This window comes from Ambystoma mexicanum, chromosome 1p, assembly GCF_040938575.1.
Source record: "Ambystoma mexicanum isolate Mex_15411 chromosome 1p, UKY_AmexF1_1, whole genome shotgun sequence".
In the NCBI taxonomy this organism is placed as follows: Eukaryota; Metazoa; Chordata; class Amphibia; order Caudata; family Ambystomatidae; genus Ambystoma; species Ambystoma mexicanum.
In genome coordinates, this window is record NC_090921.1 from 363,342,568 (window position 1) to 364,496,000 (window position 1,153,433).

The 1,153,433-nt window shown below is 46.4% G+C and overlaps 1 protein-coding gene and 1 long non-coding RNA gene across 4 annotated transcripts in view; both read right to left on the bottom strand.

Annotated features, from left to right (window-relative positions):
- Positions 1 to 33,179: 33,179 nt before the first annotated feature.
- Positions 33,180 to 558,394, bottom strand: ANO8 (anoctamin 8). Of its 2 annotated transcripts, XM_069648985.1 has the most exons (18): positions 558,216 to 558,394; positions 295,452 to 295,562; positions 194,117 to 194,249; positions 177,986 to 178,124; positions 169,984 to 170,080; positions 169,103 to 169,219; positions 164,331 to 164,458; positions 161,694 to 161,855; positions 134,137 to 134,289; positions 132,959 to 133,085; positions 121,072 to 121,127; positions 117,871 to 117,945; positions 114,024 to 114,167; positions 65,143 to 65,889; positions 61,231 to 61,422; positions 50,308 to 50,439; positions 44,819 to 44,929; positions 33,180 to 41,368 (listed from the first exon to the last, which is right to left on the bottom strand). In XM_069648985.1, exons 1-18 carry the CDS (start codon positions 558,271 to 558,273, stop codon positions 40,697 to 40,699), a joined length of 3,354 nt encoding a protein of 1,117 aa, XP_069505086.1. In that variant the 5' UTR covers positions 558,274 to 558,394; the 3' UTR covers positions 33,180 to 40,696. The 2 variants fall into 2 exon arrangements, with proteins under 2 accessions (XP_069505086.1, XP_069505094.1); XM_069648993.1 differs by lacking the exons at positions 114,024 to 114,167; positions 558,216 to 558,394 and adding an exon at positions 321,755 to 321,981.
- A 221,997-nt stretch (positions 558,395 to 780,391) lies between these two features.
- The window catches only part of LOC138570250 (uncharacterized), a 378,134-nt gene continuing 5,092 nt past the window's right edge, over positions 780,392 to 1,153,433 (bottom strand). Inside the window, exons 2-3 of one of the 2 annotated variants that reach the window (XR_011303432.1) lie at positions 1,070,092 to 1,070,181; positions 780,392 to 784,926 (exon numbers count right to left, since the gene is read on the bottom strand). This is a non-coding gene — a long non-coding RNA (uncharacterized lncRNA). Of the gene's footprint in view, positions 784,927 to 981,960; positions 982,704 to 1,070,091; positions 1,070,182 to 1,153,433 lie in introns of those variants that run through there. The other variant, XR_011303433.1, reaches the window with a different exon arrangement.

Sequence of the window (1,153,433 nt, forward strand, 5' to 3'; positions counted from 1 at the left end):
TTACAAATTTTATAGGAAATGTGTTAGTGCGGAAAATAATTCTGTGAAGTGTGCACGCTAAGTGGCAGGCATCCTGTTTTTATGCATGCAATGTGTGTACTTGGTTTAGGTTCCTAAAATACACTAATTGCTGCATTTGTCCACTATTTTTACGATTTATGTAGGAGATAGGTTAGTACGGAAAAAAATTCATAGCATTGTCAGAATGAAAGAAGAGAGTTCCTGTTTGGATACTACAATGGCTGATATGGGTAAATGAAAACGTTAAAAGCATATACCATTGAAGTGGCACTTGATGGTAGGTGATGAAATAAAAAACAATGTTTTTTAAGTATGTTATGGACGTTCAGTGGCAGATACCGTGCTAAGAGGCACTTATAACTGAGTTGTAAACATACTGTACAAAAAGTATTTATACCTCTACTTTGTGGTGATGGGTGCCCATGTCGATAATGTGGATGGAGAAATCTTGGATAGTTTTACTGACCTTTCTACTGGAGGTGCTTTCGATTCACAATGCACTTGCAGTCTGAATGTGTAACGGTACATATGAAGTGTTGTTCAGAACTGACAGTGTTAGATGCTGACGTCTTTGCTGTGATTGGTGGATGCGTGTGTGACAATTTAACAGTACCCTATGAGGTAGTGCTGGACAAAAAATAGTGGAAAGGGAAGGAGGACTGCTCCTGCTTTACTGGGGCACCGCCCTCACAGTGCTTGGGGAAGCGCACGTGCCACAGTCTGCGCTTCTCAGCATGCTGGCCAAAATGAATGGGACTGTGGGTATTACCCAATCAGGTACTGATGGTGTGGTTCACAGGAAGGTGCGGTAATACTGTTTTTCATTACTCTGTGTAGGTGAGGCGGGCTGACATAGAGCGACGCACTGTTTTGATTTTGGGTGATGCCTTTGTGGTAGTTCTGCACAGGTATGCCCAGGAAAGAGACTTTGATGGTGATTTCGGTTTGGAAGGAGTGGAGGCATTGTGGTGTGCTGTCGATGTCCGCAGTTTTGGTGTTGTGCTGCAGAGAAGTGGCATGTTCACATGCATTTGGGTTACGTGGCTTGTTCACATTTGTTAAGGAATATTTAATGATTAAACAATTCTTAGACCTTGGTGCAGCCGGGATCTCTGAGTGACTGGGTACAGGATGGGTCCAAAGAGACTGTTTTGGTGGATGGACACAAGTTTAGCTGGAAGTTTTGGCCTCTCAGATGTAATGATGTTGTGGGCGATTTTGGGGTTTGGGAATGGAGGATGGCCCTTATGAGAGGCGTTGCAGTTGAGATTAAGACAAGTCGGTGCCTGAAACATGACGGTTACTGAGTATACTGAGATGGGGTGTCGAAGGCAGATGTTTTTAACCCTTCTGGGCAAGGGCATTCTGGTATGGTCCCACTCTGGGGTGTTGTATGCAACTTTCCAGGATCCAAGCAGCTGCTGAGACATAGAAGCTGAATGAGCGGAGAGCCACAGGTTTGACAGGGACCCCTTCTTAGTCTACATCTAGAGGCAATCGTTGGAGAGCTGGGGGAGAAATCTGGGAATCACAGAGCAACCAGATAAGATGATCTTCAGTTTTTCCCTTTAAAAATGTACACTGTGTGTTCCTTTATTTTCTTGTAGCCTGGCTGTCAGGTACTTTGCTTTAACTGCATCACACATTCTCTCTGCTGGCCAGGTTGTCGGTAATCCACCTAAACCCTGCCAATCCTACCTGTCCGGCTAATGCTCAATCTCCATCACTACTATTGTGGGCAAACCTCTGGAAAAACTGGCCATCTCCCAGCTTACTCTTCACACTGAAACTGTTGGTCGTCTCCATGATCATCAGTCTGGCTTCAGAACAGCCAGTGGCACCGAAACTTCTCTCCTGAACACCCATGAAGATTTTCTCTCCAATCTCGACTCTTGCATCCCTTCTGTCCTCATCCTCAATTTCCTCTGCTTTTGACACAGTCAATCATACCATCCTGATCAATCGACTCCGTGAGAACCTGGGCATCACGGATCAGGCCCTGGAGTGGCTCACCTCTTTCCTCCTGGACTGACCCTCCCAGGTCCAACTTGGGTACTTTCTCTCCACAGCCTCCCTCTCTACATGTGGTTTTCCCCAGGGCTCCAACCTCTCACCCTGGCTCTTCAATCTCTACATGGCCCCTTTGGCCCACCTACTCTCTACCTGCTGCTACAACTTTCAGTGTTATGCTAATGCCACACAGTTTTCTTTCAGGCTCCCTACAGCCTCCTCGTCCCTCTCCCGCATTCCTGACTGTCCGCAATTCAGGAGTGGTGCACCTCTAATGATCTCTGCCTTAATGCCAGTAAGACGTAGACCCTTCTCATCAGGACACCTGCTACCACTTTCCCTCTCTCACTCTGGCCACCTTCCATGTGCCCTCCTCTTCCTTCACCTTCCTGTGAGGCAAAAAACCTTAGCGTCATCTTCGGCTCTACTCTCTCCTTATATCACTGACCTTTCCGAGAGGGACAGTTACCATATGTACCTCCTCAAAGGTACACTACCTTTTTTCACTTTCCCCAAGAATCTCATTGTCTCCAGAGCCCTGGTTCTCTCTATGTTGGACTACTGTAACATCCTCTTGCTCAATCTGCCTTCCTCTACTCTACACCCTCTGCAACTAATCCAGAACAGGACTGTAGGATGTATCCTGGTCCTCAAGCCCATTGACTGTATCTCTCTAGCCCTGGAATCTCTCCACTGGCTCCCGGTGGCTACAAGGATCAAGTTCAAGCCCCTCTGCATCGTCCACAAGGCTTTCTAGAGCTGGAGCCAACACTTCATCCAACACACTCTTCCTATCTTCCTAAATACCTTTCTTCTTGAGCCCTTCGCTCAGCTACCTCCACCTCTCTCAGGGTCAGACGTTCTCCAGGTAGAGAGTAGATGGCAGATCACTTTCCTCTGCAGGTGCCTCCCTCTGGAACGGCCTCCCAGTCCATCTCAAACTTCACTGGGACCACCTGAAGTTCTGGAAGCAGCTCAAGACGTTCCTTTTCCCCTCTGCTTTCTTTATCTCCCTCCCCTGCTGACTCATCTGCCCGCTGCGCTGACTGGTTGCTTGGATACCTCCAGAGTCTCACTGGGTACCAGGCTCCTCTACAATCAGTCTCCCCCGCACTGCCTCCGGGACTGTTACGCACTAGGGGCTGTAACTGTAACGTCTACAATCTCCTGCCTCCTTGCACTTTTCCCTTGGCAGACTATAATTGTAGGATGAATGCACCGAGGGGGGTGGACCTTTTGCCTGCCTTCACGGTGAATGGGATCTACGCTCCCCTTGCCACCATATAAATAGGGCTCCAGCTAGGGACTTGAGGATTCTGACTATGCAACCAGCAGAGCTTGCCTACATCCCCTCATACGCTCTACAGCCTCGGCTCAAATTCTCCACTACCTCAGTTATCCCCGAAATCAATGTTCACGACTCAACTCTAGTATCACTGGTTGACCCACACTATTTCTCAAAGTCTCCTCCTTCCTTCCATTTGTATGGCTTATACATTCTCCAGCCCCCTCCCCTCATGCAAAGAAGATCAACCTTGCCCTTCACACCGACTCACCATCACCTTTAGTTTTCACACATTCATCTCACGCTGGTCACGCCCCATGTGAGCTTTATTATGGGGTACCTCCTAGCAGAGATATTTAAAGATTAAGTCCGTCTGTTCTTGAATTCGCTTTGTAACTATGCCTTCCCTAATTGTTTTACACGTCCCTATCTGATGCGATACCAGCAATTTCAACCAGACATCCTTCTAGTAGTCACTCCCACTCAGCATGCCTGTACTGGAAGAACCCACATCTCATCATTGTACAATCCCACTCAGCACGCCTGTGTCGGGAGCACCCACACCTTCTAATTGTACGCTCCCACTCTGAATGCAGGCACCTTTTTGTTTTCCACCCTCCCTTACTCTTTATTCTATCCAGAGCCGTTTTCTTCCCAAGACTTGGCACCTGCTTTGATCTTAGGCTTCTTTTTTGGACTCTGGCTGGACATGTTTTTTGTCCTGCAACCCCTCACCTCTCCCTGTTTACACCACTCCCTTCCTCCTTATGGTGATCCAGTACTCTGCCCACTGAAGTCAGGCAAAGTCTGCAGCATCATTTTGGTTGGTGGTTTACACTGCCCATTACGGAACTTACCATTTGCTAGCACTGGCCTGGTTGCAAGGGTTTGTTAATTTGCTATTACACCTGCTGTACCGGTGTACAGCCTTTGATTTGCCTGCCCACTCCTCAAGTGATTGTGTCGGCGCCACACCCCTGTGCCTCAGCCAATCCACCTGTAATGATCTAGTGAACCCCCAACACTAGTCCGAGTGCAGGAGATATTCAACTGAACGCATACTCTGCCTGCATCTCCACACGTTATCTACATACATGGGAGCATTGTCTTATCAAAAAGCAAGGAATTGACTTGAGCACAGGACTCTCTCCATACTAAGTCTTGACGTACTTTTGACACAGCCACTATCTCTGTCTTCCTGCTCGAGACCAGCCAGCAGTGGATCAAGGTCGGTGGAAGTTCTCTATTATTCCCACTTTTCATATCCCTTGAATACCACCCCCCCCCCACAAGGAGTCCCTTTCTAAGTCCTGCAAAGCATAAACGTGTGACGGTAAAAGCACTACTCCCTAGTTACACCACCTTTTCTGCACCGTGCGATTTTGATTCATTTGACAGGTAGAGTGGAAGAGCAGAGTGGATTTAACACATCTGCCTGTTCTTCAAGGTCATCCTGCCAAATCTGCTTGGTTTACTGTCAGCATGCATTTTCTTGCTGGTGGAAAACCAATATATTCTTCTAGAATCCGAGCTGACTGACACCTGGAAAAAGCAGGCGATCTCCATAGCAATCAATTGTAAATCCCCTTCACAACCGTTAATAATCCATTGTAAATCCCCTTCAAAACTATTGATTGTTGGAGGTTTTCACATTTTTCCAAATAGGAAAGAGTAGACAAGTTTGCTTTTACCCTTTACTTTTATATTACTTTTTACCTTTCCACTCCTTTTCAGAAAAGGATTAAAATTGCACGGTTGTGACCTCCTCCACAAAAGTGCAAATGAACCTAGTACCAGCCGAGCAATAGCACGTTGGGGAAAATGAATCCCACATTTGACCAACAGCCTAATCTTGGCTCTGACCCCCTCTTCAGCAGGCTCAACACTACGAGATTGTGTTTGGTGTCCCCACAAGTTCTAGGCATTCTTGAGAACACATCAAGGCTATCACACATTCAGATCACGATGCATATTAATACTTTCAGAAAGCATTAACTATCTGCCTCCTGGAGCTGTGCTTTCTTCATTTTCCTTTTCATACGTGTTCACACCTTCCAATTGCACACATAAAATTGATCGTAATCAGGAACCCTGGTGACTTTTTGCCATTTTTTTCTCTCTGTGAGTGAAGTTATTTTTTCTGGGTCCCGTCTCTTTCCCTTTGTCTTGTATTACGACCCAACCCCTTACCTTCTCCACAGACCACGGTCTCATTTATATGTGTAAAGGGAAAGTTGGGCTCTAGATGTGAACACTCCTGTGCGGTGCTCTTAGTTTAGGTTTAAAGTTCTGAATATATCTATGCAACGTCACAGGTGGGTGGAGGAGAACCCATACCTCTAATGGGGAAATTGTCGTCAGTCCAGGGTACCTTGCAATTCTCGGCATTCAGTGAATCTTATGCATAAAAAGGATTCTCACGCTAGGTGTGGGGTTTATCAGTAAGGTTTTTTATTTTAAGTAGTGTAGACACATGGTCTAGTGGTGGTCAGCTGACACGTGTTTCGACCCTGAGGGGTCTTTATCAAGGCTGTTTAAAAACACATTCATGATGCCCAAACACAAATGATGCCCATACTTTACCTCCTGCCAAAGATCCACAAAAGCTTTGTAACAATACCAGAGGGTAGACCAATCATGAGTGGGATAGGAGGCACAACAGAAACACCATGACACTGTATCAACAGCATGATACAACCATTAGTCATTACAATACCCACATACCTTAAAGACTCAATGTATACTTTAAAAATGCTATCTGAGATCCAATGGAAACCAGAATATTTATTGGCCACACGTGACGTCAAAGCACTATAAACGTCCAAAGAGACAAACTGGCTATACAAAGCGTGGAACACCTGCTGAAAAACCAATCAGCTTCATTCTATGATCAGGTTGAAACGACCAAAGACTTTCTAAGTGTCTCCCTGTCTAACAATGTTTTTCTTTTTACAGGGAATACTACCGCCAAACTTGTGGTATTGCAATGGGTGCAAGTTAGGCACCAGCCCTGGCTAACTGTTTTGTGCATTCGCATGAAAGAAGACATGCAATGACTATGCCATCTCATAACAAACACATTGTAAAATGGTTTTGTTATATAAATGACATAATACTGATATGGAAAGGCACTCAAAGTCACCCAGAAGATTATGTAAGTTTTCTAAACTCCAACCAATTTGGAATAGAACTAACGAGCCACACCAGTTCCATAACAGTAGTCTTTTTGGACTTCACCATCACAATCATCAACAACAAAATGTCCACCAAGACTTACCGCAAACCAACTGACGTGAGCTCAATCCTTCACGCCAGTAGCTGCCATAGGAGTTCGGTAATTACCAACATCCCACAAGGAGAATATATAAGAGCAAAAAGAAACGGACACAAATGAAATATTTGGTAGAGAATGCCCACTACTTGATAACCGCTTCAAGACCAGAGGCTACAAGGCACAGAACATTACAGAAGCAAAAGGAAAAACTATCTATGCCTAAAGAAACACTACAAACACCCAAAGTCAGGACAATGGACAGAAAGAATGACACCATAAGATTTGTGACAAGATATAACGCAAACAGCTACACAATACAACAGATCCTGAAAAAATGTTGGGCAATCTTACTACTGGAGCCGGATATCAAATCAAACCTAAAATAATATCCCAACATTTCATTTAGCAGGACACCAGACCTGCACAATATTCTGAGCCCCTCATTCATGCCACAACAAAATGCAGTGGCTTCAAATTGGCTTAGAACAGGGACTCCCGTTGGATTTACTAAATGTGGCTCTTGCTCTACTGTTAAGGATTTCAATCAGGCAATACACCTGGGTCTCAGCCTAGCATACAGTGCATAAATGAAATACTTATTTATTGTGTCTATGGGTTCAATATTCTGAATGATATACCACTCATAGCACACCCCTCCTCAAAATACCCCAGATCACAATGGACCAGGGATCAGGCTGGTTGTTAAAGGTAATGTTTATTTATTTAAAATTCAAATCAAACAAGTTTTAATATATGGGGCAGCAATCACCAATGTGGTGACAATACAATAAGAAAGTAAATAAGGCAGTTGAATTCCCATTCTGGATGCGGTTATGGATGTAGCTACAGGTCTTAGGTTTAAGTCAGAGTTTAAGGCAGAGTTGAAATTAAGTCTCCAACTATGAAATTGAAGAAGTTATGCAAGTTTGAATGAGAGGTGTTTTTGAAAATAAAGAGGTGAAAATGAAAAGAGAAATCAGTTTTTACAATGACAATTATGCTCTAAACTGAAAAGTATGCAAAAATCCTTAAATTGATATACATTTCTATGGGAGCAACACTAAAAAGGTCCTAACAAACATAAGCTACAAGATGAACAACAGTACACACTTTGAATCAGTATGGAAGTTTGGAAATACTTTGAATGGGAAAACACATGTGTAAAACATTTGCGAAATTGCGAATTCCTGCCTAATTTTCACTATGCAATTTTAATAAAAACGGGTCAAAGACACTATTTCTGGATTCGGTTATGGATGTAGCTACAGGTCTTAGGTTTAAGTCAGAGTTGAAATTAAGTCTCTAGCTATGAAATTGAGGAAGTTATGCAAGTTAGAATGAGAGGTGTTTTTGAAAATAAAGGCGCGAACATGAAAACAGAAATCCGTTTTTACAATGACAATAATGCTCTAAACTAGAGTATTCAGGCTGGTTACCAGTTTGAAACACAGTAAGCTCCAGAGTGGTCCGCGGAAACCAACCCCAGCACCTCCGTGTCCGCCTTGGAGGACTCAGTCTCATTACCCGAGGGAGGATTAAGAGTTTGGGATTTTACAAGACAAAAGGATGATCAAGAAATTATTACTAGCACAAGGACTCAAAGGCAATGTTCAAGACTGGTGTGACAATATTATAAATTCTTAAGTTAAAGAGAGGATGGGTTATAGATTGGGACAGGACAAAGCAAATATACTATGGGTTACTAGGATTCCTATTGATACTTACAGTCCACTGTAATTTAAGATTGGACCGTCAGGGTTCTGGTCATCCGAATCGGGTCTACAGACAACAGGGCACCTCTGGCAGAATTGGATCAGCTTGGTAGTTCTGGTCAATTGGACTGGCACCTTGGACTGGACTGGATTGGATTGGCCCTTCTGGTTGCTGGACACTGTAGATCAGTGGGATGGCAAGTTTTAGCATGCAAGCCTTAATGGTAGCAAGCCAGACTGGATCAAAATTGCTTCCCTGAAGTTTGGGATGGTGCAGGATTTGGGCCTTGCTGAAAAGAGTTCAGCAAATGCTGAGGCCTTGGCTTTTCAAGAGAATTCTTAAATCAGTAGCAAGATGAAGAATTCAGGAACAAGATGAAGAAGTCAGGAACAGAGCGTCAAGTGGAAATCAGGATGGAGTCACCAATGTGTCCTGCGTGTTGTGAGGTTCCCTTATTTATCCTGCCAAGTGACATCACTCAGTTTGTGGTAGGGGCAGACTTGAAAACCACACCCACCAGGCTATGAGTGGTCAAAGGTACAGTTCCCTCCTTGCTCTTTGCCGATAGGATGACAGAAAGGTTGTCATATTTTATGATGTGACTTGGGAAACTCCCACAGTTATTTGGACTAAATGTTAACTTTCCCACAAATAAACATTTGTATACTTATGCCCTCTAATAAAATCAGACACATGCATTACATATTTTGTAGGTTATATTTACATCTAACTCCCAAGTCGGTAGGACTTGGCGTTGTTGTTCTATTGAATTTTAGCAATTTTAATCATAAAGATTTGGCCTAACAATTCCTAACTCTGTACATGTATGTGCAATCACCCCTAGTACATGGGTACACAATATTAGATTTGCAGCATTAATAGTCTCTGCGCAATTAGTGTTTTTGCATAACTTTTGTTCCTTATGCCGTAAGAAGTCCTACCAGGTTTTCAACTGGCTAGCAGGAGTTCAAATTTAACATTAACTTATTCTTGCCACCAAGTTAAATGTCATGAAGTTCTGTGGCAAAATAAGCAATTTAAATTCAAAATCCATTTCAGGTTTTTTTCCTTGCTTCACAAGTGTAAGCAACTGGTCAGTCCTTTGAAGTTCAATGAGAAGGCTACTCCCAGAGAATGGAACATCCTGCCCCTCCCCTGTAGGGATGGGTGTTCAAGCCTGCCATTGTCTTTGCTTGAACCACAGATGAAAGTCTGATGAGGTCCTTTGTTCTGAGTATGCGAAACCTCTCCACAGCAATTAAGCCTTCCTGCCAGCAGTGGAGTGCGACTCTGAAGTGTCAACCTTTCCCAGGCTGAGAACTGTCAAGCAGAATTGTAATTAACTCCAAACTGGGTTACTTTAAGTATTACCTACATCTTCCATTAAAAAATATAAATTGAACACAGTTTTTAGGTGGATTCTTACATTAGTAATCCTTTGACATTTCTTAAAGAATTAAGCCTTTCCAAAAAAACATACTTCTAAAACAGGCGATTTTTCACTTTCTTCAGGGAAAAACACATTAAACTGAGTCCTTTTAAATCCAATTTTCTTATGCAGTACATACACATTCAGCACCAGTTCTTCCCTTAAGTGCTGGGAATTGCTTGCAGTCTGGATACATGCCTCCCCCCCTTAACTGTGTGTGGCAGGATGTGCAACCTTTTCTTGGTTGTGACCCAAACACAGTTTTGCAGATTTTGGCGAGCACAGTCAGCGCATCCATTTTTGGCTGTTTCTTTCACCATTTGGAAAATGATTTTGCGGGGCACATTGGAATGGGTCAAAATATCCCACAGAAGCCCCCTCCCCCTGACTTCGGCTTGACTTCCAGTCGTGGGGAAGTCGGGCACGTGGGATTTTTCTTTTTTCTCATGAAGGGCACAGGTTTCTTCCGGTGTAAATTCTTCTTCCCTCAGCAAATGATGCAACACGTTCTCCTTGCTGGCTCTGGTTGGAATAGGAACGATACCCCATCTTCTCTCATGCTTTCTTTTTCGGTGTGTGGAGCGACACTCCGGATCACTTTGGTTTTTCCTCCCGGGTCCCCGAGGAGATCCTCCTTGGTTGTTAGGTATGATTCAAGCAACTATAAAACAGAACAGAACCCAGTTATGAAAATGTTCCCGCCACTGCCCTCCAATAGGGATGACAGCAGTGGGACATACATATGCATTCAGTGACAAATTACAATATTCCCCACATGCATTCAATGACAATTTAAAATGTTCCTACGTTTCCTCATTCTCTCCCTCTGGGTTTTCTGTAGGCTCTTCTATTTGCCGCAAAGTATGCCTGGGATGGCAACTCTTTAGCTGGTTGATGTGGACCCGCTTTTTCTTTCAGCAAGTCACATTTGGGGATGCAGATTCTGTAGGTGAGGCCTGCGATGGTGACCTTTCCTCTATTTCTGAACTTCCATTTCCTACCGTTGCCCTAGTGCTGACCGGAAGGCTTTCTTTAGGACTGCCAGGACCCTGAGATTTACTCTCCAGTTGGGAGCGGGTTTGGCAATGACTGGGGTCCAAATTAATCTCGAGCTGGTTGAGGGGGCGACTGCCCATGTAAAAGGCGGAAGGAGCACCTCGTACAACCCAACAAGTATGTACTATGCTTTTGTCATCCCTAGAAATTTTGATCATACATCTGCTAAGCAGAAGATGTTTGGAAAGGGGGATTCCAGGCCCCATACCAATTGATACACTGACTCCACAAAGGGTAAGCTCTGGTCTTTTGGGAGTTTCTTGAATAATACTTCACTGTTGAAGCTTTCTTTGCTATTCAAGTCAACTCGGGCGAGGACAGACTCATTCCCATCATTTAACTGAATCGGGAGAAAGAGCTGTTCGCCCTTCTTCAGAATGCCAGCTAAGCTTTGTGCTGGTTTGATATCACTTTTGGCTATGGAATTGGGATTTTCTGATTGCGAATTAGTAAAGAATTTCAGAGTATTTCCTTCCAGTGTGAAATGCCACTTCAGACTGGAAGGAAGGTTGATTTGCAGAAATGGAGACGAGTTCCCATCACCAGTTTATTGTCCCACAGCAATTATGGTAACGTCGGGTATGTCATTGTTTTGAAGGTAGAACTTAATTTGGTCTGTTCTTCTGACGGCCATCAAAAGTCTGCCACGGAATTGTGTAATGTATTAATGCATGGGTTTTATAAAGCACAACCCTATGTGGAAAGTAGCCCCTGTACATAGGCGATGCACCCAGGTGGCCATTATTAAACACAGGTCCCGCTTAAAGACCAGTAGAGAAGAGGAGGAGTCAATCACATGTCACATGTGTCCAACGGAGCCCTTTATCTCACTTTGAACAGTAAAATGAGAACCATTGAAATGGGGAAGATTAACATGTGCAGGCTTCCTACAAGGTAGTACTTAAGGGCATTCTCAAATGGTGCTGACTAGAATGGCTTCATTGTGCCCCTGACAAACTGGTCAAAATATAATAAAGATTTCTCCAAAATGTGTTTACGCAAAGCACAAAATGTAAGCACCACACCTCTCACATCAACCTCGTCTGAGGGGTGCCACCGCAACCCTCCTTGGGATCAGCTTCACCCTCCCGAAAAGCCAAAGATTTTTCATAATCTAGAAAGGGGTGGGCGGACTAGTAATCCCTCATTACCACCAGAATATGTGTGATATAATTTGGTTTTAACGGGATCACCACTACCAACATCTGAATTCGCTCATCTTGAAGGGACAGGTGGTTTAGCTGGCCCTGGAACACCAGACAAGTATCTGCAGCGTGTAAAATACGATGCCAGCTTGCAAAACTTAAAAGTAGACTATCTGCAACTTCTTCTGAGGTGAGCCGCGTCTGCGCATAATGAACGTGCCCAGGCCGGGGAACACACTGCACATGCCCTGCCTGCGCAGTGCACTGCTGTGCAGCCTCAGCTTTTGTTTTTCGAGAATGAAGGAGAAGCCAGGCAGCAACCTGTGCTCCAGTGACTCAGACAGCGTGTGTTATTGAGGGAGACAGAGTGAGACAGACACTGAGTCTGACTGCGACTCGACCTCAACCGGAGACCTCAGCTACCGTAAGGTAAGTCAAGTGGCGTGGCCCCCCTATCCTAGGTGCAGGGTGGCATCGGGAGGATTTATTAAAGGCAAGGTGCCGCAGCCAATGTCAGATATACAGTTTCTAAACACGTGCAGCGCGTTGCAAAACTTATGGTAATCCTGGCCTCTTAATGTTTCATGATGAAACTTTAAGAGGCCAGGATTCCCTTATCAATGCACCAAGCATGTTAAGAAACTGTATATCTGACATTGGCACACTTTCATGAATTGAAAAACCTGAGGCCCTGCCGCCCTCAGGTTATTCAATTAATTAAAGGCTGTCCCTGCCAAAGAGGAACATCAAATTGGAACAGCTCTTTGTTCGTTCCTTACTGTTTGGCAGCCAGGGCTCACATTTAAGCTCCAAGCATTGGCGAATACGGGCTTGCAAGGCCGCACAAACAAAATACAGAGGCCATTCACTGATACAGCGGAGGATCAAGGGTGCACAATGGGAGCTGGTATTTGTTAAGATGGATTTCTGAACTCTGACCGGGTGGGCAGAGGTTCAGGAGGCCAACCTAGTTTCTTGGAACAGGGTAACCTTCTGGATAAGCCACACCAATCAAGGTAGCTTGGCGGCAGTCACCCCTCCTGAGACCTCTCAGGAGGGGTGAGGGTGACTGAAAGACCTCAATGAGCACACAGAGTAAAGGGCACTTACAAATCACTCCCAGTAAGGTGTAGATATTTAAAAATACATATAAATGTATTTCAAGGCCTTTGAGTTTCAAACACACAATCAAATCACAGTAATACTATTTAGACCAACACAATACTATGAAAATACATATATACAAGACCAATGGGGTCTAAAGGGTTAAAGCACGAAATGCGTTCACAAACTAAAGGGGGAAGGAACCAGGCAGTGCAAATAGTCTTTAGCCCCTTCTACATCCAACACACTCCTAACAAGGAGGTAGTCCAATCCCTAAGAAGAGAGGAGCCTAATGCTTACAAGTACAGGCAATGCAAGCGCACGCGGTAGTTCCAATGGGCAAAACGGGGTCTCTTCAGGGGTCTCTAGCAGCTTGGAAGGTGGGTGAGGCGATGAAGAATAGGTTCCCACTATTCCAGGAGGGTCGCCACTTGAGGGCAGAGTCGTTTCCAAGAGTTGGGAATAGTTTGCAAGTTTGGACTAGCAGTTGAAAGGAGAGGTGCTCCCAGGGGCCACTCATGCGTAAAAATGGATGGGGGCACTAGGGGACACTGGTTAGGGTTGCAATTACTCACTGACCCCCAGTGCACTCCGAACCAAACTTCAGCAGTTGAGTCCACTTTGGTTGCAGGTTCAAATGCAGCAATTTGGTGGCTCTGCGGCCTTCAGAGACTAAGATACAGTGATGATTTCCAAACAGTACAGTGGCGATTTCTCCCCTCCTGGTGGATGGATCAGGCCAGTTTCACTGCAGCAGGCTTCAGGGGCAAGAGGGGCACAAATGCAGTGCACCTTCAAAGATCGTCACCACGGCTGGGCGACACGGTAACCGCGTATGCTCCGGTTCTGGCACACTCGTCTCACTTCAGACCTTGGAATGCCAAGTGAACGAAATTCGGTATGAGGGTGCCGTGAAAACAGAGCTAGCAGTATATCAAGTTTTGAGGGCCTCCTCAAAACGGCAGCGGAGACAGAGCAAAGTTCATGCATAAGTTGGTCAGCCCACTGGTTGGCCCAGAGACACTTCCAAGAAGGCTTACTACTTGCAGGTTTTGGTGGAGGTGCCGAGAATAGTTGGCCCCACTATTCCAATAGGCTGAAGTGTCTTCGCAGACCATCTAGCACGACCAGATGCATAGGGGTCCCACGGGACGACAGCAGGCTCAGGGTGCCAAACCTTCCAGCGGGTCACCAGCGGTTCCTCGACTTGGCTTCTTAGCTTCAGGATACTTGGATCCTATCCTTCGTTCAGTGAGAACTCCAGAGATTGACATGGTATGGCTGTTTGGGGGCTTCTCTTATCCAGAATCCCCTTCGCGCCAAAACGAAGAGGACCCAATGGGAGAAATGCCCACATTCAGGAATACCATACGTGGACCAATCGTGGACCACGGTGGTCCAAGGCATTCACAGCACTCCAGACTCTCTGGCACCCAGGATGTGTATTGGGGACAGACACCCCAGCCCACATCTTGGAGGCGCGCACACACAAGGCATTCAGAAGCCCGCAAAAGCTTGGCGTTTCATGGGAAAATGCATGCCCAAATAAGGACTGACACGGGTCGGCTCGTCCTGGGAAGGCGAAGGGGCAAGATGGCCAAAGGACAGGACAAAGAACCTCGTGGCATGGCCATTTTGGAGCCAGGCCACCTATTTGTGCCAAACACAGTTATCACGGTTTACCTGGCAGGAAAGGATTAAAATTATATGAAAAGATAAGCTGCCACCAGCCCTGTCTGTGACACATAGGCACATCTGTTAAAAAATCCTTTGAGAGTATCTAGGGCTTTTGGAAATAACTAAGAGACCCAAGTGCACTGTACTGGAAGGTACATTGTGCAATTGTTACATGTTGCAGAAAAGTTGCAACACGTCAGACTATGGTGTTAAACAGCAGCAAAAAGTTGGGGGTGTACACAACTTGAGGGAAAATTACACATGAATGGAAATCTTTCCTAACAGTATTGACATGTACATGCAGTTTCTGTACAAATGCCAAGCACAACACCATTCAATATATTATGCCTTTTTAAGGAGAAGGGCATGCTGATTATTTTTGCTGCTTACACTATTGCCCCCAAACTGTCAGGTTACTTTGAGATTGTTTCTAGTTTATTTCCTTAGAGTTGGATCACGCTGACTGTACCTAATGTTTCTCTGCAAAAAAACATTACAAATTATATGAATGCATCTATAACTGCTTCCCAAAATAAGACCCAGTCCCCCAGCTGGAGGCGACATCTATTGCTGTGACACTTTTGTCCCTCTTTGCACTCACTCAACATGCTTAGCATACATGGAGCAACAAGAAACTCTGTTAGAACATTTACGATTGAGGCATTTCGTTATAGTGTACACTGCCAACTGAGTCACTTCTAGGTGATCCCAAGTAAACCTATAGAGAAAATAATGCACAGTGGGGGGGGTCACTGGATTTTCTCTAAGATGTCCCTGTACCCCAGGCCTGGCTTGCAAAGTGCAGACACTGCCTGAGATACCAGCCTGACACTGTATACGAAATCCTCATGAAACCATATAAAGTAAAAGGAGAATGAGCCAATCTCAAGAAGGGCCGCTACGTGGGATGTGTGCTTTTTTTCCATAGTAGTGTCTAAGGTAGGGAAGGAAAACACTTGATGTATACTCTAATATCAGTAGGATTTAAGGCACACCCCTCCACCTCTTCCCACCAACTCACACCTGCTTGAGGTTTGGATGGTACCACACCTAAAGCTTGGTCTCTGACATGAGGGCTACCTGCATTTTGTTAGTTGAAACCCAGCAGCATCCGGGTCCACTTAACCTTTCATAAATTCAGTACCGTTCAAATGAGGGTAATAATACCTGCTATTACATTGCCTAGAAGCTGAAAGCATCTAGCATGAAGCGCTATGACCAAAGTGTTGTTATATTCCATAAAACAAACTATTACCAGCCCAGACCTGAACTCTGTCCCTGTGCAAAATAAAGAATTTGTTGGTGCCCATCCTGTGCATCTCTAAAAAGAAATCAAGTGTTAATCTTCTGTAGGTCCTGGCTAAGCATCACCCTGTTTTATTCAGCCTGGCTGTTTCTGTCAGCGTACTTGAGTGGTTGCAGTACGATCAGATTTTCGGGGTAGAGCCTCGGCAGTACGGGGATTTAGTGATTTCTGTGTCTGTCCCCCCTTCGAAATATCCCCGCTCCTGACTATTTCTTAAGAGTTAATGCTTGCAGGTATCACTAGGCCCTTTTAAGGTCATGTATCTGGCATGCCTGATCCAGCTTATTCTGAGAAGCTATATGGAGTGGTTGGTCATGCAAGGCGGGCAAGAGAAAACCTGTGAAATGTAAGCCAGAATATCGAGGGTGCTCGGAAGACTGAGGAGAAAGTGCTGAGTAAGAGAACAGATGAGAGTTTTGGGGAGTGCTGGCCATGGGGAATGGGAAGCGAGGGACTGGGGTGCAGTAGAGTGTGGGACTGCAAAGTGAAAAACGGTAGAAAGGGTGCAGAGGACAGAAAATGAGAGGAGCAAGGGAAGGGAGAGATGGGAACAAGAACAGAGTGCAGATGAAAGATGGTTTGCAGCACAGGGTGGCCAGTGTGTGCTGGGGAGAGAGGGGTCCAGGAAAGACCAGAACACAGGGAGAGTGGTTTAGGGCAGAAATGGCATAGGAGGTGCTTTGCGTTTTGCAAATGAGAGCGAAGTACAGACAGTGAGAAAGTGCAGGGGGCAGTGTGCCAGAGGAGTGACTTGTTGTGGGGTGCAGGGAAGGGACTTGGGAGAAAGGGGTGTACAGCAGACAAGAATGTGGAGTAGAGAAGGATACAGAGGGGAGATTTGTACAAGGAAGAATGGTGGCTTGCCTCATTTTCTCAGATAAAGGGTGCAGTCACAAACGCGTCTTCTTCTAACGCTTGATCCATGCTCACGAGGCCTGCACGAGGATGATTAGAAGTCGTTTGTTGAAATAATTGCAGATATATACACTACACCATACCTGTCTGCGTATTGATTGGGCCTGATAATACACACAGTGGCCCCCCCCTTTCCCAGGTGCAGGCCGGCATGGGGAGGATTTATTAGAGGGAACATGGGAACTCGGGCTCAGCGCTCTCGAACTGCCCCAGTGTCATCTGCACTCCTGTCTGGTTCCTCTCCAGGAAGAGACAGTCATAGCATGCTGTTCCTGCATCAACTCCCTTTTCGCTCAATCTTACCTGCAGCCAGGTCTGAAGTCAGGACTAACCTTAAATGAGGTATAGATTCACCTCTGACCTGTCCTGTAGTGGGAGCTGGTACCAGGGTGCATGGCATCTTGCCTTGCGACACAGCATCATGTTATTTGGGCTATTTTAGCAACCTTCATGGGTTTTTGGTGGATGGATGCCAGGCAGGCTGCAGACTCATTTTACGACATAACATATTCCTTTAAAGAAACACTAGAATGATCTATAAAGGGCACGTAAAGTGCCAGTTCTGGTTTAGATAAAGCCACTGACTTAGGGATGTTTACTACAAAGCCCTGTGTAGTTAATAACTTAATTGGAGCTGGGAACATATTACTGGTCTAATACAAATGTCTTATCCAGGGATGCCTTCAGCCACTCTATTAGCACTATGCATTTCCTTCACTGAAGTCCTGCTTAAAACCAGCAATGGCAAGCATTTGCTTGTGTATACATATTGGGAATTTGCCGGACACTTCTATTAAATGTCCAGGTACTTGCAGCATTTTGCAGCTGTCACCATCAGTGGGTACCTAATACCACTATGGCTGTGCTTGGCAAGTGCCTTTTCCATGCCTACATTAAAGCCCAAACGGTTGGCGTTGCCAACACTAGTTTTAAAATAGGGATGCAACTGCATTTTTGGTACCCACCACCAGCTGAATAATGAGTTGTAGACAAGTTTTAATAGAGGCCACCATAAGCCATCTGGCTGACCCAGAAAAATATAAAGCAGAGCCTCGAGATTCACAACAGCACTTGTTCCGCTATCCATGTAAATCCAGTGAATACCCTGGTGTCGAGGTATGATTGCAGCCCATACACTGCTGTAAAGGGGCACACTCATGTTCCATCATTGAGGGTTCAAAGTGGAATAGGATAGGGTGGGTTGGCCAAACTCCATAAAGCATCTGCACTTAAAGCGCAGGTGAGAGTATTATAAAAGATCTCTCTAAATGTCCATCACTGGGAGGATTTTATACTCTGAACTGCTTTTCTTTTTCTTAATTTTCTTCTGCTTTCTTTACTTCTTTTCTCTTCTTTTATATAGTGATGAAATATGCAATTTACTACGTACTGCTATTATAATGTTGTGAAAAGTTGAGTTCTTTGACTAAAACACAATAAATACATTTAAAAAAAGCAAAGACTCCAAAGAGTCCGCTATCCCCCCCATTATTTTATGGGTCTCCTACGCCCCTGCTATGGACATAGAACTGTTTTAAGATGGCCACCCTTTAGGTGGATCATCTTGAGTGATTCTGATCCTCCAGCCCCGCAAAGAAGGTGAAGTACTCAGGGGAGAATGTCCATTTCACATATTGGATGCAACTCTGACTATCTTTCAGATGAAAAGTATCCATCATCTGTTTGTATAATTCAAGGTGTTCCCAGACTGAATACTTGGCATTTTTGTGATAGGGAGTGATAACACTCCTAATGGCCTTGATCTGCTTCAGGGGATCTTTTTGTATAGCCTTCTTGATTTTGTTGGCCTTTTTGGTCTTAGTCACCTGCGTCCACTCATCTTCTGACACAGAGGCACTACTACTGGAGGTGGCCATCTGATCCTCTAGGCACTCCCTGATTCTGCGAGCTTGAGAAGGGCTTGCAGAATGTGGGGGCCCTAGTTTCCTGATGCCTGTGGCGCTCAGAAGTGTCTTCTGACTCTCCCATGCTCCCAGGATTGGCGGAGTGCCCCCCACCCCCCACTGCCCTACCTGGGAAGAGGTCTTTAGGATACTCTTTTTGGGCTTCATTCCATGGAGTTCCCCACCAAATTTAACAGACTGATCTTTTGGTAGGCAGTATGTTTGAAGATCCAATTCTCTGACTCTCCCCTAATCCGAGTCCTCCTGGTAAGAGATATTAGTCCTAACATTGGGGGATCTGTACAGAGACGCCCGTCCATCAATTTCTGGGAGGCGCTGATCTGTTAGTCCCATCTTACTAATTCTGTTGTTGAAGTTTACCATCCCCATGGCCCCTAGTACATATGAGTCAGTGGACATGAAGGTGACAGAGTTCATTGTATTGAAGGGGTTAGAGTCCCCGTGTACAGGGGTCCTGATGTGAGGATCAGGGGTTTCTCTGTCCCTCACTATCTCTTCTCTTTCAGCTCCTATTCCCTGGTGATATGCCAAAATCGAAATCTTTTGTTCCTATATCAGGGCCTTACTGGTCTCAATGATTTGATCTTGCATGGCTATCTGTTGGTGGAGCCTATCCTTCTTTTCACAGAGAGCCTCATTGTCTCTGTGCTTCCTGTCTGGTCTGACAATATTGGGCCAATTTCTGCTGCAGGAGACTCGCCTCTTGAGTTTTAGCATCATTGGTGTGGGTGTTCTTTTCCAGAGCATCCTCCACCCTTCTGGTGTGCTCTAGTAGCTTCTCATAGTCTGTTTTTACTTCCTTAGGCTCCTGGAGGGCCAGCTTTCTTTCTTCTAGCTTGGTTTTTAGTTGGCTGACTTCCTGGCTTAAAGCGTCCCTCTGTTCAGCCAGGTCATTCCTTTATTTTTTGAATGCACTGGATTTCTGGCACTCGTCATCAAATTCTGTATGAGATTCTAGATCTTTAATAATTAATTTATTGTTTTCCTCTTTTAATTTGTCTATCTGGTCTTGTATAACCACCTGTTCTGCGCAGACTCTATTAAAAGTGAATTGTTGTGCCAGCTTCTGTTGACTCTATTGTAAAGGGTCCACCCTTTCTTGACATTCCTCTTTTAGTGTCTGCAATTGGGTATCTTGTTCTGCCTTGTCTTGCTGTAGGAGAGCCAGATCTTCCTTTAATTTTATGACATACTGTCTGGATTCTGTCTCTAATTCTTGGCATCCGGAAGTGCCTCAGAAGTGCTTTGGCTGTTGGGCTGCCACGCTGCTGGCCTCCTGTTTTGAATTGGACATTTAGGTGTTTTCCTTCTATCTACCGTGCTGTGTCCACAAGAAGCGTACGTGGTGTTGCAACATGGACTGCTTAATCCCGCCCGTCGGCCCACCTACTGACACGCCCCTCCACAGCGTCGCTTCCACTATAGGTATCCCGCTGCGCGCGCATCGGGAAGTGCCTCAGAAGTGCTTTGGCTGTTGGGCAGTTCGGTTTGCGGGGCAGGAGCAGGAATCAGAGTCAGAGTCAGGTTATAGGCAATTGTATGCTAAAGATCAACCGACTGTTGGAATCTGTGTGGAACGTAGGGTACTTAAGAGTCATAACAATATTTTGTCATTCTGTTATTCTATTCTTTTTTCTTTTTCTTGGATTGTTATTTAATTGACCATAAACAACTATGAGGAAAAACAAAATGCCACTGCTCAGAAAAGAGCCGGGTGCTGATTTCTTTGCAGCAGTAAACACAAGACGAGCTAGTCTCGCCAGAGCCGTGGCTTTACCTCTCCTGGTACCCACAGATGATGAGGCGGCATTACTGCAGTGTGGACAAGATTGCTCTTCAACTAGTAAAACCATTGAGGATTCGATTGACCCTTCCCAATCACTATTTTTGGAGGAGGCGGCAATGGACCCCACGAATAATAAACGTGGGGTCCATTGCGGAGAGGCTCTCCTTGGAGGATTTGTGCAAACGTAATAAACCCATTTATGATCACATCTCTGATTCACCAAGCACTTTTTTCTTAACGGATTATGCCTTTGACTGCAAGAACGTTCCTTTTGAGTCTGACTCTTTACAACCAGCAGTGAGTACTGACATTTCAGCCATGCTGGGTATTTTTAACCGGCTGTTTCTGCTTGAATTACGGAAGCAGACTGGGGCTATTGCTGGTTTGGTGCCTGAAATGGGGAACTTACTAGTGCGAATAGGGGAAGTACTCAGCATCGAAGGTGGCATCTATTGATCCCCCGATAGATGAGCAGGATGGTAACTTAGGGAAAAAGATCAAGGCCCAAGTCAAGCCATCGGCACCTGATGAAATAATTATAATGCCCACTACACAAGAGGTCGAAGGGATTCCTTCAATAGGAAGTTCAGTGGAAGGGAATAAAGTCTCGTCTGAGAAAAACAATCAGGCTAGTTGTGGGGAAGGGATTCCGTACCAGGCGGAAACAGATGATTTTGAGATAAAAATATTCAAAAGACAAGGTAAAAAATTAGTCAAAAGAAAAAAGAAAAAGAAAGCAAATAATAAATCATCGAGAAAATGTTTGAGGGATAAAGATTTCAAAAACACCATCTCTGAGGCTGATGATGTGATATTGATACCTAAAGGAAAAACTGAAAGGCCAAGAAAGGGCATGAATGATCTAGATCTGCAACCATGCCTTAAAGCTACCTACGATCAAGCCTCACAGAGTGTACCTCAAGAAGGTGATTATGCACTCTATGAGGTAATGAAAAAGAAAAGGGACAATGTTTTTGAAATCTTCAAGGGTCCATCCCCCACTGTTAACATCTCTGAGAAATGCAGCTCCAATTATGTACCTGGGGCAAAGGGCTTGAATTATCCTGCGCTGTTCCCTGCCATGAATGAAAAAATGAATCGACACTCTACCAACACAAATGATTCACTTGCTTGAGTTAAGAAAGGAGGTAAACCTACCGTTAATACAGGTCTTGGCAGTTTTTAATGGAAAGACTCTTATGATAGTATATGCACCAATCTAACTAATGAATCTGATCCTGCGCCCACTCCGATTATTAAGGGAGATCTGGCTACCCTAAACTCAATTAAAGAAGTGAGAAAAGGGCTGGACAAGATCGACCAACATTACAAGGAAAATGATCTGCGTCAACTGATTCTTAAGATGTTATCAGAACATTCTATTCTTGTAGAGAATAGGCGCAACTTGGGCAACCCAGTGGTGCTTTCTACTACTGCGGTAAACATCTCAAACAATAAGATGGACCAAGAGAGGTTGACAGGAATAGGGAAGTCGCAAATCATGAAAACGTTAATGTACTTGAGGGTGGTAGGGTTCCGATGGATACGGATTTAAGAAAACCAGTCAACCCTGAATTAAATGGGCTGATTATGAGTTCTCTTTTCAATGACTGCGGAAGTATATCCCTAAATAGACCCTATATTCTATCCTTATTTGCATCCATTCCCGAGCTAAGGTTAATTATGTCAGCTGATATTTATTTAGTCTACTTTATACACAAATCTAGATACGACTATGTTTGCTTGGTCATACCATCCCCTCTGGTGAGGTCACTCATTTTGAAAGAAGTGGAACAGTTGCAAATTCATGGTTTTGATATCTTGGAACAGAATCTCACAACGCCGAAAATCCAGGTAAATATACCTAGAGCTCACGGATACGAGCGTGGACAAGATCCTAATAGAAAAAGACCTACCTGCAACTTAGAGTCCAATTCCGATAAACAGGATTGGAGATGACTGGCCCTGTCTCTGCATGAGTCTATCGACTCGTTGAGACAATTGGGCAAGCGTCTTTAGCGCTCAAAACAATTTAAAGTTACTAAGCTGGAATTCAAGAGGCTGTTTTAATTTAATGAATAATGAGAAGCTGATGTCTGTATTGGCCCAATTTGACTTTATTCTTATACAAGAATCTTGGTCTAGAGTGCAACTCTGTTGGGAAGGTTATGATAGGTCTACACTCTGTGCCCAAAGTGGGAAAAAGGGCCGTCCCAGGGGTGGGCTCATTATTGCAGCAAAAGGCTCTAGACACTTGTTAAAAACTGGGGAATGGTGCGTTTCAAACTGTTTTCTCATGGCGTCCTACATGGTGCGGTTGAATGAAGAGTGTTTTCCCTTACTCATTATTAACTTTTATTGGAACCCCTCTGAGCATTTGGATCAATGCTTGGAGACTGAATTGACCAGCTTGGGGATGAAATTGAAGTATGGGCTCAAGAAAATCCAGGGGGACAACTCGTTATTGCTGGAGATATGAATGCGGATTGTAATGGGGACCGATTGTCTGGTGATGTGATTTATTCGTCTATTGGTACCCAGGCTAGAATTGGGGGTAACTCCAAATTGAGAGGCAGATTATGGACACACTTTGCTGAAGTATGGGGACTAGAATTGTTACATAATGATCATTTTACCTGGAAAGCAAGGGGACATCAGTCAATAATTGATTATATTTTCCCTTCTGATGGTTTGTCGAGGCGACTGTTGAAATTTGGTATCAACGAGTCAACTAGTAGTGATCATTGTATGCTCTCTATTGAAATATTGGACAACTCTCAAAATCATTTAGTCAAAATTTATAATGAAGGTATAACATCCAATTTTAAGGGAAACAGAATAAAATGGACACAGAAAAAAAACTGTAAAATTCACAGCCACTGTGGTTAAAGGGTATGCCTCATTGTCCCATTACCAACGGGTTGATCATTATTCAGTCTTGAATTTTACTCATCACATAACAGCTGCTATCTCAAGGTTGGCTGAGAGCTCACCCATGACGATTGGGCCACTCAGAAAGAATAATCACCACACCGATTCTGAGGTACATGACCGCAAATGTCTTTTGAGGAAAGAACTAAGGAACTTGTATAAATCAGGGTTATCGTTAATCACCATCATGAATGCAGGAAAAAAAATTAAGCAAAGATACAAAAACTAGTTAATTAACCACAGAGGGCGTCGCTCACAACTAGACAGTGAAGCAATGTTGATCTCCCTCCAGGGTGCAAATTCTTCAAATTTTTGGAATATGATTAATGATATTGAAAGACCACAGAAGGAGTTAACATTGAATTCTATCACCGAGGACAGATGTTTAGGCCACTTCTCTAAGCTCTATTTAAACAACGAGAGTACAGTGAGTACAAAGAGAGACTTGGGACTAAATTGGTGTCTGGACCATTCAGTTGAAAATATTGTGGGTTTAATAAAAAAAAAAATCAAAATATTCGGGTGTCCCTGGCCCCAATAATCTATCAAACAAATTATTAAAACGAAATCCAGTGTTGTGGGCTAAAATACTGTTTTTGTTGTTTGATAATATTCTGTCTCTCAAATATATCCCTCTTTCCTGGAGAGTTTCGATTGTTATTCCAGTATTTAAAAAGGGATCACAAATGTGTCCTAATAGTTATAGGCCAATAGCCATTGCTGATCCCAAATCCAAATTGTTTACATCTTTAGTCCTTCTTGATATACAAAAATGGATTCTGAACAATCATATCTTGGACCCCAAACAAATTGGGTTAAAAAAAAAAATCATTGGTACGGATTGTGGTTGCCTAATGCTGAAATGTATAACTGCTAAATCAATGAAAATAGGAGCCAGGCCCCCTTTTATTGCATCTATGGACTTAAGTAAGGCCTTCGACCTTGTAGATAGAAACACCTAATGGCAATTACTGAGAGATCTTGGAATGCCTAAACACCTGCTAGAAATTATAATTGCACTCTATTCCGATACAAGGCAGAGGGTCCATCTTAACTCCGAAGGTCATTTGTCTAAAGAATTTATAATTCCTAATGGCCTTCGCCAGGACTGCATGCTGGCCCCTACTATTTTCAACTTATATATGAGTGGTGCGGAAAATGCATTGACCAATAAAGGTTTGGTTTCCCCGAGATTGAACAACGTTGCCTTTTCTTGGATGGCCTACACTGATTTCTTATTGATGGACAATACTAACATGGGCCTCCAACGATTAATAAAAGCTTTTGAAAAGTTTGTACTTAATCTTTCTCTCAAAATCAATCCAGCAAAAATTATTATTGTCCGTTTCGGCGACCCAATAAAAGGGAGAATGCTTTTACTTGGCTATGCGAAGGCAGACTGATTAAACCTCAATCTGCCTTCAAATATCTGGGTTATTACTTTTCTGGTGGGGGCTCGATTGTCCTAATAAAAAGTCAACTCAAACTAAAGGCGGATGTCGCTATAAGGCAAATGCGGTTAATCGAAAAGAAATTTGGGAAATTCTCCATGGTACCACTAAGGCAATTCTACATTATGAATGTAATACCGAGACTAGTGTATGGTATTGTTCTTTAACAAATCAAAGTATTATTTTAAGTACTTGGAGAGCAAAATTTGGAGGTCGGTGCTATTCTTTCTGCCAAAATGCATTCCGATCGAGTTAATTAAAAACGAATTTGATCTACAATCTCTCTCAACCTATGTAGTTTGGAGAAGAATGTATTTGTGGAGAAAATGCAAAATGTCTTGTGAAGGTGAACTTTATTCATATGCTGATGAGGAGTCAACTAACCCTTTCATAAATATCTTGTACCTAGAGACAATGCAATGTCTTAGCAATCTAGGTATGTCTGTCACATCAATGCTTAACAAACCAAGCAAAATCAAAGAAAGTTTGATAGGTTTTGATTGGAAGATTACCAAGAATCGAATTCTAGGGTCTAAAATCTATAAACAAGCTTGTTCCACATGCAAATGTTATCGGTTATGGAAGGATATCTATATAAATATCCCTGCAAGATGTTATGTAATGATTAGATGCGTTATAGATTTAATGTGCTTTTAACCAATCAAATTAAGTGCATTAGAAATTGCAGTTCGGAGGATTGGCAATGGTGCAGATTCTGTAAATCTGAGAGGGCTGTAGAATCACTGCAACACATTCTTCTTGTATGTCCTGCACTAAAGAAACAAAGGATTATGTACTTTGCGCAATTCGTACAGTGTACCAAAATTGTTAATAGAGAATTCATTTGGAACAGAATGTTGCATAATACTGATAATAATCTCTGTCTAAGCATACCAGTAATCTTTTGTTTGAGAAAATGTCTGTAATTTGTGCTAATTATGTTCTGATTCGTTTGACTATTTGTGTCACATTTAACTAGGGATTGAAGTTGGTGTGTTGCAAATCAATAAGATAGCTAAGGAACAGAATCTGAACCGTCAATGTGCCTTCCTTATAACAATGCATCCAATGTATAGGTTTTTAGTTCTTGAGTAACTCGTATGTTTAAGTTAAAGGAAGGTAGATTTTGTGAGATCTATGAGCAAGTGATCGATTTTAATGTCATTTGTGCTGTTTTTAGTAATATTCGAATCATTGATCCTGCTTTGTTTTTCTACTCCATTGTGGTGTTTTGCTAATGTCCGATTCATTGATTTTATGTTGAACTGGTTTTGTATATATTATTGGATTCTGAAATTTGTTTTTAGTACTTTCTTATTTTGTAAAGGTTTATAACAAACCAAAAAAATAAATAAATAAAATTCTTGGCTCTTCAGTAACCTTTGCTCTGCAGAGTCCATGTCAGTCTGGATCCTCTCTAGTGTTTCCACTTGATTCTTTGCCAGAACTAGGTTCTCAGCATGCTTTTACAGCATTACTCCTATGTGGAGGTATAGGTAGGCTGCTATTTTGGCAATTTTACCCTGCTCCTCTTTCACTTTTGGGGCCTTGTACAGTTCACCAAGAGCTTGGTGTCATGGGCCCTTGTCCAGCCATGTATCCAGGTCCATGGCGGTGACCTGTTCTTTGATTTCCTGTAGCCAGACCTGTTCATTCTGTTCTGGCCACTCACCCCTGGCAAACAGTTTGTGCATGAGGTGTTCCCTAGCCATATTGATTTCTAATGGGATGGCCATTTTGGAACTATCAAATTCTTTATGAATTATTTCAGGGTTGATTTGCTTTTACCTTTACAGACAGGCCCAATTTTGGAGTATTTATTTTGAGAGGTGCTTGTACAGTGTAGCACAGTACACCAACCAAACAAGGTGTATGTACCCTGCAGGTTAGTCTGCTGTGCAAGACTGTCACGGGTGGTAACGCCAACTCATAATTACGGTACAAGCCCCCAAATCTGTTAAGAATTTCAATCAGGCAATACACCCGGGTCTCAGCCTAGCATGCAATGCACAAATGAAATACTTATTTATTGTTCAATATTCTGAGTGACATACCACTCATATGACACCCCTCCTCAAAATACCCCAGGTCACAATGGACCAGGAATCAGGCTTGTTGGCAAAGGTAATATTTATTTATTTAAAATTAAAATCAAACACAAGTTTTAATATATGGGGCAGCAATCACCAATGTGGTGACAATACAATAAGAAAGTAAATAAGGCAGTTGCATTTACTTTTGAACAGCACAAAAGATAAAACACAGTGAAAAGATAGCGCTTAAGTTAGGATTTTCCCCTGCAAAGTTCTCAATTCACAAGTGAGCAATTCTACACAGATGTAAGTAAGCAGCATGTATTTAGGAATATAAAGCAGTGTATAGGGTTTGAATACAATCTTCCCTCCCCAAACAGGAGAGAAAATGTTTTTGGAACTTTTACACTTTTAAAATGACAGTTGAAAATGGCTGTGTGAAACAATGAAAAGTATGCAAAAATCCTTAAATTGATATACATTTCTATGGGAGCAACACTAAAAAGGTCCTAACAAACATAAGCTACAAGATGAACAACAGTACACACTTTGAATCAGTATGGAAGTTTGGAAATACTATGAATGGGAAAACACATGTGTAAAACATTTGCGAAATTGCGAATTCCTGCCTATTTTTCACTATGCAATTTTTAATAAAAACGGGTCAAAGACACTATTTCTGGATTCGGTTATGGATGTAGCTACAGGTCTTAGGTTTAAGTCAGAGTTGAAATTAAGTCTCTAGCTATGAAATTGAGGAAGTTATGCAAGTTAGAATGAGAGGTGTTTTTGAAAATAAAGGCGTGAACATGAAAACAGAAATCCGTTTTTACAATGACAATAATGCTCTAAACTAGAGTATTCAGGCTGGTTACCAGTTTGAAACACAGTAAGCTCCAGAGTGGTCTGCGGAAATCAACCCCAGCACCTCCGTGCCCGCCTTGGAGGACTCAGTCTGATTACCAGCGGAAGGATTAAGAGTTGGGGATTTCACAAGACTAAAGGATTTTCAAGAAATGAATACTAACACAAGGACTCAAAGGCAATGTTCAAGATTGTGTGACAATATTATAGATTCTTAAGTTAAAGAGAAGATGGGTTATATATTGGGATAGGACAAGGCAAATATACTATGGGTTACTAGGATTCCTATTGATACTTAGTCCACTGTAATTTAAGATTGGACCGTCAGGGTTCTGGTCATCCGGATCTGGTCTACAGACAGCAGGGCACGTCAGGTGGAATTGGATCAGCTGGGTGTTTCTGGTCAATTGGACTGGCACCTCAGACTGGACTGGATTGGCCCTTCTGGTTGCTGGAAACTGTAGATCAGTGGGATGGCGAGTTTCAGCAGGCAAGCCTTAATGGTAGCAAGCCAGACTGGATCAAAATTGCTTCCCTGAAGTTTGGGATGGTTCAGGATTTGGGCCTAGCTGAAAAGAGTTCAGCAAATGCTGAGGCCTTGGCTTTTGAAGAGATCTGGAATCAGTAGCAAGATGAAGAATTCAGGAACAAGATGAAGAAGTCAGGAACAGAGCGTCACGTGGAAATCAGGATGGATTCAGGAATCAGTGTGTCCTGTGTGTTGTGAGGTTCCCTTATTCATCCTGCCAAGTGACATCACTCAGTTTATGGTAGGGGCAGACTTGCAAACCACACCCAGCAGGCTATGTGTGGTCAAAGGCACAGTTCCCTCCTTGCTCTTTGCTGATAGGATGACAGAAATGTTGTCATATTTTATGATGTGACTTGGGAAACTCCCACAGTTATTTGGACTACATTCTTACTTTCCCACAAATACACATTTATATACATATGCCCTCTAATAAAATCGGACACATATTACATATTTTGTAGCTTATATTTACATCTAACTCCCAGGTTGGTAGGACCTGGCGTCGTTCTATTGAATTTTAGCAATTTTAATCATAAAGGTTTGGCCTAACAATTCCTGACTCGGTACATATATGTGCAATCACCTCTAGTACATGGGTACACACTGTTAGATTTGCAGCATTAATAGTCTCTGCACAATTAGTGTTTTTGCATAACTTTTCTTCCTTATGCCGTAAGAAATCCTACCAGGTTTTCAACTGGCTAGCATGAGTTCAAATTTATATGTATGTACTTTTCACTCATTTACTTATTCTTGCCACCAAGTTAAATGTCATGAAGTTCTGTGGCAAAATAAGCAATTTAAATTCAAAATCCATGTCAGTTTTTTTTTCTTGCTTCACAAGTGTAAGCAACTGGTCAGTCCTTTGAAGTTCAATGAGAAGGCTACTCCCAGAGAATGGAACATCCTGCCCCTCCCTGTAGGGATGAGTGTTCAAGCCGCCATTGTCTTTGCTTGAGCCACAGATGAAAGTCTCCTCTCCTTTGTTCTGAGTATGCGATACCTCCCCACAGCAATTAAGCCTTCCTGCCAGCAGTGGAGTGCGACTCTGAAGTGTCAACCTTTCCCAGGCTGAGCACTGTCAAGCAGAATTGTAATTAACTCCAAACAGGGTTACTTTACGTTTTACCTACATCTTTCATTAAAACATAAATTGAACACAGTTTTTAGGTGGATTCTTACATTAGTAATCCTTTGACATTTCTTAAAGAATGAAGCCTTTCCACAAAAACATACTTTTAAAACAGGCGATTTTGAACTTTCTTCATGGAAAAACACATTAAACTGAGTTCTTTTAAATCCAATTTTCTTATGCAGTACATTACACATTTAATTCAGCACCAGTTCTTCCCTTGAGTGCTGGGATTTGCTTGCAGTCTGGATACATGTATCCAGCCTTTGTTTAAAGTTTCTATCTGCACAGCTGAAATTGTTACATGTTGCAATTGTAGCTGCATTTTTCCTGTGAAACTGAAAACAAATGTTCCTGGACTGCCTTTTCCTTAGATACATATCTGAACTGATGTCAGTCAATGGGCCCGGTTCCTCTGGCCATAGTAGATGATCCTGACATTTCAGTACCTTTTTACTCTCAATGATTCAATGGAAAATACATGGATCTAGCACCAAAAACAGCACTTTCGAAGCTTGCAGAGCTACGTTTTAAAAGGCATTTTCGGTTTTCAGCACAAGTAAGAAATCCTGCTGGTTTGCTCCATGTTGAATGTAACAGAACCCACTAGCATGCTCTTGCAGTGAGAATTCTGTTTTCATCCCCCCGCCCCCTTGACTGTGTGTGGCAGGGTGTGCAACCTTTTCTTGGTTGTGACCCAAACGCAGTTATGCAGATTTTGGCGTGAACAGGAGTCTGCGCATCCATTTTGGGCTGTTCCTTTCACCATTTGGAAAGTGATGCAGTGAGGCACATTGGAATGGGTCAAAATATCCCACACTACTTGTGCATATGCAGAGAAAACAACAGCTACCAAATTCCAAAACTGTCAAGAATGCACGATAATGGAACACATACATTGCAGGTCCAAGTATGTAATATATACTATTGTGTGTATCTGTAAGAAAATCTACATTGGCAGCACGATCAGGGAACTTCGTGTAAGAATCAGAGAACACCTTAACATACATTCCCAAGATCCCAAACTACTGTTGGCGAACCATTGGCAGAAGTACCATCAAATGGACGACAAGAGGAAGATCCGTTTCATTGGATTATGCACGATCAAGTGTGGACCAACAGGCGAAAACAGAGAACGCAAGCTCCGCCAGGTAGAAGCAAAACTGATATGTCATTTCAGATGTGTTAAAAATTGACTTAATTCTGACCAAGATTTTAATGTATTCCTTTAGACTCTTGCTAGCGTGAGAACAAGTCTACATGATGACCGATCTGGCTGCTTCACACAAATTCTAACCATGTGGCAGACATCCTATATATAGTTATTCCCCATTTTGCTGACTCCCCCAGCCCAGGTTCCACATGCACCAAAGTTTCTAAGAAAACTTCACAATTGCCCATTCCAATTCCCTAATTCAAGCCCCTTTCTTGAGGGCAATGTTATCACAAACGTCCCTGAGCCCTACTCCCCTCCATTTCCCTTGCACCAATTGATGTGCGAACATAGCCCAGGTGAACATAGCACTCACAATTTAATCTAATCACCTTAACCTCTATGGCCACGTTCACATGAACAGAACTTGCCATATCCGTCATTTCCACCATATGATCATTATGCCTGAGATAACTTGTTACTAATTATGTGCAACACAGCCCGTAGTTTATCACCAGTATACTTTACACAACGACATAGAAGACTATCATAGACAGAACACAGTGTCTACACAACGGACCTGCGCATTCTAACAAATACCAAAGCTCTGCCTGCCAACAGAGTGCATGCACCAATTAGAAACGCGATGGCACAGACTCTGCGCACAAATAGACAACAAACCCAGGTTGGCAGCGCGATCACTCACTTCACTTTCCACATATCGCGTTCAAGAGCATCGGGTAAGCACCAACATTGGCTATCAATTTTTTGTATTGTGATACGCTATAAGTACTCTTAATGATTAACTGCAACAACCACATCGGTCTGTCACAATTCCGTGACCCATGCCTTGACAAATTGAAACTAAAGGAAACAATCCGGGCACTATTACTCAACTTGAATAGCCTGCACATACGGCGGACCATTACATGGTCATGCACATTAATCAATGTGCACGCCGGGTACAACACCACCTTACCCACCCCAACGTGGCCACCCAGGTCAAATCACCCGCCTATCGTCCGCCTCACAAAAACAATCACAACACCGGCGGGCCTGGGAACCTTCCACTTTAATTACAATATTCAATCTATCCCTTGACCATGAATCGGGCAACCTAGCCACACTTTAACTAAGAATCACTGCCACAAACACACGGCCACGCATTATGCAAACCTAGTTTTGCCAAGTGGTAACCCTGGTTTAGTCAATACGTTCAAGGACTGGGTTCCATCTTAATTACAGGCAAGATAATGTATCTCCAAACACAATCATGCACCTCCTGAGAAGTATTGCCAAATCCCAATACCTATCGACCACCAAGCACGGATCACAAATTTCAACCACGGCAACTAGGCACACTGAACACCCCAGGCAATGAGGCGCCGGCCACACTTCCCATCACTCCTGCACTGACACTCTAAACTCATGCATCAACAAGCGTTCATCCTAATCAACCACAATCAAATCAATATTTTCATTTCCCAGGGTTTGAAAACGACAGACCCAATCCTGGGACACACTTCCTTACCAATTCATATGAGGCATATCTTGGGGCAACTTCCCCTCCCTCTGTACAACTAATCCTGGTAAGAACTGTACATCAATACACAGCAACTTACCCCACCCTGAATCATGCATTCTTCTAATTCGCTCTTGTTCTTTCTCTTTTTTCTTCCACATTCTTCCTCTCCTTTTCTTTGTTCTACCAACCATGTTTTGGGTATCCCCCTGACTATATGTAACCCACTGCAAACTTAACAGGGTTAACATTGAACATATGTGAACCTGCACTTTATTATATCACTAATTGTCACTCACCTTGATGCAACACACGTCACTTTAAACAACAAATGTAATTGAATGTGTATTAAACAACAGCCTTGATAAGGACCCCTCGGGGTCAAAACTCGTGTCAGTGACCACCACTAGACCATGTGTCTACACTACTTAAAATAAAAAATCTTACTGATAAACACTGCACCTAGCGTGAGAATCTTTTTATGCATAAGATTCACTGAATACCGAGAATTGCAAGATGACCAGAACTGTTTACTCGTTTATATGTGGGGTGGGAATTCATCTACTTGTGGGCAAGCCTTTGGCGCTTCAAGACTGTGCATTATGAAAGAGTAATAGCATAACATATGAGCAAATCAGTCATTGAGATATATGTTTCTCCTGGTCCCAGGAACCTCTAGCCACAGATCTCAATTACCCATGCCCCCTCACGGTTAAAGATCACTTTGATAGTCTCGGGAGGATAGCTCAGGGGCAAGGTGTTCGCCTTGGAAGCAAGATGACACGCAGCAACACAGGTTCGATCCCCGGGTCCAAGCTTAGAAACCTCTGGGTATTAAGCGTGTTATAAATAACCTATAATTTCGTTTCGTAGTGGCTGTCAGCCACAAGTCTAGAAAATGAATAGGAGAACCAATTTCTTGAAATATACTTTTATTGCAGATTTTACAAAAATATGAGAAAATAAATTAACAAGAAATAAATTATTCCCCTCCCTCGCATTTTTTTGTTACTTTTTTCCTTAATTAAAAACAAACAAAACACAGCCCCAGACCGTTCTTTATACAGGAATTTGCACCTGAAATAAGACAGACATCACAGACCACAAGTATACAGTAGTGTGTGTAGAAGAATGATGAACATTGTCCCCAGGTGATGAAGGGTCCACCTACTGGTCGGATGAGGGACTGCGTTCCTCTTTTCATCACCTGCCCCGTTTACCAAAGCCACAGGTGTAGCCCCGCAGGAGGATAACGGTTGGAAACATTGATATGTGTTAAGACACAGCCTGCCATAGAAAGCTGCATGGTGGATGCATCGGCTGGGGTGAAAAAAACACAGAGGGGCCTTGTGGGGTTTTATCCTTACACCACGATCACCCCTTAAACTCGATTCCGAACACAGAATCTGATTCTGCATTTGAGGTTCAAGAGCAACCGTTGGTACATTGTAAATGTTGCAAGAAATCCAACTGATAAATAAGCGGGGGCACAGATTACGAGTAGGGGTGCATTTTTCACATTTTCATACATTTGCTTCTTGGGAGAACTCTTTAATTGAGGGATAAAGAAGACACTGGTTGAGAAAATAAATCTGTTAGTCACCTAGTGACATCCATTATCTGTAGGGTGTTAAAGGTATCCTTGCTTGAAGGGAAGATCTGATCCTATAAGAGACAAATGCTGCCATTTATGGGTTCAATAATGTATACATTCAAGCTTTTTTTTTTTACTTGCTGGAAAATTTAGAGATATTTAACACCATTTTAAAAATGAGGCTTCCATGCCATCCAGAGTCGACATTAACATTTATACTGGAGTGGGGGAGCTGTTTGGTACTTTGGGGTAACAACTTGATAAAGGGGGCCAGCATGACCAACCCAGCACGCAAACCTAATTTAGCGGTAAAGACACCCCAGTTCTGCTTTGTGGACAAATCATTTATGCATGCATTTCATCACTTGGAAGCTGCATACGAACTGCACCGCATATTACCTCCATGTGGTAATACGCCGGCCTAGACGGGTGTTACATGATACACCCATGCATGGGCAGAAAGCCTGGATAGCAAGATACCTTAATTTAGCAAGCTTGTTGCAGCCCATCCTTATCCTATTTGGAGGTTGATGAGTTGGGCACCGTTGATGATATGTACTGTAGCCAATCCTTGACCCGTTGGGAAAGGTTGGTGGCCATGTTAAATCTGTGGAATAAATATTTTCTAGTTATTGATATCAAATATTTTGTTTGATTTTTAAAGTCATTTTCCCCCAGTGGCGAGATCATGGAAGTATCTAGAGGTCAAAAGACGAGAGAGGGTTTTGAGGACCTATGGATGTATCCTTGTCTGTCTGTGCCGATGAGGGATGTCGTAAGCGTCTAAATGAAAAAGCATAATGATTTAAAGGATGCAACTTTTAGTTTGACCCTTTTGTGGTTGGGCAATTTCATTGGTTGGCATGGATCAATGTTCTGACCATAGGATGGAGAACAAACTCATTTTTGGGTTATTGTATTTGACTGAGATTTACCGTAAATGGAGGATGCGTGACAGTATTCCATTAGAAATGATAAGAGGGAGCAAACTAAGAGAAGGCGGGAGTGATAACAGACTTTGTGGACATGTAAGTGCTAAAACAAATGTACTCATCAGGTAGGCCTGAGCAGGAGACAAACGTGACTTCATTTAGTAAGTATTTGTTACCAGCTCGCCCAACAGAAGATTGATCCGCCCCCCATCCCCCAGCCCCATCCTCAGATGCTGCTCTTTGGGATGAAGAGAGCGACTCCTCTTCCCTATGTGCAGTAAATGCTGTGGACCTTATGAGGAGGAAAGGGGAACTTTCTTGCTTCTTTCTTTTAAGCAAATCTCCAGGACCACAGCCAGCGTTAAACGCTAGCAGTAAAGGGAACACCCACAAACATCTGGAGAAAGGCAGCTGTGGAATACATTGTACACTCCTTGTACTCATAAAAGAAAAGACATTTTAAAAGGTAATAAAGTAAACAAAAAAATTGACAATTAACCTGAATTAGGCCAAAGATGGGGTGATTAACTGCGAGACAAGGACCCCTATCATTTTGAAGAATTTAGTTCCCACTGCAGCAAAAGCTTTGATATGTGACACTTTATTCTCTGGGAAGGTCTGATAACTACTTAGCCGCAGTGCTGGCCTTTAATAAAAGCTGGTGCCACCACAGCATGGGAACGCATGTATTACTAATATATAGATCTTGCGGAGGATGTGGTCTTGCGTGACCTATTCAGCTAAGCTGTGAAGTGCAGCCTGTGGCCATGACGGAAAGAAAAATTCTGAATGGCCAAGTGCCACATAATAAAAGCAATCCATATGGAAAAGTGCCCAATAACAAACAAAGCATTCCAGGTGGTAGAAAGCCAGTACATGGAGCAGAGGTTCAGGATACTTTGTTATTTGACTTTCCACCTCAACACCTGCCCCTTAACCAGAGAATACTTCATTAATGACCACACTTAGTTCAATGGAACATTTAGTCAACGCATCCCTGATCCACCAAAGGAGCCAAAGTACAATGTTTTGCTGGATCTCATGGACCAGTTCTGAGGAATAGGATTCTTTCATTGAATGTTAGAAACAGGAGCAGACACATGATGACATCCACACAAACAGAGTAGACCCACACACAGTGGACAACATTCTTTGCAATCTTGCAATTGACTCCCCCCCAAAACCCCAAACTGGGGGCCGCCCCTGGCAGGGACGTAAACCATTTTGTGCTGGCATTTTGGTTAATCACACAGAGACAACATTTTCAGAAGGAGGCAGTTCAGGAACAATTATAAAATGCTTGCATATGTCCGGAAAGTGGATTACTCTCTTGGAGGTACAAAACCTATGGACTAAAAAGAGAAAAAAGGTGGACTACTCTTGGAGATATAAAACCTGCGGACTTAAAGTAAAAAAAGAAAACATTCGGTTGGCTTCATCTTATGATACCGTGCTCTCTGCCAAACCAGCTCACAAAGGACCTTTATTTTTAGTTGCCCATGCTGGAAAACCTAACATTGCGACGCCCCTTTTGTCAAGAGAGGACCTCAAGCCGTGCAACATTCCCATGGCAGTTCATACTTTAGTAGAAAATAAATTGCTTTTCAAAATAACGCAATGTAAACATATTAAGCGGAGTGCTTTAAAGTATGTTGATCCTTCCACAGTGTCTTTCCGAAGGAGGCTACCTCGCTTGCAGAACCCAGGACGTGCTCCACAGCAGCAAAAGGCTACATGGTCTAACCCAAATTGTTTAACCTAGCACCCATCACGGTCCCGTGCTCAAGCAGGACGTCTGGACTGCTCGACAGTCAAGCACTTTCCTTAGATTTATTTTACCTCTCAAGGTGCAGCATGTTTCCCAGCTAGATTAGTATTCTGTAAGGACAGACATTGATCTTCTTAAAATAAATTATTTTGCTGCTATGGCTGATCCTTGCCGTCATGTCTTACACGGCCGCCATCTTGAAAAAGATTCATGAGAGATACAGGAAACCTTCAAGAAGGACTCACTGGCCAGCTCTGAAATATTCCAGCCTCCTCCCATCAAACCCATTTGGAAGCCACAATCATGCAGACTATGGTTTCTGACCTTCCAAACCTATATGCACAAGGTATTAGGGACATTGTCTTATTGCCATCACCAAAACATTTGGTAGATTTTTCCAACTCATTCTTCCCAATCGCAAAAAGAGAGAAAATAAAAAGATACAGTGACGCAGAGTTCCAGTTCCGTACGCCAATCGTCGCCTCACCTCCTGGCAGGCGCTATCGGGACCTGCTCTCTGCCTTAAGCCGTCTGAAGAAGAATGGAATTTGAGTTGATTAGTGCAAAAACGTTTCATCCATGCATGGAGATATGTCATTCTGAACATGTCCGGATCTGTTCACCAAGCAGAAAGTTCATTGAGTGCTCAGGAGGAAATGGAGGCTCAATGCTAGGTCTAAAGGCAGCGGAGGCAGAGTGCAGCTATTAAAAGTCAAAGATCTGGCCTGGGTGTCAGAAGTGACTGGACCTTTCCCGAGTGATTTGCTCCTAAGGAGTGGGGCTTTTTCTTATAGTTACACAAATCTTTTGGGCACACAGAAGAAAAAGTGGGCTTAGTACCGATCTGATCTGGGTGTAAGGAGTGACTAAGTATAACACCTTTTGGAGGATAGTTCTTCTTTGAAACGCCCAAGAACAATGGCCACAATAAGCCCATAATGAGCAGGATTTCGCAATCTTCTAGGGAGCTCCAGGCAGATAGCATAAAGTCATACTATATACCTTGAAACACTTTTTGGGCCACAACTTTCCAAGAGCATGAAACAGGAACGACTTTAGGTGAAAACAAATCCTCACAGGGTGATTATTTGAATCGTGTCTCCAAAATACAGTGGCTTATAGAAGCGTTAGGTGCTATTACACGGAGAGAAGGTTCTTGGCAACGGCCATTCATGCAAGGAACCAGAGGCCGTGCCCATGCCTGCATGCGGGAATTTTACCCTTTAACGCCCAAATATCCTTCTGCTAGGCTCATGTGGCAGGTGGAACCTTGTAAGGTACCTGGGAGTTTATCCAAGTTCTGCCAAATGCACTTACTGTGTCCATCTCTTAGCTTGGGTCAGGATCTGCACTCAGCCCTCAATTCTCTGTTTACTCTAGGTTTTATATCGGGCAAGGACATGATCAATATTTATGGTGCAATGCCCAATTGTTTTATAGAAAATGAATAGCAGGGCAGAGCAAGACTCTTTTGCACTAAACACGAGCCATTAGATGCCAAGTAGAGATACAAGCAACTTTTTGGCAAACGTTTGTGGAACTGTATCTAGGTCAGGCAGGGCTCAGCGTGACACCTGTGCCCCGGAGAGCGAGTTGGTGACAGCTGGCACATCCAATGCGTAGCTGCAATTGGGGACGAGAAAAGGGATCACTTACTCTGTCCTGCCCTGTGTTAGAAGCACCATAAGACTAGGCAGCGTGGGTGAATGCACCTCGGGCCTCCCAACTTTTGCACCCCCACCGCTGGTCCGAGGACTGTGAAGGTGATCAGCTCTGTATTATGGACCATGGGCAGCTCAATCAGATGATATGCAACTGAACGGCCAAGGTAGAAAGCACATCTCAACATGGGGCACAGTGGAGCCAGCATACAGAGGAGGCGGAGCCATCTATGCTAACCATCCATCTGGTAAAGCGAGGGGGTGAGCAACAAGTGCACGTGCCATCTATGCTAACCATCCATCTGGTAAAGCGAGGGGGTGAGCAACAAGTGCACGTGCCATCTATGCTAACCATCCATCTGGTAAAGCGAGGGGGTGAGGGAGAAGTGCACGTGCCATCTATGCTAACTATCCAATGGTAAAGCTAGGGGGTGAGCAACAAGTGCACGTGCACGTGCCATCTATGCTAACTATCCAATGGTAAAGCTAGGGGGTGAGCAACAAGTGCACGTGCCATCTATGCTAACCCTCCATCTGATAAAGCGACGGGGTGAGCAACAAGTGCACGTGTCATCTATGCTAACCATCCATCTGGTACATTTGATAAAGCCAGGGGGTGAGGAACAAGTGCACATTTAATTTTTAGAATCGTTTTTTGTTTTAGGAAATGTCCCCTCTGCACTTGATTCTGATATTTGATCCGCTTGTGATGGGATTTCATTTTTGGGGTTGGGTGCGCTGTTGAATTCCTCATCCACATTCCATGGTAACCTGCCCTACAAACACCCATATCTAGGGTTGCAGTGGCCTACACTGGGACTTGTAGTACATAGGCGCCATTTTAAATCCATGGCGTCCCTCGTTCTTTTGCATGAAATGCACTACATGCCAAGAGCGCTGGGAACCTTGTGGGCCATCGTAGGTAGCATGCACAACTCCAGCAATGGAGTTCTACCTCGCCTTGTAGTGCAGTCTAAGATCCCACTACAACGACCACCAAAATAAACACCGATTTTTAAAGAAACTATATATGGGGGGGTGGGGTAAGTGATTAAAACGGATGAGGAGGGATTATAAACGAAGGGAAATAGAGGGTTGTGGGGGGACCCCCCCCAAATAAAAAAAGGTAGTTTATTCAGTAAAAATGTTTAGCTAAAACAGATTGCATTATTTTTTCGTTCAGTAAAATGACATGTAACCCACAAGACCTACCACACAATTCCTCTCAATGCTGATCTGCTCTACCCCTTATGTTTGTGCACTGGGTACCTCCGCATAGATCACCTGAAGCAAAACCTGCTGTACCACCGAAGATTGTGGACTGGGTAACTCCACATCGCTCACCACAATAATGATCTGCTGTGCTACTCCCTGGTGGTGTTCTGGGGCATCAATGCAGCAGGCCTTAGCCACATCTTAGTACTAATCTGTGGCCTATTCCATCAAATGTGTTGGGCTACAGATCCACACATCTCATTTGGTTGAGCTTCCCGTTGCTGGTGCATATATCACAATCACCGGAAACCTTGCATATGGTTTTGCCACTGCACTGCCAGTTGAACAATGTTGCCCTCCTCTGCCAGCTGTGGCAGGTGGCACTACCAGCTACGCTTGAACAATAGAACAAACTTTGATCCGCAGTAGTCCCTATACTTCGCTTACATCTGATAATGTGCCTTATTTCAGATGTTGTAGTGAGTGCAGCCTCCTAAACCAACACAGGTTCTCAATGTAGCCTGACTGGTGCCACCAATTCAGTTTCAATACTGCAGCAACCACACACCTGCTTGAGAGCCCACATCTTGATCAGCAGCGTCCACTGATACCCCTGTGTGAAGAATGCAATACTACACTGCAGAGCTACTGCAGTGTTGGAGCCTAAATATAGCTCTGCCAAAGCATCTTAAGCCTGACCTTCTGTTTCAGTACTGGCTACCACGCCTTAATCTGCCAATGCCCTCCCATGTTGAACAGCACCACTCGCTGGGTACCAAATACTACTACGCCACTCTTCCGCCCCACAAATCTGTCAATGCACTTCCGCTGTGGACTTCCCCATCTCCTGCTACCCCCACAGCTCTGTAGGAGTATTAGGAAACAATCTGATCCTCACCCATGACAGCCTTCAATGTTGCAATATTAGCCGCCCCAGCCACACCTCTCTATATCACTCTGCCTTGCATCAAACCCAGCAAGCCTCCATCGCTTCTCAAGTTTGCAATTTTGTGTGTGCCTCGTTTCTTGAGTTTATCGAGATTTGTGGGCCGAATACCAAAGCAACAAACGCCTTGATTTACACTCTCCAAACCAGGCCAGGTTATTCTGTTGGCTTGTCGCCATCTACGCATACAAGTAACAATTTTGGCTTATGTGATAAAAAGGCTTTGAAGGAGAAATTGTGTGACAATTTGAGGCCTTTCATTCTGCTTGAGGAACAGATGGAACTGGTTCCCCCTCCAAACCACCTTTCACGTTCCCTATAGTTTATGGCCTATGTTTTCAATGTCACATTTGATTTCTGTGTCCTCAGGGCAGCTGTCCTCGGAGACGCCATTGAGGTGCGATTTGCCGGGCACTCGATCGGCACTGTCTGTCGAAGTGTTAGGCCGTGGCTGGCTAGAGATGGCTCCAGCCCCATTGCTATTGGCTTCCGCTTTGCCCCCAAAATTGAAAAGTTTCCCTGGGTTGAATGGCTTGGTGGGCGATTGTACCTTCTCAGTCGCCGCTTCCTTTTTAGTCTCTGGTGATTTCAAAAACTTGAAGCTCAAGAACCCTGGTAGCTTGGTCTCACTACTGGTCGGGGACTGGGGTGACTTGGCAGATGTTACACCTCCACCTGTGGTGCCGCTCCCTGACAAAAACTTGCTCTGCAGCGGGATAATCTGCTTCAGCTTCATCACGTTGTTGCCGGCAAGCAGTGATGTCGGCCTCTTAGGCTTGTCCGAGCCGTGGGACCCACTGCTACCTTTGGATTTTAAGTGGCCCTTCTCATGGGCCGCACCTGGCCCCGGGGCATCAGCCTTGCCCTCGTCCCTGTTTGACTCGCGCTCTTTCCTGGCATGGTATTCCGCGTGCCGCTGACGCTCCTCCTCCTCTCGCTTCCGCCTCTGTTGCTGTTGGTAATGGTGCTGGGCCTGGCGCTCATGTTTCTGGGGATAGTCAAGATTAAGAAAAGTCAAGAATTAGAATTCTTAACGCAAAGACTGTTCAAGACAAAAAAGAGTTACAATCACTTGGCAGGTCAGGATTTCACTGTGAGGGGGGGCAGCCTCCCGTAATGCGGGAGGTGTCCACAAGTGTCGGTGCTATGGATTCAACATGCTAATTTCTTAAAGGTAGACACTATTCTCGAGAAAGTCCCAGGTGTCCACAAACAATCAAACAATTATACTACCATAGTGCTTTGTGGCTTCTCTTTAAATAAAACCTTAACAGGACAAATTCTAGGACTAACACCGGGTGAACATTTTCTATCATTTATTATCCCTTACGTCCTTTCATACTGAATATTCAAAATTCATGATAAATCACATTCACATAATAGAAACAAGTCAACATTTCGGAAAATATACTTCAACAGTTGGGATTAAAATAAATAAATAAATTGAAACAATTATATGAAAGTATCATTCTACTTATAGTCAATACTGTGAAATAACACTGAAAACTAACATGAAAATCTCCTATTTTTCACATGTCCACAAAGACAAAACGTGGAATTGAATAAACCCGTTGCCATTAAGTTTCCATTTAGAAACAAACTCTAAATGCAGGATGAAAAATGTAAATGTTTCATGGATGTTGATGTTGAACCCAGCAAATGTGTTAATTGTGCCTGGGATGGTTAACTGCCTATTAGTTTGGAAGGATATTATAAAGGGTGAATTGAATTGAATCAATATTTTATTTCTATCACGCTCATACAGAAGTGTTTCAGAGCGCAACAAGGCAAGGGAGGGGAACAAGGGAGAATAAAACAACGATTTTACTAGGCCCAGTGACATTGAGAACGTGCAAATGTATGAGAGAGGGGGAGGGGAAAAGTGCAAGGAAGGGGGGAGAAATGGAAAGTGCGGAGCAAAAGGAGAACAGAATAAATAATAATAAAAGCAACAAAAGTGGTAGTGCAGCCAGCAAGTGGCAAGTGCTGAGTTTAAGGTAGCAGACAGGGTAGGTCAGATAAGTGTAGGAAGGAAAAGAGGGGGGTGTATGGGTACAGATACAGATCCCAGTGCAAGGGGTGGCCCGGAGGCAGTGCGGGGGGGTGGCAAGGTGAGCAGGAACCTGGGCACGGAGGACAGAGGGTGGCCAGGTGCACAGTGCCAAGAGAGACCAGATCAGTAGGTGAGAAGGGGCAAAGGCAGAAGCGAAGAGGAAGGTCTTGAGGTGCTTCCGGAACCGGATATGGTTCTCCTCATGTTTTAGAATGGCAGGGAGGCTGTTCCAGAGGGAGGCCCCAGCCGAAGACAGATCTACCACCAGCCCATTTCTTTGAAAATGGACTGACCCTGGGGGAGTTAGAGGTAGAGGAGCTAAGAGCTCGAGAGGGGAGGTATTTGCGGAGGGATAGCGGAAGGTATTTTGGACCCAGGCCCCAGCAAGCCATGTGGACAATGCAGAGGGTTTTGAATATAATCCTTGCATCCACTGGGAGCCAATGGAGAGAACTTAGAGCTGGAGAGATACAATCCCAGGGCTTGAGGCCAAGGACAAGTCTTGCAGTCCTGTTCTGGATTAGTTGCAGAGGGCGGAGAGTAGAGGCAGGTAGATTTAGAAAGAGGCTGTAACAATAGTCCAACCTAGAGAGAACCAGAGCTTGGGAGACAGTGAGCTTCTGGGGGGAAGGAGAGGAAAGGCAGAGTACCTCTGAGGAGGTGCAGTAGGAGGTATAACTTTTTAGAGACATAGATCTGGGGGGAGAAGGAAAGTGTGGAATCAAAGATGACCCTGAGTTTCTTAGCCTCGCAGGTGGGGGTAGGAGGAGGCACAATTGGCACAAATATATGCTTTCTGGGCTCAACGACAAGGCTTCATTTTAGAAGGAGATAGTCTGCTTTCTGAAGATTTTGCGTAGCCTGGTCAGGGTAGTCCAGGCGGAAACACATACCTGCCAGATTAGATTACTTCAAAATCCTGCAAAACCCGATCATAGGCTTCTTCACTCGGTCAGTGGTGTTAATCTGACCATTGCAATCGCTTTCAGTCGCAGGGAATCGTGTGTGCTTCTCTCACTATTTAGCAGAGGCGCCAATAAAAAGACCTACGTTTGGAAATTGCAGTGCCCGGCTTCTCACAATGGATTGTTTGCTGTTTGAAGCAGGCCTGGGTCCCATCTTTGACTCTAGAAACCTCCAAGATAAATCGGTCTTACTGGCCAGCTTTGTTGCCCTAAATGGTTCATTTAAAAGGCACCGCAGTCCAAAGAGATTGATCAAAACTACAAGTGGGCACATGCATTAATTTATCAAACTGTCCAACATGTCCCCGTAAAATCATGCCACACTGGCATGTCAGGCTGGCAACAAATATAGCTCGTCCTCTCTCGACTATTAGAATATGTCGTTTATCACATAGCTACAGCAGTGTTTCCTGTTGGTAGTAAGGCAAATACCATGTATAACTGTTAGCCAATTTAATGGCAGAGATTGCCTGCGGGGTGGTGTGCCGCTTTGGGAAAGAGCGCCATTTGCATAAGCTACCCCTGGAAAGACTGCCATACCAAACAAGGAATGAATTCCAAAATGCTCAACTTTATCAGTGTCTCATATTAAGAGATTATGCAATAATTCCACTAGAGTGTCCGTTCGCAGGTCTGAAAGCCTGTGATTAGGGTTAGAAAGCCGGGGTACACCCGTGCTCAAACACATTGGAGAAGATCTTGGAAATGACGCCACAGTACAGGATTTCTGAATACGGTGGGACAATCACAAACTGTACTGGGACCGGAAGCTTTCTTACAGAAGGGATCTCTCATCTAAAAAGGAGGGATGAATCTTTCAGGTGTTTTCCCCATTTCCTCCAAAATTCCTCTCAGGGAGATTAGAGAACAGCCAGATTCTCCCCAAGAGACAGTGATCGAAGTGTATGAAAAGAAGTAGTGGAACTATGTTCCCTGCTAGCCTGATCCCACTCCCCACAAACCCCATTGCCCGCCCCCTCCCACGCGCAATCCATACGCCCTAACAGACACATATGATGTTTAAGGGAACGTTCAGTGCAGTGCAAGTTTCAACTTCTTCCTACAATTTTATTTCAAAACTAAACTATTTCAGAATGGTTTCTTTTTCAAATAAATATATAGGAACAGTAAAACGTATTCATGAAAAGTGGAGGTGGACCGCTCCCAACCGCTGGCAAGAGGTCACTTTCTGACCACCCCACGAGATATTCCCAGCCTAGATTGGCCGGCCTCTCAGTTACGGCCCCAGCAGACCCATTCTCTCATACATGACTGAATGTGCTGGGCTAACCGGGTCACAGGGTGGCTGCCCCATATAGAGGCGTTGGGAGTCCAGCTGCCGCGTGCTTCTCACAGAGTTCCCACAGTGGACACAAGCATAACCTTCGTGCACATAGACATGCCCCAGGCAGCAATTTACCTTGAATGCCTCTCTGCGTTTGTACTCCAGCTTTGCCATTTCCTCTGCCACCCAGGCGGGGATATCTGGGATCGCCACATGGATGATGTACTTCAAGAGCATGGCGAAGTGCTGTAGCGACAGGAAAACAGAACCGGTGACGTTTCCTCCCTGAGACATCGATCACAATGCAGTTTCAAAACATACAGCTAGAAGGCGTCACTAGCACTAAATAGCCTGTGAGTGACATCAACACACCCGCACCCCACATTTCACAGGCAAACCTTTGACTTTCAGGGATAAGTCCTTGTTTTCCAGACACTGTTTCCATGTGGTGCTGAACTCCTAAGCTGTAGTGTTTTGGGGCGCTTTGGCACATGTGTTTGGGCTGAAAAGAACAATAGGCGTGGCTAGCAGAACTAGTGTCCTTTGGACTTCACCTCCCTGAAAAGCTGATGGGACCCTAGCATCGCCAAGCTTTGTAATTGACCTAGCTTTAAAGTTAAACATATGTATCCCTCTGTGCAAATTATTCAGCAGCCACTCTGCCTCCTTGGTCCACAGGGAGTGTACCAAAACACTTCAGACACAAAGGGTGCTAGCCCAACAAGTACTTAAATGGGAAAACACATTAGAGTCATGTTTCCAAACTTGCTATAAATCCCTGTTCTCCCAATTTGGCTGAAGAAACCTTTCCCCAAGTGTTCAGTGAAAACCTAGATTTAGCAGCATTCCCCAGGACACAGTCTGTCCGCTCTCCCTCAGCTCCCTAGAAGACATGCAATTAGAACCTATGTGGCCGAGCAGTACCACTAGCCGAGCCGTAGCGTCCTACAGACTTCTCGCTAGGTTCCTTATTCAAGCCGGGCATGAATAAAAAGTGAGACTGGGCTCCTCAAACCTCCACTTCCCCAAACCGTCAAATAGAGTGTGGTTTTCAGAAGATCCACAATTAATTATTATAGATGAGAAAGGACATTTTATATAATCAACTGTAACGCTCACCTGATTCCCGTAGAGGCGCCGGTCTTGACTGGGCGTATACCGTATCTGCAAAGGTGATGTGTAACACACGGCTGGCTCTTTGGGCTGGACCTCTGTGCACTGTATGTCTGACTTGAAGGGTAAGATGTCTTAGGTAAGTGAACGCCGTGCTCTCCATCTGCCTCGGGGCAGGGTGCTGTAACCAGTTTCTTCACTGGATAAGGGGAGCAGGCCTCTTGACTTCAGAGGACTGCTGTCCGTCGTTTACTGCACGAACGGTAAGTTTCGAGTAATTCTAATGTCTTTAAAAGTCTTTAGTAATGATGTCTCTTGTTTTTGCAGGGTTCCGGCGATGGCGGATGACGGGCTGAAGTGAGTTGAAGATGGAGCCCGTGTGATGAATAGAAGCGCCTGGAAGCACGTAAGTAAGCGCTTGTTGCCTGCTTCACGATGCGCTCTAACTGTCTTTTTATTTTGCAGGTACAAGTTCGGAGCGGCTGCAGGGTGCCGGAATACCCACTGGGTTAGATGTGGAAAGGAGTAATGGCACGTGAGTATTAAAGTTCCCCAATGTCTTTAAACGCACCTTGTTTTGTCTTTCAGATGCGGGATGCAGCGCCGAAGGCCTCCGGAGCGTGCGAAGAGTTGGTAAGCTTTTGTCTTTCAGATGCCGGAATGCAGCGCGAGGCGTTGGTGACAGCCGATGGACCAGGTAAGTGAAGAGCTGTCACTGAAGACCGTAATGCTAACCTGTTCTTTCTTGTCTTTATAGGTGTTGCTGAAGACTGGATTCAGGATGGTAAGCCTTTTTCCTTAGGCCCAGGATCAGATGCAGAAGACACGATGAGCGTTCTGCTGCAGAGGATGCAGAATAACGCAAAGCAAGATTCATCCATCGGGTGTGGTTTAAATAGCCTCCTGTAGTGCTTAGGTGTCTCCTTCCACAGCCACGCCTAGGTAAGAAAAGAGTTCCTGCTTTCCAGAAGAGTTCCAGTGTTCTGAATCTAGGGAGTGGCTCCTGCCCCACCCAACAGGAAAAGTAGTTCCAAACAGAAGAGGATCAGAGGCTCAACTGGCAGGCAAGTAAGCAGCATGGTCTGCTGCAGGTAAGTCCACCCAAGCATTATGAGCCCGGCGCTTCCAGCGCTGGGACTGGGCATATTTATGAGCCTGGTGCCACTGGCGCCAGGACTGGGTCCAAAAGGTCCCAATTGGGACTGGTTGGCACTCGGAACCTGGGTTATGGATCTGCTTCCAAGGGAGTTGGGAAAACCCTGACCTTTTGGAAGCATTATCATGACATCAACTGACTTTCAAATGAAATTATTTGAGACTTGTTAGCACTGGGTTTTATTACTTGTCGTATGGAAAAGGCATCAACATTCTTTTCCAATTATTGCGTTCCACTCAACCCGAGCTCTGCCCTCTAGCGCTCTTGGATCCAAGACTTTTCACTGTTTCTTAAAGCTAGTAATTCTGGATGTTTCTCATGTAGTAACCAGAATATACATTTCCGGGTGACACATCTTGAGCTTCTGTGCCTGCTCCCAGTTCCCTATGTCACACAGACATGGCCCGCTAGGATTACTGTGCTTCCGTAGAGTTCTACTCAAAGCAAGACAACACGTCAATCGCTATCCTGCAAGGGGGATAGGTCCTCATGAAGCACTATCTGTAAACTCTTCTCGTGGCTCCAGCCCATAGCCATTTATAAATCCTACTCACCTGGTGCTGTCGTTGCATGCCAAGCGAGATATTAGTCATACTCCACACCCTTAGATGTGTCTGCTGACAGTCGCCCAGCAAAACTGAGAGTGAGGGCAGTTTTGGAGGTGTGAATTTCTGCAGTGCAAATCTGTTATAGATTCACCTGCTGTGTAAAAATCATAAAGAGTAACGCAATTAACACAAATGTGCCAACTGTGTGGCCATCAGTTTCGCCCTCCAGGTTTCTTCAAGGCAATTACATCAAATCAAATTGCTCATGCGGGGTGTGCAGCCTTAGAATATTTGCCCCTCCATCATTTCCAACTCATGGTCGATAGGAATTTGTTACTCTTTCACTGTCAAGTGACACAACCTTAAGTGTAGCAAGCAAACGAAGACCATTCCTTATTAGTTCCCGTTCATCTTCTGCAAAATCTGCATGTCGCTCACTTCTTAAAGTCTCAATAGATTGTGGAAAAATTCCTGATCTTATTAGCCGAGGTTCCCTGCCCCACATGAACCGACGTAAGCTGCACTGGTACAGGTTACGTCAGTGTGTGAGGAATGGAAGGCGAAACTGATGGCCATACAGTTGGCACATTTGTGTACATTGAGTCACTCTTTACTAGCACACCTGAACATTTATAAGTTACCAATGACAATACAAATAGTTGGATTTTAAATTGTTGAGTGGTGTCATGTACTACTTGAATATACTTAGGGAAATAGATGAAGTGTAGTTAATCTTAAGGCCTTTGGTTGTGAGCCTTCCCTTTAGCAGAGCAGCTCTCAACAACAATTGCTTTGATATATGTTTAGTGGCGCAGTCCAGTTTAATTGGGCAACCAGCCCGCCTTTTTGTTCACAGGTACACAACATTCATCATATACAGTTAGCTTAGAGCAAAGACCTTCAATAACTGTGGTGTTCGCTATAGAAACCCGTTACAAGACTTCTCCATTATGACTGAACACGAAGGCCACAAACTTTACTAATGTGAACAGAATATACAATCCGTCCTCTTCAGAGATGTCTGCTGCCACCTTCAGAGGAAGGTTCACCAGTAGTATTCAAAAATCAGAAAGTCTGCAATGCGATGACTTAGGTTTACACTCACAGCCTTATGGCTGCAGCTACAGAAGGGAGCCAGAGGCGACTCGCTCACGCCAATGTAAGACTGCAAGTGTACACATTACCTGGCCTTTGCAACACCGTTTGCAGTTACAATACACGCACATCCCATTTCACAACTTTTGGATGGAAATTATTTGTTGCCAACATTTAATTCAATCAATTCCTAAGTAAACTACATCCCAGTTGCTTGATCTAAACACAGGGCGCCTAAAACCATTCTCGCATGCTGAAGTGCCATCTCTGGGAGTTTAAAGTTACATGTTGTTGCATTTAATCCCGATCTTATATTTCTCGGAATTCGAGCGGATTTCCCACCCTCCCTCATACACCCTAGCTAGGATATCCTAAATTACACGCTTCCATGAATCTGTACCCTGTAATCTTCAGCATCTCTTCCGACTGTCTAATGTTTATGCTGGGCTTCCGGGCACACTCTGCCCTGAGCACATCATTCATCATGACACCAACTTACAGTTCTGCAAAGAAGCCAGCCAACCCATTTTCATAGCTAGTTCCTGCAAGCGCCCCTTATGATCCAGCCATGGGCATTCATTTGCCATACTTTTCTTACTCTAGGTTCGGTTTCACGCCTCAGTAGGCACTGCTCAGATCAAGAAACCAGCTCATTGACAGGGGACTGTGAGAAGCTTGGCCACTCGAGAGATGCAAAGCGAAGATCCTCCAGTGGTTGAGCGATGGTCTCTTAGAACCAGGAGGCAGCCTTGGTGGTTGCGTCTTGGTTTGGGGTAAGGCTGTGCGGGCATGGTGCGTGTGGGTACCCTTTGTGGTAAACCTAAGCACTCCCACTATTGTGAAACCTCCCTTCAAGTAATAAATGCCAGTGGTGGGAACACTGCTGTTGATGCTCGCCATCTGCACAGAATAAGCCTGTCCAGTCCATTTTAGTTGGCAAGCCACTGCTGCTACCAGCTGGAGGTATCGTGCAGATTTCTGAATCCTGTGTCCAACACTCGTAAGGCCTGAATCAGGCACAGCTCTCATTAATTAACCCCAATTTGGATTTAGCAGCCAGAAAATAATTTAAGGGCAACCCTTTTGAACTGGAAGCCTACACAAGGATCTTATAATCTAGATAATTGCCTGTGCCTGTCCTAGCAGGGCGCTGCATCATTTGAACTCAGGTGCCGTCTTCCTCCTGATAGGTATGTCCTTTCAGAGGCCTAGTGAAGTGCGCGTGTGCACGCACGCACGCTTTCTAGCATTACCACAGATCAATCGCTCTCAAACTCTTGCTTTAGCGCAGGACTTCCCAGGTAAATGGATCAATTAGGGGGGCAGAGGAGGAGGATCGGTCAGAAGATATTGTGGAGGGGATGAGTGAGCTACCTGCCTAGGGCCTTTTGGTGATTGTACCGCTCTGTGTGCCACAATGTCTAGATCATGGACATGGCAGGTTTTTTTACGACTACGTCCCGATTGTTCTTCCGGCCTCACATATTACTCCTCAATCAGCCTGCCCTCTTCCACTCTCACCAACCTTCTCAATCGCATCTTCCTTGCGCATTGAGATGGCCTTAGAGCAGTGTAAACAATATACAAGAACCTCACAATTCATAGCATTGACCCGGATTCAAATTCAGGTATCCTACTGCACAGTCCCCACCTCCCCATCCCTGGAATGGGAACATTGGCTTGTCTCTGAATCCCTTGCTCATTATGTGTACCTCCAATACCACGATGAGGATGACTGCGGTCTCTGGGCTGAGCCATGGAAACAGCCTCTGTAACTGGCCACACTGACCAATTAGGTAGCAGTTCACAATGATAGCGATTACCCCCATGGCCTCCATAACATTCTGAAAAACAAAGGTGGGGAAAAAGAGGTAGAGGTTACAAATCAAATATGAGGGACTCACCGTATACCTGACCAGATACCTCCTCACAATCTTCACGGTCTGCTCCACAGTTACATAATGCATCAGCCAACCAGAGTGGTGAAACAGCCACGTCATCTAGTTGGTGCCTCGTGGAAATGGCAGTAATGACAACCTATGTCATGCATTCTATTTCTGAGCTATGTGGAACATTATATGCCTGAATCACAAAGCACTTTAAAATGCCGATGTTTGGAAGGCCGCGTTGGCAAATGCAACTCCTGTGTAATAAATATGCTCCCATAACCAACCAGCAGACGCCAGAGCAGAGCACTGGCCCTCACACGTCTATTGCACACATACAGCAAACTAGTTCTGGGCTCCAATTGATCACTTTAGCAGCTCACACTTACGCTGCTGGAGAACATAAGGGGCTGGTTCTGATTACAGCAAGGCCCTGAAACATCAATTCAGGGGCTCTAAAGGAAGCACGCCACTCTCACCGACTCCAGAAATGGACACATTTATACAGGTATGCAAGTAAGATATTAAAGTGACAGTACTGTACTGACTAAATATAGAAACAGCATAAAACACATTTCAGAGGCTGCTGGATTGTTGAGTGGGCCCATAAAGCAAGTGTCTGCCTAATTATAATTGTGTTAGGGCAAAATTACATTGTTGGGGATTGTGCTGTCTTTAGGATCTCCTAAATCTTGACCCCTTTTTTTTTTTTTACTCAGAGGAATTTCTGTCCCCTATTTATTACATGGTCCATGAACTCTTCTAGGAGAGAAGTGCCCTTTAAGTAACCAGTTTTGCCCATGGGTGCTTCTAGCACCCTGTATTGGTTTTGGGGGAAAGCCGATGTAACCTCATTCGTATCCCAATGTATCATTTTGATAGCCGCTGTGGTGTCAGTGTTTATTTAATTCCTGCTCTCAACCATTTTGTTTCTTGGTCCTTTCTTTGTTGCAATGCAGGCCTAAACAGGGCCGTTGTCCACACATGGATTCAATTTAAGCCCTGTCCTGCATCCTCTATAGTTATAATTCTAACTGGTTATTTATAACACGCTTAATACCCAGAGGTTTCTAGAGGTTTCTAAATGCAGCCCCGGGATCGAACCTGTGCTGCTCTGGGTCGTCTTTCTTCCAGGACGAACACGTTGCCCCTGAGCTATCCTCCAGAGTTGTTTGGGCTGGTTTAAAATTGTCCCTGGCCTTAGACTTGCCAAAGAACTGCATGGGCTGTGATTATTGTGTGGTGGTTTTTGGGGCCAACCTATGTTTGTCACTTCTTTTTTGTGAATGTTGGGCGGGCTTTATAACCTGAGTGTATGGGGTGCACACAGCAGCCAAAGGTATCTAGGGGAGACTCTATTCCTACACTCGAGCATGTCCGATGTTTGGCAGTCCGGCAGGTTCATTTACTTGTAGGAGGATTTCCGGCATTTTTAAGTCATTCCTGCATTTCTAGGATTAGATGTGGCCATACTGGCCAGACCCTGTGTCTTGGACTAAGGTCCGGTTTGGATGTTTCAGCTGTTGGGTGTGTTTCCTGGGCTGTCCTTGTCCTTCCACTGGCCCCTTCTTGTTGGGTGGGCCAGGCTTGCCATGATAGGACCATTTTCTGGGCCACTTTAGTATCACTTTCTGTTTTTACTGTCTTTGTTCCCTGCCTTGATGTTGGATGCTGCTGTCGCCTGATGGCCATTTGTACCCCAATGCGCCACTTCACATGCTTGTCGGGCCCTTACTGGGTAGCCCCTACTGTAGACTTCCTCGCGTGAGTGTCTTCTAATGGTGACTGCCTTCCCTTATTCTTTGAGCTGCTGGAACCGCACCTTTACCATTCTTTTCACTTATGGTGGGTCCTGCTGCAGGAAGGGAAATTCGTCATTTTGGTCACTGGGGTTCACGTTGGTCCAGGGTTCATGTCCCTTTAGGACTCCATCCATTAGCTCTCTCCCTGTGTTGTTTTGCCTTAATCAAACTGTCCTTTTGGGAGCTATTAGCGTGAGGACCTCCCTCTGGGCCCTGGGTTGGTGGGTTATTATGGATACTTTCCCTCAAGAGTCCCCATGTTCCAGGTTTGAAGATCTCTGCAGGTGTACCTCCAAACGGATTTACATTGGGGCTGAATCCTGCTTGGCTGCATCTACCCCTGGGACTGCTGGGTCTCAAACCTGGTCCTCGATCTCTTAAAGAGGGCCAACATTAGGCCTTTTGTGTCCTGCGAGACCATGCAATGGGTCTCTGAGGAAAGGGTTGCTAGGGACACTTGCAGGTGTGCCGCTTCAGTAGGCAGAGTCCTAGGTGCCAGGAGTATGTTGTTTGCCTGTAAGGGAGTAGTTTCTTACCTGTAACTCCATTTCTCCACTGTTGCCATCTTTCATGGATTCACATGCTGTGAATATTTCCCGTAAGGCTGGGAAACCTCGGTAACTTTAACTTCGCGTTTTCCTATGGAAAGCTTCGACACTTTAGTGTCCCATCAACATCCTTTTTGGGTGCTTTAGGCCCAACAAATAGGACGTCTGGTATAAAGAGCCCCGCCCCCGCGGCTTCCCTTCAGGTTTTAAACTCCAAAGTAGAAGGAACACAAACCCAGGTTTGCCTGCAGGGGCGGCTGGCGGGCGCATGTGAATTCAAGAAAGATACCTACGCTGGAGAAATGGAGTTACAGAAACAACTTCCTTCTCCAGCATTGGATCTTTCATGGATTCACATGCTGTGAATAGATTATATAGCAGTACAACCAATGTGTGGAGGTGTGTCACAGGCAAACCAACAAACAGTATTTTATCACATACATGAGACAACAAACCCAGCGAGTGATATAGCAAATAGAAAGAACCCTGAAGCTGCGGGGCCTACCTTACTGAAACAGGCGTTGGAGGACCGCACGTTCCACCTGCACATCTTCTACATGTTGCTGCCCCAGACAGTAATGCCTGGTGAAGGTATGCAGCATGCCCAAGAGGCTGCCTGGCAAATGTCCACCAGCGGTATCCCAGACCACAACGCCGCTGACGCCGTGGACTGCGTAAAATGAGCCTTCGGAGTACCCTTCAAAGGCTTGCAAGCTTTTGTGTGACAAAACGAAATTGTAGAGGAAACCCAACGGGAAAGTCCTTGCTTGGAGATGACTGCCCCTTGTTGGAAGGGGCAAACGCCACAAACAGCTGCTTTGACTTCCTCAAGTCCTGTGTGCGATTCATATAAAACTTTATGGCCCTCTTAACGTCCAGAGAATGCAGGGCCTTTTCCGCTGGCGTGGATGCATTAGCAAAGAACGAGGGTAATGCAATAGAGGCCAGTTTGTGAAATGCCAATGGCACTTTCGGGATAAAGTGTGGGTTAGCAGCCAGGAAGCCGTCGACATGGGTTCAAAAGGAGGCTTCATCAAAGCCGAAAGGACTACATTAGGGCTCCACACCGGTGCAAACCTCTTCACGGGAGGAAATGTCCGAAACAACCCCTTCAGAAAATGTTTGACTAAGCGATCACTAAACAGAGGAGCAGTATGGCGCTTTCTCGTGAACCTAGAAATCGCAGCCAAGTGCGCCTTAATGGATGACAACGCCAGGCCCCCTTCTGCCAGGTGTAACAAGTACGGGAGAACCTGAGCGGGGAAACGTCCAAAGGCTCAATCTCAGGATGACCCTTACACCAGTCACAGAATCTCGTCCACTTATGACCATACGAGACATTCGTGGAAGGCGACCTCACTGCCTCCAAGATCCGTCGACACTCTCTGGATATCCCTAGATGACCGAACTCTGAGTAATCAGGAGCCACTCCGCCAGGCTGAGGGATGCTGGATCGTGATACCACACCCTGCTCTCGTCCTGAGACAGATCCGGATCCGCTCCCAACCAAACTGTTCCTCCACCGCCAGATGAAGGAGGTCTGAAAACCATGTCTACCTGAGCCAGAACGGGGCGACTAGAATCACCCGGCACTGGTATTTCCGAACCCACTGGATGGTCCTCCGAATAAGTGGGTATGGGGGAAACGCATACCCGAAGAGGCCCGTCCACGGGGACGAAAACGCATCCCCCAATGTCTTGGGATGAGCCCATCTGCTGGCAAACTACCGACACTGCTTGTTTTCCTCGTAACAAACAGAGCCAACGGAGGATGCCCCCATTGCTGGAAGATTCTTGCCACCTGCTGCTCCTTCAGCCTCCACTCGTGCAGCTGACCTGACTAGCGTCCCTGCTGAGCACGTCCGCTTTAACATTCAGAACTCCTGGCAGATGGAAAGCGACAATGCTGATCTCTTGAGCTAGAGACCAATGCCAAATGCCCTGCGCTTCCTTTGACAGGACTCTGGAATGTGTGCTCCTCTGTTTCCTTAACTAGAACATTGTGGTGGTATTGTCCGTTTACACCCTCACCACTGCACCGCCCTCAACTCGAGCACATTGATATGAAACATAGTCTCCACCCAAGACCATACGCCCCGTACCTGTGACTCTGAGGTGTGCCCCCCACCCTACCTGGGAAGCATCTGCCACAATTGTAAACTGGAACTCCGGTTCCAGCAAGGGCATGCCCCTCACAAGATTGGTCGTGCACGTCCACCACTGAAGGGTATCCACCAAGCCCTTGTTGACCACCAACTTGTCCGACCATAATCCTCGACTCTGCGACCACCTGTCTGCAAGGAACTCCTGCACTGGCCTCATGAACATGCGGCAATTGGGAAGAAGAGGGATAAACAACGCCATGGCCGCCAACAGCGACATGTAACCCTGGACCGAGAACCACTGCCCCCCCTCTCCACTCGCTTGCCTTGGACCACAACTTTTCCACCCATTCACTGGAAGGCTTTACCAGATTGTCCCGGGTAAGAAACTGCACCTGAGAAACACCAACTCTCTGGACGGCATCAAATATGAAGTTGATGGCGAATCCCAGCCGTTGCAACAGCCGCATAGTTGCCATGAGAGACTCTCGTGCCCTTTCCTGCAACGAACCCCTCACCAACCAATCGTTCAGGTAGGGGTACACATTATGACCCTCCCTCCGGAGGAAGGCCGCCTCCGGGGCCAGATACTTCGTAAACATCCTGGGGGAAGACTTCAGGCCAAACGGGGGGACCCAAAACTGATAGTGCTCCTCTCCGACCACAAAACGCAGAAACTTGCGGTGCTTCCACCTCATAGGGATGTGAAAATAGGCATCCTGCAGATCCAACGGTGGCACCAAACGGATGACATCTTGAAGGGTGAGCATCTTGAACTTCAGGCGTTGCAGATTCTTGTTCAATGCCCCAAGAACTAAAATAGGCCTCCACTTGCCGTTGGGCTTCTTCACGACTGGAAGTAGACCCCCTGGCCCCGTTCCGCAACTGGAACTGGTTCTATCGCTCCTTTTCCCAGCATGAGAACCACCTCCTGCTGCACGATAGGAAGATTGCGGCTGCAGCACATGCACTGGCAGAATAGGGACCGGAGGACGCCGGAACTTCAATGAGCGGCCAAGACGCACCGTGTCTAGCACCCAGCGATCTGATGTTATCTTTTGCCAGTCGTCACCATGGAATGCAACCCTGCCCCCTAGCAGATTGTCCATATGGCACTCATTGTTGAGCTTTTGATTGCCTTCCCTTAGTCGCCGAGTGAAAGATACCAATGATGGAGAACAGGAGTTACAGGTAAGCAACTTACTCCTTCTCCAGCATTGGATCTTTCATGGATTCACATGCGTTGAATAGAATACATAGCAGTTGTATAGGGAGCATGTATCTCTCCAACACTTTTCAATCTATATATTAGACCTCTCTGTAGCCTGCTGGAATAATATGGTGTCACGTTTTTCAACTATGCAGACCATACCCAGCAGATCCTGGAAATCATCAAGGATTACGACACTGGCCTTAGGAATCAGACTTCAATCTATGGGGGGATAGAGCAATGGATGAATGAAAACTGTCTCTGCCTCCAAGGAGCAAAAACTGAACTGTTATTGTTTGGCAGCCCAGGGGCAAGAGCAAAGCTAGGGAATGAATATGAACAATTTCTCATCAAAGACAGTCCCATAACTGTAGATGAAAAAGTGAAGACTCAGTGTTTTTTAATGCCTCCCTCAGCACTGAAACACAGACTAGTTACCTAGTAAAAAACTAATTATTACCTGCAACTTCTTGGGAATATACAACCCTTCGTTATAGAAGTCAACTGTGCCTCGATTGGGCGAGCCATATTCCTTCACGGCTCGACTACTGCAACTCCCTATATATAGGGGCCATGAAAAAATGCATTCACCGCTTGCAAGAACATAAATCATCAGGGAGGGAATCCCTGCACTGGTTGCCTATTTCAGCCTGTATCCACTTTAAAACAGCCACCCTAGTGCAAAAGTGCTTATATGGAAAAGCACCAATATATCTAAAGTCCCGTACATTCCTCTACAGCTCTCACCGTGCCCTGAGGTCAGCTATCACGGGAACAATCAGATCTCTTAAGTTTAAAATAGCGGTGGAACTTGGTAGGGACTGCCCCACGAGGGCAGCCCATGTGTGGAACTCACTCCCATACAAGCTCCGTTTTTTTCTTTGAAAAAAATGTAAAGACATTCTGTGCTCAATTGAAAACCCTGCTCGTCAAATAAATTAATTCTGGCCAAACTCAGAAAAAGTAGTTGTCTGTCCTTTTTATGTACGTCCTGTTTTTAATCTGGTGTCTTCCGTGAGTATATTTGTGTTCTGATGCCTCAGGGTTACAGGCGCGGTTCAGACAGACAAATCTAGTCATGCTAGGTCGGTGGTCCAAGGATAAAAGCCTACCTTACTGGAATAGGTGATGCAGGATGGCCCTTCCGACTCTGGACTCCACTGCATCCTGTTTCTCCAGGCAATAGTGCCTTACAAATGTGTGCAGCACTGCCCAGGTAGCAGCCCTGCATATGTCAGTTAGTGGAATTCCTGCCCACATGTCTGCCGATGCTCCAACTGCTCTGATGGAATGGGCGCGCACGGCGCCCTCAAAGGCTTTTTAGCTTCCAAATGACATTGCGGATGGGACTCATCTGGCTAGCCCCCCGTTTAGAGATGCGTTTGCCCTTGTTTGATGGACCAAAGGCTACTAGAAACTCCACCTTCCAGGAGACATATTTAATGTGCAGTGTAGCCATTGGTTGCAAAGGTGGTTTCATGAGGGCAGTCAAGACTGTATTAAACCCCCACTGCGATGGTACTTTTTGGGCCGGAGGGTATGTCCAAAACAAGTCCTCCATGAAATGTTTGAGAATGCTTTTGCTGAATAGAGGGGTATGGACTTTTCTTCTGCTATACCTAGAAAACGCCGCTAAATGCACTTGGATCGATGCTTGGGACAAACCTCCCTTTGCGAGGCTTAGGAGGAATGGTAGAAGGAGGTGCGGTTGTATCTGAAGTGGGTTCAGTTGCTGACGATCACACCGTTTTCAGAACCAGCTACATTTATGGCCATCGGATTTATTGGTTGACTTCACTCTTGCGATCTGAAGGATTTCCCTGCAGTCGTCTGGCATTTCTATTTGACCAAATTATGCAAAGTCGGGAGCCGTGGTGTGAGTTTTAGCAACACTGTGTCTTGGTGTCATATCTGCCTGCTGTTCTGCGACAGAAGGTTGGGAGCTGTCCCGAGGGAAATTGGGTGCTTCCCTGACAGGTGTAGGAGATCTATCTATCATGCCTGTTTGGGCCATGCTGTAGCAATGAGGTTAATTTAGCAGAGATATATCGAAATCATCTGGACAACCCTGCATATCACTGTTGACCCCCAGGGCATGCCCCTGTTGAATGATGTCTAGGACCCAGGCGTCTGTTGTTATAGTCTTCCATTGCTCGAGGTGATACTGGAGGTAGCCTCCCACCTGTACCCTTGTAGAGGCTGTTGAATGTCGCAAGTCAAGATTGTTGTCTCTGCTGTCACCCTCTGATCTAGAATCTGACAAAGACCTCAAGGGGTGAGGCTAGATACTTGACATCCCATTAGCTCCAGACAAATGCACCCAAAATGACAGGGACAGACTCTAAAACACAACTGTTTTTTCTTTATATTATAAAGTAATATGTGTGTAACTGAAGATTCCCAGCCTGATGTGGGGAATAGTCAAAGTATGTGAATCCAGTAAAAATCCAATGCTGGATGAGGGGACCCCTTCTCTAGAGACAGGCTCTCTCCTAAGCTTATCTATAATTCTCTGTCTCAGGTATGCCTGATCAAAGAGACTCCAGTAATCATCCCTGTGATTCCTCATTCTGTTTGCAGAGCTTGCTTTGAAGAGCACTGGTTCCCATACTACTGCCTGGGGATATGCCTGTTCCTCTGGGAAGGTAGGCCCCCAGCCAGACAGTAACACATACATGCTCTAACAGTTGCAAGAGTCACTGGAAATCAGTTGCTAAAATTACATTAAATTGGTTCTGGCAAGTACAATCTTCTCATAGGCCACTATATCAAACCAGATAAAGCCTTATATTTCCATGTTACCATATAATTGCCAGCAGGCCTTGGGGATGCACATCTATATGCAATTTGAGTCATGGGTTCCCATTGGTAAGTACAACGTATGGCTGTTGGAATCATTTTGATTCCAGCAGGCTGTTTCAGTAAACCTACACATTCCTCTGGGGCTGCCATGTTGCCAAACCACACTGCAATTATTGGGATGTCCAGCAAAGAGTACACATGGGGGCTATACCTTTTCCCACATGGACCATTTAGAAAATGACGCTTCATTATCAGAGCTCACTTTCTGAGATAGAAAATAAATGCTCAGGCTTGCACACCAATGCAGACGGCATTTCCTCACAGGGTGTTCCCTTTGGTTAACTATGTGGACAAACTGAACAGACCTGCCAGCCTCCTGAAGTTAAGTGTGTCTGTTCTGCCATTGCTACTACTCTTAGAGAAAGTTGGCTTCCCGTTTGGTTGGATTCTCTGTTTTGCCATCAGTTAGATGGTTGCGCATCCCTCACGAGAGGGCGGTGTCAGAATCTCTCCTTAACTGCTATGTAGAATGAGCTTAACACATCCACACTTCAGAAATCCTATAGGACCTTTTATTTAACAGTGCATGGTACTGTTGTCTTGCAGACAACGACTGAATTAAATAACACAGTCTCTTACTACCTAACATCATAATAATTCTGTTAACCATCTTTGGTAGGATGGAAGTCAACTTGCCAAGATTAAAACATGTGACCTGCAGGACACCTTCCTCCACTGTACCCCCTCCCACACACACACACACACACACACAACGTTGTCGTAGGCATGCCAAACCACAGATTCGCTGAATATAAAGTGTTTCCTCAAATTTCACAATACACCTTCCTTCTGCAAAAATACTGTTATAGATAAGTAACTTTCTTCATAAAGATTATTTTTTATAACAAAACCTTCATAACTACCAGCCACAGTTAATATTCATAATCATCTTTTGTATACAGTGCTTCATTTGAATTCTTCTCACTTCTAAGCACTGTAATTATCAATGTTACGCTGACCAACATTAATAATAGTCTGTTTTTCATATTATCATTAATCATTCATTTTTCATATTATGATTTCTCGTTTATCAGAAAGCCTAAGGGATCGAAATTAAGATTGGATGAGCAGGAGCTAAAACCAGCTCCAGCCCTGTGCACATGAACATACTCGCAGACGGTGTGAAGACCCACATAAAGGAGGAACAGGGTGAAAGGAGCCGGTTTGAGGTGACCACCATTTGCTGCTTATCTACTCACCAGCTTTAGGAATGTATACCTTTCTAGCTCTGATCACAATGGTACAAACAGCATTAGACCCCCAAAGTTAAAGTGTTTCAAACTATATACATTAGTTACAAGATATACCTTACTTCCTGATTTAAGCACAATTTTCCCTAACAGAAGTCATTAAAATGTCTTGCAACCATCAGCCCAGATGTATGACACTGTGGTTAGTATAACATACTGAATCACTATTAAATGCAACATACAAGTTGCTCCTACAGCTGAATACTGGGCTCTAAAGGCCCTGTGAAGGGCTGTATCAGACAAGGGCCTGTATTCTAGCTGTGGGTGGTTGCCAGATCCTCCTCATATCTCAGAATTGACACAATATATCACTCTCTTTGCAAAACTAAGGAGGTTTGTATATAGTTTTCTTACAGAGCAATATACAGCTCTTTATAACCCTTATGAAGGGTTCTGTACAATTCCATTTTTAAATTTGTGTAGGGGTTCTGAGTTAGGTCCTTCCAAGATGGCTTTTCTAGGGGAGGAGGGAAGTGGGCTGTGCGTGAGTGGTGTGTATGCGTATGAGAATTTAGGGTGGTCAGAGAAAACAGGGCTTGACATTAAGTCACAATTTAGTCAGACAGTAGAGCAAGCTCAGTGAGAAAGGAGCCTGGTAAGATGCACACCCTTTACTTTTTCAAGACAATTATAATAGGGATGTAACTAACCAGCAGCAGTAGCAATGGAAATAGGGCGAGACACTCTCCCAACCCAGGCCTACAGCTCCAGAAACCAAAGCCTGACCCATGGCTTCTTAGGTGATTACACAAGAGAGCCTCTGCTGGAGAGAGGGCTGTAGTCTTGTTTGGGCATGTTAGGGATAAATGCAGGATTCCGCCTCCTCATGCCTCAATGAAGGATTCCAAGGTCAAAATCACGCATTGATGTTTGCAAGCCTTTCAACATTCTTCTGCCAGAACACAAAACTCAATGTTACATTATCACTATTTAAGATTATTAAAACAGGATCCCATTTCCTTCCCAATGCCTTACCTGCCACTGCCCGATGCTCTCCACACGCTGGCCGAAGGGTCTCTGGAGGCCCGTGCACAGCTTGAAGGCATCGCTGCGGATCTCGATGACGTTGTTGGCGAGGGCACAGACGGCTGCCAGGGGGAACGCGGATGAAAAGAGAACCACGTAACCAAACTGAATAAACATCTCCTGGTAATCCTGAAACGTGTCCTGAGAGTCAAAGCAGACACGGGTACAATGCATGTGTAACAGGCAGGGATTTGTGAAGGCTTCAAGGCGCGCTTGGTTTCAACAGGCAGGGGAGCTGTGAAGGTTGCGGGCGCGCTCATCTACAGCCGGCAGGGATCTGTGATAAGACAACTGGCCACAAGTCCCATACAATTACAGCAAGCAGTGATCTCTTATAACTAGCAGGTGTGCTTGGTTGGGATATGCAAAGGATTAAAGACATGTTTGGTTATTTCATCAGCCATCTGTAGTTGGGTGCATTTGGCTACAGGAGACAGGGCAATGGTGGGCATCTCGTTACGCGGCGTGTCCCCGAGCCCCCGTGCAATTCTCAGATATAAAACAGGCATGTTCTTAAGTGTTTCATACAGCCTATGTTCGCTATAATGGAGAAGCAGCAAAGACATTTGCACAGCAGAAAAAGGATCTTCAGCTCCAGCGCATAAGGGGCACACCCTGAATTCGGTTTTGTCATACTTGGTTTTACAGGCTAGCATAAGCTGTTTGCCCAAATCCTCCGATAGAGGTTTCTACCTTGAAAGACTCACTCAGTTCTCACCACCACAGTAATGCTACCTGGAAATAGCGCCCATATTTTGTATATATACTCCCATCAAGTCCCTAAGGCTGCAGTCAGTCCTACTCAGATTTATGTTTCTACCAGAGTGTTCTGATACAAAGTCCACAAGCACCACCAGTACGCGCAATATGAACGTAATATATAACACACAAGCACACTGCCTGCACAAGTCATAGCAGCTTACTCCGACTGTAACAATCAGTCCAAGTATAAAGCACTCGGTGGGAGTCACAGTACCGTAATAAATGGTTTCGTATTAAGATTGAGTTTCATTGAGAGAGCAGTTTAGAGTCAAAGTACTAACATTACAATAACTGCTGCAGGTGGGGACTCACCTGGACAATCCAAGCAGTGCATCAATTTCTGTACTGGGAAGCATGTGTACTGTGTCAGAACTGAGGGGGGATTTAAGAGGTCTGGGCCTCAGTCTCTGGATTGTCATGGCCAGGGTCTTGTTATACATGAAACGTACGGAGATTTAACATAGCTATGTCAGATATCAATACTGTAATATTAGTTTGACGGGCAGTGGGAGATCAGTATGAGAGTCCAATTAATGCGATACTTTGGTCGTTTTTGAGGAGGGAGTTTTGCTGCCAGCTGTGTGGTATTTCAGCATTGTATCTGCACATTAACAGAAAGGCACAAACCCCAATGCACGTTTCAGTATCCGCTGTGATTCAGGGAAGGGATGGTTCTGTGGTCATTGTCCAATCATTGTCCAACACTGTCATCAGGTTCCACAGGGTGGCTAGAACATCAGGCATCACTGGTCCTTCTTCTGTGATCGCCATTACTCCAATTAGGCTGTTTCCTATTGGGCAGCTCGCCATCAGTCAGTGCGGTCTTCCTGGGTGACACTTTGCCCGTTATACCTTTGAAATGTACTAGACATTCCTCTGACTGGCACAGCCACCAAATCCCCGCCCCCACCCCAAAACAAAAGAGGTTTTACAGGTGGGAAGTTACCCCCAGGACCTTGGGGACAGGGTGCAAGGAATTTACTGCTGTCTGCCCCAATTTAGGATGTGTATATATGCGCAGGGAGCAACCCTCAACCACTTGTTTGGCCTCTTATTATATATTATCAGGAGGAATGATTGCAATTCTTTCAAAATTGGGTTCTTCCCGATCGCTGAAGTTGCAAGGTCTTTTTTCCCGTCCCTAGCCTACCTCGCTCACTGATCTCCCTCAGTGCTCAGATTACAAAGGTTTGCCTCTTACCGACCCCCCCCTCCCCCCAATGACTGCAGCGGCTTCGATTGCTATTGGCAAACAAAGATCAAAACTCGATTCCCCCATCTCCAACTTTCCTAAGAATGGTTACATTGACCAGTGCACCATCACTGCGAGACTGGAACACTGTCGCTGTTTATACACGTGCACTACCCACCGCTGAATTAAGATAATCCTGTGGCATGTACCAACTCTGCTCACTCAATCTGCAGTTTGCCCCCAAAAAGACAACATTTAGTTAGGACTCAGATTGCAGAGGCTTTACAGAACAGAAATATAACAGGGAGAAAAAACAAATCCTACTTAACATGCCGGTCTAGCCACAGGCAAATCTAAAGGTAATTAGCATGCTGGTGTGGCATTCATTTCAAGCTGCTGCCTCCAATCAATAAGCGGAAAGTGGGTATTATTTGCTGTGACGAGTCTGCGTTCCTATAGTATTTTTTGTGTGGCATTACCCACTACCCGCTATCTTGCCTTGTGCCCCCGCTCGCCTGCCTTCTTCCCAATCTGCCCAATAATCTTGCCCATCCCTCCTGTGGCTCTCCTGGCCTAGGTCCCTTCTTGGCTGATTTCTCACCTGCCATGCCTACACCTCGACCGCTCAATCCTCGCCTGCTCATCAGTCTGTCTCGGTGTCCACAAGGCTTTCTCTAGGTCCCTAATCTCTGGATGGTGGGCCACTACCAAATGCTGAACCGGCAGCATAGCCATATGAAGGAAAATATGGCGTGTCTCGGAGCAGGAATTTCACCGTTTACTAAACTGAACTACCCGTTTTTATGCTGGCCTACCATCAGTATGAGAAGCAAGCTCATGTAGCCAACTGCAGGCGAACCTACACTCCACTGCGGAACCCACCAAAGAATAGAATATAGAAACTCCACTTTTTAGACTGAAACTTCTAACTCTAACTCCCCACCCCCTTCTTCTCTCCCTTTGTAGCTAAGCTCAGGTTTGCATGCTCACTCTCCAACTTCTGTTCAATCCCTCCATTCACTTCCCGTTCAGGCATCTTAGCCCCTTTTTGGTGCTGCATACAAATTCTGAATTAACTGCTGAAGGTCACAGGAAGACCTATGGATACATCCACACTGATAGCCGGGGGCCTTAATAAGCAATGAGGTACACTCAGACAAGTGTGGGGTATCAGTACTGCAATGGCTGGGGTTCTACTCAATCAAGTAGGTGCACTTCTATAGCTGTTCCGCTTTCCAGTGCTGTAACAACCGAGGTCCTGCATGAGGGATGAGACACAGATGTGTAGGTTTTCCATGCTGTCATAACCGCAGTCATTGCAGTTAGTGCTGAGGTGCATTTGGAGGGATGGGTGTGGTTTCAGTACTGCAATAGAAGGGTTTCAAACCAGGAATGAGGTGCAATGCAAGTGCTGCATGGGGTTGTCAGTGGGACACATGTTACCAATGTATTAAGAACACTGGAGCTACACATCCCTACAAATCTACAAGCCTGAGTCTTAACATTCCTTTATAAATAAGGCAACTGAAAATAAGGCGGAAGTTCCTGCCTGCAATTCCTTCTCCTAGTTTGTGGTTGGGTTGTCACTGTTTTGGATACTGGCAGCACCTGGACAGTTTGTAAACAGGACACAAACACAGTTCCAGAACCTGCAAATTACTTTGCATAACTACCAACATATGAATTAACAGGCAACACAGTCATTGCAGTCAGCTGAAACCCTGCAAGCCCCACCCGCAGACCTGGAATTTCCATTTCCGTTGGCTTGTAACAGCCAGAGGCCTAGCATAACTCTTCCACTTCCCCAGTGTACCAGCCACTTCTTTGCATCATTTAATAGAGGGCCCTTACTCTGTGGTAGCTAGAGCGCAGGGACAGGTTGTGAGCACTTTCATCACCATGATTACCTCATAGGTCTTCATGCAGCTCTCCACTTCGGCTTGCGTCAGGTTGGTGGAGTAGTTCTCGTCCGGCGGGTCAATCCACGACATACGATTTTGTTTCTTCCGCTCCCTTCTTTCTTCGTCCTCACTGTCAGCCTTTCTCCTGCGCCTCCTCAGAGCCACTGCCAGCTCCTGGCTGCTTACTATGCCCTTCTGAGGGCTCCCTGAAGCACCACCATTTTCATCGTCGTCGTCGTCATCTTCACACAGCTCGAACACTGAAGCCGGGTCCATTCCCTTCTCTACCATAGTGGGGCTACCTTCCTCCAAGAAGCTGTCTTCCTCCAGAGAGCTGGCCGCCCCTTTCCTCTCGGCTCGCTCATTGAAACTCACCCTCTTCAACTTCAGCCCACAGTCTAGGAGGCTTCCTTCCTCCCCATCTTCCTCACCCCGCTGTTGCTCCTCCTCTTCTTCCTCTGGGACCCCACAGCCCCCATTCAGGCACTTCTCGCCCTTCCTGTCCTCCTCTAATGGGGCATCGTCCAGCTCCGGGTCTTCTGCTGGAGCCACCTGCTCTGGGTCATGTGGAGGTGCCTGTGTAGCTAGGGGCGTGGGGTACTTCTGTGTGAGGAGCTTGTAGATGTTTTTGGAGATCTGCCACATGGTCTGCGGGCTGAGGCTTCCGCGTTTGAACTTCTCGTATAGGTGTGGCTGGAACACTTCCTTCACGTTCTGCAGAAACTGCCTTATGATCAGCAGCGTGGCCAGCATCTAGGGAACAAGAGTCGAGAGCAGAGCGTTATTATCAATGGATGAAAGTTCAAACTACCACAGCCTTATGGAACAAGCATGGAGTTCACTGCCGCTCAAACACAATACTAGTGAAGCACAGAAAACACCCAAGCTGGAATTACACAACAAGCAATACCCAGTCAGCTATGGACACCCCAAGACAGTGCAAGCATGTTTACTTCCCTAGGCAAAGAGACACTGTCCCACTATGCGGTCATGGAAACCAGATCACAGTTTGGGCTCATTGACGGTATTTTGGGATTTCCTAGTGGTAGAACCCTAGGTGGGCCCCTAGCATTGTCAGCAACTGGGCCTGCCTGAAAGCCTCAGTGAGCTTAGAGGAATCCTCCCGGATTTCCATTAAAAAAAAATTAAAAAAAACATTACAATTATTACAGATCTTCTTGAAATGGATACAAACCTCATAGGTCAACATGACAAAAGTAGAGGAAACCCAATGCAGTCTAAAAGGATGCAGTGAGGCAATAATACGCCAACTGATTTAAGTCTTAATGAAGAACATTTTCAAAACTTGGGTCCAAATGCAGACACAATTTTGATAAATTGCGGGTGACCGGTCCCTGTGAAAGGCTGGTCTTGCTGTAGCAGGTAGTCACATTTCTACCTGTGAAATGCATTTGGCTCTGCTGCCGCCCTACTGGTCCCTCAGAGGAGTGCGGCTGTTTATCAAATAAGAAATACCCTGCTCTCCTTTTTGCCCACTTTACTGCAGACATCCCATGCACAGACAGAGGCCCAGGTGGGGGTCAGCAATATGCACATCAAGGAGATCAGAGTATCCAGCCACCTCTGCCCACCTGCCTCATGGAAGGAAACCCTTCAGATGCACCAGTAACACTGACACAAGAGAAAATACGCACCATGGACTGACAGTGTTCTCTGCTGTGGCATTTCTTTTTTAGATATTACATTAACACAAGGGTCTGCGACCTTTGATTTTCCTAATGTTTTGGACTACAAATCCCATCAGCCCAGTCAGCACTGTCAACATTGAGGGATCATCACATTTGTAGTCATCACCTGTATGAATAAGTTTCTAATAGCTACTTCCTACTGATCTCATCCCATCTGAGCAGGAGTTAATGGGGACTTGCACATTCACTTAAGTTTATTAGTATTAGCAAGCAATTGCGCAGTACTCGAAACACCTGTTGCTTTTACTCCCAGCACAATTATTGTGTTCACTGACCTCGTGAGCAGAGTATGACAGTGGGCATATTTATAATATGGCAGCATGCCCGAGAAGGTGAAAAGGAGCTGCTGCTGGTCTCCTGAAGTGCGGAGTATAACCTTGCATGGCCTCAGGCATGCTATTCGGTTATGCAGATTAGGGAGGGTAGAGGTAATTGGTAGTGTGGACCAGCGCCGATCCTAGGAGTTGCTGGGCCCTGGGTGGCAAAAGATGTGTGGGCCTCCCTAATTTGCATAAATAGTGACATCAATGATATCACAGAATGAGTCTTTAGTCTGCAAAGGGATCATGGGAAATGAAATTATATTGCCATGCGTAATGTAGTCAAATATTAACATTTATCTATGTGGCAATATCGGGAGTCACAATACAAAAGGTACAATTGTTGCTAGACATGTACGGACTCTCTCTTTGCATTTGAATCGTTTCTAAATAAATTGAATACAATACCTTCTAAAAAGATTGATTTCGAAAATTTTATTTTTTCATAGCATGTTTATTTATAAATGATTTATTTTTTTATTTTTTATTTTGTAAACATTATCAAAAAAATAGAATACAAAAATACACAACAATCACTCATTGACATTACATGAAAAAGCCTGAAATAAAAAATCAATAACCTGAAATCTAATTTGATAGTTTAATTGTCTAAAAACACTCCACTGTGATCTCATATAAACCCATCCATCTCAATCACTTCCATCCTCATAAAAAAAAACATTCATACCTGTGCAAAAGCGCAATAATGACCATTTGGTTAAAAAATTCAGATGGGCCTAACCTTTAGACCCTTGATGTTGGACGTTGTTCGTCGCCCTAAAAAATACATCTCTTGTTTAATGTGCTATTGGCGTATATTGCAGTCATTCTAATTTATTGAATGCCACATCTTTATATATAATGCAAGAAAAAAACCAACACATTTTTCTTCCTGAAGGGATTTTAAACTGTTGTCGCGTCGACTCGAGTTTTGGGCCGGGCTTGAGTGAAATCTCCTGTCAAGGCCCTCATCAGGACAAAAAAGACACTTTTAATATTAGATCACCTGCTCCAAAGATAGCTCCTGGTGTACTAATATTCAAAACGCACTCCTGGGGAACACAGCCTCCCTTCAAGCCAAAATAAATGACAAAAAAAACAGTTTACAATTCAACCAGCAACCTAACATTCACTCGACCAAAATTAACCCCAGCCTTGACTCATTGAAACCATTCAACTTCTCACCCCCATCAGTCACTGAAGTTGAAAATATTATCCACAGCCTTAAACCCTCTAACTGCCAGGGGGACCTATGCCCTGCGCCTATCATTAAGGAGGCCGCCCGTGATCTAGCTCCATTCATTATCACTCTTGTTAACTCAGCCTTTAGCACTGCGATTGTTCCCGACAATCTGAAGGACGCTTGGGTTATCCCGCTCTTAAAAAAACCAACACTGGATGCTAACATACCAACTAACTACAGGCCTATCACCACAGTGACTTTTCTACTAAAAATCCTTGATCGAGCTGCTTAGTTACAGATTCAAGAATACCTTGAATCTAACAAACTCCTGAGACTGAGGCAATCTGCGTTTCGACTGCGACACGGCACTGAAACTGCCCTCGTTGATCTTAAAACTCAGATTGAAGATCTAAAAGATAAGGGTAAACTCGCCCTGCTACTTTTACTTGAGCTCTCTGCGCCATTCAATCTTGTAAATCACCAAATACTGTGTCGACACCTCAAACTAGCTGCTCACTTCTCGGATAAAGCAACAGCCTGGATCAGTTCATTTCTCAACAACAGATCCATGCAGGTTTTCTCACCCCTGGCAGCAGCCACATCCTCTACAGTCACCTGCGGTGTACCACAAGGTTCGTGTGTCTCCCCTACTTTTTACAATGTGTTTACAAAGCCATTATTTGATATTCTTGACTATCTGGGTGTCATCTACACTAATTATGCTGACAACACCCAGATACTCATCCCTATCACAGGCGATCACACAACTGAGTCTCTTGCTGTTAACTCCGTCTACCAAGTCATCCAAGCCTGGATGGCACAGCATGGAATCTGTCTAAATGACGAAAAGACAGAGCTCCTCATCCTCGGCTCTCACCAAAGACTCAACAAACTAGACCCCTTGTTTAATTCCTTCACCATTGATGGTAACACTATCAAGGTCTCCAAGGATACAAAAACATTAGGTATCTACATTGACTCCACCTTATCCTTGACCAGACAAACCAATGTAGTCGCCTCTGCAGCTGCCTACACTTGCAAGCTGATCACAGCCAGTCGTCCATTTTTATCACCATCCAACTGCATTACATTAGCCAGGACACTGGCGCTGTCTAAAATCGATTATTTTAACGCTCTCTATCTTGGCACCAACCGTTGTAACCTAAACAAGTTACAAATTATCCAAAACAATGCCATTAGAGCTGCACTTAATATCCCCAGGAACCAACATATCACAGTCACTAGACGTAGTATACGTTGGCTCTCAGTGCCACAACAAATCTCCTTGAAAACACTTGCACTCACTCACAAATGCCTCTCTAACCAAGCACCCAGCTACCTGGCCAACAGATTCTCCAGCAACAACTCCAACAGACCCCATAGAACTGCTCAGACTAACTGCCTTGCCATACCACGCTTCAACCTTCAGAGATCTGGAGGGACCAGTTTCCCCAGTCATGGCCGCCAAACTCTGGTACTCGCTTCCCAACCTGCTAAGAGCGGAACCCGCCTTCCAGAGATTCAAAAACATGGCCAAAACCTGGCTTTCCGCCAAAGACTCGCCTCTGTCCACTCACTAGCCATCATTCATGTGACAGCCACCAGCCTCACCGTTGTGTAAATTTGCAACTATTCTATACTGTTTATTATTTGTACTCTGTGTATGTATGCAACTCTACTGTAATGATCGGTCTGCTTTTACCATGTTGTAACCTAAGTGATGCGCCCGGATGCCCTTGGGCGCTTTATAAATAAAATAAATACAAATACAAATCACATTGGGGTTTGTATTCATGGCTTTTTCCATTTAGTTCTTTTTTATTTTCTCTGTATATTCCTATTCGAGGGGATTGGGTCCTCCGACGTATTCCATATCTATGACATGTAATCACCACAGCTGTGCTGCTTCGGAAACTTTTTCGGCGTCTGCGTCCTGCGTCGATGCGCCGTCGTCGAGGACCTCCTCCGACGTCATCCGATGTGATAAGTAGGACGCACGACGCCCATACCCTCAGTTCCGCTTTTTCCGCGAACGTGTTGCTTCGTGTTTCTCGGTTCTAAGCCTCGACTCTTTGGAGTTCTGTTCTTTCTGGTTCTTCGAACCTGTTCGTTTGTGAATTTCCTTCGGCGATGTCTTCCACTTCGTCTTCAACCCCGCGTCCGGGCTTTAAGAAGTGCGGGGAGTGTGGGTCCAAGATGTCGGTGACTGACTCGCACGACGCCTGCCTCTGGTGCCTCGGGGAGGCCCACGACACGGATGACTGTATCGACTGCCAGTCGCTCACGTCCAAAGCCTTACGCGAACGTAAGAAGAAGTTGTCGGTAGGTCGGGTGTCCAAGCCCCGGAAGTCGAAGTCGGCGGGGCTTTCGACGGATGATTCGAGGGGTGACTCTCCGCGTCATCGTCGGAAGTCTCGTCGGTCTTCTTCTAGGAGTGGGTCTCGCCACTCCTCAGCCTCTTCGAGGCATTCTCAGAAGCGCCGTCACCGGTCGCCTTCCAGGTCCTCTTCCGAGGATTCTGCACAGCACGTCGGTTACCCCACCAGCCGTGCGACGCTGGAGGAATGGGCTTCCTTTGGGAAGAAAATGTTGGCGATTCTTGAGTCGCAGGGTACTCAGCCGTCCGCGCCCCCGAGTGGGGTCGGCCGTGTGAGGTCGAGAGACGCCACTCGCAAGAGTGGTCGGCACGAGTCACGGGAGCGGTCCCGTTCGGACAAGGAGGCTCGTTCTCGCCGTACCCGTTCCAGGTCCCGGTCCTCGACGCGATCGAGACCGTGTGCTCCTGTGAAGTCTTCGAGGTAGACATTGACGTCTGAGGCGTCGAGGGCGTCGACAGGCTTTCTCGAGCGTGTCCCTCGACGATCAGGTCGTCGAGGGACACGCTCGGGGCTCCGGCTTCGAGGGCTGTGTCGACGCCGCCGATACTGGAGGCGCTGCATCTGACGTCGACGCCGATTTCCTCGACGTCGATCCTCTCGGCGCCGTTGCCGGTTTTCTCGGCGTCGGCGCCGATTCGCTCGACGCCATCGACGCCTTTCGTGTCGGAGGTGCCCCGTGTCACGGGTGTACCCCCTAGGAAGGCTCTGGTTAAGGGCAAGCACTCTCGGGTGCCTTTTCGCCACCTGGAATATATTTCGGAGGCGGATGAGGATTCTGATGGCCTGGTTCCTAGTCAGATGCCAGATGAAATTGTCTCGGGCCATAGTCAGTTTGACGATTTGAGGCAGTCACTGCATGATGCCAGTGGACTGGACACCTCTCCGGAGGTGGAATTTTGTAGGCCTGAGCCTGGCTCCCATGCCGATTCCTCGTACCGGCGCCTTATGGCTAGGGTGTCTGAGTATCTGGGATGGTCTGCTCCCCCAGGGGAGTTTGTGCAGGATGATCTGATGGACATCCTTGATGTTGGTCCCCCAACTGACCCGGTACTGGCGTTCCATATGGCTTTACAGAGAAGGGTGGCAGCGGCTTGGACTGCTCCGGAGAGTCTCCCGGCGGTGGGCAGATCCTTGTCGCGTAAATACCGTCCAGCCAGTAGCGACCCCTGCTACTTGACCAGGCACCCCACTCCGGAAAGTTTGGTGGTGCAGGCGGCCACGGCCCCGGCGAAGCAGGCGTCGTACCCTACCATCCCTCCTGATAGGGACGACAAACGTTTTGATGGCTGGGCGAAGAAAGTGTTTTCTTCTGGTGGTATGGCGCTTCAGATGGCCAACTCCATTTGTGCCTTGTCACGTTTCACGCACACTCTGTGGAACTGTGTTGCGTTAGCGGCTGACCATATTCCCGAAGGGGATGCACGGGATGGTTTCCTTGCTATGGTCCAGGATGGTAAGGATGCCATGTGTGAGTCCGTTCAGTCGGGTCTGGACTTGGCTGAATGCGTCAGTAGGTCCATGGCGGCGAGCACCGTGATACGCAGGTTTGCGTGGTTGCGGAAGTCGGGGTTTGCTCCTGATGTGCAGTCCCGGCTCCTCAACATGCCCTTTGATGGTGAACACCTTTTTGGCAGCAAGGCTGACGAGAGCCTTGAGAGGTTGCAGACCTCAAAAGCTGCAGCGAAGTCGTTGGGCGCTGCAGTTCGCCAACCTCCGCCTTTTCGTCCTAGGGGACAGCAGTGGAGGGGTGGTTCCTTTCGCTATTACTCATCCTTCGGTAAAGCGAGAGGAGCTGGCAGTCAAAGAGGCCAACGCAGGGGTACCAGAGGTGGACGACAGGGTACCCGTGGTGCCAAGGCCGCTCGGGCAGTTGCCTCTTTGCCCTCAGGTAACGCCGCAGCCGCTCCCACTCAGTCGTGAGGCCATGTCCCATGGTTCGCCGGTTGGGGGAAGGCTGGCGCAGCATCTTGTAGAGTGGCAAGCCATTACTTCAGATGTGTGGGTTCTGGAGATCATAACCCACGGCTACTGTCTTCCTTTTCGGCACAGGCCTCGCGACAATCCACCGGGGAACCTCTCTTTGCAGAGTCCGGATCCGCTCCTTGCGCAGGAAATTCAAGCCCTGCTGGAGAAAGGCGCCATAGAACTGGTGCCTGTAGCGGAGAGGAACAAGGGATGGTATTCCCCTTATTTTTTGGTTTCGAAGAAAGACGGGGGATTGAGACCCGTCATGGACTTGCGCGGTTTGAACAAACTCCTCAGGAAGGACAAGTTCAAGATGGTTACTCTCTCTCAAGTCCTCCAGGCCCTTCAGCTTCAGGACTGGTTGGTGTCACTCGACCTCAAGGATGCTTACTTCCATGTGCCGATCCATCCCAAGCACAAGAAGTACCTGAGGTTCGCGGTTGGCGACTCGCACTTTCAGTTTCGGGTCCTGCCGTTCGGATTGACCTCCGCCCCGAGGGTTTTCACCAAGCTCATGGTGGTAGTGGCAGCGCATCTCAGGCAAGGGGGGATTCACGTCTACCCCTACCTGGACGATTGGTTGATCAGGGGGAGCTCTCCCGAGCAAGTCCTGGATCATCTATCGATCACCTGTCGCTCCCTTCACAGGCTGGGCTTCTCCCTCAATTTAAAGAAGTCCCATTTGACGCCAACACAGCGGCTCCAGTACATCGGAGCAGTGCTCGACACTTCCCTGGGGCAGTGTTTTCCTCCCCAGGTGAGGGCTCTTCACATTCAGCAGATGGTGCACAAGTTTCAGCATGCCCGGACGCTCCCAGCGTTCGAGTTCTTGAGGTTGCTCGGCCTCATGGCATCCTGCATTCTTCTGGTGCCAGAGGCTCGCCTGCGGATGAGATCTTTGCAGTGGGCACTCAAGACGCAATGGTTGCAGTCCTCCGGCAGGATGTCGGACTCGATTCAGGTGCCGTCCTCGGTCGCCCAGGACCTTCTGTGGTGGGCCGTCGAAGGCAACTTGATGAAGGGGGCTCCATTTTGGCTTCCCTGGCCGGAGGTGACGATCGTGACGGATGCATCCCTCACGGGATGGGGAGCTCATGCCAACGGGCTGACAGTCAGCGGTCGTTGGTCTCCGTCGGAGTCCAGACTCCATATCAATCTGTTGGAGCTGAGGGCCGTCAGGCTAGCCCTGAAGGCTTTTCTGCCGTCTGTGCGAGGGAAGAATGTCCTGATCCTGACGGACAACACAGTGGCCATGCACTACCTCAACAAAAAGGGGGGGGGCAGGGTCACTTCCTCTGTGCAGAGAGGCGATGCAGCTCGAGTTCTGGGCCATCCAGCAGGAAGTTTCGATCTCGGCAGTTCATCTGGCCGGAGCCGAAAACGTGACGGCGGACGCTCTGAGCAGGCAGAGCGCGATCTCTCACGAGTGGGTGTTGGCTCAGGAGATTCTCCTGGAGATCTTCGCCCTTTGGGGGACCCCTCAAGTGGATCTCTTCGCCTCCAGTGTCAACCGGAAGTGCAAAAGGTTTTGCTCGCGGGAATTTCCTCTGGAAGGAGCCTTAGGAGACGCGTTCGTGGTGGAGTGGTCATTCCCGCTGCTGTACGCGTTTCCTCCAGTCCCCGTCATCCCGCAAGTGCTGCGGAGGTTACGGAAGTTCGGTTCCCGGATGATCCTCATTGCCCCGGCGTGGGCTCGGAGGACGTGGTACCCGGACCTTCTCGACTTATCCATCTGCCCTCCACGTCGTCTTCCCTACCGAGACGATCTGCTCTCACGGGAGGGGGGTCAGGTTCTCCATCCAGAGGTCAGATCCCTCAACCTTCACGCTTGGCTTCTGAAAGGTTGAGGTATAAGGATTGGGACCTCCCTGAGGACGTGATGGAGGTGTTGCTTTCGGCCCGAAGGCCGGCAACAAAGTCTCTGTACCGTTGCCGTTGGCGTAAGTTCTGCGACTGGTGCAGAGTTCAGAATGTGGATCCTTTTGCATGTGACATCCCCATGGTTCTGTCCTTTTTACTTTCTTTGGCCCACAGGGGCTTGCAAGTGGGTACCGTTAAGGGTTACCTGGCGGCGCTGTCCATCTTTAAGCGCTCGTCTGAAGAGTGTTCTTACTTTAAAATCCCTTTGATTTCACAGTTCCTGAAAGGGCTCACTAATGTGTTCCCTCCGTCACCTTTCCTGGTGCCCGGTTGGGATTTAACCCTGGTTCTTAAGTTTCTTATGGGTGCTCCGTTTGAGCCTTTACATTCTTGCCCTTTGAGGCTGTTCACTCTGAAAACTGTGTTTTTAGTTGCGGTTACTTCCGCTCGCAGAGTGAGTGAGTTACAGGCACTTTCAGTTAAGCCTCCCTTCACTGTATTTCACAAGGACAGGGTTGTCCTTAGAGTTCGTCCCTCTTTCCTTCCGAAGGTAGTGACGGAATTTCATTTGGCCCAGAAGGTTGTTCTTCCGGCATTCTATCCTCCTCCGCATCCTGGTAAGGAAGAGGAGAGGCTCCATAGGCTTGATCCTAGGAGAGCTTTAAGCTTTTATGTTTCACGCATGTCCCGGGTCAGAGTGGATGATCAACTCTTTATTGGTTACGCTGGAAAGCGTTTGGGGCAAGCTGTGACGAAACAGACTTTGTCTCGCTGGATTATTTTGGCCATCTCGGAGTGCTATCGTTTGGCGGGTAAGGACCCACCGGCTGGCTTGCGGGCCCATTCTACCAGGGGTATGGCTGCGTCTACTGCCCTGCAGAGGGGTGTTCCTATTCGCAACATCTGTGATGCAGCCACCTGGGCTTCAGTACATACATTTGTGCGTCACTATTCCCTTGATTCCATCCGAGCACAGGATCTGGCCTTTGGCAAGGCGGTCCTTTGCTCTGCTATTTGATTGGCTATTCTACATTTTGATTCTAAATTCTTTCCCTCCTCCTTGCTTTGGTACTGCTTTGGGAGTCTGTCATAGATATGGAATACGTCGGAGGACCCAATCCCCTCGAAGAACAAGTTACTTTCTTACCTGGTAACGTTCTTTCGATGGGATGGTCCGACGACGTATTCCATATCGCTCCCGCCCGGCCTTCCCCGCTGCAGAATTTCTTTTGCGATTGCAGCTTACGTTCCGCAAGGCTTTGTGTCTGACTGGCAGTTGCCTTATGTCACACGTTCTGGGGGAAAAAACTACAACTGAGGCTATGGGCGTCGTGCGTCCTACTTATCACATCGGATGACGTCGGACGTCGGAGGAGGTCCTCGACGACGGCGCATCGACGTCATCGACGCAGGACGCAGACGCCGAAAAAGTTTCCGAAGCAGCACAGCTGTGGTGATTACATGTCATAGATATGGAATACGTCGTCGGACCATCCCATCGAAAGAACGTTACCAGGTAAGAAAGTAACTTGTTCAACTGTTTGATTGGGCAGTGTTCTGTACTGAAAGGACTATCTTCCAGGGGTGGTGTCACTTCTCTGTTTCTCTGTGATCCAGCTGGACGCCGAGGTGCTTGAAAATGGCCAAGTCGCTCTTTGTTATTGGTGCTTCCACATGGGGTTCACCTTGTGTACAGGCCACACACAGCTTAGGCCAAAGAGGACAAAGCTAAGCTACAATGTCTATTCCAAGGATTGCCGCTAGTGGGTCCATATTTTATGCCCCTTGGATGGCTCCTCCCAATACAGTCTATTTCTGCACGGTGCCTGTGTTTTCTCGATTTCTCCTGAGGCAGAGTGCCATAAACACTGCTGCACGATGTAGCCAGCTATTGGAACAGCTTCGGGAGTGAGGCATATTTTTGAAGTAGCAGACAGCTGAATTCCTTGTACAGACTTCTAATTTTGGCAGACAAGGCATAGTGTGATAAAAGGATTTGCCCAGGAGCACTCACTTTGGTGAAGCGGTAAAGCCCGGATTTGAGAACATTCTGCAATTCGGGAACTTGAACACATCTCTTCCCAGATGTAATTGATAGCAATACTGTTTGCAAAGGGTCTTTTGAAAATTTGGTTTAACAACACTATTTGTGGAAGGTATTGCAAAATATGGTGATTTTGTTTTGCTAACTGAACTTAACTGTTTTTGCTGAAGCTTCACAATAGTTTTTATTTTTATTGTGCGTATATTTGGGCATATTGTTCAATTTAGCAATATGCTTTTATTTCAGAAGCTGCAGATAAGGCTTATTTTCACTGTCAAAAATAATAGCAACTAATAACTACGTTATAAAGTGCCGCGGACTACAAAATGAGAAGGGAGTCTCATTAATGTACCCTCTGAGCCTTGATTGGAGGGGGTGAGCAGGCCAAAATGGTTCACCGGTTGTAGAATAGCAGGGGATCCTATAGCAGAATGTAGGGGCAACTGAGCAGGTTGTAATACTGTTGGTAAGATGTTATACATTTAGACCTTCCTGTAAATCATATGTTTTCTTTCCTATTCCTGCGGTAAACATGTGCTGTAAATTGAGGTGTTACGACATGGGATGGGTACTGCTCCTGCATTTCCCTCGGCGTGGGAACTTTTCCCTCCATCGCAAAAATCAAGAATATGTGCACAGTAAGTGAACATATCTTAAAGCAAAATATCAAATTCAGTTCATTTGGCCATTAAGAAAGTGCACCAGAAAAAAAGAGCATTCACCTTTCAAAAAAATGTTTCATTAAATATGCTGGCCAACAATAAAAAGGTGCTCACCTTTTTAACCCAGCAATATGTAGTGAAATATTCCCTAGAAAACATAATCCCAATACGAGCTTGTGCTTTGATGATCATTTTATGCTTCTTGTGGGTAAGTGTCTGCACTGGAAATATGACGACCTGGGTGAAATCCTGGTAGCCAAATATGCTTGCCAACCTCAAAAAACAACCAAGGGGTTTGCGTCTGCCCTCTGAAAAAAGTTACACGGTCCACTCACATGTATCCTTTAATTGTGCCCTGAAAAGCAGCACATGGCCACAATCAGGGGAAAATAACTGCACCAGTCTCCTGAATTGCAACCTCTCTTGCCACATCCTAGGCAAATATTCAGGACTCGATTACCCTTTCATCATTCACCCTCCTCAACCCCACATTTGGTTTTAAACAATACTCTACTTTATAAAGATGACTTGAAAAGTAAATCTACCATAGTGAGGTACCCACTCAAATATATAAATCATTACAGAAATAGGTTAAGCAAAACGTGCACAATTGTGGCAATATTCCCTCATCTTGACTGGTAGACTTCAAATACCAGAATGCAATTCAGCAAAATGCTAAAAAATGGCCTTTGGCTTTTGAAAATCTGTGGATAAGTTACAGATTTGTGTTTCAGTGTTTGACAAATGTAGGGGTCAGATACGATGTGATGAAAATATCACATTCTACCACAAATAAACATTTGGTGCACTAAATAGGAACATCTGAAAATAATGTAGCTAATTAAAAACAGTTTTGTTTGATATATTGCAATTGTCCTGGAGGAGCGTGTAGATTTAGGCAGCTAACTGGTTCTTTGTGTGTGCTTTCAGAAGGAAAAGGCCTATTTGCATTTCTTAACACAGAAACTTTACGAACCTCACCTCCAAAACAATGGGTCTCTTTAATGGGCATCATTTGAAAACCACAGCTACTTGAATGTGCTGCTTGAAGAAATAAAGTGGAAAGTAGTCTTTGAAGGGCCTGCATCTGATGGGCTGATGGGAATAAGTGTCTCTCTCTAGAGAACCACGGGAGGTTGGGAGGCGACACCATGGCCTTGCGTCAGCTTAGTGCAGGGACACTGGTGCCTTGCGGTGCCCCTCTGACAGCAGGCCCCTGGGCCTACGCACAGACCAGGGGCGCCGACTTTTGGTTTCCCCATGGGGAGTCACCAGCAAAGAAAAAAAAAGTTCCATTCTAAGAATAGGGACGTTCATGAAAATAGCGTTTCCCGGGGGTTTCCTGGCCCCGGAGCATCCGCCATCCACATACTCAGGGCACTGGCACAGACTGCCCGTGCCTCGGGCACGCTCTGGTGTAGACTGACGGACAGCAAATGCAGTGCTATTCAGAATCGCGATTGGGAAAGATCTGAGGTGTGTCACTCAGTTTGGATGGGTAGCTAAGTGTAGTGCTATTAAATGCTGTGGTTAGACAGGGCAGAAGATGTAGGATCCATCGTCCATGCATTCTAGGGCAATTAGACCAGTACAGCCTTTATTGACTATTCTGTAAACAACTCGATTTATGAACGTGCGCTTACTTTTCTGGCGTCTGGACGGGCTAATTGATGCAGGACGGTTATTGGGCAGCAGAGGTCGCCAACAGCATAAAAATGCCTGCATTTTGTACACTGAACAGAGAAGGGGGGCCCCGGGGGGAACGCGAAGCGTTTCCCCCCGGGGAGTTTTTTGGCGATGCACATGGCCAGCGAGTGGCCGTGGGGCAGAGCGCCTCCTGGGGGGGTATTTAAGGGCTCAGGGAAGGTTCGGGAGGCAGGCGACAGTTAGGACTTGATGATTGTCCTGTCGCCTGCTCCCGAGCCTTCCCTGTGTAGCGGGGCCTAGGACTGTGGAGGGGTAGAACAGGTGAGGTGGGCGATTTAGAGGATAGTGTTGTTAGAGTGGGGCGGTCAGATAGCTTGTTAAAAAAAAAAAAAAATAGAAACATAGATTATTTAGTTTAGATTAGCAGTTAATTTTTAAAATGTTGTGAAGGTTATTGGGGGTGCCGTAAATAAGACACCCCCCTACTTACCTTAGCTCCGGTGGGGAAGTTAGTGGGAGAGCATCCGTGCTCCGTTGCTCGCCAGCGGGGGGCGGAGTGTTGGTGAAGCATCGGGCTTCCACGAACTGGCATCCGCTCAGGAGCGGGTGATAGGGATCCTTGGCCCCGTGTTGTGCCTGCAGGGAGAGGGGATGGGGAGCGCGGTGTACGTCGCAGGACAGAGGGGGCAGAGCGCTCCTTCTTAAAGGGGCCTCGTCTATTTTTGTGGGCCCAAGGTGCGGTGGCGCTCTCTAGCCACCAGGGGGCAGTGTGACAGGGAAAGAAACAGTAATTCATTGTGGTGCGGTTGATTTTGGTGGGGTTTTTTCGTTAGCAGGGGGCACTGGGTTGCCTGGGCAGGGGGCTACAAGGGATAGGGTAGTATTTTGGGGGTATTTAGTGGGGGCAAAATAAAAAAAAATAAAAAAAAAAAAAGCTTAGTTCAAAGTAACAGTTTCTATTTGTAGATTCCCACGGGTAGTTTCGGCTCGGGGGCTTAGTTTTTGCTAGGTCATTTTTAAGGGGGTATATATATATATTTGTGGTGCACAAGCAAGTTATTAGTAGTGCATGATGGTGGGTCAGGGAGCTAACAAGAAAGGGTTGGTTGATGCAAGGGCGCTCAAGGAGGCTTTTGAGATAATTAGTAGGGCATCTAGGGCCCAATTGGAAGGGGCAGTTGGGGAGGTCACTGGAGGAGAGGGCACGGGGGAGGGGGAGATAAGTGGAGGGAGGCCGCAGCGGAGAGCAGCGGCAGATGGGGCTCTCGCGGCAGTGGTGGCTTGCACCCCTGCGGCAGGGAGAGGGGAGGTATGGGAATCCAGGGGAAGGAGGATGAGAAGGGAGTTAGACAGGAGAGCGGCTGAGGGAGAGATGATTTCAGGTGGGGAGCCTCGGAGAGAGGGAGTGGGTAATAGCCCTAGGGAAGAAGGGAGTACGCAGATGGAGAGGGCTCTTGGGGAGCCGAGCGAGGGTGTGCTGAGGGGGGTGGCAGGGCAAACGGGAAGAGGGGGAAATATTTGCAGAAGAGTGCAGGAGGGAGAAGGAGGGAGAGGTCCCCATCAATTGAGGAAAGTAGAGTGGGGCGCGGAACGGCCCCCAGGGGTTGGAGGGTGGAGGGCGCTGCGCAGCCCCCACTGGTCAGAGTGAGGTTGAGGGTGTTAGTACGGCCCCACCTCGATCGGCACAAGGAGAGCATAGAGGGTGCAGCACGGCCCCTAGCAATGAAGAATACAGGGTGGAGGACGGAACGCCTCGCCCAAGAGAAGAGGACCAGGCAGGGGTCCCCCCGGCCCCGCCGAGAAGACGTCAAAGGAGTGACGGGGCCTACGCCCCGGGCTCGCAAGAAGATCGCCTCAACTTGAGCAGGAGCTCACATCAGCAGTGTAGGAGCCCTCTAAGGAAGGAGATGAGGAGCATCGGGGTGGACGCTAGACCACAGACGGCGGGTGTGGAAAGAGGTGAGCAGGAACGGGAATGGTCCTCTGCATGGCAGAGAGGGGTCACGAGAAGGGTGTCGGGGAATGAAGGGTCGAGTTTGCATGGGGTAAGAAAAGAAGCTGGTGTGCAGGCCATTGGAGCCTTTGGGGTTGAAAAGAGCATGTGCTCAGTGGAGGTCCAAACGGACAAGGCGATTGAGCCATTGGTGCTTGAAGTGCAAGCTGGTAATAAAAAAGAGAATGAAGTGAAAGGGAAGGAGAAAAAATTGCCGTACATGGGGATAACAAAACCATTGGGGGCACACTTGATGGCAACGACAAAGGAAAAGATTCAGGCGGGGGAGTTTGTAGATGTGTTCAAATTACTGCATAGGGAAGTGAGAGCAAAAGAGGGGTCTAAGGAGGAAGAGAGGGAACTGGCGTCACGCCCAAGGGTCACGGTGACTATTGAGAATTGGACATCGGCGTTTATCATTTATGCCAGTGTGTACTGTGAAAAATTCCCGGAGCGTTGCGTGGCCCTGCTTAAATATATGGACGTGATTAGGAAGGCTTTCACGAGTTTTGGGGGTTTTGCATGGGTACGCTATGATGAGGAATTCAGAGCGAGATTGGCGGAGGACAGTCAGGTGGTCTGGGGGGAGATAGACATGGATCTTTGGCTGCAATGGATGGCTCCAACGAGGCCTGCCCCGACATTACACACGGCAAGTGGGCTGCCCGTGCCTTACCGGCCCTTTCTTGGTCGCCCCGCCCATGAGGGGGTGGGGGGAGGAGGCGGAGGACAGCCCTCGACAGCATGTTGGGCGTTCAATAAAGAAGGATGCACGAGGTGGTTGTGCAAATTTCAACACGAGTGCAGCAGGTGTGCGGGTCGGCATCCGGTTACAGATTGTTTTCAGGCAGGGGACAGTGGGTCAGGGTGATGAGCGGGGCAAGGAAATGGGGGGGAAGGACCGCATGCCAGGTAAATTGGGGTGTGCTGGTAGGTCGGGCTCAGTTTATCGTAAAGGAGGTGGGGGGCACAAGGTTTGATGAAAGGTTTGTTGGGAGCAAATTAAAGGGGACAGGAGAAAGGTGAGGAGGAAGATGCGGAGGTAGGGGAGGGCCCAGGGGGGAGGTGTCGGTGGAAATTGTTAAGGGAGAGGTAGCTGTCGTTGGGAGGGCAGGGACGACGGTGGTGAAGCCCTCACGCTTGCCGCACGACAAGGTGAGGAGGCTTCAGGCTGCATGGACGGAGGTGCGGGAGCGCCTCTGGTGCAGCAGGGGGAAGTGAGGAGATGGGTCTGCATGGACGGGGGTGCACTAGGGCCCCTGGTGCAGCTAAATTAGAAAAAAAAAAAAAGTGGAACAGAGAAGCGAGGTGCCGGAAGAGGAATTTATGTGTAATGGTCTGCATGGACGGGGGCGCAGGTTTGGCCCCTGGTGCAGCGGTGGAGAGGAGTAAAGGAAAAAGGGGGCCTGCATGGATGGGGGTGCACTAGGCCCCCTGGTGCAGGTGGGAAACAGGTGGTAATGGACGCAAGTAGCTTGAAGATGGTGATATGGAAGGAACTGCATGGACGGGGGCGCAGGTTTGGCCCCTGGTGCAGCGGTGGAGAGGGGTAAGGCAGAAAAGGGGCATGCATGGACGGGGGTGCATTAGGGCCCCTGGTGCAGGCGGGAAAAAGGTGGTAAGGGATGCAAGGAGCTTAAAGAGTTATATGGAAGGGACTGCATGGACAGGGGTGCAGGTTTGGCCCCTGGTGCAATGGCGAGAGGATTAATAATCTAAAGGGCCTGCATGGATGGGGGGGTGCACGTGGGCCCCCGGTGCAGGGGGGACAATGCAGGAATGTAAAGGAATAATACTGGGCACAACAATTGGAACAAATGGTTTATTGCTTGTAGGGGAGCTGTTTGCGACCTGTTTTACGTGGGTATTGTTGGGGGCTTTCAGGGCTTCTGAGTTGGTCGGGGGGAAAGGGGGGGGTAGGGTGACTGCAATGGGAAGATTTTCAAATTACAGAAGAAGGTTAGACATCAAGATTGAAAGGTCTAAGACGGTTAAGAAGGGAAGGGGCTCTTGGGTTCGGCTGGGTCGTGGGAGCAAGGTCTTATGCCCAGTTCCAGGTGCTAGGGGTATTGCGGAAGGAGTTGGTGGCAGTGGGAGAAAAGGAAGAGGATTTTGGGACTCATTACTTTAGGAGGGGCGCAGCATCTGTGGGTACCGGGCTGGGTTTTTTCAGAAGACAAGGTGAAAAGAGTGGGACGTTGAAGGTCTGGGAAATACAAGGGGTACGGCAGGGAGTTTGATAATGGGGATGTTGAAAAGGTGGTTAGGACTTTGGGGGCCAACTGTTGTTGAAATATTTTTGACTTGTCAGTGATTTTGTATTTTCTTTTTCAGATGCTGCGCGAAAGGAAGGGGAGTTGGCGCAAGTTTTGATTTGTTGGCCATTCAATTGTTAAGTGGGCCGGGAAGGAAGTGGAGTAAGGGGTTTGGAAGGTAACAGGGGTGCAGTTACAAGGAAGTGGTGGTGAGTCGGCACGGGTTGGGGGGCCGGCGGTGGGATCAGCTGCTTCCTATATTGGCAGGGACGAGGGAACGCTTGGGGTTTCAGAGGTGGTGATTATGCATGCAGGGGAGAATGACCTGGTGAGAGATTCGGGGTTGGCTCTGCTAAGGAAAATGAAGAGGGACTTAGGGGGTGTGCGGGAAATGTGGCCTCAAGCAGTGGTGGTATGGACTAAGTTGTTGCCGCAATTAGTGTGGAGGGGATTGAGAAGGGGGGGAGCAAGGGAAGGGCCAGGAAGGGGATAATCAGAGAAAGGGTACAATGTTGTGCCTCGGTGGCAGTGCAGGTCATGGACCATAAAGAAATAACATTTGAGGGTCTCCTTATCTTTAGAGAGGTTGGGGTACACTTGTCCGTGTATGGGAATAATCACTACCTGGCGGAATTTGGTGCTTGGCTGGGAGAATGGGTAAAAAGTTGGAGGTAGAAAAGTGGGGGGGGTTGGGGCAGAAAGAACTCCTCGGGGGAGGGTTTTTCTGGTGCCGGGGGCATGGCCCCTTTTGATGTGGGGGGAGGGAAGCACAATGGGGGAATGACACGGGAAAGGATGGGGTGGCGCTGTTTGCACAAGCAGGTCACCCCGGGGGAACAGGTATTGAGCCTGGAGGGGCATGGCCCCTGGGAGAAAGCTGGACGCCTGGAAAAGGGGCAAGGAGACGGTAGGATCCAAGGGATCATTAGGGAGGAATTGGGTTATTTAATTATTTAATTGTTGGGGGAAAATGAAAATGTTTAATTTATTTAAGTGGTGGTTCAAATATTCCTTTAGTTTGTTAGGCCGTGGAGCCAGTTAAGCGTTTGATTGTAAGCTTTGGCCTGTCACATTAAAGCGACCTTTTCCACTTTTAAACGAGTCTGGGTTTTTGTGCATTAAGCCAAAAGGGGGGCCCCGGGGGGAACGCGAAGCGTTTCCCCCCGGGGAGTTTTTTGGCGATGCACATGGCCAGCGAGTGGCCGTGGGGCAGAGCGCCTCCTGGGGGGGTATTTAAGGGCTCAGGGAAGGTTCGGGAGGCAGGCGACAGTTAGGACTTGATGATTGTCCCGCCCTCCCACCCCTTTCATTTTCGTTAGGGTAGTGTCTGGTTAGGTAATATGGGGGGGGCCATTGTTCATGGGATTATGCAGGGGGTTCTTTAGTTGACATGGCGGGTTCATGAGTTTTGGGGTCGGTTAGGAAGGTAGGGTTGGTGGTTTTGTGTGACAGGTCAGGGCATTGTGAAAGTGTGTGTAATATATGTTGCTGATGTGGCAGGTCAGGCTGGCTGCAGGTCATAGGAAGGGGGAGTTTGGTGTAGAGGGGAGTTTGAGGGGTGTTGAAGTGGGTCCGGGCGCCGGGGGCATGGCCCCTTTTGATGTGGGGGGAGGGAAGCACAATGGGGGAATGACACGGGAAAGGATGGGGTGGCGCTGTTTGCACAAGCAGGTCACCCCGGGGGAACAGGTATTGAGCCTGGAGGGGCATGGCCCCTGGGAGAAAGCTGGACGCCTGGAAAAGGGGCAAGGAGACGGTAGGATCCAAGGGATCATTAGGGAGGAATTGGGTTATTTAATTATTTAATTGTTGGGGGAAAATGAAAATGTTTAATTTATTTAAGTGGTGGTTCAAATATTCCTTTAGTTTGTTAGGCCGTGGAGCCAGTTAAGCGTTTGATTGTAAGCTTTGGCCTGTCACATTAAAGAGACCTTTTCCACTTTTAAACGAGTCTGGGTTTTTGTGCATTAAGCCAAAAAGCAATTCTCTTTCAAATGCACGAAGAGCTAGGATAATGTTAATAATGGCATACAGTTCCTAACGCTTAAAAAAAAAAAAAAGTTGCCGAGTCAGGCATTACCCGCTCACCAACTAGTTTCTATTCATGAGGCCCCTAGTTTTTCCTCCCTATCAACCGCACACGGATCCAATAACGCCTGTCATCACACACACGTATATTGGTCTATGCGTGTAAATACTGAGGAAGTACGTACATTTGCTCTTGTACTTATCCACTGTAGCCGTTTCTCACAGTCAACTGGTTTCGTGTATTAAGTGCCATTTCCGGCCTATGTGCCGTACTGCAGCCTCCCTCTGCAGGCTCTCTGTGCGGTGCTTCCTGACAAAACACTCTGGAGTTTATTTTATATAAATAGGTCATTTGAGGGCAGGCTTGGTACGTTTCTACTTCCGCTGGCAACATTTTGTCATTTGTACGGCGGAGTGCAAATGTGCAGAGCAAAAGACGGCATACGCTACCTTTTGCCCTGCACATGCGCACTCTGCTGTACAAATGAGTAAACGCTGCCTACCCTGCTCGCAGGGTAGGCAGCGTGTACATTCGAGTCCCTTAGGGTCCACCTGCTTTATACTGGCTCACAAAGCTGGCGCACCCCATGGGGATCCCCAGCATTGGCGCAGGCATGAAAATGCTAGTCGGCGCAAAGGCTGGATGATTTGTATGGCGGAGAGCAAGTGCGGCGGGAACACACAATTGCGTTCATACCCTCCTCTCTGCCATGCAAATCAATGAAAATGTGTCTTGACCTTAAGGGAAGGCATACATGCCCAAGGCTTTTACGCCTTTCATTAACGTTACGCCCCAGACCAACATTAGCCCATTTGTATTTTCTTTTCATTTATTTAAAATGAAAAGAAATTAGAAACGTGCTGTTGTACGGGGATCAGGCGATAAAATGTTATGCAGTAGTCTGGATAGGTAGTTTAGGAAGCGTAGTGCTATTCGCTTGTGAGCGTAAGCAGATTTGCAGGTGTCATGCTACTTGTAGTGTGGTTGGGAAGGCCACCAGGTGTAGTGCTCTTGAGGAGTGTGCTAGCAACAGCATGAGGTGCACTATTATTTTGATAGCTATTACAGGCAAGTCAGCAGGTGTAGAGCTATTCCCAGTGGGTTTATATGAGTCAGCAGGTGAAGTGATATTTGTAGTGGGTTTATCGATCAGCAGGTTTGTTGCTCTTCGTTAGATTGGTTGGGCAGACCAGTAGGATCAGTGTTGCGACGATTGATGCCAGTTGTAATGTCACTCAACAGTGTGGTTCAACAAGTCAGCAGGTGTAGTGCTTCTACTCTGTATTGTCAGCGTAAAAGCCAGCTCCATCATATACACATATATCACCATGCATGCTTGCTCCTAGAAGACTGGCTGCACCAAAATGCCAGCCTAGCAACATAACACTTATTATGCTTGATTTATCATTGATGCCCATTAAATAAAGTCATGCCCCAGTAGGACATTGCTAGACTGGCTAAACCAAAATGCCATTCTAGTCACACAATAACACTTCTTATTCTTGCTGTATCACAGATCATGTAATAAAGGAAGCATCATGACAGATGGCTAGTAAAAATATCATGCCATCGCAGGAAAAGGCTAGAATGGCTGCACCAAAATGGCAGCCGTGCCATGTAATAACACATATCATGCTTGCTTTATCATAAATGTCCAGTAAAAAATGCCATGCCAGAGGCAGAAGATGTAACCGACCGGCTGCAGCAATGAAGTCTAGTTTAGCCATGTAAAAACACTTATTATGCAAACTTGATAAGTTATGCTACGTGGCTAGACTGCACTTCTTTGCTGCAGCCGGTCTGGTTATGCTTTATGCCACTTGCAGGACTTTTTTTTACTGGGCATCATGGTTAAAGCAAACTTGATGATGTGTTGGATTTAACGTTGATGCCCAGTAGAAAATGCTCTGCCGCATCCCCAATCAGAGGCACATTCATCATGGTGAGCCAGTGAATTTGTTCATGCACATACACTCACTCACGCATGCACCCATACACATCGCTCTCTCATTCACGCATGAACCCAAACATACACTCATTCATCACACATACAGCCACGCACACATGCACATTTGTTTTATACCCGCAGCCCTAGTCCAGGATATGCTCTCCGGCTCTGCACAACATGAGCAGGAACGACGAAGCTGGTTCATGCACATGTTCGCACAGGTTCACGCTGGAGTATGACCCACAAGATCTGAATGTGCAGGAATGCGCAGGAGTGCCCCCTGGCACCTTCAGAGCTGCGGTACTCCTACCTGCATCCCCAAATGGTCATGTAGGCAGCTGAAGCAAAACGCCCCTAGACTTGCAGGGTCTATTGTACATGCGCGGTTGGGGTATGAACTGTTTGAGGGGAACAGCATATCCCTTTGACAGTTCAAGCCAGCCCAGGAGCTTCCCCCTCAGCTGCTTTTTGCAGCCGAGGGATCACTTGGGGTTTTCACTGGGCTGGCTTGGCAGCTCATCCAAAATGGGCCAGTCGACACTCTGTCACCCATTATAGATGAGCCTCCACTGGAGAACAGATCGTAAAAAAAAATTGGCCAATAAAGAGTCGTGTCCACTTTTAGCTGCAGCTCTCCTGCTGGTCTAAAACTCTCCAAGCAGCACAGCACAAAGAGATCACTGGGTGTAGCATTACTACATTCTGTACATACGCTGATGAAATGATGAAGGCTGTGTCATAAAAGATCAGCAGCAAGACCAGCAAACAAGCACCAAGAAGAAAGGACGCTGCCTGCGTCCAGAAAGCAGCATTTTGGGTGCTGGCGTGCAGAGAAAGACATGCGGCCGGTGAGCGGAATGAGAGAGGGTGAGTTTCCCGGCTCCCGCAGTAAAGGAAAAGAAAAGGGTAACCGCCAGAGACACGATGAGCCGGTGAGTGTCAGGGAGGACGCTAGGCCACAGGGGCACTCCTACAGCTATATATATTGAATACCAAATGAATGGAACCTTAGCAAGCTTAGCAAAACAGTGCTTGTTGAATACCGAATTAATGGAACTTTACAAATTAAATGAAATCAATGCTTATTGAACATCGAAATGAATGGAGCTTTAAAATTAAGGAAACCCAATTCTATTTGAATACTGAATCGAACAGAACTTTAAACTTCAGCGAAATCAAAACATATTGAATACTGAACTGAATAGAACATTGCAATTAAGCAGTATGAATGCTGGTCGAATACCAAATGGAATGCAACTGAAATTAAACATTTAAAGGTCAAATGGAATAAAAACCTTTATGGGTCAAACAAATAAGGTGAATAACTGAAATGCCCAGAGGAAAAGGAATTACAGAAAAAAAGCACAAGTGTGACAGCAAATCATAAGAATTTGGGTGTGAGAAAAACACCCTTGAACTGAACTTTTGTGAATGAATGAAGAGTGACAAGGCCAAAAACGGGAAAGGATGTAAGACAAGTGATGGCAGAGCCACGAGGCTGACAAGGAAAAGACAGAACATTGTAAATCTACACATCAAAGCCAAGGGGTCACGAGTTAGGGGTCCTGGTTGCACGACCTGTGATGGGTGTACCGTTTGGTCTGACAACTGCACCTAGACCAGTGAGCCCTAAATGCTCAAAATCCAAAGACATTGTGATGAAGAAACTAAAGCCTCGGGAATGGGAACCATGAGATTTAATGACCTACATTGGGCCTCATTACAGGTTTTCTGGTCTGGAAACAAGGGTGCCGGTAAGCTTGCCGGCACCCTTGTTTCCAGAACGGAAAAACTACGAGTTTGCCTGCCGGGGCTACTGTGCCCGGCAGCTCTGACCCTGCAGGAGGTGCAGCGGCCACAGTAGGCTTCCGAATCCCCACTCCCATAGAGTCCGATTGAACTCTATGGGAATGGGTACTAATATTTTACTGGCGCCTGACTTCCTGGGCCGCCCGCATGAGTTCTGCAGCAACCTGCCGGTAGCACTGGCAGGGTTACCGCCAGAGTCGAAATGAGGCCGATGTGTTGTCTTGAGAACGGAGCCTCAAGACCTCTCGTTTTCTGTGAACTGTGCTGCTTGGAAGTTGGGGAAGGGAACCAAGAGGATTAGTTTTGAACTATCACCTTGAACTGTAGAAAGGTAATCTTGAGACTTTTTTGTGGAACTTTCTTGTATTTGGGGGAAGAGGAGCTGAAAGAGAGCTGCAAGCTGGAAAAAGCTCAGAACTTTGAGTTGAACACTATTTCTTTTGCCATCCCTACACATTGGTTAGCTTTAGTTGTGAGGGCAAGTATAGGTTTTGGACACAGACAGACTTTTACTTCAAACTCTTTGACTCAGACCTTCCTAGTCCTAGTTGCATCAGGTATGGCAATACCACCATAGCGTAGGGCAAGTTGGGCCTTCTACCACCATGACATTTGATTTAATAAAGTATTTTATTTTGAATCTGTTGTCTGTGTCTTGCTTCATGATGCCTTCACAATACATGGACAGGCAATGATGGGTGCAAATTACGTTTTTATGTGCCGACTGATGAGTGCATACAGGTATACACACACAGGGAGTATATAGTATTTGTAATATGGTGGAATGATATCATTAAAGTGTGTATAGTATTTATGATTGTACTACAATTGAGGATAGTGCTCCTTCATGTCTCATCCACCTTTCATACGGTGAACCATTGTATCCTTCTTAAACGGTTACATGATACCTTTAGCAGTATGGACCGGGAACTGCTCTGGCTGAGCCTTTTTCCTCACTAACTGCCCTTCCTAGCTGCAACTGGGCACGCTTGTACTCCACCTCACTGTGTACTTGCAGAGTACCCTAGGGTTTTATCCCATCATTGTGGCTATTCACTCACTCTGGCTCACCTGATGTGTTTCTTCCTTTCTCATTTCCAGTGTTATGTTAATGACAGTTTTCCTTAAACTTGCCTGAACTAATTATTTCTCTTTGTTTTTATCCCCGATTGTCTGACCACTGTTGAGGCATTGTGTGCGGGTAACAATCTCTGTCTCAATAGTGTATATGGTATTTATTGTAGTACAATTGAGGATGGTGCTCCTTGAGGTCTCATCCAGCTTTCACATGGTGAACCATTGTATCCTTATTAAATGGTTACATGATACCTTTAGCATCATGGACCGGGCACTGGACTGGCTGATCTGTTTTTCTCACCAAGTGCCCTTCCCTGCTGCAACTGGGCTGTTTGCAGTGCACCACCTCAGTGTGTACCTGCAGAGTATCCCAGGGATTATCCTATCATTGGGGCAATTACATATCTATTTCCTCCCTCTGGCTCACCTGATGTCTTTCTTCTTTTCTCATTTCCAGCGTTATGTTAATGATACACAGCTTTCCTTAAACTTCCCCCGAACTAATTTGTTGTCCTCGTTTTTTTATCCCTGAATGTCTGACCGCCATTGAGGCATTGTGTGTGGCTAATATCTGCCTCAATGCCAGTAAGATGGAGATATTTCTTAATATGACACTTGTACCCTGTTTTTCTCCTACCCTGTGGCTGCTGTCTTTGGACCATCTACTCCTACCATTCTGTGAGGCCAAACACCTTGGGGTTATGTTTAAATCCTTTCTCTCTTTTACACCTTACAATTTGGAACTTGTAAAGAACGCCTATGGTTTGTTCTTGACCTTCTTACAGCCATTGTACTGTTCCTTACCTTCTCCCAGAAGCTCAATATCTGTAGAGCCCTGGTACTGTGTACGCTTGACTACTGCAACAGCCGCTTCCTTAACCTCCCCATTTGTTGTCTATACCACCTTCGGCTATTCTAGAATAGGGCTGCAAGATTTATCCTTGGCCTGAAACCCAGGCATGGTATCGCTGCAGCACGGAAATGTGTACATTGGGTCCTGCTAATTGCATGGACTATAATATGTCCAACTTTGTTTCCCTAAAAACTGCACTGCTACAGCTCTCCAATGCCAACTCCAATACTCTGCTTGTTAAATGCGTTTTGAAACAGAGAGCAGGAGGCATGTTTCTGTCTCTGGCCGGTGCCTCTCTTTAAAATAGCCTTCCTGCTCCTCTTAGACTTGAGTTGGAATTCCTTAAGTTCCAAAAACCTCTCAAAACTGTGCTTTTGTGTTCCTGTTTTACTTAATCCCTTCCTTGCTAACAGATACCACTGCCACTTTGGTCCCTCAAACCTCACAGGTTCCAGGTCCTATATCTAGTCGACAGCAGTACACCCCTGCACCCTTAAGCACTGCCCTTGCAGGTGAACTGCCTGGCAGCTCTGTACCACACCCTTGGCACTTGTTTGCCCCAGCAGTTAGTTAGTGGCCTCCCACTTTGGCTTGTCTTGGTACTTTCCTTCTTGGATTCTATGAGCACTTGGTAATCCCTACTCATCTTTCCATTCATGTACTTCTTTTAGTGCACAATGCATATGTGCATTTATAGCAGCAGTGTATCATTTTCCTGGATAAATGAGGGAAATGAATATGGAAAAGATTTGAATACATTTTTACGTGGCAGTTGGTGTGTGGAAGTTTAATATGCTGATAGGGTTATCTGTAGAGTTTTTTTTAAAACTAATTGATGGATGTGTTACTGTTTCAAAGCAAGCAATGAGGGAGTGGTACAAACAGCTGTCCTGTGCAATGGTGTGCCTGTGGAATCTGTTTTTTTTAAATAAAACATGGCCTAGAGAGGGGGCTGCAGAAACCGCGGATAGTCATTAAGAGCCACGTATTATGGTCCTTATTGTATGCTAGAGAAAACTACTTGGGACAGAAAATTGTTTCTTTGTTTTGTTCTTTTTCTCTAGTATACTATTGTTCATTTCCATTAGCTTAGAAGAAAATGCTAATGGGAATGTTGGAGAATCTTATTCAGTCTAACTACTTTACTGAAAAATATAAAGTAGATGGAGTCTAAAAGCTTATATTTTATTACTTCTATTTTTTAACCTGTGTAAGGTGGTTCCTAAAGGAACTTTCTTTTGTGTTTTATTTATGATTTTTTTTTTTTTTGGTCGAAGAGGCCAAGAAGTAAGGTGGGGTAGGGAAGAAAGTTGAGGGGCAGCAAACACAGCTATGGAGGGGTAGGTGAATGGGAAGATGTTGGGTGTGTATTAAATCTAAGGTAAGGGGCAGTGTTTTTCATTCTCCTTCATTGCAGCCTCGAAAGCACTTTGAAACTGCTCCTCCCTGGAGAGTGGTGTGTTGCAGTACATACAGAGTACAGTTGTCTTTGAAAGATATGGATCAACAGCCTCTTTTATAGCTTGCAAGGTAGCATCTTGTGCCCCACAGGAGTAGTCTGTGTGGTGACAGGATGAGGTACAGGAAGACAGCCTACTACTTTCTGAGAAAGGAACAGCCTTTCTCAGAGCATTGCAGTTGCTGGATTTGGTGTGACGGCGCATGGAGATAGTCCCATAGAAGTACTGCCCAGGTTGTCCTCGACTGTGTACAACATTGCGCTCAGTACATTTTACCTTGGCAGCTTTAGCCTTTGGTACACCCCTAACGGTGGTAAAGAACTGCCACACCCATGATTCTCTCTGGGTGCTAGAGGTAGTCATTTTCTCTACCTCATCTTCCTGGTCCTCTTGATTATTTTCTGAAGGATTGCTTTTCTGCCGTTGTCTATGTCCTCCAGCTGGTGGTAGTGGTGGTGGTGGCTTCCGGGAGGAGGGATGGCAATAGTTGATGGCATTTTTTTAAGATAAATAGCAGTTCTGCTAATATCCATCCAAGCATGTGATGTGTCCTACATTGCAAATGGACAATCAGTAAAAATAGGTGGAAGAGCTGTGCAGCCTTCATTATTCGCCCTTTTCACTTTTCCCACCCCCTGTGCCCCTCTTCTCTGAAAACAGGGAATTCACCACGCAGACCCCTCTCCCATGATTCCTGCACCCTCCCCCATCCCTATCCTACCCCTAACACATTTAAATATACCCTAACGCATACACAAATACACACACACACACACCCCTTTCATCCACGCCCCCTCACTAACATACATACACATACACTTACCTCTCTTCCCACTTCCGACTTCACCTGCCCATCTCGATCAGCCTGTCAGCCCCTGCGCGCACTTGTGTGCGGCAGGGGCGTGACAGTTAGATTTAGAAAGACCGCTCTGTGCATTCACAGAGTGGTCTTTCTAAATCGGTCTTTTTGTTTTTTTCGATTTATAAAAAAAGACCTTTTCACTCCATAGCAAAAATGTTGCTAGGAGTTGGAGAATGCCAAAGTTGTAAGTTAAAACTTTGTACATCTGTTGAAAATGTGGCTTATTGGGATTAAATAGTATATTAGCAAGTTGTAGTAAATTAGGCGGCACTGGTAAAAATCCATGAAATTCAGTGAAAAACCTTTGTTAAATGGACATTATGATACATTACTCACCATAATCGTGCTTCTCACCGTAATCGTATTTCTGATGCTTGTATCTGCTTAGAATCAAGGTCCTTCCCTTCGGCAGATTCGGCTAAGCATTGGCCGACATGTAGTGGAAGCTGCAGAGTATGACAGTTGTTGTTTTCGAAACTGAAAAAGGGACGCCGTCAGGGTGTTCCAGTAATACTATCCCTAGTGTGACATCTACTGTACCCATGGTCCTTCACACATCGAGGTCCCTCAGATTGTTTTGTTTCTGACATGAGGTTGCATGAAGTGTAGCGTGAGTACAGGTGTAGTAAAGCAGATTATGTATCAGATAAAGCCCAGAAAACACCTATGCACCTTCTTCTCCAAGGGGAGAAAGGGTGGGTGCATGTGAATCTAAGCAGATACAAGCCATCACAAATATGATTACGGTGAGTAATGTATGCCTTCTGAGGCTTGTGGAATCTGCTTAGATCACATGCGATGCATAGATTAGTGAGCAGTGTTTGGAGAAGGTGGTGGGTTGTGAGAAGGTACAGCGGCAAATAGATGTTTTAGCACCACTTGTCCCACCTGAGAATCTGGTTTTAGAGTGAGTGTCAATGGAGTAGTGCTGAGCGAATGTATGTACTGAGCTCCATGTAGTCCAGCGGGACGTTTGGGATAAAAGCCAAATTAGCTCCTGTACCTCTAGTGGGTATAGAGAGTAGCAGTGCTGTATGCATCAGACTATCCATCTGGAGATTGTGATTTTGGAAATGCGGTCTCCTTCTCTGCCTGGAGTTACAGAGACAAACAGTTGGTCTGTTTCCCTTAGCGGTCTTGTCTTGTCTACATAGTAGAGGACCGCCCTCCTTACATCTAATGTATGGAGTTTCTTCTCAGCTGAGCTTGCTGCGTTTTCAAAGAAAACGGTAGTTCGATGGTCTGATTGACATGGAACATTTTCACCTAAGTTCATTTCCAAGTTCCATTCCACGTCACGTTAGGGATAGTGCTACAAGCACGCCCATGTCGACGTCCCCTTTCGATCCTCGAAAGACAAGATGCAAAACTCCGCGATTACCACTAGATGTCGGACTATATGCACAGCATGTGAATCTAAGCAGATACCATAATAGCATTTCTGATTATTGTAAGTAATGCAGGTCTTCTGATGCTTAGTCACATGCTGTGCATAGACTAGTGAGCAGTACCCAGATTTGGAGGTGGGATGTGAGAAGGAACAGTAGTAAAGAGATGTCTCAGTATTGCTTTTCCCCACCCGAGAACCAGACCTACAGTGAGTATCTAGGCAGTAGTATTTTGTAAAGGTGTGTATAGAACTCCAGGTTGCTGCTTTGGAAATGGATTTGAGAGGAACATTTTCAATGAATGCTATGGAAGCCCCAGTGTTCAGAGTAGAGTGTGCTCTAGGCTTGAAGGGCAGATCTCTCTTGGCAAGAGTGTAGCAGAGTGTGATGCAATTTACAATCCTCTGAGATGGCTGATTTAGAGACAGGGTCCCCTTCTCTACCAGCTGCCACTGACATGAAAAACTGATTAGTCTTTCTTAGTGGTTTTGTCTTATCCAGATAATATATGACTGCCCTGCGCACATCAAGTGTGTGAAGGCTTCTTTCTGCCACGTTAGTGGGGTTTCGGAAGAAGGTGGGTATTGATTGGTTCACATGGAACTTTGAAATGAATTTAGGCACACACCTTGGGTGAGTGCGCAAAACAACCTTTTCTTTGTGAATTTTGACAAATGGGTCTTGAACTGAAAGGACCTGTAATTCACTGACTTCTTATTGAAGTGACTGCCACTAGGAAGGCCGTCTTGTAAGTGAGTGCTTTAAGGCTAGCCTTATGCATTGGTTCAAAGGGAGATCCCATTAGTCTAGTTAATACCACAATTAGGTCCCATCCGGGAGCTGGGTTTGAAATTGGGGGATGAAGTCCTTTAACCCTTTCCATAAATACCTTGATCACTGGGATCTTCCACCACAACACCTTCTTTTGGGACATAGTGTAAGCTGAAAGTGCAGCTAGGTGGTCTTTCCAGGAATCAAAAACCAGACCTGTGTCCAGTAGATGAGTCAGGTATAAGACAATATGTGTCGGACAGCACTCTATGGGACTGATGCTTTTAGAATGGCACCAGATGTCCATGCATCTCGGAGGGAGTTGGAGGTGTCAAAACGCTATGACTTCAGGAGCCAGGCCATTAAGTTGAGAGTTTGCGGGCATGGATGGAGTGTTTCCCCCTGTCTAGTGAGAGCATGTTGTATGGGCAAGGCAGCTTCATCGGAGGAGATATTGACATCAAATGGGAGAACCAGGGTTTTCAGGCCCACATAGGGGCCACCAGAATCATTGTGACTGGTCCTTGGTGCCTCTTGTGCACTATCTTGCTGAGTAGGGGAGCCAGGGGAAAAGCATAGACAAATTTCCCTTGACCGTGTTATCCAGAGACTGTTCCCTTTGGAGCGGTTCAGGGGTACCTAGAGGCGTAATCTGGGCAGTGTGCGTTCTCCTGAGTTGCAAACAGGTCGATCCCTGTGAAGACCCATACCGCAAAGACGTTGGAGACTATGTCTTCGTGTAATCGTACTCTGTGGGTAGAAGGGAGTCTCTGCTGAGCACATCTGCCAGAAGATTGAGCACCCCTGGAACCAGTTGAGACAGGAGGAACATCTTGTGTTTGAATGTTCTGGGACAGTTTGAATAGCCCTTGAGAGTGTGTGCCCCCCTGTTTGTTCAAGTAATACATGGCCGTGGTGCTGTCCGTTGGCGCCTGGCCTTTCCGTCTAGTCCGTCAAGGAGGCTCGGGGGGGTTGTGTGCTTTCCTTTACGTGATGTGTGTGTCTCCTTGTCACCGGAGTGTACCTTCCCCATAGCAGAACCGGTGGCCTGCCTGCCGGGGCCGAGGACGGACATCTCGGTACTTGGCTGTTCCGTAGATAGGTCAATGGCCTCCGGATCAGAGCCGTGGCTGTTGCTTACTTCCTCATCACTCGAGGCGCCTGCGCCGACAGGGGATCAACTCTCGACCTGCTGCATCGCGTAGGCTGCCCACTGTTTCGTCCGTCGACCTTTTAACGTCTTTGGATGTGCTGCTCGTTATGATCTCGAGGCAGACACTTATTACACCTCCGCTGTCTGTTTTTCCAGGGATATTTGCTTTTGCAAGAAGGGCAACATTTAAAAAGTATCCTGTCCATAGCGCAGGTTAAAAGCGACAGTGAAACCAACAGGGAAGAGAGAGGGGAAAAGGAAATGCATTCTACAAAAGAATCAGAACCCTGGGCCCCACTCTCCCTACTGTATAGGCCTGGCCGGAAGGCCAAAGCTCAGGGGTCGACAGCGTCGACCGGAGCACCACCTGCCAGAATCTGCAGTCTTCAGTGATCTTCAGCGTTGGTTCTGAATTAGTCGTCGGTGAAAGAATGACTTATATTAAATGACCCGACGTCGTGGACAAAGAAATCTATCTTAGCAATTTTTGAGCTCTGCATAGGCGACCAGCTAGCTTGGCGGAAAGAAAACAATCTGAGGGACCTCAACGCACGAGGGGTTTTGGGTACACTACATGTCACATTAGGGATAGTGTTACAAGCACGCCCATGTCGACGTCCCCTTTCGATCCTCGAAAGACAAGATGCAATACTCTGTGATTACCATTAGATGTCAGACTATATGCACAGTAGGTGAATCTAAGCAGATTCACAAGCATCAGAAATATATACGATACATTACTCAACGTAATCGTATTTCTGATGCTTGTATCGGCTTAGATTCACATGCTATGGATAGCCGGGATGATTTCTATGGCGTCCTTTAGAAGGAGTGCCTTCACCTCTTCCAACAGGATACATTTTTCTTCCTGTGAGGTCTGTCTTTGTCTTGCCGGGTGGTTGGATCAGCTCTATGCAATAACCCCCCGCCAAGGTGGAAGTACCCACGTGTCTGAAGTTATCCCCTTGCATGCATGGGCAAAGTGTGAAATACGGCCTCCTACTGGAGTGGCATGGCAGGGAACCTGTAGCGGGTGGTCGTTGCTTAGGGGAGTTGAGCCCCCTCTAGAGGAGGAGGAGCTGTCCTACTTCTAGACCTTCTTTGGCCTCTTTGAAAACCCTGCTGGGAGGCCTGCACCTATGACGAACCCCAGGACGAACCTTGGACACCTTGGTTGAAATTAGAGGAATGTTGAGAGTTCTGTCCTCTAGAACGGCGAGAGTTAGAGCCCCCTCTTTGCCCAAAGGGTTTGTTGGTGAGCTGCCCTAGGGATTTGAGGGTATAGTATTCCTCTTTTGCGCTTTTAAGTGCATCCTCCACTGCTTTGCCAAGCAAAGCATTCGGTTCAATGGGCATGTTCAATAGTGTAGCCAGGGTTTCTACTTTGAAGCCTGATTGGCCTAGCCATGCGTGGCATTTAATCACTGTGCCTTCTGCCACAATCCTTCCCACATTGTCCACTGCATCCAGGTTGTTTTTAAGGATGCAGTTGGCTACCCGTTTCCCCTCGGCCATGGTGAGTGAGAGTTCAGTTTTTAGGGGCTCAGGGACTGAATCTATCTGTTGTGCGATTTCATCCCACTTGTGGCAATTATAACTGGCTAATAGCATTGTGTTATTAGATATCCTTGTCTGGTAGGCTGCCGAGGAAGCTACCTTCCTGCCCAGGGTGTAGAGTTTCTTACTCTCCTTGTCAGGAGGGGCTTTGGCAGAGGGTAGAGGGGTTTCTGCCTTCTTTCTTATAGAGGTAACTACTAAATAGTCAGGCTTTAGCTGCCCACTAATGTATAAGGGGTCAGAAGGTGCTCATATGAACATCTTCTCGATGCGTGGGTTGACTGCCCGTGTCAAAATGATTATAAGCAGAGAGGGCTGAATGCGTTTGTACCGATTGTAACAGGGGGATGAATTGAGTTGCTGATTTTTTGTCCCCAAGGATGTTCTCCACAAAGTCTTCGTCGACTTGGGCTTCTTCAGTGTTTATTTTGAAGTGCTTTGCAGCCTTTAGGAGCAGGTCATTCTATTGCAACTGGTTGTCTACCGGGGAGTCAGCCACTGGTGGGTCGGTGTGGCCCGAGGACTGGACGACATATTGCTCCTCATCATAATATTGGTCCAAGTCCACCGAGTCCCCTTCGTCCTCTGGGGCTGTGTATGTGCCAGGATCTTGAGAGCCTTGCATGCTATGGTAATAAGTGCCTTGACCTAGGTCCTGATGTGACGAGGTGGTAGCCTGCGAGGGCAAGCTTTCTTGGCAGCAGGCTGCATGACTGCTGACCCGCTTTGTTGCGTTCGCTGAAGGTTTCGGGAGGACCTCTGGGTGGTCATCAAAGAAATTTATAAAACAGGACATTCTTCTCATGACTTTGTCAAATTGTTCTGTGGTCCATTGTGAGGAGTTTGGCAATACAGATGGAGCAGGAGTAGTAGGGGCAGGTCTAGGTGGGGCCTCTTGGACAGTGGTTTCCTTATGGTGCATAGCCCCTGAAAGGGTGCCCTCTGAGGTAGTGTGATCCCAGCTTTTATTAGCCTGAACTTTGTTTCCACTTGGGGCGTCAAATACTTTTTTTCTTTTCGATATTGTGACCTTTAATACGGTGCCAGGAACACATTTTTACTTAACTCGCTGAGTTTTGAGCTTTTTGAGCTATCCCGCGATGCTGTTGACAGGACTTTTGATGTCTGGTCGTAGACACCCAATGACTTACCTGATTTAGACACTGTCGGAAACGGGCTTTAACGTCTGTTTTCTTGGGCCTGCCGTGTGGTGATCCTGACCGCAATTTTTTAAATTTTTTTATTTATTTTTTATTTTATTTGTAATTTGTAGTTTGTAGTTTCTTACAAACTTTTATTACATATGCCTAAAAAAATCACATATCCTTATTCAGATCATCTTCATCAACAACATTCCAACAGCACCAAAACTGACATGAAAAAGCAAGCAAATCAAACCAAAGCAGCATCCACTCTATTCGCTAATCATATTCTCCGATGTAGATAGAACACTGTCCAACAAGTTTATAGCTGCACAAATTAGATGTACTGAGTTCCCACTTAGGATTCACACTCATATGTCATCTGGATTTCCAGTTATTGGTGCAAACTGGCCCATAAATAAGGATCTGGAGTCCTTGAGTGGTTGACATTCTGTTAATAAGTGCTTTACTGTTTCTGGGCAGAGCCCGCAGAGCCTACAGGAATCATTTGTAGTATTTTCCATGTGTCTCACAAACAACATATTCTGCGACTTATAGATGTTAGTTCGTAGTCGGAAAAAAGATCGCTATGGAGTCGATATGGAAATTGACAGAGATATTTAGGTAGATTGTCCAATTTGTTCATTGTCAGCCCCAAATCCATTGCAGTTGCCAACTCGTAATATTTGTCTAGATTTTGTGTCCATAGCCACTGCCTCAGTTTTTTTGTAGCAATTTGGGGCCATTTCAATAGTATCTCCATTGTAATATTTGCAGACCGCATATAGACTTTTATTCTTTGAGAGCATTCTTTCAAGAGGTTGTCCTGATTTGTTTTTCCATGGAGAACGAAGATTTTATATGCAGGTTCCACATTATTGAGTTTCATCTTTCTTAGCAAAGCCATGGATTTCCAAATTACTATGCTGTACAGAGGCTCCACTGCTAGTTCATGACGAATTATTGTCATTGATAGGTATTTTGGTAGTTGTAGCACACGTCGTCAAAAAATTCCTTCAAGTTTTGTCCAGATATTTATGTCAATATTCCAGCCTGCCTCTGCACCGAATGTAATTGCTGGGATAACTTTTTGAAGGTAGAATGAGCGGACTGGAACAAGCGTGAATTTCCCATATAACGTGTGGATTCTTGCTCCTTGCAGTGCAAGGGTTCGTGTTTGCTTGTCAAGCTCGTTCACCAAGCTCCTGACCTCAATGGCCCGGAGGACAGGGCATGATCGGACCTTCCCCTCAATGCCATGTATGACTTATCGGTCGACGACGTGGTTGACTTTTAACCGTGGGGGATGTGCTTGGTGTGATGTATTTGGTAGTGCTTGAGCCGCCGAGTGCCGTCCCCATAGCAAAACCGCCGGAATGCCTGTTGGGGTCCGGGGCTCACACGCAGGAATCCGATGCATCCCGATCGCCCTCGGCATCACTTATGACGTTGATGCTGCCATAGCTGGATGCTCCTTCAACGTCCATGGCGTGCTCAGCCTGCATGGCCTGGTGGGCCCAGCGTTTGGTCTTTCGGTCCTTTACAGTTTGCAAGACTTGCACCGTTCCTCTGCGTGGTCCCTGGGGATACAAAGGTTGCACACCTGGTGTGAATCTTTCCAGGAAAACTTCCTATTACAGACGGCAACATTTAAAGGGAGTGTTTTCCATGAGGCACGAGGATGGCATACTGGTGAAATAAATGGGTATAAAGGGGAATATACATCCTTTTAACGAGACTAGAATATGAACCTCCCTCACTCTCCCTACTATGCATGGCGGAGGCCTAATGGGGGGCTTGAAAGGCCATAGACTAAGGATTGTTGAGACGGGAGTCGCTGTCTTCGAAGAGTGAAACTTGTCTTTGAAGCGGTCTCTGAAGATCTTGCGGTAAATGGTTGCTGAAAGGACAGAAATAAATACTAGAATTAAACTTTACTTAGGAATGGTGTCAGCCAAGAATGGACACTGCGATATGCGCCTGACTATGATGGGGGAAAAAAACAATCTGAGGAACGTCGACGCATGAAGGACCATGGATACAGTAAAGTATAGTATTACTGGCACGCCCTTCGACGTTGCTTTGAGTTTCGAAAACAAAAATGTAATACTCTGCAGCTACCACTAGATGTCAGCTATGCATAGCATGTGATCTAAGCAGATTCCACAAGCCTCAGAAATACATATTTATTACACTGCCCGCTGTAGCGGGCGTGTAGTTATGGTAAAGTTGCTAAATCCGTAGAAAGACCTCTTTTTATGTAGCTTATAACTTCGCTCCCCCTGGACGAATCCTCACCAAACTTTGCAAAAAAAGTATATGGCCGGCTCTGAATTTATTTGCAAAGTTTGCTGAGCTTTCGTCAAGTGGGGGGCAAAGTTATAGCAGGGGGTCCCACATATTTCTTTTCATAAAGTGAATGGAGAAAAACTTTGCTCACGCCTACAGCCCAAACCTCTGGATGGATTTTCACCAAATTTGCGGCAGGAGCGGGAGCTTGGTCCCGAAAGCGTGCTTTTGTAAATTTAGTGGAAATACACCCAGTAGTTTATTTTAAAACGACCAAAAGACAGGGCCAACAAATTTAGCGATATATGGGTTCGGTTCGCAGACCCATTTCCCTGTTTGGTCTGCGGCCAGGGTTCCGATTGGCTTAGAAGGCAACGTGGTGTTCGTGGACATCGGACGCGCCCACTGATTGGATGGTGAAAAGCGTGAAGTGCGTAATATTTTTCAAAACGCCCGCCATCGTGGATTCGCGGACAGCGGCTGCGGTAAAAACATTAAAAAACACAACACTGCACTTGTCAAACCTATCAAATAATCTCTGGGGAGGTGAGGGGTGATGAGGATGGGATGGGATATGGCTGCAAGAAGCAAAAAAATTTGGTCAAGAGGGAGCAAAATTAGAGGGAGGGTCCAAAAATAATGTAAAGGATTATAAATAAGCTGCCATTTGACAAATCTACACTTGGTTGGCAAACTGATAATAGATCTAGATATAAATGTTTTTGTGAAGTTTGGTGGGATTTTGTCAAGAAGGGAAAAATTAGAGGGGGGGTCCTAAAATATTGTAAAGGCTTATAAATGTTGTGCCATTTGACGAATATACACAAAGGTTTGCAAAAAGCTTATAAATCTAGATATACATGTTTTTGTAAAGTTTGGTAGGATTTTGTCAAGAAGAGGCAAAATTAGAGGGGGGGCATCCCAAAATATTGTAAAGGCTTATAAATGTTGTGCTATTTGACAAATCTACACAAAGGTTTGCAAAAAAGATTATAGATCTACATATAAATGTTTTTGCAAATTTGGTGGGATTTTGTCAAGAGAGGGCAAAATTAGAGGGGGGATCTGGAAATATTGTAAAGACTGATAAATGTGGTGCAATTTGACGGATCTACACAAAAGTTTGCAAAAATATTTTAAATCTAGATATAAATGGTTTTGTAAAGTCTGAATGGATTTTGTTAAGTGGGGGCTAAGTTATATGATTATTGTATGTGCATACATTTGACACTTATGAAAAAATAAAACATGAGTGGATTTCCAGGAAACTTATGTAAGGAGCATTGGCAAGGACCTTAAAGCATGGTTTTGCAAATGTGCCCGTGTTTTATTTTTTGACAAGTGTCATAATGTAGGTACAAAAAATAGTGATATACCTTTGGTGACTGAGGTGTAGCCTGTGGCCAAGGGCACTGGCCACATTGTCTGGGTCATGGAATAAGATCATGATTCGGACAATCTGGCTACTGGCCATGACCACGAGGGACAACACTTGGGTTTAAAGTGGCCATGTCCACCTGGGACCGGCTTTGTGGTAGAGTTATTCAAAAGTGGGATAGCTTTGAAAGGAAAGAAAAATGTGCTTGTGGTAATATGGTCATAGGGTTCTCTCTTCACCTTCTGCAGTCTGCCATGGATACTGAAGAGGGACCCTGTATGGAACCCCGCCTTCCCTTTCCATGGTGGCCATCTTGGAAAAGGATTTTCCTTCCTACACCGGGATGCCACAGGCGTCCCGGTGTAGGAAGAAAAATCATTTTTTTAGCACCCCGGGTTCCCGCTTTGGGAACCTGGGGTGCTAATGGCCTTCATCCCCCATTGCAGTGGCTATAATGGGGGGATAATGGTGCGGCTTGGGCTGATAACTTGGGCTGCCGGGCTGGTATCCACTGTTCCAGTGCCTGGAACGGGGGATGAACGTCACAAAATGTCCATTAGCATAACTACAAAATGTTAATGCAAAAGTTGGAAAATCTTATTGAGTCTATGGTCCTCATTACGAGGTTGGAGGTAGTCATGGCGCTATTAGCGCCATGACTACCTCCAATACCGGTACCGTGTCCAGTCCCGTTCAATGGGGATTTACCGGTCTATTCCGACCTTTGCGGGACCGGTAAGTCCCCATTGAAAAAGCACCATTCACCATTCCCATTTCAGCCCCCATAGGGCTCAATGGGAAGGTGCTAATAACGGTACCGCAAATTGCGGTACCGTTATTAGCTCTGAAGTCCCTTAACGGGTCCCTTCCATAACGCCTGGTAAAACCAGGCGTTAAGGAAGGGACCCGCTAAGGGACCTCGTAGTAGGGCGGTAAGGGATTACTGGCACCAGTGCCCTTACCGGTGCCGGTAATCCCTTACCACCCACCTCATAATGAGGCCCTATGTACTTTACTGAGAAATGGAAAGTAGATTGAGTCTACGTTTTTTTTAGTTCTATTTTTTTACTGTGAAAGGTGGTTCCTAAAGGAACATTCCTTTTTGTTGTTTTTTGATTTATTTATTTTTTTGGCAGGAGAGCTTAGAACGAAAGGTGGGGAGGGAAAAGAGGGAAGAGGCACCAAGCACTAATATGGAGGGGGCTGGTGTACAGGGGAAAATGTTGCACATGTGTTACTTCTAAGGTAGGGGGCAGTGTTTCTCATCCTCCTTGATTACCGCTTCAAAAGCACTTTGAAATTGCTTCCCTCTGCAGAAGTATGTGTTGTAGTATATACAGAAGACTGTTGTCATAAAATAAATATGGATCAACGGCATCCTTTATTGCTTGCAAAGTAGCTGGTGGGATTTTGTGTCCCACAGAAGCAGGCTGTGTGGTTACAGTATTGGTTGAGAAGGATGAGGTGGAGGAAGATAGCCCCCTACTTGCTATGAAAGCAACAACCTTTCTGAGAGCATTGCAGTAATTGGATTTGGCGTGGCAGCACATGGAGGTGGTCCCGTAGGAGTACTGTCCAGGGAATCTGCAACTGAGTACTCAGTGCATTTCACTTTGGCAGCTTTAGCCTTTGGTACATTCCCAACAGTGGTAAAAAACTGCCACACCAATGATTCTCTCTGGGTGCTAGAGGTAGGTACTTCCTCTACCTCATCTTCTTGGTCCTCTTCATTGTCTTTGGAAATACTGCACTTCTTTTGTGGTGAAGGTCCTCCAGCTGGTGGTGGTGGTGGCTCTTGGGGAGGAGGGATGGCAATAGGTGATGCCATTTTTAAGATAAATAGCAGTTTTGCTAAAATTCTTCCAAGTAAGTATTGTGTACTACATTGTTAATGGATAATGAGTAAGAATAAGTGTAGGAGCTGTGCAAGGGAAATATTGTATTTGTATTTATTGATTTATTAAGCGCCTTATGCCAAAGCGCTGTACAAATGAACATAGGGAAGTTGAAAGTTCCTAGATCAGTAGAAAATGCAGTTCTGAACAGTCCGCGAAGCACGGATCTGACAGTGAAGTGCAGTGCAGAAGCATTCACGAACACGTCACCATGCGGCATGCCAGCATATGGTAACGTGGCACTGTCTGGAATGTCCACGATGAAGCCAGATGTTCGTGGACGTCTACAGATGCAAAATCAGTTGAAAAAGTTGCAAAAAGTGTAAGAAGTGTTAAAAATGATGCTGGGAGTTGGGAAATGGCAGAGTTTTAAGATGAAACTTTGTAAACTGCACACAAATGTTGCTGTATTGGGTAAGTATGATATCAGTAAGTTGTAGGAAAATAGCATGCACTGGTAAAAACCCATGAAATTCACTGAAAACACTTTGTTAAAGAGACCTTATGGTTAAGTTGCACTAATAAAAACCTATGAACAAAGATTTTTCAATGAATTTCATAGGTTTATATTAGTGCAACTTAACCATAACGTCTGTTTAACAAAGTTTTTTCATTGAATATATATATATATATATATATATATATATATATATATATATATATATATATATATATATATATATATATATATATATGATACATTACTCACCGTAATCGTATTTCTGATGCTTGTATCTGCTTAGATTCACATGCTGTGCATAGGCCGACATCTAGTGGAAGCTGCAGAGTATTACAGTTTGTTTTTCGAAACTCGAAAATGGGCGTCGACACAGGGCGTGCCAGTAATACTATCCCTAGTGTGACGTCCACTGTACCCAAGATCCCTCACGCGTCTAGGATCCTCAGATTGTATTTTTTCTGACATGAGGTAGCATGAGGAGTAGTGTGAGTACAGATAATCCAAGCAGATAGACAGAAAGGTAAGACTACAAGCAATCATGCGCCTTCTCTCGGAGAGGAGGAAGGGTGGGTCGCATGTGAATCTAAGCAGATACAAGCATCAGAAATACGATTACGGTGAGTAATGTATCCCTTCTGAGGCTTGTGGAATCTGCTTAGATCACATGCTGTGCATAGATTAGCGAGCAGTACCAGAAGAAGGAGGTGGGATGTGAGAAGGGTCATGAGCAAATAAGTGTCTTAGAACCGCTTGTCCCACTTGTGTATCTGCCTTGGAATGGGTGTCAATGCAGTAATGCTGAGTAAAAGTGTGAATAGAGCTCCAAGTAGCTGCTTTGCAAATGGTGTCAAGGGGTACATTTGCAATGAAAGCCAGAGTGGCCCCAATGCCTCTAGTAGAGTGGGCCCTTGGCGTAAAAGGCAGAGTTTTTTCAGAGAGTGAGTAACACAGCTGGATACAGTTAATAATCCACTTCGAGATGGCACCTTTAGAGACGCGATCCCCCTCTCTGCCTGTAGCTACGGAGACAAACAGTTGATCTGTTTTTCTTAGCGGTCTGGTTTTATTTACATAGTAGAGGACCGCCCTACGCACATCTAGGGTGTGTAGTTTCACCTCAGCCAAGCTTTGCGGGTTCTGGAAGAAAGCCGGAAGCTCGATGGACTGGTTTACATGGAATTTTGATATAAATTTAGGTGAGAACCTAGGGTGTGTGCGTAAAACCAGTTTGTCTTTATGGATAGTAAAGAAGGGATCCTGCACTGACAGAGCCTGAATTTCACTGACCCTTCTTATAGAAGTAATAGCTACTAAGAAGGCCGTTTTATACGTCAGGTGTTTGAGACTGCTCTTATGCATGGGTTCGAAAGGGGGGCCCATGAGCTTGGCTAGCACCACATTAAGGTCCCACCCTGGTGGTGGGTTTGAAATAGGAGGGTGAAGTCTCTTTACTCCTTCCATGAAGGCTTTAACTACTGGTACTTTCCACCACGAAACCTTGCTATGGGAAGTGGTGTAAGCCGAGAGGGCTGCCAGGTGTACCTTCAGTGAGTTAAAAACCAATCCTGCATCTAGCAGGTGGAGCATGTATGTAACAATAGTGGAAGGAGTGCAATCAACTGGGTTGATTTGTCTACTCTGGCACCAGATAACAAATCTCTTCCACTTGTCAAAGTAACAGTGCCTTGTGTTTGGTTTCCTAGATTCCTTTAGGATGTCCATACACCTCTGTGGCAAATTGAGGTGCCCAAACTCTATGACCTCAGGAGCCATGCTGCCAGGTTCATTGAGTTGGGTTGCTGGTGCACTGTTTGACCTTGGTGCTGGGACAGTAGGTTGTACCAGGCTGGAAGTTTGATGGGCTCGCACACCGCCATCCTGCGTAGGTGTGGGAACCACGGTTGTGTTGCCCACAAGGGAGCAACTAGGACGAGCGTCATCGATTCCCTGTTCATCTTGTTCACCACTTTCCTGATGAGAGGAGTTGGTGGAAAAGCGTACGCAAACATCCCTGACCAGTTCATCCACAGGGCGTTCCCCTGGGAGTCTGGTTGGGGGAACCTGGATGCAAATCCTGGACATTGTCTGTTTTCACTTGTGGCGAATAAGTCTATAGTGGGGAAACCCCACTGAGAGAAGATATCTTCTACGACCTCTTTGTGAAGAACCCATTCGTGTTCCTTTGGGAGGGAGTCTCTGCTCAGAGCATCCGCTAGGGAATTGAGCTCCCCTGGAACATGTTGTGATGACAGGAAGATGTTCCGTCTGAGTGCCCATATCCAGATTTTCTGGCAAGCTTGGACATATTTGGCGAGCGAGTCCCTCCTTGCTTGTTCAGGTAGAACATGGCTGTAGTGCTGTCCGTCCGGATTTGCACTGACAGGTTTAGTAGGTGGGGCTCGAACGCCTGAAGCGCTCTGAATACTGCCAGAAGCTCTAGCAGGTTGATGTGGTTCTTGGCCACTGAGTGAGACCAGAGACCCTGAGCTGTGTGGTGGAGATGGTGAGCTCCCCACCCCGTCAGACATGCATCTGTAGTGACTACTGCCTGTACTTCGGTATCGTAAAAGGGTTTCCCCTGTGCGAGATTCTCTCTTGTCCACCAATGAAGGCTTTGTACCAGTGTTGGCGAAACGACCACTAGATCGTCCCACTGACTACTTGCCTGAGACCACTGTTTCGCCAACCATTCCTGCATGGGATGCATGTGCAGGCGCGCGTGGGGGACCAGGTAAATACATGACGCCATCATGCTCAATAAACGCATTGCTTTGCGTACCGTTATTTGTTGACCGGACTGATAATGCAGAATTTGCAGTAGTATATTCCGAATTCTTTCTTCTGAAGGAAAGGTCAACCCCTCCTGGGTGTGCAGGATTGCTCCTAAGAATTGTTTTGAGGTGCTTGGCACCAGGCTTGACTTCTTCTCGTTGATTGAGAAGCCTAACTCGTGGAGGAGGTCGATAGTCCTTTGAATGTTTGTCCTGCAAATTCCTGGGGTTTCCCCCGTTATGAGCCAGTCGTCCAGATAAGGGTACACTGGGATTGCCTCCCTGCGTAGGTGTGCAGCCGCCACCGCCAGTACCTTGGTGAATACCCTTGGTGCTGAAGCTATCCCGAAGGGCAGTACCTTGAATTGGTAGTGGCGCCTGTCCACCTTGAAGCGCAAGTACTTTCTGTGCGCTGGGAACATGGAAATATGAAAATAAGCATCTTTCATATCCAAGGTTGCCATGTAATCCCCCTTTTTTAGGAGGGGGATTACCTCTTGTAGCATGGTCATACGAAATTTTTGGGACTTGACATACTTGTTGGCAGGCCATAAGTCCAATGCTGGTTGCATTGTCAAGTCTTTCTTTGGCACAAGGAAGTAAGTTGAATAAATACCCTTGTTTACCCGGTGCTCCGGGACGAGTTCTATCGCATCCTTTTGTAGAAGAATGGCGATCTCCTCGAGGAGAATCTTCTGATGTTCTAAGGAGTGTACTCTTTGTTGTGGAGGATGGTTCCGGGGACGCTGCAGTAGCTCTATACAATATCCTGTGGATACTGTTGACAGCACCCATCTGTCTGATGTGATCCCTTCCCAAGCCTGGGTGAAGTTTGAAATGCGTCCCCCTACTGGGGTTGCGTGAGAAGGGACCTTGAACTGAGCGTCACTGCTTTGGTGGAGGCGTGCCGCCTCCCTTGCTGGGGCTGCCTCTGCCTTTACCACAACCTCTCCTATTACCTCTGCCGTAACCCTGGGTAGACTGTTGGTTGTTGTTCCACTGTGTACCCTGCCCCTGGGAATAGTTAGATCCTCTCTGGGAATTTTGGCTGTGTGGGCGACGAAAATTACTATTCCCTCTCTGGTTAGGGGGTTTATTGGTTAACTGGCCAAGGGATTTGAGTGTCTCGTATTCGTCCTTGGCATTTTTCAGTGCGTCTTCGACCGCCTTACCAAACAACAGATCGGTTTCCACCGGTTTGTCCAACAATGATGCCTGGGTTTCTGCTTTAAAACCAGACTGCCGTAACCACGCATGTCTCTTGATAACAGTGCCCTCCGCTATCAATCTGCCTGCGTTGTCCGCGGCGTCGAAGGCTGCTTTCAAAATGCAACCAGACACGGCTCTACCCTCTGCGGAAATCCGAGCTAATTGGCCCTTTAACGGTTCAGGAGCAGAGGCTATGAGTGCCGCGTCTTCTTCCCACTGATGGCAGTTGTAGCTGGCCAACAGGGTGGTGGAGTTAGCAATCCTTGCTTGATAGGCGGACGTTGAGGCTACCTTCCTGCCGAAACCGTATAGTTTTTTGCTCTCCTTGTCGGGAGGAGCTTCTGACGAAGACAAGGGTGTCCCAGCCCTCTTACGAGTGTTGGTGACAACTAGGGAGTCTGGCTTCAGATGTCCTCTTATATAGAGAGGGTCAGACTGTGCTGCCCTGAAAAGTTTTTCAACCCTGGGATTGACTGCTCTGGTGAGGTTTGGGTTCACCAGGGACGGATCTATTCTCCGCTGAATGGATTTAAGGATAGGGATGGTCTGGGCAACAGGCCTCCTTCCTCCCACTAACTCTTCTGCGAAGTCCCTTTCCTCCTGTACACCATGGGTGTCAATGTGGAAATGTTCTGCTGCGCAAGCGAGAACCTCATTTAGGAGGGGTTGGTTATCGACCGGGGAGTCGGTAACCGGGGCTTCGTTCTCTACCAGGGAATCTACTCTGTATGTTTCCGGGTCATCCTCTTCTTCTTCCTGGTCCTCATCATCCCCATAGTAGCCCGTCCCGGTTTGCTCTTCTATCATACCAAATTCTTGGTCTTCACAAAAGGAAGCCTCTCCTTGATACCGTGAGTATGGTCTTGCATAAGGTTGTACCTCGAAGGGGTCTGACCTCATCGGAGTTTCAAACCGGGAATTTTTACTCGGGGGATAGGATCAGAAGAGCCTGAGGGTGTGGGCCCTTGTGGATCATACGAGAGGAAATGTTCTGAATTTTTATCATAAAAATCAGCCAAAGAAGACATTCTTGACATGACCCTATCTATGTCTTCGCTGGACCATTTTTTGGAACTGGGAATGACTCTCTCAGCAAGTCTATGGGATTTATCTTGAGTAGCTTTGCTGGTTGTGGACCTATCAGCAGACCTGGGCTTGTCTGTCTGTTTAGGGGGGGTGGAGTGTTTCACAGGTGTGGAAGAATGTACAGGTAGTTTCTTCTGCTGTTTTCCCCCCTCCCTGTGCGTAGAAAAATGTTTTCCCTGTCCCTTAGTGGATCCGGAGTTTTTCGACGCCTGGCGTTGAGGATCGGGAGAGGTGTCCCTGTCCTTCGAGCGTGGGGCCTCGCTGGCTTTAATTGCGGGCTCTGACTCCTGGAGCGCAGTCTGGGGGTGGAAGTCGTCTTCGTCTTCCGACGATCGAACTTCTGTTAGCCTAGGGAGCGAGGCACTCTTGGCAAGAGTGGATGATTGCCTGGAGTCATGCGGCGCTCTTGATCGAGAGCGCCCAGAGGACACCGAATCGGACCGTTCTGTCTGTGCCTCTTTCTGAGAACTCGACGTCGTCGAATCTCGGTTGGACTTAGTGTGTTTAGTGTGTGTAGTATGTGAAGCGCTTGTGTCGCCGGGGGTCTTCCCCATAGCCGCCCTGCCGGACGACCTTCCGAGGTCGGGGACCTGCGCTCGGCTGTCTTTCGACGCCGTAATGCCCTCGCCGTCCGAAAGTACGGCGTCGCTGCCATCGCTGAAGGCGCCCTCCGCTGCCATGGCCGCCTGCCTGTCGTGGTGGGCCCAACGCTTCGTCGAACGGTCCTTAAGTGTCTTAGGTTTAAACCTACTACACGCTCTGCAGTTCGCTTCGGGGTGGTCCCTCGGCAAGCAGAGATTGCACGTGGCGTGCCTGTCGACCCAAGGGTATTTGCGATTGCACTTGGGGCAGAATTGAAAAGGGGTACCCTCCATACGCACCTTGAGGCAGCGGGCTGTTAAGTGTAGGAAATGTATAAGGTGTACCTATATACCAAGAGTGTAGAATATGTACCACCCCCCACTCTCCCTACTTGCAGGGCCGAGGCCAGCGGCCTACCAGGCCCGGGCCGAGGCCAGCGGCCTTCCGAGGCCCAAATCCGTCGTGCAGCAGCCGACGGTCGATTTCTTCTCCAGCCGGCATCGAGTGTCGAAGTTCGACGTTGGGGTGGGGAAGGAAGTCAATAGATTATTATTTTAAATTTTAGCAAAAGTATGGCTAAGGCCAGGGGACTCCGCAAAATGCTTCCGACCAGTATGGCGGAAAAAAACAATGAGGATCCTAGACGCGTGAGGGATCTTGGGTACAGTGGACGTCACACTAGGGATAGTATTACTGGCACGCCCTGTGTCGACGCCCATTTTCGAGTTTTGAAAAACAAACTGTAATACTCCGCAGCTTCCACTAAATGTCGGCCTATGCACAGCATGTGATCTAAGCAGATTCCACAAGCCTCAGAAATATATATATATATACTAGCTGTTCCAGTGTAACATACGCCATTCTAGCAGATCTTAAAGGTCAATATCAGTCAATTGTTCATAAGGTCACTTCTATATCGGATTTAACACTGATCGCTTCCAGGAAGGGATTGTAGGTCTCTCTGACTTATTGATCATTGAAAAGGCTAAACATATAGGTCATTGTCTTCTTTTGAATTTGAAAGGCATAATTGTATCAGATGGAATGAGAGGTATGAGCGGTATAAGAACAGTATCTAAGTTCCATCGATCACACGGGCATCTATGATGTCTCTTTGCAGACGCGTAATTGCTAAATTTGTTCCACTGAGGAGTCCCCATGAAGGCAAAAGATTGAGTAGTAGCATAATTACAGCATCTACTGTCAATTTTAGCTTGTGAGGAGGTATTCATCCTACAGTGTTTCTCTCTTTAGGGACTGCAATGTTGAATCGGAAATTAACTGTTCATTGACACTGGAACCACTGCACTGCGTGAAGAGAAGTGGGGATGGAAAGAAGTAACTTGCAATGATTGCGAATTTCTGCGATAGTGGAAGGTGAAGGTGACCGCGTAGAACCGTGTTCATTCTGTTTGTTAATATGATGCTGTTGTTGAAGTGAAAGAGCACAAAGAGGTGCACTTTGCCATTTGGACAGCAGAGGGCAACCTAACACTGATGAATTGCATCAGCTTAATACAGAAACATCCCTAAGTGTTTTTTTTTTATAATGTATAATATTTAATTATTTTCTGATATTTTTTCATTCCAAGATTTGCAGCTTGGCTACTTTTGTACATTTTCGAAATACTCTTATGAGAAAGGGGAAGCGGCAAATAGCACCAAATGAGCGTCTTGGCTGCTGTGCACAAAATGAACTAGAAGTTAAAAAACATAAGAATAACTACAAATTTTGATATCTGATTAATATGTTTAGGACACAAGGGTTGCATGCTTGAATCACAAAGTGTATAATGAATACTAGGCTTGGTGCTTTTCATGTATCAACACATTCTCTCTAACATTAAAGTGTATGTAATGATGAACCACATATACTCATTCAGACAGCAGCAGGATCTAAATGTGAAAATAAAATAGCCTGAGACTTGCTCTGTTTGGAAATCTCTGCCAGACTTTCACACAAGAGGAGCGGCTGAGAGTGAAAGTCAGGTGTCAGGCTAAGGGTGTTTTGCATATAGGCCTGTTCAAATGCCTGGTCCCCAATGCACTGGCATCCTTGTAGAATTATCTCATTTTATATATAAGATTTTTGGCTGTGCAAAGAATAAATCTGCAAACTTCCCATAAACTGTTGGTGCATATGAATGACTAATAAGTGTGCATCTTTCATTCTTTGCACAAGTAAGGTTTAAAAGGATCAAAAATAAGTATAGCCTACGGGAAAGAGTGCAACAGTGTGCCAATACATTTCTCATTCTATTTTGTGTACATATTCCGGGTAGTTTGGAGGGGCCTACATTTTCTCTGTTCCATGGATATGAGGCAAGGATTCCCTAGACCCCTCAGCTCACACTCATGTCCCCGATTATTAGACGGCACAGGGCATTAAGTGGGCTGGAGCCCCAAAAGTCTCCAGAAACGCTTCCCACGACCTGTCACAGCCGTTAAGATAAAAAAGGGAAATTAGATGTCAGCAACTGCTAAGGCAGAGCAGGTGAATCCCTGTAAAGTGAGGCCGTCTAACTAAGTACACGACTCGTGGTTTGCAGACACTTTGCTGTTAGGGCGAACATTGTAACAAAAGAAATGAGTACCAAGCCCCAGTGTGCATTACGTACTCGAGACAGCTTCATTCTCGAATATCTATGACAGGCGTTTTTCTCAAATTTAAACATTTGGTGTCATTCTTATGTTCCCAAAATGCTCTTTGATTTTATACAAAGCAGCCAAGACTTTGGTGCTATTGCCCTCCACTTTCTCATGTGTGATGCATTAGTAGAATGAGGGTGGTTTAGTCACTGAATGAGCTGTGTGTATATTAAAGTGAGCGATCTATTTATAGACCACAATTAATTTTACAAACCGAGCCATGAAGATGAATTTACAATATGCAGACTGAAGGCAAACAAGACCACCTGAGGCCATGCCAAGTGACCCAAAATACATGTTTGCAGGGTTTCATGATGGATTGTTTTGGTCAGGCCACACCCAGCACTGTTCTGCTATTAGGCACTGTGAGGCCATGCTCTGCACGTAGGCCACGCCCCTTTGTTAGTGCCCCCTGCATCCTGATTTTGTATCCCACTTTATGCATGCAACATCAGCGTCAGTGCTTTAAGTCACACCATGCTCCCCACGCCCCACCCTCGTACTTTGGACCTGCTCAGTCTCCAGACAAAGCCCAGGAGACCCTTAAGGAAGATGACTGACAGGTGGAGTTGGAGGGTGATGAATGGCCAGAGGGCTTCTCTGATCTGACGGGTAAAGCTCTGGGTGAGAGAGAATATCACCAGCAGCTGCAGAGGGGATGGAAGAGACAGAGGATGAAAAGATGGAGGAACGGAAAAGGAAGAAAAGAGCAACAAAACAAAGACATCAAAACTCAAATCAGCCCTACATCAAACATAAAATGCAGCCGGGGTTCGCCAGAGGTGGGGCTGGTTATCAGGAGGGTGATCCGTGGTCGGCTGTCAAAGCTGTTTGGAGGGGCAGTGCTGGCAAGCATGCATGGATGGGGCTTGCCTTATGGATGAGCAGGGGAGCAGCTTGTTATAGAGGATGGGCATGGGTGGGGTCTTGTTGAGGGTAGGGGCAAGAGTGGCACTTTTTAGGGATTTGAGCAGTAGTGGAGCATGTTATGGGAAGAAGGCCGTAGCCAGTTATTTATGGAAAGGATGGACAGCGGTGGTGCTTGGTTTGCAAATAGACATTGCATTGGCTGGTTTTGAAAAGGATGAACTAAGGTCTTGCTGTCGGAGAAGATGGGCTCTGGCAGGGCTTGAAGTGTGTGGGACTAGGGCAACAAGCACATTCACTAATTCTGATCACTAATGTGATGCCACTGCGGGTGCTAATAAGGTAACAAAGGTTCTGTCTGACCTTGCAAGATGGCGTTTCTCTTCCTGGAGAGGAGCTAAAGGACTATGCATTGCTCCATCACCTCAATGCATGTGCCAGTCTCCACTACCCTGCCCGACCTGGCACCAGCCTCGCCGTCCAATCCTGTGTGGGCCCCAAAACCTGACTGCTGGCAGCATTGGCATCAACCTATCCCATGATCCAATACTATCCTTCCTGCCCTATTTCTCTTGCATCAGCAGCAAATGCCTACCCACCACCGATCCGGCATCCACTTCACTGCTCCGTCTGCATTCTCTCAGAATCTGGCATACCATCAGCCACTTTGATGATCAAGCATCTAGATTTGGTACCATCTGTGCCCTCACTTCACTACTAGCCTTTCCCCAACTCTGGTGCCAGCCTTCCCACACACTCACAATCCGGAACCAGTCTTCCCCTCTCCTCCATTATCTGCACCATCCTCTCCCTCCTGCCCGCACTTCTGGCACCATGCCTACGTGCTCACTCCAGTGCCTAACTCGCTTGCAATCAAACACCAGCCTCCATCATGTTCCACTGCAACCTTACTCCTCTGCTTCTCAATCCAGCATTCCATTCTTCACTAGGGCCAGTGGTCTCCTCCTGCAACATGGTAGCATGGTCTTCATGATTTTGTGCCATCAGAAACCCATCCCTTTTGTTTGGTACCAGCCTGTCCCTGACCCTCATTGTGATCTACCCGCATGTCTATCCCCCCTGTCCCCCAGCCCCGCAATCCAGTGTCAGGCTGATCACCAACCCCACAATTTACCACCAGCCCTAGGCGTCCTATCCTGCAATTCAACACCACCCTATCCTGCGCCAGTCTGCCCTCACTCTTAATCCATCACCTGCCCTCTGATTCTACCACTCCCCCACACCGTTCACCATTCTCCCTACCATATGATCCAGTCCCAGCCATCAGGCAGCTGCCAGCCCCCAGCCTGCCCAATACTGGACCAGCCCAAAACCCCTCTACTTGTATTGAGGCCATCCGTTACAAGATTTCTTCACCCTGTGATCCAGTCCCAGCCATCAGGCGGTATCACCTCTCCAGCCCCCACATTTCAACGCCAGGCTGCCGCACTATGGCTTCCCAGAAGCACACAGTTCATAACACCCTTGATTTCGGGGGGCAGTGATCAGTTGGATGAGGACGAGGGATCTGTGGCAATGAACGACTCGTAGTCTGGTATTTCCAATATCTGAATCCATGTTGCCTCCATAACCCCATGTGGGCTGGGATGACTTTCTCCACCAAGTGATGTGGCGTACGCTCCTACCGGCATCTGGGGCAAAGCTGTGTCCCGGTTTCTGATGTCCTACAGATGACGGCTGAAGAGTTGATGTTCTCAATGTCATACCGCCCTAATACAGGCAGGGCAAGGGCAGTGATTGTCGTTTCCAGGGGTTTGGTTTTCTACTACATGAAGGCTGTCTGCTCCACACATTGCACAACATATTTCAGGCAGAGTGGTCTGCTGGTTGTCAGAGCAGGAATAGCACCACCAATCGCTATGATGTGTGTTCCAAAGTTTCGAATAGAAATGCATCGAAAAATGCATTTTTTTTAAAAAAAAGATAATTTAATGGGGGAATCCCCCAACCCCTGTTTTTTTACACCTTAAAACCCATTATAGTAAAAAAAAAAAAAAAACGTTACCTACAAAAAAAATGCATTTCTTCGGTGCATTTTTTTCTCTCGAAACTTTGGCATTCAAAACTATGTATTCGAAGGAATGCCTGGATACCGGCCAACAAGGGGAGATGTCCCATGGTGTCAGTAACTCGGAGCTGGCTGAAGGTGGGTTCACAGGGTGTGGCCGAACAAGGTTGCCCCCACCCCCAACCCCCCCCCCACCCCCAGTACCCCGCCCGCCCTCCCCCCCCCCCCCCACGCACATAAAGGGCAGCACTGTGCTGATACTTAAGTTTGCATGACAGTTTGCTGGAGGCAAAGAGGCCTTTATTTTCTATTAGTTCAATTGGTGAGGAGCCAGCACCTAACAAAAAAAAGAAAAATCACCCGAGGCTGTCGCCGCCCTTAAACACAAAATTCAGGAACAGCAGGGGGCTGCGTTACTGTGTTTGTTCGTGTCATTTAGTAAACCAACGGGTTCACTAATTGACACGATCAAACACAGCAACTGAGCCCCCTGTTGTTCCATTATTGTGTGTTTAAGGGCAGCAGTCAGTGAGGGACAGGGAGAAAAGCTTTTCAGATGCGCCCCGGGGGCACACAGAAAAATCTCGACACAGGGCCCTGGCAGACTTGGAGCCGGCACTGCAGTAACCAGTGGGAGGTGGCCAATGAAACACGTGAGGATATGGTGGCGGGATAAGACGATGCAACTTACTGTGCATGTGCCGAGAGGTGAGAATGAGTAGGGGGAAAGACCGGTTATGGTGAAGTGGCGGGCCAGAGATGCCTAGCTGAGAGAAGGCGGAAGGGCAGACACAGGTGATGCTGAAGGAGGGCAGACACGCGGGAGAGAGATGCAGGTGGGCGGTAAAGATGGCAGATAAATTATGGGTGGAAGACAAAGTATTAACGTGAGCGATGAGGGCGAGTATGAGGGCTGGGGAAGGCAAAAAGAAGAGAGATTGGCAAAGGGCAGCAAATGCAAAGAGGAGAGATGTTGGTAGAGGGTAGAATAGGCAGAGACTCTTGATGGCTAGCATTGGGCAGAAAAGGCAAAGAGGAGAAATGCTGAGAGGGCAGAAAAGGCAAAGAGGAGAGATGCTGATAGGGCAGAAAAGGCAAAGAAGAGAGATGCTGGGGTAGGGGCAGAGAGGTGGAACAGGGCACATGTGGATGTTAAAGCACAAGGAAACTTAATATAGAATGGATGAGTGCAGAGATGGCAAGGAGCAGAGGAGGCATGCAGAGAGGGGGGAGAAAAGGCGTTGAGCAGAGAGCAAAGTGATACAGAGTTGGCTGACAAAGACCACAATAGAAGGGAGGGCTGGCTCTCAGAGGAAGAAGAAAGCACAGAAATGGTTAGCGTAGGGTACATGATAAGGAGAACGGAGAGCAGTCGAGGCAGAGGAGATGCATTACAAAATTTCAATGGCCTCCCGGGGAGAGATTCCCGCTCCCGCCTCATAGACACCGCTTACCTCCTTCAGCCTCTCCATGTCCCTCAGGTAGAATCCAATGTAGAAAAGACTCAGGTAAGAATTCACAAACTGGAACTGCAGACAGTAGAGATACAAAACACAGTGGCCTGTTAGCATGTGGAACTATACTCCCCTGGCATGCACCCACCCCCCAGGTGCAGAAACAGACCTGTGTTGGGCTTCCCTTCGAGGATACCATCATGCATGTGGAGTTTCTTGTAATCCCCCAGACGGCTCTGCCCTATTTATTTATTTATTTCTTGGTCATTTGTTAGGCGCTTATACAATTAGCAAAACTGTTTCAAAGCGCCCACAGGCTAACAGGATGGGGACGGGGAAGGTAGATAATTACAACAGAGATAAATAATTGAATGAATAGTACAAACAAATAATGAGAATCACAGGGAGGGGAGACAAACCTATTATGCTTTGGGAATGTTCAGTACGTGTGCAAGTGCGGAGGGCAGGGGGTAAGGGATAGGTGCTGTGGCGCTCTGGCTAAGAAGGGAAGAAGGTAAGTGCAACCTTCTGTGGGAAGGGTGAGCCTAAGTAAGTGCAGTAAATAGACAGCGGCTGGGATGAGAGATGTGGGGGGGGGGCAGGCCCCGAGGATACATAAGGGCCCTGCACATCAATCATGCTACTGTACGATTAGCAGAGAAGGGAGGAGGAAAAGGAAGAGGTAAGAAGAAAGGTCTTGAGGCTTTTTTCCGGACGTTAAGGAGTTCCTGCTGGTATGTCAGCCGGAGGAAGGCCCTAGTAGTAGGTATGGAGACAGAGTGGATGATTTCCTTAAGTGATGCACAGAGAGGTGAAGCCTCTCTTGGTACATAGTGTGTGGGCTCAAATGAAGGCAGTGGACTGAGAATGATGGAGCCTGAAGTATGTATGTTGATTTATAATAAAGAACTCAGAATTCTCCTCCCGTGAGACAGCTTCTTCACCTTCTCCATCGTTATGCATGAGGACTAATGAGTCATAAGGTAGCCCACGTTTCCTGATCTAGTCTCTGTATTCCTTACAGAGGAATCCAAATGTAGGCATATTGTAATCGTTTTTCTGTTTAATGGATCTAGGACTTGGGCAGGTTGATTAGATGCTTTAAATTGTATGCTCAGCAGGAGCTCAACTGCAGTAAACTGCTGACAACTTAGGCCGTATGAGGAGAACTCCAGAAAAGTGTCCTACAAAACTAAGGGTCTACTAAAGTGAAGGGTATACATCATCGCCACTAAAGAGTGCCATCATCCTGTTCACGATAGACAACGGTCTACCACCATCTCCACTACAGAGCAGGTACTACCATCCCATTCACTTTGGAGAAGGGTCTACTGCCATCTCCAATACAGAGCAGGCACTACCAACATATAGTGAAGAGTCTACTTCGATCTCCGCTATAGAGCAGGTACTACCAACCTATATTGAAGAGTCTACTGCCATCTCCATAAGTGAGAATGTTCTAATACCATCACCACTAACCTAACACCTTAAGTGCTGAGGACGAGTATGCGTAAAATCGTCCTGTAAGCATAGACATGCATAATAGCCTAGCAGTTAAGGGATGTTCCACCATCTCAAAGAGTTGGGGTGAATGACATGTCCACTAGAAACAAGGGTCTGCCACCAGCTCTACTTCAGAAAAGAGTCAACAACCCTGTCTACCATAGAGATGGGTTCAACGGTATCTCAACTCCTGGGAAATGTTTACTGGCATTGCCTGTTTGGAGAATAGTCTGTTGGCATCTCCACTAAAGAGAAGGGCCAACCTCCATCCTCATCATACAGGAGGTGTCTGCCGCCAACCAGTGGCATGGACAGGGTGAGGCATGAGGGGGAAGGCACAGCTCATTTCTCCAGTGGCCAACCTGCCATTGTGGGCACTCCCCGCCCAGCAGTGCTAACAATGGTTGTTGACAGTTGAGGAGTATGCATATTTACATATGATGCGCAAACAACGTGTTAAACATGTTTGTCGAACTGCAACGGTTATGTACATTAGGAATTCACATAAAAGGGTTGCCTGTGCCAAAAAGGCCTACAAACACATTACCACATAGGTGCTGAAATGTTGAACTCACTGCAACTCATGGAGCATGATCTCAAGTTGTCCCACACCAGGTGTGAAATAAGGTGCTTTTAGGCTCACATCATATTGCATTCTGGTATTTTTATAAAAAGGTGCAGGGATGTAAAATGATCTGTGAAACAAAAAAAAAATGCCGGGACTTGCAGAACATGATTGGAGAGCCATGTTTCAGCACAGGTTCTTGAAAAAGTGCATGAATCAAGAAGATGGGTGAGAAAAGCGGGCAGGGGTTTGCCTGCATTGCTAGCTTTATAATCCTCACACTCAGCAGTTATTTGTATGGAGATTACTGGGGTGCAGCAGCAGGGTAAACATTCACCCATGTATGTCTGTATAGGACTTACATAGTGCAAACATACCAGCCAAAGCAAAGGAGCACTGTCAAACATTGGGTGCAATACAGAGAAAGCACCTGGGAGAACAAGGGGCGTGGAAGCCAGTTAGGATGTTTCATCACATGGGACTAGGTACACATGTATAGACCCCAGGCCTCTTTGGCGAACCTGCATGCATATGTTAGAATTCTGGAATAGTCCTTTCTGTTTTTCATGCTTACACAGTCGATCCATTGAGTATCAAATGATTGGTTGGAGAATAGTAACATCTGTTGCTTACAATGCAAACACCTAAAAAAGCTTACATTTGAGCTCGGTCACAGGAGCGTGAAAAAAACGACTGCAATTCGATAAATATGTCTCCCTTAGTTTAATGCGACAAGCACCCTAGGCCCACCTTATGTGGTGCAGGTCCACCCTCTCATGCACATCTGGCTACTCTAATGCCGCCAACTCCACTACAGTAAGAGGTCAATTGGCCTCTCCACTGCACAGTAGGGCTTCTACTGCATCTCCACTATAAAGAAGGCTCCAGCGTGGGTCACATAATCGCCCAGGAGGGCTACAATATACTGTTCCATAACAGGGGTCTTGCTGCATGCTTTTGTATACAGAACACTCTGCTTTTAAAAGTGAAATACAATTACACTTGCTCAAAAGAATCTTTGTGTACCTCAAAATACTAAAATTTAGAGGGGTTACTACTGCAACTTCAAAATATTAACTGGACTCCTGACTGCCGGGACCTTGCAATACTTGTGGGTGCCCGGCTTTACTCACCAGGACCATCTTGATGATGAGATGTTTCTCGTAGGCACTCTGGAGCCTGTAGTTCTCTGAAAGAGAAGAGAGCAAAATGGATGCTTTGTCCTTCAGGAAGAAAGTGAACAGCCCTGATGAAGCCCAAAAAGGCAGAAACATGTCTGGGCTGCCCGTTTTCAAAAGCAAAGGGGGTGTGTTGTAGCGGTTCGGGCTGCTCCCAGTGGTGACAGGACTACAACTGATGTGCTTACAACTGGTACGCTCCCCAAGATGGAAGAAATGTCTGCTTAACATTTGTCACACGCTTATTAAACTGTTGGAATGTTTAAATAGTTACCAAGCAGTGTAAAGCATTTACTTTCTACAAGCAGTTCGTTTAGTCTATAAGGATTGCTAAGAACATTTTCAGAGACTTTTTGCTAATTTAAATTTATCATGCTCTATGAACGTCTATGTGGGGCTTATTAAATTCTTAAATAAGGCCCTTTGGAAGCAGTTTGCTTGCTTAGATGCCTTTCATTTTCACTGGCGCCTCTGTAATGGGGAAGAAAGGCCACCACACAATGTTTGGAAAGTTACTTGGAGCAAAAGAAAGCTTGCAGGCATCATTTTATTTTTTTAGAGTAAAGAACATTTATTTATTTAAATTTGTATAGCGCGCAAGCAGCCCGGGGGCATAGAGGCGCCCAAGCTGTGGCCGTGCTAACAGTATAAATAAAAGTATCAATTGAGAAAGTGGCACATTACAAAGGCAGAAAAACCTCTTGGTGACAGGTGCATACACAGGAGGCAGCTCCTTGAGAAGAATTACCCAACCGTGAAGTTTGCAAGTGAGAATGGTGGGCTCTGCAGTGGAGTTACACCTGCATATCGATGGTTTCAATACATTTTGGTCAAGATAACAAGTTTGGCAAAAATGGTAAAACACGCAGGAGAGGCAGAGTTCTGTGGTAGAGTGAAGTGGTGGAATAGTAATGTTATATTTCATGTCTGGATGGAGGCAGGGTGGGACAGAGCAGAAGCGCGCGACTACTTGCGGGAGGGTGGGCTTTAGCAGATCCGAGACACGAAAGCGAAGGGAGCAAGATGGATAGTAGTGGGTAATTGAGTTAGCTGGTTGCAAGGGAGGTGGGATTAGCCATCATGGGTAGACTTCAGGAGGGGCAGCAGAAATTTGAGTCTGGATCAGGGTTGTCTTGCGAGCCAATCTGCATAGAGGTGGTGAGCAGTGGTGGAGGTGCAGGGGAAAGTTGTAGAGATGCGGAGGACCATGCAAAACAATTTGATATTGCGGACCAGAGAGTAGGGATGGCTGCCCAGAAGCAGGACAGAATAATAGTCCAGCTGGCCAAGTCAATCATTAAAATGAATGACAGTCCAGATGACTAAGCCAAGTGTGGAGAGGGGTGACAGTCCAGATGACTAAGCCAAGTGTGGAGAGGAGTGACAGCCCAGATGACTAAGCAAAGTGTGGAGAGAGGTGACAGCCCAGACGACTAAGCAAAGTATGGAAAGGAGCGATAGTCCATATGACTAAGCCAAGTGTGGAGAGGGGTGACAGTCCAGACGACTAAGCAAAGTGTGGGGAGGAGTGACAGTCCAGACGACTAAGCAAAGTATGGAGAGGAGCGACAGCCCAGACGACTAAGCAAAGTATGGAGAGGAGTGACAGCCCAGACGACTAAGCAAAGTATGGAGAGGAGTGACAGCCCAGGCGACTAAGCAAAGTGTGGAGAGGAGTGACAGCCCAGGCGACTAAGCAAAGTGTGGGGAGGAGTGACAGTCCAGACGACTAAGCAAAGTATGGAGAGGAGCGACAGCCCAGACGACTAAGCAAAGTATGGAGAGGAGTGACAGCCCAGACGACTAAGCAAAGTATGGAGAGGAGTGACAGCCCAGATGACTAAGCCAAGTGTGGAGAGAAGTGACAGCCCAGACGACTAAGCAAAGTATGGAGAGGAGTGACAGTCCAGATGAATAAGCCAAGTATGGAAAGGAGCGATAGTCCATATGACTAAGCCAAGTGTGGAGAGGGGTGACAGTCCAGATGACTAAGCAAAGTGTGGAGAGGGGTGACAGTCCAGATGACTAAGCAAAGTGTGGAGAGGGGTGACAGTCCAGATGACTAAGCAAAGTATGGAGAGGAGTGACAGTCCAGATGAATAAGCCAAGTATGGAAAGGAGCGATAGTCCATATGACTAAGCAAAGTGTGGAGAGGAGTGACAGCCCAGATTACTAAGCCAAGTGTGGAGAGAAGTGACAGCCCAGACGACTAAGCAAAGTATGGAGAGGAGTGACAGTCCAGATGAATAAGCCAAGTATGGAAAGGAGCGATAGTCCATATGACTAAGCAAAGTGTGCAGAGGAGTGACAGCCCAGATTACTAAGCCAAGTGTGGAGAGAAGTGACAGCCCAGACGACTAAGCAAAGTATGGAGAGGAGTGACAGTCCAGATGAATAAGCCAAGTATGGAAAGGAGCGATAGTCCATATGACTAAGCCAAGTGTGGAGAGGGGTGACAGTCCAGATGGCTAAGCAAAGTGTAGAGAGGAGTGACAGTCTAGATGACTAAGCAAAGTGTGGAGAGGAGTGTTTTGGCAGTGACGGGTGTAAAGGGGAAGGATGTTCTTGATAAGTGGCTTGTGCCTGACATTGGTCACCGTCAATGTGATCAATTTGAGACGCAAGAGTTTGCTATGAAACCACTCTTAGGTTTCAGGCGATGGGGGATGGTGTGAGGACATTGGGGGGAAAGGGTATGGAGTAGGCAATTATTGGCAGGTAGGTACAGAACGCCAGTCTCTGCCTAGTGCACTGGAGTGCCATCCGATGTTGGATGCCAGAAAGGCATTTGGAGGTGCAGGCAGAGAGGTCAGGTAACTTCCATAGGGAGGTCAGGTGACTTTCAGAGGTGTTACACAAAGTGAAGAAAGATTGGTCAGCGAGATAGAAGGCTATCCAGGAAATCTGCATTCCCTCGATACTAAGGAAAGATGCCGGTTCTGAAGGAAGGAGGTGTGGCTGACCATACGGAAGGCTGCAGAGTGATCCAGTACAATGAGGTTAGAGGTTAAGGTTAGCGTGGTTGGGAGTGGTGATGAAGTTAGGAAGGTGGGCCATTGCCATGTCAGCAGTGGAATCCAGACTGCAGGGGGTCGGAGAGATTGCTCTGCTCAAGAGAGCTACTAATTCGATGAAATACTACTTCTTTGAGGACTTTGGAGTAGTGGGAGTGAAGGGAAACACGATGGCTACTGGCCAGGTTATTGGGGTCAGCAGGTTTTTGGGGATACGGGTACAACCGTGGCACATTCGTTTTAAATGCCTTTTTCTTTATTAAAGGTTTTTAATAATGACATTACATGAGCTATGTCCACCATGTGAAGGGCCACCCCACCTCAAAAACATCAACATTTTACCACAACATCATAACAATCGGAGGGTGCCTTCTCTCTCTAACTGTGCGGGGGGAGGTGAATCAACTTTAAGCTACAGGGAGCCCCACTGTCACTTCTTTAACGTCCACAAAAAGCTCACATATACATAAGAGAATGGTCCGCTTCCCCCTGCCAATACCCCATGCCCATACAACTGTCTCGGACTCACTAACCCACCCAGTGGAGTCAATGCACGAGGGCAACAAGAGCATACCTACTACACAGAGACATGTAGCTGCTATTCAGTAGAGCCACTTGCCGGAACACCTCGTATTATACCTTCTTCTGCAGATCGTTCTGGGTGGGGGAACTCAGAAGCTCGTCATCCTTCTCAGCGCCTCAAAACATGTATTCTTTCCCTTGCCACGTTACCCTGAGTTTCGCAGGGTGCAGAATGCCTACCTTTCCTCCACAGGCGAGACATCACCTCTTTAAGGCATTTATAAGTCTCCTTCTCTTTTCCGTGCCCGGTGCCAAGTCTGGGAATAGATGGAGCCTCTTCTCTTGGTATTCCAGGCTCCCCTTCTCTTCAGCAGCTTTAGACATCCTTTGTCTCTGGCATCAGACTGTTTAGCAATTAGTGCAGGTCCCAATGCAGGATCACTCTTTATCACGTTTGTGTTGCTTAATTCTATAGCACGTGTCTATGTATAATGGGTCTTCTTCAGTGTCCAAGCCCAACACCTCTGGAAGCCAGGAGGCGACAAAGGCTATCGGGTCATTGCCTTCTGCACCCAACAGGAGGCCACACGATTAATTTGCTTTGTGCGCACTGCATTTTCAAGTTCTTCCACTCTCCTTTCCATGGCCTTGTTCCCCTCCATCACTGCCTCCACTTCCTTACTCAGCTGCTTTATCACAGTTACTGTCTGATAATCTGCTTTTCTATCTCAGAGGTTTTCTGCTGCATGGTCGCCGTTCTGGTCCCCAGCAGGGCCCCCTTTTCAATCAGGCAATCAAATTTGCCTCCTAATCGCGTCACGGTCTTATCGATGCGCCAACTGTCACATGAAGCATTCTTGGGATGGGGACGAAGTGAGGGACGCATGCTCCAAAGAACACCGTTAGCCCATTGAGTCACGTGGTGTGAAAAATTCCCCATCAGCCATCTTCTCTTTTTTCTTATTTTCCCAGAAGGCATTGCAGGAGCACTTCACTGCCTCTATATGGTAACCTGCGCACGATTGAAGCCAAAGTAGAAAATTGACCTACAACGCCTATGTTGATCCACTGCTCGATCACCATAGTTATCTTGGCCGCATTTCAAAAGCAGGTCCAGAGTCGTAAAGGATGGGTAGTCCAGCAAGGGGGAGTTGGGGATCCTTTTCATACAACTCCGGATTTAGCACTTCCCAGAGTTGGCTCAAAATTACCTTTTATTCATATATTTATAACAGTTTCCCAAAAACACCCACAGTTTAGTGTGTTCCACTTTACAGGTAAAGCTACGCTGCTGTGTATATCGAAACTCTCCTTCCAGCAAGGTGCCAGAGCCTAACATGGCCTCTGTGCAGGGACAGTCGATATCCCTTTTCTGTTGTGATTATACCTTTGACTCGCGGCGTCTTTTCACGTATGCACCGAAGCATGGGTTTATGCTCACATCAAAGATGCCTGTCCTTAACCGTGCTAGGCCACGAGAGTGCCGCCTGCAGGACCACCTGATCTCACTGTGGCCCTCATTACGACCCTGGCGGAAAGGGGAAAACGATGGCGGAAATGCAATACCGCCATCGAATAGCGCTCGGTGCGACTATGACCCGTCACCGCAAAGTACGAAGCCATTAGCGACACCGTAGTGAACGCCAACGCTAACTGCACCAAGCACGCGCGCGCGCGCCATGCCAAACCGCAAACACCACCATGGCGCAAGGGTACGCCAATTCCGACCCTAGCGGACATGTACCTAACGCCATCAGGCATGGCGTAATGTACCATTCCGCCATGGCGAGAAGTACGGCATCGCGAATCAACCGTAAACGGCCCCACTGAGTGCCTGTACACCGCTCCCTGCCCACAAAGTACAACTCCCCGTAGGTGCAATGAAGTCACAATGCAACCATTGAAATGTACAAGTCACCCATGCATGGCAACGAACAAAAGAAACACAAGAGGGGCCAATGGGAGCTGCAGGGCACAGATGGCACGAATACAGAAGCCATCCCAATGGACATGACCACAGTCCCCCACCAAGAAACGCACGCAAACACAGGCACCTGTGACCAGCAATATTCCGAAAATCACATCATTCCACCAGTCCACCTGGCTGACCGGCATCTGTTACACAAAACCCAATCCCCCGCCCCTGAGCATGACAACATTCAAACAGTCATATTGGCAGCCCCCATCCCTGACCTCACTGGGCTTCGTAGGCAAACGCGCCCAGCACAGTACCACGCAACTAAACCCCGAAGCTGGAACCCAATGCAGATCACCTCACAATACATCGCCCCCCAAATAGGCATATGCCACATCACTTGCAAAGAAAAACGCTACACGGGCCAAATCAGAATAGAAATTTTAATGCACATCAAAGTCACCAAGCCCATACAGCCATCAGGCCATGAACTCCAAAACACTAATCACCATTGTGGGCTGCATCCGCAAGAAATGACCAGCCACTACCTGTGTGTCGCCCTGTTCCCCCATGGTACACAGAGCCACATTCACGTACGAAAAGGCAACATGGAAGCGCACAGAACCGCAGGGCCGACCCAATGGGGAGGCACTAGTCCAGCTGAAAGGCCGAAATGTTGCTCCGAGCCACCAGTACTGCGTAAGGGCATGTGGGCCATTGGCGATCGTCCCATAAGATCGTAATGCTGCTCCACTGATTAACACGAAGCAGCAGGTGTCGGGAGTAAAATCCATCTGCAGGAGTGGCATACAGATGGCAGTGGCAAAAGGGGAGGAGATACCTGTCAACCAAAAGAAAAGAACAAGAACAGAATGGCCATCAGAACTACATTCGAACAACTCACTTCAATGATCACACGAAATCCAAAGCCATATGCATGCTAGCCCACTCCAAAGGATCATCACCACCCCAAAACCACTTGCGATTCATAACCATCTATATCGAGGTGCAAACACCATCACAAACGAGTGTACCTGTGCATGCGTCTGTCAAAACAGAATCCATCAGATGGGAATGTTAACGTGCATGGACACAAGTGTCTGAGGGCGCGTCGAGACAGGGAGGGCTCAACAAGGCCAGATAGACGATGGTCCCACTATGGCAGCCCTGCATCACATAGCGTAGGGGAGGCGGATAGATCCCAAGAAGCCCTGTACATGGCAAACTCTGTATCAAATCACCTGCCCATGCATCCATTCATCATTCCCTCATCCCGGGATCAAAACGCCTGAATAATTACTCACATAACATTAGAAACATCCATTGAGTCTGTGCGTTATGCAGCCTGCTAAATCCACAGTGCCCCAGCCCGTAATTCCAGTGTTGTGAAGTAACATGTATTTGGGAACGGCCGGCCTCATCGCCCACGTAGCTATTGCGCATCCCAAACTATTCATATCAATCATTGCTCCCTCGCCATGGGCCCTGTCTCAAGGACATTGAACAATAGAACGTTACATTTGCAGTCAGACCTGTGGGCATCTCCTCGCCGCTAGCTGGAAACCGAAAGCGCCGCCCTTCGAATTCCTCATTTGCAACATCACGTCGAAAAGGCATCTGTGGCCGTTTGAAATCACTAATTATTCCATCGAGTGCGGCTGTGTGTGAAAATGGCAACTGCCTTCACCCACAAATGGGACGCCCCGCCCTTCGTTGCAACTCGGTACAGTGATGCATGAGGGCCCACCGTTACTCGAGTACTACGTTCCACTGACCCTTCACAAGTCTGTTCGCGACTGCACAGATAGTATGGGAAACAATGGGACCACAGCAGAATGAACATATCAACCAATCTTACACGGCCATCGGGTACAAATACATGATTGCAATAGCAAGATACCATTCCCCGAATTGCAGCGTTGTGCGCGGGACGTGCTCGGCCAAAGGGGAGAGCAGTTTGCACAGGTGGAATTAATCACCACAGGTGGAGGCCATACAGCCTGGAAACACATAAATTGCACAGCCAGTCTCCTCCCACAACCACACCGAAATGCTACCGGCAGGACTCGCGATGTTGGCCCTGGGGGACCTGATAGCACTGCAAGTGCTCCGACTCCAAGAAGAAGACGAACACCAACTACAACCAGCCGCACGGAGGAGACGCAGGAGGAGGAGGAGGCCAAGGCAGGGCCAGCAAGGCCCACCAGCACAGCCACTACCACCACGCAGGCAGCCCGCAATACCACGCCTCCGAGCACATCCGTTCAACCTCACTGATGAGCAGATCCACACCCTCTACCGTCTGGACCGGGACACCATAGCCGCCATTGTGGACATGACACAGGCTGACCTTGTCAGCATGATAGGTAGCCCAACCGCCATCCCACCCCTACTGAAGGTGGTGTCTGTACTACACTTCCTGGCCACAGGCACCTACCAGCACACAGTCGGACAGTTGCATGGCATTTCTCAGCCACTGTTCTCACGGACACTATTGCAAGTGCTCGATGCCCTCCTGCAGCACGCAGACGACTACATCTCCCTACCACGCTCGGAGCAGGAAATTACCAACACAAAAGTGGGATTCCATGCACTTGCCGGCATACCGGGTTGCATTGGTGCCATCGACTGCACCCATGTTGAATTGGTCGTCCCACATGCCATGGAGGCCCAGTACCGCAACCGAAAACAATTTCATTCCCTGAATGTACAAATGGTGTGCGACTCCAACAGGATCATTACACATTGTTGTGCCCGATTCCCTGGATCAACCCATGATTCTATGGTCTTGAGGAACTCTACAATACCACGCTACATGGAGCGACACGCAGGGAACAGATCCTGGCTACTCGGTGAGTCTCATTACATGCATGATGATGTGGGGTATGTGAATTGGCAATGACCTGGCAGGAAGGGGGGGGGGGGGGAGTGTGCGTACGTATCAATGGCATTCCACATCATACGTTTCTCGTCCACATACAGGTGATGCTGGATATCCACTGAAGAGATGGCTCCTCACACCAGTCCGGAACCCACGGGACCAGCATGAGGAGGACTACAACCATGCCCACTCACGTACCCGTGTAGTCATAGAACAGGCATTCGGCCTACTGAAGGGCCGTTTCCGCTGCCTCAGCAGGTCTGGCGGGGCACTCCTGTACCGCCATGAGAAGGTTGGAAAGATGGTCATGGCATGTGTCATGCTCCACAACATGTGCGTACGTAGAAATGTGCCCATGCCCCCTGACGCAGAACTGCAAGCACCTGATGATGGTCATGATGAGGGTGGGGATGTGGCAGCACCTCATGGAGTCTGCGAGGCACCGGAGGCCCGTGACATTCGTCAGCATCTCATTGATGTATGCTTCTAGCACTCACGCCTGGTGGCTGATACATGGACACGGGACTCGTGGCACTGCGTGTGTCTGGGACATGCACAATATGGACTCTACGCCTATGATGGCCTAGTACACAAAGATCAATGTCCACACATCTCATTGGTTTATCGTGCACTTTATGGCATATGTGATGTCATGTTGAACACCCTATCGACCCGCCACCCAAGTGAGCCCAACACACCCCCTCCACCCTCCTACCTCCCCCCCGAACACCAGTGTCCAAAGATGCTCATTGTCAGTGGGCTGTCGCTATTGCAAGCCCCCTCTGCGGGTATCAGGGGCACCCCTGCCTGTGGAGCGCAGGTTCCTTCCAGATCTACGTTGGGGGCTGCCCTGGACGGAACTTGCAACGGATGATGTGTCTGCCTGCTCACGTCCATGCATGTCCCTAAGGGTTTGCGAGAGCTCAGTGAGCACACGGCGCACTGCGGCAAGTTCGGCACATACGTCTTTGGACGTCGCATGCAGTTCCCCCCTCAGGCTCTCGGTGCTTCTCTCAATTTGTGCCCTTAGCGTCTCTGTACCTCTCTCCATTTCTGCCCTAAGTGTCTCAGTTGATGTTTCTATGTCTGCCTTAGTGCCCCCACATTCATCGGCACGGTCCTTGAGGAGTGTGGCCAGTTGCTGCTGTTGTTCGATCAACTGGTCGAGGGACTGTTGCCTCTGCTGGGCCATGGCCATTTGCGGGGGTGTCACAGAGGGGCTGTTGTCCTCATGTTGCCTTGCCACAGGGCTTGTGGGGGATGGCCAGTCGTCGTCTTGTGGGTGCCCCTGCGTGGTATCCTCATGTTGTACGGGATGGGACAGACAGGGGGATTGGGACAGGTCATGGATGGATCTGACTTCGGCATCCCCGTTTTCTGTGTCGGAGCATGCTGCCATCAATGGGGTGTCACCTATGGTGCTGCTGCCACCAGAGGCAGTGCCTTCTGTGGCATCCATTGGGGGGACCTGTGGTGGTGGTGTTGTGGGCATGCTGGCTGCTGGGGTGCCTGTTGATGTTCCCTCCTCTGTGCTGCCACCTGATTTGTGCTGCTGCCGTGTCTTGATGCGTGCAGCTGAGGTGGAGGGTCTCTGGCCGTTGGTCTTGGCCCTCTTTGCAGGTGTGCTGGTAGGGGTGTCCTGTAGCTCGTCGTTTGGATCGGACCCTGTGGTGGAGTAAAGGAGGGCGAGGGTTATTGATGGGTCTGTGGGAATTGGAATGGCATTGTATCACATGCTTTGGGGTGGTACCTGAGGGTGATTTGGGTCGGGGCCTTGGAGGTGCTTTGATTTGTGTGTGGAGTGAGGGTGCAGTTGTTTGGCAGCCTGCAGTTAGGGTGTGCCTGCTGCACGTGTAGTGCGTGTATTAGGGGTTTTTAATTATTTATGTATTTATTGTGGGTTTTAACGTGCGCTATCAGGCCGATGTGTGTGGACGTTCTCCTGGACATGTGTTTCTGTTGCACTATGTGGACGCATGGTACTTCACATGGATGGACTGTGTGGATTTTGCATTGTTTTATCTGGCCCACCTACCTGAATCTTCGGATGTCTGCACTCCTTTCTCCATCCCTCCGACTCCCTCTATGCTCTCCATTCCGATGGTGGAGGCACAGATTTCTTCCCAGGGGGTCAACTTGATGGGTGATTCAGGACCTCCCCCGGTGGCTGTGGCAATGTTGCGGTTGGCAGAGAGTATGCTGCGGACGCGTATCCGCAGGTCGTCCCATCGCTTGCGGCATTGCTGTGGGGTGCGGGGTGCGGTCCCCACCGCACTTACCCGCTGTGCCACCAGAGCCCATATGGCCTTCTTGTTTGCAAGTGCCGTCCTGGTCATTTGCGTGCAGAAGACGACGGCAGCATTCTCCTGGAGGGTCTCTGTTAGCACGGTGAGTTCCTCACGGGAGAAGTGGACCTGCCGCTTGCGGTCGCACGCTTTCTTCGCTACTTTTCCCATTTTTCTTGGTTTCGCTAGGGTAGTTGACGGGTTGGGGTGTGTTTCAGGGTAGTGATTTTAGTGGTTGTGTGGTTTTAGTGTTTTTATAGGTGTACGCCGGGATGTTTCCCGTTCCGGGCCCATGTTTTAACTTCCGTTTCCGTATATTTCCGGTCACCGTACTTTCCGGTAGGCGCACACTGCGGTGACCGCTGAGAGGGGTGGCGGTATTGCACCTAGGGCGCCGTACGGCGGCGGTGTGGGCCGTTTTGGGGTCATTTCCGCCATCGCGGACTTTGCACTTCCGCCGTGGCGTGGTGCTCGTGCCCGATGGGTCGGAATGGGCCGCACTTTGCTCCTTCGTGCAATGGCGGAAACGCTATTTACGCTGTGGCGCTCCGGTCAGTCGCTTTCCGCCAGGGTCGTAATGAGGGCCTGTGACACCAGGAGCCTCGTACATCTCATGGGTAAGTCGGGAGGGGAGCGCCGGCTCACTGCTCCTTCTCCCACATCTGCTGCACTCGCCTCTCCAGCGTTCACTCCTGCAGCAGGAAGCGCTGTGCTCGGCAGCATCTCACAGGTCAGCACTGCCCCTCACGAGGTTCGGTCGCTCCTCGCCCCCTCCTGGTACCACTGCCATGCTCCAGAGCCTTTCCCCAACTTATCAATTGGCACACAATGCTGACTGACCACCGGGGATCAGCTTGCCCACATCCTTGAACCTGGAGCTCACCAGGAACACTCCCTCACCACTGCCATCTTGGCCACGCTTTCCCCACCCCAACAGTGGCAAATTTGAAGCATGAAGGAAGGGTTCACATAGCAAGGGATCAGTAGACCAGCAAGCAGGCAAGCAGGGGCGTGTTGCGAGGATCTTGTATGGTTTGAGGGTAAAATGCCTCTCCTGCCCAGTCTCTGCTGCTCTCTATAAAGTGTCTCCTCCTAAACGCCCTTATCCTAACTGTGTGAGCACAAAAATTCTTCTCATTACCCAATGCCAAAACTATTGGATTTTTCAATTCTTGTTTTATTTGCAATTCTATTAGTCGAGAACCATGACCTGCAACATCCTACCCATGTCGTTGAGCCAGTACGCAATCTTCCGGTACACATCATCGCAGGTGGCAACGAATACAGCCAGGATGATCTTGGGGAGGAAGCGCACAATGCGTGGCAGCTCCTTGATGCTCAGGGCAAATTCCTGTTCAAATCCAACAGCAGGAGGGGAAACAAACACAATAGATTAGTGTGAATGCAAAGGAGAAAGGGACTGTGGTTTAATCTGTATGTTGCTGTGGCACTAGACGGCCATCAAGCAACAGGACTGACTATTGTAGGATATGGTTTGGAGAGTGCTTTTGTGGGAGTCACCATCTGACAAGTACACAAAGCTTTATCCAGCTCTGAATGCATTATTTAAGTCTGAATCCAAGTGCTCCCAATGTGTATCGTTAAGGGAGCAGAAGCACAACGCGATTAAGTCAATTGCCAATGACAATAGCATGTGAATGACATAGGATTAAAACTGGGTCTTTTGGTCAACAGGCCATGACAAACGAACTAGAACCCACCTCCCCTACCCTAGACGTCCTGGGGTTCGCTGCAGGCCCCTGTGGCCAAGTGGTGTGATCTAATGCGTACTAGATCACGCAAGTAGAAATGGCTATAGGTTATCCCTTATTGTTGGACATTATTGTACAGGGAAAGTGACCACTTAAACCTTACTGGACTAGGTAACACATTTAAAATTAACCACCCCTTCTAGATTATCAATGCCTATACAAAGACCATTTGCTTGGATATTTGGAGAGGAAGGCAGGGCATATAACACCATCTCCCACTCAATCTGAAAATCGATCCCTGAGAGCCACAAAGGCAAGCGCGTGAAGAAAATCAGCATCACTTCCTTCCTTTAGAGGTGATCAAAGTGACTGAGTACCATGTTACTTTACCTAAGTAACGTGTTAATCAGACTTAGGGTAGGGGGTCCTTGAGCTGGACTGGAGGGTGCTAAGGTCTTTGCTGGTTCTAGTTTAGGTACAAGGGGAAAGGGAGAAGCAGACATGGACTGTGAAAATAAACTGGCAGTTCTTGGAACTGAGTCTCTAATAAGATTCTAGAGGCCAACTTGCTGACAGTCAAAGTCCTATGAAGCTTGGAGCGGTCTCAAAGGGCCTTTATAAGACAGACCTTTCAGAATAGACAGGGCACCTGTAGGGAGACCCCACCCAGAGTTGATCACTTCCACTGACCTGAAGTTCAAAACAGCCCAGCATGACTAGGAAGACAAAGGTGAGGCAGAAGAGGCAGATGGGCAGGCTGACCAAGTACTGGAACAGGACGCGCTTCCAAGGCGGGTAGTAAAACTCCTCCGAATTGGTGACGGGGCTGGTCCTCTTGACGCCCTAGAATAAAACAAGCCAAGATGAAAGAAGGAATTCCTGCCTGCTCATCAGACCTGGACACTGACAAATGAAACAATCTGCAAGGAGAACGCCAACAAACATTAGTGATCCTAAGCTAGCGCATGCCAGGTGTTTGCATTCTTATATTTTTAGGTATGGTTTTCCTATTATAAATGCAGGACTGAGTACAGAAGTATTAAGGCAGGCAAGCTATTTTCTTTGGATAAGGAATAACTTGAGACCATTGCAAATGTGCATCTCAAAGCCGGCCCATTACTGCTTGCGACGTCGGACAGATATCTAGCAATCAGGAAATTATGAATTTTAATCTGCTGGATGTCAGGCAGGAACTATCATTTGACAAGAAACAGAAGTAATGCAGTATTTGGACTGATGCTATGGAACACTCTGTCAGGGGGCATTTTGAGTTGCATTCTTGGAAAGGCTTTTTAATACATTTAACTCACTACCAACCCATTCACCACAAGCATGGAACAATCCCACTAAAAGAGTAGTCAAAAATGCATTTGGTACTTGGGTTTAGATGAAAAGATCCACTCCCAAATGCTTAGTGCACTCATCCCAGGATAATCCGAGGGATTCCACGGTTGAAAGGTGCAGGCTTAACGAGTGGAACATTCTCTGCGCAGGGGAGTGAACTAGTGAATAGACATGTGTGACAAATCAACTTCTGGGGCACCAGTGGTCCAGGGATGAATATCGGTTTCTAAACCATCAATCAGTCCCACACCTCTAGTACTCCAGAAAGGATCGGAACAGATTGGAAACACAAGCACATTTTAAATCTCCTTGTCCAATTTTGGTAATATGGACGGAACGGCAAGCTTATCTCTGAAAGGCCGTGGATCGTTGGTTACTTGCAACACCGCAAAAATACAATTAATACCCAATGATAAAAGGGACTGTCCAGTCAAGGTTGTATAAGAAAAACTACTTTATTATCATTACAACAGACAGTTTTATCACACTACAAAATACAACCCACCCTATATAGGAATGAATAGGACAGACAGTTTCAAAGAAAGAAAAGGGATGCACTCTGGATACTGACAGGAGGGTAGTTGTTACAGTAATTAATCACAATAGTTCAAGGATACTTGGTTTCAACAAAGGGAGCAATGGGTTGTAAAATGTCACAGGGGCCTTCGGAGAAGGACCAGGGTGACAGAACCACAATGCAGCTTATGATGTAAGAGTTCATGTTGCTTGACAGGTTTCAGTCAGTTTTAGGGTGCTTTGCAGCTTCTGCAACAGAGTTTAAGATGGGAGACATATGCGGGTATCAGGCGGCAGGCAATTCTGCAAGCAAAGCTGGACGGACCGCTGCAGACTGGCTTACACAGCGTCTTGTCAGCAATTGTTGTCTCAGTGCTGTCGGCTGTTCTGAAGCACTGGTCGATGCGTCTCGGACAGCTTTAGCGACTGCAGCATAACCACAGCCAGTGGTGCAGGCGGTTGCATCTTGAGGTTCTCGATTGGCTTGATAATGTCTTTTAAGGCGGACGTCGGTAGATGCTTGTCGAAACACTCCTCCTAGCTTCTTCACTGGGCTTGGGTCATCCTGTATGGCGGACGGCCCCAAGCTGAGTAGTGTTGCAGGCAGCTGCCTAGTCTTTGGTTTGGTTCAGAGACTCTCTGGTACGTCCCACCTAGGCAGCTTGCTGCAAAGCCTAGCTGGGCACGCTGTGTGCTGGCTGGGTACCGGTTCTGGAGCTGCTGGTGGGTCCTCTGGATCCAGTATCTCCCCCTGTTACCTGGGAGATGTTTAGGGGAGGATCTTGCTTTCACCTTTTGGAGGTCCTGGGCTTCCTTCACTGATGGAAGATGGAAGGCAGACTGTACCTTCAGCCAGGGTCCAAGGATGAGTTGTTCTTTTTTACTTCTGGTGAAGTCATCCGCTGACCTGCCAAAAGAGGGGCTCAGCCCTCTTTTATAGCCAATTGGATCACAGGAATTGGTGTATGCTAACCCTACCGTAATGAAGGAATCATGGGTCCCACCAACAATCTCCTGTATGTGTGAGGTCATAACCAGAATGCTTTGCAACAGAAAAGGTAAAGGGTGAAAACCTGTAATACTAAGACCCACCCATCTTTCTGTCTGTTGTGGATCAAAGGGTCCCTCTGGTTAATGGAGCTCTCTGTAGTTCCTTAATAAAGCGGCAGATCTCCCTAGAAGCTCAGATGAGACCAGACTTTCTGGCTCCTTCAAACCATATACTCATACCTTCTAAATGGGGTACCCCTGTGGGGATGACTACTTTAAACATGCAGTCCCAGAGCTGACATTTCACTGTCAACCGTTACAGAGGGCAGGAGCTGGTTTCAGGTTGCAACAGTGCATATGAAAGGGTGTTGGGATTGCCTGTCTCCTTTGTTAGCCTCAACTCTGATTAGTATGCTAATGGTGCCAACAGCTACAGAGTTCAACAAAAGGACAGGGTGGATCCATGGAGCCTTTGTTAGTTAATTAGACTGGCCATGGCAGGTGGAAGGTTTGGCTCTCCCCCTTCTGGAGCTGCATCATGTACTCCAACTGACAGATCCCAACAAATATAATGGGGGGGCACGCACCTATGAGTATGTCATGTGGTGAGCATAGGAAAATGAAAATAGAAAGAATAATTTCTACTGCACTTGCATGAACCAATTACTTGTCACACAAGCAAACACATTGCTCCCAATGATCGGGCTACACATGAAAACCTTCCAATATGGCATATCAGTACGAACAAAGGTATCATCACTGCCACATTGATACTAACATGTATCGAAATCACCATAGGAAATAGGAATCTCATTAACCTGTGTGCCTAGCATACTTCCAATAACATTCGATCATGGCGATCTATGCTAGCAACACATCAGACTTGGAGAGAGTCCATCCCAAAGGAGCTTCAGTGGTTTTAGAGGGAACAAAGTGTTTTCGGCAAGTCAAGTGTTGGATTTTTACATTGTTTAACACTCCCTTACCTCGATTTATAAAACAAGGTAAGGGAGTGTCAAACAATGTAAAAAATTAGCTTACTTCAATGGAGACCCCTTTTAGAGTCCCCCTGGGATCTTCAAATCTTACACACTATTGAAATCTTCATTTCACAAGAGGGGAAAAGGTCTCCAGAGGGTTGTATCAAAAGAAAAACTTATCTTTATTCTCCAATTATTCCCTCAGTGAAAGTACAAGAAAAAAAAAAGAAAAGTAAAAGAACTCTCTGGTTCTGGGGCTGTGGCTCGCTGGTTTCTGGGGCTCTGCTTGTTCTTGCCCCACTTGAATGTTCAATTGACGACCCTGGTCTTTGAGCTGCAGGTTTCGTAGGATTACCAAACCCTTGTCAAAAATCATATGATGGTCAGTTCCCATATTTCCCGGATTTGAAAAAAGCATGAACTCCTCCAGGAGGGTGAGGGGGTGGTTGTACCGTTTTTGCTTTGTTTAATTCCTGCAGGTCTCAGATTTGGTTAAGGGAATTCCCTGTCTGCTGACAAAGTCCCTGCTCAGAGGGTACCCATCCCAACTCTATTCATGCCTATGTAAAGTTTCTTGATCTGGGGTGGGATTTCACCATCTCAGACCTCCTCCAATTAGTTCCAGACTCTGCCCTGGATTATCCAGGTCTCCTGGAACCTCTCTGATCTATCTTTCTGGTGGGGGAACCACCTCTTCAGGCTATAACTCCCCATCTAGTTCTTACCTTTATCACTGGTGTTAATGATTTGTAACTCCTTCCCAGTCATGGTCTGTTGATCTCTGGATGGTTCCTCTCCTCCAACCTCCCACACTCTCCATCTCTAGATGACATTGATTCTCCTCCAACATCCTCACAACTCTTTGTCTTGATGACAACCCCTCGTCTCCATGATGTAGAATTCTCTTTCCAACCTCTCACTTGCTACAACCTCAAATTTTGTCCACAGATGACACGCCCTCTTCCTCCAATGCCCTTAACACCCTCTCTTTCTCTGATGGTCCTCCTCCTCCACACCCAACCAGCTCTTCTCCTAATGATAGGCTTTCTTACTCCAACCTCATCCAGGCTGTGCCTCCAACTTTCAGTTCTCTTCTCCTGCTCGCCTCTCTATTGTCCTCTCTCTCTTGCCACTCTCTGCCAAACTCCTTACGTCAACTCCTACCCGAACTCCCACACTGCCAGACTGAACAGGCTTCTTTTGATAGTGGCTCCTAAGAACATTGAGGATTCCAATTTATAAAATGTTGTGTTCTCATGTGTCTCCACCACGTGATGGTGGTCAGATGGTTTGGAAGGAGGATGGCATGAAATGAAGTAAGTTCCTTCTACCATCTTGGGTTTAGTGAGGGCATTATGTGTGGTGTCTACTTCTCTTACTCTTGCCTGTGCCAATATGGATGCCTGATTCTATCAGCATATGCATTTGAAGTCAGGGAGGCCTCTGGTGGATAGGTGAAGCTGTCTGTTATCATTAGAATATCTTTGTTGCAGGGAAACTGCAAGCAGAACTGAGTCAGTTTACTCTACGCCTCGTGCAGTGCACCTGAACTACTTCTACGTTCAGGCTAAACTCTGTACCCACAGGAGTTCCTAATGTGGAATGATTCCCTCGGCCGCCCAATGTGGAATGTTTCCCATGCCGCAGCGCTGAGGAAGAAAATGTATTTCTCCGCTCGTCTGGTCCCTTGAAATGTTGCAGTATTATTCTTTTAAAGGGCGAGGCTTTGATTTCCTTGCTGCATGTGCGCATATGGCTAGGAGGCTTAACTTGCTCTTCTAGAGTGTCAGCCTCACGAGAAAGAGTGTCAGAAGTGGGGTTGGAAACCCTTTTTTCCTTGTGGTGGTCCTGGCATGAGTAGGGCCCGTGTGTACCCTCCAGTTGTCCTGTGTATCTGTAAGGGTCGAAGTGGGGGGCAGGGGGGTAAGAGTATTCCTATAATTACCCCTTTGGTGGTTCTGTAGGTATGTCGGAGTTGTAACAGTATGAACACTCTTGTGCCTGCCCCTTAGAGGTCTTGGGTGTCTGTCAGAGGGGCAAGGATGCAAGTACTGCAGTGACAGCCTTACACGTGGATTACATGCAGTAAACACACGAAGGAATGAAGTAACTAATTAATACAGATTGCATTGGGCTTACACTTGTACATAGAAATATTCGTTTTTTCTTTACATTACACACATATTTAATGTTGCTTTTTATGGTATTAAATATTCTTGAAAGAGTGAAACTTGTGTCAGCTACGTAATCATTAACTTAAAACACATTTGTCAAAATAAAAACATAAAAACATTTACTGAAATTCAGAAGCATTCTGTTTACTATTCGTTGTCTAATGCAATTAATAGCTTAAATGAAAAATTGCTATTGACTCAGGCAGCAATCAGAACGGCTATAAAAGCAGACCATTAAACAAGAAAAGAAGTTACTATGGAACCAGTTGGGCTTTCAGTTAGTGGGGTACTGAGCAGTTTATAAAACCCTGTTTTAAAATCTACATTTTTCTTCAATTACAAAGGGTAAAATAGTGAATATACCTTCCCAAATACTGTTGCCAACCTCCTATGTTGTTATCAATATCATAGGCCTATGTACAAAGCAGGCAAATTGAGGAATTTCTTGGCAGGACACAGGCTACTACCGAGCCTGGGATTTGCACGAAGACCCCAAACCTGATCTCAATGGAGATGTGGTCATACAGGGTGTGCTGAAGAAATGCAAGGGTGCTTTACCTTAATTAACACGCAATTAATTAAAAAGCGGATTAAGAATAAAAATGAAAACAAACTTACTTTAAGGAAAACTAAGGCGCACAGTAATGTACATCTGTGCACCATGGACTCATTGCAGGTACTCCATACTATGCATTCGGATTCTATGACTTTCTCAACCTAGCACTGCCTGCTGTAGCAATGGGGACAGCAGAAGCATTGTCTATCTGCACTGGTTTGGCACGACTATAAATGTGTTGTTCTACCCATATCAGCATCACCCTAAATACATGTGCTGAGAGTCTATTCCTTGTTCTATTTAGCACTCTATGTAAATTGATGTAATCGCTCTTTGACGTCTTGCGCTCTGAACGTCAGGGTTCACCCAGCAATATATTCATATAGCAGACCACTGGTAGCCCCAAGGAAGAGGCCCTAGAGTGATGCAATGGCTACTCCATGAGGTACCCTATAGGGACAAAGACTCAATGGAACGCAGTCCCCTTTGCCCGTACCAAGATCTACAGATGTCAAAGCTGCTCCACGATCAATCGAAGGCCAGAGAAAGGATCAATAGAAGGACCAAGATCCCTACAATGAAGGGAACCACACAAGCTCCATACAAAGAGAATTGTAGTCCTAGGAGCAACTTGCAAACCAAAGTATGCAGCATCAACTAAGGAATTGGTCCTTAAGGCAATCTTGTGATTGACCGGCTTCTTAATTATCTAGAGAAAGGGAAACCTAAAGACCAGGCGACACATCTCAGTTATGTTTGTGGGTGATCTTACAAGGGTCTTTTCCACGAATCCTGGCACCATATTATTTAAAGGGTACAGTTGGCCAAATCGGCTGCTAATGGAGAAAATATTTTTGGGAAAATGAGTAACAGGACCCAGCTCACAGATGGACTTGATCTTCTTTGCAGAGGCCAGAGAGAGACGTGGGAGTAAACCAATCCACTCTCCACATCCATGATCACACATCTCAAACAGGAGTTCTCATCCACTTATAGTATATGATAAGTCATTTATAACGCGCATGTACACAATTGTTTCTAGGCGTGACAAAACAACGAAAGGAGGACAAAACAACTATCTTACTAGGACTTGTGTCATTCAGATCGCGCAAGTGTGAGAGGGAGGAAGGGGGAGAAGTGCCTGGGGGGAGAAGGAGGGGAGAGTGCCAAGGAATTCATAAGTGCTGCCAGGGAGGTGGCTTATAAGTGCAGCGTGACAGGGAACTTTAGGGTTGCAGATACAGTCCCTAAGTGGTTGGGAGGCCTGGAGGTAGTGCAAGGGCAACTGGTTGTGAAGGAGCCTGGTCCCCTAAGTTCAGTTTGGTGGCCAGGGACATCAGCAAGGGAGAGGGAGAGAGTAAGCGGAAGCAAAAAGGAAGGTCTTGACTTGCTTCCTGAACCTTAGGTTGTCCTGCTCAAGTTTGAGAGAGGCAGGGAGACTGTTTCAAAGGCAGGCCCCAGCCGAGGACAAGGATCTATCCCCCACTCTGCCTGGAGAGGTGTCTGCCCCTCACAGAGTTGGAGGTAGATGAGCGGGGGCTTGAGAAGGAAGATGCTTTGGAAGAGAAAGTTGGATCTAGTGTGGTCCCTGGTCCCAGAAAGCATTGTGGATGATGCAGAGGTTCTTGAACTTGATCCTTGCAGCCACAGGGAACCAGTGGAGAGATTCAGGGCTGGAGAGATACGATCCCTGGGCTTGAAGCCAAGGACAAGTCTTGCAGTGCTGTTCTGGATTAGTTGTAGAGGGCGAAGAGTAGAGGCAGGCAGATTTAGTAAGGGGCTGCATCAGTAGTCCAGCCTAGAGAGAACCAGGGCTGTGTAGACAGTGAGCTTCTGGGGGAAAGTGAGAAAAGGAAGAATACCTCTGAGGAGGTGCAGCTGATAGTGTGACTTCTTAGAGATGTGAAGAGAGAAGGAGAGGGTGGAGTCGAAGATGACACCAAGGTCCTTAGCCTCACAGGATGGTGCAGACAGAGGGCCCAGGGTGGGCAGCCAGAGTGAGAGAGGGAAGGCGGGAGAAGTTGTCCTGATGAGGAGGATCTCAATCTTACTGGCATTAAGGCAGGGATCATTGTAAGCACACCATTTCTAAATTGCAGACAGACGGTCAGGTATGAGAGAAGGAGTAGAGGAGGCAGAGGTGAGCTTGAAGGAGAGCTCGGTGTCATCTGCATAACACTGAAAGTTAGAACAGAAGGTAGAGATGCGGTGGGCCAGAGGTGCCAGGTAGTGGTTAAAGAGCCAGGGAGAGAGGTTAGGCCCCTGGGGGACATCACATGTAGAGCGAGAGAGAGAGAGAGAGAGAGAAATACCCAAGTTGGACCTGGGAAGGTCGATCCGAGAGAAAGGAGGTCAACCAGGCGAGGGCCTGTCCAGAGATACCCAGGTTGTCACTGAGATGATCGATGATATTTTATTTATATCGTGCTCTTACACAAAGTGTTTCAGAGCGTGACAAGGCAAGGGAGGGGAATAGGGGAGAACAAAACAACGATCTTACTAGGCCCAGTGACACTGAGAACGTACAAGTGCATGGGAGGGAGGAGAAGTGGAAAGTGAGGAGCAAAGGAGAAACAGATAAATTATATCAAATAAATAAATAATAAAGGCAACAAACAGTGGTAGTGCAGCCAGCAAATGCTGGGTTTAAGGCAGCAGACCGGGTAGGTCTGATAAGTGCAGGAAGAAAAAAGGGGGGACTGTATGGGTACAGATAGAGACCCCAGTGCAAGGGGTGGCCCGGAGGCAGTGCGCTAGGGTGGCAGGGTGAGCAGGTTCCTGGGCCAAGCGGACAGAGGGTGGCCAGGTGCACGGTGCCAGAAAAGAACAGATTGAGCAGGATGGTGTGGTTGACTTTGTCGAAAGCAGAGGATAGATCAAGGAGAATGAGGACAGAAGGAAGGTTAGAGTCTAGATTAGAAAGCAAGTCTTCATGGGTGTTCAAAAGAGCAGTTTCCGTGCTTCTGGCAGCTCTGAAGTCAGAAAGGTGGTCATGGAGACAACCAACAGATTAAGTATGTCGATTAAGCTGGGGAATGGCGAGCTTTTCCAGGAGTTCGCCCAGGAAAGGGGTGATGGAGATCGGGCAATAGTTTATCGGAGATGAAGGATTGGCAGAGGGCTTCTTAAGGAGGGGGTGCACAAGGGAGTGCTTAAGGGGGTAGGGGAAGGTTTCAGTGGCACCTGCTTTGACGAAAGTTTCATAGGTAAGACTTGTCTAGAAACCTCGTCAGGAGGGAACAGGGAGGGGGGGCGCTGATGCGCTCGATGGAGCATGGCCGCCTAGTGAGGAGCTCTGTGCTGGGCGACGACATCCGTCCTAATTTATACCTCTGTACGATTAACTCCTGAAAAAAGAAGACTGGGGGCCTACTTCACCAGACCCCCCACGTCTGCCATCAGAGTGCTGGCCCGATACTCCTTCCAGATCTGGAGATATTTTGGCTTTCTGGCTGGCCGGGAGGCGGCATCTTCCAGATCTGCCCGTGACATGCAGCGGAGCCCCCCCCCCCCTCGCCAGGAGTCCCCTCAGGCATAGCGGCCTATTGTGGGGGAGGGGCGGAGGTCTGCGGCCTGCGCTTGGTGCCCGCTGGTGCCGCAGAGAGCGATTACTCGCCGCTGATCCTGAGGGGCCACTATCATTCTGCCCCCTGCTTTTCACCACTTTAAACTGAGACCCCCCCTGCTGCTGACACGGCGTCCCCATAAGCTGCACCCTGGGCGGGAGCCCACGCTGTTCAGACCCGATTGACAGTGACCCGCAGGCATCCTCTGTACATCTGTGGCGGGGCACGCACGCCCCACACCCCCATGGCCTACACACTGTGCATACCAAAAGACCTGGCCCCGTGCTGCCACACTGTGGCCCTGGCTCCCCCGGGCGCTAAGGACACCTCCTGCCACACACAGTGAGTCCCTATATTGATACGCGCCACGTCCATTGGTGACACCGGACCACCCCCTGCGCAGGTGCCGCCATGAGGGACAGCGGCCCCCCCGGCGGCTGTCACCTTCAGATTGCCAGCAGCTGGCTCCTCTCCCTCCCCCTGCTGAACACTGAGCCTTACCCTGAATAGATCCGGTGGGCATCGGAGTGGACACACTCCTAGACCTGGGGACCTCCACTCCTCTCCCACTATGTGGGAGAACACAAGTCATCCGACCATTGCAGGGCTGGACTGGCCTCATCGACGTAGTCAATTTTACTGCTACCTACGCTACATCTTGCTTCCCAAGTCCAGCTGTCAATCTGAGTCACATACAAGCTGCGAGAAACTCCGGTTATGTAGGTTGGACTCTGTACCCCCTCTCAGATCTACTCTGGTCCGGGCCTGGGCGGATGGACTGGGCCCCCTCCTGCAAAATTGAAGCCTTACCACCTGTCTCCTCATACTACTCCGGTTACCATATTACCATCTCTCCGCCACACCTTAATACACTGCATACTTAGCTGTTTCCACAAACAAACTGGATACAAAGTCATCAACCCAACGCCCAGGGACGGTACACACACCCAACTGTTTGTACCCTTCCATCTATAAGCAACAGCACTGTAATTGGCAGTTCCTGATACGCGCCTGCGTGGGCTAAACACTGCGGCATCCACTCCTACACCGGCACCCCTGGATTGGACCCCTTATCTGGGTTGGACGATCTAACCTTTCAGTATCCCTACGTAACTTACTGGAGGCTACTCTAACGCTTATGACTATCCCAAGTCCGGGCCCTATACTCAAGTCCAGCTTAACACTGTCACAATGGTCAGATCTAGTATCTGAGATCAGGTCAGCACTGTACTCAGAAAAGTTACTGGGATCTTCTTCCCCCTCCTCCTCCTCCTTCTCTTCCTCCTCCTCCTCCTCCTCCTCTTCCTCCTCACCTGTAACAGTTGTGGGGACTCGACTCCTCCTCTCTCCTTTCTTCTTGTTCTTGCATCTTCTCTCGAAGAGATAGGGCCTCCCTCGGTTAGAAGCCACTCTGCTGCCTATCAGATGACGGCACTCAAGAGGGACCCCTTTCTGTTGGAGTCCAAAAAGAGGAAAAAGCCAGTGGGCAGAAAATACCTCTTGGGAGCTTGTCAAGACGGAGACAGCAGGTAGGTGGATGAGGAGAGGATCCGATCCTCCGGTAGACAGCAGGACCCCGTAGGTGTCTTGAGTGGTGGAATATGCCTTGGGTAGTGCAGGCTTCTATAGGTAAGTAATGAGAGTCCAAGGAGGGCACTGGAAGGGCGTGACAAATCCAGGTCAACCCCTTTACCCTCAGATTGGAGTCACAAGAGTATCTTAAAAGACTCCGGGGTGGGGCGTGGCTTGGCGCCATGGCGAACAGTCGGGCCCGGTGAGAGCTCCCGGCCGCGACCGTGTGTTTGCCCGTAATGCCCCAGTAAAGTTCAGGCTTTCAAGAACAAAGTCGGCACCCTGCAGTGCCGGGAGGCGGCTGCAGCCCATCTCTCATTTTCGCCACCCTAAGCTGAAAGTGAACCGAGATTGAGGCAATCTCTGCCGGCGTGATGTGGAGAAGTTGGCGGCATCTAAAGATGGCTGTCGGTGGAATGGCGTAATCTGGCCTTCTTTCCAGCACCCGAGCCGAGTGGGATCTGTCGGCGACCGCTCCGGAGCTAATCGCAAGTGTCTCTTCCTGCATTGGCAAAAGACGGAGACTCTGGCACCCCCGCCCGGGGTTGCACCTAGGTTGGCGCAGGGTCCAACCACAAGAGCTGCGTGTTCCGTCTCCGGACAGGGCCCTGCGAGCGCCCCGATCTCGGAGCGGGAGGATCGAGGCTCCCGGCCAGAAGACCAGCATTTACAGCGGGGCATCCCCCCGACAAAGAGTGTGGTGGCGCGGAGCTCTCTCCCCAGCTTCACCTCCAGGGGTCCCCGAGGCCCGTAGCGCCGCAACATCAAGGCCGGGGGTGCATTATCTACCGCGACGCCCGCGACAGCTTCACCAGTGGGGCCCGGAATGGACAGCAGCGAGTCCCACCTCCAGACAAATCCCTGCGAGCCCCCTGCCTCAGCTAACTACCACTCGCCGCAGCAAAGCAGGTCTAGGCCACGGAACCTGGTCCCCCTTCCCGAACCTTCCAGCTTCCCTCCTACCGTGGCTGAGTCCCATCCAGAAACAGCATCTAACACGGCAATTCCTCCAGCGCATTCCGAGGGCCTCCTCTCACCGCTTGGGCGCGGGAGAATCAGCGCATCAAGTCCGGGGGTCCCCAACAGCGGCGGAGAGGCCTGACTAGGGAGAAGCGTGGACGGAATTCCGCTCCCCCCCCGGTCCTTTTGGCACACGATCGTCTGCAGCCGACGGAAGCCCGAGGGTGATCTGGAGCTCCCTGCGACCTAGCCGGAGCCGGGGGCGCGGGAGTGTACCCTGCACTCATGTGTCTTCAGTAGGGAGAGAGGGGCCCAACATCCCTGGCAGCGCAGGCTCCGAGGCCTACTCCTGGAGGAAGGTAGGGCAGCACCTGCCGCACAGTGTAAGAGCTTCCCGAACCAGAGCCCTCCCCCAGAGACTAGCTTAATCCCCAGTAGTAGCGTGCTGCCCGAGTGCGGGCCCCCAAACCCCAAGACTCTGGAAAAGTACAACGGCTACTACGCGGCTCGCCCTGGAGCAGAATCACTACCTAAACCTGCCCAGCAAGTAGGTGGGGATGGTGGGAAGACCCTGAGCACCCCAGTACAGCCCATCTTAGACGTGGGACAGCCGAACCCCCGCCTGAGTCACAAGAAGTAAATGGCCAGAAATCAGAAAGCATCCAAGCAAACAGACATAGCGACCCTACTATCTACCACTATGGGTGAAAAATCTAAGAAAGGGGAGCATAGCGATGAGGCGGACGCACCTCCAGCCACCCAGAACGACCCACCACCCCAAGGAGTGACAAAAGCGGACCTCCAAGAGCTCCTATCCGCAATAACTAAGGAGTACCACAAGGGCACAGAAGAACTGAAAGGCAAAATAGCGTCCCTGGACAAAAGAGTAGGGGAAGTCGAAACCAGAACTGAAGAAATTGAAACCAACTTGTTTGAGCAAAAGTTTGAAATCGGGGAAGGGGCGGACAGACTCGCCACACTAGAAGCCAGATGCGAAGCCCTCGAGAACAAACAAGAGGCCGAAAATAGGTCAAGGCGCAACAATATCCGCTTAAGGGGCATACCAGGTTCCGTCCCCGACCAAGAACTTAACTCCTATGTCAATGACCTATTTCGCTTTATCCTAACGCTCCCAGGTGGATCCCCTCTGGAACTAGATAGGATTCACAGTCAGGGCCAGACAAAATGCAAACTCTGCACCGGACGTCTTAGCGAGAGTCCACTTCTACAAAGTCAAGGAAGAAATAATGAACAAAGCCAGAAGCTCAGCCCGAATTAGCTTCCGAGACGCCGAAATAGCCCTATACCAAGACCTGGCTGTTAGGCAGAAACCTGTGCAGTTCCCTATGGGACCACAGCAAAAGATTTAGGATTACAGGTGTTTGGCAGTAAACCCACTTGGTAGCAGTCTGTACCACACAGATTCACTTGGTAGCTGTGGCTGAGCAGTCAGACTTCCCTCAAGAAGAGTTAGGCAGTATACAGAGTATTCACAATAGGTCAAGAGCACACAATAGAACAAGTAAACACTGACCAGGGCTTGGTGTAAAAGAGATATAATTATTTATTTTAAACCACATCTAAAAAAACACACAGGCACTTATAGTAAGCAATTCAAAAACACGGTCACTAAAAGATATACACTCCCTTAAAAGAATATTAGACAAGTCTTGAGTAAAGCCCCACTTATTTTCAGACAGCGGTGAGCGCTTAACGTAGATGGCACTCTAATAATTCTTTTTTTAAAAAGAGAGAAAAAAGCAGAGAACAACTTGAAACAGATCCCAACACTTTTACCAGAACAGAACAAGAGGGGAAGGCAAAGTAACACAGTGAATTCAGAGTCAGTAGGCCGGATCCGCTTTAAGAAGATCGGAACGAAATGTGTCCAAGATCACACAGTAACAGTGCACAAAAGTCTTGTAATGGTTCAAAAAGGAGTTGAATCAAAGAAAGGGACCAGTTAGAGGGTCAAGGCGGCCAGCTCAGTCCAGAAGGTTAAGGAGTTATTATTACCTTGTTGCAATCTTTAGAAAGGGAGGCCTGGTGGACACGGTACCTTAAAGTGGTGAGAATGCTCCAGCGGGGGCAGTTGTTCCTGGCAGCGGATGCAAGTCGGTGCTTCGTCCGGGGGAAGAGAGGAGTCCGTTGCACTGCCAGGGAAGAAACCAGCCGCGGAGTTTCTCAGGTACAAGGAGCGGTCCGGTGATTCGCGGTTCAGTGGTGAGTGGGTATCCGGCTGCCGGGGTGCTTTGCACGGGCAGTTCGACCACAAACCGGGCTGGGGTGTGAAGAAAGAAAGGTAAACTGGTTGTGCCCACCAGTCAGGGGAAGAAGCCTCTCCAGCCGGGAGATCTTCTCTGTCGTCGGGAAGTGGTGAGTCGGTTCTGCAGGGCTCCACCGGTGGTGTCGTCGTGGTAGGTCGGCTCAGCTTCTCCCTCGTCGGATTCTCAGGTCCTGTGGCGACTTCTGAAGTTACAGTCCCCAAAGCCCTGCTTTTATGCAGCATACCCCTATTCACTCAGCCTAGCTGTCAATCAAACATGCTAAGTGGTGAGCCGGCCAGCTCACCACTTGGGCCAATCACACAAGAGTGCGACTTGAGTTACCAAGGTAACAGTCCAGGGTGCCTAAACCCCCTCCCACATCCCCTGTGGTACCCAGACAGAGTGGCACCACTTTTGGAGTCTTCTCTGGAGAAGCCCGCAAAAAGTGGAACAAAGGGCTCGACTTGGGTTGGAGTCACAGAAGAGAACACAAACGCCATTTTAGAATCGAGTCTTGGCAAAAAATACCAACCGGAGAATTAATATTAATTAAATAAACCAGCGGTATGTTCGAGGCTATGAGAATTAAATAATTAAAGTTGGTAGCCTCGAACAATGGGAAAATCCCATAGGGACATATTCACGGTCGAATATAAAAAGTAGTTTCCACTGCCACGAGTCAAAACTCGATCAGGGGGGACGGAGACGTGCCCCCTCGACTAACAGACCCCGGGGCAATCAAATTGCCCCGACCAGTACGTCCACAATATGATGGTTTGTACTGGTTGCTGTTAATAATTTGGGACTAGTAAAGCCAATGGTGACTTTACATGCCCCGGGAGACAGTAGTCAGTCCCAGGGTATGGAGTATATGGTGGGGTGTCACTATGACACCCCTGTGTTACTGCACGGAGGGTGCTGTGTAACACACATAGGAAAAACACATGAGACCCTATGGAGTAAAGGACCCCATAGCCCATAAAACACATTACCAGTCAAGGGAATACCATAAATCTTGTCCAAGAGTGGGAGAAAAAGAGTCTCACTCTTGGCAGGAGGAAAAAACAAACTCCAGAAATCAAATCCAGCAAAGCTGCTGGGGGACTCACTAGGTTAGGAAATTCAGCCTAAAGAGAGAATTCTCCCTAACAGTGGCAGCGTCCAATCTCGCAAAAAGGAAAGCCCTTAAGCCCCTCGCTGAATGTCTATGTGAGAGGAAAACAACCTACCGCTGGGGCTTCCCTACAGCTTTTATCTTCAATTGGGAAGGCAGGCCTTGGACAATCCCCTCTCCTAGAGAAGCCGAACGATTCATGAACCCGGAAGAAGTGGAGAGGTCCACCGCCGAAACTGCGGAAGCCCTGGGGAGATCCCACGGAGACCCCACCAGAGCCTGGGCCAAGGTGGCGGGGCGCCGCAGGCCTCGGGGTCCATAAGGCCAAAAGGGACAACAACCGTTGAGCGGGAAGCCAAAGGACCGCAAGCTGATTTCATCATGTGGCCAGCACCGACCTCACGGAGGCGATTCAGAATTATTTCATTGAGAACATAAACCCAGACACCTCAACAGCAACAGTATGGGATGCCATGAAGCCGGTAATCCGAGGGGTGGCGATGGACTCCTTAGCCAGACTCAAGCGCCAGAATCTACTGAAGCAACGAAAGCTTGAGGACAGACTCGTAGAGCTAGAAAACAAACTCAAACAGTGTTTCGTGAAAACAACGCAACGAGAACTAAAAAGAGTAAAAAGAGCTGGAGATCCACTTGGCAGACCGAGCCACCAGAGCACTAACCTACACCAAACAGTACTACTACCTTAACAGCAACAAAGCGAACCGGCTCCTCGCACACAAGCTGAAAAAGCTTCAAACCAGGAACCACATCCAAGCCCTGATAGACAAAAATGGCGCACTACGCCACCGGGACCCTGACAAGCTGGAGATAATGGTGCAGCACCACAAGGAAATTATGGCAGGACCTCCGACGTCAACTCCGGCCATTACTCAATTCTTGGCCCCCATCCCAAAACCGCAGCCATCACCTTCACTCCTGTACTTGAAGGGCCCAATATCAGCAGAGGAGGTTAGCGAAATGATCCGTCACCTGAAAAACACAACTCCCGGGCCGGATAGGCTATCCTCAAAATTCTACAAGAAGTTTGCCCACTTGCTAGCTCCGCAGCTGGCAAACCTATTCAACTCCTTCCTCTCCACGGGCTCTACGACAGAGTCTATGAATGAATCAATCACAGTACTGATCCCAAAGCCGGGGAAAGACCGAATGCTATGTGCATCATACAGACCCGTAACGCTGCTAAACGACGATGCAAAAATATTCGCCAAAATCCTGGCAAACCGTCTGGCCCCACTCCTTCCAGAGATCATTCATCCAGATAAAGCGGGCTTCATCCCGGGCCGGGGAACCCAAGACAATATTCGCAGAACCATCAACATCATAGAGTCAGCAAACAGACTGGGCTTAAGGCTAGCAGTCCTCTCCTTAGACGCGCACAAGGCTTACGATATGCTCGACTGGGGCTATGTAAAGGAAACCCGACATTTCGGCTTTGGCCCAAACTTCATAAAATGGGTCCTAGCCATCTACCAAAAGCTGTCTACGAGTCTATGCCTCGATGCGGCCAAATCTGGCGGAGGAGTTCGGAAATTCCCTGGGCAAAAAGCAGCCTCAGCTACCTGGGAGTCCAGCTAGCCAACAAAACTGAGAGGCTGTTTAAAGCAAACTTTCCGGTACTCTTCAGAGCCCTGAAAACGGACATCAACCGCTGGAAAACACAAGACATCTCCTGGTTTGGCTGGATCACAGCAATAAAAATTAATCTGACCCCACAGCTGCTATCTTATGCACAAGCACTGCCTGTGGCGATCCGAGAAAAGGCCCTGCGGAAGCTCCAAAGAGAGATCCTGAACCTCGTTTGGGAAGGAAAGAAGTCTTGTATCCTGAAACGCATCATGCTCCGAAGCTCAGCCCTGGGAGGCTTAGGGGTCCCGGACGTGGAGAGATACTGTCTAGCAGCCCAATTGGCCCCAGCTTTTGCCAGGAAGCTCAGCGCTAACCACCCCAGGGGGTTACAACTGGAAGAAGATTGGAGTAAGACCCTGCTACAAGCTCTGCCTCATTCCAAAGAACCCAATGGGACCCAAGACTTGGGTCCCCTACCAGCAAAAAGGAACACGGTTGTTATTGGAAAAAGGCAGACCGCCGGTGGATCTGCAGAGGCTCAATGGGCCCCCTTACACCGACCTGGGGGAACCCGGACTTCTCCCGGAAGTCTCACCAAACCAGTTTATGGAGTGTAGGGCCGGCGGCTTGGAAACCATCACGAATTTCTTCGAGAACGGGCGCCCCCTAAACTTTGAGGAGTGCAAAGCAAAATTCAAGATCCCGGAAACTGAAAAGTTTCGCTACGCACAACTGAGGCACTGGCTGTCAAACCCACAACTCAGGAAACAGGGCAGCAGAGAATTAACGGCATTAGAACTCACCCTCACAGCAAATCCTCCGAAAGGAAAAATCTCTGCACTGTACAAAATATTGCACAGATCAGACCCTACTAAAAAAGAACCATAAATGCTGAAATGGGAAGACGACATCGGAAGACTGATTGAACCAGAGGAATGGCAACATATATGGTCCCGAGCACAGAAAAGCTCAACATGTCTAACAAATAAAGAAAGTGCATTTAAAGTCTGCTACAGATGGTACCGAACTCCAGCTATACTAAACAAGTGTAACCCATCGATTCCTGCTCAGTGCTGGAGAGGGTGCCCGGAACGAGGAACCTTGTTCTACCTCTTCTGGTCGTGCCCAAAAGCTGCCCTATTCTGGAAGAACATTCTAGAACAGATTAAAGCTATCACCGGGCTCAACATCCCCTGGGACCCAGGAATCGTGCTACTAGGGGCTACAGTAGACGTCCAATTTCCCATCACAGGCTTCCTGGCGGACCTATGCTCTCACCTCCTTACAGCCGCCAAAATCGCCATCGCCAGACTTTGGAAAGATCCGGAGGGCCCATCCACACACGTGTGGTGGGCCAAATGCTGGGAAATTGTGGCAGCTGAGAAAGTCACAGCCATCAGACTAGGCAACAAGCCCAAGTTCGAACGCACATGGGCCCCCTTCATGGATTATGCCCAGCAATTCCCGGGGTGGCAAGACAGCCCCCAACTCTGCGCTGGATGGAAACTCAGGACTGAAAAGAACAAGTCGAAAACCAGGCCTGAGGCCCAACAGGGCTCCTCTACACCCCCGGGCCACTAGCAGTCAACTAATCTAGCCCCCGAACTTGGCCGAGCCCACTTTGAAAATCCAGTCCGAAACACGCCGGAGAGCCACACTGACTACCTGAAACGACCCCATTGTTGAAGAAGTCCACTGTTTCAATTGCGCATAAAGCTCCATATTCCCCCTCCCCCACTCCTCCTCCTCAGTTGTTACTATCAATTTGGTTTTTGTAAGGTTAATGCATAACTTGCTATGACTCTATTACATCCAGTGCCGCTTTTCTCTGCTATTCTCTGAATGCTATAACTAGCCTACTAAGTATGTAACAATCAGAGAACCTGTATAATTCGTTATGCCGAAAATAATTTAAAAAAATGTTGGAAAAATAAATAAATAAATAAAATAAAAAAAACCGACTTGTAAGCGGTGAGAGAAAAGGACCCAGACCGGGAAACAGGATAGAATATGAGCGGACGGAAAGGCTCCCGGGGGAAGAAAGAAAGAGGGAGAGAGAGAGTGCAAAAACGGGAAGGGGGCTGGAGCGGGAAGGTCCGGAAAGCAGATCAAGCAAAAGGAACAGCAGAGCGAAGGAAGACGCGGAAAAGGATAAAGGACAAGAAAGCGAAACTACGAGGGAGAACAGAAGCGAGCGTCAGTCTCACGAAAGGAAACACAGTGAGTTGCAACGCTCGAAAGGAAAGGGAGGAGCTAAATGGATAGCGTAAACAGAAAGACTAGACCTACACACCAACCAGGAAGGGAGAGAGCAGGAAACCCTACCAGCGATACAGTTTCCCGACGGGCCATAGGCGCCAGGTGAAACGGCGCGTGACAAACACTCGGGAATGCACCTTGACCCTTGGGTTCACCACCTATTCGCCACAGACCACGTATTTGTTCTGGAGATGTAGCCCGGACTGGACACGCACCCCGTGGATACTCCTAGGGTGCCCCCATGCAGAACGCTCACTGTCTGAGGATTCACTCGGAATCATGACAAGGGGGGGCAAGAAACAGAGCTCTATCAATATGTTCATGAGAACCCCAGCCAAATCATCTGAACCCGATTTTGAACCCACTCCTGCCACGTCCACACCTCTGGACCCCGCAGAATCTCATAAAATGTTCGAATTCATGCGAGATGGGTTCACCACCTTGCACTCTAAGCTCGATGACATGAATGGGACAATATCATCGATTAGGGCTCACATGGAAAAAACGGATGGCCGGGTTACGGAAGTCGAGTCCAGGGTGGGTACTGCAGAGGACAACATAACCTTCCTCCGCACCGAGATCGGCACCTTGTCCAGACAGGTCTCAGAGGTTGCTAAAAAAAATGAGGATCTCGAGTGCCGCTCAAGACGTAGCAACCTCCACATTATCGGCATTCCCGAGGATAGAATAGAGGTTCCATGGAAGACTTTATTGAACACACCTTGCTTCAACTGCTGGACTCCAAGTTGTCCACACAATTTGCAATAGAGCGGGCTCCCAACGCCCTTACAGCAAAACCTAAATCTGGCGCACCCCCACACCCCATCATTGCAAGAGTGCTGAACTACCGCGACCGGGATACACTGAAAAGAGCGGCAAGAGCCAAGAGGGGAACTCCTACTGGGCTCAGCCAGGATCCATCTATACCCTGATTTCTCGATCTCAGTCCCACAGGAACGCAAAACCTTCATGGCAGCCAAGAGGACACTACGTGAATTGGGAGTCAAATACGATATGCTCTACACAGCTAAGCTCCAGATTGAACACTTGAAACTGGTGTTGTTCTTCACTATCCCAGAAGAGGCCTCTAAATGTATAGGCAAACACTTCCCCGGATGAGCATACCCTCTCCATTGGCAGTACTGACACTATAATTTGCATTGTATTATGGGCAGCTCGATCCATAGGAGCATTAAGTTCCAACACATCATGTCCCACATCGACCCATTGGGGTGCTACGTTCTGCTCTACGGCAGACTGCAGAACAAAGAGGTCGTTCTTCTCTGTGTATGGACCCAACACTGATGACCCCGCATTCTACACACACCTGGTTTCCCTACTTGCTCGTTTTCCTCTTGTCCCGATACTATGGGGTGGGGATCTCAACACGATCCTTGATGTTGAATGGGATCGATCAGGTTCTCGTCCCTGTCAACTTTGCAACGCAGCTAAAGTGATTTTGACCACCATGTAGCAACTAACACTATCGGTCGCATGGAGGCTCATACACCCAGACTCTCGTATGTACTCATTTTATTCCACGGTACATGATTCGCATTCCAGGATAGACAGGTGGCTCCCCCGGACATACTCGGACCATTCACCGATGATAATCTCCCTCGATTGGGACCCCACCCAGGGTAAAACCAGTTCATGGAGAATGAAACCGCAATCCCTATCGGACCTAGCATTCAACATAGATCTTCAATCAGCTATAGACGAGTACTTCACACTCAATACCGGGTCGGTCCGCACGCATGCTATCCTCTGGCAATCTTTTAAGGCCTACATCAGGGGCATTGCCATCTCCAAAGAAGAGGGGACCCTTGGGATGATCCGAAGGGACATATCTAAGAGTGAATCCGAACTCTCCTCCCTCGAGACCCAATAAGCTCAAACGCACTCCACTGAAGTCCTTTTTAATATTGGTACAGAATTAGGCACATTCCGTATACATGCTGAGAGAGAGTGGAAATTCATAGACACGCCTGGTCTCGCAAGGAGGTATGGAGAAGGTGAGCGGCCTGGCCGTGTCTTAGCCAGACTACTCTGCCAGGAGACTGGCTCCCCAATTTGCCCGGCTATAGAGAAGTCTGACGGATCCTTGGCCATCCTCCCACAGGACATCAATGCTGAATTCTCAGCCTTCTATGAATCCCTATATTACAATGTGGATGTCGCTCCTGCACCGGAGGTGGACGCCTTCTTAGATAGCCTTCCCCTATCCGTCCTCTCCAACAAAACACGTAGTGATCTTGATACACCAATCACAGCTGAAGAAATAGCTGAAGCTATCAACTCCCTGGCTTCGGGTAAGGCCCCTGGTTCTGGCGGCCTTCCAATACAATTTTATAAGCAATTTAAGTCGCGGTTGATCCCCCAACTTCTGACACTCTGGGAGGAGTCCTGCGAGGCGGGAATGTTACCACCATCCATCCACAAGGCCATTATAACAGTCCTACTCAAACCGGGCAAGCCCCCTACCCAATGCGGATCATATCGCCCCCTTTCCCTCAATAATTGTGACAAAGATCTACGCTAAGGTTCTGTCCCTACGTTTGACCCCTTACATATCCCACATTATTCATCCAGATCGCCGGGATTTATCCCCGGTAAATCCACAAGTCTTAACCTACGACGACTGTTTATCATTAGCAGAATCAACCCCAACACTCGGGCAGTAGCAGCTTCCCTTGACATGCAAAAAGCTTTCAACTTTGTCTCATGGGATTATCTCTGGTGGATACTTGCCAAATGTAACTTTGGACCCCGTTTTCTGTCATGGGTTAAATTATTATACTCGGATCCGATAGCTAGAGTCTGTATTGAGAACAGATGTTCACTCCCCTTCCGCATCACCAGAGGCCCCTTCTCCCCCTTGATCTTTGCGCTGAGATTGCTGGGTACACCGGACATAATCTCCTTATACGCTGATGACTCCTTACCATTTATTCGCTCGCCAATACACAATCTCGCCGCAATCCTTGAGAATGTGATCCACTTTGGCCGGATATCTGGACTCAAAGTAAACTGCTCCAAATCCATTCTTTTCCCTCTTACCGACGTCACTATCCCCTCTCCCGACCTCATGGGGTTTGCCTGGGCACAATCTGAGATAACCTACCTTGGGGCAGTCGTTGCCCGACAACCCGAATTAGTATTCAAGTCCAATTTACAGAACTACTTAACTGCACTAACTAAGACATGTTCTGGGTGGGTTAAGCTCACAATCTCTCTAGCCGGCAGGGTTGGTATCTTAATGATTGTGTTTCCTCAACTCCTTTACCACTTCATTAACCTCCCCATGATGCCTGGCAGAGAATTCTTCCAATCTCTGAATCGCACGATTAACATTTCTGTGGCACTCCGGCAAGGTCCGCCTTAAATCATACACAGTGGCTACCCCATTGGTTAGTTGTGGCTTCGGAGCGGCCACATGTTGAGAAATACTGGCTCGTCGCCCCGGCCAAATTTGAGTTGCACTGGATTAATACCACAAATCCTCCTCCACATGTCAGACTAGAACAGCGGGCAGTCGATGGGCGTGACGTTCGTTCCCTAGTTCTCTCCCCCCTCTCCCGAGTCTTGGCTGCAGTCCACTGGATCCGGTAGGCACTATGTTTCTGGCTTTATCTAAAATTTGGGTGTTGTCTAACATGCCTCGCCCCTTCCACGGCTCTCTTCCTCTTTGGAATTTCCTCTCGGGGGGCCCCCTCCATTTCACCCCCTATAGCGTACCTTTGGGCAGAGTCAGGGTTGGTATCCATCCGCAATGTTTTTGATCAAGACAACTTCCTGGAATGGGCAGACTTACCCGAGGCCGTGCGAAGGAGGTCACCCATATGGCTCCAATACTCAGGCCTCCGCAGCTTCCTTAAGAGGAGCTACCCGAGATTTCCCACCATTCCCCCTGATGATCCTATTCTCGCTGAACTCATGGACACCAGCACTTCTAGGGGGATGATCTCCACACTATATACTCTACTACATACAAGTCCATTCCACTGTTTGATAAACTTAAATGCTCTTGGGCAGAGGACCTAGAGACTGGCATCACTGATCAATGCTGGAAACGTATGTGTGCTCACACCCACGAAGTGTCCTTTAATTCGCGTTTCAAACTTATTCAATTCAAAATCTTTCACAGGTTTCACTACACTCCTCTCAGGCTGCACCTTGTATCATCAGATCATTCCCTCAAGTGCCCCAGGTCCACCTCTGGGGAAGCAACTTACATCCATATGCTTTGGTCATGCCCATCCCTTACCCGAATCTGGGGAGGAGGTCTGCTCCACAATGACTAACATCCTGGATCACGTTATCACCCCGCCCCCACTGAGTTGTCTATTTCATGACCTTGCCGGCCTTGGCTGAGACTCCAGGAGACTGGCGGGACTCTACATGCTTCTCACAACTCGAAGCATACTATTATGCTGGCTCAGGCACGTGTCCCCACACATTTACAGTGGCTTGCAGCCATAACCTGGGCCTCAGACACCAAGGAGGCCTGGCTGTCTCAGCTTCCCCCAACATCCCAGCCCAGATGTATCTGGTCCCCATTCCATTCTTACCTCTCCTCTATATCCAACAGTGATGTTGACGGGTCATCAGTGTCTGCTTCTCCCATCAGCAACCATACCTGAATTATGTACTAATTGTTGTTCATTCATTTGTTTACCGAGTAACCAGGGGCAATGTCTTCTATGCATGGACGTTGTTGCTCTACACCAACTGTTGGTACTGATACTGTGATTGTTGAGTGCAGCCTCTTGCTCGCCCTTCTCTGTAATGGCAAGTGCTTTAAATAAAGTTTTTTTTTTAAAAAAAGGAGTGAACAGGGAGAAGGAGGAGAAAGGAAGAGGAGATATGGCCAGAGAGGGGCCTGTAATGGTAGAGGGAGAGGAGGTAGAGGAAGAGGAGAGAGTGGACAGGATGTCCTGAGTTTTAGTGGTGAAACGAGATGGTAGAGCCGTGCAAAGGGCTTGGGAGGGAATAGGAGAGGTGGAACCTGCTGCAGGATTGGCCAGCTCCTTGCAGATTTTGAAAAGTCCGGCTGAGTTGTTAGAGGCCGCTGCGACGCAGGCTTGGATGTATGCTCGTCTTGGAAAGGACAGAGTCTGTATTACCTTTGGAGCAGGGGGCAGGCCAGTATGTCAGAGGATGAGCCCGATGCCCTCACTTCCGCTCTGCCACCATACACCTGCGCTTAAGGGTGGCGTGGTCGGAATCGTACCAAGAGTTGCACTTGGATGCAAGCTTCAAGCGGATCCTCATGACAGGGGCAAGGACATCCAGAGTGTTAGAGATTGAGAAATGAAGGTTGGAAAGCGCTTTTTCAGAGTGTGAGTCAGCCAAAGGTGTAGGTGGAGGAGAGAAAGTAGCGGCGAAAGCCTCCACTGACACACGCTTCATGGGCTGGATGACCGAGAAGGTGGGTGGCGGTGCTGGCTTAGCCTGAGGGGCAGAGAGCGATCGGTGAGAGGAGAGAAGAAAGTGGTCAGTTCAAGAGAGAGGAGTGGTGAGAGAGTGTGAGAGGGGGAGGTCTGATGAGAACAGAATATTCAGGGAGTGCCCTGCAGAGTGAGTCGGGACAGAGGGAAGGGGAGAGAGACAGAGAGACACAGAGACAGAGAGACGCTGAGGTTGCAAAAGAGCCCAGAGGAAGGGCTAGTAGCAACCAAGTGGATGTTGAAGTCTCCCAGGAGGGGAGGTTGAGAGGTAGAGGCAAGGAGGGAGGAGGAGAGGTCAGCCCACTCAGAGGAAGATGGTGACCTGACCAGGCGGCCTGTAGATGGTGGCCAGAGTGAGAGAGAGACTAGGAGAGATAGAGAGCCTGCAGACCAGGCATTTGAAGGAGGAGTAGGGCTGCATACAAATGACAGAAAATCTGAAAACAGGTGCCATCATGGCGTATCAGTTACTAGATGCCTATAGGATATCCCGCCACACTGCAATGCTCCCTCTGTTAGACACCATCTTCAGATTCCCTTTCATGGTCATCAGAATCAGCCCAGAAAAGTGTGGAGCGCTTAAACTAAGATGCCTCCATACAAGACAGATGCTAAACTAAGATGCATCCATACAAGACAGATGCTAAACTAAGATGCCTCCATACAAGAGGGATGCTTAAACTAAGATGCCTCCATACAAGAGGGATGCTAAACTAAGATGCCTCCATACAAGACGGATGCTAAACTAAGATGCCTCCATACAAGACGGATGCTTAAACTAAGATGCCTCCATACAAGACGGATGCTTAAACTAAGATGCCTCCATACAAGACAGATGCTAAACTAAGATGTCTCCCATACAAGACGGATGCTAAACTAAGATGCCTCCATACAAGAAGGATGCTAAACTAAGATGCCTCCATACAAGACTGATGCTAAACTAAGATGCCTCCATATAAGACAGAAGCTAAACTAAGATGCCTCCATACAAGACGGATGCTAAACTAAGATGCCTCCATATAAGACAGAAGCTAAACTAAGATGGCTCCATACAAGAAGGATGCTAAACTAAGATGCCTCCATAGCAGACGGATACAACCACATTGGTTCCTGATTTTTGACACAGGTCGGTTGTATAGTATAATGAAAGTAATCAGTGCTCTAGATAAGATTTTGAAGTGGGAGCATTTTACTCCCTGTTTTATAAAGTTGCGAGTAAAATGAATTTTAAGTCACATTCCAAATGTGAGTATTTTATAAGCAAGTAAGTCAAAATAGGTTTTAACTGTAAAACAAATATTTGTTTCTTTGCATCAAGTTATTCATACACAGTAAAAGATCAAGATACATATTTACCGCTTCAATTTTAGCAGAGGTTTCTTCCTGTAGCACTACATGTGCTACTGGTCCAATATATATCTATCGGCCTATGTGGATAAAAGCAGTAGGACAAGCTCCTATGTGTCCGTTTCCTATTTTGTGTTGCAAGTATTTTTACTCCCTATTTTTCTTTTTTGGGAGTATTTGCCTATTTCTCGGCAGTACAAGTTGCTGATACACCACTTATCTGTAGGGCTGAATGTAATGTTTTTGGATGATTGAAAAGTTCAATTGTGTAATTAAGGGTTTGAACTCATGGATAAAACCCAGGTTCTGTGTAGGGTGTAGCCTTTGGTTCCATTGAGTGGCAAACACAGACTTTGTCATCAGTGCCCCCACAGGATCATGAGGACACGGCATGCACAGATTGTCAGAGGTTCAAAGCCAAAACATTAAAACCTTGTTAAGAAAAGCATTGGTGGGTGGGGGGTGGGGGGAGATGGTGGTCGCGCGCCAGGTGCTCCAATGGTTCAGTGTCAGTTGACGACGCCGCTGAGGTCAAGAAGTTGGATGGTGAAGTTGAGGCACAGTCTGAATTGGCGTGCCAAGTGCTGAGAAGACCCTTCAGAAGGGTAGAGAGAACATTAGCACCAGTCAATCAGGTTGCTCCAAACCCGGGCTGAATCTACTGATGCAAGCTTGGGTTCAGAGCTGCCCGAGTGGTCGCTGCACCCGGCGCTGCCATTTTCCCCAACCATGCCCCTGCCTCCCACCCCAAATCCAGCCTCTCCACACACCCCACCCAAATCTCCTCAACTCTTAAGGGGTCCTCTAACCTTGCTCCACGGCTTCCTGTTGAATGGAGCCCCACTTTCCATGGCAACCCCGACTTTCCCCATCAGCGGGGGCATTTTTTACTTTTTTTCCTTTTGCTATTAGCACCTCTAGGCTTTGCCTGAGGGTGCTAATGGCAATATTCCCACATTCTGTTGGCTTCACCAGCCCCGTAAGGACCCTGGGGCCCGGAATTACTTAATTGTGTGCAATGAAAGTACATAAACTACGAAAACTCATACGCGGAAGTTCAGATCCCCTAAGCCTTTCACCTCCGCCAGAAATCCACTCAGTACATCCACCTAAAGAAAGGTCCTACAAACATGAGGGTTTCCGGTGACGAAAAGGCACACACCGCGGAGCAATGTGGCTTGACAGAAAAACAGGTCTTGGCTTCTTCAGGACCAAAACCGGGCATGCTTCGACACCTTCAGAACTTGAAATGTCAGCGTCAAGGGCTTCTGCGAATAAAGAACAAGCGAGCCAACATTTCGGCACTTATCGTTATTCTACTTCTCTACACGGCAACCAGCACCGCGTCCACTTCAGCTATCATTTGCATGCTCATCTAGAGAGCGTTGGAGTCAGAGAAATTCAGGAGAATTTGAAAATCTGTGTGATCTTCTGCAAGTTACAATTCGTTCACAACACATGATGATGAATAAACACACAACAAAACAGCACAAGTATTCGTAACAATGAAAGAAGTGATGTCAGTGGTAGGTTGTAGCCCCCCCACCAAATGACCCGTTACTAACCCGAAACTGCGGCCGAGGCTCCTCGATAGACTCAGGTGGCGTGTCCAGCGTACCCCACTTGTAGGCCAGCTCTGCACCTCTGCGTTTCCAGCCTTCCAGGAAGAGGGTGGCCCACACCACATTGAACAAGGCGAAGACCACACAGCTGATGTCACGGCTGGTCTGGTAAAACAACAGGCAAACGCACAGAGCTAGAGTTAGCTGCTATCTTGACAAACTGACTATTGCTTTAGCTTATTTGGAACACGTGATTCAAGGAGTTTACACACGTAATAGAAGGGGATTAAGCACATGATTTTATAGGGATTGAGAACATGATTCAAGGAGAACGCACACGAGCTCTGAATTCAGCATCTTAGGCGGGCGACTGACTAGTATCTTTGGGATATAATATGATACAAGAAGACCGTGCAATATTGATTAAACTGTATACGTTATGCATGCGTTTCTTTTCCCATTCATGTTGGTGGTACTCGTTTGTACAGTTTAAAATTTACTTATTTTTAATTTGTTCTCATTTAAAGATCTTGCCGTTTGTTTGCCTGTTTTGTACCGATTGTGGTGGTGTGGGGCGGTGTGTGTGCATGAGGGTTTTGAAGAATGGGCGGTGCACAGAGGATCTGTGTGATGTGTATTGAATACGGCTGAATTTAGTCATGGCAGCCATGGTGTCTGTGTGGGAGCTATGGTGTCGTTGGAGCGTCTGTAGGGTGCGTTTGTTGGGGGGTGTATATCACGGAGACAATGGATGTGATATGGGGGCTTGAGGGATATAGGTCAAAGTTTCGAATGAAAAGGATCGAATGACAAAATGGTCGAATCAAAACGACCGAAAACAAAAACAAAAGGGTCGATTTTTTAAAAAAGATTTTTGGACCCCCCCCCCCAATCCCTGTTTTTGTGGTAAAAACCACTTTTTTTCCTATACGGAAACCCAAAAAATATAGATATTTAAAAAAAAAAAAAAAAAAAAAAAAACGACCCTTTTGTTTTAGGTCCTATTGACTCGACCCTATGGCATTCGATCCTTTTGGATTCAAACCTTTGACCGGACACCGGGCTTGAGTAGGGGCTGTGGTGCGTGATGAGTCTGCGTGGGTGTGTGTGCGAGGATCAGTGGGTCCACGATGGTTTGGGTGTGAGGGTTTTTGGACATTCATGTGAGGGGATGCGTGTGCTGTGTGGGTTATGTGTGTCTTGATGGAGACCGAAAGATTTGCGGGAGGGGAAGCAAAGACCTGAGCTCTGTGAGATGGAGAATGACAGAAGGAGGCGAGTTATATAATGATCAGATGCATTTATTTTTAGAAGGACACACTGGATATCTGCATTAAGGCAAAGGAGGGGGGGCGGAACATTGCTGTCTGATGAAGAGGGCTGTCAAGGGGAGAGATGGAAAGGAAACGAAAATTAAGCCAATGCTATGCAAGCGCTGGCAGCAGATGAAAGAAACGAGCATTGGCATTGCCAACAGTTTGGGCTTTTGTGTAGGCATGGGGAAGGCACTTTCAGGCACTGCCATAGTGGTATTATCTAGCTAGCGATGGTAGCAGGCGCAAAGTAGTGCATTTACCTGGGCATCTAACAGCAGTGTCTAGCACATGCCTTATATGTGTACACAAGCCAAAACTCTTGGCTTTGCCAATGCTTGTTTTAAACAGGACTTAAGTGAAGGACATGCATTGTGCTTATAAATGAAGGGGCCGAAGCCAGACCTGGCTAAGACTTTTTTTTTTATTACACCAATTAAGTCAGAAGACTGATTTGATATAACACTGTCAGGCACTTCGAGCGCAAAAGTTGATGGTAGGCTTGATATTTCTAGCTCAAATAGATCCTAAGGGGAGGTGTTTTGGGCGCATAGGGGCAGGAACTTGGTGAGAATGGCCATAGGAATTAGCATGGCCATGGCTGTCAATGGGTGGGGGCAAATAACCAATCTAACCAATAACCAAAGCTTTGTGTCCATACTCATATGCCATTTCTCTATAGCTGTACTCTAATACTCTAATGCAATAGTTTCGGTTTATAGGATGCGCTTAAGTGCCACCCAATAACCCAAACTAAAAAGATCAACAGTACTATAAAGTGGTTTGTATTATTGGTACCGGTGATGCATGCAAGTCAATTATCGCTCAGAAACGCATAGGCCGCGTCCCCTTAAAGAGACTAAAACAAAATACTTTGTGAAGATTTCGCGCTCACAGAATCCTGGTCAGGTGTCCCACCTACAAATTTTCTGTAGGGATATCCAACACATGGCATCCAGTATAACCGAGTGCCCCAGACATACTTTTCAGAGGCACCAACCCTGGCCTCCACTAGATGTCCCGGCCCTAATGTCCTCACCGAGGTACTAGACCCAGTGCCCTCCATCGAGGAAAGAGCCCCACTGTCCTGCACCGAGGCACTAGCCTCAGTGGCCTGCACCGAGGCACTAGCCCCAGTGTCCTGCACGAGGCACTAGCCCCAGTACCCTTCAGAGAATGCTCCGTTCTGCACCCTCCAAAGACTGCTCTGCACAGACATCCTTCACAAATGGCCAAGCCATGGTGTCCTACTTAGATGTTTAAATTCAAGTGTTCCATAGTGATTTCCCGACCCTGCTGTCCAGGTGATATGCCTCCGTCACCTCACCTGATCAGACTCAGTGAAGAACCATAGCATGGAGCCGAAGACAGCTGGATAGACCATGGCAGACGTGTAGAATCCCAGCCACGCGAAGTACATGGCAATCTTCACTCCAAAGTAATCGCAGATGTCATCTGGGGAGAAGGAAAACGAAGGTAAATGAGCCCTAAAGTCCATTGATCATTTCTGTGAGAGGGGAATTGTAAAATCAAATACTTGTCACCCAAAAGTAGAATAAATGTGGGAGGGGAGCTTGTGCAATATTAAACTCTATTTGATTGAAATCAAACGTCCGTCATTTCTCGATCCTCACACATTTAATTTTCAATTACGATATTAGATTCATTCACTAATTGAATGCACATATCATAGGGATTGAAATTAAGATTTGATAAGCAGGAGATAAAAGCAGCTCCTGGATCGCCAGCATTAACCAGTGACCAGGAGCTACCACTAGGGAACCAGGAGCTAGTAGATAGCGTTCCACAAATTTAGCTTCCATATAAGATGGAAACATCACTTTGTACATTATTTATGCTTCAAATTATTTAGCCCTTATGCCTTGAATGTTGTATAATGTCTCTTTACGCTTATGTATAGATGTTAACCAACACAGAGTTAAACCCACATAGGTGTGTTGGTTTGGTATCAGTTGACCTGTGGAGCCAAAAGTGGCTCCTGGTAGATGTTGGTCTCAAGCTAACCAGGATCTTCTAGGCCGCAATAATGAGCTAAATAGCTCTCAGCTCCCCTCAATTTTGAACCCAGATTCAGTAAGTGAAAAAATCACGCCTGTACAAGCTAACAAAGGAATAGAATAGAAAAGGCAAAGTTTAAGAAAATACACTTCCAACCTTTATCTGGTGACTTCCCAACAGAGATGGGTCAACATCTCCCTAGACCTTTTCATACCATTATTACACTCCTGCTGCAATGGCTGTACGTTTATCGGATTGACATAACGTAATTCAGCCTGAGCCATTTCAGAAAAGTTACGAACTTTCTCCTGCTTTCGTTTTTCCAGATGAAAATCTCCTGCTACACAAGGGGGACACATGATGTCCAATGGTGATCAACGAAATCCAGCCGCAGTAGTGTCTACCATGCATTGCGTTGGTTCACTTTCATGCATAGCTTCTAACCCCTATACCAGAGGACACATCATCAAGTGGGTACTTGATCCCGCCAGCTCACACATGTTACATTATGATGAAAAGGCAGGTGCTATTGACTGCTACACCAGTAGGTAATACCATTGTAAGACAATACAATACTGAAAAGGTTTTTTTAAAAAAAAAATAGTAGAAAGAAAATAAATGCACGATCTAATTGCACCAAGAGTTCCAGAACAAGATTTGCTTCATTTTCCCCCTCTTTATTGTAGCAATAACGTGGCTATCGGCTATCAATTAAATATTTATTTTGTAAAATGCGGTTGGATATCCTTTGTATGAAGCTTAATCTCTCAATGGTGGCAACAGCTCCTTTATAATTCTCGTGACAAGCCCTTTCTTCCTCTTGTAATTAGCTAAATTAATTCGAAAAGGGCACATATTCTTTGAAAACCAATTACATTTTGGAACAAACTCTTCAATTTGAATACCCACTAGTATCTAGTTAAATCTTGTCTCAGAATATAATAGCCAGTCTGCAAGCACTGCTTTGTAAAAGTCTTGGTATTAAAAAGTACCATTCGGGTGCTTTAGACTTCAATGCGCTCTCACCAGATAAAGTGTTTCTTCATGGATTTCCGCCAGATTATTTTAACATATCGTGGATGAATATACAATTCTCTTTTATTCAATGATTTGTTCCTCCCACAAAGTCCTAGGGAGTCTCCACTTGATGGTATGAAAATAATTTCAACAGCTTAACATTTAACAGCTGGTTATTATTTTCATCATTTGTTTGCTAGAAAATCCCATTTATATTTGTGTTCTCTTTGCCTTTAACCACGCCCGCTAGAATATGAAATATTGCACCCCTTAAAGACACATAACATCATAATAAAATCATTCTCATTTCAAATCATGCAATCGTCTGTATTTTGCACCCACATCACCCTTTTTAATAATTTATTTTATTTACCCGTATTGAAATAAATGATCATGGCTCACACCACTTTATGTGGGACACATGAAACAAATTTTAATGAGTAACCAAAATTCATATCCCCTGAATTGCAGGAGGATAATGCCGAAAATACAGGTGATTCTCATTAGAGGTATCAAAATAGGTTTGAAAAATCAAAGTGTGATAAAACGTTCACATTGTATTTTGAAATCTGTTATTTCAGTTCTGTCATTTGTGGATTTGACATGAATGAATGCACCCATCACGGCTCTTTTAGCTACATATGCCATTTTTTTTTTTTTCACTGAGCTTTTAATTAAATCCCGTTTTATTGTGGAGGGAGGAGATTGCCAACGCCCGCACGGTGGCTGCATATGTGCAGGCCTTTCCTGTGGGCAACCCTGAAAAGAACAAAGAGAAGGATGGCGGAGCACTCAATCCACACGGTTTCCTGCTCCATAACATGGCCATTATGTTGCAGGAGCATTTCCCGCTCTCAGTCACTTTGTCACTAAAGAGCTATTGAGAGCAGAACACGCCCCAGAAATTCAGTGGCAAACAAAACAAGCATACATGTGGATAACGTGTTCTGTCATTCTCCAGCTGCTATATCCTGTTAGAGCAAAACATTCCCCCTTTTAACTTTCTTGAGTACGTTTCCCACTGCCACTGAAAATTTCATAATTATTGACACGTTTACCCCCATTTTGAAAAAAGGTATCTTATTTTTTACAGCATGACTATTTGTGTCCTTCTCCTGATAACCTTTGATTCCATAAACTGCTTTGTGATTAATACTCTTGCTTGTCTATAGCAGTTAATGACAGACTCCTCCCACTTGAAATTGCGTAAGTGTTATCACCCAACTCAATGGCACTGAACGTATCACCCTTTCAGGGAAGAACGGCCAAGGCAACCAGTGATCTGCAGGTTGCATAAGGATCACCGAAGATGTGCCAAACTTGCGGAGCAATCTCCAGCTTGGTGAAGTATGCAATCATTTGGATATTCATACTCTAGGTGGTGATCAATTTTCACCAATTCCTTCTGCAAGAAAACCATTCCATTCCATTGACACCAATCTTTAAAAGTCTGTGTGAGAGGGAAAGGCATGGGTGCTGTTGATCAATACAGATATTTAAGCCATAATTACTAGATCTTCCTAGTCTGAGCCACCAGATCAACACACTAGATGCCTCAGATCAGCACAATGGGTACCACGTCATTTAAAAGACTTATTTTTAAAGTCTTCCTTTTGGCCGTGCACTGTTTGAGTGAATTGACCAATTTCATATACATGTAAAGGTGTTTGTGGGGATGGGGTAGTAGTGGGTGGTGAAAGGAGGAGACAGGTTGGTGGCGATGGGGGGTAGAGGAGGGGGAGGGTGCGGGTGTAAAAGGGGAGTCACCCAACAAAGAAAAAAAAACAGGTTGAATTTTAGTCGACCAAAAGTGCACAACTAAAATGAAGTCTTTCAAAACACGTAGGACCTGAAAAACTCCACAGCAATTCACATCCCGAAAAAAAATGCAAACTGGACCCGATCCATGCCTGCCCAACCAAACCAACTACAATTCATGTCAAATTGAGCTGGCAGATTCCTCTTTGGTCTTCAGAAACACAACCACACTCCAAAGATACCTCCAGTGTCTCACAGTCTCTAAGAATTGAGCTAATAACCCTTTATGAGACCCACAAACTCTTTTGGAAGATGGGCCCAAATTATCCATTGAACTGCTAAGAAAACTTCCTACTCCCCACATCCTTCAGTTTAGGAGAGCCAGAAGATTACATGCCAACAAGGCCAAACTCGGCACGCATCCCCGTCACTGCAATGACCCTCCGATGAGCATCAAGAAGGAACCAAACCCTAAATTGGTCGGTGTCTAGCAAAGGAAAGCCCTCCTCAATACCTTACTGGCCGCTTTCTCCCAAGAACTGCCCCCAACAAGATGGCTTCAGTCCTCTCGAGCCCTTAAAACGTTTTCCCAGTAAGACAGTCTAAATGACGCGATATGGAAAATGTACCCATTTTATTTGTTCTTGTGCTCTGAAGCGATTGTATTTTAGCATAAAACAACTGTACAAAAAAAATAATTGTTTTATGTTCTTTTGGCATCAGGTATTTTCTTAAATTAGGTTTTTAACTAATAACTCAATAAAAAACGTATTGAAATGTTTTTTTAAAATATTTGGGGGTTCCCCCCAAATCCCCTTCCCCATTATTGAATCCCTATACCTAACCCCCCCACCCCTTCTATCCCCTTACCCACCCCCCTTTATTTTTTGATGAGTTTTTCGATTAATATTTTTCATTAAAAACTCATCAGAAAAAACCTGGCGGCAAAACAATTATATACCGAATAAATATCCTTCATGACTTCGACAAGGATATATTCAGGTGTGTGATACATTGACTCATTGGAATTTTTTACCATTTATGGATTTAGTCTTTGGTCCACTGTAATAGATTGCAATTTGTGAAAAAAGTTCTTCCTGAGAGAGTTATTATGAATCGGTCCTTGTGAGGATTGGTCTTCTGCATAGGTTTCCTCATCAGAAGCTGGGGCTGTGGGGATGTGGTATGCACCTCTCGCTATATGGGGCTGTGATGACCAGCAGAGAAGCCTATCCGCCCCTCTTGTTTTGGATTTTGAGAGCTAATGATTGCTCCCCTTTGCTTGTTTGCCACCAGCCCCTGTACCTAGTGGCTGCCGCTCGCAGATGGCTTGCACCCAGGACTTCATCAGTCTGCTCAGGATCCGCTGCTCGTGGATAGGAAAGACCTGCTGGATCACTCCTCGGGCGGCCAACTCAGGAACTAAAGAGAAGAGAAAAAGGAGCAAAGGGGGAGTGGAAAGAGTGAAGAAAGCAAGAGGAAGAAAAAAGAGGGAGCGAGAGAGAGACAGAAAGACAGAGAGAGAGAAAGAACAATGATCAATTGATAGTACAAAGGAAGGTTCAACGAAAAAGATTTTTTTAAAAAAGAAGAGGAAATTAAGAGGAGGAGAGAGGTGAGAGTAGAAGGGACAAGACAGGCAAAGAGAAGGGAACAGAAGTGTAGGTGAGAAGAGAGACATGAAGACAGTAGCAATGAGAACCGAATGGGAGCGGGTGGAAGAGAGAACACCAACAACAGGGAGAAAACAGGAGAGGTGAGAGAGAGTAGAAGAAACGAGAACAGAGAAGGGGATTTGGCGGGTAGATGAAAGGTCAGATGGGTACAGGAATTCGTGCGGGAGAGCGGAAGAGAGCAGGCATACAGGTAGAGGTAAGGAAAGAGGCATAGAGGGTGGAGAAAGCAGGTGATGGAGGAGGCACAATATCAAAACAGAAAAAGGATTGAGTGAAAGGAAAAAGGAGGCACAGATGAAAAAAAATGAAACTTTAGGCGGTGCAGAAATATAAAATGTATCTGTTCAATGACGTTCTGACAAGACACAGTTGACAGCGCAAACACAAAAAGATATTTTGACAGCGGAATGCTGTGCTCTGCTAATAAACAGGTATTACTGCCGATTCTTAGGATTAGTTTAGAATATGAAACAATAAGACGTTAGAGAATATTCTTTATACGTAACTCACTGATAGGCTGGCCCTCCAGAAAGTAGATATTGTGTAAAGATTCGCCCTGTTTTGCTCGCAGATTCTCCAACCAGTAACGGATGATCTCCTGCCGTTCCTGCAAAAAGGACAGTCATTCCCATTAGAAAGGTCAAGCCCCACCACTTAGTCCCACCTGGTTGTTGGATCTTTTATCAGTTTCCTGTTGATCCCAATGTCAGACCACTGTTTCACCTGCGAATGGAAGGGTGCTTTGGTCGGGGAAAGAGAAATGTTATGCAACAGCTCTCTATGGACGCAAAATGGAGAGGATGTTGTGGTAGAGATAGGTAGATAATGCATTGCTAGAACTCTGGCAGGTCCTCCGGTATTACCCAAATTGTTCGTTTACAATTGTTCGAATGAACAATTGACCGAATTTACAGGGTCACAATTGACCTTTTCACAATTGACCGAATATATATATATGACAAGCATTACTTACCGTAAAAGCATTTCTGATGTTTGTTAATCTGCTTAGAATCACATGCTGTGCATAGACTAGCGAGCAGTACCCGGAGTTGGCGGTGGGTTATGAGAAGGAACAGTAGAGCAAAGCTGTCTTAATACTGCTTGTCCCACCTGGGAGTCAGATCTAGAGTGTGCATCTAGACAGTAGTAGTTTTGTAAAGGTGTGCACAGAACTCCAGGTAGCCGCTTTGCAGATGGACTCAAGGGGAACATTTGCAATGAACGCTATGGAAGCCCCAGTGCCTCGAGTAGAATGTGCTCTTGGCTTGTAGGGTAGTTCTCTCTTAGCAAGAGAGAAACAGAGTGATGCATTGAACAATCCATCTAGATATAGTGGACTTTGAGACTACATCTCCTTCTCTTCCTGCTGCCACCGAGACAAAGAACTGATTAATCTTTCTCAGTGGCCTGGTTCTTTCCATGTAGAATATGACAGCTCTGCGTACATCTAGTGTATGCAGACTTTTTTCTCCCAATTTGGAAGGGTTTTGAAAGAACGTTGGTAGTTCTATTGACTGGTTTACATGGAATTTCGAGATGAATTTTGATTCAAACCTTGGGTGTGCATAGAACCACCTTATCCTTGTGAACTGTTACGAAGGGGTCTAGAACAGAAAGAGCCTGTAGTTCACTTACTCTCCTAATGGAGGTGATAGCTATTAGGAAAGCAGTCTTAAGAGTGAGTTCTTTAAGAGTTGCCTTGTGCATGGGTTCAAAAGGCGAGCCCATGAGTCTAGAAAGTACCACATTTAAGTCCCATCCGGGAGCTGGGTTAGCTATCGGAGGGTGTATTCTCTTTACCCCCTCCATGAAGGCCTTGATAACTGGTATCTTCCACCACGACACTAAGTTGGGAAGTGGTGTATGCAGAAAAAGCCGCCAGGTGGACTTTAATGGAATTGAACACTAGACTTGAATCCAGTAAATGGGTCAAGTACAGAACAATGTGTGTGGGAGAGCAGTCAACCGGGTTGATGCTCTTACCTCTACACCAGATGACAAATCTTTTCCACTTGCTAGAATAGCAGTGGCGAGTATTAGGTTTTCTGGCTTCCCTGAGGATGTCCATACATCTCTGCGGGAGTTGTAGATGTCCAAATTCTATGATCTCAGGAGCCAGGCTGCTAAATCCATGGTCTGAGGGCATGGATGCAGTGTCCTGCCCTTGTCCTGTGACAGCATGTTGTACGGGCAGGGAAGTTTCACTGGGGGAGATAGGGACATCTCCATCAAGTGAGCGAACCATGGCTGCCGGGCCCACATTGGGCCCACTAGTATCATGGTAACTTGCTCCTGGTGCATCTTGTGCACAACTTTGTTGAGAAGGGGAGTCGGGGGAAAGGCGTAAACAAATTTCCCTGACCATTGAATCGACAGACCGTTCCCCTTGGACTGGTTCTGGGGGTACCTGGAGGCGTAACTTTGGCATTGTGAGTTCTCCAGAGTTGCGAACAGGTCTATTTCCGGGAATCCCCATTGCGTGAAGACGTCTGAGACGATGTCTTCGTGCAATCGCCATTCGTACTCTTCGGGCAGGGGGCAGTCTCTGCTGAGTTCGTCTGCTAGCAGATTGAGTTCCCCTGGTACGTGTTGTGACAGTAGGAACATGTTGTGTTTGAGAGCCCACTTCCATATATTCTGGGACAGCTTGGACAGTCCTGGAGAGTGGGTGCCCCCCCTGCTTGTTGATGTAGTACATGGCTGTGGTGCTGTCTGTAAGGACCATCACTGTCTTCCCTTGTAGGTGTTCCTGGAAGGCTTTTAGTGCTTTGAACACTGCCAGTAGCTCCAGTAGGTTTATGTGCTTGGATGCTACGTTCGGAGTCCACACTCCGTGAGCAGTCTGATGGGATAGGTGAGCCCCCATCCTGTGAGGGATGCGTCCGTGGTTAGAGTGGCCTCCACCGCGGGTGTGGCCAAGGGTTTTCCTATTATCAGGTTTTCCTTTGTCCACCACTGTAGCGAGAGAACCAAGGCCTGCGAGACCACCACTAGATCGTCCCATTGTCCGCTGGCCTGACACCACTGGCTGTTGAGCCACTCTTGCATTGGGCGCAGGCGCGCGTGAGGTACCAAATAAATACACAACACCATCATTCCTAGCAAGCGCATCGCTTTGCACACCGTCACCTCTCGACCTGCCACATATTGGGGGATCTGAAACAGCATGTTTTGGACCCTCTCGTTGGAGGGGAAGACGAGGCCGTCCTTTGTTCGAATTAGAGCCCCTAGGAATTGTTTGACTTGGCTGGGGTCTAAGCTGGACTTCTTCTCGTTGATGGAGAAGCCCAGTTGGAACAAAAGGTCTACAGTCTTTTGGGTGTTTGAGAAGCATGTCTCGTAAGAATCCCCTGTTATGAGCCAGTCGTCGAGGTAAGGGTATACTGGGATGGATAACCTGCGCAGGTGGGCCGCTGCCACTGCCAGTACTTTCGTGAATACCCTTGGTGCAGATGCTATGCCGAAGGGTAGCACTCTGAACTGGTAGTGATTGCCTTCTATCATGAACCTGAGGTATTTTCTGTGCGCTGGCAACATTAAAATATGAAAGTATGCATCTTTCATGTCCAGTGTTGTCATGTAATCTCCCTGTGATAGCAGTGGGATCACTTCCTGTAAGGTCACCATACGAAACTTTTGGGGTTTGACAAACTTGTTCGCTGGGCGCAGATCTAATACAGGGCGCATGGTTAGATCCTTTTTGGGTACAAGGAAGTACACTGAATAAATACCTTCCATTACCTGAGATAGAGGCACGACTTCTATGGCTCCTTTTTCCAGCAGTTGGTCCACTTCTTGGATGGCGAGGTGTTCTGGTGTCATGCAGCGTCCCCTCGGGGGTCTGTATGTTGGAGAACTGTTGAACTCTATACAGTTGCTGCGGGCTACGGTGGAAAGTACCCAGCGGTCTGATGTTATTCCCTCCCATGCTGGAAGAAAGGATGTTAACCGGCCTCCGACCGGCGTTGCATGGGAGGGGACGCGAATCTTCACGTCACTTGGTGGTGTTGTTGGCTTGGGTGCCTCTGGGGGTGGAACCCCGGCCTCTTCCCTTGCCACGGCGTTGACCCCTCTGATTGTACTGGCCGCTATTACCCTGGTAGTTGCTGGCAGAATACGGTTGTTGGTTATGTTGCTGGCGTTGTCCACGAAAAAAGCGCTCATTACCAAATCCCCGCCTGTTAGGGGGTTTTGAAATTTGGTCTAAGGTCTTTATTGTATCAAATTCTTTCTTCGCGTTCTCCAGCGCGTCATCCACTGCTCTCCCAAAGAGGTTGGACTCCTCTATGGGTTTATTAATAAGGGACGTTTGTGTTTCCGCCTTAAATCCAGAATTGCGAAGCCAGACGTGACGCTTCAGTAAAATTCCTTGTACCAAAGTGCGGCCAGCCGTCTCTGCTGCATCGAGGGTATTCTTGACGATGCTTTGATTGACCAGAGAGCCCTCGTTAACTGTAGCCAGTAAACGAGTCCTTGGGGGTTCGGGAACTTCTTCGATGTCCTGTTTGAGCTTAGCCCATTGAGCATCGGCGTAGCTTGCCAATAGGGTATTATTATTGGCGATTCTGGTAGAGAATGCTGCAGAGGTGGTGATTCTCTTGGCTAGGGCATACAGCTTCTTCCCCTCTTTATCTGGGAGTGCCTCACTGGTAGATAGTGGGACTCCTGCCCTTTTCCTGGTGTTGGTCACGACCAGGGAGTCCGGGATTGAGTGACCCTTAATATATAATGGGTCTGATTGAGAGGGAGAGAACAGTTTCTCAATCCTCGGATTGACCCCTCTCACCAATGCAGGAGTGGAAAGAGAAGGTGTAATAGGTCTCTTAACTGAGACGAGGATGGGTATAATCTGGCTAGTGGGGGGTTTTTCTTTGATAATCCTCTCCACAAAATCGGTGTCTGGGGTGACCTCCCCAGTTTCGATTTCAAAATGTGCTGCTGCCTTCTTCAGCAGTGTAATGAAGGTGGGTTGATCATCGACAGGCGAAGGGTTCCTGACTGGTGTAGTTTCAGTAGACCTGATGACTATACTGCTACTGCCTGTATCAGTCGACCTAGCCGGTGACTGCCAGGGATTTGGGTCGCCCTCGCCTGTGTCTTCCTGGAATCCCTCCTCAGATAGGTTAGTTTCCTCGTGAAAACCTTCCTCTTCTTGCTGGTCTTCAACATAGGTGAACTCATCTTCCTCCTGGAAGAAGGTGTCTTCCTCAGTGGGATTGTAAGAGTATATGTCCTCCTGTATGGGGTTATAAAACTTCTGGTATTTAGCCCTTGGACTCTCCAGGGGTGCCTCCCTTGGTCTCTTGGGTGCCCTGTCTTCTGGGATGGACATGAACCCGTCTAGTTTGTCCATACAGGTCTGGAACCTTTCAAAGGTCCACTGAGGTCGGCCAGGACGGTCTGGGAAAGAAAAAGGAGTTTCTTCCTCCTGTAATTGTCTGGTTCTGTCCCATAATGTTGAAGAAAGTGAGCCTTCGCCTTCTGAGTAGCCTTCTTGCTGGCTAGGGCCTTCTGTCGGCGTCGGGAACTGGCCTGATCAGTTTTCCAGCGCTTTCGGCGTATCTTTGGCCTTGTGCACGGTTTTCGGCGTCTCACTTGCCGTACGTCTCTGGCCGTCCTTAGATGCTATGCGCGCGAGGCTTTCGGCAATCATTCTCTCTTCCGAGGGATCGGTCGCCGTCGCGCTTTGTAACGTCGAGCCTTTGCTCGTCGAGTCCTTGCTCGTCGAGTCCTTGCTCGTCGAGTCCTTGTTGGCAACGTGAGCGCTCTTGCGATGTGCGTCGCCGGAGGTTTTGGTGTTAGCGCCCTTATTTTTAGAATGCCCAGTCGCCTGTCGCGGAAGCAGTGGCGGGGAGGGCTCACGACCCTTACGGTCGGCGGAAGACGCCGGGGGGCCCAGCGTCTCCGTTGGCGCTATGGCTGCCTTCGTCTTCGACTAATGCATGCCGGGGGGTATGTGCTTTGGTGTTTTTCCGTGTGCGTCCTTGTCGCCGGGGTGTTCATCCCCATAAGCTGGGCGTGAGCCGGGCTTGTCGGGGCCGGGGACGGACGACGAGGAGCGTGAACGCTCCTTTGAGAGGTCTACAGCCTCCGTTACGGGGGCCGTGTAGTCACTGTCCTCGTCACACTCAGCGGCAGCGGGCGAGGAGTCAGGCCTAGACATGGCGTAGGCCGCCCACCTTTTGACCCTGCGGTCTTTTAGAGTTTTGGGCTTAGTAATTTACAGGCCGCACAGCCGTCCTCCTGGTGATCGAGGGGTAAGCAACGGTTGCACCGTTTGTGCTTATCTTTCCAGGTATATTTACCCTTGCAAAGCGGGCAAAACCTAAATGGCGTCCTCTCCATAGCTGAGGGTAATAAGTGTGACTACGACCTCGAAAGAGAGGGAGGGGAAAGAGAAAGGAATTCTTAAAGAGAAGAAAGAAAGACCACAAACCCCACTCTCCCTACTGTGTATGGCCGGCGAGGCCAGGCCACGTGTTCGGCAGCGCCGAAGGATCCCCTCCGCTCGTCCTTCCGTCGAAGATCTTGCTCGGCGGAGAAACAGCTCTGCGTCGAGGGAGGGATCTACGTTATTGATATTAATAACAAATGACCAAAGGTCGAAGAAACTATTTGGCAATGTCTCTCGAGGGGGTCCACATAAAGGCGACCAGTAGCTGGGCGGAAAAAAACAATCTGAGGGACCTCAACGCTTTGAGGGATTGTGGGTACAATGCACGTCACTATAGGGATAGTGTTACAGACACGCCTTGTCGACGTCCCCTTTTCGACTACGAAAAACAAAATGCAATACTCCGCAGTGACCACTGGATGTCGGACCTATGCACAGCATGTGATTCTAAGCAGATTAACAAACATCAGAAATTATATATATATATATATATATATATATATATATATATATATATGGGTTTTGGGGGGTTTGGCATTGGGTGGGGGGTTTCCCCCCACATATATGGTACAATTGACCTTCACAATTCGGTCAATTGTGAAAAGGTCAATTGTCATTCGAACAGTTGTAAAACGAACAATTCGTATACAACCGGAGGACCAAGTGCCGTACACAGAAACCAAGGTGAAAAAGATTGGAGTCTGAGATATTGCTTAAAAAGCAGAGGCCCACAGGAAGAGTAGACTGGCCACTATAGTTGGAATCTGCGACACGTCGACTCTTCTGCACTTTAGATTAGATTTGAGAGGATGATTGTAGTGAAAGAGGATTGCCTAGTAACCAAGGTCCTGCAAACTCACCTTCGGGGCCCAACTAGATGCACGCTCTACCAGAAAACCAACAAGGTTTCTTGAGGATGGAAGTGTCACACGGTATTAAGTAAAAAAAAAAAAACGTTTCAATGGATAGAAAAAAATAATCAATTTAGAAAGACTGACCAGACAGAGCGACCTTTCTAAATCAAACTGTCACGCCCCTGCCGCACACGAGTACGTGCAGGGTGTTACAGGCACAGCGAGACGCGGACAAGTCATCTTGGGAGTGTCAGGCGAGTGTCTGTGTGTGTGTGTGTATCTGTGTACATATGTGTGGGGAGTAAGTGTGTGTTGTGCAGGGAACAAGAGAACCAGCTGGGGCCGATCGGGGTGGGAAAGGGATTATCTTGCGGGGCGAGGGAGTATGTGATGTTTCGTCATTTTAAAGACAACACAAAATCGGCCGAAAATATTCAGTCTTTATTGTGTTCGGTCTTTAAAAGGCCGAAACATTACATAGAACCGTGTCACACCATTGCATGACTACAGGTGATGAGCACAAGCAGGTATGTCATTCCCTCAAGTCAGGAGGTCAATTTCTGTTAGAATATGCATGAACCAGGTTTTGCAATAATCAAGTCTTGCTCCTTTGAACGTCGCGTAGGAATGCTCAGGTATGTTCCTGCAGCCCTTGATACAAAGGGCTGGATTCTTTTTATCAATGGCTTTTGGGTTCCATCATGAGTGAGGAGCTAAGAATGACTGCGAGGACTTTAGAATGTTGAGAAAAAAATAGATAGTTCCTTGAATCGTTTGAGAGTTTAGGATGAGGTAGAAGTGACAAACTCAATTTGTTTCAACAAATCAACATTGAGACCCATCTACACACTTACACAATACCCAATTTGTGTAGCACTTACAGTAAATTGCTACGTTATCTTAAGTTTCATTTCATCATCTAGTTACCGATTAGCGACAATGTTTTTGGGAAATGTGGCTTTCTATCAGCACTCAAAATATAAAGAAAACAGGGACACTTGGAGAAAGCCAAAAAAGCGCCAAATACACGGGCCCAAAAAGGAGGCCATGGTGCCTAATAGGTGTGGCAACAAAAAAGTAATTAAATAAAGTTTGATTTGGAAAAGAAATGATAAAACTTTGACTAAAGTTAAAGGGGGCAATGGGCAGAGAAAGACAAGAATGCCATGGAAGGGGTACTCCACTTTAGTAACTATTTGTGCGCTGTGCGCGCACCCGCTTGTTAGTTTGAGGTCTGTGGACAGGTGTGCACAGCCACACTCACCTGAGAGGTGAAGAAATGAAGCTCGTTTTCAATGTTCTCATAGATGTAATCCTCTTCACAGGAGAAGCTGCGAGTCCCACCTCCAAACTCCACTTTAACTGGCTTCCGAAGCCCGATCTCCTCGGCTCCCCGCAGCAAACTGAAGAAAGAACGGGGAGAGAGTTAATACATGACGTTGAACTTGATCTAAAGTCAACATCAAAGCACTTGTTGAATGGAGATTAGCTGTGATTAAATGCAACATTTGTTCAGTAGTTCTTTAATGCTGAAAGCATGTCAGGATTTTCTGAAATTCAAATGGTCTCCGCTTTTGTGCAGCTTTGAGAGGGAAGGGAGTTTCCTGCAATGAGGAAAACTGTATACAGCAGGACTGGAAAGGATAGAATACTTGAGCATGCCACTCGGGCAGAGGACGAGAACAGCTGGAGCAACATGGGCGTGGCTAGGGGAAGTCATTGCAGGTTAGTGGTAGGCTTTTCAAAAGTTAAACTGGGCTACAATAACACTTCACTTTATAGACATTACTTGAAATATGCACATATATCACATAATACACCAACTCAACAATATATAAATTGTTATAGCAACTTGATGAGCAAAATTAGTATAATTGCAACTTTATTTGCCCCCTCCTAAATGGGATTTTACATTTAGCAGCGTAAATAGTAATTCGGTCTGAAAAAATATTTTTTACATCTGCCCTATCAAGTCTCTTGTATTATATTTCACTGCGTTTGTTTCATACAGTCACCTGCTTGTTGTCACTGCTCTCAACAGCACTAGCATTCCATTGTATGCGTCCCCATCTTTTCTTATCGCCCAACAATTGCACCACTTAAGCACCACTTAAGGGACATGTCGAAGATCATAATCCCAAACCCAATCCCCATTACCCAGACACAGCTGTACCTGAAACAATCTAACGTTAATGGTGCTTAAATGTAAAAACAGGCAAACACCACCTGAAGTAGAGCTCTTCTGAGCTCAGAGGTTTTGCATTCAAGTGCTAAAACAGCAGATTACTTTGAGTGCCGGATTATACGGCACCTCAGACATGGGCTTGTAGTTTCCAAAGAGAAAATGTTTTAAAGATTCTGAATCGGGTGAAATCCATCCAGCATTGGTTGAAGACAGGACCTGGGTTGGAACGTGGATGGGGCTTTAAGCCATCACCGCTCCTGCAGAAGCGCATATAAGAACTAAAAAATAGAAATGTTTTGGACCAAGTGCCAAGATGAAGAGGGGTTTGAAAATGTCTCCCTCTGGAAACGAGGAAATGCCAGTCAAGCTTTTAATATATGAATCTGTAGTATGTGGCTGGCATTGAGTGCACCAATGCAAGTCATAGAATGTGATGCGGTATCCTGGAACCTTACAGCAAATCAGGGTTCCAGGACTGACATATGTTCAGGATGGCAGATACAACTGGAGAAGATGTGTATGACTTAGCTCTGGCATCCCTTTCATGACTTGCCCTGAAACTTAATAAAGACAACTTCCTTTTGTACTTACCTACATCCAGCGTCATCTCTGCTTACCTGTACCTGCTACAAGAGGCGATGAGGATGTTCTTTGAAGTAACCCCAGAGAGGAAGAGATGGCCCAAGATGAGAAGCCTTACAGAGAAATCTGCCAGTGAGGTGAGGAGCCTTACAGAGAAATCTGCCGGTGAGGTGAGAAGCCTTACAGAGAAATCTGCCGGTGAGGTGAGAAGCCTTACAGAGAAATCTGCCGGTGAGGAGAGTGAAGTAATTGGGACAGCCATGGTCCAGGTAGAAGTCCTGCCAAGTGTTGGGTACGTTGGTCAGAGGAGTACCTGTGCAGGCAGCCAGAACAGAGTGCACTGTCTGGTGCACATTGAGAAGCAGCTGTCAAAAGCGCTGTTTATCCTGGGAAGGAGCGTTCCCTCTAAGTTACTGTGAAAAGAATGAGAAGTGCAGGAGTAATGCCAAATGCATCACAGTGAAGTTATATGGCTGAGTATTTAGTGCGTCCCCATGGCGTGTGATGAGTTTGGATGTTGCAGTGAATTTTGGGCATGGGCGTGCATTGCCGTACCCACAATGGGTTAATTTGGGGCTTCGGCGAACTTTTGACTTGATGCACAGCTGGATACCGTTATTACGGTTGGAAGGCCCGAGTTCTGTCCAGCACTGCAGTTGTGGATCAAATGATGACGTAATGGAATATCGAAGAGGTGTTGGCAAAGCAACAAACGCTTTGTTGCTGTGGGTTCTAATTCTTTCGTGGCGAGCAGCGCAACGTTTCCTCTTCTCCTATGCGGAGAGAAATACATTTGAGAAAAGGTCGTATGGATGTGGCCAGACGTATGCAGGAACACGGAAAGGGTGGACTCCTTCGTGTTTGAAGCCTAGCATGGTGTTCCTCGCTAGGGAAGCAAGTGTGGGATGTATTGACCCACTCCACTATGCTATGCGGCATCACCCTGCCAGTTATGGTGAAAGAAACAGCAACAATGGCGGCATAACCCTTGTGCGTGCCAAAAACTGCCAAAAACCTACAAAAAACCATGTGCTTCAGCACACAAAGAGGGATGCACAACCTACCACCCATGATGCAGGTGCGGGTAAATAAAGTACACCCTGCAGAAAAGGTGCCAGTGGGCTCCGTGACCAACAGAGTGCAGAGAGAGAAGCAGAACTTTGCATGTGAAACCCCAAAATGTGCTTACACATGACATTTGATTTGTTGCTAAATACCCCTAAATGCCGATACACAACACTTCTCCACATTCAAAATCTTGCCTGGTGCTAAAATTCATGTATCAAATGAAGCATTGTGAAACATACAAAGTCTGAAAACTGACAGCATCGATGTCAAAATCTGGGTGCAGTACCCGGGGCTACCTGAATGACAGCTGTCAGAGGAGTACTGAGGAAACTTTAAAATGACCTAAAACTAAAAAGTCTGCTCGATTAGCAAACATAAAAAGGATTGTTGCCAAAAAGGAATACAGATTTTAGTTGCGTTTTTCCACAGATTTTAAGGCCAAGAAAGAAATGCATTTATGGTTGATTTAACAAATATGCTTTTTGCTGGGTTTAAAAAGTTAATTAGCCTGGCTGAAGCTGCAAGAACTGGAAAAGCAGGTTTTTCTCCCAGAGGAGGGCCTTCTCTCAGCAGAAACTCACTGGGAGGTGCTAATTAAAAGCTTTGCTAAACTGGCCCACAGACCCCCTTTGTGATGTCATTTTAGAGGATAAATAGAGACAGCTGACAACACATAGGGACTCACAGATCCAGCCACTTTCCTGATTCCAACGAAGCACTCTGATCCAGCATCCTACATCCAGCTTTAATATTCTTCCATCTCCAGATGCCAAATCTCTTTCCAGCAATAGAGACTATTGATTTCCAGCAAGGCCCAAATCCTCAAATGTATTCTCTCCCCCAGTGAAGCGCTGTGTGGGGTGAGAAGGCCTTTTGAACCAGTATCCTGAAATTTTCTGGATTGCCACCACTAGGCTTGCCTGAGGAACTCGCCATCCAGCCGATTCAAATACCCCCAGACTGGGAGGGCAGATCCTGGGCAAATCCGGAGACCGGCATCACTGATCCAGTACCGTGCCTGATGTGCTGTCTTTCCTAGACCAGACCCAATCCATGACCAGAACTGATGGTTCAATTTAAAAACTAATCCTGTGAGCATTAATAGGAAGAACTGTGACCCTTAGTATATTTACTTTGTCCTATCCCTATTTCCAACCCATCCTATCTTTCATTAAGAACCAGTATTGTTAAAACCATCTTTGCGCTGACCCTTTTCCCATCTGAAGAAGTCGAGTTTCCTTAGCAGGCGGGTCACCCTGATCAAGTGACTGTAAGATCCCTGTGTGGTATTCGCTTTTTCATAGTCATCCTCTAGTGTAAGCAAACCCATTTGTCATTTTCAAAAGTGCATTTCTGTTTTCCATTCTCATGCCTATTCTCGCAAAAACGACCTTTACTAAACCCTCTATAACTCCCTCAGTTTTTGTTATAGAAACCTTCAACTCCTACTTGTACCCAGCATCCATAGCTATCCATAGAACCCAAAACCGCACTGCAAATCAGTGGGATTCTCCCGTTATCGCGAATATCGCGCACAGAAAAGTTTGAAGTGATTTTAAAAATCTGAAAGGTTTACACGTGTGAAAGAGCTTTAAACTACTTCCGACTTGGACTTTAAGATTTCAAATGTTTTCTTTGGACTAAGTCATTGCTTGTGATTGTGTGCAAATGTTCAAAGCGGCTCCCATAGGAATTTACAACCATTTAAGTATTTTTGACCATATTTGGTGTGGTTGCCCAGTCAATTTTAAAGACAATTGTAAAAGTCATTCTGACAGCTGAAAAGTCAATTCCGTTTTTCTCTTGTGATTTATGTGGGGAAGGTGGGACTGATATTCTGTTTGATGTGTGCTCTTCCTGAATACCTGCTCTCTCCTCCCATCTCTTTACATTGCCTATTGGGGGTTGAGGGGTGTTGCAGGTGGAACCTCTAACCATAGTGCTATCTGATCTGAACCAACACAAAAGTATTTTTTTCTGTGCTGCATTTGTTTAGCTCTTACTTATTCCTAGTGTATTAAAGATATTATTCAGTGTTCTGTCACCCCATTGGTGATTGTTTTGTACCTATTAAAATCTACTGTGATACAATTTTAAATACATAAATAAATAAATATTTACCTTTGCAAACTAGCCTGATTCCTGGTTCAGTGTGACAGGGGGGACGGGGGGGAGTTCCAGGAGAAGGATGTGATATGAGTGGTATATCGTTCAGAATATTGAATTTATAGACACAAATAAATGTTTCAGTTGTGCGCTACATGCTGGGCTTTGACTTGGGTGTGTGCCGGATTGAAATCACTTACGCAAGGAAGAAATGTGGTGATTTGTCTTCAAAGGATGTAAAAAAATAAAAATATGTTGATTCATCTCGCAGCTGCAGTGATTGTTAGTGCCGAAGATGGAGCATGACGTACTGTTTTTTTAAAATTCCTGGTGAATGAGTAAGTCATGTCAACTCGACAAGGAAAGTTTATTCATACAATGCCGAACCGTGCACAGCAACTACTCCTGCAACGTCGCAGCTGGCATATATCAGCATGTTATTGTTTCGATATGCCGCATTGGACAGCAAGATTATAAAGATTATATGGGAGCCTTATGTTTTGATTTAGCAGCATGGAACAATGTGGCACATAGTTTCTATGAAAAGTTATTTGATGTGACTAACGTTTTTTTTCTGATAGTAGGAGCTTGTGGAGGTATTTGATGGTGTTTCAGGTGGATTTGCTGCAGTGGTGCTAGCATATTGAAACGAATGTACGATAACACATTTTTTTTCCTCTCTGGGCAGGTGCAAATAAGGGGAAATGATATACCATATTGAATGTTCAGTGATGTTATGATTGCTACATTGGTAATATTTCTCTTTTGCAGTGTAAAGGTGCGTGGCACCTATGGACTTACAGGTAACTCATTGATGATTTTATGAAATGAAATTAAATGTATTCGTGATATTGTAAATTTAGGAATGATATTATGAAATGAGTTGCTAAATTTATGAAATTAAATATATTTGTGATATTGTGAATTGGGCGTAGTTGATATTGATAGCGTAGTGACACTATGTTCATTAATAAATGAAATTAAATGCGAGGTGTCATGAAATGATATGTCATGAAATGAAATGTATTTTTACTTGATACAGTTTAGAGGGTGTGTAGGTGAAGCCCTGATGAAATTGATGATATAATGGAGTGAATAGTTGATGCAATGGGTGCATTTAGTGTTGATGAATTGAAAGCAGACATTGGAAGGTTGGTTGGAAAGATGGAAGTATTGACTGTAAGTGTTTGTATATACACAGGTATCAATATTTCTTTTGGTTTCAATGGTTCATAGTACACAGGCACGATAAATTATATTTTTCAAGGAATGCTTTTTTTTGCACATTAGGATTGTGCATGCTATGCAGATTTATGGATGAAAATGTATATGTGCTCGTTTGGTGAAATGTGCGTCTCACTAATGCGAGTGTGTAGGGTGCATTCATATTAGTACAGACCAATTTATGTTGGTATATATTGGTGTGTTTTGGTTGGAAAAATAGTGTGCACATTGTTGTCACATGAAATGTGTTCAGTGAATTGCTAAATTGCTAACTGATTTTTTTGTATTTCTCAAATATGAGATTGTAAAATAAATCTGCGCAAGCATTGATATATTTTTTGTTTTTGAGGATTTGCAGGGTAGGAGTGCGTAGCACTGATGAACTCCTAAGAAACAACCTGCTGGTGGTTGTTTGATGAATTTAAGAATAGAAGTAGTGAAACCCGATTTAATCTATTAGGCCCTATGTGATGTATAGAGAGTGGGCTAATACATATATATTTATTATTGATGTCAAAGCAGGTACACAAAGTAATTTATTGAAAAGAAGTTCATTCATGTAATACAATATGACACTATATGTTCATGAGGAGAAGTGAGGAAAGACGATGTGTTATGAAATGATATTGTGGAATGGACACATTGTGGTAGCTATGGTTTGAAGGCCAGATGAAGTTGGAGATGCAATTAAAGCAATAGTCAATATTGAATGTTTTAGTGAAATGGCCGCATTTGTATCCCGAGGAAATGAGGAATGATTATTATGAGAAATATGGGCGCATATATTAGTTTGATGAATTGCAAGCCCAAAGAAATGAGAAGCCCAATGTGATGTGCTAAGTATGGGCGTGTGTATAAACGGTTATCCCTGAAGTAAGTGTGGATGGAAATGTAGAATTATATGAACCAGTGAATTAATTTTATGTCCCATGGAGGGACGACTATGAAGGTAGGCCTCTGATTTGTACGCATGTGTTTGGGGAGGTGAATGGAATCAAGTTTCTTTATAAGGTCTTTACACTTGGACAGTAGTCTGATCAACTTCCTGTCGTGGTGTTTTTTTCCACGTGCTGTTTCTGTGCAGTAACGGTTGTTTTCATGTGTTCTTTGTCATGTTTGTATCTTTCCTTTCTTTTCCTACTTTTGTATGTTCCTTGGGGGCAGTTGGAGTATCAGTTTGATGGTGCAAATGACAGGTTCTTTGTTGTGAAAATGACGGGTTCTTTGTTGTGAAAATGGTGATATTGTATGTGGACATGATTCGTGTTGATATGGTTATTTGAATGTCAGCTGTGTTCCTGAGTGGTTGCGTTTGTGCTGTGGGCGTGGCAGGCCCAAAGCCCTGTGTGGCCGGCAGGGTGGAAGTTTAATACGCATGGTTGGTTGTTGTGTGGTACTGATGTGGTTTGTGCTTGCAGGTGGCAGCTGTAAGACCCGGGAGTGGCAGTCCCTGGTAGGTGGTAGTTTAGTTGTTTTAGGGTGGATGTAGAATGTTAGATACGGGAATGTGGAGTACGCATTAGGGTTTTGAATGTGGTTGGTCGGTCTGGTTGTTTTGTGGTGTATGCTTGATATGATTGTTCTGAGAGCATGGTCAGTGAGTCTTGTTGTGTCTGTGTTTTGTAAGGAGAGAGGAGGTGTAGTATGTGGCTGCCAGTCAGTGCACCAATGCAGGTCATAGAATGTGATGAGGTAGCCTGGAACCTTACAGCACATAAAGGTTCCAGGACTGGCAGTTATTCAGGATGGGAGATACAACTGGAGACAATGTGTAGTACTTAGTTCCTGCCTCCCTTTCATGACTTGCCTTGAAACTTAATGAAGACAACTTCCTTTTGTACTTACCTGCATCCAGCGTCATCTCTGCCTACCTGTACCTGCTACAAGAACCCCAATACTACAGAATTCCAGTGATATGATATCCACCTTGCTAAGGTTGGTAAACTCATGGGCTAATGCATTCTCTGAAACGTAGGGTGGATCTGCAAACTCATCAGGGCCCAAAAGCAGGACATTTGTGGCATGTATTGAACACATAACGAATGCCTAGATGGCAGGTCTGGGGTACCCTGGACATATATGGCTTTGTCTTTCAATGTGTACGTACTTCTCTCTGAGTCCCTCTGTTCAGTCCTGGAGTTTCCCTGGTAAAACCTTAAAATGGCAGGTCATCTAAAAACACAACAGAGAACTCAGGGTAAACGACCGAGCATGGACTGAAGAAGCACATTAGTGCACATCTGAGCAGAACGATCGGGTGACCGACAGGAGTGGAAGGTGGGGATCCAAAAGATGTTGCTTATGGATAGATATGCAAGCCTCTCCGCTAGACATCCTGATCACCCCCACCCAAGATGCATGCAAAATGTTATATTTTGGTGATTTTTAATCCATATTACTGTCTCACTGTTTACAATTGAAAATTGTGTACCACTCCATAGCGATAGGAAATGGGAGAGATAGGGCGGTAAAACCCTCCCACAATTTGAAGCAGGTGGAAATAATATGTATTCCCCCCAGCCCCCAGAATCTGGAGCAAGTGAAAATAAAGGCCGTTTATTTTTCCAATTGGGAAGCATGGCCTTCTGTTAAGAAACCTGCCGTTTCCCTCCCCAAAGTGCTAGAAATGTAAACAGTCTGTGCTTTCCTTCCTTTGTATTGACCATTAAAGGTCACTGTTCTGTGGAGTAGGGGCCGTGGGGGCATAGCTGGATGCTGTTGCATCCTCTTCCACCTTCTTGTCAGAGGCTGGAGGGCAAATCCGAGAAATCAAAGGAGTTCTTCAGAGCATCTTTTCAAAGATAGTGAAAAGATCTTAATGTTAAGCCCACAAAGTCACTAAGACATATTTGCTTTGTATGATTCAGAGTTTAAAAGATTAATATTCAAATAAAATGGCTGTAATTTTGTAATGTATTAAATAAAAGCCATTTAACCTCTCACACCTATCACATCCACTGGTCTGTTTCAAAATCACAGGTGGGGGCATCTTTGGAGTGCCAAGTGATTTCAGATTGGACTGCCCCCATTTACTGTGAAATTGCTTTTGATTTAGCAAGGTGAGAATTGCTCTCCTGTTAAAAACATACTGGTTATTGTTTGTGATGGGTTGAAAAGCACAACCATGCTTTTGTACCAGCAGGATACAAAAACGTCACATTTTAAGAAAGAGGGTGCTCTATTAGCAGTTCATGCTGAGGGCCAGACCAGAAATCTGCAAAACAAAGGGGGGTCTGGGAGTCTCTCTACCAGCACGAACACAGCCCATTGACCTGTTCTTGGGTGGATAGCCCCTGGGAGAGTCTCAACCAAGTCTTTAGCTCACTGTCTCTTTCACAGAGGAGAAATGTCCCTGCATATCAGTTTTTGTCCTGCCTAGGGGCAGTCCAGCACCGAAATACTAGGCAACTCTCCTCTGAACAAGAGGGCCAACAGCAATCTCAGCCACAAGTTTCGGCCTAGTTGGGCCTGATCAGTGAGGTGGAGCTCTGCCTCCCTAAGAACAGTGAGCAAGAGGTCCACGTTTTGTTTTCCCTGGTAACTTAGGGTGAGACCCAAAGTTACTTAATATGCAAAACAAAGGGGGGTCTGGGAGTCTCTCTACCAGCACGACCACAGCCAATTGACCTGTTCTTGGGTGGATGGCCCCTGTTGCAAAACTGATATTTCACAGTTTGCCACAGAAAGAAGATGTGACAATTGTTACCGGAAGACACATTTTTCTACAAGAGAGGTGACTTTCCTAACCATTTTGGTTGGGAGGGCAACATTTCCTCTGCAAATCACAACCCTGGTACAGAATGAAAGAATAGATAAAAGACATTGAATGATAATAATGCAAGAACCTTCGAAACGGTGAGTGCCGGGACTTTTGATGATATTACCCGTTATAGGGTAACACGATATGGTACATGGTGTGAGTACTAGAGCATGTCATGACATTACCCAACAAATTGTGCTACTCTCTGGGTTCATGACGGAAATAGCTAGTAACCAGCATTAGTGCCTAGAGTAATGACAATGCCTATAAAATGCTTAAAGATGAGCCAAAACTGTTGGCGTCATCAATACTTGTTCTAGGTGGTGTCTAAAGTGTTACAGCAAGCAAGGCAAATGATTAATGAGATCTGATTACCTTTATTGTGCTCATTATAAAAGGTTGGGTTCTTATATCACACTTCCTGTCGGAGTCCAGCCTCTAAGCACAGGGCAAGGTTTTGAACCTGTGCTGCTCAATGTTGTCTTCCTTCCAAAACAGCACGCTGCACCTGCGCAATCTTACTAATCTTAGTATCTGCAACTCCTCTCCCTCTCTCAAATGTTCCTCCATCCAGAATCTCTTCTTTTCCCACCTCTCGCTATAATTTGTTAACACCTCTCCTCCCATCTACTCCCTTCTTTCTCTCTCCCTCACCCCCACCTTCTGATCTCTTCCATTCAACTCTTTCACCAACCAGTGAGAGGATCTGAAATGATTGTTAAATACCCCAAACAATTTTTTTCTCTCTGAACAAATAACAACCTTATCCAGCATCAACAAGTATTCTTCAGTCTCAGAACTGGCAGACATGTTTTGGAAGGATGCTTCCCACAGAAAGTGTGTTCTTTGTACAGGTGAAACCACTGCTGATCCTCTTAACTGTTCCAGCTTCGACCAGTGAGGCTGATGGATGCTTTAGTGCTTTGTAACGAGTGAAACCCTTGCTACATTCAGCAGTGTTTCATAAAAGACTGGCTCATGTTGCTGTGTGCAGTAGACCAATATAACATGGATCTGGAAGAAATATAAGCAATAGCAAAAGAATTGGTCAAGCATTCTGAATGCCACAAAAAACATAACAAATGTTCATGATCCTCACGGACTGTGAAATAATATGTGGCTATTATTCCAAAGAGAGATGGTGAAGGAGAAGGCAAACAGCAGTCAAGGAGATTGGGGTGATTGGTCTAGATGTAATTTCACGTTTATTCTATTTATTTATATATATATATATATATATATATATATATATATATATATATATAGTATATTTTATATAATTGTATTTCTGACTTATGTTTCAATATACCCTCGTAATTGAACCAGTGTGTATGCAAACAAAATCGATATTGTGAAACGCAACCTATTTTGTGGTTCAGGTTATTGTTTTATCAATAAGCAGATCAGCACACGCCACACTCTTCATGCTGCCTGTGAATGTTTGACAACGTCAATGGTGTATACATGTAAATGGTGCGCGGATCTGTCTGCCTTAATCTCCTCTCACTCACCATGTGTTATCGCCAGCATTCTGAGTGGGCTTCCATCAGTGGTATCCTGTTAGTGCTCTGAACGTCCCCCACAAGTGGCACTCTCATGCAACAGAAATCACACTGTGAGGTTTCCTTCCAACTATGCCACCTTAGTGCTTTAGTAAACCAGAAGTGTGGCTTTCTCCACCAATGTATTGTCAGTGATATAAGGCTCCAAAGGAGTTGTTGTGAGGCAATAGCTCCAAAGGTAAATTTTATTTGGATTGTTTAATTTCTGAATCTAAAATTGATTTGTTTAGACTACATTAAGCTTCTCCCTCCTGTGACAATGTTACAGCAGTGCAGATACATATGTCTGAACTTTATTTCTTCATTTGTAGGAATCCCATTCAAATATTGATGTTTATCTTTTTTGTGCAAAACAGAAAATCAATTATTGTGACTCTCTACAAAACATTCTTCAAGTCCAACATATCAGTTGAATAATATAATAGCAAATCCCTTCACTACAACTACATTGAGATCTTCAAAGCGATTAAGAGAAATGTTCCCCTTAAAATCTGATAGATTTCAAATGCTTGAACATTTGTTTTAGCAGTGCACACATACTTTATTTAAGTTTTGATAAAAATTACAATTGTCTTTACATTTTATTCCATAGGTAAGCAATCTACAACTGATTTGAAGTGCATCTGTGTTGTTAAAATTGTCATTTGGTGTTCTTTCTTACAATAAATCAAACCCATATCTTTATAGAGGCTTTAACACTTTAGCACTTAGCCCTATGGCAGTTTGGAATCCATCTGTAGCAAAGTCCCCAAGGTGTCCCCTGTGCCCCCCACATTTTGAGTGTCTTACACCCTTGCACCCCTGTACCACTCGCTGATTTTCTCTAGGCAGATCCTGGGCTCATTGCAAAAAAAGCCTCGATGAGGAAATCATTTTAAAAGTTTTAACCACTTTAATGGTCACTAGTTTTTGCCCCACCATTTATAGATTGGACAAGGCTTCCTGGGCCATGTGCAAACATCTGCACATAGCCTGCATAACGCTCCCGCTCTCCTCCGCACCCTATCACCAACATGAAAGACCACGGTGAGGAGCCTTGGTGCTAAGGCACTACCTGCCCTTGATCCTCTCAGTGGCTGCAAGGATTAAGTTCAAGACTCTTTGCATTGTCCACAAGGCTGTCTGGGGCCTGGGTCCTCAATACCTCTAACTCTCTCTTCGCAAATACCTTCCTACTCTAGCTCTTCGCTCCTCCTCCTCCAACTCCCTCAGGGTCAGTTGCATCTCCAAGTAACGAGTTGGCGGTAGATCTCTTTCTTCGGCTGGGGCCTCCCTCTGGTACAGCCTCCCTGCCTCTCTGAAATATGAGCAGAACCATCTCCGGTTACGGAAGCACCTCAAAACATTCCTCTTTGCTTCTGCCTTCTCTCTTCCTCTCCCCTGCTGATTTCCTGTCTGATACTGCACTGGTCACCTGGCTACCCTCTGATTTCGGCCCCAGGTCCCTGCCCGCCCAGTTCCACACCCGCACTGCCTCCCGGAAACCCTTGCACTTGGGTCTGCATCTGTAACCCTACAGTCCCCCTACCTGCACTTTTGGACACCTGCTGTCTGCACTTACCCTTGCACCTGCCACCTGCTGGCCGCACTTCTTGTTATTGTTTTGATTCCATGTACAGCACTGACCCCCTTTCCCCAGGAACTTTTCCCCTCCCCTGCACTAGCACAATTTCAATGTCACTTGGCCTAGTAAGATCGTTGTCTCTTTCCTCCCTTCCTTGCCTCGTCGCGCCTTGAAACACTTCTGTATAGGTGCGTTACAAAGGCCATATCATATCAATCCATTTCTGGGTTTTTAAGACAGCATTTTCTTCCCTATTTGGATGAGCCCTGATCGGTTTGTGGTATGGATTTGAGCATCTCCTCCGTTGTAGAACAGCATGGCTTATTTCCGTAGTATTGCATATCTGTCCTTAGGTAAAACTAGTATGGATTCTTTGTGCCTGAAAAGGGTTAATCCATTCAGTCGAAGCAACATAACAGGTAGGTCTACAGGACCATTAATCTGCCAAAGATCTTTCCTTGAAGAAAAAAATCAAGTGTCCTCAATTGTTGGACACCTACATCATTATGTTATTCATATACTTAATAGATCTTAGATAGTTATTCTCATTTAAACTGTGTATCACATATAACAATCAAACATAGTCTTCGCCACCCCATATAACAAATCTTCACATATTACAATTGCATGAGTAAGCAGTTTATTTTCAACAAACAGCAAATTTCTTACCAGCGTTCAGGGGTAGCTTTAAATCTGCCGCTCCATCAATGCTTCATAAGGTGTGGAATGAAAGGGAAAAACATTGCATTCCATCAATACTGAAGGCGAGTAGACACAAGTAAAATGGTCTTCGTCCCCATTTAAAGTCACATACTGATTCTAAGTAGTGCGCTGTCTAATTGCACTTACCATTGATCAGGAATAACTAGTCTAATGCCGCTCGATCTGTTTGGAGAGAACGCTATGAGCGGCAAGATGGCCGAACATTTGCACCAGATGAAGGGTGACCATCTCCCGAAACAGGTCAAGCTCATTTTATCATATTTGTAATCCTAATTTTTTAAAATAAACGGCTTACTCGTGCAATTGTTATATGTGAAGATTTGTTATATGTTATACACAGTTTAAAGGACAACAGAATAACTAGCCGTCCGCTGACCCTTTATGTCCAGCTATCGCCCTATCTCCATCACCCCTTTCTTGGCCAAAAACATGGAGAAGTTGGTCATCTCCCAACTGACCCGTCACACTGAATCAGCTGGCTGCCTCCACGACCACCAGTCTGGTTTCAGAGCATGCAAACTGCTCTCCTGAACACCTGAGAAGCCCTGCTCTCAAAACTGGATTCAAACTTGGGGTCATCTTTGACTCCACTCTTTCCTTCTCTCCGCAAATCACAGACCTTGCCAAGTTCAACTTCCAGCTCCACCTCCTCAGAGGCATTCTCCCTTTCCTCACCTTCCCCCAGAAGGTCAATGTCTCCAGAACACTGGTTCTCTCTAGGCTGGACTACTGCAATAGCCTCTTCCTCAATCTGCCCCTTTCCCCCCTTCGCCCTCTTCAACTAATCCAGAAAAGGGCTGCAAGACTTCTTGGCCTCAAGCCCAGGGACTGCATCTCTCCAGCCCTAAAATCTCTCGACTGGCTCCCGGTGACTGCAAGGATGAACTTCAAGACCGTTTGCATCATCCACAAGGCTGTCTGGAGCCTGGGACCTCTCTACATCTAGCACCCTTTCACTAAATACCTCACTACTAGAGTTCTTCGGTCCTCTTGTTCCATTCTCTGCATGTCTGACACTTCTCCAAGCATAGAGTGGGGGCAGGGGTAGATTTCTTTCTTCGGTAAGAGCCTCCTTCTGGAATGGCCTCCCTGCCCCTCTCAGACTTGAGCTGGATCTTCTTAAGTTCCAGAAACCTCTCAAAACATTCCTCTTCCCCTCTTCCTTCCTCTCCCCCTCCTGTGCTAAAGTCCCCCCCCAGCTGCTTTGACTAGTGCCTGGTCCCTTAAGAACCTTACTGGGGCCAGGCCCTCCTCGACCAGTCTCCCGCAGCATCCTAAACCAGCACTGGACTTCAGGCACCCTTCCCGGATTAGCCCGATTCTACTCCAACCCCTCCATCTCACTTCTTTTCCCAAATTTCCCTTGCACTTGCCCTCTGGGGCTCCCCTCAGCACATTCTCAGCCCCCGTCAGCACTTGCACGGTAAGAATGGCACAAGACCTAGTAAGACGTTACCATTTTTATCCCTGTTCCCCTCTCCTTCTTTGTCTTGTGGCACCAGGAAACACTTGTGTATAGACGCCATACAAATGTCCTATGAATAAATAAAATATTAAATATACGAATTGTTGACTGACCTTGCTGTCAGTATACGAGGTGTGCATGGGATGGGAATGTTCACAAACTGAGGACCCCCGATTTGTTCGTGATGGCATATTAACGACTCCTAGTGCCAGAGTCGTACTTCCCTCCCCTGCACCTGTTAAACATTACCAAGTATTTCCATGACCTTTATTACTCACTTTTTAATTTAGGTGTGCACTCCTTATATATACCTTGTGCAAAGATCTTTCCTTAGCCAGTGATCAGGAACACATCCCTCTTCTGAATCAGTGACATGAAACACATCCCTTGCATAGATTGGTGGTGTTCGGGACTCTCTCTCGCTTCTGGGTCTCTAATCTGAAACACACACCGCTCCTTGGTGGGTTATAACTTCTATGTAGCGTGAACATCTTTTAGGGCCTGGAATGTTTGCATATGCCTCCTTTGGGTCAGTCATTTGGAGTGTGCACTGCTTATAGAGGTTGGTAACTTGGAGCATGCATGCTTCTGGGTCACTTAATGGACGCGCCCCTCCCTTCTACATCAATATTTGAAGCGAGACTTTTCTATGTCCCGACATTTGGAGTAGATCCCTTTTTTAATCCAATCATCTGGTGCGGGCAGGGATCCTTGAGCAGCGAAACGGGAGTGAATACCTTTTTCTCAGAGATAAACCCTCTTCTGTGTCAGCAGGATTGACTGGAGATCAGGGAATCCTTCGTGTAGGTGTCAGTGATTAGGAGTGGACCTCCTTCTGTGTAAGGCATGTTAAGCAGATCTCCTCTGGATATGTGACCTGTACCTGATCTCTCTGCGCTACATAACCTGATTCAGTGCGTCATTAAACATGCTATTCGTCATTATGTTTATCTGTAATGAAGAAAGGCCAGAAGGATGGCTCAGGGGTAACATGCTTGCCTGGGAAACGAGATGATGCTGCGTAAAACAGATCCATCCCCCAGTCTGGAGCACAGAACCCGGAGAAGGGTGGAACTGCGTGCCAAGGAAGTCAATAATATGGACACAAGTACCAGGAATGTGGAGAACGACAGAGAAAACGGACACAAGGACATACTTCTCGTAGGTGGCAGTGACGAAGAATGCATAGACCTTGGTGTGCTTGTGGTGCCGGATCTGCATGATGAGTTCGGGGATCCCCAGGCGGACGTGGTTCAGCAGCCAGAGGAGCGTGTGATCATCCACTGTGTCTGTGAAAGCAAAGAGGCACTGAGGAGAGCGATTCATGCAGGCTGCGCACAACAGTGCGGAGGTTTAGATGGATAGCAAGCATTTAACAGCCTATGAAATTCAATGCTTTTTATCATCGATGCTGCCCAAGTGTAAAAGAAGCATGTGCATATGAACATAAAGAGAGCATGGGAATTTCTATTAAATACACAGTAATTGTGAACTCCAGTGGTCCCAGGAAGGAGAGAATGTTTGAGAAGCTCATTAGTTTATCCAGAGACACCAAGCCTCATACAGCAGTGTATGCCAACAATTAAATATGAACGAATGCATTCATTTATGGGTAGAAACACATGGGAAACTGATATGACACCATTTATGTTACTCCAGCTGACATCACATAGATCAAATAACGCAACACTGCAAACATGTGGCTGGTGAGTGTTGAATGCAGTGATCTCGCAACAGTATTTAGGCCTCATCTGTGGAACAATATTATGATAGCACACGTTCGATCCTCCGGTCCGCGCTCAGAAACCACCGGGTATTGTCTCGGAAGATAGCTCAGGGGCAACGCGCTCGCCTTGGAAGCAAGACGACACGGAGCAACACAGGTTCGAACCCCGTGTCCTCACTTAGAAACCTCTGGGTATTAAGCTTCTTATAAATAACCAATTATAATTCATATAAATTATAACATGGCAAGAGAAAGGCCATATATGAGTGCAGAAAAAGGGAAAACTATTACACCTTGTAGAATAGTTACATGCAATACATTTAGAGGTCCATAACCGAGCCAACATAGCTAATCGAGACATTCTAATTTTACAGTTATAATGAATACTGTTGCTGTAAATGGGAGGTGCAAGTGAGATCTGAAATGTGAATATTCAAGTGCTGGGGGAGCTCATAGCCAATTGGGGATTTGTGGGGGGACTGTTCCCAATAAAATGTTGACAATTTCACCGAGAAGCAACAAGAGTATTCATTTTAGGACACTTCTGACCAATGGGGTCATTTCAAGTGAAAAATAACCCCTAGCTGGAAGGGGATGTCCTGCAATTCAGCTCATCACCCCATGGAAGCAGGAAAAGGGAAACTGGGAAAGAGAAGGAACTTCCCAGAATACATCAGCCAAATTTCAGAGGAACTAGGGGAACTATAGCATCTAGCAGTGAAAGAAGATTCCAAGGCCCTGTCCTCCAATAGACAAGCATGTCTAGGGCTCCACAGAGTTGGAAGAGCAAGACAGGATATTAGCATAAGGGGGCGCAGACCTACACAGAGGAATCTCCCCCAAATCCAGGATGAATCCATCTCTCCTGTTTCCAACTACAATCATTTCAAAAGTAAGTGAACAATCATAGCCCGGGCAAGCCCACATACATAGGCAGCATTAATTGACCACAGAGGTCAAATGCCACTGGGGAAAGCATAAATAAATGTACTACCCAAGTGATTGTAGGCACTCAGAACAAAGAACACGTGCGCTCATCTGCTGGGATCTCACTAAATGAACATGGGAAGTCTTGACTGAAAAGCAGTTTCGTCCTGCGAAAAGCCATACATTTTTTTTTTCATAACATTTTATTGGGTTTTACAAACGAGCATTACAATAAGCATAACAGCAATCGCAGAGCAGCAATCAATAGGTGTGGTAAGCCATATATTAAATGCACGCAGCTCTGCCTTATCCCCACATAGAGGATACTAGGTGAACTACTTATGTTATGAACAATAAAAGAAATGCTCTATGGTTTCCCGAAGAGCTTCACCAGTGTTCGCTATAAACAGTGTCACTTCAGGTCGTTCAACTATTTTGCTCCCTGTTAATTCATGAGGCAGAAAGTAAATGAAGGTGTTTTGGACCGAAACACACACATGCAACCCAGAGGATCTTTGTCATATGTGATGTCAATCGTGGACTTTTGTAATGTACCCGATGTCAGTGATTTGCCTATGCTCAATTGCCATTGCATTCATATTGGTACAGCTGTAATAATTGGGAACAGAAGTTGAATGCTGCAAAACGTAGCTTCAAATTCAGTAAAGGCAGAGGCATCATTCATAGCTATCATTTGCATATAGGAGCGCCTGGGAGCCCTATCAGAATGCTCAGATTGCAGACAATAACTACTGGTATGGGCTGCATTCCACAAATTCAGACTTCTGAAGAAGGCAGCGAAAAAACAAATCATCTCAATGGATCCAAAAACCAGTAACATTCCATCAGCAACACACCCCTCACTTCTTTGGGAGAGCTACTGTTTGACTGCATCTCCAAAGTGACAGGCAACATTCAGTTGAGTACATCCCAGTGAAAGCTGAAACAGAGACATGCTCTAACTTTCATGAAAAGACACTTGCCGCTTTAACACTACACCTAATGCGCGCTCATCCTAAAACCATTTCAGCTCAACCAAAGTTACAATTAAAAGTCTTTTATTATGAACATGGCTTTGTTATTTGAATACAACAACGTGTAATGTATTAATACATTTTGCCCATTTCCTTTTCTCATTATTAAACAAAATGTGCTTACTTCCTCACCGCCACCCATAAACTTGCCTTGTTCCCAATAGGTGGTAATAGTCTTATAGACCTTGGGAGGAGTAATTACTGCAAGGGGTAGGTCATTATCCCGTCATAAGGACCCATTCCAAAAGCTAAATTGATAATGTATAAAGAGGCGTGGTGTTCAATGTAGATGTCAGCCATCGAGTTCCGCAGTACTAAGCAGCAAGATTTAAGTAGGCAGGTCGCATTAGAGTGCATTGTTTGTGATGTCAAATATTTTGTTTACAAAACAGCAAAACATATTAGCACAAGTATGTGCTGTGCTCTACATGATATATAGCCACTGTACGATTTTTAATTCAGAAACAAACACTTTATTACTAAACAGTGCTTGAAAATCACAACCAGTCAGATATCCAGCCAAGTTTTCTGAACAATCGACAACGCCAACACTTTTGTGAGGCGTATTGTACTTTGAAACTAAATACTAAAGGGTTGCCTCCATTGCACCAAAGGGAGCTGTGTGGCCTACCTACAAGAGATTGATCTTAATGTATATATTCTGTGAACTCCAAATGACCTAACGGTGCAGCTCTGACACCTAGCGGCCACTCCGAGGATGGCAGTGACTGGGGAGACTAAGACAGGACAAAATGGTGAGTGAGGTGCAGCAGTTCACCTAAAAGACAGCCACAGACGGGCATGTGCACAAGGCAGAGAAAAATGATAAAAACGTGCAACAGTGACCCCAAACGGCAATGTCCTTTAATAATGAGCGATGATCGGGCTCAGCGGACACGGACATGTGCTCCTAAACAGCCGTAACTGATTTGTACTGGAACACACAGTGATGTAAACCAAACATATACACATCCTAAACATTCCATATAGGATACTCGTGCGCTCAGTAGCGAAACGCGTGCGATATTCCACATTCGATATGCTAACTAGATTGAGCGGAAGTGTGCCAGTGGGCGGTGTCATGTGACATTTAAAGTTCCTGATTGAGGCCTGCGAATCTCGATTAAGCGCGAGAAAGCCCCCCTGTACTGGACCGATATTCCGGAAAGCAAGCGATATACCCTCCCCTCACCCGGAACTCTGCAAATGCCCAGAGACAAAGGGTCACTGTAGTGACGCGTGTTGGATGAAACTCCTTGGCTACAGCAGCAGGGGATTACCCTACATGAATGATGCCATTTGTTATACTGCCCAGCAAGCCTCCGATTTTGGGCAAAAGCTAAGTGGAAAGTGTTGCCAACTTGGCCAAAACAAAACTGTCAATGTGTTAACATTGAGGCCCTTATTCACAGAGAGTTTTCCAATAGGAGTTTGTCATTATAAAACGCTTCTGTGAATTAGACCCTAAATTGCTTTCCTTTTAAAAAAAAAAAAACTCAAAAATCAGAAGTATGAAGGCACAGCTCATTCTTCGACTGCTGGTCGACGCGTGTCAGAGTTACTCTTCAGGATGTTGAATCTAGTGCAAGGAAGGATTATTCACCAGAAGCTGCCAAACTGCAGTTCGTTTGCATCGGTGAGTGCAGCTACTGGCTCTGCACTATCCTTCCAGAGCTGGATATGAGCATCCTGGGGGAGGGGCAGCTTTGCAAGGCCAATCAGTGGAATCTGCATGTCCGTGCGCCCATTACACCACTTCCCCCTGGGCTCCAGCACCCCTCCCACCAGCACCCACCAACCACATTTCCTCCTCTGCCAACCGCATCAAAATTAAAGGGCGCGAATGCTATCAGCTTTTGGAAAGGAAAATAATAAATTGACTGTGGAAGCTGGGCCATGGGACAGGGCAGTATGTTCTATCTATCTATTTCAAGTTTGTATAGTGCAACTTTCACCAGAGGCGTCATGGCGCTGGAGATGCAAGAAACAGCAAGGCAGGAAGGAGTGAGGGATCAGTCAAAGAGATAGGTCTTGGGTTTTGCTTAAAAAGACTCAAATCTTACATAGTTAATGTGTGCATAAATGTTAATCTGTGTGTAAGTGTGTGTTTTGTGTCTTTCTTCTAAATGTTTGGAAATATTGACAATCCTTTTGAAAGTTAAATTGATGTTATTAGGATTGGTAATTATTGCCCTGATGAATATGTACTTGACTGATTTTATGTAAATATTTGGCAAATTGTTGATATTAATAGTTTTATTTGTTAGGATATATAGTTTTTACAGCTGTAATATATTGCATATACTTGTTTGAAAATGACAAAGATGGGCAAAAAAAAAGTATTGGTGAGAGGATGGAACCTTGGGGGACTCCGCAGAAGATCTGGAATTGGTTAGAACACAACTCATTCATCTGGACAGCCCGGTGTCTGCTTGAGAGGTAGGAGGTAATCCAATTAAGGACAGTGCCAGAGAATCCCATCCTGTCAACAAGGAGGGAGAGAAGGACGCAGTGGTTGACAGTGTCGAATGCAGTAGGAGGTCAAGGAGAACGAGGAGGCATGAGCCGCCCTTATCCATGATTTGGAGGGCATTGTCCACCCCCTGGATGGTGGCTGTCTCGTTACTACACTTGGGGCAGAGACCTGACTGATAGTCATTTAGGAGGTGGGGTTGTTCAATTCTGGCAAGTAGTTGTGAAGCAACTACTTTTTCCAAGATTTGGAAATAAATGGATGTTTGTAATGAGCCAGGAGTTGGCCAGGTCGTCTGTATCTAGGGTTGTTTTTTTTTCAAAAGAGGTTGCATGAGTCCAGTCAAGAAGGTGTCGGGGAATGACCCTTCTGTGAGGAAGGCATTGATGATGCTGATGAGCGCATTGAGCGCTGGGCCTGTCTGTTTTTTAAATGATGGAGGCCAGGATTATATCATCAGAGTAAGAAGCGGGTTTGAGGGAGGCAATCATTTTAAAGAGATACGAGGGTGTGAGAGGAGAGAATTCAGTCCAGAGGGGCAGTGCGCGTGCCGTGTTGCAGGGGATGGAAATTCTGTGAGAGGGTGATTCGATGGTCTCTCAAATTGTGTCTATTTTTTCCAATAACAAATGTGCTGATTCCATCACATTTTTCCTGAGTTGCTGGTGTCTCGGGGTTGGGTGACGGTTTGGTTCAATGTTTTACTACTTCAAAGAGGGCTTTGCTCCTGTTAGAGGCTGCCGCAATGGTGGTGGAGTAGTAAGCAGCTTTGGCCTTGGTAATCAGAATCCTGCAGTTTGCCCAGAGAGATTTGAGATTGGTGAGTTCTCCCGGGTTCATATTTTTGCGCCACTGTTTGTCTAGGGCTCTGACTGAGCATTTGTTGTAGGCTAACTCAGGGGTGTACCAAAGGGGAGATAGTTTAGCCTTAGTCCAGCTGGATTTTAGGGGGCATGAGTGTCTTTCATAGCAAAGTTGCTGAATAATTCGACGAGGCCTGAGGCATTCCCTGTGGTGGGGAAGTCTGCAAAGTTTGTTTCTAGCTCGTTGAGCGGGAAGGTTGTGAATGAGCGGCGTTGAGTGAGGGGGTGTTTCATCAGACTTTTGTGAGTCAAGGGGGTGACCAATAATGGGATGGCAGCTTGGTCAGACCAGAAGTGCAATAGGGTCTGCACAGGTGATGCAGGGGAATGATGTGAAGACTAAGTCTAGGGTGCTGCCTCTGTTGTGCGTGTGGGAGAGCCCAATTTACTTAAGGTCCAGGGATGCGGCCAGTGTGAAAAGCGTGCTTCGAGTGTAGTTGTCAGCCTGGGACTCAGACATTAAAATCACTGAGAAATGCATTATTTGAATGTGCTAATTTGGCAGAGGGGAGTACTGTGAGGTGGTTTGTAGATGAGGTGGAAGGTGATGTATTCCTTGTGCGACAGAGGGAAACCGACAGGCGAGTGATCCACCTGGTAGAGGGGATGATGGAGCATGGCCAATCGCCTGGTTGGTCGGCATTTTGGATGCAGTAGTCTTGGGGTAGCGGTAGCAGAATATCATGTTTCAGTGATGAACAGGGCATCAAGGTTATTGTACGAGATGAGGTTAGCGATCTCTAAAGCGAGAGGACTGCTGAGCGAGCATTTACCAACATGAGAGGGCATAAGCATGTGGTCTGTGAGTGTTGGATGGGGAAAGGGGATATTGATACGGTTCGATAGGGTAGCTTGCCAGGGCTGCCCAGGGCACTTGGCCATTCGAACCCTAGTGAGAGTGGGAAAGGGTTCTAAAGGAAGGAGACACATGGTGATGTTTTCTGGCGAGTAGCAGTAGTAGTGATCAGTTTGCAGATCAGGCCCTTGGCCCTATCAGGCCTGTACAAGCACAAACAGGTCAGGTCCTGGTCTTCGCCGTCCTCTGCTGAGGACGCTGGTGATGAGGATGCCTAAGGAGGACTGATTAAAGGTGGTGGGCGGAGCAACTGTGACCAGCAGCCTGCTCAATGCTGTCTGCCTGGAGCTGGCCTAGAGTCCTTAAGTAGAGGCTTGGAAGGTGTGAAAACTTGTGGTGGGTGGGGCAACTGAGTGGCAGAGCCTGGTCATGCGACAAGCAACCTACTCAATGCAGTCCACACAGGAGACATCAGTAAGCCCAAAAGGTGGGAATGTTGACACCCTAGCTAGAGAAAGGCTTGGAACCCATGCCCAGGAACCCAGCTTTAGTGCCATAGAGAGTAGAACCCTGCTCCCAGCTCTTCTCAATTCTGAGAGGAATAGAAACGCCCATCCAGCCACCTTATTCATGCATCAAGGACAAAAACTGGTGCACAGATATTCAAAATGCTCTTGCCAATAAAATTACTTCTCTGCAAACTAAAATCAGTAACAAAAAAAGATTCCCTTCTCTCCACCTCCAAATTGAGCAACACTAGTTCTATTCCACCTCATCCCACTCGGACGTCACCTCCTGTGCCCACCCCTCTCTTCAACTTCAGTAAAGTCTCTACCACAGAGGTTGAAAAAGTTATACTTGCACTTAAACCCTCATACTGCCATGGGTACCTATGCCGTGCACAACTGATAAAAGATGCAGCTTGAGAACTCTGACCTTTTATTACTAAAGTAATAAATGCATCCTTCACAGCCGGTACCATACCCAACAATCTGAAACAATCCTGGGTCCTCCCACTCCTCAAAAAACCGACTCTAGATCCTGCTATCCCTACCAACTAACGTCCTATCACTACAGTGCCGTTTCTTCTCAAAATCCTTGATAAAATAGCATACCAACAAATTCAACAATACCTTGAACTCAACCACCTCCTAGGAGTCCCACAGTCAGGCTTCAGACCTCAGCACGGGACTGAGGCTGCGCTTATCGATCTCAAGGCACAGATAGATGAGCTGAGAGATGAGGGCAAGACAGCACTTCTTTTACTTCTCGACCTCTCAGCTGCATTTGATCTGGTCAATCACAAAATCCTCTGCACACACTTACAGTCAGCAGCTCATTTCTCCCAGGAGGCAACTGAATGGATCCAGTCCTTCCTCAACAACTGCACTATGCGACTTCTTTCCCCTTCAGCAGCCGCTTGCCCCCATGCCTATTACCTGCGGTGTGCCACAAGGCTCTTGTGTCTCCCCCACACTGTACAACATTTTTACATAGCCCCTTTTCGATGATCTAGATGGTCTGGGTATCACCTACACGAACTATGCTGATGATACCCAGATCCTCATCCCGCTGACGGGGGATTATGACAAGGATTTGGCCTTTGTAAATCGAGTGTACCTAATCATCCAGGCATGAATGGCCTATCACGGTCTATGCCTGAATGATGACAAGACAGTACTCCTCATCCTAGGCATCGCACCTAACCTCAATAAATTAGGTCAAAATTACTCCTCTTTTGTTATTGACAATAATATCACCGTAGCTAAGGAGGTTAAAACCTTAGGATTCTACTTAGACTCAACGCTCACCTTCAAAAAACAAGTCAATGCCATGGCTTCTGCCACATCTTACACAGGCAAACTCATTAGGGCATCCAAACCGTTCCTTTCACCCAACAACTGCATCACTCTAGCCAGAGCATTGATCCTATCCAAGTTGGATTATTGCAACACACTTTACGTAGGCAGCAACAAATACATTACAAATAAAATTCAAACCTTTCAAAACAATGCCTTAAGAGCAGCCCTAAGCCTCCCGAGGAAAGCACATATCTCAGAGGCTAGAAGATCGTACAATTGGCTTTCTACAAAAGATAAAATCTTCCTTAAATCGGTCTCTCTGACTCAAATGCCTACACCAAGTGGCACCTCAATATTTCATAATGAGATTCACTAGACAGATTTCCTACCGCCCCTCCAGAAAGGCCAACTCAAACCTCCTCCTTGTCCCTAGATTCAAACGTCTGGAGGGAATAGTTTTCCTGTCAAAGCAGCACAATTCTGGAACTCCTTACCACCATCTCTTAGGGAAGACCTCCCCTACCTACAATTCAGATCGAATACCATCCGTTGGATAAAGGAACACGATATCTAATGCTTTGACACCTAATCTCTCCCACTGCCGCACCTACTGTAAATTGTGTATAAATTGTATATCCTCTCACCTGTATGCCTAGATATACCTACAACTTGCAAATTATGTATATTCACCTATAATTTATACTTTGATGTACTGGCCCTAATGTTTGATGCTTCCAACACTGTAAGCAAGTTGGACTCATTTCCTGCGTGCTCTGTAACTTAAGTTGTACACTCCTCTTGTTGCTTTGCGCCGTGCTACCCACGGGTTAGGTGCACATTACAAATAAATAAACAAACAAACAGAAAAGCCATACATCGGTCATCCTTAGGTGTGTGAGATCGGGTCAGAGTGAAGACGCCCAGGTTGGGTGGTGTAGTATTGCCCCGCTTGTCTGCCAGGTTGAGGGTATGCATTGTACAGGAGGTCATGGGTAGTGATCGATTACCATGCCATGGCCTTTAACCAGTTAGTTGTGCCGCCACCTGCATGGACTGCACAGTGGACGCCACAGGAAGAACCCAGACTCTTGTGCCTATATCTACGTTTATCCTGTTAGGGGGGGGTCACCAGAAGAAACACGTGAAATCAATGGTGTGCCTGATCCCTGGTCCTGCTGGACCAGCAGCCCAGACAAGTCAAGTGGCAGGAACGCCTGCAGGAATGGCCCCCCTCTGCAAGATCTATGAGTGGAAGCAACTGAGCTTTTGGACGCCTTGCCAGGACTCCTTGGCTACCTGCACGCTTGAAGGACTATTATGGATTGTGCATAAGGACGGTGGGGGTGGGGGGTTCTGGAGCTGAGCCATTGAGAAGTTCTCCCAGCAAGGAATGAAGGAACGAGGAGGTTCCAAAGGTGGCACTGGAGGAGAGTGAGCAGGAGGGTGGTCTTATAAAAGCCCATCCTCACCCACACGTGGGGGCCCCCACTTACGCCAATAAAGGACTTGATATTTCATGAACTTCACCCACTTTAACACTTACCTGCATTAACAGTGTACCCACTCCGGTTATTCAAAGTTCATGTTCAGTGATGGCTACATCAGTGTAGGCAACACCGACAGCAGTGGGTTCTCTGCCAACGCAGGGACGTTTTTTTCATTATTTAAAGCCTGTAGCTGCATTTCTCATAATCATGGGTGCTAACGGCGATATTAACCTCAGCAACGGCGGGCCAACTCTGCTGGTAAAGGCTAACTGCCCAGGGTAATATTGCCTCAGTAAACATTCAAGATCACTGCCAAACATTAAAGCTGCAGTTGATAAAGAGAAGAATGATATTATTACATAGGCAAACAGTGTTGCCAAAACCAAGTAGGTATGAACTTTATGTACAGAAAAAGCTTTTGGCTGCTGAATAGGTAGACATTTGTTGTGTACTCCGAAAGGTTTTACGCATTACAAGCGTGGCATGCGTTTGATGAAGAGCAGTGCACTGGATCTGTTCAGTGATGATGTACCGGGTTCGGGTTGTGAAAGTCAACAAATCTGCATGTTGGATCCTCTCCACAGGAAAGGGAGTCGTTGGAGAAGAAGCGCAAACACATTCATATTTGAACAGTTAACGTCGCGATTCCTTCATTTTGTGTGGAAAGCAGCATTGCAAGCAGGAGCTCTTGCTGCCCCCTGCTTCCTGGAGGAGGCGGGGCCTATCTCGCACACGTGACAGATCACGTGTCTACAGCCGAGCATTAATTGCCGGCACAACCACCCTCGCAGCGTAAGCCCTGGTGGCAGAAGGGCTGGTGCTGTTAGGCTGTTTGGCGGATTTGGTGCTAGAGCTAGTAACAGAAAGTTATTTCTGAGTACATACACAAATAAGTAAAAGAACTTACACTGATCGCCAGAAAGTGGAGACTGTGGGCCACTGGCCTTTGATCCACTTAGTACCGCTCCTACTGAATATTATCTTTCCGCTCCAATTCGCGTAAGCCTGATGATTTTAGCAATCAGCAGTTGAGTAGAGCGGAGTATTCCAGGTCCTACATTGCCTTGAAAACGGTCACGCCAACGGATTCACGTGACCATATTGTGGCAATACCAACAGGAAGAATTCCTGATAATCATCAAAATGCGACCCTTGCGGCGTAAAGGTCGCTGCTATTTGTGCGAGAGGTGCAGTTGTGGCCGGCAATAGTCGTGGTAAGTGCACAAGTTTATAGGAAATTCATTACTTATTTAAGATCGACAAACTTAAATGGAAATCACTAAACCACGCACTAGATTGCAGGGTAAACTAGAGGAATCCTTAAAGCCTATAAATAAAATGACAAACCACCAAGTACCCCATGGTAATTTATCGAATAGCTTGAAAACAACAAATTCCCATAATATGATCAATGGGAAAACGATGGATCAGGCGCACATGGACAATCTAAAGCATGGATCGCAATATATTGGTCGCAATAAAGTAGACATAAAGACCATACGATCGGACGCTGTTCCGAGGACTGTCGCTGATCACGATTTTCCAGCACGTGACGATACTAATTCACTTACTCATCAAAATATGTTGGGTCCCATCCAGAGAAATGATGATAGCCACCTAACGCCCCTTCAAGATCGTGCGAGAGCAGCCAAACAGCAATGGCAAGCAACATACTTGCCTATTGGCACAAAAAGTGATGAGCCCAAAAAACCGCTCCAAGTCCGAATTGCACGTCTTTCACTTGACATCACCGAAATTGATGCAATTATAGACTCACAAGAAAAAAGAAATGAAGTATTTGGGGGAATGTACACGCCAAAGCAAATCGGACAAATTGATACCTCGACCCAGATTGGCCCAACAGGATTTGTTGCTCCTATCAAAGAACCTTTGACTTCTGCAGCGAAAGAATTGCCTAAGTATAAAGCGGATGAAATGACTTCCTCTTCTACAAATATGAAAACTGGAAATATAAGTTATTCTCCGGAATACCAACATAGATTGCCAACGACGATGCTAGATTTACAGAATACATTGGTAGCGGTTCTATCTACAGCTATGATCCCGTTTCTAAAGATCGAAGAAGCTATGGTGGATTCAATCAAAGATCAAGCAACACTGTTGGTATTGACCAAGCAAACACAGTTTGAATCCCTCATAAGTACTATTCAAGAATGATTAAAATATGAAGCAGAATCATCAAGAACATGGCAAAATAGATTAGCGGAAGTGGCAAGGGCTGATAGAGTTGACAAACTGACTTTAATGGACACAGTTTCAACAATCACTAAAAAAATGGTTGATGACAAAGTAAAAAAACATGCCCAAGTGATGAAGCACCTTATCTGTGCATCTACACAAACTCAGACAGAGAAACTACCAAATGTGGAGATGAGGAAAACGGATCAAACGACACAATACGAAAATCAATTACGTTCAGTTGCATCACAGAACTCTCAAGTATTTGCAATGCAAGACAAAAATGAGCCACCCCCTTGTAACCCATTCGATATCTTTGATCTCTCGAAACGGGGACTAATAGGTCAAGATGTATCGATCAAATCGAAGAGCAAAAAGACTACTAAAAATCCACAAAATGGGTCATGTGCCTTTCTGAGAAAATTACAAACTACCCTGAAAACGAATAATGAAAGGACAAAGAAAAATACAAAACTGGTGGCTACTAATCAAACCACTATCCAACAACCTATCCCAAAAACAGGAAAAATGAACAAAATACAAAAGGCTCAGCCACAAGGCAATCAAACAGTGCCTGAACCGTTAGATGCACTCATAGATGTAATTAATCAAGAAACATGCATCAATTCTACAAACTCAACCAAACCGATAGACATATCGACGGAAGATGAGGTAAACGACTGCAACTCTATTTCTATAAACTCACAAGACGGAAGATGAGGTAAACGACTGCAACTCTATTTCTATAAACTCACAAGACGAGTACCTCATTGTAATAGATGAATGTCAAGATTCCTGAACAGATTTCTCAAATAGCGAAAGCACCGAAGACGAACAGCAAACTAATATCTCCCTGGCATACTCAATAGTTTCTAATGAAGAAATATGGCCATCAGAGGAATCAGAAAGCCCAACTGAAACCAGTAGAAACGTGGCGGCTCAATTAAGTCCTAAACTGGTCAGACCAATCTTCAAAAACCCGTCAAATGCCTCCTGTGCATACAGAATCGCTATATACCCGATGAGTTCAAGTACAGAAGAACCGGTTATATTAAACAGATATAACATTCTGCGATTATTTAAAGCCATTCCACAATTGACTAAAATTGAAACTGGACATATTGAGTTAGTTCTATTTCCAAACAAGCAATACCTGTAAGAAGCCCACATTGATTTTTACACTCACGACATCATGCAACGTGTCCTTTACACTAAACACCAATTGGCTATTTTGGGATTTCAAATAGAAGAAATCATGGTCTCACGATCGAGGGCGGAAAAAAAAATCAAGAACGCTAGAGCTATTCAGCAAAAATATATTTAAAAATCGAAGCACATAGAACAAAACTCAAGAATCCACAAATTATTTGATTGACTCAAATCCTAGGTCCCATAACCAAGATAAATTACAACGGGTGGTGTGTAAGCAATCTGAAACAACTAGAAACATCTCCAATTTTAATGTGAACCAGAGTGCAAAGACAACATACTTATAACAACGAAAAGATGTACCTGAAACCACCACAACCTTATGTTCTTGGAATACGAGAGGTCATAGACATCTGTTTGATAACGAGTCGTCTTTACTTGAACAGTCCGACATCATTTGTTTACAAGAAACCTGGCTGAAAGAGGAAGTACTATGTGATGGCTATAGAACGTTCATGAACCCAGCTATATCCTCACAACAGGGAAGACCGGCGTCAGGAATGTTGTTATTAACAAAAATCAACCCTTTGTGGCAAATAATAGAAAGTAAAAATATTCACCCTTGGGCACAATATCTTTCCATCAAGATGCCATCAATCCATAACACCATTGTACCTAACACTGTAGAATATACTTGCCTATCGATTTTCAATATATATTGGAACCCTACTGCTATGGCTGATAATAAATTCATCGATTCCATATGTGAAGAAATTGATCATTTGAACAGCAGTAACAGCGGGAATGAAATCATCATAGCAGGAGACTTCAATTTTCATCTCTTTGACAAAGAAGGAAACCAATTAGTTACCAACGAAATGACATCGAGAGCTAGAAAATGGATTAAGGAAACAAGGCTGCGTAACATTTTCTTGAGTGCTCAACCAATGAATGATAAAGGTATCCCGTTGTCGACATGGTCACAGGAGAACTCAAATTCAATAATTGATTACATCTTTATAACAGAAGGAATTCGGAAAATTACAAACTCGACTACGAATTCTCCACACCCAGACAGCAATCACCATCAAATTTTTATTTCCTGGTTATCAGAAGTATCAAGTGATCAATGTTTGATTCTACCTGAACTTGAAATAAATAATAGGTTGAACCGACTGCGAATTAAAGAACAACAAACTCAAGAAATAGCAGTCCAATTTGAAGAGGACCCGCTTAAGGATCATGTGAAACTAAATTACGGATGGATCCTAGAGAAATACCAACAAACAACATCAAGAAATCAAAAAAGATGCAAGCAATCGCATATTCATTATTTTAATTTAGAAATCCATCTAGAAAAAAAGAAACACTATAAACGTCTGCTACAAATAAAGAAAAACAGAAGAGACTATGAAGCCGAAATAAAAAAGGAAAAACAAAAATACTCCAACTTAATGAAATCTTATAAAATGGCAATAAAGCAACACGACGCAGAAGAACTTTTGAAAGCGTTAAATCAGAAAAACACACGGCACCTGTGGTCTTTGATGAATGATTCATCGAAAAAACAATCCATGATTCAAGAGGTTGAACCTCATACATGGGTTAAGCACTTCAAAAATCTATACAAAAAACCTAAACACCATCGAACAACGGACCCACAAGATGATACTGACGACTGGAGCTTGAAATGGGACTTAGAGGACATTACCAACACTATCAGGTGCCTGAATTCATCTCGAGCTCCTGGACCTGATGGGCTAGCCAACAGCAACCTTAAAGCAGATCCAGAACACTGGGCCAAATTCTTTTTCCATCTTTTCCATCTGATAGAAAAATCTAAAGAGATTCCACGCACGTGGTCTGTAGCTGTTTCAATACCAATCTACAAAGCAGGTGATCGGAAAAATCCGGCCAACTACAGACCAATTGCCCTGCTGGATCCGTTAGGAAAATTATTTGCCGGATATCTACAAAAAAAATTGAACTGTTGGGCCATACAGCACGGAAGACAAGCAAAAAGGCAAACTGGCTTTGTCACAAAAATAAGTACCAACGTCAATCTGTTGCTATTAAATATGCTAAAATACGAAGGGTTGACAAAAGCACATCAGGTCTATGCAATCTTCATAGATCTAAAAATGGCCTTTGATTCAGTCAATAGACAACTTCTATGGTCCAAATTGGCTGCGTGGGGCTGTCCATCTACTATTCTGAACCCAATACAACAGCTGTATTCGAATACGTCTATCCGAGTTCGACTTACAAACAACGGAAAGTCAACAGAATCAATTCTGACTTGGAATGGGCTCAAACAGGGATGCCCCTTGGCTGCTTGTCTTTATAATCTCTTCACCCACAATTTTGAAGAAAAAATTCACCATCCGATGGCGAATCCTCCTAAGATCAACAGTGAAAATGTTCAAACCCTAATCTATGCTGATGACATTATCATCTTGGACAAAACTGTGAAAGGTCTGCAGATAACATTGAACAAAACTCAAAATTTCATGAAGGAAAATGATTTACAAATCAACATCAACAAAACCAAGATAATGAAACTTATAACTGAAAAATCCAAGAAGCAATGGACTCCAAAATTCTATCTGGAAGACAAAGAGATTAAGCTAACCAAAACAATAAATACTTAGGTGCAATAATCAATCCATCGGCAAACGAAAAGGAATGGCAAGAAAACATTGAAGAAAAAGCAGCATCGTTAGCAAGGCAAGGCCGGTTTTTTCATCGCAAATATGGCACTTACTCTGCAAAAGCTACAACTCTACTATATAAACAAAAGGTCATACCAATCTTGACTTATGTGAGTGAATCCCTGATAAACCAACATCTATTGAAATGGTCCAAATATGAAGCTATTTTCTGGAGAAAAACCCTTGCCTTGCCAAAGTCATTTCCGATTGCCAGAATCAGATATGAACTTGCCTTGCAATCTATTCAGTCCATAGTGCTATGGAAAGAAATGGACCTCCACAGAAAAATCATTTCAGAGGAAAATATACCATCGTTGGAAATTCTTAAAGAAAAAAAAAAACAAGCATCCCAAGTTGCAGCTTTAATAAAGTGGACAAGTGAAATTAAGCAAAAAATGCAAGAAGAAGAAATCACAGAAGAAATGTTAAGAAATAGACCTTAATATGCAAAACAAAAAATTCAGAAGAATGATTGGATAAGAACGATCGAAGAACAAACAACTTATAAACGCCAATTAACTAGCTACATGGAAGCAAGAGCACTCAACCAGTTGCCTTCTTATCTCGTCCAATTCCCAAGTGTGAAAATGTGTGATTTATTCTTGCGCTTTCGGCTGAACATCTTACCCACACGCGAATACTTGGCTTAACAGACCGAGCCAAAAATATTTTTCCTGTCTGTCGATACTGTAAAGATCCAATGGGGAAAGAAACTTTATTCCATCTAATCATGGTGTGCCCGGAACTAAAAAATAAACGAGATCTATTTAGAGATTTTTTTTAAATCTCAGAGCAACAAATGACAGCAGAGGACAGATGGGCAACACTGCTCCAAGGAAACCATCAGTGGCTGATCATCACAGTGATCAACTTCTGGATCGAGATCGATAAAGAATTATAAAAGAAAAGCCAAATTGAATCACAGTTTTACAAACTTTTTTGTTATGAAGACTCAAAAAAAATGGAAAAATGAAAAGTTTGACAAATCAAACAAAACATTAAAAAAAAATTAAAAAAAAAAAATCAGTGATGATGTGTCTTTGGTTTCGTGTCACGTACCAGTATTTAGCTACTTCCTAGTGCTTCCAACTGTGCAGTTTGCCAAGAACAACACAACTTTCATAAGTAGGTAAACTGAAAGACAGCGTTTTGAACAAGATCACACAATTTGGTCATCTGGGGAAGATGAGAACTTACCCACTTGATCGCATTTGGGGGTGCGGTGGACAGTTATCCTGGATTTCCCCAACCCAAGGTGAGTACTGCTCAGTTTTTGCTAGCCCTTACTGAAAACATATAGCATGTTTCTAAGAGCTTCTCCAGTTGAGGCCAGTAAGGGAATACGAGTAATAAGGAGAGTTTTGCCTTGTTTCATACTCAGTGGCAAGCGAGTGGACTGTGGTATGCCCAAGATCTGATTACATGGGGAATTTATCTGAGTAAGTCTGGTGGACTCCTAAACGTTGCCCTCTAAGATTAGCTGAAGTACCTGCAGCAGCGACAGTATACTGCTAATGTGCACATATTGGAACCATTGACTTACAGGTGCATTCAGAGTATCACCTTGGATGCCTCAAATTACTACTTACTTACATATATTGGAACATGTGTGAACTGCGTCAACAAGTGATGGATGCAAGGCTTTGAATTATTCATAACCACTATGAATTCCTCTGGGAAGGCATCTCATTCCACTGTCCTTTCTACCATCTGTATCCTTACAGAAAGGGACCAGCCACATGCAGGTAATCTTAGCCCTGCGCTAAACGTTAGCAGCCCAAACGTACAGACTGTCTCCTCTCTGCAGTGGAACACAAAAATACCTAGTCTGAGTCCACCGAGCAAGCAACCCGGGGCAAGTTTCTGCAGGGGTAGGCAGAGCGTACACAGGGAATGAAGCTGCAACCGGCTGATTTGGCATAATAAGTTCAAAACATGCCTGAGGTAGCTTCAGGGACGCCATTTCACCCAAATGCCAGGGGTAGCGGAATGTGGCATCATACGACCCTAGACCTCTGATGAAAACACAGGAAATGATGTCATTTGATCCCACGCCAAAGTGATTTCATGGGACGTGATGGAACACGACCTTTCACCCCTTGACAAAACAGGAAGTGGTATCACATAGAAATGTTTCTAAGTACAGTACGAAAAATATTGCTACAATATCACTATAATGTGATATACATTTCATACAAGAATGGATCGCAATATGTATCGTTAAGATCAGTGTGTATAAGCCCATATTACCAAATGACTGAATGCCATCAGACGTCCATGGCCAAATGATAATGATGTGTTATACGCTTAAGTGCTTTATATAGAATACATACAATATCACCAAACCTTTGTTGGTACTTATTTATCGACCTCAGAAGGATGAAAGGCTGAGTTGAGGTATTTAAGAACAGACTACATCAGTGACTCAACCCCTGATGTGTGGCTGAAATAAACCTTTAATGAGTCTAGCAATTATTGTATAGAATTCCAGAAAGACAAATTATTTGGTATTCCTATTCTTTCTTATTTAGGGTCACTGCTGAAAGTGTTAGACTTGTGGAACCCCGGTTCTGTTTTGGTCATTTATTTTTTAAGAGGCCTGAACAAGAATCCAGCCACTCACGAAGCAAAGAGCCACATGGCGCTGGCCACAGTCCAGGAGCTTGCATTTTTTATTTTTTTTGGGGCAGCAAGGGAGACCTCAGGGGTCGCAGTTGCGATCCCTGGCGTCCCCTAAATGACGTCCCTGGGTAGCTTGTGTTCTCGTGGGCGGGGGTTATGGCTTCCTTTGAAGCAGGACAGACCTTACCTTGAGACCAGAAAGAGTAAAACACATCTTTAAGTTGCTCCTTGTTGAAATTACACTCAGGAGTACAGAGTTGCAGTGGCCAATCAGAAACATGTGATGCTCTCTTAGGCGGCTACTTGACAGTACATTCCATGTGAGGCTGTAGGTATGTATTGGATTTCATATAGCACAAACTTAGCTGTTAAGGAATGGGGCATTAGGGGTTTAGTAATAGGATACAATACAGTTGTAAAGATATGCAACAGCGTCGCTAGAGTGGGGCCACGGGCCCCTCCTCTGAAATCCTGAACCCCCATGCCTGGGCTACTCTCTCTGCAGTGCTGCCTGCCTGGCGTCCACCTGCACTGCACACACACAGGTCCACAATACACAGGGCCACAATGCTGCAGCCAGGACCAGCTACAGGTACAGCAAATGCAGTGAAGAACGCACCATAAAGGTGCACACAGGACAGCAGCACAGGGTCAGCAGTCAGGGTTCAGGATTTTTAATGGCATTTTTAATGGCATGCGTGCGCACACATGCACAGCTAGGTGAAAATCCAAGCCCTGCCTCTGTTTCCTGCCCTGCCTGAGGTAGTGAGGGGACAGTGATTAAAAAAACCCAATTGGAATTTCAACAATCGGGTTGGCCCAGCCAATTGTTGAATTTCAAAGTGGGGTCTTGGTGAGTAGCTTGCCCCGGATAAGAGTTTCCCAGCCGAGCCCCCAGCTTGGCTGAGGGAAGCAAGGGGTTCAGTGATCTAATCTGCTGCCCTCCTTTCCCCAGCCATCACTTGCGCGTTTGCAGGCACTTTGCTCAGCCGTTTTCTTTCTGCTGGACTGAAAAGGACACACTGCCCTCGAGACATCAGAGTGGCTCCATCTCTACAGAAGACACTGCTTTAAAGGATCATATTGTGTCGCTGGTTGACCACTGTTATAGCGTGCACACTGACACACACTGATCCTCATGCCTGCCCTGGATATTCAGTGCTCCTGCTACATTTGCACTCTAAAATGTATACAAAAAGACACAGCTGAGAAAGGAACGCACAGCCCCAATTGCGATCTGCACAGACCTTCCATAAAAACACCCACATCCAGATGCGAGATGCACAAAAAGGCATCGCGAACCGAAGGTTTTAATGGCACACTTGTGAAAGGCCCCCTACAGCCGATCGATCGATCGATCGATCGATAAAGAACATCCACACTGTATCATTTCAAAGTGCATGAAATGGCAGGTGTCCATTACCAGCCAACGACAACAGGCAACATCTGAACAAATTGCCCATGAAGGCCCAAAACCAGGAGTGAACTTCACTGGGGCTCTGTGTGCGCTCTTTTAGAAAAGAAATGTCCCTTTGCATTTCTTCACACGAAAACATTAAGAACATCTTGTCCAAAAGAATGGTCTCTTAAATGGGCCATCACTGGTAAATCGCTTGCAGTTTAAATGCTCTGCAAGAAGAACGAGAGTGATTATCAGTCAATAAGGGCTCCCTCCCATTGCGTCTGCTGCTGGGAGGAGGTATTTGTCATTAGAGAGTCAGGGGTAGGGCGGGTCTATGTATCGAGTTTCGGAGATATATCAATATATATTTTCAATACCGATATAGGATGAGACAATGGGCCTCATAACGAGTCCGGCGGTAGCCGTGCCCGAAAAACCAGCAGGCTGCCGCCAGACCCGAAATACCATTCCGCCTCTGTGATTGCCGGAATCACCGGGGCATTACAACCCCGGTGACCCGGTAATTCCGGAGGCAGAATTCCGTAAATCCCCATTCCCATGGAGTCCATGGGGATGGGCACAATGGAAACACTGGTTCCGTCTATGATGGAGCCGGTGTTTCCATTTCCGCCTGCAGGTGGGTGGTGTTACTTCCGCTAGGTCAGACCTGGCGGGAGTGACACCTCCCGCCTGTAGAACCCGGCATCAGCCGGTCCGGAAACAACAGTGGCGGCGGATTTACCGCCACCATTGTTCCCGGACCGGCAGGGTCTTAATGAGGCCCACTATCGTTAACATCAAGATATATACATATATACAACAGAATTGCTTGCTGTATAAATGCATGATTTTTACCTCCCGGGGCCACTTTGGACTACTTTGCCGGTGTCAATTTGTGAAAAGCATACACATTGCCCTTTTATAGCTGGCCCCCCTTCTTTTGTCTGTAAACCCCTCTGTGTCCCCCCCTAAATTTGATTCCTGGAGACGCCACTGAAGATATGAGAGCAGGGATAAAACCGGTTCCCAGCAGGCGACACTTATGAGCCAGGAAGTTTGGGAACGCAAGACCTTGGTGGGCTTGGAGTGGCAGGAGGTCAAAATGTCAAGTGTGCAATGGCTGGTCTGTGAAGGCCGAGGGCATGAGTGAATCATTTGCCAGATGCCGTGATGAACTGAGCACTGCCAGGGTTTTATTATTTAGAGACAAGAAGCTAGTGCCCCAGTGGTGCTTGCCCATTTATCATAGACAGGGCCGGCCTTAGCGGCAGCAGCACCCAAGCAAATCGGCACTCTCAGCCCCCCTCCACCCCCGCGTGCCCCTGGTCAACATGGGGAGGGACAGAGGGGGCAAGAGCACCACATTTTATTCAAAATCTCCACTCCGAGGCCTGGCAGGGAGTTAATCACTGGAATAGGACACTCATGCTAATGCATGAGCACCCTATTCCAATGAAAACCACCTTGCTCCCACATCGGAGCGGGGAGGTAATCATCTGAATAGGGTGCTGATAATAACAAAAGGGCTCCTGTCATGCCTTCTCCCACTACACCAGCTCGGAGGAGCCCTTGAAAGACTCCGCCGAGTTGGCGTGGCAGGGGGGCTAATGGCGCCCTGGGAGGCATAGCGCCCCGGGCAGTCGCCCGGCCTGTCCTGCCCTAAGGCAGGCCCCGATCATAGACCTGGCCCACCGCCGCCACCTTGGCATGAGCATGACCAATCCCATGAATAGTTCATGAATGGTATTGGTGGCAAAGCACGGATTGCGAAGTAGGATAAACTTGACGTTTCGACTCTGCCGTGCGTGCAAAGCAAAAACATCACATTCGTTCCAAGAATCGCCTACTCTTGTGTCAGGGATTTTCTGCAGGTCTGCTCCCTTTAAAGCATTTCTTCGAGTTTCCAACATCTGACCTTCCTAACTGCCTTGTTAAGTCCCTAGGTCTGCATCAGCGAATCCCTCCCTTGGCTTCATACGAGTTGCTTCGTATTAGGTCTGCACAAATCTTTCTCTATTCAGATTCAAAAAGGTGCCGGATGGACTCCAGTCAAATCCTGGTAGTAAATCTAACAGGAAACGATGGAATCACTGAAACCGCCTTATTCATTGAAAATCTTGGAGAAAATACAAGTTTTTGTTGCGTACAGAAACTGCCTGCCAGCCCTCATGTGATTTGTTGAGTGGCATCACAGGGTTACCCTTTCCCTTGGCCATCTTTCCTACCGGTAATCATGCTACATGCTGTAATACCATAGTTCTATGCAAAATTAGCAATCAAACATTCTGACCTTTTTAAATGATTGCAAACATTAAGGTGCATTGTGAATAAATGTGCTTCTCAAATATTAGAAAATCACATTTTGTAGAGGAAGGGCGAGAACACAACTCAAGCTGCTGGACCCTCACCTTCTGGTGTGGCACCAGAGGCAATCAACATTCAGAAGCCCCATAGATCGGAAAAGAATTCAACTTCAGGAGTTCAGGGTTCCACATGCAGCAATATCCTCAACATTCCTCAGCCATAGGGTTAGGGGAGGAAGGGATGGAGGGCTGTACAACCCAGACCCCTCTAGTCAATTGCAGTGTTTTCTCCGACTGCAATGTAAGAAGTGTGTGGCATCTTGGCGTCTTCAGCCGCATGATCTGGCCCAAGAGGCACTTTGGCCATTTGCGCATTGTGCACCTCATGCACCATTCTATGCATGGTGTCAGCATCCTTAATAGTTTCTAGGGGGATCCATCCAATCAAGCAGGCTACCAATGACACTCCTCCCACCTCTTCTGAACTACAGGTCCTAGGTGTAAGCATATGGTGATCAGCATTGACGCTGAACAGCAGGAATATTTATCGGTACTCAACATATCTTCCCCGGGGTTCCTTGCAGCGCGACGGGGCTGTTTTATAGATCTATATCTTGACTATACACGCACGCTTACTGCTTATGTTAATTCAGATCGTAAATGATCAGCATCAAAAATGATAAATGGAGTGATGATGCCACCAGTCCAAAACACGGCAGTCACGCAAGCCACACCACCTTCTCTGCTAGCAGTGGATGTCTCTCAGGAGCAGCTGACCGTCACTACCATGATTTATTCATTGATTACGGTCATTTACAAGGCACAAACCACTATAAACTGTCTCAGTGCAACGAACCAGAAACGCCATAGAAGACAAGCTACATTAATGGTTGCAGCCGGGATTAAGAGAAACACTCCTTTCCAAAATGTTCTAAGTGCATTAGTGCAAGTGGGAGCCGATTCCACAGTTGAGGTGTCCGGACCCGAACACCCTTTCGTGGTATACTTGAACCCTAGAACCCTAGAACCTAAAGATTTGTTTCTGATGATGGCAACGTTCCAGTTGTTTGATAGACTGAGGTTTTATTGGCCAAATAAGAGGGAACATGGCCTCTAAGTGGTTTAAACAATAGACGGGTCACTTTGTAGACCTGAGCCAGGTTTCCATCGTCTTAACGCCAAAGATCATGCATACCGCTGCATTCTGCACTATAAACTGCCTGTCGGACATTTAGAAGGGAGCCTATTATCTGAGCCCATTTTTCTTTGTGATGTAATTAATAATGCTTTTCAGTTTCTCCAATAAAAAAAATAAATATAAAAAATAATAATAATCACTGGCTTGAACTGGGGACTCCAGAGACCGGTTTCTATTCCACCAGCAGACTAGATTTTTACCTTTAATTGTCTTTGTGGAAACCAGCTGGGCAGGACAACTAATTACATTGGTCTTGGTCACTTTTAGTTGAGCCAGTGTTTCCATCCAGTAATTTACTGCTGTCAAACAGTCCCCAACTGGAGGTATTTGGTCGCTTGGACCCCCGGGTTAAACAGAGCTGGACGTCATCACCATATGAGTGCAAACGAGACAGAATAACTCAAACTGGCTGAGGTCGACACCTAGACGACTCTACAATTAATCGTCATCCGGCCAGAGGTACAACCTTCTGCAAACACAAGCTTGTCTGTCGTCTAGAAAAGATTGGAACCATCTTAAAACATCTGCAGAGACCCTGGCAACTTCAGAGAAATGGGATATGATATAAACATTCACCGTACGGAACACTGTATGGAAGGCTGCAGAGAGGTCTAATAAAACAAGAACTAGGGCTTCCCCTTTGTCTGGCCATGGTGTTATCCAGGACTTCCATATTAGTGCCGTCTTGGTGCTGTACCATGCTCTAAAACCAGACTGTATGCGACTGAGGAGATGGTAGGATTCTAGAGGAATTTGAAGTTCTTCGACCACTTCCATTTCCAGTACTTCCGCAATGGGTTAGAAAGTACCGAAAGGATGGTGATTTGGCAGTACAGAGTGTAGGTTTTGTAAGACCTCTCTTAAGACCTTTCGGTACCGTCACTTCAAATAAAGAGCAGTTTGGCACAAAGAGGCAGATTCGGTTGTATTGCAAACCAATAAGGGACTGGCGTGAGAGCACGATTCAGTGGGTTTAATCACCAATCGGTGCGCTAGTATGTTATCATGTGAGGTGAGCTAACATTGTGTATAGGAGCCCCTGACCCTTTATTAACAACTTTTGCAGTGATAGCCTCCTTGATGGTGTCAAATGATTCCTGAAAAAAGCCTGTCAACCACTGACATAGCTTTAAGGAAGGGTGATGGCTTGTTTAAGACCTAGACATCAGTAGATTAGCAACAGTAACCGGAAGTTAAGAAAATAGGACAATATTCTGTATTATCTTTCCAAATGTTCTTATAATACAACTTCAGTAAAATCCTGTATTCAAGTTTGACAGCTGAATTAGGAAGTTTCATAAACCTATGCACTGCTTTCTGGCATCCTCTTAATTTCCCTTAGATCCACGAGGAACAAGGGGGTATTGTGCCAGAGAATCTTCGTACGCTTTGGCGGTGCCTCCATCTCCAGGGCTCGAGGGTGATGGTTACGACTTTGCATGTTTTTTTTAATCCCCATTTCCCTGAGAATTGCCCACATTTGGTCAGCTTAGTCTCATTTACAGTTATTTCGATCTCTTTCCAAAGCATTAAATGTAGGTAGTATTTTGGCAGGTGCCAGCAAAGAGGTGGACTCCCATGGGATAAAATGGTCAGACCAGATCTGTGGAAGGGTTTTCTTTGACACCTTTACTCAGGATTTGATACAGCGCATGTCACTGCACATATATAGGGACATATACATGAGTAGATTCCAGAAGGCATAGTTGTAACTCATTGGACAAAGAGCTCTATATGGGTTTTGGCTTTTGTGTCCTCTTTCGGAACAGCCCAGATGTTAAAAAGACCCATCACAAAGTTATAGGACAATACCAATGAGCAACTGTCTCTCTCTCACGGTCTCTCAAAGCTAGGGGTAGCCTCCATCTGTGTTTAGTGTATGGTGAAACCAACTCCATTGTGAAACCTAGGCCTCTCTCCCACTATCCAGGACTCAAAGCTAGGGGTAGACTCCATCTGTGTTTAGTATATGGCTAAACCCACTGCATTGTGGAGCCTAGTCCTCTCTCCCGCTGTGCAGGACTCTCAAATCTAGGGGTAGCCCCCATTTCTGTTCAGCATATGGTGAATCTACTCGCAGCTTATGGTACGTATATCTCACACCACTAGCGTGGACACAGGCTGCAGGTATAGCCAAGCATTGAGGCACGATAGAATAGGGCTACGGGCAAGCACATCTGGCCAAGCACCACACATAGCTGTCCAGACAAACACCTGACGTACCTCAACACCTCTGCCACTAGCATACAGCGACTACCACCCGAAAGGAACCCAGTATAGCTGGCCTCACATAGACTCTCTCAACAATAGCAATCTGTCTCCAACTCCCAACAGCACCCACCCACGTGTCTGACCTCTCTTGGGCTGCTTAGTCGAGCCTTGCCAGCCACCCAAGTCCTAGAACTGCAACATACACACTTGCATCACCTAAGCTAAACTCCCTAGAATCTCCCACCACATTGACTACGGTCAACGAGGGCATTCCAACTGAGAAAAAAGCGCATTGAGGCCACACAAGTGGGGAATGAGCGCTATATAAATAACCAAATACAATACAACTAGACAGAAAATTGAAAAGCGGAGACATGAATGCAGGATTTCGTCATGGCGGTCTATGACATGGCAGTGTCTATGACATGGCAGTGTCTAGTACAAACACCAATACGAAGGGATTCAGCCCTTTTAAGTTGGGCTGATCTGGTCAAACCTTCATATCAAGGGATTTGTAGGCTGCCCCGCCACCCCAATTCTTGATTTTCGGTGAGCTCTGTTGATTTGAAGCACCATTAGTTTATTTTATTGCGCATTTGTTATCTGCTTGATACAACAGAATTGTGTTTCAAAGTCTGACAAGTTTCTCTAAGGCCTATGTCGATCTGGTTTTGAACAGGCATATGGCTGACCTTTACGGCATGTTTAATTGCTGAATGGCCATCAATAAAGCTGCATTGTACCAAAGGGCTCATTGGTTGCACCGAAAACTGATATTTTACAGAGTTGAAGACCTCATTTGTGTTGCAGGAGCATGATTTGCTTGGGCTCTTACTGCTTCAAAGAGTGTGCGAATAGTGCATGAGGCATGTGGTCATGTAAAGGTACACCACTGCTGGCTGAGACACTTACTGGAGACTGGATATGCACACTCGTGCTAATGAGCACACACAGCCAACTCACTGTCCTTGACTTCACGGTCCTCGACTGAACTTTCAAGGGCACGCTCTAGCCCAATTTGTGTTTCCCTGAAGATACTGCAGCAAGTAAAAGGCAGAGCAGGAGTAAAGTCGCAAGGGGTTATGGGTAATGTAGTTCAAGGCACCATGACCGCCGTTGTGGCATTCACTGCTCACCATAATTAAATACGCCAAAGAGATCACAATGGTGAAAGTTCACATGCTCCGCAGGTTTTCCAGGTGTTCGTAGTAGCCGCCTCCAATGGTTGTTCCCATCAATCATCTCTGGTGTCTTTGCTACTCCTCCTTGCACTCTATGCACTTTAATCCATGGTTTGTATTCTGGAACCTGGCCCCTACTAGGGGCCGGGGATGTATTTATGAGCGCTACCACTACTGTGGAAGAGGGACCAAAGAGGTCTGCCCATTATATCCAGTTTGTGGGTTGGATGTGGGGGATATGGATGAAGGGGAGGGCTCTCACTCTCCCAAATCAAGGCTTGATACTTCTGCAGGCATCCACAGCACCCCACATGGCACGTGCCCAGTCCTGATCCAGGTCTTATGAGACCTATACATTTAACAGGAAAGTACCTGCAACTTATCTAGTTTTGAATACTGCCAAATTAAATCAAGATTTTCAGCTTGCAAATAGCGACTAGCCATCCTTAAATATGGGCCTAGATGACCGGCGAAAACAATAGGCTGCATAAAAATTGTGTTTGGGAATGCAAAATTAGAAACTCCCTCAGCTATGAAAGAAGGATGCTCACTCATCGGTGAAAAGCAGAGTAAAACGTACATGGGAAAAGCCCCAGTTGGTGCAAGGTTTTGTATCAGAATAGCCATGGGGTGATTCCATGTCTGTCCATACGATGCACTTACCCTACACACAACGGCCACTCTAACTTGAAATGGTCAAACCTCTGGAATGACAGGAGATCCTCAACTCCACTTTGCTAGAAAAGGGACTGACCCTTCCCCCCAGAGTGGTTCTAACGCCACACTGGTTTGTAGAGGCAGGAATAGCCCTCTACTCAGGTCCTTGTGACGTTGAGGAGGTAGACAGGCCCAACGCTCAGCGTCCAGCTCAGTCCCCGTGAGCAGGCTTCTAGATCTTGAGTCGTACATGCACATTCCCTGGAAAAATAGTGTCGTATCGCGGTATCCTGTGAATGGTTGCCCTGTACGAGTGCCTCAGGAACATGGAGCCTGCAAACCTCCAATCCATACAGAGGCCTACCCTATGAACACCACAAAGTTTTTGGGACTAGGTGTCTCTTAGCAGCACCTCTAGAAGAGATTCTCTCAATTTGACTGTTGCCATAAGGGTGGTCTTGCGAGACTCTGGCACACTTGGATCCTTGTGGTGGAAAATCCCTCTCAGTGGTCAGTTTTCAGCAGGCAGAAATGTGCTACTGTACAGTGCTCTGAGTTCCGGCCCAGCGATCTTCTAACCCCATCCTTTGCATAGCAGCCATATTCCTGACTTAGGAGCTGCAACAGTCGATAGGTTCTACAGCTTATCAGCTGTTTGCATCCTGCAGGCTGGCAGCTTCACAGACAGCCCAGGTTCTGCCCATTCTTTCCTGAAGATGATTTTGGACCCTTCAACTAAATTGTCTCCCAATCATGGTGAAGTACATCAAAGGCCTCCAGGCGACATAATGAATGGCTTCTCCACTAACAGGCTCCCTGTGTAGCCTCTTAGTCTCTGGACTGCCAGTTCATCCAGTCATGACCCAATCCCCAGCCAGACTTCACTGAAACTGAAACACCAAAAGGATTCTTGACCTCCAGCTTGGCTAGAGAACAGTAGAGACGTACCATTGGTCGGAGAGTTCCAGGGAAAGCATTCGCCAATGGGTTTTGCTTGAACGGAATGAAGAAATTAGATATTGATGTGTTTGGTATTTTAAATCTTATTTTATAAGTATGTTATTTAGATATACCTATGTAAAAAACACAACAAAACACAAGAGAATGATCACAGCAATACTGCAGGATACATGCTATTAATCAATATGCACAAAGTGACAACACAAAGTAACTAACCTGTCCCTGAAGGCGCCTCAGGGTTGGAATATGTTCTGGAGTCATGGCATTAGTATGTGCATTTAAATACTGAGAACAGCGGTCAACATGCGGTTGAGAATTTGTAATTTGACTGTGTATCAGGAATTGTATATTTTGGAATATGTAATGTAAACTGGTCTTCTGCCAATAATGTTGGCCTCGCTGTGAATGGCTCTTTAAGAAAGGAAGGCAGGGTGTGTTAGTCAGATAGCAGGAAAAGCCGGTGGAAGCAGAGCCCTTTGGTGTTGGTGGAGGTAGGTTGAAGTACCCACTACCTGTGTGTTGATATGAAAATCTCTAAGTTGGTTGGTGCCATAGACATGTTGGCAACACTATGATCTGATATGACCAAGTCTATCTGAATCAAGGGCAGTAGGCGTTTCCACCTGAGCATGATCTTAGTATTGATTGTCTAGGTGGACCATGCATTTCGCCCAACATCTGCCTGAAGCAAATACCTACATATTGAAAGCCCAAATGTGTAGGGGGAAAGGAGAGACGTACGACCATTTGTTATATCATTTTTGACCCTGGGAATAATTCTGTTAAGTTTTTACCAATTAACCCAGAGATCTGAGGATTTATCACAGTCCTTAAAAGTTCTTTGATATACACAGGGCACACAGCTAATGTTCTACAAGAGAGTATATTATGCTATCTGCATATAATATTAGGTTTCTAAGTGTGATAGTCTTCAAAATAAGGTTATTGGCTAAGATTCGTCCATAAGTTTGAGTCTAATGCTGCTACTTCGGCCCGGGCCATTATAGCGGCACGCCTGGATTACTGTACTAGTTTAATGGGAGTTCACGTCAGAAGAACATTGCTAGACTGCAACTAATCCAGAATAATGCAGTGAGAAATGTAGCTTTCATGAAGCGATGTGATCTTATTGCAGAGGCCAGATGGCCTTGCATTGGATACCAGTGAGAGAACGGATTAAGTTTAGGCTCACTATTCTGCACAAATGTTTGTATGGAAAACATCTGAGTTATTTAAGGCAGCGGCTATCTAAGAAGCACCATGTGAGGATTTTCAGGTCCAGCCATCTTAACTCTTTATTGATGCTCCGTTGGAAATTTGAGCGAACAGGGCAAATTATCTTGTAACTTTCTGGTTGCTGACTTTCTGGCAGCTGATCTTTGGAATCATCTACCCTGTCAACATCTACCCTGTCATCTAGCCCTTGAGTCTCCTTTGGATGTTTTTAAGAAAGCCCTGAAGACTTTCTTTTTTACTTAAGTATGGAATTGTTTTTAGGATTTTCTTAATTTGGATGATGTTGCTCTGCTGCTATGTTTTTACCTTGTTTTTGTGTGCATATTTGGTCTTGTTTTATGTTTTTCTGTTACACCTACTGCATTTTATTTCTTATCCTGTTTGTCTGATTTTATGTGCAGCGTCTGTTTGCCACTGGGCCTAAGGCGCTTTAGAAATGTTAAACAAACAAATAAAACAATAAATGGACGCCATGTTTAGAGGTGGTGAGTTCCACAACAGCTCACAGAACTTGGTTCCTAGTGGATACCAGTGTTCTCCACCACTGGCAGTCCAGTGGAACCCCTGTAGATACCACGCCATAATGCAGCTTTTGAAGGACCTTACAATTTATTCTACAATCTTCTGTATCAAATGCTAGTGTAGCCGCACGGGCCATTACATGTGTGTATTATGTTGGACAAGCAGGCTGTAAATTCGTAAACCTAGAATGCCCAGTGTCAATGCATCATGAAGCAAGGCACAGACAACAGATTCAAAGTTCAAACAAAATACTTATTTACTTAAATGTCAGGATGGTGTAAGGCCTAAATTCCCTCTACCTAAAGAAACTAAGGATAGTCTGAGTCAGTAAGTTCAAATTAAAAGTCTGTGTCCAACACCTATACTTGCCCTCACAACTAAACCTAAACATTGTGTAGGGATGCCGACAAAAAACTAAGTAGTGTTCCAAAATAATGTTCTGAGCTTCTTCCAGCTCCCCTTTCCCAAGTTCCACAAAGTCTCGGGGTTCCCTTCTTCAAGAAGACAACACAGTTCAACAGGATTATCGGGGTTTCCTTGCCAAAGAAGACAATGCAGTTCTTAAAGGTTCTCGGGGATCCCTTCCTCTAGACGACAAAACAGTTCTGAAATGGCCTAAGGGTTCCCTTTCCCAAGGCAATGACATAGGTCTAGAAGTCTCAAGGTTCTCTTCCACAAGTTCAAAGCCATCTCCAAAACGGTCTTGGAGTTAAAAAGGGGGCCTTGCTGTTCCTCTCCCCAAGACAACTATATACTTCTGTAAAAGCCTCAGGATTCCCTTTTCCTAATGCGCCAACAAAGTTCACAAGGTCTTGGCTTTTCCTTCTCCATGACATCAGCTTGCCCAGCTCACCAACTCGCATTTAAATTTAGCCTCTTAATACTCAAAACCAGTTCCAGGTCAACTTTACTAATTATATATATATATTGTATTTGTGAAAGTGTGTTTGTATGTTCGGCGTTGGCTCATGCTGCATAACAGTTAGTGGGGTAAGATTTTGGCCCAAGGTCGGCACAGCAGTCTGGGATGTACTGGAGATCATGACCAACCCCACCCATTCGTCCTGCACATGGGTGGAGGGGGGTCCGGCCCTGTGCTATCAGTTTTGGTGATTTTGGGAGATTACAGATTTTGTGCTTTTTCAAAAATAGGAAGTTATGACACAGTAAAACATACACAAGGCTATAGGAGACCCCCACGTGCATGTCAGCTACAGACCCGTGCAACACTGGGTGGTACCGCTAGATCCTTAATAGTTAACTTTCTTATGCTTTCACTTCAGCAATCTCTTTTATGTATATCTGTAGGTTTCCTTGGCTTTAACAGACAGGGCATCCTCGGTCTAGGTGCTAGGTGCAGTTGTCAGACCACATGGTCCACACAATACAGGTCACGCAACCGATAACCCTAGGCTTTCTTGCCCACACAGGTTTCTCCGTCCCTGCCCCAGTGTTATGGTTCACCTTCACTTTGGCTTCTCCTTGCGAGTCTCTTGACTTTGCCACAATGTGTTCTTTTCATACAGTTCACTCCATAGAGCGCCCCGGTAGAAGTGTTCCCTTTTGTTCACTCACCGGTCCCTGGCGGCTCCTCTGGGCATCTTCATTCCTTGCTCTCTGCTCCACATTATGAGCTGCACTCGCACTTTGGAATCCTCTCTGTAGTTTTCAGGCAGCTCCGCTTACCACTCACGGACCCTGAAGGTAGCTTGTAGCACTGGGGTCTCTTCTGTGCCCCCGACCTGTGGGCACCCGACCAAGGAGGCCCTATCAACTGTCACCCTCCAGCGGCTCGCCCGGGACTGGGGTTCGCAGTCTTTCCTGGATATTTGCTGGCGTCCTGGCCTCCATGAAGGACCCTCCTCTGCAGCTTCCTTCTTGACAGGATTTCTCTCCTCTCAGGCCGACAAACCTTCCACCGGCTTCGCTCCTGCTGGTCTCCCTTCTCGGATTGTCAGCTCCACCTTTAATGCACCGGCAACCACTTAACAGGTTGCAGGTGCAAGTCCTATATCCCATTTGCCTGACCATAGTTACTGGTGTTCTCTGGACATGCCTGATCGTCACAAAAGCCTTCAGAACTCTTCTTCGTCCCAGTACCAGAGTGGTGAAATGATATGGTAAGTTTGTACTACTCCTAGTCGCCACTTCCTCGTCCCAGTACTATAGTGGTGTGATTTAAGGGAATGATAGAATGGGATTGGCAACAACCTATATAGACAGGGGGAGGGTAAGGTTGGGTATTACAAGAAAAACAGGGATACTATGCCTCGCTCCCAGACATTCTCCTATTCAACCTCCTCCTGGTATCACTATATTGATGGCCTTTTCTAGGGTCATCCTGGAAGAAAGAAAAGGGAAAAAGGTAACTATATCCCATTAAGGGTGGTGGGACTGAAGGTTCATCATGGAATGGAAATGGGGAATACTGTGTCTCACCCAGGGACATCCCCTGCCATTCCTCAAGTATCCTCTACCAAGATGATCCTACCTGGCATATCCAGCCCCAGTGTCGGGATCCAAAAGCGATGGCCCTTCCCTGGCCACTTGAGCAGAGGATATGGGGGAAAAAGTAGTGTGGATGCCCTAGGTCCCTCACATAAGGTATAAATCCAGAATGATTTGCAGAGATTACGACACTAAACAAAGTTTCAGTCTGCCTGTAAGGTCCTTTGCTAGAATCGTGACAACCCTGTTAACAAGGAAACTTCATCAGTTGGCAAAGCATTTCTAGGTGCTGGTTGTAAACTTAACACTGTACACATCTCAATATAATTTATGTGAACTATATGATGTCCCTGACGTGACGTTGCCCCACTGTTCATGGTAAAATTGCTGAAATTCTGCACAGGCTCACTCATGGAATTTCTAATGAATCGCATATTACAACTCTGAGATTCAGGACAGACCAAGCTGGCACTGTGTCCATACCTTGCTTGTGTGCCAATGGCCATACCATGGGCAGAAGGTTCCTTGATCAGGGACTGAGCTTTTCAAATGCCTCCCGGTGTTCTTCAGAAATGTGAGGGATGGGGTGTGGGCAAACACCTGAGGGAACTCGGCACTGAGCCGGCCAACTCTTGGATCATTCCCTCTATACAGGAAGGTACGATTTCGGAGTGTTCGATGTCAGTCCCCAATGGCCCATATTGCTCGTAGCTTGGACACTGATGCAATATTGAACCTAGATTGGCAATAATCTCATCCAAGCTCACTTCGTACACTGGCGTTTAGAAGGTCATGAAGTAGGACTTGATGTCCTTCTGTCATGTAATCTGGTAGTAGGGAGGTTAGTTGAGCAATAGGGATTAGTTAGGAACAACACTGCTATGGGTAGGTGAGAAGAGTAAATGAGGAAGGTAGTACGTATTATGAAACAAAATGCGGCTGTTGAGTCTTAATGGTGTGAGTAGGCAAGGTGTGTAGGTTAATGCTAGGCGAGTGATGGATAATGTAGAAAGTATAGACTGATGATACAGGAAGGGTGGGCCATCCCTAGGAAAGAAAGCATAAAGAACGACTATGAAGGAAACTATGGCAAGAAAGAAAAAGAAATAACGAAAGGATTGATGGAGTGAAGAACAATTAAATCAAGGAAATGTGGAATGAAGGAAAGCAAGAGCCGGACATGGAAAGGAGGAAGGAAATATTTTAAGGGGAAAAAGGAATGAAGGACAGCGAGAAAGAAGGAATGAACACAGTAAATACAAAGACTGAAAGAACGATGCAATATAGAAAAAGGAAGAAAGAAGGAATATCCCAAATAACAATCAAGTTAAAAAGGAAATACGGATTGAATTAAAGAAGACACGAAGAAAAAATAGATATATGGGATGAAGGTACCAAGGAAATGAAAAGGAATGGAATGACAAGGAAGCAACCCTGGAATATAGGTAATAGGGAAAGAAATTGAAATTGGAGAAAAGGAAAGGGAGGAAGAATGAGGGTCGAAGCAAATGAAAAAAGGCAGAAAGAATGAAACAAAACCAAATGAAAGAAGGAAGGGGAATAACAAATGAAGTAACGATAAGGATAGTTAAAAGAAAAAGGTGAGAAGAAAAAGAAAGAAAGATGCAAATGAAATAAGAAAGAAGGACTAAGAAGGCACAACATAAGTAAAGAGAAGGAAGGAACAAACGAAAGAAAAATAACAATGGGAAGATTGAAACAATCAAAATATTGCGAATTAGCATTGTATGTACTGCAGATTAGTTAATTTCAGAATTGTATTTTTGCATTTCGAAGGTGAAAAATGCATCTTGAAGTGAAATCCATTATTAATACTTTGTAACAACAGATGCTGGCTCCCAGAGTTGTAGAAAAAGACCTGCAGGGATCTGGCATGTCTATTTTTAAGGTTCTGTAACCAGGCACTGGTAAAGATGGAGGCTTCCAGTAGACAACCGGAGAGCTCATTTTTGGGGCTATTTAAGACATTTTACGATCGTGATTTTGTTCTCCGAGGTAACGTTGTTCTTTTCTAAACAGTCTGACTTTTTGCATAACTGCTGCTTCAGGGAGAGACATCATGAGGCACCTGCTTGTGGAAGAAACTGTCCAGGCCACTCCTCCAGCAGCCCTGCTTGCATACAAATCATGTTTCTTTTAACGCAATCTTTGTTTTCAACAATGAACCACTAATGGCAGGAGATGCATTACTGACTGCAGCAGAATAATACATGTTATGTTGCTGGAATTTATAATGCACACCGCTACCATTTGCATTATCTCCAGGCCCTCTGGCAGATCTGAAAGAGTGGGAGGCGGGGTTTGGTCAGTGTGGAGGGAGGGAAAATATATGGTAGCTTTGCTGTGGTGTTCACATTGATGTGTGTAGGACTATTTCTAGGTGGTCAGCCTAGCCTAGGTGGTCAGCCTCTGTTCCAGTTAAATGTTAATGATGATTGTTTCAAGTATAAATGTAAGGCACATTATGCATAACAACAAGATGCATTCCAGTGTCAAAATAGTAACTTCAAGCAGGTGACTATCATCATATTATTATTAAGTACTAGCAGTACCCAGTTGGCGTTTCCTGGGTCTGTAGCTGACATGCACATGGGGGTCTGCTATAGTCTTGTGTATGTTATATTGTGTCCCAACTTCCTATTTTTGAATAAATTGCAAAATCGGTAATCTCCCCAAGTCGCCTATACTGATAGCACAGGGCCAGACCCCACCCTGTGCATGGCAAATGGGTGGGGTTGGTCAGATTTCACTATTGCCAGTACACCCCAGACTGGTATGCCGACCTCGGGACAAAACTTCAGCCCGCCAACTGTAGTCGGGCTGGAGCCAACAATCGTAAAATCGTCAATCTCCCAAAATCGCCCATACTGATAATACAGGGCGGGGCGAATGGGTAGGGTTGGTCAGAAGATTTCACCATCGCCAGTACACCCCAGACACACCCACACACACCATATATATATTGAATATATATATATAATGTACATACATACACAAACACACATTTACAGGTAAAACTGAAACCCCCCAGAAATTTGCCAGTTATGATAAGGTACGCAATCATAACTCGCGCTACCACTGTGCACTGAAAGGACTAACACCCATGACCTCAAAGCTCAAAGATGACATCACAAATGTCATTGATGCCATCACATGTGCCTTTAGTTTTAATAACAAGCCTCCACAAGGGATTATCAATATAATCTTGCCACAAAACTATCTGAGGTCATTTGGAGAACTTTCTTGAGATACATAATTCAGCACAGAATCCATTGCTATAAACACCACTGCACTAATGACTTATTTCCAGTATAGCAACCACGTCATGCAGAAACGTAGGCATTGTCTGCAGCATGCACCATAGAGGTCCAATATTCAAACTTTTGCCATGCTACGTAGTATAATGATGAATGCTTTATTGTCAGAGTTTCGCCTACTGTGAAACATGTAATAAGTGCTAATACCCCCTCATGTACTACAGATTTGTACTACTACACACAAACCATAAGGAGACCACAATGCACACAAATATGCCCATATACCGCAAAAGTAAAGTAAGCAAAAAAGCAGCAGTATTACCAGAAAGTTTTCAGAACCTAACTGAATATCTTCATGCACAGAAATTATTGCTGTGTTTCAGGTCTGCTTCTTACCCCATGTACATGCATCACATGATGTGACTGAACCCTTAGGAAAAGAGTGTAAGGACATATGAGAAGGGTAAGGTCTACAAATGTAGTACCTTTTGAATGTTTACTTCCTGCCTGTCAGTGAAGAAAACCACCTGCCCTACATATGTCAGTGAACAAAAGAAAAGGGAGCCAGACATGTGATGGCATCAGTGATGTCAGCAATGACATTTGCGATGTCATCTTTGGGGCCATGGGTGTTACTCCTTGCAGTGCACAGTGATAGCGCGAGTTATGGCTGCGTAACTTACCATAACTGGCAAATTCCTGTTTTTTATTTTGTTTTACCTGTAACTAGAACGTCCCTGAAGCAACATTTTTCCATTGAATTTCATAAGTTTTTAGTAGTGCAACTTAAACAGAACGTCCCTTTAACAATGTTTTTTGTTGGTTAATTTCCTAGGTTTTTAGTAGGGCAGTGTATCCAGAAATTTCCAGTAGCATAGTTTTTTCAGTGAAGGGATATGTTTTTAATAGCCAAATGTAACCATAACATCCAGTTAGCAGTGTTTTTTGTTAGTGAATCTGATAGGTTTTTAGTATGGCACTGTAACCAGAACGTTGCTTTAGCATAGTGTTGTCTGTGAAGGTGAAAGGTTTGTGGTAGAGCAACTGAACCATACCGTGCTGTTACCAACATTTGTGCATGGAATCCTTGGCTGCCCTCATGACAAACCCGTTGAAAGGGCAAATTCCCCTTTGTATGTATCCATTTGTGCTACCCCTTCCCTTTGCCAACAGTGTCTGTGTATTTTAGAAATTAAAGGTGTACATGTTAAATGTTGGGGAGTGTGTGAGTTGTTTTTCTTTTAACAATGCATGGTGAGTCTGTGGTGCACAGTACTGTATCAGATGACTGCAGGGAAATATGGAGGTTTCCTAGGGAGACCGCACCTGGCTGGTGTATGTGCAATCACAATGCAAGTTTCCGTAGGACTCCAGTACTGGCCACATCTTCCAATGCACGTTTCAGTCATTGTGGGAGCGCACGTCTGTCTGTTGCACAGCTATTCACATGCGTAAGGCATCCTAACACCGCCCCCGTCGCCAGACCTATGGAATCATTCGGTAGGCTACGGCATTTCAAGCAGTCACTGTGACTGTGTGGGCTGCTGTGCAGACCCAACAATGTATGGCTGCAGCATGCCTGGCTCTATGAGGCCCACTGGAAAACAAGGAATAGCAACCTCCAATGTACGGTGGACGTGTTAAATGTTGCATTAATTTGATTGATGTGCTGTTTGCCTTTCCATGACCCGTAAAACAGACACACCGTCTCTGCATTGGGCACTGCGATGGAAAGTGTTAAGGTTTTGCCTGCGGGTTGAACAGTTGGAGTAAACATTTAATTGCAGGTGCAACAGTCTGCAGTGAGTCTGCAAAATGGCAAAGCTGGTGCGCCTTGGTCACTCGCATACAAATGCATGTAAAGAGAAGTAAACAAACAGCACATTCTTCCAAATGCAAAGAATATCAGTGGTGGTTAGAAAAGTAGTGTGGCCGCATGGGTCTCGCTGAATACTTCTCTTCCTGCTACACGTAATGAAGCTGCATTTCACCTTGTTTGTATTTGTATTTATTTTATTTATAGAGCGCACCAGGCCCGAAGGCAACCGGGCGCGTATTTTAGTTACAACGTGATAGGGCAGTCAAGACAGTACAATTACAATTACAATAACATTATAAACATATATACATAATGCAGATGCGGGTAAGGGAGGACAAGGCCTATGTACAAGAGATGGCTAGCGCATGGGCTATGGATGGCCGGTAGGTGAAGGGTCTTGGGCAGTAAGCCAGGTTTTAGCCATGTTTTTAAATCTGTGGAAGGACGGTTCAGATCTTAGCAAGTTAGGAAGCGAGTTCCAGAGTTTCGCCGCCATGACTGGGAAGCTGGCTCCACCAGATCTTTGGAGGTTGAAGCGAGGTACAGCGAGGCAGTTAGTCTGAGCAGTTCTATGAGGTCTGTTAGTGTTGTGGGGGGTGAATTTGTTGGCTAAGCAGAAAGTAGCTTGGTTGGAAAGGCATTTGTGAGTGAGAGCAAGTGTTTTCAGAGTAATCCGTTGAGGGACGGAGAGCCCATGCAATTTACGTCTGGTGTCCGAGGTGTGTTGGTTCCTAGGGATGTTGAGAGCGGCTCTGATAGCATTGTTTTGGTCGACTTGTAACTTGTTTAAGTTACAGCTGTTGGTGCCCAGATAAAGGGCATTACAATAGTCCATTTTTGAGAACACAAGAGTTCTAGCAAGTGTGACACAATTGGCTGGTGAAAGGAAAGGGCGGCTGGCTGTAATAAGCTTGCAAGTGTATGCTGCTGCGGAGGCAACTGCATTTGTTTGTTTGGCCAAGGATAAGGTAGAGTCAAGGTAAATCCCTAACGTTTTAGTGTCCTTAGATGCCTTGATAGTATTACCGTCAATGATGAAGGAGTTGAAGTCAGGGGCCAGTTTGGATAGTTTTTGAGGAGAGCCAAGGATGAGGAGATCTGTCTTCTCGTCATTTAGTCAAAGTCTGTGTTGCGCCATCCAGGCTTGGATGACCAAGTAGAAAGCATTTACAGAGAGAGAGTCGGTGGCGTAATCTCCTGAAAATGGGATGAGTATCTGGGTGTCGTCTGCATAATTGGTATATGTGACACCCAGATAGTCCAACATATCAAATAAAAGGTTTTGTGAACATGTTGTACAACGTGGGAGAAACACAAGAACCTTGTGGTACCCCACATGTGACGGGTGCCGGGGATGCTGCTGCTAGTGGAGAGAAGACACGAATCTCATGATCTGTTGTCGAGGAGTGAACTCATCCAAGCAGTGGCTTTATCAGAAAAGTGGGCAGCTAGTTTAAGGTGCCGACACAGAATTTGATCATTGACGAGATCAAAAGCCACAGAGAGATCGAGAAGAAGAAGTAGAGCAAGTTTACCCTTGTCTCTTAAATCTTCGATCTGTGTTTTGAGGTCGATAAGGGCAGTTTCAGTACCGTGCCAGGGCCAAAACCCAGATTGCCTTAGACTCAGGAGTTTGGTGAATTCCCGATAGTCTTGAATCTGTAGGTATGCAGCTTGGTCGAGGATTTTTAGTAAGAACGGCACTGTGGTGATGGGCCTGTAATTTGTGGGTATGTTGGCATCCAAGGTTCTTTTTTTAGGAGCGGAATAACCCAGGCATCCTTCAAGTTGTCAGGTACAATCCCCGTACTGAAGGAAGAATTGATGAGAGTAGTGATGAATGGAGCTAGCTCGTGGGATCGCTTCCTTGATGATGGACGCTGGGCAGAGGTCCCTTTGGCAGTTAGAAGGTTTGAGGCTATTGATAATATTTTCCACTTCAGTGATGGATACAGTTGGGAGAGAGTTAGGTTGCAAGTTTGATTGTAGATTAGCCTGTTTGTCGTTAATTTTGGCTTGGAGTGTGGCTATTTTACCAAGGAGAGCGTTTTGGATATTAGTGCACCAAGTGCTATCTTTGATGGATGTGTCGGTTGCAGTGACAGGGGTTTCCAATTCTTTCAAGATTCTAAAGAGTTCTTTAGTGTAAGATTTAGCTTGTTCAATACATATGTTATAAGTGTCTTTTTTCGCCTGAAGTCTAGCTTCCTTATAGTTTAGAGTAGCTAGCGTGATACTAGCTTTATTAACTTCTGTAGGGTTACTCTTCCAATGTGAGTCAGCAGTTCGTTTTTCTTTACGGTGTAAACCAGGAGTTGAGGTGAGCTCGTGGTTTAGGTTTTCTCAGTTTTGAAGGGGCAATGAGGTCAAGGGCTTTGAGCATGGTATGGTTGAAAGTGTCAACCAGGACAGTAGGGTAAGTGCATAGTAACGCCTGTTCGTTCAGGGTTGGAAGGATGAGAGGGAGGAGTTTGTCACGGGTTATGTCGCGCTTATTTCGTGTGGGGATGGCGGGCGCAATGTCTGGAGTGGAGCTGAAGGTTGTGGCAGGGATGTTGAATGAGATTAAATGGTGGTCGGTCCAGGCACAAGGTTGGTTGGCTACCACATTAATTCCGCACTTGAGATCAGCTATCCAATCGAGGATTCTACCTTTGGAATGTGTGGAGGTGTTGATGTGCTGGGTAAAACCTGCATTGATGAGCAGATTGTCAATCGTCAAGGCAGTTCTGTCGTTAGGGTCAGTAAATCCCAGGTTAAAGTCACCTAGTTCAATCATTTGGGAGTTAGTTTTAGTGTAGTCTCTCAGAATTTTGGAAAGGTCATCAGCGAAGGAGGATAGTGGCCCTGGTGGCCTGTAGAGTAGATGGAATGAGATGGTGTGGTTGGGGGTGAGGGCGAGTTTGGCTGTTAGGGCTTCCATGGATGAGAATCAATGAGCTGTGGAGAGGCGGAAATTGAGAGAGTTTTTGTGGATGATGGCAATGCCTCCCCCTTTGGATTGACTAGTACTAGTCATGTCTAATGATATTGTAGCCTGTTGGAATGGCTAGCGAGAGTAGAGGACCAGAAGCTGCGTGCAGCCAGGAGTCTGTGATGGCCAGGAAATCCAGGTTTTGGGAGAGGATGAGGTCCACCACCTCAGTGGCGTGGGCTGAGAGAGATCTGGCATTAATTAGTGCCCCTTTGATGGTGTCAATAACGGGATTAAAGGGTTGGGGTGTCGATGTGTGTGGAGAGGAAGCAGTACTGATGACAGGTAGTGTAAGTTTGTTTTGGCGGAGGGAGGTCAAATGGTGGTAGGAGGCGTGAGTGAGTCTAGTGCCAAGTCTGGCATTTCTCATAGCAAGTGAGCATGGTAGTATAGGAGTGGGTTTAGATGCAAAATGTTGGAGCCATAGGGCTGGGTTGTTAAGGTAAGGATTGGTGTTGTGGGTGGACATAGGTCCGGTTGTAGTGTTATGGTAACGTGAGTGAGGTAACGGAGTCATGATGTGTGTGCTTGTGGGCACTAGGTGGAAAATGAAGTAGAGTATAATGGCCAAGGCTATGGTGGATAACTTTTGGAGAGGAAACTTGAAGGAGTGATACTGTTGGGAGCTGAAACATGGTGCCGAAATTCACCGGGGTTTGCGGGCAATTGTAATCATAAAGTGCGGAGGGCAGTATTGTATGGCCGGAAGTGAGCCAAACATTCATTTAAGACAAGGTGGCTGAGTAGATCAATCAATGTGATGTCACCAATGCTTTGGGCAACACTACTACTAATAAATGCAAGTATCAAATGGCAGTTCAGCTATCAAATGGCAGTACACTAACAAGCTAAATGCAACTATCAAATGGTGGTACATTAGCAGGCTAAATGCAGCTATCAAATGGCAGATCAGCTAACAAATACTGATGTAGTAGCAGGTTAAATGCAACTAACAAATGGCAATTCAGCTAGCAAATAGTGTAATAATGGGCTAAGTGCAGCTATCAGGTGTCAATACACTGGTAAGATAAGTGCAGCTAACAAGAGATAAAATCGACTTTCATATAGCAATGTAATGGCAGGCTGAGTTCAGTGCACTAATAGGTGGCTAAATGTAGCTATCAAGTGGCAGTATAAAGCAAATGCAGATGTTGAGGCAGTACAGTAAGTATAACAGACAAAAGGTGATGCGGCAGGAGGCAAGTATAGATAACATGTGGTGACATACATAAGCTTGGTGACAATTATCAAATGGTGCTGCAGATGGTGAACAAGTGGTAGTACAGTTGCAGTCAGGAGGTACTCACATTTAAAGTTACCATTGTGCTGTAGAGTACAACGTTTGCAGGTCCTGGTAGGAGCCCCAATGGGGTCTGGTGTACTGCAAGGACAGAGTCCAAGGTTTAGACCTGGATGTTCAGGATGGGCTAGGGTCCTGGGTAGGCAAGGGCTGACTAGTAGGCAAGTAGGGGGCTAAACAAGGTGAATGGTGGCAGAGTTTAGTGCCCTGGTGCAGCCTGCAGCTCGGTCAGCTCATTCAGGATCTGAGCCTTTTCTGAGAGCCTTCTCTCGAAAGGCCGGCTCTCGCCTCCCGGCGATCCCGATTGGCTTCTTAGCAATGTGAAGAGCCAATCAGGGCAGACAGATTGCAGCCTCGGCAGGGTGAGGAGGTGGTGGCCCTGGCGTCAGCCATCTTGGAAGGGCTTGTAGCCTCGTGGCTACCAATGGTGGCAATGGCATCTGGTGGTTGCGGCGGGGCACAGTTCAGTTTCTTATGGAGAGTGCCTGAGTAGATCCTAGTACGATTCCCAGACGTGGTGCACAGACAATATTTATGCCGATTTCAGCAATTTTTAAATGCACTCACGAGGTGCTATGGCAACGTGGATCACGGAGCCCTGTCTTGCCTGCACATCTCGGCAGGATGAGGATGTGAAGGGTTGCTCCAGATGCGGAGGAGCAAAGGCCAGAGCTCCTGGTCTGATGGCGACATCCTGACATAAGCATTCTTTCATTTCAGAATGTATTCATGTCAGTGAACACTGGTCCTACGGCTAATGGCGTACCATGAAGTGTCTGTAACCATTGGGCAGGGTACTGCCCTTCCAACAGTGCACAAGGATAATTTCATGTACATCATTCTGCACAGCTGCTACGGCCATCAACAGGAACAGGCCTGTATGGCAGCAGATCCTTAAAACATCCTTGCACACTATAGGCTGCGCTGCAGACCATTACCTGGCAAAAAGCAATGTATTGTGCATGTACTGCGGCGCGCAACTCTACAAAGGTAAACTACTTGGAAGTGCTTGGGAAGGGTCGGTGCGTGAGCATGACAACGACCGACGGCTATTTAAGTGAGGGCCACCCAACATTTCCCTCTCTTTGTGCACTTCCCCTATGTTATCCCTGTAGGTGGTGCCCCTTCCCTACCCGATCTTGCCTTCCTTTCCTTCTGTGTGGTGTGTTACAAGATCAAAATAAATGGAAAGCAACTGGAAGAGGAAAAAAGTTCAATGGAAAAAGCTGCTTTCAGAGTTGGAAAGGCACAAATAGACGTCTTCACAATGTACCGCACTTTCTTCATTCCCGGACGAAATGAAAAGTAATGCAGACACATCCGTGCCTGCGTAATGCGATTAAAATGTATGCATTAGATCAGAAAAATACGCATGACCTAGGCAAATGCCTCCTTCATCGCAAACAGTATGGAAATTCCGGTAACATATTGTGCGTTTTTCCCTCCACAATAAAGAACAATAATGGTGACATGATTGTGCATCACCAAAGTCTCTCAAACCAAAAGCAGTCACTGCTTGCAGGTACTCCATACCAGTTCAAATCCACATAGTAGAATCCAAAATGAGCAACCAATGCACAGTGTGTTCCATTGACTTTCAATCAATGTATTCCGAACTCCCCCAAAAACCGTACACTGTGGCGCGTGAAGCACACAGCCATAACTGCATCTTCCATATTTGTATCAACAAATACACTCTGTATCACAGTTTGTGCATACACACCACACCCAGAAACCTTATTCAGGAATGCCGTAGCGTGCACTGGGTCATTGCTATGGCGGCCATCTGAAAAAGGGCTGGATGTAGCACGTGCAACCTTGTATCTATCACAATGTCTGTGGACTTATTGCGCTGTGTGCGTGTGAGTGGGGTAATAAATGTCAACCTGGGTAGGGGATTTCATTTGCAGTGGTGGCTTTCAAAAGAGCCGTTTTGTTTTTATGTTTTAAGCTGCTTCCATAGAAACCATTTTTTTCCCCGATTTGTATAACTGTTTGTTTGTTGTACTTCGCCTCACATTATTACAATAGCGTCTTCAGTGCAGCCTGTAGATTCGAAAACAAAATGTCATTGCCACTGGGCGACAAAGAAATGCCATTTCTATTGAGAAGGTGCACATATCGATAACCAATGTTGTCATTCGCACAGGAGTACATCCCAGCAGCACAAAAGAAGTTACACATGCTTCTGTTGATAAAATGTCTTCCGACCTCTGGCTGACGACAACAGTCATTGGAATAGTTATAAACTGGACTTGGTGGTATACATGAGAAAAGCTCCTAAGCAGTTGGAAAAATGCACTTCACTGCTTTCAGCATCTTTTTTGAGTTGACGGTACACATGTGAACAAGCCATGGATCCCAAAAGCAAGCCTTTATAGTGCATGACCACAACGTGTACAGTTGCGCAAGTGGCCACTCGTCGACCAACTGCAAGCAAGTCTCTGACACTACGCATATCTACACTGCACCACGAAGCGTCCACTTCCTCCAAATTCAAATTGCCATTAAAGCCTCTTTCCACGGCATACTGGAGCAGATCTAGCACAAAGCGATCACCCCCTATGAAAACTGTGCACCTCGCCGGTTACCAGACATTTGGTTGAAAAAAATTGGTCGACCAGACAAATGGTCGAACCAATTTGGTCGAAAACCAAATGGTCGAATTTTTATTTTTTTTTATTTTCACTCCTTTTTTTTTTTTTGGGGAGGGTCCCCCCCAACCCCCTTTTTTTTTCTAAAAAACCCTTTTTTTTAAAAAACGAAAACCCGAAAAATAAATATATAATTTTAAAAAAAAATTTGACCATTTGGTTTTCGACCAAATTGCGTCGACCAAATGTCATTCGACCAGTTTTAATTCGACCAAATGACTGGACACCCACCTCGCCATCTCTGCCAGCCTCACTAGACAGAGTAATAAAACAAAATATGGCCGCCCTTTCCTGCGACGCACACCCGGACCACCTAATTGGACAATTTCCACAGTCGCATTTCCATTGAGCAACATGGAGAGAAGCGAAGATTGTGGCACGTGCGCTGTCCATGCAACACTAGCTGTTCTGTACACAGTCCCCTGCGTACATACCACACGCAGAAATGTTGTTGCGCAATCCCTCATCCTCCAGAGTCCCTTTTCCATGGCCACCCTTCTGAAAATCCCCGGATGCGGCTTTCGTATTGCATGCGTGCATGAGGGAAGAAATGTCAACCAGGGTGAGGGATTTCGGCTGAAGGGGTGGCTCTGAAAAGAGCCGTTGTGGGTTTTATAATTTTTTTAATTTTACTTTTTTTTATCTGCTTCCACACAAAGAGCTTTTTTTTTGGTTTCATAGAGTAGTGTATTTTCTGTTTGTCCTCACATTTTTCCAGGAACCTTTTGAATGCATATTGGAGATAAGCAAACAAAACATCATTACCAATGGACGACAACTAAATGCCATTTGATAGAAAGACCTCTGCATTTGCAGAACTAATGATGTAATTGTTACATAAACACATGCCATGAGCGCACAGAAATTCAGATATGCTTCTGTTACTCCGACACCTTCCAGCCTCTGGCTGGTTAGAACAGACAATATAAGTGGTCCATACTCTTCTTGGTGGTATGGCAGAGAAAACCACCTGGCCAGTGGGAAAAGCCTCTTCACTGCATTCATCAGCTTCTTGAGTCGACGGAGCAAACGTAAAGAAGACACGTAACCCAAATGGAAGCCGCCATAATGCATAGCGACAATATGCACAGCAGCAGAACTGGCCAGGTCTCTAAAGTGCCTGCATATGAGGTCATCGACAGCGCACCACAATGCGTCCACTGCTTCCAAAACGAAATTGCCATGAAAGTGTCTTTCCTGGGCATACTTGTGCAGATCTATCACAAAGGCATCGCCCAAAGTGAACACAATGCGTTTCTCCATGTCCGCAACCGGCACTACGCACAGTAAAGAATACCAGTATTACCACCCCTTCCTGTGCCCCACCCCCTCAGTACCTGATTGGATAACCCGCACACTGCCATTTCCATTGGCCAGCATTGTGAAAGCGCAGATTGTGGCACGTGCGCTTCCCAAACTACCGTGAGGGCCGCGCCCCAGTAAAGCACGAACAGTCCTTTTCCCTTTCCACTATCCTCTTCCCACCACACCCTCATTAGGTATTATTTAGAGGTCACACACGCATCCACCAATGCCATCCAAGACGTCAGCATCTAACACTATCAGTTCTCCACAAGACATCATATGGACTTTCACAAATTCAGCCTGCAAGTGTGCTGTTATTGGAAAGCACGTCCAGTGGAAAGTTGCAGGATTTGTGCATGCACATTCATCCACAGGAGCACCAATCACCACAAAATAAATGTATGAAGATTTTTTTAGCAGTATATTTACAACTCTGTTATAAGTGCCTCTGCGCACGATATCTGCAACTAAGCGTCCATTATGTTTGTGAAAAGCAAAGTCGCTCCCCCCCATCTCCTTCTATGAAGTGGCACTTCCATGGTATCGGCTTGCAACATTCTCATTTAGCCTCATCATAGAGGGCCTCATTACATGGTAGGCAGTAAGGGTTTACCGGTACCGGTATTTTAACATTTTACCGGTACCAGTAAATCCTTACCGCCTTACAACAAGGTCCCTTTGCGGGTTGGGGAATTTAACGCCTGCTTTTTGCAGGCGTTAAAAACCAACCCGCAAAGGGACCCAGGGAGCTAATTACGGTACCGCAATTTGCGGTGCCGTAATTAGCACCTTCCCCATTCCCATTTTGCCCTATGGGGCAAAAATGGGAATGGGGAAGGGCAATGGTGGAAGGGGGAATTACCGCCCCGCTAATGGGGCGGTAATTCTCCTTTCCACTAAGGCGGTGCCGGTATTTTACCGGCATGAACCATGGCGCTAATAGCGCAATGGTTCTCCGCCCACCGTGTAATGAGGCCCACAGTGTATTAGCGAAACAGGAACTCTTCTCTCCTTTCCTACAATGATACGAATTGTGTTTGCCACTAACTCTTTTCCTACATAAATTGTAAAAATATGGCACCAAAGCCACCACTGAGTGTGGCTTACCAACCTAATAGCAGCTCCCAAAAGGTCAGTGTGTGCACGGTTGTGGGTCTTTGTACGCTGCACTATTGCCACAGACTTTTTAAATCTGCCAGCTTCTACTCTCCGCCCTCAGCAACTTATAAGAGGACTGCTTGATTTGTCATTGGTCTGAAGTCCAGGAATCTTATCTCAATTGGACTAAAATGTCTGCAATAGCTCCCAGTGGCTGAGAAGAATAAAATAAAAACCCTTCTGGCCATCCCTGGGACCTCAATACCTTCCACTCTCACTTCCTAAATGTCTCCTTGCTCGAGCTCTTCCCTCATCCGCCTCCTACTCCCTCAGGGTCAGTTGCTCTGCACGAAAGCAGTTGGGAGGTAGATGTCATTATTCTGCTGGGGCCTCATGCTCTCTGCCTCCCTGGAACTTGCGGAGAACCATCTTAGGGCCTGGAAGCACCTCAAAACCTTTCCACGTGCTTTTTTTCCCCCCCTCCTCTCCCCTGCTCACGTCCTGCCTAAAACTGCTTGTGCACTGGTTTCCTACCCACTCTCTAATCTGTGCCCCAGCCTACCTCCCTCTCGATAGTTTCACCCCTGCACTGGCTTTCTGCCAACCCCCACACTTGGGGACTGTTTTCTGTAACCCTAACAGTCCAACGACCACTTTATGTCAACACTTATCCTTGCACTTGCCAGAACCGGCCGTATTGGCACTTATTGCTATTTTTTGTTGTTCCCATGTACTCCACTGTGCCATTCCCCTTCCCATTCACTTGCCCACTCTCAGTGCATACATTTTTTTGTGTTTTCTCTCTTTTCGCTGACTACCCGTTTGCTTCTCCTCCTGACATTTCTATCGACTGAAGGTCAACGCTTCTCTTACATTTCTACAGGATTCTCTGCAATGCTTCCAGCAGAGTGGCAAACAAAACAGCATTGCCAATGGAGGTAAAAAAAATGCCAATTCCTTGGAACCACTGGAAATCTTGCTGGTTGTTAATGCTTTTATAGGCGGTGCAGAACATCCCAGCACTGCACACAAAGTCACACATGCTTCTGTTTATCCCACACCACCCGACCTCTGGCTGTGGACAAAGTACACCGGCATGGTCCCATGCTCCTCTTGGTGTTATCGATGAGAAAATCACCTTGGCAGTGGGAAACATCTGCTTCACGGCTGTCAACTTCTTTAGGTGAGTGAGCAAACGTGAGCATGACATGTACCCCAAATGTAGTGCTCCAAAATGCACGACCACCATATCAACAGTACCGACAGAGGCCACACATGTGCAAAACCCCACTCATAGACTGTGCCCCAAAAAGCCTCCACTCCTTCCAACTCAAAGTTAGCAGCACAGCCTCTTTCCACAGCATACATGTGCAGATCTTGCACAAGGGTATCACCCACGATTAGCACTCTGCATCTCGCCATCTCTGCCAACGTCCCTGCGTCGCGTTTTGGGTGAAAATGTTACCACCCCTTCCTCTGAACCACACCCTCCACACCTCATTGGATAATCCCCACAGTTCCATTTGCAAGGCCACCATGCTCAGAAGTGCAGAATGTACCATGTGCCTCTTCCCAGCTACAGCGAGGGCCGCACCCCACATAAAACAGACAGTGCTTCTTCCATTTCCACCATTACATTTGCAACACTTCATTAGGTAGAATGAAATAGGCACACAAACACGTAGCAATCACATGCAAGACCACTGCACTGAACACTATCATTTCGGTACAGCACTCCAGACGTACCGTTACACACTCACAGTACACATGTACTTCGTGATGCTGACGAGTTCTTCTCATGGCGCAATGTGGTAAGACACTTCTTCAAGCAAGTGTCCTGTACAGAGCAACCCATAGCAAATAGAAATATAAAGAAACTGGTCCCTAATGTACAACGTGTTCACTGAACTACACCATCTGCTAGTGAACGAATATAACCTCCCTTTGCTTTTTCCACCCAAGTGTAAAATGTTCTCAAGAACCACTCTTCAAAGGTCACCATCCTCGGAGAGATGCAGAGTTAACTGTATGGCGGCTTTTTGTGGTGCTGGGTGTGGCTAAGGCCTACTCTCTTTGGCCATGTACCCAAAAGTGTACGTCTTGCCCAGACCCCGCACAACATATTGGCTCCAGGAATGGGAACATTTGCTGTGTGCCGCAATCCACAAATGTACCATACGATAGGTGGTATAAAGGGCAACCCATACCAAAGCCAAATGCCGACATGTGGCTACCTACTGTGCAATACGTGCACCATATGGTACTGTATGCAAATCAGTTTACTCGTGCTCCTCTACCACATTTAAAATGTCCTGCCACACTAGTCTTTAAACGTCACCTCCCTCAGAGACATGCATACTTTAAACTGCATACCTGCATTATGGTTCCGTGGCTACGGTGCAGGCCTAGGCTCTATGGTGCCTGGCTTACGGCCTTTCGCCATGCACCCGCCAGTGTAGGTCTTGCCCACACCCAGCAGAACATAACAGAGTCATGCAGCTGGACAAGTGGCCAGGTACATACCGTGCAACCCTACCACTTCTAAGCATCTAGTACTTCACCACTACACCCAGTAGACACTACATGACGGGTCACTCCATGAGGTCCAGGCATGCAGTAGACACTATGATGTGCTACCAATCCCCCACCCATAGAACCAACATTGTATACATTGCTGTGCCATCAGTGACCACAGAAACAGGCCACCTCACCAGCTACGGTGCTGTAACGCAAACTGCCTGCAGTCCCCACACAAGGTAGTCGCCTTTGCAGGCATCCGCGAATTGGCGCAATACGCACAGATATTGCAGACACACGACCGTCTACGTCCACCTACTTACATATATCACATGAACCACTTCTCATTCCCCCACCCTCTCCTTCCCTTCTTCCCACCACCACATGGCGTAAAGTATGTTCGTCAGTCCCTTTCGGTGCTGCATTGTCCTCCGATACAACATGGAGGCGTTTCCCAAAACCTTTGACGCACAGCACGATTCCCTCCAGCCAAACCCCGGCCACGTCCAATGTTCGCTGACAGCACGGCGTACCACAGACCAATGAGACTGCGGTCTGCATAGCTAACAGGGAAATGGGGTCAGTGGAGTGGACCGAGATATTACTAATTTTTTGGGACGTACATTTCAGTTCTTTGCAACAAATCTACTGGTCCGATTTACACCAAATACACAAAAGCACGCTTTCTGACCCAAGCCCCTGCTCCCGTCGCAAATTTGGTGCAAATCCGTCCAGCCGTTCGGGCTGTAGCCGTGCGCAGTTTTTGCCCATTCAGTCTATGGGGAAAAAAAAATTATACGTGGGACTCCACTATAACTTTGCCCTCTCCCCCACCCCCTGCACAAAACCTTGCCCAACTTGGCGAACAAATTCAGAGCCAGACTTTTTTTGCAAAGTTTGGTGTACATTCCTCGAGGGGGAGCGAAGTTATAAGCTGCGGAAAAAGTGCTCTTCCTAGGAGTTTGGCAACTTAATTATAACTACAGGCGGGCAATTGTCAGCAATCTGCAAGCAACCAGGGGATGAATCAGATCACCCAAAATCGGGTAGGGTGGAGAGTGGAGGGTCTGTAGACCTGGGTGTTAAGGTGGAGCCATTCCTTGAAGATGAGGGTCTTGAGCTCCTTCATGAACTGCAGACGTGAGTCAGATGTTGGTGTGGAGCCAGGGACGTCATTTCACCAAAATACCTGGGGTAACGGAAGTGACACCACATGACCCAAGACCTCCGAAGACATCATAAGGAAATCATGTCATTTGACCCCACCCCAAAGTGACATCATGGGAAGCGATGGAACACTACCTTTCACCCCTAGACAAAAACAAAACAGGAAGTGTCATCACATAAAATTGTTCCCAAGTACACTGCGAACTATATGGTTACAATATCACTGTAATGTGATATACATGTTATGTAAGAATGGATCACCATATGTATCGTTAATATATAGGCCCATACCACCAAATTGCTGTGACTGCAAACAGATGTCCAAGGGAAAATGATATGATATGGCATTTATAACGTGCCTATAAACAAGTGTTTTAAGGCACGAATGATGTGTTATTAGATAGCACTTACCCTTAAGCGCTTTATATAGAACAAATATACATACAATATCACCCAACCTGTGTTGGTACTCATTTATCAACCTCAGAAGGATGAATGGCTGAGTTGGCCTTGCCGGGATTCGAACCTGTAGATCAAACGCACATCGCAACAAGCGGTCAAACCCGGTGTCCGGTCAAATGTTCGAATCAAAAGGTTCAAATGACCTTTTGAACGACAGTAAAAGGACCGAAAAAAAGGATCGAATTTTGTTTAAATTAATTTATTTATATATATTTTTTCGTTTAGCATGTATAAAAAACTTTTTTTTATAAAAGGAAAACAGGGGGCTGGGGGGGGAACCCCCCCCCCCATTTAAAAAAAAAATAATAAAAAAAAAATAAAAAGAAATCAATCCTTTTTTTCGGTCCTTTTACTGTAAAAAAAAAAAAGGCATTCGAGCCTTTTGTTTTCAAACATTTGACCTATAACCATCAAACCCGTGAGCTATTTTACCAGCTATAGCTAGCTTACCGCCTATAGTAAAATGAGCAATTACATGTCTAAATGTTCTCAAAGTCAGAAAGCAAACTACACTCTGTAGTGGATACCATTAAACTGGTAACTGAGATTTAACACCAGGCCAGTACATCTGCAGGTCTGGTGCAAAGTTGGCTACATGTCAAGCTTGCGTAGATCTACTTTTCAGGTTTCAGAGGTTGTCAAAATACATACCCTTGGGAGGGTATTAAACTGTATATTAAAGAAATTAGAGTAGTGCAGGGAAAGCTGCACACTCGCACGGCCGTACAATCCGTACTCTGGGCACTCATTAGTTTCTACCTGCAAACAAACATCCTGCACAGCATGTCATGGAGATAGGAAAGATATACACATTACAACAAGGCATTAATTGTGGCACAATGAAATCAAGGGTCACTTTATGTGCTATGGTCAAACATTTCGACACTGTACACAAGCTTTTAGGTGCATCTAAAAACACTTGTGTACAGGCGCGTTATAAATGACTTATAATATTTCATATCATATCGCATGGATTTTTTCAAGTGACCTAGGATACCGAGATGGAATGTCTGGTGATGATCGTAACCGAGACAAAGGTAGAAAAAAACAAGCTATAACTGCAACTTGCGAAAAGAAAAATACATAGGGATGATTCAGAGAAGCGTTTTATAATGACGCAATCCAATAGGAAAACGCTCTGTGAATCAGGCCCATAGTCCGAAAATGGATGCTTCTTCTACTCTTAATCATCTTTGGAGGTTTGTGTCTGCATTGTGAATTTGAGGTGTTTAGGAACAGACTAAATCAGTGACTCAACCCCTGGAATGTGCCTGAAATAAGCATTTCATGAGTCGAGCAATTATTGTATAGAATACCAGAAAGACACATTATTTGTTATTCCTATTCCTTCTTAATTAGGGTCACTGCTCAAAGAGTTACACTTGTAGAACCCCCTGGTTGTTTTAAGAAGCCTGTCCAAGAAACCAGCCACTATAGAAACAAAGAGACACACATGGCACTAGCCACAGCCCAGGAGCCACAATTGGTAAAAGAAATAAAAAAATGTTTATATATATATATTTTCTTTTAGGAGTAGCAAGGGAGACTGTTAAGACGGATTTCTGAACTCTGTCCTGGAGGGGCAGAGGTTCAGAAGGCCAGCCTAGTTTCTTGGAACAGGGTAACCTCTGGACAAGCCAGACCAATCAGGGTAGCGATCGCGGCGGTCAAGACTAGGTCTCAAGAGGGGTGAGGGTGACTGAACGCCCGCAATGAGCACACAAAGCAAGGACACTTACAAATTACTCCAAGCAGGTGTTATATTAAAAATATATACACATTTATTACAAGGCCTTTGTAACATTGACCGTAGCGAGAAATCACAATAAATCTCAAGTAAACAAACACATACCAAACCAATACAATATATATACAAATACAAACGAGTCTAACGAGTTAGACGCACGAAATGTGTAGACCACCTAGATGGGGAGGAAAACAGGCAGTGCGAATAATAATTAGACCCAGTCCGCCTTCAGAGGCACCTAGCTAAAAGGAAGTTCAAGCCCTACGAAGAGTGGAGCCTTGTGCTCAAAAGTACCTGCACACGCTGGTGCCAACGGGCAAAAAACGGGGGGTCTCTTCAAGGGAATCAGGCAGTTTAGTTCGGTGAACAAATGAAGATTAACAGAGCTCCGCGACTCAAGCGCAGCCTCCACTGTGGGCAGAAGCAGAGCGCGAGTACGGAAAGGCGTGCTGTTAGACACAGTGGGGGAAAGCTATGGGCTCCTGCAGGAGGGTGACCAGTTCCTAGCGATGCTACTCACCGGTCCCCGACGCAAGCAGACCCAGGCTTCTCCGTGTCAGTTTCAGTGCTGGCAGGTTCAGATATGAGCAGGGGACGTCTTGGCGTCGTGTAGATTCCGCAGCAGCAGAAGTTGAGTTGGTGACGTCCCAAACGCAGTGAACCCGCACAGTTTGTTACCACAGCAGGGCAACGGAGCGGCCATGTGTATTTCAGCCAAATGTACACTACTCACTTCAGACCTGGGAATGCCAAGTGTACGAATCGTGTGAGAGTGACAAGGACTCGTAATACAACACAACCTGACGGCGGTTACAGAGCAAGACTCCTGAGTAGGCTGGTCAGTCTGCTGGATGGCCCAGAGACACTTCTGAAGGCTTACGTGCAGGAGATGGTGAAGATGCCGAGAATAGTTGTTCCCACTATTCTAAGGGTCGAAGTACCAGTACAGGCCTTCTCGTTCGATCAGAGGTAGAAAGGGTTTTACCAAGCGACAGCAGTGCAGAGGAGCAGTCCTTCAGCGGGTCACCAGCGATTCCTCGGTTCAGCCTCGTGGTTGCAGAATACTTGGCTCCTGTAGTCCTTTGTTCGTGAGAACTCAGGAGATCGACCTGGTAGTGGTGTTTCCAGCCCCCTCTTATCCATGGTTCCCTTCGCGCCAAAACGGAGGGGACCCAATGGGAGATCTGCTCACAAAACACTCACACCATACGTGGACCTATCACGGACCACGGAGGTCCCAGGCATTCACACCACCCTAGACTCTCTGGCACCCAGGATGTGTATTGGGACCAGACATCCCAGCCCACATCCTGGAGGCACACACAAGGCCTGTAGAAGCCTGCGAAAGCATCTGTGTTTCGCGGGAAAGTACATGCCCAAATAAGGAAGGCCCCGGGTCGGCTCAACCTGGGGAAGGTGAAGGGGACAAGACGGTCAGCGGACAGGACAACGAGCCTCGTGGTCTGGCCATTTTGGGAGCCAGGCCACCATTTTGGGCTAAGCGCGAGAAACGCGCTTAAACGCCAAAAGGAGCTCAAAAACACAAAGAAACGATCGCTGCCACCAGTCCCATCCATGATTCACTTGCACCGTTCGTTAACAATCCCAAGAGAGTATCTAGGGCCTTTAGTAGACTAGAGACCCAAGAGAGCAGTAACTTAGCTTGCAGTGCCCTCTTGTGTCACGTTGCACGAAAGCTGCAACATGATAAAAGAACTACGGAAAACAGCGTTTCCCGGTACTGACTGTCTTAAGGGCATGTCAGTTTCCCCGTAAGAATGGAGCGAAAGCCCAGAGGAGTGCGGCAGAAGGCTGCACTTCTCTGGCAAAGTCTAGATCCTGGTGAAAACAACAGCAAAAAGTTGAGGGGTTGCCACATGGTAGGAAAATTACCCACAATTAAGAAATCTTTCCTAACAGAGGCCACAGTGGTAGCAAGGGAGATCTCAGGGGTCGCAAGTGCGACCTTCAAATGATATCCCTGTGTGGAGGAGGCTCCAGAGTCTTGGGATGTAGACCGAGAAGGCCTGTCTTCTGTCATTTTTTTCCCCTTCCTGCACCAGTGGAGGTCAAGTCTGCACATGACCTTACTTCTGGTTGATCGTAGGCCTCCAGAGATGCTGAGTTTCTCAGTGAGGTAGCCAGTGGACTGAATGGTGATAGGGGCTTTCAGCATGAGCCAGTGCATTTCGATGAGGGTCAGAGTGATGGGGTTGAATTTGCGGAGTCTTTTGACGAGTCTTACTGCAGCATACAACAAACATCTCAGGGGTGCTGGGGTAGTCACCGGAAGGACTTTCAGAAGGGCATAACCACCTACAGGTGGGGGAAAACCATGGCTTGGACAGCAGATCTGAATTTGGTTTCAGGCATTAAGGGCTTGATTTTCCACAGGAGAGAAAGGTGGTATTAAGCTGTTTTTGTCTTCCTTGCTATGCGCTGTTTGAAGAAGAGGTGTCTGTCGATGTCAAACCAAAAGGGACTAGGCACAGATGGCCATCTGGGGTCCAAAGCCCTTGAGGTGCATAGCAGAGAGCTATGTCTGGGTGTTGTGTTGTTGGTTAGCAGTAGGAATTCAGTCTTGGAGAGGTTGAGCTTAAGTTAGGCACTGGACATCCACTACTGATCAATGAGAGGCAGGCCTTGAGCCTGTGGATGTCTTAGATGGAGGATATCCACAGGAGGATATTGAAGTAGAGCTGTGTGTCATCTGATCAATATCAATGGATCCAATGTTGAATACTTTCAAAGTTGAGGGGCCGGCTGGAGGTACCGAGCTGGAAAGATAGCTCCTCAGTTAGAGTGACCATTGCTGTTGAAGGAGGGGTACCAAATAACTGGTTACCCATATTCCCCCCTAACGGTGATAGGAGATACAGCAGTGTATTGGGCTAGGGCCACTAATACCAGGCCCTGCAGACCAGGATCTTTCAGGCAATTGGTTATTTAGTAGTGCTAGATCGCTCTCATGCCCATGCTTACCTGGGAACCTTTTTAGCAGACTGTGTACTGTGATGATTCAAGAGAATTCATCCCTTCTCCCCAAGGGGGAGCCCCCTCATGTTAGGCTAGGGCAGTAAGTCATCTCTGCAATATCCTCCCCTAGGGATAGAAGCAGAGACTCCCCCTTTAGGTACAATGACTTCCATTCCTGCAAGGAGCTCCCTCAAAGTGTACAAACCATGGCTTGCGTGGTGTTTTTCAAAATGCCAGAAACTACAGAGTATCAGAACTGGGACAAAAAAGAATCCTAATGGATTTCATTATTTTATGCAAAAGGATCATGTCCCTTTAATTCAGAACGCCCCATTTACTGTGAAAAGTATGTTAAAGAGAGTGCTTTCAACCGAAGGAGGAGGTGAAGAGAACCAAGAAAGAGATGACCAAAAACGTAAACTGGGGTAGGCCAAACCTACGCAACACGCTGAGAACCAGGGAATGCGTGAGTTTCAAACTTGATGGAGATTGCAAAATGAGACGCCAGACTTGCAGCGAACCCGCAGCATGAAAACCCAACAATGGAGAAGCCCAGGAAGAGATGGTTGCGAGACCACGGAGGGAAGTACGTGGTGGAAAGCTGATCTGCATAAGGTCGCTGATTTCACCAGCAAGGAAAGCTCACGGTGGAGCATCCGACCACTGCAACACCATAACTAAATGGAAGGAGGAGAGCCAGTGCAAGAACTGGGAAAAGGCTTCCAAGCATGATCCCCTTCATGAAAAAAGGTAACAGAGGAGAATGGGAAGCCCGGGAGGTTTCAAGGGAATCATTATGCCACCCAATTAACTCATTACAGTAGAAGCTATGAAACGAAGTTAACTCTGAAACAAAGTAGAAACAAAGGTTATGAATCAAGAGAAAGGATTGTTGAAACGCTGAACATTGTGAGATAAAACCAATACATAAAAATACCATAGGAAAAGGCAAAAGACAAAGATATTAATAAAGAGAGGACGATATGAACCAGAGATCAGAAGAGCTAGACAATTGAGCCAGACACAACGTCAAATTGCTCAAGATAATTGGAAATGTTATTACCGAAGAAGGCAAGAATATCAAAATAAGATTGTATATCAAGAAGTCGCTGAGGCCCAGAGCCAGAAATGTAGACCTAGTAAGGAAACCCCAAGAGGGAGCTCCAGAGACTAGGGAAAACTCATAACACACTTAAGAGACTGATCAGAGAAGTCATTAGATAATATTTGTGGATTGGATATTAAAGACTGGTACTAGAAGTACCCTCAGGAGAAGTAATTCTCCTGGCCGAAGTAATTTTTTCTTAAGTGGTAGGGTCATTTAGGATAGTTTTTGGACAGCCGACTTATTTCTTTAGGGCACTCATGACCGACAAACTAGCACTTTAGTAGGGATCAACCATAGCAATAGGGAAAGTTAGGCCATAGTGTTACTTTAATAAAATATTGTATCCTATATCTGAGAGTCGTGTCCTTCTGGCCCGCCACAGTACATAGAATAAGGAAAGCCTACTGTGAGAAGGTTTCAACATCAGGCACGTTTTCTCCTTAATTCAATCTGCAGGGCTGGTGGGGGGTGAAATGTCCTGCCATCAAATGCCAGCAATCCTGATTATAGACCTGCCACAATTCATACACCTCTGGAGGCAGGTTTGACACTGGTTCGAGTGTGAGATTAGTTGAATTCATGAAAGAGGATAATATGTGGAAAATACCTCAAATTACTGCTCCCTCTGAGAAACAAGTCTATAAATATTCTTTGAAAACTGCAGATCTATTTTTTAGACTGGGACTGCGTGCCTGGTATGGACATCCAAAGTCGGATGTTGCTCCCACGGCAACCTTTTGCAGTGGTGGTAAAATCAGCCACATTGACTATATATTGGTGAACTGGGAGTTCTGGAACACTGAAGAGTGATGGGTAAAGTCACCCCCTCCTATAAAAAGGTACATGACACGGAAGAAGGCCAGAACGCCCATACTGTTTCGGACCAATTACTAATGCTCCAATGATCGACAAGTATGCTGACAGGTACCCACTCGGCCAGCCGTACATACCAGGAGCGGTGCAAATCTTCCCTAGAGTGGACTAAGAGCCTAGGCTGCAACTAAAGAGACCTCATTTGACAGTATTGACGAAAGCGCTGAAAAGCCAAAGCCACTGACTTCAATAGAGACGCCACGATTTAGCAGCGTTAGACATGAAGCAGACGTGCCATCTGCACATCGGGACACAAACACACACTCTAATACATGAAGAAGACGTATCGTAGTTATATATTTAGAGGACCGATACATATACATACTGTGATTGCTTTTATTATTTTGTCAATAGCTGAACTCAGCAAAGCAGAAGCCGCAAGAAGCAAGATATCCTGAGTAAAGCTTGCAGATGCTTACATGCAAATAACCTTATGGAACTGCAGGAGCACCTATGGGACCTGACGGAGCCAAGTGTGACTAACATATGGAGAATATAGAATAGCATGGACACTGTAGGAACTGCATAATGGACTAGGTGTCACGCATCCACACACTCACCCCTCAGTGTCCCTAGCGTTCCCCTTACCCGTCCTTGCACCTCCACCCTATCCCGTCCTCTTGCCCGGTTCCGGGACTCACTTGTGCTTTCCCAGAGTCCCCATGTGCCACCGCGCATGGTTCGACATGCTGCCTACTCGCGGAGACGCCCGTTCCACTGGCGTGTCCCTTGGCGATTGTGAGACCGGATTCTTCCGCGTCACATGACCAGCATCTCCTGCTCACGTGTTTCTAAGTTACGCTCACGTGATGCGGTTGCGACTCATGTGACCGGAAGGTAATAGGCAGCGCCGGTATTTAAACAGCCGCATCGCAACACTTCGGTGCTTCACAGCTGTTTATTTGGACACCTGTTCGGCGCTACACTTATTCCTTCGGATTACTTGGACACTGACCTCAGATTACACTACGGACTGCTATTGGATTACCCCAGGCTTCTGGCTTTTGCTTCATTGGATTCCTTGTTACAATTCACAGACTGCCTTCTGGACATTCTACTTACTTAACCCTTTGATACTACGTTCCGCTCAGCTTCCTTGTCTGGATTTTGGCATCAGGTGGGTACGGCACACGCAGCTCAGTGTCATCTACTGCCCTGCAAAAGGAAACAGCCTTGCTGGGTCCCGGAACCTCCTCTATAGGTGCAGCAGATACACCACGGCCACTTATTGGTAAGACTGTCCCACTTCCTTGTTGTCTGGTTTGGTTTTGCTGTCTTAGGCTTGTTACTTAACCGGTGCTTTCTTTACAGTGGTTCGGGGTTCCCAGACGTCCACGGTTTCCGGAAGATCATCTACCACCTGTGGCCTCAGAGGTTGTACAGAAAGTGATTTAGATTCTCTCTGTGCAGCACTTGTGGACAGAGGTCTCGTCTGACTACACGACAGTCAAGACACAACAGACTGTGAAGCCATCCTGTCGTGTAGTCAATGGAGGGAGCCGCAGATGACCCCTTGGCCACTATTGTCCAAGCCATAACCGTGTTACGTGCAGATATGGCCGTAGCAAACACTGCCAGTCACCAACGTTTAGACAACATCCAAAGCACTAGACACCCCCTGCCTCCAGATGCTGTGTTTGGGGATGCTTCACCAGTGTCACCAGCCCCACACCCTGTCCAGCCTCCTGTTCCACCCCCTCCGAATCCCATACCAGTGGTACTCCCCTCTCTTTTTCCATTGGCTGCACCCGAGAGGTTTCATGGGGATCCTAGTAAGTTTAGAACCTTCTTGAATCAATGCAAACTGCATTTCTTGTGTAGGCCCCAAGCCTTTCCAGACTCAACCACTAAAGCAGCATTCACCCTCTCACATCTAGCCGTTACAGCCGCAGCCTGGGCTAACCCGCTCCTGGAAAATGATAACCCAGCACTTTATGATTTTGATTTACTGGTCACGGAAATGTCCCTGGTGTTTGACACTCGTCACAAGGTTCAGTCCCAAGATCTGGAACTGGGACAAGTGAGAGGGTCCTTAATCGAGTATATAACAAAGTTCAATCAGCTTGCAGCCGAGACCTCTTGGCCTGAAAGTAAAAAGGATGTTGTGTTTTATAGAGGCCTAAACAACGCTATGACGGACGCTCTTGCTGTTGTTCCCTCCTTGCCAACCTCTTACTAGGACTTAGTTGACCTATCCCTACAGTTGGATGCCAGGCATTCTGAACGCAGGGCTGAGGCCGGTTTTGCTCATATGTCAAACCCATCTGTCACCCCTGCTGCCTCCAACACCAGTCATGAACCAATGCAGATTGGGGGCATAAGGAGCCCGATCACACCCATAGAAAGGGACCGCAGAAGGGTGGACAATGCATGCTATTATTGCGGCCTAACTGGTCATTTCGTGAAGGAGTGTCCCCGTCGGCCAAAGCTCAAGTCTTCAGGTTTTCGCAGTGCTCGACCCTAAAACCGGGGGCTGGGTTAAGCGCTTCTTGTTACAGCCCAAACCCTATTCCTGCCTTCGGTCGCATCAGGCCCATACATGTACAGGCTATTCTTCAACCCATGCCTGATGTCTCACACCCGGTTACTATTATCATCGACTCTGGGGCCACGGGTAATTATATTGACATTGCGCTTGCTCAAACCCTGAAACTACCCCTTCTAACTAAAACCAGGCCAGAACCAGTGCAGGCAGTCGATGGTACGTCTCTGATTTCTGGGCCCATCAAACAGCAGACAGTCCCAATGCTGCTGATCATACAGGCTATACACAAGGAAACCCTGAGCATTGATCTCATCTCGATGCCCCAGTTTGGCTTAATATTGGGGATACCTTGGCTCCAGGAGCACAATCCATTAATAGATTGGAAAGCAGGTTCCGTGCACTTCGAATCTGATCTCTGCCAACACTATTGTCTACTAGCAACCACTAGCAACAACACACCCGCTCAGGCTTTGGGGGCCATTGCTCACTTGACCATAGAGGATGCTACGATTCCCCCAACAGAACAACATATAGTAGGACTGATCTCCACACTTGTTCCCACCCAATACCAGGATTACACAGGGGTGTTTGATCGTGGTTCATCTGAAGTACTTCCCCCCCTCCCCCACACCGTCCTTACGACTGCCCAATAGACTTGGTTCCAGGTAGTGCTATTCCCAGAGGCCGGATTTATTCTCTCTCTCCTACAAAAGACATAGCCCTGAAGGATTACATCCAAAAGTCACTCCGCCTAGGCTATATACGTCCTTCCACTTCCCCAGCAGCTAGCCCCATCTTCCTCGTCCCCAAAAAGGAGGGCAATTTGCGGCCGTGCGTGGACTATCGCCGGCTTAATGCCATCACAAAAAAAGACTGCTACCCCATTCCTCTAATCACACCTCTGCTAGACCGCCTCACACACGCAACTGTCTTCACTAAACTGGATCTCTGTGGTGCTTACAATCTAGTCCGTGTGCGCCCTGGAGACGAATGGAAAACTGCCTTTTGCACCCGCTACGGGTTGTATGAATATACGGTCATGCCATTCGGCCTATACAATGCACCAGCCACGTTCCAGAGATTCATGAATTACATCTTTTCCGATATCCTGGACGTGTTTGTCGTGGTCTACCTAGACGACATTTTGATTTTTTCACAGAATATGAAGGAACACGTACAACATGTTCGGGAAGTGCTTTCTCATCTACAAAGACACTTCTTGCTTGCAAACCCGAGAAGTGCCAGTTCCATGCAGACTCTGTGGAGTTCCTCAGTTTTCATATCACGTCCGGGGGGGTTGGCCATGAATTCATCCAAGGTGCGGGCGGTGTTGGACTGGCCGGTCCCCAAAACCCTGAAGGCACTTCAGTTTTTTTTGGCTTTGCTAATTTCTATAGGCGTTTTATCCCTGGGTTCTCGTCTCTAGTGGCGCCACTTACTTCTTTGATGAGTCCTCTCACTCCCTTCCTGTGGACGGAGTCACACCAACGAGCCTTCGAGGCCCTTAAAACGGCATTCACTACCGCCCCTATCCTACAACACCTGGACCCAGAACTGCCGTTCATCGTGGAGGCTGATGCCTCTTCCTTTGCCTTGGGTGCGGTTTTGTCACAGACTTGCTCTGCCACCGGTCATCTTCACCCGTGGCCTTTCACTCCCGCAAATTCACTGATGCCGAGTCCCACTACACTGACCGAAAAAGAATTGCTGGCTGTCATGGATGCCTTGCGTGTTTGGCGGCACCATCTCTTGGGTGCTAAGCACCGGGTCACGGTTTATTCAGATCATCAGAACTTGCAGGATCTAGCATCCTTGAAATGTATCAACAGCAGGCAGGTCAGATGGCATTTATTCTTTGCGGTTTTTGATTTTGTTATCAAGCATCGCTCGGGTTCTACCCACGGCAAGGCCGATGCATTGTCGCGTTCCCCTGGGGGGGTGGCCTTGCCGGTGTTTCTGAATACTCTTCTGTATGTCGGCATGGTAGTTTGTTTGTGTACACCGACCTTGCCTTTACTTGAAGCTGTTCAGAGCTGGGTCACCCTACACCCAGACCAGTTGTCCGAATGGGATCTTGTGATTCATGATGGACTGCCCTTTGTCTCGGATCGCCTATTCTTGCCCACTGCAGATACCCGCAACATGGCCTTGGAGTGGGTCCCACGACGCCCCTGTTCATGGACATCCCGGACAGAAACGCACGTTGGTGTTGTTGAAACGATGGTGCTGGTGGCCGTCCATGAAGAGGGACGTGGAATGTTATGTCAACACCTGTGCAGTTTGCCCACAATGTAAACATCGTAGGGGTCGCCCTGTGGGTCTCCTGCTTCCTTTACCTGTCCCTCCCAGGCCCTGGCACACCTTGACCATGGATTTCATCACTGATTTGCACCGGGTCCAGGGCTTTGATACCTTGTGGGTGGTCATTGATTTCTTTTCTAAAATGGCTCGTTTCATTCCCTGCAAGGGAATTCCCTCCGCTCCTACACTGGCCAGGCTGTTCTTTGAGAAGGTTTTCTGTCTCTTCGGGCTTCCTTCGGTTCTCATCTCGGATAGGGATTCCCAATTTACATCACGCTTTTGGCGTGCTCTGACCAAACTACTTGGTATAGATGTCCGCTTCTCCTCAGCATATCATCCCGAGACGGACGGCCAGACTGAAAGGCTCAACCAGACTTTGGAGCAGTATCTACGCTGTCTGACCTTGCAGATGCAAACATCCTGGTTGAGAGTGCTGCATCTCGCGGAGTTTGCATACAACAACGCTGTGCATTCCTCCACGAGTTTCTCCCCCTTCTATGTACTGTATGGTCAGCACCCCCGTGTTTTACCCTTTGCGGACCTACCATCCTCTGTCAACCCGGCTGCCGCTGCTTGTGTTAGGGACCTGTCCTCCATCCATGCGCAGGTCTCGACCCACCTCGTCGAGGCACAGGCGTCCATGAAGGCACAGGTGGATAGGAAACGGGTGATGGCCCTGTTGTATTCCATGGGGTCCCGTGTCTGGTTGTCTACTCGTCACTTATGGCTGGTGGGTTGCCGCAAGCTTTTGCCTCGTTTTGTAGGACCCTATATAGTCACCCGAGTTATCAACCCTGTGACCTATCGTCTTGCACTCCCAGGGTCCTGGCGGCTTCACCCAGTTTTCCATGTCTCCCTGCTCAAGCCCTGTCCTGCTTCTACGCGGCTTCGTGCCCCTGTGGCTCCAGTGTCTCTGTCCTCCCCGGATGTGTTCGAAATCTATGCTATCCTGGGCTCCCGTGTCTGTAGGGGTTGTCTTCAGTACCTTGTGGACTGGTCAGGGTATGGCCCGGAGGAAAGGTCCTGGGTCCCTGCTGTTGATGTCCATGCCCCCCGCCTGGTGGCACGATTCCATAGGGACAATCCTTCGTGCCCACGGGGTCGTGGGCCTTTGGGTGGGGGATCTGTCACGCACGCCACACACTTACCCCTCAGTGTCCCTAGTGTTCCCCTTGCCCGTCCTCGCACCTCCACCCTATCCCGTCCTCTTGCCCGGTTCCGGGACTCACTTGTGCTTTCCCCGAGTCCCCATGTGCCACTGCGCATGGTTCGACATGCTGCCTACTTGCGGAGATGCCCATTCCATTGGCGTGTCCCATGGCGATTGTGAGACCGGTTTCTTCCGTGTCACATGACCAGCATCTCCCGCTCACGTGTTTCTAAGTTACGCTCACGTGATGCGGTTGCGACTCATATGACCGGAAGGTAATAGGCAGCGCTGGTATTTAAACAGCCGCATCGCAATACTTCGTTGCTTCACAGCTGTTTATTTGGACACCTGTTCGGCGCTACACTTATTCCTTCGGATTACTTGGACACTGACCTCGGATTACACTACGGACTGCTATCGGATTTCCCCTGGCTTCTGGCTTTTGCTTCATTGGATTCCTTGTTACGATTCACAGACTGCCTTCTGGACATTCTACTTACTTAACCCTTTGGTACTACGTTCCGCTCAGCTTCCTTGTCTGGATTTTGGCATCAGGTGGGTACGGCACACGCAGTTCAGTGTCATCTACTGCCCTGCAAAAGGAAACAGCCTTGCTGGGTCCCGGAACCTCCTCTATAGGTGCAGCAGATACACCACGGCCACTTATTGGTAAGACCGTTCCACTTCCTTGTTGTCTGGTTTGTTCTTGCTGTCTTAGGCTCGTTACTTAACCGGTGCTTTCTTTACAGTTGTTCGGGGTTCCCAGAGGTCCACGGTTCCGGAAGATCATCTCCCACCTGAGGCCTCAAAGGTTGTACAGAGAGTGATTTAGATTCTCTCTGTGTGGCACTTGAGGACAGAGGACTCTGACTACACGACAGTCAAGACACAACACTAGGAAAATTACAGCAGGCCACAAGCCTCTCAGCAACAGCTGAGCTGAGGTGAATTCAGGCTGAACAGAGAGCGAACGTGTGTGACAGGTCCCGCTGCCAAGGCCACCAGATACGAGTGACATTCCATTCCCTGAATGACAGTAACACCAGCTGCACTAAATGTGAATAATTCTTCATAATTCACAGCTGCAGAGCTCCAAATCATGGTCTCCGAGCACGTGACTCAGACAATGGACAGAAATTAGCGCTGGGAAAGGGAGTTTATACCACACCACTAGACAGAAGCTTGCAACAAAGATGTTACAACGTGAGGCAAGTGTTGCACGAGATGAACGAGCACTCTCATAGTTTAAGGTGGGGCACACAAGTTACAATACAGACATATAGTCATTCTTATTACCTTGAGAAGGTACACCAAGAGGTGAGAACCTTTGCGGATCCCAGGCCTGGGGAGATCAGCTCTCGCCAATTACAGTTCATGCTCCTAAGGATGGGTAGCAACAGGCAAGAACCAATGGTAAGTAGGGGTGTCACGGTATTAGTTTTATGGCGGTACGATAACCTTCTTGCCAAATGACGGTATATCATGGTTATCGCGGTATAGCAGGTGGAGTTAAGGAATCTTAACAAATATTTTCTAAAAGGTCATACATTGTCAGATATATCATCACAAACAAAACCAGGCACCCAGGGCCAGAATTGGGCTTTTCAACATACTTTCCACTGAAATGCCACCCCTTGCTGCCACCACACACAAACGCACGTGTGGAGCAGAGGAGGGGGGGGAGCCCTGCTGCGACTGGCAAAGCAAACTGAATAGCTTTTCTTAAGTGGTCATTTAGGCTTTTAGCTCCCCAACTGGCTAATGGGGAAGATGAACATGTTGCCATCTTGATAACCTACATGCCACAGATCAATGGAGGCTGATGTTAGTATACGCTTGTCCGCATACATACACACACACACAGACGTACTCTCTCTTTACGTTACAGCCTTTAGTTTACTTGCGGGCCAAAAGGTGTTTAGTTATCACGGACGTGTTACCCTTTGGTATGGCAGCAGGGAATACCCACAGAGATGAGTGTATTTGGCACTTGTCATATGTTTAGAAACCATTATTCATTATAAATATATAAAACCCAAAGCCGCCAACCCAAAGTAAACCCTTTTCCTTCTTGGCATGGTATTTATTCTTCCTATTGCTAACATATTGATTTTGTGTCAGGCACGTGTGGTTTATGGAATGGCATTAAAAACTGCTCCAACTGAAACTACTTGGCATATGGTACATCCAACAGTGCAAGACCAAGACCGTGCAGCACTTGCTTGCTGTAGCCTTTCCAAATCAGATTAAAAAGCACACTTAACGGTATAAACGGTATACCAGTATAAACAATGTGACAGTTATTATTGTTCAATTAAGTGGCTCACGGTATCTTTAACGGTATACCGTAATACCGTTACATCCTAATGGTAAGACCCTCACATTGCAACATTGTTAGAAATAGCAATTTGGGGATGAACCAGGCCAGCCACCTGACATGCGAGAGCCAGAAGATTAACATATATAGTGTCCACTACAGGTGGACTACTACTCAGTACCCAATTCAGTGACTAAATAGGTTTTCTGGAGAGGGGCCCAGGTTGTGACGTTACTATGACACAACTTAGGACAAAACTGGCCTGCAAGCCAGGAGATGTTCGGTGGTCCTCGGATTGCTTCTATCCTTGTACTGTTCCCTGTTGGTTTTGCTGTAATAAACCGTAGTTTGAACTTGCTGTCTGGCTGGGTCTACGTTCCTTTTGGTGGAAGGTGTTGGGCCGCCCAAGAGTCTGTGAACTCCTAGTGGCCCTCCAGTCTACCTGGGAGCTTGTCCCAACAAGTTGGTAGCAGTGGATGGTTGGCTGCGCCAGACCGGCACCAAGTCGACTCCTTCGCCGCCAAACCTGAGAGGTTGCGGGACCCTCGCATATTTCGAGAAAGATGGGAAAATGCATGCCCGTTTAAAAGTCATCAGGAGCCCCTTGGAAATCATCCTGCCTGAGATCAGCGAGTTGTCCAGGCAGACCAGGATGGTGAGGCGAGCGCTTTGACGGGGAGCCTGCAGCCGAGCAGCGCCAGCACAGCACGGAACATATTGATCCAGTCTGACAGCAACTGTGGGTGTGAGAGAGGGGACTGAGTATTGTGGAGTATTGTTTAGTATTGAGTATTGGTGAAGTATTGTTTTGTAGTGTTAGAATATTGTTTATTGTCTCTGTAGTGAGTAGGGACAGGAGCGGAGGTAGAAGTCCCTTTTTATGTTTAGGGCACATTCGGTCTTTTAGATAAAAGGTTCTGGTGAATAACCTAGACTACTGACTCAAGGGCTTGGATGACAAAAGTTATGGAAGTAAATTATTCCTTTAGGTAGGTTGGGTATTTTAGCTCAGGTCATAGATGATGGTATCCCCATGAGGGTTAGCAAGGGAGCTAGTCTAGATTGCAGAAGGTGAGTCAGCTGTTTAAGTCTCCTAGAGAGAGGCGTTTTACACGTTAGGCGACGCAACGGGTGCAGTTCGATCACAAGAGAATATTGGTATACTCTGCCTGGAGAGCAGGAAGACGGCTGTGGGGGTTATATGTGGGTTTGGGAGTAACAGGCTATTGCAGTGTGCACGTGATATTTGATTTACCTATATTGTATCGATAGCTTGGTGGCGTCACCCTTAGGTTTGCATATAGGACACCGAGAATTCGAGATGGTGAGGAGCTAGCATTGAGAACTTGGGATTGGCAGACGAGGTGAAGTGGTGGTGCGTGGATGGCGCAAATGCGCAGCATTGTGGTTGTGTGCCTGAGGAGGCAGCGACTGTGAAGGAGTGGCGGTGCACGGAGCATGACTGATAAATTGTGGAGCCCGAGGGGCTCATAGAGCCTGCAAAGTATTATCATTGGATTGTGACTTTTATCCCTGAACAGCCGATTATCAAAACCCTCGACTTGAGGTCAGGTAAGAGGAATTGAAATGTATCAAGCTAACAGTGGGGGGAATACTCCCCTTCAGCATTTGTGTACGACACTTCCCACTTATAAGGAATAAATATGTAAATATAACATAGAATGGTCCAAAAGTACTGAAGGTAAATTAACAAACCTACGGCCACCATGTGGAAGTTTCTCCAAGGATGTGCCGCAATCGCTATTGACACACCTACAGGCTGCTTACATGGGCAACAAACTGACCAAACGCATGGCCATATTTGAGTTGTGGTGCATGTTCCAGAAGGGAGAGGGGGGTGCTGCAAGGCGGCATTGGATGATAAGCCAGCAGGAGGTAAAGGACCAAGGAACCCATCCCTTCGCACCTCCACCTGCCCGTATCTGATGACACTGACAATGCCCAGGGAATTTTTCCAATGAGAGAACTAAGGGTAGTAGCGGGGTATTCAAACCCGACATATAAGCGACCACCGTAAACTAAAGAGAATAAGCACGAAGGCGCAGGGCTGCCAGCTAGTGATGCAGGGGCGAGCAGTGAAGCGCAGCAGAGCGCAAAGGAGTAGTTCGAGGGTATAAGCACAAATAAATGGATAGCAGCGCAGGTACTCTTAAAGCTTCAAGGGAAGACAAATGGGGAGACAAAGGCAATAGAAATCCTGAAGAGGGACAGCGACACGACAGACTGGGCACAACTGATGGAGGAGGATAGAAGGGAGCAGGACAGAGAAGTGAGATACGAGCGCAAGGACAGTGTTAAGAAGAGAGGAGAAACTGGAGAGGGAAGACAGGGAGCGAAGACGGGAAGAAGAGAAGGAAAATTTAGAAAGGGAGCAGGAAGAAAGAATAGAGCAGGATCTCAAGGAAAGGAAGAGAGCGGAAAGGGTGGTGAGGGAGAAAAGGGAGAGAGAAATGGAGAAGGCAGAGAGACAGAGAGATAGCAGAACAAGAAAAAAGCAAGTGAGCAGAGGAAGTCATAGTTGGCCAGATTGGCGAGAGAAAGAGCAAGCAGGGAGGAGGACGAGCGAGCAGTAAGGGTGGTGAAGACAAAGGCAGCAGTGTATAGGGAAAGGAATAAATGGGAGGAGGACAGACTAACAGAACCAGACAGCACAAACTCATGAGGTAGGAGCGCGACAGAGGGAAGAGGAGCAGGCCTAGGGGCCTAAGCAGGAGGTAGCAAATATGATTTAGTGGACATTGATCTTAGCATGAAACCTAACACAGACTTGAGATTGAGGAGACTATGTTTTGCTGATGATTTTTGTAGCAACATGGACACAGGATCAGACAAGGATGACAAACACAGCGGGAGGAAAGGGGGGGGGAACAGGGCCAGTCACAGTCCATGGGGGCAGACAAGTGGGCGTCATGGGAATTTAGGACCCACGGACAAGGAGAAGGAGGGGCCGATTCAGACGAGCAAACAGTAGATGAACAACCTTTGCACCACACACAACACATACGTTAATAGACTAAGGTATCTCCCAGGATGAAGGAGGGGGAGACAGTCCTGCCTGCTCAAGAAGACGAATGTCCACAGCTTATGACGATAACAGGAGAGTACCCTTATTGGAACCGGTAGAGGCACAGATATGGAGGATGAGAGGGGGCCTCGACAAATCAGTCTTTATTGAAGGACACCTTAGGCGGTGGGGGGATATTCACAGTTACCTTTATTAGAAAGAGGAGGGGTGAGACCTCAGTACATAACGTGGAAGCACTCAAAGAGAATGTGAAGTGTAGGTTACCATCATTGAGCGGGGAAATGGATTTATGAGATGAAAAGATGACAGATGGCCACAGACTAGCAGTGGGTGACATAAAGGGACTACTAGTATCGATATTAGGAGACGCAGCTGTTGATGTATGGAAAAGGGCGGGGTTCACAGGGGTGACGACACAGAACACAACGCATGATGGGGTTGTACTGGTGAGACACTCGGCCGGCCCATAGAGTCAGGGTTTGCTCCAGAGTAGTTTAAGACAAGATAGCTGCACCTTTGAGATGGATGGGGGTGCAGGTTTTCTACTCCAATACCAATCAATAAGGACAACTCGATGGTTTGGCAAAGGGAGTCTGTTTAATGACAAGTACAAAAAACAGGGAGTCAAGGAAATCGACAGTGATGCGATAGTCCGTCTCGCTTCAACTCCTCGAACTTCATTCAAACAAGAACATTTATACTCAAAACTCATCATTGACGTGTAACACTCAAAAGTTAACATGCCATTCTATTGGTTAGGAAAAGGTAACTTTAATATAGGTACTGTATCTGTATATGGCAACGGAGTGAGGGGATTGGATAAACTATCAGGTGGGCGTCTAAGCCCTTCCTTCTAACATCACTCTTGTAGATGTCACTAAGAGTATGACGTTCCATTGGTTCTACTATCTATAGGACCCTAGATTATTTGGTCCATTGCGATTGGGTTGGCTTCAACCCCATGCATAAATTTCCACTTTACTTAGCAGCACGCAGAATGGTCAGCCAGATGCAGGGTCCCCATGATTCACCCGGCCTTCCTTCAATCAATCATTACTTTAGTGGCTATGTGTCAATTAGTTGGCTGTGGTTGGCCTCAAACTGTATCTTCTTGTCAGGAAAGGTTATGATATCTCTGTCTGGGTGGCTGCCAAGCGTAGGTGTGAACCCGTGCCTCTTCTTGCTCGGATGGTCACATGTTACTCACACCGTGAATCTGCCTAGTTTCCCCCAATTTGTGCATTTAGTTCTTATTCAGCTTGCCACCTGCCTACGCCTCCTTATCTCGACCTTCCAAAGATAGGATATTCTGTTCTTAAGTTTCAATTCTGCGAAGCTACTGTTCGCTCCTTCTATTGGTCTGACCTTGACTCTTTCCTGGCGCAAGTTGCATCTGCTAAGTTTCAATTCAGCCACCTCTTCTCGTTTTAGCTGGAATACGAATCTTGTCCAGTTTGGCCTCTAGTAACCTGAGTTGATTCTGCTTTTGTGTAAAGTCGACTCACACTTATATAATGTGCTCCATTGAGGTACATATGTATGGGTGGTGCTTGCCGCGGTCTATCTTCTACTAAGCATAGCAAGCTGCACTCTTTTCTTAGCTTTCTTGCGGTTTCAAGCATATGTACAGGCGTTAGCTGGTTGAATGAATTCATCCTGCTTTACAGCTTAAGCTTCTTTGTATTTCAACATCTCCTCTCCTTCTAAGTTCACGATATCCTTATTCATGGCGTTTCGTCTCTGTGTGTCATTTTTTGGTTCTGCACATTAGTCTGGGACCTCGTGACATCACTATTCGTCTTCCATTAAGGCCTTTTGGGTTTCTTCCAGGACAGGGTTTAGGCTATCTTCATTTCGTCTTATTTGCTGGTAGGGTTTTCTCAATGGATACCTTACTGTCTATGGTTTTCTAGGTATCGTTATTTTAACAGGTGTTATTCTCCTAATAGGCACTGGGCAGAGCCTTACTGCGGCTCTCTGCTGGTTTGTTTGTCATACGTCACGTATTTTGGTGTAAACGTTCCTGGTACTTCAAAATGGGCGATGGGAGTGCAGGCTTTATTTGGGACCTCCTCTACAGGGTACCATTTGCAACCTGCAGGGTAGCAGTATGGAAAGCATTACGAACACAATACCCAGACATGTCAGACATTGGAGCGTTTACGTCACGGAAGATGAGGGAAGATGAAGAACCTGTGCAGTACATTCAGGAGATTCGAGAGCTTTGGCGCCTCGAAACTCGAGAGCCCTGGGATAAAACAATAGCAGTATTTTATCATATTTTAGTGCAGGGACTAACAGAGCCAGTACAGAAGAGTTTGAAGAAACTGGTGGGGATGGAAGCCAACGGATGGCCAGAAATATAGCTCCCAGTAGTGCATCATTGTAGATTATAACAGGAGAAGGTTAGGCAAAAATCGGAAGACAGATGAGGCCAAACTAGTGCAGCGGAAGCTATCGAAGTATGCAATGGAAGGGGTGGTTATAACCAGCCCCACCCCACAGACAAAGCAGCAGTATCAACAACCAAAGCTGTTCGCACCACCCATGGGAGGAGGGTACATGGAGCAGGACAGCCCACAACAGGGATTTCGAGGAAGGGGAGGTTTATAAAGGAAGCGTGGCTTAGGGACACAAATACAATGCAATCAAGGGGGGTTTCCAGGAGGGTTTTGGGATATGGACAGCAGATGCAGCAAAACCCAGGAGACTTTTCTGGGGGGTTTTCAGGACAAGGCAGGGATCCACCAGAATGCTGGACTTGCGGCCACCTAGGACATATTTCATGGGCATGTCGATTTAGAGGGACACAACAGACTTGGGGAGAGCAGGGCCAGCAGCAATATCAAGGAGGCCAAGAAGATTATTATGTACAGGATCAACAGCCACAAGAGCAGGTGAAAGGTACATATCAACAGATGCCACAAGCACAACCACCAGCATAACCACAAGCATAGATACAGGTACCACAGATGGCCACACCAATACTGCCGTATTTACAAGTACCACCGATTACGGGGCGTACCCAACAGCTAGCCCAGATGCAGGATGACAGCGCACCTGCACAGATGGATGCCATGGCAACAGTACCCGTCCAACGACTGGGAGGGGTTACAATGGTGGGGAACAACCCCTTTACAGGGAATGGGTTATCCATGTACCCCCAATATTACAGCCCACAGACAAACTTGATGTGTCCCATCCTGATCACACCCAACCCTGTGCAGGAACCTCGCATAGGGGTGGCAATAGGTGACAAAAACATTTTCCTTTCTTGTTCACACTAGTGCGACTAGGTCATGTATTAGCGAAGGAACATATAAGTTGTCAGGCGATGCCATTAACACTCAAGGATTCTCTGGGGCTCGAAAAGTGGTTCCTTTTGCTGATAATATCTCACTATCTATAGGAGATCACGACTTATCATTACCTTTGCTTTACTCTCGACAGAAACCTGTAAACATATTGGGACGAGACATCATGAGCAGACGAAACAGGACTATTTCATTCACAGACAAAGGCATAGTGTGCTCAACACTAGGCATACACATGTTAAATGTAAAACAGATTATTGAAGCATATTGTGGACGCACGGTACAGAGGGGATGCCAGTGGACCCAGAGATGTTTCAATATGGGACTGACATTGCCATTGCATCGATGCCGAGCATTGCAGGGAAGGTGTGGGGAGTTCCAAGCGAATACCTGTTCAGGCCAGAGACACCATTGGGTGAGCCAGAAGAAACGATAATGTCCATAGAGATAGAGGCGGTGTTGGCAAGGAAGGATTGGATTGCAGTACACAGAGTGGATGACACTGGGAGAGCATGGAGAGCAATAACTGCAGTTGCAGAAGGGTGCAGGCTGACCACAGTGACAAATGAACTATTTGGAGAAGATAGACAGGAATTGGAGATGCTGTTCGAAATGAGTAACACATTGGTTACAGATACATCACAGGGAGGTGCCACAGAGAATGGCTATGGTGCTGGAGGCGCCACCCTCATTTTGAGAGGAGAAAATGGCCAAGGCGCCGAGAAGTTTATGGACCACAAGTCCATATGATGTGGGCTGCATAAAGAACATAGGGGGAATGAAGATTAAACTGAAACCAGGAGCGATTTTGCCAAGGGTAAAGCAATCCCCCCTAATCAAGGAAGCAAATAAAGGCATTTATGAAACAATTACAGCCTTGATTGATAGAGGCATTCTGGTACCATCAGAATCTCCATGCAACACATCAGTACCCCGTGCCCAATGCCAAGAGGTGGTCATGGTGTTTTATTCAGGATTTAAGACCCGTTAACCATATTGTAGAAGCAGAGTATCCTGTAGCAGCAAACCCAGCAACAATTTTGTGCGGCATTCCAGCGGAAGGCATCTGTTTCACAGTCAATGATTTAAAGGAGGCATTATTTTCAGTGCCGCTACATCCACACTCAAGATTTAACCAGCTTTATTTACCGAAATCAGAAGTGGAAACACACTCTGTTACAACAAGGGCACTGCAAGTCACCATCTATCTTTAACAGAGTGATATAGATGGATCTTAGTAACATACAGACAGAAAGCACAGATTTACAGTATGTAGATGACGTTTTGATTTGCAGTGAGGCCGAATTTCAATGCAGAAGGGACTCAGTGCACATGCTGACAGTGTTAGCGGACAAAGGGTACAAGGTAGACACTGCCAAACTACAGTACTGTCAAAAGGAGGTGCTGTACATTGGACAGATGGTATCTAAGGACGGACGACACATTGCCCCAAAGAGAGCAGAGGCAATACGCGAAACACCCCAGCCCACGACAGTAAGCGAAATGCAAATGTTTTTGGGGTTGTGCAATTACTGCAGAGCATGGGTCTTTGACTACGGCACATACACCAGGCCACTACTGGGCACCCTGAAAGAGGGACAAAGGGGAAAAAAAACACTGACATGGAACACACAGTTGCCAAAGGCTTTTGAGGAACTGAAGGAGGCCATAATCACTGCCCCAGTGTAGAGGACCCCCCAACTATAAGAAGTGTTTCTTGATTTCACACAGTGACGGTGTAGTGATGAAGGTGGGACTGTCTCAGAAGACAAGCATGGGCCATAAGCCAATTGCTTACTACAGTGGACACCTTGACCCAGTGATGAGAGGATATTATCCGTGGGAACTATCAATGGCAGCGGCAGCTTTCGCAGTGGAAAAGTCATCAGCAGTGACAATGGGGTGCACCACGCCATTGTACGTGGAGCACGCCCTCTTTGCGATACTGCATAAGCCAAAGAGCACACTGACCACACAGAGAGCATCAGGGTATGAGGTTATACTATCCAATATAGGACTGAAGATAGTAAGGTGCAAAACTGTAAATCCAGCAATATTTTGGCAGATGTTCTCAAGTCAGGAGATGACTGCACAAAGAACAGAGATGTTCAGTGAGACACGCAAGGTGGAGGAGGACACACTTGAATGAGGAAACGTACTGTAAATTGACGGTTCGTTGACAATTGATCAAACTGATGGGATCAGACAGACTGGGACTGCAGTAGTAAGACTGAAGGAGGACGGGACAAGCGAGGTGGTGGTGGTGAGTGCGCGACAACCATCCCATTATTCAGCGCATGCAGCAGAACTACTGGCTCTTATATTAGAACTAGAAAACAGTATAGAGAAGTAGGTGACAATTTATTCTGACTCCGCCTATGTGACATCAACAGTACACTCCGGACTGGCGCGATGGTTCAGGAGAGCAGACGGGACCGCAGTGCAGCATGCACTATTATTAGGAAAATTAATCAAGGTGTTTGCGTATTCAAAACAGGTAGCACTAGCAAAGTGCCAGGCCGACACAAAAGGGGAAGACACTTTCAAGAGGAAATGAAGCAGCAGACTATGAGGCCAAGTTCGCTGCATATTTTGGGCAATTGTGGGAACTGAAGGAGAGACCAAAGGCTCAGGGAGGAGTGAGGAACATGGTGATGAGGGAGGGGTACACTGTCTTACCAGAGACACAGATTATGGAACTGCAGGGAGCTGCACCCCCAGAGGATAAGGAGCTGTGGGTAAGGAGAGGGTGCTCCATGTCTCCAACAGATGCCTTATGGCAACAAAACAATACAGGGAAAGTGGTCATGCCACTAGCATTAATGAAGACAGCATTAGCACAATTGCATTATCCAACACACACAGGGAAGGAGGTCATTGCTACACGCATTGCAGAAACATGGCTTTGCCAAAACGTGAATGAACATGTAGCTGATTTCATAAGTAACTGCTTGATCTGCCAGCAGTTACTTATGAAGTATGCAGGACATACTTTGAGAGTTGCGAGAGGAGCCATACCAAGACCTGTGGACCCATTTCTGCATCTCCACATTGACTACGTGGACATGGTAGAAGTATGCCAAGGTTATCGCTACATCATAGTGGTTGTCTGCCCATTCTCTAGGTGGATAGAGGCTGGGCCTTGTTCACATGCTGATGCCCTTAGAGCGGCCAAGTTTCTGGTCAGGGAACGTTTTCCGAGATGGGGCGTGTGCGAGTTCCTGTGGTCTGACAACAACCCTCACTTTGCCAATGAACTATTTCGGCACATCACAACCTTGCTAGGCATTAAGCACAAATTTGCCTGGGTGTACCACCCGCAAGCAAATGGAATGTGTGAATGCTTGAATGGACTCCTAAAGGAGTGCCTAGCCAAGACTCAGCAGAGCACCAAGAAAAACTGGCTGCATTGTTTACCTTTGGTCTTGTTTGAATTGCGCAATAAGCCAGGTTAACGACCACCGTTTAACGCCCCATGAGGTGGTGACAGGATGGGGCATGCATCTTCCCCTGGCTCCTCCCACAAGAGAATTGAAAGATTGTGAGAACAGTGTATATGTGGTGTGACAGGAAATGTATGAATACATTACTTGTCTGGTTTCTAATGCTGCTTTTATCTCTCGCCAGATACAGCGTATCCAGGGGGGCCCAGAAGACAGCAGAGACATACCATAAGACTATGAACTAAAGCATTCCGTGAAAGTGCGAGATATTGTTCTCCTGCAGAACTTTGTGAGGCTCTGGGATGCACCACGGTTCACCGGCCCTCACGTGGTTGAGGCCGTAGCAGACAGAGCTGTTAAGTTAGTAGGGAAATCTGTCTGGAATCCCCTTCAAGACATCAAGCCCTACAAAGCAGTGGCCTCACATGGCAACAGAGTCAGTAACCTACAGGGCCAACATTCAGGACCACAATGATCTACAAGTGCATGCAGACCTCACTGAGTTAGGGATACAAGGTCACCCCATGGTTAGACGATTCAAAGTAGCAGAAGTGGCCACTGGAACACTTGTGCAGATGGATGAATGAAACACTGTAATTTTTCCTTTCCGCACACGCAGGTTGATGCAGATGTTGTGGGGATTGTATAGGTTGTTGCCCTGATGTTATCTCCCATCCATCAACCCAAAGTTTTTTCTAATCAGTCTGTGCACTATATAAGAAGACCCAGAAGATTCAGCGAACAATCCCCTGCAGTATATTATCTTCTCTTTGTAAAATATTTGGCCCAAGAATATCCACAACTTGAACACAGTGAATTCCCGGCGTTGCCTTCATTGAGAGACCATTCCGTAAGAAACGTCTAGGAGGAGGTGTTCGCCTTCACCATTAGTCATTATTTGGTTCACGGGGCTTGTGGGTACTGACAAATACTAACATGGTAATGCCTTCTTTTGCAAATTTTGGGCGGGCAACTTTATCACCAAGCTGCAAGGATCAAGCAGCCTAAGTGGATATGAAAGAAACAAAGAACATTATTATCATTTCATGCCTATTAAATCCTAGCAGCTTGATGGGATTTGTATTCTGCCAATTATATGTTTTGTTAGCACTACTGCTGTAACCTTTACTAACTTTCCCGAGACCCAAGCAGGAGGGATGACCATGTCAGGTGGACGAGAAGACACTGATAAGGTAAGGAGAGGTAAGCACAGTGTTGACACAGACACGAGTATCTAACAGCATGTGTTATAAACATGTGACCAAAGTAGGCAAGGAAACCACCAGGGAGAGCTGTTATGTCTGCTCTTTAATCCCCTATGCCATGGTTGCCTCCAAAACGAACGTTCATAGCAACTGAAACACCAGCAGCCAGAGCACAGTGTCTGATGTATCTCGCAATGGTGCGAACGCGAGAAAAATTCCAAGGGAGGACAGCAAAATTGAGATGGATGTCCAAAGGGACTTTCCCATATGAAGACAATTACATAAAAACATTAGACATGATGAACAATTACTGGCAGCTACATGAAGGATTGCAGTATATAACTGGTAGACCTGAGAAAGGAGAGACAAAAACTATTACACTGAAGGAATTTCCATGTGCCTGGACAAGAGTGAAGGAGATAGGAGGAGAGTCTGGATGCTGGGAAAGGCCACAGATATTAGTGTATGGACGAGTGTTCACTAACAATGGATGGCAAGATGGAGTGGTGGGAAGCAAGGCACTGACACTAGCACAGTCATTAGTGAACAAGGTGCAGGAAGAAAATGACAAGTGCCTGAATGAATGGGATGTGAACGCAATGTTGCTGACATGGGTAGAGAATGAAGCTGGATGGAGTCCAGTAATTCCCCTGAAGAAGCAAGCACTGTGATATCAGAACAGTGGCGATGTTCAAGTTGGTGAGAACGTAGGATGCAAAACAATTGAACAACACTCTGCAAAAAGAGCAGGAACGGCAGTAGTAATGGATCACTCCTGGGCTTCATCAAAGTGGATCAAAGGCATATGAGAAACTGCCACCTAAGTGTGGAGGAGTATGCTCATTGGTGCATATCAACATGCCTTTGTTGGTTGTAACCAAGAAGGATGTAAAGCTCAATGACTTCCCAAAGATGAGTAACAACAAGAGAAGGAAGAGATCGGTCAAGGTGGCACCAACAGCCCAGAAAGAGAAGGCGGAGAAGAAGGGCGGATGGAGCAGAGTGAAAAGAGGGGGTAATTACTTCTCAGAGGCATCAGAAATGGCATTGGATAAGATTCCAGCAGAACACAGACTGTTTAGCAGAACACAAATGTTCTTTGCATCAATAATACCAGGGATTTAGACATACACAAATGCTAAGTGGTTACAGATCTCGCGTTGGGAGCTGTTGGTAACTATTAACTCTACAGTGAATGGGTTCAACGGTATAAAAGAAGAGCTCTGAGCAAGAAGGTTGGTGGCGCTCCAGAATAGGTATGTTCGGGATCTCCTCACGGCTATGGAAGGAGGAGTTTGCGCAAAGATAGAGAGTTCCTATTGCACATTTATACCAGCCAACGACAAAGATAATGGAACTCTATCAGATGCAGCAGCACAGTTGGCCCAGGCGCATGCAAAATTGGAAGATGAAGCACGAGGAACAGGGAAGGACAATAGCTGGCTAGCCTATATATGGTCATGGATGCCATCACGGCTGTCAGACGGAATTAAGGTGATAGAAGGAGCACTCGGGCTGGGAGCAACATCAGTGTGCGGGATCAAGATCTGCATGGCAATGTGCAAGAAAACAGCAGAAGACTATCAGAATGCAGATACTGATGGATGTGAACATAGGAGGAATAAAAGATGAGATTGTTGCAGAACAAGACAAGTTGAGATCGAAGATTGCACAGTGTGAACTACTTCCAGCAGGGAACATAAAGCTGGACAATTTGCATGATCCAAGGTTCTATGACGGGAAGTGGGCTTGGTGCTACTGCGAAGGAGTATGCTGTTACATGCACTGGTCATTTGACGACCACACAAACTATTATGGACACCTTGGAGGAATAACTAAGATACGGTAGCCCAGAGAAAAATGACTTTCATATAAGGATGTGGGGGGACTGAAGAGGGATGGGTGAAATTCACTCCCTCATCCCCCTCCTATAAAAGGTACATGACACGAAAGAAGGTAGGGAGATACCACGAACGCCCATAGTATTTCGTACCAATTCCTAGTGCTCCAATGATCGACAAGTATTTCAAGAGGTACCCACTCAGCCAGCCCTACAGACCAGGAGCGATGCAAATCTTCCTAAGAGTGGACGATGAGCCTCAGTTTACAACTAAATAGACCTCAATTGACCGTATTAACAATACTGAGAAGCCAAAGCCACTGACGTTGTTGGAGACACCACAACCTAGCAGAGTTAGACATGAAGCACATGTGCCATCCGCACATCGGGACACAAACGCACAATCTAATACATGAAGAACACAAGCGTACAGTTATATAGTGAGAGGACAGATACATATATATATATACTGTCATTGCTTTTTCAACGCAGTAATGGAGAAACCACAAGAAGCAAGAGATCCTGAGTAGAGCTTGCAGATGCTTACATGCAAATAACCTTATGAAACTGCAGGAGCACTATGGGACCTGACAGAGCCAAGTGTGGCTAACATAAGGAGAATATAGAATAACATGGACACTGTAGGAACCGCAAAATGGTCAAGGAAAATTACAGCAGGCCACCAGCTTCTCAGCAAGAACTGAGCTTAGGTGAATTCAGGCTGGATGAGAGCAACCATGTGAGACAGGACCCGCTGTCAAGGCCACCAGATACGAGTGACATTCCATTCCTTGATTGACTTTAACACCAGCTGCAATAAATAATTCTTCATAATTCAGAGCTGCAGAGCTCCAAATCATGGTCTCCAAACACGTGACCCGGTCGACTCAGACAATGGACAGAAACCAGCGCTGGGAAAGGGAGTTGATCCCACGCCGCCAGACAGAAGCTTGCAACAAAGAAGTTAGAATGTGAGACAAGTGTTGCACGAGATGAAGGCGCACTCTCATAGTCTAAGGTGGTGCACACAAGTTACAATACAGACACATAGTCGTTCTTATTACCTTGAGAAGGTACACTAAGAGGTGAGAACCTCTGCGGATCCCACGCCTGGGGAGGTCATCTCTAGCCTATCACAGTTCAGGGTCCTCGGGGTGGGTAGCAACGGGCAAGATCCAATGGTAAGGCCCTCACACTGCAACACTGTTAGAAATAGCAATTTGGGGATGAACCAGGCCTGCCACCTGACATGCGAAAGCCAGAAGATTAATATGTATAGTGTCCACTATAGGTGGACTACTACTCAGTACCCAACCTAGTGATTCGATAGGTTTTCTGGAGAGGGGCCCAGGTTGTGATGTCACTAGGATGTAACTTTAGGACAAACTGGCCTGAGAGCCAGGAGACTGAGTGGTCCACAGATTTCATCTATCCTTGTACTGATCCCTGTTGGTTTTGCTGTAATAAACCACTGTTTGAACTTGCTGTCTGGTTCGGTCTATGTTCCTTTTTGGGAAGGTGTTGTGCCTTCCAAGAGTCTGCAAACTTCTAGTGGCCCTCCAGTCTACCTGGGTGTTTGTCCCAACAACACATTGATATCTTTTGAAATGTTTGCCAGAAGTGAGAGTGAACGAAATGGGTTATGCTTGACACTTCGGTCAGTTTACTAAGCACCAGAAAAACAATAGTGACACAGATACTGCACCCCTCTTATAAAAGGCAAAGACTAAGATGGGAGGACCTAACTCGGGGAGCCAATCTCCCACTGGCATACCAACTAATACTCCCAGTGTTGGATGTAGTGATGGTCCCTTTGGGTGTGAGCGAGAGCATTGTTTTAAACATGGCCACTAAAAATGTTATCTCTTCTTGCAAATGCTTTCACTAAACCATCTAGTATGGTTAAAAGTTTGCAAATATGCAATGAGAGCTGGTTTGACCAGGAATGCAGGGCGGCTAAGCCCAAGCGCAAGAAAGCACTAAAAAATAAAGAGAAAGGATCAATAGAGGTAATTCGTATTTACAGGAACAAATACAAAGAGATCATAGCCATGAAGGAGAATGCTAATTCCAATGAGCTATGGGTCTCTTAAAAACGATTTAGTGGAGAAAAACCCCAGGTAATTTTGGAGGACTGTGGCAAAGGAAGTGGAGGGCCTCAATATCCTGTCTTATCCGCCATCCCTGAAAATGTTTGGTTTTACCATTTCGTAGGCTTGTATCGAAAATCTCGGATAGATTTCATAAGTAATAGTGGTCCCCCAAATAGTTATGTAGTTAGCGTGCTCGGGGTGCCACATCTCAAAGCTACCTTGGGCAAAGTGGTTATGGCAGAGATGAGCCAGCTCAAAGGTAAAGCCCATGGTCCTAAATTATGCCTGTAGATTTATATAAAAGTGAACCTGTAATTTGAATCCCAAACTTGTATAAAAGTTGTTTAATTTTATTCTCTGCACTGGCAAAAAGGACACCTCTTGGACTCTGGCGAAATTGTCCCCATTTTTAAAAGGGGTGCTCAAGGGGATCCTGGCAGTTACAGGCCGATTTCCATTAAGTTTATAAACAAAGGGGTGCCTGGTCATAAAATCCCTGGTCCTCCAGGCTAATAATAAAAATTTGCTGATTTGCGAATTCCATTAAGGCTAGCATTAACATTTTTGGGAAGGTACTCCAAATTAAACTGGAAAGTAGGGTTCAGGAGCAGGCCGCCCTGAGCCACTTGCAAGCAGGTTTTGTACAGTTGACCAGGCTCTTAAATTGAACTTGCAGGTGGATAAATGTGTCAATTAAAGGGTGGTGTCTTCGCCTCCTCTTTGTAGATTTGATAGCACCCCAAGATTAGCGTCATGGCAAGCTCTATCTGCCATGGGAATGCCCATCCCTTTGATGAAAGCAATTATGGAGCTTTAAATTGATTCATCTCCCAGAGTGAGATGTGGCCTTGGTGGTGAAGCTACTAAGGTTTTTGGTGTTGAAAATGGTACGACAAGGGTGTATACTTGCCCCTTTTCTTTTTTTTTTGGTGGATTGCTTTCAGAGTTCTCAATAATTCATCTAATGCCCCATCTCTAGGTGGTGAAAAAATTGAATTCTGCTCTTTGAAGATGATGGGTTTACAATTTGGGGGAAATGTATCACCAAATTGTTGTGACATACAGGGACATTATGCGAATATATTATTTATTTGGAATTGAGAATAAAATAATAGTAACAATACATGAATTGGAAGGATGTATACGAATTGTTCGAACTACAATTGTTCGAATCACAAATGACCTTTGCACAATTGACCGAATTGTGAAGGTCAATTGTTACATATCTGCGGGGGGAAACCCCCCGCAACACCCCATATATCAATTGTGCAAAGGTCAATTCGGACCCTTGACTTTCGATCAATTGGGTCATTCGAACAATTGTGTTCGAACAATTTGGGTAATACCAATTTGCAAAGCATACAATATAGAGCTACAGTTGTTGTGAAGATGTAGACAGGAGGCGAGCTTTACATAAGGCACAGAAGGAAGCGAGTTTAGGCACAGAACACAAGTGCAGATGAAGAGCATCCCAAGATGTAGGTGCCCGCAGTGAAAATTAGTGAAAGTGGGATGGAGAGCATGGAGGGCCGGGAAACATGGTAGAAAATGGGCACAAAAGCACAAAATGCTCTTAGGGAAGTCCACCAAAACAAGAGAAGAAAGATAGGAAGGCGCAAGGCCGTCCAGGCATTTAGAGACAAAACATAAGTAATGAAACAGAGGCAGAAAAACACAAGAACAAGGAGGACCCGAGCAACGATGACAAATGTCAGAGTTGAAAATGGAATGGGGAAGTGCAAGATCATAAGCAGGGAGACCCAAGGAAAGGGAGGATCTGTGGCCAAGGGGAAAAAACAAGTATATAAGAACTTTACTAGCAGGAAAAGGTGAAAAAATACCTGATTTTTTTTAATGCTGTAAAGCTGGTAGCGATAGCTGCGTGCAATAGAACAAATATCTTCCGAATTAGTGAGTGAAGAATCAAAGATGTTATCACGATTCCAGAGAGATGGGGAGAGTGGAACATTGAGGGAAAAGGAATAGGTGGATGAGGATGACAGCCATTAGGAAAAGGAGCCGGGGAAAAGAACTTGTGCTTTAGCAGAATGAAGCTGAAAGAAGTGAGAATACATCAATTGCTTAGTGGCAAAAAGACAATGGAGAGAGAGTCAAGTGAAACAGGTCTGAACAGGAAGGAGATGATCTGAGAATCGTCTGCATAGAAGTGACAGCAGAGACACAAGAAACAATAACAGAAGAATGAGGGAAAGTGTAGAGTGGGAGTAATGGACAAAGGACTGAACTTTGTGCATTGACAAAGCACAGGGGGTAATGAGCCAGAAGAATTGCTCATCCAAGAAACAGATAATGAATGATCAGAGAGAGGTGAGAAATAAACCAAGAAAGAGCAGAACTAGATAGACCTTGGCAAGAAACATAAGAGAGTGGTCCCCGTGTCAAAAGCTGCAGAAAACACCCATAGAATGAATAGGGCAGACCATTAAGTGTGACGAGAAGTAAGGAAATTAGCAACATGCAAGCGAGCAGTTTCCTCCTAATGGACAGAAAGAAAGTCAGATTGTAATGGCGGCAAGAGAGCGTTTCAATCAAAATAGGGAGATAGTTGAGAACCAAGTGCATGATGCAGATGTTTGGAAGGAAAGAGAAGGACAAATGGGTCTAGAGTTAGAGGCAAGAGATGAATTGCTTGAACAATTACAAGAATAGTGACATGCTTAAAAGAAGTTTGGAAAATACAAGTAGAAAGATTAATTAAAAGTAGATGTCAAGTAAGGGATTTAGTATGGAGATAGTCGAGAAACAAGGGTGGAAGAGAGGGGATCCACCAAGGCCACAGTGGGGTTAGCATGTTGAAGCTGAAGAGTAAGGGAAAGTTCTGAACGACGGGTAAAACTGGAGCAAGAAGGCATAGAGCAATGAACGTCAAACTGTTGGGCTTGCTCCCCTTGGAGAGCCGAAGAATGGAGAAGGGTGGCGCAAGGATCTTTAAAAAAGGGACTATAGTGACTGCTTTTAATAGAAAATATAAGCAGGTATAGCTTGTGTGGGAGGCTTAAACAGTATTTTTACTCAAGGAGGGGTATCAGTGTAAAAAGGTTTGCATACCACTGTCCTAGACGGAGGATGCAGAGAGAGAGGAGAAGGGGAAAAAAAAAGAGGAAAGATAGCTTCTTACCTTACTTCAAAAATTGACCAAGATAGAATCTGATAGAGGAGAATTATTCTGAGTTCAGTCAGGAGGACGGTGAGCCAAAAAATTCAGAAGAGAGACACAGACTGCAAGGATAGAGTGAAAAAAGTAACACAAGATTAATAGCACATTTTTTAGCATGGAAAGGTTCAAGATCCTAGACAGCATGGTGAGGTCAGATGGATGAGTGAGTTTTCTTGTAAAGCCGTTTCAGTTTACATAATGAGTCACTAGGTGAATGCAGAGAAGTGGTCATCCATGGTCGGGGAGGCTTACGAGAAGGAACAAAAGATTAACAGGTATTAAGGGCATCAAGAGAAGAAAATATTACCAGGAAACAAGAGAGCAGACGAAGAATACAGAAGAAGTAAAAAGCGAAGGACAAAATGCGTGTACATTAATAGAGAATGAATAAACATCAGAGCAGTGGAAATCACAGCATAAGAGGCAGTGGAAGGCGAGAAGGAAGGAGGAAGCCAACCACCCGAAGTAAGAGGAATGAGGGAAAGAAACAGGAATCGGCAAGTGAGTGTCAAAAATGAGAACATGAAATAAGAGGAGGAGGAGAGTTGGCGAGTTGAGGTATGTAAAAGGAAGGCATGACAGAAAGACAGTGGCAAGAAGCAATGGCTGCACTAAAATGGAGTCACTGAGGACAAGCAAAGAGGAGTTTGTGAGAAGAAGAAAGGTCAGCCAAGAATCAATATCATTACAAAAAGGATAGAGAATTAGAAAAGAGCAAAAGCGCTTGGAAAAAGCCTGCAGAGTGGAAGGCCAAGGTGAAGGGATTGACCGAGAACAGCTATGCCACTACTGGACAAATGAAGAGACTGAGAAAATAGGTTTGGAGAAATAGTAAGAGCAGCAGGATAACAAGTATCAAAAGGCAAAATCCAGATCTCAGTCAGACAAAGAAAATAAGTTAAGTCCTACAAAAAGGTTCCGTGTAGACAAGTGAACATGTGTTCCAAAGAGAAACCCTGATCAAGGGATAAAGACAGGAAGCGATAGCAGGATGTATATGTTTATCAAAGTTCCAGATCATGAGGCAGAGAGAAATGACTGAGAAGAAGAAAGAGCAGAAATATGGCATGTCACAGAGTAAAAAATTAGTGTACACAATTGCAAGTAACAGAAAACTGAGAAATGATAGGAAACATACTGGCAAATAACCACCATTACAACCAGATAAAAGGGAAATTGGTGCAGGCCCTGAAAACTCATTCAAAGCCAGGGCCAGAAAGGTGGTAGACAGGCATCTGGTAGACAGAGGCAAGGTAAAATGCCAGTGGTTTAGCAATAAATGAAAGAGGGACTCCAAGGGGAACCTGTGCCAGGACAGGTCAGGCATATTCAGAGTCAAGTGTACGGATAATGGTAAGCTACGAAGAGAGGTTTAAACAGTCCACTAGGTGGGTAGAAAAGGCCTGGCCTCAAACCCAGTACCCAAGATAGCAAATGGATCCCTACGATGGTCGGTTCATATGTCGATAAAGGGGTACAATAATGACAGATGATGAGCACCAGGGCCGAAGATAATCCAAGCCCAGGACGGAGTGAACCAGATGTTTTTCTGGACCAACAGTGCTGGGTAGGCAAGTAGGTAAGCAAGTCAAACAGAAAAAAAACATGTGTCCTCTTCCCTCTTGTGGAGCCCAGAATTAGACTCAGGAGTTTGAGGGGCAGGGCAAACAATGAATAGACAGACAACAGTCCAAGAGTGGTGAAAAGAGAATCCTCCCCCAAAATACCTCCACATAAGCAAATACTCCAGGCCAGGCCTTAAATAGGTACCAGATTCAAGACAAGCCAAGTACACAAATCCAGCACAAAGGCTAAGGGCTCGATGAGGAAAGAGACTTAATGTTCCTGGAGGAGTTACGAGGCAGTGGCAGGAGGCAAAGCCTGTAAGCTGGGAGACAGCGGGGGCAAGAAGCAGAGGTAGACCTTGGGCTATAATTCCCTGAGAAAAAATGTGAAAAGGCACTGGGGAATGGGAAAGGCAATATGCCAGGCAGGCAGCTGTTATACAGAGACGCTAAATTGGGATCTGTGCATGCCCTGCAAAACGTGAGGTGCCACCCGTACTGATCTCTCACCACTGCAGACCAATTACAGTAGGTCATCCGCAGTATCGAGGCCGGACTCGCACAATCCTGCTCCAGAAAATTGGTCGCGGAGCACACTCCACACCAAAGAGATTATTTCCACAATTTACTGTGTGTCACACTCCTACCCACCCCCCACAAGCCATACGCCCTGACAGGGAAGGGCGATTGTCTATTTGACTAAGGGGATTGTTCCGACTCAACTGAGATTCTAGAAATCAATTATCAGCAATGACAACTGACAGCAATCTTTTCCAGCAGCCAGTCCAGCGATGTAGTCCGGAATGAAGAAGCGGGTAAGCTGCACTGATGTCCTGCGAGCATTCATGCATAATGTGTGCGCCTCCAGTCGGTTCCGCCCTAGCCACGTCCGCCTTCCACTCCTGGTTGGAGAGAGAGTGTGGACCTTTGTAACCAACACGCTAGGAGTTGCAGGGAATTGGTGAGACCAACATCACTCGCATGATGGGAGCTGCAGGGAATGTTCTTTTCTGTGTATATTTTAGGACTACTCATCATTAACATGGTGTGAGCTGCCGTAATGTCCAGCAGTGCCTCTAGAGGAGGGATCTTTAGAATTGCTCCAAGCACGGAAACTGCTCTCCTGAACATCTGTGAAGACTTGATCTCCAACCTGGACTCTAATCTCCCCTCTGTCCTCGTCCTACTCAATCTCCCCTCTTCTTTTGATATGGTTAACCATACCCATCCTGCTCAACCGGCTCCATGATAATCAAGGTATCACTGATGAGGCTCTGGCATGGTTAACCTCTTACCTTTCTGATCGACCCTCCGAGGTCCAACTTGGGGCCTTCCCCTCCTCCATCTATCTCTCCACCTGCGGTGTTCCCAGGGGTTTAACCTCTCTCCCTGGCTGTTCAACAAATACCTGGCACCTCTTGCCCACTGCATTGCTGCTTTCTGCGCCAACTTCCAATGCAATGTGGATGACACCCAGCTCACCTTCAAGCTCCCCACTGCCGTTTCTTCTCCTTCTCTCATCCTGGATTGTCTCTCTGCAATCCAAGAGTGGTGTGCCGCCAATGACCTCTGTCTGAAAGCCAGCAAAACGGAGATCCTCCTCATTGGCACACCAACCCCCTGCTTTCCACTCACTCTCTGGCAAGCCTCCCTTGTCCCCCAACCCCCTCCCCCCTCTCCCACCTGCTGGGCCAAGAACCTCAGGGTTATCTTCGACTCCACTCTCCTCCTACCCTTACATCTCTGATGTCTCTAAGACATCTAACTAGCAACTGCAACTTCTCGGGGGTGTTCTACCTCTTCTCTTCTTCCCCAGAAGCTCACTGTCTCCAGAGCCCTGGTTCTATCTACGCTTGACTATTGTAATAGTCTCACCTTTTAAATCTGCCTGCCTCTACTCCCTGCCCAATGCAACTCATCCAGAACAAAACTGCAAGACTTGTCCTTGGCCTCAAGCCAAGGGATCATATATCTCCAGAATTGAAATCTCTCCATTGGCTCCCAGTGGCTGCAAGGATCGAATTAAAGACCCTTTGCATTGTTCACAAGGCCTTCTGGGTATGGGACAAAAATATATCCAGCCTTCTCTTCCCAAGTTATCTTCCCACTCGAGCCCTTCACTCATCCACCTCCAACTCCCTTAGGGTCAACTCATCCACCTCCAACTCCCTTAGGGTCAGGTGCTTTTCCAAAAAGTGTGCTGGAGGCAGATCACTTGCCTCTGCGGGCACTTCCCTCTGGAACAGCCTCCCTGCCTCTCAAACATGAGCAGAACCACTTTTTGTTCCAGAACCAGCTCAAGAATTTCCTCTTTGCTTCTGCCTTCTCTCTTCCTCTTCCCTGCTGATCACCTATCTTTCTCTGCACTGGTTTACCTGGCCGCCCTCTGAACCTCTGGCCCAGGTCCCTGTCCGCCCAGCTTCACACCTGCAGTCCCTATCGGCAACTATGCACTTGCGGCTATATCTGTAACCCTACTGCTCTCCTACCTGCACTATCCTTCACTTGGCGTACTGTACTTAATTTGCACTGCCACCAGTTGCTGCACTTCCTGTTTTGTATATATGTCCTAGGTTCCTGCAGTTCTCCCCCTCTTTCCCTTGGCACTTTCCTCCTTCCTCTCCCCTGCACTTGCGCAATATCAATGTCACTGGGCCTAGTAGGTTCGTTGTCTTGTCCCACTGTGTTCCCCCCCACCGCCTCGTCGCGCTTTGAAACACGTGTGTATGGGCGCGCTATAAATAAAATATATTATATCCAGTATCAGTTGCACAAATATGCCTTGTTTATGTGATCCTTTAGTCAGACCGATCTCCCTAACCTGGTGTTAGATGGGAGAATACCCCGGCCTGAGAGAACTTTCAAATTACCCTGATGTGAGCTGCAGGGATGTCTCAATCTAGGGTTTCTTTTGTAGATAAAAGTGACAAGTGATGCCCTACATGTTGGTGGGGAGGGAGATGTATCCACTGAAGAAGTGGTGGCTCTGCTTGTTTATGTGTATTTATTTTTTGTGGCAGCACCCTGGAACATCTTCAACAGTATAACAGGATAAGTGGGGTATCTAAAGTTGCGGGAGGGAGACCACCAAGTCACCCCAGGTACTCAAAGGCAGTGGTCTAACCACCAAATAGGATGAGAGTTTATTTAAGAGTCCCACCAGATAACCCAAAGTACCTTCTAGAGGAGGAGCCAAGTACCTCTACCGAAGTCCCACCCCCATGTTGTGAACCGGAAATTGCAACATGCGCAATACCAGTGAGGGTACCTATACCGCGAAAAGGTCTTGAAAACAGGTATCCATTGACAAAACCCTGTATGCTGTATCTGCGGAGAAATGATGGTCTTCTGAAGGAAGTTCCGGAAGAAGTGTGAAGATGAATGAAAGAGAAGACTGGTGACGTCACATGAAGCAAAAATGACACACCTAAAAGAGATGCCAATTAAGAAAGTAAAAGAATTGAGCAACATTTTGGGAGAAAAATGAAGATTGCATGTGCGGAGAAGCACTGAAGAAAATGCAAAGCAGTTTTATAATTGTACAGATGCAATAACACAAATAAACCAAGTAATCAGGCTGGCTATATGTACTGAATAGACTGCAAAGAGCCTGGTTATTTGCTTGAGGAGAACAATGAACTTGAGAAACAAGACCTGCTCCTGTTTGAGGTGTAATGAAAAACACCAGAAGTGCCAGGTTTTATTAATTTAATAGTATTAAATACAACAAAGGAGCTCAAAACGTGGTCTCCTGTCACATGGTCAAGTAAGAAATAGACTTTGGGGCGAGCTACACCGAGACCAAAAGATAAGGCCATGCTCCCACTCCCTTTTATTCCTAGAGACGAGGGGCTACTGCAAGGCCGAGTTCAAAGACTAATTGACTGGCAGACAGCAGGAGTGATGATGGATGTTGGGCTAATTGGGTGGTGAGGCATGACAAAGCCAACCCGCATGCACCTAGGGTACCAGCATACGTGCTGTTAGCGAATGGAATATTCCATAAGGATACAAGTGTACCAACCATTTGTAGAGGGTCAAGTAGCGAGGAGCCCTATACTTTGAGAAGCCAAAAGAACATTGTGTATTAGTATGACACAGAAGATGACTTGAACCAGGGGTTGGCATATTTGTCCACCCGACCTTAGAGACCCAATCCCAGTCCAGTCCCCCACAGAAAGTATACTTAGATGTTCTTCTTAAGCCTATCACAAACCCCCGTAGGTTTTCTTATTTTGGCACATAGCATGACGTCAGTGATGATGAATTTTTAGTATAAAGCTGTGTTTGTTATGTGAAATGTTTGAGATTGCTTGTGCGACGTCGCATGATGTCCGTTGTACTCCCTGTTTTAGACAATTGAAAATAAAACAGATGTGTTTTTGCCAAACTTCCTGAGTCCGTCTGATTATTGATGTATGAGTAAAATCTGCATCCCCATCCATCTCAGATACTGTTACCTCATCTTAGAGGACCTCCGGGTTCACTCCGGGCCCTTTTGGGTGGAGGCTGGGGTAAAATGGGAGTTTAGTGATTTCAGTGGTGGCTATTTTTGGAAAGGGAGTGTGCAATGGGGATCTAGTGTGAGCTTTCAAGCAGGCTTTCTTTCCTGAGGTGGGATAGAATTATGGAGTAGACGCAATTTTGCTTAGAGAGACTGCTTTCTCAAGCGGGGATAAGGCTTGGGAAAAGGGAGAAAAAAAATGGTAGCAAAGGGAAAGTGTCAGCATATTCCTGAAAGATCCCATAACAAGCGAGTTATTTACTTAAATCAGAAGGGAAACTAAAGAAAGGTGTGGCGGGCAGAGGAAAGGCACGGTTGCCCACTGCACAGGTTGCATACGGTAGATCATGTGGCAGAGAGGACGAATTTGCCGTCAAAGTGGCTGAGGAAATAGGGAACAACGCGACTGGGTGAAAGTACTCAAATGGGTTGGAGAGAATTTTAGAGGCGAAGGGCAGGTCGGGGTGGGCAACTTGGAATCAATCGGGCAATATTTGAATAATCAGAACTACTCATTTGATATTTCTGTCGGTATTAGCACAGCTAGGTGTCCCTGGTCAAGGAAACCTCTGCCAGTGGTACGGCCTTTGGCACTCGAGCAAGGCATGGACATTGCCAGCTAGGCCTGTCCTGAATCTCATAGGGTCATAATATGCGATTTATTAGACATTCCAAAGTGAACCTGTGTGGAATTTGGGTTTAACATGCACATTGGGGCAATTTCATGGTGGGGACACTGAGCATCGTATAGCTGAATCAAATGAATGGTGGATTGGCCTCTTGAGGGAGTGTTTGTTGCTGTTCCTGTATCAACTTAAGCAACTGTGCAGGTAGCCACTGTGGGCTGCAAAGAAAGACGTGTGGGGTACATGGCTGGGTCTATAATACAAGGCATCTATAGGATGTGGTGGGCAGCAGGTACAAGAGTAAAAGGATAGCACTGGACACCTACAGGCTGGGGGGAGGTTTACTGTGTAACCAGCTCTATATTGGTTGTTAAGGAAATAGGTGTACAGCATTCAGAGAGAGCGGGATGTTGGCAGTCTGATTTCTGACATTCTGCAAGAATAAGAATGCATTGTAACATAACAGGTGTATTTGTCCAGCGCACGTTCACCCCAGATTGGCGCTATTGACAGAAAACAGTTGTCTGCTGTTACCCAACTTAATGGCACTCATCTTATCGACCTGGAAGGATGAAGGGCGGAGGTGACCTGCCGGGATTCGAACCTGTGACCATGAGGTCAAGCACAGGTCACTGTAATGGATGCATTAGTGCACTAAACCACAGCCGAGCAAGCTCTGGCTACAATAAGCAGATCATTGTTATTCCAGGTGCACAGACAGCGCGTCATGCCAAACTAGCAACTTGCGGCCGAGACGATCATGATGTTTTCACAGCGGTTGCAGGCTAATGCAAGACTGGGGTTTACTAATGAGTTTCCCATAAAGAGAGGAGCAGCTTCGCTTCTTTGGTACTACGCGGGTTTTGAAGGGTGCGGTGGCCCTACTGAGTACTATGGAGGGGCAGTGTTTATGGTGCTGATGTGCCCTTTTATGTCATGTCACTTGTTGGGCAGTCATTTGCTAATGGCATAGACAGAGGCTTGCAAAGGGCACTGGATAAGACATGCATGCCAAGTGGGAGGTGGGGGGGGGGCTGTTGATTTATTTGTATGTCATGTCTCTGTGGGCTCAGGGGCAACGTGGTCGGCTTGGAAGCAAGACGACACGGAGCACCACAGGTTCGATCCCCGGGTCTGCGCTTAGAAACCTCTGTGTATTAAGCGCGTTTTAAATAACCTATCATACCATGTTAATAGCATGCAACGTGAAACGTCCAAACCGATAACTGTACCTCACTCCCTGTTTCACTGTATAGGAATTTTGGGCAAGGTCTATTTTTTCATCTATTTTTGATAAACCGAGTTGGTCATCCTATGTCACACCACAGCTAAAGTATGTGGCGTATTTTGGCTCATTTAAACAGCTGTTTAACTAGTGCAGTGTGGGGAGGCACATGTCTCTACTTTCAAGGAACATTTATGAGACGTCTGGGAGCTCATGTCCCCAGGTGTTTCACATATGAGGTTTACTGTAAGCCTTATTTTCATTGATTTGTATAGCAGAGAGGGGCATGGAAAGGAATATCCGTTTCAGCAACCCACGTGCTCTCTCCATCATACGAAAACCAGCATTTACGCCAGCATGGGACTTTCATCCTGGCGTGAATGCTGTGTATCCCTATGCAATTGTAGACGCAGCCTGCCATGCGTAAACGGCAGGCGACGTTTATTCAATTTGCACTGTGAAGTGGAAAAGGAATACAAAGGCCATTTAGCCAGCATTTTACACCTCGCCTTTTTACGTGTGCAGTACAACTGATGAAAAATGCCCAGAGGGTCCCATTGCCATCTAAACAAAAGTGTAACGGTCCCCTCTGGCGAATTTGCACCCAGGACTAACGTGAGATCCCTCTCCCTTGAGTGGCTTGTAAGGCACTGGTGAGCCTCTCATTGTTCTAGCACAGTGGTTAAGGCCCTGGAACGTGAACTTCCAGGTTCTACTGGGAATTCTAGATTTGTTTGGCTCAAGTACAGACTTGAACTATAATCGGAGACTAACAGAAATACACCCGTATGTCTGATCCGAATGCACCAGAAGAATGAAGTCATTCTCCTGGAGCCGTTTATGTTGGTGTCTTTTCTTTAGCTGGCCAGACACCAGTGGGCACCTGGTACTGGTTCATCCCCCACCAACAGTGCACAGGGCAGGGCTTGTAGCCGAGTGCCAGGCAGGCAATTGCATGTATTGCTACTACTGGTTTTACAATTTGGCAGTCTCCCTTCCCCCAATATTTCTCAGTGGGTCAGCCAAGAGGAGAATGGCATAGATATGATAGATCAGAGTCCAGGCGAAGAGCAGACAGGCATAACACAGTCTAGAAAGACCGTTTGGGGCATTCCCAGTGTTCCCAGTATGGTATAGTGTGATTTACGGTGGTTCAGGAATGTCAGAATTTAGGCGAGTTACTTATAACATGTTCCAGGATTGATATAGGTGGCCAGGCTCAGTGTGGAATCAATCTGCTACAATATTGATTCGATATAGGGTGTTTCGCTCAAGAAGTGTAGGTTCTGTTTAGGCGTCTGCACTTATTGGCTTTACAAAGATCCATGCAATTGATTGATATATATATATATATATATATACACACACACCAGTATGAATGAGATTAAGAAGTAATGTTAGTGAGGCCCGGACTGCAATTTTCTGTCTTTGCTGTTGCAATCCTTTTCCTAGTGTAATCCTACAGGGAGGCAGTAATAACATTGACAAGTGGTATTGTTTGGCAAGAGTAGCCGAGCTTGTATGGTTTTAGCATTGGATCAACCAGTTAGTGGTCCATGATACAAACTGTGCAGGAGTAGTTCACATTCAGTAGGTGTGCAAGGTGGGCCAGGTCATGTTTCGAATGAATGTCCAGGACAGTGTGGCATGCTGGAGTAAGGAGTCGGACAAAGAGGTGGCATGTTTACAACAATACATATTTAAATAACAATGAAAAAGGCTTCTTCCCCTAAAGAGTTTTCCCTACCTAATTAAAGACTAACTTGGGTGTTCGTCATCAGTGTGTTTGTCAAAGTCAAAATGTCAATCCTCTGTCAAAACTAACCTACTCTAGCTCTACCACTAAGAAAAGACACCAACATAAACGGCTCCAGGAGAATGACTTCATTCTTCTGGTGCATTCGGATCAGACATACGGGTGTATTTCTGTTAGTCTCCGATTATAGTTCAAGTCTGTACTTGTAGAGTACCAAGAGAATGACTCCCTTTTTCTGGTCCCACAGTTCAACAATTGCCATCTCCTCCTGGTTGACTTGGCCAACCTCCAAGCTACTGTTTAGTAACCTTTTGCCTTGGTTTCTGATTCAACAATGTAGATGAAAGAACCAAGGAAATGACTACCTTCTCCTGGTTCAGTTAGTTCCGCCGTTACTTAACTTTGGATAGTTTCCTGCAACTGTTTTTTTTTTAATCAACATTTGCACTTCTTTCCAGGCTTCTCTTAGGGCATGTTTACAAGTCAAAAACTCCTGTTTCCAACACATAGCTAGCACTTGTCTTTCTTTCCCTTATTCTTGTAGGCGAAAACAGGGGGAACTATTCCCAGTGTCCTTGATTTTCTTCCAAAGGCGATAGTTCTTGTGGCACTCTCTAGACTTAAGGTGTCTTTTGATGATAGAGTGCTGAGGGAGAGTACTCCCGATAGGTTCTTCTCTTTCAGTCTCTGACACAACTGAGGTGAGGAAGAGAACTAGTGATGTAATCTTCAAACGTGATACGTCTATCACAACTTTGGAGACAAAGGAGATTACTCCAGAGGCTTTCTTTCCTTTCAAGACTCCTGGTTCAATTACTGAGATTAGGGAGATTACTCATGATATCTTCTTCCCATTCTGTACTGAGACAAGAGAGATTACTGCCGATGCCTTCTTTACCTTGGGTACTTTTGAGGCAAATATGGAGACGAAGGAGATTTCTCCCGAGGCTTTCTTCCCATTCGATATTCTTCATACAGTTACTGAAACGAGGACGACGACTCCCAATGACTTCTTTATATTCAGTACTTTTGATACAGTGACTGAGACGAGGGAGAGGACGCCCATGTCTTCTTTAGCTTCAATTTCCTTCCCCCGCCCCCCAACTCACATTACATCTTCTTTGTTGGAGTCACGTCGCCGGTTTTTCCTGGGGTGCTGGATTGATGCACTCCCACAGGATGTTCACACTGCTTGTCCTTCCGCTCCCCGCTGCCGGGCTTTGGTTCCACAGGGTCCTCTGCCAAACGGTGTTCACGCAGTTAATGGACTGCTCAATCCACCTCTTCAAGGTCATGCTACTGTCGGTCAGTTTCCAGCTTCCAGTCAGGTCTGCTCTGTGTCAGACTGCAAAAGACACCTGCAATCTGCTGTCTGCACCCTCCCGACTGCAGGGTCGCTTCCCAGACATAGCTTCTTGCACCCAGGTTTGAACTTCTCAGGTCTGCCAGGCATCAAGCCCACTTTGCTTGCTATGCCGACTTCGTCTCTTATTGGGTCCATTCTCGATTTCTATTCCATTCAGCTGGTTCCTCCTCAGTGGAGCATCACAGTCCTTTGTTCATTTCTATTGGGTATTCTTCATGCCTCCTTGAGGCCACCTCTTCCCAGTACCTTCTGTATTTGTCAAAGGAGTAGGTTGTATAATTCCATCAAACATCTTCACAGAACTCCTGGAAGATTACTTGAGATAGCACTATTTCCATTTTAGTCTTTCAGATCTTGGTGGTATCAATATTTACAGGACGAAAGATAGGAGTATTGCAATAGCATACAGTAGTGCTTTCAGATTGTTTCTCAGCAGTCTTTATGGATTTAGTTGCAAGAGGGTTAGGGAGTTCTATCCCGGAACGTGAGTCCCTGTCCCCATGAGGGTAGCCTCTCCCTGTGAAGTCACGCTTTCTGCCACCCATGTGCGGGATGCTGCATAGTGGACTAACCTCCCTAACCTCACTGGGAAGGTCTCCCCACTGGGGAGAACATGATCCTATGAATCATCACAACACCTGGATATTCACAGCCATGAATTTCATGTCACACTTGTAGAAATGATCAGCTATAGGGGAACACATGTTTAGGTTAACTCCCAATATGCCTCATGCTTTTTTCTTTGATCTAATTAAACGATGGAAAATAAAGGGCACGTTTTGACACCTCAAGATGCAAAGGTGCAGGAAAAAGAATTAGAGAGGAATTAACTACATGGCAGGGGAAGAATATTGCTAAACAACCATGTCAGTGTGAAAAAACAATGTTTCAGTTTTTAACCTCCTTCATATGATGTGGCACAAGCAAATGGTTGACACCAAAAGAGTAACATACAGCTTTCTGGTAGGGCAAAGCTCCATTAAGTTTGTGTGGGGTTTTGTATGGCATTAGCACATCTTTTAGAATGTTCCTTTTGGCTCAGCCAATGAAGATCGAGAATTACCAAGCAAATTGCTGCCATTATTCCCCAATGTTCTCTCTCAAATCTCTTGTCTGGCTGACCCAACAGGAAGGTTCCTTGGTAATGTGCCTCCTCTCTCCCAGCAGCCACACCCCAGATCCCTCCTTGCACCCCATCCCTTTTTCTCAGCAGTGGTGCTCCAACTCAGCCCTCTTCCTCGCCACCATGCTTCGGCAGGCGCGATTGCCATTGTTGAGTGGCTCACGTCTTCTGGCGTTGGCTGCAACTCATGGTCTACTCCCCAGAACTCCACCTGCTTCAACCCGAACGCCATCACACTTCTGGATCTTCACAAATCCCCTCACCCCTTCATTGCTTGGTCCCTGCTCCTATGCTATACCCCACCTTACCAACTCCCCATTACGTAGGTTACCCTATTACTCTGTATAACTTTCAATGGCTTTGAAAAAAAGGTTTGCTCTCAATCAATAAACACCCCAAGAAATATACATATAGAAAATGCTTCTCCTTGGTTTCATTGGAGGCATGGAGAACCAAGAGGACAGGAAGCACTGACAAGGCAGAAACAGTTGATCAGACAGATGTAATCAAGCAGGAACACCTACCAGCATAACGCCCCTCTTGGCCTGGTTCAGCTACTGGTCCCAGACCTTATATACCAAGCACTGAGTTATAACATGGTTACAGACCCCCATGAGTAGAAGAAAGTCCATAGAACAGGGTATTTGACACATGTTAGTGCTCAGTAGAGGGGCGTCCACACTCCTTTGTAATCTTATATACCAAGTAGTCTTCAGTTTATTCAATCTTCACCGCCTAAGGCAGATTTTCTTCGTACTCGGTCAGCTAGGATCTCGGCCAAATGTGCTTGATACAGCTGTGTTTAGATTACGCCAATTCCCATTACTGGAGGATTCCATCTTACAATCTTCGGTATCTTCAGTTTATTCAGAATTCTGCTGCACACCTGATTTTCGTCTACGGTGGTCCATTCAAGTTTTCTGCTCATTGCCGAGCTTCAGTGGCTAGATGTCAAATGAGGATTACTTTTAGGACTTGGGGAAAACATCATGAAAACACAGCCAGAGTCCACCAAAACACAAGAGACATTTAGGCAGAGAGCATAAAGAAATGACAATTTTGGAAAAATAGGTACAGGTCACCAGAAGTAGTTACAGTGTAATCAGGCAGGAAGTGGAATACCCTGGTGCCCTCAGTCTAAATGTCTCTTGACTTTTGGTGGCCTCCGACTGCGTTTTAATAATGTTGCCCCCCCATCTAGATCTACATCTGCATGCACAAAGTAGGTGGGTAACTCCCACTGTATGGGTCCCAAAAGAAGAATGGCACCATTAACACAAAGTTAAGTGGTGGTCTCTAACTTCCTAGCGCTTGCTATGACTGTGGAAAAGTTGACCATCCCAACGGTCTCCCTATCTGTCATAATAAGAATACTTTATTTTTTAAATTATTAAGTGCATTTGGTAACTTTTAGTGACCTTTTACACTAACAATTCATACAAAATACCATACCACATTATACTCAAAATCAAAATACATACAATTAAAATTCTTTTTCCCAATAAAACTGATATCAAAAACCCCAGTTAAAATTAATCAAGCAGATACAGACCATAGGACAAATCTGCCTGGAATTACAATCGAAGACTTTAACTTTCCAAAGTCAATTTCCCGGCGGCCCGTTGCCATGTGTGGAAGACTGCCGAGGTAATCAACGATTCCACACAGAAAATGACTCAAGAATTGATGAGAAGTGTGGGAAATAAAAATGTTATACTTGCATGGAGCACAGTCGCTTAGCCCAGGGAATTCCCAGCCAAGCCCTTGTATGTTCCAATACAGGGAGAGTTTAGAGACGGGCCGCTCTGATGAATCTAATCAGCACCGGTAACCAGAGCTTTACCAGGTAGGACTTTGGAGTGCCCAGAATGGAAGCCTGATGCGAGTACATCCCAAATTTATGGAGACTTGCTAGATAGTCCAGGGCTACCCCTGCATCATGGAATTTGGACTTCTCTTCTGTTGTTTCTAAATTAAAGTCCAACCAAGTTGTTGGGACTCTGAAGACGCCGATCTCCTCAAGATGGGACCTCACTATCGTCTCTCAACACTTGGAGAATCAGCAGCGTATCATCACCTGTGCTGCCATAATAGACCTTAGCCCAAAACCTGCAAGCAGCACGCTTCCAGAGTGACAATAGAGACGGAACACCCAATTCTAGACTTATTGCCTCAACCGGTACCCTAGTTGGTAGAGCCAGCAGAGAGTGGAAAATGTTGGCTTTCAATCTGGGGTGCCAACCGACTGCCCTTGCCTGAAAAACCTCCAGGACAAACAAAATGCCCATTAGAACTGAAGATCTGTAGACAATGATTTTCGTTTTTTTCTTTTTTAAAGAATACTGCTGAAGCAAGCGCATAAAGCATGACATCTGATCCCTGGGAGAAGGGACAGATTCCCAGAGATTTCTTGAGTTTCCTTTAATGTGGGGGTAGGGTTAAGTTCCATAAAGGACATTGTGGTTCCTCCCAATACTCAGCAGAATTCACATCCCATTATAGTGTGCTGAGGGGCAATATACCACTGGAATTTGAGATAGTGTAGTTTGACTTTCATTGACAGTACCTGATTTTGGCTGAGGTTCTAGTAAATAGTCCTCTGCAGGCCACTAAGATGTCTAGGGGCCCCCGTGGGACATTCCCCATCAGTAACATTGCCATTTATGTAGCAAATAGGATGTCACTCTTAAGATCTTGTGTACTGCGAACCCGCTGCATTGTGCTTCCAGGGGTTCCCCTTCCTTTAATAGAGGTTTAAGCAATATACTCCGGGGTGATCTGCTGGTGGTTCCAACGCATCAGCTGGCCAGGAGTGGTGGTCAGGCTATCTCTGTTCTTGCTCAAACTATCTGGAATTGTTTCTCTTCCCCCTGAGAGTGAGGCCCTCTCTCAGTACTTTTTCATACTAAATTGAAAACCTGAATAGTTCAGGGTAACATGTACATCTGTTTTCCTCTGTATTCCTGCACAAGATTGCAAGGGCCAGGAGGGCCCTTTTTCAGTGGGTCCATAGCGGTGGCAGAACTGGAGACAGAGTAACCAAAGTCACGCCTATAAATTCCTTGAAGAGCAGGGTTTTTCAGTTCTTTTCTCAACAATAAGGCGGGCTGCGGCCCTTAAATGCTTTGAGGGGAGCCAGGTGTACAGAGGTAAGCCTGGCAAGGAGTCTTTTAAACCCATCAATGTGTGCCGCCATGGGAACCTGTGCTACGGTGAGGAAGTCCTGGGGAGCGAGGAAGGGCTTAGTCTTGCGGAGCAGCATGATCTGATACCTTATGTCTGGGAATTTTTGATGATCTGTTGCTGAAAGGAGACGTTGCAGTCCATGAGGAACCAGAGATTTTGTGGACCAAGGCTGAGTTAGCGGTACCAAAAAACCACTTGTGGTTTTCAGGCATGATATTCATGTAATTAACAGATGCACCCAGGGAAGGGCGCTCAGCCAATCAGGTGGCTGGACATGTCTGTGTGAACACAGAGTGTATCCACCGCATTCTCAGGTCACACAAGGCCCTTCTCCAGATAGCATCAGTTTGAATGTGGGAGTCTCTACCTGTTGCCTCCCCACATCCCCGCCCTCCCGCTACCCCAAAGACATCCCGATCCCTTCCCCGCTCCTTCCCTCCATCCCCACTTACCTGCTGGTCCGGAGCTTTGTGTTCCGGTCCCAGCACTCCTCCTGTCTGCAGCCATGGAAAAGGAAAAGGGACAACGTCCCCTTTTCCATGGCAGCTATCTTTTTTTAATGGAAGATTTGGCTCACGCAATACGTGCAGACCCCATCTCCTGTATAGAAACAAATCAAACTATTTGCACCATGTGGTGTGAATAGCTATCGTCCTCTCATCGGGATGCGTACCTGACCGGTAACGGCGCACAGCCCTCGCCGAGGCCCTCACTTTGCTCAGACCAGCCTAGGAACGGCCTGATACTGGCCATGTATGCCCCTCCCCCAACTTCGGGGCGATTGCTCTAAGACATATAATAGCAGTCATAGTATACATCCAAGGAAGGCTGATCCCTCAACTAAGGAGTGGCTACCTTCTAAACGGGTGCAGAAGAGACCTCAGTAGTAATTATACGTGTACAACTTTTATCCCAAAAACATAGCAAGTGAAGTTCAATTTAAAAAAAAATCAAAAAGGTGGGAAAAGGCTGGCTGAAAGCAAGTGGTGAAGGAACAAAAACAATACAACATGCAAGTGCCATTCTCTGCATTTCTCCTGTAATGTATCGTTATGAAACATACCTCTACTTTGTGAGAAGAAATATTTATGGTCATAAGGGTGAGAAGCTACGTTTATAGCACAGGGACAATATGTGGCCTGTATGTAGGTAGGTAGGACAGATGAAATTATCTGTTGTAGTCTTGAAAGTACTGTTAGGAGGTGCGAGGATGACTCAAAGTCAGGGAACAGGGGTGGAATCGTGCTGGTATAAGACAGAACTGAGCTCCTGCAAAAACGGTCTTACTGTTCAGTGTAGACACAAGGCACATTGCACACACTTTATTGTTAAGGTGACTATTGTCACAGAGGAAATGAGCACCATACCTAGTGTACCTTGCATGCTCAGAAGGAATGCACTTTTAAATTACAAGCACAGACACGTTTGATAAATTGGTGGTCATTCTTATGTTCCCAAAATGCACTTTGTTTTTATGCAAAGCAGCCAACATCCTGTATTCCAGCACTAGTCGAGATGGATGGGTCGCGCTTCTTCCTTGTCTTCCCTGCCGCCCTCCCCTTCCCGGCCGACCCCAGCCTTACCCGAGAAAGTCATCAGGACGTCGCAGTTCTCGGTGGGCACCGTCTTCATCCAGGACTTGTGGGACATGATGTAGCGGCCAGCCTGTAGCAGCCGCTTCCCGAAGAGTTTATCTGCAAGCAGGTGCAAAGACACGGGTTACAAAGGGCGTGGGGCGGAGGCAAAAGCTGGGAAAGAGGACTACAGAGGGAGAGGGGCAAGCAGCAGACAGTACGGTGGGCAGAATAAAGAGAGAGGGAAAGGTGGGCGGGAGAAAGCGGGAGGGAGAGGAAGGAGGGCAGGGGAAAGCGAAGGAGAGCTGGGCAGGAGAAATGCAGAGAGGGTGGGGGCAAGTGCGAGGTAGAGGAGGGCAGGAAAAAGAGCGAGTGAGGAGGGCAGGAGAAAGTGCGAGGGAGAGGAGGGCAGGAAAAAGTGCGAGGGAGAGGAAGGCAGGAGAAAGTGAGGGAGAGTGGACAGGAGAAAGTGCGATGGAGAGGAGGGCAGGCAAAAGCGGGAGGAAGGAGGGCAGGAGAAAGCGAAGGGGAGGTGGGCAGGAGAAAGTGCGAGAGGGAGAGGTGGGCAGGAGATAGCGAAGGAGAGGAGGGCAGGAGAAAGTGGGAGGGCGAGGAGGGCAGGAGAAAGTGGGAGAGAGGGAGAGGTGGGCAGGAGAAAGCGAAGGAGAGGAGGGCAGGAGAAAGTGGGAGGGCGAGGAGGGCAGGAGAAATTGGGAGAGAGGGAGAGGTGGGCAGGAGAAAGCGAAGGAGAGGAGGGCAGGAGAAAGTGGGAGGGCGAGGAGGGCAGGAGAAAGTGGGAGCGAGGGAGAGGTGGTCAGGAGAAAGCGAAGGAGAGGTGGGCAGGAGAAAGTGCGAGAGGGAGAGGTGGGCAGGAGATAGAGAAGGAGAGGAGGGCAGGAGAAAGTGGGAGGGCGAGGAGGGCAGGAGAAAGTGGGAGAGAGGGAGAGGTGGGCAGGAGAAAGCGAAGGATAGGTGGGCAGGAGAAAGGGTTTAGAGAAGAGGGCGGGAGAGCTGTCAAGGGGGCACAAGGGTGTGTGGAGGGTGAGAAGCTAAGGCAGGGGTCAGGGAAGGAGATGAGCTAAAGTGAGGAAGTAGTGGGGGCAAATGGAGGAAGAGAGGGTCGAGGGATCAACGAGGAAAGAAGAAAGCAGGGGGGAAAGGCAGAGGATTGCGGGGGACCAAATAAAGGTGAGATTGACAGAGGGACAATGGGGAAAAGGGGAGAGGAAGACTGGTGTGGAAAAGGGAGACGGAGAGGGGAAGACAGCGCGAGAGCTAGACTGGGGAGGTGGAGAGGGAGTTAAATGATCTTGGCGTTCCAAGGCAGCTGTGCTGGAAATAGCAAGCTGACACCGATACATGCGTATTAATCTCCCCAGCCGGCAGCCCGGCCATACCTGCCTCCCAGACACCCCCGCCCACAGGGCAGAGCCCAAGAAGGCTCCTTGGAGTCACTGCGAAGGCCAAGAAGCGAGAGCCCCCAAGGGGCAGAAAACAGTAGCAATTACACGTGCCCGTCACAAAACACTCAAGTCTCTGTAACTAGAAAGTCTGTTTACTCAGTCTTCAAAGACTGCATATCAAGTCACACTTCGACGTTAGAATAAAACAGTGGTATTCAAACATGTTCAAACTGAGCCCTCCCTGTGAGTAAAAATAGTGGTTCTGCTCTCCCCCCACCCCCCGCCACGGGTTGCCCCCCCTAAGGGGCCAAAAGGATGCGAGGGTGGGGAGGTGGAGGGCAAGGGGAGCTCTTAAATGTATGCAGATTTTCTACTGCGCATATTTTCTATTAAAAGCAGTCACCTTACGCCTTTTAAAAATGAAAGTCCTCTGACTCTCTTTTTAAGAGCCTGCCTCCCTTCTCCCCCTGGACATCCTTCAGGCCACCCCAGGGGGGCAGCCGCCCGGTTTCAAGACCACTGGCCTATAGCCTCATCTTTGAAATGTGAATTGCAACCTTTGCAGACTGTGTAATCGAACTTTCTAGTTACAGAGCTTGCAGGTGTTGACACGCGCGCGCGTAATGGCTGCTCCTTACTCTCGAGGGTGCGCGCGCACGCCACACTTTTCGCACCCGGGAGAATTCAGGGTGAGCCTGCAGAGCGAATACTGGGAAATAAATCCCAGGGAGGCGCTAGATGGGTTGAGGTGCCGGAATCCGACCCCTGTGGCCTGGAGCTCGGGGGAACAGGGAGAGCCTCTCTGCCACCCTACAGGGCCAGATTGTCATATTCAGGGGTCAAGTCCTAAAAATTAAAGTGGGAGGACTCATCAACAAACGCAATAAATGGGAGGTGACATTACCAGAAATTAGCATATCAAGGTGAAATATGCACATTTCATTAAATTGGCTTTACATAACCACCCAAATTGCACAGGACGAATGGCATTTGCCTTCCATAAAATCAACACACACAAAACCAAGAGAGGAGATTTTCTTCCAATATTGTTTTTGATAACGTTAAAAGGTGTGCATGTTTTAAACTCCAAGAACCAAATGCTTTCCTTAGGACTTGCATTACCGAAATAATACATTTCAACTTTAGTTGTTTCTTATTTTTCATAAGGTTATATAGTGCAGTGGTGAGGTGTCTGGACTGTAAACCTGACAACTGCATTTCGATCCCCGAGGTCGGCTTTATTCATAAATTCAAAGAGGACATTCAATGTTTCTCATTTTAGCGGGGGTGGACTGAGTCCACCCTCTGAAAAAAGTGGGTGGACTCCGCCCCCCCCCCGCATGTACCCTCGACTTGAGCCCTGGTCATATTGCCCCCCTCCCCTGTGCAAATACAGGAGTTTGGTATTTAACCCAGGGGAGTATCCAGCATTCCTGGAGTAGGGGGGCGAGCTACGAAAAGCCACTTTTCCCACATAAATTGAATGCCAAACTGACACAATCGTTCCTGCTCCCTACAAAATGGCTCGACTTTGTACCCTCTACCTGCAACATCCAAAATAGAGTGGGACATGGAGCTGAGTGCTCCTGCTGTGCCTCTGGCTCTGCCCCTTATAGTTTCAGCAGTGCAGTCAACACCCTAGAGTGGGACACAGACCGTGTTCCTGCTATGTCCCCCATTGTGTATTGGGGGTGCAGAGCAGGTGCATACAGCCACACTGCTGTCCATGTCCTGCTCCGGAACGCTACAGGCAGCAAGGCCATGCAGGAGCACACAGCAACACTGCTGCTCTGGACAGGAAGCCCAGAAACAAAGGCATGCCACAGTAAGAACGGGCTAGACTGTTTGCCCCCAAATGCCATTCTAGTCAAGTAATAACACATACCATAGATGCAAACCTCCTAATTTGCATATGGATTGCACCAACAGACGGGACTCCATAGAAAAGGACAATGCAAGGAGCATCATCAGTATTTGATACTTGGAGGCACCAATGGAAGTGACCTTAGAATAAGTTGCCATAATCAAGCCAAGTGGCAAATAACTTTGAGGTGCAAAATACCTAAATTGCACTAATATATATGGAGCAACTCTATAGCCATTAGGCTTTTTTTATAATAGCATTATATATTAACAAACTGTGAAGTGAATCACTTACAGTGCCTCAGATAAGACACAGCACGATTAAATAATTTGCCTAGGATCACACACTTTAGTTAATCGGTGAAACCGGGAGGTGGACAATTTAAGCAACTGAACACATCTTCACATGTTTAGTTAATATAGATATTTATGAAGGAATGCCTTGGATACAAACCACATTACGTAATAAACTAGCCTTTCATAATAAAATAACTTAACACTCTATTCACACACACTCACACACACACAGTCACAGACATTTGTTGAGCAATAAGAGTATGGCTTTAGTTGTAGTCTCCCCATCCTGCATGCAAAGTCCCAATAGCAAGGCATATATTAGTTTTCAAAAATTGATTAACAGAGTTTGCTAAATAAATCATTTTTGACAGACCTATTTGATTAGCAATTTTGTACTAATATTGTTAATGTTACCAGAAGTTATTTGTACCCAAGACATGATATGAGCAACAATTCAGCAGTTTTGGCTACTGCTGAAATAAGATTTTAGTGAGAGTAGTCAGGCCTTGCACATTCTTTAAACTTCAGCTAGACCTGCAGGTCGGGTAACTTAGTTTATATATCCAACCTAAGAGAAATGCACTCCAATCATAGCAATGGAGGACAACAACTTTAAAATGTGATTTCTGTAAAATGGTGCGTGTCACTTCAAACCCACGTTGGTTGGAACACTGCTGCCACCCAGAGGCCAGCCATGCACAGTAAAACCTTTGATATTTAATGCAAAGTAAATGTTAAATAAAAGTTTCAAACATCTCTTGCAAATGCTACTTGCCCTTCATAAAATCTACTCTGTGAGTCGTCGAAAAGACTTTGCGAGCCATTGATGAGTGTCTGTAAAATGTAGAAGGTTAGCTACATGAATGGACACAAATACAAAAGAAAAAAAGGCTGTGAAAACGGTTTGGCCAGCTGTCTCCTGCAGGTGGTAATATTTGATACAATCACAATCATAACGCAAAGCGAGCTCTGGAGGCCAACTACAGTGTTCGGTATTGCAGTAGTTGTACAGACTGGAAGGAACTATCGATCACTACGTTGTGTAAGCATCTAGTTCTCTTTGTGTATTCGTTATGTAAGAGGCTAAAAAGAGACTAAGCAGAGTGGATTGCATAGCAGTCAGAGAACGGAGTAAACTAGGTGGAATATCATAGTTTGTGGTCATCTCACTTTCGTGCCCCTGTAAGAGTGACGCTAACCCAGGGCATAGCATGGCCACTTTATAAAAAACAGAGTAAAGCTGAAACAAAGGGAGTAATAGATAAAACGTTGAAAGTGTGTTCGTCCTTCTCCCCCTAAATATTCTAGGCTGGGATAGTTTACCTTTCCAACTCCAGTCCTAGTACATTCAGGTATAGTTCTTGTTTGTGGAGCCCCGGAGGTTGAGCTGCAAGGAGTCATCCCAAGGGGAGTTATTAGTAAACACTAAGTTTTGATGCGGCAAATCCGCCACCTTTTCCACGCCCATGCCCTGGTCCTGTGTGGTGAAGGGGTGGGCTTGGTGGCAAGCAAGAGGACAGTAAAGTGTTGGGAGGTGACAGGCAAGGGGTGAAGGATTCCTGGGTGTGGGGTCAGGAGGGGGCAGAGTAGGGAGGATGGGCTAGGGGCATACTATGCCAGTGCACGAGAGGCAACATTGGCCAGAATGGAACAAGGGCAGTTCCTGTCAGATTCATCCCACGTACCTGGCTATCCGATTGGCTCTCTCCCCAGGGGCTAAAGGGGCTAAAAAATGTATACATTCTTAAACACATATGTTGAGGAAAACTACTATGACTGTGGCGCGGTATATTCCTCATAAATAAATAGACTACAAGTACCAAAATGCAAAGTAGTGCAACCTAACCATTCACCATTAAGTTTTGGAAATGGACTGAAGGCTTAAAGGCACAACAAAATAAACTGATATGCCCCCTGCCTGTAGTCATTTTTTGACAGACCTTCTGCTTCTAACTATACACAAGAAAATGAGAAGTTGCCAAAAAACTAAACCTATTGTGTGCATGTCACACAGACATGCAAATAAAATCAACCATTTAAGAAGGAGGCCATAAAAAAAGAGGATTATTTTGTGACGGATTCATTGCCTTGAAAGAGGGTACAGATTACTGTAGTCACGTGGAGGCGTGTGGGGAGAGGGGCCAACCGTTCTGATCACCCAAACATGAAAACTAGATTGGGGAGACTTGCTGCCATTCATTTTAAAAGGTATTTGCGATTCCCTAATGTCAGGTGCTGGTGGAGTTGGGACAGGGCGTCCTCATAAGCACACTACTTGAGGCCAGCGGTGCTGTGCAGGCAGCCCATGAAATGCCCAGAATGACCCCGCTACTGATGCTCCACACAAAATGAACTGGCTGGATGGATTTCATCGTATACAGAGAACGCATGCTCTTACCTGTAGGCCTCTTAGCGCTCTGGAAAAAGCACAAGAATATTCATTGTTAAAAAAAAAAAAAAAGAAAAAAAAACACAAGTATCAGGTGTACAAAAAAGACTAGCATTGGCAATGGGAAGGGCACTTGCCAGGGACAGCAGTAGTAGTATTAACTGCCCATTCATGGCAGCAGGTGCAATATTGTGCGAGTCCCTGGGCATCCAATAGCAGTGCCTGACAAATGCCTAATACTTGTACACAAGCCAAAACCGTTGGCTTTGCCAATGCTTGTTTGTAACAGGACTTCAGTGAAGGACACGCAAATCGAGTGGCAGAAGGCAGATCTGGTAAGACATTTTTATCGCACGAGTAGAGGGGTTTGCAAGACCAATTAAGTCATTAACTCTCAGAAGACTGCTTTGAAAAAACACTGGCAGGCACTTTGAGTGTAAAGTTTGATTAAAGCTAGCACAAAGAGTTCCCATGAGGAGGTGCTTTGGGTAGGGAGAGGCAGGAACTGGGTGAAAATAGCCATAGGGATTAGCATGGCCATTGAACGTCGATGGATGGGAAAATAATCAAACACCTACAAGCTGTGTGTCCCCCCTATTCATGCACCATTTCTCCCCATCTGTACTCTAATTCAATGGTTTTGGCTTATCAGTGGTGCAAGCGCCACTTAATAGATGAAACTAAAAAAGTACCAAGAAAACAACTAAAAAAGTACCAAGAAAACCAAAAAGGTATTAAGTAAGAAACATCCAACTGAACCAGCAACAGCCAAACAGAAGAGCGGTGTCTCTGCTAAAGTAATTTGTCAGAGGATTAACAGAAGTCCATAGAGGTGTCACTGTCAACATCTAACAGACAGCTGTAGCCCACTTGAGGACCAACCCACCAATCCTTCGAACCAACAGCAGGGACCCACCATCAGAGTGGGCCAAGCCTCCCCGGGAGCTACTGGATGACAATCTAACAAGACCTATGCCAATAACAGGATAAGGGAAGAGCTCTGGATGAAAGCTGGGACAGAGTGAAGTCTTCCAGGCAGGAAGCGACAGTGAATCAGTGGCATGTCCAGACTCTTCACTGGGGTGACCCAAGTGGGGGCATTGACTTATGCAGGGGTGACATGAAGTATGAGCACGAGCACACGCACACGCACGCACACACACCTGAATAGCATTAATATGCTATTTGACTCCACTACCAATACCCAGATCTACTTTCATTATTAAAATTATTGTCTTACATTCCTGTGTTTAAAGTTTAAAGATCATAGTGAAGGATAATGAGGTGGCACCTGGGGTGGCCAAACAGATTCCAGGGGTAGCACGTGCCCCCCTAGGCCACTCCCTGACATGACTTTGCAGTGAAGATGGCTCCACCACCGCAATCAGAGATGGCAACAGACAGAAGGCAAAGGGTTGTGTTGTGAAGGTGTAGCATGTCTGTACCCACAAGCCTTGCAAGTTTCCGTAGACGGACAGTTTCTCCCAAGAAGCCCCGCTCCAGCAGCCCTCAATCTAGGAGCGCTTCCACCCTCAACCACCAGACTTCCGCAGCAGCGAGAATAGCTCAGAGTCCCCCCACCATTGGGTCGGAAATCGACCTCACACTCTTGCAGCTGCAGGAAGATTGTGTCCGAGCCCCATACCGCCATGCCCCCCACCCCCACTCAGGCAAATGCTCACAGTTTGGCATCAGTTAATACTATTGTTCCCAGGATTCCATAATTAATGCATCACACATGCAGGCAAGGACTGGCATACAGGCCAATAGGGCAATGCCAGAAGTGCCAGCCATGATTCTAGTACTGGCCAGATGTTTGGCCAGAGTGGGCCAGTTTCACAAATGACTGACAGTTTTTCCCAATGTTACTAGGCAAATATATGCTTTATTTGCAACACATTTGACCAGAAATACCCACTTGGGTGTCACTCAAACAGTCCGCTCTGAAAAGTAACACATGTTATGTGATTGTTGGGCACTTTTTCAGTGACCCCGTTTTGGAAACAATTGTTAACACATTGGCACTTGTGCTATTAGTGGGTATCACAGCACGTGGTGTTTATTGAGGATTGGATCCTTTGTTTGTTCACTGCTATACTATGAGCCTCATTACAAGTGTGTTGGTCTGGAATTAAGGGTGCCGAAAGCAACGTACCAGCACCCACTCCAGACTGCCACACTACAAGTCTGCCTGCAGGGGCCATTGGGCCTGGCAGGTCTGACCTGCAGGGCGAAACGGTCCCAGTACACAGACTTGTCACGGAAGCACCGGCACCGTTACCAACGGTGCCGGTGCTTCCGTCCCTCCACTCCCATGGAGTCCTCGGGGACTACACGAGAATGGGGAGTAACTTGCCCAGTGCCTGACTTTCCGATCTGCCAGGACTTGTAATGTCCCAGTGGCATTGGGACGCCAGACGCCAGAAAAGTGCGACGAGTCCGGCACAAGTCTAACACGAGTCTACTACGAGTCCCGCAGCAAACTTCCATCAACACTGGCGGGTTACCGCCAAACTCGTAATGAGGCCCTTTGCGTTGAATGATAGGACATTCTGTATTTCAAGAAAAACCAAAGTTGAATAAGAGTAACATGGCATGTGTAATCCTGGGTTCATGGGAATCCACGTCTAAAGGTAAATGAACGCTTGCATTAAATAATTGGTGAAAAATGTCAAATATCAAACCATAAAATGAGAAAAGAAGCATACCAACAAAATAGACAAATTGGTTGTCAATATTTAGTTCCAAGAACTTCATTTACATTGATTGTAGTTGAAATAGACAGAAATTGATATTAATTGTGCAAAATGTTGGGCACACTTGTGAACAATTTCTTTTGAACCCATTGTACCCAACAGGAGGGGTTTCCTTTATGTATTGGCACTTTGTCAGTGGGGTCTGCTCCATTTGGGCACATGGGGTAACCTCCGCCAAACATCCTAGGCCAGAGTTTCCATCCAGACCTAAAAGGAAAGCCCACGAGCTGTCTGCAACTCAGCGATGCCGATACTCATTGTTATGGCTCACCACCACATATCAGTGGGAGATACAACCACTCCTGTCATGACTATGCCAAATCACTCTACATCAGCCTGCCAAAACATGCGGTATCCCACCTGCAGCATTGCCAGACCGGAAGCTGGAAAGGAGCCCAGAGACCTCAAGCCACTGCGCTATGGCTCCAAGTAGCTTCAAGGAATTCAGTGGGCGCTACAAATGAATCCAATGCACAGGCCCGGGACAGATGGCAGTTCCTCCCCACAGGTTCTCTGCTTACAACTCTGGACAGAAGCCGCAGCACACTTCTCGGTGGTGATCAACCACACTGGGCAGCAGCCGCAGACACTTTTATCCATCGCATGTGAAATGCTGTGGTGCAACGAATGAAGAGGAGTGGTTGTGGCACCACAACTTCCCCCACCAACAATTCTCCCATGCATCGGGGCAATCACCTGCCAACACAATATGAAATATCAGATGGTCCCAAAAGAGAATGAGGGGTAAGGGGTAGAGCTGTGTCGAATGGCATATTTAGTATTCGGCTGAATACCGAATAGTGTGTGAACTATTCGGATGAAGCCGAATAGTTGCTTTAATTAATAAACCATGTTCCAAAGCCGATTTAACCTTCATTGTCTGATTGCTACGAGAAGGTGTAGTGTGTTTTCTCTCTGCGTGGTCTGGGGAGATGGGAGGCCATGCAGGGATTTATGTTTAGTAGGGATTGGCAAGCAGAATTCCAGGTAAGGGATTTGTGTTGTTGAGGTGGGAGGTGGAATGCCACGTATGGTATTTGTGTAAGGGGTTTGCAGGCCCCAAGTAGGAAGTTTTTGGCGGTGTTGGGGAGGCAGGGTGCAAGTAATGGGGGCTTGCACTGTATGCTGGCAGAGGGTCAGCAATGGTGTCATTAGTTCCGATACTTGCATTCTTATTTTGCTGGTTCAGCCCACGTTTGCCACTTGGAGCCAAGCCAGACTCTGAGTCTCGGCCCCGACTTGGCCCCTCCCAGGAATTCTCGGGCACTCCCAACTCTACATCCTACAAATACCACCAACAGAGCATAGCTCTCTGTATGAGACAGAGTCCTCGCACCTATATTTACCCACTGTCACACACTGGCCCACTTTGGAACTGGAGAGATTACCCAACATAAATTACTCTGAGAGGTCTGTTATGCCAGGCAGACTAATATGTCCCCACCTAATCGAGCCCTGCTAGTCTCCACTACCTATTGTGAATTCTTAATGTTTCTCTATGGGCATGGCCCATATGAACAAATGCTGCTCCCTTTTCACTTATCCTCACCACTCCTTCTCACCAATACACCAACACATGCACCTTATCATTTCTGATAAAATATCAGATAATGTTAAACTCAGGTTTCAAGTCATTAAAAAAAGAAAAATGGGGACTATGACATATGCAATGGGAAGTGACATGACAGGAACTGATGTATCCTAAAGTGAAATATGCACATTGTCTTTTCCAACTGAAGAAAATGCACATTGCATATAAATATTCGCCAAAAGAAAAGATGTTCCGGTACTGTTGCTGGCTAAGTATAAAAGGTGAGCACCTTTCATGTCTACGAATATGTAACAAAACATGCCCTAAAGAGCATATTACAATATAAGGTATTTTACAGTTGTGTGATAACAATTTATCTTGTCTTGTGGCTAAGTGTCTGGTCTAATTCTATTCAGTTTTGCAAACTGAAGTCTATATTTGCCTTTCTGAGTTCTTCTTGTATTGTATTCAAATAAGAATTTTAAAGTATTCGGCAAGAGCCGAATAGCAAGAAACTCTTCGGCTGAAGCCGAATAGCTCTATTTCAGCCGGAATTCGGCCGAATACTTCCTCAAAGCCGGAGTTCGGTACACCCCTAGTAAGGGGACCCACCAGTAGGGCCATTGACTGACCTTTAGGGGCAGGGATGATCGACAGGGGCAAGTTTGTGGCACTAGGAATAGGCACAGTCACAAACGCTAGTACTGTTAACTAGTGGCAAGCAATAATTATGAGGAGCAAGTAGAAGTCCAGGCGCCTTTAACCTGAGGCTCTCCATTTTTTGTCCTGACACTCCACACCATTGATTATGCCAACTAGGGCTAATGGGCTTTGTACTCCAAAACATCCAGAGAGACCAAGGTTGCACACTGTTATACTAGTCATTAGCACCAGGCACCAATTATTAGGGGCAGGCACTCACCAAAGAGTGCAAAGTCCAAGTATTACACACAGGAAGAGGTAAAATAGAACATTGCTTTAAACACACTACCTTTGCATTGCCCCATTCACCGGTACTAAAGAGCCTGCTCTCTTGATATGAAGGGGCAAGATGTACAGCTCATCTCCACCACCTCAAAGCTCTTAGGCGGAGTGGTAAAGCCATATTTCCCTTAGTGGATATTGCGAGGGACTGTAATGACCCATCGTCTCTCACACTTCCTACTTAAGTTAATTATGTGTTTTGGTAATGATTATTAGGTGTGAGCAGGGGGACCCACGTGTGACTTCACAGGCTGGAAATATGGTTGACTTCAGGCTGATGGAAAAGGGATACATGGACGTGGGGCACTACTGCGCAATCTCACCAGGTGCCCTTCTATTACAGGGGCACAGGACACTAACGGGCACCAAAACGGCACCTAACCTGGCATAAACCCTTACACCAGTCCTACATCTTAAACCCAGAAACACCAGGGTGAGAGACGGGGGAAGCAGCTATCTCTATAGAAGGGTCTCCCATCTGTCGCTTCTGTGACAGGATGTGGTACATTCTCCAGCCTTCTTAAGGTTTCCCTTGATTAATAGAAAACATATTTGTCTTTTCAGAGTTATCTCGTATGATGCTTTATTGATGTTCAGGCGGAGAAAAAAAAAATAGACCAATCCAAGTACAACAACCCTATTTTGAGGACTTTCCACACCAACTATATGTATAAATTATGCCACTGCGCCAGCGCGTCACATTTTCTTTTGAGTTTCAGAAAATAACTAATAACTTTTGAAGCCTTCCATGAAAAATTCAGAGTAAACGTTGTTTGCATCCACCACTCCAAAGATAATTTCATAATGTTTAATGATATGATGATATTTTATTTGTATCGTGCTCATACACAAGTGTTTCAGAGCGCGACAAAGCAAGGGAGGGGAACAGAGGAGAACAAATCAACGATCTTACTAGGCCCAGTGACATTGAGAACGCGCAAGTGTATGGGAAAGAAGAGAAAGTACATGGAAGGGGGAGAGTAGAGAGTGCAGAGCAGCAGAGATCAGATACATAATAATAAATACAAATAAATAGATGAGAGGCAATAAACAGTGGTAGGGCAGCCCGCAAGTGACAAGTGCAGTGTTTACGGCAGCAAACTGGGTAAGTATGAATAAGTGCAGAAAAGGAAGAAAATTGGGGGGGGGGGACTGTATGGGTACACAGTCCCCATTTCAAGGGGTGGCCAGGTGGCAGTGCAATAGGGTGGCAGGGTGAGGAGGTACCTGGGCCCAGGGGACAGAGGGTGACCATGTGCACAGTGCCAAGAGAGAGTAGATCAGCTGGGGAGAGGGGCAGCGAAGGCAGAAGCAAAGAGGAAGGTCTTGAGGTGCTTCCGGAACTGGAGATGGGTCTCCTCATGAGATATATATATATATATATATTTTTTTTTTAATCACGTTTGTACAGCTTTTTCAGCCCAAGCATCTCAAAATGGACACTTCGATTTTTTACATGCACCTATGTCTTACCAGGATTTGCTGCACTGAAAATTGGCTGGACACTTCCAAAATATTCAAGTTTTAGGATTTGTCTATATAGCATGTTTGCGCAGAATGAATGTGTGTATACGTGTAGATGTATATTTTGTACATGTGCTCAACTTATACATGTAAAATCATCAAAGTCAGTACGGCCGTTGAAATCCGTAATTACATGTATGCAATGTACAGAAGATGAAAATTGCGTACATGTACGAAAACTAAAACTCCTATATGGCTTCTACAGGTATAATTTTCATACCTACAAGAGATGTAGAAGACATGGGCAAAATATATGTACATCTTCTATACAAACTGTACACATACATTTTCTACATGTATGCACATATGTATGAAACATCAAACGAAGTCACACCTTTAATGTGATTTTTCATGCGTATAGGAGGCGTATAGACATATGCATTTCATATGACTTTACACAAAACACTCACATGCTACTAAAAGTACATACATTCCCATGCAAGAGACTTACCCCACGCACTTCTATGCCCCACAATGACTTGACATATGCCTACAACCCATACAGTCATACACTACACACTCACACACAAATGACTCTTACACATCTGATATTCAATAAACTCCTATGCCATTCACCATATGACAGTCATGAACCATAAAACTGACATTCAAATGCCACACTCATACCAGACTCTCACATACCAAACATTCATGTGCGACTTGCACAGATCCACTCAAATACTATACACCACATACTGTACACACTCATGACATACGCTATACACTCGTATGCCCTATACAATTCAGTCATTTGTATGCCACACACACATGCACAATATATTCATACACTAATACACTCATATGCCATACACAAATACAAGTATGGGAATACCAAACTTTGGCTTTGAGTAAGTATTCGGCTAAATTCCGGCTGAAAAACAGCTATTCAGCTCAGGCCAAATTATGTCTTGCTATCCGGCACCAAGCTGAATACTTGTCCTCCTCATTTTATTGCTATGTAGCAAGTCAGAGGAAAATATGGAATGCAGATTGCAAAAGGGAATATAATTAACATTTGAAAAGAAACATTCCTGATTAGAAATAAGACTAAGGTGCCTTTGTTTGTTCATTGGTGAGGGGTATTGAGGATGAGTCAGAAAAAGCATGGTTTGTTCCAGGGGGAAATGCACATGGAGAAACTTTAATTAATAACAGGCGGTGGGGACGTGCTGGGCTAGGGCAGTCTGTTATGTCACGCAGTGTGTCTTGCCCCTGCCTAAGAGGCCTATGAGGAGCTCTCCAGTTTCCCTGTGAGCCTGTACACCAGATTGGTGTGATGGAACGGCATGCTATGTTAGTGAAATTGGTAGGGGGGTGTACGTTTGGAAATCAGAAAAAACTGCCAAACCAGCAGGCTCCCTCTTCTACATCAACCAGGTGCAGGACAATACAGTTACATCTCGCACAGCGCAAGATGTGGCCTACGTTTTCCAACCTGTTTTGGCCTCTTAGGAGAAGTTGCTTATTGGGAAATCTCTTAATTTAGGCCAGTCTGTCCTAACAGGAACCGTATGACAGAACGTTACTGTGTGGACACAGGGGTAGAGAGCACAATATCTACTAGTGGTGTGGGATGGTGGGTTGAATAGAGATAAAGGACAACAGTAGAGACTTGCATCCCCCGTGTGACAGGAAGGAAGGAAGTGCACATAAATTGAGTGCCTGCCCAACAGGCAAGTGTGTTCATAGAGTTTGCATGGTTTGGGCATATTCAACCACGTCAGGCTTTCCTACATATCCTTGCTCCAACCCTATTGGCCTCTCTGGGAGAGTCCTCTCCCATATTTAGTGTATGGAGGAAGAAGTCCCCTCTAAAAATAGAATACAATCACTGCACATGTACTGTCCACTTGTATTCTTCATGAATAGACGGAAACCATGTATACATTTCTATTTTAGCTGGAAGGAAAGTCTGAAATTCACTTACCACATAAGCTAGTTTTTAACTCACATGAGGTTGCAATGATTGTGATTTGCAATGGCAGTTCCAACTTGCAGTATCTGTTTTGTTCACTGCAACCTAGCAATGTTGCATTCGTAAAGCCTGCCACTTTGAGTAGCACTGGTTTTGTGTATGCAACATACCTCCATTATATATAGCCCCTGCTTTTTTGGAAATCTGATATTTTCCGGCTTTTTTTTATTAGAATAAAAAGAAATACATGAAACATAGGCACACATTACAAATAGTGCTTTCAGTTGTTTAGTAAAGTGTATTTCTTAAGTTTAGAACAGGATCCATTAAATAAAACTATTCAGTTTAATATTCGGCTTGGGCCAAATACTTGGTGGCACTAGTCGGTTAATAATAAAAAAGCTACTCTGTTCACCCCGAAATACAATACGCCCACGCTATACTCCCTACAAAAAACACTGAAATAAGACTGTAGAAATAAAAACATTAAGGTACAATCCCTCAATCTATACTACTACAATTCAATCTTAACACTCAATTTAAGTATTAGGCATGTTACAGTGTCTCCATAGTTCAGGTTAGTGTGAAGTTCATGTTACTAGTGTTATGGAGTGAGTCTTTACACTTAGAATGCCATGGTTGAACCTGCAGTGGTATAGAGTGTGTGCTTCTACATACTGACACACTAACTAGATAGGATTTTATATAGCACAACACTCACCCAAAGGTCTCAGGGCGCTCATGAGGACACACAACAAGAAACAAACACACCAATTCAGAGATGAGGTTGATTTGATTGATTTTGAATATTTACAACGTGCTTGTGATGGACTTAAACATATAGCAGTGCAGCTGAAATTAGGAATCAACCAAAGCAGAATATGAACTTAAAATAATTTCGAACAGCAGTAGTGGTAAATGTCATATGACTATCCTCTATTATTTGAACAGGAAAGTTTTTAGTGCTTTAGGGTATTGATGAAGTGTCTCCAAGGCCCTAATCTCGCTTGGAATACTGTTCCATAGTTTTGGGTCAAAAAAAGCAAATCTTCTATTACAGCTTGACACACAGACAGATTCAAGGCTCAAGGGTTATTTATTTTAGTTTTCAGCAGGTCTAGTGGCTGTCCCTCTCTCTCTCTCTCCATCCTAAGGTTGGGAAATCCCACCTTAACCCAGGTGCCCCTTGCCTCTGGACTTTTAATTATTGGTAAACCCTACTATGAAAAAACTATCTAGGATGATGGTCTATCTCTTTCTATACTTCCTGTCTAGGAGACACCTGGCTGGGTCTGGCCAGACGTGGGTCCCGAGCTTACTTGGCCTAGAGACCCAAGCTTGGGTTGCTTTTGGTCTTGTGCAGAAGTGATGTGACCAAGCAGTTTAGGCTGGACAGCTCCTTTTCAGGGTGGGGCCAAGCCTCATTTGGATATGGTCTTTCCCCTTCTGTATTGGTTTAGCAGATTAAAAACGATGGCCTGGAGGGTTGCCCAGAGCTGTACCCGTGGTTATGTTTGATTCAAAACCTTCCAGCCATCGCTTTTTTATTTTGTCTAAATAATTGTCCTATTACAGGCTCGTTGTGACATCACTAGTGATCTGTAAAAAGGAAATGACATCACCACTGCTCAAAGACAGTGATTACGGTTCATTTGTGATGTCACAGTGCTTGCTGCTCGCACCAGCACAGAGGAATTCCAGTTATTACTGCAGCACATAAGGCCATGAGAAGCTTTCTTTTGAAATTGCCTTTTGTGACACTTTTTAGCCATCAGTTGATAAAGAACCTTTTATGATAATATGCTTATTTACTGCACTACTGTGGGGGAAACAAGCGAGAGCAAGAATCTATCTGCATGCTGTTACTTAGTTTAAAGCACAACACGTTTTAGATGACTTTTATAAAACTGCTTAAACAAGTTTTGTGCAACACATTAGAATCTGAATAACAGCTTTTTTAATCTAAACAGATTTTTACATTGATTATATGCATCAGCAACTGGAAGAGTCCTTACATAGAATAAGACCCAAACTAGGTAATAATCGGGCCGTGTGTGGTCATGTATTATAAGCAATAAAACACTGCTACCGTACAGCATAAGGATATTGCTAGTCACCTTGGAGTTCTATGACTTGCCCTCTCTGTCTATTGGGATAGTCTCCATACAATGAAGGTGCAAGTAATGGAATAGATTTCAAAGATTTTACTTAAAAAAATTTAATTGCACATTTGGTCTGTTGTGCTGAAATTGTAATTTTTCTTTCTGAGCGGTGAACGGGGTTGTCACCCACAATGTTCCGGGAAGTTTTGGATTTCAACTCCCATCATAAAGAGTGTTTAAAGATGCCAATGCCTTAAAGGACTCTGGATTACAAGTCCCACTATGTGATGCTTTATATTCACTTTCTCAGTCTCTCTTATTACTCTGCATATTTATTTTGTTGCTCAGATCCCCTTCATTGGATTTGGAACTTTATATGTAAAGTTCCAGCATGCAGCACTCTGTGGCAACCCATTTCTCTCATGGCTCTAGCAACCTTGCACATCAAGTTCTAGCATGCAGCACTTTTCATTACTTTCCCAATCTCCAGGATTCAGTTCATCACTGATTGTCGGAGCCTCTGTTGGTTTTTCCGCTCACTGCCATTTGGCATCCACCTGATGCTCTCAATCTCTGGGTCTTTGCTTGCCTCCATCCTGGCTGTTCCTCTCACTGATGTTTCTCTGGTGTCAATGAGAAGGTCAGGGTGCAGTTCTGCAGGTCTACAGCATCCGACGTTCTTGCGGCCTCTCGTGTTCGGATCTCTGGGGCATCGCAGTCTCCTTCGGTGCATGGCGGCTCTGTGACTAGTCCCTCATACTACCAAAGAGTGCAGTGCCAGGCATCCAGTGCATCCCCTCTGTAGCAGTAGTTTGGTTTGTATAGCCACTGCCTACTCTCCACGATGCGCAGGATAGCATTCCCATGACCTCTCCACTCTTGCCATGCTTCGCCTTCGTGTCACTACAGTCCATTCACTCCTCTCTTATTGGCATTAGTCCTTCACGATGCATCCTGGAGTCAAGCAGGAGGAAGAAGTCTGCACTTGCAAATCTTCAAGCAATCCGAAATCTGCTGTGTGGCCTCAAGGACTGAACCAGAGAGGACCTGGATAAGCAACCTTTTCCCGAGCTATGAAGGAACATCGTGCAACTGCTGCTCTTCACCCGAAGTGTCCTGGAAGCCAGTCCTGTGTGTCTGCCGTCAGTTGAAGGGATCTTCGTGGGTTCAGAAGAGGAGAGCCTGAACATCTTGAAGTCAAGAAGTTCATCTGTGTCATAGATTTTCCATTGGTGTACTGTTTTTCAGCTATAATTCCGTCATAATTACTGTCAGCACCGATGGTTTGTGCGCGTGCCCGCCTACTGGTGATTCTGTGGAAATTCCACTAGGATGCTCGGTGGTAACCGTAATTCCACCTGCCACAATTACCACCATTCTTTTCGGCGAAACTCGTAATGAGGGCCAATGTGTGTACTACTCAGCACCTGGTGGTCGATATGAGCAGTTGCTCGACAGACCAAAAAATAAATTGAGAAATGCTTATGTACTAATTGCTGACATGATACCATTTAACAATGCATAATTTGCCTTGATGATCAGGAAGGGGGTCCCCCCCTGCCTAAACCCAACATTTTCCAGCTGCCTTACCCACTTTCAGTGGCAGCTGCAACTTACTTTTAATGGGACAGTTGGGAACAGTTGGTCAAGAAGAAGATCAATGGGTTAGCAGCAAAGATTAAGACGCCATCTGCATGAGACTAAGGCTAAGCTGAAACATAGCTGGATAAAATACAACTCTTTCAAGATGGTGGCTATAGTAGTGTACGAGGAAGGAGACGTGAATAGTGGTTTAGAGTCAAAGCTACATTCAGGAAGGGTAAAAAAGAAAGCATTGCCTGTCAAACGGAATTCTGGTCCCTCCCTATCCTTCTGCTAGCACCGTGGCCTTCATGGTTTCTCCACTTCAGACCTTTGTCCTTTTGACAATCTTTGATTGTGCCTTCTCCTGTCCCTGCTAGCAGAACCAGCGTGCATTCCTCCAAAAGACTCTTGCCTCTTCTATACCCAGCACCGGCTCAAGGTGTGCTCAGGAGATGGGGTCGCACAAGGCTTTCCCCCCAGCCCCCACGCAGCAAATAAAGGGCGCCTTCCCTCCAGTTTACATGACACTGAGCTGGAGGATCCAGCTCAGTGTCCTGTAAACATAAGTACTTAAGTATCGGTCTGGCGCGTGCCCTTAAACACACTTTACAAGAACAGCAAGAGGCTCAGTTCTGTTGTTCGGTTGATACTATCGAGAACAAGTATCGGCCGAACAACAGAACTGAGACCCTGTGCTGCCTCATATCTAAAGGAGGGGGGGGGGAGCAATGAAAAGTCTCACATAGGGTATGGGCAGACCTGGGGCCAGCATAGTCTGCTCTCCCTACAGACTTTGTTCACTCCTCCCCAGAGTTCAGTGCTCGGCTTCCAGAATGAAGATCTGCACAAGGGCTTATGAACCTGCTATCGCTCTTCACAGTCTCCACTCTTAATAGCCGTGACTTTGTTTTCCTGCAACTTTGACCTCGCTGGCAGGAGTTTTCTCAGTACCTTGCCCCGAGATACTTGCAATTTGTCTCTGCTCATAATATCGTAGGTAAACCCTGATTAAACAGCCAGTAGAGGAGATGGGGGGATGGGTCGCCAGCATAATACTAACCTATCCCCTTGTGCATCATTAGCAATCGGACCAGACAGTACTCAAAGGCTGCCCATCCAGTACCCTCTTCCCCTGGGTCTATTAAGGACCCCTTAGCATACCAGGGCAAAGCAAAGAGTTCATGGCTGCACGTTCCAACCCCCTTAAAACCACAGATAACCCCTTATAGGGGTTGCTTATTTATGCATGAATGCCAAGTCATCAAAAGTACTCAGGAACCTTTTTAAAATCATTTTCAGGATGTAGACACCCACAATAATGGCCTTCATTCTCAGTGTAACAATACATTTGGCTTGGCTTTGCCCAATAACGGCAGTACTGCAACTGTAAGAGCACAGCAATGATGGCTTTACCCAATCAGCTTCTTAAGGGCATTACTGCCAGCCACTGTAAAATCACCGTTTTTTGGCTTTGGCCAAAAATAGCAGTATTCCTACCAGTAAAAACACACTTATCTTGGCTCTCCCCAGAATTAAGAACAGCATAATACTGTATTTGTCCATAATGCAGTACTAATCCAGGGTAAACAAATGTCCAGGATGACTATACCAACATATTGCAGAAGTCCCACACTCTGCAATGTTTGTTTTCCCAAGATATACAACGAAAACATGTCAATGCTGGCTGTGCCAACATAGGCCAGTATGCACACCCGTGAAGAAGCTCGTACTGGCTTAAATCAATAATGCCAGGATATATATAAAGAAACCTATGTACCCAAGTACGTTGATGGACTGCACTTCTGGGAGCAGCAAAGCACTGGAATCCACTTGTCTGCAAGATAGAAACAACATGCTGTCCACAGCAAGTATTTCTTTATTATAGGTGCCGTGGAAGTAGAAACACAAGCAAATATGTATATTTATATTCTCTGTCTCTCTCTTTTCATGCATGGAGCCCTTTGGGCTAAGTACTTTACTTAACTGGACGTGTCCTACTCAGAGGCAGCGTCCACTCTTCCATCAGTCACGTCCGGCCCGGGAGAACTTGGTATGCGCTAATGCAGATGAAAGATGCACGTTTAGAACGTGAATCTAACTTAAAACAAGGGGGGAGGGAATACCCCTGCACCCCAACAGACTGCCACTGTCCACTTCCCAGATCTTGCTGTGGAAGGCTGCCTCTGGGAGTGCACTTGTCCTCGCCTCTTGCACCACTCAGTGCCTTGTGGAAAACAGCAGACTCAGCAACAGTTAGAGACATCTTAAACAGCCCAGCATCCTGCTTTGGTACGAGGAGCACCACATGTTCATCAGTAGGTTATGCTGCGCATGCAGTGGTGGGAGTAGTTCTTTTTGGTGAGCCGTTCCACAGGACTAGAAGTGGACTGTTGATCAGGAGACGCAATACACAGCTCAAACGCAACAAGGGCGAGCAATGGGAAAGTGGGTGCACTATGCCTTAGATTTCAGCATTCCCTCCATATAGCTCACCAGGACCTCCAAACTAACAATGTTCTGCCCCCTACCTTCAGTATCGCTTTTCTGCCCACCTACCTACAGCATCGCTTTTCTGCCCACACCCTGTCCCTTAATGACTGCGGGTATGTAGGTGCCCCCTGTCGCTATCATGGACGCCTGAAGGGCGCGCTATGATTCTGATGACAGTTAAAGGGAGGTGGCGTTGAAGGATTAAAGGAGCTCGTCGAGGTCTCCTCCGTGCGCCATACATTAGCAGTACTATCCACCGGTTCAATGAAATTTTATCGAAATTAATTCATCGAAGATTTTTTTTTTTAAACAATGGTTTTTGTCCTTTTTCACCTCTTTTATTCATTTTTAGCAATTGAACCTTTGGCAGTCTGCATCAAAAATGAACCAGGTTTACAAGGTGTAAATTGTTGGGGTATCATGCAAAAAGCGTAGCTGTATGCAGATGATCTCTTGTTAGTGTTGCAGAATTTGGATGCGTCCCTGCCCTGTCTGATGCGGATTTTGTCTGGTTATCACGATTGTTCAGGTTACAAGATATACTGCTTGAAGTCAGGAGTGATGCCCCTGTCCCACAGGTGTGATAGGACTCTGGTCACGGGGCTGGGATTTACTTGGTGTGACGTGCGCTTGCGCTATTTGGGAGTATGGCTAACGTCTCCTGTCTCCCTTATGGTTGATGAAAATATGGGCATGGTTATTCGGGATCGTAAAATGGACCTGGACAGTTGGTCGCTACTTAATCTGTCGCTGTGGGGTAAAGTTAATGCCCTAAAAATGAATTTGACTCCCAGGATTAACTTTGTGACTAGCATGCTTCCACTGAAAATTAAAAATTGTTATTGGAAAGAGCTGGACCGTCTTGTTCAGGAATTTTTATGGGACAGAAAACCACCGAGACCTGGTCTTTGGAAATTACAGCTTCCAGTCAACCTAGGTGGTTTGGGGGTTCCGAATTTTAAAGCCTATCATTTGGCCTTTTCGGCTCATTCTTTTGTTCCATTTTTGAATGGTGAATTGGACAATTGGATGGATCCGGAATCGAATGCCTATAGGCTGCTTGGTCCAGAAGCTCTGTTGACCACTAATACGAAGATCACTGGGGGCGGTATGTCGGTGATGACCTTTCTGCGCACCTCTTGGATTGAAGTGTTATCATTACTGTGCTTTGATGCTTTTAAATGCCAGAGAGCCTCTATCTGGCTGAATCCTAAGATTCGGGATAATTCCAGAACAGTTTTTTGGCCTGATTGGTTCCTGATGGGTATTAGACAAGTCTCTGATTTAGGGAAGGATGATCGGTGGTTGACTGCTGCTGAGCTGAGAGAAAGATGGAATTTTGGTGATTTATCAGATTCTGCTTATAGACGCCTGAGGAGGTCTGTGGGTGAGGTTGACTGGTCCTGCTCCTTGGATTTGAACATCTTTCTGGCCGATTCTAATGGGAAGGAGGGTTGCTGGCCAGTAGACTATATAAGTTAATTGTGTCACATTATTGAAATAATGACAAATTGCGGGAAGTCTGGAGTGAGAGGATTGGGTCGGAGATTTATATTGGTACCTGGCACACAATATGTGTGGTAATGTCTCCTTGTGCTCGCTGAACTTGAGTGAAAGGTCTCAACAAATTAAGATTCTAAATCGTGTATACTGGTGTCCGGAAACACTACATAAAAGAGGCATGACCGACAGTGACGAGTGTTGGGGTTCTATTCAGGATGTTGGGTCTTTGGAGCACATGCTATGGAGCTGTGTGCGGGTCTGAGATTTTTGGAACAAAGTCTGTGATGTGTGTGACAGGATTACGGGTGGGGGGGGGTCTGTCCTTGATTTTAGGATGGTGATCCTAGGTGATGATTCCGGGTTGGCTGATGTCAGCTCAGCCCTTAAAAAATGTTTTTTTAGAGCTTCCATTGTGGCCAAGCGGTTGATTCTTCGAGGATGGAAAGGTCGGATCCCTCCTTCTTTTGATGAATGGGTCCAGGAAATGCACTGCCTGTCAAGAACAGAAAAATTGATTTACAAATTGAAATGTAAATTGTCTTTGTATGAGAAGATCTGGAATGTGTTTAATGATTTCTTTTATTTTTTTTTTCATTCTTCTATTCTCTTCTGTAATTTCCTGATTGTTGCTATGTTATTACTTCTGTACATAATTGTAAATAGATAAATAATAAAAAGAAACGGCTGATACCCTTTATCCACCTCCCTGACTTTCATGACCCATTCCTAAGTATCCTGTACTGCCCCCCCGCCCTTTCATTTGTTTGGGGCATGCGGCCCATTCACTATGATGTCACTTCTTGCAACAGCAGCTGAATCAAAAAGGTACACCTGCCGTCTACGGGGTCTCCCGGTCTACCAGCTCATTGAGAAGGTAAGCCAGACATAGCATTGGAAAAGTTGTAACTTGCACCATTGGGGGCTACGACCCATCAAAAAGGATTTACTCAGGATTCACAGAAAATGTACAGCCCTAGGGCACGCATACGTTTGGTGTAACCTTACGCAGAAGGGCCTATGGTTACGCAGAGGTGATTGTATACAAGTCATGCAAAAGTAAGCCTTCATAGTTTGGGGCAATGCAAGGGTTGGTGAAGGCTCCTAGCAGAGGCGTCGCTGGGTGGGGCTCAGGAGGCTATAGCCCGGGGTCTTTTGGTTGTAGCCCCGGATAGAAGCTCAGGGGTTAAAACCAAAAAGGCTAGCTAACCCCCAGTCCCGACAGTCCCAAAATTAGCGTAGCCCCGGATCTTTTCCAGACCTAGTAACAGCCCTGGCTCCTAGTTTCAAGCATGAGTTCGGATAAGGATTAGATTGTGCCTCTCGGAGTCCCCGTTCCTTGTGAACGCCATGTCCAGTAGTAAATTAGGGACTTCGTCAGGGATGGTCAGCCAGCTGCAAAGGAGAAAAGAGGCCATTTTAAGTTCTGGTCTGCTGTCCAGAGATTTATGCACAACACAAATCCAAAGGGCAAAGGTCACAGTGTTCGTAGAGTCTTCGTGAGGGCATCTCAGCTCTGGAATACGCGCTCAGAAGAAACATTTCTGCAAAATGGAGCACTTAATTTCAACAAATTCATCACAACTGGAGCAAAGTCGTCTGCGTTTTTCTAAGATTGCAACCTTATCAAACCTACGACTTCCTTGTCCTAACGTCACTCCACCTCGATCGCTTTCCCCACACATGCCATATACAACATTTTCAAAACTGTGTACGTTTCTACACCTTCTCCAGTTCCATGATGCCATATACTCATGATGCCCTATAATGCATTTATTTTTTTGAAACTTCAGCTTAACGACTAAAAAGTCTAGCATTTGTTACAGCTTCACATTCATCATTTCCCTCTCATTTTAAAGAAAACATTTTGATATGTCCCAACATGATCTTGAAGAATTAGCGGCCCATTCTAGGGGTAAGCAGGTAAGACCTCAATCTTATCTTTCAATATCATGTCTATATATCATGCATTTCTATACTTGCAAAATGCCTACTTAACCACACTTTTATAGAACCGCGTGTGGGGAACAAAGAATTATGAGTATTCAAACCTATTTTAAGAGCGATGCCCACAGTTGGCACCTTCATGGCTGAGAAGCGCCACGGCCCCTACCCTGCACCAGTACCAATCCACGGACACCCATACACAGAGGCCCCTAACAATGCGGCGTGGCGACCACCCTCCAAAAGCACAAACACCATATTGTAATCACAGGCGTAAATTGTTAACACAGGTTTCACAGCGACCGGCCTGGGCACCTGCAACGCGAAACCCCAAAATGTAGAACAATGTTAGAAAAGAAACCAATGCAGCGCTTGCCTCCGCAAACGCACCCGAAAAGAAAACACCTGCGGCGCTGCCACCACCTAAGGCACCCAAAACATGCCTTTTTAATTTATACGAGAAACCTAAATTAACCCAGGCGGCGCGGCGACCGCCCGGTCACATTTATGCTTTGTTAGCCGGGGCTTGTTTAACTGCACGCGCACATCTATTTTCCTATGCACTGTGTGTGGGCCGATTGCACTACGGCACTTAGGCGGATGTGGGGGGCGGTCCTAGCCGGAGAGGAGAACTTTGATGCTGTAGTTGCGGCCGCGAGCGGTGCTGGTATGGCCGCACTCGAGCCAAAGCCGGTTGACGGGCACTGACTCCCCTTAGGGACAGCTGAGACTCAGTCATCTGAATTCAAGACTGACTGGCAGCTCTGAAAACCAGAAGCGGATGTCCGCTCTCAGCAAAATGGCAGGCGGGGAGTGGCACAGGTCCCCCCTTGGATTCTGTGCGGATTATTATGAGCTGATCATACCCTGGTCTCACTGATTTTAATATTGTGTGCCAGGTGGGTGGGCGCAGGGTGGGGGCCTCTCCACTAATAGGCTGTATCAGCCCCCGCATGGGGCGGTAGAGGGACCTCCCCCGGGATCACACTACACCCCACCTACTTCTCCCACCTGGAGGCGGAAGAAGACTTCCCCGGTCCGACACATCCGGTCTCGGGCCCGGGCAGCGCTCACAAAGCGGGGGCTGCAATCGCCCATCCTCTTTGCTGATGATCAGCCAGCTGCATAGGAGAAAAGAGGCCATTTTAAGTTCTGGTCAGCTGTCCAGGGCTTTATGCACAACACAAATCCAAAGGGCAAAGGTCACAGTGTTCGTAGAGTCTCAGTGAGGACATCCCAGCTCTGGAAGCACGCTCAGAAGAAATCCTTACCCTTGCAACACAGATGCACCTATGAAGGGCCCTTTAAACTTAGTCTGCTTTAATTGTGCTCGTTATTTGGTTGTCTCAGCCGCTTGCCTCTGGTAGGCCATTTAGTTCACTTAATATGTTTTACTTTAAGCGCAGAAGAGGTCTGTGTGGCATTTAACACTGAAAGTGTGACTTCCATTGAAGCACGCGGTGAATCCGGCCACCAGAGAGCTGTACAATGTCTTTTAGTGTTTCTACCAATCTCCAATCGATAGGAGATGTCAGAAGCTACAGCACATGCACTTCTGCTCTAAAATGTGCTCACCTCATCACCGCGATCTCTTTCTAGTGGCGCTATTTAGAAGCCCTCGGATATCCCTGCACTCAAATTGGACCCAAACGCAAGACACCCACGAGGCTGGAGACTTTCCAAGCGTGACTCATATTTTGATCATTTACCAACACACACCACAAACTTGAATTACCCCATGATGCTTTCAAATAACAGATGCATGAGTTACCCCTGGATGCTTTCAAATAACAGATGTGGCTATTACCCAACTCAATGGTACCCATTTCATCCATCTATCTATCTCTGGAGGATGAAAGGTTGAGCTTGTTCTATGGGCTGAAATTCTTGACCTGCGGATAGCATCTCCAAGTTTTAACCAGTGGCATGGATCTCGGCGCGCTCCGACTGGCACTGGAACCGGCGGTGACCTGCATGCTACACGCATTTCTCATCAGCAGACTGTCACCCAGCTTCGCGCACTCTCTTACCGGCGTTCCTTAGCCTTCTCCAGGGCCCAGACCTGGCACAGAGTGGAGAAGGGCATCCCCGGTCGGTCGCCTTCATTCCAAGGAACCGCACGCGCTTCTTCATAGGCCTTGCTGCAGTGAGACATCCTCGTTCCCTGTGCTGCAGAAAAGGTTGCCATATCACTTACCCAGCAGTCCTCACTATCAGGCTGGCTGCGACGGGCATAGCCGACCTGGTAGCTGCAGATTCCCCCTCCCCCCCACTCCCCGCCTCCGGAAACGCGTAACGAGACATCCACGTCTCTATGGCAACGCGTTTCAATCCAGCCAGTACATCATTGGTGTTCCCGAAACGCCGATGGTACAAGGATGCTGCAATTGTCACGGCTCTGAATAATGCAGAATAGATAGCAACAGGGAGCGAGTTTTACACGCTTTACAGGTGTCCCACAACTGCACCCAGCACTCCCATCTACCTTGGGTGGTACCGATCATATACCCAGGAGGATACTATGAGTCAGGGGGGATGGAGGACCACGTCAGGGGGGATGGAGGACCACGTCAGGGGGGATGGAGGACCATGTAAAAGCACGGGGGCGCTTTCCTTTAGCATCATTCAAACGTACTTTATGCGCATGCACTATTCTATAGGGTACCAAACCCACCATGAGCAGTAAAGTAGGCAATAGATAGATACCTTCCCATTATAGACATATTGTAGTGGTTAGATAGTTGTGTTTTTTTTTTTAACATTGTGTATTTTCGAGTGAATGTCCTCACCAAAAAAAAGAGTCCACATTCAAGCCCGTGTCTCTGCGGCATCTAACAACTCGGCCGAACTCTTTAAAATCTGAAAGGAGCTGGCCAACCCTGCTGCAGTCTCTATGCCTCCGGTTGCCTCCCAAGCTTTTTGCAATGCCCTTGCCTCTCACTTTATCTAAAAAACCCTGGCCATCCTCTCCACCTCTCCCCCTCCTCTCCCCTCTCCCCTCTCCGTCTGTGCTTGCTGACCCTCCTTCAGCCACACCCCCCACCCTCCTTCTCATCCTTTCCTCTTTTCTCCCCTGATGAGGTCGCTAAAACCAACAAGGACCACATTGACACCCTCGTTCCGGCCCTTGCTGATATCTGCAACCACTCATTTGCCTCGGGATCCTTCCCCTCCCCTCTGAAGCACTCCCTTGTGCATCCTCTTCTCAAGAAACCCACAGCTGATCCTTCTTGTCCGGCTAACTATTGCCCAATTTCCATTACTCCCTTTCTGGGCAAACTCCTGGAAAAGTTGGCCATCTCTCAGCTTAACCTTCATTCCAATTCTGTTGACTGTCTCCATGACCACCAGTCTGGCTTCAGAGCTGCCAGCAGCACGGAAACTGCTCTCCAGAACATCCGCGAAGATCTGCTCTCAAACCTTGACTCTAACATTCCATCTGTCCTCATCCTCCTCGATCTCTCTTCTGTCTTCTATACGGTCAACCATACCATCCTGCTCAACCGTATCCGTGATAACCTGAGTATCACTGATCAGGCTCTGGCCTGGCTGCCCTCTTTCCTCTCTGGTCGACCCTCCCAGGTCCAACTTGGGTCCTTCCTATCATCTATTTCCCCTCTCTATCTGTGGTGTTCCCCAGGGGGTCTAACCTGGCAACTCTCGCCCACTGCATTGCCATTTTCTGCTCAAATTTCCAGTGCTAAGCTGATGACACTCAACTCATTTTCAGGACGCCCTCGCCCACCTCCTCTCCCATCTCTGATTGCCTAAGTGCCATTCAAGATTGGTGTGCCGCCAATAATCTTTGTCTGAATTCCAGCAAGATGGAGATCCTCCTCATCGGCACACCTTCACCATCCTTTCCCCTCACTCTTTGGCCGGCCTCCCTTGGCCCACCTCCTACCCCCACCTTCGAGGCTAAGAACCTCAGGGTCATCTTTGACTCCACACTTTCCTCCTCCGCCCACATCTCTGATGTCTCTAAAAAGTCAAACTTCCTACTGCACCTCCTCAGAGGTACTCTGCCTTGCCTCTCCTTCCCCCAGAAGCTCATGGTCTCCCAAGCTCTGCTTCTCTCTAGGTTGGACTACGGTAACAGCCTTTTTCAAAATCTACCTGCTTCTACTCTCCACCCTCTGCAACTAATCCAGAACAGGACTGTGAGACATGTCCTTGGCCTCAAGCCCTAGAATCCAGCTCTGAAATATCTCCATTGGCTCCCAGTGGTTTCAAGGATTACATTCAAAACCCTCTGCATTGTCCACAAGGCTTTCTGGAGCCTGGGTCCCAAATACTTCAGCTATCCCTCCGCAAATACCTCCCCTCTCGAGCTATTCGCTCCTCTACCTCCAACTCCCTCAGGGTCAGTCATTTTTCAAAGAAATGAGCTGGGGGTAGATCTCTGTCTTCAGCTGGTGTCTCCCTCTGGAACAGCCTCTCTACCACTCTAAAACTTGAGGAGAACCATCTCTGGTTCCGGAAGCACCTGCTGATCTGTTCTCTCTTGGCACTGTGCACCCGACCACCCTCTGTCCTCTGGGCCCAGGTACCTGCTCACCCTGACACCCTCCTGCACTGCCTCTAGGCCAGCCCTTGCACTGGGGTCTCTATCTGTACCCATAAAGTGCCCTCCTTTTTTCTTCCTGCACTTATCAGACCTACCCTGTCTGCTGCCGTAAACCCAGCACTTGCCAATTGCTGGCTGCACTACCACTGTTTGTTGCCTTTATAATTTATTTATCATCATTTATCTGTTTCTCCTTTGCTCCGCACTCTCCACTTCTCCCCCCTTCCATGCACTTTTCCCCCTCCCCCTCTCCCATGCACTTGTGCGTTCTCAATGTCACTGGGCCTAGTAAGATCGTTGTTTTGTTCTCCCCTGTTCTGTGTTCCCTTGCCTTGTCGCGCTCTGAAACACCTGTGTACGAGTGCGATAGAAATAAAATATCAATATGAATCCATCCACTATGCTCTTCCACTGAGTGGAGGGTCCCCCGGGGACTGCTGCGGTCTACGATGACCTTTGCTTTTGGCCAGCAAGAGTTCACGCTGTCTCTGGCACAGCATAGCACAACCAACCTGGTGAGTGGGACGAAATACCCTGCCTGGCCTCTAGTGGATGTCACTTAAGGGGTCATGGGCCACAAGCGAACGTGTAGCTGAGCCCAGGGTCGGCCCGAGGGTGGGGGCGGGGGAGGAGGGGAGCTCCAGATGTAATCCAGATTAGGCTCAGTACTCTACAGGAGCCTCAGTCTCTCAGACCTGACCGCAAGGTTCTGCGGCTCAGTTCGTCTCATGTCCTGCCTGTTTTCTTTGCACCTCATTTTTACTGTATGTCATCATTTTAGTAGCATTAGTACATTCCTCCTTTTGAAGGTAAATAAAAGGTGGCTGGACCTAAATCCCCAGGTCTTCTTTCATTGTTTTTGGTGCCGCTCCCCACACCTCTGTTTGCGAAGGATGATGGACCAGGTCTACTAGGCACAAGCCAAGCAAGCTGCTTAGCCTATTTACAATAAAAACGACCCCAGGGCCGGAAGATATAGCCAGACAACTACACTCTATAACCAAGCTGGATGCCAAAAAATCTAGGGTGACCAGATTTAAAAAGTAAAAAACCGGGACGGGCAACTAACATCAAAGGAGGGCTAACTCTTGAACGTGGCTGTCAAGGCACTACATAAACTTCAGTAGCGTTGGAGGAGAAGGGCGTTTAAAGGTCACTGTTCAAATAAACACATATTATAATTCATTTATCACAAACTAACACTATCTTAAGTTGTAAAATGCATATTCTTTTCCTGTGCGAGCTGTGCCTGCCAGCTATGAAGACCTACTACCAAAAACCGGGACCACTGCAGTTTCCAGTGGAGACATATTGGCAAAGGGGGACAGAGCTCCAATTTCCGGGACAGTCCCGGCAAAACTGGGACGTCTGGTCACCCTAACTAATCGGAGCCTCGCCAGGGACAGGTTTCCTCTCGTCATATCGTTCCCTATACTTTCAGGGCGGGTACACGCGTTAAGCGCTCCCCTCTACTTTGGGGCAGTCATACATTTTATAAGACATTGTAAATTCAAATCCTGGCTACGTTTCATCCTTCCATGGGCTATACATTGAACACCATAAAATTGGGTAATTACATCTATTGTTACAGCCAGAGGTTGAGGTGGGCGGGAGCGGTGCTGCTATACTTTTTATTTTTAAGTTTCACCGTTCCTATACTTTTATTTTAAAAATAAACCATTCTAGAATGGTTTATTTTTAAAATAATAGTGTAGGAAGATGTTGAAGCTTGCATTTCAGTGCATTGCACTGCACATTCCCATAAATAGTAGGTGTGTTTGTTTGGGGGTTTGTATTGTGTGTGGGAGGGTGCACAGCATTGGGTTTGTGAGAGGGGGCAGACCAGCAGGGAACATAGTTCCACTAATTCTTTTCGTACACTTCCACCACTGGTTACAGCACGTAGAAGCATGAGGAATCTGGCATAGCACTATTAAAATATATATATATACACATATTGTTATCATCACTTCCAATTAGCGGAAATTGGCAATGTGTTACTCTCCTTTTCTCTACATACCTAAAGTGCATCATTATTAAAAGCGGCGATTCTACTTGGACTGGTGCAGGACTCCAGCTCGTCTCGGCCCAGCCCACTTCCCTTGTCGTCCTTTCTGTTCCGCCCATAAGGAAACCCTGATGGCAATCACAAATCACGGCGACTTCCCCTCGAAGAGGCAAGCCGCCAAGCTACGGTCTTTTCGGGAAACATGGAGGGTGCTCTTGGACTTTAACCAAAATTCGTGTCCAGTGGAAGTTGGTTCTTTGGCACGTGCTTCGTCCGGTTTGGAACCTCGACTTGCACGCAACACTCGTCTCCTGCTGAATGGGGGCAATGACACGCATGTGCAAGGATTCCAAGGGACTATCATTAATGGCATCATATCCTAGTCCTGGGCTTTCATTTCTCGTCAATTACATTCTGGGAGATCTAGGATTGGGTCAGGTTAATGAAATGAAATGATAAAGTAAAAGCAAAGCCCAGGACTGGAATCTGTGTCCCCAGGGACATGGGGTTCTCTGGCACGCTTAATCATATCCCCCACAATATCAGGGGAAAACAACCCCACCCACAGATGCCCAAGTCAGGGCAGTGTCTTCCCATCCCTTCAGAGTAATGTTGCTAAGCAGCACCCAGTCAGGATTCAAACCTATAAATGTTAGAAAAAGTGTCTCAACTTGTCCTCATTAAGGAGGGCCCAACAGGACAAGGTTGTACCTTTGCCACGAATACCCATACAGAAGCTTGCTGCAGGGAGGGTAGTGGGGCAGGAAGTCAAACGGTGATCCCGAGACAATGAAAGCTTAGTAAGGGAGACCCAAGAAGTCAATGTTTGTGCCGGGAAGGGCACCCACAACTAGATAGGGTTGATAGGTCAGAGCAGGGCCTGGAGAGTAGCTTTACTTGTACTACATATATTTTTTAAATATGTGCCCATCGTCAGTGGAGTATATTCACTTTTTAGGGGTGGTGCATGGTTCAAAGGATGCACAGCTATATGAGAGTCAAGGGACAATACATCTTTTTTTTTTTTTAAGTGCGCTACGCAAGAAGTCCCTATGAACTGTATCCTTGTGAGAGGGGGCAGGGGGCAAGGAGGCGGGTGAATAAAGGTTTCCATCCTGGATCCTATGATATGGCAATTGCTCCCGAGGGGACTATGTCCCATGGCTTCCCACAAATGAATCCATCATCAAATGCAGAGCAACTCCCAGAGAAGAAATCGCTGATTCTCGAGAAACTCATGAGCGGCCCTTCAATCAGCAAACAGAAATGGCTTGCACCCCATCCCCTTAATCACCCCAAGACTGGTAAAATAAGGCACCACTGCTGAAAGCGTTCTATGCAGTCATTCTTCTCTGACCCCCAGAAGTTCATTTCTCCTGAAAAGTGAGCCTTTGCTCAGGACTTGAAAAAATAGACTCTTGTAGTTATTATATCAGAGCTGCTTTGATTTTACGCCAGCCACACGTTCTCCAACTTGAGGGTCAGTGAGCGCTGCCATTGTGGATACCCCTTCTTCCTCCACTTTCTTTTTACGCATCTTGAAAGCCTTATGGATTGCCCATGGGACAGCATAGGTGACAGAGGCACCTCGCATTTGATAATGTCTACAGTGAAGGCTGCAAGGCCTTCAACCATGTGAGGCAGAAACCCCAGCATCCTGATATGAACCACTAATTTTGTGCAGCAAGCGCTCAAGATCTGCGCCTATTGTAGTGCGGTCAGAACAACTCCGAAACACAATGGTGAATTCTAGTAGGTGCTTCACCTTTGCACCTGCGTTTTCTATTTTCTTCCACCTTCCATCTACTGGTGCCAGGAGGGATTCAGATATGAACAGCACTTTGGCCAACTCTCCACGGTTAGATTCAGTAACGATTTAATTTTTAGACCATCCACCTTGGCATGCAGGGTATTCAGTAGTGCCATCTGCATCCTGTCTCCAGCAGGCAGTCCTGATTTCAAGTGATCTCTACCTCTGAACTCCTGCCCTGCTCTGCCAAAATGAATTTTGATGAGGTAGAGTGCTCAGATCTTTCCTCGGTGGCATTAAAACCCCTGGTGCATTGTGTATTGCCCCCCCAGACCAATGAGCAGAAGGAAGTAATGCCCACAATCCTCTTAAGGATGGTGATCTTACACACACCGGCAAGCAGACAGGAGTAGGCGCAACAATACCTCACAATATACTTGGCATGGTGACAGTCGAAAGCTCAGCATGCATACAGTCACATCTCTGTTACTTATCGGTACAAAGGTAATGGGTACTTCCAAGCTGCCTCCATCAACATCAAACGTTTCTGAATCTGCGCTCCTGCTATCCAACCCTGCCCTCCTTTCTTACAGACAGGATAGGTTTGTTCCGAGAACTGAATAAGAAATAACTGGGAAATACTGGGGATCAATCCCCAAAACAATTTAAGATAAACTGATCTTACTTTACATAGAAGAACATTTTTTCTAATTGTTTTTGCAGGGAATAATAGGGATGCATGTTTCTCAAATGGGATAAGTTACTGGTAAGCATGAATTTATGACTCGGGGGAGTGCAACTCTGTTAAGAGCAGAGTTCTACTGTGATGGCAATATCTAGAGGGGTTGCTGGTAAAACTTGCCAGTAGGCCGCAGGTTACTGGCAACCCTGTAACACCCTACCAGCGCCTGATATCTGGTGCCACCAGTATATCACAAGTGGCGGCGGTAACGGTTACTCCCCATTTCCCTCCATGGAAATTGGTTCACTGAAGCACTGGCACCATTGCTAACAGTGCCGGTGCCTTAATGAGAGACATGCCGGTAGGGGCCTTAAAACCTAATAGGTTGGGCCTGCCTGGGGATCCATAGCCCCTCGTGGCATTCTCGTAGTATGGCGGTCCAGAAAGGGTGCCAGTACTTTGTTATGTTAACAGATCTTGTTGAGCGCACGTAAACCCAAAGGCATCATGGCGCTGGTAGCATGAAGGAGGTTTCAGAGAGTATACGGTTTAAAAATATTATTGTTTTCAGTCACCGCCGAAAAGCAAGGTGGTCGGCAGTCCTCCGCGAAGCAAGGGGAAGATCGTTCCAGGCTTTGGCTGTCACAACAGAAAAGGCGCGCTACTGGCACCCTTATTTCTGGACAGCCATACTGGGAATGAGGGCCTGTGTATTTCTCCTCAGACTGTTGCTGCTTCTTTCCTAGGTTTCATGGCCTCTTCCTCGTGTTTTAGTTCTACACTTCCTGCTGCTACTCCCCTCCTCCCCCATCTCACACTTTGTTGCTTTACCTCTCATTAGTGTGTGCTTCCATGTTTCTTGTTGGGGGATCTTGCTCTGTATCGCTCTGCATATCCTGTCTCGGAATACTATTATTGAGGTTCTCACCTCTGCCTTGCTGTCTCCATGCAACTCCAGTGCCTATCGCTCGTATTAATTCCTCTGTTGTCTCTCGCATTGTATTACTCTGGCTCTCCCTCCTTTCCATTACGTTTCTGTTCTGTCTGCCCCAACTTCACCCCTTTGTTGTCCTATGTCTCCTAGGTTCATAACATCTCTTCTTTTTATTTGGAATTTGGCACACCAATAATAAATGAAACAAGCTGAAAATGCATTTTCCAACTATAAATATAGTTCAGTTGGAAAATTAGGGGGTGGTTCCTTTTAAATGTACACAAACTTTCTTTTGGAAGTTAAGCTGGAAATTGCAGATTTAGAGTTTCCGCATCAACAGATGCTGAATTTATTTCCATGCCAAATGCTTTACCTGCACTGAATGCCAAGTATGGCAGCACTGATGAAATGTGTGAGTTCAGAACCATCACACATTTACCCTCCAGAAAGCCAAGTCAGTTCTGCAACAAGTCAAACCTTTTATCTCCATCTTAAACACATATCACTGCATTCGGATGCATGAGCTCACCAAGCTATTGACAGATTTGGAACTCACAGCTGAAACATCGATCTGTGGAGCAGGTTCATCAACCCACTGAACTAAGTTTCCTGACAGGCTTAGTTGGGAAACTAATTTTGTCTGAAAAGCTTGTAGGGCTGGGGCAGCAATCTCATGTATGGTTTACTTGAAACAACTGTCGTCCCAAGCTCCATGCCTCTTTCAATGAACTATCCTACACATGAAGCAGAAGATTTATAGGAGGTACTAGAGATTTGACCTACCAAAGCAATGCAATTTTTCTCACTGTCCACCAGTGTGCATACCACCACTTCAGGAGAATGGAGGGGAGAGCTAGAAACTGTTTCTCTTCAGTGCTTTAACTACATCCTGAAACTGCAAACACGTGTTGGTACTGTGTCATTACAATGCCACAGTTGGAAAATGCAGGTACTGTTCCAAAGCATAGCAGTCATGCTAAGGAATCTGGTTATGATGCCACTAAATGTGCTTTAGCCCTGCAGTGAATAGTTCATTGTCCCATATGGCAGCCCCGCTGAGCAGCTAGGGCACTGTGCTTAAATATACAGCAGAGCTGTTAAGAAGTTCCAGTACAGTCAACCCTACTAAAATATATACAGCAATGTTAGGAATTATTGACCTGGTCAGATTTAAAAAATAATAGATAGTCCTGTGGGGCGAGGGGGGAGGAGGAGACTGGTCATGTCCTATTAAAATTATATAAAGGTCCATCAAAGAATTGCTGGTAGATTTTCACCCTCCCCATCGGTTTGAATGCTACCTGCTTAGTGCATTGGACGGCAGTAAATATAGCATTTAGACCACGTGTCCAGCCATTCCTTGCACGCTCCTCTGTGACTACTTGCAATATTTTAAAACTATACCAAACATATCTACTAATTTAACATCAAGCCTTTCATAATGAAAAATGACAAACAGCTGCTTGCTCAAAGGGTCTCTTAAAACTAAAACGCATCAAAAACCTCAAGTCATTAAATGCCACCAATGTGATTGTGAGATAAAGAGAAAACCTAGTATGAAATGCCTATGCAAATCTCTTGTAAACTTGAAAAAGTATACTTCAGCACATTAAAAAGCGGTGATGAATACAAAAATGCAGCCTTTGCTAGAACACACTTACACTGTACTACACCAATCTTCAAAATCAGGGTCAATAATAAAGGCAATTCTAACGGAACTTCCTACAGCTTCAAAGCAATTTGCAATGCACAGTAGTGATGCAAAATTCTTAAAGAACATTGTAACCCAGAAAATCAAAGCTTTTGAATAAAGTGAAAAACACACACTAATTTATTTCCATGTGTTACACTTTACAGACTCTGTATTCACTAGATGAAATAACCAACACAGGAAGGTGTCAAATAAACAGATCATGACTCAACTCAGTTGGATGTCAGCAGTGCGCTCCTTATGAAAAAAGAGAGGTGCCATATTTACAAGAATTAACTGCATAAAAAGGCCAGATACGCACATTATCTGTAGCCCGGGGGAATAAAGGGTAAGCGGTAGGGTATGGGGCTTGTGTCCAGTAATACCTGATTTTGCAACACATGGCTTGGTATAAATCACTAACTTAAGAAAATAACATTCATATCAAAATAGCTCAAGATACAAGCTATTCAAGCAAGGAAGACAATGACCTTCATACCCTCTTGCAGGATGAACTCCTAACCACACTACATTTCCAATAGCAGCATCCTCCATATCGGACAAAGCATGAATACTCATTCCGTGCCCGTTATAAAAGCGACCACGCCAGGTATGCTCATATATATAAGTTTAATGTGATTATCCAGGAGAGCTACATGAGACCCCTAACCCTTGCAACAGCACAACACCAACTCTAAATACAAGTCATAACATTCCCCTGGGTTTCCATGGACAGCAACATTGTGACATCATATTCATGTGTCCAATGGCAGGGCATCAGACATGCATAACAACTCCATTGTAACCACCAAACATAACACCCCCTTCACTTATTTACATTAAAGGAAAAAAAAAACATTTAATATAGCGAAATATACACAAGAACACTCAATATTTTAGTTCCTTATTTTAGCAACTATTGATACATTCCATATTTGACCACTTTCTATCCTAACACTTGGGAACTCCAACAGGTTCAGAATACAGAGAATCCCCTTTTTGGAAATCACAGCTTTCCTTATTCTGACCAAATCTCCTACTTCAACCACTGTTGTCTTCCTCCTGGGCGACTTCTCATTCATCTTTTTGACCCATTTTTCTTTTCGCCCTTCCATCCTCATCCTCACTTCCTCCACTACTTTATCCATTTCTCTCGCTCTACCCAGCCACACAGGAGACAACAATGTATTTCCCTTCGTCCTCTCATCAGTTCAAAAGGGCTGACACCTGTTTCAATATTGGGTGCCATCCGCAAAGCAAACAAACGTTCTTTAACAGCAACCTTTCGGTCACCACCACATGCACTCTCTCCCCTGATTCCCTCCATTATACAACGATTCACTCCATCATGCCATTTCCTTGTAGATAATATAGTGCAGTCTTCTTATATTTTATTCCACACTTGAACAAATACTCTTGAAACAATCCACTGGTAAATTGTGGACCATTGTCCGTAAGAACACTTTTAGGCAGTCCTTCCCTCTTAAAAATATCTTCCAGAAATCCCACAACAGCTTGGCACGTCACATCCCTCATCACCTTAAACTCTGTCCACCTCGAAAACATATCTATCAAGGCAATTACAAACCTTCCTCGTCCCTTACCCATATCTACAGGACCCAAAACATCAGTGGCAAGATCTTGCCAGACACCTTTTGGTGCTGTGACCTTTCTTACCGGATGCACAACAGCTGACATGGTCTTTCCAGATTTGGTACAGACCACACATTCACCCACCACCCTCTCAATCTCGCACTCAAGACACGGCCACCAATAATCGCCTTTTATAATTTCCTTGGTTTTGCAAACGCCAATGTGACCTTGATGTGCAGTCTTAATCAACCTCACCCTCACACTCGCGGGTACAACCAACTTATCCCTGCGATATAACAGCCCATCCTTCACCAACAATTCCAATCTCACCTTCCACAATGATCTTTCTTCACCTGACAACAATCTCTTCTCTGGCTATCCTTCCCTGACAAAACCCACAATGCGTTTCCACCTTTCATCCGACTGTAATGCTTCGGCCCATTCCTCCTTTTGTATAATTCCTACAGTGGTGACAAACACCATGTTGCCAACATCCACATAATCCTCATCCTCACCTTCATTGATATCATCAACTCTCAGTCTGGAAGCATAATCCACCTGCACATTATTTTTACCCGGTACTACCTCGATGTTGAATTTTAGACATTGTAACCTAGTTTTTGATCAGTTCTGAGCGTGAATTCCTGACCCCACACAAAGTTTTTGAGTTTTTCAATTCCCCAATGACAGGCTAGGGCTTCCTTATCTAGGACCGAATAATTCAATTCAGCACCCTTTAACATGCGAGAGGCATGCATCACCACCCCTTATACTTCATCTGCTCCCACCTGGGACATCACTATGCCAATGCCCGTTTCGCTGGCATCCACAGAAAGAATAGTTTTCTTCTTGGTATCAAACATAGCCAATGGTTTAGCCATGTCAATTCTCAGTTTTATCTCTTCAAATTCCCTCTGACAATTTCTGTCCCACTCAAACTCAACACCTTTCCTCAACAACGTCCTTAAGTTGGTCACTCCATCGGCATAATTTTCCACAAAACAATGATAAAATTCTATGTTACCTAGAAACGACCTCAATTAAGATTTATTCCTCGGAATTTGCATTCTTTTAATCCCGTCTACCAAGTCTCTTCTAGGTTTTAGGCACTCCTCAGATATTTCGTGCCCAAGTGCTCCACAGATCGGGTACAAAAGACACATTTTTCTCCACGTAGAATTATACCTCGATCTTTAAAAATCCTCAGAACCATCTCCACCTTTTTCTCCAATTCCTCTTTACTTTTCCCACATATAAGTACATCATCTTGGAAACACCAAACATCACTCACTCCCTTTAGTATCATATCCATTACTTTTTGGAAAACCGATGAGGCAGATATCAGCCCAAAAGGCATACAGCGATATTGATAAATGCCTTCATATGTGATAAAGGCATTTAATTTTTTTCGCGATTCACACACGAGGGTACTCCCATCCTTCAGCGTAATTTTGTGCATGATACTTTTAAGGCACCCCACACCTTTGTTAAAAACTTCAGGGTATCTTGCAATCAAACCATCCACATCCCTTCCCGTCCTGTCAGTCCTTACAACACTACCAATGTTCAAAACTTGTTGGGATCTAGTTTAATGCCTAATCCCCCTTTGTTCCTTCCACCCAAGTGGGGTCTCCCCCTTCTTCGTGACATACATTTTACCATACGTCGTCCTCCCTTTAAAACTGAAATGAGCGATACAACATCACAACAATTCTTTTTTGCCCCCATTGTAGTCGCCAGGATTCTTATCAGATGGCATCAAATCTCCCGTTCGGCCACGCACAACATTCAGGTATCTAGCACGTGGCATCAATGTAATTTTTGAGCACGAGTCCGCTAGCATTTTCACTTGTTGTCCATTCACTTTGACCGAAGCCGCAGGGTGCTCACACTTGTCAATTTCTGTACATTTTACCATATTAACCGTGACAATCTCATTCTCAGGCTCCTCACCTGCTCCCGATGACGCCACATCACCATCCTCAACAAACATGGTACCTTTTCCCCCACCTATGCAGTAGTTTTTACAGCAGTTTTGGAAGTGTCCCCACCTCTTGCATAAATTGCAATTAGCATGTCTCCCAGGACATATGGGGGAAGTTGATAGATGGCGTGCACTACCACACCTGAAACACAAGCGGTCATCCCTTTTTGGTCCTCTCTGCGCACTATCCTTCTGGATAAATTTACTACCCGCCTGACCTCCTACACCCTTGCTCTGGACAACATCATTACTTCTCGTATACTTGGGTCCCGATTTCTTTCTTTCCTTCACACAATCATTTTTCTTGTCACCAATCTTCAATACCTCAATTCCGCCACACATTGCAAGGTATGCTCTATTCTCTTAGCAATACCTATGACCTCCTCTAAACTAGGATCATCCTTCAACCACACTTCTTCACGAATTTTATCATTTGAGCATTGTAACAAACTTATCCCTTATATGTTCATCCAACCCCCCACCAAATTTGCAATTTAGAGATAGATGACTCAATGCTGTAATGCGTTCTTCCACAGTCTCTCCATCATGTTGGAACCTCTTTCCAAAATGGTATCATTCCAGTACTGTACTGATCTTTGATTCAAAATGTTTGTCAAGTTTCACCAGGGCTGCATCGAAGTTATCCCCTCCTCCTTCCACATCCAATTCTGCTGTATCTGGGAGCGTTTCATAAATTCTTTGCCCTTCGTAGCCCAAAAAATGCATCAACATGGACACTTTCCTCTCAGTAGACATTCCATTACCACAAGTTGCCTTTACATAATATAAGAATCCTCGCTTCCATGGGCACCACTTAATTCTAGGTGGGACTGGTGTGGGCATAAACATCTGAGGGCCTGGAACCCCTGATAGGGCCATATCCAATACGCTGCACTAAACAAACTTTGCAGTTAAATAAGGAGGGGGGGCTATCAAGTACAGTATGTTATGAGACAGCCCAGGATGCAGTACTATGGTTGTGTTCCTCCTCACCTGAGCAAACAGCAAACGTGGCTTGTAATCTTCACTGGCACAAAATATCACTCCTCAACAGCCAGGGAGACTATCATTAACAAGTTGTGCACAGATACCTCTGTTGCAGTCTTCCCCGATGGGCCCTGAGCGGAGAGTGCATGCAGGAATGTCCGATACTTCCTTCAATATGGGCGTAACACTAACACTGAACAGTGAGATGCGGTCAGTGACCGGGCGAGAAACTTCCGTGTTGCAGAGCGCAGTGATCGCAAAGCCAACGCTACGCTCCTGAAGCGTTGTCACCTGACCAGCCTCTTGTCAGCTGTGACAAACTCAGAAGCTGGGACCAGTTTCGCTCTCCTCCTGAAGAGCGAGCGAGGCACGGGAAGACCGCTCCTGACAGGGGAACAACCGCACTGCTGCCGTACGCAGTGCAAGCCCCAGTCCCGCTCCTGACAGCGGAACAGCTGCACCGCTTCTGTGCAGGGCAAGCACCTGTCCTCTATTGACAGACACTGCGTCATCCCGGGGGTAGCGATCCTCTAGCCCAACTGCCGATGGGACACCGCGGTAAGCAGCACACGGCACAGACAGCTGTCCACTGTTTAGACCGATGTCGGATTCGGTCGGGCAGTCTTCCACCTCCACAGCTACCAACTCGTTCCGACACACAGCGCAGGGTGCAGATGGCAGCCCTGCCTTTCTGATTGATGCTGCAGCTAGCCAGGCGGCCCTCCACTGCACTGTCATGAGGATCAAAGGAGCGTGGCGACCATCCGTAAAAGACAAAATTAAAATGATCGCTCCTTATGGGGCACCAGGGCCGGGGGTCTCAGGACTTGGTAAATGCTCCGTCTGGACCAGTGTCGGCACTCCTCACTTCTCCAATCCCATCCTTGTCGCCAATGTTATAAAAGCGAGCACGCGAGGTATGCTCATATATATATATATATATAAGTTTAATGTGAGTATCCAGGAGAGATACACGAGACCCCCCAACCCTTACAACAGCACACCACCAACTGCTAAATACAAGTCATAACATTCCCCTGGGTTTCCATGGACAGCAACATTGTGACATCATATTCATGTGTCCAATGGCGGGGCATCAGAAATGCATAACAACTCCACCACCAAACATCTTCACAGTAATGATAGCCCATATATAACAGTGCCCATCACTGTCACTGGCAATACCTGACAATTATGACATTATCATATGCGATAGAGACGCAAATCAATCCAAAGGCTGAGGGGTCGCATTTATCTTCAAAAAATCCCTTGAACTTAGAGCTGCCCCCAAGTCCTCTATCCTCTATTGTTACTGACAGCCAAATTGCCACCATCACCTAACCAAACGGTCACGGTACACCTCATCTATAGACCTCCAGGACCTATCTCCACATTCCTAGATGACATAGCATCTCTCCTAGCAGCTAACACTAAGCCGAAGTCTCAAAATATATTACTTGGAGACCTCAATCTAGGATACCTCAACCCTAACGACAACAAAACCACAGACCTAGCTAAGTCCTTAACGGACTTAGGCTTCACCCACCATATTCAAGAACCTACACACAACAAAGGGAGAACCCTGGACTGGCTTGCTGATCTAAACTGTATCATCGATCAGGTGACTGTATCGCCCTGTATTTGGTCTGACCACTTTAAGATTGCCTTTGCCATCCAAGCCAACACCGCCAGACCTAACCCCAATATTGCACTTGCTATACAAACCCACAACAAGAAGGACATAACTAAGGAAAAACGACTTCCTCTCATCCTCCATCTTCTCAATTACTGTGTTCTGACCCCGCGGTTCTAGTGGACACATACACCCACTCTATACAAAAAGCCCTGGATACCATCGCCCCACTACAATTATGTAAAACCTTAGCCGCAAGCACACCTCAATTCGTGGCTTACACCCCACTTGCGGGACCTACGCAAAGCAAAAAGAAACACTGAGTCTCACTGGAAAGGGCATCCAACTGAAGCTAACAAAAACACCTGATCACTGCTTCATCCAACTACAAAGAAGCAATTCTCTCAGCAAAAAAGGAGGTCTATAACACACATATATCGCTAGCTCAATCCAATACAAAAGGGCTATTCAAAACCTAAAAGAGCTTCAATCACCTATTGCCCCTACTAACAAATGCAACACCGATGCCACTTGGTACAATAATATCCAAAATTGGCTCCATGATGAAATCTCTACCTTGCCAATAAAAATCAACAACAAAAGTAACCTGTCACCTGACCTACCAACCTACTCTGACAACAACAAACTACCAGCACCTAATCATTCATTCAAACCCTTCTGCTTCTCTCCCTCGTCCATCCAAGAAGTGGAATCCATTATTAACAAGATTAAACCTTCCAACTGTCAAGGTGACTCTTGCCCTGCTCCCATTATCAAGTAGGCAGCCCATGACCTTGCTCCTTTCATCACCACCTTCATTAGTGCGTCCTTCAAATCCGGCACTGTACCCGACAATCTGAAAAACGCGTGGGTCAGCCCACTAATCAAAAAACCTAACCTTGATCCAAGCAACCCCAAAAACTACCGACCTATCACCACAGTACCATTTCTCCTGAAAATTCTTGACCATGCTGCCCATCTTCAAATTCAAGCCTACGTGGAAGACAACAAACTACTGGGCCTCCGTCAATCAGGCTTCCGACCTAGACATGGGACGGAAACCGCCCTTATTGATCTAAAAACACAAATTGAGGATCTCAAAGACAAGGGCAAACTGGCACTCCTTCTCCTGCTAGACCTGCCAGCAGCTTTTGATTTGGTCAACCACCAAATTCTATGCCATCACCTCAAAACTCGGCCCACTTTTCAGACGATGCCACCTCATGGATTAGATCCTTCTTGGCGAACAGAATGATGAGGGTCTTCTCCCCTTCTGCTACTGCTGAGCCCTCTTCAGTCAGATGCGGGGTCCCGCAAGGGTCCTGTGTTTCACTCCACATTATATAATGTATTTACAAAGCAGCTATTATATTTTGGATATCTCTGGGTGTCACCTACACAAATTACGCAGATGACACCCAGATACTGATACCCATCACAGGTGATCATGAGACCGACTCAAAGGCGCTTAATGATGTCTAGACAGTAATACAAGCCTGGAAGGCACATCATGGGCTTTGCCTGAATGATAAGACCAAGTTACTTATCCTAGGCTCACTGACTAGACTAAACTGGACGCCACATTCCAATCGTTCATCGACGGGAATACTATTAAAGTCTACAATAATACTAAAACCCTTGGCATCTATTTAGACTCCACATTATCACTTCAACGTCAAACACACACAGTGGTTTCGGCTGCAGCTTACACTTGTAAGCTGATAACAGCTTGCAGACCCTTTCTCACTACTAATAATTGTATCATCCTGGCAAGGACACTTATATTGTCAAAGATTGATTACTGTTATGCTCTCTACCTTGGGACTAGCCAAAGAAATATCAACAAACTCAGGTTACACAGTACAATGCCATCAGGGCTGCTCTCAATTTTTCCAGGAAATCACATATCTCGGACACCAGGCGGAGCCTTCGTTGGCTACCGGTTGCCCACAGAATCTCATTGAAAACACTAATGATCGCTCACAAGTGTCAAGCTAACCTCGCCCCTGATTACTTGGCCAACTGCTTTAGCACATACACTCCCCAACGATCTCGGAGATCCACTCTTACTCACTCATTGTCCATTCCTAGATTCAAGTTACAAACAGCTGGAGGGGCCAGCTTGCCGGTCCTCGCGGCCAAACTCTGGAACACCATTCCCAGCCTACTTAGAGAGGAGCCTTCCTTCCCGGTCTTCGAACGCAAAACAAAAAAAATGGCTCTCAGAGCAGGACATAGCAGCACCATACTCATATTGCCCCTCAGTATTTGCACCACTACCCACTGTACTACAGGAACATGCACTTTGTTTTAACAACTGTATCATTTATCCCCTGTAATTGGTAACCTGTAAGCTATTCTTTGTGCCAGCTAGTATCTAACATTTCTATTTTTGTAACAACTCACTGCCTATGTAACTTATCATCTTGTAAGAACTGTGTATATGTAACCTTCAACATTGTAAAAAAATGCACCCAGATGCCGCCGGGCCAGGCGCGCAATACAAATAAATAAACTAAACTAAACCAAACCAAACAACATCCATTAACACTGTGTTAGGGCAACAGACGCTTGTTCTTTGTTGTACACAATTAATTTAGTCAACCTCACCAGCAAGAGGAGAGGAAAAAAATCACCCTCATAGATAAGATTACCTAGGCAATGACATCACCCTCCACCAGCATCCATATCATGGATCCTGCCTGCATTTAATGTCATGGTAAACAAGAATGCACTTGACTTCCCGTTCCCATCTGTTTGCACATCCCATTCCAGTACATCTAATTGGCAGAGCAAAGAAGTGGTCTTCAATTGGAAATCTGCACCCTCTGTGGAAGGGTAAGGTGTGTGCATGGCTGGGTATATTATAGTTCCCAGTGTGCAGCTTCTCTCCTCCATTAGTAAACTATCATACTGCACGCGCCCAAGACTTGAAATGTCTTGAGTGTTGCAGTCCACTGCACAGTTGCAATTGCTTCCCCACCCCACAGCATGTCCTGTTCATCCCACAAACTACAGGACAATTGGAGTATGAAACGTAGCAGCCACTTGCCGTCCTGTAGGTCTTCACAATCTAGCACTCACTGCACCTTGTCCCTTCTAGACAAGGTAACTGCATCCCTATCAGTGAAGGGTGGAGCAAGCTTGATTATACCGATAACTCCCAGATGACCCGGGCTCAGGCTAAGAGGCCCATCCTCCCAACTAGAATAGCCAACCCCTTAGCGCTCCTAGCAGGGTTGAACTTTCAGACAAGCTGGTGAGGGCACTGCTCCCAGATGAGCCATATTTAAGAGTGCCCATATTTCCACCCAGCTTTCAGGCTTCTATACCTTGGTAGTTCATGCCCGTTCATGATCTAGAGAGTGAGCAGTAAGTATTAATTCTCCATGCTTAGGGGCACTGTTTCAACACCCGTCCAACTTCTGCACCACGGATGGACTCAGAGAACCACTTCAGTCTGAGCCAAAGACCTTCTCACATAATACTCCTAGTTATCAAGGATGTAGCATAGCCGCTTATCCACCAGGGGAAATCCTTCCGGAGGAAAACCCACCTCAGAGACAGCCGCGTGGAAAAGGTGAACATTGCGCTTTACACATACTGTACCTTAACTTAAGAAAACCCCAAGTTCTGTGGATGACAGGGAGCCTAGTCAATGTCTCTGTGTTTGGGGTTCCGTCGTCATTCCATCAGTGCACGACGTCCTGCATTCGCACTGAAATCACATTGTATTTGCCCATATTCCTCCAGGAGTTATTACATATTCCGTCCAAATGAAGTCCTTGCATCGCTTCCTCTAGCCGGTGCGCATCCGAGACCATTGCAGCAGTAGAGGTAGCATGTGGATCTCTGGTTCCCTGCAACCCAACCTCCTGAGCAGCTCTCGACATGGGAGGCCTGTATTGCCCACCTCCCTGGACCCTCTGGATTTGCAGCAGAGCTGGACAGCCAAGTGACGGGGGTGAAGCCAGGGGTCCAGAGATAACCTCCTTGCTGCCTCTCAGAACATAGGTGCAGCAGAGGAGCAGAGTATCAATGCTCCTTGACCCAAGCAGATAAACCAAGTGGCCGCTAAGCAGAGGGTGGCTGATGAGGCTGCACAGATGAGAAGGAAGGAATGTCCAACACATTTCCCATCAGTCTGGGAATAAGATGGCAATACCAGGAAAACCTTGTGAATACCTGAGAAGTTAAGAACAGTGCCGGGCAAATAGTTCGAGTACCATACCATGCGAAAGAAGCACCTGGAAAACATGGGGAGTAACCTGGCATAGATGGGAAAACCTGAAATGTGGTATGCCTTCATGGCTATGTGATGGAAATACCTAGAAAATAGTGCAAGTACCTGCAAATATCATTGCCATAGCGGTCGAATGGTGAAAGTACCTGCCCACTTGATGGCAAAGCCAGGCATATTTTGTCAGTCCCGGGCATTTGATGTAAATACCTGGCAAATCACGAGATCACTTGCCATATTATGGAAAACATGTGACATATGGTGCTTGTGAACCTTTATCCCCTATGGCCTAGAGTCCAAGGGTACACAACATATGGCCAGCGGGCCAGATGCAGCTTATCACATCATGATTTATGCCCCCCCCCATGCCAGAGGAGATCAAGAATAAAGTGCAGCTATTTCCTGGCAGGGTTGGATTGGCCCCTCGATTATGGATTGAAGAGAAGAAAAAAAATTGAAAAAAGAATATATATTTTTGAAATAAAAATACATACCTTTATTTGATGAATTATGCCGTTGCAGGTAACACATGTCACCTTGCTTTGATAATTTATTTTCATCCATGATGTGTGCATCATAAATTATGATACATGCATCATTCGCATGCTGCTGCAGCATGCAAAGGTGAGGGGCCCCTGGAGTTGCTGTGCTGTTGTATTAGTGATACATATATATTAGTGATAAACAACCAATTTTAGAGTATAATATGCATCCATTTCAGACTATGTATTTTGCCTTTCGCAAGTTGCAGTAATAGCATGTTTTTTTTCTGCCGTTGTCTGTTACGATCATCACAAGACATTCCATCTTGGTGTACTCGGTCACTTGCCAAAGTCCTTGTGCCTAAAAACTTCTGTACAGTGTACAAATATTTCACCATAGCACATCAAGTGGCCATTGACTTCATTGTGCCACAATGTTTGCTTTGTTGTAATGTGTCTATCTTTCCCATCTCACTGCCATGCTGTACAGGATGTTTGTTTTCATGTATGTGGTAACGAGTGCTCAGAGTATGCGATGTCCTGTTAGTGCGCTGATTTCCCTATTTTGCCAACCTCTGAACCCTGAAGGTGGATGCATGCAGGCTTGACATGCGGGCAACTTTACACCAGACCTGCAGATGAACTTAACTGGTCTGCTTTTAAATATCAGTTACCAGTTTAATGGTATCCACTACAGAATAATTGCTCATTTTACTATAGCCGATATGATAGCTCAGTGGGTTGAGCAATCACTGCTGCGATGTGTGTGTGATCTGCAGGTTCGCATCCCAGCAAGGCCATCTCAGACTTTCATCCTTCTTAGGTCGATAAATGAGTACCAACACAGGTTGGGTGATATTGTATGCATATTTGTTATATAAAAAAGTGCTATACAATAACGTTATCATTTGGCCTTGGACGTCTGCTTGCATTCACAATAATTTGACAATATGGATCTATACACACAGATATTAATGATACATATGTTGATCCATTCTTTTATGAAATGTATATCACGTTAGTGAAATCAACCATATTTTTCGCAGTGTACTTAGGAACAATGCTATTTGATGCCACTTCCTATTTTGTCAAGGGGTGAAAGGTCACGTTTCATCGCTTTCCAGGAGGTCCCTTTGCAGTGGGGTCAAATGACATCACTTACGGTGATGTCATCAGAGGTCAAGGTGGGAGGTGGGACACATTTTTTGGGTGTCCAGGCCTATTTCTTGTCCCAGTCTGACCCTGTTTCCTGGTCATTTCCTCTGTAAATGTTATAGAGCAAACAAAGTAACAGTAGTAAAAGGCTGGCAACATTGTTCTTGTTTATTTTCTTTACATCTAAAGAAATCACCAAACCAAGGGGGAACAAAAATGTGTCTTCAATGTAGGCCCTGCTTAAATTGTCTAAAATTCAAGACCCAATTTATTTTCCGTGGTAAAAACAGCAAATCTCAAGTGTCTGCCAACTTGACTTGCATAAATTGCCGATTTGTTAAGTGGCAGTAGCTTTTTTCAAACATTTTTAACATGTCTTAAGCTTAAAGAGACAGCATCTCAAACGCTACACAGATCAAATGTTTCTTTTCAGATGATTTTATTGTTTTTGGTATTGTAGATATGATACAGTACGACCGTTGCAATGGAACATGTTACTGGTTAAATTAAACTGCAATGCCTTTTTTTTTTTTTTTTTTTTAAAAAAGCTTTCCAAAATAAAACACAATTTCAGGTACGCAAATAGTACACCTTAAGCGTCATTTTGTCAGCATCCTTTTTTTGTGAAACATAGGCCTCAAGAACTTTCCTCTTTAATATTTTCATTATGTTCCTATGAACGATTACTGGAAACTCAAAAATGGGCATCGACACAGGGCGTGCCAGTAATACTAACCCTAGTGTGACGTCCACTGTACCCACGGCAATCGCCACACCATAATTAAGCTAAGCCGTTTTCCCATAGGAACCCCTTAAAATTCTATTGTTAATAACTTTTGATTCGAGTAACAGATTTCTGCGAAATTCCAAAAGTGATTAGGACTCGTGTGCCCCCCAGACTGAAAAGTTTCGTAAAGGACCATTACAAAATAAGAAAACATTTTTAATTTGTGGCCTATTTCCCATTCATTTTCCCATTGACAAACAAGGTCAATTTTTGCCAAAGCACACAGCCCAAACCGCTGGACGGATTTAGACCAGGTACGAAACAACTCAGACACGAAGCGTCAACTGGCAATCTTTGTGTGGACTGGGGATATTCCGTGCAGTATTTTTAAAAATATTTGACAGTGAAGGGGGGGTGCCCCTTCTCAAAAATAGATAGGTATATCTCAGATAAATTACCAAAACTGGGAGTTTTTAAAAATGAAACGGCCGTCATCTTTTTCTCTTGATGTGAGAGATGGCTGCGGGTATAGCCGAGGATATGGGAAAGTGAAATCTAGGGAATAAAGCGATTTGCAGGTCAAAAAAGATGTACATGCCATCAGGCTAGTGGTGGGGGTGGCCAGGGGGCACTAAGTGACATCTGGGAGTTGGAGGGGGTCTAGGAACCGAGTTTGCAACTCAAAGCTTTCTGTTGCCTCGAATAGCTGACATCTCAATGCAAACTTTGTCACAGAAACAGTGTGTGTTATGGGGGGCTGGGAGGGGGCAGGGGAGGTGCGGAGGCCATCTGAGGAGTGGGGGGAGCTGGCACAGATAAAAGGGGGACTTGGTGAGGGCAGCAACACATTTGTTTGGCACTTTCTCCAATATTCCTGGCTATTCTTCCAATATTCGAGGCTATAAAGGACTACATGCAGGTCTCCCATTCCTGCAGTAACCAGGACAGACCCCACTAAGCTTCAAAGTGAGGAAGGGGCCAGCCCCCTAAGGCCATGTTGCCTGATAAATTAGTCAAACTTACAAGACTACTTAGAGAAATAGGCCGGCCCTTTACCTGCTTTGAAGCTAAACAGGGCCAGTCCCGCTTTGAAGCGAAGCAGGGCCAGTCCAGGTTACTGCATGGATGGGCGACCAAATCCGCATCCACATTTTTATTGTTTTTAAAACGTGCTACTGTTAGTCCTTGAAGGTTTTGCACTCGGACCATTTTTTTGCCTTTTGCTGAATTGCATTCTGGTATATGTAGTCTCACAGTGAAGATGGGGAGGAATAATGCCACAATTGGACACTTTTTGCCTAACACAGTTTTATAAAGATTTATATGTTTGAGTGACACAATAGTACATGTACCTCAAGTTATCTTTATGAAGCAGAGTATTGTTGAAAGCTAGACATGGGGATGATGAGAGGGCAAGCAAGTTATAAGTATTTGTCCACGATTTGGTAAAAGAGTTTGCAATCTTAAGACACTGGCACAGTTGCCCCCCTCCAACCCCACCGATTGTGGCTGCTTTTTAGAGCACAAGTAAAAGACACATGTGGGTGGACAAAGGCGGGCGCAACCCCTTGTTTGTTTTAGGTTGGCAAGCTTGCTCAAGTATTTTGCTACTGGGATTTTACTCAGGTTCTCATGTTCCTAGTGTGGACGCCTACCCACAAGACCACAAGCATTTGTTTCGTATTGAGATTTTGTTTTCCAGGGAATATTTCACGACAGATTGCTGGGTTTAAAAAGGTGAGCACTTTTGATACTCCATCAGAACATGTATTGGAAAATGTCCTCTTGGGGTTATTTTTGTGGTGTTCATTACTTTTTTTTTTTTTTTTTTAAAGTCCAATGTCTTTCGTCTTGTGCACTTTTTCCTAAGGAGAAGGTTAATTGAACTACATTTGTATATTTCACTTTAAAATATATGTTCACTTACTATGCATATATTCATGGGTGCCAGCTTTTGATTTTCGATATGGGGCACAAATACCTGGGCATATGTTATTTTTGCAGCTGGTCATTTTTTCCCCCTTTTTCCGCGCTACTTAAATGCGGTTTGTTGCGTTTGCACCAAGAGACCAGACATAAAACAAGGGGCTTGTTTGCTTAACCAAAGTGTGTGATGCTTGGCAAACAATTTAATCTCACTGCACATTGACTAAAAACATTGTGAGTTCTCAAAGCCTGTAATCTTTTATACATAACACTACTGTCAAAATCAGTTTGGGATTGATGAACTTATTTGAGTGATGGGTTGCAAGTGTTTTAAAATATAGAGTGGTCATGGCTAGTGAACGGGTAGTTTTCTAAAATATACAGTGGGTATGGGCGTAGGCCGTGACCACTAGCCATGTACGGAAAAAAATCTATGGAATAAAATAACCTTTGCAATTTAAGGAAATAACTTTAGTTGAATGGACGTTAAGGTGAGAACTTAACGCAACAAAACCCCTGAAATTCCGCTAAAGCCACCTTAACATGGCTCACCGTGTTGCACAGCTTATGACCACAATGATGACAGAGCGAAGTTAAGGGGGCTTTAGCTGAATGTCAGAGGTTTTGTTGTGTTAAGTTCTCACCTTCACATCTGCACCTTTTCTCTCTTCATCTTGAAATTATTCTGGCGCAAAAAGCCTTCAGGACCCCCTTAGCCAGTCTGGCCCACCAAGAGGGCTTGCAAATTACATCCAGTCCTTCAGCAAAGCCTGTAACATGTTGTGCACCCCTGGCCTAGACGAACAATACCATGCACTCACATCACCCTGGGCTTTACTACGGATAATTCTTGCCCGTTCAACTGGTCAGACCAATATGACCAGTCACCTCCACTCATCCCATCCCATGATCATGCACCACTGATCTTTGCTATTCAGGCTTCTATATCATTATCCTATCAAAGACCGAGGTTATTCCCCAATTTGCCACGCCCATCCGTCTGCAGCTACATGTACTGTGAACCAATCACTGAAGCAAACATATTACCATGGGCACCATACTGGTTTCCTCTTCCTAATAGCGTAATGACACAGTAATAAAGAGCACAACAAAAATCCTGAACAATAATTACATGTAATAGGATGGAAGTATTGGGACGCGTAAAAACAGTATTTGGCATATGATAGTAATTAATCTGCCAGGGGGACTGCCTCTCTATTCTTGGCTACTCCTCTGCTCAACCCCTACTCTATCCACCCCCTTCACTATGCTCGTGCGTTCTAAAACCTGTTCACTACTAAAGTGAAAAGATTTGGCGCTCATGATGCTTTTTTTCTTTATAACCACGCCTTTGGTCTCGCTCGCCATCTTGTCTGATCTTACTTCCTGAAGGTGACATGGGGTTGGAGGTCAGAGAATACAGGAATAATTCTAAAAGGTTGTTGTGGAACAAAGGGCACTCTTATCCATTTGACCTGTGAGACAGTGTGCCCAGGGAGTGATGGGGGTGACACATTCTACCCTTGGAATCTGATTGGCCACCCCATTATCCTAAACTATGATCATTATGTGCGTGTGTGCTCGTACTTCATCCCACCCCTGCATAGGTCAGTGCCCCACCTAGGCCACCCCAGTCAAAGTCTGGACACGCCACTAATGTGAAAGCAAAGACATACACATTAATGTTGATCCAAGACTAGGGTTTAAGTGAAGTGCGCCGCGTCCACCAAGCCCTGGATCGTCCAAAGATCAAAAATCGTTTGAGACTGCTCCATGGCAAGTCCCTTAGAGAGGAGGTGGTCTGCCTGGGAGATACTATGGCGGGTCACAAAGAGGGGCGGCTATCTGCCGATCTTCTGTCAATCCTGGGAGTTACCCGATAAGTTTCACTACTCAAGCAGGGGAAAAATACCTTTCCAAATCCCACTATGAAAAAACGCCAGCAGCAGTGCAGATGCCTCTTATGCTGCCCGCCAACAACGTCAAAGCGAGTTTGCAAAGGACTGTGGGTATGCAGAGGTCCTGCTTAAGGATACCCGTGTGTACCCACAGTCCTTTGTAAAGTCACCGTTACATTCTCGGAGAATTATGCAGAAGACTTTAAACTCGTAAGCAGCGCCTGGACTGAAGTTGTGCCTATTACCCCGGATGTGTCCTGCTCCTAGTGTGTTGCCTGTGGCCTCCGGGCACCCTGGCACCCCCACGACCAAAGAAGCTAGAAGTCTAACAAGTTTACGGGAGGCAAGCATTGGTGTGCATGGAATTGACCTGCACCCATAGCCAATCTCATCTCCAACAAAAAATCATCACTGCAACCAACTGGATGACTATCCCGACCAGTACGGACCCCAGTACGACCTCGGCCACCCACAAGGGCCCAATACCCTGCCCCCAGTCTACAACAGAGTCCCACATCTTATTGGCCTCCAAACCGTTCCAATTATCCTCCTGTGCGGGTGGGGGAGGAGCTGTAGGCACCAACCTGAATGGAACTGTTCCTCCACTTGATAAGGGTTTAGGAAGCGACTTAACCAAAGTCAGGCTAGTCTGTTCCTCTCCTAGGAGAGGCATGGGCCATCGGAAACGGAGCACGGGCTTGCCCCCTTTTCATTCCGCATAATCAAAACAGCAACAAAAGGCCACTGGTGCCCAAGTTAACTTTGACTGGCAGAAAATTCTTCACAACAAAACGCAATGAAGCTCAATATGCTGCCCCAGCTCGAAAGAAAATGACTCAGTTGGCCTTCGGTCGTCCTCTGCTCAACGGAGGGGGAGAACTTTAAGACTCCAACCTATTAGTCGGCGCTGCCAATCAGCGTTGGAAGTTGAAAGGGCTCGGGAGTCCCCCAATCCACTACAAAAGTGAGTATCTTAAGTGAAGAAGCTGTTAAAGAAGGAGCCAAGTATAAAAGGTGGAATTTCCAGCACTGACTACTCTACCTATATCGACACTAGAGAGGTAAGGGGAGAGCTACTAAAAGGGGTCAAAGGAAAAGGGGAAAGTCTATCATATCCCCCTCTGGATATTAGGAGCCAAAATCCTCGCCCTCTACTCAGAGGTCGGCCTCTCTTCTCCCATTCACTCCTGCCCGAGATACCTTTTTTATCGAGCTTAGCCAGACGATGGGTGAGGTATCTAGGGGGGGGTGGGGGTGGATGCAACGTCATAGCATGATTCCACACAGGTTATCCTACCGGATGTTCCTGCCTCCAGGAGTAACAATAAGGATCACAATGCCTGCCAGAGTGGGGATCCCACAAATCTATCCCTGCTTCCAGAAGAAATTTGTGATCCCCAAATAATCTCCCCTAAAGAGGGACTAAGTAGGCACCTGGATAATGTAAGACTTCAGCGATGAGATCCCCAAGCTGAGGATTCCTCGCTCTCGTCTGACTCGGAACATAGTTCATCCAAAGGAGAGACTGAATACCTACCCCGGAGACCAGGGTAGTACGTCCTGGCTCCTCAAAAGGGTCTAACCACAGTAAAAAGGACACATAATCTCACAAGCTGTTCTTATGTCTACTATGACTATCTCATTATCTCAGTTTTTGAATCTTTATGAGAATATAAATGAGAACCTTAAAGATCAAAACTACATTGCCAACCTTTATGGATTCAAAACTAATCTACATTGAAGCTTTTAGGAATACCACAAAGGACAGCTGGCAGAGAAACTTTGGGGCCGAAACTCAAAGACGCAACAAATGATTGGCCTTGCTGAGTAACAGGAAAAAAACATTATTGTACCTCTGAAAAGACATTCTGAAAGCCACAATCAAGACGAAAGATGGACATTCAATCACTATGGATGTTAATCAAAGAAAGGAACATATATCCCTGTCCGAGTGTAAACAGAAAGATGACTGTAAAACTAAAGATAGATCGTTACTGGTTGATCTGACCACAGACAATCCACAAATGATCTTGGAAACTGAAAGAGAGGACATGGAAATGGATAACAGGGAAAGGATTTATTGGTTCAAATGAAGCACCCTTATTATACCCAGGGAGCTGAGCTCAGAGGGGCCTCGTCCAGCCTGACTCCAGCAAAGAAATTACCCGAGGCTGCACCAGTGGAAGGGCTGACCAAGCAGGATCCTGACCAAGCAGGATCCACAGCTCCCTGTAACAGAGGAGCCTGACACAATGACACAACCATTTTCAACCAAGGATAAACCACCAACCGCAGAGGAAAGGGAAATCTAATGGGTCAAGGAGCTTCCTGAGAAATCGGAGAATAGAAACAAGGGAACCCCTGAGGCCTAGACCTACATCAACATATCCAAGTCAGATCTACCCCGCAAAGGAACATCGATTTGACGGCGTACATTAGTTATCAATCCTGTATGGATGACAGATTGGAGTCGGACAGGCCATTGCCAACCAATGAGACGGAGCAAGACCTGATGGAACTATCCATCTATGATGCTGGAGAAAGAGACTCAGATAATAGCAGGGTCAATGGTATTGACAAAATCATTGACTCCAACCTACCAAACCTGCAATCTCACGGAAACCAATCTTCAAATCACTTACAGGATCCTGCTACGAGTCCACATTTCCTGTCTTTCGAAGAGAGGAGAGCAAGAGCAGTTAAAAAATATCAAAATGAACAAAAACATTACCATATGAAAACCCCAGAAAAGTAATTTTTAAATGGTACAAGATGGAAGACAATTGCAGAATTGTTCCTAGTACAAAATGTAATCGACAAGGACCTAAACACAACAACCAGTTTGCAAATATAAAGAATCAAGGCCATGCCAATATAAGAAAAGATGAAGCGGTTATGGATAATGTGCTTATCTTGGAGCGTATTCTAAGTATAGAAGATGGGCTCATTTTAAACCGAAATGACATTCTTAGACTGTTCCATCAAATACCTAATTTGGCATCAATCGCATCATGGGATATAACAGTTGTTGAATTCCACTCTGAAGAAGAAGTTGATTGTGTTAGCATACACATTCCGTCTGATATTGTGTGCAATATAATCCTGTAAGTAGCACATGAGATAAGATCCCTAGGTTTTGGAATATAAGATCTGGGTAAGGTGAGCAATATTACCTCAAGGGAGGAGGATCAAACAACGAGAAGAAAGAAGGAATAGCCCAATGAAAATGGGAATAGGTCATTTACAAGACAAACAACAATTTGCTGGTGTGGAGAGTGTTGAAAAGAAGGACAACCACTATAATTACAATCAGGATGTTAAACCTTTAAAAATTAGTTGTAATACATCCATTGGAGTTAGAAGCACCGCCTGTGAAACAAGAAGGGAAGGAATACACAACGTGAGTGAATACTCATGGGACTGGCTTGCAGGAAGTTTGGCCTCAAGGAATGAGAAGTAGCTCCCTGCTAATAAGCATGGGGAGGGATGCGAATACTACGATGGAACTCTACAGGCTTTAAACATCTTCTTAATAATACAAGCCTGCCTTAGAAGAGAACTGATATCTTCTGCTTACAAGAGACTTGGCTGCGGGATACACCAATGATTGATGGTTTCTCCGCATATCTCAATCCATCGGTGAAAGGAATTAAAGGTCAGCCAAAATCTGGTCTGATGACCATCATAAAAATGTACTTCATTGGAAGATGGTAGAAAACACAAACCGGAGCTCGTATATTCAACATTTCTTGTTAGCCCTAGGGGCCAGAGCAGCGGCTACCCATACATGGTTGCTATTAATAAACATCTATTGGAACCTGGCCGATGGAGGGACGCTCAACTTGGTTGATCAAGTAACTAAATTAATAGACCAAGGGAAAACTACATTCCCCTGACTAAAGAGTAATTACATGTGGCGACCTCAACATTGATCGCAATACGAGCCCAGTGACAATATTCCCCATCAAGACCTTTGTAAATCCAGCAAATGGAGGACTTTCTCCTGGATGAAGGCAATGGAAGAATAACAGATCCACATGTTAAACGGGAACACTCCTGGCGCTATCCCAGGTGCTGCAACATAAAGACGGGGAAATCAATCAGCCACTTTGGATTATTGCTTCATTTCCTTGAATATCCTGGATGAAATCACCTTGTTCGAAGTGGTGAAGACGTATCAGCATGATCACGACACCATTGAGATAAGCTGGAGCATTATCCTAAATGAAAATCCTGGGGCAACCACCGGAAGGATTGAAGTTGAACCTGGAAGAAACAGGCTACAGCTTAGAATACAGGATTTACCAACTCTGTGCAGTAGATTTGCCAGATCCATTAAAGCTCAGCCATGTGGGGTGGATTATACCCAGTTCCTCAGTAGTTTTATGGAGGAGAGATCAGCAACAAAGAAACCCTATTTCTGCAGGAAGCATAGCTACGATGCTCAAATAATGTTACAAAGGAAAGAGCTTAGGAAAGATCTAAAAGCTATCAGGGGCCTTCCACACTTAATGAAAGCAGAAACTATAAGGAAGCAAAAGCAGCGATATCGAAACTGCACGATATCCCATAAATCTACCATCAACCAGAAAGGATGGGGAACAAATGCTTTATGCAGCAATGGGCAAAAACTTGAAACGTCTGGGAAATAGTAAATAGACTGGGCTAATCACAGAAAGTAATGCAATGCAATCCTATCGCTGGGTTCGGCACTACGTACAACTTTTCAGTGCTCTGTCAGACCAGCAACGAATGTTGTGGATTGGTCACCATGGAACTTGCAGGTAGAAAGATGAAATACTGGCTTTCATAAAAAAAAGGCAAGTAGCTCGCGAGCACCAGGTCCAGATGGCCTGACAAACTACATGCTTAAGACAGACCCTGATCATTGGGCTGATTTCTGTTAATTGCTTTTTAAAGGCATACTGAAGGCTGCGAAAATCCCGCTTACCTGGAAATCTGATATTGTGGATCCAATCTTTAATGGGAGTGTTTGGACCCATTGAACTAGAACTATCGCCCAATTGCCTTGTTGGACATTTTGGGGAAATTGTTTGCTGCAATGCTGCTGAAAAGATTGAACAATTGGGCCCTAAAAACAGGACATTTTGACCAGAAACAGACTGGTTTTGTAAAAGGAGTCGGATGTAATGTCAACTTGCTCCTACTCAATATTCTAAAAATCCATACATTAAAAGCCAGACGGCCATTATGCCTAGCCTTTATAGATTTAAAACAGGCTTTTGATAGTGTGGATCGGTACCGCCTTTGGCAAAAAATGAGAACGTGGCGTAGCCCGGAAGACCTCTTGCTGCCCATCACAGCCTTACGTGAAGAGACTGGAATTCAAGTGTGTCTAAATGCAGGACTTTTATGCTCCAAGATCGCGACAAATAAAGGGCTGAAGCAGGGTTGCTCCTTTGGACCGACCCTCTTCGGCCTTTTTATCAGAGATATAAAAGAGGCCTTAAATACATCAACAATCTGCCCCTCCACCCCCAAGAATCAATGACGTACCTTTGGGTTGGATGATTTATGGCGAGGATTTAGTGCCTCTAGACTAAACACCCTTAGGCCTACAAAGAAGTTTGGAAAATCTACAGAAATACACCGACCAACGAGGCCTAGAGATTAACATTGGGGAAAGCAGAAATTATACTTTTGCAGAACCGCAGAGGCAAACAAAATAAAACTTTCTGTTGGAGCCCGAGGAAAGAGTCATTGAGAGTCGTAAAGGTCACAAATATGTAGGTTTTTTTTTTTATAAATGCAAATACGGATGACAGCCCATGGATTTTGGAACTTAGAAGGAAAACAGAGAATTTGAGGGCACAGCTCTAATGATGCATAGGAGGTATGGACAATTTTCATTACTCCTGATCATCCGATTTTATCAATAAAAAGTGATAGCAGTGCTGACCTACGGTGCTGAAAGAGCCCTTACCAGCTCTTGAGAAATTTGGCACTTTACTGGGAAAAAAAATCCTTGGTTTACCTAACTCGCTACTAATGGCAGCCATAAAATGGGAACTGGGCCTTCTGTCCATGCATGTGTGGGTTATGTGGAACTCGCTAACACTCTACAGGAAAATAATCCTGTAAGATCGCCCGGCACAATACGAAATTTTCATTGAAAAACCTGGGTTCTCCCAAGATGAGGTACTGAGAGTGTGGTCTGCTAATTGCAAACAAATATTGAATAATAGTGACTCTAGCGAACTGCAAATGAAGACACACTCTGGAAAGACGAAGCAATAATTGTGGTGTGCAGACTGGAACAAAACAAAATAATAGATGTCTGAAATTAGTCCCAAAACACCGGAATCTATTCCTTAGGTTTAGACTCAATATTATGCACAAAGTCCTCTTTGAAAGAAGTCAAAAGGAGATTGCCGACACATTTTGTAGATTCTGCAAAGAAAAAAGGGGAACTCTGCAACATCTACTATTGGAATGCACGATTTTAAGACCACAGAGATCAACATATTTGGGAGATTTGATGAAAACTCACCATTATTGGTCAGGGACGATTGGTGGGAACGATTTTTAAATAGATTTTTGCATTGACAACATGTTTAAAATATATTGTGCCTCGATACAGCTGTTGTGGGGGGATAGTTCTGTTATAAATTAAGGGCAGAGAATTGACATCGCTGGAAAAAGAAAGTGGAGCTTTGGATAGGAGAATGCTACATCTGGTCAGGAGGCTGCGATCCATCCCTACTTTTTGTTTAATCTGCTTGTTGGAATTCCCCAACCCCCTGCTTTTTCTCCTCTTTTTGATTTTTTTTGTTTGTTTTCTAAATATAATGGCATTTTCCTATTTTCTCCTTTTTACTTATGCTTTTTACTCTTTTCTCCCCTCATTTACCTCTGTTATTTGAGTAAAGTTCCAATAAAATGTAAAAGTTTGAAATAAACTGTATACAATAAAAAAAAGGAAGTTGTGACATTGCACATGATATGTGAACACCGCGACCAGAGCCTTTTTGCATTTCCTCTACAAGCAAGAAGCATTGTTTTTTTTACCAATCCTGGGGCTTGCACAACAGCATAGAGGCAGCTCTTGGTGCGCGGTAGGGTGGGGGGGGGGGGGGGAGTACTGAATGCCCGTCCCCCTAGCCCTCACCCTGGCTCTGCCACTGGGCTTGAAGTCCCAAATCTTTGTAATACATGTGTTTCCCCATAAACAAAGCATTGCACAATAGCTCCACGCGGCAATAATTGCCACGTATTTTCTGAGCATTTGTGTTAAATGAGGTGGATGCTCCGATTCACATGTACCATGGAAAATGTATACCCGCCCAACATTAAGTCACTCACCCCCTCAGTTATACACATACACAACCCAACCTTTCTTACTTGCCACAAGTCAATTATCACTAGCCAATATCTATTGGTGGGTGAACATTATGTGGTCCATTTATTGTCCTGGATAAATAGGGTACATAAACGGTAACAGTCCAGGTCAATAGCTGACGAGTTGAATGCACGCCTTGCACTTGGCTCCACCAGACAGCACTTTGCAAGTATGACCCCTGCAGTTTCGCTTCATCTGCCTCATAACCTTTGGGGATCGATAAATTAAGTACCATTACATTGGTTAATAAAGTATCCAGTCATTTTACTGCAAACAAAAAACAGTGGTTGATTTTCAGAGCAACAATAACGAAAAACAGTGCAGACATTAATTAAATAAATGAAGGGTCGTGGGGTAAGGGGCTAAAATGGGACGGGGTGGGTTGCATTAAAAGGTTAAAAAAAAACAGGGAGCTAGGGGTGAGGTCCAAATAAAAAAAAAAAAAATTAAAAAAAAAAGTTTGCTGTTTTTCATTTACCACTCTGTAACTGTGGTTGGTAAGATCACATATAACCGTTAATAACATTGCCTCTTAGCATTACAGCTTATTTAAGTGAAGGAAAGCAACATTATGCTCTACACAGGAACACAAATCATTAAAGATTGTATTGTTTGCTATTTGTCATCGGTAAAAGAAGGTTCTATTTAAGAAGATAACGAATTAGGACGGGATTCCCACGCAGACTGGTCAGGCTACGAACTTAGTTTGATAGATCACGCCCCTTTTAAAGGCTACCCAGTTGCGCATCTTTGGCCAACTCCCATCGACAGCACCTGCCTTTTTCATTCCATGTAAAGCAATGAACACAGGGACGCCAAGACCCAGAGAAACAAAGACCACAGGGAAACAAAGCACAGAGGGAAGCAATGAACACAGGGAAGCTAGCAATGAACACAGGGAAAGCCAGCAAAGAACACAGGGAAAGCCAGCAAAGAAGACGGGGAAAGCCAGCAAAGAAGACGGGGAAAGCCAGCAAAGAAGACGGGGAAAGCCAGCAAAGAACACAGGGAAAGCCAGCAAAGAACACAGAGAAAGCCAGCAAAGAACACAGAGAAAGCCAGCAAAGAACACGGAGAAAGCCAGCAAAGAACACGGAGAAAGCCAGCAAAGAACACGGAGAAAGCCAGCAAAGAACACGGAGAAGCCATGAAAAGAGGGAAGCAAGCAATAAACACGGGGAAGCAAGCAATAAACACGGGAAAGCAAGCAATAAATACGGGAAAGCAAGCAATAAACACGGGAAAGCAAGCAATAAACACGGGGAAAGCAAGCAATAAACACGGGGAAGCCAAGAACACAGGAAAACAAAGCACAATGGAAAGCAAAGAACACAGTAGGGATGTACCGAATGTTGGCTTCGGGTAAGTATTCGGACACATTTTGGCTGAATACCAGCTATTCGGCCGAATACTTCCTTGAATACTTACTTGAAGCAGAAGTACAGTCAATTTTCTAGGATTAGCTATTTCTCGCTCTGTTTGAGTGAGATGCCTAATCATAGAAAGCACGTATAGGCTGCAGCAGCCAAATAAGGCATTTCCATATTGGCTGCTGCAGCCTGCTCAAGCCCCGGGTCAAAATAAGCCCTCTTTCCACCTCCCACACCCATGTGGCTAGGGGGTGGCCAGGTCTTGCCCTGGCAGCCCCCAGCTCGTTAATGTAGGTGGGAGGGCGTAGGCATCAGGGAAAAATCCAATGACCCCCATATCTGTTGCTAGGTGGTCGCCAGATCTTGCCCCGGCAGCCTCTCAGATAATTTAAAAACAATAAATGCTGCTGCGAAGGCCCAGAGGGAAAGAATCAGTGCACTCCGCAATTATTGCAGGACTAAGCGGGGTGGGTCGCCACGCTTGCCCTGGGAGGGGGGAGGGGGTTGTCACCAGGTATTGTCCTTGCGAACCCCGTATTGTTTTGTCTTTTCAAACTATTTGGCTCCAGCCAAATACTTGGACCAACTATTCGGTATTCGGCCGAATAGTAAATTCACTATTCGGTACAGCCCGCAGGGAAGCAATGAACACAGTGAAGCAATGAACACAGGGAAGCAAAAGTAGTATTGGTACAGCAGGAGCTCCAGTACGGTTTGTGGTTCTACAGCAGGAAGTGTAATGGGTGGTAGTGGGGCCTGGTGTTTGGTATCTGTTAATATCTTTTTCTATATTTATCAGTTGGATTTGTTTAGACTGATTTAAAGGCCTTTTTGATTACGGAAAGGCTCAGCAACCGCACAGTATATACAGCTTTAAAAGAGCTGACTGGAATAGAAACCCTTCAACTGGAAGACGGCATAAGTCAGAGGAAGCAGTCTTTCGCCAAGGGTTAAGATTCTCAAAAGAGCGGTCAGATCCCCTACGGTTTAAGGTGTAGGACCAGATGGAATCAGTCGCATCTGACGTTGCTTAATCACCCCTTCTCCGCATGGCAGATCAGTTCCCAATGATCCCTTAAAATCAGCAATATTGCATGCAACATATCATCAATTAAAGATTGAATATAGCAAAGGCATTATAACAAAGAGGTTGGCCCATAATGAAGCCAATATGATGTAGTCCCTCACCCAACTAACCTGCATATTATGCCATCAACTAAACTATGCATACATTGACGTTTAGTTTAGTCTGCACACATTGTTTTGAATGAGGTTGAGTTCTGTCTGAATTGCCCCCGTTTCATATCCCACTCTGACCACACCACGGACTGGACCTCAATCCAATACGATCATTCAAATATAAAGCACCAAACCAGGGGTCTGCTGTGTACTTTTGTAATGCGTCTCTGGTCTAAATGCCATGTTGACCACCAATGAGTAAATAAACAGGACTACGTCGGGAAGGAGCAGACGTGTACAGCATGACCAAACCAGGGAACCTAGCTCATTGTAAACGACTCACATTGTGGGAAGGGTTTCATGCTTGTAATGGCCCACGCTTCTCATAGGCTCACTCAATTAAACAACAATCCCCAGCCTGGCTAGCACCTGCTTTGTTGACTGTGCTCACACTGTATCCCACTCTTGCCCCCAGACAGTGGCTGATGAAAAAAGGCAGACTTTTCACCCAGCAACTTTGGACTATGGGCTTTTGATTTTATGGGGCGAGTTTGAGAAAATCACTTGGCAGATAATGGAAATAAATCACAAGGAGACTAAGTGGTTTGTTCAAGATTATACGATTTTGGCATGTTATGGAAGCCAAAACGAGGTTTCAGATCTTCCACCTGGGTCGGACCATAATGGGGTTTGTGGTCCTTGGCATGGTGGGGGGGGCCTTGTCGCAAGCCTGGAAGAGGGAGGTATTTCTCAGTGGTCCATGGTTTGTGGGAAATGTATTGTTTTGGTGGACATTTTTTCAGGTCTGGGGGAAGAGTATAAGTGAGCAGATCTTCCGAGCATCATGCAGGTGATATTGTGGTGCAATGTGGGGGAGGGTAGGCTATGGGGGTTCCGGTGATGTAAATGTGGGGCTACATTTAGTATCCATGCCCTTGGATCTGGATTGTGGGTGGCGTGAAGTTCAATCCCCAGAATAACAGGAACCAAGGTAAATGACTTTCATCTTCTAGTGTCTCACTTCCCTCCTAGAAACAGGCGAAGCAGTAAGAACACCTCCATGCTAGGAGTCCCTGGCTTTATGTCCTTTGATATGGCTACCCTCCCTGCTGTGCTGAGAGTTACAAACCCAGCATGACATCCTCGAAGTGATGCTGCCCCTCTCCTAGCAGAGAGAAGTATTGTCAAAGGGCCAGCATCAAACTCGTGGAAATATACTGTCGCACTGCGGGATTGATGATATTTCAGTGTATCTAGAGTGAAAACCACCCAATGGAGCTTCAATAACGCAACATAATACTGCCCAATTCACTGGCACTCGCACCAATCTTAGGAGGTTGCAAGACTGCCCCTCCTATTGGGAATTGACCCTGTGATCAGTATGTTGCAGAAAAATCTCTGCAGCAGGTACTCAACCTACTGAGCCATTTCACTGGTTCAAAACGGTTGTATATGATTACATCGAAAAAGAAAATCGAATACGATTTCACAGAATTTTTATTTTTCTCTAATTCGAATTGGCTGAAAATATTTGTTGGGGGTTGGAGGCCAAAGACCCTGCGCAGCCCCCCACTGACCACCACCTACATTCATTATCACAATTACTAACCCCCACAGATATATTTGAGGCCAAATTCATTTAAAACAATCCGACAAAATCAAAGTCAACCAATTCTTCCGCTTTGTAATCTTCCTATCCCGTTCAGAACACAGGTTGACACCTGGGCATTAGAGTGCCCACAATCCATATACAATTGGGATTGTTGACCAATTAGGCAATTACAGGAAATCCTCAACATAAGTGTATAAGAAAAATGCACAAAGGCTTTCGTGGAGATCATGTGCATATTTGTGGTCATTCCGAAATCCCAGCTGGATTTTACACTTCAGTGGTCAAGTGCAACACATTTACTGAATGAAATATTATCAATCGCACTTTAAAAACAGAAAAGGGCCATTATTAATTTCCACCATTGCATACAACAGTCTTTTTCAAAGCGATAAAACCTACGCTGGCAAAGTGACACGTTTCTCACACACTTGGAGCGCACAATTCAAGGGATGAGTATAAATTGCAAGGTGCTTAGTGAGACAGGCTGCCCGCTCAGCAACTTGGAGTAATTAGCTCAGCGGGATTGCTGTTCAAACACATAATTTCCCCATCAATGGGAGCAGCTCCTGGTCCTCCTGCTCTGGTCCTATTAGCCGACAAGGGGCTGCCGTGAAGCGACAATAGCCAGATTATAAAAATAAAAGATTGATCGTTATCCATAAACCAGGACATGAAAGCCGGGTGCTATTGCCCTTCAGACCGGATGTAAGAAATATGTATATATCCTGTGATAAACGGTGCAAATCAAGTGCTTGCACAGTTTTGCCAAACTTATGCTGCATTTACACATTCAGAACAGCAGTATACTTCAATAAACTGTAATCTTGTAGTAGGTTCTAAATGCAATCTAGGGAATGGTTTGCTATTTTTACATTACTGAGACAGTTCACTTTTAGGGTAATCTGTATATTGCTCAACAACGTGGCCAAGCGTAATGCAGGGTTCGAAATGGGGGGGAGCTGGGTGCTTGTGGCCTGGAAGAGCCTGGTTAGCTTGACACCAACAGGTGCCAGGAGCAACGTTTGGCTCCCCAGGCCAACTGATGCCCGACAAACACACCTATGTCAATTTAACTTGGCCTGTTTGTGACAAGCGATAAATAAGCATTAGGATACATCTATACAACATTTAAAGCATAAGAGGTCATAAATCAAGGCCACAGTGATAGGTTTGCATCTTATGTGCAAGTTACATTTATGGAATGCTATGTACTAGGTCCTTGTACCTCCAGGTCACTGGTTACTGCTGGAAACTCAGGAGCTGCTTTTAGCTCCTGCTTATCAAATCTTAATTTTGATCCCGATATTGCATTACCAGGATACTGCGACCCTAGCAGGACGGATGGCAAAACCAGCAGCTGGGCCACAGAGAGCCAATGAAGGAGTCAGACCAGAAAGATGAAAGGAATGAAATTGCCAAAATGACTAATACTGTTTTATATGCGATCCACAGACCACTCTACTCTGATATGGCACATTATGAAGAGGTACTCAAGATAAAAGGAACAATTAGGCACTTCACAGGAAATTGACAATGATCTAGAGTAGTCAGAGATGTATTGTAGTGACCTTGTTCCTCAGCACCACCGGATGTTGAGAGCAGAGGTGGATTGGATGATCTGGAACTATTCGATTTAGGTCACCTGGGTTGGTGAGCATGTAGAAAGAAAAGCTTCTCATCTTCTTGATTTCTAGGTTAACAACTCTTTATTTATAGTTCACTCCTGGAGGAATGCCTTTTTTGTAAACTTTTTAAGTTCATGTGACTTTGCTCAATAAAGGCAGACATCGCAGCTTGGGGCCCCTTACAGTAAAGAGGCATCATGAGAACACATACCCACCAACTCTAGTTCTACTCATCACCACTCTTTCCCTACACTGGGATCACTCCCTTATCAGGTAAAACTCCCTCTCGCTTCTGGTGGCATTAGGATGAGTGGGCACTGTATTGCTCTTACGTGGCCGTCATTTTGGGGGTTCTTATCTATCACGATATATTGGAAGATCATGCCTAACATAGGGAGTACCCCCACCCCCAATTAAGAGAGCCCACAACACACCATTGGTTGGATTCAATACCCCCAATCTATGACTCATAATGCCACGTAGCTCCCTCCCCCTGTGCTAACATATAAACAAAGAACAGGCATGGGTATAGGCAGAATATATGTTTATGAATAATTTATGTTCAATGTAGCTTTAATGATTAGACACCCCACCTTCTCGATGGCACAAAACAAAACTTCCACATGACATGCACATTATTTTTCGTAATAAACAGGCAAATATTACTTGATCAAATTTAGATTGAACACAACGCACAGTCTTGAGTTTAAAACAAGTTACACATCACACAGTCATTGTTGGATAAATGGGGTTCCTCTTCATACTTGAAAATGCTTGCAGTGTTGGAAACAAAGATGTGTATAAATACATGTGGCAAATAGCACCCCATTCCCTTTTCACCCAAAAGCAATGCAAACTCGTTCTGCTATCAGGGTTCCTCACTCTCGGGAGAGAGTGTTTATTGGTTAATGGAAATTACTCTACCTGCACCATCCCTCTGTTTAAAACTAAGGTACAGGGGGTGGAGGCAGTTTACTTTGGGGAGGCGAAGGGCACCCTGTTTGAATACAATGGTTAGGGAGTGGCGACGATTGGAAATTTTGTTTTGTGGCAAAAGCACCTTTTTGTTTAAAGGTAGGGCTTTGGGAAATGGTATCAGTTGGGAATTTCGTTTTGTGACCAGCACCTTTCCATTTCTAAGACAAGGTTTGGGAAGGATGCCAGTTCGGAATTTTGTTTTAGGGGCAAGGACCTTTTTGTTTTAAGGCAAGGTTTGGGAATGGACGGGGAAAATAAAGGCCCTCAATTACTTTATGCGACTGTACCTTGAGTTCCGCTAGGAAAGAGGGCAGACGTTTCGAACTCTTCCAAGCTCCCCCATGTGCCACTTTAGTTGGGAATTGTTTAAATTAATATTCAGTCAAATATGCTAAGGTCTACACAATCTGCCCCCTCAACCAACCATGAAGGGAAGATATCAAAGCAGGCAGATCCCCCACACACTTGGTTTCAAATGGATCAATTCTACTTACATGGGACCTCTGTTTTGGGGCCCTTGGGGAATACAATAGGCCTCTCAGGGATTAGCTCAGGGTCTGGTCACTTTAGGTCAGAGATCGTCACCAGTTTACATCCTACATTTGGCTCTCTGTAGGAATCGGGGCCTAATCAGCTGGTGGCTTCCCCAGTTTCTCTCTCCCAGGCAAAGTTTAAGACCTCGCAATGCAGGCTTCCCCAAGTAAGGTTAGGTAGCTGTCTCCGGATTCACCCATTTGGATTATAGGCACGTCCTTTAAGATGTTAAACAACTCTCCCACAAAGATGGGTTTTGTCAGGTCAGGTCTTTCTATCTCTCTTTTCCTTGTCTGCCCCCCCATTGAACCCCTGCATAGAGCAAGTGCTTTTTAATGTTAAGGCTCCCCCACAAAATATTTCGATCAGGAGGTGTCAACTTAGCCTCAGATTCTCATTGCACCTCTGCAGTTCTCTACCCCTCACAAGGTTCCACCCTGGTCTGCCTATAGGCCCGTGGAGTTCCATGATTGAAGTGAAGAGGTACACACCTATCATTTCGATTATTTTAGCTGTCAGTTTTACCACTCAAAAAAGTCCCTACGTGGCAAAATGTTGTACTTTACCAATACATGCCACAATATATAGATATTAATATTCCCCTACTCATGACAAATCGATAGAGGTTACTTACATTTTGGCACGCTATATTATAGCACAGGCGTGCTATTGTTTTCTGCCCTTTATTCGAAAACTAACAGTTGGGAATATGAAACTACCCAATCAGATATTTCATTTACCAAGCCATTAGAGCTCCCCAACTTTTAGATCTCTGACATTTTCAGGGCAGCTAGACACACCTTTGAGGTTGTTACTAGGTTATAAACAATTGTATTCAGATACAACTGACATCAACACCATTGCCAACAACTTTCAAATGAGATCTATCACAAGCGTGTAAGTATTACGATCTCAAAGTTATTGAATAAAAGGACATTTTCAATGAAAGCCAACAATCATATATATATAATTAACAGTTTTGTTTTTGGTCTAATTTCCCTGAAAACACATGGTTCAGAGCCTCTACAGTCTCTGGCTTAATGTTGATGTAAGGCTAGGGTAAAAACATTAGCCCTTTGTTCTTTGAGAGCGGATGCGCTGAGAAGATTCTTATCCTGCAGCAGACGGCCCACCTCTGACATGAGGCCATGCTGGCATCTTCCATTTTGTCTTTGTAATCTTGGGTTTACCACAAATTTGATCTAATAGTTTGTATTTCTTTGAGCACTGCACCCACCCAGGCTGGTTGTAAATACATGGTACCCTTGAGCATAGGTCTCACAAAGATCTGGCTTCTAGATAAGGAGCCAAAAGGCCTGCAGTGGGTGAAGGCACTTGAAAATCCTGCCCAACTGGAAGCATTGGTTTGTCTTGGGGTCATAAGAGATTTACATTAATTGCATGTGTTTCCCTGTGCAGCACTTCATTTATTTTTAAAGGTTCCAAACTGAATGTGAAAGGCTGCTGTTCATTATGTTGGTTCACAATGGGCATTTTTATTTAAAATGATGTCTGTTTCTGTGTTGAAAAGAACAGTGTCATTTTCAGCAAGACACATTTTCAATCACCAGGCCCTTTTGCTATGTTAAGGTTTTAGGCCTGTCATTTTATTTTTAGTGTGCATTGCCATTAGAATAAGACCAAGGTATTTCACAGTAAGGCCTAACATAGCCGCTCCGTTGTCATGCTGGAGCTTGTCATTAAACCGCACATATCTGATTTTCATGTTACTGTCCTTTTAGACACAAAGAGCAATTGGAGGTAGTCCTCTCCCTTTTCTAGTCTTTCATTCAAATGAACCCTGTGTTGTTACTTACACTCTCCTGCTTCCTGCAGAAGTACCCATCAGTTATAATGGTCACCATCATTGCGAACACCCTAACATTAGGTGCGAATAGCCCTTACAAGGAACTACTATGATTCTATAAAACCTGTGGAGGAGACTCACAATTCTAGGGTCTCTTTGCAATGACAGTGTACTTCTATGGGGGACGTACTCACTGCTGGGATCCTGTGTCCCTTTCTCCAAACCCAACTCGGGTGTTCAAGTCAGAAGTTACCCCATAACATTGCATCACAAAAAGGGAGCACTTAAAAGTTATACTTCCATATACATCCTATAGAAAGGCAAACCAAAATGTAGTCTCTCTCTTTCTGTAGTGGCATGGTAGACTAAAGAATGGTGGTCTGGAGGTCAGAGATTAACATTAATTATAAATCTTCTAGCCATCACCTCTTTTTTTGCTACAGAAAGGAAAGACAGAAATATGCTTCCCTTTCCTTTCCTTTGGAGCATCTTCCACTCCCTGGAAAACAGTGATTTGTGCCACCGATTTACAACATAGGGAAAAAGAGAAACTTAAGAAACTACAGAAATAACTACTCTTTACAAGTAGTAGATTTGGATGTGCTAAATACGTTTTTGATCAGTTGCTGCAAGATTTCCAACTCAGCCCAAGATGGTGGACAAGTATAATGGAACATCGCAGCACTGTGCTCAAACATCGGTTTATCTGATCACAAAACAACAAGAAGAGAGTCTTAGGTGATTCAGTGTGGAGAGCACCGATTTATAGACATCAGCTTGCATGCGCTAACATTTGTTTTTGGTCATTGAGATACGCCCAACCCAACTCAAGATGACGGACAGTTATAATTAAACATCACTGTGTCCTGTTATGACATTGATTGCATGAGTATGCCACAATAGGAAGTCAGTCCTTTTTGGAGTGGACTGTGATTCACAGCCAGTCTTGAAACCCATCCAGACTTAAGCACATGTGTTGGATTTAGCTCCAGTTGATTTGAGTAAGCATGCGCTGGATGGTTCTGGGAATGCCTGAAGTTGGTATAGATTCCATGATGAGACCAGTATTACCATTTTTTGGTTTCGTTACAGATACCAAAAGAAAACAGGGTTTCTAGACAACAAAAGAGGGGCACGGGGGTACACTAAGCATTCCCCCCCCCCGGGTTATTTTGTGCGCTGCACAGGCCAGTGGGGGTAGAGCACAGCACAGAGCGGTTTAAAACAGGGTCTTCAAAGCGGTGGTGGTGTGCAGCCAGTCGGCTGGGTGGGGAGTGGTATGAGATAAAGGGGTCAGCAGGAGCAGGGGGTATATACCTCGGAGGGCGTCCAGGATTAGGGGGGCTGAGGGTGTTGGTTCAAAAGATTGGCCTATAGCAACAGGAATGGGCGGAGGTGCTAGCGTTGAAGGGGTCGGGCAGAGGTGGGCATGGGACGTGTCAGTGAGATTGGTAAGAAGGAGGCGGAACTAAGGGGGTACGGCGGTCCACAGAGTGCCAGGTGGGAAATGCCTGCAGAAGAGTGCAGGTGGGAGGAGAACACCCTCCCCAGTAGATAACGGAGACAGGGGAAGGTACAGGGCAACCTCCCTGCAGAGAACATCGGTACGCGGAGGGAATGGCAGGGCACCTGTGGTTGTAGAGGATGAGGAAGGAGAGGGTTTTAGAGCTGTCCCTCAGGCAAGAAAGAACAGGCAGCCTAGAGAGTGTGGTACAGCCACTAGCACGACAGAACACAGGGTGGAGGAGGGAATCCCTCGCCTGAGAAGAGGAGCAGGAAGGGGTTGGTGCGACCCCATCGAGAAGACGACAGAGGAGCATCGGGTTGGATGACCCATGCTGGCTTGAGGAGGATATGCTCAGCCCGAATGGGCGTTCGCAGCATAAATGGTATATGACTGGAGAAGATTAATTTGGGGAGGAGGATTGGTTGCTGTGGGAGGAGAGGGGCCAAGGAGATCGGGTTGGGAGAGAAAGGGTGCAGCATGGTTTAAGGTTCGAAGGGGAAGGCAGGGCTTGGAGTAACAAGGGTAGGGGAAGTCTGCAGGGAAGATCACTTGAAGATTCTGCTAATGTTTTTGTGCCTGCAGTAGAAGTCCTCTGAGAAACAAAATGAGGAGTAGCTTGTGGAGGCCAGGATGGCATGGCTAGGCGGCAACGGGGCAGTAAGAGGCGAGCATGGAAGGGAATGGTCCACTGCATGGGTCAGGTTGGGGGCTTGGTGGGGGGGGACACAGAAAAGGGGGGGCTCAGTGCACCTGGAGCAGGGGGAGAGAAACAGGGTGTAATGGCAGGGGCATGTCACCTCAGTGGGAGTGCAGACGGATAAGGCCACATGTATAGTGGGAGAGCTGTCACCTCAGTGGGAGTGCAGACGGATAAGGCCACATGTATAGTAGCACAAGGGGTGGTGGTGGTGGTGCCTACTGTTGGTACAAGTGAGAGTGCAGATAAGATTAAGATGCTACCGTATATGGGTATCACATAGCCGTTGGGCGCTCATTTGATGCTGGCTACAAAGGAGAAAATCTAGGCCAGGGAATTTGTAGACCTGTTCAAGCTCCTACATAGGGAATTGGGGGTCGAAGGAGGGGGAGAGGGAGCTAGTGTCAAGACCAAAGGTACCAGTTACTATTGAAAACTGGAAATCAGCATTTATAATATACACCAGTGTTTAATGTGAAAAGTTCCCTGGGAGGTCTGTGGCTTTGCAAAAATATATGGACGTGATTAGGAAAGCATTTACAAGTTTTGGGGGGGTTTGCTTGGGTGACTTATGATGAAGAGTTTAGGGCAAGGATGGGTGAGGACAACCAAGCGGTATTGGGAGAAATTAATATGGACTTATGGTTGCAGTGGATGGCGACAACAAGCCCTGCACCAACAACACTTAATACAGCGAGCGGTTTACATGTTCCTTACCAGCCCTTTCCTGGTCACCCGCCTTCGACGGGGAGGTGGGAGAAGGCAGAGGTCAGCCATCGGCAGCATGCCCAGCCTTTAATAAAAAGGGCTGCTCTAGATCGGTGTGCAAATTCAGACATGAGCGCAGCATATGTGCAGGACGGCATCTAGTTACATTTTTTTGACTGGAGACAGAGGGACGGGGAGTGGGGCGCCGCAAGGAGTTATGGGAAAAGGCCTACATTCCAGTTAAGGAGGATGTGTTGGAGGAATGGCTCGGTTTTTACCCCGCCAGGGAAGGGTCCAGGGTTTTGGGTGTAGGTTTTCACAAAGGTTTTAAGTTGGGATTCCGGGGCCCGAGGATGCAGCGGTGGGCGGAAAACTTGAAGTTGGCTCGTGAGAATTTTTTAGGTGGTCAGGGTGAAGCGAAGGAGGTGGTGGGGAGAGTGTCTGGGCCATATACGGTTCTGCCCGGGGATTTGGTGTTGCGTCCTTTGGGGGTTGTGCCAAAAAAAGCAGCTGGAGAATTCAAATTGATTCACCATTTATCATGGCCATAGGACAGGTCTGCGAATGATATCATTGCACCAGAGGATTACAGGGTGTCATATGCAAGTGTGGATCAGGCAGTGGGTTTGGTGAGGAAGGAAGGGTGTGGTGCTTTTAAGGCACATCGTGATATTAAATCGGCTATCCGTTTGCTGCCAGTGCATCCGGCGGATTTTTGGTTGCTGGGGATACAGTTTGAGTGTCAGATTTATGTGGACAAGGTGTTGCCAATGGGCTGCGCTGTTTCCTGTGCATTGTTTCAGCATTTGAACTCTTTTCTTCTTTTTATTTTTCTTTATTTTATTTTTTTGTTTTAGGTACAATTTTGTTCTTAGGGGGGGTTTGCATTATTTGGAAGAACTGGGGTGCCAGAAGATGCTGGAGGCTTTTCGGACATTGAAGCTTGACTTGGGAGTGCCATTGGCAGAGGATAGGACTAAGGGGCCTGAGGTGGTTCTGACTTTTCTAGGAATAGATTTGGGTTTGGTGGCAATGACCACACGCTTGCCGGATGAATATTGCATGTCGGGTGGTGGCTCTGGGCCGCATTTTTAGCAGGAACATGGCACATTCTCTGGCCGGGCGTGGTACCCACATCACATGGTGAGGTTTTCAGGAGCGGTTACAGAGGATTGTAGGGTGTGGCTGCAGGAGGTCCAAGTGGCGTGGAAAGTGCAGGTTTTCAATGGATGCGGCTGGATGATTTGGTGTACTGGAGAGGCATGTGGTGCGCTGAGAGGTGGCCTGAGCAATGGAAGAGAGGAGGGAGGAGCATAACATTTTGGGAGTTTTTCCCGTTGCTAGTGGCACTGTTGTGGGGCAGTGAGTTGCAGAATAATAAAGTGAATTTTAATGTGGACAATGAAGCGGGGGTGAACATTGTGAACAAGCAGGCTGCCAGGGACCAGAGGGTAGCCAGGCTAATGAGGGAATTTGTGCTGCGGTGTCTGAAGGGGAATGTGGTGTTTAGCGCAACCTACGTGCCAAGTAAGGATAACTGCATCGCTGATGAATTCTTGTTTTCAGTGGCAGAGATTCTGTGGGCTGGCACCGAAGCAGAGGTGAGAGGACACCGGATCCCGGAGGAGCTGTGGCGGCTAGGAGATTGCATTTAGTAGAGGGTTCCCTAGCCCCAGAATCTCAAGCTGCATACAGGAGAGCATGGTTGGAGTTTCTAAAAGTGGGAGCGTGCAGTTGGAAGGGTATGGAGGATGCAGGGGAAAAACGGAGGGAGGATGTGATCGGATTTTTATTGAACTGTGTGGACAAGGGTTGATCCAGGGCAACAATATCGGGGAAGCAGACGGGCATTGCTTTTTATGGTAAGTGGTTTTGGGGATTTCAGCCCAGTTGGGGGGGAGAAGATGGCAACTAGGACGTTGGAAGTATGGCCAAGGGAGAAAGGGAAGAGGAAGGACAGCAGGAGGCCAGTCTCAGCTGCCCTGTTGGGAAAATTTCCCAGGGTTCAAGGGCCTATGCTGCTCACCATGGGAGAGAGACATGTTTTCAATGGGTTTTGTTTGGTTGTTTTTTGGGGCTTTCAGCATGTCAGAGTTGGAAATGAAGGGAAGAAGAGAAGGAGGTCTGCTGTGGAAGGACATCCTTCTGTCAGATGATAGCGTGGTTATAAAAATGTGTAAATCAAAAACTGAACAGAAGGGTAAAGGTTGTTGGGTGCATCTGGATAGAGGTATTGAGGAGTTGTGTCCAATGAAGGCGGGAACAGTGTGGCAGGAGAGATGTAGAGGAAGAGACGGTTTGGTTTTTCAGCATGAAAACAGTTCGGGGTGACAGCTTCGCAAGTTTTGGGAGTAATGAGGAGGTCCCTGTTGATTCTAGTCTCTAGTTGAGAAAGCCGAGGATTTCTGGACTCTTTTAGGATGGGGGTGGCGTGCGAAGGTAGCAGGAAGGGTCTGTCTGAAGATAATGTAAAGAGCCTGGGACGCTGGAAATCAGCAAAGTGCAAGGGATATATCAGAGATCTGGGCAAAGGGGGTTGTTAGGTAACATGCGGGCACTCAATAGTGAAATTGGCAGGGAAAGATATAACAGAAAAGGGGTTTCGGTACGCAGTTGGGGTGTAGTGACAATGTGGTCTTGTTGAGGTGGGATCAAATGTTGCCTATGCTGGCGGGTATGAGGGAAGTTCATGGTGTGCCAGCAGCTCTGGTTTTACATGCAGGGGATAGCGATTTAGTCAAGGATACAGTGTGGCATTGTTAAAAAGGATGAAGAGTGCTTTAAATTGGTTGAGGGAGATATGGCCTAGGGTGGTGTTGGTTTGGACCAAGTTAATGCCAAGGAGGGTATGGAAGGAAGCTGTGAGGAAGTGCGCGGTGGAACGGAGGAGAAAAAAAGATTAATAGGGAAATGGTGAAGTTTTGCAGGTCCCGTGGGGTGCAGACGCGTGAGCATGAAGAGATCAAATAAGAAGCTTTTGATTTGTTTCGGGAAGATGAAGTGCACTTGTCACTTATGGGAAACCAGTACTATTTGTTTGGTGTTAGGTTGGCTGTGGAGGATATCATAAAAAGTTGGAGGTAGATGTGAGTGGGGGTATGGGGCAGAAAGAACACCTCATGATAGGGTTCTTTTGGTGCTGGGGACATGGCCCTTTGGGGGATGGTTGGGGGAAGCAAAAAAGGGATACTAGCGTGGTAAAGGAGGGGGTAGCACTATTTGCACAAACAGACTAGCCCGGGGTACAAAGAGGGGGCAGAGGTATTGAAGGACGGGCATGGCCTCGGGGAGAAGATAGGAGAAAGCAGGAATGAAGGTTGAGAGGAATTGAGGGAGGTGAGGCAGGAAGCAAGTGGCAGGAAGCAATGAATTTTAAATTGTTTAATTATTTACTTGTTTTTGGCAATTGTTAACTGGTCTGTTAGTGTATAAGGTCAGGGAGCAGGGTTAGAAGGTTTTTGTAAGTGGTGTCACATTGAAACAACTTTTTCCACGTTAAGCGAGTCTGGGATTTTTGTGCAGTAAGCCCAAAGTAACCAAACAGGTGAGCATTATATTCAACTCATAATAAATGACAAAATTGGTGGTTGTGCGAGTTACATCATCAAACCATTCATCCTTGTTGCAGCACACTCAAAGGGTAATGATTCATGAAGTGATCAACATGTGAAGAATTAGGACCCTTTATATCCAGGGCAGTACTAGGTCCTGGAATAAGGACGTCCATTTATTTATTTTCATTTGAGTAAGTTGACACTTTACTGATTTCAAAAGTGAAATATTTAATAAATGGAGGGCCTGATCATATGTTTCTCTTAGATTTCATATCTAGGCTGTACCTCCTATTTCTATTTTGCGAATTTGGGAGAGTAGTGTTAGAAAGGCTTTATCTAGCAGAATGCAGAGCTATATTAATTGCATATCATGCAGAATGCAAAAAAGCAAGTTTATGCAGCAACCGGTCGACACAAAAAAGGAAATGTGTCAAGTATTATAATGTTACACCAGACTTCAAGCACAAATGGTTTTATCTATTTATTTTTTAATCAGTATTTCCTGTGTGGAGAGCAATAAAGGTGGTCCCAAAGGAAACGAATAGTGCTATTTGTAATTTCTTTTGCTTCCCTATTTTCCCCCAAGTTTTGGTAAGGCAGCCCATTACTGTTTTCCAGCGAGTGGAAAATGCCCAGAGGAAGGGAAGTCTCCTGTAGCCAGTGACGGGGCAAGGCTGGAGAAAACTCACGCTGCTGTAGTACATAGCACAGACTGTCTGTGGCGATAACCTCACACTAATAGAGTCTGATTGCACAATGGTGTGCTTTTGAAGGAAACTCACACTGGTGGAGTCCAATAACACTAGCAGTGTACTTCTTGAGGAAGCGCAGCATGCTGGGGCCCTGGAGCACTGAAAGGGGGCTCCTGGCCGAAGCTCAAACTGCTGGAATCTCTTTAGACAGATATGGCAGCACTAGAGAACGGTCACACTGCGGCCCTTTGGCCCCAGTGGCAAGGGGTAGCACACAAAAGGTTTAATAACAATGGAAATCATCGTCTTCCTACAATAACCTGTGCAAGCTGTTCAGCAGTGGATTTGTACGAACCCACCCTGCTTGGTATAGATACATTGCTGCAAACAAGTCCTAAACCTTGACCAAGCAAGCAGATTAGATCACATTTTTAAGCTAGCCGCCATCGTGTGAGCATATATGGCCTTGTGATAGAGGACAAGGCAGGACGTACCAGGGTCTAATCTTGCATCCAACCACCTTCAATAAATCGCATTTCAATGAGGATTAATGACGTGCCCGTTAGCGGATTTGAGCTTAGAAGCACTGCTGCTAGTATGAAGCACTGTACATGCATTGGTTCCATGTGTTAAAATCGGGGCAAAAATGCCCGTTTACACAAAACAATTGTGGCAAAAAAGCAGTGGTTTTGCTGCCGCCGCAATCCATGCGGGGGACACCCTTGCAAGCCCTGCTCCCCTTAAATGTTATTATGGGTACACCTTTACCGGGTCCAACCATAGCATTTTTTCCACAAATGTTTTTACAGACGACTTTTTTGCCCCGATTTCATCACTGCACACCCATTCATAAGTGCTGTACCAATTACATACAAGTAACTTGGGAACAGGTACAGAATTTATCATGGTAGCACTGTGCATCAGCGTTTAGGCAGTACTAAATCCCTTCAGGACTCTAAACCAAGGACTTTAAAACGCACGATTGAGGGCCCAGGCCTGCACTGTCCCTCTTCAGATATTTTAGGAATGTTGAGGCAGGACATTTTGATAATGGAGTCCCATCTCAGACACAAATAAGATGCTAGCAATTCTTGATCAGTCCCTTTTTAAGGTACAAGGATTGAGCCAGATTGAGGCATGCATAGGTCCATACCATGGGGGAAGAGAAAGGGGCATTGCACCAGGTTAGAAGTAGCAGTCAAGCGAGATGTTGCATCCTAGCATAGCAGCTCCATTCAATTCTCGCTTTTTACATTCTTAAAAAATAAACATTAGGCAGGGAAAGCTGAAGGATCCTACAGCATGTCCGGAGCAGGGAGTTCTGGAGCATCGGTGGGATGTGTTGATCGGTCTGGGTCAAAGCATTCCAAACCTTTGGAACTTTGCTCAAGAACGTGGAGACCCCAGAATTCAAAAATCACTGTTGGCACAGTAGGTTACAGCTTCTCCGAATACCTCCGGTAGCCTGTAGTACTCCGGTGTATTCACCAGGCCTGCAGATATACTGGTCCATCATCCCGCAAACCTGTATAGGCCATAATGATTAATACGTTCTTTACGATCTGCTGGTCTGATAGCTCATTTTGCTCCCATCCTCTACGCAGAATACTAAGTGTGAAACACGTTGCAGCATTAGGGCGGCTGCAGTCTGCAATGGCCGCAATCCTTGTGCTAGCCACACTGGCAGCTTTGGACAGAACGTGTTTCCATAACCCAGATAGGTCAACCCAAAACCATAGACCAATGCTTCTAAGACAGCCAGCAACAAAAGGGAATGCACACATCTGATGAAAATACCCATCCATAACCACTGTGGCAAACTATGCATGCATGGCGAGGCCATGGCCAAACAGGACAACACGACTTTGTACTTGAGGAACAGGATAAGGTTGAACGCCATCTAACAACAGCAACTCGCCCACTGACAAACCAAGCCTCAGATGCCTTTCCGAGGCCACAATTATTTCCCTCTTCTTTGGGTTCAACTTCTGACAGTTTGCCGCCACCCAAAGAGCAACTTCAATTCAATAGCTTTTGAAATGTTCATGCATCTTGGGGTCATCAGTATACACATAACACCAAGTCATGCCTCCAGATAATAATATCGCCATGGGACTGAAATACACCTTGGCCAATAACGGGGATGAGGACCAAGCCGTGAACAAGCTCACAAGGATTGGGGCCAACGAGAGAGAGACAGAGACCCATCATCAACAGACCGGTCCAAGGAAAAGAGCCTCCATTTAAGAATGGCGCCATTAATCCCCTTTAGGTCTAGACAGGGGCCCACAACCTACCACTAATAATGGGTTGAAGGATACGGAAAGGTCCAACATGACCAGGGCTAAAGTACTGCCCATTTCAATAACACTCGGCACATCATAGCTGGAAATAACATTAGTAACAACGCTAGACTTTCTAAAGGTGCTGGGCTCACACCCATCAAAAGCCACTAAATGCCAATCTCTACCATCCAGGGTATTACCATACCCAGGGTCCACTGAAGAAAACCTGAAGGAGGTACAAGTCACTGGTAATTCAATTCCTAACACAGGTTAAGTTTGAGTCCTATGGTGGCTTTGACACAGAGGATTTTGGTTATGACAAGAACTGCCTCGCAATAGGTCAGGGGTCTGCAACCTGTGGCTCCCTAGATGTGTTGGACTACGACTCCCATGAACAGTTGGCTCTACTTACTAGGACTGATGGGAGTTGTAGTGCAAAACAACTGGCGAGCCAAAGGTTGCAGACCCCTGCAATAGGTATTAGGGCTTGACATTAAACAGGATCCATGCCAACCCAGGGCTAATTCTGATGGACACACAGACTGAAAATCACAGTACTGCGTATTGAAAGACGTCGGCCAAATAGTTGATTACTCGCACCCTGTACAGTGCTTCACTGCTCTCGAGCTAAATCCACACTTTAATGAACTGACTAGCAGAGGTCTGACCTCACACGTGGCCTGAATCATATCCTCAGTGGAACTAACCACAGCGTGCCTTAGTATGTGTAACATTGATGGTCACACATCTAGGCAAATAGGACGGTGTGCTACCTTTAATAGTTCAGCGTGATAGTTCCTTGCGGTGGTAACACTCATGGCGACAGGCTTTGCAGGCCATGAAGAATGTGCTCAAGAGCCCCTTTTGCCAGATCCATCAGACCATTTCTTTGACTGCTGGTTAGCTATTAACCCAGCAACGCCCAGTCTTTTGCAAATCCCGACATCAGCGTTCATGGGAAAACCCTGGTGCACTCCTGCTCATTTATGTGGCGTTTTGCCAAGATAAACATCTGGCCTTCTCTAGTCCGGTATCAAGGAACCGGTTTGTGGTTAAAGAAGGTAGATGTGCTTTTAATGAACCGATTGTGCTGAGGTGCCCCTAAGCTCAGTCTGGATCACCTTAAATATTCATTGCGTTAGACAGGGGCGGCTCATCCAGAATGGGCAACGGGGCATCAACCCACCCCTTTTGAACGAGCCGACAAGCCAACCAAGCTTTAACATCAAGCACCCCATCCGCTGCAGCAAGCAGCTGAGGGAGCGTTCCCTGTCTGGAATGAACTATCAAAAGAGAAACGTGATTTCCCACTGACGGTTCCTACCCCAGCATGCATGCCCAATGGGCCATTAACGGCAGGGGCGTCCCCTTTGCAAGCTGGGGCTGTAGCCATGATTGTGGGTAGGGGGTTACTCCAGTGGACGCTCTGGCTCCTGGGTGCATACAAAGGAAGCACTCGCTTCTTCCACTAGATGCTGTGCAGAAGCCATCGCGGGATCCTGTCCTATGGCCGAGCGGATACTGAACTAGGCCTGCAGGTGAGAAAACAAAATGTGTATGAACGTGTGCATGGCTGCGTGTGTATGAATGATTGTATATTTGGGTGGCGAGTGAATGTTGTCAGGGCGCACATGTGAATAAGGGAGTTTATGTGCGAAAGGTTGCGCGGGTGAAAGTTAAGAATGCTGTGGCTGTGTATGTGTGCACGAGTGAACGATTATAAAATGTGTGTCGTGAAAATGCACCCACTCCACCACACACGTCAAATCATAGGCCTCCTCACCAGCACAGTGAGTGGGCCACCAATTTGGAGCTGCGGGGGAAGGGATACCGTTTTTTTTACTGGGCATTATTGCTAAGGCAAACATAATTTCATAGTTGCTTTAACCCCCGTGCCTAGTATATGATGCCCTGCCATAGGCATGAAATGTAAGCAGACTGGCTACAGCAATGCAGCACCGTCTAGCCACGTAGCAACACGTGTGCAGGACGTTTTGATTGGGCGACATCCAACTCAGAGGAGCCTTCCACCCACCCCAAACAAGGCACGCAAAATATTCCTTTATTTTATGAATCTGAGACCTCCAATTTATTAACTTTGATTCCTCCTTTGATTCCTTCCTTATTTCCTCCCCTTTTGGGACAAGAAACACAAAGGGTTGCACAGAAGGTCTTTTAAACAAAATAAAAGGAATTTAATCGGATCAAAGATAAACACATTTTTTCTTCATAAAAAGCATATGATAAGAGATAATCAACATGCTACCCGCTTCAGTTTTCAATGCTACATGTAAATGGAAAGTTTTGTAACACAAACATCACCATAGGTATCTACGGATTTAATTTACTCTGAGCGTGCGTGCACCATGGAAAGAATGCACGAGAGATCAAGATTAATCTTTCATTTGTTAAAAAGCACATTAACTCAAAGTATCCCTGCCTACAAAATTCTGGCTACTTCCCCTTTATTCAAAATGGATATCATCCCTCACTCAACCGTCAGAATTTCTTTTTTTTTTTAATAACTTTCTTTGAGTTTGGCAAGCACAATCAGAAGTACATCGTTATAACATTAATCACAAGTACAGTCACTGCAATATTGACCATGTGGTTCAGGTGCAGTGTTTTATTCATTGTTATCTTGGTCACTAGCAAGGAATATATGAAACGCACTCCATATGTCTTTTGGTCATGATGAAATCAGCTGCATCATTTCATTAAATACATGTCCTCACAGTCACTGGTCTATGTTAATTCCCTCAACCAGCCTTTCACATTAGGAGGATGCCAGTCTTGACATTTCCGTAAAATACAGCGCTTAGCCATCATGCATCCAATGTTCAAACAGCAGCGTCCGCTCCACACCCCAAATAGCATATTCCTCGGCAACAGTATTAGCCGCTTTGCAATTATGGCAGACAATGTATCAGACATTTTCCCAAAATTGCCCCAGCTCCGGGCAGGTCCACAACATATGTACATACCCAGCATCTTCAGTACCACCTCTTGGACAGCAACCACCATGTTCAGTATACAATTTCCCCATCTTGCGCGGTTTATAGTGCAACATATACAAGATTCTATACTAGATTACTTTCAATCTCATAATCATGGGCACGCTCTTGTTGAACATTCACATGGACCTCCAATGTCCATCAGTCACATCCAGCTCCAGTTCCGCAGCCCACCTCCCTCGGGCCTCGTCTCCCATTGCTGGGTTCCCGTCAAAAATACCCTTGTATAGGGCAGTGAGCAACCTGTGGCAACCATAAGCGTTGGATATAAGTGTGACCAGCGCATTTTCAGGGGGTTCATTCGGATAACATTCCCACCTTTTTTGCACAGCGTTCTTCAGTCTATAAAACGGAAGTAGCTCCGTGGGCATACCCTTATGCTCAGCCCGTTGGCCCCCTAAAAACAAATCCCCTATCGCTTGATAGCCCATTTTGATCCAATTTAATCTCAGTGAAGGAACCTACGTAGGGGCGAAGGGCCGGAAAGTTCCACAGTGTCAGCCAGCAGGAATACGATCTGCTCGCTGCGGTTCTCTCAAAGATGTCTCTTCATGCGGAGAACGTTGTCTGTACAGGATCATAAGGGCAGTCATCTTTATAGAGTGTGTATAATATCAGGGATTTCATGTCTACATTCCCCGCTGCCACTCTCTCTAGCTTAGCATGTGGTGGGAGCCTGTCGGAACCCAACCAATAAGTGGCAAACTATGCCTGGGTAGCCAACCAGTATATTTCCATGTGCGGTTTGGTGATCCCCCCCTTTGTTATAGGGTCTTGCAATGTCCTCCCATTTCTTCCTGACTGCCCCAGAGTGCCACAAATATCTAGACCCTGTGTAAATCTCAAGTACTGTTTCCCCGGCCACAATGGCATGTTCACCAAAGTGTACAACAGTTAAGGCACCAAGACCAATTTAATCAGTGCTAATCGCCCAGCCAATGACATCGGCAATTTGGACCAAAGCTCTATTTTCATGTGCGCATATGTAGCACAAGATGAGCAGTTATCAGCCATCAGTATGCCTCGGTCACCTAGCTACTTGAGCCGGTCAGTCGACCATTGCAAGGGAAAGGACAAAGGACGAACCATATCATCAGTTAGGGGAAATTCCTCAGACTTTCCGAAATTCACTGTGAATCCCGAACATTGACAGATATGAGTGATATCCTCCATAATAGAGTCTACATTGTCCTGAGGATCTCTAACATACAATAGCAGGTCATCTGCGTACAGCGAGACAGTCTTGGTTTGGCCCACTATTCGAATCCCCGTTTCCTATGGACGGTGTCAAATCAAGTCTGCCATTGGCTCAATTGCCAAGGCAAAAAGTATAGGTGATAGCAGGTAGGCTTGGTGCGAGTCGCTACCAAGCACAAGCGGCCTAGATCGTGTCGCATTGACCCGTACGAGTATAGCAGTTGATATAGTGAATAAGGTGCTCACACAAATTACACTTGTGTAACACCTCAAACAGGAACACCATGACCCAATATCAAATGATTATTGTGCATCTAAAGCAACCGGCAACGCTTGAGCCATAGGCGAGATGCAGGACATAACATTAAATAATCGGCTGAGATTTAAAGATGTGGATCTACCTGGTACGAAGACGGCCTGGTCATTGTGTATCAGTGCAGGCATCAAGGGTAATAGTCTATTTGCAATTACTTTAGTGTAGGTTTCAGTGTCCACGTTTATAAGAGATAATGGCCTGTAGAGCCACACTCCTCCCTGGTCTTGCCAGACTTCAATAATACTATAATTGTGGCCTTTCGCAGCGTATCAGGAAGGTGTCCCACCCGTACAGATTGCTCCCACACTTTGAACAAATAGGGGGCTAGGCAAGCTCTATAGTCATTATAAAATTCTGCAGTCAACTCATCCGGGCCACCCACCCCCCCCCCATTTCAGAGAGCATACCAGGGGCGTTGCTAGGGAGGGCTAAGTGGGCTATAGCCCCTGATCGTTTGGTTGTAGCCCAGGATAGAATCTCAGAAGCTACAGTCAAAAGACTAGCTAGCCCCCAGTCCCAACAATACCGACATCAGCTTAGCCACGGGTCTTTTCCAGACCCAGCAACTCCCCTGGAGCATACTATAGGAGAGTGATCCAAGTACGTACGGGGAAGTACATCAGCTAGCACAGTCTGTCCTACCAGGCACTCTGAGATTAAAAGTAAATCTATCCTAGAGGACATGTTGTGCACAGATGAATAATAGGAAAATCCGAGGGAAGGCCGGGTACAAGGTGCGCTATACGTCGCACACATTAGGATCCTTCATTCAATGTGGAATACAGCGGGTCGCCTGCGACAGTGACGTGGGCGCTTTCCCGGTATGATCCAAGTCTAAATTCAACATAGTATTCATGTCTCCTCCACCGATAATTGCTGTGAATGGGTAGGTCATAAGGACCCCTGCTAATCCTGTACAGAACACGGGGGTCATCTAAATTGGGACCATAAGAGTTCACCAGCAGTACCTCCTTGCCCATCAGCTTGCAATGCACTATGACATAGTGACCATCTAGATCTATGTGCGAGTATAAGCACTCAAACTTTACCCCTTTATGAATCTGGGTCAATGCCCCGCCTGGACTGCGTTGCGTAATTAGTGTAAAATGTGTTGGTCTTCTAGCTCTTGGCAAAGGTATCATTGCCACTTCCTCGGGCATGGGTTTCTTGTAAAAACAAAACTTGGGCCCTATTGGGTTAACATAAGATGCTAGCTTCCGTGACTTGGAGTAATTCCTAAGCCCCCTCACATTCCAGCTTAGAAAATGAATGATCCCCCATAAAGGCCTAGAGTGGTTTGCTTACACATCGTATTTCAAATGAAAAAGAAATGTTAACAACAATGACCTGTACTCTGTGCTTGCCAAAACATATTTTAAACAGTTTCACCCCAACACTCCTCTTACCTCCACCTTCCCTCAACACCCCGCCAACTAAGGCCAATGCAAACCCTCCCACCACCCTTACCGTAACCCCAACCATAACGCCAGCATTCCAGAAAGCTTGCATAGGGGTACTGCTGCTTCTACTTCCGTCAGCCTCTGTTGCTATCCCGCCCATCTATATTAAGGATACATGAACTTTGAGCATGTTTGCCCGCTTCACATTGCTACACAAAATCATATCCCAGTCTGCGCATGCAACAGGGAGTGTGTCCAACGTGAAATAAAACCAACGTCAGGCCTCAATTGCAGACGTCACAACTGACAGAGCTGTTTCAGTTACAGCACCTAGGTCTATTCGCTATTGGAAGAGGCCACCGTTTCCGACTCCCCGTGAACGCCGTGTGGGGTATGAACAGGTATGTTGGCATCAATAAATTGTGCCTCCTGCGAAGTTATGGAACATTTCAGAAGTGTATGTGCTTCTAGAAAAACATATATAATTGATAGACTAGGTTCATGGTGTGTCCACAGTGAGATCCCCTTACTCTTTCTCTGTGCAAAGACGACTAGAGCTGAAGAATTATTGGGGAGTTAAATGGACATCTCACTGTGTGCATACCTAGAAAATAATGTAATTTAAGTAATTCCTGGGTATACTATAAAGTAGAATACTGTTGTTAATTATTGGGGAGTTAAATGGACATCTCACTGTGTGCATACCTAGAAAATAATGTAATTTAAGTAATTCCTCGGTATACTATAAAGTAGAATACTGTTGTTAAAGTTAAGTTGTTCCAGGCCAAAGGGAGAGGGGGATTCTTTGCTACCCATTCTCTCGCGGTTTACAGTTTCCCAATGAAAGTGAGAAAGGCACGCTTTTACCAGATATTAAATAGAAACATCACGGAAGGGAATCTAGCCTACATACATGTTGAACATACTTTCCTTTCTATAAGCCATCTACAAAAGACTGGACAAAAATAAATGTATGTTTTTGTTCTAGAGAAATGTATAAAATGTTTGTATTCGACTGAAAACGGTGTAGGGCTGTGCATCACCACTTAAAGATGGCACGTCCAATTTTCAATCAATGACCTTATTCTATGGCTCCAACAATAGTATTCAAAGGTGAAAATGCCTGGAACATTATTCAACTCAGTGAATACAACAACGCAGAGGACACAAATGCGGCAGCGTATACATTAATTTTCAGAAGGAGCTTGCGGATTTCCATTATGGAAAACGACAAGCCCATCCTAGCTTGAATTCCAGGGTAATTGCTGTCTGGATAACAAATTCATACAAACATTACAAACACAAATGAATAAGCGAAAATCAAAGCCCACATATGCTTACACTTAGATCTTTTTTTGTGTTTGAGATATTTAATAAGTTAAGGAAGAGATATTGACTATCACAGTAAATTTGCTATCCTGCCTCCCCAGTGCCTTAAACATTTCATTATGGCTAGCATATTATAAATTATAAATCAACAAAGAAATCCTTGAGGAACACAACTACAAACAAACTGGATTTAATATATTTCCCTGTGAATAGCATATCCCAAGGAGCGATTAAGATCTGCCTTTTTTTTTTATGAAGCACAGCGGCTTAAAGTTCTCTTTATGGAGGCAGGAGTTTCCTTCATGTGGATAAAATATACCTCAGTGATTTGGAATGCAGAGTATATAATCTGCAGGATCATCTTATACCATCTCCTTTCATCAGCAGCCTGTCATCTCCCTCAATCTGACTAGTTAAGCATGCTGTCACTTTTAGCACTGGCATTCCAGCTGTGAGCTCCGCCCACCAGCATGCCAATGACCCGGCCAAGGACTAATCCTGATGGACGCACAGACTGACGAACAGACTGCAACTTACAGTACTGCGCTATTGTTAAAAGGAGCCAGCCAAAGTGCTGGCTACCCACACCCGCTTCAAACAATAAAACTCGCAGAGGCACGAACTCACAAGTGCCCTTAATCCTACCCCAAACTCCACTTCTAATTCATTTTTACCAAAGTTCTAAATACTGTCATTTCTTTTTTTTTAATTTAAATTGTTCAAGCTATTGATAACATCAACCAACTTGTGTTGCCCTTTGTAGGAGTCACTTGGCCATAATGGTATTTTTATACCACCCCATCATGGAAGACTCAAATAGGATTTTCAGGGCCTAGGCAATGTTGCCACAGATTCATTAGAAGTTAACTGCTGTTCTGCTGCAATTGCCTCAAGGAGGAATTTTGAAGCTGCAATGGAGTTATCCATACTACCACTGCTGTATTTTCTTGGCCTATGTGTTTTGCAATAACACTGCCACACCATAATACATCATGGAAGTAGCCATGGCCTCAGACTATTGCCAAAGGGCACTACTGCAATATAGGCATGCCTCTGCTCTACGTTCCAGAAAATGCAACGACACAAGGTTTCTGTGTAACATGCGCATGCAAGGTTTCTCCAGGAGTAGACATACCTACTGTTCTCAACTTCTCCTGTTTCATTGTGTCCTCCCAAAAGCGCACATCCAGACTCCACAAGACACAAAATGTTTCTGTATCTGAGTTCACACAATGCCTCAAAGTCTGCCCTCACTCTATACACACAGGAGACTCCACTGATTGAATCTGGAATCCAAGAGAGTGCCCTCTCCCACTGCCAATATCCTCAAGAGACTCCACCGATGGACCGTGGAATCCAGAGGAGAGCCCTCTCCCTGTGCGAATATCCTCAAGAGACTCCACCGATGGACCGTGGAATCCAGAGGAGAGCCCTCTCCCTCTGCCAATATCCTCAAGAGGCTCCAGTGATTGACCGTGGAATCCAGGGGAGAGCCCTCTCCCTGTGCGAATATCCTCAAGAGACTCCACTGATTGACCGTGGAATCCAGAGGAGAGCCCTCTCCCTCTGTCAATATCCTCAAGAGGCTCCAGTGATTGACCGTGGAATCCAGGGGAGAGCCCTTTCCCTGTGCGAATATCCTCAAGAGACTCCACTGATTGACCGTGGAATCCAGGGGAGAGCCCTCTCCCTGTGTCAATATCCTCAAGAGACTCCACTGATTGACCGTGGAATCCAGGGGAGAGCCCTCTCCCTGTGTCAATATCCTCAAGAGACTCCACTGATTGACCGTGGAATCCAGGGGAGAGCCCTCTGCCAGTATCCTCAAGAGGCTCCAGTGATTGCCCGTGGAATCCAGGGGCGAGCCCTCTCCCTCTGCCAATATCCTCAAGAGACTCCACTGATTGACCGTGGAATCCAGGGGAGAGCCCTCTCCCTGTGCCAATATCCTCAAGAGGTTCCAGTGATTGACCGTGGAATCCAGGGGAGAGCCCTCTCCCTGTGCCAATATCCTCAAGAGGCTCCAGTGATTGACCGTGGAATCCAGTGGAGAGCCCTGTCCCTGTGCAAATATCCTCAAGAGGCTCCAATGATTGACCGTGGAATCCAGGGGAGAGCCCTCTCCCTGTGCCAATATCCTCAAGAGGCTCCAATGATTGACCGTGGAATCCAGGGGAGAGCCCTCTGCCAATATCCTCAAGAGGCTCCAGTGATTGACCGTGGAATCCAGGGGAGAGCCCTCTCCCTGTGCGAATATCCTCAAGAGACTCCACTGATTGACCGTGGAATCCAGGGGAGAGCCCTCTCCCTGTGTCAATATCCTCAAGAGACTCCACTGATTGACCGTGGAATCCAGGGGAGAGCCCTCTCCCTGTGCCAATATCCTCAAGAGGCTCAAGTGATTGACCGTGGAATCCAGGGGAGAGCCCTCTCCCATGTGCCAATATCCTCAAGAGGCTCCAATGATTGACCGTGGAATCCAGGGGAGAGCCCTCTCCCTGTGCCAATATCCTCAAGAGGCTCCAATGATTGACCGTGGAATCCAAAAGAGCCCTCTCCCTGTGCCAATATCCTCAAGGGGCTCCACTGATTGACCATGGAATCCAAGAGAGCCCCCTAATCCCCTGCCAATATCGTAGAGAAGCTCCACCGGCAGCGTGGAAGATTGAGATAGAGCCCATATATACCGTAATCGTTAACACCATGCATATCTGGCCTCCTGCTACAGTCACCACATGTGCAAAAGAACACCTTGCCCCATGGAAGCCACAATCAAAGAAAGGAAGGGAATGGAACGGTTTAAGTCCAAGGGTGTGGCTCTCTGTGCCATATGCCTTCCAAAACAGAACCAGTGTCACGTATATAAATGGACTAAAGCATTCCTCTCCACAGACAAAAAAGGAACTTTAACCATGGCCGCCAGTGAACAACCCCCACAACAGAACTGAAGCACCAAGGAGCAGAAAGCGCTTTGATATGTGGTCCGTGTGCAAGGGAAGCTCAGGCCAAACGTTAGAGAGCATCATCCTTTTCAAATGAAATGTGCCCCCCATTGCCCGGTTGTTGACAAAGACATCTTAGTGGCTTTTCTCGAGGAGTCATTTAGGGATTCAGTTTCCCGACTGGATGCCTTTCTTTGGTATGCTGTGTAGAGGCTAATAAACATGTCCCTTCATATTCTGCAGCAACTCGTCCCTCCCGTCACAGCTTTATGTAGGATTTTGCCACGGAATAGAGCCATAAGGTGTGGCTGATGGTATGCAAATATTGCCTGAGGAGGAACCAGTCAAACTAAATGCTGCAAGACATTAAATGTGCATTTGCTGGCCAAAACCAGACCTCTCCAAAGGCTGCTCATTGTGTTCTGTGTAACCTTTTATCCTTATTTAGCTTATTCCATATGGGCAGTAAACATGCAAGGAGAATATATGGATTGCGCGATCAGGTGTGTGCTCCAGGGATACAAAACTGCACTGACTGGAACTACTTGTGCCACAAAACACCAATTTACTGTTTTTCGACTGCTCTTTTGCATTTGAAAACATGAAACTACACCAAACGAATGCGCTCTTGTTGCTAGGTTCAGGTTGTTCCAGCCGTACGCAAGACCACCCCCAAAGAACCATTTTGAAAATGGCCCCCTAACCTTTTCGGCCGGCCCTGGGGATCGCTGTTGCCTGTGCTTTACCTATCTATAATGGGCCATAGGAGCTTGCATGAACCCCTCCTTCCCGTTGTTTGTTGCACCCCTTTCTCGCTGTCCTAACTTCCCCTTGCTCATTTATTTCCTTCCAGCAGACTACGTTTTGGAGACCCCTTGCGGGGCCATAGTGCGCCCCTCCTCAGACAAGCCTAGGCACTTTAAAACTACTAGAGTAGTAATTTAGCGCAGTGTAAAAGCCTATTAAAATAATATATGATTAGGAATGCAATTTCGGTGGGAAGGGTTAGATTTGTTTGACAACGAAAGACAAAATTGTTTCTGAGTTTTAGAGTTGAAATGTTATCCATAATCACATGTTTGCACGTATAAGGTCTACCTACACTGTACTTCCAAGCACAGACCACTGTTACGCATAGTGCCAAAACAGCATATTGTTCACGTTAGAAAGAAACCTGTAATTACAATTAAAAGTTTAATTCGCCTGGGGCCTGCCCTTGGGTGGTAGCGGTGCATTGTATAAATCAACATAACATTAATTTGGACCAATTTAAAGTAGAAGTACCTTTTAGGGAATAAGTTGCATCTTTCATCCAGGAGGCTAAAATGAGATGCATACAGAGCTTTAAATGGGCTGGGGCTAGCCAAAGCTCGGACCAGGCAGGGTCTTAAAATTGCATGAGAGCCACTGCTCTGTGGAAGGGAAAGGAGAATCGGGAGCAGTGTAGGGCAAATGGCTGAAGCACCAGCTCGGCCTTCACCCTCTCGCTCACATCTGCTGGCTTGTTGCCAGGGAGCTGTGCATGCTACCGAAGTAAAAGCAAAAGAAAAAGCAAAAATGGCTGCATTTAATGTTATACCCATTAGATTTTCATTTGTATGTACCAATGCTTTTTTTTAGTTGAAATCCTGTTGGACTATGTCTAAAGTCTGCCGCAGAGTGATCGGTTTTGGAGCCGAAGCTGCAGCCATTTGTAGCCCAGACGTGCTCCCCTCAGAAGACAGCTTGAGGTAAGTATTGAAGAGGGGTGGGGAGCCACGCAGCATCTCCTTGGGCAGCACGCCTCAACAGGCCGGAACCTGAGTGCACGTCCTACTCCTATTCTCATGGTCCTGTTCATTCACCTTGCGAGACCGATCCAGCTGCTCCCTCTGCTGTTTTTCCTTCTTCTCTGTCCCTTGCAGCCGGCTATTACCGCCCCGTCACACCCATTCGATGTTGGCCGGTCTCATCTCTGCTGCACCACTCGCCTGACCCTGTGCGTCCTGCGTTCGCCGCCACTCCTCTCCTGTGTGTTTTTGCTGTACTCTTCCTCCCCTCTTATCTGATATGGCTGTCGTTTTGAAATGACCATATACAAAAAAGGCCGGGGTTTTGTCCTGACAGGTATGAGCTTAACAGCTCAATCGACATTCATATTAATTATTGGTTGTCTCCACAATGAACGGGACATCTCCCAGAGGGTCTAAATGTCTCTCAACTGGTGGGATGTCCTAATCTAGATTCCCTATTGAATAAAGAGCTCTTAGATATGTGTTTTTTTTTTGCACATCTCCCTGTGTCCTCATATTGGTCCCTTGAAACCTAAGGGCCCAGACACACTCAATACTATTGAATGATTTCAAAAATAACTTATTTATTACTGATACACAAGGTTTATGAACTTCAAACAGTAATTTGACACTGCATACAATACAAACATTAGAAAAAATTTTAAAAAACTAAATATGTACAGTTTTAACGATGAAATAGAGAATCCTATACAAAGTTTGCATACATAGAAATAATAGTACCTAAAATATAAAAGAAGGAATATCCTAATATTTTTAAACAGTTGTTCAGATAAATAGACAACAAATTGTTTCCAATTAGTATTCCAAAGCACAAAAAGATCTACATACACTCACAGTTACAAATACTTGCCAATTACAACTCAACTGAATTTTTCAAAAAATGTTTTTCAACAGTTGTCCCAATTTACTTGGAAAGTTGAGTCCATAAGCAGCTAAGCTCTAGTTGTCAACTCAATTATATCTTTTCAGAAAGGTTTACCAATAGTTTTCCAATGAATTCAAAGATTGAATCCCTGGGTAACTAAACTAGGGGTCTACGTGTGACACCGGGAAAAATCCTGATCGGTGTTACACTCGTACAAGACTAGATCAGTAGGTACGGGTGATCTACGTTTCGGCAGATTGGGATATTTCCCGCCTTCCTCAGGACCAGTAGTAGCCGTGACCCCCGAGGTACAAAAGAAACAAAAAATAGGTGATTGCTAAGTAAAAAATATTTAGCACATCATAGTGCAAGTACTGTGACTCGTTGGGCATGCATGTGTATTCAAAGCGAGGCTACCCGCCTAGATGGCATTCAGTGACTGTAGCCACTATAGGACATATCAGGTGTGCATCTCCTTTAACGTGACTAAAGGTTAGATATCCTACATGCATTAGAGTCCAAAAGAGATATGCAGTAAGTGAAAAAAGGAAAATGTGGATTAAAAAGCAGATACGCACCTAGAAAATATGGCAGTAAGTGCATCACTGAGCCCTAAGATTGTAAATTATGAGTTCCAGTGTGGTTTAGTAAGTCAGTTAGAAGTAATACAAGAACCACCCATGCATGAACAGCCCGAAGGGTTCATTACATAGTTCATGCATATATTTGTCTGAATCAAACGTGCTCACTTACAAAAACATATTGGTGAGTCTATTCGCAGTCTATTGGCAAAGTCTTAAATATTTAATGCATGGTTGAATAATACCAATCGCCCCGCTGCGCTCAGGTATGCATGAATGCACCTCTATATGGAATAAGAGAACAATATGGCAACGGACGTATTAAAAGTACGTGGGATCACAAACAGGTAGGCTCACATGTGTGTGTGCGCATTGGAAAAGGTGGCGTAATGAAGCCTAGAAGCCTACCTTTATAATGCGATACAAACAGGCCGATTCATGGAAATAATGTGCGCGGAAAAACCGGCGCACGCGTGCGAAAACGTGCGATTCGCAGTGGCACAGAAAATATCGCAGAAAATCGCACAGAAAACAGCGCACATCCATTCATGGAAGCACGGGCACGCGCGAAATGTGGGATGTGCGCTGAGAAAGTACGCGGCGCACGCTGGCGCACAGGTCAACGAACGCCATGCGATAAAGCCACAGCGAATTCGCACATAGCGCGGCGCACAGAACAAAAGTAGGCGTAACACGGGGCGTCACACGCAGAATGGGGAACAACTCGTGAAAATGTGGGCGTCACAGGGGAGGTCCAGGAGGCAAGTGCGCGGAACGCCCAGACGCTCGCCTACAACAGGCATTCATGGAATCGAATAAAACAGCGCACGGCCAAAGACGCGCACAGGCCCATACCCGTACGCCACAGAAAGCAGGCGGTAGCGTCCCAATACATGTGCGCCAGAATGTGCGCTTAAAAAATACCGTATACACAGCTCAGCGATTGTGCCTGGGGGAGCGTGTGCGTGCATTTCAGGTGTGCGCGCGAAGTCATACACGCGTTTTGGCTGTGTGCGTGTACATCATGGGTGCGTGAGAGGTTTCACACGCGTTTTGGCTGGGTGCGTGTATTCCAGGGGTGCGCGAGAAGTTTCACACGCGTTTTGGCTGGGTGCGTGTATTCCAGGGGTGCGCGAGAAGTTTCACACGCGTATTGGCTGGGTGCGTGTATTTCAGGGGTGCGCGAGAAGTGTCACACGCGTTTTGGCTGGGTACGCGAATCCATTGGACCAAAGGCCCTTACAGCGCAGCCGCGTCTGTGACGTGAACTGCACGTCCTAGTATCAGCACTTGTAATAGGTCCTTAGCACGTATACGCGGAAGTGACGTTGGACGTGTGGTCCGGTTTAAAAAGGTACGTGTAGGACGTCATTTCCTTGTACGTGCTTTTCGTGGAGAGCGAGTGGGTGAAATCTGTACTTCTTGTCGGTTCACACGCGAATTACTTCACAGCGTTTCGAGTTCGTACTCCCCGTTACCTCTGTCAGTTCTTCTTTTTCTCTTTTTCTCTGGACCTGTTTCCTCAGACAGCGTTTACTTCTCCTGTAGTCCTGTCTCCTCAGACAGCGTACAATTCTTCTTTTGGCGGGGGTGTTGCCAACGCGTGCGCGCGAACGCGCTTCTACTACACGCACTTTTTCCAGGCAGACGGTGAGTTGCGCACCTATTTTCCAACAGTGCTTGCCCCGTGTGTCGCGTACCCCTTCAGAGGTCATTGTAGGCTGCGTGTGACACGCATACGTTCATTATTGTGTTTCTGGGTGCCACAGCGTAGTGCGTGTTTTTGTTTCCACGCACGTGGTCTACGAGGGGTCGCCTGCACGTCATTTACTGTTATTGGGGTGCCTGTGCTTTGCGTGACCCGTCATCTATCCCCAGGGGTTCCATTCAGCCTTGCAAGTGCACTAGGGTACGAATACCATCTAGTACCCTACCCCTTTGACCCCCAATTGCCCAGGACAATACTTTCCTGCTACTCCCATACGCACAGCTACATCAGTGCCATGTCTGGGAGGCGAGCAAGAGGTAAGGGTGGCAAAGGTGGCCGACCCTCAAGAGGTGGGCGTGGTGGGCGCGGTAGGGGACGTGGCCGGGATTTGCAGCCTACCCCTAGCACCCCACGTGTGGAGGACCAGTCAGGGAGACCCATGCCCCCCCCCATGGTTGAGGAAAACGTGGCTGACACCATCGATGCTCAGCCCTTGTTGGACCCGTCCATTGTGGCACCTGACCTGGCACAGGCTGACTCCGAGACTGATTTCCAGGTCCACAAGTCTAGGCCACGTGTATCAGGGGCAGCCATGTCATCTGCTGCCCCAAGTAGGCGGGGTGGGAAGGCTGCAGGGGCAGCTGCAGCTCCGTCCACCCCAGCTCTGACTCTCCCAGCCAGGACAGTGTTGGTCCCAGTCCGTCAGTCTGAGGTTCCCCCTGCCACTATCACACTCGAGCTAATGCCTGCAGGAAGTCAGATGGTCAGTGTGCCATTGCACACTACGACACAGTCCACCGGTGCTCCAGCCCCGAGTGGCCAGAGTGGCATATGCCACTCACAGTCCCCACCACCTTACAAGAGGAAGAGGAAGAGTGCACGTGCACTACAGGCTGATGCCCCAGACACGGCTACACAGTCCGGCACGCCGAGGAAGCCTAGCTTCAATGATGCCGAACTGAATCAACTTGTGCAGTATGTGTCTGATCATGACGCCGAAATGTTGAGCACTCCAAGGTCTAGGATCACACCTGCTCGCCGTCAGGCACACTGGCAGGCCGTCGCGGACAGCATAAGTTCCCTTGGGTTTATGAGGCGCACAGCTACTGAGTGCTACAAGCGATGGAATGACCTAAAGCGCAGGGCAAAGAGTAAGCTGGCCTCAAGTCATGCCGCAACTCTGGTGACTGGAGGTGGGTCTCCAGTAGAGGACATTGAGCTCACTCCACATGAGAATGTCGCTGGGACCTACGTCACAGAGGAGCAGATCCAAGGTGTGGGAGAACTTCCAGATTACGAGGCATTGTCCGGTGAGTGCACATGCATGTGTGTGTGATCCATGTGTAAGTTGCATGTGGGAGGGGTCCAGGGTGGGTGCCAGGTCAGGGTGTGTGTGCCTGAGTGGTTTGGGTCACCCATGTGCTTCATCCAATGCATTTTCCCCCCCGGGATTTGGGTATTGCAGTGTCCCCTTCTGGCCACAGCAGGCATTTGGCACTATATTGCGCCAGTTGACCTTGAAGTGGCAACATGCAACAACATTGTTCCGTATTTTGCTGTGCACGTTCTGGATGATTGTAGGAATACCCCCAGTTCTATTGCACATCACTCTGCCCTATTCTCACAAATATGACATGCCTATGGTACATGCCAACTGTGGGATGGCACTGCTAGCCAGCATGCATCTGATGTGTTGCCCTTCCATCTTGGTGTCATCAGTGTCTGACATTTACCTCCCCTTCCAACTCAGTGACATCAGCTGTGGATGCCATTGCCCCCCTAACTCTCAAAAAAGCCAAAAAAGCCAAACATGCCAACTCCTGGTTCTCCAAAGAACTCCTTGATCAACGTGCACAGAAGAGGGTTGCTCTCTCCACATGGAAAGCAAACCCGTCTGAAGCCACTAAACAAAAATTCAAAGCCATTTCCAAACTATATAAGACCAACATCACTCGAGCAAAGGCTGCCTCCTTTAACACCAGGATTGCTGACGCTAAGTCAGGCTCCAAGGAACTTTTCACCATCTTCAGGGAACTCGAAAAACCATCTGCCCCCCCCTCCTCTATCATCAAAGATGACAAATGGTGTAACAACATTCAATCTGCCGTGCTTGAGAAGCTCAACACTCTCCAAAGTAAAATTCGTGGCCACCAAAAAGCCCTCTGAGATTATAGTGAACATGCATGCTAAACCACCCACCAAGACCACGTCCGCCCCGCTGTTCGAATTTAAAAATATCACAGAGCAAGAGGTCATCACCCTGCTCAACTCCATTAAACCCTCCAACTGTAAAGGGGATGCATGCCCCGCCAGCCTCATCAAGGATTCCGCACCCAGCCTAGCCCCCTTCCTCACAGCCTTTATCAACTCATCCTTCCAATCAGGCCATGTTCCACCAGGACTTAAGGAAGCGTGGGTTCGCCCGCTTCTCAAGAAACCTTCTCTTGACCCAACCATCCCGGGGAACTACAGGCCCATTACGACTGTACCGTTCCTTCTCAAAATCTTGGACAAAGCAGCTTACCTGCAAGTCCAGAAGTTCCTAGAGGACAACCGCCTCCTCGGTCTAAGACAATCTGGCTTCCGCCCTCGCCATGGCACTGAAACGGCCCTCCTAGACCTGAAAAACCAAATGGACGATCTCAGAGACGCAGGCAAACCGGCCCTTCTACTGCTCCTTGACCTCTCTGCTGCGTTCGATCTGGTCGACCACAATACCCTGTGTCACCACCTAGCCACACAAGCCAACTTCTCCCCTAAAGCCTGCCAATGGATCACCTCCTTTCTCAAAGAAAGGGCCATGAAAGTCTTTTCTGAAGTTGCTGCTGCCACCCCCAGCCTCCTCACCTGCGGTGTCCCCCAGGGCTCCTGTATCGCTCCTACTCTCTACAACCTCTTCACGAGGCCACTGTTCAGCATCTTGGACTCCCTGGGTATCTCATACACCAATTATGCGGACGATACGCAGGTACTCATCCCACTCACAGGCGACTACCTAGCGGACTCTAACACCCTCTCCTCTATCTACTCTACCATCCAATCCTGGATAGCGGAGAATTGGCTTTGCCTCAATGGTGAAAAAACCGAACTCCTCCTTATTGGCTCACCTTTCACCATCGGCAATCTCGGAGAACAGTACACCTCTTTCACCATTGATAATATTCCAATTAAAGTCTCTAACAATGTTAAGACACTCGGAGTCTACCTTGACTCCGACCTGTCGATGGACAGACAGGTCAATGCCATCGCCGCCTCCTCAGCCTACTACACCAAAGTCATCAACGCAACCAGGCCTTTCCTGGCCCGTCAAAGCAGCCTCACGATTGCCAGGGCCATCATCGGATCAAGACTTGACTACTGTAACGCCCTGCTCGTCGGGACTTCCAACAAAAACATCGCCAAACTTCAGCTAGCCCAAAACAATGCTCTAAGGGCAGCCACCGGCACCGCAAGGAGAGACCACATCTCCGAAATCAGAAGGCAAGTGCACTGGCTCCCTGTTAAAGAAAGAATTGTCTTTAAAACTCTTGCCATCACCCACAAATGCATTCACGAGCTTGCCCCCCCCTACCTGACGAACAGAATCACCAGGCACTCCGCCACAAGACCGCTTAGATCTTTCTACGCCAACACCATTGTCAGGCCCACCTCGCGGAAAGTGCGTGCTGGTGGCTCCAGTTTCCCCACCCTAGCAGCCACGCACTGGAATGCCCTGCCACCTCACCTCAGACTCATCGAGTCACACCTAGCCTTTCGCAAGGCTATCAAGACCAGACTCTTTGTATGACTTCAACCTGTTTCTGCCTATATGCCTGCTAACCTGTAACTAAGAGCCTCCTGCACCCGAATGTAATCTTAAATCTGTGTATCCTCTGTAACAGCGCCTCGATGCCTCATGGGCTGCAAGTGCGCTTAACAAATGCAAATAAATAAATAAAATAAAGTGCATGCATGGGAGGGACATAGTCATGTGGGACATGTGTCTATCAAGTACTTTTTCTGTAGCTTGTCTGGCCTATTTGTGTGCCATGGTGCTAATGCCTGTTTCCATTTTCTGTCTTTCATGTTTTTTCAGAGGATGACGCACTTGATGCTGTTGAGGGTGTGGAGATGGTGCTCACCCAGGAGGGATCTCTGACACGTCCGAGCACGAGTGGGGGACGTGGTGCGTTGGTGGGTGAGAACCCAGTCTTGCTGCAGGGCATTCTCTCCAGGGCTGTATATGGGTGCACCTCCCCAGAACTCTTTTCAAGTGTTGATTCGGATGAGACCCATGTGGATTCGCAGGTATGTGTTCATGGAAGGGATACTGTTCTGTCTGACCCACCTGCACCAGGGGTAGAGCCCACAATGGGGATGTCAGTGTTGGTAGGTGCGCCTGTGGTGGTTACGGATGCACGGCCACACTCCGCAACATCCGATCCTGTTCCTGGGCCAGCAGATCAGAGGGGAAATGCAGTCCTGCAGCCTCAGGCAGTGCCGACACAGCGAGGCGCAGTTCGCCTTGCCCCAGACAGGTGTGGTGCCCGCCAACGCGGTGGCCGTCCGCCACCTGGCAATACCGTATGGGAGCAATCCATATATGGTATGGCCAACCAACAGGCAGCATCATCAGAAATGATTGCTCAAGCCATGGACAGGGTGGCCACTTCCATTGTCCCCCCAGAAAGGCAGAGGGAGCTACTAGAGCAGGCAACAGCCTCCATTTGCCAATCAGTAAGGGAGGACATGTTGGCGTCCAACAGGGACAGACAGGCGGCCCTGGACAATCTGAGGGAATCAATTTCTCTAGATGCCCAGGGACAGAGGGAAGCCCTGAGGGGAGAGGTCCAGCACCTCAGGCAGACTCTACTGGACCTTGAGGCTTCCACTGTCACCAGGACAGAACAGCTGCTGGAGCGCGTCACCCGTACGCTCTCGGCAGAGATGCAGGCAACTCGTGCGGAGGTCCGGGCAACACGTCGGGTGTTGCATGGGGATCTCCGCACCATATCCCTCCAGAACGAGGCCTTCAACACCCGCATGCTTGCTGCAATGGAGGACCACACCAGGGCTTTGCGTGGGCTGCCTCCCATAGCACCACCACCTCCTGTGGCAGCAGCAGAGGTTGAGGAGAGCGAATCCAGCAGTGATTCTCCCACATATTAGTAGCCGTGCAGGCCATGAGCCCATGGAGGTGTTTTATTTTCGCAACATTCACCCAGGTGGCTGTTGGTGAGCATCCTGTCCTCGGACCTCCTGGGTGGCCTCCCCCACCCCCCCTGGCCCCCACATGGCCATTTTTGATTTTTGCTTTTTGATTTTTGAGGTGCAGTGTGTTGCCTTGTGTGGCTCCAGTGGGCATCCACTGTATTCCGTTGGGCACATGCAGGCTTGTCCTGAGTTTGGGTTAGATGCTTGGGTTTGTGAGACACACACCCCTCCTGCTTCCCGTTTCCATGGGCTTGCAAAGGGTGTGCTCAAGTGACAGTGACTTACACAGTGACGTTGGACTCCAATGAGCTATGTGGCCAGTCTGTAGTCAATACTGTGTATACATTCCTAGTGCATATTGTAGTAGTATTGTACACTGCATGGTGTATTGATGTGTGCTTGTGCTTCCATGTCTCCCTCCTAATTTGCACGGTCAGTCCTCATGTCTTCACAAGCCGGTCTACTTTGGAGATGGAGTTCATGTTGTTAGCAGTGCACTCGCAGATGTGGCTGGCACCAACACTGTACAGTAAGAGGTGGTCGATGTGCTGGCATTATCAGGTTGTAGGTCAACGTATCCTTTAGTATTTGGTCATGTTTGTTGTTATTTATACATATATGTGGGCATACTGTGTGTGGGCAGTTTCCATTTGGGACACTGTACTCTGTGGCACTTGTGTAATGTTTGGGGTATGAATTTGTTTGCTCTCACATTGCATGACATGCCATGGTGGAGATGAGTGTGGGCCTGCTGGCAGGTGCCCCTCACTGCTGGGGGGTGGGGGTGCAGGGGGACATGGATGGGGGCCTGGGGGGGAGGTGTTGGGTGACATGGCACTGTTGTCATGTAGTATCTTGGATGGTGGTAGTGATATTGGCATCATTGAAGTGTGTCTTTTGATGACACAGCATTGGTGGCGTTTGTGTAGGTAGGGTGGCACACAATGGTACACTTCCAGATGTACAGTCTCAGGCTGGTATGGTTGTGACAGGTGACTCTCCATTGAGGCATCAACTTTGTCAGAATGAGTCATCATTGATTGTCAGCTGGTATGTGCCAGGGCTGTGCCCACTCCACAGGGGTGTGATTTTATGTGAAGTAATTAGCCACCAGCTGCGTACGGGCTGCCTCCCCCCGTGCCCTTTCCCCTCCCATGCGCAGCGGGCGTGCATGTGGTTGGGGATGTGGGGGCACCACCATGTCCACGGCCAGGCCCCGGCGTGTTGCAACGTTGTGCAGGACACATGCTGCCACTATGATCCTGCACACTACTGGGGGAGCGTATAACAGCTGCCCGCCAGAACGGTCAAGGGAGCGGAAGCGTGACTTGAGCACTCCGAATGTGCGCTCCACTATGCCCCGGGTTGCAATGTGGGCTGTGTTGTATCTTACCTGGGGTGGCGTGGTGGGGTTCCGAATTGGCGTCATCATGTGGGTGCTGAGAGGGTAGGCACTGTCCCCTGGGGAGGTGGTGATGGGTATCATTAGTGGGGTTGTGACATTACTCAGTATCTGACATGCATGCACGCGCAGTGGCATTTATACTCACCGAGCAGCCATGTATCGCCATGCCGCCCAGCCTCTATGTCCCGGTTTAGGGTAGACATTCTGTAGATGAAGCTGTCGTGGGTTGAGCCTGGATAGTTTGCATATACTGAGGTGATGATTCCCTTGGCATCACATACTACCTGGACGTTGATGAAATGCCAGTGCTTGCGGTTTCTATAGATGTGCTCAGTTGCCCTGGGGGGACGTAGAGCCACATGGGTGCAATCAATGGCGCCTAGCACTTTGGGGAATTGTGCCACCCTGTAGTATTCCTGTGCGACAGCCTGCCTTTCTGCAGGTGTTCTGGGCAGGTATATGTGCCTGCGGACTGATGGGCGTGCAGTGATGATGGCCAAGACCTGGTGTAGGCAGCGTGACTGGGTGGCCTGTGACACCCCCCCCCCCCACTATGGCACTTGTCCGCTGAAATGATCCAGTGGCCAAGAAGTGCAGTACATTAAGGACCTTCTCCAGGGGGCTGAGGGCTTGGGAGCAAAGGGTGGGTGATGTGAGGTCATCCTCCCACTCACTGACCAGGTCGAGTATAATGTGAGGTGGAAACCTGTACCTCCCATACACCTGGTCATCAGGCATCCCAAAAAGGCTGGTTCTGGGTGTAAAAATTCTGGCCCGGACTATCCTCCTCCTCCTGCGATATCCCACGGCCACTGCTGCTAGGAACGGTATATTCATCCTGGTGTCTGAGCTTGTTTGTTGTTTGCGCGCACTTTTATGCTGTGCGGGTCAACGTACGCCTGCTTCCTGCTGGCGTACGTGCTTCCGGATTGGCCACGTTCGATTCCATGAATACGTGTTGTAGGCTCGCGTGTAGGTCTTCCCGCGCACCCCTGAAATACACGCGCCCAGGCCAATCGCGTGTGGAACTTCCCGCGCACCCCTGAAATACACGCGCCCAGGCCAGATCGCGTGTGAAACCACCCGCGAACCCCTGAAATACACGCGCCCAGGCCAATCGCGTGTAGAACTTCTCCCGCACCCCTGAAATACACGCACCCAGGCCAATCGCGTGTGAAACCACCCGCGAGCCCCTGAAATACACGGCCCCAGGCCAATCGCGTGTGGAACTTCTCGCGCACCCCTGAAATACACGCGCCCAGGCCAATCGCGTGTGGAACTTCCCGCGCACCCCTGAAATACACGCGCCCAGGCCAGATCGCGTGTGAAACCACCCGCGAACCCCTGAAATACACGCGCCCAGGCCAATCGCGTGTAGAACTTCTCGCGCACCCCTGAAATACACGCGCCCAGGCCAATCGCGTGTGAAACCAACCGCGAGCCCCTGAAATACACGCGCCCAGGCCAATCGCGTGTGGAACTTCTCGCGCACCCCTGAAATACACGCACGCAGCCCAATCGCGTGTGAAACCACCCGCGAACCCCTGAAATACACGCGCACAGGCCAATCGCGTGTGGAACTTCTCACGCACCCCTGAATTACACGCACACGCTCCCCCAGGTCGCGTGTGTTACTTCTCGCACTGGTACAGGGTTGGCGCAGCCCTTTGCGATGGTTTTGCGATCTTGATGCCTTTTCCTTGCGCGAGGGCGTACTTGGGGGCGTAACTGGCGCTGCTTCAGGGTCGCTGCGATACTCTGCGCCACGGCTTGTTTTGGAGGATTAATCCATGAATACGATGTGCGCTGAAATGGATTTTATCGCACGCGGCTGGCGCAGACATTCGCACGGGAACACTCTGCGCCAGCCGCGTGCGATACTTTTGACTGTATTTCCATGAATCGGCCTGAAAGTATCATCAAGTTCGTGCTGCAGCTTCTGTAGATGAGCCTGTGGCTGCAGCCTAAAACAAAGGGAAGCACCGTGATCGCCGCGGCTTAATTGGTTAGCAGCTTGGGATGGTTGCGCCTTGACTCATAGGGTAACTCGACCCCATCTAAATTAAAGAATACGCGAATACGTACAGAATGAGTCCCTGGCCCTGTGTGTGTAAAGGAGCGGCTGGTTGAAAAGCTGAATGTCTTACCGAGAGATGAAGAAGCACGGACGTGGATTCTCTCCTGCACAGTCATAGGGAAAGCTTCCTAATTTGACTGGTGGTTGTCATGGAGACCAAATCCGGCAGTAGAGAAGGTCCATGGATCGTACCACGGAGCTCTCTAGCGCCGAGTTTGTTTAGAGGTTAAAGATGGTACTGCAGCTGATGCTGCTGGTAAATACTATGCAATTCAACTGCAGCTATATATGGGTACAATACATATCAGAAAACGGGCTCTGGCCCCAAGAGTACCTGGATGGTAGCTCCTCATTAAGACCCTTCGTTCTATCCAAGGTCTCAAGGCGATAGATCCATCTAGCCTCCTTATAAAGCAATGGTTTTTATGCATTAATGCTGTATTTGACCACATCGATCACCCACCACTTAAGGTCATCTGGGGAGTGTTGTAGTTCTAAAAAGTGTGTTACCATCAGGGCTGCATGATTTCTACATCTGATCCTCGAACGATGTTCTCCGATCCTGGTGGAAATGAAGCGGGTAGTTTGACCTACGTATTGAAGTCCGCAAGGACATTCAATGCAGCAGATCAAATTACTTGTCTTACAGTTGGACATAAATCTTATTTCCCACTATCTTGTGCCGATTTGAAAATGTGTTGTTTTACTCAAATTTGCAAGCCCTACAGTTGCCACAAGGGAAATGTCCCACAACTGGACGTAAAGTTTGCTAGCTTGTGTTCGTCCTCTGGTCAGATCTTGCATGTACCAACTGATCTCGTAAATTCCTTGATCTTCTGAAAGCAAACAAGGGCCTCCCTATGTTTGGTAGGCAGGTAGAGATCATGGGCCAGTATTTCATTAAGGCCTTTTTACTGCAAAGTACTCTGTGCTATATGTGGTAACACAGGCTATTCTGTCCTGAGTTCTTAATCTTTGGTACCAGGAGACTTTCCCTTGTTGTGAACCAGGCCCTTTTAAGGGCATTCTTGACCAACTTCTTGGGATATCCCCGCTCTCTCAGATCTCCAGCTAGTTTATTAGCATGTGTATAGTAATCTGTGATTTCAGTGCAGTTCCGTCTAAGTCTCAGAAACTGACTCTAAGGCAGATTTTCCTTCAATGATCTTGGGTGAAAGCTGGAGAAATGTAACATAGTATTCCTGTCTGTGGTCTTCTTATATCTGGAGCACAAACGATGGCCCATGTTATTTGTAATCTGTAAATCCAAAAAGTTGATGGAATGATGGTCATATTCCATGGTGAAAGTAATGGTATCATGTAGACTGTTTAAATATATTAGAAAGTCTCTGAGTGATTTGATGTTGCCTTCCCAGATGAATATAACATCTATGTATCTGTGCCATTTTTTTACCTGTGTGTTAAAAGGGTTAGTGTCACCGAGTACAAACTTATCCTCAAGATCTGCCATAAACATTATAGGCAGACTAGGCGCAAATTCAGCCCCCATAGCCATATCTCTGGTTTGAAGGTAAGACACTTTGAGCACAGGGTTTCATAGTAAGGCTTGGTTTTTTTAGAAGTGTAGAGGGCTTTTGCAGAGGTTCCCGGGTTGGCTCCATGGGTGGTGATGGCTGTGCTCGCAGCGAAGAGAAGGGTCAGCTTGGCTTATTGATGGCCTTCCTTGATGGGGTTTTGCCCTTGCTGTTGGCGAGGCGAGTAAGGATGTGGGTCCCGGAATGATGGGGGCCCTCCTCATTGGAATTGGAATGTTACTGCTGTGGGCTGATTGCGTACAAATGTACCACATATGCCGTAAGAATAGGGATTTTCACACTGCATGACACGGTGCTGGCTTTAAGCGAAGACAAGCTTGTGCTCAGGCACTGCAAAACACACAGATTGACAAGACACCATGTGCTTGTATACTTTACTACTTTTCCCTTTTTATGGTCCTTCGATTGCTTTTTGGTGTGTAAATTAAGTTGCTTTAGGTAACGCAACGTGGCTTGTTCCGTGCCTGTGACCCGCCAGCACACCGCACATTGGATGGGATGCATTTATCAAAAAAAGTGAACACTTATTTACTAAGTGTTATGAATGTAGCACACAAGCTGAGGGTGTGCTGGCAGTGTCCCTGCCATCTGCTAGCGTGGCAGCAGCACTTTAATTATCTAACAAATTGCCATAGACTCGTGGGCGGGGCGGTGGAGGGTTGTGAGTGGAGAGCTGGTGCCTCAGTTAAGGGAGCTCAGGGGAGCAGGGGGGGGGGGTGCCAGCTCGGCGAGAGTCCTTTGAGCCTCAGGGGCGTTGAGTGTACATACAGCATATTTGTATGTAGATAAATGTGTACCAAAGTTGGTAGCCATTTATCTTCCTCTGAAGGATGAATGGCTGAGTTGGTCTTGCCGGGATGAGAACCTGCAACCTGCATATCACACACAGATAGCAGCAACGAGCACTCAACCCACTGAGCTATTTTAGCAGCTGTGGTACAGAATAAAGTAGAAGAAAGACGACCTCGGCTGTGGCCTATTGACCTGTGTTCCACCGCCAAGGCACTAGAAAGAAAAGCACCTGGAGCGGGTTCTGTGCAATTGTGAGTAGAGGGCTTCCAGGTGACTAGCACTGTAGGGTTTCCATGGGTGCGTGCATTTGCTTGTGAAGAGAACGATGCCGAGGCCAGTAGATTCGGGATCTCTTCCTGACCTGCACACGTTCCAATTTGTTGTACCCCACCCTAAAAACCCCTCAATATTGTCCCTTTCTTCGGCAGTTCAATGAAGGCAGAATTCTGTTGCACGTCACTGAAGATCTATGTACAAAATGTGAATTAAAATATAAATGATGAAAATAGATGGCCTGGGTGTATCTCTTTGGACAACGTTTTTAAAATTCCAAACATAAGGGTTGAACATGCTTCAAGAACAGGGGGTATTATTCAATTTAACAAATGGGAGTATTTTGGCTGAATCAGCCCAACCGCTGGTCAAAACTTTAACCTGCCTCCAGGTTATGTTCCGATCTGTGCACTCAACCCACCAAGCTATCTGCCAGATTTAGAAAGTGGGATTATGGCTTCCCCTCGGTCACGGAGTGTGTTTTTGGGGTAGGTCACAGCAGCTCCCTGTTTGAGAAGGATGTCAATGTGACCCTATTCCCGGTCTAAAAATAGTCCAGGGTGGAAAGCAAAGTTGTACTGTCGACTATGAGGATGGAGCACGTGGGCTACTGAACTGAGAAAGGAAATGGAAACATCCGCACTTCAGAAACTATATTTTAAAGTAGTTTAAAAAAAATAACAAAGGTTTGTATTGATCCTCTCAGGTCTAATACAAAGCTCCAGTGCAAACACGTCTGCGGATGCCATAAGCTCCTTCAAAAGATGTCTCCTACATACGTGGTACTCCCTGCCCCATACAGTTACCTACATGGTTCTACTCATACGTTTCCTTGCCCCCCTTCCCTTCTACACTATAGAATTATAACTTCTTCTTCTTCTTAATTATCGGAAGCGTGGGCGGACCCACGCAGGCGCTTCCCCATCTTATAGGATGATGTGCACCGAGAATTATAACTAATGAGGGAGATATACTAATGATGCAAGAGAGTGAGGTTATTTGTATAGAACACTGCCACCACTAGAAATCATGATTGGACATGCTGTCCACCAGGACAGCACATGCTGAAATCTCGCAGCAAGACTCATGGGGCGATAGGTTTTCCGCAGCCTCTCTCAATCACGGGCAAAAACACAACTAACTGCTGTGAGCAGTACCCGACTGACTGTTAAGAGTGCACCCTATGGCAGCGTCATGTAGACTTGGGTTAAGAGCTGCCCTTGGTGAAGCAGTGCACATTCCCGCACACATCATTGTGCAGGGGCTCTGTACAGACTGATGCTGCGCATGCCAGACCTGTGCACCACTGAAGCTCTTTACACACAGTGAGGCAATACAAATAGTCTTATGAGGACATGTGTGGCAGTGAAGCAGTGTAGTCTTGGATATTTGGCGCTGTGTGTGGGAAGGAGAGAGACCGCGGAAATACATTCGGTACACGGTCTATAGTACTCAAAGGTTTACAGTTTCAAAGCATGTTTATACTACTTTTTATACTGTAAATTAAACTGTTCTTTACATATATTGCCAATAAAAGGTTTTATCTTAAAACCACATTCCTCTCCAATCATCTTTACAAATAGAAGATAAATACTAGCCAAACTGTAATAAATACTTTCAGATTAAATACAAAAAAAAATCTACGAACGCCAACACTATTGGCATTGCCAATGCTTGTTTCCCTAAGGTGAAAGTCAATGAAAAGATACAGCGCTTCCCCAGTAGATGTCAATATCCGCCCAAGTTGAGATTTGCATCATCAATTTTAGACATTAGGAATGTGATCATTTGTTTCTTAATACTCTGAAGGGGAAATATTAGCTAGAGAATTGATTTTTGCAACATCTATTAAAGTTTTGTCATTGGAGCCATTTAATAAAAATAATACACAAAAATCATAAGAACGAAGGGACAAGAACCATCATGGGTTTTTGTTTTTTTAACATTTTCATTGTAGTTGATTTTAAAAAAAAATGCTAATTAATTATAAGATGTAAAATTTTCTAAAACTAAAATACTTCACTCTTTCATGACGGCATGTGTAAGTCAGCTCCTTTCAATGGCCACACAAGGTTCCTTTGTTACTTGCCATGCTTCGGCCGTGTCATACACTTCTTGAGCACGACCCTAAATTGTTTTTCATGTCTCATTATGGCACTTAAAAGACTGCATTTATTACATGATCAAAGACTGGGAAAACAAAAACATTGTAGAAGCAGGTGCCTGGGGGGAGAAGTGCGCATGCTATGCCATACTGCGACCTCTGGCCACGGAAAGGGTTGCAGTTTATTTCAGGGATGCTGTGTTTTCTTGCTCCCTGCGCCCATGCTCTTCGTCCCGGTCACATTACACCACAAGCAGCTATGTGTAAGAGCCGCGGTGCCGGACCCGAGCAGCACCGAACAATCCCCCCTCTGTGCGCTTAGTGGGCTGCTGTATAAGTGCGACACAGTTCAGTCATTGCTGGTGCCCACCGCTTTGCCCACTGGCACAGCGAGGAACCATTAGTCCCCCACTCGACTGAGCATCATTCATACAGACCAGAGCCAGACTCATCTGTAACGCTCTATCCTTTCAAGGGGCGACAGTCGAGCCGGCCATAGGATTCGCGGGGCCCTGGCCAGTAAAAGGTGTGTCCCCACCCTTTATTTGCATAAATAGTCACATCAGTGATATTACAGAAAATTATATTATAGAATGAGTCTGCGGCGTGAGCGTAAGGGGACTTGCCTTCAAGGAGCGAGAGCATCATTTGGAGACACATTTACTCACCATTGATTCAGATAAACTACAGAAACGGAAACCATCTGAACTTTTCGTTGCCCGTGAAATTTGGAAGATTGCGTGTTGCACTCAATTGAAGTAAGTTATAATTCAACATAAACGTTAATTAACTGCTAAAGATCGACCTCACAAATAAGTTCATTTTATTAACACACACACACACTAAGAATCGATTGTGCAGATAAGTGCTTTTGGATGCAATATCTGGTAAAACCAGAAGTAAACCTAATAATTATAAACTGCACAAAATGGTTCACAGATCAGAAATAAGGATACCTTGGTTCACGTAGTTCAGACATTAGTATCTGTTCAGATAGTAATGCCAGGTCCTAGCTCACATGCACGAAAAAAAATGAACATTAATAATAAAAAAGGATGGAAAATGTACATCTTTTTTCCTGGTGGGAAATGCATCTTTTACGGTAGGGCAAATGGATGCAAGTTTAAATTGGCAGCTTCCACCTTGCACAAGCAGTCAAATCGATCTGGACACTACGCATTTGACAGTCATCGATAACCATTCCCTATTGGACTTATGTTCTTCATTGCAGTACAATTGAAATAGGGCATCAAATAAGGCAGTACCTGTACCTATATTACCAATTATCAGTCAGTCAACACCAGAGTTAATGTATCAACCAAAGTTGAGCATGCAAATTAAGGAGACTAATGAAAGCTGCAGTGAAATGAATACTCATGAGGCCAATGAGCTGTAGGCATCAGTGGCAGCATTGCAATTTGCCATGAAGGTTTTATTAAAGAGTAGCAAGATAGTGTAACTTGTGACGACTTCAAATGATAATTGGAAGGTAATGGGTATATAGGGAGGCGATTTTGGAAGATGTTCTTGATATCGCGGAAGAGAATTATATTCTACAAGTAGCAGATAATAGAAGGAAGGACTCAGTGGTATCTGGGGAATGATCGATGGACATTTCGAGTTCTGTTTCAGAAGTATACCTGACACGAAAACGGAAGAGGCAATTGAAGAGACAAAAATTGCGAAGTGAAGTTTCTTGGGTCCTGCTGCAGACCTTCTACCCATGGGATCTCTACCTAAGGATTATTAAGGGGCGGTTACCATGTCACCAAAACTGTTTGGCCCAACTCCGGGAAGAAGAGAACAATCTCCTTTTACCTCTAGTCTAGCAGGCTTTCCTTTCAGCAGGGGTAGGATTATACCCTCCAGCATCTGAGTTATTTGCAATGGCTAGGCCCAAGTGTGCGGCTAATGCAGACCCTTGTATCCATTAAAATGGAAGGCAGGGCAGTTGGATCAGTTGTGTCACATAGTTGCAGATATAAATAAAACTGTACACCACCACCCAGCTATTGCTGCATGTGAGATGTGCACCCAGTAGACGATAGATAATGCCCTATGCCTTTGTTAATCAGTATCTCCTGGGTACTGTGAGGAATCGAGGGAATTCATCCCCTCTCCCCAGGGGGGAGCCACTCCCTTTGGTACTAGGGATGTGGGTCTGTTAAGCTTGCCACCCCTTGGAGGACAGGGCTAGCGGGATCCTACAGGTTGAGGGGGTGAGAATCCACTGCCCCCCCTTGGAGGATAGTAAAACTCCAGAAAGTATGCAAGTTATCCTCACTTATCTCAAGATCCCAATATCTTTGTTGGCTATATGGGAGTTAAACTGTATGACAATTTAAAACTTCCTGTACGTATAGCTGGTATGGTTTCTGAGCCTCTGTGTTCACCGTCCTCTGCTAGAATGAGAGCACCGTGGATGGTCTCAGCCCCTAGCGGAGTGGGAGATAAAGAGCCAGTCCGAACTGAAGAAGAGACCCACCGAGCTGGCGAAATCAACTCTTGGGACATGTGGCAGGACAGAGAAGGCGTGTGGGACGCCAGCTGTGGCCAAGACCTGTGAAATGCTCACAACTTCTGCCGGGTCAGGAGAAGGAAGCACCCAACCCAGAAGGGTACCCAGGTGCGAATGCCACCCAAAAGGTGAACTGGCATACCGAGAATTTGTTGTCAAAGTCCCGGCGGGAAGAGGTTAAGCTACACCCAACATGGAATACGAGCTGTCTGTCGAAGTCAGACTCTGCTGGGGAGCACTGTTGGAAGATTAGAGGTAAACATTGGCTTTGGGGTGAGGAAGATGAGGCCCTGTCATGAGGTAGAGACCAAAGAGAAAATCCTAGTGGTTATATGGCCCAGGGGGTCTCAAAGTAGAAAAGAAAAGTGACTGAGCTGAAGCCCGGGTTGGCCCGAGGAAAGGGAAACCATAGTCTGGCAATAGACCCAAGCAGAGAGAGTCTGAGCAGACATTCAGCATATTTAGTTGAACTGTGCATCTGGGCGTGGAGCCCCATTGATAGATGCTAGGGTGGAGGTCAGAAACCAGCCACAGTTCTTGTTGGGCAAGATCCCGAAGTGTACCTTCTTGTTGGCTTATGCTTTTCTTTTGTGGTGGCGGGGACAGAACTCTGGTTAGCATAGGATTCTGGCCAGAGGACTTGGCAAGACATCTTGATGAGCAACCCTCTAAGGTGTTTCCTTTATAGAATAGTGCTGTTGAGCTTAAGCCTCGGACATCTTTGGCCTTTGTGAGAATAAAGAAACATTCAGCTAAAATTCATCCTCTCCATCTATCACTTGTGGGGCAAGAGCCTAATGTAACTTTGTCTGTCTACTGTACTTACTGTAACCATGTTCTTAAGTTAAAGCGCCTAGATGCCCCTGGGCTTTGTGCGCTATATAAATAAAAGACCAAACCAAACCAAACTGTATCATGGGAATTTAAAAACATGCAGCCATGAGTAAAGCAGCAGGAGAGAAATAAACTGACGTCAAGGATATGAATTGTCACAGTAAATATTTACCCATGTAGAAATATTAGCAGTGAGGCATTGTGAGCTGAATAGCTTAAATATGCTTTTAATTTTCGCAGATAAGGTATAGAGAGATAAAAGGATTTGTCCGGGAGCACACACTTTGGTTAAATTGACAAGCGGGGATTAGAGGTCAGTGTACAATTCAGGAATTTGAACACATCTCTACCCAGATGTAACTGGTGTAAATATTGTTTGTAAAACGTCTTTTTGAAACTTATTCGAAAACACCATTTGACTGTGAAAGTCACTGTAAAAATAAGGCGATTGTGTTTTGCTACATGAAGTTAACTGCTGTTTTTTGCAGGCGTGTCCCAATTGTTTTTATTTTTTATTATGTATAGATTTGCCCACATTGTCCAAACTATCAATTTGCTTTTAATTCAGAACCTACAAATAAGGATTATTTTGGTTGTCAAAAGAAATAAACTCCAAGCATGATCCAAGGATGTCATGTCAGGGCAGGTTGCGTCTACTGCAGGCCTGTCTTATAGTGGGATAGCCCCCCATTTACCTGGGAGGTCTTGAGGGAGGGAAATAAGCAATTTTTAAGGTCTTCAAATGTTATCAATATTAACAGGGCTCAAGACCCAAAAAAACAGGTTGGGGGTGGGTGGGCTCAATAATATATGCACGGAGTACATGGGAGCAGAGGGTGTAGTTACACCACGTATCCTTGCCATGCTTATCAAAGTCACTGCTTGGTGCAGGGTTTCTGTCTCCTCTCCTGCTGGGTTAAGGCTTGGTGACGTGTGAACATTCATCTTACAAAATTTGCAACAGCTGCTCACTTCAAAATAGGAAGGGAGCCCGATTAATGGACCACCTGGCCCTTGATTGGAGGTGTGGGCAGCCCATATCTGTTTTGCAGGAGCAGACGTAGTAAGGGATCCTGTAGCAGAATGCTACAAGGACATTTCAGCAGGTTCGTTGACTGTTCTGAGATGTTAGATGCTTCAAGTTAATCATATGGCTTTTTTCCTATTCCTCCTGCAAAATGTGCTGTAAGGTGCGTTTTACCAGGAGATGTGTACAGCGCCATCGCGTCACTCAGTGTGGGAATTTCTGCTCTTTGGCGAAAATCAAAAGCTGCCACCCATTAATATATGCACAGTAAGTGAACATACCCTAAAGTGAAATATACACATTTAATTCACTTGACCTTTCCCCTGTGCACAAGACAAATTAGCATTTAAAAAAAAAGGTATCACCCTGGAAAAATAATAACAGATAGGAGAATTTCCAATAACCACCCTGGCAAAGTATATTGTATTTGTATTTATCTCTGGTGATGTGTCATTATCAGATATGTTGTATTATTAAGGAGCTAGAGGAACTGAAATGTGTTTGAATAGGTTAATAACTGGTTGTTTTTCTACTATCTTTTGCTCTAGGAATTTGAGGGTTGACAACAGCTCCCGAAACGCATTGGATTCTTTTGTACCAGCTTAGAACACTAATTTCTGTTTGAAATAACCTTATTTAAGTACCAATTGACGCACTACCTATCAAGAACTGGAGTTCTGACTGTTTTCCTACTGACCTGTCTGAGACAAACAAGATCATTATTTTGAGCAAGACTGCATTTTTTGTTGATGTTCTATTTTTTGTTGATGTTTGCTAATGATTTATGCAATAATAGGATTCACAAAATGTGCAGGTTCCACATCTCTTGATCCTCGTGTCTTTCCGCTGCTTTGACTTGTTACTTCCATTCTCTAGGGCTATTGTTTTATTTGTCTTGTCGCCCTCACGCCTCCGGGTCCAATATAGTGCGTTACAAATTGAATAAAGTAAAAGGTCCTGTCCTTATACTGAGACAATACATCTGTTTGTTCTTTTTTCCATTCATGTATAAAAGTATCGCGTTTATTTTAAGATTGGCTCAGATCACTGTTTGATAGCATTATTTGAGAGTTGTAGAACCTTAGGTTCACATATTGAGTAGAAACTGGCAGTGCTCTTGGCTGTTCTAGTACGGACAGGAATATTGTAGTGTTTTGTTAAGGGTGTGGGAGCCAACCCGTTCATTGCTTCTATAGCATCACGAAAATAATTGTTTCCTGCCATAGGGAAATCCCATTAGTTATTAGTTTTGAATTAGCATAATTGGTTAAATTCTAGAGTGCAGTGCCCATCCCAGATTCAAGTATAAAGGGTGCCCAACTTTTAAACCCAACGATTTATAATGAAATATTCCAAGGAAAACAAAATCCAAACATGAGATTGTCAAACTGGATATTAAATTATGCCTCCTATTGTAACGATTGTATGTATATTGGCCTACACCAAGTTGCTTAAAACTGTACGTGAATAACTCTACGACGAGGTCTTGACCTTAGAAATTGATGTAAGCCACCATCTTGAATCAAACCGCCATTTTAGGTTCTCTTGCTGTGTAAAAGTCACCCTGTACATCAAAATGGCGGACGATGCCATTCCGAAACAGAATCTGGTCGACATGACCTCCATACAGCTAATGTATAACTTGCCTACAGGCCACTTGTTAGGGTCGTGAACTGAGACCTTGTCCTTCTGTTGACCTGCATGTAAATAGATTACCTGTATCAACGGAACTGATCTATGCACATACTGATGAATAAATGTTGACCTGGCAGAGAGCCTAGACCAGTATTACATTCATGGAATGGTTAACCCACGAAGGTGTTGGACAACAGGCTGGAGAAATGTATAAAAGCCTGAATGTCCCAATGTACAGTCTCTCACTGAATACATCGAACCCCGTTGAAGTTCGTTGTGTTGTACTGAGGGCAGATAGCTATCCGACTTGTCATTGACTTTGTCATTGCTTGACCTTAAAATAAAGTACTTTGTATGTTCCTTTGTAACCGGTGTTTGGTGCGTTTCCTTTGGGTTTCCCGGCCTCATATTATTTTTCTCTTTTCACAGTTGCCGCCCGAATAGGGACCCTCAAGGTTGATGCCGGACCATTGAAGGTTGACGCATGCTATCGGACCGGGATCGGACGGTGTGATACTACGGGCCCGACTGAACGAGACGCGACACCTCTACAGCTCTGCACGATCCGATCCTTGGACGATAGCCGTGCGGTCTGAGACGGCATCTTGACGAGGGGCCACTTTTGAGGCAGGCAGATTTGCCAAAATCAACAAACACAAGGTAAAATTTGTTAGGTAAGTTCTTTGATAAACTGTACAGTCCTACTTAGGTTTAGTCAGGTGAGTCGTGACCCGACTCTTAATTTAACCCTGACAATTTGAATTTGGCGCATTGTATCTGCAGACACAATTATTGACCAGGTAACACTGAGTTTTTGAGAAATGCCTGGGAAATTGTCTAGCTGCTTTAGGGCATTATAACGTCAATTTTTGGAATTTAGCCGCCCGGCACCACAGGAGGGGTCGTCGGCGTTTACTATGTATTGTAAACATGGCATTGGAAGTGTAGTATTTAATGATATTTGGCACAGACAAACCAGACATGCCTCGGAACTTCACTGGCCAATCAATGGTAGTTTTGAGATCCCTCGTATTGAATACTGAGAGTTGGTCTTATTAAAGAAAAAGGCTAGACCCCAGCATTTGATGTTCTACAGAATTGGAAAAAAGAAGCGTTGCAGCAGCTTAAGACTAGGGAAAAACATGCGTGCCGTCATAAAACGAACGCTGAAAAGGCGGCGTTATATGATCAGGACAAACAGTCTGAGTCAGTTAGGGCTGGATAGGGCTTTCTCACTCGGTATTCAGAAAATCTATCCTTCTAAAGACCTTCATGTTTCTGACAAGTTTCTTGACAAATTGTTAAATGAGCGAAGGCCTGGTGCCTCTGCCCCACCTCCGTATGATCCTCTTCCTGCTCTCCCTGCTCAACCTGTTCCTATTCTTCCGGCTGTTGTTCCTCCGCCTGCTCTACTACCTCTTCCCATTGCACCAGTAATAACACCTCCATTGAATCTACCTGCACCTCCACTCCCGAGTGGTTCTGTACCGACTATAGTTGATCGGGGTGTGGGGTCGAAGGTTGATACTCGTAATACTGTCCCTACAGATAAAAAGCGGGATTTGTTTGCATGGGCTAAGCATTGTATGGAGAGAGATGATTGAGCTAAAGTTTTTGCCACACTGTCTAATATGGATAATTTTCCTGAGAAAAATGTTTTTATTGAAAGTTTATGGATTCGTTTATGCGTAATGTGGGGTAAATTAAATAATGTGGATCTCCCACAAGGGCTGAGGGATCTGAATACTTTAGCACTATCAAGAGATACTGTGGAGAAAGTACATGAGCATGTCGAGAGGTTGTTTGAGTATAGGAGAGACTTGGAGAAGTTACGGAATGAGGATGACGAAGAAGAGAGTATGTATGTACAGAAACGATTTCTTCCGTGTTGTAAATGGGCATCTGAGGAAGCACAAATTTGTACAAGAGATGCGATTAGATGGATTTCGGATTTATCGATAACTCCGGTTGAGAAGTATGACACATACAGTCAATATATGCTAGAAATGCAGAGGAAGTGGATTCAGGTAATGGTAGAGTACCTGCAGGATGAATGTGTGAGGAAGAAGGTTAGTTGTCCCACAGAGTTACTGGGTATTTACAAGAGAGGTTTTTCACTTGACACTTCTTCCACTGCTTTAGAGCTCAACTTAGCTCTCTTGCTTAGTAAGCGTTCAGAGTTGCCTATATCTCAGTTGCCTATGAGAGAGGTACCTCCGACATTTGTCCCAAAAGGTGAGATTGCCGCTAATGCTGCAGCAGGTATAGCTGCTGTGGATATTCCTGCACATTATGTATCGCAGATTGTTCACGTCCCGTTTTCACGACAGGAAGTGAACACTATTAGGCAATCTATGCCCGACATTAGGAAAAATCCAACAGAGATAGAGTCCGTCTTGCAGTCCTCAGTGTTCATCCTAGGCGATATTGACTTGTTGTTATTCCCGGTAATCCTGCCCGTAGATTTGTGGAAGCAGGTTAGAACAATAGATGATGCACCTGGGTTGGAGATACGTGGGCTAATATAACTAGGCTTGATGGGGAAAGGCCAGCTGGTGAGAGACCACCTCAGGTAATACTCACTTTGCCTGACAGAATCATTGCGAAATTAAAAACTATAATTCCCGAAAAAAGAATTATTTGGGACAAGCTTACGGCCTGTGTCCAAGGAAAATCTGAGGATGCCACCGAGTTCTTTAATCGGTTCTAACCGAAGTATTCTCAGACTTCAGTGGACAGGATTTAGGCACAGAATCTGGGAAAAGGTTATTTGTGGACAAATTTGTGCGCGTATTGCTGCCTGACATCCAGTCACAGATTATGTCTTCCGAGAGCGCTTGGCAGGCGAAATCCCAATCAGAAGTACTGCACATGGCTCAGTACTACAAGAACCGTGTCAATAATGAGAAAGATAGAGTAGAAAAGAGAAAAGGAGACTTAAAGACTTGAATTGTTACAACAAATTGTTAGAGGACCCAGAGGGGGTAGTTTGCAGATTAGGTGTCAGTATGTTCCACAAGGGAATGTGCCCTTGGGTCCTGTGAACATTAACCAGTGTGCCTATTGTCGTCCGGAGGGTCATTGGCGTGCACAATGCCCCGTCCTTCGACAGAGGTCGAATAACACATTTGGGAGTAAGGGTAGATGACCCAGAGGTCGCCCCGGGGTGGGGGACCCTGGTAGAGGTCAGTTTTCACAGGATCCTCAGCAACCTTTTTCACAGGACAATCAGACTTTGAGTGTGGATACTGGAAACATATTCGATCACCCTTCTGCTGCTTACCCCTCAGAGGAGCTTCCTTCTGATGATATTCTGTTTCGTTAGGATTGCCGGGAGCAGGGTTTGGAACCTACACCTATTCCCGTTAGTCAGAAAGGTCCCTACGTTGAAATGGTAGTGGGAAATAGGAAGCATCAGTTCTTGATAGACACTGATCATTCACGGGTTCCAAACATTCCACTGTCAGGGCAAACCAATGTCTCCGTAGGGTTTTCTGGCATACCAGGCATTTGTCCGGTTTCTTTGCCGGTACCTATTTCTTTGGGTCCCTTTACGGACCATTGTCCATTTCTTTTGACTTCGAATTGTGGAGAGAATTTGTTGGGGTTGAATCTGTTGAAGGAATTAAATGCGGTAATTCATTGTTCATCTGATGGAGTGCGTTTGACGATTTCACCACAGCAGTTTTCTGTTTCACCATTTTTGACTAGACCTTTGCCACCAGAATTCAGTAATGTCCCGGAGTGTTTGTGGGCAGCTGACGACAATGATGTCGGTGTTCTACAGATTGAGCCTGTTAGAATAGTCTTGAAACATGGTATTAAGCTGCCACGTATTCTGCAGTATAAGATCTCGGTTGAAGGTGAGCGAGCTTTGAAGAGCATTGTTTCCAATTTTGTGCATCGTGGGGTGATTGAGGAAATTACAGGAAGGTTGTGCAATAGTCCGATCCTACCCATGTACAAAAAAGGCGATAATGCTATTCCGTTTCGTTTTATAATTGATTTGCGTGCCATCAATAGAGTTGTCGCTCCACAATTTCCAATTGTGCCTGATGTGACGACGATATTAACTATGATTCCAGCTACGGCTACTTACTTCAGTGTTGTGGACCTGAAGAATGCTTTCTTCAGTATTCCTATACACAAGGACAGTAGATATTTGTTCGCGTTCACCTTAGGGGGACGCTCGTTCACATTTACTCGTGCTCCTCAAGGTTACACCGAGAGTCGTAGCATTTATAGTAGGGCCTTGAAAGAACAGCTTGATACTAATTACCCCCTACTTGTACGCTGCTTCAGTACGTTGACGACTTTGTTTTAGCAGCAGATTCTGAGAGCTCTTGTAAAGAGGGCACTGTATTGTTGCTCATCCATCTAGCTAAGCATGGTCACAAAGCTCTGCTTAAAAAGTTTCAATATTGTTGCCAGGAGGTTGCCTATTTAGGCTACCTCCTGTCAAAGGAGGGAAGAAGATTGACACCTGAAAGAATAAAACACATTTCTGGCATGTCTGTCCCAAGTACACAGAAGGAAGTCAGAGCCTTAATAGGTATGGCTTCTTACTGTAGGTTATGGATCCCGAACTTTTCACTAGTGATAAAACCGATGTTGGCTTTAACAAAGAAGGGCGTTTCTTCACCATTGCCATGGAAATCGGAACATCAACAATCATTTGAGCTTCTCAAGACTGTGAAGTGGGAGAATGGAAAAACAGGCTCCCGTCCTTCCCCTCTCGCGCCTGGCCTAAAGGATCACGGCCCAGGCACCCGCCACGAGAAGAGTTTGCCCATCTACCAGACGACCAAATACCCTGGTACAGGAACATACGGATGTGTCCATCTGCCTGCCCAGCAGCCCGCCCTGCCCATGCCGACACCTGCGGCCCGGATCAACTAGACTAAAATCTACACGTCGTTAGAGATGCCATGACGACCTAGCCAACGGTCCGCACACCTGTGCAAATATACACACTGGACACTCCCGCACCAATCTACATGAAGAATATACTCAGTGCTATGACGTAGGCGACAGACATACTCACAGACGTGCATCTTTATTATTTTCCACATAGGCTCTCAAAATGCAGAAACGCAAGACGCATCATGAACTCATCTAAAGAGCTTGCTTACGCTTCACCTAAACCCAGGTGCCATAATGAGAAATATAACGAAGACACGATACTGATCATAAGACAATATGATACTATAACCTAAAGCGCCTGTGCACCAAACGGTCCCACCTATACACCAGGCCTAAGTAGGCTGCAAGCAAGAGCTCCCATGGACGTTAAAAGAACAAGAGTAAGGTTGCTGATCCTGCAGAATGAGCCTGGCGAAAGCAGACAGCCAAGGTCGTAATGTTGCAAACCCACATTCCGAAAGCAGACCATCAAGGGCACGATGTTGCAACCTCGCACGCCGCGCACAAACGTTAAAATCACACCTGCAAATTAAACCAGGCACACAGTGGAAAAACAATATTAATTGTGCAGAATTCTGCCTCAAACACGGTCCCACCTCACGTGACCAAGCCCAACCTGACAGGATGCCAAGCCCAGGAGGAAGAAGGCGTCTGTATCCCTCGTTACAAGACACAGGCAGCTACACTTAAAAGGCTCAATGGACATCTGCGACAGTGGGAGTAGTCGGCCTTCCAGCTCATAAATAAGTCCTCACATTGTCTGCACGTACTCATAGTGAAACATTGTTGCAAATGACAGGTACACCGAGAGCTGGGAACAGCGATGGTCCCAGGCTGGGAAGCTCACGGGCGCACCAATCAGAACATGGGGCTCTTATCACTGACGCCATTAACATTAACCAATCATCAGGAGTCTTCATGTAACAATTCTCATGTATCTAATTGTAGGGACAACCCAGATATATCACCTGACTAACCCTTGTCCACTAATATTGTTCTCTATACGTACGCTATACTAACCCTACCACTCGAGCAACCAATTAAGAGTGGCGATAGGTTTTTTGCTAACTTTCTAAGGTGACGCAAGTAGCGCGTCATACTAAGGTAAAAAGGGCCTGCGAGCCCTACGATTGTGTGTGTGTCAGGACGGACGCGTACGATCCTTGACCCATCCCTGCCGTTTTTGTATAATAAACAGCAGAGTCACCTGGCTTCTTGCGTGTGTCTCATACTCTATCTCTTCTGGGATATACGGGAGGAGTTGGGGCCTCCCTGCCTGGAGGTCTGCGGACAGCCCGGCCGACCCCGGCAGAATTTTCCCCCCGACAAGTTGGAGGCACTGCTGAGATCTGTTTAAGATCCGCCTTTTTATTTTTACTTTTTCCAGGCACTCCAGTTGCGAGGAGGCCCGGCGGCGCGGACACCTCTGCCGTCGCCCCCTTCTGAGGACTACAGGACCATCGCGGAGCTGCAAGAAGACCGGACAGCGCAATCCGGATATTGGCCCTCGGGAGCCGGTTGAAAAGTATCCCGCCCGCGGTTGGCGAGTGTCCAGACGTGGTCCAGACGAGGGGAGGTGACGAGCTGCTTGGAGGGGTGCACGCAGTCGAGCGGCCCCGCATCAAGAGAACTTGGTGAGCATGCCACGCACAACAAGCAATGTGAAATTGTGAGGGAGGGGGGAGGAATTAAATACGGGAGGTGGGAGGTGTTGCACAGGTGCGCGGCGAAGGTTTGACAATTTAGTGTTGAAAATGGAATGAATGGTAGCCGAACAAGTGCGAGGGCAGTCGGCTACGTTACGCGAAGGGAGGGGGCGGAGCACGAAAACATCACGTGCGGCCGCTCGTAGACACTGATTGGCCTAGGTCGCGACTACGTGTAAGGGTGTGTGTGTGTGGTTTCCTACGATTTGGCATTTATTGATCAATGAGTAGATGAGGATCCCTATTGTTCGAGCAAGACACTCGATAGGTAGATGACGTTTCCCTGTAGGCGGTAGCTAGTTAGTTGCCCAATACGGAAGATAATTGGCTGGTTAAGCCCTCCTGTCGAGGGGCGTATCACACGCGAGGCGACGCAGCGTGCGCAGTCCGATTATATTATTGATTTGATTACCTTGTTCCAGGAGTGACAGGAAGACAGCTGTAAGGTTAACGGGGGTAGATTGCAAGTGTATTTTGAACTTAAAGAATATATGAAGAACTTACCAGTAGCTCGAAGAGATCGGTGACGTCACCAGTAGGGCTTTCATAGGATATCGCGAGCACAAGGCATCTCCGTTTTGAGAATGATGGGGAAGAGAAGTGTGGTAAGGGAGTGGAAACGGAGATAACGGTAAATGAGTTGATCGGGGAAAGGCGAAACAGGGAACGTGGCTGCGCACGGAGAACGCCGGCCACGGCAAGTGTAGAAGGGGGAGGAGCACGTGAAATTAGGACGACTGTATAAGAACGTCATAAGGGGTACGCAGCCGCAGGGGGCTACGTGTGCCTCGGCCGCAGGGGGCCGTAAGGGTGTTGTATAAAGAAAGAAAGACAGGAGAAAATATACAAATGTAACATACTATATTTTTTATAATTTTCCTTAGCGGACTATCGTAAGTCCCCAAACTTACGGGGCCAGGTAACGATATAAGGCTGTATATTGTAAACTACTAGTGAGATAAACTGCTACCAGATAGGGGAAGGGTAGCAAGTGGAGCGCTACTATGTCATACGGGACAAGATCGGGAGGGTGAGGGGAACACCCTCACTACCCCACTACAACATATATGCACAACACTGCCACCCCATAGGGAGAAACTGATTAAGTATAGCATAGAATGGACCCAGGGGACGGATAACAAAATGCTAACACCGTGGCCGCCTAATGGTAGCTTCGATCCATATGCCCAACACTCACTATTAAACCATCTGCACAATACATATAAAGGGAAGAAGTTGGCAAATCACGTGGAGGTGTTTAACTTATGGAGGATGTTCCAGGGGTCCCGACCAGGACCAAATGGAATGTTCACTATGGGGGAAATACCGGAAGAAAAAGAGATTAAGGAGGAAGGAGAGGATGGGAAAGAGGGGAGTGAGGACCCAAAGAACACGGGGAACAGAGGAGAGGGAGGAGAAAAGAATAATACAACAGATGAAATAAAAAAGGAACCGAGCAACGATATACCCCTAGCAAGAGGAGTGAAAACAGAGGGAAAGGGGTTGTACCCTTTAAGAGAATTAGGAGAAATAGAAAGAGGACAGTTAAGGGCGGCTGAGGGATACTCAAACCCGGCATACAGCCCTCCACCATATGTAGCTCATAGGAAGGTGCCAGCAGGGGAGGGGTGGACTGGAGAAGACCAGACTGTGGAAATAGGAAATGATGAGTGGGTAGCTGCACAGATATTATTAAAATTACGAGGTTCATTGACAGGAGAAGAGAAGGAGGTAGTAAAGAAAACAGACGAGGATAATGCCAAAGAGAGTGAAATGAGGGGGGAAGAGCTGTTAAGACAAAAGGAAGAGATTTTGGAGGAACGACTAGCAAAATTAAGGGATGAGCAGAATGAATTGATCAAGCAGCTCGAGAGGGAGGAGAGAGAGAGAGAGAGCGAGGAAAAGGAAAGAAGGTAAGAACGAATTGGAAAAAATAAGGGAACGAGCTGAGGAGCAAAGGAGAGAAGCTGAAACGGTAAAAGCAGCAGCAGAAAGGGTATCAAGAGTAGTGCTGCGAGAAAAGAAAAGGGAAGAAGAAGAAAAAGAAAAAGAAATGGCAATGTGGAAGAGGAGGCTACTATCAGAAACAACTAAGAAATACGAAGAAGGGAGGGTGCTAGAGAGTATAGTAGAAAGAGAAAGGGTGAAATGGGAAAGGAAGAAAGAGGATGAAAGAATATTGGAACAGATAAGAAGTGAAGTGATGGAGGAATTAAAAAGGAAAAGGGAGGAAAATAGTAGGGAGATGGAGGAGAGAAATGAAGGAGAAAGAAGATAGGAGAAGGGAGAGTGAAGCATGGGGGGATGCATATAGAAACACAGAAGTAGCAACAACATCAGCACAAAGGGGAGCGGTTGATAAAGGAGGAAAAGGAGAACTGGACCTAATAGATTTACAAACAGTAACGATCAAGGGGAAAAAGACCGAGTGGGGGGTGCCGTTTATGACTGGCTTTTGTAGTGAGGAAGAAGGAGGAATGGAAAAGGAAGGAAGAAACAGTGAAAGGGAAAGCCTAGATAAACTATACATCACCCCGACCAACACAGACTCACCATGGATCAGTAGGAGAAAGGATGAGCTGGGGAGAAGTGAGGAGGGAGAGCAAGGAATAGCGGAAAGACAGGCACATGAGGCCGCACCATCCCCATCCCCATCACGCCCTCCCCCATCGCACCCTACATGTTCAACCACCTCACGCTCGTTACGCAAAATAAAACTCGCGCCCTTCACAGACGAACTGACACCCTATGCATGTCGGCTTAGAGACCTCCCTAGTCGCAGGCAGGAAAGACAAATACACATGCCCACATTAAATACAGGAAATGATGGAAGAAGGGGAAAAGATGGAGAAGACAGAGTGACAAGCAGGGGAAATATGGACGAAATTGAAGATGTTGAAGAAAGGGAAGAGGAGGAAGGGTGTGAGGACTCGATATTATGGAACACAAAGGGTGAAACGAGACATAACTTAATGCCACTTTTGGAGAGAGGAGGGGTTAGACCACAGTATGTCCCTTGGAAGCATACCGATAAAGAAAATATAAAATGCAGGCTCCCATCATTAAGTGGAGGTGCGGGTAAGTGGATATATGAAATGGAAAAACACACCGCAGGACAGAAACTGGCAGTAGGAGATGTAAAGGGCCTTTTAATATCAATATTAGGGGATAGAGCGGATGACATTTGGAAGAGAGCGGGATTCCATGGGGTAACAATAACAAACACATCGCATGATGGGGCACCATTCGCAAACTGCAGACATGCACTATGGCAGGCACTGAGGGTACAGTACCCAGACACATCAGACATAGGAGCAATTACCTCCCGCAAGATGCGTGAGAACGAAGATCCTGTTGATTATATCCAGGAAATCCAAGAGAAGTGGCGCATGGAAACTAGAGAACAATGGGATAAAAAAACAGCAATATTTTACCATATACTGGTACAAGGGCTCCCAGAAGGAGTTCAGAAACAACTAAAGAAAGTAGTGGGAATGGAAACAAAACCATGGCCAGAAATACAACTGACTATAGTGCATCATTGCAGGACATGGCAAGGAAAAATGAAACAAAAGGAAGAGGACAGGAAAACGGAAGAGGCTAAACTAGTACAGAAAAAGCTTACTAAATACACAATGGAAGGGGCACTAATAACTACACCTACCACAATGACCCAAAGCCCCACACAAGTAGTGGCTGCACAAGATTCCTCCCAAATACCACCTTCACCGACTATAACACAACAGGCGCCGCCAATCCAACCATACACGTCCAACATGGGAGGAGGGCATACAATGGCAGGAGCTGGGTATTATAATTATAACAGGGGGAGAGGAGGAATTATGAGAGGGAGAGGATACGGATATAACACCCAACAGCAGATGGGAGGACTTAGAAATTCCTACCCCACAGGGCAACCAGTATACCAGGACAACACAGGGAGCTTTCCATGGCAGAGTAGGGAACCACTGGTGTGTTGGAGCTGTGGACTATTAGGGCACATGTCACGCACGTGTAGAGTTAGACCAGGAACACCATCATGGAGTGATCAGGGACAACCAAGGCCCTCACAGGAACAGCAGGGCCTACCATAACAGCAGACGTTGCAACAGGGAAATGAACAACAACAACAATTAATACAACAACAGCCACAAACATATTCACTGCCACAACAACAGGTAGCGATGACACAACAACCCCAAGTACAACAAACACAACTGGGTAGGATGACGGTTTTGGGACACAACCCTTACACCGGAAATTGCCAGTCGTTGTACCCTCAATAGGACAGGCCACAGACGGCCTTGGTGTGTCCCATCCTGTCAGTAACACCTAATAGTGCGGAGGAACCACGCATAGAGGTAACGCTAGGCGACAAAAAATTATCATTCCTTGTTGACACCGGAGCGACCCGGTCTTGCATAAGGGAAGGTAAATTCAAGATGTCAGGCTTAGCCATGAACACCCAAGGATTCTCTGGGGCTAGAGGGTTGGTTCCCTTTACTGATAACATTCCCTTATCTATTGGAGATTATGATCTGTCAGTTCCACTTCTATATTATAGTGCCTCACCAGTAAATATACTGGGGAGAGACATAATGAACAGGTTGAATATGACGATCTCCTTTACTGAGGACGGCATAATTTGCTCTACTCCAGGGATTAATATGCTCACAGCACGACAGATTATGCAAGCATACTGCGGACAGACAGCGATTAGGGCGGAGCCATTAGATGGCGAACTATTCCAGTATGGAACAGATATGGCAATTGCATGGATGCCAGGGATAGAAGGGAAAATATGGAGGAGGCCAGCAGCCTATCTGTTCAGACCAGAAACACCTGTTAATGAACCAGAAGGAAAGGTGGTTCTAATGGACATTGAGAGCATTATTGCAACAGCTGATTACATTGCTGTACATGCCCAAGACGGAGAAGGAAGAGCATGGAGGGCCGTGATAGCATTAGCAGAAGGATGTAGGCTCACCCAGGTGTCAGATGAGGAGCTGTTCTCAGATGAAAAGGAGGAAGGTGAAATGGTGTTTATGATGAGTGTGGAAATATGGCTAAGAGTGGCTTACAAACAAGTAGCACAAAAAAATTGCAATGGCACTTGAGTCACCCACATGCACCCCAGTCCCCTTCTTTAAGGAGGATATGTCAAAGGTACCCAAATCATTGTGGACTACTAGCCCCTATGACGTGGGGTGCATAAAAAGTATAGGGGGAGTAAGAATAAAATTGAAAAAAGGTGCAATACTCCCCAGAGTAAAACAGTACCCACTATCAAAAGAGGCAGATGAGGGCATATATGAAACCATAACGGCCCTTATAAATAATGGCATATTGGTCCCCTCAGAATCACCATGTAACACGGCTGTGTACCCAGTGCGCAAGGCTAAAGGGGGGTCTTGGCGCTTCATACAGGATCACAGGCCCTTGAACAACATAGTAGAAGCGGAATATCCCGTAGCAGCAAACCCGGCCACAATATTGTGTGGCATTCCAGCAGAAGCATCACGATTTACAGTGATCGACCTTAAAAATGCTTTTTTCTCAATACCATTACACCCAGACTCACAAGATCTGACGAGCTTCACTTACAGAAACACAAAGTGGAAGCACACCAGATTGCCACAAGGGTATTGCGAATCACCCTCAATTTTCAATAGAGTAATACAGATGGATTTGGGTAACATTGAAGTGGAAAGCACAGTGTTGCAGTATGTGGATGACATAATAATTTGCAGTACAAACGAAAGAACATGCAGAGAGGACTCCTTAAAGATGTTGACAATATTGGCTGAAAAAGGTTACAAGGTAGACATGGAAAAGATACAGTACTGTCAAGAACAGGTACTTTACATTGGTCAACTTATATCCCAACATGGAAGAAAGATTGCACCACAAAGAGCACAGGCCATTTCAAACACTCCAATGCCACAAACTGTGAGGGAACTGCAGCAGTTCCTGGGGCTGTGCAACTACTGTAGAGCATGGGTATTTGATTACAGTTCGTACATAGGACCCCTGCTTGAGGCGTTAAGGGAAGCTAATAAAGGGGAGAAAAAGCTGGGGTGGACGATGGAAATGAAAGAGGCTTTTTATGAATTGAAAGATGCGATATCAACTGCTCCGGTACTGGCGTCCCCAGACTATGAGCGACAATTTTTTATATTTTCACATTGCGACTCAGCAGTAATGAAAGCAGTGTTGGCTCAAAAAACAAGCATGGGCTACAAACCAGTAGCATTTTACAGTGGCCACTTAGATCCTGTGATGTTAGGTCACTTCCCTTGCGAACAAGGTCTCGCCGCAGCTGCTTTTGCGGTGGAAAAAGCATCAGCAATCACCATGGGGTGCCCAACTACACTGTTTGTGGAACATGCACTATTTGCGATATTGAATAAACCTAAATCCACCCTAACCACGCAAAGAGCATCAGGTTATGAGATCATTTTATCCAGAGCTGAACTATCAATTGTTAGATGTAGCACGGTCAACCCTGCAAGGTTCCTAGCAGAAGTAATTGAGGAGGGAGATTATGCCCATGACTGTACGCAAATAACTGAAATGTACTCATGTACTAGAAAGGTTGAAGAAAACGCACTAGAGGGAGGTGAGCTCCTGTTTATTGATGGGTCATCAACTATCGATCAAAGGGATGGTGTAAGGAGGACTGGGGCTGCAGTGGTAAAAATGATGGAGGTACCGGTGTGTGTGGCAATGAAATGTGTACAATTACCACAGCATTACTCCGCTCAAGCAGCGGAATTAGTTGCACTGATCTTGGCGTTGAAGGAAAGCTTTGACAAACGGGTGACCATATACTCTGACAGCGCATATGTTACATCCACTGTCCACTCAGGGCTGTCGAAATGGAGAAGAAGAGGGTTTAGGAGAGCTGATGGCACTCCAGTGCAACATGCCCTCTTATTGGCTGAACTAATTGAAGTAATAAATGACCCCCAAGAATTAGCTTTAGTAAAATGCACCGCACACACCAATGGTGAGGACCACGTCTCGAAGGGGAATGCAGCAGCAGACGCACATGCGAAGTATGCTGCATACTTTGGTGAGATATGGAACCCCCCAGAGTCACAGAGAGGGAGAGGGAGGGGTATGGGTAAGGAGATGTTGATAAGAGAAGGGTACACCCATCTCCCAGCCACACAGATTATGAGCTATAAGCGCCTGCACAAATGGCTGAAAAAGAAATATGGGTAAAAAGAGGATGCACAATGTCACCAACCGACGCACTATGGCGCCAGGGTGGCACTGGAAAGGTTCTAATACCATTGGCACTTTTGAACACCGCCCTGAGCCAACTACATCATCCAGCCCACACAGGCAAGGAAGTAATTGCAGCACGAATTAGGGAAGACTGGTTCTGCCCCGAGTTAAATTCTCATGTGTCAAATTTTATCAGTAACTGTCTCACATGTCAACAGTTTACGGCCGGCCATACTCTAAAGGTGATAAGAGGTACTATACCCCGGCCATCCGGCATATGATATGATCAACATATGTCAAGGAAATAGGAATGTGATTGTAGTAGTATGCCCGTTCTCTAGGTGGATTGAGGCAGGGCCCTGTTCACACCCAGATGCATTTAGAGCAGCTAAATTCCTAGTGAGGGAGGTCTTCCCCAGGTGGGGAGTGTGCGAGGTGTTAAGGTCAGACAATGGCCCACATTTCGCAAACGAAATGTTCCAGCACATCACATCCTTGCTGAACATCAAGCATAAATTTGCATGTGCATACCACCCACAGGCCAACGGTGTATGTGAACGCCTGAATGGCCTATTAAAGGAGGCAATTGCAAAGATACAGCAAACAACAAAGAAGAGTTGGTTATATTGCCTTCCATTAGCCCTATTTGAACTAAGGAATAGACCAGGGTCCGACCACCACCTCACCCCTCACGAGGTGGTTACCGGACGTCAAATGCGCCTTCCCCTAACGCCAACGTCAAGAGCATTTACCGACCACGAAAGTACAGCGAGTGTTCTTGGTGATGAAATGTACCAATATGTGTCTTCTTTAATTACTAGTGTAGTGTTTGTGTCTCAACAGCTCGAGCGCACACGGGGCGGGTCTAACAGCAATCAACAAGAAGACGCGGATAAAGAACTGGAAAAGAAAGACTGTAAAATTGCTAAAGGTGACCATGTACTACTTCGCAATTTCAACAGGAAGTGGAATAGTCCACAATTCACTGGCCCCCATCTGGTAGAGGAGGTATCAACGAGAGCAGTAAAGCTACAGGACAAGCGTGCCTGGAACCACCTACACGATGTAAAGATCTACAAACCCCAGACCCGCCCCAGCGCCACCGACAGGTCTATTGGGAGAACAGCAACAACATCACCAACGGAGGAAGAAAGTCCTACCACAGCCAACGGCCCAAGTGTTCCCACACCCTGTCACTCCCCAGACTCCCCAGGGACAATAACTGAAGAAGCAAGGGGTGATCCCCATACTGCCCACCCCATGGTCACACGCTCAAAGAGTAAAGATACTTCTGCCAGTTGAGCCCAAAGCCCCTGCCCACCACCCACTGACCCCTACCCCCACTGCAGTAATACCTGAACTGAAGGACATTGTCTTGCACACGTACACATGTAAACACGTGAATGCTCTCTTTTCTTTTTTCTCGCACATGCAGGAACGGCGTATTATTGTACTGCTAAGAAAATAGATAACTAACAAATTCACTGCCCAGGAGTAGATGGTACCCTCAGACGATAACTATCCAGAAGAATTGTCACACCAATTTGTATATGAAATAAAAAGGCCAACGTACCTGAAAAGGAGAAGGGTACGTGTCTACTACACAGCATTCCTCTTCGCCATAGAATACTCAATGCCCCACCTCCACCCATACTTGCCTGCCCTAAGAGATAGATCGCTTAGATTAGCGTGGGAACAGCTCTTCGCCTGGGCACTGAATGACTATTTGATAGGGAGAGCTTAAAAAACAACAACTAACATTTAATAACCAGCATATTGAGAATTTTCAGGCGGGCAACTCTAACGCCGCAAGAATACGCTTCCGGACTGCAGCAAGGTAAGAGCAAAATGCCGGTGAAATTAGCATGTGTAATAAAAATAATAGGGATTTTGATGATCACCGGGTTCTTGGCTGCCTCTGTATGGCAGTACAGCTGTGCTATCAATATTATTGCTGTACCCAAACCTAACCTACCCCCATCCCCAGCTGCAACAGGTGTTACGTCAGGTGATACTAGTAAAATTGCGCACAAACAAAATAGAGTTCAACGCAGCACATACTCAGATAATAAAGGTATTGACAATTATATACGGGATTCAGCACACGTCTCAAACAACATATGGTACCAACACATGACCCGCATTGGTAAGCAGACAACAGAAGACAGCTGCTACGTTTGCTCATTAATACCATACGCCATGAGCGCTTCTCGAACATTTGTTGCCACAGAAATAGATGAAAAGACAGCACGATGCATAATATACTTGGCACTGTTCCAAACGAAAGGAAGATTTCAAGGGACAGTGGTGCATATGGTGTGGAAAACACGAGACTCATACCCATACGAAAACAACTTCCTCAAGACTTATTTGAGTTACCACAAGAGCAGTTTACATGCTGAAGCATTCAGATACATAACAAGTGGTCCTGCAAAAGGGGAAGCAAAGAAAGTAACACTGCAGTATTTACCATGTGATTGGTACGCCACTGAAGTTCCTGGTAAACCAGGATGCTGGGAGAGGCCACTGGTGACGATAACGGGGAAGGTGTACTTGGACAACAAATGGGAGCTAGGAGTGATTGGCAGCAACATGGTAACAAAAGAAACTATTTCAACTATCGATGCACACAACCACAGATGTTGGACGACTTGGATCAAGTACGTGCCCATGCTCACGTGGATAGAAATGGATGAAGACCCAATAACAATACTGCCGCTGACTGCGCCTAAGGTATGCTACCAACATAAAGGAGAGGTGGACGTAGGATACAACACCAACTGTGCAAGCGTGATGGAGCTACCTGAGGGGGGAGCAGGAACAGCAGTGATAATGGACCATTACTGGGCCTGTGGAGAAAAGGCATACCACACACTGCCCCCTCTGTGGAATGGTGTATGCACGATGGTGCACGTCAATGTACCATCACTAGTGGTACCCCAGAAGCATGTGAATGTGGCGAACTTTCCCAAAATGGATGAAGGGGACAAGAGAAAGAAGAGATCTGCACCACCTCAGGAGGAGCCAGGAAACAGGACCAACGGCAATAATACTGTCCTAAATAAAAGAAAAGACAAGGAGAACCTCTGACAGGAAACTACCTATGGGGACGGTCGGAAACGGCACTCACTTCAATTCCGCCAGAACACAGACTATTCAGCAGAGCAGCAATGTTCTTCTCCTCAATAATCCATCCGGGACTGCAGGCTTACGCAAACGCAAAATGGCTCCAGATAACTAGATGGGAACTAATGATGACCATTAATTCTACAGTAAATGGATTCAACGCAATAAAAGAGGAGCTGCGAGCTATAAGGATGGTAGCACTTCAGAACAGATATGTATTGGACCTCCTCACAGCCATGGAAGGAGGAGTCTGCGCAAAGATAGGACAATCATGCTGCACGTTCATTCCTGCCAACGATGCTGACAACGGTACACTGACAGAAGCAGTTTCACAATTGGCCCAGATGCACTCCAAAATGATGGATGAAAGTAAAGGTGTGAAAAAGGATGAGAGCTGGTTTTCGCTATTATGGTCATGGATGCCATCTTGGCTGTCAGATGGACTGAAAATTATAGTTGGTTGTACTATTTTGGCTGGAGCTACACTGATCATAATAAGATTTTGGAAGGCCCGGAAGGCACGCACCACTGACGAGTTGCTTGAAATGGTCGGAATGCACCCCATGATGCCAGCAGATGATGGCCAGCACACAGGCATAATAATACAAGAGAGAGAGAAATTGCGCAACCAGATCATCACCAACCACCTTGACCCACCATCGGTGAAGATCGAGAACCCAAGAAATCCCAGGAGTTACATAGGAAAATGGGTATACTGTACTCCTGGAGGAACCTGTGAATATATGTATTGGTCATTTGAAGATCATGTTAACCACTATGGACATTTAGGAGGAATAACCAAGATATGGAGAGTAAGAGGAGATAACGAAAAGGATATGTTTGTGGTCGACAAGTCGACCAGAGGGGGGACTGAAGTGGGAGAATGGAAAAACAGGCTCCCGTCCTTCCCCTCTCGCGCCTGGCCTAACGGATCACGGCCCAGGCACCCGCCACGAGAAGAGTTTGCCCATCTACCAGACGACCAAATACCCTGGTACAGGAACATACGGATGTGTCCATCTGCCTGCCCAGCAGCCCGCCCTGCCCATGCCGACACCTGCGGCCCGGATCAACGAGACTAAAATCTACACGTCGTTAGAGATGCCATGACGACTTAGCCAACGGTCAGCACACCTGTGCAAATATACACACTGGACACTCCCGCACCAATCTACATGAAGAATATACTCAGTGCTATGACGTAGGCGACAGACATACTCACGGACGTGCATCTTTATTATTTTCCACATAGGCTCTCAAAATGCAGAAACGCAAGACGCATCATGAACTCATCTAAAGAGCTTGCTTACGCTTCACCTAAATCCAGGTGCCATAATGAGAAATATAACGAAGACACGATACTGATCATAAGACAATATGATACTATAACCTAAAGCGCCTGTGCACCACACGGTCCCACCTATACACCAGGCCTAAGTAGGCCGCAAGCAAGAGCTCCCATGGACGTTAAAAGAACAAGAGTCAGGTTGCTGATCCTGCAGAATGAGCCTGGCGAAAGCAGACAGCCAAGGTCGTAATGTTGCAAACCCACATTCCGAAAGCAGACCATCAAGGGCACGATGTTGCAACCTCGCACGCCGCGCACCAACGTTAAAATCACACCTGCAAATTAAACCAGGCACACAGTGGAAAAACAATATTAATTGTGCAGAATTCTGCCTCAAACACAGTCCCACCTCACGTGACCAAGCCGAACCTGACAGGATGCCAAGCCCAAGAGGAAGAAGGCGTCTGTATCCCTCGTTACAAGACACAGGCAGCTACACTTAAAAGGCTCAATGGACATCTGCCACAGTGGGAGTAGTCGGCCTTCCAGCTCATGAATAAGTCCTCACATTGTCTGCACGTACTCATAGTGAAACATTGTTGCAAATGACAGGTACACCGAGAGCTGGGAACAGCGATGGTCCCAGGCTGGGAAGCTCGCGGGCGCACCAATCAGAACATGGGGCTCTTATCACTGAGAGCGAATATACAATTAAGAAATGGGGTGGGCACTGCTTTGTTTCTACTTATCACTTTTCTGAAGTCAATTGCGGGGGCTCACCCTTGAGCCTAGGCACTAGGCTCTGAAACAATATCCATACAATAGGGCTGAACAACTTCCAACCCTGGGTGAGCTCACTCTCACTCCCCTCAACGGGTTTCAATTCATTCTCATTAGTAATTTGTATTTCTTCATTAAGTAATCCACCATTTCTGTTGTAATATTTCCAATATTTCAATTGTTTATTTATTCCTAACCAATCAGTGTTTCAAAATTATTGCCAATGCATTTCGGACATCCGTCCATCATCAGGGCTATCAACACTATTTGTTATCAATCAATAATATTTACAACACCATGACCCATTCCCAATGATTCACCCAAACGTGAAATCGTAAAGTAAATGCATGCACATACCCGGTTAAAGTTGTGTTCCATCATGGCGTTCACATCAATATAACAAGTCGAAAAAATATACAAAAAACATCCATTATAGATCATTGTTAAACCTCATTTCACAGTATAATATCATGATATACTTAACGCTTTTCTACCTGTTTGGCTTTTCGTCCCCAGAGTATATATTCACCTCTGTTGCCGGTATCCTTATCTAGCGCGTATCCTCTGAAACAGATATTTATATATATGTATAACTACTTCCTTATCTGTGGTCCCCCTCCTTCAGTATTCCCACTTAACCTCCTCTTCCGTTGTGCTTACCTTTACTCTCCTGCTCTCCGTACGCGACAGCTATTCCAAAAGCAGCTGTCGCCACTCGTACTAACATTTATCAACACTACTCATTCCCGCGCATGCGCGCCGCTGCGTGCAATGCCGTAATGTGTTTCACTAATCTCCTCCGCGCATGCGCGAATGTGTCTTTTCAACTCTTCAGAAATATTATACATATATCAGCTCGTATATTTATCTGTTATTTCACTGAGTTCACTGTTAGGCAGCGATTAGCTGCCTTACGTCCCACAGGGAAATTAACCCCTGCGGGATATACTGTGAACTCCAACAATATAAAATACATACATAAAAGTTTCACAAAACCACCAGGCAGACCGATAGTTTCTGGAGTAGACAGTGTACTACAGCCATTGGGCCAATACATTGACCAGTTTTTGCAACCATTGATACAAAAGACAGATACCTACATTAAAGACACTAATCATTTTTTGGAAATATTGGAGAAAAATTTATTTACAGAAACCTCAATTATGTTTACAATTGACGTGAAGAGCCTTTACACTTCTATTCCACATAACCTGGGTCTAGAAGCAATAGAATGGTTACTCCTCCAAGAAGGTGATTTGAAAGCAATGAAGGAATTCATTTTGGTATTATTACAGTTCATATCTGAAAATTCATATTTTCAATATAGAAATAAATTTTTCATTCAGAAATCTGGGACAGCAATGGGGGCCTCAATGGCTCCCACATATGCAAATACTTTCATGCACAAATTCGAAAAGGAATATGTACTTGATCATGCAGTATGGAGAAATTATATAAAAATGTGGGTCAGATTTATAGATGATATCTTTGGAATATGGAATGGCCCAGAGGAATCTTTTAATGATTTTTTCACCTATCTCAACAACATTGATCAACGTATACAATTCACAAAAGAAACCTCAAGAACGCAAATTCACTTCCTAGATGTAGAAATACGTATTCACAACAATAATTTTTTGACCAGCATCTACAGAAAAGAAACAGATCGAAATAACTTACTTCATCGACTAAGTTTTCACCAACCGAGTCTAATTAGAAATTTGCCCTTCAGTCAAATGATGAGAGTAAAAAGGATTGTCAATGACCCAAGAACATGCGCGGTAGAAATTGAGAACATGGGGAGGAGGTTTGAAGCAAGAGGGTATAAACCAGCGGAGATAGAATTTGCTAAAAAACGAGTGATGGAACCTACAGTAAGTGGCACAAGGAGAGAGAAGAAGGAACCAAATATTGTATATGTGTCATGTTACTCAGTACAAAGCAACAAGGTAAAGAGTGTAATCAAGAAGAACTGGAGTACACTGACCAATGACATGCGAGTTGAACATTTGTTCAGGGAATTACCAACTTTTGCGTACAAGAGGAGTGCAAACTTGAGAGACAGATTGGTTAAAACAAGATCTGAAAAGAGAGCATTGGACACATTGAGAAAAGGAACTTATCCCTGCTTGCATTGCAGTAATTGTAATTTTATAACAAAAGGGGATACAGTTGATCACCCTCGTACAGGTGAAAAAATAAAACTTAAGGGATATGCGACATGTGACACCTCGAACATAATATACAGTATTAAATGCCCGTGTGGCATCTACTATGTTGGACAATCTAAGAGACCTGGCAAGTTGCGATGGAACGAACATAGATCGTGTATTCGGAATAACAATCCGAATTCGGCAGTAGCCAGACATTGGAACACAATGAAGCACAACATCAGCCAGATGAGGATTCAAGTCTTGGAGGACATTAGACAGAACAACGCACATGAGGATTTGGGAAGAAAATTGAATCAACGAGAATCGTTTTGGATCGACCGGCTTGACTCCCTGAGACCAGGGGGCATTAATGAGGAGTTGAATTTTATGTGTTTTCTATGATGAAAAATATGTGTGTTACATAAGAAAGATTTGTTAAATGCAAAGAAAAATCATGACTGATAAAAATGCTGGAATTTATGTCCTGTGGAACTTAAGGCAGTTTAACACTACTTAATAATGGAGCCAATTGTAATAATGTGTCTAATGTTGGAGTTCACAGTATATCCCGCAGGGGTTAATTTCCCTGTGGGACGTAAGGCAGCTAATCGCTGCCTAACAGTGAACTCAGTGAAATAACAGATAAATATACGAGCTGATATATGTATAATATTTCTGAAGAGTTGAAAAGACACATTCGCGCATGCGCGGAGGAGATTAGTGAAACACATTACGGCATTGCACGCAGCGGCGCGCATGCGCGGGAATGAGTAGTGTTGATAAATGTTAGTACGAGTGGCGACAGCTGCTTTTGGAATAGCTGTCGCGTACAGAGAGCAGGAGAGTAAAGGTAAGCACAACGGAAGAGGAGGTTAAGTGGGAATACTGAAGGAGGGGGACCACAGATAAGGAAGTAGTTATACATATATATAAATATCTGTTTCAGAGGATACGCGCTAGATAAGGATACCGGCAACAGAGGTGAATATATACTCTGGGGACGAAAAGCCAAACAGGTAGAAAAGCGTTAAGTATATCATGATATTATACTGTGAAATGAGGTTTAACAATGATCTATAATGGATGTTTTTTGTATATTTTTTCGACTTGTTATATTGATGTGAACGCCATGATGGAACACAACTTTAACCGGGTATGTGCATGCATTTACTTTACGATTTCACGTTTGGGTGAATCATTGGGAATGGGTCATGGTGTTGTAAATATTATTGATTGATAACAAATAGTGTTGATAGCCCTGATGATGGACGGATGTCCGAAATGCATTGGCAATAATTTTGAAACACTGATTGGTTAGGAATAAATAAACAATTGAAATATTGGAAATATTACAACAGAAATGGTGGATTACTTAATGAAGAAATACAAATTACTAATGAGAATGAATTGAAACCCGTTGAGGGGAGTGAGAGTGAGCTCACCCAGGGTTGGAAGTTGTTCAGCCCTATTGTATGGCTCTTATCACTGACGCCATTAATATTAACCAATCATCAGGAGTCTTCATGTAACAATTCTCATGTATCTAATTGTAGGGACAACCCAGATATATCACCTGACTAACCCTTGTCCACTAATATTGTTCTCTATACGTACGCTATACTAACCCTACCACTCGAGCAACCAATTAAGAGTGGCGATAGGTTTTTTGCTAACTTTCTAAGGTGACGCAAGTAGCGCGTCATTCTAAGGTAAAAAGGGCCTGCGAGCCCTACGATTGTGTGTGTGTCAGGACAGACGCGTACGATCCTTGACCCATCCCTGCCGTTTTTGTATAATAAACAGCAGAGTCACCTTGCTTCTTTCGTGTGTCTCATACTCTATCTCTTCTGGGATATACGGGAGGAGTTGGGGCCTCCCTGCCCGGAGGTCTGCGGATGGCCCGGCCGACCCCGGCAGAATTTCCCCCCCCCAGACAACTGCATTATGCTCTGCACCGGTTTTGGGTACACCAAATTACAACAAGGCCTTTGTGTCGTTTGTGCATGAATGTGATGGATGTGCTTTGGCTGTATTAACGCAGGAACATGGAGGGAAGAATAGGCCGTGCGGTTACTACTCTTCCGCCCTTGATCCTGTCGCATGCGCTTTGCCAAGATGTTTGCAAGCTGTCGCTGCTGCTGCCGCCGCGGCTATACAACAGAGTGAGGGAATGGTCCTAGGCCATGATCTAACCCTGATGGTGCCCCACTCTGTAGATGTTCTATTGAACAAAACTCAAACGCAACACCTCACTTCCGCACGATTGACGAGATATGAATTGATTTTGCTTGCTCCCTATATACTAATTAGGAGGTGTTGTGTTCTTAATCCGGCTGAACTCCTACCTTTCCCGCAAAATACTGTTTGCGGTAATGATGAGTCACATGACTGCCTGTATTCTACTGAACAAGAAACAAAGGGCAGAATTGATCTTAAGGACACTCCTTAGGATAATACGCAAGGGGAGCTATTTTGTGATGGCTCCTGTTTCAAACTTCCAAATGGTACATCCACAGCTGCTTCTGCAGTCACTACATTAAGCACGGTTGTAGAGACCAAGTGAATTACACATAACTCAGCGCAGGCCGCAGAGATTATAGCATTAACCCGAGCTTGTGAGCTTTCCGAAGGGCTAACGGTGAATATATATACTGATAGTCAGTATGCTTTTGGAGTGGCTCACAACTTTGGGAGGCTTTGGTCAGAGAGAGGGTTTCTAACTTCACATGGGAACAAGATTCAGCATGGCCCCCTTATAGTACAATTGCTCTCGACGCTCGCGCTCCCTAGTCAGTTAGCGATCATGAAATGCGCAGCGCATCGCAAGATCACAGATGATGTAGGAAAAGGGAATGCTTTTGCTGATCAGATAGCCAGACAAACTGCCACAGATATGTATGCTCTAAGAGAAACTAGGGATGTCTATGTAATGGACGAGGATATTGGGTCTGTGCGGGATATCCAAGCTGATGCCACAATGGAAGAATCTAAGAAATGGGCTGAAGGCTTGGGAAATTAGATGATGACGGGTGTTGGGTGGACACAGTTGAAGGGAAATGGTTACTTCCTAATGCCTACATAGTCATGATGGTCACTATGGCACACGGTCCCACACATGTGTGTGCTCAACAGATTACGAAAATGTTAGAGAAAGTCTGGGTAAATGATAAGATTTCGAAAATTGCTAAGCATTATGTCCAAAATTGCATGATTTGCCTACAGCACAATGTGGGGAAGGGGACGGTAACTCCAAGGGGTAGCTTAGGGCCTCCTTCTGTCCCGTTTGAAGTGATTTATTGTGATTTTATTGAGATGGAGCAATGCAATAGTTTAAAATATGTCACTTGTGGTCATTTGTGCCTTTAGTAAATGGGTTGAGGCTTTCCCTGTCAAAGATGCTACAGCCATGACCACCGTGAAAATTATGATAAAGGATTACTTCCCGCGGTTTGGGTTGCCAAGAGTCATTTGGTCGGAAAATGGTCCACATTTTGTTGCTGCTGTAATTTTACAGATATGTGCGGCACTACATATTGATGAGCAATTTCATTTGGCTAGACATCCTCAAAGTGCCGGGTTGGTAGAGAGACATAACGGTATCCTAAAGAATAAACTCGCTAAGACGTGTGTCGATACCAAACTAAAATGGCCGGACGCCTTACCGATCGTGTTACTAGCCATGTGCACTACCCCTCAAACTAAGACTGGGCACTCTCCATTTGAGGTGGTGATGGGGAGGCCTGCCAATATTTGGGGTCTTCCGAAACCTAAAGCACTGAAGAAGTGTTGAGAATGTATTGCTTTCAGACTACTGTAACCAGTTGACTAAAAATCTGTATTTCATTTATCATCAGGTAGGATCAGCTTTACCTGTACGCTACGAGGGCCCAGGTCACAACATCCGGCCTGGAAGCTGGGTCCTGGTGAGAGCATACGAGCGGTCTTCTTGCCTCATGCCTCGCTGGCGGGGACCATTCCAGGTCTTGTTGGTCACCCAAACGGCAGTGAGGGTGGCTGGAAAGAAGAAATGGATACACGCGACGCAAGTGAAGAAACTTCCTCACCCAATGCCGCACGCTACAGAAGAAACAGAACCCCTCACTAACGCTGCAATCAATGATCCTGAAGCAGCAAATAGCACTGTGAGTGAGTCAGAGAATGTCTCTGAGCCCGTGGGGCTTGGGGAACCGTCCATTTTGTCTCCACACTCTTTGGAAAAGTCATTTCCAGAAACCATTGCTTCGAATTCTGCAACTTCCGTTGCCTCCGATAAGTTGCTTCCCTCAGGAAGTGACGTTACCTTATTTCCAGATCAAACAGTACCGGGAGCCACCAGATATAACCTTTGGCGGAGGAAATAGACCTACGGAACGGTTCGACTGTGCATTCAAAAGAAGGAAAGGATCATCAAGGGCTTGCTTTTGCCCAAATTTTGAGAAAGAGGGCTCTGGTGGCTAGGGTTGGGGAAGGACTAAGAAGCCGCGGAACCGAGTGGTCGACAGCAACAAACATTGGGGGTTCCGTCTGAAGACTACGATGCCTGCCACCGCTACTGCCCGTATTGGACTTGTAAATAAGGGGGTGACCAACTTGGACAATGAACAATGTGCCTGGGCCCCGAAAACGTATTGCTGTGTTTTGATGATAATAATTGGGGTTTTTATATTAACTGCTTTAGGATTCTGGTACGTCGAGGAGATTTATCCTCTAGAGGCTCTTTTGCCAACTGAAATTGTACCTACTGTTTTTACTCCTTTTGTACATTTGCATACTTTGTCACCTAGGGACTCTCAGCATAGACAGAAGTATCACAATAATACTATGATGCTGATTATGAATTCAACACATGCCATTTTTAACAAAACCAATTGTTGGGTCTGCTCGCATTTACCGCAACATGGGGATAAGGGGCTAGGTTGGTATATTCATCCCTTACCTTTGACGACTGCTTGTTATGCTTCTCTTAGAGCACTGTTCTTTGGCCGATGGAATGATAGCATCTCGGGGAATTTTGATGGAACCAATTTGAATAATTTTGAGAAACGTGTTCTGACTCCCCTGGGATGCTCACTTTTCGCAAATAGAAGCGAACTCAACGTTGCTTCAATTAGGCCTTCTGATAGACTATCTCGTCCTTTCCAATCTTTGATTTCCTTTAAAATGGCTCCGATCGGCAATAAGGGTGCCGTGCCTCCTTCTTACTCTGTTGACCATAGCCCCGATTCAGTTTCTTTTTGCATACAGAGGAATGGACCCGGTCAATGGGAGATTTTAAAGGCTGTGCCAACCGTGCAAATTTGACTGGGGAAGACAGACCTTTGTATGTGGGCGAACCTGTCTATTTCGTTTGCGGTAATGTAGCATTTCCATGGATGCCCAGGGATTGGCAGGGAACCTGTTATTTAGGGATCCTGTTACCTGGGGTATTCATAGCAAGCACTTTGGAAGTTTCAAAGGCTCGTCCACGACAGGACGAGAATGGTGATACCCCCGCACAAGTGATGGGAGATATAGGGAAATCAGTTGTGCCATTTTGGGGGCAGATAGCAAATTCCAAAGACATCAGGAGACTAGCGAGAGTACTGGAGAGAACCATCAACCGGACCACAAATATACTCTATAACATGACATTAGAACAGAAAGCGATAAGAGTAGTAGCACTCCAGAACCGGATGGCATTAGATGTCATTCTGGCTGAACGTGGTGGAGTATATAAATTAGTGGGGTCCGCTTGCTGTATTTTCGTACCAGACTCCTCCCCAACCATTTTCAAAGCAATTCAGAATCTGCACGTCCTTTGCTCAGAAGTGCATGTTCCCGAGGGGGAACTGGAATCTTAGTGCTTGGTTTTGGGATTTCTTGCGATCTTGGTTTTGGAAGGTATTTTCCGTTTTATTGGTCATTTTGGGAGTTCTGCTATTCCTTTGTTGTTGTATCCAATGTCTGCCTAGTATATGTTCGATGCTAGGGGGATGTTGTGCTCAGGCGATAGGTACGATAGGACAAAAAATATATGCCCCGGATAAAACTTCCAAGGAGTATGTGTTAAAATAGATCTTAGTGAATTACCTAATGGCCATAGATATCTCTGACAGCGATTCAGGGTTTATGGACGATGACGTATGGAGTTACTTGCAAGGAGATCAGAAGTAGTCTTAGCACTTGGCATAGGCCAAAAGGAGGGTTTGTCAAACTGGATATTAAATTATGCCTCCTATTGTAACGATTGTATGTATATTGGCCTACGCCAAGTTGCTTAAAACTGTACGTGAATAACTCTCTACGGCGAGGTCTTGACCTTAGAAATTGATGTAAGCCGCCATCTTGAATAAAACCGCCATTTTAGGTTCTCTTGCTGTGTAAAAGTCACCCTGTACATCAAAATGGTGGACGATGCCATTCCGAAACAGAATCTGGTCGACATGACCTCCGTACAGCTAATGTATAACTTGCCTACAGGCCACTTGTTAGGGTCGTGATCTGAGACCTTGTCCTTCTGTTGACCAGCATGTAAATAGATTACCTGTATCAACGGAACTGATCTATGCACATACTGATGAATACATTAGAATTGACCTGGCAGAGACCCTAGACCAGCAATACATTCATGGAATGGTTAACCTTCGAAAGGGTTGGACAACAGGCTGGAGAAATGTATAAAAGCCTGAATGTCCCAATGTACAGTCTCTCACTGAATACATCGAACCCCGTTGAAGTTTGTTGTGTTGTACTGAGGGCCGATAGCTATCCAACTTGTCATGGACTTTGTCATTGCTTGACCTTAAAATAAAGTACTTTTTATGTTCCTTTGAAACCAGTGTTTGGTGTGTTTCCCGGCCTCATATTATTTTTCTCTTTTCACAAGATGTGTGCTTTCATTACACTTTTATGTGGTCTTGTGGATAAGCGTCTGCACTGGGAACATGACAACCTGGGGTAGAACACTTGAGCAAGCAAACTTTCTTTTTTAATGCTGGCCTCAAACATCACACTGGGCTGTGTCGCCCTCTGAAAAAAGTGGGCGGATGCTGTCCAGCAATATTTATCCTCGACTTGTGTCCTGAAAATCAGCACAGGGCCACAACCAGAGAAAATAACCCCTCCAGTCTCCAGGATGACAGCCTTTCTTGTCACATCCTTGGTAAATATTCATGACTCACTTGCCCTCGCAACCCCATGTTTGGCTTTCAACAATACTCTGTTTTATAAACATAATTTGAAAAGTACACAAACCATAGTAAAGTACTCACCCAAATATACAAGTATATAGAAGTATGGAAGGCAAAAGGTTTTCAATTGTGGCATTAGTTCCCCCACCTTAAATAGAAGACTACAAATACAAGAATGTACTTCAGCAGAAGGCAGAAAAATGGCTTATGGATTTTGAAAATGTACTTTCAAGACTTAAAGACTCTTAAAAGGTAATGTGCTACAAGGTTACCCGTTTGTGTTTCATTGTTTGACAAAGGCATGCTTCATATATAATGTGAGGCAAATGTTATAGTCTACCTAAAATAAACAATTTTCATGGATCGAAATCAAGATTTGATAAGCAAGACCTAAAATCAACACCTGGGTATCCAGCATTAACCAGTGATCAGGGGCTAACATGGAAGGACAAGGAGCTAGTACATGACGTTCCAGAAGTTTAACTTCCACATAAAATGCAAACCGATCGCTGTGGCAATGAATCATGACCCCTTATGATGCTTTAAAATGTTGTACAAATGTATCCTAATGCATAATTATTGCTTGTCACAAACACACTGAGTTGAATCCACAAAAGGGTGTTTGATACCATAATATGGGTATCAGTTGGCCTGCGGCGTGAAAAAAAAGTAGCCGTCAAGCTAAAAAGGCTCTTGTGGCCACAAGCAGGAGCTAAATAGGTCCCAGCGCCTCTCAATTTCGAAGCCTGGGGGACATGTTGCCTCATTAGGACAAAATAAAGGGAGCCTCGTACATTGAGGCAGCGCAGCCCCACATGAAAACAATATTCCTTAATATGTTGGAGGCAGGAAGTTAGTGCCTGAGGGCCCATTATCACTTTGTGCCCCGGTCAGCCGCACAGAGTGTCCATGCCTTGGGCCGGCCCTTGGAACAGTAAGGAATGCCAGAAATATAGTCATTGGTACAGCCCAGTTTTTCCACGGCCTGTACTTTGTATTGAAGGGTCCTTCTGCATGTGCGCTGCGAGAGGGACTCGTATCAAAAACCAGTACTGTGGAAAGAACGGCATGAAAAGAGCAGTGTTTTTGTCAGTTGATAGATAGCCTGTTCCTCCCACAGGAGGGCCGATCTGTTGCTCCGCTCAGAGCCCAATACAACTAAATACCTGGTTGATCCTCACCTTCCAGTTCGGTGGCACGGACAGTGGCCCGTTGCCAGGAGAGGCACGGCTCATCAAGTTTACCAACACGGTCTGGGCTCTATGCAGCAAGGTGCCCCGCAGTCAGGTTGGGCACTGCACAACATGTCCCAGTCATGGCACCAGGCTTTCTTCAATGCAGTGCCCCGCTGCTGCCTGGCGGAGCGCAGCGCCACTGATCACTGCTGCTGCGCACAAGGATGGCATTATTGGCCGGTCCCCGTGGTGTGGGCGGGGAACGCCGCCCAAGAAACGCCACATTGCGGGCCACATCTGGTACCACATGGCGACCCCCATTTTAGAAGGGGATCACCGTGGGATTGCAATTGAGCCGGACCCTTCATGGGCAGGCTCGCGATTAATCCCAGGGCTGCTTTGCGCACACTCCCTTAGTGTGTCTCTCGCTGCTGCAAATAGTGCCAGGCCACCCCTGGTATACGTGGCCCAGCTAGGGAGTTTTATTTTAAAACAAGATTTCTTTTTAAAACAGGACACCCACCCCCCACCGCCACCCCCCCAACCTTTCCACCTACCCTAGGCTGCACCTGACAGGCGCACCCTGGGTAAGACCTCTGCGCCACCCTCTTCCCCCATTCTGCTGTGGCCTTGGGACATGTGAAAGATCAAACACAGGAGGAACATGAATCCTATTTTCTACAAAGTGGCCATTCAGGCAGCCTTGGCCAGACTGCCTGGTGAGTATGAGCGCCTTACTAAATATTTTTTTTCCATGCAGTGCACTTTATAAAGAGTGTATATATTTTTAAGGACTCGTTCTAGCTCAAAATTTTACATTGATTTGCTTGGTAATAGGTTTTACTAATAGTGTGTATTGTGTCTACCCCTTTTCATACATAAAATAAAACAGCTGGTGAACTGGAGCTGATTTAATATATATCTGTGACATCTGGTCACTAAAAATGCCTTACACCAGCATACCTTCGTCCACCTGCCGAGTGTTGCATTGTTCTTAAATTAACCTAGCGTTTGCTTTTTTAGAGGGTTAGTATTTTAGAGGCTTGGTATTCCTGCACCTATCACTTCTCCTGAGCCATTCTTTATCCCAGTGCAGCACACTCGGGGTAATCGCAGGATAAGGGGGCCATAGGGGTAGCCAGAGACAGGTAAGAGGCAGAGTTAAAGGTAAAGGTACAAGCCAGAAAAATGCATCATTGTGCCTGACTACACTGCTCTCCCAGCAAGAGCAAGTAGAAGCATCCCCTGCTACAAACCACCATAGCAAAAACTCAACAGGGGTTCCCTGATACCATGAACCAGAAGCTGCCAGGCCTGTCTTTCTAAAAGGTACCAGCAACAACTAGAACCACCCTGCCAAGGCCCAGTGGCAATAAGAACGGTCCCAATATCAAAGAGTAGAAACTGTTATGGCAGCCTTTTTACCGGGGACCACTAACAAACAGCTTTACTATTCCAGCCAAATTCCACGTTTCACCAAATTTGAATGTGTGTTATGATTCCATACACTTTACTGTTAGTGTTGTGAGAAATGAAATAAGAACCAATCCCATTTTTCTCTAAATACTTTGTGTTTGGTAAATGTTTATGTGATAAAAAGGACTGTATGCTCAATTCACAAAGACGCATGGCCTTTATTATAGTCCACAAGTTCTTTAATTTTATGCAAAGCAGCCAGACACCCGCATTGGTGCTATTTGCCCCTTTGCCATTTTCAGGGGATGTTCTGAAAGAGTACCAGTAGGAATGTACAAGACTGTCCATCTTGGAATTACCTTACTGCGCCTATACAAGGCCAATGCTCTTTTTTCTTCTTTGAGCACCAAGATAATCAAGGCATCAAAAACAGTGTCACATAGAAATTTGCTATACAATTCTGTAGGTTTGCTAATTAAATTGACATTTATGTAGCAAAGCTAGCCATTTGAATGACCCTGTTAAATGAAAGCACAGCTCACCAAGAATTCTTCCATTTCCCTTAGGGCTCTCTCTGCCCCCTTTTCTATGTTCACTGCAAGTTCAAAGGGGCTAATGGAGACAGAGTGCAGCAGAAATCATCTCCTCAACTCTTGAAAGTGCCAAAGGCCTGTGCTAGGCAAGAGTAACCAGAATGATACTTTTACTAAGCTAACTACATGTTTGTCAAAGACCAGTCTGTGTTAACTTTATTCTTTTAAAAGACTGTCCTGGAATTCCATTTTTAAAAACATAGGTTACATAATGCATAATCACAGCATTGCTGCTGTAAAAGACTGAATTGTCTACATGTTTTTGAAAAAAGGTTTAGGTTAGTGTATCTTAATCTCGCATTGTCTACTAGATTTCATTTTGTTGGAGAAGGTGCATCATATTGATGAGCGAACAGGTTTGAAAATGTACATCATCCCACAACCAAATGCTTTTGATGACAAACCTACTTCTGTGAACTGCTGGTTGCAAACATCTGTGAAACACGTGCCCAATCTACGAGCTGATCCCAAACTCCTTGACATATCGCCCTGTTGCTTTATTCCAGCTACCCTGAAAGCAAGATGGCTGCAAATTACAATATTTCAGCTAGTTTACCCAGTTTAACCCTATGCCTGCTACGCCACACACTGTTTAGTGTCTTACTTACCTTCCTCTTACATAATTAATTGACTAAGCTACCTAGACATTTGCACAAAGTAGTGATCAATAGTTCCGTTTGTACATCTACAGATCTACTGATATACCAAATCACTGTAGACCTGCAGAGCTCCCTTTGCTCTTTGATTATGATTTTATCATATATCAGCAACTGCGGGAGAGAACTGGCCAATCCGGAGGCTCGGAACACAAGCAGAACTTTTGATTCATGACATTTCAGAACTTCTCCTTACACAGCAAATGATGGGCCAGCATAGAGCCTAGCACTGAAAACTGTTTTCGGGGCCTTTTTTTAATGAAAACTATTTATTTGTGTCCATTCACGCAGCTTAATCTCACTAATGGCTTATTACTTCAGAGGTACACAAAAATGCTGTATTCTTGCTCATGTTATGTCTTGGCTACAAATAAAGTTGACAGTAAAAATATTAGTGCACAATTGCTAATCAAATATGTTTGTTTGCTAATCAAGAACATTTTAATTAGCAAACCCTGCTAATCTATTTTTGAAAACTAATGTATGCCTTGAGAATGTTTGGCTTACGTGCTGGCCACTAGTTCGTAGTGCCGGAGAACCTAGATAGAATAGAAAAAAAAACACACACTGGAGCCTGGTCCTCGGATCCCTTAGAAGGTGCCCTGAGCATCACCAGAGGAGCCTACTGCGTCTCTCTTACCTAACAGTTACAGCCCATGCACCCTCGGTATGGTGGTGACATTCCTGAAGGACACACACCATGACAATGTCGATCTCTAAATACCAGGCTAACTCTGGGGACGCTACTCTTGCTGATCCTCTTTCTTCTTTTAACCATAAAAAGACTGAATTAAACAGTATAAACTAAATATGCGTGTGCATGCTTTACAATTACAAAAATGGTACATGGTGCTGAGAAAATCAGAGTTCCTTGACTTTAAACCAACAGTGAATTTTTAACTTTACAAGTGCAAGAAGTGATGAAAACTTCTTCAACCAGCAACTGAGCGGAAACCTCAGAACCGCGGTCAGCCTGCAGGTGATTACTTTCTCTTAGCCCCTTCAATATGTACTTTGTGCTTTTGGTATGCCCTGGTTTATGATCAGCTGGACAGGGCATCTTAGGAGGCAGCAGAGCGTGTTTAACCTCTACCCATTTATCTGATCAGCTTTCCCAGCTTGTTACAGAAGGAGAATCAAATGTAGTCACTTTGTGGGCAAAATAGGATCCTAACCCCCAGATTGGAAAATGCTGGAGGGTAAATTAACAGGTGAAGGGATATTGGGTCACCTCTTCACAGCAAATAATCAGTGGGCGCAGGATGAAAAGCAGGTGATGGGACAGTTACAAGCTCAGTTGTTAAGATGAATGATATTATTACACTGCTAATTGGCTGGGTCGACCGTCTATGAAGCAATGAGGGTTCATGATGCTACAATCCATTCAAGGGTGCAGTTTTGGCGGAATTGAGCGTGAGATAATTTGGGGTGAAGAACAGGTTGGCAAACATGGTCCTTAGATTTATATCGGGGGGTTGAAGGTTAATGCAGGAAGCTGGTTGTCGACGTAAAGATAGGTAGAGTGTGGGACTCTGGCAGGCTATTTTAAGATTTGCTGGGCACAAACCAGGCTAAATAACGCAAACTACGACATGTCGTCCACTCAGGAGGGTCCTCGTGCACGTTTTAGCTCTCTGTGCTGTAGCAGAGGAGAAATATCCTTTTTTGACAAATGACCATCATAAACACTGCCTTCATGTGCTTTACCATGTGTAGGACGAATCCTTGAAAGAGAAGATTATCTGAAACAAGCATGTGCAGAGCCTACAGGTTTGCTAAAGGAAAGTCTCCCCTCTGTCCCAGACAGAAAGACAGGAGAGGTGGCTTTCAAGGTACAAACTCCCAGGGCCCTGGCGCTTGTATGACCTCAGCAAAACATGTGCGTCCTCAGTTAGTGACGATAGCACCTGCCACGTTTGAGACTATATGATGGCAGTGCTCAAGTGGAAGGTAAGAGCCAAAAGTAAAAATGCAAGCTTCCTTAAAGACCTCATTTGCGTTTGTGTGGCATGCATTGGAGCCTGCTAGTTTTGATGACTGCTTTCTGAGACAGGAAAGCACCCAATGAACAGGATTTTAAAAAAGGACCTGGTGGAAAGGGATAAATAAGAAAACAATAAATGGGTAAAACCACTCGAGTGGCAACAATTTAAGAAGGATTTTTCAAGAGCAAATAGAGTTGGTGAATTCTCTCCATGAAAACATGTGCCACAATTCAGGAAGATGGAACTCTCATGCCCTCACATGCAATAGGGCAGAGATGCCATACCACGCACAGAGGGAAGCGGGTACAAACACATAGGTGTTCCTTTGTGCCACAAATCTAGACCACAAGGTGCCATGGAAGAATACTCCACCATACTAACTGGGGAGGCACTCGCTAAACCGGGAGCAATAGACCTGCAAAAGTCCATGTGATAGAGACCTTGTTCAGATTCAGGTCGAAATTGATGTCCAAATGGGAATGTCAAGGAGTTTGGATTTGTAGGAATTTTAAATAGATCTTGATTTGGTTCTGTGTACCATTTGTATGCCAGCGGAAAATGAAAATCAAGTAGAATATTTTAAGTACTGAATTCATAACTGAGCAGAGATCAGCACCGTCAGTGCTGCCCTTATTCGAGAGATCAGACAGCGACACACATGCCCTTGTACTAGAGTCCAACACAGTCTGGCCTGTCCTTGTAGTAGAAATTAGCAAAGCAGGGCAGAGACCTGCTCAGCCAGGCCTGCGCTTGTACCAGAGACCAACCAAGCCGGCCTGCCCTAGCAGAGACCCGCACAGCCATACATGCGCTTGTACCAGAGACCAACAAAGCCGGGCCTGCCCTAGCAGAGACCTGCAGCAGGCATGTGCTTGTACCAGAGACCAACAAAGCCGGGCCTGCCCTAGCAGAGGCCCGCACAGCCAGGCATGTGCTTGATAAAGAGACCAACAAAGTCATGCCTGCCCAAGCAGAGACCTGCAGAGCCAGTAATGTGCTTGTACCAGAGACCAACGAAGCCGGGCCTGCCCTAGCAGAGGCCCGCACAGCCAGGCATGTGCTTGATACAGAGATCAGCGAAGTAGGGCCTGCCCAAGCAGAGACCCGCACAGCCAGGCATGTGCTTGTAACAGAGACCAACGAAGGTGGGCCTGCCCTAGCAGAGGCCCGCACAGCCAGGCATGTGCTTGATACAGAGACCAACAAAGTGATGCCTGCCCAAGCAGAGACCTGCAGAGCCAGTAATGTGCTTGTACCAGAGACCAACGAAGCCGGGCCTGCCCTAGCAGAGGCCCGCACAGCCAGGCATGTGCTTGATACAGAGATCAGCGAAGTAGGGCCTGCCCAAGCAGAGACCCGCACAGCCAGGCATGTGCTTGTACCAGAGACCAACGAAGGTGGGCCTGCCCTAGCAGAGGCCCACTCAACCAGGCATGCGCTTGTACCAGAGACCAACGAAGCCGGGCCTTCCCCTAGCAGAAGCCTGCACAGTCAGGCATGCCAGGCCTGCACAGCCAGGCATGCGATTGTACCAGAGAACAACCAAGCCGGGCCTGTCCTAGCATAGACCTGCACAGCCAGGCATGCGATTGTACCAGAGAACAACCAAGCCGGGCCTGTCCTAGCATAGACCTGCACAGCCAGGCATGCGCTTGTACCAGAGACCAACCAAGCTGAGCCTGCCCAAGCAGAGACCCGCACGGCCAGGCATGTGCTTGTACCAGAGACCAACCAAGCCGGGCCTGCCCAAGCAGGTGCTTGTACCAGAGACTAGCATGTGCTTGTACTAGAGACCAACGAAGTTGGGCCTGCGCTAGCAGAGACCTGCAGCAAGTCTGCACAGCCAAGCATGTGCTTGTACCAGAGACCAATGTAGCCAGGTCTCTGCTAGGAGACCAGCACTTCCAGGCATGTGTTTGTACCAGAGACCAATGAAGCCAATCCTGGTCTTCTAGCAGAGACCAGCACTTCCAGGCATGCATTTGTACCAGAAACCAATGAAGCCAATCCCGGTCTTCTAGCAGAGACTAGCATTTCCAGGCATGTATTTGTACCAGGGACCAATGAAGCCAATCCTGGTCTTCTAGCAGAGAGCAGCACTCCCAGGTATGTTTTTTTTTTTTTTTAAATCAGAGACCAAGGAGGCCAGGCTTCTCCTAAACAACAGCCAGGCTAATCCTTCCAGTGGATATCAATCCGCCCAGATCTGTAATCATTTTAGACAGAGATCAGCATTAGTTACCTGACCCATTCGATAACCGAGGTTAGCCTAGACAGTCCTGTCTTTACATTGGAGATTAACAAAAAGTGTAGCAGAACCCAGAAAATGTTTAATAGCCACACATTGCCCAAAACGGACCCTCAGAGCGTTGTACAACAAGTTTAAAGATGTTTGACAGGTCGGCAGCATCAGGCCTGCCGTGAAACCAAGGCTCCGTCTCAGCCAGGCCCGTCTTTATGCCAGAAAGGAGCCGAGCCAGGTCTGTAAAACAGCGGAGAGGAAGAGGGAGAGGGAGAGGAAGCGGCCGCGATGGTGCGGTCTCCGTGATGCTGCGGCAAACTGTCACACCACAGCATGGCGAATTAAATTCCAGGGTGACTTACACGTGCCCGCGCAGCGCATCCTCGCAGGTATCATTTACACCCCTGCCAGCTGCCACACCTCCCTCCCCGCGCGCGATGAGAGTTAAAGGAGCTGCAAGGCCCTGAAAGAGCCCTCAACTACACCGCACACGCTTGCAGCAGGCACCCGAAGCCTGTGACAGAAGCCGCTGCACAGATGAGGGGAAATACCGCTCCTTAAACAGGGTGGAGTACTGACATCTTGGCCTTCACCCCTGCGCTCCCACAGGATGGGACCTTTGCCAAGCTTGGACTGGGTCACCGGCCAAAAAAGCACAATGCTAGCGTGGGCCATTTTTTGTGGTCAATGTGGGACAGTTTGATGCGATACTATACGGCAAGTAGTTTTGACCATTGTTGCTGGATAAATATCGCTTAAATTCCACAATTTGCATTACATTTTATTAACAAAAACTCCCCATTGGGAACTATTCAAACCGTCTGTCACAAAAGGAATGAATTACCATTTGCAACTGTGGGACAATTTCATTGGTGCCCGAGACAATTGTATGCCCCAGCCCGACCCTTGGCTTTGGGGATGTTCGCTGCACCTCTCAGGGACGTCATTTGGGGGTCGCAACTGTGACCTCTGAGGTCTCCCTTGCTTTTTTTTGTTGTTGTTTTGTTATGCATGCAAGATCATGGTCTGTGGCCAGCACCATGTGGCTCTTTACTTCTGGAGTGGATGGCTTTCTTGTTCAGGCTTCTTAAAAAATAAAAAAATTAAAAATCTAACAGCTGTGCTGCAAGTCTAACACTTTCAGCACTGACCCTAAATAACAAAAGACTAGGAATACCAAATAATGTGTCATTCTGGAATTCTATACAATAATTGATAGTCTCATTAAAGGTTTATTTCAGGCACATTTCAAGGTCGAGTCACTGATTTAGTCTTTTCTTAAACGCCTCAACTCAGCCTTCCATCCTTCCGAGGTCAAATGAGTACCAACACAGGTTGAGTGATATTGGGTGTATATTTTTTCTATATAAAGCACCTAAGCATAAGTGCTATACAATAACACATCCTTCTCATTTGTTCATGGACGTCTGCTTGTATTCTCAGTAATTTGGTAATATGGGCCTATACACACTGATCTTAATGATACATATGGCGATCTATTCTTGTATGAGATGTACATCACATTATAGTGATATCGTAACCATATTTTTCGTAGTGTACAATGCTATGTGATGCCACTTCCTGTCTTGTCAAGGGGTGAAAGGTCGTCCTTCCTGCAATATCACTTCGGGGTGGGGTCAAATGACATCACTTCCTATGATGTCATCAGGGGGTCAAGGGTCGTGTGATGTCCCTTCCGCTACCCCCGGCATTTTGGTGAAATGACGTCTATGGCACCTCTCCCCAGTAACGGGCAGTCCCCTTTAGCCGCTCCCCACTGCGCCAATGCAAACATTCAGCCACGCCTGTAGAGCCCCCAGCTGTGTTTCTGCTCCTTCCGCCTGCTTACACTTTACCCAGCCACGTCTATATTATCCCCACCCCCCCTTCCTGTAGTTCACTAGTTTACCATTACTACTCTGTAAAGTGTTCCGTTGCTTTCCCAGGGTATGTTCGCGATCACCAAATACCCCAAATAATAATAAAGCTGTAACGACAAACATGCCAATAGGCCAAATAAGACAGCATGGTCCATACGGGTTGTTGCATGCTGTGCCCTTCGCCTATAACAAGGGCAAGATGAAGGGCTCCAACCAGTGGTGGAAGTGTACGCAAATGAGCAAGGAAGTATCACTATGTTCCTGCTCCTCACAAACCCACCGCCATGCTCCCTCCCCCACACAATACAAACCCCCAAACAAACACCTGCTGTTTAGGGGAATGCTTACTGCAGTGCACTGACGTACAAGTTTCAACTCCTTCCTACAGTTATTTTAAAACTAAAACCATTTTGGAAATGTTTCTTTTTAAAATAAAGGTATAGGAACAGTAGAACCTAAAAAAGAAAGTGGAGGAGCGCCGCTCCCAACTGCTCCGGCCCACTTCAACCACTGGCTCCAGTGCTATATTCTAAGGGGGGAGGAGGGGATCTGGAGAAATGCAGATCGCACACACCTTACCCAGTCCTCTATCACAGTAACTCTCAAGAACACCCCTTTTGCTGATGAAGTCGGTTTGGGGGTGCTGGATGGCGATTTTCTTCATTACAGGGGTAGAAATATTACCCAGTATTCAGCATGAGTGGCCAAGCATTCCAAGGGAGCAAGAACATACTCCCACAGATGCATTTTATTTTTTTTTAAATAGTCGGTTTTCAGTAACTTTTCTGTGGAAAAAGGGGTAAAAAGCCACACATTTTTCAATCAATCTTGTACGCTAACATGACAAGATACAATATATGCCAAGTTACCAACAATACACAGAAGCAGGGGTGGACTGGCCTATACGGAACTCTGGAGATTTCCCGGTGGGCCTCTGCACCCTGGGCCTCTTTTCTGTGGTATTTCCAAATTTTCTCATGGGAAAAGCATTGGGCTTGCTGAAAATGTGTCATTTGGGGCCACTTTGAACTTTATTTCCAGGGCCTCTTTTGGTCCCCAGTAATTATTTCCAGGGCCTCTTTAAGTTCCCAGTCCAGCCCTGCACAGAAGCATTATCCAACACATTTTCAGTATGCCAGTGCCCACAGCCCGTGCCAGCAATTCCACTGTAAGAACACCTTTGTGTTTGCTTTGCCCAATAATGGCAGTTTTAATTTACATTTTCAAAGCGCTCACACAGCCCGCGGGCATCGAGGCGCTGTTACAAGAATTTGTTGGGTTTTAGTTGCGTAATTGCTTTTTTTCTCTTAGTTGCGTATTTATAACGCACTTAAACACCCAGAGGTTTCTAAGCGGACCCGGGGATCGAACCTGTGTTGCTTTGTGTCATCTTGCTTCCAAGTCGCTCACGTTGCTGCTGAGCTATCCTCCGAGGACGTAATGGAGGGACATACCAACCAGGGGGCAGGAGAGGCAGCTTGCCCCCACACATGCTCCACAATGGACAGAATCAATCCATCTTGAAGCATCCAGGACCCTTTCCCCAGCCGTTGCCTCCGAGTGCCACGAGGGCCCTCTGGTTGGTAGAAAGCACCCCCTCCCCCAATCAGGCCTACTGGTTAGCAAATCCTTTAACACGTGTCACTTCCCCGCAATGCAGCTCTAACGTGAAGCAGTGCAATGACTGCAGCAGACACAGACATGGCAAACAACGCAAGGGGGGCCCTTTCCCCCTCAAATGTCTCAGCTCTCATTAAATGTTGCAGCTGACTGATGTGTAAACGCGGCGTCCATTATGCACACCAGGAAGGTGCCTACATAAAAGCAGACCGCTCCATCACAGGAACAAAATGAATACCATCTATAGAGGGTGGAGCAAACGTAGAAATCTGGCGAAGGTAAATAGGAAATGGCAAAAGATGATATGTTTATTGAACGAGGGAGATACCAAAAGGATATGGAATATGTTAAATAAAGTTAGAGGCAATACACTTCCTCAACCCCTAAATGCCATTGGCGAAGAAAGATGGGTGTCCCATCTCACTAATATAATGTATGAGAGCTCCCCTGAAACCATTCCGAGCTCCCTTCCTGACGAATGGCCGCTGCCATTCACTAGGCATGATATCATAAGAATTACTAGCAAAGCTAAAAACTCCAGGGCCCCTGGTCCAAACGGGCTTGCATCAATTGTGATTAAACATGACCCTCACAGATGGTCTGCACTCCTATACATATTATGCAAAAAGGTGTGTAAGGAAAAGAAAATCCCAGCCTCTTGGTCTAATTCAATACTTATTCCCGTCCATAAAATGGGGTCTAGAACAATGCCTGAAAACTATCGATTATTATCCCTATTAGACTCTACTAGCAAAGTGTTTGCTGCTCTTGTGCTTGACCATTTGCAAACACTGGACAGATGCTAACCATCTATTACATCCTTTCCAATCCGGCTTTCCTGTGGGTCGAGTACAACATTTAACATACGATTTCTTGATGCGATTACCAACAGAGCTAAACAGCTTTTAAATTCTTCTGTTTATGTGACGTTTGCTGACTTTCGTTCAGCATTTGATCTAGTTAATCGCCAGAAGCTACGGGATATTTTGTCCGAGTTAAAGTGCCCTTCATGGTTATTAGAAATCGTGATTAAATTTCATACTAATACAACCGCCTGCCTACATCTTGATAATCAGAGACATTTATGGAGACCATTTAAAGACAATAAAGGGGTCAAGCAGGGCAGATTACTTGCGGCCCTGCTTTTCAATCTTTATATGGCCAAATTGATTACTCGCCTTGAAAATCATGCTAACTGTCCTATTAAATGTGTCTCGACCAAAGTTACCGCCATATTGTATGCCGATGACTTCGTCATTGTCGATCATAACTTCAGCGACATGAAGGCTATCCTGTAAGAGCTGGGACGATTCACAACTGAATACAATAGGAGTATTAATTTAACCAAAACTAACATGCTGTTCTCGCCAAAGAAAGTGAATAGACCCAAAATCGTCTTAAGTTTGAGGACCATCGAATATACTAACGCCTATAAATATCTCGGAGTTGTTATGAAGAGTGACGTAGGCGATCGCATGCTAATAACCAGTAAAACTAAACGCGCAAAACAAATTTCTATGCTAGTGCGTACTTTTGTGTTACACTATGCTGGCTATTCATTGAAAGGCATCATGATGCTGTATACACAGTGGCTTATTCCAGTTGTGGTATATGGATTAGAAGCTTTAACTTTGTACAATCTTTCCTAGTTAGATAAAATCGAGGGCCGCTTCTGGCATACCGTATTGGGCCTTCCTCCCAGGGCTGTCAGAAGATGTGGTGAGGCCCAGGGCAAAACATTTGGTGAGGCCCCTTTACCATTTTTTGCACTCGGCCAGCGGCGGCACATCCGCAAACAGGAGACTCGAGAAATCTATGCACTGGTCACCTGACAAGCTCTGAATTCGGGCCCAGGTCCCTGCCTGTCCTGTTGCAATCCCACACAGCCTCTTGGCTCCCCTGCACTTGTGGTCTGCATCTGTAACCCTACAGTCCCCGCTCTTGCTCTTATTCTCCACCCGTTGGCTGCACTTATGAGTACCCACACTTGCCACCCGTTGGCTGCACTCTTGTTTCTCTCGTTTCTCCTTTGTTCCTGAACTCCCCTCCCCCCTACCCTGCTCTTGCGCGATCTGAATGACACAAGGCCTAGAAAGATCTGTGTTTTGTCCTTGGCGCGCCTAGAAACACTTGTGTACAGGCACGTTATAAATGCCATAACATATCATTAAGGAGCACCCTGCCCGAGTGTGCGCTTTAAAACACACATCATACACAGTGAAAAATGATGTACAGTGGAGGCTGGTACATTTGTGAACTTAAGAGGCTTAAATGTTTGTGCCAATTAGGCAGGATCAACAGAGCACAGGGAGGGAGCCCAAACCAAACAAGGGTTGCCTGAGGGGGGTTCTCACTCCCAAGAAAATGTTTGAATCATTGGGTTAAAAGTATGCATTTTACAGCACTTTCTTTGCAAAATTGGGTAGAAATCCATACAGTTTGCAATTGGTTTTGTATGGAAGCACATGGAAATTCCCAATAGTTGCATATCACAAATTGTGCATAGGAACATTTTCCAATACATTTCATGACTTCTTTCCACGCAAGATATGCTAGTATAAAAATATATTCATGCTGGTTGTTCTAATTATGTCCATGCAGGCTGCATCAATATATGCCATTCTTACCATGTACAGACTCCCAGCCACTAAAAATGCCATGCCACAGAAAGTATATCCAGGCTGACTGTGTACCATAGGTGTTATTACTGGCTAGAATGGCCTACATTCAATGTGGGCCAATTTAGCCAAGTAGTATGTTTGCTTCAACCTTGATGCATAGTCCTGTGCATCAAGGGTAAAGCAAAAAGAGCACTGGCAATGCTAACAGTTTGGGCATTCGTGTAGGCATGGGAAAGACACTTCTGTATTGGTAATGCTGGTCATTGATAGTGCCAGTGCAAAATGGTTTGAGTACCTGAGCAGCCAATAGCAGTGCCTGGTAAATACCTAATACTTATACACAAGCCAAAACTGTTGGCTTTGCCAATGCTTATTTTTAAAAGAACTTCAGCGAAAGACACGCAGGGTGTTTTTAAATTGAGTGGCCAAAGGCAGACCTGATAAAGACATTTTTATTACACCAGTTACGTGTTTACAACTCTGATGCAGTCATGAACTCTCAGAAGACTCCTTTGAGGATACACTTGCAGGCAAATTGAGGGCAAAGTTTGATGGCAAGGCATGTTTAAAGCTAGCTCAAAGAGTTCCAGTGAGGAGGTGTTTTGGATGGGGAGGGCAGGAACTGGGTGAGAATTGCCATAGGGATTAGCAGGGCTATGAGACATCATTTCACTGTTAGCACCTGCATTCATATCCATACATTTTTAGGTAATTGAAATCGTGATGTGCGGTTAGCACTTGCATACTAGGGGAGTGATTAGCAGGGAAGTGGTGACATGGGACATCTCATTCACACAGCAGTCCTTAAGTATGACGTTTCAGAAATGAAGGCAAGAGGTAGCTGCTTGTAACATTGAAGCTTTACCAGAATAGTCTCATTCGAAATGTGGAAAGATGTTAGGTGCCCCCACACAAGGAAGTTTGCTCCTTCATCACAGCCTCTGACATTAGCGCCTCTCCCAACATTTAAAGTGTTAGTCCCCTTTCCCCCCTGACATTTTAGCCTAGGTGCACCTCTGATGCCATGAACCCACCCCTTAATGAAGTGGCCCCCAGGTCGGCTACATTTAGGGGTGGTGCTGAACACACACTCACAAAAATCACTTTCACCCATGCATTCATCCACCAGTTACACAACTCCACACATGCATGTATACATAAAACCAAACACAGCATTGACACAAACACCAAAATGCATGCATGCCTTCATACATACACATATACATACTAATTTAATTTAAATACACAGATACACTTGTAATTTAAAATAAAAAAATACACACCTTACCTCCATGCACCCTTAAAAATCATCCACGCAGACGACATGTAGACATGCTGCCTGACAAGAGAGAACTCCTCTCCCATCAGTCAGCGTGATCACGCTGACAACATAAACACACTGGCTGACAGGAGAGGAGTCCTCTCCAATCAGTCAGCGTGGTCATACTGAGCAACGTGAAGACACTGACTGACAATAGAGAACTCCTCTCCCATCAGTCAGCATGGTCACGCTGAGCTATGTGAACACACTGACTGACAAGAGAGAACTCCCCTCCCATCAGTCAGCATGATCACACTGACCACATGAACACACTGACTGACAAGAGAGAACTTCTCTCCCATCAGTCAGCGTGGACCACATGAACACACTGACTGACAAGAGAGAACTCCTCTCCTGTCAGTCAGCGTGATCACGCTGACAACATGAACACGCTGACTGACAAGAGAGAACTCCTCTCCTGTCAGTCAGCGTGGTCACGCTGAGCAACGTGAACACACTGACTGAAAAGAGAGAACTCCTCTCCCATCAGTCAGCGTGGTCACGCTGAGCAACGTGAACACACTGACTGACAAGAGAGGAGTCCTCTCCTGTCAGTGAGCGTGGTCATGCTGAACAACGTGAACACACTGACAAGAGAGAACTCCTCTCCCGTCAGTCAGTGTGGTCATGCTGAGCAACGTGAACACACTGACTGCAAGAGAGAACTCCTCTCCCATCAGTCAGCGTGGTTGTTACTCACCACTCCGAATAGGCCGAAAATGCAGAGATAATGACCTTGGAGATGTTGGTGGTATAGGATTCCGAATTCAGCCTTCCATCCCAGCTCCCCTGAGTACAAGACTCAGGCTTCCTCAAAGAGGGGCTCTTTTCCACAATGTACCTCTCTGCTGTTTCAGTTAGAACAGACAGAGATGTCAAATGAATAAAAGAGCGGGGAGAACACACACCGCCAATACCAATACTGCAAAAAGAATACCAAGATATTAGACAGGGTTGATATTATACAGGTGATTAGAACAGTTGAAATGATTGGACAACTACCTATATAGATATTGGAGTGGAGTTGCGTTTCCCCGGGATAATCTACAAAGAATAACACAAATGAGTGGAATTGAACTAAATCAGTATCGGTTCCCACTATAGTTATAGAATTGATAACAACTGACCTGAGTAAAGATAAATGGAGTAAGAGGAGTCCAGGATTCTGAAGACAACGACAGGAGAAAATAACAAACAGGGAAGTTAGTATAGTTAAGTAACCCCAAACGGCACGAGGGACGCACTAGTGCCGGGTTGGTGCAGATCAGGAGAGCGTTCATGCACTAAAGAGCAATCTCACAGGAAAGTCATTCAATGTCCCAGAATCCAATAGAAGACAAAATCCATGGAAGACAATAGGTATGTACCTGAGTACACGAGTATAGTTGAGTAGCTGTAGAGATGATCCGGATGTAGACAGCAAAATGATATACAGAGCGGCAACCAGGAAAGAACTGCAAGACACAGAAGAGAGCCGTATCCAGTAGCGTTCCGAGTCCAACAACCAGACGATCACGACAAGAATAAGGGAGGAGACGAGGCAATCCAAAAGTCAGGCAAAAGGTCAAAACCAGGAGTTCAGATAAGGATTCGTGTAGGGAGACACGAAAAGGAAACGGATGAAACAGCGTGTAGCTGGTAACGCTAATTAGCAGCAACGAGCACCTTGGAAGACGGTGGTTTTATAGTCGTAAGAGGGGCGTGGCTTGCTGTACGTCTTCCACGTACAAGACGTGTCAGGTGACCTGGAGTGCGTCGACGTTTGTACAGACGCCATGGTAGCTTGTACCTGGACCATAGAGGAGCCTGTAAAGAAGTTGTATTCTGCAAGGATGCCCGGGGGGGGAAGTCTGAAGTGTAACAGCGGTCACGCTGAGCAACGTGAACACACTGGCTGACAGGAGAGCAGTCCTCTCTCGTCATTCAGCATGTCCACGTTTTCAGCTGAATGATGGGAGGCAGCAGAGCCCACTTCTGAGCCCTGCTGTCTCCCATTATTTTGCTGTTTGTTGCGGAGCCAAACGGCTTCGCAACAAACAGCAAAATCATTGCAGGGGCAGAGAGTAGAAAGCACAGTCCCCGTGTGAATAAAGGACACGGGAGACTGTGCTGCCTTCCACTTAGGAGAGGGGGCCGCGAGGCCCCCCTCAAGTGCTAGGCCCAGGGCAGTTTGCCCCCCCTGCACCCCCTTGTGACGGCCCTGCTTCCTCCTACTTTTCCCATTCAATATATCAAGAGTAGAATTAGGATTGATATCCCTCAAGGCCATCGTTCTGCAACAAAGAGGACTTCTTCCATTGAAAGCACTATGTCACGCCATGAGTCAGATGTCACGTATATTGGGATCAGATATTATACGGTTACATAAAACCAAAGTTCATAACAGGTATGACACGATGTGTACAGAGTTATATTCAGACTTAAATTGGTCAGTTGATAATTCCTGCTGTGGTCGGTATAGAAGTGTTAATACTGCCTTCAAAAAGCAACTCCAGAAAAAAGACTGGGAAAATAATTTCCGCCATATGAGTACCCTGCACAATTACCATCAACTCGAGGGTATTGGCTATACTTACCTTACTCCACTGAGGTACCTAATACACTGTCCTAGCCCTGCAATACGTAGGTTCCGTCTCTTGATGAGGACAAATCAACTGCCAGTGAGAGCCACATATGGCACCCAATGGCAATTGTCAGCTAATCAGCGCTTTTGTCGAATATTTAAAAACACAGAGTATTTGGAGACAGTGCAACACATTCTTACAGAATGCCCTAACCTTGATCGGTTATACTCAATGATGTATGAGCGACATATTCATCAGATTACAGCCATACCTATGATATATTTTTGGCACTGCTGCTTAAATCCGCCATTCAACTCAATACTTCTCGCCATATAGAACATATGGTCCTTTGTGGAATCCCTGTGGATTTGTAATATATGAATTGTGACCATGTTACTATTAAGTATCCTATTAAAGCCTTTGATGAATTATAGGATGCTACCTTGGCGGCTGTTTGATGATCAGTTCATGAACAATGTAATATGAACTATGAATTAGTTATGAATCTGATCGTTATTACGCTGTATGAATGAAGCGAGAAATGAATGCATGTAAATTGATTGATGATGATGGATTTGTATTTTATATGTAATTTTATGTAAAGAAAAGAATTGTAAAAATGTGTAAAAGTTCTTTTGAAATATAAACGACTATAACAATAAATAATAAAAAATTGGACAAGGAGGTTTATAATGGACTTGTGTTTGCAATCAGTTTAGATACCGTCTGGTCTACTAGAGGTGTGGGACTGATTGATAGTTTCGAAACCGATATTCATCTCTGGAACACCAGTGCCCCGGAAGTTGATTTGTCACATGTACTGAAACCAACTCCCACTCCTTCCACTGCAGCACATTGACTTGATCCCATCATATTTACCCCCTCAACAATGACAAGTCAAGAACTTTCACTGACACAGGGTTAGGTTTGGCAAATAAGAGGCACTGTAAACGCTGCCTATAAGCCCAAGCAATTGGCATGGGAAGTGAAGACAGGATGTGAAGAGGCATCTGGCCCTTTTCCACCCATTCACTGCCCAATGTCTGGGCTAGCCCCTATGGCCATTATCACCCACTGGCCACCCCCCTCCCTCCAAAACGTCCCGCGCACCCAAGATCTTTGAAGTAGCCATGTGCTTTTAAGGGCATGCAAATGTTATTTGTGGGCGGTCATCTGAAAGGTAATAGTCAAATTGCAGGTGTGAAGCAGCACCATCTACTAAAAATGGCCTAACCAAATGTTCCTTCAGCCACTTCATTTAAAAGGCAGCATGTGTGTCCTTGCATCCGTTTTATAATGAATTAAAGTTAAAATGAAGCTCTTAGAATAGAATGATCACTCCAAGAGTTTTGCCGAATTTCAAAATTATTACAGCTCTGAAACAAATGATAATCAACAAAAATATAATCAAGAGTAGATTTACAGTCCCCCCTCTGTGCCAAGTTGGTTGGCCTAATGTGTCACCCCTAGCCTACCCGTTCAACAATTTGAGAACAACAGAAGATAGGGAAACATACCACTTCCTTCTCGCAAGTGCCTTATGATGGGAGGGCATACTATTGGCAGTGTAGACCCATATCTCTCCATCTACGTCTGGCATAATACAATTTGCGTTCAAATCCCCTGCTAATATAATATGGCCCATGGTCTTCTAACTCTGCCAGTTCAAGATGGCAGCAACGACAACTTTCAAGAGCTCCTCCAATTTACATCCCTCTTTATGCCAATGAACATAAAATAGCTCAAACTTTCCCTCAGGCATTAGTAACTCAACCGTCAAGATACCATATGGTAGATTAGGAACTATTTCGGCAGTAAGGTGCTGCCCTGAACGAAGAGCAATAATGAAGCCTCCTGCTGGCCGACCACCCCGACAAGGTTTGTCCAGTTGAGGATGAAAAAAACTAGTAACCATCTATTACTGGTTGATCTATTAACCAGGGTTCTTGGAGAAAAATACAGTTAGATTCAGTAGAGCCACAGCTTCAGTATTCCTCTATAAGTGAAAGCTCCCTCTAGAGTTCCATGAGGCCAACTTTAAATCTTCCCTCTCCTTGGTCAGCCCATTACCAGTAGCAAGGTCAGAGATCCCTCTTATTCCATAATGCCGAAGTGACGCCCTCCCAGCCAACTTCCCATGAATTGTTTTTCTCCGACAGTCCGCTCACTGTCCGGTAGCCGGAGCCGAACGGATTCATAGAGATTCTCAAAGTGATTATACGCAGGGGTTTGTCCTAAAAAGGGGGCAGAGGGAGAGGGCAATCTAGTCATCTACATGTGAATCCGCAGACTATAAGAAATACAGATGCAAGGCAAGATCCATTGGTAGGATTTACCATTCAGTTCTTTTTTGAACATGGGTCAGAAACCGATGCAATCAAAATACATTTACTGGGACTGAGGAAGAGTACTGGTGGCCTTTATTTAAAATATATATAAACTGTTGAATGGTTTTCTTTGGTCATTTGGTTACAATCCTAAACTAGGGGGGACGAGGAAAAGAAAAGGATAATGATAAAGAGTATATATTGGTTAACTCTGCATTATGGTTTCATAGGTGACTCGGGGTTCCAGTACGCATAGGTTCAACATTTTCTCTCCTTCTCTTCAATATATACATGACCTCCTTCGTGGAGCTGATTAAGAGCTCAAGCCCCAGGTGTTTTAACTGCGCAGACGATACCCAAATCATCTACGAGCTCACAACTTAACATCAAACAAACTCTCTTGCACATAGTGTGTGTACGTGAACGCATGGATGACTACAGACAGATGATCATAGCCCACTCAAAATAGAACTGATGCAGCAGCACCTCAAACCCTCCACCAATGCCTTGCCCTAGGAAATTGGGCACTGCCTACAGCCAATGACAATTAAAACAAATCATGGATGGCACCCTCACACACAAACAACATGTTAAAGTCATTGAAAGAAGTTGCTCCTTCCAACTTTGACTGGTCCATGGCAGCATGCCTTATCGGACCATCACACAAATAATCCTAGCAGTCATTGCTCTAGTACTCTCAAGACTAGACTTTTCCAAAAGGCTATACATACAGCTCCATGATAACTTGTTAGACAGGCTACATGTATTCCAAAACGTGTCTGGCAGCAGACTCTTCCCGAGACTTTAAAGACACAAGCACACGGCCCCAGTCCACTGAATGATCCACTCCCTCCCGATTAAACAGAGGACTGAATCTGAAACCCTGTTCATTGCTCAATATGCATTTCTGGGCAGGGGCTCAGAACCAGTCAATCAAGCTAGAATGCTATGGTCCAGTAACAACATTAGTAACTGTGCACAGCTTCATGTGGAAACAAGGCCACTTTACAGAGGAGTGCCCTTCTCCTTTACATCAAAGAAGCTCTGGAACGTCATCCCCAGATATCCCTGGATTGAGGAAAGCCCCCTAGCCTTTAGAAAATTCCTGAAAGCCAGCTATTCAAATGACAACCCTCAAACACCCAACCAAATAGAAGTAGCTCGGATCAACACCAACAAAAAGATGTCCCGTTTTACGCATAGTGCAGGCGGAACTTGTGCCGTTTACGCTCCACAAGACGTGACGTGCCTGAACACCAAGCTTCCGTTGCAAACCCTGCACCTCTGTGCTACACACAACCTTCAACTCAGAAATGTTGTAGATCAGTATCCCCACATCGCTTTAAACTGATTTGCAACAATATAAACTATTCATCCAGGGACAATTATTTAAAATGTTCAGCATGACTTGAACAATAACCTGCAACAAAGAGGTTCATACGAACTAACATTTTGCTTTTCTTCCTCCTTACTCACTCACACTTTCATCTCCTACCCACTACTCACAGACAAACACTCTGGAAGCAAACCACATACAAACTTAACACTATCAAAAGATCTCTGATGCTCACTGCTCTAGTCCCAATTCCCTCCTTATCTCCACCCCCAAGCCAGCTACTAACCCACTCTTGCAGCACTGACTTACTAATTGATTAATCTTAGTCTCTCCTCTGTTTCTAACACACACCCATGCATACTTGCTACTAGCGACATTGCTTCATGCCAACACTAAAGACTGGTACTTCTGGCCTGCACCATCAACAACTCAGTATTTTGCACCTGCCTTTTCCCCTTTCCCATCTAACAACCAATCCAACTAAACTTTTCCTGCTGGACTACGTGCAACAAGACAGCCAAGAACTTCACAATACATTGAGCAATGTAGGGCACTTATGGGTGGCCTTGCCGTCCTCTAAACCATGCACCTTATTTCAGGAAAATGTGGATGACTGCCTATACACCATACTGTGGCAACAGGAAAGGCCACCAGAGTAGAGACAAGTCTGGCATGACAACAAGAATCGTTTCTTTTCAGGGTGCAGGTGTCTTGTGTGGTTGTGTGATGAACAGACTACTGCTCTGCAGGAGTACAGAGCACGAGTAGTCGATAAGACTCCTACTCAGCCACACACTACTACTACTAAACCAGCAGGTACACCTCATTTGCTTCTCGGGTCAACGTGTACAGAGAATAAGGCTATACTCTTCAGGAGACGTAGGAGCTAGCTAAGAAGCATTAAACAACAATAGTTATGTGGTACCAAAATCAAAGTATGTTCAATGTTCTGTAGGAGTCTTTAAAATAAAAATACAAGTAACTTATAAAAATACCAGGCCAGGGGGACACAGCCACTATCAGTACTGTTATCCGTTTCTTGGGTGTCCTGACAGCATTAAGCTGGCCTTCTTGGCTCTTTCCAATTGATCGAGTCAACATCGGGTCGGATGCTCCCAATGGGCTGTGACGGCATTGCGATGATACAGTCACTCAAACATTGTCCTGCGATGTGATGGGGTCCTGCAGCAGTGATTGGCTTGACTAGGCATCTTGAACAGGTTGAGTCGTACACCGAGGTCTAGCAATGCAATGCGGTTGTACAGTGGCGATTTGCTCGAAGATGGCTGGAGAGCAAGAAGACTATCCTTGACACTTCGATGCAGTTCAAATTAAGATGCAAATGTCAAAAGCAGGTCAGAGGGTCTGCAGAAGCTTGATAATGCCTCGAAAGCGATTTGAGGTGGGAAGCAGAACCCATATCTCTTCCTTGGATTCTCGGTTGCTAGGGGCCCCAGTCCAAAGTCTCCATGGATGTGGTGAGTCGTCCTTCTGCTCTTGCACACCAGGAAGGTTTCCAGAGAGCACTTGCAGGGTTTGTCACCACTAGCACACATATTCCTAGTTACAAGCGTTAAGGCAGCAGGCAGGCCTAGACCTAATAGCAGTTCAACCCAAACAGTCCTCTGGGATGGATGAGGAGGGTGCGCCTCCCTCTTTTGAGTCTTTATCTTCACCTCTATGGCAGAGGACAACTGTACACCAGTAAATGTACACCTTCTTCGGATGCCTAAAGAGGACTCAAATTAAAAGGAGGGTCTCACCGCCGCACTTACTCATTTGGCCAGAGTGAGTTGGTTCATTTCAAATCTTCTGTAAGGGCTTGATCCAGGTTTTTGCAACAAGAGTGTTTTGTCTGCAGGAAGTGGGGAGGGGGCACAGATAATGTGAGTAGCCCAAGAGATCACAAGTGGGACCCTCTTCTGGACTGCAGCTTCTCTCCCGGGTTACTCCACCTCCTCATCTCCGTTTGCTTTGCATAAAAGAAACTCCAGCGATTACCACCATGGTGTACACTAATGTTTTGGTAGAGCTTTCATTTGAAGCGCAGAGGTGTATCCTGCCCACTGAGGAAGGTGAAAAGCTTTCCCGGGGAGAACATATGGGCTTTTAGGGCGCTTCCCAAATAGTTTCTTTTGGGTTTATCACAGTCCCAGACAGCTGATGGACAAAGGCCCTGCAAGTCGAATAAGTCACTAGAAACCAGGCTGACAACAGAATACCATCAAATAGTTTTGGCCAGTATAACTGTACATTCCCATTAGCAACCAATTCACACCAGACATTGCTTATATTAAATTATCAACCAAACTGCTACCAGGCCTTGTGGGAAAAAAATATACATCATTTGGATCAGGGTTGCGTACGGTTAAAGGCAGCCCCTTGGATGTTGGAAATGTAGGTTCAGCAGGCTGTTTGCAGGAACACAAATGTTTTTTAACAGGGCAGTCTGAGTAACAAGGCAACTTCTGGTGGTGTCAGTAAACAGAGATACAGGTTTTGCTATACTTTTCAGCATGGAGCATTCTAGAAGGGAGGTCTGATTAACAGATCTTACACCGAGATAAAATAACCATCGTTATTTTGTATTAAGAAAATAACTCGGGCTTGTATGCCCTCACAGATCCATTCTGTCACAGGGGGCAGGGTTAGTTATTCTCTGCAAGCGCTCTGAGATGTGGTGTGCATATAAAGGTCCCAAGCGAAACTCCCTTTGACATGAATGGTGGGCTTTTAAACACTGAAACAAAAATGGCCTGGCCTTTGATTTGTGTTTCAAGTAACATTAAAGAGCCATGTGGAAAGGGGCTTATCTGTCATTACCAATGGATAAGCAGCATCTTAATTTACAAAAGGAGGAGGAATCAGAGATCCCTCTCGTATGAAAAACAGATTTTTAAACATTGTAAACAAAAATGGCCTGCACAGGCCTGTGCAAATAAAAGCAGTTTTAAAAAGTGAAAAGGTGTCACTGCTCACAGCAAAATGCCAGGAAAACAAAACATGATGTACAGGTTGACAAAAAGCAATGTATATTAGGTTTCATCTACACAACTCCAGTGACATTTGAAGAGCCACTTTGTCTTCATGAAAAATGTCAGCCCCAGGCAAACCCTTTTGCTGACTGTGGGCAATACTTCACAATGAAATCTCCTACTCCCAGCCTGGATGTCACATCTCCCATCTAATTACCAATTGCAATAAAGGGTCCTGCTAAAGGTGTCAAAATTCAGCGTTCTCCAGACCTGCTGGCTTTGAAAGAGAAGTTACCTTTGGCTGGAGAATGACTAATATGTGTGAAAATGGGGACACCCACTTCAAAGAGCAAAATCCAAACTTCCCCTCATCATTCCAATTCTTCTGTCTGACTTCCCAACATAGACCAAAGCAAGGGGGGGTCTGAAAAACAAACCGCTAAATCACCCCTATGTTTAGTTTAAACCAAAATTGTGGGCAAAATCATAATTGCCATATGTATTTGTATTCATCATGGAAATCCTACTGCTAGCCTTTTAAGCCTGCAGGAGAATCAAAATCGCACAACATTATATGATAATTGCCTTCATTATCGATCAGGGTAATTATTTCAGGAAGTGAAATTTGCAGAAAGCCAAGAATTGTGATGGTGTTCTTTTCAACCCACTTTAAAAAAAAAGAAATGTTTTGAACTCTTTATTTCTCATTTTCAACAATAGTCAAAAAACAACCGCATCATCATTATAAACCATTGAAAAGCAAAAGATACAACAGCGGGAAAGAGTATAGCAGAATTTTACACCATACCCCTCAACCCACTACAGAAAACTTTAAATCAGATTCAAGACCAAACAGACAAACAAGATCACACAAGTCAACCACAAACAACACAACCCCCCCTAAATACATAGTACTTAGAAATGAACCATTTCACTCCACACCACAACTCAACCTAGTATCATCCATAAAAGTCAATAAAACATTCCCACATTTCATCATAAATTTCTGCCTTGTTTTGTTTGCTAAACATCGTTTTTTCAAACCTCGATAAAGCTCTAACATCCAATATCCACTCTTCTACGGTCGGCTTTTTCCGTGTCTTCCAGACCCTCAACACCTGCTTAACTGCCACCAACAAAACTTTACGCACCCCATTCAATATCACCCAACTAGCATCACACCCACCATCATACGACAATAATATAACTGCCAAGGGATTACGTGGGTAAACAATGTCCCAGACCCGATCAATCCTGTCAAGAACCTCCCTCCAAAAGCTTATCACCCTTTCACAATGCCACAATAGATGCAACAGAGTACCCCGTACTTTCCCACAACCCCAACACAAATCAGCATCAACTAAACCCAATTTACACATACGCACTGGAGTCCAATACAATCTACCTAATATCCATTGATGTATGTAGCGTAATTGCAAATCCACCTTGGCAGTCGTTGGCACTCTCCAAATTCTATCCCATTCTCTCAACGTGAGCTCCCTGCCCAACTCCTCCATCCACGATAGCCTCAACTTTTCCCACGAGTCCAACCATTGTCCATCCGGTTGCATAAATTGCATAAATGTCGACACTTTCTGCAAACCTATTCCCAATATATCAAAATTCTCTGGCTTTTTCAAGAATGGAGAACCCAACATGTCTCTCCGCTCCAAGAGCAAAGTTACCAGAATATCATACCTCCTCAACTCCCTGCTCCTCAAACCAAATGTTTCAACTAGACTCCCAAAAGGCACCACCCCAGCATCGTTCCACATGTCGCCAATTAATAAAACTCCTTTCTGAATCCGACTCATCCAAGCCAATACTTTATTATTGTACTGCAGACCAGGATTATGCCAAAGTGAAGCCTCTTCATAAAGATATAATCCCCGACCAGTACCCACAATACACGACGACAACGCTTCCTTGGTAGCTTATACCGATTTCAAACACTGTGCGTTCGTAGGTAACTTCCCAAAAGAAAACAAACATTTAATATCATAAGGCAAAAACCACTGCCTCTCAATTTGTACCCACCAAGGCACCCTGTTCAGATCCACACCAAAGTAAGTAAACACTTTCTTCAACAAAAAAACACTACAGTAGTTTTTCAATACCGGGTACCCGAATCCTCCATCTTTAACTTTCCTGACCATAATGTACCGGGGAATCTTGGCCCGCTTACCAACTCCCCATAAAAAATCTTGAAACACTATCTACGCGTGCCAATGCTTTCCTAGTAAAATGCAAAGGCAAAGATTGAATTACATACAGAATCTTTGGCAACAAAATCATTTTAATGGCATTAACTTTGCCCCAAAGAGTAAAATTAACACGTCCCCATCTCAGACTATCCCGCCTAAGTACCTCAATGATTCTATCCACATTATAACTGACTAACTTTCCAAATTCTCTAGTAATATGAATTCCAAATATTTCACACTAGAATATTCCCAGTTACAGTTCCACCCCAGCAGCTGTTCACAATCGGGCGAAGCCCTCACCGGAAATACCACCATCTTATCCCAGTTGATCCGATACCCAGACAGGTGACCCACTTCCTCAAAGACCTCTCTTAATAATTGACCCCCTACAACAGGATCATTCAAGATGACCACCAGATCATCTGCATAAACTAAAGCCTTCACCTCTCCTCCTCCCGCTGCAAACCCTCTGATACCAACCATCTGACGAATATATGCCAACAAAGGTTCCAAAGCCAAATTAACTAACAGCGCCGACAAGGGGAAACCTTGCCGAGTGCCTCTAAACAGTGGAAATGACGTAGAGAACCCCCCATTCACCCACACCTTCGCCGAAATACCATTTTGAAGAGCCTGAATAGCCTTAATAAAGCAGGGACCAAAACCCAACTTCAACAGCGTATAATTAAAAAAACTCCAATTCACCCTATCAAAGGCCTTCTCGGCGTCTAAGAAGATCAACAAAATAGCCTTTATTTCTGAGGCCGACAAACTCAAAATATCTAACAAAGTCTGAATATTATCATAGCCATACCTTCGCTCCATAAATCCAGTCTGAGAGCGCTCCACCAACTCACCCATATTCTTAAGCCTCGCTGTCAGTATTTTCGTAAAAATTTTCAAATCTACATTAAGCAAGGAGATAGGCCGATAATTATTACACTTAGTAATATCTTTTCCAGGTTTCGGGATCACTGTGATAATTGCCTCTTTCATTGAATCACATAACCTTCCCTCCCTCAAAAAACAGTTATATAAATCACATAAGCTCTGTGCCAACACATCACCAAATTTTTGATAAAAGTCTACAGTCAAACCATCCAACCCCGGAGATTTACCCCTGTTCATATCCTCAATTACCGACAAAACCTCTGGGACCGTAATCGGTGCTTCCATAAAACACTTACCTTCATCAGAAAGCACTGGGAGTTACATTTTTTCAAAGAATCTATCAAAATCACCTATTTGAGGAGCAATATCTTCTGTATACAGTTTAGCATAAAAGGAGCGAAAACATTCACCAATCTTATCTTTCTTAATCTCCAAATTACCAGCCACATCTACTATTTTCTGGACATACACCCTCTCAGTAGAATTCCTCAATCTGCTTGCCAGCAGCTTCCCTGCTTTATCCCCCTGCTCCCAATACTTATGTTTCATGTAATACAATCCCTTCTCAACTTGTGAGTCCACCTCAATTGTTAGTAATTCTTTAGTATCCAAGATCTCAAGTCTAATATTCTCATCCCTCGATAAAGCATAATTCCGTTGCAAGTCTCCAAGTTTCTTTTCAAGCTCCACCAAACTGGCTTCACCCACCCTGTGTATTCTCGCAGTCCAATTCATCAGTTCCCCCCTAACCGAAGCCTTAAAAGCAGGCCTCCAGATAAGGTGCGCAAAGGCCTTTTTACATATGAAAATCTTGTAAATACGACAGCTTTATTATTTCCCTGTGTACATTTACACACAGGTTTAGAGCAGAGGGCAGTGCAAAGGTCAGTCTACTTGACAGAAACCAGAAGGCTTCTTTGATTTTTATTTACATGGATGTATTTGCAAGCCACCTCTGAAACAGAATGTATTTCTTTGAAGCCTTTCAAAAAAAGAAACTGCACACTGATAAAAGGAGTGGTTTCCTTCCATTCAGCTTCTGTGTTGATGCTCACGGAGCAGACAGAAGCACTGTGCATATTTATTTTCCTAGAATTATAGGATTGCATAATTAATGAGATGGAAAACTAAGTTGCAATTCTGAATTAATATTTTGTAACAAATTAAGCTTTTCCTCCAGTGAAAGCAAACCAGTATTGCACAATTGTATTTTTCAGAGTTCCGGTGCTGTGTGCATAATCATGCGGAGCCACATCATTTTTACACTTGTAATTTAATTTGTACTCTAATTATAAAAGCAGTGTGTAAAATGAACACTATGCACAATCTAGTTTACATCCATCCAATCTTGTAGTCAATGGGGTACATTACTGGAAATGGTCAGTGGCAGCAGAGTCTTTGCTCAAGGGTGAGTGATTGTCATTACACCAATTACAGTTATTCTAGCCTCTCAAATCTTCAAGACTACAATTAAAACATCCAAAACCTGACTCTCCAGGAAGTGCAAGCACTGTTCAAAAATAAGCAAATGAAAGTTACATTGGTAATTGAAATAGAAACTCAGCAAAACCTGTCCCTGTGATAATCCAGATAGGTATTTAACTTTATGTAGAGCTTCATGAATGGTTTGTCCAACATCTAGGTACTGTGATTATTATACCTCAGTCGATACTCAGTTAATCGACCTCTGAAGGATGTTAGCCAATAAGATAGCTCAACCGGTTGAGCACTCGTTGCTGCAATATGTGCCTGATCTGTAGGTTTCAGGTTCTAATCCTGGCAAGGCCAACGTAGCCTTTCATCCTTTCGATGTCGATAAAGGAGTACCGACTTTGGATTGGTAATAATTGTGATAAATATGTTCTATGTACAGCGCTTTGCCAAAAGCGCTATATAGGTAACCATTTGACCATTAGATTAGATATAGAATTTAGCATGGTGTCCTTGCCTCTCTGCACTTTCGTATCATAACATTGGCATACCATTAGGTAGCATGAGCTTCAGGAAATGAGGATTCATTAAACATCAAAAGACAATTCTGCTATCGAACCTCACAACACACAATACAATTCATGCTTGCTTTACTATGTAATTGGCTAGGTTTTTGGGATTTCAACATTTAAATATATACAGGAGACATCGAATGGCTAGACCTTAGAGAAATAATGAAAGGTGTATTCTGTGACAATGCAGAAAGCTGCCACATAGTAATGATTTCCATACGGTGTTTGAGCATATCCGCTGGATGTCATACATTTTACTCTCTTGCAAAGGAGAAAAGTCATTTTTACTCTCTTAAAATCACATTTACTCTCAAAGTTTAAAAATAAGGAGTAAAATACTCCTACCTCAAAATCTTATCTGAAGCACTGCTTAAAAGCATCCCACACCACCATGTTGTCTGTCGTGCCCTCATTCAACTCCAACTCAAAGAAATTCGGTATAAAGTTCATTAATGCATCAGAGACATTTTGATTTTGTAACACAACACAAAAGGTTTCAATCGCCATCTACTAGGTCCCTGACTTTCAGCGAGCAGCATCAACTTAGCTATTACCATTGATTGATCTGAAATGTGTCTTTCTCCCATAGACACCTCCTTTACACTCTCAATCAAACTATCCGACACCAATAGGTAATCAAGCCTAGAATAGGAACCATGCACTGATGAATAAAATGAAAACTCCCTATCCCTCCAATGAAAATGTCTCCATGTATCCACTAAATCATAAACTTCCAGGAAGTCCCGAAATTCATTACTCGACCTTCGTCCAGTAAAATTGCACATTGAGGACCTATCCATTTTGGGGTCAAGCACACAATTAAAATCCCCTCCCAGAACAATTCTCTCGCCCCCCATACCACCAAGCATCTCCTTCAGCGAATCAAAAAAGCCCCCCCTGCACATGGCCCATAAACTGATCCAACTGCCTCACATTTAAGATCAATAAGCATAATACGTCCTTCAGCATCCATACTCACTTTCTCAACACAGGCATCCAAACCTTTCCTTAACAAAATCCCAACACCTCGAGAGTTGGAGGAATAGCAATTCAAGAAAACTTTCGTATATCTCGAATTAGTCAGAGAATCACCAGTGCCATCAATCAGATGCGTTTCTTGCAAAACTGCCACATCAATTTTCTCCCGTCAAAGCTTGGTCAGCATTTTTTTTCTCTTCCGCACACAATTCAACCCCTTCACATTCCAAGTACAAAACAAAACAGGCTTTTTCATAGCTCCCCAATACACACCATATTATTTCCTACGCTCACAGACCATTAATTATTATCCTTTCCATTAAACAGCATGACAAACATCAATCCCAATAAATAGAGTGGAGCAACACACTTAACACCCCCATACCACACACATAACAAAAGACAACATACACACACACAAAAAAGCATAGATTATAAGAAACCCAATATATTCTGGATTTCAGCAAAATAACAATATGTACAAAATCATTACCTATTCCAACCATCTCCCCAGAACCCTATGCCTAACAATTTACTAATAGAATATCTTCTTCTAAATCCCTCAGCAACAAGTCCCAGAATCCCAGAATCCCACCAAACCATAGAAAGGAAAACCCATCCAAAATAATGTTCAAGAAGAACACAAACCTCTTAAAGCGTCAGTTGCAACATAACATGGTAATGCAAGGGTTCAACCACCATCACACCGGGCCAGCATGCAAAACAACAGTAGGTGCAATAACACTAAGTCCAGGCAAACCCAGCACTCCCTCCCCTCCCCCAATCAACCACTTACTGCCCAGTCACTGATCACATAGACAATTCCACCAAGGAACCTATGACAAGCAAGAACCTCAGAGAATACGACTCCCTACCGCTGAATAGGTATCTACTGCACGAAAAGGGTGGAAAAACCTCACGTGGCTGCCGAGCCGCCATCCACCATGTCCAGGTCAAGTAGCACTAATACAATATTTGCGCCCTCCCCATGTCAGGACTCAAGCCCACAGCACATCAGCACAGCCCTATACGATGCCCTGACCCCAACCAAAAAAAAAAAACAATAACTAGTGCACCAACTGTTAAGACAACATAAAATGCCCCATTCAGGCGGACATAAGATAATCAAAGTGGAGGCATCTTACAAACAACCTCAGTGAAGTGGTAGCACAACAGTGTGGCTTCCAGAATATCACGTGCAAAATATGGCATTACATGTCTTCCCCCACTTGAATTCCCTTCTCCCCTCCCTCCCCAACAACAGTCCACTTGACAACTTCCAAAATGACAAAAACCTGAGCACAGGAACAGGCTGGTGCATTGTTGTCTTGACTCAAGGTGCGCAGGTTAACGCAAACTGGGCACTAAACCCAAAACATCCAATGTCCTGCCAGTCCTATATCATGCAATGCGCCATAGTAAGTTGCAGCATTTCACAAAAAAAAAAAAAAAAAAAAAAATCACACACACCTCCACCATTTACTGTTCAGCATGACACCAAGGGCCTGGTCAACCCACTTTTGTGATTTATTTATGCTGAGAGAAGTTGATTGTTTTGTGCCACAGATAAAGTGGCTTTTGACATTTTTGTGTTAATTTCTATTATTTTTATTTAAATAAATACCAACATATTTCTCATAGACCGGTCTGGTTCTTGGGTCATTGTTAGCTATGGGGAGAGGGATTCAAGGGGTATGATATGTGTCTGAGATAAGCGAAAAAATAATCTGTTAAACAGTTTGTTGCATAACCACTTGAGTGGGGAGGGAAGGAACTCCCCGTGTTGAGGGTGGCTTCTCAAACTATTTGAGCTCAGGCTGGAAAACCTGTGTTCCGGTTGGTGTTTTTTCTCTTGATTTCAGGTACAAAGATACTGAACTACACATGGTCTGTCAAATATGTTTTAATGCATCTGTTTCAGGAAAGTATTGTAAATGGAAAGGGATTAGAAGTAGCAAGTCAGCAACTGGAAGAGACTATGGTTAGTTGGATGTCCCTGAAGAAGTTCAAATACTGAGTGATTGGAAATGGGAGTTGCGCTTTTTCAAGCTCCATATTGCGTGAAGCAAGGACTACAAGCAACTGATCTGATCATACATTTTATTTCACTGTTATTTGTAAGTTTATATGCAAGGTTTGTAAGATCAGGGGAGATTTTTTAGGCCTCCCTTAACACAGATCTGTACCAACTAGAGCTGAAGATGTGGTTGGCTAAATTGCATAATGTGCCCAAATTGTGGCACCACCACAATGTATGCAATCTTCAGAAAGATATGTAATCTCACTGTTCCTTATATGTCAAAAGCTTGAGTCCCAAAATGTGATTAATTCTGCAGAATGCTCTATTTTAAAAAGACTCACTCGTGGTTTATTGTAGTGTAGCTAGCAATGGCAAACCCCATAAATCTGGCTTGCGGAGAGCGAACAGGTTTTCTTTGTTGCAACCTATTAATTATAAAAAGAAAAATTCCTTCTTTGCAAATTTGTGGTTGCCCCGAGGACATTCGCTATAGTTGTTTGCTGAGAAGAGTTTCACTAATTTGAAACGGAGAAACCCAGATTTACTGTCTATTTGCTGAAGAGAGATTATTGGCTCTAGTTCTACTTGGAAAAGAAAAAAAAAAGGATCCAGCAGCAAAATCGAGGTAAGTGTGCTTTAGACAGGTGCTAGGGAGAATTTTCAGAAATGTGCCAATTCCCTTCTACCTTAGAGACCCCCAGCTCTTTTTGTTGGACATTAGGATTTTTGATTTCTAACCTGAAGAGAGTGAGACCTTTTTTCCACTCTCTCATGTATTTTTCTGTGATTTGGACTCGGCGTTCCTTTTGACTTTGGAGCCTGACAAACTCCATAGGCATCATCTTTACAATGTGACACACAACACCTTCAGTGCAGTGACACAGGGTAGTCTTTTAGATTTCCCAAAGATTTAAATACCTTCTCTTGGTGAAACTACTGTTTCCAAGAGCAGTAAAGTGAAATTGACTTTACTTACATTTTGCAACTTTGTAGACCCAGCACACACCATCTTCCAAAAGGGTGCTGGGGGCGTACTTGGTATCCCCTTTGTCTAGTTACTCATGTAACATTTTTATGTTACCCTTTCTAACATTGATGGCTGGCGGCAGTGGTTTACCTTTTCCTACCATTGTGTGTTTTTACTCTGGGCTTCAATTGCAGCTGCAGTAAAGCACCCATGGGTGCCCATTTTGTCAAAATGGCCCAGGTCTTCTTTTTTTCGCCATTTCTTGTTGGAAAGATCCTTTGTGAGATTTACTCTGCGGGCCAAACCAGGTTGATCCCTTTGTTTTGTTTTTAGCGGGTTTCACTGGTGAAGCCCGCCTCTGGCTCCAGCGTGTCTGGCAGGTAGCGAGGGAGGTGCCCAAAACTCCCTGTGCTTTATCCCCTTGGTTACAGGAATGCTCCCAAAGGTGATCGGCCGGCTGGCTGTCCTTAGAAGACAGCCACCCTGCTGTGTGAGTGATAGCTAGGCTACGGGTGAATGGGAGAAACCTGCATAAAAGGTGAGGCTTTTTGCTTGGAAGGCAGAGTCGACCACTGGACGAAGGAATCCGAAGAACAACTTGGAAGACACACTTACTGGAACTCCTGGACCGCTGGTTTGCCCGGTGAAGCCCTGGTGCATTGCTGGAGCTCCGAATTTGCCTCGACTAGAGAAGCCCTGCAACTGACGACTTCTCCCCTTGGATTGATGGGACCAATCAACCCCAAAGCAAACCTGTCTGGACATCCTCTCGGAGGTGGCTGTACTTCCATTGCTGCTGCAGGAACCGATTGCCAGGGAGAGGAACACCAGAATCAAGTGCATCATTTTTAAGTCGAGCTCCAGGAAGATTCTCCGGACTCCTATGAAGCATGACTAACCAAGTCTAAGCCACCTCAACAGAGTGCTGGACCCCAATTGTGAGGAAAGTCCATAGTGGTATCCGAGAACCGCAGTGGTGCTGTTTGCGAGAGCCGCAAGAAGCTGAAACTGCAAAGTGCTGCTGATCTGAAGTTTGCCCATTGCTGCTGCCGACCTTCCATTCGTAGTGCAGGAGTCCCCAGGCGTCCTTCCTCTTGTCCTCATGACTGAGGCCCAGGAACAGAAGTCAGCTGGAACCACTTTCTTCTAACCAAAGGTACTGTAAAACTAAGGGGACTTACCTCTTGTTGCGTAGCCTTGCTAGCTCTCAGTTGAGACTTGTCTTGGTTGCTCTTGCAGAGTTGCTTGCAGCTTTGCCCATCCTTTCATTTTATACAAAGGCTTCTAAAAGCATTGTGCAATTCTTTTTACCTACCTGCAAGAAGTGCTTCTGCTCACCTAGACTTTTGCTCAACTAATATTGGCTCTCCTGGCTCCCTGAAAGACTCTTCTTACCTCTGACTTTGTGCTTTACCTTTCCCCCAGGAAAGGGTTAATTTATTTTGCATTGTGGGGTGTTCAAAAAGTACTTAACTGCTTAAGAATATTTGTTAACCAGTGTTTTATTCCCTCATCCTTCTCTTTTGACACTAACCTCAGTTTGCTCTAAATGTGACAGTGATATATCAATGTCCAGAGTAACCTAGTTATTTAAGTCACCTCAGGGTGTAGGAAGTATCTGTGTGCCATCCCCAATGGGTATCTACTGATTTATTGAAACAGAGTTTGTAGTTTTGAAGTACATGTTGCGTTACATCTCTTTGCTCCCATCTAAAGAAGGGGCTTATTCAACTGACTGTTAAATTAATAAATAATTGTTTTAATCAAGAAACCTTGAGAGTGTTTATTTGGATACTTGTCACTGAATCTCTGTAAAAAAAAACCTACTGCTCACATTGAACCCTCTTGAGATAAGCCTGGCTGCTCACTCACTCTACCAACTTGTGTAGTGCATGCTTATAGCAAAGGTTGGGTTAACTATTGCCAAGAGGACAAGGCTGGTGCAGTCTCCCACAGGGTACTGCATACAATCTTGCCTAACAGGCATGTCAGCACAATAAAAAAGCATAGTAACAAACGAGATATTCAAATTCGTTATTTACGATATTGTTTTCAATGTTCTGTGTCTCATTATTAAATGTAAGTACATAAATCGTTACTTCATGAAACTGGCTTTTGTTTAAAATGCCATGGTTTTATTATTGTGAAATTTGATTTTAGTTGGGGCGATGTTTGCAGTATTGGGGAACATTGTAGTCCTTCATTCTAGGCCGTACATAATCTAGAAACTGCCCTTGGGCAACGATGCACGGCTTGCAATAACCAATTTTAACGCTGCCTCACTCTATGCGCCAATTGTCTGCCAGTGTCCTACCAAGGGTGAGCTGCCACCCTCCTTTCCTGCTCACACGAGGTCCTGGGATAGCGATCGCGATATGAAGAGCAAATCTCCTAAATTAAAAGAGCTAACATACACAATTTAATAGCACAGAAGAGGAAAACATAAAGTACCAGATAAGCCTTCCTTCTGTTCTTGAAGGTATGGGAGATATCCGCGACAGCACGTGGCCTGGTGGCGGACTGTCTGCGCATGCGCTAAGCGTCTCGCCGACTGCAGTAACCTTGGCTGTGAATTAGACCGATTAACTCAGACTGCGGCAAGTGCACGGAGGATTCTGTGGGGGGCGAGTGGGAGGGGGAGCGGCTGGTGGGGAAGGAGCTCCTACAATATGCCATCACTGTACAGGGGTCATGTAAATGGCTAGCTTTTGGAGGTTATGCATTTTATATAAACATGTCTATTATTCGGTTATTCTAAGCACCCCAAAATGTGGCAACTGGATGGCATTCAGGCGAGCAGGACTTGGTCAGAATCACACCATTTGGTCAGGTGGGGCAGCAAGGATTACAGCCCATGTCCAGAGTTGGACTGGCCTAGAGGAAACTCTAGGGATTTCCCGGTATGCCTCCGCACCCTGGGCCTCTTTTGTTATTGTACTCAGTTTGGAAGACACAGAGCTGATTGGGTCCAGGCGAGTTCGGATGCTCTTGCGTTCTGAAGTACACAGCTGCCTGCAACAAGCACTTAACTCGCTCAGCTATTTTTTCCAGGCGCAGGTTACCAAACAGGAGTGTGTAGGAAGGGGTTACTGCTGCCGAGGACACGTGAAGGTATCATCTCAATTTCTAATTACAGCGAGGTCCAGAGAGCCGTACAGTGTGCATCCTAAGTAGACCCACTGTTCGGCCCGCCTTCTCATTAAGTATTAACACTCATATTAGCATTTCCCCATAGCCAGAGGTGGAGCGTATGTTTCAAATCCAAATAAAACTAGCAAAAAGTACACGTACTCCACACAGGTTCTGTAGACAGACATGATAACACTCATCAATTTTTCAAAATCAATTACCCTGCAGGTCGCTGTTCCAAGTCGCTTATCGCTTGCTGAGCTTTGCACTCTGAAGTAAACTGCACTGAGAATGGGCGCTTGTGGCTGTTTGACTGACACACCCCGAGTAGACATGGACGGGAGGTGAGAGTTGGAGTGCTGCAGCATATTGGGATTTTCTGTACGCTCTCCCCACCGGTCTCCTCACCCTGGCGCGGTGCAGTATGTTGCGGTGCAACCATCTCAGAAACGGTGCATCCTAGGGCTTTGAAACATGGTCGTTTATGTTCGTCGTGTTGTGGCTGGTCCTTCTACGACGACATTGATGTTTTGCTAATTTCAGGCAACCCCTTCATGTGTGAAGGGGTTAAAATCCAGGGAAAGGGGTTGGGTGTCCAAATGTCATGTAGCTAGTAATGTTCAGAGGGTCCCAACATGTCACCATGCATAATTTGGTGCAGATTAGTAAAATGGTATATAATTGAATGAGCATCAAACAAACACACAAACACATTTTCCGTTATATAGATTGGAGTGCATGGTTTCAGACGGTTTTGCCTTTTAATGCCTACTCCTCTATTGCCCCCCCCACTGACTAGCCCACTCCCTCCAAGATCTCCTACCACCTTGCACAAAGCACACCGGAATCCCCAGAGACGGACACCACAGTCATCAACACTAACCAAACCAGGACAATGCTCACCTCTTTAGCCCCATCACGCTCTCCCAAAACAGTGGCTAACCGGAGCCAAAGAGCTGTAATCAATCAGATCTTGGGGTCTTTCCTTTGGATACCATACTCCCAAGATTCTCCACCAAAACCATATAAAGTAGACTGTCGCATAGGATCTGGGTACTTAATAACCTGCACCCATCCACACTCCAGGTTTCACATCTGTCTCTCCCACAAACAACACCCCCTTTCTTACAGAGCCAAAAGTAGCAAGGCCACCGTTAAGGTCGCTATTCAAGACCGTACATATAATAAAGTGGACAAGCCCATATAATCTCAAATACTTCATCAGCCCTCAGTTATAAGAGAATACCAGAGAAAGTATCAGTTGAGTCAGCCCTGCATATCCAAATGGAATAAGAAGTGCTATACTAGGCCCACTTCTATCACATACATGCCTGTCTAATACCTATACACAATCCAAAATTGTTGGCTTTTTCAAGGCTCATTTTTAACAGGACATCAGCGAAGGACACACATACTGCTTACAAATCAAGTGGATGAAGGCAGGCCTAGTTAAACTAGCAGCTCGTTTACAGCTCCAATTAAACCATTAGCTCTCAGAAGACTGCTTTGATAAAACCCTGGCACCCACTTCGAGTGCAACATTTGATTTTAAGGCTTGATAAAGTAAGCTCAAAAGAGATCCCAGGAGGGTGTGTTTTGGGTAGGGAATGACCACGGGGATTAGCGTGGCCACGGGCAGTCAACGGGTGTGTAAATAACCAAACACCAACAAGCATTATGTCTCTCTTCATTTGCCATCTCACCCACGCTGTACTCGAAAGCATTAGTTTCGGCTTATAGGTGGCAATGTGGGGGGCGGGGGATTGTAGAGTTTATTATTATTTCTTTTTAAATGAAACTACACCCATGCACTTGTACAGATGCAAAGACATGCAGAGGCTTTGCACAGATAAAGACATGGAACTACCCAGATCACCCCCACATGCCGTAGTACACAAAGGCCTTCACTCACTGGCCAAGACTTTTAGCCAATCCCACTGGCCAAACAACCTTCCACTGGAAGCCAGACTCTTCCCAAAGACAGTAGGGTTCTAGCAGAGGGGGCGGGTGGATAGCGTTTACGATAGCTCGGGCGCATGTCTATAAAGACAAAGTAGATCATCTGTCCAATAGCAGAAAATTAGGAAGGTAAACTGTGAGGTATCTGAAGGAGAAGGGAATATTTATGTCAGGGCGGTTTCAATGAGATAAATGGGTAGTGTTATAAGTAAAGTGCCGCTGAGTGATGGACTCGAAATGAGTTCATGCAGAATCTTTGAGCATGTGGGATTTTATTGCCCAGGGGTACGTTTCATTTCCCCCCAAAACTCCAGAGTGTTTATTCTGGGACCGACAAGCCTAGCGGTCAAATAAATAATAGAGTGACTGAAGGCGAGTGTGGATGGAGACAAACAAGGTAAGTAAAGAAGGATGGACCCCCCTGTATGCAGGGGCAGCCTGGCACCCATGTGTGGAATGTTCTGGTGATGGGAGCATATCTTAGGCTTGTGTATAGTGAGGATGTGACGCAGTAGGACATATCATCTATACTCGTAAACATTAAGAGCATAATGTCAGTATATATATAGAATAACGAATTTGCATGGAGTAGTCCTGAAGGCCCCAAGCAATAATGGTCGGTCGGGAAACCAGTTTGTATAGGCAGGTGGGTGGGAAATGGGGGAGGGGCTCTTCTACTAGCAGATGGAGATTGCGCTCTGATTTGAGGAAGATATAATGATGAAGTGGCTGTGATGACGGGTGGAGGGCGAGGGAGGGAGAAGAAGAGTATTTAAGTAAAGTGGGGCAAGTAGGGAGGAGCAAGTGCAGGAGGCGGTGCAGGAGGGGCAGAGAGATGAGGGAGATAGTACTATGGGACGCAGTCAGAGAGAGAATGGCGCGGCAAGACCATGATGGATTTGAAGACGAGCAGCACCAAAACGTAAAGATTTTATTTTGTATGGTGAGCCATCCACCTTGGTGATGGCGTGGGGAGAATCAAAGTAGGTTACGGGGGGTGCAAGATGCAAAGTTGAGAGCTTCCTTGAGGGAAGATAATGAGTCAAACTATCGACCCATCTCCCTTTTGGATCCCCCACAACCCTCCCAGTAAAATATTTGGGCAGTTGTTCTGGATCAGCTGAGAGTTTGGGCTTCAAAGAATGGACATTTTGATACATTTCAATCTGGCTTTTGACCGGGTCTAAACACACCCCATAACTGTTTTGTTATTCATTTGGTGCAGACACAGGAAATACAGGAAAAAAGGTTTTATATTATGCATTTTTAGATATGTCTCAGGCTTTTCATTGTGTAAATCATGCACTTCTCTGGAATAAGCTGATGGGCTGTCCCCCAGGTTTATTAAATATACAAATTGCCCTGCATTCAGATACAAAGGTGAGTGTTAGACTACATCAAAATGGTAATTATATGGGAGGTGGATAAATACTTGGTGTGGCCTACGACAGGGTGGTGTGTTATGTGAGAAACCGGAGGGTATTCTCCCAGGCGAGCCTCAAGGAGCCCTTATTCAGGTGACCAAAGCAAGCTGTGAACTACAAAAAGTGTTACTGTGTAAAAAAAGTTGAAATTTAGTTAAGAACTTATTCAGCATTGAGGAATGCTATGGGACTGAACCATCTAATTCATTGTGTACATGGTATATATACAAAACTGTAATTTGATGGGCAAATAATATATTAAAAAGATTCACCAGCAGTAGAATCAATTAATTTTTGTATTTATTCTTTTAGAAAAGTCAAGAATTAATTAAGTATTTGAACATTTCCAGTTGAACAGAACGAAAGCAACAACTTAAACTAGACATGATACAAAAATGAACAATGCTCATACTGTTAACAGTCAATTTAAGGACAGAAACAACTAAAATAAAAATCTGATACGAGGGCTCAAAATTAAAATAGAGAACTTAAAGTGTGGGTAACAATTTTAAACTTAAAACATAGATAGGAATTTGGATGCTAACATTCTTGCACAGTAACTAGCTTGCCCTGACTAACACGAATATGCATGTATAAATTCACCTATGTTTTCTTCAATGGCCATAAATCGGCCGGCTTTGAATTATATTGAATGTGTTGCCGGGGGCTAATAAGTAGGACCAAATTAAAGAATCATTATTTGGAGATTATGTTGCCAGCATAATGCTGGGAACAGGCTGTGGATTAATACCAAAAGGAAGCTTGACATACTCAGATCCTAGCTCTAGGGGTGAAAGAGTGAAAAGAAAATCACCTGGGTAGGGGAGCCGGGGGTTGTGCTTGAGAGAATGCCCCAGGTGAGACAGGGTATTGTGCCAGAAAAGGAGAGGAGGGCGAGAGATCTGAAACTTTTACAGGCTGTATTATATCTGCCTCCCCCCCTCCCATTAGATCTCTCTTGCCCAGATCCAACAACCATTCGATTCGTAACCAATCCACTAAGGTCCCAAACCCGGATGCACCCAAAAAGCATAATTCTCAGAACCCTTGTTTCACCGGTCGCCATTCAAACACTCCCCATCCTTCTTCCTGTCCCTCTTATTATTATATTCCGAACTCCCAACCTGATCAGGCAAAACACTACGATTACCACAATCCCCTTTGTTCATTTCACGATCCCAGCTATTCCCATTTACCCTGCAAACAATACCAATCCCGACCCTCTGATTGTCATCTTCCGAACATCCAATCTAATATGATAGAACACTACCATTCTCACAATCCTCTATGTTCTGGTCTACATCCCGGCCATTGTTGTCCCTTATTTGGGATAAAATATAGCCCCTGAATGCCTGAAATAAAGAGGCCAGAGTGATTTGAAGGAAGCTCGCTATGGTTGAGTCCCATTGAAGTTTAAAGCCAGCACAGAAATGGTGATAGAACTAAAGCCAGGCCTAATCTCAAACGAAGGAGACGTATGCTGGGAAGTTCAAAAGTGCGAAGATATGCGCAATGCATTTCAGCAAGGAAAGAGAAAGACATGTGGCTGAAAATGCTTTTTACAAAATTTTTGGAAAGCTATACATTTTACTTAATGAGACAGATAGCAGCACATACGTTATCTTCAATGTAATACCAGATTGTGATTCAGAAATCTCAAGTGAAACTGAGCTTATTGCAATTATAAGAAATAAAAACTTCCCTTTTGCTCATCCCAATGACAGTATGCAAAGAGAAGTGCCCACTTGGTTTCAAGCTGAACATGGTGTTCTCCTATAACAGCCCTGTGTATGGACAATTCAGAAGTGATACTTATGTCTTTGAAAACTGTGAGATTAAAGGAAAGGCATTACACATGAATATAAGGCCTGGATGCCTTAAAAAATGCTACATGTAAAATGTATTTTGTGTGAGTTTAAAAGCCATTTCTTGCACAATTCTACATGCAGCTGGGAATTTCTACTGAAATGACACTAACTTCAAAGACCTTTCTCTGCTTGTCCGCGAGAGGTAGGTCTGGTTGTCAACATTGCTTAAAAAAAACACAAAGAAATACACTGCCATTGATGGAAACCACAGTGGAAATAGATAAAGCCCTGCTTGTTTTCTTTCTGCAGAAGTGACCTTGAGGTCACAACTCCCATAAAATGTGCATTAAAGCTATAACCAGGACCATTGGGAGGCCAAGAAGGGATAGGCTAATATAAACATGAGCCAGCATCTGGCTGATCACATGTTTAAGGGTAAATTAAACTTAGAAAGAGAACTAGGGGCTAGAGTGAGCAAACTATGTGAGGCTGGGGTGTGATTAATAGAAAAATACATTTTATTGCATAAACAGGGCAGCGTATATGCCACAACGTTCATTCCAGACTTTTATTAAAAGGTGACAGTAATCCCCTTTCAACCATGCCAAAACTATTTTTGTGTGATAAACATAACAAAAGTTATTAAGGAAAATTTGATTTGGGCCTTCCCAGGATTCCCAGAGATTTGAAAGTTGGCATGAGGGTGAAGGATATAATTAACATGGGAACTATGAAGTGGCATATTTTTCACTAAAACGGCACCTCAGTAAACAAAGAAAAACTGTGTCCCTGCACAGGAAGGGCGTGCCAACTTCAGATTAGCGTAACCTGATTTGCCTTAAAATTTAGTTCTTAAAAATGTATTCTTACAAGTAAAGATTTGAAAAATTAGGGTATGTGCCATGTTGACATATATTCAGAGTTTAAACATGCCAAACCCGTATGTCAGTTTGGGATGACAAAGCTTTCTCCTCCCTAAGCTTTCCTAACACACACCCTTCAACCCTTTGTCCCATTAGCACACTGATGGGAAGATGGTGAGAACCAACCAATCCCTTCCGTGGGAATCATGACAAGTTTGTGATGTCATTTGCCCTATAAGTAGACCAGTTTGCATCAGAACTGGGCTTTTTCACTTATTGCGGGAGGTAACCTTCTGCTGAACTCTTACGAGAAACACCCAAGCAGAGAGGCCCCGAATCTTGCATTGGAGACAGGGACCCCTTGAAGGAGCCAGAGGGACTATCCTTGACTGACACCCTTGCTGTCCCAGAGGTGCCCTGCTGTTCCCTGATGCCCATTACAAGGCCTCTCCTGTAAGTAAAACTATCCCAAAACCATAGATTGTGTAGGCCCTGCATTTTCAAGTATGGTTTTAGTTATTTCCCCATAGCAAAATACCCCGTTTGTCTGTGTAGAGCCTTTGCATATTAAAATTAAAGTAAATCAATGAATTCCCCTATAGAAAACACGGGATGTGTTTTGTTATCATTCAAAACTAACAAGCTCCTTCAAGTGTGTTTTGAGCTGGCATAGACAAAGATTTGATTGACTATTTCCAAGAAAACTCCTGACTTTGCTACAGAATGGGGGTCCTGAATCCAAAGGAATGAATGCCCAAAACCCTGTTTACAAGTGAGTGTGCAGAGTGCAAAGCGAAATTCCCCATTGATCCCATTAATTTTAAATCAGAAGTATGAAGCCTTCTGCATGTGTGGTGGGAAACACGAAATTGCCCCTTTGTTCCAATTGTGCTCGGACCCAAACTACAAAGCTCTGCCTGTTCTTTTTAAGTGTGGCAAAACACATTTTCCCATCGTTTTTCTTTCCCTCATATTGCATCTGCACTAAAGAGTGCAAAACCATTTTTCCGCCTGAATCTCTGTACTAAAGAGTGCATTTTTCTATCAGAACCCAAAACGATTTTCCCCGTTGTGTTCCCACTCTGTGCCACTTGCCTTCAATTCAGAGGGGTCAAGTCTAATTGATGTTTGGAGGGTGGGGGTTGCTGGGAGAAAAAGTATAATAACCAAATCAGCAATCACTGTGTGCCTTGAATTGTTCTTTTTCTGTATTGGTGGGTGATTTGAAAAGAAAGCCGAGGTAAATTGTGACTGCATATCTTAATATTATCTATGTGTTGGTGCCATTACGGAAGTCATTTTTGCTGTTGTGTTGCCACAGTATTGGTGGCTGATGTTGGTTTATTTAAATTAATGAATATATATTCTTACTACCCATCGGCCTGGTTCCTAGTCCGGCACTGGGTCTTTGTTGGGGTTGGGTGCGAGACTGGTTGGATGCCTTAACAAAGTGAACCTTAACAAAATAATAGTGCTTTGTTGTATGCCACCATGATTGGGGGGAATGAAACTCCCTGAATTGAGTGTGAAGCATAATAAACTGCGACATTTGCGCCAACCTTCCCTATCCCGTACCGTAAGATACTCTGACACTCCAAACTTCCCCTTTTCTGACACAAATACTTCTTCACACAATAGACAAAGAGTGTCAGGCAAAGTCAGGCAATTGACGGAAACCATACACACCTGACAGCCCTTTCCTTTCCGCACAGGGATAAAAGGTGGACCAAAAGAGCACAAGACGAGCGCGGCGAGCGCGGCAGACAGCATGATGAGACGGCTAGAACACGGCAGTTCAAGGGAAGGAGAAAGGTGTCAGGAATCGAGAGTGTGGTGAGGAGAGAAGTGACCTTGCCCTTTTCGTCCCAGACCCGCAGAGCCTTTGTGGAAGAGAGCCTAAGACTGCAAACAATAGCACATGTGTCCTGCAGCAGATGTCAGCGGTACACGGGGCAAACCTATGCCGATAAGCGAGAGCAAGGGAAGGTCTCGCGCCTGTGGTACTGGCCTTGACTTCAGAGAGCAACAGCCAAGCGCGTCATCATAGCCGGTGAATCGAGGGGAGAATCGAAAAGGACTGTGTTGAATGAGAACGCAAAGTGGCAAGTTTGAACCACGTTTAACGAACTTTGAATGAACTGTAAAATGGTTGAAGGGTAGACCAGCTGCAAAGGGAAACCAGCACCCATGTGGTGCCAATTCAACAGACTCTGGTCGAGCCCCATATGAGAGAAACTACAAGTACCAGAAGGCTGTAGGAGGGCCAGCGAAATAGGTCAAAGTGGTCATACAGAGGGCCGAGCAAAATCACTCCACATCCAAAAGACTTTGATCTACAAGCATTTTGAAACCAAGGGACTTGAATCCCGCATTGAGAGAAACCAAGGGAATTGAATCAACGTTAAAGGCAAGAGGGGTCCGAGCCTGACCGAGGGAGATCCAGGGGTGCAGCTATCACCCAAAATTGAATGATAAAGGAACTGTGAAATTTTGTAGAATACGACTGAGATGGGTCAGCGCCCAGAAGAGGGGGACGCAAGGGTGAAATCATCACGAAACAATTGAAAAGCGTCAACACTCAGAAGAGAGAGAACCAGGGGTGAACCCATCACCCAGCGAACATTGGGAAAGAACTTCCATTTGGTATAGGAACATTTGCTTTGTTGTTTGAACGCGTCAGGTCCTCGAAGGTAAGGGACTTTCAAGTAAAACGAGCCTTGGCCATCGATGCCCCCGATAACTGAAAGCTCGAAGGTTAAAAGCTGAACTATCATCTTCCGCTAGAAAAGCCTGAGAATGTGTCCTGAGAGCTGCTATTGGAACAGTCGTCTCATGCAGGAGAAGCCAGAGACTTTACTGTGCTTCAAGCTCCCATTTTAGCCGATGTCCAAAACATGGGGAAGGGAAACGCAGGCTACTGCGTCCATGACATTATTTGAGAACACTTTCTTCTTTTCTTGAGAACTATCCCACACCCCTTTTTGTATTAGTTTTGAGGTTTTGGAAATGGGTTTCTTAGTATAGGCCCTTTTTGTTTTGACCCTATGCCACTAGGACTGCCTTATTATTCTATTGTATTGTATTGTTTATTCATTTATATGGCGATCCCAACCCTGAGGTATCTGGGCGCTGTACAGTATAACGGTTACAGACAGGTGCAACGAATTAAAATTACAAGTGAGTACAACTAGGTACGTTATGCAAAGTTTTAGACTTCTACAAAATTTACAAGCAGATGCGGCAACACAGATTTACAATAAGATTTTTCAGTAATTACAGGTTCAGCAAGTTATTAAGTTCTCTAGTATTTACAATCGTGAGCTATAAAACAGATTTATATTTACATTTTTCTGTGATTGCAAGTTATTGGCAACCTAAAATTACCAGTTAATTGCAAGGCTTGTTACACAAAGGATAGATATCTGTCCGATTGTCATGAGTAGAGGTAATAACTAAAAGTTTACCTAATGGTCAAGGCAGTGCAGCCAGGCTTTAACATCCATCTAGAAGGTTGGAAAAGATGGTGTAGCTCTAAGGGAGTCAGGCATTCAGTTCCAAAGTTGAGCTGCCATGACTGTAAAGCTGGTTCCTCCTGATTTTTTAAGTTTAAATTTAGGGATCCTGATGCTATTATTTTGCACCATTCTGATGGGACAATCTGAAGTGTGTCTGGTAAATCTCTCTACTAGGTAGTGGGGTGCCATGTTGGAAAGGCATTTGTAAGTGAGGTTTAAAGATTTACTGCCTGATTAATGGAATTATTTGCGTGAAAAACGCAGATTTGCGCGCCTTTCTGCCCGAAAATCCCCATACATCAAAAAGGGATTTTCAGGCAGAAAGACGCGCAAATCTGTGTTTTTCACGCAAATAATTCCATGAATCAGGCATTTAAACTTTATTCTGTCTTTCATGGAGAGCCAGTTGGTGGAGCGCCTAACGTGAGAGATAAGGTGGCCTTTCGGGATACCTAGGGCAGACCATCAGGCATTATTCTGGAGTGTTTGTAGTTTGTTGATGTTGTGTTTGGTATTACTGAGATAGAGAGCATTACAATTGTACAATTTGGATAATATTAAAGCACGAGCTACCGTAATGCAACTTTCAGTAGAAAGGAATGGTTTACATACGTATATCAGTTTGCATGTGCACTGGTGGCAGAGGCTGTGGCGCTGACTTGTTTATTGAGGTTCAGAGTTGAATCTCGATAAAATCCTAAGGTTTTTACCTCCTTTGAAACTTTAATGTTTAGGCCATCAATGATGAAGGAGTTGTACTGGAGGTATAGTTTATTCAGTCTGTTGGGTGACCCAATGAGTAAGCTTTTAGTCTTATCATCATTGAGATACAGTCCATGTGAGGCCATCCAGGTTTGTATTATCAAGTAGATTTTATTGATCAAGGCTACATCAGTGTTGTAGTCTCTTTGGATACGGATCAGGATCTGGGTATTGTCCACATAATATCTGCATGAGACACCCAGCATATCAAGAATATCGAATAAAGGCTTGGTAAATATTTTATACATAGTTGGAGAAACACAGGATCCCTGTGGCACTTCACAAGTGATGGGCACTGGGTATGCGGCTGCGGTTGGAGAGAAGACTCTCATAGAGCGGTTGTGTAGGAACGATTTGATCCATGTTGTAGCCACCTTCGAGAAGTGGGGAGCAGACTTGAGGTGGTTGCACAATACTTTATGGTCAACTAAACCCAAACGCGGTAGATAAGTCTGGTAGGAGGAGAATGGAGACTTCTCCTTTGTCCTCTCGTTCATCCATTTGGTTCTTTAGGTCGATGAAAGCAGTCTCTGTCCCATGCCTAAAGCCGGATTAACGAGTACCTAATAGATTGTTCTCCACCAGATAAGATTGAATCTGAAGATAAGCAGCCTCATCTAAAATCTTTAGGAGAAACAGTACGGTTGTTATGGGCCTGTAGTTTGTGGGTACACTTGGGTCTAGGTTAGTCTTTTTTTAAGAGCGGTACAACCCAGGTGTCTTTTAGATTAGTCGGAACTGAGCAAGACTCGAAAGAGGAGTTAATGAAAGGAGCTAAGTCCCTAGCTACTTCTTTAATTATAGGTGCTGGACATGAGTTCCCCCAAGCATCTGGAAGGTTTGAGAGATGCGATCTTTTCAGTTTATGCTATGGAGATAGGTTTGAAGTTAAATTGTTTTTTAGATTTAGTTTGTTAGCGGCTTCTTGAGGTATAGTTTCTTGTGCCGCTAGTGCATTTGTTTGAATCAAGGTTTTTTTTTTTTTAAAATAAATTTCTCTTGCAGCATAGTGATTTTGTTGCAGAGGGTATTTTGTATGTTAGTTCACCATGTTTGGTTTTTGATACATGTGTCGGTTGGGATGATAGGGGATTCAAATTTCCGTAGAATAGAGAAAATTTCTCTAGTATTAGAGTTTGCTTTTTCAATTCTTGCGTTAAAAGGTAACTTTTTTAGTTTGATTTCCTTTTTGTATCCGTCTACCAGAGCGGTTAGGTTGTTTTTGTTCAAAACAGATGGATTGTGTCTCCATTGTGCTTCTGCATGTCTTTTTTCATTACGTAGGCTTTCAAGCTAGGAGTAAACCAAGTGTTCCAGTGGGCACACAGTCTTTCTTTGCTAAGTTTGAGCGGTGCAATAGAATCCATGGCTTGATTAACAGGTCAACCAACTTGGTAGGGTTTGGTGGGAGACTAGCCGTGTTAATGATGGGTTGGAGAAGAGGCAGGATGTTGCTGGCCGTTATATTTTGTTTACTTCTTGTTAAGGCTGGTGGGGCCATAGCTTTGGTTAAGTTGTTTAATGGATCATCTTGTATGGAGAACAAGATAAGGTGGTGATCTGTCCATGAAAAAAGTTTCAATTGCAGTTATGGAGGTTTTGCTGTTAATGTCTGCAGTCCAGTCAAGAGTACGTCCTTTTATGTGAGTGGGGGCCTTACTTCTGAGAGCGAGGCCTGCTTTAGTGATAGTGTTGGCTAGTATAGACGCATTGGCATAGTTAGGGTCGTTTAAGCCTAAATTAAAGTCTCCAAGTATAATAGTTTGGGATCCTGGTTTGGTGTTAGTATTAAGTAAGGCTGTTATATCTTCTTCAAAGGATGCAGTGGGCCCTGGTGGCCTACACACTAGGTGCATGGTGCTGACAAGGGTAATTTAACTGAAAGGGGTTCAGCAGAGTTTAGACACAGGTGTTGTATGCCCCTTAGTCCCAAGTTAGATTTGGTGATGAAGGCGATACCGCCACCTCGAGAGGTTTCTCTGTCTGCCATGAGAATGGTGTAGTTCTCAGGAACAGCTAATGATAAAGCCAAAACTGCAGCTGGGTGCAGCCAGGTTTCAGTGACTACTAGGCAGTCTAGCTGGTTAATTGAGATGATCTGCAATATCTGTGGCATGGGACACAAGAGATTTTGTGTTAATTAGGGCTCCTTTAATTTCATGTGTTTTTTTTTATCTGTAATCTTGTCTCGGCTATTCAGATTGGGGGATGGAATAGTAGGTTCCTTAGTAGGTCTGAGTTTAGTGTTCCTATTTAGTAAGTTAGAAGGAGTTTGGTAGTTTATATTGGCTATGGATGAGAACTTAGAAAGTCTGGAACCTATCTATGGTTTTGTAAACTGCTAGGCCAGGGTTGGTTTAGGTCTCCCTGATAATTTTTGGATCCATTGGGTGGGTGTCAAGAAATCAGGTCAAGTTTTAGTGGACTCTAAGGGCAGGGGTGTTTTGTACTGTATGGGATAGAGAGGTGGTAAGAAATATGTGGGACAGATTTGGTTAGAGTGGGGTAGCGTTCTTCTCCTAGTTGAGGGTGTGAGGTTCCAAGAAAGCATTTGATGGTTGATGCTTGCTCCCATCTTAGATTTAGGTTTAGATTAAGTGCTTTTCCAACCTGCACACCAAATTCATGGTTCAATAAACACCTTGAACTGTGATCACTTGTCACCATGAGTTCCTCACAGTTAGCACCATTTTTATTTAAATGTATATATCTGACTTTGCCAAAGTTTTTAAGAAGGTTCAACATTTTCCACCAAAGCTAGGAAATCTGCCAATAAACTAAATGGCCTACGCCAATGACACTGTTTTATTTGATTGGACCCCCATTGGCCTTCAAAGAGCCCCGACAGCTACTAAAGCCTATTTCTTTTCTTTAGATTTAGTACTGAATGTAAAAAATTAAACATTTTAATGAAAAATCATTTTAAAAAAAGAAAGTTACATTTTAATTGGTCTATATTTCAAAATTGTTTGGAATTTGCCTATCATTTTAAATATCTAGGTGTCGATGTCAATGCAAAAAGGACCATATTAATTGATCTAGAACAAATGAAAAAAGTAAAGATTAAACCTGACTGAGTTACTGGGGTTTGACGGGGAGCTTGGCAGATTCTCTGCAATTCCAGTGTTTAATCCCAAAAAACGATCCTGCATCTTCTTTACGGAGCTGAAACTATTTTATTGCCTTATCAGTGGGCTAAGGTGGAATCATTAGTATGGAAAAGATTACTCCCCCTCCCAATGGGGACTCCCATTGCAACCATTAGACGCAAGATGGGTTCGATCTCAATGTAGGCTTGTGTTGACTGGAAAAGGCTGCAATTCTTGATCGTTTTGGCAGCCCCCAGACAACTGCCTGCTCTATGCATTACGCTCTGTGTTGCTTAAGAACAACTGTAAAGTGTTGACTGAGTGGTTTCAGGAATCCGTAAAGCTTCCGTTTGAGTATGGCTTAGATTTTCGGACGCTTATGGCGTCTTCGACCAAGAGTAAAAAGATTTATTTTTGAATGCGACTGGATTTATAAACTTACTTATAAAGTGAGAGATTTTAAAGAGATACCTTTTTACCTTAAACAACATCCTGTATTTGTTTTGTACCAAAATGAATGCCTATTTAATACAGAATAGTTCTGGGCAAGGATTTTAAATAGTTGCGATCTTACCTTGGATATTGCAGTTTTTAAAAATGTTAAACTTGCATTGTATGTAATTAATTTTTTTTGTATCACACTAGATCTGAAAATCTGTACTTTTTATGCAATGGGCCTCATTACGACTTTGGCGGTAGCCGTGCCGGAGTGGTTTTATTTCCGGCACCCGGGAATGGGCAATTACCAGGTTATTACAACCCCGGCGGACCTGGTAATTGGCCATTCCCGGGCGCCGGAAAAAGTTGCTCCCCTCCATTGTGCCCCATAGCGCTCAATGGGGAGGTCGGATGCACCGGCACCATTCAGGAATGGTGCCGGTGCATTCAACATGCTCTGCACGCAGGTGCTGGCCCGCCCGCCCAGTCTGCACCCACAAGCAGAACTCGTAGTTTGCCATCCGATATCAACAGTACCGGCAAGCTTACCGGTACAGTTGTTGCTGGACCGGCAAACTTGTAATGAGGTCCAATGTTTCAGTAATTTGTCATTTGTATTGAACTGAAGTGTGTTGAATTGAAATTATTGTTTCTTATGTCTGTTTTTGCCACCATGGTTTTGTAACCATATGCAAATAGAAAAAACAGCTAATGAGTACAGGTGAATACTAAGAAGTAGGCTTGCACAGTAGTTCAGCTGGCTAAGGACCAGAGTAGGGATTAGGGTTTTAGTTGAGTAATGTGTGAGGTGTGGGATAATTTTCCAAATCTTTAGGTGGTGGAGTCTGGCTGTGGTGGCATGATGAACGGAGAGAGTATCAGGTCGCTGTCAAAAAGGCCCCCTGACCCCAATGGGTGAGAAGGTCAGGGGGAAAACTGATAGAAAAGGAGAAATTGGGATCGACATTGGTGACAGGGAGTAAAATGACATACATCTTGCAGGAGTTGACCGTGTAGCAGCGTAGAGCCATCCAGTGGAGGCGGCTGCAATATAAGAGGTGGCAGGAGTGAAGTAGGGGCTTTAACTGTGGCTACTCTGCAAACACCACCCTGACCTGGGCTGCCGGAAAGCTATTGTGGCCTGTTGGGGGCTTTATGGGGATGGTTGTATTGGTGTGGAGGCTGCATTCTTCTTGGGGTGAGACCGGACACTTCCCAGATTTAATCTCCATAATCTAGGTGAGTCTACCCCCCCCCCTCGACCTAGGCTGCAGTTATAGTAGGGAGCCTTTATGTCCAACAGTTCGCCATTTGTACCGTGCCAGTCAACACTATAGTAGTCTCCTGTAGATTTAATTGGCGCATTTAGGTGTGCATATTTGAGTTTATGATTTATATACAAGGAAAGTTGAGGTGTAGGTGGCTGTGTGAGGTGGCCATGCGGGGGATTTACACCAAATTTACAAAAGCACGCTTTCTGGAACAAGCCGCCGTTCCTAGCGCAATTCTGGTGAAAATCCGTCCAGCGGTTTGGGCTGTAGGCGTGAGCACATATTCTTTTCTATTGTGTCCGAGGATTTCCACCCATTTTGGGAGCCCCCTAAAACTGTGCCGTCCCTTGACGAAACTGCACCAAACTTTGCAGAATCATTCCGAGGGGGCCATATACTTTTTTTGCAAAGTTTGCTATGGATTCGTCCAGGTGGGTGTATTTATAAGCCACCCAAAAAAGTGCTCTTCCTACGGTTTGAGCAACTTAACCAAAACGACAGGCCCGCTGCTGCAGGCCCTGTAATATGCACACACACATTTACAAACAGGAAGTTCTCTTTAGAAATTAACGTCGTAAAATGTTTAAATGAGCGAGTTTACTATGTTAGTACTTTTAAATAATTTTCATTTTGTATAACTTCTCTTGCTGAAATATACCATTTTGCCTCTCAAAATGCTGTTCAGTCTTTTAAAGCTCGGCATTCAGAATGATACCAATGATATGTCTCTTCTATGAGCACCACAGCAATATTTAAAATTTGTGTGCTGCTAAAAATTAACAAAAATAGAAAACACTATTGTAGACCCTGCAGCCAGGTTCTCCCTTGTAAAGTTGGCTAGTACCCCAGCTCCACCACAGATCATATCCGTGCCCCCCTCACTTCCTCCGTATGGACAATCTTCCCTCAATTTGCTCATGGTAATGATTCATTTAAAACCCACCAGCAATCGCCCTTTAGATTTGTAGTGGAAGGCAGGAGTAAAAAGGAACAGGTCTCAGAAACTCGGTACGCGTTGCATTGGCTTCCTGTGACTAGCAAGATCTCTTTTCACGCGTTGTGTCTGACACATAACTGCCTATATGGAACAAGCCCAGGTTATCTAACAGACCGGCTAGCCTGGCTCTCAGCATGCAGGGCACTAAGGTCTAACAATAGTGGCCTCCTTCAGATTCCTAAAGCCAAGCTCAAGATGGTGTCTCAAGGAACTTTCAGCTATGCTGTCTCAAAGAGCTGGAATGACCTCCCACTTAACCTAAGGCTATGTCAGTCCTTGCCCAAATGTAAACAAACGTTGAAGACAGGGTTATTCTTCTGACATTTCTGGCTCCCCTCTAACCCCTGAGATTGTTAGGTTTGCTGTTGTATTTGTGTCTGTTATGTTTGTGCCACCATGCCCATGGACCTTTATGTGCAATATAAATAGATAGATAAATTAATCAATAAATCAGGCACGGTTTGAAATGGTTGAAAACCAACATTAGTCTTGGAGCACAATGGTTTCCCTGCTGTGCCTCTGCATAAATAAACAATCATCAACATGGAAAGCAGACTTATACCAAGCGGCGTTGGGGTGCATGGTAAGACTTATTTTGTCTTTTTCTTTTTAAAATTAAAAACGTGCCCATAGCTCCCACATACGAGGTGCAATGAGATTCCTCCTAGACAACTGGTTGTGATAAGTGTTGATGATTACTATAGACAGGACTTATCCCCTTGTTTGGCAAGAATGCCTATGAGTGCACTGACATATTGTTACATGAGTTGATGTTATCTATGCCTTCTTACATTTTGAGCCTAAAAATGCTTGCTATTGCTATTTTTGTAGTTATAAATACAAACTAAGATGTACTCTTTTTCTATATCTTTTTTAGAAAACTGAAGAATTGTTAATTTGCCCCTGAAGAAGAGTGTGAACTCGAAACGAGTTGGGCTTTTCTTTGTACAATAAATTATGTATTTTTGATCTGAAAACTGAGAACTGGTATTTCTTTAACTATGACACAATTTGAATTGTTGATCACTCCAAGTTTATGTCAACTCTTCACATAAATTATTCACAATTTCATCAAATGCTTGGTCTGTTATACAGATATTAGATAGTGTGCAGGGGACGGGAGTTCCTAAAAAACGTTTAGGAACAACCATTGTTTTCCTCTCAATAGCCACCATGCCGTGAAATGGCACGGTTTATTTTTCCAGGTGGTCATGCCACCAGGCAGACTAGTTTACAGAATTATGTTTTGAATCAGAGGTAAAGAAGATTAAACGACCACCTCTGCCTGTTGGAACCTTAAAGTTGACAGCTGTAAGAAACACATATGTGACATTTGCACTTGCCCCGCTGCCACGGCGGATCAGTTGCTGTAGATGTCAGGCAGTCACAGCAAAAGGAGCATAAGTGCACTATCCTTTTGGCAAGGAGCTTTTATGAAAGGGGATGTGATTAGCAGACTTGCCCTTCCACAAACAGAATTACCTCCATCATTGTATTAATCCAAAAAAAAGCTCAGTCTGTCCTGCCCTCACCAGATGGCATTCTATCACAAATAATATGATGTTTGTATACAGTGCTTCATGCTGGGTTTCCCCACTTCTAAGTGCAGTAAAGCAGGTGTTCTTAAACTAGTTGCCAATTCATGGGCATAGGAAGAGCACAAGGCGCTGAGACAAACGTGTAAATGCAGGTGGCACACAGATCTCTCACCTGCTGAGCTTTGCCCGCGTTTGATTCTAGTGCAGTGACTGACGCACACATCTTTATCAATGCAGCTCAGCCCCGAGCTACAGCAGATGTCCGATAATGCATGCAGGTTTAGTGTCCCCAGTCGCTCTCACTTTGCCTCCCGTCTACACCTGGTTTATGCATCTGCCTGTGCAACTAATGTTACACCATAAAGGCGCGCAGCGATGCGACTGCCCGGTCAGCCATACGCGCTCATGTATAACGTGTCCTGCCAAAGCTCACTTTCTGCATCAATAAATCAAAAATGCTGGGGCCCAACACACCCACAACTCTACGTGCGGACCTCAATCCTGAGCAAAATCACACTCCCTGTACTTCCAGCTCTGGGCTAACTTGCAGATAAATCTCTACCAATGCATATGAATCCTGAGCTGTATCACACCCATGCTGTTCCCAGCAACGGGGCCTCCAGCACACTGTTTAATGAACAGACCTGCATGAGCGAGATCACACACAGATTATTTTGGGAGTGGGGGCCAAAAAACAGACCTCTAGATGTACATCAAACGTGTGCCTCTGTCCTAGTACTGGTGTCTGCATTTAAAGTTGTTGTACCAATGCATCTCGCTCCTGAGAAGCATCACACCCGCTACTATTTTAGTACTGGGAAGTTTGGCACACAGCTCTACCGATGCACCCGAGTCCTGAGCTACATCAGACCTCCCATCGATTGTGGAGTCTTGGCTGTCCGAGGATGATGGGAGTCAGGCTGAATGGCAGTGTCATTTATCAGAGAGACCAGGATCACTGCGATAAATAGGTACGTCAGGTATAAGGAGTGCAGTGACAGCGGCATCCACACTCCGGGCTGAAGGCAGACTGACACACAAGGAACGCTCAGGACGGAACGCTCAGGGAACATTCCAATAGACCACAGGGGCCGGGCACCCAAGGTTCCATTCACCCACACACAGACAGGCAAGTCGGGAGGCAACACTCCACCTTATGCACTAGCAGCCCCAGACAGCACGCACCACAGCGGCCGTGCACCTGGATTTTCACGTGCACTCTTTTAGCTCACGGTTGAACCTCAGCTCAAATTGCTAGAGCGCAGTTGCCTTATCTCGTTAAAACAGATGCCGGGGCGTGTGGGCGCCGGTTATCAACTTGTGAAACGACTCCCCGGGAGCTGCTTAGGCCACAGTTTTCAACTTCCAGCTCATGTAACAAATGGAGAGAGCAGACGGCGAGGCAGCGCGAAGCCCGCTCTAAGCGCCACCAGAAGTAACAGGGAAAGGCGTCCGGAAATAGCTCGCTGCAGGCAAGCCTTCCAGGGGGCGCTGTCAGTTAATGCCCAACGATGAAACGGACAAACGACTGCCGACCCTTAATAACCTGCACAACAACATTAAGAACATGCATCTGCATTCAGTCAGCCAGCGCCGGATGCAAGTTAGACGGAATAAACTGGGGCTCGCCCTTGGAGAGAAATCAACATCCGTCTGAGCAGGAGATGGTTCTGCGTCTTTCAAACGGAATAGCTCCCCACGCCCAAGCCCGATTTATGGGTGGATCAGAGGAAGCCAAGCGCCCAGCTAAGGACAGCAACAGGATTTTGGGAAAAAAACAAAGCTAGCTCTGATACAGAGCAAGGCCAGAAGCTGGGCCAAGCTTCGTCTCTGTTCTAGGTTTTCATTTCTGCCATGGTTTTGGCTGCAGAGTTGGCAGCTTGACATTATGTCCTTAGATATTCTACTGCACCAAATCACCACCATAGTAACCTCTAGGCACATGGGCTTGACGGAAAACAGTCATACTGCACTCAGCCAGCTGCATCCGGACCGCAGTCTGTGAGGAAGAGGAAAACGGATAGCGGTAGAAGGAAACAGGGTACCACAGAAAGGACAAAACTGTGTACGATAAACTAACAAGGTAAAGAGTGTTAGGATCCGTTCGCGGATATCGCGATCTCCGTCCCCAGCACCACGCTTTCAGGGTAACTCATCAGGTAGTGACTGGAGAGGCCGCACTATGTGGCGGTGGGCGCAGCAGCCCAGGGTGCCATTCCGCTGCCGTTTCCCAGATGCCGCGGTCCACAGTAAGCGGCACAATGGAGCATGATGCATGACGTCATACAGATGTCCTTTCCTCTTGTTTTTTTCCTTCATGGACTTCCAGGCTTATAAAAAGCTTGAGGAAGCAGGACATGGAGTCTAGCAACGGTTTTACATTCTCGTTCCCACGGATCTGTGCTTCCTGCGCTTTATAAATTATGGTCATAGGTACTTAAGTGTAGATTAAGATTAGTCCTTCCAAAAGCACCAGGGTCGTTCACAGGAGTTCCATTTGATGCCAGGAGCTGTAAGGAAAAGGCTAAGAAACTGTTAATTGTGTCGTGATTACATCCATCTTGCATCTTGTAGGCCACCCTGCTTATATTGTCCCTTTGCCTTTGGTGTAGCTCCTATTTTTCCGTGTCACCAGTTCCAGGGGGGGGGGGGTCTAGTAGCACTCCAGCCTAGGGGCCGGAGTCACACAGACTGTCTCATTAGGCTGTTGGGCTTGGTCCTTCAGGGAGGAGGGGGGCATAGCGTCCCAAAACTTCAGAGAGCTATGGTCTTTGCCAAGAGCAGCCTGACAAAGAGAGGTGGCGATTCTTTGTCAAGACTGGAAGATTCCTATCATGCTTTGGCTTATCTATTCATCCAGCAGCAAAGAAAAAATACCCTTTAAGTCATTTAAAACAACAAAACAAGAAATAAAGTGAAGCAGCCTTCAGAGATCATTAAATGGAACTTCTAATGAGCTGGTTCCATGGCCCAAGTAGCAGCCAATCCACAGCAGGTCAAATGCTGTGTAATCGGTCTCCCTTCCTTCGCCTTTGATGGTCATCACAGCAGATACGCGCTATGCATTTCTATGGCTGCTGACTTCTTCGTGATCAAAACACACAACTTGTTGTGCAGCCCCATCAGCGACCAAAATAAGCATGGGTACCCCCCTTCAAGTCCCATTCTCCTTACCCCATGTTTTTTGCCATTAGGATAACAACAAGCAGCATTGTGTATGGCACAATCAGCCGTCTACAGTGAGGAGCCTGGTGTTCTAGGTGCGGTACAAGCCTCTTTTTAACGATAGCAACCCCGAGAAAGGTACACAGACTGCACTATAGAGTCAGGACAGGACACAGAGTAGGATCCTGATAAAAGGGTACACATAGCCCATTATAGACATGGAAGATTGCCAGCATCACACGATGCAAACGTGCTCTCTCTGGGATACAGGACACCTATCGGAAGCAGTGAGGAAGGTACACATATCATAGCATAGCTAGTAGATACTGATTCGGAGCTACCAGGGCGGTGCATGTACGCAGACAGACAGCGATTAGAAGAGGGCCTTGTTTTTCAAGTGGTGCTTTGGTAATCGGTGAGCTGAGCAACGCATGACTGCTGGGCAACATATCAACGATCACCATCATTATATATGAGGCAACATGTAGCCAGCATGAGCGAGGAGTTTTTGTACAGTACACCATGAAAACTATAATGTTTCTCAGGCGGTGACAATTTTGAACCATAGGGGCTAGCATGTATATTATCTTTGTAAACTACAGGTACATGTTCTGCAACAGCAGGATGATTCTAGCTTAACTTTCTCCATCATCATGGGAACAAAAAAAAAGTTCCAGAATGCTAATTTATGTGAGCATATCAAATTTCATCAGGGTTTTACTACTGTATATTAAAGCATGAAATACCCCCAACACAGAGAGGGTGTAGACTGATATCCACGATGTGCAGAAACACACTTGCAAATTACTTAAAAAGTAGACTCTGTTGTGTTAAATAGGCAGACTTGACACCTTCCACTCAAATGGCCTACATGAACAGAAAGAGTAGGCAATGGGACTAACGATGGCGCCAGCATGTGAGAAGGCAAACCTTTTCACAGACGACAGCCCAGTATATACAGGTAGGCCAGATCATTCAGGATCACAGTATCTTCAGGTGGCAAAGTCAGAGTATGAGCCTCAACTCTGCGCACACACTCTAGAATGGGACGAACTAATCACTTTCACTTTTCCTAACTCTCTATGCTCTTCGTTGGGGGTGGCTGCCCAGTTTTATAACCCTTGATGGGGGGTGGGGTAGAGATCTAGCTCTGCACCATAATAATACTATGTTACATTTTAAAACTAGCACCAGCTTCTGCGCGTACGTCGGTTTGTAGCACAGTAGGCGTTACTATCCCCAAAGTATGCAAACACACTCGTACTTCAGTGTTTTATCTTAGAGAGAGGAAAGGCTGAGTAGGCACAGACGGAATGTGGTACTATGATTCGGCATATTTATTTATTTGTTTTTTTAAAGCACTCACACAGCCCGGGAGCATCGAGGCGCCGTTACAGGAATAGGTCTCTTAGTTACGTATTTATAACGCGCTTAATACCCAAAGGTTTTTAAGCACAGACCCGGGGATCGAAACCGATGTTGCTTCATGTCGTCTTGTTTCCAAGGCGAGCACTTTGCTGCTGAGCTGTCCTCCCGGGATAACGAACAGATCTCTGCAGCAAGTGCCTAATACGCAAATATCTTATCAGCAGTCATGGCACTCAAACTTATCAAGATGCATTTCAACTTCGGCCACAGAGCAATTAATTTCATGCACCAAAGCGCTGCGCCCAATGAAAATTGAGAAAACAACATCATTAATCATGCTTGACCAGACATGATCAGCAGGTGAAAGCACTGGAGAAGATTGTTGTCAACCTCAACAACACCCCCAGCAGGCGGTGCTGGGGAGCAATGCCTGCTCTGTCGCACTAGTGGTTCTGAGTCTAGGCTGCTGGAGTTGTGTATGTCACGTTGACGTTCCCTTAGTAACGCGGGGGCGGGAGGGAACGAGGAAAGGAAGTGATGTAACGGGGGCGGGATTGGGGAGTTCGGGGAAGACGGAGAATAGAGAGGACGTGCATTTGAAACGCTCCGTGTCCTGAGTTTTACTTTAGCGCAGCAGGCCCGCCATGACAAGCGAGAATATTACAATGGCGACGAAGGTGGGATCGGGGGAAGGGCAATGCTCCTAGAAGCCCGCCCCCGCCGAACGCAGCAAAGAAACTCGCAGCAGCGGGCCCTGCCAGCTAGCGCAATCTACGCGCGGCCCGGGCCGCGGCGGTGAGAACACGCCCACAGCGACGTGCCAGTGCCTCGGGCGAGGCCCAACATCCGTGCCGAACGCCCACGCTCAGAGAAACGCCCTGCGGCGATGCAGGCTCAGGAAGCCCGCAGAAGGCCCCAGCTCACAGGGCAACGCGAGGAGTGCCAAAGGCCCCCCCCTCGGCAGACGGTGCTCGTGCCCCGTGAGGCGGCCGTCACACACCGACAGAAGGCGGGGCCACGCCTTAGAAGCAAGGCCTGAAACGGTTCTTCCAAAGGTCCGTCACACAAGCGAGGGCCAGAGGCGGCAACAGAAACCCCACCACCATGTCAGGACAAGACGATGGCCAAGGGGGGCAGGCACAGGCGATCGCGCCCCCAGCACAGGGCACACACGCACCAGATCATGTGCCCTACCAACTGCCAGACACGTTGGCTGCCCAAATGCCGGGGGCATTTGATGTAATGGGCACCAGCAACATGGGTCCTCGGTGGACCAAATGGATCCGAGACTTCGACCTGTACATGGGAGCTACAGGCCCCGTCGCAGATGCACGACAGGTATGTCTGCTAAAACTAGCCGTAGGCCCTGCAACCCGAGACATAATTGATGAAATGCCACTGGATTCCATAGACTCGATCCAAGGCCTCAAAGAAGCACTAGTGGCATATTTTGCACCCCATACCAATGTAGATTACGAAAGACATCTATTCCATAGCACCAAGCAGATCAAAGGGGAGTCCATGGACGCCTATGTGATGCGACTACGCACCAAACTAAAGCAGTGTGATTTTGCCAATTATTCGAATACTGAAGCACTAAGATCGCAAATCATCTCGGGGTGTGAATCACAGACTTTTCGACAGAAGCTGCTGCAGAAATCTCGCAAGCTGGAGGAAATTCTAGCACTGGCGAGGGTAGAGAGAGCCATCGACTCCCAGGTCGAAAGTTTCGGCAACACCACCATAGGGGAGAACGTCAACAAACTACAAATGGAAAGAAAACCTGAAGAACTCTTCTGCTATAAATGTGGCTTTGAATATCCACATGAGGGTACATGTCCAGCCATAGGCCAAAGGTGCACCTCGTGCGGCGAAGAGGGTCACTTCATGGCAGTGTGCAGACTGTTCCGAGGTAGAGACAGACCCCGGGAAAACACCTCCCACCCAAGAAGCAGACACGGAGGGTCCACAGGCAACAATCAGATCCCCGCCACAGGGACCACCCCAAATCAACCAGCAGGGGATCAGCGAGACAGAGAGTCAGGAGAAGACCAGCAAAGGAGAAGGGAAAGGAGAAGACAAGCCATGCGTCCAAGAACGGACCGCCGGTCCCGCCGACACGTGCGATACCTGGTGGAACAGTCCCCCACAGATTCTGACCTCAGCTCATCAGGGAGCGATCAGAAGAGGAAAGCATACGTATATGCACTAGGAAACCCCACAGCAACCGCCCACAGCCCAACGCTCATCATTAAACTCCAGGAAAAGCCCACCGAATTTCTCAGACACCGGGGTCACCGTCAATGTGGTAAGCGAAAAGATCTCTCTCAAAAACCCAAATTACAGCCGGCAACCGTGGACATTTATGCATACGGGGCAAAGACACCTCTGAAATGTTTGGGACAATTCAATGGCCTCTGTAGGTACAAGGGCCATGAAATGAAGGTACCCATACACGTACTAGCCACCGAGACTGACAGTGGTTGCGTCCTTAGTTTTAAGGCAGCCGCGGACATGGGCCTCATTCACATTCTGTACAACATCATGGTGCACAAATACATAGACCCCGTTGAAATGGTGCACAACCTATACCCCAAAATCTTCAAAGGAATAGGGAAGCTTCGCAACAGACAAATACGGCTTCATGTGGACGACTCCATTCGCCCCGTAGCACAGCCATATCGAGGGATCCCAGTTAACATTCAACAAAAAGTGGAGGATGAGCTCAAAAAGCTACTCGAACAAGACATCATCGAGAGGGCCACTGGTCCCACAACATTGGTCTCATCAATTGTCCCGGTTCCCAAGAAAGGCTCGGAGGCCATAAGACTATGTGTAGACATGCGACGCCCGAATCAGGCCATCAAAAGGGAAAGACACCCGGCACCAAGAATCACAGACATGATACATTTGCTGAATGGAGCGAAAGTGTTCTCCAAACTAGACCTCCAGAAGGGATACCATCAACTAGTCCTACACCCTGACAGCAGAAACATCACAACGTTTGTCACCCATGTTGGTCTCTTCAGATACAAGAGACTAAGCTTTGGGGTGTCGTCAGCCGCAGAAACATTCCAGTCTGAGGTCCACAACGTTATAAAGCATATCCCGAACTGTTTAAACTATTCGGATGACATCCTGGTATTCAGAACAGATGCTAACAAGCATGATGAGACCCTGATGCTGGTGTGCAAAGAGCTACATGATGCAAATCTCACGCTCAACAGAGAAAAATGCGAATTTCGGAAGAACACACTGAAATTCTTTGGACACATCTTCTCTGAAGCAGGCATGACCCTGGACCCGGACAAAGTGGCAGCACTCAACGACACGGCAGCCCCTGCCAATGTGTCAGAGCTTTGGTCATTCTTGGGTCTCGCCAGTTATTGTAGCCGATACATTAGAGATTTTGCGTCGGTCAGCGAGCCACTCAGACAACTAACACATCAGGACACCAAGTTTGAGTGGACACCAGTGTGCCAAAAGGCGTTCGAACTAATAAGGGAAAGAGTAGCAAAAGCTGAAAACATGTCCTACTATGACCCAAGCAGACAGACAGAACTCACGGTTGACGCCAGCCCAGTTGGACTGGGTGCGATATTGGCACAAAAGGACCCGAAAGACCCGTCAAGGAAACACGTAGTAGCCTATGCCAGCCGCAGCCTGTCCTCCACGGAAACAGCGTATTCTCAAGCGGAAAAGGAGGGACCTGCTGTAGTATGGGCGTGTGAACACTTCCATCTATTCCTTTATGGCAAACCCTTTCAAGTTGTCACCGACCATCAGGCACTCCTGTTCCTATATGGCAAACCGCAGGTCAAGATGCCCCCGCAAATCGCCCGATGGGGTCTGAGACTCCAAGACTATGCTTTCGAAATCGTCCATAGACCTGGGAAAGGTGAAAACCCGGCTGACTTTCTATCCAGGAGACCGAGAGGAGAGAGTGCCCCAGAACCATCCGTGGCTGACAGATACCTACGATATCTGGTGCACCAGGCCGCCCCGGAGGGAATCAACATGGAAACACTAGCCAGGGAAACGGAAAACGATCCAGCGTGCCGCATCATTTGTGAAGGTCTGGAGTCAGAACAGTGGCGGAGAGCCAAAGAAAAGGGGAGAGCTGCCGGCGGTGAGGTACAGGAGGACGTGGAACGACTACTACAAGTAAAAGACGTACTCGCAAGGTCAGAAGATCACATGATCCTAAAGGACAACAAGCTATTCATTCCAGAAGCAATGAGGGCCAAAGTCGTAGAACTGGCCCACGAGACACACCGAGGCATGGTCTCCACCAAACGCATGCTCAGGCAGAAGGTGTGGTTTCCCCACATGGATGAGCTAGTGGAGGCCGCCCTGAGAGCATGCCCCACTTGTTGCCTTATCACGCAAAAACGACACCCCGAGCCACTCGTCATGTCGGACCTTCCCCAGAGAGTATGGGAAGCAGTGGCGGCAGACTTTTTCGGGCCTATTGAAGGAGGGAAATACGTCCTGGCAGTAATGGATGAGTACTCACGTTATCCAACGTAAGGATTATACAATCCACTGCTGCGCATCATGTGATCCCAGTGCTGGACCACATGTGCTCAGCTTACGGGGTACCACGAGTACTCAAGACGGACAACGGGGCCCCCTTCTGTGGACACCAGTTTACTCAATTCGCAAGCTACATGGGTTTCCATCACCGAAAGGTCATGCCACTGTGGCCTCAGGCGAATGGAATGATAGAGCGATTCATGGCCAACTTGAAGAGAGCCCTTCAAATCGCCCGTGCCACCGGTCAACCCTATGAGCAGGTGCTGAATCAACTGATGAGACTATAGAGGAACACCTCATAGCACCACAGGAAGGACACCTGCCGAATTGATGTTTGGACGCAATACCCAGACACGCCTCCCACAGGCCGAAGGCATAACACCGTCACCTGCTCTAGATCAAGAGGTGCGAGAAAGAGATGAAGCAGCGAAAGCACGCATGAAGGAATACGCCGATGCGCGCAGGCGAGCTCAGCCCTCCACGATAGGAATTGGAGATGTGGTTGCCGTGCGACAACCGACGACACACAAGCACACGGCCCCCTTCCTGGAAGAACCTTTACTTGTTACCCAGAAAAAGGGGTCCATGATCACAGCCCAGGGGCCCGAGAGATCCATCACGAGAAACTCATCTCACTTCAAAGAGCTTCCGCCTAGCGGAGCCAGGAGGCTAAGCGATAGGGTGCAGATGCATCTGGATACGAGTCGGACGACTCCTACCAGGCTGATCAGTGGGACTCGGAGGACGCAGAGCTGGAAAAAGAAAGCCTCAGTGCCGGAAGCGGGCCTTCCCCTGGGCCGAGCCAGGCCCGTCCACAGAGGGTTCGGAACAGACCTCGTCGATGGATAGAGGAAATGGACTAGAAGCCCACCGGACTCTCGCCCGTTGCGAGAATACTGGCAACCGTTTAAAAAGGGGGGGGGGAGATGTCACATTGACGTTCCCTTAGTAACGCGGGGGCGGGAGGGAACAAGGAAAGGAAGTGATGTAACGGGGGGCGGGATCGGGGAGTTCGGGGAAGACGGAGAATAAAGAGGACGTGCATTTGAAACGCTCCGTGTCCTGAGTTTTCCTTTAGCGCAGCAGGCCCGCCATGACAAGCGAGAATATTACAGTGTACTTCCCTGAGTAGGCCGCTTACTCAGACCAGAACCAGCACGCGTCTCTGCCACTTGTCGGGGTGAAAGGTTCAACTCTCACCCTGGCAGAGTGTTTGTTTGTAATCCAAAACACACAAAACGCTCTTCTTGCTGCCTGCACGGCTCAATAATAACATAAAAGCAGTTAAAGGCTGCAGCAAGCCAGTCTCAGAGTCATATACTCCCCCAAAGGTGAGGCTCCTGCCCCCCTTTTGTGGCTTTCCACTGGCAACGGTAAAATGTATTAATGGCAAGCTTGTTAAGTCTAAGGAGCACAATGGTCACTTCCTATCGTAAAACAAACACACCCCCCCCCCCCCCCCCCCCCCCCGATTCATGGAATTCTTTGCGCAAATCCCTGCCTGACGAATAATGTCTGGCAAATCCTCATTTTACACGCAAATAATTCCATGAATCAGGACACACACACACACACACACACACACACACACACACACACACACACACACACACACACACACACACACACACACACACACACACACACACACACACACACACACACACACACACACACACACACACACACACACACACACACACACACACACACACACACACACACACACACACACACACACACACACACACACACACACACACACACACACACACACACACACACACACACACACACACACACACACACACACACACACACACACACACACACACACACACACACACACACACACACACACACACACACACACCCCCCCCCCCCCCCCCCCCCCCCCCCCCCCTTGGGTGCTTGGTGTCTGGCTATCCGTAAGGTGCAGCCTAGGGGCTTTTGGATATTAAGTCCCCGTAGCTATAAGAGATGTTTAACCAACCATTTAACATTATGAAATACGTCCCTCTCCTTTGGCTGGTAGGGGGCCCTCATACAGAAATAGAGGTCCTGGAGCCCTCACTACATGCAACGGCAAGGTGTGTATCTGCCTCATATTCCACATCTGTATCTTTCATGGATGAACCTGCGCCAATTCTGCAGTGGCAGAGCCCGTTTTGACTTGTGTGCCCTCTTTTGGAGAAAAAAGGAACACACGCCGAATAGCACCTCCCAAACCATTCCCACATTTCTGGACCCCGGTCCATCCAAGGGTTTTCATCCAAAAGCACATTGGGACCATATGTGAAAGGCGCTATAACAAATGACAAAATGAATGAATAAATATCCCGCTCATGGTCCTCGCGTTTTTCCGCAGTGAAACCTACTCGTAATTCTGCAATCATTTTGGGTCTAATGGCCTTACTGCAGCCGTCGTAAACCCTTCAAATTAGTGTATGCTCTCTGGGGCTAATTTAGATGAGCAAGTACCCTTTAGCTATGGCCCCTGTACATGTTAAGGAGCAACAACAAAGATGAACAGAGCATTTGCCGAGCATTTTCAATAGGCGACTGGGAAACCCTGGAGGGCGGCTTACCACAAGAGGCTCCGTTTGTCCATACATTGATATTTGGCCAATCCCCACCACCCCCGATTGCCTGCTTCAGTTGAAGGGATCCCTTTTGGTTTAATCTTTTGTTTATTAACTTCATTTTTTTCCAACCAATGTTGCAATGTTAGTTTTTTCATCGAGGATTACCATTTTTCATGTGAGCGTATTTTCTTTTTGTTTTGTTTTAAATCATTTTTATTAACATATGCCGCACAGTGGGGGATGTTAACTGAAAAATACACTGATACATGTACAGTGCCGCCACAGAGCATGGAAATGCATAGATCGCTATATAAAATGAACACAAAACTCACAACTGTGCCTATCCTACCGTTTCGTACCAGCAAGCCAATAACTTCTACATGAACGCCATACACATTGTCTCCCACACATCTACAACATCATTCAACAGGAGTCTGGTAAACCGAACTATACTACATGATTAGTCTGACAAGCACATCACCTCCGGGGATTCAAATATTGTCTGCATCAGTGCATTCCAGGACTCCGCATTCACACTCTTCTCTCTCAGTCCCCTATACACTACCCTATGCCATACAACAGTTTCCGCCTTCGCACACCTCCAGAAATGCCCCCCTCCCCCACAAAGCATCCACAAAAGGGCCTCCCACTGACTTCCAAGCCATTGAAATTCTGCGCTTGGCCAGCACGCCAATTTGGTCCTTCATTTTTGCGGGATGTGTGGCACCTCGCCTGCGTGGAAATAACCCGAGCAAGCAGGCCCCAGGAGGCCATTCATGCATATCGATGCCACTTCTGGACACATTCCTCTCCATCCCAGACCGGAATTCCTGTATCACCGGGTAGGACCAAAAAATATGGATATCATTGGCCTCCAAGTGTGCACACCTGGGACAACCCTGTATATCTACTCCCTGGAACTGGGAAACCCTGAGAGGGGTCACGTATGCCCTATGAGTAATGTATAATCGTACAAGCTTGAACCTGGCATTTCTGGTGACTTTAATCGTATAGTGAAGTATCCTTGCCCACTCAGTGTCTGAATTATTTACCTAGGTCCACCTCCCACGTAGCCTCTGTCCCAAGATCTGACCTGAAATGTGTATTCAGGAACCGCTCATAAAGTCTAGAGATTACATGGCCACCTTCCGATATGTCATACATATCCGCCAACAGTGAGTCACCCTCCATGCCACTGATTCTCTATAGTGCATATCAGACACATGTAGGGTAAAGATTGACCCTTACCCTTGGTAGACTATGGTATTCTTAAGGAAACTTTCTAACAACTAGGCCAGTGCTCAGCCCAAGCACTTGAATGCTTTCTCTCCTTTATCTCGAATAGGGAAGTTTGCATTCATTGGGGAGAAGCATGATCCCCCAAATCACCCATCTGGGAGGGTCTATCCCCACTATTTTTCAATCTTTATATTAGAGCTCTCTGCAACCTGTTGGACAACATGGGCGTGTTCTTCTCGAATTTCGCAGATAATACGCAACTGGTCCGTGAAATTACAAGCGACTACACAAATGATGCAGCTTCACTAACAGCCAAATATCACCTCATAGAAAACTGGATGGCCAACCATTGGCTTTGCATAAATGGTGAAAAAACAGAGCTTTTCATCTTCGGCTCCCAAGCTTCTCGAACTAAATTAAATGCGGATTGCACCAAATTCCAAATCGGAACCAATGACATATCGGTCCAGGAGAAGGTAAAAACCCTTGGGATTCACCTGGAGGCATCGCTAGCATCTGATGTACATGTGAACCAAATGATAAAAAGCTGCAACTACTCACTTATAAAAAACATTTTACCCTATGTGTCACAGAAAAACACAGCCACTATTGCCCGTGCTGCCGTATTATCAAGGCTGGACTGCTGCAACTACCTGCTGGCAGGGGCCTCAGAAACTAACCTAAACAAATGCCAGGTAACACAAAACAATGCAGTGCACATTGTAAATAAACTTCGGAAACATGAACTTCTCTCCCCGTCCGTACCCTCTGTCTCCTCTCCTCCCGTGACTCCATCTCTGCTTTCCTTTCCTCCCTTGGCTGGCTTCCCTTTCACTCCCAACTTAAATGTAATTTTCTCTGCCTAGTCTTTCAATCTCTCCACGGTCTTGATCCCCCTTATCTCTCCTCCCTCCTCTCTTACTACACTCCCTCCCGCTCCCTTCGCTCTGCTGACCACTTCCTTCTCACTGTTCCTCCATCCCCTTGTGCCACATAGCGATTCCGCTCCTTCCAACGCCGACCCCCCCTGTACTGGAACTCCTTACCTCTCTCACTCTGCTCTATTTCTACCTTTTCCTCATTCCGCACATCCCTTAAATCACTCCTTCTCCATTCCCCGCCATGAAACCCCTCCCCCTTCTTATCCCCCCTCCTCCCTTGCCTCATCACCTTGATCATCTCCCTCCCCTCCCCCCTCTCACCCTCTCACCCGCTTCCCTCCTCCTCCTCTTCGTCCTCCTCCTCCTCTTCCCCACCCCTTCCTCTCTCTCTCCCTCCTTCTCCCTCTCCGTTCTACTGCACTACTCTCCTCTTCCCTTCAGTTTAATTGCTCTACTTACTGTTTTGTTGGTCAGATTCACAATTGTAAATTGCTTCTACTGTTACTGTTATAATGTTCATTGTTTTATGTATCCGGTTGTTAAAATGTGCAGCGCTTTGGAGTAAAGCGCTATATAAACTAAATAAATACAAACACAAATACATATCACACAACGCAGAAAAATGTACACTGGTTAGCTGTGAATGAGAGAATTCTTTTCAAGACCTTGTCGCTGTCTCACAAGTGCATATATGGCTCATCCCCACGATATCTAAAAAAACTGCATCCCACAAAACGAGCCGTGCAAGGCTCTGCGATCAGCAGGGGAAAGTCTGATCAGATGTCCCAGATATAAACGCAGAAAAAGACTTGGGAAAATCCTTTACCACCAAAGCTGCTAAATCATGGAATCTCCTGCCCACATCACTGTTGGAAAACAGTAACCTGAAAATCTTAAAAAAAAAAAACTCTAAAAACTCAACTTTTCAGATAAACCTCACTACTCCTTATGCCCCAGGCTCTCCGCCATGCTAACATCCTGACTTTTGTACTGTGTTTTATGGATTATCTTCTGTGTTTTTGTCCCAGCACCCAATGCCCACAGGCTTTCGGCGCTTTATAAATATATAATTAAAAAATGATGTTTGCCAAACCGCTCTGCAACTACAGCGAACCGAGCTGCCTACCCTCCTGAAGTAAATCCTCCACAGTGGCCGCCCCACTAGCCTCCCGGTATTTCCTAATGCACTGCGCCCAGCCTGGTCAATGAGCCATCACCTCAAAGGGTATGTGTGGGAAGTATGGGTCAACGAGACCCACAAGCTTTCAGACTGTCACAGTGACTTGCCCAGTTTCAGTAGGTACAGTGCTTGGGCAAGGTGGGCACCATGCACTCACAGCGCCTCTTTCAGATAACATTGTCGGACTGAGGGCTGCAAAAGCATTGTAATTCAATGACGGCTTGTCAGTCAGCCATCACATTACGAATTGTAGTTGCCCAGCAAGGTAATATAATTTGAAGTGGGGTATCCTAATCCCACCATTCTCATTGGTTCTTTGGACTGGGTGCAAGGCTATGCTGTTCCTGCCTCCACCCAACTCAGACAACAAACAAACAAAAAAAACGAGTATTATATTCAGTCCTTTAAAAAACGTCCTGGGTGTTTCAAAAGGAACATTCACAAAGTGGTACAGGAGGCGAGGGAGGACCACCGTTTTCAGGAGGGCCGCTCTGCTCCTCATCGACAGGGGAAGCTTCACCCAGAAATCAATGGATTTCACTACCCAGTTGAGAGTAGCCTATGTATTCTGTTAATGCAAGGCCCTGAGGTCATACTAAATGTTGACCTGTATATATCTAAGGGTATCAGCAGACCATTGTTAATTCAAGCTGGAGAGTTGTTCACGACTCGGCACCTTCAAGCCATCGCGTGGGAACAGGCTGGATTTTGCTCGACTAACAGTGATGCCCGAGCTCTCCAGAAAGCGATCCAGGAAATCCTGCATATATTGAAAATTAACCTCAAGGTGCTGCACATAGAGTAGCATGTCGTCAGCATACATTAATACCACATGCATTATACCATATATGGATATGGCAGCATCAGCATATTCTGACCTCAAAGATTCTGCAAGAGGCTCCAGAGCGAGGATAAATAACATAGGAGACAGCAGGCATCCCCGTTTGGTGCCCTTTTTCATTCCCTAACCCGCAGAAATGTGCCCACCAGTTTTGACTCTGGCGTTGGTTTAGCATAGACCAACTTCCCCCAGTTCTGAAACCCTGTCCCAATGCCAAACTTCTTTAGGGCGGCATGCAGCCAGTCCCATCTGACTGAGTCAACTGAGTCAAACGCCTTTATGACGTCAAGCAAGGCCACTGTGCCGGGTTAATCCAAGGCCATGGTCCGGTCAATAATATGGTGCAATCTCCTTAGGTTCCAGGAGGTACTCCTTCCTAGGACATGGCCAGTCTGGTCTGTGTGTATCAAAGTACCAATTACAGTTTTAAGTCTATTCACGAGTAGGGTTGTGAGGATTTTGCAATCCTGATTGACCACTGATGGTGGTCTGGAGGAACCGCAATCCAACATGGGCTTGCTGGGTTTAAGCACAGGCCCAATGATAGATTCCCTTAGGCTTGAGGGAAGTGAGCCCACCTCATAAGCTGCCTGCAATGTTTCGAGAAGTCTAGTGATCGTAGGTTCTCATATATGTATTCTTATTCTATAGTTCGCAAATTTGGCAAGCATTTTATGGGTTTTTTTTTCTAGATTTGTCCACGTTATCACCTGAACCATCATCTCACAAACATTCATTATTGTGGTGTTGCGGCTGATGGTCTTGTATATTTTGCAGGGTCTTTTTAAGCCAGATCTATGGCATGGTACTAGCTTTATGGAACACGAGAAAAATCTCCTCTCATAGTATCTGATCACACCATAACAATTGCAGTGCATTTAGTTCCACTCACCCACCCTGCTGGTTGCTCATTGTACCTAGTAACCAGTGACTGTCGAGATGGCAAAGTTTCTGTCTAACACAAGTTGGTCTCCATTCTGGCTGCGGGACTAACCGTGGATATCGCGATGTGGACTGAGTTGTGCATTTTTTCCAGCTCCTGAAAGTACAGATTTCGATCAAGGAATTGTTGTTGTGGTTCTGAGCACAATAGAAGGAAGAGTGGCTGATTATACAGCCTTTTATGCAGTGACCTCCTGTAATTGGCTGTCACAGGGGTCACAGGCCCAGCTCATCAGTAGGGCCATTTAATGATCTCAGAAGGCTTGTTTACTTTGTTTCCTTTAACAAATGTCTTAAACGTTTACTTTATATTTGCTGCTGGATGAGAAGATGGAGAAGATGATGCATAATGCTCACATCCGTGTCTTTAATAGAATCTAAACCCCCACTTAGGGTAGGGAGAAGGATTAGACATTGCATAGGTTTAGAGGTGTGAAACGCTAATAAACACGTCAAAAAACATATGAAAAGTGAAAGGTAAGTTACAAAGGTGCCTGTGGATATAGGGGAGCTTACCTGAGGATCATTAATGTAAATTATAAATGGTACTGTACAGAAACATGATGGATTCGAGAAGTGCCTGAACTAACCCTTGAGGAAGACATATCTGTCTCTCAAAAAAAACTAAGACCAGCATGATGTTACTTTGGCTGCCAAGCCAGTGAGTCAAGAGTGGTCAGGTCCAGGATGAACGGTGCGACAGGCAAGTAAACGCAAACCTGTGGGAAGGCAGATGAAGGAGGTTCAATTTACAGGAAGCCGTGCAAGCATTGGCACCCGATAGGACAACACGTTTTTTGCCATCAAATTGCGTGGCTCTTGTGGTGGGCGTCCAGGTTATATATTAAGTTGTACGGTCGCGGTGTTCTGGCAACCACAGGTCATGCCAGAGATGTTCCTGCCAGCCCAGCCAAGTCAAGTGCCAGAAGTGATGGACTCAGAGTTGGACTGCATGCAAGACAATCGAGGTGCCACACAGGAGAGATAAATCAGGTGTGTGGCTTGCCATACTAGACTGGCCAAAGTGGGGTCTGTGTGCAGCAAGAGGGACCAGTGCAATATTCTGAAAATGTATTGCAATAGATGGTCGGATAGCGCAGTTGATGGACAGCTCAGGGTTCCTGCACGGAGGGCTGTATGTGTTTTATCACATGCATTACATAAGCTCATGATATGCTTGTGTATCACTTTATGCCACATCACAGCACTGACGGCAAGGCTATGGTGAAAGAGTCTTTGGGGCCGCCAGAAAACACTGCAAGCACCAGTGCATCCAAAGGTCTGCACTTGGAGGGCGAGAAGGTCAAGTTATATAGTAAGTGTAAGTGGGTAAGCTTGAAGACAAGTAATGTTAGAGTGTCTTTTAGAATGAAGGCTCCCTACTGATCATACAGCCTCAAGGTTACTTCCTGAAGCGTCATTTTAACCGATCAGGAAACCTATGGCATCTTCTGGGGTACTGTTGAGACTGGGACCCCCTTAGATGATTGCTGTGCACCTCTGGAAATCTGCAAACCTACCACCTCTTTCCAACCATTCTCCTGAGCCACAGCAGCCTAGTTTGGCTAACAGGTGGCAGTAGAATGAAGCTAGATAGGTTTGTAGATATTTTTAGGAAAACAGCTAACGTTCCTGAACAACCTACTCTATGTACAGTACCGGTGTAGACCAACAGAACCGCAGGAGAATAAGAGAAGCAGGAGAAAGTACATGAGGGGACCAGAGTCCACTGGTAAACTTACTTGGCTGCCATTGTAAAATAGACCGATCTCTGGGACATAAGCCACGTAATACCTGGAAGTGAACGCTGTGTGTGTTGCCGGATTTACCAGTAGCCTGAAAACGGGTGGGGAATCAGGACAGTTTACGCCCAAGTGGAAAAAATGGGATTGCAACACATGAATTTGCTCCAAAAAAGCCTCACGGGCAAGAGTACTGATGATCTGAGCAGCTTGGAAATCCTTGAAAAAGCACACGCAGGAGAGCATTCAAACCTACCAAACACAAGTGCACTTGCTCCATAATGGATTCCCACAACCTTTTAACACAAAACCTCTAAAGTGGGCTGATGGTGACCAAAAATCCAGGATGGGTTTTAGATCTACCTTACCTCATATGACCCTATATTCTGTTTAAATGAGTACATGGACATTGGTCAAAGGGATACATTGTTCCAAGTCCATATTTAGCTGTACGTGTGCACCCTTTTACCAGGTCTCTTGCTCCCCAAAGCGTATGCATTACATTGGAAATCACAAATAAAAATATATAATTAAGAAATAAACGTTCACACTGTTTTCCTACAAAAGATCTGCTCTCATTCCAACTCGTCATACTGCAGCAGAAATGCTATGTGTGCCTCGCAGGTGCAGTACACACTTCCCCACAACCAGCTAAAAGTGCCTGTGCTGACCTGCTGGAATGTAACAGTGCTTTCAGCACACAGCCGGTCAAGCACATGCAATGGCATAAGTGACTTCAGCTACCCACACACGTTGAGCATTGATGGTGCCTTCTTCACCCCGACTCAGTGGCAGCACATGCACAAAGCGTGCCGCGTGCTTTCACCCTTTGAGGAAGCCACAGATCATGTGAAAAAAAAGCTCTGCGTCACTGTGTAAAGTGCGCGCATTCATCTAGTTGCTCAAAATAATCCAATAAACAGCAATTGAACCTCATAACACGGGTGAGTCAGACATTGAGCACCTGGTGAGAAAACTGCTGCCAACCTTTCAGAATGACCACATATAACATAATGGAAAAAAAGTAATTTGTGGGTTACTTTAAGGGAGGCAATGAGAAAACGAAATCATAAATATCCCCCAGGTTCATTTCCAACATATTTATAGACATCCCCAATAACATGATACAACAGCAAAAGTCCACGTTTACAAAATGTGATCACAGTGGTTCTTTACCAAATGATGCTCTGCACTGGTCATTATTGCCTCATCCACACTGTCCCTGGCTGACTACATTCCTGTACACCAAGCACAATGTCCTAAACTGCCGGGCAATGTTGTTCATGGCTCTGCGAAACTGGCACATTGACCAGGTCTTGGATACACCCTCGAATGGCACCCAGGATTGGCATGGCCCTTTTGTGTGTAGGTACCACCCCATCACTGTGTGAACAGGACACTAACTGGAAGGACAAGCCTGTGTTTGAGATGACATTGCTGTTAACTTACGTCCTGGGAGGTCTCTGCTGCCGTCTCATCATCGCTGGTATGGGACTTGGGTGGGTGTACATATACCAGTGCCAGCACTACAGATGGTTAGTAGGGCGATGGTACGTAGTGAATAGTTCGCAGGCATCACGACCGCCGTGTAGCGTCTTTGACCCTGGGCACAAGGTACACTCCACAGATTCAATCCCTCAATCTCTGCTTCAAAAACATTATTGGGAACCCAAACGTAATCTTAAATACAAGACAATGATGGCAAGGGGGCTGTCCTCCTGCCCTCCCAGCACTTTCAGAGAACCTCCTGGGCCTTCCATAAACCTTCATTGTGCTTTGTACCTCCTCCTGCACCTGTGGTACTTGCCCTCCACCCTCTGTCTCCCATGATTTGGGCTGTGCTATTGGCTCAGGCTGATCTACCACCTCTATGTCATCACCATTCCCCACCATCATCATCTGTTAAAGGAGGCCGATTGCGTGTGTACCTTAGCCCGAGAACAATCAGGAATTCTCCCTCCCATTCAGATTTTAAGTAGGAGCATAAGAGCATCCCTGCCCCCTTGTAGATCCAGCACACTACAAATGTGCTGCTCAGACAGATCAGACTCCTCCCCTGCATCCCTCCCATGTATTCCAACAAAAAAAACAAAAAAATGTTTCCCTAAGTAAATTAAAAATAAAAGTTTGTTCTCTAAAAAACAAAACAAAATGAAGGTTTCTCAACTGAAACATAAACCGTGTCCGTAACACAAAAATGGCTTCCAAAACCAAACTGGCTTTAAAGGCAACAAAAAGGATAAATGGTTTACAGTTTATTTTGGAATGCATTTTCTTAGGGAATCCTCCTTTTGTGAGTTGAATATAAAACTTTCTCACTTAAGTTGGAGAACCATTTATCCTTTTTGTTGCCTTTATTTTTATTTTGCTTATGGAAATCCTTTGTCTCCTGGGGACTGCCTGCCTGAGGGACAGCTGTCACCCAGGGACCGCAAGACATATGCACACGTGCAGCAAAGCGCACCATAGGAACACTCTACACACCTCCCCCTTACCCAATTAACATTAGCACAAAGTCCCTGAATTTGCTTGGTAAGCATCACAACCTCATTCCACGCTCCAGCGTTGTGTCCTGAGCTTACCGTTAACTAACCACTCACAATTCTCTAGCACCCACAGCATGATGACCACAATCCACACGTAATTCCTTGCTGACAGTACCTTTGTGGAACCCTTGCCGGGCTCCTTCTTTAACCACTCTCAGAACCAACACACATTTCTGTTCTCGCACTATTTCCTTGATGAACCCCGGATTCTGCATCCCTCTCCGAGGTGTGAAATGGAACACAATCAAAAAGCAAATCTTGGAGCATCCCCTCATTTCCTTCTCTTTCCTTGCTCTCATCACGACACCTCACCAGTGGTTTCCTGCTCCATTTGGTGCCACCGTCCCACAACACTACAGTGCCCATAACCCTCACCATCTTCTTCGGAGTAGACAAATATGAATCACCTGCACCCCTCACCGTCAGGTTCTTTATCCTGACCCAACTGTCCACTCACATCGGTTTCCTATCCATACACTTCTTACAGTCAAATCACTTCTTAAATTTCTCTTGACACTTCTCCGCCCTGCTGATCATCTCCTCTCTATTCACTTTCACCACACCGGAGGTTCCAAACCATTTCCGAGGTAGCTCTTCAATTGGATTCCACCACTTAAGTGCCACAAAAGGGTCCCGTAAGGTATTGTCTGGTACGGCCAAAGAATGTCCCTAATCAGCCCTTCAATGCTCAAGTTGGACATTTTTGCCAGTTGCAGTGTTCCCTTCACCACCCTATTAAACCTTTCCACCATGCCATTTTGGTGAGGATAATACAAAGCTGTCCTTTCATGATGGACAGCCGCTCCCTTGAGATAGTCAGTCACCAAGTTAGACCCAAACTGTACTCCATTGTCAGTGAGCAGAACAGCGGGAAATCCTTCTACTCTGAGGATTCCATCAAGAAAATCTATTACAGACCTGGCGGTCGTCTTCTCCGACCAGCCAATACAAAGCCATTTAGAGTAGTAGTCCAACAGGACAAACATGAACTTTTTCCCTTGGTAACATTTTGGCAATGGGCCAATAATGTCCAAAGCAAATTTCTGCCAAAGCCTCGTGGGAAACATAGGGGAGACTCGGCCGACACATGAGACTTATCGCTCGAAGCGCACGGTAAGCAATTCCTCACCAAATGCTCCACCTCAGTATCCATACCTGACCACCAGTACGCTTCCCTCACCGTCCTTTTAGTAGAATTTCTCACTAGATGTCCCCTATGAGCTATTTCCAAAATACAAGCCCTCATCCCCTTTGGGGGTACAATTTTTTCTTCCCCACAAAAGACATCGCCCTCTGTCCACAATTCTGTCTTCACTGTTCAAATTAGGACCAAACACCAGTGGCCCCTCTGGGACAGCCGTGCTTTAATAGATATCGAACCTTGACCAACTCAGCATCAGCTACATATTCTTCAGTCCATCTTGCCATGCCCAAAATTCCTTCTTGGGCCACTTGCGCGATCATAGTCCACTCAACCTCCTCAATTGTCTCTTCCCAAGGGAATCCTAGACTAGCAGTCAGCGAAAGAAATTGCATGGCCATGGGACATAAACCAGGGAAAAATGGGCTCTTCTTGCAGTGCAAGAGCCAATCTACTGATTCTGGGAGAGCCACCTCCCACACTTTTCCCACTCAAAGCATGGACCAGGGGTTTGTGGTCCGTCCTGACAGTGAAAGGCACACCCCAAAGGAAAAGCTTAAAATGATTGATGGGTCAGAAACAAGCTGACATTTCTCTCTCAACGGTGGAGTAATTTTTTCAGCACCCGCAAAGCCCTGGAGGCCAAAGGAACTAGGCATTCTTGTATCTGTATCAATGCAGCACCTAATCCTACAATGCTAGCATCAATCACGAGGAAGGTCTTGGAGCAGGGGTTAAATATGCAGAGTATGGGCGTACCCACAATACTCTTCTTTGTTAAGGTGAATGCCTTTTGACACTCCTCATCCCAGACAAAGACATTTCCTTTTTAACAACCCTCTTAAGGGAGCACACAGAGGTGAACCCCTGGATATATTTCGAGTAGTACTCTGCCAGACATAGGAATGCCTGCAACTCATCCTTGCTCTGGGATGCGGGGGCCTGCAACAGTGTCCACTAAACTCATTTGGGCCCAATCCCCTCTCTGGGCTACGACATGTCCTAAATAAGACACTTCTCTTAATCCAAATTTGCACGTTTCCTTTTTTCCAGTTAATCCCGCCCGATGCAGGACACTCAGGACTTCACGCACATATCTTTCATGACCCTCAGAAACTGGTGCAAACACCAGGATATCACGCTGAAATAATTTGCCAAACTCTAATCCACTAAGGAGTTTCTCCATTACCTGCTGAAATACACCGGTAGCTAAAGCAAGCCCAAATGGCATCCTCTTAAATCGGTACGCCCCGAAAGGTTTGACAAATGAAGTCAATGCTCTCGAATCCTGGTACAAAACAATTTGGTGGTATGCATTGGAAAGATCAATGGTATAAATCATTTCTTGAACCTTGGGGGGAGGGGAGGGACGTCCGTCTACCCAGATGTTGCTAAGAGACCTGATGCCGTCCCACTTCCATGCAATGACCATGGGGGACAACCACTCTGCCGCCTCTACGGGTTCAATTACATCATTCTTACAGATTTTGTCAAGCTCGACCTTAACCACCTCTCTCAAAAATAAGGCTATAGCCCAAACCTTGTGGACCACGGGTTTAGCCACCCTCTTCAACATAATTCTGTGGCAGAATCCCTTCAAGGACCCCCAAATGGTCAGAGAACACCTTAGGAAACTGTTGGCACACATCCATCCTGTCCTACAAACATGACTGGTTGTGGAGCACGGGGGTTCAACATTTTTATATGGGCACAGCCACATGCCCTGGAATCTGCATCATTCTCAGTATGTGACCATGAACTCGCACCATGGGGCATCTCCATCACCCCATCCTCATCACGAATATGTTGCAGTTGGGTTCCACCCCTGCAGAGAAACAAATGACCAAAGGTGGCAGGAAGGTGGTTCCACTGAGGATTATTCAGAACACAGGTGCTCCCTACATGGAAGCCGCACCTTCTACTTCTCCAGTCTCTGGGTAACTGCTGGATGCGTTCTTGCATGCATCGCATCACACAGGAGAGTTCAAAGGATGCTCCTGGTTTACTCGATGTGTGAGGGGCAGCTGTCACCCTGAACCGCGAGATATATGCACACAGGCAGCGCACCTTAGAAACCCTCTACACAACACTTTGTTGAATCATATCTTGCCAGTTTACAGCTGAAGCGGATTCCCCACTTTCCTCGCATTGAGACCCCCCCCATCAAGTCACGCCGCTCAACATTGCCTGCCTGTCCCAAGCTTCTTCAAGCCTGAAGCTGGCGGCACTGGTCTAACTAACCACACCACTTTGGGGAATCCGGTCTAGTCAACTCAACCTTAACTCGATTCACTAGAAAGCGCTCAAAATCCCAGCTCAAAGCAGTTGAGATCCTGACAGAAAATATAAATCAGTTGTTCTGTCACCTGGCCCTGTTCTGTGCATCCTAGGGACATTTGGAACCCCATACTATGAAAGACATTCTTGTACTTGTTTGACTTTTCTAGAAGCCTATTTACCTGCAAGCCCCTGATCTTCAGTGCCCGCAGTGCTCTTTTTTCTCTTAGTGACTAATAATTTTCCTGTCCTTTTAGTTTAATTAAAGTCTTTAATTTTTTATAGAACATTGATTGGACATTGCTTTTATGTTGTCATTTAGCGTACTATTATTTGGATGCTTTCGTGCTGGCTCATACCCTCTTGAAGTACAGCCTGTCCTTTGCCCATACAATCTTAAAGAGAGAATGGGGGCATGCCACTCATGTTGTGCCCAAAGGGATGCTGAAAGACCAAAGGGATGCTGAAAGACCAAAACGATGCTGAAGGAGTCCCAACTGGATACCGAAGAATGCTCTTGACCCAACAAGCTCAACGCAGAAAGATGCTTGAGCGCAGGAGCGGTAAGCGAAACACTACTCTTGTCATTAGCAGAAGAAACGCTAAGCACAGTGCGGTCCAGGGGCGCGCCTTTATAGTCCTATGCCACACCCTCCTGGAGCTAGATGCGTAAGGGCGTTGGCTTAGCGCACGTCCCAGGTAACTTGCTGCACGTGCCGGGCTCTTTTCCTGCGGGCTGTAATTAGGTCACGCCCACCGACACGCTCGTGCCAGCTAGCCACCACCCCTGTCCACCTTTTCCCTATTGTATGGGAGGGGGGCTCCCTCCCCCTGTTAGCCCGCCACCCCTGGGCCTGTAACAGGATCGTGACACTGAGAATGTTCTCCCTCAAAACCTCTAAGAGTTGAAATGCCTGGTTTTCCTGGACATTGACATTTGGAATGTTTCTTTAATAATTTCTTTAATTCTTTTTCTGTGGACAATTGTTCGCTTTTGCGTGTTCCTGGTGTATTGTACTATAATCCCACTGCCTGTGTTTTTACGCAATTCTTTCTGCCTGTGTGCATGATTTTATAAATAATAGTTTAGCATCTTAGAAATATCTGTACAATAGACTCCCTCTACCTCTGCGTCTTGAGCAGGACCTCATAAAGTTATGAAAAAGCCTCAAGACCTTTCTCTTTACCTCTTCCTTCACCTCCTCTCTTCCCTGCTGATCATACAGTAATGTGACTGATGTGCAGGGCCCTTATGTATCCTCGGGGCCCTGACCTCCCACATCTCTCATCGCAGCCGCTGTCTTCTGCACTTGCTTAGGCTCAACCTCCCCATGTGAGGTTGCACTTACTTTTCTCTTCTTAGCACTTCACCCCGAGCACTTCCTCATGAGCTCCACAGCACCCATCCATTACCCCCCCCCTATGCACTTGCACGTTCTGAACACTCACAAGGCATAGTAGGTCCGTCTCCCCTCCCCGTTATTTTTATTATTTGTTTGAATTCAATTATTTATTTTTTGCAATTCATTGTCTACCTTCCCCCATCCCCAATCGGTTGCCCTGTGGGCGCTTTGAAACAGTTTTTGCTAATTGTATAAGTGTCTAGCAAATGTCCAATAAATAAAACCTAAGCAGCTATTGGGGTCTGATGGGGAAAGAAGGGAATGGCAAGGTCAGAGCTCCGGGTAGTTCTATAGTTCCATGCATTTTAAATGCACTGCCAAGTTTAAATTTGGAGATGCATTGGTTTTTTTTGTTCTTCAAAAATGCAGGAACATAGATTAAAGGGAGCACTGGACAAGGCTGCTGTCCTGCAGAGAGGTCCGTGGAGTGCAGAGGCCAGGGAAGAGTAGTGGATCTTCCAGTAGCTCCAAAGCCACACCTTAGGATTCCTCAGGGATGGAGAGGCTTGTGGAAAGGCATGATAGCGACATCCGCATCAAGTGGTCGCCTTTATCATCACCAATGCCCAGATGTCTATACGGTGTAAAATATGCAAAGGCATACCCATTGGAGTGAGGCAGGTTACTATTCTCTCGAAATACTAAAACTAACACCACTATTTCCCATATAAAAGAAGCTGGAGGATTCCCACTCGGCTAAAACCCCATACATATTCGTCCAGTAGCTACAGACGTCCCTTGATGTTCATGAGAGGACTGCACCCTGAAACACAGCTCTGTGCTACACTTTTAAGTTGAAGTCGCAACATAATAAAAACAAACCAGTTATGTCGTCCCATACTGTTTAAACAGACCGGGGAGCCTATGAAACATTCACGTGGGACACAAAATACCAAAACACCACAAAGACACCCTCCAAAGACGAATGCCGGCTATACGCAACCTATGACGTCAACATCTTCCATTGACTATACAAACCCTTTTCCTAGACTGGACAACCTCTAGTTCACCCACCTGCGAAAACGCCTGGTTGGAGCTCAACTCCCACTGTTGGACACAGATTTCTTGTCTTCAGCACCTTTAACAAGAAACTAATCCTGCTTGTGGTCATTTTAAAGTATGGTTAATAGAGGCCCAAATAGACGACCCTTTTGGTTATCATCCAGTGTGATGCCTACCATTTACAATGTCTGAAGTCACTGGACCACTTCTTGATCCTGCTTACGTGTTAATATGCCAAGTGGTTCTGCAACAAACGATGCACTGCGAACATGGCCTAATCCTGCTTCAACAAACTGGTTATTTTCTTTAAGGTGGCAAGCAGATTACTTTGAAATAACCTACTTTCCGCTGGTTTTTCGGTTCAGTTCAATATGCTGCCGGAAGCACATGCACCCAGTGAGTGTGGGGAAAGTAGGAGAGCGGCATAGGTTCCAACTTTGTGAATCGCTGTGTGTTTGTGGAGATTGGGAGGCAGGGAGACTATGCTGTACAGAGGTGGGATATCCAACTCCACCAGCCCTCCAGATGCAACACCCTGGATCTATAACCCTTTTAGTACCCTCTACTCACATACCCAAGGCCTTCATAGTCTACCCTATAACAAAGTTTGGCACTTACTACTGCTGCCACTTGAGGAACCAGGCACGTGAGGTTATGTACCCTAATGAATGCCAGCAAGATGGAGATCCTCCTCATCGGCACACCTTCACCATCCTTTCCCCTCACTCTCTGGCCGGCCTCCCTTGGCCCTACTCCTACCCCCACCTCGGGGTCATCTTTGACTCCACCCTTTCCTTCTCCGCCCACATCTCTGAGGTCTCTAAAAAGTCAAATTTCCGACTGCACTGCCTCAGAGGTACTGTGCCTTTCCTCTCCTTCCCCCAGAATCTCATTGCATCTCAAGCTCCGGTTCTCTCTAGCTTGGACTATTGTAGCAGCCTCTTTCTAAATCTACCTGCCTCTACTCTCCGCCCTCTGCAACTAATCCAGAACAAGACTTGTCCTTGGCTTCAAGCCCTGGGATCGTATCGCTCCAGCTCTGAAATCTCTTCACTGGCTCCCAGTGGATGCAAGGATTAAATTCAAAACCCTCTGCATTGTCCACAAGGCTTTCTGGGGCCTGGGTCCAAAATACCTTCAGCTATCCCTCCACAAATACCTCCCCTCTCGAGCTCTTCGCTCCTCTGCCTCTAACTCACTCAGGGTCAGTCGTTTTCCTAAGAAACGAGCTGGGGGTAGATCTCTGTCTTCGGCTGGGGCCGCCCTCTGGAACAGCCTCGCTGCCACTCTAAAACTTGAGGAGAACCATCTCCGGTTCCGGAAGCACCTCAAGACCTTCCCCTTTTCTTCTGCCTTCGCTCCCCCTCTCACCTGCTGATCTGTTCTCTCTTGGCACCGTGCACCTGGCCACCCTCTGTCTTTTGGGCCCAGGTACCTGCTCATCCTGTCACCCTCCCGCACTGCCTCCGGGCCACCCCTTGCACTGGGGTATGTATCTGTACCCCTACAGCCCCACCTTTTTCGTCCTGCACTTATCGGACCTACCCTGTCTGCTGCCTTAAACCTAGCACTTGCAAATTGCTGGCTGCATTACCACCGTTTGTTGCCTTTATTATTTATTTATTGTTATTTATTTGTTTCTCCTCTGCTTCGCACTTTCCAACTTTCCCCCCTTCCATGCACTTTTCCCCTCCCCCTCTCCCATGCACTTGCGCGTTCTCAATGTCACTGGGCCTAGTAAGATTGCTGTTTCGTTCTCCCCTGTTCCCCTCCCTTGCCTTGTCGCGCTCTGAGACACTTGCGTACGAGCATGATAGAAATAAAATATCAATGAATCAATCAATCAATGACATCCCAGTAACAGCAGCCCTCATCAGGAAGACCATTGTTGGGCCAAACTCATTGGATCCACGTAGAAGAGGGTCAGGCTTAGGCCTCTAAATGTGCGGTCTACCCAGCACTTGAGAGGTGCTGGGTCTTGGCTCTTACCACCCTAGTTATGACTTCTTCAGCAGCCTGACCCCTCTCCATTCTCAAGTTCATCAACAAGAGGGTAGGAGAGGGGATCAGGAATGGTCTGTACGCAGTCATTGTGGGGGTAAGGGATTTCTCCCTCAAGTCCTAACACCAAGCGCATGGTCATCTCTGACATATAATTGACTGTCAGCGCTCAATTTCTATTTCAACATCACCTTTTACTGTCATTTTCACATCCTAGTGTCAGCCATTATAGTGGATTTAGTTTATCGTGTAAATTACCATCAATCTCCACTGGCGGAATCTTCAATCTCTTACCCTTAGCCCACACTTTGCAGCTGTACTTGGACACCATCCTCCATCAAGGTCCGGCTCCTTCTCCAGTGTGATCTGTCTCCACAAGCATCCTCTCCTCATCACACACTTACATTTTCCCCCGCCAAACACCCCCGTCTTCTCCCCATCTCATTATGTCCCCTCCTCTCATCCAGGGCACCAGAGCATCTTAAAGGGAGTTAACAGGCACATAAGTGGTATATAAATCACTCATTGCAGGTGCTGCATTCTCAATTCCTGCAAACCAAAGAGATCTACTTCCCTACTTCATCTATTCTGCCCTATCCCCATAACCCTCATACCCCCTCACACAACCCAAAGTTTGCAAACTCTAGGTTCGCTTAGACTGAACACAAGCCCCAAAATGTCATCACCTCGACTGTCACAGCAACAATGATTCATCTTACAAACATGCAAAACAACACCTGCTCCAATAAAATCTTGATTTCGACCTTTGTTCTCAGTCGCCTAGACTATTGCTAGAGTCTCATATTAGGCCTTCCCCCCTTAATTACCTTCACTGCTCGCTGCAATCTCACATAATCTTCTCCTACCTCCTCCCATACAAGCATAACCGCGGAAGCACCAGCATTCTAAATGATTCAAGGTCAGTTGCAGATGGTGCATAAACATCTCTCCCAAATTAGTGTAAGCAACTGAGTTTGGCGAGCGATCCCAAAATATTGTAGAAGGATTTGAGGCAATTCCCCCTAGTAAAAAGCTTTCAAATAATGGGTTGCATTTTACAGCACTATTTTGACAAAATGGGGTAAAGGGCAATACACTTTTCAATCAGTTCTCTATAGCAATCCAAAAGAAATCCAACAGATTCCAGTCACCAACAGTATGTGTTTGGAATATTTGTCAGCATTGCCCCTGTAAATCACATTCACGAAGATGAGCTAGAAAGATATGCCAGCATTATCAATTTCATGATGCTGAACCAACAATATATGCCAGCATTAATACTGTAAATGGAATTGATGTCACACACCCCAATACATGCGGACTTACTAATGTACTGTAAATCACTCATGAAGCTGCACCCACAATATATGGCATCATTCCCTTTAAATCACTTTTCATGATGTGCCGCACACAATATAGCATTGCCTTGCCACTGGAAATGCCATTTGCAATGCAGGCCCTGCACGCCTGGCAAACAAACACACAGTCACAGTCACATTCACACGCACTCTCACACAAACCTACATCTTGATGTGTGATGTGGACCACTTTGTGTTTTCATCCGGCATCCACAGTATTACTTTAAGCTGATTCGATGTCCGAGCTGCTAGCTGAAAATCAGTCATTGCTGGCTCACAGTTCCGGCTCCAGCCTCTAGAGGAGCAGCATATCTACTGACTGCAAAATTATACAATCAGACAACAAAACTAAAATAGAGGGAGTTTCAGATACCGACTTATCGACACCTTCACTACTGTGTTGGTGTGTTCAAAATCATATACAATTAAAATAATATATAAAAATGTAATTCAATTCATGAGTCAACAATGCAAAGGATATTTAATCAAAATCTTATCTAAAGCCCTGAACTTCACGGACAAAAGACCTTTCACACTTTGGAGTCTCCACGTTGCGTTTGCTCAACTCGGTCACATCCATTCCTGATGCTCAGAGTAGATGGCAGGCGTGTGCTTTCAAACTCCAACTGGCATTTATAAAAAAACATTGGCAAACCCAACAGTTTTGGCGTTGTGGCATTTGCCAGTCACTGGCATAATGGTAATACCTGGCCAGAAGATGGCAACAGCTGTAAAATGGTGCGAGTATCTGGGTATAAGATGTCAGTGCTTGTTATATGCCTAAGGCTTGTACACAATCCAAACCGGTTTGCTTTGCCAATGCTGCCTTGTTTTTTGTACGACTTCTGTTTCTTGCACTGATGTGAGGAAACATATTTTCTTGTAATTCAAGCGTCCAAAGGCACATTTGGTTAAGACATTTTTTCACCGGGAGGTCATTTATAGCAGCAATCAAGCCATTAACTCAGAGAAGACCGCTTAGAAATAACACGGACAGGGTGTAAAAAGCATAGTTTGATGTTACTGCGTGACATAGATAGCTCAACGAGGTACCAGAATGTGCGTTTTGGACAGAGAGACACCAGTACTGTATGGTCATAGAAATTAACTTTGTCACTCTTTGGGGGTTATAATAAATAACAACTGACAATTTATGCCCACTTTATGCCCACCTACTCACATCACCAGCGCTCTTCTATCTGTACTGAAAATGCAATCGTTTTGGCTAACAGGTGGGACATTAACCAAAACGAAATTCATGCATACATAATAACCCAAATATTGGGCATCAGCACAGATCAAACTCTCTTGCATTTGCAACCTATATATGCAGAAAGGCGGCACATTTGTCAGAAACATGATCTTGAGAAAGCGCTTCAGTACTCAATGAATAATGTAAGTATTCCATCAGTATCGGGATATTTCGAATTGAAAATATTGTTCATCAAATTTCTGATTATTATTATTAGTCTCGGAAGGCTAGCTCAGGGGCAACGTGCTCGCCTTGGAAGCAAGATGATACGGATCAACACAGGTTCGATCCCCGGGTCCGTGCTTAGAAACCTCTGGGTGTTAAGCTGTTATAAATATCATATCATATTGCATGTACATACAATATTAATATATTAACTTTACATTTGAAATTTGAATATAAAAAATATAAAATGTGTAAATTAAACAATCGCCTTTTAAGAATATATTTGCACATAAACTTTTTTAATGCATATTAGTCTTTAGATAATACAGGCCGTGCTCTTGTACATAATCTCGCATGCAAGATTCAATGCAGCCAAGACTCGCAGCATAGCCCTTCACAGTGGCAAAGAAATCCTAAGGGCAGTACAAGATGAGGGAGGTGGTACTGGGAGCCATCACAAAGGAGAAGCATCTCTGGGTTCTCCAAACCAGTGATATCAACAATTTCAAACCATCTGTCGAGGTCATGAGGATACTGGAGATCAAACGAAGAGGTACAGTCAGCAGGGGAAAGGAGGTCATTTTACTGGTTTGCACGTTTCCAAGAGAGCAAAAACTGCCCCTTAAATGCGTCCCGACACTTACATAAGGAGGTGCCCAACCTAACCATAGTGGACAACTCAATGTGTGAACTAGCGTCTTTATGGAACGTCCTTGTGTTGAACTGGTGTTTCAAGGCACACATTCCATCAGAGACTACCTCGATTCACAGTGGCTCTCCCGGAGCCCATCCTCTATTGATTAATCCCCTGGGAGTAAGAGTGCATTAGAAATGCAACGTGCGGGATAGGGCATAGAGAGGAAACGTTTTCATAAGGAGAAATGAGTCATGAAAGGCCACATAATGAGTGACTTCAAGATACCACACTGTGTTGCTGGCAGCCAAAAGGGGAGCAGGGTTGGAAAGTGCAAGATTGTTGCAATCTCTAGTGCAGTACCAATCATGCAGTTTCGTTCTGGGTCCTCTGGATAGTCAGATACGCTGCCGGGACCACTATGTATTGCTTGCATTGTCCATGCAGGACGTCACCGGAGCCAATTGGTAAGGCGACCAAAGGGAGGATTCTTCTGTGTGGTCGTACAAAGAAGAAAACTGCTGAGGTTTTGTGGAGGAGTATGGCATCCACATTGATCAGTACCCCTAGGTCGGTCCTGACTTCCTTTGGGGGTATCAGACACCTACTGCCATTGTCCAGATCACTTGAGACCAGGTTTTGGTTTTCTGCATCCACCACTGTGATCGGGGTCTTTTATACATTCATCTTCTGTCTGTTAACAGCCCTCCAGTCGTCTATGGCCAATATGCAGTCGTGCCCTGGAGGCAGGAGTTAAAGTTCTGTCGGGGTGGTCAGACAGGATCCCCATTATTACGATTGATTCATGTTGCGTGCACCATACTGATGACGGGGGGATGGCAGCGAACTGGGGGGAATGTTGCAAATCCATATGTATCGAGTGCAGTTAATTATGGATGGCAGAAATATTTGTAAATCAGTCATTCTTTTCTCGATGTTAGGTGCTGCACATGAATTTTAAGCAGCAGGAATATTCTTGATGGAAAGAAGAATGAGTCACTTAGTAAGGAGGTCAGCGTACAAACAGGACTAGGTTTATGATTTAACAGTCCAGCAAGGGAAAAGATGTTATCTTGCTGATTGTATTGAAGTTGCTAGAGGGGGTTGGTCATTTGTTTGGTGGTAATAAAAATGAAGCCACAAAGCCAGGGTATCCAGCGGTCAATTTTTTACAGCTCATTAGAGGCTCCCTTTCCTGGAGCTGTGTTCGCATAAATTAGTAGGTCTTCAGAAGCGCCAGGAGTCTGGGGGATTGAGATCACAATAAGTAGTTCAAAGAAGATCCTGTTTATTCAGACCTTCCTCTATTTTCTAAAATATGTAAGCGGACCATGTGCAATCACACTTAAAGTTAAAAGCCTTAGGCCAGTTAGTGCTAGCAATGAATTATGTTTTCAATACCAATGTTTAATCATGTACTGACATCATGGCCTACTATGGACGAATCCTAAGAAGAGTTGGGTTTTTAAATGTGATCTGAAGATGACTATCAAGAGAAAACTGGCCAATGAAAATGGAGGAATTGGGAAAAGATGGGGTTTCTTTGAAGGTGTTCTTTTCCAATCATATTTGGGGGTTGGATTGTAATAGAGTTTTTGTGGGTGTTTTAATTTTAAAAGTATGGAAGATACAAACTAATGTTGTATTGTTGAGACTTGGGTTAGTTTGGTCCTGCAACAACCATCTAACCGCTCCCCGGAGCTTTGTACAATAATCTTGCTTTATGAACAACTGGGTACTTGCTTCTTAAGTGGTGGCCCTGTTTGGGTTAAGAGGATCAAAGGCCCATCCGCACAGCTCACAGTGAAAGGGCAGATGTGCGTCATTGGCACAGTGGCAAATTTAGGAAAAGGGCTCCATGGGTAAAAATGACCGAGGGCCCCAGTTGGGTGCTGCTTGTGGCACTTGAAAGGACCCTTAATTCCAAACCACCACCTCCATATCTCCTCCAACTCCACATGGTCCTCTACAGGGCAGGGAATGGAAATGGAGAGGAAATAAAGGCAGGACAGTGAGGGACAAACGTAGAGAAGAAAGAGGTCACATGAACACTGATGGGACAGGAGAGTGGAGAATGAAAGAGGAGAGAAGCGTGAGGGAGAGATTTACAGTGAGGGAGGCAGGAGATTAGGTGATTGAACAAAGCCATGTGAGGGTAAAAGAGTGAAGGGGTACAGTACATCAATGAGGGGAGAAGAATGGGACAATAGTTAATGAGGGACAATAGTGAGGGGAAATGCATGGTAAAGAGGATTAATGGGAGGGGAAATAGAGGGTTCAGGAGTGTAAGGAGAATGGGGAATAATGGAGGACTAAAGAGTCAGGGAGAAATGAAGAGTGAGGGAGGGCAGGAAAAGGGAGAGAAGGGGCAAGTGAGTGAGGAATGGGGAGTGTAGGGGCAGCAATGTAAAGGCAAGTGGTGTGACGTGGGTAAACGAGGGAGGGTAAAATGAATTGAAGGAAGGCAGGTCAGTATGCAAATAGCAGCAAAATGAGGAAGAGAGCAGGTTCTTTATAACAAAGAACCTTTGGCAGAAATGGAGAAAGAAAAAGGCATAGCACCCTTCCCACTGCTCCCAAGCCCCCCCCTTGTTCAGCTCTGTGTCAACCTCATTTCAATAAACAAATTAAAATATTGATGATCCAGACACATGGGCGCCTGGGTAAGGACTGTTGTCCCTTAAAAGGCTTGATCGACCACCAGGTGGTGTAGAGATGATTTGGCCTCCCTGCATAGCTCCCCTTCACCCAGGCGCATTTGGGAGACGGCCCCTCCCCCAAGCAGCCTCCAACATGAATGTAGTCGACCCACCACTGAGCTGACAACGTTAGCTCAGTGTGGGAGAAACAGCGGACTCTGAGCTCCCCCAGCTTCGTGGGTATGCTTCGAGATGGGTGCAGCAGTGCCGTCTCTGCCTCTGGCCCTGCACCTCCAACAAACATGAAGTGAGGCCGCTGATTGAGGGCGGCCCAGCGTCTCCAGCCCCACCTGATGCCAGCATGGAGTGCAGCTGCTGGGGAGCAGCGAGTGGGAGAGCCAGCCCACCTCCTACCCTCCCCCCAGGTGTGTGGATTTCGGTCGGGGCAGTGGTGGGGGCTCCCACCCCGTGATAGCTGGCATAACAAAGAACGTACCCCACCCCACTAGAGGGTAAGTGCCATAGCAGCTGGACCAGGGGAACACAAATATCCATGATGAAGGGAGTAGTGTCACAGGGGGACCAGGACCCAAATAACTCTGCCCACTCAAGCCAACACGAGGAGCCCCTTGCATACACAGCAAGCCTCCAACCTCCAGACGCCCCGTCCTCCCATCGTCCATATACAAGGAGAGCCTGCCCCATGAACCACTCCAAGGCTGCTAATACACCCCAACCTACTTCCGGACTGCAACAAGCAGGACCGCAGGTGGAGGGTGTAATCTACCCCTGACAACCGCTGGTGCCCCCTAAATAAACTGCATCCTCCCCCATCTCCACCCATCGCAGTTATCCCAGAAGACCGCTGCATTGAAGCTTCCCTTTGAGGGTCAGAAGATGTTTGGTGACGCTCTGGAGTCTATGTTCACCAGGTCTTTCGGGTGGATAAGCATGCAGCGAAATTGAGGAAGTAAGTGGTGCCTGCATCTGCCGAAGGTTTTCGGCCTTCTTGCAAGTCTTATGTTCTTTGTCCCCAGGTTGATCGTAAGAAGCAAGGTTTCCGGGGTCCTTTCCGTCATCCCAGTTACCCTCCTGAAGTCCGGATGCCCACTATTGGCCAGTAGGGGGCGTTTGTCTCACTTTTCCCGGATCTGGGACCTCTTGGTCTCTGACGCATAGGCTCGTTCCATGGATCACCTGGGGTACCGACTGGACTTTGTTTCTCCTCCTCTAGAATCTGGTCTCAGGAAAACTCCTCCGCCCAGGGACATCTGTCGCCATGTGGCGATGTGCACCACCCACCAGGACCTTCTTCGGAAACGGACCATTGTCCTAGTGCCGGAGGGGGGTGGATTTCTATTCCAGGGTGTTTCTGATCCCCAAGCCAGGGGTCTCTCTTTTCGACTCATCAACCTGCAGAGCCTGAATGCCTTTGTTTGGACATGGTTCACTTCGGTTTAGGTTGAATACTGCAAATCCATTTGGTCACATGAGATTTGGTCAAATAATTGTTTTGACTACTCAATTTTTCTGCATATATATGAGGGGAAGACCTCCAGCAACCCCTCCTTTTTCCGCCCTACATTAATTACTTACCTATACCCACCCCCACATATACATGCGGCAGTAATCTGTGACCAATTCTCCTGAAACCAAATTGCTTGCACAGTAATTTGCCACTACCGGTGCTTCAAGAGGGAGACCCTGCAATCCGTCACCCTGGTGGTGTTGTGGGGGGCTTAGTTGGTTTCCTTCGATCTGCAGGATGACCATGTGCCAATCTTCCGGAGTCACCAGCACTGCCTGCGGTTTGCCGTGGGGCAGGATCATTTTCAATTCTGGGTTCTGCCCTTCGGTCTCAAAACTGCTCTGTGGGCCTTCACAAAGTTGTTGGCTACCCTGGTGGATTTGTTGCACCTGGCTGGAATTCAGGTGTACCCCTACATGGACGATTGGTTGATCTGGGCTGGGTCCCGGCTCCGGGTGGTGGCCCACCTTTGACTTGTCTGCCGAGCCCTGGCCCGGTGTTTTTTTTGCTCAACCTTCCGAAGTCCCACTTATCCTCTTCTCAGACTCTACAGTTCATCAGTGACCAGTTCTGCACCCGGGAGGGGATGGTTCGGTTCCTGTTGGACAGGGCCACCTGGCTCCAGTCGCTCTTGAAGGATCTCTTGCGCATGGACTGGGCTACGGTCAGGGAACCTTTGTGTCTATAGGGTCACATGGCTTCCTGCGTCTTTGTGGTCCCCTGGTCGCGGCTGCATTGGAGACGGTTGGTGCGTCACCTACTGTCCCATTGGCGACCGGTGTCCCTTCAGTACGACTCTTTGATCTGGGGGTCCTGGACTAGTCTCATCTGGTGAGGTGGCCTCTTCAGGAAGAGGGGAGGTCCTCCGATTGGAAGGAGTTTGCTGCTGGTCTGAGGGCTCTGGTGGTCTTCCGTCCTTCGATGCTGGGAAGGGTTGTTCTGGTTCAGATGGCCAATAACACTGCTCTGGCTTATATCAACCATCAGGGGTTGTGGGGTCCCACTCCCTGGAGGATCTGGCGATGTCCATCAGTGCCTGAGCCGAGGCTCACCTGATCTCTTTGTGGGCAGTAAATATCTGGAGGAGGTGGACAATGTGACTGCAGACCAGCTCAGCAGGGCGTTTCCGGTCTCAGGGGAGATATCCCTTTGCCCCAAGGTTTTTCAGGAGGTGCATCAGTGGTTAGGGTATCCCTGGCGGGACTTCTTTGCCTCCCCCTGCAACGCGCAGCTTCCCCGGTTTTGTACCCAGACTCCCTGCCCAGGGAGCTGTGGGGTGGACGCTCTTTTCCTTGGGCTGTCCACTGGAGGTTCTTTATGCCTTTCCTCTGGTCACTCTGATTCCGAGGGACAGCAGCAGGAAGTGTTTGTCCTAGTGGAAATGAAGAGAAAGGGTCTGCAGGCTTTAGGGCTTTTAGCCGCTTAGGCTGGGACAGTCCATAGGGCGCGTCTGCCTCTGCGCTCAAGTCTTATGACTGTCATTGTTCTAATTTTATGGCTTGGCGTTCTGGCCGACATTTTGCAATTTCTCCATGAAGGGGCTGAGAAGAGGTTGGCGGTCTCTACTCTCTGTTCTCAGTGGGTGGCAATTGGGGATTTTTGGGTTTCCTGGTCCCTTTTGGCGGGGGGTGGGGGTTGGTGGGAGGAAGGAAGGGAGGTTCTAGTCTCAAGGGTGTTGAAGGGGGTTGGCAGATTATCGTCCTTTGGGCCAGGTTGGGGATTCCATGTAGGACCTTTCTTTGGTCCTGTCTATGTTGCAGAGGCCCCACTTTGAGCCCCTGTAGGGAGTCGAGCTGAGGTTGTTGACGCTGAAGACTACCTATTTTATTGTCGTTACTAAGGCTCAGCGTTTGGGGGAAAATCTGGGCGCTCGGGTTTGCCTTCATTTCTGGTGGTCTGGGAGGAGGGTCTGGTCCTGCGCGGTGACCTTTCTTTTGTGCCTAAAGTCTCCTCGCAGTTACATCGGTCTCAGGCGGTGGTTTTTCTGAGTTTCTTTCTTGCTCCGTCCTCTCCTGAGGAGGAGGTTTGGCATTGTCTGGATGTCAAGCGGTCAGTCTAACAGTATATTTCCTGGACGCAGTTCTTTCATCTCACTTATCATCTCTTAGCCACCTTTGGGACAGGGCAGGGCAGGGGGATGTGGCCACCGGGCTTCCACTCCTACTATTAGCCAGTGGATTAAGTTTTTGATTCTGCAGGCCTAGGAGTCTGTGGGCGGGACCATGGTCAGTCCACTAGATGGGTGGCTAGATTACAGGCAGTGCCTATGCTGGACATTTGCCAGGATTCCCCACCTGGACTACTCCCAACACCTTCATAAGCTATCAGCTCAAAGTGGTGGGTCCCCGTTCCACTTCCTTTGGTGTGGGAGTTCTGGGGGCTATGTCTGGTTGAGGTGGTGGCTGGGGCCTTGGTCTGTCAGACTCTTCTATACCTTGAACAAATTGGTGTTGGTTGGTTTCGCATTACCCTTGGTGTCGGTTTCTTTTGTGGTGGGCATGGCCATCCTTCCCTTTTCTGCTTTGGCACGACTCAAAAGGTAGGTACTGGGAGGAGGAAGAGGGCCGTGGTGGTAATGCTCGGATTACTTACCAGCAATCTTCATTACTCCTAGTCCCACTCTTCCTTGTCCCAGTACGGACTTCCATTCCCGCCCGTCTGTGGGCAGAAGATGCTCCTGACTTGGCTTTGGATTCACTGTCGTGTGCTGGGTATTTGGGGAGGTTATACCTCCAGGGAGTGTGGAGGTAGAGGACAGGGGAGGTCATATTGAAAAAAAGAGTTCCTGTGAGTACGGAGCATACTCCAAGGTAAGAACTGAGATGAGGAAGAGTAGGACTAGGAGTAATGAAGATTACCTGAAAATAACCCGAGAAATAAACAGGGACATGGGTAGTCCAGAAGGATCACATGGCTCTGATCTTCCGCTGGTTTTAAATACAGCTATTTAGGTGGCTATTGGAATCGGCAAAAGTACCTACATATCCACTGTGTAGCTGAAAACCGGGCACTTTGTGCCCTGGCAAAGGTTTTCAGGGGATTACAGAAGTTAACATAGACTTTGTCAGTAGCTACAACCCGCCAGGCCATTGCAGTCTGCTTATCAATTATGCAGCGGCCTGCCATGAGGCACAAGGGCGCATGTCACTCAAATGCCCCACCACTGCTGTACAGAGCACTCAGGCCGTGCGTGATGCAGACCTCTCTGAGTGACAGGTGGATAATCTTCTCCTGGAGAGACGGGAAGCACTTGACAAAGAACCTCAAAATCTGAAGCCGGCAGCCTGGCACCAGCACTCTTACAGCTCCTCCACTTGACGCCTAAATCACAGATGAAGCCCTGCCGCCACGAGGTATTAAGTAACCCAGATTAGCAGCAAAAAAAAAGAAAACATCAAATGTATTAAAAATGAGCTACGAAATGGCTGGCTGCAGTCCTTAACGATGATGACAAGCGTCACTGCTACTATAGAACACTCCCCGTCCGGAAGTGTCTGACACAGACAGCAGTCACGTGACATTCCCCCCACCAAGGTTGGTGGGAGACTGGCTTTGCTTTAAACCAGTGGTATTGGAACTTTTTTATGCTGAGCCACACCCTTAAGTAAAAATATTCCTGCCTATGCCCCCTTGAATAGATTGTTGCTGGCCCCCCCAGATGCCATATCTGCTATATTTTCTACTATAAACCGTCACCATAATCAGTTTTTGAAGAGCCTCACGCCCCTCCTTTTCCTCCTTCGGGCCCCCTTGGGGGAGCGGGCGGGCGGGGGGCACAGTTTGAAGACCATTGCTTTATGTTTTTTTATCAAGTGCAAACCCAGCCATAAAGGGTAGGGGTTGTGCACAGTCCGTAACTTGTGGGGTGTTGCCAGGGCTCAGTCCTGACACTTATTCTCGAGCTTACTTACACTTCTTGTCTTAGACTCACTTTAATTATGTAGTAGTGATAGTGCATCCATCAACCACAATGAGCAGGTACGAGCTTTATGCAACCCCAAGTGTTTCGACTCTTTGGGGAGCCGCTATGGGAGGTGGCACCAGTGGTGGGGAACTGCCCACACGCAGTGTCACAGCAGTGCTAGAAAATATTTCGGCCCTGGCACTCATTTTTTTTTTTAACAAATTAACCACTGCCAGTTCATGAACATCGCATCGTAGAGTGCATTCTAAGCAGGCCAAAACATACAGCATTGTCCCGATACAGTACGAGAACAAGGAGCTTGTTGGGGGCGGCAAATATCCCCGCTAGGGTCGGCTGTGAATCACAGGCACTTGTCAGTGCCCTAAATTAGGTGTGTGGGTCTGTATTTGTTCACTCGGTTTGGTGCAGGAACTGTATGTTCATGCACATTTTGATTTTCTTTCTGAACGGTTGGAGAGAGAGCGGGGTACAGTTTTGGTGTGGAGGGGGAGGGTGGGCTGTAAGGTTACAGTGGGTGTGTAAATCCAAGCTGCTTGCTTTCTGGTTTTCTTTGTGGCCTTTTTGGATTTCCCCAGTCAGGGCTTGCCTCCCGATAGCGTGAAGGCAGCGATAGCGCCAATTTGCTGACCCTTTCTTTTATTGTAATGGATAGCTTAGACGATAGCACAGTGAGAGTTGAGCTGAAGGTGTGAGCTCTCACACGGTGGGAGACATAGCACAGGTTTTTACGAGGAGCAAGCTGTGGCTGCATGACATTTCCTTCAGCGGGACCACCAAGGTGCCCGACAGTCCAGCAAGAAGTGTTACTCCTCTCGCAGGGGACAGGACCAGAATATTTGGATAGTAGTAGATAGAGATGGATCCTCGGAGGAGGCTCTGCTCATCCCAGGCTTTTTGGAATTTCTTTCTCACACAGCCTTCGGAAAAAAAGGCAAGAGGCCTCGAAGAAGTCTAGCAATTTGGTGCTGCAAGCGAGGGTTGCAGAAAAGCAACGAAGGGCTAGATCTGAAAGCCAGGAATGGACCAGGCATGCGTGTGGAGAACAAACTCAGATTCATGGGATTTTGAGACGGACGGCAGAGGACATGCAAGTTTCTATAAGCCTCAAACAGGATTCTAACAGATACACGTCGATGGCCTGCAACACGGAGGTGCAGCTGCGTGCAAGCAGCTTCCTGTTAGATGAAGGGTGCATGGTTGGCAAGTACCACCACCAGGGGTTATAGAGTGTCTCCGTGGTTAAAACAACTCATTTGGTTGTTTTACTTTTGGTCGACTCATTTGGAGCAACCTTGGTCGACCTCCCATTTATGGGTGGGAAGTGGTTTCCCACCATAGCCCCCCCACTCCCGCCCCTAAAATATAGTAAACTCGATCAAAATTAGTCAATGAAAGGTTAAAGGACACAAATTGGGTAGTTTGAACCTTGACATACCATGTCGTCTCAAGATCATCGGTCAGAGGTTGGGGTTCTGGGGAATGCAGCACATTGCAGAGAAAAGTGGGGAAGCAAGATCTCCCTCTAAATGAGTTGCTCTAGATAGGAGAGAAATAATAAGACCTACCTCCCGACTATGCTGCTGATTTGCCAAAGGTTTGCCAGAAAATGAACATTTCTAAAAATGTGACGAGGAGAATCTGGGGATCTGGTCATCCAACATTGTCAAAGAGAACAAGCAGGCATAGTTCTCCTCTGTGATTACATGAGCATTGCCCTGTGAGTTTGCTGTTTTTCAGAACAAGTGAAAGACCAACTGACTGAGCTGAGAACAAGTGGTAGGGATCGACCTATGCTTGAAATTTGTAACAATCTATTGGGAGAGCACCCTTAACATGGGGAGTTCCTCTCTACCCCCAATCCCCAAATAAGGTGCCACACAACATCTGTTATTTTGATTCAGGCTAGCTCCATCTAGGACTCATATAGAGCCACATAAATACCATTCACCTGTGCCACCAATGAGCCAAGAACCAGGCCAGGGTACAGGAAGAATATATACTTATTAAATAGGTTCAATTAATATTTGCACTAAATGACTATACACGCTATGTGGCACAAAACAAAGCTTAAATACAAAAACGAAATCCTTTTTGAGATGTTACTGTTGAATTTTGCTTTTGGGTCTCATGTACATTGAACACAGGCCAAATAAACAGTTCAAGCATCTTGTCCCACAAACCCCTTTATGTCAAAACCAAACAGTACCTTGGAACATTACCAGATCATGAGCATTAGCGTTCCTTGATGAGGTTTAGATTGAAATCAAATGCAACATTTTCTGTTTGCAAAGCAAGTTCTCACATGCAGCGCTTTATATATATATATATATATATATATATATATATATATACACACTTTCCCTGCGGACTTGAAAATGCAAGTAGTTTTGAAATCACAATAGACTTTTGATAATAAGTTGGACTGATAGAACCCACATTGGACTGATAGAACCCTTCTCCCTTCTTCACCCCAATGCAATATAGAATCTGTCTTCCATCAGGGTCACTTTCTCACTCTCAGGAAAGAGTGTGTATTTTTCAGTTAGGAATTACACTTGGTTACACTTAGCAAGGCACTTCGACCTGGCACCAAAAACCCAGACTTCCATTAAATTCAGCATCCTTCTGCTTAAAGGCCAGGTCTGGGGAGTGGTGACAGGAATTTCGTTTTTAGACAAGCACAACCCCTCCCCTTTGGGGTTGACGAGGGGAATAGGTGCACCCAATTACTTTAAGTGGCAACTTGAATTAGAACTAGGAAAGAGGGCAGAGGTTTCAAATTCCCCCGTACTTCGACCGCGTCAATAACTATATGGAAGGTAATTAAATTATTATTCATTAAAATATGCTAAGGGTCTACTCAGTTTGTCCCCCCACCACTATTAAAGGCAAGATACTAACCCAAGAAGATCCCCCCCATACTTGGTTCCGCTTATATTGGAAATCTGTTTTTGGTGCTCAGGAACGTCGCCAGGGCTTCTCTGACAGAAGCAGGACAGGGACAACAGAATCCACCATCAGTCAGGCTCAATCCCTCTATTCAGCCCCGGTCTCCTCTCCTAGTGTGGGTCCCAGCCAGCTTCAGTGTTTCCCAATTGCGGTTTCCAGGGCAAAGTTAACCCTGCAGCAATGTTTGGTCCTTCCATCCAGATGATATTTAGGCAGTTTTCCTCAGTATTCAGCCAGATGGTTTTTAGGAAAATCTCCAGGATTCGCCCACAATGTTTTAGGCAAATTTCTTTTTACCAGTGGGTGAGGCCTTTTTACCCTCTAAGCCACACCTCTGAAATATTAAAATTAGAAGGTGCCAGTTTATTGGTTCTGACTTTTCATTAGACATTTATTCCCTTTTCCTCCTCCAGGGTCCAACCCCTCTCTTCCGATATCGGGATTTCTGAAGTTGAATTGATGGGAAAGAGGAACATACCTACTGAAGTGTTCATTTTACACTTTAAATGTTTCACCTTGGAATTCACTACATGACAACTTTTTTCATTTTACAAACAGCATATTATATATATATATATACATATACACACACACACATACATACACATACACTTTTGACACATCAACATGGCCGACAGCTTTTGTATGCTAACAGTGTTCATTTCCAATGTAATTAACACAGAGAAAATACTACACCGCTCTAGCCAATGTTACCATAGAGACTATGTGTATGCTTAAAGATCGGACTCGCATTGTGTGTTGAATTTTATGTGATCAAGCAACAAGCTGTTGCAAAATGCATAATTGTTGGCTTCTCATGTCCCTGCTGAGGGATCCATAATAAAGAATTGTATTTCACCACGAGGATTGTCTTGCTGCAACTTTGCGCAATAAAACAGAGGAGTATATATATATATATATATATATATAGATGAGAGAGAGAGAGAGAGAGAGAGATTCAGCTAATCGTGGCAGACTTATTAAAGTTACCCCCGTCTCAGCAGGATGTTGCATGACCGACTAGCAGTTTTACGCACTTTACTCATAATTAATAAAAAGTTCTTGTCACCAAACTTTACACCCAGTTACATGATACCCGATGTAACAACCTGCCCAACTTTCAGTTTTGTGACATTTTCAGAGGAGCTAGAAATACATTTTGAATTGTGATAGGTTTCCAAAAGCTGGATTTTGATACAAATTTAATCACCATAACAGGCTCACAATAAGCTTTAAAATGGTACTCGTCCCATTTCTGTAAGTATCAAGGTTCAACTGTTAAATGGGCAAAACATAATTCCTAATATAAACCTATGGCCACATACTTGCATATAGATTATTCTGAGCAACAACAGCCTACTAGGTTTCATTGCTTGTTCAAGGTTTCACTTCTCTTGAGACATATGCTCCAGGCTCCAATGCCTCATGGTTGGTTTAAACCTGGAGTAAAATCATTAGACTTTCTTCGCCCAAGGCAAACTGTCATTTTATTGCTTATCTTGGAGAACAGGCACCCTTAAATCTCTTGCCGGTCACCAGAGTATCCTGAATAGAAACGTACTCCTTCTCAGGAAATAGAAACTTACAATTGTGCCACTAGCATCAGACACTTCTATTGGTCAAGGTTACTTTTCCTTGGGCACATTATTTTTTTAATGCTACATCTGAAATAAAATACTGCATTTTCAATCTGTTGCATTTACTTTTCATGTGAGGCCTTTTAATAGCTCTCATCATGACATTAATGTCTACTTCACTTTATGATCTTTATTTGAACGGTTTAGGACAGGGGGGGGTTCACTGTAAAACAAATCCTTTCCATCCAAACTGTAGAATGCCCACATTTTCAAGGCATCATTTGTCAGCAAGGTTGACAGTGGTGAAAAATAGGCCTCACGAGTTATGACAAGACATTGAAAGTCCTCTTGAATAAGTGTCCTCTTTATTTGCACACAGAATTTTTAATGTGACATTTGAAAATTAAAGCTAAGTTTTTGCCTATCAGCTCACAATGTGCCTTTTCCATGATAAAAAGATATTTCTCCACATTTTGGCCGAGCATGGCCTTTCGGTTCATCGGATCCCGGGGCTGTCATTAAACCACACAAATTGTGTTTTTATGGTTCTTGCAAGTATTTTGCTCAGAATGGCAGATGGGTGAGGAGAGGCAGTTTGAGAACTTGTCTACGCCGTTTGGCTTTCTTCAGAAGAAAAATAATTGCAGCAGTTTTCAATGAGGAGGAAGATGTCCATGCGGTGAGCTGCAAATTGACCATGTTTAAGTCACTGCTGAGGGCTTTGGGAGAGCAGGTCTTGATACAGGACCGACTGATGTCCCCGTTAGTTGTGGCTTTCAGTGACTGGATGATGTTACAAGGTAATCCAAAATTATTGGGGGACATTCAACTGGATTGTTCTTGAGGCTGATGTGTCAGTCGGTGTTGGTATTATCAACAGAGTAGAAATGAAACATCAGCGGAAGTATGTACTGAATCTGGGGAACGTGGAGGTACAGTGCATGGTCATAGCAGACAATTGTCTCATAGAAAGTGTTGCTCACTGTTAGCATGGGACTTAAACTTTTCTGTCAACCCTGGTACTGGAAGCGAGTGCACAGCAGTCGTAAAGTACTACTGCTAGGAGCTACCTCTGGTTCAGTGCCTGGTTACTAAGCCTGCAAAGGCTATCTGAAGCTCTGCCACTTGCTTGCTCACCTTTAGTAGCTGGCGGTAAGTAATTAAAATTGTAAATGAGGGATGTGTGAGATCACACCTGATGAAGCAGAACATTGTTTTTACAGTCAAAACTATTTTTAGAAAAGCATTAACTTTTTACTTGTACAATAGAAAATACAGACCCCAAAAAAGGGTCGATAACAAAAATGGGAAAGCACAAAGTTAATATTATTAAACACAGTAATTGCTTTCTTTTGGCAGAGAGATTGTTTTCTTGTATACACAAACCTCTTGGTACGCTTTGGGGATTTCTGGGGCAGGAAGCTTGGAGTTGGTGGATACCAGAAGAAGGAGACCACGCCAATGCTGAAACTAGTAATGTTTGGCGTTTGGAGCATTGCATTTTTTCTGATGCTCATCTACAGTTCCTTTAGTGGCATTTTCATTTGCAGCTGCAGTGGGCATACAGTTTGTAGAATAAAGCAACAGTGAATCTCTCAACCCAGCAGAGACAGTGATTCCAGATTCTTCTAGAGCTGAAGTGGCAGCAGCTGGATAGCCTCTGTGTAGATGCAAAGGTTTACAGGCATATCTGAGGTTGGAGGCTGCAATGTACTGGTGCTTTACCACATGGAACATTGGATACTTTAAGTGGAGTTCTCAAACCGGGGCATGTGGACACAACAAGGAGGGTCACTCCCCAGAACAAGTCCAGAGAACTCCTACTAGTGCCCTTCTAGTGCTTTATGTTGGTCTATGCCTAACAAGAGCATCTGGTTGCAATCCAGAGTTGCCCCCCCTGAACGCTCAAAGGTGATTGAGTGCGTTGGGTGGGGTGGGAGGTGGGGGAGAAGAGTAGCTAATTCTTTCAGGCGCAGGAATCGCCAGATGTTAACAATGAACATTGGGGTTGTTGTTGCTGACCTGGTACAGGGCTACAACATGGATTGGCTTTTCATTCTCCCTTGAGGAGTATCAGCCTCTACTAGGCCAGACACCGACTCAGGTTAAGTTGTGGTGACCAGCCATTGCTCATGGCAGCAGGTTGTTGCTTTCAGTGCACTGCCACTTCTTTGGTTTGCAAACACAGGGTGATGTGTGCTACAGAAAGTCAGTGGGCCTGGCCCTAGGCTATGGCAGGAAATTGGGCACTCAGGCAGCCCCACAATAGAAGGTAGTTGTCCAGAGTTCCTGGTTGATCAGCTGTCAGGGGCTAAACATTTCAATTTACAAGCTACTAGCCAGGCATAACAAGTCACTCGCCACCTAAGTTCTCCAGGTAATTATAATTGTTCTTTTACAAACGGGCTTAATACCAGTGACCTGTGTTGCGCTTGGTTGTCTTTCTTCCAAGACAAACGCATTGCCCCTGACCTGTCCTCCCCCTCACAATGCTGCACACTATTTCTTACTCACCAAGAGTCCATTATCACCAGCCGGTGCCTAGCGGAGTGTGCACATTTTGAGGCGTGCTCCTGTGATGCTCAATGTAGTTGATGCATAGCCTGCAGTAATCATGGAGAGACTGGTGCTGCGTCAGCCTTCCCAGCCCTAATTACACACATGCATTTACTTGGGTACAAGCCATTGAGAACTTTGTGGGCCAAACACACAACAGCTTCCGGAAATGATGGACATATATGTGAAAAGATCCAGGGAAGCTAGACGCGGAAAGAACTCCATATGTGATTACGCCTGACTTCCAGGTGAAGACCCGACATGTTGGCACCTTCTCATGCCTTCTTTGAAGAAAACAATGTATGGGCATTGGTGCTACCTCACGTTTTTGGGGGCAGGTGAGTGGCTAAAGGAATCATCCCCAGGGTTCTTGCCTGGGAAATGGGAGACTTTTAGGTAACCATGCTCCGTAGATGCCTGGCGATTCTTGGCTGTACATTAAAACTGACACTCCGTGACATCTGTGGAGACCAGAGTTTGCATGATCAGAGTAGAACATTGATAAATCAGGAAGAGGAAAAGAAATAGGAAAACTACAGGGTGTTGCCAGATACTCACAGCGTGGGGCTTTCAATTTCACACTGTACTCTCGTGTTCAGGTCCAAGAGGCATGTGCCCTTAGTAATCTTACATTTGTATTGGGTGCATGTGGCATTGAGAGCACCAACATCTCCTTCGGTCTGGACTGTGCGCCAAAGTTTTCTGCAAGTTAGTGAATTTTACTATTATTGGTGAGGGTGGCTTGACATGTGACAAGAATTCAGAGGAAGGACTTTAATTCGTTTTTATTGGATACCGCTTTAGTTGCCCTTTGGAGGAGGAGTTGTTTCAGCGAGATGTCATAGGAAAGCAAGGCAGTCGGACCAGTCCAGGTGTGTGGGGTCTAGTCAGGTTAGAGGGGCGCAGGTGCAGAGGACTAGTTCTATGTTTTGCTCTTGGGGTGATTGAGGGCCATAGAATGTGAGGCGACTTCTAAAGAGGAATGCAGACTTTGTAAGGCTTCTCAACTATTTAGATCAAGACAAAGCATCAGTTCAAGAGAGGTAGATCAGAGCAGATGACCGAGCTCATAAAGTATCTCGGACACGAAGCCGACTGTATGTCACCCCTATAATACTGGACTGCAAAAGAGGGCTTTGTATGAATATTGAGATTTGGGAGTCTTACTACAAACTAAAATTAAAGCCTTTTATTAAGCTTTCCATTACTGATTTTTTTTGTATGCACTAGACCCATAAATCAGCCCCCTGTGTGCAACATTTCAGGTGTATTGACATTTATTGGATTTCACATATGTTGCTCTTTGTGCTCCTAAATCCCTGCAGTCTGAATTAGAAAAGTCGGGGTGATCTTCATCTTCTGCGTGATCTTGAAGGACTCACTGAGCTAAAAGTGCTTCAGTGTAAGATTCTAATTTATTTCTTCCAGCAGCACAGGGTGCCAGAGGAAAGACACCAAGTCCATCACCTATTCCTCGTTAGGTACATATTTAAATCTTTGGAGGATTGGAGTATCTATTCCAGGCAGGACTCCAAGGTCTTCTTATGATAGGCAGAGAAGTTTCCCACTAGAGACCGTAAGGGACTTGCACAACCTTTATTGAAGTGAGTCACGGGATTAAATGCAATCAATTGACTGCATGAAGGGCGCATGTAAGATGCCTTTAAAAAGACTTTTGATCTTCAAACGTTTTGACACCTCAAATTAAGTAGAGGGGTGACTTTCACCACATTACATTTATTGCAGAGCCAACATTTGATTCCTGTGAGGCGACACAAACAGTTACTATTCTCCAGTTTTTGGGATAACTAAATAAAAAGAAAGGAAACAACTAATATAGTATACTGCTATACTGTGCGATATGCGTGAGAAGCAAAGGTTGGGCAATAGGAACTTTACAGCTTATCAGCTGGAGGCCTGGGTGGTACATGAGGGAGCTTAATGTAAAACAAGATATGGAGAAGAGATGGGTCCCACTGGGAATAAGGAGTGCTCCATCTCATGATGGGTGTGGGTGTGTCTTCTTGAGTGAAGTCCCAGAAACGTGGCATGCCCTGTTCCCTGACGTAGGATGCACATTTTCATATTGCCTGTCCAGGCTTATTTTAAGAGCCTAGACAAAGGGACGTAACTCCATAATTGCTCTCTTTGGAACACATCTCCCCACTAGTTAAACATCTGAATAACGATTTACTCCCAGAAACATCCCAGGAACTCTCCACCATACTCATGGAAACCCTCGATGACATTACCAACTGTCTAGCCCCGGAGAAAGTGAAAAAACACAAGCTTGTCACCCCTGATAAATCCTGGTTTACCCCAGCGCTACGCACTCTAAAAGTGGCTATGCGTAAATTGTATTTTAAATGGAAAATTAATTATTCTGATGACTTTCGTGTGGCCTACAAAGAGGCAGCGAGATTGTATAAAGTGGCCATCCTAGATGTAAAGAAGAATTTCTTTAACAATAGGATTACGGAAGCACGATCAGAGGCCAAGGAATTGTTTAAAATTCTCAAGGAGCAGGAATCGACGCCTGCCCTCGAGGTCAATGAAGTCATAAAAGACAAAAAATGGTGCCAGGCTATCCAGGATGCCATGCCTCAAAACTACAGGGAATCAAAGCCAATATCAGCCTAAAAAAGGCAAATGCCCGAAATTAAGGTAACACCCCAGAACCTCAGGAGCACATTAGAAGCCCAGTTATTCCTGAATTCTCCTTCTCAGCAATCACGCTGGAAGAGCTGACGGAGTTGGTCAAACACCTGAAAACAATTAGTTGCAGGGGTGATCCCTTCTCAGCCATTATAATTAAAGCATGTCCCCCTTTTTTGCTGGAAGCCATCCTGCAATTTGTTAATGCCTCCTTTAAAGAGAGTGCCGTACCAGACGAACTGAAATGCTCCTGGGTCACTCCATTGCTCAAAAAACCAGGCCTCGCCAAAGATGGCCCCTTGAACTATAGGCCTATTACCAACTCGGCCTTCTTGATGAAGATTCTAGACCGAGTTGCCTATATACAAATAGCTAAACATATAGAAAGCTACCCAATTCTTAACTGTCGGCAATCAGGCTTCAGAGCGGGTCATAGCACTGAAACGGCCCTCCTGGAACTAAAATCCAGGCTGCTTTCCAACATAGACAAGGGAGTATCCACCATGCTCATGCTGCTGGACCTTTCAGCCGCGTTCGACCTGGTTGACCACACGTTGTTGGTCACCAGGCTCGAAGAAGTGCCAGCTTTTTCCACCAAAGCCTCTCGGTGGGTGGCTTCTTTTCTCAAAAACAGGGTCAGTTGTGTATGCTCAGACCTAGCTTAAGCAGATACAATCCCGATTCAGTATGGAGTCCCACAAGGAGCAGGTCTTTCGCCCTGTTTTTATAATATCTTTACCGTCCCCTTCTTCTCTATGTTGATGCATGAAAATATCGGGTTCACTAATTTCGCAGATGATACCCAATGTATCATTCCCCTCACGGGAGACCACACACAAGATGAAGATCGTATAAACAAAGTCTACACCTGCATCGAGAATTACAAAATGGACTGGCGCTTAACAGAACTAAAACAGAGCTCATGGTTGTGGGATCCCCTAATCGGATTTTAAAACTTGACCCCAGGTATAGCAAAATTCAGCTGGGCGAAGTAAAACTAGACACACTTAAAAAAGTTACGTCGCTAGGGGTGATTCTTGATCAATACCTCTCTATGAATGCTCATGTGGGAAGTGTTGTATCTTGGGCAGCCTACTACCTTAAACTCTATACTCACCTCAGACCTATGATTTCTCAGGCCAACGCCGAAACACTGGCGAGAGCCATAGTAGGCACAAAAATGGATTACTGCTGCAGTCTGCTGACTGGTATCAGCAAAAGGGAGATTCATTGACTGCAAGTTATCCAAAATGGTGCTGTGAGGGTGGTCACAGGCCTATCCAGGCGGGACCATGTTACACCAGCAAGAAGAGGTCTACACTGGCTACATGTAGAGGCTAGAATCCAGTATCGCCTTATGCTCCTAACATTCAAGAGCCTTCTGGGCATTATGCCCCGTTACATCAACAAACTCATTCTGCTTAAGTGTTCTCAGGTCTCAGGATACTAATATGCTCTTAATTCCTAAAAGCAAATCTTTGAAAGTGGAAAGGGGTGCATTTGCCACAGCAGCCCCTATTGCCTGGAATCGCCCCTCGAGGCTTTCAAAAGAAAGTTAAAAACATGGCTCTTTGAATAAAGCCCAGTTGAATCCTCGGTTCTCTCCCCCTGCTCTTTCTGCGCGTATATGTTTCTTGTTGTCTAGTCTCGTCCGCGCCATCATGCCCACGGGTTCATTACTTTATTGCATTTGTACTGCGCAGCAAAGTAAAGTAAAGTAAAGATCCATTTATTTTCCATTTGCCTTGGTAATGTTCTTAAATACCTTGATAAATCTATCGCCACCCTACAGTTAAGGTGATAGCCGTGAGTCATAGGAAATCCGAAAATTCTGTTGACTTGTTTGAGGACTACGAGTACTGATAAGAGGAAGAGACAGGGAATAACTATTTCAAGGAAGTTCCAACAACCGCCTCCCCTTATAAAAGGTATAACAGATCAGGAATTGACACAAGGAAGGAGTGAAGTAATACAGATTACGAAGGCTGGTAAGCAGCTGCTGCGGTCTAATTGCTGGAAGTGGTTTCATTTTACTCAAAAGAAAAGACGGACTCCTGGAAGAGTGAGATACTGGAAGGGCTACAAGTTTGCAGACGGAGAGAACTGGACTACCCAGTTAGGACGCTTATTTCCCCCAGAGGTTGTTCCCAACAGGTCTGCCGAGGCTGGACCACTCAGAGGGCCAGAGAAATTGGACTCTGAAAAAGCATCCGAAGAGGAACGTATGGCTTTCTGGAGGTACGCCGCCCACCCGATCTCCCGAACGGCAAAGTAGCCCTAGAAACTGAGAAGGCTTGGGCAGTGAGAAATGCTGGATTCCAGGAGACCCGACATTGGAGGTATTAACCCAGTGAAACAAAGGAGAACCAGATAATAGCTGGTACCTGACTGCAGTGGAGGCCGCAGATGGTTGGTGGGACTAGCTGCTCCGAGAGAGATGCTGCCAGAACGGGAGAAAGACTGAAGGCTGAAACCAGCATAAGACTGCCTCAGTGAGGATGCCAAACCACAGGCAGAAGCTCCATGGAGAGACTGCCATCCCTGGAAAACCCAGGAACATGCGGGACCCTTGAAAGAGGTATGGACCCATACGAACAACTAAGAAGGAGCAGGGGGAGGCAGACAAGTTTCCCTCTTCCCAGCATAGGGAGTGGGCAAGAATGATTACTACACGCCGTCAGAGAACATTAAAGAATTGGGAACCCAAAGACAAAAAGGTGGAAAACCCTTCCTTCAGTGGGAACTGTGAATGGAATAAACCATAGAACGAAAGTGGTGAAGACCAGAAGTATACAAGAAAGGCAGATACACGTTATAAACATGATGGTATGAGAACGCATATGGGGCAAACTCTGGTTGATCAAGGTACAAAGAGACATTAAGCCAAACAGACTTGATACAAACTATTAGAAAAAAAATCTATTTCAGATGTCTGAACAAGAAGCCCTGGTAGGAAAATATACCAGGCAAATACAGGAAGCCATGGCAGGAGAGTATACCAGTCAATTTCAAGTGTATGAATCAGAAGTCCTAACAGGAGAGTACACCGGGCAAAATCAATTGTGTGCATCAAAAGTCCTGGCAGGGGAGTATACCAAGCAATTTGTGTTGAACGAGAGAGAAGGAATAAACTCACCAGAACAGAGATAGGTCTCCCAGAAGAAAAACCAAGATTATAAAAATCAGACCGATTTGTGAATAGATCTTATAATTGGCCAGGAGAGAATCTAAAGAACTGTTGTGTATAACACCTCAAGGAGTAAAGAAGAATCAAGCCAATGTTAAAGACATTTTCCCTTTCACCTTACAGTTATTGTTTAGTGTGAGGGTCAGAATAGAACTTTGGACACAAGACAGTTTATGTTTGGACATTCTGACACAGACGAATCCTTCGTTTTTGGTTTAGGTAGGGAAATTCCTCTTAGGACAGTGTCCGGCATCCTCTCGACCCCTTTTATTTTAAATAAAAGTCTTTAACAACAATCATGGCTGATTTGTGTCTGAGTTCATTCCTGACTCCTCACACTTACAAGGTGGATATGGCATATATTTTTCAAACAAAAAAGTTCAATACAACCCCCGCACCCAGATGAGCCATTTTTTAAGAATTAGTTTAAAAAATGAAAATGTTCTTAAGAAAGCCAGAATAAATGCTGTTTGCGGCCTATTCCCATTTATTTTCCCATAGAGAAAATGTTCAAATTTGGTAAAGCCGAAGCACAATAACTGCTGGGCGGATATGGACCAAATAAGCAACAACTTGGTATCGAAGCGTTGACTTAGTTTCCAGGACAGGTTTGGGGTTATTCCGTCCAGGAGTTTTCAAAATATTCGACGGGGAAGGAGGTCCCAAATAATAGCTATATCTCCCATGGTGCTTGGCAGCACAGAGACTGTTCATAAATGAAAATCTGCCATTCATTTTTGTTGCTCAATGCAAGCGATTACCGCAATAATACCTGTGGAATGTGAAAACGAAAAATGCTCAAAAAGGTATTTGGAGGAGGAAAAGGGATGAAATTGCATTCGGCTAGAGGTGGGGAGGCAGAAAGAGGATACCATGGGAAATTGGAGAGTTGCGCGTGTGGTCTTGGAAGCCAGTTAAAGTTCAAATGTTTTGGGAATATCAGAGGCATCTCGGGAGATTCCTTCTGCTACAACAGAAGACGCGCTCAGAGACGAAAATGCATCGCAAGAACCAAAGACTGAAAGACAGTAATGACAGAGGGCTAGGGAGGGGAAAAGAAGCCGAGGGGAGTGAGGGGAGCCATGGAAAATGGAGTGGGCATTTGGAAAGTGCCTGTGAGGGCAGGGAATCGTTTTTGATTTTCACGCGTTTTTGCATTATCGGGAGAATCCTCCGGTAATGGAGGGACAACAAAAAGAGAAATGTTACACATAGTGGTCTCTGAAGAACCTATTGGTGCAATATTTACAGTGGCCAAGTCGAAGTTGAAATGTAACAACTCTGCTTTGTTACGTACCACATATGTATTGTGGGGTTTAAATTCAGCCCCAGAATTATATTAACAGAGAAGCAAAGCAAGGCCACTACTGCGAGATTAAAGCTGGCTGATGGCCCACTGGTACACTTACTTTCCAAAATGAGGCCTAGTGAATGTGGGCCTCACTCAACATTACCAAAATGGGAAGGCACCTACGTGAAGAAAAGTGACTTAGAACTTAATACTACTGAATGTGCCCAATGGATTCCAAAAGGCATGTGTTGCTGCATATGCTGACTTCATGTAAAATGGGAAAAGGCAGATTTTGACTGAGAAAAACAAACAGCATTGCGCAAGTTATACAAAATACAATATGGTCGGTGAAAAATCATCTATACTCAATGGGTTTTGAGATCACGGTAGAGCAGATCCAGTTAAATGCAAGTGGCAGTGCTAATTTAGAACAGCTGAGTAAGGAAAGAGATAGCATCTCCTTTGCACAACAAGGCACACTCTCACAAGAGCATATGGAGTGCCGTTGTAGTTGTGCGGCAGCTAAAAATTAACTAGATATAATGCCAAATGATTGTGACATCTCTGTGCTTAGCTGGAATTCTAGGGGATTTAACCACATGTTAAATAATAACGAAAATTCCTTAGACAATTTTGACATACTTATGTTGCAAGAGACGTGGCTCACTTCTTTTCCTATTTGGGATAATTAGGACATCTTTCTGAACCCTGCTAAAAAAAGTAGCTTAGGGAGGCCTAGATCAGGCCTGTTAATTGCCATTAGATCGGACCCAGGAATAAAATCTGAGGAATGGGCAACACCACATATGTATATGCAATTGGTAAAGGTCCATATTCAAACAACCACATGTGCTGTGATTAATGTGTACTGAAACCCGGTGGGACTATCTGATAGTTGTTTTTTGAAAGATCTAAATGAAATAATGACTCTTAAATGAAATTACTCTTGATGCAATGGTCCCCCTTGTATTTATTGCAGGAGACCTTAATTTAGATTGTGTCAATAGTAAAACGATAACTGGTGAGAATAGACGGGCAAAGTGGGCCCATTTTACACAATCACATAGTATGCACAGGGTTAATGGAGCATTTCAATTGGATATTCCCCCATCCTACTTGGAGTAGGGGTTCGAGTGTTACCACAATAGACTATATGTATGCTAATGATGCTCTTTTTCATAGAATATCAGAATTTTGTATTGTGGAAACTAATGCAAGTGATCATGATAAGTTTACAACAAAATGGTCTATAAATAGTAATAATATCTCTAGCAAAAGTTTTCATCAACAAGGTTTCCTCACTTTGAATTCAGGGCATAATAGGCTATGATGGTCTGAAGAGTCGCTAGGTCACTTCAATAAATACTTGACTACAGAATTTAAAAAAATAAAATAAAAAAAAAAAGAGTAGGGGATAGCTCATATGATATTGTGTACAGTGACATGATGCAACTTTTCCATAGTGACTCTTCAAAGTTATCGAACTATACAAACCAACATCCTAAGTTACATGTTTATAATCATGACGTGAGAAGGAGAAAATCTCTGTATAGACTACAAAAACGTGAAGCATTAAAACAAATATCTATCAGAGCAATTTTATTAGCAAATATTAGGACTAAATATATGAACTGGTTGCAGTCCAGACGAGCCGAGTTATAGCAAAGGGATGCAGTGAAAACGTTAAGTGTGTTGCAGACCAAAAACATTGCTAAAACCTGGACTATTCTCAATCAAGTTTTACACAGTTCGCAAGTGATAGCCCAAGCAAATGGAGTTACGGAACAAAACTGGATTAATAATTTTTCAGAACTTTATTCTGTTCCAGATGGAGCCAAAAGCCTTGAAAGTCTCGAAACATCCAAAAGGTTTTTTATTACGTTTGATTTGGAAGATATACAATATTATATAAAAAAGGCTAGCCATTCTAGGGCATGTGGCCCTGATGGACTATCTAATCAAACTTTAAAAAGGCACTCTGAATTGTGGGCAAATATATTCTTTAATATATGTACATCTATAAATAACACTCAGTCATTACCCCCGACGTGGAAACATTCTATCATGGATCCAATTTATAAAAAGGGTGATCCGCAGTCTCCAAGTAGCTATAGGCCGATAGCTCTATTGGATGCTCCTAGGAAAATCTTTGAGATTTTTGCTGAGAGAAATCAATGAGTGGACTCTATGAGTTAATCTTAGAGATCCATTCCAATCAGGCGTTGTGGCTGGTCTGGGCACAATTCCAAATATAATCACGCTGAATATGATCAGATCAGAATATGCTTCTCGGAATCAATTGCTGTATTTAGCATTTGTAGATTTCCGAGTTGCTTTTGACTCCATTGATCGCTTATTACACTATAAAAAATTGTCTGCCTATAATTGTCCAAACTCTTTGCCTGCTTTGATCATGTTACTGCATACTAACACATCTATGCAAGATAGATTGACTCTTGCAGGACATCTTTCTACAGCGTTCCCCACTCAGCGTGGTCTTAAACAGGGCTGTATCCTGGCATCCACCATATTCAACATGTTTATATTTGACATGGAAACATCATTCGAACAGGTCCTTAGTGATCCTCCAAAGTTAGGCCTACAGAATGTCTGCTATTTATTATATGCAGACGATATTGTTCTCCTGTCTCAGACACCTGTTGTCCTACAAAAATTGGTGAATCAACGTGATCTCTATGTGAAACAAATTATTTGGTAATTAACATACACAAATAGTGATTTGCAAGCCTAATGGCAGAGCCAAACAGAGGTCTTTGAAATGAAAATTGCAAAATGTAGAACTCTTAAAAGTCCCACAGTATAAGTATCTAGGAGTTACCATATCTGATACCATGTCCAGCGAGGTATACGAACAAGAGTTGAAATGTAAATTACATTTTCTAATTTCACAAGCCAAACTACCCATACGGAAATATGGAAAATGTTCATATTGTATTGTTTTATCAGCAAAAAGTGATTCCCATTTTAACCTATGGTTCAGAAGCCATAATTCCAAAATATTGCAATTGGTGGGATAAATTAGAATCCAGTCAGTTTCTGGAAACAAACTCTTGGACTACCAAATTACACTCCCATACCCATAATATGGTTTGAATTAGGATTGTTGTCACTATTTTCACAAATAGTGTGGAAAATGGTGGCCTTGTTAAGAAAGTTGCTTATGGGACTCACTACATCTAATCTTTTGGGAGTAATGGCACAACAATTACTCACCAGAAACCATACATTTTCGAAAAGCTGGTGTAAATATACGTTTAATGAATTAGCAGATGCGTCGGTTAATTTGGAGCTACTTTTATAAAATCCGGCACGCTCCAAAATAAAAATCTACCAACATGACTGGATTACTAATCGCAGTAGTTGTTTGCTTTATAAAGATTTTGATGATCAGTTATTTGGTCACAAAAAATATATCAGATGATGGACGATTATTTGGTCAAATGTCCATCTCCATATATACGTAAACAATATCTACGGCTTAGGTTGAATCTATGGCCTACTCAGGATGTGATGGCGAGACGAAAGCAAATCCCTAAGGAGCATAACTATTGTCGTTTTTGCCTAGATAGATTGCAAAGAGAAACACTTGAACATTGGATAGTGACCTGACCTAAGCTAAATTGCCAGCGGGAAAACATTTTTAAGAATTTAATATTGTCCAATGGATGCAAATGAAATATGGAAGTGTATATTTTCCAGCTCAAAACCGGCTGTTAAAATTGCAATAGTTCAGTACTTGGATACAATATTTCTAAAGCTTTAATTTGAAAAATGAGTTTGGTAGGAATTTTAATGAGGAAGTAACGATATGGATTTATGGATTTATATAATGAACATATGCATATGCATTGCTAGTATGTGATAATGTAATTTAAATTATTGATTGTGAATTTTTATGTATTATATTTGAAAGGTTGATTATATAAAGTAACCAAATAATAAAAAACAGCATCAAGATTCATGAGACTGACATTCTGTGCATTTGGAAAATAAAAAATGAATAGTGACATATCTAAATGCAAAGCCAAGTGACATATTTAATTTAACACAAACAAAAACACTTACTTTCCAACACACAAACTGACATTTAAATGGAAAGGCCTACTTGATTTTAAAATGGACACCCGCATTCCATGTTAAACTGTGGCTCATGTGTGGACAATTCGGAGTAAACACTCATGTCTTTTCAACCGTTAGATTAAGGAAATATATGTGCACATGGAAAGAAGGCCCAAATGCAATGTTAAAAATAAAATGTATGACATGTAAAACACATCATTTCATTTAAAAAGACACTGCTTTCAGCTTGCAAATGTGATTTTAATTTGCTTTTGCAGCACCCCATTGAACTGCTGGACAGTGCGTCTGGATCTTTTACCCCAGAGACCTTTGGGGCGATGCATACCAAGAATGCAGGTCTGTTTCAGCAAAATGCTAAGAAATACAATTTGAGATCAAATACATGGAAGGGGTCAGAAAAGGAAATACTGGCTTGACCTTTCAGACTACTTTTACAATCCCAATAAAATGTGCCTCAGCTTCAAAACAGGCCTAATAGCCTCAATCGCTGAGCTAGAATAACATGGAGCCAAGCAGATGTCCATGTCATGTGATTTTAGAGAATCAAAACTTCCTGGGTTTTCTGAAATGTGATACTGAAGACATCTATATTAATGTATTGCCCTGGAATAACATGGAACTCGATTCCCTTGTTGAAAAAGAGAATTGTGTGTCCCATTAGGCTCATCCGGGACTCATATTAAATAAGATCGACATCATGCAATGTGTGTAATGTGAGCTAGAGATAAACATGGGATTGCGACAGTTCTATAAATGACAGAAATCCAAAACTTGGTGAGCTGATAGAAAGTAAAATTAATGTGTGTTTTGTGAAGTTTGATGTTCATAACTATTTGGATGCTCTGATAGAAGTTGTAGGGGTGCGAAGCAATGTGGGCATAAGTGGAGGCAGGCCCGGCCTTGGGGGGGGCGGGCCGGGCGACCGCCTGGGGCGCCACGCCCCCCAGAGCACCATTAGCCCCCGCCAAGCCAGCTCGGGGGAAGTCTTTCAAGGGTTCCCCCGAGCTGGCATAGTGGCAGAAAGCGGCAGAGCTCATCTAATAACAAAAGGGTGCTGATGTGCCCTATGCAAATCATTACCTCCTCGTCGGAGCGAGGTTTAATAAAAAAATAATCATCATTTTTTTTAAAAGTGGCACTTCCTGGCCCCGCCCGCTTTTGACCAGGGGCGCGCAGGGGAAGGGGGGGTGCCAATTCGCCCTGGGCACTGCGGCCCCTTAGGCCGGCCCTGAGTGGAGGGTGGTCCTTCGTGGTTAAGGAGGTGAAGCATTAGTGCAGATCTTAACTAGTGGCTAGTAGTAGCGGGGGTTTTAAAACAAAGAGGAAGGGAGCTTCAGTGGCGCGGGGCAAGTAGAGAGAAACAAAAGGAGCTGAAGCTAAATAAAGCACAGGGTGATCGGGTAAAGACGAGACTAAAGAGTACACTAGAGCAGAGGGTGCAGAGAGAAGCAGGAGCTAGTGTTAGCCAAGTATGTGGGACAAGCTCATGCACAGGTTAGAAAACAAGCAATAGAAGTTTAAAGAGGGCCCCGTTTTTCGCAGAAAGCCATGCAGCCTGAAGGCGGTGCCCGGAGGGGAGAAGAAAATGGGAAGACTATAGAGGGTCAGTGTGACAAAGCTGAGTGCTTTGTAAAGTTGGGCGAAGGAGTAGAAGGGGGCGTAAATAAAAATCTTGCACAGTGGTTCAGGCAGTTGAGTACTGTACAAGGGTTTGGTAGAGTTAGAAGTATAAGAAGTGGATGATTTCTCCTGATATTGAGAGGGTTAATCTTGGCCCCAATTGAGACAGGAGCAATAAAGGGGTGAAGCTTAAGGTCATTATAAAAAGGGCACCACGTTTGCGTGCCTTGAGGTGCAGTAATTTGCATTAAAATTAGATGGTTGAACATAGGAGATGGGGTAGTGGAGGCAGAAGGTTAGATTCATTCTATCCTGGAGGAGTTAAGCATATGGCAATTAAGTGCCATTCAGTGATAGGTCAAAAAGAGAAAGGCAGATAAGCAGGGAGAGGGGTTTGGAGTTAAGGTAGGGAAGAAGATCTGGGTGTCAAAGAGGTAGAAAGACAACCGGAAGGAGAAGATCAGTAGTCTAGGAGAGGAGGTATAGAGGGTGACATGACTTAGACTTTGTGGACACCTCGGGAAGGGATGGTGGACCATGTGGCAGAGTTCCAAGAGACTAAGACGAACTAGTTAGTATGGTCTGAGGAAACCCAGACAAGGGCCATGTCCTAAATTCTAAAGTCAGTAAATGGACCAAGAAGAGAAGAGTGATCCACCTTACCAAAGGCAGCTAAAAGGTCCTATAGAATTAAGATAAAGGATAGGTTACAGCGGTGAGCACAGGTCACAAAGTTAGATGTGTCAATGAGGGATGATTAAGTTGAAGGCCAACTGGGAACAGGTAGGAGGTGTTCCTATTAAAAGTGGAGGCATTTGATGATTTTGGAATAGGAATAGGGGAGCTACAGGCCGATAGTTGGTGTCAGCTTCGGGCTTCATTAAGAATGGTGTACAGTTGCTGGCTTGAAGCAGGCAGGAAAGATTCCTAGGGAGAGCAAGAAGTTAAATAGGTAAGGAGAGATGTGCTGATGGGAGATGTCGGCTCCTTGAACATCTGTGGCAAAACTGGTCAGTTGGGGAGAGGCAGGATTGGCATGCCTTCGGATAGGTTGTATGTAATTCAACAGAATAGGTTATCGAGTTTTGATGATTTATTTAAGTGCATATGGTTGAATGTCAATCATTTACACTTATCAGACCAACATAGTACATTATCAGGAAAAAAACAAACCGTACGATAATGTTTTCTTTTATTTAAAAAAAAAAAATTACAAATAAAAAAATCGAACAAGATAAGAGAATACATATAAAATTACAAGTGATTCAAAATTTGACCAAGTAAATCTACTTTGTTTCACACATCGTGTCTGAATTAGTAATTTCTTGCTATATTGTGTTAATTAAAATTCTCAGATTAAAAGTATTGAATACATGGCTTAATTTTAAAAAAAAAGACTATATCACAACACATTACAATTCAAATACTTTTTAAAAAAAATAAATCTCATATGACACTAATTTGGAGCGCCAAAGGAAGCTCGGGTATCAAATGAAAGAACTTTATGGTCTAATAGTACAATGGTCCTAAGCCATACATGATACACAGCGGCCACCGCCACATATGAACCCGCTGCAAAAATCATACTCCAAAATTGATCAGATTCACGTGTGACAAAATTCACCTAAGTTTTAGCGTAACAAGCTCCTAACAGGGATCAAAGTAACAAGATATGGAGTACTGTTTCAATGTGTTGTCCACACAGCCGACAAAAGTGTTCAACGGGATTCCCTGCCAAGCACCTCGATTGGCATGGAGAGCAGAGGCGTTGCTAGGGGTGGGCTAAGGGGGCTATTGCCCCTGGTCTTTTGGTTGTAGCCCCGGATTGAATATCAGGAGCTACAACCAAAAGACTACAGCTAGCCCGCAGTCCCGACAGTTCCAACATTAGCATAGCCCTGGGTCTTTTCCAGACCTAGCAACACCCCTGATGGAAAGGCAGGATACCAGAACACAAATACATAACAAAAAAGATTAGGGCAGGCAGTCGCCACTTTATTAGATATTGCTGCCGGCTCGGACTAAAGCCCCCCTGATGGGTATACTGTATGTATTTACGCCTTTTCTCATGGGAAGCCAGGGTAAGCACATGTTCATGGTCCCGACTCAGGCAGGGAAGTTTGTTTAAAAACAGCGGCACATCCTTTTCTGTGCTACATGATAAAGAGATATGGGATTTGAAAGTAGTGGTTTTGATACAGTTACTGCACGCTAGTGACCACTCAGTATTTTAAGAACATTAGAAGTTCTGGTCCTGCAGCGAGGGGCTCAAAGCTATAAGCCCTCCCACTGGGGTTTTAAATATAATAAGCGAATAAAATAAGAATTGGGATGAATACTCGCACTCTGGATACAAATATTAAGGCTAATTGTTGTATATTGAACTGGTTTCTGCAAGGCACATTCGATAAGTGTATACGATGTACTGAAAAACTCAAGTTAGGCTAAAATAGCCAAGTTTATTCCGGGTAATGTACAGCCGACACGTGTTTCGACCACCTGGTCATTCTCAAGGCCAATTGCTGACTTGCAAGCTTCTGTTACCTGAGGGACTAATTTGTCCTATGAAAAATATTTTTCTGTCTCTTTCAATCAATTCGGTTCCGTACGAAGCAATCATTTCCAATTGCACTGTGTCACTTTGTCCGAGTTACTGGTGTAATATATTTACATAGCAAACTCGCTCTTAAATCCGAAAACAGCTATAGTACAATCTACAATATTCCATGATATCTGTGATCAGTGCAAGCGCTCCAAATACCAGGAATAGATCCCAAAAACCACAAAAAAGCGTACTACAGCTGTTTTCGGATTTAAGAGCGAGTATGCTATTTATACAAAATGGACAATGGGTTAAAGGAGCATTTCTGGTAGCTCCTGGTTCCCCTGCAGGGGCTCCTGCCTACATGGGGATGCATGACACCCAAGAGCTGGTATTAGCTCCCGCTCATCAAATCTCAATTTCAAACCCTGCAGAGGCAGGTGGATAGACAATTTTAGAGAGGTGTATGGTCCCCGGTGTAGACTACTGTCGATACATCAAGCAGCACGCACTTTAGTAGATAACGATGGAAGTATTCCTCACAGAAGAAGCTTTTGAGTATTCAAGTAGGTCATGGGCACCCACGAGTTTGACCTATATGTCTATTGTCTCGGGAGGATTGCTCAGGGGCAACGTGCTCGCCTTGGAAGCAAGACAACACAGTGCAACACCGGTTCGATCCTCGGGTCCGAGCTTAGAAACCTCTGGGTATTAAGCGCGTTATAAATAACATATCCTATCATATTAAGAAACAATTAAAAAAAAGATACTCCTCGGGTACTATTTGAGCGTAAGGATATTTTTCTTTATTAGATAATATATATATGGGTTTCGTTTCCTTCAGTGAATCCAACCGGGACATAGTGAATGCAATGCATATCTTCCATACCCAACAGTTCCCTTTAGTTTCCTTTCAATCATAACTGCCCCCACCACATCTAGCCTCACCACGCACCAAGTGCCACCACATGTAGCCTCACCACGTACCGAAGGTCAACATGATCAGCATTTCCGCAGGTACCCGATATCCTCACATCGGATTGCAAGCCTGCAAACGTCATTGAATATACATGAGCACAGAGAGTATCACGAAGACTCTCACTGCTGGCTTGTAGCATATGAACTCTAGGTGCATTCCACTCATGCTGTTCTCCTTTATAGAACTCGCCCCATCTCTCAAGACAGCCATACACCTAAATTACCTCTTAGAGCCTGCAGGGATGCGGGGATGCACTAAGCACGCTAGGAGCACCACATGTCAGATAAGGTCTGTACAACTGCTACTGAAAGATAGCTTTACCTTCCAACGTCACTGGCGCAGGGAGGTTAGAATCTGAAACTACGTCACATTGGGTTTATATTTCTGTGGTAGAACCTGAAGATGGTAACATTTCTCAATCCCTGCAAGTCACCATGTTCACAACAGATTGTCCCTCTCGCAAGTTTGTCCGAAAAAATTACTTCTCTGATCTGAAATTACCCTCAGTTAATGCATTTTAGTTAACGTCTAAAAGAGATTTTCCTCTGTTGAGGGAACATATTTGTGCGTTCGGTGTGTCCCATACAAAAGACATACAACAACACTGATGGAGAGAACAGGTTTTTCTGTCAGAAAGCGAAAAGGTGCAAAGAACCAGTCGGCCTGGTTACATTCTTTTGTTTGTTCGGGGTGGTACAGACTCTTGTTTGAAGAAAATGAGCTCTCTCTCTCTCTCTCTCACACACACACACACTATAACTAATTTTCATTCTTCACATGACAGAACATAAGCCCGCCGCACAAACCGAGCAGCTAGAAAGCTGCATAGCAGCAAACGGGCACCACACATCCCTGGACTGCGCACTTTGGCAAGCTCCGAGCTCGCCACACTTCAGAAGTTATACCCTAAGGTAACCACAGATCTTTGTGAATGTGCATTAAAGGATGAAAAAAAAACCTTCAGAAATAAATTCCTCCAAAAAACACTCTCGAGTTCAGACGTTTTAACGCTACAGGGTCGGCGTTTGCACGGAGCTAACCTTGAATGGACCCATTGAGGTCAGAGGCACCGCATCACCTCACGACAAAAATCGCGCCAGACACCAGCAGCAGCCTCCCCTGGGCCCCGTCCCAGAGCCCTGCGCAAGGGTTTACAACGGGGCCCAAAAGTGCTCTTCCGCCGGCAGCTTATTTCTCGCGGGCATTAATCAGGTCACGGTGACTTCATCCAGCGCGTGAAAGTCGCACACGTCCCCGCAGACCCAACTGCATTAGCTTTTTTTACATTCAAGACTCAAGAGCAGTGCGCACCCTCCCACAAACGTATGTTAGGACATTTATTGGGTGAATATGGTAACGCGTGGCGATAAATAGAGGGGCTCTGGTCTAAAAGGTCATCTAGAAATGTTGCCCGAAGCAGGTGGCTCCAAAAATCGAGCACCCGCCTGCTCTGCCAGAGCCCACCGGGCTGGGGTGAATGCCCCAGGTTCCCGGCGTGCACGCCGGCCTCCGGATGTACCGTCATGAAGTGGAATAGCTGCAGGCTGGGGGCACGTGCGATCAGGACGCACGAGCGCAACACACACAAAAACGCAGACTGCTGCATAGAATTTAAATCATTAGGCGTTCCGGGTTGCAATAGCAGGGAAGAGATATACCAGCCTCCACCCTCAGAATGCACGCAAAGTGCTGAACACATCAATGCAGTACCTGCTTTTCAACCCCCCGCCACCCCCCCCCCAAAAAAATTATACAAGGCCTGCACAACCCCACGAGGCGAGTAACCGTCGCAACCCAAGCTCGCGTCACACAACAACTGTCCAAGGTCTCATGCGCTATGCCTTTGCTGTGCCATCCCCAGGCATCTGCATTGCCAAGCAGCCCACAATACATTGCCCTCTAGAAGTGGCCTCAGAAACCCCGCACCGGCCATATAACTCCCATAATGCACAGTCCCTCTGCATTGCCCCAGCACATGTGTGCTGTCCCCTGCATTACATTGCCCTGACACTGGCTTTACATGCTCGGGCCCTTGCGCTGATTCAGATCACCCTGTATTGCCCCCAAGACTCCTGGCATTTCCAAACTGCCCCGCCACTGGCTCTCAAGATGCCTTGCAAGGCCCTTAGGGGGACACCCCCTAGCCCCGCACCCTCTCCCGATACCCCTCCATCCCCAAAAACCCTGCATGAGATCCCAGGCACCCTTCACGTGTCCCCGAGCCACCACGCGTTGGGGCCACCTCCCCCATGCCACAGGGTACCTGCATGGATCCACAGGCGCGTGGCATGGACACTAACCCTTTGAATTACCTCCCACCCTCTACCTGTCGACCAGGGGCCACGCATGGACTCCTCGTCCACTGCATTGTCCCGGCTGAATTTGTCTCAAGTCACCATATCATACGCACCCCTCCTCCCCTCCCCAAACTCCGCAGTCCTTGTGCATTTCCCCCAGACGTCCTTTCTCGACCCAGCACCAGACAACCTCCATTGACACAGATGGGTTCCACTAGCAAACGATATTGTCCACCTTGCCCCTCTATTTAACCTAGACCCTCCCTCCCCCACCGCCCACATTCCCCCCCGAAGCACATACATTGCCCACGGGGCACCTGCAGGGATCTCAGTACAGTACCCTTGGATTAACATGTGAGTGCATTCACCCATCCATCCCCGACCCCGTGCAATGCCACCACCCTCGTCCCCACATAAAACAGAACCCTTGTGTTGACCCCTTCTAAAGCCCACTACATCACCCTGAACCGGGGTTATCTCTAAATGCCCTTTAATTACCCCCATAGTACAGCCCCCGTATCCAATGCACTCACTGCTCGTCATCTGTTCTGCCCCGCGCACCAACCCAAGCACATCCTATCCTCGGCTGTCATATCCCCCTCTTCGGGTACCAGGTATGTATTGTTGCTCTCAATAGTCCGTCTGCTTTTTACACACCCAACCCCACCATGTCCCACGCTCCTCCGTTGCTACCCCGGAACCAAGCATCCCAAACTCACCCAGCACCCCAGCCTCCGGTTCACCCCGGGGGTCCCCGGGCTCAGCTTTCCCGGGCATGCTGCGGCTGCTCTCCCGAGCTCCGGGGAGGGACACGCCGCTCCGCCCTGTGCAGCCTGGCTCGGAGAGGAGGGACAAAGGCAGTGTGCGGGTCGGGAGGGCTCCACATACACACTATAGCACCCTCTGACAGCTGCAGCTCTGTGGCTCTTCGGCATAACCGCTGCGCGGGAGGGAAGAAAACAGGTATAGGCGAAGGGTGGGCGCAGAACACACATTATACTCTATGCAGAAAGAGCCGATTGTGTGGTTCACTCTCACTATCTTCGTAAATCAATCAACGGTCATGGGACATCACACGCGCTCGGAAAATTGGTTTCATGGTTCTTCTTCACTGTGACTGCATATGAGTAAGAATGGAGCGGGCGGGCAACTAGCATTACGTGCACGAAAATGCCAAACATCCTCATTAATGCACCCATGAGCCTAATTACCAATCATGCGCCTCATGAGTTGCAAGCTGCTTTTTGATTGGTCATTTATGGTACCTATCACGCTAAATAAACCAGACAATCAAAACACATCACAGGTTTTAAAATGATTAAACATGCAGGTATATTAATAAAAATACATATATCCCTCATTGGAGTCTCTAGCAGTCCAGTGTTAACTGGTGGAGGGCATTTATTTTTTAAATCTATTATTTAAAATGCAGACCTACATACATGCCAAACCTCCCAATTTAGGCGGGAGACTGCCAATATTTAAGTGAAAAATATTGCTATTTTTCACGGTCTCCCATCTAAAATAAATGTAACCCCAATGCATTCCTATGTGGAAATATGTGTCTCCCGATTTCCCTGTCGAAATCTCCCTCCTGGGTGCATCTGAATGTTGGCATGTATGGACTTCGCTCGAGAGCAGCGGAGTGCTGTATAGAGTGAGGGGTGGCAGCATTTGAGTGGCATCTTATAACAGTTGAGGTCTGTGCGTCGGTATGTGCATCCATGGAATTAGTCCTTGGTCAGGTGGTGTTGAAAAAGCTAGGTTTTGAGAGATTTGTGAAATTGGAGCATTCTGAGGGCCTTCCGAGCGAACTGCGGGATCGAGTTCCAGAAGGTGGGTGCATGACAAGAGAAGGATTGTTTGCAGGTCCTCTCTTTGGGAAAGAATTGTGATTCAAGCCGATTGGCCAATTTGCTGCATGAGCAGTGTAACGGATTTAAAGACACGGCACACTCCAGACCAGGACTCTTTCCACTGGCAAGGGATCTGGCTCACAATAAAAACACTTTTAATTTTATTAATTTTGGATTCTGCTTTGAGAAGGCAAGCAACCCGTCTCACACCCTCTTGACAAAACACCCCGTGTTGCAATGGACCACGAACCAGGCCGGTGTGTAATAATAAAAGATTTATTTATTTTTAAATTCAAGTGCAAAATCAAACAAATCAAATCTAGGGCAGCAATCACCATTGGGGTGATAAGATTCAGCAAAATGTTATAATACACTTAATTTAACTTACTAACATCAGATACAGAAGTTTTAAATAGAGATGGAAGTAAGATCACTTTTTGTCATACTTATAGATGGCACAACTGTTATGCACTCTCCTCTTCAAACACTCCCCCAAACACCTGCTGACTAAATTCTGTGTTGGTGGAAAGGAGTGGCAAGGAGTCACAAATAAGGGAAAAAAATGATTTTTACTTCAATCTACCACCCCAGAATGGGAGGCCAAAATGAAATGAAAACCCTTGAAAAATGAGCAAAATGGCACTCGGAATTCACTGGATAGTTCGAGGTCAGTTTTCATGTGCAGTAGAATGGATAGGAGAGAAATTTGTGTGGCTGTACTACAGAGGCAAGAAAGCTAACAAGCTACTGGGCAGGGAACTAAAGCAACATGGATACAGGTAAGAAAATCGACTTTAGGAAGGAAAGCAATGCAGCAATAATCACACGTGGCAGAATTGCACTTTCTTATTTTTCACAGATTTAAAACAAGCAAACAGCTAAGGAAATGAGTTAAACAGTCTACATCGGAAAGCGTTTTTTCTCGTGGGGTACAAAGGCACATAACAGATAAGATACTGAAGGAAAGAGATGACTCTTATGGGGTGACAGTATGGGTTTCTTTATAGGAAAGGAAAATCGGATTTTATAATGAAAGTTTTTGTTAACAAAATGATTTGTTCTACTGAGGCTGTATTTTAGTGGCTAGATTATTAAAGCAAGACACTGCACGCAATTAGATTAATTTGCAATTGTAACCAATTCGCGCCACGTTCCTCATTATATGGGAATTAATTACTTTATTTCAAAAATGGTACTAAGTACTTACACAGATAGCTTGAAATTATTTGAAAAGAATTACACTAACACATGGAGAATAACAGATTCTTCTAAGGATCGAATAAACAGAGGATGCTGACAATTTGGGAAATTACTAGGGTTCTCATAGGATTTCTATAGGATTTGGACAGAATGCAATGTAACAGAGCGGTGTAAGCAGTTTTTTGGTACTGGGGAGGGTGATACTTACAAAATGCATTTGAGTTGGGTAATTTGGACAGACAGCCGGGTCTCTGGACAGCGGGACAAGGATCTGGTCATTTGGGCAGCGACTGGGCTCTCCTTTATGTGAACAGCAGGGCAACCAGAGCCTGGTCACTTATGGACAGCGGGATGTATCAGCTGGGCAGAGGGTCTAGTTGCTGGACTCTCCCCAAGGGATCAGCAGCCTTTCCTCCTTACTCCCTGAATTATAGGAATTAATCTGGTACTGGATAGGTGGGTCTGGACAGGAGATTCTGCCCGGATCTAAATGGGTGGTTCTGTCTGGATCTAGATGGATGATTCTGCCTGGATCTGGAACGGTGGTTCGGCCTGGATCTGGATCAGGATAGGCGGTTCTGGATCAGCTACCTCTGGCCTGGGATCTGGAGTCTTGGAATCTTGCAGGGTGAATTTTGAATGTCCTGAAACTCCCTATGCCTCCCTCTTATATAGGCAGAATGACATCAGAGAATTTTTACAATGTGGGCAGAAGTACTCTGAACATACCCCTTGGATGGGATAGGTCAGGCTATGGATGTCACCACCTCCCTGCAGGCGAATTGGTTCAAGGGAAGTGACATCATTTTAAGTGTGTGTGTTTTATGACTTTCTTTGTTTTACCTCAGTTACTTTTAACAAAATAATTTATGGAACAAAAAACCTTATATTTACAATTGTCACCCTCTTAAAAGTCAGATAGGCAGATCCTATATTTGACAAGGAATATACCGGTTCTAACGCCAAGTCTGTGCAATGCTGTTTTGCCCTTTGGCACTTTTTTTGCAATTTTTCAGGAGAAACAATTTATCTAAAATTCTACAAATGGTTCCAGATATACATAATAGTGTCTGGCATATTTTCTCCACATTTGATATCTGTGCCATTTACGCTTTCCCCCCGAAAAGCCTTTTTACTCCATTCACATCCACCACATGCCAGGAAGCCTGTCAGAATCCGTCGTTCTGTTGACCTCGTAGTGTACCCAACTGATTCTTTCTAGCAATAGAACCCCCTGTCTGAAATGAGCGCAGAATAGGAGGATGTATTCCTCAAAAGAATGGAACCAGCGAACACCCGTCAAGCTAGGATACAAGAAGAAACAATAAATACCTCTAATAAAGAGAGAATAACTTTGGAATTCTGACGGACAACAACTAACCTCTAAATACAAGGTAGCAATACTTCCACTCAATGGTCCAAAGGAAATCAATAATAAAGACCACACGGTACCTCTAGTATCTTTAATGTAAATAAACCAAAGACCAATGAATAGTGGCACTAGAACAATGAGGGCGTTTATCTATTGTGTCTGAGTGGAATGTTACTGGACTTACCATGAAAGAACAAGTAGCTGTTTCCAACGGACAACAAGGAAGGCACTTGTGCAAGTGGAGCAACCACAGGAGCTGTCCCGACCGAACGAGGACAACTAGAAGGGGAAGAAAGTCTCTAGTCCCAACGACTATCCTGACAGAACGCGTACGCCTTATAAGGAATACCGCCTACACACGCCAAAGTCTCAGTCCATGTGAGGCAGCAAGTACAGGAAGGGTAAGCTCCACCACGCAAAGTGCCGGGTCCACAGAAAGGATTGGTCCAGATGGTGTTGGGGCCGCACTTAGGTGTCATGATTCCTGCCCCTCATGTCCCCAGTCCTCCAAGATGTCAGGCTGGAGCCAGGCCACGATCACCTTCATGGCCCCCAAGGGCCTCTCCATCCCTCCAAAGACCCACTTGAGTCAGACTTGGCGCTTGTGGCACCAGACGCACTCACTCCCATAGGATAACATTGGGGATTGGACTTGTAATGCATTGATGGGGACAAGATGGATGCCCCCACATATTTCGGTTCCCAGAACTGCATGTGCAGTCTAGTCTTTTGGGTGTGGTTCATCCCAGAGACACCTGGGATACCCAGAGACTATTTAAGCCACGCCCAGGCTGAGAAACATGCTTTGTGTTTTCTGCACCTGCAGCGTGACACTCACCGTGTTCGGATCGGTCTCCAGTAGGCCTGCATCTTTCTTCTGCGCTCAGCTCCTGCAAGAACAAGAACACCGCTAGGAACAGCCTTACCTTGCGGCGCTTCTGCCCATCATTCATCACTTCTTCTGTTCTGCGGGCATCTTCAGCGGTGTCATTCCCATTCCGGCATGCCACTTCCTAAGGAAAAGGGAAAAGAACAGAAAAAAGGCATCAGTAAGCATTCAGCAAATCTTCGCTTACTTTTAAAGACTGTACAAGCTTGAAACGCTTACCTGAATCCCAGCCGCTCTGGGGGAACAATGTCTCCGGAACTTCTCATCCATCTGCAAGAGGGAAAAGACACTCCAGGTTAGCGTGGAAACATCTAGAGGTGCTGCATACCGCGCGTACTCACCGCATTTCTTCTTCATAACCGCCATCCACGCTGAAAACGTCGCGGCACCTAAAAGACACAGAAAAAGAACTCAGTTCAATACAAATACGAAAGGGTTGCATCGCGCATCTCGCTCTCACTCACCTTCAGCGCTACTCATCTCAGCAGCACGTCGCCATCATCTAAGGAAGGAAAGGAACGAAGTTAGAGAACTGTTCAAAAGACTCATTATACTTACCTGTCGGACTCTTGCCAGTGAAGTAACTAGGCAGCAACGAGCCTGCATCAATCAACGCGCCCCTGCGCTGAAAGCAGGACAGAGAGCACACTTTCCAAGAAAACAAGGTGAGCTGTGGATTAAAGGGAAGAGTTGGACCCCGGGGAAGAAGGGGTTCAAGCACACAGAGACAATAGGGAGTTAAACTCTACCAATCCTGTGTTTCAGGCCCAGTCTCCCGTCGAGTAGACTCCAGGGAAGGGTTCGAGGTCGTAAGAGGTCAGAACAGGCTGAGTGACGTCCCCGTGGATACCAGGTGAGTGTTACAGAACACAAAGCCTCACATCAAACTCCACCTGGGGGACATAGAAATGTCAGAAACCGACCAGTTAGCCCACATGTTGGGGCAGCTACGTTCCGAAGTACATGCAGCCAGGCAGGAGACCAACACCCTGAGGAGAGAGCTGATAGTAGCCAAAGAACGCACTGATGATTTAAGCGGCAACTTCTCCAGTCCCAAGCAGGGCATGCACCATTGCCGGGAAGTGTGCCCTCAATGCCAGCACCATCAGCCAATCCCGTTCAGATAACACTTCCTGGGGCAGTTCCCTTGGCCCCGCCAGAACGATTTATGGGGGAACCCAAGCGGTTTGCAACGTACATGAACCAGTGCTGCCTGCACTTCCTTTGTAGACCGAGGGCCTTTCCGAATGACCAATCACGGGTCGCTTTTGTGCTATCCTACCTGAGTGGTAGCGCCGCTGACTGGTCTGTACCCTTTGTGGCCCAAGACGATCCTTTGCTGCATGACTTCAGGGGCTTTCAGCAAGAGATGGAAAAGCTGTTCACCCATCGTACTCATGGGCAGGCATTAGACAACAAACTTCTGTCCCTACGCCAAGGGCATCAAGACCTATTAACATACATAGCCACGTAGTTGAAGCAGAATGGCCAGTGGAGAAGAGAACCACGTTATTTCATCAGGGGTTGCGGGGGGAGCTCAAGGATGTTCTCGCACAAGTAGTGAACCCCCCGAAAGACTGCTCAGAATTCATTGACCTTGTTGTTCAACTGGATCATAGGTTGCAGGACCGAAGAGCAGATCGAACCAGACCGGACCCTCGCCCTATGTATGTGCGTTCAAAGGACAATATTGCCCGCACAACGGAAGGTTCAGGACAACCAATGCAAATCGGGGGGGGGGTCAGATCCCCCTTGACTAAAGCGGAAAGGGTTAAAAGGAGACAGCAGCAGTTATGTCTGTACTGTGGAAGGTCAGTTCATTTCCTTAAAGAGTTCCCTGTGAAGCCACTGAGGAGTACGGTAGGGGCCACGGACAAGGAAGATACCATCAAGGAATCGGAAAACTCTCCAGCCCGGCAAGTGTAGGGGTCCACTTCTCGAGCGAAGAAAGTGAACTACATTCCTCCCATTTTGCACTATCTGTGGTCTTGATCAATCACCAACAACCATCTCGGATGCACGCAGTAAGAGCGTACATTGACAGTGAAGCCGTTGGGAATTACATCGACCAGGATCTTGCGGCAAAGATGGGGCTTCCGTTACGCCCTAAATCAACCACCGACACTGTTACCACTGTCGACGGCACGGAAATAGCTTCTGGTCCAGTATCCCAATGCACTGCAGCTTTAACCCTTCTGTGCCAGGATGGACACCAAGACTCTATCGTTTTCGACCTCATTAAGGCACCACAGTTCCGGTTGATTATGGGAATGCCATGGTTGGTAGCTCACAATCCTCGAATCGATTGGTGAGCAAAAGAATTGGCCTTTCACGAGGTTTGCGCCCACACATGCTATCGCCAAGAGAAACAACCAATAGACACCAGAACCTCCACGCTTGCGAATGTGGCAATCGGCACCCTACCAAGTGAATACCAGGACTTTCAAGATGTCTTTCAGAAAGAACAGGCTAAAACCCTGCCACCGCATAGACCATACGATTGCCAAATCGGCCTGATACCCAGTGCACAAATCCCTTGTGGCCGAATTTACGCACTCACTGAACCAGAAAACCAGCACCTGAAGGCCTATCTTGACCAATACCTGGCCAACGGGTTCATCCATCCCTCGAAGTCTCCAGCAGCCAGGCCTCTATTCTTCATACCAAAAAAGGAGGGAGACTTGAGAACGTGCATCGACTATCGCGCACTGAACCAGAGTACCGTAAAATACCGCTACCCCCTGCCACTGATCCCTGAATTGCTTGATCAAGTCAAAGATGCCCAAATCTACACAAAACTAGACCTGAGGGGGGCATATCACCTTGTTCGCGTAAAACAGGGGGACGAATGGAAAACCACTTTTCGCACCAAATACGGCTTGTACGAATATCAAGTAATGCCCTTTGGCCTTTGCAACGCGCCTGCAGCATTTCAATACTTTATGAACGATGTCCACCGGGAATTGATTGATGTCTGAGCTCTAGTGTACATCAACGATATTCTAGTATATTCCGCATCAAAGCAGGACCACGTTAAACACATCCAATCCGCATTGGAGAAACTCCATCAACACCAGCTCTACGCCAAGCTGGAAAAGTGCTCATTCCACATCTCCGAGGTGGAATTCCTGGGCTTTATTCTCAGCCCAAATGGAATACGAATGGATGTACACAAGGTAGATGCTATCCTGAACTGGCCATCCCCAAATTCATTCAAGGGGGTTCAAAGTATGCTGGGTTTTGCAAACTTCTACTGCCTGTTCATCCCAGGATTTTCGCAAATCGTGCATCCCATCACGTCATTGCTAAGGAAAAGCAACAAAAAGTCCCAGTGGATAACAGAAGCCGAGGAAGTTTTCCAGGAACTCAAAGCAAGATACACATCTGCCCCAATCTTATGCCACCCTCGCCCTGATCTCCCATACCTGGTGGAAACGGACGCCTCAAGCACGGCTATGGGAGCCATCCTCTCACAAAAGGACCCCGAAACGGGCCAGTTACACCCTGTTGCCTTCTGGTCATGTAAATTCACACCCCTTGAACTCAACTACGCTATCACAGACAACGAACTCCTGGTCATTAAGTCAGCCTTTAAGGCATGGTGACACTACCTCTTGGGCGCTAGACACACAATCACTGTCATAACTGACCGCCGGAACCTCCAGTACCTAAAAACGGCGAAGGCCCAATCCTCACGACTACGTTGGGCTCTTTTTTTTGCTGAATATGACTACGTGATTACATTTCAACCAGGGGTGAAAAACGGGAAGGCCGATGCCCTTTCCCGTACTGAGAGGACAAATCAGACGCTCGAGCAGTATCTACGTTGCATGTTACACAAAGCTGAAGGAAGCTGGTTCGACCTATTATGGATAGCTGAATATGCTTATAATAATTCCCTACACACTAGCACTGGGCAGACACCCTTTTATACCATGTATGGCAGGCACCCACGTACTTCTGAGTTGGACATTCCTACAACCCTGGAAATGCCAGCAGTCAAAACCTTGCACACAACCATTTCTCAAACCTTTAAAAGGGCAGCTGAACAGTTACTTCAAGCTAAGAATTGCCAAAAGAAGTTTGCTGATCAACATCGAGCAAAGGCCCCCAACTACCAAGTAGGAGACAAAGTCTGGCTGGCGTCTAAACACGTGTCCATTAAAGGAACCCGAACTTTCCGTCCAAGATACCTGAGTCCATTCACCGTCACCTCTGTGATAAATCCTGTGGCGGTCAGACTAGCTTTGCCGTCAAACATGCAGATTCATCCTGTGTTCCACGTGCCTCTCCTTAAACCTGTTCAACCTGGGACTTGGGTAGCAACGCCACCGCAGCCAGGGAGCCAGAATTCGAAGTCAAGGACATCCTGGATTCAAAGTACGTCAGATCCAAATTATACTACTTAGTAGACTGGAAGGGGTATGGTCCACAAGACAGGACATGGGAGCCTTGTGAGTACATCCATGCACCTCGCTTGCTTAGACGATTCCATCAAAACCATCCAAACAAACCAGGACCAGACAGAAGAGCCACCTTGAGAGGGGCCTTGTGGGGGAGTGCTGTCATGATTCCTGCCCCTCATGTCCCCAGCCCTCCAAGATGTCAGGCTGGAGCCAGGCCACAATCACCTACATGGCCCTCAAGGGCTTCTCCATCGCTCGAAAGACCCACTTGGAGTCAGATTTGGTGCTTGTGGCACCAGACTCACTCCCTCCCATAGGATAACATTGGGGATTGGACTTGTAGTGCATTGATGGGGACAAGATGGATGCCCCCACATATTTCGGTTCCCAGAACTGCATGTGCAGTCTAGTCTTTTGGGTGTGGTTCAGCCCAGAGACACCTGGGATACCCAGAGACTATTTAAGCCACGCCCAGGCTGAGAAACATGCTTTGTGTTTTCTGCACCTGCAGTGTGACACTCACCGTGTTCGGATCGGTCTCCAGTAGGCCTGCATCTTTCTTCTGCGCTCAGCTCCTGCAAGAACAAGAACATCGTTAGGAACAGCCTTACCTTGCGGCGCTTCTGCCCATCATTCATCGCTTCTTCTGTTCTGTAGGCATCTTCGGCGGTGTCATTCCCATTCCGGCATGACGCTTCCTAAGGAAAAGGGAAAAGAACAGAAAAAAGGCATCAGTAAGCATTCAGCAAATCTTCGCTTACTTTTAAAGACTGTACAAGCTTGAAACGCTTACCTGAATCCCAGCCGCTCTGGGGGAACAATGTCTCCGGAACTTCTCATCCATCTGCAAGAGGGAAAAGACACTCCAGGTTAGCGTGGAAACATCTAGAGGTGCTGCATACCGCGCGTACTCACCGCATTTCTTCTTCATAACCGCCATCCACGCTGAAAACGTCGCGGCACCTAAAAGACACAGAAAAAGAACTCAGTTCAATACAAATACGAAAGGGTTGCATCGCGCATCTCGCTCTCACTCACCTTCAGCGCTACTCATCTCAGCAGCACGTCGCCATCATCTAAGGAAGGAAAGGAACGAAGTTAGAGAACTGTTCAAAAGACTCATTATACTTACCTGTCGGACTCTTGCCAGTGAAGTAACTAGGCAGCAACGAGCCTGCATCAATCAACGCGCCCCTGCGCTGAAAGCAGGACAGAGAGCACACTTTCCAAGAAAACAAGGTGAGCTGTGGATTAAAGGGAAGAGTTGGACCCCGGGGAAGAAGGGGTTCAAGCACACAGAGACAATAGGGAGTTAAACTCTACCAATCCTGTGTTTCAGGCCCAGTCTCCCGTCGAGTAGACTCCAGGGAAGGGTTCGAGGTCGTAAGAGGTCAGAACAGGCTGAGTGACGTCCCCGTGGATACCAGGTGAGTGTTACAGAACACAAAGCCTCACATCAAACTCCACCTGGGGGACATAGAAATGTCAGAAACCGACCAGTTAGCCCACATGTTGGGGCAGCTACGTTCCGAAGTACATGCAGCCAGGCAGGAGACCAACACCCTGAGGAGAGAGCTGATAGTAGCCAAAGAACGCACTGATGATTTAAGCGGCAACTTCTCCAGTCCCAAGCAGGGCATGCACCATTGCCGGGAAGTGTGCCCTCAATGCCAGCACCATCAGCCAATCCCGTTCAGATAACACTTCCTGGGGCAGTTCCCTTGGCCCCGCCAGAACGATTTATGGGGGAACCCAAGCGGTTTGCAACGTACATGAACCAGTGCTGCCTGCACTTCCTTTGTAGACCGAGGGCCTTTCCGAATGACCAATCACGGGTCGCTTTTGTGCTATCCTACCTGACTCACTCCCTCCCATAGGATAACATTGGGGATTGGACTTGTAGTGCATTGATGGGGACAAGATGGATGCCCCCACATATTTCGGTTCCCAGAACTGCATGTGCAGTCTAGTCTTTTGGGTGTGGTTCAGCCCAGAGACACCTGGGATACCCAGAGACTATTTAAGCCACGCCCAGGCTGAGAAACATGCTTTGTGTTTTCTGCACCTGCAGTGTGACACTCACCGTGTTCGGATCGGTCTCCAGTAGGCCTGCATCTTTCTTCTGCGCTCAGCTCCTGCAAGAACAAGAACATCGTTAGGAACAGCCTTACCTTGCGGCGCTTCTGCCCATCATTCATCGCTTCTTCTGTTCTGTAGGCATCTTCGGCGGTGTCATTCCCATTCCGGCATGACGCTTCCTAAGGAAAAGGGAAAAGAACAGAAAAAAGGCATTTGTAAGCATTCAGCAAATCTTTGCTTATTTTAAAAGACTGTACAAGCTTCAAACGCTTACCTGAATCCCAGCTGCTCTGGGGGAACTCTGTCTCTGGAACTTCTCATCCATCTGCAAGAGGGAAAAGACACTCCAGGTTAGCATGGCAACATCTAGAGGCGCCGCATACCGCGCTTACTCACTGCATTTCTTCTTCATAAACGGCATCCACGCTGAAAACGTTGCGGCACCTAAAAGACACAGAAAAATAACTCAGTTTAATACAAATGCGAAAGGGTTGCATCACGCTCTCACTCACCTTCAGTGCTACTCATCTCAGCAGCACGTCGCCATCCTCGGACGCCGGCCATCATCTAAGGAAGGAAAGGAGCGAAGTTAGAGAACTGTTCAAAAGACTCATTATACTTACCTGTCGGACTCTTGCCAGTGAAGTAACTAGGCAGCAACGAGCCTGCATCAATCAACGCACCCCTGCACTGAAAGCAGGATGGAGAGCACACTTTCCAAGAAAACAAGGTGAGCTGTGGATCAAAGGGAAGGGTTGGACCCCAGGGAAGAAGGGGTTCAAGCACACAGAGACAATAGGGAATTAAACTCTACCAATCCTGTGTTTCAGGCCCAGTCTCCAGTCGAGTAGACTCCAGGGAAGGGTTCGAGGTCGTAAGTGGTCAGAACAGGCTGAGTGACGTCCCTGTGGATACCAGGTGAGCGTTACATTAGGTGTTTGATGAAAATGCTGGCTCCGCATTGCTGAACAGCTGGGACAATGAACGGTATCCGGTAACACAAGAAGAAGTAGAAATCCAATAAATGTAGTCCAGGTCAAAGCACAAGGAGTTTCAGAGTGAGTTCCAGGGTGAAGTACCAAGGGAAACGAGGAAGTAGCAGTCCGAGGGACAGTCCGAGTTTAGGCAGGTGGCAGGCAAGCAGAGTCCAGACTAACACAACCGATGAGGGACAAGCCAAGGAAATCCGATAGCAAAACTGTGGTAAAAAAACAGGAGTCAAGAAATTACGTAGGCAAAACACTTCGGCAGATTCAGAAGCAACGCTGCCGGGGACTGAGGTACTTAAATCACGTGATTCACGTCACGTGGTTGAAGCGAACGTCGGGAATCAGCAGCTTCCTTACGCGCCCACAATCGCCATGGCAACATCCATTCGGTACTTTAGCGATTCTTGCGACTGAAATGCTGGTGCTTATGGGAGTTGTAGTGCGGATTGCAAAACCTGATATTCCTGTGCACAGAGGGTAATCTTGTGTTATCTCTGGTTACATGGATGTGTGTCATGTAGCTCTGTATAATAGTGTTATCTGAGAGAGCAGTGGGGCGTGATTGAGCCTTAGAAGCAGCCACAAGCCTGACAAAGACAAACATAGTCTTATTTTGCTTATTCACAAATTACATTACAGCTGTCATAATCTCACATTACTGCTTATTCAGATTATTGAAATAAATGTCTTAATGTAAAAAGTCTTTAAATCAAATGGGCTGAATTTGTCCCCAAATGTGGGTGGTCATTCCAACCCCCCAGCCAAAATGTCTACCCTTGGTCAGCTTGTACAGGAGTTGACATAACTCCCCCTTTGAAGTCCTCCAGTTTGGATGCAGAGGAACTCACACTTCTGAGTCAAACAAAGGCCTTGACTCTTCCTTTGTCGTTTGGAGTATTCAGCATGACAGAACTGAAAAAGATGATGCTGTTCTGAACATAGGGCATTTTCTGCTTGATTTAGATGAAAGAAGCAAATGCAGCCATTCTTTGTAGTGGCAGTGTTTAAAGCTTGCCACCTCAGCGCCAGAGAAAGAAAGCACAGCCGCTTTTGGGTCAAATGTGGAAATGTGGTTTTTGTTGTAGGGGGTTTCTATTGGGTCTGGCAAATGTACCCCACAGGAGCATGTGCCACCAGATATGTGGAGCTTAGCCACCAGGTACCCTGGTGTGCTACTCGTGACTGCTTTGTAGATAATTACATGCAGTTTTGAGCAGTTTCCTTCCCTGAAGAGGAAGCCAATGTAGTTTGCGTAGGATAGGGGTGATTTGGTCAAATTTCCTTGCACTCGTAATACGACGTGGTAGGCTGCTCTTAGGGGAGCCAAGTGAACAGCTGGGAGCCCCGTCAGGAGGGCATTTCCCCAATCGATGTGCAAGACCACAAAGGCCCACACTATGGTCCGGATGTCCTGCAGTGGGATGAAGAGTTTGAGTTTATGAAGGGATGGAGAGTCGGCGCTAAGTTGTTTGGCCCTTATCAGCATTTAGTGTGAAGGGGCACCGTAATGTTCCTAATTGTGCTAAAACATGTATACAAAAGGTCTGGCTGTCAGGGTCACGGTCAGGCTCTGAGCTCAAACAAAGATCCTCACCTGAGCTCTTGCTCTCTTTGGCTAATGGCTTCTTTTTTCCTTCTTCAAGCCCGATTTCTTTTTGTGGAGGTACGGTCTACCGCGGGACGACGCCACAGTGAGAACCAGAAGACCAGCGGCCCCGGTCCTGCGGTAACCAATAAGGGGAAAAAGCCTTTGGAGCAGCAAAAAACCCCTACAAATGTTCTTGTGGAGTGCTGACACAGTCTGCTGCTTGGGTGAGCCACGGGAAGGCAGAGCCCAGGAGGAGAATCCGGTCCCACAGTGGGAGAGCAGGAAGAGATGAAAAGAGAGAGTGCAAGGGACCAAAAGGCTCTGCAGAAGGATGAGAAGCAGCAGAAAGCTCCAGGCGGCAGCTCAGCAGAAGGCAGCAGGGCAGAGCGCAGCTGAGCAGGAGCAGGGAGAATGAAGGGAGCGGGGCAGACATTCAGGAAAAAAGGGAATGGTGGGAGCGCGGGATAGCGGAGAAGCACGCCCAAGCAGAGTAAGAGGAAACAGAGCGAGAATACCAAAGGAGGGGTAAAGCGGCCAAGCGGAGGGCCGAGGCAAAGGAAAGAGGGCTTACCAAAGCCAAGAGTAGGCATTAGCGTCCGCAACTAAGGAGGGATCCAAAGCAGTTGCAACGTTGTGAGCGCCAGAAGCAGAATAGCTAAATGCTGCCGGCAGCGGCCATAGCGACAGGCAACTAGAGTGCTGCAATTAAAACGGGGGAGAATGTAGCGGGGAATTCAATGGTGTAATAGTTTCCATCAATCCCATAGTCGTCGGAACAGTGGGCGCATGACACTGGCAGCTCCTCTGCGGAGAAGGAACACAGCCAAATAACCCATTCTCTAGGTAGGTTCCCACTGCCGGGAGAGTCTACAACCACACTTTAGCTCACTGTACATTTCACAGAGAAGAAGTATCAATTTGCATATCAGTCTGGTCCCACCCACTTGGGCAGTCCAGCACCAAAATGCTAGGCAATTCTCCTCTGAACAAGAGTACCAACAGCAATGCCAGGCATGTGTTCAGCCTAGTTGGGCCTCATTAGTGAGGTGAAGCTGTGCCTCTCTAAGCACAGTGAGCAAGGGGTACACGTCTGGATTACCCTGGGTAACTTAGGGTGAATCCCCAAGTCTAAAAGCATACATACAAAAGGTCTGGGAGCCCCTCTACTGAGAACAAATACGGCCAAATAAGCTTTTCTCTGGGTAGGTTCCCACTCAGGAGGGTCTACAATCACGTTTTAGCTCACTGTACTTTTCAGAGGAGAAATATTGATTTGCATATCAGTCTGGTCCCACCCACGTGGTCAGTCCACACTGAAATGCTAAGCAATTCTCCTCTGTACAAGAGTACCAACAGCATCCCCAGTCACCTGTTTCGTCCTAGTGCATGGCCCCAGGACGAAACACTAAAACACGCACTATACCCCCAAAATACTTACCCTGCACTGCAAGCAGTACCACAATGTTAAAATATCATTGCACTATAAAGAAAAACTTTGTTAATTAACTGGTAAGTACATTACTTAAGATTAATAAGTAGATACAGGAAAGTATAGCACATTTGTAAACAACACATATTCCTCTTTGTATGGTGAATATGTAGCAACAAATAAATGATTTTCACTATCCACAAGCCATAATTGTTGTTTTTGTCAATGCTACATTATAGTGTGAAAACCACGTGTAAACCATGTTTTACAGTGTGTGTTGTTAGTCACAGTGGATATAATAGTTTGCAGAAGAACACACAACTGTACTCTGGAAACCTTAGAGTACAGAGAAAGAAAATGCACGTGGGTAGCCATTGCTTTACACAGTATGGAGTTTATTATGAATCTTTGCCATTTCGAATCAACCAACATTTACCTTTCTTAAGGAATAACCCATTAACAGCAGTCATTCCCAATTACCCTCCCACTGTTGTATGCAGCCCTCTACCTCTAATACCATCGCACTTAAGATACTCTGCGCGAACAAATAAGCATTACAACCAATGTTACATAACCTGGACCACCCTGTCTTTCTTTTGGACTTGAAATGCAAAGCGAAAAATACTTTCAGCCTGAGTTTAGAAGTTAGTCTCCGAGCAGCTGATCCTGCACCCTTACAAAGCACCTGTGCCCCGAGAAGCCCTTCCCCAATAAATGGCCTTAGGACCAACCATATGCAATCTTTCTTGACTCAGTCCCCAAATGGAGGAGGAAAGCCCAGAATGCTAAGCAGCGGACCTCTAGGAGCAGGAACGCCCAGAATGCTAAGCAACAGGCCTCTGTACTGGAACAGAGGCAAACCCTGAAAAAATAAATAACCATCAAGCTTACTTGTTCATCTATTTTGAGCCTGGTAAAGTTAGCTGGATATATGCTAAAATCACAAGAATGGTGAGTCATTATATATAAAAAAGTGCATTTTTTGGGTATGGAAAAATTAACAGCAAAATTTAACATGTGTAATTTAGCATTATTCTAAATGAAATTTTGTTTTTTTATTTCTTTTAGCAAATACACTTCCTCTCCTGATGAACCATTGTTAGCAACAATGGGGAAACACGTGTTGAGAGAGATATAGTTAGGCACAGCTAATCAGTTAAATAAAAAGAATTCTTCTTGAAGAAGCTACTAAACTATAGGTGTGGAGCTAACACCTAATATCAAGGTGCATTAAGGATTGAAATGGTGTGAAGTAAACACAAAATTGGAACAATTTTTGTTTGAATGTTCTTTAATCTATTGTGCAAAATAAAAACAAAATTGAACTGACTCACCTTTGAACATATCTTTGAATAAGGTTGGCGCATTTGAGTAACCTTTCCAAACCTCTTTTTTACTTAAACTGCATCTGTGTAGCAGCCACACAGTTTTGGGATAAACTCATGGTGACAACCTAGCACAATCACTTCGAAGTGCACATTTAGTTTACTTTGTTTTACAGCCAAAACTAGCGGTCGCCAAGGGAACACTTCTTTACTCAAGGCTGGAAAGGTTTTTTTCTAATTCTCGCAACCATGGACATGTTTCAGTTTCGCCGGGCCTCATTGTTGAGGTGCAGATCGAGCACAGCCTGGGCTTCTATATCACCTGATTGCCTGCAGGCAATCACCATTACGCTGAATCCGACTCCTCCCACTCCTTCTTTAGTGATAGATGCCTGGACACATTGAATCTGCATATTGCTAGACAGAAAATATCAATCTACGAGTATGTATGTGTTTTGTCAACCCTGAATCCACCGTGGAAGGGTGGGACACAAAGACGGTGACCTGGCATAGTAGGACTGGACTATTGAGGATCACCAGTGAGTTACCAAGTTGTCCCAACTCATCCCGTGTCTGGTCTATGTTAATATATATAGCAAGCCGAGTTGCTATCATGTTTTGATGCAATTTCAAAACCACATAGCAGGTACTGCCAACATGTTGACGCAATTAACTACAGAATGAGAAGACTTTGGATGCTTTAACAAATGTAATCATTGGTAGGGTGAAAAAAGCAGCAGGATTAGCACATGACAGCCCACACATAGCTATCAGAGAGACCTCTGGACTTTGCCTCTGTAGTAGCCTTTTACACCTCCCTTTCCAGTTGACTTGACTCTGGTTCCAAGCGTGAAGATCCACCGGGGCTAGAGAATAAGCAGGTATAGGGATATATGGAATTTCAACTGAGTCAATTGGCGAGGAAGGATAGCTCAGTGACAACGCGTTTGTCTAGGAAGCAGGACAACGCAGCGTAACACAGGTTTAAGCGTGTTATAAAAGAACAATTTGAATTTGCATAGGCAGATGCAAACGGTTTATATATAACTGTACATAGATAATGTACTTGGTTTGTTACCTCCTCTGCCTTGACCAAAAGTGACCAAAAGGCACTCGGTTTTTTGTGGAAAAATCTATTTGTTTAATTCATTATTTATTGAACATTTGTATAGAGCCTATACAGCAGAAAGTGTTTCCAGGCCCACAAGAGAAAAGAGCGAGGGCAGGGTCTGGGGGAAGAGGGAAGAAAAAAACGGTCTGCCTAGGCCTAGGCCTTAGAAGTGCAGGGGGAGGGGGCTGATCATGGTGAGGGGAAGGGATAAGGAGTGGGGGTGAGGGGAAGTGCAGGAGGGAGTTGACCCAGGGGCTGAGCAAGTGCTAACGAGGGCAGGGGGGCAAGTGCCAGGGTAAAGGAAAACAGGGGGGTCAATAGTGCAGGGAAGGAGATGGACCGGCCTCTGGGCAAGCCAGGTTAAGGGAGCCCATAGGCAAGTGCTGGAGAGAGTGCAGTGGAAGAATGGTCTAGGGAGGGCCTGGCAGCGGTAAGGCACATAGGAGACACAGGCAGCAAGTTGCAGCGTCAGGTGTAAACTAACAGAGATGAGGGAGAGGGAAGGAAGAGGAGAAAAGGATCTTACAGAACATGAGGAGATAAGGCTCAAATCGGAGAATGGCTGGGAGACCGTTCCAGACGGCGGCTCCTGCCGAAGAAAGAGATCTACCCCCCACTCTCTGCTTGGAGAAGCTTCTGACTTGCAGAGAATGGGACTAGTGGACCAAAGTACTCTAACAGGGAAGTATTTAGGGAGAGAGAGTTGAATGTAGCAGGGTTCCAGGACCCAGAAAGCCTTGTGGCTGATGCAGAGGTCCTTGCATTTGATCCTTGCATTCACCGGGAGCCAGTGGAGAGATTTCATGGCTGGAGAGATGCAGTCCCTGGGCTTGAGGCCAAGGATATGTCTTGCAGCCCTATTCTGGATTAGTTGAAGAGGTCGAAGGGAGGAAAGAGGAAGATTGAGGAAGAGGCTGTTACAGTAGTCAAGTCTAGAGAGAAAGGCGAGGAAAGGGAGAATGCCTCTGAGGAGGTGGAGCTGAAAGTTGGACTTCTTGACAAGGTCTGTGATGTGAAGGGAGAAGGAGAGAGAGGAGTAGAAGATGACCCTAAGGTCTTTTCCCTCACAAGAGGGTGAGGTGAGGGTAGCCCAGGGAGGGCAGCCAGAGAGTGGGAAGGAAGCATTGAGCAGGCATCAGAATGAGAAGGATCCTGACCTTACTGGCATTATGGCAGAGATCATTAGCAGAACACCATGCCTGAATAGCAGTCAGGTATGAGAGAGGAATAAGAGGAGGCAGAGGACGGAAGCTTAAAGAAGAGTTGAGTGTCAACAGCATAACACTGGAAGTGAGGAGGGAAGGTGGAGATCAAGTGGCCAGGGGGGCAAGGTAGATATTTAAAAGCCACAGCGATAGGCTACAGCCCTGAGGGACACCAGAGGTAGAGAGTTAGGTGGCGTAGAGGAAAGGACCCAGTTGGACTTGGGAGGGTTGGTTAGAAAGAAAGGAGGTCAGCCCGGCCAGTGCCCAGTCTGTGATGCCTAGTGTATCATAGAGATTATTCATGAGGATGGCCTGAATGACTGTGTCAAAGGCAGAGGAAAGATCAAGAAGGATCAGAACGGAGGGAGAGTTGGAATCAAGATTTAAGCTCAGGTCTTCACAGGTGTTCAGGTGAGCAGTTTCGGTGCCTCTGGATGCTCTGAAGTCAGACTGGTGGTCATAGAGACAGCCAGCAGATTCGGTGTGGTGGGTCAGTTGGGGGTGACCAACTTCTCCAGGAGTTTGCTCAGGAACGGGGTGATGCAGATTGGGTGATAGTTAGCCGGGCTGGAAGGGTCAGCAGACTTTTATTTAGGCGAGGATGCACAAGGGAGTGTTTGAGGGGTTGTGGGAAAGAGCTCCTGTTTCAAGGAGACTTTCATAGAGAAGACTACATCCAAGACCCTGTTCGGAGCAAGGGTAGAGATGGAGAGTATGGAGGAGAGTGTGAGAAGGGGGCCAAGGAAGGCAAGAGCGGAGCGGGCTTGGAGAGGGAGTAGAGGAGCATGTCCTGAATTTTGGTGGAGAAGTTGGAGGCCAGTGCATTGCAGAGGGCATGCGAGGGAAGAGGAGAAGAGGAGACTGCAGTACGGTTGACAAGTTCCTTGCAGATTTTGAAAAGTTCAGCTGTGTTATTGGTGGCTCCTCTGAAATGCGGGCTTGTACATGAGCCGTCTTCTTAGAGCTGATGGAGATTCAATATCGCCTTTGGAGCAGGCGGCAGGCCAGTTTGTCAGAGGATGTGCTTGAGGCCTGACACTTCTGCTCAGCAACTCTGCACTTGCGTTTCAGATCGGCCAAGTCAGAGTCATACCAAGAGTTGCATTTGGAGGCAGGCTTCATGCATATCTTCATGACTGGGGCAAGGATGTCCAGAGTGTTGGAGATGGAGAGATGGAGGATAGTAAGTGCTGAGTTGGTATGAGAGTCAATAGCAGGTGTGGGAGGAGGAATGAAGGCGGTGGCAAATGCAGCAACTGACTCATGCTTCATTGGTCAAATGATGGAGAAGGAGACTGGCAGAGGGGGCAGAGGCATTGCTGGGTGGCCAGGGAGCTCCAGATGGGAGGAGCGGAGAGAGTTGTCAGACCAGGAGAGAGAGGTAGTTAGGGGTTTGGAGAGAGTGATGTCTGCTGAGATGAGCACATTCACGGTGTGTCTAGAAGTGTGGGTCTAGCCCGAGGGAAGAATTGTGAGAGAAAGAGAGTCACAGAGGTCACGAAAAAGAACAGTGGCCACATCCGGAGAGTCTAGATGAATATTAAAGTCACTACGGAAGAGATGTTTGGGGGAGGAGGTCAGGAGAGAGGAGGAGCAGTCAGCCCATTCAGTGAGCATAGAGAGGTAGGTTCAGGGAGCTTATAGATAGTGGGGAGAGTGAGGGAGAAGGTAGGAGAGACACTCAACCTACAGATGAGGCATTTAAATGAAGAGTAAGACTGAGTGGGAATGATAGTAGCAGGGACCCATTCAGGGAAGACAAGGGCAACTCCACTGCCAGAACGGTTAGATCTGGGTATGGAGAGGATCTTGTAGCCTTCAGGTAGGAGAGTGTCTTCAAGCAAGGCCTTCAAGCAGGTGACAGATGTCAGAGGAGTTTTTAACAGCAAAGCCTTTGGAGCAGGTTGCAGGCCAGTTTGTCAGATGATGTGCTAGAAGCCAACCACTTCTGTTCCGCGGCCTTGCAATTGTGTTTCAGCGAGGCTAGATCGGAATCATACCAGCTGTTGCACTTGGAAGCAGGTTTCATGCAGATCCTCATGGCAGGGGCAAGGATGTTAAGGTTGTTAGAGATTGCAGGTGCAGTTTAGCAAAGGCTGGCTCAGTGTAAGAGTCAGCAGCAGGAGTGGGGGGTGGTGAAGTCGGAAGCAAAAGCAGCTACTGACACTTGCTTCATCGGTCGAATGATGGAGAAGGTGATTTGCAGTGCGGGTGAAGGTTTGGTCTGGGAACTTAGGAGCTCCACATGGGAAGAGAAGAGAGAATGGGTAGAACAGGAGAGAGGAGTAGAGAGAGGGGTAGAGAGGGAGATATCAGCTGAGATGAGCACATCCAATGTGTGCCCGGCTGAATGAGTTGGACCAGAAGGGAGAATGGTGAGGGACAGAGAGTCACAGAGGATGTGGAAGGATAAAGAGGCTGTATCAGGAGAGTCGAGATAAATGTAGAAATCTCTGAGGAGGAGAAGTTTGGAGATAGAGGCCTGAAGAGAAGAGGCGAGGTCTGCCCACTCAGAAAGGAAGAGGGAGATTGACCCAGGTGGCCTATAGATGATAGCGTGAGTGAGCAAGACGGTAGGAGAGATGCCAAGCTTGACATTCAAAGGAAGAGTAGGATTGATTGGGTATGATGGAAGCAGGGACCCCATCAGGGGAGACAAGAGCCACTCCACTTCCAGACAGATTGGGCCTGGGCTTGGCGAGGATCCTGTACTCATCAGGGAGGAGAGTGACAAAAGCAGTGACAGAGCTGGCATTGAACCATGTCTCAGTGGGAGCGAGGACATCTAGGTCAAAGTTTTCTAGGAGGTAACAGATGTCAGAGGAATGTTTGACAGCACAGCGAGAATGGACGGTAGATACGTGGAGCTGGTTGCCAACTTTAAAGGTCTTCCGAGGCGGGGTACATGGATGAGGTACATCCATAGGTGGAGATGAAGTGACCAAGGGGGTACAGATGGTGGAGTGGCCAGAGAAGGGAGGAAGTTAAGGAGAGAAGGGAGATGCCTTTGAAGGAGGAGATTGGGCTGAGAGCCCTGGGCCATGATAGTGCCATTCTGGTAGACATTAATGATGCTCCTAGAGGATGAGAAGTATGCCAAGAGAACTTCCCATCTGGTTCCACCATTAATGGGTGAGGAGGAAAAAGGAGAACCAATAGAGATGATATGGGGAGTCCTTAGTTCAGGAGTGTGGACAGTAAAGAGGATTTCAGTGATAGTTTGTCTGGAGGAGGCATTGATGTAGGTGCTAGCAATGGCAATCCTGGGTTGGAGCCGAGGGGTGCTTTCTTACATTTATTATGTCCACGCTTTGAAAGAGAGTGGTAGTATAGATGACAGAGAAGCAGTTTGAATAGATAGGAGCGATAGAGAGTCATAATTGAAAGGGGGGGGGATCGGGATAGAGAGTGGAATGGGGACTGCACTGTCCACGAGGAATCCACCAGACGGCCTAGCAGCAAGGAGGAACAGGTGAAACAAAAATGAAGGGTAATGAGGACTAGGGCCTAGGTTACACAAGGCAGTGAGGGGAGCGAAACATTTCACAAATCAGGAGCTGCAGCCAGTAAAGTGCTAACCCAGAAATAACAGGATGGTGAAGGTAAGAAAGCATAGCAATTGACAGAGCAGTATATACAGATAGGACATTGATTTGGATTTCTCAACTGGGTACAAGATGCTAGTCATTTAGCACAAACTTGATTTAGGCTAGCAGAATCAAGAGCATCTAGATAAGAATATCATATAACACAGACTAGGTGAAACTATAGTTGTATTTGTACAACACTCCAGATATCTAAAGCACAGGAAGAACGGTACTGTGATGAAGAAGTATTAGAGTGGCACTAAGTATAACAAATTCAACCAAAGACCAAAAAGGTAAGTACCTTTGCACAATAGTAGGGTCTGACTTTTTGAAGAAAGCCACATGCGAGAAATGTAAGATAATTGAACTGCAATTCTACAATTTCTTGAGGTTCGGAAAGAAGTTATGACTGTCAGAATGGAATCCATATAAATATTCAGAAAAGTAAACGAATGGGAGATTTGTTCAAAAATTATGTACAGTCGAAAATGTCAAATAAATCCCCCATTCGGTGTCATTATAGTGAACACGGGGAGCGGTGGTTGTGCGGGGTATACCGTTGTTTCATCGTCAGGCCTTTCTAGCGTGGACATAATTACGAAAATGCCACCAACATTTTGGGGGTTGGGAAAGGGAAGATAAGGAGTTGGGTGGGTCGGGAATAGTTAAAAATAGGTGGGGGAGTTCAGGATTTGGGGATCCCCACCCAAAAAAAACATTTCAGTGACCCTTTTCATAATAGTGTCCATGTTAAAAAGGCAGTCGTAATAATGCCTGTCGGCAAAATGAAATGGAACCCTACGGGGTTGTCCCCCTCACCCTTGTTCACTATAAGGCCATTGGGAGTTGCGGGGGGGGGGGAAGATGCAGGGGTGTGCCCCACTCCTGATTAAACAAAGTTAAAAAGTAAAAGGGGACCCTGCAACGCAGGTTCCCATGCACTTCAGTGAAGGGAACCAGCATTGCAAAGGGATGCGGGAGATGGCAGCACACAACGAGGTGTGCCGCCAACAGATAAGTAAGGGGTAAGGGGGTGCAAGTTACCAGAAATGCTCAGGGCAGTGAAAACTGAAAGTAATTTTTGTTCAAATGACTTTCGTTTTTTTCTCACTCAAACAGTTCTTATTCGATCTATTCATGGACAACCACCAGAAATAAAAATGTTGCTAAATAGAAACTTCAGAAAAACCCCCCAAGGGGTTTGGAGCTTCTATTAGAACAAATCTGTAAGACAATAGGAAGATCCAAGAGGGAGAAATCAGTCTGGAAGGAGGGATGAAAGGTTGGAGGGATTTATGACACACCATCGACATGATATGAGATTATAAGTGCTATTCTTCATACAAGGCAGTGTTTTCATGCGTAAGAGGCACTATCAAAGGGACCATGAATACCTTCTACAAGTAGGTCTGGTAGATTTCTGATTAAAACAGGGGAACATCTGTTCATCCTGTTTTTTTGTAAATACAGTGAACAGAATAACATATATTCGTCTCTCTAAAGTACACAAGCACCATATTTGCAGCCTAATAGGTTATTACTTAGTTCGTTATCAAGTGCGTTAACACACAGGCTTGTAAATAAACTCATTTCAAAGGCATTTTTCAGGAAATGAATGCTAGGAGGTGGTCTGGGGGATGCATTGTCAGGAGAAACAGATAGTGAGACGAGATGTTGCCATTCGTCCTGCCATTTAAGCAGACATTAAACAGATGTATTGGTGTTCTGCTGCATATTGAAGAATATATTATATTTGTAGAAACAAAATTGCAAAGGCTCTAGCCATCAACATACTCCAAGGTCTGCTTGTGTACAGTGAGAAAAGAATGGTACACTTTAAAGCATTTATAAACACCTAAAACTGGTTAACAATTTGTTCATATAAGTTTGAGAGAGTTATTTTTGTTAAAACGTAGCTTTTTCTTGGGCCACAGAACATTTCAGAATTGTAAAAAAGTAGGACTAATACATGAAATGCCACCAACTGGCAAGGCAGGAAAATGCCTTTATTGAAGAATACTAAGATTCTAGTGAAAGATAGCAGACTAATATGTCACAAAAGCGGTCTTGTCAGGATGGAGAGTAAAATGAGCATGTGACATATCCCTATGTGCGAGGCAAGGTCCGAAATAGGAAGCTAAACAAACATACTCTAAGATTTTCCATACTCCCAGTTAGTACATGGTTGGATGTGAAGAGTGGAGAATACTCCAGAGGGTGAAGTCACCTCAGACATCCCCCTCTCTAACCCTCTCACCACTACTCTCTCTTGGACTGACCTCTTTCTCTTGGACTGACCACTTTCTACTCACCTCTCATCTGAAACTCTCTATCCCTCGGGCAAAGCCACAGCCCCCAGCACTGCCACCTACCTTCTCGGTCATTTGACCAATGAAGCATGTGTCATTGAATGCCTTTGCCACTAGTTTCTTTGCTCTTCCTTCTCCTGCGGTTGACTCACACATGACACAGCCCTTCCTAGTCTGCATCTTTCTACTTCCAACATCCTGGACATCCTTGCCCCTGTCATGAGAATCCGGCTGAAACCTACCTCCAGGTGCAACTCTTGGTATGATTCCGACCTCACCGTCCTAAAACACAAGGGCTGGTGGCTGAGAGGAAGTGGAGGGCTTCAAGCGCATCCTCTGACAAACTGGCCTGCCTCCAGCTCCAACAGCAATACAGAATCTCTGTCCTGTCCAAGAAGAGAGCACACATATAAGCCTGCGTCTCTGCAGCCTCTAACAGCACGGCCAAACTCTTTAAAATCTGCAAGCAACTGGCCAATCCTGTTGCAGTCTCTACCTCTCCTGTTCCCTTCCAGACCCTCTGTACAGCTCTGGCCTCTCACTTCTCTTCTAAAACTCAGGGCATCCTGTCTTCTATATCCTCTTCCTCTCCCTCTTCCTTTCTCAGCCCCCTTTTGGCCAGCTCTCCCTCTCCTCTTCCTTTCTCCTCTTTCTCTCTGACAACACCTGCCGAGGTTTCTAGACAAGTCCAATCTATGAAGGTGTCATGCAAACAGTTGCTCCCCTGCTCCTCCAGAACCAACAAGGACCATATTGACACCCTCGCTCCAGCCTTGGCGATTTCTGTAATCACTCTTTCACCACTGTAACTTTCCTCTCTCCCCTTAAGCACTCCCTTGTGTACCCTGCCCGGCAAACTATCGCCCAATCTCCATGACCCCTTTCCTGGGCAAACTCTTGGAAAAGCTGGCCATCTCCCAGCCTACACTGCACACTGAATCTGTTGGTTGTCTCCATGACCATCAGTCTGGCGTCAGAGGCACGGAAACTGCTCTCCTGAACACCTGTGAATATCTGCTCTCTAACCTTGATTCCAGAATTCCTTCTGTCCTCATCCTCCTTGAACTTTCCTCTGCTTTTGATAAGGTCAACCACGTCATCCTGATCAATCACCTGCGTGAAAACCTGGGCATCACGGATCAGGCCCTGAAGTGGCTGACCTCCTTCCTCTTGGACCGCTCCTCCCATGTCCAACTTGGTCCCTTTCTCTCCGCCACCTCTCTCTCTGCCTTTGTCGTTCTTCAGGGCTCTATCCTCTAATCCTGGTTTTTCAACCTCTACTTGGCCACTTTGGCCCACCTGAACTCTACCTCCTCCTCTAACTTTCAGTGTTATGCGGATGACCCTCAGCTTTCCTTCAGGCTCTCCTCAGCCATCTCCTCTCTCGCTCATTCCTGACTATCTATCCATGATTCAGGATTGGTGCGTCTCCAACAATCCCTGCCTTAATGCCAGTAAGACAGAGATCCTTCTCATTGGGACCCCAGCCCCTGCTTTCCTTCTTTCACTCTGACCACCCGCCTTGAGCCCTCTTCCTTCGCCTTCCTGCGAGGCAAAAAACCTTGGTGTCATCTTTGACTCCACTCTCTCTTTCTCGCCTCACATCTCGGACGTCACCAAGAAGTCCCACTACCAGCTGCACCTCCTCAAAGGGACTCTTCCCTTTCTCACTTTCCCCCAGAAGCTCCCTGTCTCCAGAGCCCTGGTTTTCTCTAGGCCAGACTACTACAACAGCCTCTTTCTCAATCTGCCTTCCTCTACTCTCCATGCTCAGCAACTAATTCAGAACAGGATCGCAAGACTTATCCTTGGCCTCAAGCCCATGGACCGTATCTCTCCAGCCATGAATTCTCTGCACTGGCTCCCAATAGCTACAAGGATCAAATTCAAGACCCTTTGCATTGTCCACAAGGCTTTATGGGGCAGGGGCCCGCACTACATCCAACACTTTCTTCCAAAATACCTTCCTTCTCGAGCCCTTCGCTCAGCTACCCTCAACTCTCTAACGGTTAGACGCTTCTCCAGGCAGAGAGTGGGGGTAGACCTCTCTCCTCTGCAGGTGCCTCTCTCTAGAATGGCCTCACTTCCCCTCTCAAACTTGAGCCAAACCACCTGAATTTCCTGAAGTAGCTCAAAACTTTCCTCTTCTTCTCTGCTTTCTCTCTCTCCCTCCCCTGCTGACCTACCTGACCTACCTGTCTGCTGCACCGACTGGTTGTTTGGCTACCCTCAGAGCCTCGCTGGGTACCAGGCTCTTCCTTGATTAGTCACCTTTGCACTGTGTCCAGGCCTACCACACACTTAAGGGCTGTAACTGTATCCCTACAGTCCCTTGTTTTCCTTGCACTACCCAGAGCCGCGCTGCCCTGCCTGCACTTACTCAGAGCATTGCTGCCCTGTTTCTCCTCCCCCCTCCATTGCACTTCACCCCTCCCTTTCCCATGCACTTCTCGTTCTCGCACTTGCACAATCTGAATCACACAAGACTTAGGAAGATAGTTTGCCTTGTCCTCCCTCTGTCTTTACTCCCTTGTCTTATCGCGCCTAGAAACACTTGTGTACAGGCATTTTATAAATGACTTATCATATCATATCATAACCAAAAATAGATCAGAGTAATAGTTTGAGAGGTTTTAGACCACTAGAATTATTCTACATTAGAGAACCCAGACATGGTAGAGATTATTAGACTATTGGAGTCGAAACCAAAAGAAAAAAAGTCTCTGCCACAAGGAGATATAAATAGTCAGATTATGAGAGAAAATCAGACAAAGGAAGAGAGAAAATGAAGAGTAGCAGCACTAAGGCTTGGGGTAGGAAATGCCATCTAGAAACCTGATGGAAGCAGAGCAGAGAAAACCCTAGAATCAAGAAAATGTACCAATACCTAGAAGTGGAGTTTTCTAGTTCCATGTTTTCATCTGATCCAAGGCCCTGCTGAGTTCCATCCAGAAGGGAAAGAGCCCAACAGTAAACCAGGAAAGAGGGAGTCCCATAGACTCATCAGACGCTGTCCTGTTCTCAACTACAGCTTCCGAGAAGTAAGTATTCTGATATCTTCCTAAGGTAATTAAAGGTTACACACCTTTAAAACTCAACCTTACAATAGGGAGTAGTTACTAAAGCAGGAATGCATTGTTAGGCTATTACAGAACCATGGGTTAAACAATCTCTGCATGCATCTCAGTTCACAGATTGACTATGGGATTGCAAGACCTTAAACCCTGTAAGAACCATTGTCAAATGAATATCGCCCACGAACATCTCTATCATAATGCAATAGGGTGCTGGTGAGAGCATTGTGTATGAAACATAGAATCAAAGGAATCTATGTTTCTAATCAGGTCCCATGTTCACTTCTACCTTTTGAATTCAATGCTAATTTAGATCAAACTATTCAATTGTTCTGAATCTTAAGAAGCATAATGGACCTTAAGGCTCATTTAACCATCACCCCGATTAAACGTTTATACCTTTCCTATGAACATGCCTCTAGTTACTTCCCAAGATGTAATAATTTCATTACTAATATCTTGAAATATATAATTATTTAAACAACACATTAAAAGTCAGTTACTTTCAAAATAAAAATATAGGCCCCACTTGTTATTTGGAACACTGGTTAAAAAAAGTGTACCTGTTTGGAATAGAGATGTAATTTCCATCCTATATGGTTTATCCATTCTAGGTAGAGAAATTTGAAGAAGACTCAATTGCATTTTAAATGCATTTTGTTTAAAAACTGTGGTTCGAAGAAGTCACAGCAATCTATATTTGCTATTATTTTCTATTTCTATAGAGAGTTGGCATGGAGTTATTCAGACTTTACGGAGCATTACTGGTAGCACTACTGGTAGCTGTTTGTTATTCTGCTGGAGCCTACAAACATTGTCCCTTTAAAGAGGCCCCACCCCCTGCATCTACAAAATCCACTGCTGGTGTGAAGCGCCGGCACAAGAGTTGGCGTGGAGTTATTCAGAGTTGCCGAAGCATTACTGGTAGCACATTACCAAGGGGGGTCCTGGGAGGCCCTCTGCCAGACATTAGTCCTGGTTACGAGAGACTTACCCAGAGTATTTAGCTCACTATCTTTCACAGAGAAGAAATATCCAAAACATATCAGTCTTTGTCCTGCCCTGGGGCAGTCCAGCACCGAAATTCTAGGCAATTCTCCTCTGAACAAGAGTACCAACAGGATCCCCAGACACGTGTTTCGGTCTGGTTGGACCTCATCAGTAGGGAGGAGCTGTGCCTCTCTAAGAATAGTGAGCAAGGGGTCCACATCTGGATTCCCTTAGTAACTTAGGGTGAGACCCAAAGTTACTTAAATATGAAAATTACCAAGGGGGGTCCTGGGAATCCCACTGCCAGACATTAGTCCTAGTTACGAGAGATTTACCCAGAGTCTTTAGCTCACTATCTTTCACAGAGAAGAAATATCCCAAACATATCAGTCTTTGTCCTGCCCTGGGGCAGTCCAGCACCGAAATGCTAGGCAATTCTCCTCTGAACAAGAGTACCAACAGCATCCCCAGACACGTGTTTCGGTCTGGTTGGACCTCATCAGTAGGGAGGAGCTGTGCCTCTCTAGGAATAGTGAGCAAGGGGTCCATGTCTGGATTCCCTAGTAACTTAGGGTTAGACCCAAAGTTACTTAAATATGCAAATTACCAAGGGGGGTCCTGGGAGTCCCTCTGCCAGACATTAGTCCTGGTTACGAGAGACTTACCCAGAGTCTTTAGCTCACTATCTTTCACAGAGAAGAAATATCCCAAACAAATCAGTCTTTGTCCTGCCCTGGGGCAGTCCAGCACCGAAATGCTAGGCAATTCTCCTCTGAACAACAGTACCAACAGCACGTGTTTCGGTCTGGTTGGACCTCATCAGTAGGGAGGAGCTGTGCCTCTCTAAGAATAGTGAGCAAGGGGTCCACGTCTGGATTCCCCTAGTAACTTAGGATGAGAACCAAAATTACTTAAATATGCAAATTACCAAGGGGGGACCTGGGAGTCCCTCTGCCAGACATTAGTCCTGGTTATGAGAGACTTACCCAGAGTCTTTAGCTCACTATCTTTCACAGAGAAGAACTATCCCAAACATATCAGTCTTTGTCCTGCCTTGGGGCAGTCCAGCACCGAAATGTTTCGGTCTGGTTGGACCTCATCAGTAGGGAGGAGCTGTGCCTCTCTAAGAATAGTGAGAAAGGGGTCCACGTCTGGATTCCCCTAGTAACTTAGGGTTAGACCCAAAGTTACTTAAATATGCAAATTACCAAGAGGGGGGTCCTGGGAGTCCCTCTGACAGACATTAGTCCTGGTTACGAGAGACTTACCCAGAGTCTTTAGCTCTCTATCTTTCACAGAGAAGAAATATCCCAAACATATCAGTCTTTGTCGTGCCCTGGGGCAGTCCAGCACCGAAATGCTAGGCAATTCTCCTCTGAACAAGAGTATCAACAGCATCCCCAGACACGTGTTTCGGTCTGGTTGGACCTCATCAGTAGGGAGGAGCTGTGCCTCTCTAAGAATAGTGAGCAAGGGGTCCACGTCTGGATTCCCCTAGTAATTTAGGGTGAGACCCAAAGTTACTTAAATATGCAAATTACCAAGGGGGGTCCTGGGAGTCCCTCTGCCAGACATTAGTCCTGGTTACAAGAGATTTACCCAGACTCTTTAGCTCACTATCTTTCACAGAGAAGAAATATCCCAAACATATCAGTCTTTGTCCTGCCCTGGGGCAGTCTGGTAGCAGTACTGGTAGCTGTTTGTTATTCTGCTGGAGCCTACGAACATTGTCCCTTTAAGGAGGCCCCACCCCCTGCACCTACAAAATCCTCTCCTGGCGCGATGCACTGGCGCAAGAGTTGGCATGGAGATATTTGGAGTTGTTTTGGAGTTGTGAAGGAGGTGTGTGGGCTATGTTTGCTTCTGTCCCCAGGATGCGCAACCAGTCGGGAGCTGCAGCTGAGTCAGTGCCAGGCCAACGCGATCAGGAGGATGCTGATAGCGTGATTGAACCAGCTTCAGCTGCACAAGCATAGATGAGCACGTTGCTTTGTGGCTCGTTTGCTGCAAGCAGCCTACTTAGCGTACTTAGCTTGGAGCGTGAAGCGACTGATGTGGTATTTGTACATGATGATACTGATTCAAAAGATATGTCTTGGTGTGTGATCCTAAATGTGGTGCAAGACCCAGAATCGCCTATTAGCCTATAGTGTCAAACTGGGCCTGGCACGGATTGCTTACAGGAATCACAACTTACACCTTGTGCCGGGGGGCCTTTATTCAATCTTGAAGAGCAAGACCGAGATTTGAATACCTCAGCCCCGCAGACACCCCCCTGCCGCCATTTTGCCGATGGGGTTAGTGTTGGGCCAAGGACCTGGTGGCATCTCACAAGATGGCAATCTGACTGGTGTGTGTGGCTCAATGCAGCTGACAGACCATCTCTTATACGATTCCCTTTCCAAAAGCCAGGCGGATAGGCTGTTAGCAAGCCTAGCGTCACCACATGGCTTGAAATCATCTGCACGACGAGCGGCTCGGCTATCTCTAGACATCCTTGAGATTAACAATTTGATACATCACCCAGAGAAACATAAGACTGTTTTTGGAATGCCTGTCACCAACAGTTCCATAAAGATGCAGGCTTATGCCACAACTTGTGATAGTTACCGTGCGCACCCTCAGATAGGTGCCACCCTCAATGTGGTACCGATCTGCTCTTCCTTGTCCACCATCGCTGACCCCATGGGGTTCTTCCATTGGCGCATCCAGATACTGTTCAACAGCACGCGGACTGCCCCCTACCTGGGCCTCATACCTCAACTCCTACTGGCGCCAGTTCCCCCTCTGATGATCCACTGCTGGCCTCAACCAACATTCCATTAAGTACCCCTCCGATCTAGATACAAAGAGGTCATTGGCGTCACACTCAAACCTTGATATCTCCACTGGAAAGGTGAATCCACAGCACCTACCAACTTCGATGATGGAACTTCAACACATCCTAATGGCCTCATTGACAATCTCACTTGCCCATTTCTAAAATTGTACAAATCCTATAGCGAGCCGATGAAAGACCAAGCCACCCTATTCGCTTTGATTCACACAAAACAGATCTACTTAGAAACTTTTGCAACTAAACCTCAAACAAGATTGGACACAGAGGCGGAACAGTCCAACCTGTGGCAAGCTTGATTGTTTGACCTGGCAACAGGTGGTGAACAAGTGGAAAAGTCAATAATGATGACTGCTCTTCTGGAAACGGCAAAATCGATGAGGCTAGAGAGATGGCTTCCACATCTGGCGCCCGTCCTATCTTGAAATAACGCTGTTTCAAACGAACTCCAGACTAATAATAGAGTAGCATGTGGTTCACTACAATCCACCGCCTACCCTAAGTCAATGTCATCGAAGGACCTCTCGGGTGATTCGCGATCAACTAATAGTGTGAAAGTGGGTCCCAAGCGATCGAACTTGGATATGAATCTAGCTACAAACACTCCCCCTGCCGCCATCATCATCAATGTAGGGCAAAGCGGTTCAGATCTAAGTGCGGTGACCACTGTTCCAGTGCATCATGCCAAAGACGTTTTATTGCCTGAAATTAATGTAAAAATCAGAGACGCCTGGGGTACCCTTGCTCTCTCTGCTACCTCCAATAGGAGATACATCAGCGAAAGACTCTTTCTCCATCTTCCAGAAATGGCAAGCCATGCCAATGAATAAGGTCTCCTTAGATCAAGGGATCAAGGTCATTCTTGCGTAACCTCAAATTCCCGGCTAGCAGCTAGCGGGGATCAATGTACAGTCCCTAAAACCTTAGTAAGAAGTGGAATCAAGGAGACTGTTACTGACCAGCTGGACCCATTGACCCACCATCTTGAGTCATTGACTGTTGAAGAGCTCAATAACAGAAAGGCCTTATTGGAGCTTTCAGTGTATATGACAAAATATGACTCAGTGGAGAATGTTGATGTCGATCAAAATGGTGATATCTTATGTGAAGACATTTCAGACGCTGAACTTCTGTGCTCTTTGCTAGAGAACGCAAGCACCGATACAAAGAACCTACCCCACGATATTCTAGTGGCTTCTCGAGGAACACTTTTTATGATAGTGAGTCAGAAGCGCGCGCTCTCACAAAAGATCCAAAGCAATGAGCTCTTGAGCAAAGAGCATTACTCTCCACGATCGAGGACGCAACACAGTCTCCCCAGGTTTGACTACCCAAGACGCAAGCCTGTGTCATATACATTAATGATAGAGAGACTCATGTAAACAGCAGATGTACTGATACTTAATCGGGCTAATGTGATGAAGCTTCTACACGCTGTCCCCAGGTTACACTCAATCAACTCAAAGGACATCAAGATTGTTCAATTTGTAGAGGAATCTAGAACAGACTGGGTACCATCAAAGAGAATTTACTCTGTGATATTGGGCCAAAGTGGTGCTTTCCTGCCTTTAGGATTTGACTTAGCAATAACCAGCTCTAGGGCATTTGAGAACCGCCCAAAGACCTAAGACGCTATCCGAGGAATCTCTGAATATAACGATGCCAATCCCCCATGCTCCAACGTATGATGATTAACTTCGATCGTAAAGATGTAAATGCCAGAAGAAAAGTGATAAATCAAGGAGGATTTGATGGCCTAATACACTGGAGTAGTGCAGCTGTCGCCACACAATTTCCCTCACGAGTGACCCTAAATCACTAGCGACCACAATGTGCTGATGCATCCTCTTGGGAGCTCTGCTCGTGGAAAACGAGAGGATTCGTTCACTTATTTGCTGAAGGAAACTTAGAACTGTGCAGTTTTGACATCATCTGCCTTAAGTAGACGTGGATACGTCATCAACCGCTATGTGGTGGCTACCTCGTGTTCTTGAATCCTGCGATTATACGAGCTACAGATCGACCCTCTTCTGGCCTCTTGACACTAATAAAGTCTGGTGCCAATTTTAGAATCGAAGAGAAATTTACTCCCAATCCATACACCTAGATTACCATCATCACAGTACTATCAGATCAAGAGGCACCTACGAAAGCCCTTGCTATTTGCAATTTGTACTGGTACCCAGTAGGGGTGAATGATAATATATTTATTGATACTTTACTCGGGGCCTTTGATGACATACAGTCTCACTATTCCTCCTTCAGTTTTGTCTTGTGTGGCGACCTGAATATTCACTTATTCAGTATACAGGGAGGCGTGATACCTGAGTGAGACTTACCATTGAAGGCCAAATTGTGGACACAAGAATAAAGGAACGTTCCATCCTGCTGATCAATGCGCAGTTTAAAGGTGCCCTCCCTCCGGCTCCAACTTGGCAAAAGGGGAAATCACAAGTATATCTGGACTATACTTTCACTTCGGCATCTTTAATCCCTGACCTAGACTCCTTACAGATCCTCTGCACTACCAAGTGTGACCATAGGATTCTGTCAGGAATTGGGTTTGGGGCAAGAGAAGGCGCATTACTTGCAAGAAATAAGCTAGGAACTACATTTCCCAGCAGCATGTGGGCCAACGTGTAGTTCAGTGTGTATTCGCGCATTGAGTCAGCTGGAGGTAATTATGGGGCTTACTAAACCACTGGCCGCCCATGCACTGGTGCGGATAATTAAGGATTGTGCAGCACGGGCGGTCACAGCGTTCGCGTGTGAGGAGATAGGGTGCAGATAGGGACGTCGGGATGCTGTCTGAGAAGACCAGGCCGCGACGGTGAGCAGCGACGGCCCAGGCAGTAACCCTGCATCATTCCACGGAGTCTGGGTGTCCTCACGAATCACCCGGACACTCAGATAAGTGCAGAGCATTCATTATTGTGTTGGGCGGTGTCACGTATCCCTGCATATTTATGGGGCTAATGTGTATGAGTGCCGCATGAAGACTGCAATCTCTAACCCTGTGATAAACAAATGGGGAAAGTGTTAAGAGACAAGTGCTTGCGCATATTATGTTGGCGCAAGCATTTCCTTTGAGCTCATGAAATATGGGTTTGCAAACCAGCGTTCTGTGTTAATGAGAATGATTAAGGACAAGTTCATTCACGGAGTATGATGCAAATACCTTTTGGAATACCTACACACATGAGAATGGGATCACGCCATTAGTTTTTGATTTAGGACATTAAAGACACTTAATTCAGAATATTACATGCCAGATAGAGGTGGCTCCTCTAGTCAAGTTAAGAAGAGCGTTTTCTAAATGTAATCGAGGTTGTTGCTTTTGCTAGCCGAAAGGGCAATGCGTCTTGTTTCTTCATCCCAGGGAAATTCCCTTGTTTGTGCCATACAGTTTGCTGTCAAAGTCATGTCTTGCATTTGGATCCATGTACGTTTTACGTCTGGTGTTCTGTTACATCATGTTTCATGTTAGTGAAAACTATGTGCCTTCATGTTTTGTTTAAGCTGAGCATGCAGTGAATATGATGCATAGGTTATGCAGTTAGGCAGGAGTTATGAATGAGTAACAATTATCAAGCTTTGAAGGTCAGGCTTAAGAGTGTAGGTTTTGATTGTGATGTATATGCATGTTCTCTCTTTCCCACCTTTCCTTTATCTGTCCACATCCTTTCCCTAACTCCGTCTTCCCCTCATTGGCTGCCTTGTGATTACCTGAGTTATTAATATCCAAGCGCCTGTGCCAACCACGGTGGGAGGGTTGATCTATTCGGCTTCTGTGGTTCGGGAGAGGGGGTCGATACCTTTCATCCCTTTAAGATTTGACAGATGCTGTCCTTGACATGGAATACTCCTCAAGAGAGAAGACCATCTGTCACCATGTCGGATTTACTCTTGAATAATGGAAACAACAAACTCCGGATTAACCCAGAGGAGGTCTCAAACCTTACCACAAAATTCCTCAATAGTTCTTGAATAGGTAACGAGCACCTTGATTAAGATTGGCTTCTCGCTCCCTTTAGATTAGCAATCTCAAGACCTCGAACAACTGACTCTAACTACAACCATGTGTATCACCGCAAGCTGGTGGAAAAAAGAAAACAGAAATGTCTAGATTTAAGGAAATTGAAATGCCTTCCTCCTGATGAACGTCTAATGCAAAAGTAAAAAGATCAAACAAAAATACAAGAACTGGCTGCTTATGTCAAGAGCTCTCCACACTCAATGGATGCTGAATGCATGCTGCTAGCATTGTCAAACCTTAACACCCGAACTCTATGGTCACTCCTGAGTGGCTACAACAACCAGGCTGCACGTTTAATTGCAGATGTCTCAGAATCAAGCTGGACAACTCACTTCACATTACTCTTTGCAAAGCCCCCTGAGCGGGAGGCATGGCCAAATAACTCTGGTAGCATCCAAAGAGAGTGTGTGGTTCATTCTGATATGCCGGTGCGCTCTGTATGGGAACTAAAATGGGAGCAAGGTCAGATTTTGCTGCATATCAAACACTTCACATGCACCAGATCCTGATGGCCTCTCAAATATGAACCTTAAAACCAACCCAAAGGCTTGGGCCGACGTATGTCAGTCCCTCTTTGAAGTGATACTCAAAACCAAACAGATTCCCGATACGTGGAAAAATGCCATTCTGATTCCAGTCTACAAGGAAGGTGACAGATAGTTGCTCACGAATTACAGACCAATAGTCCTATTGGATCCTTTAGGGGAAACTGTTTGCAACAATGCTGCTCCGGCGTTTTACCACCCGGATGGAAATGATAAATAGATTGGACTCACGACAGATGGGTTTCGTCAAAGGCGTTGGTACGAATGTTAACCTGCTTATATTGAACATAATTAAGCTGGAGGCAATCAGGTCTAAGACCAAGCTTTCTGAAGGGTTCATAGACTTGAAGCAGGCTTTCGACTCTGTACATCGAGACATCCTGTGGAAAAACTGCAGATGTGGAACTGTCCTTCTGATATAATAGATGCCATCCGAGCTCTGTACCCGAATACTTGAATACAAGTGAGATTATCTGCCAGGGAAGTTATAACAAAGATAATCAATACATGGAGGGGCTTGAAACAAGGCTGCCCCCTTGCAGCAACGCTGTTTAATCTCGACACTTCAGACTTGGCATCAGCTCAGTAAGGAATTAGAGCTTATCCTCCTATATTGAATGACTAATTTATGCGGACGATCTGGTCCTGTTAGATAAAACCCTGATAGGACTCCAGAGAAGATTAGATCGACTTGCTTATTATGGGGAAATCAACAGCCTGGAGATAAACACAGCCAAGTACCAAACTATGATTTTTTCAGCCAAGTAAGGGCCCAGAAGACAAGCCCTCTCCCGACTAAACTCACCCAGGTCTGCTCATAGAAATATCTAGGAGTGTGGCTCAACTCAAGCATAAGTGAGCAGGATTGGGAGACAGTGTTAAGAGCAAAAGCGGAATCCCTAGGCGCCAAGGTCTGATCCTCCATAAAAAGAATGGCACATTTTCATTGGGCTCATTTCTAACTTTTTACTGTCATAAAGTGGTATCAACTTTATGCTACGGAGCAGAATCCACCTTAAATCTCTCATGGCGTATTTGGGACCGGCTCGAAGGTCTTTTTTGGAGGAAAGTGCTTACATTGCCACACTTGATCCCAGTCCTAAGAATAAGATATGAAACTGCTCTACAATGGAGGCTCTCCGTTGTGTTGTGGAAATTGCTGGACTTGTTTCGCAAAATGTTAGTCGGTGACAGTGTGCCACCTATTGACATCTTGAGAACAAGACCGAATGATGGCAATGCCTTCCTCTTGAATAAATGGAAGAAAAACTGCACTGACTGGATAGCGGCCCTAGATGCAGCAATTGAAAACTTGAAGTGCAACTCCCTTGCAATCAAGAAGCAAATTCAGAGGAAAGACTGGATAGAGACACAGTACCTAAAATCCCAGTACAAACTCTCTATTAATTGTCCGATTGAGGCACGTGCACTAAATCAACTCCCTGCTTAACTTCCACTGTTCCCCTGCCCAGAATTTGCGATCTGTTCTAGCATTTCAGGTTAAACCTGCTGCCAACTCGCAAGGTGTTGGGGGGCACTAATTAACTGAGAGATCTGCCAAACACCTGTCGCTTTTGCAAAAACATTCTTCAGCTGGAATCTTCACACCATATTGTGATGGTCTGCGAAGCCTTGACAGCTATAAGAAGCAAATACTGTGAGCTGTTACCATGGACTGCTTTCCCATTAACTTTAGAGCAAAGATGGACTACACTTATGCTTGGAGAAGAAAATACAGCGATCTTTGCAGTTCTCCAGTTTTGGACTGAAATTTCTATGTCAAAAGAATGTTAGCGATTGTTCTGTCTGTCATCAGCTTCTTCTCTCCTTGGTTATGGATCCTCCCTTTTTTGTTCTTTTCCCATTTATTCTCTTCTTTTTTTTTTTTTTACTAGATTCAAACTAACAATCCTTGAAAGAGATTTGTAATAATGAAAAAATTTGTAATAAACTTTTTCATTCAATAAAAAAATAAAATGTATAAATATTGTTAGAAAACTGTTTGTGTCTTGCCCCAGAGTTTTGTGTGGGATTGTTGTATTTTGGAACCATTAAGCTGGGACTATTCAACTCCATCAAAGAATCCAAAACAGATAGCTTAGTGAATCATGTTTTGGGGTGGGTTTTTAAACTGCCCTGTATGTGTGCAGCCCAATCAATAAATTATATCATAAATCTCAATATTAATAAGATTACAGCCTTCCACATGGATCTCTAAAAGCCACTCCTTTCGGGGTTAAAACTGGAAAGCCCAGGTGGAAGCCATTCTCAGAAAGAAAATAATTTGAAAATAATCACAATCCACGTGTTGTATCCTCTTTGGAAGACAGCAAGAACAAATGCGAATCCGTCACTGAGATCTTAATAGCACAAGTTGTAAGATCTTAATAATACATGGGGGGCCAGATGTCACGACTGTTGAGCCATCTGAAAATGTAATTAATAATCTTTAGTGCTGTGGTGGGCCTACCTTTTCACCATGCAGGTCATTAATCAGAGGGAACAAGTGTGTGTTGTTGTAGAATTGAGCGCCAATAAGAAGACAGGCGAAAGACACTCTGGGTATATTCCTACTGTAACGAAGGCATGGCATCAACAGTAAGACAGACACAAGTGACCACAGTTCAAGGGTGTTAATTGAACTTTCACAAGGTTGAGATAAACGTCTATCTAAACCAAAATATAAGGATGGGAGAAAAAAAAAACTATTGCCAATCCTTAATACTAGTTTACAAATAATGTGGGATGACATTCATGAAAAAGAGAGAAGTGATCACAAAATAATAAGTCAGGATGTTAAGGCCGTTGGACTCTCTTTCCCACATTTTCAGCCGGGGACAAGGCAGTTAACTGGAGCAAAGCACATAATCTGTCTTCTGCGGCACAAGGATACAGTTCCATTTTTACAGTTCAAGACCTTCCGTGTCTAAGCAGTGGCGTAACCTCAAATATCGAAATGACTACACTGGCTGCACCAAAAGGCCTTTCTAGCCACTCATACCACATATCATGCCTGCTTAGCCTGGACATGGATGACCTTTCTGATTTATCGCAGATCCCCCTCTCACCCCACCCCCACATACGCCCTCTCCCTCCCACCCCTTGCCCAATCCCCAAAATCAGCTTCTCGACCCAGAATTACCTCCATATCACTTTTCCTTGTCCCAGTGCTTACGCATGTGGCTCCTTGCCTCATAGGTAAGTACTGGGCTGAGGAACAGCAGGATTATGAGTAATCACGATTACAGGTAACTAAGCCAGGCATTACCTCCATGTCCCTCTACCTCCTCCCAGTACTTGTGAATGAGTCAAAGTGCTTCATACACAAGTACTGGGACAAGGAAGAATAGGGCTATGAGTAACGAAGATTACCAATAAGCAAGGGATTAAACATAAGTATTGGTGCAACACCATTGAGCTGACTGGGCTTCAGACCTGAACCCCCCCCCACCTCAGCCCCTTGACATTTTGGGCTATGTTGACTCAACCTGGCTGACCTACAGAGCTGTTGCCGGACAGGACAGGACACAGATGTTAAACGGTACCTGGGTTTCGCTGTTGGCAAAGTCCCAGCAATTACTAACGTAAAGCATTTCACTGTTAGTACATGCGTTTAAATGCAGAATTCTTTAGGCAATTGAAATCTTCATTTGGGTTTAGTACTTGCATGCCAGGGAACTGATTGGAAGGGTACAGGGGGGACAGGAGACCGCTTATTCTCACAGCAGTCCACAAGGGGGTGCTTTCAGACTTAAATTAGAGAGTTATCTGCTTGTAACATTGAAGTTGCACTAGAATAGTCTCATTAAAATGCATTAAAAAAAGTTAGATGCCCCACACAAATAAATGTGCCCTTCCCCCACTGCCCATGAAGTTAGCACCCCCCCAGAAATGTAGCTTTCGTTGTGCCCCTGAAAACAAGCACACACACCATACACGCACACACAGAAACACCCAGCCACCCATACATTTAAGTGTGTACCCTTTCACCAAACAGGCACACCCAAGCAGCCACCCAAAAATTTAAGTGTGCAACCTTTCACCATACACCTGACACGCACACCCAGCCACCCATACATTTAATTGTGCATCCTTTCACCATACACTCACATGTCATTGGGTTGAGGGGAGCCCTATTACTTAAAAAAGAAATGGTTTATTTTTGAAGTCACTCCTAGAGTCTTCTATTTCATGGGTTGGGGGGCCCTTGGGCTTCAAAACGATTATTTTTCATTTTGTAGTCACTCTGCCTTCATAAAGATTCTTCATGACGGCAGAGTGACTGAAAAAAACAAAATCCTTTAAAAAAAAAGAAAATTCAGTCCAAAGGGCCCCCCCAGGGCATGTAATGGTGAGGTCCCCCGCATGACGGGGGCCCCCGGCTCCGAAAGGGCTGCGGGGCCCCATTATGCCAGTGTGTCTAAGCATCTTTACTTCTTGCAAGTATTTTGACTCAGAGGGCCTGGTATACAAAAACAACACAAAAACTGTCTTTTCCTTTTCCAGTCTTCAATTTGGTTGTTCACCCTGGATCCCCATCAGCCGGGGTCATGCCTGTCCATGGTGTTGGGACATGTCAGGTATACGGCTCTGGTGTTAGTCCATTATGGCACACAGTGAACTGTCTGTGAGAAAGTGTCTGTGTCGGAGAAGGAGGGCGGGGGGTGAATTCCTACCTGGTAGGATGGGGAAAATGTGTTATTGGGAAGGGGATACCACGTCTCGCCCATCGGTGTCCCATTCCCTCTCCCCAAGGACCCCCCATCCAGGTGATCCTCCGTCACTGGTATAACCCCAGGAGCTGGATCCAATAATGATGGCCGTTCCCAGGCCACATGGATGACAGATCCTCGGGGAGTAGCTAGGGAGACACCTTCAGGTTTCTCACACTGCACCCACACACAACATTGACCAACAAATGGCATGCTGGATTGCTGTACTTATTTTAGGCTCGGAGTGTCTACCATGGCGTCCCTGGGAAAGTAGCTGAAGGCGGATCCTCACAGCATGAGATGCGCTTCAACAGCTGCACACTTTCCAACTCGGTCAGCTGAACCACCCGGGTCTCACCACCGCATCCATGGGCCTAACCGTTCCTGACCAACTCCTGTCTTGCTCTTCACCGCTGCACCCATGGGTTACCAGATGCTTCTGTCTCTTGCAACATCCTGCTCCACGTCCTGCCCATGCCTCCAAGACTGGAACAATCAGCACAGAGCACAGGCAGGTCTGGAGCTTTTCAGGACCCGGCGGCACTTACGCACACGCCATGTTGCCACCGTGATTCATGGAACTAGAAGTTCCTAATCATCTCCAGGCCTGCTGCAATGCAGTGCCAGGGCTTGTTAGCACAATTACTGAGGCTGAAATAACACACAGCCCCACAACTCCTCACAGTACCGCCTCTCCCAGGGCCCATCCAGGGCCTGATAGTTGAATGTCTCTTATGAAACAGTCCCATTAGTCTTGGTGCATGCACCGCCTCAGCTGGCTCCCAGGAGTGATCCTCTGGTCCATACCCCTTCCAGTCCAACAAATATCATAGCCATCTGTAATGCTTCCTTGAATCCAAATGACCAAGCACTTCATATTCTTCCTGCCCATCTTCCATGATGATTAGTGGCTTCTCAGATCGGACCCAAGACACTGCAGGTTTAATCAGAGATACATGAAATACAGGATGTATTTGCAAAGTTCCAGGCAATTTCAATTTCACTGCAGAGTCACAAATACATTTAGCAATCTCATAGGGGCCAATGAAGCATGGCAACAATTCACATGCTCCCACCATGCAAATGTTCTGTGTGGACAACCACACCCTCTCTCCCACTATATACTTAGGGGATTCCTGTCTGCATTCATCTGCATACCTCTAATAGGTGCTTTGAGCTCTTTCAAGGTTTTGGCATGACCTCTGCCTGATGTCCGCAAGCACCTGTTTGCACTCTATGACTGCTGGAATTTTATGGTTCGCCAATTTGTCTCAATTGAGTCACATCCCACTCTGACACAACATGTAAGGAAGGTACGGCATCAACAGTAAGATGACCACAGTGACCACAGTTCAGGGATGTTTATTGAACTTAAATTGGGTTTGAAAAACACCTACCTAATCCTAAATCTAAAGATGGGAGCAAGCTACGACCATCAAATAATAATAACGCAGTCCTAGTGGTGTATTTTTCAAAATAAAAGGGCCTATACTAATAGACTTATTGCCAACCCTTACTTCTAAATAAAACTATTGTGGGAAACAATGTTATGCAAAAGAAACATGTTCAAGAAATGTTATTTCAGGATATTCAAGCTGTTGGCTTCCCTTCTCCATGTTTTCAGAACGGACAAGGCGGGACACTCGAGCTTAGCACAGTCTCTGGCTTCTCTAGCATGACGGTGCAGTTCAAAATTGCAGCAACATGGCCTTCTGTGCCAAAGTCTCTTTGCCATTCAAAATCTCTTTGTTCAAAGGGCCTGATGCCACAAACAAATATAGCTATTTTCCATTTTGTATTTCACATATACACAATTTTCGTATTCCCTCTCCGCCGAGATCAGATCCACTTTAACACAATGTTCTCAGGATTTTCACATATCCAATTTCTCGGGTAATTCACTGTTCACCCTGCATCCCCCTCCGCCGGGCTCAGTTCCACTTTGACAAAAAATCTTCAATAAGTCTCACTCAGCCGGGCTCGGACCAATTTATCTACTTTAACACAAATTTGCTTTAACACAAAGCTTTCAATTGATCTCTTTCTGCCGGGCTCGGACCAACTTATCTACTTTGCCATAAACGTTCTTTACTGTATGAACATTGAAGACTTTCGATTGTGCATGGGATTTTGTTTGACCCTCGCAGGACCACTTCGATTCACAATTCTTTGCCTCGCTTTTACTCTTGTCCTCTCTCAGCTAGATACCATACAGAGTCCATCGATTGCGCTCCCACGCAGTGCCAGTCCACTTTGTTAAAGGTATTGTATCTTGGTTTCAAAGTTCAATCACTCATCTGCAGTTCAACTTTACTCACCTTGGTTATAACACGCGTTTCATACAATGTTAATTCCAGCTCTCGCCATACAATGTTGCTGCTTGCAACCTTGGCTTCAACACATATGGTTCTTGTATCGTTCTCCCCAACTCGCTGGATGTGTTGATTTCATTGACACTGCTTTGTTGTTGGAGCCAAGGACAGTACCACGGCAGCTGCTGATTCTCCCTGCCTTGATTATCAACGTGGAAGGGCCCCAGGTACCTCTGACACACAATGCAGGTTTCCTCTGCCTGGTTTTATGGCTTTGCACGTTCTACTCTAGAGGCTTTGTGAAAGTAACAGTTCCTTGTCGAAAAGGTCAAGGGAACTTCCCTTCTTGTGATCCCCTTCTGTTTCGCCGTCTTTCTCTTCTTATTAAACTGCCATCTTGGAACTGCTGTTTCCTCGTGTGCTTTGCCTCACTCAAAGTGTGCTTTTGTGCTCTGACTTTTATCCATGTGGGGAAGTGTAATGGAAGTCAGGTGTTTGTGATGGTCAGTAATTGCCTGACCTTGCCTGACCATTTTTATTCGAATGCGTCAGGTATGCGGCTCGGGTGTTTTTTCCCATAGCGGGCTGTCTGTGAGAAAGTGTTCATGTTGTAGTAGGGGAGGGAGGGTTGGGTTCCTAAATATCCTACCTGGTAAGATGTGGTAAAAGTGTTACAGGGAAGGGGATACCATGTTCCAACATCTGGAGTCCCACTGCCACTCCCCGAAGACCCCTCATCCATGAAATCCTCCCGCACTGGTCCACCCCCAGGAACTGGATCTAAAAGTGATGGCCGTGTCCTGGCCACATGCATGACAGATCTCGGGAGGATAACTTGCCTAGGAAGCAAGATGACACGGAGCAACACAGGTTCGATCCCCAGGTCCGCGCTTATAAATAACCATTTACAATTTGCAATTACAATTACAATCCCCAGGTACTAGTGGGTGAGACACCTTCTGGTTTCTCACAATAGGGAGCACCATGTACCTAACAACCACAGTGAACAGCCACCTTGTGTCCTGTGAGGTGTCTTCCTTGTCAGTCCACGGCCAATGTGGGGAAAAACGCTGAACGGTTTAACCTCTCTGACAAAAAGCCCAAAACAATTGGCACTCAAAGTACCTTTTGGAGCATACATGGACGCGTTACCAGCCTCCCTCGGGGGGATATATGGGCAAAACAACTCTGGAGTCCCAAACAGTACCTATTCTAAGTAACTGGGGAATGTGCACATTTCAAAAGCTTGACACTAAGACCAGGCATTTGCCATAAGAAGTGACATACCTCTGACAAGAACATAATATGGAAACATTGAGCCATTGGCCCTGCACCCTTCACCCCTTATCCCCATCCAAAGGTCTTGCTGTGGGAATTGTTTTCAAAAGTCTCTCTGCGCCCTCTGTGTCCCAAAAAAGGTACTCCTTCCCTTTCATTGTAACCCTAAGCTTGGCCGGGTGGAGCAGGCTCACTTTGACCCCATGTTCAAGGAAAGCTTTCTTAGCGACATTAAGTGTCCTTCTTTTCTTGTCAGTAGCTAGAGGTCTGGAAAAAAGGCCCCACTTCTGATTCAGGACTTAATGAGGGTCCTGCTATTCTGAGCCTGTAGCATCTGTCGACATGTATTGGGTCATCCTCCACATCTAGGTTAAGTTGTTCAGCGAGCCATGTCAACACGAAGCCTATGGGGTCCTCTCCCTCTATGTCCCGAGGGAGACCAATGACGCAATTGAGGCGCCCAGATTGCCTTCGCCAGCGACTCGAGTCTGGCATCTGTCACTCTACAGCCCTTCAATATTGACTCCATCTCCCGGCTGAGATTCTGGACCAGAGGGAGCGCATGTGCACACTGTTTGTCTAACACAATGGTTTTCAATTCTAGGTTGGAAGTCCTTATTTCCAACTGCGCCACCTTCTCTGTTAATGTATGCAGCTTCCACTGCAAACGCGACATTGACTGCTCAATTCGTCCCAGGGTGGCCATGGCAGGGCCTGGTGTTACAGGCTTTTCCAGGTTTTGTTTCCCACCATGAGGTGCAAAGAAATCAGTTTCCTCCCCTGTGCATTTGTTCCTTTCCTTTCCTTTCCTTTCCAGATGCCATTTCCCTCGGCTGATCAGTTACACAACTGTACGTAGGGCAAACTCCACGAACTACAACATATCGGGGACAGGAGGGGTTGAAGGTATGTAGGTGAAACTGGCCTCTTATTGTGCCCTCTCTCCACCTCAGTGGGTAATTTATGGGTAACTTATGTGCAGGGCAACGGCATACTCCGGCGAGGCACCTGCCTCTCACCACGGCAAACACTGAGGCAAAGCACCTGCTCAAACGCTTCCGATGACTTCACGTCCACCGCCATCAAGCACTGTACAAGAGTCAGGGTTCTGCGCTCGTTTCCTGGAGACCGGCATGTGCTCTGCAGAGTCTGCTATCCAGTCCTTGGCCACAGCAGCAGCCCAGCAACAGAGCTGCGGCAGGTGTGCCGCGCATGAGGTAAGTGAACCCCTTTGCACTTAAGCCAATAGTGCACCACAGCAGCTCAAACGGCTGCTACCGTCTGGAGAACCGGGTGCTCCAAGCTTCCCATGCCGCCGCAGGACATGGGCGGGCAATCTGCCTCATTTTTAATCAGCCAGTGCACTGTCAGTGGGGCCACCCCCTCTGTGATTTTCACCTCTTGTTGCTTAGGAACAATGGTGCCATGGTGGACCCAGTCTGAGAGAGCTTCACTGTAGAGCAGCCATCGTGTTCGGGCTCCCTAGAGCCCCCCCCCCAACACCCAAGGTTTTAACTTTAGGTAGAGTTTTGAGTGAACAATCAGCCACTTTAAAGGACTGAAATAGAGGGTCAAGTTTGCTAAGCCTCTGAGATGTGCCCATGATCATTATCTCAGTTTTTGAATTGTTCAGTGCAAGACCATTCGACAACATCCAACTATATATATATAGTTGTAGGTAGTATTGATTGTTATGGTGTCTTTTGCACAATCACCTGTAAGGGGAATAAGAAAACGCGTGTCATCAGCGTACTGTACGCCACCGCCTCATCACTGTACACTTCGGCTGTACTTTCCGACAAAAAGCACATGAGCCAGTATGCAGCTTCCATGGAAAAGGCGGCAGAGACTTGTAGCCTGGTTACTAGTGTGGCATGATCGACCGGGTCAAAGGCCGCAGTCAGGTCCAGAAGCATCAGAATGGTAGTCTTTCCCTTATCAAGATGTTTGAAGATGTTTGTTTTCAGGTCCAGCAAGGTGGATTCCATACTGTGATGACTTCTGAACCTCGGCTCTTTAGGACCTAAGGTGTTCCTACTATTCAGAAAGTCCTGAATTTGTTGATGGACAATTTTACCCAGGATCTTTAGCAGGAAGCATGTGTTGGTTATCTGTCGGTAATTGGCAGCCACTGATGCGTCCAGCGTGTTTTTTTTTTTATCAAAGGGGCAACCCAGGCCTGTTTAATAGATTTAGGGACATAACATTCCCTAAATGATAGATTGACAAATTTGGCAATCATGGTAGCAAGAAGACTAGCACATGATTTGACAATTGGTGCTGTACAGATGTCCCCCTTGCAATTGGTTGTTTTCAATTTTTCCAGTGTATCAAAGACTACAGCCCTGGTTACCTCCGAGAAGACAAAACAAGGTGTATACATGATGGGTTTCTCTATACTGCTTACTGGAGTGGTGTTCACTAAGGAGGTCAAATCAGTGGCAATATCAGTTTTGATGTTTTGAGACACAAAGGGCTCATTCCAATTATGCCGCTGCAGAAAAAACGGTGCCGGTAAGCTTACCGGCACCGTTGTTTCTGCACCAGCATACTACGAGTCTGCGTGCCAGAGCCACTGTGCCTGACAGGGCAGACCCAGCCGCACACAGCGACCACGGTAGGCAGACCGTCACGGAAGAATCAGTACTGTTAATAACAGTGCCGGTGCTTCTGTGGTCCCATGGGAATGGGGACTTACAATTTAACTGCGCCTGACCTTCCGGAATGCTGGGGTTGTAATACCCTGGTGTTTCCGGCAAGTCCGGCGCTGGTAAATATTTACAGGTCCGGAGACAACCTGCCCACACGGAGTTTGAAGATGCACTCTTAATCCTTTTGTCATAAAAAAAATGGTTGCTTCGCAAATGGACCGTTTATGCGATTGGACAATTGCTGAATATCTAGCCTTATACTCTGAACACGGAGACTTTGCCAGCTTTTAAAGGCTTTATTTTTCACAGATTTTAGTTTGTGGATGTCCACCAAATACTGCGGTTTGGAAGACTGGGTCTTTACCAGCCATTGTTTTATGACACCACAGCAGTGCCTTCTCTTGTAATTGCACAGTGGGGAGAGACAATCCGTTTGCATGGTATGGCAAACCCTCATGTATAGACCTGAGAGAGGGCGTCTTCCTTGCCATTTTTCCTGCCTGGCCGGTATGTAATGATGACATAATATACTCCAAGTACTGCCCCAGTTGCCTCAGACTCACGGTACACCCACTTTTGGTGCCGCCTTTTCGGCACAGGACGCTTCGGCGCGACCACTTCGCCGGAGAGGCCAAATTGTCACGGCCATTTTGATGCAGGAGCTTTTCTGGCACGGCCGATTTGGCGTGAGGGACGTTTGGACGTAGCATTGCAGCCACGTCTAAACTCCCTTACGCCAAATTCAAAAGCATAATTCTTTGCAAATGCAGCACGTTGACAGGTACTGTGCCTGTGAACGTGTTGCATTTGCAAAGAATGATCAGCCATTGCAAAGTTCCGACGAGTATTGCAGCACATTGGTGAATGAATACGCACTTTAAGTCATTTGGCTTAGGCAAATAACTGAGGCACACCAGTTAAGGATATAACGTCTTACTTTATTCTCGAACATACAGAAACTGAGGATCCTAGCTTTCTCCTCCCTTCAACTTCCGTTCTCCCCCCACGTCACGTCCTCCCGTGACACTCTCTCGAAATGGTAATGGTGCCGGTGCCGTTAACCCCTTACCGCCGCATTACGAGGTCCTTTAGCAGGTGCCAACAAGGGAGGCTGGTTTTACCAGACGCCCTTAGTGTGAGCTGCTAAAGGACCAGCATGCTAACAACGGGCCCGTTAGTAACGGGCCCGTTGTTAGCATGGTCCCCATTCCCTTTGAGCTCTATGGGGGCTCGAATGGGGTTCCCTGAATGGGGAAATACCGGGTCCTCCAAGGTTGGAATGGCCCGGTAATTCCCCATTCATGGAACCCAGACCCGGTATGCGGTAAGGGGGTAGCCATGGCGCTTATAGCGCCATGGCTACCTCCAACCTCGTAATGACCCCCACAGACCCCGCAACAGCACCCCCAGACAAATGTCCTTACAAGGGATTTAAGTTGAACTTCTTTAACTGTGGCTTAACACTCTTCTACTAGTCTCAGAGGTCTCTTGATGACCCTTTGGCCACCGTCAGTATTGTCATTCGGAGCCAACTGACGTGGAACCTGCGGTTCGAGCGGAACCCACTCCTCGTCATGAATGTCATAGTGTTCAGGGTCTGGGTCGACAGACGGAGGTCTCTCTTCCTCTCCCTTCATGACGTGCTTGAACAAAGAACTGTTTCTGGTCACCTCCTTTGAGTCATTGGCTGCTGTTATCATTGTCACTTTTACAGCAATTACTTGCAGTGGCTCCGGTGCAAACTGTGAGTCCGTTTTCTTGTTCATGTTTTGTTGGACCCATACTTCATCTCCTATTTGAAATTCCTTTGTCCGACCTCTCCTTCTGCCGTCTGTCTGAATTCTGTTTTTCTCCTTTTGTTCGGCGTCCCTTTGAATGACCTCTCGATCGGGTTCAGGCCGAGTTTTGGGTTATTGACAATTCTGGTTCTAACTTGATATTATATCATGAGTTCATTTGTTTGTTTGTTGGTGGCCTCATGAGGTGTGTCCCTCAGCATTCTGCACAACGCTTGGTGGGTGTCTGAACCCTCAATTCGTGCTCTTTGCACTGCCTTTTTGATTGAGGCTATGAACCTTTCTGCCATCCCGTTGGCTTGGGGCCAGTGTGGTGTGATCTTTTGATGGGTAAACCCCATGTGCCTTGCAAATATTCCAAACTCGTGTCTACTGAAAGGCGGGCCATTGTCCGACTTTATTGTGTTTGGGATCCCACATTCGCTGATGACTTTGCCGAAAGTGGCGGCTACGTGGCGAATGCCGTGGACTTCACTTTCTTTACAATGGGGAACCTGGAGTGTTCGTCGATGAAGAGCAGCAAGTACTCGCCCATTTCGAGTGGGCCATAGACCTCTACTGTGACTCGTTCCCAGGGGTGATCTAGGATTTTGGTCACTGGGGGTTCTGCTTCTGCAGTGAACTGACATGCTGCACAGTTCTTCACCCACCGGTCGACCATGTCATCCATGAAGGGGAGCCACACGGGACACCTGAGTTGTCAGCACCCCTATGGCCCTCATGGGCTGTCTTGATGATCTCAGGCCTAAGCGTCGCTGGTATCCCTAGCCGCCATCCCCTCAATAAGATATTTTTGTCTTGGACAGCCAGTTCTGTGTGTATATTGGCAAGCCTTTCAAGCTCATCCCTGCATGCGCCAGGGTGTCTCTGAACTGCTCGGCGAAAGTCTTTCCATTTATTGTTCTCCATCAGGCTTATGGCTAAGGCCATGGAAGGATCTGCAGCTGAGGTAGTGGCAATGGTTTCAATGGAGATGGCCGGTGGCTGTTATGTAGCTTACATATTCGGTGTCACTGGGCCTAGGGACTGATTTGCCGGTCGGGTGCCTTGACAGATAGTCCACAGGGTTGTTCTCGCCCCCTGGTCGGTGAATGATATTGAAATCATATTCTTGTAGGCGAATGCCCCATCGTTCAATTCTGGGGGGCATTTTTGTTCTCGGATTCCCAAATAGGGATAGCAGCGCTTCAAGGTCCGTGATAAGTGTGAATTTCTTTCCGATAACGAAGTTATAAAAATGTTCACAGGCCCAGACGGCTTCCAAGCTTTCTTTCTCCGCCTGGGAGTATGCTGATTCAGGGGGAGCCAATGCCCTGCTGGCGTAGGCTACTACATGCCTCGGGTAGGAATCCGGACCGCTGGTTTGTGCAGGATGGCCCCTAGGCCCACTGGGCTGGCATCTACAACAATTTCAGTGTGCCAGTCAGGGTCAAAGTAGGCGAGTTTCCGGGTTTCAGCAAGGGCTAGTTTAATGGTGTCAAATGCACCTTGACATTCATCTGTCCAGGCGAATGGAACTTCTTTTTGTAACAGGCGCCTTAGGGGTTCAGTGATGGTGGCGAAGTGGGGTACGTAACGGGTGCAGTATCCGGCCATTCCCAGGAATGATCTTACATCGGCTACCTGTCTGGGTTTCTGCAGGTGGAAGATGGTGGAGACTTTGGGGGTCATTCCGAGGTTGGAGGTAAGGGATAAACGATGCCGGTAAAGGATTACCGGCATCGCTTACCGCTACAGGCTATACCGACCAGCCAAACCGCTATTAGCGGCATCGTAAATTAGTAAATTACGGTGCCTCTAATAGCGGCATGGGCGCAGGTATGCGGGCCATCATACCGGCAATAGCGGCATGCCGTAAACTGGAGGAGATCACAAGTGAAGCGGACATGCAAATACCGGCATCATGAAGGCGTTAAAAGTGGTTTCCGGCATGCTGTAAATACTGGCATCTCTGACCAACCGTAAAATGCCATGTGCAGTGTTCCCAACTGCCACAGATGCACACCATCAGCACAGGTAGAGGCAATGGAGTCTGGGCCTGACCAAAAGGAGCACACCCACACACCACACCCCTTTCCACACCAAGATCAATCCAACAGTAGCATCAACACTTCAGCTGGAGGACATGCATGCATTGCAACACCAGCAACAACACCAACACCAACAGCTGGCACCATAGAGGAGACGCAGCAGGAGAAGGAGGGTGAGACAGGCCCAGCATGCCCCACCAGTGCAGCCAACGTAACCACGCATGCAGCCCCCAATCCCGAACAACAGAGCCAGTCCCTCCAACCCAACCCCGCAGCACAACCACACCCTGTACCGTCAGGACCGGGACACCATCAACACCATTGTGGACATGATACACGATTGTCAGCCTCACTGAAATATGCACCGCCATCCCCCCCTCTACTGAAGGTAGTGTTGGTGCTCCACTTCCTTTCCATAGCCACCTACCTGCACACAGTGTGGTACATGCATGGCATATCACCACCCTCATTCACTTGCATCCTGAAGCAAGTGCTAGATGCCCTCCTCAAGCACACAACGGAATACATATCCCTACCACAGACTCCCCAGGAGATTCTTGAAACAAAAGGTGGCCTCCATGCCATGGAGGTGGTTTACCGCAATCGCAAACTATACCACTACAAACAGGTGCAGATGGAAGGCGACGCAAGCAAGATCATTACACATTGTTGTGCCCGATATCCCGGATCAACCACAGGAATGCTGCATGTAACCATGGGAAAAATCAGCGCAGAATGCCTAACATTGCAGACCCTACTGCCAATGTTCCCCATCCGAAAATCCTACAGAACACAACACATCACTAAATTTACACAAACATAGCTGTGTGCGTACACAATGCATGAGCTACAATACGGCAGAGCACACCATGTATCATCTTGAAGATGCAACCCACACAATTATTCTATGCAACAGGTCACATTGAGGGCCCAAAAATGGCGTCCATACAACCAGGGACATGTGCATGTGACCAACGATAATCTGCCAACATGTGTGACTAGTACAGCTGTCCATCATCAATCGACTGATATGTACCTTTTAATGACTCCCATGCAGGTGACAGTGGCTATCCCTTGATGCCGTGGCGCATCACCCCTGTCCGAAACACACAGAACAGGCATGAGGAGGAGTACAATTGATCCCACACCCTTACCCGTGTGGTCATTGACCAGACCTTTGGCCTGTTGAAGGCATGAGAAGGTGGCCAAGACCATCATGGCATGTGTTATGCTGCACAACATATTAATCCGACGCAACGTGCCCCTGACCCCTGTCATTGAACTGCTACCACCAGATGATGATGAAGGGGATGGGGATGAAGAAGAAGTGGCTGCACATCATTGCGGTGCCGATGCACAGGAGGGACGTGCTGTGTGTCAGTCAGTGATTGCACAATATTACTGACAGACATGGCTGCAGAGGGTGACATGATATGCTGACAGAGGGCACTGGGTGTGTGGGTACATGCACACTATGCACTGTATATGAATAAATGACACATGCGCGATGATGAATGTCCACTCGGGTCTTGATTTTGACACAACGGGTGTATTAAATATAACAATGATAACGAAAGTGCAAAACCCCTCCACCACCCTCACCCCCTCCTTTTCCCCCCACAACTCCCCACACACTCTCACCCCTCTCCCCCTCCCCACAACTCCCCCACACACCCTCACCCCTCTCCCCCTCCCCCACAACTCCCCCACACATGTCCCATCAAGTCTCCAGGTGGCGGCATGTCTGGCCGGCACAGGGTACGTGCTGACCTGTGGAGCGGGCTCTTCTGGGTCGAGCTAGATGATGACGGTGTGGCCGCCTGCTCGAATTGGGTAGCCGGACGCCCTGCCTCCATGGCATCGGCTATGCGGCCTAGTACCTCCTCGCAGAGGCAGCTAGTGTTTTCGGCAAATATTTTGGCCATGGAGGCGGTGTTCTCCGTGATGGACCTGCCTTGAGAGGCGATGTTCTCCCGCCACTCCTGCCTAGCCAGTGTGTTGTCCTCAACAAACTGCCGCATAAGGGCAGTCAGCTGTTCTGACCGCTGCGGCCCTGCGGGTGCACCTGTGGAGGTTGATTGTTCCTGGCTGTCCTGCTCAGCCTGCTCAGCCTCAATACTCTGCAATATGAGACTGAATTGCCCTTCCGTTTGCTCCTGCCCAGACTGCTCCAGGGTGGTGGCGTGGTCATTTTCGAGGGATGATATTTGGGGGGATGCCGGTGGACTGGGGGTGCGAAGCACTTCTGATGCATTGTCCTCAATGGGCACCCATATGTCCTCCTGTCGGTCCTCCACAGCCTGGGGTGCTGTGGCTGCCACCTCCCCAGCCAAACTGGACTCCTCAGAGTGTGGTGCCTCGCCTGATTCCTCAGGCTGCCCAATGGGTGGTTGGGCTTTGGCCTCTATGGCCCTTGGCGGCACCAGTGTACTGGCATCCTGGGGTGCCTTGCCTGGTGGTGCACGGCGGCCCCTGGATTGTCCCTCAAGGTCGAAGGGTGTTTGCCGTCATGCCGGGACCTCTTCCGGGGTGTGGTCTTTGCAGGGGTTGCATCCTGCCCATCGCTGTCATGGTAACATGCAGGAGGATGCGGTGAAATGTGAAGATGCTGCGAAGGCCGGTGAGTTCAACGCGGCGCTGCAGCAGGCGAGGCGACGTGCATAAAATAGCTTCTTTCTTCCAGCTCGAAGGCGCGATGGATCGGGAATTCAGGTAAGGATCAAAGGTATTGCTCTTGTTCTAACCTTTTCTCCTTCTTTCTCCCTTTTTCTAGGAGCTCCAAACTCGAGGCGGGCATGGCAGAAGATTGGATGCAGACTTGCAGGCACGGTGAGCGTTACGCTGCTGGATGCAGAATAACGCGAAGCATGTGCTGCTCTTCGGGCGTGGTTTAAATAGCCTCCAAAGTAGTCCCAGGTAAGTATTCCTCCCCAGCCCCACCCGAGTAAAAAAATAGTCCCTAGGTAAAATAGTCCCTTCCAAGCCTCGTTTGGCTTGGAGCTCTTGCAGCATGGTCTGCATCAGGTAAGTTTGCAGCATGGTCTGCATCAGGTAAGTTTTAATCTATGAGCCTGGTGCCTATGGCACCAGGACTGACTCTCCATATGAGCCTGGCGCCATAGGCGCCAGGACTGCACCGAAATAGCCCCTAGCGGGGGTTGTTGGGTTTGCTTGGGGTAACTTGATGGCTGCTTCCGGGGTTGCTGGACTTGGTCTGGGTCCCTGGGGGTAGGCATCATGACAGCCGCAAGTCGTCCCAGCGCTTACGGCAGTCGTTAGTGGTGCGTGGATGTTTCCAACTGCACTAACTTTCTTTGCCACAAGTGCCCAGATCTCTTTTTTTCAAGATGGCCTCCCTCTTCATGCTGTTGGCAAAGACAATCTCAGCATGCTCCTGCAGTGTCCCGCCTAGCATCTCCAGCTCATCCTCGTTGAATCTCCTTACATTGGCGGGCAGCTCCCTTCTTAAGGGCCTTGAGCATAGTGGTGTGTTTGGAGAAGGTTTTCTGACAAACAGCAGAGTCCCACAGAACCTGTGTGGTGAGGATGGCAATGGATTGTGTTTTTAAAGATGGCCGCTGTGCTCCTTCCCGTTCCTGTGCGATGATGCTACTTCCAGTTCTGCTTATTTACGGTGACAGTTATTAGCGGTGACCGCTATTAGTGGTCACCGCTAATGCTGCATTGGTTCATGCCGGTAGTGCTATCTACGCTATGCATGATGCCGCTAAGGATATTTTTCGTGCCTTTAACGTCATGGCGGTAATGCTCTAACCGGCATGGCGCAAAGCTTGTGCCTGCAAAGTCGTAATAGTCCTCCATTAGCGGACTAATGACTGTACGGACACACTATTTACGCCATGCCGTTAAGGACCGTTACTTACCTCCAATCTCGGAATGACCCCCTTTGTCTGGATCAGGGGTCATCCCGTCGGCCAAGAAAATATGGCCAAAGAATTTGAGCTTGGACTTACTGAAACAACACTTCTCCAGGTTTAGGGTCAGTCCAGCGTCTTGTACTGTTGTGCAGGCGGTGCAGAGTGCTTCGTCATGTTCTTTGTGATTCCTCCCAAACACGAGGATGTCATTGCTGTAATTCAAGGTCCCTTTTACCGCTCAGATGATCTGCCTGATGGTTTCATGAGAAGATTTCCGCCACTGACAATACACCAAAGTTCAGTCGTTTATAGCAAAACAGTCCATCATGGGATGCAAAGGTGGTGATTGGTCGCGAATCGGGATGGAGTACCAACTGGTGGTATCCTTGGTTCAGATCTAGTTTTGAAAAGAGGACAGCTTTGTTCAGTTGAACAATCATGTCTTCGATTTTGTGACCTGGATGGCGTTCCCCTTGGATGGCTGTGTTGGCCACCCTCATGTTGACACAGAGTCGCAGGCGACCTCCTTCCTTTGGGACAAGCACAAGTGGGGAGACCCATGGTGTCGGTCCAGTGGCCGGTTCAATAATGTCATCCCGTAGGAATTGATTGAGTTCATCTGAGACCGCCGCTTGGAGGTGGAACCCAATTCTGCGTGGGTGTTGTGGGACCGGGCGGACTGCCGGGTCAATGTGTAGCTTGACCAGTGGACACTTCATTTTGCCCAGGCCTTGGCATAGATGTGGAAATTCCTTTAGGATGTCGTCCTTTGTGATGTTTGGGCTCATGGGTGGTGCGTGATCCATATTGTAGATGTGTCCTTGGGTTTTGCGTCCAGGTGCTGTTGAGCTGATGGTGTCGCCTTCCCGTACATGTACGTTGATTAGGCTTAAGCAGGAAGCTGTCTTGTAGCTCAGCAGGCATCGCCATTTGGTCGGGCTCCTCATTACGTGTATCATGGTCATAGTTGATTTTCTACCATGGATGAGCTGTCTCTTGAATGACCCAACACTGTGTAGGGGGGCGTCGGCACCCCATTGGAATATTCTGGAGGGCGTCTGCTCTAGTGGGGGCTTGTTCTGAAGCTGTTGAAATTCCTTTTCCCTCATAATGTTTACTGTGGCCCCAGAGTCGATGAGGAAGCAGAATCGGTTGCCAGAAATGTCTACTGGTATCCTTGGTGCTTCATGTGCCTCATCCTCGTCCATGGTGAGGTTCACAAATTCGTCTTGTGTGTACAGGTCATAATGAGCGCTCTCGTAGTCTTGGCTACCTTGTGACATGGCGTGGTAGTTTGGTCTGTGGTAGCTTGGTTGCAGTGGAGGTGGATTTTCATATTCATCACGAATCCGTGGGCTTGGCTCTGGTGGCTCATATTTTTGGGAATCATATTCTGGATAGAGTTCTTCTACCACTCTCACATATCTCCTTGGCCCTTGTTGGTATGGAGGTGTCTGGTATGATTGATTTGGAGGTGTCCTTTGAAACGATCTGTACTGTACAAGCTCTGGTTCTCTCTAGGTTGGACTATTGTAACAGCCTCTTTCTAAATTTACCTGCCTCTACTCTTTGCCCTCTTCGCCCTCTGCAACTAATCCAGAACAGGACTGCAAGACTTGTCCTTGGCCGCAAGCCCTCGGATCGTATCTCTCCAGCTCTGAAATCTCTCCATTGGCTCCCAGTGGATGCAAGGATTAAATTACCTCCCCTCTCGAGCCCTTCGCTCCACTACCTCTAACTCCCTAAGGGTCAGTCATTTTTCTAAGAAACGAGCTGGGGGGAGATCTCGGTCTTCGGCTGGGGCCTCCCTTTGGAATAGCCTGCCTGCCACTCTAAAACTTGAGGAGGACCATCTCCGATTCCAAAAGCACCTCAAGACCTTCCTCTTTGCATCTGCCTTTGCTCCCCCTCTGCCCTGCTGATATGCTCTCTTGCCACTGTGCACCTGGCCACCCTCTGTCCCCCGGTCCCAGGCACCTGCTCACCCTGCCACACTTCTGTACTGCCTCCCAGCCACCCCTCGCACTGGGAACTGTATCTGTACCCCTACAGTCCCCCACCCCTCATTTTCTTCTTTTTATGCACTTATCAGACTTACCCAGTTCTGCTGGCGTAAACACAGCACTTGCCACTTGCTGACCGCACTACCCTGGTTTATTGCATCATTATCTATTTATTTGTGTTTAATATTATTGATCTGTTCTCCTCTGCTCTGCACTTTCCACTCTCCCCCTTCCATGCGCTTTTCAACTTTCCCTTTCCCATGCACTTGCACATTCTCAATGTCACTGGGCCTAGTAAGATCGTTGTTTTGTTCTCCCCTGTTCCCCTCCCTTGCCTTGTTGCGCTCTGAAACACTTGTGTACGAGCGCGATACAAATAAAATATCATATATCATACTGTGGTGACAAGGTTGGTCATGGCGTGGGAAAAGGTTTACCTTCTCTGCAGACCGATTGGAAGTGGCGTTCCTGGCTGCAGTTTCCACACTTCTGGGTGAGTGCAGGGCATGATCCAGCATGGGGATAAGCCATTCTGCACCTGTAGCACTGCCTTTGCATTTGTGGGGTCGATTCGTAAGTTTGGTCCATTGGGCTTTTCGCCCACTCTGGTGATGCCCGTGTAGACTGCTGCTATTACACCACTTTTCTCATGCTTGAGTGTTGTCGTTCTGGTCATCTGCGTGACTTGCTTATCGACTCTTTCGAGGATTCTGGCCATTTCGCTAACTTCTTCAATGGTGAGGGGTTTCTTAAGAAGCTGCTTTTTTAATGTGGGCGAGAGGCACCCTTCTATTACTCTTAGACGAATGGCCTCCTCTAGGGAAAATGCGTGAAATTGGCAGTGTACTCCTTTGATCTGGAGTCTAGTGATGAATTGTTCTGGGTCAGGGTCTTTTCACAGCCTGCTATTGTGTACTTAATGTGTTGGTACACATTTGAGTTGTTGGGGTAATGCCTTGAGGAATGTGCAGTGGCTGTGAGCCTCCCCGTGTGCTTGGCGTGGTGAAGACCCTGGGTGGGCCCCTTGGGACAGGATCACACCCACCTGGTGGTGTAGATAATTTTGCAGATCCCTTTTTCAGTGAAGGCCGTGTTTCTGGGTCTTCTGGCAAGTGCCCAGAACAGTGGAGGCATGGTTCTGTATTTGTCCAGGCCCTCTGGATGAGGTAGGTATGTAACCTTCAACTGGGCCAGGAGGGGCTGCAAGTTGGCGACGTGTATCGGGCCGCGATGCAGGATTGCTGGAGTGCTGGCTGGGCCAACGTAACAGGATAGCAGGAGGGGCTGGAGGTGGGCCGCGTGCGTCGGGCCGCAGTGCAGGATTGTGGAGGGCTGGATGGGCGCGACTGTCACGTCCAGCGCCAGGCGCCCAGTGGGATCACTGGCGCAGGAAAGGAAAACAAGAGCGCAACCTCTATCTTCGGCTCTCAGTGTAGGAGGAGGAGCACACAGCAGGATTGCTTGCGTGAGGAGCGCGGCCGCAAGGCCCGCAATGCCCTGCACTAGGCACCCAGTGGGATCACTGGTGCACTCGGAGGAACACACAGCAGGACTGCTGGCGTATGGAGCAGGAGGATGCTGGTGCGCTGTAAAAGCCTTGTCTCCAGTTGTTAAGCCATTTGGCTTAGAGAAATAACAGAGGCACACCAGGTCAGGATATGACTTCTTACTTTATTCTCGAACATACAGAAGCTGAGGACCCTCGCTTTCTCCTCCCTTCAACTTCCTTTCTCCCCCCACATCACATCCTCCCGTGACACTCTCTCGAAAGGGCTATCTTAAAGAGACAGACCCCGCAACACACCTCTTGATATGCAAACCCCAGAACACACTCACACCTTTGTAAACGATTGCACCACCTCTAGTTGGCTAGCGCTAACTTCAAGCAAACAAATAGATGAAACAGATCCCCCAAGGTCACACAGGGCATTGAGGCACTGGGACCGACTCCCATGATCTGATGCAGGAGACCACAACTCTTAATTTGTGGATATACTACGGGATAACTCCAGTGAAAGCTGCCCACTAAAATCACCCCCAGTGTGGCAGAAGCACGCATTTTAAGTAGTGCGCTGCCCAAAGTATTGTGGATGTGTAGTAGTGTAAATAAAAGGGATCACTTTTGTAATTTGTGTTCCTCTCCTCAAAAAGGATGAACTGGAATGCTCAGATTAGGACTTGTGTCCTGCATGTTGCACCCACTTCTCTGCAGCAGATGCATTTACTCACTTTGCTACAACCTTTTATATTTACCGAAACGTGAAATAAACGTGAATAAACGTGAAATAAGCAATTTACACCATAATGTTACAAGCCGTCCCAGGTCTGCAGCAGCAGCTGGGGGGTCCTCACCTCTTGGGCGAGGAGATACTCCAAGCACGTGCACAAGTGAACAGCATTGTTAATCATTTTTTTAAGTTTCATATTTCAGTATGTTTCAGTATGTTTTGGCACGACACAGTCATAAAAAAAAATAATGACAGTGCTCGCGGCAAAACATACTGGTGTCGTAACTTCCACGCGATGACCTGGCTCCTGCAGTGAAACGTCTGTGCCGAATCGGCCCGCGCCAAACTGCCTGCGCCAATAAGTCCTGCTCCACAGACTCAGCGTCTTAGCTGTCCTAAGGCATTGTAAATTCTTATGATCGGTCAAGACTGTTATCTTATGTTGCACACCCCTAAGGTAGTGCCTCCACTCCTGGAAGGCTACCCTAATGGCCAGTAGTTCCTTATCTGTAATGGAACAATTCTGCTCACATATTGTCAATTTACTTGAGAAAAATGCTACTTGGTGCAAAACCCTTAACTGATGTTTCTGCGCCAAAACTGCCCAAAGTGCTAGATTCGAGGCATTGGTTTCCACCAATGGTCGAAGTGGGTGGGAGCGGTCGGGAGCAGTGCGCCTCTACTTCTTTTAATTAAGTTTTACCGTTCCTATACTTTTATTTTAAAAAGAAACCATTCCGGAATGGTTTCGTTTTAAAATAAAAGTGTAGGAATCAGTTGAAACTTGCACTTTCAGTACAGTGCACTGAACATTCCCTTAAACTGCAGGCGCATGTGTTTGGGGGTTTGTATTGTGCATGGGAGGAGGTGTGGCAATGGGTTTGCGGGGAGTGTGCAGACCAGTAGGGAACATAGTTCCACTACTTCTTTTCGTACACTTCGACCACTGGTTTCCACCTGAAATGGCTTCTCTAAATTTGGATGCTGCAAAATGGGGGCTTCCGTAAAAAAGCCCTCTTTCCACATAAATGGACATGCTTTTTTCAACAACCGTGTAACTGGTGTAATGACATGCAAACAATTTGATATATCGCAGATAGAAATTTGCAAAGCCTTGAAAAGACTACACCTCCTTAACATTCTATTGGGTTTGGCCAATCTGTGACTGCCTGCACCTTTTTCTTGTCCATCTCAATTCCTTGAGGTGCAAGGATTAAACCCAGAAATTCTACTTTGGATGTGTTGAAAACACACTTCAGTAGCGTTGCTTAAGGCTGGTGTAACCTGAGACGCTGCTGAACCAATTGCACATGCTGTACATGCAACTCCCTTGTTTTGGAGTAGATCAGAATATCGTCGAAGCGTGAGTCGAGGGACTGTGCGGTGTGTGGGGTGCCTGAGACTGTGGGACATTTTTTGCTTGCGTGTGAGAGGCATGTTGAGGAGAGAAAGTTGATGAAGGTTTGGTTTTCTGCGCTGGGAGTGGCTGAACTGAGTGGGAAGGCTTTGCTGGGAGGAGTCGGGGTGAGAGGCAGGGAGAGGAGCAGTGTGCTGCTAGATTTTGTGGGGCAGACGGGGCGGTGGGAGGAGTAATGAGAATGTGAGGGCTGTGTGTAAGATTGGTGGGGTAGGTGCACATCATCCTTTTGGATGGGCAAGCGCCTGCGTGGGTCTGCCCACGCATTCGATAATTTGAAAGAAAGAAAGAATATCGTCAATGTAGACGATTACAAAAAGATCTATGTAATCACTCAATATATCTTACATGAAATGCTGAAATGCCGCGGGGGCATTTAATAACCCAAATGGCATCACAAAATACTCATACATGCCAAGCTTGGTACAAAAAAGCTGTCTTACATTCATCCAATGCCTTAACTCTTATTTGATGGTAAGCCTCTCGAAGATCCAACTTAGTATATATTACAGCTGACTTGACCTGATCCAGCAAGACTGTTATCAGGGGCAAAGGGAATCTATTCTTAATGGTTACTTTGTTCAAGGCTATGTAGTCTATACATGTTCTCAAGGTTTCATCCTTCTTATAGACAAAAAGCAAGGGTGACAAAATCAGAGACTTTGACACTCTTATGAACCTGCATGCCAACATGTCGTCCAAATATTTCTGCAGGTGCTGATTCTCTTGTTCTGTGAGAGGATATATATATGAGTACATGGTAACTTTGCGTCAGCTTCTAGGTCAATCACACAAGCGTATGGTCTGTGAGGTGGTAATGATTCCGCCTTCCCCTTATCAAACACATTGGAAAATTCTGCATAAATGTCTCCACTGCCCCAATACCTTTCTGACCCACTGCCCCCTCTACCAAGAATGTAGGTGGCCCAGATACATTTTGACATAGTCTGTACAGGACGAGGTGTTAAAGGACAGCGTGCGTTCCCCCCAATCTATGGTGGGATTATCAGTCACCAACCAGGGCATTCCCAAAATCATACCAAATTGGGGAGTCACAATTAGGCCAAATGTTATGTTCTCTTCATGCCCTGGGAAACACAAAATTCGCTGGGACTTGGTTTAAGTAGTAATAGGACCAGAAACCAACATGGAACCATCCAACAATCTCACTGGTTCTGTAACTTCCTTAGCTTGTGTTGGCTATCTCAATTTGTCTGCTAACATCATATCTTCAAAATTCCCCATGGCCCCGGAATCAATCATAGCTGATACAGTAACTTTAATAGTGGAGAAAAACAGGGTCAATACTATATACAAGTGAGGTGTCTAATTCTGTACAGTTGTTTCATAAAGGGTGTTTTGCTCACCTCTGGGACCAGCCCAAATACACTATGACACCCTCCCCTCCTCTCACAGGTTCAAATAAAATGCTATGCACAATGAATTCACTCTGGAAGAAACTCAACCAAAAATGTGTCCTACTTTCATTTATGCGCCAAGAAGCAAAATGAGTAGCAATTTTAGTAAAATGGGATAGAATACAAGTTATGAATCACAAATACTTTGAACACAACAGGTCTTACATTCTTAGTGATTGTAGATAATGACCCAAAACCCTCAGATCAGGGACCCATGCCACCCTCACGCCTGGCACCTTCCTCCATGGGACTGGCCTTGCCCCTCTCTGGAACCACACAAATATGGGACATGACCGACTAGGAACCACTGCCCTGGAGTAGCTATCAGTTCTGGGCACTGCGCATGTGCACATTGCAAAAGCCCATCGCACGAAATCCCCCCCCCGATTAATGTGGGTATGCATTCTTATTTGGAAGGCCTGTCAATCAGAGTGACGCAACCTTCTAGAATTTCTGTGAGGTGCAAAACATGTTTTTGATGGAAAAATCAATTTCTACGTTGAGCTCTTTACCCCTCCCGCATCTATGGCTCGGAAGCATTTCTTAGGAATGCAGCCTTATCTGCACCTGCCAGGGTTGCGCCTTCAGCTCTGATTTCCCGTGCAACCCAGTGTCTGTTTACAGTGAATTGTGAAAGTTGTAGCTAAATGCCAGTATTGCAACAAACCCTCTGCAAGCAACTTCATGAGGGCTCGTGTTTAATATAGCTCAATGTGTTAGGTGTTTTAGCGCTACTAAAGCATTACTAAGCCATTTATAAAGCTCTGATTATCAATATTCAGTACACTCTTCCAATAAGTGATCAGTCTTAGTTCCTTATGCAGCAGGCTATAGGCCTAATATACAATATGGTTAGCTCAGTGGGTTTAGGCACTTACGCATGTTGTTGCTCATTACACTACAACAGTATTGCCAATGCAATTTGGGAACCCGTCTTACTTTAGCCTCGTCAATTCAGTTCCCTATTTTGATAAGCCTCTTCTTTTACTGCCTCCACCTTCTGCCTAGTTTCTCCTCTCTTCTGGGGCATGTTTGGACAATTACGAATGAAATGTTCCCCTTTTTTTCAGTATAAACAAAGATTTTCCTTATGCCTCTTTTCCTTGTGCTGTCCTGTAAGGGGACCCAGTATACTTCCAATTTGCATTGTCTCTCTCGCCACCTGTCTTGTACTAGTCTCTCTACCCTTGTCTAGCTATACAAACGGAACTTCTGGCCTCTTCTTTTCTCCTTTCTGCTCGCTATTTTGGTGATCCAAACTTAACGCTAGATCGATTAGAGCCGTACAGGTAGTGGGCTGAGGCTCCACCTGGGCTATGGCATCCTTCAATTCCGTTTTCAGACCCTGATAAAATAGCACAGTTTGTTTTGCCTCAGGCTAATCCATCACTATAAGGAGTCTATCAAACTGTGTTATGCATTTCACAAAATTTCTCGTTCCCTGCCATAAGGAATTCCGTGTCCTGTGCTGGCGAGATGTTCTTACGTTCAAACAACCGTCCAAATTCCGTGGTGAACTGATCTCTATCATACAACGGATCGTCCTTCTGAAATACTGGAATAGCCCGTCCAGCAGCATCTCCTGACAAATACGAGATGACAACGCTGTCCTAGCTTGTGTTGTGTCAAACACAAAAAATCTAATTGCCACTGCATCAGAAAGGTAAAATATTTTCGCGGATCCCCAGAAAAATGTTCTGGTGCTGCCAAAGGAACATTCAGAGGTTGGATAACTACCACAGTTGCAGGCCTCCCTGTCAAAGATGACGTGCACCCTTGAAAAAGGAGTACTCTGGGCCAACAACCCTGTCACCAGTGCCTTTAGTGCCGTGTACTCCTGTCGTGACAGAGCAAGTTCTACCTGAATATCTTGCAACACCTTCAGCAACTCAGCTAAAGGCTGAGAGGGAGACTCCATTTGGCTTGGTTGATTAATCTTCCTGTATGGGGGCTGATTGTTATGTCATGCATGGAGGGGTATCCACAACCCCTCCCTAACCACAGAAGCTGAATGGAGTACGACTCTCCCACCTTGGCAGGCACGGGTCGCTGATGTTAGTAAAACAGGTCCTCACAGGAAAGCCAATGGGGGGAAGAGGGTTTAGGGAGAGGCTGTGGATAGGTAGGGGGAATGAGTGTCATCCAGAAAGAGGGTTAGGGCAATGTAGTTGGATGGGTATCAGGGTTGTAAGGGAAAGGTCATACAAACTCTCACACTCCTACCAACACCTTCTTGAATGAGTACCACACAATCCTACCTCCTCAGTACTCACTATACCACTTCTGCCTGTAACCTACTTATTGGTCTATAAACCCGCCTGTCTTACTTCCCATACCAGGACATACACATATTTCTAACATATTGACAAAAACATGTGAATGATGAACAAAAGATGATTGAACACTGGATGGATGAGAACCCAAATGAAATGGTACCCTAACAGTGACAGCACCAGGTCTGGTATTACCTCTTTAACATTGCGTTATGTTCTCAACTTTACTCAAGAAGACAGTCTGTACTTCCAACTATTGTCACTCCAAAGTAAAAATTGCAGAGGGGTGGCCTGTTGTGGATGCAACTCTGTTACCTCACAGGGCATCCTCATAGCCCCCTAAGATTTGTTCATAAGACTTGTTCATAACCTTGTTTATTTACAATGTGTAATTCAGTGCAGCCTACACCGGCACACTACGTTGAACAACAAATGGCGTGCCGGGAAACTGTACTTATCTTAGTCTCGGGGAGCCTACCAGGGCGTCCCTGAGCAAGTTGCTGATGTCGCCTCCTCACAGCGTGGCACGCGCTTCAACAGCTGGCCACTTCTCAATGTGATAAGCTGAATCGTCCGGGTCTCACCGCGGCACTCGCAGGCTCAACCGTGCCTGACTGACTCCTGTCTTGCTCTTCATCGCTGCACCTGCTTGTCCCCAAATGATACTGTCTCCTGCACCGTCCTTCTTCACATCCTGCCAGTGACTCCAAGTCCGCAACAATCTGCACGGAGCATGTGCAGGTGTGGAACTTTTCAGGACCCGGCGACACCTGTGCATGCCACGTTGCCGCTAGGATTCATGAGACTTGAAGTTCCCAACCATACGCAGGACCTCCTCAATGCAGCACCAGGGCTTGTTAGCCCAATCCTTGTGACATTAAGCACACACATCCCCACACCACCTCACAATGAGGATCCACCAGACGTGGACTGCCGTTGCTGACACCAAATTCGTCTCTGACAGCTTTGCAATTAGATCTGCTAGACCAGTGCTCTGTAACCTTTGGCTCTCCAGATGTTTTAAACTACAAGTCCCAGCAGCTCTAGACAGCATTGCCAATGGTCTTGGATCATAGGAGTTGCAGTCCAGAACATCTGGAGAGCCACAGGTTGCAGCCCCATGTGCGCTAGCCTCAAACAGGCCACCATGCTAGTTGTTCAAAGTCTTGTTTTTGAGGGTGTTTATTCTGTCTTTGCTTGCCGGACCCTAAAGGAGAGGTTTGCTCCCAACTAGCACCAGCTGGTGAAATGGGAGGCCTCCAGAATCAACCACATCCCCTTAGATGCATGTAACTCTACTTGTTGTCACTGTTTTCTAAGGCAAAGCAAGCAGAGGAAGTAGATTGATTCCACTGGAAAGATTGGGCCTAGTTGACAACAGACGGATCACCAGATGAGTGCAGAAAATGGTGCAATCGCCTTAAGTCCTACTGAATTGGACACCCAGTGATCCAGAAAGTGGTACTAGAAGGATTCCATATGTAGTTTTGTCGAGATTTCCATTGGAACACATGCCAGCATGTCCCCCTAGGTAAGAAACTAATCCTCAACTGATGGCTCATGGACAAGAGCAGCTAGGTGGCACTCAGCGTTAGCAGAAAGGTTGAGTTCATTCTGAAATTATCCCCAATGAGGTTAAGAGACACTAATGGGATGAGTGAGAAGTTATACAGATTGATCAGGAGCAGAACCGCTTGCACTGACAAGACACTTTCTGGATATCAAAGGATGCCAGTCAAAAGAATGAATAAACATACCTGTAACCAATGTATGGACACACTAAAATTCATCATTCATGAAGAATACTTTCCAATTAAGCACTTTGATTAGCATTCTTGGAGGTTACTTTCATTCAAAAGCTAGAACCATGAATTTGGAGTTTTCATCATGGACCACAACATGAGGAAACCACTAATGCTGCTGAAATATGCGATTATGAAATTGTGTGTCTTGGAATTCTAGTGACGACATAAACACCTATCAGCTAACACGTGGAATTTGATTCTGTAAATCATCAAGATCTAGCGACAGAAGAGGGTGGTGTCAAGCACATAGGGATGGAGGGACCTACTTTCTGTTGCTTCTTTTTGCGAATGATGCCATGCTCCTAAGTAGGACAGAAAATTGGTTGAGAAAAATCACCAAGACATTCATGATGTATTGCCCATAAAATGATGTAGTAATGAATGCATCCAGGATTTTGCAGTCATGACTCTAGGAAGACATCAGGCATTTAAGTGGAAGATTGGTGAGTAATTATCTGGTACGTAGATTGATTATGCTGGAAAAGGATTGTCTTGGGAATGTTCCCAGATCTGGAAGGGCTGTTTGACCTAAGCTTACATTGTGGGTGATACAAAGGGCCTCATTACGAGTTGCCCGGTAATAGCGGGTCCATTTCCGGCATGCCCGAATGAGCGTGCCCGTGCACGTATGAACCCGCTAACAGCGGGTGATTACGAGTGCGCGAGCATGCGCGTTCCTCCATGCCGGTAGTGGCAATCCCGCCATGCCGATAAAGTGCCACCAACCCCCTTATACCGGCATCGCGGGGCACGCCCATAGCGTTACCGCTTCATACCAACACCTGAATACCGGCACGGTATCACCGTGTACGTAAAAACCGGAACCGGAAATTACGTCATCGCGCGGGAACGGGAAATGGGCCGCCGGCCATCTTTAAAAAAACAATCCATTGCCATCCTCCATAACCACCACTACACCCGTGTTGTTGAGTGCCATAACTCAATCAGGATGTCGAAGGCAACCAGAAAACGCACCCAGAGGAAGAGGAAGCAGCGTTTTTGTGATGCTGAACTGACAATGCTGGCGAACAGCATGCTGATATCATCAGAAGCACAGACCTTAAGCATGCGGCCCAAACCCAAAAAAAAGAGGTGTGGCAGGAGGTTGCTACGAGGGTGTCGGCAGTTAGGAGCACCCCAAGGAGCGTACGGGATTGCCGAAAGCGCTGGGACGACCTCCGCCTCCGGGTCCGGAAGATCCTGTTGGAGAACCGGAGGGCCGCAATGGCTACAGGCGGTGGCACACACTCCCCTGTAAAGCTCACTGCATGGGAGGAGACCGCAAGAGGATTCATTGACCCGGAATCCATAGAGGGGATAGGAGACCAGGAGTTTGGCGCAGCAACTACAACAGAGGAAGGTGAGTGAACCATCACATCCAGGCAAAACAAAACATGATGTGACACAAGTGATGTTGAAGTCAGATTTGGCACGCCAATGCATGTCCCAAGGCGACATCAACAAATCAATAGAATAATGAGTGCCACCCCCTGCACCACACGCATGATGAGTGAAAATTCCAATCCCAACAGAGGTGCAACATGACGCAACCATGCACATGGCTCCCCCCCCTAGACACCAAAACAATCCAATGCCACCAGCCATGCAATGATTGCCAACATGTCCCCTCAGTACACCAAATGCCACACAACAAAAATTAAATTGTACCTGTATGTATGAAAATATCACACCGCAAAACATCACAGCTGCCATTTGGCAACATCACTGATGACCTGCATCTCTTCTATCTTCCAGGCACCGATGAGGAAGGTTGAACAGAGGACAGGGGTGCAAGCACATCCAATGCACGTAAGGGGACCAGGGCCACCTCCACCCCCTCGTCCAAGAAATTGCCTGTAGCCACACTCAGTGTGCCACGCAAGGCATCAGCCCTGCAGGGGGCACCTGCTGCGACAGTGGTAGCTGTTCCGCCGGCCACCACGGACGTCGTGTCCACTGAGGTGGCTGAAGCGGCAGAGGTAATGTTCGGAACGTCCAGCCCAACGCCGATTACCAGCACCCCCCCACCTGCGTAGACTGAGAGCCAGGATGACCCATGTCTGCATGACTCCGACCTTGGAGAATCGGACATTGGCATCTTCGAGGAGGACACTGCCCAGGACGAGGACCCCAGGCAGGTGCCTTCCACCACCCCGCCTTCCACCACCCTGCCTTCCACCACCACGCAAGCCACCACCCTGCCTTCCACCACCCCGCCAGCCACCAGTACACCTGCGGCTGAAACCCCCTTCGAGGTCCGTCTGGCAAGGGTAGAGGCCCGCCAAGAAGAAATGCTCCAGATAATACGACAACAGGTCGTCGCTGGTGATGAGGCCATGAAGGCCATAGCCACGGCCATTGCTGCCAATACAGCTGCCGTGGAGGCGTCCACGTGTGCATTCCGGGAGTGCATGGGGTCACTGATCCAGGCCCTTCTTGCGAACATCACGCAAGTGCAGCAGCCACACCATGGCCCAGCCAGGGGACTGATAATAGACACCTCAACCGTCATCCCCTTCCACCTCGGTGCAATCAAGCCCTGTGCGCTTAACGCGCAGGAGCGCCCGGCGCTTGGCCATGGCACCCCCAGAACCAAAAGTCACAAAGAAATGACATTATGGGAAATGACAATATGTGAGGAACTACAATGGTGAAGGCAACACTGTTTGTTGCACACATGGGGACATTTGGGATCTGTGGGGTGGGTGAGGGAGTTTGTTGGCCTATCCTATTCACTGGGGTATGTGGGGTGGGTGAGGGAGTTTGTTGGCCTATTCACTGGGGTATGTGGGGTGGGTGAGGGAGTTTTTTGGCCTATTCACTGGGTTATGTGGGGTGGTGAGGGAGTTTGTTGGGGGTTCTGGGATGGGGGAGTGGGCACAGTTTTGCTGTTACAAATAATACACAAGTTGTGATGAGAAAAATCCATGGCTGGACATTGTTATTTTTCGTGTTCATCCATTTAATGTGTTACGGTGTTCAGTGCCCAACCACCAACATGCCCTTTGTGCATGTTCACATTGGCCCAGTGTCTGACTGACACAAGTCATTCATCGTCCCTGTGTTTCAAAAGTATTCGTCAATTAGTGCTTGGCGTACAGCATGGCCGTCCCGTGCATCATGTACTGGCAGTGGGGCTCCTTCGCCTCAGTCTCCATCCTCTTCATCCTCACCCGGCCCATGCATGTCAATGTCAGGTGGCAGTGGTACATTCCTTCGGACGCACATGTTGTGCAGCATGACACAGGCCATGGTGATCTTTGCCACCTTCTCAGGCCTATATAGGAGTGCCCCACCAGACCTGCTGAGGCAGCGGAACCGCGCCTTCAACAGGCCAAAGGTCTGCTCAATCACAACACGGGTACGAGTGTGCACACGATTGTACTCCTCTTCATGGCTGTTCTGCGGGTTCCGCACAGGAGTAAGTAGCCACAGCCTCAAGGGATATCCTCCATCACCTGCAAGCAGATACAAATAGGTGTGTGTCACTCTGAACTGCCACCTTCAGGGAGCACGGTCATGGCAGCAGCTATTTGGTGTGGGCATGCACATGTCCCTGTACGTGTACCAAATAGTCACCTATATGGAATGTATACTGTGAAGAGGATTGGAACACTGGATGGGGTTGAATTGATGATGCAGGGTGTAATCATGCATGCTGAGGCAGATGTGCTGTGGCAGTGCGACAATGTTTAGCCTCCAATTCATGCTGTATACTCTTCACTATGCATGGTCACACTAGCCGCATTGCTACAGTTGCCATCCTATTCAGTCATGCATTGCTTGCCATCACCATGGTGTCCTGGTTGTGCCTCTAACTTGTTGTCATCCATATGCATTATTTGTGATATGTGGCCCAGTGATGTGTCCTTTTCCGTTTGGCTGGGTCAGGTGAGGATTGTTTAGCTCTGCATTCATTCTCCACACACTGGCTATTGCCACCCAGGTGTACTATTAACCCCCCCCCTTTCCCACCCTGGTCAAGTATCTCCCCCCTTTCCCACCCTGGTGAAGTATCCCCCCCTTTCCCACCCGGGTGCAGTAGCCCCCCCTTCTGCATCCGCACACATGAGTACCCCACAGCATGGCCATGGGCCTGTTGTGCACCTCACCGAGCAGCCAGGCACGTGGTCCAGCATGTCGCTCCATGTGACGGGGTAGCGTGGACTTGCGCAGTACCATGGCATCATGTGTGTATCCAGGAAATCGGGCGCAGCCATGGGTGATGATCTTGCTGGAGTCACATACCATTTGCACATTGATGGAGTGGTATTGCTTGCGATTGCGGTACACCGCCTCTATGGCATGGGGGACTACCAATTCCACATGGGTGCAGTCGATGGCACCAACACAATTGGGCATGCCTGCCAGTGCATGGAAGCCTACTTTGGTTTTCGGCTATCTCCTGGGCAGTCCGTGGTAGGGATATGTGGGTGCTAATGTGCTTCAGGAGGGCATCCAGCACTTGGGTCAGCATGCGTGAAAAGAGTGGTTGTGATATACCACGCAGCTGGCCCACTGTGTGCTGGTAGGTGCCTGTGGCCAGGAAGTGGAGCACAGGCACCACCTTTAGTAGCGGGGGGATGGCAGTGCGTATTTCAATGAGGCTGATGATGTTGTCATGTATCATGTCCACAATGGTGGTGATGGTGTCTCTGTCCAACCGGTATAGGGTGTGGATCTGCTCAGGGGTTAGATTGAATGGACTGGGTCTGATGCGAGGGATTGGTGGCTGCCTACGAGGTACTACTGGCTGCACTGGTGGTAATTGCTGGGCCTGTCTCACCCTCCTTCTCCTCCTGCGTCTCCTCTGTGCTGCCTGTTGCTGTGGCTGTAGTTGTTGTTGTAGTTGCTGTTGTTGCTGTAGTTGTAGCAGTACAGGCATGTCCTCCAGCCCCATGATTGCAACAGCTAGTGGTATCATTTTAGTGTGGGAAGGGGTGTGGTGTGTGGGTGTACTCCTTTTATACTAGGACAGGCTCCATTGACTCCACCTGTGGTGATTGTGTGCACCTGTGGCAGTTTCCTTCACTGCAGGTTGCTATTTACGGGTGGTCTGTGATGCCTGTATGGCCGCCATCATGCAGGCCCTATTTACCGCCTTCGGGATACCGGTAAGTGCATGCCCGTGTAACTTGTGATGTCCTCCTATTACCGGCGTCCCGGTATTTCCTCCGCGATGGGGCGCGTGTACACGTTCAAGCCATTATGAGGGGGCACGGTAAAAGGTGGTGGCGGTAGTGGCCGGTTGTTGGGTCGTAATGGCCCGGACCCGTTAACGATGCCGGTAATACCATTCCACCTTCCTATTTTCATTGTCTCCATTCTCGTAATGAGGCCCTCTGTGTTAGAATTAGAGGCCCTTGCCATCAAATGGGCCCTCACCCATCTAAGATACTATCTCCTAGGAAGGAAGTACACACTCGTCACAGATCATTCTCCATTAGTGTGGATAAGCCAACGAAAGGACTCTAACCCTCGGTCATGCAATGGTTCCTAGACCTGCAACCCTACTGTTTCACTGTGGAGCACCGAAAAAGATAAAGACCAGGGGAACATCGATTTCCTTTCTTAGTTTCCCTGTGGAACAGATACATGCCCTTCCCCTACATCACATAGGGGAAGGGCATGTGAAAAACCCAAAGATGTCTCACCCACTAGTCCCCGGGGTTCTGCCATCCAGGTGGCCAGAACATGGCCATCGCTTTTGGATCCAGTTCCTGGGGGTGGACCAGTGCGGGAGGATCACCTGGGTGAGGCGTCTTCGGGGAGTGGGACTGGGACATTGGATGGTGAGATGTGGTATCTCCTTCCCTGTAACCCCTTTACCCCATCCTACCAGGTAGGATATTTAGGAACTACACCCCCCCTTTTACAACACTGTGATGGAACACTATGAGCCGGAGTTCTATTTAACCAAGGATAGTCTTTATTGACTTAAGGAAACATAAAAGAAACTGCAAACTGGATTAATTCTCCTTATTCAGTCAAAAAACCATTTGTGAGTAAGCTTCCTTTGAGGATATGGCAGGAAGCATACTCTAGCCTTCGTAGGCCAAACGGAATGTAGCTGTTTCTTCCTCGCTGGCCGCTGGCCTCTGAAACACAAAGGAGAAGATTTCGTCAGTTCTTCCCCATTTCCTCTCTTAAATAGGGGCTGGAGTGAGTCTAACCAATCAGGGCCCTTCCCCGAGCGTAGGCTTGATAAACCCATCCAAGTACCGCCCCCTTGTTCCCGGGATGCTGGCCGCCATAATGGATCCCACACTTGTGCCTCGCGGGGGACGCTGTTTTTTCTTCGTTCCGTCCACAAAGTTATCGATAAGTGTTGAAAGATGTTACAAGCCCCTTGGCTATTGCTGAATGTTTCTGTTTTGTTCCGTTGTGAATCATAGCTGTTGTGAGGACGCTCGTAAGGTGTCCTTTTGCTGGTATTATACTGGCGTTTTCTCGCAATTGTAATGTCTTGTGGGAATCTGAGAGGTTTATTCTCCCCTCCCGTCACTGCAGTAGGATTTTGTCTGTGAACGTGTGGTCCCCGTGATTTTGTGTTTATATTGCGGATCCGAGAAGTGTCACTGAATGTGTTCGTGACATTCGTCTGTTTCGAGGGTGTTGTATTGCATTCGTCTCTGCCCCACCAAGCCTCTTTCAGGCCTTCCTCAATCCGCTCATCAGTCATGTTGTTACAAACAAAAACACTTTTTCATGGACAGCTTGCTTTGAGAGAAAACAGACTAACACCCGAGCAGTATACCTGATGTGTCCCAATGTAATGGTCAGGCGAAGTCAGGCAATTACTGATCATCACACACACCTGGCTTCCATTAAGCTTTCCCACATTGATAAAAGGTGGAGCACAAGAGCACACTCTGATCGAGGAACAGAACACAAGGAAATAGCAGTTTCGAAATGGCAGCTGAACAAAAGAAGAAAGTTGGCAAAACAGAAGGGGATCACAATGAGGGAAGTTCCCTAGACATTTTTCACTAGGAACCGTTACTTTCCAGAAACCTCAAGAATAGAAGATGTAAGACCAGGAAACCAGGCTGAAGAATCCTGCATTGTGTGTTGGAGATATCCGGGGTCCTCCTGCGTCAATATTCAAGGCGGGGAGAAGCAACAACCGCTGTGGTACCGTCTTTGGCTCCAAGAACAAAGCAGCGTCAGTGAATTAACAAAACTGGTGAGTTGGGGAGACCGATACAAGATTGGTCTGTGTTGAAGTCAAGGTTGCAAGCAGCAACATTGTATGGCGAGCGCTGAAGCGATCATTGTCAAAACGCATGTGATAAGAGACGCAAGTAATGTTGAACTGCTGATGAATGATTGAACTTTAAAAGCAAGATAAAATACCTTTGACACAATGGTCCGGCACATCGCTGGTGCTCAGTCGAAGGTCTCTGTAAGGTATCCAGCTCAGAAGTGGCAAAAACGAAAGTGAGGAAAAGGTTTTATCAAGTAGAGAACAAGTAATTGTGAATCAAAGTGGTCCTGCAACGGGTTAAGCAAAATCCCTCGCACAATCAAAAGTCTTTGATTTTGATGAAGTAGATAAATTTGGTCTGAGCCTGGCAGAGGGAGACCAATTGAAGATTTTGTGTTAAGGTGGGTCTGAGCCCTGCCGAGGGGGACCCGGGGTGAACAGTAAATCACCCGAGAAGTTGTATATGTGAAATTCTAAGATGAGAGGAACTTTATTGTGTTAAAGGGGGTCTGAGCCCAGCGAGTAGAACCCCGGGTGAACAGTAAATCATGCAATAAGTTGTACATGTGAAATCCTAAGAAGAAAGGAACTTTAATGTTTGTCATGTTGCACCAGGCCCTCTAAAATAAGTGACTTTGAATGGAAAAGAGATGTTGGCACAGAAGTCCTTGATGTTAAGGTTTTGAACTGCATCCTCATGCTACAGAAGCCAGAGAGTGTGCTAAGCTTGAGTGTGCTGCCTTGTCCCGTGCTAAAAACATGGGGCAGGGACTCCAACGGCTTGAATATCCTGACATATCATTTCTTGAACACTTTTCTTTTGCATAGCTTTGTTTCCCACACTATTTGTTTTTAGAAGTAAGGATTGGCAATAGGTTTATTAATAGGTTTTTATTTTTTGACAGTCTCCACTAGGACTGCCTTATTATTATTTGATGGTCGTAGCTTGCTCCCAACTTTAGATTTAGGATTAGATAGGCATTTTTCAAACCCAATTGAAGTTCAATAAACACAATTGAACTGTCCTCACTTGTGTCTATCTTATTGTTTGATACAATGCCTTCCTTACTGGTCCGAGACTGACCGTGGGAGACCTATGTGAACTTTTTGCTTTGAACTTTTGCTTTGAGAGGTCTGAGCCCGATCGAGGGAGACCTATGTGTCATTGAATTTGATTGATTTTTAAACATAGTCAGACATTCAATAACACAAATTCTTTTGGGGGAACGCCCCTCTCAATAACAGCTCTGATACTATCAATTGACCCTTGCCACCCAAACCCTCCTCCTTTTCCCTCCCCCAACCCTCTTAGGAGTAGTTCTCATTACATTCAATTCCAGGAAACACCCTCGAATATATCACTGCCCGAGTGGTTTCCGGGGTATGAGTTCAAACTTTTTTGTCATTCAGGATGTCTGCCCATTGCTGAGTCTGTAATCGGTCCAGGCCACGCCCCATATCCCACATCCTCTTCTTCTTCCCACCTCACCCAAAGGTATTGCAGTACTGCTGCCACTCCATTTCTACTGTTCCCTCCTCTCCATGAATATCTGCTGTGATCTTTTCCATCAAATATACTTCCTTTGCTGTGTTGGCCCACTCTTTCAATGTGGGGAGGGTCGCCCTTTTCCTGAAATAACGTTTGAAAGCTGCAAAAAGTGACTTTAATGTGGAAGGCCAATCGGGCCTCGATCCACATTTTGAACTGCCTTCGTTTTGAAAACACGAGCCAGAGTGTGTCATCCTGACTACGGGGACCATGTTTCTCCGTGCTGTCCAACGTGGGGAGGAGAGCTGACTCAGCCAAATTGATTCTTTGTATTCTAACACTGATTTTCCTATGCATTCATATTCCCCTTTGCACACTTTTGTATAAGAGATAGGGCAGGCATTAGATTTTATTAGTATAGGGCATTTTTGTTTTGACAGAAACTGACTATGGCTGTATTTTCTTTATTATTTGATGGTAGAGAATACCCCCATCAAAGTTATAGGGCAAAGTAAATGTTTTTCCAAACCCTGAAAATTGAATAAAGGTTTTACAAATTCTACCCCTTGTGTCAGTGTCATACTTGTGATAGCATGCCTCCCTTACAGCAAGCAGAAGGTGAGCTGGCTTGCCTATGCCGATGACATCTTACTCATGGACTTTACCCTTCAGGGAATCCAGCAATTACTAGGAGCCATGAGTGAATTGAAAATCAATCCTGAAAAAAACAACACAGTGAGGATTGGTAACTGGAAAAAAAGGAAATACACATAGGTGGACAATGGGGACAAAAGTCATCAAGCCTGGTTTGGAAAGCCAATTCTTGGGATTCTGACTAACAGCCCACGCAAATGTGGGCCTGATAGAGGATAGGCTGCATGTTAAAATAGATAAATTAGCCGCTCAAATGAAGATTAGCAAAACTAACTTCTGTACATTCTCACTGTCACCACTGATTAAATTCTATAAGGGTAAAGTTATTCCCACCCTCTTATATGGCATGGACATTGAATCCCAAGTATGGGAACTCGACTGGGACTATCTGGAGGGAAGGTTATGGAAAAAGGTCTTGGCCTTACCACTCACCCCCCAATGGTCTCACTCCTTTATGAGTTGGGACTAAATTCACTCAATGTATGCTTGGAGTGGAAATCACTCCAATTATATTTGCTAGTTAAGTTATGTGAAAAGTCAAATAAATGACTGTATCATAATATTAAAAAAAAAAAATATGACCACTTCCAGTTCTCTCTGTGAGCAGTCAGGAATGAAGCCCGTACACAAGTGAGTCATGTTTTTGGTCAAAGGCCATTATTTAAAATAATAGGGGTTGGCAAAATGCCACTCTGACCCTGCTCTAAGAGGAGTTTTCCTACCTAACCGAACAAAGAAGGGGGATCTATCTGTGTCAGAATGTCCAAAGTTCAATTCTGACCCTCACATTCTAATAAACTAACTTCTAAGGTGAAAATGGTAATGTCTTTGGTATTGGGTGGTTTAGAAAAGTGTTAAAAAGGAAGAATAAATTACTCCCAAAGCAAACGTTCTTCAAGAGTAAGGATCCTTGCTCCAGAGGGTAGCTCCCTTCTTCTGGATTCCTCTTTACTGTCTGATATTTTCATGAGTAGCAGTTCCCTCTGCCTTTCTTGTCCAGCAACAAAACTGATACACAAAACTGCCTGTTTTTCTACTTGTGTCTCTTTTAGGAAACCTGGTATACTCTCCTGCCATGTTTTTGCTCATCTCCTGGTTAACACAATAATTTTTCTAGTTCTGATATATTCCTCTCAGGACCTCTTTAACTTCTGTACCTTCTTGTAACTGCCTGGTATAATTTCCTGCTAGGGATTCATGTACTCACATACGTGTAACACTCTGGTATACTCTCCTGCTAGGGCTTCATGTAATCGCATACTTGTAACTGCCTGGTATACTCTCCTGCCAGGGTTTCTTATAACAATGTTAGAGCACTTGATCCAGTCTAAAGTACAAAAAATAGTTTCATTGGCACAATGATGAATGCTGAGGACAACTTATACTGTTTTGTAAGTACATGTTGGTTTTAAATTAACTTTAATTGTGGATCGTTGTACAGGTAGAAATTAAAGCTATTTTTTGCACTTTAAACCGGACCTAGTGCTTTAAAATGTTGTGCTCCTTACTTGTGATACTGGTTCTCTATTAGTGAATAGCAAATGAGTGGAATAGTTGTTTGATACATTTTTATGGTCTGTCCCGTGTAGGCCACTTGTGCACCACTTGTGTGCAAACTGTTAGTTTTCATATATATATATGTATATATGTATATATATATATATGTATATATAGTCACTGAAAAAACATATCTATGAAATTCAGTGAAAACACTTTGTTAAAGGGATATTATGGTTACATGTAAAACCGAACCCGCCCAGAAGTGTGTCAGTTATGTTAAGCTAAGCAACCATAACTCGCCCCACCACCATGCACTGCTAAGAATAACATCCAGGACATCAAAGATGGCATCATAAATCTAGGCCACTTGTTTTTGTTCACTGACATGCTAGGCAAGGTGGTTTTGTTCACAGAAAGTCAGAATATGAACATTTTAAAGCTGCTATATATTTAGACATTAACCTTGTCGTATGTTCTTAAAGTATTTTCCTTAGGGTTTGATCTCAGCTCATGGTGCACATACACGGGGCAAGAAGCAGGCCTCATACACAATTCATTTATATACATGAAGTTGAATGTTATTCACATTTTGTGGTACTGTTGATTATTTCTTCTTAACTTTAATTTCCTTCTATGTGCCTCTAATTTGGATGCATTGTGTATAGTAAGTCTTGAATTTTTAGCTAAGTATTCCCTGTTTAACATTACTTAAAACTCTGATACGGTAGCATTCATTATTTTACTATCCAAAATGACCAGATTAGAAATATTTTACTTCTACGGTGCATGCTGCAGCCATTGCCGATGTGTATGGATGATTATATTTTTGTGTTAACAACAAAACTCCAATGTAATGTTTTGTTTACATGAGTGCAATCTTTAATACATTAAGTAGTTCATGATAGGTCTTCCGATCACACCTAACATCTTGTTACCAACACTATAAATACAACCCCTTGTAGGGACTTTTCATCAAAATCTTTTTCATATGTGTTATCATCAGTATTTATTATTTAAACATTTCTTATTGGCAAAACACACTATTTTCTTATTTTTACAGAAATGGCAAACACACTTCGGTGGTTGGAAGAAAACTTCCCAAAAGAAGAAATGAGTGATGATAACATCTCTAATGGTATACAATACATCTTTTAATATAAATAAATAATGTCATTTGTACATACCTCACTGAAATAAAACATATTTGTTTCTTCTAGAACATAGTTTTCACGGAGAAACAACACCTCAAATTAATTAGACAGAATCCTAACAGTCAGAAAGAGAAGCCCTTTCCCCAGCTCATGATGTTGTCTCCAAAATTGGATGAAATCAGTAATGACTTTAAGAAACTTATAAATTATGTCAAAAATCATGTGATTAAAATTGTTAATTATCACTGTTTTTCTTGCACTTGTCCCCCTTGTCTCCAGCAATCATCCCCATCAAATTCCCATGATTTATATGAAATACGCTTTGATGAAAGCTCACTCTCTTCCTCCACTGATCATTATTGTACAGAAATTCCTAATTCTCCCATTTATGCTTCCCATTCCAATACTCCCTCCCTTTATTAAATACTTTTATTTTTGATACTATAAATGTTTTGTATATTGAAGTCATATTTGAATTTTTTTAAAGCCCAATTTATAGTCCGTGGACAGTACGACTGTTTGGAGTGTCTGCACACAAAATGGAGGTGTCCGCAGACATGCGTGGTGACCGGACATGTCCAGTTTCCCATGATACACTTTTAATTAGTCTGCTGACAGCACGCCTGTTCTATGTACACTTATGCCCTGTGTCTCCGCATGATTGGTGTCCGCGGATGGCTGTCAGCGCCGTGGACATACCCAGATGTTGTCATGAGACTGCACCCATGCAGCATGACAGCCTGACCGCAAACAGGGTCTGTGTTCTGCGAACAGGTTATAAGTGCCGTTTCCACCAGTCTAGGGTGTTACAAGTTGAGCGTTTACCCTTCTATAGCTCCTAGATCCATTGTTGGTTGATCTGGCAACTTTTTACAACTTTTCAAGGCCTATTTGTCAATCTGTAGTTCACAGTCAGCACGTCTGTCCACAGACGGTTCCTCTAAAGGGACCTGCCTATTATTTTCCTCATTCTCATTCTGGCTATCCAGGAGAGAGCACCAGGAAACACCTGCTGTGGAGATCACCTTCAATCATCCATCAAAGGCATCTGCTATGGCCAGTCCTCCTTCCCAGCCCCCACCACCATCGCAGGGCCTGGATTGAGGAACAGGCGCGGAGCTAAGGATGAGGATCAAGAGGAAGATGATGATTAGGTAGAGGAAGTCCCTAGCTCCAGTACTCGCAGTGAGTTATGGGTGTGGCAGTTTTTCACCACCTTTGGGGAAGTACCAAAGGCTCAGGCAGCCAAGGTGAGATGCAATGAGTGCAAGGTTGTACTCAGTCATGGAAAACCTAGGCTGTACTCCAAGGGGACCACCTCCATGCGGCGCCAGACCAAATCCAATCACCCTCTGAGAAAGGCTGTTACTTTTTCAGGGATAAGTCGGCGATCTTTCTCTACCCCATTTTCCCTACCACTCCTGTTACCACACCGGGTACTCCTTTGGGGCAGAGGATCCCACCAGCTGCCTCGCAGGCCATTCAAAACACTGTTGACCCTTACCTTTTGAGGGACACAGTATTATGTTTGTACTGCGATGTACCTATCTGTAGGGGTGAGCAATTTCGTAGTGCTTTTGAGGCTGCAGTCAACAGGCAGAAGAAACACTGCCCCACCTTAAATCTAAGGCCCGCCCAACATCTTCCCATGCCCCTCCGTGAGTTTCTGTGTGCCCTCCTGCCCCCCCTTGAGTGTCTGTGTGCCCTCCTGCCCCCGTGAGTGTCTGTGTGCCCCCCTGCCCCCCGTGAGTGTCTGTGTGCCCCCACCCTTGCTTCTCCCCCCTCTTTTTCTCTGCCCTTCACCCCCCCTTCCTGCCTCCTTACCTTCCCCCCTCCTCACTTCCATCCTCTTCCATTACCTTCCTACTCCCCCCCTTCTTTTTCTCCCTCCTCTCTGACTTCCCCCTCCTAGCACTTACTCCTATCATCTGTTCCGTAACCCTTGATAGCAGCTTGTCTGTCTCCCCTCCTCCCCCTTGTTCTCTCCCTCCTCCCCCTCCCCTGCTTTTCAAATTCGTCACCGACATTTTTGCTCAGTAGCGTGCCTTGTTCTCCTCCCCCCTCCGTCCCCTTGCCCCCCTTCCCACCCCGCCTCTTGTTACCACCTGCACTGCGTAAATTGTCGTCAGACATAGTAATGTTACTGCTTGCTTTGTTCTCCTTCCTATCCATTACCTCTTGCCTTACTTGTCTATGCACTTGCACTATCTGAAATGTCGACAGGCCTATTATGATAGTTATTTTCACATTCTGTATTGTTTCAAGGACTCTTGCTGAATGTAACTGTGTTTTCCTATGTCCCCTCCCTCCTTGAAGCGCTTTGAAACACATTGTGTATAGGCGCTATATAAATAAACTATCATATCATATCATATCATGTCCACCTGCCCCTCTGTCCCTGTGGTTGGTGCCCCATGCTTCCCTTCCCTCCCCCACCTTAACTTGCATCTCCTGAGAAAATATTTTAAAAATCAAAAAAAGACAAAAGTAAAAAACACAAAAAACACAGTTCCTTTAGGAGCATCCTTTCACAGTTAAAAGATAGAACTTGAAAAAAACAATCACAGACCCCTTTGCAGCCTGCATAGTCTGGACATCAGAACATTTCCAGGTTTAGAGTGGGGGAATACAAATAATTTTAATTGTTTTTCTTGCAAAAATGGAGGCCCTTAAGAGAACCTTTTTTTATCTTCTTGACTTTTAAATCTTTTTTTGATTATTTCATTTTATATACTAAAATAACAAAGATTCTACACAATGTAATTATTTTTCGTAACTATCACAAAAGTGCATCTAATTTTTTTGTCTATTTTTCGTTTTTATTTAATGCACCTTTTAACGAATACTTGAATCCATACTTTATGTGTTCTCAAAAACAGAGTCAATGCATTTTGAACGTTTTCCAGAAAAATGTGATTGCCCAGAACAGTTAGATGCATTCCATTTCTTCTAAAAATGTTGACAATATCAAATGTAATGTTTTCATTACGAAAAGAGGTCATGCCAAAAGCACATACAGCTTTATTTACACTGCACATTGCTTTTTTCATTTGTGGAAAAAATAAATTTGAACGCATCCACATTTGCCTCTAGCCAATCCGAGAAAAAATTATTTTCAAATGTGGAGACAGTACCATCAACTTTCCAAATGTATCCTTCATTGCCAACTCTAATAACATTCCGGTAACATAGCCCAAACTGTTCCCTCCACAGTGAACAACAATGATGTCTGGATGTTTCAAGTGAACCATATTCTGACAAAACGAGAGGAAGTCCGCTCACTTCATTCCTCGCACTCCATACAATAACACTTGAAATTCATGGAATCCAAGATTTTCAGACAATCCACAGTGCGCAGAATAGACCTTCAGCCAGTGGATCCAAGAGTCCCCAAAATCCATAAACTTTGCCTCCTCAAAGACATAGCCATCGTCAGTTGTCTCACCAAACAGAACTCGTGCTACCCTCTCTTCCTGTACACCATACTCAGGAAACCTGATTGACTGAGCCCCCGATTTCCACAAACTCTGCGACTGTCCGTGGGCTCTGCAGTCCCCTTTCTATGCCAAGCACCCTCAAAAGACCCAGATGTAGCATGTGCTATTGCGGACTACCACAGTGTCTGCAGACCGAACGTCAAACGGGGGTAGGGAGGTTTACACTCAATTAAAAAATGTATTCCACAATTGTGGCTCTTTTGTTTGCCTCATTTTTATATCCTACACTAACTATTTTATATCCTACACTAACTGACAAATGCTTTACTGTACACTCCACATTTCCACATTGAAGTTGTTCATGTACAATTTTTCAAAGCACTTTGAACATTGAAAAGAAAATGTCATTCCCAGCATCCTTTATATGCTCTTGATCGCTCTGAAAACTATTTACACCATACAACATGAAATTTTCATTCTGAAAAGAGGCCATCCCTGAAGCATATGAAAAGCACATACACCTTTATTCACAAGCTTCCTCGCTTTTTCACTGTCTGGACCCAATGCATTTAGACATCTCTGTATTTACTGTTGATTAATTGCAGAAAGATTATCTGCACAGTTGGAAACAGTTCCATGAGGCTTTTCAAGAAATCCTTAATGGCAAACTGCAATGATACAGCAGTCATATTGCCCCAATTGGTCCTTCCACAATGCACAATAATAATATCTGGACATTGAAATTGAGCCATACTCTGACAAAAATATAATAAACTCACCCAGTTTACCCCAGAAACTGTATATCATCAAACCTTCCACTCCCTGTAATCCAACAGTAGAACAGATTCAGTATAACCTTTTAATGAATTCATGCAACTATATCCCACCATCCACGTATCGCCTGCTTCCTAGCAATAGTCTCAGCCATCTTCCCTGCACACAACAAACACAACACCTACTACCATCCCTTCCTTCAAACCACAACCAGAACACCTCATTGGCTAATCCCCACAGTCCCCTTTACATGCCAGGCATCCTTAAAAGACCAGGACGTGGCACATGAAGTCCCCGGAGTACCGCAGTGTCAGCAGAAACCGTAGCACAGGGCAGCCCTTCTACCCTTTCCATTTTCTTGTTTCTTTGTATTCTGGAACGTGTAGTGTGAGTTTTATAATGGGAGAAGTGGAATTACAAGTGACAGAATGCAAAGAAAAAAATGAAGGTTTGATAAGCACCCACGGATTGGAATGCATCATGTTGGCAAGTGTCCATGTACTGCCAACATATTAAACTTACACACACCAAGTACTACACATCTTTTCCATCTACGTTTACTTTCTTTTACAAAAAGAGTTGCCCACATAGCTCCTACAAATGCACATATGCATTTCTTAACTTTCATCAAAATACTCCTAAAAAGAAACATTTTTAAACAGTCAGCATTTTCCATTTTTCATGCAATTTCAAGGTCACACTTTACAACTTCACTTATTAATCTCTTACACTACCACCATTCTCCATCTCCTCACACATACCTCTGTAGCGCCAAAGTATCTATATACAACACTTCACCTTGCATATAAAGTACTCTTCTTTCCCAACCTCTACTACAAAACACCAAACACTGCTGCAACAACAATCCACCATTGCATCACCACTAGGCCACAGTTTCCCTATTCTTTAAAAACACTGCAACACAATGCAAATATATTACATCACAAACAAAGCACTTCCTTTAGTAGAACCAGCAGCACAAAAATAACCGAGATATGCACTTTTTCCTAACACCCATGTTTTCCCTGTTCCTTCCAAAGGTCCGAAACACAAATACTTCACTCCAATTCTTCTAACAACTTAGTACACCACCCATGACCAATGTTCCCTCTAATTATTTTTCTTTAAGCGCGGAACAGGTTGCCTTTCATGCGCACTTTATTTTCGATGTGCGCAACTAATTAGGTAAGCCACTTTGTGAACATGCGTAGTTAGTGAGCTACTGTCTCCGAAGAGAGTTTAGACAGGAATTTCCCCTTCCCAACCACTGCAATGCTTTACAAATCTTGCAACCCTTTTTCCAAACACATAGGCTAAAAGCACAAATGTTATATATGTGACTACAACTTATCAACCAGTTCAAGATCTGTCATTGTAGCTGGCAAAGGTACTCCTGTGCAGAGAAAAATGTATGCTTTAGGCCACTGAAAAAACACTCATGTGTATTATAAAAAACAAATTTAGCTTTTCATAACTTATGTGGCTGTCAAAAAATCAGACAGGATACCATTTTTGCAGATAGAATAATGGCAACTAAAAGGAATGTGTCAGAAAACATGCCACTAGGAGTTCATATGCCACTTCAAGGAAGTAATTCAAGGGCCATGAGATTGTGCCTCTCATAATTTATGGAAGGATGCTAATTGCATCAGAATAACTGCAACACAGAATATAATGATCAAAGTTCCTGGCTTCTGCTTAATATCCACATTACGTTGTCCTGTGAGTTGTGACAACACTTATTAAAAACCAGCCTTACAGCTAAGAGACATACGCACCATCAATTTTTACTCCCTAAAAACAGAAGAATGTGCCTAACAAAAACAGGAAACAATGAACACATATGAGCCAACCCCTGGCTTCTGCCCACAAAGCTCCACTGAAATTCTTTTGAATCAGTGAACGGCAAAGCAATGGCATAGGAAGGAACCCTAACAATGTTTCTGCCCAATCTCAAGAGGAATTTTGAGGGGAAAGAACATGTTTAATATGCATAAAGTGTCCTTTTTGACATAGCAAATCCCTATTTTACTCCCTGACAAATCATTTCACTCCAATTAGCAAGCACATTCTTATCGAAGCCTTGCTTGTAACCCTGACATAGGAAGTAAAATGACAGGGCACATAATACAGCCTATGGTTATGCTCTCCCTTCCTCACTACAGCTTAGACACAATTCAACAAGAGCCTCACTGAGGTTTTTTATGGCTCCCCGTTGAAGACAATTATAGATATGCCTTTTAGATTAATGGCATCAATAATCAGAGGTACAGCAGCCTCAGTGACTTCTGTAAACAGGGACTCCTCTGTAATTCATTGCTATCAGTTAAACAAGATGTATGGGGAAGCTAGAGTCCATAAATGCAGAACACATGTTCATATTGACATGCCCTCAGCAGCTGAGCATAGAAAGAAACAGTAGGTTCAGTTTTCTAGACTGTTACTAGTGTCCTATCCTTTAGCAAACAAATAGCACATTTCCTTCCCTGTACGGTACTGCCAAAACAACTGACTTGGTTTTTGAAAGTTACTGATTTACTCATCACCCACAAGGAGTTTTCACCTGTGCCCTTCCACCCGTAACCCTCCTGGCTTCTGTGCTAGCCTCCAATACTAGTTGACAGGGCACTGTACAATGTGAGGGATTGTAGCAGTAAAACACTCACTGGGATATTTGCATACCCTTAATACTTTGCAAGCAAAACATATTTAGTGCATCACCATGGTATATCTGCATTTTAAGAATTTGTGATGAATCTGCATATACACAATTATTTTGCAGTGCATGCAAGATAGTTTTCAACTTTACCATCCTTAAATCATTGAGCAGGATTATACAACTGATAAGTGAAACCGTTTTTGTACAGCAGTGAGTTACAATACATTTTGGTATGGTCTATGCCCAATGCAACTCTGAACACTTGGAAAGGATGCAGATTGTTTGAAAAGCATTCTACTGTCTAAATATCCATTGCCCTAATACTATAGACAAGTGCTACCAGGCATAGCCTGTACCCATTATCCCTTGCAGGCCAAGTAAATGATACTGCAATGTTGCTCTCTTATATGGTAATGTTAGCAATGCTAAAGTAGAAGATGCTGAGCACGACAATTGTCTATTCAAAATCCATAGAGAGCACAGTCATTTGTGAGTTTCATAATGCGTTAACTTGCAAGGGGACCACTTCATAGCACTTGTGTGACACATGTACTAATATTAGGAAGCATGGATGAGGTTACACATCCAAGTAGCCTGCTTACTTACAGTCAGTTTCTGATATTTGAGATGATAGTTGGGTTACATAGTGGGGCTGACAAGAAAAGAAAGAAAAAATAGAGCAGATATGAATAAAAGCAAGTCATATAGTCATCCACCTCTAAAACAATTTATAGAAAACATTTAAAAAAAGAGCTACTAAACTCACTCAACAAAACAAAACCAACCATGACTAATTTAAAGGTAAGGCCCCTCTTGCAAAAACTAAAAGTAAAAAAAGATCCACAAAGCAAAGTAGACCTACTAATGAACCTATCACTATATCTACCAGTGTTAACGTAGCCACTGTAAAGCAATCAAAAAAATTAATGTTACAAAACATTTTCCACCATAGAGTTCTTCATAATCTCATAATAGCAGCTGAAATGTCACGATCTATGCTTAAAAAAACTACAATTGGAGACTAATCCGCAAAGCTCTAATTGACAGTGCATTTCTACTAAAGAGAACATTGTTTGTATTGAATTCAAACAGAATGAAACAACTAACTAAATTAATTAATGAATTGTTAAAAGTACTTCTAAACATGCGCACTGCCAATATAGATATCTTTTCAAACTTTTGTGTAGGTGAATGGATTCACACAAGCAGCACACTATATTCAAGAGGCTTATAAACAATAACAAAAAACAATTGCCATACACAGTGATGGCCGAGGGTATGGAAAGGTAGGAGACACCATTATGGCAAAGAAAACCCTATAGAAAAAATGTCCCCAACAAACTTTCACCCAAATGTTCCTTTTGTTCAAACAAATCATCCAGTGTACAAATGGACATGCAGCTCAATGTGTAACATACGTCAACAATCCATTAAATTTTTATGACAATTCCTCAAAAACTATGTGAAACTAACAGTAAAATGAAAACTTTACATAACGTAAGGTGCTCGCAGTCTACGGCATCCCCCGGCCTTTTCCTGCTTTCCAGCAGTCTGCTTTCTGTTGCTGCGTTGTGGTGGGAGGAGTGACCCACACAGCCTACAAAAGCTCATTCTCGCCGCGGAGCGGCCTCCGTGGCCGCTCCGCAGTCCATCTGGCTCTGAGATGCTAACTGGTGAAACGGGCAGTGAGGGGCACTGGCTGCGGAGTCAGCGGACACGAAGCAAGGACAGCGGCCTGGAGCGGTGGAGTCCCCTGAAGCCGCTGAACCGTGTCAGAAAACCGCCCTCCTTGAAGGCGTCCTCAGCCCAGCAAAAACTTAACTCACTCGAAGACCGGCTGCCATTGGCCTTAAACAAACTCAAAGAAGACTTAGCAAAAGCCTCATCCGGCTCGGAAGATTCACCCTCAGCCTCAATGCCAGCGAAATCGCTTACCCGGTGGGGGGGAAGCAACCTGCTCGACTTGACAGCGCTGGCAGTGGCAACTTTCAAACATGCCCCGCTGGAGGACAAGAAGACCTCACCCCTCCCCGCTCGCTATTCCGAAAACAACCCATCGGGACCTACCAGTTCTCAAGCACCCCACGAGGAAGACCCCGCAGCTCACCTAGTTAGCTGCACCGTCGTCGAGGAGGAAGCTTCCGAAGGCGAACTTGTGGACGGGGTGCACTGCTCCTTTCCCGGGGACCCGCTAGCCATGCTCGACCTCCTCTCGTGCCAGGCACCGCCGCCATCCGGGAGCCCGTCGCAGAGGCGACAAGCCCTGCTGCTGGCGAGCCACGTTCAGTGCTGAGTGAGCCGGAAAACACGGGACGGACCGGCGACGCGGAACGGGCTCCCGCTCAGAACGTGCAGCCCTCACAGCCCTCGCTCGAACAGAGGCAAGCCAAGGATCAATCGGCCTCCACGCAAGGACGGGAGGGCCCTCAGAGTCTGACTCCACCTGGGAGTTTAGAACCGGGCTCCCCTCCCGCCGAAAACCAGGAGAATCCGAAAACAAAGGAGACTTTCGAACTGGGGGTGCATTATCCAATCACCACCCCCATGAAAGCACTAAGTCTATTCAAGCCCTCGATAATCACCATTTCAGCAGCCAAATTGAACAATGAAGTAACTAAAGTGCAAATCCACCAACCACTCAAATATGAGGACTCTCCTAGTCCCGTTAAAAACAGAGTGGCGGACAAAAATACTGAAGACTGCTCATACTCCACAATCGAGTACTCTGAAGACGAGCTGGACGCTTCAGGAAAGGTAACCAAACCCACAACTATTCCCCTAAGACTCAACTTCTCTGATCCACATTCCACGCCGACAGAAGCAGTACTTACAAGTTGCCCTAATCCTATGAGTGCAAGTAACACCAAGCGCCAGTCCCAACCACGTACAATGACTGCTTCTAAGGTTACCACGCAGCAGCCCTGTAAAAAACCACTGATGAAAGAAAAAACACCATCACGGCCCTGCAAGGCGCAAAAAACATCAGCAATGGGATCCATAGCCAACTTCTTTGCGACTGAAAGAAAATTTCAGCAAGAAGAAGACAAAGCCGAGATATCGGACGCTGAACTACTGGAAGGAACTCATCAAGACCAGAACCACGAAAACGATAAGGACTCCCTGCGCAAACTTGCTTTCTTGAAAAGATGGCACCTAAAAGTGGAAAGACCTGGTCTTGAAACCACTCTCAATGTTTTAGATTCCACTTTGACACAAAAGACCACCTCAATTCTCACTGACCAAGCCCAAAGTTCCCACGATCCTGTCACAAGCAAGTCAGCCGAGAACCTGGTGCCAAGAGGCCTTGCAACTTATACGAAGAATAAATGTCAGACGGAACTCCCGTGTAAAGCCTCAAAAAATTCAACCGACCAAGAAGCGAGGAAAAGAGTCCTATCTTCTGATAGGCTCACCCAAGAGATCTCCGCAAGTGAGAGCCTCACTTGCAACTCACGGCAACACTCGCCGAAAAGACGAGACTCCAATCAAACGCCCGATATTAGAGCCATTCCAGGCTCTCTATCTTCATCACCAAAAAGAAAAACAGGCCTCTTGGCCCACATGTCGTCCTTGACCATAGCCCTCGCGCCCTTCACCAAGTTGTACGAAGCACTCAACGATTCTGCAAAAGACCAAGTAACTCTACTGGCTCACATGCAAATGCGACTTTCTTTCATCGAAGGTTATATCACAGCAAAGGATCTAAACAATCCACCCTCAGGAGAAGCTTCGTCGCAACCTGATAATCTCGCCGCCTGCACCAAGTGCTCGAGGTTCACCCAAACCGACAAGCCAGTAATCAAAACCTTCAAGTTCACAGGGAACTCGGCCAAAGAAGCCGCGACAGTGACCAACCAAGAAAAAAATGTGCCACTTGATCGGCAAGCAGTGTCAACACCGGAAGTCCTTCCAGTCAACTTGACCACACTTAAACCAAAAGAAACAACAAAACCCTCAAGCACTAAGTTCTCGCGGTCGCCGCAATTTAACTCGAACAAAACCATCCCGAAAACGGGGACCAGACCCCAACTGAAGAATGGATGTGCAGCCTGGTCTATTGACCAATCCATCCAAAAAGATGAAGTTAAACTGAGAGGGCCCTTAAAGGCGAAGACTAGTAAACCTCCTATCAGACTCAAACTCAACGAGGACAGTCTGGCTCCCTCACTTAAACAATCCTTCTTACCTTTTGAGCCCAAATCTAGCGATCTTATTCTCCCTCTTCAACCGAAGCCCCCACGCACAACTAACAAAGAAAAGAAGGACACGGAGGACTCCATTTGGTCAATCACGGAAAGTGAACTGATGGATGCAGCACTGAACGAAACAGAAACCTGGGAGGATTGGGATGAGGCCGATCGGAATCCACCTCAAAAAAGGAAGAGAAATGCAAACAGCCAATCCCCTGTGTTATCTGCCAAACGCCCTGACTATAAACAAAAACATGAAAATAAAAAAATAGTTTCCTCTCCAGAGCCAACAAGTCCAATCTTCCTGACATTGGAAGAGAAGAAACTAAATCTCCTGGCTAAAAACAAAGACAGAAGATTGTCTCAGTACCCACCAGCTAAGAAAACGGAAAAGCCTCTAGAACAGGCCAAGTCCAGGTCACCCCCTTCTAATGGGACGCAATCAACGAGAGGCGACTCTCAAAAACCAAAACAGGAACAACCAACCAAAACTTCGATTCACTGGCGCTCCAGAGTCCACAGAAGTTGCCACAGGGAGGAGCGTGCAACTTCTAGAAACCGGAGCACAAAAAGGCACCAAAAATCAGATCACACAGCCAGACCCTCGTCTACATCAAGCCATCAACGGGCGTCAAAGTCCAGAGGACTTAGAAAGCCTAAGCATGTGACCACACCTAGTGATAAAAGCAAAGACCGTCAAGCAAAAAGAGAATTGATAAGACGCTCGGCCAGGTCCACCAAGACCCGCTCTTTCACCCTGAAAAGTATCTGGAAAGAAGACTCCTCTTTCATCCTTAACAGGAAAACCATCCTAAAAATCTTGCATCTGGTTCCAGCACTAAAAATTCTATCCATAGAAGACCTTACAATTGTGGAATTTCAGGATAAAAAGCGAGTTGACAGTGTCTATCTACACATACAGTCCGAAACTATAAAATCAGCCTTAACCAAGGCAAAAAATAAATTGAGATCTCTAGGATACGTCCTCACAGATTACATAAGCAAGGAAGGTCACAATCCCAAAGAATTTTCATTAAACTTCTCGAAGAGACGCTCTCGAGAAAAAAAGATGAAAGCCCACGGTACCAATGATTCCACATGCCCGAACGACCTGGCCTCGCCATCGCCAAACAGGCGTTATCCAAAATCCACCATGCGGAAACAGAACGAGGGCCATCGGCCGAGCTCTTTAGAACTGGAAAGAGTCCCGCCTGGCCCCCAGAAAAACTGGAACATTACCATCGAACAAGACATTTCAATTAAAGGAAATGAGAAGATAAATATTGACAGGAAGCAACCTAGCACAAAGGAGGATCCTAACTGTTGGGCCTGGTTGCCCAAAGCCCTATCAACAAAACAAAGATTTTAGCAATCAAACATAAGCCAGACAAACAAGGAGCATTCTGGCAAGTCGCCAATTTGCAGCAACTCTGATTCAACGAGGTCGTAACCAATAAGTCGCAAGCAAACAAAAGATAACCCGAAAGAATGTGCAACAGACCATTTTCTATTGAAAATAGCTTCGAGATCATCAGACCATGTAACAGTGACCACACCCTCCTGAAAATGACGTGGACAGCTCCCAGTCTTGAAGCCTATGAGAGTTTGAGCGCTTTGAGAATGACCAACATTGAGACCCACGCCAACTCCACACGCTAAAGGTTGAAAGGCTCAGTCATCACGACACTAATTACAAATTACTGTCAAGCAAAAGCTATGAACAACTCAAAAGAGGCAGGCCACCTCACGAACTACTGCCCACTACTTCAACCATACCAGATTCAAAAAACTGGTAACCGAAACAAAGTGAAGACTCACCACCATAACAACTTGATTCTCAGAGAAAAAAGTCTGGAGACGAGACGAGCCACAAGAAAGGCCAGACGGTTTCCCTCATTTACCAACATAGAAACAGCACGGACCGTCAATAAGGCCTATAAGAACTGGCTAAAAGGCTTCAAACTCCAGCTATATCAAGACGACTCTGAGCAAATACTGCGAGTACTGGCTGGCAAGCAAACAAAGGCATTTTGGTCATTGATCAACTCAAAAAGTTCATCAAGTGAGGACGTCTTATCATCCAGTGTCCCAGAAGAAGCCTGGATCATTCACTTTTCCGCCCTCTTCGGACCATCGGACAAAGGGACGGAATCTGGGAAACATCGAAGTACCTGGTGGGACACTGATCCTGACCCAGCTTGCATCGAAGCAAAAATTAAGAAACTAAAATCATCACGAGCACCCGGCCCTGGCGGCCTGTCAAACATGGACTTAAAATCCAATTCGGCAAGCTGGTCTATCTTGATAGCAGAAATATTCGAATCATGCACGGCAACTAGATCCATTCCGAAGTCTTGGAAGACAGCAAACGTTGTGCCAATTTACAAGTCAGGTGACAGAAGCGATCCGAACAACTATCGCCCGATAGCACTCCTTGACTGTATTGGCAAACTTTTTGGATCCTTCCTACTTGACAGCTTCAAAACCTGGGTGTCCTCTTCAGAAGGCTGGGACAATTTCCAAACCTGAACACCATGGCAAACATATTCACCATCAACATCCTCAAGGCCAGAGTCCAGGAACGGGCGCCTCCCCTGTGCATGGCTTTTATCGACTTATCGAAAGCATTTGATAAAGTAAACAGAGAGAAGCTTTGGACAAAACTTACTAACTGGAACTGCCCCCCGTCCTTGTTGGATCCTATACAAGAACTTTACTCTGAAACATCTATGAGAGTGAGACTCAACAGCACAGGGCAACTCTCCTGTTCAATAGGTACAACTTGTGGAGTAAAGCAAGGAGGCCCTCTGGCACCGGCACTTTACAACGCCGACTACCAACACGCCGAAAGGAATGTAAAAGCATTCCCCCCCTCTCTAGGGTCTGAAAAGGTCAGCAGACTGCTCTACGCAGACAACATCATTTTAATCGACCAAACGAACATAGGGCTCGAGCTAAAATTGGATAATTTGAATGAATACCTTCATACCAACGACCTGGAAAGCAACGCCTTGAAAACTAAAGTGGCATGTTCTTTAATAATACCCGCCTCGAAGAGGTGGACGCCTTTCGATACTTGGGCACCATGTTTAGTAACAAAAAGAACGAGCAACCAATGCTAGACCTCCTGATCAACAAAAACCAAATCTTGACAAATCAATTGATCACCATGGACAAAAAACTTGGCCGCTTTTCAGTAAAGGCGGCTACTCATTTTTACAGGATGAAAGCAGTTCCAGCGCTTACTTATGGCATGGCTGCCATGTTCGGCATTCCGGACTCAATTTGGCCGAAATTGGAGGGTTCACTTTGGAAAAAGGTCCTCCAACTGCCTACCCTTTGATAAGGAGAGAACTCGGTCTTCCCTCACCTCAAGGCACAGCATCCCTCAACAGTTTGATGTTCTACAGAGAAGTGATATCATCCGTGGAGAAAATGTATACACTGATCCAGGAAGAAATTGAGAAAGACTCAAACAAAACGCTCAAAATCTGGATAGACAAAAATCAAACTCTCCTAAAATCAATAGGTAGTTCAGAGTACGAGCTTTTGGTCAATCCGAAAAAAACAGCAAAAAAACCGAAAGAATCAGACTGGTGCGACACCCAACAGAAAGCAACCAACTACAAATCTGCGGCTCATCTCCCGCCCTTTGCACAAAAACTAAACGAGCCTACCAGTTATCTACTGAAATTTCCGAATAAGACCTTTCGCTCGACTTTCTTGAGAGCAAGACTGAACATCCTAAAGACTAATGAGGTCTTGAAAACCTGAGGCAAATCCGCGTCGGACTCCTGTCGATTCTGCCAGAACCAAGACTCAAAGGAGAGTCTAAAACACCTGATTCTCCAATGCCCAGGAACCACTGGCAACAGAGAAACCCATTTAGGTCACCTCCATTCAACTCTCTCAAGAATGGACGAGGACTACTGGTGGTCACACTTAATGAACGGGCTAAGTCGAAGACCAGTAATCGCAGTGGTAAACTTCTTGCACAGTTTGAAGTTGGACGTTATCTGTGAATGATCACAAAGACCCTGAAAGGACTTAGCCCTTTGATAAGCAATTGAAAAACTCACTGGGAAAAAGGATTTTCTTCTTCTTTTGTAATAACTGCTAAAACAGTTAACACAATAAAAAAAATTAAAAAAAATAACTTGGACCTTGTCCAGTGCGCAGACACACTGGACTTTGAGGACATTCATTGACCTGCATTTTAGAAACTGCTTGCAAAAGCACCTTCCACCACAACAAAATGTTAGCAACAAACCATTCCGCTATATGGAATCTTGTGCATAAACTACACTATGCAAGAAGTCCTGCTTTAGAACTGCAACATTTAAATAACATTCTCCTGCATGGAACATTCAAAGAACTCCTTCAAGAAATTGAGCCCATCCAAAGTAAATACTTTGGAACTGAAGTTGATTTACAAAATTCAATAACTTCAGATACCATTACCGGAAACCTCACAAACACCAACCTCCTAAAGAAACACATACACAAAAGAAATAACTATGTTTCAAAACACACCTGCTGTCATACAAGACCAAGCATGTGTCTGTTGTCAGAAACATCTTATAAAAAGAGAACACAAATAGTAGATATGGCCTACAAAATAGAGGACAATGAGAAATCCCAATGGTTATAATTAGCTTTATATCTAACAGCAGAAAAGAAATACAAAATAAGTGATCCCTGAATACTCTGCATGTACTGCAACACAAAACTTGACAATAACCAAATGCCTTCACATGCAATCACTAATAACTTAACTTGTATGGGAGCATTATAATCCAAACAGTACACCCATTTCAAGCTATAATATGCCTTAAACCGAAAACAGACAAATTTCCTCCACCTAAGTTGCTAAAGGGCATCTGTGACAAAGTAGTATATTTGCCATTAGATCTTAAAGAAAATGTACAAACTTTAGGAGTAAAATGACCAATAGATCAGTTTTTGATTGTACTAGTTAATGGGTTACATGTGATTTCAATGAATCTAAAATAAAGAAACCAATTACAACTAATCCCAAAACAACAAATTCCAAAATAACAAATTCCAAACCCCAAAACCCCCCCTTTTCTTTGCTCCTAATACTTTTCCCCCAAAACCACTATTTCCACTCCCAACCCCTTTTTTAGTTTTTTTCCAAATTGGATATTTTGGAATTAGCTATTTTGGATTCATTGTAATTGGATTAGTTATTTTGTGAATCAACATAATCACTGCATGCCAGTTAAAGGTGTACCAACAAAAGACAAAACATTTGGCAACAACCAGTCGACTTAAACAAAGTTAGACAAGCCCTACAATATCTGAAAGAAAGCAATGGATACTACACTGATATATACATAGAGGAAAACCTAAGATAAACAACCCAAATAATTCAGGATTCCACAGCAACTGGCCAATTTGAATGTGTAGATCCTGTTACTGCAGCAAGCATTTTAGACCAGTACACAATTCACCCACTACAATCCAAAAACACCATTGAAGATGCATTACAAACATATCAAATGTGGCAAGCCAAAGGATGCCCAATGAGCATATGGGGAAAAAAGTGTAGAAGACGTGCTTTTCCTCTACGCTTTCCGATAAGGAAAAAGAGCCAGATATGATGAAAGGTCTACAACAAATTAGTGCATCAGAATATTGCTCTTTACGACTGCATTGTGAAGACCGCAGATTCAGGCAAAATTGTAGAATACATTTTCCACCTCCTGTTTGAAAGTGAACTAGCAACTCTATGTTTTAGAGTTGTACACACATTAAAAACAGAATATAATTTTTTTAAACATATCGGCTAACCAACTGCTTCAGAAAATAAAAGACAAAGATGAAGTTTTGCAGTCAAGTATCACAAACCTCTTGGCAAACATGTGTGGTGCAAATGAATACTGGTTCCAACGTCACACTGATGTACGTTGTATGCTAAGGAACCTAGGCCGACCCACATGGCTTGTTACTTTAAGTTGTGCACAGTACGCATGTGATGACTGGCATGTCTTCTTAAGCACTGCAAACCAAAATAAAGATAGAATAGATATAAAAATACCAGGAGAACGCTGTTCTCTTGACCCTTTCAATGTATCAAGGTACTTTCACCATCGCTTCATTGCCATGATGCATTTCATCTGTAAAAAAAACGACCCCTCCGCTCACAGAAGTGGAACACTTCTTTTGGAGAAAAGAATATCAATCCAGAGGAGCACCACACATCCACATGCTTTTGTGGATAAAAGATGCTTCCAAATTTGCCTATGACAGTGATGCCACCGTTTTACAGTTTATTCAAATACACATTACCTGCAGCATCCCTTCAGAAACCACAGATAGTGACCTACGTACACAAATCGTACGCCTACAAAAAAACAAGTGTGTCAAATGCTGCCCACGTAGATATAAAAACAAAGGTAAATACTATACCAAATGCCGCTATGGCTTCCCTGGGCCAGTTTGCAAAAAAGGACAAGTAAATAGCTTAATGTCTTCTGTTAGACACAATGCAAAGGGCAAATCCCCTAAAAAGACATAGGCCCTCATTACGACCCTGGCGGAAAGGGGTTTACGCCGGCGTAAACCATGGCGCCCCTTTCCGCCTGAGTACGAGTTCCCTTAGCGCCATGGTGATTTTAACGCCTGCTTTTAGCAGGCATTAAAATCCATGGCGCTAAGGGACCTTGTTGTTAATTACGCCACCGTAATTTACGGTGGCGTAATTAACGCCTTCCCCACTCCCATTATACCCTATGGGGCAAAAATGGGAATGGGGAAGGGTAAATGGGGATTGGGGACTTACCGCCCCGCCAAGGTCGGAATGGGGCGGTAAGTCCGCCAACCACCATGGCGGAGTTGGCAGCTTAGCGCCATGGACCATGGTGCAAATTGCACCATGGTTCTCCGCCAAGGTCGTAATGAGGGCCATAGAACATTAAAAGGGATGAAGCATCCAAGTACATCAATGATTACAATGCAATCATTGCCCTCTTGTTGAATGTAAACATAGACATACAATACATTGCAGACCGTTCAACTGTAGTTACAAGATATGTCACAGCCTATCTCACCAAAGCTGAGAAAACAGAGCTAAAAGACCTCTCGGATGACATATCATCTGACAAAACACTGTACCAAACATTGTACAGCTTCAGTATAAAAATCCTCACCCATAGAGAATGTGGGTGCTACGAAGCTGCAGACCGTTTAACAGGTACAGCCTTATATGGCAAATCTGAACGCATTGTCTGGCTAAACCTTGGTCTAGCTTCATCCTGAAAAAGAATACTAAAATCCTACCAAGAGATAGAAACAATAGCCACAAATGATCCTATTGGCCATGACATTTTAAAAAACAATTTAATTGTCACATACTACCCAAACCGAAGTACTGCTTTGGAAAATAAGTGCCTGTACAACATAGCCCAAAACTACTCATACAAAAACAATTTCACACCAGATGAGATAACTGGAAAATATTCAGTCTTAACCTGTGAAGGAAGTCTATTAAAACTTACCAAACCCAGCCTAATTAATCATATAAAGTTATCATTGGAAATCTCTGCAACATAGAGAACTTTATTACATGGCCCTAATGTAACTTTTTAAACCTTGGAGAAAAGAAGAAGAATTATTAGGTGACTATGACTCATTTGAAGCTGCATTCAAAGCAAATAAAAGCAGTATAATAAATGCCAATTTCAAACAATACAGAGAACTGTTGGACAATGAACGCCAATAAGAGGAAGACATTGAAGCTCAACTAGATGAAGACACTCCTGAGGGCAGTCAACCTTCCCTCAAAGGAAGCCAAGAACTACTTGGTGAACCACCCATGCTAAATGAAGCTGAAACAGCCCTGACGAGTTAGAAAATACCATGTATCAATATAAACAATCCGAAGAAGACTTGTCACTGCTCAAATCACAGCTAAATAATGAGCAACTCAACATTTATCTAGAAGCCACTGAAGAAAAAGAACATGGTTTTAAACATGAAACTAATACTTGTAGCAAACAAATAATAAACCTTTGTCCCCTGTATCTAAGTGGTGAAGCTGGTTCTGGTAAAATATTATTAATCAAAATAGTCAGCACATTTCTATAACACTTAACAAACAGCAACCTTTTGACTGTTGTAACAGCCCTCACAGGTTAGGCTGCCTACAACATAAGAGGTGTAACTTTACACTGACTACTGCTCCTTCCAGTAGAACATCAAAGCAAAATGGAATAATACAAATTATCAGCAGAACCCGCTACTGAAGTATGCAGAATTCTGAAACAAATGAAGGTGCTCTTGATAGATGAGGTAAGCATGGTTTCCAACCTCATGTTGCCTTTAATTCACCTCAGAATGCAAGAAGTCCTAAAAACCGACTATGACTAACTGTTTGGAGGAAAACACGTTATTGTTTTCAGAGACCTCCTACAGTTAACACCAGTAAAAGGTCAACCTATTTTCAAAACATTAGGACACAAACAATGCGCCAACACACTCAGCAACATTGGAAATATACATTTCTGTTAACATTTTCTGTATAGAGAGCGAACTCAAAACATGCATCAGTCTACAGACCTCACCTATGCTAACATTTTAAAAAGCATTAGAACTGGTCTTCTTTCTAAAGATGCACAATCCATTTTAAATAGTATACTCATCCATGAGCTATATGGGTGTTGCACATCTGCTCCTGATGTCATGCAACAATTAGTACAAACAAATGTAAAATGTATGTCCTTAATTCCAACCCTAGAAAGCTTCACTCAATGCAATGAGACAATATTGAAAAAAGAAATGCAACCAATAGTGCATATTATCTCCACAGACAAACTGCAAGTGCATGGCATGACACTGCCTATGTATCAACAAGCAACAGCACAACTAAATAGCTCAGAAAAATGTATCTCCAACACAGCTGGTTTGGAGAGAATGTTAATGTTGTGTTTAAACTGCAGAGTAATTCTAAAATGTAACCTTGATGTGGAGCAAGGTTTGACAATGGAGCAATTGGTACAGTTGTTGGCTTCCAGACATATCCACATGACAACAACATTCAGTTTGTCAACATCTACTTTGACAACCTTTCAGAAGTTAAAAGGATAGAATGCTCAACAGCACGATTCCTTCTTTTCAAAGACATGTATGTATGCAGAGAGCCATTCTCTCTGTCTCTTACATATGCAGTCACTATTCACAAATCTCAAGGTCGAACCCTAGATCAAGCATTGATTGACATTGGCAGCTGTGGGATGTCTTAACCAAATAATCCAAGCCCTGCAACATCACTGTGCATTGCTGGCAGCAGAAACATCATAATGGCCGCCGGAAAGCATGCTGCTTACCAGAAATCACCAGAACGTGCACAGTGAAAACCTGAAAAATAGGCCACCATCCACTTATGCCTATGTCAGTGAGCACATGAGATCACTGCCAAAACCCACCATTGGGCTACCCACAAAGTAGCCTGAGATCACTTGAAACAGCAATGCTGATTGCCAAAAAGACACACAGAGCTGTGTGGAAATCCGTTTCCTTGATTGTCAACAATGTGCAAAAATCATGGCTCACAAACCACCTAAAAAGATCCAACCTCCTTGTTGGGGGTCAACATCATTCTACTGCAAGAATCTACATAAATATAAGGTCCACAGAAGTATGTGTTACCTGAACAAAGTATACTTTTGAGGATTTCTTGCTGGAAGAAACCTGTAAAAAATGGGTGTAATACCGTTACTCACCTCTACCAGAAGCCGGCGTTTTAAAACCATTTTGTGTAAAGTTGTACATTGAGCCCAAACTATGCCAAAGAAAGACTTGCTAAGAGGTCGATACAATTTAAAACTATATTCTTAAAAGGCTTGAAGCAAGAAATTGTTTAATGTATGTGTTAAAAATGTGTGTTATATTATAAGAAAAGACAATTTTTTAGACATTGGGTCAAGAGTTAAAAGTTTCTCACACTGTGTTCAAACGAATTCCACACCTTCTCCCTGGACAAAGGGGACTTCCCCCTGCCCTTGGCTAAGAGATTGAGAGGCTGGTGTCAAAAGGAACTGGGAGTGGCACCCTGGCCTGTTGCTCTCAGTGCAGACAAAGGAATCCTTGGGCTGAATAGAAAATGCTAATTCGGGTGTGACTGAAAACAAACTGCTGCCAGGAAGGAGAGACATGTGACCTCTGAGTCAGCACAGCTCTGGGGGTGGACCAGACTGAAATGTGGATTTAACATTGAGCAAACATATGTTTTAGAAAAATGCCTATAACAAATTGCACTGAACTGACAAAAATGTGACCTTTGAGATTGTTAAAATGAAAAATGTGCTCACAGTTTAAGACTAAGCTGGACTCTGTGCTATGTTCTGAGACCAAACCTCGGAATTATTCATATTGTAGCTACTATGTTTATGCCAGGAACCTGAAAAACTACAGAATTGTGCTCAGATAGGGTGTGCATGCATATCTAAAAATTGGTGCAGAAAAAATATTGAGAAACCCACCAAAAGTGCAAAAAGTGGTCCTTTCTGAACCCAAGCTCTTAGGAAGATGAGAGTCGAACATAAATGTACCTTAGTTAATATGTCATGTGATTTATGTAATAACACATTGTGTATATTGTAAATATGTGTTTTATGAAAAATAAGATATGCTGTACATAGACCATGGGGAGTGTTTTTTCCCAAGCCATAAAGATGACGTAGGATGACACTCTGATCCTTTCTCCAATCAGGAGACAGGGAATCCTCTAACCTATCAGATCCTTAGAGGACAGATAGGACACACACACACGCTTTCCACTTCTCAACCGATTTCTTGGCGAAGCACCCTGCAGGAAAACTCCAGACTCAAATCCAGAAACCAGGCTTCAGAACCAAGCTCTAGAACAAAACTCTAGAACTTTGAAGCAGAGGAGGCCTAACCCAAAAGCTGAACCCTTCTCAGCAGGCCTGCAGAATCTAGCAACCTGAATCTAACCCCTAAACTTCCAAGGGGCTCTCACATTCAACAGCCGGGCTGTGCTGTTTTGCTATTCTAGCCAAGAACCCTATGCTAGAACCAATATCCCGACCCAGAAAGCAGAGCTGTATCCAGAACCCATCAGGTCCAGTCCAAGAGGCCGCGCAGACCGCAGTGCAGTGCTGAGACCAGAGTGCCTGAGACCTGTCCGCTGGCAAGAGAGAATCCCAGCTAAACCCTTGACCAGATCTTTGATGGGGCCCATTCCATTCCAAAGCCATAGGAGTGAGTATCTAGTCTAGAACTGTCCATAGTCATCACTTAGTTTAAAGTAATACTATTCCATCCATTTCCATCTGTCCAGAACTGCATTACAGAACCTCTGTTGTCTATCCTTAATTCTTCTCTCCTCCACATAATTCTTGATAATTGTAGCAATAATCATCTTTGCGCTGATATTTTCTGAAGAGGGACAAGTGTTTTGGTGGACGGAGATCAGAGCGGAGGTGCTGCTGTTCTGGTGGCTGCCCGTTGAGTGTCTTGCTTCTTCATAGCTCCTTAGTATAAGCCTATCCTTGTTGGTAAATCTTTAAAGCGCATCTGTCATTTTTGAAATCTTTACTTTATTTCTGAAAAATCTACCTTCACAAAAACCTCTGTAACTTTGGAACCGCATTTTTAAATGTCATTTTGAAGCTAATATCCTAAGCTTTCTAACGAACCTAAAACGACATTCCAATTCCTTATAGTTGTTCCACAATCGCGTTTCACGCACGTGTTTTGCTGCAAATTGCAATTTAGCCCCATTTCACCACTTGTCAAAATAGCTGTTTCTTGTTTGCAACTGCTGAAATTCTTTTCAATCTGATAATCATTCATGAATCATTGCTAGTGTTGACCTGAACCTATCCAAAGTAACTCTCACTTATCCTGAATCACCTTTAATGAATTAAAATCATTTTAGCATATTTTCCCATTTCATTGCAATCACATTCAAAAACATTTTTGACCTGTGTTTAAAATCATACCTGTTTTCTCTAAGCTTGCTGGGGGAACTGGGATTGAACTGCATCATTGATTGTATTCCTGAAACCTGTGTGCCCTCATTTCCATCTCTTCATATTGCATAGGGGGGAGGGAGTAGTAACGGGAGGAAAAAGTGATCACATTATCTTTTGATTGAAATCATACCAAGTTTATTTCTGTGTTGCATTTTCCCATCCTTGCATTTCCTTGAATCATATAAAGTATTCTTTGCTACCTAGTCCTTCCTATTCCTACTCCTAACTGATTAAAGAGATTGTTGATATTGTAATATTACCCATTGCTGCTCACTGTACATATTCATAAGTGTGCTATTAAGATATTATTCTATTAATAAAAGTGTGATATATATATATTGTCCAATTCTTCAAATAAACCTTTTAATTTGCAAAACAAACCTACTTCTTGGCTCAGTGTGGTCGGGGAGATCCAAAGAGAGGGGCATTATATAAGGGTTCATCATCCAGATTTAAAGAACTTTGACATAAAAATATATAAATAAGGGCTTCCATTGGGCATCCCATACCAAGCATTGACTTAGTTGGAGTGCTGGATTGAAGTCACTTACAGAGTGGGGGCTCGTCGCGGGACTTCTGGATTAGAACTACCACTTGTGCAGCTTAATACAGTGTTCTAACTAATAGGATACATAAGTCCTGTTGGGCTACCACGCTGTGTTACGCTGTAAAAGCAACCCTCAAGAGGAAACGGTCTGTTTTGCAAAATAAAATAATAAACTTCTGTAAGTCAGGAAGGAAATCAATTTCCAGAATGGCGACATTGGCAGACATCAAGATAGCTAGAGAGCACCTCTTACATAAGCTATTTGTGAGAGGTGAATGGACTGAGCAGAACCAGAATGTGTGGTTGCAGGCGATCACACAACAGGTCACTGCAACTGGGTTAGATATCTGGAGAGCTCAGGGTCCCTTACATGTGGCCCTGAGTGAACTATATATGGCCCCTAAGGCCAAGGATGAGCACAACAAGATTGCCAGGGTAGCGGCATATTTATCTATGGGAGCCATACAGGACAAATGTGCTGAAGGCCAAGATCTGGCAAGTAGGCAACTGATGGCATTAGAGAAGGCCGAATCTGATCTGGACTCTTCTGAGCACAGGCTGCAGAGGAGCCAGGAGTCCGAAAACGAAAGTAGGCAGTATATAATTAAAATCAAAGAGGATATGGGTATCTTGCAACAGGAAAGGAGAGACCAGGATACCAGAATTCTGGCCTTGCAGAAGGAGTACCAAGAAGGTTTGGATTCCCTACTGTAGAGCCTACTTCAACAGGGTATGTGCAGAGCAGGTAGTCACCCTGCAAAGCCACCTAGATAGGGAAAACGCAGAGAGCAACAAATTATTTCTGAAAGACCTGGACACCTAGGCAGAATTTGAGGAAGAGCGCCAGAAATCTGGTGCCCTTCAAAGGTAAAGGGATGACCTGGCAGCACAGAGGCAGGCTCTTGCTCAGGAAAGGGATACCTTAGGCCAGGAAGTCTGTCACTTAAAAGAGAAGCTGGAAGAAAATCACCTGGCCCTCCAGGGACTGGGTGACCTCCAAAAAGAGCATCAAAACTTGTTAAAGCACACCAGGAGGGTGGAAGATGCTCTGGCAAGAAAGGAACAGGCCAGTAGGGACTGGACTCAGGAGGTAACCCTCCTGCAGCAAAGACTGACCGAGTACTCCAAGACAAACCAGGAGGCACAGAGAGAAAACGAGGCTTTCTGTCAGCACAATGATAGGCTCCAGCGACAGGTAGCCATGCAAGAGAGACTGATAGAGTCTAGTAAGGCCTTGATTGAGGAACAAAAAGCTCAGGCTCTTGCATGGCAACCGGGATCAGGGGCTAATAGAGATGAGGTTTGCTGGGAAAGGAAAACACCCGAGCATAAACTCAGGAGCCCTAGTACCAGAGGCCTTCATCTCTCCCAGTCCCTGGACTCTGCCACCCCCATGTCCCCTGGCGCACATGAGCCCAGGGCCACGGGGATTGCAGAGTACTATCCAGTCAGAAGTATCAGACTCATAGGCCAGTACCTCCCAGGAATGTATGGGCGGGCATCCAGGTATGGGCACCCAAGTACAATGCAATTTAGTGGGGAACCCAAGGAGAGTAGGCCCACTAAGGGCATCCTGAAAACCTCTGCCGTGTTAGGTCAGTGGGGGGGGTACCCATTAAATCCTGGGAGCAAGGAGGAATCAGAAGACTCCTCTGAGCGTCCCAGGACACAGGAGACTAGGTCCCCACATTCTGTCAGCCATTCCCAGGCTCGCAGAATCCGGGAGAACCTAGAAGATCAGACGGGCACCTCTGGGAGCAGTGCCTCTGAGTCAGAGGATGAATGGACCAGGGTTACCCAAACCAAGAAGGCCAATAAGGCAAAAAGGGCCTTGCTTATGGACCCCTTAAAACAGATTAAGCCAATAAGGAGTGTCATCACGCCTTATCACAAGAACGCCAAGTATTCTGTGTGGGAACACTTAGAGTTCTTTGAACAAATAATGGAGACTTTCCATTTGAAAGACAGCAGTAGCTGCATTCACTACGTAAAATGGACATGCTCCCCAGAATACTCCAGTTTCTTTGCGGGGCTGGAGGACCAAAATCATTCAAGATGGTCCACCTACAGGGCGGCCATCTTAAAGCACTTTTCTGTTCATATAAATCCCCAAAAGGCTTGCAAGGCAGCCTACAATTTACAATGCGGGGAGGATCAATTGAAGCGCACCTTTGCGCAGACTACCAAAATGGTGCGCACGGACAGTAAAGAATTTGTTAATACGTTTTTCCATGCGCTGCCCAAATACATCATGACCCAGCTAGTGAGAGATTTTCATGAGAAAAGGTCACTAGACTGGGTCATTGAACAGGCCATCCGAATCTATGAGGTGTAGAAGCCCATAGAAAATAAAAAATAATGCTCAAAAAAGCCCCAAACCGACCAGCACCCCTGCCGCTGCTAAGGTGGCAGAGGTAAAGGTTGCCCCATTTTAGATTTGGAGAAGGGGGGCCTAAAAACTTGCCTGCACAGAATAATTCCAAGCCCAGAAGGTCCTCGGGCCAGTCACAGACAGGGAATCAAGGAGGTAGTCCCACACATGGGATCCCTCACTCCCCTGACTATGTAAGTCCCCGCTACAAGGGAAACCGACCCATCCTGGGTTATGTGTGGACTCCTCCAGCCCAAGGGGGGATACAACCAAGCACCTAACCCAGGGAGCTTCCCTCCTAACTTCCCCCAGGAGGGCAGAAATTCCCCGAATCCTGGGCAGAACTTTTTCCCCAGGTACCCACAGAACTTCCAACCCCAAAATCATCCATCCTTCTTTCCCCACTTTCCTGAGCCCAGACAACCTAATCCGGGAGAGGGGAAGCGAAGGGTGGAGGGGTACCCAAATCTTCCCAACCCAGGGTTCTACCAGAGAAGGGATAGCTACCCTTCCCGGGATCAGCCCAGGGGAGAAAACAGAACCCCGTATCAGCCTGAGCGGGTTTCACAGTTAGAGCGCCAGGTCCAAAACATGGCACAGGATCTGGGTCGCATGCTGAGGGCTCAGCAGAACCCTCAGATGAGCATACCGGCACAGAATGCCCCAAACTCTGGACCTGGTACTCCAGAACAATGACGGGGGCAGCACCCCGATGACTCTCCGGTTCCCAGGGAGGAGGCAAAAGGGGAAGGGGGTGTAAAGCCTTGGAGGAAGCTTCCTTCCCCACTTGTAAACAGCCCCTGGAAACCCAGGAAGCGGAAACAAAATCTCCTGCCCCTGAAAGTCTGCCACCCAAGGAGCAGAGATGGGGAAGGAGAAACAAAGGACCCAAACAGACCCATTTTGTGGAGGACGTACAGATCGTCCAATTTGAAGGAGAGGGATCCTCAGAGGATCCTGGGAAAAGGATCTTCTCCTTCAGAGATGGGGGAACTCCTTCCAAAGAAAAATGGGTCCCAAGGGATTCACATCCAGACTGGGTAGATGTGGGGACTGAGCTAGCGCCGCCCATCATCCCATTCCAGAACCAACAGCTAGAAAATCCCCTGGTTCAAACCCATCCTGGTGACTGCCTCCAAAAAGGGGGGGGTGGCCCAGAACCGGAGCCAGGGGAACTCAAAACTTCTCCCATCTCCAGTTGCCAACTTTTTCTTTCAGATTCCCAAGACTCCCCACAGAATTCTGCCCAAATCGCTTCTCTCTCCATGTCCCAAACTAAAAAACTAGCCCATCAGTTATCCAAAAATGCGCATTATCTGTGCCCCTTTGTGGAGAAAGAGGGACGATACTATGCCCTGGTTCAAGTACAGGGGCAGGGTACAATTTTGGCACTGGTGGACATTGGATCCCAAGCTACCCTTCTGTCCAAAAAGGCCTTTGATGAACTGAATTTGGGAATGGTGGAGAAATACCAAATTCCTCTCACCTCTCTTCCTGGACAACTTCAGAACTTTGACAGGAAGAAAATTCCCATTGAGGGGACTGCGGATTTGGAAATTAAAATTGGGCGACACAAGGTGAAACACCCGGTCATAGTAGTGACTCCAGAGGATACCCTTTGTTTACTAGGGAATGACCTCCTGAGAAGGTTGTCGCCCCTAATAGACTGTGTAAACAAGGCCCTATGGACCCAGACTAGCTGACCAATAAAGTTGAAATAGAGTGTCAACCATGTTAGTTTAAACGGCACCTGCCACATTGTTGAACAAAAATCTGACGAAGTAGAATTTCACTTCCAGAACAACCAAATTCCAGACGTGACAGTAATAGCAGTAGGACAACAGACTGGTGATGGGGGTCCTCTCTATTTCTTAAAATCAACCTTCCTTCCAGTTTAAGGTGGGATTCCACACTGGAAGGAAACACTATAAAATTCTTTACCAATCCACAATCAGACATTCCCACTCCTATAGTCCAGAAAGTTTTGAAATCAGCTCAGAGCCTGGCTGATATTCAGCAAATTGGAGAGCAGTTGTTCATCCCTGTTCAGTTAAATGATGGGAAGGACTCTGTTCTCGCCCGAGTGTGTGTGAACAACGGTAAGAGCTTCATCAGCGAAGCCATGTTCCGCCAACTCCCAAAAGATCCAGCCATTCCCACATTTAGACTCATAGACAAATGGGAAATGGATCTGGAAACACCAATTCCAAACATCTCCTGCCGAGCAGATGTATGCTCAAAATCTCCATAGGCAACAAGAGCATAGTCCATAATTGTTGGGTCATGCAAGACGTCACTACCGCCTTTTACTTAGGCAGTGATATTCTCAATCGCTTTGCCATTTGTTTGGACCTAATAAACTTTAAAGCTTGTTCCCGATTAGCGGATAATCCCAAGGGCTTTGATGATCCAGAGAAAGCATTTAGGTCAGCTCAATTGCTACCTTATGCAGTTGAAATTCAGATTGGAGAGGAAGTCACCATCCCAGAAAGGACCCGACAATTCTCCCTGGAAGTGAAAGTTAAAAGAGGACTGAAATTGAAAAACCCTGATGCCTATATTCATCTAAATGCTTCGCTCCAACAGCAAGGGTTGGGGGTAAACCCAACACCATTAGTCAATATAGAACATGACACCATTCCAATAGAGGTGGATAACAGTGAATTAAAGAGTATCACTCTAGCCGCAGGCACCATTGTTGGAATGGCGGTTGATGACCGACATTTCTCCATATATTTAGGAAATGAACTGTTAGGACCAATCCCCAAGGACTGTTTTGACAGTGACAGTGATGACAACACAACACCAGACAGGATCTTTACCCGGAATGGGGGGAACCTCCTGGTGTAGACTTCCTGCCCTTATGGTAAGGAAGATGTGACTTGTGACTTCAGAAGGGATGAGGTGATTTTCCAGGTCCATGAGGGCTGCCTTTCCCACCTGAAGCCAGCAGTTCAAACCAGTACTTTGACCAGGGACTTCTCCACCCAGCTGGAGGAGGCCACTGAGATAGCGAAACCAGAAGTCTTTCCAGGCTTCAGGCAGATGGTTGAACAGAGAGTCAACCTAGCTGATGCCTGTGAGAGTCTGGAGCAGAAGCAAAAGTTGAAACAAGTTTTCTTGGATTTTCAGGATCTCTTTGTGGTGGACTCATATGACTGTGGTCGCACCGACATCCATGCAACAACAATTCCCATGGACCCTGGTATGACTCCAGTGTTTGTGAAGCAATATCGCTTGCCTCTCGCATCAATGGAGTCCCTTACTGAAATAATCAAGAACCTTGAGTCCCGTGGGATAATCCGTCCAGTGCACAGCACCTTCAATAATCCAGTGCTGGGGATATTGAAGCCAAATGGCCAGTGGAGACGCTGCGCCGACCTTATGGAGCTCAACAAACGGGTCCATACTTCCCGATGGCCTCTTCCCTACATTGACCAAGGGCTGGCCCAGAACCAGGGGTCACAGGTATTCATTGCAATAGACCTGACCAATGGGTACTGGACTGTACCTGTCAGTAGGGAGGACCAATACAAGCTGACTTTTACCTTTGGGGGCCAGCAGTACACATGGACCCGGACTCCCTTCGGATACCTCACCTCCGGCAATGAGTTCAACATTTTTCTACATAAGACCATGCCCGACCTGGGTGAGAGGGATAACCTGGCTTATGTAGATGATGTCCTCATCAAAAGCTCAACTGTGGAGGAACACATAGCGGAGATCCGTTATGTTCTAACACAGTTGAGGGCTGCCGGACCAAAACTTTTCTTTCAAAAGGCACAGTGGTGTAGAACCTGTGTTAATTTCTTGGTGCATGAGATTACTCCTCGGGGTTTCTGTCCCCAGGAAAAGAAAGTGGAAGCACTTCAGAAACTGAAAGACCCCACAACTCTGCAGGAACTAAGGAGCCTCCTTGGACTGACTAATTATAGTAGGAAATTCATTGAGGGCTACGCAGAGATCACCAGAACCCTGATTCATCTTTTGAAGGGGGGGTCAAGTGGGAATGGGGCCCAGAACAAGCCGAGGCAGTAAGACAACTCAAATGAATCCTCTCACAAGCACCTTGCCTAGCTTACCCTGTCAGAAACAATGAGTTCTTCTTTGAGACAGGGTTCTCTAATACATGCTTGACTGCAGTATTATACCAAAAGCATGACAAGGTCAATAAAGTCATCTCTTATGCGAGTAAACCTTTATCCTGTGTGGAGGAAAAATTAAACGATTGTGAGAAGGCACTCCTGGCAATGGTGTGGGCATGGAAGAATTACTGCCCGATTATCCAGGGGGAACACATCATAGTGGAGACTCCACGCCAGCCTTTGCAATACCTCCAAAATGACAGAATCCGGGCCGGAAATGTGAGTAATTCCCAAATTACTTCCTGGATTCTGTCAATGCAAGGCTTTCCTGTGGAGGTCAGATATGGCCAAAACAAGAAGAGTCCCCTCGCGCAAGTTCTGGCTGACTTGCATGATTGTGCCAGAGAAAACTGTCTTGAGGCCGAAAGTCTAAAAATCAAGGACAACATGGAGGCATACCTCAATTCCCCACACAAAGTCTTTGAAGAAGACAAGTGTGAGGGAATGCCCACTGTCTATGTGGGTGGATGCTCTTACCATGTTGACAACAACGGGGAAAAAGAACTTGTGGCCGGCGTAGGGAATGCATGGGTGAATGAGTCCCCAGAACCCTCCGCTGGGTACAAGATTGGTCCCCGAAGTAGTCAAGTGGCAGAGTTGATGGCTGTGCATCAAGCCATCCTCACAGCTGTCCAACATCAACTCCACAAACTGGTCATAATCACTGATTCAGATTATGTACGGAACGGGTTCGTGGAGCACCTGGTTAATAGGAAAACCATAGGCATGCTATGCACTAATAATAAACCCTTGAAACATGGGAAGTTAATTCAAAATATTGGTGATCTGGTCACCTCGAATCGGATGACCATCTACTGGAAAAAGATCAGGGGTCATTCCAAAGTAGCGGGACCAGACAAAACTGGAAATGACTTAGCTGATCAGCTGGCCAAAACCGGGGCCATCCAAGGGGATCTAATTGAGATCGAGTCCCTGTTGGGGAAATCCAGGTCACTCCTATCACTAGGTCCCAGACATATGCTCACAATGATCATTCAACTGCACAATGGAGTAAGGAGACCCCAGATGCTGATTTGATTATGGCTCAAAAAGGGGATCCAATAATTTGTAAGTTTTATCAACACATTGAGGACCCTGAGAACTTTCTCCTGATGTATACCGATTACATTGGGAAAGAGGACCTCAGAGTGTTGATGAAATGTCCAAAAAATTTCCGAATCCAAGACGGTTTGCTGGTAAGGAAATCCCTAGCTGGCTATGATCAGTGGGTGGTTCCTATGACATTCCGAAGCCTGATGTTAAGTCACGCCCATGATGCGGCCACAGCCGGTCATATGGGGTTTCATACAACACTTGAAATCTTAGGAGAGGTTGCACACTGGCCACACATGGGGCAGGAGCTCGATCAATATTTGAAGTGGTGTCTTGTGTGTGCACAATTTCAGCCAACATGCCTCACACACCGTGTGCCTCTCCAAAAGAGGGGGATGACACTGCCATGGTCAGATTTGCAAGTAGATTTCATCGGGCCCGTGATTCGCTCCTCTAGGGGAAATAAGTATATGTTGACCATGACATGCTTATTTACTAAATGGGTGGAATGTCTCCCGGCCCAAACTGAAAGGCAGAAACAGCAGCTGCACTGATGATCAATCACATCTTTTCGCGTTTTGGACTACCCCAAAGGATCGAGTCAGACAGAGGTAGCCATTTCACCAGTGAAGTAATGACAAAGATGTGGGAGATACTTGGGGTTAAAAGGAAGCTACATATTGCTTACCGGCTAGCCTCTAATGGTGCAGTGAAACGATACAACAAAACCATTGTGAGCATATGAAAAAAGTTTGTGGCAGATTCTGGGCCAAGTTGGGATATTCAATTATCTCTTGTCCTAATGGCCATCAGATCTACCCCTTCATCTGCAACTAAAATGTCACCGTTTGAGCTGGATGGTGCTTCCCCAACATCTTCTCTATAGAACCCAAGAGCAGACATTGATCAATGCTCCACAACACATGAGTATGTTGAGAATTTAAGAAAACACCTTCAACATGCTTTTGCCTATGTTCAGCGAAATCAGGAAAAATCAGCCGACAGCATGAAGACCCACTATGACTTAAAGACTACCAGGAAAGAATACAATGTAGGAGACTGGGTTTATCTATACAATTTCTAAAGGAACCAGGCCAAACAGCGGAAATTTCTGCCTACCTGGAAGGGACCTTTTGAAATTGTAGACTAGATCTCACCAGTCGCCTACAAGATTCGCATCCCCAAAGGCAGTTTGACAGAAGGGGAAGACAAGTGGGTCCATATTAATCAGCTAAAGTGTTGCCATCCTAAGCACACTATGCAGCAACTGGAGGAGTCTTCTGTAACCCCAGAGGAGGCCACTCTAGATCCATAAAATTGCAACCCTAAAATATTCCACATATAATCTATAAAATACAATAATACAAATGTCTCCTGATTTATAAAATGTATATGTCCGCCCCACTACATTAATAGTGGTGGGGAAATGTCTACAAATATGTTTTTGCTTTGTCATCCTTGGAGAGAGAGAGAAAGAGAGAGAGATAAACCATGGAGACTAACCAAGGGGGTTAACCCGGGGACCGGGAGCAAAGATCCGAGGGGCCCGGAGTATCGCTCAATACTCCCATCAGGACTGGCGAGGAGAACCAAGCGATCCACCCCTGATGGAGGAAAAGATGCTGAACTTTGCCATTTGTGAAATCCGGAGAGATGAGGCTGACATCCCAGTCTTGCGAATTTCCATTAATGGAAGATCAACGGCCATCGCAAGAGGGGGGCTTGTGCGATGTCTTAACCCACTAACACAAGCCCTGCAACATCACTGTGCATTGCTGGCAGCAGAAACATCATAATGGCCACCGGAAAGCATGCTGCTTGCCAGAAATCACCAGAAAGTGCGCAGTGAAAACCTGAAAAATAGGCCACCATCTACTTATGCCTATGTCAGTGAGCACAAGAGATCACTGCCATAACCCACCATTGGGCTACCCACAAAGTAGCCTGAGATATCTTGAAAAAGCAATGCTGACTGCCAAAAAGACACACAGAGCTGTGTGGAAATCCAATTTCTTGATTGTCAACATTGTGCAAAAATCATGGATCACAAACCACCTAAAAAGATCCAACCTCCTTGTTGGGGGTCAACATCATGCTACTGCAATAATCTACATAAATATAAGGTCCACAGAAGTATGTGTTATCTGAACAAAGTATACTTTTGAGGATTGCTTGCTGGAAGAAACCTGTCAAAAATGGGTGTAATACCGTTACTCACATCTACCAGAAGCCGGCGTTTTAAAACCATTTTGTGTAAAGTTGTACATTTAGCCCAAACTATACCAAAGAAAGACTTGCCAAGAGGTGGATACAATTTAAAACTATATTCTGAAAAGGCTTGAAGCAAGAAATTGTTTAATGTATGTGTTAAAAATGTGGGTTATATTATAAGAAAAGAATTTTTTTTAGACATTGGGTTAAGAGTTAAAAGTTTCCCACACTGTGTTCAAACGAATTCCACACCTTCTCCCTGGACAAAGGGGACTCCCCCCTGTCCTTGGCTAAGAGATTGACAGGCTGGTGTCAAAAGGAACTGGGAGTGGCACCCTGGCCTGTTGCTCTCAGTGCAGACAAAGGAATCCTTGGGCTGAATCGAAAATGCTAATTCCGGTGTGACTGAAAACAAACTGCTGCTAAGAAGGAGAGACATGTGACCTCTGAGTCAGCACAGCTCTGGGGGAGGACCAGACTGAAATGTGGATGTAACATTGAGCAAACATATGTTTTAGAAAAATGCCTATAACAAATTGCACTGAACTGACAAAAATGTGACACTTTGAGATTGTTAAAATGAAAAATGTGCCCACAGTTTAAGACTAAGCTGGACTCCGTGCGATGTTCTGAGACCAAACCCCGGAATTATTCATATTGTAGCTACCATGTTTATGCCAGGAACCTGAAAAACTACAGAATTGTGCTCAGATGGGGTGTGCATGCATATCTAAAAATTGGTGCAGAAATAATATTGAGAAACCCACCAAAAGCGCAAAAAGTGGCCATTTCTGAACCCAAGCTTTTAGGAAGATGAGAGTTGAACAAAAATGTACCTTAGTTAATCTGTAATGTGATTTATGTAATATTAACAAGTTGTGTATATTATAAATAAATGTTTTATGAAAAATATCATATGCTGTACAGAGACCAAGGGGAGTCTCTTTCCCCAAGCCATAAAGATGACATAGGATGACACACTGATCCTTTCTCCAATCAGGAGACAGGGAATCCTCTAACCTATCAGATCCTTAGAGGGTTGGGCATTGTAGAATCAGCCTCCCCACCCACTTTGGAAATACATAAATAGAGACTGCTGAGGACAGATAGGACACACACACTTTCCACTTCTCAATCGATTTCTTGGCGAAGCACCCTGCAGGAAGACTCCAGACTCCAGACATAAATCCAGAAACCAGGCTCCAGAACCAAGCTCTAGAACCAAACTCTAGAACTTTGAAGCAGAAGAGGCCTAACCCAAAAGCTGAACCCTTCTCAGCAGGCCTGCAGAATCTGGCAACCTGATTCTAACCCTTAAACTTCCAAGGGGCTCTCACATTCAACAGCCGGGCGGTGCTGTTTTGCTATTCTAGCCAAGAACCCTGTGCTAGAACCAATATCCAGACCCAGAAAGCAGAGCTGTATCCAGAACCTGTCAGATCCAGTCCAAGAGGCCGCGCAGACCGCAGTGCAGTGCTGATACCAGAGTGCCTGAGACCTGTCCGGTGGCGAGAGTGAATCCCAGCTAAACCCTTGACCAGATCTTTGACGGGGCCCATTCCATTCCAAAGCCATAGGAGTGAGTATCTAGTCTAGAACTGTCCATAGTCATCTCTTAGTTTAAACTAATACTATTCCATCCATTTCAATCTGTCCAGAACTGCATTACAGAACCTCTGTTGTCTATCCTTAATTCTTCTCTCCTCCACATAATTCTTGATAATTGTAGCAATAATCATCTTTGCGCTGATATTTTCTGAAGAGGGAGAAGTGTTTTGATGGACAGAGATCACAGCGGAGGCGCCGCTGTTCTGGTGGCTGCCCATTGAGTGTCTTGCTTCTTCATAGCTCCTTAGTATAAACCTATCCTTGTTGGTAAATCTTTAAAGCGCATCTGTCATTTTTGAAATCTTGACTTTATTTCTGAAAAATCTACCTTCACAAAAACCTCTGTAACTTTGGAACCACATGTCCTTGAACCAAAATTTCAATTCCTTATAGTTTTTCAGCAATCGCGTTTCACGCACGCAAATAAATTGCAGCAAACTCCAATTTAGCTCCATTTCACCACTTGTCACAATAGCTGTTTCTTGTTTGCAACTGCTGAAATTCGTTTTCAATCTGATAATCATTCATGAATCATTGCTAGTGTTGACCTGAACCTATCCAAAGTAACTCATTATCCTGAATCCCCTTTAGTGAATTAAAATCATTTTAGCATATTTTCCCATTTCATTGCAATCACATTCAAAAGCATTTTTGACCTGTGTTTTAAATCATACCTGTTTTCTCTAAGCTTGCTGGGGGAACTGGGATTAAACTGCATCATTGATTGTATTCCTGAAACATGTGCGCCCTCATTTCCATCCCTTCATATTGCATAGGGGGGGAGTGAGTAGTAACGGGAGGAAAAAGTGATCACATTATCTTTTGATTGAAACCATATCAAGTTTATTTCTGTGTTGCATTTTCCCATCCTTGCATTTCTTTGAATCATATAAAGTATTCTCTGCTACCTTATCCTTCCTATTCCTACTCCTAACTGATTAAATAGATTGTTGATATTGTAATATTACCCATTGCTGCTCACTGTACATATTCATAAGTGTGCTATTAAGATGTTATTCTATTCATAAAAGTGTGATATATATATTGTTCAATTCTTCAAATAAACCTTTTAATTTGGAAAAAAAACCTACTTCTTGGCTCAGTGAGGTCGGGGAGATCCAAAGACAGGGGCGTTATATAAGGGTTCATCATCCAGGTTTAAAGAACTTTGACATAAAAAATATATAAATAAGGGCTTCCATTGGGCATCCCATACTAAGCATTCACTTAGTTGGAGTGCTGGATTGAAGTCACTTACACAGCACAGTCTTTAAAGAAGGTATGGTTATATAGCACTTTCACATTTATGTATACTTGAAGGACTATTTCTAGTCAATTTTGGTGCAAACAAATTCAAGCCTGATATTCCTTGAATCCTAGAGTACAACAGATTATGTGCACTCTACACACCCCATCTAGATATGTACCCTCTTCCTCAAAAAGGTAGTTTTTAAAAAGAAAATTAATTTAAACAGAACTTAAAAGAGATCTCCCAAAAGTACTACAAAATAAACAGAAAACAACTGCTACTCCATCAAGCAGTGCAAACACAAAACTATCTACTGCAAACACAACTGCACATCCATCAGAAGAAATAAAGAGAAATATTTATTCTAAAAAAACGAGTGGAGCTCCAGCAAATGACACAGAGACAGAACTCTCTGACCATTTAAATTTTCAAATACAGCCGGTGTAAATTGCTATGCAAATGTAGCAATCAATCTTCTGTTCCAATTGCCACCAATTGTTCAAAACATTTACCTGAACGTCTCAGATGAGTTGTTTTTGAAAAAGCTTGTCCTTCATAGAAATGCCAGAAATAATCCTGACAACACTTGCAGTGTCTCAGGAATCAGGCAAGCATTGGACTACTTTGCAGGAATGGTAAAGTTCACCATAAACACACAGGAAGATCCACAGGAATTTCGAATGTATTTACTGCAAGTACTGGAAACCAAAAACATACCTATGAATGAAATCTTCCAGATTTCATACACGTGGAAGCATACATGCACTCTCTGCAACCATGTTTCACAAGAGCACATCCTAATGAAGGATGTTTCTATGTATCTATACCAATTTGTGAATCCATTCCATTTCATCAGCTTGTGTAAAATGCAAATCATGCCATATTATGCACTTTTTGCAATTCAGATAATCGTTCCGCATTTGAACATAAACTCACATAGCCAATATCTGATACTAATGCTTTCAAGGCACAACACAGATGGCACCAAAAACAACTGCAAGCTTACTAGCTTCACACATGGTCAATTTTCTCTTGGCAAGAAAACCTTCACAACAGTAGGCATAATCTACCACACTCGTGCCACAATCACTGCAGGTCACCATACTGCATACATCAAAAAGATGTGGTTGGTTTGAATGCAACAACACTTCCGTTACTGTAAAACAGAGATTAACAGCAAATCTAAAAAATGCCTACTTAATATTCCTTAAACCTAGATTTAGTCACTGACCTGTAAACCTATATATAGTAAGTGTACTTTAAGCATTCCCTTAAGTACTGCACACTTCAACCAAACATACTATGAAAATTAAACTCACAGAACTGTAGTACCTTCTTTAAAATTCTGTACAGATTTTATTTGTCAATGACCCAATGATTAGGCAAACAGAAACATGAACTGTGCAGAACACGCAATAATATTGTTTCAAACATAGTACTTACAATGTACTGATTATCAGGGTCTAAAAAGTTTAGTCACTGACCTGTAGAACTATCAACAGTTAGAATACGCCAACTGGTATCTAACTGCATCCATAATACCGCAATGCTACTTTTGAATACCAAAATAGTTAGAATACACCAACGGGTATCTAACTACTTCAAAAAATACCATTCAGAACTACAAAACTATGAACAGTTAGAATACACCAACTGGTATCTAAGTACCTCAAAAATATCTTTCATTACACTTCACTGCAAATACACCATTACGATTTCTCCTACTGCAACACTGCTTGTAACTACAAATACACTTGTTTCTGTACTTTAAACGTTCCCTTAGGTACTGCACACTTCAAACAAACATACTGTGAAAGGTGAAGTCACATAAATCTAGTAGATTAAAAAAAAAATCCTGTATGTACTTTTTTTCCCAATGACCCAATGATTATGCAAACAGAAACAGCAACTGTGCAGAACACACCGTCATGTTGTTTTAAACATAGTACTTGGAATGTACTAATTATGAAGGTCTAAAAAGTACATGAATATGTACATGAATATGTGACATTGTATGCAATGAGACATTGTACACTATCCTGCTTACATATTATACTGTGTTTTTTCACAGAGAAAGACTCTTTGCCATGTACAACAAACTCTCCCTGTACCCCCCAATGGTACAGTAATAATAAGTGCTATTTGCACTTCAATTGTGTTATGTCATCATGTTTCAAATACTGTATACTGCCTGTACACTAGCTTTAATTACTATACACATATTATTACAATGGTTGTATCCAGTGGCCAGATTACATTTCTGTACACTTATTATTTTATAAAATAGTTGTGGCCAGTGGCCAGACGGCCATGCACCTAAGGATCTAGCCACCAGCCACACCACAAGCACCACAGCATAATATGGCCATGCACCCAAGAATCTGCCCACTGGCCACAACCACCACACCACAACTCACCCTGAACCTCCCAATTCAAATGAGGTCTGCAGACATCAAAATGGACCGCCAAACCCATTTTTTACTTATGAAAATATCCTCATATCATCTGTATTCAACTCCCCTACCCTGACCAAGCCCTCTTTCAGTCACAAAATAACCCCAAATGTGTGTCTCAAGCTGTCCTCACAAGCCCTCTTTCAGTCACCAAATAACTCAAGCTGTCAGTCCAAGCCCTCTTTCAGTCACCAAATAACCCTAAATTTGTGTCTCAAGCTGTCCAGCCAAGACTCTGCCCGTGGAGTACAGCAGTGTGTGGGCTACCGCGGTGTCCGCGGACTACCATGCCACCTCTTCTTCCACCTAAACAAAGAGCCCAATATCATCTTCTTTCCACTCCTCCACCCTTGCCAGTCCCTCTTTCCAACACCAAATTACTCAAAATGTGTTTTCCAGACTTTTTCCCGACCGATCTGTCTGCGGTCAGTTGTGACTCTCTATGGATCCAACATGGCAGGTGTTTTGGAAAATATGATGACGAGGGAAGGTCGGAATGTGCCCCCCGTCCCGGAAGACCCTCCAACCAGAAGTAGATCCAAAGACAATATGACCGCCGATCGTACAAGCTCAAACCGATCGCCACTGCTCCATGATGGATAACTACCACAAAAAATACCCTCTTAGCCGACCCTACAACCCAGGAGCAGTGCAGACTCTATCCAAAGTAAATGAAGACACCCAAGAGAGAACCCGAGACAGCTACATGGACAGAATCGACTGAAGCGCTGAGAAGCCATGCCTCATGTTGGTAGAGACACCATGAGGACTTGGCAGCATCAGACATAAAGCACACGTGCCATCCACACATTCAGGAAACCCACACACCCAACTACACAAAGAACACAAGCGTACAGTTCTATGAGCTAGAGGACAGTGACATATACATACTGTCTGCATGTTTATTATTCTGCCATTAGCTTGCTGCAGCAGCACAGAAACGCAAGAATCAAGAAGGCCGCGCGTGAATGCTTGAAGATGCTTACATGCAAATAACCCCCCTGGACTAACGGGCGCACTTGAGGGATCTGACAGGACCATAACGCACTAACCTATGGACACTATGGAAGGCACATACAGTCGAAGTTAGACCATGGCTTAGGAACTCATCGTAGGCCCGCCATCATCCTAGAAATACTGCAGCCACCCAGAGTGCTGTGCGAGCACAACCACCGCGTCTGGAGCGAAGCCGCTGACAAGGTCGCATTGTTGCAAGCCACATTCTTCACTCTGAATGAAAGTAAAACCAACAGCAGAAGAGCCTAATTCCTTCTTAATATAGAATAATTCGGAGCTGCAGAACTCACAAACCCGGTCTCCAAACACATGATCCGGCCGAGCTGATGAGGGGCCAAGATTTGGTGGTTGGTAAGAGCAACCGTCTCACGGATCAGACAATGGTCGCAAAAAAGTTGTTACACTTGAGCTACATTTGCGCAATGGGAATGGGAGCTCTCTCACAGCAATGATGGTCCACACATGGTTATACCGCAGACATATAGTTGCACATCACAGACAAATAGTTGCACATAGCACCGTGAACAGGTGCATCCCGAGCTGGGAATTGATTTTAGATGGTCGTATGGTGCCATTTGCAAGATTTGTATCCAGGTATTCACGAAGGGCTTTCTTTTCAGGTTCTGATAGGATGAACATCCTTCCAAAAGGAATCACCGCGGAAGGTTCAGTTTCAATAGCACAATCTTCAGGTCTGTGGGGAGGTAAGGCCTGAACAATGGCAGAGGAGAAATCATCGGAATATTCCTGGTAAGCCTCCAGAACCCAGATGATGTTTGAGGCTGAGATTGTGTTTTGATGGGTTGTAGGAAGTCCTTTCGATGATGTAGGATCAAGGTCTGGATGCAAGCAGTGGGACATACAAAACTCTGAACCCAGGAACAAGGATCCCGCTACCCAATTGATATAGGGGTTGTGTCTTTGAAGCCAGGGCGTTCCCAAAACCATGGGATAATGGGCTGACTTGATGATGTCAAATCTTATCCTTTCTCGATGTTGATTTATAGCAAGCTCGATTTCCTTAGTCTGCAGGAATATAGGTCCAGAAGAAAGGGGTCTTCCATCAATTGCTTCTACAGGTTGCATGATAGTCCGGGATTCGTAAGGAATATGGTGTTTTAGGACCCATTCATGATCTATGAATACCCCGATAGCTCCACAGTCGACCAGTGCCAGGATGGGGTATATTTCTTTCTTGGATGTTGTCAAGAAGGCCTGTAAGATTACCAAGGAATTTTGTCCAGGAGAGTTCAAGGATGGAATAGAGGTGGAGCAGACATCTCTCTCCCGAACCTGCGCTCCGTTTAGGATCGGGAGCTGGCGTTTCCCGAGAGCCGTGGGGGAGCAATCGGACATTCTCTTACTAAATGTTTGTCGGATGCACAATACATACATAATCCAGTATGAATCCTTCGCATCCTCTCTTGGGGAGTAGTGGGTCCACGGAAGGCCCCTAATTGCATAGGTTCAGGCTCATTGCTGGGAGTAGAAATGCCTTCTGAGCTCGAAGGGGTTCCAGTGAGGTTTTTCTGGAGTGGTAACTTGGTTTTCTTTTTTTTCCGCCTTTCTCTCCTGAATGCGAAAGTCAATCTGTAGAGCAAGATCCATTAGGGCTTGATAGGAACCCGGGCGTGCCACTCTGGCTAGTTCGTCCTTGATCTCTTCATTTAGCCCTCTTCAAAATAAAGTAAAACAAGCTTCAGAGGACCATTCTGCTTCCTTAGCCAGCTGTTTGAAGCGTGTGACATACGAGAGCAAATCCTGGATACCCTGATGAAAATCGAGTAAACGTTCCTGGGCACTGTAAACTTGTTCCGGGCGTTTGAACATGGTCTTGAGGGCCTCTATAAAGCCGTCATAATCATCCAGGAGAGCATCACCAGAGTTAACCAATGGGGTGGCCCAGGTCAAGGCATTCCCGGAAAGATGCAAAATAATAAAGCCCACTTTAGCCCTGGGCGTAGAAAAATAATAAGGCTTAAATGTAAAGTGGACCAAACAAGAATCTAGGAATCCACGAAGGCTCTTTGCTGAACCGTCGTACTTGTCAACAACACCGCCTAGAATTACACTCTCCTTCGTGGCGGAATCACAGGATAACACCAATTGTTTTAACGCAGCGTTTTCCACCTTTAAGTTTTGCACTTCGGTCGTCAGCTCTTGCATGCCATGCATAAGATCCTGGACGGCCGCTTCCATGTTTGTAAGGAGATCGGTCAGGTGGCGTCTCAATCTTTCACAGGTTTCCCCTTTTCTCACCTGTTTTCTCTGTTTGCTGAGTCCTTTGTCAAGGTTTTCTTCCGAGCAGTCCGGGTCTTGTACAAGCCCGCTCGGCCGTCTTCGGATTCCAGGATTCGTTCAGCTTCTTCGTACGGGATCAATGGAAACTCCAGGAAGCTAGGAATGGAGGCAGCACACGGAGGCGGTCTACGCGAAATGCAGAAGAAACAGGATCAAGGAAGGTAGAAGGGAAGGAGAAGGAGGAAGTACCGGGAACCAGGAAGCAACACAGTTCAGAAGAATGAACTACGGAGCACGTCAGGCCACAGCTATCAGTAGCGTTGAGACGCGTGCAGCCGCAAGGGAGTGGTTAATTTATAGAACGTGCTACATAGGACATAAAGGTTGATAGACTGCGTTCCGTGTATACGGCCATGTTGGATGTACTACAGCGAGTAACCCCTGATGTGCCAGGGACCAGGAGGACCAGAAAGGGTGTGATCGACGGATCATGACAAGAAGGGCCCAGAGTGTGACAAAGTCGTGATGCAATTCAGCACCAAAACAGACCTGCGAGCCAGAATTTGTCCGTTCATTTGATCCATGTGGTTTGTTGGCTGTGATAAACCCAGTTGAACTTGCTACTTGTTTGGACTATTACGTTCTTTTGGGTTGGGAAGGAGTTAGGTTTTCCATGAGTTTGGCATCCGCGAACTCCTAGCACGTCACTCTGCCCGCCTGGGAGTTTCACCATAACAAGTTGGTAGCAGAGCTGATGGTTCGAGGCGTTAGCCTGGCCAGAAGCTGCCTCCTTTGCCGCCAGACCTGACAAGCTGCAGGACCTCTGCGGGAATTGCAAGACAACCGCAAAAGTGCTAACCGGAGACATTTCGTTGGAGCCATTTTGTGAATTATCCAGCCCGCCATCGGTGGAGAGTCAAAAGCAGACCAGAAGGGCGAGGCGAGCGGGTAACGGGGAGCCAGCGGCCGAGCAGCATCAATGAATGCATAACGTAAGTATTGGTTCAAACATTTAGCAATGAAGTGTGTGGGTGGGTATCACATGTGCGGGAGGAGAGAGGTATTGAGTATTGATTGCAATATATAGTAGCGAATAGTGCTCAGTGAAAAGCGGTAACAAGGGTGTGGTAGTAGGGACCTGAGTGGAGGTAGAAGTCCCTTTTCTATGTTTAGGGAGTGTGTGGTCTTCGAGGTAGAAGGTTCCTGTGATATACCAGGACTATAGACTTGATAGGCTTGGTCTATAGAAGTATGTAAATAAGGTATTCCTATGAATTGGGCGTTTTAGCTTGAAGCATAGACGTGGGTATCTCTGCAAGGGTTAGCTGGAGCTATCCTAGATCACAGAAGGCGCACTATCTGGTTAAGTCTCCTGGAGAGAGGCATTTCAAACATTTGGCAATGCAACGGGTGCAGTTAGTCACGAGAAATAAAAGTATACTTTGCGTTGGAGAGGCGGGAAGACAGCTATAAGGTTTTGTGGGATTATTCTGGACATTTGCGGGTTTGAAGAAACGGGTCATTGTTTTTTGCGTGCCCTAATTATCTACCTACCTGTACAAACTTTAGCTTGGTGACCTGACCCATAGGTCAGTGCATAGGATTGAGTGTTGTGACGATGAGGAGTTGGCATTGCGGATTTGGGTTTGGCAGAGAGGTCAACGAGTGGCGCTGCACAGAAGGTGCATACGCAGGATTGAGGAGGTGTGCCGGAGAACGGCAGCGCTGGTGAAGGAGAGGCTGCACACGGAGTACGCCGTGTAGGGTGCAGAGCCACTGGGGCTCGCAGCAATTGAAGGTGATAACCATTGCATTATAACTTTTTCTCCAATTGAAAGCGAAGTATCAAAACACTCGACTAGAGGTCAGACAAACAATGATGATGTATCCGAATTATAATGAGATGGTGGGGGGAGTAACACCAATACAACATCTTTGTAAGACCCTGCCACCATATAAAGATAAAATCGTAAAGTATAGTATACAGTGGACAAAGGACACTGAGGTTAAAAAAATGAACCTATGGCCACCTAATGGCAGTTTCAACAAGGACGTGCTGCCATCGCTACTGACACACCTACAGAGCACATACAATGAGAACAGACTAGCAAATCACATTTGCATATTCCAGTTGTGGAGCATGTTCCAAGAGGGGGCGGGAGAAGGGCAATGTATGATGAGCCAACAGGAGGTAAAGGAAGGGTCCGACCCTTCTGCACCTCCTCCAGCCCCGTCTAGTGTAATATCTGATGTTGCAGAGCAGGAACAGGGCATGTATCCTTTAAGGGAACTTAGAGCAGCAGAGAGGTAGTCAAATCCTCCGTAGAAGCCACCACCATAGTACACCAAAGACGAACAACACAGCGTTACAGGGCATGCCGCCAGCAGCGCCAACCTCGATGAGGTGGGGCTGCGGCCCACGAACACGGAGTTCGAGGGAATAGGGGCAGAGGAATGGATAGCTGCGCAAATACTCCTGAAATGAAAGGGTAAAACAACAGGTATAGGCGAAGGGGCAACAGAGGCCATAAAGGGCCTGGAATTGGAACAAGGTAAGCATGATTGGGCAACGCAGGTGGAGGAGGAGGAGAAACAACAAAGGGACAACACAGCTAGGCTAGAACGTGAGGAAAGGGAATGGAAAAGGGAGATAGAATTGGAAGTGCAACAGAGGAAGCGGGAAGGAAGGAGGACTTGCCAATGTTGGAGAGGGACAGAAAGGAGATAGTGGAAAGAGAACAGCGATAAAAGGAGAGGGAAGAGTGGGAAAAGAAGGGGGAAGATGAGAAGGAACAGAGATGGCAGCATGCAGGAAGAAAATATTACTGCAGGAAACAAGTATGCAGAGAAAAAGCTAAAGCAGTTAAGGTTGGAAAGGGTGACAAGAGAACGGAATAGAGAACAAATTACACTAGAATTGGACTGGAAAAGAGGAGATGAGGAGAGGCAAAGGGAACGGGACAGCACACATACACATAAGGGAGGTTCAGCAGGAAATGGTGCTGCACGCCTAGGGGTACGAGAAGGGGAGAATACATTTAAATTAACAGACATTGATCTTAATGTAGAGCATAGCTCCAACCAAATAACGAGGAAATTAAACTTTTCAGAAGGGTTCTGTAGTAACATGGACGAAGGGTCTGACCATGACGACAAACACACTGATGATGAGAGGGGGGGTCCAGCAAACTCTACCTCACAAGGACCGAGGAAGCAACATCATGGGAGTGCAGGTCCGAGGGACAGAGGGAAGGAGTGCAAAACTCATACAAACGCACACAAGATAACACAGATGAGGACACCCCTCTACATTAACAGACTACGGGACCTCCCAGGGCGCAGGAGGGATGAGACAATGTTTGCCCAATCCAGGGGACGATTGTCTAGAGCACACAACCTGCTACAGCGGACACCTGTACTAGAACCTATATGCATAGGTAAAGATATTGAAGATAATAGAGGGCCTATCCAGATAAGACAATACAGATATACACCAGAAGAAAGAGCTGCATACTCTCAGATGCCCCTGCTAGAAAGAGGAGGGACAAGACCACATTGCGTGCCTTGGAAGCACACCGACAAGGGAAATGTTAAATACAGATTGCCCTCACTAAGTGTGGGCTGATAAATGGATATATGAAATGGAAAGGCTGACAGCAGGGCACAGGATAGCAGTGGGTGACGTAAAGGGACTACTGGTCTCCACATTGGGTGATGCAGCTGATGACATTTGGAAGAGGGCGGGGTTCCCAGGGGTGACCATACAAAATACAGCCCATGACAGGTAAACATTCGCCAATTGTAGAACCGCATTATGGCAAGCATTGAGGACACAATATCCCGACACGTCAGACATAGGGGCTATTACGTCATGCAAGATGTGTGATGATGAGGATCCTGTTTATTACATTCAAGAGATTCAAGAACTTTGGCACCTTGAAACTCGACAGCCGTTGGACAAAACAATTTATTTATTTATTTAACATTTATATAGCGCAGAACCACTGACCCGATGGCTTAAGGGCGCTGACAAACAGATGGGAGATGTGATTAAGCAGAGTAGAAGGGTGAGATCAAGAAACAAGTAAACTAGAGGTAGATTATTTAAACAAATGTGTCTTCAGACCTTTTCTAAATACACAAATGGAGTTTTCTGATCTCAATTTCAAGGGCAAATTGTTCCAGGCCACAGGAGCTGCAGAGAAAAAGGCACCAGCCTTGGTTTGCGATAGTTTACATACCGGAAGCATAAGATGATATTGGTTGTTGGATCTGAGATTATGTTTGCTCACTTTGGGTCGTAGTTCCTCACTGAGATAACTAGGGCCTGAATATTTCAAGCATTTAAAAGAGATAGATAAGAGCCGAAAGAGGATACGTTCCCTAATAGGGAGCCAGTGAGTTCCCTTCTCGCCTCGGAAATATGATCGGACCATTTCTTGTCCATGACAACCCTAATAGCATTATTCTGCACAACCTGCAGTCTGTTAAGCTCACCATTAGAAAGACCAGTTAACAGGCTGCTACAGTAATCAAGCCTGGAGCTAATCAATGCCCTGCAAAGGGTTTCCCTACTAGTATGGGAAAGAAATGGTCGAGCATGTGAGAGCAATTTGATATAGTAGGAGGATGAAGCCACCAGACTACCAACCTGAGCTTTCATATTGAGATTACAGTCAAGATAAATGCCCAGAGTCTTGACTTTTTTCTTGACCACTATAACACATTCATCAATAACCAATTTGGAATATTGATCTTCAAGCTTACGGATCTTGGGGGCGGTACCCACAAGCATAAGCTCTGTCTTGCTTGTGTTAAGGGCTAGACAATTGGAGCACATCCTACTTTGAATAAGCAGATAAATTATGTTGATGTTGAGTTCGTCATCGGAGAAGACACCAGAGATGGGTATGATACACTGAGTATCATCGGCGTAATTGGTAAATTCAATGTTGTTAATGTCCAAGAAATCAAGAAACGGAACCGTAAAAAGATTATAGAAAATCGGAGAGAGACAGGCTCCCCGAGGAACCCCTTGCGTCAGCTACTTGATATTGGCATCAGCCAGGTTGCTGCTCACTCTCCAGTAGCGATTTTTCAAGAAGGAGGTGACCCAATCCGCTGCCGCTGACAAAAAACCTGCCACCTCCCTCAACCTGGAGACCAGTAACGTATGGTCTACCAGGTCAAAGGCGGCGGATAGGTCCAACAACATCAGCATGCTGGGGTCGCCTTGATCCATGTGTCTAAGGAGCCTAGATTTTAAATCCAACAAAGCAGACTCTGTGCCATGTTTTTCCCGAAAGCCAGACTGTCTCTTATTCAGGATGTTACCATTTCTTAAGTGAACCAATAGTTGGACATAGGCCACTTTATCGAGAATCTTAAGAATAAATGGGAATTTAGAGATAGGGCGATAGTTAAGTGGGTCATGGGGCGAGAGATCAGGTTTTTTAATAAGGGGGTCACCCAAGAGTGCTTAATGCATGTGGGAATAGCAATCTTTTATCATATCTGGGATTACCAGAGCCGGTACAGAATCATTTGAAGAAACTGGTGGGAATGGAAGCAAAGGCATGGGCAGAGATACAGCTCACCATAATAGACCATTGCAGACTATGGCAGGAGAAAGCAAAACAAAAAGCAGAAGAGAGAAAAGCAGATGAGGTGAAGTGCAAAAGAAATTGTCAAAGTATGCACGGGAAGGGCCATTGATAACAAGCCCCACCCCACAGACACAAGCACCGACAAAACAGCTACAGTACCAACCAAAGATACCAGACCACCACATGCAACAATATGGACCATCCATGGGAGGAAGATAAATGGGTAGGGGTTGGTACCAACAGATTTATCGAGGGAGGGAAGGTTTCCAGAGACGGCCGGGTTTCGGACTTCAATCACAACAATCTCCACAGGTGTTCCAGGGGTATAACCAACAAGTGCCTTAAGGACCAGGAGAATTAGGGGGAAGGTTTCCCATGGAAAGGAAGGTAACCACCCCACTGCTAGACCTGCACGCAGCTAGGACACATCTCCTGCACATGCAGGAATAGGGGGATGCAACAAGTGTGGGGAGACCAGGGGCAGCAGGGCTACCAAGGAGGACAGGACGACTATTACCCCAAAGACATACATCAACAAGGACAGTTACGGAACGCGCAACAACAGGTAGCACATCCAGAACAAACACAAACTCAGGCTGCACCCATAACACCACCCATGACAGCAGCCCAAACAACAGCACCACAAATAACATCACCACTATCCAAATATTTGCAAGCAGCACCACAACTAACACAAATACAGGACCGTCACACCCCAGAACCCATAGACACAATGGCAACAGAACCGGTCCAAAGAGTGGGAGGAGTCACCATAGTAGGGAACAACCCTTACATGGGGAACAGGTTATCATTGTACCCTCAATAGGACAGCCCACAGACGAACTTGTTGTGTCCCATCCTGTCAGTCACACTCAGTCCTACAGAGGAACCTCGCATAAGGGTGGCGATAGGTGACAAAACGTTTTCCTTTCTTGTTGACATTGGGGCGACAAGGTCATTCATTCGGGAAGGGACATTTGCATTGTCAGGCGATGCCATGAACACTCAAGGATTCTCTGGGGCTTGAGAAGTGGTTCCTTTTACTGATAACATCTCCCTATCTATAGGAGATCACAACTTATCCTTACCCTTGCTTTACTCCCAACACGCACCTGTGAACATATTGGGGTGCAACATAATGAACACACTAAACATGACCATATCATTCACAGACAAGGGCATAGTATGCTTCACACCAGGGATTCACATGGTTACTGTAAGACAGATTTTTCAAGCATATTGTGGGAGCACAGTACAGAGAGGGGTGCCATCAGACCCTGAGATGTTCCAGTACGGGACAGACATGGCCTTCGCGTGGATGCCAGGGATAGCAGGGAAGGTGTGGAGAATGCCAGGTGAGTACCTGTTCAGACCAGAGACACCATTGGATGAAAAGAAGGGAACAATTGTGTCTATAGACATTGAGGCAGTTGTGGCAAGTGAGGATTGGATTGCAGTACACACAACGGATGACCAAGGGAGAGCATGGAGGGCAATAATTGCAGTAGCAGAGGGATGCAGGCTGACACAGGTGACTGATGAGGAGTTGTTCCCAGAAGAGAGAGCAGAGACAGAGATGACGTTAGAGATGAGTGTGAGGTTTTGGTTACACATCACATACAGAGAGGTTGTGCAGAAAATGGCAATGGCACTAGAAGCGCCACCACCATTCTGGGAGGAAGATATTGCCAAGGTATCCGACAGTTTATGGACCACAAGTCCTATGCTTTTTATGGGGTGCATAAAAAGCATAGGGGGTGAAGATCAAATTAAAATCTGGAGCGATATTGCCATGGGTGAAGCAATAACCCATGTCCAAACTATTAATGCCCTCATTGAGAGAGGCATCCTGGTACCATCAGAATCTCTGTGCAAAACTGCAGTGTACCCTGTACACAAAGGGTACTGGGTCATGGCGTTTTATACAAGATTTACACCCTCTTAATCACATTGTGGATGCAGAGTATCCAGTAGCAGCCAACTCTGCAAAAATTCTGTGTGCCATTCCGGCGGAATCCACCTGCCTCACTGTGATCGATCTCAAAAACGCTTTTTTCTCAGTACCACTACACCCAGATTCACAAGATCTGACAAGCTTTATGTACCGAAACCAGAAGTAGAAACACACTAGACTTCCACAAGGCTACTGTGAGTCACTATCTATCTTTAACAGAGCAATCCAGATGGATTTGGGGAACATCCAAACAGAAAGCACAGTCTTATAATATGAAGATTATATCCTTATTTGCAGCAAGACAGAAGAAGAGTGCAGGACAGGCTCAGTAAACATGCTCATGGTACCAGCAGACAAAGGGTAAAAGGTAGACAAGGCCAAACTCCAGTACTGTCAAAAGGAAGTACTTTACACTGGACAGCTAATGTCCAAAGACGATAGGCACATTGCCCCAAAGAGATCCCAGACAATACACAACACACCACAGCATAAAACAGTGAGAGAACTGCAGCCGTTCCTTGGCTTGTGCAACTATTTCAGAGCATGGATTTTTGACTACAGCAGATACACAGGGCCACTTCTAACTGCCCTAAAGAAAGCACAGAGAGAAGCAAAACCACTGGTGTGGACACGAGAGATTACTAATGCATTCAACAAGCTAAATGAAGCAATATGTACAGCTTCATTGTTAGGGTCCCCAGACTATAAAAAGGAATTCTTCCTGTTCTCACACACCGATGGTGTAGTAATGAAAGCAGTACTGACACAGAAAACAAACATGGGCCATAAGACAATTGCTAACTTCAGTGGACAACTTGACCCAGTGATGAAAGGACACTACCCGTGTAAACAATCATTAGTTGCTGCAGCCTTCGCAGTGGAACGAGCTTCAACAATAACCATATGGTGCATACCCACCCTTTATGTGGAACACGCCCTGTTTGCAATACTGCACAAGCCAAAGAGCACCTTGACGACACAGAGAGCATCATGTTATGAGATAATATTGTCCAAAGCAGAATTGAAGATAATAAGATGCAAAACTGTAAATACAGCATTATTCATGGCAGACATCTACCAACCAGGAGATTTGGCTCATGATTGTACCAAAAACATAGAGCAATTCACTGAGACATGCCAGGTGGAGGAAGATGCACTTGAGGGGGGAGAAGTGAGGTAGTGGCAAGTGCTCGGTTACCACCTCATTACTCAGCATAAGCAGCAGAGCTAGTGGCACTAGTACTGGTTCCGCAACACTGCATAGAAAAGAGAGTGACAATCTACTCCGACAGTGCTTAGGTCAGCTCAACAGTACATTTAGCATTGGCCAGGTGGCTCAGGAGAGGATACAGGAGAGCTGATGGAACTCCAGTGCAGCATGCCCTATTGTTGGGAGAACTGATTGAGGTAATAACATACCCACAGCAGTTAGCCTTAGTGAAGTGCCAAGCACACACCAACGATAAGGATGCCATCTCAAGGGGAAATGAAGCAGCATACTATGAGGCAAAGTGCACATCATATTTTGGTGAGATGTGGGGATCAAAGGAGAGGAAAAATGCAACATGAGGGGTGAGACAGGTGGTCATGAAAGAAGGATACAATTACCTACCAGAAACTCAAATAATGGAACTACAAGGAGCTGCACCCAGGGATGAAAACGAGCTCTTGGTAAAGAGAGCATGTTCAATGTCCCCTACGGACACCCTATGGCGACAAAACAACACAGGGAAAGTGGTCATGCCACTTGCGTTACTAAAAACAGCACTAACGCAGTTGCATGATCCAACACACACAGGAAAAGAGGTCATTGCAGCACGCATTGGAGAATCATGGTCCTGTCCAAACCTAAAAAGAGCATGTGGCAAATTTGATCAGTAACTGTTTAACGTGCCAGCAGTTCATTGCTGGACACACCTTGAGAGTTGTGAGAGGAGTCATATCTAGATCCGAAGGCCCATTCTTGCATCTGCATGTTGACTATGTGGACATGATCCAAGTATGTTAAGGATACCGCTACATGATTGTGGTGGTCTTCCCATTTTCCAGATGGATAGAGGCTGGGCCCTGTTCACATGCTGACGCCCTCCAAACTGCTAAATTCCTGGTCCGAGAACTATTCCCAAGAGGGGGCATTTGTGAGGATATGAGGTCTGACAATGGCCCTCACTTCGCCAATGAGCTGTTCAACCACATCACTATCCTCTTAGGGATAAAACACAAATGTGTATGTGCGTAACACCCACAAGCAAATCGAGTGTGTTAACCTTTCAATGGACTCCTGAAGGAGCACATTGCCAAAACTCGTCACAGCACCAAGGCAAAATGGCTTCACTGTTTACCACTGGCACTATTCGAACTGCACAACAAACCTGTGTCTGACCACCATTTAATGTCCCACGAGGTGGTGACAGGACCTCCAACTAGGGCCCTAAAAGACTGTGAGAATGTTGCTGAAGTATTGGGTCAGGAAGGTTTGATTATGTCACTTCACTGGTTTCTAGCGCTTCTTTTATCTCTCGCCAGATCCAACGCACCCTGAGCAGGCCAGAAGACAGCGTACAAGAAAATACTAATGAGATAGAGCAAGAAACACCAAAAGAACCTGCTGTGCAAACTGGCGACTTGGTCCTCTCAAAGAATGTTTATCGCTGCTGGAACGCGCCCCGCTTAACCGGCCCCCGCGTAGTAGAGGCAGTCACCGACCGCGCAGAAAGACTACAGGAAAAGAGCATCTGGAATCATCTGCTGGACATCAAGCCCTACAAAGCATCGGCCTCACCGAGGAGTACAACTGCAAAGATCAACAGTGCCAATGCTACAGCTACCAACAACCCATGAGAAAGCACAGATGTCCCCAATACCCCCGAACTAGAGACTGCTGTTCACCGTATGGTCAGGAGTTCCCAAACCACTGAAACTCCCACAGCAATATGGGTCCAAATAGTCAACTAAAGAACACTGTTCCGTCCCCTACCCAACCATATGCCCATTGTCAAGGCTATGACTCAGCAACGTGCACACAACAGCAGTAACCCAATTTAACCTTCTCTTTTTCTCATACACACAGAGGTTATGTACATTTCACACCTGTAACACGATTTAACCTTTCTTCTTCTTCGCACATGCAGGGTGCCGCAACTGTGATATAATTGTTAGAGAGATTGCTTGATGTTACCCTCTATCGATCACCCTGAGGCATTTTCCAATCAATTCATCCATGCTATAAGAAGACCCAGATACATTAGAGAATGGTTCCCTGAGATTTACTTCCTGGTATTTAGCCCAAGCATACCCACAACTTGAACACAGTGCTAGGCCATAGGGACCCTCCGCATATGGAGACTAAGGCACAATCACCATATACTAGTGATACAGCTGACACGAGGTTCGATTTTCCAAGAACTATGGTTTATTGCTAAATATGCTCAGTCGGCCGACTGGGGTCTAACGTCTTGCAACGTGTGTCACCCAGACCTCGTGAGACACAAGAGCGTGAACATCATATGAACAGTTACATATATACAAAATTGTACCAAGGGTGAGTTCCCAACATCTATCTAATACAAAAAGATATATAAAGTTGAACTATTAGCTCCAAGGGGTATCTGCTCAGTAAATTGCTATGCTCCAATTGTCCTTGACTTTTCCTTAAGACTAACCAGTGATTACTGAAACCCTCTATTCAATAAACCAGTTCATGTCTCTCCTATAATGAAATAGCTGAATCAGTATCAAGTGTTGCGTCACACACCTATACATATCTTCTATGTGTGTTAAGTGTAAACCTACCTAACGTAGCCAAGTCTACGATTTCAGACACACTAAATACGGAAGGGATGCTCCTAATGTTGGGGACAAGGGAGCTAATATCAAAGATGTACCAAGGGTGAGTTCCCAACATCTATCTACAAGTTTCAACAAGGAAAACCTACTTCAAAACAATACTAAAGCTTGGGCTGAGGTGGGAAGCTCCCCCATCCTCTGCCTTCAAAAGAAAACCAGGAAAGACTGAGGATCTGTATTTTAATTAGGTCATGAAAAAAGCCCATACAGATATATCAATTATCTGAACCATTAAATAGCTGACAAAATAATCAGTCTACACTATTACAATTTTTTCAAAACAAAAATGTTCATATTTAATGCAAACATTTTTCCATACATGAACGTGTTATAAATCATTAAACATAATTCTTATGTTGATACATGCCATGCCGGGCGCAGCGCGGCGCGAAACCGAGGCTGAGCCTCAATCTCATCAGCTGGAACCGCCGGCAGGCGGATTCGCCGGCGGCCACAACAAAGGCCATACTAAGGCCTGTCCCTGCGCCCAAGAACCCCCCATTCCATCCATCTTCATCGTGGGGTGAGGGCAGGAGCCCCCCCAGCACCCCCAGCCCAGCAGAGGATCTACGCTCCGAGCGAGCAACACGGACAGGGCCCGCCTGACCCTGTCCCCACACGGCGCCTGACTCGCCCATGCCGGGCGCAGCGCGGCGCGAAACCGAGGCTGAGCCTCAATCTCATCAGCTGGAACCGCCGGCAGGCGGATTCGCCGGCGGCCACAACAAAGGCCATACTAAGGCCTGTCCCTGCGCCCAAGAACCCCCCATTCCATCCATCTTCATCGTGGGGTGAGGGCAGGAGCCCCCCCAGCGCCCCCAGCCCAGCAGAGGATCTACGCTCCGAGCGAGCAACACAGACAGGGCCCGCCTGACCCTGTCCCCACACGGCGCCTGACTCGCCCATGCCGGGCGCAGCGCGGCACGAAACCGAGGCTGAGCCTCAATCTCATCAGCTGGAACTGCCGGCAGGCGGATTCGCCGGCGGCCACAACAAAGGCCATACTAAGGCCTGTTGGGTGCCTGTTTGGAGCCATAGGAGCCAGGGACCAGGAACTTTCCACTCCAGGTTCTTCACTATTAGAAGGTAATGGCAATTCAAATTAGTATTTATGGACTGTAGATATATACAACCTTAGGGATTAGAATATGAAGATGTCTCCTGAAGCTGCACCTTACATTGCTTGCTTACATTGTGTTGTGCCTTATGGTCGCCAATAGACCACAACTGATTGTGTTCTGCCCTGATTTATGTTGTGCCTTTAGTCTTATGGCCCTTGCCTTTCACTGCCAATTTGATCTGTCTATGTACATGGTTGTTGTGCCACCTAGCTCTTCTCTCTCACCTAGGTGACCAGAACCTTCATCATGCACGTCAGTGTACTCCTTCCACTACTCTACACACTATCCCTTCGACTTGCCCAAGTTCTCCAGCTACCTACGGTAACAACCTCCACACTCTGGGTTAAAATGGACCTGCCTTCTACCAGCATGGCATCCCCACGACCTCTTGCGTCACCTAGAATGAGCCCGGCAGCACCCACTGTAGGCCATACCAACCAATACCTCAACGACCCAGCTTTATGGCTGGATCACTTTGCTAGGAAACCTACACCTAACCAACCCTGCCCCCTCTCTCTTAGAAATAAGAGACTAGGCACCAGATTCCGCCTACGCCTACGCCACATCCGCCACATCACCAGGAAACAAACCCCCCTCTCTCCTGGATCTCTGTCAACTACCACCACATGCAAACCCACCACCACCGAGGTTAAACTGCCCATGTTCAAAGGTGCCCTCATTAATGCCAGATCCCTCACTGCACACGCACTTGACATAGCTGACCTCATCACCACGTCCGACCTTGACTTCTTAGCTATCTCCGAAACATGGCTTCATGCCGCATCTGGCCCCTTACTAGCGTTAGCCCTACCACCGAACTACGGCATCACACGATGTGACCGCCCCACCGCCTCTTCCAAAGGCGGCGGTGTGGCCTTCATCCATAAAAATACTCTTGACCTAAGAGTGTTACCTGATTCCAAACTCACATCAGCCGAATTGCTGTCTGTCAAACTAGCACTCACACCTAACCAAACAGCCACCATACACCTAATCTATAGACCTCCAGGACCCGCACCAACCTTTGTCAGTGAAATCTCCTCTCTCCTCCTCAACAATACAAAGAACAATTCGCAAACAATCATCCTAGGCGACCTTAACTTAGGTCTTGGTGACTCAAAAGATCCTGTGGCCTCTGACCTGGAGATCGCACTATCTGACCTCGGCCTTACCTTATACATCCAAGAGCCTACCCATATTAAAGGTAGAACACTTGACTGGGTAGCTGGCTCCAATTGCAATATCAAGGTCCTTAACAATACCCCCTGTCTATGGTCCGACCATCACATTATAACTTTCAACATTGAAGCCACACCACGAATCCCGTCACCATTAGCCCCAGCACTCCCAACTCGAAGCAAAAAAGATATAACCAAGGAGAAACTCCTCCCATTGTTACTCCCTTCCCTTAACACAGCCACCAACTCTTACTCTGACCCAACCTCACTAGCACACGCCTACAACCAAACAATGCGAACTGCCATTGACTGTATAGCACCTCTCAAACTTAGAAAGGCTAAACCTCAAGCTTATCTCAATTCATGGTTCACACCTCAGTTAAGATTGCTCCGCAAAGCCAAACGCTGTGCCGAAAATCGATGGAAAAGCCACCCCTCAGACGAGCATAAAGACAGTTTCCTCCTAGCCTCACTCTCCTACAAAGATGCCATCATCACGGCAAAAAAGGAATCTTTCAACAACCGCATTATACAAGCCGACTCGAACACCAAGGAACTCTTTAAAATCCTAAGAGAGCTTGAAACTCCAGTCGCCCCCCCTGACACATGCGTGAAAGATAGTAAATGGTGTGCCAACATCCAAGCAGCCTTACTAAATAAAATCTCCACACTACAAGACAAAATCAAAGATAAACAGGACAGCCTGAACCGCGACAACCACGCTCTTTCCCTCACTAAGGCCCCCTTGCCAGACTCTACCAATATCACACCATTCGCATTCTCTCCGCTTACCGTGGCAGAGGTAGAAAATATAATTCTTAGAATTAAACCAACTAACTGCCAAGGTGACCCGTGCCCAGCCCCTACTATCAAGGACTCAGCGCATGAGTTGGCCCCATTCATCACGGCCTTCATCAACTCTTCCTTTCAAACAGGAATTGTCCCGGACAATCTGAAGGACGCTTGGGTTATCCCACTGCTTAAAAAACCTTCCCTAGACCCTAACATTCCCACCAACTTCCGACCTATCACCACTGTACCATTTCTGCTCAAGATCCTAGACCGTGCCGCATACTTTCAGATCCAAAATTACTTGGAAACTAATAACTTGCTAGGTCTACGACAATCTGGTTTCCGCCCCAGACACGGGACAGAGACCGCATTATTAGACCTTAAAACTCAAATCGAGGTTCTAAAGGATCAAGGCAAACTAGCAATGCTACTACTTCTCGACCTCTCAGCCGCATTCGATCTGGTCAACCATCAGATCCTGTGCGAGCACCTCCATTCAGCTGCCAACTTCTCTTCCTCGGCTGCGGCTTGGATCAAATCTTTCCTGAGCAACAGATCCATGAGAGTCTTTGCCCCATCCGCAGCCGCGGACCCTTCACCGATTCACTGCGGCGTTCCTCAGGGATCTTGTGTGTCACCTACACTTTATAACATTTTCACGAAACCACTCTTTGATGTGCTTGACTATCTGGGTGTCTCCTATACTAACTATGCGGATGACACCCAGATACTCATCCCCATCACTGGTGATTATCTAGGTGACACCAAGGCCCTTAACGACGTCTACTTGGTCATCCAAGCCTGGATGGCCCAACATCAGTTGTGCTTGAATGATGACAAGACGGAGCTCCTGATCTTGGGCACTGCACAACGCCTGAGCAGACTAGAGCCATCCTATCAGTCATTCAACATAGATGGTAATATCATTCGTGTCTCAAAAGACACCAAAACGTTAGGTTTCTACCTTGATGCCACACTCTCATTAACCAGACAAACTAATGCTGTCAGTCAGATCTGCGTCTGCATACACATGCAAACTTATCGCAGCTTGCAGACCATTCCTCACTACGTCTAACAGCGTTACGCTAGCGAGAACCCTTATTATGGCTAAAATTGATTACTGCAATGCTCTCTATCTTGGCACCAGCCAAGAGAACCTGAACAGACTTCAAACGACACAAAACAACGCCATTCGTGCCGCTTTAAACATTCCCCGACACCACCACATCACAGAAACCAGAAGTAAGTTAAATTGGCTACCTGTCAAACAAAGAATTTCACTCAAAACACTCGCCCTTACGCACAAATGCCTAGCCAACAAAGCCCCGATCTACCTTGGTAGTCGACTGTCGCGCCACTCTACCTCCCGACCTCTAAGAACAGCCCAATCCCACTGTCTAGCGATCCCCAGATTTAAATTGCAAAAAGCAGGGGGCTCAAGTTTCCCCGTCTTAGCTTCCAAGTTATGGAACTCCCTCCCTGTTTCAATTAGAGCGGAAGACTCTTTCAATACCTTCAAAGCCAATACTAGATCTTGGCTTTTCAACCAGCTTTAAGGCCGGCTTCGCGCTTCTTCCTGACCTACCCTGACTTGCCGACCGCTATTATCACCTATCGGCACTGAAACTACTGTACATATGTATATAAGATCCTCTTGTAAATGTATATAATGATTCTATGTTATACCTGCACCCATGTGTAAATGTTTAATGATTCACTGTTATGCCTGCATATCTGTAACCTTGTACAAATTGCGCCCTGATGCCTCCGGGCCTGTTGGTTTGCGCGTTATAAATAAATAAATACAAAATACAAATACATAAACTCAATTTTGAATACTGAAAACCAAAAGCAACAACCAAAAAACAAATAGACATTACATAGAGGTGCGAATAGATCACAAAAACATTCATGTGTATCAAACAAACATTTAATGATTGTAAAATACCATAGGTTCATAACATGAATTGCATAACTTAAGAACTCTATGTAAATGAGTTCAGACTGTACAAAGATTGAAACAGTAGACCACTATTTGCCAGCTCAACATAAACATAAATCTATCTACGGGTCAAAAATGTACATGTACTTCAGTATGGAGACGTTTTTTCTTCATTTTAAGTAATTCTTCCCCAGTAGACTGAAGGATAAGTGGTTGGTCTGTACTTGTAGGGTTGAAAAGGGATGGACCCTGCATAATTTCACAGATCTGAGCTTCAGTAAAACTCAATGTGTTAGCTTCTGCCATATTGTTTCTAATACATAACGATATATATAGTTAAACTATTAGCTCCAAGGGGTATCTGCTCAGTAAATTGCTATGCTCCAATTGTCCTTGACTTTTCCTTAAGACTAGCCAGTGATTACTGAAACCCTCTATTCAATAAACCGGTTCATGTCTCTCCTATAATGAAATAGCTGAATCAAAATCAAGTGTTGCGTCACACACCTATACAGATCTTCTATGTGTGTTAAGTGTATACCTACCTAACGTAGCCAAGGCTACGATTTCAGACACACCAAGAGGGTAATTTATAAAAATTCACACAAAAATGGCGCACGCGGCTGGCGCACAGTGTTCCCGTGCGATACACTGCGGCAGCCGCGTGCGAAAAAATCCTTTCCATCGCACAGCGTATTCATGGATTTTAGCCTCCGAAACCAGCCGTGGCGCAGAGTGGCGCAGCGACCCTGCAGCAGCGCCAGTTACGCCCCCAAGAACGCCCTCGCGCAAGGAAAAGCCTTCACAATCCCCAAATCATCGCAAAGGGCTGCGCTAACCCTGGACCAGTTCACAGGGCTGGCAAACGCCAAGCGGGGAACGTGTATTTCAGTGGTTCGCAGGAAGTCCCACACGCGATTGTCCTGGGTACACGCTATTCCATCAGGGCATGTGTATTCCAGGGGTGCGCGGGAAGTATCACAGGCAAAAGCAGCAGGGTACGTGTATTTCAGGGGTGTGCGGGAAGTATCACACGCAATTCCATCAGGGTACGTGTATTCCAGGGGTGCGTGGGAAGTATCACACGCAAAAGCAGCATGGTACGTGTATTTCAGGGGTGCGCAGGAAGTATCACACGCGATTCCATCAGGGTACGTGTATTCCAGGGGTGCACGGGGAGCACCACACGTGAATTGCACGTGTGGATCCTCCCAGGTGTTCCCTCTGCACCCTCCACGGCCCATGCAGGTGGCCCACACCAAAGGGGCCTACCCTGCACATGTCCCGCAGGCACCCCATCCACCATGGCCATGCCCCCCAGCCAACCCACATGTCACCTTGCACTACTGCCCACCAACACATGTCCCCCTGCACCCCAGCCACCAGGGGCAGCCTCCACCAGGCCCCCACTCAAGTCACCTATCACCCCCACCCCCCAGCAGTGCAGGGGCAGCCTCCACCAGGCCCCCACTCATGTCTCCCACCACCCCCACCCCCCAGCAGTGTAGGGGCAGCCTCCACCAGGCCCCCACTCATGTCTCCCACCACCCCCACCCCAGCAGTGTAGGGGCAGCCTCCATCAGGCCCCCACTCATGTCTCCCACCACCACCACCCCCCAGCCACCAGGGGCATCCTCCACCAGGCCCCTACTCAAGTCCCCTATCGCCCCCACACCCCAGCAGTGCAGGGGCAGCCTCCACCAGGCCCCCACTCATGTCTCCCACCACCCCCACCCCCCAGCAGTGCAGGGGCAGCCTTCACCAGGCCCCCACTCATGTCTCCCACCACTCCCACCCCCAACCACCAGGGGCAGCCTCCAACAGGCCCCCACTCATGTCTCCTACCACCCCCACCCCCAGCATCCAGGGACAGCCTCCACCAGGCCCCCACTCATGTCTCCCACCACCCCCACCCCCCAGCAGTGCAGGGGCAGCCTCCACCAGGCCCCCACTCAAGTCCCCTATCACCCCCACCCCCCAGCAGTGCAGGGGCAGCCTCCACCAGGCCCCCATTCAAGTCCCCTATCACCCCCACCCCCCAGCAGTGCAGGGGCAGCCTCCACCAGGCCCCCACTCATGTCTCCCACCACCCCAACCCCCCAGCCACCAGGGGCAGCCTCCACCAGGCCCCCACTCAAGGCCCCTATCATCCCCACCCCCCAGCAGTGCAGGGACAGCCTCCACCAGGCCCCCTCTCATGTCTCCCACCACCCCCACCCCCCAGCCACGAGTGGCAGCCTCCACCAGGCCCCCACTCAAGTCCCCTATCACCCCCACCCCCCAGCAGTGCAGGGGCAGCCTCCACCAGGCCCCCACTCATGTCTCCCACCACACCCACCCCCCAGCCACCAGGGGCAGCCTCCACGAGGCCCCCACTCAAGTCCCCTACCACCCCCACCCCCCAGCAGTGCAGGGGCAGCCTCCACCAGGCCCCCACTCATATCTCCCACCACCCCCACCCCCAAGCTACCAGGGGCAGCCTCCACCAGGCCCCACTCATGTCTCCCACCACCCCCACCCCCCAGCAGTGCAGGGGCAACCTCCACCAGGCCCCCACTGATGTCTCCCACCACCCCGACACCCCAGCCACCAGGGGCAGCCTCCACCAGGCCCCCACTCATGTCTCCCACCACCCCCACCCTTCAGCAGTGCAGGGGCAGCCTCCACCAGGCCCCCACTCATGTCCCCTATCACCCCCACCCCCCAGCCACCAGGGGCAGCCTCCACCTGGCCCCCACTCATGTCTCCCACCACCCCCACCCCCCAGCAGTGCAGGGGCAGCCTCCACCAGGCCCCCACTCATGTCTCCCACCACCCCCAACCCCCAGCAGTGCAGGGGCAGCCTCCACCAGGCCCCCACTCATGTCCCCTATCACCCCCACCCCACAGCCACCAAGGGCAGCCTCCACTGGGCCCCCTTCATGTCTCCCACCACCCCCACCCCCCAGCAGTGCAGGGGCAGCCTCCACCAGGCTCCCACTCATGTCTCCCACTGTCATGATACCTACCTCCAAGGAGCCAAGTCCGACCCAGCAACCCCAGAGGCAGGCATCATTTCCCCCAGGGAAGTGCCAGCGGGCACAAGATGGGGCCCTTTGGACACAGTCCTGGCGCCTTTAGCGCCAGGCTCATGTTGGACCCCTGTCCTGGCGCCTTAGGCGCCAGGCTCATAAAGCTAGACATGTGTTCAAGTGTTTTAAGGTGCACTTACCTGATGCAGACCTACTTTCCCCTGGGTGTGGTCGGGGAAGGATACATACCTGATCGGTGGAAGGATACATACCTGGAACTTCTTCCAAAGCTATTTAAACCACGCCCGATCAGCAGCTCACGTTTCGCGTTGTTCTTCTCCTCGCAGCTGGACGCTCACCGTGTCAGCTCCTGCATCTGGACTTCAGCCACGCCTGTCAGCATCCTGGGTCACCTGCTAAGAGAGAATTGGAGAGAAAGAAGACCTTACCTGCTAAAGCTGCATCACGGAGACTTCACACCGACGATCCTGAAAGGGAAGACATCATTTTAAAAGCATTTCGCTTCGATCGCTGCAGCGCTGCATTTCACTCACCTTTCCTGGGCACCTCCATCTTCAGCAGCGATCATCCGGATCCGCAGCCACTTCCCAGAGCCTAGAGAGAAAAAGACAAGAACACAAGGTGAGAGAAGGAAGGGAATAGGAAAAGCTCAGTTTCCTTCTAAGACTTACCTGTTGGGTCATTCCCATTTCATTTCGGGTCCTGCCGCTTCCTGGCATTCCGGACCCCGGCCCCTATGGGGAAAAAAGACAAAGACATTGAATGAGCGAATGCAAAGACATTACCCGAACGCTCATCCAGAACTTACCTGTCATTTACTGGAACTGCACATTTCACTTCGGGTCGGCGCCATATCTCCGGTATTCCGAACCCCGGCCCCCAAGGGGGAAAAAAGACATAAGCGATTAGCGCTTGCTGCAATAAGACAATGAACATTATTATAAGGCTTGAACTTTTGAACTTGCTACAGAACTCTTACAGCGCCTTACCTGAATAGTCAAGCTTATTTGAACTCCCATCAAACCTCAATCCAGTGAAGTAACTGGGTTCCAACGCGCCCCTGCATCAGAAGCAGGATGGAGAACTCATCCTTCCAGACCCTAAGGTGAGACTTCACGGGGAATCGAGGAAGGGTAACGTGGAGGGCTGGAAGGGAGTGGGAGGCTTGAGCATTATTCCGTCAGTAGGTAATACTCCCTGTTCACGCACAGGGGAATATTCCTGCGAGCCAGTGAGTCCATCTTCAGAGTCCTGCGCTTCACCATAGAAGAAGCATCAGCACTCGAAGCCAGACCTGCGCCTCCGTGGGAATCAGGTGAGCGTGACAGAACATGAAGCCTACCCATAATTTCCCACCCGGGCACTATGGAGACTTCCGAGACAGATCAGCTGGCCCAGCTTTTGGGGGAATTACGGGCAGAAGTGCACTCAGCCCGCCAGGAGACTGACGCTCTCAAAAGAGAACTGATCCTATCTAAGGAAAGAACAGATGACCTGGCCAAAAGGTTATTGCAGGCCCAGGCAGGGCACACTCCTTTACCTAATTCCGGAGATACTTCCACATCAATGGGTTTGAATAACCCGGTACAAATCAATCTACCTGGACACATGCCTTTGGCCCCGCCTGAACGTTTTGCGGGGATCCCAAGAAATATGCCGTCTTTATGAACCAATGTCGTTTACACTTTCTATGCAGACCCGGGACCTTCCCTAACGACCAGACCAAGGTAGCCTTTATACTATCTTACCTCAGTGGCAGTGCTGCCGATTGGTCTATTCCATTGGTAAATCAGGATGATCCCATTATCCAGAATTTTCAGGGTTTCCAGGCCAGCATGGAAAGATTGTTTGCTCGACACTCTAAAGGACAGGCCCTTGATAACGAACTGCTATCCTTACGACAAGGTAATCAGGATATTCTGTCCTACGTTGCCACCTTTAATAGACTGGTTGTGGAAGCTGGATGGCCAGAAAACAAAAGGATCACATTGTTTCATCGAGGCCTGCGCGGAGAGCTTAAGGATGTTCTAGCTCAGATAGCAGATCCACCCCAGGTCTGCGCAGACTACATAGACTTGGTGGTTCAACTTGATCACAGACTTCAAAATAGAAAAGCAGATCGGTTCAAGTACGAAACCCGAGTACCGATCAAAACCCACGCTAACTCCAAGAGTACCGACGTATCCGAACCTATGCAAATCGGCTGTGTTAAAGGACCATTAACACAGAAGGAATGAGAGAGAAGGCGGCAAATGCAACTTTGCCTGTATTGCGGGACTTCCGGTCACTTTCTTCGAAATTGTCCGGTTAAACCACCGAAGAAGGTGGTTGGAGCCACTGATAACGATTTATTGACACCTGATTCGGGAAACGACCTAGCCCGACAAGCGTAGGGGTCCGCTTGCCGAGCTTGAAAACAAACTCTTTGACCTCGCATTTTGTCATGCCAATGGTGCTAGTGGACCCAAAACAGCCTCAGCTGTTGCATGCTATAAAAGCATACATCGACAGTGGAGCTATTGGAAATGACATAGACCGTGAATTGGCTTCCAGGATTAAGCTCCCTCTCCGCCCGAAAGTAACCCAAGATGTCATTACTACAGTAGATGGAACCGAAATTGCCTCAGGGCCTGTAACGTTTTCCACTGTTGAAATGACACTGGTGGGTCAGGATGGACATCGGGAAGCAATCGTGTTTGATGTGATCAAGGCCCCACAATTTCAAGTAATTCTTGGAATTCCTTGGTTAGAAACACATAATCCCAGAATCGACTGGCGAGCAAAGAAGATAAGTTTTCCTGATTGTGAACCAACTTGTTACCCAAGAAATCCAGTTATGGGTCTAGCCTCAGCAACTTCCACCCCTGTACAGCTACCGTCTGAATACCAAGAATTCCAAGACGTTTTTCAGAAGGAACAGACTAACACGTTACCTCCCCATCGGTCTTACGATTGCCAAATCGATCTGGTACCCAATGCTCAACTACCTTGTAGTAGGATTTATGCTCTTACGGAACCTGAGAACCTACATTTGCGTCAGTATTTAGATCAGTACCTAGCCAACGGTTTTATTCGCCCGTCCAAGTCTCCTGTCTCCTCAGCTCTGTTCTTCGTGCCGAAAAAATAGGGCGACCTTAGAACATGTATAGACTACCGCGCCCTAAATCAAATAACGATTAAGAATCGTTATCCTCTGCCCCTGATCCCTGAGCTTATCGACCAGGTGAAAGACGCTTGTGTGTACACCAAGTTACATCTCCGAGGAGCTTATCACCTGGTGCGTATAAAAGAAGGCGACGAGTGGAAGACTGCATTCCGCACCAAATTTGGGCTCTTCGAATATCAGGTGATGCCCTTCGGTTTGTGCAATGCACCTGCCGCCTTTCAGTACTTTATGAATGATGTTCTTTGGGAATTTATCGACGTCTGTGTCATTGTTTATATTGACGACATCCTGGTGTACTCCTCTTCAGAATCCGATCACAGAAAACATGTTAGGGCAGTTCTTGAGAAATTGCGCCAGCACAGACTATTTGCAAAGCTCGAAAAATGCGTTTTTCATACCACAGAAGTGGAGTTTCTCGGATTTATCCTGACACCTCAAGGAGTCCGAATGGACTCGCGAAAGGTGGACGCCATCCTCAAATGGCCATCTCCTAGCTCGGTGAAGGGAGTTCAGAGCATGCTCGGCTTCGCCAATTTCTATCGAAGATTCATCCCGGAATTTTCCCGAACAGTCCAACCCATCACAGCTCTCCTAAAGAAAAACAAACGCTTTGAATGGACTCTTGAGGCCGAACAAGCCTTTCAGGACCTGAAAACCAAATTCACCTCTGCACCTATATTGAAGCACCCGCACCCAGATCTCCCTTACATTGTGGAAACCGACGCATCCAGTTCGGCCATGGGAGCTGTCCTGTCGGAAAGAGACCCAGAAACTAACCAACTACACCCTGTGGCCTTTTGGTCCAGGAAATGTTCTCCTCCTGAAATCAACTACGCAATTACCGACAAAGAGTTACTGGCTATTAAATCTGCTTTCAAGGCTTGGCGTCACTACCTTCTCGGGGCAAGACACACCATCTCCGTAATTACGGACCACAGAAATTTACAGTATTTAAAGACGGCCAAGGCTCAATCTTCACGACAACTCCGATGGGCTCTATTCTTTGCGGAATTTGATTTTGTAATTACCTATCGCCCTGGCTGCAAGAATGGTAAAGCGGACGCCTTATCCCGGATTGTCATGGAAGAACCCAATTCGAGTTTAGAACCTGTGCCAATCATACCAGAACAAAGAATCTTAGGCCTAACTTCATTGCAAACTATTGAGGACATCCAAACGCAAGTAAAACAACTTCTAGACTCTTCAGCCTTACTGGAATGGAGTAAAAAGGGTCCTCATTACACCGTTAAGGATGACTTACCCTACTTCCAGGAGCGGTTGTTTCTGCCTAGTAAAGAATTGCAAGAACTTGTTATTGCCCATCATCATGAATCATTAATGGAAGGACAACCTGGTATCGCTAAAACGGAGGAAAAAATCAAACGCCACTTCTGGTGGCCTTCTTGGAGAAAAGACATAAAGTCTTTTGTTTTGTCTTGCGGAATTTGCGCTCAAAACAAGGGTCAAAAGAAAAGGCCAGCCGGCCTACTTCAACCCTTGGATATTCCACCGGCACCATGGCACACCTTGTCAATGGACTTTATAGCTGACCTGCCTCCTTTTGCTGGTTACAACACTATCCTTGTAATTGTGGATCTATTCTCCAAAATGGCCCACTTTATCCCTTTAAAAGGTTTGCCTTCAGCTTCCACCTTGGCCAAGGAATTTCTGGAGAATATAGTTTGCATACATGGTTTCCCTTCCATATTAGTCTCGGATTGTGAAAGTCAATTTATCTCCCATTTTTGGAAGAAGTGTTGCCAACTAGCACAAATAGATGTGCCGCTATCCACCAGCCACCACCCCCAGACCGACGGACAAACCGAGAGAACCAATCAGACTCTCAAGCAATATCTTCGGTGCATGTTACACCAATCCGAGTTAAATTGGAAAGACATCCTTTGGATCGCAGAATATGCATACAACAATTCAGTGCATTCTGGAACCGGACAAACTCCTTTTTATACTTTGTATGGTCACCATCCTCGGACCTCTGATCTAGATCCACCTATGACCCTGGAAATGCCCGCAGTAAATCATCTGCATTCCAAAATAACCCAAGCCTTCAAAGAAGCTGCAACTCATTTACAGCAACCCAAGAAAAAGTATAAAGAAAACGCTGATTTGCACCGAAGTAAAACTCCTCCTTACCAAGTAGGAGATCAGGTATGGCTAGCAACGAAACATTTACCCCTCAAGGGCCCGCAAACTTTCAATTCCAGATTCATAGGACCTTATCCCATCAAGGCTATAATCAATCCCGTGGCCTTTAAACTGGATTTACCGTCTAACATGCATATTCATCCAGTTTTTCATGCATCACTTTTGAAGCCAGTACAACCAGGGACCCGACTGTCCAAGCCTCCAGACCCAGTTTAAATTGAAGGGGAATTAGAATTCGAAGTTAAAGACATTTTAGACTCCAAGGTGTTAAAGTCCAAACTCTTCTATCTTGTTGACTGGAAGGGATATGGACCTCAGGAGAGATCGTGGGAGCCTAGTAACCATGTTCACGCACCTCGATTAATACAAAGGTTCCACTGGAGATTTCCGAACAAGCCAAAACCCCCGGAGGGAACAACCTTGGGAGGGGCCTTGAGGGGGGGTACTGTCATGATGCCTACCTCCAAGGAGCCAGGTCCGACCCAGCAACCCCAGAGGCAGGCATCATTTCCCCCAGGGAAGTGCCAGCGGGCACAAGCTGGGGCCCTTTGGACACAGTCCTGGCGCCTTAGGCACCAGGCTCATGTTGGACCCCTGTCCTGGCGCCTTAGGCGCCAGGCTCATAAAGCTAGACATGTGTTCAAGTGTTTTAAGGTGCACTTACCTGATGCAGACCATGCTGCTACATCCAGGCCCTCTTGAGGCCTGAATGGAACTACTTTACCTGTGGACCTATTTTCCCCTGGGTGTGGTCGGGGAAGGATACATACCTGATCGGTGGAAGGATACATACCTGGAACTTCTTCCAAAGCTATTTAAACCACGCCCGATCAGCAACTCACGCTTCCGTTGTTCTGCTCCTCGCAGCTGGACGCTCACCGTGTCAGCTCCTGCATCTGGACTTCAGCCACGCCTGTCAGCATCCTGGGTCACCTGCTAAGAGAGAATTGGAGAGAAAGAAGACCTTACCTGCTAAAGCTGCATCACGGAGACTTCACACCGACGATCCTGAAAGGGAAGACATCATTTTAAAAGCATTTCGCTTCGATCGCTGCAGCGCTGCATTTCACTCACCTTTCCTGGGCACCTCCATCTTCAGCAGCGATCATCCGGATCCGCATCCACTTCCCAGAGCCTAGAGAGAAAAAGACAAGAACACAAGGTGAGAGAAGGAAGGGAATAGGAAAAGCTCAGTTTCCTTCTAAGACTTACCTGTTGGGTCATTCCCATTTCATTTCGGGTCCTGCCGCTTCCTGGCATTCCGGACCCCGGCCCCTATGGGGAAAAAAGACAAAGACATTGAATGAGCGAATGCAAAGACATTACCCGAACGCTCATCCAGAACTTACCTGTCATTTACTGGAACTGCACGTTTCACTTCGGGTCGGCGCCATATCTCCGGCATTCCGAACCCCGGCCCCTAAGGGGAAAAAAGACATAAGCGATTAGCGCTTGCTGCAATAAGACAATGAACATTATTATAAGGCTTGAACTTTTGAACTTGCTACAGAACTCTTACAGCGCCTTACCTGAATAGTCAAGCTTATTTGAACTCCCATCAAACCTCAATCCAGTGAAGTAACTGGGTTTCAACGCGCCCCTGCATAAGAAGCAAGATGGAGAACTCATCCTTCCAGACCCTAAGGTGAGACTTCACGGGGAATCGAGGAAGGGTAACGTGGAGGGCTGGAAGGGAGTGGGAGGCTTGAGCATTATTCCGTCAGTAGGTAATGCTCCCTTTTCACGCACAGGGGAATATTCCTGCGAGCCAGTGAGTCCATCTTCAGAGTCCTGCGCTTCACCATAGAAGAAGCATCAGCACTCGAAGCCAGGCCTGCGCCTCTGTGGGAATCAGGTGAGCGTGACACCCACCACCCCCACCCCGCAGCAGTGCAGGGGCAGCCTCCACCAGGCCCCCACTCATGTCCCCCTGCACCCCAACCCCCCAGGTGCAGCCTCCACCAGGCCCCCACTCATGTCTCCCACCACCCCCACCCCCAGCCACCAGGGGCAGCCTCCACCAGGCCCCCACTCATGTCTCCCACCACCCCCACCCCCCAGCAGTGCAGGGGCAGCCTCCACGAGGCCCCCACTCATGTCCCCCTGCATCCCCAGCCACCAGGGTCAGCCTCCACCGGGCCCCCACTCAAGTCTCCCACCACCCCCACCCCCCAGCAGTGCAGGGGCAGCCTCCACCAGGTCCCCACTCATGTCTCTCACCACCCCCACCCCCCAGCAGTGCAGGGGCAGCCTCCACCAGGCCCCCACTCATGTCTCCCAACCCCCCACCCCCCTGCAGTGCAGGGGCAGCCTCCACCAGGCCCCCACTCATGTCCCCCTGCACCCCCACCCCCAGCAGTGCAGGGGCAGCCTCCACCAGGCCCCCACTCATGTCCCCTATCACCCACACCCCCCAGCAGTGCAGGGGCAGCCTCCACCAGGCCCCCACTCATGTCTCCCACCACCCCCACCCCCCAACCACCAGGGGCAGCCTCAACCAGGCCCCCACTCAAGTCCCCTATCACCCCCACCCCCCAGCAGTGCAGGGGCAGCCTCCACCAGGCCCCCACTCCTGTCTCCCACCACCCCCACCCCCCAGCCACCAGGGGCAGCCTCCACCAGGCCCCCACTCAAGTCCCCTATCACCCCCACCCCCCAGCAGTGCAGGGGCAGCCTCCACCAGGCCCCCACTCATGTCTCCCACCACCCCACCCCCGAGCCACCAGGGGCAGCCTCCACCAGGCCCCCACTCATGTCTACCACCACCCCCACCCCCAGCAGTGCAGGGGCAGCCTCCACCAGGCCCCCACTCATGTCTCACACCACCCCCACCCCCCAGCCACCAGGGGCAGCCTCCACCAGGCCCCCACTCATGTCTCCCACCACCCCCACCCCCCAGCCACCAGGGGCAGCATCCACCAGGCCGCCACTCATGTCTCCCACCACCCCCACCCCTCAGCAGTGCAGGGACAGCCTCCACCAGGCCCCCACTCATGTCCCCTATCACCCCCAGCCACCAGGGGCAGCCTCCACCGGGACCCCACTCATGTCTCCCACCACCCCCACCCCCCAGCAGTGCAGGGGCAGCCTCCACCAGGCCCCCACTCATGTCTCCCACCACCCCCACCCCCAGCAGTGCAGGGGCAGCCTCCACCAGGCCCCCACTCATGTCCCCTATCACCCCCAGCCACCAGGGGGAGCCTCCACCGGGCCCCCACTCATGTCTCCCACCACCCCCACCCCCCAGCAGTGCAGGGGCAGCCTCCACCAGGCCCCCACTCATGTCCCCCTGCACCCCCACCCCCCAGGGGCAGCCTCCACCAGGCCCCCACTCATGTCTCCCACCACCCCCACCCCCAGCCACCAATGGCAGCCTCCACCAGGCCCCCACTCATGTCTACCACCACCCCCACCCCCCAGCAGTGCAGGGGCAGCCTCCACCAGGCCCCCACTCATGTCCCCCTGCACCCCAACCCCCAGCCACCAGGGGCAGCCTCCACCAGGCCCCCACTCATGTCTCCCACCACCCCCACCCCCCAGCAGTGCAGGGGCAGCCTCCACCAGGCCCCCACTCATGTCCCCCTGCACCCCCACCCCCCAGGGGCAGCCTCCACCAGGCCCCCACTCATGTCTCCCACCACCCCCACCCCCCAGCCACCAGAGTCAGCCTCCACCAGGCCCCCACTCATGTCTCCCACCACCCCCACCCCCCAGCAGTGCAGGGGCAGCCTCTACCAGGCCCCACTCATGTCCCCCTGCACCCCCACCTCCCAGGGGCAGCCTCCACCGGGCCCCCACTCATGTCTCCCACCACCCCCACCCCCCAGCAGTGCAGGGGCAGCCTCCACCAGGCCCACATTCATGTCCCCCTGCACCCCCACCCCCCAGCCACCAGGGGCAGCCTCCAGCGGGCCCCCACTCATGTCTCCCACCACCCCCACCCCCCAGCAGTTCAGGGGCAGCCTCCACCAGGCCCCCACTCATGTCCCCTATCACCCCCACCCCCCAGCCACCAGGGGCAGCCTCCACCGGGCCCCCACTCATGTCTCCCACCACCCCCACCCCCCAGCAGTGCAGGGGCAGCCTCCACCAGGCCCCCACTCATGTCTCCCACCACCCCCACCCCCCAGCAGTGCAGGGGCAGCCTCCACCAGGCCCCCACTCATGTCCCCTATCACCCCCACCCCCCAGCCACCAGGGGCAGCCTCCACCAGGCCCCCACTCATGTCTCCCACCACCCCCACCCCCCAGCAGTGCAGGGGCAGCCTCCACCAGGCCCCCACTCATGTCCCCCTGCACCCCCACCCCCCAGCAGTGCAGGGGCAGCCTCCACCAGGCCCCCACTCATGTCCCCCTGCACCCCCACCCCCCAGGGGCAGCCTCCACCAGGCCCCCACTCATGTCTCCCACCACCACCACCCCCACCCCCCAGCAGTGTAGTGGCAGCCTCCACCAGGCCCCCACTCATGTCTCCCACCACCCCCACCCCCCAGCAGTGCAGGGGCAGCCTCCACCAGGCCCCCACTCATGTCCCCCTGCACCCCCACCCCCCAGGGGCAGCCTCCACCAGGCCCCCACTCATGTCTCCCACCACCCCCACCCCCCAGCTACCAGAGTCAGCCTCCACCAGGCCCCCACTCATGTCTCCCACCACCCCCACCCCCCAGCAGTGCAGGGGCAGCCTCTACCAGGCCCCACTCATGTCCCCCTGCACCCCCACCTCCCAGGGGCAGCCTCCACCGGGCCCCCACTCATGTCTCCCACCACCCCCACCCCCCAGCAGTGCAGGGGCAGCCTCCACCAGGCCCACATTCATGTCCCCCTGCACCCCCACCCCCCAGCCACCAGGGGCAGCCTCCAGCGGGCCCCCACTCATGTCTCCCACCACCCCCACCCCCCAGCAGTTCAGGGGCAGCCTCCACCAGGCCCCCACTCATGTCCCCTATCACCCCCACCCCCCAGCCACCAGGGGCAGCCTCCACCGGGCCCCCACTCATGTCTCCCACCACCCCCACCCCCCAGCAGTGCAGGGGCAGCCTCCACCAGGCCCCCACTCATGTCTCCCACCACCCCCACCCCCCAGCAGTGCAGGGGCAGCCTCCACCAGGCCCCCACTCATGTCCCCTATCACCCCCACCCCCCAGCCACCAGGGGCAGCCTCCAAGGGGCCCCCACTCATGTCTCCCACCACCCCCACCCCCCAGCAGTGCAGGGGCAGCCTCCACCAGGCCCCCACTCATGTCCCCTATCACCCCCACCCCCCAGCCACCAGGGGCAGCCTCCACCAGGCCCCCACTCAAGTCCCCTATCACCGCCACCCCCCAGCAGTGCAGGGGCAGCCTCCACCGGGCCCCCACTCATGTCTCCCACCACCCCCACACCCCAGCAGTGCAGGGGCAGCCTCCACCAGGCCCCCACTCAAGTACCCTATCACCCCCACCCCCCAGCAGTGCAGGGGCAGCCTCCACCAGGCCCCCACTCATGTCTCCCACCACCCCCACCCCCAGCATCCAGGGGCAGCCTCCACCAGGCCCCCACCCATGTCTCCCACCACCCCCACCCCCCAGCAGTGTAGGGGCAGCCTCCACCAGGCCCCCACTCATGTCTCACACCACCCCCACCCCCCAGCAGTGTAGGGGCAGCCTCCACCAGGCCCCCACTCATGTCTCCCACCACCACCACTCCCCAGCAGTGTAGGGGCAGCCTACACCAGGCCCCCACTCATGTCCCCCAGCCAACATGTCATCACAATCTAGATCCCCGACCCCTATGGTCAGCCTCCAAATGCCAAACACCCACCCGAGTATTGCATCCACCCACTTAGAAATGGCAATAACATGATAGAACCCCAATTGCAAATTTGGAAATGAGCACATGTCCCTCACATACACCCAATGGGTGTCAGTGAATCTCAAAACCCATATCATGAAATGCATGAAACCATGAGATGATACTACACATTGAAGCTTGAACAAAAAATATGTAGTAAAAGAAACATAAATTGAATCAAAAATAAACAAACAGAAATGGGAATTCAAAAAAATAAAAAGCAGCATGTCCGTGAAATAATGCAAAATCAAAAATCATAATCCAAAGGAATGGTGTTCAAAGTCACAGTCCACAAAAGAAAATCCAATGGAAAATTATAATTGAAAGCCATTGCTCCATGGGTAAATTGTAAAAAAAAATCCAACAGTCAACTATATACAGATAAACAAGCCAGGGTCCATGATCCCAACAGAAGAATTGAAACCTATCTAATAACACTACCTAATAAAAAAAACTATATACAAAAATGTGGCCCATTGTCCAAAAGGTCCAAAAAAAATGCTAAACCAAAGGAAACCTAACACTAACTACAGAACTATTTACAAGGGCAGGGGGCTAGTCCGACGGCTCACTTTTGGATGTCCCGGGTCAGGGCATCATTAAACTCCTGCTCAATGTCCCAGAGGCGGTCCTCCTCCATGGCCCAAGGGCCCGCAGGGCCGTCGAAGTGTCCACCTCCAACCCCCTGCGGATTGCCTCGAGGCACTCGGCCCGCCTCAGGGCCCTCCGCATGGAGTTCTCCACCCTGACCATCGTGAGCCGTGCCTCTTCTGCCCGCTGCCGCTCCGCATCTATGGCGTGGCCCAACCGCTGCCACACGGAAGACACTTTCTGTCCTGGGTCCTCCTGCCCTCCGGCCGATGCCTGCCCCTCTGATGTCGAAGGCCCCGAGCCATCATGGCTCCCACCACGTTGCTGCTGCTGCTGTGCCTCTGCCCGTGCACTGCCTCCGTCCTCCGTTGGCTGGGGTGCAGTCGTTGATGTGGCCACGCCTGCTGGACGTCCGACTCCCGACTGTGGCAGGGATGCCTCCTCCACCAGCCTGGCCGCACCGTCAGAGGCAGCTCCACAGGGCACCCAGGTGACTGATGGTTGGGAAGATGGCAAGGAGGACGACTGGCGCATAGGGGGTTCAGTTGAGGAGGGGGTCGCAGCAAGCCCCATCAAACGGAGGAATCCAGCCTGGGTGACCTGTCCCAGTAGGCCGACGCGGTCAACGAGCCATTCGAGATGACGTGCAGTCTCCTCATGAAAAGACTGCAGGTCACCTCGCATGGCCCGTTGATGCAACGCCACACCAGTCAGGACAGGCTCAACCCAGACCCGGATAGCCACGTCTGCAGGCAGAGGAAGGCCAGCTGTCGTGAGCTCATCCCCTGCCTGAAAACGGGTCTGGACGTAGGCATCTCTGCTGGTGCAAGATGATGCAGGGACAGGATCAGGGACAGGACTGCACACAGGCACCTCCGTGGCGGCCTGTGCTGCCTCCTGTCCCTGGTCCTGCACTGCACCACTAGCACCAGTGGAATCCCCACCTCCAGACCCCGTCTGTGTTGCTTGCACGACCTCCTCCTCCACCAAACCCCCCACCAACCTGGATGACTCCGTGCCATCTTCACCCGTTGGGCCCTGTGGGGTCCCAGCTGCCCCTTCTGCCGCCGAGGAGTCCAACTCCGACCTCCGCCTCTTGGACCTCCCCCCGGCAGCTGCGGCCTGGGACGCGGCACCGGACTCCTCACTCCCCGACGAGATCACAACCTGGGAGGGGAGCCGGGCCTTGCGTCTCCGGCTGGCGGTGGGATCCCCACCGCTGTGCTCCACAGCACCTTCTCCGCCCTCTTCATCAGTTGACTCTGCAGACAGGGAGAAATAAAACACAGGCATCAGGGCACTGTACAATGGACACATACACACATGACAGTTGTACATGAGTGGCATTGGCAAACCTCAGACATGCCATCACAATCCCCAACACACATGTCATTTCATCTTGCACACATGAGCCATACCACAGCCATATCGCAACTGCCAGCACCATCCATACACATACAACAGCATGAGCAGGCAATGGTGAGCCAGACATCACATGCAACACAGGGAGTGCACTACACATGTACACACACCACCACACTTGCATGCATGTGTACACCTCTGCCAAGTGTCGCAGTGTTCAGATGGGCATCCATGTCACATCTGCCAATTAGGCTTCCACATCCCGCTGTCACATGCATCCATGTTGCATCACTGTTGCACCCTTGTCAAATACACACACATGCACATGTACACAGTGCTGATACATGCAGCTGAAGACAACATACATGCGTGACATCACGAACATGCCTACTTACATACACATTCGTCCAAACATGTGTGCCCACACAACTGCATTTGGCATGCAAGCCTACACACACAAGCACCATCCATGTCTCACAGATGACAGCCCTCACATGTGTTAGCCTCACGGCCCTGTACACCCCCACCCATGCTCGACCCCATACAAACAGATGTGCAACCTGCACACTACTGAAACATCACCACACACACAGCTTACAATCAGGATGCATGTGCACTTACCGCTCGACTCCAGACGGGTCTGCCTCTCAAGGACCTGGACGTGGAGCGCTGGGGATATGCGTTCCAGGACCCTCATCTGATCTTCCGACAAGTGGCCCTGGCGTCCCTTAGCACCCGCTGCCTTCAAGAGGCGCCGGGCCTTGTTCAGGGTCCTGGACCTGAAGTCCTCCCAGCGCTTCTTGACATGTTGGAAGTCGCGGACTGCCACCCCCTCCGTGTTGATGGCAGTTACGATGTCCGTCCAGATCCGAGTCTGTCCTTCCTTGTCAGCGCGGGAACTTCCGAAGAGGGCATCATACTGCCCCAGGACTTGCTCCACCAGGACACCAACTTCCCTGGCACTGAAGCTGGTGCCCCTCTGCCTCTCTGGCCGGGGGTTGTCAGTGGTGCCAGATGTTGCAGTGCCCGACATGACAACCCCAGAGGCAGGAGTGGGTGGGCAACTGGGTCCTGGGGCTGGGCTGTGGAGCGATGGAATCCCAGTCGGGAGTCTTCGGTTCCAGCAGGGGTGGTCACAGCACCAGCACCCCTGGCTGATGTGCAGGCAGCAAATGGCAGGGCACTTGGGCAGCAGGCAGTCAGGCAGCAGCAGATGGCAGGTGGGAGCGTGCTTGGGGTTCTGGGGGGCAGTAAATCGGCTTTCTGGGCAGGAGCGTGGTCTTCCGTTTGCTTACGCGTGGCCAGCTTGATACGGAGTGATTTGGCACGTGAAAATCCTGCACGTCTGCGTGTAATTCGAGGAAAGGCCCTTAGCGCGTAAGCGCGTCTGCACGCATACGCGATTTCATTGGCCCAAAGGGCCCCATGCGTGCAGCTGTGACGTCACGCGCATGGCCGTTGAGAATGGCACGTGTAAAAATAAAGAGATACACGTCCTAGTGTCAAAGCGTGTAATTGGTGGAAATGGCCTCATCGCATATGCGTGTCTGTGACGTGTGTATAAAAGGTACGTGTAGAACGCCATTTCCTTGTACGTGCTTTTCGTGGAGAGCGAGTGGGTGAAATCTGTACTTCTTGTCGGTTCACACGCGATTTACTTCACAGCGTTTCCAGTTCGTACTAACTGTTACCTCTGACAGCTTTTTCTCTTTTCCTCTTTTTCCTGGGCTTGTTTCCTGAAACAGCGTTCCCTTCTACTGTTGTCCTGTCTCCTCAGACAGCGTACAATTCTTCCTTTGGCGGGGGTGTTGCCAACGCGCACACGCGCATATTTTTCATGCTTTGTTCCTGGCAGACGGTGAGTCGTGCACGTATTTAACATCTGTGCTTGCCCCCTGTGTCGCGTACCCCTTCAGAGGTCATTCTAGGCTGCGTGTGACACACATACGTTCATTCTTTTGTTTCTGGGTGCCACAGCGTAGTGTAGGTTTATTTTTCCACGCACGTGGTCTAGGAGGGGTTGCGTGCACCTTACTTCCCTTTTTTGGGGTGCCTGTGCGTTGCGTGACCCGTCATCTTTCCCCAGGGGTGACATACAGCCTTGCTAGAGCACTAGGGTACGATTACCATCTGGTACCCAACCCCTTTGACCCCCACTTGCCCAGGACAATAGTTCACATCGACTCCCATATGCACAATAACATCAGTGCCATGGCTGGGAGGCGAACAAGCCGAAAGAGTGGCAAAGGTGGCCGAGCCCCAAGTGGTGGCCGTGGTGGATCCGGTAGGGGACGTGGCCGTGACTTGCAGGGTGCCCCTAGCCCCCCATGTGTGGAGGAGCAGTCAGGGACACCCATGCCCCCCCCCTCGTTGAGGTTAACGTGGCTGACACCATCCATGCTTAGCCCTTGTTGGACCAGCCCACTGTGGAACCAGACCTGGCACAGGGTGACTCCATGGCTGACTTCCAGGTCAGCAGGTCTAGGCCACGTGCGCCGGTGAACGTTGGTGTCATCAGGCCACGTGGATCAGGGGCAGCTAGGTCATCTGCTGCCCCGCGTAGGCAGGCTGGGGAGGCTGCAGGGGCAGCTGCGGCTCCATCCACCCCACCTCTCACACACCCAGCCAGGACAGTTTCGGTCCAAGTCCATCATGCTGACATTCCCCCTGACACCATCACACTTGAGCTAATGCCTGCACCAACTCCCATGCCGAGTGTGCAATCCCACACTCCTAGTACTGAGTCCACCGAGGCTCCTGCCCCTAGTGTCCAGAGCGGAGTAGGAAACTCAAGATCCCCACCACCTTCCAAGCGGAAGAGGAAGAGTGCTCGTCCAGTAGAGGCTGATGCCCCAGACACGGCTACACAGTCCGGCCCGTCAAGGAAGCCCAGCTTCAATGAGGCCGAACTGAATGCACTTGTAGAGTACATGTCCGCACATGACCGTGAAATGGTGATTGTTGCAGGATCCAAGACCACACCTGCACAATGTCAGGCACACTGGCAGACCATTGCGGACATCAGAAGTGCCCTTGGAATCATGAGGCGCACAGCTACTGAATGCTACAAGCGCTGGAATGACCTGAAGCGCAGGGCAAAGAATAAGCTGGCCTCAAGTCATGCCGCAACTCTAGTGACTGGAGGTGGGTCTCCAGCAGACGACATGGAACTCACTCCACATGAGCAGGTTGCTGGGACCTACGTCACGGAGGAACAGATCCAAGGCGTGGGAGAACTGGCACATTACGAGGCATTGTCCGGTGAGTGCACATGCATGTGTGTGTCAACCATGTGCATGGTGTGTGTGGGAGGGCTTCTGTTTGGGTGCCAGGGGAGGGTGTGTGTGCCTGAGTGGTTTGGGTCACCCATGTGCCTCTTCCTATACATTCTGCGCACCAGCATTTGGGTATAGCAGCATCCCTTCTGCCAACGTTAGACATCCAGCCCAACACCACGCCAGTTGCCCTTGGAGCGTCATCTTGCCACAACATTGTTGCTCATTTACCTCTGTTTATTCAGGCAGATTGTTTGCATACCACCACTTTTACTCTGGATTTCTCAGTCCTATTGTCACATGTCTGACATGGCTATGGTACAGTGGACTGGTTTTGTTTCCTGCACATGATTTGTTTAGACATGTCCCTGTGCTATAGGGCCATTTTGGACTGGCAGCTCCAGGTTAAACATTTGAACCATTTAAATGGAATAATCAATTTCAATAGCAAACTGGACTGAATGAAGAATTGGTGACCTCCTCTCCCTCTTCACTTCATGGCTAGGGTACATGCCATCTGTGTGATGGCATGTGTATTTGACCTGCCAATCACTGGCCAATGTGTGATGCCACTGCTAGGCAGCATGCAGCAAATGTGTTCATCTTCCATCTTGGTGTCATCAATGTGTGCCATCTGCCTACCCTTTACACGCAGTGACGGTGCATGCATGGGAGGGTTTTAGTCATGTGAGACATGTGTCAATCAAATACTGTTTCTGTAGCCTCTAAGCCCTAATTGTGTGCCATAGTGCTAATGCCTGTTTCCATTTGATTTCTTTTATGTCTTTGCAGGGGATGACACACTTGATACTGCTGGGGTTGTGGAGATGGTGCAGACCCAGGAGGGGTCTGAGGGCCGACCGACCACCAGTGAGGGACGTGGTGTGGTGGTGGGTGAGAACCCACAACTGCTGCAGGTCGTGCTCTCAAGGGGTGTCTCTGGCTGCACCTCCCGCGAGCTGTATTCAGGTGTCGATTCGGATGATGAGACCTATGTGCCGTCGCAGGTGAGTGTTCCTGGGAGGGATTCTGTTCTGTCTGACCCACCTGCACCAGGGTTAGAACCCTCAATGGGGATGTCAGTGTTGGCAGGTACGCCTTTGGTGGTTACGCATGCAGGGTCACACTCCGCGACATCTGATCCTGTTCCTGGGCCAGCAGATCAGAGGGGGAATGCAGTCCTGCAGCCTCAGGCAGTGCCGGCACAGCAAGGCGCAGTTCACCTTGCCCCAGACAGGTGTGGTGCCCGCCGACGTGGTGGCCATCAGCCACCTGGCAATACCGCATGGGAGCAATCCATATACGGTATGGCAACCCAACAGGCAGCATCATCAGAGATGATGGCTCAGGCCATGGATAGGGTGGCCACTTCCATTGTCCCCCCCGAAAGGCTGATGGAGCGACTACAGCAGGCAACAGACTCCATCTGCCAGTCACACAGGGAGGACATGTTGGCGTCCGACAGGGACAGGCGGGCGGCACTGGCGACTCTGCAGGAAGCCATTTCCATAGAGTCCCAGGGCCACAGGGAAGCCCTGAGGGTGGAACTCCTTCACCTAAGGACGACTCTTGTGAGCTTGAGGCTTCAACAAACAGAAGGACAGAACAGCAGCTGGAGCGTCTCACAAGTACGCTCTCAGCTGAGATGCAGGTAACTAGGGCGGAGGTTCGGGCATCCCGTGAGATGTTGCATGGGGACCTCCGCACAATTATCCTCCAGAACGAGACCTACAACACCCGCATGTGAGGAGAGCGACAGCAGTGATTCTCCCACAATAGGGTAGCCGTGTAGGCCATGGGCCCATGGAGGTGTTTTTTTTCCGCAAGATCCACACAGGTCGGTTTTGGTGTGCACCCTGTCCTCGGACCTCCTGGGTGGCTTCCCCCACATCCCCCGGGCCCATTAATGGCCATTTTTGATTTTTAATTTTTTTTTTTTTTGGTACAGTGTGTTGCCTTGTGTGGCTCCCGTGGGCATACGCTGCATTGTGGCTGGGCACATGCAGGCTTGTCATGATTTTGGTTCAGATGCTTGGGTTTTTGTGACACACACCCCTCCTGCTTCCCGTTTCCATGGGCTTGCAAAGGGTGTGGCCAAGTGAAATTGACGTACATGGTGACATTGGACTCCCATTCGATGTGTGGGCAGTCTGTAGTCAATACTGTGTATACATTCATAGTGCATATTGTTGTTGTATTGTACACTGCATGGTGTATTGATATGTGCCTCTGCATCCATCTCAGCCTCCAAATTTGCAGGTCCATTTCTCATGTATTCACAAGGTGGTCCACCTTGGAACTGGAGTCCCTGTTGTAAGCAGTGCACCTACACTCTTGCGTGGCGCTAACACTGTATACTTGGAAGTGTTTGAAGTGCTGGCATCATCAGGTAGTGAGGCTAGCAAATTTTTAAGTCTGTTATGTCATGTTTAAGGTAGGTCGGAGGTTGTGTAGGTGATTGGTATTCTTGGTAAGTATTTGGTAATGTGTGTTGTAGGTCCTGCATTACTGTGAGCATTTCATGTGTGGCCATGTTTCCATTAGGCACACTGTAGCTGGTGACACTTAGGGCATGTTGTGTGGATTCATTTGTTTGCTCTCACATTGCATGACATGCCATGGTGTGTTGTGTGGCCGTGCCGGGGAGGGGTTGGGTGACATGGCACTGTTTTCATGAAGTATTTTGGAAGTGGGTATTCATTTCTGCAGCATGGAAGTGTGTCTTTTGATGACACTGCATTGGTGGTGTTTGTGTAGGTAGGGATGCACACATTGTGACACTTCCACATGAACAATCTCAGTCTGCTATGGTTCTGACAGTTGACTGTCCCTTTGTTGGACATAATTGTCAGGTCGAGTCATCATTGCTTATCAGATGGTATGTGCCAGGGCTGTGTGCACTCCACAGGGGTGTGATTTTCGATGTGACGTAATTAGCCACCAGCTGCGTACGGGCTGCCTCACCCGTGCCCTCTCCCCTCCCAAGCACAGCGGGCGTGCATGTGGTTGGGGATGTGGGGGCACCACCATGTCCACAGCCAGGCCCCGGCGTGTTGCAACATTGTGCAGGACACATGCTGCCACTATGATCCTGCACACTACTGGGGGCGCATATAACAGCTGCCCGCCAGAACGGTCAAGGGAGCGAAAGCATGACTTGAGCACTCCGAATGTGTGCTACACTATGCCCCGGGTTGCAATATGGGCTGTGTTGTATCTTACCTCTGGAGGCGTGATGGGGTTCCGAATTGGCGTCATCATGTGGGTGCTCAGAGGGTAGGCACTGTCCCCTGGTGAGGAGGTGATGGGTATCATTAGTGGGGTAGTGACATAACTCTGCATCTGACATGCATGCATGTGCAGTGGCATTCATACTCACCAAGCAGCCATGTATCGCCATGCCGCCCAGCTTCTAGGTCTCGGCTTAGGGTAGACATTCGGTAAATTAAACTGTCGTGGGTGGACCCTGGATAGTTGGCATATACTGAGGTGATGATTCCCTTGGCATTACATACTACCTGCACGTTGATGGAATGCCAGTGCTTGCGGTTCCTATAGATGTGCTCAGATGCCCTGGGGGGACGTAGTGCCACATGGGTGCAGTCAATGGCACCTAGCACTTTGGGGAATTGTGCCACACCGTAGAAATCGAGGGCGGCAGCCTGCCTTTCTGCAGGTGTCGTGGGGAGGTATATGTGCCTACGGACTGATGGGCGTGCAGTGATGATGTTCAAACCTGGTGTAGGCAGCGTGACTGCGTGGCCTGTGACACCCCACCCACTATGGCACTTGTCCGCTGAAATGATCCTGTGGCCAGGAAGTGCAGTACATTGAGGACCTTCTCCAGGGGGCTGAGTGCTTGGGAGCACAGGGTGGGTGATGTGAGGTCATCCTCCCACTCACTGACCAGGTCCAGCATTATGTGTGGTCATCAGGCATCCCAAAAAGGCTGGTTCTGGGAGTGAAAATTCGGGCCTCACTATCCTCCTCCTCCTCCTTTGGTAACCCACAGCCACTGCTGCTAGGAACGGTATATTCATCCTGGCGTCTGAGCTTGTTTGTTGTTTGCGCGCACTTTTATGCTGCGTGGGTCGACGTACGCCAGCAGGCGTACGTGTTTCAGGATTGGACCATTTATTTTTCGGCGCGTCGTAGGCGAACGTGTGAATCTTCCCGCCCACCCCAGGAATACACGTGACACGCTCTCCCAGGCCCATTCGCGAGTGAATATTCCCACCCACCCCTGTAATACACGTACGCCACTCTCACAGGCCCAGTAGCGTGTGGAAGTTCACGCGCACATCGAAATACACGTACCCAGGGCAATCGCGTGTGGAACTACCCGCGCACCCCGGAGTACACGTACCCAGGCCAATCGCGTGTGGAACTTCCCACGCACCCCGAAACACACGTACCGAGGCAAATCGCACTGCTGGGTAGTGGGGGTGCAGGGAGACATGAGTGGGGGCCTGGTGGAAGCTGCCCCTGGTGGCTGGGGGGTGGGGGTGGTGGGAGACATGAGTGGGGGCCTGGTGGAGGCTGCCCCTGGTGGCTGGGGGGTGGGAGTGGTGGGAGACATGAGTGGGGGCCTGGTGGAGGCTGCCCCTGGGGGGTGGGGTGCAGGGGGACATGAGTGGGGGCCTGGTGGAGGCTGCCCCTGCACTGCTGGGGGGTGGGGGTGGTGGGAGACATGAGTGGGGGCCCGGTGGAGGCTGCCCCTGGTGGCTGGGGGGTGGGGGTGATAGGGGACATGAGTGGGGGCCTGGTGGAGGCTGCCCCTGCACTGCTGGGGGGTGGGGGTGGTGGGAGACATGAGTGGGGGCCTGGTGGAGGCTGCCCCTGCACTGCTGGGGGGTGGGGGTGGTGGGAGACATGAGTGGGGGCCTGGTGGAGGCTGCCCCTGCACTGCTGGGGGGTGGGGGTGGTGGGAGACATGAGTGGGGGCCTGGTGGAGGCTGCCTCTGGTGGCTGGGGGGTGGGGGTGCAGGGGGACATGAGTGGGGGCCTGGTGGAGGCTGCCCCTGCACTGCTGGGGGGTGGGGGTGGTGGGAGACATGAGTGGGGGCCTGGTGGAGGCTGCCCCTGGTGGCTGGGGGTGGGGGTGGTGGGAGACATGAGTGGGAGCCTGGTGGAGGCTGCCCCTGCACTGCTGGGGGGTGGGGGTGGTGAGAGACATGAGTGGGGGCCTGGTGGAAGCTGCCCCTGGTGGCTGGGGGGTGGGGGTGGTGGGAGACATGAGTGGGGGCCTGGCGGAGGCTGCCCCTGCACTGCTGGGGGTGGGGGTGATAGGGGACATGAGTGGGGGCCTGGTGGAGGCTGCCCCTGGTGGCTGGGGGGTGGGGGTGGTGGGAGACATGAGTGGGGGCCTGGTGGAGGCTGCCCCTGCACTGCTGGGGGGTGGGGGTGAAAGGGGACTTGAGTGGGGGCCTGGTGGAGGCTGCCCCTGGTGGCTTGGGGGTGGGGGTGGTGGGAGACATGAGTGGGGGCCTGGTGGAGGCTGCCCCTGCACTGCTGGGGGGTGGGGGTGGTGTGAGACATGAGTGGGGGCCTGGTGGAGGCTGCCCCTGGTGGCTGGGGGTGGGGGTGGTGGGAGACATGAGTGGGGGCCTGGTGGAGGCTGCCCCTGGTGTCTGGGGGGTGGGGGTGGTGGGAGACATGAGTGGGGGCCTGGTGGAGGCTGCCCCTGGTGGCTGGGGGGTGGGGGTGCAGGGGGACATGAGTGGGGGCCTGGTGGAGGCTGCCCCTGCACTGCTGGGGGGTGGGGGTGATGGGAGACATGAGTGGGGTCCTGGTGGAGGCTGCCCCTGGTGGCTGGGGGGTGGGGGTGGTGGGAGACATGAGTGGGGGCCTGGTGGAGGATGCCCCTGCACTGCTGGGGGGTGGGGGTGGTGGGAGACATGAGTGGGGGCGGTGGGAGACATGAGTGGGGGCCTGGTGGAGGCTGCCCCTGGTGGCTGGGGGGTGGGGGTGGTGGGAGACATGAGTGGGGGCCTGGTGGATGCTGACCCTGCACTGCTGGGGGGTGGGGGTGGTGGGAGACATGAGGGGGGGCCTGGTGGAGGCTGCCTCTGGTGGCTGGGGGGTGGGGGTGCAGGGGGACATGAGTGGGGGCCTGGTGGAGGCTGCCCCTGCACTGCTGGGGGGTGGGGGTGGTGGGAGACATGAGTGGGGGCCTGGTGGAGGCTGCCCCTGGTGGCTGGGGGGTGGGGGTGGTGGGAGACATGAGTGGGAGCCTGGTGGAGGCTGCCCCTGCACTGCTGGGGGGTGGGGGTGGTGAGAGACATGAGTGGGGGCCTGGTGGAAGCTGCCCCTGGTGGCTGGGGGGTGGGGGTGGTGGGAGACATGAGTGGGGGCCTGGCGGAGGCTGCCCCTGCACTGCTGGGGGTGGGGGTGATAGGGGACATGAGTGGGGGCCTGGTGGAGGCTGCCCCTGGTGGCTGGGGGGTGGGGGTGGTGGGAGACATGAGTGGGGGCCTGGTGGAGGCTGCCCCTGCACTGCTGGGGGGTGGGGGTGAAAGGGGACTTGAGTGGGGGCCTGGTGGAGGCTGCCCCTGGTGGCTTGGGGGTGGGGGTGGTGGGAGACATGAGTGGGGGCCTGGTGGAGGCTGCCCCTGCACTGCTGGGGGGTGGGGGTGGTGTGAGACATGAGTGGGGGCCTGGTGGAGGCTGCCCCTGGTGGCTGGGGGGTGGGGGTGGTGGGAGACATGAGTGGGGGCCTGGTGGAGGCTGCCCCTGGCGGCTGGGGGGTGGGGGTGGTGGGAGACATGAGTGGGGGCCTGGTGGAGGCTGCCCCTGCACTGCTGGGGGGTGGGGGTGATAGGGGACTTGAGTGGGGGCCTGGTGGAGGCTGCCCCTGGTGGCTGGGGGGTGGGGGTGGTGGGAGACATGTGTGGGGGCCTGTTGGAGGCTGCCCCTGCACTGCTGTTGGGGTGGGGGTGATAGGGGACTTGAGTGGGGGCCTGGTGGAGGCTGTCCCTGGTGGCTGGGGGGTGGGGGTACTGGGAGACATGAGTGGGGGCCTGGTGGAGGCTGCCCCTGCACTGCTGGGGGGTGGGGGTGATAGGGGACTTGAGTGGGGGCCTGGTGGAGGCTGTCCCTGGTGGCTGGGGGGTGGGGGTACTGGGAGACATGAGTGGGGGCCTGGTGGAGGCTGCCCCTGCACTGCTGGGGGGTGGGGGTGATAGGGGACTTGAGTGGGGGCCTGGTGGAGGCTGCCCCTGGTGGCTGGGGGGTGGGGGTGGTGGGAGACATGTGTGGGGGCCTGTTGGAGGCTGCCCCTGCACTGCTGGGGGGTGGGGGTGATAGGGGACTTGAGTGGGGGCCTGGTGGAGGCACCACCGAAATACACATACCCTGCTGAAATCGTGTGTGAATCTTCCCGCGCACCTCGGAATACACGTACCCAGGCCAATCGCTTGTGGAAATTCCCGCGCACCCGAAGTACAGGTACCCAGGCCAATCGCGTGTGGTACTTCCCGCGCACCCGAAGTCCACGTACCCAGGCCAATCGCGTGTGGTACTTCCCGCGCATCCTGAAGTGCACGTACCCAGGCCAATTGCGTGTGGAACTTCCTGCACATCCCGAAGTACACGTACCCAGGCCAATCGCGTGTGGTACTTCCCGCGCACCCCAAAACACACGTACCCAGGCCAATCGCGTGTGGAACTTCCCGCGCACCCCGAAACACACGTACCCAGGCTAATCGCGTGTGGAACTTCCCGCACACCCCGTAGTACACGTACCCAGGTCAGTCGCGTGTGGAACTTCCCGCGCACCCAGGGACACACGCACACGCTATTTTTCACACAGCGGGTGTCCGTGTTTGTCGGTACCCCTTTGCACCTCATTTGTCCTAGAGGGCCACTGTATGGACCATTCATCATGGCTGTATATGGGTGCTTTTTGTTATCGCACATTTTGACGCACATTTTTTTCATGCGCAGGGACGCTACCGCCTGCTTTCTTTTGGCGTACTTGTTTGGCCCTGTGCGCGTCTTTGACCTTGCGCTGGTTTGCCCTATTCGATTCCATGAATACGTGTTGTAGGCGAGCGTGTGGGCGGTCCGCGCACTTGCCTCCTGTACTTCCCGCGTGACGCCCATATTTTCACGCGTTGTTCCCCATTCCGAGTGTTACGCCCCGTGTTCCGCCTACTTTTGTGATGTGCGCCACGCTATGTGCGATTTCGCAGTGGGCGTGGCGCACGCTGTTGGATGACCTGTGCGCCGGCGTGCGCGGCGATCATTTTCAGCACACATCCAATGTTTTTCTCGCGCACGGACTTCCATGAATCGATGTGCACTGTTTTCCCTGCGATTTTCGCACCTGCACTGCGATTTCCGCACTTTTACTGCGATTCGCACGTTTTGGCACCTCTGCGCGGGAATTTTCGGCGCACATTAATTCCATGAATCGACCCCTAAATACGGAAGGGATGCTCCTAATGTTGAGAAACAAGGTAGCTAATATCAAACATGTACCAAGGATGAGTTCCCAAAATCTATCTACAAGTTTAAACAAGGAAAACCTACTTCAAAACAATACTAAAGCTTGGGCTGAGGTGGGAAGTTCCCCCATCCTCTGCCTTCAAAAGAAAACCAGGAAAGACTGAGGACCTGTATTTTAATTAGGTCATGACAAAAGCCCTTACAGATATATCAATTATCTGAACCATTAAATAGCTGACAAAATAATCAGTCTACACTATTACAATTTTTTCAAAACAAAAATGTTCATATTTAATGCAAACATTTTTCCATACATGAACATGTTATAAATCATTAAACATAATTCATATGTTGATACATAAACTCAATTTTGAATACTGAAAACCAAAAGCAACAAAAAAAAACAAATAGACATTACATAGATGTGCGAACAGATCAAAAGAACATTCATGTGAATCAAACCAACATTTAATGATTGTAAAATATCATAGGTTCATAACATGAATTGCATCACTTAAGAACTCTATGTAAATGACTTGAGACTGTACAAAGTGTGAAACAGTAGACCACTATTTGCCAGCTCAACATAAACATAAATCTATCTACGGGTCAAAAATGTGCATGTACTTCAGTACGGAGACTTTTTTTCTTCATTTTAAATAATTCTTCCCCAGTAGACTGAAGGATAAGTGTTTGGTCTGTACCTGTAGGGTTGAAAAGGGACGGACCCTGCATAATTTCAGCGATCTGAGCTTCAGTAAAACTCAATGTCTTAGCTTCTGCCATATTGTTTCTAATACATAACGATATATATAGTTAAACTATTAGCTCCAAGGGGTATCTGCTCAGTAAATTGCTATACTCCAATTGTCCTTGACTTTTCCTTAAGACTAACCAGTGATTACTGAAACCCTCTATTCAATAAACCGGTTCATGTCTCTCCTATAATGAAATAGCTGAATCAATATCAAGTGTTGCGTCACACACCTATACAGATCTTCTATGTGTGTTAAGTGTATACCTCTCCAACGTAGCCACGGCTATGATTTCAGACACACTAAATACGGAAGGAATGCTCCTAATGTTGGGAACAAGGGAGCTAATATCAAACATGTACAAAGGGTGAGTTCCCAACATCTATCTACAAGTTTCAACAAGGAAAACCTACTTCAAAACAATACTAAAGCTTGGGCTGAGGTGGGACGCTCCCCCATCCTCTGCCTTCAAAAGAAAAACAGGAAAGACTGAGGACCTACAAATATATATACAAAATAACAGCCTTCAAGGCACATCAGAACCGGCCATAATGTTTCTTCTTAAGCTAGGGTTCGGTGATTGACAATTATGACAATTATGGCAAGTTTCTTATACTTAGCAACAGTTGCAGACATAGTTCTTTGTTATTAAGAACACTAAGCACTTGTTCATCAAGGATATCATGTTCGCGAGAGAGACACATTCCAAGGCACGTTATCTACCACTTTCTATTCGTGAACTAGGGGTCAGCCTGTTCTAAGGAAGATCCACGAAGGAGGACCGTAGAAAAGTTTAATTCATGTCTTTAACTGCCTATTGCTACAGCTGTAGTGCGACAGGCCGGCATCTGGTCTGTTGATTAAATGCCGTTTCTGCTTGCTTTCAAGGACTTAGTGAGGGAGGAAAACAATGTATTTCTGTACGGCTTGGCATTCTTGTCTGGGTCAATTTATCAACATGCAACCTGTGGCCTCGTACTGTGTATGAGCTTAAAGAGCATTTATACATTTTGCAAAAGTGTTTGACAGAAAGGAAAAAAGCAAGATGGCGAATTGGTACACAAGATGGACGCCCTATGGTTACACTGGTCAATCTACCGTGCGGTGTTGGTTATGTGATGCAATTGGTTTACGGCCAACATAATATACTTTCTTTGCTTGGTTAGGATCGTTCTCTGGATTTACAAATCCTCCTCTTGGCCGTAAGCCAAGAGGATCATCCATACACTTCATCTTCATCTGACCATGTATATAATTCTGAACTACACATGCTGCTGTAATCGTCATCTTCTATATTGATTGACATGAATTCTTTTATCGTTTCCATTTCGTTATTTACATCCTTATTCAACCTGGGAGTTCCTTTTTTCGTCATCACATGTATACATTTATTTGTTATTTCAGAGTAAAAGATTGGCAGGCAGTGTATGCAACAACAGCAGAACATGAGGATTCCAAGTAATGTTATTAAAATTGCAATCAATTTCCATCCCCATGAATGCAGGAGTTCCCATAACCATGCACTTATATTCAAATCCCAACCACCTGTCGGTGTATGAATGTCAGAACTCAGAAAGTGCAATTTCTTGATTGCTTCAAAAATCATAGGGGGGGGCGGTCACTTAACAAATACACAGCACGCTGACGCCACGATTTTGCACACACCTCCACGATTAGCCAGAATTATATCAAGAGCAATTCTATTCTGAAGTGTCAATAATCTGACTGCCTTCTCCTCTAATGTCATATTCTATAATATATCAGTTGTTCCATTTATTGTTTTTTCTAACACCCTGGACAGTTTCCTTATATTCCATGAATTTATTGCTTGCCCCCGGAATGGTATAAATGATTTTGCTATATCTTCCGCAATTAATCCTGTATCATCCCGCCGTGGCCTGGATCTGGATAATTTGGATATGTCTGAAGTTTTGGAAAGGAACACACCAGGAAAAAGGGTCCCTAAGTAACAGGTCCCTCCCCAATTTCTAGGCAACCAGGGATAAGCTTGTTCTCCACATATAAAATAAACTGGATCGCCTACATATATTGATTCTTCTTCTTTCTCAAGTACTGCAATATTCATGCATCTAGTGAATGTAACTACTGAATAAGAATCCCGCTTTCATAAGTAGAATGGGACAGTACGTGGACTGTAATTGATAGTATAGGAGGGGGCACAACGTCCTTGTTCCCTACTGGATTCATGTGGAAAGTGATTACAGATGATTTATAAGGCACAACGAGTATATCTACTGGACTTACCACTGGTTTTATTATTCTTGCCCTGCTAAATATGGAACAACCTACTGGTTCCATTACCACTCTTTCGAACTCATCCATGTTTGTTCTATCCAATTGACCCGTATCACTCTTATTCCATTTCCCAAAGAATAATGCACTCAATGATGCATGACATGCTGTATTAAGAGGTAATGGCTGTACGTACCAACCCATTCCTTCTCTACCATGCTGGGGTAAATGGGAGCAGGCCCAACAATTTGTTCTATTGAGGATAGTGTGGGTCATATTCATAATCATAAGTAATGTTTTATTATCATACCCTCTTCTGTGTCTCTCTTCTAAAGGAGGGAGAGTATAAGAGAGCACATGTACCGGACTGTTTGTGGCAGGAGCACTAATAGCAGGCAAAAAGGAGCTTAAGGGATGCACAGCTTTCAAATACCAAAATATTGGGATCAGTGTAATCAGAATGCAAAGTAATGTCATAATTATTAGCATATGTTTCCTACAGCAAATTATTTTATGGATTCCTTTAATCTCTATCGTTATAATATCATCAGCGTTGGTGCAGGAGGGAACAGGAGTAAGTATAGGCATTGTCTGCAATCCTTATCTCAGGAATGTTTGTCGCGAATAATTTCTTCACAGCAGCACACGTTAAACAGCAAAGCGTCCAATAGCAGCAAAGCGTGCAGACCAGTTCTCATTAGCCTGCTTAATAAAAGAGTAGCAAGCTTGTTATGATCTGCACAGTGCTCCAAAAACGTTAGAGCAAGCATCAGTTGTGTTGGTACCATATGCCTCCCCGCTTATCCTCATGGGCTCGGATTGGCCATTTCTTTTTATTTTCCAAGGTAGCACTGGGAAGCCGCGTTCTACAGCTTTCAATTTGATGCAGATTGATACAGCTCCCATGTTCCACTTCCCTAGGCCTCCGATTCCCAATTCATCCATGTTGGGAACAGAGTCAAAACAAACACACAGATCAGATCACTTCCGACTTTGAGAACGTAGGTTGTACCTTATTGCTCCAGTTACTGTGTGATCAATGAATAATGCATGTTCATTTCCAGTAACAGGCTTAGTGTCAGCTTGTGATGCAATGAGTGATGATGCAACAGTGGTCGGGCAAGGCTGAGGCACCTTTGGCCCTTTGATCCTTGTTCCAATCTCCCCGGGCCCTGACTCGGGCTTAGGAAGCACTTCTGCCAGAGAACTGGCGATTGTGTCTTTGCGATCGACTGCAGCTGTTTCTTTCCCGTTGTTTGGATCAGGCAGCTCTTTCAAAGGGAATAGAATTCTCTTTGTGTGCGTCACATGGACCCACGTCTTGCGACCATCCACTCGGACTGCAGTCTGTGTTGCCAGGAGGACTTGGTACGGGCCCTTCCACCTCGGTGCCAGTGAGGACTTCCGCTTGAAATTCTTAGTCAGCACCCAGTCTCCAGGCTGCAGACAATGCCCCGGGCCGGTATATCTGACAGGAAGAGCCTCCTGCACCTGCTGATGAATCAAACGTAATTTCTGAGTTAACAGTTTACAATAAGTGCTGAGCAAAGGGTTTCAATCACATCCAGGCGTTTAGGCTGCGGAGCGCTCCAAACATTCGCAGGTCTCACCATCACGATTATGTATGGGGAGAGTCCAGCCTTGCCTGCACAGACGTTCTTATGCACAATAAAGCTAATGGCAGTGCATCAGTCCACTTCAACTCACTCCCTGAGCATATTTTGCTAATCTTATTTTTCAGAATACCGTTCTGGCACTCAACATGACCGGCACTAATCGGGTGTCTGGCCGAATGGAATCGTTTATCAATCTGGAGGCATGCACAAATTTGTAGTATCACGGCCGCAATAAAATGCGGGCCGTTATCTGGCCATATGACACGTGGCAGGCCATAAGAGGAAAAGTACTTTTTAGCATCACTTTCGCTGTGCTCATTGCTGTGCAATCCTTTAGTGAATAGGGCTCCACCCATTTGCTAAATGCACAGACCACTACAAGGACGTACTTGAAATGGATTACTTCAAATGGCATAGAGGGGGGGCCAAAACTACCTACAGGAGTCGTGGTTCCTTTTCCAATGTTGTGTTGTAAACATGTCATGCAATTTTAGACTAGTCTGTCAGCATTTTTTCTAATGTGCGGATACTGCCACACTGTATCTAGACACTGAATCATTTTTTTAGCACATATGTGTGTGGGGCTGTGGGCCATAGTGACCATTGCTGTTACATAGGCATTTGGCAACATCCATTTTTTACTCATTTGGTCCACCCAGCAACTCTCTATGTCTAGTTCTGCTGTGCCCTCAGACCAAGCTTTTATTTTGTCTGCAGTTGCTTCTGTTTGCATCTCTTTAACTGTGGCAATTCCATTTTCTACCATGCAGCGTACCTCTTTCGACCTTTCAATACACATTTTCGTATGTAAATCAGTGGCAGTTTGTTTTGCAATTTTGTCTGCAAATGCATTTTCCTTTCCAACGTTACATGTTACTTTTTTATGCGCTTCGCATTTCATGATTGCTAGTCGTTTAGGAAGTGCAAGGGCAGACAACAATCTTACTATCAAAGTGCCATGTTGGATCTTGGTTCCATATGATGTTAAAAGCCTCCTTTCAGCCCATAATCAACCACAATTGTGTACCACTCCAAATGTGTACTGACTGTCAGTATATATATTTACATTTAGGTTTTCAGAAATTTCACATGCTCTTGTTACCGCTATTATCTCTGCAGCCTGTGCTGAATTGTATGGGATTCTTTTGCTCTCAACAATACTCTTTCATGTCGTGATGGCATAAGCAGCAGTTGATGTACCATCAGGTAATTTGAAACAAGAACCGTCACAAAAAGTTCTCCATCTGGCTCTGTCTGTGGGGTATCTGTTAGATCAATTCTTCCTTTCGTTTCTTGCTCAGTGACCATTATACAATCATGGAGGAATTCTTTTTCACCCATCTTTTCATTGGGAGGAGGCATTAACTCGGCCGGATTTAAAGCGCTACATGTCATAATTTGAATATGCGGTGCAAATAGAACTATTTCATATCTCGTTAGCCTGGCTGATGTGAGGTGTTGCGTCTGCGTTCTATTTAATAGAACGTCTACTGCATGAGGCACCATTATGGTTAAAGCGTGACCCAAAACCATCCCCTTGGTTTGTTTTACTGACGTGGCAGCCGCAGCAACAGCTCGCAAACAGCGCGGCAAAGCGCATGCAACAGGATCCAGCGCGGAAGCAAAATAACCGCATGGTCTATTTCTCCCTCCTTGTTCCTGGGTCAGAACAGCCAGAAGCACATCCATTATTTTCATGCACAAATAACTTGAAATTCTTTTCATAATTTGGTGTGTCCAAAACTGGAGCTGAGCACAATGCAGCTTTGAGAAAATCAAATGCTTCTTGACATTCCATGCTGCATGGTAAGGGCAAAGCAACATCCTTCTTTGTCAATGCTACCATTGTTTTCACAATCAATGGCAAAATTTGCGATCCACTGCCTACAATATGAAGCCATGCCTATTATAGCTTTGACTTACTTCTGCGTTTTTGGAATAGGCATACCAGAGATGCTTTCTATCCTTTCTGGTGTCAGTCTCCTTCCCTCCTTCGAAAGTAGGTAGCCCAAATAGGCCACTTCGACAATGCTGGAATTTCTTTAATGATGCTTTGTGTCCATGTGCTGCTAGATGTGTCAGCAATGTAGCTGTGCTCTCCTTGCAAATATCTTCTGTGTCTGCTCCAATTAATAGGTCATCAATGTATTGCAATACTACACAACCTGTTGGTAGCTCTGGCATGTCTAGTTGTTCTTTCAATGCTCTACTATAAATACTTGGGCTCTCAGTATAGCCTTGTGGAATTCGTGTAAATGTAAATGAACGTCCTCCTAGAGTAAAAGCAAATAAATATCTACTGACTGGATGCACTGGGATGCTGAAAAACGCATTTTTCAAGTCTACAACACTAAAATACGATGCAGATGGTGGAATCATAGTTAAAATGGTAGTTACATCTGGAACTAACGGAAATTGGGGATCTACTACTTTGTTCAATCCGCGCAAATCAATTATGAAACAATACAGTATTTCATTACCTCCTTTCTTATAAACTGGAAGGATTGGACTATTGCACGTACTACCTGAAATCTCTTAAATTACGTTCCGTTTAATCAAATCAGAAACAATGCATTTCAATGCTTTCTCCCCTTCCACGAGATCTTATATTATGGAATGCGTGGTAATGTAATCCCTTGTTTCAACTCGATTTTTACTGGCTCTATTTTTAAATATCCAACATCGTTATCATTCATTGCCCATATACATGTTGGTACTCTTCTCCATTCAGTCGGTAACGGTTTAGACAAACAATGTGATACTGGAGCTTTTTGTGGTGGTATTGTCAAATATACTCCATCAGGGGAACAATGAATACGCACTCAATGTTTTTCAACAAATTTAAACCCAATAAACTTTTGCCGCAATTTTGTGTCAAAAGAAATGGCCAAGACTCAATGAATGGACCTAGTGTTATATGTATTGACTGTGACACTGGACTAATTACTGGTGTACCTGCAAACCCTACTGAGACATTATTTTGCCCTGACAGTGGTATATCTGGAACCAGGTGATGGTCAACTGAACATTTCTGTGCACCTGTGTCCACTAGAAAAGTGTGTTCCATATTCCCAACATTAATTTCTACATAGGGCTCTTTCTGGTCTACGGGAATAGACACTGGTTCCAATCCCTGTCTTGGGCTGTCCTAGTAAAATAATACATCATCAGATGTAAAGTCGCCCGAATAGCATGCATTGGTCTGATTATCGAAAACATTTCCATCTCCCGTACTATTCTGCTGCTGCTGGTTCTGGTTGTGATTCTCCTGGTTGTTCTGGTTTTGTGGCATTCTCATGTTTCTATTCTGTCCTTGTGTTCCCGGGCGGCCTCTATTCTGTCTTCTCGGGAAATACCCATTCCTATTTTGTATCTGCGGGCACTGTGATCGCCAATGGCCTTCTTGTCTACAATGGGCACATTGATTAAGTCCAATTGGACCCTGTGCATGTTGAAGAAATTAGATCTTGTTTGTGCATTTCCACCACCCTGGTTATTGTTTGCTACTTGTTGCATCAATACCCTTGTCTTCAAATTCCCTTTGTCCCTTATTTCTTTTACCTTCTTTGCATTTACTCTATTCTCATAATATTGGGCCATGTGTAACACTTCACTGTGTGATTTTGCCTGCCATGCACTCTCAGATGTCATTATTAAATTTTGAATTTTCGGTAACAATCCTCGTACATACTTATCAACAAACAACTTCTTCCCCGGTTCAGTACTCAAATCTTGACTGCTGAAATCTGCAAATACTTCTTCAAATCGATTAAAATAATCGGTCGCAACTTCATCTTTACCCTGCAAACAAGCCGTTAACGTGTCCCAGACAATCCTTCTCTCAAATTTTCCATTTCTGTACTATTCGAGCTGGTAAGGCCAACATGACCGGTGGCGGTTTTTCGCCCGCTTTTCTGTCCGCATCACGTATAATCAAATTTTGCCATTTATCACCGAAAATATCAATGTCATCTGTATTCCTAAACTGTTTCCATATGTCGACGGGAAGAATCATGAGAAATAATAGATCAATATCACCCATTGTAAAAACAGACGAATTCAAAACAGACTCAATTTCCTTATAAAATCCGGCCGGATATTTCCTAAAATCAGGGATTGTTCGCTTAATGTTATTTACCTCCTGTCTAGAAAAAGTGACATGCACGAACTGTGCCGTATAATGGGCTTCTATTACCTGGGCTGGATTTTCATCAGTGGCAGCTATCTCTACTTTCGGGACAAACTTAGGGGGCACTTCTCTCATTGGCAATTGCAAACTAGGTGCTTCCTCAGCTGTTCGTTTGCCAAGCAATAAAGCTAAATTGAGAGAAAGAGCAGCCTTTCCAGTTTCAGGCAAAAATGCTCTTTTGTAAATTGACATTAAATCGGGGAGGTGGGGGCAACATGAATTTTTTCTCAAACACTCATCTTGCAAATAGTCAAGTATTACCTGCAATACCTTCCTTTGCATCTCTAGTGTACACTCACAAAATGTATCATGAACTTCTATTGTGGTAATGGTGACCTCTGTAATCCATCTAAGCGCCTCTCGCGTACACATTTTCATCTCTTCACTAACAGGTTTTAATGGTGGCAAAAATCATTGCTGAACATATGGCACTACCTGTTGTTTCCCTTTCTTCATTCCTTCAGTCAATAGATCAAGCTCACTTTTGAACACAAATAGCCTGCCTACGTGTTCTTGTACTTCCAACGCACCCTCCCGCATATGAGGAAAAAACATTTAGATCCCGCAACTCCTGCGGTGCCAATGTACCAGTCAATTTTTTCCATTCCTCCACAAGATACTCCCCCATGCATTTTAACAATACCTGTTGTTCGCCAAGCTTCTTATAATCATACATGGAACTCTGCATGGATCCCTCATCATTGCCTTCAATATACATCTCTGCCCACTCTCTCAGTTACTCTTTCTTCTCTCTGCTAACCGTACTACGTGTCACTCAGGTGCTTCCTTTCAGCACAGGCCCCACCTCTGCAGAACTGCCTCCTGTGGTGGCTGCTAACTCACGGTCTGGTGGCAGTGGAAGAAATTGTGTCACGTGTACAGGGGGAGCTGGTGCAGACGGAACAACAGGAATGGGAGTGGCAGCGGAGGTGGAGGAACAATGGGTAGAGGTGCAATAGGTTCAGACGTGGGCGGGTCAATACTAGCTTGAGGACGTTCATTTCTTCGTTCATTCAGCATTTTATTTATTAGCTAATCTGATGTATGCAAATCTTGTTGTGGATATATCTTTTGTACACTTATTTGAAATGCCCTGTCCATTCTTCTTAGATCCTCTGTTACTTTAAGCTCATCAAGTTCTAGCGCTTTCTCTGTGTTTGATTTGTGTCTACGTGCATGTTTCTCCCTAATTCTCAGACGGAGATTAACTTCCTTCCTCCAGTCTCTCACGACATCGAATGCCGCTGGACCTGCCTTCTTGCGTAGCAATACTGATTCTAAGTGTTCTATACATGCCAATTCAAAAGTCCCATTGTTAGGCCACTGTAATTCTACTGCATGTCTGGTCTGCTTATGCCAAATTGCGTTAAACATTATTGCCCCTATTCCATATTTCAAATACATTTCAAACGCTGGCGACCCTACGGGTGGTGCAACCTGGCCAGTTTCCAAAGATTGTCTACTGCAGCGGAAAAATCCTGCTAGACAGGAAGACAATTTTCCAGGCATTATTGATCTTAACGCGTTTCCTTACCCTGGGCATTTGATCTTGCAAGAACAACACTCAATCACTATCAGGGCGATTTGAGAATCGGGGCACGACTCACCTGATCAATCAGTTTGTCACACAAGACGCGGTGCGTCCGTATACAGATGCAACCAAGAACCGTCGTGACTGCATATCTGGCTCAATCTGCCACTTTTTCGGGACCCTCGCCTCGATGCTCTCTGGACGCCGCTCGTCGATCAGGGATCGGCTGTGTACAGATCTGCAAAGGAGTCTCTCATCACTTTTACAGGGGCGCCCCGAACACCTTTCGATCCTGGCTCGACGGCTTTGTCCTCGATTCGTTTTCGCCTTCTTCAAACTCAAAGTATACGATGGAGCAAAAGGGGGAGGGTCCCTATTCGGGCGCCATTTTTTGCTAGGCCCTGAGTACCCTCCACATATGGAGACTAAGGCACAATCACCATATACTAGTGATACAGCTGACAAGATGTTTGATTTTCCAAGTAGTACTATAGTTTATTGCAAAATATGCTCAGTCGGCCGACTGGGGTCTAACGTCTCACAACGTGTGTCACCCAGACCTCGTGAGACGCAAGAGCGCGAACATCATATGAACAGTTACATATATACAAAATAACAGCCTTCAAGGCACATCAGAAACGCCCATAATGTTTCTTCTTAAGCTAGGGTTCGGTGATTGACAATTATGACAATTATGACACATTATGACAAGTTTCTTATACTTAGCAACAGTTGCAGACATAGTTCTTTGTTATTAAGAACACAAAGCACTTGTTCATCAAGGATATCGTGTTTGCGAGAGAGACACAATCCAAAGCACGTTATCTACCAGTTTCTATTTGTGAACTAGGGGTCAGCTTGTTCTAAGGAAGATCTGTGTAGGAGGATCACTAGAAAAGTATAATTCATGTCTTTAACTGCTTATTGCTACAGCTGTAGTGAGACAGGCCGTCACCTGGTCTGTTGATTAAATGCCATTTCTGCTTGCTCTCAAGGACTTAGTGAGAGAGGAAAACAATGTATTTCTGTACTGCTTGGCATTCCTGTCTGAGTCAATTTATCAACATGCAAGCTGTGGCCTCATACTGTGTATGAGCTTAAAGAGCATTTATACGTTTTACAAAAGCGTTTTTCAGAAAGGAAAAAAGCAAGATGGCGAATTGGTACACAAGATAGACGTCCTATGGTTACACTGGCAAATCTGCAGTTGCGGTCTTGGTTATGTGATGCGATTGGTTTACGGCCAACATAATATACTTTCTTTGCTTGGTTAGGATCATTCTCTAGATTTACAACAGTGCATACCCTGTCCTTCGACCGTTACGAAACTCATCCATACAGAAAATTTGGGAAGAGATCTTTGCATGGGCACTTAGTGATTACTTAGTTCGCAGAGCTTAAGAGACTACTTACAATACTCATATAATAATGCCTTTTCTTGCGATTTTCAGGAGGGCAACTTTATCATCTCATCAGCTGCTCAAAAGCGGCGTAAGTGGTTATGGTAAATAAAATAAATATTTTATATTGTTATGTGGTTCCTATGCTCCACCGGGATCTTAGGCACTGCCTTCTGGCTGCTGTACTCTGCTATGCATGTCACTGCTGTATCCCTCACTAACACTTCTCTGACCCAAGCAGCAAGGACTACCATGCCAGGTGGAAGTGAAGACACTGCTGATAAGATAAGAAGAGGAAAGCGCAGTGTTGGCACAGCCATGAAGGTAGTTGACACGTATCTCACAGACTCAGCACATGTAACGAACAACATGTTGTACAAACACATGTCCAAAATTGGTAGAGTTACCACAGAGGAGAGCTGCTATGTCTGCTCGTTAATACCCTATGCCATGAGTGCTTCCAGAACCTTCATGGCAACAGAAATACCTGGAATAACAGCAAAATGTCTGATGTATCTCGCAATGTTCCAATTAAGATGAATGTCCAAGGTGACCGTTCCATACAAAGACAATTATATAAAGATGTTACCTATGCTGAACAATTACTGGCAACTCAGTGAGGGGTTACAGCACATAACAGAAGGAACAGAGAAAGGAAGATGATCACACTGCAATACCTCCCATGCAAGTGGAGAGCGAAGGAAATAGGAGGAGAGCCGGTGTGCTGGATGAGGACACAGATAATGATCTACGGACAAGCATACACAAATGATGGCTGGGAGGATGGAGTGGTGGGAAGTAAGGCACTGACCTTAGCAAAAGCAGCAGTGAATAAAGTGCAAGAAGAAAATGACAAGTGCCTCAAAGAGTGGGACAGAAGTGCAAAATTAGTGACAGGGTGGACAACGAAGCTAGAACTATGCCAATAATTCCCCTTACAACACCAACATTGTGTTATCAGCACAATGGCGAGGAAGAAGTAGGAGAAAAAGTTGGATGCACGAGAATAGAAACAATACCTGAAATGGGAGCAGAACCAGCAATACTAATGGACGACTATTGGGCTTACTTATCCAAAGCATATGACAAGCTGCCACCAAACTGGGGAGGAGTATGCTCCCTAGCGCACGTCAACATGCCCTCTTTAGTAGTACCAAGGAAGGATGTTAAGCTCAAAGAGTTCCCAAAAATGTAAACCAACAAGAGGAAGAAAACATCACTGAACACTGTAACAACTGTTCAACCCAACAGCGCTGACCAGCACAACCTACTCAGCATGGTGAGGAGAGAGGGGAATTACTTATGGGGAAGATTAGAAGCAGCACTGGATGAAGTACCAGCATCTCACAGATTGTTCGGCAGGACACAAATGTTCTTTGCATCACTGACATCCGGAGGACAGCTTTATGCAAATTCCAAATGGTTGCGGATCCCTCGCTGGGAGTTGATGGTAACCATAAACTCAACGGTAAACGTGTTCAAAGCAATAAAAGAAGAGGTCAGAGCAATAAGGTTGGTGGCGCTCCAGAATAGATATGTTCTGGATCTCCTCACAGCTATGGAAGGAGGAGTTTGCGCAAAAATAGGGAGTTCCTGTTGCACATTCATAACTGCCAACAACGAAGATAACGGAACACACTCAGATGCAGTCACCCAACTGGCCCAAATGCATGCAAAAATGGAGGGAGAGACAAAGGGAACGGGGAAGGATGAGAGCTAGTTCGTCTATCTCTGGTCATGGATGCCATCCTGGCTGGCTGATGGGTTGAAATTGATAGTTGGAGGACTAGCACTGGGAGCAGCATCTCTGTGTGGGATCAGGATATGTATTGGCAGGTGCAAGAAGATGGCAGAAGACGCAGTAGGGATACAAGTACTAATGGAGCTGTAAAATGGAGAAGCAATGGATGATATCATGAAGGAAAGCGAGAGACTGAGACAGAAGATAGCAGAATCTGAAATATTCCCACCTGGAATGAAGGTAGAAAATCCATGCAACCCAAAGAAGTACGTAGGGAAATGGGTATGGTGCAAACCTGAAGGTGGGTCTATCTACATGTACTGGTCATTTGAAGATCACGTTGACTACTATGGACACCTGGCAGGGATAATGAAGGTGTGGTGTTTGGTAGATGACAGAAGAGATTGTGGTGGTGTGGTCGACAAGTTGACCAGAGGGGGACTGAAGAGGGATGGTCGGAATATGCCCCTCACCCCGGAAGACCCTCCAACTAGGAAGAAGCACCAAAGATAATATGACCGCCGATCGTACAAGTTCACACCGATCCCCACTTCTCTCACGATGGATAACTACTATGAGAAATACCCTCTTAGCTGACCTTAAAACCCAGGAGCAGTGCAGACTCTACCCAAAGTAAATGAAGACACCCAAGAGGGAAACAGAGACAGCTACATGTACAGAAGCGACTGAAGCGCTGATAAGCCATGCCTCAAGTCGTTAGAGATACCATGATGACATAGCAGCGTCAAACATGAAGAACACGTGCCATCCGCACATTCAGGACACCCACACACCCAACTACATAAAGAACCCATGCGTACAGTTCTATTAGCTAGAGGACAGTGACATATACATACTGTCTGCATGTTTATTATTCTGCCATTAGCTTGCCGCAGCAGCACAGAAACACAAGAAGCAAGAAGGCCACGTGTGAATGCTTGCAGATGCTTAAATGCAAACAACCCCCATGGACTAGCAGGAGCACTTGAAGGTCCTGACCGGACCATAACCCACTAACCTATGGACTCTATGGAAGGCACATACAGTAGAAGTTAGACCATGGCTTAGGAACTCATAGTAGGCTGCCACTGTCTTAGAAATCCTGCAGCCACCCAGAGTGCTGTGCCAGCACAACTACTGCATCTGGAGCGAAGCCGCTGCCAAGGTCGCATTGTTGCAAGGAACGTTCTTCACCCTGAAATAAAGTAACACCAACGGCAGAAGAGCCTAATTCCTCATTAATACAGAATAATTCAGAGCTGCAGAACTCACAAATGCAGTCTCCAAACACGTGATCTGGCCGAGCTGATGAAGACCCAACATTTGGTGGCTGGGAAGAGCAACTGTCTCACCGACCAGACAATGGTCGCAACAAAGTCGTTACACTTGAGCTACAGATGCACAATGTATACTGGAGCACTCACAGCAATGATGGTCCACACACTGTTCTACCGCAGATACTTAGTTGCACATCACAGACACATAGTTGCACATAGCACCGTGAACTGGTGCATCCTGAGCTGGGAATTGATTTTATCCCAAGCCTGGGGGCTCACGGCTCAGCTAATCACAAATCATGGCCCTAGGGGTGGGTAGCTGAGGTCGCTGACCATTCAATAGGTCTGCATAGTTTAACAATTAGTAAGTGTACATTTTTGGGGATAGTCCAGACCTGACACCTGACATCGCCTTGTCCAATCAACTAACACCTATATGGGCTCCTAAAAGCGAACTACCACTCAATAGCCAACACGGAATGGAGTTAGGTTTTCTGGAGTAGGGCCCAGATTGTGACAAAGTCGTGACACAACTTATCATCAAAACTGGCCTGCAAGCCAGAATTCGTTGAGATGTGCCTGGACTCTGTGCATTTGATTTCTGTGGTTTGTTGGCTGTAATAAACCCAGTTGAACTTGCTACTTGTCTGGACCATTACGTTCTTTTGGGTTGTTGGGTTGGGAAGGAGTTAGGCCTTCCATGAGTTCAGCATCCGAGATCTCCTAGCACGTCACTCTGCCTGCCTGGGAGTTCCACCCTAACAATGACGCACCTCACGCTTTTTACCATCAAATCAGGGGCCACGCTCATTGTTCATGGACTTCACGTCAGCCCCTGGGCCAATCAATGGACTGTCAGTGGACCAAACAGATAAGTGGGGCCGCAGACCGGATCCAGATATCACTAATTTATTGTTACCTACTTTTGGCCTGTTTTAAACAAAACTACTGGATGGATTTATACCAAATTTACAAAAGCACGATTTCAGGACCAAGCCACCATTCCTGCTGCAAAGCTGGGGAAAATCCGTCCAGCGGTTTGGGCTGTAGATGTGAGCAAAACATTGTTTCCATTGTGTCTATGGAAAATACAGACATTGTGGGACATTTTGGGACCCATCTATAACTTTGCCCCCCCCCCTTGACAAAACCTCACCAAATTTCTCAGAATCAATCTGAGTGGGCCATATACCTTTTTCGCAAAGTTTGGTAAAGATTTGTCCAGGGGTGCAAAGTTATAAGCCGCCAAAATAGTGCTCATTCTATAGGTTGAGCAACATAACCATAACTACAGGGCCGCTATATAGTAGCAACTACCCGCCATTCTATTGGTCAATCCATCTATTACATTTATAACAACACTTCATGGTCCTAGTTAGTTGCGTCTTTCACTCCAGACACTTGGGGCAGTAGGGCTGTCTCAGCTGGTATAATTTCTCTACTGGTTGATACTGGCGAGGGCTAGGAATAGGAAGTGGTAATTGTATACCCATCTGAGTAGGGGCAGTGGGTATTACTTGAGCATTCATCTGCCCCATTGCACCATTTCAGTACAAAACCAACAACATCTGTTTGTAAAACCCAGTGCACTACCTAAAAGTAAGACTTTTCTTTTAGCAGATCTGAATTCCATGGGGAATTCTACTTTCTAGAGCTCCTAAAATGTCCAAATAATCTGGCAGATCCCTCTTGGGCGATGACATTTCGTCAAATTGATGTATTGATAAGTAGTGATAGTTGGAATTATGAGTGTGCCACTTTTCTTCTATACCAAGGGCTCCGGCCAGTAGTTGCAGACAGAATATTGCCTGACTGCATGCGAGGTCTGGTTTTGATACTGTTTCTGTTCCTTTGCAGCTGATTCCTGGCCATGACCAATAAGAAGTAAGAGCCATTGAGTTGGCTGGTGGAATGTGATGCACAACCCCACCCTGTAACCCGAGTGGTGGACTGCAGGGGTGGATAGAAGGAGTGGTGAATTCAGCTCCTGCAGTCAGATAGACCAGAGAGGTATTGAATACTGTCTGGGCAGGACACTGCCTAGATGTTTCAAAGCCCAAGTGAAAAATTGCTGCGATGTTGAGAAACACAAGAACATCCCTTTTCAAAGACCCACTGTTTAGTAGGTGTTAAATATTTGAAAGTTTGTATTATGACTCTGTTTGATGTAAGCCAGGATGAACCTGAGAGTGCCCTCTAAGACTCATACGACAACTGCTGGAAATTGATTCAAAGACCACTCCGGTGTGGCCACGCATACATGGATGCTGAACTCTCGTTGGGAAATTACATCCTTACCCTGAGTAAGCCCAGGATTTTTGCAGTTTTCGGTTATTTTCCCTGTGAAGTCCTCTTTTGGACTTCACAGGGAAACTGAGGAAGCACACTGTTTTTCTCTGAAATTAGAATCCCTGCTCTCTAGTACACATTAACCCGGAATTCAGGATGATAACGAAAACTCCAGAGCCACATTTACTTCAATTTCATCCTAAAGTATAGTTTGGTTAAAATCTTTAACTCTACCTAATAGATGAAGCCAATAGATTTTTGGGATTAGGTCAGAGCAGCTGCTGTGATGGGCGATTCACACCTCCCATGTGCCGAGTCTGGAGAAATTCTGCACTAGGTCTAAGCGTACCATGCTTGAGAGCAAAATGCTCTTCACAGTTTCCTCCTGTCTATGTCCTGCAGATAGCAGAATCTGGAGTGGGGATGGGGCTCTCCTAGTTGACCCCTGTCATAGCGGGTTGATAAATACGAGAAATACTGAAGCCTCAGAGTGAAGAGTCATTACAAGTTTGGTGTTGTGGTTAAAAAGTGGTGGTAATTCTGTTGCAACCATATTTTTGGGCACTAACGGAATTACCACTGCATTTACCGCGCTGCCAAACTACGAGTTTGGCCATGAAGTGGAGGATTTACCTCCATCATTACGCTGGAGGTAAATCCTCCACTTTATTGCCAAAAATCAGTGGATTTACCGCAACAGAATTATCGTGTGGGGATGCTTAGCCAATGACCCTTTTCTGTTTTTTGTGCAAGTTTCATAAACTAGGGCCAGTAGCAGTGCGTAGAAGACCAATGGGCGAGAGCCAGTGCCTATGAGGAATACCAAGGAGCTGGGAACATTTGCTAGCATCGTAAAAGGAAGTGCTGACTGAGAGGCAACCGCAGGACTGCCCGACGTCATGGACCCCTGGGTAAATCTTGCACTTAGGCTTCATGTCGTGGGCCCCTGGTTAAATCTTGCACTTAGGCTTCGTGTTGTGGACCCCTGGGTACATCTTGCACTCAGGCTACACGTTGTGGACCCCTGGGTAAATCTTGCACTCAGGCTTCACGCCATGGACCCCTGGGTAAATCACGCACTTAGGCTTCACGTCGTGGACCCCTGGGTAAATCTTGCACTTAGGTTTCATGTCATGGACCCCTGGGTAAATCTTGCCCTCAGGCTTCACGCCGTGGACCCCTGGGTAAATCTTGCACTTAGGCTTCATGTCGTGAAGCCCTTGGTAAATCTTGCACTTAGGCTTCATATCGTGGACCCCTGGGTAAATATTGCACTCGGGCTACAAGTCATGGAACCCTCTGTAAATCTTGCAGGTAGGCTTCACGCAGTGGACCCCTGGGTAAATTTTGCATGTCGGCTTCACTTCGTGGACCCCTTTGTAAATCTTGTACTTAGGCTTCACGTCGTCCACCCTTGGGTAAATCTTGCACATAAGCTTAATGTCGTGGACCTCTGGGTAAATCTTGCACTTAGGCTTCATGTCGTGGACCCCTGGGTAAATCGAGCACTTGGGCTTGACGTCATGGACCGTTGGTAAATCTTGCACGTAGGCTTCACGTCAGGAAACCCTGGGTAAATATTGCACTCAGGCTTCACGTTGTGGATCCCTGGGTAAATCTTGCACTCAGGCTTCACGTCGCACACCCCTGGGTAAATCTAGCACTTGGGCTTCACATTGTGGACCCCTGGGTAAATCTTGCACGTAGGCTTCACGTCGTGGACCCGTGGGTAAATCTTGCATGTAGGCTTTACGTCATGGACCCATGGGTAAATCTTGCACTTAGGCTTTACGTCGTGGACCTCTGGGTAAATCTTGCACTTAGGCTTCACGTCGTGGACCCCTAGGTAAATCTTGCACTCGGGCTTCACTTCGTGGAGCCCTGGGTAAATGTAGCACTTGGGCTTGACCTGTTCTTGAGATTTTTGCTTCATGCCAGGGACTGTGTCAGATTTTCTCATGATGTTTTGATGCTTTGCTGTGATTAGCATTGCCATCCATAGGGACCCATGTCAGCTATGATGCCATTGACTTAATTGGGCCACAATTGAGGTGATTTTCTTTCAAAGTTTTCTTTTATTGGGGAATTGTTTTCTCTCTAACCTTTCTATGTTAATTAGGTAATAGTGGTTACCTTCATAATTTGTTTTGGACATTAATATCTTTTACTGTATTTTGGACTGGTTGCACCTCTCATACCTTACCGGGTTCATCCTGAGCTTTGCCCACATGACTAGAGAGACGATAAAGGAATTTATTGCGGTCTGCTGCTTTGCCTCATCAAGAACCCACATCCATATAGTAAAATCAGTACCAGAAGCGACTATTATACAAGTGATAGTGAAACTCTCCCTTTCATGCAATGTTTCATGGTGGTGTTCGTGTTTCCATATGGAGATGATGGTGCTGGTCCAAAATGCATACTCTTGTGTCCTCCTTTTCGGGGAAATGGAGCTGGCCTGTTTTCTGGAGACGCCTGTGGCCTGTGATACCAGTAGTGGTTAAACCTGTGGCTGACAAACCTCCAAGCACAGGGTTGTCCAACTCCAGGCCTCTAATGGCGGAAAAATGGTGGGTTTTCTGGACACACCTCATTAATATTCATGAGATAAATGTACATACACTGATTTTAAATGTATTCAAATCTTTCTCATGAATATTAATTAGGGATATCCTGAAAATCCATCAGGATTCTGGCCCTCGAGGCCTGGAATTGGGCTGTCCACGCATATCGAGCAGAACATAGACCATGCCCCAGACACAACAGTGAGAGTGGGAAATGAGCCATTGGTGGAGCAAGGGAGGGCTAGTAGGGGGCCACCCTTTCTGATCCCACCCCCCTGGTTCTCAGTGTACCCCCCAGCCTCCTGCTGGCTCCTGATTATTCGCCCTCCCGCCCCCCGCAACACCAGCTGCCTCCACCAGGCCCACTGCAGATTTAACAAGAGATTGAGGCTTGCCATGGGGAGCCAAACATGGAGATATCTGTTGGGCATGACCGAGGTCTTTCTTTACTGGCGTGTTAAATAATAGTCTATGTTTCTACCTGAAATGCCGATTCTAGGGAACTGTATGCAGGATGGGACACAAATATATAAGTCTGAAGTTGAATTATTTTGCATTGTTCCATATGGTCCTGATCAGCATGGCAATGATTCACAGCTGCGAAGAGTGCTTGCACTGCCAAGATGTACCTGTTAACTCCTCTGTTTCCCAAGATGAGAACGTGTGGCAATTTGGAGCCCATAAAGGGCTGTGGAGGCAAGAGCCCAATGTAGCCTATCCCTGATAGAGAGTGTGCTACATACAGATTGACCATATTTATATGGTACTGTATGCAGTTGTCCACTCAGAGGAATGGGGCATGTAGAACTCCACAGATTACTGGCAACGTTGGCATCTGTTAGGGAGGACCATCTGGAGGAGTTGGTGTCTGTTGGAGCAGCAGGAGGCAAACCACTCGGGGACTGCTATGTAGAAAGCCCATATGTGTGGTGATGATGTTCAGAAGGACTTAATGGTCAAATGCATTGAAGGCTTTCAACTGCATTACCAGCTACTGGCGAAAGTGTATGCTTGCAATCAATTGGCACAGGCATCCTCAGCCTTAAATAAACATATGGAGGGATGCTTTTATAGCATTGGCAGTACATTACAGCTTGTAACTATTTGTCCGACATCTCTCTCTCTCCAGGTATGCTACAAATCAATGGCTCGCTCAAATGCCGTGAACAGGTCAAACAGTAACATATCAATATTGACTCAGTTTTCCTGGGGATCGAAACTGTGACATAGTGTTTAACTACAAGCAGCAGTCACAAGGGTCTACGCCAGGGGGTTGCAATCTTTGGCTCTCTGGCTGATTTGTACTACAACTACCATCCGCCCAAAGCAGCACTGACCATGGTGAGGGATCCTGGTAGTCAAAGTCCAACCCATCTGAAAAGCCATGGATTGCAGAGCCCTGGTACTTGAGTTGCAATCATGTTGTCATGCGCTGAGTTTGAATTGGCCTCTGGATCATGAGGTGAAAGTGAATGCTTTATGGCATACCTGCACAAGGCCTTGTTGAAGGAGTTTGGGGATCAAGGCCTGCAACACTACTTCTGTCAAGATTATCCTGCCCATACACCAATGATTTGGTCAGAGTAGGATGGGTATTGTGCTGTTTGTGTCCATGATAGGATCTGGAGCACACAGCTATGATCACGGCGGAAAAGCATTTCTCAAGATTTATTTTTCATTTTAAAAAACAGTTCCCGGCAAATGTGTTTTTTTTTATTATTTTTTTTTATTTGTTTGGGTCAAATCTGACCTTTACAAAAACAGTCATTTAACATTTCTTTTTTTTAAAACTTTTATTTTTGTTGACAGAGGCATGTAACACACATACATTGGAGCAATACAGACAAATATGGTACATGTATAGATGGATACAGAGGCATATAATCAACAGTGGGACTACAATAATTGAGTGGAGACACATCATGGAGCAACCCATTCTCAAACCATTAATGGAAAGGGCTGGGAGGACACGTCCATCGAGGAAGTGTCATTTAAGCCATTCAGGTAGCTGCTGAAAGAGGACCAAATGTTCTGGGGACGAGAGCAGACCGAGAGCATACCTAGGAACTCCTCCTCACAATTTCGGGACCATGTGAGCAAATTTAGCCATTTCTGGAATGAAGGGGGGCTAGGGCTCTTCCAGTTCTGCAAGACACATTTCTTGGCCACTACACAACTCACGTTCAGGAACTTCATATCATTCTTAGTCCCCCTGGGCTGCCACACCCCAAACAGGACCCCCCATAGGGTCAGGTTCAACAACAGAATCAGTAATCGCAGACAATGTTTCCATGATCTTACTCCAGAACGTGGCCAGCTCCGGGCAATCCCAAAACATATGTAAATGGTCGGCCTCCCCCGCGCCGCAGCGAGGTCAAGGCCGAGGATCTGAGCGTGCAAACCTTGAGACCCTATGCGGATTGTAATATAGCCTGTTGAGCAGTTTATATTGTATGGTGCGGTAGCCGAAATTCAGGGACACCCTGTTGGTATGGGAGCACATCTTTTCCCACTGTTGATCAGTGAGTACCAGCCCCAGCTCGGAAGCCCAGTCATCCCGGGCCTTGAACGGTCGGGGGAGGCGGAGGCCAGTAGGAGTTTGTATAATGAGGAGACCACCCCTTGGGCGCCCTCTGAGTTGGCGATGTAGGCAATCCCGGGGGAGTCCTGGGGCTCATTGGGGAAGTCAGGCCATGCATTCCGGAACGCAGCGCGGAGTCTGTAGAACTGCAGGAGCTCCAGGACGGAACACGAGTGGCCCGGTCTCCACGTCTGCGGTGGTATAAACTGTCCCTCTGGATAGAAATCAGTGAGGGCGCGGTAACCCAGGGATTCCCAGTGCCGCGCAAGGGCGATGTCATGTGTGGGTTCTAACCCGGGGAAGTTCCAGACGGGGAGCCACCTGTAGTACGGGTATAAGTCATCACAAGTCTTGAACATCTGGCCCCAAGCCTGGACCGTGGCCCGGACCGGGTCAATAGGCGAATCCGGCTCATACTGCCAGTTCAAAATCAGGGTCATTACATTGGTATCTGCCGCTTCCAGTGCTTCTAGTTTGACATGAGGGCGGGGTGGGGGCCCAGGGTACCAATAGGTTGCAAACTGTGCCTGTGATGCAATCCAATATCGCAGCAAGTCCGGGGCGGTAAATCCCCCTTTATCGTAGGGTAGGGACATATCCGACCACTTTTTCCGCACCGCGCCGAAGTGCCACAAAAACTGGGCAAGCAGCTTGTGCAGGTTCATGAAGTATCTCCTGCTCGGCCAGACGGTTACATTAGCGAATATGTATAACAACCTGAGGAGCAGGATCATCTTCACTAAAGAGAGTCTTCCAGCCAGCGATAGCGGAAGGGTGCGTCATCGCATAACTTTGGCCTCAGCCTGCTCTGCCACAGCCCGGTAGTTGTCTGCTAGTAGCGAGTCCTTGGTTAAGGACACCTGGACTCCCAAGTACCTAATGCCAGCCGGGGACCAACGGAGCGGATACTCAGTGGGGGGTTGTAGCGTGGAGGTAGTGAGGGGGAAGATCTCAGATTTCGTATAGTTTATAGTTAACCCAGAGAACGTGCCTATCCAGGTGATATCACGTAGGATTGGGTCTAGATGAACCGCAGGGTCTCTTATGAAGAGTAACACATCATCCGCGTAGAGCGAAATGATCTCAGGGGGACCTGTCATCGCCAAGGCAAACAGGATCAGGGAAAACGGGCATCCCTGTCGGGTGCCTCTGAAGAGAGGGAACAATTCGGACGTCTGGGAGTTGACTCGAACCCTGGCCACTGGGGAGATGTACAGCAACTTGATGTACAAGATCATATTAGGCCCTATACCCATGGTTTCCAGCACGACCCAGACATACTTCCAAGATACCATGTCGAACGCCTTCTGGGCATCCAGCGTGACCGCCAATGCGCTCGCACCTTGGTCGATGAGCAACATTACATTAAACAGCCTTCTAATGTTGTGTGAAGTTGATCTCCCAGTCACAAAGCCTGATTGATCGTCGTGGACCATGTGCAACATGATCGGGAGAAAGCAGTTGGCAATCACTTTGGCATATATCTTGGTGTCCAAGTTCATTAGCGAAAGGGGCCTATACGATCCACACTCGTCAGTGGGTTTACCGGGTTTGAGCAAGACCGTAATGACAGCCTCACGCAGTGTTGGGGGCAGGGCGCCCAGCCGGAGTGACTCGTCCCAAACCTCTAGAAGCCTGGGGGCTAGGATGGCCACGTGCTCTTGATAGAACTCTGCTGTCAACCCGTCAGGGCCAGGTGCTTTACCTTTGGGGAGTTTGGAAATCGCCTCGACTATTTCATCCAGCAGGATAGGGGAGTCCAGGAGGTCTCTAGTTGAGGGGGAGACGATAGTCGTGGGGATCTGCTCGAGGAGGTCACGCATATGGGACTCACTGTGCTCGGGGGGTTGGGAATACAGCTTGGAGTAGAAGTCCGTGAAGACTTCCAGAATTTGTTGGTCAGACCATCGTTGCGACTGAAGGCCATCCTTGACGCAAGTAATCTGTGTCTGGCTCCACTCTCCCCTGGCCAACACCACTTTTGTCCTGCCGGGTCTGTCCCCCTCTCCATATTTACGAGCCGCCTGTGGACAGCTAAAATATTGGACTTTCCTGGTGGCCTGCTCATTAAAGAATTGGAGTTCTTTGTTAATCAGGGAGAGGGTGGGCGGGTCAACGGATGTGGGATGGGCACTCTCCAGCTCACGCAACTTGGCTTCGGAGCGGGCGAGGGCCGTCCTTATAGCTCTGAGGACTCCCGCCTACCCAGATATAGATATTCCCCTGATGAAGACCTTAAAGGCCTCCCAACGGACCCCCACGTAGGTATCCTGGGGTGCATTGAGCTCGAAATAGGACTGGATGTCGGAGAGAATGTCAGCCCTGAACACTATGTCCTGTAGGGCCAAGGACTTGAAACGCCATGTGTTGATGGTAGGGGCATGTACTCCCAATTCCAAGGACAACCAGATCGGTGAATGGTCCGATAGGGTGCGAGTCAGTATCTGAGTGTCCACCACCCTCCCAAGCAGTGTACTGGACAGCATGAACATGTCAATTCTAGATGAACTGTCATGTACAGAAGAATAGTGAGTGTATTCATGTGTCTGCGGATGCAGCGCCCGCCACGCGTCTCGTATGTCAAGTGTTGTGCTATGCTCCAGGAGTCTACGTGCCGCTCCGGACAGTGGTCTGGGGGCTGTGCCCGTTCTGTCCAGTGAGACGTCCAATATAAAGTTCATGTCCCCCCCTCAGATGATCTCCACCCCAACAAAGCCCAGCAATATGGACACCACCCGGTCAAGAAAATCGGGGGAGTCCACATTAGGACCATATGTGTTAACCAGTAGGTATTCTCTGTTAGCTATAGCACAGTGTAGGATAATGTATCTGCCTTCTGAGTCTATATAACTCTTGTGGAGTTCAAACTTAAGTGACCTATGGATCATTGTCAGTACCCCTCTGGCACGGGTCGAGTAAGAGGTGAAATATCTATGGGGACACAATGATGGTGCCATGCATCTGGTCAGAGAGCCCTTACAGTGGGTTTCTTGCAAGAGTAATATTTTACATCCATGCCTGTTGGCGTAAGCCATAACCTTGCGGGCCTTGGTGTAGTTGCCCAACCCCCGTACGTTCCAGGACATCACTGTTGTGGGCATTTCAGGAGACTAGGGTACATCCCATAACTGTCGATGAAGTTTACTTGTATAGTGAAGGAGGCCCCCGCAGGGGTGCCCCGATGTCGCACGTTCTGCCAACCTGCCCCCGTCATTTATAATACCATTACCCAACTCCCCAACCGTGCCACACCCCACCCTCACTGCCCAGCCCCAACTTGCAGTGGAGACCCCCCCAGATGCAGATGCCTGCAGCTAAACCGACTCTCACTGAGAAGTGGAGGTCGGAGGGCAAAATCCAACAGGGATAAGCCCCAACCAGGGCCCAACAGGGGCCACCAAGCAATAGCATCAAACAAAACATAAACATTGCAATTGCAGTGGGGTGTGCTGATGCCGTGTGGGTGGCTACTTGAACATTATGGAAGACAGCGAGGGCTGTCAGAAACAGATTTCTGCGGAAGACTGAGTCTGCATAGGGCCCCAAAGCCAGTAAGGCATCAGAAGCAAGGCGAGGCTGTAGCGGCGACCAAGGTCAAAGAGCAGCGCCGCTCCCCGCAGGGAAGAAGGAGTTCAGCGGCCCCAGCGCCAGAGCCGGGCTACGGCGTGGGAGCGTGTCGAGGGGCCCCAGTTCACATGGTTGTTGGTAGATTCTTGCCATCGTCGCATGTGGCACGAAGGATTATCTGTCAAGATGGGCCTCATCAGGCTAGATTGCATTTAGTTAGTCCTCATTGGCGCGGTCAGCTGCCGGATTATGAACTGGTATGTGCGCCTCGATGAACTTCACCGCTTCATCCGGGACAGTGAAGAAGTACAGTTTGCCGTTGTGGGTAATTTTGAGGCGGGCCGGGAACAATATGGCGTATGGGACTCCACGCTCTCTAAGCAGTTTCTTGACCCTGAGGAATTGTCACCTCTCCTGCTGCACCGCTATTGAAAAGTCTGGGAAAATCCTGATGGTGTGGGACTCGAGGCAGAGGTCTCCCTTTTCACGTGCAAGGCGGAGGATGAGGTCCGGTCCCGGTAATTGAGGATCCTGGCAATGATGAGCCTTGGGATGTCCCCCGGCCTGGGGCGTGGAGATAGGGCTCTGTGTGCACGCTTGACAGTGAAGTACGGAGAGAGAGCCGGGTTGCCTAGCAAATCCTTAAGTAGGGCCTCGACAGCGTCCTCCATACGCCCCTTAAGAGCGTTCTCCGGGACCCCAATTATACGTAAGTTATTTCTACGAGAGCGCGATTCGAGGTCATCACACTTGGCTCTCACACTCTTCATGTCACGTGACAAGGAGGAAACGGTGTTCTGTAGCACATGGACCTCATCCTCGGTGGTGGATATCCTGCCTTCAGCTTCCGTAATTCTGATGCCCACTTGATCCACACGGGTTTTTAAAGAGGCAAAATTTGCATTAATGTCATCTAATTTCTCGTGGATGGAGGCAATATTTTTGGCCATGGACTCCATGAGTGTAGTCAGATCAGGGGTCCTTGCCCCAGGGGGAACGTCATTCTCAGGATCTTCCTGCAGGGCTGATGTGTGTGCCGTCTCAGCTCTCAGAACCGACTTGGCGAATCTAGCCATGGCTCCCTTCCCAGAGGCCCCCTTGGATTTACTCGGCATTATCGGCACCGGTCCAGTGTTGGTAGGGGGGCAACAGAGCATGCGATGAGAGAGGGAAGAAGGCCGTCAATGGACCAGGATGACAGAGGACCGCGGGCGCCCCCTCAGTGGCAGGCAGTAGACCAGCCCCCAGGAGCAGCCGAGGCGCGGCGGGTGCAGTTAGGTGGCGGGCGCAGGATCACCCTCGCAGTCAGATGGAGGGAGGCGCCGACAGGCAGCAGCACATGGTGGTCGTAGTGCACGATAGTTCTCCCATATATGGTCGGAAGGCGCTGTATGGGTGCAGCTCACCAAAGTACGCCTTTTCGGGGGGTCGCCCGCCGTCGCAGTAGGAGGGTGGGCACTCGCTGCAGGGTGTGTGTGGAGGGTGGCAGTGTCCTCTGGAAGTGTAGCAGAGAGGCGAGTGATGCTTGGCAAGGCAGCGGCAGCCCCAAGGAGCTGATGTTAAGGTCAGCGTGTGGGAATATGCACCCCCAGCGTGGCAGGTGAGCACACAGTAGCTAGATGGTTCCAGGGTTATCTTGCTACAGCAGTCTCGTGGTGACACGCCTCGTGGCAGGCACGGCCACCTCTATCCAATATAGTCCCCTGCACCCGCCCCGCACAGCAGTCGTTGCCCTGCAATAGGCCTGCGCCTGCAAAGTCGGATGATGGAGGGCCCCGACTGTTTATGTGGCCCAAGGTGTACGGGGGGAATTCCACGGCCCCCGTGGAGGAGCCGGGGGGTTTGCAAAGTGGGAGGAGAGGGCCGCTGTGACTCCTCCAGGACGGGCCCCCCCACTCCTCACCTGCGTATGCCTGGAGGCCGTATGTCCACTGCGGCGGGCAGGCCACAGCGCGGTCAGTCCACGTGTGTCGGCGGTGGGGGCTCCAGCACCGTAAGCAAGGATAGGAGCCGGGGCACGCTCCCGCGTCGGCCCCGGCAGCAGAGCACCGGAGCCGCCCGGCCTCGGAGAATCCAGCCCAGAAGAGAAGTTGGGAGACTGGGCGAACTCCGCGGCGGCTCCAGTGGCGGAGCGGCCGCGCCACAGCATATCTCAAGGGGACGGCGCCGCAGCTCACAGCACAGTCCCGGCACTTCAGCCAGCCACAGGAAGTACAGCAGAGCACCCAAGTGCCAGAGCAAGCCCCCGGCGCCGCGCCGCACGGCTTGATGTAAATCAGGCTCCCAGAGGACCAGAAAAGCGGGGGGCGCGGGGGTCGGGCGCAATCCGAGGCCACCACAAGTCCACAGGCCGGAACTGAAGGAGGCCCGAAACCGGGCTCACCGGATCCGAATCGGGCCGGGATTTCACTGGATGAAGCCCGACACGGCAAGGCAGCAGGGGAGCCACAGGAGCAATGTCAGATGCAATATCGAACGCAGATGTAGGCGGATGATTGCCGGAGCCACACAGAGCTCAAGGGCTAGGCAGCCATCTTGGGCTGCTCCACAGCGCCACCCTCATTTAACATTTCAATAGTTATTATCAAAATAAAATATTATTAAGATTTCATTTCATTTCATCGACATTTAAAAAAGAAAAAGCTAAATTGATTAAAAGAACATACAGGAATAAAATTTAAGCAAATGCCGCACAGAGAAAAAGAGTACAGGGAATAGATAATAAAAAAAGAAAGAAAAAAAATCTGTTTTTGACACCAGCCATCAGGATCCAACTTCAACAGTTAGATACATCTTGATAATATGAGCTAGGTTGGCAAAGGCAGCATACTCGATAGCAATTAGATGCAATTTGCAGTGCTCTGTCCAGTCTTCTTTGCAATGGTGCACACTGGTTTGAACTCAAAAAGCTGGTCCAGAGGCAGATGAACCAGGCGGTGGCCTTAGGTAGGAAGGGCAAGACTAGAATGATACAGCACGGTATAGGTCTAGGTAACTTGACTGATGAAAGCTTTGTATGGTCTTGGTGTGCAAACAAATCGAGTTTAGTTTGGACTTTGGAACGTGCTAGTGTTGCTTAGCATACAGTGTAATTCATATGAAGTGCTCTCAGATAGAAAACCCGACACAGCATGACGGTGCACTCATTTGTGAATCTGTTCAAGGCTCCATGGTGTTGTTCAATGGACTGTGGACTGTGGACCAAGTAAGGTTTTGAGAATTGAGACGATGGTTTTGCCATTTTGCGTTCCTAGGAAAATCAATCCCTTTATCCCAGTAAACAACTTCGGATCTGTTGTCAAAGCATTGTTCCTCTCTCACATGGATTGTGGCAATGCCCTATGGAAAGGCCTTCTGGCAGCCACTCTGGCACCCCTGAAATGTGTCCCTATGCTGCTGAATGACTCAGCAAAGGAAGCAGCAAATTTAGCCATACCACCCGAACCTCGTAAAACTGCTTTGGCTCCGGTTACAAGTATGAATGACCTTCAATTCCTGTTCCATGCTCTACAAGACCACCAAATTCAAGTCCACAAGTTACCTTGCTGAGAAGCTCCGTATGTCTGGAGGGTTCTATGTCATTTCCCGTTTTATGAAGGTTGCATATCAAAAAGACCGATTCTTTTCTGTCGATTTTGTGCGTCCCTCAGAAAACAGGAAAGGGAGACCAGTGCTGTTTTTTGTAATTTGGGAGCAGCGTACCCCCCTCCCAAGCCGCACTTTGCTCCCTGCCGCACCCCCTGTATACACACACGTTTTGTCACACTCACGCGCACACAAACAGCCTCACACACATGCACACACAGACACCACTGGCTCACACAGCTCGTCCCCTCGGTCTCGCCGTGCCTGTCAGCCCCCGTGTGCACTCGAGTGCGGTGCAGGGACTGACATTTCGATTTAGAAATACTGATCTGTGCGGTCACAGAGCGGTCTTTCTAAATTCGATCTTTGTCCGTTTCGCTTTTTTTAAAAAGGTCTTTTCTCCTAATACCATCTGGAGGCCTACGATCCACCAGAAACGATGACGTGTGCAGACTTGAACTCCGCCGGTGCACAAAGGTAAGAACCAGAAGGCAGGCCTCCTGTGTCTATGACCCCAGACTCTGGAACTTTCTCCCCCTCAACAGCTGAAGACCGTTCAGTTCAAGGAATGGCTCCCCCTTAACACCTAGGTCCACACTGCCTCCTCTCTCCACATAACCTAGATTGGGCAACATTCTCCCCCATTTCCTCCCCATTTTGCTTGAAGATACCTTTCGGCCGAATTGCCTGCCTGCCCTCCCCCCTCTGTTGTTAGCTCCTCACTACCTTGGATTGATCTGTTGTGATCTGCTTTCCTTACAGTGTACTTCCCCCTATGACTTGTAAAGGGCACCTTTGCTTCCTGAAGCTAGGTCCCTGCTTAATAAATACCCTAATAATAATAATAATAATAATAATAGGGGAGCAGAAGGGGGAGAGGATAGACAATGGCAAGATTGGGACAAGAAGGGCAAAGAAAAAGTGTGGTTGGCCGATAGACCAGGACGGACGGATGGCGACCCCCATGGCATTGGTCCGCCTCTTGGCTTTGTCGATGAAATTGTATGCCTTGCGGGCTGCTTGTGATGCACACTCTTTGAATTCAGATGAATGCCGTACAGCCTGGAGCCATCAAAAGAGAATCCAGCAGTATTTGGCCGGTAGCCCAGAATGCTGGGTGTAACCTGGAAGGAAATTAGCCTTACTCGTGAGAAGGAAGCTTATGTGCAAAGATTACAAAGGGCTTGTCTGTTTGCCATTTACGCACCAATGGGTTCGAGCAGCTCTTTCAGCATCAGGTGTTATTCCAGGAAGCTTCAATGGGGCTAGGGCTTTGCTGCAGAATCCAGAGGCTTCATTCTAGAACATACCTCATGCTTCTTAAAGGTGCTTCTGTATTTAAGGTGCGTTTTGACCTCAAACAGGTTACGAAGGTATAGCTTGCACAGTCCTGAGGCCTCTTTAAAGAGCTGGATGGGAGATGAGAAAGGGAGAGTTGGAGAAGGAGTGGGTGAGTATGGAAGAGGAATCACGGTCTTGGGCTAGTGACAGGATATATGGCCTTACAGAGAGTTAACCAGTGGGAGAGGGCCCAGAGAAGTCCTATGCAAGAACATAAGGGTGATCTGATTAGCCATGCAAAGATCCAGGGTGTGGGGCTAGAGACAGCCCGCATGGCCTGCCAGTGAATTAGAGCACAGGAAGCCCAGTGGTGTAAGGGCAGGGGGTCCTAGGCAACACGATTAGGGTGATCTGATATTCCATCCCCTACGCCCTGCCCATTGCTTGGATAGCACTTTTGGCGGCTCCACATGGCCTGATCGGGAATTGAAGAGGACAGGAGGGGACATGCTGGGACAGAGGAAGGAAGGAGAGTGCAAGGAGCAGTGATTTACCCTCAGGAGCGCTCTCTCTCTCTCTCTCTCTCTCTCAGAGTGAGGGCCCACCTACCTAATTTCACTCGGCACACATGGACTTGGCCTAGGCTTCCAAAGCAGCAGGTCTGAGCCAGACTACAAGGAGTCGCCAATAACTAAATACATGCATGTTCTAGGAAAAGATGGCCCCAGCGAGCTTAAAATGCTAGTGATTTGAACGGCATGGTTTATTACACGCCTTAGCATAATAGGACAAGGGGGCTGGGGGGTGGGAGGACAAATGTAACATTTGAATGTATCACACAACTGGGTCTAGATTGTAGTAGATAATAGAACAATGGCTACATTCTACTCCCTGTGTAATTAGTTCTGTAACGCAGCGTCTCAGCATAATGCATACATTGTGGCACATGGGGAACTGTGGGTTCATTGTATCACCTTGCGTGATGTGCTACAGTGCCTTCTCGGCTGCACATCCCACTGCCAGCGAAATGTGCACAGAGCAGGCAGTGTGGCCGAAGCTCAAGGTCACTTGCATAACCGATCGATCTCATTATTTTCCAGAGGGCCCCTTCGCTCCCCGCCCTTTCCATGTTCCATGCTGCGGTGAGACTGCATCGGGAAGTCGGGTCCAGGCCTGCACGCACAGGCGTTGCGTCTGTTCTGGGCTAAGCAGATAATCACACGGAGACTCGGCAGTCTGGGCCTGGACCTGCCGGGCAGGCCGCCGCCTCCTCCATGGGATTTACTCTCGGAACTACTCTGCTGAAGGCGCTTTTTATCAGAACAGGGACACTGCACAGAGGTGTAATATCTACAGTATGGTAATCCTCATTAGAGAGGATAGCCTAGGGGCAACGTGCTCCCCTTGGAAGCAAAACGACAGGGAGCAACAAAGGTTCCATTCCCGGGTTCGCGCTTAGAAAGCTCTGGGTATTAAGCGCGTTATAAGTAACCTATCCTATCATTACTCTTTACCCTTCTTGACTCATCACAGTCCTTACAAATTGACGGGCGTGCCGCCGTCGAGGAAGACTTTCTCATGCAGCTAAAACAGCACTTTTTCCCACATAAGACGCCAACACACCTGCTGTACTTCACTAGTTTAGCAAGGCTGGCATCGGAATTAGGAGGGAATAGGCAAGGTGAGGACTATGACGCGCCTGGAAGAGTAATAACTAATGCCGAGTAACCTTTGCCTCCATCTTCCCTTCCCGTCACATTCCTTACGAATGGAAGATGTCTCAAGCAGTACACCTTAGAGCACACACCAGGTACAGAGACGCAAACACGCTCCATTCCATTCTGGAGCCATTAATCCTGTCCTAGTTTTCATTTTGCACTCTGGGATTTATAGCCCCGGGTTTATCATGTGGTAATCCAGCACTGGACGTCCCAGAATGCAACGTTAAAACAAGGACTGGCTAACGTCTCCCGGGTGGAATGGATAATATTGGCATGTATAGAGGAATGTTTCTCAACATTTATTTAAAATAATAGGTCTTCCAGATTAAAAGGAATACATGAGAACTCTAGAGCCACATTCTGAGCACAGGGAGCCAATCATTGGGACCTTGCAGGCTTGATGAATGTATGAGGTAATGCCCAGCTCATTGCCTTGCAGATATCTGGCATTTTCACTCCCTGGGTAATAGGCCAAGAAGTCGCCATTGTTGTAGTTGACCTTCAGTGGTACCATAACTGATGCCTGCACATAGGCTTTAAGACATGTAGAATTGATCCAGTGACTGTTGATGATGCTGACCTTTGATTTATTAATAATCCACACAAGCCACCAACATGGGATTACATTTGACGACGGACACGGGACGCCTTTCCTGCTGATACAATTTCTTTGCCAGAGCCAGAGAATGGAGTTGAATCTTCTCCGGGGACTGAGCATTGCAGTGGGAGACAGGGAAACCATGTCCTGGTCAGGTGTACTGGAGAGTCCATTTTAAGAACAAACTCTGGACGAGATCTCGTGCACACCGTGTCACACAAGAATTTCAAGTAAGGAACAGTTATCATTAAAAGCCCCGGTTCACCTCTTCAACATGCTTCTGTATTTGCATATATAACAGCTGCATTTCAGGAAAGGAACTTTCGATCAACCTGGAGCAATAGGTTCAAAGTGACTGTGTCCAGAAAGAGACTGGAGGGGTTGAGGGAGGGGGTGACATGGAGGCAGAGTGCTCCCCGCACACGTGCCTGTCTGCAAGAAGAAAGGGTATGACGTTAATTCATCGACAGTGGTTTTTTCGATGGGTTTATTTGCCAAAATTTCTTTTCTCGAACAAAATCATTGAAAAATATAGGGTGTTGTGGGTAAGGGTATAGAAGAGGTGGGGAGGGTGTCATGAAAAGTGTAAAATGAATAGAGGAGGGAGCGGGTTGGGGAAACCCCTCAAAATAAAAAAAAAAGATTAGTTTTTCTGAGAAAAAAAGAATTCAGCAAAAAGCCATTGAAAAAAACACTGTTGATGAATGAACATAGAACCAAAGAAAGTACCACCTCATGCCTGTCATATAAGATGCTGGGAAGTGTTCTCTCTGCTTTATTTCAGATCCCTCTATGGCAATCCCGATGCAATACGATTCACAAGAGTGAGATTTTCTACAAGAACTTTAGCTGCCCGGAGTTCCGGTGGCAAACAAAAGATGCTCTGACCCATTCGATGGAGAAATCGAGAAAATAAAGTTACCATGCATTGGCAGCGACAGCACTTTGCAGTGGCCTATAAGGACCCCGGGACAACATCATGGAATCCTGGCGGCTCCGTGCTTGAAAAGTAGGCGGGGCTAGAAGGACATTCTATGCAATTTCTGCAGCACAACCCGCAATTGGTGAAAAGACAGTCAGCGGAAGAGCTGCAGGAGAGAGCAGCAGCCAATAGAGAGTAGAAGAAAGGGCTACAGCATGGAGGAAGTATTATAACAATGGGACGGTGAAAAGACTGAGTGTGGGTTGTTTGGATGACTTCATGGGAGGAGAAAGCAGAATGAAAGACCAGGTGGAGGAAGGGTAACGGAGCGTGAACTAGACTTGTCCATGCAGTGCCTTGATGACAAACAAAATGCTCCCATCCTGGCCATAACCCTTCGGTCCGAGATCTGGGGCAGTTCCTGACATTGCCACAGTTGAGGAGGAGCTCTGCTGCAGTACCTGTACTATCCCCTAAATAAGCCCCACATCAGCGCGCAGCGTGCGTTGAGTGGGTAGACAATTGATCTTCTGTGGTCCTCGTTGGGCCTGGGGGCAGGTGCCGGCCCTCCGCTCTTTAACTACGTGCTTCAGAGAGATCTGTCGAAACTGATGGCTTCATGCGGCCCTATAACGTGGCAAAAATTAAGGCTCCAAGATGCTGACGCATCTAACAGTGCGATTGGATCTGGGTATCAGGAGGTGAGTGCGACCCCACGCTGTGTTATCACTGCGATGTTTATGCCTAAACATATACACAAACCTGCAATTAGGCTAACATCTGCAATAGACAAAAACGAAATCAATAAAACAACTGAGACGATCATTGCCGACACTAACACGACTAACATACCTAATTCACATATCAGCGCTGCACAAAACTGTTTGTGCTCATTTCACCATGCCGTTTGCGCTGAACACGTTGAACTCGACTGACCTGCATCTAATTGTCGACTCAAGGCAGTGGTGCCCACAGAGCTGAGTGAGCGCGTCTTGATTGCCAGAGCTGCTCTCTCGCTATTTCCACAACTCACGCAGGTTGGGCTCTCTCAAATTGACCTACACAAAACTGTAATTACAATAGAGATGCTTGGAGCTCCACGCAAAACCGAACGTACCGAGCAAACATAATACAGTAGTAATTCCACCTACAAAACTTTTCAAGGAGATGGTGACTGATGCAGGAAACACTATTTCTGCAAATTTGCTGAATAAACCTGTAGAGTCAGCTATGAGAACCTTGACAGACATACCACTTGGCTGCTCTTCGGTGTCATCATTAAATGTCTGAAAATTCAATTCTATTTGGACGCTACCAACCTCATCCATACCAAACAGTGTGAACTCATTAGTGCCACCTAGCCAACAGTCATCTCAGATCCTGAATATAGAGGCAAGTGAAAGGCAGGTTTCCACTTCTTTAGAGCACCTCATTGCCATTGCAAGTCCAACTATAGAATCAGGCCCGGTAGTCGAACCTCTTTATGCAAGTAACCTGCGGGCCGAACATGTTAACTCTCTCGATGAATTGGAGCTTCGATGCTCCGCCTTGGCAGTTCTCCTAACCCCAAATATTGCCACCGTAAAGGGGCAGCTGAAATCACACAAAAAACAAAAAGATAACCTAAAATCAAAGTCGACGCGATGAAGACCGCACACAACTATTAAGTTCAGCTCTATCTCAGCATCTGCAATTACAGAAGTGACAGACTTGACAGATTTAAAGATCAATATTCCTGCCTCCATGTCCAATAATTTGACTGACCACCTGCAAGCCAACATCTCTCTCACTGACACGGGTAAGATGCTGACTCATCGGCAACTACCTGATGAGAGGAAAGCTTTGAGCTTACATCACCTGTAAAGCTCATGTAAAAATCAAAGAGATCTACCATATATAGAGCATGAGGCCTCACTTGCTGTGCACAATAATCAACACAGTGACTCATTTGCCGCCGGCAACTAGGACTAATTTTTTTACCAAAAAGACCCAGAGCCGGTGGCCCATCTTGCCCCAGAGGATATTGCTTTATTACAAAATAATATCATGGCTGCATTAACAATTTCAATGTCACCTTTTACCAATCTTTATGAATCTTTTAACGACACGATAAAAGACCAGGCATCTCTTCTCCCAATGACTCACACTAAACTGGTCCTACTGGAAACATTTGTCATCAAAATGTATACAACAGATTGGATACAAAAGCAGAGGCATCAAAATTGTGGCAGAATAGGTTCCTGTGATCTGACAAGACGTAAAGAGTATGATAAGTCAACTCTGATGACCACTCTTTTGGAAAAGTGTAAATTGATGAGACACCAATGTATGGAGTGGAAACAACCTATGCCAACATTAGACTATCAAGATCTGACTTCTCCCTTATCAAGGCCACAAAGTACTATGTCATTACAGCCTGATGCTCAAGATGGGGAGATTGCCAAAAGATGATAGTTACGACAATCCACCTGAGATTGAGTTGGAGGAAGATTAATTCCCCATAAGGACAAAGCGCATCTGCACTGTTGTGACTCAATTTCCACTGCTAGCATCAGTTGTTGACACAAGACTGCCAAACTCACTTAAGTCAACGTTACCACCCACAGCAGTAGCACCTGATCTGAAAGATCAACCGGCAAATCATTCTACACACAAAAACTTTTTGATATTTGACAAGAAGGACAAATTAAATAGTCCACACTCCCAAAGTACGAAGAGTCAACACCAGCAAAAGAAAACCAAAAATCAACAATTGTTAAAAAACACTAAGTCAAATGCCTCACAAGCCTTCCTAAGGAATCTAAAACTTCCCCAAGAGTCCAAAATGCCCGATTTGGATCTGAAAAACACTGACAGAAGGATAATAACTACAAGCTTGCCAAATAAGAATATAGATGCAGCTTTAATTGATGAAAGCCCACAGATCCAAAATAACGTACTAGAGATGACTCAAGCACATACTCAAGAGGCTCATATTTCTCTACCCGACAGCTTGATAATGTATGAAGGAATTACAGCCCTCCACACTGATTATGAGCACGCTAATAACCCAGACAGTGTGATGACAAAGTATATGTAGCGCCACCTAAGGTTCAACAAAAGAACCTCTACCTATAACAGAATCTGAAAGAGTGACAAAGGAAATCATGACTCAACAAGCTTGTACAACAACTTTCCAAACACTTGAGCAAAGGTGAAATGCGGTACGAAATAAAGCTAGTGCCCTGCCAATCAAAATTAAAAGATTATATCTCTCTGAAAAGCCAAATAGAACATCAAACAAAAAATGAAACCTACAAGCGGATTATGAGCGACAACATAATATGCGTTGAGAGAATATTCCGGGTAAAGGATCACTTAATACTAAACCATAAAAAAATATAATAAAGTTAATCCATCATAGACCAAAACTTAGATTCATTACATCAGATGACATTTCAATTCATGATGGAAGTGGACTGGGTAAAAATGGACTTAAATTCATCACTTTTGAAAGACACCATCTTAGAGCTAGCGAGTGATTTCTTACATTTAGGCTTTTAAATGTCAACTGACAAAAATTATGTAAGAACAATGGACGCTGACAAAAAGATGCCAAACAGATTGGAAAGCATCAAAAGAGAGAAAACTGAACCAACTGAAGTCTTGATACATTTTACGACTGAGCCAGTACCTTGGATACAAAAACGAGTAATGACTCAGCCGACAAATGATGAACAAAATTGGTCTTGGATAGCAACTTCATTATCCTCTACCTACAATCAATAGAGTCAGGAAAAGACCCATCAAAGACTGCTAAAAATTGGGCCAAGGAACAGGCGCAGCATCAGCCACTTGTTTAATACTGGCAACTTGGGGTTAGAAAAATATGACATTCTATTCCTCCAGGAAACATGGCTTAGACTATACCCCATCTGCAATGGATATGACTGTTACCGTAACTCTGCTATAAAGGGGAAAGCTGGCAGACCTTATTCTGGTTTGCTCACACTTGTCCAAAGAGGCCGTGGATTGACGATTAAAGCAATGCACAACCCAAATTCCTTTGGCCAAATAACAACAGTCGAAAATCAATCGAAGCTCGACATTAGAAAAACAATATTTGTTATATGTAACATGTATAACAGCCCAGACAAGTGCAACAATGACATTTGCATTGCTTCGATTCTGAAAGAAATAGATGAGATACTATTGGCTCACAAAGACCCCCACATTCTCCTCTGCAGTGACTTAAACATGCACCTGGTAGATGAACAAGGCTTGATTATAAACCCTAGAAACTTGAGCAAAAATCAACTGAAATGGACAGAAGAAATTCTAGGACGTGAAGTTCAAATGCTGAACACTCAAACTCAAGAAGATATCCCCAGAAACCCAACCTGGAAGAGGGCATTATTGGCAGCCTGTCTAGACTATGGCCCTCATTACGACCCTGGCGGAAAGTGACTGACCGGACCGCAACAGCGTAAATAGCGTTTCCGCCATTGCACGAAGGAGCAAAGTGCGGCTAATCACGACCCATCGGGCACGAGCATTACGCCATGGCGGAATCCGAAAGGCTGCGATGGCGGAAATGACCCCAAAACGGCCCTTACCGCCGCCGTACGCTGCACCAGGTGCAATACCGCCACCCATCTTAGCGGTCACCGTAATGAGCGGTCACCGTAACGAGCGGGCACCGCAAATTACGGCCACCGTAAATATACGGAAACGGAAGTAAAAGCATGTGGCCGGAACGGGAAACAGCACGCCGCACAACTATAAAAACCGAATCCCAACACAACCATTAAAAATCCGACCCTGACACACATCCCAACCCGTTAGCAACCCCAGTTAAAAAAATAAATATGGGAAAGGTAGCCAAGAAAGCGTGTGACCGCAAGCGGCAGGTACACTTCTCCCGAGAGGAACTGACCGTGCTCACCGAGACCCTCCAGGAAAATGCCGCCGTCGTCTTCTCCAGTCAAATGACCAGGACGGCCCTTGCCAACAAGAAGGCCATATGGGCCCTGGTGGCACAGCGCGTAAGTGCGGTGGGGACAACACCCCGCACGCCACAGCAATGTCGCAAGCGGTGGGACGACCTGCGGATCCGCGTACGCAGCATACTTTCTGCGAACAGGAACATCGCCACAGCTACCGGGGGGGGTTCAGAGTCGCCCATCAAGTTGACCCCCTGGGAGGATATCTGCGCCTCCACCATAGGAATGGAGAGCATAGAGGGAGTCGGAGGGATGGAGAAAGGAGTGCCGACATCCGGAGAATCAGGTAGGTTGGCCAAGAGAAACAATGCGAAATCCACAAAACACGAACATGTGCAGTACCATGTGACCCCATAGTGCAATACATACTTTGCCCTGACAGTGCCCTCTAAAAGTCAGAATGAATAAACAAATCAATCAAGATGCCATAAACAACCCCTACATGTGCAGCATGCACCCCCTAACTGCAGGCAGCCAAATGAATGCATCCTCAATCCACACGAAAATGAGACCACCTCCAAGGCCCAGTCCCAAATCAGCCTCATGTACCACCCCAATGCATTTGATACGTTGCCATTCCAAATCCGACAGACCCATAACTAACGCTCGCCCCTCTTTACTCCACCACAGGGTCCGATACCAACGACGAGCTGCAGGACACCCCTACCAGCACGCCTGCAAAGAGGGCCAGGACCAACGTCCCAAGAGCCTCCACCTCAGGTGCAAGGATCAAGACACGGCAGCAGCAGGAATCAAGTGGCAGCACACTGGAGGGGACTGCAACAGGCACCCCAGCAGCCAGCAAGTCCACAACCCCAGCACCACAGGTCCCCCCAAAGAACGTATCTGATGGCACTGCCTCTGGTGGTAGCAGCACCATAGGTGACACAGCTGTCATGCCAGCATGCTCCGACACGGAAAACAGTGCTGGCGACATAGGTACCATCCATGACCTTTCCCAATCCCCCTGCATGTTCCATCCCCTACACCATGACGAAACCACGCAGGGGCACCCTGAAGACGACGACTGGCCAACCCCCACAAGTCCTGTGCCAAGGCAACATGTGTTGAGCAGCCCCCCTGTCACACCACCGCAAATGTCCATGGCCCAGCAGAGGCAACAGTCCCTCGACCTGCTGATCGAGCAACAGCAGGAAGTGTCCACGCTACTCAAGGACCATGCAAATGAATGCGGGGGTTCCAGGGCAGCCATGGAAACATCCACCGAGACACTCAGGGCACAAATAGAGAAAAGTAGTGAGAGCCTCAGGGGAGAAATGGAGAGAAGCACCGAGAGCCTGAGAGCACAAATGGAGAAAAGCACCGAGAGCCTGAGAGCACAAATGGAGAAAAGCACCGAGAGCCTGAGAGCACAAATGGAGAAAAGCACCGAGAGCCTGAGGGGGGAACTGCATGCGACGTCCAAAGACGTTTGTGCTGAACTTGCTGCTGTGCGCCGTGTGCTCTCGGAGCTCTCACAAACCCTCAGAGACATGCATGGACGCGAGCAGGCAGAGACATCATCCGTGGCAAGTTCCGTCCAGGGCAGCCCCCAACGCAGATCTGGCAGGAACCTGCGCTCCACGGGCAGGGGTGCCCCTGATACCCGTAGAGGGGGCTTGCAATAGCGTCCAACCACGGACAGCATGCATATTTGGACACTGGTGTTGGGGGGGGAGGTAGTAGGGTGGAGGGGGTGTGTTGGGCTTCACTGGGTGGCGGGTCCATAGGGTGTATAAATCAAATCACATTAACAATACAGCATCTCATAATCATCCAATGACATGTGTGGACATTGATATTTGCGTACGAGGCCTTCATAGGCGTACAGTCCACAATGTGCCTGTACTACACACACACAGTGCCACAGGTCCCCTTTCCGTGTAATAGGCACCATGCGTGGTTGCTAGAAGCATGCATCTATGATGCTCTGTCGGATTGCACGTGCATCCTGTGCCTCATGGACTCCTTGAGGTGCCTCCACATCCCCACCCTCATCATCATCATCATCTTCAGGTGCATGCAGTACAGCGTCAGGGGGCATGGGCACATTCCTACGTATGCACATGTTGTGCAGCATGACACATGCCATGACCATCTTAGAAACCTTCTCATGGCTGTACATGAGTGCCCCGCCAGACCTGCTGAGGCTGCGGAAACGAGCCTTCAGTAGGCCGAATGCCTGTTCAATGACCACACGGGTACGTGAGTGGGCATGGTTGTAGTCCTCCTCATGCTCGTTCTGTGGGTTCCGGATTGGTGTAAGGAGCCATCTCTTCAGTGGATACCCGGCATCACCTGTATGAGACGAATAAAGGGTGTCAGTGGAATGATAGTGCTAAGTAGCCCCCCCCCCCTCCTGCAAGGTCATTGACGCATCAAATGGGCCACGATGTCATGCATGGAATGAGACTCACCGAGTAGCCAGGATCTGTGCCCTGCGTGTCGCTCCATGTAGCGTGGTATTCTTGTGTTCCTCAGGACCATAGAATCATGTGTAGATCCTGGAAATCTGGCACAACAATGCGTAAATATCTTGTTGGAGTCACACACCATTTGCACATTGATTGAATGAAATTGTTTCCGGTTGCGGTACTGGACCTCCATGGCATGTGGGACAACCAATTCAACATGGGTGCAGTCGATGGCACCAATGCAACCCGGGATGCCGCCAAGTGCATGGAATCCCACTTTTGCGTTGGTAATCTCCTGGTACGTGCGTGGTAGTGTGATGTGGTCGTCGGCGTGCTTCAGGAGGGCATCGTGCACTTGGAAGAGTGTCCGTGAGAACAGTGGCTGTGAAATGCCATGCAACTGTCCCACTGTGTGCTGGTAGGTGCCTGTGGCCAGGAAGTGGAGTGCAGACACCACCTTCAGTAGGGGTGGGATGGCGGTTGGGCTATCTATCATGCTCACGAGGTCAGCATGTGTCATGTCCACAATGGCGATTATGGTGTCCCGGTCCAAACGGTAGAGGGTGTGGATCTGCTCAGCAGTGAGGTTGAACGGATCGGCTCGGAGGCGTGGGATTGCGGGCCGCCTGCGTGGTGGTAGTGGCAGTGCTTGTGGGCCTTGCTGACCCTGCCTTGCCCTCCTCCTCCTCCTTCTCCTCCGTCTCCCCTGTGCGCCCGGTTGTTGTACCTGTTGTTGTTCGTCATCTTCTTGTAGTTGTAGCACTTGCAGTGCTATCTGGTCCCCCAGGCCCAACATCGCTAGTCCTGCCGGTAGCATTTTGGAGTGGGAGTGGTTGTGGGAGGGGTTTGGGTCTGCTATATATGTGCTGTCGGCCTGTATGGCCTCCACCTGTGCTGATTGAATGATTCTGTGGCAGATGCTATCCCTTCTGGCCGAGCACGTCCCGCACGTAAGGCTGCATTTGGCCGCATGGCATCTTGGGATTGGAATCATGTATCAAATCCCGATGGCAGTGTGATGTACTTTGACTGATTTTCATGCTATGCTCCCATTGTTACACATGCTATGATTGCAGCCGCTTACATACCTGTGAAGAGTCAGTGGTATGTAGGGCTCGATCGATGGCCGACCCTCATGCAGCACAGTAACGTACTTCACCGACGGGCGTGGCGTCCCATTTGTGATTGCAGCCAGTTAGCATCATGACACACAGCCGCACTACATTGATGTAATTGTGAATGCAAGCGTTCACAGAAGCCTTTTCGACGTAATGTTGCAAGTGAGGAATTCGAAGGCCAGCATTTTTGGTTTTGAAGTAGCGGCGAGGATACGCCCACAGGTCTGGCTGGAAATGTAACGTTCTATTGTAGAATGTCCTTGGGACATGGCCCATAACGAGCAGGCAATGAATGATATGAATTGAATGGGATGCGCAATAGCGTAGTGGACGATAAGGCAGGACGTTCCCAAATCCATCTTGCTTCACAACACTACAGATCCGGCCAGGGGCACAGTGGTTTTTGCGGACTGCATTACGCACAGACGCGATGGAAGTTTCACATATAATGTGAGTGAATATTCATGCGTTTTCATTGCGGGATGAGGGAATGATGAATGGATGCATGGACTGATGATTCCGTTTAGGGTCTGCCATGTACATGGGTTTTTTGAATCACTCCCCTTCCCCTGCGCTATGTGATGCAAGGCTGCCATAGTGGGACATACGTCTATCTGCCCTTGTCGGATCCTCCCTGTCTCGACGCGCCTTCATACACTTGTGTCTAGGCACGTTACTAATCCCATGTCATGGGTTCTATCTTGACGGACGCATGCACAGTAACCGACGTTGCCAATGGTGTATTTAGCTCGATTGATTTCGTTATGATTCGATACTGATTTAGGGGTGTGTATATTCCTTTGGAGTGGGCTAGCATGCATATGGGTGTGGATTTGGTGTGTTGAATGAAGATTGTAATGCATCATGAGTCCCGTAATGCAATCGGTTAATTTGTGTTTCTTTTGGGTGACAGGTATCTCCTGCCCTATTGCAGATGCCATCTCTACGCCACTCCTCCAGATGGTTTTTACTCTCGACTCCTGCAGCTTCGGGTGAATCAGTGGAGCACCATTTCGATCTTATGGGACGATCGCCAATGGGCCACATGCCCTTACGCTGTACTGGTGGCTAGGTGCAACATTTCGGCCTTTCAGCTCGACTAGTGCCTGCCTCATGGGACGGACCTGCGGTTCTTGCCGCTTCCATGTTGCCTTTTGGAACGTTGATGTAGGCCCTGTGTGCCATGATGGTACAGGGCGTCACACAAGTGGAAGCTGGTCAATTATTGCAGATGCAGACCTCGGTGATGATGGTTGTTTTGGTGTTATTTTGCAAATTGCTGTGGGGCCTTTGTCATTTGGATGTGCATTTAAATTGTATTCCGATATTTGTCGTGTTGCGTTGTTCTTTGCAGGTGATGTGGCGATTTTCGCTTTGTGGCGGTATGTATTGCGAGATGATCTGCATTGTGTTCCGCCTTCTGAGTTGAGTTGTGTGGTACAGTACTGGCCGCGTTTGCCTACGTAGCACAGTATGGTCACGGATAGGGGCTGCCATTGTGACTGTTTACATGATGTGCTGTTCAGGGGCGGGGGATTGGCTTTTGGCCGACTGGTGCCTGTCAGCCAGGTCGATTGGTGGAATGATGGGATGTTCAGAATGTGGCTGGTCACAGGTGACTGTGTTTGCGTGCGTTTGTTGGAGGGGGACTGGGGTCATGTCCATTGGAATAGCTTCTGTATTGATGCCATCTGTGCCCTGCAGCTCCCATCGGCCCCTCTTGGGATGAGCCTGGCTGCTCAGTCACTCTGCCAACTTGTGTGGTACATGCTTCTGCTGATGGTTGGTTTGTTTACTGGCATGAGTACAGGGCTGGTGCAATCCCCCTCAGGATGCTGTTTTGGATGTTGCCTTGCGCTGGTGGCAAGCGATGGGGGACTACTGTTGTTTTGTGTCATGTGTTCTTGATTTTCATTTTGATGTATTGTACCTTCACATGCCTGTGCTGCGTCAGTACGGCTATGGTGACATGCCGTACATGGATGCCCACTCACGGGGCGCTTTGAGCCCCTGCATGCTTTTCTACGTTGGCATGCATGGGTGAATTGTAGATTTCACTGGTTGCATAGTGTGAGTACATTGCGCCTGCCAGGAGTTGTGCAATGTGGCCAGGGAGTGGAGTACAGGCACTCAGTGGGCCATTTACGGTTGGTTCACGTTGCCGTATTTCTCGCCATGGCGGAATGGTACTTTACGACGTGCTTGATGGCGTTCAGTACATGTCCGCTAGGGTCAGAATTCGCGTACCGTTGCGCCATGGCGGTGATTCCGGTTTTGCAAGGCGCGCGTGCGCGTACTTGGTGCAGTTAGCGTTGCCGTTCACTGCGGTGTCGCTAATGGCATCGTACTTTACGGTGACGGGTCATGATCGCAACGAGCGGTGTTCGATGGCGGTATTGCATTTCCGCCATCATTTTTCCATTTCCGCAAGGGTCGTAATGAGGCCCTATGTATTTGTTTTTATTAATTTTGTGCAAGTGGTAGAAAGGCTGAATGTTATCCAGATGAAAACGAGTGGCCACAATCTTATAGAAATAATCAGCAAATTCGATACTAAATACGGCACCCCAGAATATGACCACTCCATACAATCACAAGGGAGAAACAGATTGTGCTTAAAAACCAAAGACGTAATTTGCATAACTAATCAATGCGACAGATTTCTTAATGGAACCAAGGCCAGCTCTGATATTACATGGTTACTTTAAGATTTCTACAAAACTCAAAGAGCCCTTGAAAAGACATCTTTTACACAAATACTCCTAACAAACATCTTGGTGACAGAAGCGAAGAAACATTTACGAGCAGACCTGAAAAAGATTCTTAAAATGAAACAAACGGGCATCCTGATACTCATTAAAAAAAAAGGAAGCAAAACATTAAAAACGGGTTCATTGCAACTAAAGTGGCAAGAGCTCAATATGACGCTGAACAAATACTAAAAGCTGTTTGGAAGAACAACACCAGAAATTTAGGAGAGCTTATCAACAACAACGGCTGCTTCCAGACGGGATTACAAATCATCAAAGTTACAGAGATTGACTGTATATCCAATTTTTCTGCTCTGTTCGCTCCATTAACAAACGAAATACTGCCAGATCCCATTCCATTGATTGGATCCTGGGCCATTGAGTGTAACCTGGATGACATCAAATCACTGGTTAAAAGGCTAAAGCCATCACATGCCCAAGGCCCAGATGGCCTGACAAATACAATGTTAAAGGCAGATATTTGCCCATGGTTGGATTTCTTCTGCCTCTTGTGCGAAGAAAACAACAGAAACAGAGTAATAACTAGATCCTGGACATGTGCCATCATTATACTCATCTTTAAAAAGGGCAACAGAGAGGATCCAAGAAATTATTGCCCCCATCGCCCTGCTTGACATTATGGGTAAATTATTTGGATCAATCTTGTTGGGACGATCTGAACAACTGGGCAAGGAGAAGTGGCTGCCTAGATAAAAGACAAACTGGTTTTGAAAAAGGTATTGGTACATCCTAAAATCTATTGATACTAAATCTTCTAAAACTCAAACCAATTCAACAAAAAGTGACTTACTATCTTGCGTTTATTGACCTTGAACAGGCATTCGATAGTGTCAATAGACAAAAGCTTTGGACGAAACTCCAAATGTGGGGATGTCCCGAAGATTTGGTGAGCGCTATCATTACACTTTATTCAGAAGCCTCTATTCAGGTCCAGTTGTCAACCAAAGGTAACCTGACAAAAAAGAGAATGACATATCATGGTCTAAAGCAGGGCTGCCCTCTAGCTGCCACTCTATTTAACCTGTACATATCTGATCTCCAAGATTCACAAAACACAGTGATAGTTTTCCACCAAAGATCAATAAGCTACATGTCACACAGATTTTCTCTGCAGATGATCTTGTTTTCATAGAGAAAAATCCCATTGGCTTGAAGCGTAGGCTGAACGATTTCTTAGCGTATATTAACATAAATGACCTAAGGATAAATAAAAAGAAAACATACATAATGGAAGTATCCATTCTCACTAAGCGGCCTCGTAAAGTGAAAGGTAGTTTTACATGGAGCTTGGGAAATCAGACATTGTTATAGGTGAAGTCGCTGACATATCTGGGGATCCAGTTCAACCTAAATACTAACGAAAAAGAATGGTTTGAAACCCTTAGCTCTAAAACAATAAGACTATCTGCTCAGGGACAAGCAATTCTGAAACAATGTGGGCCATATACAATTACACCACTCATCATTTTTTATAAACAAAATGTGCTCCTGATCCTAATCTATGGAGCAGAGGCTCTTTTCAATTTAGACTGGCAAACATGGTCCATTCTGGAAGGATTGTTCTGGAGGCGAGTACTGAGACTCCATAAAGGACTCCAGATGGCCGCAATCACATATGAATTGGGGCTTCAATCGTTGGAGTCTGCTCTCTTGTGGAAGACATTATCCCTGTACAGGAAATCCATGATGACAGATTATTTTCCTCTTTAGACATTATTAGAAATCTTGCAGCCGACAACTATGAAATTCTGTTATGAAGATGGAAAAGTAAATGTGCGATATGGCTTGCTAACATTGAAGCTTCCGTTGGCATGCTTATATCCAACCCAAACAAAGTAAAACAAAAATCTAAGAGAGTATGATTAGATAAACATACAAACTACATGATCAAAATACACTCTATCAATACAGCTATGAGGTGAAAGACAAGCTCTCAATTGCTTACCTACATATCTTCCCAAGTTTCCATCCAGTTACTAACGAGATTTGTTTCTAAGGCTTTGACTAAACATTCTACCATCTGGCGAAGTTCTGTAAAGAAGAAGACAGATGCCGACAGATGAAACCTCAAGCAGATTCTGTGAAGAAAGTGACTCAAATGAATCCTTACTCCATATAACAGTTGTCGACAAAAACGTAACAGAATTAAGATCAAAATAAATATCTATCCCACCTAGTAGACAAGGTTAAGTACTTGTCAGCTGAGGAATGGTGGGACCTGCTGCTACAAGGGAGAAATAAAGCGATGATACTAGTGACAATGAAATTTCTCAAAGAAGTCCTCCTAAACCCCTTGAGACAACCAATGATACAAAAAACGATCATGCCTACATCAAGTTCCTAGGAATACGGACTCATACACATACTGTTTATTCTTCTATCCAACGTAATTCAGTTTTCGGCACTTTGTCTTTTTCTTATGGACCCCGGCACCTGAGAATTATGAGCATGAGAATGGGATGCTTAATTTGTGTTTTTTTTAAAAGGTTTAAATAAACCAAACAAAAAAATTAAGAACATTAATTAAAAAGAAATAGATTTACAGAGAGCCTGTGTAAAGTGAGGTATTGGTTGGTGAGAGAAAGTGGTACTTGGGTGTGAGAGTGCCTGTATGGTGAGCAAGGTGAGTGAGTCAGACTAAGTGGGAGTGTACAGTAGTAAGTGAGGCTGAGTGAGAAAGATAAGAGAGTAAAAAGAGGGTGACTGTGAGTGAAGAAGGAGTGGAGTGTATAGTGGAGCGAAGCCAGAGTGGAGAGTATTGAAGAGTAGTGGGAGTGGAGAGTAGTGTAGATGGGAGTCGAGGGTGGAGTGGAAAGTATTGTAGACGGGAGTGGAGAGTAGTAGTGTTGAGGGGAGAGTAGGGGTAGATGTGAACTCTAATAACATTGAAAGGACAGATAGAGTGGGAGAGAAAGGCAATAGTGGGGAAATAGAAAGGAGTAGAGTAGGAGGAAGGGAAAAGAAGAAAATATCAGGATGAGGAATATGAGGGCATGAAAGGAAAAATTTAAGTGAGACGTGTTGTCAAAAGGCACCTATCTCTGGTGTCATTCTTCTTGTGGAACCCCAGGTTAGGATTCACCTGGAAGACACCAGAGGGAGTATGTCAGATAAGGCAGTTGCCTTTAGTTCCTCTCCGGTAGACAGACAGATTCTAGATAGAAGGGGTTACCGATCTCTAATGACTAACTTAAAGTTGAGAGAAGTCTGGGCTAGGGTGTGAGGAGACCTGAGGAAGATGTGAGAGAGGGATGGCTCTTATGTGGACCCTATGTAAATTCTCAATGAAAACCCTTGAACTGTCTTTGAGAAGTGGTGTGTTATTGAGGCCATCTCTGACACTGGTAAGATAGAAATGTCTTTATGGGTGACTTTGAATGGCTGGACATCCCCTGACCAATGCACACCTGGCTGTGCCACAAAAGAAGTTCTCCGTCCTGGCGAGAGGGTTAGAACAGATGCACCACACTGAGGAACCCTGCAAGGTGAATTATGTTGTTCTAGCCTTTTAGGGTAGGAAATATGGTCATTCATAGAATCACCTTTCCAGAAATTAGTTCAACTGGAGAACAAATAGGGATGGAACCAAGAACAGTAACTTGGGAAAAACTGTTCGGCATGCTGCTTCAGATTTCTAATTCTTCAGTCAGAGTTTCCATCGAACTGCAAGGTCTAAGCTTCCACACTATGTTGCACCTATTAAAGATATCATAATTAATATTTACTAGTGTTGAACCTGTTTTTCCATGCTCTCACATAAGGCAGATATATCAGAACCCTCTTGGTAGGTCATGTATAGTGATTGAAAATCAACCAATAGTGATTGTGTGGAAAAAGCTGAGTAAGAACCCTCTCTTACCATAAGGATGATTGCAGAATGCATCCTTTTCAGGGTATTATCTTTCTTGCAGTCACTGAATCAGTAGGAATCGAGTCTTATGGTAAAAAGTTGACTTGACCAATGAGGCCCACCAGTTTGGGTTTGCCTTAATATTTCCTGGGTATTTGACATCAAACCCCGCAAGGGATACTATTTGTAGACCTGCCTATTGGAAGGCATTTTCTCAGTGTCTTTTCCACTCTTAAAAGAACAAATACTCAAGGTCCTCATAGAAAGTAAAATCCATACTTGCAGCATCTTTACATTGTTTGAATAATTATTTTCCAGTGGCCAGACCTTGGGGAGGAAACTCTAGATTACCCTGCCTGTACTCCAGCAGCATTTTCATGCACTCTGTCCTCACATATTTCCCAGAACGTTTTTTTGCCATCTCACCATCATCAGTTGGTTTGTGCCCACTATCTGTATCTGGGTTCTGAGATTCTACAGTTTTGACTGGAACTTCTTCTGGAGCTGCCTCGTAAACAGCTGGAAGAACATTATGTTAAGAGTCCTTCAAGAATTCAGCCACTGACAAGTTCACGAGATGTACAACCAGTCTGTCAGTCATACCATAATCTCCAGAGTGTCAAGGGCTTGATTGCTAGGGCAGGAGACACAGCCCCTTCCGTCCCAAGTGGATGTTAACCTGGGAAGAGTCGGGGACCGCTTCCCCCACACCATGGGCTGTGCAGCGTCCTGGAATTAACATGATGCAAGACAGTGGAACATCGAGGGCCCAACTGGACCAGGAAGTGCTGTTGGTAGTTCAGTAGTCTGTCAAAGGAGCCACCCTCTGCCTGAAGTCACATTAACAGGAAAGAATTGGAAAGTAGTAGGTAACTGGAGCAAAGCAGGTAGAGCAGAGACTGGGTGGCAGTAAATGAGGAAATAAGCAAGTAGGGCAGAAAAAAAGAGGGTCAGCAGACAGGTTACAAGCGGCAGAGAAGAGAGCAAATAGGCAGGCAATTTGGGCTCAGCAATTACCCCAAAAGACCATGGCGAAGCACGGAAACAGACCTAGACCTAGACCATGGGAGCGTTAAGACTCACTGAACTGAAAAACTGCCAGCGTTAAATAGTGCGCAGAGAATTCTGGCGTCAGCGTTTCCTAGGAAACAGAAATGCTGCAGGCTGGGAACGGGGTCACGTGACATGAGCCTTGAAGACCACGTGACTTAAGCATGTTGCAGCCCTGACACCGGAAACATCCTGTGTGACTGCTGCACCACTGCGGGATACCCCACCAGCACCCCCTGCATCTGCAGACATCTCAAGGACCCCAGACACTGATGCACCCACCTGCACTACCCGGGATACAACCACCAGGAACCAACAGATACGTGGGTGACGCAAATGGAAGCTGTGGCTGTGCGTGACACTCTGCCCCTCCCCCGGGGGGCCTCAGAAGAGAAGGCTTCTGGGGGATCTGAAGATGAAACAACCAAACCAGACGCGGAGCATGGACCTGCAACACCGGTTCCCAGGTGTGATCCGCCGGGGCATAACCTTCCCAGTCATTCAGATAGTACAGGCGCCCCCTATGGAAATGAGAATTTCAAATGGAATGAACCATATATTCACGATAGCCACTGACATCCACAGGGGCAGGCCAGACAGGCAGGCACCTGTAAGGATCACACACGAAAGGCTTCACCAAAGAAACATGAAACACAGGATGTATTTGCCAAGCAGCTGGTAGCTGAAGCTCGTAAACTACCAATGAGATCTTCCTCAGAGCCACAAAAGATCCCAAATACTTGGGAGCCAATTTGACAGGTAGGTTTCGTAAAGGGAAAATTCCCAGAGGACAGCCATACCTGCTCCTCCCTCTGGTACAGTGTTTCCAGGAGATTATGTTTATCTGTTTGCCACTTGGCACGGGCCTTGGTCACCTGCAGAATGGAATCCATGAGCAGGTGAATCTGCTGAATGTGTCGAACCATGACATCCGCTGAGGGTACAGGGCTGTCCATGATGCATTCCATGGAGGATAGATGGGAATTCTGACCATATTTGACAAAAAAGGGTAAATTCCGGATAGACGAATGCCAAGAATTATTATAGGCAAATTCTGCCATATCCAAACAAAAAGACCAGTTATCTTGTGTAGCGGTGGCATAGCAGCAGAGGTATTGCTCAAGTGTCTGATTTGTTCTCTCGGTCTGGCCATTGGTCTGGGGATGATAACGAGAACTAAGTCCCCTTTGCATCTTCAGATGCTTGCAGAGCTGTGCCCAGAAATGGGTGATAAACTGTGATCCATAATCTGATATGATATTGGAGGGCAAGCTATTTAGGTGATACACCTCGTGGAGAAACACATTGGCCATTTGGATAGCCATAGGCAAGCCCATCATGGGTAAGAAATGGACCAGCTTGGAAAAGCAATCGACTATTACCATGATGAAAGTGTTGTTATTGGATTTTGTGAGTTACACGATGAAGTCAACAGCAATGTTATGCCAAGGTCTGGGTGGTTTCTCGATGGGCTGTAGCAAGCAGACCGCTCTCTGGCATGATGTTTTAGACTGGGTACACACTGGACAGGATTCCACATATGATGCAATCTGTTTAATTCAGGCCACCAGAAGGTACGAGAAACCAATTCCAAAGTGGTCTTTAATTCCCTATGTCCAATCTGGGGTGCATCGTGACATCCAAAAGGATTTATTTTTGTAGTTCGGGAGTGGGTATATATAACCATTTGTGGTAGAATACTAAACCATCCTTGGTATGCACGCCCTGTTGGTTCAAAAGATTGGGTACTGCGAGGTCTGCTATAGTGGCAGAATAGACACGATTGAAGGATTGAACGATGCCCACAAAATTCTTCTGATGCAGTATGGTTGCGGGGTACTCTCCAGGTATAGCGTTGGGATGCAAAGTTCAGGATAGGGCATCAGCACAAATATTAGAGGAGCCAGGGATGTGAGTAAGGACAAAGCTGTATTGGGAGAAAAAGAAAGCCCACTGGGCCTGTCGGCTCTTATGACATGGCAAGGATTGTAGACGCTGGAGATTCTGGTGATCAGTGCGAACAGTTAAGGTGTGTTGTGCTCCCTGAATATGATGTCTCCATTGTTCAAAGGCTCCTTTGATGCCCCAAACCTCCTTCTAGCGGGCCCCTAGCTTGCGGCCAAATAGGAGGTCAGCTGGGTATTTACCCGTGGTGCTGTGGGGTTTGTGCCGGTAGTCATGCAGTAGTTGGTACTGCGTCTGCTCAAATGGTTTGTGAGACAAGAGCGTTACCTGAAGTGCTTTCTTGAGGTTCCCCATAAAACGTTGAGCCACATAGCCTGGGACCAGAGAAGCATGATTTTCCGGTTTTTGAAACCCATGTGCTGGGCAAAATTAGCAAAGTCCAAACTTGTAAATGGTGGGCCATTGTTGGATTTGATCATCTGGGGGATGCCATCCAAGACTGGAATGACCACTGTGGTGGCGGTAGATGGCACTATCTGAACCTCAGGGTACCTTGAGTATTCGTCGATCAAGACCAGAGCATAGGTGCTGTCTCAGAGTGGCCCAAAGAAGTCGATTGCAAGCTCTTCCCATATGCCCCCTTGGAATGGAGACATCATCAGTGGGTTTGGGGCTGGTGCTATGGCGTTGCACATTATCCAGCCCAGGGAACCAGATCTTCTGCCTCAGCAGTTTCTTTGTTGACACCACGCCTATGTGACCTTCGTGGTCCAGGTCGACCACTTGTTGGCGTAATGACTTGGGCAAGATGATTCTGCAGCCTTTCATGATGATTTGGTCATCGGTAGTGGTGAGTTCCTCTTGCACCAGCAACCTGGCCTTTACATCACTCTGTAATGCCTCCTCCAGGTGTTGATCTCTATCCCTGTCTTCCAAGCTATTGGGAAAGGTTTTGTGTGGTGGATGACATACTGAAAATATGTATCCGCAATGGAGTGTCCTGGAAGGGATGGCCCTGTAGGATGACAGAAGAAATAGTTGGCTGGATTCTTGACCACCGTAAATGGGTTCCCACATAAAAATAGATTAAAATGCTTGCAGGCCCAGATGACCACCAGCCTTTCTTTTTCTGCCTGCAAGTATTTCTGTTCCATGGCAGATAGGCTGCGGCTTGCGTATGATATGACTTTTTTAATGTGTGAGGTTCTTGGGTCGTATTGTGCCAACGTATTGGGCCAAGCGTCCACGGTCACTTCGGTATCTTTGGTTGAGCTGAAGTATGCCATGTCCGAGGCCGTAGCAATGGGAGGACCAATTTCTGTGAAGCAGTCTTGCAATCCGTGGTCCAGATGAATTATTGTCCTTTCTTGGTCAATTCTCTGAGCGGAGCGCTCACCGCTTCAAAGTATTCCAGGTAGCGCGAGCAGTTGCTTGCGAGTCCCAGGAATGACCTGAGGTCCGATACATCTGTTGGGCGTGGTACTTCCTGTAGTGCGTTGACCTTTTCGGGGTCTGGCTGCATGCATTGGTCTTAAAATATGTGGCTGAAGAATTTTAGAGTTTGCTTGCCAAATTCACACTTGTCCTTGTTGATTGTGACATTGGCCACCACTAGAGCCCTGCACACGTTGTGAAGACTTTCATTGTGTTCTCTGGTTGATTTGCCAAATACTAGGATGTCATTGCTGTATTTCAGACACCCTGGGATGTGCTTGATCACCCGGTGGATCTCCTGCTGGAAAATCTCTACTGCAGAAGATGTTCCAAAATGCCGGTGCTTTTAAGAATATAACCCCATATGAGTCACACACGTGGTGATGTACCTGGACTCCTGACCTAGATGCATCTGATGGTAGCCCTTGTTAAGGTCGAGCTTCGAGAAATCGGTACCCCATTGAGGAGGTGGTCATGTTGTGATTCTCGGAGCTTGATGACGTTGCCGCTTTATGGCAATGTTGGGGTGGCGCATGTCTACGCACAGGTGGATGGAGCCTTCTGCCGATTTCTTGGGAACTGGTACGATCGGGGAGACTCATGGGGTGGGTGCCACCGCGGTCTTGATGATATGTAGGTCCAGTAGGCACCTTAGATCTTCATCCACCTGTTTTTGAATATTAATTGGTATGCCTCTGTAGTGCTGGGCAACTGGCTTAATTTCAGATCGATGTGCAGTCTCACTTTGCAGTCTCTCAGTTTTCCTAGGCCCTTAAAAAGGTTTGGATATGCTTTAATGACGTCACCTTCTGGGGCCAGATATTTCTGGGCGATCAGATTGTACAGGATATGACTGTGTTCCATGTCAACGGCTGTTTCGAAGCTCAAGATGCACCCGCTATTGGCTTCTGTAGAGAGGACATGCAGTGGTATGCGGGCCGTGTGCGATTTGTGTGCGCAGACTGTGGTAAATGAACCCTTGAACGGCAGGGGAGTGTTAGAGCCGTAGGGGAAATTGTCGACCTGTGAGGGCCGCAGTTTCGGTGGGTGAGGTAGGCAATTGTCTGCCTCTACGCTCAGTACATTGACAGTAGCCCCTGTGTCAATGAGAAATTCTGTTGGTATGCTGTGTACCTGAAGTGTCAGAATGAGGCTGTGTTCCTTCGCCATCTCATTTCCAAGTGCCCACACATATCTTTTTCTCCTTTGGCTGTCATGCGAGGACAAGGAATCGCTGCCTGATGGGGACCGTAATTACACATAGCGGACTCCTCCATCAGGGTCTGTAGGCAGTTCTCCTGTCTGGGGACCAGATCGATCTCCTTGGCAGTTGACACCCACTTTCACCTTCCGCGCGGCAATATCCCCTGTGTTCACGGCTTGATCTCCTGTCATCTGGTCGGTAGTTGGGGTTGCGTCTGCTGTGCCTCAGAGAGGCAGCCTGGACGGCGGGCGCTGGGTCGTTTCTGCAGACCGCCCTAAAATGGTCATCACCTCCGCATGCTGCGCACTTCTGGCCCATTGCCGGGCATGTGCTTTTGTGGGGGAATTCGTAGCTGCACCAGTAGCATGATTTTGCTAACTGGCTAGGTTTGTCAGGGATCGTCGATGTTAGCTTCTTGACGACCCCCTGGTCTCTAGTGTTTGACGAGATGTTCACTTGACACAGTCTGACCACTTACTGCGTAACTGCGGAGTCGATGCAGGCCATCGGCAAAATTTTGTTGAGGGTCCTCTATTTCTGAAGTAGTTTTCTTTTGAATTCTGCGGACTCGAACCCCATGATGACTTGGGAGCGTAGCGCTTCGTTGTTTCAGTATCTATGAAAAGCACAGTGCTTAATGCAGATGCAGAGTTGCAAGACATAGTTGTCCATATTTTCCCCCTTCTCCTGCATTGTCGTATGAAAGATATGTCTCTTGTAGTCCACATTAGTGTGTGGTGCAAAATAGGTGTCTAGCGCTTCTCGGATTTCCTGGTACATCGTCTTTTCCTCATTGACCAGCTCGTAGAGGATGTCTCTCGCAGAAGGCCCCACTGCTAGGGTAAGTATGTTCTTCTTCCTTTCTTCATTCATTAAGGCCCATCACCCCCACGTACTACCTAAAGTACTTCATCCTTCAGACCCACCGAGGGCCCAGGTTAACAGTGTCTATGAGATCAAAGCTTGAGGTAGCCGGAATGTCTTTCTCCGACATTGGTGCTAGACACTGTGCTCCTCCCTATGCTCTTTCACCGTTGCCCCTAGATAAGGAGGATGTTCAAGGGGGCCTTCCCGCCCCATTGGGATGTAGGGCCTCACAGCAGAAGGAACTGCTTCACGCTCACTGTGTGGGCCTTCCTGTCTCTTATCATGTGTGTGTGTCCTTGAATTAAAATGGGGCCTTACAGGCCACTGTATAATGGACTCACCGCCGCGGCATGGGCTGATGCTGCATAACGTAGGCTGCTTAACTAAGGAGCCACAGCATGGGGCATGATCACCGCCTCTCCCTCCGGCTCATGCAAGTAGCGAGGTGGGCCACGCCTCCAGCTCCTGCTCTGAACGAGGAATCTGCCCCAGGAAGGTCCGTTGTCCCTCGTTGCCAGTGTCAATTGTTCACACGGCTAGTAGCCATGTCTGCATTCAATATGCAGTCACACAGTGAGGAGGCCCACATCATGGTAGCACTGGTCTCAACTCCCTTTATTTATTTCCCTTCCCATACCCTGTCACTACCCTTTCCTCCCCATTGTTCTCCTTTTTAAGTTTATTTCATTACAGCTCTTCAACCAAGGTGCTACTTAATTACCGATGACAGCAGTTTGGCAAAGCTCTGCGTCACTTTACTCCTTTAATGTTTCTTTGCAGTCTGGTGTATTAACTGATACAGCCTGTCATTTCATCATTAATAAAGATGTACTACAGAAGTCACAAAAAAAGTACTACAATACAGTTTCCATTGCAGTCAATGCATTGAAAACATTATGAGCAGTGTTGAGCCTGGATGGAACAAGACTGCAGCGTAGAAACTTGTATGCTTGGAGCATATCACAATCACATCACAGCACATCAAAATCAGAGGAAATCAAGAGCATTCATCCAAGAAAGGGAAAAAAGGAAGGTGAGGAAACAAGCAGAAGTATTAGAAGAGGGTGAAACGAAGCACAAGGACATGGTACTCATGCACATTAAGGGGTGGCATTTTCGTCAGCGTCTCTGATTAAGCCCATGCCACGGCTGGCACGATGAACTGGGACGGGAAGTCCTCCATGAGGGCCTATTGAGGTGGATTCAGTGGCAGAAGACTGCCATCTTGATAAGGTCATTGCTAGAGTTAAACAGTGTAGGCAACCAACCATGAACTGCCAGAAGCGGCCAACAACGCCAAATTCTTAGTTTGCCAAGGCGAGATCTGACGCGTGAACACTCAGTATGTTATTTTCTATAGCACCAACATCTCAGTTGCCCCCCTCTCCAGTTCTGGATTTCGTCTTGGAATAGACAAATCACTGGACTACACCATCATGTGCGAATGTACAATCTCAGTGATGAAACTTAGGTGCAGGAAGTGCAGAAGAAATTGAGCAGGCACGTCCTTTGAATTAATATTAAGGACTTTTGGGTGCCCTTAAAATAGCTCAGCACCGGCAAGGTTGCCACCAGCACCCACGGTACAGAATGTAGAGGATGTTCAATGAACTGTGCAGCCAGGAGTATTATTTGCACCTCATACAATGTGCACATGCTAAGAGGGACTGCAAAGAGAGCATCAGGAGTTGATTGCCCAGATCAAGTGCAAAGGAGAAACACAAGGGTTTTGATATATAATGTGGCATTTATGCACTTTTATCAATGAGAAAGAACCCCAGGAGGAAGAACCCACGACCTCTACACTATCCATCGAGGAATTACAGCCCATACTCTCAAATATCCCTGCCAGCATGTCTCAGACTGTCCTCTCCTCCCACCATTAGCTGTTAGCTTAGTGCTCTCTCCTCCCCTCAACACCCTACCCACCCCCCCAACATGACTGCTGATTGCCACTTTGATAGCATTGCTGATGACAGATACCACCAATCAATTGCTACCCTGTGTACTGCACATGGGCACCCCAGAAATTCAGATTCCTCCTTCCAAACCCCACCCCTGCTGCTCATCATGGTTGCCCATTCCATGGTACAAAGCAAGAAGAAGAACACTCATGTCTTGTTGCCCGACTGTTTATTGAGTCATAACTGCGCAGGATGAGCATTGCTCGCAAATAATCTCTGGATGAGATGGCCTGTATTCTGTTCAAACATTTGGTCAGTTTCAAACGATATCAGCAATAGTTAAGAAAAGGTAACATGGATGAATCGCACGACCAGGCAACCCTGCCTCTTAGTATGAGAACCACAGTATCTTTTTCCACTCACACCCAGCACGGCAAGAATGATATCAATGAATTCTTAGGGATGGTGCGAAGGCATGCCTGACTACCATGGAGCACATCTTCGCCTGCATCAGCTCCACTTGGTCAGGCAAGGCTCTTTTCCAACGACCTTCAGCTACTGCACATTTCTCGAAACTTCAACAACTATCCCTGGAATTACAGCACCACATCCACCCACTGACATTTATGTGCACTATTCTTTTATTATTGGCTTTATTTATTCATAACATAAAGGCATGTTGTCTCAAAATATGGAAATACAACATAAAACATATGTGTCTGTCAGGGACGTCATTTCACCAAAATGCCAGGGGTAGCGGAAGTGACATCACACGACCCTTGAACCCCCTGATGACATCACAGGAAGTGATGTCATTTGACCCCACCCCAAAGTGATAAAGCGGGAAGCGATGGAACACGACCTTTCACCCGTTGACAAAACAGGAAGTGACATCACATAGCATTGTATACTACGAAAAATATGGCTATGATATCACTATAATGTGATTTACATTTCATACAAGAATGGATCGCCATATGTATCGTTATAATCAGTGTGTATAGGCCCATATTACCAAATTACTGTGATTGCAAGCAGACGTCCATGACCAAATGATAATGATGTGTTATTATATAGCACTTAAGCTTAAGCGAGTTACATAGAAGAAATATACACCCAATATCACCCAACTTGTGTTGGTACCCATTTATCAACCTCAGAAGGATGAAAGGCTGAGTTGAGGCGTTTAAGAACAGACTAAATCAGTGACTCACCCCCTGAAGTGTGCCTGAAATAAACCTTTGAGTCTAGCAATTATTGTATAGAATTCCAGAAAGACACATTTTTTGGCAACCCTATTCTTTCTTATTTATGGTCAGTGATGAAAGTGTTAGACTTGTGGCACCCCTGTTCTTATTTCTCTTCTATTTTAAGGGGCCCGAACAAGAAAGCTAGCCACTGCGGAATTAAAGAGCCACATGGTGCTGGCCACAGCCCAGGAGCTTGCATTGCAAAAAAACAAAAAAAAAACAAAGAAACAATACATTTATTTAAAAAACATTTTTTTAGAGGTCGCAAGGGAGACCACAGCGGTCGCAAGGAAGACCTCAGAGGTCGCATTTGTGACCTCTGGCGACCCCAAATGACGTCCCTGGTGTCTGTTCTCACTATCTAAGCACAATTGCCAGAATGCCAGACCTTTACAAACTCAAACAAATGAAACAAAAGGGACTTGAATATAGTAAACATCTGGGGAAGGCTTCCCAGATGCTCAAGCTGACAGCTCCCATCAGCCTCATCTAACAGTCCACTAAAACACTGCATGGCCAAAGCCTTATCCCCCTACATCATACTCAGTACATGCACTACTCTAGGGTTAGGGACCCAGATGCTCCAGCAAACAACTGCCATCAATCAGAGCCAGCATAATCAACGATGATGGCTGAGGGTTATTGGAGGGTAAAAGATCTGGAGAGCCGAAGGTAACCTCCCTTGTACACAGTGGCTGAATGACTGCACATAGAACGATACAGCTGAGGTAGAACCCCAATCACTGCTCCATGTCGTCCCAACACCACTACAAAGATCAAGTATGTAGACCTACTGTCTACAAAAAGCACTCTATCATCAAGTGTCCCTCAGGGGTCTATCCTCTCCCCCTGGCTGTTCAACCAATACCTGGCACTCCTTGCCCACCGCATCGCTGCTCTCTGCCCCAACTTTCAGTGCTATGTGGATGACACCCAGCTCATCTTCAGGCTACCCTCGTCCTCCTCCTCTACTTCCCTCATCTCTGACTGTTTGTCTGCTATCCAGGAGTGGTGTGCCCTCAATGACCTCTACCTCAATGCCAGTAAGACTGAGATTCTCCTCATCGGCACACCTGCTCCCTCCTTTCCTGTAGCTCTTTGGCTGGCCTCTCTTGGCCCTCTTCCTGCTCCCACCTGCAAGGCTAAAGACCTCGGGGTCATCTTCGACTCCACACTCTCCTTCTCTCCTCACATCTCTGACGTCTCTAAGAAGTCACACTACCAGCTGCACCTCCTCATAGGTATTCTTCGTTTCCTCTCCTTCCTCCAGAAGCTCACTGTCTCCAGAGCTCTGGTTCTCTCTAGTCTGGACTATTGGAACAGCCTCTTTCTAAATCTGCCTGCTTCTGCTCTCCACCCTCTGCAACTTATCCAAAACAGGACTGCAAGACTTGTCCTTGGCCTTAAGCCCAGGAATCGTATCTCTCCAGGACTGAAATCTCTGCACTGACTCCCAGTGGCTGAGAGGATTAAGTTCAAAACCCTCTACATCGTCCACAAGGCCTTCTGGGGCCGGGGGCCTCAATACCTTCAACTCTCTCTTCCTAAATGCCTTCCTAATTTCTGCCTCCAACTCCCTCAGGGTCAGTCGCTTCTCCAAGCAACTAGTGGATGGTAGATCTCTTTCTTCGGCTGGGCCTCCCTCTTGACCAGCCTCCCTACCTCCCTGAAACTTGAGGAGAATCATCTTCGGTTCCGGAAACACCTCAAAAGCTTTCTCTTTGCTTCTGCTTTTTCTCCTCCTCTTTCTTGCTGACTTCCTGGCTTACACTGAAACTGCACTGGTTACCTGGGTACCCTTTGATCTCGGGCCCAGGTCACATGCCCCACCAGTCACACTCCTGCACTGCCTTCCTTGTAACCCCCGCACTTGGGGACTGTTTTATGTATCCCTAAAGTCCCATTACCAGCACTTGACACCTCATGTCTGCACTTACCTTGCACTTGCCACCTGCTGGCCTTACCTATTATCTATTTTCTTATCCCATGTACTGCACTGTCCTCTCCCCGTTCCCCCCCGCACTTCCCCTCCTTCCCCTTCCCATGCACTTGCGTGATCTGTATGATACCTGTCCTAGTAGGATCGTTGTATGTCTTCCCTCTGTTCCCCCTCCCTTGCCTCGTCGCGCCTTGAAACACTTGTGTATAGGCGCGTTATAAATGCCATATCATATCATATATCATCATATCAAATTGGCAATATAAGGGCAGTGCTTATCATAAGCCAGTCCTAAAGCACAGAGAGTAGAGCGCTCGCTTTGACATCTGTGCAGAGCCTGCTGACGCAGGTTAGAATCCCGGCAGGGCCAAACTCAGCCTTTCATCCTTCTGAGGTCGATAAATGAGCACCACACACCGTGGGTAATAATAAGCAGCGCTCAGATACCTGAGGGTTTGTAGCCATATATAAATGCAAAATTATTATAAATATTATAAAGGGGCTGGCTCGTGGGCAGACGGTATATGAGCAGCCCGTGAGAAGGATTTTCATGTGTCCCATTGACAGCGTCACGTGTTACATCAAGCAGCACACGCCATCACAGGCGTGTGCATGATAATGCCAGCCTCAGCATAGGAAGAGCAGCACTGCATATGTAGGAAACGTCAAAAGAGCTGTTTCAGTGTTCATTGAAGGAGGTATTCTATAAGGACCACATGTAGCAGAATGGGATTTTGCAATTGTGTGCACAGTGTACACAAGTAGTATTACTTTAACGGGCATACCATCTCCAAATGGTACATTATCAGGGAAGAATTGCTAACGGATAGGATAAGGCGAGGTGGTGGGCGATATTTGTGCCACATGGCATTTGCACCATATCCCCATGAGCACCTTACAATATTGCGATTAATAGGGTTACATGATCCAGACTAGTCCCAGTAGGTACCTGAACACAAAAGCAATGGTTGCAGCGCATCGATTTCAATGACAGAAGATTCTATGGGAGCGAGGGTCCAACGCATGACCCCAAGTGATCGCAATGACACCATTCATTTTGTTATACCTGCATCTGAAGCATAGTAACATCGCTGTCAAGTGGCCTACGACCAAAGCATGGAAAGAGGTATCAAATACTGTATGTGGGAGACTGGCCGGATGGATCTGAACACACAAACACCCGAAGGGAAATGGTTGCCAGGGCGTAGGTGTTCCCACAGTCTTCCCACTGTCCCCTGCTGCCCCTGCTATGACTTCACCTGTGTGGGAATCCCTCCTACAGGCGTTGTACATTATTGGGAGGTATAGTTTGCACTAGATGCAGTTGATATCCTTGTTCTCTTAACAAGAATGACATTTTCACAGTGCAAATACATGTATGTGGATTTAGGATCACATGTTCAATGCGGTCTTAATCCTTTCAATGACCAATGGAATAGCCTTTATAACATGGCCATTGTCTTGCAGCACATGACTTTTGAAATTACCTGTGACCATAAGTTTGTGATGTCATCCACCAGCACAACCTCTCCATAATTTGTGTGACCCAGAAAAGATACTGTCTTGCCACAAATGCTGCAGGTGAGAAATGCGTTGGATCATTATTTGCCATTACCCTTAGATTTTGGATGTCTTGGGCATTAAACGGTTGCACATTCAATATGAGTGACCGACAGAGATTGTTTCCTTTGCTGAATGCTGTACGTTTATGTCATTAAAGAGGAATATTGGTCTTGGTCTGGGCCCATGCTTCAAGATGCCCCTCGAGCCATAGAGGTTCACTGGTTGTTCTGGCTGTGGTTGACTAGACAGTTGCTCCTTCTTCTGAAATGACATCCTGTTGAACGGTAATGGATGTTGCATGAGTAAAAAGTATGTCTATGAATTCCTCGCCAGTCTCGAGCCAGTGTTTTGCGAGCATCAACCACTTTTCCTTATTCACGTCTTATATTTCAGGTGACAGCCTACAATGTAAACAAAACACATCTTTACTTTATTTGCATAAAAAGTACATAAACACTGCACAAAAAGCGAGATAGCTTTTTTGCGCCTTTATGATATAGCCCCGCCATCCTCAGTGTACTAGGACCATATGACTTGACAGAAACATAATTACTGTACTGTACACAAAGTTCTGACTTGTATTGCATTCCGCTAATACCAACGCAGAGCTGTCAAGTATATTGCTCTGTTTTGGCATGTTAAATGGATGAAGACCCTGGTTGCAACAAGCACACATCACTATGTGAAGTATATGACTTGTTAAGGTATGGGGATGTCAATCAAGACAGTGGAGACATTGAAATTAATGTGTCTAGGATCTTACTAGTCCACTGTGAAACAGTACATTTTAGAAATAGACTATGTACTGTTTGGATATTGTCTAAACAATGCTATTTCGGGAGTGATTTTTGTATTGTCTCGATTGGAAATATCAGGGTTGTTTTAATGTATTACATATTTGTTTAATGTTGTAAATTTCGAAATAGCTTTGTACTTACAAGCAGTTGTTTGGTCTTTGCACTTTTTTCTTGCATGTTTGCACTTTCTGCACAGGCACTTTAGAACTCACTTGGCACATATTTATTCAAATAGATACTGTCAGTGTTTACTGTACCAGAGGTCTTTTCAAAGCCAAATGAGGAGGCAATGTATAGCCCTGTTAGCATACAGTGTTTATTATGATGGCACATTTCTGAGGATGGGTTGACTATTCACACCGTTTTGTATGGATGTACAGTAATAAATAATTAAACAATAAAATACTAAATACAATAATGATGAAATGGATAGACTGCCTTATTAAAATGACTAGTGGCTTAAAGTCATCATGAATTAGAGAGAATTGATGAATTCAGGTGTGAGAACTTTTTTTTACATGAAGTATATTACTTTGTTCATAACCTTAATCCCCTTCCTTGTGAATGGTAAGCTTTGATCTGGCACACAATACTTTTATCATACTCATGAAGCAGGGAGTTAATTATCTCAAATAGGCACCTAAAAGTACAATAATGGATAGTGAAAGATAATGCTATTGTTCATCACCATACAAACACAGTATTCTCTTGTACCGTCATAGTTTCCATCATACTCTTCATGTCCAACTGGGACTGTGGCACTTTTTGTGGGAAAGAATAGTGCTGTACCGGGTGCAAGGTTCTGGAGAGAGTTGGATCACTGTACTTAGTGCAAGAGAAACAACTACCCTGGTGCACTTTAAAGCATTATTATGAGACAGCAATATTGTCATGGGCCTACATCTAGACTATCTAGGGAGCGAATTGTATTACCCTTATGTGTATGGTGACGAATCCCAGGATGTCGTCAATGCTTCCCTAGGAGAGCGCATTTCCTTGAGGCCAAGGAGGTGAGGTCGCTACCTGATAGTCTCCCTGGGGGTGGTACTCAGAGGGTGGATCCCGCCAAGGAACTACGGATGACTGTTCGGGAAGAACGCAGCACACTCAAAATATATCCATACCTCCCTCACTCACATACCCCTTGGCATTGTGAACTGTGAAAGTCTAAGGAGGCCCTTGAATTTATGATTTGTAAAAGGCAAAGAGAAACAAGGGGAAGGGAGTCAATCCCCCTGGTGTTCGTGAACACTGTGATAGAAAACCAAGAGAAAGGAGGTGTTTTCTTGGTGAACAGGATTCAAGTTGGAACTTTTGCTTTGATTGGAAATAAAGACTTTCTATTTGCTAATCTGGAACTTTATGTGATACACTTTAAAATAACTATAAGCTGGGGAAAGGAGTCTTTCTCTCAAGAAATAGTCCTGAGAGACGGATGGCCTGGTATCCTGCTATGCAGAAGACAGGGACCAATCGTCTGCGTTCAGAAGACTTACTAGACCCTTCCCTTGTTTAATTCTGTGTGTCCCTGCTGTCCTGTGCAGTTAGTCAGGATTGGCTGGCAAGAAAACAAAGGATGGTTCAGATGTGCCTGAGGCATAGGACATGCCTCAGGCACATCTGAACCATCCTTAATTTTCTTGCCAGCCAATCCTGATGTGTGGGTTTGATTAATTTAATCACTAGTTCTGATCAGCTGCCCTTAGTCTTATGCATCTGACTTTGACCAAACGCATTACCTGTTGTTGCCACCCTTTAAGATGGGGTTGGCTCTCATGTTTTATGCCACCAATTTTGATCTTATGCATGACCTGTTGTTACCACCCTTGAGATGGGGTTAGCTCTCATGTCTTATGCCACCGACTTTGACCAAATACATTACCTGCTGTTGCCACCCTTCAAGATGGGGTTGGCTCGCATGTTTTATGCCACCGGTTTTGACCATATGCACTTATGTAACCAAGCAAGTATTCTTAACAGCTCCACGATGCCCGAGGGCAATTTGTGCGCTTTACAAATTCAAATAAATAAATGAAAAATAAATCAAATAAATTAGTGCTTAGGTCTGTGACCCAAAGGATAACATGGGTTTTGCTATATAGTTTACACTTCAAATGTCTGCCATCTTGGCAACCTCTTCAAGGAAGTGTGATGTCCCACTGATGGCTGTCCTTGATCAACTGTTTTCATCGCAGGTTTTGGTGTCCCATTGAATAACATTGGTTTTGCAAAATGATTTACTTTACAACTTCACATTAGGGCTCATACTCCAAAGGTGTGTTGTTACTGCATCCTTCCTAGACAGACATTGACCATCTGAAGGGGTTAATCCAAAACTTGCAAGAGACCAGAAGACTCCAAACCTCAGTGCAGTGCCCGGCGCTTGGCTGGATGTTAACACATGATTCCATATTAGTGTGGCACTGCCTCCAGCAGAGGCACTGCTAGGTGGGGATGAGGGGGCTATAGCCCCAGGTCTTTGGGTTGTAGCCCCGGATAGAAGCTCAGGGGTTACATTCAAAAAGGCTAGCTAGCCCCCAGTCCTGACAGTCCCAGAATTAGCGTAGCCCCAGAACTTTTCCAGACCTAGCAACACCCCAGCCCTTCAGGAACAGAAGAACATGTGAAAAGGACATCAAAGCAAGGACAATCAGCATTGAGAAGGCATACACATAGACTCTTGAAGCATGATATTGGGCCTGGCCTCATGAAACCGATGGTATAGGAGCCTAGCAGGGAGGATTGCACAGCCCCCATGGTTAATTTTATACCATATTTGGATAATCTAGGCCATAACAGTCAGAAACCATTCCTGAACAGGACCCAGTAAAAAGGGAAATGGCCCTAACACTTAGAATATATATATTTTTTTTATATTTTATTAAATACCAGAAATATAGTAGAGTTGAGTACAAAAGCCATTGCTAACCTGTATTTGTATTGTTTTATGCGTTCATAGTTTGCTATGGGTTTTGTAGATTTTCGTTGGCCCATCATCCATGAATTCCTGTGTAGCTAATTACTGCTAATCCCACCACACATGCACTAAAACAGTCTGCGTTTTGTGAAGGCATCATGAAGCAAGAAACAGACTCTAGCAGTTTATTAGGCGGTTACACTCAACTCAGGGAGTCCCCCCATCCCCAAGCAAGGTGGCACCCAATAAAGCGCTTTTTATTTCAAGTTCACTTTGGTAAGGCCTCCAACCCGTCTCGCACCCAACCCCAAGAAATACCCTGTGTCACCAATGGACTAGGAACCATGCTGGTCTATTGTAAGAATATATATATTAATTAATTTATTTAAGGTTTGACAAAGAGAACGAGCAGCCAATATCAGCCACCAATACTGTGGCAACACCCAATATCAAAACAATAACTCGGTTATTAAAACAACAGAGGTACAATTTTGAAACATGCAGTCACAATTTATGACAAATTTAATTTCAATTTAACTAATTGAAAGAATTCACAATTCGATTGAAAAATCGTTTTGCAACAAACATTCAAAGGAAAAGCAGTGCTTTGGGATTCTGTTTTTGGAAGGCAAGGGCATCAATGGGAAAATTCGTTTTTAGGTTTTCATTTGAAAGGCCCAGTTGGGAAAAGGAACTCAAAGGGAAATCGCTTTTCAACATGCATGTAAATGAGAAGCAATGCCGGAACATTTTGGTCAGAGAAAATGAGAACAAAGTGGACATTTAGTTTTGGCAACACACATACAGATGAGATACAATGCTTTGTAATTCTGATTTAAAATGAATGGGATGAATGGGAAATTTCGTTTTGCACCCTCCACACTGACTTGAAAGGCAGTGTTTTGTGGATTACTTCTTTTGGGGTTCAGGACCCCCACCTTCTGTATCGAAGCCAAGGAATTAAGAAAACAATTAACCAAGTCTTTATGGGCTATAACGGCTCTAAAACATTTGGCATGAAGTTTGTTAGTTTCAAACTCTAACAAAACTCATCCCGTGATTTGTCTATATGGGAATTCATTGATTTACTATAATTAAATGTGCTAAGGGTCTACACAGTGTCTCACCTTTCCCCCACTATTTAATGGAAAGGATTAAGGCAAGCTGTTCCCAACAAACTTCAATTTCAACAGAGATGGTGGTTTTCTATGGAGAAATAATTTAAATGAGATTTAATACCTTATGCGAAGGGCCTACCCAGTTTCCCCGTTCCCCTTTTACCCACTAATGGAAAGGGACAAGGGCAGGTTGCACCCAATGCAATTGATGGCATAGGGACATCTACTTACTCTCTGAACAGTCAGATTTTTAGAACTGTCTTTTGGTACGGAGCTCACACCAGGCGTCTCCCACAGCAAGGTCAGTCCAGATAGGCCTCTCTCAGATAGGGCTCCAAGGTTTGCTGGCAATGTTTACCCTGATGGCCTTGGTAGCTCTCCTTGCCTCTCTGCTAGTTGTTCCTCGCAAGAATAAAGTCAAAAAGCAAAAAAGCCTTGTTCTGATGCAAACCTGCCCTCTTATAGCACGAATGACACTTCAACTTTGTCACAATTCCCACAGTAAGGATTGGCTAGCGACTCCCTTCACCTCAACCCACCACACCCCTCACCTGCTGGTAGGACCACGAATAGAGAGGAGTGTATGATGTAGGCACAAGGAAGATACAAGATACATATTTGAAATTGACAGGGATTTATACATTTTGTATTCTGAAAAATCTCTTAAGGTGACAACCCCATTAATCTTTCAGATAACCACATGAATATAGATATCTTCGAGTTCTATATTTTACGGTGAGTTGGACAATACTAATTTGTATTCGATATGCCTTTCCTGGGTGGAGCTATCGTTTTTCATGGTTTGCTGATGCGCCGAAATAGCTAATAATGGCACAATTACCAATTTAAACTTTGCTTTCATGATCTTTCCCTTTGCCAACTTTCCCATTTTGCAGGTGTATGAAAATAGCAGAAACATAATTTTTCCCATAATTGAGATTGTGTACATCACACTAATTTCATCTTTACACGGTCTCAATGGGCTCTTTCTTCTGTTTAATATAAGCACAAATTGAGCTTGGTCGGACACCCGCTGCACTTTTTATTTAAGAAAACATATGTTCAATGTTTAGTCAGTGGCAGGGCATAACATAGCCCTAAGTGTCACCTTGAGATCAGACCCAAACAGTCTCCATTTCCCTTAAAACATGTGACCAGCCATCTGGTTTAGCCATGTTTATCTTAACTTTTTCTCCTTAGCTTCAAAGGGACTTTGCTGGAGCTAAAGGCACTTTTTATGTGGAGCCTGACCTTAAAGGTCATTTCTGTTGGTCATGTTATCAGCAATTCACCATAATTCCGATCTCTTTCTCTGTATATTTAATCATTTACTTGAAACCAGCCCTTTATCCTTGTATGCATGAAATGAAAGGGCTGTGAGATCAGGATCCAGATACATTATCCAGTTCACAGTTCAGTGGGGGATTCCAGCTCAGATAGAACAACAAGTTAGTTGCAGTTTACCATTCTGACAGGCTAGCATATTACATTTTCCCTTCGTGCATCTGTAACTTTCAATGCTGCACCAGTGCCTGTGGTCCACAATATATTTTCTTTACATATTGCATGAACAGAAACAGAAATAAGTTCACTCTATCCACACAGATAGGCCATATTTCCATCAGGAAGCAGTATTCAAATCTACACCAAATGAAATAGGCCTCTCTCTTACAAATGTCATTTCGCTGGGCTGAAATCAAGTCTCTTATTACTGGATAAAAACAGTCTGCCATTCAAATTTATTTCTGAATTGAAAAGGCATTATTCCTACTTTTTAGCTTCCAAATGCGCAACTATTTATTTTCATCCCATGTGCACTGCTGCAGTTTTTAAATCTGTCCATGTGTAATGTATTTCTTTAAAATAACAGTTGAAACGACATGAGTATGCCTTCGGTATTGCCCACGCATAGACCATCATTTACCATGGGAAACCGATGTACCCTTTGATACTCCAAGTCGGCCTTTCAATTTAAATGTCAGTTAATTTGTGAAAAGTAAGTGTCTTTTTCCAGTTGCGCACCTTTCCATTTTAGTAGATTTCAACTAGGCCCATTTCTTTCCAAGTCACTAGGCCTTAAGTTGGATAAAGAAGTGTTTTGGACTGGCCTGCATTTTCGAATCGACAGCACCAGCGAGCTTCATTCTTCAATACTGGACTGGTCTGGCCTCTTTATATTGAAAATTCAGGTGCTATATTTTACCCCACAAATCCCCAATCCTCTGTTTTTTTGATTCAAGTGACTCAGAGAAAAGAGCAAGGAGAGAGTGGGATTTTTGCTACCTTTCGGCTTCGCTTCAGTCCATGAATTTCCTCCTTGGAGCACATCCGCTATTTTTATAGTGCTGAGGGAGTGGCGCTGTGGTCTGCACTCCAGTCTTTTCAGATTTTGGGGTTTCGGTCCTGGACCCCTCCTTTTAGTAACTCCGAGCTGTAGAGGCACAGAGTTATTTAATCTGCTGAGAGTAAAATAGAGGTTAAGTATTTCATACAGTACTTATTTCCCCGGTATTATCAACATACAAATTGACAACAAATCAACAAGTTATACATTGCTTTTCAATTGACATAGACAATTCACAACCTTCTCTAATTTTGATACATTCCAAGTATGAATTGTTTTACTCTCTGTAATGTGATTTTCTCCATCCGTGTTTCCATTCTTTCCTTTCATTCTTCAAAGGGTTCCTGGGCTCTACCCTCACTGGGCTCTTCAATCAGTCATATCGCCTGTCTGGGGTGACAGCTCTTCAATTGATTCATATGGACCCATTTCTCTTCCATCTGTTCTCCTTTTGGGGATGCAGATCTTATAGGCAACAGGTGAGATTCTATCAACAATTTAAATGGCACCGCAGCAAGAAGGGAGGAACTGGTCTGGTTCCTTTAGAAATTGTACAGGTAGACCCTGTCTCCTACTTCATACTCCTTCTTGGGAGTTTTTAAGTCATAGTGGGTTTTAATCCCTTCTGTCGACTTTTCTAAATTGTGCTTAGCATAATCAAAAATGTGATGAAGGTGTTTTTGTAAATTTTCAATGTACTCATGGGTTGTGGATGCATTGATCAGGGTCTGCTCTTGAGTTCTGTAGAGCAGATGCTGAGGTAGCACAATTTTTCATCAACTCCTGAGCTTCAAAAGACACATTTTGGTTGCAGAAGACAGCGTGGACCTGATGGCCATCAGGACAAGCAGTAATCGAATGTCCCAACTAGGTCCAGAGTCCGGCACAAACTTCTTCAAGATGCCCACAATTGTTTTATTGTACCTCTCAACTCCCTGCTTGAGGCTGGCAGTAGGCAATGTGGAGTTTTATCTTTACCTCTAGTATCTCCCACATCTTGGTCATCATCCTGCTGGTAAAATGACTTCCTCGGTCTGACTTACTCCTTTGGGTAAGGCCGAAACGACAGAAAATGTGATCGGTCATTAGTGCGGCAGCTGTCTCGGCATTACAATTCAGTGCCGCAAGGAATTCTATCCACTTGGTAAACAAGCATGTTACGGTCAATGTGTACTTGTTTCCTCTAGAGGAGCGAATCACTGGCCCAATGAAATCGAACTGCAAATCCGACCAGGGCAGTGTCATTCCCCTTTTCTGTAGGGGAGCTCTGTGTCTGAGGGAACAAGACACCCCTTTAAATACAGCTCGAGGTCCTGACCCATGTGTGGTTAATATGCGACCTTGCACAAGATTTCTAATGTTGTATGAAACCCCCTATGACCAGCAGTTGACACGTCATGGGCATGACTTAATGTCAGGCTTCGAAATGAGGGAGGTACCACACACTGGTCGCATCCAGATATGGATCTCTGTACCAACAAACCTTCTTGGATTCAGAACATTTTGGAAAACTTCTTCAACACCCAGAGATCCTCCTTCCTGATATACTCGGTTTCTATCAGTGGAAAGTCCACAGGGTCTTCAATATGTTGATAACATTTCCCAATAATTGGGTCCTCTTTTTGTGCAGTAATCAAATCTGTATCTGAGGTTTCTTTTCTCCACTGGGCAGTTGAAAGTTCATTTTTGGCATGGGTTTGTCCCTGGTGACAGCAGCAACTTGGATTTCCCCCAACAAGCATTTGGTTTCTATGATAATCCTGTGAATGGCTCCGGTTTTGGCCAACTGGTCAGCCAAATCATTTTCAGTTTTGTCTGGTCCCTCTATTTTGGAGTGACCTCTGATCTTTTTCCAATAGATGGTCATCTCATTAGAGGTTACCAGATCATCAATTGATTGGATTAATTTCCAGTGCTTGAGCGGTTTGTTATTTGCACACTACATGCCTCGATTTTTCCAATTAATCAGGTGCTTCACAAATCCATTACTGACATAATCTGAATCAATGATTATGACCAGTTCTTTGAGTTGGTGTTGCATGGCAGTGAGGATGGCTTGATGTACCGCCATCAGCTCTGCCACCTCACTACTTCGGGGACCTATTTTGTACTTAGCAGAGGGTTATAGGGCATCATTCACCCAGGCATGACCAATGCCAGCCACTAGTTCTTTTTCCAGTGACTGTCAACATGGTAGGAGCACCCATCCACATAAACTGTGGGTATCCCCTGACACGTGTCTTCCTCATAGACTTTGTGCAGGGAAGTAAGGTGTGCCTCCAGATTGTCGTTGGTCCTCAGACTTTCATCATCAAGACAGTTTTCTTGAGCCCAGTCATGCAAGTCAGCCAGTACTTGTGCTAGAGGACTCTTCTTGTTTTGCCCTGATCTGTCCTCCACAGGAAAGCCTTGCATGGACAGAATCCAGGAATTAATTCTGTAATTACTCACATTCCTTGTTCAGATTCTGTGACTTTGGAGATATTGCAAGAGTTGGGGAGAAGAACTCCTTGTTCTTTATGGGGTAAACCAAACGAGGGACCTGGGAAAGGCTTCTCTTTAGTTGCTTTACTGCCTCGGATTGTTCTGGACCCCACTCCCACTTGACCCCGGCCTTTAATAAATGGACCAAGGGTCATTTGACCTCTGCATAGTCTTCAATTAACTTGCTACTATAACTAGTTAGTCCAAGAAGGCTTCTTAATTCTCGCAGAGTAGTATGGTCCTTCAATTTAAATAATGCCTTCACCTTTTTCGCCTGGGGACTGAGACCCTCAAGGGTGATTTCATCCCCTAAGAAGTGCACACGGCTCTTACAGCACTGTGCCTTCTGAAAGGACAGTTTTGCTCCAGCTTTCTGCAAATGGGTCAGAACATAGTGTATTTCAGCTATATGTTCCTCCACAGTTGAGCTCTTGATAAAACATTTAAATAGGCCAGGTTTCCTCTTTCCCCCAAATCGGGCATGGCCTTATGTAGGAAGATATTACATTAATTGCTGGAGTTTATGTATCCAAAGGGGGTTCAGGTCCACGTGTATTGCTTCCCCCCAAAGGTAAAGGCAAGCTTGTACTGGTCCTTCCTACTCACAGGTACGATCCAATAACCGTTGGTCAGGTCAATAGCGGTATAGACCTTTGACCCTTGGATCTGGGCCAGTCCCTGATTGCTGTAGGGAAGGGGCCATCTTGACATGTGGACCCATTTATTTAACTCCCTAAGGTCTGTGCAAAGTCTCCATTGGCCATTTGGTTTGAGTATCCCAGTACCGGGTTGTTAAAGGTACTGTGGATTGGACAAATTATCTCATGGGATTCTAAGTTTTTAATAATCTCTGCGAGTGACTCCATAGATGCGAGAGGTAACCAGTATTGCTCCTCAAATACTGGATCCACCTCGGGGTCCGCAGGTATGGTAGTTGAATGTATCTCTGTGCATCCACAATCAAACAAATCCACTTCAAAGATATACTGAAAATCCAAAAACACCTGTTTCAGCTTCTGCTTCTGCTCCCTGGTTCCACAGGCATCAGCGAGATTGATTCACTCTTCAATCATCTGCTTGAGTACTGGAATGACCTCTGGCTTGGCAAATTCGGCGGTATATCCTCCAGTTGGGTAGAGAGATCTCTTGTTATGGTGCTGGCCTGGACGTGAGGTTCCAAAGATGGGAGATAGTCATTGTTGACTCGGAATACCACCTCATCCTTCCTGATGTCACAGGTCACCTCTTCCGCCCCCATAAGGGCAGGACGAATACACCAAGAAATTCCCCCCTTGCCTGGTGGAAATCTTTTCTGGAGGGATATCGTCATCGATATGGAGGGAGTCATTTGGAATTGGCCCATGTTCTCATTACCTAAATCAATAGAATAATGTTGGGCATCAACCGCCATTCCAATAAAGGTGTGTGCGCCCAAAGTGATACTTATAGGGTCGCTGTTACCCACGAATATTTGAATAGTGTCGTGTTCTAGGTCAAATAGGGTGGTAGGATGTAAATACAGACCTTGTTGTTGGAAATGATCATTGAGAATTATATAGGTGTCCGTGTTTTTGAGGTTCTGTCCGTGCTTAATTTTTAGGGGAATTGTAAATTGTTGCACCTGTCCTGGGATGCTGACCTCTTCTCTCACTTGAACTTTAACCGCATACGGCAGTAATTGAGCTGACCGAAATGCTTTCACAGTATTGTCAAAGCCCAGGGGGTTACCCCCAGTCGGGACCAGGCCTTGTGATTAATTAGGTCCAAATGAATTTGCAAATCGATTGAGAATGTCACTGCCTAAATAAAAGGCAGTAGTGACATCTCTCACAACCCAACAATTATGTTCTATATTTTTGTCACCAATGGGAATTCTTAGCATGCACCTACTGAGCAGGAGATGTTTAGAATTTGGAGTTACCAGGCACATTTCCCACTCATAAATCTTTTTAAACGTGGGATTGGTCTGATATGTTATCAGTTTCCAAAAAATTCTTCGCTGATGAAGATTCTTCCATTATACAGGCATATTCTAGCGAGAACAGGCTCCACCCCCTCATTTACCTGAATGGGGAAAAACAGCTGTTCTGCCTTTATCTGGATGTCGATCAGGATTTGAGCTGGTTTTTCATCATCTTTTGTCATGGGTTTTGGGGTTTTCTTCTGATTGTGGATTTGTATAACATTTCAGAGTATTCCCTTCCAGTGTAGAATGCCACTTAAAACTGGGAGGGAGGTTGATTTTCAAAAATAGAGAAGGGTTCCCATCACCAGTTTGCTCTCCTACAGAGATTACAGTGATGTCTGGGACTTGATTGTTCCTAAAATGGAATTCTATTTTGTCGGACCGTTGTTCAATCATGTGGCATGTGCCATTCAAACTCACAGAGTTTGTGCTTTGTTTTAATTTGATTGGCTGGTTAGTTTGAGTCCAGAGGACCTTGTTCACGCAGTCAATCAGGGGTGATAACCTCCAAAGGAGGTCATTCCCCAGTAGACAACGTGTGCCCTCTGGAGTGACGACTATCACTGGGTATTACAACCTATGTCGCCCAATTTTGGTCTCCAGATCTGCAGTCCCTTTGACGGAAATATCATTCCCATTGAAGTTTTGGAATTGTCCAGGAAGAGGTGTGAGGGGAATTTGGTGACTCTCCCTCCTTCCCTAATTCACTTGGTCAAAGGCCTTTTTGGACAGGAGGGTGGCTTGGGATCCAGTATCCATCAGCGTTAATAATACACACTGACCCTGTACCTTGACAGAAGCATAAAATCCTACTTCTATCTCCTCATGGGGGCAAATAAAATGTGCATTCTGTGCCAGCTTGGCAGTTTATTTTTTTATATTGAACACCGACCCAGTGTGATCTTGGACATTGTTCTGTGTCGTAGTCCGGGAATCTGTAAAAACGTTTTGCACCCAGAAACGGTTGGGATTGGGAAGTCTCCCTTTCCCCCTGATTCTTTGCTGTGTCCTTTTTCCTGGAGACAGTTACCTGAACCTGTTTGGGGTAGGATACCTCAGTGCTTTCCGGGTCATCTGGGTGGCATTGTTGGAGTTTACAAATGTGTTGCTCTTGGTCAGTCTCCATACTTATCCAGTCTAAATCAGGGTATTTTGGGACCCATTTTTCCTTGGGAGGGATCCCTCCATCCCTGAAAGAGAAGATTTTCTTTCCTGAATCCTCCAGGGATTCTTTTCCCTTGAAAGGGATGATAGGGACTTTCTCCACAAAGTGGGTTATCTTCTGCTTTCAATTTCTCCTACTTACCATATGTTCCCTAGATTGCAGCTTTTCGGGGGTAGAAGATGTATGTAGAGGTTTAGAGGTTTCCAGCAGTTTTGTTCCGGTGGGAAAGGAAGATTCCTCTAGTGCTTTGCATCTCCCTTCCACCCGGGCCCCCTCCTCTGGAGCCTGTTAGCTGTTGGAGGTTTATTCCTGTCATTGCTCTGGGGCACCAGACCTGGGTGTCAAGTTATTCAGGGAAGCAATTTCCAGTGGAGGGTTCTACAGAGCCCTCAACATGCGTCCCTGGTCTTGTGTTAAGTATTGTACTTGTTGCTCCAGTTGAGAAATCCTTTCTAGTTGGTAGGAAGGTCTTGATTCATACCTTTACTGCTCCCGGAAAGAGAAGCTGTCCCTTCTCCCAGAGTAGCTCGCGTATTGGGAGTTTCCCTGATAACCTTTCATCCTGGGTCTAACTTCTCCCTAATTTGGAATCTATTGTCCTGAAAGTGGGGAGAGAGAGGAGGATTGCTCTGGAAATTGGGGTTTGTAGGGTATCTGGGAAAGAAACCTAGGATGGGGTGGGGTATTTCTTCCCTCCCGAGGGAAGTTTGGAGTGATGTTTTGAGGGGGGTTTCTTGGTGCAGTACTTACCTGATTACCCCCCTACTCCCTTGTACCCCCTTGCACCCCCTTGTACCAGGGAGTCCATACATACCTCAGGATGGGTCTGTTACCCTTGTGTCTTGGGCTGATTTAGATGGCAGGGTCAGATGGAGTGTTGGTCTGATAATCTGCCTGGCTACCACCCAATTGGGTTGGATCTGAGGGTCTCCTCTGCCTCTCATTCTGCTTGTTGGTGTTAGTGGGAGGAGTATTTTTAGGCCCCCCCATTTCCAAGCCCAATCTGGGAGTATTTTTCACTTCTGCTACCTTTGCAGCCGTGGGTGTGTTTGATGGTTTGCGGTTCTTAGGGAGGGCTTTTGGACCGCATAGATCCGGATGGCCTTTTCTATCATCCATACCAGGGTCCCACGCTCATGGAAATCTCTTACTAATTGACTCATAATGTATTTCTGGAGCGCATGTAAGTATGTGTTGATGAACTCCTGGCTATTAGTGTTCACCTGCCCAGAGGTCTGTGCAAATGCTCGCTTCAGCTCCTGTACAAACTTTCTCGGTGCTTGGTCTTCCCCACACTGTAGGTTGTAGGCAGCAGTTGTAGGCAGCGTTGTGGGCCCCCTGAGGGCTCCTGTGAATGGAGTTGTGTTTTAAGATGGCCACCTTATAGGTGGACCATTTCTGGTGATCTTGGTCCTCCAGCCGTGCAATGAAGCTGGAGTACTCCAGGGAGAATGTTCATTTGACAAATTCCATGGAGTTTCTATCATTCTTAATACCAAATTAAGTCATTATTTGGTCATAATGCTCCAGATGTTACCATACTGTATATTTGGTGTTTTTATGTTAGGGAGTCATAAAGCTCTGTATGACCTTTATCTGCTGAACTGGGTCTTTCACAAGACCTTTCTTCTGTTTGGCAGACTTCCTTGTCTGTTGCACCTGAGCCCACTCACCCTCTTTCCCTAGTAGTCCCCTTTTCGCACAGGGAAGTACGCATTCTCCTCATTCCTCCTTCTGGGTAAGGTGGAGAATCCCCCCTACCTCGCTGAATGTGTGGAGGTTTTTAAAATACTCTTTTGAGGCCTATACTCTGGTCCTTCTCTGTCTGCAAAGTGGACCATGGTATCTTTCTTCCATGATCATCATATGGAAATACATATATATGCTGTGAGCTGAGCAATTTTTATTTGCTCATCTTTGTTGGTCTGTGTCATGTAAAAGTTGGTCAGGGCCTGATGTAACAACCCATTATCCTGCCACATATCAACATTTGCAGAGGTAACCTTCTGCATCATTCTAGCTTGCCACATTTCATGTTCTTGTTCTACACCTTCATTGGATAGGAGGTACTGCCTGTCCATATTGATTTCTACGGTGCTCATTCTGAAATGTGTTCTGCACCTGATATACACTCTATGCAAAGGCAAACATACATCTCAACCCTCTTTCTGTTTAGTTTTCACTCACAATGATAACTCAAAATCAGCACTTTTTTATTTATATACCACTCTGGAACCCAGGTTACAGGCCTGAAAGAAACCTTCACAATGCAACACAACTTTCCATCCACTGCAATCCAATTGCACCCAAATGAATAGTTTGCTGCTACTGCACTGACACAAGCGAAGACTCTCTACCAATCCCCGGCCACAAGCCCCCAGTTTTGTTGCACTTTATTAGGTGGCCACACTCAACTTAGGGAGTTTCTTCCCTTCCCCCAAGGTGGTCACACTGAACCCGTCTCGCACCCAACCCCCAACAAATAACCTGTGTCACCAATGGACTAGGAACCCGGTGTATAGTAAGAATATATATATTATTGGCTGCTCCATATACATGCACAGCAATCTGCGGTTGGCTAAAACATTAACTGCCCCAGGCTTTAAATTGTGTTAACACATGTCTGCTTTTCAAAAAGTGTATTATGGCATGAACCAACAACATATGCTGCATTGTATTCATATGTGCTGCCATTCTTCATGATGTGACTAATGTATTTTTCACTTCTTCAATTATTTAATCTTGGGACTAATTTGATGCTGTGGAGATTTGTGGACTATGTGTTCTAACACCATATCACTACAGGAGGCTATTGGAGCATAAAACATGTGGGATTTCAGTCAGCAAATGCAGTTTTTATTAGTCAACTATGCTTTCTTTTGTTTTGCTTTCATTGATTTTCGTGGCATCATTATTTTGTGTATGCCTTTCTGCCATTGCCACCTCATTTGAAATGTTACCCCACTGGTCTGCCGCCTGCTCCAAAGGCAATACCGTCTCTCCGTTCTCACCAAGAAGAGAGCCCTTATCCAAGCCCGCATCTCTGCGGCATCTAACAATTAGGCAGAACTCTTTAAAATCTGCAAGGAGCTTGCCAACCCTGCTGCAATCTCTACCTCTCCTGCTCCCTCCCAGGCCCTCTGCACTGCACTGGCCTCTCACTTCATCTCTAAAACTCAGGACATCCTGTCCTCTCTCTCCTCCTATCGCCTCCCTCCCTCTCTTCCCGGCTCTTCCTCTGGCCCTTCTGCAGCCACCCCTCCTCCCTCCTTCTCTGCCTTTCCCCTATTCTCTGCTGACGAGGTTTCCAGACAAGTCCGATCTATGAAAGTCTCGTCTAAACAGGTTCACCCCTGTTCCTCCAAAACTATCAAGGACCACATCGACTCCCTGGCTCCTGCCCTGGCTGACTTTTGCAACCACTCCTTCGCCTCTGGAGTCTTCCCATCCCCCCTTAAGCACTCCCTTGTGCACCCTCTTCTTAAGAAACCCTCTTCCGACCCCTCCTACCCGGCTAACTATCGCCCAATCTCCATCACTCCCTTCCTGGGCAAGCTCCTGGAGAAACTGGCCATCTCCCAGCTTAACCTCCATGCTGAATCTGTTGGTAGTCTTCATGGCCATCAATCTGGCTTCAGAGCTGCCAGAAGCACGGAAACTGCTCTCCTGAACATCCGTGAGGACCTGCTCTCGAACCTCGACTCCAACACTCCATGTGTTCTCATTCTGCTCAATCTCTCTTCTGCCTTTGACACTGTCAACCATGCCATCCTGCTCAACCGTCTCTGTGATAACCTGGGTATCACTAGTCAGGCTCTGGCGTGGCTGACCTCTTTCCTTTCCAATCGACCCTCCCAGGTCCAACTGGGGTCCTTCCGCTCTGACATCTTTTTCTCTACCTGTGGTGTCCCCCAGGGATCTAATCTCTCTCCCTGGCTGTTCAACCAGTATCTGTCACTCCTTGCCCACCACATCCCCGCTCTCTGCCCCAACTTTCAGTGCTATGCGGACGATACCCAGCTCATTTTCAGGCTACCCTCAGCCTCCTCCTCTCCTTCTCTCATCTCTGACTCTCTGTCTGCTATCCAGGAATGGTGTGCCGCCAATGACCTCTGCCTTAATGCCAGTAAGACTGAGATTCTACTCATCGGCACACCCACTCCCTCCTTCACTGCAGCTCTCTGGCCAGCCTCTCTTGGCCCTCTTCCTGCTCCTACCTGCAAGGCAAAAAACCTTGGGGTCATCTTCGACTCCACACTCTCCTTCTCTCCTCATATATCTGTCGTCTCTAAGAAGTCACACTATCAGCGGCACCTCCTCAGAGGTATTCTTCCCTTCCTCTCCTTCCCCCAGGAGCTCACTGTCTCCCGAGCCCTGGTTCTCTCGAAGCTGGACTACTGTAATAGCCTCTATCTTAATCTGCCTGCCTCCACTCTCCGCCCTCTGCAACTCATCCAGAACAGGACTGCGAGACTTGTCCTTGGCCTCAAGCCCAGGGACCGTATCTCTCCAGGACTGAAATCTCTACACTGGCTCCCAGTGGCTGTGAGGATTAAGTTCAAAACCCTCTGCATTATCCACAAGGCCTTCTGGGGCCTGGGATCTAAATACCTTCAACTCTCTCTTCCTAAATATCTTCCTTCCCGAGCCCTTCGCTCATCCGTCTCCAACTCCCTCAGGGTCAGCCGCTTCTCGAAGCAACGAGCTGGGGGTAGATCTCTCTCCGCAGCAGGGGCCTCCCTCTGGAACAGCCTTCCTGCCTCCCTGAAACTTGAGGAGAACCATCTCCGGTTCCGGAAGCACCTCAAAACCTTCCTCTTTGCTTCTGCTTTCTCTCTCCCTCTCCCCTGCTAAATTCTTCACTGAAACTGCACTGAATCTGCAACTGGGCCACTCTCACCGACCTCGGTCCTTAGCCCAGCCACTATCTACTTGCACTGCCTCCCTGGCAACCCCTGCACTGCGGGACTGTCTCTGTATCCCTACAGCCCCCCCTTCCCAGCACTTGTCTGCACTTACCTTGCACTTGCCACCAGCTCGTCCTATTATTTATTTTTATTCTACTTACCCTGTACTGCACTTCCCCCTCTCCCCCTTCCCCTTGCACTTTTTCCCTCCCCCCTACCACTGCACTTGCGCGATCTAAATGACACATGGCCTAGTAGGATCGTTGTCTGTCTTCCCCTTGTTCCCCCTGCCTGCCTCGTCGCGCCTTGAAACACTTGTGTATAGGCGCGTTACAAATGCCATATCATATCATATCATATCATATATCACCGTGGCTATATGTTCTAAGATGTCTGCCAAGCTGCTTACACCTAGTCCCTTTTCTAGCTGACAGTAATAGACATAGCAGTTGGACTTATGTTTGTCCTTTATTACTGCACTCTGAATTGCTGCCTCACGAGTGAACAAGCGCCGAGTGGTGCGAGAAACGCGTCTTTTCTAGCAGGATGGCATCCTGCCTCTGTTGACCCCTTGTCACTGACCTACTGCATGACAATTTTTGTCTCTGTTTTTAAAATAATAAACAGCACGTTATTTAAATACGAGCTGAGGTGTATTTTCTTCAGTACACTGATTACTATCTGTGGAGATCTACGTGTGTTTGCCTGGAGTGCGGTTTGTTTTCCTTTCCTTTTTTTGTGTATGTTTACATGGAGCGTTCCATGTTACAGACCAGCACCAGGCTTAACTACATTTTGGCACGCTTTCCTTTTTTACGTTAATTGGATCCGCTGCCACTGGTGACAGATTGCCTGCTTATTGGAGCTCGACCTGAGCACCCGCTGGAGCCTGGATCTGTCTTGCCCTTTCCCGGGCTGCATGACGTGTGCCGAAGGACGCACAGACTTCATGCATACAGTAGGTGCATACTCAGTTTCCGTTGGTGTCTCCAGTTTGCACTTGTTGGTATTGTGTCAGTCTATGACCTCCACAACAGTTTCTTGCTGCCTGAACACTCCGTCTCTCTATTTCTGAGGAGGTAGTTGGCATATGGGCAAACTCTCCCCACTTTCTCATTTGTCATGCGTAGTGTCTTGTGACTTGGCTAAACATGCAGGACGGCTGGGTGGCAGCATGCTTACTGCAGGCCAAGGACTTGTTCAATGAACAGCAGAATGCACCCTTAGTTACCCCCGTTGGGGGCAACAAAAAAAGAGATAGAAATGTGAGCAAGGAGCTTTTATTACTTAAAGACATTGGGCCTCATTACGACCCTGGCGGAAATCTGAAAACGATGGCGGAAATGCAATACCGCCATCGAATAGCGCTCGGTGCGACTATGACCCGTCACCGCAAAGTACGAAGCCATTAGCGACACCGTAGTGAACGCCAACGCTAACTGCACCAAGCACGCGCGCGCGCGCCATGCCAAACCGTAAATACCACCATGGCGCAAGGGTACGCGAATTCCGACCCTAGCGGACATGTACCTAACGCCATCAAGCATGGCGGAATGTACCATTCCGCCATGGTGAGAAGTACGGCATCGCGAATCAACCGTAAACGGCCCCACTGAGTGCCTGTACACCGCTCGCTGCCCACAAAGTACAACTCCCCGTAGGTGCAATGAAGTCACAATGCAACCAGTGAAATGTACAAGTCACCCATGCATGCCAACGAACAAAAGAAACACAAGAGGGGCCAATGGTAGCTGCAGGGCACAGATGGCACGAATACAGAAGCCAATCCAATGGACATGACCACAGTCCCCCCCCCCGAAACGCACGCAAACACAGGCACATGTGACCAGCAATATTTCGAAAATCACATCATTCCACCAGTCCACCTGGCTGACTGGCATCTGTTACACAAAACCCAATCCCCCGCCCCTGAGCATGACAACATTCAAACAGTCATATTGGTAGCCCCCATCCCTGACCTCACTGGGCTTCGTAGGCAAACGCGCCCAGTACAGTACCACGCAACTAAACTCCGAAGCTGGAACCCAATGCAGATCTCCACCCAATACATCGCTCCCCAAATAGGAATATGCCACATCACTTGCAAAGAAGAACGCTACACGGGCCAAATCAGAATAGAAATTTAATGCACAACAAAATCACCAAGCCCATACAGCCATTAGGCCATGAACTCCAAAACACATTTCACCATTGTGGGCTGCATCCGCAAGAAATGACCAGCCACTACTTGTGTGACGCCCTGTTCCATCATGGTACACAGAGCCACATCCACGTACGAAAAGGCAACATGGAAGCGCACAGAACCGCAGGGCCGTCCCAATGGGGAGGCACTAGTCCAGCTGAAAGGCCGAAATGTTGCTCCGAGCCACCAGTACTGCGTAAGGGCATGTGGCCCATTGGCGATCGTCCCATAAGATCGTAATGCTGCTCCACTGATTAACACGAAGCAGCAGGTGTCGGGAGTAAAAGCCATCTGCAGGAGTGGCATACAGATGGCAGTGGCAAAAGGGGAGGAGATACCTGTCAACCAAAAGAAAAGAAAAAGAACAGAATGGCCATCAGAACTACATCCGAACAACTCACTTCAATGATCACACTAAATCCACAGCCATATGCATGCTAGCCCACTCCAAAGGATCATCACCACCCCAAAACCACTTGCGACTCATAACCATCTATACCGAGGTGTAAACACCATCACAAACGAGTGTACCTGTGCATGCGTCTGTCTAAACAGAATCCATCAGATGGGATTGGTAACGTGCATGGACACAAGTGTCTGAGGGCGCGTCGAGACAGGGAGGGCTCAACAAGGCCAGATAGACGATGGTCCCACTATGGCAGCCCTGCATCACATAGCGCAGGGGAGGCGGATAGATTCCAAGAAGCCCTGTACATGGCAAACTCTGTATCAAATCACCTGCCCATGCATCCATTCATCATTCCCTCATCCCGGGATTAAAACGCCTGAATATTTACTCACATAACATTAGAAATATCCATTGAGTCTGTGCGTAATGCAGCCTGCAAAATCGCCCACGTCGCTATTGCGCATCCCAAACTATTCATATCAATCATTGCATCCTCGCCATGGCCCCTGTCTCAAGGACATTGAACAATAGAACGTTATATTTGCAGTCAGACCTGTGGGCATCTCCTCGCCGCTAGCTGAAAACCGAAAGCGCCGCCCTTCGAATTCCTCATTTGCAACATCACGTCGAAGAGGCATCTGTGGCCGTTTGAAATCACTAATTAATCCATCTAGTGCGGCTGTGTGTGAAAATGGCAACTGCCTTCACCCACAAATGGGACGCCCCGCCCGTCATTGCAACTCGGTACAGTGATGCATGAGGGCCCACCGTTACTCGAGTACTACGTTCCACTGACCCTTCACAAGTCTGTTCGCGACTGCACAGATTGTATGTGAAACAATGGGACCACAGCAGAATGAACATATCAACCAATGTTACACGTCCATCGGGTACAAATACATGATTGCAATAGCAAGATGCCATTCCTCGAATTGCAGCGTTGTGTGCGGGACGTGCTCGGCCAAAGGGGAGAGCAGTTTGCACAGGTGGAATGAATCACCACAGGTGGAGGCCATACAGCCTGAAAACACATAAATTGCACACCCAGTCTCCTCCCACAACCACACCCACTCCGAAATGCTACCGGCAGGACTCGCGATGTTGGCCCTGGGGGACCTGATAGCACTGCAAGTACTCCAACTCCAAGAAGAAGACGAACACCAACTACAACCGGCCGCACGGAGGGGACGCAGGAGGAGGAGGAGGCCAAGGCAGGGCCAGCAAGGGCCGCCAGCACAGCCACTACCACCACGCAGGCAGCCCGCAATCCCACGCCTCCGAGCACATCCGTTCAACCTCACTGATGAGCAGATCCACACCCTCTACCGTTTGGACCGGGACACCATAACCTCCATTGTGGACATGACACACCCTGACCTTGTCAGCATGATAGATAGCCCAACCGCCATCCCACCCCTACTGAAGGTGGTGTCTGTACTCCACTTCCTGGCCACAGGCACCTACCAGCACACAGTCGGACAGTTGCATGGCATATCACAGCCACTGTTCTCACGGACACTATTGCAAGTGCTCGATGCCCTCCTGAAGCACGCAGACGACTACATCTCTCTACCACGCTCGGAGCAGGAAATTACAAACACAAAAGTGGGATTCCATGCACTTGGCGGCATACCGGGTTGCATTGGTGCCATCGACTGCACCCATGTGGAATTGGTCGTCCCACATGCCATGGAGGCCCAGTACCGCAACCGAAAACAATTTCATTCCCTGAATGTACAAATGGTGTGTGACTCCAACAGGATCATTACACATTGTTGTGCCAGATTCCCTGGATCAACCCATGATTCTATGGTCTTGAGGAACTCTACTATACCACGCTACATGGAGCGACACGCAGGGAACAGATCCTGGCTACTCGGTGAGTCTCATTTCATGCATGATGATGTGGGGTATGTGATGCGCAATGACCTGGCAGGAAGGGGGGGGGTGTGCGTACGTAGCAATGGCATTCCACATCATACGTTTCTCGTCCACATATAGGTGATGCTGGGTATCCACTGAAGAGATGGCTCCTCACACCAGTCCGGAACCCACGGGACCAGCATGAAGAGGACTACAACCATGCCCACTCACGTACCCGTGTAGTCATTGAACAGGCATTCGGCCTACTGAAGACTCGTTTCCGCTGCCGCAGCAGGTCTGGCGGGGCACTCCTGTACCGCCATGAGAAGGTTGCAAAGATGGTCATGGCATGTGTCATGCTCCACAACATGTGCGTAGGTAGAAATGTGCCCATGCCCCCTGACGCAGAACTGCAAGCACCTGATGATGGTCATGATGAGGGTGGGGATGTGGCAGCACCTCAAGGAGTCTGCGAGGCACCGGAGGGCCGTGACATTCGTCAGCATCTCATTGATGCATGCTTCTAGCACTCACGCCTGGTGGCTGATACATGGACACGGGACTCGTGGCACTGTGTGTGTCTGGGACATGCACAATATGGACTGTACGCCTATGATGGCCTAGTACACAAAGATCAATGTCCACAAACTCATTGGTTGATCGTGCACTGTTTATGGCATATGTGATATCATGTTGAACACCCTATCGACCCGCCACCCAAGTGAGCCCAACACACCCCCTCCACCCTCCTACCTCCCCCCCGAACACCAGTGTCCAAAGATGCTCATTGTCAGTGGGCTGTCGCTATTGCAAGCCCCCTCTGCGGGTATCAGGGGCACCCCTGCCTGTGGAGCGCAGGTTCCTCCCAGATCTACGTTGGGGGCTGCCCTGGACGGAACTTGCAACGGATGATGTCTCTGCCTGCTCACGTCCATGCATGTCCCTAAGGGTTTGCGAGAGCTCAGTGAGCACACGGCGCACTGCGGCAAGTTCGGCACATACGTCTTTGGACGTCGCATGCAGTTCCCCCCTCAGGCTCTCGGTGCTTCTCTCCATTTGGACTCTCAGGCTCTCGGTGCTACTCTCCATTTGGACTCTCAGGCTCTCGGTGCTACTCTCCATATGGACTCTCAGGCTCTCTGTGCTACTCTCCATTTGTGCCCTTAGTGTCTCTGTACCTCTCTCCATTTCTGCCCTAAGTGTCTCAGTTGATGTTTCTATGTCTGCCTTAGTGCCCCCACATTCATCGGCATGGTCCTTGAGGAGCGTGGCCAGTCGCTGCTGTTGCACGATTAACTGGTCGAGGGACTGTTGCCTCTGCTGGGCCATGGCCATTTGCGGGGGTGTCACAGAGGGGCTGTTGACCTCATGTTGCCTTGCCACAGGGCTTGTGGGGGATGGCCAGTCGTCGTCTTGTGGGTGCCCCTGCGTGGTATCCTCATGTTGTACGGGATGGGACAGACAGGGGGATTGGGACAGGTCATGGATGGATCTGACTTCGACATCCCCGTTTTCTGTGTCCGAGCATGCTGCCATCAATGGGGTGTCACCTATGGTGCTGCTGCCACCAGAGGCAGTGCCTTCTGTGGCATCCGTTGGGGGGACCTGTGGTGGTGGTGGTGTGGGCATGCTGGCTGCTGGGGTGCCTGTTGATGTTCCCTCCTCTGTGCTGCCACCTGATTTGTGCTGCTGCCGTGTCTTGATGCGTGCAGCTGAGGTGGAGGGTCTTTGGCCGTTGGTCTTGGCCCTCTTTGCAGGTGTGCTGGTAGGGGTGTCCTGATGCTCGTCGTTTGGATCGGACCCTGTGGTGGAGTAAAGGAGGGCGAGGGTTATTCATGGGTCTGTGGGAATTGGAATGGCATTGTATCACATGCATTGGGGTGGTACCTGAGGGTGATTTGGGTCGGGGCCTTGGAGGTGCTTTCATTTGTGTGTGGAGTGAGGGTGCAGTTGTTTGGCAGCCTGCAGTTAGGGTGTGCCTGCTGCACGTGTAGTGCGTGTTTTAGGGGTTTTTAATTAATTATGAATTTATTGTGGGTTTTAACGTGCGCTATCAGGCCGATGTGTGTGGACGTTCTCCTGGACATGTGTTTCTGTTGCACTATGTGGACACATGGTACTTCGCATGATTGGACATTGTGGATTTAGCATTGTTTTATCTGGCCCACCTACCTGAATCTTCGGATGTCTGCACTCCTTTCTCCATCCCTCCGACTCCCTCTATGCTCTCCATTCCGATGGTGGAGGCACAGATTTCTTCCCAGGGGGTCAACTTGATGGGTGATTCAGGACCTCCCCCGGTGGCTGTGGCAATGTTGCGGTTGGCAGAGAGTATGCTGCGGACGCGTATCCGCAGGTCGTCCCATCGCTTTCTGCATTGCTGTGGGTTGCGGGGTGCGGTCCCCACCGCACTTACCCGCTGTGCCACCAGAGCCCATATGGCCTTCTTGTTCGCAAGTGACGTCCTGGTCATTTGCGTGGAGAAGACGACGGCTGCATTCTCCTGGAGGGTCTCTGTTAGCACAGTGAGTACCTCACGGGAGAAGTGGACCTGCCGCTTGCGGTCGCACGCTTTCTTCGCTACTTTTCCCATTTTTCTTGGTTTCGCTAGGGTGTATGACGGGTTGGGGTGTGTCTCAGGGTAGTGTTTTTGGTGGTTGTGTGGTTTTAGTGGTTTTATAGGTGTACGGCGGGATGTTTCCCGTTCCGGGCCCATGTTTTTACTTCCGTTTCCGTATATTTCCGGTCACCGTACTTTCCGGTAGGCGCACACTGCGGTGTCCGCTGTGATGGGTGGCGGTGTTGCACCTAGGGCGCCGTACGGCGGCGGTGTGGGCCGTTTTGGGGTCATTTCCGCCATCGCAGACTTTGCACTTCCGCCATGCCGTGGTGCTCGTACCCGATGGGTCGGAATGGGCCGCACTTTGCTCCTTCGTGCAATGGCGGAAACGCTATTTACGCTGTGGCGGTCCGGTCAGTCACTTTCCGCCAGGGTCGTAATGAGGGCCATTGAAAAATTACAAAAAAGAAATCTCTAAGTGGTGGGAAGAACATTCCGTACAAAACTATTTGGATGTTGGCCGTGTACCCCGTGTAATGACAACACCATAATTTGAAGACCATGACCCCCAGATGCTTGAGGAGTGGGGGGGCACAAGTGAACATTGCTCAGAACAGTTTTTGACCATTTTGGTCGAATATGCCGAACAGGATCGTGCTGTTGCACTCAAACAGCTGGAAATAACAGAGACTGAACCAACAGCCATATCATGTACATAAGTGGGCAAAAAATTGCGGGCTAAAATTGAAGAAGGTTTGATTTCATTTGAGGAGGACATTAAACAATGTAAACACAGAATGTTCATGAGGGACAAAATTGATTATGAACTAGGAAGGGTTTTTACGTTTGCTAAATGTTTTGATTCCTTCCGTAAACCTCCAGATTCCTGATTAGTGCCAGTATACCAGTAGAAACTGGTATTGTCTCTTCTGAATCTGACATCTTGGCTTCAGAAAATGATGAGCCAACTGTTAAATTGAATCTTTTAGAAGAGATGCGCCTTCTTTGCCAAGATGGAAAATATCAAAAACGCGGCAGGGGGCGTAGCAGGGGCAAAGGGAAAGGAAGAGGAAGAGGTCAACGAACCCCGGCATCAAGGGGACTATCGACTCCGGCAGGAAGAAAACCCGCTGAGGCCAGCAGGGGAGACGGCTTAAAAGTGGATCAGCAGAGGCAAATGCACTCTGGGACCAAACTTTGAAAAGCAATACCATGAAGCTTTGCCACATCATTAACCTTTCCTCGCATGTGCTTACAAAACCTCAGCAATTGCTTCTTTCACTGGCCTTAATTTCTGCCCAACCATGAGCTTTGACTATGTCCAATATCGCCTTGACTTTGACAAATTCATCCACAAAATTAAATTGAAACAATTATTTGCCGGTAATCCCACTGTCATTAAACCATCTTGAGCGCGATCAGGACGCACTGATTTGCATATCTCAGATGTCCCATCATTGGTTGATTTGGCCAGCCGTGATAATGTTTCTTTTGATCCCACTCTTCTCAACCTTACTGATTTTGACATTGATCCTAACTGGGATGTCAGCGCCAAACTAAGGAATATATCAAGATTTAATCCGCAGTTCCCAGTGGGGGGCTGTATTGAGGGTTTCCATGATTTATGTATAGACAAACTGCGATCATTACGCCAGCAATCTGCTGGCTTCAGACAAAATTTAACTGCAACCCAACATTTAGCAATCTTGGAATTACAAAATCTGTCCAACATTGTTAATAAACCTGCCGATAAAGGCTCCAACATTGTGATTCAGAATCGTATTGACTATGTATCTGAAGCCAAGAGGCAATTACTTGATTGTCTGTGCTACTGTGAGCTTCCATTGAATCCATTTCCAGAGATTACCTCTGACTTGACCTCCCTTTGTGCCAAATGGGGTGAAAATAGTTTACTTGAGGATGACTTAATTAAGTTCTTGGTCCCTTCCATTTATACCATTCCAACCATTTATTTTCTTCCCAAAACGCACAAATCTTTAATTCATCCTCCTGGAAGACCAATTGTTACTTTGTGTGGCTCACTGTTAGAATACTTGTCACAGTTCATCGATGAGACCTTAATTTTGTTTGTCTCAGTGCTACCATCCTACCTTCGAGATAGAAAAGATTTTTTACAGCACATCACTGATATTCCATGGGAGGATGGCTTCATTTTAGCCACACTTGATGTAGTCTCTTTGTATACCTCAGTTGACCACAATGTAGGTATGGCAGCATGTAAACACTTTCTGAATTCCAGATCATTGAATTTTTTGGGCCATACTACTATGATCCTTGAAATGTTACTTTTCTGTCTGACCAACAATGTTGTTTTATTCGAGGGTTCCTTTTTTCGACAGGTACGAAGTACTGCTATGGGCAGTACCTTCGCCCCGGCTTACGCCAATCTGACCATGGGGTGGTGGGAGGAAACATTTTTATCTGATTTGATTTCTTTGAGATTTTCATCACAGGTTGTGTCATGGTGGAGGTACATTGACAATGTTTTTGTTATTTGGAAGGGTACGGAAGCTGATTGGTTATCATTTGTCTCATGTTTAAACAGTCATTTGGTGAACTTAAAATTTACAGAATGCCACAGTGACCATGACATTGTGTACCTGGATGTAACGGTCACTCTTGATACTATGGGTATTCATACATTGCTGCACAAGAAATCTTTGACTACTGGGCTTCCACTTCATGCCAGTAGCTGCCATCCACTATCATGTAAAAAGAGCATCCCATACAGCGAATTTATTCATTTCCATCGCAACTGTACGGACATTAAATAATATGATAGGTCTTGTGCTCTGGCAGCGATGGATTTTGTAATACACGGCTACAACAAGAAAATCATTGAGTCTGCCTATTTGAGGGCACGTGGCCTCTCCAGAGATAAACTTCTATATGGCACAAGCGCTAACAAATTAACAAACAATGATGATCTTCGCTTGATTGTGACATATGACAATGCCTCCTCCAAAGTTCGTAGAATCATTCAGAAACATTGGCGTGTACTTACTTTGGACAAAGACCTGTGTTCTTTACTTTCAGCACGCCCGACACTAACCTATAAGCGTGTTCATTCACTCAAAGACAGACTGGTTTCCAGTTTCTTACCCCCTCTTCAGAAGACCTCTGTCTCTAGTTTGTTATCTTGTGCCCTGTCTGGTTTTACTAAGTGTTCAAAATTTAAGGTGTGTCCACATGCCATGGTACAAAAGTCTTTTAAACATCCGATTACAGGTGTCACTCATGAAATCAAACATTTTTTCAATTGTGACACAGCTTTTGTTGTTTATATCCTCTCATGCCACTGCCTGAAATGGTATGTGGGCAGCATTACCTGTAAACTCAAATTGAGGGACCTGCAACACTTGAAGGCCATAAAAAACTCAGACCCCACTTATCCTATGGCCAAACACTTTAAGCAGTATCATGACAATGATTTTCATCTTCTGATCTTCTTTGGAGTGGCACACGTACCCATGCATCAGAGAGGTGGGGACCAGACTTTAAAACTGAGACAGCTAGAAACCAAGTTTATCTTAGATTTCGACACCAAAACCCAGAGAGGTCATAAAATTGATGAGTAGCTATATACCTTCATTGGAGTATAGTAATTGTGGCCTTCTCATCAATGTTGTTGTATATTATATGATTCATTTTTCTGCATGCTCTTTGTAGTGGTGGGCGTCTTGCTCCTTTTTTTCTCACAGTGCTACACTTTATATATATTTTTTCTTTGGCCTGTGTTGTGGTGGTTTCTTTTTGTTAAGAGATCACTACTGTTTTATTTGGGTTTTTCCTTTGGGTTACCCTTCTTTCTCCAGCTTTTTTTCATGAGATGTACAGCTACATCGTTAATTCTGATAGGGAGGCCTATGTGGTTGGTGTTGTCCCCTTTCTCTCACCCCCCCTTTTTTTCATTGGTTTTTTCCTAAGATATATATACAGTTTTAGTTTTTTTCTGTTTTCATACATGTGTTCCTTGATGTCTGATCCTGGCACAAAATCATATATTGTGTTTACCGCAATATTTGCACTGATGCTATACTTTGCACATTATCATATATGCTGTCCATCAATTTGCACTATGCACCTTTTTGCTTTGTAGTGCGAGTTTTTAATAATGCTGACTTTGCACTGATGCATTGCTTTGCACATTACCATACATGCTGCTAGTATTTCTGCACTATGCACTTTGCAGTCTTGTTGTACGAGCCTGTTTTAAATGTTGAGACTGCTTTGATGACTAATTTTGCACTATACATTTGGTTGCTTTGCTTTCATGCTTGACTTAATCTTGACTCTGCACTATGTACTTGATTAGCTACAGAGTTTTAAGAATTTTAGGTGTATTGATGTTTATTTTTCATTATGTTGCTCTTTGTTTTATATGCTGCCAGAATTTGTTGCACTATGCACTTTATTGGCTGCTCCATATACATGCACACCAATCTGCGGTTGACTAAGACATTAACTGCCCCAGGCTTTAAATTGTGTTAACACATGTCTGTTTTTCAAAAACTGTATTATGGCATGAACCAACAACATATGCTCCATTGTATTCATATGTGCTGCCATTCTTCATGAGGTGACTAATGCATTTTTCACTTCTTCAATTATTTTATCTTGGGACTAATTAGATGCTGTGAAGATTTGTGGACTATGTGTTCTAACACCATATCACTACAGGAGGCTATTGGAGCATAAAACATGTGGGATTTCAGTCAGCAAATGCAGTTTTTATCTTGCTTTCTTTTGTTTTGTTTTCATTGAGTTTCGTGGCATCATTATTTTGTGTATGACTTTCTGCCATTGCCACCTTATTTGAAATGTTACCCCACTGTGGCTAAATGATCTAAGATGTCTGCCGAGCTGCTTATACCTAGTCCCTTTTCTAGCTGACAGTAATAGACATAGCAGTAAGACTTATGTTTGTCCTTTATTAATGCACTCTGAATTGCTGCCTCACGAGTGAACAAGCGCCGAGTGGTGCGCAAAACGTGTCTTTTCTAGCAGGATGGCGTCCTGCCTCTTTTGAACGCTTGTCACTGACCTACTGCGTGACAATTTTTGTCTCTGTTTTTAAAATAATAAACAGCACATTATTTAAATACGAGCTGAGGTGTATTTTCTTCAGTACACTGATTACTATCTGTGGAGATCTCCGTGTTTGCCTGAAGGGCGGTTTGTTTTCCTTTCCTTCTTTTGTATATATATATATTCATTTAAGGATTGACAAAGAGAACAAGCAGCCAATATCAGCCGCTAATACTATGGCAACACCCAATATCACAACAATAACTGGATTATTAAAACAACATAGGTACAATTTTAAAACAGGCAGTCACAACGTACAACAGATTTAATTTCTATTTAACCAATAGATAACATTCAAAATTCAATGGAAAAATTGTTTTGCCATGCACATTCAAAGGACAGGCAATGCTTTGGGATTCTGGTTTTGGGAAGCAACGGAATCAAAGGGAATATTCGTTTTTAGGCTGTCATTTGAAATGCACAGCTTGGAACAGGAACTCAAAGGGAAATCGTTTTTCATCACACATGAAAATGAGAAGCAATGCCTGAAAATTCTGGTCAGAGAAAATTAGAACAAAAGGGGAAAAACACACATACATATGAGATGCAATGCTATGTAATTCTATTAAAAAAATAATGGGGATCAAAGGGGATGAATGGGAAATTTGGTTTGCACTCTCCACACTCACTTGAAAGGCATTGTTTTGGGGATTACTTCTTTTGGGATTCAGGATCTCCTCCTTCTGTATAGAAGTCAAGGATTTCAGAAAACAATCAACCAAGTCTTTTTGGTCAATAACGGCTCTAACACACTAGGCATGAACGTTGTTAGTTTCAAATTCTAACAAAACACATCCCGTGATGTTTCTATATGGGAATTAATTGATTTAATTTAATCAAATGTGCTAAGGGTCCACAAAGTGTCTCCCCCTTCACCCACAATTTAATGGAAAGGATTAAGGTGGACTGTTCCCAACACACTTCAATTTCAACAAAGATGGTGGTTTTCTATGGGGAAATAATTTGAATGATATTTAATACCTTGTGCGAAGGTTCTACCCAGTTTCACCACCCTGCTACTTACCCACTAACGGAAAGGGATACATGCTGGAGACACCCCATGCAATTGATGGCTTTGGGATATCTACTTACATGGGAGCGCTCTGATCTTTGCTCAGGGTGCCAGCCAGATTTTTAGGACCCTATATTGTTAGGCAGCTCACACCAGGCCTCTCCCACAGCAAGATCCCTCCAGATAGGCCTCGCTCAGATAGGGCTCCCAGGTTTACAGGCAATGTTTACCCTGATGGCCTTGGTAGCTCTCCGTGCCTCTGTGCTAGTTGTTCCTCGCAAGAGTCCAGCAGCAGGCTATATCCCAGAATAAATTCAAAAAGCCAAAAAGCCTTGTTCTGATGCAAACCTGCCTTCTTATAGCACAGATGATACTCCAAACTTGTCGTAATTCCCACAGTCAGGATTGGCTAGCTCCTCCCTTCACCGCCCCACCTCACACCCTGCCTGCTGATAGGAAAAGAAATTGTAGAGGAGTGTATGATGTAGGCTGAGGGAGGATACAAGATACATCATTTGAAATTGAGAGGGATTTTTACATTTTGTGTTCTGAAAAATCTCATAAGGTGACAAGGCCATTAATATTTCGGATAACCACATGAATATAGATAATTTTGAGTTCTATATTTTACAGCGAGTCGGACAATACAAATTTTATTTCAGCACGCCCTTCGTGGGTGGAGCTATCATTTTTCGTGGTTTGCTCATGTGCCAAAATAGCTAAAGATTGGACCATTTCAAATTGAAACCTTGCTTTCATGATCTACCCCTTTGCAAACTTTCACATTTCTCAGATGTATGAAAATGGCAGAATCATAATTTTTCCCATAACTGAGTTTGTGTACATCACACTAATTTCATTTTTACACGGTCACAATGGCCCTTTGTTCTGTTTAATATAAGCCCGAATTGAGCTTGGTCGGACACCCGCTGCACTTTTTATTTAAGAGAACATGTGTTCAATGACGGGACATAACATGACCCTAAGATTCACATTCAGATCAGCCCCAAACAGTCTTCATTTCTCCTAAAACATGTTACCAGTCATCTGGTTTAGCCATGTTTATCTTAACATTTTCTCCTTGACTTCAAAGGGACTTTGCTTGGAGCTAAATGCACTTTTTATGTGGAGTCTGACTCATGTTATCTGTACGTCCCATACTATCACTCTACTTCTTTGTATATCTTAGCATTTAACTTGACAACTAGACATTCTTCCACTGGAGTCCTTAACCAAAGGTCTTGAGTTCAGATTTTCAAAGGGTCTTTGTTCAGAGCTAATACACTTCTTAATGTGAAACCTGACCCTAAAGGTAATTTTTGTTTGTTATTTTATCAGCAATTCACCACAATTCTCTCTTTGTATATTGAAACATATACTTGAATCCACCCCTGCATCCCTGGAATGCATCAAACCAAAGGGCTGTGAGGTCAGGATCCAGATACACTATCCAGTTCACAGTTCAGAGGGGGATTTTAGCTCAGAGAGAACAAGAAGTTGCAGTTTCCCATTCTAAAAGGGTAGCATATTACATTTGCCCACTGTGTATCTGTAACTTTCAATGCTGCACCACGGGCTGTTGTCCACAATATATCTTTTCTTTACATACTGCATAAACAGAAATAAGTTCACTCTATCCACAAAGATAGGCCATAGTTACATCAGGAAGCAGTATTCAAATTTACACCAAATGACATAAGCCTCTCTCTTACAAATGTCATTTCACTGGGCTGAAATCACATATCTTATTACTGGATAAAAACAGTCTGCCATTGAACTTTATTTCTGAATTGAAAAGGCATAATTCCTCCTTTTTAGCTTCCAAATGTGCAACTATTTCCTTCATACCATGTGCACTGCTGAAGTTTTTAAATCGGTCCATGTGTAATGTATTTCCTTAATATAACAGTTGAAACGACATGAGTATCCCTTCGGTATTGTGCACGCATAGGCCATCATTTACCATGGGAAAGCGATGTCCCCTTTGATACTCCAAGTCGGCCTTTACATTTAAATGTCAGTTAATTTGTGAAAAATAAGTGTCTTTCTCCACTTGGGCACTTGTCCATTTTAGTAGATTTCCACTAGACCCTTTTCTTTCCAAGTCACTAGGCCTTAAGTCAGAAAAAGAAGTGTTTTGGACTGGCCTGCAATTTCCAATGGACAGCACCAACCAGTTTCACTCTTAAATAATGGCCTGGTCTGGCCTTTTTATTTCAGACATTCAACGGCTATATTTTACCCCAGGCCTTAAAGTTTAAACAAAATATATTTATTAACTTAAATGTCAGGATGGTTAAAGGCCTAACTTGCCATATACTAAGGTGGGATTTCTCTACCTGAACGAAACTAAGTATAGTCAAAGAGTTCAACTTAACAGTCTGTCTGTGTCCAAAACCTATACTTGCCCTCACAACTAGAACAAACAAATGTGTAGGGATATCAAAGTAAAGATAAGCAGCTCAGAGCTTCCTCTCAGCTCCCCTTCCACAAGCACAAGCAAGTTCCATGAACAAAAGTCTTGAAGTTTTCCTTTTTCCAGTTAAAAGCAGTATAATTCAGAGTCATACCTGGGGTTTCCTTTCCCAAATTTCAAACTTAATAATCCAAACAAAAGAGGGGGTATTAAGATCCCAATTCCAAGACACTTGCCAAGCCTCAGGGTGCCATTCCCCAAGACTTCAAGCTCTCACACAGGCTCCTTGGAACTTGCTCTTGCACATCAGGTTACTTGCATTTGTTCCCTTTATTCTTCTCGGAATTTAGAATGTGCTCTTTGGGCTCCACTGGTTTCTACTTGGCTGCGCCTGGCTCTGCCACCATGTATCACATACACCCTTTCCAAATGGCAGCCTAGTTGCATTTCAATTGTGGTTCACTGTTCACTGTTTAGACTTTCTTTATTGTGCAACAATCATTCAATGATGTTTAATTGTGGTTCATAGTTTAATGCAGTATTATGTAGCTTAATTATATTCAGCTTCAAGATTTGAGTTCATTCTTTGTGTTACATACAGTTAGTATTTAACGTTTTACTGGTTTGCTTCACTGTTAAATTTACCTTCTATTTCGCTATTCAATATACACACTTTTCTGAGTTTGTTTGGTTACAGCATGCATTCAGCATTCAGTGTTTTACCGGTCTGTTTTAATGTCAAACTTACCTTTGAGTTCGGTATTCAATTTACACTTTCTTTTAATTTGGTGTTCAATGTGCACTAATTTGGAATTTAATATACAGTGCTTTCAGTACTTTCTTTCTGTTGTTGAAGACTTTCAAAAATGCTCCTTTCAGGTATGCGACCACTGCAACAATCTTATTTTGTTCACAAAGGAAGAATTTGTAACATTCAGAGGCTTTTGAAAACGTGCTTGTTTCTTTAACAAGGCATGCAACCACTCTGCTACATTATATCATTCACGAACCTCATTGACAATAGTGAGTCACTTCCCAAAACCTGCAGTTACAGTAACACTGTGTTTCTCGCTTTGAAACACCCACCGGCTCACTTGGAAGTCTTTTTCTGCATCGTGCAAGACACAGACTTGATGGCTTCCATCCAGGGGGATTACCTCTGCCCATCAGACACTCTCATGCTCTTGTAGTGCCACAGGAGAATGAACAGTTCCTTAATTGGAATGAAGTACGACCATGCATTTGGTCTCCTTCCCGTTCCTCACCTCTGCGCCACGGAGCTCTTGCTCCAACTTCACACTCCCCCGGACCCTCAGCTGCTCCGGTCCTTGGTGTGCTTTTACGGCTGCAGAATGGCTACCATCAGCGTCTCCCTTTTCTCTCCTGCACACATCCCTTTATGCACCTGTGTCACGCTTACCTGGTCTCCACGGGGGCGTAGCACATAGTCGTATGATCGATATCTGTACTGGCGTAGTTTTGATGGTATGATGGTGTCTTCTCCCCTGTTATCTCCCCAGGAGGCGTTAGCCTGCAATGTTGAAGCAAGATGTTAGCTGAGTGGGTTGGATTGGTCCCACTTCCTGCAACGTCCTGATGCCCAACTCCTCTCCGGCTCACCTTTGAGTTTGGTGAGGTAGGCTCTCCGTCCTGCTTGACCTTCAGCAGGGGTGCAGTAGGCTCAGTCTTTCTCTGGGTACATTTACTTCACTGTTCCTGAGTGCCTGTTGCTGTGTTTCGGGAATGCTTGGAATAATCAGGTAAGTCTCTATCCCAATGACAACTTGGTAAAGATGCTCAAGTCTTATTGTTCAAAGGTTTAAACGTGTTTTGTCTTTCTTGCAGATGCGGTCTCGCACAGAAGGTTAGACGAAGAATTGACTCTCCTAGAATGCTGAACTGGTTGTCTCCAGGTGAGTATGAGCGCGGATGAGTGGCGCTGGATGGCTGAACAATTGTTCGTTTTTGTATTGTGCGCCACTAACCTGCTGTTTTCTGTTCCCTTTTTGCAGGCGCGGTGCGACCCCAAGATGAAGAATGGAAGAACCCCTCCGAAGTAACCTGCAGAAATGCAGAATCCCAGGTGAGTATTGGATGCCTGCGCAGAAGTCCTTTTCCAACGGGGGCGGTGATCGGAAGTCCAGCTGGAGACGGAACCGATGGACGGAATTGCAGGTAAGGCCTTTGTCGCTGAAGTAACACCTGTTCCTCTCCTTTTCTTCTTCCAGGCACTGATGGATGGAAATCTCAGACGGGCGTGGCTGAAGAAACTCGAGGACTGAGCAGACACAGTGAGCGTTACACTGCAGGAGTGCAGAATAACGCAAAGCGTGTTCTGCCTGCAGGGTGTGGCTTAAATAGCCTTGCAAGTAGTCCCAGGTAAAGTAGTCCCTTTACCACACCCTGTCTTCGCAGGAAAAGTAGTCCCTCTGCCACACCCTGGATATACAGAAGGCTCAGCCTCACTAGGCAGATTAAATAGTTCCATGAGTTCAGCCGATTGCATGAGCCTGGCGCCAACGGCACCAGGACTGAGTCTATGAGGCTCTGGAGCACTTACTTGGGGGCTGACAAGTCCTTCTGGGTGACAGGGACTGGGGTGGGCCCAACTCGGAGCATGCATCATGACACCTGAGCTATGTAAAGGGCTTGCAGGTGTGTGTCCTTTCCATCAATTGCCTTACTATAGTTAGGCTTGGAGTGAGACATGCCTGATCTTTACAATGGTACTCTTCTGAAGCCCTATTCCTCGTCTCAGTACCAAAGTGGTGCATGTTAGTGTGCATTACTCCTAGTCGCCTCTTCCTCATCCCAGTACTGTCAAAAGCCATGCATGGAAAAAAAGGGGGACTGACTTAGAATAAACCATAAAGGTCAGGGGAGGTTTAGGTTTCTCATCAATGGGAAAAAGGGATACCATGTCTCGCCCAACTCATATTTAGTCCTTTTTGACCTTTTTCTCTGGGACATCTGGACAAATAGTTTCTCATTCCTTTTCCTTGATTAATGGAACACAGATAACAAGATAACACAGATAAGCTGGTCAAGTGGCACAGCGAGTAGAGCACTCGCTTTGACATCCTTGCAGAGCCTGCTAACGCAGGTTCGAATCCCGGCGGGGCCAAACTCATCCTTTCGAGGTTGATAAATGAGTACCATACACTGTGGGTAATAAGCAGCGCTCAGATACCTGAGGGTTCGTAGCGCTATATAAATGCCAAATTATTATTATTATTATTATTACAATGTCCCATTACTGTCTTCGGAATAGAGGGTTCCTTTAGGAAGGGACATGGGAACACTCTGCCTCACCTGATTATGTCTCACTCTGAATCCCCAAGGACCCTCCACCCAGGTGATCCTACCTCACTTTTCCACACCCAGGGTCGGGATCCAAGAGCGAAGGCTCTTCCCTGGACATCTGTGCAGAAGGTCTCATGGGAGTGGAAGTGGGAATACCCCCAGGTTTCTCACATACCCTTCCCCTATGAAAATGGCCTCCCACACATGGGACTGATGCTACATGGTCCTGAAGTGGTACTTCATGTTGGAATCTTTGCTGGATCTCCACCCAGTCCCATTCAACGTTATTGCCCATTTTAAGTTCCTACATTTGTGGCGTTAAAAATTACCAGCTTGATCTACCCATTGTAGGAGCCCCTCCTTAATATCAGAAAAAGATGCTGTCTCTGGGAGAGTCTATAGTTGGTAGGATGTCTGTAGTTCTCCTTTCAAAGGGAGGCCAAAATAGCCGATTTTTTATTAATTTCCCCAGTGGAATTGGTGCACTAGCCTTCCAAAGTTCAGGAAAAAAAATCCTAGATTGTCTCCCTCTTTATATGGCTGTAAGACATCCTGGGGAATGCTGGGTTTTTCTTGGGCAGCTGTGAGTCTTTCCAACCTGGTTTGTAGTCTTTGCATCTGCCTCAATCTGGTGTTTGACTAGTTGTGCTAATACCTCCTCTATAGATGCCATTTTATCAGGAGAAGATATGGTGTCATTTGACCCTCTGTCAGAATCGAATCCAGAAATACATTCTAGATCCTCGGTGGAATCAGATTTTACCTCCAGGTCCTCTCCTATCCGCTCTATAGGGGGAGATGGGAGTGATGCAGTAATATTTCCTTTCTCTGGTTTAATAGGACTTAGGGCACCACGTCTAATAAAGGTCTTGGATTCTCTGACTGACAGCCTCACTTTATCCCTGTGCTCCAAGTGATATATGGTAAAAGGAAGGGTATCAAGGAGGACCTGAGATTGATAGAATAGGTCTTGGCACTTAGCCGGGAGGTGTCATTGTAAAGAGAAAGTTCCTGAACTTTTATACTAATGTGCTTCCCTACTTGTTGTTGGCTTATCAACCACATATAGTCCCTCAACTTGTATCAGGTGAGCCACAACCCACACCTGACACCATCTGTGAAGCCATCATGAAGCAAGACACAGACAACAGACTTAAAGTTTAAACAAAATGTATGTATTAACTTAAATGCCAGGATGGTTAAAGAAGCAACCTGCCCTATTCTAAGGTGGAATGTCCCTATGTGAACGAAACTAAGGAAAGTCTGAGTCAAAGAGTTCAACTTAATAGTCCATCTGTGTCCAAAACCTATTCTTGCCCTCACACCTAAAACAAACAAATGTGTAGGGATGTCAAAGTCAAAATAAACAGTGTTCAACTTCAAGGTCTGAGCTTCCTCCAGCTCACAGCTTCTTCTCAGCTTCTCTTCCTCAAGCACAAGAAACGTCCATGAACACAAGTCTTGAAGTTCACCTTTCTCCAGTATGAAAGCAGTATAATTCAGAGTTACTCATGGTGTTCCCTTCCCAATGTTCAAACACAAAAATCCAAACAAAGGAGGGGGTCCTGAGATCCCAATCCCAAGACAACACATATAAACTTGCCAAGCCTCAGGGTTCCCTTCCCCAAGACTTCAATGTCTCTAATTCAGAGTCACTTCTGGGGTACACTTTCCCAAGTTTCAAAGACAACAATCCAAACAAAAGAGGGGGTCTTGAGATCCCAATCCCAAGACCCTTGCCAAGCCTCAGTGTTCCCTTCCCCAAGACTTCAAGGTCTCATACAGACTCCTTGGAACTTGCTCCTGTGCATCAAGTTACTTTCACTTGCTTCCCTTTATTCCTCTCTGGATTTAGTTCAATCCTCCTATCAACAATCACGTTTTGACAGTGTTTGAAAGAACAGTGTTGGACAAATTTAAGCAAATTCCTTTTAGAACTAAGGAAAGAAGTAACTTCACTAAAATCGAACGACAAATGGTTAAAAAGTTACTTGACAACAGTGAGATAATCTTCAAACCTGCAGACAAGGGAGGAGCCCTTGTTCTCATGGATAAGACCAAATACATTGCAGAGATCGAACGGCAATTAGCAGACTGAGAAACTTATCAGGAAGTGAATTACAATCCCAAACAAGTGAGAAGTCTGATAAAGGAGGTCCTGGATGAAGCTGAAAAAAGAAAGTTATCTCAGAAAAAACATGCACATTCTTGGAAAAGACACACCCCATCACTCCAGTAATATACATGCTCCCCAAAATTCACAAGAGACTTGTAGACCCTCCTGGGAGACCCATTAAAGCTGCAAATGACAGCATCTTGGAACCGTTGGCCAAATATCTGGATAAGATCTTACAACCCCTCATACAGGAAACCCTGACCTACATTAAGGATACCACTCACTTCTTGAAAAAACTCAAAGAGATTAGGTTTGTCAAAGGAAGAGACACCCTGTTTACAATGGATGTAACATCTCTTTATACAAACATTGCACATGAGGCGGGGATGGAAGCCGTTGAATGGTTACTACTAAACTCCAACAACTGTCAGGGGGACCAGCTATTTGTGTTGACATTGCTCAAATTAGTTCCAATGAACAATTTCTTTAGATTTCAAGACAGGTTCTTTTTGCAAGTCTCAGGAACCAGCATGGGGGCCGCTATGGCCCCAGCCTACGCGAATACCTATATGTATCACTTGGAGACAGAACACGTCCTTACGTCAGCAAGATGGTTACGTTATCTAACCATTTTTGTAAAATACATTGATGACGTGTTCGGTATTTGGTCAGGACCGGATGAAGAGCTACAGGAATTCTTCAGTATGATGAATGAAATGCACCCGAGGATCAAATTTACAACGGACACCAGTAAAACCTCAATTCATTTCTTGGATGTAGAAGTATATGTGAGCAGGATGAATTTGGAAACACGTGTTTTCACCAAAGCTACTGACAGAAACAGCCTATTACTGGCAACGAGTTTTCATCCTCGCAGGACAATTGATAGTGTTCCCCCTGAGTCCATTTTTACGGTATCGCAGAAATATCTCAGAAGATACCGAATTTGTGAGACAATCTGCATCCTTACGGCGCAAGTTTATGGAAAGAGGCTACAATCCCATCGCCCTAGCTCAGATTGAGGAGAAAGAGGCGACTATAGAGAGAGAGACTCTACTAAAACCTAAAGAACGGAACAAAGATGACTCTATGGTCTATGTTACCACATATTCCGCTCAAAGCAAACAAATCAGAAACATCATTCAAAGAAATTGGCCAATGCTGCAAATGGACCCCTCTGCACAAACACTTTTTCAACAGCTGCCAATCTTTGCTTACAGGAATAGCAGTGCCCTAAGGAACAGTTTGGTCAGAGCGGACCTATCATCGCCTCAAGAGGCTCAGACTCAATACAAGGGAACTCAACCCTGTCATAACTGCCAGCATTGCAGTAATATCCTTCCAGGCAACACAATTTCACACCCATACACAGGGAAACCCATCACATTGAAACATTCATGTACCTGTGATTCCTCAAATGTTGTCTATGCCCTGAAATGTCCTTGTGGTTTCTATTATGTTGGGATCACCATGAGAAAAGCGAAATTACGCTGGACCGAGCACAAGTCCAGTATTCGGACAAAAAGTCTCAGATCCCCAGTATCAACGCACTTCCTAGTAGCAAAACATAGTATTGCCCAGCTTAAGTGTATGATCTTAGAACAAGTTAGAGTGGGACCAAGAGAGGGAGATGTCCATAAGAGATTACTCCATGGGAGAGGGAGATTGCTTGGATTGATCTTTTGGACTGTTTGAGCCCAAGAGGAATAAATTGTGAATTCGATCTCACGTGTTTTCTTTAAGGTTTTCTTTTGTGCTTTTAGTCATTTGTGTTAAGTTGTGTATAGATGGTCAATAATAGTTGGCAAGGACGTGCCTGTTAATGAATGTGCCTCTATGCACTCTCTGCATTATTTTTGAGGCCAGATCTTAAACATGATTTCCGATTATGGATTGAATTTATGAGTTTGGGTGTTTATCTGTGATATTTGTGGTGGTTTTCCAGATTGTGAACGGCAGAGGCACCGGGAGTTCGCTGTTGAGCCTGGTAACAGATAGTCAGTAGACTGACTAATTAGAATGTGAACGGTATTGACACCGCAGGACAAACTGAACATGCTTGGAAGGGTTCTTTGCCTGAGACATGCCAATATAAAAGGAGACTTGGTGTGAGTTTTAATTACTTTACTACACTAATGGGGTGTCCCTTAAGGTGATGGGAGTGACTGGATACCCGGATCACACCATATTCACCTCATGGCCACCCTGACTACCTTGCAGGAGTTTGGGGCATGGAGCAGTATATCACTGCTATTTGCCCCTTCTCCCGCCTTAAAGTATTTAATCCTTGATTATTTCATCTGAAATGACAGTGATAGGTGGGGGCACCTCGGGGTATTCACTGTCGCGATGCCCCCCTCTCCCTTACATCCCTCCTTTTCCCCCCTCCCTCCCCTCTCCAGTTCCTTCCATATTGAATCGTTCAGGGTGGTTTTCACCTTTATAAACACTACTTTACGCATAGGTATAGCGACAACTTCACTTTCCCAGCTTGTACTCCCTTAAGGACCGGCTGTAAATATACTTGTGATAACACTGAGGTGTAACACTTATCCCACTGTCCACCATTGGACACGCGCATACTGACGTGCCACTTAGATCTTATATCCACAATGAATGGGATTTCTGCTCACACCCGGACATGATTAGGGCAGAATAATGAGCGAAGGCATATGGGACAGGCGTTCGGCGAGTCTTGCACTGAGGTCGCCGAGTCCCACACTAAGATGGAAGTCTGGAGCCGAGGCGTGCATGCGCGCCGCCTCCATGACGACCATGTAAATAGAACAGTCACAAGCAGCGCGTCTTTAGCGACAGGCTGCTCGGTTGAATTGGAAGTTGCGTATCTCTGAATGGTGAGTTTCTTTAACGAGATACCCTTAGTTGTTATAGCCCTGTGCTCAGTATGACGGGTACTACGGAATTGGACCAGTAGAGAGGGCTTCTGCGAGCCAACATGCTCTTGTGTATATGTAATTTTCAACCAGTACGGGTGTCGTTTCAGCACACTGACACAGGAGAGCCTGTGTTAGCCTTTAAGTTTATGTTTGCTTGTAATCTTCAACCCGCGTAAGGGTCGTATCCCTATTGGGGTACTGGCTTAATCACAGTCTAACAACTGGGGAGGAACATAGTGTGTATTGTCAGACATGGACTGCACCACGGTGTATGCCCGTTTTGACGCTCAGAAGTACAGTTTACATTATTAAAACACCAAGTAGCATTTTTGATTTGGGTCATTTCGATAGGCTCTCCCAAGGGCAAGGGATATAGTTATTCCTTTATTTTACTTACCTGAATGTTGTTACAAGTGCAGGGTGACAATTTTGATAACACATTAAGGGCACACATCTGATCTCTTCTTGCCTTTAGCCATTGCCCACTGGAAAACCCAGCTCATCACCATTTATTTCACCCGGGGAGAGGTACTTTTGTTCCTTCCGGGTGAGTACACTAAACTCTAACTATATTATTCGAAAAGATGAATCATGTTTGAGAATAAATCTTTACAATGCACTCTTGCACATTTTACCATAAAGGTTGACTCCGGTTTTTGCTACATACACAGGAATGAGGTTAGTTTCACTTTTTCCTTGACAGTTACTAATGAAATCTCTCGGTTGGCATAGAGGAATAATTAGGTTATCCTTTCCTTTTGTAGGAATTAATGAATAATTTTGAAACTATTACACACCCCGCCCTGAAGAAGGATTGTTGCATAATCTGAAACGCGTCGGCACACATGGTTGTGTTTTAGGAGACTCTGAGCAGAAAGAATTATACTGCCCAGATGGACAACCGAGCCAATGTGGTTACTTTGTTGTACTTAGCCACATATGAATTCCCTGTTTAATTTAATGTGTTACTTCATGAATAATCTTCTGAGTACATTTGGGTGCTTTTGAGGGCTGTGATTCGGCCCAGAATACTGTCATTGCCTCAGAATATTGTCAATGTACTACTACTTTTGTTGTTAATGACTTTCACACTATTAATTAATGGTGTGGTTGTTAATTTGAATGCATTTTTGGTCAAATTGACTAACCTATATATAAAAACACTGTATCTGTTTATAAAACTGTTCTGTCTCAACTTTGTGGTGCTTCTCTGTAGACGAGCAGGTAGACAGATGTTCTGCATATCTTGTTGATTATATGAATAGTTTATGAAGACAGTGAATGCTGGTTGCATTATAACTAAATTTAGATTGTGGTCTCTCATGACTCAAAACTTCTCCTGGCTGGAGTGGGATTGGGATTGGGTTCACAAGACACTAAAAATAACCCTAAATCCTCTCTGGATTCAGGGTGTGCTCTTTGGGCTACTCTGGTTTCTCCTTGTCAGCTTTGTCACACTTTTAGACGTTCTTTATTGTGCAGTGATCACTCAATAATGTTTAATTGTAGTTAGTTCACAGTTTAATGCAGTATTATGTAGCTTAATTGTATTCAACTTCAAGGTTTGAGTTCATTCTTTGTGCTACATACAGTTAGTATTTAGCATTTTACTGGTCTGCTTCACTGTTAAATTTCCCTTCTAGCTCGATACTCAATATACACACTTTTCTGAGGTTGTTTGGTGTGCAACATGCACTCAGTGTTTTACTGGTCTGTTTTAGTGTCTAACTTCCCTTTGAGTTCAGTATTCAATGTGCCCTTAGGTCCTTTAAATTTTCTTTTAATTGTGGTATTCATTGTGCACTAATTCGGTATTCAATATACGTTGCTTCAGTATGTTCATTCTGTTGTTGAAGACTTTTGAAAAAGCTTGTTTCAGGTATGCGACTATTTCAACAATCTTAATTCATTCACAAATGAAGGATTCGTAACATTCGAAGGCTTTCGAAAACATGCTTGTTTCTTTAACAAGGCATACAACCACTCTGCTACATTATATCAGTCTCGGGCCTCATTGCAATAGCGATTCACTTCCTGAAGATCGCAGTTACAGTTGCACCATGTTTCTCGCTTTGAAAAACTCACCGGCTAACTTGGAAGTCTTCTTCTGCATCCCGCAGGCCACAAACATGACAGCTTCCATCCAGGGGGATTGACTCTGCCCCTCAGACCCTCTCATGCTCTTGCAGCACCACAGTTGAATGAGCAGTTCCTTAATTGGAATAAATGATGACCCCACATTTGGTCTCCTTGCAGTTCCTCGCCTCTTCGCCAAAGAGCTACTGCTACAACTTCACAATCGCCCGGACCCTCAGCTGCTCTGGTCCTCGGTGTGCTTCTACGGCTGCAGCACGGCTCCCACCTGCTCCCATTAGCGTCTCCCTTTTTTCACCCACACACACCCATTTTATACAGCAAAGCTGTGTAAAGGGCGTGTAGGTGTGTGTCCTTTCCATCAATTGCCTGACTATAGTTAGGCTTGTTCGCTACAACATGACTGTTCTTTACAATGCTACTCTTTTGAGGCCCTTTTCCTAGTCTCAGTAACAAAGTGGTGCATGTTGGTGTGCATTACTCGTAGTCGCCTCTTCATTGTCCCAGTACCGTCAAAAGTCATATGTGGATAAATGATGGGGACTGACCTAGAATACCCATAATGGTCGGGGAAGGGTTAGGTTTGTCATCATTGGGAAAAGAGGGATACCATATCTCGTCCAACTCATATTTAATCCTTTTTGTCCCTTTTTTAGTACATCTGGACTGATGGTATCTCATACCTTTTCCTTGATTAATGGAACACGGATAACAATATCCCATTACTGTCTTTGAAACAGGGGGTTCCTTTTGGAAGGGACATGGGAAATACCTTGCCTCGCCTGAGTATGGCTCACTCCCAATCCCCAAGGACCCTTCAACTAGGTAATCCTCCCTCGCTTCTCCACCCCCAGGGTTTGGATCCAAGAGTGATAGACCTTCCCTGGCCACCTTTGCAGAAGGTCCCAAGGAAGTGGTAGTGAGAATACCCACAGGTCTCTCACAGTGTCCATTTCTCTGCCAAGTGTTCTTGTAGTCCTAAAGAATTCACATGATAGCATTTTGAAATCCAGCTGTAGTTTAAACTTCCCTCAGTTACAGTGCCTTTGATTTGCTTTACAAACAGAAGTGCAACTTTGAATCAAGAAGTGTTTAGAACAACACTACAGCGAATACAAAGTAAATAGCCCACCTACTTATGTTAAAGGAGGAATATAATACTCATTACAACTGATCATATTCTAATTGTTATAATTTTGTTTTATCTGTCATGCCAGGCAATAACAATTCACATTTAAAAAAGCATTGAACAAGAGGTTTGAATCAATCTCACAAGGCTGCCCCCTTTCTCAAGTTGAGTGCTTAAGTCTCTACACTACCAATGCAGTGCTTATGAAGTGCGCACCAGGCTACATCAGCTTAAGCTCAGCACAGTAGGTTATTATATGCTCAGCACCATCTTGGGGATGTCAATGAATGTCTACTTTGTAAAAGAGTAGCTAGTGCAACATGTTGGGTATGGCTAGAGCCTTGTGTATTGCCAGAACATTTTCATTTAATGCCTCTTCTTTGGGAGAGAGAAGAGTCAGAGTTAGTTTTCCTTTAGTTATTTTGGAGAGCAATAAGAAATGAACGGTAGCTGTTCACAGAGATGTACGGTCTCATATTACTGCAAAGGGTGCATTGAGTGTTAGCTGATTTTACAAATGTCGACGACAATTACTGTATACCATTTTTCTACCGACCTTTTGTTTTTTTAAACGGTAAACTACACCACATGCATGCCTTTTTGTTGTTCACATATTCAGGTCGGTTTTTCCAGCTGAAAACAAGGCGGCCTATGTCATTTTAAAAACTACCACCACACATCTTCAGCCAGCCCTGGCCACCAGGTAATGAGCAACCAAATAATGAGCAACTACATTATTCAGCCTCTCATTGTATATTTTGTACTGTATATATACACCTTGTATTATCTACCTTACTTGCATTCTACTGTAATTTGTAATATGTGTCATTGTAACCTCAAGATTAGGGCCCAGATGCCTTTGGGCCAGGTGTGCTTTACAAATAAGGAAATACAAATACAAATTATGAGCCATCCATGTAATGAACCACCAAGTAATGAACTGCGACATACACAATGTGTCATAAAGAACTGTAACAAAATGAACTGTGATAGAATGAATCATGGTAAACTGAACGTGATGTGAAAAAATGTGGTTTCAGAAAGGACAACGTAGTACAAGCTGTGCACTCATATAATGATAAACCAACTAATGAAGAATTACACAACAAACTATGACATAATGAGCAGGCATTTAATAAACCTCTACGTAATGAATCATGACTTAATGAATCAAGATGCAATGAATCATCTCTATATATAAGACGCTTAGGTATGTTTCTGTACTTGGATGATGCAATTTATCAGTGTTGCACACTGCTGTCCAAATGGCTAAGTGCGCCAACTTCAACAGCAGCTATCATTTCAACATACAGATGCAATTTATCAGTGTTAGGTTGCCCTCTACAGTCCAAATGGCAAAGTGCAACCACTTCAACAACAGCTACCATTTCTACAAACAGAATGAGCACAGTTCTACACGGTCACCTTCCACTACTGCAAAAGTTCTTTACACCCCGACTTCTCTTCACACTGGGCCTGGCGGTTCCAGTGTCAATAAACTGTTAATTACCGGTTCAATGTTTCAATGTTTCAGTCTCTAAAGAATGAAACGTTGTAGGACGAATGTCTCCTCACGAACTAAAACTGAAAGTAAGTGCTGTAAATATGCCACTAAGCAATCCTATGCTATCACGTGGACTCTCCAATGGAACAAGGTCGACAATTATGCATCTACAAAGACACATCCTAGAGTCCTTTGTGATCGATGGAACTTAGATACTGTTCTTATACTATGCATACCTCTCATTCCATCTGATGCGTTTAGCCTTTTCAATGACCATTAATAAGTCACAGGAACCTAAACGCCCTTCTTGGAAGCAATCAGTGATAATTCCGATATCTAAGAAAGGGGATAGAAGTGACCCTAAAAATTACTGACCAATATTGACTTTTAAGACCTGCTAGAATGGCGTATGTTATACCAGGGACAGCTAGTGATGCAATAAACCATGATGTAATGAGTGATGCCATTAGCATCGAATATGTGACGAATCATGATGTAATTAGTCATTACAGCCCAGATAGAGGGCTGTAAAAAGTGTTACGGGTCCACGCCCAACTTAAGGGAGGGTGGCAAATCCAAGGGCTCATAACAACGATAAGGGACAATAATGCCTGTTACAGCTCTCCTCCGCAGGGCTGTAATGCCATTTTAATATCTCAAAATCACAAACATAAATTCAAAACAGGTTGAAATCAAAAGAAAATAGTTGGAAAGGTATCTTGACCCAAGAAGCGAGCATTGTCCTGGTGGAATGTTGGCTAAAAGATACACTGAGCATTAAGGGAGAATGTTGGAAGGGACACATCAAGCTTTTAACAGTGTTTAAGGCCCTCTGCTGACACATTCCTTTCAATTATTCTAAAGCATTCCAAACTTATAATTAAGCTTTATCATCCTGGTCTGAGTTAAAGGCACAATGGTAGTTAATGAGGTTTAAGGGCCCATAACACCAAGTATACCCACAAGGGTCTATACAAGCTACTGTAACTCGTGTTGTTCTTGAAAGTATAAAGTATATATGTTATTAGTCCTGCAGCCAATTCCCTATGGCTATTCAGGTTGATTTAAGGGGGGGCATGGCTTGGAGGCTGGGCGATATGGATGTGAGCTTGCTTGGCTCCAGCAAGCCTATTGATCCTACAGTGAGATCCGCAGATGATGACTAATTTGCTGGTTGACATCTGGATCAGGGGTTGCATAAACCCCAGTGGCATCACCGGAAAGTGAAGCGCAGTGCCTGGGTCCTTACTTGAATGTGAACGACTTGTTGGAAGATGTATCCACCGCCACTTGTGGCTGGCATTCAAAATGGCCACAAAGGGTCGCACTGACTGATCCTAGAGTGGTAGCCTGTTGGGACATGAAAACACACCCACCAACATTGCTGGGGATGCCAGAGCAGGCATTTCGGTGCGGGATGAGGGGGCCTCAGGAGACTGACCGGGAGGGAGACGAGGAGTGGAGCTCTACCACTGCATGCATAGGGCGCTGCAACACCTGTGGCCTTGCTGCTCTGGATCCACACTGCTTGAGAGATGGTGGGGGCCTGCCTTTGGTGAGCATGCCTGGGCCAATATGGTGCAAAATGGTGTCCCTCGTGACATGAAGCTCCTGTTTTATTTTTAGGATCACGGCCCCTTTTCCTGGTGGATATGGTGGTCCTGCTTCAACCTCTGGGTGGTGCTACCTATGATTGTGGCCCACGTTGCTCTGGGGCAGAGGAGGACAGGCAGTAATCCTGATGAATGCTGTGGTCTATGAGACTCAGCTACGTTGCTGGAAGCAGCCATGTATGGAGGTAAGGTCGCTCTGCAATGCAAGCAAGCTAAAAAGGACCGGTTCATGTGGCATACCCACACGCAAACAGGGACCTCCAGGCCTATGTCCCAATGGAGGTGTAAAAGGACATCTGACCAGGTGAGAAGGCCCGGAGGGGGCAATATTGAATGTGATTGCGGCAGTCACAACATCCTTGGAGACCAAAGAGGGGCAGGTTTGGATGGATGTGTCCCTTTTGAGACAGGACCTACACAATTTTAAGGAGAAGGTAAATGATCAGGGAAAGAATATTGCACCGTCCTATTTTCTGTACCGAAGGCAGTCTTGGAAGTGAAGGATATGCTACAGGGGCAATTACAAGAACTTTGGAAACATGCCTGGATTTTGCAATGCAGAGTTGAGGATACGGAAGGCCAAACGAGAGGAAATAATTTATGTATCATGGGTCTCCTGGAAAGAGAGGAAGGTGCAGATGCTATGGATAATGTGGAGAACATTTTGCTTCAATCAGTGGGGCCTGGTAAGCTGTCTCAAGGCTTCGGGTGCTCCCTCTCGTGCAGTGATAGCTAAGATTTTGAACTTCAAGGACGATTTTGAACTTTCAGGACAAGGAGCTGATCTTTCGACATATCCATCACATTGCAAGATTTATGGAGGTAAGAGATTGTTGGTAGCCTTCCCAGACTACACGTACATGCTCTTATTTCCTGCAATACGCAAAGACCAAGGCCTGGCTACAAAAGCAGGGTTTGGACACTTGAATACAGGGTGACCCTGCAGAGAACAATGCAGAGGAGCCTTGGAGGCAAACGAGGAGGACCAGGTTGATCAACAAGAAGAGGCACATTGAGAATGGAGCCAGGTATGAACCCGGGAGATACAGAGAGAATTGTTGGCCAGAAAGGGATGAATTACTACGGACCTGTTGTCCTGGGGATAGCCTTAGTGCCCATTCTTGTTTTCATGAATGCCAGGGCATGAAAGGCCTGAGATTGTGAGGCAATGTGCCCTGGGAATACTCCCCACATTAACTTATAGCCCTGACATGTGGTGTCACTAGCAGTGACATTATTTGCTGGGAAAGGCCTGATGGGTCTCCCATATTTGTGTGCCTGTGAGACCCCTTATGGCCCGTTGGGAGCTCTAGGCTCGTGGTGTGCACCACATCGCCTGCATATTGCATGTCAGTTAGTTGGAGGGTGTCTCTGGCACTTTCCTGGACCCTCTAGGCAGTTTCTGACATTCTTCTGGTCATGTATATGCCCAGAGCCTCTTGGATGGCCTCATGCTGTCAAGAACAATGTTGCCTAGTTATGGTTGCACAGCATTCCTTATGGTATATTATGTGGTTCAATGTAGGGATAGGGAATGGGCAGGTGGGATTAATTGCAGGCTGCATCAATTTATCAATGTGTGACATTATGGGACTGCAATCTGGACAGTCCTTGTTTTGACCCGACTAGTTGATGATTCAAGATTTTGTAGCCCTAGCAAATTGGGGGGTAGGTGGGTTGAAGTTCTCATTTTTTAATGATGGGGTGGCGTAGATGTATGTCCTGGAATGTGTGAAAAGATGCAGAGTCTGGGACTACCTGAGGAAATTGAGGATTGACACGGCATTCCTACAGAAGACACACCACCTCTGACCACCTCTGCGCTCTGTTTCAGAAGTGGGGTGGACAGGGGTTTGGGTCTTCGTGTTCTGCTTATACGAGGGAGGTGTTGATTTGGATCGCAAGCACCATCCCATTTTCAGTACAGAAGGTGCATGGAGAGACTGAACGGAGGTATGTGATTTTGTGGGGCTCCTTGGAGGATAGGCAGGCATGCCTCATTAACTCTAACACTTCCAATTTGGACAGCACAGATTTATTCCCTATTCTCCTGGGTAGAGGTGGTAACTACAGTCGAGCTATCTGGGTATGGTGGAGTGACTAGTTGTACGCTGGACCTGGAAATGCACAGGTCTGCTGCATCCGTGGTTAAGTTCACTTCATCGCAGTTCCCAAAAGGCAGTGTGACAAATCCTAGGGTATTGTCACTGCTTCCATGGGGGAAGCACCTTGCCATGAGGCCAGGGAGGTGAGGCTGCTACCCCATAGTCACCCTGGGGGTGGTACGCAGTGGGTGGATCTCATTGGGAGGAAAGTTATCCATGGGTCCAGTGACGATCATCTTGGGAGAATGCACTATTCACCACCTTCATTTCAATCCCCTCCTTCTTTAACCCCACTCAGGACCCTCTGGATTCCCACACCACTATGTACCTCTTTAGAATAGAGTATTCCATTCCTACCAAATATACTGGGACAAGAATTAGTAAGGCTTACCTAGCTAGAGTAGATACGATCACTGATACGAAAAAGATCAAGCAAGGAGCCAAAAGTCCACCATGGAACAAACACACACGCTGCAGTCTGTTGTAGACTGATTTGGCAATTAAAAGTGAGGAATGACTTTGTGCGAAGAAAAGCCAGCCCAGGAGCAGAGACCGAGCAAGTCAGTCCAGGAGGAGCCAGATGCCGGTTCCATGGCAAAAGAGCCTACGAGAAGGGAATGAAACGCCGGCAGGGAAGCACGAGAGTCTTTAGAGGCCCCATGGAGAGGCAGCCTGTCTGTTAACGGTGAGAGAAGAGACAGGACCAGTGAAGCTGAAGCACGGACGGTAAGCACAGTGTGTTATGTGAGAGACAGTTTACCATTTTGCAGCCACAAAGGACAGGCTGGAGACCATGACAACATTTCCCAAAGGTAGGGAACATGTCGGGCCGGCTGGTGAGAAGCAGAGGGCAAGAAACAAGTTAGACAGATACATGCCAAAATCCCGAGAGGCAGAAAGGGATAACGAACAAACTGTAAAAGCTGGAACAAACGTAGAGGTGCAGCCAAATGCCTCTGCAGGAAGTCCCGCCCTATTCTGCCTATATGTTGAAAACCGGAAATTGAGACATGTGCAATACCAGTAAAATAACCATATCACTAAAAACCTTTGATACCAAGTATCCACTGAGAAAATCCTACATGATGTATCGCTGAAAGGATGACAATCTACTGAGGGAGATCCCTGAAGAAGTATCAAGGTGTGAAAAGAAGGGGCTGATGACGTCACACGAGACGAGAGTGATACACTGAGAAGGATGACCAAGGGAGAGAATACATAGAGGATATAGAATCTGATGGTGAAGTAAAGAATCGAGAAGACTTTTATGTGCGGAATGAAGATTGCATGTGTGAAGAAGCACTGCAGAAAATACGAGTCGTTTTATAACCGTACAGATGCCATAACTTAAGCAGACTAAGTAATGGTAAAGGCTGGCTATATGCAGTGACTAGACTGCAGCCAGTGACGCCAATATATATATATATATGTGTAGAATCTGGACATTCGATGCCACAATATTAGTAAGTTCAACCCGTGGGGAAAGGAGGATTGATAGCTCTGTGTGTCACAGCAAAGAATAAGCGAAGCTTGAAGATGGACCAAAGAAAGACTGCTTGGCCCGGTGTCAAAGGCTAATATCAGCCAACACTGGTTATCAGTCCTGGAAGAACAAGTGAATGTGAGACACTGAGGCATCCCTTTTTAAGTTTCAAAGCGAGAACACCATGAAAGCCAAGTTTCTTCATTTAAGACAATTAAATGATATACATTCGGCCGATTCACACTCTCTGATCACGTGAGTCAAAGATGAAAATAGATGTTGGCATGCAAGCCTGAACCTTGATAAGAACATGCTCGTACTGTTTTATATTCCAAGAGACGAGAAGCAACTACAAGGCCAAGTTCAGAGACAATTTGAATGGCAGATGGCATAAGTGATGAGAGACGGTTGGCTAATTGGGTGGGGAGGTATAGTCAAGTCCACCCACCAGCACCTGGAGTACCAGCTTACGTGCTGCTAGAGAATGGTGTACCGTGTAGCTAATAACTGATGAAGATGACTTGCAGTAGGGGTGGGCATGAGATGTCCACCTGAATGTAGAGACCCAATCACAATCCTATTCCTTATAGAAAGCATACTTAGATACTACCCTTGAGCCAACCAAAATCCCCCTCAGGTTTTTGTAGTTTGCCACATAGTATGCCGTCACTTATGATGATTGTTTGCTAGAAAAGTAATGTTTTTATGAAATGTATTAAGATTGTGCTGTGCAACGTTTGTTGATGTCTGCTGTACTCCCTGTTGTAGACAATTGAGAATAAATCAGACACTGATTTGGTAGGATGTCAGATGATTGGATAAAAAGACACACCAACCAGTAGGACTCTAGTGTTTCGGGCAAATGAGTACCCTCTGCCATCTAGCCGGATGATTGCCATGTTTCCTGTGGAGAGCAGCCGATATAGAATTCTTGCAAGAAAAGCGAGAGTTGGGACTGGTCCCTCTTCAACAAAATCCCTCCTGGTTTCCACAGGCACTTTGTGGACGGAAGGCGAAATGGTCGATTGGAGGGGGTAGTCGATACCAAAGGCCTTGAGCTGAAAGAGTGAATGGTGAGTAGACTAAGGTGAATGGCAAACTGAGGGGATGGGATTGTGGTAGTTTAAAAGTAACGGGTAGTTTAAAAAGTAACGAGAAAAAGTAACGTGTGATTTTTTAATGTGTAAATAAAACAGAAGAAGGCCAGAGAGTCCTACCCAAGAGGTTCAGAGGGAGTTGTTATACACTCAGTTGAAGTAACCTAGGCTATATAATGTACAGGTCCATATGAGATGACAACTTTAATACTGTGACCAGGGTAAAATTAGGGGCAGAAGTAAGAGGAGTCATCGCTATAGATAAATGTGAAGAGTCGACTAGTATGTTTGTGTATTTGTGGTATATTGAGGTGTCGAAGAGTGACGATTGCGTACGGAGAGTTGGAAAAAAGGTCAAAGAGATATAGGGCCTCATTATGACCCTGGCACTCCCATAATGAAGGGTGCCGGTACCGGACCAGCACCGTTCATTACGGGACGCCCTATTACGAGGTTCCCTTGCGGGACCCGCTCAGAACGTCTGGTCAGACCAGACGTCCTTAGCGGGTCCCACAAGGGGACCAGGGAGCTCAGCTCCCTCCCCATTCCCATTGAGCCCTATGGGGGCTCAAATTGGAATAGGGATGGGTTTTTTCAATGAGGAATTACGGGGTCCTCCAAGGTTGGAATGGCCTGGTAATTCCTCATTGAGGGAACCCGGACCTGGAACCCGGTATAAGGGCATGGCTGCCTCCATACTCGTAATAGGCCCATAGTGTCTATCTAGAGAAACTGTCGGTACCGACTCAGAGGTAGGCTGAGATTATTGAAAAATAGAGGTTTGAGCGGCGATTATTGGAGCGCGCTCATATTTGTTGTTTTCAATAAAGCTATTTGTGTAAACACTGATAAGTATTGAAAGTCAATTGGGACTCGTCACAATGGGGGACATTATTCCTCTGATGCATTTATGTAACAAATTGCCGAAGCATATGCCCAAGCTCAAACAGTACAGTGCAGAATGGGTGAAAGTCAGGGCAGATAAGATGTTCATGCCATGGCTACAAGGGGGATCACTGTCAAAAGCAGCATTGCAACACATGACCACATACTTGCATGCTGCATACACGGGAAAGAAATTGGAGAAAAGGTTTGCTATTTTAGAGCTTTGGAAAATGTACCAGGAAGAGAGAGAGAGAGGACCCACCACTTGAGGTTCGGATGCTTAACCAGTGTAAGGAGGAAGGTGTTGAGCCTTCTGCTGCCCTTGCCTCGCCTGAGGGAAAAAGTGATAGCACGGAAGATGTAGGATTGCATCCATTAAAGGAACTGAAAGCAGCAACGGGGTATAGTAATATGATATACGAACCGCCTGCTTATAGTAGTGACGATAGTCCAGAGGAGACTAAGAGAAAAGAAGACATGTTTAAGGTCCTACAAAACAGGGAAGAGAAAAGCAAGCAATCAAACGTGTCGACAGATATAGAACGAGAGATCAAGAGATGGAAAGGAGAGAAGGATAAAGCTGACGAAGTAACGCTCATACAGAACAAATGGATGGAAGGACAGATATTGCTCAAGCTAGATGGGAAAAGCATTGAGGAAGTTAGGCAAAGGAAAGTTTAAGATGCACAGCAGGGACATCATTTCGGGGTCACCAGGGGTTGCTAGCCCTGTGGTCTCCCTTGCTACCCCATAAAATAGAAAAAAAAGATTTTTATATTTTAATTTTATTTTTTACTTTGAAGCTCCTGGGTTGTGGCAAGTGCCGTGTGACTCTTTGTATCTGAAGTGGCTAGCAATTTTGCTGAGGCCTTTTTAAAAAAACATGGGGTTCCACAAGTGTAACACTTTGAGCAGTGACCCTAAATAAGAAAGTATAGGAATAACAAATCATTTGTCTTTCTGTAATTCTATGCATTCATTTGCAAGACTCATTAAAGGGGTGAAAGGTCGTATTATATCGCTTTCCATGATGTCACTTTGGGGTGGGATCAAATGACATTACTTGCTGTGATGTCATCAGATGTCAAGAGTCATGTGATGTCACTTCCGCTACCCCTGGCATTTTGGTGAAATGACGTCCCTGACGCACAGGATAGAAAAGACAGGGAACGAGAGAAGAGATTGAAAGAAGATGAGAATAAAATAGCAGACTAAAAAGGAAGAAAGGGCAGATGAGCAAAGGAAGTATGACAACAGATAGAGAGCATAGAAGAATGGACTAAGCAAGAAAGGAAGAGAGAAGAGGAGGAAGCACAGACATTAAGAGATAAAAGAATACAAAGACGAAGAGAAGAGGAAGAAAGAAGAGTGGGAGTAAGGAGAGAAAAATGAGAAAGGAAGAAGAAAGAGTAAGATAGGAAGCAAGTAAGCAAAAAGAAGTAGATGAAGAATTAGAACGAAAGAAGAGACAGTGGGAATGCGATATTGATCGCATAAAAAAAAAATGAATGGAGCCAAGTCCAGTGATACAATGGAGTAGTATACAAGAGTTCCTCCCGCTACAGGGAGCAATGTCAGGGCCATCCAGAGTAACCTTAGAAGAGAACTTCGATATAGGGAGCATCAGAGATAGGATCGATAAAGCCTATCAGGACTTAAGAGAAAGTGGCAAATTGTGACGCCGAGGGAAGGAAGAGCAAACCCTAGTTTTCCAATCACGAAGCAAAGAGAATAATCCATTCAGTCTTGAGCATAGAGCCTTGTCTTTAAGTAGACTGACCTTAGACAAGGGTAAAGGAGATGAGAGCCATACTAGTTGGGGACTAGATATGACAATTGAGGAGAGAAAGCCCTTCCATGGGAAAGAGGAAGGACGTGCATGTGCCCTCAAGGGAGGCCAGCAGCCAGACAAACAAGTAAGATGCTCTGATCTAGAGCGACCTAAAGAAAGAACGCCAGATCCTATAGCATACCCAGATCGCCCTAAAGGATGATCATATAGCGAGAAGGGGGAGTTGCCGCCATAAGTACATAGGTTAAAGTAATTGCCAGGAAGAAGGCGATCAGGAACCATCGCCCCTCCTATGGATAGGCAGACGATGGGCGCCGATTACGAATCAGGATTTACACAGTTTCGTTTAGTGGAAAAAGGGGGAGCAAGGCCATAGTTGAAAATGGATTTATGAGTTAGGAAAAATTACGGGTGGAAATACCTTGGCAATATGGGATATGAAGGGTCTCCTAGCAGCCATTCTAGGGGAAAGAGCTGATGACATTTGGGCGAGAGCAGGATATTCGAGTTCATGGCACAGAACACGACGCACGATGGAGCACCATTTAATAATTGTAGGGCTGATGTCTGGAGAGCTCTCAGAGTACAGTATCCCGATGTATCAGACATGGGTGCGATTATGACACGAAAGATGAAAGAAGATGAAGATCCACTTGCTTACATCCAGGATATTCAGGAAAGCTGGACATTGAAATGTGTGAGACATGGGGAAAGACAGTGGCAGTATTTGACCACATTTTATGTCATTGATTGCCTGAGTAAGTACAGAGGCAACTTAAGAAGCAAGTGAGAATGGAAGCGAAACCATGGCATGAAATACAGTTGACTATAGTGCATCACTGTTGGCTGTTACAGGAGAAAAACAGAAAGAAAGACAATGCTAGAAAACTTGAGGAAGCCAAGTTAGTCCAGAAGAAATTGTCAAAGTATGCCACAGAACATAGAAGGGGCGGTATTGGTGAGTGGAGAAGAGCTAGGAATACAGCAGGTAGTGGGTACATCGCAGGCGAGTAATCAGCACCCGCTGGACCAAGGAGGGAACAGATTTGTAGCAAGGGGTAGAGGCATGGGCTATAGAGGAAGGGGTGGATTTCAGAATACTCAAAATGGGTTTCAGAATGTGCAGAATGAGAATCAAAATGTGCAAGGAGGGTTCAACCAAGGGGGACTCGTCAGACGGGGTCTTCCTATATGTTGGACATGTGGGATGACAGGGAAGGATTTGGCCAAGATCAGACAGTGTATCAGGCACACGCGCTGCAAACAACAGGCATAGCAGGCACAGCAGGCACAGCAACCACAGCAATTACAGCAAGCACCACTGAATCCACCGCAAGGGCAGTCGCACGACGCCCCCATGCAGATACAGCAGAATGCAAACACAGGACAATTATTGACACCTAGAATAGGGTGTATCAATGTGGTGGGAGGGAATCAGGTACAGGGGTATGCATTTATCCACAAAAGGACAGCTCACAGGGAAACTTGATGTGTTCAGTACTATCCGTGACATCAGACCCCTAAGAGTAACTAAGGGTTGATGTGACAATAGGAGGCAAATCTTTTTCGTTTTTAGTAGACACTGGTGCAACTAATTCATGTATACGAGAGGGAAAATATCCAATGTCGGGAAATGCCATGAATGCTCAAGGATTCTCTGGAGCTACAAGTTGAGTTCCTTTTTTTACTGACAAATTTCCAGTCTTTATAGGAGAGTGTGATATGTCTGTTCCATTGTTGTATTCACGGCAGACACAATATTTTGGGAAGAGACTTAATGACAAAACATAACATGACAATTTCTTTTACTGACAAAGGTATAGTGTGCTCCACTCTGGGGATACACTATATGAATGTGGGCGAGTTTATATTGGCATTTACAGGGCAAATGGCCCTGCGAGGTGTACCGATAGAACCCAAAGTTTTCCTTTATGGCAGTGGTCTTGAAGGTTTTTTGGCCTGGGCCCCCCCTGAGCATATTTTGGGCAGGCCGGGCCCCCCAAAAATGCCAAATGGACCGTATGTACAAATGGCTATGAACTATTGCGCTCTGTCACCACACCCTACTCCCAGTATAGTCCCTGGGCTCCCTCACCTGCTTCCATCATGGTCGCTGGACTCCCTCATCCCACTCCTACCCAGTCCCTGCACTTGCCCCACCCCATCACAGACCCTGGGCTTTCCCCACCCTGCTTCTACCACTATCCCAGTGCTCCTGCCTATCCTGCTTCCACCACAGTTCCTGGGTTTCCCCCACTCAGTTCCCAACAGTGTATGAGGGCCAGTGCTAGCTGGTGAGTTTTTTAAGTGGAGGGGCATAAATATTTACCACAAAAATGCCATAGCGACCGAGCGCAGCGACAGAGCCAGAACCAATCAATGGGGGTTCATGGGGAGTTTTCCGCCTGTGATTTTTTTTTAAAAATAATGGATTAAAATTTTACTTTTTAGGGCATACTATAAAAAAAATGTGTAGAAAGCCAAACAGTTTGCAATTGGTGCAGGGGGAAAGCATGGTATTTTTAACTGGACATCTATGAAGATATCCAGTAAAATAAATACCATCCCTGTCCCCTTGGCTCCACAGCGCCTCAGAAGGAGAGCTGATTTTGGCAGGTGGGTAGGGGGATTGTTGTTGTACAACCCTCCTTCCCCTTTCTACCACCCATTCGCCTAAATAAGCTCAATGGACCACATCAAACACACACACATTCACACAGCAATCACTCTATCATCCATACAAGCACCCACCACCATAAACTCACTCATAACACAAGCATAAACGCATCCATACACATATTTAAATTAAAAAATAATGTACATAAACGTACCTTCTGCAGGGGCCTGCGCGTGGGTGCTGAAATGCCATGCTCCAGGTTGCTCTGTTCGTATGTGCAAGGAGGCGCAGGAGCTCCTCCTCGCACATACAGACATGCAATGCCCCAGCCAGCCTTTCCAATGAGCTATGCAAGGCTGGCAAAGCAAAACAACCCCAGACTTGCATGGCACAGTGAGCATGTGCAGCGGGCAACTGAACTCAACTGTCAATGGGAAACAGTGTTTCCCTTTGACAGTTCAGCCAGCCCAAGAGTACTCCCTCAGCTAGAAAAAGCAGCTGAGGGAGGGCTCAGTGTTTTACTGGGTTAACTCCTTGGCTGCTCCATAATGGGTGAAGGGGCCACTGGGTGGACGCCCCTTCACCTATTATGGATGAGCCGCCAGGCTCGGACTGGCCTATAGGGCAATAGGGCGATAGGGCTAAGCCCATACCAAAAATGCAAAATGCTAGTGTAGGCCAGTAAAAATGGCCCACTTTTCTGGCAAATGTGGGCCAGTTTGATGAGTTACTTCACTATGCAGCTAGTAGTTTTGACCATTGTTGCTCAATAAATATTCTTTAACTATCACAATTTGCTTACATTTTAACAAAAAACACCCCCTTGGGTACTATTCAAACAGTCTGTGACTAAAGGAAAGAATATCCATTTTCAACTGCGGGCCACTTATTCGTTGGTGCCTGAGACAGTTTTATGGTCCAGTCAGACCATGTGAGCCGCCTTTGCTTTTTTACATTTCATTACATTTCATGCTGGGCTTTCGCACACCCACCCCCACCCCCTGGGATATAGCCGCGCCTCCCTTGGGGGGGAGCGACTATGAGGATAACTGATGAATTTGTGTTCAGACCACAGGTACCTATGGACAAAGAGTGGGGACTGACCACCCCCCTAGAATTAGATGTAGCCATAAGGTCGATGACACAAGGTAAAATGACAATACTTGAAGGAATAGATGGCGAGGGTAGGCCATGGAGAACAGTAATCACCATTGGGGAAGGGTGCAGATTGACTGACGTCACTGACGACGATATGTTTAGAGATGATCCATTAGATGATGAAGTAGTGTTCTTTATGAGCATTACATATTTGGATCAGAATAGAGAAAAGGGAGATCCCAATGCTCATGGTGATGATGCGGCAGCGTCTAGCATTTTTTGACAATTACTTGGAGAAAGTTCAAAGCATTTTGTGGACTAAAGGCCTTTATGATGAAGGCCTACTAAAGGTAGTAGGGGAGGTTAAAATAAAGCTGAAACCAGGAGAAATACCCAATGTCTCGAGGGGCAGATGAGGGAATTTTTTAGACTATATCAGCACTGATGGAGCAAGATATTCTGGTACCGTCAGAGTCATCGTGCAATACCGCAGTGTAGCCTGTGAAGAAATTAAAGTGAGGGTCGTGGAGATTCATACAAGACATGGGACCAGTTAACCAGATTGTAGAGGCAGAGTTTCCGTTAGTTCCTAATCCAGCGATAATACTATGCAGTATCCCAGTAGAAGCGCGATATTTCACAGTGATTGATCTGAAAAATGTGTTTTTCTCAATCCCGTTGCACAAAGATTCACAAGCCTTAACTTTGTTTTCGTTTTATCAAATCCACCTAAAATACACAATACTGCCTCAAGGGTACTGTGAGTCTCCATCCATCTTTAATAGAGGCCTACAGATGGACCTAGGCAATATTGATTTGAAAAGCACTGTGATACAGTAAGCAGATGATATTTTGATTTGTAGCACAACAGAAGATGAGTGTAGACACGACTCGATTAAAGTAATGACTATTCTAGCAGACAAGGTATTCAAGGTAGACAAGGAGAAGATACAGTATTGTCAAGAAGAAGTGTTTTACATAGGCCAGTTGATCTCACATGATGGAAATAAGGTAAGAGCTGAAGCGATTATGAACACTTCAAAACTGCACACAGTGAAGCAGATGCAATGGTTTTTGGGATTATGTAATTATGTGAGAGCATGGATGTTTGACTATAGTTCATACACAAGACCCCTTTTGCAGGCTTTAAAGAAAACACAGGTGAATAAGGAGAAAATAGAATGGACTGAAGAAATGGAGGAACAATTTGAAGAATTGAGGAAAGCAATTTGTAGAGCACCTGTTTTAGGAATTCCCAATTATGCTGGGGAGTTTCTCTTATTTTCACACACCAATGGGACAGTTATGACATCAGTGCTCACACAGCAGACTGCATTAGGGTACAAACCCCTGGCATATTACAGCGGGATTTTAGACCTGGTTATGAAAGGGCATTTTCCTTGTGAGCAGTTATTGGCAGCTGCCACATTCGCAATTGAGAAATCTACAAATATTGTGATGGGTTGTTCTATGATGTACTTTGTGGAGCATGCTTTGTTTGCCATTTTGGCTAAACCTAAGGGTACATTGACATCTCAGAGACCTTCTGTATATGAGGTGATTATATCAAATCCAGAGATTAAAATGGTCAGGTGTAAAATAGTGAATCCTCCCACCTTCGTGGCTGAGCCAGTGGCAGATGGTGAGCATGTGCATGACTGCGCGAACTATGAGGAGTTTTATGATGATATGCCACGCATAAAGGAAAATGCGTTATCATGTGGGGAGGTTCTCTTTATTGGTGGTTCTTCGAAAAAATTGATCAGATAAGTGGATAAAGGAATTCTGCCGCATTTGTAGTGAGGCATTGAGCAAACAGCGAATTTGAGGTTGTGGCAAGTGCAAGACTACCATCTCACTTTTCAGCTCAAGCGGCAGAATTAGTAGCGCTTACTGTCGCACTCTAGAAACATGAAGGACAGGACATGACGGTGTAAAGTGACTCCACCTATGTGACGTCAACCGAACACGCAGGGCTAGCCTGATGGAAAAGGAGGGGATACCTCAGAGCGGATGGCACTCCAGTGCAGCACGTATCAATATTTGACAGGCTTATTAAGGCACTACAACTCCCAGTAGCCATAGCGGTAGTTAAATATGCAGCGCAGACTAAGCAAACTGCTTTTATTTCTTGCAGGAACAAAGCCGCAGATGCAGAGGCCAAAAGGGTTGCGTACTCACCAGATATTTCAGGTTTTGATACTCCAGATGTTAAGGAGAAAGTAGTTATGATTATGGTAGTAAATTAATGATTTAATCATTTACCAAGAGCCCAGTTAATGGAGATTCAAGGCAGTGTACCGCAGGAAGAGCAGGAATTATGGAAACAAATGTGGTGTTGTTTATCCCCCACAGAAGCATTATGTGCCAAGACAGAACTGGAAAGCCAGTGATGCCAATAGCATTATTAAAGGAAGCACTTGAACAGCTGCACTATCCCATGCACATAACTAGGGAGAGTCTAGTTTGTACCAAACCTGTTCTAACACGTTGCATTTTATGTAGTAAATTGCATTGTATGTCAAAGGTTTACTGCTGGGCATACACTGCGAACGATTAGAGGACTACTTCCTTGACTGAATGATCCTTTTCAGCATTTACATATTGATTATATTGACATGCTGCAAGTATGTCATGGATACAGGTATCTGATAGGAGTGGTGTGTTCTTTCTCCAGGTGGATCGAAGCAGGTTCTTGTATACACCCTGATACCACTTGCGCAGCAAAGTTTTTAGTACGTTTAGTCTTTCCCAGATGGGGAGTGTGTGAGGTGCTGAGATTCGATAATGGGCCACATTTTGTTAATGAAGTATTTGAACAATTAGTATTATTACTGAATAGTAAGCACAAGTTTTCTTCTGCTGATCACCTGCAAGCAGATGGAATAGGTGAGAGACTCAACGGCCTCCTAAAGGAATGAGTCACCAAGCTTAAATTGACACTGAAAAAGGGATGGCTATATTGCCTACCCCAAGCTCTATATGCCCTAAGGAATCAGCCCGGGTCTGACCACTACACCACGAGTTAGTAACAGGAAGACGACTGAGAATGCCTTTAACTCCTCCATTGAGGAATTTTCTCCACTGCGAAATTTCTAGGAAATGAATTAAATGAATATTTGACATGTATGACCGCTAGAATCCATTCAGCAACTGGATTTTCAAAATTATTATCAACACCTGAACTATTTGCTGGAGATACAGTGCTGATCCGTAACTTAACTAGAAATTGGCATGAGCCACGATTTGTTGGACTCTATGTTGTGGGGGATATTACTCCCTCAGCAGTAAAAGTTCAAGGCAGACGAGCTTGGATTCATCTCAACAACGTTAAACTCTACACCGGTGAGACCATTGCACCCCCAATGATCAATTAAGAAGCAAGACAAGAAGATGAATTTCAACATGTGCAGACTCGATCGATGACAAGGAAGAAGGACAATAAACCAGCAAATTAATTAGTAAATACAGATTTGCATTTGGACTGTGGTTCTCATTGGACACTCCTAATAGATATTGTAGCAGGCATGCAAATTAGTTTCTTGTGCCACAGAATCCTTGGAAAATGAACTTTAGAAAGTTGTTGATGCATCGTCATTATGCTAGTGTGGATTTAGAATTTGGCTTTGACAACTGGAAAAGGGAACAGTACCCCGATTCGTTCCTTACTGAATGTACGATTGAGTTTATGGTTATCCCCGAGAGTAATGTGCACCCAATCGTGCTTGCTATTATTCTTAGAGCTGATCCTGTACTTGTTAGAACAGTTGTGGATATCCACACGTTTTTACAGGATCCTATAAACTGCCCTATAATAAGGAGACTGCTTATAGCAATCGTAGAAGAGTTACTGCAAATACCAAGTATACTGCATTTGTCAGAACGCTGGTTGTTGCCGCATTAGTGCCATACGCTTTGGGACTTCCCTTTTCTCAATTGTTATCCAATATGTAATGCTTATAAAACACACTACCTCATCATCTATACGTTCATCTCTGAACATATCTTCATATGTTATGTCAGTCACTCAAGACCTATCACTGTTCTCCATGCCACTCCATCATCTACTCCTTTAAGCATTGCTAATGTTCCTCATACTATAGTTGCTTCCATTTCTATAGGAATAGTCTGCCCTTCTTCTTCATTCATAGGTACTTGTGGTCTAAATAGGAACTCATCAGGTATCCTCACAATCTTCCCTACTAATGCAGGTAGCCATGTTAATAAAATGCTCACCACATACATGAAGACTTCTGGATCTTCAGGGACTCCTCATAGAGCCACTTGCCCTGTAATTGCCAGTATATACTCTGCCACATTTAAATAGTGTATTCCCAGAGAGGAGCACACTATTCCTTGATCAGTGAATGAAATTGTCATGTTAAGTTTCGTCATCAAATCTCTACTCGTAATGTTAACTGGTGTTTGTCGCGAATGTAACAAGAAAGACATGTCAAAATCCCATATAGAAACAGGCGATTTATCAGTAAAAGGGACAAAATTCATAGCTCCAGAGAACCCTTAAGCATTCATGGCAATATCTGACATTGGATAGTTTCCCTCCCATATACAAGAGTGAATCGCTCCAGTGTCTACAAGAAAAGAAAAGGATTTTCCTCCTATTGTCACACCAACCCTGGGTACCTCTTGGGGGACTGGTGTTACTGATAGTACTGAACACATCAAGTCACCCTATGAGCTGTCCTATTGTGGGTACTAATTCATCCCTTTCCTGGTGAAAGAATTTGCTCCTACCACAGTGACACCCCCTATTCTAGGTGTTAATATTTGCCCTGTGTTTGCATTCTGCTGTGTTTGCATAGGTGTGTGTTGTGATTGCCCTCGTGGTGGGTGCATTTGCATCGAACGCTGCTGTTGTGCCTGCTGTGCTTACAGCACCTGTGTCTGATAGGATGAGTGAGACTGGTCAAAGCCCTCTCAGGTGTGTGTACTCTATGGCAATGGATAAGTTGTCCCTCCTCTTGAAGGTTGTCCATTTTGTTGCACCTTTCCTCAGCTTCTACATACACGCGCAATATGCCCTGTCATCACACAATTCCAGCACACTGGGGTACCCTTCTGGCAGACCCACCATTATATCCTCCCTCCATGAGTATTTTGAAATCCACCTTAGGTGTTCTGAAATCCACCTCTTCCTCTAAATCCTCCACCTCTATCTCATGGCCAAAACCCATACCCACTTCGATCAGCTGGGTGTGCATTATTCACCTGTGACACACCCATTATTTCTTGCATCCCTACTTCGTCTCCGCTTTCCAATACTGCCCCTTCTATAGCAAATTTTGACAATTTCTTCTGAACTAACCTGGCTTCCTCAACCTTCCTGTTCTCATCTTTCTTTCTAGTCTTCTCTTGTAACAATCGGCAATGATGCATGATAGTTAACTGTATCTCAGCCCATGGCTTCGCTCCCATTCCTACCTGTTTTTTCATTTGTCTCTGCACTGGTTCTGGCAACCCCTGACACAAAATTTGATAGAATAGCGCCACTGTTTTTTCCCACAGTTCACGCGTTTCAAGCTGCCATCTCTCTTGAATATCCTCAATATAAGCAATCGGGTCCTCATCTTCTTTGATTTTACGTGTTATTAACTGTGCCCATATCGGACGCATCAGGATACTGTACCCTGAGAGCCCTCCAAACAGCTGCCTGTAATTATTAAATGGCGCTCCATCATGTGCTGTGTTTTGTGCTGTCACACTCGCATAATAAAAATAATAATAATAGTTATTATTATTATCCCGCTAGTCTACAAATGTCATCAGCTCTTTCCCCAAGAATATATCGCCTATGGCCAGTGTATTTTCCCCTGTCACTTTCTCTTATTCGTATATCCATTTTGCTGTGCCCAATATCAAACTAGGCAACTTGCATTTTAAGTTATCCTTATCCATCTGGGGCCATGGAATATGTAGCAGTCTTACTCCCCTCCTTCTTTAGCAAGGGGAACTGTGAGCTCCCCATCCCATAATTGTATCCTATTATTCGTTTACCTAATGCAGGGGTAATCGTCCCTATTCATCTTTGTGCTGGTAACAACCTTAACATATTCACGTAAGTTGGAGATTCTCCTCTCTCACTAAACAAACGTCTTTGGGGAAGTTTGGGATATGGTATGGGATCTGGTGTTCTTTCCTTAGGGTGTTCCAGATCTGACCATCTTACCTCTTTGTCCAAACCTGACTTCCCAAGGCGACGTATGTACTCTCCCCTTCTATCTCATTACCTGACTCCCTTTCCTCGTCTTGTCAAATGAGAAATTATATTGTGCCACCTATTGCAATGAATATATGTATAATTGTCCTACGCCAAGCTGCTTGTAAGTCACTTGCGAAAAATCTGTGTTGCAAGGTCCTGACCTTAAAATCAATGTAAGCCACCATTTTAGGTCAATCCGCCATATTAGGTTCGCTTTGTAAAGTCACCCTGTGAATTAAAATGGTGGACGATGTCATTCCGAAATACAACATGGCCGTCTTGACCTCTGTGTGTAGCTAATATGTAACTTGCCTGCAGGCCACTTGTTGAGGTCGTGAACTGAGACCTTGTCCTTCGTTGACCTGTGTGTAAAGGATTACTCATGTCAATGAAACTAATCTGAGAGCATATGTTAAGAACAATGTATTCAAATACTGAACTGAGAAAACTTGTTTAACTACATTGTATTAATGTTTGAGAAGACCTACATGGGAAATCCCAAAACACACAGTTGCCGTGTAGGCTTGTTGACGGATGTATTAAAGGCAAACTAGTTACATGTGGATATGCAAACTAGGCATGAACCCTAGATCAGTAATGTATTAGAGGAATATTAACCCGAAGTAGGGTTGTACATCGTGTTCGCAAATAGTATAAAAGAGCTATGAATTCTAATGTACAGCGTCTCTCACTGAATACACTGAACCATGCTGAAGTTCGCTGTGTTGCACTGAGGGCCGATAGCTTTCTGATTTTGTTCTGTTCTTTGTAAGTGATTCAGTATAAATTAAAGATCTTTGTATGTTCCTTTGTAACCCGTGTTCGGTGTATTTCCTTTTGGGGTACTCAGTCTCGATATTTTGATTTTGTTTTCACAGTTGGCGCCTGAATAGGGACCCTCAAGATTGATGCCGGATTATCGAAGTTTGACCCTCGCTATCGGACCGGGATCGGACGGTGTGACAAAAAGGGGCCCCACTGAATGAGACACAACACCTCAGCAGCGCTGCACGACCCGATCACGGGACGATTAGCTTGTGGTCCGAGAACGGCATCTTGACGATGGTCCACTTATCGAGGCGGGTAGATTTGCCGAAATCACCACACACGAGGTATGATTAGTTAGGTAAGATTCTTTGAAATCCGATCAGACCTCCTTAGGCTTGATCAGGTGAGTCGTGCCCCAACTCTTAATATAATCCTGATAATTTTATTTTGGCATATTGTATCTGCAGACACAATTATTGACCAGGTAACACCAATAATTTGATATGCCTGGGAAATTGTCTACCTGCTTCAGGTTGTTATTCCGCAGCGACAGACAATATTTGGAATTTAGCCGTCTCGCACCACAGGAGGGGTCACCGGCGTGTACTATGTACTGTAAGCATGGCTTTGGAAGTATAGTGTTTAATGATATTTGGCACAGACAAACCAGGCATGCCTCCGAGCTTCAGTGGCCAATCAATGTTAGTTTTGAAATCCCCCGTATTGAGTATTTAGAGTCAATTCTATTAAAGAAAAAGGCTAGACCTGCAGCATTTGATGTTTTGCAGACTTGGAAAAAAGAAGCATTGCAGCAACTTAAGAGTAGAGAAAAACATGCGCGCCGTCATAAGACGAACGCTGAAAAAGCATTATTGTATGACCAAGATAAACATTCTGAGTCGACTAGGAATATGGATAGGGCTTTCTCACTTGGAATTCAGAAAATCTATCCTTCTAAAGACCTTTGTGTTTCCGACGAATTGATAGACAAATTGTTAAATGAACGAAGGCCTGGTGCCTCTGCGCCACCTCCGTATGTTCCTCTTCCTGTTGCTTTGCCTCTTCCTCCTGCTCTTCCTGCTCTACCTGCTGTTGTTCCTGTTGTTCCTGCTCCTCCCAATGTTCCTCTTCCTCCAGCTCCTCCACCTCTTCTTATCGCACCTGTAACAGTACCTCCATTGAATTTACCTGCTCCCCCTCTTCCAAGTGGTCCTGTGCCGCTTGTAGTCGATCAAGGTGCGGGGTCGAAGGTTGACACTCGCAATACTGTACCACCAGAGAAGAAACGTTATTTGATTGCATGGGCTAAGCATTGTATGGAGAGGGATGATCAAGCTAATGTCTTTGCCACACTTCATAATATGGATAATTTTCCTGAGAAAAATGTTTTTATTGAAGGTCTAGGGATTCATTTATGTGTAATGTGCGGCAAATTAAATAAAATAGATCTCCCGCAAGGGTTAAGGGATCTAAACACTTTAGCGTTTTCAAGAGACACTGTGGAGAAAGTAAATGAGCATGTCGAGAGGTTATTTGAGTATAGAAAGGAGTTGGAAAGGTTACAGAATGAGGATGATGAGGGGGAAAGTATGCATGTATAGAAATGGTTCCTTCCTTGTCGAAAATCGATATCTGAGGAAGCACGAATTTGTACGAAGGACGCGCTTAGATGGATTTCAGATATGTCGATAACTCCAGTTGAGGTATATGACACATAGTCAGTATACGCCAGAAATGCAGAGGAAAGTGATACAGGTAATGATAAAGTACATACAGGATGATTGTGTAAAAATAAAGATTAGTTGTCCCACAGAGTTATTGAGTATTTATAAGAGAGATTTTTCACTTGACACTTCTTCGACTGCTTTAGCGCTCGACTTAGCTCTGTTGCTTAGTAAGCGTTCGGAGTCACCTACTTCTCAGTTGCCTATGAGAGATGTTCCTCTGACATTTGTCCCGAAGGTTGAGATTGCGGCCGATGCTGCACGAGGTATAGTCGCTGTGGACATTCCTGCACATTATGTGTCGCAGTTTGTCCACGTCCCGTTCTCAAGACAGGAAGTGAATACTATTAGACAATCTATTCCTGATATTAGGAAAAATCCGACAGGATTCTATAAAGAAATAGAGTCCGTCTTGCAGTCCTCAGTGTTCACCTTAGGCGATATTGATTTGTTATTTCCTGTACTCCTGCCCGTAGATTTGTGGAAACAAGTTAGGACTATAGACAATGTGCCAGCATTGGGCGATACATGGGTGAATATAACTAGATTCGATGGAGAAAGGCCAGCTGGTGAAAGACTGCCCCAGGTGATACTGACTGATAGAATCATTGCAAAATTAAAAAAACATAATTCCTGAGAAAATAATTATTTGGGACAAACTTACGGCTTGTGTCCAGGGGAAGTCTGAGGGTGCTACCGAGTTCCTTAATGGGTACGAACAGGTATTCTCGGATTTCAGCGGACAAGACTTAGGCGCAGAGTCTGGGAAGAGGTTATTTGTGGACAAATTTGTGTGTGGATTGCTGCCTGACATCCAGTCACAAATGATGTCTTCTGAGAGCGCTTGGCAGGCGAAGTCCCAATCAGAAGTACTGCATATAGCTCAGTACTACGAGAATCGTGTCAATAATGAAAAAGATAGAGTTGAAAAACGAAAAGGTGATTCAAAGATTAAGGTACTATTACAGCAAATTGTTAGAGGTCCCAGAGGGGGTAGTTCGCAGATTAGAGGTCAGTATGTTCCGCAAGGGAATGTGCCCTTGGGTCCTGTGAACATTAACCAGTGTGCCTATTGTTGACAAGAGGGTCATTGGTGTGCACAATGCTCCGTTCTTTGACAGAGGTCGAGTAACACATTTGGGAATATGGGTAGACGATGCAGAGGTCACCCGGGTGTAGGGGGCCCTTGCACAGGATCATCAGCAACCTTTTTCGCAGCATAATCAGACTTCGAGTGTGTTCGATCATCCTTCTGCTGCATATCTATCTGAAGAGTTTCCTTTTGATGATATTCTGTTTTGTTAGGATTGCCCGAAGCAGGGTTTGGAACCTATACCTATTCCCATCAATCAGAAAGGTCCCTACGTTGAATGGTGGTGGGAAATAGGAAACATCAGTTTTTGATAGATACTGGAGCACAAAAGTGTTCCATTGATCATTCACAGGTTCCAAACATTCCACTGTCAGGGCAAACCAATGTTTCTGTAGGGTTTTCTGGCATGCCAGTTGTTTGTCCAGTTTCTTCACTGGTACCTATTTCTCCGGGTCCCTTTACGGACCACTGTCCATTTCTGTTGACTTCGAATTGTGGGGAGAATTTGCTGGGGTTGAACCTGTTAAAAGAATTAAATGCAGTGATTTATTGTTCTTCTGATGGAGTGCGCTTGACGATTTCACCACAGCAATTTTCTGTCTCGCAATTCTTGACTAGACCTTTGCCGCCAGAATTCATTGATGTACCAGAGAGCTTATGGGCTATTGACGACAACGATGTCGGGGTTTTACAGATTGAGCCTGTTAGGATAGTTGTGAAACATGGAATTGAGCTGCCACGTATTCCCCAGTATAAGATTTCAGTTGAGGGCGAGCGAGCTTTGAAATGCATTGTTTCCGATTTTGTGCATCGTGGGGTGATTGAGGAAATTTCAGGAAGTTTGTGCAATAGTCCGATTTTACCCGTGTACAAGAAAGGCGATAATGCAATTCCATTCCATTTCATAATTGATTTACGTGCCGTTAATAAAGTCGTCGCTCCGCAATTTCCAATTGTGGCTGATGTGACGACAATATTAACCATGATTCCAGCTACAGCTACTTACTTTAGTGTTTTGGATCTAAAGAATGCTTTCTTTAGTATTCCTATACACAAGGATAGTAGATACTTGTTCGCGTTCACCTTAGGGGGACGCTCGTTCACATTTACTCGTGCACCTCAAGGGTACACAGAGAGTCCTAGCATCTATAGTAGGGCTTTGAAAGAACAGCTTAATACCCTTGAATTGCCCTCTACTTGTACATTGCTTCAATATGTTGATGACTTGCTTTTAGCTGATGACTCTGAGAGCGCCTGTAAGGAGGGCACTGTATTATTGCTTATTCATCTAGCTAAGCATGGTCACAAAGCTTTGCTTAAAAATGTTCAATATTGTTGCCAGGAGGTCACCTATTTAGGCTATCTCCTGTCAAAGGAGGGAAGAAGATTGACACCTGAACGTATAAAACACATTTCTGGCATGTCTGTCCCAAATACACAGAAGGAAGTTAGGTATGGCTTCTTACTATACGTTGTGAATCCCACATTTTTCACTAGTGATCAAACCGATGTTGGCTTTGACAAAGAAGGGCATTTCTTCGCCATTGCCATGGAACGCGGAATACCAGCAATTGTTTGCTTTGCTCAAAACTGCATTATGCTCTGCACCAGTTTTGGGCACACCAAACTATGAAAAGGCCTTTGTGTTGTTTGTGCATGAATGTGATGGATGTGCTTTGGCTGTATTAACGCAGGAACATGGAGGGAAGAATAGGCCGTGCGGTTACTTTTCTTCCGCCCTTGATCCTGTAGCATGCGCTTTGCCAAGAGGTTTGCGAGCTGTCGCTGCTGCTGCTGCAACTGTAAAACAGAGTGAGGGAATGGTCCTAGGCCATGATCTAACCCTGATGGTGCCTCACTCTGTAGATGTTCTACTGAACCAAACCCAAATGCAACACCTCACTTCTGCACGGTTGACGAGATATGAATTGATCTTGTTTGCTCCTCGCATCCAAATTAGGAGGTGTTGTGTTCTTAATCCGGCTTAACTCCTACCTTTCCCGCAAGGTACTACTTGCGGCGATGAAGAGTCACATTACTGTCTGTATACTACCGAACAAGAGACAAAGGGCAGAATTGATTTGAAAGACACTCCTTTGGATAATCCACAAGGAGAGCTGTTTTGTGATGGCTCTTGCTTCAAACTTCCGGATGGTACATACACAGCTGCTTATGCAATCACCACATTAAGCACGGTCATGGAAACCAAGAGAATCACGCATAACTCTGCGCAGGCCGCAGAGATTATAGCATTGACCCGAGCTTGTGAACTTTCCGAAGGGCTTGCAGTAAACATATATACTGATAGTCAGTATGCCTTTAGGGTGGTTCACAACTTTGGGAGACTTTGGTCAGAGAGAGGGTTCTTAACTTCACATGGAACTAAGATCCAACATGGCTCCCTAATAGTACGACTACTCTCAGCGCTTGCGCTCCCTACTCAGTTAGCCGTTATGAAATGTGCAGCACATCGAAAGATTAGAGATGACATAGGAAAAGGGAATGCTTTCACTGATCAGATAGCTAGTCAAACTGCTACTGATCTCCGTATGGATATGCATGTTTCAAGGGAGATTGTAAATGCCTATGCAATGGAAGAGGGTGTTGGGTCTGTACGGGATATCCAAGCTGATGCCACGTTAGAAGAATCCAAGAGGTGGGCTGAAGGCTTGGGGAAACTTGATGATGACGGGTGTTGGGTGGACATAGTTGAAGGGAAATGGCTACTCCCTGACGCGTATGTAATGATGATGGTCATCATGGCCCATGGTCCTAAGCATGTATGTGCCCAGAAAGTAACGAAAATGTTAGAGAAAGTTTTGGGCAAATGACAAAATTTCGGAAATTGCCCGGCGCTCAGGATTGCATGATTTGCCTACAACACAATGTGGGAAAGGGGACAGCAACTCCAAGGGGATGTTTTGGGCCACCCTCTGTCCCCTTTGAAGTCATCCACTTTGATTTTATTGAAATGGAACAGTGCAATAATATGAAGTACGTACTAGTGGTCATCTGTGCTTTTAGTAGATGGGTTGAGGCTTTTCCTGTCAAAGATGCTACAGCCATGACTACTGCGAAAACCATGTTAAAGGAGTACTTCCCACGGTTCGTGCTACCAAGAGTCATCTGGTCGGACAATGGTCCACATTTTGTCGCTGCTGTAATTCGCCAGATATGTGCGGAATTGCAGATTGACAAATGGTTCCATTCGCCAGACACGCTCAGAGCGCTGGACTAGTAGAAAGACACAATGGTATCATCAAGAACAAGCTCGCTAAGACGTGTGCCGGCACTAAATTAAAATGGCCGGACGCCTTACCGATTGTGTTATTATCCATGCGTACAACCCCTCAAACTAAGACTGGGCTCTCTCCATTTGAAGTGGTAATGGGGAGACCTGCCAATATTTGGAACCTTCCTACATGTAGATCGTTAAGAAATGTTGAAAATGTATTACTTTCAGATTATTGCAGCCAGTTGACTAACAACCCATGAAGGCATTTGAGCACTCTTCCCACCTACCCGCCGATCAAGTGGCACAGCGAGTAGAGTGCTCGCTTTGACATCCGTGCAGAGCTTGCAGGGCCAAACTCAGCCTTTCATCCTTCCGAGGTCGATAAATGAGCACCACACACAGTGGGTAATAATAAGCAGTGCTCAGATACCTGAGGGTTCGTAGCGCTATATAAATGCGAAATTATTATTTTTATTAATTATTATTACACCTCGCTGGCGGGGCCTGTTCCAGGTTCTGTTGGTCACCCAAACAGCGGGGCGGGTTTCTGGAAGAAAGAATTGGATCCACGCGTCGCACGTCTAGAAACTTCCTTACCCAGTGATACACGATACAGAAGAAACAGAACCCCTCGCTAACGCTGCACCCAATGATCCCAAAGCAGTAGATAGCGTGGAGAGTGTATCGGAGAATCTTTCTGAGCCCATGAGGCTTGAGAAGGCTGCCATGTTGTCTCTACACTCTCCAAAAGTTTTGCTTCCGGAAACTGCTGTTTCAAATTCGGCATCTTCACTTGTCTCTGATACGTTGCTTCCAACGGGAAGTGACGATACATTGTTTCCGGATCAATCAGTACCGGGAAAAGCAAGGTACAATCTGCGTCTAAGAAAATAGACTTACGGCACGGTTTTGCTGTGCATCTGATAGACTTATCGCACGGTTTGGCTGTGCAATCGGAGAAGGAAAGGATCATCAAGGGCTTGTTTTTTCCTAAATTTGAGAAAGGGGATTCTGTTGGCTAGGGTTGTGGAAGGACTAAGAAGTTGCGCGGCCGGGAGTTCGCCAGCAACGAACATTGGGGGTTTCCGTTTGAAGAGTACAAAGCCTGCCACCTCTACCGCTCGTATGGGACTTGTAAATGATTGTGTGACCGACTGGGACAATGGACAATGCACCTGGGCCCCGAAAACGTATTGCTGTGTTTTTATAATAATATTTGGTTTTATAATAGTCACTGTCTTAGGTTTATGGTACCTCGAGGAAAGTCATCCTTTAGAGTCCTTGTTACTGACTGAAAATGTACCTACTGTCCCTACTCCCTTTGTACATTTGCATACTCTGTCCCCTAGGGACTCTCAGCATAGACAAAGGTACCATAATAATACTCTGCTACCTATCATGAATGCTATGCATCCCATTTTTAATAATTCTAACTGTTGGGTCTGCTCACATTTACCGCAACACGGGGATAAGGGGCTAGGTTGGTCTATTCATCTTTTACCTCTGATAACTGCTTGTTATGCTTCTCTTAGAGCACTGTTCTCTGGCCGTTGGAACAATAGCATCTCACGGAACTTTGATGGCACTAATTTGAATAGCAAATGAGAAGCGTGTTTTGACTCCCCTGGGATGCTTGCTTTTCGCAAATAGGAGTAAGCCTAATGTTACTTCTATTAGGCCTTCTGATAGACTGTCTCGTCCTTTCCAATCCTTGGTTTCCTTTAAGATGGCTCCGATAGGCAATAAGGATGCCATGCCTCCTTCTTACACTGTTAACCATAGCCCCGATTCAGTTTCTTTTTGCATACAGAGGAATGCTACTCAGTCAATGGGAGATTTTAAAGGTTGTGCCAACGTTGCAAATTTGACTGAGGAAGACAGACCTTTGTATGTAGGCAAACCTGTCTACATGTAGCATTTCCATGGTTGCCCAGGGATTGGCAGGGAACCTGTTATTTAGGAATCCTGTTACCTGGGGTGTTTATAGCTAGTACAATAGAAGTTTCAAAGGCTCGTCCACGGCGGGATTCGACTGATGACACTCCAGCACAGATCTTGGGAGATATAGCAAAATCAGTTGTGCCATTTTGGGGGCAGATAGCGAATTCCGAAGATATCAGAAGACTAGCGAGAGTACTGGAGAGAACCATCAACCGGACCACGGACAAACTCTATAATATGACATTAGAACAAAAAGCGATAAGATTGGTAGCACTTCAGAACCGGATGGCATTAGATGTCATTCTGGCTGAATGTGGTAGAGTGTGTAAATTAGTGGGGACCGCTTGCTGTGTTTTTGTGCCAGATTCCTCCCCAACTTTCTTCAAGGCAATACAGAATCTGCACGTCCTTAGTTCAGAAGTGCATGTTCCCGAGGGAAACTGGGATCTTAGCGCTTGGCTCTGGGACTTCTTGCAATCTTGGGGTTGGAAGGTACTTTCGGTCTTACTGATTATTTTGGGAATTCTGTTGTTCCTTTGTTGTTGTATTCAGTGTCTACCTAGTATATGTTTGATGCTAGGGGGATGTTGAGCACAAGCGATAGGTACGATAGGAAATAAAGCGTTTGCCCCAGATAAAACTTCCAAGGAATATGTGTTAAAAGAAATTTTAGCGAAAGACCTGATGGCAATAGATATTTCTGACAGCAACTCAGGGTGCATGGACGATGATGCATGGAGTTATTTGCAAGGAGATCAGAAGTAGTTTAGCACTTGGCATAGGCCAAAAGGAGGGTTTGTCAAATGAGAAATTATATTTTGCCGCCTATTGCAATGAATATATGTATATTGGCCTACGCCAAGCTGCTTGTAAGTCACTTGCGAAAAATCTGTGTTGCAAGGTCCTGACCTTAAAATCAATGTAAGCCGCCATTTTAGGTCAATCCGCCATTTTAGGTTCGCTTTGTAAAGTCACCCTGTGAGTTAAAATGGTGGACGATGTCATTCCGAAATACAACATGGCCGTCTTGACCTCTGTGTGTAGCTAATATGTAACTTGCCTGCAGGCCACTTGTTGAGGTCGTGAACTGAGACCTTGTCCTTCGTTGACCTGTGTGTAAAGGATTACTCGCGTCAATGAAACTAATCCGCGACCATATGTTAAGAACAATGTATTCAAATACTGAACTGAGAACACTTGTTTAACTACATTGTATTAATGTTTGAGAAGACCTGCATGGCAAATCCCAAAACACACAGTTGCCATGTAGGCTTGTTGACGTATGTATTAAAGGCAAACTAGTTACATGTGGATATGCGAACTCGGCATGAACCCTAGATCAGTAATGTATTAGAGGAATATTAACCCGAAGTAGGGTTGGACATCGTGTTCGCAAATAGTATAAAAGAGCAATGAATTCTAATGTACAGCGTCTCTCACTGAATACACTGAACCATACTGGAGTTCGCTGTGTTGCACTGGGGGCCGATAGCTATCTGATTTTGTTCTGTTCTTTGTAACTGATTCAGTATAAATTAAAGATCTTTGTATGTTCCTTTGTAACCCGTGTTCAGTGTATTTCCTTTTGGGGTACTCAGCCTCGATATTTTGATTTTGTTTTCACAGTCTGATATTGCTAGACCCCAACTGGAGTGATTATCATCCTCCTCTTCTCTATCTAAATTTAATCTACTCAAAGACAATGCTCTGCGTTCATGACTAAACATGTTTTCTTCCTCATCCTATTGTTTAGGTATCATGGATCGTTTGCCGCTCCCTTGAGTTCCATTCTCATTGTTATGCCTTATTTGCTGATCTATCTTATCAATCCTGTCTCCAATACTTTCTGCATCATATCTTTCCTCTTCCTGTGCTACTTCAGGTATTTCTTGACTCTTTTCTCTTATCGGGAGAACTTCACTTATCGTGTCCCATTGTCCCTGTATTTCATTGCTTGGTTTTATTCATTCTTTAAGAATGAGACTGTCATCAAGACCTCACAGCCTTCTAGTCTGTTTTATCTCTTCTCCCACTTACTTTCGCTTTCTCGAATCCCTTCTTGCCCTATCTTCTTCTTGTCTTGGCTCTTCCCTTCTCACTTCCTGTCTTTGTTCTTCTTCTCTCCAATCTTTTTTTCCTTCTCTCTTTGTGCCTCTTCTTCCTCTGTCTTTCTTTCCCATCCCTTTCTTCTATTTCTTTCTTTCTAGTGCCATACATCCTTTCTTCCTCTGCTCGCTTTTCATCTTTTTCTTGTTCTTCTCTATATATCTGTTCCTGTTGTTCCTTGCTTTTTCCTCCTTGCACATCCTCCCTTAACTGCTTTTCTCATTCCCTATCCTTCTTTTCTTGCTCATCCTTTTCTTCGCTTTGCGTAACCTCCTCTATGCTTTTCCCTTTGTAAGGAACTCATGGTGGCAACAGTAAAGACAGACACAAGTGATTACAGTTCAATGGTGTTTATTAAACAATGTTTGCTGGGTGGAAAAATTCCTAAATTAAACCTACATCTAAGATGTGAGCAAGCGTCTTCCATCAAATGAAAATAAGGCAGTCCAAGTGGTGCTGTGTCAAAATAACAAAAGCCTATACTTAGAAACCTATTGCCAAATCTTACAACTAACACAAAGGGCCTCATTAGGACCCTGGCGGAGAGGGTGTTACGCCAGCGTAGTGCATGGCGTACCTCTCCGCCATACTACGAGTTCCCGTAGCGCCATGGAGGTTTTCTCCGCCTGGTTTTACCAGCCGGAGAAAACCATGGCGCTACGGGACCTCGTTGTTAATTACGCCACCGTATTTTACGGTGGCGTAATTAACTCCTTCCCCACTCCCATTATACCCTATGGGGCAAGAATGGGAATGGGGAAGGGCAGAATGGGGATTGGGGATTTACCGCTCCGCCGAGGTCGGAATGGGGCGGTAAATCCGCCAACCCCCATGGCGCTATCGGCGGCTTTCCGCCATGCTTCGCGGTGCATTTAGCACCGCGAAGTCCGCCTGGGTCCTAATGAGGCCCAAAAGGTTTTGGGATAGTTCTCAAGAAAAGAAAGAAGAGTTCACAAATAATATGTCAGGAAGAGTTAGCCTTGGTCTTCCTTCCCCACGTTTTGAGCACAGGGTAAGGCGCAATCTTGGAGCACAGCACACACTCAAGCTTTCGACAGTTCTACTTGCAGCTATCAGGACCATCGATGGCCAAATCTCATTTCTCTAGAAAGTCTCTTGCCATCGAGGCCCTGACATATTCAATAACAAAACAAAAGTTCCTTCAAGAAAATGAAAGTTTGTCTCCTGGTTTTCCTTGTGGTGGGGATTTTCCACCCCTGGGTCCTGTCCCCCTCTTCTGGGCGCTGATCCTTTTTCCTTGGTGTCTTGGGTGATCGGTTTTCACCCCAGAGATCTCCCTCTTTTGGGCTTGGATCCTATGGGATGTTCTGTTCTACTAGACTTTGCCCTCAACATCACTGTGTGCTGCTTTCATCAAAAACAACAGAATGGCCGCCAAAAAGCCTGATGTGCGCTAAAAAAATCTCTGAGAAGTGCGCAGGGAAACCGTAAAATAGGCTGCCAATCTATTTTGCCTATGTCAATGGTAGAACAGGAGACCACACTGCCAAAACCTGTCATTGGGCTGCCCACAGAGTGAAATGGAAATACCTAAAAAGGCAGGGCTTCATTGCCAGGAAAACACAGAAGTGCTCTAAAATCCGTTTTTCATTGGCTGTGGAAATTGCCAAATAATGGTTCCCCAAACATCAGAAAAGATCCAACATCCTTGTTGGGTGTTAACCATCACTTTATTGAAAGAATCCACCTAGGCACAATGTCAGGAGGAGCACATTTCACCACAAAAATATCCACATTCAAAAAGGTGCTTGCCTGGAAAAATCTGTCCGATGTGGGCGCAGTACCGCCACTCGCCTGTGTCAAAGCTGTCATTTACTTATGCTGGCAGTTTAAAACTTGTGTCTTAAAACCAAATTGTGGAAAAGAAGAGACTTGCTATCAAAAGCCATATAGGTTGTTAATATTCAATTTCTATGTTTTAAAAATACTGGAATTGAGAGATCTGTGTGTATATTTGTTGAAAATGTAAGGTTTATTTTAGAAAAGACAATTTTAAACAAAGTGTTTTACAGTGAACTGAGGCCAGCCACACTGGACTTCAAAAGCACATTCCACAGTTTGCTCCAACAAAGGGCACCTTCCTTTTGCTCTCTGCCCAGGAACTATCATTTAGATGTTAATGAAAGGAGGAGGGGATTTTGCTCTGCTTCTCTGGGAGAGAGACAACAGGCTTCCTGGACTGAAAGGGAATGCAAATTCAGGTGTCAACAGAAACTAACTGCCAGCAGGAAGAGGCCAGGAGTGCTCTGGACCCAGCCAAACCTTGGGGCGGCACCAGACAGATTTGTGTATCTGAAACTGTAGGAAATACCTTTTTGGAAAAATACTCATAGAGAACTGTGCAAAACTTGTAAAAATCTGTAATTTATAGGTTGTAAATATGAAAATTGTCCTCACAGTTTGAGACGACTGTGAACTCTGTGGATGTTCAGAGACAGGACAACCAAAATGTTGATGTAGAAATTGTGATAATGCTAGAAATATGAAAATTCACAGGATTATGCTCAGATGTCATGCGCATGTATGGAGAAAAATGTGGACAGATCTGACACTGGGTACTAAACCAAAAGTGCGAAAAACTGTCAACTTTGAACCAAAGCTCTCACTGAGTTGGGACTCGGACGGATACTTGCTCTACTAAATCTGGGATGTAAATATGTATTGTTAGCAAGTTGGAGATATTGTAAATATGATTTATGTGAAAAATAGATTTACTGTACAGAAACAAAGGAGAGGTACTCCCTGGGTTGTAAAATACTGCATCATCATGAAACCGTGTGTTCCTTCTCAAATCAGGAGAGAGAACAGACCCTAACCAATAGGATTCCTAGAGGGTGTGCTTAGTATAATTCAGCCTACCCACCCCTTAGTGAAATACATAAATAGGGACAGTTTAGGACCTAGAAACACACATAGATTCACCCATCAACTGATTTACTGGCGAAGCGCTCTTCAGGAGGAACCCAGATCCAAGACTCCAGAGCTTTGAAAGCAAAGAGGCCCAATTGCAAAGCTGAACCCTTCTCAGCTGGCCTTTAAAATCTTGAAACCTGATTTTAACCCCAGAATTCCAAGGGGAACACAACAAAACCAATAGAACAGCCGGGCTGTGCTGTTTCTGTTTCTTGCCAAGAACTCTTGCTAGAACCCAAAGATCCAAACCAGTAGAGCAGAGCTGTAACCAGATAGCTGCCACCCAGAACCAACCCGTCAGATCCATTCATGAGGCCGTGCAGTGTCCAGAGTGCCGTGCTGCGTGCAGAACCAAGCGCCTGAATCCTGTCCGGTAGGCTAGCAGAATTCCAGTCCAAAACCTTTGACCAGATCTTTGACGGGCCTATTTCAAACTATAGTTGTGAGTATCTAGCATAGAATTGTCCATAGCCAATCTCTTATCTTTAAGTAATCTAATCCAAAACCATTCTATCATATCCAGAACTGCATTGTAGAATCTCTTCTGTCTTTTTTGAATCTTTCCCTCATCCATATAGTCCATTGTTAATTGTAGTGATAATATCATCTTTGCGCTAATATATTTGCTGAAGAAAGACAAGCGTCTCGGCAGGTAGAAACCATCCGGGGGCGTCACTGCGCTGTCGTGTAGCTTGTGGCTTCATAGACTCCCGAGTGTAAAGAAATCCTTGTTTGTAGTTTCAAAAGCGCATATTTCATTTGTAAATCTTGACTCTTTCTGACAAAAACCAACCTCTACTAAAACCTTCATAACTTGTTTACCGTGCATGCAAGAAACAAAGTTTAAGTGTCAAAATGAAGCTAACATCCTCAGCTTTCCAACGATCATAAAACCACATTCCAACTCCTTGTAGTCTCTCTGTAATCACGTTTCTCGCACGCTGAAAAGTTTGCCGCGGATATGCGTTGGCTCAATTTCATCACATGTAAAACAGCTATTCTTTGCAATTGACCTCAGAATTCAGTTTTCAATCTGCTAGTTATTCAATCATCATTGCTAGTGTTTACCTGAAACTATACAAAGCGTCTCCCACTAGTTTTGAATACAATTTCGAGAATTAAATCCATTTTTGAGTGTTTTTCCCATCCATTCAAAACCACATTCAAAAGCATTTGACCTGTTTGAAATCATTCCTGTTTCTCTCTATGCTTGCTGGGGGGGAATTGGAATTGAAACTGTATTTGTTGAGTGTGTTATTCCTGAAACCTGTGTTCTCTCCTTTCATCTCTATATCGGATATTGGGGGGAATTGAGTAGTGTGCAGGGGGAAAGAGTGACATTGCATTTGACTGAACCCACACAAAGTTTTATTCTGTGCTGTATGATTTTTCTTATCCATACTCCTTCTGATTAAAGAGATTGTTGATTAGAACATCACCCATTGGTGATTATTGTATAAATATTAAATAGTGTGATATATATATTGTTCAAATCCATAAAATAAATCTTTTAACTTTGCAAAATAACCTGCTTCCTGGTTCAGTGAGACCGGGGGGATTCAAAGAGAGGGGCATGATATAAGGGTACATCATTCAGAAATAAAAGAACTTATAGACAAAAATATATAATTAAGGGTTCCAGCTGTGCATCACACACTAGGCATTGACTTAGGTGGAGTGCCGGGTTGAAATCACTTACAAGATTGGGGGCTAGTCGAGGGATTTCTGAATTAGATATACCAGTTGTGACAGTCTAATACAGTGTGATATCTAGTGGGGTACATAATCCCTGCTGGGCTACCACACTGTGTTACAATGTGAAAAGCACCCCTCAATAGGAACCCTCTAAGGAATTGGTCTGTTTTGTCAAAATAAAATAAAAATGTTGTAAATCAGGAAGGAAATTAATATTTCCAGAATGGTGGCTTTGGTAGAGATGAATATGGGTAAAGAGCACCTATGGAAGACATTATTTGTAAGGGGTGAATGGACAGAGCAGGATCAGAATGTGTGGTTGCAGGCAATAACAGAACAGATCACTGCAACAGGGTTAGACATATGCAAAGAACAGGGTCCATTACATATGGCCCTGAGTGAATTATATATGGCCCCTAAGGCAAAGGAAGAGCAAAACAAGATTGCAAAAATAGCGGCATATCTATACCTTATATTGGAGCAATACAGGACAAATATGCCGAAGGCCAAGATATGGCAAGCAAGCAACTGCAGGCATTAGTAAAGGCCCAAACTGATCTGGACTCAGCTGAGAAGAGGCTACAGAGGGGCCAGGAGTCAGAAAATGAAAGTAGGCAGTACATAATCAAAATAAAAGAGGACATGGGTATCCTGCAGCAGGAAAAGGCAGAACAGGATACCAGAATGCTGGCCCTGCAGAAGGAGTACCAAGAAAATGTGGACTCCCTGCTGCAGAACCAGAAAAAGCTGAAACAAAAAATGCATTTCAACAGGGCATGCGCAGAGCAGGTAGTCACCCTGCAAAGCCACCTAGACAGAGAGAAAGAAGAGAGAAATACATTAATCCTGAAAGACCTGGACACCCAGGCAGAATTTGATGAAGAGCACAAGAAAGCTGGTGCGCTTCAAAGACAGAGGGACGACCTGGTGGCACAGAGGCAGGCTCTTGCTCAGGAAAGGGACACCTTAAGCCAGGAAGTCTGTCATTTAAAAGAGAAAATACATGAAAATCACCTGGCCCTTCAGGGACTGGGTGACCTCCAAAAAGACCATCAAAAATTGTTAGAGCACACCGGGGAGGTGGAGGAGGCTCTAGCAAGGAAGGACCATGCCAGTATGGACAAGACTCAGGAAGTAACCCTCCTGCAGCAAAGACTGGCCCAGTACTCTAAAACAACACAGGAAGCACAGAGAGAAAATGAGGCTCTCTGTGAGAACAATGACAGGCTCCACAGACAGGTAGCCATGCAAGAGAGATTGATAGAAACTAGCAAGGCCTTGATTGGGAACAGAAGGCTCAGATTCTTGCATGGCAACAGGGAGCAGGGGCTGACAGAGATGAGGTTTGCTGGGAAAGGGAAACACCTGAGCATAACCTCAGGAACCCCAGTACCACAGGCCTTCATCTCTTTCAATCCCTGGACTTTGCCACCCCCATGTCCACTGGTGCACATGAGCCAAGGGCCACAGGGATGGCAGATTTCAATCCAATTAGAAATATGGGGCTCATAGACCAGCACCTCCCAGGCATGGATGGGCGGGCATCTGAGTATGGGTTCCCAAGTATTGTGAAATTTAGTGGGGAACTCCATGAGAGTAGGCCCACTAAGGGCATCCTGAAAACCTCTGCCCAGCTAGGACAGTGGGGGGTACTCATCAAATCCTGGGAGCAAGGAGGAATCAGAAGACTCCTCTGAGCACCCCAGGACACAGGAGACTAGGTCCCCACATTCTGCCAGCCATTCCTAGGTTTGCAGAATCCGGAAGAGCCTAGAGGACCAGACGGGCACCTCTGGGAGCAGCGCCTCTGAGTCAGAGGAGGAATGGACCAAGGTTACCCAAACCAAGAAGGCCAATAAGGCAAAAAGGGCCTTGCTTAAGGACTCCTTAAAGCAAATCAAAGCGATAAGGAGCATCATCACGTCCTATCATAAGAACGCTAAGTATTCTGTTTGGGAGTACTTAGAGCTCTTTGAGCAGATGATGGAAACTTTCCATTTGAAGGACAACCAAAGCTGTATTCAATATGTGAAATGGACCTTCTCACCAGAATACTCCAGCTTCTTTGCGCGGCTGGAGGACCAAAATCATTCTAGATGGTCCACCTATAGGGCAGCCATCTTGAAGCATTTTTCTGTGCATAATAATCCTCAGGCGGCTCGCAAGGCAGCCTACAACTTGCAATGTGGGGAGGATCAGGCCCCACAAGAATTTGTGCAGGAATTAAAGCGTGCCTTTGCGCAGACCACCAGAAAGGTGCGCACAGACAGCAAAGAATTTGTGAATATTTTTTTCCCCGCTTTCCCCAAATACATCATGACCCAGCTAGTGAGAGATTTTCATGAGAAAAGATCACTAGACTGGGTCATTGAACAGGCCACACAAATTTATGAGGTGCAAAAGCCCATAGAAAACAAAAATAATGCTAAAAGCCCCAAACCAACCAACACCCCTGCTGCTGCTAAGGTGGCAGAGGTGAAGGTTGCCCCCATTTTAGATTTGGAGATGGGGGGGACTAAAAACCTGCCTGCACAAAATCAGAACTATCCCAAGCCCAGAAGGCCCTCGGGCCAGTCACAAACAGTGAGCCAAGGAGGTAGTCCCACAAATGGGATCTCTCACTCCCCTGACTACATAAGTCCCCGCTACAAGGGGAACAGACCCATCCTGGGTTTTGTGTGGACTCCTCCAACCCAAGGGGGGGATCCAACCCAACAGCAGCTAACCCGGGAAACTTCCCTCCTCACTTGCCCCAGGAGGGCAGAAATTCCCCAAATCCTGGACAGAACTTCTTCCCCAGGTACCCGCAAAACTTTCAACCCCAAAACCATCCATCCTTCTTTCCCCAATTTCCTGAGCCCAGACAACCTAATCCGGGAGAGGGGCGGCCAAGGGTAGATGGGTACCCAAATTTTCCAAACCCGGGGTATTTTCAGAGAAGGGATAGCTACCCTTCCCAGGATCAGCCCAGGGGAGACAACAGGACCCCATATCAGCTTGAGCGGGTGTCACAACTAGAGCGCCAGACCAAAATATGGCACAAGATCTGGGACGCATGCTGAGGGCTCAACAGAACCCTCAGATGAGCATGCCAGCGCAGAATGCCTCAAACTCTGGACCTGGTGCTCCAGAGCAATGAGGGGGGCAGAACACCGACAACCCACCGGTTCCCAGGGAGGAGGCACAAGGGGAAGGGGGGTGTAAAGCCTTGGAGGAAGCTTTCTTCGCCATTTGTAAAAAGCCCCAGGAAACCCAGGAACAAGAAACAAAATCTTGTGCCGCTGAAAGTCTGTCACCCAAGGAGCAGCAGGGGGGGTTGGGGGGGTAGGAGAAACAAAGAACCCAAACAGACCCATTTTGAGGAGGAGGTACAAATCTTCCAATTTGAAGGAGAGGGGTCCTCAGAGGATTCTGGGAAAAGGATCTTCTCCTTCAGAGATGGGGGATCTCCTCCCAAAGAAAAATGGGTCCCAAAGGATCCAAATCCAGACTGGGTATATGTGGGGACTGAGCTAGCGCCGCCCATCATCCAACCCCAGAACCAACAGCATGAAAATCCTCTGGTTCAAGCCCATCCTGGTGGCTGCCTCGAAAAAGGGGGGAAGGGGCGGCCCAGAACCGGAACCAGGGGAACCCAAAACGTCTCCCATATCTAGCTGTCACCTTTTCTTTTCAGATTCCCTAGACTCCCCACAGAGTGCTGCCCAAATCTCTTCTCTATCAGTGTCCAAAACTAGAAAACTAACCCACCAGTTGTCTAAAAATGTACATTATCTGTGCCCCCTTGAGGAGAAGGAGGGAATATTCTATGCCCCGGTTCAAATACAGGGGCAGTGTACAATTTTGGCACTGGTGGACACTGGATCCCAAGCTACCCTTCTGTCAAAAAGGGCCTTTGATGAACTGAATTCGGAAGGGGGAGAATTACCAAATTCCTCTCACCCTTCTTCCTGGACAACTTCAGAACTTCGCCGGGAAGGAAATTCCTGTCGAGGGGACTGCAGATTCGGACATTAAAATTGGGCAACACAAGGTGAAGCACCCGGTCATAGTCGTAACTCCAGAGGGCTCCCCTTGTTTACTAGGGAATGACCTCCTGCGAAGGTTGTCACCCCTAATAGATTGCATGAACAAGGTCCTCTGGACCCAGACTAACCGACCAATAAAATTAAAACAGAGTGTCCACCATGTTAGTTTAAACGGCACCTGCCACACGGTTGAACAAAAATCTGACCAAGTAGAATTTCACTTCCAGATCAACCAAATCCCAGACGTGACAGTAATAGCAGTAGGACAACAAACTGGTGATGGGGGGTCCTCTCTATTTCTGAAAATCAACCTTCCTTCCAGTCTAAGGTGGCATTCCACACTGGAAGGAAACACTCTGAAATTCTTTACCAATTCACAATCAGACATTCCCACTCCTATAGTCCAGAAATATGAGAAATCAGCTCAAAGCCTGGCTGATATTCAGCAAATTGGAGAGCAGTTCTTCATCCCTGTTCAGTTAAATGAAGGGACGGACTCTGTTCTCGCCCGAGTGTGTTTGAACAATGGTAAGAGCTTCATCAGCGAAGCCATGTTCCGCCAACTCCCAAAAGATCTAGCCATTCCCACATTTAAACTGATAGACAAATGGGAAATGGATATGGAAAGACCCAATTCCAAACATCTCCTGCCAAGCACGTGTATGCTCAAAATCTCCATAGGCAACAAGAGCATAGTCCATGATTGTTGGGTCGTGCGAGACGTCACTGCCGCCTTTTACTTAGGCAGTGACATTCCCAATCCCTTTGACATTAGTTTGGACCTAATAAACTTCAAAGCTTGGTCCCGATTAGCGGATAATCCCATGGGCTTTGATGACCCAGAGAAAGCATTTAGGTCAGCTCAACTGCTGCCTTATGCAGTTGAAATTCAGATTGGAGAGGAAGTCACCATCCCAGAAAGGACCCGACAATTCTCCCTGGAAGTGAAAGTTAAAAGAGGACAGAAATTGAAAAACCCTGATGCCTAAATTCATCTAAATGCTTACTTCCAACAGCAAGGGTTGGGGGTAAACCCAGCACCACTAGTCAATATAGAACACAACACCATTCCAATAGAGGTGGATAACAGCGACTTAAAGAGTATAACTCTAGCCGTAGGCACCATTATTGGAATGGCGGTTGATGACCGACATTTTTCCATAGATTCATGTAATGAACTGTTAGGACCAATCCCCAAGGACTGTTTTGACAGTGATAGTGATGACAACACAACACCAGACAGGATCTTTACCCGGCATGGGGGGAACTTCCTGGTGTACACTTCCTGCCCTTATAGTAAGGAAGATGTGACCTGTGACTTCATGAGGGGTGAGGTGATTTTCCAAGTCCATGAGGGCTGCCTTCCCAACCTGAAGCCAGCAGTCCAAATCAGCGCTTTGACCAGGGACTTCTCCACCCAGCTGGAGAAGGCCTCTGAGATAGCAAAACCAGAAGTCTTTCCAGGCTTCAGACAGATGGTTGAAGAGAGAGTCAACCTAGCCGATGCCTGTGAGACTCTGGAGCAGAAGCAAAAGTTGAAACAAGTTTTCTTGGATTTTCAAGATCTCTTTGCAGTGGACTCATATGACCACACAACAACAATTCCCACGGACCCTGGCATGACTCCAGTGTTTGTGAAGAAATATTGCTTACCTCTCGCATCAATGGAGTCCCTTACTGAAATAATTAAGAACCTTGAGTCCCGTGCGATAATCCGTCCAGTCCACAGCACCTTCAATAATCCGGTGTTGGGGATTTTGAAGCTAAACCGCCAGTGGAGACTCTGCGCTGAACTTAGAGAGCTCAACAAACGGGTCCATACTTCCCGATGGCCTCTTCCCTACATTGATCAAGGGCTGGCCCAGATCCAGTGGTCACAGGTATTCACTGCAATAGATCTGACCAATGGGTACTGGACTCTACCTGTCAGTAGGGAGGACCAATACAAGCTGGCCTTTACCTTCGGGGCGCAGCAGTACACATGGACCTGGTTTCCCTTCGGATACATCAACTCTGGCAATTAATTTAACATTTTTCTACATAAGGCCATGCCCGACCTGGGTGAAAGGGGTAACCTGGCCTATGTAGATGATGTTTTAATCAAAAGCTCAACTGTGGAGGAACACATAGCGGAGATCCGTTATGTTCTGACACAGTTGAGGGCTGCCAGAGCAAAACTCTCCTTTCAAAAGGCACAGTGGTGTAGAACCAGTGTCAATTTCTTGGGGCATGAGATTACTCCTCAGAGTCTCTGTCCCCAGGAAAAGAAAGTGGAAGCACTCCAGAAATTGAAAGACCCCACAACTCTTCAGGAACTAAGGAGGCTCCTTGGACTGACTAATTACAGTAGAAAGTTCATTGAGGACTACACAGAGATCACAAGACCCCTGATTCATCTTTTGAAGGGGGGGGGTCAAGTGGGAATGGGTTCCAGAACAAGCCGAGGCAGTAAGACAACTCAAAAGAAGCCTCTCACAAGCGACTTGCCTAGCTTAACCTGTCAAAAACAAGGAGTTCTTCTTGGAGACAGGATTTTCAAAAACATGCTTGACTGCAGTATTATACCAAAAGAATGACAAGGTCAATAAAGTAATCTCCTATGCGAGTAAAACTTTATCCTCTGTGGAGAAAAAATTCAACGATTGTGAGAAAACACTCCTGGCAACGGTGTGGGCATTGAAGAATTACCGCCCGTTTATCCAGGGGAACACATCATAGTGGAGACTCCACAACAGCCTCTGCAATATCTCCAAAGTGACAGAATCCAGACCGGAAATGTGAGTAATTCCCTAATTACTTCCTGGATTCTGTCAATGCAAGGCTTTCCTGTGGAGGTCAGATATGGCAAAAACAAGAAGAGTCCCTTCGCTCAAGGTCTGGCTGACTTGCATGATTGTGCCAGAGAAAACTGTCTCGAGGACGAAAGTCTTAAAATCAAGGACAACATGGAGACATACCTCAATTCTCCACACAAAGTCTTTGAAGAAGACAAGTGTGAGGGAATGCCCACTGTCTATGTGGATGGATGCTCTTACCATGTTGACAACAACAGGGAAAAAGAACTTGTAGCCGGCGTACGGAATGCATGGGTGAATGAGACCCCAGAACCCTCTGCTGGGTACAAGATTGGTCCCCAAAGTAGTCAAGTGGCAGAATTGATGGCTGTGCATCAAGCCATCCTCACTGCTGTCCAACATCAACTCCACGAACTGGTCACAATCACTGATTCGGATTATGTGCGGAATGGGTTCGTGGAGCACCTGGTTAACTGGAAAACCAGAGGAATGCTATGTGCTAATAATAAACCCTTGAAACATGGGAAATTAATCCAAAATATTGATGGTCTGGTCACCTCGAATGGGATGACCATCTACTGGAAAAAGATCAAGGGTCATACTAAAGTAGAGGGACCAGACAAAACTGGAAATGACCTACCTGATCAGCTAGCCAAAACTTGAGCCATCCAAGGGGATCTACTTGAGGTTGAGTCCCTGTTGGGGAAAATCCAGGTCACTGCTATCACTAGGTCCCAGACAAATGCTCACAATGAACTCTCAACTGCACAATGGAGTAAGGAGACCCCAGATGCCATTTTGATTACGGCTCAAAAAGGGGATCCAATAATTGTTAAGTTTTATCAACACATTGAGGACCCTGAGAACTTTCCCCTGACGGATACCGATTACATAGGGAAAGAGGACGTCAGAGTGTTGATGAAGTGTCCAAAAATATTCTGAATCCAAGACGGTTTGTTGGTAAGGAGATCACTAGCTGGCCATGATCAGTAGGTGGTCCATACCTCAACCTGAAGCCACATGTTAAGTCACACCCATGATGCGGCCACAGCCGGTCATAGGGGGTTTCATACAACACTTGAAATCTTAAGAGAGGTTGCATACTGGCCACACATGGGGCAGGACCTCGACCAATACGTGAAGGGGTGTCTTGTGTGTGCACAATTTCAGCCAACATGCCTCACACACTGTGCACCTCTCCAAAAGAGGGGGATGACACTGCCATGGTCAGATTTACAAATCGACTTTGTAGGCCCCGTGATTCGCTCGGCTAGGGGGAATAAGTACATGTTGACTGTGACATGCTTGTTTACTAAGTGGGTGGAATGTCTCCCGGCCCCAAATTGCAAGGCAGAAACAGCAGCTGCCCTGATGATCAACCACATCTTCTCGCATTTTGGACTACCCCAAAGGATCAAGTCAGACCGAGGTAGCCACTTCACTAGCAAAGTAATGACAAAGATGTGGGAGATACTTGGGGTCAAAAGGAAATTACGCATTGCCTACCGGCCAGCCTCTTGTGGTGCAGTAGAGAGATACAACAAAACAATTGTGAGCATATTAAAAAAGTTTGTGGCAGATTCTGGGCCAAGTTAGGATATTCGATTACCTCTTGTCCTAATGGCCATCAGATCTACCCCTTCATCTGCAACTAAAATGTCACTGTTTGAGCTGATGACTGGACAAAGGATGGTGCTTCCCCAGCATCTGCTCTACAGAACCCAAGAGGAGACATTGATCAATGCCTCCACAACTCATGAGTATGTTGAATATCTAAGAAAACACCTTCAACATGCTTTTGCCTATGCTCAGCGAAATCTAGAAAGATCTGCAGACAGCATGAAGACTTACTATGACTTAAAGACTGCCAGAAAAGAATACCATGTAGGAGACCGGGTCTACTTATACAATTTCCAAAGGAACTAGGCCAAACAGCGCACATTTTTGCCTACCTGGAGGGGTCCTTTTGAAATTGTAGACAAAATCTCACCAGTCGCCTACAAAATCCGCATCCCCAAAGGCTGTTTGGCAGAGGGGGAAGATAAGTGGGTCCATATTAACCAACTAATGTGTTGCCATCCTAGGCACACTCTGCAGTAACTGGAGGAGTCTCCTGGACTTTCTGTAACTGGAATATTTTAAGGTGGGAATTCTAGGGAGACTCCAGCTCCCTAGAATTCCCACCATAAAATATTCCATCTATATAGTCAATAAATTGCCCATAGAAAAATGTGTCCTGATTGTCAAAATGTATGTGTCGCCCCACTACATCAATAGTGTTGGGGAAATGTCTACAAATATGTTTTTGCTTTGTAATCCTAGAATGGGAAACAATGGAGACTAAGACCAAGGAGGACCACCCTGGGACCGGAAGCAAAGATCCAAGGGGCCCGGGGTATCACTCAAGACACACATCAGGACTTGGCGAGGAAAACTGGTCGATCCACCCCTGATGGAGGAAAAGATGATGAATTGCCATTTGAACCAAAAGAAAAGAGACTGATCATCCCAGTCTTGCAACTTCCCAATGATGGACGCTCAACGCCAAATTGCAAGGGGGGGCTTGTGGGATGTCCCGGGAGGATAGCTTAGTGGCAATGTGCGCGCCTTGGAAACAAGAAGACACAAAGCACCACAGGTTCGATCCCCGGGTCCGTGCTTAGAATCCTCTGGGTGTTTAAGAGCATTATAAATAAGCAACTAAGAAAAAAAAAACAATTACATGACTAAATAAAAAGAACAATTCCTGTAACAGCGCCTCGATGCCCACGGGCTGTGTGAGCGCTTTAAAAATGCAAAATAAATTAATAAAAATAAATGTTCTGACCCACTAGGCTCTGTCCTGCAACATCACTGTGTGCTGCTTTCATCAAATACAACAGAATGGCCACCAAAAAGCCCGATGTGCGCTAAAAAAATCTTTGAGAAGTGCGCAGGGAAACCGGAAAATAGGCTGCCAATCTATTTTGCCTATGTCAATGGTAGAACAGGAGACCACACTGCCAAAACCTGTCATTGGGCTGCCCACAGAGTGAAATGGAAATACCTAAAAAGGCAGGGCTTCATTGCCAGGAAAACACAGAAGTGCTCTAAAATCCGTTTTTCCTTGGCTGTGGAAATGGCCAAATAATGATTCCCCAAACATCAGAAAAAAGCCAACATTCTTGTTGGGTGTTAACCATCACTTTATTGAAAGAATCCTCCTGGGCACAATGTCAGGAGGAGCACATTTCATCACAAAAATATCCACATTCAAAAAGGTGCTTGCCTGGAAAAATCTGTCCGATATGGGCGCAGTACTGCCGCTCGCCTGTGTCAAACCTGTCATTTACTTATACTGGCAGTTTAAAACTTGTGTCTTAAAACCAAATTGTGGAAAAGAAGAGACTTGCCATCAAAAGAAATATAGGTTGTTACTTTTCAATATAATTTCTATGTTTTAAAAAGACTGGAATTAAGAGATCTGTGTGTATATTTGTTGAAAAAGTAAGGTTTATTTTAGAAAATACAGTTTTAAACAAAGTGTTTTACAGTGAACTGAGGCCAGCCACACTGGACTTCAAAAGCACATTCCACAGTTTGCTCCAACAAAGGGACCCTTCCTTTTGCTCTCTGCCCAGGAACTATCATTTAGATTTTATTGAAAGGAGGAGGGGATTTTGCTCTGTTTCTCTGGAAGAGAGACAATAGGCTTCCTGGACTGAAAGGGAATGCAAATTCAGGTGTCAACAGAAACTAACTTCCAGCAGGAAGAGGCCAGGAGTTCTCTGGACCCATGGAAACCTTGGGGGCGGGACCAGACAAATTTGTGTATCTGAAACTGTAGAAAATACCTTTTTTGAAAAAGACTCATAGAGAACTGTGCAAAACTTGTAAAAATCTGTAATTTATAGGTTGTTAATATGAACATTCTCCTCACAGTTTAAGACTACTCTGAACTCTGTGCGATTTTCAGAGACAGGACTACTGAAATGTTGATGTTGTAGCAATTGTGATAATGCTAGAAATATGAAACTTCACAGGATTATGCGCAGATGTCATGCGCATGTATGGAGAAAAATGTGGACAGATCTGACACTGGGTACCCAACCAAAAGCGCGAAAAACTGTCAATTTTGAACCAAAGCTCTCACTGAGTTGGGACTCAGAAGGATACTTGCTCTACTTAATCTGGGATGTAAATATGTATTGTTAGCAGGTTGGTGATATTGTAAATATGATTTATGTGAAAAATAAATTTACTGTACAGAAACAAAGGGGAGGTACTCCCTGGGTTGTAAAATACTGCATCATCATGAAACCGTGTGTTCCTTCTCAAATCAGGAGAGAGGACAGACCCTAACCAATAGGATTCCTAGAGGGTGTGCTTAGTATAATTCAGCCTACCCATCCCTTAGGGAAATACATAAATAGGGACAGTTTAGGACCCAGAAACACACACAGATTCACCCATCAACTGATTTACTGGCAAAGCGCTCTGCAGGAGGAACCCAGATCCAAAACTCCAGAACTTTGAAAGCAGAGAGGCCCAATTCCAAAGCTGAACGCTTCTTAGCTGGCCTTTAAAATCTTGAAACCTGATTTTAACCCCAGACTTCCAAGGGGAACACAACAAAACCAATAGAACAGCTGGGCTGTGCTGTTTCTGTTTCTTGCCAAGAATCTTGCTAGAACCCAGAGATCCAAACAATAGGGCAGAGCTGTAACCAGATAGCTGCCACCCAGAAACAACCTTTCAGATAATTCCAGAAGCCATGCAGTGTCCCGAGTGCCGTGCAGAACAAAGCGCCTGAATCCTGTCCGTTGGGCTAGCAGAATTCCAGTCCAAAACCTTTGACCAGATCTTTGACGGGCCTATTTCAAACCATAGTTGTGAGTATCTATCATAGAATTGTCCATAGCCAATCTCTTATCTTTAAGTAATCCAATCCAAAACCATTCTATCATTTCCAGAACTGCATTGCATTGCTGTGTTTTCTGAATCTTTCCCTCATCCATATAGTCCTTTGTTAATTGTAGTGATAATATCATCTTTGCGCTAATATATTTGCTGAAGAAAGACAAGCGTCTCGGCAGGTAGAAACCATCCGGGGGCGTCACTGGATCGGTGGCTGTGTTGTCGTGTAGCTTGTGGCTTCATATACTCCCTAGTATAAAGAAATCCTTGTTTGTAGTTTCAAAAGCGCATCTTTAATTTGTAAATCTTGACTCTTTCTGAGAAAAACCGACCTCTACTCCAACCTTCATAACTTCTGAACCGTGCATGCTAGAAACGAAGTTTAAGTGTCAAATTGAAGCTAACATCCTTAGCTTTCCAACGAATATAAAACATTCCAACTCCTTGGAGTTTTACCGTAATCGCATTTCTCACACTCTGAAAAGTTTGCCGCGGATTTGCGTTTGGCTCAATTTCATCACGTGTAAAACAGCTATTCTTTGCAAATGACCTCAGAATTCAGTTTTCAATCTGCTAGTTATTCAATCATCATTGCTAGTGTTTACCTGAAACTATTCAAAGCGGCTCCCACTAGTTTTCAATCCAAATTCGAGAATTAAATACATTTTTCAGTGTTTTTCCCATTCATTCAAAACCATATTCAAAAGCATTTGACCTGTTTGAAATCATTCCTGTTTCTCTCTATGCTTGCTGGGGGGGGGATTGGGATTGAAACTGTATTTGTTGATTGTGTTATTCCTGAAACCTTTTGTTCTCTCCTTCCATCTCTATATTGCATGTTGGGGGGAATTGAGTAGTGTGCAGGGGGAAAGAGTAACATTGCATTTGACTCAACCCACACCAAGTTTTATTCTGTTCTGTATTTTTCTTATCCATACTCCTTCTGATTAAAGAGATTGTTGATTAGAACATCACCCATTGGTAATTATTGTATAAATATTAAATAGTGTGATATATATATTGTTCAAATCCATAAAATAAATCTTTTATCTTTGTAAAACAACCTGCTTCCTGGTTCAGTGAGACCGGGGGAATTCAAAGAGAGGGGCGTGATATAAGGGTACATAATTCAGAAATAATAGAACTTAAAGACAAAAATATATAATTAAGGATTCCAGCTGTGCAGCTGTGCAGCTGTGCATCACATTTAAGGCATTGACTTAGGTGGAGTGCCGGGTTGAAATCACTTACAATCCTAAAACAGTTCCTATTAATATCAGGGCCTTTGGTGTTGTGGTTTCCTGTTCCCATGAGCCTGATAGGTTTATCAAGAAAAATAACAAACAAACACAAAGTTCTGGTCTACGTATTTCTTGGGTGATGGTCTTGCCCCTGGGTCCCCCTTTTCCCGGTGCGACCCTTCACAAATTATATTCCACAAATAAAATAGTTCCAAGTGCCAGGCTATTATGTAAGTCTATGCAAAAAGTACAAGCATACTCGTCCTTGGCACTTAAGAGGTTAATGACTTTGGGTGATGGTTTCACCCCTGGATCTCCCTCATTCAGGCTCGGACCCCCCTCGACTGTTCGCCTCCCTCCACCGGGCTCACTATGGATTTTCCAGCATACGCTAATCGTAATTTCTTTCTAAACAGTTCCAGTGGACATCCCTCGGTCGGGTTCACTTTTGTCACCAAACTTTTTTTGGGACTTTACACTTTTCCCCCTTCTCGTCAGCATCCCTCTTCCGGATTCACACTTGCCAACTTCACCTTCACATTCACTTTCAATGTTTGTGGGATTCACTTCCCTTGCTTTCTTTAATGTTCGTAGGTTAAAGGCTTTCGACTGTACGTGGATTTTACTTCACCTCCTGTATGACCACTTTGACCTATCTTGGAGGGTTTCCTATGACGTTCTGGTTTCTGCAGTTTTACTCAGCTGGGGATTGACCATAGTTTCTGGGAGCAGCACACACTGTTGCCGGTCCAATTTTGCAGCTTGTCTGCCCTTTACAATTTTACAGTTCTTTGAACTTTCTCACTTTGCCACTTTGCGACTTTCATTCACCAAAGCCCCATTCTTATCGGCTCTCCCCTCAACTAACTGATTGTGATGAACTGCTTGGCTTTTCTCTTTACTGGAGTCAAGGCTGGTACCACGAAAGCAGGAGTTTCCCTCAATCCAGCTTATCAGCATTGATACGCTCTGTGTACCGTTGACATCTGCTACAACAAACCTGGGCTATTGTCCTCGGTCTTCCGTTTTCCTCAGAGGAGGGTTTGCAGGGTTTTGTCAAAAAGGTCAAGGTTGTATCTCTCCTCCTCAGCTTCTCGATATTTGCTGCCTTTCTCATCCTCTTGAACTGCCGGATCTTGAAAGCTGTCTCGTTGTGCGGTCTGACTTGCTCCTACTGTGCTCTCTTGCTCCACCTTTTATCCCTGTGGCGAAGGGAAAGGGCCTCCAGGTGTGTGTGATTCTGATCAATTGCCTGACCCTTGTATTGGGACATGTCAGGTAAACAGCTCTGGTGTTAGTCCGTTCTTTGATGTGGTGTGTGAAAGTGTTTGTGTTGAGAAAGTTGGGGGGGAAGTGGTTTTGAATATCCTACATGGTAGAATAGGGAAAAGGTGTTGAAAGAAGGGCGATAACGCGTCTCATCCATCAGTGTCCCACTCCCACTCTCCGAGGACCCCCCATCCAGGTGATCCTCCCTCACTGGTCCACCCCCAGGAACTGGATCCAATAGTGATGGCCATGTCCTGACCACCTGGATGGAACATGCCCAGTGACTAGCTAGGGAGACTAGCTAGGGAGACACCTTCATGCTTCTGACACCATCTTGAATAATATCTGTCCTTCCATCCATTAATTCTGTACAAGCGTTACCTCATCAGCCCTATCATTTTCTTCTTTCCATCTCTTAATTTCTCTGTCTCTGTCTGTTGGTATATTCAATCTCTTGCCTCTTTCTTCTTTATCTCGTACAAGCTTACAAGAACCTTCCTTCCTTTTACTCTCTACTGGACTATCTTTGCCACTATAAGCAGGGGTTTCATACATTGGGTTACTATATCCCGCCGCTGCTTTGAATTCATTTAAAGGATAAACTCCTATGTCCTCTAAATCGACACTCTAAATCTTGGATGACTTAATAGGAGCTATGGGATCAATGCCCTCCCCTTTATGCTGATTAAACAACCACTGATCCTGTACTAGGTCCTCATTCTCCTCTAGGTACATTTTCCAAAGTTCTAAAACAGACAGTCTTTTCTCTTATTTCTTCCCTGTGCACTCAGCAGGCACATATGTGGTCATGTGTTGTAGTACTGCTTGACTGTCGATACTTACCAGATCGTTAATAAATCTCTACCTATCTCAAAGCTTCTTGCTCAACACTTTAATCTCAAAACAATAAATATGAGTAAGCACCATCAATTGCTGCCCAATCCTGTTTTGTTTCAACAACCTATCTGTCTTCTGATTGGCGCCAATCTTTTATTACACTTAACTCAAAACAATTTCACTTCCAACCTTCACAACTTACTACCTCTCGAGACTTCCTACATCAAATAATACTCAAACTAATAACACAAAACACATTTAATAACTTTTGTGATCACCTTCCCTTTTCCCACTAACCATTTATAGTAAGAGATATTCTCTCCTCGCCTCAATTATATTTCCCTGTGCAGGGTTAAAGACGTCACCATACACAGTCCTGACTGTGCGTATTCTCTCTCTTAATATTCCAACTGGAATTTGAGACGTCTTCTTCTATTTCCCTTGAAATAGGATTACTTAGGTGTTCCTTTATCTACACAAAATTTCCCATTACCCAAAAATATCACAATCCCACCCCTTAGTATTGGCATTTCCCTTATGGATGGCCATTAACATCTACTTTCCATCTCTAAAAGTTATTGTGTTGATATTGAACGTATACTGGAACCAGGAAAACACTAAACTCCTTGACTTTCACTCTATGTACTCTAGAACTAGATATCCTATTTACAGAGTGGTTGGGAGGGGTACTAACGAATACTTTATTGTGGCAGGGTACTTCAATGCAACCTGCATACAAATACAGCATCCCACCAATATGACTACCTTCAAATCTCTGCAGCAAGGGGGTTGTATGGGACCAATATCTCACAACTTGGGGTCTTGAGGTCTGCTTGCCAGGAGAACAAGCTCTAAATTCATTTTTTACTCAGGGTAGGGGGCTCTAAGAAGTCTTGGATTGACTACTTTTACGTATCTGATGAACTGCGTTGTTTATGTGACACCCTGGAGAGGGGGGATGCTCTTGGTAGTGACCACTTCCCTTGATCCGCACTATGCGCTTTTCAATTCCCACATATCATGTGGAATATGGTGCAACATTCATTACACTGGCGAGGGGAAGATTGATGGTGAAATGGAATGTGAAAGCATTTAGAACCTTTACTACCATTTGGTAACACAAGTTGTCAAAGATGGAAAAGAAGGGAGATAGAATAAACGACAACAGCAAAACCAAAGTTTGTTGTAATGCATGAAACTCCTCACTACTAGGGGGCAAAAGATAGGTACTAAAACACATAACCATGCTTATGACACGAGGGTTAGGGAGGCAAAGCAGGCTAAGAGGCTTGCAGCGTATTCTCATCCAGGGATTGCACGGGAGCGAGGGCACTCACTATCGTGTCTGGAACTCCAAGTCTGAACTCTATTTCCATCCTTCACGTGACAAGAAACCACAATTTGGTTCATTCTGCAGCTTTTAAATGTTATAAACAAATAAAAACATTGCATCCTTCGTGTTCCTTCTTGCAGCTTAACGTGAGAGGATTCATCCTCCGTACACTCGTTCTTCTTCAGAGTAGATTGCTGACCTCGATTCCTAGGATCTTGACTTCAGGCCAGACAGCCTCGCCACGCAGCTTCAGCAACCTGTTATTCTACTCCGACACAGCTTTTCATTCCCCTTTCATAGTTTCTGGCTTATTTATTTCATGATGCCAATGTCCAGTTTCTATATAATGGTGCCTTTGGCCGCATTCTATTCACTACTTATGGCTAGCCTATACAATGACTTGATCTACCTTGAATTTCAGAGTCTGTACATTCATTAAACTTCTGCTTTCTGCAGCACTTTCTACCATGTAATCGTCTCCTTTTATAGCTTAAGGTTCACTTGATTCTTTGCTTTGTCCTTTCTTCTCTAAGATCCATATAATATCTTTATTCAGCATCTCAAGATGTCATGCTCACTTTCTTATGACATCATCAATTCATCTTCTTAACTCTTTCTTATATTCCTTCTGGAGTCTGTCATAAACTCGTGGGTACATTTGATATGGTTGTCTCAGTGGATATCTCCTTCCAAATACTCGCTGTGGTATTGATACGACAGCTGGTGTCAGACAGGGCATGGTCTCATGTCTCCAATACAGGGGAGGTAGGGCAGCAGGATATTCTACGGATGTATACATCCAATCCTCTACAAGTACACCAGTGTCTTGGACCCATATGAAGAGACAGGGGACCCAATGAAGAGGCCAAAAGGGATAAACATCGAATTGTAGAAAGTGGAACAAACTTTGTAAAAACTTCCTATGTGGAACAGTACCTGGTAGGAGAGTACACCAGGTCTGTTCACAACCCAGGGTCTGGAACTCATATGAAGAAGTAGAGAGATATAACGGATGAACTGTACACCAGGTCTGTTCAGTTGCACATTGAGTGAAGCAGGGGTAAAGAACACACACCGGCAACACACCAGGGTCTGGGACACATATGAAGTTGGGCAATGCCCACAAAAGCCAAACACACTGGTGAAGGACCCATACAAGACACACAGCGTCAAGAGGCGGGGGCCCATAGCAAGTTGGAGAGAGAATATAAAGGGGTCTGGGACACACATAGAGGAAACAAAAGTTGAAGAGCAAGTTAAGGAGACCCCAAGATATCCCAGAGGGATCTGGGACTCAGGTGAGAAAGAATGAGAGGTACAAGATGCTGAACAAAGTGGTTGAGGACCCATTGTCAAAGGAAGAGACGCTTATACGAATTACAAGTTCTACAAGTTCTACAGTCAAGCCTGACAGGATAGTGTACCACTGCAAGTTTAAGATGGAGAAAGAAACAAGGGGAAGGGTCTTTCCCACCGGATACAAGGAAAGTCTATTTTTGTGATAAGAAGGTATACAGTTAGTTCTGTCAGAATAGTGAACCAGAGTTAACATTACGTTTGTTAACTGAAGAGAAGAGCAAGGAGAAGAGGTCCCCCTTGATACTTGGAAATTGTGTTTAAAGAATTAGTCATTGAATATTTTTTTATCAAGAACTGAACACTAAATCCAGAATGGTGTAAGTCTTCTTTTGGATTAAGGGGACACCCAGTTTTCCTTAGTAAGTAGTCTAGAAAGGGACAGAAATAGGTTTGGACACAGGGCGTTGGACACTTTATGTTACAAGACCTCTTGACAGAGTCATTACTGTTTTTTATGAGGTAGGACAACCCTTCAGAGTAATAGGGAAAGATAGGTTTTTCCTTTTCTTTACATTTATAATAAAAGTCTTTGACAACATACATGCCACCACTGTGTCAGAATCCTACTTCTGCACCCCAACAGCAGTTTGAGCGCCTTTGGTCTGGTTGATGTGTGAAGCGTGAAACACCGGAAGGAATTACACTACTTCTTTTATTCGAACCCTCAGGATGTGCATACGGGGATCGATGATTTCTTCATGAACAGGGAACATTTACATATGTTTCATATATGGGAAGAATGCTGTGGGATCATTCACCTATGTTGTTGTCAATTTAGGCAGTGGGTCAGGGTGGCAGTGCCACTATTGAGGTTCAGAGCGGACGGACTAAAGGATGTGGCCTACAAATACATGCTGGAGGTGGAGATGGATAATTATTTTGGGACTAAAGGGGATACGGCTGGAAGTGTGGGTGTGGAATGGGAGGCAATTAAAGTTTTAATGTTTGGGGTGTGCCTGCCAACTACATGTGAGGTGTTGACCACTTTGATGAGATCTCTTGAGGATTCGGAAATGTCTATACAACTGATAGAATGTGGGAAAGAAGGACCAGTGGTGAAGGAGGTTGAACCTAGTGCTCTGGGGGTGAAATGCACAGAGGAACTGGAAGCTCTGGGAAATCCTGACTTTGTCATTTACACAAGTAACCTGCATTGAGAGGATGATAAATCATGCAAGCTTCTGACATTGCTTCTTTGGAATGAATGCCTATATACACTGATAATGCCTATACATAACCAGGGAGGTTTAGAGGTGTATACCTAACAGGCGTGGAGTTTGCTGACTGTTATCAGGCATTGCATATTAATGACACGCAAAGTGACATGCATGCGGTGGAGGTGGACACTTAGCCTATCAATAGGCCAGATCTTAGCCCAGCCCAGGCAGCAGAGCTGGATGAGCCCATCACTTGCTGGAAATTGAATACATCATATGGAGCCTTCCCCAGGCAAAGAGATCGGGACAGGATGGTCTCCCTTCTGAATTATTTAAGATGTATGGGGTGATGATTTTGGGTTAGCTGTTGGAGGTATATCAGTACACTGTTTAAACTGGCTCATGCCGCAATCATTGCAGGAAGCTTTCCTAATACTGGTTGCTAAACAGGGCAACGGTCCTCGAGTTATGGGGTCGTACCACCCTCTGTTGATGTTGAAAAAGGATAAGAAGAGAGTGGGGACAGGCTCGCTTCATCCAGACCAGGCAGGGTTTGTGCCTGGGAGGAGCACGTTGCATAACTTGAGGGGATAGCACCATGTTAAGGAAACACAAGTGGGGTTCAGATCTTACATGTGCAGTTGTGTCTTTGGATGCTGAAAAGGTATTTGATTCAGGGATTGGATCCAGGCCTTTTTGCTGAAGTTCCAATTGGGCCCCCATTTTGCAATGGTTTGGGCTGCTATATATCTGAGTCTCAGCTACAGCATGGACAAGAAACTTAATATCAGAAAGCTGGACAATGTGGAAAGGGACGAGACATGGATGGCCCTTGTCCCCCATTTTATTTGCATTAGCCCTGGAGCTGCTGGTGTGTATGCTTAGGCGAGATATGGTGGACGTGGGAATAACAGTTGGCATCATTTAGATGCATGTAGTTTCCATGTATGCAGATGGCATGCTTCAAACCCTGGAGTGAATATACCTCTGCTACTGGAAGGGTTTGACAACTTCAACACTATCAGGCATAAGGGTTAATAAGAGTACATCCTGCATTTTCCCATTGGGGTCTATGGTGTCTTTCCCTGCCTCAGAGTTACCTACTCTGCTGCTAATATGGGAACAAGATACATTCACATATCTTGGTATCAGGATACAAAGGGATGTTCAGGATATGCATTGCGATAATACTCCAAGAGCCATTACAGGGATAGAATAGCCGCCGGAGTTCGGAATAAATTGCCTTTGTCTCTCATGGGTAGAGTTGCATTGACCAAGTTAGTGGTGCTACCTAGGCTTCTGTATTACTTTACAAATGTGCTGTATGATGTACCGCATAGTACTTTTAGAAGGCTACACTTTACGATCAAAAGCATACTGTGGGTGAAGGGCTGCAAGAGAGTGATTTTGACCACCCTGCAGGAGCCTTATCATTTGGGAGGCATCCAGGTAACACATTTTGAGGCATACTTCTTGTCGGCACAGTTACAATTTGTTACACAAAAGAAGGGGCAGTCCAGCCCGAACTGCTAGGTCACATCCCTTCTGCACGAGACCACAAGCATCCCCAAACATGTTTCAGCCTTGTTGGGCCTCATCAGTGAGGAGTAGCTTGGAGTAGCAAGCACAGGACCCACTTCTGGGCATACCCTTCCCACTCGGGGTGACAAAGCAAAAACAATGGTCTGGAGGGTTGCCCAGAGCAATGCCAGTGGTTAAGATTCATTCTAAACCTTCCAGCCATCACCTCTTTGTTTTTGCATGGAGAGGAATCAGCCAAATGAATGGGGGACGCTGAGCCTGCGTGTTTGGGGGATATGTTTGAGAATGGGCGTTTCAATCCCTTCCATGATATATGTGAGCTTCTGGGTCTGGGCAGGGTCCTTTTCCTGTTTTATGCATGGTAATGGGCAGAGCATGTAAGCTATGGAAATTTTAGTTGGAGGATCCGCTGTCATGCCTGCTCCTGGGAAGCATGTATGATCTTGGGGATGAAGGCCAACCAATAGCCACATCTCATAGACTGCTGCTGGTAAATCAGGGCAAGGCAGGAAGGTGCTGAAAATTAAAGGGGATTGGGAGCGTGACTTCGGAATTGCGTTCAAGGAGGAGCAATGGCGTAAGGTGTGTGACTATACAAAGTTGCTATCTCTGAATGCTCATTTGAGACTTCTACAGTTTGATATTCTACAAAGGAAATATTTGACGTTGAGACGCATACACAAAATGAACCCAAGAAGGTCTGCCTGTTGTCCTCGATGCAGGACTAATGAGGCCCAGTTTCTCCATATGATCTCTCAATGCCCGAAGCCGGACGACTTCTGGAAAAAAAATATGAATCGGTTTCTTATATTGCACTTCATGCTGGGCTCCAGCCTTCTAAGTGCAGTACTGGGACTGGATATCGAACCTGTGTTGCTCATTGTAGTCTTGTTTACAAGACCAGAGTGTTGCCCACCCAGCTATCATTCCCTCAGCTTAGTGTTGACTAAAATTCGTGAAATGGGGCCTTTTGGGAGGCAGATTCCACTTTGGTATGCCTGTTGGGACAGGTCCCCACGACATAAGTCAATGAAACAACTTAGTAGAATGGTGGACCTGACGCCAGTGCAGACGAAGCGTGAATATCCTTGAAATGGTATAATTCCAAGGGTCCTAGACTACTGGGCTGTTCATGAGATATCACTAAGTGGATTAATGCTGAACCTGAGGCGCTGATCAGGATTGGATGCATGTTTGCAGAGGTTGAGACAACGAATAGGATGGAATGAGTGTTGATTTTAAATGGCTTGCATTACCCATCCGATGATAGATCCCTGTGAATATTTGGCTTTTGTTTCTCACTGCCTGGAATATTGCTGCGATTATATAAAGATAGAGTGCTTGACGAAGGACTAGTCTGTACACCGCTAATTGTGATTTTTTTTAAGTGATTTACAAGGCCTGCAGTTGTATGGGAGTGGAGGCGGGTTTGGATATCTGGGTTAATGTTGATATATTTTTTTTCGGATAGTCACGATTTGTTTATAAATCCAATAAAGAGATTTGATTAAATTAATTCAGGATGATTTATTACATAAATCTGCTTGTGCTATAGCAGGGAAATTGATGTATTAGGTAGCATTGGCATGTAGTGTTCTGAAACATTTGCATGTTACACAAACTATTCTATTGGCTTGACTGGTTCTTGTAGCCTGCAGATTATTGAATGCCAAGACTAAGGAAACATTCCAAGGGTCATAATTAAGGAATAATAGCCGGGTCCCCGGGCTGTACCATGTCATAATGGGACTGAGCCCAAGTTAATAGGTGCGAGCGAAGTGAGGGCCTTTAACAAGGGTCCTTAGGATGTTACTGCCTTGTATAGCCCAGGGACACGGCTATTGTTGCGATTAGCACACTGGGTTAAAGTCCTGGGGTACTAGTAGCAATGTATTTGTTTAAATGAACAGTTTGGATTGTGGGATTCAGCAGGCGATCCAAGCAAGCTGATCGGTTTTTACGTCATCCCAGGTGCTAATTAAGTTTTATACACCTAGCCCAAGGCCCGTCCCGGGAGTTATGAATCCTGACAACAAATTTAAAGGCCTGAGCACAGCAAGCACAGTAGCACACCAGACACTTATCAGCAATCTACATTGCTGCATGGGGATAAGTGAGATCGTCCTCAGCTGGTTCAACACCTACCTTGCTAATCACCACCAGTTTGTGCAAATGGATTCCTGCAGATCACCAACTCTACCACTCACCTATGGGGTCCCGCAAGGATCCATCCTCTCCCCCGTCATCCTCTATCTTGAAATGGAAACGCTCATAACCCTCCTTGCTCCACACAGTATCCACAGCCACCAATATGCAGATTTCTCCATCAAAGGCAACCACCGGCTCAAGACCTGCCTCACAATGATCCAGTGATGGATGTCCAGTGCTTACCTGAAGCTCAATCCCTCCAAGACTAATTTCCTACTGCTGACCAAGAACACCAAACACCCTGACATCCAGACCTGGCTTTCTGCTATGAACCTCAAGGTCTTCACACCCCAGCTGACCACCTGCACCAGGTTACTTGGGTTTGACATAGACAGCCACCTCTCCTTCAAACAGTGCATAGCAAGGGAGACACAGACAGCTTGGTGCCAACCTTCTCTCATGCGGAAAATCAAGCTCTTCATCCCCCAAAAAATGTCTTCAGATCTTCTGACAAAGCCTTGGTCTTCTCTCACCTGCATGGTGGCAATGGCCTTTTGGAAGGCCCTCTGCGTCTGTGCTAGCACCTCTGAGATGTGTTCAGTACGCTGCTGCATGACTCATCAAAGAACTTTGCAAATTCAATCACATCACCTGAACCATCATCAAACTGCACTACCTCGCTCTGCAAGCATGTATCACCTTCAAATCCTGCAGCATCAATCTACAAGGCTGTCACCCTGAAATCCCCAAGCTACCTCACTAAGAAACTCAGCATCTTTGGAGGCCTATGATCAACCAGAAGTAGGGACATGTGCAGACTTGAACTCCACCGGTGCCGGAAGTAAAGAACCTGAAGACAGACCTTCTCTGTCAACACCAGAATAATCTGGACTCTCCTCCTCCCAGTCAACATCAGACTCGCCCGCTGCTTCTACAGTTCAGGAAGGAGCTCAAGACTCTCCTCTTCAAGGAAAGGCTCCTCCCTAACATCTAGAAACACACACCCTCCACTCCCCATCCTACCTCAGACTGCGTGATCTGCTCCCCACTGTTTCCTCACCTGGTTGCTTGTAAATCACTTGCTGCCAAATTGCCCAACCACTCCCCTGCCCTGTTAGCCCCCTGTTCACTTGTTTATCTGCTTGCTTCACCATGTTCTTCTGCTCATAATTATAAAGTGCTCTGTTGCTTCCCGAGGCTAGGTCCATGTACAGTAAATACCATAATAATAATAATAATAATAATAATAATAATAATAATAATAATAATAATAATAGAGGCCATTTCACAAGTTATACAGGGCCATAACTCCCAGTATGGCGGAGGGCAAGGTCTATAAAGGTATTAGTGCACCCCTCGTTCTTAAAAATAAAGAAAAATAACTAAGATAAAATCATAACGAAGTAAAAAAAATAAGCAATTTATTTAAGGTTTCTTGAACATTTGCATTATTTTGTTCAGCTGGTGGGCCTATTTCAGTGTTTTCCCCCCATTGCTGTCTTCACATTTTAATCACTCCAATATGTTGTACTTTGGCAACATGCCCCAGTGAGCACACACAGGGAAGGGCCGGGGCTTCATTATCAGCCAGGCAAGGTCTGCCAGGTGTGGCCCATTAAAGCAATGGATTCGTGGTCCAAGGACGGTAGGGGAGGGCGGGAGAGGTCAGACCATGTCTGCCCGTGTGCTCCGGCAAAGCAAAGCATGGGGGTGGGGAGGGGGGGGGGGATTGAGGACAGTGATTTCTAGTTCCCGGGTCGCATCTGTCAAGATTGGCCCAACCGTGTTGTGTGGTGAGGAGCCATGTGCTGTGCGCAACATGGTGCTCTCAGCACAACGCACCCATGGTGAGAGAGTACCATAATGAGAGCTCTGTACATAGCTCTGTGTGCGTTGCTATGACGTTGGCTTTAATCTTCTATACCAGTTCGTATACCTCACAGAATGGCCAATTACCACAGAAAATGGCACCCAGGAGGTGGACTAACGACGCATGGTGCAATTAACTGAATGTAATAATACCCATTGACCTAATTAACTATGATAAGGTGTTGAACTGTGATTTAATAAACCTTAATGTAAGGAACTAGAGCACAATACACTGTGATATATTTTAAACCATGTTATAATGAACCACGATTTTAATTCAGATGTATTGGCATCTGAGTTAAAAAGGTGTGATGCGATGAACCACAAGTTAGTGAAAAAAGAGATAATATGGTGCCCCTTTAAAAAAGACTGAATTTTGAGATCCAGGGTAACAGGAGGGGTTGTACTTAGGTCAGCCCATGACTTGCTCTGCCCTTTAATCTACATTAACAGTGACAGCTCTCAGGTCAGAACAGAGCTACTGTGACGGGCCCACAATGCCAGAGGTGGTTCCCCGGGCTCCCAGCCTGACTGCCCTAGCTGCCCAGCTACATCACGCTCAAGCTGGCCTTTTCATTGGTGCATCATTTGAAGTTTCTGTGGAGAAGCGATCTATAAAACAAGGAGAAAGAAAATCAAGTCAAAGATTCAGCGCCTTTGAAAATGTCCTTTTCCATTAATAGTAGATATTTGCATTTGTCAGGGAACGATCAAGAGTCAAGTTTTTAAAAATAATGTTATGATACTACCTAGAATACGGGCATTGGACACGTCAATGCTATGATATAATATGGCATTCATAACGCGCCTCTACACAATTGTTTCTCTGCACGACAAGACAAGGAGAGGGAAACAAAGGAAGGACAAAACAACAATCTTACTAGGCCCTGTGTCATTCAGATCACGCAAGTGCGCGGAAGTGGGATGGGGAGAAGTGCCAGGGGGCAGGGGAAGGGAGAAGTGCAGTTAAATCAATAAGTACAGCCAGCAGGTGGCTCATAGGTGCAGTGAAAAGGGACTGCAGAAATGCAGGAACAGACCCTTATGTGCTGGGGGAGTCCGGAGACAGTGCGAGGGCAACTGGACATGCTGGAGCCTGGGCCCGAGTTCAGAGGGTATCCAGGTGACCAGTGCGTGGAAGCAGTCATGTACATCAGCAGGGGAGCGGAAGAGAGGAAGTAGAAGTGAAAAGGAAGGTCTTGAGTTGCTTCCAGAACCGGAGGTGGTTTTGCTCAAGTTTGAGAGAGGCAGGGAGGGTGTTCCAGAGGGAGGCCCCAGCCGAGGAGAGAGATCTGCCCCCAACTCTCTGCTTGGAAAAGTGTCATACCCTCAGAGAGTTGGAGGTGGGTGAGCGGAGAGCTCAAGAAGGAAGATGTTTTGGAAGAGAAAGTTGAAGGTAGAGCAGTCTCAGGCCCCAGAAAGCCTTGTGGATGATGCAGAGGGTCTTGAACTTGATCATTACAGCCACGGGGAGCCAGTGAAGAGATTTCAGTGCTGGAGAGATACGATCCCTGGGCTTGAGGCCAAGGACAAGTCTTGCAGTCCTCTTCTGGATAAGTTGTAAAGGTCGGAGTGTAGAAGCAGACAGATTTAGAAAGAGGCTGTTGCAATAGTCCAGCCTACAGAGGACCAGAGCTCTGGAAACAGTGAGGTTCTGGGGGAAAGTGAGAAAGGGAATAATGCCTCGGAGGATGTGCAGCTGATAGTTTGACTTCTTAGACATCAGAAATGTGAGGAGAGAAGGAGGGGGTGGAGTCGAAGATGACAGCAAGGTTCTTAGCCCACAGGAAGGAGCAGAAAGAGGGCCCAGGGTTGGCGGCCAGAGAGAGAGAGAGGAAGGGAGGGAGCAGGTGTCCCAATGAGAAGGATCTCAGTCTTACTGGCATTAAGGCAGAGATCGTTGGCGACACACCATTCCTGAATTGCGGCCAGACAGTCTGGTATGAGAGAAGGAGCAGTAGTGGCTGAGGGGAGTCTGAAAGAGAGTTGTGTGTCATCCGCATAACACTGGAAATTGTAGCAGAAAGTAATGATGTAGTGGGCAAGAGGTGCCAGGTATTAGTTGAACAGCCAGGGCAAGAGGTTAGACCCCTGGGGAACACCACAAGTAGAGAGAGAGATAGAAGAGAAGAAAGACTCCAGTTGGACCTGAGAGGGTCGGTCAGTGAGAAAGGAGGTCAACCAGGCCAGGGCCTGATCAGTGATACCAAGGCTGTCACAGAGGCATTTGAGCAGGATGGCATGGTTGACAGTGTCAAAAAGAGGATAGATCGAAGAGGATGAGGACAGATAGTAGCGTGGACGTAGCGAAGTGTGCTACGTATAGTCAGGCAGCATCTTCTGCACACCTGCGTCGCTCTACACTGCGGCCTTATCCTGTGAGGACTTTGCCACAGAGGGTCTGTACCTCAGTTCCTTTAGGCACGGTAGCATTGATGTAGCGAAGCGTGCTACGTATAGTTGGATAGCATCTCCTGCGCACCTGAGTCACTCAACACTGCGGCCTTGTCTATGCATTTTGAGTGGAATACAATGTAATCTCTACAAACCAGTGCTAAGGAACCTTCATTTAGGCCAACATTCGCTAATACAAAGTCCACCACACATCAAATGTAAGCTTAACCGACGGTGAACAACCACTGCACAACACCCGTTTTAAACATTAGGCAACTATATGTTATAGTAAAGGTAGTCTTGTGAAGCAGTGGTATAGTGTGAGTTAAAGTTACATTTGTAGTGTGATAATATGGTGCCACTTTAAAAAAAGACTGAATTTAGAGATCCAGGCTAGTAGATGACCTAGGACAGCTGATGACTTGCTCTGACCTTTAATCTACATTCACAGTGACAGCACTCAGATCAGAACAGAGATAGTGTGATGCTCTAATACGAAGTCCATCGCACTTTAAATGTAATCTTAACCGACACTACACAACTACTTCACAACATACACCTTAAACATTAGGCGTCTATATGCTATAGTCAAAGCTAGTTTTATGAAGCAGTGGTAAAGTGTGAGATAAGATTACATTAGTAGTGTGATTTTGTAGTCTGATGGACTTTTCATGTTTTAGAGAATTAATTTCGGTGTGTTGGTACATTAAAATTGCTATTTCCAATGTTTGTACACTTAGCATTATGTTACCTTTGGTCTCAGTGTTTGTACCTTAGCATTGGCAACCCAATGTTTGCCAAATTCCCCTTTTTTATTTTTTGTACATTTATTTTTATTTATAAATAGTTCGTTTTTCACATAACCATTTCACGGATGTGGTACTTACTTTGTGGTGGGAAGTATTGTCTGTGGCTGTTGTGCTCCCTGATATTTTCCAATGAGGGTGTGCCCATATGCGTTAATTCTGTGCTTGTTTGCACATTGCACAGTTGTTCTTACTGTATATTGTGGTCTGTAATATCCAGCGGGCCTGTGTGTGTATAGCGCATTGCTTATGGCATGGCTGCTTTGTGTGAGATATTTCTATCCAATGATTGCATTTTTTGGTATTTTTATCTGCTTCATCAGCAGCATGTCTTCATGTGGTTGTGTTGTTTCATAGGTTTATTCTGCATTGTGGTGGTTCATTGGCTCTTACTGGTGTCACTGCCAGGGGTGGCCTGGGGACCAAACCAGGCTCTGGAAATAATGTCATAAGTGACCCCATATTAGACATTCTGGGCAAGCCTAACCGCTTTTAATTGCGAACTTGCAAATAAAAACCCATGATGCAGAGGCCTGCTGGGAAATCTCCCGAGCTCCCTGTAGGCAAGTGCACCCCTGGTCACTCAGAACCTGTGGTGTTTTCAGCTATTCATTTAGCGCTTGAATCTTTGCTCCATTGACAACGTACTATTGTCACTCTACTGCATATGTACGAATACATATATCGATAGATTTGTTTAACAAAAGTATATGCCTCGAATTTGGCTGATACGATTTTCTAAATGTTCGAACCATGCCCCAGATCCAGTCATGGGCTCGGTGTTTGTGTCAAACATCTCTTAATTCAAAGGAGAACATTTCGAGATAAATCATGTTTTTGTGTATTTTAGCAAAACTTTTTCTGCATGATAACAATACCATTTCACTGAATTTTGCATCACTGTTCACGTGTGGCTAGCTCAGTGGCTTGCCACATGTAGTGAACTTTCATGGAAGTGTTCAAATGTTATAGAGGATAATGCTTTTTCATTTTCCTATGAAAAGTGCGATGTAACTTTAACAGTACTGCAGCCACCATGGTAGTATAATCAGTTTGCCTATCTATCTATCTATCTATCTATCTATCTATCTATCTATCTATCTATCTGTCTGTCTATCTATCTATAAAATGACATCTGGAAACAGTTTATTCAGTTGGATCGAGTGCAGGATTCTAGTTGAGCATGGCCTAAATAATCTGCTTTGAAACACTCAACAATTAATGTCAATTGCAGGCTCTTCTGGGGACTGGAGTTGGTTCCTCCTCTGAGGTCGTCAGTTTCACGCGTCTTCTTCTGTGACCTGTGACTGTCGATAATGTAAGTATGGCTCGTTACCCTGCGGTCCACCTTCTTATGGAGCCTTTACTTCTGCCTGGCCTTAAGGTGAAAGGCCAGACCAACGTCTGGTCCTGGACAGCGGCCTTCTGCAACTCGCCAGCTTCTTCTCCTCTCCGGTCTCCGCCGTCTCTCAGCTCCGGCGCATCACAGCTTCCACGCCTACTGTTGTTCAGCGGCTGGCTCAACAGCCAGTTTGACAATCTCTTTAGTCCCTTGTAAGTTTTTATTTCAGTTTCTTCAGTTGATGTTTGTGAACCACTAGAATGCTCACCTATGGTTTTGTAGCATTCCTCGTGGTTCTGCACCTCTTCCTCATCTCCATACTTGTTCCCTAAGTCTCCCTTGGGTAGTATGGACTCTTCCTCATCCCAGTAGGTGTTAGATGTATGGTCCGACATATGTACGTGGTTTGACAAGGTATGGTGTTGGGGTGTACAGTGTGGATGTGAGGGTTGGTTTGGTGGTGATTATAACACGTTCGCCCTAGATGGTCGTCCTTCTCCCCCGAGGTGGAGTCTCTCCCCATGAGATCCTTCCACTATGCACCACCCCCAGGGAGAGTATTGGGTAGGGGCCACACCTCCCTGGCCTCATGGCAAGGAGCTCCACCTTGGGGAGATTTGATGACATCCAGGGATTCGTCACAGCATCCTAAATGCAATACCCTTTTAAATGCACAGACATTAGGGTTTTCCCCCTGCGTCTGTTGAGAGCAAGGGAAGGCGCAAATCATGGCAGGGTCACAAATTACCCTGCCATGATATGTTTTTGAAATTTGACAGTCACAGTTTAAACCACAGCTGTGTCATACTTACCAAGAAGGGCCCTTTAATTGCCCAGCTAGGTGAAATGCACTCTCAGCAACCACATGGTTGCTGGGAGCTTGTCATACATTAGCATTGGGAGCACACTTCTGACACTAATGCACGCAAGGGGGCTACACAGCACATTTTTCCACTGTTGTCCAGCCCTCCTGAAATGCTCTGGTCACCTTTGAGAATAAGATGACCAGAGAATTGCAGTAATGAGTGCAAATGAACTGAGCGCATTCTCTGCGCTACTTCGTTTATGCTCAAATATGTGAGGTTGTTTCCAAAGCCCAGACATTTCTGTATATCTTTTACAGACTTATTTACAAGTAACTATTTTGACTTTTTCTAAGTCCATCCTAACCCCATCAGTAGATTTGTGAGAGCCTATGAAGTCCACTGTTGTGGTTTCAAACTCGCATTTTTCCAATTTTGCAAGACGATATCGGTTAATACCTTGCTGTGTCTTGGTTCTCTCCTGCCCTGGTGCTGTGTGCGTGCAAGCTATTTGGAATGCCTGTGAAATGTTCACGAGTGCTCCACTCATGAATGTTCATGAGTGGAATGTTTATGTGTGAGTGCCTCTGTCGGTTTCCTGGTTGTCAGCTGGAGAGCTGAGTGCCTATGAGAGAGGGTGCCGGTGGATGTCTCATATGTCTTCCTTGTAACTTACCTAAGACCTTACCTGCATTTGTGTAAGCTTGTCAACTGGACTTCAGTAAAGAAGTTTCACTTCCGTAACATGGTGTCACAGGGTCGTCTTCAGTGCCCTGGCTGCGTTAGTGGTTTTAGGCGAGTGAGCGATCCATGTGCACGACGTGGCCTCTGTTTGGTTATGCATTTGTAATAGCAATGTTAAAACTCATGTGCATGTTTTTTTGTGTTAACCTACTTATTCCTCCACAGGGTCGCAGACTTTGTAGCTTAGGACACAGACTTGATAGGAGTAGGGATCTCTCACTTACTGTGTTCTAGTAGCCTCATTTACCGATTTTTGCATGGTGAGGTTTCTATGTTGTGAGTCTTGTTATGTAAACTCAGCCTGTGGCCTAGCAAACCCATTTTCGGGTTTGTGGTGGTCTAACATATGTGTGTGTGTGTTTGAGCAGTGCAGTGTCTGCCAGTGTGATCTAACCTGATTTTGTGTGTGTGTGTGGTGTAGTGTCCGCTAGTGTGTGCCTGACCTGACCACAGGCCGCCCTATGTGTTGGACACCCGACACTCGGGGTGGTTTGAACCAGTGGCAGTTTTTGTGTGCAGTGGTGGAGGTGTTGGACACCCAGAAGTTTGTTAGAAGTCTTACCTGGGGGTTGGGGGGGTTTCCTGCCTTTGCTTTTGTGACCCTGGAGTTGGGATACCCTTGTGGGGGTGGTCGTCTCCTTTCTATTGGTATGTTGGTGGGGGGGTACCTGATACCTGGTTTTCTGATTTTTTTGTTTGTTGCCTGTGATTTTGGCAGTGCGGTTTGTTGAGGGGTGTGCAGATCTTACAATGCGCTGTGGCTGTTGGAGGTATGATGAGAGATGGTTGTAGTCAGTGTCATGATGCACTTTGTGGTGTAGTTGTGGTGTTGGTTGCCCTGGTTCAGTGTCCCGCTGTTGGGCCCAGAAGCATGGACTGTGAGTTGGTTTTGGTTGAGTTGTCCTGTTTATTTGGAAAACAGTGAGGGGATGAGGTTCAGTGGGAGCGTTACTCCTTGTTCATAGGCGGAATGGAGTGAGAGGTTGTGGGAGTTTGTCTCTTTGTCTGAGTTGGAATGGAGTGTTGGTTGGAGACTGAGACCTCTGGTCACTTTTGCAGATGATCCTTCCTGTGTGCTCTGTTCTGTGCCTTGGTTCTCCACTACCCTGGTGCTGTGTGCATGAAAGCTATATGGAATGCCTGTGGAATGTTCATGAGTGAAATTATTATGTGTGAGTGCCTCTGAGTGTTCCCTGGCTATCAGTTGGTGAGCTGAGTGTCTGTGGGAGAGGGTGTTGGTAACCTACTATGAATTTACTTGCATTTGTAACCTTGTCAACTGGACTACAGTAAATAGGTTTCACTTCCCTAACATGGTGTCTCAGAGACTTCTTCAGTAAAGACACATCTTTTCATACCTCTCACAAGGCATACAATAAGCAGTGTCACACAGCAAGTTACCATGTTCAATGAAAGCACAGCTCCCTCTGCATTCCTCTCTTGCTCTTAGGGCTCGCTCCACACTCTTGCCTCTGTTCACTGCAAGTTAAAAGGGGATAATTGAGAAAGAGTGCAGTAGTAATCATCTCTTCCACTCTTAAGTGCAAAAGGCCTGTGTTGGAATGCTAGGCAAGATTTGTTTTTTCTTCTTTTTAAAATAATGGCAAACCAGAAGTCATTCGGTTGATACTTTTATTGAGTTACTATATCCTGTCTTGCAAAGACCAGTCTGTGTTAGCTTTCTTAGCACACATAGGGGGGTCCCCCAGATGAACCATTTATACAATAGTTTAATGACCCAGTTTTTGCTACAACTGGGCCCTATTCAATGGGTTATTAAATCACCTCAAAGAACAGTACACACAGTGGGTAGTATTTTTGTTATACTAAAGGTTTCATCATTTATTACGTAGGCCATTGGTCCTACGGTTGCAAGCTTAAAAAAGACCAATTGGGTCAATTTATAATTATGTAGAAAAATCAAAACATAAATCCATTTGTCAATATAGAAAATGCATGCATGTATACATAAACATTTTGTGAATTAATCAATTAAAACTTAAGTGACACGGTATAGTAATCAAATTTGAGGAAAACACTGGCAGAGAAACTATCTTGCTGGCCCTGTCTGTCTAATAAATCACAGACATCCTCAATTCGCCAATGTCACTTATTTTACATTCTAAAAATCATTATTCATGACCAAAAGCACACCCCGGGTTAGCTTTCTTAACAGTCATGCAATTCCATTCCTAATAATTTAAGTTGTTGCATAATGCAATACTACAGTATTGCTACTGCAAAAATCTACATTGTCTCCATGTTTTAGAGTAAAGTTACGGTTACTGTATCCAAATCTCATAATGCCAACTATATTTCTGTTTGTTGTGCATCATATTGACAGGTGAACACTGTTAGGAAAGTTTCCCATTTAGGTTTAATTTTCCCTCCAGTTGTGTACCCCCCAACGTTGTGCTGCTGTTTAAACACCATAGTCTGACTTTTGCCAGTGAAGCACAGCCTTCAGCTGCACTCCACTGAGCTTTCGCTCACTTAATTTATGGGGAAACTGACATGCCCTTAAAGACAGTCAGTACTGGGAGACTTTGGGGGTCATTCCGAGTTGGGTGGTAAGGGATACCGGGCACCGTTAAGGAGACCGGTGCCGGTAATTCCTTAGCGCACAATTCCGAGGTCCCTTAGCGGGAACCGTAAAGGACGTGCGGCCTGACCACACGTTCTTTATGGGACCCGTTAAGGGACCTTGGAGCTAATAATGGGCCCGCAATTAGCAGGCCCGTTATTAGCGCCTTCCCCATTCCCAATGAGCCCTATGGAGCTCAAATGGGAAAGGGGAATGGCATTTGGAATGGGGATTTACCAGGTCCGCCTAGGCCGAATGTCCCGGTAAGTCCCCTCTCCACCAGACCGGACCCGGACACAATTTTGGAGGAAGCCATGGCGCTGATTGCGCCATGGCTACCTCCAAAGTCTTAATGAGGCCCTTAGTTTCCCTTAGTCCTTTTCAATGTTGCAACTTTTCTGCAACATGTTACTAGTGAACAATGTACCTTACAGTACAGTGCGCTTGGGTCTTCCTTTCATTTCCAAAGGTCCTAGACTCCCTCTAAGGATTTTTTAGGAGAAGTGCAGATGTACCTTGGACAGGGATGGTGGCAGCTTATCCGTAGTTTTAACCCTTTCTTGCCATGCAAACCGTGTTGACCGCGGCTGGCACAGGAAGGTGGCCTGGCTCCAAAATGGCGATGCCACAAAGTTTTTTTGTCTTGTCATTTGGCCATCATGCCCCTTTGCCTTCCCCAGATCGTGCCGACCCGGGTCAGTCCTTAGTTGGGCATGCATTCTCCCATGAAACGCCAAGCTTTTGCGGGCTTCTGCATGCCTTATGCCTCCAGGATGTGGCCTGGACTATCTAGTTCCAATACACATCCTGAATGCCAGAGAGTCTGGTGTGCTGTGAATGACTGGGACCACCATGGTCCGTGATTGGTCCATGTCTGGTGTGCCTGTATGTGAGCAGATCTCCCATTGGGTCTTCTTTGTTTTGGCACAAATGAGATTCTGGTAAGAGAAGGCCCCAAACACCCATACCAGGTGGATCTCTTGAGTTCTCACTGAACCTAGGATAGGATCTATGCATCCTGACACTAAGAAGCCTAGTCGAGGAATCGCTGGTGACCCGCTGGAAGGTTTGGCACCCTGGGCCCGCTTTTGACTCGCTGGGCCCCTCTGCATCTGATCGAACCAGAAGGTCTGCAAAGGCTTTGACCCATTTGAATAGTCTGACCAACTATTCACGGCACCTTCATCTAAACCTGCAAGTAAGCCTCTTCGGAAGTGTCCCTGGGCCAAACAGTGGGCTGACCAGCTTGCGCACGGCCTTTACTCTGAAACCGCTGCCGTTTCAAGGAGACCCTAATAACTTGGCACACCGCAAGCTCTGTGTTCACTGCACTCTCACACTGAATTTTGTACACTTGGCATTCCCAGGTCTGGAATAAAGAGAGAGCGTACGAACGGGAGTACCCGAGGTTACCGTGTTGCCCAGCCGTGGTGACGAACTTCACATGTGCCTTGCTGCAGTGCCCCTCTGTGCCCTGAAGCCTGCTACAGTGAAACTGGCCTGATCCATCCACCAGGAGCAGAGAAATCGACACTGTTCCGCCAGGGAATCATCCCAGTAACTTCACTGCTGAAAGTCGCAGAGCCGCATAACTGCCCCTAGCGCATCCACCCACTTTGACGCACGAGTGTCCCCTGAGGGCCACTCACCTTTCCACAGGTAGTCTGTGCTACCGTCCCTTCCCCAACTCATAGAACAATTTCTGCCCTTTTTGGGAGATCATCCACAAATAGTGGTAACTTGTTCTTCATTGCCTCACTTACCTTCCTGAGCTGCTACAGCCCCTACAAGAGAGCCTGCTCCGCCCTTTTGTACTATCGCGTGCACCAGCATTTGAAAGTTAATTGGGCACTAGGCTCCTCTCTTCGTAGGTACTGGACTGCCTCTCAGTTAGGGTCTATTCAATGAAGATCTGCCTAAAGACTATTTCCACTGCTTGCTTCCTTCCCCTTTAGGTTGTGGTCCCACTCTGTGCTTTTAACCCTTTAGACCACTTGGTAATGTATATATGTGTTATAGTAGTAGTGTACTTTTTTGATGTATTACTGTTGATAATTGCTTTGTGTTTGAGTTCAAAGGCCTTGAATAAATGTACATGTATTTGTAATATATATATACACCTGACTGGGAGTGATTTGTAGTGTCCTTTACTCTGTGTGCTCATTGAGGTCATTCAGTCACCCTCACCCCTCCTGATACCTAGTCTTGATCGCCGCCAATGCTACCTTGATTGGTCTGGCTTAGTCCAGAATGTTACCATGTTCCAAGTAACTAGGCTGGCCTTCTAAGCCTCTGCCCACCAGGTCAGAGTTCAGAAATCCATCTTGGTGTACAACAGTGGGATAGGACTGAAGGTATCCAGTGTTGCACACTAGTGAAGGCATTTCAGATTACCCCTACCCAGGACACGCAGTGACCTTAGTAGTAAGTAACTGTAAAGGCCATAGACCTATCTATAATAATGGAAACAATTACCAATATAACCTTGAATGCTTCAAAATCTGCAACATTGAGAAAGTGGACTGAGAGAGGCTTGCCTGCTCAAGGTACAAAGATTGAAATGATCCAAAGGATCATGGACTGGCAAGAGTCCCAACTTCAAGCCATTGTATCAAATGAGAGTGCAGAAGGAGATGGGGCTGCTCCTACTTTCTGTTTCTGCCCTCATCCATGGTGCCCGTGATGAAAGGGGTGATGTAATGTCCCAGGTTTCCTCTGCCAGCTCTGGTGCTGATGCCAGGTTGGAATTCAAGAAACAAGAGCTGCTGTTTAAGCAGAAGGATCTTGAATTTAACATAGCAAAGCTGAAGATAGAGCAGGCAGAAAAACAAAAGGACAGGGATCACCAGTTGGAACTGGCCAAGCTTCAAGTTTCAAATTGATCCAAGGGATCTGAACATAGGTCTGGGTCCTCCTCTCATCCAAGTTTTCCTAAAAATCTGCTCAGTGTGTAGGATGAGAAGAATGACATTACGGACTGGTTGAATGCATTTGAGTATGCATTTGAGGTCCAAGAGGTTGTAAATGCTGATAAAATTGCATGGTTGCTCAGCAGACTACCCCATTCTGGCTGCAGTGCTATTATGGAGATGTCAAAAGCTAAAAGAGTAGATTTTGCAAAATTGAAGCAAACTCTCATCTTAAAGTTTGGGAAGACTCCTGCCCAATACTTGTAGAGGTTTAGAGAGTACAAAAAGAAAGAAGGCAGTACTTGGGTGTCTTATGTTACTGATTCCTTAAAGAACTTGACTGGTTGGGTTGAAGGCTATAGGTTATACACATTTGAGGGTCTGATATGTCTTGTCATGCTTGAACATATTTTTGCATCTTGTTCCCCTGAGCTTAAGCAGCACTTGGCAGATTTAAATGAGTTAGATCCTACGAAGCTTGCCATAGCAGCAGATGTGTGGGTGTCACATAGAGTGTCCCATAAGGACAAGACTCATCCTGGCAAGCAGGAAAAGGTCCAAGGATAAAGAGGGTGGGGGGTCTGATAAAACTTCCTCCAAAAGAGCCAGAAAAAGAAATGTAAGGGTATGTCCCAAGAGAATGTACAGGGTAGTGGAAGTTACCTTTCCAAACAGAACTCTGGTTACAATAAGCCTCCCTATGCCCCAAGATCCAGTGGATCTTGTGTGGCTTGTGGAGCAAGTGCCTGTGTGAAGGGGGACCCCAGATGTAAGGTCAAAACCTTTGGGGTCCACTCTGTGAGTCTGACTTTCCCCTCGTATGAGGAGGAAGAGATAACAGGGGCATCCTTCTCCTCAGATTCCTTCCCCAGTGGGATGGAATCTGAGGTAGTCCTGGTTTCCCTCGGTTCGAGTTTAAAGTCTCAGAGGTTTATGCTAGCATTCCTGATAACACCAAGCACTATTTCAAAGACAGTCTGCTTATAAATGGAAGTGATACTCCTGCCCTTAGGGATAGTGGGGCCAGCAGAACAGTAGTGGATTCTACCTTGGTGGACTCAGAGGGACTTTCTAGAGCTCCCCTGATGCCCACTACATTGGCTAATGGTCCCCCTCTCAAGTTCCCAGTTATGCCCGTAAATCTTACTATAAATGGTACAGTGGTCAGGATTCTTGTGAGCATCCAGAGGCAAGTCCCAGGAAATGTCCTGCAGCGGAATTAGCTCTGAGATTTAGGGCTTGTGGGTGACATAGCAGAGAGACCATGCACAAGGTCACAAACACGGGCTGCACTGGCCAAGTCCAATGCAAAGCCCAAGCCAATGGGGAAACCCAAGCCTAAAGGAGCAAAAAAAGACAGAAGAAGAAAAGAGAATATTCCCCCTAACTCACCTATCACTGAGGTGGCGGTAGTTGGTGAAACACCTGAACCTGACAAGGAAGAGGTGTTGACTGAAATCCTCAATCCCCATGACCATCCTGAACTACAGAGTTTGTTAGTGGAAGGTGTCCTGATAGGTTTGTGTTCAGTAAGGGCCAACGAGAGTGCCCATCTTTGGAAGGCCTAAGGAGTCAGGCCTGCTCCCAGATTGAGGATGAACCTCCTGGGAAGCACAGGATTTATTGGGACAGTGGGCTCCTATAAAGTAAGCCCACAGTGTCTACAGAAGGAGACCATAGGAGGTTGGTGGTTCTCCATGCTGTGAGAACTTTCCTCCTGCAGTTGGCGCATGAAGTCCCCCTTTCTGGTCACCTTGGCATCAAGAGAACCAAGTAAAGGTAATCCATTCACTTCTACTTGCCCATGATAGGGGTGCAAGTAGAAAGTCACTTCAGGAGTTGTGCCACATGCCAGTTATCTGGGAAAAGTGACACAAAAATCCAAGCTCCAGTTGTGGGGGTACTATTTGAGAGGGTAGGGATTGACATTGTTGGTCCCCTTGAACCCCAAATATCCTCAGGCAATAGGTTTATCCTGGTGCTGGTCAACCATGCCACCATGTATCCTGCAGCCATCCCATTAAAGACTCTGGATATACATGAATTGTGGTCGAATTTTATGACTTTTAAGATGTTTTGGAATTTGAAATGTAAAAATTTAAAAGTTGCTTTCATTTTTTTTGTAATTGCTATGTATTACATTGAAAGGTTGATTTATCAACCAAACAATAAACAAAAAAAAAATTTAAGACTATGGGCCTCATTACACGGTAGGCAGTAAGGGTTTACCGGTACCGGTAAGGGCACTGGTACCGGTAAAACCTTACCGCCGTACTACGAGGTCCCTTTGCGGGACCCGACCTTAACGGCTGGTTTTACCAGCCGTTAAAGGACCTTGGTGCTAATTACGATACTGCAATTTGCGGTACCGTAATTAACGCCTTCCCCATTCCCATTGAGCCCTATGGGGCAAAAATGGGAATGGGGAAGCACCTTGGTGAATGGGGAATTACCGCCCCCGCTCACCTTGGAGTAGGGCGGTAATTCCACCATCCACCAAGGCGGACACGGTAAAATACCGGCAGCAACCATGGCGCTAATAGCGCCATGGTTACCACCTACCGTGTAATGAGGCCATATGACTGCCAAGTCAGTTGTAAAAGCTTTCCTTGGCATATTTACAGGGGTTGGCTTCCCTAATGAAATTGTGTCTGATAGGGGTAGCAACTTTATGTCAAAGTACATGTGGAAGGAATGTGGGGTTACCTATAAGTTCTCATCCGCATAGCACCTACAAACCAATGGTCTAGTTGAGTGGTTTAACAGGACCCTTAGGAGCATCATTGGGGTTCTGCACGAGCCCCAAAGAAGAGAATTGGATCTTCTATTACCATGCTTACTGTTTGCCTACAGAGAAGTACCACAGGAGGGTGTTGGCTTCAGCCCCTTCAAGCTTATTTTTGGTCACCCTGTAAGGGGACCCTTAGCAATAGTCAAGGAGGGGTGGGAGATGCCCACTCCCTCCATCACTACCAACGTAGACGACTATGTGCTGGGACTCAGAAAAAGAATGGTACTCCTGATGGCTCAAGCTATTGAGAAGCTGAAGGCTGGGCAAGCTCTGGTGAAACATTGGAATGACCAGAAGGCTCCCCTCATCAACTTCACACCAGGTCATCAAGTCCTGATCATGAATCCTATAAGGCCTAGAGCTTTGCAGGACAAATGGTCAGACCCTTACACAGTGGCAGATTCACTGGGTGAGGTCAACTATTTAGTGGACCTTGGAAGGACATCAATTCCTCATGACAAAGGCATAGAAGCACTGTATAACTGACACAACCTTCATAATCGAATTATAAAAGATCACCCTACATAATAACTTTTTAGGTTTAACAACCAATTCTACCTGCAAGCATCCGGTACCTCAATGGGCTCAGCAATGGTTCCTGCATATGCCAACCTGTTCATGTATCATCTTGAAACTGAGTCCATCATTACATATCCAAGATGGAGCACAAAGTTAATTTGTTGGATGAGATACATCGATGATGTGTTTATGATATGGAGGGGCGACAAAGATCTATTACATCGTTTTCTAACAGACATCAATTCAGCTAATGATAGAATCAAGTTCACCATGGAAACAGGCACACCCAAAATCCACTTTCTAGATGCAGAATTGGAGATTAAGGATGGGAAGATTGTGACAATTCTATTTTGAAAACCAACAGATGTGAATAATATTTTACATTATTGTAGCTACCATCCCAGACACTTACGTAATAATCTGCCTTACAGCCAGTTTCTTCGAGCCAAAAGAATTACGTCAGTAGAATTCACATTAACCATAGAGATGGACAAAATGCCTGATAAATACTCTAAGCCTGAGGAGATTATCACCGCAGCCAGAGACATAGCTGCTCTTAAAACATGCACAGACCTTTTGAGCAAAACACCTGAGCCTACAGAAACACCTTTCCTGTATACCCTCAAATACTCAAGCCAAAGCCATCACAACACCAGGTCAATAAGAAAAAATTGGAGGATCATTCAGATGGATCCACAGCTTCAGAAACTTTTCCCAGAGCCTCCCTTGATAGCATACAAATGAGGCCGGAACTTCAGAGATCAATTAGTGAAAGCTGAACGTATTCAAGAACAATGCCAGGCGATACTATGGACAAAAAAAATAGGTACTTTCACCTGTTTGCATTGCTGAAACTGCAATAACATTAAAAAAGGAGATTACATAAGACATCCACGCACAGGCGCCAAGATTAAACTTAAACACTACACCACGTGTGACACCAAAGCTATGATTTATGCCCTTAATTGCGTTTGTGGCATATACTATGTAGGCCGAACCACAAGGAAAATTAAGGAAAGGCTCAATGAACACAAAAGTAACATCACACCAACAAACTACGTTCCCCAGTTGCTAGACACTTCACTGAGAAACGCCATACTGCGTCTCTGCTTCGATTTCAAATCTTGGAAGTGGTCGATCGAGCCACACGGGGTAGCAATCATGCCAAAAGAATTGACTAACGAGAACTCTACTGGATTGACAAACTAGACAGTGTGAGTGAAGATTTCCACCTAACTGCCTTCTTATAAGACACAGATCTAACAGACATTGGAATCCACGGTGTTCAATTGCCCATCCAGATGACATTGTAGTACTTTCGGAGGAATACCAGCCCTTAAGACTTAAGACACACTTCCTTTCATTTCGACCGATGGCCACAAACCGAAAGAGATAGTAGTAATGCTCCCTCCATCACAATTTAATGCAGCTAATTCACCAAAAGTTTCCACATCACCTATAGAGAATCTTGAGAGTCACTCTATTTAGCCGAGAGTTGCACCAACATGACCTGAATTACCCGAGGTAGTAATCATGAGCTTGTGCACCTGATTACTTAATACTGATTTACGTCAACACTGGGCCTTATTAATAGGATATTGCCAGACATATAAGTTGTCTATACCAACAAAATTATTGCTAGACTGTGAATATGAATAATTGTGCTTATACATCATCGATATTCGTTGGAATAGATGGCACGTAGCAATCAGTGCATGCCTCATATGCTCTCAATTGAAAGATCATAGTGATTTACTCTGTGTACTTTGCTTCTAGACTTTGTTCCTATATGCTACCTAACCAGATTGTGAAAATGGGTGCCCCATACTTACACATAGCCCACTACAAGACAAACCTATAATTGTATTTCCACTCCACAACATCACAACATAGGCACGTTCATTATTACCAGCTTCGCCAGGGCCTTACACAGGTGCATCGTTTATCAGATACATTGAACCTTATCACCTTCTGTGATCATTATCCCTAGTACCCATGGATACCTGTTCCTATCAACTCCTTTTCCCACAGTGGCAGTAGTACCATCCCGCCACAGTAACTTCCTTACCAGCAATTTTAGGATGCCCTCTTTTCCATTTCCCATAGGGGATTACCTTATACATTAAGCTCTATTTTGTCACATTAGCCTTTTACCAGCAACCTTTCTTGAAATTCTGCCCCGCAATAGGGACATGCGCTTAGTCTATTCCATTCTTTATTCTCTATTTTTGGCTTTATTCAGTCGAATTAGTTATTCAGTAATTCAAGTATTCAGTAATTCAGTTGAATTAGTTACGAGACACGCAATGGCGTCAGATGTTTACATCTGACGTCATCTCGCTCACGTTGTCTCGCAGCCAGATACAGTCATGCATCCGTGCATCCGGGCTTCAGCTCCCTACAACTGGGAACGCCACTGAATCTGCCTTCCTCCCACGCAACCGAGCCACTCAGGTAAACGCAGTTCTCTTTGATTCTAATTTAGAATCCTAGTCGAATAATGGACTATTTTATGAACCCTTAGTCACAGATTCTTAAGGGACCATTTCCATGGTCCATGCGGTTGTCCGATTTTACGGGCCATTACTTTCATAATTAATTTCAGGCTCTGAATTACCTGACTGACACACATAACGGAATGTTTGTCATGACATGTCTCATATTATTTAAATAAAAGGGGCCAGTTTGATTAATGACCAGCAACGCTTACCTCGTTGCACTAAAAGAATATTTTTTTGAATATTTTTGAATCTTGTGCAATACTATCAAGTAAGGTATAAGAGGAAGTTGTCACCTTACACTTCTTTACACACAAACAGCAACGCAGATGGGGCCTTTGACCGTGCGGTTCGACATACCCTTCTATTCTTGAATTCCAATGGTGAAACCTTGAGGATCCCACAAGGCTAATGAAGACCTAGATTGGACTCTAACTTCATATTTCTGGACACTACCCACGCATGTCCAAGCTTTCATTTGGGAGGTAAGCTTAGCATGGTGACATATTTGCACCTAAAGGTATTATTACCCATAAGCACATGCAGTACTCTATTCTAAGTAGAGCTATGTTCCCATACAGTAGAAAGTGTTCAAGTCACACAGTTTTTGTACCCATAAGCCGGTGCAAAATACTAGGAACACTCCCATGAAGTCTGCCATTGAACCAACCCTAGAACTGAGGTTCAGCTCCACTCGAGGAGGGAGGTCGCAGATTCCACTATTTAATAATCCAAATGATGTTTGTGTTGGGTTTAAGTCTGAGATGCATTCAATTGTGCATTTATTAATATCCCCAGGTACACAGAACATAACCCTAACCACTCCAGCCACAAAACATTGATTCTTACTTGGCATAGAAACACACTATAACACACTGGGGCACCAATGTGAGGTGGGGTCTCTCTCCAAAAAGTGATGATACTGTAAAACTCATTATCATCAGCATGAAATCTGATAGACATGTATTTCTTTCGTAACTTACAGCTACCAGAATTGGAATTGCAGAATTTTTTTAATGTATCTACAAGTAACCACTCCTGATAAAGGAAATTGTTTTTCCGAAACGTGTAAATGACTGGGACAACCACGGTCCGTGATTGGTCCACACCTGGTGGGCCTGTTTGTGAGCAGATCTCCCATTGGGTCCTCTTCATTTTGGCACAAAGGAGATTCTGGATAAGAGAAGGCCCCAAACACCCACAAAAGGTCGATCTCTTGAAGGTCTCACCGAACCTAGGATAGGATCCAAGCATCCTGAAACTAAGAAGTCAAGTCAAGGAACCTCTGGTGACCCACTGGAAGGTTTGGCACCCTGAGCCTGCTGTTGTCCCACTGGACCCCTCTGCATCTGATCGAACCAGAAGGTCTGCAAAGGCGCTTCCACCCATTTGAATAGTGGGACCAACTATTCACAGCACCGTCATCTAAACCTGCAAGTAAGCCTCTTCGGAAGTGTCCCTGGGCCAACCAGTGTGTTGATCAGCTTGCGCAAGACCTTTGCTCTGAAACCGGCACTGTTTCGAGGAGACCCTTGAAACTTGGCACATCGCAAGCTATGTGTTCACGGCACACTCACACCGAATTTCGTATACTTGGCATTCCCAGGTTTGGAATAAAGAGCGTGCCCGAACCAGAGTACCTGTCCTTACCGTGTGTCGAAAAGCTGTGGTGATGAACTTCGCAGGTGCCTTGCTGCAGTGCTCCTCTGTCCTTGGAGCCTATCACAGTGAAACTGGCCTGATCCATCCACCAGGACATGAGAAATCGCCACTGTCCCGCCAGGGTATCATCACTGTAACTTCGCCGCTGAAATTCGTAGAGCCGCACAACTGCCGCATTTGAACCTACAACCGAAGTGGACTCTACTGACGAAGTTTGGACCAGAGTGCGTCAGGGGTCAGTGAGTACTTGCAACCCTTACTGGTGGCCCCGAGTGCATCCACCCACTTTTACGCATGAGCGTCCCCTGAGGGCCACTCATCTTGCCACAGGTAGCCTGTGCTACCATCCCTTCCCCAACTCCTGGAATCTGTTCTGCCCTTTTGGGGAGACCCTCCACAAATAGTCAGGACTTGTTCTTCATTACCTCACCTACCTTCCTGAGCTGCTACAGACCCTATAAGAGACCCTGCTTCACCCTTTTGCACTATCACATGCACCAGCATTTGAAAGTACATTGAGCACTAGGCTCCTCTCTTCGTAGGGATGGACTGCCTCTCAGTTAGGGTCTATTTAATGAAGAACTGCCTAAAGACTATTTGCACTGCTTGCTTCCTTCCCTTTTAGGTTGTGGACCCCACTCTGTGCTTTTAACCCTTTAGACCACTTGGTATTGTATATATGTGTTATAGTAGTGTTTTACTGATTTGATGCATTAATGTTGATAATTGCTTTGTGTTTGAGTTCAAAGGTCTTGAACAAATGTACATGTATTTTTATTATATATACACCAGCCTGGGAGTGATTTGTAGTGTCCTTTACTCTGTGTGCTCATTGAGGTCTTTCAGTCACCCTCACCCTTCCTGAGATCTAGTCTTGACCGCCGCCAATGCTCCCTTGATTGGTCTTGCTTGTCCAGAATGTTACTCTGTTGCAAGAAACTAGGCTGGTCCTCTGAACCTCGGCCCACCAGGTCAGAGTTCAGAAATCAATCTTAACAAACACTCTTGAAAATGTACATAATAATACAGCCAAATGCTTTTGATGGCAAAACTAGTTCTATGACCAGATGATTGAATCCATCAGTGCAACTGGTGCCTAAACTATGAGCTGATCCCATACTCCTTGACATTCTATCTCATTACCCTGTTGCTTTATACCAGCTACCCTGAAAGTGAAATGGCTGCAAACTACAATATTCCACCTAGTTTGCTCAGTTCTCTGCTTGCTACACCATCCACTCTGCTTAGTCTCTTACTCGCTTTCCTCTTACATAATGAATACACAAAGCTAACTAGGGGTTTACACCAAGTAGTGATCAATAGGTCAATCCAGCCTGTATATCTACATATCTACTACAATACCATACACTGTAGTAAGCCTCCATAGCTTGCTTTTTTCAAATTATGATTACATTCTATATTAGCACCTGCAAGAGGTTTGCAAGGGCCCTATCTATGTAAGCTTCCTCTGGATCTTTCTAAGCTGGGTCTAGGCTATCCACATTGTTAGTTCTAAGGAGGGGTCACATGATGTGCCTTCCAGACAATATTCCAACTCGTCCTAACTTATCTCAAGCCCTAATGTTCATCTCCCTGTCTCTTGCTATATGCCCCTTGCTACTCCAACCACCTTCTCACTTCCTTCATCCTACTTTGTCCTCCTCTGTCCCTCCAATGTCTCCCTTTTTCCACACGCTACCTCCACCTTTCAATGCTACTTAATCCTGCCCTCCCACTACTCTCTCCTCTTCACTCTATTTCTGCTCTTCACATGGCTACACTACCCTCAACACACGACTTATCTTCCCTCTCCAGACTACACTACAACCCTACCCACTTTCTTCTCACTCAAACCCCTTTCACTCTCTCAATCACTTTCCACTTATTCTCTTTTCTTTCTCTACTACTCTCACTCACCCACCTAGAATGCACACTCACCACACATTACCACTTGCTCTCACCAAGCAATAGCTCACCTTTTTTCCTAATCACCTCCACACTCCAATCCATCGTCCTTACTCCTGCAGCTCTCTTTATCCACCACCACCTTCTGTGACCTCACCTGAGTCAGAGAAAGAATATTCATCAGACCTATCTAGTTCAGAGTCCAACTCGCAATCCCGACCAGGAACCTCAAAAAGCAGAGCACTGTCAACTGGTGAAGACCAAAAACTAGCAGCCTCAGGTAGTATCTGTCATGATGCCTACTCCCGGGGACCCAGACCAGGTCCAGCATCCCTGGAAGCAGGCAGGAGAAAGAAGGAGAAAAGGTTAGAACAAGAGCAATACCTTTGATCCTTACCTGAATTCCCGATCCATCGCGCCTTCGAGCTGGAAGAAAGAAGTTATTTTATGCCCGTTGCCTCGCCTGCTGCAGCGCTGCGCTGAACTCACATTCCACCGCATCCTCCTGCATGTTCCCACCGCATTCCGGCACCTAAGGAGTAGACAAGAACAGCAAGGTGAGCCAAGGGAATCACAGAGGAATATTAGTAACCCCCCCATAGACTTACCTGATTTTACCACTGGGGGTACTATTCCTCTTCACGGGTCGGTGCAGCTTCCACTGCATCTTCGCCGAACCCCGGCCCCTAAAGGGAAACAAAAGAACAGCAATGTGAAACAAAGGGACTATCAAGGGGAACCCTCCTCACCACATTAGACTTACCTGATTTTACCACCAGAGGTATTATTTCCCAAGACTTCATACTTTCTCTCAGTGCCTGAATAAGGGAGAAAGCAACATGTTACATATTGACATTATTTATCGAACTGTGTTGGAAATACAAATCCTTACCAGAATATTACCTGTTGCCACGAGGAACTCTTCACTAGGGTCAAGCTGCAATCTGAAAGGAATCGGACAAGAGTAAAAGTCAGGCATTTGAACTCTTACGAACTACATACTTTTCGGAGTCAATATTGTTCTGGAACTCACCAATTCCTTCGAGCCAGTGAAGCAACTGGTTATCAACGCGCCTCTGCGCTTAATGCAGGATGGAGAGCTCATCTTTTCAAACCATCAGGTGAGACTATAAGAGGGGACATCAAAGGTGATCCGTGGGGAGAACAGTGGGGGGTGGGGGGATTTACACTCAACTCCACGGGTGGTTAATTCCCTTTCTCCATTTGCAGAAGAATATTCCTACGGGCCAAGCAAACAAAGCTAGGTGGGCCAGTCCAGTCCGTCATCTCGGCCCTATGCGTCACTTTGGTGGAGACCACAGCTGTCCAGTTCAGATCGACGCCTCTGTGGGAGCCAGGTGAGCGTAACAGAACACAAAGCCTACCCACAAATTCCCACCCGGGCATTATGGATACCTCAGAGACTGACCAATTGGCCAAATTACTAGGGGAATTGAGGGCTGAAGTGCATTCCGCCTGTCAAGAAACCATTGCTCTTAGGAGAGAACTGATTTTGTCAAAGGAGCGAACTGATGACCTTGCTAGGCAACTATTTCAAAGCCAGGCTGGACAAGCACCCCTAACTGGTTCCGGGGGAAATCCAGCTCCTGTGTTATCGGGTAACCCTGTGCAAATAAATCTACCAGGAAATATTCCATTAGCTCCACCCGAACGCTTTGCCGGAGATCCCAAAAGGTTTGCCGTGTTCATGAACCAATGCCGCTTGCACTTTTTATGCAGACCTGGAGCCTTCCCAAACGAACAAGCCAAGGTAGCCTTTGTATTGTCATATCTCAGCGGCAGTGCAGCTGATTGGTCAATTCCACTAGTTACTCAGGATGACCCAATTCTTCGGGATTTTCAGGGCTTTCAAACGAGCATGGAAAGACTATTTGCCCGGCACTCCCAAGGACAGGCCCTGGATAACGATCTTTTGTCCCTACGACAGGGTAACCAGGACCTTCTATCCTACATCGCGACCTTTAATAGGTTGATAGTGGAAAATGTATGGCCGGAGGTAAAACGAATCACGTTATTTCATCGAGGGCTTCGAGGAGAACTCAAGGATGTCTTGGCTCAAGTCGTGAACCCACCTCAAGACTGCGCTGAATATATAGACTTAATGGTCCAGTTAGATCACAGACTTCAGAACAGAAAGGCTGATCGAGCCAAGTTTGAGAATCGGATGTTGGTCGAAATCCACGCTAACCCCAAAGGAGCAGATGCTTCAGAACCCATGCAAATCGGAGGGGTTAAAGGACCCTTAACCCAGAAGGAAAGAGAAAGGAGACGTCAAATGCAATTGTGTCTATATTGTGGAACTTCTGGGCATTTTCTACGGGATTGCCCTGTAAAACCACCCAAGAAGGTGGTAGGAGCTGCTGATAAAAGCTATATGGAGTAAGACTCGGGAAACGACCATGCCCGACAAGCGTAGAGGTCCGCTTGCCGAGCTTGAAGAAGGATACTCAGACCTCGCATTTCATCATACCAATGGTCCTCGTAGATCCAGGGCAGTCATTGCGTATGCATGCAGTAAGGGCATACATTGATAGCGCGGCCATAGGAAACTATGTGGACTATGAATTGGCTTCCAGGATGAATCTACCTCTTTGCTGAAAAACCACCTCAGATGTCATCACCACAGTCGATGGAACTGAAATTGCCTCTGGGCCTGTAACTCATTCCACCGCAGAGATGACACTGTTGGGTCAGGATGGGCATCAAGAGACTATTGTGTTTGATCTAATCAAAGCCCCACAGTTCCAAATAATACTGGGGATACCTTGGTTGGAAACACATAATCCTTGTATTGATTGGTGAGAGAAGAGAATAACCTTCCCGGATTGTGCACAAACCTGTTACCCAAAGAAAAATCAGAACGCAGGCCTGGCCACAGTAACCACAGCAGTCATGCAACTACTTCCAGAATACCAAGAATTCCAGGATGTCTTCCAAAAAGAACAGGCAAACACCTTACCTCCTCACAGATCGTACGATTGTCAAATCGATCTCATACGCGGTGCACAACCCCCTTGTAGCAGGATTTATGCCCTTACGGAACCTGAGAACCTTCACCTACGACAATACTTAGACCAGTACCTTGCCAATGGCTTTATTCGCCCATCAAAGTCCCCTGCATCTTCAGCTTTGTTCTTCGTGCCCAAAAAGGAAGGTGACCTCAGAATATGAATAGACTACCGTGCATTGAACCAGATAGCTGTTAAGAACTGATACCCATTGCCTCTGATCCCTGAACTACTAGACCAAGTGAAGGACGCTTGTATATACACTAAATTAGATCTCTGGGGGGCATACCATCTGGTACGTGTAAAAGAGGGCGATGAATGGAAGACTGCTTTTCGCACTAAGTATGGGTTATTCGAATACCAGGTGATGCCTTTCGTGTTGTGCAATGCACCAGCAGCCTTCCAATACTTCATGAACGATGTCCTTCGTGAACTCATTGACGTTTGTGTTGTCGTATATATCGATGATATTCTAGTATACTCCTCTTCAGAATCTGACCATGTGAAGCACGTCCGAGCAGTCCTTGAGAAATTGCACCAGCACAAACTATATGCAAAACTAGAAAAATGCATTTTTCATGCCAAAGAAGTTGAATTCCTTGGGTTTATCCTGACCCCAAGGGGAATCCGAATGGACTCATGAAAGGTGGACGCAATCCTTAAGTGGCCATCACCAAGTTCAGTTAAAGGAGTACAAAGCATGCTCGGCTTTGCCAATTTCTACCGCAGATTCATCCCAGATTTTTCACATGTCGTACATACCATCACAGCACTCTTGCGAAAAAATAAACGCTTTATGTGGACTGAAGAAGCTGAAAATGCCTTCCAAGAGCTGAAAGCGAAATTCACGTCTGAACCTGTATTAAATCACCCGCGCCCTGACCTTCCATACATAGTGGAAACTGATGCATCCAGTCTAGCCATGGGAGCTGTCCTGTCTCAAAAGGACCCTGAAACTGGCCAGCTTCACCCAGTAGCATTATGGTCCAGAAAGTTCTCGGCACCCGAGTTAAACTATGCGGTTACCGACAAGGAGTTATTAGCCATTAAATCCGCCTTCAAGGCTTGGCGGCACTATCTTCTCGGTGCCAGGCATACCATTACTGTGATCACCGATCACCGGAACTTACAGCATTTAAAAACAGCCAAGGCCCAATCGTCACGTCAACTCCGATGGGCATTGTTCTTTGCCGAGTTCGATTTCGTGATAACTTATTGACCAGTTTGTAAGAATGGTAAAGCAGACGCCTTATCCTGAATAGGGATGGGAGAGGCAGAAGTGAAACCAGAACCAGTACATATAATTTCCGAACAAAGGATTCTTGGCATGACTACTCTACAGACACTAGAGGACATTCAGGTAAAGATCCAGCAACTCTTTGATCCTACAGCTCTGCAGGAATGGGTAAAGAAAGGCCCGGACTACTCTGTCACCAATGATCTGCCTTATTACCAAGGGCGGCTATTTTTGCCACACAAGGAACTACAAGAGCTAGTCATTTCCCGTTATCATGATACCCTAATGGAGGAGCACCCAGGTATTGCAAAAACTGAAGCTAAAATTAAAAGACAATTCTGGTGACCCACCTGGCGAAAGGATATTAAATCATTTGTGATGTCTTGTGGCATTTGCGCCCAGAACAAAAGTCAAAAGAAAAAAACAGCTGGACTCTTACAACCTGTAGACATTCCGCCTACACCATGGCACACCTTATCGTTAGACTTTATTACTGATCTATCTCCTTCTAATGGATTTAACACCATTCTAAATATTGTGGATCTTTTTTCCAAGATGGCCCACTTTATTCCTTTAAAAGGATTACCTTCAGCCTCAATCCTGGCCAAAGAATTCCTCGAAAACATTGTTCGCATACATGGATTTCCATCCGTGTTGGTCTCTGACAGGGGCAGTCAATTCATCTCACATTTTTGGAAGAAATGTTGCCAATTGGCGCAAATCGACGTGAGATTATCGACCAGTCACCACCCCCAGACCGATGGTTAAACGGAGAGGACCAACCAGACTCTTGAACAATACCTGCGTTGTATGTTACATCAAACTGAGAGTAATTGGAAGGACATTCTTTGGATCGCAGAATATGCATACAATAATTCAGTACATTCTGGAACTGGACAAAGCCCCTTTTATACCCTATATGGCTCCATCCTCGAACCTCCGACCTTGACTCACCCCAACACTTAGAAATGCCCGCAGTGGACCATCTACACGCTACGATTACACAAGCCTTTAAGGCGGCAACTGCACATTTAAAACAAGCGAAGGAGAAATATAAGAAAGATGCTGATCGGCATAGAAGTGATACTCCACAGTACCAGATAGGGGATCAAGTATGGTTGGCCACAAAACACATACCTCTCAAGGGAACGCAGACCTTTAACCCTAGATATTTGGGACCTTACTCTATTAAAGCCATTTTCAATCCGGTGGCCATCAAGTTGGACTTACCTGCTAATATGCAAATTCACCCCGTCTTTCATGTGTCACTTTTGTAGCCAGTGCAACCAGGGACAAGACTAACCAAGCCACCAGACCCCATCCTTATAGACGGGGAGCCCGAATTTGAGGTTAAAAACATCCTGGACTCCAAGATGGTGAAGTCAAAACGTTTTTATTTAATCGACTGGAAAGGTTACGGACCACAGGAAAGGTCTTGGGAACCTAGTGACCATGTGCATGCACCTCGATTGGTGAAAAGATTCCACCGAAATTTCCCAGACAAACCAAAACCACGGGGAAGAACGACTTTAGGAGGGGCCTTAGGGGGAAGTGCTGTCATGATGCCTACTCCCGGGGACCCAGACCAGGTACAGCAACCCGGAAGCAGGCATCAAGTTATTTTGGGCAAGCCCAAAAACCCCTGCTAGGGGCTGTTTGGATGCGGTCCTGGTGCCTATGGCGCAGGACTGACTCTCCATATGAGCCTGGCGCCATAGGCACCAGGCTCATAGAGTAGAACTTACCTGATGCAGACCATGCTGCAAGCTTACCTGATGCAGACCAAGCTGCAAGAGCTCCAAGCCAAATGAGGCTTGGAAGGGACTATTTTACCTAGGGACTATTTTTTACTCGGGCGGGGCTGGGGAGGAATACTTACCTGGGACTACTTTGCAGGCTATTTAAACCACGCCCGAAGAGCAGCACGCGCTTCGTGTTATTCTGCATCCAGCAGCGTAACGCTCACCGTGCCTGCAAGTCTGCATCCAGTCTTCTGCCACGCCCGCCTCGAGTTTGGAGCTCCTAGAAAAAGGGAGAAAGAAGGAGAAAAGGTTAGAACAAGAGCATTACCTTTGATCCTTACCTTAATTTCCGCTCCATCGCGCCTTCGAGCTGGAAGAAAGAAGTTATTTTATGCGCGTCGCCTCGCCTGCTGCAGCACCGCGCTGAACTCACCGGCCGTCGCAGCATCTTCACATTCCACCGCATCCTCCTGCATGTTCCCGCCGCATTCCGGCACCTAAGGAGTAGACAAGAACAGCAAGGTGAGCCAAGGGAATACACAGAGGAATATTAGTAACCCCCATAGACTTACCTGATTTTACCACCGGGGGTACTATTCCTCTTCACGGGTTGGCACAGCTTCCACTGCATCTTCGCCGAACCCCAGCCCCTAAGGGGAAACAAAAGAACAGCAAGGTGAAACAAAGGGACTATCAAAGGGAACCCTCCTCACCACATTAGACTTACCTGACTTTACCGCCGGAGGTATTATTTCCCGAGACTTCATACTTTCTCTCAGCGCCTGAATAAGGGAGAAAGCAACAGGTTACATATTGACATTATTTATCGAACTGTGTTGAAAATACAAATCCATACCAGAATATTACCGGTTGCCACGAGGAACTCTTCACTAGGGTCAAGCTGCAATCTGCAAGGAATCGGACAAGAGTGAAAGACAGGCATTTGAACACTTATGATCTACATACTTTTCGGAGTCAATATTGTTCTGGAACTCACCAATTCCTTCGAGCCAGTGAAGCAACTGGTTATCAACGCGCCCCTGCGCTCAATGCAGGATGGAGAGCTCATCTTTTCAAACCATCAGGTGAGACTACAAGAGGGGACATCAAAGGTGATCCGAGGGGAGAACAGCAGGGGGTGGGGGGATTTACATTCAACTCCACAGGTGGTTAATTCCCTTTCTCCATTTGCAGAAGAATATTCCTACGGGCCAAGCAAACGAAGCTAGGTGGGCCAGTCCAGTCCGTCATCTCGGCCCTACGTGTCATTTTGGGGAGACCGCAGCTGTCCAGTTCAGATCGACGCCTCTGTGGGAGCCAGGTGAGCACAGTATCCCAAAGAGATCAAATGAAGAAAGGGAAACAACCCCACTAAGACAACCCTTTTTAGGCCAGGACAGAATAAGAAAGGAACCAGGACGGGCCGTAGGAAAAGACATAACTCAAAAACCAGAAATCAGATATCCGAACAGGAGAATTGAATAATCAACATCTCTAACTGTAGACGTAACCCTCCTGAGACAAGAGTCCTACAAAAGGGCCTTAGAATCGTGCCCACGTTTGGAACTAATTTCTTCAACAGCAAGGTTGACACATTCATAGTTATCTGCAAAATGAAATTAAGAGCTTGCTTTTCATTGTATACCTTCTTTACCTCACAGTACCTTTGACATCTTCTATGAATCTGTTCTCAGAGACCTAAGAAAAATGGCCTATAATGCACCCAAATTTCGCAATCTAAGCAAAAGCGACCTTGACATCATCATAAACATTTGTGCTGACGACACCATCACCATCCGCCCTGCGGACAAAGTGGGTGCTTTGGTCATCCTGAACACAGAGGAGTATCAACTAGAATGTTCGAGACAACTGAGTGACTCGAATATATATAATATTCTACCTTGCGATCCCACCAATGAGATCACTAGCAATTTGAAATCCATCCTAGAAATGGCAGAGGAAAATGAGTAGATCAGTGAGAACACCAAAGCATTTCTTACACAAAACTCTCCTAAAACCCAGCACTCCAATCTTTCATCTAAAAACACAAGTCATTGGCACAACCTCCTGGATGACCGAAAGTAGCAGCCACTAACAGCATCCTCCAACCTCTCTTTGTCTAAATTGACACGATACTGCAACCGATAGTACAGAAATATCCAACTTACATCAAGGATAAAACCGACTTTCTTAATAGATTTACCAGGATACAACTCAACAAACAAGATGCATAAGTCACAATTGATGTGAACAGTCTGTACACCTGTATCACACACTCTCTAGGCCAACAAGCGGTAGAGTGGCTCTTACTATAAGAAGATGAAGTGGTAGCGCCCAAGGAATGGATTATGATACTTTTGGAATTTATCTCCCAAAACTCATACTTCCAGTACAATAATTCATACTATTTGCAGACGAGTGGTACAGCCATGGGAGCTAACATGGCACCGGCATATACAAATGCATTTATGCTTAAGTTCGAAGACGATCATATCATTAAACATCCTGTCTGGTATCGCTATATCAAACAATGGGGAAGATACATAGACGACATCTTCATGGTGTGGGGCGACACAAGAGACACATTGGATGCATTTCGGACTTACTTCGATATGATTGACAAGAGGATTCAGTTCACACACGAGATCGGGAAACAACACATCAACTTCCTGGATGTACAAATCTCCCCTAATGGACCTACTTTTAACACCAATGTATACCACAAACTGACAGACCGTAATAATCGTCTACACAGGATGAGCTTTCAATCTCATGCTACCATCAGAAGTCTGCCATACAGCCAACTACTACAAATCAAAAGGATTACCAACACAGAAGCCATGAATGGGCATGAAAAGAATAAAATGTTGACGAAATTTAAAAAACAGGATTACAATGAAGATGAATTGCGTGTGGCAGCCAACAAAGCAGCAACAAAAGAACAACCGTCTCTCCTGTCCTCCACTAACAGCACCACAAAATTAAACAACCCATTGGTCTTTGTTAGTAAATACAGTACCCAAACATCAAGAATCAAGAAAGCTATACTGAAACATTGGCCTCTTTTGACATGTGACAACAAACTTCAAGATCTATTCAAGGACAAACCAATATATGCATACCATCGAAGCAGCAACCTGAGAGACTTACTTGTGAAAACATAACCCAAACAGATCACGAAGATAAAGACCAAAAAGAAAGGCAGTTTCCCTTGTTTGTCATGTGGGAACTGTAATAGCATTATCAAAGGCAGTACTGTCACACATCCCAGGACAGGAGGAAAGATTGCCATCAAGGATTACTGAACATGCATCTCGCAAGGAGTGATATATTCTATCAAATGTCCCTGCGGTCTTCTCTATATAGGGCAGACCTGTAGGAAAGCCCAATTGAGATGGAATTAACACAAGTGCAACATTAGAACGAAGAACCTGCAATCACCAGTTGCGTGACATTTTGAACAAACAAGGCACCAGTAGTCACAAATTGTATTCCAGATTCTGGAGGTCATCGACTCCACCCACATCATAATCAACCTTACCAAGAGACTGCAACAAAGAGAGGATTACTGGATAGAAAAACTGGACACGGTGGCTCCCAATGGTTTGAATGAGGAACATCATCTACAATTATTCTTTTTTTCTCGTATTGCCATGTTTTTTTCAGGAGTAATATTTAATCTGGCATGATACACTCTAATCCTACCAGTTCAGTCACAGACACACTTCTGCACTATTGCAAACATCGATTTGCAGTGCATTGTTTATATGACTGGACGCACTTAGAGCCTTCAACAACCAGTAAAGATTTATTTACAGAGTGCTGCTGTACTAATCTATTAGACATATCAATATGTGATGTCTGATATATGGAATACATCATTCATGTTTCAGCTTTATTCTGGTCTGTTGCTATCTAGTAGACATGATTATAATCAGTATGTTACTCATACTGTCATTCATTTTCAATATGCAAGGATAACTTTCTTTGTGACGCCTTTCTGCCGGCATGGAGCATTGCCAACTCGGTGGGCTTGCACAAATGCATACTCCAGTAGTTACCTTGACAACGACAGATGCAGTTTACCCCATCTGGATTCATACAACACTATGGGCCTCATTACACAGATGGTGGTAAGGGTTTACCGGTACCAGTAAGGGTACCAGTGCCGGTAAACCCTTACCGCCTTACTACGAGGTCCCTTTGTGGGACCCTACCTTAACGGCTGGTTTTACTAGCCGTTAAGGATGGGACCCGCAAAGGGACCTTGGAGGTAATTATGGTACCGCAAATTACCGCCTTCCCCATTTCCATTGAGCTCTATCGGGGCAAAAATGGGAATGGGGAAGTGCCATGATGAATGGGGAATTACCGCCCCCACACACCTTGTAATAGGGCAGTAATTCCGCCATTCACCATGGCAGACTCGGTAAAATACTGGCGGCAACCATGGCACTAATAGCGCCATGGTTACCGCCGTCCGTGTAATGAGGCCCTATGTCTCATTACGTTTCAGAGCGTGGTCTCCATGATCACACTTCAGTATACACAAGATACGCCCCGCAGCCGTATTCTTCGTTTGAACTGCATGCGGCACATCCAGCAAGGATAAAGAGCATTCACCTGCTTTTCGCGGTAAGCATTCACCCCTCCTTTCTGACTCACATCATGACTATACTTTACAGGATTTTACAATTACGCTGATATTCTTACAACAGGCACAGGCTTAAAATTGCTGTCATGAGAAACACTCTTAGAATTTGAATGTGTACGTCGCATTACAACTTGCCTCCAGGATATTAGGACCCAGCTCATCTGTTTATAGAATATGACTGGAAATACAAAACAGAGGTAAGGGAGACTTTTTGCCTCTTCAGCTACTGTATTGTGGAATAAAATTTGATTTATTTGGTTGTTGGTTTATGCAGTAAGAACATCACAAGATAATTTTACATATGGTACCTTATATATTATTATTTTTCTCACAGAGCCTGAATTTAGAAATTATTGCATATATGTACGCATCCTTTCGACTTCAAAAGACTGTAACTACTTCCATTCCTTCATTTGGTCATAATCTTTGTTTTGAAATGTTGACTTTTACTTATGTGTACCTGCATTATGTAGCAATTCAGCTGTTAGAATACATTTTCTTTCTAAATAAGCATCTGTTTGCTATTGATATTGTATAACTCTCCCTGAAGAAGCACCTCAGTCCGAAATGCATCGACGCTAGTTGCTTCTCCTTACTCATATAAAGAGAATGAACTCTAAGTAAAGGTGAGATTTTTGCACAAATCCGACATATTTAAAATTTTGTTGCTTAACAATTACCACAGAATAAATGAGGAAAGGTATTCAGTAGTGTTTACTACAATTCTTGGTCAACTCAGGTGTGGTGTACATTGGGTCTCTGGGGATCACCAATTACCTTAGAAGGAACTACATGTGTATTTCAAGAAGGTTGATTAACTAAGTAGTGCCCACCCACACCCCTTGTACTCTCACCCGAGTCATCCACATCTTCATATTTTCTATAACTGTTCTTATACTCCACCTCCTTCTCCCTTTGGGTCTCCCTCCTTCACCAATCTGATGCTGTCTTCCCAACTTGGGAGGTGTTACAAAGGTCAGAGTTTACAAAACAGCAGCTTTCCCCATCCCTTTTCCTTGTACAGGGCCGTTGTGCTGCAATCATGGTGGCCTGCATTGGTGAATGTCCCAGTTTCTGTTTGGTTGCCGCGTTGTGGTGCATTCCTACTAAGTATTTGGAATTTAAGTTTGGTGCTAAGCCTCACACCGGTGCAGAAACATAACTCTCTCAGAGGTGTGAAGGCATCATGAAGCAAGACACAGACAACAGATTCAAAGTTCAAACAAATGTAATTTATTCACTTAAATGTCAGAATGGTTGAAGGCCTAACTTGCCCTATGCTAAGGTTGGAGTTTCCTACATAAAGAACCTAAGGAAAGTCTGAGTCAGTAAGTTCAACTTAAAAGTCCTCTGTGTCCAAAACCTATACTTGCCCTCACAATTACAGCTAAACAATGTGTAGGGACGTCAGTAATACAAGAAACAGTGTTCAAAGTAAACTTCTAAGATTCTTCCAGCTCCAGAGTTGCTTTCCAGCTCCCCTTCCCCAAGTTATAATTGTTCTTTTATAACATGCTTAATCCCGGAGACCAGTTTCTAAGCGCAAAACCGGGATTCAAACCTGTGTTGCTTTGCATTGTCTTGCTTCAAAGACAAACGCGTTACACCTGAGCTATACTGCAGGTCAACACAGTTCCACAGAGTCTCGGGGTTCCCTTCCCCAAGAAGACAACACAGTTCCAAAATGGCCTCAGGATTCTCTTCCCTTAAGGCCTCAACAAAATGTATAAAGTCTTAGGTTTTCCTACCACAAGACATCAGCTTGCTCAGCTTGCCAACTTGAACTTAAATTCAGCCTCTCAATATTCAAAAGCAGTTCCAGGTCAACTTTATACTCCTTCTAGTTCTTGACAGTTCTTACAGCTTGCCTTTTTCTGCGTCATTTCAGCAATCTCTTTCATGCACTTGTATTTGCTCTTTGTATATTTCTTTGGCTTTCACGGATAGGGTATCTCCGTTCTAGGCATAGTTGTCCGACCACACGGTACACCCATCACAGGTCACACAACCGGTCACCCTAGGCTTGCTTGCCCACACATGTTCTTCTGTAACTGCCCCTGTGTTCTGGTTCACACTCGTTTGGTTTCTCCTGGCCAACCTTTTGGCTTTGTCACAATGTCATTTCCTCTTTGCCAGTCTTTTGACTTTGCCACAATTAGTTATTTGATACAGTTTACTTTTTGGTACTCTTTTCCCATCACCACACCTTGCCGCAGTGCTCTTACACTCCTCAGTAATGTGCCATACTTGCTTTATATTGCATTTCATCAGATCCGTTTTTAGCTTTCAATACATTGTATTCGTTCTTCACACCAACTTGTTGTCTGTTCATTGGGTTATTAAAAGTTGTCATATGTTGGTTAAAAGCTTTCTTTTAGTTCGATATGTAATAGTTTAAAGACCTTTGCTCACACTTCATCTTATTTGTAGTATTCATCATAACCTTTTACTTTGGTTCGCAGTATCTTGCACATCATCCTTCGTTCATTCGGCATTCACTTTTGCCATGTATTAGCACCAGGAGGGCCTCTGTTTGAGTGTTCCCTTATTCCTCACTGACCAGTCCCTGCCGTCTCTTCCGGGCGGCTGTATTCTCTTGCTCTGCTCTGCATACACATTCTCTGTGATTTGCGAGCACCGCTCGCAGTTCTCTCCTCTCTCTCTCTGGGTTTCCGGCGGCTCCGCTTGCTTCCCCCGGATGCTTCTAGTGGCTTACAGCTATCAGATTTCTTCCTTGGCCCACAGCTCCAGCTGCGGGCACTGACCAGTGAGGCTCCCAAAACTGTGGCCCTCCTGGCCCTGGTGCCAGAGTTCCTTTCGGTTTCCTGTCTGGCATCCTGGTTTCCTGACAGGACCCTCCTTCACTGCCTCGTATTCCACAAGATTTCTCCCTCTTCAGAACTGCAACACTTGGCCCAGCTTCTCTCCTGCTGGTCTCTCTTCTCACCTTGCCGGCTCCACCTTTTATACACCATCAACCATTTTACAGGTTGCAGGTGTGAGTCCTCAGGCTCAATTGCCTGACCATAATTAGTGAAGTACTGTGGACATGCCTGACCCTTACACCAGTCTGTAGGCCTCTTCCTTGTCTCAGTACTAGAGTGTTGAAATGACATGTTAGTGCACATTACTCCTAGTTACCTCTTCCTCGTCCCAGTAATATATAGGAGTGAATGAGAGGAATGAGTGGAAAGGGTTTGCAACAGCCTATAAAGGCAGGTTGAGAGTGAAGTTTGTCCTCACTTGGGAAAGGGGGATACTGTGTCTTGCCTGTGGATATGCTCACCCCAATCCCCAAACACACTCCACCCAGGTGATCCTTCCTCATATCTCTACCCCCAGGATCAGGATCCAAAAGTGATGGCCTTTCCCTGCCCCACCTGAGAAGAGGATCCAAGGGGAGTCTCTTTTTGCAGTGTGCTGCATTTCTCCATGGCGTCACATCTCTTCTGTCCCTCTGCTGACTTTCTAACAGTGCAGAGGGCAAGTATGTGAGCCCACATTCAGGTTCAGCAATGTGTAAACACAAAATACATAGAGACACATAGGAATAAAGGTGTTACTCTAAAAAGAAGAATTGCCATCACAAAAATAGAGGAATACATGCATTCACAGTAGGACAGCCTCATAGGGTGACCTGATGTGTTCAGAATTGTTAGTGGCACTAGGTTTTAAAGGTGCCAAAGATTAATATGGCAAAGGGTGAACAATTTTTGGTCTAGTGGTAGACATTTGGACTGCATGTCCATCGAGCAAAGACAGAAAGATGGTGAATGAATATTAAAAGATTGAAGGGGTTTTTGAAGATTATAAATGTATCTTTTGTTTAATGAGAAATTAACAGTCTCTAGAAGAGAGGGTGTTATGATGAATTTTTTGTGTAGTTGTAACAGGCACCTGCCAGTGGTTGAGGAAAGGATTGAATGACAAAGCCTAAGCATGATAATGTTGTTCGGGTAATCAAAGAAAAGCGTGTTTTGTTTTGTTCTGAGAAATGCACCATTTGAATATGGGTATATCCATAGGGGCTTGTATAAGGCAGAAGGCTGATGAGATGGTCCTGATAGGAACCAAAGGGTTTTTATTGTTGTAGTAAAAGTGGACTATTATGGATAATTGTGTGACCTAGTGGAAAAGTGGTGAGAGCATAGGATGAACTTAGTCTCAGACCACGGATAGTTATGAACAAAGAGGGGGGCAGATTACCTCCATGAAATTAGAGACAGCCATAGAGTAAGAAAACATGGCAAATGATCCAGGAGTGAATAATAAAATTGGATCATGGAGGACAGTAATGGTTCTCATTAAAAGGTTTAGGTTAAGTAATATCACAGATGACAATATACTTTGATAGGGCTCAATGGAGTATGAAGTGGTGCTTTCTTTAGGAGCATCACGCAGTAAAAGAAAACAAATATTCTTTTAGTTTACATGACAATAATTTAGAATCACCCAGCATAAATAAAGGAAGATTGGAAAAAGTGTCAAAAATGATAGGTAGATTTTGGGCCTTTTTTGGCATACGTCCAGAAAAATGAATTAAGAGAAGATGAAAATAATAGATTTATCTTAAACCATATAGGAGTAAAAGAGCTCAGTTAAAAAAAAATTGACTGCATTTGGATGAAAAAAGAAAATGATGTAAATAAATAAATACATTTTTAAAAAAACGATGAAAGAGAAAAATGAATGAAGGAATGATTAGATGGATGAATTAAGGAGCAGAAAAATCAAACCCAGCATAAAGTAAGCAAAAACTTCAAATTTTACTAAAAGATTGTATCAATGAGGGCTACAGGCCAACATTGAAAATATTGTGCAGAGCAATAAAAAAGAATTAGGAAGTAACAGAGAACCAGAAAAGGACAATTTGAACAGAGCCAATTTAAAAGGAAAATACAAGGTTAAGTATATTACCATTTTTTGAGTGCCTATAACGATGTTGGTTTATGTTCCATATGAAAATCGTGAACCTTGCGTGCATGTAGGAGGAATGTCTGCATGGCCTTAAAAAGGGAAAAAAAGAAAAAAGAGGTAAGTACACTACAAGGTTGTGGAAACACTATTGATCATTATTAAGAGTAAGCGAACCCAGCGGAGTGACAGAAAAAAGAGGCAGATAGAGACACAGTGCCGTCAAGTGTGTAGCCATTTTTCCCAAGATAGGTGCAAAAGAGAAAAGCAAATAAATGAAGCATGAGCAATTCAGACAAACACAGAAAACAGAAGTCAAATTGAAGGTGGGTAACCATTTCTGTATTTATGGGATGCCAAAGAAGGTCGACTCAGCAAATGTATAAAAATGTATAGAATAGGCAAACAATGCGGTTTTATGAAATAGTATGAAGTCACAGAGTAAGAATTGGTGCCATAGTCTAGAAAAACAGGGGTAGAATAGATTGAATGTAATGGGGTAAAGAGGGAATGATGTGCAACAAAACGTTTTAGTTTGTCTCAACAGGCGTTTTAGTTTGTCTCAACAGGATGATGACAAAGCACTGAAGGAAAAGACCATGGTCCAACACGATCGGGAGAAAGATGGAGAAGTGAAAGGAGAAGCATTTACAGCTGAGCGGGAAGCATTTTCAGCATAGCGGCAAGCATATGCAGCAAAGCAGAAGGAAGAAAAAAGTTTGGGTTAGGAAGTAACTTGACCTCCTCATCTGCTACGGATGCGCCTAAAGGATTGAGAAGACAACAATATATATCTTTTTTATACTTTTTGATTATGTATCATTTTAAGTGTCTCTATGTAAAAGGGCAGTAATTGTATATGAAAAAAAGGAAGCCCAGATGACATAAGGGCAGAGCGAATGAGATATATTACACAGACTGAATGTTTATTGTAAACAAATCAGATTCCAGCAGGCTGGCCAGATACAGTAAGATAAAAGACAATATGTACAAAAAGGGCGATAATTAGGAGCTTTTGTATACACTGAACGAAATTGTCTGATAGCTTTGTCTAGGAGGCAGGGATGACCAGAGGAGGTTTTAAGAGTTCTTCTAGGAGGCAGGGACATTCAAAAAATATTGCTTAGGTCTAGTTTGTTTATAAGGAAGGTGAATTTTAATAAAACACGCAAATAAGGTTTTTAAGGGGTTGGGTTGAAAAAAAATATGTGATGATAGAGACATACTTATTTAACAAAGAAAACTCATTCAGTTTTATATTACAGATGGACAACAAGGGTTCTATATGACTCAGAGAATTGGCAGACTATAAGCACGCAAGGAGAGAGAGAAGTCACACACAGAGGAACCCAACTAAATGCCCTGTTTAAATAACCATTTGTCTGAATGTTTCTGCAAAGGACTCCCCCATCCTTGTGTTGCCTTGCTAAAATGCCCCTTCTTTTGGACTTATTTGAACAATGGATATGAGTGCTCTATGGAAAAAGAGACACTCAAAAGTGAAAGAACTCACCTGTGAATAAAAGGCATAAGGACTTGCTGCAAAACAGCTAAAAAAAGGAGCACAAAATTGACAGGATACAAACGGTCCTCGGATACCAAATAGAGATGAGTCGGGTGGAAGACATGTGAGGGGAAAATGTATTGATGAGAAGAAAAATACATTTTGAACTCTAATGATATTCCTGGGCAAGAGAATGGGAGCAAGAAAATAAATTGTCGTGGGATGGAAGTTGCAGAAAGGATGTGGAATATGAGCCACAACATGAACAAAATATACGCAGAAAATGGGCTAAAGGGTTACCTCTAAGATTGACCAAACTCTTGAGTCATAGTGGCTGTAGAATTATCTGAGGCATATATTTAGTTTAAAGTAAATTGGGGAATGGAAGTAGGGCTCAAATAAAAGTAACTAAAAGTCATTTTTAGGGACGCATACATGTTTAGACTAGGAGAGTATAATGTGTTAGTACTGACGTTGTAGAAATGTGTTAGGATAACTCTTAGATTGAAGTAAATTGTTTATAGAAAAAGGTGATTAGGTCAGAGATGTGTAGGTACATTGAAAATTAAGGAGGGTGGACATGGGTGTAGTTGTAAGTATTGAGTAGATGACTAAATACTATACAGAGGGGGGAGTGTAAAGGAATGAGTATCCCCTCCTCACAAACTGAATGTAGTGGAGATAGACCCCCTCTACCTCAAACCGAATGTCAATAACCTATAAGGTTGATCAATGTGTACAAATGTTGCAGAAATTAGAACTATAGTGCTTTGCAGAGAAGCGCTTTAAAGAACGATTCTTGTTTATGAGGTCAGAATGTCTTGAATGCTATAAGGCTTGTTAAGTAGTACATGCTAAGTACATTTTACTAAAAAACTAGACTTGAATTGGACCAGGTATCAAAATATGACAGGAAATAGGGTGATCCACCCTTTTGTGATAAGTCAGGCATGGTCAGGCAATTCCCAAAATGGTGGATTGCCGTGAGCCATGATGACATCAGTGGAGATCTTTTTTATAAAAAGTTCATGCAGGGGACAAACGTGAGGGGAAATGAGTGAGTAGAACCAGTCTAGACCAGGTCTCAGTGGCAAATAGATTGGCGAATCACAAGTAAGAAAGAAGAACAGCACATTGATCATGCCATATCATGCCATAAAAGTCAGTGAATCACAGATAGGAAAGTGATTGTACCTATGACCAGACCATTACCTCACCTCCCTAGATGTGTATATAAGGATGGGTGGGTATAGTAGTTTGAGCAGAGTTCCAGAGATGCCCTTGCTGATGATGTGTTTTGCCCAGCTGGAAGAAAAAACATATCTTTTGAAAAACCTGCTTCCGCTTCATGATGTGCCTCAAGAGTTCCTTTCCTCATCCAGGAGTGCTGGACCCAGAGAAAGATGGTGTTGGGACATTCTTTACACCAACCTTTGTCATTTTGAGCTACTCCACCTTTAAAGAGCATTAGTGGAGTAATGTAGGCTCTGTGGTGGAAGAAGTACAGCGTTTGAAGTAAACTAGATGATACAATTGCTTTAGAAGTCCACATTGAAGGCCATTCAGTTGGGGATCATTTAAGAAGCAGTCCATGTTCCAAGCCTCTAGGCATTTAAGTAAAGCACCATCATTTGACATAGAAGAACAGACTTTATAGCGCATGGATGATGTAACATTAGGGTAAGATAAATAAAGAAGTCTTCATGCCTGATAACCATTCATATTAGAAACTAACAAATCATCATTTTCCACAATAGCATTAATTAGACTTACATATTGCTGCAGAAAGGACATTGGTGCAAGAAATTTGGCCATTAACTCATCAAAAGTAGGAGGAATAACCTGAACAAACAGCTGATCTACAAACTTAATGCCAAGAGAAAGCCATGGTCTGCAACAGATATTTCTTCTGTTAATTTTTATCAGGGGGTTCATCCAAATATACTGTGATATAAACTGGGATCTGTCTGTGCTTAACGAGAATACATATGATCATCGATATATGATAGAAACATTAATGCTAGTTCTGGTAAAGCATCTATTATTTTTCATGTATGGACAATCCATAAGGGCATGGGGGAGACCATCGTTTTCTCTATAAAAAACCAGTTCGGCACAGTTGGATTTGTGGGTACAAACCATAATTGAGCTTGTCTTAGAGCAAAGGCTGAATGATATTTTCTATAACCGGGGAAACCAACTCTACCTTGAGACCTATGGTTCTTCAGTTTACACAATGAGATTCTCTGTTTCTTTTTCCCCCAAAAGGAATCTGAGAATACACGATTCTAATAATTTACAAAAAGTGGCAGGGATTGGAAGAGAGAGCATATATATAGAGAATAAAGTATAATAGATGAGGTCATCATTTTAACAGCTTCATGTCTACCCCACCAAGATAGGAAAAGGGGTGACCATGTATTTGTTAATCCTTTCACACTGGTTAGGATATTTGCTTTATTTTGTTTAATAATATTCTTCTTTTAGGACCTAAGTGGCAGAATTTCAGACTTATCTGTGTTGAGCTTTTACCCGATGCAAGGGAGAATTGTGTGTTAATACTGGTCAAATGGTATAAACAATTATCTGTTATATTCAGTAAAAATAGTACATCATCTGCATAAGCAGCCATTTTAATCTCAATATCTTTATATTGAATACCATGTATATTATCATCCAGTCGGATTGCTTCTAGAAAGGGTTCTAAAGCTAGGATAAACAGAAGAGGGGAGAGAGGACATCCCTGGCGAGTACCACTATGAAGAGGAAAAAAGGAGGACATATGATTATTAATAAAGATTGATGTTGTGGGATTAGAATAGAATACTTTGACCATATATTTAAATGAATCAGGAATTCTATGCCAAGTAAGGGCATCAAACAAAAATGTCCATTCAACTCTATCAAAAGCCTTTTCAGCATCGAGTGGTATTGCTGCATATGGATCAGGAGAACTTTGAATGATGCTAAGGATGTTTGTAAATAATCTAATATTGGCTGAAGACGTTCTTCCTTGGGTGTGTTAGCACTATATTGAGAGTAGTGTTTCTAATTTCATATTGAGTTGTTGTAAAACCTTTAGGAGAAAGGATTCACTAACTTGTGTCTACATACGAGAAAAGTAGGCAATCAGTACTATGAATGGCCCCCTCTTCATCTACACCAACCAATGTTTCTTTATGAATTCTGCACTTTAGATTTGTATTAACCACTAGACAGGAAATCTGATGCATGGGTGCTATTAGGCAGTGCCTCAGATGAGTATAGCTTTTGATAGAATTTTGAGAAGACTTGTAAGATGTTCTTGTCTGTAAGAACTCTATTACCCTCATGGTTTTTGTTTGATTATGGTAATTTTTGTTTTGCCTTTTTTGCTTTGAGATATGCTGTTAATGATTTACCAGATTTATTAGAGAACTGATAAATCTTGCATTTATACATTATTAGATTGGCACATGAGTTTTCTGTAGCTAAGTTATTATACTGTATTCTAAGTTTAATGATTTTTTTGAGGGGTAGGGGCTGAATTAGTACATATATATTCAGATTGTAGACATTTGATTAGTTTGAGAATATCGTCTGTTTCTTTATTAAGTTTCTTCTTTTTAGTGGCCAAATAGGATATAATCAGGGTAATTCATAGATTTCAGCGCAGAGGCAGCGCACGCGAGCAGTGCAGAGAGGTAGCGTGTGCCGGCGTGCACAAGCCGTGCACGCTAAACAGCATTCTGGCGCACCACGTATTCATGGAATATCAAAGCCATTTTGAGCGCTGGTGCAGAGAACATCTTGCAGCGCCGGTTACGCCCCCAAGAACGCCCCTTGTGCAAGGATACGGCATTGAAATCCCCAATTCAGCGCAAAGGACCGTGCTAACCCTGCACCAGTTCACAGGGCCGGGACAGTGCATTTCGGGGGTGCGCGGGCAGTTTCACACGCGATAGGGCTTTGGCGAGCAGGGTACGTGTATTCTGAGGGGTGCAGGGGGAGTATCACATGTGATAGGGCTTGTGCGAGCGGGTTACATGTATTCTGAGGGGTGTGCGGGGAGTATCACAAGCAATAGGCCTTGTACGAGCGGGGTACGTGTATTCTGAGGGGTGCGCAGGGAGTATCACACGCGATAGGCCTTGTGCGAGCGGGGTATGTGTATTTTGGGGGTGCACGGGGAGTATTACACGTGATTTCGCTGGTTGAGTGGGGTAGGTGTATTCAGAGGGGTGCGCGGGGAGAATCACACACGATAGGCATTGGACGAGGGGGTACGTGTATCTTGGGGGTGTGCGGGGAGTATCATATGCGATAGGCCTTGTGCGAGCGAGGTACATGTATTCGGAGTACATGTATTCGGAAGGGTGCACGGGGAGAATCACACGCAATAGGCCTTGGGCGAGCGGGTACGTGTATCTTGGGGGTGCACAGGGAGTATCACATGCAATAGGCCTTTTGCGAGCGTGGTATGTGTATTCTGAGGGGTGCGTGGGGAGTATCACACGCGATAGGCCTTGTGCGAGCGGGGTACGTGTATTTTGGTGGTGCGCGGAGAGTATTACACGCAATTTCGCTGGGCGAGCGGGGTACGTGTATTCTAAGGGGTGCGTGGGGAGAATCACACACGATAGGCCTTGGGCGAGCGGGTACGTGTATCTTGGGGGTGCGCGGGGAGTATCACATGTGACAGGCCTTGGGAGAGCAGGGAGTAACACACGCGATAGGCCTTGTGCGAGCGGGGTACGTGTATTTTGGGCGTGTTCAGGGAGTATTAGACGCGATTTCACTGAGCGAGCGGGGTACGTGTATTCTGAGGTGTGCGTGTGCAGTTTCACATGCCATTTAGCTGGGCGAGCGGGGTACGTGTATTCGGAGGGGTGCGCGGGGAGAATCACATGCGATAGGCCTTGGGCGAGCGGGTACATGTATCTTGTGGGTGCGCGGGGGGTATCACACGCGATAGGTCTTATGCGAGCGGGGACATGTATTCTGAGGGGTGCGCGTGCAGTTTCACACGCGATTTAGCTGGGCGAGTGGGGTAAGTGTATTCAGAGGGGTGCGTGGGGAGAATCACACACGATAGGCCTTGGGCGAGTGGGGTACGTGTATCTTGGGGGTGCGCAGGAAGTATCACACACGAATTGGCAGTGCCAGACCTCCCAGGTGTGCCCTCTCCCCCCTCCCCAGGCCCTGCAGGCAGCCACACCACAGGGGACTACCCTGCACCCCAGGCTATGCCCCGCAGGCAGCCCATCCACCTTGGGAATGCCCCGCAGGTAGCTCATCCACCCTGGGCATGCCCCCCAGCCAGCCCACATGTCACCATGCACCAGTGAACACCGACTCATGTCCCCTTGCACCCCACCCACCCAGCAGTGACAGGCACCTGCCAGCAGGCCCCGACTCATGTCCCCCTGCCTCCCCACCCACCTGGCAGTGACAGGCACCTGCCAGCAGGCCCCAACTCATGTCCCCCTGCAACCCCACCCACCCAGCAGTGAGGGGCACCTGCCAGCAGGCCCGGACTCATGTCCCCCTGCGCCCCCACCCACCCGGCAGTGACAGGCACCTGCCAGCAGGCCCCGACTCATGTCCCCCTGCACCCTCACCCACCCGGCAGTGACGGGCACCTGCCAGCAGGCACGACTCATGTCCCCTGCAACCCCACCCACCCGGCAGTGAGGGGCACCTGCCAGCAGGCCCCGACTCATGTCCCCCTGCATCCCCACCCACCTGACAGTGACAGGCACCTGCCTGCAGGCCCCAACTCATGTCCGCCTGCACCCCCACCCACCCGGCAGTGACAGGCACCTGCCAGCAGGCCCCGACTCATGTCCGCCTGCACCCCCACCCACCCGGCAGTGACAGGCACCTGCCAGCAGGCCCCGACTCATGTCCCCCTGAACCCCCACCCACCCGGTTGTGACAGGCACCTGCCAGCAGGCCCCAACTCATGTCTCCCTGCACCCCCACCCACCCGGCAGTGACAGGCACCTGCCAGCAGGCCCCGACTCATGTCCCCCACAACACGTCATCATGAACCACAATCATGGCCCTCATGGCCACCCAAATCCCAGCACACGCCACCCCTGCCCAAAGAACCAACCAAGTATTACATCCACCCCACATTGAAATGCCCATTACATGAAACAACCCAAATGGCATGTATGTACATCAACACATGTCCGTCACCCACACACAATGGGTGCCAGTGAATGTGAAAACCCACATTGTGACATGCGGGAAACCAATGAGAGAATACCACACATCGAAGTATGAAACAATAATATATTCAACACAAAATGAAGTGAATGAAATGAAAACACACAATAATGGAAATAATAAATAAAATGCAGCATGTTCCAAAATGAAAAAAAATATGAAATCAGAATCCAAATAAATCCAAATGAAAATGTGTCCAAAGTCACAGTCCAACAAAGCAAATCCAAAGGGAAGGAAATAAGTAAAATCCATTGCTCCATGGTGAAAAATAAAATAAAAATGACGATAAATCCACTGTTCAACTATATACAAATAACAAATCCAGGGTCCATGACCCCAACCATTGAAATGAAACCTACAAAAAATACTACCTAATGAAGAACTATCTACAAAAATGTGGGGCATAGTCCAAGCGCCCCAAATGAAAGAAAAACATAAATGAAGCCTAACCCTAACTAACTATATACAATGGCGGCGGGCAAGTCCTACGTCTCACTTGCCAATTTCCCGGGCCAGGGCATCATCGAACTCCTGTTCTATGTCCTGGAGGCGGGCCTGTTCCATGGCCCCGAGGTTTTGCAGGAATGACGCCATGTCCTACTCCAACTCCCTGTGAATTGCCTCGAGGCACTCCGCCCGCCTCAGCGCCCTGCGTATGGAGTTCTCCGCCCGGACCATAGTGAGCCGTGCCTCTTCCGCCCGCCGCCGCTCCGCATCTATGTGCTAGCCCAACCGTAGCCACACGGAAGACACTCCCAATCAAGGGTCCTCTTCTCCTCCGGCCGATGCCTGCCCCTCTGATGTTGATGGCCCCGAGCCATCATCGCTCCCACCTTGAGCCTGCTGCTGCTGTGCCTGTGCCCTGGCTCTTGATGCCTGCACGTCCTCCTCTTGCTGGGGTGAAGTTGGCGGGGTGGCCACCCCTGCTGGACCTCCGACTCCCGACTGTGGCAGGGATGTGTCCTCCACCAGCCTGGCTGCTGGGTCAGAGGCAGCTCCACAGGGTACCCAGGTGATACATGGGCCGGAAGATGGCATGGAGTATGACTGGCACATAGGGGGTTCAGGTTGGAGGGGGTTGGAAGAAGGTCCAGCAGACGGAGGAATCCAGTCCTGGTGACCCGTCCCAGTAGGTTGACGCGGTCAAAGAGACATCCGAGATGACGTGCAGTGTCTTCACGAAAACACTGCAGGGCACCTCGCATGCCCCGTTGACGCAAAGCCATCTCAGCCAGTACGGGCTCAACCCGGTCCTGGATTGCCACATCCGCAAGGAGAGGTAGGCCAGTTGTTTTGCGCTCATCCCCTCCCTTAAAACTGGTCTGGACGTAGGCATCCCTGCTGGTGCGGGATGATGCGGTCACAGGATCGGGGACAGGATTACACAAAGGCACCTCCACAGTGGCCTGTGCTGCCTCCTGTCCCTGCCCCTGGACGGCACCCCTGGACTGCACCACTAGCACCAGTGGAATCCCCCCCTCCAGACCCTGTGTGTGTCCCTTCCATGGCCTCCTCCTCAACCAAACCCCCCACCAACCTGGATGACTCCGTGCCATCTTCCTCCATCGGACCCTGTGGGGTCTCAGCTGCCCCTTCTGCTGCCGAGGAGTCCACCTCCGACCTCCGCCTCTTGGTCCTACCCTCGGCAGCTGCGGCCATGGATGCGGCACCAGACGCCTCACTCCCCGACGAGATGACAACCTGGGAGAGGAGCTGGGCCTTGTGTCATCCGGTTGGCGGTGCGATCCCTGCCGCTTTGCTCCACAGCACTGTCTCCGCCCTCTTCATCAGTTGACGCTGCAGACAGGAAGAGATAGAACACAGCCAACAGGGCACTGTACAATGGTCTGATACACACATGACAGTTGTACATGAGTTGCAGTGTCAAACTTCAAACATGGCATCACACTCCCCAACACACATGTCATTTCAACTCACACACATGAGCACATCAACAGGAATGTTGCACCAGGCAGCACCATCCATACACAAACAACAGCACGAGCTGCCGAAGGTGAGCCTGACGTCACATGCAACACGGGGAGTGCAGAACACATGCACACACGCCACCAGACATGCATGCATCTGTACATCTCCACCACCTGTCGCTGTGATAACATCCCAAACCATTTCACATCTGGCAATCAGCCTCCTACATGTCAGTGTCACATGCATCCATGGTGTATCACAGTTGCACACTTGTCAAATACACACACATGCAAATGTACATAGTGCAGATACATGCAGGTGAAAGCAGCATCCATGTGTGACACCACAACCAAGCCACAGTACATACACAGGATTTCAAAAATGTGTGCACCCACACCTGCATTTGCCAAGCATGCTTACCAAGATATACACCATGTGTCTCACACATGAGAGGACTCACATGCAGCAGGCTCATTTCCCTGTACATACACATGCATACATGGCCCTACACAGACATATGTACAACCTGCGCACTCCTGCCACACCTCAACATGCACAGTGTCCAATCAGTACACATGTACACTTACTGCTCGACTCCAGACGGGTCTGCCTCTCAAGGACCTGGAGGTGGAGCGCTGGGTGCATACGTTCCAGGACCCTCATTTGGTTGTTGGTTAGGCGGACCCGGCACCCCTTGGCATCCGCTGCCTTCAAGAGGCGCCGGGCCTTGTTGAGGGTCCTGGACCTGAAGTCCTCCCAGCGCTTTCGGATGTGTTGAATCTCACGGACTGCCACCCCCTCCTCGTTGATGGCAGTCACGATGTCCATCCAGATCCTCTTCCGTCCTTCATTGTCGGTGCGCAAGCTTCCAAAGAGGGCATCATACTGCCCCAGGACTCGGTCCAACAGGATACCAACTTCACTGGCACCGAAGCTGGTAGCCCTCTGCCTCTCTGGCTGGGGGTTGCCAGTGGTGCCAGATGGTGTTGTGTCCGACATGACAACACCAGAGGCAGGTGTGGGTGGACAACTGGGTCCTGGGGCTGGGCTGTGGAGCGATGGTATCCCAGTCGGGAGTCTTCAGTTCCAGCAGGGGTGGTCACAGCAACTGCACCCCTGCAGATGGCTGAAGTGCAGGCACCAAATAGCAGGGCACGTGGGCAGAAGGCAGGCAGGCAGCAGCAGATGGCAGGTGGGAGCGTGCTTGGGTCTCTGGGGGGCAGGAAAATGGCCTTCTGGGCAGGAGTGTGGTCTTCCATGTGTTGTTGTGTGGCCAGCTTGATACGGAGTGATTTGGCACGTGAAGAAACTGCACATCAGCGTGTAATTCGAGGAAAGGCCCTTAGCACGTAAGCGTGTCTGTGATGTGATGCACAAGGGCCTTCCTTCAACACGGGTGCATGTTGATTTACATGTGCAAAAACTGCACGTCCAGGTATGACTGCGTGCAATTGGAGGAAAGGGCCTTGGCGCGTACGCACGTTAAGTGATGTTGAACGTGTGGGCTGGCTTAAAAGGTACGCGTATGATGCCATTTTCTTGTACGTGCTTTTTGTGGAGACCGAGAGGGTGATTCCTGTACTTCTTGTCAGTTCACACGTGATAATTTCACAACAGTTCCAGTTCGTGCTCCCTGTTTACTCAGACAGCGTTAAATTCATTTTTTGGCGGGGGTATTGCCAACGCGCACACGTGCCTCTTTTTCACGTTCTTTTTCCAGGAAGATGGTGAGTCGCGCACGTATTTTCCAACTGTGGTTGCCCCCGTGTGTTGCGTACCCATTCAGAGGTCATTGTAGGCTGCATGTACCACGCGTACGCTTATTTTTGTGTTTCTGGGTGCTACAGCGTAGTGCAGGTTCATTTTTCCACGCACGTGCTCTACCAGGGGTTGCATGCACGTTAAATATTGTTTTTAGGGTGCCTGTGCGTTGCGTGACCCGTCATCTTCCCCCAGAGGTCACAGACAGCCTTGCTAGAGCACTAGGGTACGAATTCCATCTAGTACCTTACCCCTTTCACTCCAATTGCCCAGGACAATTGTTTACTGCAACTCCCATACGCACAACATCATCAGTGCAATGGTGGCGGGCGACCAAGCAGTAAGGGAGGCAAAGGTGGCGACCTCAAATAGATGGGCGCGGTAGGGGACGTGGCCAGGATGTGCAGGGTGGCCCAAGAGGCCAGTGTGTGGAAGACCAATCAGGGACACCTATGCCCCCCCCCCCAATGGTTCAGGGAGATGTAGCTGACAGCATCCAAGCTCAGCCCTTGTTAAACCGGCCCACATTGTCCACAGAACCGGCACAGGATGACTCCCAGGCTGACTTCCGTGTCACCAAGTCTAAGCCACAAGTAGCCAAGGTGATGAGGCTTCAGGGGCAGCTGCAGCTCAATCCACCCCAGCTCTGAGTCTCCCAGCCAGGACAGTGTTGTCCAAGTCCATCAGACCGAGGTTGGTCCTGCGGCGTAAGCCACTCAGGGTCCGCACCACCTTCCAAGAGAAAGAAGGGTGCTCTTGCAGTACAGGCTGGGACCCCAGACACGGCTACCCATGCCGGCACATCAAGGAAGACTAGTTTTAATGATGCAGAACTAGATGAACTTGTCGGCTATGTGTCGGCCCATGGCCGCGAAATGGTGGTGACTGCAGGGTGCAAGACTACGACTGCTCAATGTAGGGCCCACCGGCAGACCATCCTGGACCGCATTAGTTCCCTTGGATTTGTGAAGCACACAGCTGATGATTGCTCTAAGCGCTGGAATGACCTGAAACGCATAGCAAAGAACAAGCTGGCTTCAAATCATGCCTCTACTCTGGTGACTGGTGGTGGGTTTCCACCAGAGGAGGAAGAACTCACTGAACATGAGTCTGTCGCTGGAACATTCATCAAAGAGGATCAGATCCAAGGCGTGGGAGGCCTACCAGATCTTGAAGCAATGTCCGGCGAGTGACCATGCATGTGTGTGCAATCCATGTGTATGTTGCTTGGGTGATGTGTTCTAATTGAGTGCCAGGTGAGGCTGTCTAGTCATGACTGCTATAGGTCACCCATGTGGTCCCTCAAAACATTCCCCGGCCTTGTGTTTCCATTTCACAGTATCCCTTCTGACCACAGTTCACTTTTTGCACGATTAATCCACTTGGCCTTCAGCTGTCCTCTTGCCACAACATTGTTCATACTCCTTTCCTCTTCATTGAGCCTGATTGATAAATGATTAGCATATTTACCAGACATTTTTGTGGCCTAATGTCTCAAATGTGACATACTTCTGTCATAGATTACTCCACACAATGGCCCACATTTATTGACTTATTAGGGAAAAGTTTGGTACGATCAGGCTGATTGAGTAATTTGCACCTACACATGGCCTGCACACTATCATTTTGGGTCCCTGTTTTAATGTTGAACATGACAATAGTATCCTCTCATGTCGAAGTGATCAGACATTGATGTATCCATGTGCCTGCCATCACGGCATCAGTGAACACTGACTTTGTTGCAGCGTGTGGCACATGCATGTTTTCTCACTCTTATTTACATGTTTTATATCATGATGCCCATCTCACATGGAAGGATCACAGTACTGATTAGCTACCATCTGGGTGTCCTTGTCAAATCTGCCATGGCTATGGTATGTGCCGTCTGTGTGCTGGCATGTGTCATGTATGTGGATTTTCCATGCCACTCACAGGCTAATGTTTGATGCGAATGCTATCCAGCATGCAGCACATGTGTTGGTTTTCCATCATGGAGTCATCAGTGTGTGCTTTTTGCCTCCCCTTCCAACTCATTGACAGTGCATGCATGCCAGAGTTATTGTCATGTGGGACATGTGTCATTTATCTACTGGATCTCAGCCTCGTCATGCCTATGTTTGTGTGCTATGGTGCTCATGCCTATTTCCATTTGTTATCATTCATGTTTTTGCAGATGAGGCACTTGATGCTGTTGAGGAGGAGGAGATGGCGCAGACCCAGGAGGACTCACAGCCACAACCGGGCACCAGTGGAGGACGTGGGGTGGTGGTGGGTGAAAACCCATTACTCATACAGGCCATACTGTCCACGGGTGCCTCTCGGTACACCTCCGGAGATCTCTATGAATCAGGTGCTGAATCGGACATTGAGACATATGTGTAGTTGCAGGTGAGTGTTTCTAGCAGGGATGCTGTTCTGTCGAACCCACCTGCACCGGGGGTAGACCCCTCTATGGGGATTTCAGTGTTGGAAAGTCCACCTGTGGCGGTTACGGATGCAGGTTCACACTCCACAATATTTGCTCCTTTTCCTGGGCCAGCAGATCAAAGGAGGAATGCAGTCCTGCAGCCTCAGGCAGTGCCAGCACAGCAAGGTGCACATCATCTTGCCCCAAACAGGTGTGGTGCCCGCCAACACGGTGGCCGTGCACCACCAGGCAATACTGTGTGGGAGAACTCCATCTACACTATAGCAGCACAACAGGGGGCATTGTGTGAAATGATGGCTCAGGCAATGGATAGGGTAGCCACTTCCATTCTCCCCCCTGAAAGGCAGATGGAGCTCCAGCAGCAGGCAACAGACTCCATTTGCCAATCACACAGGGAGGACATGTTGGCGTCCAACAGGTACCGACGGACTGGACTGGAGACTCTGCGCACAGCCATATCTGTAGAGTCCCAGGCCCACAGGGAAGCCCTCAGGTTAGAACACAGGTCCCTCAGAGATACTCGGGGTGAACTTGAGGTGTCCCGGATTACAAGGGCAGAACAGCAGCTGGAGCAGCTGACATGCACACTCTCAGCTGAGCTCCAAGCAACCCGTCAGGAGATCCGGGCATCACGCGAGGCCATGCAGGCAGAAATGCGTGCTACCCGTGAGTTGCTGCATGGGGATCTCCGTACCATCATCCTTCAGAACCAAACCTTTCACACCTGCATGCTTGCTGCCATGGAGGAGCATGCCAGGGCTTTGCGTGGGCTGACTCCCATATCACGGCCACCTTCTGATGTACCACCAGAGGGTGGTGACAGCGACGGCAGTTCTCCCACTGTAGCGTAGCCATGCAGCCCATGAGCCCATGGAGGTATTTATGTTTTTTCTCAACATCATTGGGTGTAGGGGTGCACCCGGTACCTCGTCCCTCTTCGGTGGCCTCTCCCCCCCCTGGTCCACACATGGCCATTTCTGTTTTTTTTATTAACAGTGTGGTGCTTTGTGTGGCTCCCGTATGCATCCACTGTGTATTCCAGCTGGGCACATGCAGGCTCGTCCTGTCTTTGGGTTAGATGCCTGGGTTCCTGACACACACACCCCTCCTGCTTCCCCTTTCAATGGGCTTGCAAAGGGTGTGACAAAGTGACAATAACTTACAGAGTGACATTGGGCTCCCATAAGTTGTGTGGACAGTCTGTGGTCAAAACTGTGTATACATCCCTATTGGGTATTGTTGTGGAAATCTCCACTGCATGGTGGATTTATGTATGGTTCTACATCCCTGACTTTTTCCTGCAGTTCATGTTGTATGCAGTTCACTGATACATTTGCCTTCCAGCAACAATCTGCAGTTGGAAGGGGTCGATGTGCTGCCTTATTCAGGTTGTGACACTTGCACTACTTTTATTTTTTATTGTAATATATTGCCACTGTTTGACCATCTACTGATGTTTTCTCTTGCTGGTAAGTATTTGTTCATGTGTTTTGTTTTTGTATTCATTATTGAGAGCAAATTGTCTGTGGCCTGTTTCCATTTAGGACAGTGCACTTTGTGACACTTGTGTCAGGTGTTGTGCATTCATTTGGTTGCTTTCACGTTACATGCCATGCCATGGTGTGTTGGGTGACATGGCACTATTTTGATGTGGTATTTTGCAAGGGGGTAGTCCTTCATGCTGCATGAATTTGTGCCTTTTTGTGACACATCATTGGGTGTCTTTGAGTAGCTAGGGATGCACACAATGTAGCACTTCCAATTGAACAATCTCAGGCTGGTATGGTTGTGACAGTTGACTGTCCCTTTTGTCATCATCATTGATTGCGAGCTGGTATGTGCCAGGCCTGTGTGCACTCCGCAGGGGTGGTATTTTAGGTGAAGTAATTTGCCACAAGCTGCCTCACCACGTGCCCTTTTACCTCCCATGCCAAGCGGCCGTGCATGTGGTTGGGCATACCACCATGTCCACCGACACGTCCCGCCGGGTTGCAACGTTGTGCAGGACACATGCTGCCACTATGATCCTGCACACTACTGGGGGCGCATATAGCAGCTGCCCACCAGAGCGGTCAAGGGAGCGAAAGCGTGACTTGAGCACTCCGAATGTGCGCTCCACTATGCCCCGGGTTGCAATATGGGCTGTGTTGTATCTTACCTTGGGTGGTGTGCATGCACGTGCAGAGGCATTTATACTCACCAATTAGCCATGTGTCACCATGCCGGCCAGCTTCCAGGTCCCGGTTTAGGAGTGACATTCTGAATATGAAACTATCATGGATGGACCCTGGATAGTTGGCATATACTGAGGTGATGATTCCCTTGGCATCACATACAACCTGCACGTTAATGGAATGCCAGTGAGTGCGGTTCCGATAGATATGCTCAGTGGCCCTGGGTGGACGTAGAGCCACATGGGTGCAATCAATGGCACCTAGGACTTTGGGGAAGAGTGCCACCCCGTAAAATTGCTGGACCACAGCCTGCCTTTCTGCAGGTGTTCTGGGCATGTATATGTGCCTGCGGACTGAGGGGTGTGCAATCATGATGGCCAACACCTGGTGTAGGCAGCGTAACTGTGTGTCCTGTGACACACCCCTTACTATGGCACTTGTCCGCTGAAATGAACCAGTAGCCAAGAAGTGCAGTACATTGAGCACCTTTTCCAAGGGGCTCAGTGCTTGGGAGCACAGGGTGGGTGATGTGAGGTCATCCTCCCACTCCCTCACCAGGTCTAGGATTATGTGTGGTGGAATCCTGTACCTCCCATACACCTGGTCATTAGGCATCCCAAAAAGGCTGGTCCTGGGTAAAAAAATGCGGGGCCTGGCTATCCTCCTCCTCCTCCAGTGTCCCACGACCACTGCTGTGAGGAACGGTATATTCATTGTAGCGTCAGAGCTTGTTTGTTTTTTGCGCCACTTTTATGCTGCACGGGGCCACTTACGCCTACTTCCTGCTGGCGTACGTGTTTCCGGATTAGCGCGTCTTTTTTGGCGCACGCCTTTCCCCTGTTCGATTCCATGAATACGTGTTGTTAGCGCGCGTGTGGGTGTTGCGAGCATTTACCTCCTGTACTTCCCCCGTAACGCCCACATTATCACACGTTGTTCCCCATTCCGCGTGTTACGCCCTGTGTTACTCCCACTTTTCTTGTGTGTGTTACGCTATGTGCGCTTTCCCTGTGCGCATAGCGCACGCCATTTAGTGATGTGTGCGCCCGCGTGCTCCACCCACAGATTTGCCGCACGTCCCAGCTTTTACTAGCGCAGCGCATTCCATGAATCGATCAACGGTTGCGTGCGCGGCTTTGGCACGCGTGCGCTGTGATTTTCACGCTTGCGCTCCCCTTTTCGGCATACATTTATTCCATGAATTACCATGAATGTGTCCTATTAAAATTGCTTTATAACAGTGCTAATTATTATGTACAGATGTATCCTCAGGAGAGTTTTCTGTGAAAAAATGGGCATGATGTTGATGAATGAATCTTAAAAATTGTTCATCTTTTAAAAGAGCTGAATTGAATCTCCATCTGCTATGTTGATGAAAATGTTGTGCATTGGATAGTTTGATATGAAAAGAGGCATGATCTGACAAGGTGATTGAATCTATCTTGGCATCTAATAAACAGTTAGTCAAGGATTTGGATATGAAGACCTAATCAATTCTCGAGAAAGAATTATGAGGAGGGGAATAGAAGGTATTATCCAGATCTGAGGGATGAGTGATACGCCATGCATCGATGAGGCCTAATTCACACGCAAAGTTGGTAAATTGTAAATGGGACTTAATAGTTTTAAAAAACACATTAGACTTTTTGTTGAGAAGGGCATCCATGATCTCCTTACAATCTCCACATAGAATAAGGTTATTAGGTAAGATTTGGAAATATGATTTCTTAGCTGAGTCCAGAAGGCAGGGTCTGCATTAGTGGGGCCGTATACATTTAAAATAGAATATGTTATAGAACCAATAAGAAGTTTAACTAAAACCCATCTCCCTGAATCATCTTATTCTGTGGATAAGACCTTGCATTGAAGATGCGTATTAATAAGAGTGAGGATCCTGTTCTACTTTCCATCCGCCGCACTAGAAAAACCTTGACCCACCCATAAGTGTTTCAATTTGACAACTTCTGCCTTTGAGAGGTGTAATTCTTGTAGGCATGCAATGGATGGTTTGGCCCTATTGAGGTGTGAGAGGATTTTCTGTCTTTTAACAGGATTTGACGTTCATTGTGGCAATGTTAAGTTCCATGGGTTACTGTGAGGATAGTATATACACACTTATAGTCTATAGTAATATACTGGTGAGTTGAAACACATAAGGGAAAGAGACATAAGGGAGAGGGAAAGACAAACAAAAAGAACATGGGATTTTGCATTTCCATACAAACCAACGAGTGAAGAAAGGAGTAGTGGCTAATGGGAATCAGCCACTCCAAACCATGTACGGGAAAAGTCAATAAGTAGTAGGGGGTGGAGAGCCTGATCTGGATGGGCCTGCTCCATGCACTATACCGGCAGGGAAATCATGTTATGAAGAAACCATTGTGTGTATATAGTTCAGTTCATATAGGTGGTGGTCTGGTGGTATCCATTTCATCCCTTCTGTGGCTCTGAATGAAATTATGCAAGTCGGTTGGATTTAGAAATGTGAACATGTTACCATTGAGAGTAACCTTTAGAGATGCTGGATGGATGATTCCATATCTGGCAATGAGTTGCCTTAACGCTGGTCTAAACGCCAATAGCTCTTTTCGTCTTGCTGCGGTGGCAGTGAAAACATCCTGAGAAATGAAGATTTTGGTGCCTTCGCATTTAAGTATCCTTTTCTGTTTTGCCTTGTCCATTATGAGTTGGACATGAGTATTGTCGAGTAAGGCAGGTTTGTGGAGCATGCCGAGAAGGATTTCTAGGTACCGTACGATGAGCACTCTGGATGTTAAGTTATAATGGCGTAGGAAGATCCAGAAGTTGAGCGAGCTTATAGTATAGAAATTGGATAGGATTGTCTTTTTCAATGCTCTCAAGAAGGCCAACAATATATATATTATTCCTCCTATTCCTTTATTCTACATTTTCTGCTGGCTTCTGCAGGTATAAAACCATATTTTCAAGTGACATCACCTTTCCTGCAACATCTTCAGCGTTACTGACCCTTCTTCCCACTTCATTTATTCTTGATTCAAATGTGGACCACTTGTCATCAAGCATTTGTCATTTAGCTGTTGTGCCCTCCGTGAAGGGTTTTAGAGATTTTATTTCAGTTAAAATAGCTTGCATAACCGGATCTTGCATATCGTCTTTAGGCGTGGGAGAGTCAGTCTTCAGTCTTTTTGGAGTGTTACTGGTAGGAGTTGATGATATTTCTTTAGGTTGCCCCTTCTTTGAAGCCATATTTAGGCAGGGTATGTTAACCTAGGTAAAACTAGGCTACTATTTCCACTAAGGATACTATACTTTTCCTTCAATGGTTATGTTTAGAGCACAATAATATGCATTAATTAGAGATATACACAGCTTTCCTTTGCAGGGATCTAAGAATTGACTGCACTCTTATGCAAAAGCAGTTTATGGCAAGTTAGTGGTAGTATAAACCCAATGGGCTTAGTTTGCCTCAGGTCCTCCCAACACCTATTGTCAATTCTAGTTGTAAGAGCAAAACATGCACTTATTAAAGTGTCCTAACAACCCAATGCCAGAAGAAAGATTCTGCAGCCCAATATTGAATGATATATACCACGGGTTATGTTTTCCTTGAACCTCACAGCATCTATTAAACATTGTCCTCCCTTCCTCACATCTAACACCTCTTAAATCCATCTACCATTCTGCCATCCTTTCTCTCTGTCTTCTCTCCCTCCAGGACTCTATCTCATCATCCCTTACCTCAGTGGGTTGGCTCTCCTTTCACTCTGAACTCAAATACAACTTCCTCTGTCTTGTCTTCAAATCTCTTTACGGACTTGCCCCCCCACCTCACCTCCCTCCTCTCCTTCTATTCTCCCTCTCATCCTCTCTGCTCTGCTTATAACTTCCTACTCACAGTCCCGCTTGTGCCTTGTGCAAAATCCTGCTTCCGTTCCTTCAAACTTCTTACACCACTTCACTGAAGCCTTCTCCCTCTCCCTCTCTGCTCTATCTTCTCTTACTACTCCTTCCGCACTTCTCTAAAACCCCAACTACTCCAGTCACCTGCCTGACATCTCCTGGTTTTGACCACTGTCCTGCCTTGCGCAATTTTATATCACTGACTATTTCATGGCAAATTGTTCTGTATATTGTTCTCTACTTCATGATTCATGTAAAGAATTCAATTTGCTTTGTAATGTATTGCTTGTTGTTCTATGTAAAGTGATTTGGCTAAAAGTGATTTCTAAAATGTAATAAATACAAATACAAAATAAATAATACACATTTTTATTTTAAAATGTCCTGGCAATTATGTGCCAAAAGGAGCCTTCCAACAGAAAACTCTAAATAATGTATGCCATAAGAGAAGCTACACAATCCTCCGAGACATGCATGCAGAGGGAGCCGGTACGTTACTTTAATAAAAGCACCATTTACAGTGAATATATTTACATACCATTCGAAGCCAGGCCGGGAGGAGCTCAAAATCAGGCAGCCATCCGCTAGGGCGCTTGGCCACGCCCCCCCAAGATTTGTCCTTCTAATAGTGCTTGATATGCTTATTTTATAATTGTTGTCCACTCCTATAGTCTTCCTCTCTTAAGTAGCATGCTGAACTATTAAATTAAGTCATTAAATATACTTTCTACAATGCCAGTGCTGCGAGTGCGTCCCGCGTTAAGTAAAGGTCCAATGTTATTTCAGTAAAGTCACCTAATAGACTTGCTAAATAACGGCATTACGGTTTATGTTATGCAGATTTATACCGTGCACCGCTACCACCCAGGGGCAGTCTCCAGGCCGCTCGAGTGTCTCTGCAAAAGAGGGGGTGGGGAGGATGGTGTGAGAAGATAGGTTCAGAACCAGGAGTAACTGGCATCTGTGAGCATTGTTTTGCATGTGGGAGTTCAGGCAGGAGGCCTTGTGTGTTGTAACTGTATGGGTAAGATTCAGTGCCTCAGGTGTGTGGTAGTGTTTTGTGCTGGTGTTGGTGTGTTGTGTGGGGTTGTGGTGGCTTTGGTTGTGTACACTGGTTAGATAGTGTCCATAAGGGATCCAGTGTTACAGGTGGCCATAGCTGTAAGATTATGCTGCGCAATTGCATTGTTGATGGTTTTATGCACTATGTGGGTGGTTCACTGTAGGTGTGCTTCAGCAACTAGTAATGCTGGGTGTGAACCTAGAATTGATTCTTGGTTTGTTTATGTGTAGTGTGGCTAACCAAAGGTCTGTTATGCCATCAGTTATGTTGGCAGAGCAGGAAGAGGAGAATGGGTTAGTAAGTCGGTCGGTTTGTTGGAGCCTCTGGCTTGGCTCTTTGGTTTATATCATAAAAGAAGGATAAGATGGTAAACGTTCTCTACTTGAAACCCTCTTTCTCCCCCATCAATTAGAAACCTCTGTAAGATTTTCCAGGCACTACAAGTCTTGACAACATAGACTGCGTGCAACATTCCGAATTTCAAAAAACATTCTTGTTTTATTCAAAATATAAAACATAAAAACTACCCTTACCTAACACAGTGTAAATACTACCACTAAAACCTACAAAATCTAAAAGCTAGGCTTCAAATTAAACACGTACCCAAGACACAAACGAAATCACATTTCACAATACATAGAAAAAACCTAAATGTGTCAATAAAACAACATATAATCCCAACATGTTTCAGTTCTTCAAAGCCCCTTTCGGGCGAACATTCTTCAGGGGAAACTTTAAAACATCCACACTTCTTCTGAACACCGTGTTGAATGGGTAATTTCAGGCAAATAGCCTGCAAGGAAAAGAAAAGAGGAAACTAATCAGACCCACAGGGGAGGGGGTATTACCAAATGTAAAAGTGGAAACGGCTCAAAAAAGGGGGAGCAGCTCCACAGAAAGGTCTAAAAATCAAATCAGACCACTTAGATTTACCTTAATATGGTGAACCTTCAATGCACGTCTGTAAATGACTGATAAGCTCTAAACCAAAACTCTTCAAATGGCGTCCCAATCCGCCGAGATATCGTCACACCTAAGGTAGACATATCAAACTGCCAATGAGCCATCCATGCTGTCACAGCCATAGGTCATTACAGAATAACAGTCGAGAATGTTAAAAATATGACAGAAATTACCTTCACGCAAGTGAAGAAACCCACAACGTGGGGCACAGGGAAGAACCCCCTTGTTCAGACAACCAAATCCAGTCTACAGATGACTACAATAATGACACAGTGTCAATCTGTAATATAAAACGGGGCGATCACTAACCGACTCAAAACCAGCAAACTGCACCGATGTACCACAAAAACCCAGTGCTAGAAGTTAAAGCCTCCAAATGTTCCAAAAGGATCCCACATGTACACCAACCACGGTCATGCATACAAAAGTGGTGCCATCCAAAAGGATACTCCACAAAAGAGGATTTAGTGTTGACATGCTGACCGTCAGAATGGCAAGCAGTCATGCAATACAGCCGTCTACTCGGCAAAGGAAAGTGTGGTAAAGAAAGGATAGAAATACCAACCCCAAACGTGACGTGACTCGTATATTTCAAAGTCAACATGTTTACCTCTATTTTCAGAACGGCATACTCCTCGCTAATAACTCGAGGGTTTCAACAAGCCATGCGGCACCCGCACGCGTTTATATCAAGTGCACCAGTGTTCTCCTGAGCGTAACACGCTCACATCTTCCTTGTAAACACTAAAAAGGGAATACACAATTCAGTTCGGTACTGGCTAGCCTCATCATGGTGGAAACTAAAGGAGGACTACACTAATTCAGCCGATTACTAACTAACAAACACGGCGGCCATATTTGCATGTAACAGCCCAGCAACAGAAAAACAGTGTTGAGGGAATGAGTGCACAAAAGGGGCGACAAAAACAATCAAGAACAGCCAAAACAACAATGCAGATGTCAGTCAGAGGCATATTGAAATTATAAATATATTCTTGGCAAAAAATGCATGCTCATAAATGCACAAGATCATACAAGATCACAATTGTAACATTTATCATGAAAAAGGTAAATCAAGTCTTTTATATTTGGTTAATCACATGCCAATCAATACTCTCATCAAGCCCCAACACATTGTTTTGCCATTTGAAAATAATTTTCTGTTCCAGGTTCAACAGTTTCTGGTCTGTCTAAGCTTTACTGTGGCCATGCACTTTTTTCAATATGATCCACGTAAACTCATTGCAGCCATGTTTCTTGTCAAGGAAATGTTTTACCAAAGGGGCTGTAATCACTTTATTTCTAATGCAGCTCCGATGTTCCACCATACGGACTTTACATTGTCTATTGGTCTTGCCTACATAGTGTAAGCCACAACGTTGGGCAAAGGGAAGAACTCCCTTGTTCAGACAACCTTCACCTTGCGTGAAGGTAATTTCTGTCATATTTTTAACATTCTCGACTGTTATTCTGTAATGACCTATGGCTGTGACAGCATGGATGGCTCATTGGCAGTTTAATATGTCTACCTTAGGTGTGACGATATCTCAGCGGATTGGGATGCCTTTTGAAGAGTTTAGATTTCTCAATGAAGAAAAATTAGCTTATCAGTCATTTACGGATGTGCATTGAAGGTTCACCATATTAAGGTAAATCTAAGTGGTCTGATTTGATTTTTAGACCTTTCTGTGGAGCTGCTCCCCCCTTTTTTGAGCCGTTTCCACTTTTGCATTTGGTAATACCCCCTCCCCTGTGGGTCTGATTAGTTTCCTCTTTTCTTTTCCTTGCAGGCTATTTGCCTGAAACTACCCATTCAACACGGTGTTGAGAAGAAGTGTGGATGTTTTAAAGTTTCCCCTGAAGAATGTTCGCCCGAAAGGGGCTTTGAAGAACAGAAACATGTTGGGATTATATGTTGTTTTATTGACACATTTAGGTTTTTTCTATGTATTGTGAAATGTGATTTCGTTTGTGTCTTGGGTACGTGTTTAATTTGAAGCCTAGCTTTTTAGATGTTGTAGGTTTTAGTGGTAGTATTTACACTGTGTTAGGTGAGGGAAGTTTTATGTTTTATATTTTGAATAAAACAAGAATGTTTTTTGAAATTCGGAATGTTACACGCAGTCTATGCTGTCAAGACTTGTAGTGCCTGGAAAATCTTTCAGAGGTTTCTAATTGATGGGGGAGAAAGAGGGTTTCAAGTAGAGAAAGTGTACCATCTTATCCTTCTTTTATGATATATATCAATATTCCTATTAGTGGAGTAAGATGTGGTATGTGTAAATAGGAATTTTGTACCTATTTGAATACATATTAGCTCTTTGGTTGCCACTTGACAGTATCTAGCCCGGTTCTTGGTTGTAGTTCTTTTGCCCATCTCATCTTCCCTCTAGTTGTTTTTCTGTGGTGTTATTGCTGCCGGTGTCCTTCGAGGTTGTCGTCATCTGTTGATTAACCAGGTTTTGAGCCATTTCCTGAAGGTGATGTGGTCTTCTGTGGTTCTAATTTCTTTGGTCATGGTGTTCCAGATGTGAGAAATTAGACGTGAGAATGCTGTTCCGCCAAATTTACTTTTATCATAGTGTTTTGCTTCTATTTGTAGTTCGTTGATAGATCTTATTCCCTTCCTGGATGATACCGGCTAATCTTGTCTTGTCTGAGCAAGGCTTTGTGGGCGATGCAGAGAGCTTTGAATTTGATGCGCTTTTTTACTGTTGAAGCCTGTTCAGTGCTGGAGGGATGTGGTCTCTTCTGTTTAGTCTTAATAGGTGTCATGACCACTGTGAGGGGGCACAAGTTGTGCCACAAGCAGGCTCCCACCAGAACCCTGAGGGCATTAGAACCACTGCAAAAGGGCTCCTGGAGCCAGTCCTGGCGCATTTGGCACCAGGCTCATATGTAGGAAGGAAGGGTTGTTCCAACTAGGTCCCATTTATGTACATGAGCCTTTAAAGCCAACATGGAAGCACCCACACAGTCTAGTTCTAAGAACCAAGCCATGCGGTCTAGTGTTTTGGGTGTGGCAGGCCTGGAACTACTTGCCCTGGTACTACTTTACCTGGGCTATACAAACCACACCCTGACTGCAGAACACACTTCGTGTTATTCTGCAACCAGCAGCGTGACGCTCACCGTGTTTAGCTCCTGGTCTTCAGCATCTTCCTGTAATCCTGCCAGAACAGGAACAAGATTTTTCTGTTTTACCTGAGAAAACACCATCCAGCACTCAGCATCTCAACTGGGCTGCAATCTGTGGAAACCGAGAGAAGAAGAAACACCACTCACCTGTGAGTACTAGCTTAAGGACATCCGGCGAACTGCTACCACAGCTGCTGTTTGAACACTGCGACCTGCAATAACGAGAAAGCGAAAAACAATCTTAGAACGCGTGTTTCCAAACATCGAATTCCATCAGTCTTACCTGAATTCCATCGCGCTATGCCACGCTTCCATCCGGAGCACCACAGCAACATCTGCAAAGGAAAAGAGACATATTCAGGGTCGCTTTCAATATTAAACAACCGCACAGCGCTGTACTTATCTTAACGGATTCCTGGGGCTTGTTTTACATCGCGCTCTCATCCACTCACAGCACCACAGCGGCCTGTGAGGAGAAGGAGAAAACACAGGTTAGCTTTAAAAGACAATAAAGGCGGTGCGCTTTGAGCTTTCTCTTACCTAGAAACGTGCCAGCATCAAGACCTTCACACCTGAAAAGAAGGAGATAAAGACATTAACGAATTCCCACCATAAACAGAACAAAGACTTACAATTAACAAACCTACCTGCCTACCAGCAGATTCAGGGTCACAGCAGGCCTGGGCCCAAGGAAGGCGTACTGCACCAGTGAAGCAACTCGAGCAGCTCGCCAACAAAAATCAAGCGCCCCTGCACAAGAATCGCAGGACGGATAGCTCACCCTACAAATAACTAAGGTTTGAAAAGAACCCAGTGGGAAGGGAATCGGTCAGAGGGAGGTGGGAGATTCACCCATTAGAGACAGTTATCACAAATCCTGCCTTCTGTAATTGCAGATTCATTATTCAGCACTGGGTAACTACGCATCCAGGGTTCCAGATCTCAGAGCCTTCCAGACGCCCCCAGGGATATCAGGTGAGCGTAACAGAACACAAAGCCTTTAAACCTTATCCACCTGGGCATCATGTAGACGTCTGAAACTGATCAGTTAGCCCGGCTTTTGGGACAATTATGCGCCGAGGTACACGCAGCCCGGCAGGAAACCAATACCTTAAAATGAGAGTTAATAATCACAAAAGACAGTACTGATGAACTAAGCAAACAGCTACTACAAACACAGGCGGGCAGGCTCCATTGCGGATAGCCCCTTCCGTCGCTACACCATCATCAGTCAATCCAGTACAGATAAAGTTGCCGGGAGCAGTACCCCTGGCACCACCAGAATGGTTTAACGGAGACCCCAGAAGGTACGCAACATTCATGAACCAGTGCTGCCTCCATTTTCTTTGTAGGCCTGGGCTTTCCCAAACGATCAGGTGAGGGTGGCCTTCGTGTTATCATATTTGAGTGGAAGTGCCGCAGACTGGTCGGTACCTTTAGTGAGCCGGGATGACCCATTACTGCAGAACTTCAGGGGTTTTCAACAGGAGATGGAAAAGTTATTTGCTCGACACTTGCATGAACAAGCTCTTGATAACAAACTCCTGTCCCTCCGACAAGGGAATCAAGATTTGCTGACTTACATTGCCACCTTTAATAGACTGGTTGTAGAAGCGGGATGGCCAGAAGATAAAAGAACCACGTTGTTTCATCGGGGCCTACGAGGAGACCTGAAGGATGTCCTTGCACAAGTTGTAGACCCGCCTAAAGACAGTGCAGAGTTAATCAACCTGGTAGTTCAGTTGAACCACAGATTACAGGATCAAAGAACAGACCGAAGGTGACTCGAAATTCGTGCCATGTACGTACGTTCAAAAGATAATGTTCAATGTCCATCAGAAAATAACATAGAACCCATGCAGATTGGTACGACCCCCTTTAACCAAGGTTGAAAGAGACAAGAGGAGACAGCTACAGTTATGCCTATACTGCGGTAAATCGGGTCACTACCTCAAAGAATGCCCAGTGAAACCTCCAAGGAAGGTGATAGGTGCTACAGAGAAAGAAGATGATGGAAAGGAATCGGAAAACTACCAGGCCCTGCAAGCGTAGAGGTCCGCTTGTCAAGCGCGAAGGACGAGTCATAGACCTCACGTTTCGCCCTACCAGTAACCTTGATCAATCACCAACGACCGTCACGGATGCATGCCATAGAGGCATATATAGACAGCGGAGCAGTTGGTAATTACATAGATCGAGATCTGGCAACAGAAATGGGACTTCCCTTATGCACAAAACCAACAACTGAAAAGGTAACTACTGTTGACAGTACAGAAATTGCTTCGGGACTAGTAACCCAATGCACAACAGAATTAACCCTTCTGTGTCAGGATGTACATCAAGAAGCAATCATGTTTGACCTCATCAAAGCTCCTCAGTTCCAGTTGATCTTAGGGATGCCATGGTTAGTAACTCACATTCCCCACATAGACTGGCATGCAAAGAGACTGACCTTTTCCGACGAATGCGCCCACGCTTGCTACCCGAAATCTATATCACAGCCAAACCTGAAATCTGTTCAAGGAATAGCATCAGGGATCGCGGAACCAATGGACACCTTACCAAAAGAATATCAGGTTTATCAAGATGTTTTTCAGAAGGAACAGGCTAACACATTATCGCCACAGAGGCCCTATGACTGTCAGATCAACCCGATACCTGCCACACAGGTTCCTTGTGGTCGAATTTATGCACTTACGGAAACTGAAAATCTCCACTTGAAGTCCTATCTGGATCAATACCTGGCTAATGGGTTTATCCGCCCGTCAAAGTCACCGGCAGCCTCTCCCTTATTCTTCGTACCCAAGAAGGAAGGAGATTTGAGGACTTGCATCGATTACCGTGCACTTAATCAAATCACAGTAAAAAAACGCTACTCTTTGCCCCTTATCCCAGAACTGTTAGACCAAGTCAAAGATGCCCGAATCTACAACAAACTAGACCTTAGAGGAGCATATCACCTTGTACGTGTTAAGAAAGGGGATGAATGGAAAACTGTATTTCGCACCAAGTATGGCCTGTACGAATATCAGGTCATGTCTTTCGGGCTGTGCAACGCTCCTGCAGCGTTCCAATACTTCATGAATGATGTATTACAGGAATTAATCGATGTCTGTACCCTGGGCTGTATTGACGACATCCTGGTGTATTCCCCCACTGGAAGAGATCATGTTGAACATGTTCGCTCAGTCCTTGCAAAACTTAGTGAGCACAAAAGGGAGTCAAGATGGATTTACACAAAGTAGATGCCATCCTTAATTGGCCGTCACCTTCCTCACTTAAAGGAACCCAAAGCATGCTCGGCTTTGCAAATTTTTTTATCATCGTTTTATTCCAGATTTCTCACGGATAGTCCACCCAATCACATCGTTACTGAGATAAAACAACAAAAAATTCCAATGGACTGAAGAGGCGGAACAGGCCTTTCAAGAACTCAAGAAAAGATTCACCTATGCGCCAATTTTACGACATCCTCGCCCTGATCTCCCCTATGTAGTGGAAACTGATGATTCAAGCGTAGCTATGGGAGCAGTTCTCTCTCAAAGAGATCCAGAGACAGGCCAATTACACCCCGTGGCCTTTTGGTCACATAAATTCTCACCACCAGAACTTAACTATGCAATTACAGACAAAGAATTGTTGGCAATAAAATCATCCTTCAAAGCCTGGCGGCAGTATCTATTAGGTGCCAGACATACCATCACAGTAATCATAGATCACCGAAACCTGCAATACCTAAAGTCAGCAAAAGCCCAATCGTCACGACAGTTGCGGTGGGCTCTATTCTTCGCAGAATATGATTACGTAATAACATACCGACCGGGAGTTCGGAATGGGAAGACCGATGCCTTGTCTCGTATGGGTGTTGAAGAGAAAACAAACAGTACCCTGGACCCTGTTGCCATCATCCCAAGTGATAAACTACTGGGACTCACCACCACATTGACTCTGAGTGAACTTAAAGATAAGAATCAAACCTTAATGAATCCCGAGATCTTGCAGAAATGAAATTCCCAAAATGAACATCACACGGTTCTGGATGGATTACCCTACTTCAGGGAATGACTATATCTACCAAGTAAAGATCTACAAGAATTGGTCATGTCTGGTTATCACGATTCCCTGATCGAAGGCCATCCCGGAGTTGCTAAGACTCTAGCCAAGGTTAAACGGAATTATTGGTGGTGAACCTGGCATAAAACCATTGCTCGATTCGTTCTATCCTATGGGATATGTGCACAGAATAAATCACAAAAACAGAAACCAGCTGGCCAAGATATCTAGGACCCTATACCATCGAATCAGTGATAAATCCAGTGGCCGTCAAGTTAGCCTTACCACCAAGCATGCAAATTCATCTGGTGTTCCATGTGTTACTTGTAAAACCTGTATAACCACTGGACATTCCACCGGGTCCCTGGCATACTCTTTCTCTTGCTTTTATTACAGACTTACCTCCCTGTCAAGGTTTTAATACCATTCTGGTGGTTGTAGACCTGTTCTCCAAAATGGCACATTTCATTCCATTCAAAGGACTTCCTAACGCTACCGGTCTGGCAAAAACATTCCTTAAACAGATCATAAAACTGCATGGTTTCCCCTCACTCCTAATCTCAGACCGTGGAAGCCAATTTGTATCCAACTTCTGGAGGAAATGTTGTACCATGGCACAAATCGATGTTCGATTATCCACTAGCCATCATCCCCAAACGGATGGACAAACAGAAAGAATAAACCAGACATTGGAACAGTATCTACGTTGCATGATGCATCAAGTGGAAGAGAATTGGAAAGACCTGTTATGGATAGCGGAATATGCATACAATAACTCCATACACACCAGCACGGGACAAAGCCCGTTCTACACAATATATGGAAGACATCCACATACCTCTGAACTAGACTCCCCCACGACCTTGGAAATGCCAGCGGTAAAGACTCTACACACAAGCCTAACCCAAGCCTTCAAAAGGGCAAATGAACATTTACTGCAAGCCAAAAACAGACAAAAACAATTATCGGACCGGCATCGAAAGAAAGCTCCCGATTAACAAGTTGGAGACAAAGTCTGGTTGGCATTAAAACATGTGCCCATAAAAGGTACCTGGACCTTTTGTCCAAGATATCTAGAACCCTATACCATCGAATCAGTGATAAATCCAGTGGCCGTCAAGTTAGCCTTACCACCAAGCATGCAAATTCATCTGGTGTTCCATGTGTTACTTGTAAAACCTGTACAACCACAAACCTGAGTCTTAACACCACCAAAACCTGTGCTAGTTGATGGAGAGCCTAAATTTGAAGTTAAAAACATCCTGGATTCGAAAAGTACAAGCTCTAAGCTATACTATTTAGTGGACTGGAAAGGGTACAGGCCTCAAGACAGAACTTGGGAACCAAGAGAACATATTCACGCACCATGTCTGATTAAGAGGTTTCACCTGGATAATCCCACCAAAACCGGACCGGACATGAAGGATACCATGAGAGGGGCCTTGGGGGGGGGGTGCTGTCATGACCACTGTGAGGGGGCACAAGTTGTGCCACAAGGAGGCTCCCAACAGAACCCTGAGGGCCTTAGAACCACTTCAAAAGGGCTTCTGGAGCCAGTCCTTGCGCCTTTGGCACCAGGCTCATATGTAGGAAGGAAGGGCTGTTCAGACTAGGTCCCATATGTACATGGGCCTTTAAATCCAACATGGAAGCTGTAAGTGATTTCAACCCAGCACTTCACCTAAGTCAATGCCTAGCATGGGATGCACAATTGAAACCCTTAAATATATATTTTTGTCTATATGTTATTTTATTTCTGAATGATGTACCCTTATATCACGCCCCTCTCTTTGAATCCCCCCGGTCTCACTGAACCAGGAAGCAGGCTATTTTGCAAAGTTCAAAGATTTATTTTTATGAATTGATCAAGATATATATCACACTATTAATATTTATACAATGATCACCATTGGTGAAGCCACAACAATCAACAATCTCTTTAATCAGTATGAGTATGGATAAGAAGCATAATGCAGCATATAATAATACTTGATATGGATAGGAAAACAATGCAACATAGAATAATACTTGGTATGGATAGGAAAACAATGAAGCACAGAATAATACTTGGTATGGGTTCAATCAAATGCAATGTTACTCTGTCCCCCTGATACTTCTCAATTCCCCCCAATATGCAGTATAAAGAGATGGAAGGGGAGAAAACAGGTTTCAGGAATAATCAATCTCAACAAATACAGTTTCAATCCCAGTTCCCCCCAGCAAGCAGAGCGAAATAGGAATGATTTCAAAAAGGTCAAATGCTTTTGAATGTGGTTGTAATGAATGAGAAAAACACCAAAAATTGATTTAATCACTAAATTGGATTCAAAACTAGTGGGAGCCGCTTTGGATAGTTCCAGGTAAACACTAGCAATGAGGATTGAATAACTAGCAGATTGAAAACTGAATTCTGAGGTCGGATGCAAAGAATAGCAATTTTGCACGTGTTGAAATTGAGCCAAATGCGAATTCGCGGCAAACTTTTCAGCGCGCGAGAAACGCGATGGCGGCAAAATTATAAGGAATTGGAATGTGGTTTTTGATGTGTTTGGAAGCTGAGTATGTTAGCTTCAATTTGACATTTCTAGCATGTACGGTTCAGAAGTTATGAAGGTTTTAGTAGAGGTCGATTTTTCTCAGAAAGAGTCATGATTTGCAAATGAAAGATGCACTTTTGAATTACAAACAGAAATTTCTTTACACTAAGGGAGGCTATGAAGATGCAAGATACCCAACGGACAGCCACCAGAACAGCGGCGCATCTGCTCTGACGTTTGCCCGCCAAGATACCTGTCTTTCTTCATCAAATATATTAGCGCAAAGATGAATTTATCACTATAATTAACAGAGGACTATATGAATAAGGGAAAGATTCAGAAACAAGAAAGAGATTCTACAATGCAGTTCTGGATATGATAGAATGGTTTGGATAGGATTACTTAAGGATAAGAGATTGGCTATGGACAATTCTATGCTATAGATACTCACAACTATGGTTTTGGAATAGGCCCGTCAGGATCTGGTCAAAGGGTTCTGGACTGGAATTCTGCTAGCCCACCGGACAGGATTCAGGCACCCGATTCTACGCTCAGCACGGCACTCTGGTCTCTGCACGGCCTCGGGACTGGATCTGATGGGTTGGTTCTGGGTTACAGCTATCTGGTTACAGCTCTGCTCTACTGGTTTGGATCTCTGGGTTCTGGCAAGAGTTATTGGCAAGAAAGCAGAAACAGCACAGCCAGGCTGTTCAATTTTTGGTGTGCCCCTTGGAAGTCTGGGTTTAAAATTAGGTTGCAAGATTTGCAGGCCAAGCTGAGAAGGGTTCAACTTTGGAATTGGGCCTTCTGCTTTCAGAGTTCTGGAGTCTTGGATCTGGGTTTTCCTGCAGAGTGCTTCACCAGTAAATCAGTTGATGGGTGAATCTGTGTGTCCCTAGGTCCTAAGCAGTCCCTATTTATGTATTTCCCAAAGGGGTGGGTAGGCTGAATTATACTAAGCACACCCTCTAGGATTCCTATTGGTTAAAGTATTTCCCCTCTCCTGATTTGAGAAGGAAATCTAGTGTCATAGCGATGCTGCATTTTACAACCCAGGGAGAACCTCCCCTTTGTTTCAGTACAGTATATCTATTTTTCACATAAATCATATTTACAATATCAACAACTTGCTAATAATACATATTTACATCACAGATTTAATGGAGCACGTATCCCTCCGAGTCTCATTTTAGTGAGAGTTTTGGTTCAAAATTGACACATTTTCGCGCTTTTGGTGGGGTACCCAGTGTCAGTTGTGTCCACATTTTTCTCCATACATGCGCATGACATCTGGGCATAATCCTGTGAAGTTTCATATTTCTAGCATTATAACAATTGCTACAACATCAACATTTTGCTAGTCCTGTCTCTGAACATCGCACAGAGTCCAGAATAGTTTCAAACGCAACACAGTTTTCTATGAGTCTTTTTTCAAAAAGATATTTTCTTGTAATCTAAGATACACAAATCTGTCTGGCCCCGCCTCCATGATTTGCTGGGCCCAGAGCACTCCCAGGCTCCCTTCCTGCTGGCAGTTGTTTTCTGTTGACAGTTGAATCTTCATATCTCTTCAATCAAGGGAGTCTTTTGTCTCTCCTCAGAGCAACAGGCCAAAATCTCCTCCCACCTCAATTAACAACTCAATGACCGTTCCTGAGCAGAGAGCAGGGGGAAGATGCCTTTGTTTGGGGCAAACTGTGGAATGTGCCTTTGAAGTATTCCTGCTAACATTAGTTCACTTTTAAAACCACTTGTTTAAAATTGTCTTTTCTAAATAAACTTACATTTTCAACAAACATATACAAAGATCTCATAATTCCAGTCTTTTTCAAACATAGAGATTGAATTGTAGCAACCTATATTGCTTTTGAGGGCAAGTCTCTTCTTTTCCACAATTTGATTTTAAGACACAAGTTTTAAACTGCCAGCATAAGTAAATGACAGCTTTCACACAGGCGAGCGGCGGTACTGTGCCCATATTTAACCAATTTTTCCAGGCAAGCATATTTTTGAAAGTGGATTTTCTTATGATGAAATGTACTTCTCCTGACATTGGGCCTCATCACGAGGCTGGCGGTAACCTTTAAATGCGGCGGTAGCGCTATTACTGCTGCATTTAAGGGTCTGCCAGATCATGGCTTTGGCAGATTTCCCACCAGCACTCAGCTGGGGGGAAATCCACAGCAAAATTGCCGATTTTCAGCGCGAATACCGCCGGCGGGAAATCCGCCGGCACTAATAGCGTGAATTTTCCCCATTGGGCTCAATGGGGAATGAGGAATTCCCGAATGGGCCCAATGGGGAATGGGCAATAACCCTTCTGCCAAACCCGTGATCCGGCGCTAATAGCACCGGGGGGTTTGGCGGTAGGGCTATTAGCGCCAGCGCTAATAACGCCGGCGTTACCGCCCAACTCGTGATGAGGCAGATTGTGCTTAGATTAATTCTTTAAATAAAGTGATGTTTAACACCCAACAAGGATGTTGGATCTTTTCTGATGTTTGGGAACCATGATTTTGCACTTTCAACAGCCAAGGAAAAACGGATTTTAAAGCACTTCTGGGTTTTCCTGGCAATGCAGCCCTGCCTTTTCAGGTAATTCCATTTCACTCTGCCGGCAGCCCAATGCCAGGTTTTGGTAGTGTGGTCTCCGGTTCTACCACTGACACAGGCGAAATGGATTGGCGGCCTATTTTTCAGATTTTCTTGCACACTTCTCAGAGATTTTTTAGCGCACATAAGGCTTTTCGGCGGCCATTCTGTTGTTTTTGATGAAAGCAGCACTCAGTGATGTTGCAGGGCAGAGCCTAGTGGGTCAGAACATCCCACAAGCCCCCCCTTGCAATTTGGCGTTGAACGTCCATCAATGGGAAGTTGCAAGACTGGGATATTCAGTCTCTTTTCTTTTGGGTCCAAAAATGGCAAAGTTCATCATCTTTCTTCCATCAGGGGTGGATCGACCAGTTCCTCGCCCAGTTCTGATGTGAGTATGGAGCGATACCCCGGGCCCCTTGGATCTTTGCTTCCGGTCCCTGGGTGGTCCTCCTTGGTTTTAGTCTCCATGGTTTCCAATTCTAGGATGACAAAGAAAAAACATATTTGTAGACATTTCCCCACCACTATTGATGTAGTGGGGCGGACACATACATTTTGACAATCAGGACACATTGGGCCTCCTTATGGGTCGGGCGGTCCGGAAATAACAGTGGCGGTAAACCTGCCGCCACTGTTAATTCCGGACCGCCCGATCTTGAGTCCTGCAGGCGGGAGGTGACGTTCCCGCCAGTTCTGACCTGGCGGGTTTAACACCGCCCGCCTGCAGGCGGACGTGGAAACACCGGCACCATCATGAGATGGTGCCGGTGTTTCCACTTCCCCATTCCCATTGAGTCCTATGGGACTCAATGGTAATGGGGATTTACCTATTCCTCCTCCGGAATTTCCGGGACACGATGCTCGTAATGCCCTGGTAATTCCGGGAGTCATGGAGGCGGAATGGTGATACGAGTCCGGCGGTAACCGAGCCGGAAAAACGGGCTGGTTGCCGCCGGACTCGTAATGAGGCCCATTTTTCTATTTATAAGTTATTGGGCCTCATTACAAGTACTCCAGTCCGCACTTAACGCTGCCTGTATAACCATACGGCCCCCGTTTCCGCGATCGCCAAATTATGACCTACGGACCCGGAAACAGCACAACCATAAACCGCCACCGTGGAGTGTAAGCACCAGTAAACTTTGCCTGCACGGAAACCCCTCCGTTACTGCCAACACCAAACACGGCGAGCATCACAAGTAGCATGGACATGGAAACACCGCCACAGAAATGGCGCTAAAATCATGACCACGGTGGCAGTATCGCCGCCATCGCAAACATGACGTTAAACAGTGCCTGGTGACCTGAATCAGGCCACAGGTGCACCAAATGAGCCCAGCTGGACCCAGCAAGCCACTGTGAGCCTACAAAAGGGCCACACCCAGGCCAACTCCAAACAGAACCAGGCAGGCAGCAGCTCTAGTAGCATTGGGACTGGGCCTATTCAACCAAAAGGCAGCACTGCACATGATGGCAGTAATGTTGCAGAGGAGGAGGAGGAGGCGGAGGCGTAGGAGGCGCAGGCGGCAACTAGCTAACCCTGTACCCATGGCAAACCCCATTGTCCAGCCGGCACCACCCCGCAGGCAGCCAGCAATACCACGCATCAGGGCCTCACCCTGGAACCTTACCCCAGGACAGATCCACACATTATACCGGCTGGACCGTCCAACAATCCTGTACATCACCACCATGATAGCGGACGACATCAGCAGCCACATTGACATCCCCACCGCCACCCCCCCCTCCTAAAGGTTGTGTCAGTATTGCATTTTCTTGGCACCGGAACCTATCAACACACAGTTGGTGAGCTGCACGGCCTATCACAACCCTGTTTCTTTAAAATCTTGGTACAGGTACTGGATGCCCTGTTGCGCCATGTGTCTGAACAGATCACCCTACCCCGTACCCTTCCCGCGGTCATTGCCACCAAGTTGGCCTTCCATGCCATTGCAGGCATGCCAAATTGCATAGGTGCAGTCGACTGCACCCACATCGAGCTCACAGTACCATGTGCTATCGAGATGGTGTTCTGCAATAAGAAACTGTACCACTCACTGAATGTACCGATGGTATGTGATGCCGCACAAGTGATGACAGATTGCTGCGCACGTTTCCCGGGCTCAACACATGACTCAATGGTACTGCGGAATTTGACATTGCCACAGTACATGGAATGATATGCTGAACAAAGCACATGGCTATTGGGTGAGTACAGCTGCCAATGTACTGGCCCTCTGGAAGGGGTGTGTGTGTGGCCAGGGAAATGAGCAATGTGAGTGGGCTGCTGCACATGCATCACCCCCCCGGCCATCCACATAGACAGTGGGCCTTCCCTCACACTTGTCTTCTTCAAAGACTTTTTGTGGGGAATTAAGGTATGCCTCCATGTTGTCCTTGATTTTTAGACTTTCGTCCTCGAGACAGTTTTCTCTGGCACAATAATGCAAGTCAGCCAGACTTTGCGCAAGGGGACTCTTCTTGTTTTGGCCATATCTGACCTCCACAGGAAAGCCTTGCATTGACAAAATCCAGGAAGTAATTCGAGAATTACTTACATTTCTGGCTCGGATTCTGTCGCTTTGGAGATATTGCAGAGGCTGGTGTGGAGTCTCCACTATGATGTGTTCCCCCTGGATAAACGGGAGGTAATTCTTCAATGCCCACACCGTTGCCAGGAGTGCCTTCATTCTCCACAGAGGATAAAGTTTTACTCGCATAGGATATTACTTTATTGACCTTGTCATGCTTTTGGTACAATACTGCAGTCAAGCCTGTATTTGAGAACCCTGTCTCCAAGAAGAACTCCTTGTTTTTGACTGGGTAAGCTAGGCAAGGCGCTTGTGGAAGGCTTCTTTTGAGTTGTCTTACTGCCTCGGCTTGTTCTGGACCCCACTCCCACTTGACCCCCCCTTCAAAAGATGAATCAGGGGTCTTGTGATCTCTGCGTAGTCCTCAATGAACTTTCTGCTGTAATTAGTCAGTCCAAGGAGGCTCCTTAGTTCCCACAGAGTTATGGGGTCTTTCAATTTCTGGAGTGCTTCCACTTTCTTTTCCTAGGGACAGAGACCCAGAGGAGTAATCTCATGCCCCAAGAAATTGACAAGGGTTCTACACCACTGTGCCTTTTGAAAGGAACGTTTTGCTATGGCAGCCCTCAACTATGTCAGAACATAACGGATCTCTGCTATGTGTTCCTCCACAGTTGAGCTTTTTTGACTAAAACATCATCTACATAGGCCAGGTTACCCATTTCACCCAGGTCGGGCATGGCCTTCTGTAGAAAAATGTTAAATTCATTGTCGGAGTTGATGTATCCGAAGGGAGTCCGGGTCCATGTATACTGCTGTCCCCCGAAGGTGAATGCCAGCTTGTCTTGGTCCTCCCTACTGACAAGTACAGTCCAGTATCCATTGGTCAGGTCTATTGCAGTGAATACCTGTGACCCCTGGATCTGTGCCAGCCCTTGGTCAATGTAGGGAAGAGGCCATCGGGAAGTATGCTCCCATTTGTTGAGCTCCCTAAGGTTGGAGCAGAGTCTCCACTGGCCATTTGGCTTCAATATCCCCAGTACCAGATTATTGAAGGTGCTGTGGACTGGACGGATTATCCCACGGGACTCAAGGTTCTTAATTATTTCAGTAAGGGACTACATTGATGCGAGAGGCAAGCGATATTGCTTCACAAACACTGGAGTCATGCCAGGGTCCGTGGGAATTGTTGTTGTGTGGATGTTGGTGCGACTACAGTCATATGAGTCCACCGCAAAGAGATCTTGAAAATCCAAGAAAACTTGTTTCAACCTTTGCTTCTGCTCCAGAGTCTCACAGGCATCAGCTAGGTTGACTCTCTCTTCAACCATCTGCATGAAGCCTGGAAAGACTTCTGGTTTTGCTATCTCAGCGGCCTCCTCCAGCTGGGTGGAGAAGTCCCTGGTCAGAGCGCTGATTTGGACTGGTGGCTTCAGGTGGGAAAGGCAACCCTCATGGACCTGGAAAATCACCTCATCCCTCCTGAAGTCACAGGTGACATCCTCCTTACCATAAGGGCAGGAAGAGTACACCAGGAAGTTCCCCCGATGCCGGGTAAAGATCACTGTCAAAACAGTCCTTGAGGATTGGTCCTAACAGTTCATTACCTAAATCTATGGAAAAATGTTGGTCCTCAACTGCCATTCCAATAATGGTGCCTGCGGCTAGAGTGATACCCTTTAAGTCGCTGTTATCCACCTCTATTGGAATGGTGTCATGTTCTATATTGACTAGTGGTGTTGGGTTTACCCCCAACCCTTGCTGTTGGAAATAAGCATTTAGATGAATATAGGCATCAGGGTTTTTCAATTTCTGTCCTCTTTTAACTTTCACTTCCAGGGAGAATTGTCAGGTCCTTTCTGGGATGGTGACTTCCTCTCCAATCTGAATTTCAACTGCATAAGGCAGCAATTGAGCTGGCCTCAATGCCTTCTCTGGATCATCAAAGCCCATGGGATTATCCGCTAATCGGGATCAAGCTTTGAAGTTTATTAGGTCCAAACTAATGGCAAAGCGATTGAGAATGTCACTGTCTAAGTAAAAGGCGGCAGTGGTGTCTCGCACGACCCAACAATTATGGACTATGCTCTTGATGCCTATGGAGATTTTGAGCATACACCTGCTTGGCCGGAGATGTTTGGAATTGGGTCTTTCCAGATCCATTTCCCATTTGTCTATCAGTTTAAATGTGGGAATAGCTGGATCTTTTGGGAGTTGGCGGAACACGGCTTCGCTGATGAAGCTCTTACCGTTGTTCACACACACTCGGGCGAGAACAGAGTCCTTCCCTTCATTTAACTGAACAGGGATGAACAACTGCTCTCCAATTTGCTGAATATCAGCCATGCTTTGAGCTGATTTCTCATCTTTAGGAGTGGGATTGTGGATTTGTAAAGAATTTCAGAGTGTTTCCTTCCAGTGTGGAATGCCACCTTAGGCTGGAAGGAAGGTTGATTTTCAGAAATAGAGAGGACCCCCATCGCCAGTTTGTTGTCCTACTCTATGACTGTCACGTCTGGGATTTGGTTGTTCTGGAAGTGAAATTCTACTTGGTCAGATTTCTGTTCAACCATGTGGCAGGTGCAGTTTAAACTAACATGGTTGACACTCTGTTTTAATTTTATTGGTCGGCTAGTCTGGGTCCAGAGGACCTTGTTTACGCAACCTATTATGGGTGACAACCTTCGCAGGAGGTCATTCCCTAGTAAACAAAGGGTGCCCTCTGGATTTACAACTATGACCGGGTGCTTCACCTTGTGTCACCCAATTTTAGTGTTCAAATCTGCAGTCCCCTCGATGGGAATTTCCTTCCCGTCGAAGTTCTGAAGTAGTCCAGGAAGAGGGGTGAGAGGAATTTGGTATTTCTCCCCCTTCCCGAATTCAGTTTATCAAAGGCCTTTTTGGACAGAAGGGTAGCTTGGGATCCAGTGTCCACCAGTGCCAAAATTGTACCCTGCCCCTGTATTTGGACCGGGGCATAGAATCTTCCCTCCTTCTCCGCAAGGGGGCACAGATAATGTACATTTTTGGACAACTGGTGGGTTAGTTTTCTAGTTTTGGACACTGATAGAGAAGAGATTTGGGAAGAATTATGTGGAGCGTCTTGGGGATCTGCAAAGAAAAGGTGGCAACTAGATATGGGAGAAGTTTTGGGCTCCCTTGATTCTGGTTCTGGGCTGCCCCCCCTTTTTGGAGGCAGTCACCAGGATGGATTTGAACCAGGGGGTTTTCATGTTGTTGGTTCTGGGGTTGGATGATTGGCGGCGCTAGCTCAGTCCCCACATCTACCCAGTCTGGATTTGGATCTTTTGGGACCCATTTCTCTTTGGGAGGAGTTCCCCCATCTCTGAAGGAGAAGATCCTTTTCCCAGGATCCTCTGAGGATCCCTCTCCTTCAAATTGGAAGATTTGTACTTCCTCCTCAAAATCGGTCTGTTTGGGTTCTTTGTTTCTCCTACCCCCACCCCCCCCCCTCTGCTCCTTGGGTGGCAGACATTCAGGGGCAGGAGATTTGACTTCCGGTTCCTGGGTTTCCAGGGGCTTTTTACAAGTGGGGTTATGCCCCTGTCTTTGCTCTGGAGCACCAGGGCTGATCCCGGGAAGGGTAGCTATCCCTTCTTTGAAAATATCCGGGTTTGGACAATTTGGGTTCCCCTCCACCCTTGGCCTCCCCTCTCCCGGATTAGGTTGTCTGGGCTCAGGAATTTGGGGAAAGAAGGATGGATTGTTTGGGGTTGAAAGTTTTGTGGGTACCTGGGGAAGAAGTTCTGTCCAGGATTTAGGGAATTTCCGCCCTCCTGGGGGAAGTGAGGAGGGAAGTTCCCTGGGTTAGCTGCTGTTTGGTTGGATCCCCCCTTGGGCTAGAGGAGTCCACACATAACCCAGGATGGGTCTGTTCCCCTTGTAGCTGGGACTTATGTAATCAGGGTAATGAGGGATCCCATTTGTGGGACTACCTCCTTGGCTCCCTGTCTGTGACTGGCCCGAGAGACTTCTGGGCTTGGGATTATTCTGATTTTGTACGGACAGGTTTTTAGGCCCCCCCATCTCTAAGTCTAAAATGGGGGCAACCTTCACCTCTCCGACCTTAGCAGCAGCAGGGGTGTTGATTGTTTTGGGGCTTTTTGTATTATTTTTGTTTTCTATGGGCTTTTACACCTCATAAATTCATGTGGCCTGTTCAATGACCCAGTCTAGTGATCTTTTCTCATGACAATCTCTCACTAGCTGGGTCATGATGTACTTGGTCAGAGCGTGGAAAAAAGTATTCACAAATTCTTTGCTGTCTGTACGCACCCATCTGGTGGTCTGTGCAAAGGCACGCTTTACTTCCTGCACAAATTCTTGTGGGGCCTGATCCTCCCCACATTGCAAGTAGTAGGCTGCTTTACGAGCCTCCTGAGGATTTCTATGCACAGAATTTTTTTCAAGATGGCTGCCCTATAGGTGGACCATCTAGAATGATTTTGGTCCTCCAGCCCCGCAAAGAAGCTGGACTATTCTGGTGAGAAGGTCCATTTCACATATTGAATACAGCTTTGGCTGTCCCAAACAGAATACTTAGCGTTCTTTTGATAGGGCGTGATGACGCTCCTTATCGCTTTGATTTGCTTTAAGGGGTCCTTAAGCAAGGCCCTTTTTGTCTGATTGGCCTTCTTGGTTCGGGTAACCCTGGTCCACTCCTCCTCCGACTCAGAGGCACTGCTCCCCGAGGTGCCCCTCTGGTCTTCTAGGCTCTCCCCGATTCTGCGAGCCTGGGAATGGCTGGCAGAATGTGGGGGCCTAGTCTCCTGTGTCCTGGGGTGCTCAGAGGAGTCTTCTGATTCCTCCTTGCTCCCAGGATTTGATGGGTTCCCTCCCCACTGTCCTAGCTGGGCAGAGGTTTTCAGGATGCCCTTAGTGGACCTACTCTCATGGAGTTCCCCACTAAATTTCACAGTACTTGGGTACCCATACCCAGACGCCCGCCCATCCATTCCTGGGAGGTGCTGGTCTATGAGCCCCATATTTCTGATTGGATTGAAATCTGCCATCCCCGTGGCCCTTGGCTCAGGTGTGCCAGTGGACATGGGGGTGGCAGAGTCCAGGAATTGGAAGAGGTGAAGGCCTCTGGTACTAGGGTTCCTGAGGTTATGCTCAGGTGTTACCCTTTCCCAGCAAACCTCATCTCTGTCAGCCCCTGCTCCCTCTTGTCCCTTACCTGAGCAAGAGCCTGCCTCTGTGCCGCCAGGTCGTTCCTCTGTCTTTGAAGCGCACCAGCTTTCTGGCGCTCTTCATCAAATTCTGCCTGGGTGTCCAGGTCTTTCAGGATTCATTTATTACTCTCTTCTTTCTCTCTGTCTAAGTGGCTTTGCAGGGTGACTACCTGCTCTGCGCATGCCCTGTTGAAATGTATCTGTTGTTCCAGCTTTTTCTGGCTCGGCAGTAGGGAGTCCAAACACTCTTGGTACTCCTTCTGCAGGGCCAGCATTCTGGTATCCTGGTCTGCCTTTTCCTGCTGCAGGATACCCATGTCCTCTTTTATTTTGATTATATACTGCCTACTTTCATTTTCTGACTCCTGGCTCCTCTGTAGCCTCTGCTCAGAAGAGTCCAGTTCAGTCTGGGCCTTTTCTAAAGCCGACAGTTGCCTGTTTGCCAGATCTTGGCCCTCTGCATATTTATCCTGTATGGCTCCAATATATAGGTATAGATATGCCCCTATTTCGGCAATCTTGTTTTGCTCTTCCTTTGCCTTAGGGGCCATGTATATTTCACTCAGGGCCATATGTAATGGACCCTGGTCTTGCCATTTATCTAACCCTGTTGCAGTGATCTGTTCTGTGATTGCCTGCAACCACACATTCTGATCCTGCTCTGTCCATTCACCCCTTACAAATAATGTATGCAGTAGGTGTTCTTTAGCCATATTCATCTCTACCAAAGTCGCCATTCTGGAAATATTAATTTCCTTCCTGACTTGCAGAAGTTTTCTTTTATTTTTGCAAAACAGACCGATTCCTTAGAGCGTTCCTATTGAGGGGTGCTTTTCACAGTGTAACACAGCGTGGTAGCCCAACAGGATTTATGTACCCTGTCAGTTAGCCCACTGTATTAGACTGTCACAAGTGGTATATCTAATTCAGAAATCCCGCTACGAGCCCCCAATCTTGTAAGTGATTTCAACCCAGGACTTCACCTAACAAGGCCTAGCGTGGGATGCACAATTGAAAACCTTAATTATATATTTTTGTCTATAAGTTATTTTATTTCTGAATGATGTACCCTTATATCACGCCCCTCTCTTTGAATCCCCCCGGTCTCACTGAACCAGGAAGCAGGCTGTTTTGCAAAGTTAAAAGATTTATATTTATGAATTGATCAAGATATATATCACACTAATAATATTTATACAATGATCACCATTGGTGATGCCATAACAATCAACAATCTCTTTAATCAGTATGAGTATGGATAAGAAGCATAATGCAGCATAGAATAATACTTGATATGGATAGGAAATCAATGCAACATAGAATAATATTTGGTATGCATAGGAAAACAATGCAGCACAGAATAATACTTGGTATGGGTTCAATCAAATGCAATGTTACTCTTTCTCCCTGATACTACTCAATTCCCCCAATATGCAGTATAAAGAGATGGAAGGAGAGAAAACAGATTTTAGGAATAAACAATCTCAACAAATACAGGTTCAATCCCAGTTCCCCCCAGCAAGCTGAGAGAAATCATTCCGAGGTCAAATGCTTTTGAATGTGGTTTGTAATGAATGAGAAAAACACCAGAAATGGGTTTAATCACTAAATTGGATTCAAAACTAGTGGGAGCCGCTTTGGATAGTGCCAGGTAACACTAGCAATGAGGGTTGAATAACTAGCAGAATGAAAACTGAATTCTGAGGTCAGATGCAAAGAATAGCTGTTTTACATGTGTTGAAATTGAGCCAAGCGTGAATTCGTGGCAAACTTTTCAGCGCGCGAGAAACGCGATGGCAGCAAAACTATAAGGAGTTGGAATACGGTTTTAGATGCGTTTGAAAGCTGAGGAGTTTTCTAGCATGTACGGTTCAGAAGTTGTGAAGGTTTTAGTAGAGGTCGATTTTTCTCAGAAAGAGTCAAGATTTACAAATGAAAGATGCGCTTTTGAATTACAAACTTCTTTAAACTAAGGGAGGCTATGAAGATGCAAGATACCCAATGGACAGCCACCAGAACAGCGGCGCCTCTGCTCTGACTTTTGACCGCCAAGACACTTATCTTTCTTCAGCTAATATATTAGCGCAGATATGAATTTATCACTACAATTAACAAAGGACTATATGGATGAGGGAAAGATTCAGAAACAAGAAAGAGAATCGACAATGCAGTTCTGGATATGATAGAATGGGTTGGATAGGATTACTTAAGGATAAGAGATTGGCTATGGACAATTCTATGCTATAGATACTCACAACTATGGTTTTGGAATAGGCCCGTCAGGATCTGGTCAAAGGGTTCTGGACTGGAATTCTGCTAGCCCACCGGACAGGATTCAGGCATCCGATTCTACGCTCAGCACGGCACTCTGGTCTCTGCACGACCTCGGGACTGGATCTGACGGGTTGGTTCTGGGTTACAGCTATCTGGTTACAGCTCTGCTCTACTGGTTTGGATCTCTGGGTTCTAGTAAGAGTTCTTGGCAAGAAAGCAGAAACAGCACAGCCAGGCTGTTCAATTTTTGGTGTGCCCCTTGGAAGTCTGGGGTTAAAATCATGCTGCAAGATTTTAAAGGCTACGCTGAGAAGGGTTCAGCTTTGGAATTGGGCCTTCTGCTTTCAGAGTTCTGGAGTCTTGGATCTGGGTTCTCCTGCAGAGTGCTTCGCCAGTAAATCAGTTGAGGGGTGAATCTGTGTGTCCCTAGATCCCAAGCAGTCCCTATTTATGCATTTCCCAAAGGGGTGGGTAGGCTGAATTATACTAAGCACACCCTCTAGGATTCCTATTGGTTAAAGTATTTCCCCTATCCGGATTTGATCAGGAAATCTAGTGTCAAAGTGATGCTGCATTTTACATCCCAGGGAGTACCTCCCCTTTGTTTCAGTACAGTATATCTATTTTTCACATAAATCATATTTACAATATCACCAACTTGCTAATAATACATATTCACATCAAATATTTGATAGAGCATGTATCCGTCCGAGTCTCATTTTAGTGAGAGCTTTGGTTCAAAATTGACAGTTTTTCGCGCTTTTGTTGGGGTACCCAGTGTCAGATCTGTCCACATTTTTCTCCATACATGCAAATGACATCCGGGCATATTCCTGTGAAGTTTCATATTTCTAGCATTATCACAATTGCTACAACATCAACATTTTGCTAGTCCAGAATAGTTTCAAACGCTGAGCAGCATTTTCATATTAACAACCTCTAGTTTACAGATTTTTGCGAATTGTTTACAGTTCTCTATGAGTCTTTTTTCAAAAATATATTTTCTTGTAATCTAAGATACACAAATCTGTCTGGCCCCTCCTCCATGGTTTTCTGGGCCCAGAGCACTCCCAGGCTCCCTTCCTGCTGGCAGTTGTTTTCTGTTGACAGTTGAATCTGCATATCTTTTCAATCAAGGGAGTCTTTTGTCTCTCCTCAGAGCAACAGGCCAAAATCTCCTCCCACCTCCATTAACAACTCAATGACATTTCCTGAGCAGAGAGAAGGGGGAAGATGCCTTTGTTTGGGGGAAACTGTGGAATGTGCCTTTGAAGTACTGTGGCTAACATTCGTTCACTTTTAAAACCACTTGTTTAAAATTGTCTTTTCTAAATAAACTTACATTTTCAACAAATATATACACAGATTTCATAATTCCAGTCTTTTTCAAACATAGAGATTGAATTGTAGCAACCTATATTGTTTTTGATGGCAAGTCTCTTCTTTTCCACAATTTGATTTTAAGACACAAGTGATGAAATGTACTTCTCCTGACATTGTGCTTAGATGGATTATTTAAATAAAGTGATGTTTAACACCCAACAAGGATGTTGGATCTTTTCTGATGTTTGGGAACCATGATTTTGCACTTTCAACAGCCAAGGAAAAACGGATTTTAAAGCACTTCTGGGTTTTCCTGGCAATGCAGCCCTGCCTTTTCAGGTAATTTAATTTCACTCTGTGGGCAGCAAAATGTCAGGTTTTGGTAGTGTGGTCTCCGGTTCTACTACTGACACAGGCAAAATGGATTGGTGGCCTATTTTTCAGATTTTCCTGCGCACTTCTCAGAGATAGCGCACATAAGGCTTTTTGGCGGCCATTCTGTTGTTTTTTATGAAAGCAGCACACAGTGATGTTGCAGGGCAGAGCCTAGTGGGTCAGAACATCCCACAAAGCACCCGCACAGTCTAGTTATAAGAACCAAGCCATGCGGTCTACTGTTTTGGGTATGGCAGGTTTGGAACTACTTTCCCTGGTACTACTTTACCTGGGCTATATAAACCACACCCTGACTGCAGAACACGCTTTGTGTTATTCTGCAACCAGAAGCGTGACGCTCACCTTGTCCAGCTCCTGGTCTTCAGCATCTTCCTGTAATCCTTCAAGAACAAGAACAAGATTATTCAGTCTTACCTAGGAAAACACAATCCAGCACTCAGCATCTCAACTGGGCTGCAATCTGTGGACACAGAGAGAAGAAGAAACATCACTCACCTGTGAGTACTAGCTTAAGGACTTCCGGCGAACCACTACCACAGCTGCTGTTCGAACACTGCGACCTGCAATAACGAGAAAGCGAAAAACAATCTTAGAACACGTGTTTCCAAACATCGAATTCCATCAGTCTTACCTGAATTCCATCGCGCTATGCCACGCTTCCATCTGAGCAACACAGCAACATCTTCAAAGGAAAAGAGACATATTCAGGTTCGCTTTCAATATTAAACAACCACACAGCACTGTACTTACCTTAACGGATTCCGGGGGTCTTTTTTTCATCGCGCTCTCATACACTTGCAGCACCACAGCGGCCTGTGAGGAGAAGAAGAAGAAAGCACAGGTTAGCTTTAAAAGACAATAAAGGTGCTGTGCTTCGCGCTTTCTCTTGCCTAGAAACGTACCTCTCCATCTGGCACGCCAGCATCAAGACCTTCGCACCTGAAAAGAAGGAGATAAAGACATTAACGAATTCCCACCATAAACAGAACAAAGACTTGCAATTAACAAACCTACCTGCCTCCCAGCAGATTCGGGGTCACAGCAGGCCTGGGCCCAAGGAAGGTGTACTGCACCAGTGAATCAACTCGGGCAGCTAGCCAACAAACATCAAGCGCCCCTGCACAAGAAACGCAGGACGGATAGCTCACCCTACAAATAAATAAGGTGAGAAAAGAACCCAGTGGGAAGGGAATCGGTCAGAGGGAGGTGGGAGATTAACAATTAGAGACAATTATCACAAATCCTCCCTTCTGTAATTGCAGATTCATTATTCAGCACTGGGCAACCACACATCCAGGGATCCAGATCTCCGAGCCTTCCAGACACCCCCGGGATATCAGGTGAGCGTAACAATAAGTTCCTAGCTGCAGTATTTTGCACCCTTTGGAGTTTCTTCGGCATTCCCTGGTAGAGGTTGTTTGCATAGTCAATTCTTGTGAGTCTTGGGGATATGATTGCGATGGTTCTGTGAGGGAAGAAAAGCTAGGGGAGTAATCCCCTGAGCAGTCGTAAGAGGATGAAGCATTTTTTGGTGATTGTGTTGACATGCAGTTCCTGGGATAGTCTGTTGTCCATTAATATTCCTAGGTTGTTTACTACAACGGTAGTCTCTGGTTGTGTGCCCTTGCCAGTCAGCCGGTCCAGTTGTGGGTTCCTGCTCTCAAATTCTGCAGGTGAGAGCATTATTTCAGTTTTTGCCGGGTTCAGTTTAAGGTTGTCCATTGTAATCCAGATGTAGATGTTTGTGAGGCAGTTGTTGAGGCTGTTATTTTGTTCCTGGGTTCTGTTTGTTTTCACAATCAGTTGTGTGTTGGCTGCATAGTTGTAGGCGGTATGTCCATGGGTCTGAATGATTTTCATCAGTGGGCACATGTAGATGTTGAAGAGCAGTCCTGTGGGACTCCGCAGGATATATTTTTGGTGTTTGAGATGAAGGGTGGTAGGTAGGTTCTTTTGATTTGGTTGGTTAGGAATGAGGTAAGCCAATTAAGTATGGATTCCGGCATGCCACATTCGATCAATCTTTTTTGCGTGGCTGATTGTGTCAAATCCACTGATATGTCCAATAGTATGAGGGCCGATTGGGCATAGTCGTCTGCGTTTCACGTCGTCCCATAGCGATAGGAGTGCTAATTCTGTTCTTCTCATTGGTCTAAAGCAAACTTTTGACCGCTTGAGTATATTTTTTGTTTCGACGTATTTTAGAAAGATTTTGCACATGTGGTCCTCCTGGATCTTTAGAGGCATAACGGGTAGTACATAGGGTCATACTTGAAGAGTGGGGTTGGCTCAACTGTTCCCCTAACACACTCCTGATAGATTACATGCATATAGCATTGACAGTGGGGAATACTCACAGTGCTAGGGTGCTTTAAGCCCTGACAGGCCAATGGCGGTTTCTTTTAGAACTAATTGTGTACTTTGAATGTCTACACTGCTGAGATCCTGTAAGCCTGTCACAGTGCTGAGTGACCACTATACTTGTGTACATTCTTTCTAAATACAGTTTGTACAATCCTGTGTAAAAACGCTGTACACGCAATTATAATTATTTTACTGTAACTTTTAACAAGGACATCATTTCACCAAAATGCTAGGGGTGGTGGAAGCAATATCACACATACCAAAAAATAATAGGAAGAGTTATCACATGACATTTGACCCTGATCACATCACAGGGTGTGATGTCAAATAGCCTTTGACCCTGGTGACATTTTAAGAAATTAAATAAGCTTGCAATGAAGAAAAGCTGTCAAGAGACTATTTTAGCTGTAAAGCATGTGTCTTTACTAGCGAGCTGTCTTTAAATGCAATGAGGGTTCATGATATGTCAGGAATGCCCCCAATATCAATGTAGGCAGAGGGCACTGGCTTAATATGCCACTCGGCAGCATATTTAGGAGGATCTAGGGCAGGGAATGAAGGTTTAGTTTACTTTAGTTTATTTGCTTGTATAGCGCACTGAACCCGGAGGCAACTAGGCTGTAGAACCGTTTGTATAAGCACTGTTTGCATTTTGGGTAGTTGCATTTACTGAGGGCATCCCGAGGCGTGAGTCAGGAGCTTGCTGGGCCTAGAGACTAAAGTTGCACACCTCTCTGATGACACCCAAGGAGGTTGAACAATGTCTGGGGTTTCTTGTGGTCGCTTGCAGAAAGGATGGGGCCAAGCAGTTCAGGCTGAACTGCCCTTTTTGGGGTGGGGCCTTGCTTGATTCGTATATGCAGGGCTTTAAGTGGGCCGGGGCCTGCCGGGGCTGGGCCCCGGCAGTCTCCGAAATTTCGTTTTGAGGCGGGGCCCTGCCGGGGCCCACTAATCTCCCCTGTCAGCCCCGGCCACTACAGGAAAAAGCATTTTTTTCTACAGCCTGAAGCTCTCGCTCGTATGCGAGAGCTTCGGGCTTCAGAAAAAAATGCCTTTCAGCCATAATGGTGGCGCCGCACCTGCGAGGCATCCCTTTAATCAAGGGATGCACGTGGGCCGGCGCCACCATTATGGAGAAAACGTGTGGCCGCTGGAAGCAGAGGCCTTGCTTTCTAAATACTGAAGCTCCCGTGGATTCTCGGGAGTTTCAGTCTTTAGGAAAAAGGCCTCTGCTTCCAGTGGCCTCACCCTTTCAGTCTTAATGGTGACGCTGCCCCTCCCCAGCTGGCGAGGGGCAGCGCCACCATTAAGGCTGAATAGGAGAGGCGCTGTCCCCTGCCAGGCAAGCCTATAGAATAGAAATGCAGAGATCAGCACCCTCTCCCCCAAAGGGGAGAGGGTGCTAATCTCTACAAAAGGCTGCCTGGCAGGGGTGCCAGTAGCCCATTGAGCCGGGGCTCGTCAAGGGGGCGTGGCCTAACGGCCCATCAAGACCCCCGTTGTTAGGCCACGCCCCCTCGATGGGCCCCGGCTCGATTTGCAGTGCCACTTAAGGCACTGCGTATATGGTCTTTCCCCTTTCTCTAATAGTTCGGTGGGTTGGAGAACAATGATGTTCTGGAGGAATGCCCAGAGCAGCACCAAAGATTACGATTCATTGTAACCCTTCCAGCCATCACCTCTTTTGATTTTGCTGTGCTTACCACAGCTACAGCTGGGTCTACATTCAGAACAGTTTGCAGAGACGGCTGGATTGACAGGGCACTGGGCCCCCGCCCCCCTGTTACGCACGCATCACGTTTCATGCAGCGCGTGGACTGCAAGTTCCTTAAGTAGAGAAGGATTAAGTGGCTCAAAGGCTGTGCAGGGGATTGGCGAGGGCTCTACTGCCGGCTCGCATTTCAGGCTGTCAGGATTTAATCGGAGGCGATAAAGGGCCGCGCACAGCAGAAATGAGAGTAATGTAGCATTTAATATGAGTGCATGGCCACAGCTGTAGGCGCACTTATAGACACGCAACAACTGTATTAAGGGGCACACACAGACACACGTAGGAGCGTATACCACTTAACAAACACGCCTGCACAATTCGCTCATGTCGGAGGGTTGGAAATGCAAACACTCAGTCCAGCAGCACAGGGCCTCCTTTGCATGCGCGACCACATGGTTTAACGAGATATTAACAGGTTTATCAGTGGCGCGTGCTGCAACAACCTCGTGACTCTCAACACTGGAAATGACAGATGTTTCTATTTCCCAACTGAGTGCTGCGGGCTCCATCCGACTTTGAATGCACTGAGTTTCAGCTTCCACCACTGCAAAGGCCTGGGCATCAGAAGGCGATTTCGTCCTCGGCGTGCACTCTTCACATTGGTGTGTTGTTTGCTTGCTGCAAAGATTAAATACCATCCGTTCGCTTAAAATCAATGGGGGAAGGTTGCAGAAGGAAGGAGAAAGGGAAAGAAAAAAAAGGAGACGAAAGGAGGCAACCCGGGGCCAGACTACAGAAACTTTGCACTGGCGCAAGTGCAATTTTGCTTGTTCTTAGCAATAGCGCAAAATTGCTCTAGTGCAAAAATGCTTTGAAATAATGTGTTTTGCCCCAGGGCAAGCTTTGCCCTAATGCTAATATCGTACAAAATTACACTTGAGCGGTGCAAGGTTTCTTTAATCTAGCCCCTGATTTTATGTGGGCTGTTTTTATAGCGTTTTAAATGCATATAGAGCCGCTTTGAAAATGGCTCAGAAAAGAGACAGAAAGATGCTTTAATGTTGAATGAGCAGGAGACAGTATAAGAGGGATTAGGATGAGAGAATCCTGGGGCAGACTGTAAGAAATCTAGGCTAGTAGGTGAGTTAGCAGTCAGTGACAGAAATATCAGGAGTAGCAGTGGGTGAAGTTTTCCCCAGTGGAGCCTAATTGCTGGAATTAAGCCATGCCTCCATACTACGGTGCCAATCAGGGCAGTTTCTAGCCAACTTGATGCCCAGCGCAAAACACAACAATGCAACCCCTACCCCACGCTCCCCCTCACCTCGACTGGCACAAGTCACTCCCAGACTACACCACTGTGTCGTGTGACAACCCCCCTCTTGAAGAGCAATAAATCATTGCTATACAAATGGAGCTGGTTTCATTACATTGTCATTCAAGTACTCTACAGAAGAAATCTAATGTGAAAACACAGCTGTTGCTGCCCAAGTAAACCGTTCTCCGGTCATCTGTTCTTAGGGAAGGCCTTGCCCGAATACAGTTTCAAACTGTCCGTACTGGCACACTGCAGTGTGACCAGGCTACCGGGTTCTAAAGGCCCACTGGCTCTGTGTTGCAGGAGTTCTCTTCATACCATCTCACTTGTATTTCGCAACGGGCAATATTACACTAACCATATGAATATTTTTCTGACAGAAGGTTATAATTCCACGATGGACAGTCTGGTACACTCCTTTTGACTCTTTCAAAATACCTCAATGATAGTGAGAAGGGGGACAAATAGCACCAATGGATGTTTCTGTCTGCATTGCATTAAATCTCAAGATCATTTTAGGAATATAACAGTGATCAGAGATCTCTATATTTGATAAACAAGTCTGTGATAAAATGGTTTTATGTGTGAATCTCTAAATACATAACAGACACATAGCGTGGTGCTAACATCACTGTTCACAACATACACCCTAACATTAACATTTTTGTAACCATGAACCACACATGCTCATTCAGACAGTTTACGTTTTTGGTTGTGAGTATGAAATGGCTGCAACATCAGCCAATCAAGTGGGGTACAGGGGCTCTTTTGCTTCTTGTTTCTGTAGAATTTTAGATGAGGAAGTGCTGGGTCTCAGTGCGAGCCCGCCCAGTCCTCAATACAGAAACATATTTAGGGAATGATATCTATAGACAGGAAAGGATACCCTACAAGAGACACCTAATAAACTATGCACAGAAAGGATACACAGAAAAGATTGTTCCTCTTACAAACTTTAGCCTGACCAGTAATATGCTGATTAACCATTTTAAACAAAACCGACTTCTAATGCATGGCAAAGGGTCCACAGTTCCTCCGTCACTACCTCCTCAACATTACTCAGGCCTCAAAGGTTATAGCTGCAAAAAGAGCAGGTCAATGCTTTATCTAGCAGAGCTGGCAATAGCATTTCTTATTAGTGCTGGACTGCGTGTGCTATTCTATGGACTTGGGACACATCATACAAAAACAGGCATATGTGCTGTTACATAGAGGAGCACCACATAGACGCCATTAACCAACAGGGTGGTGACTTGTGCAGCGCACACATCATTGCTGCACACACATCACAGCATTGATTTGCCATGCACTACTGTCTGCATGGTGACACACAATTGACCCTGCTTTCCTAATCAAGGTGACAATACACATTGAGGTGCCATCTAGTATGCGCTAGGCAGTGAGGGGCATGTTAAGAAAATGAAAAGAGCTTTGATGCTGAGGGTATGCAATTAGTCCATGTCCCAAAGCAGCCACTAGAATAACTAAAAAGTAATATACAAAAAAAGTGTTGGTGTGTCAAATACAAAGATATGAAAATGAAGAACAGTTTGAAACATTTTCTGTGCAGCACGTTGATTCTCTTGGAAGAACGCATTGTACTGGCCTTCAGAATAAAAATGCCCCATATTCACTTCTTAACATTGAAATGTGTGTCAAAATATTGGCTTGTCAAATGAGCCATCACTTATAAATGACCCCCACTTTAAAGGCTCTGTCAACACAAAGGTCAAAGGGGACAGGGTGTGTGTCTCCATAGCATATCAGAGACTGCGCTGCAATATGCATTCCTTTATTTGTAACAAAGGAATGCTTGACTTTTTCTTTGGTGGCTCATACTAGACAGCAGTCTGAATGGGCCCCTTCCTGCAACCCTCTCCCCCCACCCGCTGCCCAGAGATATTAAGGCGTGCTCCCCAGGCAGTTTACCGCTTCACCCACTCCAGGAAACAGGTATGGTGCCAATGAACTAAAATAAGGAGAGTCTGCTTTGTATTTCTGCCACAGGCAGGCAGTCCTCGTGCATGCAAACATGTTGGCCATTCAGGAGGCCGAATGCTCTACACGTTCTGATTGGTTGGAAGTTCGGGCATTTCAGTCAGTCAAAACATTGCGACCCTCTGATTAGTCCAAATGTGTACGTTTCTTTATTGGTTGTTTACAAGCCTAAATCCATCACCAAATAAACCAGTGATGAACCTCAGGCCGCAAATGAACAGGGGAAGCCAGCATAGTTTTCTTGAACTGAACATGTGGCCCAAAATAAAAACAGAAATACAGGGTTTTTGTAGGGTTTTCCACAAGGGGCCTCATCACAAGTTTGGCCTGTGTCCTTAAATGCGACAGTAACAGTATTACCACCACACTTAAGGGCTGGCCATATCATGAATTGGGAGGAAAATTTAATTTTTACCTCCAGCTTCTTGCTGGAGGTAAACATGTCAGTTTTTTGGGCCATTTTTGGCACTTTTACAGCTGGTGCTATTACCGCCAGCGGCAATAGCACTCCACAACCCTATTACCGCTCCCCAACCCCCGCAGCTTGGCGCAAATTGGGCTGGACTGAGTTGCCATAGCGCTATTACTGTTGGGCAGTATCCCGCCGGGATACCGCCCACCTCCTGATGAGGCCCAATGAGATTTATGCTATGCTGTTATGTTCCTCTGTTTTTATACGGCACCAATCACCAAAGTAGTAGTTTCAGAGAGCATGATCTTTGTCCATGGCTTATTGTGCCACCATCAGGGGTGCTCCAGACAGTCTGTTGGGGGGATAGTGAGCAAACCTGAGAAATGCAAGACGGGAGAGTGGTAATAGAAGGAGTATATTTTGGAAATCGGGGAAAGGGACATTAATACAGAAGAGTTAGTATGAAAATGTAGTAGGTTACATTACCAATGAACTCATTAACAGAGCCACCCTCCGACGGCATGGGCAGAGGTGGCGGGGATCTTATGTCCACTACTCCGGTGCAAGGAACGGGACAGAGGGGATCTGAACTCAAGACACCTGGGCCATCATGTCGCCGTTCGCGCCACTTGGCTCGCTAGATGCCAGCCGTTCCTCTCCTCCACACAACCCGGTACAGCTGTACTCCTCCTCTGTGCCTACCTGTATCCTACCCCTCCTGCTATATATCTGTTCTGTTGTTAGCACTGTAAAGTGCTCCGGTATGCATCTGTACTCTTGTATACCTCTGTAAAGCGCTCAGTTATGCATTTGTATTGGTGTATACCTCTTTTAAAGGGCTACGTTGCTTCTCGAAGCTAGGTCTGCGCTCAATAAATACCATAATAATAAAAATAAAAAGTGGGTGTGCTTTCTCTCTCCCTATTCCATGGTTTAAGCAGGCAAGGCCTTCAAGGAGTGTCTCCTCTTCAACACGTAGGCCATCACGTCGCCCGTCGCGCGTCCTGACTTGCTCGACGCTGCCCATGCCTCTCCTCCCTGCCATCCAGTACAGCTGTACCCCTCTCTGCCCGTCTGTATCCTACCATCCTCCATGCATCTGTAATGTTGTACCCCTCTGTAAAGCGCTCCGTTATGTATCTGTAAGGGTTTATACCTCTGTAAAGTGCTCTGTTGCTTCTCGAAGCTAGGTCCGCGCTCAATAAATACCATAATAATGAACATTTTCTAAAATGCAATATTTCAACCCATTATTTAAGAGAATTTCTCAGGCGCTTGTACTAATTTGAGGCATACAATAAACATCTACACTGAAAAGATTGTACAGGTGCCCCGATCCACGAACATTTACATGTTTCCAATACATCAACCCACTCCGGAACCAGCTGCCTTGCCATGGAAAGACAAATGATATCAGGATTTGATTAAGACATACACCCCCATGTTATTTTACAAATTTATGCTCCTTCATGCTAATTGGTTTATATAATAGGTGGAGGAGCAAAGTACCCCTTCCGGATTTTATTAGGATATTAAAGGCTGCACATCTCAATGTCACCTGGGCTAGTAAGATCGCTGTCACTGCCTGCCCTCTGTTTCCCTTCCCTTGCCTCATTGTGCCTTGAAACACCTGTGTATAGACGTGTTATAAATGCCATATCATATCATACCATATCAGGCTGGAGGCCAATTTCATTTATGAGATCACAGAACTCCGAGGTGACTTGCAATATCCTTTTTAAGTAGTAATGGGATATTTTGTTCCTTATGATACATGACCATACACTGCCACCCCATTACGAAACTGGCCTCTTGCTTAAAGTAAAGCAAGAGCTCTTCCAGTTTCTGTACAATCTTGTTGGATTAAAGAAAAACAACTGATATGCAACCTCTGATGTGTTGCAGAAAAATAATTTAAGCAGTTTAATAAACGTTTTCATCCTGTGCCTTAAATTAAGGACGATCATGCACGATTCTTGCTCACAGGTGTTAAACTCCAGCAGTGCACAAAAGAAACATATAATCATAGCAGTGCCTTCTCAGATAATGGTTGTAGAAAGTCACAGAAAGCGATTGTACATGAAATTAATTTGAAAAGCCAGCCACAGCTGAGTGCTGCAGTGACAGCTGGGATTCTGCTCTGTGCTGGCCCAAGTAGCGGGCACTGTGACGTCACACCTGAAGCGTAATACCAGAGCAGTAGTGATGTCATTGTCTTAGTACAGGTCAATAGCGATGTCATATCTAGCTTGTAATAAGCACAATATTTACAGGCTTTTAATCCGGTAATGTAGACTGACATGAATTACAGTAACATAAACAGCCTAAGCTCTTACACCCCTTACAGTCAAACACACGGAGTAAAGGAATCTAAGCCAGGTGCAAATTCACACTGTGCAGATTTATACAAATACCCAAGAGTGGGATGTGATTTCCAAGCGGCCTCCATAAATGACTTTCAAATTCGGCATTTACAGATTTTACTTCTCCAACACCTTCCAAAACATTACAATATAAAATCAACTTGATTAAAGTTGATGACAACAAGAAGCTCGGTGAGTGGCTTGGCCTTTGTAAGAAGGCAAACCCCGAAAGGTGGTTGGCTGCAGCTGTGTCGTTGTCAAGGACTATGGCAAAGAGTCTCAGGTTAAGGATGTCATTGAAGAATACTTTAAAAAGAAGTGAACAACCTACAAATAAAAAAAAATGAACATGAATTTTTTTTTTTTTTTAATATTTCATACATTCTCTAATCTCCAACCACAGCATTCAAATATGTACCCATACCCTTCCCACACTGGCTGTGCCTAATCAGAGTTTCACAAGGGATGCAGTATTCTCTCACCCTCTCCACGCCTGTCCCTCGTGCAACGTGCTGGTCATCCTAGTGATCAACTGAGTTACAAAGCTCCAAGAGGAACAGAAAGAAAGAAAGATGAGAACAAATGAAGCTTCACAAGGAGCAAGAGAGAGTTGTCACACGGTCAGTAATTTGACTTTGCCAGAAAGGGATGGGAATACCTCTCAGCCTGGGTTGGAAGGCCTACCAGGGTAGAAGCCAGAGCCAGTCCTACTCCAGAGGGGGACAGGGAGTGGCAGTTGAGAGGGCCCACATTCCTATCCCATTACCAAGTGCCTGTTTGTTCAATGGTACAACTTGCTTTTACCCCATAACTCTGAAAACAAATGCTTGCCAGTCTTACTTCTATAATTACAGGCAATCACACATCACAGAAACCATCCGCAAGAGTCTAACTCATCACATCCTCCAAAACCATTATTATAGCCGGGGCAGCTATCTGCACTGTGTGAGGAGAACGAACCGGCAATCCAACCAGGACCTAAAGCGTACGTGCAGCCACGAGGACTGCCAAGCAACTGCAGGATGTGCAACACTCTGGCAGCAGCGACAGAGCCCCCACAAAGAGACTAATATCACTGTGCAATGGAGCAGCATGCTAATACCAGTTCCCCAAAACGTACCCAGGAATTCGCTGCAAAGCAGCCCACCACCACAAACTGGAACATTCACCAATGTGGGCCGCCATTGTTGGAGCAGCCTGGAAACAGGGGGCAGGGCTTAGCAGCGGCTGACTGTTGATAACCCTCCCGGCTGGGGAAGACAGAACCAGATTGGTTAGGGCCAGTGGTCCAATTAGAACAGGAGGAGAGTGATAAGAAGAGAGGCAGGAAGATGTGGGTTATTTGGGTGAGATTAGAGGAGGAGGTGGTAGAGCAAGAGACCTGCAAAAGGAAGGACGTTGGACTGGAGTTTGGAGGCATTTTGAGAGAAGATGAGCTATTGGTTAGAGAAAGTGGTACTATATGATGAGCATGCATGCAAGATAAGAGTGAGAGTAGTAGAGTGCGTGTAGACAGTGAGTGGAAAGTGACTGTGAGAGTGAAATGAGGGTCACTCAGTAGAAGGTAGGGTGGAGTATTAGTGGTTTAGAGAGGGGAGAGTAATAGTATAGAGAGGGGAGAGTAGTAGTGTGGAGAGGGGGTAGTAGTAGTGTGGAGAGGGGGAGTAGTAGTAGTGTGGAGAGAGAGAGTAGTAGCAGTGTGGGGAGAGAGAATAGTAGTAGTGTGGAGAGGGGGAGTAGTAGTAGTGTGGAGAGAGAGAGAGTAGTAGTAGTGTGGAGAGGGGGAGTAGTGTAGTGTGGAGAGAGAGTAGTAGTAGTGTGGAGAGGGGGAGTAGTAGTAGTGTGGAGAGAGAGAGTAGTAGTAGTGTGGAGAGGGGGAGTAGTAGTAGTGTGGAAAGGGGGGTAGTAGTAGTGTGGAGAGAGAGTAGTAGTAGTGTGGAGAGGGGGAGTAGTAGTAGTGTGGAGAGGGGTAGTAGTAGTGTGGAGAGAGAGAGTAGTAGTAGTGTGGGGAGAGTGAGTAGTGGTAGTGTGGAGAGAGAGAGTAGGAGTAGTGTGGAGAGAGAGTAGGAGTAGTGTGGGGAGAGAGAGTAGTAGTAGTGTGGAGAGGGGGAGTAGTAGTAGTGTGGAGAGAGAGAGTAGTAGTAGTGTAGAGAGAGAGTAGTAGTAGTGTGGAGAGGGGGAGTAGTAGTAGTGTGGAGGGGGGTAGTAGTAGTGTGGAGAGAGAGTAGTAGTAGTGTGGGGAGAGTGAGTAGTGGTAGTGTGGAGAGAGAGTAGGAGTAGTGTGGAGAGAGAGTAGGAGTAGTGTGGGGAGAGAGAGTAGTAGTAGTGTGGAGAGGGGGAGTAGTAGTAGTGTGGAGAGAGAGAGTAGTAGTAGTGTAGAGAGAGAGTAGTAGTAGTGTGAGGAGAGAGTAGTAGTAGTGTGGAGAGGGGGAGTAGTAGTAGTGTGGAGAGGGGGGGTAGTAGCAGTGTGGAGAGAGAGAGTAGTAGTAGTGTGGAAAGGGGTAAAAGAGTGAGTTGGAGGGACCAACATAAGGTGGTGTTGGTAGGTTGTACTAAGAGAAAGAGACATCTAAGGGAAAGAGGAGGGAGATGTGGAACTAGAGCAAGGAGAAGGTGGGAACAGTTGGAGGAAGTAGAGTAGCGAGAGGAAGGGAGAAGGATAGAGAAACACAGGGAGGGGAAATCAGGGCATGAAAGGAAAAGGTCCAAGTGGAGTTCAGGGTTCTGTACGATACATCCCTTAAATTCTTTAGGATTAACCTGAACTATAGAGCAGGGCTAGCCTAGAAATTCAGAGTGAGAAGATTTTTGAGAGAAAAGGCAGTTGCCTTTAGGCCTTCACCTCCAGTTAGGTAGCATTTAGACCGGACGGGTCAATAATTGCTTCATACTAATTGGGAAATAGGCATCTCTGGGAGTTGACGTGTTCATTAGGCCATCTGTGACCTGGTACAACGATTGGGCACCAAGATTGCAGGATGGGCACTCAGAGTAGCTAGGGTTTGCAACAGAGAAGGGCACAGATAAAAGGAAGGAGAGAGACACACAGATGGAACAGAGAGACGTGCGAACATGTTGTTGGACTATGATCAATGCTGGACACAGTCTGTGCCATGGGCAAAGTGGCTAAGCTACAGGCGGAGACAGACGGGCACAGCGAGCCCTTTACAGACATTCTTTTATGTGTTGTCTTCCTTTCTTTATGTTACTTCATTAAAACGGAGCTGTAAATGCAGTCACTTCTTAGCACCCCAAGTCGGAAGAAGGACACAGGTGGAGGGGAGGAGAAGTAGAGGAGAAGGCTGACCCTTAGAAGCCTGTGGACATTTAGGAACAGAAAAGTACAAGAGAAGAGGCAGCAGAGGGGCAAGGGTAATGACCACGCGGCCAAGTGCAGTGCAAAGGTGAGTATGGGCACCTATTACGCAATCGCCACAAGCAGACACCACAGGGCAAGCGAGGGAGTAGGGGAAGTGATGGGCAGAAAGATGTCCAGGATGCCACCTAGGCAGTGCTGGCAGAATTCCGCTGGTGCACCACTCTCAAAAGGCGGTAGCAAGGGTCCACACAGCACACCAGGATTTGGGGAGGGATTGTAGAAGGGACAGAGATAGAGAGGGATGGGGAGGACGTTCCCTCCAAAAGGTGACCACAGGTTACAGTTCTCAGAAAGACTCTTCTCCTACTCCTTCCACAAGCAGATGCACACCCTGAAAGACATCACATGTACGGATAATATGGTGCAATATGTGGACGTCACGCTCACACCGGTGAGGACGAACACGTGCAGCATGTGGCAGATGTTTTTCCGAGCACTCCTGTAAGGGGGCGTACTGGCAAGGTGGGTAAATGGGCAATTGCCCCCTAGACTGGCTGGGCTGTTGCCCCATGTGCCAGAGCTCCAAAATGTAAAAGAAATAATCAAAAAAGACACAATTATTCAGAATCTAGCCTGCCACAAGGCAATCGAGTGCTGCAAAGCCTGCTCAGACTATGTCTAACATGGGGCGAGGCATTCAGCAGAGATTTCAGCAATGTTGTAGATGAGCCTCGGGGGCCCCCAGACATGGGCCTCCACGGTGTGTGAGAGGGAGAGGAGTCTAGGCTGCAGGGGAATGTCCATGCCGCTCACTGGCAATGTATGCATTTAAATAACAGATCATGTGTGGACGGTAATGTTGGCACCACTGCTCCCCATACACCATTGGTCTGTTACTACCCACTGCAACTTATCATGACTCCTACTTGCCAAGGTAGTAAGGCTCCATATCTTATTAGTTTGTCCTCGTTTGATCCTGTACGAATGCTTCCTCTATGTTCTGGTGAATTTCCTGATCACCAGTGTGTTCATACAAAAATAGTTTAATAGCGCCCTGAATAGCACCCATTGATGTTACTTATACAGTGGTTATAGAAATGGCTGTTGGGCTGTTTGTGGTACTTACATTTGGACACAGTAGAAAAACACACACAGAAAGATGTCATATTCAGGTGTTAATTATTAGAAGACAACAAACACAGGGGGTCCTTCAGAGTTGGGCAGATTTTTTAATACCGCTGAAGAAATGATCAACTCAGCAGGGGCTATTTCTGAAAATCCACCCTACTCAAAGTTTACCACCAGCAGGGGTGGTATTTTTGGAATACCTGCAGTGATATTTGAGGAATACCACCTCTGATGGCACTAATGCAAAAAGGTTTTTTATCATTTGTTTCCAGCCATTTGCAGCATCAATGTTAAAGAAGCAATATATTATGTACAGTAGTGGCTCATATCACTGCTGTTGATTTTCTTTATGTACAAAAGGGTTGATTCTGACACTTTTATGCATTATATGGGCACCGTGGTGAGAGGAGGCAAGCAGAGATGCCACATTTTTACCCCCACTAGATGGTCTTTTGTAAAAACATGCTTCATTCTATTGAAGGAAAGCACATGTGCTTCCATTCTGTGTAATTTCTTTCTTTTGTTTTAAATGTGGGACCATTTTTTTTTTTTACTTTCTGCATTCAAGGTAAAAAGTTGGTGGATTTTCTGCAAAAAGGCCATCTAAAATACCACTGCCGGTATTTCTCTGGAATACCACTGGTGGTATTTGATCAAACCCTGAATTGGGTGGACTATAAAATCAACAGTATTTGCCAAATACAGATTATTTTACTGTTAAAGGAATGGTTCGGTAAACATTTTTTATTGCCCCTACGGGTCGGCCATGTGTTTTTAAGCCTAAATCGCTCGATTTTAGAAACATTTCCTATGGACCTTACCCGAGTTTTCGTCCATTAAACGCACGCGAAAACAGGCATCAGGGAGCTGCTATTTTGTGATAATCCTATCACTTGCCGCATCGTCCTGGCTGACCTGCTTTTGCGGCACTAAATCATATCCCCCGCCCCTGAGCCTGACATTATCAAAACATTCATATTCCTCGCCTCTCTCCGTGACGTTTCTGTGCTGCGTAGGCAAACGCGCCAAGTCGTCTTCTACGCGACTTCACACAGAACCCGAAAACCAACACAGATCAACTCACAACACAGCGCGCCACAATTCGGAATATGAAACTGTACTTTAAAATCAAACAGCAACACGGTACATTTGGTAAAGTACATTTATTTGACATTAAATGTTTATAGAATATTCAGCAATTGCCATATTAAAGGATAGTTCCGGGACTTTTTTTTTATTGTCCCTACGGGTCGGCCATGTGTTTGTAAGCATAAATCGGTAGATCGTAGGAAACTTTCCTATGGACCTTACCCGACTTTTCGCCCATTATCGCACTCGAAATCAGCCTCCATTTTGTGATAATCCTATCATTCCGCCGCATCGACCTGGCTCACCTGCCTTTGCGGCACTAAATCAAATCCCCCGCCCCTGAGCCTGACATCAGCAGACGCGTACTGCCCATTTCAAGCACGTCTCGTGTCAACAATCGCTGCGCCTCAGCTATTGATGTGTTGCCATGGAAATGGCAGGACGCCTCTTTCCCCAATAAGTATAAACAGACCGTTTCACAACACACAGCAGCAGATTTTCGATTCCATTCCTCTCTCTGTGTTACTTTGAGTATTCTGTGACTCGTTTCAGTGCTCTGGTCAGCTACCTTCGCCGCTTGTAGCCCGTGTGAACACCTGTACCATCTCTGTAAATTATTTTACTATCTTTACCGCACAATGGCCACAATAATGCCGTATATGTACGAGCCCGAGTACACCGAGGAAGAACTACTGGAAAGTCAAGCACGCGAAAACGATGGGGATTCGGACGGCAGTTGGGAGGACCAGTCAACGGATGAAGAGCCTGGACCATGTCGCATGGACGGCGTCTCCACCTGGTGCACGTGCAATCGGTGCGAGCTAATGCCAACTGAGGAGGAGAACTGCTGCTGCCGTGAAAATTCCGGGTGCTTGGCCTACATTTCGGAAAGCGAGCAAAGTCTGCAGGAAGGCGAGCAAAGTCCGCAATGCATCACCGAGCTGCCAGAGTTCAGGGAAGCCTGCCTCTCACGGACCGTGTTGAGGATGATGATGGTGCTTATGCACGAACTTCGCGGCACTGTTCGTCCGCGTAATCCGAGTAACGAGTAAGTATACTCTGTTTGTGATGTCAGTGATGCCACCACTATTTCATGGTCGTCTCCCACATATAAAATTACATTTACATATCATTCGAACGCATGTAAATTTGTTCCATATAGTGCATTTTCTAGATATAATTTTTTTCTAAGAAAAATGACATGTGTTACCTGAATCGACATTGATAAGAAAGTTTGGTCAGTTTAATACAGTTTGCATCTTTTTTTTTCACAGGTGGTACAGGCTGGTGGCCTATCGTTGCTTCACTTGGTGGCTTCACGGGAGGCTCGGACACCGCGTTCGGAGAGTAATACCTGCCTGTGCGGTACTTGCCATTAGACAACATTTCCCCAGTGACAGTGGACAATACCGCGGATTTTCCCTCGATGTGCTGCAACCTCAACTTTACAATGTGTAATGTTTATTATTTATGTTTAATTAAAATCTAAAATAAAGCCCAACATATATTTTAACAATGGTTGTTTTGATTTTTTAAATGAATCTAGTGTATATTCTCCTCGGAGGGTGAGGTATTTATAAACTCACCCCCCTGCATTCCATGTAGTAGATCCTGCAGCCATCCTCTTACATTCAGTTAGATGGCCTCTCCTTGGTGAGGCCCTGCGGCAAACTGGTCTTGTCTGCACGACCACCGCCCCGATCCACCCCCCGCCCTATCAAAGGCAGTTCGCACCGGGGTACTTGTGCTGGCAAGTGGAGCTGTCAGGGAGCGATAAAGGCCAAGAGGTGCCAAACACCATGTACACTTCAAAGTGGTCTATAGAGCATGGGTTGTTGTTCCCATGTCTACCTACAGACCCCGTGTCTCCTGCCAAGCATCCCCCCTCACGCTGGACGGCCCCCTGCAATCCACATAAGTGTGTCTCCATTCACGAGTCTTCCTGTGTCTTGTCTGCACGACCACCGCCCCGATCCACCCCCCGCCCTATCAAAGGCAGTTCGCACCGGGGTACTTGTGCTGGCAAGTGGAGCTGTCAGGGAGCGATAAAGGCCAAGAGGTGCCAAACACCATGTACACTTCAAAGTGGTCTATAGAGCATGGGTTGTTGTTCCCATGTCTACCTACAGACCCCGTGTCTCCTGCCAAGCATCCCCCCTCACGCTGGACGGCCCCCTGCAATCCACATAAGTGTGTCTCCATTCACGAGTCTTCCTGTGTCTTGTCTGCACGACCACCGCCCCGATCCACCCCCCGCCCTATCAAAGGCAGTTCGCACCGGGGTACTTGTGCTGGCAAGTGGAGCTGTCAGGGAGCGATAAAGGCCAAGAGGTGCCAAACACCATGTACACTTCAAAGTGGTCTATAGAGCATGGGTTGTTGTTCCCATGTCTACCTACAGACCCCGTGTCTCCTGCCAAGCATCCCCCCTCACGCTGGACGGCCCCCTGCAATCCACATAAGTGTGTCTCCATTCACGAGTCTTCCTGTGTCTTGTCTGCACGACCACCGCCCCGATCCACCCCCCGCCCTATCAAAGACAGTTCGCACCGGGGTACTTGTGCTGGCAAGTGGAGCTGTCAGGGAGCGATAAAGGCCAAGAGGTGCCAAACACCATGTACACTTCAAAGTGGTCTATAGAGCATGGGTTGTTGTTCCCATGTCTACCTACAGACCCCGTGTCTCCTGCCAAGCATCCCCCCTCACGCTGGACGGCCCCCTGCAGACCGCATAATGCCACGACATATACACGTCATTCATTCACAAACACACCCCTGTTTCGAATTCTTTATAACCCACTTCATATTTCTAATGAGAACTTCTTTGCGCTTTGCTAGTCAACCCGTGAAGGTGCTGGTTATCTGCTCTTCGTCTCTGTGAACTTCCGTGACCACTTTGAGCAAACTCGTCAGTTTGCAACCTGTGAACTGCTCCCTGTTCTACGACAAGAAACTACTCTGATCCCTGCATCTAACTGTTTGTTCGTCAAGGTAAGTCCATGTACCATAATCATTTTGCGTCCAATTTTTAAATTTATATCTATTTGCTAGTAGTCATCAAATTGCATCCATGTTTTCTTTTCGTTCACGACAGTACATGCAAGGAACTAGTCACATGTTCTGAGTTTAGTCAAATTACTTTTTCTATTTTTTGAAAGTTATTGAAATACTTATCCGCATGTGAATAACGTGTATAGTTCCAAGAACCAAAACGGACCTTGCATTGAACCTTTTATGTGTCATTTAATGTTTTAACACATTGGTATTCATAGAGAATTGTTGATCTTTACTTTTCAGAACTTTCCATAATGCCTGCCTGTTCCATTGGCGGTTGCCCTTCAAAGACCCATAACAAATCTGAAGGTACTATAATGCATGTTTTCCCTAAGACAATAGATCAGATAAGAGAATGGGTCCGATATTGCGGATATCCAGCCTCTGAGATAGAAAGTAGAGTCCTAGAAGTCTTTGCGGACAAGAGGGGTGATCGATACCGCATCTGCAGCAGGCACTTTAGCCCAGACATGTACTCCACATCATTGCTAATAAGGACGAAAACACCGCGAGCGAGGCGAAAATTGCTCTCAACCGCTATTCCCACTCTATTCGTCCACATCCCTCCACTGGTGAGTCAAGTTTACGTATTTATCTCTCGGCATTGCGGTAGTGTGTAGCATTAGCTAACAATAATTTCCCCATTTATGTATCCACTCAATATGAAGGCTGAAGATTCTCCATCCGCCGTTTCGTTATTGCAGTCATCAGCCACTTCAAGCGCCTATCGGGTAATCTTACTTAGCTATTCTGACACTGACTTGTTTTAGGCATGTAAATCAATAGTTTTAATTGATCGTGTAATTATTTTACCTAATGGTACACCACAGTACTCGTCCTCTAGTCTTTGTTTTCAGTTATAATTATTGTTATCCAAAATAATGCAAGTACTGTCTTTCAGGGAGATGCTGAGGAGTCCAACGCATTGACGACAACCGTAGATGTCACTCAGATGCTCGAGGTACGTTTCCGGACAGTTCCATCGATGGAGATCATCAGATCTTGCATTCTTGTAGCGTGATTGTTACACACAATGTTTCTTTCGTTTTTAGCCATTGGTATGTCCTTCTGTCGTCGCCCTCCTATGTGTCTTCTTTTTTCAATATTGTGTTCATTACTAATGAAAGTCCTATGTTTCAGGGAGTCGATGGAGCATTAGTCCAAGAGGAAGGGGGAGCATGCAGTTACGGGTCGGCGCAACAGCTTGCAGAAGTGTGCACCGCAGTTACAGCGTCCCTTGATGTTCTTATGCATTTCGAGGTATGGATACTGACAGATCAATCATGCGAGATCAAATGACGTGATTACATCCGCTATACTTCCTTCTTTATTAACGCAAGTACTATGTTTCAGGGAGCTGACGGAGCTTCTTCAACAAGAACATCACCCCTAGTAGTTGATGCAGATCTCTGGGTGATGACACTTCCAACGATGGAGCAAATCGAATCATATTTAGATATCCATTATTTATTTTAGACAACTGATCATTTGTGCAGGTCTATTTAGATGAGCCGTTGACGCCTGCAGAAAGTTTATGTTCTTTTAAACAAAATACAAAACCATACTAATGCAATTACTGTGTTTCAGGGAGTTGCTGAAGCCTCATCTTCAATAATATCATCAATGGAAGTCTATGCGGAGCCCGAGGTATGGATCTTGACAGTTCAATCTAACTAGATCAACAATGCGTGAACTATTGTCGTTTGAATGTTCTACACAATGCGTTCATTCGTGTTTTGCTATTGAGATGTACGTATGGGTATTGGTCCCCAAGTACATTTTGTGTTTTCAATATTATTATACATACTAATGAAAGTTCTATGTTTCAGCGAGTCGATGGAGCCTCAGTGAGTGATGGATGTGCTTATCATGAAAGTATAGTCGTTGCAGCGCGAGAGGAAGTGGAGACATGCACACACGAGTCGGAGCAACAGCGTCCAGATGTTGAAGTTCGAGGAAAGAAAGTTTCAAAGAAAAGAAAGCAAAAGAAGGTTAGTGTCCTGTTCACTATATTATGTTGTCTTTCACTGTCAATAGTTCAATACTGTAAGTTGTGTTTAAACTGAACATCCCTTTTCTAATCTGTCCTCTAGTTGCGAGTGGGTGTAAGAACTAGATCTACACAGACAGTGAAGCGAACGAGAGATGTTGCTTGTCAAACCTTTTGGCAGGGACTTGAGACTGGAGATGCATCGTGCCAATGGGAAGAATATGAAGTGATTGACAACGGAGCTATACCACCACCAGCCATTGATAGTGAATGTCCTCCTGGTAGTTTGGATGCAGTCGTAGATCAATTCACAGAATCCACACCCGCAAAAAATAAGAGCACGCGAAAGTTGAAGACATTGTTTTTTTCTCCCATCTCCGGACAAGGAACAGATGTTGCAATGGAAGAGAATGAAGTGGACGACAATGAAACACCATCAATATCACTCAGCATAGCGGAAGACGATATCAGAGATTGTACCTTTCATGCGAGTGACATGTCCTCAACGTTACAGGCCGAACCAGCTGGGATGCAGAGTGACAGTATAAGGAAAGAGGCCAAATTCATTGTATTCGATAGCTGTTTGATGGATATTATTATGATGATGAAATGTGGGCATTGGGTTGGTGGGGAAGTATGTGGGGAGCCATTGATTAATGTGACTCGTGCAATTCGAGGCACTAACCTTAAAATACATGCCACCTGTACACAATATCATCCGTTCGCATGGTCTGCACAACCCATGCTGGGGCAACTGCCAGCAGGCAATCTACTTTGTGCAGCGGCCGCACTTTTTAGTGGTTCAAGTTTTAAAAAGTTACAGTATTTCTTTCAGTTTGTGGGAATCCATTTCATTGCGAAAAGTCAGTTCTACAAATACCAAACCGATTATCTATTTCCAGCCATCAGCGAAGCTTGGAGAATGGAAAAAATGTCAATGGAAAGTACATTCGCGGGCAAACGCTTCAGGCTAGCCGGTGATGGACAATGCGACAGTCCAGGATTTTCAGCCAAGTACTGCACCTACCACTTTCAGGACATGGAAAGTAAGAAAATTGTGAGTTCGGTGGTCGTGCAGGTGTCACAAAGTACATCCTCAGTGGCCATGGAGAAAGTTGGCTTTGTAGCATCATTGCAAGAACTACAATCGCGGGGAATGGTGATCGACCTGATAGCCACGGACAGACACGTTTCAATTGCCAAGACAATGAGAGAACAGTACAAAAATATAAATCACCAATTTGACGTTTGGCATCTTGCAAAATCAATCAATAAAAAATTGTCGGCTGCAGGAAAAAAAAAAGATATGCAAGGTATTTCACAGTGGTCCAAGTCAATCAGCAACCATCTTTGGTGGAGCTCAAAAACATGTGAAGGGTCGTTGGAAATTCTACTGGAAAAATGGCGGTCAGTAATGTTGCACTGTAGCAACGTACATCGATGGTCGACAAATGAGCATTTCCACAAATGTGAACATGGCCATTTGTCCACAGAGGAGGCACGGAAGAAGAAGTGGTTGATTCCTTCATCACCCACTCACAAGGCCATTGAAAAGATTGTATTTGATAAAACTATAACAAAAGCTTTGAGGGGACTCACGGAATTCTGCCACACAGGAGATTTGGAGGTGTTCCACAATATGTGCCTCAAGTACAGGCCCAAAAGATTGCATTTTGGCATGGAAGGCATGATAAATCGGACTCTTCTAGCGGTCTTGGCACATAACCATAATGTTGGCCGTCAACAAAGTAGGACGACCGGAACTTTAGGGACGCTTCGCTACAATAAGGCCTTCACTAAAAGAAGTAAACAATGGGTGATCAAACCAGTGTTTGAGGATATGCAATATGAGTTTATTGAGAGACTTATCGTAGATGTCCTCGATAGGCACATACATGGAGTGGTGAACGAACCTATGCAGGGGACAACTGCATTGCCACCCAACATTGCCTCTGTTCCATGTCCACCTAAAGCAGAGCTCATTGAGAAATACACATCACGGTTTAAATGATTGTAATTCGATTGTCTGTTCTCTCTTCTCTCGAGTCTCCTCATGTTGCAGGCCCATTGCAATTAAACCAAACAGTAATATAAATCATTTTTACAAAAATTATAGAATGTTTCCGTATTACAAACACATGGCCGACCCATAGGGACAATAAAAAAAAAGGCACGCAGACAAGATGCCCTTACACTAACTGGAGCTAACTAGAAATGTGTGCTCGCTCAAAGTGAAGGTCAGCTGCTTTGATGTTTTGCTCGGGTGGCGGAACGGCCCACGACCCAATATAAGGTTCTATTGTGATTTGACCTTGACAGGCCGGGACCATCCTGAAAGACTAAGAAAAGATAATGAATAAAATTTCAGAAACGAAACGATGAGCCACGTTCATTAGAAGAAGTAACGTCGGCAAAGAAGGAGTGGTGTTTCGGGTCTGCCCTACACAGAGACACAATGGAAAATGCAAATATAATGTAAGTAACTTTTGATGAGTTTATACCGCAATTTCATTACTATACAGTGGCTTTAAAGACGGGTTCAGTTGTACTTGTTCGTTCTATGTGGCATAGTGTTTTCTACCGCGCACTATCTGGAGGAGAAACATCTGCTTTTACTGAAGCACCTCAAAACCTTCCTCTTTGCTTCTGCTTTCTCTCTCCCTCTCCCCTGCTACAACTGGTCCACTGTCTGCGACCTCGGTCCTGGGCCCTTCCACTCTCCACCTGCACTGCCTCCCTGTCAACCCCTGCACTGGGGGACTGTCTCAGTATCCTACAGCCCCCCCTTCCCAGCACTTGTTCTGCACTTACCTTGCACTTGCCACCAGCTGGCCCTATTTATTTATTATTTTATGCTACTTACCTTGTACTCCACTCCCCCCCCCTCCATGCCTCGCCACGCCTTTAAACACTTGTGTACACCCAGTAGCGCTGTCCTCGCTATGAAATGAATAATTTTAATAAGGATCTGATGGTGAGACTAATTTCATTTTTTATGTTTTTAGGTACATCATTCACTACTGTCTGTGTCACGAGTACCAGACACCGGCGGACGGCTTCTACAGCCGCCAGTTGCTTCTCCGCGTGAACAACGTTACCACCCTGACCATTTTATGGGACGATCGCCAAGTACAAGTATGCCCTTACGCGGTACTAACGGTTAGATGCAACATACCTACCGTTGTGGTGGCCTAGTGCCTCGTTGTTGGAACAGCCATGCGATTATCAGTGCGACAGAAGAGCTTATTTTTATCGTAAACCAACACCCTGTGTACTGCACACGAACATCGCTTCCCTCAAGACGAACTAATTTGGATCGAGAGCAAAGAAAAATGCAAATCGCTGAATATTCTCTAAACATTTGATGTCCAATAAACGTACTTTGACAAATGTACAATCTTGCCGTTTGCTTTTAAACCACGGTTTCACATTCCGAATTGTGGTGCTGTATTGTGAGATGCTCTAAGACCCTGTGTACAGCAAAGGACCATCGCGTTCCTCAATACGAACTTTTTGGAACATGAGCAAATAAAAATGCAAATCGCTGAATATTCTCTAAACATTTGATGTCAAATAAATGTACTTTACCACATTTACAATCTTGCGGTTTGATTTCAAAGTACAGTTTCATATTCCGAATTGTGGTGCGCTGTATTGTGAGCTGATCTGTGTTGATTTCCGGGGTCTGTGTGGAGTCGCGTAGAAGACGCCTGGGCGCGTTTGCCTACGCAGCTCAGTCACGTCACGGATAGAGGCGGGGAATATGAATGTTTTGATAAAGTCTGTTTCAGGGGCGGGGGATTTGATTTAGTGCCGCAAAGGCAGGTGAGCCAGGTCGATGCGGCGGAATGATAGGATTATCACAAAATGGAGGCTGATTTCGAGTGCGATAATGGGCGAAAAGTCGGGTAAGGTCCATAGGAAAGTTTCCTACGATCTACCGATTTATGCTTACAAACACATGGCCGACCCGTAGGGACAATAAAAAAAAAGTCCCGGAACTATCCTTTAACTCGGAATGTCATTTATTTTCTTTTATCTCTATCTGCAAAAACTGTTCCGTTTTATCATGAGTCACGCGCTGTTCCTTTATGGTACACAGGGTGTTGGTTTTCGTTAAAAAAAGCACTTTGGTCGCACGGTGAACCGCAAGGCTGTTCCATCAACTAGGCACTAGGCCAGCGTAAAGGTTGATATGTTGCTTCTAGCCGCTAGTACCGCGTAAGGGCATATGGGCCCTTGGCGATCATCCCATAAGATCGTCAAAGTGGTGCAGTTATTGACAAGAAGCTGCAGCTGCCGGTTGAAGAAGGCATCTGCCGGGGTCTGAAACTGGTGGCAGTAGCAGTAGGGTAGGATATACCTGTTTTGAAAACATAAAAATTATAATTAGTCTCGCCAGCCGATCTTTATTAATATTATTCATTTTATTTATTACGGCCGATCTGAAACTATTTGCTTGCAAGGATAGTACAATGGAGTATGTTCGGCTCTAAAATCAATGCGAAAAGTAACGAAACAAATCGAGGTTAGCACACAATGAGAAACAACTGTTTGTCTACATGCGTGTGGAATGTGGACCTGCATGCCCATGTGCCCGCTACAAGGACGATCCCACAAAAGTTTTCCTAGCTCTTCATTCATTCATTTATTCATGCATCCATTCATTAATTCTTCATTCCGGTATAAAAGCGTCTAAAGAGTTACTTACATTATATTTGCAATTTCCATTGTGCCTCTGCGTAATGCAGTCCGTAAATCCCACTGTGCTCTTGACAACGATTTTTCGTATACTGAACTAACATGAAACTCGGTCTAGTTTCAGAATTTTCTGCCTTATCGTCTCTTACGTTATTGCACCCCCCCTTCAAATGAAGTTCTTTCGGCATGATCCCTGTCTCTCAAGGTCAAAAAACAATAGAACCTTATACTGCCAGTGCGAGTTGTGGGCCTCTTCAGGCCACGAGCTGAACATCAATGCCGCTGACCTTCACTAGAAATGAGCATACATTCTTTCTTTGCAACATCCCGTAGTAAAGCCATCTGTGAGAACTTGAAGTTTCGAATCCATCTATGTACTGCACCTCAATGTGCAAATGGAAACTGGCTTCTCTTCCATCTGCAACGGCTCGCTTGGCGCGTTCTAAGACCCCCAATTTTGTCCTCGTTGTCTGCGAGCTTTGCAGCCCCAAAGAACCATAACTATGGAGACATTTAATTTTTGAGGGACGTTCAGGGAAAGTATAAAGTACCCGAGGAGTTGAGTTGAAATTGAGATTTATTGTTTGTTTGTTTTATTATTTGCAATATGCAAGCCTCCCTTCGGTTAACAGTGCGCAGCATTTACATGAGATTGCGAAAATTAGTTACATCAACAAAAATATATACATACACATATAGACAAGGTCAGCAATATGAGGTGAATAGAGAGAGAATTCAAAGATGACACCCAGGTTGTTCGCCACCCAGGATGGTGAAGGTAGGGGTTAGGGTTAGCATACTTTGTATGTACACTGTACAATAACATTTATTTACAAAAAGACAATCGTATTACAATTATTTAAACCGGGATTTGTACTTCACAACCAGCTCTCCTTTGGGTGGACATGGCACAGTGGCAATGTTTGGTTGCAATGGATCAGTGCTCTGCAGAGAAACGTTCAAAATTCCATATCTGTGCTTCTCTAATACAGCAACAATAAGGCTTTTGACAAAGTCGAACTCCATTTCTTCATAGACTGGTTTGATCACCCATTGCTTACTTCTTTTTGAAAAGGCCTTAGTGTAGCGAGGCATCCTTACATTACCCGTAGTCCTAGATTGTTCACGGCCGAAATTCTCGTTATGGGCCAAGACGGCAAGTAGAGTCCTATGTCTCATGCCCTGTATGCTAAAATGCAAGCGCTTTGAACACCTCCAAACGTCCTGTGTGACAGAATACTGTCAGTCCCCTCAAATCCCCTGATAGAGTTTTATCGAAAACAATCTTCTCAATGTCTTTGTGTGTCGGTGAAGATGGAATCAACCACTTCTTCTTCCTTGCCTCCTCTGGGGACAAAGGGTCATGTTCACATTGGTGGAAATGTAGGTTTTCTGACCAGCGGTGAACGTTGGTACAGTGGTGCATCAGTGACCGCCATTTTTCAAGTAGTATTTCCACTGACCCTTCACAAGTTTTGGAGCTCCACCAAAGATGGTTGCTGATAGACTGGGACCACTCTGAAATACTTTCCAAACCTTTTTTTCCCCTGCAGCCGAGATTTTCTTATTGATTGATTTAGCAAGATGCCATACGTCAAATTGATGTTTAATATGTGGGAACTGCTCTCTCATTGTCTTGGCAATTGAAACGTGTCTGTCCGTGGCTATGGGGTCGATGTGCATTCCCCTCGATTGTAGATATTCCACTGATTTTATAAATCCTAGTTTCTCCATGGCCACTGAGGATGTACATCGTGTTACCTGCACGACCACCGTACTCATAATTTTCTTACTATCCATGTCCTGAAAGTGGTAGGTGCAGTACTTGGCAGAAAATCCAGGGCTGTCGCATTGTCCATCGCCGGCTAGCCTGAATCGTTTGCCTTCGAATGTACTTGCTACAGACAATTGTTCAATTTTCCAAGCTTCACTAATGGCCTGAAACAGATAATCATGTTGGTATTTGTAGTACTGCGTTTTTTAAATGAAATGAAGTCCCACAAACTGAAAGAAAGACTCTAACTTTCTAAAACTGGACCCACTAAAAAGTGCTGCAGCTGCACACAGTAGATTGCCTGCTGGCAGTTTCCCCAGCATTGGTTGTGCAGACCATGAGAACGTATGATTTAATCTACAGGCGGCATTTATTTTGACGTTACTGCCTTTTTTTTGATGAGTGACATGAATCAATGGCTTCCCACATACTTTCCCTCTAACGCAATGCTCACATTTCAGCATACTTATAATATTCATCAAACAACTGTCGAATACTATGTATTTGCCCTCTTTCATTAGACTGTCATCCGGCGTCAAAGTTGTTTCGGCCTGTGACGTTGAGGACATATCACCACATTTGAAAGAAATATCGCTGCTCTCAAGTTCTGATGCGTCGGTGAATGCTGCTGCTGGTTCATTCTCTGTCATTTCAACATCTGCTACTTCAACACAACAATGTCGACAGCTTTTTTGGTGGCAATTTTTTGGCGGGTGTAGATTGTGTGAATTGATCTGCGACTACTTCAGAGCTATCTTCAATGCATCCAGTATCATGTTGTTGTGGTGGTGCGGTCGCACTGTAGCAATGGTCCAATACAACTTTGCTGGATTCTCCGGACACATTCATTTCATGTTCTGGCCATTGGACATGAGCATCTCGAGTCTCAACACGCCGCGTATGAATTAATAGTTCCTCCATAGTGTAAATGGTCGTGCAAGCGACATCTCTCATTCGCTTCACTGTCTGTGTATGTATAGTTCGGACACCCACGGGTAACTAGAGGATAGATTGGAAAAGGGATGTTCAGTTTAAACACAAGATAAAGTATAGTAAAATTGACTGGAAAAAAACATAAAATAGTCCCCAGCACAAAATAATTTCTAAAGTTAAGAACTGTTTGTAACTAACCTTATTTTTGTTTCTTTTCTTTGCAACTTTTTTGACTCGACCTTCAAAATCTACACGCTGTAGCTCCAATTCGTTTCCGCATCTCTTCCCTTCCTGTTGCGCTGCAACGACTATATTTTCTGTATCCGCACAGACAGCACAGAATGAGGCTCCATCGACTCCCTGAAACATAGTACTTTCATTACCATGTGTCAAAATATAGTTAGCATAAAACACACGTGGACAAACACACAGGTACATCTCAATAGCCAAACACGATTTAAACATTGGGCCTGATCACGACCTCGGCGGTAACCCTTAAATCCAGCGGTAGCGCTATTAGCGCCAGATTTAAGGGTCTGCCGAATCAGGCCTTCGGCGGATTTTGCCCCAGATCTATTGATAGCAGAACAATTGAAACTCAAGTTAATAGCAATGAGCCAAATGAACATTGCCCTATTGGGTACTCTAATCGCAAATAGATAGACATTTAAAAATGACCGAAATATGACTAGGATACATGGTCTTACCTTGACCAACAAACAGTTGGATTCAGCGGGCCGAGCAGTATGTTGCAGGAGAACAGGTAGATGGCCACAAGTTGCACACTGACGAGTTTGCTCGAAGCGGTCACAGATGGCACGACGACGAGCAGATTAGCATAGATCTCAGTGCTTCTCAGGTAGAACGTTCAGGAGTTGACTTGCAAAGATGTTCTCATGAGACATATGAAATGGTTTATAAAGTATTAGAAACAGGTGTGTGTTTGTGAATGAATGACGTGTGTATGTCGTGGTATTATGTGGATTGCAGGGGGGCGGCCTGCCTCAGGGGAGGCCTGCCTGGAGACACAGGGTCTGAGGAGGCCATGTGAGCGAGTGCCCCTTTGGCGTGGGATACCTTTTGAAGTGTACATGCTGTTTGGCACCTTGGCCGTTTGTGCCCCAGACAGCCCCCATGCCAGAGCTCATCCATGGGTGCGAACTGCCTTTGATGGGGGGGTGGATGGGCCGGTGGGTGTGCAGATCAGGCACAGGAAGACTGCTGAATGGAGACACACTTATGTGGATTGCAGGGGGGTGGCCTGCCTCAGGGGAGGCCTGCCTGGAGACACGGGGTCTGAGGAGGCCATGCGAGCGATTGCCCCTTTGGCGTGGGATACCTTTTGAAGTGTACATGCTGTTTGGCACCTTGGCCGTTTGCGCCCCAGACAGCCCCCCATGCAAGCGCTCATCCACGGGTGCAAACTGCCTTTGATAGGGGGGGGATGGGCCGGTGGGCGTGTAGATAAGTGTGTGGGAGTGAGGGGCCATCAGGCCCCTCTCATGCTTTACTTCTCAGTAGAAACTCAGACCAAGTGCCTCCATTAGTGGGTTCGCCCCTTGCCCTTATGTGATAACTTTGGTTGACAATCGCGTAGATGGGACCACTGAGCAGGACACGGGGCATCCGTATTTATACCCCCTTTCGACTCCATCTTGGGTACCAGGCCTCACTGCGCAGAGCACATGGCCCCCACCCTCGTTCCCTCATATTATTCTGTTTAAATAATGTTACCATGTTTGGTAAGCGGGGCAATTTCCAGGCGTCCTGGTCTTTAAGAAACCACAAACATAACTGAACATGTTGTTGCATAAAAGGAAAGTAAGGGCAATAATATCTATACTTTAGATTGTGTGGTTGGGGCAGACGTTCGGTATTCAGAGTACTTGTTCTGTAAGTGGGGGCTGCTGCATTGTGGGGCAGAAAAGTAAACTTGCCCCAAAAGCAAAATGTTGCCAGTCCTCCCTTGCGTACGATCACAGAGCTTAAAGGCAGACAAAGCTGAACACAGTGTTGTTTTCTTGGGTTGGAGTTCTCAGCTGAGGGCAAGAGGGAACAGACCGAAAAGTTGAATGCGATTTAGAGGGTTACCTCTCCCTACTGATGTGACACCTCCTCAGAGATTGTTGGGGGTACTGGGGCTCTTTCATACTTCCCCCCCATTGTTTTCAGGCCTAGCTGCCATACTGTATGATTTGCTTTCAGCAAGGTATGGGCCTCGGGTCCGGGGCACACTGAAGAATTTGCAAAGCTGAAGGAGGTCCTGGCGGTCCGCTATCCCACCTCCTGATCTCAAGCCGCTCTTCTATGTGCAGTCATCATCATACAGAAATAATAAACCAACACATACTATTCTTTATGTATTTTTAATGTTGCAAATAAAGAAGTTGAAGTATTCCAAGTATGAGAAGGCTGTGCTATCAATAAACTACTATCAAAACTCATCAGGGCCGGGAGGATAGCTCAGGGGAACGCAGTTGTCTTGGAAACAAGACAAAACAAAGAAACACAGGTTCGAATCCGAGTTCCGCTTTTAGAGATTGGTCTCCGGTAATATAGTGTGTTATAAAAAATTATTAATTTAATTAATCATTCTGCACTGACTGTGATACTGCATGGCAAAATCCATTAAGCATCGCCCAATGGGTAGAAATGTTGAGTGATATTGATCCTAAATGTGAATAAATTAATCTGATGGGAGAAAGGAATATCGCATTAGTGTGTCATCGACCTAAGGCAGATTAGAATTCTGTGTTCAGAACATGTCTGCAATATAAAGTGCCGGGGGTACCAGTATAGTATACATATGGGAGCTCACATTTGTCCAACAATAGGTGAGCCTGGTCATCGATAAGATGGGGGGCACTTAGGTGCAGTCGATCAGCCCAATATGCAGAGCTAGCAGCATTGGTTCCAGCCTTGAGGAATGCTAGCCAAGTCCTACATGTACTCATGGAGGCAACTGTTTTAGATTTGCTCTTCCATGATTGTGTCCTTTATTTGCAATAGTCTCAGCAGAATGACTTCTAGGTCTCAGAAGGTAAACGCTGATGATTTGTGGTGTCTTGTGCAGGTGCGATCAAAGGACTTTGAATGTATTTAGCCACTCAAGGTCCTAGTGCTCTGTGCTACGACACCGCTGGCTAAGACAAACCAGATGGCAGATAAGTTGACAACTACGGCTGCAAAGGATGATTCCGAATTTGAATTGAACACAGACAGATATTTCCAGAATGCCAACAGTTTTGAGGACCCCCACAGATTCTAAATTGCGATACACAGGTGAGGCACAAATGTATAAACCTGTGACCTTGGTACAGAACTGGGTACAGAAAATACTAGGGAGATCAGAGAGCATGTAACGATTGAACAATGCATCCAAGTGGGAGGAGTACTGTGGAATTCAGAGTTACATCCGCATTCCATATAGTAGATCTGCCTATGTCAAAGAGTGACAGAGACAGAGTGAAAGGCATTACCTGGATTGCCTTCACTAATATGATACACATCGGCTGAAATTGGACACACAGAACATGGAGCCTATGGCTGGGTGAAATTTAGAAATTCCATTCTGCCGGCTGCAGAAGGGATTTCGGTCTGTTCGCTGAAATCTGCCGTTCTGCCACCCCTGCCTATCGAAAAGAGAGACACGGAATTTCTCATGTCTTGTCACGACCTGAAACAAGCCACACGAAGCATATTGTGCTGCTGTGTAAACTTAGCACGAATCGAAAAGAGCAAAATGAAGTTTCTCTTGCTGCTGGGCGAACCTAGCATGTATTGAAAAGAACAGCACAAGTTCTCATGCCGCTGCTTGAACTGAGTACAAAGATGGAAAAAGAGTGGCACAAAGTTTGTCGTGCCTCTGTGTGAACCTAGTATGAATCTAACAAAAGAAAGAACGATTTGAAACAACTACGCAAAGTTTCTCGTGCTGCTGTGCAAACCTACCACCAATCGAACAAAAAAACCTGCACAGTTTCTCGTGCCATTGCACGAAACTACCACGGATAGAAAAAGTCATGCTTGAAGTTTCTGACGAAACTAGTATGGATCGGTAAAAGACAAACACAAAGTTTCTTGTGTTGCTGCACCAACCAATCACGAATTGAAAAACTAACCGAAGTTCCTTGTACCACTGGTGCCTGCAGTTTCTCATGAAACGAACATGCATCGGTAAAAGACAAACACAAAATGTCTTGTTTCGCTGCACCAACCAATCACGAACTGGAAAACCAACTGAAGTTTTTTGTACCATGGCACGAAACTAGCAGGAATTAAAAAAAAACCTGTGTGAAGTTTCTCGTCACATGACATGAAACTGACATGGGTATGAAACACCACGCACTGCGCGAAACCGGGCTGAATTTCGGTGGCAGCGGAAAAGTAATGCTGATTTCGTTTATCTGGTGTAAGCAGAATCCAGGGTGGATTCTGCACTATTTGCTTCATCGGCTAAGATTTCGCTCACCTCTAAAGGGGACATGAAAAGGGCACCCTCACCGAGCAAGTGTTACTCAAGGTAGGACAGTGGCTAGAGCACAAACAAGACTTTCAAGATCACTTTCATAGGTATCACCCATGCTTCAACAGGACAGAGTCTTTCGTCGTAGGAGAGGAGAATTACTTGAGACCTGCCCCCAAATGGGCTGTGGCATATGATTCACATTGATTTGGTAGGGTTCCAACCCAAGGTTTCCAAGAGCTGTCAGTATATTCTGATTGTGATTGATGCTTTCAGCAGTTAGCCCAAAGCCTTTCGCATCAGAAACTGCACTGTGCTGACAAGTTGCCAATGCCTTACAAGAGATGTGTTCTCTAGATTTGGTATTCACCAAATGATGACTACAGGTAATGGTTCACATTACACAGAACACGTGATCAATCCACTCTGCCTTGCATTAGGGATCAATCAGCAGCTGCATTTCCCATTTAAACCTCATTTACCTGGAAAGTTGGAGTGATTTACTGATGAGATAAAGAAAGCTTTAAGGAAGGCGCCAGCCGCTTTGGGAGGTTCATCGGACTATTCTGCAATAGGTGTGTGGACCGGAGTACTCCCCCATGGGAGTCAGTCTGTTCAGGTCTCTATTTGGGCATGAGATGCAGTATGGGCACATTGGCCAATGCAATTACATTAAGGGTTGCCAAAGTTCCATGATGTGCTTTCAGATGACTATATTGCTGAGTTGGTGATGGTCATCAATGATGTAAATAAATATATGGCATTGAATGAGGGGAACAGTAAGAGAAAGCAAAAGACGTATAAGAAAATTTGGAAGTTAAAGTTGGGGAAGCGTTTATGCTGGACTGCGCTGAAACATACATTCTTTTCTTGGGTGTCATGTACTATGGTCCCCAAGCGGTGCTTTATAGTGTGTCTCTGGCCGTTTATCAGCACTGTACTACAGAGCTTTATGTCCAGAGGTAGGCTCACACACATAAAACAGGTCACATTGACGCCAGAAGGAAAAAGAAGCAGGGAAGGTAAAAGGGTTTCAAGCATTCGCTCCTGTCCCCCCAAAGACCGACAGAGTGCCACTGCTGACAGGAAAAACTGGCTAGGGTGTGCGCACGCTAAATGGCCTGGCAATAATTTGAGATGAAGCTATATTGCTGTGGATTACTAATCAGCCTTAGTTTGACATATTAACCTCACCTGAATAGGGAGCAAAAGTTATCTCGGCAGGCATAGGTAGGGAATCAGGAACAGGGGACCTTTTCCAACGCACAGATACTTGCACACACCTGCCAATATGCTGACTCTCTCCTCTGCAACATAAAAGAATAGAATGCAACTATCCCTCATGATTAACTTCAGGGACATAATTTCACCAAAATGCCTAGGGTAGCGGAATTGACCTCTGATGATATCACAGGAAGTGAAGTCATTTGACCCGCCCCCAAGTAAAATCATAGGAAGTGATGACACACAACCTTTCACCCCTTGACAAAACAGGAAGTGGTATTACATATCATGGTTCCTCAGTACACTAAGACACATATGGTTTTTTCGATATCACTGTAATATGACATACATTTCCTACAAGAATGAATCACCATATATAGGGTTAATATCAGTGTGTATAGGCCCATTTTACCAAATTACTGTGAATGTAAGCAAAATGATGTCATTCAATGGAAAGAAAATACATGTGGCTGTTGCGTGAAATGAAAGCAGGTGTGTCAACCAATTCAACCCTTAGAAACTGAGCCCGAACCAAGCAAATCAACAGTCATCCCCATCGGGATATGCAACAAAAAAAAAGATTGTAGTAGGTTGTACATATTTATAGGTGTTGGAAGTTTTCTGATGCATTTTCATTTGTTAGACAGTTCTCACATTTTGAGTGTGGCAAGAAACGCAGAGAGAGGCCCTCATTCATCGCCCCCGCCCCCAGGCCTGCCACAAACCCACATTCCTCACTAGCAGTTATGTGTGGTCCATGGTGGCTGCAAGACTTGGCTTATTGTTGGATGTGTGGTTCAGGAAAAACTGTGTTCCTGGGTGCAAGGATGGTTTTCGAGAAGCTAAACATACCAGCCAAATAATGCCACTAATGAACTTAAAATAAAAAAATAGAATTTTGGGTAAGAGGGATAGTAACAAATTGCAGGCAAAAGAGATGTGATTTTGTCATCTGTAAGAATTTGATGCATTCATTCTAACATTCTTGAAGCATAAATAAACTTTGCGAAGCATCTGCTAGAAGTAAATATATGCCAGTAAGCAGAGTTGTCAAGAGGTGCAATGAAAGTAGCCAGGGAAAGAGGCGGGGAGGACTGGCGTTAACGGGGTCCCCCGCAACCTCTGACGTGCATGGGGCCCAGCTAGCACATGTCCTGGAGGGGGCCCCACTCTTTTTAAAAAAATGAATTTTTTTCTCCAAATTAAAAATAAAAAATAAAAAAATATTTTTGAATTCACTCTGCATTCATAAAGAAATTATTTCTGTAGCAGAAATGATTTCTTTATGAAGGCAGAGTGAATTCATGAAGGCAGAGTGAATTCATAAAGAAACTATCTTTTTGAAGTTCGAAGGCTTCCCCCACCCCATGACATGGAAGACCCCAGGCTGGAGACCTCCATGTCATGGGGTGGGTGAGCCCTATGACTTCAAAAATAAATAGTTTATTTTTGAAGTCACTGTGCCTTCATAAAGAAAGTATTTCCGTTATGGTTCGGTCAGAGTCACTTCAAAAAAGAAACAATGGGCTTCATTATAAGTATGGTGGTCCATAAACAACGGTCCCGCTAAGCTTACAGGCACTGTTGTTTCCAGACCGGCATACTACAGGTCTGCCTGCCAGAGCCGCTGTGCCTGACAGGTTGGACCCTGACGGGCACAGCGGCCACGGTAGGCAGACCGTCATAGAAGCACTCACCGTTAACAATGGTGGCAGTGCTTCCGTGTTCCCTATTCCCATAGAGTCCTATGGGATTCTATGGGAATGAGGAACTACAATTTACCGGTGCCTGACTTTCCGGGGCACCGGGAAGTCAGGCGCCGGTAAATCATTCCGAGTCCGGCGGCAACCCGGCAGGGTTACCGCCTGACTCAGAATGAGGCCCAATTTCTTTTTGAATATTAGGGCTCCCCTCAACCTCATGATGTGTGCATGTTTGAGTGTATTTTGAAAGGGTGCACACTTAAATGTGTAGGTGGCTACCTGTGTGAGTGTATGGTGAAAGGGTGCACACAAATGTATGGGTGGTTGGGTGTGCGTGTGTGCGTATACGGTGAAAGAGTGCACACTTAAATGTATGGGTGGGTGCCTGGGTGTGTGTGCCTCTATGGTGAAAGGGTGCACACTTAAATGTATGGGTGTCTGCTTGGGAGTACCTGTATGGAAAAAAGGGTGCACACCTAAATGTATGGATGGCTGCATGGGTGTGTCTGTATGGTGAAAGAGTACACACTTAAATGTATGGATGGCTGGGTGTGCATGTGTGTATATGATGAATGGTGTGTGTGCTTGTGTTCAGAGGAGCAACAAAACCTACATTTTAGCGGGCTAATCCTTCAAATGTTGGGAGAGGGGCTAACTTCATGGGCGATGGGGGAGGGGCAAACTGATTTGTGTGAGGGCATCTAACTTCTTTACACATTTTAATGAGACTATTCTAGTGCAGCTTTAATGTTACAAGCAGCTAACTCTCTCCTTTATGTCTGAAAGCATCCATTTACCGACTGCTGTGAGAATGAGCAGTCCACGGATCCCTATCTACCCTTCCAATCACTTCCCTGTAATCCAAGTACTAAACCCACATCACAATTTAAATTGCCTAAACAATTTGGCATTTGAATGCAGGTACTAACTGTGAAATGCTTTAAGTTAGTAATTGCTGGGCCCTTGTTAACAGCGAAACCCAGGTGCCGTTTAACATCTGTGTCCTGTTTTGTCCGGCAACTTCTCTGAAGGTCAGCCAGGTTGAGTCAATATAGCCCAACATTTTAGGGGGGGATTGGGGGGTGCGAGTGCTGAAGCCCTGTCAACTCAATTGTGTTATGCCACTACTTGTGTTCAATGCCTTGATTACTTAATGGTAATCATCATTACTCCTAGCCCTAATCCTCCTCGTCCCTGTAATTGTGTATGAGGCAGTACTTGTGTATGAGGCACTATTCCTCATACACAAGTACTGGGATGAGGTAGAGGTACATGCAGGTAATTCCTGAATAAGCTACCTCTAATCTTCATTACTCCTAGTCCCACTCTTCCTCATCCCAGTACTTACCTATGAGGCAAGGAGCCTCCTGGACCGTTGGTTTACGCGGTGAAGGCCTGCTGCTGTGCTGAAGCTCCGAATTCGCCTTGACCAGAGAAGACCTGCAAAGGATGACTCCAACCCCAAGACAAGCTCATCTGCACATCCTCTCGGGAGCTGGCTAAACTTCCATTGCTGCTGCAGGACCTGAGTGCCAGGGAGAGGAACACCGGTATTAAGTGAGTGACTTTAAGTTGGACCCGAGCTCCAGGAAGACCCTCCGGACTCTCAGGAAGCAGGACTGACCAAGCCTGAGCCACCTCAACAGAGTGCTGGACCCCAGATGCGAAGAAAGTCCAGAGTGGTATCCAAAAAACCGCGGTAGTGCTATTTGCGAGAGAAGCGAGAATCTGAAACTGCCACTGATCTGAAGTTTGCCCATTGCTGCGGTTGACCTTCCATTCGTAGTGCAGGAGCCCAGACGTGCTCCCTCTTGTCCCCACGACTGAGGCCCAGGAACACCAGGATCTGCAGACCTACATAGGAACAGAAGCCAACTGGAACCACTTTCTTCTAACCAAAGGTACTGTAAACTAAGGGGTTTGCTTACCTCTTGTTGGGCAGCTATGTAGGAGCCTCAGGAGGATGGCTCAGGGGCAACGTGCTCGCCTAGAAAGCAAGATGATACAGAGCAACACAGGTACAATCCCCGGGTACACCCTTAGAAACCTTGTGATATTAAGCGCGTTATAAATAACCTATTATATTATATCATATCATACGTAAGCTCTGGGACAAGGAAGAGGGACGTGAAGGTAATTCTGGGCCAAAGAGCTGATTTTGGAGTTTGAGGTAGGTGGTAGGAGGGAGAGGAGGCGGGATTGTGTGATAAACCATAATGGTTGCCCATGTCCAGGCTAAGCCAGCATGATATGTGGTATTAGTGGCTAGAGAGGCATTTTGGTCTAGTCACTCCTCAGTTTAGTAACATTTTTTTTTAACTGCGCATTTTTGATAAAGCCGTCCTGCTGAGTGTAATTATTTCTGATAAAGCCGTCCTGCTAAGTGTAATTACCTGGCTAGACAGGCATTTGGGTGCTGACAGTCTAGCCTTTTCTTACTGCTGCATTGCATATTTTTCTGGACATCTGTGATAAAATTATATGTTATGATATAAGTCATTTATAAAATGCCTGTACACAAGTGTTTCTAGGCACGACAAGATAAGGGATAAGGGAGGGAAGATAGTGGGAGGACAAGACAAACGATCTTACTACGCCATGTGTCATTTAGATCGTGTAAGTGCGAGAACGTGAAATACAAGGGGAAAGGGAGCGGAAAGTGCAAGGAAGAGGGGAGGGAAAACAGGGCAGTAATGCTCTGAGTAAGTGTAGCCAGGGCAGCGCGGCTCTGGGTAGTGCAAGGAGAACAGGGAACTGTAGGGTTACAGCTACAGCCCCTATGTGCATGGTAGGCCTGGAGGCAGTGCAAGGGTGACTGATCAAGAAAGAGCCTGGATTCAGTGAGACTCTGAGGGTAGCCAAGCAACCAGTAAGTACAGCAGACAGGTAGGTCAGGTAGGTCAGCAGGGGAGGGAGACAGAGAAAGCAGGGGGCAAGATGAACATTTTGAGCTGCTTCTGAAACTTCTAGTGGTCCGCTCAAGTTTGAGAAGGGCAGGGAGGCCAGATGCAATGCTGGAATCAAGGTTCGAGAGCAGATCTTCATGGGTGTTCAGGAGAGCAGTTTCCGTGCCTCTGGCAGCTCTGGAGCCAGACTGATGTTTTTTTTTTAAACTTGATTTTTGGTTTGCAAGTCACATCACAATCACATCAACTTCCCAATAATGGAGTTTATAAACAGCAATAACAATGGTTTTCTCCCAACCGTACCCATTTTGCAGAATGACATTGCGATTTATAGCAATAGTGCAATTATAACACATTGGACATTTGAAGTGGAAATTTCCGCCTGTGGTTCAATCATTATCTGCCTCCTCTGTGTGGGAAGAAGAAGTTTCAAGGTAAGATCTAAATGGTGCCCATATGTCTTTGGGTCTACATGGTAAGGGGGCAGCCCTATGTAATTTTCTTCACATTCGTTGACATATGACAATGTTGTTAGGAATAGCTCCGTGTACGGGGCATGGTTGCTTTTCCATTTCTGCAAGATACATTTCTTGGCCACTATGCATGCTATGTTGAACAGTCTCCTGTTTTTTTTCTGGGACTTTTCCTATGTCGCCAAATAAGTATTTTTGGGGATTGAGTTGTGTGGGAATTTGTGTAATGTCTTCCAAAATGTTCTCTACGTCCTGCCAGAATCTAGTTATCATAGGGCAGGCCCAGTACATATGGTATGCATCCGCATGGGGTTATTGCAGTTGGGACAATTTGTAGTTATAGACTCATGGAATTTTGCCATTTTAACTGGGGTATAGTGGAGCTTATTCAGAATTTTAAACTGTATGAGTCTGAACCCTGCATTCAGGGAAACCCTCTTTGTGAGGAGACAATATCTGGTCCATTTCCCCTCCTATATTGTTGTGCCCATGTCTTCCTCCCAGGAGGCCTTTATGTTGTTGGTTGATTTCGTGTGTGTTTGGACTATGTTGTATAATGTGGAGACGCCCATGCCTGTATGTGTATGTAGTGCTTGATAACAGGGATGTTCGGGCGGTTCCATCGGGAAAGAAGGCCATCGTTTCTTGAATGCTGTCTTCATGCGGTGATATTGTAAAGTGACCAGTTGGCCCTGCCCCACCGTATCTGCAAAGTCTTCCAGTGTGACAAATCTGCCATTTGGGAACATGGCCTTCATAGTAATATCATAGTTCGGGATCCAGGCTTTCTGTATACCGGTGTCATAGGAAGGAGCAATGCCCGGGAAATTCCATAGTGAAGCTTGTGAATCATAGGGAGTTTCGATATGGAGTCGCTTACTGATCGCAGCCCAAGCTGCGATTGTGCAGGATGCTGGGTCATATTTGCAGTCATCTTTATGAGATTTCGTAAAGATTATGGATCTTACTTCCGTAGGGCGGACTGAGTATCGTTCTATGGGGACGTGTGGTGCTTCTTCTGTGGGGTTCTACCAGTATTTGGCGTATTGTGCCTGTGATACTTGGTAATATAGCTTGAAGTCAGGTGCAGCGAAGCCCCCCATATCGTAGGGTTCTATCAGTTTTTCCCATTTAAGCCTGTTGGCACCCCCGTTTCATATGAAGGTGGTTGCCATAGAGCGTAAGTTTTCAAAGAAGGGCTTGCCTCGCCAGATAGGGACATTGTTAAAGATGTATAGGAGCTTGGAAGGACTACCCTTTTGAGTACCGCTATACGGTCAGCTAGTGATATGGGGAGCCTGGTCCAGATTTGGAGTTTAGTATGGATTGTCTGCAGTGTGGATTCATAATTGTCTATGTATAGTGAAGATTTGTCCCTGGAAACCAGGATCCCCAGATATCTGATGTGTTCTGGGGACCACTTCAGACCATCAGTGTGTGAAGGGCAGACGGTGGCCTGTGTCAGCGGGAAAATTTCAGATTTGGCGGTATTGATTTTATAGCCAGAATGTAGAGTGAAGTCTTTTATCACTGCCAGTGTAGGCTCTAGGTTCCTTTCTGTCTGTCGAACATATAATAGTGCATCGTCAGCGTACAGTGAGATAGATTGGTAAATGCCTGCCACCTTTATACCGCTCATTTGTTGTTCTTTTCTACTTGCGGCCGCCATTGGTTCGATGGTGAGGGCGAAAAGGATAGGGGAGAAGGGACAGCCCTGTCTGGTGCCTCTGTGAAGGGTGAGATGAGTAGAAAGGGTACGATTTGTTAGGACCCTGGCTTTGGGAGAAGTGTAGAGTAATCTAACGCACTGTGTAAAGTATGGGCCGAAACCGAATTTGTTGAGGACCTCAAACATGTATCTCCATGAAACAGAGTCAAACGCTTTCTCACCGTCCAATGAGATGGCCACTGCTTGTGTATCCGGTTTGGTCTGCGCCGTGACACTAAACAATCTACGCAGGTTTAGGGCCGTGGACCTCGTTGGGATGAAGCCACATTGGTCAGGGTGAATTAGTGTGGTCAGTTTAGGGAGTAGTCTATTGGCGAGTACTTTTGCGTATATCTTTGCATCAGTGTTTATTAAAGACAAAGGGCGATACGAGAAGCGCTCATGGGCGGGGCGTCTAGGCTTTAGTAAGACTGTTATGACTGCATCTGTAATTGAATCTGGAAGGGAGCCAGAGCTCAGTGCTTCCTCCCATACGTGAGTTAGTACTGGGGACAGTATTGCAACGTATGTCTTGTACAGGTCAGAGCTTAGACCATCTGGGCCAGGAGTTTTACCAGCTGCCAGTGACTTAATTGCATCGGCGATCTCTTCATTGGTTATTTCCTTCTCGAGGACACTATTGTCTTCTGGCGAGAGTCTAGGGAGCTCGATGTCGTTCAAATATGTCTTGTACATGTGTCATGGTTTGCCTCTAGGTTGGTGTAGTATTTAGCAAATTCGCCATTTATTTCCTCCTCTGTGTGTACGGGTTCACCCAAGTCAGTAAGGATGGTAGTGATGGGGGCATGGTTGCATTCAGTTAATAATATACATGCCAAGTGGTTCCCTGCTCTATTTCCTTTGCCATATCTGCGCGCCCTGATTGGAGTGGACATGTATTGTAACTCTTGGGTTGCTAAATCATTGAATATTTGCAGTTGTGAATTGATGTCAGCCAGTGTGTTTTTGTCGCGTGATATAGAATAATCTTTCTCAAGTGTCCTAAGGAGTGTTTCAGTTTTGTCCAGGTTCGATCTGACATTCTTGAGGAGCTCGGTGGTTTTGGACATTGGGTTGCCTCTTACCCACACTTTAAACGTTTCCCATACTGTGGCACACTTGCCCACTGATCCTACATTTAACTGAACGAATTCCTCCATACCAATATGTAGTGATTCGACAACGTTAGGGTCCTTAAGGATGTCTCCAGCACTGCGCTGGTCGTTTAATGTTCAGGAAAGATATTTCAAGTGTGATCGGGGAATGGTCCGAGAGTGTGCGGGGGAGTATTTCGCAGCAAACCACAGAGCTCAGCAGGGCAGAGGAGATGAACCAATAGTCTATTCTGGACTCTGTATCATGTACCGATGAATAGAAGGTATATTGTCGTTTTGTGGGGTGTGTCCCTCTCCATGCATCAGTGAGGTCTAGATCACACAAGGCTTGGTGTATAGTGGTGGCAGATTTAGTAAGAGTCCTTTGTCTTGTGGAGGACCTGTCCAAAAGCACATCTAGGATAGTGTTAAAGTCCCCACCCCACAGGACCCATGCTTCGGATGTTGGGCCTATTTTGTCAAAGAGGTGAGTGTAAAATTCGGGGTCATCTATATTCGGCCCATAGGAACTGCTCAGCACTAATTTTTCACCTGCTGCCGTGCCCCATACCACTACATATCTAGCGGGTCGGTTTTGCTTTTTTCCTGGACAAACCCCAGAGTGGGATGAATCAAAGTCAGGACACCCATATTCTGTGTTGAGTATTCAGTGTAATACCTGGTATTGCCCCATTGTTTCAGGATATTCTCATTAGTCCCCCGTAAGGCATGGGTTTCTTGAAGCATTACTATGTGTGGGCGATGCCTATTGATGTATGCCCCCACTTTGCTGGATTTTGCTCTATTGTTCAGACTTCGGATATTCCAGGTTAACAGTTTGAGTGTCAGCCCATTGGATCTCTGTGCCCTCTGTGACATTCCAGGAGTTTACGGAAATATTCGGGAGGAGGGAGTTGTTAAGTGACTTCAATTCAGCAATCCCACTAAGTCAGTGCCTCGTCTGGGACGCCCAAGGGAAGCCCTTATTTATATATTTTTATGACAAGTTATACTCTGGATGATAAACCCTTATATAACGCCCCTCTCTTTGAATCCCCCTGACCTCACTGAGCCAAGAAGTAGGTTTGTTTTGCAATTTAAAAGATTTATTGGAAAAATTTAACAATATATATATATCACACTTTTATAATAAATTAATATTTGGTAGCACACTTAGGCATATGACAGTGATCAACAATGGATGATGTTACACTAGCACACTGATTTAATTACTTAAGAGTTAGTATAGGGAGGATAAGGTAACTGAGAATGCTTTTATGGTTTCAAGGAAAAACAATGATGGAAAGAATGCAGTACAGAAATAACTGATAGGGTTTCACAAGAGATAATATGTTCACTTTTCCCCTTGTGGCAATTCACCCCCCCCCCATACAATATAAGGAGCTGGAAGTAAAGCCAACAGTTTTCTGGAATACAAACAAAATGCAATACAAAGTTCCAGTTCCCCCCAGCGAGCTTAGAGGAAAACAGGTATGATTTTAAAGCAGGCAAATCTTTTTAAATGTGGTGGCAGTGAAGTAAAATATGCTAAAAATGCTTTAAATTCCCTATAGGAGGTTCAGGGTAGGTGATAGCTATTTTGAATTAGTTCAGGTCAGCACTATCAATGATTCAGGGATGGTTATCAGGTTGAAAATGGAATTCAATAACGGAAGTAAAAGACAGATATTTTTACACGTGGTTGAAATGAAGCAAAAAGTCAATTTGCGGCAATTTTTCTGAATGCGTCGAGCGCGATTATGGAATAACTATAAGGAATAGAAAGTCGGTTTTAGGCTAGTTGGAAAGCTTAGAATCTTAGCTTTCAAGTGTAAGTTAAATCTCGTCCCTAGCCTTCCTTCCAAAGATACAGACGATTTTGTGGAGATAGATTTTCAGAAATGAAATTAAAGTTTCAGAATGACAGATGCGCTGTGGAAGGTTTTGGATCAACAGGATGGACACACAATTCTATGATGCAGTTCTAGATAGGTGGAAATGGTTTGAATTAGATTATGTTAAACTAAGACATTGGTTTGCACAGTTCTGGCTGAGTACTCACACTATAAATTTGAAATAGGCTGTCAAGGTCTGATCAGGTTTCGACTGGACTCCTGGCGGGTGGTTCTGAAGTCAGAGCTCTCTGGGTCAGATCTGCTCTGCACTTCACAGCGGTCTGGTCTCTGGTTCTGGCAAAAGTTCTTGGCACTGCAGAACGGTCTAGTCTCTGGTTCTGCTGGTCTGGATCAAGGTGATTCTGGATACAGCACTGCTTTCTGGGTACTGGCACAGGGTTCTGGCCAGAATCAAACAGATCAGCCCGGCTGCTTGAATAATTTGCAAAAGATTTTCAGGCCTGCTGAAAAAGTTCTGAAGTCTGGATTCTAAATTCTGGAGATGGTCCTTCTGGATATTGTCTGGTCCGGCAAAATGCTTCGCAAGAAAGTGGAAAGTGAATCCTTGCCTGTTAAAAGCAGTCTCTTTTTATATGTTTTGAAAATGGGTGTGTGCGTGGGCATAACTAAGCCTGCCCCTCACAACTTATCATTGGCCAAGCTCTCCTCTCTCCCTTGATTGGGGGAAGGAATGGAGTGTCATCAGGCATTAATTGTATGGCATACAGAAAGAACACTCCCCTTTGCATTTACTTAGAAAAATCAATTTTACCCAAAACACATATTTCCCAGATACACAGTTTGTTGAAATTACATGTAGACCTTGCAGATGGATTAAGGTACATTCTTGCCCAACTCTGATCTTTCTAAGAGCTTGGGTTAAGAAATGACAACATTTTTTCTTTTTTGGTAGCTTTAGCAACATTGGTTTTTCCTCAAAATATACACAGACCTGCACCCCTTTCCTGAGCATATTACTGGAAATTACTATGTCTCTATCCTAAACACAGTGTCTGCAATATTAATAAATAGCGGGGTTCGGTCCCAGAACATCGCACAAAGTGGAGTTTGGTTTCAAATCGTGAGGGCATTTTCCATATTAAGGACCCCCAAATTGTAGATTTCTGTGAGCTTAATACAAGATTTCAGAAGCATTTATCTTAAACATATATTTGCTGCAATATGAATCCACAATCCAGTCTGGCCCACCCCCAGAAGCTTGGTGAGTCAGAGATCACAGGCCTCTCCTTTCTCCAGAAGACTGTTTACAGTCCACACCCAAAATCAGCATACCCCATTCAATTGAAAGGGTCTATTGTGTTGTGTCCTGCAGGCTGCAGGGGAAACTCCTCCCTCTCAATCAACAGGGCCATGTGATATCCTGGGCTGTTGTGTGTGTCTGTGAGGTGTTAATGGTTCTCAGGAAAAGCAAGTCTTTTGAACTTTTAATTATATAAGACCCCCACTGCACAGTTCTGCAAGACAGCTCTCCTGTCAGGATTTATAGAGCACCAGCGCCGGTCAGTGTCCAATGCCAGTACTGCACCTATTTTTGACAGCTGTCTTGAATGAATACATTTCGAAAAGAAAGGATTTTACTTGATAGTATATGATCCTTGCTTGACATGGCATTGATGTGGATCAGCAGTAGAGTAAAGTAAAAAGTCAACCAGCGTTGGATTTTTGTTGGTGGTTTCGGGCCCATGATCTTAGCAATTTTTGACATTAATAAAAACGGATTTTGAACAGAACCATCTTTCTTTGCGCTGGTGGGTGGCAGGTCAGGGGACCATTTTGGTGTGCGTGAAACTGCGCGGTTCTCCTGGATTCTGGCGCAAATGTGGGCTTTTCCACCATCTTGGATTTTCTAAGCCTGCAGCCCCAAATGTTGCAGCATATTAACTCGAACATGGGTCAAAACCCCTGACAAGCCCCCCCGCCCGACTGCACTTTGATTTCGAGTCGAGGGGGAGTCGGGTGCAAAGGATGTTTTGATCCACGCGCTGGGATGTCCGCATCATCTTCTTCCGATTCCACAGATGACAAAGTTCAGCATCTTTTCCTCCATCAGGGTGGATCGATCGGTTCTCCTCACCGGTCCTGATGGGAGTATTGGGCGGTACTCCGGGCCGTCTTCCGTGGTCAGTCTCCAGGTTTTCTTTCTCCTAGGATGACAAACCAAAGCGGCAATACCTATTCGTAGACATTTCACCCCCACTATTGATATAGTGGGGCGGCATATACATTTTAAAAATCAATAGACATTTACATTCTTATTTTTAAAAAAACAAGATATAATCAAGAATCATAATATTTTAGAGACTATATGTGGGATATTTTAGGCTTGGAACTGAATTACTCTGGAGCGGCCCCCTCTGGTATTGCAGAGAACTCCTCCAGTTGCTGCAGAGTGTGCCTGGGATGGCAACGCTTTAGCTGATTGATGTGGACCCACTTGTCTTCCCCTTCCGCCAAACTGCCTTTGGGGATGCAGATCTTGTAAGCGCCTGGGGAGATCTTGTCTATAATTTCAAAGGGTCCCTTCCATGTAGGCAGAAATTTTCGCTGTTTGGCCTGGTTTCTTTGGAAATAGTATAGATAAATCCGGTCTCCTACATTGTACTCTTTCATGGTGGTTTTCAAATCATAGTGCGTTTTCATACTCTCGGCTGATCTTTCTAGATTCCGCTGAACATAGGCAAAAAAGCATGTTGGAGGAGTTTCCTCAAATTCTCCACATACTCATGAGTTGTGGAGGCATTGATCAATGTCTCCTCTTGGGTCCTGTAGAGCAAATGCTGGGGAAGCACCATCTTGCGTCCAGTCATCAGCTCAAATGGTGACATTTTAGTTGCAGATGAAGGGGTAGATCTGATGGCCATTAGGACCAGAGGTAATCGGATATCCCATCTTGGCCACGAATCTGTCACAAACTTTTTTAATATGCTCACAATGGTTCTGTTGTATCTCTCCACTGCAACAGAAGAGGCTGGCCGGTAAGCAATATGTAGCTTCCTTTTAACCCCCAGTATCTCCCACATCTTAGTCATTACTTCGCTGGTAAAATGGCTACCTCTGTCTGACTCAATCCTTTGGGGTAGACCAAAACGCGAAAAGATGTGGTTGATCATCAGGGCAGCTGCTGTTTCTGCCTTACAGTTTGGGGCCGGGAGACATTCCACCCACTTGGTAAACAAGCATGTGACCGTCAACATGTACTTGTTTCCCCTAGAGGAGCGAATCACGGGGCCTATGAAGTCGATTTGCAAATCTGACCATGGCAGTGTCATTCCCCTCTTTTGGAGAGGCGACCGGTGTGTGAGGGATGTTGGCTGAAATTGTGCACACACAAGACACCCTTTCAAGTATTGGTCGAGGTCCTGCCCCATGTGTGGCCAGTATGCAACCTCTCTTAAGATCTCAAGTGTTGTGTGAAACCCCCTATGACCGGCGGTGACCGCATCATGGGCGCGACTTAACATCAGGCTTCGGAATGAGGTAGGGACCACCCACTGATCATGGCCATGTTGGGATTTCCTTACCAACAAACCGTCTTGGATTCGGAACATTTTTGGACATTTCATCAACACTCTAAGGTCCTCTTTCCCAATTAATCGGTATCCGTCAGGGGAAAGTTCTCAGGGTCCTCAATGTGTTGCTAAAACTTACCAATTATTGGATCCCCCTTCTGAGCCGTGATCAAATCAGCGTCTGGGGTCTCCTTACTCCATTGTGCAGTTGAAAGATCATTGTGAGCATTTGTCTGGGACCTAGTGATAGCAGGGACCTGTATTTCCCCCAACAGGGACTCAATCTCTATTAGATTCCCTTGGATGGCCCCGGTTTTGGCCAGCTGATCAGCTAAGTCATTTCCAGTTTCGTCTGGTCCCTCTACCTTGGAATGACCCTTGATCTTTTTCCAGTAGATGGTCATCCCGTTCGAGGTGACCAGATCATCAATATTTTGGATTAACTTCCCATGTTTCAATGGTTTGTTATTAGCACATAACATGCCTCTGGTTTTCCAATTAACCAGGTGCTCCACGAACCCGTTCCGTACATAATCTGAATCTGTGATTATGACCAGTTTGTGGAGTTGATGTTGGACAGCAGTGAGGATGGCTTGATACACAGCCACCCGACTACTTCGGGGACCAATTTTGTATCCAGCGGAGGGTTCTGGGGACTCATTCACCCATGCATTCCCTACGCCGGCCACAAGTTCTTTTCCCCGTTGTTGTCAACATGGTAAGAACATCCATCCACATAGACAGAGGGCATTCCCTCACACTTGTCTTCTTCAAAGACTTTGTGTGGGGAATTAAGGTATGCCTCCATGTTGTCCTTGATTTTTAGACTTTCGTCCTTGAGACAGTTTTCTCTGGCACAATCATGCAAGTCAGCCAGACCTTACGCGAGGGGACTCTTCTTGTTTTGGCCATATCTGACCTCCACAGGAAAGCCTTGCATTGACAAAATCCAGGAAGTAATTCGGGAATTACTCTCATTTCCGGCCCGGATTCTGTCACTTTGGAGATATTGCAGAGGCTGTTGTGGAGTCTCCACTATGATGTGTTCCCCCTGGATAAACGGGCGGTAATTCTTCAATGCCCACACCGTTGCCAGGAGTGCCTTCTCACAATCGTTGAATTTTTCCTCCACAGAGGATAAAGTTTTACTCGCATAGGAGATTACTTTATTGACCTTGTCATGCTTTTGATATAATACTGCAGTAAAGCATGTATTAGAGAACCCTGTCTCCAGGAAGAACTCCTTGTTTCCGACAGGGTAAGCTAGGCAAGGCACTTGTGAGAGGCTTCTTTTGAGTTGTCTTACTGCTTCAGATTGTTCTGGACCCCATTCCCACTTGACCCCCCCTTCAAAAAATGGATCAGGGGTCTAGTGATCTCTGCGTAGCCCTCAATGAACTTTCTGCTGTAATTAGTCAGTCCAAGGAGGCTCCTTAGTTCCCGCAGAGTTGTTGGATCCTTCAATTTTTGGAGTGCTTCCACTTTCTTTTCCTGGGGACAGAGACCCTGAGGAGTAATCTCATGCCCCAAGAAATTAACACGGGTTCTACACCAATGTGCTTTCTGAAAGGAAAGTTTTGGTCCGGCGGCCCTCATCTGTGTCAGAACATAACGGATCTCCGCTATGTGTTCCTCCACAGATGAACTTTTGATGAGGACATCATCTACATAAGCCAGGTTACCCCTTGCACCCAGGTCGGACATGGCCTTGTGTAGGAAAATGTTAAACTCATTGCCGGAGTTGAGGTATCCGAAGGGAGTCCGGGTCCATGTGTACTGCTGGCCCCCAAAGGTAAAAGCCAGTTTGTATTGGTCCTCCCTACTGGCAGGCACGGTCCAGTATCCATTGGGGAGGTATATTGCAGTGAATACCTGTGACCCTGAATCTGGGCCAGCCCTTGGTCAATGTAGGGCAGAGGCCATCGGGAAGTATGGACCCGTTTGTTGAGCTCCCTAAGGTCGGCGCAAATTCTCCACTGGCCGTTTGGCTTCAATATTCCCAGCACTGGACTATTGAAGGTGCTGTGGACTGGACTGATTATTCCCCGGGACTCCCGGTTCTTAATTATTTCAGTAAGGGATCCATGGATGCGAGAGGCAAGCGATATTGCTTCACAAACACTGGAGTCATGCCAGGGTCCGTGGGAATTGTTGTTGTGTGTATGTCGGTGCAACCACAGTCATATGAGTCTACCGCAAAGAGATCTTGGAGATCCAAGAAAACTTGTTGCAAGTTTTGCTTCTGTTCCAGAGTCACACAGGCATCAGCTAGGTTGACTCTCTCTTCCACCATCTGCCTGAAGCCTGGAAAGACTTCTGGTTTTGCTATCTCAGCGGCCTCCTCCAGCTGGGTGGAGAAGTCCCTGGTCAGAGTGCTGATTTGGACTGGAGGCTTCAGGTGGGAAAGGCAGCACTCATGGACCTGGAAAATCACCTCATCCCTCCTGAAGTCACAAGTCACATCTTCCTTACCATAAGGGCAGGAAGTGTACACCAGGAAGTTCCCCCATGCCGGGTAAAGATCCTGTCTGGTGTTGTATTGTCATAGCTATCACTGTCAAAACAGTCCTTGGGGATTGCTCCTAACAGTTAATTTCCTAAATCAATGGAAAAATGTCGGTCATCAACCGCCATTCCAATAATGGTGCCTGCGGCTAGAGTAATACTCTTTAAGTCGCTGTTATCCACCTCTATTGGAATGGTGTCATGTTCTATGTTGACTAATGGTGTTGGGTTTACCCCCAAACCTTGCTGTTGGAGAGAAGCATTTAGATGAATTTAAGCATCAGGGTTTTTCAATTTTTGTCCTCTTTTAACTTTCACTTCCACAGAGAATTGTCGGGTCCTTTCTGGGATGGTGACTTCCTCTTTAATCTGAATTTCAACTGCATAAGGTAGCAATTGAGCTGACCTAAATGCTTTTTCTGGATCATCAAAGCCCATGGGATTATCCGCTAATCGGGACCAAGCTTTGAAGTTTATTAGGTTCAAACTAATGGAAAAGCGATTGAGAATGTCACTGCCTAAGTAAAAGGCAGCAGTGACATCTCACACGACCCAACAATTATGGACTATGCTCTTGTTGCCAATGGAGATCTTGAGCATACACCTGTTTGGCAGGAGATGTTTGGAATTGGGTGCTTCCAGGTCCATTTCCCATTTGTCTATCAGTTTGAATGTGGGAATGGCTGGATCTTTTGGGAGTTGGCGGAACATGGCTTCGCTGATGAAGCTCTTACCGTTGTTCACACACACTCGGGCGAGAACAGAGTCCTTCCCATTACTTAACTGAACAGGGATGAACAACTGCTCTCCAATTTGCTGAATATCAGCCAGGCTCTGAGCTGATTTCACATCTTTCTGGACTATAGGAGTGGGAGTTTCTGATTGTGGATTAGTAAAGAATTTCAGAGTATTTCCTTCCAGTGTGGAATACCACCTTAAACTAGAAGGAAGGTTGATTTTCAGAAATAGAGAGGACCCCCCATCACCAGTCTGTTGTCCTACTGCTATTACTGTCACGTCTGGAATTTGGTTGTTCTGGAAGTGAAATTCTACTTGGTCAGATTTTTGTTCTACCATGTGGCACATGCCGTTTAAACTAACATGGTTCACACTCTGCTTTAATTTTATTGGTCGGCTGGTCTGGGTCCAGAGGACCTTGTTTACGCAATCTATTAGGGGTGACAACCTTCTCAGGATGTCATTCCCTAGTAAACAAGGGGTGCCCTCTGGAGTCACTACTATGACCGGGTGTGTCACTTTGTGTCGCCCAATTTTGATGTCCAAATCTGCAGTCCCCTCGACGGGAATTTCCTTCCCGTCAAAGTTCTGAAGTTGTCCAGGAAGAGAGGTGAGAGGAATACGGTAATTCTCCCCCCCTTCCTGCATTTAGTTCATCCAAGGCCCTTTTGGACAGAAGAGCAGCTTGGGATCCAGTGTCCACCAGTGCCAAAATTGTACCCTCCCTCTGTATTAGTACCGGGGCATAGTATCTTCCCTCCTTCTCCTCAAGGGGGCACAGATAATGCATATTTTTGTACAACTGGTGGGCTAATTTTCTGGTTTTGGACATTGCGAGAGAAGGGATTTGGGCAGAATTCTGTGGAGAGTCATGGGAATCTGCAAGAAAAAGTTGGCAACTGGAAATCAGAGCCATTGTGGGTTCCTCTGGTTCCGGTTCTGGGCCACCCTCCCCCCCTTTTTGGAGGCAGTCACCAGGATGGGTTTGAACCAAGGGGTTTCGGTATTGTTGGTTCTGGGATAGAATGATGGGCGTCAACAGCTCAATCCCCACCTCTACCCAGTCTGGGTTGGAATCCATTAGGACCCATTTTTCCTTGGGAGGAGTTCCCCCATCTCTGAAGGAGAAGATCCTTTTCTCAGGATCCTCTGAGGATCCCTCTCCCTCAAATTGGAAGATCTGTATTTCTTCCCCAAAATGGGTTCTGGGATGAGATGATGGGCGGCGCAGCTCAGTCCCCACATCTACCCAGTCAATTGATGCGGCTTTGGGTTCCCCTGGTTCCAGGCCGCCCCCCCCCCCCTTTTTGGAGGCAGTCACCAGGATGGGTTTGCACCAGGGGTTTTCGGTATTGTTGGTTCTGGGATAGAATGATGGACGCGACAGCTCAATCCCCACCTCTACCCAGTCTGGGTAGGAATCCCTTGGGACCCATTTTTCCTTGGGAGGAGTTCCCCCATCTCTGAAGGAGAAGATCCTTTTCTCAGGATCCTCTGAGGATCCCTCTCCCTCAAATTGCAAGATCTGTATTTCTTTCCCAAAATGGGTTCTGGGATGAGATGATGGGCGGAGCTAGCTCAGTCCCCCCATCTACCCAGTCTATTGATGCGGCTTTGGGTTCCCCTGGTTCCAGGCCACCCCCCCCCATTTTGGAGGCAGTCACCAGGATGGGTTTGCACCAGGGGGTTTCGGTATTGTTGGTTCTGGGATAGAATGATGGGCGGCGACAGCTCAATCCCCACCTCTACCCAGTCTGGGTTGGAATCCCTTGGGACCCATTTTTCCTTGGGAGGAGTTCCCCCATCTCTGAAGGAGAAGATTCTTTTCTCAGGACCCTCTGAGGATCCCTCTCCCTCAAATTGGAAGATCTGTATTTCTTCCCCAAAATGGGTCTGTTTGGGTACTTTGTTTCTCCTACCTCCTCTCTGCTCCTTGGGTGGCAGACTTTCAGGGGTAGGAGATTTTGTTTCCGGTGCCTGGGTTTCCTGGGGCTGTTTACAAGTGGGGAAGGAAGCTTCCTCCAAGGCTTTACACCCCCCTTCCCCTTGTGCCTCCTCCCTGGGAACCGGTGGGTTATCGGGGTGCTGCCCCCGTCATTGTTCAAGAGCACCAGGCCCAGAGTTTGGGGCATTCTGTGGTGGCATGCTCATCTGAGGGTTCTGTTGAGCCCTAAGTATGTGAACCAGATCCCGTGCCATATTTTGGACCTGGTGCTCTAACTGTGAAACCCGCTCAGGCTGATACGGGGTTCTATTTTTTCCCCTGGGCTGATCCCGGGAAGGGTAGCTATCCCTTCTCTGGTAGTACCCCGGGTTAGGAAGATTTGGGAACCCCTCCACCCTTGGCCTCCCCTCTCCCGGATTAGGTGGTCTGGGCTCAGGGAAGTGGGGAAAGAAGGATGGATGATTTTGGGGCTGGAAGTTGGGTGGATACCTGGGGAAAAAGTTCTGCCCAGGGTTTGGTGAAATTCTGCCCTCCTGTGGGAAGTTAGGAGGGAGGTTCCCTGGGTTGGGTGCCTGGTTGGATCCCCCCCTTGGGCTGGAGCAGTCCACACATACCCCAGGATGGGTCTGTTTCCCTTGTAGCGGGGACTTACATAGTCAGGGGAGCGAGGGACACCATTTGTGGGAATACCTCCTTGACTCCCTGTCTGTGACTGGCCCGAGGGCCTTCTGGGCTTAGAATTATTTGATGCAGGCAGGTTTTTAGGTCCCCCCATCTCCAAATCTAAAACGAGGGGAACCTTTACCTCTGCCACCTTGGCAGCAGCAGGGGTGCTGTTGGTTTTGGGGTTTTTGGGCTGATTCTTATTTTCCACCGGTTTCTGTACCTCATAGATGCAGGTGTCTTGCTCAATGACCCAGTCTAAAGATCTTTTCTCATGAAAATCTCTCACGAGCTGGGTCATTATGTATTTGGGTAAGGCATGGAAAAACATATTAACAAATTCTTTACTGTCCGTGCGTACCCTTTTTGTAGTCTGCGCAAAAGCATGCTTCAATTCCTGCACACATTCTTGTGGGGCCTGTCCTCCCCACATTGCAAATTGTAGGCTGCTTTGCGAGCCTCTTGAGGATTTCTGTGAACAGAAAAATGTTTCAAGATGGCCGCCATCTGCAGACTGGTTGAATGGTTTTGGTCCTCCAGCCCTGCAAAGAAACTGGAGTTTTCTGGGGAGAATGTCCATTTGACATACTGAATGCAGCTACTGCTGTCCTTCAAATGCAAAGTCTCCATCATTTTCTCGTAAAGCTCCAAGTGTTCCCAAACAGAATACTTGGCGTTCTTGTGATAAGGGGTGATGACACTCCTTATTGCCTTAATCTGTTTTAAGGGGTCCTTAAGCAAGGCCCTTTTTGCCTTATTGGCCTTTTTGGTTCGGGTAACCCCGGTCCATTCATCCTCTGACTCAGAAGCACTGCTCCCAGAGGTGCCCGTCTGATCTTCCAGGTTTTCCCGGATTCTGCGAGCCTGGGAATGGCTGGCAGAATGTGGGGACCTAGTCTCCTTTATCCTGGGCCGCTCAGAGGAGTATTCAGATCCCTCCTTGCTGCCAGGATTTGATGGGTACCCTCCCCACTGACCTAACTGGGCAGAGGTTTTTAGGATGCCCTTAGTGGGCCTACTCTCCTGGGGTTCCCCACTAAATTGCACTTTGCTTGGGTGCCCATACCCGGATGCCCGCCCATCCATTCCTGGAGGTACTGGCCTATGAACCCCATACTTTTGGCTGGATAGTAATCTGTCATCCCTGTGGCCCTGGGCTCATGTGCACCATGGGACATGGGGGTGGCAGAGTCCAAGGACTGGGAGAGATGAAGGCCTCTGGTACTAGGGCTCCTGAGGTTCTGCTCAGGTAATTCCCTTTCCCAGCGAACTTCATCTCCGTCAGCCACTGCTCCCTGTTGCAATGTAAGAGCCTGCACTTTCAGTTCCTCAGTTAAGGCCTTACTAGACTCTATCAGTCTCTCCTGCATGGCTACCTGTTGCTGGAGCCTATCATTGTGCTGACAGAGAGCCTCATTCTCTCTCTGTGCCTCCTGGTTGGTCCTGGAATACTGGACCAGTCTTTGCTGCAGGAGGGTTACCTCCTGAGTCCCATCCCTACTGGCCCGTTCCTTTCTTGCCAGAGCATCTTCCAGCCTCCTGGTGTGGTCTAGCAAGTCCTGGTGCTCTTTTTGGAGGTCACCCAGCCCCTGGAGGGCCAGGTGATTTTCTTCAATTTTTTCTTTTAATTGGCAGACTTCCTGGCCTAAGGTGTCCCTTTCCTGACTAAGAGCCTGCATCTGTGCCGCCAGGTCATCCCTCTGCCTTTGAAGGGCACCAACTTTCTGTCGCTCTTCCTCAAACTCTGCCTGGGTCTTTCAGAAATAATTTGTTGCTCTCTGCCTTCTCCCTATCTAGGTGGCTTTGCAGGGTGACTACCTGCTCAGCACATACCCTATTGAAGTCCAGTTGTTGCTCCAACTTTTTCTGGCTCTGCAGTAGGGAGTCCAAACCTTCTTGGTACTCCTTCTGCAAGGACAGAAATCTGGTATCCTGGTCAGACTTTTCCTGTTGCAGGATCCCCATGTCCTCATTTATTTTAATGATATACTGCCTACTATAATTTTATGACTCCTGGCTCCTCTGCAGCCTCTGCTCGGAAGAGACCAGGTCAGATTGGGCCTTCTCTAATGCCATCAGTTGCCTATTTGCCAGATCTTGGCCTTCAGCACATTTGTCCTGTATGGCTCCCATATATAAATATAAATATGCCGCTACCCTGGCAATCTTGTTGTGCTCATCCTTGGCCTTAGAGGCCATATATAGTTCACTCAGGGCCACATGTAATGGACCCTGATCTCTCCATAGGTCTGACCCTGTTTCAGTGATCTGGGGTGCGATTGCCTGCAACCAGACCGCCTGGTCCTGATGAGCCCACTCACCTCTCACAAATAGCTTATGTAAGAGGTGTTCTCTGGCTATTTTGATATCTACCAAGGTCGTCATTCTGGAAATTGATTTCCTTTCTGACTTAGAGAAGTTTGTATTTTATTTAGTAAAACGGACAGTTTCATTAGAGTGTTCCTTTGAGGGGTGTTTTTACAGTGTAACACGGCGTGGTGATCCAACAGGATTATGTATCCTGTCAGTTAGCACACCGTATTAATCTGCACAAGTGATAGATCTAATCCAGAATCCCTGGCTCGAGCCCCCAATCTGTTAAGTGACTTCAATTCAGCAATCCCACTAAGTCAGTGCCTCATCTGGGACGCCCAAGGGAAGCCCTTATTTATATATTTTTATGACAAGTTATACTCTGGATGATAACCCTTATATAACGCCCCTCTCTTTGAATCCCCCTGACCTCACTGTGCCAAGAAGTAGGTTTGTTTTGCAATTTAAAAGATTTATTGGAAAATTTAAACTATATATATATATATATATATATATATATCATACTTTTATAATAAATTAATATTTGATAGCACACTTAGGCATATGACAGTGATCAACAATGGATGATGTTACACTAGCACACTGATTTAATTACTTAAGAGTTAGTAAAGGGAGGATAAGGTAACTGAGAATGCTTTTATGGTTTCAAGGAAAAACAATGATGGAAAGAATGCAGTACAGAAATAACTGATAGGGTTTCACAAGAGATAATATGTTCACTTTTCCCCTTGTGGCAATTCACTCCCCCCCCCTCTATACAATATAAGGAGCTGGAAGTAAAGCCCACAGTTTTCTGGAATACAAACAAAATGCAATACAAAGTTCCAGTTCCCCACAGCAAGCTTAGAGGAAAACAGGTATGATTTTAAAGCAGGCAAATCCTTTTAAATGTGGTGGCAATGAAGTAAAATATGCTAAAAATGCTTTAAATTCCCTATAGGAGGTTCAGGGTAGGTGATAGCTATTTTGAATTAGTTCAGGTCAGCACTATCAATGATTCAGGGATGGTTATCAGGTTGAAAACGGAATTCAATAACGAAGCAAAAGACAGATATTTTTACACGTGGTTGAAATGAAGCAAATTGTTAATTTGCAGCAATTTTTAAGTTTTAGGCTTATTGGAAAGCTTAGAATCTTAGCTTTCAAGTGTAAGTTAAATCTCGTCCCTAGCCCACACGGTTCCAAAGATACGGACGATTTTGTGGAGATAGATTTTCAGAAATTAAATTAAAGTTTCAGAATGACAGATGCGCTGTGGAAGGTTTTGGATCAACAGGATGGACACACAATTCTATGATGCAGTTCTAGATATGTGGAAATGGTTTGAATTAGATTATTTTAAACTAAGAGATTGGTTTGCACAGTTCTGGCTGAGTACTCACACTATAAATGTTAAATAGGCCGTCAAGGTCTGATCAGGTTTAGACTGGACTCCTGGCGGGTGGTTCTGAAGTCACAGCTCTCTGGGTCAGCTCTGCTCTGCACTTCACAGCGGTCTGGTCTCTGGTTCTGGCAAAAGTTCTTGGCACTGCAGAGCGGTCTGGTCTCTGGTTCTGCTGGTCTGGATCAAGTGGATTCTGGATACAGCACTGCTTTCTGGGTACTGGCACAGGGTTCTAGCCAGAATCAAACAGCTCAGCCCGGCTGCTTGAATAATTTGCAAAAGATTTTGAGGCCTGCTGAAAAAGTTCTGAAGTCTGGATTCTAAGTTCTGGAGATGGTCCTTTTGGATATTGTCTGGTCCGGCAAAATGCTTTGCAAGAAAGTGGAAAGTGAATCCTTGCCTGTCCAAAGCAGTCTCTTTTTATGTGTTTTGAAAATGGGTGTGCGCGTGGGCATAACTAAGCCTGCCCCTCACAACTTATCATTAGCCAAGCTCTCCTCTCTCCCTTGATTGGGGGAAGGAATGGAGTGTCATCAGGCATTAATTTTATGGCATACAGAAAGAACACTCCCCTTTGCATTTACTTAGGAAAATCAATTTTACCCAAAATACATATTTCCCAGATACACAGTTTGTTGAAATTGCATGTACACATTGCAGATGGATTAAGGTACATTCTTGCCCAACTCTGATCTTTCTAAGAGCTTGGGTTAAGAAATGACAACATTTTTTCGTTTTTGGTAGCTTTAGCAACATTGGTTTTTCCTCAAAATTTACACAGACCTGCACCCCTTTCCTGAGCATATTACTGGAAATTACTATGTCTCTATCCTAAACACAGTGTCTGCAATATTAATAAATAGCGGGGTTCGGTCCCAGAACACCGCACAAATGGAGTTTGGTTTCAAATCATGAGGGCATTTTCCATATTAAGGACACCCAAATTGTACATTTCTGTGAACTTAATACAAGATTTCAGAAGCATTTAACTTAAACATATATTTGCTGCAATATGAATCCACAATCCAGTCTGGCCCACCCCCAGAAGCTTGGTGAGTCAGAGATCACAGGCCTCTCCTTTCTCCAGAAGACTGTTTACAGTCCACACCCAAAATCAGCATACCCCATTCAATTGAAAGGGTCTATTGTGTTGTGTCCTGCAGGCTGCAGGGGAAACTCCTCCCTCTCAATCAACAGCTGTTGTGTGTGTCTGTGAGGAGTTAATGGTTCTCAGGAAAAGCAAGTCTTTTGAACTTTTAATTACATAAGACACCTTCTGTTCACTGCACAGTTCTGCAAGACAGCTCTCCTGTCAGGATTTATAGAGCGACAGCGCCGGTCAGTGTCCAATGCCAGTACTGCACCTATTTTTGACAGCTGTCTTGAATTAATAAATTTCAAAAAGAAAGGATTTTACTTGATAGTATATGATCCTTGCTTGACATGGCATTGATGTGGATCAGCAGTAGAGTAAAGTAAAACACTCAACCAGCGTTAGATTTTTGTTTGGTGGTTTCGGGCCCATGATCTTAGCAATATTTGACATTAATAAAAACGGATTTTGAAGAGAACCATCTTTCTTTGCACTGTTGGGTGGCAGGTCAGCGGACCATTTTGGTGTGCGCAAAACTGCGCGGTTCTCCTGGATTCTGGCGCAAATGTGGGCTTTTCCGCCATCTTGGATTTTCTAAGCCGCAGCCCCAAATGTTGCAGCATAATAACTCGAACATGGGTCAAAACCCCTGACAGAGTGTGACCAAGGGGGGAGAAGCGCGTGAGAATATGACTGCATTTTTAACGATAAACATAACTGTAAACTTATCCTCAAGAAGCCCAACTGGGGCAAACAGCATGAATGACCATATTGCTGGCCTGTCAAACAATCCCAAGTTCCCTGTACCCACCCCCACCCACACCATCGGCGCAACTTGATGATGAGACCCATTTACAACTCTGTGGCTCCACTTGTGGAGGGGGTGTGTGCTGCAACTCCGCTTCCCTAGCCAAGCGCATCTCATTCGGCTTACTTAAGTACTTGTTAAACTGTGTAATCCCTTTCCGTTGTCGCCAAAGTTGAAGTGCAACAAAAGCAAAGAGAGGATTAGGTGCTGTGGTCGGTTAGTGCGCCGTGGAAGATTCTATATTGGCTGCTATATGGGATTTGGGTCAAGTTCATTTCTTCCGGGTGGAAGGGGAATGGCGGATTCCACATACGCTAATGCCGCTGCTGGAGAGTCAAAGAAGTGCGCTCGTCCGCCATGCTGGATGCGCAATTTTGCTGGAAACAGGAGGGCATACGGCACCTGTCTCACCCGCAGCTGACGTTTGATGGATTTGTAGGAATGTCTCTGGGTTTGGACTCCCGCTGAGAAGTCAGGATAGATGTGTATGTTGTCATTGCCGTGTCTCAGGGGCCCCTTTCTCTCGCCAGTTTCAGAACAGTGTCTCTATCCCTGAAATTCAATAGCTTCACGATTATCGTGCGAGGAGGAGCCCCGGGTTTGGGTGGAGGGGCAAGTGAGCGATGTGCCCGTTCCACCAGGAATTGAGGGGAGAATGATTCAGCACCCAGGAGTGTCTCCAAGAGGGTTTCAATTTGGGTTTCCATCGGACCTTTGCAAAAGGACTCAGAAAGGCAGACAATGCGTACATTATTCCTTCTAGACCTCGACTCCAAGTCATCACACTTTTCGTGGAGTTTGCTCATTTCGCCTTTCAAGAAGGTAATGTTCTGAGTATTTTTATGGGTCGAGTCTTCATTCGCACTTATTCTGTTTTGGGCGTCAGTGATTCTGGCACTTTCTTTGTCCACCCGGGCTTTGAGGGAGCCTATTGTAGAGACAATGTCATCTAATTTGACATTAATTGCCAAGAACCCGTTTTGGACTGTAGGTAAGAGCTGGTCAAACTAGGAGTCTTCCGCCATGGGGGTTCAGCTGTCGACATTGGGGTCGAGTTCTCCAAGGTTGTTTGTGAATTCGTAAAGGAGTCCATCGGACCAGTCTTCCTGCTTTTGACCACGTTCTTTACGGGCATCGTATGGGTGCCCACTTGATTATACAGGTTGTGGTGAGGGAAGTGGATGACTGCCGGGATTAGGATTTAATGTGGTCTGTAGACAGGAAGGCGCACACACTGTTTGCTGGGATGTTTGGTTTCTACGACAGTCACTGCGGGATATTGGATCTGATATATCACTCGCCTCACCACAGCTGCAAGTCGATGATTGGAGAGATTTGGGCAGCAAAGTTGGATGTGCCGGGGGCACCTGCTCACCCGTAGCAGTAGGCAGAGGATATGCGTTTCAGCGGTATCACCAATGTTCTCTGGAGTGGCCTGTGTCCACCCACGCGTCTGCGTATCGTCAGGGCAGTGTTGACTGGGATGTCGGAGTACTATCTCTGCTGCACCGGTTTTAGGACAAGCAGTCCTGTATTTATAAGGGCTACTGCAGGGGGACGGTCGGACTGGCTCAGGATATCCAACTCCAGTGGGTTCCATCGATGGGAGGGTGCTACGCCCCCACGCAGATGTAAGTCAAGCAGGATGGGAGGATGTGTGGTGGACTCACGGGGCACCTCTATAGTATTGCCATTTCGGGTAGTGATAACTTTGATCTAGCCCGGAGGAAGTCGTGTGGACCACTTTCCACACCTGTGTAGATCTATCGAGTGGCTGAGTTAAGGCTGAAGGTGCTGTGTCCAGTGTAGCTGTGGACAGTTAGGCCAATGCTCGCCGGAATGGATTATGTCCTCCTGCGTTGTTAAAAGGAGTGTGGGAGCAGTACCTTCACTTCAAGGGCTAGAGGGTGAGTGGGCTTCTAATTGTACAGACTACGGAGCTGGGTAGGATCAGATATTCCGTTTTGAATAGCCGATCCCAGTGGGACCAGCCTACGAGGGATAGTATTTCCTTCCAGTGTGGAATACCACCTTAAACTGGAAGGAAGGTTGATTTTTAGAAATAGAGAGGACCCCCCATCACCAGTTTGTTGTCCTACTGCTATTACTGTCACGTCTGGAATTTGGTTGTTCTGGAAGTGAAATTCTACTTGGTCAGATTTTTGTTCTACCATGTGGCACATGCCGTTTAAACTAACATGGTTCACACTCTGCTTTAATTTTATTGGTCGGCTAGTCTGGGTCCAGAGGACCTTGTTTACGCAATCTATTAGGGTTAACAACCTTCTCAGGATGTCATTCCCTAGTAAACAAGGGGTGCCCTCTGGAGTCACTACTATGACCGGGTGTGTCACTTTGTGTCGCCCAATTTTGATGTCCAAATCTGCAGTCCCCTCGATGGGAATTTCCTTCCCGTCAAAGTTCTGAAGTTGTCCAGGAAGAGAGGTGAGAGGAATACGGTAATTCTCCCCCTTCCTGCATTTAGTTCATCCAAGGTCCTTTTGGACAGAAGAGCAGCTTGGGATCCAGTGTCCACCAGTGCCAATATTGTACCCTGCCCCTGTATTAGTACCGGGGCATAGTATCTTCCCTCCTTCTCCTCAAGGGGGCACAGATAATGCACATTTTTGGACAGCTGGTGGGCTAATTTTCTGGTTTTGGACATTGCGAGAGAAGGGATTTGGGCAGAATTCTGTGGAGAGTCATGGGAATCTGCAAGAAAAAGTTGGCAACTGGAAATCAGAGCCATTGGGGGTTCCTCTGGTTCCGGTCCTGGGCCACCCTCCCCCCCTTTTTGGAGGCAGTCACCAGGATGGGTTTGAACCAAGGGATTTCGGTATTGTTGGTTCTGGGATAGAATGATGGGCGTCAACAGCTCAATCCCCACCTCTACCCAGTCTGGGTTGGAATCCCTTAGGACCCATTTTTCCTTGGGAGGAGTTCCCCCATCTCTGAAGGAGAAGATCCGTTTCTCAGGATCCTCTGAGGATCCCTCTCCCTCAAATTGGAAGATCTGTATTTCTTCCCCAAAATGGGTTCTGGGATGAGATGATGGGCGGCGCAGCTCAGTCCCCACATCTACCCAGTCTATTGATGCGGCTTTGGGTCCCCCTGGTTCCAGGCCACCCCCCCCCCCTCTTTTTGGAGGCAGTCCCCAGGATGGGTTTGCACCAGGGGTTTTCGGTATTGTTGGTTCTGGGATAGAATGATGGACGGCGACAGCTCAATCCCCACCTCTACCCAGTCTGGGTAGGAATCCCTTGGGACCCATTTTTCCTTGGGAGGAGTTCCCCCATCTCTGAAGGAGAAGATCCTTTTCTCAGGATCCTCTGAGGATCCCTCTCCCTCAAATTGCAAGATCTGTATTTCTTTCCCAAAATGGGTTCTGGGATGAGATGATGGGCGGCGCTAGCTCAGTCCCCACATCTACCCAGTCTATTGATGCGGCTTTGGGTTCCCCTGGTTCCAGGCCACCCTCCCCCTTTTTGGAGGCAGTCACCAGGATGGGTTTGCACCAGGGGGTTTCGGTATTGTTGGTTCTGGGATAGAATGATGGGCGGCGACAGCTCAATCCCCACCTCTACCCAGTCTGGGTTGGAATCCCTTAGGACCCATTTTTCCTTGGGAGGAGTTCCCCCATCTCTGAAGGAGAAGATCCTTTTCTCAGGACCCTCTGAGGATCCCTCTCCCTCAAATTGGAAGATCTGTATTTCTTCCCCAAAATGGGTCTGTTTGGGTACTTTGTTTCTCCTACCTCCTCTCTGCTCCTTGGGTGGCAGACTTTCAGGGGTAGGAGATTTTGTTTCCGGTGCCTGGGTTTCCTGGGGCTGTTTACAAGTGGGGAAGGAAGCTTCCTCCAAGGCTTTACACCCCCCTTCCCCTTGTGCCTCCTCCCTGGGAACCGGTGGGTTATCGGGGTGCTGCCCCCATCATTCTTCTAGAGCACCAGGCCCAGAGTTTGGGGCATTCTGTGGTGGCATGCTCATCTGAGGGTTCTGTTGAGCCCTCAGTATGTGACCCAGACCCTGTGCCATATTTTGGACCTGGCGCTCTAACTGTGAAACCCGCTCAGGCTGATACGGGGTTCTATTTTCTCCCCTGGGCTGATCCCGGGAAGGGTAGCTATCCCTTCTCTGGTAGTACCCCGGGTTAGGAAGATTTGGGTACCCCTCCACCCTTGGCCTCCCCTCTCCCGGATTAGGTGGTCTGGGCTCAGGGAAGTGGGGAAAGAAGGATGGATGATTTGGGGGCTGGAAGTTGGGTGGATACCTGGGGAAAAAGTTCTGCCCAGGGTTTGGTGAAATTCTGCCCTCCTGTGGGAAGTTAGGAGGGAGGTTCCCTGGGTTGGGTGCCTGGTTGGATCCCCCCCTTGGGCTGGAGGAGTCCACACATACCTCAGGATGGGTCTGTTTCCCTTGTAGCGGGGACTTACATACTCAGGGGAGCGAGGGGCCCCATTTGTGGGAATACCTCCTTGACTCCCTGTCTGTGACTGGCCCGAGGGCCTTCTGGGCTTAGAATTATTTGGTGCAGGCAGGTTTTTAGGTCCCCCCATCTCCAAATCTAAAACGAGGGGAACCTTTATCTCTGCCACCTTGGCAGCAGCAGGGGTGCTGTTGGTTTTGGGGTTTTTGGGCTGATTCTTATTTTCCACCGGTTTCTGTACCTCATAGATGCAGGTGTCTTGCTCAATGACCCAGTCTAAAGATCTTTTCTCATGAAAATATCTCACAAGCTGGGTCATTATGTATTTGGGTAAGGCATGGAAAAACATATTAACAAATTCTTTACTGTCCGTGCGTACCCTTTTTGTAGTCTGCGCAAAAGCACGCTTCAATTCCTGCACAAATTCTTGTGGGGCCTGATCCTCCCCACATTGCAAATTGTAGGCTGCTTTGCGAGCCTCTTGAGGATTTCTGTGAGCAGAAAAATGTTTCAAGATGGCCACCCTATATGCAGACCATCTTGAATGGTTTTGGTCCTCCAGCCCTGCAAAGAAACTGGAGTATTCTGGGGAGAATGTCCATTTGACATACTGAATGCAGCTACTGCTGTCCTTCAAATGCAAAGTCTCCATCATTTTCTCGTAAAGCTCCAAGTGTTCCCAAACAGAATACTTGGCGTTCTTGTGATAAGGGGTGATGACACTCCTTATTGCCTTAATCTGTTTTAAGGGGTCTTTAAGCAAGGCCCTTTTTGCCTTATTGGCCTTTTTGGTTCAGGTAACCCCGGTCCATTCATCCCCTGACTCAGAAGCACTGCTCCCAGAGGTGCCCGTCTGATCTTCCAGGTTTTCCCGGATTCTGCGAGCCTGGGAATGGCTGGCAGAATGTGGGGACCTAGTCTCCTGTGTCCTGGGCCGCTCAGAGGAGTATTCAGATCCCTCCTTGCTGCCAGGATTTGATGGGTACCCTCCCCACTGACCTAACTGGGCAGAGGTTTTTAGGATGCCCTTAGTGGGCCTACTCTCCTGGGGTTCCCCACTAAATTGCACTTTGCTTGGGTGCCCATACCCGGATGCCCGCCCATCCATTCCTGGAGGTACTGGCCTATGAACCCCATACTTTTGGCTGGATAGTAATCTGCCATCTCTGTGGCCCTGGGCTCATGTGCACCATGGGACATGGGGGTGGCAGAGTCCAAGGACTGGGAGAGATGAAGGCCTCTGGTACTAGGGCTCCTGAGGTTCTGCTCAGGTGTTTCCCTTTCCCAGCGAACTTCATCTCTGTCAGCCACTGCTCCCTGTTGCAATGCAAGAGCCTGCGCTTTCAGTTCCTCAGTTAAGGCCTTACTAGACTCTATCAGTCTCTCCTGCATGGCTACCTGTTGCTGGAGCCTATCATTGTGCTGACAGAGAGCCTCATTCTCTCTCTGTGCCTCCTGGTTGGTCCTGGAATACTGGACCAGTCCTTGCTGCAGGAGGGTTACCTCCTGAGTCCCATCCCTACTGGCCTGTTCCTTTCTTGCCAGAGCATCTTCCACCCTCCTGGTGTGCTCTAGCAAGTCCTGGTGCTCTTTTTGGAGGTCACCCAGCCCCTGGAAGGCCAGGTGATTTTCTTCAATTTTTTCTTTTAATTGGCAGACGTCCTGGCCTAAGGTGTCCCTTTACTGACTAAGAGCCTGCATCTGTGCTGCCAGGTCATCCCTCTGCCTTTGAAGGGCACCAACTTTCTGTCGCTCTTCCTCAAACTCTGCCTGGGTGTCCAGGTCTTTCAGAAATAATTTGTTGCTCTCTGCCTTCTCCCTATCTAGGTGGCTTTGCAGGGTGACTACCTGCTCAGCACATACCCTATTGAAGTCCAGTTGTTGCTCCAGCTTTTTCTGGCTCTGCAGTAGGGAGTCCAAACCTTCTTGGTACTCCTTCTGCAAGGCCAGAAATCTGGTATCCTGGTCAGACTTTTTCTGTTGCAGGATCCCCATGTCCTCATTTATTTTAATGATATACTGCCTACTATCATTTTCTGACTCCTGGCTCCTCTGCAGCCTCTGCTCGGAAGAGACCAGGTCAGATTGGGCCTTCTCTAATGCCATCAGTTGCCTATTTGCCAGATCTTGGCCTTCAGCACATTTGTCCTGTATGGCTCCCATATATAAATATAAATATGCCGCTACCCTGGCAATCTTGTTGTGCTCATCCTTGGCCTTAGAGGCAATATATAGTTCACTCAGGGCCACATGTAATGGACCCTGATCTCTCCATAAATCTGACCCTGTTTCAGTGATCTGCAACCAGACCGCCTGGTCCTGATGAGCCCACTCACCTCTCACAAATAGCTTATGTAAGAGGTGTTCTCTGGCTATTTTGATATCTACCAAGGTCGTCATTCTGGAAATTGATTTCCTTCCTGACTTACAGAAGTTTGTATTTTATTTTGCAAAACAGACCGTTTCCTTAGAGTGTTCCTTTGAGGGGTGTTTTTACAGTGTAACACGGCGTGGTGATCCAACAGGATTATGTATCCTGTCAGTTAGCACACTGTATTAATCTGCACAAGTGATAGATCTAATCCAGAATCCCCGGCTCGAGCCCCCAATCTGTTAAGTGACTTCAATTCAGCAATCCCACTAAGTCAGTGCCTCATCTGGGACGCCCAAGGGAAGCCCTTATTTATATATTTTTATGACAAGTTATACTCTGGATGATAACCCTTATATAACGCCCCTCTCTTTGAATCCCCCTGACCTCACTGTGCCAAGAAGTAGGTTTGTTTTGCAATTTAAAAGATTTATTGGAAAAATTTAACAATATGTATATATCACACTTTTATAATAAATTAATATTTGATAGCACACTTAGGCATATGACAGTGATCAACAATGGATGATGTTACAGCAGCACACTGATTTAATTACTTAAGAGTTAGTAAAGGGAGGATAAGGTAACTGAGAATGCTTTTATGGTTTCAAGGAAAAACAATGATGGAAAGAATGCAGTACAGAAATAACTGATAGGGTTTCACAAGAGATAATATGTTCACTTTTCCCCTTGTGGCAATTCACTCCCCCCCTCTATACAATATAAGGAGCTGGTAGTAAAGCCCACAGTTTTCTGGAATACAAACAAAATGCAATACAAAGTTCCAGTTCCCCACAGCGAGCTTAGAGGAAAACAGGTATGTTTTTGAAAGCAGGCAAATCCTTTTAAATGTGGTGGCAATGAAGTAAAATATGCTAAAAATGCTTTAAATTCCCTATAGGAGGTTCAGGGTAGGTGATAGCTATTTTGAATTAGTTCAGGTCAGCACTATCAATGATTCAGGGATGGTTATCAGGTTGAAAACGGAATTCAATAACGAAGCAAAAGACAGATATTTTTACACGTGGTTGAAATGAAGCAAAATGTTAATTTGCGGCAAATTTTAAATTTTAGGCTTGTTGGAAAGCTTAGAATCTTAGCTTTCAAGTGTAAGTTAAATCTCGTCCCTAGCCCACACGGTTCCAAAGATACGGACGATTTTGTCGAGATAGATTTTCAGAAATTAAATTAAAGTTTCAGAATGACAGATGCGCTGTGGAAGGTTTTGGATCAACAGGATGGACACACAATTCTATGATGCAGTTCTAGATATGTGGAAATGGTTTGAATTAGATTATTTTAAACTAAGAGATTGGTTTGCACAGTTCTGGCTGAGTACTCACACTATAAATTTTAAATAGGCCGTCAAGGTCTGATCAGGTTTAGACTGGACTCCTGGCGGTTGGTTCTGAAGTCACAGCTCTCTGGGTCAGCTCTGCTCTGCACTTCACAGCGGTCTGGTCTCTGGTTCTGGCAAAAGTTCTTGGCACTGCAGAGCGGTCTGGTCTCTGGTTCTGCTGGTCTGGATCAAGTGGATTCTGGATACAGCACTGCTTTCTGGGTACTGGCACAGGGTTCTAGCCAGAATCAAACAGCTCAGCCCGGCTGCTTGAATAATTTGCAAAAGATTTTGAGGCCTGCTGAAAATGTTCTGAAGTCTGGATTCTAAGTTCTGGAGATGGTCCTTCTGGATATTGTCTGGTCCGGCAAAATGCTTCGCAAGAAAGTGGAAAGTGAATCCTTGCCTGTCCAAAGCAGTCTCTTTTTATGTGTTTTGAAAAAGGGTGTGGGCGTGGGCATAACTAAGCCTGCCCCTCACAACTTATCATTAGCCAAGCTCTCCTCTCTCCCATGATTGGGGGAAGGAATGGAGTGTCATCAGGCATTAATTTTATGGCATACAGAAAGAACACTCCCCTTTGCATTTACTTAGGAAAATCAATTTTACCCAAAATACATATTTCCTAGATACACAGTTTGTTGAAATTGCATGTACACATTGCAGATGGATTAAGGTACATTCTTGCCCAACTCTGATCTTTCTAAGAGCTTGGGTTAAGAAATGACAACATTTTTTCGTTTTTGGTAGCTTTAGCAACATTGGTTTTTCCTCAAAATTTACACAGACCTGCACCCCTTTCCTGAGCATATTACTGGAAATTACTATGTCTCTATCCTAAACACAGTGTCTGCAATATTAATAAATAGCGGGGTTCGGTCCCAGAACACCGCACAAAGTGGAGTTTGGTTTCAAATCGTGAGGGCATTTTCCATATTAAGGACTCCCAAATTGTACATTTCTGTGAACTTAATACAAGATTTCAGAAGCATTTAACTTAAACATATATTTGCTGCAATATGAATCCACAATCCAGGCTGGCCCGCCCCCAGAAGCTTGGTGAGTCAGAGATCACAGGCCTCTCCTTTCTCCAGAAGACTGTTTACAGTCCACACCCAAAATCAGCATACCCCATTCAATTGAAAGGGTCTATTGAGTTGTGTCCTGCAGGCAACAGGGAAAACTCCTCCCTCTCAATCAACAGGGCCATGTGATATCCTGGGCTGTTGTGTGTGTCTGTGAGGTGTTAATGGTTCTCAGGAAAAGCAAGTCTTTTGAACTTTTAATTACATAAAACACCTTCTGTTCACTGCACAGTCTGCAAGACAGCTCTCCTGTCAGGATTTATAGAGCGACAGCGCCGGTCAGTGTCCAATGCCAGTACTGCACCTATTTTTGACAGCTGTCTTGAATTAATAAATTTCAAAAAGAAAGGATTTTACTTGATAGTATATGATCCTTGCTTGACATGGCATTGATGTGGATCAGCAGTAGAGTAAAGTAAAACACTCAACCAGCGTTGGATTTTTGTTTGGTGGTTTCGGGCCCATGATCTTAGCAATTTTTGACATTAATAAAAACGGATTTTGAAGAGAACCATCTTTCTTTGCACTGTTGGGTGGCAGGTCAGCGGACCATTTTGGTGTGTGCAAAACTGCGCGGTTCTCCTGGATTCTGGCACAAATGTGGGCTTTTCCGCCATCTTGGATTTTCTAAGCCGCAGCCCCAAATGTTGCAGCATAATAACTCGAACATGGGTCAAAACCCCTGACAGAGTGTGACCAAGGGGGGAGAAGCGCGTGAGAATATGACTGCATTTTTAACGATAAACATAACTGTAAACTTATCCTCAAGAAGCCCAACTGGGGCAAACAGCATGAATGACCATATTGCTGGCCTGTCAAACAATCCCAAGTTCCCTGTACCCACCCCCACCCACACCATCGGCGCTACTTGATGATGAGACCCATTTACAACTCTGTGGCTCCACTTGTGGAGGGGGGGTGTGTGCTGCAACTCCGCTTCCATAGCCAAGCGCATCTCATTCGGCTTACTTAAGTACTTGATAAACTGTGTAACCCCTTTCCGTTGTCGCCAAAGTTGAAGTGCAACAAAAGCAAAGAGAGGATTAGGTGCTGTGGTCGGTTAGTGCGCCATGGAAGATTCTATATTGGCTGCTGTATGGGATTTGGGTCAAGTTCATTTCTTCCGGGTGGAAGGGGAATGGCGGATTCCACATACGCTAATGCTGCTGCTGGAGAGTCAAAGAAGTGCGCTCGTCCGCCATGCTGGATGCGCAATTTTGCTGGAAACAGGAGGGCATACGGCACCTGTCTCACCTGCAGCTGACGTTTGATGGATTCGTAGGAATGTCTCTGGGTTTGGACTCCCGCTGAGAAGTCAGGATAGATGTGTATGTTGTCATTGCCGTGTCTCAGGGGCCCCTTTCTCTCGCCAGTTTCAGAACAGTGTCTCTATCCCTGTAATTCAATAGCTTCAACATTATCGTGCGAGGAGGAGCCCCGGGTTTGGGTGGAGGGGCAAGTGAGCGATGTGCCCGTTCCACCAGGAATTGAGGGGAGAATGATTCAGCACCCAGGAGTGTCTCCAAGAGGGTTTCGATTTGGGTTTCCATCGGACCTTTGCAAAAGGACTCAGAAAGGCAGACAATGCGTACATTATTCTTTCTAGACCTCGACTCCAAGTCATCACACTTTTCGCGGAGTTTGCTCATTTCGCCTTTCAAGAAGGTAATGTTCTGAGTATTTTGATGGGTCGAGTCTTCATTCGCACTTATTCTGTTTTGGGCGTCAGTGATTCTGGCACCTTCTTTGTCCACCCGGGCTTTGAGGGAGCCTATTGTAGAGACAATGTCATCTAATTTGACATTAATTGCCAAGAACCCGTTTTGGACTGTAGGTAAGAGCTGGTCAAACTAGGAGTCTTCCGCCATCGGGGGTTCAGCTGTCGCCATTGGGGTCGAGTTCTCCAAGGTTGTTTGTGAATTTGTAAAGGAGTCCATCGGACCAGTCTTCCTGCTTTTGACCACGTTCTTTACGGCATCGTATGGGTGTCCACTTGATTATACAGGTTGTGGTGAGGGAAGTGGATGACTGCCGGGATTAGGATTCAATGTGGTCTGTAGAAAGGAATGCGCACACACTGTTCGCTGGGTTGTTTGGTTTCTACGACAGTCACTGCGGGATATTGGATCTGATATATCACTCGCCTCACCACAGCTGCAAGTCGATGATTGGAGAGATTTGGGCAGCAAAGTTGGATGTGCCGGGGGGCACCTGCTCACCCGTAGCAGTCGGCAGAGGATATGCGTTTCAGCGGTATCACCAATGTTCTCTGGAGTGGCCTGTGTCCACCCACGCGTCTGCGTATCGTCAGGGCAGTGTTGACTGGGATGTCAGAGTACTATCTCTGCTGCACGGGTTTTAGGACAAGCAGTCCTGTATTTATAAGGGCTACTGCAGGGGGACGGTCGGACTGCCTCAGGATATCCAACTCCAGTGGGTTCCATCGATGGGAGGGTGCTACGCCCCCACGCAGATGTTAGTCAAGCAGGATGGGAGGATGTGTGGTGGACTCACGGGGCACCTCTATAGTATTGCCATTTCGGGTAGTGATAACTTTGATCTAGCCCGGAGGAAGTCGTGTGGACCACTTTCCACACCTGTGTAGATCTATCGAGTGGCTGAGTTAAGGCTGAAGGTGCTGTGTCCAGTGTAGCTGTGGCCAGTTAGGCCAATGCTCGCCGGAATGGATTATGTCCTCCTGCGTTATTAAAAGGAGTGTGGGAGCAGTACTTTCACTTCAAGGGCTAGAGGGTGAGTTGGCTTCTAATTGTACAGACTACGGAGCTGGGTAGGATCAGATATTCCGTTTTGAATAGCCGATCCCAGTGGGACCAGCCTACGAGGGATAGTATTGCCCCAATCCGGTTGTTGGCCAAATGTGGCAGTTAGTTCTGAGGACAGGCGCCAGGCGCCTGCTGAGTTTTGCCGCTTCAAGTTGTTATGTCTCTGATTATGCCCAGGGGGAGGCCGTATGGTCTTCCTCTCTGCCTCACCCCTGGATGGTTAATAGAGTGGATAATCCCCAGACAGTGTGTCCTCTTCAGGTGCCGTCAGACCCCCAGTGCGCCAGTTTCAGTGTGATAGAGAAAAAGTTTGTGTCGGGGGGCCTGGAAGGACCACTTCAGCTGTCAGCTCCAGGCTGCCTGTTCGCCACGGGCCGTGCGCACTACGTCTGCGATTTCAGACGGCTCCCATGTCACATCACATGTGGCCGGGCCAGGTTTGGAAGGCCCGGATCGCCGTGTCCGGAGCAGTGCCACTGTCGGCCAGTGGTCAGAATGACATCCACCGGTCGTGAGTGTCTATGCGGCCAGCTTTACCCCTAGGACCACCCAGGGAGCGCGGGTATCCCGCAGACGGGAGTCCAACTGAGACAGGGCGCGATCAGCGCGTCTGGGGGGTGCAGGGATAGATAGATCTGCTCCTAACGGATGGGTCCCTCTTCTCGACGTGCCTCCGGTATTTCTGCTCGCAGTCCTCCGGGAAACTAGGATCGCTGGCGCCGCCGCCTCCAAAGTGCGCCATCTACAGGGCCGGACCCGCCCACTGGGAGGCCGGCACACAGTTGTAGCTGCGGTCTTCACATAGTTGCCTCTGGAGTCGTGAGGCGGCCCGGAGCTCCCAGCCCACGACCCTGTCTGATAACAGGCGTACGGGGTCCAATTCCTCTCGTTCTTCTTGCGATTGGAGATAGGATGTGTTCAACGACCAGCATAGCTGTTTTTGCAGATCGGGGGATTTTATTTGCAGGATATATCTGTGGAGGATTTCTCGCCGGAGAGGAGCTCCTCACTTAGGCGGCCATCTTGTTGCACGACAGTGCCCCCTCTCCGAGCCAGACTGATATTTAATGTAGAGAACAGATTCAGTGTGGAGAGTGAGCTGGGAGATGGCCAGCTTTTCCAGAGTTTGCCCAGGAAAGGGGTGATGGAGATTGGGCAATAGTTTGCCGGGCAGGTAGGATCGGCAGGTGGCTACTTGAGGAGAGGGTGCAAAAGGGAGTTCTTAAGGAGAGAGGTGAACAATCCAATGGTGAAAGAGTGATTACAGAAATCGGCTAAGGCTGGTGCAAGGGTGTCAATATGGTCCTTGATTGTTCTGGAGGATCAGGGGAGCACCTGTTTAGACAACACTTTCATATATTGGATTTATCTAGAAACATTAGAAATCTCGTCAGGTGTTGTCAGAGAGAAAGAGGAGAAAGGAGGAGAGGTAGAGATGGCCAGAGGGGGGCTGAGATAGGAAGAGGGAGAGGAGATGGAGGACAGGATGTACTGAGTTTTAGCAGAGAAGTGAGTGGCAGAGCCATACAGAGGGCAATGGAGGGCACATGAGAGGTAGAGACTGCAACAGGATTGACCAGTTCCTTGCAGATTTTAAAGAGATTGGCCGTGTTGTTAGAGGCTGCAGAGATCCGGGCTAGAATGTGTGCTCTCTTCTTGATGAGTTTTATTGCTTTGAATGTCATTTTGGTGCAACCAGTCTAGGTATGTCTAAATGTGACCTGGTATGCTTTACTGTAATGTTATTACTTGACTACACTGGTCTACATTGTGCAGCCAGTGGGGCATGTTTTCAATGTGGCATGGCATTTTTAATAGCAAAACATGAATGTTCCTGTGCAGTGTTGGTGACTTGCATTTATTGGATTGGTGTTACCCTACAAAACAATTGCAAACACTCTGGCTTTTTAGCCAATTATTCTCAGAAAGTGTGATGTATATTGCAGGAAAACACTAAATATCTTACTCTTAGTACAGTGTGCAGTTTACCCCTTCAGCAGCATGTTTGTGTGTATTGTGTTGGGGGAGCCCTCAGCATGGCTCGCAGGGGGCCGCCCACCTTTTGTGTTACGCCACTGGCGGGGAGGCACATGAGTGATGACATCTACATTTGGAGACTGGTGGGAACAAGCAGGAAGAAATGGGGGCTATAGGATTTCAATGAAAGTAACGTTGAAGAAGTCGGAAGGAACGTGTTATGCTATGAACATGAAGATTGGGACAGTGGGAGGCGTTCACAGGTGCTAGAATGGAAGTAGAAAGCAGAGATCTGGCAGGAACATGGGGTGCAGTGGGGTAAATAAAAAGGAGAAAGCAAGAGGAGATAAACATCATGGAAGGTGGAAGCAGGAGAAGCGGCACAGCTCTTAAAGGGAAAGTGCGTTCACAAATTTCATTCTCCCGAGTTTTCAGCATGTGTTTTTAAGCATGCTGTGATCTATCGTAAAATAAATTCCTATGCATTTTACCTTAGTTTTCCTAACTTTTACACATGCGAAAACAACGGATCGGTCGCAGCCATCTTGTGCTAATCTTATCAGTTGCTGCATCGCCCTAAGTTCAAGTGCCCTCGCGGCAGTAAATCATATCACCCGCCCATGAAGCTGACATCGCTTCACAACGCCAATGCACGTCTCGTGTCAAGGTTCTCTGCGCGCAAGCTATTGACGTGTCTCCATGGAAATGGCCGGATGCCTTTCCTCAATAAGTATAAATAGACCCCTTCTCATCAGACAACATCAGAGTTGCTTTTCATTCATTTCACTGTCTATTTTTGGATTGCCTGTGACCTGCTTCTGCTCTGTTATGCTATCTTCATTGCACACAGCCCCTGCTAATAGATACTTACACTAGCATTACTATTGATTTCAATCGTTACTTACATTTTATTTAAAAATGTGGTGTACAATGCCAAACATATGGCCCTACCAGTACGAGCCTGAGTATTCTGAGGATGAAGTAATTGGAAGAGAAAGATGCACAAACGATGGGGATACAAACGTTAGTTGGCAAGATGAATCACTGCAGCATGAGCCTGAGCCTAGTCGCATGGAAGACATTTCCATCTGGTGTACCTGCAAGGTCATGCCAACTGAGGTGGTGAACTGCTGCTTCAAAAAAAACTCTGGATGCTTGGCCTACATATCAGAAGTTGACAAACCACCGCTATGCGTTACTGGGCTGCATGACTTCAAGGCAGCCTGCCTCACAAGGTCCGTGTTGAGGATTATGATAGTGCTTATGCATGAACTTTGCGCAACAGTTCGCCCTCACAATCCAGGTAACGAGTAAGTTTACTCTACATATGATGTCATTTTGAACACTGAGACAACGAACATTTCATGTCTGTCTCCTATATTGTTGTAACTTTGATCGATCACTGACAAATGAATGTAGTCTGCAAATTGAATTTATTTCTCGCGCTTTTGGGAAATCAGACTGTTCATTTTACGTGTCTTTCACATTCAACCAAGAAACAATATTTCTCTGTGCCCCCAAACGTTATGGATTGAATGGGTGTTCACTTTTGTAATGTGTTGAGACTTCAAAGCCCAAGTTCATTTATCCATGAAGTAACTTTTGTACGGGCAACTAGGCCATAGAATACAGGGTCCATTTTCAGGTAAGGGTTGTACACTTTTCAGGTTTATTTAATTACAGTATGTATTGTTCTCTTCCACAGGTGGTACAGGCTGGTGGCCTACCATTCATTTATCTGGTGGCTTTATGGGAGGCTTGGATTCCGTGTCTGACAAGTAATACCCGCCTGTGTCGTTGGAGCCATTCTCGCCAAATTCCCCAGTGTCAGCGGACAGTACAGGAGATTTTCACACACTGTGCTACAACCTCAGGTGAACAATTTATTTTGAGCCATCAACATCACCAAACTAAATAAAATACAAATGAGCATATACGAATAGTTGTTTCAAGAACACCCTCACTCATTTATGAGGGACACAAAAGAAGGGCTGGTGCCCTTTTACGCTCACTTCGTCTGCACAAATCCATCCTCACTTCATTATACCCCACTCTGGTAGTAGGTGGGTGTGAACGGCCAAGGTGCCAAATGATATGTACACTTCAAAAGGGTTTCTTCTGCCCAGTGACCATTGTTCTCACACCCTCCCCAGACCCAGTGTCTCCAGGCTCCCCTCTTCAAGAACCGGGCCCTGCAATCTACTTAAGTGTGTCTCCCTTCAAGAGTGTTCCTGGCCTTTTGCGCTCACCTCATGCCCATCCATCCACCCTCCAGTGTCAATGGCAGTTCACACCTGTGGCCATGCGCTCGCAAGGGGGCTGGGAGGATGACAATAGCCAAGGTGCCAAATGTCAGGTACACTTCAAAAGGATTCTTCTGCATGGTGCCGAGTGACCATTGTTCTCATACCCTCTCCAGACCCAGTGTCTCCAGGCTCCCCTTTTCAAGACCCAGCCCCTGTAATCCACATAAGTGTGTCTCCCTTCAAGAGTGTTCCTGGCCTTTTGCGCTCCCCTCATACCCATCCATCCCCCCTCCAGTATCAATGGCATTTTGCACCTGTGGCCATGCACTCGCAAGGGGGCTGGGAGGACGGTAATGGCCAAGGTGCCAAATGCCATGTACACCTGAAAAGGGTTTCTTCTGCACAGTGACCATTGTTCTCATGCCCTCCCCAGACCCAGTGCCTCCAGGCTGCCCTCCTCAAGACCCCGCCAAAAAAACACGTCACACATTCACATACACACCCACTTTTCTAATAACTTACAAACATCTTGACCTTTTACAGAAGAACATCTCTAACCTCTGCAAGGATCTCTTTATCATGCTACCTATTCGCTGGCTACTTTCTCCCCTGATTGCTGGATCAGCTTGTTTGCTCATCCAGGTATGGGTAGGTCACCTATTTAATTCTCTATATTCATTGATTGCTGATCTGAAATGTTGTATTTCCTCCTAATGAACCCAGTATTGTAATGTTCATTTTTTTTTTATCCAGACCTTACAGACTTTTCAAGAATGCCTACTGGTATGGTTTCCCTTCTATGAGCCATGCCAAATGTCCGGGCACAGTCCTGCATACATTTCCGAGGGATATTGATTTAATAAGAAGATGGGTTAAATATTGTGCTTTTCTGGTGGACGTGATTGAAAGTAGAGCACAGAATGTCTTCAGGGCGTGAAGGCCAATGGATTCTGCATCTGCATACAGCACTTTACCGATGATGTGTACGAACAATTGAAGTACACAAAAAAGCATAGACTCCGAATTCTTCATAAATTGCTTCTAAATGCAATTCCAACTGCATTTCTGCACACTCTGCCTCTGGGGAGTCCTGGATGATGAATTAGCTGTGTTTGCTGTCACGTAGGAAGATGTTCTGCACTAATAAGTATTATCTCTGATCTCTCGAACTAATTTGGGTAGGGTATTGAAAAGATAACTTCATGGACGGATTTGAGCTTTCGATGTATATTTACTTAAAATGTGTCTTACTAAAGTTTCCATAGTTACCAGATTGTATTGAATTTGTACTATACTACATTTTACTGTACCACTTTCTGGGCCTCTAATAAATCAAGGAATTATGACCATTAGAAAACAATGCCATAGTGCCCTTTAAAAGTCTCAATGTTTTTGTAATCAGTTGCTTGACAGGTCCCGTTTCACCATAGAGCACATTGATGGAAGCACAGACCCTCACAAGCGACAAAACCACTGACACATCCAGTATCCCAATGGTGAGCCCTACCGACATGCACAAAGTGATATTCTCGAGCATTGGATCTGCCCACACATCTAATACAACTTGTACCACTTTATGACAATGCACTGAAAATGAGGGAGCAAGATTCTACATCAAGTTCACTCGCCTATCAAGTCATTTCATTTTACTTGTCCCTTACGAGAAAGTCTTATGCTTGGAATTTCAAATAATATGAAAATGTTTATGTATGCTATCGGTTGTGTACACTAAGTGGCAAGTATGGGTGTCTCTCTAAATGTACCATTGTCTGCCTCTCATTGTCTCAGTTCCATTTTGCTGTTTTCATCCGTACTAAAACAAGTACTGTGTTACAGGGGGATTCTGGAACTTCGACTACAATCACTTCCTCCTTTGTAACTGGTCCAGAGTATTATTGGATAGTGAAATGCATATAACTGTGCACTGTTTCAAATTTTCTGATTTCAGTTCTAACGTTACACTTCCTCCCTGAAGCAGAATACATAACAAAATGTTTGAGGGCAACATTACAATCAGTATGTTTTGCACGGTGATCTCTGATCAAGTACATGTGTCATCTTGTAAAGTTATCAGGTGAAATTTGAAAAGTACATTATAACTAAATGACATACACTGTTTGCAAGGGTATGTTCATACTATTGTTTTATCTGTGCAATGAAAGATTTTAATTTCCAGCACGATTGATTTTGTATTTTTTTAAATGAATAGTCTATTCAAGGAATGTGCACAAGGTATGGAATTAGAAGAGGAGGCACATGGACCAGAGGTGAACATGACCCGATATTGAATACAATTGGACATCACATTGCATTTGGAATACAATTTAATGTTGTAATTATTTTCTATTCTGACAAGCTGGTTCTGTTTTTAGATATTCACATATGTATGTTTGTGTGGAAATGAAATGTGCTTGATTGAAACCATATAAAAATGCTATTTTTTCAGCTTGCTGGTGCGTTGTGAAAAGAGAAGCCCACAGTTTGAAATAAAACAAAGAAAACAAGAGTAACAATCAAACAAGTTTGTTTTGTAGAAGATTTTAGGTTGGTGTTTTATTCATATCATATTTTTGTTTTTAAAGTTATATCTGCTGTATGAGTGCTATACATTGAGCATGTCTTTCAACACTTCTCTTAGAGGCCCAGATGGAAGAGAAGTATAAAGACACAGACAACTGAAACAAAAGATGTCGCTTGCCAACCAGACTTCACAATGGAGCAACTACTATTTGGGGCGCAGCGTGGTCCAGTCAATAAGCAGACTCGTAATGCTTATGCCCAATGGCCGGAAACTGAATGGATCGTCACTGGCGATCCGTGCAAAGTGTCCATGGACCATTGCTACCAAGTGACAACTCGACAAGATGAAACTGAATATAATGAAGATGCATGCAATTCCTCACAGACCCCTTGACACAATCTACACCCGCTAAAAAAGTTACACCCAAGAAACATTCCATGTTACCTGTTTCTCCAATTCGTGTGCCAATATCACAACCTGAACTAACAGGGACTGAAGCTTCAACTAAATTAAATCGAGGATCTTGCTAAAGATTTTGAGTTTAGTTTGCCTAGTTTGGGTGATTTGTCCACCATATTCGATTGACAAACCACATTCATGCCGGATGATTGGCTAATAAAGGAGCAAAAATACATCGTATTTCACAGCTGCCTGATAGAGATTTTACAGATGCTGAAATGTGTCTATACATTGAGGGGGAACATGTGTGGGGAGCCATTGGTAAATGTGTCTCATGTATTACAAGGCACTAACCTGAAAATCCAAGCCAGCTGTGTCCACCTCCATAATACATTTTCATTGTCCGCTCAACCGATGCTGGGCAAAATGGCAGCTGGAAATATACTATGTTCAGCAGTTTTCCTTTTCAGCTTGTCTACCTTCGGTAAGGTTTCCGGTTTCTGTCAATTTGTGGGACTTGAGTTCCTTGCTAAAACCCAGTACTACAAATATCAAAAGGAATTCTTATTACCCGCTATTAGTCAAGCCTGGAAAATTGAACAGATGTCAAAGCAAATTCTCAGGTAAACGTTTCTGGCTAGCTGGCGACGGACAGTGTGACAGACTCGGATTTTCAGCAAAATACTGCACATACCACTTCAAAGACATGGAAAGTAAAAAGATTGTGAGTTCGGAGATCGTGCAGGTGTCTAAATGTACATCTTCTGTGGCCATGGAGAAACATGGTTTCATAAAATCCGTTGAACATCTTCAATCGAGGGGAATACAAATAGACCTGATAGCCACTGACAGGCATGTTTCAATAGCTAAGGCCATGCGAGAGCAGTTTCCACACATTTGTCATCAATTTGATGTATGGCAAATTGCCAAATCAGTCAATAATTACAGCTGCTGGTAAAAAAAGGTTCAGAAATTGTTGAAGTGGTGTCATTCTATCAGCAACCATGTTTGGTGGAGCTCCAAAACTTGTGATCGGTCTGTAGAAATTCTACTCGAAAAATGGCGTTCTTTGATGCACCATTGTTCCAATGTACACTCATGGACCGAAAACCAGCATTTTCACGAACGTGCACATGGACCTCTATTGAAGGAGCAGGAACGCAAGAAGAAGTGGTTGGTGCCATGTTCACCGCCAAACAAAGCTCTTGAGTAGATTGTGTACGATAAAACTCTTTCAAGAAAGGACTCACAGAATTCTGTCATACCGGAGATTTGGAGGTGCTATAGGAAGGTTAAAAAAGCATAGGTTTTAAAAAAAGAGTGGCATGGTAACAACGTGGAGACTTTGTATTTTGAGTGATGTTTGTGATTCCAGACAAGATTTCTCCCGAATGCAGCAGAAAATAGAAACATTCCCTTCATGTATTTATGTATTGTATTGCTCGTAGCGGCAACCTAGCTGGACAGCAGTAGAGTGCTTTACAGCTTTACAGTCTTCAAGAATCCCACGAGACCCAGATTTTGGTCTAGCAAGGGTCGGTGGCACTGGAAGGTGGTGGTGTAGTGTTGCAAATGTTGATCGGGAAAGCAAGCACTAGCTGTGGTGATGAAAGTTAAAATGGGGGGGTGGTTCAGGAGGAGGGGCTGCCGGAGGTGAATTGATGTTACGAGGGCGAGGTCTAGAGTGAACATGGCTGTCAGGAAGTAAAGTTGCGAAGAGTGCGAGTATGGACATTTACATGGCATAGCATGCGTAGGGGCACAGGAATCACAACTGTGGAAAGTTAACATAGAACATCAAACCAAAAAAAGTGTTTGAAGGGGACGACTATAATGACACGCGGGTGTGCCTGTGGGACAAACACACATGGGCAGGTGCCTGCGATCAAACACAACTTCTGCTCCCTGTTGTGTGCCTGGGCAAACGCCTCCCCGTCCACCTTCCCACACGCCCGCACCCACTATATAGGTCCAGTACCTGTTATATTTACAAGCAAAACTTGTACTCTTGCTGGACCATCCGTGGGTGTAGTGTGGGCTGGGGCATATATGTGAAGCCAGGGAACCTTCGCTGAGTTAAGGAAAGGGAAGAGGGCTAATCGATGTATTTCAGTATTGCACATACCAAAATGTTTTTCTGCACTCAAGCAACGTGCGTCGTTATACCCCAATGGATTGGTACTACTTGTGTGCGGCCACGGGCATACTTAACAACACAATCTATTTCAAGCAGTAGTTGCTTGTCCAGCCCACATTTATTTCCTTGCATTCCAAGAATTGTAGCTCTGCTTTTCCAACTACAAAACTCAGACTACAAAGTCCCAGAATGCAAAGAAAATAAAACAGGACTGCCTAAACACCTACAATTTGGAATGGATCATGTTGGCAACTATACAAGGATAAAGGTTGAGCGACACCAACTACCAAGTGACTCCATCTCACGAGGGGCACCTTCAGCCGGCTCTGGCTTTCTAACCATCAGACCATGACTGCCAATGGTTGTAGGCTATAGGCCTGGGCATGATGAAAACGCAAAACTACACGTCCCAACATGCTAAGCGCTGCTAATCGAAACATCGGTTTACACACCCGATGAACCACCTTAACAAGCGCTCTAGAAAGCAAGATTTGCGCGTTCGTGCCCCCAACACACCCTTTTGCCACTTGCCCAGTTTCCTACACCCAATATGTAAAATATCACAATGCATGTTGGGTCTCCTCCAGATGCTAACAAAAGAGTCTGGGTTTTCTAGAGCTCATGTATTATGGACAATTATCGAGTATTTGAGCTTTATCAACTTGGCACACATGTGACATGTCCGTTCTCGTTTCCGGACTCCAAAGCATTTACAGACAATGCACCCTGGTAGACAAGTTTAATTAATCACTTGAAACAAGAAACAGAATATACCAGCTCCATGCCCTGTAGATGTCCCCAGCCTTATTGAAAGCCTGAGAGAAATTGAGAAGCCCTGCATCCAGTGCAGACTTCAGCAGATTTCAGCATGCACTTCACCACACCGCAATAACAGACAACACATAAACTGCATCAACAGCACCTGCGGTCTCGCATTGGTCCGGTACTCACTCCAAAGCTCAGCACACAGTGAAAACCGAACTGAAGCTGCCAACATCACACCACTTCTCTCACTTTCCTACTGCCTCTTCACCCGACTTACACACCCCGCCTCTTGTTTTCAGATCCTCCAAAGCGCCTGCGGACCAATTCCGTTGGTGACAATGCATGGTACAAATACCTTTAACATTAACAAGCTGCACTCATACTACTGGTCTCAGAGAACCACCACACTACTCCTAGCATTAAAATGCAGCTACCCACCACAAGATTTCAGTCTAGCTGCACACATACTCAGTGCACACACACACTCCTTACCACCCTATGTTCCCACTGACTGGACTACAGTTCCTGAGGGCGTTCAACCCTCTGCATGTTGAGATCATACCAATGGTGAAAGGTGCTATATTAGTGTCGAAGGGTGGAATGTGTGTTAATGTTAAAGGACATTTGCACCGCGCACTCTCACCACCAGAGTGGTCCCCGGGGCTGTGCACTAACATTTTCCTAAGTTTCACATCCGATGATGTGGCACCAGTGTACTGGAAACCCAGCTTCTCGGACAAAGCAGATTAAGTGAGCATGGTCAGCAGTGTAGAAGCAATTGCCAGGAGGCATCCTCCACCAAGCGCCAACGGAATAGCACCAGGAGGACAATGCCTAGAAAAGTCAAAGCACTGCTGAAGAACAATCAGGTTAAACCTGAATCGCAACAGCACACGAGGACCCGATTCGATCCTACTTGCACACCCAAGCCCTGCGCACAGTGAAAACCGAACTGAAGCTGCCAACACTACATCACCTCTCACTTTCCTACGCCCTCTTCACCCACTAACCCACCCCATCCACCTTTTGTTTACAGATCTGCCTGAGCGCCTGGAAACTAACTCCGTTGGTGACGGTGAGCTATATAAATATCTTTAACATTAACATTTGAGGGAAGTTTAGACTGCATGGTTTCACGATGAAAGCACCAGGAAATGTCGTGGAATGGGATGACCAGCACCAACAGGCCAGGGAAGCAAGAGCTCCCATGAGAATGGGTGCTATTGTTTTCCTGTCGCCTGCTTCGATTCCAATGGTTTTCATTGGGTGGTTATAGGGTGAATATGACAAAGAATTCACGTGACGATTTGCGATCAGTTTGAAGTTTCCTGTATGGCCCCACCACCAATCGCCCGATCCTTCTTCTGACCCCACATTGGCAGTAGTAATGCCATACATGAAAGCCGTCAGCAGCCATCATTTACCTTCACAGGGATCCAACTAGAGCACGCCCATCCTCTAAAATGGAACCCCCACCAAATCCAATGGGGATGAATGCAAGAGCAGATGGACGATGTGATAGGGGAGGGTTCTTTGAGGGTGGAAACAAATTCTGCAATGTCTCATATGTTCACACGGGAGTGCAATAACATGGCCTTGAGATGGAACACAGTGAGCATGCGCAAAGAAAGATTGGTGCGGCGCAACCTCAGATAAAAGACCACAGGGGCTGTCTGTGAATTATCCTGCATCACAGATACATTGGACCGTCAAACTCCCCAAGAGGAGTGAGGAGTAGGCAGCTGTACTTCCACATTAACACGTGACTCCAGGGCTTTAAGTGCGGTAAGACACTGAGCAGGGGCTCATTTGGGGGCGTGGCTTGCAGGATGGGCGTGGCCTAAAATTTGCACAAATAATACTAAGGTACACAAACAACTATATACATGTATGTAAGCATTTATATATTTGTATACGTACCTTACTATGGATTGTGTACTATGCAAGCCATTTTTATAAACATAGCAATATTTAACATATTTCTATGTTTTTAAAAGATGGCTTGAAAACTACAAAAACCATAGGAAGGTACGCACATAAATATATAAATGCATTCATTTATATATTTGTTTGTGTGACTTACTATGGTTTGTATACTTCATGGCTTGAAAAGTACACAAACCTTAGTAAGACGCTCACAAATATATAACATGTATATATATTTGTATGCATACCTTATGGTTTGTGTATTTTTCAAGCCATCTAAATATTTCTATGTTTATAAAAGATAGCTAGAAAAGTATACAATTCAAGCCATCTTTTATTAACACAGAAATTAGCACAGAGTACCCAGGTTCCCTTTCGCCAAGTGTCAAAGACGCCTCAGTGGCCTGGGGAGGAGGGCGGGAAACAAAAGGACAGTAACTTCCTCTGGCGACCCCTCGCACGAGGGGGCAACAGAGGGATTTACAGTGACTGACAGAAGTTCCAGCCAGCCATAATGGCGGCCGTATCTCCCATCGTGGTTGCGGCCACGGTGGGATAATGTGTCCCGCCAATGTTGTGGTGGGAATGGGGCCCCTGGCAGGGCTCAGCCCCACTTTCTGGAGACTGTCAGTGCCCGGCCCCAGATGGCCCCAGCCCACTTAAAGCACTGCATGACCCCCACACAGTGTGATCCCCATCCTGGATGACACCCAGACAGTCATGATGTGGCAATGAAGCATGTTCCTCTCACCATTGAAGTGTCGCAGTTACTGTGGCCGATCTGCGCGATATCAAGTATGGCAGATGTTAATAAAGGGGTGACTACATGGTGGATCTTCGACGAAAGCCTGGGATGGCTTTACAAAATGACATTTTCAATGCAGCTGATCAAGCAGAACTCAGAAAGAGAATTAATAATTTGCCTGCCGTTAAATACCTCTCGTTGCACCATGATGACCTCATGGTGAATGCATTTTAGAAACATGCCCAGAATATTGAAGGAACAGGCTTTAAATGAGATAGGGGGCGCCTTTGTTGGAGATGACATTGGCTGTGCACATTGAACCCTATGTGGAGCGAAGTGACCAGCATGTGGCAAGGAGCCCAGTGAGAGGGGAGGTTAAGGTGCTGGACGCGGGGCTTCGGGTGAATGCCTCCAGGACAAGGGCGCGCTAGTGACACATGAGCAACTGGCCCTCACCACAGAGGATACAACTATTTGCCACTCACCATCGAGCACGAGTCTCATGCCTCAGTGGGCATGGGAGCCATACGCAGTTGTCATGGTGCAGCAACTTGAAGCTGCAGAAGAAATGCCTCCACCTTCTGGCCCCTAGGGTGTGATTCAGAAGGGCGTATGCCATTGAAGAGTGTTGCAAAAGGTTAAAAGAGTTCATGGATGTACTTGTAGCTTAGCAGGATAGCCATATGCAGGTGCCAGACATCATAATTGAAGTATTGTAGTCATCAAAGTGATTTACTTGGGGGTAGGCACTGTGGCGAGTGTTGCCAGCGAGACTTTTGCCTTTTCTGATCAGGACAGAGTGATCGACTTGGAGCCGAGTCAAATATCGAAAGCATCACAACAACAAACCTTACTAGGACAAATTCGAAAACAAGACACTCGGTCTAATGCATTAGACAGTGATGACCTCTTGGTAACCAGAGGGTTAATCGCCGAGGCCAGAGTAGGAACCTCTATATAAAAGCTGTGAAAAAACATTATTTGAAGTGGCATAACATCACATTCATATTTATGTCAGAGACCATCTTTGTATTTGAGCAAAACAAAACCAAGCTTCTTTGTATTACCCCCAACTGAGCCAATACACTATGTGGCTGGGAGGGGATCCTCATTCTAGGTTTCCTAAATACAATCTTTAGGAGGCTGGGACAGCAGAGGAGGGTCATACTTAAGCGGCATTGCATATTATTGGCTGGGTACCATGAGGTTGTAAATCCCACAGGTGAGACGGGCGAACAATAATGCACTGTCCGAGAAGGATGATCCTCCATCATATCTAATTACATGACAAATTGACTCTGGGAAATATGAATCTTAGGATATCCATCATGGCTTTGTATATAGGGACTTGATGTTTTAGAGACATGGCGTGCATTTATCCAGGGTGGATACAGGCATGTTCATTGATGATATGTGAAGATGTCGTGGTGGAGGAGGATACCAATATTAAGATCTTATGTATTCATACCCTGGTGGGTCGATCGCAGTGTGTTGCTCTGAAAATTGAAAATTAAAAGTGTCACTCTCAGCAGATGTTGTCAAAATGCCACCCCCGTACCCCCCATCTCTGCCCCCTTACCTCGCAGGATGCAGGCTGGGGAGTCACTGGCTGGCTGGTATGCCTTCTGGTGCTACTCACTCACATCATAGCCTGGGTTAATAGGGGGTGACGGGTCATCCAAGCAGCATGTGGGAATGGAGGATGAATGGAACGTTCCATTGTTGGTGTCCACGGTGGGTCAGTAGTCAGCAGGTTCAATCTCCCCGTCAGAATTGATGAGTTGTTTACATGTTAAGGAGTGATAATAGTGTGTTTTTGAAATGTGATGTTCCATTCAGACTATTCAACACAAATTAGGATCTGGGAATTGTTTTCCTTGTTCTTACAAAAACATGCTGCCTGTAGGATGTTCCAAAGTTGAGATACATTTCCTGGGCTTTCTTCTGGGACACTTAACGGGAGGTTGGGGGGAGGGTGGCTGTTACTTGGCTGCCGATGTGGAAGTATGCACCTGAAATGGGGGCAGCACCATTCGGTGTACAGGAGCATCCCCCCACACCATCTCTCCCTACCTGACAAATAGAACCTTTCAGTGTGGACTGATGGTCCCATTTCATGAGTGTGACAACCTTTTGGTTCTTGGAACGTGAGATGTGCAAGGCCTTCAGTAGAGGTGCAACCACCTGCCCGGCGTCTTCCTGCCCTTTGGGTTACCCCGGCGAACATCAGGCGTTTGAGCTTTCCCCACCCTTTTTACCAGTGCAGTTGGGGCTTCTTGTCTAGTACATCGGTATGTCTCATGTGTCCACTGGAGGACACCTAGGGGTAACCGTTGGATTTGTGTGACAATGTTACACTCATGACCCAGTCAGGGGGCAACAGTGATCTCTCTCGACCTGGGGCAGGAGGCCTGCCAGAGGTAGGTAAATACAGCACTTGGTGATTGGTGGAGGTTTGGGACTCTTGGTCTGGTGGATGGTGCTATTATTTATCCGTTTTTCCTGCATTGCATTTTGTGTTTTATTATGCTATGATGGTTCTAATGAAGACTCTCACATGATATGATATGGCATTTATAACGCGCCTATACGCAAGTGTTTCAAGGCGCAACAAGGCAAGGGAGGGGAAACAGAAGGAATAAGCATCAAAACACTATGCACTGTGGTCATCTTAGTGTTCAACAGGGACATGTAATGTGACTGGCTGATTGGTACACATCCATCATCTTTCAGGCCATACATCATCCGAACCGTACATGAACCCTGTGTGATTGAGTGGGATGTCCTGTGGCAGATTACATTTGCCTGCACATGGGATTACTGGACTTGAACCGGTGGATGATGACCTATGTGTATGGGATTGTGTGTGACACTCATGCTCAAAAGGTACCGTCATGTAGCCACTTGTACTTGGAATATAGTGTATTAATTTTCCACGGGTTTGCCCTGCAATGTGTGCCATGTCCCTTGTAGCCCACTTTCTACATGCACTGCTCCCTGGGTTTGATTGGCACAGTTGTGCATCCATACCATCAGAATGAGGCTCCCGTCATGATTGGTTGTTTAGGGACAGTGGTGATTTGTATTTGGTTTTGACTGTCTCAGTGGATGGTGGAGATTTATCTACATGGCACCAGTTTTTTTTGTTTGTTTCTCATGCATGTATATGTGCATTCTTAGGTCACTCTCTCAGGGATGTTCATGTTCGAGTTTGATCCTGATCATCTACAGTGGTTTAGAGGATAGGTATTGCATTCCTCGCACTTTGCATCCCTGTGTGATTCCCTGGGTGAGGTTGCTCTTGTGTGTCAGGGTGTAAAGCAGCACTGCAACACAGACAAGGTTCATTCCGGTTGTTGTGGTCCCATGTGTTATGGTGTTAAGAGAAGTGTGTGGCCATCACCTTTTGTGGGTCCAGGTGTGGTGGCCGTTTGCAGGTGCCCTTGTGTGCCACATATATGGTACTGGTGCTGTGATGGTGCTGGCTGTGGCTGCTGGTGGCATGCAAGGCTTCCTGTGGCTCTGCCCCCCCCTACATTTGTTGTACTTTGGCATGCATTTCAGGCAGGGTTTGTACTCACCCACTATCCATGTGAGTTGGGATCTGTGTTTCTCCATGAAGGATGGCAGTGTGCTGGCGCGCAGCACATTGGATTTGTAGGTGGATCCAGGGTAGTGAGCGTAGCAGTAGCTGAAGGTCAGGTTTGGGCTATAGGTCATCTGCACGTTCAATGAATGGAAATGCTTCCGATTCTTGTACGCTGCCTCATGGTCATGGGGTGCAACCAATGCAACATGTGTGCAGTCTAGGGCTGCAATCACGTTTGGCGCTGGGGCAATCACATAGAACTGTGCCTTAACTTAATTAACCTGTGCCTGGGTGGTGGACAATGCAATGTGTTTGTTCACATGGCGCAGCAGTGCATCCCGCGTCTGGCACAGGACTGCACTGAATGTGGACTGCGCCATGCCATGCATCATGGCAACTGTGTGCTGGAAGCTGCCCAGCCCAAGGTATTGTAGGACTGACACCAGCTTCACGAGAGAGGGCACCGCAGTGCTGATGGCAATCCTGCTATCAATGTCACCTTGGATTGTGTGTAGCAACTGGGTGATGGTAGCCCTGTCCAGCCTGTACTCGGCTGCCAACTGACCATCAGTCAGGGCCCAGGGGATGGCCTGACCCTGGGGATGGCTGCCCACCTTGCTGGGGCTGGTCTCCTCCTCATCCTCCTTATCCCCCCTCTTCCTGTGCTCACAGGGCCCTGGGCTGGATGTCAGGCCTCTGTAGCTCCTGGCACAGCATGCAGAGGTCCATGTCAAGACTCCCGGCCCCAAATGGCAACATGGTGTTGGGAAGTGTATTTGGGGCATGGGTGGGTCTTTTGGAGGCCTCTTGTGTGCATTGTTTGCACCTGTGCCTTTATTGCTCTAACCTCCCTGCTCATAATGGCAACATGGTGTAGGGAAGTGTGTTTGGGGCCTGGGTGGGACTTTCGTAGGCCTCTTCTGTGCATTGTTTCCAAGTGTGACTTTGTTAATCTCACCTGTGTTCTTTTACCTCCAGCATTTGGCCAGGGGTATTTTCAGCGCTATCAGCGCCGGCACTCTACTTGTGATAGGTCTGTGATAACGCGTTGTGTTGTCGGTGCGGTTACAGCCGGCGCTATTACAGCTGGCTGTAATAGTGCCGAGCTGGAATAGGGCGGAGATAATATCGCTACCGCCGGATTTAACAGCCTCCGCCCAACTCGTGATGAGGCCCAATGTTATATACTTTGAGCAATCTTGAATCAGAAGGAAAGTGGAAAGAGTCAACATTGGGGATGCTAATAGGGTGGCAGTTCATAACCCCCACTGACCCTAAAGTCTCTTTTTCAGAATTTAACTGATTGGCTTTTTTTTGTGGTTTCTTTTATTTGAGGGATATTTTAAAATTGTATTTTTGCCTTTTTTAAATTGATGTATTTCTATTAATTTGGTAGCTTGGGGTCGGTGGTAAGTGTAAATGTTGATACTGTGAAAAAAACGGGGTGGACATATTTGCTGGATTCATTTCACGGGCTCATAGTTCCTCGAATGCAGAGGGAAAAAAAGCTTCTTTTTTTGTTTTAAATTGACGAGTTTTAAAGACAGAAACGCCGTGCAAAACTCCCTGCCAGGCACCTGACCTGCCAGGCCATAATAAACGCATTGGCGTTCTCATTTAAGGTATTTAAGGTATTGAGAATTGCATTTTAAAATTCAACATTTTGTTTGGGTAACACATAGTGGTGTGTATGGGTAGAATGTAGTGCCAGCCTTGCTCAACAGAAGCTACCAGTTGCGGTGCCAACTCTGTTCACAGCAGACCCCTGCTTCAATGCATCGCACACCACTTAAGGAATTACAGTAACTATAGTCTCACCATTCCATTATCTGTGGTCACGTGCCCGAGGACGGATTCCATTTGCTTGCAGCGGCTCCGGGAAGCAGTGTTGAAACTGGAGGGTGAAGGGAGGGTTGGGGGTGGGGGAGAGGGGACAGAGAGGATTTATCCCTCTCACCTTCCTGAATCAGAGGGTGGGGGCCTGGAGGGAGGCATTGAGCCTCATCCCCTTAACTTTGCTGAGTGGCGGGGTAGGAGGGCTAGCGTACTTTGCCAGCGCTGTCACAGTAAGAGGTTAGCAGTTGGAGATGACATCGGCTCCAGTCGCCTTTGAAGTGAAAAAGGCTCACCATCTGTGTCCCCGTCAATTAGCATCCACTCATATATGCGAAGGGACATAGGAGGGGGCCTAGGAGGGGGTCGTCTTTGTAGCTACTTTACTTTTACTTCTACATTTTTACATTTTATTTCTAACGCGTGCCGAGATACTCGAAGACTTATGGGCGCACAAATAACCAGGACAAAACAGACACAGGGCCTCATTACGACCCAGGCGGTAAGGGGTTTACGGCAGCGTAAACAGCGCCGACCCTTACCGCCTGAGTACGAGGTCCCTTAGCGCCATGGAGCTTTTAACACCAGGGGCCTCATTACGACCCAGGCGGTAAGTTACCGCCTGGGCCGTGACTTTACCACCATGGCGTAAACTACGTTTACGCCATGGTGGTTGGCGGACTTACCGCCCCATTCCGAGGTCGGCGGGGCGGTAAGTCCCCAATCCCCATTTACCCTTCCCCATTCCCATTTTTGCCCCATAGGGCATAATGGGAGTGGGGAAGGCGTTAATTACGCCACCGTAAATTACGGTGGCGTAATTAACTCCATGGTCCCTTAGCGCCATGGATTTTAACACCTGCTAAAAGCAGGTGTTAAAAGCGCCATGGCGCTAAGGGACCTCGTAGTTGGCGGTAAGGGGTCGGCGCAGCTAACGCTGGCGTTAACCCCTTACCGCCAGGGTCGTAATGAGGCCCCAGCAGGTGTTAAAATCCATGGCGCTAAGGGACCATGGAGTTAATTACGCCACCGTAATTTACGGTGGCGTAATTAACGCCTTCCCCACTCCCATTATGCCCTATGGGGCAAAAATGGGAATGGGGAAGGGTAAATGGGGATTGGGGACTTACCGCCCCGCCAAGGTCGGAATGGGGCGGTAAGTCCGCCAACCACCATGGCATAAACGTAGTTTACGCCATGGTGGTAAAGTCACGGCCCAGGCGGTAACTTACCGCCTGGGTCGTAATGAGTCCCACAGTGTAACATAAATCAGGATGAAACCGGCATGTCACCTGAGGCACAGACTTCTTCATTATTCTGGGGACTAATAAAATAACAGGGTTTTTAACTTCTTGTTAAAGGTGTCTGTGGACTCTGTTTCTCTTAGGTCTGGGGGAATGGCATTCCATGCTATGGGCGCTGCCAAGTTAAAAGCTCCCTTTACTGTATTGCTAGATTTGCAGTAGATGGGTATTACTGGATCACAGAGTTCTTTAGCTCTGTTTCTCTACCACATCTTCCATTAGGTAGGTTGGCATTCGGCCTGTCCGACATTCATGAACAATTAGAAGCAATCTGTATTCGATTCTTGCCTTCACAGGTAGCCAGAGCTGGCTTCTCCTATCGTATCGCCATTGCAGACCTTTCACCATCCTAACTGCACTATTTTGGATCACTTGTAACCGATTAATTTATGCTCGTGTGGTCTCTATAAATTGGCTACAGCAATAGTCAATCTTAACGCGGATTATAGCTCTAGCAATTGCTTCTGAATTTTTTGTGATATTAGAGGCCGAGGGTGCATCAATAGCTTCAGATTATAGGTAGATGACGAGATGAGGCTGTTTACTTGGGGTTTCATAGATACGTTTTGATCCAGGATTATGCCCAGAGTTTTAACTTGCCTTAGAGTGTTGATATGGCGATCTGCGATTTTGACGCTGTTGAACGATGTTCCTGATTTATCCAGTTTACTATTTGTTCACACCACCATTAGCTCTGTTTTATCGTTGTTTAAAGCGAGGCCATTATTTAGCATCCATATCTGGATGCTATCATATATCTTGTTGATTTCAAATTCATCTGTACTGTGTACCCCTGTAAGTGGAATGAAACATTGTGTATCATCATCATAGTTAGAAGACCTGATGCCCTTGTGTTCCAACATATCAAAGAATGGTACCATAAAAATGTTGTAAAGACAAGGGGATAAACATGCGCCTTGAGGTACTCCATAAACTAAATTTATCGGTTCTGACTGCCTGCCCGCTGGCTACCCTGCCCTGCCCGTCACTTAGAAATGATACAATCCATTGAATTGATTGCTCAGAGACGTGTGTTGTCTCTTTCTACCTGGTGGCCAGGAAGGAATGGTCCACCAGGTCAAATGCTGCAGAGAGATCAAGGATCATCAGAATTGAAGTTTGTCCTACATCCAATGCTTCCATAGTTTGGGTTTCACGTTGAGGAGGCTGTATCTGTGCCATGGTACTTTCTGAAACCTGATTAGTGTTTGTTTAATATCTGATGATTACTGAGGTATGTTGAAATTTGGTTGTAAGCAACCCTATCCACTATCTTTAGGATAAATGGTGTATTTGTGATTGGTCTGTAATTGGTTGGAGAGAATGGGCATAATGTTTTTCCTTTTTAGGAGCAGTGTTATCCAAGCTACCTTTAAATCTTTTGGCACATGGTTTTGAGCAAGCAAGGTGTTTACAAATTTGGTTAGCGCTGATAATAGAGTAGGTGCGCATTCTTTAATGATCAGTTCCGAGCGGGGATCCCCTTTGCAGCTGGTCGTTTTCAGTTGTCTAATGACTCCTGCTAATTCTGTGATTGGTGAGAAATTATATTCCTGTTGAATGTTCAGTTGACTAACAACCTCTTTAGTATTTATTTTGGGTGAGGTGTTAAGCAAGGTTTTTTTTCTCATCAATACTTTTTCTAATATTTCTAATTTTTTTGTCATAGCTTCCCTGATTCCTGAACACCATGCCTTGTCCTTCACAAGTCCTACTTTGTTGGGTCCATTAGGGCATTCCTGCTCTTTTAGAATCTTAAACAATTCTCTAGTGTCCGCTGTAGCCTTTATTGTTCTACCATTAAATGTGTCTTTTTTGGCCTGTATGATGGCCCTTTTATAAATCCTGGTAGTTTCTTTGTACACTTCCAAGATTTAGGCATCTCCTTTCTTTCTCCAATCATAAAGGTGTTTGTTTTTTTTTGTTTAAAATTTTTGAATATCTGTATTGAACCATTTGCTGTTTTTTCATTCAATGGGACAAGATTTTTTCTTTAGTGGTGCTTTTGTTTCTGTAATTTCCTTAAGGGAGGAGATGAATAAGGTAGACATTTCTTGTTGAGTGTCATCCTCCACAATTTCTGAGGTTAGTGTGGAAGCCCAGGGTTTTAATTTGTCAGCTGTCAGCTGTCAGGTTTTTCAGGTTCCTTACTAAAATGGGGCCCTTGTGTATATGCTTTTTTTTTGCCAATACCTTCTGTTTTAATCTGAAAGTTATATGCAGTGGTGGTCAGACCTTGGGCATGGTTCAACTCCACTGACTTCATGGTTAACATTATGGGCTGCAAGCAAATCCAGGATGTGTCCTTTAGCGTGAATAGGGATTGACACTGCTAGGTTCTAATGCCCACAGGCAGTTGGATACTGCGGGATAGCTTCCTGTAACATTCTGGGGTTGCTTATACCATTTCTGTACTTTGTATGTTGCCCATCTCCTACCCTAACAACATCCGGCCCCCAATATGTATTATTTGTATGTTCTATGTTGTTTATGATTTTCGCTTGTCATGTATGGTCCATTGTGCGCATTATAAATAAAATAAAAAATAAAAAAACGATTCAAATAAAAAAATACTTTAACTCAAATTCCGGCAGAGTCTAAAATTGCAAAACAATATGGCTACAATGCTGTTAGAACTTATAATTGCTCAAAATGCTTTCAAATCTGCTAGGTTCTGAATTATCTAAGAAACAAATTCTGAAAAAGTGCTAAAATTAGCTAAGAGAGACAAAGCTACACATGACAGGCCATTGAGCCCTGACTCAGCAAGGTGAGGGTCCAAGGTGAACAGAAGAGACACACTAACTAGCGGGTCCTTTATTCTACTGGCATCTGCGTTGACCCTTACCCCATCTACTCCTACCCGACAACCGTACTCACTCTTTCAGGAAATCATGGCGCACTACACAAAGCCACCGCTCTGAAACTCTCCTGGGACACCCACTTCACACTGCCAAAAAGGTACCACAGCTGTTATTTTCATAGATGCCAACTTTTCACAGTGAACTCGAGGGTCACTTGTGCATTGCCCACACTACTAAGGCCTGCATTCTAAAAATGTGCCTAATCGGTATAGCTCCACCAACCTCAATAAAAGGACAAAATATGTTGTGAACACACTACATTGATAAAAATTGCATTATGATAAGAAACAATCAAAGATACATTTTATTTACATTTTTGTAATAGTTTAGATAGGTATATTTGCCTATATAGGGCTGGGAGGATATGTTAGAGGCAGCACATTTGTCTTAGAAGCAAGACAACGCAGAGCAACACATGTTCGAATCCTGGTCCCATATTTAGAGACTGGTCCTTTGTATTAATGATATAAGAGCTTTGTAAAAGATTGAATAGAGAAGGCCTAGAAATCCTGAAGCTCAAGAATCATCGTCTGATGACCATAATGTCTCAGGGTGTTCACGGTTATCTGCTCTGGGCTGAATTCCCAACAGACTGTGTACTTTTGACACAGGCAAGGTTCACCTGTATCCATGTGGTGACAGCTTGGTCTGTGGGGGATGGGTGTGTGGATCGAACCTGCCCGTTATGTGATGCTCCGTATGAGGATCTAGCCCACTTGATTTTTTTTCGCCCTATCTATGTGAAATATAGAAGTAGTCTTATTAGGCCAATACTGCGGGAACAGGGCTTTGTGCAGTATAGGCCAGCATTGATTTATCTGCTGTGGGCAAATCCACCCTGTGTGGCCTGGTCTTTACTCTTGTTTTTGAAAAATCATAGAACATGTTTGCTGCAGTCATTGACCCGTAATGAACTAAATGACAATATCGAATGACATGTATTTGTAACCCCTCCTGGCTGTTTTAACACTGTTTAATATGGATGTATTTTCACTGATTCTTAAATTTTTGATATTCTTGTATTATTCACTGTTTTTATGGATTTTCTATGACTATCCAAAATAAACTTGATGATGATGATAATTTAAATAGAGGAAAACAGTTCCTTAGTTGACTCTGTTTTGTGATTAGTTTGATAGACAAGTATGTAGAGGAGCAACTGCATGACTCTGCAGGAAATCCCGCCCCCCTACCTCCACTATGTTGAAAGTCTGAGATCATGCAGGATTTGGCACCAGCAATTATGACAATACCGCAGCGTATATTCGAAAGAAGATACCCATTGAGAAAACCTGATCGAATGTATCTCCGAAGGGATGACAATCTAAGGTAGGAATTCCATGAAGGAATATGAAAAAGAGCAAGGAAAGAAGCCTGTGAAGTCATAAAAGAGTATGAACAACATCTCATGGTACTGGCCAAAGAGGATGCATGGATCCTACGGAAACTAATGACGAAGAAAAGAATCAAGAGAACCTTTAAATACAAAAAAGAAGATTACACGTGCACAAAGTGTTGAAGAGAATCAACTGTTCAATAATTGTAAAGACGCAAGGTAGATTAAGTCATCATGGAGGCTGGCTATAAATAGTGAAATAGAATGCAGGTGAAGCCACCAATGAATAGGAGCTGGACATCGGTATCATGAATTTAGTAAGCAAAGAGCAATGAAGAAGAAAGGGAGAAATTGTGTTGTAGCAAGAATAAGTGAGTCATGGAGCTGCATGGCGAGGTTGTCCAGCATGGAGTCAAGACTAAAGCAGCCAAGGTCAGCTATCTATTCTGGAAAGGAACGAACATACAAAGGATGAATCATCTCTTGTTAAGGTGCAAAGAAGGAATGCCAAGCGTGCCAGCTTTTATTCATTTAAGACATTTAAAACCTGCAAAATGGACCAGATCGTGGTCTCCTGTCACGTGAGCAAAGGTTGAAAATGGAGTCGAACTTGGAGTCGTAGAACAACGATAGTGAGTGCCCGCATTCCCATGTATTCCCAGAGATGTGGATACTTTACAAGGCCAAGTTCAAAACCAATCTTGGTTTTGGAATGTCCCCAATTCAGAGCAGCCCATACAAAACTCTTGCTAAAATTACCAATATAAACGTTGTTGGGTGTCTTGATATTTTATGGGAGAGGATGATGGTAGGGAATTATAACCCATTAACCTTTGCCCTGGTACAGTTATTAAAAATTATTGAAGCGAATTTAGCAGCAACTTTGTAAGTAGCCGTGAAGTTGAAAGGTGAAAAGATCTGAGACTAATCTATTAGGTGTATGTATGACTTACTTTAATGTGTATGTATTTACTTTCTTACAATGTGCTAAATAATTCTGCAAGTAGCATCAACCAAGGGTGCTTCCCTCTTGGATAGTAATAATCACAAGAGATGTGGGTATATAACAAGTTGAGTGAGATCCCATTGTGTAAAATATGTGTAATCCAGCAGAAAGCGATTTTCTTTTAGCAGAATTATTGAAGCTGGAACTTAAATTATATTAAGTTCAATAAGTCTGTTGTGCCTATTACAGGAAGGACATTTATTTATTTATTTATGATGCACTGACTATTAACTTGTACTTGCATGAAAATGTACTTTTATTTGCATTTTTATTTTAATGTGAAAGATTTTATATGTGATTAATGTTTAATGTGTATATACATGTAATGGTTTGCATTATTTTGTAAAGGTTTATTTTAAATCATAAAAAAAAGAAAAAAAAGACAATCTTCATGGCAGAAGGCTTGGGTGATGAGAGATGTTGGGATAATTGGGTGGGGAGATAGAGTTAGGCCCACTTCCTTGCACCTGGGTCTGGGCTTACGTGCTGCTAAGTGAACCGAATGTTCCAGACATGGCACAAGCGTGCCAACCAATTGTAGAGGCTCATTTAATGAAGGACCGTATAGTTTGAGAAACCAATAAGAAACCGTATACCTAATGCTTTTGAAGATTACATGTTTTAGAGGTAGGCATATATTGCCCACCTGACAGTGGGCAACCAATCACAATCCCAGTTCCTACAGACAGTATACTTAGATGTTCTTCTTAAGCCTAGTGGTTTTTTTTAATTATTTGCCACCTCTGACGTGTTTTTAGTATAAAGTCTATGTTGTGTGAAAAAGTCGTTGAGAGAAATTGAGCGTACGTCCTTTGATTTTCGTTGTAACTCTCTGTTTTAGATAATTGTTAATAAAACAGTACTTTGAAATCTTCCTGAGTTGGTTCGGTTATTCTGTGAAATCATCCATTGCATGCACATTCCTAAAGGGCCATAAAGCTAGAGTACTTGTCCTATTTGCATCACACAGCAGAAGTGTGTCCTGCATTCCACTTTCGAGTTAACCATTAATACATATTCAGAAATAGTCGGATTCCACTGGAGTGCCTTGTGTGCTTCAGCAAAACTGTTCTGAGAATTTGTGTTCACTATCATTGACTTTCGTGACAAACTGAAACGCCAGTAATTCATATATGTAGTGATGGAGCAAGCACAATTTTCTAGAATCACCATTAACCTATTTCTCTGCACTCACATATTTCGCCTCCTGTGCATTATTTATTTTCAGAAATCAGCATTTACCTTCCACCAATAACCTGTTTGTCTGAAATCCCTTGTATATACTTCTGGGATACGAAATCTGCAGACTTTAGGAAGTCACATGAGGTCAAAGCTCTGTGACTGCTTGGCAGAAGCAGACCTCAGTAAAGCGCAAATCCTGCTTTGCACCTAAATGGATCATGACTTTAGTAACGTGATGACCTTTTTTCTCAGCCTGCCCTGCTCGCATGTTTCTGGACACCTTTGCAGCATCGAGAGATTTTTTTAAACTTTGTGGCTAAAACTGCTATTCGCTGGTCCATGACAGCTATGGAATTTTTATGCTGATACCTGCCCTTACCTGGTCGGCTAGAACCCCACCATGTCCTACTTATCTCTGAGGCTTCCCGCTCTAACCCCACTAACACACGGCTCTCAGAGAATCTGTCCCATCATACACTCCTAGAACAGTCCTGGACAATGGCCTGAGGGTGCTCTCCTGTTGCCCCCCAAATGCACAATCGCTTCACCAACCTTACTGCTTATGCCAAGCCCTGCAAGCACCACCAAAGTCTACCAACCATAATACACAAACCTTCCAAGACGTTGTGTCCCCTGATTTCACCACATTGCTACACCCCACTGAGCACCGCCTACAACTGGACTCTAACGGAGCCTTCCACGACCAGCAAACTATGCTGGACCCCATGGGCATCACCAATAATAGAGAGATACCCTGGCTATAAGTGCTGCACGCTTGCAAATCCAGTTCATATTGTGCTGGAAACCACAATTCAGATAAAATGCCGCCTTTTGACCGTAAGCACATTACACCAGACCGCAAGACATGTCACACTGTTCCCTTATATATTTCACCTCCCACGCTTCTAACTTCTTACATGGCCCACGTTGCCTTGGAAACTGTATGACGTTCATTCATCGTCCATTTTATTTTCGCTATATTTTTTGCTGAAAATGTTTGCCCGAAAAAATAGATTGACAAATATTTTGGGGGCGGGGAAGGGCATGGTAAGGGGTAGGGTGGGGAGTAGTGAATAAATAATAGGGGAGAGGGGCTGGGGGAGGCCTCAAAATAAATCAATTTATGAATTTCATGAGTTTTTTCAGGCAAAAAATGTCCGCAACAAATGCTGGGAAAGGAAACTGGGGATGAATGAACAATAGAACCTTAGAAACTGTTGACTTCAATCCGAGACCTTAATCCTTAACTGTCATTAGAGCTACCCAGATGGCTGCTCCTTTCATTACAGCACTGTCACTAATATCTTATCAGCCCCTCCCCTCACAGGCTCCCGATGTAATGCCTCTGCATCGCGCTAGGGGGCAAGTCTCACTCTTCTCCAGCTGCCACTGTTCCACAGTCTACCAGAACTCCTCGGCTGGCCTACCTGATGTAGCATCCAGGTGATCCTTCCTGCCAAACAGTCTGACGCTGTCAAAATATGGCAGGCACAGCCATATTATGCAGGGGACAAGGCCTAAAAAGAAAAGTGGGGGTCTCATTAACCTTACGCAATGAGATGTGGCGTCACCAGCAATTAGCATATCAAGGTGAAATATGCACATTTAATTCAATTGGCTTTCAATAACCATATAAATTGTACAGGACGAATGGCATTTGCCTTTCATAAAATCAACATACACAAAAAAACAACAAGAGAGGATATTTTCTTCTGATATTCTAATAGTGTTTTGAAAACGTTAAAAGGTGTGCATTTTTTAAACTCCAAGGATCAATACCAATGCTTTCCCTGAAACATACAGTCCCGAAATGTGACATTTCACCTTTAGTTGTTTGTTATTTTTCATCAGGTTATATAGTACAGTGGTGAAGTGCCCGGCCTGGGAACCTGGCGACTGTTGGCATAAAAAGAAAACAGTCAATGTTTTCCATTTCACGCATACCCACGGCGATGACGTCCACCCACTGAAAAAAGTGGGCAGACGCCGTCCACCCTCCTGTACCCTCATCTTGAGCCCAGATAATGAGACGAGGAACTGCTGTAATGCCAGGTACAGCTTTCTGTACTACTAACAACAACAAATGACCCTGTAATCCGACCATTCAACCAAAATGCACACAACTTCATTTTTATTATTATTATTATTATTATTATTATTATTATTATTATTATTAGGGTATTTATTGAGTGCAGACCGAGATTCGGGGAGCAATGGGGCGCTTTGCAATCATAGGGGGAAGAGCACAGTGAGGGAAGCAGCGAAAAAAGGAGCAGGGAGCTAATGGGGGAGGGCGAAGGTGGGCAATTGCCAGCAAGAGATCTACAAACAACCAACCGGGCGGGAGACCATTGGGAGCAGATCACTGAGTCTCAGGTAGGGGGGGAGTGCAAGGTTTGTGGACCTAGGTGTTAAGGAGGAGCCATTCCTTGAAGCAGAAGGTCTTGAGCTCTTTCCTGAACTGTAGAAGTGATGGGGCACGTCTGATGTTGACATGGAAGGTTCCAGAGTCTTGGAGCGTAGACAGATAAGGCCGGTTTTCTGGTACTTTCCTTACTGCATCGTTGTAATTCGAGCATAGATAGAGACAACCTGTTTTCTGGTTCTTTCCTTACTGCATCATCGTAATTCAAGTCTGCCCATTTCATTGCTTCTGGTGGCTCGCAGGCCTCTGGAGATGCTGAATTTCTCAGTGAGGTAGCCTGGGAATTTTTGGGTGGCAGCCTTGTAGATGAAGTAACAGGATTTGAAGATGAAACGTGCTTGCAGTGGGAGCCAGTGCCGTTCGATGAGGGTCGGGGTGATATGGTCGAAATTGTAGAGTTCTTTCATGAGACTTGCTGCAGCATGCTGGCCATATTTCAGGGGTGCAAGGGTAGTCGCTGGAAGGCCTTCCAAAAGGGTGTTTACACCATACAGGTGGGAGAGGACCAAGACTGGCAGATCTGATTTCGTTTTCTGGGATGAAGTGCTTTATTTTCCGCACGAGAGGAAGTTGGTACCAGGCCGTTTGTGGCTTCCTTGCTATGTGCTGTTTGAACATAGACACCCCAAATGAGTATATTTCCAGAATGCACGCTTCAGTCATCAGAGCAGAACCCTTTACCCCACAACAGTACATGTCCCACAAATCACTCTGCCTCGCTAAGTACAGAGTGCCTCACTGGAGGACATGTTCAAGAATGGAATATATTTCCCCCAGTGCATAAGCACCTACCGCTTTACATGCCATATAAAGGAGTGCATCTCATATGCGGTGATCATCCCACAGGACTACATGTCACAGGATACACTCTGCATGGTTCACTACTGAACACCCAGGCACATCCCATGACCAATAAGATGCTTGCTTCTCTCTGTACAGGTTCCCATAAAGGGCGTCATGTTCCAAAATGGACTCTGCCGAACTCAGTGTAGATTCTGCCAAAAATTACAGGTCATTGAATGCACTCTGTCTTGCTCAGTAAAAATGCCCTTGCACAAGTGCATGCTTCAAATTGCATTGTACCTCACTCAGATGCCACATGAACCAGAATTCACTCTACCACACTCAATACAGAGCCATTCAAAAGGCTGCATTTCCCACAATGCAGTCCGGCTTACTCAGTAACAATGTTTCCATGAGTAGACCTTATAGCATATTTTCTGTTTCCCCGAGTACAGGGATACTAAAAGGACTTTATGTCCCACAGGTATAACTTTCCCAGAATGCATTCTGATTTATTGAGTGCAGAATCCCCACATGCCCAGAATGCATACAGCCACATTCATCGTAGGTTTCTTCAACCGTCTTAGAGTTCACTCTGTTTTCTTCAGGAGCGAAACTACCACATGGTTACACACCACACAACAAACTTGGTTGATAGGGGAGGACTATGAACCACAGCCAATATTGTCAGTTCCTCAACTCCTGTGAACACTGCTTCCCTTTTACACAAGCCTGATATCCCCCGTGTTAGATCCGCGCTTGCGGATATAATACAATCACAAGCAGCAATGACGCAACAATGAAAACACAGGAACCAGAGGGATACGTGTAACTTTTTTAATCACCAAACCGCAACTGGCGCGCAGGCGGTAAACCTGCCTTTAAACTCACTGGGTGGGACACAGCCCCTGACAACAATAGAAAGGGGACAGGCGAGTGCCTGTCCTCCTAATTCCGCAAGGATATGCATAGAGAGAGGACATTACATCTCCCCCTTGCTCAGCAAAGGACTGGGCGCTTAACCCTCTCTTCAATCCACCTGGATGGCCTGCGAACCACCCTTCTAGAGGGACTTTGCATGGGAGGAGTGCCTCTACCATTACAAATACTCTCGCTGTCATCTGTGTCCACGTCGCCTTCCATGAACTTCTAGTCAACATCAGACGAGTCATCACAGTTTTTTGATTCATCTCTCTCATGAGTCAGATTACCTTCAAATGACCGAAAGAATGAAGAATTTCTGGTGACATTGCCGGTGGAAGTAGCAGCTGTTACCATGGTGCCTTGGACATGAATCACTGTCATGGGTTCTGGTTTGGAGGCAGTGATTTCCTTGGAGTCCTCTGTTTGACATACAAGTACTTGATCCCCTATCTAAAAGTTACTGGGTTGTGCCTTCTTTCGTAGTCTGCATATTCCTTCATTTTGCGTTTGCTCTCATGATCTGTTGTCCAGGCTTTTTCTGCAATGTTGCTGGATGGCCTGCTGTTGGGATTGTTGGGAAGGGTCGTTCTTAACACATGACCAAACATGAGTGCTGATGGACAGGTCCCCGAGGAACTGTATGGCGTGTTTCTGTAATCGCGGAGAAGTGTGCAAATGGCCTGCATGAATGATCCCTTGGTAACCAAGCAGATTTGAAGGGTGCGTTTTAGGTTGGCCATGAATCTTTCCACTGTTCCATTGGCCTGTGGCCAGAGAGGTGTAATTTTAAGGTGTTCGGCAAACATGGCAAAATCATGTCCACTGAATGCGGGACCATTATCTGACTTCACAAAAGTGGGGATTCCATAATCAGCAAATGTCTTGTCTAGCGTTGGAATGACTGCCTGGGAGTGGATCAAAAGAATTTCTGGAAATCTGGACATTTCATCCATTATGACCAGTACGTACTTTCTGTTGGTCACCTGACCAAACAAGTCCACAGCAACCTCGTCCCACACTTGTAGTGGCATTGTTGTAATTTTAAGGAGTTCAGGAAGAGTGCACAGAGCGACTGCCTTGCACGCTATGCATCTTCCTAGTGTCTGTTTAACTTTGTCATCCATTTGCGGGAACCACACTTTGGTTCCGAGTTGTCTCTTCATGGACACGATGCTGCCGTTTCCTGTGTGTGCTAACACAGGAACCTGGTCCTGTAAGTTTACATGGATGACTATCCTGTTTTCTTTTAATAACAGCCCTTCCGGGGAGACGGACAAATTGTGCATTATGTGGCGGAATGTCTAGAATTGCGTCTCTTCTGCTGCCGACAGGGGCTGCTTGTGCTTGTTCTTGGGATGGCATTTGTCAGATGTCACATACTTCTTTACTGTTAGGAGCAGCTGGTCTTTCTTCGTGCCTTCTAATATTTGCGGCAGCGTGATTGACTTTAGCAGTGCATTGCTCACAAGGTAGTTTAAGTATTGGTTGGAATTGATGGAGTGTCACTCATCTCTTGCAGGTAGAGGATATCTAGACAGGAAGTCAGCAGGATTGCTGTCCTTGCCTGGTCGATGGATGATGGTGAAGGAATATTCTTGTAAACGTAATCCCCATTGTGCGATGTGAGGTGGTATTTTGGCTGTTGGTTTGCCATATATGGTTGTGAGTGAGGCTCTCTTTCTCGGGCTGTGAATAGGCACACTCAGCTGGAGATAGACTGCGACTTACATATGCCACTATTCGTCTTGCCGATGTTGGTGACGTGCCTGGTTTTATTTGCGCTAGGATTGCCCAAAGGCCAATGTGGCCAGCGTCGACTGTCAATTCGGTTTCTAATGCTGCGTCATAGTAAGACATGCATGAGGAAGACGCAATGCATTTAATCTCTTGAAATGCTTCCTCGCAGTCAGTAAGCCAGGAAAATTCTTGCCCTTTTCCGGTGAGTAAACAAAGAGGTGTGCTGACGGTGGCGAGGTCCTGAATGTACCTGGTGCAGTAACTTGCCATGCCTAAGAACGATCTGACAGCAGATACCGAGGTTGGTGTGGGAGCTTCTACGAGCACATGCACCTTGCCCGGTTGTAAACCGTTGTGAGAGAAGATATGCCCAAAGAATTTGAGCGTCGGATTTGCTGAGCTCACACTTGTCGGTGTTTAGTGTTAAGTTTGCCTCTTCAAGTGCCATACACACCCTCCTGAGTGTGTCATCATGCGCTTCTTGTGTCGCTTCGAAAATTAAAAGATCATTGCTGTAGTTCAGGCAATGAGGTTTGTGTTTGATAACCTGGTGTATCTCTGCAGTGGAAGATACTCCAAAGCCAAGTCGTTTATAACTGAAGAGCCCTAAGTTTGTGGAGAAAGTGGTTATATAACGAGAGTCCGGATGTAGTTTGAGCTGATGATAAACTTCATGTAAGTCTAGCTTGGAAAAGACTTTTGCCCCATGCAACAGGTGCATGTCAGTCATCTGGGGTGCAAGGTGCCGCTCTCTTTCTATTGCAACTATTGCCTTCATATCCATGCAAATGCAAATGCTTGTGTTATTTTCTTTTTTTGGTACGGCACAATGGCGGACACCCAGGGGGTGGGTCCCGATGCAGTTTCAATGATGTCTTGATTTAGTAGAGACTGTATTTCGTCTTCCAAATGCTTCTCAACATTGACGGGTATTCTGCGATAATGTTGTGCTATCGGTTGAATGCGAGTATTAATATGCAACTTGATTTGCTTCCCTGTTAATTTTCCAAGTCCTTTGAACAGTGCCGGAACATTTTCATCATCATTTCTTTTGGGCTGGTTGTGTAGGCTGACATGATCTGATACATCACATGCACCAAGTCCACCTGGATGGCTTAGCAGAAGCTAAGGATGCTCCCACCTGAAACCTCACCATTGACTACATATATTATGATCTTCAGGCTTTTATCTTTGTATGTACACATGGCCTTGAACATTCCCTTGCAGTCAAGCAGTGTGGTTGTGCCATATGGATATATATCAATGTATGCCTTCTTTAGCTCTTTCTTGTAATTGAGAGACTTGTAAGTCTCTTCGTTGATGACATTCACCGTAGCTCCGGTGTCTTTTAGGAATTCACGATCTTGTCCATTTATTTGCAACAGTAGGGTCGGGCTGTATTGGGTTGCTGTAGTGTTTCCTATGGCATGTACATATCCTCTCTTCGAGTCACCACTCGATGAGAATCAGTGGTCGAAGTGTACGGAAAGAAGTAGTGGAACTATGTTCCCTACTGGCCTGCACTGCTTCCCACAGACCCTAATCGCCGCGCCCCCTCCCCTGCACGATAAAAAAAAACAAATACATGTGCCTGCTCTTTAAGGAAACGTCCTGTGCAGTGCACTGAAAATGCAAGTTTCAACATCTTCCTACACTTTTATTTTAAAATGAACCATTCCGGAACGGTTTCTTTTTAAAATAAAAGTATAGGAATGGTAAAACATAATTAAAAGTAGTAAAGGAGCACCGCTCCCGACTGCGTCCACACCCTTCGACCACTGATGAGAATGCGTTAGACTCATGACTCCGTCTCAGCAAAGTTTTTCAGGTATCTTAGTTTCTGTTGCGGTGCACGTCTCTGTGGATCACCCTTGTATCTGGACTTCTCAGCGTTTCCTCTTCTGCTGTTACACCGCATGTCCCTGTGAGCCGAGTCTCTTGTTCTGCTGTGGGAGTCGTTTCTGCTAGGCGATGGAGACCACTATGATCTCAATTGAGGGCTTTCCCACCTCGGGTGATGGTTTTCCTGTCGTCTAGGGTCTCTGTTGCTCTCAGCTGTCTGAAAGAACTTGATGTTTTTGCACACCGATTGAAAGTGGTTTTCTCCTCCACACTTGTCACAGTGATGGCTGACGGCTGGGCAAGGCCCACCATACGGGAAATGTAGCTACATCTATAGCATTTCTTCTGTTCTTGGTTTCGTTCTGACATGCGTACACGGTACAGGGATGCTGATGATGCTGTCTGTGTGATTTTAATGTTGCCTAGTGATTCCGTCTGCAGGGACTGCTCTGGCAAGTTGAAGAATTTCCTCAAGGCTCCTGCTTTTCTGCAATAGTTCTTTCTAAAAGGGGGATTCAAATCCTGCAATGGCCTGTGATTTTAAAGCTTCCTCTGTGGAATAGCGGTCAAAATCGCAATATTGTGCCCTTTTTATCAGTCTCATGACGAAGTGTCCATGTTTTCTCCTTTGCCTTGCGTAGATGTGTGGAAAATGTGGAGCTTGTAATCTATGTTTTTTTAGTTGCGCAAAGTAATTTTTTAACGAGTCAATCATGCCTTGGAAAGTGTTGGTCGTTTTTTCTGGCATTTCAAAGACAATGTTTCTCACAATGGTGCCTAGCGAGTGTAACAATATGCCTCAGAAGCGGCGTTCTTCTCTGACACCTGTTGCATCAATGTAAATATTCAATTCTTTAAGCCCCCTGTTCCACCTTGGCGCCAGGTTCCTTGTGTCTGAAATGCCAAAATGTTGTATGGCCTGTAATTGTAGTGATTAATGTCCTCCCTCCTCCTTGGGCGCAGGGTTGGGAGGGGGTGAACTCACTGGTGGGCTACGTGAGCTGCTGCCCACATCATTGTCTGACTTGGTGATTGACTACAAGCACACAAGATCGAATATAGCTCTCACCGTGATGTGATGTTGTAGGTGCTAATTGCTGCACGTGCCAGTGTTGAAAGCAGCACTGTCCACATAGTCCTGTTAAATCACATGCTCACGTGACGTTGACTGATTTGAATATGCGCCTGAATATCCTCCGTGGCGATGCACTTAACACATGGGACACGTATTGAGTCCAAAATGAACAGCTTTCCTCCGTGGCGGTGCAGGTAAGAATGTCACTTCCCGTCCTGCTGATTTGACACACTGCAGTGCGGAGATGAGGTTTTGAGGGATTGCAGGGCTGACTGTGCCTGCTAATGTGCAGCATTCGCGTGTTGTGCTGCTAGACACCGTGAGGATTCAGCTTGCCGTCTTCAAAAGGCAGAGAAACATAGATGTTTCTTGAAGTTGGGGCTGTGTTACAGCTGTGGGCTGTAGGCCGACGGGCCACAGGAGCAGGAGACTGGTGCGTGGTCCCAAGAGGGTACCATGGTTTTACTCTCGGGCATGAGACTTCCTTGTCGCCAATGTTAGATATGCGCTTGCGGATATAATACAATCACAAGCACCAATGATGCAGCAATGAAAACAGAGGAGCCAGTGGGATACTTGTAACTTGTTTAATTTCCAAACCGCAACTGGCACGCAGGCAGTAACCCCACCTCCAAACTCACGGGGTGGGACGCAGCCCCCCACAACAATAGAAAGGGGACAGGTGAGTGCCTGTCTTCCTAATTCCGCAAGGATATTCATAGAGAGAGGAAATTCACTACCCCTTCGCAGACTCCGAGTCACACTTCCCCCTCTCAGCTCTATTCTTTCTACTTCTTGCTCTTCCATCTATCCGCCATGCTCCTTAACAGTTTACTTCTTCCGTTCTCTCTTCCTGTCTCTCTTGAGGCTTGGCTGTGCTTCTTCGGACTGTCTCAACACTCCTCTTCACTTCCCTATCCACTAGCCCCATCCCCGTTCTCTCTGCAACCCAATTTCCTTTCCCACTCACTACATCTATGCCCACCACCCACAACTCTCTGTGATAGCCACCACCAAAACGTAGATGTCCCCACTTGACACTGCCACAAAGGCTGACCTACACACTGACTTCACTACCTTCCTCCACTCCCCTCTTCTAACCACATGTGGTGGTGTTGGCCTTATAATAGCCAAAGACATGCCATCAGCCCCTCTGAAAGCAACACTGATTTTTCCATCTCTTATTTTGAACACGTCTCTGTCTTTCCCGTTCCCAACCCCCATATTGACCTACCCACCTACTTCACACCTGGCACCCTGATTTGCTTCTTCTTTGGCCTCAACCGACCACTCAAATCATTCCAGGGTGATGTCATTGCTGTCATTAGGCAACCTCAATCTCACATGGCCAAGCCCTGACAACCCCAACTGGACTCCACCCTCTCTGACCACTTCTTGCTCAATCAACATATGCACAACTCTGGCAACTCTGCAGATCTCATCTTCCTATCCTCCTCCTTTCTCTCCCCAGCACTCCCTGTTGACGCTCAGATTAAGACCACTCCCTCATACACTTCATTATCCAAGTTTCAGATACCCACAAGGCTTTTTCATCCTTTGCTGCCCCAACCATGAATCTCCCCGGCTATCCAGAAGATTAGTATTATCATGAGACTTCATCCCACTTCTACTAGCACAAAGCTTGCTTCCCTGCTTTTCTCACATCATACAAGGACTCTCCAACGGCCCTCACCAGTGCTCTTGACTTTAATACACCTAATTCTTATATTGATCTTAAATCCAGTCTCTGCTGCATCCCAACAAGCTCTCTATGACCCACAGCATCATGCTTAAACCACGAGAATTCCCTTCATATCCTTCTACCTTTACACCTTTACACTCATAACTCTTCATTTTCTTCTAAAATCACAACAAATACAGAAAACACTTTACACCTTTGTATCTTGCACCCTCCATCCTTCTCTTCACCACCCTCCACTCTCCCTTCCCCATTGTGCTGTCTCCTGCTTGCCCTGTAGAGCTGACACCCAGCTTGAAGAAATCTACTGTTGCCTGTAACAATTCATGACTGTATGGATCTATCTCCCTTATGTCTCACCAAGACTCTGAAACCCTAAAGTACGTCGTCTTCAACTGCCTTATCAACTACACAGTGGCTCGTCCCATGTGTGATCCCCTTCCGTTGGTGTTCCTCAGCAGGCATCGGTGGATACAGCTCACATTCTTGTCTTTAATGTTCTGACTAATGCTCACAACTCTTTTGTCTCCTCTATGATCTTTCTACTTGATCTTTCTTCCACATTTGACAGTGTGGATCATCCCTCCCTCTTCTATACTTCTTTCTCCCTTGGCTTCAGGTTTGAAAGGTTAGTCTTACATGTCTCAGATCACATCTTCTCCATCTTGCGGAACTCTACAACCTCCTCCCCCACATGCCTTACAATGGGGATCCCACAAGGCTTAAACTCTCTTTCTTTATTGTGTACACCTCCTCCCAGTGCCAACTGTACTCCTCCTTTAGCTTCTCACATCACCGCATTGCTCATGCTACTCCGATCTTCTTCTCCTCTGCCTCCTACACTCTTGACATCTGTGAGCCCATTACCAACTCTGTCTCCATCATACAACATTGGGTGGCACTACATTTTCTGATGCTAAACTTGTTGAGGATTGAATTAATCTTTCTACCGGCCTATAAGTCTAACTCCACTCCACAACCCCTATATCCTTTCCTCATGACTGCCTCACTCAATCACCCAAGCCTTGCAACCTTGATGTCCCCTTTGACTTAAGCTCCAACACTTCATCAACACCACTTCCACTGTGGCCGGGATCAATCTTCTAAATATCAGGAATATCTACCCACACCTCACCCACCACGCTGCCAATACTTTTATCTCTAAACGGGTTACCAGTAGACTGGAGTACTGCTTTAGCCTACTCATGGATCTCCCTCTCTACTCTATCGCTCCACTCAATAACCACTACACATTCAACCATGAAACTCGAAGTACAAACCCTCACTGCAAATCACAACAAATGCAACCTTAACACTCAATACCATAGTTGAATCATGGGTTAAGTTTGGAGATGTAGTGATATTGAGTGTTTATGCTTTGATTTTCATGGGTGAATTTCTAGTGGTATACAGTGAGTGGTTGTACTTTTATTTGGTTATTTCCACTCTTTGTAGACTTGTCTTTCATTTTCCCAACCTGAGTCCTATCCCTGCTTTTCCGGCCCCTTCTTCCTCTCCTCTTCTTTCTCTCCCACAGACTACTGTCTAGTCTACCACAGGTACCAATCTCTTGCACAAAGTACTGGTGTCGCAAAACCAAGATGGTGGTGACTGGTGAAGTAAACCTATCTCTGTTGCCACACTGCTGGTGACCTACATTGTGTGGGGAGGGGGTCAGTTTACTGGAGGCAGCTATCCATTTTACTTGTGTGAGCTTATTTTTAAAAATTGTTTGGTCTTTTTAGTCATTTGAAAATTGAAATGTCCAACATGTAAAGTGTTTAGACATTTTTAACAAGCATTGTACCACAGTCTTGTAGTAGAATCCATTGTTAGGGGGGGGTTGTTGGCACATTGGTGTTTGCCAAATCCGACACAGTGTTTGTGACTTTAATTCCCAGCGGTGCACTCAACAGCTGCTCTTACAGAGACGTCATCTACATGCGTTGCAGGCCTTAACTGGTCCGCGACAGCACAAAGCGCTGACACGAAGCCTGTTTAGGCCTGTTTGTGGCAGCGCGGCCGTCACCAGGAAACGCTGCCCGTTTTGCTGTTTGCTTTGAAGTTCTGACTTGCCAAAGCCATGGACCCGGATTTTCAACTGTGATCAGCCGAGAAAGTGGTATCTATGGCTGTATACAAATATGATAGCTCCACCTTGCAGGAATAAAATAACAATGGGGCTAAGTTTACTCTTCGTGCAGCTGAATAAAATCATTGACTTGGGGCTATTGAATCATGCATGCACTAATCATTTGCTACCCACACTGTCTGCTAATTTATCCATGAAAGCAGCCTTGGTTAATGCCAGCTCTGCAATCGCTCATTCAACTGAAGTGTTTGAGTTTATTGAGGAGCATGAGCTTTATATTACAGAGACATGGTTCACTGATATGTCTCAGGAAACCCTTCACTATTTAGTGCCAGATGGCTATTTAATACATTCTATAAACCATGTAGGGAAGAGAGGCGGAGGCATAGTGGTAATCTATAGAACTTCACTGCAAATGTCTCATTTAGATTCATTACGTTGAGATGACTTATCACAAGTTGGTCAGCTGATTATCTGGATTGAATGCCCATGAATTCATCGAATCAGAAATGTCCGAAGGAGAAAAAAAACAAAGGTTTTTTTTACTGAAAATGACTTTCATTTTTCTCTCGCGCTGACATTTCTGACAACCGGCTTTCCCCAACCCCCTTACTTACCAGTGGGCGGCACACCTGCTTGTGTGCCGCCGTCTGCTGCATCCCTCTGCAATGCCGGTTCCCCTCACTTACATGGATGGGAACCAGCGCTGCAGTGTCCTCTGAATGTATTCTTCTCTTCTTAGCTTTATTCGAACGGCTGGGGGGGACACCCCTGCAACCCTGATGACATCATAGTGCACAAGGGTACGGGTGACACCCTTGCAGTCTCCGCTCCTCTAATTCACTATAATGCCACCGAATGGGTTTTTTTTTTTCAAAATGTTCAACTGTACAACATTGTCATACAGTCGAAATTCGATCAAATCTCCCATTTTGTTTTTTTTTCCGATCAATTATACAGATACTGTCTGGATTACACCCACTTCCTCGCTAAACATTTTGGGGGTAATTCATAGAATTCAGCGCTCAAGTGGCGCACGCGGCTGGCGCACAGTGTGCGCGTGCGAATCCCTGCGCCAGCCGCGTGCGCCAAAATCCATTTCCGCGCACAGCGTATTCATGGATTCCAGCCACCAAAACCAGCCGTGGCGCACAGTGGCGCAGCGACCCTGCAGCAGCGCCAGTTACGCCCCCAAGAATGCCTCTCGCGCAGGGAAAAGCCATCAACATACCCAATCCAGCGCAAAGGGCTGCGCTAACCCTGTACCATCAAAGCAAGCGGGCTACGTGTATCACTGGGGTGCGCGGGAAGTACCTCACGCGATTGGCCCCGTGCGAGCAGGGTACGCGTATTTCAGGGGTGCGCGGGAAGTTCCACACGCGATATCATCATGGTACGTGTATTTCAGGGGTGCGCGGGAATTTCCACACGCGATTGGGCCCGTGCGAGCAGGGTACGCGTATCTCAGGGGTGCGCGGGAAGTTCCACACGCAATTCCATCAGGGTACGTGTATTTCGGGGTGCGCGTGAAGTTCCACACGCGATATCAGCAGGGTACGTGTATTTCAGGGTGCAGGGGAAGTTACACACGCGATTTCCGCAGGGTACGTGTATTTCAGGGGTGCGCGTGAAGTTCCACACGCGATATCAGCAGGGTATGTGTATTTCAGCGTGCAGGGGAAGTTACACACGCGATTCCAGCAGGGTACGTGTATTTCAGGGGTGCGCGGGAATTTCCACACGCGATTGGGCCTGTGCGAGCAGGGTACGCGTATCTCAGGGGTGCGCGGGAAGTTCCACACGCGATTCCATCAGGGTACGTGTATTTCAGGGTGCGGGGGAAGTTTCACACGCGAAATCAGCAGGTTACGTGTATTCCAGGGGTGCGCGGGAAGTTCCACACGCGATTCCATCAGGGTACGTGTATTTCAGGGTGCAGGGGAAGTTACACACGCGAAATCAGCAGGGTACGTGTATTCCAGGGGTGCGCGGGAAGTTCCACACGCGATTCCATCAGGGTACGTGTATTTCAGGGTGCAGGGGAAGTTACACATGCAATTTCAGCAGGGGACGTGTATTTCAGGGGTGCGCGGGAAGTCACATCAGGGTACGTGTATTTCGGGGTGCGCGTGAAGTTCCACACGCGATATCAGTAGGGTACTTGTATTTCAGGGTGCAGGGGAAGTTACACACGTGACTTCCGCAGGGTACGTGTTTTTCAGGGGTGCGCGTGAAGTTCCACACGCGATATCAGCTGGGTACGTTTATTTCAGGGTGCAGGGGAAGTTACACACGTGACTTCTGCAGGGTACGTGTTTTTCAGGGGTGTGTGAAGTTCCACACGCGATATCAGCAGGGTACGTGTATTTCAGGGTGCAGGGGAAGTTACACACGCGAAATCAGCAGGGTACGTGCATTCCAGGGGTGCGCGGGAAGTTCCACACGCGATTCCATCAGGGTACGTGTATTTCGGGGTGCGGGGGAAGTTCAACACGTGATTCCATCAGGGTACGTGTATTACAGGGGTGCGCGGGGAGCACCACACGTGAATTGCACGTGTGGGCCCTCCCAGGTGTTCCCTCTACACCCTCCACGGCCCCTGCAGGTGGCTCACACCACAGGGGCCTACCCTGCACATGCCCTGCAGGCACCCCATCCACCATGGCCATGCTCCCCAGCCAACCCACATGTCAACTTGCACTACTGCCCACCAACGCATGTCCCCCTGCACCCCCAGCCACCAGGGGCACCCTCCAAAGGCCCCCACCCATGTCTCCCACCACCCCCCAGCAGTGCAGGGGCACCCTCCACCAGGCCCCCACCCATGTCTCCCACCACCCCACCCCCCAGCCACCAGGGGCAGCCTCCACCAGGCCCCCACCCATGTCTCCCATCACCCCCCAGCAGTGCAGGGGCATCCACCACCAGGCCCCCACCCATGTCTCCCACCACCCCCACCCCCCAGCCACCAGGGGCAGCCTCCACCAGGCCCCCACCCATGTCTCCCACCCCTCCCACCCCCCAGCAGTGCAGGGGCACCCACCACCAGGCCCCCACCCATGTCTCCCACCACCCCCACTCCCCAGCCACCAGGGGCAGCCTCCACCAGGCCCCCACCCATGTCTCCCACCCCCCCCCCCCACCCCCCAGCAGTGCAGGGGCACCCACCACCAGGCCCCCACCCATGTCTCCCACCACCCCCACCCCCCAGGGGCAGCCTCCACCAGGCCCCCACCCATGTCTCCCACCACCCCCACCCCCCAGCAGTGCAGGGGCACCCACCACCAGGCCCCCACCCATGACTCCCACCACCTCCACCCCCAGCCACCAGGGACAGGCTCCACCAGGCCCCCACCCATGTCTCCCACCACCCCCACCCCCCAGCCACCAGGGGCAGGCTCCACCAGCCCCCCACCCATGTCTCCCACCACCCCCACCCCCCAGCAGTGCAGGGGCACCCACCACCAGGCCCCCACCCATGTCTCCCAGCACCCCCACCCCCCAGCAGGCCCCCACCCATGTGCAACTCATGTACCCTTGCACCCCCACCCTCCAGCACTGTGGGGCACCTGCCAGCAGGCCCCCACCCATGTCCAACTCATGTTCCCCACCACCCCCACCCCCCAGCACTGTGGGGCACCTGCCAGCAGGCCCCCACTCATGTCCAACTCATGTACCCCTGCACCCCCACCCCCCAGCACTGTGGGGCACCTGCCGGCAGGCCCCCACCCATGTCCAACTCATGTTCCCCACCACCCCCACCTCCCAGCACTGTGGGGCACCTGCCAGCAGGCCCCCACCCATGTCCAACTCATGTTCCCCACCACCCCCATCCCCCAGCCACCAGGGGCAGCCTCCACCAGGCCCCCACCCATGTCTCCCACCACCCCCAACCCCCAGCCACCAGGGGTGGGATCCACCAGGCCCCCACCCATGTCTCCCACCACCCCCACCCCCCAGCAGTGCAGGGGCACCCACCACCAGGCCCCCACCCATGTCTCCCACTACCCCCACCCCCCAGCCACCAGGGGCAGCCTCCACCAGGCCCCCACCCATGTCTCCCACCACCCAAACCCCCCAGCACTGTGGGGCACCTGCCAGCAGGCCCCCACCCATGTGCAACTCATGTACCCCTGCACCCCCACCCCCCAGCACTGTGGGGCACCTGCCAGCAGGCCCCCACCCATGTCCAACTCATGTTCCCCACCACCCCCACCCCCCAGCACTGTGGGGCACCTGCCAGCAGGCCCCCACTCATGTCCAACTCATGTACCCCTGCACCCCCACCCCCCAGCACTGTGGGGCACCTGCAAGCAGGCCACCACCCATGTCAAACTCATATTCCCCACCACCCCCACCCCCCAGCACTGTGGGGCACCTGCCAGCAGGCCCCCACCCATGTCCAACTCATGTTCCCCACCACCCCCATCCCCCAGCCACCAGGGGCAGCCTCCACCAGGCCCCCACTCATGTCCAACTCATGTTCCCCACCACCCCCATCCCCCAGCCACCAGGGGCAGCCTCCACCAGGCCCCCACCCATGTCTCACACCACCCCCACGCCCCAGCCACCAGGGGCAGCCTCCACCAGGCCCCCACCCATGTCTCCCACCACCCCCACCCCCCAGCAGTGCAGGGGCACCCACCACCAGGCCCCACCCATGTCTCCCACCACCCCCAACCCCCAGCCACCAGGGGTGGGCTCCACCAGGCCCCCACCCATGTCTCCCACCACCCCCACCCCCCAGCAGTGCAGGGGCACCCACCACCAGGCCCCCACCCATGTCTCCCACCACCCCCACCCCCCAGCCACCAGGGGCAGCCTCCACCAGGCCCCCACCCATGTCTCCCACCACCCAAACCCCCCAGCACTGTGGGGCACCTGCCAGCAGGCCCCCACCCATGAGCAACTCATGTACCCCTGCACCCCCACCCCCCAGCACTGTGGGGCACCTGCCAGCAGGCCCCCACCCATGTCCAACTCATGTTCCCCACCACCCCCACCCCCCAGCACTGTGGGGCACCTGCCAGCAGGCCCCCACTCATGTCCAACTCATGTACCCCTGCACCCCCACCCCCCAGCACTGTGGGGCACCTGCAAGCAGGCCCCCACCCATGTCCAACTCATATTCCCCACCACCCCCACCCCCCAGCACTGTGGGGCACCTGCCAGCAGGCCCCCACCCATGTCCAACTCATGTTCCCCACCACCCCCATCCCCCAGCCACCAGGGGCAGCCTCCACCAGGCCCCCATTCATGTCCAACTCATGTTCCCCACCACCCCCATCCCCCAGCCACCAGGGGCAGCCTCCACCAGGCCCCCACCCATGTCTCACACCACCCCCACCCCCCAGCAGTGCAGGGGCACCCACCACCAGGCCCCACCCATGTCTCCCACCACCCCCACCCCCCAGCAGTGCTGGGGCACCCACCACCAGGCCCCCACCCATGTCCAACTCATGTTCCCCACCACCCCCATCCCCCAGCCACCAGGGGCAGCCTCCACCAGGCCCCCACCCATGTCTCCCACCACCCCCACCCCCCAGCAGTGCAGGGGCACCCACCACCAGGCCCCACCCATGTCTCCCACCACCCCCACCACCCAGCAGTGCTGGGGCACCCACCACCAGGCCCCCACCCATGTCTCCCAGCACCCCCACCCCCCAGCACTGTGGGGCACCCACCACCAGGCCCCCATCCATGTCTTCCACCACCCCCACCCCCCAGCCACCAGGGGCAGGCTCCACCAGGCCCCCACCCATGTCTCCCACCACCTCCACCCCCCAGCAGTGCAGGGGCACCCACCACCAGGCCCCCACCCATGTCTCCCACCACCCCCACCCCCCAGCCACCAGGGGCAGCCTCCACCAGGCCCCCACCCATGTCTCCCAGCACCCCCACCCCCCAGCACTGTGGGGCACCTGCCAGCAGGCCCCCACCCATGTGAAACTCATGTACCCCTGCACCCCCACCACGCAGCACTGTAGGGCACCTGCCAGCAGGCCCCCACCCATGTCCAACTCATGTTCCCCATCACCCCCATCCCCCAGCCACCAGGGGCAGCCTCCACCAGGCCCCCACTCATGTCCAACTCATGTACCCCTGCACCCCCACCCCCCCAGCAATGTGGGGCACCTGCCAGCAGGCCCCCACCCATGTCTCCCACCACCCCCACCCCCCAGCAGTGCAGGGGCACCCTCCACCAGGCCCTCGCCCATGTCCCATCCATGCCCCCCTGCACCTGGGTCCCACCAATCCCCAATCATGTCCGTAATGGCCATCCTCCCCTGCCAAAAGGCCCAACCAACTATCACATCCACCCACATATCAAAGGCAATTACATGTTACACACCCAATGTAAATAATGCAAATGAACACATGTCTGTCACACACAATGGCTGCAAGTGAATGTTAAAACACCCAACATGACATGCATGAAAGCAATGAGATGATGCGACACATTGAAGGATGAAAATATAAATGTATTTAAAATCAACTTGAATGGAAATGAAATGAGAAAAACCACAAAGCAAAACAACCAAAAGAAGATGAATGTCCATGAAAAAAATCAAAAACACACAGCACAATCAAAATAAATGGTGTCCAAAGTCACAGTCAGAAAAGAAATCCAAGGGTAAATGATAAACAAAAACCATTGCTCCATGGCGATGAAAAAACTCCATAAAAAAGAAAAATCCATTGAAGAACTATTTACAAGATAATCCCGGGTCCATGAGCCCAACCAAATGAAACCTAACTATGACAACTAACTAAAAACTGAACTACATACAAAAACGTGGCGCATTGTCCAATCGCAACCAAATAAAAAAAAAAATAAAGGAACCCTAACACTAACTATATAACTATATACAAAGGCGGCGGGCAAGTCCACCGGCTCACTCCGTGGTGTTCTGGGCCAGGGCATCATCGAACGCCTGTTCGATGTCCCGGAGGCGGTCCTGTTCCATGGCCCCGAGGGGCCACATGGACGACGCCGTCTCCTCCTCCAACCCCCTGCGGATTGCCTCGAGGCTCTCGGCCCGCCTCAGGGCCCTCCTCATGGAGTTCTCCGCCCTGACCATTGTTAGCCACGCCTCTTCCGCCCGCCGCCGCTCCGCACCTATCTGCTGGCCCAACCGCTGCTACACAGAAGACACACCCCGTCCTGGGTCCACCTGCCCTCCGGCCGATGCCTGCCCCTCCGATGTTGAAGGCCCCGAGCCTTCATGGCTCCCACCACGTTGCTGCTGCTGCTGTGCCTCTGCCCGTGCACTGCCTCCTGCTGCCTGCACATCCTCCGCCGGCTGGGGTGCAGTTGTTGATGTGGCCACCCCTGCTGGACGTCCGACTCCCGACTGTGGCAAGGATGTCTCCTCCACCAGCCTGGCCGCACCGTCAGAGGCAGCTCCACAGGGCACCCAGGTGACTGATGGGTGGGAAGATGGCACAGAGGACGACAGGCGCGTAGGGGTCCAGTTGAGGAGGGGGTCGGAGCAAGCCCCATCAGACGGAGGAATCCGGCCTGGGTGACCTGTCCCAGCAGGCTGACGTGGTCAACGAGCCACTCGAGATGACGTGCAGTCTCTTCATGAAAAGACTGCAGGTCACCTCGCATGGCCCGTTGACGCAACGCCACACCAGCCAGGACAGGCTCAACCCGGACCTGGATAGCCACGTCCGCAGGCAGAGGAAGGCCAGTTGACATGAGCTCATCCCCTGCCTGAAAACGGATCTGGACGTAGGCATCCCTGCTGGTGCAAGATGATGCAGGGACAGGATCGGGGACAGGATTGCACACAGGCACCTCCGTGGCGGCCTGTGCTGCCTCCTGTCCCTGGTCCTGCACTGCACCACTAGCACCAGTGGGATCCCCACCTCCAGACCCTGTCTCTGGTGCTTGCACGGCCTCCTCCTCCACCAAACCCCCCACCAACCTGGATGACTCCGTGCCATCTTCCCCTGTTGGGCCCTGTGGGGTCCCACCTTTTGCTGCAGAGGAGTCCAACTCCAACCTCCGCCTCTTGGACCTCCCCCCGGCAGCTGCGGCCTGGGACGCGGCACGGACTCCTCACTCCCCGACGAGATGACAACCTGGGAGGGGAGCCGGGCCTTGCGTCTCCGGCTGGGGGTCGGATCCCCGCCGCTGTGCTCCACAGCACCTTCTCCGCCCTCTTCATCAGTTGAGGCTGCAGACAGGGAGAAACAAAACACAGGCATCAGGGCACTGTACAATGGACACATACACACATGACAGTTGTACATGAGTGGCATTGGCAAACCTCAGACATGTCATCACAATCCCCAACACACATGTCATTACAACTCGCACACATGAGCCATTCCATAGCCATATCGCAACTGCCACCACCATCCATACACATACAACAGCATGAGCAGCCAAAGGTGAGCCAGACATCACATGCAACACAGGAAGTGCACCACACATGTACACACACCACCACACTTGCATGCATGTGTACACCTCTGCCAAGTGTCGCACTGTTCAGACGGGCATCCATGTCACATCTGCCAATCAGGCTTCCACATACCGCTGTCACATGCATCCATGTTGCATCACTGTTGCACCCTTGTCAAATACACACACATGCACATGTACACAGTGCTGATACATGCAGCCGAAAACAACATACATGCGTGACATCACGGACATGTCTACTTACATACACATTCATCCAAACACATTCACATACACATTCATCCAAACATGTGTGCCCACACAACTGCATTTGGCATGCAAGCCTACACACACAAGCACCATCCATGTCTCACACATTACAGCCCTTGCATGTGTCAGCCCCACGGCCCTGCACACCCCCACCCATACTCGACCCCATACAAACAGATGTGCAACCTGCACACTACTGAATAATCACCACACGCACTGCTCACAATCAAGATGCATGTACACTCACCGCTCGACTCCAGACGGGTCTGCTTCTCAAGGACCTGGACGTGGAGTGCTGGGGATATGCGTTCCAGGAACCTCATCTGTTCTTCCGACAAGTGGCCCCGGCGCCCCTTGGCATCCGCTGCCTTCAAGAGGCGCCGGGCCTTGTTCAGGGTCCTGGACCTGAAGTCCTCCCAGCGATTCCTGACATGTTATAAGTCGCAGACTGCCACCCCCTCCGCGTTGATGGCAGTCACGATGTCAGTCCAGATCCGAGTCCGTCCTTCCTTGTCGGCGCGGGAACTTCCGAAGAGGGCATCATACTGCCCCAGGACTTGCTCCACCAGGACACCAACTTCGGTGGCACTGAAGCTGGTGCCCCTCTGCCTCTCTGGCCGGGGGTTGTCAGTGGTCCCAGATGGTGTTTGCCCCGACATGACAACCCCAGAGGCAGGAGTGGGTGGGCAACTGGGTCCTGGGGCTAGGCTGTGGAGCGATGGAATCCCAGTCGGGAGTCTTCGGTTCCAGCAGGGGTGGTCACAGCAACAGCACCCCTGGCTGATGTGCAGGCAGCAAATGGCAGTGCACGTGGGCAGCAGGCAGTCAGGCAGCAGCAGATGGCAGGTGGGAGCGTGCTCGGGGCTCTGGGGGGGCAGTAGTTCGGCCTTCTGGGCAGGAGCGTGGTCTTCCATGTGCTTACGCGTGGCCAGCTTGATACGGAGTGATTTGGCACGTGAAAAATCTGCACGTCAGCGTATAATTCGAGGAAAGGCCCTTAGCGTGTAAGCGCGTCTGCACGCATACGCCTTTTCATTGGACAGAAGGCCCCTCAAGCGCAAGCGCCCCTGTGACGTGACGCGTACAGAGGTGCCTGGGCATTTCAGCGCGCGTGAAAAACTGCACGTCCGCGTGTAATACGAAGAAAGGGCCAAGCGCGTAAGCGCGTGTGGAAACTGCACATCCGCGTGTAATACGAGGAAAGGGCCATGCGCGTAAGCGCACGTGGAAACTGCACGTCCGCGTGTAATACGAGGAAAGGGCCCATGCGCGTAAGTGACATGACGCGCGCGTGCGTTTCCCTCAGCACGGGTTAAAGGTGAGCGGGCCCAGCAGTTCGCTGTACGTGCCTTTCGTGGAGACCGACGTGTGTTGCTGCTTCCTGTTGTTTCGCGCGCCATCACAACTTCACAGCTATCAAGGACGTATCTCTTCTTTTGGCGGGGGTATTGGCTAGTCAGCATCGCGCTAGTCAGACGGTGAGTCGCACACGCTCTTTTTCCCACTGCGGGTGCCCCTGTGTATCGCACCCATTTTCGATGTCATAGTAGCCTGCGTGTCCCACGCGTACGCGTTATTCGTGTTACTGGGTGCCACCGCGTACTGCGGGAGGTTGAATCCACGCACATAGGCTGCAGGGTTGCGTGCACGGTTTTACTGCAGTTTTGGGGTGCCTGCGCGTTGCATGACCCGTCACCACATCACCGGGGTCACATACAGCCTTGCAGGTGCAGGGGGGCTGTTAACATCTTGCTTCCCATCCCCTTCACCCCAATTGCCCAGGTCAATTGTGGTTTACACCTCCCATTGGCACCACCCCATCTGTGCCAGCACTACTACATCTGTGCCATGGTTGGGAGGCCACCAAAGGTGAGGGGCGCCTCAGCTGGGCGTACTCCTCGTGGCGGGCGTGGTCAGGGACGTGGCCGTGGTGACCAGGGAGTAGGGGGACTCCAGGGTGTCCAGGGCAGCCACAGAGGGGGAAGAGGCAGGGGTGCGCCACTTGAGCACAATGTTGTGCCATGTGTCGGTGCAGCCATGCCACCACCCCCTGTGGTTCCGGGGGATGCAGCTCCTGCATCTGGCACTGGCACCCATATGACCCGGCAGTCCGTTCCATCGACTGCCACGGGCCCAAGGGTAGTGGTAGCTGCAGGTGCAGCTGTGGACACCACCACCCAGGCTCAGGGTCTGCCAGCGCAGGCTGCGTTGGCACTTGAAGAGCCCTTGGTAGATCTCCAACAGGCCAGGGGGGAAACCATAGGGGCAGGCCGGGCTGCTCAGACCAAGACACGTGTCCCTGGGGCAGTCATGTCATCTGCTGCCCCGAACAGCCGGGTGTTGGCAAGTGCAGGGGCAGATGCACCCAACAGCACCCCAGTTGTGAGTCTGCCAACCAGGACCGTTGCGGCCAACGACCCTGCCACAGCTGATGTTGCTGCGCAGGGTCCATTAGTGGGCACCCAGCTGCCACTGACACAAGTCAGGCCTTTGGTCATCCCTCCACCTGCCACTCCCTTGGCTCAATCCACCGAACCCACTGGCCATACTGGTCAGGGCGGCATTAGCCAGCCAGGGTCTGCGCCACAGTCCAAGAGGAGGAAGGTTGCACCTGCAGCACAGGCTGGGACCCCACACACAGCCACGACCTCCTGCACGTCGAGGAAGAAGCCTTTCTGTAAGCAGGAACTGGACTTCCTTGTGGACTACGTGCGGGGCCACAGCCGTGACATGCTAGTGGGTGCCAATAGTCAGACCACGGCTGCCCAACGTGACACCCACTGGAAGCATGTTGCGGAACATGTCAGTTCATTCGGCCATGAGCTGCGCACGGCGCAAGAGTGCAAAAAGCGTTGGAATGACATCAAGCGCAGCACTAAGGCTAAGCGTGCCTCTAATTACAATTTGACTCTGGTGACTGGCGGTGGGCCTGCACCAGAGGAGGAAGAGCTCACTCCGCATGAGGCTCTCGTTGCGGAGTTCATACCACCTGAATTGGTCGAAGGAGTGGGAGAGAAGCTGGACTTGGATGCCCAGTCCAGTGAGTGTTGATGCGTGTTTGTTGAGGACGTGTGTGTTTCACTTGTGGGATGTGTTGTGCATGATTGCTGCTACATGTGACGTGTACATGGTTCTGATGTGTAAGTAATGCAATGCTACCCTCATGCATGTCTCCTCTGCCTGCATGCGGGACTCCATGTAGGCATGCTCCCTTGCCCCTCCTCCGCCACTCTGCACCCCAGTTCCACCTTTGCACTGGTCTGCTTCAATCTTGCCAATGTGTACTTTCTTGTTCATGAGTCCTGTGTAGACGCTAACTTCCAGCGTAGAATCTGCCAGACATATGCCGTGTGGTACAGCCTTAGTACTCGATGCAGGGTATCTCACTTATACTGTGCATGGGTCAGATGTCCCACAGGGACATGAGTGCCCATTCATGCTCCATGTGCATTGCACGCATGCCCCTATGTGTCCTTGACTGGATGATCACTGTAATATAAGTCCTTGGTTACATACATTGCCTGCCATCTCATCAGCCTTCCCATGTCAACTGTGGCTCAGTCCTGCGTTGCACACATGTTTAGGCTCTGACAATCTGTGTGGCTCACAGGCCTCAGCCTGTTCAATGGCCAATGACTCTGTCCAACTCTTGTTGTGTCTTCTTCACACGTGGGCGGCCTCCGGAGTTTCCATCATGTGTCCTGCCCACTGTCCCAGCATCATTTGCAGTGTTGTTATTTGAATCACATTAAGCTGTTGATGCCAGTCAACACTGCCTGTCAATACACAGGTGTATGGTCAGCCTTTTGATACCATGCTAGGCATCCCTGCTTTGGTACTGGGGTGGAGGGGTGCTTGGCTTCTAGACATGGTACACATTGAATGCACAATGCACGTGATGTCTGAATTTGACATTGCACTGCCTTCACATTTTCTGGCACACACCATGTAGTGCTTGTACATGTAGGTAGTGAGTGGCGTACACATTTTCTGCACTGCATAGACCCACTTCAATGGAAACTGCCACCTTTCAACAGGTCTGATCACAGAAGCTATTCAAAGTATACCTAGCATGCATGCCAGGTCATATGTTGTGTGTCACATGTCTGCCGGATGCCTTTGCTGTCGGTGTGTGTGTGTGTCGTGTGCTTCTGACATGTGTATTGACCTTTTTCTCTCTATTTTTCAGGTGATGACGCAATGGAGGCAGAGGATGGTGTTGTCATGCCAGACACAGGGTTGGTAACGCCACATCAACCCAGCACTAGTGGGGGTTGTGGGGTGGTAGGCCACGAAAACCCCCAAGTCCTCCAGTCCATCTTGTCTCTGGCTGCCTATGAGTCCAGCCTTGATGACGACTCTGACGTCCATGTTGAGTTGGATGAGCATCAAGTCCATGTGTCAGGGGTGAGTGATTCTGATGTGGACACTCCTCTGTCTGCGACACCTGCACTGAGGGATCAGACAGTCTTGGTTCCTCCGCCCGTGGTGGATGGGGATGCAGGGTCACCCTCCACACCAGTTTCTGATGTGCCAGGGACATCACGTCGACGGGGGCATGTAGTCGTGCAGCCGCAGGCGGTGCCAACACAGCGAGGACCCCCGGTCCTTGGGTCCCGCAGGGGTCAAGCCCGACAACGCGGTCGCCGCGCGCAACCGCTGTATACTGAGTGGGAGCAAGACATGACTGCCAATTCCGAACAGCAGGGGGCAGCAATGGAGAACATCGCTGAGAGCATGGAGCGTGTGGCCCGATCTGTGCTCCCCACTGCTAGGCAGGTGCTTCTCCAGCAGCAGGCGGCACGGTCCATGGCCCGCTCGCTCAGGCTTGGCATGGCGGCCTTAGACAGGGCACGCCAGGCTGAAATGTCGTCTCTGCGTCAAGCAATTGCTGCTCACGCAGAGGCGCACATGGATGCCCTGAGGGAGGAGTATGCTTCCCTCAGATCCACTCTGGGTGTCCTTATGATGTCCCAGAGGCAGCAGGCAGAGGAGAGGTTTGCACAGCTTGAGCGTACCATCTCGGCTGAGCTACAGGCTTGCCAGGAGGTGCAGCGGTTGTCCAGCCAGGCCTTGCAGGAGGAACTCCGTGTTACACGTGCTACCTTGCAAGAGGAAGCACGTGTATCACGGGAGGTCCTGCATGCAGACCTACGTCACATCGCCACACAGAACCAGGCTCACCCGTCCGGCAGACTTGCTGCCGACGAGGGGCAAGCTGCGGCTAGGCGTGGCCAGGCTACTGTGCCACGTCCTCCTTTCCAGGATGAGCCAGACTCGGACGACCATCTATCTCCCACATAGGTCGTGCTGTGCAGGTGTTGAGCCCATGGAGGATTTTTTTTGGCTCAGCAGCATCGCATGTGGATGTTGAGCAGCACCCTGTACCTCCCCCCTCCTGGGTGCCTCCCCTCCCCCCTGGGTCGTATGTGGCCATTTTTGATTTTTCTTTTAGTTTAGTTAGTTAAGTTTCTGTTTGATAGTTAGTTTAAATAGGTAATGTAGGTTTTCCATAGTTAGTGTAATTAGTTAATAGTTGATTTAGTTTAAAAATGCTAGTCTATTGTGCTTTCATGTGACGGTGCGGTGCTTTGTGGCTTTTGAAGGCATCCACTGTTTGTTCCAGCTGGGCCCTTCATGGTTGTCTTGTGTATGTGTTTGCTGCTGGAGTTCCTTGACTCACATATGCCACTCCTGCCTCCCTTATCCATGGGCTCGCAAGGATGGTTTGGTGTTACAGCATTTTACACAAGGGCTTTGGACTGTCATATCTGTGGCATGTCTGGTGCTGTGTGACTTGTGTTGACACCCCTAGTGGGGATGATTTAGGTGTCATTGTCCACTGTTCAGCTTTTGCTAGATGGGGTGTGTCATGATTAATGTGGACATTGATTGCTATGCATTGTGTAGTATGTTTCATATCTTTCCTGTACATGTGCTTGTTGCAATTCATGCTGTAGATAGTGTTCCACACTTTGGAGGTGAAAGACGGACTGATGGTGTGATTTGTGATGTGACTCTCTGACATGGTCAAGTAATGAGATGCTTGATGAGACACACACAGATGACTTTGAAGCATTAATCATGTGTTTCATGCCCTTTCTGCAGGGGGATGAGCCTCCAGAGCACCTTTGCCAGCAGACATGGCCCATTGGACGACGGAATTCTGGACCCGTTTGTTGGTGCCCACATGCACATGTGTGCAGAAGCAGAGGCACAGTGATTGCAGACCCACATCTTAGAACTGCTGACATGTTCCAAGGAACTCCAGGCAAGGTGAGCATCACAGGGGGGCCACGACACAGCAAAGCTTGCACCAGGCGAGTTGCACATGTAGGCTTAGTCACAGCACTGAGGGTGAGCTTAGACGAATATTGGTGTTGAAGCACACAATGCAGCTCAGATGTGTTTGTGGACTGATGGCTGCTGATAGTAGGGTTGTCTGGGACACATGCAGGGGCAGTGGCACATACCCTCCGGTACACCAAGGTCCATTGAGCCACTTGTATCAACCATGTAGCCTTCCGAGACATGGAAAGGGGCAGCTCACAGGGACATACAGCAAGGGACATACTCGGGTGCAGTGCATGTCTTTTCCACGTACTTCATGATAAATGCACTGCCAACTTTGTTTCGGTCATGGTGGTACGCAATTTGCTCTGTAGTCATGGCTTGCTATATGGGTCTGTCTGCTTACCCAGGGAACATTGCATGTTGTGTGAATTGTGACACATTGGTGTTCCATTTGCCACGCACCCAGCAGCGGCTGCCTTACTGCATTGACTGTGTATGACCCGTCACAGGGGTGATGTTATATATGGGTACGAAGCATCAACCACAGATTGTCTGTTTGTAGAGTAGTCTGTTGCTATGGGGCATGTTTGGTGTTGTGTTTTTGTGCAATTGGCACGTACAGGTTGTTGACTGTGTCTCTCTTTGCAGCATTGCAGTGCTCCTGTAACCGGACCTGAGAGTGCGCAGGCAGGAGGCCAGCACTCAAAACCAGAGCTAGGTGTCTTGTTGTTTTTCTTACAAACTGCTCTGCAAAGGCTTGCTGGGGAGTGTACTGATGCATGGATGTATGTGTGGTTCAATTTGGTATGTTTTTTTCTCCCTAATCACCCGTGATCCTATGCAATTTTGAAACCTGTACCCTCTACCCGGTGTTCCTGCTTCCCGTGCCTATCAAAGCAACGTTCCCTGACCCTCTTTCCCCACTGGGGTTGCGGATGCCTGTGTAAGCCCCAAACTTGCAGGCGCCAAAACCCTAGAGGGGGTGGTTGGTTCGTACCACTCCTGAGCCTGGACTACAGAAGGCCATGACAATGATGTCCAAGTTTGTTTGGATTGTGTATGTGTTTATGCAGGTTGTACATTTTCGTGCATTCCCTAGTTTCATGTGTCATTCCTCCTCCCCTCTCCTGCCGCTCATTCCAGTCATCCAGTGTGTCAACACCTGTCCCGACTGCATATCCCTGAACCTCATTCCCCACCAGGGTCTCAGGGGCCTGTGTGAGTTTGACCTTGCAGGCACCCGGGACATGGTGGGGGTGGTTGTTTAGTGACACTCCCGCGCCTGTACAGGGGACCTGTGACAGTACACATCCATTCATGGTGTATCATCCTATGTCATGTACCACACATGTCTCACATCCTGTCGTGACATTGTTTTGCTGTGCTACCTTGGTTGTTGCATCATTGTGGTAGTACTTGGCCTTTGTGAGGTACTGCTACGTCAAGTCATCTACTGGACGGTGTTCGGGTTCGTTTTTATGCCTTTGATTTTGTGATTTTGGAAATGAGTGTGGATTCTGAGGGTTCAGACATCTTTTTACACACAAGGTGGGAGATGGTGACGAAGGGTAAAGGTGATCCTGTGGCCAGGTGGAATTGAGGTTTGTAGACTCCATGACCCAGGTGCAGTTGTTCAGTGGGTCATGGTCATTTGTGAGGGAGGGGGGGTTGTTGTTGATAGTTGCCTTGCCCTGCAGTGTGATGGGAACTCTGACATAGTAATGGTGATATCCTATGTACATGTTGTGTTCTGCTGATCAATGCCTGTTCATGTGTTGTGTTTTCCTTTCAGGTGCGAGGGGATAGTTGTGGTTTGACATGCTGGGGTGTACACATGGTGGATGTTCACATGTGATGTGTAGGGAACACTGATGGTCACTTGAGTGCACATGCATATGTGGAGTGCATGTCCTTGCAGAACCACACACTTGCACTCTGATGCACTACATGTACTCCCACCCTTGCATATCCACGTGTACACTGTTTGCCTTCTGGTGCCCACTGTGTCCCGGCAGCACATGTTCTGTGACCGATCATGGATCCAGTACATGCCTAATTTGATGTTTGACGTGGTCTGTCACTTAGATGTTATGCTCAGGGTGTGCATCACACACAATGGCTGTTCACTGTGCTGTGCGCTGAGCAGTGTGATGCAGGAGTAGCACACTGCACACATGAGCTGCAGTGTTGATTTTGCAATGCATAATGTGCATGTAGACAGGCATTCATTGTGATGTTACGTCTACGACTGTTGTAATACATTTGGAAATGACTTATTTTGGGTGGGAGGTTGTTGGTCTGTCATTTCATCTGATTCCGGGTCAGGCAGCAGTGTCCGATGCCACTGTGCATTTAGGACATGGCAATGTGTACCTTATCGTTACTGCGTTGGTGTATGGGTATTGCGTGCCATGTCATGTTGATGTTTGGGAGGGTTTGAGTGACATGACAGTGATGGCCATGGCCTGGTTTGCAGGTGTGTGTGATGCACACTTTGCATTTCTGTGTCATCCGGTTCTCAGAGCAACTAGCTGGGGGTAGATTTCTCTCCGCAGCAGGGCCCTCCCCCTGGAACAGACTTCCGGCCTGACTTGAACTTGAGGGGAATCATCTCCAGTTCTGGAAGCACCTCAAGACCTTCCTCTTTGCTTCTGCTTACTGTCTGCCTCTCCCTTGCAGAATTCTCCACTGGAACTGCACAGGAGCTGCAACTGGGCCACTCTCACCGACCTCAGTCCCTGGCCCAGCCACTCTCCACTTGCACTGCCTCCCTGGCAAGCCCTGCACTGCAGTACTGTCTCTCTATCCCTACAGCCCTCCCTTCCCAGCACTTGTCTGCACTTACCTTTGTAGTTGCCACCAGGCGACCTATGTATTATTTTTTTGGGCTACTTCCCCTGTACTGGACTCCCCCCCCACCCTTCCCCTTGCACTTTTCCCATTCCCCCTACTCCTGCACTTGCACGATCCCAATGACACCTGGCCTAGTAGTACCGTTCTCTGTGTTCCCTTGTTCCTGCCTCATTGCGCCTTGGAATACTTGTGTATGGCCCATATCATGTCATATGTCATATGTGTGCCTTTTGGTCACACAGGATAGCTTGTGTTTAAGTAGCTAGGGATGCAGACGATGTGGCACTTCCATGGCAACTTTCTCAGGGTGGTAGGGTTGTGACAGTTGACTGTCTCTTTGTCATCATCGATTGTCACCTGGTATGTGCCAGGCCTGTGTGCACTCCGCAGGGGTGGGAGTTTAGGTGAAAAATTTGGCCACAAGCTGGGTCCGGGCTTCCTCGCCACGTGCCCTGTCCCCTCCCATGGGCAGCGCCTGTGCCTGTGGTTGGGGATGTGGGGGCACCACCATGTCCACCGGGACGCCCTGCCGTGTTGCAACATTGTGCAGGACACATGCTGCCACAATGATCCTGCACACTACTGGTGATGCATAGATTAGTTGCCCACCAGAGCGGTCAAGGGAGCGGAAACGTGACTTGAGCACTCCGAATGTGCGCTCCACTATGCCCCTGGTTGCAATATGGGCGGCGTTGTATCTTACCTGGGGTGGTGTGGTGGGGTTCCGGATTGGCGTCATCATGTGGTTGCTCAGAGGGTAGGCACTGTCCCCTGGGGAGGTGATAATAGTTGAGGTTATTAGGGTTTGGATATTTGTCTGTGTGTGACTTGCTTGCATGTGCAAGAGCATTTGTACTGACCTGGGAGCCATGTGTCGCCATGCTGCCCAGCTTCCAGGGCCCGGCTCAGGGCGGACATTCTGTATATGAAACTGTCATGGGTGGAGCCAGGGTAGTTTGCATAGACAGAGGTGATGATTCCCTTTGTATCACATACCACCTGTACATTGATGGAATGCCAGTGCTTGCGGTTTCGGTAGATGTGCTCAATGGCCCTAGGTGGACGTAGGGCCACATGGGTGCAATCTATGGCACCGAGCACTTTGGGGAAGTGTGCCACCCTGAAAAAATCCAGGACAACGGCCTGCCTTTCTGCGGGTGTTCTGGGCATGTATATGTGCCTGCGGACTGAGGGGCGCGCTGTCATGATTGCCAGTACCTGGTGTAGGCAGCGTGACTGCGTGGCCTGTGAGACCCCCCCACTATGGCAGTGGTCCGCTGAAATGACCCAGTGGCCAAAAAATGCAGGACATTGAGCAGCTTCTCCAAGGGGCTCAATGCTTGGGAGCAAAGGGTGGGGGATGTGAGGTCATCTTCCCACTCCCTGACCAGGTCTAGGATAATATGGGGTGGAAACCTATACCTGCCATAGACCTGGTCGTCAGGCATCCCAAAAAGGCTTGTCCGTGGTGCGAAAATGCGTGCCCTGGCTATTCTCCTCCTCCTGCGGTGTCCCACGATCAGTGCAGCGACAAATGGGGCATTCATCGTAGCTGTATATACGCGTTTGTTGTTTGCGCGCACTTTTATGCTGTGCGCGGGGACGCTTCCGCCTGCCTTCGTGTGGCAGACGCGCTGACGCCTGTGCACGTCTTTTGCCGTGCGCGGGTTTCCCGTATTCGGATACGGTCCGAGTGTCATCGCGTGTGATCGGAGGGGAGTGAGTGTACACGCAACTGGCCTGGGTACGTGTGTTTCGGGGTGCGCGGGAAGTTCCACACGCGATTAGCCTGGGTACGTGTGTTCCGGGGTGCCGGGAACTTTCACACGCGATTGGTGGAAATCCACGTGTGTTCTGTCATCACGTGCAATGAGGGAAACACCTGCGCGCGTCACGTCACAGACGCGCTCACGGGCTAAGGGCCTTTGGTCCAATGAAATCGCATATGCGTGCTGCCGTGCATACGCGGTAAGGGCCTTTCCTCGAATTACACGCTGACGTGCAGATTTTTCACGTGCCAAATCACTCCGTATCAAGCTGGCCACGCGTACGCACACGGAAGACCACGCTCCTGCCCAGAAGGCCGAACTACTGCCCCTCAGAGCCCCGAGCACGCTCCCACCTGCCATCTGCTGCTGCCTGACTGCCTGCTGCCCACGTGCCCTGCCATTTGCTGCCTGCACATCAGCCAGGGGTGCTGTTGCTGTGACCACCCCTGCTGGAACCGAAGACTCCCGACTGGGATCCATCGCTCCACAGCCCAGCCCCAGGTCCCAGTTGCCCACCCACTCCTGCCTCTGGGGTTGTCATGTCGGGGCAAACACCATCTGTGACCACTGACAACCCCTGGCCAGAGAGGCAGAGGGGCACCAGCTTCAGTGCCACCGAAGTTGGTGTCCTGGTGGAGCAAGTCCTGGGGCAGTATGATGCCCTCTTCGGAAGTTCCCGCGCCGACAAGGAAGGACGGACTCGGATCTGGACTGACATCGTGACTGCCATCAACGCGGAGGGGGTGGCAGTCCGCGACTTACAACATGTCAGGAAGCGCTGGGAGGACTTCAGGTCCAGGACCCTGAACAAGGCCCGGCGCCTCTTGAAGGCAGTGGATGCCAAGGGGCACCGGGGCCACTTGTCGGAAGAACAGATGAGGGTCCTGGAACGCATGTCCCCAGCGCTCCACGTCCAGGTCCTTGAGAAGCAGACCCGTCTGGAGTCAAGCGGTGAGTGTACATGCATCCTGATTGTGAGCAGTGCGTGTGGTGATTATTCAGTAGTGTGCAGGTTGCACATCTGTTTGTATGGGGTCGAGTATGGGTGGGGGTGTACAGGGCCGTGGGGCTGACACATGCGAGGGCTGTAATGTGTGAGACATGGATGGTGCTTGTGTGTGTGGGCTTGCATGCCAAATGCAGTTGTGTGGGCACACATGTTTGGATGAATGTGTATGTAAGTAGACATGTCCGTGATGTCACGGATGTATGTTGTTTTCGGCTGCATGTATCAGCACTGTGTACATGTGCATGTGTGTGTATTTGACAAGGGTGCAACAGTGATGCAACATGGATGCATGTGACAGCGGTATGTGGAAGCCTGATTGGCAGATGTGACATGGATGCCCGTTTGAACAGTGCGACACTTGGCAGAGGTGTACACATGCATGCAAGTGTGGTGGTGTGTGTACATGTGTGGTGCACTTCCTGTGTTGCATGTGATGTCTGGCTCACCTTTGGCTGCTCATGCTGTTGTATGTGTATGGATGGCGGTGGCAGTTGCGATATGGCTATGGAATGGCTCATGTGTGCGAGTTGTAATGACATGTGTGTTGGGGATTGTGATGACATGTCTGAGGTTTGCCAATGCCACTCATGTACAACTGTCATGTGTGTATGTGTCCATTGTACAGTGCCCTGATGCCTGTGTTTTGTTTCTCCCTGTCTGCAGCGTCAACTGATGAAGAGGGCGGAGAAGGTGCTGTGGAGCACAGCGGCGGGGATCCGACCGCCAGCCGGAGATGCAAGGCCCGGCTCCCCTCCCAGGTTGTCATCTTGTCGGGGAGTGAGGAGTCTGGTGAAGCGTCCCAGGCCGCAGCTGCCGGGGGGAGGTCCAAGAGGCGGAGGTTGGAGTTGGACTCCTCGGCAGCAGAAGGGGCAGCTGGGACCCCAAAGGGCCCAACAGGGGAAGATGGCACGGAGTCATCCAGGTTGGTGGGGGGTTTGGTGGAGGAGGAGGCCGTGCAAGCACCAGAGACAGGGTCTGGAGGTGGGGATCCCACTGGTGCCAGTGGTGCAGTGCAGGACCAGGGACAGGAGGCAGCACAGGCCGCCGCGGAGGTGCCTGTGTGCAATCCTGTCCCCGATCCTGTCCCTGCATCATCTTGCACCAGCAGGGATGCCTACGTCCAGACCCGTTTTCAGGCAGGGGATGAGCTCACGTCAACTGGCCTTCCTCTGCCTGCGGACGTGGCTATCCAGGTCCGGGTTGAGCCTGTCCTGGCTGGTGTGGCGTTGCGTCAACGGGCCATGCGAGGTGACCTGCAGTCTTTTCATGAAGAGACTGCGAGTCATCTCGAATGGCTCATTGACCACGTCAGCCTGCTGGGACAGGTCACCCAGGCCGGATTCCTCCGTCTGATGGGGCTTGCTCCGACCCCCTCCTCAACTGGACCCCCTACGCGCCAGTCGTCCTCTGTGCCATCTTCCCACCCATCAGTCACCTGGGTGCCCTGTGGAGCTGCCTCTGACGGTGCGGCCAGTCTGGTGGAGGAGGCATCCCTGCCACAGTCGGGAGTCGGACGTCCAGCAGGGGTGGCCACATCAACAACTGCACCCCAGCCGGCGGAGGATGTGCAGGCAGCAGGAGGCAGTGCACGGGCAGAGGCACAGCAGCAGCAGCAACAACGTGGTGGGAGCCATGAAGGCTCGGGGCCTTCGACATCGGAGGGGCAGGCATCGGCCGGAGGGGCCTGGTGGAGGCTGCCCCTGCACTGCTGGGGTGTGGGGGTGGTGGTAGACATGGGTGGGGGCCTGGTGGAGGCTGCCCCTGCACTGCTGGGGGGTGGGGGTTCAGGGAGACATGAGTGGGGGCCTGGTGGAGGCTGCCCCTGCACTGCTGGGGGTGGGGGTGATGGGAGACATGAGTTGGACATGAGTGGGGGCCTTGTGGAGGCTGCCCCTGCACTGCTGGGGGTGGGGGTGATGGGAGACATGAGTTGGACATGAGTGGGGGCCTGGTGGAGGCTGCCCCTGCACTGCTGGGGGGTGGGGGTGCAGGGAGACATGAGTGGGGGCCTGGTGGAGGCTGCCCCTGGTGGCTGGGGGGTGGGGGTGATAGGGGAAATGAGTGGGGGCCTGGTGGAGGATGCCCCTGGTGGCTGGGGGGTGGGGGTGATGGGAGACATGAGTGGTGGCCTGGTGGAGGCTGCCCCTGCACTGCTGGGGGGTGGGGGTGGTGGGAGACATGGGTAGGGGCCTGGTGGAGGCTGCCCCTGCACTCCTCGGGGGTGGGGGTGCAGGGAGACATGAGTGGGGGCCTGGTGGAGGCTGCCCCTGCACTGCTGGGGGGTGGGGGTGGTGGGAGACATGGGTGGGGGGCTGGTGGAAGCTGCCCCTGGTGGCTGGGGGGTGGGGGTGGTGGGAGCCATGGGTGGGGCCTGCTGGCAGGTGCCCCACAGTGCTGGGGGGTGGGGGTGGTGGGGAACATGGTTGGACATGGGTGGGGGCCTGCTGGCAGGTGACCCACAGTGCTGGGGTGTGGGGGTGATGGGAGACATGAGTGGGGGCCTGGTGGAAGCTGCCCCTGCACTGCTGGGGCGTGGGGGTGGTGGGAGACATGGGTGGGGGCCTGGTGGAGGCTGCCCCTGGTGACTGGGGGGGTGGGGGTCGTGGGAGACATGGGTGGGGGCCTGGTGGAGGCTGCCCCTGCACTGCTGGGGGGTGGGGTGATGGGAGACATGAGTGGGGGCCTGGTGGAGGCTGCCCCTGCACTGCTGGGGTGTGGGGGTGGTGGGGGACATGGGTGGGGACCTGGTGGAGGCTGCCCCTGCACTCCTCGGGGGTGGGGGTGCAGGGAGACATGAGTGGGGGCCTGGTGGAGGCTGCCCCTGCACTGCTGGGGGGTGGGGGTGATAGGGGAAATGGTGGGGGCCTGGTGGAGGATGCCCCTGGTGGCTGGGGGGTGGGGGTGGTGTGAGACATGGGTGGGGGTCTGGTGGAGGCTTCCCCTGCACTGCTGGGGGGTTGGGGTGATAGGGGAAATGAGTGGGGGCCTGGTGGAGGATGCCCCTGGTGGCTGGGGGGTGGGGGTGGTGTGAGACATGGGTGGGGGCCTGGTGGAGGCTGCCCCTGCACTGCTGGGGGGTGGGGGTGGTGTGAGACATGGGTGGGGGCCTGGTGGAGGCTGCCCCTGCACTGCTGGGGGGTGGGGGTGGTGGGAGATATGAGTGGGGGACTGGTGGAGGCTGCCCCTGGTGGCTGGGGGGTGGGGGTGGTGGGAGATATGAGTGGGGGACTGGTTGAGGCTGCCCCTGCACTGCTGAGGGGTGGGGGTGCAGGGAGACATGAGTGGGGGCCTGGTGGAGGCTGCCCCTGGTGGCTGGGGGTGGGGGTGATCAGAGACATGAGTGGGGGCCTGGTGGAGGCTGCCCCTGCACTGCTGGGGTGTGGGGGTGGTGGTAGACATGGGTGGGGGCCTGGTGGAGGCTGCCCCTGGTGGCTGGGGGGTGGGGGTGGTGGGAGATATGAGTGGGGGACTGGTTGAGGCTGCCCCTGCACTGCTGAGGGGTGGGGGTGCAGGGAGACATGAGTGGGGGCCTGGTGGAGGCTGCCCCTGGTGGCTGGGGGTGGGGGTGATCGGAGACATGAGTGGGGGCCTGGTGGAGGCTGCCCCTGCACTGCTGGGGTGTGGGGGTGGTGGTAGACATGGGTGGGGGCCTGGTGGAGGCTGCCCCTGCACTGCTGGGGGGTGGGGGTTCAGGGAGACATGAGTGGGGGCCTGGTGGAGGCTGCCCCTGCACTGCTGGGGGTGGGCGTGATGGGAGACATGAGTTGGACATGAGTGGGGGCCTGGTGGAGGCTGCCCCTGCACTGCTGGGGGGTGGGGGTGCAGGGAGACATGAGTGGGGGCCTGGTGGAGGCTGCCCCCGGTGGCTGGGGGGTGGGGGTGATAGGGGAAATGAGTGGGGGCCTGGTGGAGGATGCCCCTGGTGGCTGGGGGGTGGGGGTGATGGGAGACATGAGTGGGGGCCTGGTGGAGGCTTCCCCTGCACTGCTGGGGGGTGGGGGTGGTGGGAGACATGGGTAGGGGCCTGGTGGAGGCTGTCCCTGCACTCCTCGGGGGTGGGGGTGTAGGGAGACATGAGTGGGGGCCTGGTGGAGGCTGCCCCTGGTGGCTGGGGGGTGGGGGTGATGGGAGACATGAGTGGGGGCCTGGTGGAGGCTGTCCCTGCACTGCTGGGGTGTGGGGGTGATGGTAGACATGGGTGGGGGCCTGGTGGAGGCTGCCCCTGCACTGCTGGCGGGTGGGGGTTCAAGGAGACATGAGTGGGGGCCTGGTGGAGGCTGCCCCTGCACTGCTGGGGGTGGGGGTGATGGGAGACATGAGTTGGACATGAGTGGGGGCCTGGTGGAGGCTGCCCCTGCACTGCTGGGGGTGGGGGTGATGGGATACATGAGTTGGACATGAGTGGGGGCCTGGTGGAGGCTGCCCCTGCACTGCTGGGGGGTGGGGGTGCAGGGAGACATGAGTGGGGGCCTGGTGGAGGCTGCCCCTGGTGGCTGGTGGGTGGGGGTGATAGGGGAAATGAGTGGGGGTCTGGTGGAGGATGCCCCTGGTGGCTGGTGGGTGGGGGTGATGGGAGACATGAGTGGGGGCCTGGTGGAGGCTGCCGCTGCACTGCTGGGGGGTGGGGGTGGTGGGAGACATGGGTAGGGCCCTGGTGGAGGCTGCCCCTGCACTCCTCGGGGGTGGGAGTGCAGGGAGACATGAGTGGGGGCCTGGTGGAGGCTGCCCCTGCACTGCTGGGGTGTGGGGGTGGTGGGAGACATGGGTGGGGGCCTGGTGGAGGCTGCCCCTGCACTGCTGGTGGGTGGGGGTGGTGGGAGACATGGGTGGGGGCCTGGTGGAGGCTGCCCCTGGTGACCCTGATGAGATCGCGTGTGTGACTTCCCGCGCACCCCAGAAATACACGTACCCCGCTCAATCGCGTGTGTAACTTCCCGCGCACCCCCGAAATACACGTACCCCGCTCAATTGCGTGTGTCACTTCCCGCGCGCCCCCGAAATACACGTACCCTGCTCGATCGCGTGTGTTGCTTCCCGCGCACCCCCGCAATACACGTGCCCCGCTCGCACAGGCCCAATTGCTGTATGTTGCCACTTTTGTGATGCGCTGGGACTCTATCGCCTGCCTTCGTGTGGCGGACGTGTTTCAGCTTGTGCGTGTCTTTGGCTGTGCGTGGCTTTGCCCTATTCGATTCCATGAATACGTGTGGTTCGAGTGCATGTGGGCGTTCCGTCTGCTTCCCTGCAGTACATCCCCAGTTACGCCCTTATTTTCGCGCGTTATTCCCCATTCCGCGCGTTACGCCCCGTGTCCCGCCCACTTTCTGGTGTATGCGCCGAGGTTGTGCGCTTTCACTGTGCGCGTCGCGCACGCCTTTCGAGATGTTGCAGTGACTTGTGCGCCATGCACGGGTTTGGCGCACATCCCGAGGTGAACACGCGCAGGGACTTCCATGAATCGCACGCGTGCGCGTGCACCTGTTTCTTCGCGCTTGCGCCTGCTTGCGCAACGATTTTCGGCGCACGTTTGTTCCATGAATCGGCCCCTTTGTTTGAATGTAGACTCCCAGGACCGGCTAAGATTTTTTTTAGAACAGTTGGGTTTATTTCTTACTTCCATAGGGAATACACACAGAGAAATTCTTTGTTTGGGTGATTTTAATATTTGACTAGACAATCACTCCATGCCGGAGTCTAAAGAATTCTGGGAGATTATAGACAATCATGGATTGAAATCATTGGCTATTTCCCAATCCCATATTAAAGTTCACCATTTAGACATACTACTGTGGAGGGGAAATAGCATAACATTGACAGAGACATTGCCGATTTGGTGGTCAAACCATTTTGCCAAGATATTTTTGTTGAGTAAGTATATTGAGAAACAATCTCTTACCAAAGGTAGGTCTATACTATTAGCTCGTAAAATAAATTAGCTGATATATCAGGACCTGAAGTTAATCAAGCTTTAGCCAACATTGATCCTTCGTTAAAAAGTGATGATTTTGTCACTTTTGGTATAACTATTATGGATGATATTGTGAAAACAAAATCAAAATATCGAGGCTGCGTACCCCAAACGGAAATACACCAAACACGGGTTACAAAGGAACATACAAAGATCTTTATTTTATACTGAACAGTTTTCCAAGAAAAGTAACAGAAAGCTATCGGCCCTCAGTACAACACAACGAACTCCAGCGTGGTTCAGTGTGCTTAGTGAGAGACGCTGTACATTAGAATTTGTTGCTCTTTTATACCATCTGCGAACATGATGTCCAACCCTACTTGGGGTTAATATTCCTCTAATACATTACTGATCTAGGGTTCATGCCGGGTTCATACCACTATATGCATAGGGATTGCCTTTAATACATTCGCCAACAAGCCTACATCGTAACAGTGTATTTTAGGATTTCTCATAAAGGTCTTCTCATACATTAATACAATGTTGTTAAACAAGTGTTCTTAGTTCAGTATTTGGATACATTGTTCTTAACATATGCTCGTGAATTAGTTTCATTGCCCGAGTAATCCTTTACACACAAGTCAGCGAAGGACAAGGTCTCAGGTCACGACCCCAACAAGTGGCCTGCAGGCAAGTTACATATTAATTACACACAGAGGTCAAGACGGCCATGTTGTATTTCGGAATGACATCGTCCACCATTTTAACTCACAGGGTGACTTCACAGAGAACCTAAAATGGCGGATTGACCTAAAATGGCGGTTTACATTGATTCTAAGGTCAGGACCTTGAAACACGGATTTCTTCGCAAGTGGCTTACAAGCAGCTTGGCGTAGGCCAATATACATATATTTGTTGCAATAGGAGGTACGATATAATTTCCCGTTTGACAATATATGCTCCAAAATAGCACCGCTTAAACACAAAAAGATGAAAATATCTAAACCTTGGTCTACCCAGAATCTAATCCCTCATGGCAGGACAAAGACTGATATGTTTTGGATATTTCACCTCTGTGAAAGATAGTCAGCTAAGGAATCTGTGTACGTTTCTCGTAATCAGGACTAATGTCCGGCAGAGGGACTCCCAGGACCCCCCTTGTTAATTTGCATAATTTAAGTAACTTTGGTTCTCACTAAGGGAATCCAGATGTGGACCCCTTGCTCACTATTCTTAGAGAGGCACAGCTCCACCCTATTGATGAGGTCCAACCAGACAGAAACACGTGCCTGGGGTTGGTGTTGGTACTCTTGTTTAGAGGAGAATTGCCTAGCATTTCAGTGCTGGACTGCCCAGGGCACGACAAAGATATATGTTTGGACATTGCTCCTCTGTGAAAGATAGTGAGCTAATTAATCCGGATAAGGCTCTTGTAACCAGGACTAATGTCTGGCAGAGGGACTCCCAGAACCCTCCCCTGCCCCCCTTGTTAATTTGAATGGGGGTATTAAGGTGAAAATCGCCCTGAAGGAATAAAAACAAGCAATTTATAAAACAAAATTGCAGTGCCTTCATGAGAAAATTGATGCAGCTAAAAACCATACCAGAGAATTGTTTTCAGTTATTTCAAAATTCTGCCATCCTATTTGCAATTCCTCTACTATTGAGACTTTGCTCTTTGCTAGCACAGGTCAATGGCCCTCATTACGACCCTGGCGGAAATCGAAAAACGATGGCGGAAATGCAATACCGCCATCGAATAGCGCTCGGTGCGACTATGACCCGTCACCGCAAAGTACGATGCCATTAGCGACACCGTAGTGAACGCCAACGCTAACTGCACCAAGTACGCGCGCGCGCGCCATGCCAAACCGTAAATACCACCATGGCGCAAGGGTACGCGAATTCCGAGCCTAGCGGACATGTACCTAACGCCATCAAGCACGGCGGAAAGTACCATTCCGCCATGGTGAGAAGTACGGCATCGCGAATCAACCGTAAACGGCCCCACTGAGTGCCTGTACACCGCTCCCTGCCCACAAAGTACAACTCCCCGTAGGTGCAATGAAGTCACAATGCAACCAGTGAAATGTACAAGTCACCCATGCATGCCAACGAACAAAAGAATCACAAGAGGGGCCAATGGGAGCTGCAGGGCACAGATGGCACGAATACAGAAGCCATTCCAATGGACATGACCACAGTCCCCCACCAAGAAACGCACGCAAACACAGGCACCTGTGACCAGCAATATTCCGAAAATCACATCATTCCACCAGTCCACCTGGCTGACCGGCATCTGTTACACAAAACCTAATCCCCCGCCCCTGAGCATGACATCATTCAAACAGTCATATTGGCAGCCCTCATCCCTGACCTCACTGGGCTTCGTAGGCAAACGCGCCCAGCACAGTACCACGCAACTAAACTCCGAAGCTGGAACCCAATGCAGATCTCCTCACAATACATCGCTCCCCAAATAGGAATATGCCACATCACTTGCAAAGAAGAACGCCACACGGCCCATATCAGAATAGAAATTTAATGCACAACAAAATCACCAAGCCCATACAGCCATTAGGCCATGAACTCCAAAACACATTTCACCATTGTGGGCTGCATCCGCAAGAAATGACCAGCTACTACTTGTGTGACGCCCTATTCCATCATGGTACACAGAGCCACATTCACGTACGAAAAGGCAACATGGAAGCGCACAGGACCGCAGGGCCGTCCCAATGGGGAGGCACTAGTCCAGCTGAAAGGCCGAAATGTTGCTCCGAGCCACTAGTACTGCGTAAGGGCATGTGGCCCATTGGCGATCGTCCCATAAGATCGTAATGCTGCTCCACTGATTAACACGAAGCAGCAGGTGTCGGGAGTAAAAGCCATCTGCAGGAGTGGCATACAGATGGCAGTGGCAAAAGGGGAGGAGATACCTGTCAACCAAAAGAAAAGAAAAAGAACAGAATGGCCATCAGAACTACATTCGAACAACTCACTTCAATGATCACACTAAATCCACAGCCATATGCATGCTAGCCCACTCCAAAGGATCATCACCACCCCAAAACCACTTGCGACTCATAACTATCTATATCGAGGTGTAAACACCATCACAAACGAGTGTACCTGTGCATGCGTCTGTGAAAACAGAATCCATCTGATGGGATTGTTAACGTGCATGGACACAAGTGTCTGAAGGCGCGTCGAGACAGGGAGGGCTCAACAAGGCCAGATAGACGATGGTCCCACTATGGCAGCCCTGCATCACATAGCGCAGGGGAGGCGGACAGATTCCAAGAAGCCCTGTACATGGCAAACTCTGTATCAAATCATCTGCCCATGCATCCATTCATCATTCCCTCATCCCGGTATAAAAACGCCTGAATATTTACTCACATAACATTAGAAATATCCATTGAGTCTGTGCGTTATGCAGCCTGCAAAATCCACAGTGCCCCAGCCCGTAATTCCAGTGTTGTGAAGTAACATGTATTTGGGAACGTCCAGCCTCATCGCCCACGTCGCTATTGCGCATCCCAAACTATTCATATCAATCATTGCATCCTCGCCATGGCCCCTGTCTCAAGGACATTGAACAATAGAACGTTATATTTGCAGTCAGACCTGTGGGCATCTCCTCGCCGCTAGCTGATAACCGAAAGCGCCGCCCTTCGAATTCCTCATTTGCAACATCACGTCGAAAAGGCATCTGTGACCGCTTGAAATCACAAATTAATCCATCTAGTGCGGCTGTGTGTGAAAATGGCAACTGCCTTCACTCACAAATGGGACGCCCCGCCCGTCGGTGCAACTCGGTACAGTGATGCATGAGGGCCCACCGTTACTCGAGTACTACGTTCCACTGACCCTTCACAAGTCTGTTCGCGACAGCAAAGATTGTATGTGAAACAATGGGACCATAGCCGAATGAACATATCAACCAATGTTACACGGCCATCGGGTACAAATACATGATTGCAATAGCAAGATGCCATTCCTCGAATTGCAGCGTTGTGTGCGGGACGTGCTCGGCCAAAGGGGAGAGCAGCTTGCACAGGTGGAATGAATCACCACAGGTGGAGGCCATACAGCCTGAAAACACATAAATTGCACACCCAGTCTCCTCCCACAACCACACCCACTCCGAAATGCTACCGGCAGGACTCGCGATGTTGGCCCTGGAATACCTGATAGCACTGCAAGTACTCCAACTCCAAGAAGAAGACGAACACCAACTACAACCGGCCGCACGGAGGAGACGCAGGAGGAGGAGGAGGCCAAGGCAGGGCCAGCAAGGGCCGCCAGCACAGCCACTACCACCACGCAGGCAGCCCGCAATCCCACGCCTCCGAGCACATCCGTTCAACCTCACTGATGAGCAGATCCACACCCTCTACCGTTTGGACCGGGACACCATAGCCGCCATTGTGGACATGACACAGGCTGACCTTGTCAGCATGATAGATAGCCCAACCGCCATCCCACCCCTACTGAAGGTGGTGTCTGTACTCCACTTCCTGGCCACAGGCACCTACCAGCACACAGTCGGACAGTTGCATGGCATTTCTCAGCCACTGTTCTCACGGACACTATTGCAAGTGCTCGATGCCCTCCTGCAGCACGCAGACGACTACATCTCTCTACCACGCTCGGAGCAGGAAATCACCAACACAAAAGTGGGATTCCATGCACTTGCCGGCATACCGGGTTGCCTTGGTGCCATCGACTGCACCCATGTGGAATTGGTCGTCCCACATGCCATGGAGGCCCAGTACCGCAACCGAAAACAATTTCATTCCCTGAATGTACAAATGGTGTGTGACTCCAACAGGATCATTACACATTGTTGTGCCCGATTCCCTGGATCAACCCATGATTCTATGGTCTTGAGGAACTCTACAATACCACGCTACATGGAGCGACACGCAGGGAACAGATCCTGGCTACTCGGTGAGTCTCATTTCATGCATGATGATGTGGGGTATGTGATTCGGCAATGACCTGGCAGGAAGGGGGGGGGGGTGTGCGTACGTAGCAATGGCATTCCACATCATACGTTTATCGTCCACATACAGGTGATGCTGGATATCCACTGAAGAGATGGCTCCTCACACCAGTCCGGAACCCACGGGACCAGCATGAGGAGGACTACAACCATGCCCACTCACGTACCCGTGTAGTCATTGAACAGGCATTCGGCCTACTGAAGACTCGTTTCCGCTGCCTCAGCAGGTCTGGCGGGGCACTCCTGTACCGCCATGAGAAGGTTGCAAAGATGGTCATGGCATGTGTCATGCTCCACAACATGTGCGTACGTAGAAATGTGCCCATGCCCCCTGACGCAGAACTGCAAGCACCTGAAGATGGTCATGATGAGGGTGGGGATGTGGCAGCACCTCAAGGAGTCTGCGAGGCACAGGAGGGCCGTGACATTCGTCAGCATCTCATTGATGCATGCTTCTAGCACTCACGCCTGGTGGCTGATAAATGGACACGGTACTCGTGGCACTGTGTGTGTCTGGTACATGCACAATATGGACTGTACGCCTATGATGGCCTAGTACACAAAGATCATTGTCCACACATCTCATTGGTTGATCGTGCATTGTTTATGGCATATGTGATATCATGTTGAACACCCTATCGACCCGCCACCCAAGTGAGCCCAACACACCCCCTCCACCCTCCTACCTCCCCCCCGAACACCAGTGTCCAAAGATGCTCATTGTCAGTGGGCAGTCGCTATTGCAAGCCCCCTCTGCGGGTATCAGGGGCACCCCTGCCTGTGGAGCGCAGGTTCCTCCCAGATCTACGTTGGGGGCTGCCCTGGACGGAACTTGCAACGGATGATGTCTCTGCCTGCTCACGTCCATGCATGTCCCTAAGGGTTTGTGAGAGCTCAGTGAGCACACGGCGCACTGCGGCAAGTTCGGCACATACGTCTTTGGACGTCGCATGCAGTTCCCCCCTCAGGCTCTCGGTGCTTCTCTCCATTTGGACTCTCAGGCTCTCGGTGCTACTCTCCATTTGGACTCTCAGGCTCTCGGTGCTACTCTCCATTTGGACTCTCAGGCACTCGGTGCTACTCTCCATTTGTGCCCTTAGTGTCTCTGTACTTCTCTCCATTTCTGCCCTAAGTGTCTCAGTTCATGTTTCTATGTCTGCCTTAGTGCCCCCACATTCATCGGCATGGTCCTTGAGGAGCGTGGCCAGTTGCTGCTGTTGCACGATTAACTGGTCGAGGGACTGTTGCCTCTGCTGGGCCATGGCCATTTGCGGTGGTGTCACAGAGGGGCTGGTGACCTCATGTTGCCTTGCCACAGGGCTTGTGGGGGATGGCCAGTCGTCGTCTTGTGGGTGCCCCTGCGTGGTATCCTCATGTTGTACGGGATGGGACAGACAGGGGGATTGGGACAGGTCATGGATGGATCTGACTTCGACATCCCCGTCTTCTGTGTCGGAGCATGCTGCCATCAATGGGGTGTCACCTATGGTGCTGCTGCCACCAGAGGCAGTGCCTTCTGTGGCATCCATTGGGGGGACCTGTGGTGCTGCTGTTGTGGGCATGCTGGCTGCTGGGGTGCCTGTTGATGTTCCCTCCTCTGTGCTGCCACCTGATTTGTGCTGCTGCCGTGTCTTGATGCGTGCAGCTGAGGTGGAGGGTCTTTGGCCGTTGTTCTTGGCCCTCTTTGCAGGTGTGCTGGTAGGGGTGTCCTGAAGCTCGTCGTTTGGATCGAACCCTGTGGTGGAGTAAAGGAGGGCGAGGGTTATTAATGGGTCTGTGGGAATTGGAATGGCATTGTATCACATGCATTGGGGTGGTACCTGAGGGTGATTTGGGTCGGGGCCTTGGAGGTGCTTTCATTTGTGTGTGGAGTGAGGGTGCAGTTGTTTGGCAGCCTGCAGTTAGGGTGTGCCTGCTGCACGTGTAGTGGGTGTTTTTGGTGTTTTTAATTATTTATGTATTTATTGTGAGTTTTAAAGTGCGCTATCAGGCCAATGTGTGTGGACGTTCTCCTGGACATGTGTTTCTGTTGCACTATGTGGACACATGGTACTTCACATGATTGGACATTGTGGATTTAGCTTTGTTTCATTTGGGCCACCTACCTGATTCTTCGGATGTCTGCACTCCTTTCTCCATCCCTCCGACTCCCTTTATGCTCTACATTCCAATGGTGGAGGCACAGATTTCTTCCCAGGGGGTCAACTTGATGGGTGATTCCGATCCTCCCCCGGTGGCTGTGGCAATGTTGCGGTTGGCAGAAAGTATGCTACGGACGCGTATCCGCAGGTCGTCCCATCGCTTTCTGCATTGCTGTGGGTTGCGGGGTGCGGTCCCCACCGCACTTACCCGCTGTGCCACCAGAGCCCATATGGCCTTCTTGTTCGCAAGTGCCGTCCTGGTCATTTGCGTGGAGAAGACGGCGGCGGCGGCATTCTCCTGGAGGGTCTCTGTTAGCACGGTGAGTTCCTCACGGGAGAAGTGGACCTGCCGCTTGCGGTCGCACGCTTTCTTCGCTACTTTTCCCATTTTTCTTGGTTTCGCTAGGGTGGATGACGGGTTGGGGTGTGTCTCAGGGTAGTGTTTTTAGTGGTTGTGTGGATTTTGTGGTTTTATAGGTGTACGGCGGGATGTTTCCCGTTCCGGGCCCATGTTTTTACTTCCGTTTCCGTATATTTACGGTCACCGTACTTTCCGGTTGGCGCTCACTGCGGTGTCCGCTAAGATGGGTGGCGGTATTGCACCTAGGGCGCCGTACGGCGGCGGTGTGGGCCGTTTTGGGGTCATTTCCGCCATCGCGGACTTTGCACTTCCGCCATGCCGTGGTGCTCGTGCCCGATGGGCCGGAATGGGCCGCACTTTGCTCCATCGTGCAATGGCGGAAACGCTATTTACGCTGTGGCGGTCCGGTCAGTCACTTTCCGCCAGGGTCGTAATGAGGGTCAATGTATTTAATACTTTTTAAAAGGAAACAATAGAAATAATCCAGGTAAAGGTTTTGTTAAATCTTCAGCCCTCTTCAGAGATAGCCTTTAGGCAGACTGTATGTCTATCCCCTGGGCAAGCGCGAGAATTCGACCAGGTTCAGATGATTACGTTCAATCTCTAGCAGCAGCTCTTAAACCCACTAATGATTCACTTTTTCCAATGCCAGCATGTACTGTGAATCACTTCGCTCTGGAGATTGCTCCATTTATGACACAATTCATAAATAAATCTCTTGAGCAGGGTCTAGTGCATCCGGATTTGAAAAAGGCCATTGAAAACAAAAAACGAAACTAGATCCAGCCTTTCTTCAGAACTACCGGCCAGTAGTTGGTCTCTAGTGGCCAGGTAAGGTCCTTGAGAAGGTGGTTACCTGCCAACTGCAGGAATATGTAGAGAAGGAGTCATTATTGGACTCCTTTCAATCTGTATTCTGGCTTAAGTTCAGTACTGAGACGGCTCTATTGGCCGTTCAGGATGACCTATTTAGGGTGGCGGATGGAGGAGATCTGTCATTGTTCGTATCCACGGCCTTTGACACGGTACATCATCACATCTTGCTCAGCCGTCTAAGAGAGATAGGTAATGTTTCTGCACAAGCAATTAAATGGTTTCGATCCATCCTAGCCAACAACCAACAGCAGGTCAAATCTGGAGGGTTAATTTCAGACCCAATACCCCTGGGATGTGGAGTATAACACAGATCCTCATTATCGACCCTGCTATTCAATCGTTATCTTTGCCCGTTAATGAACATCCTTAGGAGTCATGGGGATAATTTCCATTCTTATGCCGATGATACTGAGGTCTTCATTAAAATAGGTAATGTTGAGAAAACATTCCTTAGGGTCAAACAGTGCCTCGATGAAATTAGCAATTGGATGTCGGAAAATCAGCTTCAACTTAATCCAAATGAGACTGAGGTTGCTTTGTTTGGACCCAAACATTTACATGTTGCAGGGAAGTGTCCCAATGTTCCATGCGTTTTGGGGGCTGAGTTAAAGTTCAGTACAGAGATTAGAAACCTAGGCTGTATTTGGCAGGATAATCTTGGTTGGGAAAGCCAGGTTACAGCAAAGGAGCAGGCGTTTGTTTATTCACTGCATCTACTATAGCAACTTTTGCCATTCGTTCCAGGTGATGTTCATGTTGTTGTAGTTGGTGCACTTGTGAATTCACATCTGGATTATTGCAACAGCCTCCTTCCTGGTATTCGGCCAAACAGCGGCAGAAGTTGCAAAAAGCACAGAATGCTGCTGTGAGATTTGTCTGCCGGTTGGGTAAGTCCTCCCACTCCCCAGCCTCCTGCTGGTCACTTCATAGGCTGGCCGTGGAGGACAGAATCCATTTCAGGTGGCCTGTTTGATATACACATGCTTGAATGGACTTGCCCCCTCATATTTGGGGGATTAAATTAGCCGTTATAAACCAATAAGGTTATTACGTTCTGGGGATCAATTGCTTCTGACAATTCCTTCCTCCTCCTACGTGTCATGGGGAGATAGGTTTGCAGTCTATGGTCCCAAACTTTGCAAGAGCCTCCCTGGACAGATTAGAGCTCTTGACTCATCAGTTTTGCAAAGCCCTCAAAACCCACCGTTTTAAATAAAAGGAAGCAGGGGCATTGGAGTTTCATATGCTGTCTCTGTTGTGATTTGGTCGTGTTATAAATGGTCAAATCAAAGGCTCCATATTATATCGTTATGTAATATGTATTATTACAATAGTAAAATGTCTGTGACTCTCATACATTCGATGGACCAGTGATGCATGTACGTTAATGTATTCCACTCAGCCCACCCTATTTGGACAATTGGATTGCTAGCACTCATGGAATCAATGTTTGACATTTTTCTCAATAAATTATTCATTGAATGGGAATGGGCTCGGCTAAAAGGACGGCATTCACTGGAGACACTTAAGAAGCTTTGAGACATCAGCGCTTTTGTCCATCGAATGGGCGGGAGGAAGTGGGCGGGGATTGAAAATGTAGTTAATGATTTAGGCGGGGTTCTGGGGGTGGAGGGGTGAGGGTGACTGTAGGGAAATGGGTGAATTTTCTTCCGGCAGGTCGGTCCTCTGTACGCCGAGAAGAACAGGAGCCCAACCAGCCAGAGGACTGACTCGGACCCAGCCCTACCGGCTTCCCAAAGGTAAAGGGCTTGATCTCCCCATTCGCCCCACAGACCACTTCTTTATCGTGAAGAACTCACCCCATCATATGATGTATCCTTTGAGCAGCGCTGGTTACCATGGATATCATACATTATTAATTTATGAACAATGCAGGGACACCCGAGAGGAGCAAGGCGCTCTACAGTGCATGCATACCTATCCCAAAAAAGGTGTTCGCGTCCCCTCAGTACAAGTGCGCAACTAGACCTACATTTCGGAACAGGGGGGTTACACTGTCTGGAAATAGTGGGGAGAGGCTACCTTCATAGACTTTCTGTAAGCCTTTGAGTGGCGCTTGTGGGACGTGCAGTCACATTAGCAGCAAATTGTGCAATTCAAAAACACATCAGAACAGTGACATCAGCCAGAAACATCATAGATTGTGAAGACACATATTTAGTTGGTACTTGACAGGCAGTGGTTGTAATCTGATGTGGCGTGGCTCCTAGCCCACTCTTGCTCGAGGAGACCAAGGAAATGCAGAAGTTGTGCTACTCAACACAAGACCAAATAACAAAGCATGATAGAACATAGCTGGTCCATGCAACTCTGGTGACTGGCAGCAGCAGGGGAGAAAGTGAAAATGATATCTGCTATGGTCAGTCCTTAGAATCTATGATTCTTTGACTGGCCTGTGAGAATAAACATCATCCTGTCAAAGCCAGGGTCAGATAAGGGACCGAGCCATGGTTATGTTATTGGGCATTTGCATAGCGCCTTATATACCATTAGTATGACCTCAAAGCACTGTGGTTTGTACACCCTTGGCGACCGTAGTACAGGTCAGTGGAGAGGGTAGGGTAGTAAATAGTGCTTGGGGCACTCAGTATGTGTGCAGACAGTGCAGTTTATGTGGTGTGTAGTTACATTCTAATGCTAGGCGTGATGCAGTGGTTGTGCGAGATCAGTAGAATGTGTGCAGCAAGGCCGTTGACTTTGGTAGGTGATTGAATAATGTTACTCTAGGCCATAGCCTGGGGGGTGGAGGAGTCACCAGCAGAGGACCATGAGGGGACACTATTTTGTCAATAAACACATGAAATCTGCCCCCATTGAAAGGGAGGCTTTTTACTATTGTGATCTGAATAACGTTTAGGGGTTCCCAATTGTTGCATGTAAAACACAATGAGATTACATGATGTGTGCAGGATCATACACTTTGATTAAGGAGTGGACCAGTGTTTCTAACCCACTCTTCGGTTGGGGCACTTGCCAGCATATCCTCTGAGCTCTGGATGGTTTAATAGTTAAGTTATGCTTTTAAAGAAATACAACAATACTGTATTATACAGTTTACACGCAAAGTGCACAAATCACATAAGACAGCAACAGAGCAACATATAAATACTGATTGAAACTTGTTAAACCAAATAGTATTTGATTGTAGCTTTATTTTCCATAACATCAGTGCTGCTAATGGAAAGAAAAATCTCTGGGAACCCCCTCCTCTTGGGGCTAATGGGGTAGAATGAGTGGAACCAATGGGCGTGTCCCCAGGCTAGTTTGCGCAACACTGTATCTCTTCATGGAACCCAAGCCTGGCAATTTGCATAAAAATAATAGCAGGGCATTTGGGAACATAAGAATAACACAACTTTAAATATGAATCATGTCCGTGATAGTGATTCAGTAAGAACCACTTTTGAGCCAGTAATGGAAGTTGGACTGTGCTCTTTTTGTTCGTCACAGTACTCACCCTAACAAAAAAAGTCAGTAAATTGCGAGACATATATAACAATTTCAACAGCTTCTGAACAGGATGTGAGGGATTGTTGGTTTTGGCCTTCAGTCTTGAATGCCAAGTCTTTCAAATTCTGTCTTATTCCGGCCTATTTCCAGCCCTGCATAAACTGAAAGGAAGACTACAAGTACCAGAATGCAAAGTCATGTGAGCCTGAAACATCTCTTCTGTTATATACCACTATACTTCCCGCAGATAAAGGCACATAAAAAAGAAAAGTGGTTTTATTGTTTGACTCGTCTAATTGACTTTGTGTTGGAAGATGGCATAGACTTGGTAAGAAACTTGAGCTGTGTGCGTGCCCTCACTTTGAAATGTCCCATCACAGTTCTAATTAATGGCACGGCTGATGGCATAATCATGTTTTATTCAAGTAATTGACAGGCCCTTGTTAAGTAAGGTGTTGGCTGTACAGCATACCCGTTCCAAACACTGCTTATCACTGGTATACTGTCCTTGTCAGGTTAGCTCGACAGATCAGTAGTCCCATGAGCGATATAGCCCATAATGTTGGTGAATACAGGCTAAAGCCCAATTAGCCCAAATGGGTTGCGCCCCTGCCTTGGTGTTTCTAATATCCCTAATTTATGCAAGCCAAGGGGATAACCCAGTTATGTTTTTACTATGCAGTGTGGAACTTGTAGTACAAATTCCAGGACAAATAGAAAACTATCAGGACTTTATTATAATCTCCCAATTAGAATGGGACAAGTTGGAATGTATGATAAAGGCTGGAGTCCCATTTTCTTTCAAAATCCAATATTGCTGTGGACACGCCTCTTTCAGATAAAATCCATGCCCTCTAACCTCATCGCATATAGCTACATGCCCCAACTACACCCAATTAAATACTGTAACACTATTGCATTGGTTTGTTGTCTCTTTGTTGGTTATTTCCAAGTTTGGTATATATTTAAGCAATATTACCTGAGCAGTGGGGCATTACCAGGCCAGGTAATGCTTCGGGCCAGGTAGAAGCCTGAGCGAAGTAAGGCCTTTATCATTACCATGAGGAGACTCGGACAGCGAGATTACCATGTGGTAATGGCCCCGTTTTCAGCCTACTCGTTGGCTGGGAGGTCGACCCCCTGCTGGGTACTAATTGCACAGATTTTACAAGTACAAAACACCTTCCTTGCTCAATCTATTCATGCTTATCTGCTCATGAGCCTACCTGTTCTGGCAAGACTCATTTATTTTCTCGGGGATAATACCAATACATACACAATAACACTGTAATTCCTTGGAGTTCAGATCTTTCATGAGCCTCTTATAGGCTAACTGGCCTATCATAGCACAATCCCCTAATTATAACATCACAACTGCCTAATTATGAATTACTCTAAATATGACATAACGTCTTGTGGTTTATGATTTAATATGACATCACATTTAGCCAATTATGATTTAAGCCACCAACTGTGTTGTCAGAGATTATAATACATTCCCTCAATTGTGACATCATACCTGACCTAAAGCAATATAATCCTATAGTTGTGACATCATAACTGAAAAGTTTAGTCATAATCCTCTAGTTGTGATGTCAGAGAACTGTTTAGCAAGATAACAGCAACCAGGGACGGCGCACATGGGAGATGTAGCATGTCACCAACAACATGGCAAAGTACACCTCTAAATGCCGGAATGTCACCTAAACCATCCTACAATCCAGGTCACCTGGTTGCCACACCTTGCCATGGCATGCACTGTCAAAAGTGTAAATTAAAGGCCATCGCTCAACTCCACTGTCACAAAGTGCTCAACAATCAACGGAACAAGTTCATAAACAAGTCACTCTCACACATCAAACTATCAATGAACACAGGAACACCAATTGGGCAGTACAACATACCAGATACACAGGGCAGAATAGTGAACATGTCTGACAGTGACCAATCACAATTGCACAAGTGCCTCAACATGTCGTAACTTGCACATGCCACCCTTCGATCATTTTGGGTGGCTCTGATAACTAAAGTGGGCAGGGAAGCACATACAGACCGAAGGCCAACAATAATACAATAAAGCCAATACATGAAGATGGAACATGATGAAAGGATGGATCCCAATATACAAACAAAAAGGGATGGCAACTGGACATACAATCATGAATCCCACTAGGGGTGTATACACAGGCCGGACTTCAGACTGTCCACAGATAGAAAGGAAGCCCAATGCGTCTGTGTAAGTTACTTTCAAATGCTGCCCTCCCTGCAAGCCCATGGAAAGGGGAAGCAGGAGTGGCATATGTGTCTGGACCCAAGGCACAAACACCAACACGAGACAAGCCTCTATGGGTCCAGCTGGAACCTACAGTGGATGCCCTTCGATGACCCACAAAGCAACACACTGGCCCTCATTCCGACCCTGGCGGAGAACCATGGTGCAATTTGCACCATGGTCCATGGCGCAAAGCTGCCAACTCCGCCATGGGGGTTGGCGGACTTACCGCCCCATTCCGACCTTGGCGGGGCGGTAAGTCCCCAATCCCCATTTTACCCTTCCCCATTCCCATTTTTGCCCCATAGGGCATAATGGGAGTGGGGAAGGCGTTAATTACGCCACCGTAAATTACGGTGGCGTAATTAACATCAAGGTCCCGTAGCGCCATGGATTTTTCCGCCCGGAAAAAGCAGGCGAAAAAGGCTCCATGGCGCTACGGGAACTCGTAGTAAGGCGGAAGGGTACGCCATGATTTACGCTGGCGTAAACCCTTTCCGCCAGGGTCGGAATGAGGGCCACTGTCACATAAATGCACAATAGACAAAAAACAACAAAAAAAGCCAATGGTGAACAGGGGAGGGCAGGGTGCACGTCAACATCCACATGTGCCAGTTTTGAGGAGAAAAAAACAAAACCCCTCCATGGGTTCATGGGCGCACGGCTATGATGGATTGGGAGAGCTGTCACTGCTGTCACCACCCTCTGGTGTAGCATTAGAAGGTGGTAGTGTTAAGGGAGGATCACCACGCATAGCCCTGGCCCGGTCCTCCATGGCATCGGCCATGCAGGATTGATATGCTCGCATCTGCAACATGATGGCTCGGAGGTCCCCATGCGACACCTCACAGGATGCACAGAGTTCCTCTGTGGTGGTATGAGTCAACTGTTGCATCTGCTGTTCAGACCATCTACTGAGGCTTCCTCAAGTGCAGTCAGTGTAATTCTGACGGACCTATACTTTTCCCTCAGGACGCTCCTGTGTACACGACCCTCTGCAGCCAGGGATGCCCACAGAGCACCGAGTCCCGTCCGTAGGCTCCTGTTGCTGGCCTCCATGTGCAGCCTTTGTGGCGGCATGTGGACTGCATTGCCTGCAGCTGGAGCTCCACTGTCTTTCTGGGGGCACCATGGAATTGGCCACCCATCCCATGCCCTGAGCCAACATCTCATAGGAAGCCCCCTGTTGCTGTGCAACACCATACAAGGACTGCTCCCACATAGTATTGCCAGCTGACACACGGCCACCGTGTTGGTGGACCCTAAACCTGGCAGGCCCAAGGCAACCTGGCCCTTGATGTGACCTGCCTGTCTGAGGCAGCAGGACTGTATCCCTCCCTTGATCAGCTGTCCCAGGACTAGGAACTAATACTGTGGAGCGTGACCCTTCATCTGTAACCGCCACAGACTGACATTCCAACACTGACTGGCCCTGTGCGGGGTCTGCACCCCCTGTAGACATTTGGGACAAAACAGCACCCACAGAGGTTCCAGTCACCTGCGACAGTGTTGAGGAAGCCATATCTGATCCACCACCAGATCCAAAGGAATCATCAGAGGCGGAGTCTTACTGAATCGGGGCCAGGATGGACTGTAGAACCAGTGGATCTTCATGGGCTATCACAAAACGTCCTCCACTGGTGGTTGGTAGTGGTTCAGTATCCTGTACCACCTCCTCCTCCTCCTCTGCATCATGTGCCTCATCACCTGCACATGGACAGAAAAGGAAATGAAGACCCATGTTAATTGCATAGCCCACTCACACAGCTACCACAATGTTCACATGAAACACATTAACCTGCCATGTCACTCATGGCACAAAAAACCACGCACGTACGCAGTGTAAATCGAAGGGAAGGGAACTATGAATGCAGCCATGGATGTGTGATCAAGGGCGCAACAACACATGTAGTGCATGGTGCATAGCACCTGCTTCACACACAAGCACTTGACGTGCAATACACAGATGCCACATAGCCATGCAGGAACTGCCAAACATCTTGAGATGGAACATGGCCAAGAGTGAATGCCAAATGTATGAGTAAATACTTTGACAGGTAAGCAAATCTTGAAGACGGAGTTGAAGTAGTATCGGCCCGAGGACCCTTAAGGACTTGTGGACAATGCACAGGGTTCTCAAAAGGCCAGTCGTAACCACTGGGAGACAGTGGCATCATCCCAGTCCGAGGGAGACACAATGCCTGGCCCCAACACAAAAGGACACCTCCCACAGTCCTGGTCTGGATGAGTAGCAGAGCCAAGAAGAGTTCAACCACCAACATCTAGTAAGAGTCTGTTGCAGTAGCCCACCATAGGTAAGACCAGTCCTCTGTAGACAGTGAGCTGCATGGGTAATGAGAGGAAACAAAGAATACCTCTGAGGAGGTGCATCTGGCAGAGTGACCTCTCAGAGATGTCACATATGCGAGTAGAGAAGGAGAGCGTGGAGTGGAAGATTAACACAGGCTACCCGCCATCAGGGGTTGGAGCAGGAAGAGGGCCATGAGAGGCTGCACAGAGAGTGACATGGAAGGAATGCTAATGTGTGGAGTGGACGAGTGTCACGGTGTGCAGCACATTTTATGCATGCAGTCTACAGGACAACAAGCATGTGCCAGTCCACCATGACATGCCCACCCATGGCAGTCATGTAAATACAGGCAGAACTGCTGGACAATCACAACAATCCATCCAAGCAAATTACACATGTCATGGACGCACATGCATCACCACTCACCGTACATGTCCTCATAAATGGGCAGGTCTCCCACGCCTTGGATCTGCTCCACATCAATCATATCACTGACTTGTTCATCATGTTGAGTGAGCTCATCGTCGTCTTGTGGAGGCCCACCTCCAGTCACCAGAGTAGAGGCATAGGCTCTACCCAGCTTCTCTTTGGCTCAGCGTCGGAGGTCATTGCAATGCTTCACTGCCTCCGAAGCTGTGCACCTCTCATTGCCCAAGGCGTTGATTAGATCTGTGACACGCTGCCAGTGGGCCATACGCTGAGTATGTGTATGTGTGCTCCCTGCCCACACCAGCATGATACCTTCGTGTTCCTGCATGTAGTCCACGAGGATGTTGAGCTCCTCATCACTGAAGCTCTTCTTCCTGAACGTGTCGGTCTCTTGTGCCGTGCCTTGGGTTTGAGCCTGTCCCACTACTGCACAATTTGCCTTCTGTGAGGCGGTGCAGACCCTGAGTGGCTGGAACCACTTGGGTCAGTAGGGGTTGGAGCACTGGTGGACTGGGCCATGGCATCATCCACCGATGTTCGCACAGGAGGTTGCCTTGCAGGTATCCGTACCTGTATCCGTACCTGTGTGCAGGTGGCCACCACTTCCCCATGTCCCTTCCCCTTTTAGACAGGACTACTGCACCTGGGTCCCTGTGGACCTGTGTCTGGACCACAACAGGGCTGGCTGTGTGATCCTGAGCGGCGGGTGCTACAGCTGCCCCTGCAGCTTCTTGAACCAGGCTGGTAGGGACAGCAGATGACACTTGCTGCTCTGGGACCCCTGGTGCTGGTGGCCGCAGCTTTCCCAACACGTCCCTTCCTCTTCGAAACAGGGACTATTGCACCTTGGTCCCTGTGGACATGTGCCTGGACTACAACAGGGCTGGCTGTGTAACCTTGAGCCCTGGCAGCGGGTTTTGCAGCTGCCCCTGCAGCTTCCTGACGCTGGGTGGTAGGGACAGCAGATGACACAGCTGCCCGGGACCCTGGGTGCTGGTGACGTCAGCATCAGCTGCATCTCCCAGACCCTGTTGGGTGGGGGGCACAGCTCTCCCTGCATGTCCTTGGCCATATCTGTCACATCAGCCACGTCCACCTTGGCCACCCTTCCCACTTGTTGCCCTTCCACTGATGGCACTGATGGAATTGTGCAATGGGAGGCGCAGATATCAATTGTCCTGGGCAATTTCAGTGAGGGGGCAGTGTACATGCTGTTAAACGTACCAGTGTGCTCCTGCAAGGCTCAATGTAACCCCTGGCAAAAAATAAACGGGCTGTGTAATTGTCAGAGGTAAGAAAGGTAAGCCTGATTAATGTCTATGGCCCTCCAGGCAATTCTACAATATAATAAAGAGATTGGACCAACTAGACCAGAGATGACAGCTAACTATTATTCATATCATAATAGTTTTCTGTTTATTATACAAATGCATGTGTCATATAAAAAATATATACAATGTTTGTATTCATTAGTCAGCTCCACAGACCAACTGCAATACATCCCTTCAAAAACCAATCGTTCACAACTCATTCATACAGTCATCATGTTTACAAAGAATTAGAAAGAAGTGATGTTCTGTTTAGATCACAATAATAGGTCAAACAGTTATTGAATTAAGCACTCAGTTATTTCACAATGTGCCCCTCTGTTGGTATTCAGGGGGTCTAGAAAACCATTGTCAACATGTTTCGGTTGAGTTCTCTTAATGAGAATGAAACAGTCCCCTCGTGTTGTGACTTAATATTCAACCTTCTTCAGGACAGGAGGGCAATCACCAATTCTGCGTTGCCTCTTGGTGAAAAACCAAAGGTGGAGGGTGTGTGTGGCAAGAGAGCCTTAAATCGACTCTGAAACTTTCAGGGGCTGGCGAACTGGTGGGGTGGAGTAGATCCCATCGTGAGTGCTCCCAGAAGTGGCGCTTCACGTGATGTATGCCTGTTATTTTAAGGAAGAAAAAGATTTTTCCTTATTTGTCTCTTGTGGTCCAGTTTAATAACAGGGCGAATTAATTCATGCGAGCAGCCGCATATTTGAAAACGCTTGTAAAAAGCTAGCCTTAAGCTTTATAGTAAATAGATTGTGGCAAGTGCCAATATATATAGATGCATATTGACAAGTAAAAGATGGATGTTTCCACTACGCATTATGAAGCAGTGCTGAACATTAACGAGGTCTCACTTCAGTGTGTTGCAGTTAAAAGCAAATTAAATTACAAATGAAATCTTAGCAGAAGGAGTTGAATGAGCCATTAAGCCAAGGTCTTATCAAACAGGAATTGTCTGACATTGGATACAAATTATGTGAAAGAACAGAGACTCCTGTTCAGGAGGCTTGAGCAAAACAAAAGAGGTCAGAGGATTATTACAAAATAATATTAAATGCACGAAAAAGGCTTGATTTCATGGTGTCCAGTCACATGGAAGGAAGAAGTTGGACGATTGAGGTGGTCACACCTACGCACAAGGGCAGGCTGTGCTTTCACTCCTTAAAAATTCTCAGAGCACAGTACAAACTCAAGGCCAAACTTCAAGGCACTAATTGACACTGGCCCATTGAGGCGATGATGGATTGATATATTAATTGGTGGGAAGCTAGTGTTAAGATGAGCCGACTAGCAACTGGATGTTCAGTCTGCATGCTGCTAGACCTAGGTGGAAAAGTACTGACCGGGGTTAGAAGCCAACCAATTATAGAGGACCGTGTAATTAAGGGTCCTATAGTTTGTGTAGCCAATGGAACGTTGTGTATTTGGTGATGTTTAAAGTGGCCATTTTGAGGGGATGGTTTAGTTGCCCCACCTGATGTTAAGAAACCTTATCACTTTCTCTCACTGTCTCAGACTAGTATGGAACTTATACTTAGATATTCACATAGACCCTATCACTCCCTCCAATAGGTTTTTGTAGTTTGCCACATAGGTAGTGACGCAGGTCGACACGTCACTGATGACCAATTTGCCTAATAAAACCTCTGCTTTTTGTAAGGTTAGTTGAGTAAGAGGATCGAGTGGATGCTGATGTTTGTTGTACACCACGTTTTATATACTTGTTAATAAAACGGACTTCCCATGCCAAACTACCCGAGTCGTTTTGATTATTGATGTATGAATAAAATCTGCATCCCCATCCATCGCCAGTGTATTACTACTCATCTTAAAGTGCTGGAGCGACCCAGTTCACTTGGAAGCAGAGAGAGGATGGTTATTTAAAAAAATCCATCGAACGTCCACATAAGTAAACTTTAGAGTCTCAGTAATATTGCACAACCTTTGCCATTCGGCTGACAGAACGTGAAGCTCCCCGTAGATAGTGGTGAGTGTAATTGAAAAAATCCTTGCAAGGAGGGTGTGACGGGTCCCCTTAGTTTCCATAAGAATCCCCTCCCACGTCTACGAGAAGCGGATCGGAAAACAATCTGCAGAGGCGGTAACGGAGGCAGCGATCCCAAGGGTCGGAAGGCGAACATGCAAATGGTGAGTAAAAACGAAGGAGTGTGGCAAATTGATGCATGCGTAGTAAAATAAAGAAGAGTAACAGAGGAAGGTGGGATAAATGACGTAACGTAAGAGTAAGATATATATATATATATATATATGTGGAATGAGATATTGACTTTAGTGTGGCTTTTAGTCCCGTAGTGGAACACGTAGGAAACAGATCTGATTAAAAGTGTATCTGAAGGGGTTCATTTACACTTCATCTGAAGTATTTTAGAGGACAAGACGAGTCTTAAGAAAAAGATCATAGGAGATTTATGTGACCGGTCAAGATTGTCTGTTTTATGTGGTTTTGAAAGAATAATGACCACAGCTAAAGAGAACATTTATGATAGATAAGAGAAGTGTGAAGTGGAGAAAAAGATGTTTATTTTTGATGTTTATTTTTAGCAAGATTAAAGCAAAATTGTGATTAAACAGGATTGTAGCTTGCGACGATTGTTGCTCGCTCACATGGTGTTGTTTTCTTGAAACATATTTTTAAACCTGTGATCAAAGCGAACGAGTGTTAGTAAGTTAAGAATAGACAAATTGAGAATGGAGGATGTTACTCCACTTGTGCATCTCTGCAAGCAATTGCCAAAACATGCACCTAAGCTTAGACAGTACAGTGCAGAATGGGTTAAAGGAATGGCAGACAAAATGTTTATGCGTGGCCACAAGGTGGATCACTATCAAAGGCAGTCTTGCAGCATATGACGACATATTTGCATGCAGCGGGCTTAGAGCTTTGGAAATGTACAAACAAGAGAAAGATGAGGAGTGTCCTTTAGATTGGATACTTGATATATACAAAGAGGGGGGTGAAGAGCACTATGCTCCACCCGCCCCTGTCTGAAATAGAAGACAAGAGTAAAAAAGACAATGGGGTATACCCATTAGCAGAACTTAAAGCAGCAGCGGGGTATAGCAACCCGGTTTATGAGTCACCCACGCAAAGTAGTGATGAGGGCCCAGAGAAAAATACTGAGAAAGACGTAATCTCTAAAGTCCTGAGAGACAAGGAGAGACGCGATAAGGAAAGAAGCGAACAACCAAGTACATTTCTAGATATAGGAAGATAAATAAAGAGATGGAAGGGAGAAAGAGATAAAACTGATGAGATAGCTCACTTACAAAATGAATGGATGGGAGGTCAGATTTCACTTAAACTCTATTGTAAAGGCATTGAGGACGTAACAGAAAGGGGAGATCAAGATGAGCAAGATAAAAAAGACAAAGAAAGGGAAGAACGATTGAAAGACGAAGGAGCGAAAAGAAAAGATAGACAGAGACGAGAGCAGTTCTATCAAGACGAGCAAGCTAAAAATAAAGAGAGCAGAAGAGCAAAGAAAACGCAACAATAAACAAAGAACAGCTGATGAGCAAGAGAGGCTAGAAAGAAAAATAATAGAAGAGGAACAAAAGTAAAGGGATAAAAGAATGCAAAGATGAAAGGATGAGGAGATACGAAGGGCAAATGAAAGAAGGGATATTAAAAAGAAATAGGAAGACATAGTGAGAGAAGAAGCGAGAAAGCTTAAGGAATTTGACGATGATATGGAATTAAAAGAAAGCAGAGAGCATGCACTCTCGATTACTTGGACAAGGAAATAAGAAATCCTGATACAAAAGTAGCATGGGAGGACATAGAGGAATTCTTTCCAGAATATGAGTCATTACCAGGCCCGTCTAGAGCAAATCTAGTAGACGAGTTTGACTCTAGGAGCAATGGGGAAGCGATCGATAAAGTATACCATGACATGAGAGCTCAAAAAGAGCCAGGGGGGAAGGAAAAAAATGACTGTCTCGAGAGCACTCAGTTGTATGACATGGAGGAATCCTCATGTAGTGTGAGACATAAGGAGCTTTCTTTAGACAGACTGACCCTGAATAGAAATGAAGACGAGAGAAGTTGCATGAGTTGGGCACAAGTAATGTCAGATGAAGAAAGGGAAACCTTCCATGAGAAGAGAGAGATAACGCATGTGGTCCAGAGGGATGCTTTTCTATGGATAAGGAAGTAAGATGATTGGATTTAAACGTGCCTGTATCTAAGGCGTCAGAGCCATTGACACAGTAAGACCAACCTAGGGGGCAACTCCATGGTCAGATGGGGGGAGTTACCGCCTTATGTAAGCAGGTTAAGATCATTGCCAGGTAGATGGCAATGTGGCAATATTGTCCCTGCAGTGGACAGCCAAATGATGAGAGATGAGAATGAGTTTGGGGCATCACAGTTTCCTTTGTTAGAAAAAGGAGGGGCCAGACCGCAGTATGTACCATGGCCCCAGATGGACAAGGATAATTTAAGGTTCTCCCGATTTTAACTTCTGGCGCTGGGAAATGGATACATGAATTCGAGAAAATGACGGGAGGAAACATTAAGGGTCTTTTAATCGCCACTTGGTGAGAGAGCTGATGACGTGTGGACAAGGGCAGGGTACCGTGGTGTGACTACAGTCAACACTGCTCACGATGGAGCACCATTCAATAATTATAGAGAGGCAGTCTGGAAAGCGCTTCGAGTACTGTATCCGGAAACGTCAGATATGGGAGCTATAATGACGAAAATGATGAAGGAAAGAGATGATCCGTTGGTTTACATTAAACATTTTCAGGAATCTTGGGCTCTGGAAACACGCAAATCTTGGGGAAAATCTATACCAGTATTCTATCATATGTTATGCCAAGGGCTGCCAAAGCCAGTACAGAGCAGCTCAAGAAGTTAGGGGGGATAGAAGCTAAACCGTGGTTGGAAATTCAGCGGACCATTGCGCATTACTGCATACTCTTGCAAGAAAAGAATTTAAAAAAAGACTGATGCAAGCAAAGGCGAGGAGGCAAAGTTAGTGCAGAAAAAATGATCCAAGTACTCCATTGAAGGGGCAATGTGGACCAGCGTAGATGGATCGAACTCACAGCAGACAGTGAACATGGCGCAGGTGAATAATCAAAGACAGTTTGATCAAAATAATAGTGGATATGCTACACGGGGAAGAGGATTTCGAGGAAGAGGTTTGCAAGGTTACAAAGGGAATTGGCAGAATGATCAGGGAAGCTTTCAGAGTAACCAAGGTGGGGTTCAAAATATATAGAATGGTAATCAGAGTAAGCAAAATGGGCAGGTTGGAAGACTACCGCCTATATGTTGGACATGTGGAATGACAAAGCATCTTTTTCAAATATGTAGAAGTCAAGAGATGGTGCAAAATGGCCAGTTTTCAAGAGAGGGTATGTCAAATCCACCTGCATATTCGAAGCAGAATGGAGATGGATTTGCACAGAATCAGAAAGTCCAACAGCCAGCCCCGAGAGTACAGCAAGGCTTGCAGCCACAGCAGGTAGCAGTTAATCTGCCACAAGGACAGTCGCAGCAATCGCCTATGCTGCTTCAGCAAACCACAAACACAGGTCAGTTAATGACTCCTGGAATTGGGGATGTCACTGCCAATGGGGGAATCCTTTCACAAGTAATGGGATGAGGGTATACCCGCAATAGGACCTGATGTGTTCGATACTATCCATGACGCCAAACCCTCATGAGGAACCAAGGGTGGACATCAGTATAGGAGGCAAGAGCTTTTCGTTTTTAGTAGATACAGGGGCAACGCGCTCATGTATACGAGAGGGAAAATGTTCAATGTCTGGAAATGCCATGAATACTCAGGGGTTCACAGGAGCTAAAAGCAGAGTTCCTTTCACTGAGGAATTACCAGTTTCAAAAGGAGAATGTGACATGAAGGTGCGACTACTATATTCGAGGCAAACACCTGTCAATATATTAGGATGAGATTTAATGAGTAACTTGAATATGACAATCTCGTTCACAGATGAAGGTATAGACTGTTCAATACCAGGTATGCATTATGTAAACGTGTGTGAAATGATTATGGCATATGCAGGACAACTAGCTATGAAAGCAATTCCATTAGAACCAGAGGGTTTTCAGTATGGGGTACGCATTCTGTTATCAGGGTTACCAGACTTGCAGGCAGACAAATGAGAACTCCAGATTCATTTGTGTTTAGACCCAGAATACCTATGTTCGAAGAGAAGGGATGAGTTTTGCCCTTAGAGATACAAGTAGCCATAGTGAGAGGGGAAATGGCTTTATTTGATGGACATGATGATGAAGGAAAACAATGGCGCGCAATAATCGCCATCGGGGAGGGTTACAGATTCACTGACGTCACTGATGAAGATCTGTTTGAAGATGATCCATCTGATGACGAAGTAACATTCGAGATGTGCATTACTTATTGGGTAAGAGTAATTAAAAGAGAAGTTCCTCAGAAAATGATGATAGCACAAAAACGTCCTGAGTATTTTGATGATGACTTGGCAAAAGTGCCAGTTTCATTATGGACCACCGGCCCCAATGACGTAGGCCTACAAAAGGGGGTTGGAGAAGTGAAGATTAAATTGAAACCAGGAGTAATTTTACCTCGAGCACGACAATATCCTATGTCTCGAGAGGCAAATGAAGGTATTTTTAAGACGATTTCCGCCATCATGGATTACAGTATCTTAGTGACATCAGAGTCATTGTGTAATACGTCAGTGTACCATGTGAAAAAAGTAAAGGGGGGTTGAGGCGTTTAGTGCAGGAACTTCACCCAATAAACCAAATTGTAGAGGCCGAGTTCCCTCTAGTTCCTAACCCGTCTACGATCTTATATAATATACCTGTAGACGCACGATATTTCACGGTGATTGACTTGAAAAATGCATTTGTCTCAATCCCATTGCATAAAGACTCGCAGGATCTGACATCATTGACCTTCAGACAGACTCACCTTAAAAGCACTCGTTTACCCCAGGAGTACTGTGAGTCCCCATCAATTTTCAATAGAGTCCTCCAGATGGATTTAAGCAATATCTTTTTGGAAAGCGTTGTGTTGCAATATGTAGACAACATTTTGGTTTGCAGCACCTCAGAGGAAGAGTGCAGACACGATTCTGTCCAGCTGATGATTATACCCGCTGACAAATGATATAAAGTTGACAAGGAAAAGTTACAATATTATCAACAAGAAGTGTTGTTCATAGGCCAATTGATTTTGCATAAAGGGAAAAGGTTACTCCTGAAAGAGCTGAGGCTATTTTAAAAACAGCCAAGCCACACACGATAAAACACATGCAGAGATTTTTGGGATTATGTAATTATGTCAGAGCATGGGTCTTTGACTACAGCTCATATATAAGGCCCCTGTTGCAGGCTCTAAAGAAAGCACAGGCAACGCAAGAAAAAATTGTGTGGACTGAAGAAATGGATGAAGGGTTTGATGAATTGAAAAAAGCAATTTGCACGGCTCCAGTTTTAGGGATTCCCAGTTATCCTGAGGAATTCTTCTTGTTTTCACATACAGATGGCACTGTTATGACAGCCGTCCTTACACAGAGAAACACGTTGGGGTACAAGCCCCTTGCATATTACAATGGAATCTTAGACCCAGTAATGAGAGGTCATTTTCCATGCAAACAATGTTTAGCAGCCACCGCATTCGCCATAGAGAAAGCTGCAAGCATAGTAATGGGATGTTCCATGACGTTAGTTGTTGAGCATGCACTATTTGCCATTTTAGAAAAACCAAGAGGCACAGGGCTTCTGCCAATGAGGTAGTCATATCAAATCCAGTGATTTAAATAGTTTGATGTAAAATAGTGAATCCTGCCATGTTTATAGCTGAGCCAATGACAGAGGGAGAGCCAATACACGATTACGCAAGCTATGAAGAATTCTGTGATGAGCTCCCTTGAATAAAAGATAACGCATTACCAGGGGCAGAGATTGTTTTTATTGACGATTCTTCAAGAATCGATCAAAGTGACGGACATAGATATACAGGTGCCGCTGTGATAAAGCACACAGCTAATGGGGAATTTCGGGTGCTTATTAGTACTCTATTGCCATCTCATTATTCAGCACAGGCCGGATAAATACCGGATAAAAGATAAAATAATAAAACCGGTGATCCCTATAGCCTTATTAAGGGTGGCAGTGGAACAGCTACACTACCCCGCGCATACAACTCGGAAGAACCTTGCTGCAAATATTTCTGAGGAATGGTTTGTGCCAAATTTTATGGAGCATGTTGCATTTTTTATGGTGAACTGTATTGTGTGTCAACAATTCACGGCTGGGCATACACTGGGCACAGTTATGGGAGTCATTCTGAGACCTAATGGCCCTTTTCAGCACTTGCATATTGACTATGTCGACATGATACAAGTATGCAATGAATATAGATACCTGATCGTAGTAGTGTGTTCCTTCTCCAGATGAATAGAAGCAGGTCCATGTACGCACTCAGACTCTACCTGTGCAGAAAAATTCTTAGTACGGGAAGTATTTCCTAGATGGGGAGTATGTGAAGTTATGAGGTCAGATAATGGTCCTCATTTCGTGAATTAGGTATTTGAACAGATCAGCTTGTTGCTTGGTATAAAGCACACATTTTCTTCGGCTTATCATCCACAAGGAAATGGGATCTGTGAGAGGCTACCCGGCTTGCTTAAAGCAAGAATAGCCAAGTTGAAGCTTACCTTGAAGAAAGGGTGGTAGCATTGCCTACCACTGGCATTATAAGCTTTAAGGAACCAACCGGGTTGTGACCACCATCTCATGCCCCATGAAATAGTGACAGGGAGACGAATGAGGACACCTCTAATGCCTTCATCCAGAGTTAGAAGTGATGCTCAGCCAACAGCAGAACTGTTAGGATTGGAATTACGTGATTATTGAACTGTAATGACTTCCAATATTTCTGTCATTTCAGGACAGCTGCAGAGACGAGGGTGTAGAGCAGTACAGAACACAGAAGGAGATGCTTCGACAGACCAATCTCAAAAACGTTCTGTTCCCCAGCTATTCCCAGGAGATGCGGTTTTAATCCACAACCACGTAAGGAAAACGTGGGCCGAACTGCGTTTTTGCGGTCCGTTCATTGTGGAAGACATCACAATGTCTGCTGTCAAAGTGCAGGGCAGGCGTGCCTGGATCTTCTTGGGGGAAGTTAAAATCTTTGCTGGAGAAACTCCTCTGCCTGCAACCCTATACGACGAGACAAGTACAAGCATCAGGGAAGAACCACAGCACGTGCAGACGAGATCTATGACGAGGAAGAAGGACGCAGGAGCTGACAAGTAGGAAGACAAAGAGTTTATTGGACTGTGGCTTCGTTCGGGACACTCCTTTTAAGCCATTCATAAAAGGGTCAAGGAAAACTAGTTTGAACACTCTGTGCTGTCATTTCAGGGTGAAAGAAGATCTTTCTGTTCTTGAAGCCACAGTAGCTCATTGACTTTGGACTGATAAGAAGAGGATTATGCCAGATTCTGATTGTGGATAGCAATTCGGAAAAGGGTACAGTACCCAGACTAATTCCATACTGAGTTCCTGTTTGGATTTACCTATGGTGTTACCCAGTGAGGACCTTTCTAGGCACATTCTTACTTGTTTCAAGTTGGTATTGCATGCTTACCCTTCGCTGGTGGGGAGAACAACCCGCATTCCAGCTTTCTTACAAAATCCTAAGAATGAAGAAGTTATAAGAAGATTGCTCATAGTCATCACTGAACAATTCTTGCAGCTACCTGAGAGAAGAGATGAGAGTACAAATGCCCCAATCAAACGAAGTAGCTCATAGACTAATCAGTGTGATGTTCTTTCATCTGATTGAAGAGTATCCACATCTTGTTGGAAGGCACACTGATGTGCTCACCTACCTGAGGGATCAAAGAAACACTGCAAATCTGAATGTGCTCTTGGAAGGTATTATCATTCAAGTAAGCATCTTCTGAGGGAAATCACAGATCAATGCAGAAACTTTTCTTTGAGGGACAGATTGAAAGGTTGCTAGTAAAGAAAGACTTGGTTCCTGCTGAAAGAAATTCGACATGTCGTTTGGGCTGAGGCAGATTCGAGGCATAGATTGGGAGATAATCTATGTCATAGAGCTTGTTTAGACATACTGAGGTAATTTTTCTTCATACTAAAGAGGCATCTACATTTCGACTGGTGAAAGACTGGTTCCAGAGATACAGAGAAAGTGTTTTCATCGTCTAGTAAGCAGGCAACTGATTGAGGACAAATTGCTGAGTCAAGACAGCAGCTTCAAGATGCAGTTCACAATGCTGATGTATTTAAGTTTGAGTTTTTTCTTCCTTAGGTAGTCAAGATGGCAAACCTAAGTAGTAACATTATGTTACCGCATGAAGACAGGCGCTCATGTTGTCCAAGAAGTAAATGTTGTAGGCTAACCTATCACTGTGTCATCTACACTTGCATTGTGTTCATAATGGTACTACTTTCATTGACTGTGAGAACGGCATTCTATAATGGTGCAAATGAAGCTAATACTCCTGGCATGTTTCTGAGCAGAGGGAAAAATGTACGCGTGGCAACTTCTAGGCAGCCTAGACCCTATGTCATTTCTGTCCCAAAGAAAGATGGCAAATTGCCTGAGCTTGGGATGGATGTCATTAACAATAATACACATGCAAAACGTGTCTTAGAGACTGTTTATGGGCGCCAGAGACAGGCTCAGCAAAACAAGAAAGGCAAGGGGTTGATAAAAGGTGATCTTACACAAGTAATACATGCAAATACACCTGGTCCAATGTCAATTGACCCAAAAGCAGTTTCGAAAAGAAGATCCTAAATGGATATTATGCAAGACATTTTCATATCTAAATGCGCTGTAGAGCAGATGATATGTTCTAAACTTTCTCCAACTCAAGGAGCACATGTACCCCATCCACTGATAGATGCGCCTATGTCTTATCCAGAAAGAAGAGGCTATATTGGTACTCTTCATGATATGATTATGAAAGCTCACATGAAAAGAATGAGACCTAAAAGAAGCACACAGGAAGATAATTATGAATTAAATGATTACATGGCAGCACGGCACACTTGGGAAATAACGTATGGTACCAACACATGAAGGAAGTTGGGAGAAGAACTTCAAAAGGAGGAATGCTTTGTATGTGCACTCCTGCCATACAGCATGGGGAAGTCAAAGATCTTCATAGCTGTTGAAATAGATGTCCAAACAGCACATTGACTTTCACATGTAGCACTTTGTAAAACCAGAGGCCAGTTCATGGGTAGTGATGCTTCTCTCAAATGGGCAACTGAATGGACAGATCCAGATGAAGACAACTATATTGAAGATATAAAATCAAGAAACAATGCAAAGACGAGGAGTCTTGTGATCAAATACGAAAAACCTGGAGTAAAAGGAGATGAAATCAGAAGGGAAGTGAACAAGAAACTGTAGACCGCAGAAAAATCTGCAGACGAAATTCGAATTTGGAAAAAAAGTGGCCAGATGCAGATCTGGGGATCAGTGTTATCACAAAAAAGGAGTGGTAATCCGCAGAGCCTGGATGGTGACTAATCGTCCTGAATCAACTATTTTGAATGCACAAGAAGTGTGCACACGGTTGTGGCCAATACTTTCTAAACTATTGACATGGGTCGAAGACAGAGGAGGACCCCTGCAAATAGTGCCTTTGGAGAGCTCAAAGCTGTGCTTCAGGAATAATGGCACGAGAAAAGTTGGAGAGAATCAGAAATGCGATTGTATCTTTATATGGATCATTATTGGGCTAGTAGATCCAAGGCATACATAAGGCTACCTAAAGACTGGGGAGGAATATGCACATTGGTGAATGTCCATGTTTCAGCATTAGTGATTCCAAAGAATGATCTGAATCTCGACAGTTTTCCAAAAGCAGATGCTCACCAGAGGAAGAAGAGATCTGTGGGGCTGATGAAGAGGATGAAGAGTGAGAATTATTGCTCAGCCAAATCAATAGAAGCTTTTGACTCTATATCATATGAATACAGACTGTTCAGCCAAACTTCTTCAGTGTTCACGTTGATCTTCATGCCAAGAATCCAAGTTGGAGCAAATACCAAGTGGCTTCAGATAACCAGGTGGGAATTACTGCAGACAATTAACACTACTATAAAGGGATTGAACGCAATCAGAGAGGAGATGAGAGCCATAAGACTGATGACTCTGCAGAATAGATACGTCTTGGACATGGTCACAGATATGGATGGAGGTGTTTGTGCGAAAATTGGAGAATCATGTTGCACATTCATACCTTCTAATGATGATGAGAATGGAACCTTGACAGAGGCTATAGACATGCTGACGAAACTCATGGTTAGATGACAGACGAAGTAGAAGACATTGTTGATGACAGCTGGTTTGGATCGCTCTTTTCTTGGGTTCCACAATGGATGGCAGACATGCTCAAGTGTCTTGGAGCTCTGATCGTGTTGATATTCCTTGGATTTTGTGTAATCAAGATAATAATCTTGCAGTGCAAAAAGACAGCAAAGAAAGCCACAGGGATGAAGATTATGATTGATGTTGAACCACGATGGAAGCCCAGACATCTGACAGATGAGGAGATCAGAGACCTTGTGAAGGCCAGTATCCATGCACCTGAAGTAACAAAGTTCCTGTACCCAAAGAACCATAAGAAATATGTGGGAAGATGGATCTATTGCAGTCCAAGTGGACAGTGCATGCTCATGACATGGAACAAGGATGAGCATGTGAAATCAGCAGGATGTCTGAAGGGAGTAATAAAGATATGGATCCCCAAGAAACATTTAATCAGACAAGTATGTCTAGATGTGAAGGAGGATGAGAAAGTGGTCGATGAATCACCCAGAGAGGGGAGTGTAGAGGAGGAGCCACATACCCCTACTCCAACTGCAACACCTCTGTTATTACCTATAGAGTGGGAACCAAAGTATGTAACATATGTGGAACAGTTGAACCAACGAAGAGCAGAGCGTGGACTCTGTCCAGTGCCCATAAGAATACTCGTACCTAAGAGAATCTGGGAGGCAAGGTATCCATTGAGAAAACCGTACCTGAAAGCAAGACAATATGATAGCCATTTAAATGAGATTCCTGAAGAAGCAGAGCAGATGAAGGTCAAAGATGAATGGTGACGTCACACAGAGAGAGATGACGCACATAGAAGAGATGCAAAGACCAGAGAATGCAGACATTCTATAAGGCATAAAGAAGATACCAAGGATAAGTGACATATTGGGATCAAGGAGAAGAAGCTTATGCCACAGACACAGATGAAACTATTAAGCTAGTTTAAATGTGTACAGATGCAACAGAAACGCAAGCAGCAAAGTAATCTTGAAAGCTAGCCTTAAGATTACAGTAAATAGATTGTGGCAAGTGCCAATATATATAGATGCATATTGACTAGTAAAAGATGGATGTTTCCACTACGCATTATAAAGTAGTGCTGAACATTAACGAGAAGGCCTCACTTCAGTGTGTCGCAGATAAAAGCAAATTAAATTACAAATGAAATCTCAGCAGAAGGAGTTGAATGAGCCAAGAAGCCAAGGTTTTATCAAACAGGAATTGGCTGACATTGGATACAAATTATGTGAAAGAACAGAGACTCCTGTTCAGGAGGCTTGAGCAAAATAAAAGACGCCAGAGGACTATTAAAAAATAATATTAAATACACGAAAAGGCTCGATTTCATGGTGTCCAGTCACATGGAAGGAAGAAGTTGGACGGCCAAGGTGGTTACACCTACGCACGAGGAAAGGCTGTGCTTTCACTCAATAAAAAGTCTCAGAGCACAGTACAAACTCAAGGCCAAACCTGAAAGCACTAAATGACACTGGACCATTGAGGTGGTGATGGATTGATATATTCATTGGTGGGAAGCTGGTGTTAAGAGGAGCCCACTAGCACCTGGATGTTCAGTCTGCATGCAGTTAGAGGTAGATGGAAAAGTACTGATGGGGGTTAGAAGCCAACCAATTATAGAGGACCGCGTAATTAAGGGTCCTATATTTTGTGTAGCTAATGGAAAGTTGTATATTTAGTGACGTTTATAGTGGCCACTTTGACGGGAGGGTTTAGTTGCCCCACCTGATGTTAAGAAACCTATCACTTTCTCTCACTGTCTCAGACTAGTATGGACTAATACAACCTCCGTTTTTAGTAAGGTTAGTTGAGTAGGAGGATCAAGCGAATGCTGATGTTCGTTGTACTCCCTGTTTTATATACTTGTCAATAAAACTGACTCCCTTTTTCCAAACTACCTGAGTCGTTTTGATTATTGATGTATGAATAGAATCTGCATCCCCATCCATCTCCAGGGTATTGCTACTCATCTTAAAGGGTTGGGTGGACCCAGTTCATGTGTGCTTTTGGCAACATCATGGACATGCATGGTGTATATGTGCATGTGTCTGAAGAGTGAGTGTGTGACGGGCCAACACTCCAGGATGATGTCACTTGAGCATTAAATTGTGTGATTGACTCATGCATCCAAGTCAACCTCTTGTGCACTCTGACGTGCTAGCTCCATTGCCTGCTTCATGACTGTCAGCTGATGTGTGTGAGTGAGATGTGTATGTGCCATGAGGCATGTGAGGTGAATGCACCATTTTGAGGTGCAGACAGTGGCTTGTGCAAGGATGTGATAGTCTGTTGTGAATGACAAACATGATTGTGCATGTGTGTTGATTGCACTGACCTGTGTGTTATGGATGGGGATGATGGTTGTGACCTTTAACAGTGCCACTCATGTACATTTGATTTGTGACAAATAGACATGTGTTCAGTACCCTGATGCTTGTGTTAAATGTCTCCCTATCCACAGCGACGATGGAAGAAGAGGGTGGAGAAGGCGCTGTGGAGCAAGGCAGCAAGGATGCCTCCACCAGGCACAGACGCAAGGCCCAGGTACAGTCATCTTCAGGGAGAGAGGAGACTGGTGCCACGTCCAAGGCAACGGCTCCAGCTGCTGAGGGTTGATCCAAGGGGGCGAAGGTGGTCGTGGACTCTTCGGCAGTGGGAGGGACAGGCAGGCCGCACAGGGGAAAGACACTGCAGAAGAGGGTGGGGAGGCATCCAGGTTGGCGGGGAGGAGGAGGAAGAGGTGGCCGCATCAGCCCAGCCCATGGGGCCCGGCAGGGGTGATGACGTGGGTGTGACTGCTGCAGTCCAGGCGCAGGGTCTGGAGACAGTGCAGGTTGCCGTGGAGGCGCCTGTGCCTATTCCTGCCCCTGGGACTGAGACTGTATCAGTATGCACCTGCAGGCATGCCTCAGGCCGGACCCATCCACAGGTGGCAGATATTTCCACGCAAACGGAAACACCAATACATGCGGATGTTGACATTCGGGACAGGGTGGACCCTGTGCTAGCCAGTGTCATGGGGCAGACAGGTACCATCCATGATGATGTGCAGGCTGCCAATCGGGGGCTTGCACGTCATCACGATGAGGTCTGCTGTCTCTTGAACTGGCTAGTACATTTCCTGGTCTCGCAATGGGTTTGTGGGCTGGCCACTTATGCAACGCCCTCCTTGTCTTCCTCCTCTGTTCGCCATTCGTCCTCCCTGCCATCTTTTGGCTCAGATACCACCAGGACCTCCTGTGTACCTGTCCCAACCCCGGGGGCCAGTCTGGTGGTGATCACATTCCTGCCAGAGTCAGGAGTCGAAGTTGGATCAGCCGAGGTGGTCACCACGCAGATCCAGCCGGAGATAGGAGCTTTGGCAATAGAGGAAGAGCAGACACCAAGGAGCAGGGCACGTGCACGACAGCCCCGGAGGTTATCATCATCCTGGAGGCTGTCCTTGAGGCGCAGGAACCGGGCTATTTGGCAGCAGCAGGCTCGGAATAGGAGGCTCCAGGACTCAGAGCTTTCAATGGCAGAGAGGCAGGTATCGGCCATCAGGCAGGAGGCAACCGTGGACCTTACAACAAGGATGTCTTCCGTGTTGGAGCGTTTGGGCCATCAGATCGGGGCAGAGCGGCAGCGGGCACGGGAGGCTAGACTCACCATGGTCAGGGTAGAGATTTCACTGCGTCGGGCATAGAGGCGGGCTGAGGTTCTCGAGGAGACTTGCAGGGTGTTTGAGGGAAGCATGTTGGAGTCCCTGCAAGCCCTCGAGGGGGAAGCGGAGGCCCGCCTAGTGGAAGTGGACGCAGTGTTCGATGATGCCGTGGCGGAGACTATGGGGGGAGGAAGGTGAGGAGAAGGACTAGCCCACTGCCATTGTATATTGTTATTTAGGTGTAAGTTTCATTTGTTGTTCCCTTTTTTTGGGAGTTTTTGGACTGTGCTCCACTTTTTGTATATAGTTATTTTTTGTGATGACATTTTGTGGAGTGTTTTGAAAAACAGTTTATTTACACATTTGGGACAATGGATCTATACTACTTGTACATAGTTGGATTTTTCTTTCTTTTCGTTTGTGCTACCCATGATGTAATGGATTTCTTTTTATTTGTGATTTTCATTTGGATGTTCATTTAGGACATGGACCTCATTTTGGATTTTGCCCTTTTTTGGGCTGCCACTGGTTTATTCTTTTGTAGAAGTTTACTTTTTGTTTATGTTCATGCTTTATTTATTTATTTCATGTAGATGAGTAAGATTTCAATACTGGTTTTTAACATATTTTCCGAACTTTTATCAAAGTGGTGTTTGGTTGCCCATTTTTTTAAACATTTGACATTTCATTACTCTGTTCTGTGTCCATTATGATGACCTATGTTGTTATAACGGCATAAATCATGTTTGACATTCATTTACATGGGGCATGGTCTGGTGTGCATTGAAGCGTATAAGTGTTTGGGTGTAGTGCGAGCGTGCACTGTGCGTTGCCATTCGATTTCACATGTGCAGCATGAATGTGCATTGGGCATCTGTGCGTTTGTGAGGGTGGTGGGTTGGGTGAGTGATGTGAGTGTGATGTGTTTACTATTTTGGCACCAAATTCGGTTGATGCAATGTAAGGCACATATTGAGCTTTGAGCTTCACTAACATGTGAATTCACTCATGTGTTTAGGGCGTTATTGGTTCAGGTGATGTGTGCTCATTGATGCTCATGCCATGACACGCCATCGCAATGTTTGTTTCTGTGACACATATCTAGGGTGCTTTGTGTTCTATTTGTACATGTGGATTCTTGACATTACTTTGTCACATTGCATGCTGAGCCTCACTTTGACATACACTTTTGTGATGTGGATTTTGGGATATGGTTGTAGTTTGCAACTGCGTGTGATCAGCTGGGACACAGAAGCTTGTGGACCACATGTGTGTTTTTTTGTTTTGTTTGCTGTATATTTGCTGAGGAGGAGGTTAAGGGTGGGGTCACTACACAGCAAGCAAGTTCATGAACACACCATCGTTGGAGTGAACCTGTGTCACTATGTCAGTGTCCATCATGCAGGTGGTGTTCAGTATGGGGATCCTGCCTGCAGGGTTCCGTCACAGGTTTTAAGGGGAGGAGACATGAGGCGGGGCCTGCCTGCAGGTTGCCATCACAGGTGTTAGGGGGGGAAATGAGGCGGGCTTGCCTGCAGGTTGCCGTCATGGGTGTTAGCGGGGGAGTGTAACATGAGGCGGGGCCTGCCTGCAAGTTGCTGTCACGGGTTTTGGGGGGGGGCATGAGGTGGGGCCTGCCTGCAGGTTGCCATCACGGGTGTTGGGGCGGGGGGACGTGAGGCGGGGCCTGCCTGTCTGCAGGTTGCTGACAAGGGTGTTGGGGGGAACATGACGCAGGGTCTGTCGACAGGTTGCCTTCACGGGTGTTGGGGGGGACATGAGGCCGGGCCTGCCTGCAGGTTGTCGTCACAGGTGTCAGGGGGGTGGAACATGAGGCGGGGCCTTCCTGCAGATTGCCTTCACAGGTGTTGTAGGGGACATGAGGCGGGGCCTGCCTGCCTGCAGGTTGCTGTCACAGGTGTTGGTGGGTGGAACATGAGGCAGGGCCTGCCTGCAAGTTGCCGTCTCAGGTGTTGGGGGGTGGTGGAACATGAGGCGGGACCTGCCTGCAGGTTGCCGTCATGGGTGTTGGGAGGTGGGGAACATGATACAGGGCCTGCTTGCAGGTGGCCGTCTTGGGTGATTAGGGTGTCCCATGTGGTGTGGGCTGCCTGCAGGGTGTGGTCATGGGTGATGGGGGGTCCCATGTGGTGTGGGCTGCCTGCGGGGTGTGGTCATGGGTGATGGCGGTCCCATGTGGTGTGGGCTGCCTGCGGGGTGTGGCACGGTGATGAGGGGTCCCAAGGGTTGTGGGCTGCCTGCGCGGTGTGTTCACGGGTGATAGGGGCTGGGGGTCCCATGTGGGCTGGGCTGCCTGCAGGGTTTGGTCACGGGTGATGGGGTCCTATGTGGTGTGGGCTGCCTGTGGGGTGTGGTCACAGGGGATGGGGCAGTCCCATGTGGTGTTGGCTGCCTGCGGGGTGTGTTCACAGGTGATGGGGGCTGCAGGGGTCTCATGTGGTGTGGGCTGGCTGCGGGGTGTTGTCACGGGTGATGGGGGATCCCATGTGGTGTGGGTTGCCTGCGTGGTGTGATTGCAAGTGATGGGGGGATCCCATGTGTTGTGGGCTGCCTGCGGGGTGTGGTCACAGTGATGGGGGTGTCCCATGTGGTATGGGCTGCCTGCGGGGTGTGTTCACGGGTGATGGGGGCTGGGGGAGTCCCATGGGGTGTGGGCTGCCTGTGCTTTGTGGTCACAAGTGATGTGGGCTGGTGTGTGGCTGTCCCGTCAGGAGGGGTCAGCTTCCAGTGGATTTGTGCTTGCATGGAAATTCAGCGCATACCCCGGACACACCCCAGCTGAATCAGGTGGGAACTCAGCGCATACCCCGGACGCACCACAGCGTAATGGCATGGAAACTGATTGCGTACCCCCGGACGTACCCCAGCCGAATCACGTGGAAACTCATTGCGTACCCCGGACGCAACCCAGCCAAATCGCAATGAAATTCAGCGCGTACCCCAGATGCACCCCAGCCGAATCCCATGGAATCTCAGGCCGTACCCCGGATGCACCCAAGCCAAATCGCGTGGAAACACAGCATGTAACCGGACGCAGTTTTCATGCAATTTGGACCAGGGCTGGAGCGGGGGCTTGTGCCGTGTTTGGCATTTTGCTGGCTTTTTACTGCACGTGGGGGTATGTTGGGGGCGTTACTGGTGCTGCTTGATGTTCCTTGCGCCACGGCTGGTGATGCCTCAGGAAATGCATGAATACGCGTGCCGCGCAATTGTTTCTTTGCACCAGGGCTGCCGCACGCATGGCGCACGCTCCTTCTCGGTGCGCGCCGCTTGAGCCTTTTCTGTGCTGGATTCCATGAAATCGGGCCCTGTATGTCCCAGTGCATCTCCAGGAGTGCATGTGAGGCGAAGCAGAGCAGCGATTGCTGCAAGAGAAAACGGAGGTGAGCCTGACTGCTGCAGCTGCTTTGGTGAGAGGAGGGTGTGGATGATCACCGCCGCTGGCCCAGAGAGGAAGGCACAAATGCCTTCTGAGCTGAGATGCACTGCAGCGTGTGTGCGGTCTGGGTTGTGCTCCCCATGGACATGAGTGCGTAGGAGCAGACAGGATTAGCAGTAGTTAGCAGATGTGACCCCTAGGGAGCAGGCAGCCAACATCTAACTGCGGGCGCAATTGGACGGTGAGTGGGGAGAACCAGGGGACTTCCAGGTGTGTTGGAAGGAGGCAGGACTGAATGTAGGTGCCCAACGCGCACCCCAATAACAACAGCGCTGGGGCAGCTGTATTTATATCCTCCAAATTACCTGGGCAGGGGAACACTGCAATACGCCCGCCATCTAAGAGATATCTGACAGGTCCCGCTTGCAGTGTGACGGCAGATGTCTGGCAGAAGAGGAAAACTGAGGAATAGACTGTCGGGATGGTGCAAGCAGTACAGCGCACCGTGATAGGAGCCCATAGGAGGGACCCAGAGTCCTCTTCAATGCAACCCCAGACAGGGGCTTGCACCACAGTGGGCTCGGGAGAGAGGGACGCAAGAGCACCTTCAACAGGCAAGGGGGGAAGGTGAAAGTCCCCACAACCATTTCAGCACTGCACCAAGAAGGAAAGCTGAGAGGGGTTGTACCGCACAGGAACAAGGACTCCCTGACAGAGCAGACAGGAATGCAACCAAATGCGCACACAAGGGGGTGAAGCACTGTGAAGACTGCCTGCTGCAATGGGCAGAAGCAGGCAGCTGCAGAAGGCATGTAAGGCACATGGGAATGGGGCAAAGGGCGCCCTGATAAGATGCCACAAGGGGACTGCAAAACATTCACAGCAGAACTCATTGGGAAAGTTAGTGTGAGACTGTGCTCTGTCAACCGAGCGCTGTGTAATGTAATTGCCTAAGTAGACCTAACAGAGTGGAGTGGGATGCAGCCGGATGAGGTTTGCGGTGAGCATTATAGCGCCCACATCATGCCTAGCAGACTGCAGTGGATGCCTGGAGTGCCATTCTGCATGACCTTGGGTGGAGTGTGGGTCAGGTGCATGAAGCGCTGGGCGTCAGTGTTCCCTTTGTGCCACCACAGGAAACTGCAGGGAAAACCCCCACTAAATGAGTCAAGCAACCAACTTACCCTGAGCTGGAGATACACGGGGCAGCCATGATGGGAGACAAGGGCCGAAAGCCCAAGATGGATAAGTTGACATCCCAGATCCTGCAGCCGCTTGCTCCTGGGGTCTGACCCCCTCCTCTGCCACAGGAAATTCAGGCACCAACTTGGAGAATAGAATAGCGGAGGTCTTACAGGTGGTGCAGAGCTCCAGGACAGTTCTGGAATTTAAAACTGGCACGATTGGCGAGGAGTTGAAACTCATCAGGGTGGACATGCAGACGTCAGAAGAGAGGCAGAAGGAGATGGACATACGGACCACGGCAATGGAGGAGGAGGTGCAGATCCTCAAGAAACAAGCAGCCACACTAATTCAGACCATGAAGGTCCTGGGGGCTTTAACAGAAGATGCAGAAGGCTGTACAAGAAGGAATAATGTAAGGCTAGTGGGCTTCCCGGAGAATACGGAAGGGACTTCATTCAGTTGTTCTTGTAGAAGTGGCTACCAGAACATCTGGGAAGTATAGGCATGTCACAGTGCATTGTCTTGGAGCATGCGCACAGGGTGCCAGCACAGAAACCTGTGCCGTGAGCTTGGCCCAGATCAGTCGTGGCTAGAATATTCATTTACTGTGGCCGAGATGTGCTGTTGCAAGCAGCCAGAAAAAAACGTCTGATAGGTCTCAAATTCCACAGTCATGGTGTTCCCGGACTATATGAGATGTGTGCATCAGCAGCGGCAAAGCTTTGAGATGATAAAGCAAGTTCTGAGAGACTATGGTGTTCAGTATATGCTGCTGTATCCGGCGAAGCTCAATATCATAAAGGGCAACAACTACTGGTTCTGTAACACCCCGGAAAAAGCCTGGAATTGGTGAGAGGCATAAGGCAGCTGGTCAATGAGCACCTCCAGGAGGGAACAAAGCTGATGCCCCAACAGGTGGGGGCATAATTAAACCCCAGAAGAAAAAGAGGGGCGGCCTCCCGTAGACCAGGCTGGGTTGAGCAGGATTACAGTGGCAGAAGATGGAACCCTTCAGTTGCATGAGGAGGGTGAGCGACCGGAGAAGACATCAGCTAAGACTTTCGGGGTGCGCCCGCATGAATAGGAGAGCATCGCTGCACATGAACGCATAAAAGTTGCAAGACTGCACCGATTGGGGAGGTGAGGTAATACCATGGTATGAACATGGGCAGGGGGTGGAGGGTGCCCAGGAGGAGGATTAATTTCTGTTATATTTAAGACCCCCCTGATTGCACACAGAGGCCAGATGCCCCCCATGGGGCTGCGCCGATGTGTGCGCCCATGGCACAACCATATGGTTGGCTTCCTCCAGCAGCGAGGTGGACTGCAGTGGGGTGTATATGTTGCAGGTATTTGTAGACTAAATAAGAGTGCTTTTTCCAGCTTTGTTATGTGGGCAAGTAGAGGTACTGGCAGGGGAGAGGATGGGGAGTTTGGAGAGGGGTGGATGAGCAAGGGGGTTCCAGCTTAGAGATGCATGCAAAGTTTTCGGATGTGAGTGGTTAGATTATCACTGAATACAGTCAGGAGCTAGTACACAGCAACTGCAAATTTAACTTCAACATAAGATGCAAATTTGTCAATTATTTATGATCCCATATGCTTCAAATGTTGTATAGATGTGTCCTAATGTTTATTGATTGTCCGGAACGCCCAGAGTTCAATTTGCATAGGTGTATTTGTTGGCAAACTCATATGTTGACCTGGGGAGCAAAAGTAGCTCATGGCCGCTCTGGTGCCAAGCTAACCAGGCTCTTCTTGGCTATAAGCAGGAATTAAATAGGTCCCAGCTCAGTGGTCGAAAGCGGTGCTCCTCTACTTTTTTCAAAACAGTTTTACTGTTCCTATACTTTTATTTTAAAAGGAAACTGTTCCGGAATTTTTTCATTTAAAAATAAAAGTGTAGGAAAAAGTTAAACTTGCACTTCAGTGTACTGCACTGATTTTCCCTTAAACAACAGGTGTGTTTGTTTGGGGTTTGGATTGTGAGCTTATGGCCCTTTAGTAACATGCATGCAATGGATGGGTTTGCATGCATGTTACTATTCTGAGTCCAAATAATAGAACCAACTCAGGAAGATGGCAAAGATACTGTTTTATTAAGAATGATCTAAAACAGGGAGGTTACAACAGACATCAATGGATGTTCGCTCAGGTTCTCAACAATTTTCTCTCAAAATACATCATAAGTGACATCATACTACGTGGCAAATAATACAAAACTTATCAAGGGCTGGGATTGGCATAAGGAGAACATTTAAATATACTTTCTATAGGGACTAGGATTGGCTGCCCACTGTCAGGTGGACAACTTATGCCTACCTCTAAAACATGTCATTGTTAACACTATAATGTACGCAGTTTATCATTGGTCTTCAAGGCCCTTCATTATATGGCCCTCTACAATTGGTTGGCATACTCGTGCCATGTCTGGAACATTCGGTTCACTTAGCAGCATTTAAGCTCAGACCCAGGTGCCAGGAGGTGGACTTGAATTTAGCTCTCCACCCAATTAGCCCAACATTTCTCATCACCCATGCCTTCTGCCATGAAGATTGTCTTTGAACTTGGCCTTGCAAAGTAACCTTGTCTGTGGGAATATATGGGATTGCAAGCTCTCACTATTGTTGTTTTAGGACTCCAACCTCAACTCTATTTTCACCCTTGGCTCACATGACAGGAGACCGCGATTTGGTCCATTTTGTAGAATTTATATGTCTTAAATTAATATAAATCTTGGCGATCTTGGTGTTCTTTCTTTGCACGTTAACAAGGGATGATTCATCCTTTGCACATTCACTGCTTTCAAGAATAGATAACCGACCTTGGCTGCTTCAGTTTTGATACCAGGCCAGACAGCCTCGCCATGCGCTTCCACAATCTCAGCCTTCTCAATCTCAATCTCAATCTCAGCTGCAACACAATTCTCAGCCTTTCCGCTCCATGGGTCTAGGCTTACAAAAATTCATCACACCGATGTGCAGATTCTATACAATGGCGGCTTCGTCTGCAGTCTATTCACTACATATAGCCAGCTTCTATGATGACTTAGTCTACTTGCGTTTCAGCATCTGTACAATTATTGAACGGTTGATTTTCTGCAGCACTTTGTACACATGCAATCTTCTTTTCACATATTAAAGTTGTCTCGATTCTTAACTTCCTCATCAGTTTCTGTAAGCTCCATGCATTCTCTCCAGGCAGTATTCTCGGGCGTCACACATGTTTTTTGTGACGTCATTAGCTTCTCTCTTCGCTCCTTTTCATATTCCTTCAGGAGTTCCTCCCTCAGATTCTTGTCTCTTCGGGAATACCTTCAATAGGGTTTTCTCAGTGGATATCTTCTTTCAAATATCCGCTGCGGTATTGGCACAACTGCTGGTGTCAAACATAGTACGATCTCAGGCTTCCAACATATAGGCGGTAGGGGGCGGGATTTCCTGTAGAGGCATGTAACTGCTCCTCTACGTTTGAGCGTGGGAGGGGGTGTGGCAATGGGGTTTCTGGGGAGCAGGGGCAGACTAGCAGGGAACTTATTTCCAGTACTTCCTTTCGTACACTTCAACCACTGTCCCAGTTCCCCTCAAGTTCCAACCCTGTTACACTTGGAGCTATATTATGTTATAAATCGTGTATACTGCATCAATCACCAGTGTAGTGCAGTGTAGTGGCTGTACAGCACCAGTATTTTGTTGGAGACTACTGCGCATTGTGCCTCTGCCAGGGGAAACTAGATTGTAGTCTAGAGAAAGAAGATGGGAAGATACAGTGGGACTCTGCCAGAAGGAGTAGGATTGTTTAAGAGGGGGTTTGTGTTTAACAGTAGGCAGTGGATCACACAGACTGCTGCTCTCGGTAGAGGGAACATCAGAAAACTCATAATAATGCCCCTTTTCCAGTGATTGAATCTCTAGTAGCATGGCATGGGCGCCATAACTGCTGAACCCATATGCATGCATTGGTATTGGCCGAACCCCAAACCCTCTCCCTTAATGATAGGCTCACAACATGTGTGAAGTGTTGGCAATAAAAGGCCGTAGGATTTTATTGTACAGATATGAGTTATGGCAAATACACAATATCACATATCATGATGGTATCATACTGTTGGGCACCGGGTCCTGAGGTTACCCCCTCTGACCCGTGCCGCCTTCTTGTGTCCCACGATTTGTTGTGGGCACCGTACAGTGCATTGTACTTCTTCTTGTTCTTCTCCCCTTTTTGTAGGGTGGGCGGGTTCTGTGGTAAAGAAGCAAGAAGATTTGGAAGACACTGAGTAAACAGTGAACCTCCTGTTTGCTTGGGTCCCCGTTCAGGGTCCACAAACAGATTGTGTTTACTCTGGCATGCTGCTCATCTTTATAGGACCCAGGGAGGCCCTGGGTCTTTGTTGTGTATGTGGTGAGGGCTGCTGTTGTCGCAACCCCCGGCCGGATAGCCGACTGTCTGGCCCCCTGGTGGGGGCAGATCTTTTGAACCTGGGCCCTGCCTGATGGTTGTTTTCCTTATGGCGCATAGCACATTGTTGTTTGGAGGAAGGGTGAGATGACCGTTCGCACCTTACCCTTCCGTGGCTTTGTGCTGCCGCGACTGCGTGTCTCCGTAGCTGGGGGGAGGAGAGGAGCAGGCACAAAGAAAGTTGGGGCTGCCCCTCTCTCAGCTGCCGATGGTAACAGCAGTTACCCTGCCTCGTTTGTGGGATGCCCATGCAGCATTGCCCATAACTGCTGAACCCATATGCATGCATTGGTATTGGCCGAACCCCAAAACCTCTCCCTTAATGATAGGCTCACAACATGTGTCAAGTGTTGGCAATAAAAGGCCGTAGGATTTTATTGTACAGATATGAGTTATGGCAAATACACAATATCACATATCATGATGGTATCATACTTTTGGGCACCGGGTCCTGAGGTTACCCCCTCTGTCCCGTGCCGCCACACACGGGCAGGTTGACGGCTGACCGTGTTCCCCCAAGAGGATGCCCTAGAGACAGCCCCTGTGAGCAAGTGTTGTGTTGATTTCCCGAAAGAAATGCTCCATGCCCTGGTTAGACAAATGGGTGCTGTCTTGGAGGAAGAGGTCTGGGTTGCCTAGTGTAATGACTGGGTGTTTTATGAAACCCAGTCCTTTTGTCATACAGAATCTCTCTATCCCCCTGTTCAATTTTCTTCTGGATATGTCTATAGATTTGTAGCAGTTGGCACCTAGCCATTTCTTTCTTGGTAAGATGGCTGAGAAGTATATTTCAGTACCCCTCTAGTTTTGTTGCGAAATGCAGATTTCCTCGCATAGGATGCGTCTAGCCGTGTTGACTAGGTCGTTGCCCCTTAGGTGAATGATCAGGAATTCTGATCCCTGTATGCCACCAATTCTGCTAGTGTTTCGTGGACGTCGGCCCACTGTAGGCCTCTGTATCCCCACCATGAAGTAATGGTGTTTCTGAAGGGTGGCCCTTCTTTGGTCTCTTCTGCCCATCTGCCTGTCCTGAAAACGAATGAGTGGCCAACTATCCATGCTGATCGGAGTGTGGTCCTCGATACGCCTGTTGTTTCTGTGGTGGAGGGAGGGAGGGAAAAGAAAAGAAAATTTGACGGAGGATGGCTATATCAGTTGTGGTCTGATATATATTTTATAACAGTCTGACTTCTATCCCCCTATGTTTTTTAGTTGTTGCGGTGCTAGGCCTCCCTGCCATGCTGCAGTGGCGGCACCTATCCTGAAGGAATGGGTGCCGAACTGATTGGGATCCCACCCCGCTTTGCTGATTGCTTTTATCAGCACTCCTTTAAATTGGTAGCGACTTAGGGCCGATGCATCCTTGTGGATTAAAAAACTCCCCCCCACTTTGGGTCGTTGGGCGTAATAGAGGTTGGTGATGCAAACCGGACAGTTTGTTGCTTCATTAATGCAACAAATGTTGATGGTTCTTTTTGCACCCATTTTCGACTGTTGCATTTCTATGTTAATACTCTCCTGTCTCACCCTGACTTCCATGATACCCAGGACGTTTGTGGCCTTGGTGCTGGAAGCGATGAGTTCTCCTACCCGGAAAGCCCCAAAGTAGGCTAGGAAAAAGGCTGTTTTAAATAACATTACCTCGTAAGGGTGCCAACATATGGCTTCCAACTGGCTTGCTATCTGCACAAGTTTGCTGAAATCAAGGGGTCGGCGGGTGTCCACTTGGGCACCCTCTATTCTGCCCCATCCCTTCATTGCATAAGAGATGAGGGCGTTCTGGGTGGGGTCTGAATCGCCCCGTATTTTTGTAAAATATGAAATTGCCACCAGGTTTCTTTTGGCCCAATCCCTTTTGAAACCTTGTTCCCGAGCCCATTTTAAAAATACTTCTATATCTTTAATCGTTATTAATTCTACGTGGTTTACACCTGTGGCCTTAAATACTGTTTGCAAACACTTACTGTACTGTGTTGCCGTAGTGCTTGCCACTGCCCTCTCTGCCATCGCCGTTAGGAAGCCTGTGAGGTTGTTGGCACCTGTTGGTGATGTGCCTGATTCTTGTTGGGCATCCCGGCCTAGGCTCTCTGGCGCTGGCGTTGATACCAATGTGTTGTTGGCACCCGTTTTAGGGGTGCCAGCTTTGTATTGGTCATCCCGGCCTACACTCTCTGGTGCTGGCGTTGATGCCAATGTGTTGTTGGCACCCGTTTCGGAGGTGCCTGGTTTTCGTTGGGCATCCCGGCCTGTGCTCTCTGGCATTGGCGTTGATGCCGTTATTCTTGTCTTCCCATTATTGCCCAGCATTCTGCTGGTATTGGCGTCATCTGTTCTTGGACAGTACTAAAGGGCATTTCGTAGACCTTCTGTTTATGGAGCCTACTACCGCCATGTTATCGCACCAGATCAAAAGTTCCAT

Bases quoted from the DNA above. Each gene is read 5' to 3' on its own strand.
- ANO8 (XM_069648985.1), bottom strand. From the start codon at position 558,273: ATGCCCGGGAAAGCTGAGCCCGGGGACCCCCGGGGTGAACCGGAGGCT. The intron at 295,563-558,215 runs GTGAGTTTGGGA...ACCTGCTTGCAG, and splicing joins ACCGGAGGCTGGGGTGCTGG to ATAAACTCTTCGGGAAGCGG. The intron at 134,290-161,693 runs GTTAGTAACGGG...GTTTTATTCTAG, and splicing joins AGCCTCGGCCGCAGTTTCGG to GGCGTCAAGAGGACCAGCCC.